At 41.2% G+C, this 981,201-nt stretch overlaps 8 protein-coding genes, 5 long non-coding RNA genes, 1 other non-coding gene and 5 pseudogenes across 33 annotated transcripts; 11 read left to right on the forward strand and 8 right to left on the reverse strand.

Annotated features, from left to right (window-relative positions):
- The first annotated feature begins 46,263 nt into the window (after window positions 1-46,263).
- Window positions 46,264-59,664, forward strand: EPCAM (epithelial cell adhesion molecule). 2 transcript variants are annotated; one of them, XM_072768262.1, is made up of 9 exons: window positions 46,264-46,394; window positions 48,746-48,853; window positions 49,140-49,380; window positions 50,467-50,532; window positions 51,978-52,041; window positions 53,529-53,630; window positions 54,426-54,626; window positions 57,201-57,245; window positions 59,226-59,664. In XM_072768262.1, exons 1-9 carry the CDS (start codon window positions 46,319-46,321, stop codon window positions 59,265-59,267), a joined length of 945 nt encoding a protein of 314 aa, XP_072624363.1. In that variant the 5' UTR covers window positions 46,264-46,318; the 3' UTR covers window positions 59,268-59,664. The 2 variants fall into 2 exon arrangements, with proteins under 2 accessions (XP_072624363.1, XP_072624364.1); XM_072768263.1 differs by lacking the exon at window positions 46,264-46,394 and adding an exon at window positions 47,405-47,508.
- Window positions 59,665-78,243: 18,579 nt separating this feature from the next.
- Window positions 78,244-154,838, forward strand: MSH2 (mutS homolog 2). The gene is made up of 16 exons (XM_072768271.1): window positions 78,244-78,534; window positions 88,609-88,763; window positions 93,023-93,301; window positions 94,363-94,509; window positions 95,958-96,107; window positions 97,110-97,243; window positions 110,274-110,473; window positions 124,146-124,255; window positions 136,916-137,039; window positions 139,285-139,435; window positions 143,618-143,715; window positions 147,157-147,402; window positions 148,450-148,654; window positions 150,011-150,258; window positions 152,448-152,623; window positions 154,392-154,838. Exons 1-16 carry the CDS (start codon window positions 78,324-78,326, stop codon window positions 154,560-154,562), a joined length of 2,805 nt encoding a protein of 934 aa, XP_072624372.1. The 5' UTR covers window positions 78,244-78,323; the 3' UTR covers window positions 154,563-154,838.
- Window positions 154,839-167,101: 12,263 nt separating this feature from the next.
- KCNK12 (potassium two pore domain channel subfamily K member 12) lies at window positions 167,102-232,493 on the reverse strand. 2 transcript variants are annotated; one of them, XM_072768272.1, is made up of 3 exons: window positions 231,896-232,493; window positions 183,697-184,600; window positions 167,102-167,349 (listed from the first exon to the last, which is right to left on the reverse strand). In XM_072768272.1, exons 1-3 carry the CDS (start codon window positions 232,284-232,286, stop codon window positions 167,343-167,345), a joined length of 1,302 nt encoding a protein of 433 aa, XP_072624373.1. In that variant the 5' UTR covers window positions 232,287-232,493; the 3' UTR covers window positions 167,102-167,342. The 2 variants fall into 2 exon arrangements, with proteins under 2 accessions (XP_072624373.1, XP_072624374.1); XM_072768273.1 differs by lacking the exon at window positions 167,102-167,349 and having other exon boundaries at window positions 178,586-184,600; window positions 231,896-232,491.
- LOC140600562 (U5 spliceosomal RNA) lies at window positions 200,942-201,060 on the forward strand. Its single transcript, XR_012003761.1, has one exon. It is a non-coding gene; the product is annotated as a U5 spliceosomal RNA (small nuclear RNA).
- Window positions 231,281-248,761, forward strand: LOC140600201 (uncharacterized). 2 transcript variants are annotated; one of them, XR_012003411.1, is made up of 3 exons: window positions 231,281-231,387; window positions 247,564-247,631; window positions 247,746-248,761. It is a non-coding gene; the product is annotated as an uncharacterized lncRNA (long non-coding RNA). The 2 variants fall into 2 exon arrangements; XR_012003412.1 differs by lacking the exon at window positions 231,281-231,387 and adding an exon at window positions 233,862-235,835.
- Window positions 241,629-242,031, reverse strand: LOC140642294 (large ribosomal subunit protein eL39). The gene has a single exon (XM_072842701.1). It carries the CDS (start codon window positions 241,983-241,985, stop codon window positions 241,830-241,832), a length of 156 nt encoding a protein of 51 aa, XP_072698802.1. The 5' UTR covers window positions 241,986-242,031; the 3' UTR covers window positions 241,629-241,829.
- On the reverse strand, window positions 243,882-244,065 carry LOC140600556 (U4 spliceosomal RNA; annotated as a pseudogene).
- Window positions 248,762-351,271: 102,510 nt separating the features above from the next.
- Window positions 351,272-356,962, reverse strand: LOC140642208 (uncharacterized; annotated as a pseudogene).
- A 17,811-nt stretch (window positions 356,963-374,773) lies between these two features.
- MSH6 (mutS homolog 6) lies at window positions 374,774-398,923 on the forward strand. Of its 2 annotated transcripts, none has more exons than XM_072768274.1 (10): window positions 374,774-375,117; window positions 386,249-386,448; window positions 389,172-389,341; window positions 391,192-393,736; window positions 395,539-395,807; window positions 397,117-397,234; window positions 397,527-397,616; window positions 398,147-398,301; window positions 398,426-398,625; window positions 398,753-398,923. In XM_072768274.1, the coding sequence occupies exons 1-10, from the start codon at window positions 374,861-374,863 to the stop codon at window positions 398,832-398,834; spliced, it is 4,086 nt and encodes a 1,361-aa protein (XP_072624375.1). In that variant the 5' UTR covers window positions 374,774-374,860; the 3' UTR covers window positions 398,835-398,923. The 2 variants fall into 2 exon arrangements, with proteins under 2 accessions (XP_072624375.1, XP_072624376.1); XM_072768275.1 differs by having other exon boundaries at window positions 374,782-375,091.
- On the reverse strand, window positions 398,890-487,025 carry FBXO11 (F-box protein 11). 3 transcript variants are annotated; one of them, XM_072768278.1, is made up of 23 exons: window positions 486,000-487,025; window positions 424,901-425,028; window positions 424,679-424,760; window positions 424,142-424,286; window positions 422,478-422,607; window positions 421,666-421,749; window positions 421,455-421,587; window positions 418,963-419,069; window positions 418,764-418,875; window positions 418,569-418,675; window positions 418,349-418,486; window positions 409,580-409,797; window positions 408,572-408,657; window positions 407,391-407,485; window positions 406,030-406,152; window positions 405,857-405,942; window positions 404,831-404,907; window positions 404,597-404,740; window positions 402,212-402,322; window positions 401,428-401,535; window positions 401,018-401,126; window positions 400,302-400,400; window positions 398,890-400,216 (listed from the first exon to the last, which is right to left on the reverse strand). In XM_072768278.1, exons 1-23 carry the CDS (start codon window positions 486,220-486,222, stop codon window positions 400,087-400,089), a joined length of 2,775 nt encoding a protein of 924 aa, XP_072624379.1. In that variant the 5' UTR covers window positions 486,223-487,025; the 3' UTR covers window positions 398,890-400,086. The 3 variants fall into 3 exon arrangements, with proteins under 3 accessions (XP_072624379.1, XP_072624381.1, XP_072624380.1); XM_072768280.1 differs by lacking the exon at window positions 486,000-487,025 and adding an exon at window positions 485,622-485,855; XM_072768279.1 differs by lacking the exon at window positions 421,666-421,749 and having other exon boundaries at window positions 486,000-486,885.
- On the forward strand, window positions 486,390-562,135 carry LOC140600205 (uncharacterized). 8 transcript variants are annotated; one of them, XR_012003418.1, is made up of 8 exons: window positions 487,336-487,582; window positions 488,187-488,282; window positions 489,927-490,074; window positions 491,340-491,484; window positions 492,844-492,969; window positions 496,231-496,269; window positions 498,306-498,373; window positions 520,424-522,229. It is a non-coding gene; the product is annotated as an uncharacterized lncRNA (long non-coding RNA). The 8 variants fall into 8 exon arrangements; XR_012003414.1 differs by lacking the exons at window positions 487,336-487,582; window positions 496,231-496,269 and adding an exon at window positions 486,390-486,577; XR_012003419.1 differs by lacking the exons at window positions 496,231-496,269; window positions 520,424-522,229 and adding an exon at window positions 558,926-562,135.
- On the reverse strand, window positions 521,852-785,732 carry LOC140600207 (uncharacterized). Of its 4 annotated transcripts, none has more exons than XR_012003425.1 (5): window positions 785,355-785,732; window positions 784,906-784,948; window positions 601,169-601,278; window positions 531,007-531,169; window positions 521,852-522,170 (listed from the first exon to the last, which is right to left on the reverse strand). It is a non-coding gene; the product is annotated as an uncharacterized lncRNA (long non-coding RNA). The 4 variants fall into 4 exon arrangements; XR_012003423.1 differs by lacking the exon at window positions 521,852-522,170 and adding an exon at window positions 529,808-530,115; XR_012003424.1 differs by lacking the exons at window positions 521,852-522,170; window positions 531,007-531,169; window positions 601,169-601,278 and adding an exon at window positions 678,070-678,479 and having other exon boundaries at window positions 785,355-785,729.
- On the reverse strand, window positions 566,377-566,793 carry LOC140642295 (U6 snRNA-associated Sm-like protein LSm3 pseudogene; annotated as a pseudogene).
- LOC140642296 (uncharacterized) lies at window positions 623,187-627,468 on the forward strand. Its single transcript, XR_012038779.1, has 2 exons — window positions 623,187-623,324; window positions 625,903-627,468. It is a non-coding gene; the product is annotated as an uncharacterized lncRNA (long non-coding RNA).
- On the forward strand, window positions 711,283-733,800 carry LOC140600206 (uncharacterized). The gene is made up of 3 exons (XR_012003421.1): window positions 711,283-711,388; window positions 712,670-712,737; window positions 733,369-733,800. It is a non-coding gene; the product is annotated as an uncharacterized lncRNA (long non-coding RNA).
- On the forward strand, window positions 785,593-851,729 carry FOXN2 (forkhead box N2). 4 transcript variants are annotated; one of them, XM_072768282.1, is made up of 6 exons: window positions 785,593-785,748; window positions 819,916-820,466; window positions 832,693-832,817; window positions 835,395-835,459; window positions 843,856-843,924; window positions 847,307-851,729. In XM_072768282.1, the coding sequence occupies exons 2-6, from the start codon at window positions 819,930-819,932 to the stop codon at window positions 847,828-847,830; spliced, it is 1,320 nt and encodes a 439-aa protein (XP_072624383.1). In that variant the 5' UTR covers window positions 785,593-785,748; window positions 819,916-819,929; the 3' UTR covers window positions 847,831-851,729. The 4 variants fall into 4 exon arrangements, with proteins under 4 accessions (XP_072624383.1, XP_072624385.1, XP_072624382.1 ...); XM_072768284.1 differs by lacking the exons at window positions 785,593-785,748; window positions 847,307-851,729 and adding exons at window positions 785,874-786,070; window positions 846,179-846,548; XM_072768281.1 differs by lacking the exon at window positions 785,593-785,748 and adding an exon at window positions 785,875-786,070.
- Window positions 851,730-879,753: 28,024 nt separating this feature from the next.
- LOC140642209 (large ribosomal subunit protein uL16m pseudogene) lies at window positions 879,754-880,501 on the reverse strand (annotated as a pseudogene).
- A 5,858-nt stretch (window positions 880,502-886,359) lies between these two features.
- Window positions 886,360-903,401, forward strand: LOC140642297 (homeobox protein NANOG pseudogene; annotated as a pseudogene).
- Window positions 903,402-910,607: 7,206 nt separating this feature from the next.
- PPP1R21 (protein phosphatase 1 regulatory subunit 21) lies at window positions 910,608-975,700 on the forward strand. The gene is made up of 22 exons (XM_072768286.1): window positions 910,608-910,755; window positions 920,973-921,041; window positions 923,562-923,708; window positions 927,064-927,165; window positions 928,285-928,449; window positions 928,628-928,686; window positions 929,664-929,758; window positions 933,952-934,004; window positions 934,500-934,649; window positions 938,262-938,363; window positions 938,453-938,541; window positions 941,270-941,406; window positions 946,439-946,531; window positions 951,146-951,273; window positions 953,903-954,055; window positions 957,815-957,907; window positions 960,997-961,239; window positions 967,564-967,596; window positions 968,771-968,887; window positions 971,487-971,585; window positions 972,616-972,744; window positions 975,035-975,700. Exons 1-22 carry the CDS (start codon window positions 910,699-910,701, stop codon window positions 975,062-975,064), a joined length of 2,343 nt encoding a protein of 780 aa, XP_072624387.1. The 5' UTR covers window positions 910,608-910,698; the 3' UTR covers window positions 975,065-975,700.
- Window positions 975,701-981,201: the final 5,501 nt, after the last annotated feature.

Genomic DNA, 981,201 nt, shown 5'->3' on the forward strand with positions numbered 1-981,201 from the left:
ATTATGCCCTCTGCTCTCTGTCTCCAACTCCAAAGCCTTTCCAGATCTGCCTTTAGGGGCTAAGAAGCCATTGGCTTCCCCTGGAAAGTTCTGGGAAGGAAAATGTGGCAATCAGGACTGTTTCCAATAAGCAGAAAGAAGAAGAGTTTTAACTGTCCTTTTTCTTTCCCCCTTTACTTCTGAGACTCTGCCCATTGACTTGCAAAGGAGGAACTGCTTTTGGGTTTTCAGCTACCTTTTCCCACAGTTAAGCCAGGAAGGGAACTTGGAAGCTGAAGACCCGAGAGGAACACCTGCTTGGCAGAAGCCAGGTGTTTTGGTTTGTTTGTTTTAAGGGCATCCTCTTCTACTTCAGTTTCCTTTTCTGAGGACACAGACTCACAATCCCTTCTGCTCGTGGCAGATGTGTGTGCTATTGGTCATTTGCTAAGAAGACAGTGCAGGGCGTGTCTTCCTTGTGCATACAAACGTGTGCGGAGTTGGAGCATGTACTCCTGTTCCCATAAGAGAGAACTCACAGCCGGCCCTGGGTTGGGGCCAGCCCTTCCAGATTTGAGCATAAGAAGACAAGACATTTGGTCTGGGACTTCTAGAACAAGCTGAAAACACCAACTCGTACCCAACTCCACACTCTTGAGAGTCAGCCACTGATGCCACCTTGGAGCCCACAGAGGCCACGTGCTTTTGCTCTTGCTAATAGCTTGTGGTATCTGCATAACTGGCAGTTGGAGGTTTGCAAACAATGGCATTTCCCTATTTTTTTCATACTTTGAATAATATAAATAATGGACACCGCAGGGTTTTTTGTTAGACTCCCTACTGGTTTTGTCCGTAAGTGCCCTAACAAGCTTGCAGAGGGTTTTGCCTTTTAGAGTTGCTTTAATCCAGGTCTGACTCCCTTTATCTGTGGTTCGCTGGGCTTTCCCTTCTCTCCCTGCTCTGCCCACACCCCCAGCCTGGTGGCCAGTTGGCTCAGGTAGGCCATAAACGTCCCCAGGAAAAGAGGCAACAGGTCAAGCTCAACGTGAGAGTCACCCTAATTGGACAGCTCGGGGCGCAGCTGCCCCCATGAAAGCAGTGACGGTGCTCAGAAGAATGGAACATGACAACTGGCTGTGCTGACCAGGGACCCCAGGAGGTCAGACTGGGGCCCCTTTCCCCTGCTGTATCTGGGCTGTGTGAAGAGAGGTGGACACAAAGCCTGGATGGACCACCAACAATGCCCATGTCACATTCATTCCTGAGCTTTGAAAACTGCTGACATAAAATTGTGCCTACAAATTTAGAGGGTTTGTATCCATCTCTGGGGGGCCAAGAACCCCTCCACTGTCATATTTGAACAGCTGCTACATGCTGCCTTGGAAGAGCTCACACCTTTCTGTCCCACTCCCCCTCAGAAACCTGCCGGTGTCCCCTCTTATTACCTGAACTCCCCACACACACACACACACTGGTGGTGGCCCACGTCCCCTCCATCCAGGTTCTATCGCCCCCTAACAAGAGCCACTGCTCTGGAGGCTTCCTGCATGTAGCCTTTGAACCTGCCACTCACCCCCCCTGGATTGTTCTGCCTGCATTCTCCTCCTAAACAAATGCTACCCTACAAGCTGAGCCCACCCAGAGAACCCCACGAAGCTCAGCCTCATCTGAAGTCAGCAGCTCCTTCCCCCGTGGCTCCTGTGGGACACGCGCTCTGGTGGTCAACTGGCCCGTAGAACAGAAGGATCTTGGGCAGCCCCCAGGTGCAGCGGTTTGGCGCCGCCTGCAGCCTGGGGTGTGATCCTGGAGACCCAGGATCAAGTCCCATGTCAGGCTCCCTGCATGGAGCTTGTCTCTGCTTCTCTCTCTCTCTGTGTCTCTATGAATAAATAAATAAAATCTTAAAAAAAAAACAAAAAAAAAACAAAACAAAAAAAACAGAAGGATCTCTAACTTGCTCAACAGCAGAACAGGCCTCCTTGTTTCCAGATGCCTTTTTCACCCCAACTGAACATCAGTCACTGAAGGAGGGCACAGCCCAGCGAAGGTCTGCATCTACACAGCTCTGCCTTTTCGCAGCTTGTTTTCTCATTCTGTTTCCCCCACACCCTGGCTGGACTATGGCACTGTACCAGGTGCTATGACTCACTCAGGGAGGGGACATGTGACTCTGGCCTCCCCAGCTCAGGCCCTAAATAGCTGAGCCAACAGGGCCCGGGGCATGAATTTGCACTGGTTACACTGACTTTGAGTCTATGACTATCCAGGGGCTCAGAGAAGGAGCAAATTAATTATTAGAGAGAAATGATTCCTTATCCCCAAGCTACTCCCTTATTGTCTCTGACCCTGGCAGGCCTGTAGTCTCCAAGAACCACAGACCATGCAGTGGGATTTCAACTGGAATAAATAGGAACCTGTTGAACGTGTTCTTTGTTTAACTCCACACATTTTGTTAGAGCATCTCCTATGTGCCTGTAATTGGTCTAGATAGTAAGGATATGGGATCCCTGGGTGGCGCAGCGGTTTGGCGCCTGCCTTTGGCCCAGGGCGCGATCCTGGAGACCCGGGATCGAATCCCACGTCGGGCTCCCGGTGCATGGAGCCTGCTTCTCCCTCTGCCTCTCTCTCTCTCTCTCTCTGTGTGTGTGACTATCATAAATAAATAAAGAAAAAAATATTTAAAAAAAAAAATAGATAGTAAGGATATGTCAGCGAACAAACAGACAAAATCACCATCCTTCTAGAATGTCCTTCCTAGGGCAGCCCGGGAGAGGGGGGGTGCTCAGTGGTTTAGTGCCCCCTTCAGTCCAGGGCGTGATCCTGGAGACCCGAGATCAAGTCCTTCATCGGGATCCCTGCATGGAGCCTGCTTCTCCCTCTGCCTGTGTCTCTGCCTCCCTCTCTCTGTGTCTCTCATGAATAAATAAATAAAATCTCTTTTTTTAAAGAATATCCTAGAGAAGAAAGGTAAGCAATAAATAAATCAATAAATAATAAAGCAATAAATAAATAAAGTGCAATATCTAGTATGCCTGATGGTGAAAATAGTTTGGAGGAAAATAGTCGGGGAATGAGAAAAGAGACAAAGGGAGTATGAGAAGGTTTGGAATATTCAACAGGGTAATCAGAGAGTGATTTATTGATGAAGTGACATTTGAGCAAAGGCCTAAAGGAGAGGTGGGATCAAGCCCTGCAGAGAGCTGAGGCTTTCCAGACAGGGGGAGAACAAGTGCAAAGGCCCTGTGGTGGGGACAGGTCCAGGGTGATGGAGGGAAAGTGTGGAAGGCTGAGCAGCTACAGCAGAGTCAAAGTACTTGATGTTCAGGCCTGGGCTTGATGTTCAGAGCAATTCAAGGTAAGGAAACAACACAGTCCTTGACTTCAAAGAAGCAAAGAGCCTCTAAAGCCTACACAGCAAATGCTAAAATAATAGCACACGTAGAAAAGAGCGAGTCCCAGTCTATACTGTGAGAGTTCAGAAGAGAAAGCTCGGGGCGCTGGAGCAGGCAGAGAGCGCTTCATGGGACAGTGGAGGCCAGCTGGGTGGGCATTGGACAGGTAGGGAGGAAGGTGGTGTGGGCACAGTGCACGCCATGGGACATTCTGATCAACTATCAGCCATGTTCCCTGTGAATGAGTCTCTGGAATTATTGCAGCTTGGGATTTGGGGAGACAGATCAACAGAGGTTGGTAATGTGCACATATTTTCTCCCAGGAAGAGGCATTCTGTATCAAGGCCTCTGTCATTTCTCATCACAAAAGTCCTATTGCTATACAGTATGAATGTCTTCTAGGCATAAGCATGAAAGCAATAAATGAGGATTGGAGTGGAAGGGGAGACGACCAGCAAAGGAGGCTGGACTGCCCAGAGCCCTCAAGGGCTTTTTTTTTTTTTTTTTTTTTTAGATTTTATCTATTTATTCATGAGAGACACACAGAGAGAGGCAGGCAGAGACACAGGCAGAGGGAGAAGCAGGCTCCCTGTGGGGGAGCCTGATGCAGGACTCAATCCCAGGACCCTGGGATCACGCCCTGAGCCAAAGGCAGGAGCCACCCAGGCGTCCCCTCAAGGGCTTTCTATGACACACATTCTTCCTGCTTCATCTTTGCCTCCTGACCAAAGGCAAATAACCCTGGAAGATTCCTATTTTGAGCCCATCACACATTTATGCCCTGCTGCTTTCCTTAGTTTGCTGCTTTATTCATTTGTTTAGTTACCAATTCATTCAACCAAATTTTATCCTCCTTACTCTGAGGTTGTCAGTGGCTAGCTGCTCCCACTCCATAAGCTCATCTGAAAACTTGACAAATCACCTTTAACAAGAGTCCAGTAAAAAAAAAAAAAAAAAAAAAAAAAGAGTCCAGTAACTGAATATGCCATGTAGACAGCACCAGAAGAGGATCCCCGCCCTCCACTGCAGCCAGGACAAGCTCCCTAATGCAAGAGTCCCATGAAGAAAAAAAATACAGGCTGTTTTGTTCCAAAGGCAAGGAAAGGGGTGCCTGGCTGGCTCAGTTGGTAGAGCATGTGACTCTTGATCTCAGGATCTCAGTTCAAGCCCCATGTCAAGCAGAGAGCTTACTTAAAACAAAACTTGCAAAGGAAAACATGCCATTAAAGGCATTAAAATATGAATTTTTTTCTTCCATTGACTCTCTTGCTCTCTCATAGTGTTACTTTTTTTTTTTTAAAGATTTAATTTATTTATTCATGAGAGACTCAGAGGGAGACACAGAGATCCCAGGACCCCGGGATCACAACCCGAGCTAAAGGCAGATGCTCAACCACTGAGCCATCCAGGTGCCCCTCTCATGGTGTTTCTTACCTGCTCTTTAATGTTAAGTTTTCTTGGGCACAGAGATGATTGTAGAATGAGTGCAAGCCCTCGCAGACACTGGAGGTAGGCTGTGTGCTGGGTGCATATGCACACAGTGCAGCAGCTCTGGGATTCCTCCTTTGACCAGCCACCAGACCGACGTGCCACATTCCAGGCACAACCCACATTGGATGGCACAGCCTTAAAGGATGAAACGTCTATGCCAGCACATGTTCAGTCCCGGGACCAGCAGTGGGTGAGAGGCTAAGCCCTGCTGTGCCCGCCAAATGCACCATGACACTGGCAGCCCAGGGGAGGGACAGCTGCCATCATGCCTCTCCTCCAGACACCAGAGGGCACACATGCTCAACTGTCATTCTCTCTGTACCCTGGGGGCGGGGGGCAGAGATGGTGACAGCATCAAGGAGCAAGGGCAGGGAGCGGGGATCTGGGGGGGGGGGCATGGGAACCAAGGAGCAGGAGACAGACAGCCAAGACCAGTCCCAAGGAGGCAGTGAGAGGCAGACAGACCTCCAAGCCCCAGTGCATGCTGCTTCGTTCCATCAGGCTTTACTTAGAAAATGTAAAATCAAAGAGAACATCATTAAGAACGGTAAGGGGCGTCTGGGTGGCTCAGTTGGTTAAGCATCTGTCTTTGGCTCAGGTCATGATCTCAGGGTCCTGGAATCGAGTCCCACATCGGGCTTCCTTCATGGAACCTGTTTCTCCCTCTGCCTCTCTCTCTCTCTCTCTCTCTCTCTCTCTGTCTTTCATGAATGAATAAATAAAATCTTTTTAAAAAAATTCTTAAACTGTTTAAAGGTCAAAGTAGCAAGACAGTGGCCACAGAGCATTAATCCCGAGTACAGAACACTTCTGAGCATGGAGCCCGTGTGACCACACTGGTTGTACACCCGTGAAACCATCTAGGCAACAACTTTCAACACACAAGTGTTATGGTTTAGGTCCTCTGCCAAGTCTGTTGCTCCCAGTAGCTCCTCTCAGAGCTGAGGTGGGTCCTCAGACTGGCATTAGCAGAGGCGTGAAGCTCCCCACTACATCAACGAGAACATCCACCAAGGCCTAAGGAGTATCGCCTGAGCATCCTCAGATCCAGATCTACCTCATCAACTTCTTCCAGATGCAAAAAGCACCTCTGGGTCTCGGGGGCCTGGTTTGTTTGTGTCAGATATAATAACTCGCCTGATAGTTGCTTTTAAAAACTGGCTATGCTTCCATCTGCCAGCCTCTGAAATCAGGCCCATGTTTCATGTTTCCCAGTGTGCCTTTGAGAAAAGTCCATAAGCCCATAAACACTTTCTTTTTTTCCCTCCAAGGAGCAGTTTAATCCTAATACTTAATACCACCGATTACCGAGGAGCTGTGCAGAGAATACCTTCTCTTTTAGGCTCCATTTCTCATCCTGGGGGACTGGATGAATATGCACCCACACTTCACTATGGAAGATTTCAAAAGCCTCAGAAGAAAATGAAAGGAGACTTTGAGTTAAGCCTTTAAAAAGGGAATAGAGAGGAAATACTAGGAAACTTTTCAATTTTGATTTCAGAATCCATTTGTGGAGATCTTGCTTTACAAGAATAAAGAAAAGCCCCTAAGCATACTAATTTGTTTTAATACCCAGCCGCATTACCAGGTAACTGAGAGCATGAGACTTGAGGTAGTTGGTCCTACAAACCTATGTGAATAAATCCCAAATCTCTGTTGGGCCCTTGTCTTCTGTCTGCACAGAAGCTGGCACCTGCGGGCCTGGCAATGGTGGCGGAGTCGAGAACCAGTAGGGCCAGGGCCAGGGCCAAGGTTGGCGGTGTAGACACAAAATTCCATCCAAGGGCCTTGTGGCCAGGAAGGGTTGAGGGGCCAGGAGTCTGTCCCTCTGTCTTTCCCAAAGGTGGGAAAGGACTTCGGAGTCATCCTCGGTTCTGGGCGCTATACCACACTTCGGCCAGCAGAGGGCAGCACGGCATTTCAGAATGGTCGTTCGAGAGCTTTTAAAAAACAAAGAATTTGAGCCCTCTACCTGTCACTGCCCACCCCCTTCATATTTTTCGTTCAGGTCTTGTTTTTTTTTTTTCCTGTTTCCTCTTCTGGGGAACCTGAAAGTCATCTGAAATTATTCCGTTGCTGTTTTGAGGAGAAAAAATGGATTTCCTCTTTGGGATGGACTTGAGCAAAATTAGACCAGAGTAGACCCCAGACCCCCAACCCAGGCAAGCCCAGCTGGACTTTCTTTGCCTCCTTCAATGCCATGAATGAACTCTCATTTTCTTTTTTCTTTCTTTCTTTCTTTCTTCTTTCTTTCTTTCTTTCTTTCTTTCTCTCTCCTTCCCCCCACCCTCTCTCACACTCTCCCCCTAAATACAGAATTTGCTGCCCATTAATATAAATATCAAGCCTCAGTGAACAGGTGAGGAAAACATTTGAGGAGGTAAAACAGGTTGAACCAGTAGTGTGGGAGTCTGAATCTCTGGCCCCAGAAACACCCAGAAACGCCCCTAACGTGAGGTCCTGCTTCTGAGCTCTGGACCCAGCTCTCCTTGGCAGTGCTCGTCAGGACTGAGCCTGTGTAAATGTGCCTTCTGAGCGCCAGAGAATTTCCTTTGTGAGACATGTTTTCCTTTACCCTGTCTCAATCCACAATGAGCCAAATCTTGGCCCAAGCTGCAGGCTGGTGTTTGCTTGTGAGACCCCTCCTTGCCTTTTCCTCTGCCTTCTGGGCTCCTTCTGGGAACCAGTACCCTTTCTCAGCTCCGAGGGAATCTAGAGGAGGATTTCCGCCCATGCTGTTCTCGAGTTTTACCTCTGCATCTTTTGTCTGGTGGTGTGTGGTTCTCCATTAGAAGTCCTACTGGGGAAAAAGAAAGCATTCACCCTTCACATTTTCTTAAAAACTTTTTTTTTTTAAGTTCAAGCCTCATGTTGGCTATAGAGATTTTTTTTTTAATTTTTTAATTTATGATAGTCACAGAGAGAGAGAGAGAGGCAGAGACACAGGCAGAGGGAGAAGCAGGCTCCATGCACCGGGAGCCCGATGTGGGATTCGATCCTGGGTCTCCAGGATCGCGCCCTGGGCCAAAGGCAGGCGCCAAACTGCTGTGCCACCCAGGGATCCCCTGTAGAGAATATTTTTTAAAAAAACTCCAAGATGAAAAGTCACATGCCTTACTGACTGAGCCAGCCAGGTGCCCTCACAAGGTATTTATGTTTTAACAGGGGGACAATAAGCCAACAGAATTGAATTCCAGAGGTGAGATTCCTGGTTTGGGGAGAGAGATATGTAAATGTTAGAAGACTTAGCCAACATGTAAGGAGCTGCCTCTTCACCTATCACTGAAGCCATCCATGAACCTAACCAGCTGATACAGGGCCAAACACACACAGCCAGGTCTGGTAAGCAAGCACTTTTGCCAAACACTGTTGATTTCAAAGTGCCAGAGGTGATCTCATCACAGCAGCTGGGTTCTCTATTACCCGTCCCAAGCACAGAATCACCTCTGATAACCTCTGCAGGTGGTAGTCTAGCCTGAGCAACTCCTATATATTCCATATGGGGCTGAGCTCTGAAGCCTGACACCCACCTCCTCCCAGAAGCTACCTTCCCTCTCCATATTTTTCTCATGGACTCTTAATAGGTTGTTTCAATAGTCTCACTCCATTGAGCAATATTACATGCTTAGAAAGATGATGTCAGGCTTTATTGCACACTCCCATTACAAACTTCGGCATGTAATATTTACATACACACTGGCTCTCACCAAGGAACTCAAAGCCACTTATGGATCCTGTCTCATTTGCTCCCACAGGAGTCCTGAAGTTAGAGGGGCTCATCCTATCTGGGAATAAAGAGAGCGGAAGAAACTTCCACGCCTTTTCCGATATTCGAAAAGACTCCTCCAAGGTTAGTCATGGTCACCAATCTGTCCTTTATCAACATTTTGAGTTGATAATCCTAGGGCCATCTTGTGAAACTTGCATCTTGCAGGATGATAATCATTTAGGGGCCAGTATTTTCCTATTGAGTTTATAAGGCAAACTGAAACATTGCAGATTCTGTGACAAAGATCAGCATAGGGACTGAGGCTTAAGAGCCTGCCTGGATGGCCAACCAGAGCCAGGCCTTGGCAAGTCCCAGAGGATAAGCATAGGGTCTCAGGTAAAATGAGATGTTAGAAGAACCTAGACACTTTCATTCAAATGGCGATTCATTATTGTATAGAAACATGAGAAAAGGTGAAAATGCAGACGTGTGACAGCATATTTGGGGAAATGACAACAGGGTAATGAGTGTGGGTGGGAGAGTGAGTACAAGTATAGTGTGAGAAGCAGCTAGAGAGCCAGGCTGGTGGCCAAGCCAGGCAGATCCTGTAGACTCTAACAAGATTTGTAGACTTTATTCTGATGGTTCTCTGACCAGCTTAAACAAGACAGTGGCCTGATCAGATTTGCATTTTGAAAGAATTGCCAGGGCTGTGATGAAGAGAAGTTAGAGAGGCCAGAGTAGGTGCAGGGAATCGAGCTGGAGTCTCCCATGGGAGTCAGGCAGTGGCCAGTCATCTAGACTAGAAGGGTGGCAGTGAAGGCGAAGAAAGTCAGTGGATCTGAGAGCTATTTAAGAGAGAAATCCCAAGGAGGATGTGTAGAGAAAGGACCCAATAGCAGAAATTGGATTTCCCAGTGCAAACTCTGGTATCTAATATAATTTTATATCCTTTGTACTGCCGGGTATAAGGGAGGGTAGTAGAATAAAAGGAGAGTCTAATACTTGAATTCTCAAACTCCTACTATGTGCCAGGCACTGCCTTAAGCTCTTATAATCTATAGGATAATAAGGGCTTTGGAATAAGGATTCCAGCTCTGCATTTATCAGCTATTTAACATTGGACAATTTACATAAACTTTTTCATCTATATAATGGAGTTATATGGGTTTTCATTCAGGGTAGGGGGAATGGGCAGAATGGGTAAAGTGGGGAGAGGTTAAGTAATTTACTCACCATGTTTACCTCTGGTCATAATGGAGTAACAGGAATCAAATTTACCTTCTCGTCATAAACAACCAGAAAACTAGACAAAAATGCATAAAATAAATGTGATTAGATGTTGGACAACAGGCAGCACAAGTCTGTGATCCCTAAGAGAAGGGAAACACATGAAATGATTCCCCTGGTTTTCTGCCTGGAGACATGTTCTAGACCGTGGCACAGGGATTGCCCAGGGGACTTGCTGAGTTGAGAGAGAGATCACAGTGCCGGGGTAGAGGGTGGATAGGAGCTGGAATTTGTAGGACAGAATTCCAGAGAGGATGGAGTTACAAGAGACAAAGAGCTTGAAGGTCTCCTTGAATCTTTGCTCAATAGTAAAAAGAGTGAAACTCCATGAAAACATGAATACAGGTGAAAAGAGAAATGGAAGGTCTGGGGAACAAATGGAATTTCTAGAGATGGAATTAGCAAGAGAACATCCAGCAAGAGAAAAAATTACTGAACTTGTGACATAACAATAGAAATCAACCAAAATGAAGCAGGAGGAAAAAACACTAAAAAAATGAACAGGGGCACCTGGGTGGCTCAGTCAGTTAGGCAGCCAACTCTGGATTTCTGCTCAGGTCATGATTGTGAGGTCCAAGGATCAAGCTCTGCATCTGGCTCTGCACTTAGCAGGAAGTCTGCTTGAGCACTCTCTCTCTCCCTCTGCCCCTCCTCCTACTCGCTCTCTCATTCTCTCTCTAAAATAAATAAATCTTAAAAAAAAAAAAAAAGTAAAACATGATCACAATATTCCAAAATGTGGATGAGAGAGAAGAATTAGAAGTATATTGTTGTAAGGTTGTTATATTTTATGTGAAGGGGTATAATAACAGTTAAAGGTATTCTGGGTTATGTATTTTATCCAAGGTTACACATACGGTGGAGCTAGGAGCAAATCAAATATTGCCAATTGCAAAGCCTTATATAGAAGGGATGATGGGAATACAGGCTTGCACAGCTGTCGAATCTTAGATTGCTCCAAGACAGAGTTGTACAAAAGCTATAGGAATTAAGCCCTTTCATCCCTGTAGTGAGTAGAATTGTGTCTTCTAAAAAGACATGTCCAAGTCCTGAGCCTCTGTACTTGTGAATGTGGCCTTCTATGGAAATAGAGGGTTTGCAGATGTCAAGTTAAGAGGAGGTTAGGGGCACCTGGGTGTCTTAGTCAGTTTAATGTCTGCCTTCAGCTCAGGTCATGATCCCAGGACCCTGGGATCAAGTCCCACATTGGGCTCCCTGCTCAGAGGGCAGCCTGTTTCTCCCTCTCCTCACTCTTTCCTCTGCTTGTGCTCTCTCTCTCTCTCTCAAATAAATAAAATCTTAAAAAAAAAAAAATAGGAGGTCCTACTGGATTAGGGTCAGCCCTAATGGAAAGACTGGTGTCCTTTTGAAAAGAGAGAAATTTGGACACAGAGAAGAAAGAGACACAGGGAAAGTGCCATGTGGCAATGGAGAGGCATAGACTAGAATGATACTTCTACCAGTCTAGGAGCACTCGGGATTGACACAGCCACTAGAAACTGGAAGAGACAAGGAAGGATCCTTCCCTAGGGTCCTCAGAGGAAGCATGGTCCTGTCAACACCTTAATATTGGACTTCTGGCCTCCAGAACCATGAGAGAATAAATTTCTATTGTTTTAAGTCACCAAGTTTGTAGTACATTGTTACAGAAGTTCTAAGAAACTAATACAGGGGCACCTGGGTAGCTCAGTCAGTTAAGTGGCTGCCTTTGGCTTAGGTCATGATCCCAGGGTCTTGGGATCGAGCCCCACTTTGGGCTCCCTCCTCAGCGGGGAAGCTCCTTCTCCCTCTGCCCCTCCCCCTGCTTGTGCTCTCTCTATCTCTCTCAAATAAATAAATAAAACCTTTTATTTTTTTAAATTTTATTTAGGGCAGCTCCAGTAGCTTAGCGGTTTAGCGCCGCCTTCAGCCTGGGGCCTGATCCTGGAGACCAGGGATCCAGTCTCACATCAGGCTCCCTACATGGAGCCTGCTTCTCCCTCTGCCTGTGTCTCTGCCTCTCTCTCTCTCTCTCTCTCTCTCTGTCTCAAGAATAAATAAATACAATCTTAAAAAAAATTCCCTTAACTTTAAAAAAATTCCCTTAACTTAACTTTTAAATAAAAATAAAATAAAATAAAATTTTATTTAAATTCAACTTGCCAACATATAGTATAACACTCAGTGCTCATCTCATCTTGTGTCCTCTTAATGCCCGTCAAAATAAAATCTTTAAAACAAAAATAAGGAACCAATATAATCCTGAAAACTTGCTGTTCCCTATGTTCCCAGTGTTTGCAAGGTGGAAAAGCTCTGGGGGCTCATGTAGGAAGTGAATGTGGACAGCAAGGCTCCAAGTTAAAAAAACAAACCAGCTTCAAGATCGAAGAGCCAAGAGCCATGAAGGAGGGAACTGGTTGGGCTGGTTTTCTCATAAAACTCGGTGACTTTAATCCCAACCAGGTTGAATTTTAAAGTTAATTGCCTCAGCGAGGAACAAGTAATGCTTCCTTCCATAGTTTGTTCTGTGTGTGTGTGTGAGTGTGTGTGTGTGTGTGTGTGTGTGTGTGTCCATCTGGTGGCCCCGTGTTAGGCCCACAGGGGAAAGCCGGGTGAATCAGATGCCCTCGATCTTGAGAAGCTATTTCTAGGAGGACTCACCTCAGTGACAGGTGTAATGGAACAGGTCAATGGAATTAGTCAGGAAAATGAGTAACCAGCTGCAGGGGCTCAAAACCAAGAGTGATTCATTCCAGCTAGAGGAGGATCACCCAGATTGCTTCAGGAGGAAGAGGAGACACAGCACCAAATGATGCCTGACAGTGGAGTCTGCTGTCCCACGGACAAGCTGATCCTCTGTGTCAAATAGATACAAATGGAGGAAAACAAATTACCAGGAACGCTGGTGTTCTTCCAGGGGATGTTTCACAATAATTAGGTAGTAGTGCTCTCTGCTTAGTGGAGAGGTCTAAAGCTGTCTAGCCCTGACTTGAGCGGGGGGCAATTCTCTGGGCTCTCAGAGTCTCTTCTTTTCCATTTTGATTCTCCACATGGGGCCGGTGTTCTTCTCCACACTCTGCAGAGGTTGAGGATGGTGGCGAAGCTGGAGGAGGTACAGAGTGATGGGGAACTGTTAATGATCTCTTATCAACTACATTTTGTTGGAGAGCTGGTGGTGTAAGGAGAGGGCAGACCCTTGTCTAAAATTTGCAGGAGTCAGGATAAGAGTAGAGCCTGCATGTCCCAGCTCCATCCACATTGCCAAGAGGTGGCACACCTTAGCCCCACTTGGGCCTCCCCAGTAGCATGGCCCACAGTCTGGAAAAGGGACCCCATGAAGAGGCTGTGTGAACCCTGAAAGCAAACATGACCCTTTTCAAGCAAGGAACTTTGGTGTCCTGAATACCCAGAATGTGGTCTAGAATGTAGTCAGCATATTCTTGTGGCCCTCTTGACCCTTAACCCACGAGAAGAGACATGGCTGGAACAGGCCTGGAGCAGGACCCTCTAAAGCCTGGAACCTGAGCTGGCTGACCCTTAGATTTCTCTGAGTCTAACATAGAATTGAGTAGGAGCACTCTTAAACTCAACATGAGCTGATACTGAGTTTCTTGTTTTTTTTTCTGGTAGCTGGACAAGCTAATACCAATCATCACGCAGCCTATGTAAAGAATTTCATGGAGGGTATGTGTCAGAAGCAGTGGTTTTCAACTGGGGGCAGTTTTGCCATCCGGGGACATTTCCAGTGTCTGCAGGCATTTTTAGTTGTCACGACAGGAGAGTGCTACTCACATCTCATGGATAGAAGCCAGGGAGGTTGCAAAATATCCTACAACAGTGTCCTACAATAAGCCCCCCACAATAAGCCATGATCCAGCCCCAAATATCAATAGTGCATGGTTTGGTACATGAATTTTCAGTATCTTGAGTATGTGGACTTGCGTGCTCTAAGATGATGAACCTAGAAAGGACCCAGAGTAACTGCTTCCAGAAAAATGAGTCAATATGAACAGAAAAACAACTTGATGGTGAACTTAGGGCTGTACTTTTAGCCTCAACAAATGGACTTACAGGCCATGCCAAGATCCCATAACACCAACCAGTCCTGAGCCAGCTTTTCCTTATGCACCTTGCCACCCACCACCCACATCACCTCCACTGTCTCCTTGTCTTTGGTCTTCACAGAGGCAGCTCTCCATTCAACTATATCTCCGATGCTTAAACTAATTGAGTTTTCTTTGCACCTTAATACCATGCCTCACAGGGTCTACTTCTATCAGGTTATGTAACTCAGGACCCAGGCAGAATTTGGACTTAAGTCTGTGTGGTCAACTGAGCAACCAGTACTACTTCCCTCAAGCAGCCAGGGGTCTGGGAAGGATGCCAAATGTTTTTGGCCTCCCTCTAGCCCACAGCAGGAAGGGGCGGTCAGGACATGGACAACAACACGCCTTCTACTCCCGCCCCAGGTTCATGACAACTTTTTAAGCCGAGCATACTGCAATCAATTAATTCTTCTTTTTTAAAAACATATTTTTATTTTATTTTACTTTTATTTATTCATGACAGACACAGAGAGAGAGGCAGAGACACAGGCAGAGGGAGAAGCAGGCCCCATGCAGGGAGCCAGACTTGGGACTTGATCCCAGGTCTCCAGGATCACACCCCAGGCCGAAGGTGGTGCTAAACCTCTGGGCCACTGGGGCTCCCTCAATTAATTCTAAACATAAAATAATCAGTAGCCATGTCCATTCTGAGCCCATGAGCGGGCAGGGCCAAGTCCAAGACCACCCCCTCTGTCTTCAGAAGGCCTTGGGATCCCAGCAGTTCCGGTATCTAAAGGCTTTTTAGGCTCCTAACCTTTCCAATAACATTTTCCAGTAATTTCCAACAATGTTTTTCTCGAAAAAATTCCCCAACAATTAGCTAAGCAAAAAGTCAAATGTGTATTTTTGTTGACTCAGTCAACTCTTGATTCTGGGAGGAATTCTGCTATGTGAGAAGTCCACCGCTTCTTCTTTTCTCCCAGACTGTTCTTCACTCATCCCTTTGGTCATCTTTAGGGGGCATCTCCTAGATAGCCCGCCCCTTGGCATGCTTGTGTGCAGTGGTGAAGAGCCATTTTCCTGTATAATATCACACAGGCTGACTCCCCAGTTTGCCATCGCAGCCTGGAAAGAAAGAAAAGTGCTTAATGATGTATTTGCCATGCAATTTCACCAGAATAAATTCCCGATACGTATTATTACTTAATTAATCCTGAAATCATTCCTGATACTTCAGTTATTTGAGTGAAATAACTGAGTGATACTTCAGTTATTTGAGTGAGTTATTTTAAAGCCATAAAGGAGGCTTTAAAAGAGGTGGTATCGGAGAGAGACAAGGGAGAGAACTTTCTGAGAGACTGGTAGTTTTTAAAAGCACCTTCACTTGGTCTGGTACTTTTCCTACAAATAAATAGCACGCATATCTTTCAAGATCTAAGAAGTACTGGTGAGCATCAGTTTTAGGGAGAAATAAAACAACCGAGCTTCCTCTGTGCAGTAAGAATATATTAGCCTAATGTTGCTTTTCTTCTTTCTTTCTTTCTTTCTTTCTTTCTTTCTTTCTTTCTTTCTTTCTTTCTTTCTTTCTTTCTTTCTTTCTTCTTTCTTTCTTTCTTTCTTTCTTTCTTTCTTTCTTTCTTTCTTTCTCTTTCTTTCTTTCTTCTTTCTTTTTCTTAAGTTTTCACTGACATTAAAAGCATTGAAATCTAAGAAACTGCAACTTGAGGTTGGGGGAATCCCAGGGTGGTGGGCACACAATCACATTCAACAACAAAAGCAAAAGAGAAAAGTGAAAAATGGGGCAGCCGCCTGAAATACTAGGCGACCTGGTCCCGGCAGGGAGCCCAGGGGCGGGCCAGGAACTCGGCCCCATCGGAGCCACGTGATCACTGTCTTTGCTGGCCCCTGGGGCCTGGGGACACAGGATGGGAGGAGACTCGGGGACAAAGAGCAGAGCTGTAGAAACCAGGCCTGGGGTGAGGATGCTATGGGTCGGAGTTTCTGCCTTTGTTTTTTTTTTTTTTCCTTTTTTTTATCTCACCCAAGGGAAGTTAAAAATTCACCTGAGCTTGTAAAAGGACTCTCTAAGTAAAGGTGCCCGTGGGGACCTCTAAGGATACCTGCAAATCCGGGCTGCTGGGCTGAGGCCAGAGCGCGGGAGGGGAGGGCTTTTGGGACAGACCCCCCCCCCCGCCCCATCCCAGCCCCCAACTCCTCTCATCAGGTCCTCCCCTCCCACCCCACCCCCACCCCTGCCGGGTTCCCCGAGCGAGCCTCCTGGCTCTGCCTCCATCTCCGCAGCTGTGCCCCTGGGGCCGGTGCCTGAGCCGCCTTCCCCGCGGGAGGGGACACTGCTCCCCAGTGAGCGAGCAGCACCGCACAGCCAGGTGTGTGATAGGGACTTTTGTTGGTGCCACTTGATGATGTCCCGAGAAACGCGAACAGCACGGCAGGGAGGCGGGTCTAGAGGACCCGGGGAAGGGGGGAGGGACGCCTGGCCCAGGGCGTGATCCCGGACTCCCGGGTTCCAGTTCTCCACGGGGCTCCCTGCGTGCAGCCTGCTTCTCCCTCTGCCCGTGTCTCTGCCCCCCTGTCTGTGTGTGTCTCTCATAAATAAATAATAAAATCTTAAAAAAAAAAAAAAAAAAAAGACCCGGGGAAAGCAGGCCAGATCCGATGCGGGTGCCTGCGTGGCTGTGCCATCCACGTCCTCTGGGTTCCTTCCAGCTTCACTGTTCACCATAATCTCCGTTACTTGGGATTGTGTGAGTCACCCACACCGAGAGCTAGATTGGAGTTTGGAAATCAGATCCCTGTTGAACGGACTATGAATCTGAGTTTTGAGTGTATCTGCCTGGTCTCTTTATCGGGAGTTTTGCCTTTGGGCTCCTGCTTGTTTCTCTCCTGGCTGAAGGTGAGGAATCCTGAGATCTCAGGCTCTGCTGACCCTTTTCTGATCATAGGGCGAGGATGTGTTTTGCTGGGAGTAGTCTCTTGAAAGTGGCCCCGGGCACAGATATAAGGAAACAGCATATATGTTTTCCTTTGTTGTTTATCAGTCTGTCATTAGCTCTAAGGGCACCATGTTTCTTTACTTTCATTTTGTAAAAAATTGAGACATAACTTACGTGTCATAAAATGCACAGATGTTGGGTTGTAGTTCAGAGAGTTTTGACAAGTGCATACGTTTGTGTAACTCACACCTCTAACAAAATGCAAACATTTCCATTACTTCCTAAATGCCCCCCTCAAAAAAATTTCCTTATGCCCTTTATCAGTCTCTCCCTACATCACCCCAGTCCCAGGCAACTTTGTTCTGATTTCTATCACCTTAGGTTAGCTTTGCTTGTTCTGGAATTACACATAAGTGGAATCATACAATATGTACTCTTTTTATCTGGCCTTTATTGTGTGGCATAATGTTCTTGAGATGCATCCATGTTGTTGCAGGTACCTGTAATTTATGTTCAAGATATTTTTGATAGCAAGCCCCCACGATTTATGAGGCCCCCTCTCTACAGAGCCTAGTCTTGGGCACCTGGGTGGCTCAGTGTGGTGGCTTTGTTCTGTGTTCTTTTAGCCAAGCAGAAACTACATTTTTCAGAATTCCTCTCCCTGTTTATTCCAGGAAAGTATTGGCTACAAGAGAAATGTGTGTGATCTTTGGAAGATGCACATCAGTCATGATTTTATGGGTCTAAAGGCAAGTGCAGGGCACCAGGCACTGAGGTAGCTTATGTGCTCAGCAAGTTCATGGGCAAGAAGCAGCACCAGGACCCACAGCACTTCCCACTCCTACCAGGACCCCTTTAGCTTCTCCACCGGCTGGGTCAAGTGTGGCTACAAGGAAAGGTGCCAGCCCCTCCTGGAGGGCACCCATAGCATCTAGGCTAAAAATCAGACCTGGGTTTCAATTTGTCCTCCTGAGTTCCCATCTGTCCTCACTCTCAATCAAACCCAGCTTTCTTTTCTGACGGCCAGTACAGTGACTGACCTATAGTGACTTCAAGCCAAACCTCAGATCCAGAAGCAGCAGCCTTGCTGTCTTCTACCAGTTTCCATGATTGTGTCATTCTAAATAATCCGTAATAGATCCTTTTTTTTTTAACTGTTTCTTTTTTTTTTTAATTTTTATTTATTTATGATAGTCACACAGAGAGAGAGAGAGGCAGAGACATAGGCAGAGGGAGAAGCAGGCTCCATGCTCCAGGAGCCCGACATGGGATTCGATCCCAGGTCTCCAGGATCACGCCCTGGGCCAAAGGCAGGCGCTAAACCGCTGCGCCACCCAGGGATCCCTAGATCCTTTATTCTATACCATTCATGACGTTTCTGCTTCTCTGGTCAAAGCCCAACCGATTCAGGAAGGACTAGAAGTCAGGATCTGTGTGGACAATCCATCCACCATGAAACCGCAGCTCCCAGCTCCTCGGATTTGGAACCCCATGGTCCCCTTCAACAGTCTTCTGCCACAGACCCTGGGTTCTGAGAGCCCCTGGAATGCTCCACCTCTACAGCTCCTGGCGCACATTCCTGTTCTTCGTGTCTTCTTACTCCCTTTCCCTCTCTGCACCTGCTCCTGGACCTCATCTAGTCAATCAGCTCTCGACTGCTCTCTTTCTTTTATCTCAGTCCCTCGGCTTCCTTCTGGTTTCCCCTTTTCACTGCTTCCATTCTTTTTTTTTTTTTTTTAATGTTTTTAAGATTTTATTTATCCATTCTAGAGAGAGTGAGTGACAGAGAGAGAGCATAAGGAGGGAGAGGGAGAAGCAGAGTCCCCACCGAGCAGGGAGCCCAAAGCAGGGCTCCATCCCAGGACCCTGGGATTATGACCTGAGCCTAAGGTGGGTGCTTAACCTACTGAGCCACCCAGGCATCTCTCACTGCTCCATTCTACACCACAAAGAACCACCTGAACCACTTTCTTGCCAGCAGCTTCAGTGCTATTAAGAAAAATTATCCAAACATATAAAGCAAGACAATGACTGCCTGTCCTTTCAGTGTTTAGCACCGTTTAACAGGCTCACTTAAGATTATTTAGTTATCGGGATCCCTGGGTGGCTCAGTGGTTGAATATCTGCCTTTGGGTCAGGGCATTATCCTGGAGTCCCAGGATCAAGTCTCACATCGGGCTCCCTGCATGGAGCCTGCTTCTCCCTCTACCTATGTTTCTCTCTCTCTCTGTCCCTCATGAGTAAATAAATAAAATCTTTTTAAAATATAAATTAAATATTTTATTTACTTATTTGAGAGAAAGAGAGAGAGAGAGCGCGTGCACACACACACACACACACACACACATGCATAAGTGTCAGGGGAGGACTGAGCAGGGAGCTGGATGCAGGGGCTCCATCCCAGGACGCTGGGATCATGACCTGAGCTGAAGGCAGATGCTTAACCAGCTGAGCCACCCAGGTGTCCCTAGAGTGGTATTTTTTTCAAGGTGGCCAAAATTTGAGCCCATTTGTCAGCTGAGGGGAAGCTGGAGTCAGTAAAAAGGTGAAGATCTAGGAATGAGGCCTAGTTGATGAAGCTCCTGCAGAGCAACCATCATTAGCCTCGCCCATACCTGGCTGTGCTGGACCCTGTTGGAGGAAAATGACATCACAGAATAGCCTGGTACAAATGGCTGCATGCACATAGGGTTGGTGGTTCATAGAGCTCCAAAGGGACAGGGGTGCACATACTGTCAAAGTAAAATTTTGGGGGTGCCTGGATGGCTCAGTCAGTTGAGCCACCGACTCTTGATTTTAGCTCAGGTCATGGTCTCAGCATTGTGAGATTGAGCCCCACGTTGCTCTCCACACCCAGCGTGGAGTCTGCTTGAGATTCTCTCTCCCTCTCCCTCTGCCCCTCCACCAAAATAAATAAAATCTTTTTAAAAAGTAGAATTTTCAAAAGTCTGAAATTGTGATTCTACCCCATAGCAGGGAGCCTGCTTCTCCCTCTCCCTCTGTCTGCCACTCCCTCTGCTTATACTCTCTCTGTCAAATAAATAAATAAAATCTTGTTTTTAAAAAACATGAGAAACAGAGAAAGAGAGAGAGGCAGAGACAGAGACACAGGCAGAGGGAGAAGCAGGCTCCACGCAGGGAGCCTGACACGGGACTGGATCCCAGGACTCCAGGATCACACCCTGAGCCAAAGGCAGATGCTCAACCACTGAGCCACACAGGCGTCCCATATATAAATAAAATCTTTATTTATTTATTTTTTTTTAAATCCAAGCATTTTTTTTAAATTTTTATTTATTTATGATAGTCACAGAGAGAGAGAGAGAGGCAGAGACACAGACAGAGGGAGAAGCAGGCTCCATGCACCGGGAGCCCGATGTGGGATTCGATCCCGGGTCTCCAGGATCGCGCCCTGGGCCAAAGGCAGGCGCCAAACCACTGCGCCATCCAGGGATCCCTATAAATAAAATCTTTAAAAAAAATGTGATTCTGATACAAATATGAAATGAACATGTGTTAAAGATTCATTAATTAATGAGTGAACCAGTAAGCTTTACTATCTTACAATGTTCCAAGAACATTGGGAAATTAGGCATTTATAGGCAAAAAAAGGAATGTTGGAATACATTTGCTAAATTAGATATAACTGGCGTGCTGGAGGAGTAGAAGGAAGAATAGGACTAGAGCAGCAAGGGCCCAGGGAGGCTGGACAGGGAGACAGGGTCCACACTACAAGGGCCTTGGTGATATTAGGAATCAGAGTTTTGTCCTTAGAACAGCAGGAAGCTGCTGGAATGGGAATGGGGTCATCAGATTTGGGTTTGGAAAATTCCTTGGGTGGTTGTGTAAAGAATGAGTTGGAGGGGTACATGAGTGGATGTAGAAAGGGGTCACTCGTTGGGACCAAGATGCAGGTATTGCTGGGTGCCCTGGTTAAATGCATCTTCAAGGGTACCTGGATGGCTCATTGGTTGAGGATCTGCCTTTGGCTCAGGGTGTGATCCCAGGGTCCTGGGATCGAGTTCCTCCTCTGGCTCCCTGCATGCAGCCTGCTTCTCCCGCTGTCTATGTCTCTGCCTTTCTCTCTGTGTCTCTCATGAATAAATAAATAAACTATTTTTTAAAAATTAAAAAAATAAATGCATCTTCATCTCACACCATTCATTCCTATACACTTTCGTCCTTCCTCTGTTCCTACTTAGTAGTCTCACCCCTACCCCAGCGCTTATTTTAGTGTACTATTGCTATGTTTCATTAGTGTGAACACTTCTCTTTTATTTTTATTTTATTTTATTTTTTTGAACACTTCTCAATGGCAGTCTCCTTCATTCTTCTCCCTTCCTCACCCTCCAGTGTCTTCAGCTTGATGATTGACGCATAGTAGTTTATCAAATAAATGTAGACCTGAAGAGTATCTTCCCCCAGTTTTCACTCCAGGGTCGGGGAGAGGCTGTACTCTCTGCCTCCGCCTCTCCATGCCCCATTCATTCCCACCTACTCCATATTCTGCCCCCAACACCCCACTGAAACTTCTCTTGCTAAGATCACCACAACCTCTTGGTGGCCAAACACAATGGACAACTTGGGACGTCTGGGTGGCTCAGCTGGGTAAGCGTCTGCTCAGGTCATGATCCCAAGGTCCTGGGATGGAGCCCTGCATCAGGCTCCCTGCTCAGCAGGGAGTCTGCTGGCCCCTCTCCCTCTGCTTGTGCTCCCCTTGCTTGCGCTCACTGGCTCTCTGTTAAAAATGGACTTTTGTTCTTTCCTTAGCTTGACCTCTGCCCATCAGTTTCTTTTAACAGTTCCCTTCCTTGTGAAACTTTCTCCACCCTAGTTTCCATAGCCCCACTGTCTTCTGCTAGGTTAGCCCTCACATTGTTTCTTCTCAAGATTCCTTAAGGGCTCTAGTGCCTCCATCTCGCCCTCACATATCAGTGTGCCCAGAGATCCACCGTCAGCTTTCTTTTCTTCTCTTCCTAACTGATTAATTCATACACACTTACGATTCCAATTATGACCTCAGATGCTGAAAGTATCTATCTATAGGTATCTAATATCTATCCACATACCTACCCCCCAAACTTTCTTCTTAGCCCCAGACATGTGTTTTCCAATATACTAGATATCGGTACCTGAATGTACAATGAGTACCTCAGACTCAAATATGTACTCATTCTCTCTTTGGAATCTACTGACATGCCTGATCCCTCCCCTTCACTCCATGGCTCTGTAAAGAGTCATCCTAAATCATTCCTCCTTTCTTTATCTCCTACATCCTGTCGAATCACAGGTTTGCACCCTCTTCTCCAGTACCTCCTCCCTGCCAACGTCAGTTCAGGCGCCTGTTTGCTCTCTCCTCCTACATGATCTCTCCCGGCTCAGGCCTCTGCCCCTCCAATCAGTCTTCTGTATCGCTACCAAAGGAATTTCTCTAAGCCTCTGACTGCATCACTCCCTGGATGAGTCATCACTTGGTAAAATCCAAACTCCCCAATCACCTGGCCTTTATCTTCAGCCCATCCCCCCATCTTCCTGGCTGTACCCCGTGATTAGCTCTCTGCAACTACTTCCAGGTTCCCAGACTTGTCACACAGCTTTCCCATCTTTCACCCTTTGTGTAAACTGTTCCCTCTGTTCCACATGTCCTTTCCCCACTTGCTGGCCTAGCAAATTCCCAGGGGCCTCCAGCACCATTGGAGCAGCCCCTTCTCTGCAAAGCCCTCTCTGCTCTGCTAGCACCCTGACATTTCTACACCACACCCCTTATCTTTACTGCAGTCAGCTCAACCTGCCCGAGTTCTGGGCTGTGAGTTCCCTGAGCAGATTGACCCTGTCTTGTCCATCTGAAGATCCCCAGTGCCCAGCACTGCAGATAATCAGGTAAACAGTGATTAGAAAAGCCAATGATTGAGGAAAAAGAAACCCTCCTTCGTCAAGAAATTCACTGTTGTGTAAATAAAACTAAAGCATAAATAAAAATGGGAAAAGAATATATAGCTATGTACAGGTAAATGGAAATTAATAAAAGGCCATTAGACTAAGACCAGAACTTACTGACAAGACAAGATTCATGAGTCTATTGCCAAGAGATGGATAACTCATTAAATGATATTGGGAAAATGGGTTACTTTTTTAGTATATTACTTTAAATCCTGACTTCATGCCATGTCCCAGGATTAAGCCCATATGAATTAAAGAGTTACTGCAAATAGAATATCATTTTTAAGAACTAGAAGAAAATTTTATCAAATAGTTATGTGCTTTTTGGATGAGAAATCTCTTCCAAAGCATAATGGTCATGAAAGAAAAAAAAAAAAAACCTCAAAAAAACCTACAAAAGATGTGACCATGGGGATTCCTGGGTGGCTCAGTGGTTTGGTGCCTGCCTTCTGCCCAGGGCGTGATTCTGGAGTCCCAGATCAAGTCCCGCATCGGGCTTCCTGCATGAAGCCTGCTTCTCCTCTGTCTTTGTTTCTGTGTCTCTCATGAATAAAAAAATAAAATCTTAAAAAAAAAAAGATGTGACCATATGAAAATGTAAATTTTCTATAAATCCAAAAATAAAATTACAAGTCAAACAACAAACTGGGAAAAATACTTATCTATAATATGACAAAATATAATCACATAACTACTTATAAAAATTAATTTTTTAAAAACCAGTAAGACTTCGGGGCACCTAGTGTCTCAGTCAGTTAAGCGTCTTCCTTGGTTAGGGTCGTGATGCCTGGGTCCTGGGATCAAGCCTCCATCAATCTCCCTGCTCCGTGGGGACTCTGCTTCTCTCTCTCCTTCTGCACCTTCTCCCACTCCCACTCTCACCTCTCCCTCTCTCTCAGATAAATAAATAAATAAATAAATAAATAAATAAATAAAATCTTTAAAAAAAGAAGAACTCCATAATCACCTGTAACCCACATGTATTTATTTTTGTAGGGTATTTGTTTATATTCAAATTTAGAATGTTATAGAATATTTATTTTTAAGAAAATTTGGATTACACGCTATATAGTTTAATATGTTGATTACGTAGTTAACATAAATATTTTTATGTTATTAATTATTCTTTAAAAACTCAATTTTTAAAAATTATCACATAGCATTTCATTATATGGATATCTTATAATTAAGCAATAATTTCCTTATCCTTGAACATTTAGTTTCTTCTATGTTCTATTATATGAGATGTCTAGGTAAATGTATTTGCATATAAACCTTTACTTGGGGGTGTCAGGATGGCTCAGTCGGTTAAGCATCTGACTTTGGCTCAGGTCATGATCTCATGGTCCTAAGATCAAGTCCCACATTGGGCTCCCTGGTCAGTGGAGAGTCTGCTGCTCTCTCTGCTTCTGCCTCTGCCTCTCTAGGCCCCGCTCGTGCTCTCTCTCTTTCTTTCCCTCTCAAATAGATAAATAAAATCTTAAAAAAAAAAAAAAGCCCTTACTTATATCTCTTTTTTCTTTAGGGGATGGATTCTTGTAAGGAAATTAATAGGTAAAAGGATGTGAGCATTTTTTTTTAAAGTTTATTTACTTTTTTTCAGTAATCTCTATATCCATCATGGGATTCAAACTCACGACCCCGAGATCAAGAGTTACGTGCTCACAGCCAGGCACCCCAGGATGTGAGCATTTTTAGCTTTTTGTTTGTTAGTTATGCTTTTTGCTCTTCTGAAAGTGATTTTGTTTAAGCCTCCCCTTGCTTGTCATGAGTGTGTGGCTCTTGGACCCATGTTTCCATTGACTATCATCATTTTGTAAATCTTTGTCAATGTGATAGGAAAAAAAAAAATCTGACCATTGTTTTAACTTGTATGTCCTTGAGGGATGCCTGGGTGGCTCAGTTGAGCGCTGCCTTCAGCTCAGAGTGTGATCCCGGAGTCCCAGAATCAAGTCCCACACTGGGCTCCCTGCACAGAGCCTGCTTCTCCTCTGCCTGTGTGTGTGTGTGTGTGTGTGTGTGTGTCTCATGAATAAATAAATAAAATCTTTAAAATAATAATAGTAATAATTTGTATGTCCTTAATAATTAATGATAATTTTTTTTTTATGATAGTCACACACACAGAGAGAGAGAGAGAGAGAGAGAGAGGCAGAGACACAGGCAGAGGGAGAAGCAGGCTCCATGCACCGGGAGCCCGACGTGGGATTCGATCCCAGGTCTCCAGGATCGCTTCCTGGGCCAAAGGCAGGCGCCAAACCGCTGCGCCACCCAGGGATCCCCTTAATTTTTTTATTAACCATTACACATTCTTTTCTTTAAATTATGTGTAGGTGTCCTTTGCTTTACTTTCTATTGAAATCTTAATTTTTAAAAAGATTTTATTTATTTATTTATTTATTTTTTTAAATGTTTTTAAGATTTTATTTATTTATTCATAAGAGACAGAGAGAGAGAGGCGGAGACACAGGCGGAGGGAGAAGCAGACTCCATGCAGGGAGCCCGATGTGGGACTCAATTCGGGGATCCGGGATCATGACCTGAGCCGAAGGCAGATGCTTAACCGCTGAGCCACCCAGGCGTCCCAAAGATTTTATTTATTAATATGACAGAGAGAGAGCATAAGCACAAGAAGGGGAGCAGCAGGCAGAGGGAGAGGAAGAAGCAGACTCCTTGTTGAGCCGGGAGCCCAATGCAGGGTTCGATTCCAGGACCCTGAGACTGTGACCTGAGCCAAAGGCAGACGCTTAACCAGCTGAGCCACCCAGGTGCCCCGATTATGGTTTTCTTCTTTATGCTTCTAGTTATTCTTCCAAGCAGGTATAATTTTTATAATTACAAATCAACTTTAGGGTTTTTTGGACACATGTAGGTTTGAGGGGAACCTGAAGTCCATGTAGAGATGAGATCCATCAAGTAAAGCTGACCGCCCTGCAGGTGTTTGCAGATGATGCTATGTTCACCTCTAGCCTTCCTATCCAGTGGAGATTTATAACTTAACCAGCCTCAGAAAACTGTGCTTCTGGGACACCTGGGTGGCTCCGTCAGTTAGCCATCTGCTCTTGCTCAGGTCCTAGGTCCTGGGATGGAGCCGGGCTCCCAGCGTCACTTCATAGCGAATCTACTTCCCGCTCTCCTTCTGCCCCACCCCCTGCTCCAGCACATTCTCTCTGTCTTACACACACTCTCTCTCTAAAAAAAAAAAAAGAAAGAAAAAGAAAGAAAGAAAGAAAGAAAGAAAGAAAGAAAGAAAGAAAGAAAGAAAGAAAGAAAGAAAAGGAAACTGCTTCCACCAACCAGGATCTTGGGCAGAGCTAGCTTTTGGGGAAGTGGTAGCTTTCCACCCACTGCCTCCACTTTTGGGAAACTACCTGACTACCCTCCAGGTATTTATAAAATAGAGGCAATAATGCTTACACTCATTTCAAAGAACAAAGGTCCTCTGTAAAGATGAGCACCCAATTACAAGCTCCTTTTGGAATCAATTGGAAGTTATTAAGTGCCGGAGTTTATCTGATACACAAACATTTCTCTCTGTTTTCGTGACTAAGACATACACTTTAGGGCTGACAACAGCATTTGATGAGTTCATGCATATATGCTAGTTATGATTTCACAATTTTTTAAAACATTTTAATTAATTAATTAATTTTTAATTTATTCATGAGAGACACAGAGAGGGAGGGAGAGAGAGAGGCAGAGACACAGGCAGAAGGAGAAGCAGGCTCCATGCGGGGAGCCCGACCTGGGACTTGATCCTGGGTCTCCAGTATCATACCCTGGGCTGAAGGCGGTGCTAAACCGCTGAGCCACTCCGGCTGCCCTGATTTCACAAATTATTGAAATTTACTGTAGCTTAAGGTCCAATTTGTTACCATTTGTTAAAACTGGACTTGCATGAGAAATTAAAATATAGGGACACTTGGGTGGCTCAGCCGTTGAGCATCTGCCTCTGGCTCAGGTCCTATGTGTGCTGCCGAAGCAAACACTTGGCTCAGGTCGGGATCTAGGGGTCCTGAGATCGTCCCGCATGGGGCTCCCTGCGGGGAGCCTGCCTCTGCCTCTGCCTGTCTCTGCCTTTCTCTTTGCGTATCTTATGAATAAATATTTTTTAAAAAGATTTTATTTATTTATTTATTTATTTATTTATTTATTTATTTATTTATTCATGAAAGACATACACAGAGAGAGAGAGAGAGAGATTGGAGCAGAGACACAGGCAGAGGGAGAAGCAGGCTCTATGCAGGGAGCCCCATGTAGGACTCGATCCGGGGACTCCAGGATCATGCCTTGAGCCAATGGCAGGCACTAAACCGCTGATCCACCCAGGGATCCCCTAAATAAATAAAATATTTTTAAAAAGAAATTAAATATAATAATAACGATGCTTAATTTTTAGCCAGAGTGCTCTCTTAGCTAAATACTTTCTTGTGGGATGCCTGGGTGGCTCAGTGGTTGAACATTTGCCTTTGGCTAATGGTGTGATCCCAGAGTCCCAGAATCGAGTCCTACATCAGGCTCCCTGCAACAGAGCCTGCTTCTCCCTCTGCCTGTGTCCCTGCCTCTCTCTCTCTCTCTGTCTCCCATGAATAAATAAATAAAAATTTAAAAATAAATAAATAAATACTTTCTTGTTGGTCTGCCATAAATGGGTTCAAATAATAATCATTTTCCTTGGTGTTCAGATCAATATTCAGACCTTATTTTGGAGCCTAAAGAAAAGCAATTAACATCCCTGAAAGATTCTTTTGGAGATTAGTTTATGGACTCTTTAGACCCCAGTGTCATGATGGATTTGGGCACCATGATGTATCTTTCTTCTGGAAAGCTCAGTGCTGTGCCCTAGTTTTATTGTCTGTTGTTAATATGTAGCTGCTTATTTTTAAATTTCATATATGTTTCTAATCTCTCCCAACTGAGCTGGAGGTTCTTGAGAACAGGACCTATATCTTTTACTTCCTAGACAGAAATAATGCTTACCATGGAGTTTCATAACCTAAATTAAGTGCTTGGTAAATATGTATTAAGTAAACAAGTCACAAATTAATCCCTAGTCAGCCCTGTGCTTCAGTGGAGTGATCTAACAGGTACCAAAGGCCCCTGCTGCCCAAAACACCTCCCTCAAAACCAGCTTCAGTGCCTAAGAATCCCACCATCACTTGCCTTTTTTGGATAAAACACTGTCTCCGAGAGCCCTGTATTAAAATGAAAATATCTAACCTGGATGGTATCCATCACTAGTATATTGTCTGTATAGTTTCCCAGCAGGGAGCTTGGGCCTAGGATTGAGTCCAGGGAAGAGGCCTGAGAACCTAAGGTAACATTTTGGGGTGTGAATTAGGTGGAGCAGCTCAAGGACACCAGTGAGAGATGAGGGAGGGAGCATAGAGCAGAGGTCCACTGGGCTGGGACTCTGTGGGGTGAGGCAGGGAATGCCCAACTGGGCTGTAGTGTGTCTCCACACAACCAGAACTGATCTGTAGTAGAAAGCCTTCAATGAAAACCAAAGTGGGGCAACAGAGGAGAAAGAATTTCTGGCAAAACCAGAAGGTTTTATTTACTCAAGTTTCCATCTGAAATTACCCTCAAAAATGATGGGAGGAAAAAAAAAAAAATGATGGGAGGAGGGGTGCCTGGATGGTGCAGTCAGTCACGCCTCTGTTTCTCTGTTTCAGCTGAGATTCTTTTTTTTTTTTTTTGAAAGAGTTTCTTTTTTTTTTAATTTTTATTTATTTATGAGTCATAGAGAGAGAGAGAGAGAGAGGCAGAGACATAGGCAGAGGGAGAAGCAGGCTCCATGCACCGGGAGCCCGACGTGGGATTCGATCCCGGGTCTCCAGGATCACGCCCTGGGCCAAAGGCAGGCGCTAAACCGCTGCGCCACCCAGGGACCCCTCAGCTGAGATTCTGATCTCAGGGTTGGGAAATGGAGTTCCGTGTCAGGCTCTGTGCTCAGGACAGAGACTGCGTGGGTTTCTCTCCCCTCATCCCTCTCTTTCTCTCTCTCTCTCAAATGAATGAATGAATGAATGAATGAATGAATGATAGGAGGATGGGTCAATGTGGTATGGCTCTTGACCTACAACCAATATGGCTTCTAAATTCTGAGCAATCTTTACGTAAGCATACCTACACCCAAACACGACATACCTACACTTCAGTGCTTCCACGTATATAAATCCAGGTTGGTTTTTTTTTTTTTTTTTCCTATGAATTGTTTACTAGGAGTTAGAACTAGGCAGCATCCCAAAGTGAGCAAGGGATCATGGATACAGGGCAGGGTCCCCTCTCCTCTACCAACCCCCAGGAGGAAGCAGACAGGGAAGGTTCCTATGGTTACAAGGGCTTGGCTCCTTTATTGCTCTCATTCTTCTGGGCGCTTTTATAAGAAGAAAGCAAAGTACAAATATTTTATAACCCTTTGGCTAGAAAATAAGATATTCCATTTCAAAAAATGAAGGCCCCTATAAAGGTGAGCACCTAACTACAAGCTTCTTTGGGAATCAATCAGACATGATTAAGTACTAGAGTTTATCTGCTACACAAATAAATATTTCTCTAGGTTTATGACTCTTAAGAAAGACATAACCCTTAGGGTTGATAGCACTGAAACTGTGGTGTGGAGAAAGAGAATAGCTTTTGGAGTTGTACAGCCTTGGGGTTAAGCCTTAGCACCACCGTTCACTAATCCATCTTTCAGCCCATCTTGGGTGTTACCTCGCTGTGCTTAACCAGTACTCCCATCTGTAAAACGGAAATAGGAGATAGAGTCTCTGTAAAGATTAAATAAGATAATGTGAAAAAAGCACATTGTGAGTGCTTACCAAATACTTGTTTTCCCTTCTTTTCCTTTCTAAATGGTTGGCTGAATGAAATAACTGGTGAGGAAGATCTCTAATCAGTAGCCAAATAAGGTTCTGAAAACCCTCAAGGGTAAGAAGAATCTAAAAAATAAGCTGTAAGAAAGAAAGCGATCTGTTTCATTAACACTTATAATAATTTAGAACCAGAGAGTAGCCAGACCAATCCTGAGCCCTGAGTTCTCTGTATGGGTGTCTGTCTCACTTCCGAAGCTACAAACTCCTGAGGGAATGCATGAGGACCTAGAACCCTAAAAGCTCTGTCTTGTTAAACCTGAATCTCCACAAACTAGTGAGGAGCCTCCTAGTTTGATTGCTGATTAAAGCTGACTCATTTTATCTCCCCTCTCTCCCAGTTGGTTCCAAAATACAATTCTCCTTGGATAATATTGGAATCCCTTAAGGCTTACTTACAGGCCAGCTTTCAAATTTTTTCCCTCATTTGATGCCCGATAACATGCATCAAATAAATTTACCTATGCTTTTCAACAGGTGATTTCTATAGGAGTGAGTCAGCTTGGGCCATGTAGAAGCCAAGCTATGCCTGTGTTCTCTATATTCCTATAATCCCACTGGTTAGTTATTACCATTCAATGGGTCCACTGCTTTGTCCTACAAAGGCTTTTGCACCCAAGGATAGAAGCAAAGTGTGATGTCCCCCATGTTGAGATGGCTTAGTAACTCTTCACTGGTCTGAGATATTCTTTTTTTTTTTTTTTTTTAAGATTTTATTTATTGGGACACCTGGGTGGCTCAGTGGTTGAGCATCTACCTTTGGCTCAGAGCATGATCTCAGAGTTCTGGGATCGAGTCCTGCAGTGGGCTTCCTGCTTGGAGCCTGCTTCTCCCTCTGCCTGGGTCTCTGCCTCTCTCTCTCTCTCTGTCTCTCATGAATAAATAAATAAAATCTGTATTTTTAAAAAACATTTATTTATTTATTTATTCATGAGAGACACACAGAAAGAGAGAGAGAGAGAGAGAGAGGCAGAGACCCAGGCAGAGGGAGAAGCAGACTCCCTGCAGGGAGCCTGATGTGGGACTCCATCCCAGGACCCCAGGATCATGCCTTGAGCCAAAGGCAGACACTCAACCGCTAAGCCACCCAGGCATTCCTGGTCTGAGATATTCTATGAGCTATTTGTGTGGTTTTTTTTTTTTTTAAGGTTTTATTTATTTCTTCATGAGAGACACAGAGAGAGAGAGAGAGAGAGAGAGAGAGAGGCAGAGGCACAGGAGAAGCAGGCCCCATGCGGGAAACCTGATGTGGGACTTGATCCTGAGTCTCTGGGATCCGAAGGCAGGTGCCAAACCACTGAGCCACCCAGGGATCCCCCTTTATGAGCTATTTGTAGCATTTAGATCCACGTGCTATTTTTCTTGGGCTTTTTCTTTTTCTTTTCTCTCTCTCCCTCTCCCCCCACCCCCTCTCTTTTTCCTGGCTATCTTTTTGACCTAATAAACCCTGCATGGAAATGGAAATGTGGTCATTGGTTCACAGACTTCACTACAGGCTTCTAGAAGTGCCTTTTTTTTTTTTTTTTACAAATAGGGAACCAACAAAGATATGACATATCCTCCTTCCTCCCTCCCCTGCTCACATTCCTTTATTTCTTCTTTCACTTCCCTTCTACAATTCATGGCCATAATTCTCCCTCTAATGCGCTCAGTCCTCAATGACTGCTAATCCTTAGCACTACGATGGGGGACAGCCTAGAACTCCCAGGATCATTATCAAACTGGGTACATTCTGAGTCAGTACTGTACACAGTGATGTGTGTTATATATGGTTCAGCTGGGCCATGACACTTGATAACTCACTCATCCTGAGTAGGAGTGCCAATAAAATTATGTTTATGGTATTTAGTTCATTCTTATCATACACCTTCATTTTCTAGGGACATCTTAGGAAGCCCTATGGGGACATACAGAAAATTCCAGAAAGGAAAGCCACATAAGTGTGTATTTTTCCTTTGTTGTTTTTTTCTCGTGCCTTGCAAGCTGCCAATGTGTTCCTTCTCAACCAGCAATATGAGAACCCAGGTGACAGTCCTGTTTGATCCTGTCCAGTTACCAGGAAAGGGAACTTCCTCAGAATTGCGAGTGTGTATTTGGTTGCTTCGGAGATGTTATTAAACTTGAAATAAGCTCTCAGGTTCATCAGGGCTGTCGCATACACTGTAAATGACCCATCATAAAGATCCCACCCCTCTCTGATCCTGATAAGGCATAAGGCAAGGGTAAAGGTCCATCTCTGTTTGCCACACTCTAGTTCCTTCTGTCTAGGCCACAACACAATTTCCGGAACCAACCAGCTCCAAGAGCAGTGTCAGTGTTGAATGGTTAAGTCATCCATAAAGTAAATGTTCGATACTTATTAATGATCATGACTCTATCATTCAGGTGGTTATTAAGCTAACACCGGTCATCCCACCACCCCTACCTCACCATATCCTCCCTGAGAGAGCATTTCCACCCCTCCCTACAAAGATTGCCACCACCCACCACTACATTCTGCAGGGCAAGACAGTCATCCTGAAGTCCCTCGACCTTTGTATTAATATTCAAAATCTGCACATCAGGCTGATTTCCCATCTCCCTCCAAGAGCCTGTCAGGCTAGTCAGACCATGCTTTATATCCTATTTGCCTGGGTCACCGCCAGAAGAACAAGCCTTCTAGGTCACCCAACATCACATTGGCCATTCATCCCAGTACCTGTGAGCTCATCACCTAGTCTTATCCAGTTCCTCTCCGTCCTCCCACAAACTCTCCCACTGCACTCTCACTGACTCTTTCTCTGTCACCATCAAACATCCTGGTAGCCTCCTCTTCTTTGAACATCCCTTCCACCTCCCAGCAGTGAGTGACCTTGGCTTCCCTCTCAGATGAAAGAAATTGCTTTTACTTTTCCCCTCAGGGAAAAGGCCTCAGGGCCAGGGGGTGTCCTAGGTGTTCTACTTGTCATTTCCAAACTATTTCTTTACTTTCGTCCTTCTAAACATCCAGCTCCTTCAAATCCCCTGCCGTCACCCCGGTCCTTTCAGCTTCTCACTTATGAGCTGCGTTGTCGCTGTTCTTTACCCTATCTGACAGATATTCCTGTCTCATCTTCTTTACATCTGAGTAAAGAAGTAAAGCCCTGCTTAGGTGCCATGACCCAGCATCATCATCACACTTCTGCAAACACCCTCCACACTAATCTCATTTTTCTCTTGTCCATCCTGGAATATTCCATTCTGTTGACCCCAACTCCCTGGTTCTCAGAGCTTGTACTCAAGCACCTGGTTATTGCTAGAGGAAATTGCACAACACAACTGATGGATTTCACTTTGAATTGTGACTTTAAACCTCAAAGGAACTCTTGCACTGCCAAGCAAATACTATCACATTTTCTAGGAAAGTTCACTGTCCCACTCTAAAATGGCATTCTCAGGGGTGCTTGAATGGCTCAGTCTGGAGAATTTGTGACTCTTAATCTTGAATCTGCGGGTTCAAGCCCCACATTGGTGTAGAGATTAGTAAAATAAATAAATAAATAAATTTGTCAGAGATATTGTGCTTTAAGAAATTATTTTAACCATCTTTTTTTTTTAAGTTTTATTTACTCAAGTAATCTCTACACCCAACATGGGGCTCAAACTCACAACTCTGAGATCAAGAGGATGTGAATCCTCCTCTGACTGAGCCAGTCAGGCACCCTAAAAATTTTTTAAAAAAATAAAATGACATCCTCACTTTTTCCCCCTCAATATCCTCCACATTACAAAGCTTTAACGAAAGATAGAATGTTTTTTTGTTTTGAAAGATAGAATGTTAACATAGCTGCAAAGCATCTCCCCCAGAATGTTTGTCATAACTCTGATGGGTTTTTTTTTCATAACTCTAATGGTTTTAACATGTCCACAAATTCTTTTATATTCCTCCATGCGGAAGGTGGTGCTTAATTTCCCTCCCCTTGAATGTGAGCTAGACACAGTGACTGGCTCCAAATGAATGGAGTGGAAGGGGAAACATGTCAATTCTACAGTGGGGAAACCCAGCAGACACTACCTTATACAAGTGATTCAAGTGATGCAAGTAATAAAGCATAGAAGTAACAAACCAGGTTAATATTGTCTATCCTGGAGATGATTTAATGAGGGGGGCTTTACACCTCTGTAACATGCTTCCCCAAACCCATGACCTCCTTCTTCTCATGAGAAAATATCAGACAAACCCCAACTGAGGGATATTGCACAAAACTGTACTATACCCAAGAGTACTGACAATAGACTTTTTAAAAATGATTTTATGTATTTATTTTGAGAGAGAGAATGGGGGTAAGAGAAGAGGCAGAAAGAGAATCTTGGGCAGGCTCCTCACTGAGACTGGGGCCGATGCAGGGCTCCATGCGGAGCTTGATGTGGGGTTTGATCTCACCACCTTGGGATCATGACTCTGAGATCATGACCTGAGCTGAAACCAAGAGTCAGAAGCTTGGTGAGTGAGCCACCCAGGTGCCCCTGACTAGTAGTACTTTTTAAAAAGTGTCAAGGTCCTGAGAGAAAAGGAAAGACTGAGAAGTGGTCACAGAGACTAAGGACATATGATGATTAAATGCAATATGGATCTTAGATCAGAACCTGGAATGGTAAAAGAATATTAGTGGAAAAACTGGGAAATCCTGAATAAAGTCTATAGCTTAGCTAATAATATTATACCAACATTTAGTTCTTATGGACCTGTAAGATGTTGACCCTAGGGAAACTGGGTACGGGGCACTGGGGACTCTGTACCATATCTTCAACTCTTCTGTAAATCTAAAATTATATCAAAATAAAAATTTAAACTAGGGCAGCCCTGGTGGCGCAGTGGTTTAGTGCAGCCTGCTGCCCGGGTTGTGATCCTGGAGACCCAGGATCGAGTCCCACGTCAGGCTCCCTGCATGGAGCCTGCTTCTCCCTCTGCCTGTGTCTCTGCCTCTCTCTGTATGTGTGTGTGTCTCATGAATAAATAAATAAATAAAAATCTTTAAAATAAAATAAAATAAAAATTTAAACTAATAACTCTCACATCTCATCTTCAAACCCTTCTTTCTTTCTTTCTTTCTTTTTTTTTTTAAGATTTTATTTATTTATTCATGAGAGACACAGAGAGAAAGGCAGAGACACAGGCAGAGAGAGGAGAAGCAGGCTCCATGCAGGGAGCCCGATGTGGGACTCGATCCCAGGACTCCAGGATCATGCCCTGAGCCAAAGGCAGACGCTCAACCACTGAGCCACCCAGGCGTCCCTAAACCCTTCTTTCATCTAGTGACCTTGCCTCATGCATCCGTGATAAATTAGAAGTGTGGGACTGGAACTTTCCTTCTCCCATGACTACATTAGCTGGTGTACCTGCATCTGCCTCCATCCTTCTGGTAGAAGAGCAAAGCTGTCTCTGCTCTTTACCAGATCCCATTCTCTCTCCCCTTTCCCCCTTTCTTAAGGATGCCCCTCCTCAGCTACTCCTTTTCTGTCAGCGACCCACTCCCTCCTGGGTCACTCCCCATCTCCCGTGTACACGTGCTGTGCTATCTCAGATTAAGAAGACCCTTCCTTGCGTCTTTGCCTCCCACTGTGCTACCTCATTTTCTTTGTCCCCTTGGAAAACATTTTGCAAGACTTATCTGCATGTGTTCTCTTCTTGATCTCTACTTCCTGTGAGTTTCTCTCCATGCGCACTGTGATTCCACCAAAATTATCAAAATCCAGTGGACTGTTCTGTCATCTTATCAACTTCTCAGTGGCACTCAGTACAGTTAGTCATTAACTGTATTTTGAAAACCCTTTTCTCTTGGCTTCTGTGACACTCCTTCTAGTTTATTCCTACTTCATTGACCACTCACTGCCCCTCAATATTCTTTCCTGACTCCTACTCTTCAGCTCAACTTCTAAATATGGGATACCTTAGGGTTCCTTTCTGAACTCCTTTTTTTTCTATCCACATTCTCTGCCTACTTACTTCATATACTCCCTTAGCTTTAGATACTATCTTTATACAGATGACTCTGTATGAATTTAGACTCACATATGCCACATTCCACTTGACATCTCTGCTTGGATGACTAGTGGACCACTCAGACATATGCCCCCCACTCCCTTCCTCCCCCAGTTTTTGCCTTATCAGCAAATGGCACCATTATCCCCTCAGCTGCTGAAGCTAAGAATCTCAGAGTGATCTTTGATTCCTCACTTACCCTCATATCCTGGATTGGAATTAGTAAATCCTATCTGCTCTAACTCCAAAACTGCATCTCTTATGTATTGGTACTTCTCTCCATCTTCACTGCCACTACTCTTGTCTAGGTTAACATCATTTCTCACCAAGATTAATACAATGGCTTCTAAGTTCATCTTCCTTCTTACACTCTGCACACTTACAATGCATTCTCTAAAAAGCATTCAGAAGTGACTTTCTACAGTATAACTCATGTCTGTCCCCTACTTCTATCCTTACAATAAAATCTTTACCATTCCTCAAGGCTTTGCATGAGCTGACTCCTGGCCTCAATCCCTTCCTTTCTCATTCACAAAATTCTAGTCCCATTGACCTCGTTTCTGTTCTTCCAGCATACCTTTTGTGTAGTCCACTTTTTCTATCTTATAGCAATACTGAGTTAGATAAAATATGTTGCTGAAATCAAGGTATGCTATTATTTAAGGCCATAGCTCTTTTTATTTTTATTTTTTATTTTTTTTATTTTTAATTTTTTTTAAATTTATTTATGATAGTCACAGAGAGAGAGAGAGAGGCAGAGACACAGGCAGAGGGAGAAGCAGGCTCCATGCACCGGGAGCCCTATGTGGGATTCGATCCCGGGTCTCCAGGATCGCGCCCTGGGCCAAAGGCAGGCGCTAAACCGCTGCGCCACCCAGGGATCCCTCTTTTTTTTTTTTTTAAAGATTTTATTTATTTATTCATGAGAGACACAGATTGAGAGAGGCACAGACACAGACAGAGAGAGAAGCAGGCTCCATGCAGGGAGCCCGACACGGGACTTGATCCTGGGCCCCCAGGATCACACCCTGGGCTGAAGGCAGCGCTAAACCACTGAGCCACCCAGGCTGCCCCAAGGCCATAACTTTTAATCAGAAGTGATACTGCCTTGCCCAAAGTTCTGGAAATGTATAGACACCTCTTTTGAGTTGTTTAAATGACTGAGTAGATTGAGTGGAGGCTAATCTCCTTGAAATATTTCGAGGAATATCCTATCCAAAATTCCAATGTAGTGCCCCATGATAAGACACCTAGTCTGAAGCATTCTTGTGTCCATAAAAGACTTATAACAATAATGTTTATAGCAACTTTATTCATAATAGCACCAAACTGAAACATCCCACCTCTCCATCCATAGTAGAGTAGATTAAATAAATTGTGGCATATCCATACAGTTCTAAACTTCTCAGCAATTAAAGAGAATTGTCAACACATGCAACATGATGAATCTCAAAAATGTTATGCTGAGGGACACCTGGATGGCTCAGTGGTTGAGCTTCTGCCTTTGGCTCGGGTCCCGATCCCGGGATCCAGGATCCAGTCCCACATGGGCTCCTGGCAGGGAGCTTGCTTCTCCCTCTGCCTGTGTCTCTGCCTCTTTCCCATTCTGTGTTTCTCATGAATAAATAAATAAAATCTTTTTAAAAAATGTTATGCCGAGCAAAAGAAGCTTTATACAAAAAACTACATATGGGTTGATTCCATTTATATGACAATTCTAGTGGGACCAACTACATAAATTCCAGGTTCTAGTACAAAATGAAAATGTAGATTTCTTGTTAGAATACTGAGAATTTCAAGACTGTTACAGCTTGTATTATACCAAGTGTGTATCCTTCAAAGCATGGGGTCCTGTGTGAAAGTATGGGTTGCATGCCCATGAAGTTTGTCAAGTGCTGGAGTAGGCAAATTTATGTATGCTGGAAAACAAATGAAAATTGGAATTGCATCTTGAGGGAGTAGGGACTGACTAGAAAAGAAAAAATAAAACTTTTTGGAAATGATGGTTATATTTATCTTTTTTTTTTTTTTTAAGTAGGTCCACACCCAGTGTGGAGCCCAGTGGAGGGCTTGAACTCACAACTCTGAGATCATGACCTGAGCTAAGTAAGATCAAGAGTTGGGTGCTTAACTGACTGAGTGCCCCAGGCGCCCCAGTTACAGTTGTCTTGACAAAAGTCTGTATCACAAGTGTATATATTTGTCAAACTCATTTAACTTTGCACTTAAATTTTTTTTCTTCTTATTGTTTTACTGAAAAAAAAAATTTCCAAGCTAACATCGATCTTCAATTAACGGTACACATACTGAAGTAGTTAGAGAAAAATGTGTATGAAGTCTTCAGTTAACTTGGAAATGCATCAAAATAATGATGGGAAGATAGATGGATATGTATGTGATAAATCAAGTATGGTAAAACATTAATGGTATAATTTTAGTTTGGCTATTTCAATACTCTTCTCTCAATTATTGAGAGAAGTTGGGGATCCCTGGGTGGCTCAGCGATTTAGCCCCTGCCTTTGGCCCAAGGCATGATCCTGGGGTCCTAGAATCCAGTCCCACATCGGGCTCCCTGCGTGAAGCCTGCTTCTCCCTCTGCCTGTGTCTCTGCCTCTCTCTCTCTCTCTCTCTGTGTGTGTGTGTGTGTGTGTCTCTCATGAATAAATAAATAAAATCTTTTTTAAAAATTGAGAGAAGTAGACACAAAGTCAGAAGGAATAGACATCTGAAAAATACCGTCAATGAACTTGAACACTCCTTCTAACAAAGTTCTTTTTTTTTTTTTAAGATTTTATTTATTCATGAGAGACACAGAGTGAGAGAGGCAGAGACACAGGCAGGGGGGAAAAGCAGGCTCCATGCAGGGAGCCCGACGCGGGACCCGATCCTGAGGCTCCAGGATCACACCCTGGGCTGAAGGTGGCACTAAACCTCTGAGCCACCAGGGCTGCCCACAAAGTTCTTTTTTTTTCCCCACAAAGTTATTTTTAAGAGCACATAGAACATTCACCAAAATAGACCATATGCTGGGTTTTGAAACAAGTCTTGATAAATTTAGGATTGAAATAACCCAGAATTTATTCTTTGAACCCACTGAAATTAAATTAGAAATCAATAACAAAAAGGTATCTAGGAAATCTTTAAATATTTGGAAATTAAACAACACACTGCTAAATAATCTATAAGCTGATAAAAAATCTTGAGGGAAACTAGAAAATATTTTTAATTGAATGATAATTATAACAGAACATAATGTGTGGGATTATAACACAACAAAATGTGTGAGCTGCAGCTAAAGCTATGCTTAGAAGGGATATTATAGGTTTAAATGCTTATGTTATAAGAGAAGAAAAGTCTAAAATCACTGATCTAAGCTTTAATATTAGGAAGTTAGAAAAAGGAGAGCAAATTAAATCCAAAATAAGTAGAAGAAAGGAAATTATAAAAAGAAGAGAGAATACCAATGAAACAAAACAGACAGCAATAAAGCAACATCAATAAAAACAAAATTTGGCTTTTTGAAAAAAATACAATTAATAAATCTCTAGCTAAATTGGTAATTTTATTTTTCTTAACTTTTAAACAAGATTTTATTTATTTGACAGAGAAAGAGAGAGAGCACAAGCAGGTGGAGTGGCAGAGGGAGAGGAAGAAGCAAGTTCCCCTCTGAGCAGGGAACCCCATGCAGGGCTTGATCTCAGGATGCCAGGATCATGACCCAGCTAAAGGCAGACATTCAACTGACTGAGCCACCCAGGCGCCCCTAGATTGTAATTTTAAAGAGAGACAAATTACCCATAACAGGGATAAATGAAAGACGTCTCTACATATTCTACAAATATTAAAAAGATATAAGGAGAGGGCACCTGGATGGTTCAGTGGTTGAGCATCTGCCTTTGACTCAGGTTGTGATCCCAGGGTTCTGGAATCAAGTCCCACATTGGGCTCTCCACAGGGAGCCTGCTTCTCCTTCTGCCTAGGTCTCTGCCTCTCTCCCTGTCTCTCATGAATAAATAAAATCTTTTATTAAAAAAAGATATAAGGAAATATTATAAATAACTTTATGCCAATAAATGGGATAACTTAGATGAAAAGGATAAAAATTTCTGAAAAGACACAAGTATTAAAACAGACACACAAAAATTAGAAAATCTGAATTGCCTTCCATTTATTAAAACACTGAATTTGTCATTAATTTTTTTTTGTCATTAAAATTTTTGCTACAAAGAATCTCCAGGGGGATCCCTGGGTGGCTCAGTGATTTAATGCCTGCCTTTGGCCCAGGGCATGATCCTGGAGTCCCGGGATTTAGTCCCACATCAGGCTCCCTGCATGGAGCCTGTTTCTCCCTCTGCCTGTGTCTCTGCCTCTTTCTCTCTCTCTCTCTCTCTTTCTCTCTGTGTCTCTCATGAATAAATAGACTCTTTGAGAAAAAAAAAAAAAAAAAAAAAAAGAACCTCCAGGCCCAGATGGCTTTACTGGTGAATACTAACAAACATTCAAGAAAGAAATATGTAAAATCTATAAAAACGCTTTCAGAAATTAGAGGAGGAAAGAATACTTTCCAACTCATTTTAAGAGGTCAGCGTTGGGATACCTGGCTGGCTCAGTTGGTAGAGCCTGTAACTCTTGATTTCGGAATTGTGAGTTTGAGACGCACATTGGATGTGGAGATTACTTAAAAATAAAGTATTTAAAGGGCACCTGGGTAGCTTAGTCAGTTATGCATCCCATTCTTGATTTAGGATCCAGCCATGATCTCAGGGTTATGAGATCATATAAGCCCTGCATCAGGATCTGCACTCAGCAGGGATTCTGCTTGAGATTCTCTCTCCCTCTGCCCCTCCTCCCACTTGTGTGCAGACTCTCTGTCTCAAATAAAGAAATATTTTAAAAAAGTAAAAAATAAAAAAAATATTTTTTAAAAAAGAAGCCAGCATTAACCAAAGTGACAGGAAAACTTCATCCTTGATGAACATTATTACAAAACTCTTTTTTTTTTTAAAGATTTTACTTATTTATTCATGAGAGACACACAGAGAGAGAGAGAGAGAGAGAGAGAGAGAGAGGCAGAGGGAGAAGCAGGCTCCATACAAGGAGCCCGATGTGGGACTCGATCCCGGGTCTCCAGGATCACACTCTGGGCTGCAGGCGGCACCAAACTGCTGCACCACCAGGGCTGCCCTACAAAACTCTTTAACAAAATATTAGCAAATAGAATTCTAATTTATAACAAAAATAGTACATTATGATCAGGTGAGGTTTATCCCAGGAATGCTGGGTTAGATTAACATTCAAAAGTCAATGTAATTAAAAAAAATAAATGTTGGATGGAGCTACAGTGTAGCTACAGTGAAATAAGCTAGTCAGAGAAACACAAATACCATATGATTTCGCTCATATGTAGAATTTAGGAAACAAAACAGAAGAACATGTGGAAAGGGGTAAAAACGAGGAGAGACAGGGACACAAACCATAAGAGACTCAACGATAGAGAACAGAGTTGATGGAGGGAGGTGGGTGGGCAGAGGATGGGCTAAATGGGTGGTGGGTATTAAGGAGGGCACTTGTGATGAGCACTGGGTATTACATGTAAGTGATGAATCACCAAATTCTACTCCTGAAACCACTATTAAGTATAATGTTAACTAACTAGAATTTAAATAAAAATTTGGAAGAAAAAATTTTTTAAAGCAACGTAATTTGCCAAATAATAGAAAACAGAAGAAAAATCAAAGGATTATGTCAACAGAGGTAGAAAAACCATTTGACAAAATTTAACCCCCACACACAAAAATATGGGATGCCTGGCTGGCTCAGTTGGTGGAATGTGCAATTTTTGATCTCAGGGTCATGAGTTCAGGGTCCCTATTGGGCATAAGGATTACTTAAAAATAAAATCTTTAAAAAATTTTAACACCTATTTATGATACTCCCAGGAAACTAGAATGTTTTAAAAATGTTTTTCAACCTTAAAAAGGGTATCCATAACAAAGAACCTGCAGCTAATATAATACTTATATTTTTAAAGATTTATTTATTTATTTATTTATTTATTTATTTATTTATTTATTTATTTGAGAGAGAGCACAAGCTCACGAGCAGGTGCACAGGAGCTGGAGGCAGGAGAGGGAGAGAGAATCTCAAGCAGACTCTTCACTGAGTGCAGAGCCCAATCTCATGACACTGAGATCACAACCTGAGCCAAAACCAAGAGTTGGATGCTCAACCGACTGTACCACCCAGGCACCCCAATATAGTACTTTATAGTAAACAATTGAATGCTTTCTCTCTAGGATCAGGAATAAGGCAAGAATAAATAAATAAATAACTAAAATCTTAAAAAATTAAAAGCTAAAACTATGAAAGTTCTACAAGAAAATGATGATAAGACAACAAAGAGTGGTATGATTTCCACATAAATAATATGGGAAGATGTGGGTAAGGGACCTTCAGAAGAGAGAAATAATTATCTTCTACAGTGGGATATGAGCTGATACCGTGTGAAAGGGGAGAAAAAGCAGCTAAACAAAGTGGTTGTGTCTAGTGGAACAAGAATCAGGATGGGAAAGGGAGTGCCTATTTTTTTGTTTTAAATTTTGTAGTACTGGGCAGCCCAGGTGGCTCAGTGGTTTAGCGCCGCCTTCAGCCCAGGGCGTGATCCTAGAGTCCCGGGATTGAGTCCCACATCGGGCTCTCTGCATGGAGCCTGCTTTTCCCTCTGCCTGTGTCTCTGCCCCACTCTCTCATTCTCTCTCTCTGTGTCTCTTATGAATAAATAAATAAAATCTTAAAAAAATTTTTGTAGTACTATTTGATTTTTTTTTATTTTTTTAATGATTTTATTCATCTTATGATCATGCCCTGAGCCAAAGGCAGATGGTCAACCACTGAGCCACCCAGGCATCCCTATTTGACTCTTACACTATGTACATGCATTTCTTTGATAAAAGTAAAAATCCACTGTATTATTTTTAATTATAATAGATATCACCTAATAAGCATCTCTATATTAATGTACTGAACAGTGTACTAAGTACTTATTATATAGCGCTTTATATTTTATAAAAGAATTTCAAGGGTCCAAAGATATGAAAAAGGGTTTTTTTCATGGTTAGGAGTTAGAAGTTTTGCTTTGGAGATAAAGTTCATTTTTTTAATGACAGATAAAATGACGATAAAAATCATACAATATATTAAGGTGGGCTCTAAATATACAAATGCAAGCTTGTTTTATAAAGCTAAACCAGAATAATGGTAATATCCCTTATTTAACAAATAGTAAATCCTATGAAACCTGATTCTTTAGGATATGTGAGTAGAATTAACGAATAGTAGCATAAATATCAAACCATTAACAATGATTATCTAGGAGAAAAAAGGATTTGCTGGGTAGTGGTCAAGAAGAACTTTCATTCTTCATTCTTTTTATCTTTCCTTAAATATTTTATTTTTTTAGTCTCTACACCCAACCTGGGGCTGGAATTTATAATTCCCAGATCAAGAGTTGCATGTTCTACCAATTGAGCCAGGCAGGTGCCCCTCATTCTTCATTCTATTTACTTTTGTTTTTTACTAATATATTACTCATGAAATAACAAAAAAATTAAGAGAGGCAGGTGAGGGGCAGAGGGAGAGGGAGAGAGAGAGAGAATCTTAAGCAGCTTCCACATCTAATGCAAGCCAGAAGCCAGACTCAGTCTCACAACCTTAAGATCATGACCTGATCTGAAATCAAGAGTCTGACACCTAACCAACTGAGCCACCTAAGAACTCCAAAATAACAAAAATTTTAAGAACTAGCAATCCTTTATATTAAATGTTTACACATTATACTTTCCCTTAGCCATCTGCAAGAATAACATTTATCCCATTTAAGGTTTCATTAAATTCACATAAATATGTGCACATACACACATTCCAAAATCTATGTGAAGAAACTACTGTAGGATATGAACTAGGTAATTTTCTCAAAGAAAAATAGGTAGTAGGTAGACAACTAGGCAATTTTTTAAAAATTTCGAGTTGTTTTTTTAAGGAACATGATTATTTTATTTTCTCCAATGCTGATTATATTTAATATGATATAGTTTTACTTTATTTTTTAAAAAATATTTTATTTATTCATGAGAGACACAGAGACACAAGCAGAGGGAGACGCAGGCTCCATGCAGGGAGCCTGCTGTGGGACTCCATCCCGGGTCTCCAGGATCAGGCCCTGGGTTGAAGGCAGCGCTAAACCGCTAAGCCACCCAGGCTGCCTGACATAGTTTTACTTTAAAAGTATCCTTGAGGGGATCCCTGGGTGGCTTAGCGGTTTAGCACCTGCCTTCCGCCCAGGGCATGATCCTGGAGTCCCGGGATCGAGTCCCACGTCGGGCTCCTTGCATGGAGCCTGCTTCTCCCTCTGCCTGTGTCTCTGCCTCTCTCTCTCATGAATAAATAAAACCTTAAAATAAATAAGTAAATAAAATGAACTAGGGGTGGTGGAAGGGGAGGAGGGCGGGGGTGGGGTGAATGGGTGACAGGCACTGAGGGGGGCACTTGACGGGATGAGCACTGGGTGTTATTCTGTATGTTGGTAAATTGAACACCAATAAAAAATAAATTCATTAAAAAATAAATAAATAAATAAAAGTATCCTTGAGGTGCCTGGGTGGCTCAGTTGGTTACGGGTCAGACTCTTCTCTCATGAATAAATAAATAAATAAATAAATAAATCTTAAAAAAAAAAAAAAAAAGTCAGACTCTTGATCTCAGTTCAGGTCTTGTGAGTTCAAGCCCAGAGTTGGGCTTCATGCTAAGTGTGGTGTCTACTTAAAAGGAAAAAAAAACTATCCCTTACATAGGAAGGGAAAAGGAAGTCATAACCAAAATCCCTATTCAATCAATATTTTGTACTACCCATAATATATTTATATATTTTTTTTTTTTTTGAGGGGACTCAACAGGTGTGCCCCACATGACCCTGAGATCAAGACCTGAGCTATCAAGAGTCAGATGCTTAACCAACTGAGCCAACCAGGTGCCCCTATACTACCCATTATTTTCTTATTTTTTTTAAAAGATTTTGAGAGAGAAAGAGTGAGAGAACAGAGGAGGAAGAAGGAGCAGAGAGAGAAGCAGGTTCCTCAAAGAGCAGGGAGCCCAACATGGAGCTCAATCCCAGGACCCTGGGATTATGATTTGAGACTAAGAGGCTTAACCCACTGAGCCACCCAGGTGCCCCTCCCATTATATTTTTATTAACTCGTTTCTCTTCATTTCTATCCATTCTTTGTTTTTGATATTGGTTTTTCTTTTCTTTTCTTTTTTGATATTGGTTTTTCAATTTAGTTCTTATTTGATAGACTGCAGGAGTTTGGTCAGAAAAGCTTCATTTTTAATCTTGTCATTTTTTAAAAAGATTTATTTGCTTGAGGGACACCTGGTTGGTTCAGTGGTTGAACCCCTTGCCTTTGGCCCAGGGCATGATCCTGGAGTCCCCGGATCGAGTCCTACGTCGGGCTCCCTGCATGGAGCCTGCTTCTCCCTCTGCCTGTGTCTCTGCCTCTCTCTCTCTCTCTCTCACGAATAAATAAAATCTTAAAAAGAAAAAAAAAACTGATAAGATTTTCTTATGAAGTCAATCATCTTACTTAACGTTCAAGAACTTGAACTTAAACAAGTATTTGATTGAATTCATTTGCACTTATTCTTTGTTTCTACTTCTCTGTATTTTCGAAGGACTCAACAACGTTCTGCAATATTAAAGCTGGAATCACCTCAATTCTCAGCGTTTGGCTCTCTGAGGACATCTTTTGTTACACCTTCAAGTACTAAAAATGCTTATAACAGGGAAAAGAATGAAACTGTAAAGAACAAGAATTTCTCAACCACAGAACCAGGGAGAGTTCTTTTCTAGTTTCTTTCTTTTTCTTTCTTTCTTTCTTTCTTTCTTTCTTTCTTTCTTTCTTTCTTTCTTTCTTTCTTTCTTTCTTTCTTTCTTTTCTTTTCTAGTTTCAAAGGAGTGTGACTGCCAGGTGCGGCTCAAAGGTCGACTTTTTTTTTTTTTCTTTTTTCTTTTTTTTTTTTTTTTATTGTGGTTCCGACCGTACTCCGGCTTCCCTTGTATTCCATTTTAGCTTCCAGCTTCCTGTTCCCAACTTCTCCCTCTTTGTTTCAGGCCCCATCTCTCCCAGGTCCCAGGTTCGGAGTCGTGCTGCCTCCGGCAGAAGGAAGACTCCGTTTTTTCCCGACTTTCTCGGTGGCCACCAAGAGTCCCGCCGGCTGTCGCGGCCGCAGCCCACCGCCCTCCAGCTCCCGCGGGCCCAGGGCGGAGCACCTGCCGCGGCGCCGCCCGCGAGCACCTGCCCCCCCCCGCCCCCCGCAGGCGGTGACTCACGCGGGGCCCCGCGGGCAGAGGTGAGCGGCCCGGGGCGGGGCCGGGGGCGGGGCCGGCAGGTCCGGCAGGTCCGCTCCGCCCCGCCGCGGCCGCAGAGCGCGCAGTCCCTCGGCGAGCTCGCACCGCCCGTCCGCCCGCCCGCCCGCCCGCGCCCCGCCGCCGAGCTCCCGCCGCCCCGCGCCTCCCAGGCCCCCGCCCCGGCCGGCCCCGGGCTCCCGCCGCCCCGCGCCCCCCGCGCCCCCCGCGCCCCGCGGCCCCTCGACGACGACGCGCGCGGCATGGCGCGGCCCCAGGTCCTCGCGTGCGGGCTGCTGCTCGCGGCGGCCACCGCGGCGGTGGCGGTGGCTCAGAGAGGTAAGGAGCGGAGTCGCGGGCTCGGGCGGCGCGGCCGGGCCCCGCGTCCGAGGCCGACCCGGTGGGGAGGGCGCGGGAGGCGGCCGCCGGGGAGCCGCCCCACCCCGCCCCTCCCCTCCCCGCCGCTCTGCGCGGCTCCCGGGGAAGCTGGCCCGCGGCCGGGGGAGGGGCGGGGCCGGGGCCGAGGGGCCTCCGCGCGGAGTTGGCGGCCGCCCCCCTCCCCCTCCCCCCCTCCCCCCGGGCGCGGGCCGCTGGCCCCGGATGTGCGCCTCGCGCGGGCACAGGTGGCTGCGGGGAGGCCGGGCCGCGCGCACCTGCGCGGGAGCAGGTCCTGGGCCGCAGCGCCTGGCGCGTTGCCCCCTCGTGTAAGGCTCGTGGGGGTCAGGCCGAGTGCGCTGCGGGGACCCCAGAAGCCCCGATGACTGTAGAGGGTGGAAACAAACCCCCGCGATCCCGCCCGCCCCCCGAGAGAATCCCTCGGTCGATGACCAGGACGTCTGTCTCCTAGACGTTTGCTGTGAACCTTGCCCTAAACCGAAACCCGGTTTCACATCTTGTGAGCGAAAGTGTTTTTACTCCCGCAGAACGTGCAGAGTTGTCCATTTCTTTCGGGCCTGGAAACCGCGGTTTCAAAGGGGTGACGAAACAATCTCGGGGAGGAAGGTAGCGCCATTATCCACGTATTGGACGTGTGATTTGATTACAGTTTTCGTTTTCTTCGTTCGGAATAAACAACTTGTCTGCCGCCTCCTGCTAGTCTGTAAGATGGAGGCCAGGAGTGAAGCGGCAGTTGGCCAGAGCTGCCCCGAACCGTCTCTATGCGTCAACGGGGCATGGGCCTGATGCGTTATACTTTCACAAGAATGGCAGTTTTTCTAGCTCAGGATAAGGCTAAGTACTTAAATTGCTTTAAAGTGATGCTAGTTGCTCTAGTTGTATGTTCAGAAAGTCTGTACCTGATTGGTTCTCTTTTAAATTTCACATCCCCTGGCCACGCAAAGGTGCTTTTGAGCCGAAAAGAGCAAGAGTGCTGCATAAGGCTTTAGCTCCTTGAGGGCAGCCACTGTCTCCTTTTGTGATCCCAACACAGTTTAGTGCTGGATGGATTATTCAGGTGGTTCATATTAATCATAATTTTTCTAAAAAGATTTTATTTATTCATTCATTCATTCATTCATTCATTCATTCATTCATTCATTCATGAGAGACCCACAGAGGCAGACACAGGCAGAGGGAGAAGCCAACTCCATGCAGGGGGCCCAATGCGGGACTCAATCCCAGACCCGGGATCATGACCTGAGCCGAAGGCAGCTGCTCAGCCCTTGAGCCACCCATGTGCCCTAATCATAATTTAAACGGGGAATGGTTAAAGCCAACTTGAGATATGAAGGAGCTATATAAAAATTTGGCTTGTCACAGTGGTTTTTGTTGTTAATGATCGCATTTTCTTAGCTGGACAATTAAAAGGAACTAGAGGGGCTTGCCAATTTGAAGTTACAACGAACTTTTGAGATAGTCAAAGATATAACTGTTAAACTGGCATTGATATCCAGGATAAGCTTTGCCATATCACTTTAAAAGTTGGGTACTAGGATTTCATTTGGTTAGGAAGGCCACAAACAAAAGTACCCCAAGTTCATTTGAAAGTATAATTTTTTCCAAGGGTTATGTTACCATTAAGCTTAAAAGCAAGCATCTCTTTTTAAGAAAATGGCCTTGGGAGGAGGGCGGAAATGTGAGTTATTCACAGATCCTAGGATTGGAATTGTTGAGTTTCTCCGGAAAAGAGTCCGTAGCTAACAAGCAAGGGTTTGTTCAGCAGTACCTGGGGAGAAAAGGATCTGAGACTGGGAGAATCATGGAGGCAAAGCTGAATACGATGTTTGCATGGCTGTTATTGGCTTAACAAAATCAAATTGGGAATACATGCAAATTAGACTATGTGTCTGTAAAATATATACAAACTATTCACCATACTATGAGCCATTCAAATTAGAGCTGAAAAAGAAAACACTTGGGACCTTTTTTTTTTTTTTTTAATTTATTTATTCAGAGGGAGAGAGAGAGAGGCAGAGGGAGAAGCAGGCTCCATGCAGGGAGCCTGATGTGGGACTAGATCCTGGGTCTCCAGGATCACACCCCAGGCTGCAGGCGGCGCTAAACCGCTCTGCCACCGGGGGTGCACTTGGGACCATTTTTAAAGACTTTGTGGCCCTGTAACTTAGGCATTGTTGTTAGAGTATAATTTAGCTGAGACACCAGAGCTCATAGTTGGACTCACATTTTATTTTATTTATTTTTAAAAAAGACTCACATTTTAAAGTGGGATTTTGTTTTTTTCATTTATCTAGCATGTATCTGTGAAAACTACAAACTGACCACAAACTGCTCTTTGAACATAAATAATCAGTGCGAATGTACTTCAATTGGTGCACAAAATTCTGTCATTTGCTCAAAACGTGAGTAGAATATTCTCATTGCCCTTAAAAATTGTATTTTGACTTAGCCTTCTTTAATTGATGTGTCTGGAATCAGAAGCATTTTTTTGGCTCAAATTTGAATCGTGTTATTTTGTCAAAATTATCTCCTTGCTGAATCTTCTTAAAATTTATAAAGTGAACGTGGGAGCATGTCAGTCTGCTGTGATCTTTGGCTCTGGGAGTTTGGAGTTAAATTAAAAATTTTTTTTTCCTTAAGCATAAAACTGTAGTTACTTTGCAGTGTAACATTAAGCTTACCTTTCAGTGGCAACCAAATGTTTGGTTATGAAGGCAGAAATGACCGGCACAAAGTCTGGGAGAAGAGCGAGACCTGAGGGAGCTTTCCAGAATAACGACGGGCTCTATGATCCCGACTGTGATGAGAAGGGGCTCTTTAAAGCCAAGCAGTGCAATGGCACCACCACGTGCTGGTGTGTGAACACTGCTGGGGTCCGAAGAACTGATAAGGACACTGAAATATCCTGCACTGAACGAGTGAGGACCTAGTGAGTTTGGCTGCTCATATTCCTTGTTTTCATGCTTTTCAGATTCGTTTAAGTAAAGTTATTTTTGAATATGTAATATGATTTGGTGGTTTAGAATTCAAAAGGAGAGGAAAGAATATATATACAGTGAAAGCTTCCATTTTATCTCTACCCCCCAGCTACCCAGTTTGTTATATAACCCTCCAGAGATATTTTATGAATTCACTAGCAATATGTTGTTCTTATTTTAACAATTTTTTCTTGTGGCAGCATACTAAACATGATTTTCCTCTTCTATGTTTTTTCCCCTCTTCTATTTTTATTTAACACTTCAGATCTTAAAGTTGGATTAGTGTTCAGATCTTAAAGTTCAGATTTAAAGTTCTTAAAGTTCAGATCTTAAAGTTGGATTGCGGTTAAATGTAGTGAAAACTGTAAGCTGTTTATATATTTGTTCATTTATTGTGTTTTAAAACCAGATACGGTTAGTGCTGAAACTAGTATTGGACTACATGTTAACTAACTAGAATTTAAATAAAAAAAAAAAAAAAAACGAGGTATGTTTGTCTCGGATTTATGCATTGAAAAGGAATAGAAACACTCGAGCTAGCTTAAGCAAAAAAGATTTTATTAAAGGTGACTAGAGCTGGAAAGTTATCCAGACCAAGGCAGACACTCTCTCCTTTGGTGTTCTGGAGCCTCAAGGTCACTTTTCTCTGTTTCTCTCAGTGCCTTTAGGTCTCTTCCCTTGAACATGGCCTGGCATGACCAGCTAAGCCTTGGCTTTACATGACCTTGGGTATTGTGACCCAAAGCCAGAGGTTGACTTGTTTGAAAGGTGTTTTCTTAAGAAAGAAAAGGAAAAAGGAAGGGAAGGAAGGAAGAGAGAGAGATAGAGAGATGTTTTCTCCTGGATGAGTGCTTTATAAGCAATGTGTGTGGGGGCCAAGGAAGAAATTAAGGGCAAACCTATTGCATAAATCTTTTCCTGTTGATTATACTGTGGTTCCACTTGGGAATTTTGCTACTAGCTTATCAGGAAAATACTATAAAAGGTTGAGTTGGTATGGTCAGTTAATAAATAAATACTGTTTTTTTGCTTTACAGCTGGATCATCATTGAATTAAAACACAAAACAAGAGAAACACCTTATGATACACAAAGTTTGCAAAAGTACGTATTGTTAAGTGCATTATATTTGCACAGTTGATACTCAGATCTTCCTTCTACACCATTAGAAAAACTTGTACAAGTCTTAATGCTTTTTTATATTTATGAAACATAAGATACCATCAGTAATATTTTAATCTTATTTTGAAATAGAGTTGCAAGAATAGTACAGATTCCTATAGTACTCTTCACTCAGATTCACCAATGAATGTTTTACCCCATTTTCTTTTTATATAGGTACATGTATGTGTACTTTCTATATCTACCTAAACACGTATAGATATTTTTGAAGAATATAGGCAAATTATTTCATAGAATGTCTCTCAGATTTGGATTTATATGAAATTTCCTTAAATCCAAGTTAAGCATTTTTGACAGAAAAACTACTTAAGTGATTTTGTGTCCTTCTTAGTACTTCATGTCAGGAAGTACATGATGTATTCTTGTCCTTTATTAGTGATAACTGTGGTTAAGGGGATATCAGGTTTGTAATATACAGTTACTGTTTACCTCTGTAATTTTTTTAATTAAAAAAATTTTTTTAAAGATTTTATTCATTTATTTGAGAGAGAGAGCACAAGCAGAGGGGGGTAGCGGCAGAGGCAGAGGGAGAAAGATTCTGCACTGAGCCTGTTGTGGGGCTTGATCTCAGGACCCTAGGATCCTGACCTGAGCTGAAGGCCAATGCTTAGCATACTGAGCCACGTAGGCACCCCACCTTTTTGTAATTAATAAATATAATCTGTGGACAGATACTAGGATCCTGTATAAATACCCTGTTTCTAATCAAGCATCAGTAAATGATTCTAGCCTGAATCAGTTATTATTATGATAGTTGCAGAATGGCATAACTTTTTTTTTTAAGATTTTATTTGAATAAATATTTATTTATTTGAATGAATATTAATAAATAAATAAATAAATAAATAAATAAATAAATAAAGGCAGACACAGAGGGACACAGAAGGCAGAGACAAAGAGAGAGGGAGAAGCAGGCTCCTTGCAGGGAGCCTGATGTGGGACTAGATCCCAGAATTCCGGGATCACACCCTGAGCCAAAGGCAGACGCACAACCACTGAGCCACCCAGGAGTACTGGCATAACTATTTTAAAACAAGGTTGGTTAATGATAATTCTAGAGCTTGAACTACCTGCTTAGATAAAAACTAGTGCTTGGATGCCTGGGTGGCTCAGTGGTTGAGGGTCTGCCTTGGGCTCAAGGCATGATCCTGGGGTCCTGGGATGGAGTCCCACATTGGGCTCCCCACAGGGAGTCTCCTTCTCCCTCTGCCTATGTCTCTGCCTCTCTCTGTGTCTCTCATGAATAAATAAGTAAAATCTTTAAAAAATAAATAAAAATAAAAAGTAGTGCTTCTTAAAAAAAATAGTGCTGCTTAATGTTGTGTAGTATGCTTTTTTCTAAGACAAAGATTTTTAATTATTTACAGTGCACTTAAGGAGACACTCAAAAACCGTTATCAACTGGATCCAAAATACATCACAAATATTCTGGTAAGATTTTTGTTTTTAGTAAATGAGCTTCAGAAAGTTGGTGGGTGATAGTATGGTTTGGGTATGACTTCTGGTAGTGGTCAAACTGCATTTGACTAACACTTTAAACCCTGGACACTTAACTCAATTTCCTATTGTTGTTTTCCTTCCCTAACCTTTAAAAACCTCAGTTTTACCCTTAAGGAAAATATCCTGGTTGAAAAATACTTGAATAATGTGATGAAATTTCTTCAAGGCAGAAAATTGATGTCATTTTTAAGGATAGGAAGGAATATGCCTTTTTGCCTATTTAAAGCAGAACATGGTAAATGTATAGTGCATTTTGGACTGCATTTCTTTAGCATTTTATTTTTAAAGTACTTCTAACCAAATAAGATGGTTTATTTTTTGTTTGTTTTGTTTTTTTATTTTTTTTTTATTTTTTGTTTTATTTTTTTATTTTTTGAATGTTTTGTTTTTTTTAAAATAAGGTCTATAACCAATGTAAGGCTTGAACTCAGGACCTTGAGATCCAGAGTCACATGCTGGGCAGCCCCAGTGGCACAGCGGTTTAGCGCCACCTGCAGCCCAGAGTGTGATCCTAGAGACCCTGGATCGAGTCCTACATCAGGCTCTCTGTATGATGCCTGCTTCTCCCTCTGCCTGTGTCTCTGCCTCTTTCTCTCTCTGACTCTATGAATAAATACATAAAATCTTAAAAAAAAAAAAAAAAAAAGAGTCACATGCTATACAGACTGAGCCAGCCAGGCACCCTCTAAATAAGATTCTTTTGTTTTTCAAATAAGATATTTTAATATCTTGTTTTAAATTTTTTTCAAGGGGAGAAAATTATCTTTTGAAAAGAAAATTTGCATCATCCTAACCTTTAGTTGCATTGCTGTCTTGTTTCTCTTGGATAGATTTTAAAACTTCCCACGGATTTTTATTTATTTTTTTTAAAGATTTTATTTATTTATTCATGAGAGAGAGACATAGACACAGGCAGAGGAAGAAGCAAGCTCCCTGCAGGGAGCTCGATGTGGGACTTGATCCCACGACCCCAGGATCACCCCCAGGATCACGCCGCTGTGAGCCAAAGACAGATGCTCAATCACTGAGTCACCCAGGCACCCCTTCCCAAAGATTTTTTTTTTTTTTTTTTTTAAAGATTTTATTTATTTATTCATGATAGTCACAGAGAGAGAGAGAGAGGCTCAGAGACACAGGCAGAGGGAGAAGCAGGCTCCGTGCACCGGGAGCCCGACGTGGGATTCGATCCCGGGTCTCCAGGATCGCGCCCTGGGCCAAAGGCAGGCGCCAAACCGCTGCGCCACCCAGGGATCCCTTCCCAAAGATTTTTAAATAAGAGTTACCCACTAATGGAAAGGAACACTGACATATGTAGATTACAGAACATCAAAAACTGAATATTCTGATAATTGAACCATATTTTTAGATGATTTTGGTTGTACCAATATTAATTTAGTATTTTTAATTTTTCCCCCCAGTATGAGAATGATCTTATCACTATTGATCTGATGCAAAATTCATCTCAGAAAGCTCAGAATGATGTGGACATAGCTGATGTGGCTTATTATTTTGAAAAAGATGTGAGTATAATCTCCCTTATTTTATTCCTGTGTTTAGAAATGACTATAATGTCTGGCATGCTTCGTGGATTCAAGATCTTTCATCATCTTTTTCTCCACATCAGCCACACCTCTGTTCTCCTAGTGGTTCTTGTGCTGCAGTTAACTTAGTCCTCATCCCTCCCATGTACATTCCTCACCTTTCTGACCTGTTTGTTATATATTTATGGCTTTTTTTCAAATTCTTTTACCTACATTATTTTCTCATAATTCTTACCTATCACGTCCTTGATAGTTACTTCGTTTGTGTGTGTGTAGCCTTCCATTATAATGTCCATGAACAAGAAGTTATGTTAGAAATGCTGTATGTGATTAATCAACCAGTGTGATGAAAATAGTTTGTTTCTACTTTAATATATTACAAAAAAAATGAATATACTTTAATATATTCTAGTGAGCCATCGTCTGATGAAACCTGAGATTTACCTCAAATAACTAACTGGCCCAGGGGGGAGGAGGAGAAGCAGAAGGATAGAAGAATGGATTGAACAAGTTGGCCGAATGTTGCTATTGTTGAATCCAGGATGATAGGGATAACAGAAATTCGTTATACTATTCTTTTTACTTTCGTATATGTTTGGCAATTTCCCGCAGCAAAAAGGTTTTTTTTAGAGTTTCAGCATATGAGATTGTTACCACTGAAACCACAAAGATCCTTGGTAGCAGTTCTTTCTGTGTATAATTGGCAAGTAATTCTATGTGGCCATGGTCGGTTTTCTTAAGTATTTTAAATTGCTTTTCTCCTTCTCCATACAGGTTAAAGACGAATCCTTGTTCCATTCCAGTAAAATGGACCTAAGAGTAAACGGGGAACAATTGGATCTGGATCCTGGTCGAACTGCAATTTACTATGTTGATGAAAAACCACCTGAATTTTCAATGCAGGGTCTACAAGCTGGTATTATCGCTGTCATTGTGGTTGTGACACTAGCAGTTATTGCTGGAATCGTTGTGCTGGTGAGTATAGAACAAGTCAACTTTCACTTAAGGGCATTTTCCAGAACATATTAATGAAACATCTTCATTTTTTATAATTCTGTGTAGTGAATGAATCTCTTGCATCTGGTCTTTTTTTTTTTTTTTTTTTTTAAGATTTTATTTCTTTATTCATGAGAGACCCAGAGAGAGAGAGGCAGAGACACATGCAGAGGGAGAAGCAGGCTCCATGCAGGGAGCCAGACATGGGACTCGATCCTGGTCTCCAGGATCATGCCCTGGACTGAAGGTGGCGCTAAACTGCTGAGCCACCCGGGCTGCCCAACATCTGGTCCTTTTTTATAAAACAGTCACTTTATGAAGCAAGAAAGGATACTAGCTGGAGAAAAGCTTGTAGCCGAGCACCTCATAGGTCACTTATGTTGCTATCAAGCAGCAGATGTCCTTTAGCTCTCACTGCAGATAGTCCTGACAGTCCTGCTAGCGTCAGTGCAAAATACCCGAACTCCCAAACCATTTAATGAAACAACAGAACACCAACTAAAGTTAGTTTGGAAAGGATTAAAAGTGGTAACTATGAAAAGCAGTTGTAAACAAAAGATTAGCAAATCGAATGTAGCAGTGCTTCAGATGGAGAAGGTACCACCTGAACAGACAGGGTTTATTCTAGAAATGTAAAGGTGCTCCAGCATTAGAAAATCTTAACAATATAGCAGAATTCAGAAATAGAAGTGAGAGTATGTGGGAACTTATGTTTTCAGCTCAATGGAATTATACTCAGCTGTCTACTGGAAGAAAACAAAAGTTGAATTCCCATTTCACCTCATCAGGGCGAGCTATATTGCTCAACAGTATGAATGGCACATTATGCATAGCACACCATATTCAAACACATATTCCAATTGGATTATGGTTAAAATGTTTAAAAAATTAGAACCAGTCTTAAAATTAATTTAGGAAATGTTTGTACAATCTTGTGGTAACCAAATAAAGCAAGAAATCTAGAATCCATGAATGAAAATACACATATTTCAGTAAATTGAAATTAAACATTTTATATGGCAAAGATACTATAAAGTAAAAATATCAACAGTCGGTTAGGAGAAAATGTAATGCATAAAGCCAGAAAGACTGTTATACATAATATAAAACAAGTTCTTACAAATTGATGAGAACATTAAATAAAGCATAGCAGAAGTCATGGATATATGATTTACAGAAGAAATCCAGATGGAAAATAAACACATGAGAGAATGATAGAAAACAAACTGTCCTATAGAAATGAAAGCACAGGTGGAAGGGGAGGAGGGCGGGGGGTGGGGGTGAATGGGTGACGGGCACTGAGGGGAGCACTTGACGGGATGAGCCCTGGGTGTTATTCTGTATGTTGGCAAATTGAACGCCAATAAAAAATAAATTTATTATTTAAAAAAAAAAAGCACAGGTACATAGGAAGCATGGTCAAGGTTATGTATTGTGTTGTTGCTAGTAAGGATGAATCTGGAAACAACCTGAGTGTACATCTGTGGGAGAACAGAGGAGTAGATTGTGGAATATCCGTGATATGGAGTAAAGTTATTAAAAAGAATGAGTACAATCTGTATCTTTTAATCTGGAAAGGTTCCTGTGCTGTTAATACAGGCTGTGCAAGGAGAGAAATGATATTGTATGATCCCACTTTTTTAGACTGCCCCCCCTTCCCCAAAACTCATACATATAAGTTTCTGTGTATTTTTTTTGTGTGTGTATATTTTTGTTAGGATAGAACAAAATGGCATACCAAGCTGTTAGATTTTATTAAAGATTGTTCGTGGATTTCTTAGTACAATTTGTTGTTGTTGTTTGTTTCACTGGTTGTAGTAGGTTTTTTGTTTTGTTTTGTTTTGTTTTTTTGTAGTAGGCTTTTTGTTGTTCCAAAAGATTTTGGGTTGGGGGGGAAAGGGTCTCAAAAGTGTTCTTAATTTTTTAAAATGGTATTTTATTTAAATTCTATTAGCATATAGTATATTACTGGTTTCAGAGGTAGAGTTCCGTGATTCATCATGTGGATATAACACCCAGTGCCCATTACATCACATGCCCTCCTTAATGATCATCACCCCAGTTATCCTGTACCCCCACCCTTCTTCTCTTTTTTTGAAATATGCAGTGTTATATTACTTTCAAGTATACGATGCAATGAAATACAATTCTATACATGACTCAGTGGGCATCATGATAAGTATAGGCTTTTTTTTTTCTTTATAGTAGGAAAATTTTATTTTTATTTTTTTAAGATTTTGTTTATTTATTCATGAGAGACACACAGAAAGGCAGAGACACAGGCAGAGGGAGAAGCAGGCTCCATGTAGGGAGTCTGACATGGGACTCGATCCTGGGTCTCTAGGGTCACACCCTGGGCTTAAGGCAGCGCTAAACCGCTGAGCCACCCAGGCTGCCCTAGTAGGAAAATTTTAATTTAAGAAATAACGTCTGTGAATAGATTTTTAAATTCAGATAGGAATTATGTCCATTAAAAGCATTTGTGTGTCAGTTTAGATCAACTTTTTCTTTGGATACCAGTCCTAAAATAATAATCATTTTTCTTCCATTCAGGTTATTTCCAGAAAGAACAGAATGGCAAAGTATGAGAAGGCTGAGGTAAATGAATTACTTTATTTTAAAAATCCGTTTTTAATCTTTACTCCTGATAATCACTGTACCTTCCTAGATACTGATAGGACTCAATTATACTGGAGCCCCTTTATAGTGTATAGTCCTTAGAGTCTTAGGGATTGCCTTTCATTGCTCTTAACTTACATTCCCTTTTTTTTTTTTTAAGATTTTATTTATTTGAGACAGGGAACGAGCATAAGTCGGAGGGAGAGGGAGAAGCAGACTCCCTGCTGAGCAGGGAGCCCAGTGAGGGCTTTAAACCCAGGACCTTGAGATCATGACCTGAGCCAGCCACCCAGGTGCACCCTCCCCCCTTTTAAGATTTTATTTATTAGAAAATAGCATGCCACATAGCACATAGTACATGTGTGTGTACACAAGAAGACTCCCCGCTGAGGGGATGATAGGATGCAGGGTTCAATCCCAGGCCCCTGGGATCATGACCTGGGCTGAAGTCAGACACCGGACCAAATGAGCCATCCATGTGCCCCTTCCTTTCTCTTGCATGAGTTCCATGGTAGACTAGCTAATATTGAATTCTGTCTCAAAGAATAGTGGGATAGGAAGCCTACAATTTTTGTTTGACAAAGTGTCAACTTCTGGTGGAATCTTTTAGAGGCATACTCTGGATTCACATTAGAGAAACTCAGTGTGACTGATGACCTGTTTACTGTCTCTGTCCCAGTGAAGTAATCATTTTGAAAAAGACCTTAATTTATATTCTAGTGAATTTGTTACATGCTAACTAGTCATGTACATTAGTGTGGAAACAGATGATTAGCATGTCAGTCACTTGGAATCAGATGTGAAACACACTTGTTCCTGAACCCTCTCAATACCATTTTCAGTATACCAACCAATTTTTACATTTTTGTGCGTTTATCTGTAATTGTATATGTGCTTCTTAGTAATATTTTACCAAGAAACATAGAAATGTAAAAAAGTATTGAAAACAATCTAATAGAAGTAGAAAGTTGTAAGATTTTCTTTTCCCCCCATATCATAGTTGATCATCTGGCTTACCAAGTTTGGTGACTACAGATCTAGGGGATGGACAGACTCTCCCTGAACTGAAACGTAACAGAAAGTTGGAATAACAATGTAGTGTTTTGATTAAGAGCAATGTAGACGTGGGTTTAACTACTTATTAGCTGAGTAGGCAAGTTATTTAACTTCAAGCTTCCATGTTTCCTTATCTATAATTGGGATATAATATTACAGACTTGTTGCAAGAATTAAACAAAGTAGTCTGTAGAAGGCAGTTGGTCTCATACATGCCACATAGCACAATGTTTGCCAGCAGTAGTAGTTTCCATTACCTGGTCTCAGCTCTGCCTATAACTAATTGTGTGATCTGGGACAAATCACTTACCCCTGAACTTTAATTTCCTCATCTGTAAAGTTAAAAGATTGATAATAGAAAATATATTGATTCTTACTAGATGTAAAAGTGGCATACATTTAATAAAATCCTTATCCATTGTTTTTAATTTTTTTAATTTTTTTAATTTTTTTTTTTTTTTTTTTTTTTTTTAATTTTTTTTATTTATTTGTGATAGTCACAGAGAGAGAGGCAGAGACACAGGCAGAGGGAGAAGCAGGCTCCATGCACCGGGAGCCTGATGTGGGATTCGATCCCGGGTCTCCAGGATCGCGCCCTGGGCCAAAGGCAGGCGCCAAACCGCTGCGCCACCCAGGGATCCCCTTATCCATTGTTAAAGATACAGCTCACCTACTACTCCCCTCCACCCCCATCACTTTGGCTAGCTTACCTCCAAATAGCAGGGTGGGTCATGCATTCAGTGTGTGCTTCCTTGTAGTACATTTTACCTGTTCCAAATAAGGTTCATAAATGTGGGAGAGAATTGTCTTGATTCCCCCCACCTTTTTTTTTTTTTAAACTATTTTCAGGATGAACAAAAGGTTGGAAAATTATTTTAATTTTTTTCTCTTTTTCTATTTCAGATAAAGGAGATGGGTGAGATGCATAGGGAACTCAATGCATAATGACTATAATTTGAGGAGTAACTACAAGAAGGAAAATTAGATTACAAATGTATGAGCATGGGGACAAAGAGATCTTTGAGGACTATTATTTTGTTAGTTAACATCTTCTCTTTGTAGTAGTGAAACCTGTACTCTGTATATGAGCAGCTTCAAATTGACTTTACCAATCTTAAAATTTGACCACAGTGTCCTATTTTGCAGATCTGATATAAAAACCAGAACTTGGCATAGTTAAAATTATTTATGAGGTGTGTGCCTTAAATAGGCTTCCACAGTAGAGTTTGAATGACTCCTGTCTCATCCATTTGTGATTGAGAGCTGCCTTTCTATTTACTTTGAGTCTTGTACATATAAACATTTTTTTACAACCTGTGAAATAAAACATTTTAAAACTGAATTTCCTAACTCTTCATTTGACTCCTATTGAATCAAATTTCGTAGTATATACATAAGGTAACAGGTTGAGAAATGCTCTGAATCCAACTACAAATTACAGTTTTGTATGAGTACTTACAGTCCTGTGTATTTAATATAAAATGTATAACCTAGAATGTGTAACTTCTGACAGGAAAATCAAACAGTTTTATTTTATTTTTTTTATTTTTTTTTTATTTTTTATTTTTTTTAAACAGTTTTATTCTGAATGAATCTACGTTTGTTTTAAACAAATTGGCATTTTGGCAAACACTCATGTCCTGGGGCAGAATTGATGGAGAACGTTGTGAACCATGAGTGCTGTGGTTGGTTGAGTTAAAGCACCAGTTATTCAACATCTTACGTAATGAGTAATCATAGTGCAAACACATTTTATATGAAATTAAACTATCCTGAAGTATTTTGCTTTCAATAGGAAATTTCTTCAAACACTATGAAAAGAACAACATTAAAATATAAAAGCTAGATTGAACATTTACTGAAGATTTTTGTCCCTTCTGTAGCAGGCCGAACTCTAGGATGGCCCCAAGATTTCTTATCTCTGGTGTATATGCTTTATATATTCCTTTCCCCAAGACTGTGGATAGGGCCTGTGAAGATGATGGACTGCCACTCCAAAGTTGTTCCATTTTATGGCAAAGGCCAGGGGATTTTAGGTATTGATGTGATTAAGATCCCTAATAATTTGACTGAATTAAGAGAGAAATTTTAACAGCCCCTGGAGAGAGGAGACAAGAAATACAAACTATAGATGTGCTCTCCCTTTAGCCTTAAAGCAAACTGCCATGTTGTAGAGACGGTTACCTATCAGGAAACAGCAGGAGGCCAGGTGGTTGGGGGTGGGGTGGGGTGGAAGGACCTCAGTCCCATAACCTCAAGAACTGAATTCTGCTGACCAGTAAGCTTGGAAGAGGACCCAGCTCGAGGAGATCACAATCCTGCCCGTCATCACTGCAGTCCTGAGACCCTGAGAAAAGGATCCACTTAGGTGATGCCTATACTCCTGACTCATGGAAACTGAGATAATAAATGTTTGTCGGGCAGCCCTGGTGGCGCAGCGGTTTAGTGCCCCCTGCAGCCCAGGGCGTGATCCTGGAGACCCTGGATCGAGTCCCACCTCAGGCTCTCTGTATGATGCCTGCTTCTCCCTCTGCCTGTGTCTCTGCCTCTCTCTCTCTGTCTCTATGAATAAATAAATAAAATCTTAAAAAAAAAAAAACACTTAAAAAAATAAATAAAATTAAAAAAAATAAATGTTTGTCTTCAGATGCTAAATTTCTGGTAATTTGTTATGCAGCAAAAGAAATTGATAGAGCCAGCAGAAAGTAATGAGAACGTTAAAGAGAATGGGAATAGGGGGATCCCTGGGTGGCTCAGCGGTTAAGCGCTTTGGCCCAGGGTGTGATCCTGGAGTCCTGGGATCCAGTCCCATGTCAGGCTCCCTGCATGGAGCCTGCTTCTCCCTCTGCCTGTGTCTCTGCCTCTTAATTCTCTCTCTCTCTCTCTCATGAATAAATAAAATCTCAAAAAAAAAAAATGGAAATAGCAGATAATATGGAGCAGCCATTACCCCCAGGGCTGGGAGGGCACACAAAAAAGAGCTCTATTTTCTGCTAAGCCCCATTCACTGGGCTGAGATCCCAGACCTTGTGGGAGAGGGCAGTGTGGCTCCCCGAAGAGCTGAGAAGTTGCTGTGAGGCTTTCCAGGTGAAAACCTGCCCTCTAGGACAGAAGCCCTCAAACTACAGCCTACAGCCTGGGCCACTGCCTGTTTTTACATAGTCTGGGAGGTAAGAATGGTTTTTGGCGTTTTTAAATGTTTGAAAATAATATTCCCTGGTATGTGAAAGTCACATGAAATAAAAATGTCAGTATCTATAAAGTTCTGTTGGAGCACAGCTTTGTCCATTTATTGTATGTGGCTATTTTGCACTACAGCAAAAAGAATTGAATAGTGTTGGACCCAATGGCTGGTACAACCTAAAATATTCTTTCTGGTGCTTTATAGGAAAACATTTAATGACCTTTGCTCTAGGGTGCTGGGGAAAAGCTATTCATAAGGAGGTGGCGTGCCAGACACCAAAGGCATTCCATAAAGCTGCCTTTTGTAATTTGGGTGTGGGAGCAGGTGCTCAGGGAAGCTGCTGGCTGCTGTCCACGGCAGAGCAGCAGCGTGCTGGAGCAGCCCTGGGTATGTAGCACTGGGGAAATAGGAGATGTTGCAAGAACGAACTACCTTTTCCTCTTGCACGGTCTCCTGCGCCCTCTACTGACACAGCTTCAGGTGCACTTTGACAGAACAGGTGAAAAGGGTGAATTTGCAGCTAACAGGCAATAAAACGATAATGGCTCGTCTTCAACCCCATGCCCTCAAGTTTCTGTTCTAGCTCTTCTGAAGCTACTCTTATTTTTTTTTTGAAGCTACTTGTTCAAAAGACAACACTGATCTACTAATTGCCAATGGCCCTTTGTCCCCAGTGTATAATCATGTGATCTGTCCACAGCTTACCACCATGACTTTCCCGTTTCCTACCCCAGTATGTTGCTGACAGATTTTCTTCTTTGGCATAACTGGCATTAGTCTCCCCTGGTTGTTTTCCTCTTCTACTGACTCTGAAATACCAATGTTCCCAAGATTTAGCCTTATTAGTATTTTCCACTCCTTTGGATATAACAATATTATTAAAAACTGTGCCTTTTCTCCTGTTAATCTGCATTCTGTCAGTTTAATTCACATACTCTCAGGAACTGAACCTAAGACTAGTTTCTACTCAACAAATATGCTTCTGTTAGATACAACATAATTTCACAACTCTTGTCTGTCAACCTAAAACACCCCCCAACACCTCTAAAAACTCCCACTGACCTCCCTAACAGGCTACCATTCCTTTCTTCCTTTTTATCAAACTTAATTAAAAAAAATTAATTCCAGTGTAGTTGAAATGCAGTGTTATATTAGTTTCAGATGTACTAAAATTCAATACATTACTCAGAGCTCATCATGATAAGCAAACTCTTTATTTTTATGTAATCTCCACACCGAACGTGAGGCTCAAACATGCAGCTCTGAGATCAAGAGTCACACACTCTTCTGACTGAGCAGGCCAGGTGCCCCATTTCTTGTGTTTTTTATTTTAGCCATTCTGACAGGTGTGAGGATATATCTCGTCGTTTTGATTTGCATTTCTCTGTTGAGTGACACTGAGCATCATTTCCTGTGTCTGTTGGCCAACTATGTCTTTGGACAAATGTGTGTTTGTGTGTTCTGCCCATTTTAAAATCGGATTGTTTGGTTTTCTGGTGTGTTATTTAAGCTCTCTCTCTTTTTTTAAGTTCTTTATATATTTTGGATACTAACCTTTTATCAGATGTCATTTGCAAATATCTTCTGTTCAGTAGACTTTTAGTTTTGCTGATTGTTTGCTGTGCCAAAGGTTTTATTTATACCTTACCTGAGGAGACATATCTAAGAAAACGTTACAGCTGTTGTCTGGAGAAATTACTGCCTGTGCTCTCTTCTGGAATTTTTATGGTCTCAAGTCTCATATTTAGGTCTTTAATCCATCTTGAGTTATTTTTGTGTATAGTGTAAGAAATTGGCCCAGTTTCATACTTTTGCATGTAGCTATCCAGTTTTCCCAACACCACTTGTTGAAGGTACTGTCTTTTTCCCATTGGATATTCTTGCCTCCTTTGTCAAAGATTGACCATATAATCATGACTTTATTTCTGGACTTTCTATTCTGTTCCAGGGATCGATGTGTATTTTTGTGCTAGTACCATATTGTTTTGATTACTATAGCTTTGTAATAAAACTTGAAATCTGAAACTGTGATACTTCAGCTTTTTTAAAAAAGATTTTATTTATTTATTTATTCATGAGAGACAGAGAGAGAGGCAGAGACACAGGCAGAGAGAGAAGCAGGCCCCATGCAGGGATCCCGACGTGGGACTTGATCCTAGGTCTCCAGGATCATGCCCTGGGCTGAAGGCGGCGCTAAACCACCGAGCCACCTGGGCTGACCCCCAGCTTTGTTTTTATTTTTCAAGATTGTTTTGGCTATTCAGGGTCTTTTGTGGTTCCATACAACTTTTAGGATTGTTTGTTGTAGTTCTGTGAAAAATGCTGTTGGTATTTTGATCCATAGATTGCTTTGGGTAGTATGGACATTTTAACAATATTTGTTCTTCCAATCTATGAGCATGGAACATCCTTCCATTTGTGTCAATGTTTGCTAGTATTGTTAAAGATTTTATTTACTTATTCGAGAGAGAGCAAGCACAAGCAGGAGGGGCAGAGGGAGAGAGAGAATCTCGAGCAGACTCTGCACTGAGTAGAGCCCAATGAGGGGCTCAATCTCATGACCCTGAAATCATGACCTGGGCCAAAACCAAGAGTAGGACGCTTAACTGACTGAGCCACCCAGGGGCCCCAATGTTTGAAAATTTTTAAAGTACAGGTCTTTCACCTCTTTGGTTAAGTTTATTCCTAAGTATTTTATTATTTTAAGTGTAACTGTAAATGAGATTTTTTTTTTTAAGATTTTATCTATTCATGAGAAACACAGAGAGAGAGGCAGAGACATAGGCAGAGGAGAGGCAGATTCCCTGCGGGGAGCCTGATGTAGGACTTGATCCCAGGACCCCAGGATCACGACCTGAACCAAAGGCAGACGCTTAACCACTGTGACGCCCCGGTGTCCTGAGTTGGTTTCTTAACTTCTCTTTCTGCTATTTTATTAGTATATAGCAATGGAATGGATTTCTGTACATTGATTTTGTATCCTCCAATCTTACTGAATTTATGAGTTCTAGTAGTTATTTTTGGTAGAGTCTTTAGGATTTTCTATATGTAGTATATGTCATCTGCAAATAGTTTTATTTCTTCCTTACTAATTTTGATGCCTTTTATTCTTGTCTGGGTGCTGTGCCTGGGGCTTCTACTACTATGTTGACTAAAAGTGGTGAGAGTATATGTCCTTGCCTTGTTCCTGACCTTAGGGGAAAAGCTCTCAGTTTTTCACCACTAAGTATAATATTGGCTGTGGGTTTTTCATATATGTCCTTTATTATATTGAGATACGTTCCCTCTAAACCTACTTCGTTGAGGGTTTTTATCATGAATGGATAGTGTACTTTGTCAAATGTTTTTTATGCATCTACTGAAATGATCATACCCTTTCTCTTATTTTTTTAAACTATTTTTCTCTTTTTAAAAAGATTGATTATTGATTGATCGATTTGAGAGCACAGAGAGAGGGAGAGGGAGAAGCAGGCTCCCCACTGAGCAGAGAGCCTGATGCAGGGCTCCATCCTAGGACCCCAAGATCATGACCTGAGCCAAAGGCAGATGCTTAACCTGACTGAACCACCCAGGTGTCCCCTCTTTCTCTTATTGATATGATGTATCATGTTGAGTAACTTGCAAATATTGAACCACCCTTGCATCCCAGGAACAAATCCCACTTGATCGTGGTGAATGATTTTTTTAAGTGTATTGTTGGATTGTTTGCTATATTTTGTTGAGGATTTTTTGCATCTATGTTTAACAGAGATGTTGGCCTGTAGTTCTCTTTTCTTGTAGTGTCTTTATCTGGTTTTGGTATCAGGGTAATATGTATTTGGAAGTTTTCCTTCCTCTTCTACTTTTTGGAATAGTTTGAGAAGAATAGGTTGTTTTTTTTTTTTTTTTTAAAGATTTTATTTATTTATTCATGAGAGACACAGAGAGAAAGGCAGAGAGAACATAGGCAGAGGGAGAAGCAAGCTCCATGCAGGGAGCCCGATGCTGGACTTGATCCCAGGACCCCAGGATCACATCCTGAGCCAAAGGCAGGCGCCAAACCACTGAGCCACCCAGGCGTCCCAGAGAAGAATAGGTATTAACTCTTCTTTACTTTTTTTATTTTATTTTATTTTAAATATTTTATTCATTTATTCATGAGAGACACACAGAGAGAGGCAGAGACACAGGCAGAGGGAGAAGCAGGCTCCACACAGGGAGCCCGACGTGGGACTCGATTCCAGGTCTCCAGGATCACGTCCTGGGCCAAAGGCAGGCGCCAAACCACCGAGCCACCCAGGCTGCCCCTACTTTTTTTATTTTAAAGATTTTATTTTTATTTATTCTTGAGAGACAGAGAGGCAGAGACACAGGCAGAGGGAGAAGCAGGCCCCATGCAGGGAGCCCAATGTGAGACTCAATCCCGGGACTCCAGGATCACACCCTGGGCCGAAGGCAGGCACTAAACTGCTGAGCCACCCGGGCTGCCCTTAACTCTTCTTTAAATGTTTGGTAGAATTCACCTGTGAAGCCATATGGCTCTGAACTTTTATCTTTTGGGAGGGTTATTTGTTTTGTTTTTTTAATGTAGGCTCCACATCCAACATGGGGCTTGATTTTCAACCCTGACATCAGGAGTCACATGCTCTGCCAACTGAGCTAGCCAAGTGCCCATGTTGGTTTTTTGATTACTGATTCAATTTCATTGCTGGTAATTGGTCTGTTCAAATTTTCTATTTATTTCTGATTCAGTTTTGGGAGGTTGTATATTTCTAGGAATTTATCCATTTCTTTTAGGTTGTCTAATTTGTTGGCTTGTAATTTTTTTTTAAAGATTTATTTATTTATTTATTTATGATATATAGAGAGAGGCAGAGACACTGGAGGAGGGAGAAGCAGGCTCCATGCAGGAGCCTGACGTGGGACTCCATCCCAGGTCTCCAGGATCAGGTCCTGGGCTGCAGGTGGCGCTAAACCGCTGTGCCACCAGGGCTGCCCTAATTTTTTTTAATAATACTCTCTTAAAATCCTTTGTATTTCTGTGGTGTCAGTTCTATTTCTTCTCTTTCATTTCTGGTTTTCTTTATTTGAGTCATCTTTTTTTTTCCTTTTTTTTTGATGAGTCTGGCTAAAAGTTTATAAGTTTTGTTGATCTTTTTATAGAACCAGCTCATGGTTTCATTGATCTGTTCTACTGTGTGTGTGTGTGTGTGTGTGTGTGTGTGTGTGTTAAATTTCTATTTCATTTATTTCTGCTTTAATTTTTATTATTTCCTCCCATCTACTGGTTTCAGATTTTTTTTTATTATTTTTTTTCCTAGTCTGTTAGGTGTAAGGTTAGGTTGTTCATTTGAGACTGCTTTTGCTTTTTAAGCTAGGCTTGTTTTGCTATAAATATCCCTCTTAGACATCTGCATGCTGCATCCTAAAGATTTTAGGCCATTGTGTTTTCATTTCCATTTGTCTCTATGTATTTTTTGGTTTCTTCTTGCATTTCTTGGTTGACCTGTTAATTGTTTAGTAGCATGTTATTTACCCTCCTTGTATTTGTCCTCTTTCCAGATTTTTTTCTTATGATCGATTTCTAGTGTCATGGTGTTGTGGTCAGAAAAGATGCACGGTATGACTTTGATCTTCTTGAATTTGTTGAGGCTTGTTTTATGGCCTAATATGTGAACTATTTTAGAGAAATGAAAAGAATGTGTATTTTGCTGATTTAGGATGGAATATTCTGAATATATCTGTTAAACCCATCTGGTCTAATGTGTCATTCCAAGCCACTGTCTCCTTGTTGATTTTCTGTTTGGTTAATCTGTCTATTGATGTAAGTGGAGTGTTAAAGTCTGTTACTATTATTGTATTACTATCAATTACTTCTTTCGTGTTTGTTATTAACTATATATTTGAGTGCTCCCATGTTGGGTGCAAAAATGTCTATAATTTTTATATCTTCTTCTTGGATTGTTCTCTTTATGATTATATGTCCTTTTTTGTCCCTTGTTGCAGTCTTTGTTTTAAAGTTTATTTTGTTTGATATAAATATTACTACCCGGGTTTTCTTTTCACTTCTATTTATATAACAAATGCTTCTTCATCCCTTCCCTTTCAATCTGCATGTGTCTTTTTTTTTAAAGATTTTATTTATTTATTCATGATAGACACAGAGAGAGAGAGAGGCAGAGACATAGGCAGAGGGAGAAGCAGGCTTCATGCAGAGAGCCTGACGTGGGACTCTATCCAGGGTCTCCAGGATCACGCCCTGGGCTGCAGGCAGCGCTAAACCGCTGCACCACTGGGGCTGCCCTGCATGTGTCTTTAGATTTTCTTGTAGCAGCATATACATAGGTCTTATTATTATTTTTTTTTTTATCCATTCTGCTATCCTATGTCTTTTGATTGGAGCATTTACAATCAAAGTAATTATTGATAGGTATGTATTCATTGCCATTTTGTTCTTGTTTTGTGGTGGTTTTTGTAGTTCTCTGTTCCTCTCTTCCCTTGAGCTCCTCTCTCATGATTAGTTGGATTTCTTTAGTAGTATACTTGGATTCCCTTCTCCTTTTTTTTTTTTTTTTAATTTATTTATTTATGATAGTCACAGAGAGAGAGAGAGAGGCAGAGACACAGGCAGAGGGAGAAGCAGGCTCCATGCACCGGGAGCCCGATGTGGGATTCGATCCCGGGTCTCCAGGATCGCGCCCTGGGCCAAAGGCAGGCGCCAAACTGCTGCGCCACCCAGGGATCCCTCCTTTTTTTTTTTTTTTTTTTAAGATTTTATTTATTTATTTATTCATGAGAGACACAGAGAGAGAAAGAGATAGAGAGAGAGGCAGAGACCTAGGCAGAGGAAGAAGCAGGCTCCATATGGGAAGCCTGATGTGGGACACAATCCCAGGACTCTGGGATCATGCCCTGAGCCAAAGGCAGATGCTCAACCACTGAGCAACCCAGGTGTCCCCCTTCTCTTTGTTTTTTAACGTGTCTTTGACTAGTTTTTGATATGTGGCTGCCATTAGGTTTGTATAAAACACCTGCATATGGAAATCTATATTAAATTCATTAAATTGATGGTAGCTTAAGTTTGAACCCATTCTTTACTCCTCTCCCTCTATATACCACTTTTGAGTATATGATGTCATATTTTACATCCTTTTATTTTGTGAGTCTGTTAACTAATATTTATGGATATAGTTATTTTTACTGTTTTTGTGCTTCCTACTCTTCTTACTCTTACTCCTTTCCATTCAGAGTCCTCTTTATTTATTTTTTAAACATTTATTTATTTGAGAGAGAGAGCATGGGGGAAGGGGTACAGGGAGAGAATATCCAAGCAGATTCCCATTGAATGGGGAGCCCAATGCGGGGCTCCATCCTACGAGCCATGAGATCAGGAACTGAGCTAAAACCAAAAGTCAGATGCTTAACCACCTGAGCCACCCAGGTGCCACAGGAATTCCCTTTAACATTCCTTGTAGGGCTAATGTACTGGTCATGAATTCCTTTCATTTTTGTTTGTCTGGGAAAGTCTTTATCTCTTTTTCTATCTGGATAATAGTCTTGTTGGATAGAGTATTCTCTTTTTTTATTTTTTTATTCATGAGAGACACAGAAAGAGAGGCAGAGACACAGGCAGAGGGAAGAGAAGCAGGCTCCATACAAGGAGCCTGATGTGGGACTCGATCCTGGGAATCCAGAACCATGCCCTGAACCAAAGGCAGACACTCAACCACTGAGCCACGCAGGCATCCCTGGATAGAATATTCTTGACTAATTTTTTTTTTCTTTTAGCACTTGGATTATATCATGCCATCTTCTCCTGGCCTGCAAAGTTTCCTTTTTTAAATTTTTTAAAAAGATTTTATTTATTTATTCATGACAAACAGAGAGAGAGAGACAGAGAGAGAGAGAGAGAGGCAGAGACACAGGCAGAGGGAGAAGCAGGACCCACGCAGGGACCTGACGCGGGACTCGATCCCGAGTCCCCAGGATCACGCCCTGGGTCGAAGGCGGCGCTAAACCGCTGAGCCACCCGGGTTGCCCCCTGCGAAGTTTCTACTGAAAAATCAGCTGATAGCTGTGCAGGGTTTTTTATTGTACGTTACTGCTTTCTTTTCTTGGCTGCTTTTAAAATTCTCTCTTTGTTTTGAGTTTTTGCCTTTTTTAATTACTATGTGTCTTAGTTTGGACCTCTTTGGGTTGATTTTGTTGGAGAATCTCTGTGCCTCCTGGTTCTGGATTTCTGTTTCCTTCCTCAGAATTGAGAAGTTTTCAGCTTCGATTTTTTTTCAAATAAATTTTCTGCCCCATTTTTTTTTCTCTTCTGCTTCTGGCATCCCTATAATGTGAATGTTATTACACTTGATGGTGTTGCTGAGTTCCCAAAGTCTGTTCTCATGTTGTATAATTCTTTTTTTCTCACCTGCTTGACTTGATTACTTTTCATCACTCTGTGTCCTCCAGGTCACTGATTCATTCTTCTGCTTCTTCTAGTGCTTATTCTATCTAGCATATTTTTAATTTCATTTATTGTGTTCTTCATCTCTGATTTGTTATCTTTTTATCTCTTTATTAAGGGTGTCAATGATAGCCTCCATTCTTTTTTTTTTTTTTTAAAGATTTTATTTATTTATTCATGAGAGACACAGAGAGAGAGAGGCAGAGACACAGGCAGAGGGAGAAGCAGGCTCCATGCAGGGAGCCCGACGTGGGATTCGATCCCGGGTCTCCAGGATCGCGCCCTGGGCCAAAGGCAGGCGCCAAACCACTGCGCCACCCAGGGATCCCGTCTCCATTCTTTTCTCAACTCCAGCGAGTGTCTTTATGATCATTACTTTATTTTTTATTTTTTTAAGATTTTATTTATTTACAGAGAGGAGAAAGAGAGAGAGAGAGAGAGGCAGAGACACAGGCAGAGGGAGAAGCAGGCTCCATGAAGGGAGCCCGACGTGGGACTCGATCCCAGGTCTCCAGGATCATGCCTCAGGCTGTAGGCTGCACTAAACTGCTGAGCCACCGGGGCTGCCCATGATCATTACTTTAATTCTCTACCAGGCATATTATTTTGTTTTATGTAGGCCTCTTGCTATGATTTTGTCCTGTTCTTTCATTTGGGACATATTCCTCTGTGTCCTCATTTTGTCTAACTTTCTGTTTCTTTTTCTTTTTCTTTTTTTTTCAAGATTTTATTCATTTATTCATGAGACACACACACACACACACACACACACACACACACACACACACACAGGCAGAGACACAGGCAGAGGGAGAAGCAGGCCCCATGCAGGGAGCCTGATGTGGGACTTGATCCTGGGTCTCCAGGATCCGGCCCTGGGCTGTAGGCGCTAAACCACTGGGCCACCCAGGCTGCCCTAACTTTCTGTTTCTTATCAAACTTTTTAAAAGATTTTATTTTTAAAGTAATCTCTACCAAACCTGGGGCTTACACTTACAGCCTCAAGATCAAGAGTTGTGGGCAGCTCTGGTGGCGCTGCGGTTTAGCGCCGCCTGCATCCCAGGGTGTGATCCTGGAGACTCTGGATCGAGTCCCACATCAGGCTCTCTCTGTATGATGCCTGCTTTTCCTCTGCCTGTGTCTCTGCCTCTCTCTCTCTGTCTCTATGAATAAATAAATAAAAATAAAATCTTTAAAAAAAAAAAAAAGATCAAGAGTTGTGTGTTCTACCAACTAAGCCAGGCAGGCACCCTATCAAACTTTTTAAAAACAATGACCACATCTTGTTTTCAGAATGAAATCTTCAGTCTATGGAGCTTCTCTTCTCCATATCAACTAACCAAAGACCATTCTCTAAAACCAATTACTTCTTTGGATCCTTTGCCCACTTTTATTTTTTATTTTATTATTTTTTAAAAAGATTTAATTTATTTATTCATGAGAAACACAGAGAGAGAGAAAGAGAGAGGCAGAGACACAGGCAGAGGGAGAAGCAGGCCCCAAGCAGGGAGCCCAATGCAGGACTCAATCCTGGGTCTCCAGGATCACACCCTGGGCCAAAGGCAGCACTAAACTGCCGAGCCACCTGAGCTGCCCTTGCCCACTTTTTTTTTTTTTTAATTTTTATTTATTTATGATAGTCACAGAGAGAGAGAGAGAGAGAGAGGCAGAGACACAGGCAGAGGGAGAAGCAGGCTCCATGCACTGGGAGCCCGACGTGGGATTTGATCCCGGGTCTCCAGGATCGTGCCCTGGGCCAAAGGCAGGCGCCAAACCGCTGCGCCACCCAGGGATCCCCCCCTGCCCACTTTTAAATTGGATTATTTATTTCTCTCTTATTGAGATGTAAGATTTCTTATATGTTCTGTGTACAAGTCTCTTGTCAGATATATAATCTGTAAGTGTTTTCTCAGAAGAACATATAAGAAAACATGAGAAGATGCTGAATGTTGTTAGCCATTAGGGAAATGAAAATCTAAGCCACAATAAGATAGCATTCATACCCACTAAGATGGCTAGAATTAAAGACAGACAGTAATAAGTGTTGACTAGGATGTGGAAAAGTTAGAACCCTAAAATATAGTTAGTAAGAATGTAAAATGTTGCAGCCTTTTGGAAAACAGTTTGGCAGTTCCTCAAAATGTTAAATATAGCATGTTAAACATATATGTTATAGGTTAGTCTGTGAACTATAGTTAAACCGGGGCACCTGGGTGGTTCAGTTGGCTAAGCATCCAACTCTTCTTTTTCTTTTCTTTTTTTAAAATTTTTATTTATTTATAGAGAGAGAAGCAGAGACATAGGCAGAGGGAGAAGCAGGCTCCATGCACCGGGAGCCCAACGTGGGATTCGATCCCGGGTCTCCAGGATCGCGCCCTGGGCCAAAGGCAGGCGCCAAACCGCTGCGCCTGGGATCCCCAGCATCCCACTCTTAATCTCAGCTCAGGCCTTGATCTTGGGGTCATGAGCCTCATTGCCTCCATGCTAGGCATGGAACCTATTTTTTTTTTAAGAATTATAATTAAACATATATTAAAAGTATGACCCGGGGTATCTGGCTGACTCAATTGGTGAAACATGTGACTCTTGATCTTGGGGTTGTGAGTTTGAGCCCCACATTGGGTGTAGAGACTACTTAAAAATAAAATCTTAAAAAAAAAAAGTATGACCCAGCAATCTCATTTCTTGGTATATATCAAAGAGAAATAAAAGCTTATGTCCGGGATCCCTGGGTGGCGCAGCGGTTTGGCGCCTGCCTTTGCCAGGGCGCGATCCTGGAGACGCGGGATCGAATCCCACGTCGGGCTCCCGGTGCATGGAGCCTGCTTCTCCCTCTGCCTGTGTCTCTGCCTCTCTCTCTCTCTCTGTGACTATCATAAATAAATTAAAAAAAAAAGCATATGTCCATATAAGAACATGTAAACAAAGGTTTATAGTAAAATTCATGATGGCCACTACCCAATGAATGAATAAATAAAATATGGTTTAGCCCATATAAATCAATATTATTTGGTAATAGAAAGGAGTAAAGTACTCACATATGTTTGGACATGGATGAACTCTAAAAACATCATACTAAAAAAGAAGAAACATCATGCTAAATGGAAGAAGCCAGACACTAAAGGATTTATAGTGTATTATTCCATTTATATAAATGTTCAGAAGAGGCAAATATATAGACAGAGAGTTGATTTTTGGTGCCATAAAGTAGGGAGAGGGGGAAATGGGGAATGACTGCTGTTGGATATAGAAATTTTTTTAGAACAACAACATATTCTAAAATTAGATTGAGGTGATCGTTATACAATCCTGATAATAGACTAAAAGCCATTGAATCATACACTTTTTTTTTAATAGCCTCCATACACAACATAGGGCTCAAACTCCTCTTTAAAAAAAAAAAGAAAGAAAGAAACTGCAGTTTTTGACACAGTTGAGAGTACTTTACTTACCATCATTTTAAATTTTTCTTAAAGATCTATTTACTTGAGGGCACCTGGGTGGCTTAGTCAGTTAATCCTCTGCCTTCTACTCAAGCCATTATCTCAGGGTCCTGGGATAGAGCCCCTGCTCAACGTGGAGTCACTTCTCCCTCTGCCCCTCCCCTCGCTTGTGCTCTTGATCTCAAATAAATAAAACCTTATTTTATTTTATTTTTTAAAAATATTGTATTTATTTATTCATGAGAGACACACAGAGAGAGAGAGACGCAGAGACACAGGCAGAGGGAGAAGCAGGATCCACGCAGGGAGCCCGATGTGGGACTCGATCCCGGGACTCCAGGATCAGGCCCTGGGCCAAAGGCAGGTGCTAAACTGCTGAGCCACCCTGGGATCCCAATAAAACCTTTTTTTAAAAAAAGATTTTATTTATTTATTCATGAGAGACAGAGAAAGAGAGAGACAGAGACATAGAGTGAGAAGCAGGTTCCAGGGCAGCCTTGGTGTCGCAGCGGTTTAGCGCCACCTGCAGCTCAGGCATGATCCTGGGGACCCGGGATCGAGTCCCACATCAGGCTCCCTGCATGGAGGCTGCTTCTCCCTCTGCCTGTGTCTCTGCCTCTCTCTCTGTGTGTATCTCTCATGAATGAATAAATAAATAAAAATCTTAAAAAAAAAAAAAAAGCAGGCTCCATGCAGGGAGACTCATGTGGGACTCGATTTCGGTACCCCGGGATCACGCCCTGAGTTGGGCTGACGTCCAACCACTTAGCCACCCAGGCATCCCAAAATCTTATTATTTTTTAAAATACATTTTGTTTATTTATTCATGAGAGACACAGAGAGAGAGAGGTAGAGACACAGGCAGAGGGAGGAACAGGCTCCATGCATGGAGCCTGACATGAGACTTGATCCCAGGTCTTCAGGATCATGCCCTGGGCTGAAGGCGGCGCTAAACCGCTGAGCCACCCGGGCTGCCCCTATATTTATTTATTTATTCATAGACACACACACACACACACACACACACACACACACACACACACACAGAGGCAGAGACACAGGCAGAGAGAGAGGCAGGCTCCATGCAGGGAGCCCCACGTGGGACTCGAGCCTGGGTCTCCAGGATCACACCCCGAGCTGCAGGCGGCGCTAAACCGCTGCGCCACTGGGGATGCCCTGAACTACTTATTTAAAAGATTTATTTATTTATTTGAGAAACTGGGGGAGAGAGCAAAGCAGACTCCATCTAGTCTGGGATCATGACCTGAGCCGAAGGTTGATTTGTAAACTACTGAGCTACCCAGGTGCCCTGAGTTGACTGTTTAGAATACGAACCAGAAAAGAGGAGGGATGAGATGACACTCAAAGCCAAGGGGTCCTTTAGAAGCAGTTATTGTGATCTCCAGCTCATTTATTTACAAAAATTTCCTGCACACCCTACAGGTCCTAAGACACGCAAGATGTGGGAAACAAAGGCAGAAGGAAACGTAGATAAAATTAAATGTCCTTATAACTTGCAGCCCGTTAACAAACACTTGAGGTAGGCTGATTATAACATCCCTCCAGGAACCCGAGTCTTTTTTAGCATATGAAAGTCCTTTTGAATTGCCTTATCTCCACTTCCCTGAGCCCCAGGGTATACTATCAGTTGCCCTACACAATCCTGGGGTAGCAGGCAGCAGCCACAACAGCTCTTTCTGCCCAAGGGTCCTGTCCCAGTGCTTTTTTTTTTTTTTTTTTTAAGATTTGATTTACTTATTTGACAGAGAGAGTGAGAGAGCACAAGCAGGGGGAGTGGCAGGCAGAGGGAGAGGCAGAAGCAGGCTCTCTGCAGAGCAGGAAGCCTAACAAGGGGCTCCATGCCAGGACCCTGGGATCAAGACCTGAGTGAAGGCAGACAGTTAACTGACTGAGCCACCCAGGCAAACCTCACCCCCCTGCCACCTGTGCTTTAATAAAATCATCTTTTTGCACCAAAGACTTCTCAAGAACTCTTTTTTGGTGTCAGCTCCAGACCCCACCAACACGTCAACGTTCAAAAAACCACATCACACAGATGGTTAAGCATACAGAATCTAGAGCATGTCACAACTCTAGCTTTATCACTTACTACCAACTCTAAAATCTTGGGCAAAATACTTCTCTACGTTTCCATTCCTTCATTGTAAAATAAGAATACCAGTAGATGGGCAGCCCCGGTGGCTCAGCAGTTTAGTGCCACCTTCGGCCAAAGGCCTGATCCTGGAGACTTGGGATCAAGTCCCACATTGGGCTTCCTGCATGGAGCCTGCTTCTCCCTCTGCCTGTCTCTCTGTCTCTGTCTCTCTCTGTGGGTCTCTCATTATTTTTTTATATTTTTTTCATTTTTATTTTATTTATGATAGTCACAGAGAGAGAGAGAGAGGCAGAGACACAGGCAGAGGGAGAAGCAGGCTCCATGCACTGGGAGCCCGATGTGGGATTCGATCCCGGGTCTCCGGGATCGCGCCCTGGGCCAAAGGCAGGCGCCAAACCGCTGCGCCACCCAGGGATCCCTCTGTGGGTCTCTCATTAATAAATAAAATCTTAAAAAAAAAAGAATAACAGTAGTACCTAATACCTAGAGTTTCGAAGATTTTTAAAAAAATATTTTGTTTATTTATTCATAGACACAGAGAGAGAGAGAGGCAGAGACACAAGGAGAGGAGGAAGCAGGCTCCATGCAGGGAGCCCGACGTGAGACTTGATCCCAGGTCTCCAGGATCACACCCAAGGCTGCAGGCGGCGCCAAACCGCTGCGCCACCAGGGCTGCCCCCCCCCCCTTTAAAAGATTTTATTTATTTATTCATAGACAGAGAGAGAAGCAGAGACACAGGGAGAGGGGGAAGCAGGCTCCATGCAGGGAGCCAGTTTTGAAGATTAGTAACAGTAAACACATGTAAAATAAGGAAACACCCAACAGTCAATGAATGCTGATGAATAGTAGCCATTATCATTAACTAGAAACATAAATACCCTTTGGTGTCCTCTCCACATGTTTAGTCAAAGAGGTGAACAGGTATTTCTATGCAGCAGATATTGTTATAATATGAATATCAATAAGGTGGTACTCCAGAAGATAATGCAACTAATTACACCTGTGGAAACTAGGCAGGTTTGGTTGAGGAGACATTTGTACCTGAAGACAGAATGATGACTAGGAGTTTGTTACACAAAGAGCAGGAAAGGGCCATTCCAGAGTAGAGGGACAAGCTTGTGTTGGATCACAAGTGTTGAAAGGGAAGGGGAATTTATTTTAATTATTATTATTTGTCAGTAAGCTCTCTGCACAGTGTGGGGCTTGAACTCAGGACCAGAGATCTCCGGTGCTTTACAGACTGAGCCAGCCAGGCGCTTGGGGAAGGGGAATTTACTGGTCTAGATCACAGAGCTGCAGTGAGAGGCAAGGAGCACCACAGCCTTGCGGGAGATTTTAGTCTGTAGGAAAAGTAGTCAGCAGTCAGAGGATCCAAACTTCCTCTGCTTCCCAAGATATATATATATATATTTTTTTAAGATTTTATTTATTTATTCATGAGAGAGAGAGGCAGAAACACAGACAGAGGGAGGAGCAGGCTCCATGCAGGGAGCCCGATGTGGGACTTGATCCTGGGATCACGCCCTGGGCGGAAGGCAGGCTCTCAACTGCTGAGCCACCCAGGGATTCCCTTCCCAAGATATTTAAATTTTAACTTGTAGGCTAGTGGTTTCAGAACTGAGCTGATTGTCAGGACTACCCAGGGAGCTTTTAAAAAAAGATCCCAAGATCCTACCTTCAGAAATTCCAAGCCTTTATAGGTGAGTGGGGCCCAAGGAATACCGTTGAAAAGCCCCTGGGGGTAATTCTGCAGCTGAAGCAGGGTTGGTGCTGCTTCCACAGGTCAAGGGTGAGCCAAACAGGAACCTGCAATTCCTTTCCTGAGGCAGGTAACTGCAGGACACATCCTGACCTTCCGGTCTTTGCTCATTATTATTATTTTTTTCTTTGCTCATTATTAAAAACAAAAACAACAACAAACTCTATCTTTGTTTTCCACCTGAATAGTTATCTTCTAACAGTTTACTTACTATGAATTTACTTGCTGTACCGTCTTGCATTCACTCACTAGAACGCAAACTGAACATTACTGGTGACCCTCAGATTCTAGAAGAGGCTGGCACATAGAAGGCCTCTTAAGTAGGACTTCCAATCAATCGATCAAGGAGTGGAGGAAAGGAGAATGCGGCTAGTGCAAAGCAATTAGGGGAGTTACGGAAAAAACCTATAATCTCGACGTTATCAGTTTGCTTAAAAAGGAAAACAGGGACAGAGGGGTGCAGATTTAGTTTTTAAATCCCAGTATTCACGTAGCGTTATGTTACTCACATAAGGATTCTATACATTACTCAGTGCTCAGAGAGGGGGGTAGTTTTTTTTTTTTTTTAATGTAGCAGGGTGAAAAAACAAAAAAACAAAAACAAATGTAGCAGGGTGGGGAGTAAGGCTAGTTTTTCCTTGTTCTCGAGTTTCTTTCTGACTGCTGTCTCATGCTTCCGGGTACATAAGAAACCCCAAAGCGCCGCAAAGCCCACCCGGCCGCCTACCCCAACTAGCCATGCACCTGGATCCCAGGCGGGCGCAGCAGGAGGGACACCTGGACCGAATCCTCTGAGGGCTGGCAGGCGGCCAGGGTCGGCGCGCGACCTAGGCTCACGCATGCGCAGTAGCCAGGGCTGCCGGCGTGCGCGGGAAGCTGGGCCGCGTCCGCTTCTGATTGGCTGCCGCGGCGGGCTCCCGCCCACCGCCGCGCAGCACTGGGTGCTGATTGGGCGCCTCCGCAAAGGCCGACGCCGCACGGGAGGGAGGGAAGGGAGGCGGGAAACAGCCTAGCGGGTGCGGGGTCGCGCGGCTCCTTCTGGCAGGCGGCGCGGACGCTCCGAAATGGCGGTGCAGCCCAAGGAGACGCTGCAGCTGGAGAGCGCGGCCGAGGTCGGCTTCGTGCGCTTCTTCCAGGCCATGCCGGAGAAGCCGACCACCACGGTGCGCCTCTTCGACCGGGGCGACTTCTACACGGCGCACCACGAGGACGCGCTGCTGGCCGCCCGAGAGGTGTTCAAGACGCAGGGGGTAATCAAGTACCTCGGGCCGGCAGGTGAGGGCGGGGACGGCGCGGGCTCCCCGGGCGGCGGGCGGGCGGCGGGCGGGCGGCGGGGCCCGGGGGCGGGGACGGCGCTCGGCCCGGCCGCTGCCCCGCCAGGTGGGGCGCCGCCCGGCCCTGCCGCGCCCTGCCCCTGCCCCTTTGCAGCGGCCCCCGTGCCGGGCGCTTTATTTAATGCGTTGTTCTTTTTAATTGTCCAGCGGTCGCTTGCGTGTCTGCCAGCGGCCCCGCCTTGGCCCTGTACATCTCCCCGCAAAGCCCGCCCCGCAGTGAGATTTAAAATAGCAGGGGGTTGGGGAGACCTTGTCACATCACCGCACTCCACTTGGGGCTCTGGTTCAGAATCTGAAACGGGCTACTGTTGGTGGGCAGCATCGCCCAGTGGTCAGGACCTCGGACTTGGAGCCAGGTGACTTGGAATCCACTTGCTAGCTGTGTGACTTCGGGCCAGTCACGAATGCCTTGGCCTCGGCTCGGCATTGCGCGCCCTCGGTGATCCGGCCCCACCCCTCCCGCATCAGCTCTCCCTGTAAGGCCACACGCTTCTCACCCAATGTGAGCTAGGTGCTGTTGTTGTTTTTGATTTATATACTTATCGATGAGAGACACAGGCAGAGGGAGAAGCAGGCTCCGTGCAGGGAGCCCGACGCGGGACTCAATCCCAGGTCTCCAGGATCACGCCCTGGGCCGAAGGCAGGCGCTAAACCGCTGCGCCACCTGAGGTGCCCGAGCTAGGTGTTTTAGATGTTTTATGGTGATGGTTTTACTGCCTGGCTCCGTTGTGATGATGGAAAGAGCATTCTGAGGAGTCGTGGGTTCTAGTCCTACCTTTGCCACATGCAGATGGGATGTTACTGAGGAAAGAATGTTTCACATTCATCAAGACAAAATTGAGTGTTGCTGTGTCTGGCAGAGTTATGGACACTAGGACAGACATTTAGTATCCCTGCCTTCACACAACTCACTCTAGTGGAGAGCAAGGCAGAAGTAAATAATTGAAGGTGAAGAACTGTGTAGATGTGCTCCATAGCAAGTTGTTGAAGAGGCATAAAAGCAGGAATGGCAAAGATTGAAGACCTCAGAAGAAGCATTGCATGAGAAGCTAAATTTCATTTGAGTCTTGAAGGACTAGGCATTGGCTGGGATGAGGCCTGAAAGGCAGATTGGTGTCGCTGGGACAGGAATCCGGGGGGAGGGTGGTCCGGGTGGATGGAGTCAGAGGATGGAAGGCTTTTTTTTTTTTTTGGACTGAGTTGTTGAAAATTTTTTTTGTAAGCTCGGAGACTGGGTGGCTTTTTTTTTTTTAATTTTATTTATTTTTTAAATTTTTTTATTTATTCAGAGGCGGAGAGAGAGAGAGGCAGGCAGAGACATAGAGGGAGAAGCAGGCTCCATACAGGGAGCCCGATGCGGGACTTGATCCCAGGTCTCCAGGATCACACCCCAGGCTGCAGGCGGCGCTAAACCCCTGCGCCACCGGGGCTGCCCTGGGTGGCTTAAGTAAAGGTGAAGTGGTATGTTGGATCTTTGGCTGTAGGATGGGGGATGGGTTAGAAGGGGCAAGAGGAGAGGTATTACAATTAATGGAGACCAGCCAGAGATGGATAGGGATGGCTTCATAGTTAATGATGGTCTAGATTGCTTTCCAGTTTTAAAGTTATTCAAGGCTAGTGCACTTAGCTCTCTGATGTTTGTATTACACAGTTTACAATAGCTTAAGCATTTAAAATGATGTAAAAAGTTCTAAATGTACTTGTATGTGTAAATTGAATCACTGGTTTTTCGAAACACCTGTTAATGATTCTAATACTTTCATTTTTCTTTTTTTTTTTTAAGATCTTATTTATTCATGAGAGATAGAGAGAGAGAAGCAGAGACACAGGCAGAGGGAGAAGCAGGCTCCATGCTGGGAGCTCAACGTGTTACTCAATCCCGGGACTCCAGGATCACGCCCTGGGCCGAAGGCAGATGCTAGATGCTAAACCCCTGAGCCACCCAAGGATCCCCATCATTTTTCTAATATAGACTAATAATATGAAAGGAATAATGGATGCTAACATCACACCCATTTATTGGGAAGGAAATTTAGTATGAATATGCAGGAATCTTCTGTACTGAAGTGTAGACTTTTAATAAAAAAATATATATTCTTTTATTACTCTTGAAGGTTAAAGTGTGTTTAGTGGGCGCATTTCTAAGAATAGAGTAAGTAACCTAGACAGTCGCCTTCTATTCTATTGAGAATGACGTTAAAAGTGAATTTAACTTTTCAGAGATCAGCAAGTAAGTGAATTATTCTTAAGGATCTAGTTCTAAGACTAGAGATGTCAAATGCACATTTTAGGTAAAAGATTGTCCTATATATGCTTAGGTAGGATAATAACAGTTATATAAAAGATTGATCATGTTACTAGAAATTGGGTGAAATAACTCCAAAGAGGGAGGGACTCAAAAACAAAAATGTCCCAGACATCACCAAAGCAAGTGTCTTGCAGTTTTCACTGTGCAGGTTGCATTGTAACTGAGCATCTTTTTAAATAATACGTGTTACTGTAAGGCTGCCAAAACTTGTTTCTTGGGAGGAGTTTTCCTTTGTTTTAATATTATGCCATATAGGTAAAGGGTTAACAAAATCCTTTCCTTTGCTTCTCTGTCCCACCTGGAAACCTTGATCAGGTTAAGAAGGTTAGTTATGTCTCTAGGCAGCATTGGTTATTGCAGAAATGACCCTAGATTGGTAAATTATATCTGGACTGTAATGCCAGATGAACTATGAAGATCCCATGCATTTGCACTTAAGGCAAATCTTGGAGCCTGTGACCTTTTCCCACATTCTTTAGCAGTTGAACTTGCCTCTGACTATAGAAAATAGAAATGGTTAGAAAACTTCCTCAATTTCCTGCCCTCAAATCTATATTATTATTATTTTATTTATTTATTTTAAAGATTTATTTATTCATGAGAGAGAGACAGAGATTGAGACAGAAACACAGGCAGAGGGAGAAGCAGGCTCCACACAGGGATCCCGAAGAGGGACTCAATCCCGGGACTCTAGGATCACACCCCAGGCCAAAGGCAGGTGCTAATCCGCTGAGGGATCCCCTATACTTCTTTTTTAATATAACAGATTTGTTGAGATTATTCACATAGTATGATTCACACATTTATTTTTTGATTGACACATGTATATTATTCAGTGTTTTGTTTTATAATTCTGTAGCTTTTAGTATATTCACAAAGTTAAGCAACCATCGTAGTACATTTTTTTTTTTTTTTTTTTTTTTTGGAAGTAGGCTCCATGCCCAGCTTGGAGCCCAACAGCCCAACATGGGGCTTGAACTCACGACCCTGAGATCAAGACCTGAGCTAAGATCAAGAGTTGGATGCTCAACCTGCTGAGCTGCCCAGGAGCCCACCACAGTGCATTTTATTTATTTATTTATTTATTTATTTATTTATTTATTTTTTTAAAGTAATCTCTTCACCCAAAATGGGGCTCGACCTCAAGACCCTGAGATCAAGAGTCAGATAATCTACTGACTGAGCCAGGCAGGCCCCACAGTAAATTTTTAAAACATTTTTGTCAGTCCCCAAAAGAAACCCTGTACCCATTAGCAGTTGTCCTCCTGCCCCACCTCCAATTCTCCCAGTCCTAGGCAACTGCTAACCTGCCTTCTCTTTTGCTTATTCTGGACATTTCATAAGAGTAGAATCACAAAATGTGATCTTTCATGACTTTTTTTTCACTTAATATTTTCAGGATTCATCTCTGCTATCAGTACTTCATTCCTTTTTTTTTTTTTTTTTTTTAAAGATTTTATTTATTCATGAGAGACATACAGAGAGGCAGAGACAAAAGCAGAGGGAGAAGCAGGCTCCATGCAGGGAGCCTGATATGGGACTCCATCCTGGGACCCTGGGATCATGACCTGAGGCAAAGGCAGACGTTCAACTGCTGAGCCACCCAGGCATCCCGAGAGAATTTCAAGAGGACTCCATGCAGAACCCACCGTGGGGCTCCATTTCACAACCATGAGATCATGTCCTCAGCCAAAGCCAACAGATGCTTAATCAGCTGAGCCACCTACATGTCATTTAACCCATTTCCCATCTACCTCCTCTCCAGCAACCCCCAGTTTGTTTGTTTGTTTTTTTTAAGATTTAATTTATTTATTCATGAGAGAGAGAGAGAGAGAGGCAGAGACACAGGCAGAAGAAGCAGGCTCCATACAGGGAGCCTGACAGGAGACTCAATCCCGGCTCTCCAGGATCACGCCCTGGGCTGAAGGTGGCCCTAAACCGCGGAGCCACCCAGGCTGCCCCCCCCCTTTTTTTTAAGATTTTATTTACTTACTCATGGGGGACACAGAGGCAGACAGGAGAAGCAGACTCCATGCAAGGAGCTCGATATGGGACTTGATCCTGGGACTCTAGGATCACACTCTGAGCCAAAGGGGCAGATGCCCAACTGCTGAACCACCCAACCGCTGAGCCACCCAGGCGTCCCTCAGAGGTAACTTTCTATTTCCTCTCTGTGTGGTTCCTTTTATTGGCATTTAGACTTATTCACATCTTTTTAGCTACTTTTGCCCTTCAACATCTACATTATTATAAAGACCTGTGAGATAGTAGCTATCTCCGATTTATAGATAAGGAATTTGAGTCACTGAGAAAGAAAGTTACTTTTTCCCCCGCTTTTGCTGTCAGAACTCAGCTTGGAAAATATCTCCTTTTGGAAGCCTTTCTTGATTCCCACGTTAAGACTGTCTGGGGGACGCCTGGATGGCTCTGGTTGAGTGCCTGCCTTCAGCTCAGTGCGTTATCCTAGGGTCCCGGGATTGAGTCCCACATATGGCTCCCTGCGTGGAGCCTACTTCTTCCTCTCTCATGAATAAATAAATAAAATCTTAAAAAAAAAAAAAAAAAAAGGCTGGTTAGCTGTCTCTCTTAGGCATTCCCTGCCCTTGTTCTCCTTCCCCTAGACACAGCTTTGAGTCTACCTATTCCTGTCTATCCCAATCGCCTGAAAGCTCCCAGAGAGCAGCAGGAACTGTGTTTTAACCAATGTCTACCTCTGAACCCTAGCACCTGGCCCAGTGCCTTCATGTAGCAGACACATGGTAATTGTCAGCTGAATGAGGTCAGGGGGGCTCCAAATTATTATTATTTTTTAAAGATTTATATATTCATGAAAGACACAGAAAGAGAGACAGACATAGGCAGAGGGAGAGGCAGGCTCCCTATGGGAAGCCTGATACCGGACTCAATCCCTGGGATCAAACCCTGAGCTAGAGGCAGATGCCTGACCACAGAGCCACCCAGGTGCCCCGGCTCCAGATTATTCTTTTTTTTTTTTTTTTTAATTTTTTTTTTTTAAATTTATGATAGAGAGAGGCAGAGACATAGGCAGAGGGAGAAGCAGGCTCCATGCACCAGGAGCCCGACATGGAATTCGATCCTGGGTCTCCAGGATCGCGCCCTGGGCCAAAGGCAGGCGCTAAACCGCTGCGCCACCCAGGGATCCCTCCAGATTATTCTTGAAGAGAAAAATCTTGTACAAAACCAAGGCTATTCCTTCTGCTGTACTCCAGGTGGAGTCTGGTGGGTAGGTTTCTGTTCCTCTTTCCTCACATTTCACACCAGGAGGTCAGTTTTACTCCCCAGCTGGTTAAAGCATACAATCAATGCTAGCTGCACTTATAAGACTTAAAATGCACTCCCACCCAGTAAGTCACAAAACCTCCCTTGCGAGAAATAGTACCTTTAGAGGATAACCTTGGCAGTTGGGCAGCCTGGCAGTGTGTTAGCAATGGAGATAGAGGAGGCCATGGGGGGGGGGGTGCGAATCACCTCATTTGCCTCTTCACCCCACCTACTTTTAAGAAATTACTACTGTTGTGAACCTGTGTTCCTGTTGAATGTCAGTAGAAAGATTTGACCAGATTGCTCTGGATCCTTCTATCCAGAGCGCAGTAGATAACATTGATGTGCAAAGTAGTTAGGTGTAATAGAGAGTGGTGGAGCTTGTGGATCTGAGAGTGCTTATTCATCCTGTGATAGCATTTAATTTTAGATACTTTAAAAACCCTGTGCTGGCCAGACAATTCTACTGGCACATCCTAGTGGTTTGATGATTTAAGAGCTGTTTTAGAATTTTTCATATTTTTCCCCCCTCTCAGGATTTATTTTTGCTGACTTTTCATTTTGCCTTTTAATTTAAAGGATGATATGAAAAACAGTGTTTTGGAAACTCGTATTTACTGGAAGTTGCTGGTAATACTCAGTGGTGTTTATCAGTGCCTTTGAGAAATTCTTTTTTTTTTTTTTTTATTTATTTATTCATGAGAGACAGAGAGGCAGAGACACAGGCAGAGGGAGAAGCAGGCTCCATGCAGGGAGCCTGATGCAGGACTGGGATTCCGGAATCACGCCCTGAGCCAAAGGCAGACGCCCAACTGCTGAGCCACCCAGGTGTCCCTTTTTTTTTTTTTTTTCCTTTGAGAAACTCTTATCTGCTTTTGTATTAAGTCTAATTTGCTTCTTAAGAAAAAAAAGATTTATTTTAGAGAGCCTGCACTAACGGGGAGGGGCAGAAGGAGAGAGAATTTTTTTCTTTCTTTTTCTTTTTTTTTTTAAGATTTTATGTATTTATTCATGAGAGACACACAGAGGGAGAGGCAGAGACACAGGCAGAGGGAGAAGCAGGCTCCATGCAGGGAGCCCAATGTGGGACTCGATCCTGGGACCCTGGGATCATGACCTGAGGCAAAGGCAGACGTTCAACTGCTCAACTGCTGAGCCACCCAGGCGTCCCAAGAGAGAATTTCAAGTGGACTCCCTGCAGAACCCACCGTGGGGCTCCATTTCACAACCATGAGATCATGTCCTCAGCCAAAGCCAACAGTCAGACGTTTAATCAGCTGAGCCACCTAAGTGTCTCTGCTGCTTTTCTTGACCAAGTTTTTTTTTCTCCTTATTTTTATGATGTTTCATCATAGGAATAACATTTCTCATGTGGAATTCAACTGGATAGGTTGGTAAGGTGACCAGTCTTTCTGATTTGCTTGTGACTAAGAGGGCTCCTGGAACATCGGACTTCCAGTATTAAAACTAGGAGCGTCTTGAGCAAAATGGAATGAGTGCTAGGCAAAACCAGGGAATAATTTCCATAGGGTCGACAGTTGCACTCAGGTTCTGATCTTGAGTGAGTGTTAGTTGGGAGATGTGAGTCTGTTACAGACTGGAGGCCTCCCCGTCTCACACATGCCTTGTTGAATGGGATTCTAGAGTAAACAACTTTCATGGAGCTTGCTTTGTAAATGCAAGCCACAGAAATAGCAATCTATTCAAATCTGTAAGAAAATATGACTGTTAAACTTACTGAGTTGAGGGCAGCCTCGGTGGCTTAGAGGTTTAGCACCGCCTTCAGCCCAGTGCGTGATCCCAGAGAGACCCGGGATCGAGTCCCACGTTGGGCTCCCTGCATGGAGCCTGCTTCTCTCTCTGCCTATGTCTTTGCCTCTGTGTGTGTGTGTCTCATGAATAAATAAATAAACTCTTTAAAAAAAATAAACTTACTGAGTTGAAAACTGGTGGCCTAAATAGTGTTTTGCTCTAAGTTTGAACTGATTGCCTATTTTTTAAAGATTGTGAGATTTCAGGGAAAAATTCATATTTTGAGCTGCTTTTGAGAAATCTGCACAATTGAAAATTCTGGGTGTAAATATCCCAGCAGTTCAGCAGTGGATTTGGAGCTGAGTGGCTACTCTCTCTGACATTCCTCCTTTATCCTGATGTACTTTCCAGTTTTTGTCACTGTTTCCACCCACCTTTTGAAGCTGCTTGTCATGTCAGCTCTATTGCTACTCTTCTTTGGGTTTCCTTTGCTCATTTGATACCTTCCTATACCTACCTGGTCCCTGTTTGTTTGCCAGTCCTGGATGAGATAATGAGGAAGGAATGTTCTTGGAAAGAACTTTAGAGAGGCAAGATTTGAGCCCTTTTTCAGGGTGTCTGACAGGAATTCTTGACAGTACTTGTAACTAATGAATGAAAGGAAAGTATCAGCTGTGCTTAGCTGTACAAGACAATTGTCTTAAGTCATTTAATCTGTATGCTTGTTTATACTTTATTTTAGAAATTTTTTTATTTATTTATGATAGTCACACACAGAGAGAGAGAGAGAGGCAGAGAAACAGGCAGAGGGAGAAGCAGGCTCCATGCACCGGGAGCCCGACGTGGGATTTGATCCCGGGTCTCCAGGATCGCGCCCTGGGCCAAAAAGGCAGGCGCTAAACTGCTGCGCCACCCAGGGATCCCCTGTATGCTTGTTTATATTTCATATTTGTAATTGGCATGATCTATTATTAAATTTAGGTTAAGTCTTTAATAAGATCCAGAATTGGGAACCCTGGGTGGCGCAGCGGTTTAGCGCCTGCCTTTGGCCCGGGGCGCGATCCTGGAGACCCGGGATCGAATCCCACGTCGGGCTCCCGGTGCATGGAGCCTGCTTCTCCTTCTGCCTGTGTCTCTGCCACTCTCTCTCTCTCTCTCTCTGTGTGACTATCATAAATAAATAAACATTTAAAAAAAAATTAAAAAAAAAATAGATCCAGAATTGTCAGAATAATCTACATATAATTACCTTTAAGTGAATAATTGGTATTACCTCTACTGTTTGAAAATTGAATTTTTATTCCATTTAATGATGTGGGTGATTTTATTTTGTAAGAAATTGATAATTGCAAATCATAACTAGGATGAGATACTGTTTTTTATCTAATGATAGTTCTTGACCTTTGGGACTATTGATTTTTTTGGATTGAATAATTTGTTGTTTTGAGGGGCTATCCTGTACATGTTTAACAGCATTACTGCCTTACCCATCAATTCCATTAGTACTCCCCTTCTCTCCCCCAGTTCCTGACAAGCCACATGTTCGCAGACATTAGCAAATGTCTGCTAGAGAACCAAGATCGTCCTGGTTGAGAACCAGTGATCTAAGATAAAGACCAGAAATCTTGAAAACTCTGTGTTGATTGGATAGGGGAAATAGATAAACTCCTACTTTATGGATGATAATGAGAATCGTCTGGCAATATTTATCAAAATCCCTCAACATTCTTTGATAAAATCCAGTTTGGGGGCTTTGTGTTAACAGATGTACTAACATATTTGGTGAGTGAAGCGTGTACAAGATGATTTATGCAGCATTGTTGTAACAGCAGAGACTGGAAACAACCGATATGTCCCTTAATAAGAGACTAATTATAGAATATCCTCAAAGTCCTTGGAATATTTGCAGCTGTAAACAGAAAAGCTGATTGTACTGATGGAACAATCTTCCAAAATATATTAAAATTAAGAAAAAGCCAAGATACAGAACAGTGTTTGTAGTATGCACTTACTGATGTAAGAGAGGAACAAAGTAATGCTTGTGTATGCAGCTTATTTTGGAAATCTATTTTATAAACTAACAGCAATTGGCTGGGGAATTGGATGTAGGGGAGCAGTGGTGAAAGGGAAGTCACCTTTTTTGCTATACTTTTTGAACCTTTGAATTTTTATCTGTGCTACCTAGAAGATTTTGCAATGAATAATGGCATTCATTTTTATGGAACTTTTGAGAAAAGTTTAATTCCATACAAATATTATATAGTTATATATAGCTATATATAGTTATATATTGTTGTATATAGTTATAAGACTTTAAAAAAAAAGACTTTTATTCAGACTTCTGAGAAACTAATTATAAGAAAGGACAAGTAAGTTTAGCTTTATATATATTTACTCCTTGTTTTATCTTTGTATCTTCTTAATTTTTTATTTTGATGAATTGGTTCCACAGAAGGAGACGGGATGAGGCACTACATCTATTCACCTTTTTATACCCTTCAACTTCCAAAGTCCCTGGGATGAGTAATAGTGCTTGATAAACAGTTTTTTATTGAAGGAATGAATTAATGAGAGAAGAATGTAGGTTGGGGAATCCATTGTGTTAGGTACTTGAACACTTACTACTTTAAATCCTCAAATCTGTGTAACGTGTTTTTTAATATTTTTCTTTAGGAACAAAGACCCTGGAGAGTGTTGTGCTTAGTAAAATGAATTTTGAATCTTTTGTTAAAGATCTTCTTCTAATTCGACAGTATAGAGTTGAAGTTTACAAGAATAGAGCTGGAAGTAAGGCCTCCAAGGAGAACGATTGGTATTTGGCATTTAAGGTAATTATCTTTAAATTGGTTATTATTTTTAAGAGTAGAAAGAATAAAAATGTGAGGGAATTCTATTGTGTGCTTTAATATTGTAACCAAGTTCTGATAACAAAATGCTTTGAAAAATATTCCTTAGTGTGTGGTTTTTAAGATCATGGTTTAATAGCAATTTAAAAATTCAGTAAATCTTTATTATTTACTGAATATTCTGTATAAATACTCTGAGCTGTGTCAATATCCCTGAAACGTAAATAATAAAATAAACTTTACATAAAATTGAATGCCAGCATGAAACAAAGATTTGATTTTACAGTTTTTAAGGTACTATCACACAGATTTACTGTATCCCAAATTATCTCATTTATACACTTTTTTTGAGATTTTAAAAATATTTTTGAAGATTTTATTTATTTGAGAGAGAGAAACAGCGCATGATAGAGGCAGAGGGAGAGAATCTCAAGCCGACTCTACGGTGAGCGCAGAGCCCCAAGACCAGCTCGATCTCATGACCTAGAGATCATGACCTGGAAATCAAGAGTGGCATTTTATTGGATAAGCCACCCAGGCACCCCCCCCTTTTTTTTTCAAATTTTTATTATTTTTTTAAAGATTTATTTATTTATTGATTCCTGAGAGAGAGAGAGAGGGAGAGAGAGAGAGACAGGCAGAGGCAGAGGGAGAAGCAGGCGCCATGCAGAGAGCCTGATGTGGGACTTGATCCCAGGACTCCAGGATCATGCCCTGGGCCGAAGGCGGCGCTAAACCGCTGAGCCACCCAGGGATCCCTTTTTCAAATTTTTAAAAAAATTTATTAAACTTTATTTAAAGTGATCTCTATACTCAACATGTGGCTTGAATTTACAATCCGGAGATTGAGTCACATGCCAACCAGGGGCCCCTTGTTTGTACATATCTTTGTATGTGTCTTTCTCTTCCATTAAGTTTATAATTTCTTGTATGTCAGGGGCTTTGTTAAATGGTGATCGTATTCCTTGGTGTCCCTTAGAAAGGCTTATTGACCTTCATGCTTCTATGGCTTAATGGAGATTGGAAACAATAGTACTGTTTTGTTTTATGTAATGACTGTCTTCATTGTTAGTCTGTAAGGTCCTGTGTTTGGTTGTTCAAATGCAGTGTCTGCAGAGTAGGTTCTCAATAAATGCTGGAATAAATCAATGGTTAGAATGTTGTTGGGGAGGTGAGATTTATTCTTGAAAGGGAATACATGCATGATAAGGCTCTGGGCTTATAGTTAGTGTATATATATGGCCTTTCTTTTCTCCTCTCTCTGGTTGTCCTTGGCAAATTTCCCAATCCCTTCTCCTGTATCTGTTTCTCCATAAACAGTAAAATTGGAAGGTTTTTGTTTTTTTTTTTTAAATGTTCTCTAACTTGAAAGTCCTGTGATTTTTTTTTTTTTTTTTTTCCTTCTTGTGAGATTTAATAGAATATTTAAACATTTGATCTTGGTACTACCCCAGATACAATCTTCTTTGGTCTCTGTTCCATATTGTGTCCTCCTCCCCCAGCCTGCCTTTGTAAATGTAGACATTTACTGAAGATTGTATCTGCGAGAATTTAGCATTCTACATTATGGAGTTTCCTGGGGATTTTCATTGATGTTTTCCTGATAACGGGGTGTGGGGTGGGGGTGGGGAGGCTTTTACTTAGAGTTGTAGCCTCTATCTTGAAAGATTTTAATAGATAATTGAGGGTACCACAAAGTGATTTTTCTGTCTCATTCTTCATAGAACTCAATTAGTTAACACCACCAAAATGTGGAATCCTAAATTTAAGAGATTACCATGTATATCAGCCCATCACACCTCACTCCTCTATGTCATACCAGAATCCTTCAAGATGAATTCTTTTCAAGATGAATAGACATTTAGGTCAGGGGGAAATTTTTTCAAATATGTATCTTTATCAAATTAGAAGTGGTATTTTCATCCTGACATTTTAAGTTCAAATCTAAAACTGCAAAAATTGGGCAGCCTGGGTGGCTCAGCGGATTAACGCCACCTTCCACCCAGGGCCTGATCCTGGAGACATGGGATCAAGTCCCATGTCGGGCTCCTTTCGTGGAGCCTGCTTCTCCCTCTGCCTGTGTCTCTGCCTCTCTCTCTCTCTATGTCTCTCATGAATAAATAAATAAAATCTTAAAAAAAAAAAACTGGAAAAACTGATTTGTCTTTACATCTTTTAGCTTATTGATTCTACAGTAAACTATTAGTGATATTTAAGATAGTTGATCTCTCTGATTGATTTCTTTCCCATGTTCTCAGTGGTATGTTCAGAGCAGGAAAAGACTTTGGATACCATCTAATTCACAGATTACCAGTCTTATCATTTTCAAGAACCCAATTTTGTTAGCTACTGGTTCTCTTGAGAGTTTTTTAAATTTTTTTATTTTTTTATTTCTTGAGAGTTTTTTTTTAAAGGTGTGCTTCATAGTCTGCAAATCCAAAGTATGGAAGTAAAAGCACTATGTTTACATTTATGACCGAAACAGTTTTTTATTTTATTTTTTATTTTATTTTTAATTATTTTTTAAAAACATAGGAAACCTCAAATGGGAATTTTGACTTTTTTTTAAAAAGATTTATTTATTTATTTATTCCTGAGAGACACAGAGGCAGAGACAGGCAGAGGGAGAAGCAAGCTCCCTGCAGGGAGCCCGATGTGGGACTTGATCCCAGATCCTGGAATTACGCCCTGAGCCACAGGCGGATGCTCAACTGCTGAGCCACCCAGGCGTCCCATGAGTCAGTGCTTTTAAAATTTGAATGCAAGAATTCTTTTGTGGGGCAGCCCCAGTGGCCCAGCAGTTTGGCGCCGCCTTCAGCCCAGGGCCTGATTCTGGAGACCTGGGATCGAGTCCCATGTTGGGCCTCCTGCATGTGTCTTTGCCTCTCTCTCTCTCTCTCTCTCTGTGTCTGTCATGAATAAATAAATAAAATCTTTTTTTTTTTTAATGCTTTTGCCATTTCATTTTTAAAAAAAAATTTTTTAAAGAGTGCCTAGCTGGTTCAGTGATAGAGCCTGTGACTCCTGATCTCAGGATCATGAATTCACATCTCATGTTGGGCATGGAGCCTACTTTAAAAAATAATATTAAATAATTTTTTTGAAGATTTTGAGTAATCTCTCCAGTGTGAGACTCAAACTCACGACCCTTATTTCAAGACTGTCATGCTCTTCTAACTGAGCCAGCCAAGTACTCCCTCCATTTTATTTTTGATTCAGATTTTTTTTTTTTATAAGATTGCATTTACTTATTCATGAGAAACACAGAGAGGCAGAGACAGGAGAAGCAGGCTCAATGCAAGAAGCCCAATATGGGACTCGATCCCGGGACTCTAGGATCACACCCTGAACCAAAGGCCACTCAACCACTGAGCCACCCAGGCGTCCCTTGATTCAGGTTTTAATCAATAATCCATAGTTATAAGTTACTTAGAATCCTATTATAAAAAAATAAATGATTATCATGATTATGATGCTTCAAGAGCTATTGATGGCTATTGGTTGCTTAAATTTTGTTTTTTTTTTTTTTTTTTTCCATGGATCATCATTTGCCCCAGAAAATGCCACAGGCTAAAAATTTCCTATCAGCTTTTTTTTTTTTTTTTTTTTTTTTTTTAGATTTTATTTATTGATTCATGAGAGAGACAGAGAGGCAGAGACATAGGCAGATGGAGACACAGGCTCCCCATAGGGAGCCTGATGTAGGACTCAATCCCAGGACTCGGATCATGCCCTGAGCCACCCAGGTGTCCCCATCCTATCAGCTTCTGATCAGTTTGAAATATAGTGTTAACCTTCTGACTTGACACAGGTCCTGCCAGAAGCAAAGAAGTTTGACCCTTTAGTTGACTTGTGTAGTCTTAAAGAGGGATTTCTGATCTTTTTGAAATATTGAAAATAGGTCTAGACCCTTTATCTGGAAATCACTAATATAGAACAATCTGCATTTTACTGATAAGATAGAGAATTGACTTTCCAAGGTCAGTATTTTTAGCTAATATTACTGCTCTTCTGTGTGATATAGTTAGTGAAAATACTGGTATGTGCAATTAATAAGTAGATAATTTCATAGGATATAGAAATTTAAGCATACCATTAATAGGATTATCATTTGGATACTTTAATGATTGTGTATAAATCCAGCTGCCAAATTTCAAAGTCTCTTTTGAAAATCTCTTTTGATACGTTTATTTTTACATAAAGTACATTCAACAGTTCTTAAATTTTTTTATTTTTTTAAGGCTTCTCCAGGTAATCTTTCTCAGTTTGAAGACATTCTCTTTGGTAACAATGATATGTCAACCTCCATTGGTGTCGTGGGTGTTAAAATGTCTACAGTTGATGGCCAAAGACAGGTCGGAGTTGGGTATGTTGACTCCATACAGAGGAAGCTAGGACTTTGTGAGTTCCCTGATAATGATCAGTTCTCCAATTTGGAGGCTCTCCTGATTCAGATTGGACCAAAGGAATGTGTTTTACCAGGAGGAGAGACTGCTGGAGACATGGGAAAACTGAGGCAGGTAAGGGAATCAAGGTAGGGATGAAGGAGAATCTAAGCCTAGGAAAGACTAACATGATAGATACTGTTTTATTTAAAAAGCATAATTCAAAAGTCAATTTTTTGTATCTAACTACAGTCTTGTTATATTTCAAGGGTAATCTTGTTTGTCATTCACAGAAACTTTATGAGGACTTTAGAACAAGCTATTTCTTGTTAAGGCTTGTTAGACCTCAGATCATTTCCCCTTTTCCTGCCTTCTTCCTTCCTTCTTAAAAGAGTAACAGAATATCATCTTAAAGGGATCACAACTGATAAAGAAGAATGCTTTCAGAGTTATGGGGGGGAGATGATTTAGGTCCATTAAAAAAAAACAATACTACTGTATTTAGCATGGATTTATCAAATAAATACAGATCTTTTTAAAAAAAATTTATTTATTTGAGACATATACAGCATGAACAAGGGGAAGGGCAGAGGGAGAGGGAGAAGCAGGCTCCCCACTGAGCAGCTAGCCCAGCCCAGGGCTCATCCCATGACCCAGGGATCATGACTTGAGCCAAAAGCATAAGATGCCAGTCTTCTAGGTTATTTTTTGATAGTTCAGATGGGACTTTTAGCCTTTTATTTCACTGAGTTTTTATAAAATTCTGATTGTACTATTTGTGTGTGTGCTTTATTTAGGTATTTAAGGGATGTTGTATCCCCTGAAGATTGTTTTCTTTTTGTGGGCCTCAAATACCATAATAATTGCTCAGGAAAGAGTAAATCTGTGATGGCCATTGTTAGCATAGATAGTATCTAAGCAACTTTCCACAAGTATTATTCTGTTAAGAGTTTTTACTACTGGGACTAATCTTTGGAAGCTTTATGTGAACATAATTTTAAATTTCCATGAAAACTTACTTCGATATTTAAAATACCTGTCATTATGTATATGTTACCAATGTCTTGCAGATTATATAAAAATTTAATGTGGGTTGGTTTGTTATGCTGTTGTTACCGTACTTGTTAGTGGTATAGTTTTTTGTCATTTATTTTTTTCATTCCTTTTCTTGAAGTCATTTATTTTTTACAAAATAGGTTATTCAGAGAGGAGGAATTCTGATCACAGAACGAAAAAGAGCTGATTTTTTTACAAAAGATATTTATCAGGACTTGAACCGGTTATTGAAAGGCAAAAAGGGAGAACAGGTGAATAGTGCTGTCTTGCCAGAAATGGAGAATCAGGTATGTGGATTACAATATAAATTTATTCTTAAATTATAATCTTGACTTTTAAAAGACTACTTGTTTCACCTCAAAATCTAAACTGTGGATCACTGATACTAAGTTAATTCTTACTGTGACGAAGCTTGTGAAAAAAGGAAATGACTAGAAAAGTTTAAATATAACCTTAAAGGGCAGCCTGCGTTGCTCAGTGGCACTGCCTTCAACCCAGGGCGTGATCCTGGAGACCTGGGATCGAGTCCCACGTCGGGCTCCCTGCATGGAGCCTGCTTCTCCCTCTGCCTGTGTCTCTGCCTCTCTCTCTCCCTGTGTCTCTCATGAATAAATAAATAAAATGTTTAAAATATATAACCTTAAATATAATTACATTATATTTATATAATAATTTATAAATTATATATAATATATATAATAAACATTATATATGTAATATATAATAAACACTATAATTATATAAAGAATATATCAACATATATTCTTGAGGTAAGAAGGAGTTTTGACTTTCACAGGAAAGAGATTAAGTGGATGAGATAGCATAGTGATTGTAGGGGAAAAGAAAACCCATCATCACATTATAATGTATAGGTTGTGGAGTCTTTAATAAATTACCTCACTTTTTTGAGAGGCACTTTCTTTTTTAAGCTGCTTTTTGGGATGCCTGCATGGCTCAGGGGTCGAGCGTCTGCCTGTGGCTCATGGCATGATCCAGGATCTGGGATTGAGTCCGACTTTGGGCTCCCTGTGAGGAACCTGCTTCTCCCTCTGCCTGTGTCTCTGCCTGTCTCTCTCTGTGTCTGTCATGAATAAATAAACTTACTGTAATAGAAGCACTATTTATAATAGTCAAAAGTGGAAATGACTCAAATGCCTACCAAGTTTGGTGTGTTCGGCCCTATAGAATACTGCACACTGCACACACAAAAAATATTAGCACCAACAATCCAGTGCCACACAACAATATGAATGAATCTCACAAACCTAATACTGAACAAAAGAAACCAGGCACAAAAGACTATAAACTATATGATTGCATTAATATAAACTACATACAAAAAGAGGCCAAATTAATCTACGCTGTCAGAGCTAAGAACAAGGGTTACACCTGGTGGAGTAATGACTGGAAGAGAGCATTAAAAAACGTCTTTAGGAAAGTACATAATACATCATAAGGTATAACTGAGTTTTCATAAATTGCAAATACCCAAATAATCAGCATCCATGAAACAAGACAGGGATCAAAGACAGGTACCATGAAACAAGGTACCAGCATCTCAAAGACAGGGATCCTGCTTCTCCCTCAGCCTATGTCTCTGCCTCTCTTTCTGTATCTCTCATGAATAAATAAATAAAATCTTTTAAAAAAAATTTATTGCCATTTTGCTATTTGTTTTGTTAAAATCTCTAGGATTCTAGTGATAGAATCTTTTCTTTTAAATTCCTAATCTTAGGTTGCAGCTTCAGCACTGTCTGCAGTAATCAAGTTTTTAGAACTTTTATCAGATGATTCAAACTTTGGACAGTATGAACTCACTACTTTTGACTTCAGCCAGTATATGAAGTTGGATATTGCAGCAGTCCGAGCCCTTAACCTTTTCCAGGTAAAAAAAAAAAAAAAAAAAGGGTTAAAAATATTGAATGGTGACAAAATGTTTCCTTTGTTATATACTGAAGAATACAATTAAGAAGCGTAAATATTTTGAAATGTTATTATACTTAGAATAGATAAGCAGTTTTAAATTACTGTATTTTTCTGTTGCAGGCTATATAAATAGTATTTGTCATGGCTTAATGAATAATTTATTATTAACAGCAGTTTTTAAGAAATTATGTTTTAAGAAGTTTTATGCCTAAAACTTTAGTAATTATAAAGTGATTTTGGTTTGGGGAAAAATACACTGCAGATTAACAGGTTGAAAGTTTGATTTTAGGAAGAGGAGGGGTTTTTTGAGGAAAATAATTTTATTTCTTTATACACAGTTTGCTTTAATAGCCACCAGAAAGACTATATCATTTCCTCTAACGGATACTAACAGTTCTGTTGGCCTTCAACATATGACCATAGCAGCACATATAAATATCGTGCATTAATATACACGTAGACACATTCTAAATCCCCGTGAGCCATAGGCTAGGCTTTCATGGAACTGGGGACCTCTCACATGCCATTTCCAATGATCACTAGTTAGCTTTACCCAAGACTTTCAATGAGCTTGGTTTGGCCATTAGTCCTAGTTCCCCAGAGAGGAGTTAGGATGATATAATGGGACAGTATTCAGAGTGGGGTCATCACACTTTGAGGATCATAAAAGAATGGAAATAGGAGATGCCAGGCTAAACATGAGATAACATTTAGGAAGCCACAACTTTCACTGTGTGGATTCAAAATACTGCAGTGTGCTGCAGTGTAGACTGACACTCAGCCTGACAGTAAAACCCACCCCCCCCCAACTGAGGAAAAGAAACTTTTGTGCAAATTTCTCATTTTATTTGAAGAATATTAAGTATTCTTGTTTCTAAAATTATTTAATTATTTTTCATGGCACAGTAAGGTTTTCACTAATGAGCATGCCATTCTTCCTATTTTGTTTTTTGTTTGGTAGGGTTCTGTTGAAGATACTACTGGCTCTCAGTCTCTGGCTGCATTGCTGAATAAATGCAAAACCCCTCAGGGACAAAGACTGGTTAACCAGTGGATTAAGCAGCCTCTCATGGATAAGAACAGAATAGAAGAGAGGTATATTTCTAATGTATAATTTCTATAAGCTTTGAGTAACTTCTGATTACTCTAGGATTATGCCACTTGATCAAATATGCAAGTTTTCTCCTATATTTTGGCATCTGACTGTACAAAGAGTTACCTACATAGTAATAGTAATAAAATAGTAATGACTTAGTTTAGCAGAGTAACTTAGTTTATTAATATTGTTTTTTTCCACCTTAAAAATGTAAGATTTTATTATGAAAATGGATGGATGACCCAGACTATGATCTTGGGAGCCTGAATACCTTGGTTCAAATTATGGCTCTACCACTTAATAGCTGTATTATCTTGGGCGAGTTACGTAACCTCAATGTTGTAGTTTCTTTTTAAAATGACAATAATAACCTACTTTGTAAAGTTGTTATGAAGGCTAGATGATTTAATATATATAAACTACTTTAAAGAAGGTCTGGTACATAGGAAACACTCTTAATTATTTTAGAAAGGCTTTAAGGGCAGCCTAAACATATAGTTCAGAAAAATCTCTAAAATTGAGGAAATGAAAGGAAAAGTTTTATAATCCTGCTACCCGAATATGATTAGCATTTGGGTATATTTTATTTTAATTTTTCTGCTTTAGATATGAGTTTTAAGGCTTTTCAGTGAAGTATAATATCCATAAGAGCACAAATCCTAAGTGTGCAGGTTGGTGGATTTTTCACAAAGTGAGCATATTGGTGTTAAAAACAGTCAAATCAAGAAACAACATGACTAGTATTCCTAGTAACTACCCTGATTTTCCTGCTGGTTATTACCCCTTTTTACTTCAAAAGTAACCACTGTCCTTCTAACACGATAGAGTAATTAGTTTTGCCTGTTTTTGAACTTTATTTTTAAGATTTTATTTATTTTTAGAAAGCGAGAGAGAGAGAGACACAGCCAGCCTGTGGGTGTAGGGAAGGGCGGGGGGGGAAGGGAAAAAGTATCTCAAGCTGACTGCACTCAGCAGCTGGACACTGGGCTCCATCTCATTTCCTTAGCCAACACTAGGAGTTGGATGCTTAACCAGCAGAGCCACCCAGGTGCCCCATGAATTTTATATAAATGGAGTCATTTTACATGGTGCACTTATATTAGTCCTGTTTTAAAACTCCTAGTTATAAAAAAAAAAAAAAAAAAAATCAGGGCAGCCCCAGTGGCCCAGCGGTTTAGCGCTGCCTTCAGCCCAGGGTGTAATCCTGGAGACCTGGGATCGAGTTCCGCATCGGGCTCCCTGCATGGGGCCTGCTTCTCCCTCTGCCTGTGTCTCTGCCTCTCTCTCTCTCTGTGTCTATCATGAATAAATAAATAAAATCTTTAAAAAAAATCATAATTGTAGACTCTTGATTTTGGCTCAGGTCATGATCTCATGGGTTGTGGGAATAAGCCCTCTTTGGGGTTTGGCGCTGGCTCCCCACTCAGTAGGGAATCTGCTTTAGGATTCTCTCCCTCTACTCCTACCTCCACTTGGGTGAACTCTCTCTAAAATGAATACATCTTTAAAAAAAAAAAAACGTTGTAAATCCTAGTATAGTTCTGTGCCCCAGTTTTTTCATTACTTACACTTATTATCATAAACATTTTTTTAGCATTGCTGTTTTTTTTTTTTTTTTGCATTGCTGTTTTATCTTCACATTCAACGTTTTAAATTTCTAATAAGTGCATACTATTTTATTCCCTAGATGTACTTTATTTTACCTTCCTCAATAATTAGGCTATTTCTCACGGCCTTATTTTGTACCCAATGTTTTCCATTTGGCAAAATAAGTTACCTTGCCTGAATTGGTAAAAGATTCAGTATTTTATGGCTATGATGTCAAATCATTCAATAATATATTGAATACCTACTGAATACTGATGATACAGAAAAGCATAATCTCTTCAGTATTGGAATGTTGCCAGGCAAACATAAAGTAGTTGGTCAGTATTGTAAGACACCGTGCACATAATTACTAAGCTGAGTGTTAATTCTGTGGATTCTTAAGAGCCTTAGAATAAAATAACCCAAGAGGTTAGTGATTTGTGGGCATACTGGCATTTTATTGAAAATGCAGAAGTTGAGATGTTAAGGTGACTTTCTGAAATCAGGTTTGCTGGAGAAAAGTGGGATTTAGTAATTTAAAATAGAAAGGATTAGATATTTGCAAATAAAACAGTTTACAATTTTTAATTTTAAGTATTTGTGAATAGGTAATAACATTTATATGTGTCAAAATTCAAACAACAGGGACATCTGGGTGGCTCAGTGGTTGAGCATCTGCCTTTGGCCCAGGGTGTGATCCCGGGGTCCTGGGATCGAGTCCCTCGTTGGGCTCCCTGCATGGAGCCTGCTTCTCCCTCTACCTCTGTCTCTGCCTGCCTCTCTCTCTCTCTCTCTCTCTCTCTCTCTCTGTCTCATGAATAAGTAAATAAAATCTTTTAAAAAAAATTCAAACAACAGAGGGACACACAGTGATAATCCTCCTATTCTTGTTCCCCAATTTCCTGGGATCTCTTCCCTGGGGCCTCTGTTGTACAGCTCCAGGGACACATCCCCCCCCCCCTTTTTTTTTAAAGATTTATTTATCTGAGAGAGCACCAATCCTAGCATGAGCAGGGGAGGAGTGGGTGGGGGGAGAGGAAGAAGCTGATTCCCTGCTGAGCAGGAAGCCCAACACAAGGCTGGATCCCAGGACCCCATGACTTGAGTCAAAGTCACAGGTCAGACACCCAACCAATTGAGCCACCCATGCACCCTTCCCAGGGACACATTTCTTTCTGTACTCTTTGTGAATTGCCACCACTGCCCTAGGAGCAACCAGTCGTTTTTTTCTTTTTCTTTTTTAAGTAAGAAAAAATTAGGTAATTTAACTCTCAAGGTCTAGGTCATGGTTATATTTTTATTTTAACCTTGGTCTTGTGGGAAGAGAGCAAGTGTCAGTGGTCCCCTTCTGGCTTAACAACTAGAACACATGTATTTAGACTGTTCTGAAACCTGGGGTATCACTTTTGTATTACTTACCAGAATAACAAGTTACTTCAAAGATAAGATAGCAAAATTCGATCTTTATTTATTTATTTGTTTATTTATTTATTTTTAGAGGGTAAATGGTTTTTTTCACAGGACATAGCAATAATTTCCAAAAATCTGATAGTCTAACAAGACTTGTTAATTAGAAATAACACTTGGGAGGATAGCGTTATGAATCAGAATATGATCTGGTTTCCTGCAGCTGTATAAGATGAGAAGATAGATTTTCTTTCTCCTATTGGTCAGATTTTTTTTGGTCAGTAAATAGGAAGGCTAAAAAAAAAAAGTAGGAAGGCCGTTGGTTTTATTTTTCTGAAGATCCCATTTATTCATTCATGAGAAACAGAGAGACATAGGCAGAGGGGGAAAAGCAGGCTCCTTCCAGTGAGCCCAGTGTGGGAAATAGATGGATCAGGACCCGAGCTGGAGGCAGACGCTCAACCACTGAGCACCCAGGCGTCCGAGGCCTTTGGTTTTAAAGACCAAGTGCTGAAATTCCAGAGTAGGGAAAGTTATATCCTTATACAGGTTCTTGTTTGGATAGTCTCCTTGTTTTATCTCCCTTTCTCAGTGTGCCTGCTGTGATAGTCCTGCTTTGTAGTTTACACCTTCCAGTTGCCTCAGGGGAATCTCTTCTCTCCCTCTCTGAGCATTTAGGATTGATCTTTCTTCAGGGTAACAGTCAAATCAGGTTTTCTGTTTCTTACTGTCCTAATTGTTTAGATTTCCTGTAAGTGAAGAGTTAATTTAAATTTTTAAGTACACACTACACCCAACATGGGGCTTGAACTCATGACCTTGAGATCAAGAGTCACATACTCTACTGCCTGAGCCAGCCAGGCACCCCAAGAGTTAATTTTAAATTATGTTGCTGAAAAAATAAATAAATAATGTTGCTGTTGGGTGAATTCTGTTACAGAAAGCAAAGATTTCTCTTTTTCTTCCTTTTTCATTAGAGCAGAGGTAGGTATAGATGTGACTAGATCTTTGAGTTTGGTGTTTACGTCTTATAAAGGACAATAGCCCAGTTGATAGGTTCAGGAATAATGATGAAAATGGGATTACTTAAAAAATGGGATTATTTTTAGATTATTGTCAAGCTATTAGGAGGAGGAGGGTGATAAGACTGGTATCTACTTTGTGCCTGGCACTTTGCTAAGCATCTCCCATTCATCAGCTGTAATGTGGTGGAGACTGGATTTAAAGCCAGTCTGGGGGATCCCTGGGTGGCGCAGCGGTTTGGCGCCTGCCTTTGGCCCAGGGCACGATCCTGGAGACCCGGGATCGAATCCCACGTCGGGCTCCCGGTGCATGGAGCCTGCTTCTCCCTCTGCCTCTGTCTCTGCCTCTCTCTCTCTCTCTCTGTATGACTATCATAAATAAAAAAAAAAAAAAAAAAAAAAAAAAGCCAGTCTGGCCTGGCAACAGAGCCTGGTTTTTTTTTTGTTTGTTTTTACAGAGCCTGTTGCTGTACTGTATTTATTATTTCTATCAGTGGTATTTAATTTTTTTTTTAGTGGTATTTAATTTGATCCAAATTGGACTTTAACACCTTAAATGGAACGTATTATTTTGGTTTTTATTTAAGTTATATCCATAGAATCACCTTATCTGTTGTCATTCTCATGTTACCATTCACTAAAACCTATTTGCACTGAGACTTCAGATAGTTTTTATTCTTAGCTAATGGCTTAAATACTTTAATCTTCATGAGAATGAGAAGTTGTTACCTTTGAGGAACTAATAATCTAGGTATTTCTTTTTTGTACTTCATCTAACAATCAAATTAGAAATCATAATAAGAACTCTACCTTTTGCTTTGTTGCATCCAAGAGAGGAAGATGGGTGACTTTCCTGGAGTCATCTAAAAGAAAATTGGCTAGGGGCCCCTGGCTGGCTTAGTCAGTAGAGTGTGCAACTCTTGATCTCAGGGTCATGAGTTCAAGCCCCATGTTGAAGGTAGAGTTTACTTTCAAAAAGAAAGAAAGTAAAAAAGAAAATTCAGCCAGGATTTTTGTCCTTGCCTCATGGGCATAAACTGGCATGATCTGATCCAGAAATAGGGCCTCAAAACAAAAGAAATACAGCTTCAATATGTGTCGCTAGTGTTTCTGTCAGCATGCGAAGGATATGGGCTTCATTAAATTGGATTAAGTGAACTTAGTTGAATGGGTCATCTAAGAGTCCTGTTTTACTGCAGATGTCCAAGATATCTACCCTAATGCTAGCTCTTTGTACATAAAGTAAATACTTGAATTTTTTTAAAGGAACTTGTTTCATATTACTGTTTTCTGGACTGTTGCTTTTAACTTCAAGGTTTTTGTTTTTTGTCTTTCCATAGATTCATATGAAGCCTTGATAATTTTAAAGTTAGAATTCTCTAAAGAACATTGAATATATGGTAGTATATGAAATAGTTCATTCTTATGAAGTCGCTGATGAAATAATTTATGTATGCTGAATTTGGTATTCTTACTACTTTCTAGTTTATTTTTTTAATTTATTATTGTTTTTAAAGATTTTACCTATTTATTCATGAGAGGCAGAGACGGAGGCAGAGGGAGAAGCAGGCTCCATTCAGCGAGCCCGATGTGGGACTCAATCCCGGGTCTCCAGGATCACACCCTGGGCCGAAGGCAGATGCTCTAACTGCTGAGCCACCCAGGCATCCCTTTCTGGTTTAAAATTGAATCACTGCTCTTTGTATAGAATGTACAAGTAATGTAGCATTCTTCTTTTAAAAGATTTTATTTGAGAGAATGTGAACAGGAGGAGGGGCAGGGGGAGAGAAAGATTATCAAGTACACTCTGTGCGGAGCTATGGAGCCCGACACAGGATTCCATCTCATGACCCTGAAATTATGACCTGAAGCCAAAATCAAGAGTCAGGCACTTAACCTACTGAGCCACCTAGGTACCCCTAATGTACAGTCTTAAAAGAAACATGTCTCTAAATAAAAAAGTATGGCTCCATAAATTTAGATAGTGATGGTGCTTATGTGATAGTATACCATGGTTTTTGAGGCAGTGGGGTACTCCTAGAGTCCCTAGACTTCTTTCTAGGTTATATAATCCTTTTGTGCAAGGATGTCTTTAGTAATAGTTCATATTTTGTGGAAACAGTGGTCTGGAGGTCATACAGTGAATGTAGTTTCTTTAATAACAGTGAAGCATTGCTCTAACCTCTGAGGAAGAACAGGAGGGCTTGCACTCCACTGCTTCCCACTATTTCCTCTGCTTCTAAATCAAGTTTAGTGGCAACCCTTTATTCTGATCTCTGGACTGATCTGCTCAGCCATTTGAAGTTCATTTGCCTTCCTCTCCGGCCTGCGCCATAAAGGCAACTGCTTTTCCAGTGCTTTCATGGGAACCATAGAATTTCTTGTGCTCCATTAGCCCTTTGTCATACTGGCCTTTCTCCTTACCTGTCTTTCTCAGTTAAAAGTTGCTGGCTTTCATTGCTACCTGGGTTTGTTTGTTTTCTCCTCTTGATCAGACTTATTAAATGTAACAATATTCTGTGTACAATGTGACCTGGACCTGCTGCTTCAAAACATGATCCTTTCTCACTAATATTTTTTTTGAAAGATTCTATTTATTTGAGAGAGAGAGTGTGTGAGAGAAAGCATGAGCAGGGGATGTAGAGGAGGAGAAGCAAGCTCCCTGCTAATAAGCAGGGAGCCCAATGGCTTGATCCCAGGACCGCAGGATCATGACCTGAGCCAAAAGCAGATGCTTAACAGATTGAGCCATCCAGGCACCTGTTTTCTTACTAATATTTTGTTTAGTCCATTGAGTATCAAAAAGCAGCTTATTCTAAAATTAGTAGAAAAGTGCCCATTGCACACTAAAAAATGGCCTAATTACCGGACCTGTAATAGTTCTGCAAGATAATTAACATAGGTAGGACTGAGCTGTGACAGGCTACTGGAGAACTGATGATAAATGTTAGAAGACCAGGGGTGCCGGGGTGGCTCAGTGGTTGAGCATTTACCTTTGGCTCAGGTCATGGTTCCAGGGTCCTGGGATTGAGTCCTGCATCGGACTCCCTGTGAGGAGCTCACTTCTCCCCCTATCTATGTCTCTGCCTCTCTCTCTCTGCATCTCTCATGAATAAAAAAAAAGTTAGACCATTTTGTGCACTGTCATTGTGATGACCATTGTGGTTCTGGTTTATAATGTTCCATTATCTGATTCTAGACACACCATAGGAATGGGGTCTATGGTTAGCTTTGCTGCTTGTCGGGCTAGAACAGATAACATGCCAGCATGTTCATCTGACAGGGCCCCACAGCAGCCCTGATTAAGCCCTTGTGAATCTGTACACAGGACTCTGATCAGTGGATCAATGGGTCAGTTCTTCATTGTGTCTTCCAAGTACTGCTCCAAGGTTGTGTCCATCCCACCTACAGTCTGCGCAGCCAGGGTCCTGCAGCACCTTGCATCCTTCTCTGCCTCAGGCCTGGAATGTATCTCCTCTTATTTTTATTACATGATAGATTACAGTGACCAATCCAGATTTTTATCTATCTATCTACTTATCTATTCACTTTTCTTGAAAGCCTTCAGCTACCTCCTGCCTCTAAGTAGATCATCTCCTTAATTCTTCTAATCTCAAAATGTATCTGTATTTTGAGTCTTTTACTCCCTGGCTCTTTCTCAGAGGAAGAAATAGTACTTTTTCCTTTCCAAAGCCAACTTTTCCATTTACCTTTGGATATAGTTTTTTCTTCTTCCTTCTCTGCATCAGCTTTCTGGTGTATCCTGTACTTTTCTCCCTTCAAGTTTCTCCTGTGGTCTCCCATCCCTAGTCCTATCCCAAGTCTTCCCAAGTCCTATCTCTAAATCCCAAGTGTTCAAGATACAGGCAAATAAAATACCCCAAAGTGAAGTTTTCTAGCTCCCCTAGGAATCCTTGCTCTTATCCATATCACATTTTATTGCATTTTGTGTCTCCCTTGTTACTCAGCACTATTTGTAAGATGGAACATTTCCTTCTCCACTAGATTGAATATTCCTTAAAAGCATTCTCTCTTTATATCTTGCCATACTCTTTTTCTTTTTTAATCTGCTCAGGCCTAGCAGAATACACATCAAATGAGTAGTTCTGACTGCATTTAACCGTGCGAGAACAGATAAAGAAGAGACTCAGAAATTTATGATGTAGTTCTTTAGGGACCACATTTGTTCTTAGCTGTATAAATATGCTGCCATGAAACTCTAGCCAACTGTTCTTACAGTGAGAGACCAGAAATGCTAGTTTAAAAAAAAAATTTGGTTTTTTTTTACTCTATTTGAGAGAGGAAGAGAGGGAGAGTGCCAGTGTGGGGAGGGGCAGAGGGAAAGAATCTTTCAAGCAGAGTCCATGCTGAGCACAGAGCCCCATGGGGCTTGATCCCACAACCCATGAGATCTGACCTGAGCTGAAATCAAGAGTTGGATGCTTAACTGACTGAGCTACCCAGGTGCCCCCAGAAATGCTAGTTTTAAAGAAAAGACAGAATGTGGATTTTATTATTTTTTAAAGATCTTATTTGTTTATTCATGAGAGAGAGGGAGAGAGAGAGAGAGAGAGAGAGAGAGAGAGAGAGGCCCGAGACATAAGGGAGAAGCAGGCTCCCTTTGGGAAGCCTGATGTGGGACTCGATCTCAGGGCCCTGGGGTCATGCCCTTGAGCTGAAGGCAGATGCTCAACCACTGAGCCACCCAGGTGTCCCCAGAGTGTGGATTTTAAAACAACAAAATTTCATGATTAATTTCATGATTTTTCTGTTCAAATTTTAGAGATGAACTGACCCTAAAAAATTCTTTTATTCCAGTCAATTTGCAGATTGATGTCTCAAATTGGGTACACTGAGTAATTTTATTGAGTAGGATTGACATGTATACTGTGTTATGCCAGCAGTAACTTTGGAGTTTCTAAAATTGTGATTTAAGAGTGGCATTGTCATAGAAACAGTTAGCAGAGCAATCTTTTTTAAAAACTTTGTTAGCCAGTACATAAACTGACACTGTAATTATTTCTGAAATGGCATACTGAATAGATTTGTGAAACTAACAATTTATTGGGCTTTTAATGATACCTGGACCAAAGATTGAGGGGGTGTAGATTGCCTTGTACTGTATGTTTTAGAAGCTGTTTCATTCCCCTGCTATTTTACTTTATATACTCCTACTAGAACTTTATGCTCTTAAATAGTGTTGAGTATTTTTTAAGGACACAAAGTTTGCTTTAAATATCTCTTTGGAGGACGCCTGGGTGGCTCAGTGTTTGAGTGCCTGCCTTCAGCCCAGGGCATGATCCCGGGGTCCTGGGATTGAGTCCCGCATTGGGCTCCCTGTGCGGAGCCTGCTTCTCCCTCTGCCTGTGTCTCTGCCTCTCTCTCTGTGTCTCATGAATAAATAAATAAAATCTTTAAAATAAATAACTCACTCACTCACTCACTCTTTGGATGAGGGGAAACCATATTTCTCAATTAAGAAACATTTTTACATTTCAGAGGTCTTTTTTTTTTTTTTTTTAAATGTCTGTCATGCCATAAATCCTTAGGGTTTCAGCTGCTCAGGCTCTTTTCCGTTAGTTACTACAAAGTGTGCTTCTCTGCATGGACCATGCTGGTGCTTCACTTGGACCCAGGCACCTTTCTCTTGGCTTCCTTTTTCTCTGATCATTTTCCTTCAAGGTTCAGGTAGCTAACTACTTAATATTAAGGCTTAGTACATACACTAATTCTCTTGGCAAGATTCTTGCCCATAACTTGTTTACAGCAATGCTAACAGCATGCTGGATAACATCTGTAGGGTGTTACTATTTAAATAGTGCTAATCCCTCGATTTCTATATAGTATTGTCATCATCTTTCAGGTAGATATGCTTGTATGTGGCCAAAGGACCAACTGTATTCTCTAAAAGGCCTGGAGAACAGAGTGGGTGCCCCTCTTTCCTTTTGTGTTGGTCATTTTGGCAGATGATAGGGCCAAAAGATGGTGTTGGCGACTTAGGACCTATTCCCTGGTCAATTTGAGAGGAAACAGTGATAAAATAGATGGAGTAGGGAAAAAGCATGAGAAGATTCTTTTTTTTTTTAAGATTATTATTTATTAGAGCATGTATGGGTGGGGGAGGGGCAGAGGGAGAGAGACAATCTCAGGCAGACTCCCCACTGAGCATGGAGCCCCACACAGGGCTTCATATACTACCTGAGATCATGACCTGAGCTGAAACCAAGAGTTAAACAGTTAACCACTTGAGCCACCTGGGAACCCCTGGAATATTCTTGATTGGAAATATCTTCTATGCGGATTATTTACCTGAGAGTGGCCTAAGGTACAAGAGTCAAACTGTTGGTGCCTGAGAAGCTTATAGAAATTTCACAGCTGAGCCTCACTGCCCAGGAATACTGTACTATCCACCTCCAAGTCACTTCCATACTGGTGATCTTGGAGCGAACTTGGAGATGCCTGTTAGAGCAAGAGGCTTAGGTACGAAGGCCCAGATTTGTCTTACTGGATTATGGGACTTGACTGCATCTGTCTGCTCAAGGTCTGTCTTGTCTTTTAAATCTAGAGTACAAGCCATAGAAGTCTTTTCTGGAGCGATAAATGCCTGAAGTATTCTGGAAGTTTGTTTATAGCCTTAGGGACTGGTACACAGTACAATACCATCTTAGTAGCAGATTCCCCCCCCCCCCATTTGACATTTGCCACAATGCATATATCTGCTGCCAGCTGCCTACCTATTATCTTGATATTCTGTAGCACTTTATTTTTCTTTTAATTTTCATCTTAAAGGTGAATTTTTTTTTTTTAAGATTTATTTGCAAGAGAGAGAGTGAGAGCACGAGAGTATAAGCAGGAGGAGAGGGAGTAGACTACCCCACGATGTGGGGCTCCATCTCAGGGCCCTGGGATGTGACCTGAGCTGAAGGCAGACGCTTTACCGACTAAGCCACCCAGACATCCCTAAAAAGTTTTATTCAAGTTTCTTTAAACTGATGGTTCTCAGCCTGGGGCAAGAGGACATGTGTTAGTGTCTGCAGACATTTGGGTCTGTAAACAGAAAGTATGCTTACATACTGTTAAAGAGCTCAAGAAGAGCCCCAAACAAGGACTTGTCAAGCCTAAATGTCAATAATTGTCGGTTCAGAAATCTTGCTTATGTGATTACTCTGGAAGCAGTATAATTTTCCCCTCATATAATATGCTGGATGAACATTTTGATGGTGGAGGAATTGTAAATGCTGATGGAGAGATCAGTAATTAGTTAAGAAACTTAGAAAACTGTTTCTTTTCTCTGTTCTTGTGTAATTTGAGAGTTAATTTACAGCTCTTCTAATTTACAAATGTAAGGAAATGGTTGCTCATTTGTAGCCTTCTGAACCTAGGACCATTTGCTCTGCCCATGGCAATTTTCCTTCCTTCCTTCCTTACTTACTTACTTATTTATTTATTTATTTATTTATTTATTTAAAGTGTGGCTCATGTGATTCAAATTCAGGAGCCCAAGATCAAGAGTTGTGTGCTTTACCAACTGAGGCAGTCAGGTGCCCCATCCCTACCTTTGATTATAAAAATTTACCTTTCAGCAATATATATATATATATGGTACTGCAGTAATATCTACAATGTAGCTTTTCACACTGCAAGTTGTGACCCAGGAGTGAGTTATGAAATTATAGTGTAGTGGGTGAAAACTAGCATTTTTGACAAGCTAAATATGAGAGAAAAATAACTGTATATTACATATAGTAAGAATAGTAAGTATTGTTTGTGAAACCTATTTTAATTATATATTGCAGGGAAGAAATTTTTCTTTTTTCCTATTACCCTCCTAGATTCTCTGGCTTGGGGCCCTGTAAATTAGATTGACAGAAGATAGATCAGCTAGAGAAAAACAAACTGAAGTTTATGCTTATACATGGGAGCACTCAGAAATGAGTAACTCCAGGGTTGATGAGAACTTGGGCATATATAGCATCTTAGCAAAGGAACAATACATTTTCAGAGAAGAGATAAGACAAAGGGGAAGGGTTTTGAGTTCCTAAGGGATGTAAATTATGGGAAGCTAATGGTAGATAAAGGCTAAAATTTGTTATCTAAGTTCCTCCAGTACCATTTCCAGGCTGATAAGGGTCTAAAGTTGTGGTTAACTTTTGTCTTCTGGTAAGGAGAGAAGGGAGAGGACATCTGTAAGTTTATGTCCTGCTTTTGGGCACATAGGGAGAAGGCAGCTTTCCTTTTTTGCTTCTTAATTGTCAGCTCAAAATAGTCCTTAGGGACTCTAAAGTGGTATGTTCTGACGTGGCATATTATGCCTCCTACGATATCTATGCATGCTTGTGCTGGGTCATGATGTAAAACCATTTTTTCCATTCCCTCCCACCCCAAAAATTTCTTGTTGTTAGTTACAAGGAAGAAAACAGAAAGCTGTGGATTCCAATAAATTGCAAAAGCAATATGAGCTGCGTGTTTTATAATTCTTAGAACAGGCCAAGATTTTATTTATTGATTTCGGGGAAGGAGTAAACTTATTTCAGTTTTTTAATTAGAAATTTTTGGCTTTGTCATAAGATAATTTTAGAATGCATTCTGAAAATTTAGAAGACCTTCTGATAGAATAAGTATTGGATTTGGCAACATTCTTGAATTGTTATTGTTTTATTGAAGATTATTATTTATATGTGCATTAATGTATCAGTAACAGTAATGTCCCAATAATGAAATTCTTCTGTTTAAGAAATGGCAATTTGATGAAAGGCAAACAAAATTGGGTATGTATTAGTATTTTCTGATACTACTTACTAAACGTTAATTTGGTTGTTAAGTAATCAGAAAGTGCTTACGTGACAAGATTATGGAGCTTTCCATCATCTCCAAGAAGCTTACGTTTCAGGATAGATTCAAGCTTCCTTCATGGGATTTTTGTGTTCATTTAGTTGATTCTTAGGTACCTAGTAGGCAGATTTTAATTTTATACCAAAATATTTAAGATTAATCCCAGTGCAATTTATTTCAGACTGAATTTAGTGGAAGCTTTTGTAGAAGATGCAGAATTGAGGCAGAGTTTACAAGAAGATTTACTTCGTCGATTCCCAGATCTTAACCGACTTGCCAAGAAATTTCAGAGACAAGCAGCAAACTTACAAGATTGTTACCGACTCTATCAGGGTATAAATCAACTCCCTAATGTTATTCGGGCTCTGGAGAAATATGAAGGTAACAATGATCTTTGTTTCTCTTTTCCTTCACTCTCAATATACTTAGCAAATGTGCTGTCCTTATAAAGTTGGGTCTGGTAACTCATGCTTATAATAGGTTTGTTTTGACTTATATTTACATTGCAGAAGTTAAGAATCATGAGACAACTTAGAATTTTTGCTTTTTAGAAGCAAATGTTAGGGTAACTGAGTTTATTGCCTTAGTGGTGGCAGTTGAACAGGATTCAGTTGCCAAAACGTCACAGGACCCAAAATGATACTGCTTTCAAATCTATAGTTTATTAAAGGAAAGAGATACAGCCTAGTTAGCACCAAAGGAAGGGTAAGGGATCACCACGAAAGTTTCACAGCAGGGAGCCAGGGAGGTCAGGTGCAGACTCCTATTGTCCTTCCTTTTGAAAGGTCCTTGGTGAGGTGCACTTGCTCTCACTTTTCAGGGACCACCAGTGTGTGCAGAACACCTTGGAACTAGGGAGCTTAAAATGGAGTCTTGCTGGACTTTTTAAAATTTTGCTTGTCCTGTGGGCATATTCCTGTTCTGTAACCAGCCTTTAGGAGAACCCTCTGGCACAAGGAGGCCTCACTGAGACCAGGTGCAAATCATCAGTCACAAACAATGCTGACAAGCTGAGCAAGCCACCCTGAATATCCTCAGATCCATGATTACAAAACAGTGTGCCTTGAATTGCCATAAAGGAACTTTAAGAAGACAGTTCAGGTAAATTCTGGGCCTGCTGGAGTGAACCTTTCTAGCACACCTATAAATGAAAGTTTAAAGCAAAGGGTCTTGATGGTCTCTAACAGTTGATGTCAGAGTGAAGTTAACAGAATGAAGTGTGCCAAGTCACATTATTTAATCAGTATAGTATTGGTGGATAAAATCAGCTTGCTCTTACAAGCATAGTTTTTATTTTATTTTATTTTATTTTATTTTATTTTATTTTATTTTATTTTATTTTATTTTATTATTTATTTATTTCAAGCATAGTTTTTAAGTGAATATAATTACTTAACTGTTGCAGAAACTAGGAAGTTATAGATCCAATATGTAAAACATTTTAAGTTTCAAGTTAAAAATCACCATTCCTTACAACTGTTAAACCTTTCAGTATTATGAGAAAGCTTTTTCTGCAGACAGACTTTAAAAAACTCACCTCTATTATGACAGGATATAAAATAAGCATAAATTTAATTTTAATTTTATGGTAGCCTTTTCCCTTAATTATCTAGCAAAGTGTGAAAGACATCTTTAGCGCTTATCTTAAAGAACCACTGTATAAAGAGTATTCCCCTTCTAACCAAGGCTCTTCTTGAGGCTGATGACACTTAAAAGCCCTTGCATTTGTTCTACTAAAGTGGTATTAAAGAAAATGGGTCTTAAATCTTTCCTGTGCCCACATTTCTTTAGTGTGGCTTAGGCAGCCATTTACCCTCCCTGTGCTTCCATTTCCTTATCCAATAAAAGAAGATCTTTCACTGCTGTACTTTTCTGATTCCATATATCCTCTGGCCCTATTCTAATAAGATCAACTGGGAGCACAAGAGGATTGACCAGTATTAGGACTATAATAACCAGATTATCATGGAAGTAGGCTTTCAAAACAATTAATTCACTCTTATCCACTTACATCAGCTGTTTTAAACTTTTTCTCTCCTACATCTCTTCCTTCCCATAGTGAAAAAAAGAAAGAAAAGCATCCTTGGCCCTGTGTCCTCTTGTACCTGCACCTCTTTTTCACTATCCGTTCCCAGCCAAATTTCTGAAAGCCTACATTTCCATCTCCTGTTTGCTCAACTGCCTTCCAGCCCTGACCACAACACTGAAATGGCATTTGCTGAGTTACTTATTGTTGCTAAATCCAACAAGCACAGTCTAGTCATTATATTCTCAGCTTTCACTGCTGAGTTAGATTTTTTTTTTTTTTTGAAGATTTTATTTATTCATGAAAGACACAGAGAGAGGCAGAGACACAGGCAGAGGAAGAAGCAGGCTCCATGCAGGGAGCCTGACGTGGTACTTGATCCCTTGATCCGGGTCTCCAAGGATAACGCCCTGGGCTGAAGGTGGTACTAAACCACTGAGCCACCTGGGCTGCCCTTCCTTCCAGTTTTATGGAACTATAACTAACATATAACATTGTATAGCTCTAGGTGTGCAACATGATTTGAAAGATGTATGTATTGGAAGTAATTACAGTTGACTCAGTTAACACCTGTCAACTGACATATTTTTTTTTCTTATGTTGAGAACTTTTAAGATCTAATCTCTTAAGAGCTTTCAAATATACAATACAGTATTTTTAACTATAGGTCACCCTGCTATACATTACATCCTCAGAACTTAAATCTTAGAACTGAGAGTTTGTACCTTTTGACCACCTTCCCCCATTTGCCAACTCCCAGCTGCTGACAACCACCATTTTCTATTTTGTTGAGATTAGTTTTATTAGACTCTACGTATAAGGAGACCATAGTGACTTTCTCTGCCTGACTTCTTTTACTTAGCATAATGCCTTCATGGTCTAACAGGTTGTCACAAATGGCAGGATTTCCTTTTTTAGGACTGATATTTCTGTGTGTGTGTGTGTGTGTGTGTGTGTGTATCACATTTTCTTTATCCATTTATTCGCCAGGGGACACTTAGGTTGTTTCCATGTCTTGGCAGTTACAAGTATACTGCAGTGAATAAGGGAGTACAGATCTCTTTGAGATAATGATTTTGTTTCTTTTAGATATATACCCAGAAGTAGAATTGCTGAATCTTTCTATATTTTGCTTTCACCTTAAGAGTCTTCCACCCCAGTTCTGTTTTGGCCCTTTTTTCATTCAGTACCAGTAATTTTAAAGCTGGGAATTTTTTTTTTTTCTTTAAAGCTGGGATTTTTTTATACAAGATTTTGTGTGTGTGTATTTTTTACTGGGAGAAGATCTGTAACTTTCATCAGATATTCAAAAGCATATGTAAACCCTCCTCCCCCCACGAGAAAGAGTAAAAAATACTGATGTGCACATTCTTTGGAGACTCTTTCTTATTCTCTGGAATAAACACAGAAGTTAGGAATTGGGCTTAAGAGTAGCTTGGCTTTCTTCCTTCTGCATATGTGTGTGGCTCAGTGTACTTGAGAGTTTTACAACAAATCAATAATTTCCTACTTTTTTTGGGGTTACAGTTAATATATACCCGTGAGAGACATAACATTATCTAAATCAAAAGCTTCATATTATCATTTTGGCAACTGATGTTTGCTTTATGGAATTTGTAGTCACCCAGCCTAGAGAATATTAGAGGAGGAAGACTGTACCCAGATGTTATGGTGCTAAGAGCTAGGTTATTTTCTTTCTATAAGAAACATTGGAGGGGACACCTGGGTGGGAGGCTCAATCGGTTGTCTGCCTTCAGCTCAGGGTCATGGTCCTACAGTTCAGGGATGGAGCCCAAAAGAAAAAAACATTGGAGACTCCAAGTGTGCTGTAGTTATTAGGAACCTAACCTGAGTTTTTTCTTAAAAATGAACAAAATGGAGGCTCCTGGCTGGCTCAGTGGAGCATGCAACTCTTGATCTTGGGGTTGTGAGTTTGTGCCCCAGATTGGGTGTACAGATTGCTTAAAAATAAAAATTTTTAAAGATGTATTTATTTGTTGAAAATTTTTATTTATTTGAGAAAGAACGATAGAGACCATGAGCAAGGGCAGAGGAGAGGGAGAAGCAGAAGCAGAAGATCATGACCTGAGCCGAAGGTACACAAACTGAGCCACCCGGGCAGCCCTAAAAATAAAATCTTTAAAAAAGGGGGGGGGGGCATTTGGCTGAGTTCAGCATAGCTCTTTAGCCTACTGATTCCATGGACAAAGCTAAAACTGAGGCTAAATTATGAGGGAAATAAACCAAATACACTGTTCTTAAAAGCAGAATCATGATTTAAAAAAATTCTTTTTAGGGGAGACTGGGTGATTCAGTTGGTTAAACATCAAACTCTTGGTTTTTGGGGCAGGTCATCATGATCTCAGGGTTGTGAGATTAAGCTCCAAGCCAGGTAAGGGCCTGTTTGAGAGTTTCCTCTCCCTCTCCACCTCTCCCCTCCCCATGCCCACATACACTGTCTCTCAAAAATTCTTGAATTTTAGCGTATTAGTATATTGCTAGAAATTGAGTATATTCTCCTTACGGTGTTTTGGGTTTTTGATTAAGTCTAGGTTTGAAGTTATATTAACATTATTCCTGAAAAAAATTAAAATAAATTCAGAGACAGCAGAGGGCAGCAACAGTCTAGAAAGGAGATTTGCATTGAGTAATAGAAGCTCTACTCTAAATCATCTCTTATAAGAAATATTATTATTTTTTAAAGATTTTATTTATTTTTCATGAGAGACACAGAGAGAGGCAGAGACACAGGCAGAGGAAGAAGCAGGCTCCATGTAGGGAGCCCGACGCAGGACTCGATCCTGGGTCCCCAGCATCACACCCTGGACCGAAGGTGGCGCTAAACTGCTGAGCCGCCCAGGCGTCCCAAGAAATAGTTACTTGAAAAATATATTTGGCTTCCCTTATTCCTTGTAGCTTTTATTTTTATTTTTTTTAATTTTTATTTATTTATGATAGTTAGAGAGAGAGAGAGGCAGAGACACAGGCAGAGGGAGAAGCAGGCTCCATGCACCGGGAGCCCGATGTGGGATTCGATCCCGGGTCTCCAGGATCGCGCCCTGGGCCAAAGGCAGGCGCCAAACCGCTGCGCCACCCAGGGATCCCTCCTTGTAGCTTTTAAAATTAAAAAGTTGAGGCAAAACCTCAAATAATGGTATTATATTATATGCATTTAGGGCAAATTTCTGATAGTGCTTGAAACAACTCCTCTATATTTTATTTTATTTTATTGATAAGTTTTATTTTAATGGCCATCATTCTGAGGCACATAACTTTTCCCTCTTCCCATATCCAATTAACCAGGTTTCTGTTTAATTACTTCTTAAAAGCCTCACATTTGCTAGTTTCCTTTTGTGATTTATACCTCCTCCTCAGGGAACCCATAGTAATGTTTCCTAGCTCATCTGATCATATCACTTCTTCCCCTTCAGTTCAGAACGCATTAATTGCTTCCACTGACCTGTAGAATCAGAGTGGTCTGCTCTGCATTTTAATAGCAAGTGATTGTTTATTGACGTTATTTTCCAAGAAGGTTGTACTTGTTTTTAGTTCCAGTCACAAGATTTATAAGAAAATTTCTTTCTATCCTCACTAACACAATTTGCTTTTTATTATGGTGATTAGCTGGTATGTTTTGGTGGTTGATATATCTTGTTGGGAATATTTAGTGGGATCTGGGTGTGAGATTATTTGGATGGAAGGACGGAGATGTAGACTATTGGCCCAAGAAAGTATACCAAAAGATAAAATGAGAAATTGCTATAATAACTGATGGGTGAGAGAAAGGAAAAATAATCGTACGAAGTTGGGACAGTAAAGGAAAACTCAGTTTTATTCCTGTCTTTTCCTCCTGTGAATTTTTTTCCTGTGTCTCCCGTTTGCTCTCACACAGAACGCTATACTTCTATCACCACATGTGTAGAGCTTTTCCCTTTGCTTCAATTTTCTGAGACACCAGCTGGGTATCCTACAATGTAACTAACTCAGTTCTGACATTATCTATCTGGAAATTGTAGCAGATCCCACAGGTTAAGGGCTAGTCCCATAAGAAGCCTTTTGCGAGCAGGGGTTATCACCTGTGCTTCTGACCACTTGGCTATGGATTGAAGGTTCCTGTGATGCCCACTCCTTGGATTTGATTAATTTGCTAGAGCAGCTCACAGAACTCAGGCAAACACATTTACCAGTTTCATCAAAGGTGACAGATGAATAGCTAGATGCAGAGACACATAGGACCAGGTCTGGGAGGGTCAGGAGTCTCTGTCTTTGATTTGGGTTGCATTTACTCAACTTGGAACCTCTGTGAACTCCCCGTTATTAGAATTTTATGAAGGCATCTTCATGTAGGTATGATCAGTTATTAGCTACATTTCTAGCCCTCTCCTATCTCTGGAGGATGAAGGGATGGACCTAAAAATTCCAAACTTACAGTCATGGTTTGGTCTTTCTGGTGACCATCCCTCATCCAAGGAGCCCACTTAGAAGTTACTCTTTTATTTTAGGTAAACTCTACCTCAACTTGGGGCCCAAATTCACAACCCCGCGATTAAGAGTTGTATGCTTTACCTATTAAGCCAGTCAGGCGCCTCTAGAGTCAAACGAGTTGCTCCTAATGCTCTTCACATTGAAGAAATTACAAGGGTTATAGAAACTCTGTGCCAGGAACTGGGGGTAGAGACCAGTGTGTTTTCTATTATCTCATAGGGACTGCTAGCACAGTTGTAAAATGATACTCATAAATAATCAGTGGAATCAGGAGAAAAAGTCATTATAGGGGAAAAAATGTAGAATTTTGTTAAAATGACAGTAGTAATAAAGGAAAATGAGAGGTGGCGTCAAAGAAGGTATTGCTTGCAAAAATGGGGGAGCTGAGACAAGTTACTGTCCCCAACAAAAGGAATGATGGGGCTGGAGAAACAGACAAGAGGATGAGTGAAGGATGAGAGGCCCATACTCCAGAGTGGCTGACAGTAGTGAAGGAAGAGCAGAGATGGCCTTGTGCCCAAGGTCATCATTTGCAGCCTTTTAATCATTTAGACATTTTACCATGATTTACCTGCACTTCTACTTCTGTTGGCTTCTTTGTTTAATTTGGAATTTTTTGGCTCCGACCCCATATTTTGTGAATACTTAAACTTTCATTAGCAGTATCTTGCCGTCATTGTTTCCACTTACGTGGACTTTTATGTTTTTACTTTATTTATTTTTTTATTACGTGGACTTTTTTTTAAAAATTTATTTATGATAGTCACAGAGAGAGAGAGAGAGAGGCAGAGACATAGGCAGAGGGAGAAGCAGGCTCCATGCACCTGGAGCCCGATGTGGGATTTGATCCTGGGTCTCCAGGATCGCGCCCTGGGCCAAAGGCAGGCGCCAAACTGCTGCGCCACCCAGGGATCCCTTACGTGGACTTTTAAATCCATTTCATAAATTCATTAAAGAAGTCAGGTAAAGTTTAATGATGCTTAATAAAACTTTGAGATTGAAATTAATAATACAAAGAATTGGGGGATCCCTGGGTGGCGCAGCGGTTTAGCGCCTGCCTTTGGCCCAGAGCGCGATCCTGGAGACCTGGGATCGAATCCCACATCGGGCTCCCGGTGCATGGAGCCTGCTTCTCCCTCTGCCTATGTCTCTGCCTCCCTTTCTCTCTCTCTCTGTGTGACTATCATAAATAAATAAAAAAAACTTAAAAAAAATAATAATACAAAGAATTTATGTAAAATTAGTCAAGGAAATGGAGATCTAGAATAAATTGTTTAAATCTTTGTTAATTGAAACTCATGTCTTTGGATTACTGTTTACCGTTTATCTATTAATACTTAATAGAATAAAATGTTAATGTCAACTTTATAATTAATTTAGACTTCAGGTTGATTTTCTCAGTCATGGTCTATTTGAATAGCCTGATTTAGCAGACTTGTGAGTAGTGCCAGACCTTGGATCTGAGGTCAGTGTCAGGAGGGCATGTAGAAGGAGGCCCCTCATATCTCTTGTCCAGAACTGTACTGTAGTTTATTTTGACTTTAGTGTTACTTGCTCATTGAACTTAGTCTCATAATTGTTTTCTTTTAATTTAAAAATGTTTTATTTGAGTACGGTTGACATACAGTGATCCAGGAGTTTCAGGTGTATGGATAGTTATTCAGCACTCTGTTATGCTGTGCTCACCACAAGTGTAGCTCCCATCTGTCACCATAAACACTATTAAACAGTACCATTGACTGTAATTCCCTGTGCTGTACATTTCATCCTTGTGACTTATTCATTCCACAACTGGATACCTCTGTCTCCTACTCCCTTTAACCCATTTTACCCATCACCCCACTCCCTACCCCTCTGGCAACCATCAGTTCTCTGTATTTGTGAGTCTGTTTCTGCTTTTTGCTTGTTTATTCATTTGGTTTTTTTAGATTCCACATATAAGTAAAGTTGTATGGTATTTGTTTTTCTCAGTCTGACTTATTTCACTTAGCATAATACTCTCTAGGTCCATCCATGTTGTTACAAATAGCACAATATTATCTTTTTTTTTTTTTTTTTTTATGACTGAGTGATAACGCTGTGTGTGTACCACATCTTTATTCATTCATCTGTCAATGGACACTTGGGTTGCTTCCATATCTTGGCTATTGTGAATGATGCAGTAAACATAGGGGTGCATGTTTCTTTTCACATTAGTGTTTTTGTTTTCTTTGGGTAAAAAAAATACTCAGTAGTGGAATTATTGGATCAAAGAATATTTTTATTTTTAATTTTTTGAGGAGCCTCCATACTGTTTTCCACAGTGGCTGCACTAGTTTACATTCCCACCAACAGTGTGTAATGGTTCCTTTTTCTCCACATCCTCACTAACATTATTGCTTGTCTTATTTATTCTAGCCATTCAGCAGGTATAAGATGATATTGTGCTTTTGGTTTGTGTGATGATTAATGATATTAAGCATCTTTTCATGTGTCTGTTGGCCATTTGTATGTCGTCTTTGGGAAAATGTCTATTCGGGTCCTCTGCCCACTTTTCTTTTTTTTTTTTTTTTTTTTTCCACTTTTCAATTAATTAATTAATTAATTAATTTTACCACAGTGTTTTTATTGTTAGGCAAAGTCCTTCTCTTTCCAGGTCTTGGGTGTCTATACTTTTCAGGACAAGTTCCCTTACCCAGCTCCAGCAAAGGAAACATTTCAAGTCCCCAAGAAGCATTCTTAAAGCTCCTGAGAGAATAATAACAACTCTTCCAAATGCATCCTATGAAGTCTAGAATCCCTACCAAAAATGCTCACAGATGCAGACTGACTCCTGAACCCAGATGTGGGACCCATCTCACTTGTTGCACATCAGCAGCACTTCAAGTTCCTTGTTGTAGACCAGGAACTTCTGGAAGCCACTGGGCAGTATGTGCTTTGTTTTCTTGTTGCTCCTGTAACCAATGTTGGGTATCAAGATCTGGCCCTTAAAATCTTCTGCGTACCCTATTGTCAGTGCCTTTGGGTTTCCGCCAGTTGCACTTAATTTTGATATATCAGTCTGACTGGTGCCGGATGAACTTCTTGGTCCTCTTTTTAACGATCTTGGGCTTCACCAGAGGTCTGAGGACAGCCATGATGCTCAGCAATAGATGGCTGCCACCTCTGCAGGCAGTGCCGAGGAAGAGAGGAGCCCTCTGCCCATTTTTAATTGAATTGTTTGGTTTTTTGGTCTTGAGTAGTATATGTTGTTCTTACGTATTTTGGATATTAACCCCTTAATGGATATATCGTTTGCAAAGATCTTCTCCCATTCAGTAGGTTGCCATTTTATTTTGCTGTTGGTTTCTTCACTGCAAAAGCTTTTTATTTTGTGTAGTCCCAATAGTTGATTTTTTGCTTTTGTTTCCCTGGCCTTAAGAGACCTTTCTAGAAAAATGTTGCTATAGCCAATGTCAAAGAAATTACTGCCTATGTTTTCTTCTAGGAGTTTTATGGTTTCATGTTTCAGTTAGGTCTTTAATTCATTCCAACTTTATTTTTGTGTATGCTGTAAGCAACTTAAGTTATAATCTTTTAGTGGCTGGCAGTGAATCTGAAGTTCCTACAGAAATTATTTAATTATTTGATTACTTGATATTTCACATTTTGATGCACTTAAGAAGCTAGCAATTAATTCCTTGTGTCATCTTTGGTATGCTTGCTAGGTGAGTGTTGTGTGTATCAAAACTAGTGACCAGCTATTGTATCACCAGTCCCTTCTTTCCTTCAACAAGTCATTCATTCTACAGATAGTTAATTTGTTCCAGACATTGTTCTAGAAGGTACAACATAGATGTGACAAATGTCTCTGTTCTTATGGAGGGTCAGTGATAGTGGAAGGATAGAGGAAGACAGACAATAAGCAAATCAATAAACAAGAATTTCAATAGTAAAAAAAAAAAAAAGAATTTCAAGTAGTAATAAGTACAGTAAAGAAAATATGTTGCTACGATACAGTAACTTGGCTGGGGCCAGGGAGACACTAGATCTGTTGGTCAAGGATGGTTTCCCTGGATTGCTATCTCAGTTCCGCAACTTGAATGACAAGAAGGAACCAGCTGTTAAGATCTGAGGGGAGGCCAGTGGACCAGCTAGTGCAAGTGCCTAAGGCTTGATTTGCTGATGGAGTGAGGGAAAGCTAGAGTGGTCAGGCATGAGATAGAGAATAAGGGCCATGTTAGGAGTAGAGGCCTGTTTGAAGTTTTTAACTTTGTTCTGTGGAAATTATACTGAAACACACATCAAAATATAAAACAAACTCTTGATAAAGAAATAAATCCCGGGCAGCCCCGGTGGCTCAGCGGTTTAGCGCCGCCTTCAGCCTAGGGCATGACCCTGGAGACCTGGGATCGAGTCCCACGTCAGGCTCCCTGCATGGAGCCTGCTTCTCTCTCTGCCTGTGTCTCCACCTCTCTTTCTCTCTCTCTCTCTCTCTCTTTCTCATGAATAAATAAAATTTAAAAATCCTTTTATTAGTGCATTAAATAACATGAATGAAGTTCTAAGGTCTTAAGTTTTGAACTTAATAAGTTTAAATGATACTTAAAATTATCTCGAAACTATAATATGATATGAAAATAGATCTGGGATTTTGATGACAAAGACATAGGTACTGGGAGTCCTACTGTGGTTTATTGTGCACGTTAATAATGGAAGGAAATGTCAGATTCCAGTTAGAGGTGGAGAAGATAGAGAAAAGAAGGTGGAATTTATTTCTTTTCCGTGTTTATGTAGTACTTTGAACTTAAGCCTCTGTAGTCCTTGCGTTAAGACCCTGGAATAGGGATCCCTGGGTGGCGCAGCGGTTTGGCGCCTGCCTTTGGCCCAGGGCACGATCCTGGAGACCCGGGATCGAATCCCACGTCAGGCTCCCGGTGCATGGAGCCTGCTTCTCCCTCTGCCTGTGTCTCTGCGCCTGTCTCTCTCTCTCTGTGACTATCATAAATAAATAAAAATTTAAAAAAAAAATTAAAAAAAAAAAAAAAAGACCCTGGAATAGATTGTGTAGGGCTTTCTAGGCAGTGATAGTGAAAAATGGAGTTTACCAAAAAAAAAAAAATTGATGTTCATCACTTGAATGGATAAATAGAATGTATCTATATCTAAATAATGCAACATATTTGTCAATAAAAAGGAATGAAGTACTGATGCATGGTGCCACATGGATGAACCTTGAAAACATTATGCTATGGGAAGCCTGGGTGGCTCAGTGGTTGAGCGTCTGCCTTGGGCTCAGGTCATGATCCTGGGGTCCCAGGATCGAGTCCCACATGGGGCTCCCCATGGGGAGCCTGCTTCTCCCTCTGTGTGTCTCTCATGAATTCATAAATAAAACCTTTAAAAAAGAAAAAAAAAACATTATGCTAAGTGAAAAAAGCAGTGACAATATCCTGTGATCCATTTATGTAAACTGTAGGCAAATTTATAGATAGAGTGAGTGGATTGGAGGTTGCCTGGATTTGGAGGAGTGGGAGGAGGTTGGGGGATGATGGTAGGTTACTGTTAAGGGTATAGGGTTCCCTTTGAGGGCAGTGATAGTGTTTTAAAATTTATTGTGGTGGTGGTCACACAAATCTGTAAATAAACTGAAAACAATTGGATTGTACTTTTTTTTTTTAAAGATTTTATTTGTTTATTCATGAGAGACACATAGAAAGAGAGAGGCAGAGACATAGGCAGAGGGAGTAGCAGGCTTCATGCAGGGAGCCCGATGTAGGACTTGATCCCGGGACTCCAGGATCATGCCCTGGGCCGAAGACAGGCGCTAACCCGCTGAGCCACCCAGGGATCCCCGGACTGTACATTTTAAAATGGAGTGTTGTTTGGTATGTGAATTATATTTCAGTAAAGCTATTATTTTTAATTCAAAAAACCATAACCATTTTGGGAGAAGAAAAACCTAGTTGGAAATTGGCAGCTGGGGCTCAGTATAAGTTATAGGTAGGGGAAAGAATTCAAAATGTTAAAGTTTGCAGGATAGGGAGCAGGTGAGCTCAGAAGGGGCTTATTGAGTCTTGAGCTGCAGCAAGGTTGCATGCAGCTTTTTCAAGTCTAGGATTCTTGTTCCTCCTTTGAGATGCCCTGTGAGAGTATTTGTTTCTAACAAAGGTCAGTTTCATAAAAGTTAAAGATTTGAACTGGGATACAGAATTTAGTTTAAAAAAAAAATTCTTTTAAACACCAGCAAATGTTTTTGTACTTTTCATCTATACCCTGCTTTTCTGTGTTTCTTAGCATAGTGGTAGATAAGTACACTGGCCATTAAGCCAGTCTGAGGTCTTCAAATAGTGCTAAGTTTACTCTTGACTATGCAAAAGTTTGCCCTTAATCACTGCAAAACATTAATGGGCTAGGAAAAAGTCATTTGTGAATCAGTGCCACCTCTGTGCTTTGCTTCCATCATTCCCCTATTTACCAATAGCATTTGAGCTAGCTAACTCAGAATAAAGAACCAGGCGTTGAAGCACAACAGACATTATGTGGGCAAAGTGTTGTTTATAGACTGTCTAAATAATGTTTCACACATATGTACTATTTTTTTAAATATGTGTAGATGCTGTTGTGATTAATAAAACATGAATTCTTACGATAATTTTGCTGACTTCATAGTAGCTTTTCATCGTTTTCTCAATTAAGAGCTAATATTTCTAGAAAAGATTGGGAACTATTGCTTTGGAGCACAATGCAGTAGGGTAGAGATCACTTTCACAATTCTTATAAAAGAATAATTAGGTATCAGGAAAAAAATCCTTGCAATGTAACCAATAACAATACATAGTAACTATAGCTGAGCTCCTGTTAAATGTCAAGCAGTATATTAAGTGTTATGTGAGTTATCTCACTTATTCCTCTTCTGGGTAGCTGATGTCATTACTCCTGATGACACGGGAAAGGGGCTCAGAGTAACATGCTCCAGATCACAGAGCCAGTAGGTAGCAGAGTTGGGGTTGGCACCCAGGTCTGTAGTCAGGCATTTCACACTATAGACTCCATTGCTTCACTTACTCCTTCTCATATAATTGCTCAGCATGTGCTCTTAAATAGCATCAAAGTAAAGTGCCAGTGTAAATACTAGGCTTGATTAAACCTCTGTTAATTGGAATACTGTATTATTAATGCAAATTAGGGATATAAGGTAAGTTAGAGGCATTTTATTTTAATGACTTTGACTTTGGGGTATTAAATCCTTTTGGAGGGGTATTAAATCTATGAAGAAATACAATTCATTTAATTGTAATTAATATCATGTTTCTGCATCTCTAGTGCTTTGTATGAAGGAGATTACAGACGGGGGGGCAGTGTTTGTTAGTACAAAGCTTTGAGTGCCAGATGATCTCCTTTTCTATAAAATAAATACTAAACATTTGAATTAAAATATGGGAATAAATAGTAACTTTGGAGACTTGCTGCGCTATTTGTGTTTTTTTGGATCAAATACTGTTATCTCAGATGAATTTTTATGATGTGTGGCCTTGTATTTTTTAAAATAGAACTATTTTATTATTTTTTGCTTTCTTTTAGGAAAACACCAAGGTTTATTGTTGGCAGTTTTTGTCACTCCTCTTATTGATCTTCGTTCTGATTTCTCCAAATTTCAGGAAATGATTGAAACAACTCTAGATATGGATCAGGTATGTAATATACTCTTGAATTCAGCAGCAAAGTATTTTTGAAATGCATGTCAGAAGACTTCTCAAATTTCTTTGTTAGTACTTAAAATGTTATTTTTGAGAGGCATCTTTGAGACCGTGGATGTAAGATTAAGTGATGGGTAAAGTTTGTTGTTTTCTTAACAATAACAGTTGGTTTAGAGGATTAACAGAGGAAATAAATGTTGGGCATAACTGGCCTGGTTAAAGGAAATCTCCCAAATAAAAGATTTCACATGAAATCTGAATTTTGTTTTAATTTCAAGAGAGAGGGAAAATTGTAATCACTGAAGAAGAGAAGATAAAGGTAAATATGGAACACAAGAGATGGCAGCTTCTTGGTTTATTTTCCATGTAGGGAAGTCTCTGGGGGAAGAGGTTAGAATATGTGTGTATCTCCTAAATAGTTGTTGATACACTAAAAAGTTAACCATACTCTAATACTGTTGATGTCCAAATTTCTTGTTAGTTGAGAAGAGTATTTAATAGGGTGTAAGAGATCTATATTCTCAGGTCTTTAACAATGTTAAGCAGTAATTTGTATATAAATATAAAGTGGGAATAGTTTCTGAAATAGTTGAAAATATCCTTGTATGAAAATGAATTTGAAAGCAAAATGTATGAAATGGTAAATTTTACTCTGTTTAAAGTTTGTTTATAGAACAAATTTAATATGGGGCCATTGAATATACTGTTTTTCAAATATGTGACTTTAAAAATCATTATCTTTAAATTTTTTTACACTGAATTTCCTGTCAAAAATGATTATGCAGGAAATATGAGCTGTCACATATTCAGCTTAGTTCTGCTGAAATCCTGCAGTTGACTTTGCCCTTTGTGGCCAGCTTTATTCTTCTAAAAGTTGCCATGCTTTTAATACTGTGGGTCTCAAATGTAAGCATGTTACCAGAATTGTCTGATGGGTTTGTTGAAACAGATTCCTGGGCTCTGTCCCAAGAATGAGATTCTTTCCATCTGGGGGAGGGCTAGAAAATTTACATTTCTCACATGTACCCAAATGATGCTGCTTGTCTGGGGACCATACTTGGAGAACTACTTGCGAATAAAGCAAATTACTTCTAATAAGTTAGGAGTGCAATCCTGTTTCATTTCACCAATTTGCAGCTTACTGCAAGTGCTGTGCTTTAGGGCAATGACTGGGTATCATCTGGCCAAAAGTTGGTGTGTATAAATTGAGAAATTTTAAGAGTTTCTTAAAGTTTGTAGTCCTTCTGTCAATGTACACGTCTTCTTTTGAAGACCCTATGCAACTACCCTTTTTTTTTTTTTTTTACAGCTGCCTTTTTATCTGGGTCATCACATTCACAGCCTGCCCAGTAGATGTGGAGGCCCTGCCTAATAGGACCTCTCCTCTCCTCCCTCTCCTTCTCTTAGTACAAAGCTGTCTCCTGCAGTAAGCAGTTTTCATTATACACAGGGTATTAGCTATTACTATGATAATTGCAAAAAGCAGCAGGATGATAAAATGTTGGATACTTTTGCTTCATATTATGCCTTTTGATTTATTCCTTTCCCACCTTCCTGCCTTCCTTCCCTCCTGTCATGTGGTGTTTTGACCTCATAGATCAGCCCTTTGGATACATACCTATGGACAACAAAAAAGCCAAAATGATGGTATGCTAAAATACCAGAATATAAATTTTCATTTTAATTTTTAAAAAATATTTTATTTATTTATTCATGAGAAACACAGAGAGAGAGGCAGAGACACAGGCTCCATGCAGGGAGTCCAACATGGGACTCTATCCCAGGTCTCCAGGATCACACCCCGGGCTGAAGGCGGCGCTAAACCACTGAGCCTCTGGGGTGCCACAAAATATACATTTTTAAAGTGTTTTCTTTATTTAAAGCTTTTCTACGTGTAAAGGCAACACATAGTATTAGAACAAGTGAAACAAAATGCTATGAAGAACTATAGAAGCAAAAGTGACCATGCTTCCCTCTTGAGATAAACAATGTTGACAGCCTAGTGTGTTTCCTCCAGCTCTATTACATTGACTTTCCTTATTGTGGATTAAGATTTTTTACTTTGACCTGAAATACTTGATACGTATCTGTTAAACTAGACTATACTGTGACTGTAAAATAGTAGTCAGTGTTAATTCTCCAGTGATGCTGTAGGATTAGAGTGTTGTAGGATTTTGTGTCTGGAAAGAGTAGATTTTAGGAAGGCAAGCTGTTCAATTATGTGGATATAGACTGGAAAAGAAGAGGTCATTTGTCCTAATTTCATTGTCCCTCAAGATTATGACAAACTTTGATTTCTTAATCTGAAAGTAGAACATTAAGTAGTTAATTTTGTAGGGTAGAAAAAACTTTTCTGCTCTCTTCTGTTCATTGTTGGAGGTATGCTAAGTTAAACTGTTAGATTAGCAAGAGAACAGACAGATTTTTGAGTTCATAGAAAAGTAAGATTCAAGGAGGCTGTTAGAATTTGGGGTTTATAAAAAAAAGAATTTGGGGCTTATGCACTTGCTTGGGGAGGAGAGAGAGAAAGCGCACTTTAGGGTAAAACATGACTTTTAGGAATGATTTATGAGCCCTTTGGAGAATAGATGGAGGATATGATAATTTTTACTACTTGATTGTGAAACTCCCTGGGAGGAGGGGATTTACAACAGCTGAGTTCTTTTGGGAGGCTCTGCTTTTATGGAGATGAGAGAGTTTAGAAACAAGATCTATTCTCAGATACTTCATCTTGGAATAAATTTTATGTTACTACGGCATATTCTGGACCCCCCTCATTAACATTAAGTACTGTGTTGATAAGATGTGAGTTGTGGGTTACCCTCACCACCACCACCCCCCATAGACTGTTGAAGGCTAAGCTCAGTATCAGTTGGGGCTCTTTCTTTTGCACATAAATTAAAACTCAGTACATTCTAGCTCATGAAATGAGAAGTCTACAGATAGAATAGGCTTTACCTTATAGTTGCTTGATCCAGCAGCTTATTGATACCATCCAGAGGATCTGATTTCTTCATCTTTTCTATCTTTGTGATATGAATTTCAACTAAATGCTGGTTCCTTTTCGGACCTAAGTTGGCTACCTACCAGTAGCAACTCATGCAACATTTCAAGGAAGAGTCCTGCAAGTTGCCTTGATGGAACCATTTTAGCAGTGATTGTGGCTAGGGATATAGAATGTGATGACGGGCCTAAGATAACTAGGGGTGGGTTATCCCTCTATTGGAGATACACAAAATGAGAGCACTACTGGGAAGGGGAGGGAGGGAAATGTGGTGTGGACAACCAACCTTGTCTACTAAGATACTGTTCTGTAACCTAAGACTTTCATATTTTATAGTGTGATGCTATCTTTTAAATAAATATGATTCCTAGTTAAAACCTGCTCTAGATTCTCTAGGGAGTTGGCCTAATAATAGCTTCTTTATTCTGTTACAAGCCTTTAAATTTACCTTGGGTTATAAAGTGAATTCAGCCCTTCACTGTCATTGTAGATATTTGTAATGAATTTAGACATTTAAATTACATGACTCAGAACTACTTTGAGCAAACCTCAGAGGATAGCAATCATTTCGTGTATGATTTCTGAAAGCTTTACTCACGTTTTCCAGCTGTGTACTTAGGAGCTCATGTAATGGAGGGGAACTGTCATTTTTTACATGAATGGTTGGATTAATTTGGGTTTGTTTCCCCCCCCGCCCCCAGGCTTAGCTTTGTATATAATGCTTCAGGTGTTTTTGTGTCTGCTTTCCATAAATCTTATGGAAAGATTTTCTATATCTGAAGTATATATAAATGTAGATCAATACTGCCCCCAGGACAAGGTTCATAAAGGCAATGCATTTTCACCAAAAAATAAACATTTTCAGTTAGATTGGGTGATTGAGATATATTAAATTTTAAAATCTTTCTATACTGTATTTGAGCATTTTATCTTTGAATATGAATTTTTACATACACTTCTTAATGGCATTTCCTCTATTACTGGAAAAGTAGTGACTGGGATGGAAAAAATGGAAATAAATAAAATAAATTGAAATAGTTTTTTAAAAAGACATAGTTGCATGATCCTAATACAACTGTATCATTGTATGAGTATATGTAAGCTGTAAAGATACTGTAGTATATAAATGCTTTAATATTTTTGTTCTTGGAAATGAATTTAAAAAATCAAAAAAGGGAAAAAATATTCATGTCCTCCCACTTAGAATTAATTCTAAATACATGTTAACATTTTTGCTTATAATTATCCTTGTTTTCTATTTTTTATTTTTATGTTTTGGTTGAAGTATAGTTGACACACTGTGTTAACATTAGTTTTAGGTGTACAACATGGACAACTCCATGTGTAATGCTATGCTTACCGCAGTGCTATTATGGTACCATTGACTATATTCCCTAAGCTGTACCTTTCATGCCTGCGATTTATTCATTCCATAACTGAAAGCCTGTATCTCCCACCCCCCTCCCTTCTGACAGTTATCAGTTCTTTGTATTTATGGGTCTATTTCTGCTGCCCCCCCCCCTTTTTTTGGTGGACCATTAGATTGTTTCTAACTCTTGGCTATTAGGATTAAGGCTTTTATGAACAGTCATATACAAGTATTTGAGTACCTGTTTCTAGTTCTTTTAAGTATTTATTTAGGAATAGAATTGCTGGGTCATATGGTAATTTTATGTTTAACTTTTTGAGGAATCACCAAATTGTTTTTTAAAGTATCTGCACCATTTAACATTCCTGCCAGCAATATAGGAGGATTCCAGTTTCTTCACATTGTTGCTAATAATTATTCTTTCCTGTTGTGGTTTTTTGTTGTTTTGTTTTTGTTTGTTTGAAGACTTATTTTAGATCTTGTGAGCCCGGTTGGGGGGAGGCAGGTGTCCAGAGGGAGAGAAGTCCTCAAGCAGATCCCCTGCTGAATACTCAGACACCCCCACCCCACTCCCACCCAACAAGGATCTCAGGTCATAACTGAGACGAAATCAAGATTTGGCCATTTAACTGATTGATGAGCCACCCAGGTGACTCTATTTGTTTTTTGGGTATTTGTCTTAATAGCCAATCTAGTTTGGGTGTGAAGTGGTATTTCATTATTGTTTGATTTTGTTACCCTGGTGGCTAATGTTGGGCATCTTTTTGTATGTTTGATGGCCATTTATTTGTGTATCTTTGGAGAAATTTCTGTTCAGATCCTTTGCTCACCTTAAAATTGGGTTGTCTTTTTGTTGTTGAGTTGTAAGAGTTCTATATGTATTCTGATAGTAGACCCTTTTTCTAGGGAATATATACTTCTTAGTTTTCCACTTGCCTCAAGTTATTCATAGTGATTGCTTATTATTTTTTTTATAATACTGCTGTATTTGCAGATACATTCCTTGCTTATTTTTAATTTAATTTGTGCCTCCCCCAGCAATTCTTCCTTTCCATAGTTCGTTTTTTTAGGGAGTCAATTTGTGACTTTTTTTTTTTTTTTAAGATTTTATTTACTTATTCATGTGAGAGAGAGAGAGAGAGGCAGAGACACAGGCAGAGGGAGAAGCAGGCTTCATGCAGGGAGCCTGACATGGGTCTCGATTCCGGGTCTCCAGGATCACATCCCGGGCTGATGGCGGCGCTAAACTGCTGGGCCACCGGGGCTGCCCAATTTGCGACTATTTAAGTCCTCTTTTGTATCTTTGCTTTTTATTTCGTTAATTTCAGTTCTTATGTATTTTTTCCCATCAATTTTTGGTTGTTTCTTTTTTTAACCTCTTTAGTTGAATGCTCACTATTTTTGCAGCCTTTTCATTTTCAGTAAGCATTTAAGATTACACTTTTCTTTATATGTATTGCTTAATTTTGTTCACAATGTCTGTAGGCTTGCTCATTTTTGATCTACTGAGTTATTGAGAGATATGTGGACTTCTTTATATAGTTCAGTCCATTATGCCTTTATATATTTTCAACATACAGAGCAATAGTTTGTGTTGAACTGAACCTTCATCATTCTCTATGGACAGTATCCTTTGTAATGCTTTTTGCCTTAGTTTTTTCTGTGTTTTGTTTTGTTTTTGTCTGATAGTAAGAGGGCTATCCCAGAGTTCTTCTTTATTTAGTTTTTTACATGATGTATATTTTACCTTCCTTTGTGAGTCTTTTGTGGTAACGAAACTTATAGCTGGATTTTATTTTTTTTATTTTTTTTATTTTTTAAAATGTTTATTTATTTATGATAGTCACAGAGGGAGAAAGAGAGAGAGGCAGAGACACAGGCAGAGGGAGAAGCAGGCTCCATGCACCGGAAGCCCGATGTGGGATTCGATCCCGGGTCTCCAGGATCACGCCCTGGGCCAAAGGCAGGGACCAAACCCCTGCGCCACCCAGGGATCCCTTATTTATTTTGATAATCTTTTAAGTGGCAATTTGAATTTATTTCTGCTATATTACTTTGTGATTCCTGTTCTTCCTGGTTCCCCTCATTATTCATTTTGTCTTTATTTTGTGTACATTGATTGGGTTTTTAAAATTCCATTTTGCCTTGCCTTATCCTTCCCCATCCTATTGCATCCATACTGGTTTGGAAGTTTTTCACAAATTTTTACAAAATGTGTATACATAACTCATCAAAATCAAAAGTCTCTCAATATCTTCTCATTTATCCCCCAAAATACTAGGACCTTAGGATATCTGTGATCAGGTGACATTTCTTCATTATTGGCTGATATTTTAGTTCTTTTTTACCCCTTTACATTTCCATTCTATACAGAGTTAAGTTTAGATTTGCCCATATGCCTACCAATTTCTTTGGTATTCATTCCTTCTTCCTGAATATTCTTTAGGAGTTCTGTTATTGGCAGTCTGTTTAGTCAGGTTTTGTTTATTTGAAAATGTCTATTTCACCCTTGTTCTTAAAGGAATTTTTTGTGGGTGTACAATTCCAAATCGGTAGTAATTTTTCCTCAGTTAACTATGAGATTGTATTGTATGCCATCCTTTGACTTGTGTTATTCCTGTTTAGAAGTCCTGGCTCCAGATGCCGATTCCTTTTACTTCTCTGAGTCCAAAAGTGGATTTCTTTTTCCTATTTGGATTTGCTCTGTTTTCTTAATCAGAGGAGTCATGTCTTTTATCAACTCTGGAAAATTATCAGTCATTATCTCTTTGAATGCTGTGTTCCTTCACTCTCCTAACTGTGGTTGGACATATGTTAGACTTTCACATTCTTTTTCTGCCATGTGTTTGTGCTGCTCTCTTTGTGATCACTTCAGATGTTCCAATTCACTGAGTGTCTCTTCAGCTCTGATGCGTTGTTTAACCAATCCATAGGGTTTTTTTTTTCTCCCAATGATTATATTTTTGTTGATAAAGTTTTTTGGTTCATTTATAACTCTGCATAGTTTTTTTTTAAGTTGTATCTTGTGGTCTTTGCTCATGTGTGTTCCATTCTCTATTATATCACTTCAAACATTTTAATATACTTAATATTCCATATCTACAATTTCTTGGCTTAAATCTACCCCTTGTTTCTGCTGAGGTTTTTTTTTTTTTGTGACTTTTTTTTTTGTGTGTGACTTTTATTGTTGGTGGCTTCTTTCCTTGTCTGTTACATATATTTAGATTATGAATTTGCATCTGTCTGGGTTCTGTCTGTGCAGATCATACATCCTCCTCTCCCCCAGATAAAATTTGCTTTTGCTGTGTATCTCACAATGTAAGCCAGGAACTTTTTTTTTTTTTCTTTAAGATTCTGTTTATTTGTTTAGGGAGAGTGAAAATGTGTGAGCAGTGGGAGGGAGAGAGAGAATCTCAAGCAGACTACGCTGAGCGCAGAGCCCCACCTGGAGCCTGAGATCATGACCTGAGCTGAAATCAAGAAGAGCTGGATGCTCAACTGACTGAGCCACCCTGGTGCCCCATAAGCAAGGAACACTTTTTAAGTTAATTTCTCAGCCTGGAGTTTTTTTGAACCATTGGAGCAAAGATTTACCTGCTCAGAAGCAAGCAAGAAAGAAAAAGAAAAAGGGAGAGAGGGAGGGAGGAAGCAAGAGAAAGAAAGATAGATGGATTAATCAAGAATATGGTTTTCTGTCACAGCAGTATGAGCATAGCAGCAAAGGACTGGCAGGATAACCCTGCTGTCTCTGTGACCTGTTTCTTCCTTTGTTGCTCCAGATCCCTAAGGGTATTGCCTTCAAGGTCCAGGTTGGCTTACTACCTTATCATTAATCCAGCCAGTGGGAGAAGATAAAAGGGGAAGAGGAGGATGCATTATGGAAATGGTACACCTCTTTTCTGCTCACATTCTGTTGACCAGAATTTAGTCCTATCCCTACACCTAGCTGCAAGGGAAACTGGAGATGGATTCTTTGCTCTTAGTAGTTCTGTATCCTGTGAAAAATGGTCAGTTCTATTACCCTAAAAGGAAGGGATAATAGAAATGGCAACAGTGAACAGCCTTTTTCCACTGCCAACGAAAGTGGCAGACATTTGAAATCTCAACCCCAGTGAAGTTCAGGTTTTTGTCAGGGAGGAAATTCTGCCCTTTCTTTCCCTTTTCTAGGGGCTTAGTCTGAAAGAGATTTTTTTTTTTTTTTTTTTTTTTTTTTAAGGATTGATTGATTTGAGAAAGAGCAGTGCTCGAGGGGGTGGGGCAGAGGGAGAGGCTTCCCGCTGAGTGTGGAGCCCAATGGCTAGGGGCCTCTGAGCCCAGGTGGGGCAATGCCAGCCCAACACGTGGCTGCATCATCCCAGGACCCTGAGATCGGAGCCCAGGCGGGGCAATGCCAGCCCAACACGCGGCTGCATCATCCCAGGACCCTGAGATTGTAACAGGAAATGAAACCAAGAGTCCAGTGCTTACCGTACTGAGCCACCTAGGTACCTCTAGAGATGGGTTTTGAAAATGGTCTTTCTGGCCTGGCTTTATGCTGGCAGTTCTCTATTTTGCAGGGGCTCTAACGTCTAGTTTTTTCTAACTCAACTATACGTTTATTTGAAAAACTGTTACGCTGTTAGTTATTTCTAGGGTAGTGGAGTGCTTTTTGTTTGTTTGTTTTAAGATCTCCAGTAGCTTCCCTATTTATTTTCTCCTACTTAATTATTTAAATCTAGCTTTCATGTGACTTTTGATTATAGCAAGTCTTTCTACTACAGTAGTACAGGTAACTTTTTTTTTTTTCTTTAAGATTTTTTTTGAGGGGCAGCCTGGGTGGCTCAGCAGTTTAGCACCGCCTTGGGTCCAGGGCCTGATCCTGGAGACCCGGGATCGAGTCCCACGTCAGGCTCCCTGCATGAAGCCTGCTTCTCCCTCTGCCTGTGTCTGTGCCTTCTCTCTCTCTCTCTCTCTCTCTCTCTCTCTCTCATAAATAAATAAAATCTTAAAAAAAAAATTTTTATTTGAAAGAAGTCAAAATGGGGGAGGGGCAGAGGGAGAGGGAGAAGCAGACTCTCCACTGAGCAGGGAGCCCAGTGTGGGGACTCAACCCCAGGACCCCATGATCCTGACCTGAGTGCTGAGCCAAAGACAGATGCTTAACCAACTAAGCCCACCCATGTGCCCCAGTAGTAGAGGTAATTTGATTCAGTAGTGTCTCTTCTTTTTTCTTTAGTGTGTTGTGTTTATTCATATTTAAATGATAGTGTTAGGACCTGATTAACTTTCTTTTCTTCTTCATTCTTTTATCTTGTTTCTTAATTTCATTATCGTATTTGGAGTTCCAAGCCTGGATTTCTTTTTCTCCATCTTCTGTGTGTAGTCTGATGTAATGAGTGTGTATGTTTCTGGTGATAGGTAGGTGATGTTGTTGGACAGACAACTAGAGGTCGTATGCTAAAGCCTGTTAGAATACTTCAGTTCTAGGTTAGAATACTGAGTTGGGTAGTATATTTTACTATCCCAGATTGTTAGGGAGGAGTGATGTCTTGCCGAAGGGTACCCAGTTTGGAGTGTGGCCCTAAAGTATTTATTTTAGTGCACCAGGACCCAGTCATTCACTTTCCCTAGTTTCACTCCAGTCTCCTCAGCAATGTTTTTACCACAGTATTTCCCCCTCCTGAGACTGGGAAATGGAAGGATACTGGTTCTTCTTTCTTTTCTAGATTGGGGATTATTAGCAAGGATTCTCAGGATTGACCGATAGGCTTCTGGAAGATGGGGGTGAGGATAGGAGCTTGACAGGGCTCACTTCTCTTAAGTTCACTAGAAGAGGCAAACGCTTTAGCAGTGTCAGCCTACTGCTGTAGCATTATTTTCCCTGGAATTATAAGTCTTGGCTCTTGTTTCTAGATCATCTTCACTCTCTGTTAGAATAAACAGTATAATATTATTGATGTACCATCATGCAGATATTGTGATGTTTATCATTTTTGGGTTTTGCTAGAACAGATAAATCTGCAGAGATCTTATTTATTCCTGTGTTGTTTTGCATCTGTTGCATTATTCCTTAGGTTGAATTCCTGGGAGTAGAATTGCTGTGTCAAAGAGTGTAACAAATTTCTCTGAACCTTCTCGCATACTGCCTTTTTTTTTTTTTTTTAAGGTTATAACAACTTAGATTCTCACCAGAAATGAATGAGTATAGTAATTTCATTGTAGCCTCATTAGTATTTGGTGGTAGGATTTCTTTTCCTTTGAAAAAATAGCTGTAGAATAGTATCTTAAGGTTGCTTAAATATTCATATCTTTTATTGTTGAGCTTTAGCATTTTTCTGTGTTAGTTTACTACTTAATTTCTCTGTGAGTTATGTTTTTATGTTTGCCTATTTAATGACGTTGATATTTTTCTCATACATGCAAACCAAGTTCCTTTACAAAAGAAAATGTTAACCTTTCCATTTTTAAATTTTTGTAAAGCTACATTTACAGATCTTTTTGTTTTTTAAAAATTAGGTTTATTCAAAAATTTAAATTTTAATATAATGAAATCTCAGTTTAAGTTAAACAAGTTAATTGATAAATATTTTAGTCTCTTTTTTTGCTAACTTTTTGTAATTTTAGTCCTTATTCTTGTGTGTTCATCTGTGGTATGTAAAGAAGGTGTGCCCTGATTAAATGGAGAGTAATTAGAGATTAATTATATTAATCCCAATTATTATGTTTTTAAAAATCTCCTTGTCTAAGAAAACTGACTATCCTCTATTGTGTGTTTCTACATAATTCTTTTTTAGTAGGGTTTTTGTGCTTTTGTTTTTAATAGGCTCAACACCAAACGTGGGGCTTGAACTTTTATCCCTGAGATCGAGTTGCATGCTCTGCTGACAGAGCCAGTCAGGCTTCTTCCTGTAATTCTTTTTTTTTTTTTTTTTTAAGATTTTATTTATTTATTCATGAGAGACGGAGAGAGGTAGAGACGCAGGCAGAGGGAGAAGCAGGCTCCATGCAGGGAGCCCGACATGGGACTCCATCCTGGGCTTCTCACCCCGGGCTGAAGGCGGCACTAAACCACTGAGCCACCTGGGCTGCCCCCCCTCTAATTCTTTTTAATAATTCTTAGTATCTGTAAGGATATACTTCATTCTTTTTAAAAAGGTATTCTTTTCTAATTTTGTCTAAGTATTAATTGTTTTGTTTCAAAAAGGGATTCCTATTGGACAGTCTTTTAGGAATGAGTAGATGGTCATGTTCAGTTTGGTTTTCTTTTTTGATGGTTTACCTTTTTGTTTACCAGTTTTGTTTTGTTTGTTTTTTTTTAATTTTTATTTATTTATGATAGTCACACACAGAGAGAGAGAGAGGCAGAGACACAGGCAGAGGGAGAAGCAGGCTCCATGCACCGGGAGCCTGACGTGGGATTCGATCCTGGGTCTCCAGGATCGCGCCCTGGGCCAAAGGCAGGCGCCAAACCGCTGCGCCACCCAGGGATCCCAGTTTACCAGTTTTAAATATTCCAATAAGCAGTAATTTTTTTACAAAAGTCCTAAATAGTTAAGACTTTGTTTCTAAATATTTTCTGTATACATTTGCCATTGTAAGTGAGAACTATCTTTCATTATGATTTCTTGCTGGCTATTACTGGTAAGAATTTAGGGAAACAAAGTAAGAGATTTTTTTAAAAGGATTTTATTTATTTATTTTAGAATGAGTTAGAGAGCAGGAGTAGGGCAAGGGGCAAAAAGAGGGGGAGAGAAAGAATCCCAAGCAGGCTGCTGAGCTTGGAGCCCAACCCTGAGATCATGACCTGAGCCAAAATCAGGAGTCCGACATTCAACCAGCTGAGCCACTAGGCATCCCCTTGAGAGATTTTGATCAGCTTTCAGTGTGCAGAAATGAAATTCTGTAGCTTTTTAAAAAAATTCTGAGGTTCTGAAGATGAATTCGTGGTTTGAGTAAAAACTATGCATTCTGTTAAAGGCTATGAACATTGAACGTTCTTTAGTAATGTTCAGGAAGAACATGTTGAACATTGTTTAGGGGGAAGTATAAATAAAAATAGCTACTACTAGTAGTGATATAAGTACTGCAGCTTTTTCATCTAATTTTTGGACATCTAGAGCTCTAAGCTCCTTATAAACAGAATATTACATCTAATAAGTGGAAACTCCTTATAGTCTTGGCTTAAAACATGAGTTTAACTCAAAATACAAGTGAAATTCAAATGAAGGAAATGAAAGTACATTGTTATTTCCATCTTTACCCATCATTTATAGAATTCAGCTATTCTTTGTTCTGTTTTTAGGTGGAAAACCATGAATTCCTTGTAAAACCTTCATTTGATCCCAATCTGAGTGAATTAAGGGAAATAATGGATGACTTAGAAAAGAAGATGCAGTCAACATTGATAAGTGCAGCAAGAGATCTAGGTAAGAAGGCCTCATTGGTGGTTTGAGTAATTCTTTTGTCTCTATATCCTCCACACCGGTGCCAGAATTACTTTCCTAGAAGACACAGTAGATCATGCCACTTCCTTGTGTAAAGTGCCAGGCCTTTCCTCCACAGAGTAAGATTACAAATACTTCCAAGTTGAAGTATAAGATTCTTTGCATGTGGAGCCTCACCCTCTTCCAGATTCATCTCTTACTAACTCTATAACCCTAGGATGATCCCACATTCCTGACAGACAAGTCAATTAAGAGGCCCTTGCATCATTTCCTTCAAATAGGATCTGTATTAAATGTCACCTCCTCTGTAAGCTTCATTCTACTAGGAATGGTTCATTTATTTGGTGTTTGGGTTCCCAAGCACTTCATTAACATCAGCATTTTTTAAACATCTGCCTTCCATACTAGATTTTTTTTCTTTTTGAGAGCGAGAGTGCATGCATTAGTGTGAGTGGGGAGAGAGGGAGAGGAAGAGAGAAAAATCTTTTTTTTTTTTTTGGTAAGATTTTATTTATTTATTTACGAGAGAGATGGAAACATAGGCAGGTGGAGAAGCAGGCTCCCTACGGGGTGCCTGATGTGGGACTTGATTCCAGGACCCCTGGATCATGACCTGAGCCAAAGGCAGACGCTCAACCACTGGGCACCCAGGTGCCCCAGAGGGAAAATCTTAAGCAGAGTCATCCTCACCCACTATAGAGCCCAATGTGGGGCTTGATCTCACAGCCCTGAGATCATGACCTGAGCTGAAATCAAGAGTCTGTTGCTTAACTGACCCAGCCACCCAAGCACCACCATACTAGATTATTAATTCCCCAGTTAGTCCTAATTATTCACCCTAATTTGTTTTGAATTTATGAACCTTTTTGTTTGAGAATCTCTCATGTTTGTTGAATGAATAAATAAATCTTAGCACATTAGAAGACCCCTCAAGTAGTAATTCTTATTAAACTTTTGGATAATTTTTTTTTTTTAAGATTTTATTTATTTATTCATGAGAGACAGAGAGAGGGGCAGAGACCTAGGCAGAGGGAGAAGCAGGCTCCCCACTGGGAGCCCGATGTGGAACTCCATCCTGGAAGTCTGGGATCACCCTCTGAGCTGAAACCAGAGGCTCAACCGGCTGAGCCACCCAGGCATCCTACTTTTTTTTTTTTTTTTCCAAGACTTTATTTATTTAATCATGACAGACAGAGAGAGGCAGGAGCAGGCTCTATGCAGGGAGCCTGACATGGGACTCGATCCCAGGTCTCCAGGATCACACCCTGGGCCGAAGGTGGCGCTAAACCACTGGGCCACCGGGGCTGCCTGGCATCCTACTTTTTGAGAAATGGATGAAAGTTATGAATCCTCTTCCCAAAAATATGTCCATACCTACATATACAAAAAATTTGCAAATAGTTTCCATGAAAAATCCATATATGGGCTAGACCCTAGGTAAAGAATCTTTGTCTTTCTTTACCCTTCTCATTTCATAGCTCTTTTTACATTCCTTTTTCTTTTTTTCTACATTCTTTCCACAATCTCTTTCCTCCCCAGCCCAGTGAAGTCTGTCTTTAGTTGTTTGCTGGTACTAATATTTGATAGCCATCCCTTAGCAATTAAATTTATAGATATGATCTCTCTCTTCTGGCTTACACTCTAAAGATGACATTGATGAATGAGGTGATGAGGACAGATTTATAAAAACTCAAAAATCTTAGGTAAAGTCTAGCTGATTGATCGTTGCTTATTTTGGGAAGTTTCCTATACTTAACAGACAATATATGTCCTAGTTGTATAGAGTTTGATTGTGAGCATTTTAAGTTTTTGTATGGAAAGTATATTTGTGCACTTTAATCATACTCTTTATTAGTTCCAGAGAAATTCTTTAGTGAAATAAAGAACCCTGATGCAGAACTCCACAAGGACAGGGCCCATATCGGATCCATCCTTGTGCCCATAGCCCACTGTTGTGCTCTGCAGACTTGGATGGGTACACCCAGAAAGCATTTCTGCATCAGAAGCTAACATTAATAAAAGAGTTTAAGGTTTTTATAGATAGCCTTCATTCATATAGTTTTTGAGAGAAGTAGTTCAAATATTTCCCAGCTAACCTTAATTTCCAGTGTGCTGTCTTATAATGAAGGTATGTTTTTCACCATTTAGAGTTAATTGTTTTAGATATTTACATTGAAAAACAACTGTAGACATCTATGACCTTTTTCTTTATTTCCATTTCATGAAGGTTTGGATCCTGGCAAACAGATTAAACTGGATTCCAGTGCACAGTTTGGTTATTATTTTCGAGTAACATGTAAGGAAGAAAAAGTCCTTCGCAACAATAAAAACTTCAGTACAGTAGATATCCAGAAGAATGGTGTTAAATTTACCAACAGGTTTGTATTACCTATATTATTTTGTTAAGCCTTCAGTAGCTCCAAGGAACTAAATTATTCTCGGATGAAATGTGCATGTTCCATAAGGAAGTTTTACCTTATTAATTGATATGAGGTATCAGGTAAGAAAGAAGCTTTATATTCTTTTTATTTTTTTTACATGTGGATGAATTTATTCAGCCCACCGAAAATGTGTTCTCACTCTGTGCCATGCTCTTTATTAGTTGCTGGGGCCATGTTGGCTCTATGGAAGCTTTATATTCTTATAAGAGCCTCATCAGGTGTTTCAACACTACTTGTTAAATAACTCCTCTCTTCCTCATTGACTGAAGTGACACTTTGGGTCTGTTTTTAAGATTCTTTCATGGGGCACCTGGGTGGCTCAGTGGAGTGAGCGTCTGGCTTTTGATTTTGGCTCAGGTCTTGATCTCAGGGTCATGGGATCAAGCCCTGCATCCGGCTCCCTGCTCAGTGGGGAGTCTGCTTGAGATTTTCTCTTCTTCCTCTTTCTAAAAGAAATAAATCTTTAAAAATAGAAAAAAGATTGTTCAGAACACCTAGGTGGCTCAGTGGTTAAGGGTCTGCCTTTTGCTCACGGCGTGATCCCAGAGTCCCGGGATCAAGTCCCACATCGGGCTTCCTGTATGGAGCCTACTTATCCCTCTGCCTGTGTCTCTCATGAATAAATAAATAAAATCTTTAAAAAAGAGAGAGAGAGAGAGAGAGAGAGAGACACCTAACTCTGGGAAATGAACAAGGGGTAGTGGAAAGGGAGATGGGCAGGGGGTTCGGTGACTGGGTGACGGGCACTGAGGGGTGCACTTGATGGGTTGAGCACTGAATATTATGCTATAGTTTGGCAAATTGAACTCCAATTTAAAAAAAAAAAGATTGTTCTTTCACATATCTCTCACCATTCTTTTTTTTTTTTTAAGATTTTATTTATTTATTCACGACACACACACACACACACACACACACACACACACACACAGAGGCAGAGACACAGGTAGAGGGAGAAGCAGGCTCCATGCAGGGCGCTGGACAAGGGACTCGATCCCTGGTCCCCAGGACGAGGCCCTGGACTGAAGTGGCACTAAACCGCTGAGCCACCCGGGCTGTCCTCTCTCACCATTCTTTTGGTCAATATGAAATAGATCATATCATGGTTAGTTTCAATTATGCTTCCATATCTGTCAGTTTCCTATCATCTCTCTCTCTACTTTATAATTATTTTCATGTTTGTTTTTTCTAAGAAAGCTTTGCTATCTGGGATCCCTGGGTGGCGCAGCGGTTTGGCGCCTGCCTTTGGCCCGGGGCACGATCCTGGAGACCCAGGATCGAATCCCACGTTGGGCTCCCTGCATGGAGCCTGCTTCTCCCTCTACCTGTGTCTCTGCCTCTCTGTCTCTCTCTGTGTAACTATCATGAATAAATAAATAAAATCTAAAATCTAAAAAAAAAAAAAAAAAAAAAAAAAGAAAGCTTTGCTATCATTAATCAGTTAAAAAAATTCTGGTATATCACAGGACGCCTGGGTGGCCCAATCAATTGGGCCTCTGCCTTCGGCTCAGGTCATGGTCCCAGGATGCTGGGATCCAGCCCTGAGTTGCACTCCCAGCTTGGTGGGGAGTCTGCTTCTCCCTCTCCCTCTGCCTGCCTCTCCCTGGCCCTGCTTGTATGCACTCTTGCTCTGTCAGATAAAATCTTTTAAAAAATTCTGATATGAGGTGCCTGGCTGGCTCAGGTGGTTGAGCATCTGTCTTTAGCTCTGGGCATGATCCTGGGGTCCTAGGATCGAGTCCTGCATCAAGCTCCTTGCAGGGAGGCTACTTCTCCCTCTGTCTCTGTCTCTGTGTTTCTGTGTCTCTCATGAATAAATAAAATCTTTTTAAAAAATCTGTTGTATGAACTGGATATATAAATTAGTTTAGGGAAATGCCTACCAGCTTTAGTGAGGCCACTCATTAGGTTATTGCTTTTTAAAAATCCTGTTTCAGGGACGCCTGGGTGGCTCAGCAGTTTAGAGCCTGCCTTCGGCCCAGGGCGTGATCCTGGAGTCCTGGGGTCGAGTCCCACATCGGGCTCCATGCATGGGGCCTGCTTCTCCCTCTGCCGGTGTCTCTGCCTCTCTCTGTGTGTCCCTCATGAATAAATAAATTAATAAATCTTTTCTTTAAAAAAAAAAAAAATCCTGTTTCATGCTAAAAAAGATTTTACAAGTTTTCTTTTTCCTTCACTGATGTAAGGAAGTTTCTGAACAAATTATAGGTGAAAAAAATAATTATTTTGAAATAATCTTCTGTGACTTGAGATGAGGACATTTATCTTTTTCCTTCTTGTACTCTATTAAAATCTATGTCAGGCCTTACACCCACTCCTCCTGAATATCCCCCATATTTCACAGGGTAGTTTTGTGTATGTGATCCCCTTTTATCCATTTACTGAGCAAGTATTTTGAGTGTCTATTACATGCAGTTGTTATTCTAGGTGTTCAGACACCACAAGAATGAAAACAACCTGTTCAGTTTGTTTCTTGTAACAATTCTGAAATAAATAGGTTTATTTCTCTATTTATTCATTTATTTATTAAAGATTTTCTAATTTATTTACTCATGAGAGACACAGAGAGAGAGGCAGAGACACAGGCAGAGGGAGAAGCAGGTTCCATGCAGGGAACCCGATGTGGGACTTGATCCCGGGTGTCCAGGATTAGGCCCTGGGCTGAAGGCGGCACTAAACCGCTGAGCCACCAGGCTGCCCTATTTCTCTCGTTATTTAGATAAAAAAAAAACCCAAAACTCCCAATTCCCCAGTATTAGACAGGTAGTAACAGTAGATTCACAGCTACATCTCCTATTGCCCAATTTAGTAGTAGTTTTTCCAGCAAACTATATCCCTGATTCAAACTATATGCAATAATGGCTTAGGTAAGACAGAACTTTTGGGGTATTATAACCACCTTCAAATCGTCATTGGTTAGTTTTTAATAAAAGAGATTGAGCTGAATAACCACATTTAGTCCAAAAGTTGTGGCAGATTCATTTATTTATTTTTGTCAACAAATTGAATGCTTGCTTTATATCTGACTTCTGACCAGTTAATTTTCCTTCTTAAAAACCTCCTGTGTCTGTCATCCAGAAAAATCTAGAACCTTTATTGTAACCTGCAGAATTTGATCCTCATCTACTTTCATTTGTTCTTCTTTTACATAGTGGTCTCACTTTTATAATGTCTTTGTCGTTTGTTTGTTTGTTTGTTTATTTATTTATGAGAGACGCAGAGAGAGGAGCAGAGACATAGGCAGAAAGAGAAGTAGGTTTCCTGTAAGGAGCCCGATATATGGGACTCGATCCCAGGACCCTGGGATCACGCCCTGAGCCAAAGGCAGACGCTCAACAGCTGAGCCACCCAGGCATCCCAAGATTTGGTTTTCAAAACATTTTCATTCCTTTTTGACAACCTTCACTATCAAAAGATAGCTATATACTATAGTAATGAGAGAAACTGTGTGTGTGTGTATTTGAAAAAGGGAATTTGACCACTATTTGAAATGAGGATGAAGATTTACTATATTTATATTTTAGAAAAGGTCACAGATCAGAATTTTACTCAAGGGAATAAATGTTACAGCAAGAATTGTGCCAGTGGGCTCTTCCAAACAGAGTAAATATTAATACAGTGGATTTCATCCACATCTGCCCCTAATGATTTGCCCATTTTCTACTCACATTTTCATTTTAATTATTGTTCTGGTGCTTATAGGACAGATGCTCTGGGCATATTTTATGTAGTAATATTTACTTCCAGTAGATTTTTTTTTAAGATTTTATTTATTTATTCATGAGAGAAGAGAGAGGCAGAGAGAGGAGAAGCAGGCTCCCCACGGAGAGCCCAATATATGGGACTCGATCCCTGCACCCAGGATCACGCCCTGAGTTGAAAGCAGATGCTCAACCACAGAGCTACCCAGGTGTCCCAGATTTTGTTTTTAATTATAGATTTTATTCATAAGAGACATAAGCAGAGAGAGAGGCAAACTTCCTGCAGGGAGCCTGATGGGGGACTCGATCCCTGGACCCTGGAATCATGACCTGAGCCAAAGGCAGATGCTCAACCACTGAGCCACCTAGGTCCCCATGATTTGGTAATTTTTAATAATATTATTATCTTGATTTGCAGCAAACTGACTTCTCTCAATGAAGAGTATACCAAAAATAAAACCGAGTACGAGGAAGCCCAGGATGCCATTGTTAAAGAAATTGTCAATATTTCTTCAGGTAAATTTAATAGAACCAATATGTTAAATGTTCTGAATATAACCTGGTTTCTCGTAATAGAAAAAATATTGGGTTGTTTGAAGCGTTTTTTTAAAAAGCTGTTACATACTGTGACTATTATGTTAGGCAACCTATGAAATAATGCATGCTGTATTGTGATAGGAAAAGTCACTGAAAATAACTCTTGTAAATTCAAAGATAAGCTAGTACAGGCTCAGGAATGAGAATACCCTGAAAAACACATGCATAGAAGCACAAAATTTAGTGTAGTTGTAACAAGGAAAAGAAACACCCAAGAGCTACAAGGCACTAATAATCTTAGATTATCTGTGGCTTATGCTCTAATTTCTGGAAATAAATATCACTGAAAAACAAATAGAAAATCACACATGAAGCAAGCCTTCTGGATTCTGTGTGCCGTTTTTATTTTTTTAGATTTTTAAATTTATTTATTTATTCATGAGAGACACAGAGAGAAAGAGAGGTAGAGACACAGGCAGAGGGAGAAGCAGGCTCCATGCAGGGAGCCCGATGTGAAACTTGATCCCGAGTCTCCAGGATCACACCCTGGGCGGAAGGCGGCGCTAAACCGCTGAGCCACCCGGTCTGCCCCTGCGTGCCATTATGTGGATTTTCAGATTTCCTTATGGAGGGCACTGTTGAGAAAGTTGCATGACTTGACACTACGATATTGCCCTTAGCACGGAATGAATGTATATTTCACACAGGACTAGGGCCAATATGTCAAACTGGAAGGCTTGCCTGTCGTCATGGGTGTATTGACTATAGCTTTTATTGTGCATTTCAAAAATATACCAAAGAACTACTTCAACCAGGTGATCAAAGGTATCATCAGTACTGGGACAGAGGATATATATATATATGTAATTTCCTGATGTGATGTGGAGGGAAGAGCACAGTATTGCCCATGTGGTATTCTTGACAAAAATGTTTAACCTGATTGTTAACAAGAAGGGAAAGCTTAGATAAATTTAGATTGTGGGACAGTCTTTTTAAGTCCTGTACTCTTTAAAACTGTCTGTGTCATGGTAGCAAAAAAAAAAAAAAAAGAATGGGCAAGATCTATTCTAGGTTATAGGAGACTTAATGGAGACATGACAAGCAAATGCAGTAGATGGTCCTTTATTGGATCTAGGACTAGGAGTTGGAGGTAGGGAAGAGCTACCAAGGACATTTGGAACAAATTTGTGAAATTTAATAAGAGATAATATGGTATCGGAGTCATATTTTCTGGGTGTGTATTTTAAGTAGGAGGATGTCCTCGTTTCTAGGATATTCATGCTAAATTATTGAGTGGTAAAAAGTTATTTAAAAGCTATGCGCAAATAAAAAAGCTATGCACTTGTATAGTTCTGTAAATTATTTTACTATTATGAATTTTATAGTAAGTTAAACATAAACTTAAAAGATTTTAATATACTTTATATATTGATTTGAGGTGAATGAGATTTGTAAAGATTACGTTTTTGTTTGGCGGTAACAGATAACTCTAGTTGAATTATGTTCCTGAGCCTACTATGCATTTTTTTATTGGCCCTCTAAATACTGTATATTCAAACTAGAAGTCTTCCTCAAAAACAAACAAACAAAAAACCTCTGATTCATCAAGCACTTATTAGATTAAAGCTGCTAGCTTTAAACATTTAAATTAAGGAGAGTGTTTTGTATTTAGAGTTACCTTAAACTTAAATGAAACTTTTCTTGGGGGATCCCTGGGTGGCTCAGCGGTTTAGCGCCTGCCTTCGGCCCAGGGCGTGATCCTGGAGTCCCGGGATCGGGTCCCACGTCGGGCTCCCTGCATGGAACCTGCTTCTCCCTCTGTCTGTGTGTGTGTCTGCCTCTCTCTGTGTCTCTCATGAATAAATAAATAAATAAAATATATTTTTAATTTATTTATGATAGTCACACAGAGAGAGAGAGAGGCAGAGACATAGGCAGAGGGAGAAGAAGCAGGCTCCATGCACCAGGAGCCCGACGTGGGATTCGATCCTGGGTCTCCAGGATCGCGCCCTGGGCCGAAGGCAGGCGCCAAACCGCTGAGCCACCCAGGGATCCCTAAATAAAATCTTCAAAAAGAAAAAAAAAAAAAGAAACCTTTTCTTGGTCTAATATACATATTATCTTTATTTAAAAATGTAATGGATTATTTTTGTAGTTTTCTATCTTGCTGTTAAACTAGAAAAGGTGATGCTATTGAGCCAGGTGATGTGAGATACCAAGTGTAGACTTAAGAGGCTTCGGTTTTCCTTTTTTAAAGGAGTTATAGTAAATACTCCATTAATGTTCAGGTGATTCTTGTAGGGTTCCTACATGAGAGGGTAGTGTGAATCATTCCTTTTTTTTTTTTTTTTAAGATTTTATTTATTTATTCATGAGAGACACACAGTGAGAGAGAGAGGCAGAGACACAGGCAGAAGGAGAAGCAGGCTCCATGCAGGGAGCCCGATGTGGGACTCGATCCCAGGTCTCCAGGATCACACTCTGGGCTGCAGACAGCTCTAAACCGCTGGGCCACCATGGCTGCTCCCTCCCTTTTAAAAAAGAATACATGTTAGATAAGACAGGAATGAATTTTAAAGTGGTGTAACAGTAAGAGAATTACTTGGATTCAGCCATTCATAATTTTTATTTTTAAAATATTTTATCATTTTTATGGGGAATAAGAAAGTCAAAGAGGAATCCTATTTCCTGCCACTTGATTAAACTCATAACTTTGTGTTTTTCTAAAACCCTATTCTTGTGAATTTCCTTTGAAGCTCTTGACACATTGGTGCCCATGTGATAGTTCTACATAAGTGTGGGTATGTCACACCAACCCCTCAGAGCTATTGAAATTTTAGGATCTATTCTACAAAATTTGACCATTTTTATCGCTTAAACATGCATTGCCTGGCATGTGTCAGGGACTTTTTAGTGTACATAATAGCTTTTAGTTTAATTGCCTAGCAGAGTAGAATCTCGTTGAAAGTATTTTAAGTGACAATTATGGATCTAAATTATGCTATAATTCAACCGCATGTGATACTGATAGAAAAAAAAAAGCTTAAACTCTCCTGGTCAGGTTTATATAGACACAGGCCTTGATAGTCACATTATTCTATCTTACAATCTGGTGTTTGCATGTTTCTTATGATAAGCAGCTGTGTGTTTTTTAGTTTAATGGATTTTGATAAGGGAGGGCATCACACTTTTTTGAAATCTATTCATACTAGGGGAAGATGTAGTAATACAGTTTAATCTTGTGAGGTTTTAGGTATTCTTTCAAGTTTAATTATGGCAATCTTCTGTTAATTTTTTAAAGTATATAAATAAGAAAATGGATTTTAAATTCCCAAATAGGGAAGTTAATTTATTCCCATAATGGCTTATATATATTTTCTTTATTCAGTATTCCTGTGCACATTTTCTATTTTTATATAGGCTATGTCGAACCAATGCAGACACTCAATGATGTGTTAGCTCAGCTAGACGCTGTTGTCAGCTTCGCTCATGTGTCAAATGGAGCACCTGTTCCATATGTACGACCGGTCATTTTGGAAAAAGGACAAGGAAGAATTACATTGAAAGCATCCAGACATGCTTGTGTTGAAGTTCAAGATGAAGTTGCATTTATTCCTAATGATGTTCACTTTGAAAAAGATAAACAGATGTTCCACATCATTACTGGTAAAAACAAAACAAAAAAACCCCACCTAAATTATGGGCTTTCTTTGGGGGGGTAATTGTTATGGTGGAGTGGAAATATTTTAAAGTGATGAAGAAAATCCTGGTCTTTGATGTTCGAAAAAGAACGTGTTACTCATCCTAGTTAGTAATATGCTCACATTTGGGTTAGAGGGAAGATTTGGAAGGAGGGGGAGGCCTTAAAGAACGAATGTCATCTTTATAAGAAATCTGTTCCACTGGTTTAGTGCATTTAGATAGGAATATTCCTTTAACCTCAAAGCCTCCCTTTGAGCCAGAACATTCAATAGTGAGGTCATTGAAGGTCAAACAAAACTGACTGCTGCAGTGCCCTCAGCTTGAGGTAGCAATTCTTTTAAAGACATGGGACTGTATTCCTGTGAAATGTGAAAAAAGTTTGTTTCTAGACTAATGTAGCATGTCTCAGACTAAAGTGTTTTTAGATCTTAACCAGATTTTATAAAACAAAAGTGAAGGGCAGGGCAGATAGTCTTTGGGCAAATGTATTTGGGAAACAGTGACTGTATTCTAGTTCCCCAAATAGATCTTTAAGTTGTCCATATGATCTAACCTAGACAGATCATTTATGCTTTAGTGAAAAGAAGAGCTATGTCTCTTCAGGCTTTAATGTGGAGTTTAAGTGATTTGAAGGATTAGACCATACTACCCATTCCCTAATAGCCTCATTTATTAATGAATTACAGTGTTCAGTTAGTTAATTAGGTATGTACTTTTCTGGATGACATAAAATTATTGTGCAGGTAACTGTATGAGCTGTGGGAAAATCTTGGTTCTTCTAAAGGCAAATTCTGTAATTTGTAAGGTGTATATTTTGGGTCCTCTTGATGAAGGATGCCATGTAGGTTTGTCTGAAGAGAAAATAACATTACTTTGGCAGTTAATGGTTCTGCTTATATGCCATATTATATAATCAGGTGATTAGTCACAAATGTATGATTTAGGACTAGCAATTTATTAGTGGCAGAAATAACTTAATAATCTTGCTTTTTGATGTAATTTATTTTAAAGGCCCCAATATGGGAGGTAAATCAACATATATTCGCCAAACTGGGGTGATAGTTCTCATGGCCCAGATTGGGTGTTTTGTGCCGTGTGAGTCAGCAGAAGTGTCCATTGTGGACTGCATCTTGGCCCGTGTAGGGGCTGGTGACAGTCAGTTGAAAGGAGTCTCCACATTTATGGCTGAAATGCTAGAGACTGCTTCTATTCTCAGGTGAGTGAATTTCCCAGTCCCCTCAGACTGGAAATGAATATCTCTTTCCTGTGATAAGTATATTTGCAGATTCATCTATAAAACATCAGAGAATCTTTATCTAGTTCAGTAGTTGTCTTGTGAACTTTATGCACTTCATATTGTCTTAAAAGGATAATTGGTAATCACTGAGGAAAGCTGCTTTGATTTTTACATTTGTCTTATGGTTTCTGGTAGTTGTTCACCTTGTAACTCTCACTACTGCCATGCTTTTGCTTGAACTATTCACAGTACCTGGAATGTTTACCCCCTTTCCTTTCTAATCTTTGAAGGCCTTAATGACAGAAATTCTGTTTTTCTGATGATTTTCCTTGTCACATAAGCCTCAGGTCATGGGTGTTTCTTCTCTGAACTCTTTGACATGTAATTTATTAGGTTTTTTTATTTTAGAGGTTACTGAAATCTCTTTATTTCACTTTTTAGGTGCCTCTTTAAAGATAGAGAAGCTATGCCTTCCATTTCTTGGTGTCTTCTAAAGCACATCACATATAGTAGATCCTTAGTAAATTACTGTTGATTGTTTGTGGGGAATTATAGAAGCAGTACAACAAGCTAATATTCATAACTTAAAAACTAAAGAAATAAGCAAAATATGTCAGTGGTGATTCACAGAAAAATAAATGACCAGTAAGCACACGAAGAATTGTTGAATTCTTAGGGCACCTGGGTGGCTCAGTTGGTTAAACACACAACTGTTGATCTCAAGGTTGTAAACTCAAGCCCCACATGGGCTCCACACTGGGCATGGAGCCTACTTTAAAAAAAAAAAAAAAAGTACTGTTGCATTCTCTAATTGAGAAAAAAAAAAAACAAACAAAATCCCCTCCTTATATTTGTATTTGTTATTAGTATTATTGATATAAAATACAGATACTTTTACAGGCGCCTGGGTGGATCAGTGGTTGATATTTGGTTAAAGAAGAGAATGCAAATATCTGATTGGTAGGGCTGTGGCTGGCATGCCAATTTACATGACTACCAGTTGTGTGTCGTAACATGACACCCTTGTCCCATTTCTAAAATATTGGCTGGTTTGATTGGCAAAACATAAATGATAGCTGATTTGGAAATTCTTTGATTATTGTTAGTGAGATTGGTAATTCAATAAATACTTATTTACTATTTGTTTCCTTCTCCATCAGTTGTTTATGATCATGCCCATTTTTTTATTGACTACTGAATTTTTTTTATATATTAAGATAATCCCTTATGTCCCTTAACACATCTTTCCCATTATATTGCCTTAATTTTGGTTTTTGTATTATCATATATCATATGGGATATCATATGGGATTTTCATGTAATTATGTGTTTCAGGTCTGCAACCAAAGATTCTTTAATAATCATAGATGAATTGGGAAGAGGAACCTCTACCTATGATGGATTTGGATTAGCGTGGGCTATATCAGAGTACATTGCAACAAAGATTGGTGCTTTTTGCATGTTTGCAACACATTTTCATGAACTTACTGCCTTGGCCAATCAGATACCAACTGTTAATAATCTACATGTCACAGCACTAACTACTGAAGAGACCTTAACTATGCTTTATCAGGTGAAGAAAGGTGAGTGTATACCACTTATGTACCGTAAATTCGGGCGTGACTGGGAAATTTACTACCCTTGACGTCATCAGTCATTGTCTTATTCTTTTTTTTTTTTTCTTTTTTTTCATTGTCTTATTCTGAGTGTGAATTAATTGATGTTTGTACAGAACACATTTACTCTCAATTCATAATCTGGGTACAAGGACAGGATACATTGTCTATATTTCTGTGTCTCATAGTAGGACTGCTCATTATAAGACGGTTGCGGGAAGAATAACCCATTGTCTACAACATTATTACTGAGGGTTTTGTACTACTTCCCATGACAATCTGATTTCTTGTCAGAGTATCTTCTAGATGCTAACAATTATAGGCTTTGAAGTTCCATCTGTTAATCTTAAATAAACCACTTGTTATGATTATCTAATTGTATTTTTAAGGATGTGTTACATAAACAGGTTCATTTAAAGATAGGATTTTCAAAAATCCTGAAATTGTGGTTTGTTGGTATTTCCTCCTTTCAGAAAAGTTTGTCATTTGTGGGTCTGGCAGCTAATGAGATCACCAAATTGATGAGATTAAACATTTCACCAGTCATTGGAATACCTTTTTCAGATAGCTTTCTGATTTCCCAAGAACACATTTTCCTGCATCAGTAGGTTGCATATAAATGAGATACTGTGTTTGGTTCTTTTATCCTTTGTTGCCTATGCTTCAATGGGAATCCTTTTGAGTTACCGTGTTTATGTTATTAGTATTATTGATATAAAATACAGATACTTTTAGGGGCGCCTGGGCTCAACAGTGGTTGAGCATCTGTCTTTGGCTTGGGTCATCTGATCCCCTTGGTCCGAAGATCAAGTCCTGCATGAGGCTCCCAGCGAGGAGCCTGCTTCTCCTTCTGCCTGTGTCTCTGCCTCTCTCTCTCTCTCTGTCTCTCATGAATAAATAAAATAAAATCCTTAAAACAGATACAGGTACTTCTGGTTGGACCTGACATTTAGCATGAAGTTTTGTTTTTTGTTTTATGTTTTATATAATAAAGAAATGGTTTCAGAATTTAATTTTATTTTTAAAAGATTTGAGAGGAAAAAAAAAGATATGAGAGAGAGTGTGAGCATGTGAGAGGGTGGGGAGGGGCAGAGGAGAGAATCTTCTAGTACACTCCCTGCTGAGTGTGGAGCCTGCTGTTGGGCTCAGTCTCAAAACCCCAAAATCATGACCTGAGCCAAAACCAAGAGATAGACACTTAACCATCTAAGCCACCCCATGTGCCCCAGTAAATGGCTTCAGAATTTTAAAAGACCAGATGACATGAGGAGAAGATAGAAATACATCCTCTATCACTGTGGATGTTGATCAAACATTTGCTTCTATTTTATTTTTGTTTCTCTTAGTTGTGCAGGGTGTCCAGGCCCAGAATGCATGTGATATATAACTAGGCCAAAAATTTTGCGGTTGATACATAGTTGAGGCAAAAATGGAAGCTCCTTGATAACTCTGTGAGCATCATTTATATTAAATACATGGAAGGAATACCTTAAGTCACTATATTTTTTGCAAATGGAGTAAAGATAAGCTACCCAGTCTATAAAATTTACTAGTAATTTGGGTCAAAGATTCCATTGTCATGTGTTTGCAGTAGGTCAGAATCAGAATAAGATTATGTAAGAATGGTAACTTTCTGAGACTAGTATTGTAAATATTTACATTTATCCAGCCAAATTCCTGAAGTCACTGTCTCTAGGAAATGTAGGCAGATCTAGAGGATAGACTGGTAATATTTTGAATTAAATGCTCTTAATTAGTGGCACACATTTATCTTGTTTTTTTCTTAGTACTTCATTTAGTTTCTCCCCTATGAAATGAGAACCTCAGAGGGTTAATTGAGTTAATTAATTTTTCTTCAGATTCCGATACTTGTCTAGACCTCTGAGGATTCATTATCAAACTTTTTTGGGGATATTTTTATTCTTCCTACTACATTTGTCAAGGAGAAAATAAAACATTGTGTGCCAAGTCATAATTAACTTTCCATTGAAGGCTTAATTAAAAGTCCTTCCTCTAAGATTCTCTGAAACATTTGGCAAATATATATGAAATACAGAATTAAGTTTCCTAATGACAAGGTGAGGTGAACACGTTCTATTTACATCAATTGCTGTCTCTTTCTGCCCTGCTCCTCACAACCCTCAAATCTCTTATAGGTGTCTGTGATCAAAGTTTCGGGATTCATGTTGCAGAGCTTGCAAATTTCCCTAGACATGTTATAGAGTGTGCTAAACAAAAAGCCCTGGAACTAGAGGAGTTTCAGAATATTGGAGGATCACAAGGATATGATGAAATGGAACCAGCAGCAAAGAGGTGCTATCTGGAAAGAGAGGTCTGTCAGATTGTTTCTATAGTTATCTAACCCTGTATTATTGTATCTTATCAGGTCACCAAGATGAGTTATTTGTTCCCTGTGTGATTCTAATACTTACTTGATAAGTGTTGGCTTTCACTTAGATTTCTTTGCACGGCAAAGATGTCATCTGTATTGTTTTTATTTCTGCACTATGTACATAACCAAAAGAGAGCTTTTCAGTACCAGCTGTAAAATGTAGGAGGATGGGAATATTAGTCTAGGTGTAAAGTAAGTAATTCAAAGGAGTTACAGGCACCCAGGCAGTTTTTTTATTACTTCATAAACAGATAGATCAAATCTAGTTAATTTCATATTTACTCAGTGCTTAATTAAGAGGATAGCAAAGAAATAAACATAGTTCCTGCCTTCCAGTTATCTAGAGTCTAGTTGGGGAGATAATAAGCATGTCATAGAGAATAACGTGTATGACACATGTTTACTCTGGGAAGCTTTGTGGGCAGGATGTTTTCAATGCTCATTGAAGAAGTGCATCTTAAGTTAGGCCTTCTCTGAGTGATGGATGAAATTCAGGTGTTCACACAGAAAGGTACAGCATATGCCCAATGTATTTTTTAATTAAAATAATTAAAAATTTTAAAAAATTAAAATTAATAATTCTCTGCATTAAGGAAAATAAAAGAATCTTAATTCTCTGCTGGGTCCTGGCAACATTGACTGTTAATGCATTGTGAGAACTTCTTGTCATGTAGCTTTTACCCAGTGAGTTTTTTGATACTGTTTTTACCTGAAGGGTAGATATTTCTTAGAATAATAGATGATTGTGTATGATTTTTAAGCTTAAAAGGTATAGTTTTATCTGTTGTACCAGTACAGGCAGGAGGAATGTATTATATCTTGTTCCTGGTTTGTTTGGAAGGTTGCTGTGGAATAGTCTTGGTATCAGCACCACAGCTATTGGTGATCTGTGGTTAGGTAGGCTCTTTTATGTAATCCCTGGTTTCCAGTTAGAACAGAAACCATGTATTTTTAATAATATTAATTACGTTGTATTTTGAAAAGACTTTAAGCTAAGGGAGATGCATAACAATGGATGCTGCGTCTAGATTCTATCTTTATTTGAAAAAGAGTGTACTTGTTTAATAAAGAAATACATCTTCTTTACCTTCCCTTTGGATAGCTACCTTTCAACCCTTAAGCTATTTATTACTAACTAACTCCCTGTATGAAAGGCAGATTTTTTGGTTCTGCTTCATATGTGATGATAAATATTTATGTAGTACTTAGCCTTCACCAGGCACTGTTCTAAGCACACATATTCACTCTCTAGTTCTCCCAACAGCCCTATGAGGTTGGTAATGTTATCACCCCCAACTTATGAATGAGGAATGTGGGATTTCCCCATGGATCACTTGGCAAGTAATGGCCATATTCTTTAGAATGGCAATAACTGGCCAGTAAAATACTTTAAAAATTCTGTGTGTATAGGAGCACCAAATTTTCAGGGACTGTTTATGCCTTTTACAGTATTTATAAAGCTTGATTTCTTTTTCTTCCAGAAGATTAAGACTATTTATATTGATTATAAAAGGTGAGGGATTTCGGAACTACTAAAATATTGAGCCCCTTTTCATTAGCAGCTGAAAACATAAATATACTTTAATAATTTGCTATGAAGAAATATGGTCAACTTAGGACTTTCTGTAAGGAAAGAATTCATTACAATTTAATGTGACTTTTTGGAAAGCCATTTTAAAGACTAATGGAGCATTCTTATGTCTTTCAGCAAGGCGAAAAAATTATTCAGGAGTTTTTATCCAAGGTGAAGCAAGTGCCTTTTACTGAAATGTCAGAAGAAAACATCACAATGAAGTTAAAACAGCTGAAAGCTGAGGTAATAGCAAAGAATAATAGTTTTGTAAATGAAATCATTTCACGAATCAAAGTTTCTACATGAGAAAATCCCACCAAAGGAGTGAAGAAAATACTGATAAGCTATTGTCTGTAATACTTTTTGTATTGTTTTATATTAACCCTGTTTTCATAGTGTTGGCAATTTGAGGCTCACGGGATATCAACTTAATAAAATATTTAGTAATACTTTGAGTACATTTTCAAAGATCTTTATTTTGGAAGAATGAGAGCTGTAGCTGAGGAATACTTAAATGGACATGGGCAATAGTTGGCAATGTGTTGAATTTTATAAATAAAATGTAGCTTGTGGAATTTGAAATGCGTCATATTTCTTTGTAATAGAACTTCTGTACATGTGTATTCCCAAATGGTATGGAAAAAACAAGTCGCAGCCAAGGACTTTGTAAAAGTAAAGGCTCTTTAAGCTAGAAGGAACTGTGGGAATCATTTCCATTGATCCCCACGGTATCCATTTGTTGGCAGGAGCCAGGTTGGCCAGATATGCATCAGCCAAGGAATTTATTATGAACCCAGAGTTCTGGTGTGAGCTCCACCCTACCTGCCATTCTCCTGTCTTTGTCTGTGGGGAGACTTAGAAATCCAGATTTTAATAAAACTTTTCAGATTTGGAACCCTGATTTAGTCCACTTCTCTTCTTTTACAGGAAGGAGATGGAATGGTTAAGGGTTAGTGACTATCCCTGCTGAATATGGGTGGGGAGGACCATCTTTTCAATAAATAGTGATGGGATGATGGGGTGTCCATATAAGGACAGAAAGAAATTGAATCCCTACTCCATATACAAAGTGAACTCCAGTGAATTTTTGACCTAAATGTACAAACAAAACTACAAAGCTTTTAGTGTTTAGTTTTGTGGATCTACAGAAAACAATACAAGGAAATATATTCTCATGATCTTGACTTTGGGAAAAATCTCTTAAGTCACAACACCATCTACTCAGCTATATTGAAACTGAGCACCTCTTTTCGTTAAAAGTCCTCACAATATGTTAAGACTAGATCCATGTTGGGAGAATATACTAATACTACATAAGATACCAAAGATTTAACCACAGTAAGCTACCACTTAACACCCATTAGAACAGCTAAAATCAGAAGTCTGATAACAGGGGTTTTTGTTTTTTTTTTTTAAGATTTTATTTATACATAAGAGACACACAGAGGCAGAGACATAGGCAGAAGGAGAAGCAGGCTCCCTGCAAGGAACCTGATGCAGGACTCAATCCCAGGACTTTGAGATCACCACCTGAGCCAGAGGCAGACATTCAATCACTGAGCCACCCAGGCGTCCCAAGATAACAAGTATTGATGAGGACGTAGAAGAATTGGAATTCTCACACACTGAGAAATGTAAGCGGTACAGTCACTATGGGAAACAGCCTTGGATTTTCTCAAACATATGATGCAGCATTTCCATCCCTAGGTATATATCCAAGTGAAATATCCACACAAAAACTTGTACACAAAAGTCATAGCAACATTATTCATAATAACCAAAAAGTGAAAGCACCTCAATTGGCCAAGGCCAATTAATGAATTAATGAACATATGAAGTGTGGGATAACTATACAGTGGGATATTATTTTGCCATAAAAAGAATGAAAGACTGATAAATGTTACAACTTGGATGAGCTGGGCAGCCCTGGTGGCACAGCGGTTTAGTGCTGCCTGCAGCCTGGGGTGTGATTCTGGAGACCTGGGGATCAAGTCCCGCGTCATGCTCCCTGCATGGAGCCTGCTTCTCGCTCTGCCTGTGTCTCTGCCTCTCTCTCTCTGTGTCTCTCATGAATGAATAAATAAATAAATAGATAAAATCTTTAAAAAACAAACAAGCAAAACAACTTGGATGCGCTGTGGATGGACATGAGTGATGGAGCCAGGCACAAGAGTTTATGTATTATATGATTCTGTTCATATGGGAATACAAAATACTACAGAAAGAATAGTTTAGTAGCACAGGGCTGGTGGCCAGAAAATGGGTAGCTAGGGAGGTGATATGATGGCTAAAGTTTGGTTTTGAAATGAAAGTGGTTTGGGGTTTTTATTTTTTTTTTGAAGATTTTATTTATTCATGAGTGATACACAGGCAAAGAACAGGCATAGGGAGAAGCACAGGGAAGTCCCACAGGGAGCCTGATGTGGGACTCGATCCCAGGACTTGGGGATCACGCCCTGAGCCGAAGGCAGATATCTGCTCAACCACTGAGCCACCCAGGTGCCCTGAAATTGAAGGTGTTCTAAAATTGGTGATGGTCGCACATGTCTGAGTATACCAAAAGGCATTGAATTGTACACTTTAAATAAGTGCATCGTATGGTGTCTGAATTATATCTCCATAAAACTTGGCTTAAAAAGAGTTCAGGGACTTTATCCAAGAGAAATCTAAATGGTTCATACACATGTAAAGGTCATCAGTCACCATTGAGAAAAATGAAAATGAAAACTCTACTGTGTTACCCCTCCCTCCCCACCAGATTGACAGTCATTTAAAGTGTTGACAGTGCCAACTCTTGGTGAGGATGCCTGACAACACTGCTGGGTGGGAATAATTTTCTACTATGGCTGAAAATATGCATAGGACTCAGCAGTCCTCCTAGGTGCATACTCTAGAAATGCTTGTACGTGCTGTACTACGATGAGTAGATAAGAATGTTTGTGATAGACCCTAGCTGGAAACAACCCAGCTGTGGAAATGAATTCCAGCTTTGCAAAATAATCATGGATGGAATCTTAACAACAATATGCAAAAGAAATGAGAGATAAGGCATGATAGTTTTTTCCTGCTCATTTGAAGTTGAAGAATAGGTAAAATACTGCTTGGTGGTGTATTAACAAGGGCTGAGACTAAAGAACACTGAATATGTAAGTGGAGAGCATGAGGGTCTCTCGATTCCTGATGGGGGGGTGCTGATGGGGAGGCGGCCCCTAGCAGGCTTCCAGGATGCTAGAGCCTGCTGTCTTCTACCAGGTGTGGTTGTGCAGGTGCTTTATAGTTATTTTCCAACTGCCATTATGTTTGTTACAAGAACAAATGAAAATGTAAGACTAATGGGCCCTTTAAAATGCTCATTTTAGGGGCACTTGGGTGGCCCAGTCAGTTAAGCATCTGCCATCGGCTCAGGTCATGATCCCAGGGTCATGGGATTGAGCCAGCCACCCTGCTTCTCCCTCTCCCTGTCACTTCCCCTGCTTGTGCCCGCTGGCCTTCTCTGTCAAATAAAATATTAAAATGCTCATTTTACTTTACCATGCTCTTTTTCATCATCGACAGTTTAGGATGAGTTATATCAGTTTGTCTTTTCTGGATACCAAAAGCTTAGGAAGAAGGTAAATTTACAGAGGAAAAATTTAAATGTGGAAATTTTTATTGGTGACAAAATCAGTCACTTCCAAGTGGAAGACTTTCATATAATTTCAAAAGCGATTTTATCATTCCAGTGAAATGTTTCATCCCCTAGTTAGCCGTGAGAGTGTTTTTAGATTGCTACACAAAAGCATGCATAAAACGGAAATCAGCCCATGGTTTTAGTTGTTAGCTCTACAAGAGATGGGGGGAGGGGGTGTTGATGCTAAGAAAACATACGCAGTCTATCAAGCTCTGATAAATCAGGCTGCTTTCATTTCTCTAAAAGAGATTTAGTGTTTAGTTGTAAGATGTTTTTGAAATTGAAAAACACGTAATAGAGCCCTTTAAGATATTTCAGACCTAAGCTGTGCTTGTTATATGAATATGCTAATGAAGCAACAAGGCCTTTAATTCCAGTCTCCTTCCATTTGGAATGGTAGATGTAAAGCAAAAGACCGTCGCATTTAAATTTTTAAATTTGAGTGTGGTTTGGTTTTTCTTCACTCAGACATGAACTTGGATATTACCAAGTAAAGTCGAATATATATTTTCCAAGATTTAGAACTTAACCATACTGTTACCATGAAATCTGTTGGCCACATCACCACGTTTCTGAGAAAATACATGATTTTTGCATTTTTAAAAGTTAGCACTAAGAATCCATCCAAGATGCAATTGTTTTTGTAATTAATTTGATTTCTTTCCTTAAAATACTGTTTTGAGGATAAAAATTGTAACAGAACAGAAGAAAAATGTTTTAGGATAGATATATTTAAAGAATAACTTTTTCCCCTCAAAATCTCAATGTTCCACATACTAAGCACATCCTGTTAGACTTCTTAAGTATTAAATGCATCTTCTATCCTTGGTCTTTCTGCATTTAGCTTTTTTGGGAAGTATGTTTTTACCCACAGCATATGGTATAAGCTGCTGATTCAGTATTGAGTGGCTCTTTAAGCTTGTTAGTTACATTCTGTTGATCAAAATGGTGTGCTGAACAGGAGAAAAACCAGTTCCTGGTCTGAGATAAATTAAACACTGTTAATCAGCTTATGAAGAAGAACAAATGAGTAAAGGATTTTGTAAGGAAATCTGACCCTGCCTTCCTGGGCGCAGCAGCGTGTATGGGTTAGGGGGATTGGGTGTGGCTGGGGACGGTGATGCAAACGCCCAGAGTGATACCTGCAGTTTCAGGCTAACACTGGAAGTGGAGCCCAAATTAAAATAATAGTTTTCTGCGTGATGTTCTCTTCATTCCACTTCCCTTGACAGAGCTGCTGCTTTCTCTTAATCCTGCTTCGGAATGTATCCATTTGGCCTTCAGATGTCTGTGAATCTTGTGCTGCAGTGCTTGAGTGTCACAGAGAAAGTAGTCCCTTGTAGAAAACGTCTCCGTGCTGGTAGCGATGCCTCCCTCACTCTGCAGAGGGAAATGCAGAGCCCTCGCCTTGCCTTTGACACAGCAGCTTCCCCACCTCCCTGGAAGCAGTGTTTCATGGTGTCAGACAACATTCAGAACATGGTCCAAATTCAATGTATGTTAGCATATTTTTGCTTTGGCTTGTGGTTTGTCCAACAGAAGTGCCCACACACATCCTTCATCCAGCTCTGTGGGAAATTTCAGCGGTGGCATGAACAATATGGGATGTTGGGCAGCCTTCACTGGACCATCCTGATCTTATTTCTAGAGTTTGGTGAATAGAGAACCACATTGCTGTTGCCTTTGGTTCATCTCAAAAAGGTAAAGAGAAATTACAAACTCCCTTAAATGGTTAAATTCAGAAGGAAAGGAAAATTCTGTCATAAACCTGTATCATCACACTATTACTATTGTGTTTATTTCCTAGAATCTTATAACTAGCAGTCAGTTTAATTCTACAAATAATCTTGAATGGAAATAGCTTAAAACCAAATTAAACGTAGTTAAATCTAGGACAGTGGAACTATTTACAGCCACTGATCTGAAGTTTTAAATTGCCTTGTCCATCTAGCAAGATGTATTTTATCCATCTTTTCCTCACATAATGATCAAGACTTCCAATTTAGTATCAATTTTAATGTGATATTTTATTGTTAAGCATTGTGTGACTCAGCCAAGTCCATCATGAAAATGACTTTACAACATGGATGAACAATTTGGCAACATTAAATACTCGATGAGTAACTGAAAGGACAAGGGCCTGTGCTGGTTCCTCCAAAAGCTCTTAGAGGTGGGCACCTCTGTCTGTGCTCCACAGATGAAGACACTTAGACCCAGAGGCTCAGGGACTTGCCTGGGTCACACAGCCAATAAATGGCAGAGCTCGGATTTGCACCCCAGGAGTGTGTCTCCAAAATCTGTACTTTTTTCCCCTTTCCATTTAGAGCCTTAAAATATCGTTAGGAATCTGAAAGGCACACTTGTGATAAATTTAATCTTTCTAAATATTATTTAGTGTCAAAATGAGTGGTGTAGGCAAAGGAACAGGAGTTAAGGAAAATAGAGGGAGGTGTGGTGCAGATGTTAGGTGTTTCTAATTCTGTTGAGGAAGCTGGCACTCCTGCGGAAGGCTTCTCTCGGGAGCTGCAGGCACAGCAAGAGGTGTCCATCCACGAGGGCCCTGCTGCCTGCCTGGTTTACGGCTGCTACGGGGCCGCTGTCTAGGGCTTGTTAACCAAAGGACACTGAGTAAGAAGCTACAAGAGTTCTTTCAGATGTTTAAAAATCACCAAATAGCTGATACCAAGTGATTGCATTGTACTCTGGACAAAGGATTATGTTTAAACGAAAAGAGATGGTTGGCCAGAAGCCTGCAAGATGGGGGAATGAAATGGAAAGTCAGCAGTGTGTATAGCAGGACACCGAAGCGGGTGCGCTCAGATGTTCTGATCGCTTGACTTGGAGGTTATGGATGTTCTCTGGTGAGCCAGGAATGTTTTACCCGGCCTGTGGGGAATAGCCCTGGCGCTTCTCTCAATCACTGCGCTCTAAATCTGTTCCTAGTGAGTAAACTGATGACTCAGCCTGCACAGGCCAGGACACGCGGCTGAGTTAGAGAGAGCGGCAATGTGGCGTCTCCGGAAGGCTGTTGGAGTTGCTTAGTCCTTGCTTGGCCGCCACCTAGCTGCGTGACTTGAACCATCCCCCCTCGAATATTTTTCCCTCCATCTTCTGTACCTTAAAGAGACTGGGTTATTAGAGTTCTCCGCCACACTTTTGGGGGTGGGGTATGAAGGGAAGTGGGGTGAAAGGGAATGCCAACCTAAAAAGCATTCAAGGGGCACCCGAACATCTGCCTTCAGCTCAGGGCATTATCCCCGGGTCCTGGGATCGAGTCCCACATTGGGTTCCCTTCAGGAGCCTGCCTCTCACTCTGTGTTTCCCATGAATAAATAATTTTTTTAAAGCATTCAAAAGTTTAGAAACACTGCTGACTGAGACTATGTAGGTCTGATTTTGTCCAAAGGCCACCGGTTTGTGTCCGTTGGGGTAGTCTAACATTTCCTGATTATATGAAATGAATGTTGGACACCTGCTAAAAAAAAGGACTCGAGCCCCTGTTGCGGCTAAGTCTATGCTGGCACCCAGTTGGTACCCCGAAGTGGTCCCATCCTCGTCTCTCCCTCTCCAAGTACCATGTTTCTGATCCAGCTGGTAATTCTCTCATCAGGAACGACACACTTGGCTGCTTTATTTCCTATTATTAGCTGTGATCTTAGCATCCAAGTATGTCAAGGTTTAGAAATACTTACTGTTAATGCTTTTCCCTGAAACTTGGTGGCTCCTTTGCTAGAACTGGACATGGAGAAAAACAACCCGGTGAATTCCAAGCAGACGGAATGGAAGAGGACCTCTAGTTGCCTGAGAGAGGAAAGGCTAGGTGATTGAATCAAAGCAGCACTCCCAACCTCCATAAGCTTAAGTCCAGGTTTGGGGGAGAGTGGTGTGAGGAGATAAAGCAGGCTGTGACGGGCGGAATTTGCTCTGATTTAAGTCAAGATTGAAAAATAGTAGCTTTGGGACAACTGGGTGGCTCAGCAGTTGACCATCTGCCTTCGGCTCACGGGATCCAGGATCAGCTCACGAGAGATCCAGGATCGAGTCCCGCGTCGGGCTCCCTGCATGGAGTCTGCTTCTCCCTCTGCCTGTGTCTCTGCCTCTCTCTCTCTGTCTCTCATGAATAAATAAATGAATCTTAAAAAAAAAAAAAGAAAAAGAAAAATAGCTTGAAGCAAATCCAGCAGCAACCAGGTGGAGGGCAGGAGTCCCTAGGAGGGTAAACCTGCTGGGTTTTTGCATAATGGAGGAGTTTGGGGTTCAATTAATAATAGCTACAAAGAAAAAGCAGGAAGAAAGGTGAGTGGGATTATTAACTCCAGGAGTATCAAAATTTCACTAAAAAAAAAGTATCATGATAGTATACTGCCCACTTCAACTGTCAGTCTTCTTCATTTAGTCATAATAATTTGTTTTTTAATTCCAGTATAGCTAGCAAACAGTGTTCTGTTAGTTTCAGGTGTACAATAGAGTGATTCAGCAAATCTACACAGTACTCCGTGCCTCTTGTATCAATTTAACTTTTAAAAGAACCAGCTTTTGGTTTCATTGATTTTCTTTTATCATTTGTCCATTTCCATTTCACTGAATTCCACTCTGTTGTATTAAGTTAGTCATAATAATTTAAACACCAACAAGTAATGCAAGAAAAATAGTAAAAAAAACCAAAAAAAAAAAAACAACAACCACATATTGGGATAAGGAAGGGCATAAGAGAGGAAATCTGCCAGTCTTTCTGTAAGATAATGTCTAAAATTGCAAAATAAGGAAAATGGCATAAGCATGTTATAAAAAGCAGGGAGACAAATGCCAGAGGATTCTAAGAGCTGAAAGCAGCTACCTCTGGACAGTGAGCAGGGCAGCGGTGAGAGGAGGACCCTGTTTTTCTCTTACGAATATCACGATAATATGATTTCATTTTTGAAAACTATATTTTCTATCATGTAAAAGAAATCTGGAGGTAGGAAGTCTCAGTAACATGGTTCCCTGAACATCAGGGACCCTGGATTCTTTGAGCTTGTTTTTCCACTGTGTGTGGCGTCTCTTCTCAAGGTCCCCTCCTGGTCCACGAGGACCACTGGGGCCCCAGCTACTGCACCCGCGTTTCGAGCAGCAAGGATGTTCTTCCTAGCTTTAAGGAAACAAGTTGTACCCGTTACTTCCTTTTTTTTTTTTTTTTTAAGATAGTTTATTTATTCATGAGAGGCACAGAGAGAGAGAGAAGCAGGCTCCATGCAGGGAACCCGATGGTGGGACTCGATCCCGAGTCTCCAGGACCATGCTCTGGGTGGAAGGCGGCGCTACACCACTGAGCCCCCCCGGGATCCCCTATACACGTTACTTCCACTTGCATCTTCCTAGCTAGAATTGAGTCGCATGCCCACACTGACGGGGCTGGGAAATGCTGTCTTCAGCTGCTCTCCCTACCTCCTTGGGGCATGAGCGAAATTCATTTTAGGAATGGCAAGGGGTTTTTATTTTATTAAGATTTTATTTATTTATTTATGAGAGAGAGGCAGAGACACAGGCAGAGGGAGAAGCAGGCTCCATACTGGGAACCTGATGTGGGACTCGATTCCGGGTCCCCAGGATCACGCCCTGGGCTGAAGGCAGCACTAAACCACTGAGCCACCTGGCTGTCCACAGCAAGGGGTTTTTAATTTGGCACTTTAGTAAATGCTGTGAGATGATGATCCCTCTGCCTGTTGGTCCTCTTCTGCCCACCATCTCGAAGCCTCCTCTCCCTTTTCTTTAATATTTGTTTCCTCTCAAAGCATCTTTTGGTTTCTGTTCTCTTCCCTGTGTAATAACTTCATCAGACTCCACTGTGTTCTGTAATCCTGTTTCCACTGAATCCGACTAAGCTACAAACTCAGGACCTTGTCTGTCGTGCCCACAGTTCTGAGCACAGTAGGCCTGGAGTAGGTCCTCAGGGACACACCTGTGTAAGCTCCGGGGGGCCTGGCTTATTGGCACCTTGGAGCAGGGACTCTGCGCCCCCGCGTATATACCTCCCCCTCTGGGCGGTCATGAAGGGTTGTGGAGCACTTGGACATGCGCATGGCTGGAATAAAATGCCCCTCCACAGGCCAGACTGAGTGTTGAAGCCAGCATGCAGAGGTGGCCCCAGGTCTCAGAGCTGGGTGGTGAGCCTCCTGACCCTCAGGCACCTCCTCCGACCACTCAGCCCAATCACACACTGACTCCAAAGCAAAGCTTCATCACACACATTCTCTAATGACATTCTCTGTCATTAAGAGAACGGCAACGGATAATAAATTTTATGTATTCAGAAACTGTTCCTCTCCTCTCCTCTTGGGATTGATTAACTTCACTAGAGATAAACCTGAACTGATTATTTGAGCACCAGGTCTAAATGGTAATTACTGTTCTTGTGTCTTGCTTATAGACTTCCAGAAGACCATAATACTTATTAAGATGATCCTTTTCTCTCCCCCACTTCCCACCAGTTTTTTTCTTTTTTTTCCCTTAGTGTTGAGAACTGAGGAGACAGAAAATAAATGAGCTGGAAGAAAGAACAGTTTCTTTTTTCTAGGAGTTGTGTCATATTTCTAAAGGGCAGCGCTGTAAATACCGTACTCCCCTTGGGGAAGAATCGTGCTTCAAGGACACCTCACTGGAGAATAAACTCCAGGGGAGGAATGGCCAGTTTGGGACTGACACAGTCATTGGCCAAATTCCTGCCTTCCCAGAATCTTGCTGACAGAGGCCCAGGGTCACCTCATAGGGGTTTTTTGGTTTTGGTTTGAGGCCATTTCTGCTTCCTTCTGACTTTTATCATATTTGTTGTGTGCTTTTTTTTTTTTTTTTTTAAGATTTAGTCATTTATTCATGAGAGACACACAGAGGCAGAGACATAGGCAGAGGGAGAAACAGGGTCCCTTCGGGGAGCCCGATGTGGGACTCGATCCCAGACCCCGAGATCACACCCTGAGCAGAAGGCAGACACTCAAACACTGAGCCACCCAAATGCCCCTTTTTGTGGCTCTCTTAATGACATTATCATTCGGACTGCTTGAGATCACTCCATGCCTGTCTCTTGGTCCCTTCTTACATGAAGTACTCTCCTATTTGTCCTCAGCTGGCCTCATGGTATTAAGGCCGTCCTTTTTCTGAGTCCCTCGGGTTAGTGACCAATTCCATCTACATGGCTGAGAGCACCTGGTGAACTTATGGAAGCAGCACAGCACCCCTCTCCCCACAACACACACCCCTGCGGTTAGTCCCATGGTGACTCCTGCCCAGATTCTGTGGTCACACCAGAGAGGTCCCAGGTGACAGCTCAAAGATCAATTCCAACACCACCTCCTGGGGGCCCTGGGGGCTCTGCTTCTTACTAGCTTTAAGACAGTCTCTTGTATATCCTGCCTGGGCCCTGGCAGCCCAATGGCCAACTAAGAAAAGTCTCCAAGCTGAGTAGCTTCCACTCCACATGTAGCTTTTACCCCCTCTGGTCCCTTTCCTAGAGATTCCAGATCTCTGCTGTTCTGGCTCCAAATGCTCCCTACCAGTCCAGGCAGCCGAAGGACCGAGCACTCTCCCCACTTAGACTGTCTGAGCCCTGTGTCCCTTACCACAAGCAATTCGATCTTCCCATTGTGCCCAGGCCCAGCTACTTCCTGCTCTCAGCTCTGCTTGGGCTGGCTCCTGCTGTCCTATTTCACCGCTTCCCCCTGCCTGGGGGAGGACAGGTTCCCTAGAGGAAACTGGGAGCACCATGACCCAAAGGAATGAAGAAGGGGTACTGGGCTGAGAACAGCATGTCTGTGCACTTCCTTCCAGGAGGCCAAGATTCGAAGAGGTACAGCAGGGGAAGAGCTGAGCAGCATGTGCTGCTCTGAAGCCCTCAATAACAGCTGCTACTAAGGTGGTGGTGGTGGCTGGAGGAGGAGGGGGAGGAGAGGGAAATGGAAGGAACAGGAGTAGGGCTGTGCCATGCTCTGGACTTTGCATGAGGGTGGCCAGCTGGTGGCCGAGTGGGCTGTGTGCCAGCCCCGGCTCCACTGTGTGGCCTGGCCCAGGCTTTGTCTGCTCAGAGGGCCACCTCCTTCTCATTCCCACAAAAGCCCTGTATGAGCAGCCACAGCCTCCAGGAAGAAAAAGATGTTTTTCTGCTGAAACACAAAGAGCTAAAATCCCTGCACTGACAAAGGCCGGAGCTGGAAAAATGATTCTAAAGTCTTTGTAAAGGAATGCTGAACGGGAGCACGCACTGGCGGCTGGTGGTGTAGTGACACGAGGAAGGGTTTTGGACACTTTCTATTTTTTTTTTTTTTAAGATTTTTTTTATTCATGAGAGACACACAGAGACAGAGAATGGCAGAGACACAGGCAGAGAGAGAAGCAGGCTCCATGCAGGGAGCCAGACGTGGGACTCGATCCCGGGACTCCAGGATCACATCCTGGGCCGAAGGCAGGTGCTTAACCCCTGAGCCACCCCGGGATCCCCTGGACAATCACTTTCTAGAAGCCAAGAGCTACAGAGCCCGCGTAGCTTTCCAACTGGAAATCAGCCGAAGGCATTAGTCGAGGTCTTAGCTTGGGGTCCCAGGGAGACCCTGACCCGGGCGGAGGGAAACGGCGTGGACAGCTCAGGTCCAGGGGAAGGAAACTGAAGCCAGCGAGCGCCCGGTGTGCCCCATGCACTCTGCACACATCCTTTCATTTAATCCACGCACAACCCCGCCAGCTCTGCAGACATGGAGATGGGGGCTGGAAAGGGAGTCCCCTGCCCAGGTCGTGGAGCTGAGCGATGGAAGGACCGGCTGCCCCTCGTGCCTCCCACCCCACGCCGTGCTCACCGAGAGCGCCCCCGCCTCCACCGTGCACCCCGGACGGGGAGCTTAGACCCCCTGGGCGCCTTGCCCAAACTCGCCGGGGGGCAGCGGCTGCACTGTCTCCCCGAGTCTTCGCAGGAATCTTGCAGCCAAATTCCACCTGCGGGGTGAGCCGTGGTCTGTGGAGATTTCCAAACATTTCATTTCTCGTGTTGATGGGCCCTTTCTCACGGTGCCAACAAAATTTGTCAGATTTTCCTCTTTCGTGTTGGAGAGATGCCTCTCCCGGCTGTTTACCAGGCACTTTTGTAGCGAGACACGAACCCCCCCCACCCCCCATCCCCCCCCCTCCCCCGGGGCTGGCTGAAGTATGGGCCCGACCCACCTGGTGGGAGAGGTGTGTGAGGGGTGGAGGTCGGCTGCTGCCCCCCGCTCCCAGCCTCCCTTCCCCGACTCACCTGAGCGCTGCTGTGCAGGACCGTCTGGCCCCAAGCAGCTGCCTTCAATGCATCCATCATCTTCTCATTTAGCTCATTTTGCTGCTTTCACAAGCCCTCATGGAGGGTCCAATTAAAATCTTGGAAGGAATCTGGGATCTGTACATTGTCCTCAGTGGAGCCACTAAGAGCTGAAAAGAGTAAAATGAAAAGTGAGACAAAGCCATTGCTCAGGTTAGGATAATTAGAATTTGAGGCTTCTTCCTTGTATAAAAGGGAAAAAAAGAAAACCATCCGGGTGGTCTCCATTAAAGAAAGAAATGCTTTAGTAAATCATATGTAATCCTGGCAATTGCTTTCTGTTGGAGCTTGGAGAGAGGCCTGGGAATGTTTCACCTCCCAGCACTTTCTCTGTACCTCCCTTAGGACACTCTACTTTCTGCCAAGTTATTTGGGTCTGGTCTTAATGTTTAATTTCTTCTTCCAGAGGGTATGTCCCTATATCTATTTCTGTGGACAACTTGCAGTGGTTTGTACATGGAAGGTGCTCCATAAATAATGTAATATAAATACGTGATGGATGGATGGATGGATGGATGGACAGCTGGTTGGATAGATGGCCCCTGATAGGCAGGTTGGCAGAAGAAGTATAGAACTTGTGGATTTAAGAGAGGAGGGGAGAAGGGGAACTGATACCCATTGAACATCTGTCCTTGCAAGACACTGTTTTTGGCACTTTATAACAGTTTCAATAATTGTTACACCAACGCAGCCAGGTGGGTTTGTTTTCTCACTTCAAGCCGTTTAATGCTCAGAGGGTATGGGATTTGCTTAATGGGAACCTCAGCTAAACCAGTCTGAATGAAAAACCCACCATACTCTAGAAGTCACATATCAATTGAGCACCAAAAGTTGACTTTTATGATGTTGTTTATCCAGTACACTGACCCCAAAAGTATATGGATGTAGATTGGTGTGGAGCAGCTTTGGGCATGATTGAGGGTCTGCTGTGGGAGTAAGGGAGAAGGTGGCTTCCCCAACACCTGGGCAACAGGAGTGTCAGCTCAGGAAGACTGCTTCCCCTCTTTGGTTCCAGAGGAGTCAGGGCAGGTATGCCCATGCGCTCAGCACACCTGGCCTAGAATGCTGTGTCCTGGAGGGTCACCCATGAGGTTGGTTAAGCAACCAACTCTTGGTTTAGGCTCAGGTCCTGATCTCATAGTTGTAGGATCCAGCGCCGTGCCAGACTCTGTGCTCTGTGTGGATTCTGCTGAAGATAGATTCTCTCCTCCCTCCTGCTCATGCACACTCACTCTCTTTCTCAAATGAATAAATAAATAAAAATATTTTTTTAAAAAGAATGCTGTATGCCCAGACAGGTGGCCCTCCCTCCCACCTCACCCCGCCACCCCCCACCCCCCGACAGCAGACTGTACCCTTCTCTCTTCTCAGTGCCTACCGCAGAGTGTAAAAGCTGAGAGCAAGTGTGACCTTGAGTAGCAGGCCTCTGAGGAGGAGAGAGAGGAAGCCTCATTCTGGAAGCTGGGGGCTGTCTGGGAAAAGCATTTGTCAGGCCTTGCCTTCAGCTGATGTCACCATCAAAGCAGACAGGGCTAGGAGCCAGCAGGCAGCAGGATTTTGAGAGCCCAGACTGGGGATTTGGTTCTGGAGATTGAATCCTTTGTGTGACTCCCCCACATGATGGCTGTCTGCCCTGTGGGAGCATCCTGGTTCCAGAGTCTATCCCTAGCAGACCTGATAGGCCTGCCCCTCCCAGATACTCTGTCTTGTGCGGTGAGGGGAAGGGCTCCTGTCAGTAGGCCCACCCCAATGAGCAAGCTGCCCCCATGTCTTCTTTGAGATGGGGCTCCTGAGCTGCTGCTTCTTTTTTTTTTTTTTTTTTTTTTTAAGATTTTATTCATTTATTCCTGAGAGGCACAGAGAGAGAGGCAAAGACATAGGCAGAGGGAGAAGCAGGCTCCCTGTGGGGCCCTGGGATCGCAAGACCCTGGGATCCCAACCTGAGCCAAAGGCAGACGCTCAACCACTGAGTCACCCGGTGCCCCTGGTTATTTACTCTTCAAGTCATATGATGGAGGAAAAAGTTTATCAGTCAATGAATACTAATTCTCATTTCTATTCATATGGCCAATAGTAGACATTATTTTTTCACCTATGTCATCTTTTGGGATTAGTATAACCTTGTTTTATTTGCATCTCTGTGGGGGACTCATTTGCTTACCTGGCAGCTCTGACAGGCCCTGGCTTTCTGGGTGTATGTTTGTATGGGAACCCTCAGGAATCCTTGTGGCCTTTGGAGGGGTGCTAGGTTCCTGGAGCACATCCCCGAAACGGATGGAGAGATTGCCCCCTCCTATCCACCAGGGAGTCGACAGGGTAGAGAAGAAAGTTCCCACAAGGTTTCAAAGACTAAGGCACTTGTGCTAGATGTTGCAATTCTGTGGGGAGAGGCCCTTTGGGGTAGGACTCAGGGTAGTGTCCTAAGAGTGCCCTTTGACCCGACGTTATCCCTGGCTCCTTGAGCAAGAGGGCTATAAGAAAAAGAACCAGGCCCCTTTTGGAGATGCTCTTAGAAACCGTAACATTGGTTGGGAGAGAACACCTAACCCTGCAAAGAGTAGAAAACAAGATGTGGGGCAGCTGGGGTGGCTCAATGGTTTAGCACCGCCTTCCACCCAAGGCATGATCCTCGAGACCCGGGATCGAGTCCCTCGTTGGGCTCTCTGCATGGAGCCTGCTTCTCCCTCTGCCTGTGTCTCTGCCTCTCTCTCTGTCTCTCATGAATAAATAAATAAAATCTTAAAAAAAAAAAAAAAAAAAAGAAAGAAAACAAGATGTGTGCGAAAGTGAAAAAGTGAAGGATGTCAACAGTGGCCGTGGGAGAGAAGTGTGTTGTCCTCTCACGCACTGCAAGGCATCGAGAAGTAGAAGGGACAAGGCACAGTGAGGCTCCCACAGGGCAATAAGTCGCCACAGATGGCCAGAGTGGGACAATCTAATAGCCATCAGGAGGACACATCAGCCCCTCAGGTCCCTGTTCAAGGAGGGGGCCGCCTTTGGGGCTAGGGGCAGGGCTGGTTCTGCTGGGAGGGTTGTGGTGCCAAGGGTGGCTGTGGCTTCCACTGTTTCTCCCACTTTGGCCCCTGGCCTCTGTGGCATGATCCACGGAGGCAGAGGCTGCTGTCAGTGAAGAGCTGTGCCCAACTGCAGGTGTGTGTGGTAGAGGGTCAGTTCCGCGGGCCTGGGGTGCTCGCACCCAGCACATACCGAGGGAGTGGCCCTTGACCTGCTCCGGGGAAATAACCTCTGAGCTCTTGGAAGATCTTGCCTTAGAGAAGTATCCTTTTTTTCTTTTTTTTTTTTTTTTTTAAAGATTTTAGGGCAGCCCTGGTGGAATAGGGGTTTAGCACTGCCTGCAGCCCAGGGTGTGATCCTGGAGACCCAGGATCAAGTCCCACGTCGGGCTCCCTGCATGGAGCCTGCTTCTCCTCCTGTCTGTGTCTCTGCCTCTCTCTCTGTGTATCTCTCATGAATAAATAAATAAAGTGTTAAAAAAAATAAAATAAAGATTTTATTCATTTATTCGGGAGAATCACACAGAGAGGCAGAGACATAAGCAGAGGGAGAAGCAGGCTCCCTGTAGGGAGCCTGACGGTGGGACTGGATCCTGGGCCCTGGGATCACACCCTGAGCCAAAGGCAGGTGCTCAACCGCTGAGCCACCCAGGTGTCCCTATAGAAGTGTCCTTGTACAACCGAGCGCTGGTAGTCTGCCAGGTAGTTTATGCTAATGTGATGCATGGTGAACACCTGTCTGTTCACCTGGGCCCTGGCTGATGCTGTATCAGTTGGATCTCTGGAGGGGCTGGCGCGTGAGTAGCTAAGCTCAGTCATGCGGGTGCTCCGTGCCTATGTGACTGACTGCACCTCCCCATCCCCACCCCCACCCCCACCCCCAGTAAAAATCCTAGACATCACAGCTCAGGGGAGCTTCCCTTGCTGGTGAGACTTTGCACATGTCACACATCTTTACTCTCCCGCCAGGAGAGGACCACCGGTGCTTGCAGCTGGTTTCTTCATGATTCCGCTCTCTGTGCTTTTCTCCGTTGCTGATTTTAATCTATGCCCTTCCTCTGTGGGTATCATGGCTTGTCTGAGTTCTGTGAGTCCTTCACTGGACCTGAGGGTGGTCTTGAGGACCCCCGATAGAAGGTGCCAGGACCTGAGCCCCGCGTCTGTTTCACAGGCCCTCCAGCAGGTGGTCTTCCTGATGCCGGGCATCCAGAAGCTGCTGGGGGGTGTCAGTTATTTTTCTCTAAGGGGTGCTGCTGGTGAAAAGAGGAAGAGGTACCCTGAAATCTCATCGCAGAGGCAGATCTGCTTCTGTTGTAGGCTTTTCCCACATACAATCGGGAGGGCAGGGCACTTCCCTTCTCCAGCCAGGCTCCTCATCTGTAACACGGGAGGGCAGGCTGAACCGTGGCTCAGGGTGGCCAGTGTAGGCTCTGGAGTTTGGGGTGGAGGGTGGTGGGAGTTCTTGCAGCTCTCTTCCTTGTGTCACCAGCTCCCCTGGTGTGCGGTGGGGGAGCTGGAGCGGGGAACGAGAGGCCAGAGATGCTCGGCTTGCTCTTTCTGCGACCAGATGGCTTGTGTTACCACTGCCTTGAAGGGGGCCCTGGGATCTGATCGCAGATTGGTCCGGAGTTTCTCTCTCTCTCTCTTTTTAAAAATTTGTTTTATTTTATTTATTTGAGAAAGACCAAGAGAGAGAGAACACAGCCAGGGAGGGAAGAGACAGAGGAAGAGGGAGAAGCAGACTCCCCGCTGAGCAGGGAGCCTGATGTGGGGCTCGATCCCAAGACCCCAGGATCATGACCTGAGCCAGGCAGACACATAACCAGCCGAGCCCCCGAGGCACCCCTGTCTGGAGTTTCTGCTGCAGGAGTGAAGCTCCTGAGTCACGCTGGTAGTGGAGCAGCTGGTATGAGCCCAGCCTGGAGTGCACGCAGGCCCCGTAGGCCCTGTAGGCCCCGCAGGCCCCGCAGACGACGGCAGTGCTCACTGCGCTGAGGCTGTCGGCGGAGGGGGGCTTTGATGCCATCAAGGAAAGAGGGTGAGGGGCTGTAACCCCCAGGGAAAGGCTGTGCCCTAAGATGTCTCCCAGCCAGAAAGCTTGATTCCATGCCCAGTGCTTCTGCGTTATTCCTATTAACTTGTTTAGGATGAATAAAATTGCCGTAATAACAATTTCTCCCACTTGTATTATTTTGATTTTTAACCAGTGGAAAGGGAAATCCCTTACCTGTGAGGGTGAGGTGAGGATAAGTGGGCTGTGGAGGGACAAATGTTCCCAGTTTCTAGAACAGAGAAGCTCTCTAGCCAGTAGAAACCTCCCTCCAGTCCTCTTGCCCCAAGATCTGGCTACTCAGAAGAGAATCCAGGGAAGTTGGAACATGAAAGAAGGAGACAGATTGAAATACTTTTGTGAATCTTGGGGTGTTTGGTTAATAGTATCAGAAGCTGGGCTGGCAAAGACCCTGTCACATAAATATGAAGTCATTGCTAGAGATAGCACTTGTTAGAAATGTAAGGAGCGGTGGCTGGAAATTTCTCGCTCTTTTTTTTTTTTTTTTTTTTTAAGAGAGAGAGCACAAGAAAGGGGAGAGGCAAAGGGAGAGGGTGAGAGAGAGAGTCTTAAGCAGGCTCCATGCTGGGCATGGAGGGTTCAATCTCACCACCTTCAAATCATGGCTCAACACAGGGCTCGATCTCACCACCTTCAAATCATGATCTGAGCCCAAATCAAGAGTTGGATGCTTAACCAACTGAGCCACCCAGGTACCCCGGAAATTTGTCTTTTAAAGGAAGGACTGTTAGGGCTTACATTTAGCTTCAGTTCTCTGAAGCTCGGGGTCAGGAAGGTGGATCAATGATGCCCTAGACTGGCCTTTTCTGTGGCCTTTATCTGATTAGTAGGGTTCTCATCTCCATCTGCTGGGGGCCAAGGCTTCCACCTCCTTCTGCTCCATCAGCCCCTGGTCTTGGAAGAGGCTCCACTGACAGTCATTTACACTTTAGTGAGAATATGTCATTGTACTCTCCCACAGACGTCGGCATTCCAAGGCTGAACTTTCCCGTGAAAGTTGCTGTTGCTATAAAAGACACTCTGGCTCTCCAAGAGCAGGGAAGGAAAGGAGTTATCCTGGGTAAAGGACAATGTTGGTTCACATTTTTTCAGTTGCAGGGTGATCTCCCGCAGTCCATAGATGAAGAGGGAAATTACTGGCTTGCACTGGTGGGGAAGAAGTTGAGGATCCTCTCACATTTGGAGGAAGAAATGTAGGCGGCAGCCTCAGGGAGCACAGCTGGGCTAAGGCAGGCCTGGCTCTGCTTCCTTTTCCGTAGTGGTTTCCTTCTGTCTTCCTGCAGGCTGACGCTCCCCGAGGCAGAGGATGGAGGACAAGAACTGCCCAACAGCCTTTGTGGGCAGGATGTGGTAGCCGGGCACTCAGCATCCATTCCACCCTCCTTCTAGAGAGCTGTCCTGTACTGCAGAGACTAGAGGCTGAAAACTACATTCCCCGGACTCTTGCAGCTACCAATCTGGATGAGATTCAGATTCTGCATGTTAGATGCACTTGCATGAGATTTGAAAGGCAGATTGGATCTAGAGCTGTGCCTCTGCTGTTTGCTGCTGGCAAGTGGGTGCGACTCATTTTTCTGGAGTGACTTCTTTACCATGGCGCCTTTATGCAAATGGTTGCTTCCTGACTGTGGGTAAGGTAGCAGCCCTCTTAGTAACCTGGCTCTCTGGGTGTGTTTCTCCCGAGAGTCAGTCCTGAGAGCCTTCCCTAGAGGCTTTCCCAGTGATGTACAGGCCATTTGATAGCCCAGCAAAGTAAAGCCCATTAGACCAAAAATAGAGTGAAAACATTTTATGGCCAACCAGGAAACCTGATCCAGGGCAGGGTCTGGGAAGGCTGTTCAGATGAGGTTTAGGGAGGAGAAATGGGCAATGTCTTTTAAAATCAAAAGACTGCAAATTCTCTCTGTCCCATAGCAGAAAAGCAAAGTCTCCTAGTGATGCTGACTGGATCTGTCAGTTGTATACGCACGGGGTACTGGAAGGGGCCTGCTGGGTGCTTGTGGTGCCCGTCTCAGGATTATGGTGTCCAGGTGTCTCTCCTAAGCACATAAGACCCCGCTAGGGGACTTTGGCACCAGTGCCCTGAAACGTGCCTGAGTTAGGGATGTCACACAGTCAGGCTGTCAGTGTCAGGGACCTAGGTGGCCAGGTCAGAGTTTATCACCTATAATAAATCTTTTCTTCTTAAGCCAGCTGAACTGGATTCTATTGCATTAACTTTGCCCTGACTGGTGCACCAGACCTAGCTTGTAATCTAAGAAAAGAGAAGGCCACTCAATCAACTACCATCCTTGTAAGGCAAAGGAGGTGCTCCCCTGGCCTTCCCTTAGACCAATGGCCATGTCTGAGGATGTGGAACCATGGGTGATCCAGCCTACAGGGAGGGTGCCAGGTACTGTACATAGGTGGCCTCATCCCTTACATCCTCTCGTAGAGAGGATTGTTGCAGGTGATGGTGACCGTGTGACACTCTTCTGGTCCATGAGATGTCAGCAGAATGTCCTCAGGGAGGCCTGGGAAAGCCACTTACCAGGCAGTCTCCCTCCCTACTGTTTGCTGCTGGTAGCATAGATGTGAGACTTGGAGGTATGGCTGCCTTGGCACCTGAGTTGACCAGCTTGAGGACCAAAGACAACATGTTAAAAATGGCGAGCGGGAAGAGAAGAGGAGCTGGCCTTCCTGCCTTACTGCAGCACCTGCCACCAGACTTCTGCTTATTTGAATCAAATAATCCCTTTCTCCTGCTTCTTTAAGCTCTCTTGGATTTTCTGTTAATTGCAGCTGAACACATTCCTAACACAGGAGGCACCCTGAGATTGACAGGTCCACTAGACCACGGGGAGATGGGATGAAGAGGGATATTGTTCCCAGAAGATGACAGGAGAGTGTCCTGGGCAGGAAAGGCAAAGGCTCCATCGTGTACTCTGATAGGCCTTTTCAACACCCTTAAACCCTCACCTGCAGGGGGTACCACACCAATCACTATGACCGACTATCATAGTTTGTGCCTACTGAGTGAAACCCAGCAGGACTGTGACCTGATTAGGAAGAGATGGGCTTTAAGAATCCAATCTTGAGCAATCTAAGGGGGGAGGATCTGAGCATGGAGGGTGGATAGAAGAGGCCTATAAACTCCCCTGTTCATTGGCTGCTGAGATTTTGATAAATACCATTCCCAGCCCCAGGATGGCCCTGGAGTTCAAGCTTCCTGACCCCAGAGCTCTCTAGAACAGCCCTATGTAATAGGCCTTGCTGTCATGACAACAATGGGTTTCATCTGTGCTGTCTAATATGGCAGCCATTGGCCACACTTGGGTATTGAACACTTGAAATGTGGTTCCTGCAACCGAAGAGCTGAATTGATAATTTAATTTTAATTTAACTTTAAATTCATTTAAATTTAAAACAATTAAATTTAAAATGTGGCTGGTGAATACTGCACTGGACAGCACAACTCTAGAGAATGATCCTTCCTGTGTCCCGGGGGAGCAGAGACACATGGAAACAAAGACCTGGAGCTCACAGAGGCTCTCACAGGGTTGGGAATGCGTGTGGAAGCTGCAGCTTTCAGAGGAAGCTGGCCAGCCTTCAGCGGGCACACTTCCTTCCATCCTGCATCCAGATGGCTGGTCCCGCTCAGCGTAGTCCACGGAGCAAGAACTGGCCCACGTTGTCCATGTTGGGTTAGGCACTTGCTACTCCACTGGGGGGAAATGTTCACAGAAGGGAGGCTACAGAGATGTTTGCTAAGTGGGGTTCCTGGAGGAATCCCCGTGGACTCTTTCATTCCTCACCCCCCTCCATCCTTTCTCCTGAGCCTCAGAGTGACAGAGCCCCAAGGCCAGCCCTCACTTTGCTGACATGGAAAGGGGGTCCCGGGGAGAGGAGGAGGCCCCCTGGCAGCAGCGAGAGAGGCCGCCACACGGCAGATGCGCGGGGCGCGTTCCCCTGAGAGACGAAATGACTACTCAGAGGCCAGTGTCTTGGAACAAAGAGAGGCCCGAAGGGGCTACCAAGGCCCCACCAAGAGGTGCAGGTGCCAAGGCGAAGCCTCGAGTCCAGGTTGGCTCCCGGTTTTACTATCATCTCAGAACATAAAGTATGTGGAAACGAGGGAGGAAAAATAAGTCAAGAAACCAGTCACGTGAGGGGCAGCAGGGAGCTGGTCGGTGACCGGGTCTCAGGGAAGCATGATCCGGGGGCTGCGGGGGATGAGAGAACTGGAGCAGGCCTGGCTGTCCCGCCACCGGCACTGCTCTTCCCAGCAGGTGCGCTTTTCAGTACAGACCGACGGCAGAATAATAGGTTTTTGCCACATGCATGAAGCTGTTGCCATTTATGTGTGTCCCTGTTCTTTTTTTTTTTTTTTTCAGATTTTGTTTGTTTATTCATGAGAGACACAGAGACACAGGCAGAGGGAGGAGCCCCACGCGGGACTCGATCCCAGGACCCCAGGATCACCGCCCGAGCCGAAGGCAGATGCTCAACCCCTGAGCCACCCAGGCGTCCCATCTTGTCCCTGTTCTTACCGTTTCTTTTACCCGCCGAGGGTCTTGCTCTCCCACAGGCAGAAGGCAGGAGGGAGCGCTAAGGTCTCTGGGTAAGCCTCTCTTTAGTCATTCCGCCAGCCTCCCTTCTGTGAACATTTCCCCCCAGTGGAGAAGCAAGAGGCCGGGGATGTAATTTGCTTTGCCCAGACTCCAGTCCTACAGCGAAGGTAGCTCCCGGCGTACTTCTGCTCTCTGGTCGTCTCACTTGCCGCCCCCCGCGGCACACCCAGCTTGGACGGCCTGCCTCTGAGGGCCTTCCCGACTGCGGGCTGGCGGGCTGGCCGCCTCCTCCTGGAAGCCCCCCAGAGCCCGGGCTGCCCCGGGGACCCGCGGCACCTGCCGTACTGCGCGGCCCGGCCTCAGGGGCCTGGAGGTCAGGGACGGTGGGGGCTGTGCTGCCTTTCTCACCCTGGTCTCTCTAGCCCCTAACAAGAGGGGGCGTGGCTGGCCCTAAACTAGACAGTTGCTTACGCCTCTGACCCAGGACGACATGGGGGAAGGTATCAGATCCCTAGGGTAGGTAGGGGACAGGGAGACAAACAGGCAAACCCTCGTCCAAGGGCCTGGCTTGGTCAATGTAAGGTCCCTCTCCGTGGCTTCTCCTCAGGAAAACAGAACGGCGACTGGCCACAGAAGCAGACGGTTGGCAGCCCCCGGGCCTGGCGGGCTGCCGCTCTGAAACGTCAGAGGAATCCCAGGCCTTGAGAAGGTAAGGACCACTTGGTGCAGGTAAATGGCCCACCTGGGCTGATTATGCAGGGGGGGCCTGGGGCCCAGAGGGACAGGAGGGCGGCTGGGCCCCAGAAGCTCCCCCTCCGACTCCACAGCTAGCTAATGGATCTTAGCTGGAAGCAGGGTAATAGGAAGGCTTCATTCCAGAACGCTGTAGGCCAGTGTTTTTCAAACTGCTGGATGTGATTCATCAGGAAATCTATTTAACAGCTTCGACCAGCATTAAAACACAACAAAACAGAATGGAAAATAGTATACTGCACGTCCTACAGTCCTCTGAAACCTCTGGGCTTGGGGGAGGGAGAGAGGGTGATTTTGTAGACTGAGGTGGGCAGGGCCATACTTGAGTGACCTGGAAACTACTTCTCAGCTCCAGGGAGGGCACCCCGAGGGAAAGGGGTAACCTGGGGATGGGCTGTGGAGTTTGCACTACTACTACTTTTTTTTAAAAAAATTATTTATTTATTTATTTGTTTGTTTGTTTATTTATTTATTTATTGACTCATGAGAGATACACAGAGAGAGGTAGAGACACAGGCAGAGGGAGAAGCAGGTTCCTCGCAGGGAGCCCAATCCTAGGACCGGGATCATGCCCTGAGCCAAAGGCAGACACTCTATCGCTGAGCCACCCAGGTGTCCCAAGTTTGCACTATTATGATGAGGATTAAGGTGGTGCCAAAAAGGTTTGCAATGGCACCGTGGGCAGAAGCGATCATCTAGATGGAACCTTCTTCCCCAGCTGGCACTGCAGAAGCAATAGGGACTACCTGGTCCCTCTCAGGGTGACACTTTTGAAGTTGTGGACAGCTTAGGCTCTCATTTACTTTTCATAAGACTCCAGGGTGGTATGGGGATGGAGGGTGGGAGACACATGATATCATTATCCCATTTTAGAGGTGGGGAAACTGAGGATCTGATCCAGCAAAGTGACTGCCAGATGCAGAACTAGATTGTAGACTACTTCCTAGCTTCTTATTTCTTTCTTTCTTTCTTTTTTTTTTTTTTTAAGATTTTATTTATTTCTTCATGAGAGACACAGAGAGAGGAAGAGACAGAAGCAGGCTCCCTCCAGGAGCCTGATGTGGGACTCAATCCCAGGAACCCAGGACGTCGGCATCACAACCTGAGCCAAAGGCAGACGCTCAACCACTGAGCCACCCAGGTGCCCCTGGACTTCCTAGCTTCTAAGTGAGTGTGCTTTCCACACCATGACCAGAGTGCTCTGTGTTTAGAGTGTGAGTTCAAGACACTGGCTGCCCATGAGAGGCACCTGGGCAGCTTCCACAAAATTCCAGTGCCTGCCTGAGCTCTTCCTGGGGCGGCTGAAATCAGAATCTCAGAGGTGGGGTGGGGTGGGGTGGGGGGGCCTGGGCATCAGGATCTTCTCGGGTTGCCTTTGGAGAAACTTGTGCACCCCCAGGGTTGGTGCCCATCCTCCCTCCAGGCCTGGCTCTTAGAAACAGGCCCTGGCCCAATCTCTTCCGCCAAGCTGCCTGCGAGGTCCGTTGGTGCCTCCCCAGCTCGGAAGGATGTTCAGTTGTTTTGCTGAGTAACTTCCCCAGGGAGCTGCTGCTGGGGCCCAATCCAAGAAGCTGAGGTCTCCTGGGGCCTCCTGAGAGGAGGTGTGATCAGGAGGGCGGGGAGGCAGGAGGCCCTGACAAACAGACAGCAAACAGCTCAAAGGGGTGGCAGGCTGCATTTTATTCATCGTTAATTTAAACACCCTTCGACTCCTCTCTTGGAGTTCTGCTCAGAAAAATAAATGTATTGTTTAAGAAACCCTGCAGGCTTGCCCCGCATGCTCTAACCCCCCTCCTGAGAGAACACAGTAGCATAGAAAATGATTTGTGAAGCGAAGGGGAGCTTCCCTTGGGAGGGGGGGAGAGGAGGAAGAGGCTGAAGGAAAGAGGAGGGGGGGTCTCGGGCCAGGTTAGTACAGAAATCTCATCGCTTCTCAGCGCTTAATGAGGTGCCTGAAGGTGCCAGAGCTGCTGGGTGCGGGGCGGGGATTGGGGGGGGCACGGGTCCAGGCCCCCCGAGTCTGTCCTGGCTCGGGGATGGTTTCAGCAGCCCTTCCCCTACCCCAGCCCGCAGTGTGCAGCCTCCAGCGCCGCCGCGATGAGCTCGCCGTACAACAGCCCAGCGACATCGAGAAGCCCCGGCGCCTCTTCTGGACTCAGAAGGGCCCTAAGCAGTCTGCCTGGCTGTGCTTTCCAGACAGTGTGCATGTGGAATTGTGCTTTTCGTTTGTTAAGAATGTAAAAAGTTACAGTAAGACGGAACCGCCTGGCCCACAGCTCCCGTGGTCGCCACCCCTGTGGGCTCCCATCTGCCTCGATTCCCCAGAAGCCTCTCCTGTGGCTGGGAGGGCGCAGCCACCCTCACCACCAAGCACACGGGAGGGCGTCTGCTAGGAGGCCTGTCTGAGGGATGGAGGAGCCTGCGTAAATTTAGCAGCTATCTTCCACGGTTTGGCTTGGGTTTGGACGCTGGCTTCTATGTAAAACACAAATTCAAATTCATGCAAAGTGTACGTGAAACTCCCCCAAGGCGGAGAAGAATTTTCCAGGCCTTAGTAAATCTCCAGGGAGTTAAAAATGGGAAAGCTTTCTTCTCAAAGTGACCCAGACTGGGATTTTTCCTTGGGGAAAGGGGGCTAGTAGCTCTTTGTAAGGCTAGTGTGTGTGTGTGTGTGTGTGTGTGTGTGTGTGTGTGTGTATGCGCTCACGCGTGCCGGTGAAAGTACATATGATGCTATGATGTGTGATGCTCCTGGGCAAATGCCCAGGACTTTCTGGCTGAGGGCCTGATGCAGTCTGAGCCTTCTGACTCTTCCTCCAGGCCTTGGGGGGCTCTGGCTTTCAATCAGAGGACAGAGGAGCCTGACCACCTGGCCTCATTAGCAAGCAAGGACATAAGGATGGCTTCTTTACCTGTCTGCTCATCTTGGAGAAGTCTCAGCTGCTCACTAAGACCTCTGTGTGGCCACAGCGAGTGGCAAGGGCTGCTTAGAGCCCCACAGACCCAGCCGGAGAGGGGTGAATATGGGCCTAAGGTGAGACAGTAACCCCAGGAGCTGGGGGTAGTTGCAGATAATAGGGAGCTACCAGCTGTGGGTCAGACTGGAGATCCCCACATGGTGGGGGAGGCACAGCATCTAGGAGAATGGAACCTTTTCTTAGCCTGAGGTTCAGTAGAACCTGCACCAAAGAAAGGGGTCCTTTATCAACATCATTATTCCCGAAATGACTACGGACCCCAGTTCTAGTTTTCAATGCTCAGCAGGATGCCAAATAAGCCTTTAGGCAGGGGTCTAGGTTCCAGCTATCCCCCTAACTTTGGAAGCCCAGCTTTTCCCCCCTGAGAAACAGCCCCTGGCATTTGGGGCACTGAGCCTTTTTTTGCCTGAGGTGAAGGACAGTGATGTACTGAATTTGGGGGGTGGGGAGGGTTAGGAGGACAAGGGCAAAAATACAAGCACTCCTCTGGATCCTGAGCATACAACATTGTATGTTGGAGGGCTGGTGTTTCTCTGGAAGGTTGATGAGAGGGAAGGGTCCCCTCCCTGTCCTCATAAGCCAGGCTTATGGCTCCTTCAGAAGCTTGCTCAAGCTGCTCACAATTGTCTCCTTCCAAAGGCAAAGCATAGAAGTGAAAACAGCTAAGGCTGCAGCATGAGCAATTTAGGATAGACTCTAGGAAGCACTGCTGACAGAGAAGACTGCCAAGGAAGGTTGTGAGTTTTTCTTCTCTGTAGGCAGGTCCTGCTCCCTCCTGTCTGTGCGGTCCTGTGTGTTGGTCAGTGGGATCACTTGGACACCTCTTTGGCCTGTCCAGCTCAAAGAACCTATTTAACTAGGTCTTAAGCTTCCTGTGCTGGGAGCTCACTTCCTCTGGGTTGGCTGCTTGTTTTGCCTTTTATCAAGTCCTCATGGTCTACATGCCTCTGTCATGGGGATCTCTCACCCCCAAGTTATTGCTCGTTGCCTGGGTGACACCTCTAATTGGATGCCTTTTCATCTTCCCTTCTTTTAGAGGGTTTGGCATGACACTACTTCTAGGTCCTATGAGAGGGCCTTGGCCTAGAGCATGTGTGCCTCTCTGAGTGTGCTGTTACTGCAGTGTGACTGCAGCCATGGCTCGGGCAGGGCAGGGGTGTCGCTAGCTGGCCTGAGTGACAGTCACAGTGAATCCTGAGGTGTGGTTCTCTGGAAGCCTGCCCTTCGGGATTCAGCAAGGCTGACCTCTCTCCTGGCCGCCCTGCCTCAGTGACCTCACCCGAAGATTAGGACCTGTGTTTAGATCCCAATCCCAATTAGAAATTACCCAAAGTAGCTAAGAGAGTCGTTCAGATCCCAACATATTTTCCCCTTCTTGTCACCAACTGGAGGGGGCATAGGGGAGATTGACATTCAAGCGTGACTCCTGATGCTGTGTGCACGTGTGTGTTATGTGTGTGTGTGTGCACATGTGTGTTCCAGGCACATATGCTTCCTTCACTGCCAGGGAGGGAGATTTCACGGCTTTTCATGCCTCTCAGGCATACAGTGTGAGGCGTCCTGGTGCTCTTCTAAGACTTCCTGTCAGAAGCTGTAGATATTGATGGGTCACACCGTGTCTGACTAGGTTCTGGCGTCTCTGTCCTTGGGATCATCTTCTTAGATGAGGAAAATGGGCCGAAAGAGTATCGGTTCTTTACAGTCCAAGACAGGAACCCTATCCTTTCAATGAAGGCAGCATCTGGTTAGTGACCCCCATGCAGCAATGGGTGGAGAACCAGTCCCTCAGCTTGAGGATCATCCAGCACAGAACTGATTCTAAAACGGCTTCCATCCACCCGTTCCATCAGCTCCCTCCCTCCCGCCTTCCTCCACCTCCGATACAGACTGTGCGTGGAGAAAACAAATTCACTTGATTGTCAGTGGGGGCCAAACAGGGTTTAGAATGGGATCTGTCCTCAAAACATTATGGGCTCTGGAGCCAAATTCTCTGACATTTGCAGGATGGCTGCTTTGGGTCCCTGGTGCTGCAGAGCCCTGACTCAGAAGGGGGTTCTGGAGGCTGCACTCTGTCTGCACCCTTAGGCTCTCTGAGAGGGGAAAAAGGAGCTGCTCAACGGGAGTCAAGACACAAAATCCACAGCAACGAAGCAAGATAGCGCCTGAGAGGACTCAGACATTCCTGATTAGTAATGAAAAGCATTCGCAAGGACAACGCTGGTGAAAGAAAGGAGGGTTGAGGGGGGGGATTCTGAGATGAGCCCCCAGCCTCAGAGATCAGCTGGGCTGAAGCAAAACAGGGCTCCTGCAGCCTGACTGCTCCCCTCCCTGCCGGCCACCCTGGGTTTCCGGCATTAAAGTAGCTGCCCTGTGTGCCGAGCCGAATGCACGAACTCCAGGCTGAGAAAGGCCAGCTGCGCCCCTTACCATCCCAATTTCCAAACCTCGGGGAAACGCCACAGTCCGCGAGTCGGTGCTAGGTTGCGTCTCATTGCATAATACTACACCGTTCTCCGTGTGTAGCGGCTGTCCTATTTATACACATCGGTAGGCAACATATGGCTCTCCCCACCCCCACCTGTCAAAACTGTGACTACATCACTTCTGACGACCAGAAGGAAGCTGCTAGGCTGGGCCAGGATTCTAAATGCTGCGGAGGTAATTCAGAGCCATGAGAAGTTGCACCATATGCTTTGGGGTTGCCGGCTGCTTGTGTGCATGGGGACGGGGTTTGGTGCCATCCGCAAGACCCAGGGGCGCCCCCTCCTCGCGGCCGTGGGCGCACCGGGTGAGGGTCCAGGGCGCCGCTCCCTCGCTCCCTGGAGGGGAATCTGCTGGGGGCGGGGGCGGGGGGAGCACACGGTTCTTCAAGAGGGGACCCACGAGGACGACAGGCTCCCCCGAAACCTGCCCTGGATAACATCAGGCCTGGCCAAATAGTATTTCTTTTTTTAAAAAAAAATTTTTTTTTTTTTGGTTTGATTTTATTGGGTAAAGATTAAGAAAGCGCCAGCGTCTGCGAGGAGGAAAGCGGGCGGCGGCGGGGGCCCGCCAGCCCGCCCGGGGTCCGGGGCGCGGCCCGGCGGTCTACCTGGAGGCGCTGGTCTCGGCCAGCCGGTTGTTCATGATGCCCAGCGCGCCCACGCCGCCCGAGAAGCCGTTCTGGCGCGTGTGGACGCACACGCCGCGCGGGTAGCCGTTGGCCGTCTCGGACAGCTGCTTCTGCAGCAGCGCCAGCGACACCTTGTTGGAGGCCGTGAGGTCGCGCATGGAGATGAGCTCGCCCGACAGGCGGCGGCCCTCGGCGTCGCTGTCGCGGGCCGCGGGGTCGGCGCCGAGCGCGGCCAGGCGGCGGCGCAGCCGGGAGCCCGGGGTGATGGCGTTGCGCCGGGCCAGGGGCGCGCCGGGCGCCGGGCAGCAGCGCGCGCAGCAGCGGCAGCTCAGCTTGCGCAGCATCCAGTTGAGCACCTGCTTGATGAGGATGGAGATGACGTTGAAGAGCGAGTAGATGCAGCACACGCCGAGCAGGATGAAGAGGAAGTTGCCCAGGCGGTAGAGCCCCTGGTTCCGGTAGGCGGCGTGCTGGCTGCTCACCAGGTCCCCGAAGCCGATGGTGCTGAAGGTGACGAAGCAGAAGTAGAGGGAGTCCACGTAGTCCCAGCCCTCCACGCTGGTGTACATGGCCGAGGCGCAGCACGACAGCAGCACGGCGAACAGGCCGAGGATGAGCAGCACGTGGTACACCGAGGGCTTCCAGCCCGCCAGGCCGTCGGCCTCCGCCAGCGCCGAGCCCGAGCCGCGCCGGAGGCTGGCGGGCAGCAGGCCGCTGCGGCGCAGCTGGCGCTCGCGGCAGGCGCGCATGATGAAGGCCAGCAGCGAGATGATGCGCTCCAGGAAGAGGTTGAAGAACAGGATGGTCCCGGCGCAGCCGAACAGCCCGTAGGCGATGAGGAAGGCCTTGCCGCCCACCGTGGCGGGGGTGGTCATGCCGAAACCTGCGGAGACAGGGCGAGGGTCAGCGAGGGTCCGCGAGGGCCTGGCGGGGGCCCCGGGCAGGGCGCAGGCCCAACGCGGGTGCCCACGCGCCTCCGCCCCGAGGGGCATCGCCCAGAGGAGGGGAAGCAGGACCTGGGCATTTCCTGATGGGGTAGGGGGGCAAGGCCTAAACTGATGGAGGAGATCCGTACATGGAAATGGGCGGGACAGGATGGTCACTAGGAAGGACCCATGAAATGAAACCACTACCTGGGTGCAGACCGGTGAGATCGCTGCTAAGCTACAGAGATGTCACCTGCTTTCCCATTCCTTTTTCTTTCTTTTTTTTTTTTTTTAAGGTAACCGATGGCAAACGTGGGCCCACTTAGGACAGAATTCCATAAAGGCTTCATTTTTTTTTTTAAGATTTTATTTATTCAGGATTGACACAGAGCAAGAGAGAGAGGCAGAGACACAGGCAGAGGGAGAAGCAGGCTCCATGCAGGGAGCCCGACGTGGGACTGGATCCTGGACCTCCAGGATCACCCCCTGTGCCGAAGGCAGGCACTAAACTGCTGAGCCACCCAGGGATCCCCTAAAGGCTTCATTTTAACTGAGATTCCTAGGGACCAGGTAGAGTGTGTTCAGTCTGGGCAGATATGTGTGAGGGTCTCTGGAAGGGGGGTTATGAATCTGACAAAAAGATTGTTTGAGAATGAGCAGGCAACCTCCAGAGAGTGAGCTGGCTCTGCTGTGGAGCGTCAGTTCCTTCTCCCCCAAGGACCGTCACCACCCTTGTTCAGACTTGCGGCCAAAGGAAAGGTTGTTGCCCTTCTTGCCCCAGCGGGTCCTATATTGTCCTGTGTTGGGGTTCACTTTTGTCCTGGGAGGCCTGCCCTGTGCCGGGGCAGCTACCTAGTGGTTTGAATTCATAATTAAGCCTTAACTTACCCACTTGGTCAAAGCAGAGTCTTTAAGGGAGATTCTTTATCAATGGATTTCTGCAGAAAGCTTGGCTTCCCACCAGTTTGCTAGGCCTTCCCGCCTGAGCTCTCAGCCTACTGCCAGCTCTGGTCTCTTTGTGGGACCCACGTTTGCCTCACTCTGGTTATAGAAGGGGTTTAATCTCTTGGCACAAAGATTCACTGCTACTTGGGAGTCCAAGCTGGAAGTAGATCACAAATCGGAACAGCACCCTGGCACCTTTCAGCACCTACACAGCAGAAGTTCAGGGGTATCACTGTTAAATTTATGCCCCACGTCAGGAAGGCTGCCTGTGTGCTACTAGTGGGGTGAAGCCAGCCCTGGGAACTGGTGGAGGAGAGTTTTGTCTCACGTGGCTTACTCTTTCCTTCAAAAAGTCAGGGGAAAAAAATTTTTTTTTTTTGGTAATTCCTTAAGCCTATATACTAATCATTCTCTAGATTCCATGGAGGAAATCTCAATTGCCTGACCACAGTCTCATCTTATGCCTAATGGTTTAAGTTAGGAGAAAAGCTTATGATGATACCCATGTTGAAGAAGATGAATTATATCCCTAGATACAGATTTTGGCCACAGGAGAGTAAAAAAACAAAACAACAAAAACCCAAAAAACAAAACTAAACTAAAACCACAGGAGCAGTGTAGCCAATTTAATAGAGGGATTTTTCCACACTTTAAAGCCAAACCCAAGGGGCACCTGGGTGGCTCAGTTGATTAAGTGTCTGCCTTTGGCTCAGGTCACGATCAAGTCCTGTGGGGTTCCCTGCTCAGTGAGGAGTCTGTTTCTCCCTTTCCCTCTGCCCCTCTACCGTTGCCCCTTCCCCCATAACATTCTCTCAAATAAATAAAATCTAAAAAAAAAAAAAAAATTACAAAAAAAATAAAGCCAAACCCACATTCTTGGGTTCACAAAGAAATCAGCTCTGAGTCTATATGGTTATATGTGGAGTGAAAGTGTTTGTATTTGTGTGTCTGTGTGCACATTTATATAAAGTCCTAGATCGATGACCCAAATATCCAGCAACATAACTAAGTCACAGTCTGTTCATACAAGGAAATACTAGACAGCAATGAGAAAGCACAAACTACAACTACTTGTAATAATATGAATGAATCTCACAAAAAGAATGTTAGGGTGCCTGGGTGGCTCAGTCATTTAAGTGTCTGCCTTTAGCTCACGTCATGATCCTAGAATCCTGGGATTAAGCCCCGGATCAGGCTCCCTTCTCAGTGGGAATCCTGCTTCTTCCTCTCCTTACCCCAGGCTCGTGTTCTTTCTCACGCGCTCTCTCAAATAAAATCTTAAAACAAAAAATGTTACAGAAGCTGAACACAGAACACCTTCTGTATTAGTCCATTTCCAAAATTCAAAACCAAGCAAAAATTTTTTAGGGATGCATTGTTGGTTGGTCAAATTATAAGGAAAATCAAGGAAGTATTTTTTTTAAAGTTTTTATCTGAGTAATCTCTATACCCAACCAACTCAGGATTTGAACTCATGACCCCAAGATCAAGAGTCTGATACTCTCCTAACAACCAACCAGGTGCTCCCTCCTCCATCTTTTTAAGTTCTTATTTAAGGGAAGTAATTTCAATAAAAGTCACAATTGGAATTTCCTGTGGGGGTGACAGGGGTAATAAATGGGAGGGGATACAGGGACTTGTGGGGGCCTGGAAATGTTTTGTTAATCTGGTAGTGGTTACATGGGTGTTGTATAATTATCTGTGTGTTTTTGAGTTTGCTTCTTTTTGTATTACCATGATAAAAAAAAAAAAAAAGACTAGACTCTTAAGTGTAAGGGACCTTAATTCTGATCTACCTCTCACTATATAAGTGAGGGAGCAGAGGCAGAGGGAACATGACCTCTAGCTTGTTGGGGACAGATACCATACATATGTCCTGGCTTCTAGCCTGATCTTTAGACTATTCTACACCACACTGCTTCTACACACTGAGGAAAAACAGCACCTCTAGTAAGGGATTCTTTTGCTAGATCCTGGAAGAAACAGGAAGTCCTGAGTCTGGAAAATTAACACTTGCCTGAGAGAACATCAAATGAGATTTTCCCAATCTTTAGGGTTTTTAGCTGGAGTTTCAAATCTAAGAGTGATGTGTGGTATGTTATCCCATATTTGAAAGGGAAGTTCTAGATGCCTCTATGCTGGATTACTAGAAGATGAAAATGGGTCTGGTGACTAGCACCTCATACCGCCCCCCATCTCCAGGCTATATGGAAAGGCTAGAAATTATCCAGGGATAATGGGAGATGGTCACGAAGTAGCAGAGCTGTGTCATCCTGTACCCACCCCCAGGCCACATGTTGGGGTGCAGTTAAGAGCACCCCAGGCTGCAGACAGAGGAGGAGAGCTGGCGAGCTCACTTCCAGAGGCTAGCAGAGCTGCAGACACAGGCAGGCCCAGCCAGGGCCACTCCACTGGATGGACTATGGTGAGAGTTTTGAGAGAGCCAGAGGTATTTCCTAGAGTCTAAGATTGCTGGAGAGTTTCTTTGGATGGAAGGCTGGCTGGAGGAGCCCACGCAGACAGGGGCAGGGAAGAGGGGAGCAGCCTGCACTTCTAACGCTAGTTGCATCAAGGAGTGAGAGTGACAGGGTCGAGTGGATGTGCAGAAGGCAGCCAGATCTGAAGGGACTCTCCCCAAGAGGGTTGCTGCTGGATGGAGGGGCCCCAGCAATAAGAGGCTAAGTGGTGGGGTGCTGGGAAGCATTCGAGGTACTCACAGGAGGTTGAATGGAGAGGGCACATCCACTGATGGAACAGTGTAGGGCAGTGGTCCCTGTGTCTGGTCTCCAAAAACCCATAAATGGGCCCCGTGAAAGGGCATGGCTGTCCCAACAGTGCCCATTGCAGAGCCACTATCAATGGCTAAGAAAGGATTATAGTGGCACCAGTGATGTCAGACCAAGAGCAAACACAGATTGCACCTTCTGCACTGCAAGAAGGGAGAGGCTGAGCTTTGATTAGAAGTGAACTTGAAGGGGCGCCTGGGTGGCTCAGCGGTGGAGCATCTGCCTTGGGCGCAGGGCGTGATCCTGGAGACCCGGGATCGGGTCCCACATTGGGCTCCCTGCAGGGAGCCTGCTTCTCCCTCTGCCTGTGTCTCTCTGCCTCTCTCTCTCTGTACATCTCTCATGAATAAATAAAATCTTAAAAAAAAAAAAAGAAGTGAACTTGAAGATTGAGTTTAGATCAGACTGGATATCTGAGGATGAGTTTCAATTTTAAAACTGCTGGTATTGGGATCCCTGGGTGGCGCAGCGGTTTGGCGCCTGCCTTTGGCCCAGGGCGCGATCCTGGAGACCCGGGATCGAGTCCCACATCGGGCTCCCAGTGCATGGAGCCTGCTTCTCCCTCTGCCTGAGTCTCTGCCTCTCTCTCTCTCTCTCTCTCTCTGTGACTATCATAAATAAATAAAAATTTAAAAAAAAAATAAATAAAACTGCTGGTATTTAAAATAACAACTAATTGGAAAACTCTAGCATGTGCCCAAGACGCGAAGGGATCCAAAGGGAAGTCCTTTAAGACAGCAGATGAAGACGAGGCCATTTCCCTGGGTCAGCCCATTGAATAAACTGATTCTACCTGGATTCCCTTGCTGGGGGGAAGGCCGGCGCCACCCCTGCCCCTCCAGTGTCAGCCCCACAGAGCGAGGCACACCCCACTCAACAGACAGGAAGCCGTGGACCAAGGGGTTGAGTGGTGCCAAGACCCCACAGCATGGAAGGGTAAGGTGAGTCTGAAGCCCAGGTGTGCCAGTGTCCACCGTCCACATCCTTCCCCCCACCCCACGCTGCCTTCTGAGGGCACTGCGGGGCCTCCATTCCTCCTAGAAAACCTAATTTCAATCTGGCAGTCAAGAGAGCACTCTCACGTGGGGAGGCTGACCCTCTGTCATGCCCCCCAAGAGTCTTCTTTCCCCCCGTGGCTCTCTTTCCGCTGACCATTGCTGGGGAGAAGGGCCACTGCTCCTCCTCTATGGTTCCCATCAAGGTGGACTCTTCACCCCTCTTGTGGCACAGTGAAGATAAGACGGCTGTATAACCAGACTCGATCCGGGGCTTGGTTAGGGACAGTAGGTGGAATGCAATGCTGGGGGGACCTCCACTTTTGGCTAACAGACTGGCTGGTTGCCCACAGGCAGGGGACTCATTTGCCCCTTGGGGTCCTCACAGGACTCCCCTACCTGACCTAACTGCCCTGAGTCAAAGGCTGTGCTCTCCATCAGGAGCAGCCCCAGATTCCTTCAAACTCCCCTATGTCTAGCTTCCTAGGTCCCCTCTGGAGCTAGATTTCTTTTTGAAAAAAATTTTTAAGGCAGCCTGGGTGGCTCAGCGGTTTAGTGCCGCCTTCAGCCCTGGGTCTGATCCTGGAGTCCCGGGATCGAGTCCCACGTCGGACTCCCTGCATGGAGCCTGCTTCTCCCTCTGCCTATGTCTCTGCCTCTCTCTCTCTCTCTCTCTGTCTGTCTGTCATGAATAAATAGATAAAATCTTTTTAAAAATTTAAAATTTTTAGTTTTTTAAAAGATTATTAATTTGAGAGAGAGAAAACATGAGTGGGGGGGAGGGACAGAGGGAGAGGGAGAAGCAGACTCCCCGCTGAGCAGGGAGCCCAATGTGGGGCTCTCTCCTAGGACTCCAAGATCATGACCTGCCTGAGCTGAAGGCAGACCCTTAACCGAGTGAGCCCCCCGGGTATCCCTAGAGCTGGGTCTCTTGTTGAGGATATATCTCTTCTCTTGACGATGGGACTGAGAATGAGACATGTTTCCCCACCAACTATTCTCCTTTCCCAAAGGAGTGTGGCCTTCTCCCAGGGCCTCTGCAAGGCACACCACTAGATACACTGCTGGAAGACCAACATCCGCCCACTCCTTCAGCAAACACAGCTTGGCAGGCTTTGTGCTGGGCTCGGGGATACGGTGGAAGCCAGACAGGTGGAAAACCAGCTGCCCTCATAGTATCTGGGCTGTATTCTTAGAGGTTTTGTACTGATTTTTATTTCTCTGCTGCCGCAGGCTCACCCCTGGGCCAGGGCACAGCTTTTCCCTGATGCCCGCACAAATAGGCTGGGCCAGGACTTGTTCTGGGGTCTCCTTATGGCCATGAGCACGGGCCCAAAGTGGTGCCAAATGCTTGACTGGCTGTGGTACTATCCTCCCAGAATGAAGGGGACATGCAGGTCAGGAGCGTTTCTGACAGCACAGGGGGCACCCTGTGCAGTGTCCCTCTCACCAGCCCTAGTCCTGTGGTCTGGCTCTGTGCTCACCACACCTCTTGCTTTCCTACAGAGGACCCGTCTGCTCAGCTCAGGAAATAGGGCAGAGGTGACAGTTTATCCTCCTTCCCCACGCACCCCCAAAGGCTCAGAGCTCTGGGGGGCCCCCCAAGCCTTAGGGTCAGGCTTCTTGCTGAGGGCCGAGGGGCGGGCTGTCTGTGCCTGGCACTGCTATCTAGCCAGGTGCTTCCCAGAGGGGATGAGCAGTCCCCCACGCTCCTGCAATCTGTGGGGAGCCAGGCCGGCTGCGGAGAGGGGCCTTAAAGCTTCAGCCAGAGAAAAGGCAAACCCAGCCACCCCGAGAGTCTCTTCCTTCCCCCAATCACACCCTGCAGAGGCGTAATCTGTCCCCAGGTTCGCACCAAGCCTGCTGTTTTGTTTATGCCACAATTGATCTGCCATCCCAGTTTGCAAAAAGCAGACACTTGGGGGCTTTATTATGCCACTTTGACAAAAGCTGTGAAGCTCATTCCCACAGCCTGTCTGGTACCGCCCTCGCAAATGGGGCCCTGGTGACAGGGCCTCTGGAGTTCAGCTCAAGGAGGCTGATCTGTATTGGGCGCTGGGCAGCCTCTGTGCTAGACACTGGACACATGTTCTCTCGTCCGGTTCCCCCAACCACCCTGTGACATGGGCTAAGGGAGGTGAAGGTAGTCGGATGAGTTACAGTTTGTAAGCGGCTGAGCTGACCCTGAAGCCCTTTCCACAGTGCCGGTCGGATGGCATGGCAAGTCTTTGCTCTTCACCTGGGGGACATTATTCTTCTGGCTCTACAGTGTCACCTTGGGGAAGGGGAGATATAATTTATAGTCCAATCCAGTATACTTTTGAGAGTAAAAGGGTCACTAGTAATAACTACCCCAGGACAGCAGGTGTAAATCAGGGCTGATCCAAGAAACTAGGTTGTATGATTAAAATGCAGATTCCAAAGCAGAGACCAGTTAACTCAGTTGGTTAGTGTGGTGCTAATAAAATGCCGATTCTAAGGCAGGTCCCGCTCCAGAGGTTTATTTAGTGGGTCAAGAAGAGGACCCAGGAATCTGCATTTAAACAAATGTTCCCTGATGATTTTTTAAAAAAGAGTTATTTATTCATGAGAGACACAGAGAGAGACAGAGGGGCAGAGACACAGGGAGAGGCTCCCTCCATGGAGCCTGACGTGGGAATCGATCCCAGGTCTCCAGGATCATGCCCTGGGCTGAAGGCAGTGCTAAACTGCTGAGCCACCCGGGCTGCCCTTCCCTGATGATTCTGATGCAGACAGGCTGAAGCCTGTTCTTTAAGAAACAATGTTATAAGGACACCAGGAAGGCTCAGTGCTTGAGTGGCTCCTTTTGGATCAGGGTGTGATCCCAGATTCCTGGGAGCAAGTCCCACATCAAGGCTCCCCACAGGGAGCCTGCTTCTCCCTCTGCCCTATGTTTCTACCTCTCCCTCTTTGTCTCTCATGAATAAATAAAGAAAATCTTAAAAAAAGAAAAAAAAGAAACAATGTTCTAAGGTAGCCCTTGGATATCCTACTGTTTGGAATCTGCCCAATTTCAAAATTTTTTAAAGATTTTATTCATTTATTCATGAGAGACACACAGAGAGAGGCAGAGACATAGGCAGAGGGAGAAGCATGCTTCCTGCAGGGAGCCCGATGTGGGACTCGATCCCAGGACCCTAGGATCATAACCCGAGCCAAAGGCAGATAGATGCTCAACCACTGAGCCACCCAGGCACCACTAATTTCAAATATTTTGATTTAAATTTCTCTTAAAAATTTGGCCTTACTGAGGTATAATTAATATACAAAATTGTAAGATATTTAAAGTGTATATTATTGATTTAATTTCAAGTGGCCCAAAACACTTGTGGATGATGGTGTAGCTATTTCCTTAACAACATCTCCTACCCCCCACTCCTATGTGAGGCAGCCAGGCCACTTGAAGAACTGACCTGCATCCAGGTGCAGGCTAGGCCAATGGAAATTACCAGTTCCCTTACTGGGATTGGCTCAAGGATGGATAGACCTAAATCAATCAGTGCAGGGCATTTTTATGGCTACAGAGATTGGTGCAGGAATGGGCATGTGATCCCATTCAGGCAAATCAGATGAAAGAGTTTCTCTGATGGTTTTTGGGTTAAAAGATTGTCATTTAGAGCTGCCCTGAATGTGGAGGGAGCAGAAGTAGCCCCAAGAGTAGTTGGCAGCCTTCTGTGGCCATGAGGTGGAGCCAGCCTTAGATGAAGCTGATGCTGCAGGAGGCGAGTGGAGGTAGCCTGAAAGAATGAAGCTTCATGACCCCAGTGAGCTGTGACATCAAACTGGCCATGCTCCCCGACCTACCTCTGGACTTTCAATTCTTGGGCTCATAAACCCCTTCTCCTGCTTACACCTTCCATGACATACACCCCAACACACTCCAACTGGTGTTGGAGCACCAGGGTAAACAGCTCAGCGTCCAGGAAATATCACCAGACTTGAACTCAAAGGTTGGACCTCCGTTGTGGCCTCTATGGGCCAAGAGTGAAGCAAGTCACTACCACTAACTTCTCTGAGCCCCAATTTCTTCATCTATAAAATGTCAGCCTCCCAACGTGAACCTTCTTTGTAAACTGCAATACCAACGTGTGCTTCTCGTGATGATAAAATAGACTTACTGGTGGTGGGGAGAAGGTGGAGGTGAGTAGAATTCTCAAAATTAAAAAAAAAAAATGATGGATGAACGTTAAACAAGTTTATTTATGGCAGGACTTTTCAGAGCACTTATTGTGTGATTTATGAATCCGAGGGGGCTGTGCTAACACTAACCAGTGTTCCCCATACTAATCTGACCTCAGATTGTATTTAACTGCCTCAGGTGACCTGAGTGTTTCAAAGAATAAACTTTGGGAAATGCTGCAGTCTATCCTCACGAAGACTTAAGGATGAGATATTTTAAAAAACGCTTATGAGTACCCACATTTTCCAATAGTCACCGTGACAATGCAGTGCCTAGAATAGCCTCTGGTGTGCAGAACGTGCTTGAGCTAAGCTTGTCGAGTGAATAAATAGACTCTCCCCCTGCTTGTTTGGAGCAGTGATTCTCAAACTAGATTGCCTAGGACCCATCTGGGGATCTTGTTGGATTCTGGGGCAGGGCTCCCAATTCTGCATTTGTAACCTGGCTTCAGGTGATGCCGCTGCAGATGGTCACTGAATTTTATTTTTAGTAGCAAGCATAAATGACTTATGAGACTAATTACCTTCGGGGGCCTGTCTCCACAGTGAGATGGGAATCCCTTGCAGCTGAGGTCACATTATACTGGCTATTTGGAACTCTGCTGCTCAGGTTTGAACCCTAGCTCCACCACCCCCTGGCTATGTGTCTTTGAACAAATTCATTAACCTCTCTGTGCCTCAAAGCCCTTATCGGTAAAATGCAGGTAACATAACTACCTCGATCATTTCTTGTATTGAGTTAATATATGCAAAGTATTTAATGCCTAGCACATTAGTAAGCCCTTAATAAAGACTTATTATTAATCTTTCCATGCTCTACAGTGAACAAGGGAATCTTATGTGAAGTAGGCAATGATAGTTATTTGTTGACTGAATGATTGAAAGTAAAAATTTCAAGAACCTCTCAAGGGTAAGAGTTAACTATCCGAGATAGTGGAAAGCAGAGGTGTGGAGTCAACAGGCAGGGATGGGCAAAGCCACATTAGGGTTGCCAGATAAAATACAGAACTCCTAGTTAAATATCAAATCATTTTTTAGTATAAGCATGTCCCAATGATTCATTATTGAGCACTTGGCTGGCTCAATCAGAAGAGCATGTGACTCTTGATTTCAGGGTTGTGAGTTTGAGCCCCACGTTGGGCAGAGGTTACTAAAAAATAATAATAAAATAAAAAATGTTCTTTAAGGGTTATATATTAGGGGCACCTGGCTGGCTCAGTTGCTACAGTGTGCAACTCTTGATCTCAAGGTTGTGAGTTCAAGCCCCATGCTGGGTGTAGAGATTATGTCAAAATCAAATCTTAAAAAAAGGATTAATTATTTATCTGAAATCCAAATATAATTGGGTGTCCTGTATTTTTATTTGCTCAATCTGGTGACCCTACCCATGGCTCCACTTGTTTGCTTGGCACAGTTCTCTGGGAAGCCTTTCCCAACACGTTCAATCTCATTTTAACAGCCTCACTTTAATAATCAAGGAGCCTGAAGCTCACTGGAGTCTGGGCCTTGCCCAAGGCCAGGCTAGCAGTTCAGGCCTTCCCATGGCCCTCCCTCTCCCAGCAGGAAGCAGTGGAATATTTGAGGTGGGATGTAGGGTGGAGGGTTGAACTGCCATTAGGCTGCTCTGTGGTTAGAGTCAAGACACTGACTCATGCTGCTCTAAGTCACTACCCTGGGTTGGTTGCGGGGGAATAAGGGGAGACAGCCAACAGGCCTGGGTAAGCCCTGAACTTACTAGGAGAGCTCCAGGCTGAAAGAATGGACAGGAAAAGTCACTAAAGCATTCAGTGAGGAATAAAAAGGTGGTTGAGCCTAATAATAGTTGACATGTACTGAGGCCATCACTACTTCCAGGTCCTGGACCAAGACTTCGTGTATATCCATGCATTTCATCCTCACCATGACCCCGTGAGGCACTGGGTTTTATTCATTCTAAGTCACAGCTTTTTTTTTTTTTTTTTCCCTTGCATTTTAACATCCCTGAAATCAGGGTGCTTCTTAGGATAATGACCTGACATAGTTTATTCGGCAACATTTTAAATTCTTCATGGTACACAATAGTGGTGCATTTATAATCGATGGTGCATTTTAAATCTCAGATGGGATGAGCCACAGTGGAAGGTTAACATCATCCCCATTTGCAAGATTAGCAAATACGGTCACACTGAACAGATAAGGACCCTGAAGTTAAATAACTTGCCCAGATCACACAAGAGGCAGAGCCAGGGTCTGAAAGCAGAGGAAGGAGCTTGCGATGTGATAGAGTCAAGTGCACGGGGTTTGGAAGGAAGAGAAGGTCGGAGCCGCAGCAGCTCTTCGCTCCCTGTTGTGCAAGAGAAGCACCTGGGAGACTTAAAGCTGCCCCCAGTGCACAGGTGCACCCACCTGGCGCCCACCGGGGTCAGAGCCCACACTGAGGTCCTCGGGGTGGCCGGTCTGGGTGAGACACCAGGAGGCCTATTTGTCCAGAAGGGTGGGTGGGGGTTCGAGAGGGAGGACGTAGAGGCCTGGCTTTGAGAAAAGCATGCACTCGAGAGTGAGCGCGACCCTGTGGAGGCGGGAAGAGGGCCATGAGGGAGAACTTGCCCTCCACCTCGTTCTCAGGCTGAATTTACGGGAGCATCATGGAGTGAGGCCTCTAGAAACACCTCTCAGGGGCACCGCTAGAAGCTTCTCCAGCATCTCAGCCTGACCCCCAGCAACAGGGACAAACTTACAGGCTGCAGAGGACAAAACTGGCGAGTCCCCATTCCTGTTCTTTCCCAAGGCAGGCATGGGAAGGGCCAAGGCCACCTTTCTTGGAGAGCTGAGAGCAGACTGGGAGCAGAGGCCGGCGTCAGGCTCTTGCCTCCCTTGCCGATGGGGCGCGTGGACGTGTTACTTCTCCGGCTCACAGTGGCCTGCGGCCCGCCTGCCTGGGACCACGGAGTGCCCCCAAAGCAGCAGGTTAACTGGCAGACAGCAGGGCTCCGTCGCTGCTCGGGGGCATCAGGTGAAAGGTGCAAGCCAGGGGGCAGCCAGGAAGGGCTGCCCGTCTACACCCGCGAGACCGACTCTCCTGACTGCTTTCACCTCACTGGGCCTTGGTTTGCGGGCAGCTGCAGGTGAGTGGCGGCATCTGCTCAGGACCTGCTGCAGGCCCTGGCCCCTGAGCCGGGTGGGGGCCCAGCTGGAGGCCGGCACCGCCTCCCCCCATCCCGGGGTGCGGAGTGGCAGCGGGCGGGACACTGGAAAGCGGGGCTGCTGTGGCGGAGCTGGGACCGTGGGCCGCTGTATCGGTGGGCGCTTTGGATTTGTCTAGATTGCCGGCTCCGAGGACAGCAGCCCTTGGCTCCCTTCTCCCCGCAGCTGAGCATGGGGTGGGGTGCGCCCTGGATGCTTGGTGACTCAGGACAAAGCACCTGGAAAACGCGGGCCCCTCCTTCTCCTGTTTGCTTTTGGCTTGTTGTAGGGGGGCCTTTGGGATGGCCTTTGTTTGAGGAGAGAAGGTGGGGGTGGCTGAGAGAGCAGAGAGCTAAAGAAAAGACTGAACCCCCCAGGCTGCAGGCTAGCGATGTTTCACATGAGAAAAGTTTCGGTAAACTGTGAGCAATGGGCAGGTGACCCCAAGAACTGGTTTTGAACCCTGGCACGGCTTTCCTGGCCAGCGGGGCTGGTTGGAACCTCCTCCTACTCTGTGCCACTTCTGTGGGATTAAGGTTTTCTCTCCTCACCAGAAATCATTCAGCAAAATGAGTTATTAAAAGCCAGTTAACTACTCCTGCCTCCGGGTAGCTCCTGCTTAACAACCTCTCCCGGGGAGCAGCTGTCAAACCCGGGCCCTGTGGAGCTGGCGGGAAGATGAGTCATTTACATGGAGCCCATCCTCCGTCCTGCCCCCCAGATCTGTCCCTGCCTCTCTGATGACTAATCCTTTTCAAGGATGAGATCACTGCCCCTCCTGCCCCCCACTGTCCCAAAAGAGCAGAGCCCTAGCCTCGGCCCAGGATTGTGAGGGAAGCTGAATCCAAGGTGAGGGGAGTCCCGGATGGGACATGGGACTAGCCAGCAGGAGCTGGAGTTGGCGCAGCAACGTGAGAAAAGCCTGAGGCCCGCCCTGGCCCCGCTCCTTGCTCTTGGACCTCTGGGCTGTGGTGAGGCTGCCATTCGGGGAGGAGCTTGTGAGCTCGCCTGCTTGGAAGTGTCACTACAATGTCAACTGAATCTCATGTCGCCTCAAATCCTCTATCATAACAGGAGCAGAGGTTTTATTATTTTTTTAAAAGATATTTCTTTCTTTATTCATGAGAGACACAGAGAGAGGCAGAGACATAGGCAGAGAGAGAAGCAGGCTCCCTGTGGGGCACCTGATGCAGGACTCGATCCCAGGACCCTGGGATCACGCCCTGAGCTGAAGGCAAACGCTCAACCACTGAGCCACCCAGGAGCCCGTGGAGCAGAGGTTTTGAAGCCCATGGGGGTTCCCGTAAAGCAGGGTCTTGCTGTCCCACGGACAGTTCAACCTCCTCTCAGTCAATTCCGCTTTCCTGCCCCTGGAGCTGTGCCTCCCGTTCCTCATGCCTGCCTGTGGAGCAGCAAGCCACATTGGAAGGGGGGTGTCTGTGAGGGGAGACACAGGAAGGGAGCCAAGTGCCTGGGAAGCTGAACCTTCTGAGCCCTTGGGGACAGGCTCTCCGTGCACGGGGCAACTCTTCAAGGCCCTGGTCTGTGTGAGGAGTTGTCCCTCTCTCCTTACAGGAGGAGGCCTGTGAACTGCTCCAGAGGAGTGATAAAGACATCATGCAGACAACTGTTGGGAGCTGCAGTGGGGGAAGTGCACTTGAGGGTCCCCACAGAACCCTGTGTCTGCCCTGGCGCCCCCTGACATGCCCTCTGCTCTCTGGACCAGCAAACAAGCTAGAGGGGCTGCCCCAGCACCTTGGCACGGGGGTCTGTTAGGGCCTGGCTATGTCGGAAGGGATGGGACTTGAGGTGCCTGGACTGAGGCTAAGGGGTCAGGAGCACCTCCTCCTCCACATGGGGCAGGGCTGCTCCTACCGCACATTCTGCTTTCAGCCACTTATAGGGAAGGGTGGTTGCCCGTGGGCTCACGGGAGGTGAGGGATTGAGGAACTGGGTATGGAGGCCTACTCTGTGCCCTGCATTCTGCTGGTGCTTTCCCAGATGTACCCCCAGAGCAACTCCTGGAGCAGGTGCTTCTGGCCCTTATTCAGGTGAGAAAACCAAGATCAGAGAAGTCAAGTAATGGAACAAAAGAACACCAGCACACAGGTCCTAAACCCCACACCCATGGCTCTTTCCATTCCCCCTCTCGAGGCCCGACTCAGCCTCTAGCTCACAGCCTCCAGCTCAGAGAATGCACTGTGATCGTGCCCTGAAACATGCAAACAACTATGCCATGATGGGGAACCGTGGCCAAAATGCCTACCCCAGGTCTGTGGCATGAGTGTGCATCTGATCCTGAGTGACAGGAGACGGAGGCTGGGGCTCGGTGGTGTTAAAGACCTTGTCGAGGGTCACAGACAGTGGCATGACTGGGATTCCAGCTCAGGTCTGCCCAACCCCAAATCCCACATTCCTCATCAGCTTGCCTTTAGCCCCCCACCCCCATTCACAGAAAATGACAACTTATCTAGTGGTCACCAGCAAGGACTGTCCCACAAACATGGTTTCCATCTGAGTTTGAACTTATCTAACATGTTTTTGGAAATCTGCTATGTGCTGGGCCGGGGCAGGGGACAGCACACTGTGACGGACTGTATCGTCCGGGCTCTGCAGCCAGAGGCTACCAGGAGCATACCAGGAGACACACAAAATTGAGTTTACCGACTCACTGCCACAAGGGAGATGTACACCATGGGGAGCTGTGGGGCGTCTCAGCCAGCAAGTATCAGAAAGGACTGAGTTAGGATTTGGGCTTGGGTTAGGTGATTTGGAGGGTTGCTCAAGGAAGCAAGGCTTTGCTCTGGATTAGATGCTGCCAGGGAGCAGGGATAATTCTAGGACTGAACATTTTAAAGATTTTATTTATTTGAGATAGAGCACTCGAGAGAGAGCACTAGTGGGGGGAGGGCAGAGGAAGAGACTGAGTACGGAGCCAATGTGGGGCTGGATCCAAGGACCCTGAGACCATGACCTGAGCCAAAGGCAGACGCTTAACCAACTGACCCACCCAGGCGCCCCTAGGATTGGACATTTTAATAACTGCTACCTATAAGGTGGGAATACTGGAGCAATGCCATAGCTGTGGTTGGTAAAGCAGCAGCAGTCATTCATAGCAACCAGGGGGGGTGTTTGGTCATGTTGGTGGCTTGGAGGATGTTCTTTATGTAGTCTGTGTTCAGACATGACTGTGGGTGAGTGGTCTTCTTTTTATCTTACTCTGCTGTGGTCATCAGGTAGCCTTGCCTGAAGTCGGTGTCCCGTGGAATTGCTTATGTTCCGTGTCTGAACACCCCCGCCTAGATGTGAGCACAGGCCTGCTCTCAGCTCACAGGGGCTGCTCCTGTCTTTCTCAGAATGGTTCTGCACTCAGCATTCCATAACAGCATTTTATCGGATGCCATTCATTTTTTAAAAGAAATTCCTTCTAAGTCCTTCAGTTTATTAAAAAACATGTAAGTATATATATGTGTATATATATATGCACATGTGTGTGTGCCTGCACGTGTATTTGATTCAAGTGGAACGCATCTCTCGATTGTAGAAATATGGGTGATTTTCATTTTAATTTTCTTCTGTATGCTTTTGTAAATATTTCACATTTCCTCTGGTACAAATGGGATTGTTAGTTACTACTTTTGAAATCATAACCTTTCCCCTAACAATGATTTTTTTTCTTTTTTTTAAGATTTTATTTATTTATTCATGAGACACACACAGAGAGAGAGGCAGAGACACAGGTAGAGGGAGAAGCAGGCTCCATGCAGGGAGCCCGACATGGGACTCAATCCCGGGTCTCCAGGATCACGCCCTGGGCTGAAGGTGGCGCTAAACAGCTGAGCCACCTCGGCTGCCCCTAACAATGATTTTTTTTTTTTTTTAATTTATAAATAGGTGGGAACACCTGGGTGGCTCAGTGGTTGAGTGTCTGCCTTTGGCTTAGGGTGTGATCCGGGAATCCAGGATCGGTCCTGGTCCTGCATTGGGCTCCCTGCGGGGAGCCTGCTTCTACCTCTGTCTGTGTCTCTGCCTCTCTCTCTCTGTGTCTCTCATGAATAAATAAATCTCTTTAAAAAAATTTATAAATAGGTGTATGTGGCTGGCTCAGTCAGTAGAATATATGCAACTCTTGATCTTGAGGTCGTGAGTTCAAGCCCCCTGTTGGGCACAGAGATTACTAAATAAATAAATGAAATTAAAATGTATAAATAGACTCTGGTTTCTCTTCAGATTGAATAAATCTTTCGCCTTTTACTAAGGATTTCCATGGAGAGAAACAACTCTGAGTCTTAGACTAATTTTTTTTGAGGCCTTACTTTGTGTGAGGCTTTAAAAAAAAAGTATAAATAGAAATGAATGAGATAAGGCCCCTGTTCTCAAAAGAATGACCCTGAGACCCTGGGAGTATGAGAGACATCACAAGAAGCTAGGAAATAAGAGAAGAGGCCTAGGGGGCTTCCCAGAGGAGGTGCCGCTGACTGAGTAGTAAACATGTCTTAGCCAAGCAGGTGGAGGTTGGGAAATGGATTCAGGGGTCATATGGATTAGACTTCTTAGGGAGCATATACAGTATGAGAATGAGGGCCTCTGGGGAACCCTGGCATTTAAAGGGGAGAAGAGGAGCCCGTGAAGGAGCTTTCATGCACTTAACAGATATCTGAGGACCTACTGTGTGCCAGGTGTTAGACTAGGCCATTGGGATTCATCAGTAATTTAAATAGTTCCTTTCCTTCACAGGGCTTATATTTCAGCTTGGGAAATGGATAATAAACTACAAACAATGTGCAAGTAAATTGTATTGGAAAATAGTTGATACCATGAAGAAAAGGAAAAACTAGAGCTGGCTAAGGGGGTGAGGGTGCCATGGGCTGGGAGAGCGCATGCTGCAGCATGAAGTGGGGTGAGCCAGGGCAGGCCTCACTAAGGAAGTAACATTTGGTGAAGCACTGGAAGAAGTGATGTCTGGGGTAAGAGTGTTCCAGGCCAGTCAGCAGCCAGAGCAAAGGCCCTGCGGCAGGAGCTGGAGGTGGAGGAGGAGGAGGAGAGCAGGAGAAAGAAAGAAAATACTAGACAGAGGGATTAGTCAGCAAATCTCTCATTCACCCTCTCAGGGCAAAGTCTAACTCACACAGATGCCCCAGAACAGAAGAGAAGCTGTCACTCTCATTTGATTTTAGCATGAGGGATAAACAGATAAGCTACTGCTCTTTAAAAAAGCGGAAGAAGTAGAATAACTATTCAAGTAGATTTCAAGAGACAGCAGAAATGCTGAATATAACTGATAACTACCTTTTATCTCTATCAGCAGATCACATGCTATTTTAGAAGGAATTAAGATAAGAACAACCATTGGGGGATCCCTGGGTGGCGCAGCGGTTTGGCGCCTGCCTTTGGCCCAGGGCGTGATCCTGGAGACCCGGGATCGAATCCCACATCAGGCTCCCAGTGCATGGAGCCTGCTTCTCCCTCTGCCTGTGTCTCTGCCTCTCTCTCTCTCTCTCTCTCTCTCTGTGACTATCATAAATAAATAAAAAAAAAGTTAAAAAAAAAAAAAAAAAAAAAAATTAAAAAAAAAAAAAAAAAAAAAAAAAAAAAAAAAAAAGAACAACCATTGGTTGCTCAGTGTACAGAGCAAATTTTTATGTTTTATTTGATCAATTTTTTTAAAGACTTTATTTATCCATGAGAGACACAGGTAGAGGGAGAAGCAGGGTCCCCACAAGGAACCTGATGCAGGACTCGATCCCGGACCCTGGGATCACGCCCTGAACCAAGGGCAGGCACTCAACCACTGAGCCACCCAGGTGTCCCTAATTTGTTTATTTGAGAGTATGTGTGCATGAGCACAATTAGGGTGGGGGAGCATGGGGGGAGGAGCATAGGGAGAGGGAGAGATAGAATCCCAGACTCCACACAGTGTGGGGCCCCAAGTGGGGCTTGATCTTACAACCCCAGGATCATGACCTGAGCCAAAGGCAGATGCTTAACCGACTGAGCCACCCAGGCGCTCCAAGCTATTACAATTTTTACATGACAGTAATAATAATAAAGCCAGTCTCTCTGGCTGCTGTGTTGAGCACAGCCTGAAGAGTCGGGATCTAGGAGTCCAGTTCAGAGGCTGCAACACCGAACAGGTGGGGGTGGCCCCAAGCAGGACAGTAGCCAGGAGGAGCCTAGGAAAGGGGAGGCCAAAGGGAGGAAACAAAAGCAGGAGAGGACAAAGTCACCAAAGCTAGAACAGACAAAGGGCTTGAGAAGCATGGATGAGGGAGTAAGAGGTCAGAGACTTCTAGAAGGATCTAACCAGATAGAAACCTGACAGGTCCCCTGGGATTTGGCAACTGGGAGAAACTGGCTGTAGGCATGAAATGAGGGGATAGGGCTTCATGAATTCCAGGCTGCAGGGGCAAAGCTCCGGTAGGGGAGGACATGGACACAGCGGAGGAGCCTGCCTTTGAAGCAGCTTAGGGGAGGAAGGCTAGGACACCCTGACCTGGCAAGGCTCAGGGCCAAGACAGGTGCTTCACTTACTTTACCTCAGGGAGTATTATGGTCTTTTTTTTTTTTAATGTTTTTATTTTTATTTTAAGATTTTACTTATTTATTCATGACAGACACACAGAAAAGCAGAGACACAGGCAGAGGGAGAAGCAGGCTCCATGCAGGGAGCCTGACGTGTGACTCGATCTCAGGACTCCAGGATTGCCCCTGGGCCAAAGGCAGGCGCTAAACTGCTGAGCCACCCAGGGATCCCCGGGAGTATTATGGTCTTAATGTTTGCCTTAATGGATGGTCTTAATGTTAATGCATCACCGTGAGGTGATGGCATTAGGAGGTAAGGCCTTTGAGAGGTGATAGGTTAGAGGGAGAAGCCTCTAACCTATGAATGGGCTCAGTGCCTGCACACGAGCTCCCTTGTCTCTGCCATCATATGGGGATACAGGGAACAGGTGTTACCTATGAACCAGGAACTGGGCGCTCACCAGACACCGAATCTGCTGACACCCTGATCGTGGACTTCCTAGCCAGGAAGTGGACTAGCCAGAGCCATGAGAAATAGATACTGTTTAAGCCACTCAGTCTCTGGTGTATTGGTCATGGCAGCCCGAGCAGACCAGGCGGGGAGGTGGAGTAGCTTGTTCAAGTATCTGAAGAGGACGGTTAAATTCCCGGGCCCTGGAATCAGATTCAGATTGTACCTCGGTCCGCACTCACTCAGAGCTACCTGCCATGTCTGTCTTGTCTGTCAGGTGGAGATAGCAGTCCTGTGCAGGGTGGCTCTTGGACTCAGCAGAGTGAACATCAGTCTGTGTCTTCACTGTCAAGGTGACACACCTGGCAAGGGCAGTGAGGGAGGAGTTCCTAGCTGGGCAGACCTCTACCTTGGAAGAAAGACAAACAAATGCTCCTAAAATTTCAGGTGTCAGATGTTGCTTTTAGGCATTCACTCCTTGTCTTAGTCTGTTCGAGCTTCTATAACACAATCCTATATACTGGTGGCTCATAAATGACAGACATTTATTCCTCACAGAGCTGGAGACTGGGATGTCTAAGATGAAGGTGCCAGCAGATTTGATGTCTGGTGAGAGCCCTCTTCCTGCCTCACAGGTGCCATTGGTCTGCATTTATGAGGGAAGGGGTGAGAGATCTCTCTGGGATCTTTTTTATAAATTCACTAATCCCTTGGGACACCTGGGTGGCTCAGTGGTTGAGCATCTGCTTTCAGCTCAGGGCATGATCCCAGGGTCCTGGGATTGAGTCCTGCATTAGGTTCCCTTGGAGCTTGCTTCTCCTTCTGCCTATGTCTCTGCCATCTCTCTGTGTCTCTCATGAATAAATAAAATCTTAAAAAATAAAGTCACTAATTCCATTATGAGGCTGCCACCCTTAGCACCTAATCACCTCTCAGAAGCCCTGCTACCTAATAGCACCATCTTAGGGATCAGATCTCAACATATGAACGTTAGGGGGACACAGGCATTTCAGACCATTCTACTCCCTCACTTACACGTGCACTCACCTGGCCTCCCTCTTCTATAACATTATGATGTGCCTACTGTGTGCCAGCCATGAGGTGTGTTCACTGTGCCAAGGGGCTTAGTGTCTATCTTAGGAAGTGGGAAGACAGAGGCTCACCTCATTAGAGGCTTGGACAAGAGCCTGGAGGTTCTGAGCAGCAAACCCCCTCCTGTGGGGTCTCTAGATGCCATCTCTCCACTAAGTCAAGTCATCAAAAAACAGCTACTGTGGACCATACCATCTTTGCTTCCCATAGAGATGCTTTCAGAAATGATTTAATGTTTTACTGCCTGACTTTAGGAAGACCAGGTCTGTTTCTTCAAAACGAAAGAAAAAAATCATTGCCCACATCCCTGACTAAAGATCCATGAGGGCCACCTCGGTGGCATAGTTGGTTGGGCTTCTGACTTTTGATTTTGGCTCAGGTCATGATCTTGGGGTCCTAGGATTGAGTCCCACATCGTGCTATGCACTCGGCAGGGAGTCTGCTTGAGGATTCTCTCCTTCTCTTTCTGGCCCTCCCAGAAATACATATAAATAAATACAAATAAATAAATCTTAAAAAAGGTCCATCAGAGTTGCTTCTCCTTGGCTTTAGGATCTGAAGTGTTGGTTTGCTTGGGAGACCTGTCCACTTGCTTCCTTTCCTGAGTGCCTAGTGTGCCCACTGAGGGGAAGCTTGGAGGCAGTGCAGTGACAAGTGGCTGTAGGACTGTATCCCAGGGCCTGGGACAACTCATCAATCTTAAATCATTTTTTAGCCCTTTTCACCCCTCCCTCCCTGCTTCCCTCATTGTCATCTTCCTCTTGTCCACAAGACCTGCTGAGCACCTGCTCTGTGCAAGCACTGTGCTGGGGTACCACCCTGCCCTATTAGAGCTCACAGCTTAGTTTCTTCTAGTTTTACTGCGAAGTTCATTCACACTATGTAAAAGAAGCTAGCTTTTAGTTATATCTAATAAGCAGCAACAGTTTCTAGAAATCTTCAAGTCACAGCAAGCCCACCAAATACACGGAATCTCTTTCTCTAGAGTGGGTGGTCTTTAAAATGCAGACCAACTCTTTCACCAAGGAAGGCTCTGACAGGTTTCACTCTGAAGGCAGGGGGATGACCTCGATGACCTCTCACTTCCCTAATTCTTATGTTGAAGCCTAACTAACCCTTCCAGTTCCCCAGAACATGACTGTCTTTGTTCATAGAGCCTTTAAAAAGGAAACTAAGGAAAAATGAGACCATGTAAGTAGATCCTAAACAGGACTGAGGTCCTTATAAGAAGAGATTAGGACCCACATACTGAGGCAGGACCACGTGAGGACACATAAAGAAGACAGCCACCGCCTACATGTCAAGGAAAGAGGCCTCAAAAGAAACCACCCCTGAGGACACCTTGATCATGGACTGTTGGCCTCCACAGCCATGAGAAGATGAGCCACCCAGTTCGTGGTGTTTTGTTGTGACAGCCCACGCTGGCTGCTGGAGCCCATGTGCAAGGCTGCAAAAGCCCTGCATCACTGCACCCTTGCTCATCCTGGGTTTTTACAGCAGTGGTGGCAGCAGGGAGCTCAAATGCACAGCTTAGTTTCTGAGCCCTGATCAGGAGGCTGTGTTTATATTTATCCTGCTAACTGCAGGGGACTGTTTATACCCAGAGCAATAACCTCCCAGGCGAGATGAGGGCAGCCAAGGAACCAGCTGCTTCCGTCAGGCCTGCTGGCTTCCTCCAGCCGGGCCCACACTGTCAGGCCCCATGGTTGTCAGGTGCCACCTCCCTCCAGACTCTCTGTGATGCCAGCTTTCCTCACCCCCACACCAGGCTTGGGCTCAGGGGCCGAAGTCTGGTCTTCCTGGAACACAGGCAGATTGCAGAGAAGCTGACTGCTTCTCTCAGGCTCTCCAGAATGTGCACAGCCCAAAGATTCCTGCCTTTGCAAACCAGTCTTCATCCTAGTCTCACTCAGATTCAGCATGATACGGGGTGTCCAGTAGGTGCTCAATAAACAGAGTGAGAAGGTGTTTGGGTTTAAAAAATTGGTCTAGACTTATACCTTCATAAACTGTAAAGTGCTTTTGCCGCTCATCCTTTCTTCTTGCTCCCCGTCCTGGCAGCTCTGAGAGGATGGTCTCCTGGGAGTGGGGCCCAGCCACTCTGGGATTGTTCAGGGATCTTAAAGCTTGCCTGGCCTCCAAGGAGCCAATGAGAATTTCCAGCAGGACTGGCTGTCACTCAGATTTCTTACCAGAGAAATCACTGCCACATTGTGACCCTGGAAGTCCCCAGCCCAGGTAGGAGTGTGATGGGGGTACCCAAGCCAGGTGAGGGTGCCCAGGCTTCTGCTACCTGCAGAGAATTCAAGGATGCAGGGAGCCAGCGCAGGCCACTATAGAAAGCAAGGAAAGATGCAGATGGGCTTACAGGTTTTCAGTGCTGGCTAGAGGGTTTCCCTTTATAATTCTGGGTGGCTTAATACATGGGGGTCAGTCTGCACACAGACATGCACATTTAAAGGGACTATTTGAGGTGGGAACTTTTAATTTCCTTGAGCAGGTGTGTCAGTGTGACTGTGAAAAAGGGACCTGCCAGAGCACTGGATCACAGAACCTGTCACAACCACGGCCACCACCACAAGCACAGATGACAACCACGTTGTTTAGCTCTCATCACTACTCTGTGTCACTTTCCTCTTGGTTTCCACTTGGTTTCTCTGGGGGTTTACGGCTGTAAAAGGTCATTTTCACATACAGTTTATTTACCTTTCCTCCCAACCATCTGAGGTGGGTGGGAGTACCCTGTTTTTAGATACACAGTCTGAGGTTCAGACAGGCATGGACTGTGGCAAGAAAGTGGTGGAGGTGGGTGTCAGAATTCAGGTCTGTGATCCCACAGTGGCTGACCCAACCCTCTTTTTGGGTCTTTGACAACGCTGTCCTAGGCTTTCAGAGCAGAAACTCATCAGAAGCTAGGTGTTCCTGTCCCAGAAGACAATGGGGTGTATTCCCTCAGGCGTGTGTTCTGTTGGCTCTTTGGTAGGAAGGGCAGAGCGGGGATCACCATGGTTACGTGGCCCTGGACACTGCCCCTGGATGAGCCCTCTGGGAGCCAGGCCAGCGACTGGGGCTTGGGGATGGGTCATTCCCTCCTCCTCTCTGCTACTATGATTCTGAAGGTCTATAAAAGAAGTGTGCCATCTTTACAGTCTATTTCTCATCTCTGCCACACAGTGAGGCGTCATCTACTCAGATTCAATTCGTCTAGCTCTTTCTATTACTGATGAGAGGAGATCAGGGGCTCTTTCCACCAAGGAGCCAAGAGGATGCCCATCACTGCTTCTAGGAGCAGGGGTCCTCAGATGTGGCACTGAGTCCCCAGGGCCTGCCTTCCCTCAGCTCTTGGTGGGCACAAAATGCCAAGCAACATTCTAGAAACACAGCCACCAATTTCACCTCTCTTTTGGTCTGACTCTACTGTCTCAGAGGAGAGCGAAGACAGACCTCTACCCAGAGGACAGACACACAGACATGCTAGGTACTCCTATTTCCCTGTCTTGTCCCCACAGCTCCCTCTCAATACACACACAGGGTATCACGGGGATAAAGCCAGACCAAAGGGATTCTTGTCACATTAGCTCTTTGTATCATTTCAGCGTGTTCTTCAGCGAGGCCTCGTAGCCCAGGGAAGCCCTGGCCTCTGCGTGTAGGACTTATGCCTTACCAGCTCTGAATGACAGGGATTGTGGATTGCAGCCTGGGGTCAGCATCTGGGAAAGCCTTTCTCTTTCATACGACACTTTACCAGGTCCTTGAGATAGCCAGCATCATTGTTCCCAGGGTTTTCACTAAAATGTATCAGTCCCATGTACTTTTCTGTCTGAATAACTCATAGATTGCAAAAGCTATAATTTCATGGGATTTGTTTTAAATGCCCTTTGTTGGCAGACGTGGGCTCAGCATGAGCATTCTAATTTTCCAGCCTCCTAAATGGCCCCCCTGTAGCTAACACGTACCACGCACCAAACATAACACACCCTCTTTCCACCCCCCAGACAACCGATTACTCACTCACATGGTCTTCACCAGGGTCCTCCTGGGAGGAGGGGGAGAGTCCCTGGCCTAGGTCTTGTGGGGGAGGCATTCATGCTTCTGACAAGCTACAGCACATCCTCTCCAAAGAATACTACTATGCATCCAACAACAGGCATGCTTTTAAAAAGTTTATTTCTATATTATGTATCAATAAGGTAAGACCTCAAATTTTTCTCCAGAAAAAGACTCAAAGGCAAATCTCTCTTGAAGTTCTATTTTAGTGATAGAAATATTGGAAATTTCTTTTCTTTTCTTTTCTTTTTTTTTGGAAATTTCTTTTCTTTCACTTCTTTGTGCTTCTCCCTTTATCAAATGTTCAACAATGAGCATATATGATTTTAATGGGTTAAAAACTATGTCATTATTTTTTAAAGGCAAGGTCTAACCGGCTGGCAGGGAGGGAAGTCATACCTGTGTGGTCAGAGAGTCACCGACAGGAGTGAAACGAAGAAGGAGGGTCAGTGGAGTCTGAACTACAAGGGTGGGCTCTGCTGAGGAAGAGGCCTTTGAATGCTGTGTGGGTTTTGGAGATGTGAAGGGGGAGGATAGGAGAGGGCTTTCAGGGCAGTGGTAATTTCATAATAAAGAATGGAGGGAGGGCAGCCTGGGTGGCTCAGTGGTTTAGCGCTGCCTTCAGCCCAGGGTGTTATCCTGGAGACCCGGGATTGAGTCCCAGGTCAGGCTCCCTGCATGGAGCCTGCTTCTCCCTCTGCCTGTGTTTCTGACTCTCTCTCTCACATGAATAAATAGTCTTACAAAAAAAAAAAAAAAAAGAACGGAGGGGTGCCAGGTCATTTGACTAGAGCTGAGGGCAGAGCAAGGAGAAGCAAAGAAGCTTGGAGAGGCTGTGGCCAGTTTCTAGAAGTCTGGAAGATACCAGGCAGGCTGCCACCAGAGGATGGACCCTTTGGGAGGCCTGGATTCAGCTCCATGTCTATCCCCAGTTCAGTCACTTACTAAGTCCCTTTTATGTCCTCCACCATTCTGGCAGCACCAGCTTTGCAGGCAGGGTGGGGTGGGTGGTGGGCTATCTGCAGAGGAAGGGACCCAGGGTCGGAGTCTCCCTTTTGTCACTTTATAGCTCTTTGAAAGCCCTTTAACTTCTCTTTGCTTCAGTTTTCTCATCTGTAAAGTGAGGATAGGGATTGCACCTGTTTCCATAGGACCGTGATGAGGATTAAATGAAATAAAGTATGTAAAGCACTTAGCATAGGGCTTGGAAACGTTGACCATTTGTGCTGTTTGAGAACAAAGAACAGAATTTCTAAAGATAGAAGATGAGGAAGAATGGAGAAGAGAAAGGTGGCAGAATAAAATTCCCAGACTAAATTTTGTTCCTTTGTTTTCTTTGAGTAAATAATTGGCTCAGGAGGCCAGCTGGCATTATCTACGTGTTCTCTTGGGGAGGAACCCACCCACATTAAACTCCCAGAGAGAGACAGCTATGGACAGGGAAAAACTGTAAATGAAACCTGCTCATGGGTGCCCCAGGACCAGAGGAACAGCCCCTCCCCTGTCAGAAACTTCTAAGGGCTTCCAGAGCCTAGAGCTGTGGGTCCCAGTTATCTGGCTTGGATTCCCACAACTCTGCATTTATTGCAAAGGCGTCTGAATCTGTTCACTGAGCATTGTTCTCAGCCATAATAACTTTCCCCTACATGCTTGTGCTATTATTTTCCAAATGCATGTGAAGTAAAACCACGAATACATTTAAAAGTGGTATTGAATTAATTCAGAGGATTTTGTCAATATGTATTTTCCCTATTAATTAATGGATACTGTAAGTATATGTAACTTCTATCATATGGGTTCTACAAGAAATATTTCTATCATATGGGTTCTGTGAAAATATTCTAAATAAATGTAAATATTTATTATTAAAAATATTTAAAATGATCCCACCTTTAAAAAGGTTTGGAGACTTCTATTTTTAAGATGATCACCTAATCACCTGGATTGATCCCCTCTCCCTCTAAGACCTTGTTAAAAATGACAGTGAAGGGATAGACAGAAGGGAATAAAGCAGGAACAACACTGAAAATGGGGAGGAAAATCCTTCTAGTGGATGAGGAATCTCAACATACTCCTGGAAGGTGACAGCAGATGAAGGTGGGTGTGGCTGAACAGGGGAAGGAGAGGAAGGATTCCCAAAGAACCCTGAAAAGGCTTGGGTGAGGGCAATACCATAAAGATAATGGCTGGCTGCTCACCCACTGACCTAAAGAGAAATGTGAGCCTACAAGCCCCACTCATGCAGTCAGATATTCTTAAATATGAATGGACAGCCACAGTTCAGACATTCACAGAAAGCCTGTGACCTCCTTCTGTCAGTTCTCCTAGCTAAGCCACTCCTTCAGCCTTTGGACCACTAAGGCTCAGTCTTCAGATCACTTCTGAGTCCCATGATCATTCCCTTGGCTGCACACTGGAGTTCCCTAAGGATTTAACAAGATACTCATTCCTATGCCGTACCCCTAGAAAATATCATACAGTTGGATGGTGGGGGTAGGGTGATAGTTGGACATTAGGACGTTAAAAAGCTTCCTAGGTACTTTTAACATGCACCAGGGTTGAGAACTACTGCCCAAGCTGATCTTTGGCAGGGGGTCAGATGACACTTGTAAGAGTGGTCCTCACTCCTGCCTGCACATTAGAACCATCTGGAGAACTTTAAAAAATATCAATTCCTAGATCTAATCCCCAGAGATTCTGATTGAGTTGGCTTAAGGCCGAGTCTCAACATTGACGTTTTTTCTAAGTTTCCTAAGTGTTTTTAATACCACTGCAGCCAGGGTTAAGAACCATTGATCTAGGGCAGCCCTGGTGGTGCAATGGTTTGGCGCTGCCTGCAGTCTAGGGTGTGATCCTGGAGACCCGGGATCAAGTCCCACATTGGGCTCCCTACATGGAGCCTGCTTCTCCCTTTCCCTGTGTCTCTGCCTCTCTCTGTGTGTGTCTATGAATAAATAAATAAAATCTTCAAAGAACCATTGATCTATAGGAAATTGATATCTCATTCCTGAATTCTCTCAAGTTCTAGACATGCATATCCAACTGCCTAACTGACATCCAACCTGAAGTCTAGCAGGCATCTCAAAATTAATATCTTCAAAATTGAGCTCTTGACTCTCATCTTCATCCCAGCAACATCCCTTCTTGATTTGACTACAGCCTTCCTTATCTCAGTAAATGGCAAATCCAAGCTTCCAGTTGCCAAGGTCAAAAGTCTTAGAGTCCTTTTTGATTATTTTCTTTCTTTCACACCTTGTATCTGATCCATTAGCAAATCCTTCCATTCTACCCTTGCAACATATCCAGAAGGAGTAGCTGGGTCCAGACATACTCCCACCATAAACAACTAGGACACTAGACAAAATCTATGAAATTATTTTTTTCAAACATTGCAATACAGGTCATACAGGATTATGATCCCTGAGAGAAGGGAAACAAACAAGGCAAGACCTTTTATTGCCCTGGCTTTCTGCTTGGAGGCAATTGTCAGCAGCAGAGGAAATGGATCCAGACAGAGCCCAACGCTCTCTACTGAATTGAGGAGATAGAGATTTGAGTTCAAGGAAGACAGGGCAGCTATCGCAAAGGCAGTGCCCACAGGGTAGTATATATGGGAAAGGAAGAAACTACCAAGATAAATTATAGAGGTTTCCTTGAGTCGTTGACTGAATAACAATCTGTACGGGTGTAGGGTGAAACTTCTTAAGACCAAGAAAAAAAACAACTTCCAGGAAAGAATAGCTGCCAGAGTTGTATAAGCCAGACAATTTCTAGAGCTCTTACAGAACCAGGAATCATCTGAGTTCCCACCAGCCAGGGTACAAAGGTTTTAATTAATATACAAGACATTCAGTAGAGACCCAGGAAGAGTTACACCTTAATAGTGTGGCTTAACTAGCCACAGAGAAAAGTCTCCTTTAGATCTGTCTTTAAAAAGTTTAAAAACAAGCCTGGAAAAGATCAGATATATCCGTAAGTAACTCAGCTGTCTGCCAGAACAAAGTCTAACCCTTTAAAAAAAAATTGAGAGAGCAAGTGAGAGCACACATGAACAGGGGAAAGAGGCAGAGGGAAAGAGAATCTCCAGGAGACTCCCTACTGAGTGAAGAGCCTGGTACAGGGCTCAATATCATGACCCTGAGATCATGACCTGACTGGAAATCAAGAGTCGGAGGCTTAACCAACTGAGCCACCTATCCAATCCTTTTTAAAGGAGTACAGCATAATCAGGCATCAAAAATGTAAAATTCACAATGTCTCTAATAAAAATATTATCAGACATGCAAAGAAGCAGAAATTCACAAACAAGAAAAATCAGCCAGTAGAAAGCTATCCAGAAATGCTAGAGATTGGGGATCCAACAAGACATTTAAATAGCTATTATAAATATGTTAAATATACTCAAGGATTTAAGAAAAGATGAACATAATAAGGGAAATAGGAAAAACTTTTTAAAAGAGCTAAGAACTTCTAGAGATAAAAAAATAAAATATCTGAGATGGAAATTTCACACTGGATAGGATTGACAGTAGATTAGCCACTTCAGGGGGGAAAAAAAAAAGATTGAACCTGAAGACATAGCAATAGAAACTATCCAAAATGAGGCACAGTGAGAAAAAAAAAAAAAAGTCTGAAAAAAAAAGCAAAGGTAAGAGCTTTGGTTTTCTGTGAGATAGTATCAGATGCTCTAACATATGTGTAATTGGAGTCCACAAAGAGATAGTTGGGGTAACAAAAAGAATATTTGAAAAAATAATGGTCAAAAAATTTCCAAAGCTGGCAAAATTTATAAACACACAAATCCAAGAAGTTCAATAAGATCCAAGTAGGATAAACACAAAAAAGACCATGCCAAAACACATCAGAATCAAATTGCTGAGAATCAGGGATGAAGGGAAAATCTTAAAAGCAGCCAAAGGAAAAAAGGCACATTACTTACATATAAACAAAGATAAAAATCACAGACTTCTTGTCAGAGACCTTGTAAGCCAGGAAATAATCTTTAAAAGGCTGAAGGAGGGATGCCTGGGTGGCTCAGTGGTGAGCATTTGCCTTCAGCTCGGGGCGTGCTCCCAGAGTCCTGGGATGGAGTCCCACATAGGGCTCCCTGCATGGAGCCTGCTTCTCCCGTTGCATATGTCTCTTCCTCTCTCTCTGTCTCTCTCTCTGTCTCTCATGAATAAATTTAAAATCTTAAAAAAAAAAACTTAAAAAAAAAAAAAGGCTGAAGGAAACAAAACAACTCTTAAACCTAGATTTCTATACCCAGTTAATATATCTTTCGTGAAAGCTCTCCTGAAAGATCTAATCACTTCTCCCTGGCTTTGCCATTAAAACCTGGTCCAAGTCACCATCATCTCTCACCTGGAATATTACAAAAGCCTCCTAACTGGTTCCCATGCTTCTATACTTGCTCCCCTAAAGTTTTTTCTTGAACAGTAGTCAGAGGATTCTTAAAATATAAATCAGATTATCTCCCTGCTCTCTCCATCGATTCTCTGTTTCACTCAGTAAAATCCAAAGGCCTTGCCATGGCCCAACAGACCCTGCATGATCTAGTTCTTAGTTATTGTTCTGACTTCACATTCTAACACTCTCCCACTTAATCCTCCTCCAAATACTAGTCCAGCCACATTAGCCTCACTGCTGCTCCACAAACCATGCAAGCTGTGCTTAAGAACCATGGCTGGAATACTCTTCCTCCAGGCAGCCAAATGGCTCACTCTCTTACTCCACTCCATGTCTTTGCTCATCAGAGACCCTTTTAGATCACCTAGTCAAAAACAGCACCCGTTTCCATCATTCTTTTTCTCGTACCTTGCTTTTTTCTTTTTGTAGCCTTTATCACCATCTGACACTTATCTATTGACTGTTTTCTTCAACTAGAATGTTACAGTGGGGACTTTGTCTACTTGTTCGGTTCTGTATGTGGAGGGTGAAATCAATCACTCCTACGCATACACACACATACTGCATTCCTACCTCACATTTTTCTGGAACTCTCCAGTTATAGGCTCCTTGATGCATGAAACACTTTGGGACCCTCAAAGGGGCTAGAAGGAGCCCTAAATGACATGTTTTAGCACAGTGGCACCACTCTGCAGTTTGAAACCCTGGAAACATTATAAGAGGTAAAGGCCAGGGCCTTACAGATGTTAGTTTCTTCAATCATATTACATGGAAAAGTTGGGCCTCTCTCTGCAGGGTCTGAGTCATCTCCTTCCTCCATTCTCAGCTCTGGGGAGTGGGGCAGGGTCAGGAACTAGGGTAAAATTAGAGTACTCAGCTCTAGCCCTGCAGCTGGGATGCCCTTCAGCCATAAACAGCTATAAAAGAAGAATTTTTTAATGGAAAAACCACTTAGAGTGAAATAAAACAGATTTATTTGGAGGTGAAGATGGTTATAGGAACAAAGATGCCATGAATTAAGGTCACTGCTACATACTAACCTCTGTTGCAGTCTTACCACCTTTCCCTAGTGCCTTTCTTACTTGCAAGACACAGGAGACTGCCCTCTGTAATTTGTGAGCAGGGAGGGGAGTGCTATCCTGCTGAGCCTAGATTTGGAGGACGGGCTTTCTCCTCTGGCCTCAGCCTGACTTCACTCCCCACTTTCTCTGCAGCTGGAGCATCCTCACCTACTTCCCCCCCATTATTAGACAGACACACACACACACACACACACACACACACACACCCTTCTGGATGTAATGTAGAGATCCCCAGGCTCACATTCAGTCCCTTTTCCTGGATCTTGATGTGTGGCCTTGATGTCAAGAAATGGGGGCAGAACAGAGAACAAGAAAACCCAAGAGTAGTGGAGATGGTGTTGAGTCACTTTGAGTGCCAGTCACTAGATCCTGCCATTTGGTTCCTGAAAACCCTTCTCTCAGCTTATCTTTTCCCTTCCAAAGGCCACAGGATCCCTGTCCCCTGTCCCTAGCCCCTTTCACCCAGTTTACTCTGCACACAGATATTCAGGATCCTGGATTGCCATATAAACAAATGAACAAACATTTATGGACCCTTGGCCTATATGTGGGGATCTTCCCTGCAACCCTGTGAGGGAGACATTATTGTGGGGATGATTTGTATATAGCTGCTAAGTCTAATGTGCCAAATTCTGCTAGCTCTTTGTTCAATGTGTGTACACCAGTAGCTATAAAATAAAATTATAACCATCATAGATCATGAGCCACTTAGAGCTCATGAAGAAACAATACACATTGGCAATCCTTTTGAATGAGTTTGGAATCACATTGCAGTTCAGAGCTAAATATACAAACTAAGTACCTACTCCTCAAGGATTTACCACCCATATAGACATGTAAGCTCCCCATAAAGTGCAGGGGACAGCTGGTAGTGGGCTGATTTAAATGTTTGAGGTGAACAGCCAAAACGAGGTACTTCACAATTATCTGGTTGTTTCCAGGCAGTCTAGAGAATGACAATTTAGACTAACTAGATTGCCTGATTTAATGACATACTATATAGTGACTAATCAGCCAAAATGCTCCTCTAAAACACTCATCATCACATTGCAACTCCTGCTCAAGAACATATAATGGCTCCTTATTGCTCCCCATGCCAAGTCTAAACATTTCTGCCTGTCTTTTCAGGGTTCACTGATATGACCTAAACCTATAAAACCAGTTTTACCTGTCATTGCTCCTTAATATGCTTAAGCTAGGCTGGTCATGATGTCACTCACTGTTCCTCCAGACCTCCCTGTCCTACAGTCTGAGAGGTGGCACCAGACACAGTGAAGTGAGCAAAGGATCTGGGGTCAGAGAGCTCAGCTCAGGGTCCAGTTTTGCCACTCATGGTGTGCCCTCAGCCACATTCTTTTTAATAAAAGCAATAGCTCACTCAGAGTGCCTATGAAATGCTGGGGCCAGACTAAGCACTACGCTCATTATGTCCTATAGTTCTCCTGACAACTGGTGAGATAAGCACTACTATTACTTCCATTTTATAGATGTTAAAACTGAAGCTGTGGAAGTTCGTTCATTTGTTCAACAAGTGCCAGGTGCCGTGCTCAGCAATAAGAATATAACCATGGATGAGAGAGAGAAGAACCCTGCTCTCAAGGAGCAGGGAGTGACGAGGGGTCAGGCAACAGACAAACAAGTAAACAAACACATAAGCCAGATGATTTATGAAGGCATTTCATGCTCTAATAAGACATGGAAGTAAAAAAAAAAAAAAAAGCATGGAAGTGTGATGAATGGTGGCCAGGAGTGAGAAGGGTCATCAGTGTGGTCAGGGAAGATTCTTCAAAAGGTGATGTTTTAGCTTTTGACATTGAGACTTGAATGTGGTTAAGAAGTCAGCCATGCTAAGACTCAAGGAGCAGGGTTCTAAGGAGCAGGAACAGCAAGTGCAAGTACCCTGAGGCCTAATAAGCCAGTTTGGTATAGTGACAGAAGCAAAGGGGAGAGTGGTACTGGTGAGGCTGACAGGAGACAAGGCCAGATCCCACAGGGCCTTGCAGGGCATGGTTAACGAATATGATTTCCTGCAGTGGGACATCACAGAAGGGTTTCAAGTGGAAAACTGGACAAGAACTTGGTCTGATGATACCTTTAAAGATCTCTGTGGCTGCTGTGTACAGAAGAGGTTGTCAAGATGCAGACAAGAAACTGAGGGTTGGTTAGAAGACTGATTTAGTTGCCCCAGCCACAGGTGATGGTGGTGGTGATTAGGGTAGAAGGAAGTGATTGGCATGGGGATGAGAGGATGGGATCTGCATGTATTTTGCAGACTGAACTGACAGGAGTTGATGATGGATTAGAAATGGAAGGTTAGGGAGAAAGAGGAATCAGGACAGCTCCTTATATTGGTGACATTTATTCAGACAAGGAAGACTGAGCTGGGGCAGGAATCAAGTGGTTTTTTTACTCTTTGATACCAAATTAGCCAGCTACGTTGAGAAGTCAAGGAGGAAGTTGGGCCTATGGTCTTGAAGCTTAGTGTAGAAGATTGGAGTTATTCTGGAGATCATCAGCAGATATACATGGGCTGCAATGGAATGGGAATATGCAGACCCAAAATATGCAACTTTGGCATGGGATTATCTTGGGCTAAAGGCAATGGAGAGACAGCAGATATAGGAAAGCTCTCTACCTTTCCCCTCTCTCTCTAAATGTAGGGTATAAAATTTCCTTTGTGAAGATGTCTTCTCTTCCCTCAACTGTACCAGAAAGAAAAGAGCTCTTCATCATGAGAGACACTCTTATCACCCTGATACTGCATGAGATTGAGTGTGCATAAGAAACCTTACTAAGGGCAGCCCCGGTGGCTCAGCGGTTTAGAGCTGCTTTCAGCCCAGGGTTTGATCCTGAAAACCTGGGATGGAGTCCCATGTCAGGCTCCCTGCATGGAGCCTGCTTCTCCCTCTGCCTGTGTCTCTGCCTCCCTCTCTCTCTGTGGGTCTCTCATGAATAAATAAATAAATAATCTTAAAAAAAAAAAGAGACCTTACTAAAATAACCCTTATGTTCCATTAGTTTCCCCTACCTACAATTCATCACTCCTAGATAATTTATCACTCCTAGTAGGCTAAACTCTTTTTTCTTTGTCTTATAACTTCACAATTTATAGTTCTTTTTTTCTTTTTTTTTTTTATGATAGTCACAGAGAGAGACAGAGAGAGAGAGGCAGAGACATAGGCAGAGGGAGAAGCAGGCTCCATGCACCGGGAGCCCGATGTGGGATTTGATCCTGGGTCTCCAGGATCGCGCCCTGGGCCAAAGGCAGGTGCTAAACCGCAGCGCCACCCAGGGATCCCCATATAGTTCTTCATTAAGATGGCATATAAGCCCCTGGCTAACTGTTTCTTTGGGTATTCAATTCTTTCCTTAAAGGGCCTTCATGTATAAACATAATAATCCCTTTGTCCTGCGAATCTGGTTTTTGTCATTTAATTGGCAGGGCCCCAGAACTGAATCTAAGAGGGTAGAGGAAAAAGACTTTTCCTCCCCCACAGGTGAAATCAGATTGCCTGAAGAGAGAGCAAAGAGAACAGTCTGGGGACTGAGTTTGGGGCTGTCCAACACTGAAAGGCAACATGGAGGAGGGGATCCAGCAAAGGAAACTAAAGAAGGCAGCCAGTGAGGGTAAAGAGAGCATGATGTCTCAGAAGCCAAGAGAGAAGAGGACTTCAAGAAGGAGTGGTCAGCCATGTTTCATATTGGTGAGATGCTGAGTAAGATGAGAACAGGGAAGTCACCACTGGATTTGCAGGAGGAGGCTGCTGGGAATCTTGCAAGCATAGATTCTGGAAAGGTGGGGTGACATCTTGATTGATGTAGATCCAGAAGAGAAGGGAGGAGAGCAAGGGAAATGTTGACTACCATTTTGAGAAGTTTTCCTGTAAAGGGGAGCAGAGAAAGGAGGAGGTAGCTGAAGGACAATGCAGGGGCCTAGAGAGGGGTCTATTAAGAAGGGAGAAAATATATCATGTTTGCATACTAATTAAGGACACTGGTAATGCAAGGGAGTGGGTAATGGCGGGAACAGAATCTTTGAGCAAGTTAGAGGGGATGGGACCTAGTGATCCAGGCATTTGAAAGGCAGCTATGCTCACCACTATACCACCAACGTGAACCAGGTATTTGAAAGTGTATCATTCATCTGCCGTCCTAACAGGGAAAGCAGCTCCATGTGATGAGTGGATTTGGGGATGTGAGGATAAGAGAGAACCTGTCAGGTTACTTTTATTTTCTTAATGAAATGTGAGCAGAGTGAGGGGTGTGGGAGGCAGGAGGCAGGAGGTGGGAGAAAAGGGGATAGCAGTGAATTGACATGATTGGAAGGAGGGCCTTCCAGTTGGATGTCCAGCTGGTACCCAGGATCACTAATGTAAAATTGGATCGGCCAGCATTGTGCCATTGTTTTCTCCAGCCACATTCAGCTGCTTGGGTGCAGGACAGGAATAGGTGGAAAGCTGGTGCTTTGATGGGGACAGGGGCACAGCACACAGGGAGAAGAGCAAGGAAGTTAAGGGTCTCTGCAGAGGGAGTAAATCCAAGTTGGATAAGGAAAGAAGCAGGAACCCAAACAAGATGATGGAAATAGGAGTAGGACACTGCGGGTCCCAAGGTCCCAGGATGGCTGTTCTGGGGCAATAGAGGACGAGAGCTGGAAGGACAGGAGGTGGTGGTCAGAAGAAGAGATGTTTGGAGCCAAACACTTTGAAGGTAGTGCAGGGTCACAGCAAGGAGAGAGGTAGAGCCGAGGTGGGACAGAAAAGAGCATGGTTGCAGATGAGACGGTCCAGGGACATAAGCCTCAGGTCCTTGATGGGTTATGCTCCGGAGACGGGAGTGGGGTGCAGAGAAAGGCAGTGAGCAGGGCTTCCTCGGTGATGGGTGATCAAGCAAGAGACATGTCCCAGCAACCCAGCTAGAGAATAATAGAGCTGAAATTCAAACCCTGGACCAGGGCTCTGGGTGCCCTCCCTGTCCCCTGTGTCACACAGCAAGTTGTCTGCTGGTGATGCAGCTTTTCTCATTCTGCCAATGGAGCCACGAACAATACCCACCCCCTGCTGAATGGTGCGTGCCGGGGAGCTTTGTAAGGCACTTTTTGCACAGCAGGCATACAATCCAGTGTGCTGCCCTATGGGGAACAAGACACCCTACCCACTTGAACTCTTGGCACACCTACTTCTATGATGCCCACCAGGCTGTGCAGAGTGCTCACTAATTTGACCACAGTCGCTTGCCATTAGGGACTGTGCTGCCTCAGGGGCTTGAGGCTGGTGTGTAGGTGGTGATGGCAAGAGAGGGGACTCTCTGTGGCTGCTGGGCTTCTCACTTACTGGTTGCATGGTACAGCTCACTCTAAATGCACTGAGGTGCCTGGTTCTACTTACAGAAGCGCTGGGGTGAATCCCTCTGCAAACTGACGCTTTCTTGTACAAGGCGAATCATCATCTGATCTTCACATTTTATTTTTTCAAAAACTGGTGCCCAGTTAGACTTGAGAACCTTGGAAACAGCCATTCATCCCATAGATATTTCTGGAGCCCCTCCCATGTGCCAAGCCCTGTGCCAGCCAATGGGAGGCAGAGATCAGAGATCACAGATCGGAAGACACAGGCCCCAGGCTGCTGGCAGGGTAGAGCCCTGTGGTTCTGCGTCCAGAGGCAGGGTCCTCTTCTCTGCCGGCTGCCGAGCGCTTTCAGAGCTCCCCTACCACTGGTTCACCTGCCTCTCACCTTCCCTTCCCCACTCTCCATTTAAAAATAGAAGCCAGCCATCAAAACCTGCATGGTCTCCAAAATGCACCCTGCCCTCCTAAGAAATGCCAACCAGCTCAACGTGGGCAGAGTTTTATGTGTTCCTTTCCCTCTGGGCCCGGGCTGTCTCTGCAGCATTTCTGGCAGGCCCCGGTGTGAGGAGCTCAGAATTCAGAACACTTGGCAGCAGGGAACGAGATCGCGGCCATTTGGAAAGGATTAGGAAGAAGTTAAACGGAGTGCGGTTCGGGGTTTGTGTTTATCTCAACTGTAACTTTCCAAAAAGCTGGGACACCCAATTCCAATAAAAGCCTCCCCAAGTATTTTTGGAGGCATTGTGATGGTGCTGGATTGTGTGGGTGGGGGTGGTTTTTCCCAGTTTGTGCAATGCGTTTAGTGACTGGGAAAACCTCTGTCCAATTTGGTGCACCAACCTGTGTTTCCCAAGGGATATGCCCTGGGCAGGTGGCGAGGCAGCAGTGCTGGGCTAAAGGGTGGAATTCGGCAGGGCCTCCTGAGGGCTGGGGACCAGAGGCTGTGGCCAAGGCCAGGCCAGACGGGGAAGCAGAGTCGGTGGGAGAGCTGGGATCAGAAGTCTGGCTCCGTTATTCAGGACTGAACTTCTGCTACCACTCCTGGCTGGTCTGGTTTCACACCAAGGATGGTGCAGGGCCCCAGCAGGGTAGGAAAGGACCAAGCAGACTCAGAGAGCCACGGAGGCAGCACCGTCAGCCAGGGGAAGCCCCGTCATGGTGAGCTGGCTGCCTGCTGCACACCTGCCAGCTGCTGAGAGAGCTTTAAAACAATGGCCCAGCAGAAGGGCCAGGGCACAGCCCGCCCCTCTGGCTCCAGGGCATAGGGAGAGGGAGGGGCAGGGAGATTCCTGGAGCCCAGCTTGGGCCCAGCTTTTTGCATTAAAAAAAATATTTTTTATTACTATGTCCAGCAGTCCAAGGTTTTCAGTTACTCACACTCATTTATTCATTCCATCCATTCAGCATACGTTGATTAATCACCTACTTTGTGCCAAACATTCTGCTCCGTGATTTACAGAAACTATCTCTTTGCTTTAATTATCTTCATCCATCTCCAGACAGTGCCCCTTTATAGTAGTCATTCTGTGCATTGACAAGCCCTACTGAGACAGAGCTCCAAACTCGGAGGAGGAAGGGAGTAGTTTCTGACATCTAGGACATGCTAGGTCCTGTGGCAGCTTTTGACATAACTTGCATTATTTCCAGGGAATCTGGCATAGAGACAAATAGTGGCCACAAGTCTAGGGGCAGTAAGAGGGTCTTGCTCTAGTGGCCTTGAGGACCAAGTTCACTGGCTAGAAGATGGCAAGAAAGGGAAGAGCATTTCAGGCGGAAAGTAACAGCATAAACTACTTTAAGCCTGGAGGCTTAAAGTTCCTGTAGCTTGGGGGTGGGGTGGTGTGGAGTAGGGGGTGGGGGAGGGATGGCCAGAAGTTAAGAGTGGCTAGAAAGGGGGGGGGTGCAGGGAGTGGGGTCAGTTTCATGTGCTCCCCTAATATCTGGGTAGGTTTGCCTCCAGGATATAACCTTGAGCAGAATCTTTCATAAAGCAACTGGCCCTTGGGAACTGAGCTGGCCGTGTCCCCAGACTTTCTTGGCTGGTGTGAGGACCTTCTGGTTATTTGGTTTTGCGTTCCTGCCTCTCTGTGTCCACTGCTGCTAGCCCAAGTGCAAGGCTGAGGGTCCCCTCTCTGGGCAGGAGCTTGGTACAAAGTTCCACACAGGCTCCCAGAATTCTGCTGAGCTCCGCACAAAGCACTTCGTGTCTGCCTTCTCTCATCTGCTGGCAGCCTCCCTCACAGAGAGGAGCAGGTTGTAAAGAATGGAAAGCAAGCAGCCCTTGGTTCAGTGCAGCCACTGGGGCTGCAAGGAGCACAGAAGAGACAAATCTGAGTCCCTAAATTGTGCTTGAGCCCTTGCCGATACCTTCTCACATTCTCCTCCTCCACTCTCACCACCCAGCAGATCCCAGAGTGGGCTGTGATCCTTCTCTAATAGGTAATGCAGAGCTCAGGGGTAGCAGAAAGGCATCAGGAGTCCTAAATCCTCTATCCCGCCAATGATTCACTTGCTATGTGTCTCCAGGCAAATCTCTTGCCCTTTCTGAGCCTATTTCTTTGTCTGTGAAATGGGATAACAGCATCTTCTTTGATGTTGTAGGGTTTTTGAAAGGTTCCTGAGTAAATATGGGTGAAAGCACAGTAAACTGGGAAACAGGACATGTGGATGAGGGGGAGACTATCAGTGAGAATAATGAGGCTTCAGCTACGCCTCCTGCCCCCCAGAACCAAGGCCCTTGGGGTGTTGGCAGGGGAGAGTTTGGAGCGGGGAGATGCTGGCAGGCCCTGCAGCTTCCCCCCACCTTCCTGTTCTGCCCTAGAAGGTCTCTGACTGGGGATGCTTTCTCTGCCCATCATGCTATCAGCGCCTGGCAACCTGGAGCAACACTGTGGCTCCGAAGGCTCTTTGCTGCAGTGCCACCCCCTCTCCCCATGGCCTCCGCCCGCTGTCCCAGCACCAGGCCCACCTCAGAGAAAGGTGGCAGGGCCCGACTTCAGCCCACATGAAGCTCTGCTGGTCCCAGCTCCATGACCTTCCCCTAAGACCAAGCACTGCTGAGAGGCCCCAATTCCCCTGGGAGACCAGGAGGGAGGGCAGGGGTTGCCCTGCCAGGGCTCCATTTGGGGAGTGGGGAGCAGAGGAGCTGTGTCCCCCACTGGGGACACTGGTCTAACCCACACTCAATCATTCATTCAGTTGTTTGCTAAATATGTTCTTTAAAAAGATTAAGGCGCGCACACACGTGAAGAATTATTAAGACGTTCTAGTTGAGGAACCAAAGAAAATGCATTTTAAAAAGCACCCTCCCAGGCCACTTATGTAACAGTGCAGGACAGCAACACGCCCCAGAGACAGTGGCCAATGAGAGGGCAGCAGATTACACACTGCAGGGTGGCTGAGGCCCAGAGGACTGTGCACAGCACGGTGTGTGCGACTGAGTGCAGGGGGTGAGCAGTGCCTCAGTTTCCCTCCTGTGCAGTGAGGCAACACAGGGCTCGCCAATGGAGCCAGCCCAGTTCTGGGCAGCTGATGCTTCCGGAGGGCTGGCCAGACATTGCACGCATGGCCTAGCTCGTTCAGTCCTTAAAGTAATACCCCATGGGGCAGGAACTCTCATTATCCTCACTCTACAGAGGAAGCTCAGGTGTGCGGAGCAGTACATCCGCTCACCAGGAGCCCATGGCTTTAAGTGGCAGAACTGGGACAGAACTCAAGCAGGCCAGTTGCGGAGCTGGCGTGTTCAGTCTGCACTGTATTGTACTGGGAGATTATGAGCAAATCACCTTCCAAGGCGTGAGAATGTCAGAGCTGGAAGGGACCCCCAGGGACTGGTACTCCTTCCTTTTAGGAATGGAGAAACTGAGGTACGAGGTGGCGATGTGTCTTGCCCAACGCCACACAGCCAGTGAGTGACAGAGGTGGGTCTCAGCTGTCGGTCCTTTGATTCGCCACTGTTTCTCTACACCCTGGCTAGTACAGGTACAGCCTGGGGACTGGTGATAACAGGTATTCCTGGGAGCTCGTTAGGAATGCAGAGTCTCAGGTTCCCTCAGACTTAACTGAGCAGAAACCTGCATTTTGACAAGAGCTCAGTGATTCACATGCACTTCACATGCAAACTCACATGCAGTTTGAGAAGCACTGCTCTTTGCTACTCTACCTTCCTGGTCTGCAGTCTTGTTACTGTGAGTACGATGACGTTGTATGCAGATACAGAATAACCTGAAATCATAAAATTCTGGAAGCTCCATCCCAGGCTTACATGGGGGTAAGTCATCTGGGAACTGGGAGAGGCAGACAAAACAGGTCCCCCGGAGCTCGGCTCTTCAGGGGCTCGGGCACACCAGTCACAGGGGACCTGCTACTTAGCTGGGAGCTTAGCCCTGAGCTGGGGGTTAACAGAGAGGGTCCAGAGCATCCTCCACCATCATCACTGACGGCTAGTGGAGGAGGTCTAGACTCCCTTGAGGAAAAGCCAGACCTGGAGGCTGGCTTGGGAATGGCAGGTTCAGGATAGAAGTTCCTGAGGTAGAGCCTGGCAGCAAGGGATGGTTGCCGAGAGCTGGCCAGGGCTGAGGGCCAAGGAGCTTTGGTTCTTTATTGGCACCCTCCCAGCACCTCCCTGCATACTGTGAAAGGCTCTGCTCAGTTCCATGGAAAGTCCTATGTCCTCAGAGCCTTGAGACCCTCTGCCTCCTCACTCTTCCCTGCACAGAAGTCCTGCTGCTCGCTGCCCCTGAGTGAAGCCAGAAGTTGAGACAGCGCGGCATGCCCAGCTCAGCCCCATACTCATTCTGATTTGTGGGATGGCAACCCCTGTTTCCGCCCCGGCTCCTGGGGAAGTCAGTGGAACTAGGGTCAGAAGACTGGGGAAGACCCAGGCTGGGAGTGACCACAGGAACACAGTGGCCTTTTGCTCTGTCTCCCAGCTTTTCTGAACCTGAGGCAGCCACAGAGGCGTAAGGAGAGTCCCACTGTAGTTGGCAGTCTCCCTACACAGACCACCTTCAGATGGAGCAGCAGCTTTTCCCTGGAGGACACCCAAGGCACCTGACTTACTGCTGTTCCTCTGATGGCCTACTCTCTTCTCTCTACACTCTTCCCATTTCTCTTCAGTGTATATAGCATAATGCTCCTCTGACTTGCTGTATGACCTTGGGCAACCTCTCCCCATCTCTGAATCTTATGTGAAATGAGCAACGGGGCTAAATTAGCCATCTTCAGGTGGGTCTTGGAGGAGCTCCTGGGCTCCTCGGAGAAACCTCTGGGGAGAGCATGGTATCCAAAGGTAGGCCTGATGGGCATGGCTCCTGCCCCTATCTCCTCCAATCAGAGTAACTTTGCTGCTGTTTGTTTACTATAATAGGATGTTTGTTGGCATCTTTTGGCAAAATGGCCTAAATGCTTGGGAGAGACGTTCTGAAGGACTTTTATGGTACTGTCCAGCTAGAATCCCCTAGGGGTAGATCTTTGCTCCATGTGGCACAGTTCTAGGCCTTTCCAGGCTGGAGCCTAGTCAGGACTAAGGGAAGGATGTTCCCTCTCAGCTGGATTGGCCCAGGAGTAGAGGGGACAGGAGGGAAGAGGGTCCAGGTACCCCAACCCCTTCGGTCTTTGATGGCCTGGCAGCTACTCTCATCTGTTCCTCTTTCTTGTCCTTCTTCACTGTCCATAAACCTCCCAAAGGAAGCAGCTCTCACTAAAGCAGTAGAGGCTGACAGTGTTGACACCACAGCCTTGTTCAAGGGGTGGCTCAGCCCCCGGGACTGAATGCAATCCTGGCAAAAACAAAGTGGCCTGTTTCCATAGCACAATCGGCTGGGTAACTATCCAGTCTCTGCTAGGCTCAGCTTGGGGGAGACCAGACAGTCCCCCACTCTGAAGGAGCTGGCCCAGAAGCCACGAAGATAGCAGTATCCACTGACTCAGCAATTTCACCACGGGGAATTCAACCCAAGGAGATATCGCAGAAAGAAAAGGCCATCTGCATAAAGATGATCACTGTGGCATTACTCAAAATAGCCCTAAACAGGGAACTACCCAGCTTCCCAGCAATAGAAGTAGTAAATTATAGAACATCAACCAGATGGAATATTATGCACCCACTAAAATTAGCATGTGAAGGCTATGTGGAAACATGGAAACAACACTGGTGGTAAAATGTTAACGAAAGGGAAGCGGCTCCGCAAAGATCAGTTCTCTTTCCTTTCCCTACCAAAGGCGTGATAGAGAACCGCAGCCGTATCATGAGTGACTTGCTGTCTTGTTCACTGAAGAAAAGATGACTGAATGTCTCCCACGTGCTGGGGCCAGGGCTGGGTGCTAAGGATATAGCATGGCTGAGAACACATTTCCTGCTCCCCATCTAGCGCCTCCAATCTAACACTGAAGTTCTTCCCTAAATGTCCTTCAAAGCTGTCATAGCATCATCTTTCTTTTTTTTTTTTTCTTTTCTTTTTTAAGCATCATCTTTCAATAAAAAGTAGTTGGTGAGGAAAGTAAGAGAAGAGAGGTGTTCCCCTCCTTCCGAGTAATGTTCATTCCCTCCTGGGATCAAAGCAACCTCCAGCTGGATCACATACATGTCAGAAGAAAACCAAATGTAAATGTGATAGTGACATTTCAGTCTTATAATGTCTTAGTTTCCTTTGAAGCAAAAACTGTTTTAAAAAATCCATGATAAAAAAGAGGAAAAAAGTTAGGACTTGTTACTAATCTCACGGCTGAATAATTAAGTGTGCCTAATTCTGAAAGTAGCAAACGAAATTATGCAGTGCCAAAAGTGACAACTCTCATACCTACACCATCCCGTCTATAGCAGCGTGGTTTTAACTTTATAGCTAAAATACACTGCCAGAAAACCTAATAAAAGGAAGCAAAAATATTTCTGTTTATATCAAGCTGCCATTTGAGAAAGACTTTTAAATATGTTCTTCCCCATGTGTAAATCTGACAGCAGTTGCATAATTAAAACCCCAGTGGAGAGTTTCCTTTTAATCTTTTCAAAGTAAACCAGTAAAACATCCTTTAGGATGTAAAATGATGGATTAATACCCTTTGGATTGCTTGCTCGTCTTTGAACTAGAGTACTGCCTCCAAGAATATTATTTAGTGCTAAAAGAACACAAGCCACCATCTTTATCTGTAGGAGTTCATGTAATCACAGAAGATGCAGACAGTGATGTGCCAAAGGCCACACATGCATCTATGATGAGTTATGTTCATCTCAGATTTTGCTAAATGGAGGACTGAATTAAATGAGTGCATTCACATTAAAACCAACTTGATTTCAACCCCTTAGGAATATGTCACATAGCATAAATGAAAGAAATAATAATTACCCAGGATTTCAGTTCAGTGTGAGCAATCAATATGAATATTTTAGACCACAGGGTGTTTTTTTTTATTTTTATTTTACTTGAGCTATTCAGGTTGAATTTCTATACAGCCTCAACTATGGCTGAACAATCACTAGCAAATTTTTCCTAGATCTGTACCATGTGGACACAAACGTGTCTATACAGTTGCAAACTGCCTAGCTCTGAGTATAGGGTCTTGCTCAAGCCAAATGTCTGGACAAATATTTCATCTTATTATGATGTTCTATCTAACCCTGAATATACATAGGCACATCTGAACTTTTCTTCTGTGTCATCCTCTAGCTGAAAGCCCATTCCTGCCCTTTCTTCCTCTTCCCTGCACACACACACAGGGGCAAAAGAAGGCAGAAAGCAAGTGGTTTCTGTCTTTGTACCATTCTGATAAACATCAGAATGTCTCCTACTTGCTAGCACCTCTGTCTCTGACCTTCTTTGTGTTGGCTCCTGCCTTCTCAGCTTAGACCTGCCAGATGCTTCTAGTCTGTCTGACCTCTAAGATATGTTTGATCCTTCAGGTTTTCTCTGGAATTAATCAGTTGTTGTCCTGACCAACAGACCAGTCCTCTTGCCTAGCCCTGACCTCCCATCAGACCCACATACACCCATACCCAATATTAAATACTTCAGTCTCAAACAAGGATGTGCCCACCAACAATGCACATGAAATTGGTAGACCAAACACCGCATAACATGGATTCTGGAGCCAGCTGAACGTATAATTAACTGTGACCTGAGATGAGTCCCTTAACACTCTGTACCACATGAGATTAGACTAACGGTCTCTCTTGTTCTATTCATCTTTAGTGAAAACAGCCAGGATATGCTGCCCATAAACCCTGTTGATGCATCTGCTGGAATATGTTTTAACCTGTGTCTTGCAGGATAAGCTTTAACTTTTTCAAATGTAGCACTGGGCCTGACATACACAATGCAACAAATTTATAGGATATATAAAGGAAGGTTTTTACATACTAAAATCTAGATGAATTCATTTAGCAGGGTCCGCACAACACAAAAAAGCAATGTCCATACTGCTGCAAGGACCATATACACCATGATATTCACTGATCAGATAAAACTGAGTGCATGCTAATTTTCCTCTTCATTGGATGAAGTGGCAGGCAAAGAATCCTGACTGCCCGTTTTGGACTGAGCTTTGGCTCCCTGAACTGCTAAATCCATAAAAGCACCAATACTAATAATAATTGTTCCTGAAGACTCAGGGCATTTAAGGGAAAGAAACTATGTAAGCATAAGAGAAACTGACATATGTAGGTCTTTACTTAAATCTCAGTACATTTTGCAAGAACAGGCTGAAATGACAACCTTGTTACTTTGGGATTCAGCACAATTTATCTGACAGATAGGAGTGACCAATTTGAACCACTGCCCCAGACCACTAGAGCAAGTGGATAACTGACAGAGATCCTGCTACCCGCGAGGCTGTCTTGGCATCCCTGCAAAGGTCTGGTTTGATGCCAAGCTGTCCACAGGCTAGTCCTGGTCCCTGAGTGCCGCTCCCCTCAGAGATACATGTCTCCCTGCGGCAGATTTTGGAAACAGTATGCTGGGTCATTCGTAACACAGCCACATGCTTCAGTGTAGCCCTCCTACACTGCTTGCCTACATCTGAAAACACAAATCAAGAAAGAGAATATAGCTCCTTTCTGCTTGACTAAAGAACAGCCAATCCTGCCAATAGATTAAAGGCTGGGGCTTGTAACAATTTGCCAACAGACTTGATTTTGTGCAAAGACTGAGAGAAGCTTTAGAAACTGTGGCTGGGCAGTGAATGAAGAAATTTATGGGAGCTCATCAGAGAGGCACAGAGACAATAGCATACAGGACACTGGCATGGGGCCCCATTTGGGTGCACTCACTGCCTATAGGAAGAGGACACTACTAACCTTTCCCTTTGGCCTGTGGGTTCCATTAGAAAGCTAAAACCAGAGTGTGTAATTGGGAGAGAAATGCTGCGGCCACCCAATATGTGCACAGGTGTGCCTCTAGGTGGAAAAAAGCAAAAGGGTCTGTTTACAAGAGTTAGAGCACAAATCAGTAATGAGCTATGAATGCATGATGTCATCCTCTAGGACTAAGCATCCTTAGTACTTTTAAAGCACTTAAAAAAAAACTCTAGTTGCTATAGCAACTTGATGCAGCTCTTAAAAGGGTTTTTTTTTTTTTTTTTGAGGGGGTCATTTTATATCTTCAATCACCATAACAACATGATATAGCTTTTAAAGGGTATTTTTATCCAATTTGTGTGTGCTTTGGGCTTGGGCCATATTTGCCTTTTCTACTTAAAATAATCAGATCAAGCATGACACACGAAAAATCATTGAAGGAAAGGAAGCCCTTTCGTAGACTATACATATACACTCAGAGAGACATCTCTAGCTGCTCATATCCTGCACATGGATGAAGTCTTTCTCTGTCTCCCAGCAGCCATCAGGAATGGCTTACACTGGCCAGTAAGTTTGTGCCCATCTCTGAGCTGGCATACCAAACTAGCCCAGAGAACTAGGGACAGAAGGTGTGTCCGTACAGTCCCTCATTTCTCAGCCCAGTGAATCCAGCCCCCTCCTCTGAAACTACCACCAGGAGATAGTACCTTGGGGTGACTAGTGATACAGCTAAATGCCTTCTCCCACCCTGGGACTCAAAGCAGGAGCAGATGGGACATACACAAAATCTCACCAAAGTGGAAATCCTGTATTTATTGTGCACTCTGTAGTAACTGGGGAGGAGGTCTGTTTCACATGACACCCAGGATCCAGGGAAAGGGGGGGGGTGATGGGGAAAGTGGGTGACAAAAGAAGAAACGGAAGGGGTGGAGCGCAGAGCAGTAAGCGGCTCCAGGATCTCTACAGGAGAGGCTCAGAGGGAGAGGGTCAAAGTGGGAGAAGTGGGGGGCTTATTAATGGAGTATTTACATTGCATATTTTGTACGGTTGTGAAACCGTGAACTGTTTTATGTCAAAAATAAGGAAAAGGGCTGATAAAATGTATAGAGAAACCTCTCCTTCCGCCACCCCACCCAGCAGCCCCTCCCTTGGTGGAAAAGATGGCAGGGTGACAACAGAGGTCAAGAAACTGGAGAAGTTGGGAAGGGGGTGGAGGAAGAAGGGTAAGAAAACCAAGGGAGTGGAGAGAATCAGAGCGAAGTCCCGGCTTCCAAGTCTAACGGGCTTGGGGGGAGGGGAGGGTGCGGTGTAGAAGCGGGTGGGAAGGAGATGAGGAGAGTGGTCGCCCTCCCCAGGGTCAAGGGCTAGAGGATGCTGAAGGAAAACGCCTGGTAAAGTAAGAAAGGAGGAGGAAGAGGTAAAAAGAACCCTGTGTGTTGGGGAGGGGAGGGGGGGTGGCTTCCCGAATCCTCTGCATGAGCAAACAGACTCAGGGGGCGCGAGAAATGGGAAGGACCCAGCAGGCCCTGGACGCTTATGCTCACAAGTCCTTTTAGAGGAGAAAACAGGCGCGCAGAGGTTAAGTCTCGGAGCCGGCGAGCGCCGGAGCGCGGGCGGCCGCGGGTCGGCCCAGCGCGGGGCTGAGGGTTCTCCCCATTGGGCAGCCCTGCCTGGCGAGTCCCCGCTGGGTGAGCGCCAGCGATGCGCCCCTCGGGCCGCCGCCCGCGCCGAGAAAGCCGGTTAGGAAAGAGCAGGGTCGGGAGGGGCGCGCGGGCGGGGAGGGGAGGGGAGGGCGGGCCGCGAGCCGGCAGCGGGGTCTCGGAGGCAAGGGGGAGCCGGGGACGCGGCCGCGGCCTCGGGGCGGCGGAGAGGGCGGCAGGTGCCAGGCGCGGGGAGGAAAGACGCGCGCGGGGCGCGCCGCTCACCTATGGTCGACACCACGGTGCCCACGAAGTAGAAGGCGCCGGGGAAGTCCCAGCGCGGGCGCAGCGCGTCGGCCCGGACGCCGGCGGCCAGCGCGGCCTCGTAGTGCCGGAGGAAGGCGCGCAGCTCGGGCTCCGCCACGCCGTGCGCCGCGCTGAAGTTGCGCAGCGTGGCGCCCCAGCGCGCCCGCGCCTCCGCCTCGCCCGGGCTCTCGAGCGCCGAGAAGACGGTGGCGCCCGCCACCAGGTAGAGGCCGATGAGCGCCGCCAGCAGCACGAAGCGGCCCGTGTCCTCGTTGAGGTGCGAGCGGCGGCAGCAGCAGCAGCAGCAGGAGGGGCGCGGCAGGCGGCGGCGGCAGCGGCGGGGCGGGGGCCGGGGGCTGCGGGAGGACATGGTCCGGAGCTCAGCCCCGGGGCCGGGGCGGCGCTCGAGGCCCGGGCCGCGACATCCCCCCCGCGGGAGCAGAAGCGTGAGGATGGTGGCCGGGGGTCGGGGCCGCCGCGGAGCCCCTTGCCGCCTGCCCCGGAGCCCGGACGGCGGGGCGCCTCGCCGCCTCCGCCGCCGCCTCCGCCGCCGCCTCCGCCTCCTCGGCGCTCAGGCCGCACGCGGGTCCCGCGGCCCTTCGGGCGCCCGGGCTGGGACGCTCCGCTCCGCGCCCCGACGCCTCGCCGGCTCCCGCGGTTCCTCACCCGCCCCCCGCGGGCGCAGGGGTCTGAAGCGAGGCCCCTGCCGCCCTGTGGCCGGCGTCCGCGGGGCCCCGGGCCTCATACTCCTCTCCAGACAGGCCGCGGGCTGCGGGCGGGGCGGGCTCCGGAGCCGGGGAGCCTAGACTGGGACGCCGCAGGAGGGCACGGAGAGAGCCCCCGGGGGCGTCCCATGAGGCGCCCCGCTCGGCGGCTCCCGGGCGCGGGCTGCGCGGGCAGGCGGCTCCCACCCCCGGGCCTGGGCTGGCGGCGTCGGCTTCGGAGCCTCAGAAGCGAGCCGAGTCGCGGGAAGCGCTCCCTTTGCAGCTCCAGCCGGAGAGCCGCCCGGCACGGAGAGGCGGAGTCACCGGCGCCCGGGGCGGGGTGTTGGGGGGGGAGATAAGGATGGAAAGAAAGGGGTGGGGAGCTGGGCTGCTGCGACGCCTCCCGGCCGTTCCGGCGGCACTAACTGCGGGCGCCGAAGCAGGTGTCCGGGCTGCGGTGGGAGCCCTGCGCGGCCCCGCTGAGCTGGCTCCGGAGTCCCTTCCGTATCTCCAAGCCGCCGCCAAACTTTGCTCAACTTGCTGTGCGCTGCGGTCTCGGGGGCTGGGGGCCACACGGCGCGAGTCCTCCAGCAGCCGGCTCCCGGGCTGCAGTCCCAAGTTGAAGTTCCCTCCTGCCCGCTGCTTCTTCCTGGATCCTTCCGCGGCGCTGGGTCTCTGACGGTTCCTTTGGGGGAAAGGATCCCGCCTGGGCCGGAATGGGGGCGGGGCCGCTCGGCTCCGGGCGACCTGGGGAGGAGGGCGTCTCCTCCGCTCCCGCCGGGCGGGCGGCGGGCGTCAGCACCGCGGACAGCGCATCGGTGCGGCAGCTGGGGGCGGGCGGCCGGCGGCGGGCGGCGGCGGCGGGCGGCGGCGGGAGCGCGGGCCTGCAGGCGGGGCGAGGCCGCCACCCTGCTGCGCCGCTCCCCAAACCTGCCTCCCTTCCTCCTTCCCCGAGGCCCCCCTCCCGAGTCGGCGGCAGGTGCAGCCACCCAGCAGCGTGCTGACAGGGCGAGGACGCTGCGGAACAGAGACAGGGGAGGAGTCAAGCGCAAGTAGGGGATCGAGGTGCCACCGGAGGAGGAGGCGGCGTCCAGACCCACCCTGCCGCTGCTACGTCTTCTTTCGCCACCCCAGCTCCCTGACTTCTGCAGCCCGGGGTGGGGGAGCCTGGATAGGAACCCGGCTGCCGCAGGGCGGGTCAGCGAGGTGCAGGGGCAGCTCGCTAGCGGGCTCCCCCGAGGCGGGCGTGGGGGGCGGAGGAAAGGGTGTGCTCTTGAGAGCGGCGGGGGCGGGGAATCGTCGCCCCTTGGTCCTGCGACCGGCCGGGAAGCCGCGGGTGCTCTGCGCGACTGTGGGAGCTTCTCCTCGAAACACAGTCCGGTCTTGTTGGCCTGGGTCACAAAGTTCTATTGTAAGGAACGCCCTCGCCCTCGGTATGGACGGAAAACCATCCTCTTCGGGCAGCCAGCCCTTCTGTTTCCCACCTTCCCATGATGATGATGATGATGAGACTACGCAGGCAACAGAAAATAAAAACAGTGATGGTGACTGTGTTTAGACACGCTAGGTGGGCGAACTGTGGCAAAACGCAGAACTATCTCCCCGCCCCATTTCGCAGCCTGTCCGGCAACCACAATAGAAAACACTCAAGCTAAGGTCGACCTAAAGTAGTGGCAGCATCATCTGTCCCCTAAGGGTCAGGGTGCTCAAAGTCGTTCCGAAAAGAGCCTCCACTACTCACTGAGCATTTCCCAGCTTAGAAACTAGGTACCTTTGACCCCATGCCCCCACATGGAGCCTGGGGGTGGGTGGGAAACAGGAGAAAGTTAAAAGGCATCTGATTTGGGGCATTGATTTTCTTAAATGAGGTACACTGGAGACTTGGATCTTTCTAGAAATGCTGTTCCAGTTTGCAGATAGAGCCAACTGCACTCCCCTGTGTGTAAGGAAGGGACAAACGAGAAGAGACTCCACCACCATAGTCAGAACTAGGATTTCTGGCTATGGGTGGCATATATCAAGTTTTGTAATGATCTTCTTAGAAAGGGGCAGGGGAACCTTTGCCTGAGGAAGAGGATATCTCATTCATCATGGGAGCCTTAAACAACACAAATTATTCCCATTGTAGACTATCGCTATTATTTGCAAAATGCACTTCAGTTACACTGTCTCCAAGTCTTTGCCTCTCTTCAGCTCTCCAGCGGTGTTTCCCCGACTTCTCTCTTCCCTACAATACCCCCATCTCTTTGAGTTCCTGCAGCCAGGGGGACAACCCAGCCATGGACCTTTGGAGCTGGATTCTACTTGACTGGTCAGCCCTGACAGAAACCCTGAGAGGTGTCACCCCCGGAGTTGGCGTGGGAAGCCTCCAGATGCAGCTGAAGGGCATTGCCAGGCCTCTCGGTGGCTTTCTTTGCCCAGACTCCCAAGGCAGGGACAGAGCGCTTTGCTGCAGTGTTCTGTGCCTCTGGACCAGTTCCTTGCCCAGTTGGCAGAGGGCCTACCTTGTCCTCCAGCTTGTTATTCTAGCTTGATTAGCAGCAAACCCCTGGCATCAATCTCAACTCTGAATGATCTAATCAATTTATATAATAGGAAAATGATGAGTTCCCTGCACAGAGGCACGGAGTCCTTTGGGGGCCCAGCCCCATGACGAATGCCACTTTTGCTCACTGAATCAATATTTAAGTCACTGATTTCCAGCTGGCTATCTTCAAAGCCTTTACCTTGGCCCTGAATTGCTGCAAGAGCCTCCTAGGGATGAAGGCTTGCTATCTCAGATGTCTCCCTTTATAGCTCCATTGCCAGCATCTGCCACTCATTGCTGTGATCATGCCATTTGATCTGATCATGTGACTAATGTCCCTGGATCGCAGTCTTCCGTGGCTCCCCCAAGGCTATAAAAATTTAGTCTTCAAACCCTCGGGACTGCCATTCAAAACCCTTGCTGATGTGATTCCCGAAAATTATTCTAGCCTCAAATTCTCCCATGTCCTGCTTATCGTCCCTAATCATCAGGCCTTTGCCTGTGCTATGGCCCCTGCTGGAGTGCCATTGTCCTTCTCCTCTCCAGCTCTTCAAATATATAGCTCAACTCAGGTTAGAACTTCTTTCCAGAAAACTTTTCCTTTGTAGGATGCTCTGACCCGATCACTTTGATGACATCATTTCGATCCTAAGATCATTTGATTTTGCCGTGTCCTTGAGAACTTCAGGTAAGATACCTAACCAGGTACAGGTCGTCTTCACTTTTTCTGTTCCTCTCTGTCTTTTATAAAAGAAAACATGGTGGCAGGAGCATTAACCAGGAAAATTAGGGAAGGCAAAATGCACCCAATTGGCAATTCTACCCCTACATATATACCCAAGATTAATGGAAGATATATCCGCACAAAAGCTTGTCCATGAATGTTCATAGTAGCATTATCAATAACAGCCAAAAAGTGGAAACATCCCATCAAGTTCATAAGTGTCCATCAACTTATGAATGGATAAATGCAATGAAATATATCCATACAATGATATATTCAACAATAAATAAGAATGAGGTACTGACATGGGTTGCAACATGAATGAATCTTGAAATATTACATGAAGTGAAAGAAGCCAGTCACAAAAGATTACCTAGTGTATGATTTCATTTGTAAGAAATGTCCAGAATAGGAAAATCCACAAAGATGGAAATAACTTAGTGGTGGCTTGAGGCTGAGGAATTGAGGAGAAACGAGTGACTGCTAATGGTTATGGAAGTTTCTTTGAGGGTGATAAAAATATTCTAAAATTGTGGCAATGATTAGACAGTTCTGTGAATATACTAAAAAGCTTCAAATTGTATATTTTAAATGAGTGAATTGTATGATATGTGAACTACATCTCAATAAAGCTACTAAAAATACAAATACAACTAGTTGGTCAATTTTTTTATTGAAAAAAAAAGGAATAGAAAATAATTTATCCCAAGGAAAATAATTTCTTTAAAATAAAAAAGATAGGGGCGCCAATGTGGCTCAATCAGTTAAGCATCTGCCTTCAGCTCAGACTACAATCTCAGGGTCCTGGAATCAAGCCCCACATGGGGCTCCCTGCTCAGCAGGGAGTCTGCTTCTCCCTCTCCCTCTTCCTTCCCCGCTGCTTGTGCTCTCTCTTGCTCTCTCTCTCACAAATAAATAAATAAAATCTTTAAAACATAAAATAAATAGGAAAAATTGGGAAAAGTTTAGCTATGCTACAGAGAAAATTGATTATGAAATTAACTTGAATAAAATAAGTTTGCTCCAGAAAATACTTTCTCTTAAAAATTAATCTGTGTTGCTAAAATTCTCATGAAAAATTCTGTATTCCAAGTAGCAAATTCAGAATGTGCTGGGTGCCTCCAAATCTCTTTGATCTTCGTGATCTCAGAACTTCTCTATTATTTATTACTCATTGGCAATTAGTTGTATAACAAGATAGATGTGTGTGTGTGTGTGTGTGTATTTATATAAATTCTGGATCTGGAGAAGGTGATCATCTCTATCATGTGAAGGGTCACTTGAGTTGTACAGTTGCAGAAAGCCTCCTCCTCTTATCCTTCCAGAATTAGGAAAAAGGAAAATCTTTTATGTTTTATGTGATATGGCAAATATTTCCTCACATTGTTTTACACAGCTGGTGGCAGAGGAGGACCAAACCAATTTCACCCAGGACCTTCTGGAATGAAAGGAAAGATGTATTCCCTGAACTTGAGGTCATAAAGCCTTGTTGAGGAAGGGTAGGGGGTAGTGTCTAACCACAGCCTAGGAGCTGGGAGAAAGGCCCTTGGAAATGAAATTACTTTGAGGATGAGGAGTTGGACTGGAAGCTAGGCTCAGACAAGTGTCTAAATGCTTTGGTAGCAGAGGATGTAACTGATACCAGATGTCCCATAGGCACATCTTCTTGGCACTCTGTGGGATCTGAAGACCAGAGTTGGTTGAGCCTCAGCTTGTGACCTGAGAGGAAAGTAGTTTTGGTGCTCAAGGTGGCTCCTCATGGTAAAGTGATAGATAAGCAGTGCTGCAAATGGTATAGAGGGGCTTGCAATAACAGGGGCGATCATGCTTCTTTTCTTTCCGATTGGCATTTGGAGGAGGGGGTTCCTTCTGGACTGCCTAAGCCTCTATTTTCTTACTGATCCTCTGTCTAGATTTCCTATCTATTATTATAAGTGGGTATTTAGGGGTGCCTGGGTAGCTCAGTCAGTTAACAGTCTGCCTTCAGCTCCAGTCATGATCTCAGGGCTCCCTGCTCAGCAGGGAGTCTGCTTCTCTTTCTCCCTTTGCCCTAACCCCACCCCCACCCCCACCCCACTTGTGTATACTCTCTCTCTCAAATAAATAAATAGATAGATAAATAAATGAGTATTTAAGTCTTCAACTACTATCATAAGACTCATTTCTCCCTTCAAATCTGTCAGTGTTTCCTTCATTTTTGGGACTCTGTTGTTTGGTGCATATATGTTTATAATTATTATAGCTTCTTGATGGATTCACTTTTTTATCAATATGTAGTGTCCTCTTTTGGTCTATTGTAACAATTTTTAACTTAAAGTCTATTTTAGGGATGCCTGGGTAGGTCAGTCAGTTGGATGTCTGCCTTTGGCTCAGGTCATAATCCCAGGGTCCTGGGATCAAGCCCCACCAGGGCCTTTTGCTCAGTGGGGAGTCAGCTTCTCCCTTTCCCTCTGCCTGCTGTTCCACCTACTTGTACACTCCCCCCTCCCTCTCTCTCTCAATCTCTCTCTCTCTCTTTCTTTGTCAAATGAATAAGTAAAATATATTTTTAAAAAATGATAAAATTTATTTTGTCAGAGTGTAGTCACTCCCCCTCTCTTTTTTGGTTATTTACATGGAATGTCGGTTCCACCTGTTTACTTTCATTTAAAAAAAAATTTTTTTTTTTGAGAGAGAGAGCATGCACAAGTGGTGGGGGAGGGCCAGAGGGAGAGAGAAAGAAATCATCAAGCAGACTCCATCCTGAGAGCAGAGTCTGCCCCAGGGGCTTGATCCCAGGACTCTGAGATCAGGACTTGAGCTGAAACCAAGAGTCAGATGCTTAATCTACTGAGCCACCTAGGTGCCCCACCACCCATTTATTTTCAATCTGTTTGTGTCTTTGGATCTTAAGTGAGTCTCTTGTAGACAATATATAGTTGGTAGATGAAGATTCCTAACTTAACTTGTTAAGACTGCCTATGCTTATTCAGCTGCTTCCTGGTATATTTCCAAATAATCAGTGAATAGTTATTTACTGAGAATTCATCAGGTACAAGACAATGTGATGTGTGTGTGTGTGTGTGTGTGTAGGCATGGGCAAGCGCTGAGCTCTACTGTCCCTGCAAGAGCTGAAAGCCTGGCTCAGGAGTGAAGTTACACATATGTGAAGCAGTAAGGACCATGACACAGCAGATACAGTTAGGATCTGACTGTGTGGTAATGATCACAGATCAGAGAAGGGAGCCTGTGGTGAGGATTGCAGCAGTCAGAAGAAGCTTTGGGTAGCAGGCAGACCGTAGGCTGGTCCTGAAGAATGGATAGAGTTCAGATGGACTAGAAGAAAGGCAACATCCCAGCAAGGAAAGTTGGCCTGAGTGTTCATGTGGAAGCAGGAAAGAGCATATTGTATTTAATATGGCCAGCAGAGAAGAAAGTTCCTCTTTTATAATCCATGACTTCATCAGCTGGCCTGTCATTCTTATAACATATCTTGAGTGCATGCAATACCTGACTGTGGGAAACCCAAAGGTGAGAGTTTTCCTTCCAGGAGGAGTGTCAGATATCTAATATAGGTGGATTAATGAAGCCAATGGACAAACTCTCCATTTCCCCATGTACACCAGCATACTGAGGGAAGTGTGGATCAAGCTGTGTCTGCAGAAGAAAAGAGAGATGAGTGTAGAGCCACAGACTCTAGTGTTAAGACCTCCCTGGGTTCCAGTTTCCATATCTGTCATTGTGAAGAATGTACAGTCATCTTTTTAAAAAATTTATTTTAGAGAGATATAGTACCAGCAGGGAGGTGCAGAGGGAGAGGGAGAGAGAGAATCCCAAACAGGCTTCACACTCAGAACAGAATCCAATGAAGTGCTCTATCTAACGACCCTAAGATTATGACCGGAGCTGAAATTAAGAGTTGGATGCTTAACCGACTGAGCCCCTGTACTGTCATCTTTATGTCAGCAGGATGCCCAAGGATTAATGAAGCCACTGATGCCTGTCTGGTTATAAGGAGCTTGAAAATGAAGCCCAGAATCCTAGAGTGAGGAGTTGTCTAGAGGCTACTGGGGACCATGCCTTGCCTCCTAATTCTCATACCCATCCAGAAATCTGTGGGTTCCTTGTCTAAACATCTCTGTGAGCGCTCTCTTCCAATGTCAAATAACTTCTTAATTTTTAAATGTCTATTTCAGCTTTTATTTTAAAATATGACCCAGATTTTTTTTGTTCTGTAGGTAAGACCATACATATATTGATTTGTCCCAAATGGGTTTTGACATAACTTTTTTTTTTTTTTTTAAGATTTTACCCACCCATTTGATATATATTGAGAGAACATGAGCAGGGGAAGCAGCAGAGGGAGAGGGACAAACGGACTTCCCATTGAGCAGGGAGCCCAATGTGGGACTCGATCCCAGGACCCTGGGATCATGATCTGAGCCAAAGGGAGATGCTCAACCAACTGAGCCACCCAGGTACCCCTTGACATAACTTTTTAAAGACTGTATGAATAAATAATGTGTAGCTAACATAGAATACTTGAAAATTTTAATAAAGCGAAAAAAGAAAACAAAAATCACCCAAACTCTATCCCATTATCCTAAGAGGATAATTGTTGTTAATTACTTTTTCCTTTTTGTTCTTTTTAAAAATTAATCTCTAAACCTAACATGGGGGTTGAATGCATGACCCTGAGATCCAGAGTCACATGTTATAGCAACTGAGCCAGCCAGGCACCCCTGTTATTATTTTAATGACTCCCCTATTTGGTTTACTGGCTCGCTCTATCATCTATCTATCTATCTATCTATCTATCTATCTATCTATCTATCTATCTAAGAGAATATCATTTGTTGATATTGATATTGATATTGATATTGATAATGTTGACATTATGCCCTCCCAAATGAAGTGTAAGCTGGATTTCACATTGGCAGGTCTTCTTGAAATTTTTAGGTCCCCTTCTTCTCTCTCCCTTGTCTTTTTTCATACTCTTTCCTTCTTCATTAAAATATTAGTAAATATTTGGGTTTGGCTTCTCAACCAGACTGCCAGTTACAATTCAAATCCATTCTCCACCTCTTTTTCAGTAGTAATTTGTTATAAATTAACATTTTCTTGGCACATACTGTTGCAAGCATCATTCTAAATGCTTTAGATATGGTTATACTTTTAGTCTTCACAACAACCCTATAAGGTAAGTATTTCTATTGCCCCATTTTATAGATGATAAAATTGAGGCACAGAGGTTAGCTGATTTGCCCAACTTTACACAGCTAGCGAATGGCAGAGCTGGAATTTAAACCCAGACAGCCTGACTCCAGAGTCCATCCAACCAATTGAGTCCATGGGGCTGTCTGGTTAGTGGAAGCAGGCAATCAGTACAAACATGCAGTTTTGACTGAAACATTCATGATGGATGACACAGCTCACAGAGGCAAATTTGCATTAACAGGATGCCACAAGGGGCTGGTTAATTTGTTTTTTTTTTGTTTGTTTGTTTGTTTGTTTTAAAAAAAGATTTTATTTGAGAGAAAGCACATGAGCAGGAGGAGGAGCAGAGAGAGAGACATGCTGACTCCCCGTCAAGACCTGAGCCAAAGGCAGACGCTTAGCAGACAGAGCCACACAGGCGTCCCCTAGCCACACTTTAAATACTTTGTTGTCAAGGGCCATTTCTATCACTGCAGAAAGTTCTATCAGACGGTGCTATGTGAGATCTGACAGGAGGGGCAATTCAGTACTTCACAAATCAGGACACAACAGCAGCTCAGCTGAAAGGTCTCACATTTATTACTGAACCAACCTACTGGTATAGAGGCATAGTAACAGAGAAAATCATTCTCTTGATAAGACATGTCTATTGGCCAGGTAGGAAGGATGTTTCCATATTGATAAGATAGGAACATGTGATCTCCATGTGGCTTAAATATGTGTGCCAATTATGTTTGCTATTTCATGATGTGCGATGCTTCCTCACAGACCCAGTTTGGTTCTTCTCCAGTGTCTCCTCTTGGAATTGTACCTGATTTTATTACCAGTTTTCATCCGAATCCACTGGGGAATAGGACGATTCTGCTTTTGTTTCTTGGCCAGGAATCGCTTGATTCTGAAAGTCTTGTGAGAAGACATGGCGATCACAGTCAACCACACGCAACCAGGATGGTGGCGGAAAGGAGAGAGCGGGGCTGGTTAATTTGTGATTGTAAAAGGCTTTCTGTTGTACAGTTTGCTTTTTTCTGTAAGGACTGTTTTTATATGTTTGGGACATGGTGGGTTGGTTAAAGGGTTAGGAGCCGGTGGGGAGCATAGTGAAGCTAAGTGGGCTGAGCAGAGTGACACAGCCAGAGAGGTCAGCCCTGTTTTCTAGCTCCCAGCCTCTCCATCCTACCAAGCACTCTCCAAAACTATATTCTACATTCGCCTCCTGTACTTTCCTCCAGCACACTGGATTCCTTCCACATTTCAACAAGATTGCAAATCATCTCCTTTTCCCTCTAGAGAGAAGTGTCCTGTTTCTTAAGCAAGGAGCTAGACAGAGATGGTTAATTAAATTTTCAAGTCAGTAGGCAGTAGCTTCCTTACTTCCCTGACATGGGGGTCAGTACTCGTTCTTTAAAAAGAGCTTTGTAGAGACTCAGCAGATTCTGAATATAAGTTGGATGCTTGCCTGACTTGGGCCGGGGCAAAGGGCCTAGTTCCCACACTCTCCCTGCCTCTGCCCTACTCCCACCTCCTTACTCCTGGAGGAGCTCAGTACCTGCAGTATTCCTTCATCCAGGCAGAGGACCTGAGTGGGGACAAGGGTGGAGTCTGAGGGGTAGGTCATTACCTGCTCTGGAAGACGGAAGCCTCCTGAAATGAATGCCTTCTGGTGGATATATTCCTTGGTCAGTCATCACCAAGTCTATAATGGAGGCCAAACCTGCCAAGGGGGCAAATACCAATCTACTTTCTGTTTCTATGGATTTACCTATTTTGGATATTCCATATAAATGGACTCATACTATGCCTGACTTTTCGTGACTGGCTTCTTTTACTTAGCGTAATGCTTTTGGGGTTCATTAATACTAGCATATGTTAGTGTGTCATTTCTTTGTAAGGCTGAATAGTATACTGTTGTATGGATATGCCACATTTTGTTTACCTCTTCACCTGTTGATGCACACATGGGTCATTTCCACCTTTTGACTATTGTGAGTAGTGCCACTATGAACATTCATGCGCTTGTTCAAGGGTTTGTTTGAACACCTTTTCAATTCTTCTGGGTATGTTCCTAGGAGCAGAATTGTTGAGTCATATATTAATTCTTTGTCTACCTTTCTGAGAAGTTGCCAGATTCTTTTTCCACAGGAGCTGAATACAAATCCCCTTTTTATTGTCCTGTGTGATTCAAGGAGAGCTGAGATGCCACAGTTGTGCCCTTTACTGTTCCCAGGACCCCCAGGAGAGTAGTCTTCACTGGTCTGGAATTGTTCCTGGGCTGGTACTCCGATGACACAAAGTGACACCCAGGAATGATCACAGATGAGGAAGCTATTTCCCCTCAGACCTATGAGGAGCCGTGTCCTAGAATAGCCTCTCTCTTCAGCTGCTGGGAGAGGCACTTCTGGGCAATATCCCTCAGTCTCTCTATTCATACTTTCTTTCTGGGTGGCCTCCTCCAGAGCATTGCTGAGAGACGGCAGGCTAATTTGGGCTGAATTTCAAGGAGGGTCGAGGCTGTGGAATGGTCTGTCTCTCCAAACCCGGGCCTTTGGGTCCATCCATCATAAAATGTGGGAATGCCAACCCAGGGGACTGTAGAGAGAGTCAAACCAGGGCCAGGATATTTGGGCTTTATCTGCTGCCTACCCACCATGTGACCTTAAGTAAGTCCCTTTCTATCTCTGGGCCTCAAGTTTCTCAAGTGTCAAATGAGAGGGGGTGATGATCACACTGACCATGTTGGGGCTGGGTGCCTTCCAGCCCACCTTGCTCCCAAACTTTCCTTCTCTGAATCTTCATTAAAGTCTAGGATTTTGCAACTGGCTAGAGGCACAGCAATAATCCAAATCACCCACTCTGGCCCTTGTTCCCACTCTTGGTATGTGCATGCTGGTTTTGACTGGCCATTGTGAGTGGGAGCTGAGTGCCTACTGAGGTTTTCAATTAGCAATAATTGCACCTCGGATAAACCTCATTGGCTATGATACTGCCACTGTGCAAAGCTTGAGTGCCTACTGAGGGCATTCATTATTAGCACCAGGATCTTCCTGCAGCTACTCTACAAACAGCAGTTGCCCAGCAGATGCATGATGAGATGTGCTCCCCACCACTGGCCTCAGTGATGTTGCAACTTGCAGGGGCTACATAGGGAAGTGACTCCCTATTTCAGCGCTCAGCTCACAGCTGTCAAGTTCATCTGCATCAATAGCAGCACTAAAAAAAAAAAAAATAGTAGCACTGCTGGGTGCCCCCACGTGCCCATTCCCAGGAGTCTTGGAAAGCTGAGTAGCATTTGAGGTGCTTGTTTGTCTTTCATACACATGCAAACATCTGTCATGAAACCTGGCCTTCACAAACAAAGTATCCATCTGAGAATGCCTTTCTCTAATACTCTATTATTCTAATCAAATGTTCACTCTATTTTTACAACTTATATAGTGTATTTGACACACTCAAAGTGCTATAATAGAGTAAGATATATTGTTTCTATTGCTATTGGTATTTTGATTACCCAAATCTTACAAATCCAACAGATGTAAGTGATGATTTTCTAATTTCAGTTTGTTTTTTTTTAAGATTTTATTTATTTATTTGAGAGAGAGAGATGGAGCACAAGCAGGGAGGAAAGGGAGAAAGAGGCTCTATATTGAGCAGGGAGCCCAAGTTGGGGCTCCATTCCAGGACCCTGTGACCATGACCTGAGCGAAAGGCAGGTGCCTAAGTGACTGAGCTACGCAGGCACCCCTCTGATTGCAGGTTCATAATGATTCTCAAATATTTGTAAGTTTCCATATAGAAAATCTAATGCTCTTGAACTGGTCTTCTGATTATGACATGATAGAAGCCAATGCTTGGACACCCTCTCTCTCTGTAGGAGGGGAGGCATGTGTGGTTTGGGGAATGTTCTATGTCACAGATTTTCAAAGGGCCAGTAAATTGCTTTATTTAAAGATGGGTTTTATGTGATCCCTGGGGCTCCATTGCCCCATCCCCTTGATGTCCTCTCAGGAAGCAGATGTTACCAAGGCTACCGATGGGGTAAGGGCCCTTGACCACAGGCAACACCAAAAGGCCTTGGTAATGAAAGGCAGAGGGGGATGGGCAAGGCCATGGTAGAGAAGATGGGCACTAGAACTCTTGCTCTTTTAGTGCTATTGATGTTGACAAAGGATGCAGGAGATAGATGAGGGGGGTGGGCATAGGGGGATGACTAAATGACCCCTAAGCAGTTCCCGACCCTGAGACCCCAGGCTCTGTGGGAAAAGCTATTAATTAGGACTGCAGCCCCTGAGGATTTTGTGCCAGATGTCCCCACCGTACTCAGAGAGGCACTCTTGGGCTCTCACCTAACCAACACTCTGCATCTGCCCAGGTGGGGTAGAGGATGTGCTTTTGCCCACAGAAGGTGGCCCAGGGCAGGCACACCGTGCTTATAGGAAGGACTTGCTCTTGAAAGAACAATTGACTGTGGGTGGCAGTGTCAGGAGTGGGCATGCATGTAGGATACCTCTACCCCTAGCATTATCTTGATCCTTCTGGCCCTGAGGGACTGTGCCAGGTAGCAGAGTAGGATAGAGGTACAGAGAAGGTAAGGCTGTGTGTGGTGGTGATGCATATGGGACACCCATCCATCAATCCAGTCAGACTCATGCAGGCTCCTTCCGGGATCTCTCCCTACTTTCTGTTCCTTAGGCCAGGGCTATAGACTGCCCAGGACCAGTTGGATCTTTACTAAGGAGAAAGGGCTAACAGAGGCCATGAGCCCCTTCCTTGTCATTTCTCCAGTGAGCCAGGAGGCTTTCCCCAGGGGAGAACCCTCTGACCACGGTGACCAGGAGCCTATGTTGAGCTTTCACTTAAGCAAAATAGACAGCAGCCTATGTGGTATAGCTTAAGAATTAGAAAAAGTTCCAGTGCCACTCTCAATATATTTCTCTTTAGTGATATTTAGTGCCGAAATATCATTCATTAGCAGTTCTCGCGTTTGAGTTTTGATGATTTAAATGTTTATAGAAAGGGCAATGTTATACTTAAAGACCTGTCTCTCCCACATTACATTTTTCCCATGATAGAGGGCTCTGGAGTGACACAACCCCCACCCCCACCACTGGTCTGGAGCAGGATACAGGGAGAGGTCCCTCAAGTGGGGCAGGTGTGTAGAAGACCAATGTTCTTGACTTGCCTGTTTGGCTATGAACATCAGAACAGTGCGTGAAGGACTGGACAGGAATGAGAAAGGGGTAGGCTTGTTGTGAGTGGCTCCTGTGGAGTTTGATTCAATTCAGTCTGGCTGGCTTAATGATTCAGTGTTGGGAAAACACAGTGCTCTCCTGGGAGAAGAGGTGTTTGGTATAAATAGAAGGTATTATCATTGTGAGGCAATTGGGGGATGTCACATAGCTCAGTACAGCTCAAGGCAGCAGAAAGAGCCCAGCCGTGGGCTGTAGACCTGCAAGTGACATGTTTTCATTTGCTTGTCCTAAGAGGAAGAGTTCTGCTGTCAATGTGACCTGAGCAAACCCAGTACCCTCTCTGGGCCCTTAGCCTCTTCACTGTTGGGCACAGTGGACCTCTTCAGAGGGTCCTAAGTGTGCTGGTGAGCTGATGGTAACACAAGGAAAGGCTTAGCACTCTCCACTCAAACTCTGAGCAGGAGCTGTGCCTTCTGCCCCTGATCCTGTGTTCTTTATTTTTAAACAGCCTTATTGAGCTATAATCTATATACCATACAACTTACTCACTTAAATGTATGATTCGGTGGTTTTTAGTATATTCACAGATGTATACAACCATTACCTCAATCTCAGAACATTTTTAATCACCCTCAAAAGAAACCCTATACCCTCTAGCTATCACCCGCCATCTCCCTATCAACACCCAAGAAGCAGCTCTACTTTCTATCTCTATAGATTTGCCTAATCTGGACTTTTCATATAAGTGGAATCATATAATATGTGCTCTTTTGTGACTTAGAGTAATGTCTTCAAGGTTCACCCATCTTGTGATACATGGTTCCTTTTTATGGCCAAAGAATAGTCCATGGTATGGATATTTATTGAGTCAGCAGCTGTTGGACATTTGGGTTATGAACAATTTTTTGTATGGATGCATATTTTCATTTCTCTTGGGAACATATCTAGGTGTGAAATTGCTGAGTCGTATGGTAACTCAATGTTTGATTGTTTAAGGACTCCCAACTTATTCTTAACAACAATTATCATACAAATCAGGGACTCCTTCCTGGATGGCTCAGCGGTTGAGCGTCTGCCTTCAGCTCAGGGCGCTATCCCGGAATCCCAGGATCAAGCTCCCACCCCCATAGGGCTCCCTGCGGGAAGTCTGCTTCCTCCCTCTGCCTGTGTCTCTGCCCCTCTCTCTCTCTCATGAATAAATAAATAAAGATATTTTTAAAAATTATCATACAACTCAGATTAATTGTGGGCCTTAAAGGCAGTCATTTGACAAATACATATATTTATCTATATTTCTTTCTGTGTTCCAGGCACTGTTCTGGGGGCTAAGGAAACAGCAATGTGAATGGAGGGCAGTCAGCTGTGAAACTTTGCCAGGGTAAGGACTGGGTCGTTTACACTGAATGCAATGCAGAGAATTTGAAGGTTTGTATTTCCCCAAAAAGATTTATCGAAGTATAATTTTTTTTTTATTTTTATTTATTTATGATAGTCACAGAGAGAGAGGCAGAGACATAGGCAGAGGGAGAAGCAGGCTCCATGCATCGGGAGCCCGACGTGGGACTCGATCCCGGGTCTCCAGGATGGCGCCCTGGGCCAAAGGCAGGCGCTAAACCGCTGCGCCACCCAGGGATCCCCGAAGTATAATTTATAAACAACAAATTGCACACATCTAGAGTGTGCAGTTTCATGAGTTCTTACATGTGCATATACCTGTGAAAATATCACCACAAGACCATGAACATCATCCCTGTAACTTTCCTTGTGTGGTCCTTTGTAATTCCCTCTCCTGCCCCTCTTTCTGTATCTACCCCCAGGCAACCACTGATCAAACTACAGATTAGTGCATTTTTATTTTATTTTACTTTATTTTATTTTATCTTGTTTTATTTTAAGTAAACTCATTACCCAACATGGGGCTTAAACTCATGACCTTGAGATTAAGAGTCACATTCTCTACTGACTTGAGCCAGCCAGGTACCCCTAGTTGCATTTTCTAGAATGAAACAGTATGTGCTCTTTTTGGTGTGACTTCTTGGCATAATTATTTTCGGCTTGTCTATATTATTGGTTGGATTGACAGTTCATTCCTTTCTATCACTGGATAGTGGTCCATTATATGTGTATATATGACAATTTGCTTACCCATTCCCTAGTTGATGGATATTTGGAGTGTTTCTAGTTTGGAATTATTACAAATAAAGCTCTTATGAATATTTGTGTACAAGTATTTGAATGGACATATGCTTTGGTTTCTTGAGAGAAATATCTAAGAGGGAAATGGTTGGATCATATGGTAGATGTTTGTTTAATTTATAAGAAACAGTTTTCTAATGTGATTATACCATTTATACTTCTACCAGCAGTGTATGAGAGTTCCAGTTGTTTCACATCCTTTCCAACCATTGGTTTGGTCCTCCCTTCTTAATTTTAGCCATTATAGGTGTATATAGCCCATCATGATTTTAATCTACATTTCTCAAATAAAAAATCTACATTTCTCAATGATCAGTGATACTGAGCATCTTTTTATGTGTTTATTTGCCCTCTGTATCTTCTTTGATGAAGTGTCTGTTCAAATCTTTTGCCAATTTTTAAAATTTTTATTTAAATTCAATTAATTAACATATATTATTGGTTTCAGAGATAGAGGTCATTCATCAGTCCTATATAATACCCAGTGCTCATTACATCAGATGTCCTCCATAATGTCCATCACCCAGTTACCCTGTCCCCCAACCCCTCTCCAGCGACCCTCAGTTTGTTTCCTATGATTAAGAGTCTCTTATGATTTGCCTCCCTCTCTGATTTTGTCTTGTTTTATTTTTTCCTCTCTTCCCCTATGATCCTGTTTTGTTTCTTAAATTCCACATATGAGTGAGATCGTATGATAATTGTCTTTCTCTGAATGACTTATTTCGCTTAGCATATCTTCTAGTTCTATCCACATCATTGCAAATGGCAAAATTTCTTTTTTTGATAGCTGAGTAGTGTTCCATTGTGCATATACACAGTTTGATACACACATTGTGTATATACACATAAAGAAGTACATCTTCTTTATCCATTCATCTGTTGATGGGCATCTGGTCTCTTCTATAGTTTTCTTTTGCCATTTTTAAAAAATTGCGTTGCTAGTTTTCTTGAGTTTTAAGAGTTCCATGTTATATACTGAATACAAGTCTTTTATCCAATATGTGATTTGCAAATATTTTCGCCCAATCTGTGGCTTATCTTTTCATTCTCTTAACAGTGTATTTCAAACAGCAGGAATTCCTTGGTTGTTGTTTTTTAAGATTTTATTTTTAAGTAATCTCTATACCTAACATGAGGCTCAAACTTGCAACACCAAGATCAAGATCTGTGTGCTCTACCGAGTGAGCCAGGTGCCCCAAAAACAGCAGAAATTCTTCATTTTGATGAAGTCCAATTCATCAGTTTCCTTCTTTTTTGTGTCATGCTTCTGGTGTCATAGCCAAGGAAACCTTGCCAAGCCAAGGCCACAAAACTTTCCTTCTATTTTCTTCTACAAGTTTTATAGTTGTCAGCTTTACATTTAAGTCTATGATTCATTTTGAGGCCATTTTTTCATATAGTGAGAGGCATGAATTAAAGTTCATTCTTTTGCATTTGGATCTCCATTTATTCCAGCACCATTTGATGAAAAGATGATTCTTTCTCCTCCATGATGCCTCTGTACCTTTGTTGAAAATCATTTGTGCATAGATGTGTGAGTCTATTTCTGGACTCTCTATTCTGTGCCATTGATCTATGTGTCTATCTTTATTCCAATACCACCTCGTCTTGACTAACTTTATAATAAACTTGAAGTCAGGGAATGTTCCTCCAGCTTTGTTCTTTTTCAAAGTTGTTTTGATTAGTTCATGTAAATTTTAGAATCAGCTTGTCAATTTCTACAAAAGAGACTCCTAGGATTTTGATTGGGATTTCATCGACTCTATGGAACAATTTGAGGGTAATTGACATCTTAACAACATTGAGTCCTATGAGCCATGAGCAAGTATATCTCTCTATCTGTTTAGATCTTTGATTGCTCTCAGCAGTTGTGTAGCTTTCAGGATCCAGGTCTCTACAGGGTATGTGTGTCACGTATCTTAGCATGGAATGGTCACCTACTAAATGAGCTCCACACCTGTAACAATAGCTATTCTGGTTAACCGGTTGAGCAAGGACCCCCACCTGGGACTACTTGCTGGGGCTATGGAGGTGGTGATGAACATATAGTACAGCAACTGCCTATTTTCCCTACCAGAAAGCATAGTGTGACTGCTGCTTGGGGATTAATGAGCTTTTCTGGCTGCCATCCTGCAGACCTGCAAGATCAGGCTGAGTGCCCTGGAGCTTCATGCCCAACCCAAGCCTGGCACTGAAATTTACAGAAGTAGGGCTGAACCTGTCTTGCAGAAAGCCAGCTCTTTCCTCATACTCAGCTTGTGCACATCCTACCTGACATGGACTCATCATCTCAGATCTGCATATGTCCCTGAATCATTTTCTTGGACACTACTCTAAGTTTTTCCAGGAAAACACCCACAGATGAGAAATAGCCAGATCGGTGCTGTTGATGCCGAAAGCCAAGAAGTATATTGTAAGGTAGGGTAAGTCTGGAGCCCAGAAGGACATGCGTGGATCCTTCCACAGGGTGTTTCTAGGATTGGTCAGTTTCCTTCACCCATGCTGCATCCCCTTATGCTGGTTTAAAGACATAGATGCCAGGCTGGATGCCTCTAGATCTCAATTCCAAATAATTTGTGCATGAGGTGGGCTAGATTTATATTTATCACTATATTAATCAAATTCCTCTCCTGCTCAAGAACCGTCTGTGATTCCTCAGTACTCTCAGGATAAGGTTCCAACTCCTTGGCTTGGTATTCAAGGAAACCCAACATCTGTTCCTTCCCCATGTACCTTCAACACTCTATTCCAGCCAGGCAAATCTCACTGGCCCCAGCATGCTCCCAACCCCAAAGCCTTTGCTCACGCGTGCCCTATCCTGCCCTTCCCCACACTCACTTGCTCAGATCTCAGCAACCCTTAAAGATCAGATCAAATCCTATTTTTTCTATAAAATGTTACTAACAATTATAGCCCACCCAGCCACCTTCTATTTCTTAGATTTAACCAGGGGTTTTATTTACAACTTGATTTCACCTTCATTAGTTCTACTTAAAAATAATTTATTATATAAGGGGATCTGGGTGGCTCAGTTGGTTAAGTGTCTGACTCTTGATTTCAGCTCAGGTCATGATCTCAGGGTTATGACATGAAAGTCCACTTCAGGCTCTGCCTCAGGCTCGATGCTCAGTGAAAAGTCTGTTTGAGATTCTTTCCCTCTGCACCCCCCACCCACCTGCCTCTTGATGTCTTTCTCAAATAAATCTTTAAAAATTAAATTAATTAAATAATTTATTATTAACTACTACTAATAAAAGTTCCCACTTAGTGAGAGCTCTGATATCTATGCCCGACACCACATATACATGCATTCATATGCACACTTATACACATTTTTTTTTTGCTTGGCTTATAAACATTTATTTCCTTGTAAAAATTGTTTCTAACTCAAACATCAAAAAGTCTGGAGTCCCAATAGCCCTAATTGTAGATGTTGACAGAGACTCAGAGAGCCTAAGTAACTTTCCAAGTCCCATAGGAAGTGAGTGTTGTGGGTAGGATTTGAACCCATACATGTGTCCTTCCCACTCCCACTCCTGGAGGATAAACAGGGGATTGAAGCTCAAGAGATTGTTCCCTTTGAGGTCACACAAGAAAAACAAATGTGCACTTCCATTTTTATTTAAAGATTTATTTATTCATTTTGAAAGAGAGAGCATGGAATGGGAAGGGCAGAAGGAGAGGGAAAGAGAATCTCAGGCAGACTCCATACTGAGCAAGGAGCCCAATGTGAGGCTTGATCTTACCATCCTGAGATCGTGACCTGAGCCAAAGAGTTGGACACATAAGTGACTGTACCCCAGGCACCCCAGGGACCTTCCATTTAAAAAAAATTGTGAAAAAAAATTGTGGTAAAAAAAATTTAAAACATGTGGTAAAATATATACAACATAATATTTACGGTTTTAACCATTTCAAAGTGAGCAATTTTTTAATTTTTATTTTATTTTTTCTAAGATTTTATTTATTTATTCATGAGAGACAGACAGAGATTGAGAGAGAGAGAGAGAGAGAGAGAGAGAGGCAGAGACACAGGCAGAGGGAGAAGCAGGCTCCGTGCAGGGAACCTGATGTGGGACTCCATCCCGGGACTCTGGGATCACGCCCTGAGCCGAAGGCGGTGCCAAACTGCTGAGCCACTCAGGCTGCCCATGAGCAATTTTTTTAATTTTAAGTTTTATATAATACCCAGTGCCCTTTACATCATGTACCCTCTTTAACATCCATCACCCAGTTACCTCATTCCCCCCATGCCCCTCCCCTCCAGGGACCCTCAGATTGTTTCCTATGATTAAGAGTCTCTTATGGTTTGTCTTCCTCTGATTTTGTCTTATTTTATGTTTTCCTCTCTTCCCCTATGATCCTGTTTTGTCTCTTAAATTCCACATATGAGTGAGATCCTATGATAATTGTCTTTCTCTGATTGACTTATTTCGCTTAGCATAATATCCTCTAGTTCCATCCACATCACTGCAAATGGCAAGATTTCATTTTTTATGGCTGAGTAATATTCCATTGTATATATAGACCACACATTCTTTATCCATTCATCTGTTGATGGGCATCTTTCCATAGTTCAGCTATTGTGGACAATTTAATGGCATTACATGTGATCCCAGTATTGTATAACCAACATCACTAATTCCAATTCATTTTCATTACCCAAAAGGAAATCCTGTGTCCATTAAGTAGTGACTCCCCATTACCTCCTCCTCCTAGTTCCTTCTTCCTGCCTCTGTGAATTTGCCACTTTTGAACATTACATAAAAGTAGAATTGTATGACGTGTGGCCTTCTCTGTCTAGCTCCTTTTCACTGGGCACTTTCACTTCAATGCTGCTATGTTAGATATCATCTGTGTTGTAGTTTGAGCTCATGTGTCAGATGGCTGTATCAAAATGGATAAGCCCTAAATGGTAGCACTGAGCCTGGAACCTAGATTTTATGATACCTAATGGCCAAGAAAATATATTCTGCTACCTGCCCTGGTGCTTTGAGTCTGGCTAACAGCCTTGTAGTTCCTCTATTTCAGAGAGGCCTATCTGGCTTTTCTTCCAGACCCTACTCCTACCCAAAAACACACACAGCACCTGACATGGAGTTGGGCAGCACGAGTGTACACCAGTGCTGGTTGCATTGCCCACAGCTGGCAAGATATCTGGCCCCCACTGGCACAAAGGGCTCAGCAGCCAGGGCTCAAGGCTGCCTCCACTGCTCCGGCCACAGTCCCTACTCAGCATTCTCCAGGTCAGTCTATCAGCATTGAGCATGAGTACCTTCTCACATCCCTGCTCTGTGTGGCTCATATTTGCACACACCCTCCTGGAGGCCATACAGCCCTGGACAGGGGTTTTCCCTGTGCAAGCACCTGAAAGGAGTACTCCCTAGCAGCTTGACTTCTCCTATGCTCTTTTGATTCCTCAATTTCCAAGGGAAAAGTATCACCCATACATGCAAAGGCTGGTTATTCCAGGTCTGGGGCAGGTTGTGATATAGATATGGCAGCTAGATGTAGAATTCAGTGACCACTGTCTCCTGCCAGCTCAACAACTCGAGGAGCAGGTGACCAACCCTTGGGACTTCTATTTTTTTTTTTAAGATTTATTTATTTATTCATGAGACACACACACACACACACACACACAGAGAGGCAGAGACACAGGCAGAGGGAGAAGCAGGCTCCTCACAGGAGCCCGATGTGGGACTCGATCCCGGATCCCGGGATCATGACCCAAGCCGAAGGCAGCCACCCAGCCTCTGAGCCACCCAGGCATTCCAGCTCTTGGGACTTCTAGAGAGCACTGCCTGTCCAGTGAGGTCTTCTCACTCAGCTTTCTCCACCTGGAAAGCAATGCCTGACCATGCTTGCTAACCTGTCTACTCAGTTAGCCAGAGAACATATTCTGTTGAGAGGGATTTGGGTGTGATTTTCTGCTCTCAGGGGACCTCCTCCATCAAGTCCGATTTTCTGTCCCTACCTGTGGTACTTAAACCCCACCATTTGAGGGTCTTTATTAGTGGACAATGTGAGGCTGTCTTTATGCTTCCAGTCTCTTAATAGAGGTAGTGCCGAGGATGGCAGAGAGGGTAGTAAGTTACAACCTCCATTTACAAATAAAAATGCTACACTCAGTAGGCTGACACAGCTTCCACTCACATCCACCAGCGTCCTCCTTCCAATCAAATTGCTCTCGCCAAGCCCTTCCTATGCAGACGTTCTAGAGCCACCTCTGACCCTCAGTATGAACCAGTTTATCCAGCCTTCACATTTGAGGGAGACCCAGATTGCAGACCTGCTCTAGTTGCTGGGTCTCTGCATCTCAAGCTCTGGGCATGGATATGAGATCAGTACTCTGCCTATGTCCTGTGGGCCTCTGGGCACCTGCAAGCAGAAGTGCAAGACCCAGGTTTGCCCCGCCCACTGTTGTTTGCCTCTCCCGGCAGCTATCAGACTTTGCTGTGTGGGGTCAGCACTGATTTAAGGAGCTCCATCCACCACTCAGACCCCAGTGCTGCATTTGTCTTGAGGTGTCCCATGACCCAGCCATCCTTTAGGCTTCCCCAGGCCTGGATAAGCTCCTCGTGTGCTTCCCATCCCCTCACTACCTTCCCCTATCTGTGACCTAACTGAGATGCAAGTTTTTTTACTGGGCATTTCATTTGTTTCCAATTGTTAGGCTGTTATAAATGATGCTCCAAGGATCATCTTTGTGTCTTCTGTCTGTCATTGAAATGGCCTCAATGGGAGCCAGACAAAGACAGGAGGGAGGCTCAGAATCCAATTGGATTTAAATATATGCAAGAGGTGTGGTCCTGCCAGATTGGTAGAACATGCAAAGAATTCAGAGTGACATTAAGCAGTCAATAGAGGAGCTCTAATATAGTAAAGAAGGAATGAGGGGGGCGGGGGCATGGTTTGCAAACTCAGACCAAACATGATGAGCAGGGGAGGTGCAATCCAGGGCACAGGCTGTGCAGCCACTCAGCCACTCAGTTTGGAGGGTGTGGACTGGTGATCACAAAGTTTAAGCAGAGCTACTATGTAATTGCGTTCAAATTATCCCTATTATTGTGAGAAAAATCTCCTTAGGTGTCTGTAGCTGCAGATCTCATGTCCTACCTAAAACTATGGTCTATGAGTAACCTCAGCCCCGCAAGAGAATGGTAATGCTTCAGTGTTTTAAATGGTTTTTAAAAAAGATTTTATTTAAAAAAAATTTTTTTTTAAAGATTTTATTTATTTATTCACAAGAGACACACAGAGAGAGAGAGAGAGAGGCAGAGACACAGGCAGAGGGAGAAGCAGACTCCATGCAGGGAGCCCAACGTGGGACTTGATCCTGGGTCTCCAAGATCACACCCTGGGTTGATCACACCCTGGGCGGTGCTAAACCGCTGCATCACCCGGGTTGCCCAAGATTTATTTATTGTAGAGAGAAATGGAGAGAGTGAGAGAGGAAGGTAGAGCATGAATGGGGGGAGGGACAGAGGGAGAGGATCTCAAGCAGACTCCCCGCTGAGTGTGGAGCACAACACAAGACTTGACCTCAAGACCCTGAGATCATGACCAGAGCCAAATTCAAGAAGGGGGTGCTTAACTGACTGAGTCACTCAGGTGCCTCCACAAGCATTTGTGTGGAGTGACTGGTAGATTCGCCCCACCCTCCCCCACAGTGGCTTAGCACAAGGACAGTATTAATTTTGCTCTCCTCAACCAGACAGAATGGGGGCCTGCCTGGTTTCAGAGGGCAGGGGAAATAAATGTTTTCATGAGCACAGGCTTGCTTCTGGAAAAGCATGTGGAAGGGGACCGCTGCTGTGAGTTCCCAGGGCCATCCAGCCTCTCTGAAGCCCACTAGCTTTGCATTACCAGTTCCTGAAGGCCCATCTGGCCTCATCTGCCACCCACTCTCAAAGCCCCACATTTAGGCTTGACTGTGGTAGCACCCCAATCTCTATCAGGTATCTGTTGCTGCACATTTTACCATCCCCAAGCATAATGGCTTAAAACAATGACGCTCCTTTTTTCTCATGACTCTTCAATTCGGGCAGGAGTTGGAGGGGATAGCTCATCTCTTCTCCATTCAGTATCAACTGGAGCTGCTGGAAAGCCAGGGTGGGGAATCCTCTGGATGCTTTCTCACTCATATGTCTGGCCATTCATCTTGACTGCAGCTAAGACTGAGACCGGCAAACTCACCCAGCCTTTCTCAATGTGGCCCAGGCCTCCTCACAAATGGTGGCTGAGTTCCAAGGCCATGTGTCTGGAGACAGAGAGAGAAGCTTCTGGAAGCAATATTCCTTCATGGCCTAGCTTCATAAATCCTAGAGCCTCCTTTTTACCACATTCTGTTTTAAGGTAGTCATAAAGGATGGGAAATAGACTCCACCTCTTTTTTTTTTTTTTTTAAGTAAACTCCACACCCAACGTGGGGCTTGAACTCATGACCCCCAGACCAAGAGTCACATATTCTACTGACTGAGCCAGCCAGTCGCCCCTACACTCTACCTCTTGATGGGGCAGTAACTCCCCTCTTAATGGGGAGTTCTGAAAGAACATGTGGAACAAAAGATATTGCTGTGGCCCTTCCGGGGAATGATCATCTTGGCCACGCTTCTGCACCAATATGTCATTGGCTATAGGCTACCCAAGGGGAAGGTGCTTGCAGCTGGGGAAAGGAGTGACCTAAGGACTATCTTTCTAAAACAGTCACTAGTGTGGGATGTTCAAAATAAAGAGATGTGGGATTTGGGTAAAAGGTGCATAGAAACAACGAATGGTAGGTCTCAGAGCTGTGAGAGATGTACCTACAGGGTCTGTTCCAAGATGATAAAACAAGGTACTGACAGATCAGAAGGCGAGGTGAATTATATACCTGTCCCTGGCCTCAGATGATGGTAGACATCTTGGTCCAACAGGCAAGCCACACCCCACACCCCCTTCAGAGGGGCTGTAGCAGGGCAGTGGTGCTCACAGTACCGTACATAAATATTCAGTGGAGTCTCTGGGAACCATGAGCTTCGGCCGCTCTATTGTACCAAGCCTGGGACTGGGACCTCCATGGCTAGATTCTGGTTTTCTTCTAAATCAAAACTCTCTTTTCCTGATTTGTCTTGGAGCCTTCGATGGAGAAAAGTCTTAAAATGCAAAATGCCTTCTCTGGAAAGAGATCACTTACCTAATCCCAGGCCTCTGCCTCCTTGGAAAAGTAATGAACAATCCCAAACCATAAGGGAAAGCAATTGTAAAATCCCAACAAATGTGTGGGGACAGCACCAAAGAAGGATGACCAGCAATGGGGAAATTGAGCAGATTCATCCACTGGATTCCAGGGTCGTATTCAGCCCACACCTCCCTCCTTTCTCTTCTTCGTTGGTGGATGTCATGAAAGTGAGCAGATCTGTTCTGAGCTTTGCTGCTAGAATGGGCAATGGGGAATGCATCAGATTTGGAGATGGAAGCCCTGGAAATAAGTCCCACCTCACCCCTCGCCAGCTGTGTAACTGGGGCAAATCTCTTAGCCTCTCTGAGCTTGCTTCCCCATCTAAGCCCGCCCTCCCCTCCTCACAGGAGGGAGGTGGTAGACAGGTGAGATGCATGGGAAAGAGCTCTGCAAGTCCCCAGAATCTCTGTTCAAATATATATATATATATATATTTTTTAAGATTTTATTTATTCGAGAGAGAGAGAGAGAGAGAGAGGCAGAGACACAGGCAGAGGGAGAAGCAGGCTCCATGCAGGGAGCCCGACATGGGACTTGATCCCAGGTCTCCAGGATCACACCCTGGGCTGAAGGCAGGTGCTAAACCGCTGAGCCACCCGGGCTGCCCTCTGTTCAAATATAGAAGTCATAACTGGCACTGACTCAGCACAAGCTCCCAGGTTCCCTGTCTGGGACACCACACGGAATCTCTGCAGGACATTCCAGAACAGAATTGAGTGATGCCTACTTTCACTGGGCTGCCCTGGAGAAAGACATTGTAAGGCCTGGCTCTCTCGATGTATCCCTGAACCTCTCAGGCATGCAGCATCTCAGAGCAGTGCTGTTGAGGGTGGACTGGCTGTGGAAATGGTGAGAGGAATGAATTCCTTCTGTCACTGGCTTTGACACAGACTGCAGAATGCTAGCTTACAGAACTAATGAAGATCTCAGAAAAAAGTAAGAGCTGAGATGAAATGCCAGTATCATGCTGAGTGATGAAGTATAATCAGTGAGCTTGAATTTGTGGCTGGTTTGACCTGGACACCCTCCCTCTTCAGCTGCCTGGGGCTCCCATCTACCAGCATGGGCACTCAGGAAAGGCCTGCTGTCAATCACTTAATCTTTGATGAAATGGAAGCTGCTCAGCCCTTCCCTTTCGGATTTCTGCTCTCCCAGTGCAGAATGGAAAGCATTGGCCTGAGAATTAGGAATTATCAGCCCTCAGCTAGCAGGTCAAGGATGATTCTTATGGGTAAGGGGGCTCTTTGGTGTCCCTGAAATTCCTTGCTTTCCATCTTGGAGTCGGGCTGACCTTGGAGAACCCTGAGATCTGGGCCAGAAAGTGTCTTGGGAATTTGGGAGATGGTTATCAACATCAGATGAAAGCAGCAGGTCTACAGAGGATTTCTGCTCTGATCCAGATGGGGCACTCAGGGCTCATCTGACAGCTGTGAGTGTCACCCCCTGAAGCCTGGCTGGTTTATCCAGCAGTCTGTATAAAAGGGTACTTGTTGAGGTGCCTGGCTGGCTCAGTCGGAGGGGTACGTGACTCTTGGTCTTGGGGTCATGACTTCAAGCCCTACATTGGATGTAAAGATTACTTAAATAAACGAAGAAAAACTTTTTTTTAAAAAGGGGGACACTTATGAGAATGGAGGTTCCTCAAGGTCAAAGGTCACTGGTGAAGGGTCACCAGGACTCCAGATACAGAAGACAGCACCCTGTGCAGGGTGCTTCCTGGATCTGGGAAGGAAGCCTCATCTCTCCTCCACATCACCCAACTTAAAAAAAAAAAAAAAATTAGCTGTTATCTGATCCTTAGGCTGCAGCTAAAATGCAGATTTCCCTGGGAAGGTCAGGATACTTTAGTTTCTTGTAATTTACCCTTCTGGATGAATGAGTTCTAGAACTAGGCTCAGAAATTTGAATTGGTAGGGGATCCCTGGCTGGCTCAGCGGTTTAGTGCTGCCTTTGGCCCAGGGTGTGATCCTGGAGTCCTAGGATCGAGGCCCATGTCGAGCTCCCTGCATGGAGCCTGCTTCTCCCTCTGCCTATGTCTCTGCCTCTCACTCTCTCTCTCTGTCTCTCATGAATAAATAAATAAAATCTTAAAAAAAAAAAGAAAGATTGTATTTGTATTTGTATTTGTATTTGTATTTGTATTTGTATTGGAACAAAGCAGGTGGGCCCTGGAGGATAGTGAAAAATAGGAGCTAACAGTTGTGGAATGTGGAGTGCCAGGCAGTGTTACATACCAAGGTAAGTTTTCTCATGTTGGTCTCACAGTAACTATGTAGAACGAGGACATTGAGGCCCAGCAAGCAATTGTCTGAGGTCAATCAGCCAGTAGCCACCAGCAGCCAACACGGCTGGCATTGCAAGCCAGATCAGCCTGGCCCCAAAGCTCTGCCCCACTCTCCTTCTTCAGGGCAGAGGAGAGGAGGCAGTGGATGGTGTCAGAGGGGAAGAGTGGGGGCCCAGACAGCAGGTGAAATACCAGGCTGTGAGCATGTTTGTTTTGTTTTTAAAGATTCATTTGAGAGACAGGGTATGTGTGCGCGTGCTCCGCACTTGAGTTGGGGGAAACACAGAGGAAGAGGAAAAAAGAGAATCTCAAGCAGACTCCCTGATGAGTGTGGAGCCCCATGCAGGGCTGAATCTCAAGACCCATGAGATCATGACCTGAGCGAAAATCACAAGTCGGAGCTTAACCATTGCTGGGAAAGAGACCCAGCAATCAATGACTTCGAGAACACAGAAGTGACAGGCTGCAGTAGATGCTGTGGGGCCCCATCCAGAGTCCCCCTTCCGGAATGAGGCACCACTTGCCCCGATGCTGGTGGCGAGTTGGTTGTTGAGGGCTCATAGCTGAGTCCCTCTCTGGGAATTGCCCTTGGCCCAAGGGATCTTGCCTTACCCAAGTTACACCCTTTTGTGGGGACAGCCTGCATTCAAGAAGGACAGCTAGACACAGAGTACAACAGTCCCACCCCCTCGTCTCAGTCTAGGACAACTTTGAAGGACCGTCCTAACTCCAGTGCTCCCCACTGGATCAGCTGAAATCTCTTGTCTGACTTCACTACAATTTGGCTTCTGCCCTGAAACCTATGGGTACTGTTCCCCAGAGTGCACCCCAAACCCCCCTGGGACAGAGTCTGTTCCAAGTATGCCCACCTACCACACAGTCCAAAGTAAGCACCCCCGTTTGGTGGGTGGCTTTGCTACCTTCAGTCCCTGAGGGGACAGGTTCCTTCCATTTTCTCTCTATACCATCCCTTTGGCTTTCCCCTTCATTAAAGACAGGTTGCAGGTCCCTCTGTGACCCCATTTGTGGAGATAGGAAAAAGAACATAGACGTGGCCCAGTGGGCCTTAGGACACCAGCCTGGAAGTGGCACACATTACTTCCACCACTCCACTAATTACCTAAACCTAGTCACATGGCTACACCCAACCACAGGGATGCTGGGAAGTAGTACCAGGCTGTAACTCCTGCTTCAAAAGAGGAAAAGAAGAAAAAAAAACAAAAACAAAAACAAAAAAAAACAAAAGAGGAAAAGAGAATAGGTAGACAGCCAGAGGCCCCCATGACAGCCTCGGAATATGAATTTGTACGGCCTCAACTCCATGAGCCACAGAGCCAGAGTAGAAACTCGAGCCTGTTTACAGTGCACAAAGACCCCTAAAACATTGCCATCCTCATGCGCAAAAGCCCCCAGAGCTCCTTGGGATGTCGCTCACTGTGGGCTCTGCATAAAAGGCTACACTGTGGGTTTTGCCCACTATCTAGAGCACTATAACTCTCATGTCTCTGGCAATCCTCAAAAGCTTAGCCAGATGTAAGTGAGAGAAAGTGACTCTAAGAGATAACCCTCAGTAGGCTCAATAAGAAGAAAATAATTCCCAAGCTTCAGTTTGTTATTATTAGCTACAAATTACTTGTAAGGACCTTCCATTTAGTCATGACACACCGTTGCCTGCTTTTACCAGTTCCCTGGTCACCCCAGGAGAGTGGGCTTGACGGCAGTGGGCTTGACAGCTCTCTCTCTGATGGATGAACTGCTTATTGCGCCGGGATGGGGCAGACTGTCCTCCATCCTTGTCCTAGGAATCTGCCAATAGGCCCAGGGCACAGGATCACATCATACTGACCCCGTCATCCTCCACCCTCCCCTTACCTGGCTTAGAATCTGTGGTCCATGTCGTCATGGCTTTGTTGCAAATTCCCTGAACTTCCCTGTCACCTCTCTTGAGCCCTGGCTCCATCCACACACACATGCCCCATCCCCGTGCTGCAGAGGTCCATCATGCATACGGGCTGTGCGACCTCTTTAGGTACCCACATATCAAATGTGCACTCAGTACCATCAGGCAATCCATGTATCCCTTCCTATCCTAGGGAATCCCTTTCCTGCCTGCCCTCACAGTGCTCCGCCTTCTCTCCTCCCTCACAGCCACATGCCCCTTTGTAAATGCCACAACCTTTGCAGAGAACACAACCCTTCGGGGATGCCTCAGTGGCTCAGTGGTCGAGTCTCTGCTTTGGCTCAGGTCGTGATCCCGGGGTCCTGGGATCGAGTCCCACATCAGATACCCCACAGGGAGCCTGCTTCTCCCTCTGCCTCTGTCTCTGCCTCTCTCTGTATCTGACATGAATAAATAAATAAGATCTTAAAAAAAAAAAAAAAAAGAACACAACCCTTTGGTGGGAACTCTTCACTGACCCATCACCAATGGCACCAGTGCCCACCTGCCCCTCACTCCTGTCCCAATAGAGGAAACGTCCCTGTTTCTGTCTGAGGCCAAACCCTCCTGTTGGTCTGTAAATCCTCTCCCTAAACTCTGTTGTTCACATCCGCAGCCATGCCTTCTCTCTGAGCTGGAAACTCAATCTCAGGCACCTCCACTTGGGCCCACAGGGGCTGAGGAGAGAGACACAAAGCCAGCCAGGCTGACCACTGCTGGGTCAGTGCCCATAGAGGAGCAAAACTCACCTCCAGGCTGTTGGAGAAGACCTAGCCCGACTAGGGAGAAGACTGAGGGGAAAAGCCGTGGCAGGGCATCTTTGCCAGGAGGGAGAGGCCCGTTCCTACCAGACACTTGAGATGTCTAGCATTATGGAACAGACCATGAATGGGAGGGCTTGGAAAAGGCCCCCTTCACTGCTATTCCCAACAGGCCCTGCTGCTGGTTGCCCTCTGACCTCCAAGATGACATTCCTCTCTGGGGGTGCCTCTTCCTGGGCAGGCAAGGAATTGGGGCCAGACTTCGATGCTTATCCTGCTCCATCTCATGAGGTCCCAGGGAGGAATTGTTGATGGCCTTTGTCCTGGTGCTGCTTCTGGGCTGGGTGACCGAGTGCTGGGGCAAAGGAGGACTACCCCCCAACCCATCTCCCTGCATGCCCAGGGGCTCTGGGAGCTCCAGACTCCAACACTGTCAGTGGAAGCACCATGCTAAGAAGCTACTTGGTAGTGGGGGAGGAAGGGCAGGCTGCTCGGTCACCCTGGTCACTGACCCATCCTCTCTCCAACTCCACCCACTTTCCAACTAGTTTGTACTAGCATCTGGGAGCCAATTTATCTCAGCCCTGATGAGGTTTGTTTTGTTAAGGACTTTAAAATGTATTAAAAATGTGGAAAGGGCTTTGTCATCACTCTTCCCTTTTGACTGTACCTGAGCAATTGAATCAGAAAGTCCCTGCCTGCCTCTTCCTTGGCAGACCAGCAGGGATGGCTGGATGTCCCGGGATGAGGCATCCAGCTGGGGTTTGGTCCCCTTCAAGAAATCTCTCTGGCTCCATATCCTGGACTATAATGACCTGAGCAAGGAGTATGAGGGGATGGTGGGGAAGAGGGGCTTCACTCTGTTCTCTGCCACCTCACACCCCGTGTTATACAGACTGTATGTGCCCAGGAGGCAGAGCCCAGGACTTCGGGGCCCCAGCACCCTGAGTGTCACTGCAAGGCACAGTAAAGACTCAGTCATGATAGTGGACTGAGAGGAAGGGGTAGATGCCTGTCTCCATCCAGCTCTCAGAGTCTGTCTTCCCTGCTCAGGTACATGCTCAGGCACAGTAGGTCCCTGGGAGCTCTTCTGGAAGTTCTTCCCCTGGAGAGGGTGTTTGATGTCACTCTGATCTGAGCTCAGGCACTGAGGAGAGAATGCTCATCTCAAAATGGGTTTAGAAGTTCTTATGGATCCCCTTGTATTCCCCTCAAAATGATATGTTGAAGGCCTAACCCCCAGTACTTCCGAATGTGATCTTACCTGGAAATGGAGTTGTGGCAGGAGTAATTAGTTAAAGTGCGCGCCCCTTGTCTCATATGACTAAGTGTCTCTACAAGAAGAGGACAGTCAGAAGACAGCGTGTGACAATAGAAGCGGAGATTGGATTGCATCTATAAGCCAAGGAACCCCAAGGATTGCTGGCAAACAGCAGAAGCTGGAAGACACAAGGAAGGATTCTTCCCTACAAGTTTCAGGGAAAGCATGACTGTGTTAACACCTTAATTTGAGACTTCTGGCTTCCACAACTGTGAGACAATACACTTTTCTTGTTTGCAGCCACTCAGGCTGTGGTACTTTGTTATGGCAGCCCTAGGATCCTAAACTAAGACCGAGGTGAACCACTTCACTCCGGCGTACCCATTTAAGCCACATTAACACTGCCCATGCCCAGCCGATGGTGCCAGTATGACCTGGAGGCTCATCAGTTACCTTCCTACTCACCACTTCACTCTCAGAAGGCCCTAGATGGAGTCCGGTCACACTCAAAGCAGGGCAGCCCTGACTGATGAGCCCCATTGGGATGTTGGGCAGAGATGAGGCCTGGGGTCAGGGGGTAGTCAGTAGACCTGGATTCTAGGCCAGGCTTTCACTACGTCTATTGCAAATCCTTGTCAGGGCCCACTCCTGGGAAATCTGCAAAACACATGTTCTCACTGAGTTATGTGATTCAAATGAATGTCTCAACAAAACAGAAATTATTACCGGTCATGAATCTTCAGAGTCAACTGAAGAATACTTGACACTCTGAATGTTAAATGTGTGAATGCTGAGGGCATGGCAATGACTATTCCAGCACATCTCTAGCCTGCCCTAATGCCCTGCTTGATCCTGGACGTTCACACCTTTGCTGTGTATCATGCTTGGGAGCTCTGCTGTACTTCTCTCACACTTACCACCAACCCAGAGAAAACTCAGCTCTCCTAAAACCGCACCTGAACGGTCTGAGAAACACATTCAAGTCCTTGGTGATAATAATAAACCTCATTTTGTTCACCTCTTAAACGCTGTTCCTGGCACCAGGCCATTTCACCCCCACATTAGCTCTATGATGTGGCCTTTTTATCTCCTTGTTACAGATGAAGACATAGCTGCTCAGAGAGGTTGAGGATTTGACTCAAGGTCACATCGCTAGTGAGGGGCAGAGCCAGAACAAGAGCCCCAGTCTGTTTGACTCCAAAGCCCCAATTCTGTCGGCTTTCTCCCATAGGGAGACTCACTCTGCCCTCCCCCCAGGGCAGCTGCCTACTTTCTGACAGGAGCCTTTTAGAAAAAATGTAACCCTTAGGAATTTTAGGTACCGTGATGGGCAGCGGATGGAAAATGTTGGAGTGACAAGTCCTTCTGGGGCAGCCTTTATGCCTATGAATTCAGAAAAGTCTCCATGCTTAGTTCTGGACCTATTTTTAGCTCCTCTCAATCTTGCTTGTGGCCCAGGCATGGCCTGAAGCTTGGCTGGCCTCCTTGGGCAGAGCTGCCAAGCAGATTGAACCCTACCTATAGAAATGGTCATGGTGTTTGAGATGAGGTGCTTTTCCCAGTTAATTCTAACCTGTCAGTATTCATTTTTTTTCCATTGAAGCCCAAATAACAACGTGTCACCTCTCTAAACAAAGGGCCTGCATTAACTTTCATTCCCCTTTTTTGGGTTAGAGTCATGAAAGGTGCCAGGATTGGGGAGTTAGGGCTTGTGTTTGTGTGTGGAGAAGAAGGATCATGGGGTGCCATAAATTATGGGGCACCTATTCCATGGAAAGCAGTGCAGCTATTAGAATGCCGATGTGATTATCAATATGAAAAGGTATTTATAATATATTGTGTACTTAAAGAAAAATGTGCATAACCCATTGTGTATTTTAAAACATATCAACACAAAAATTACCAGGAAGACATATTCTGAAATAATTACAATTGTTATCCCTGGGTGGTGAGATTTGGGGTGATTTAGTTTTCTTTTATCCACTTATCTGAGGGTTTTTTTTTTTCCTGTCTAATGTTTCACCCAAATTCAACACAAAAATGCTTAAATTCAAGTAAATTTACTAATAAATGTGGAATTGTAACAGCAAACCCTGGTTTTGACTTCCAGTGGTTACTGGTTTCTCTCAAATCAGGTCACAATGAACTTATGTTTAAATTAATGTCTATTCAGGCCCATGGTCTACTTTTTTTTTTTTTTTTTTTTTTTTTAAGAGAGAGAGCTTGCACAGGTGGAGGGAGAGGGAGAGAGAATCTCATGCAGGCTCTGCAAGCAGTGAACCATCAGGAGGCTTGATCTCATTATTCTGAGATCATGACTTGGGCTGAAATCAAGAGTCAGTTGGTCATCCAACTGAGCCACCAAGGTGCCCCTCTATTCTTTTTTTTTTTTTTTTTTAAGATTTTATGTATTTAAGAGAGAGGGGGAGAAAGTAGTATTGGAGGGAGGGACAGAGGGACACGGAGGATACCTGCTGAGTGGGGAGTCCAATGTGGGGCTCAATTCCAGGACCCTGAGATCATGACCCAGGCTGAAGTCAGATGCTTATCCAGCTGAGCCACCCAGGTGTCCATATATATATATATATATATATATATATATATATATATATATATATATTGGTTTTCTATTTTGAAAAACTTAAGACCCAGAGAAAAGTTGGAGTCAACACCCAATAAACACTCAAAGTCCTCTCACCTAGGTGGATGGTTTTGCCATCTTTGCTTAATCTCTGTACATTGTTTATGTATTTCTAACCCCCCAGCATCTGACACTGTTTTTGGTGAGTGAATGAACCACTGTAATGGCAGGAAGGCCAGTCCTTCAAGGGCAGGGAGACCTGAGTAGGTGAGGGGACAGAAAGAGATAGAGGCAATGGCTCTGGATATGGAGAAATCCAGGATGATGCCCAGGGTCTGGTTAGAACAGGTGAGTGGGGCATCCAGAAGGAGGACAGGCCAGTGCCCAGGGGGAGGGGGGAGGGGGAGATGTTACCTTCAGTTTTGACACATTGTGGTTTAGTAGCCTCCCGATATCCAAACAGAAATGCCCAGTGGGCAATTGACTAGGGCTCTGGCGCTCAGGACCAAGGACAGGTCTGGACGTGGACATTTTGGAAACGTACGCGTGATGTGGGTGGTTGACCGTCATGCTGGCTGGCCTAGGCAGCCCCTGTTCATGCCTGTATTCTAGCATATTAACAGTTTCTCCTTTCATTTGCCCGGTTTAGACAATAATGTATAGGGCCACCCTAAAAAACTGAAGTCAATTGCATCCTGTCTAATACTCTGCCTGGCTCTTTGGGTGTTGCATACTATATGCAGTTAATTACTGGAGATCTGTGTCCTCTGTCCTTGGATATATCCCACTGTCCTTCACTTGGTGTCTTTCAGGTAGATGGTGCCTAAGAAACATTTGCCTGTACTGTGGTTGAAAGATCCACAGGTGCCCATCTACTGAAGAGAGAGGAGATGGAGAGGTTCTGTAGGTTATCTTGCTGGAGGCTGGTGGACTGACCTACTCACCTGACACCAAGCTACGATTAGATGTGAGATTTAGGAAATGTCAGAGAGGTGAGGAAACTCAAACATTCTCTGTTCTCCCCACTGGCCCACCCTGCTCCCTTCTCTCACCTTCTGCTGGGGCTGTGACAGCTGGAGTGTTGGTAAGACCTATTCCCCACCATACCTCCACGGAGGTTCTGTGGCTACCCAGCTCTGAATGAGTCCTTCTGGGGCCTACCCTGCTAAGGAGAGCCATGACCTGGCCATATGTTTGGACAAACCCTGTCCACCCCCACTTTCTGCTGTTCCCTCCACATGGGCTTCACTTTGCCAAACAACCCTCAAACATATCCTGAACACTTTTGCCTCTGGAACCAGGAATGCCTTTTCCTCATGCCCTCATGCCTCTCACTCTCATGTCTAACTATTGAAATTCACTTTTTTTTTTTTTTTTTTTTTTGAGAGCGCATGCTCATGGAGAGGGTGGAGAACAGGGGAGGGGCAAAGGGAGAGGGAGAGAAAGAATCCCAGCCTGGGCTCCTGCCATTGGGCATGGAGCCTAATGTGGGACTCAGTCTCATGAGCTGAGCCAAAATCAAGAGTCATACATTTAACTGACTAAGTCACCTGGGCACCCTGAAATCACCTCTGGGGCTAACTCAGATGTGACCTGTGCTCCAGGAGACTATCCTGGATGCCTCCCTGCTGGACATAACACACACTTCATCTGGAATATCCCAGGGGTACCCACTGTCTTCCTCATTGTTTCATATGGGCTCTTGTTTTTCTCTTTGGAACTCTGGGTGGAGATAACTTTCTTTTGTATTTCTGTGATTCTCCATAAAGCCAAACATGGGGATCATTAGTCCACAACATGTACAGCAAGTGTGTGGAGTGAATTGCTAAGGATTTAGTCTCCAGATAAGAGGCCCCCACTGAGGGTTATGAGGCAGGATGAAAACAGGATTTACATTCATTCATTCAACAGATATTTATTGACAACTTGGACATAGCAGACACTATGTTGCATAACGGATTTACAGAAACACTGCCATCAGGGATCTCATTATTAGAGGTGAGAGGAGACAAGACAGACATGTAAGTAAAGAGTTCCCAGCCAATGCCACTGTAACAGTGACAAGATAGAGTGCACAAGGGAGTCAGAAAGGCATCACCAAGGAAGTTACATTTAGGCTGGGTCTAGAGGCATGCAGAGGAGTTTGCCAGGCCCCAGAGAAAGGGTGCTGCTGTAGAGGGAACAGTAAGCAAAGGCACCGAACCTCAGAAATGATTGTGAAAGAGACTAGAAGAAGTTCAGTGCAAGGGGTGAAGGGACAACGTAAGGATGTAGGGAGAGGCAGGCAAATGCCAGGGAGATCAAGCAGGAGAGAAGAAAAGGAGCCTGACGTTGGAGGCACGGACAGTTTTTAAGGAAGGGAAGCTGTGGCAGCTCTGGCAGCTTAGGAGAATGGAAGAGAGGAGATTGTGAACAAGCAGCTACTCTCCATCCATGCTTACCGGGGGCTGCCTTGAACTGGTTATGGCTGCTTTGCTTTGGATTATCGGTCCCTGCCCGGAGCTGCCTGCTTCCCACCCCTGAGTTGCTGGCAGCAGCCACAGATCCCAATCATCTCCCACCTATTCTCCTGGAGGAGCACTTCTGGGGACAGAGACTTTGGCAAGGCTGGCTTCTGGTCCAAGAGGCCCTTTGCCACCAGCAGGAAGATGCGCACACTCTCGGGGTGGGCAGATGGTGAGGCCTGCCTTCCACCAAGGCAGCCGCGCTGGGCTGACAGTGCCCTTTGGAGTATGTAGGAGACAGCAGGGGCCCGCAGGCCAATATCCGCCCTCCCAGGTGTCCACATTTGGCAGCCCCACCTGTCTCCAGCCAACTGTGTCCTTGCAGATGAAACTGGCAGAAGGAAGGAGCTGGGCTCCAAATTGGATTCCTGAATGTTTTTAAGTCACAACTTGGATGTTTCCTGTTCTGTCTGGTTGGACTTTCAGTCCTTTTTTTTTTTTTTTACTACCTCTTACATGCCCTTGGGTCAGCCTGGAGTGTGGGGACTGTCCCTCTCCCCCGGCCCCCAACACTTACTTAGTCTTACCAGCCTGCTAAGAGAGCAGGTGGGTCTTTCAGTCTTATTGTACACATTTACACAAATGGAAAATGTTGGCATTTAATCTGTAAAGGAGCCCCAGCTGGGAAGTTCCAAAAGCAAATGTTTGAAGGTGCAGTGTCTTTCCTCTGAGTGCGGGCCCAGGAGGAAAGCTGGTGTCCTGTCAGCTGACATCCTCACACTTACTCAGCACACTCTGTGGGTAAGACCTCCTGAGACCGGGAAGACATTCTGCCCTCCTGGAGCTTCCAAAACAAAAAGACAAATTCACAGGCTATTAAATCCCGAAGTCCACATTGGTGTGCGGCCAGGCAGGCAGGGAGGGTTTGGTGGAGGACTAGCTCGCTGTGAATTGGGCTGGGAACCAGGGTGGACACTGGACTGAGACACTCACTTGCAAGAGGGAGACATGAGGAGTGAGGAGAGCATGTCAGGCTATAGTAGTAATATGAACAAAAGGCTAAAAGAAGAGCTTGGGGACAAGGGTGGCAGGACTGGAGGGTGGAGGATAGACTCTGGGAGCCTTGAATGCCTGACCAAGGGAGTGAGGCTCTTCTTATATAGGAGAGGTGGCACAGGCCTGTAGGTACATCCAGTCCTGGCTGTGCCACTAATCAGCTTGAGCCTTGGGCAAATTCTTTCTCCTTCTGCACCAGGTGACAGGGGTAGACAGAGGCAGAAGTTCCCAACCAGGAGGACAGTGGTGCTCTTTAACAAATATCCACATCTAGTGCTAGTTGTACTGGTGGACATCTCTGGGGTATGGCCTGGACATGTCTTTATTTTTAAAAGATACTGGTGCTTCTTATGTGTATCACTGGATGAATTCATTTCTAAGATCCCACCAGCTCTGAAATGAACATGTTTCTGAGGTATGAGAGGGCGGTAATGTAGTCAAAGCAAAAACTTTTCCTCTACTCTCTTAGGTTCAGGGACTAGATACTGCAAATTAAACCAACAATAGATAGTAACAGGAAGATAGATGTTCATTTACACATAGGTCAGGCATAGGTGAGGGAATGCTCAGTCATGAGTAACTCAAAAGGGTGGTTGGGATTTGGGGCTTATGCCTCATTTAGTAGAGAAAATGGGAAGAAGGGGAAATCTCCCATGGGAAGAGCAAATAAGTTTCTTCAGGAAAGACAAATGGGTTTTAAGGAGAACAGATGGGAGATAAGAAAGTCTGTGATGATGTTTGTTTATGCAGATGCAAATGGCCTTTCTGCCATTCCCTGGGGAGGGGAATGATGGTATGTTTGCTCTTGGTCTGTCTCCTGGGAATAGACCGACACCAAAGAGGGAATTTATGGCAGTCCTCATTTCTCAGAAGTTTCTGCTTTTAGTCAGAAGCTTGGAGAAGGCTTTTATCTGCATCTGTTGAATCTCGGAGGTCTTTAGCTTAAAAATAATCTTTATGCCAACACTGAGGGTCTGAATAGAGTCCCATGGTGAAATGGCTAACACTAAGGAATTCTTGGCCAGCCCAGAGCTGACCTTCACAACCTGTGGAAACCAGTGGCTGAGGATTCACCGTGTAGTCCATGCATCTGAATTGCTGGGGTTATATGGATAATTTCAGAACAAAGTTGATGCTGGGGGGTAAAGACACATTTTGGGGACTCAATGATCCAGATAATTGCAGTGGTGGTAATGCCCTCCCAGCATGCCCTGGGGGTAGTGGGAGCACATTAATCATGGGTTGGGGTGAGGAGAGGTGGTTGAGGAACAGGGAATAAATAAAAGGAATGAGCAGTCATGTCTCAAGCAGGCCTGCGAGGGCGGGGGGTGGCTGCCAGCATCCCAGGCAGGGAGACATGAGTCACACCCTGAGACGCTGACCTGCCAGCACCCAGCCTCTCTAGAAGGAGGGAGGAGGAGGCAGGCTCTGGAGATTCCAAATGTCAGGCTTTGCCTCTTGCTATAGCCTCGGGCTTGAGATTTTTGTCATCCTTCATCATCAACCTTCGCGAGGCTACATGATGAACTGACCTCTCTTCATAGGTCTTCTGCTGCTCTTTATCCTTAAACCATCAGAAGCTCTACTCCTGGGGTGCCCGGGTGGCTCAGTAGGTTAAGTGTTTGCCTTTGGCTTAGGTCAGGATCCCAGGGTATTAGGCTCGAGCCCTACATAGGGCTCCCTGCTCAGCAGGAAGCCTGCTTCTCCCCCTCCCTCTCCCCCTGCTTGTGTGTTCTTTCTCTCTCTCTCTCTCTGTCAAATAAATACATAAAATATTTTAAAAAGAAAAGAAGCAGCAGCAGCAGCAGCAGCTCTACTATGGACCTCAAAGGCCATAGCCACTTGGTCACTATCCCAGGCTGTAGTGACCAGATACTCAACTTCTGGAGCTGCCCATGGGACTGCTGTTTGTTCTAGACACTGGGGCTGATTGGTGACATTGGGAGGGAGGAATGATTTGTCGCTGTGTTCTCAGCATCATGCTCCTCCCTGAGGCCCTCTCATTTGTGACCCCTCGTCCACCCAGGAGGTCTTCTGCCCAGAGAACGGAGGTTTTTTCTAATGTTCTACGGAGAATATCCAGACCCCATCCCTGGAAAGAGTGGGCAGGTCTCAGAGCAACTGAAAAGTTAGCTGTTGTAGATGGCATTGCCAGACACCATGTCCTGCCCCAGGGGCCAGGACCACTCCATCTGACAAGAGCCACAGCCTTTTCTTCCTGCTGAGACCCACTTTCATGGGAGCCAGAGGTCGGCATCACTATTTGGTCAGCTCCTACCCTCCCAGATCTTCCTGGTACTGAGTGCTGAAGTTAGCATCCCTCTTCCTCTCCACTCTTTGTTCTGTGACCTCCCAGGTCACAACGTCTCCCTCACCCATCAACACCTAGATCAGTGTCTACACCCTGCTCTATACCCCAGCCTCAGGAGCTCTGGAGCTCCAAGCCCTGGTGCTATGCAGGCTTTCACCTCGCTGGGGGCAGCCTGGGTGGAAGCTGGACATGAAAGTCTTTTGCCAACTGTGGCGGAGACGTGCCGAATCTGCCTAAAGTAATTGAGGACATTTTCTGCCTGTGTGAGGGATTTTTATTCCCAGAGTCTGCTTGACCATGTGGGGCAGCCCTGTGTGGCTAGCTGAGGGTTCATATTTTTCCCCACAGCTGGATGTTTACAGTGTCTATGATGCACTTGCCTTTTAAAAATGTCATCGTCTAGAATAGCTCTGTTTCATTTTATGTTCAATCTCCCTTTTTATCTTTAAGTGGGAAATGGGGAGACCAGCAGTGACGAGGATCATCTGTGTTCCAAGCAAGGGACATGAGATGGCATTTCCCCCACACGTGCTTTCTAGAACTAAGGAGCAGAGCTTGTATTCCAGCCTCAGATGGACAGGCCTCTTGACCTTGAACAGGCAAGGCTGATAGCCCTGGAACAGGAGTGGCTGCTGGGAATAACTGGGAGACGTCATCTTAGAGCAGAGACTGCCCTCCTCCTCAGAACAGAGAAGGAGCTGGAAGGAGACAGGAGACGTCACCTCCACAGCCTCTAGATAGACGGCCCCTGGGACGAGAAAGAGGAGCCATTTCACCCAAGGAGGGCCCCTGGGTGAGCTGCCTCCGTCCCAGCACTGTGATGTGGTTGTTAATGTGAGGTTCCCACTGGGGTTGGCCATCGATGCAGCGGTCATGGCTCTGGGAGGTCATTAAAGCTAAATTTAAATAAATCACAAGGAAGTAAGGTTTAAGCACAGTTCCTTGGTTGCACTAGCCGCATCTCAGGTTCCCCATGGCCACACGTGGCTGGTAGTGACCTCCTCAGTCCATGCAGATACAGAACGTTTCCGTCTTGGAGAGGCCTGCAGGTGTTTGGGAGAGGCTGACAGGTCCCATCCAGTCACCTTTACGTGGCCTGACTATAGAACCGACACCGCACACATGCCCGTCCCACCGCGGGTGGACGTTCAGAGGCTACCTGTGTTCTACAGACTGTCCCAAGCTTCTTCCTCAACCCAGAGAACTGGCGGCTATGGCCTTGTGACCTCTCCTTTCTAGAAGGAACAGGGAGCATGCCTCAGATAACCAGGCTGACTAGGCACCCTCAGGCACCCCAAAGATGTACTAATAGCCTGACATTTACTGTCCAAATGAATACCTCTGTGTCCAGCGGTGACAGCAGCCTCTTATGCGGCCGTGCTTCTGCCCCACTGCCAGCTAATAACTGGTTCACACTGGACAATGAGACCAGTCAGACACACTGATGTCCAAATATATTTCCTTCTTGGCTCCTCGTGCCACACGTATCTTCCCCCAAACACCATTACCCCAAATAAAGACATCTGTTAATACCCTAGGAGCCGTCCACGAAGCTCCTGCTTCAGAATTACTGGGTGGGGAGGGGCTTGTTTATTTATTTATTTTTAAGACTTTTACTTATTTATTTGAGAAAGAGACAGAGAGAGTGCAAGTAGGGGGAGGAAGAGGGACAAGCAGACTCCGATGTGGGGCGGACTCCATCTCAGACAGATCAAGACCTGAGTGGAAATCAGAGTTGATGCTTAAAAAACACCCGCCCAAGGGGGCTTGTTTAAAATACAGATTTCTCAGCCTCACCCGAAGCCAATGGAATCAGTATCTCTAGGGTGGAGCCACTGACATTGGGAGCCAGTGCTGGTGGGGAAGTAGCTCAGTCATCACCCTAAGAGTCCCTGGAAACTAGAAAAGTCACCCCAAGAGTCCCTAGAAACTAGAAATCAACCCCTTTTGCATTCTGGGGTCTCTGATGAATTGCAAACCAGACTCCGCCTAGGGCTGAGAGCCAGATGCTGGTGGCTGATAAGGGGTGGGATGGGTGTGACAGCTGTTTCCCTGCCCCCTATGTACACACATGGATGAGTACACATGCACAAACTACTTGCCCGCAAGGTCTGCTGGGTAAAAACAGAACTTCACCTAAGAAAAGCTTGCTCCAGGCCTGGCCTTGGGGGACAGGGATGAGTGCCTGGCCTTCTCTCACTCTCTGACTGTGTGGCCTCCCAGCCCCAGCCCCCACGGCCTGCCTCAGAGAGACTGTCTTCCTTTTGTCTAAATCGGGATTTCACAACTTTTATTAGCCCTTGTCTCACTTTGGTGAACATAAAACTACCTCTGGGATTCTAATGTGCCATTGTCTCTCTTCTTGCCTCTCCTCCCAAATATTCTATAGTTTGTGTTACATTTTCCAAATGTAAAATTATATGCACATAATACTTAACAGAGTATGAAGGTATAGTTCCTTTCTGGAAAGAAAGTCCTCCTCCAGAGCAGAGTTTCTCCAGCCTGAGCAGTGAATCAGAATCCCCTGCAGGGTGTGTTAACCACAGATGGCCAGGCTCCACCCCCAGAGGCTGATTCAGGAGGTCTGGGGTAGGGCCTGAGAATTTGCATTTCTCACAAGTTTCCAGGTGGTGCTGTTGCAGCTGGGTGGAGGGATCACACTTGGAGAATCACTGCTCTAGAATGACTATCCTCACATACACCCTACCTAGAGCCTAGGAAGGGCCAAGCCTTTCTTTAAAACACCCAGATGGAGCTCCTGGCTGGCTTAGCCTGAAGAGCATGCGACTCCTGATCTTGGGGTCCTCAGTTTGAGCCCCACATTAAGTGGAGAGATTACTTAAATGAATACAACTTTAAGAAGCAATAATAAAATAAAACACTTAGATAAGCACATGAGGGTCCCTTCTCTCTCTGATCTCCCTCTGTCTTCAGACTGGAGCATCTATAAAGCAAGCCAACCCTGTTCTCAATAACCCTGATGGCCTTGCTGAGTGAACTTCCCCATTGTTATTCTGACCAAGTCTGTCCCTGCAAAAGATGTTATCCATACCTGCTAGCTAGCCGTGAAAGGAGAAAGGAAAGGTGAAGAATGAAGAACCCTTTCTTGCCAAAATCATACTGAACATAGGTTTCAAACTCCACACCTTGGAGTTTGGGGGGGCGGGGGGTTGTGATATGATGCATGCTGCGGGTGTGTGTGCACTTACGCATGCGTATGTGGGCATGTGTGCATATGTGCATGCCTACATGTGCTCACATGCATGTTTACTGCTCTTTAGATTTCTGGGCACAACATGTAGTAACCAACGCTGAAAATTTGTACAGTGAATCTGAACAGCACTGATGGAAAATGCAGGCCTTCCATCCCAGCCAGAGCTTGGAAGGAAACAACTGCATAGCTTGCATATTTATCTGGGCCTTGGTGTCTCAGCAATGAAAAAGTTTGTGGAGTAAATGAGCAAAAGATGGAGAACTTTTCTGCTCTGTATTTATAGGTTTTGGCTTTTCCCAAACAATCCATCTTGAGCTATCCCCATAAAGCAGGCAAGCAGCCTCCGACGCGCGCATCTTGTTAGAAGTTTTACACTATTTATTTTTATTTTTATTTTTTTTGCCCTGGGAAACAATCTAGTTCTCTGCCAGCGAGGCTGTCAGGCGGTAACAGAGTGCCTGAGCTCATGCAGTTGTTTATGGGGCTTTCTCTGAAATTGTCAGCCCTTTTCCACAGATGGGAAAAGCAATGAAAAATCTCTCTGCAACAACCGTGAGTGGTCCATCTGTCCTCGGCTGTCCCCAGGCCACTGCTTGTTTGGTATCTATCACGCTGCTTAGCTAGTCTCACCTGGGCTGGTCAGTCTCACCTGGACAGTTACACTTCCTTACAGGAACTTGAGAGGACAAGTTCCTTGGTGGTGAAGGACTCTGAATGATGCCCTATGAGGAAAGACACAAGGGGGCGTGGAAGGTGTCACCTAGAGGTGCATACTCGGGGACACTGCCCTGTCTTCAAATATCCAGATGAGCTATTATGTGGAAACATCTCAAACTTGCTTCCTGCACTCCCAAGCGACGTCCTGATTCCTAAGTCAGGTTAGTATCCTCCTCTCCAGGCACCTAACGTTAGTGTCCCTTGGAGCTTTTTCTCTCCCTCCTTCCTCCGTAGGCAAAATCATTGCTTGTCATGGCTTTAAATATTGTCTTTGAGCCGGCGCCTCCCAAATGTACATCCCTAGCCCAGCTCAGTTTTCTAAAATGTAAACTTGTATGTTCCACTGCCGACTCACATCTCTACTTGATGTCTCCCTGACATCGCCAACATAATATGTGCACAAGTCAGCTCTTGATTCCCACCCCCCCAACCTAAGTCTTGTCTTCCCACGACTTTCCCCATCGCAGTCAATGGCACCAGCCTCCACCCAGTTGTTAACTCAGAAACCTGGGATTCATTTTTGGCACTTCCTTCTCATTCATACCCCACACCCAATCCATTACCAAGCTCTGCTTATTCTCCCTCCAAAATATGCATGGAGCTCCTCTACTTCCCTCACCTTCAAACCCACCACCCCCATTCAGGCGGCTCGCAGGCACTATTTCAGGGCTCTTCAAGCAGTCTCGCTGCCTCTAACCCATCCTCCCACACAACAGCCAGAGAGGCATTGAAAGCTCCACATCTAATCATGTCGCCCCCCTTTCAAGCCCTTCAGTGGTGTCCACTGCAGTTAGCATACAGCCCAGGCTCCTTCTGAGACCTGCAGGGCCTCCCATTCTCACCTCCACTGGTACCACTCTCCCTGTCACTGTGCACTTGTGCCACACTGGCCTCTTGTAGCTCTGCAAATGCACCAAGCTCCATCCTGATCCCTCTGCCTTGGCTTGCCATCCCCCAGGGTCCCCCCATCCCCACTCCCACTCAATCTTTGGGTATTTGTCTTTTGTGCCACTCTCCCAAAGAAGCCATCTGTTTTGGTGATCTGCTCTGCGTAACAAAACATCCCCAAACCTAGTTGCTTAAAACAAGCACCATCGGGGATCCCTGGGTGGCGCAGCGGTTTGGCGCCTGCCTTTGGCCCAGGGTGCGATCCTGGAGACCCGGGATCGAATCCCACATCGGGCTCCTGGTGCATGGAGCCTGCTTCTCCCTCTGCCTATGTCTCTGCCTCTCTCTCTCTCTCTGTGACTATCATAAAAAAAAAAAAAAAAAAAAAAAAAAAAAAAAAAAAAAAAAACAAGCACCATCTTATTATTTCTTATGGTTCTGCAAGGTACCCTGGGCTTAGTCTAGTGGTTCCTCTGCTGGTCTTGCCTGGGGCTCTCTCAAGTAGCTGTAGTTCAGATGGCAGCTGGGGCTGAAACATTCACAATGCCTACACTCTCGTGTCTGGCATCTTGGCAGGAGCATGCCAGCTGGGTCACTGGGATGGTTTGGTCTCTCTGTGTCACCCCAGGGGCTCACTCTCTGTGCATGGTCTTCCAGCAGGATGGCCAGATGGATTGGGGCCTGGAATGACCCCATGAAAAGCCTTGTTAGAATGGCTGTGGAGTTGTATAATTGCCAGCATGACCAACTGGTTCCCAGGAACGATGGTACAGAATAGTGTAAAAGAACCAGACTTTGGGGCACCGGGATGGGTCAGTCATTAAATATCCTTCTCTTGATTTTGGCTCAGGTCATGATCTCAGGATTATGGGATAGAGCCCTTTGTTGGGCTCAGCGTTGCTGAGTGTGGAACCTGCTTAGGATTCTTTCTCTCTCTATCTAAAAAAATAAAACAAAAACAGGCTTTGGAGTCTAATGTTTAAATCCCACCTCTACCGTATGTGATTCTTGCTTATTAATTAAGGCTGTTTTGGTTGCTAGCAATAGAAAGAATTCAGTCTAGCTCAAGCACAAAAGGAAAATTTGCAGTAAGGATCACACGTAGGACTGGAAGTCACAACCCAGCAGCAGCCATCAGTGGCCCTTGCTCCCGAGCAAGGGCCCTAGCCTGTCTCAGCCTCCCGAGATCCCTTGTCTTGATGTCTCACATTCTCTAGTTTCAAGTCTCATGCCTTCATGTCCCTCAAGACTCTGACCCACTGGGTTCTAGCATCAGATTCCTGGTCAGCTGAGGAAAGCCAGGGCACAGGGTCACATGGTACAGACCGAGCTGCTGGGGTCCCCTGAAAATGGAGCTGGGGGGGGTGACATGGCCAGAAAAGGAAGTCAGTACCAGATCTTGGGGGACCTCAGGCAGAATTCAAGGTCAAGGTCAATTCTAGTTCAAGTTACTGGTAAGCCTTTGTTTTCTTCACCTACAAGTCAAGATAATGTACTTCTCAAAGTTATTGGGAGGATTAACCCAAATAATAGCCAAAAGTGCCTCACACAGAGTGAACACTAAATTTACAGTAAGTGGCATTAGTGTTGTGGGTTTTTTTTTTTTTTTTAGATTTATTTATTTATTCATGAGAATACACAGGAGAGCGAGAGAGAGGCAGAGACACAGGCAGAGGGAGAAGCAAGCTCCATGCAGGGAGCCTGACGTGGGACTCGATCCTGGGTCTCCAGGATCATGCTCTGGGCTGCAGGCAGCGCTAAATCGCTGAGCCACCCGAGCCACCTGGCATTAGTGGTTTTAATACGGCAACTTCAGCACTGCTGAAGAACTGAACGAACATGTTAATAGCTTCAAAACATTATCACAGCCTTAAAGGAAGGTTCTGCGCTCATCTTGTACTTGCTTTGTTCCACCCTGGTATTAGCCATTTCTCTGGGGAGCACTCATTCCCTGGAGAGAGTATGGGAAATACTGTTCAGAAGCCAGTTCTGGTCTCTAGATGTGCTCGTTGCTATTGGGATGTCACTGCTTCCAGGGGCTGTCTGGGGGCAGAGCTAGGGGACACACACACCTGTTTATGGGCACATTTATTTCTCTCTGTATGTGGAAAATCATGTGTTTCCACTGATCCTTCTAATTCCAATTGACACAGGGTTTATTCTAGTAGTTTCCTTAATTGTTTATTTCCTAATTTTGATGGCTGTATTGTGGTTATGAAGAAGAATGTTTTGAGGAAGGAGAATTATTTGAAAGAAATACACTCTAAGGTGTTTACCCAGTGGGGAGTTGTGAAGTCAACAATGTACTCTCAAATAACTTAGGGAAAAAAAATGTTCCTTGAACCATACTTGCAATTTTTCTTTAAGTGTGAGATTTTTCAAAATATATGTATTAAAGCCAAATCAATCATACATGAATAACCCTGTACATACATCATTTTCTACATGGCAAATGTATTCCTAAAAAAAGAAATGCTGTGTCCAAAGGCCTGTACGTTTATTTTAATGAACGTTGTCCATATTGCTCTCCATAGTGCTCTTACCAATTTTTATAGACTTCTACCCAGAGACAAGGAGAAGCCCTTACGCTCCTGAATACAGTGTCTTATCAAATTTTAATTTTTAAAAATAATTCATTTGGTGAAAACTGTTCTCTTATGTAATTTTAATTTGCATTTCTCTTACTGTGGGTGAGTCTGAACATCCTTTCAGAGAGACTTAGAAGCCAGTTGCATTTCCCTTTCCTTCAATGGCTAATGCACAGTCTTTACCCATGTTTTTATTGATTATTGTTCTTTTATGACTGTTGTTTTAAATATTTAGATTTAGATATGAGGGAAATGAAGCTGAAATGAATAGTAAATATTTTTCTCAATTTGTCACTTGTCTTTGGACTTTTGGGAGATCATTTTTGTCATGCAGATAGCTTTTATTACTATGTAGATGATTTATCACTCATTTTTGTTTTACACCACAAAGGATTGTTTTAAAAACGTTTTTTCAGGTGCCTGGGTAGCTCAGTTGGAGAAGCAACAGGCTCTTGATTTTGGCTCAGGTCATGATCTCAAGGTCATGAGGTCGAACCCAGTGTTGGGCTCCGAGCTCTGCATGGAGTCTGCCTGAGATTCTCTCTGCCCCTCTCCCCCCACTCTGTCTCTCTCTAAATAAATAAACAAAATATTTAAAGCCTTTTCTTTATGGTTTCTTCTAGTATATCATAAGTCACACTTGGACATACACATAAGAAAGAAAATCTAAGTACAATAAATTGGCTAAGGTAGTTCTAAAATGTCTTCATATTCCTATTTTGATTCTAAGCACTGATGTCCTTTTTTCCAACAAATATTGTCCTCTGTATCTTCAAGAGCGTAAGTTTGATGATACAGCATTTCTTTAAAGAATATCCCACTGTACTCAGTGGTTGAGCGTCTGTGTTGGGCCCAGGGCACGATCCTGGAGTCCCAGGATTGAGTCCCCCATCGGGCTCCCTGCATGGAGCCTGGTTCTCTCTCTGCCTAGGTCTCTGCCTCTCTCTCTCTCTCTCTCTCTCTCTGTCTCTCATTGGTAAATAAATAAAATCTTTAAAATAAAATCTTTAAAAAAGAATACTACCCCACTGTTGATCTAGGATTTTCTTTCAAGTCTGACAATCTCAGAGTTGTTGATGTGCATGGACAGGCAGTGACGACCACCTCAATGACACGCCTTAATTTCAGGTATTAAATTGTAAAAACAACTACAAATAGAAAACAGAGTCAGTGAATTATGGTACTAGTGGTAGGGTGGATTCCCCCTACTTATTTCTCTTCTGAATTGTTTTTCTAATTTTGCTTATTCTTCCTTTATGACTAGTTAAATTCAAAAATATTATACAAATAAATGACAATAAATGACAAATGAATAAATAATAATAGATGACCAATAAATAAATGATAGTATCAGCGCAGAAGAGCCAGATCTAATCACGTGGTTAATGATTTTATGTATCAACCATGCCTTTTGCATTAGGGTGAAGTCAACAAACACCTGGTTGTCCCTCCCACTCCGTGGCCTTGGCAGAAATTGCTAATCCAACAAGGTTCTGTTTTTCATGGATCTCAGAAGAGGCTTTAAAATTCTTCTCAGGGGATCCCTGGGTGGCTCAGCAGTTTAGTGCCTGCCTTCAACCCAGGGCGTGATCCTGGAGTTCCGGGATCGAGTCCCACATCAGGTCCTCTGCATGGAGCCTGCTTCTCCCTCTGCCTGTGTCTCTGCCTCTCTCTCTCTCTCTCATGAATAAATAAATAAAAATTAAAAAAAAAAAAGAAAATAAGAATGAAAAATTTAAAAAGCTAGTTTTAAAAAAATAAATAAATAAATAAAATTCTTCTCAGCGCAGCATTACCAGTAGGTACTAGCAGTTCAGTAGACTCTGTATGTGGGACTAAATCCCCCCCAAGCCAAGAGTCACCCAGGGGAGGTAGAGGTAAAAGGGCAAACAGCCTAAATCTGTTATTAATTCTTCAACCATGCTGGATGCACACTATATAAAACTTATCATTCCCCCATCTTTGGGAAAAAAATCATATTCCATATCAGTTGATGGACATTTAAAGACTTGCCCATTGCTCTTGTGTGTTCCCTAGTCCAGGCTAGCTTAGTTCAGAGCAGCACCCCTCACCTCCAACAGACTACCTCACCTCCAACAGACTACCCATGAATGGAATTGTGTAATACCTACTTTTGGCAAATTTGAGAGGCCCACAACTTTTTTTAGTTTTGAAGGCTTCTCTTTTCCTACCCTAAACTATTCTCCATTGAGAATCCCTCATTCATACTGAGGGGTAAATGACTTCTAGCCCAGGGGCTCAACACCTTATTCCAGTTCAAATGCTGAACCACCTGGCCCTCCTGTAACAATGCAGGCTCAGTGGGGTGGGCCTTAAGTCGGGCTAGGTAGTGCTGGTCCAGACTGTAGAAGCAAGGCGCTGGGTTTATTAGCTCAGGCTGCCGTAACAAAATACCACAGGTTGAGTGGCTTGAACAACAGAAATTTCTCACAGCTCTGGATGCTGGGAAGCCCAATATCAAGGTACCAGCAAAAAAAATAAAAGGTACCAGCAAGGTAGGATTTATTTGGAGGCCTCTTGGCTTGTAGGCTATGGCCATCTCACTGAGCAGGGGTGGTGTCACATGACCCCTTTTTGGGAGCACAGGGAGGGATCTCTCTAATGTCTGTTCTTTTTTAAAAAATATTTTATTCATTTGAGAGAGGAAGTGAGACAGAGACAGCATAAGCAGGGGGAGGGGCAAAGGGAGAGGGAGAAGCAAGCTCCCCGCTGAGCAGGGAGCCCAACTTGGGGCTTGATCCCAGGACCCTGGGATCATGACCCAAGTCGAACACAGAGGCTTAACTGACTGAGCTACCCAGGCATCCATGGTGTCTTTTCTTTTTTTTTATTTTTTATTTTTATTCTTATTTTTTTAAAGATTTTATTTATTTATTCATGAGAGACACACAAAGAGAAAAAGGCAGAGACAGGCAGAGGGAGAAGCAGGCTCCATGCAGAAAGCCTGACGTGGGACTCGATCCTGGGACTCCAGGATCAGGCCCTGGGCTAAAGCCTGAGCTAAACCGCTAAGCCACCCGGGCTGCCCCCTGGTGTCTCTTCGTAAGGCGACAGTGGTCCTATTTGATTGGGGCCCTACCTTTATGAATTCATTTAATCTTGCTTCCTTCCTTAGAGACCCCATCTCCAAATAACTGAGTTAGGGCTTCAGCATATGAATTTTAGGGGGACACAAACACCTAGTTCATAGCACTAGGGAACAGAACACTGGAGGAAGAATGTTCTACTTCTTCAGGTCACTGGAGAAAGCAAGTACTTGGGCTCGACCTCAGCACCATGGATGATCAAGCTGAAAGATTTATCAGTGACTGAGGCCAGCAATATTTGTTGCTGGCAGGAAAAATCCATTGTGTAATTATGAATCTCAGCATCCTAGAATTATGGGGCAAAGCCTGTTTTCAATTCGCTTTAACAAAGCTTCTCTCTATGGCAATTCTAGCCAATTAAGCCGACTCTGCAGGTTCCTAGGCAAAGAGGGCTTTGTGTATGGGCTATATTTAGTGCCCAGGTGGCAAGTGGACATCTGCCACACTGAACCCAGCACTACCTTGCTCACCACCCCAGCAGGGTCAAGATGACACCTGGGAGCTTGTGTGGCAACATAGAACCCCTCCATGCCCTGCACTAACCCAGACACATCCTTCCCAGCCCCCAGTGCCTTCAGAAAAGCTGCCTCAGCTGACACAGTACCTCATTATGGGCACTGTGCTCTGGGCCTGCTGGCTTTTTAAGCGCCTATAGAAAATATTTGAAACCTGCATTTAAAATGTATGGCTCTGGGCTGCCTGGGTGGTTCAGTGGTGGAATGTCTGCCTTTGGCTCAGGTCATGATCCTGGGGTCCTGGGATTGAGTCCCACATCAGGCTCCCCGCAGGGAACCTGCTTCTCCCTCTAAGTCTCTGCCTCTGTGTGTGTGTGTGTGTCTCATGAATAAATAAATAAATAGCTTTAAAAAAAAAACACTGGAGGTTATTATGCTGAGTGAAGTAAGTAAATCAGGGAAGGACAAACAGACTTTCACTCATACAGGGAATATAAAAAATAGTGAAAGGGATTATAAGGGAGAGAAAATGAGTGGGAAAAATCAGAGAGGGTGACAAAACATGAGAGACTCCTAACTCTGGGAAACAAAGTAGTGGAAGAGGAGGTGGATGGGGGGATGGGGTGACTGGGTGATGGGCACTGAGGGGGGCACTTGACAGGATGAGCACTGGGTGTTATATGTTGGCAAATCAAACTTCAATAAAAAAATGTACATAAATAAATTTTAAAAAAATGTATGGCTCTGGGGTGAATGAGTGGCTCAGTCCTTTAAGTATCTGCCTTCAGCTCAGGTCATGCTCCTAGGGTTCTGAGTTCAAACCTCACATCAGGCTCCCGGCTTTGCTTCTCCCTCTCCATCTCCCTCTGTCCATCCCCCAACTTGTCCTCACTTGCTCACTCTATCAAATAAATAAAATAAAAATGTATGGCTCTGAGAGATAAAAATTTCTAAATTAAGGGATACCTGGCTGGTTCAGTCAGCAGAGCATGCTATCCTTGGTCTTGGAGTTGTGAGTTCAAGCCCTATGCTGGGTATAGAGATTACTTAAAAATCTTTTTAAAGGGGGCATCTGGGGATGCCTGAGTGGCTCAGGGGGTTGAGTGCCTGCCTTTGGCTCAGGGTGTGATCTCGGATTTCCAGGTTTGAGTCCCACATCGGGCTCCTTGTGTGGAGCCTGCTTCTCCTTCAGCCTGTCTCTCTCTGTGTCTTTCATGAATAAATAAATAAAATCTTTAAAAAGGGGGAAGGCATCTGGGTGGCTCCGTTAAGTGGCTGACTCTTGGTTTCAGCTGAGGTCATGATCTTGAGGTCATGGGATCAAGCCCCACAATGGAGTCTGTGCAGAGCTGGCTTCAGTTGTACACTCTCTCTCAAATGAATAGAATCTTTAAAAAAAATTTTTTTTAATTTCTAAATTGAAATTAGAAAAGTTAATTAAATACCAAGAAAATGGCATTTGGCACTTACAATTGAATTATACTATTATATAAATGTCTAATAAATATGTAGTTTTATTATGTAATATAAATATATATATATGACAATAAGAACAACATGGATATTTTAAAAAGCTAAAATGTATAAAAGGCCTTTCAAATTTCCTAGAGCAAAGAGTCATATTTAACATAGGGTATGGGTGCATTTTAATGTTTGATATGTTGTGAGAGGTCCCCTAATGTCAGCTTGCCCAGGCCTGGCCCAGGTATGTTTTCTAATGACCATGAAGACCCTGACCCTTGGGCAAGGCTTGATTCTTACCCAACCTGTTGCCAAGTTTGTAAGAAGGCTTAGGTTGGCCCAGTCCAATCCTGGCATGACCTGAGCCCCAACGCTCTATAGCGGAGCTTCTCAGAGTGTCCTCCAGAATCCACATGTGGAGGGCTTATTAAACATGCAGTTTCAGGCCGTGAGACCTACTGAGTCAGATTATCCTGGAGAGAGCCCCGGGAAGCTGTATTATTGCCAAGCCCCCAGGTGACTCAGCTACACAATCAGGTATTAGAACTCGAGCTCTCTGGGGATCCCTGGCTGCCTCAGTGGTTTGGTGCCTGCCTTCGGCTCAGGGTGTGATCCTCGAGTTCCAGGATCGAGTCTCACATCGGGTTCCCTGCATGGAGCCTGCTTCTCCCTCTGCCTGTGTCTCTGCCTTTCTCTCTCTGTGTCTCTCATGAATAAATATTTAAAATCTTAAAAAAAAAAAAAATAGAACTCGAGCTCTGTAGGCTCTGCTTTCCGTTTGACAGAGGGCTGTCCAGAGTTGGTAAGAGCAGGTCTCAGGATATGAACCATGACCTCTGAGGTGCCCTGGCAGAGGACTGGGGCCAGAGCCAGGACCCAGGCAAGAGGTCTAGGGCTGGAAGAGGCATCAGCTAAAACCAACAGACTGAGGCTTGTGCCCTTTCGGGCTCCTGAGTTCTCCCACCTACCACAGGCCTTAGCAGGAGCTCCCTGGGGCTGGATTCAATATCCAAAGCAAGATCAAAGGGAAAGACATGGGGGGCATGGGAGGGCTGATATGCATTCATTTACTGATTTATTTGGCATACATTCATTCATCCTATACTGATTGAGCATTTATTCTGCACTAGACCCTGGGCCAGGCCCTGGCCATACAGCCATGAAAAAAATGAATATTGTTCCCTGCCTTGAGAGGCACACAGATCTGGCATAGCTGTTGGGCAGATGCTAACAGGGTTGCTTGGGCCAGGTGAGAGCTGCCAGGAAGTGAAGTTGGGGGTCATGGGCCAGAGGAAGGGGTCCCCTCTCACTCCAGGTAGGAAAGGGCCCAGCCCCAGGTGGCCTCTGTGCAATGTCTACTGAAGGTTCTCTACCTGCAACACATCAATCAGTAAGTCTCGACACCTGCCTCTTTCCCCTGTTCCTTCTACCTCCAATTCCTGTCCATTCTGCATCCAAAACCTCTCTGACTACTGTCTAGTTGTCTTTATTTCCACTGCTACTATCTCAGCTTAAGCCACTGTCCTCTCCTGTCAAGGATGATGGCAGCCACCCACTGGCCATGTCATTACGGTCCTATTCTTCACCATCTCCAAAGCATTATCCTCTTAGCTTCCTTTCATTTTTATTTTTAACATTTTATTTATTTGAGATAGAGCACAAGTGAGTACAAGTAGAGTGAGGGGCAGAGGGAGAAGCAGACTCCCTGCTGAGCAGGAAGCCTGATGTGGGGCTCTATCCCAGGATCCTGGGACCATGACCTGAGCTAAAAGCAGACGTTTAACCAACTGAGCCACCCAGGCACTCTGGTCCTCTTATCTTCCTGCAGGGACATGGATCCCCTGCTTAAAGCCCCACCAGTGACTTCCCCATGCATTTAGGATAAAATCCAAACTACCTCTGACGTGGCTCATGAAACTCCTGATAATCCGGCCCAAGTTTTCTCATGGACCTTGTCTCATGGTAGCGTCCCCGTGGTGTGCTCTGCTTCCTGCCAAAGTCTTTTAGCCCCAAGTACACTCACATACCGGGGATGCCTTTCCTCACTTCCTTTCCCATTACCTAAATGATTGCTACTTATCCTTTTGTCACTTCCACAGAGAAGCCTTTCTTGACCAATCCCCACCCCTAATGTAGAAGAGATCCCTTGGCTCTTTTACCTTTATTTTGTATTCGTAGCATGCACATGGTAATTATATATTGTGACTATTTAATGACTTGATCATAAGCTCTTCCAGGCAGAGACCTGATCTAATTTTGTCCTTTTTGGTAGACACAGTGCCCAACCCATTGGTACTCAATAAATATTTGTAGAATGAGTGAGCAAGCAAGGACATGGTGTGTATATTCTAAAGTATCCATCTTTATGACAGAAGGCATGAGAAATGCAAGGAAGAGAAAAAAAATCATAGCCCCTGAATTTTAATAGATTTAAGAAATTTTTTCTTGATCAAGATATTTGTATTAGTTGTCTACTCCTGAAGAAAATATTATCCCCAAATTTAGCAGCTTAAGGCAAACACTTATACCTCACACCATTTTAGTAATTCAGATATTCGGAAGGCATTTAGCTGGGAGGTGGGGGGTCTACCTCTGGGCCTCTCATGAGGACAAGACTGTAGTCATTTGAAGGCTTGACTGGGGCAGGAAGATTTGTTTCCAAGATAGCTCACTCACATGCCTGCCATTAGTATTGTTTTAACTTAGTAGACCTGGTTCTTCACCATGTGGACCTTTTTATAGGGCTGCATAAATGTCCTGACCTGAGATGGGGGCTAAATTCCTCCAGAGCAGGCGATCCAAGAGTGCACAAGTCAGAAGTCAACATGTCTTTTATGAGCCTTGGGACGTCATGCTATGTCATTTCTGCCACCTCCTCTTGGTTATACAGGTCAGCTCTACTTACTGAGGAAGACTGCACAGGTGCATGAACACCAGGAGGGGAGAGTCTTGGGGTCCATTGTGAAGGCTGGATACCAAGTGCTGAAGTGTAGCACCCTATGCATAAGCATGAATTCAAAGAAGGGAACAATCTCTGGTTTGATGAAAGAGGTTGATTCGCTCTGTATCCTGAAGAATGATAGCTGCTGGAGAAATGTCCATAAGTGGAGGGAAGGCAAGCTGGGTAGGAACATAAGCACAGGCACTGAGGCAGAAATGGACATCATGAATTTATTTGTGATTTTTTTTTTTTTTTTTAATTTGGGAGAGAGAGTGAGCATGAGCAGGAACTGGAGAGGGGTAGAGACTCAAGCAGACTCCGTGCTGAGCACAACACCTGATGTGGGCTTGATCCCATGACCCTGAGACCATGACGTGAGCCAAAATCAAGAGTCAGATGCCCAACTGACTGAGTCACCCAGGTGCCCCTGGACATCATGAATTTATTAATCAGAGAAGAACCTGGTATGGCTGAAGCAGAGAGTGCTTACGGTTTGAAGTAGAGGTAAAAAGACAACGTAGTTGGATGATAACTAATTAAAGAGAACCTTAGAAGCTAGGCAGTGGCATTCTGTTCTGATGGGTTGTCAGTTTGGGGCAACAGTGAGTGTTATGACATCCGACCAGGATGAAAGCAGAGTTTAGGAAGCATAATCTAGGGGCAGCATGTTGGATGGCTTAGTCTGGGGAGAGACAAAAGTCAGAGCCATGAGCCTTGTGCTGGTGAGAACCTAAAGTAAGATCTTGGTGATAGGAGTGGAAAGGAGGCAGAGTTTTAAGTGTTATTATAGAGGAAAGGAAATGGAGGATGAGATGAAGAGTTGGGTCTGCACCTCACTTTCTCCATGCACAGAATGAGGGGTGTGATTCCCTATTCCACCCATCTCCCAGCACTGGGTTGAGAGCATCATGGGATTCAGTGGATATGAAGTGCCCTTGATCGGAGAGATGGTGTAGACACTGAAGGGATTACTATTGTTGTAGAAACAACTCACTTGGTGTGCAGCGTTTATTTTAGGATAGAGCAAGGTAAGGTTGGGAAAAGAATAGAGGATATTTGGGGACATGTCTGCCCAGCTCCCCCTCCCTGTCCCCTATTCATCCATTATGGATCTAAAATCCAACACCTCTCTCTTCCTGTCTCTCTGTGCCCTACAGTTAGCCAGCTGCAATCTGAGCACTTGACTCCATGTGTCCTGGGGGGGTGGGGGGGCTGAAATCTCCCCCTTCCCCTCTGTTCACTTCAAGCGCACAGCAGTCGGGAGCCTGTGCTGGGGCAGCACCAGCCACCCCGCCAGCTACTGCTTTAGGCTGAGCAGCCTGAGAGACTGGGTCTTGCAGAGCCTGGAGCTGTACTCCCAGAGGTACAGAGGAGGAGAGATTGACCCAGCCCACATACTTTGACCTGTAAGGTCTTAACCTCCACATCTCATCTCTCCTGGTCCACTTAGTTCCTTGCCCCAAATTAATTTGCAGAGAAGACAGAGCGGTTTGGTTCTCATTATGTTAATAACAGTGAGATTCTATATCTGAATTTTTCTTATCATCTCCAAGTGCTTTGACAAACATCACCCCTCAGGGGCATGTAATGAACGACAGCACTGTTGCATGTTGCATCCCAGCTTCACAACTTCCCAACTGGCTAGTTCCAGTCAGCAGGCCTCAGTCTCCCCATCCATGAAATGGGCTAGCCATAGACCTACCCTTGTGAGGCATCGTGATGACTGAATGGGGCTCAGCCAGGTGTCTGGCAGGTCACCGCAATAGGCCAGAGCTCCCACTCTCAAAGTGCCTGCAGGCTGGTTGGAAAGACATGTGAAAAGAAAAAAGTCTGCTTTTTTTGGGCTGCCTGGGCTTTTGTTAATAAATTTCCAGCGGGACGTTTCCGCCACTTGCCTTTTTTTAGAGACACGAAGAGAGGAGAATTGAAAACATTTCCTATGTTGAAATGAAAGGCACTATTTAATCTTGCCACCATCTGCCTTCGCTCCAGGCTGGGAGCCCGCAGGCCCAGCTCCCTGTTTCCTAGCGACAGGACAGGCACACCTTCCCCATTAGAGAAGAACACCCACTGCGGGGGATGCTCCTGCCCCAGGGAACTGTGAACCCAGCGTCCCAGAGCAGGGGACCCAGCCTTCCACACGTTGGTCTTGAAACTGGCCACCCGGTGACTCCTTCCCCGGGTCACACTGCAGCTGGGCCAGCACCCAATTTGCGACATCCTTGATAGTGACCCTCAGTGCCGCAAGTCCCCTCCTCTTCCCCAACCAAACTCAAAGGCTGTCTCCATTTCCTAGGGCTGCCATAATAAAATACCACAAACTGGGTGGCTTACAACAACAGAAATTTATATTCTTAAAATTCTGGAGGTCAGAAGTGAAGGCATTGGCAGGTTGGTCCCTTCCAGCGGCTCTGAGGGAGACCGGTCCCCATGTTCTAGTGGCTCTGGCAGTCCCCGACATCCCTTGGTTTGTAGATGCCTCACTCTCTAACCACATCCTCCTGTGGCTTTCTCCATCTATTCACCTTATGGGGGCACCTGTCACTGGATTTAAGAATCACCCTAATCTAGAATGATCTCCTCTTGAGATCCTGACCTTAATTATACCTTTAGAAACCATTTTGCAAAATCCTATTCTGAGGTTCCTGGTGGACAAATCTTTTTTTCTTGGGGGGGGGGTGGCTATTAATCAACCTATTGTCGAGGCTGTCATATCACCTGGGCCCCTCCTGTCCAGGTGAGAAGGTTTGGTAAACTGCTGGTAGGAACAATATTTGGGATGCAACTTGATCCACAGCCAAGAGATGTATATTTTGCAAGTGGGGCTTGGAACAGGGCAATCCCATAACAGAAAAGGATGTTAGCCCTCATGGTGGAAAACCAGGTGTGGTGATCCTGGTGGGAGACCCTTTCCGACAAGACAAGACGTCTTCCTGGTGATCCTGTTCCCTGAGCAGCAGTGGCCAAGCCTGTGCAGCTGTGCAAACAGGGGCGTCACACCTGCATTGTCCTCCTAGCGGGAGGGGCTCTTGCACAGCCTCCTACATCTTGCAGGGCTGTCGGGGCCCTTCATCCTCCTGGGCCAGGGTGAGGATCCACCAAGTGCCCTGCTGGTGGTTCTGGCCCACCCCAGAAGGGGTTCCCCAGGCTCTGCGGATGACCCATTCTCTTTCCCCTCCCTCTCACAAACCAGATCTCTCCACCTTCAGATCTGAGAGGGTCTCCTGTCCCCCAAATATCCCCCTCACTGATGGCTGAAACCCAACCATCTGAAATCCATTTCTTTCAGTTCTTATTTTTATTTTTTAAAACATCCTATGCCACAACAAAACTATCATGTGAATTTTTTTTTAAATAGGTAATACATTGTCATAGTTCCAGATTCAAAAGGAACAAAAGAACATTCTGTGAAAATTCTCTCCCACTCCTGTCTCCCAACCACCCAGTCCACCTCTCTGAAAGCCACTGATGTTTCAGTGAAGTATGCTCCGGAGTTACATATATAGTCCTAGATCTGTGTTTTCCCTCTTCTGCACAAATGGTAGCTACTATACCTAGTTTTGCAGCTTGGTGTTTTCACCTCACAATATATTTTGGGGCTCCTTCCACATCTATCATAGAGCCTGCTCACGTTTTTTTGTTTTTTTTTTTTTTTTCTTTTTTTAAGTGGCAGAAGTACCCACAGTGTGCAAGCACCGTGGCGTGTCACCCATGCCCTGTTGTGGACACGTGGGCTTTGGCTGTTTCCTGCTGCTGGAGACAAGGCCACAGTGAATAACCTTAGATGTGCATCGTGTCACATGTGAGTGGAAATAAACCGCTAGAGTAAATTGCTAGAAGTGGTGTTGCCAGGCTCCCCCACCTCCTGCCGTATACCTTCCGGGAGGGCACTCAGGCCCTAGACTGAACAGCACAGCCTCTAAGAGCCCGGCTGGTTTATTTGAAGATCGCGCCCTGCAGATGGAAATATGAAACCTGTCTTGATGGGGGTATTTAGGGATGCAGCATATCTACTCAGATGGGTTCAAGACCATATAATTTTTATGTTGCTGTTAAACCCAGCTCAGGCCTTGCTTCCACGCACACTCTGTGTCAAGATCCCACAGAACGGTCTGGGGGCTGCAGACCCAGCTCTGCTCTGGGTGACCTTGGCAAGTCACTCACCCTCTCAGGGACCATGGATACTTGAATCCTTGTCGTTTCCCTCTTTCGCAGACTTGCAGAAGGATAGGAAAATGTGTTCCAGAGCTCCCTGCAAGCAAACCATGCCTCAACAGTAATTGCATCCTATGTATTAATAATTACAGTGGCCCTGAAACAGAATGAACCCCATTTCACCCTTCTGGCTGGTGTATTTATTTTCAATTTTATGTCCTTGGCTCTCTGAAAGAAAAATAAGTTTGAGGAACATATTTCATTCTGTGCTTAGCTGGCCTTCCAGGGCAGTGAGGGCTGCAGGCAGATCTGTGGGGTCTGGACCTCCACACTCGGAGGGGCAGGGGAGGTTGCTGTGGGAGCCTCCTGGGCCAGGTGAGGCGTAGGGGATCTGTGAAGTTTTTCTGCCTGAAGGCCTTGAATATGGACAACTAGCATTTTCCTGGTGCTTTCTCAGTTAATATGTGATTCAGTCAGATTCTTAGTAATAGCAGATGTAAGCAGAAAAAGAAACTAGTGAAAAAAAGATTTGGGGGGGATGGAGGGACTCACAGGCTTGCCTTGAATTTAAAGCAGGCAGCTCAGAAACCAGGTGGGAATCAGTACAAGACAAAGTAGCCTGGAACTCAAATCCCTCCCTGCGAATGAAGAGGTGAGGACCCCATGGCTTCAGACACTAAATGTCACCGCAGGCAACATGGCCACTGCCCAGGCTGAGCACAGGACACCAGAGGCTGAGGTGACCTGTTACTACAAATTGTCATTCCGTTGCCCACCTCAGCCACCGTGGTGGGCCTGATGGGGTGGCCTCTGTGTCTGCTCTTATAAGTCACCTACTTGAAAATAAATGTCCCTTCCTGCCCCAATGCCTAATGTATGGAACCCTGGTTGCTGTCCACAAGGGAGGCAGAAGAAAGTGGGTGACCTTTTCAGCTTCTAGAATTGGGAAGCCACCCTGCTCCTTAAAGACTTATGGAGGGGGACCATCCATCCTCAGGAGGGGACATTAGTATAGAGTGCAGAAAGGCAACAGTCTTGGGATTTGGGTTACTAGAAACATATCCTACTTGTTGAAGGGTGTTGGGGTTTAGGGTGGTGTCTTTTCCTGAATCAGGGCTCCTGGGATCTTTATATGGAGATCTCAGTGCAGAACTGTCTGACATTGTAGCTTATTGCTCACAATCAGCACACCATTAGAGGATTATTGGCTGATGCCCCATCTTCTCCATCTTTTCCAGTGGCACTAATGTAGGCCTGAAGCACACCCCCACATCCATTTGTTTTTTTGTTGTTGTTGTTTTGTTTTGTTTTTTTTCCCCACATCCATTTGAAACCCACACCCCTGAAGTGGCCACATAGCTCCTTTTAACCATGAAAATAATGCTGTTTATCCTTTGGAAGATATTTGCCATGAAGCAAAGACCTTAGGTAGAAAAATAGGATATTAGAGACAGAGATGTAGCCGCGGCCATCTGCCAGTGGCTGCCTAGGACTCAACCACTGAGGGGGTGGTGGTCACTGTGCAGCTCAGCTTCACCATGGGAGTCCACTCTGTGGGGACAATGTGAGTGATGCATGCCTGTGCTCCCTCGCACAGTGAGGAGTCTCCGCAGCAGAGCACAGAGGTACCCAGCCGTGGCTGCACATTGTAGGCCTCAGTAACAGATGGTGGCAGGGGTGACTGTCCCATTTGTGTAGGTTACAGAAAAGGAAACCCAGGTGCAGAGAGAGGGGCAGTGAGTTGCCCAGGGTGACTCCGTAGGCTAGAGACAGAGGTGGGGGATTAGGGCATGGTCCTGCACCCCTGCCACCCCGGCAGGATGCTGATACAGGTGATGGGACATAGGTACCTGGGGATAAGAACCACCAGGGGACCTTGTTGAAATGCAGACTTTGATTCAGCAGTGGGGTGGTCCAGCTGAGAGTCTGTGTGTTTAACCAGCACCTGGGAGATGCACTTCCAGGAGCCAGGCTTGGGAGCAGTGGTTTGCACCCCAGCAATGCATTAGAATCACTTGGGGAGCTTTCATAAAATACTGATACTTGGGACCAGAGCCTCATTGAACTGGAGGTGGCCAGTGAACCTCATGTAGGCCTGGGTTGAGGAGAGCCACAGTAGAAGCCACTAGTGAGAAGGGGTTTCAGGAACACCAGCAAGCCTCCTCTCTTCCAGCTACTGCTCCTAAAACCCTTTAGGTCATGGCTAAGTTTAAACAAGCAAACACTTACTGGAAATGTGCAGTACCCCTCAAGTACGCTCCTTACAACAGAGGTGCTGGGTGCCAGGACCATTGGGAGGAAGAAGCCAAGAAGGAGGGAAGGTGTGTAGAGAGTCTGGAGCCAGGAGGCACATTTTATGGCTGGCCCAGTTTGGGCTGTGAGAGAAGACCTTAGTAGGCCCCCACATAGGGAGGGGCCTGACCGGTGTGACCCCTGAGGGCTGGGTGGGTGTGCAATGAAGGAACCCCCACAGGTGGGGCCATCAGCAGGCTGAGTAGTCTGCCTCAAGCTGCTTGAGTTCCACTTTTCTCTAGGGTGGGCAGTGGGGGAAACCCCTCTCTGGCCGATGCTGTCACCAGGAACCTCCACGCCCAGCACACCTGAGGTCGACTGTAATTTTCAAGAGGGTATTATTCATTTTCAAGAGGCAGGTCTGTCAAACAGAACCAAGGAAGTAAATAGTGCAAATGAAAAGGCATGGCTTTGTGACTGCTCCCTGGATGGGCTCCCCTGGGGAACACAAGCTCCACCTTGGACTCCCAGAAGGGCTCTGGTCAGCAGATCACACTCCATGCCCTCTTAGAGAATGGTGAGGCCCAGGAGCAAATGAAGGGTTTGTAAACACCCGTTAGCTTTATTTAATCCGGTATTTCCAAGTGCATTTGCCCATGGAACTCTTATCGCAGAATGACCATTAATGTTCTAGAGGGCTCACTATGGGATGGAGACCCCCTTTCTTGGAGATCCTAGGACAGGACTGATGCCCAAGTGCCTAAAAACTAGGGGTTTAGGGCCAGCTGGAGGCCGAGGTGTGACTCCACACCTCCAGTGTTCCTGCAGTCTAGACCCTCTTAGAACCTTCCTCTCCGAGAGCCTTCAGAGGGATCCTAGCCCAAACCACACCTTCATTTTGGACTTGTGGCTTTCAGACCTGTGAGACAATGAGACAATATATTTATGTTTTTAGCTTCCCAGTTTGTAGTGATTTGTTGCAACAGCCATAAGAAATTAATATAATCAATTATTTGATCACCTTGAAGAGGTTTCCTGGCCCACTGCCTATCTGGGTTCCAGCCTCTTGAACAACAGGGCCCCCCTCAGCTTATGGTGTGCTCTGCCCTCAAGGACCTGAATCTTGCAGCTCTCTGGGCCTCTTTGGGCTGGGAGGCCCAGGCTCCTTGCCTCCCAACAGAATCCCCTCACTAAGTCCTCTCCTTAGGTGAGGGCTTAGCTGGAGACAGGTTCTAGGTTCTTTCCTTCTTGGCACCTGGGTCGCTCAAATCTATGCTGACCAGGAGCATGGATCTCAGAAAAAAGGGCCCTTTATGACTGTGGGAGCATTGCAGTGGCTCCTACCTGCTGCGGGAAAGCCAAAGAGAACTGCAAGCCTAGTCGGAAATGGGCCTCTGCAGGCCATGGGGCCTTCATTTCCTCCCCCACCTGCTGCTGGAGACCCACAGCCAGCCTGGGTACCAGACAGTTAGGCCCCAGGTCCCGAGAGGGGCTAGGGAAGTGGGGCTGGCTGGGCCTCAGCCAAAGTCATCTGAAGGGGAGCTCTATCCATCCCCAAGTACTGAGGAGAGAGGGAGGAAGAGAGAGGAAGGGCAGGGTGGAGACTCAGGAAAAAAAAAAAAAAAACCCGAGGAGGTAGGACACCTGCTTTCATGGGCTGTGTGACTACTAAGGCATTGGTGAACTTTTCTGTGCCTCAGTGTCCCCTATCAAGAAGAGCTTTGCTTTTGACCACCGTTCCTAAGTTCTCTTCTATCACCAAAAGTCTGTAAGACCTGGACCAGCCTTGGGAATTGGGGTGGGGTTCAAAGTAAACGAAAGACCAGACCTGTCCTGGAAGTGAGTGTGGTCCAGTGGGGGAAAGCTAGACACTCACCAGTGACAGAAGTTCTCCCCCCATGGCAGTGGGAGCAGGGACTCTCCCCCAGGATGGGCTACTTATTGGGAGCAGCAGCCTGAACCCTAGATGAATCACCAGGGACCCTGGAGTAGAACCTCAGGGGTCCCAATGCAGAGCCAGGGCAGAGCACCCCACGGGAGGAGGGTGCTGGCTGGTGGGGGGTAGACGTCTTGGACAGAAGTGGAAGCTGGGCATGACAGACAGATTCATATCCAGCCTAGGTTTCTGGGCTTTTGTGGTGTGAATTGGTGTAAGAGTGAGGGGGAAATGGATATTTAAGGGGGACTGAACTGATTTATATCGAAAAGGACAGGAGGTGGGCAGGGGGGAGCCCTGCAATTGGGGTTTTGAGGATGTGTGAAAGGAGGAGTGCAATTTGGGGGTAACTGAGCCTTGGTGGAAGTACCCATCAATGTGTCCTCTATGCTATGGTCATAAGTGGCCTTTCGTGTCTTATCTGATGACTGTAGTAAAAATTTACATTGCTTTTCAGTTACTTTTGGATGTCAGACTGATGATTCTTTGGATGCTGAGGCTGACTTCTAGGTGAGTGAAACTAGCTGCTCCTAGGGGGTGCACGTGGGGTGGGGGTGGCTGCTTAAGAGGGAGAAATGCAGAGCAAGACTGTATACATCTTGTGGCCCAAGTCAAGGTCAAACACAGACCTTCTCCCCTTTTCCCCCACTGACTTCCTAGCTCTTTGTCTTATGATCAGTTAAGATTAGAACTATTTGGGGCACCTGGGTGGCTCAGTGGTTGAGCATCTGCCTTTGGCTCAGGTCATGATCCCAGGGTCCTGGGATCAAGTCCCGCATCAGGCTCCCCACAGAGAACCTGCTTCTCCCTCTGCCTGTGTCTCTGCCTCCCTGTGTCTCTCATGAATAAATAAATTTTAAAAATCTTAAAAAAAAAAAGATTAGAACTGTTTGTCCTGAAACCAGCTAGACACAGATCAACATTACCTGTTCAGCTGAGACTTGCTCTGATTGCAACATGATTGCCCTCCCCTGTTCCTTGTGTGCTCGTCCCTGTAAAATCCCAAGTCAAACCCCTGAAGCCATCTAATCTCACTGGGCCACCCCCTCTTTTTGCAGTAGCCTGAATAAAATTCATATCCTTACTTGTCCAGTTTTTGTCTTTGACACAGGTGATGTGCTTTCTCCGGCTTCATGTAATTTTATCTTCACAACTCTCCCAGGAAGCATATGAGGAAGATATTCTTTATTCCTACTTTATACTTGGGGGATGAGACTCTGCAATGGTAAAAGTAACTTTCATGGGGTCGCAAAGGTGTGAGTAGACCTGAGGCTAGAGTCTGGGTTTCCTGATTCCTGTCGCTTGTGAGGCCAGCCTGTCTTTAGCTATGAAACCAGACACAGCCCAGGTCAGGCCGGTTCAGACTGGCAGCTTCTGCTCCTGCAGTCAGGGTCCTCTCCCATCTGTCATGAGCCTGGGGCCAGACCGTGTGTAAGGATCTTAGTGGAGCTTCCAAAAGGGCTCCCAAGAGATGATGTGGTCTGGGCTCTATTTTTCAGAAGTGGCAACAGACTCATGAGATTTAGTGACTTGTTCAAGGTCACACAGCAAAATAGTCACTAGAGCAGGGCTGAACGGTGTGTGTTGGGGGGCGGGGAGACACCTCAGGAAGGGGCATGACCCTTGACCTTGCAAATTAGAATCTGGCCCCTGGATTAGCAGCTGGGATATGACCTCCTTTGGGCTGTGCCCAACCCATTCCTCTCAGTGGGTTCTCAGGACTTGAAGAGATGCTCCAATAAGCTGCCTGACGTCTCCCTCTCCCACACCTACAAAGCGGGGTCTGCAAGTATATACTGACCCCAAAACTAGTTGATGGGATGTTTGAGGGCAAGAGAAGGGTTTGAGATTGTTTCTAGAAAAGGTGTCTGCAGTAGGCTGATTAATGGTCCCCACAGATGTCCTAATTATTGGAACCTGTGAACCTCTTACTTTATATGGGAAAAGAGACTTGGCAGCTGGGACTTTCAGATCTTGAGGTGGGGAGATTATCCCAGATTACCCAAGTGTACCCTAAATGTAATGCCAAGTATCCTTGTAAGATGGAGGTGGAGAGAGATGTGACGATAGAAGGAGAGGGGATATGAGGACAGAAGAGGTCAGCTGATGTGATAAAGGGAGCACAGGTGCTTCTAGAAGCTGGGAGTGGCAGGAAATGGACTCTCCCCCCTGAGCTTCCAAAGGGAACCTTGATTTGGGTCCTTGAAGAGTTGTTTGGACTTCCGGCCTCCAAGCTTGCGGTAATTTATGACAGCAGCCCTAGGAAACTAATATGGGACCTTTCTAGGGGTGCTCACACCACACAGCATGAACTGCCACCTGTTTTGTCTGTGGGGAAGGCCAGCTCTGAAAAGCTGGGGAGGAGACGGTGTCTCTGGGGGTGCAGGGCGGGGGGCCTCCAGAACAGAAGCAAAACTGCCTCTCTCCCGGCCCCTGGGTGTCTTCAGGACTCCTGTCTGTCCCTGTGGGTGCGGGCGGGGAGAAGGGGGACTTTGTGCTCCCTCCTCCTCCCTGCCCCCACCCACCCCCCACCCCAGCCTGTCTCCTCTATCAACAAGCTTTCTCCTCCAACCACCAACCCCCATACCAGTCATGACCCCGACACCAGTCTCATCCTCATGGGTCAGTAGTAGAGGGAGAGCACAGTGTGGGTCATCTTCACAGCAGCAGCAGAATCCTGCTCAGGGAGGGATCCGTCTTTGTTCCGGAGAACACTGGCCCTGGGCAGGACCTGGAGGGACACAACTGAAGGAAGTGAGGGACAGAATTACTCGGCACATGACAAGCCATTTGCTCACCAGAGGGAGGGACGGAGACCCAGCGACATGGCAGGAGCCAAGTTGGTGGAAGCACAACTGAGACTTTGAAATAAAGGCTGTCTAAATTTTAAAGTCTGTGTTTGTATACATTTCCTCTACCTCTTTCAGTACTCCAGTGACTTTTGCTAAGACGAGAACAGCCTTTTTACTTTCATTTTTGTCTGCATTTGGTTTAAAATAAGCCAAGGCGAGGGGCTGAGTTCTGTGGTTAGCACAGGGTGGGGCCAGCACGTTGGGATGGGGAGATGGCCTATAGACTGGACTGTTAACAATTGAGGGGAGCTTGTAGCATCTTGCCCTTAACCTCACTTAATCCTGCCACCGAAGGGGTGCCTGGGTGGTTCAGTGGGTTAAGCATCTGCCTTCGGCTCAGGTCATGATCTCCAGGTCCTGGGATTGAGCCCCACTTTGGGCTCCTTGCTCAGCGGGGAGTCTGCTTCTCCCTCTTCCTCTGTCCCTCCCTCCGCTTGTTCTCCCTCTCTCCCTCTCAAAGAAATAAATAAAATCTTTAAAAAAAAAAAAGAAATCCTGCCACAGACAAGCCAGAGCAGGGCAGTCAAGGGGCAGGAAGGGGTAAAAGCAGATTTTATTTGGGACTATTGCAATAGGGCAAAAGGGACTTTGATAAAGAACTGTGCTCACCTTGGAATAAGGCAGGGCAAGTGGGAATTTGTAGCCAGGGAGCAGGAAGGAGGTGGTGGGTGAGAGGAACATCAGGGGTGACAAAGATGCTGGCCAAACTGACCTCCCGAGAGACGACACCTGGAAGAGGGGGAGGACGAGGAATTTGATCAGATATTGAGGGTGAGGAGATACGGAGTGAGGGGTTCTAGTTAAAATGAGTTAGCAGGGCCTGGCTAGAAATGGATTTTACAAGGAGGTGCACAGGTGGGGCCACGAGAAGATTCAGGAGCCTGACCAAAGTTTGGTCAAGCAAAGCATCTTCGTCAGTCCTCACAATAATCTAACGAGGTATAAACCATTATCCTTGTTTTGTAGACGAGGAAACCGAGGCACAGAGATGTTACATCCCTTGCCAAGATCATACAGCTGGTGCATTAGCGCTCCAACCCAGGCCATCCGAATCCAGAGCCCCTCTTTCTAACCCCTGGGCCAGGTTGCCCCTAGTTCCCCCCTACTGAGTGAGGTTGCAAACTCTGTCCCTGGCCCAAGAACACAGAGGGGCAGAGAAGCAGAGAGACAGAGAGATGCCAGGCAGGGCCAGCTGTGGAATGGGGGTTCAAAGCCATCATAAGGTGCCTCGGGACAGGGCGCCCCCAGCTCACACTTGGGCTGTACCTTGTCCTGCGCCCTTTCCCCAACCAGCCTGGGCTTCCTGGAGGGTGGAGTGGCACGGGGTGGCTCTGCTAGATAATGCTGCATCCAACATCTGCGCAGGGCTCTCTGCTTTCTCCCGGGACTGTCCTGGATGCGGTCTAATTAAATCGGCACAGTTGTCCCTCGAGGGAGATAGAAGTCGTTGCCTCCACTTATGAATGAGGGGATCCAGGCTGACGGAACCGGGCGGCCCGCAGCGTCACCAACAGAATGCTAAACTGGAACATGAGATTTTTTTTTCCTTTCCACCCCAAAGTGCCCCCCTCGTCAGGTTAACAGCTTTAAAAAGCATCCCCCACCCCCACCCCCTCAAAAAAGAACCCACTCTCTCATTCTCTTTCCATTTTGAAAGCACAGGCCCCTTTTGCAGATGGTCTCGAGCCGGAAATAGCTCGGCAGGGAGGTGGTTTCCTCGGGATCGGGCAGTAGGCACCCTTCCTGGGTGAAGGGCTCCCTCGGGGCGCAGCGCTGGGCACCCAGCCCCAAGGGCACTTGCGTATAAATGCAGAGCTCAAGGCTGAACTGTCCCTTGTTCCCGTGACCAGCGAGCGCTCTTTGCGAAGTAAGAAAACGGCCTTCGGCCTCCGGTCAGCTTCCCTCCAACTCGGAGAGAGGCCAGTCCTCCGGTCAAAAGCCACTTCAGGGGGATCCCTGGGTGGTGCAACGGTTTAGCGCTTGCCTTTGGCCCAGGGCGTGATCCTGGAGACGCAGGATCGAATCCCACGTCGGGCTCCCGGTGCATGGAGCCTGCTTCTCCCTCTGCCTCTCTCTCTCTCTCTCTCTCCCCCCACCCCCCCGTGTGTGTGACTATCATAAATAAATTTTTTAAAAAATTTTTTTAATTCTACTTAAGACCCTCTTCCTAGGAAATGACTGAAGATACTGTCCTGTATCCGGCCAGGGACTTTCTCAGCAAATGCATCCAAGGCTTGGGGTGAGCGCCAGCTGTCTGTCTGTCAGAAGGTACAGTGTGCCTCCCACAGAACCTGAATTGCGCATTTCCTGGGCACCCAGGGCAAGCAAGTGCACACGTGGGACCCTAGAGGACCTCCGCACAGGAGTGTGGGAGGAAGAGACACACCTGAAGAATGCAAGAAAACCCAGTGCCTGGGGCTTGCAGGAGGCTGGAGGGGCTTGGGGAGGAAATGAGCCATCCCCTGAGCCCTGGAGGCCTCCTCCATTCGTTCAGTAAGAGTTCCCCTCTGTGAGCCTGGGGCCAGGCCCTGGGGGATGTCGCAGTGAAGGCAACAGATAAAAATTCCTGCCACCCTGCTGGGAAGAGACAATAAGTAAGCCACAGAGGAGGCAAGGGAGGCCTCTCGGGAAATCAGGCCGAGCTGTGGGATGGGGTAAGGAAGAGATTGTGATTTTAGACAGGACGGGATGCTTCAGTCAAGGGTAAAGGGAGGAAGCCCTAAAGATGCCTGGAGGAGGCCTTCCTGGGCAAAGGGAGCAGAGATGGAAAGAGCTGAGCCAGGGGCCTGCCTGGAGTTTCTGAGAGACACAGTTGGAGGATGGACTCTTTCTTGGCCAGGGGTTGTGACGGGGAAAGTGTCCTTTTTAAAAGCAGTTACTCTGGGAAGCAGTACTCTGGGAAGCATCTTCGAGCCTCCACTCAGTTCCCTGGCAGTTACCATCGTGCCTGGAAGGATGAATTGGGGGAGGGCGAAGGAGATGGCTTGCAGCAGGGAGGGGACCTGAGTGGCCATTTTCTCTTCAAGGATACCAGGGAAAGGTTAGGGGCAGAGGAGACTTGTGCTCGGATGTTGGCTCTAAGGGATTACTCTGTGTTAAGAATAGTCTATAGGGTCCAAAGGTAGAAACAGGGAGGCAGGTTGGTACAACAGGGTTGATAAGTGGGTGCTTGATTTAAGAGAAACTGCCGAACCGGTTTCCAAAGTGGCTGGACATTTTGCATTCCCACCAGCAACGTGTAAGAGGGCGCTTGTTCCACATTCCTGTCAATGCTTGGGATTATCAGTCCTTTTAATTTAACCATTCAAGGGGTACCTGGGTGGCTTAGTTGGTTAAGCATCTGCTTTGGCTCAGGTCATGATCCCAGGGTCCTGGAATTGAGCCCCGCATTGGGCATCTTGCTCAGAGAGGAGTCTGTTTCTCCCTCTCCCTCTGCCTGCAACTCCCTCTGCCTGTGTTCTCTCTTTTTCTCCCTTTCTCTCTCTCTCTCAAACAAACAAAATCTTTAATTTAGCCATTAGAGGGGGCGTATAGTAGTATCTCGTTGTGATTTTAATTTTTACTTCCTGGATGACTAATGATGTTAAGCATCTTTCCCTGTGTTTTTGTAGGAAGTTGGCAGTGTGGAGGAGGGTGGCAGCAGTAGAGATGATGAGAGGGGTCTCATTCTAGTTGCAAGAGGTCTACAGGAAAAAAACAAGAGGTCTAGAGGGACACCCGCGTTACTCAGTGGTTGGGCATCTGCTTTCAGCTTGGGGCGTGATCCCAGGTGCAGGGATCAAGTCCCATATTGGGCTCCCTGCATAGAGCCTGCTTCTCCCTCTGTCTATGTCTCTGCCTCTCTTTCTCTGTGTGTGTCTCTCATGAATAAATAGGTAAAATCTTAAAAAAATAAAACAAGGGGTCTAGAAAGAGCAGTGGGGTGATGCACTCAAGATCGGGAAGCCAGGGGGCTCTAGAGCTGATATCTCTCCTGAGTCCTTTGGGAGAAGGAACTACCTCTGGACAAACAGGATCTCTGCCTGCAGTGTCATCCTCACTGTCCACTTCCCCTTTGTCTGAGGTGACAGAGGCCTGCTTTTGGCTGAATGCAGGGTTATCCAGGATGGAGACTATACTTCCCAGCCCCTCGTGTGGCTGCTAGAGGCCATCTGGCTATTGAGTTGCCGACAGAAGAGTTAGGGCAGCTCCGCCCGAGCAATCTTTAAAGGACAGACAGCCCTTCATCCCTTCTTCTATCCTCTCCCTCTGGCCTTTGCCTGGAACCTGAAAAGCCCTGTAGGCCATACCTTGAGAAGGTAGATGGCATAGCCAGAAAAACCCTGAGCCCCTGGCTCCTGAAAGGCTCTGTCAACCCTAGACTGTCACCTCCCAGCTTCTTGAATGAAAGAGGGAAATACACTTCTAGGTGGTTCCTTGCTGCTGCTCTCTCAGCCTAATCTGAACTGATAGAGCAGACAAATAAGTGTCTGCTCTCCAGAGCATCTTAGAAGGGATCCATAAACTTGGTCTGTGGATGGATAGGATTTAGAGAATCCGAGGCCAAGCTAGTGAGCATTCCGGCCTGAGGCAAAATAAGTGGCCTGGCTGAGGAGTGAGGTACAGGGAGCTGAATTGGAGCTGGATTGTAGAAGGCTTTGATCACCATTGAGACTGGGACTGGTGCATCCAAGCCACGAGATTGGCACCATGTTGAATGGCTGCTGGTACCTCTGTGTTTAACTCAAGTGCGTCAGGTGGGAATTCCACCCCTTTTCCTTATTCACGAGAAAAAGCCTGGCTTCACCTTTGGAGCCTCCTTGTACCCCTGACCTTATTAAATGCTGCTCCCAATTAGCACACAGACCGGTTGGCAGGGGTTGTTCCTTAATGTGGTCAAACCAGCAGTCCTAACCTGCCACATCTGGTTCTCTAAATGTGTTGTTGTCATTCCTAAAGTTCTACTCCAAGACCAGATGCAATGAGCCAGCCAGGGCAGGAAGCCCATCTCCTCCCTTAGCATCCGCTCTGGCTTGGCCTACTGGGCTCTCACTTGTTGAACAACCCCATCTTCCCTCTGAGCCTTCTCTTGGACTCGTCCTTTGCTCTGTACCAGAGGAACCAGGAGCCAAGCACAACATCATCCTGCAGCTGAGCCAGGTTGGCAGTTCTAACTGCCCAAGGGGCCCTCATGCCCTTTCCTCCTTCCTGCTTCCTAGAAACCTCCCTGATATCAGTTATCTGAGATGTGGGGCCGTAAGCTACTGGAACACCCAGTCTCAGAGTCCAGAGAATATCTTTGCACTCCTGACACCAGCTGCTAAGGACTTTCTGCACCTGGAAGTACAAAATGAAATTCTTCTTATTTCCATGTGAACCTCACTATGTTAGCAATGGACAGTGGCTTTGTAGGGATCACTGGGAAAAGAAAGAGCTTTTATTTGAGGTTATTCAATGTTCGTTGAACATTGGTCTAGGGCACCTGGGTGCTGTTTCTGTTCACTGGGGAAGCATGAAAGGCAGACAAGGAGAAAGGAAGGAGGTAGAAGTGGGGAGTACTACCTTCTTGGATCTGCAGATTCCTGTGACTAATGTTGTTCCCTGCCTTTCTTCCACCAAGGATGCCTCTGGAAGGCAAACTGGACGTTTTTTCTTTTTTTTTTTTTTAAAGATTTATTTATTTATTTATTTATTTATTTATTTATTTATTTATTTATGAGAGACACACATAGAGAGAGGCAGAGACACAGGCAGAGGGAGAAGCAGGCTCCACACAGGGAGCCCGATGTGGGACTTGATCCCGTGACTACAGGATCACACCATGGGCCAAAGGCAGATGCTCAACCACTGAGCCACCCAGATATCCTAAAACTGGACTTTTTTCTGATAATCAATTTGCTTCCAAGTTTGATTACCCAGAAATCATTGTAGTCACCAGTCCAAGCTTCTGGTGAGTATGAGATGAGCAAGATTGTCACACAGATGATGTCATTCCAGCTGAAAATGAAGGAAGTAGGGCTTTACTTAGCAGTCGAGCCTCATCTCAGGGAAATTTTAAGCTTTTGCTTGGGTTTTCTGAAATATTGTGAATAGCCCAGGATCACATGACCCAGCTCTTGCCCGGATTCCACCTGAGAACCTGTCATCCCTTACCTCTAAGGACAGCTTGTTGGAGGCCTTTGAACAGGGCTTTCAGGCTCTCACTCAGGGTATCTTCAGGTCTTCTGACCATCTGCAGTGCCTCAGGTGAGTCCTGGCCTGGAGCCTTGCATTCCTAGAAATTCTAGCAAATTCTTCATACCCCCAGACATACTGACAGTGGGAAAAGTGGGTGTGTGTGTGTGGTTGGAGATGTGAAGAGGAGCTCAGGTTTCTTGAGGAGGCTAATTTTATGACTAATTAAATCGAGAAGGATGTGGAACATCCTAGCACTGGTTTACAATTCTCCTCACACCTTCAGGTTACCCAGAGGGTTGTTTTTACAGGGAGAGAAGCAAAGCAGGCTCAAGATTTTCTCCTTCAGTTAGAGGGAGTAAGGATGCTTGGATTTTGGTCCCTGTCCCTCCCTTACTTGCTGTGTGAACTTGGGCACATAACTCAGCCTCTCAGAGCCTCATTTCCTTACCTGAAAGACAGTGTTATGAAAATCAAACAAAAATTACATAGAGCATTTAAATTTAAGGTCTCTGACATATAGTAAGCACTCAAGCAATGATGGCTGTGATTGTATGTTTATTACATATAATATTCTCCACCTTTATTGTAACCCTCCCATCACCTCCTAAGAGACATAGCTCCAGAGTCTGGCTAGGAGCTCTCTCAACATGGAGACAGTGTCTTCCCCACTGGAGCTGGGGCTCCTGTAGGGCTGATGGGATGTAGTCTCCTCCCTCTGTGCTAACTCATCCCCAGTCCTCTCCTCTAGGCCCAGTGCCAGACTCGGCTAGATGATGAAAAGGTCCATAATATGCCACTGTAGGGGAAGAAAAATAATTTTTCCTCTACCCTTCTGAGTTCTTGGTTAAGAACCCTGTAATAAAAGACAAGTCAACTAGTGAAAAACAAACAAATTTATTAATATGAATACCTCATGTGTACATGGGAGATGCCCAGGAAAAATGAGTAACTCAAAGAGGTGGCTTTAGAATTCGGGATTAAATGCCATCTAGGGACGCCTGGATGGCTCAGCGGTTGAGTGTCTGCCTTCTACCAGGACATGATCCTGGAGTCCTGGGATCGAGTCCCACATCGGGCTCCCTGCATGGAGCCTGCTTCTCCCTCTGCCTGTGTCTCTGCCTCTCTCTCTCTCTCTCTCTCTGTGTGTGTGTCTCTCATGAATAAATAAATAAAATCTTTTAAAAAATAAATAAATAAATAAATAAATAAATAAATAAATAAATAAATGCCATCCAAACTGGGAAGGGGAGGGAGGAAAGCAGGCCTTGAGAGAGAGAGTGTGTATGGTTTTTAGGGAAGATGAATGGCCCCTGAAGAAGAGTCATCGGGAGATATGGTAGTTTGTGACAAAGGTTGTCTAGGTGTAGTGCAGACTCCTCTCCTGTGAGGAGTCAACCTGCCCTGGTTGGTGAAACCAGGAGATCAGGGACAGCAGAACACCTTCCAGAGAATCTGCCTTTAAGCAGTTAAGGGCAGTTCAGAGAAAGCCTCTCCCCGTCTGCTGGTTTTCAAGTGCGTACAACTAGAAAAATAATCAATATACCAAAGCGGCATATTTTGGGGTGGCAAATTCTGCTACCCTTCACCACAGTGGCATGAGGATTATTTTGAGCTGAAGACATTTGAGAATTAACAGCTGCAGGAAGGAGCTTTTTTTGAACTTCCTTTAGCTTCCTAAAAGCAGTCTCCCAAAAGAATTCAACTGTCATAAATCCCCTCTTCCAGGAGCTTCACAACAGGGAAGATTGACTTTTATCACTAAAGATAAGAAGTCAGCACGAGTCAGCACTGGGATAAGAAATCATCTAAACATACATTGTCCAAAAACTATCAGTTCTTCTGTGCATTCTCCTAAGGGCTCATTTATTTTTCCTAAAAGTCACTTCTTCCCTAGTAATGGCCCCCTGCCCCTCCCCATCCTCTATTAAAATGGTCTGTAAGCCCTAGGTTCTAACTACCTTCTTGAGTCCCACTTTTCTGTGTACTCTCTAATATAGGTACATGAATAAAAATCTGTCTTTTCTCTTACTAATATGTCTTTAGTCAGTTTAATATACAATATCCAATTACTAAACATAAGAGGGTGGAGGAAAACTTTTTCCTGGCTGGCTAATATCTTACCTAACAGCATCAAGGTTTTCCTCCAGGAAGCTTTAAGACTGGCAAATTGAAGAAGGCATGCTATTCCAACTGAGAGAAGTTGCCCATGGAAAGGGCAATGGGTGGCAAGACCTTTGTGAAGGCATCCCATTCCATCTGATTCTTCATTTCCCACGCTCAGAAATTTACTGCTTGTGTACCCAGAGGTGATCAGTTTCTACAGAACATCTCACAGTAACCAAGCCCACAAAAACTGATGGATGAGACCAGTATAAGGAAACCCAAGAGGTCACCAGAGGTTGCTTAGTGAGCCCTGAACTCTGAGTAGGTGGGCAGCGGTCAATGATCATGATGGCTGGGATCAGCAGATAGCCCATTATAAGGCCAGTATGTCACACAGCCATTCCGGGGCCACAATCATCTGGATGCATCTTCACAACTGAATTTCTTTTATTTATTTATTTATTTATTTATTTATTTATTTATTTATTTATGATAGTCACACAGAGAGAGAGAGAGAGAGAGAGGCAGAGTCACAGGCAGAGGGAGAAGCAGGCTCCATGCACCGGGAGCCCGACATGGGATTCAATCCCGGGTCTCCAGGATTGTGCCCTGGGCCAAAGGCAGGCGCTAAACCGCTGCGCCACCCAGGGATCCCCACAACTGAATTTCTATACACTCTTTTCTATACAACTCCAGACCTGAAAATTTGCTATCTCTGGCACTGGGCTCAGGTACTTGAAGGTTTAATGGAGTTTCCAGATGATTTTTCTGAGGTTCAGAGTCTGAAGACCTCAGCTCCAGGAATACATCTGCAGATAACTGATTGCTTTTGTGGTTCTCTCTTCACACACGGTGCTTCTGATCTGTGGATTCCTTCTTTAGACATGTTGATTCTTTCAATTAGGGTATTTTTGGGAACCAGGGAGCTATTTGCTCACCATAAAACTTTGTTTATCTCTGCTCTGATACAGTAAATTTTATATTTTAGCTTCAGAGGTCAATTTGATTTAACTCTAAAAAAAATCATTTTTTCTTTTAGCTAGACCTTTAATGTACGGTTGCCCAGTGCTCCCCTGTCAGTGTGGTAGTGGGAAGCCCTCAGGTCACCCCCTGCAGACTTCTGCTCCTCCCTGTTCTGGGTAAAAACTGTAAGCAAGTGTATTTTGTTTTTGTCTTTTGTTTTGCTAGGCAAGAGTTCACTCTGTCTCTACGCTTAGGAGCTCTCACTCAACTGCTGGAGGGTGGGAGTTGAGCATACTTGGAGAGGGAGGCTGGGGAGGTGACTGTACTTCCCGTCCATGCCCATTGCACTGATGGCATATGAACAGTGCCCCCTTTCCATTTGCATGACAGTTTGGAAAACAGATTATGAGGTTACCATTGCTGAAGCCCCTTGGGAAGCAGAGGATAAAGATTCTGACTCCTTTCCTTTTGAAGATCAGTTTTCTTAAAATAGCTGTGACCCAGGGTACACTGACTAACATAAGAAGAGGACTCAGGGGATGCCAGAAGAGAATGAGGAGGCTGGACCAGGGACTCAGGCCCAACACCAGTATGGAGGAGACCAGTTTGGGGCATTATGTAGCCCTGGGCTAGAAACCTCACCTGATCCCCATCCTGTTCCCCCCAGCTCTATGTGAAAACCTCACCTGGTCCCCCTTCAGTTCCCCCCAGCTCTGTGTGCATATATGGGTCGTGTTAACATGTTTCCACTCATTCATTCATTCAAGCATGTTCACTGTTCCTGTCATATGCTAGGCTTTTATCTAGTGGGATATAGCAATGAAAAATATACACTTTACCTTATTGGAGCTCATTTTCTAGTGAGGGAAGAAAGACCCTAAAGAAAAAAAAAAAAAAAAAGGAATAAGGAGAGGTGCCTGGGTGACTCAGTCCATTAAGCATCTGCCTTCGGTTCAGGTCATGTACTGGGATCAAGCCCTGTGTTGGGCTCCCTGCTCAGCAGGGAATCTGCTTCTCCCGCTCCCTCTACGCACCCCCCCAACCCATTCTCTCTCTTTTGCTTGCTCTCTCTCAAATAAATAAATAAAATCTTTTTTAAAAAAATGAATAAATAAAATGCCACTATGTGGCCTTAAGTATGATTGAAGAAAGTGAGTCAGAGTAAAGGGAAGGAGCAGTTATTTTATATGCAGTGGTCAGGGAAGGCCTTACTGATAAAGTGATTTTGAGTAGAGACCTGAGGGAAGAGAAAAGCAAGCCATGAGATCCTAGGGGAAGAGCATTGCAGGTAGAAGGAACAGCAGGTGCAGAGGTCCAGAGGCAGACAGGCTTGTTTAGTCACAGTGGACCTGGAGGTTGGGGAGGAGAAGAAGGGAGGAAGCAGTCTGAGAAGGCAGAAAGGTTCTTTTTCTAAAAATTTATTTAAATAAATAAATATACATTTATTTAATGTAATAAATTTATTTAATATATTTATTTGGTGTAAGTTTTATGTGACCTGAGAGGCTTCTCATAAGGAAATGAAGACCCAAAAAAGTGCTTTAGCCTTAGTGTTTCTTTTTTTTTTTTTTGTAAGATTTTATTTATTTACTCATGAGAGACACAGAGAGAGGCAGAGACATAGGCAGAGGGAGAAGCAGGCTCCATGCAGGGAGCCCCATGTGGGACTCAATCCCAAGACTTCGGGATTACACCCTGAGCCAAAGGCAGATGCTTAACCACTGAGCCACCTAGGCATCCCTAGCCTTAGTGTTTCTGAGCTAGATTTGAAGAGTGGAAAGTCATGGAAAGACAGGGTAGGACAAAGGGGAGAGTATGAGCTAAGGTTAAGAGGTGAGAAAGGGGTACCTGGGTGGCTCAGTGGTTGAGCATCTGCCTTTGGCTCAAGATCCCAGGACCCTGGGATCAAGTCCTGCATCGGGCTCCCTACAGGGAGCCTGCATCTCCCTCTGCCTATGTCTCTGCCTCTCTCTGTGTCTCTCGTGAATAAATTAAAAAAAAAAAAAAAAAGAGCTGGGAGAAACTGAGCAAGGCGTATCTGTTAGGAGTCTTCTGGGTGTCCCTCTGCCTTACAGGTAGGATACTCCTTTCCTCCAGGAATGAGGAAGGCACCTCTCACACAAGGATTTTAGGAGCGCTTCAAGAGAGAAGGGGAATGGAGGTCGGAGTGATTTCCTGCATCTGCCATTTTCTCAAACTCCTTCATCTTAAAATATTCAGTATGCTAGGTGCCTTATTGTGGGGTAGCATATTCTGAACCCTGTCAGTATCTTGTAGTCACCTCATTGCCACTCCTACAACCACTGTGATCTATAGCAGTAGTTTAAAATATATTTCCTTGCATGAGAGATGACAGGTCACAAAGTTCTTAGAAATCACGTAGGGCTCATTTTCTCCATCTGTAAGATGGGCATCCCTCATAGGAGGCAGTCTGGTGGCATTCTCAGCCAGAGATTAAGTTCCTGCAGGGGGTCTGGAAGCCACAGGAAAAGCAAGATGTCTTTTCTTGATGGGAATGTCCCAGACAAACCAGGATGAGTTGGTCATGCTCAAGAGAATGTCCATTAGCTAAATTTCTTTTGAGGATGAACAAGAGAAAGGAACTTTGGCCAAATAAGAATGGGGGAGTAGGGAGGAGGAAGGACGCTGGGATATCTCACAGAATCCAAGGAAAAGCAGGGCATGGGAGCCTCAGGTGGGAACAGACCCAGTCAGCTATGGAGAGCTTAGCTAAAAAAAAAGTTTTGCCAGCCTGTCTCTGGTCATTAGTATGAGCCATCACAGGCAACAGGTAACCAGCAGGTAACTGACAGACACACTGATGCCCCTAAAATGACTTTCCTATAGTAAAAACAACAGGGCTATTGATTTATTTTACGCACCCTATCTCAGGTAAAATGTCCCTCATGGCCCACCCTAATTAGCAACTTACCAGGAAGGAAGCCCTGGAAACAGCTCAGCCTGACCACGATAACACATTGCAGAACCACCACATGCCCTGGCTCTCCCTTCACAGGTCAGACCTGCTTTATCACGTGATGGCTTTCCCTGTTTGTGCCCCCCACTTTGTAACTCCACAAAACTGGCTGAAAAATACTAAGAAATATCAAACAAAAAGGGTCAAGGACAGGCCAACCACTAAGATACTTTACTCCAGGCCCATAGGATCCATCGGTTTTCAGGTATAATTAGTTATGTAATTATGAATTGTCCAAATGAGTTGATTTTTTAAAAAAGATTTTATTTATTTATTCATGAGAGACACGGGGTGGGGGGGCGGGGGGGGCGGGGCAGAGACACAGGCAGAGAGAGAAGCAGGCTCCATGCAGGGAGCCCGATGTGAGACTTGATCCTGGGACTCCAGGATCATGCCCTGGGCCAAAGGCAGGTGCCCAACCGCTGAGCCACACACGCATCCCTGTCCAAATGTGTTGAAATCCAAAATGTTCCCTTGACATCTTGATATCAGAGATACTTGTTAAACATCTTGCTGAAAGATATATATATATATTATAGTTTCAACGTTCTCTTTACTCAGCACTCTAGTAAGGTAAGAAGAGGAGTTTTTTTTTTTTTTTTTTTTTATGATAGTCACACACACAGAGAGAGAGGCAGAGACACAGGCAGAGGGAGAAGCAGGCTCCATGCACCGGGAGCCCGATGTGGGATTCGATCCCCGGTCTCCAGGATCATGCCCTGGGCCAAACGCAGGCGCTAAACCGCTACGCCACCCAGGGATCCCCAGAAGAGGAGAAATTAAAAAGAAAATAGGAACAGCACAGCAAGCACCCATATGCCCTGCAGGGAACTTGCCTCATTCACAGATTGCCAGCACCTAACACGCTGCTTGGCACAGAGTAGGCTATGTACACACGTGTACATATACACATGCTCACCCACTTTTGTATATATGAAGTATAAGTCAACTTTATTGAAACATAGTTGACATATTGTATAAGTTTAAGGTGTACGGCATGAGATTTGATACACTAAAATATTGGAAAATGATGAGCACAGCAGGGTTAGTTAACACTTTCCCATAAATATACTTCAAATGAATGAATTGTATTTATATTTGTAGAGTTTACTTCCTTATAAGAATCATGTGTTCCATTTAATGTCATTGTTAAGGACACAAAGTTTACTTTGTGTAATAGAGAAAGCTATTTTTTTTAAAGATTATTGATTGATTGATTGATTGATTGATTGGGGGGGCATGGGCAGAGGGAGAGGGAGTAGCAGACTCACAGCTAAGCAGGGAGCCTGATTCTGGGGCTTGATCCCAGGACCCTGGGATCATGACCTGAGCCAAAGGCAGATCTTAACTGACTGAGCTAACCCAGCACCCAGAGAAAGCTATTTTCAAGTGGAAAAGTGGAGCTGATTAAAATAAGTATACTTAGTGGTAATGTGGAAGGTGGGACACAGATGTAAAAAACATGAAGTTTAAGGCTGAGGTTCAGGAACCCTGGGGTGGATGGAAGTGGGTGCTGTCTTGCAAGAGTGGTAGGGATAGAGGCATTGGGAATGTCTACTTCCAGGAAAGGCTTCCCAGCCCTTCTATCCTGACATCACCCTTATGCACAGGAGATTACAGATGAATGCCGCTGGGCAGGTCTGTTGCTGGTCCTGTGTTTAGGCAGCTCTGAAAGCCACAGCCAAGACAGGCAGACTTGTGCAAAGAGCCGGGCAGGCACAGGCTTTCACACCCATATTGCTATCAATAGTCCCTTTAGGACAATCTAGGCTTTTCTCGTATGCATCTGAAAACTCATTACCCTGTTCCAAAGCTGCTTCCACATTTTTAGATATTTGTTACAGCAGCACCCCACTCTGTGTACCAAAATCTATCTTAGTCAGCTCGGGCTGCCATAAGAAAATACCACGGACTGGGTGGCTTCAACAACAGGAATTTATTTTCTCCCAGTTCTGGAGGCTGGAAGTCCTAGATCAAGGTGTTAGCCAGTTCCATTCCTGGTGAGAGCTCTCTTCCTGGCTTGCAGATGGCCACCTTCTTGCTATGTCCTCACACGGCTTTTCCTTAGCGTGTGGGCAAGAAGTGAGGCCTCTTCTAAGACCACCAATTCTATCAGACTAGGGTCCCAACCTTAAGTATAATCTTAATCACCTCCGAAAGGCCTAGTCTCCAAATACAGTCACACTGGGGGTTAAGGTTTCAGTGTATCAGTTTGGGGGAGGACATAATTCAGTGCATGTAGCATAAAAAAATTTGCAGGGACCATTGGGGGTGATCTGGGTGCCAGAAGCTCAGAAAAACCCCTTCTTGGTTCTTCTCCCCTCCCCCTCCCCTCATTCATTAACTTAGTATTTAATGGAGTACATTGCAGGCACTTTCCTTGTTTGCATTGCTCCTCTAGGCTCAAGAAACTGCCTGGAATCTCCCCCTCCACCCCCCCACCCCCCCCAAGCAAGGATCTAAAAGGGTAACTTGAGAACTGAGGTGATCTCACTATAAAAGCTGATGTGGGGGAGCTGGCCTCTAGTGGGGTCCCCATTTACCACCTCTGGACCTCTAAAGTTCTGTTCTCCTGAGCAGCATTCCCTGCCCATGTCTGTCATGCATTTGTGCATTTGCTAGTTCTTTACGTCAGCTGGGTACCGGGGGATCCAAAAATACTAGAAGACACAGCCTTAGGAGCTCACAGCCATACCATTTGCCACCAGCAGTGCTGCCCGAGCAAGCAAGAGAGAAGCTGAGGTAACAAGGTTCTTATTTCCTGGACAAAGAATTAGATCAGAGTACGGGGACTGGGAGGGGACTTCCAATTAAATAGTGTTAACACCACGACTTGGGAGACAAATTTTTAGTTCAAAATGGATTGTTGAGGAAGAAAAATTTTCCTCTGCGCTTCAAGAGTTTTCTAGCAGGTCTAAGAATTAAATTGACATGAGTCAGATTAACAGGGAAAAAAACAATTTAGTTACTTGGGCATGGAGACCCAATAATAAAATTGAGATCTAAAGAAATGACCAAGGCAAACAGCTTTTATTATACATTTTAGACAAAGAAACAAGTCTGTGGGGGAACTGACAGGACAAAGAAAACTTAGGCTCAGGAGCTTCAGTTAGTAAGGAATTTTAAACAGAATTTGCACTGGGGTAGTAAATTAGTGAAAAGTAACCAGATTTGTTTATATAGCCTTGGCTCTCAATTCTTTATCTCTCGTTATAGGGATGTCTCTCTATTCCTGGTACAGGGAGGGTAATTTTCACATGGGAGATTTATTTCCTGCTTCCTGGAGACAAGGTGGGATGGGGATCAGAACATTCTTCTCACACTGCCTATTTCTTAAGGAATTTTAAAATAACCCATATGCTAAAGTGATACATTTTGGGGTGATCTGTCCTTGGCCTCTGTAGGATCAAGGACTCCAGTTTACAAAGTAAAACTATAAAATTTGTATCTAGGGCCAAACAGAGTTCTTAGACTTGACACTAAAAGCATGATTTGTAAAAGAAAAAAAAAAATCATAGGGGATCCCTGGGTGGCTCAGCGGTTTAGCGCCTGCCTTTGGCCCAGGGCGAGATCCCAGAGTTCCGGGATTGAGTCCTGCATCGGGCTCCTTGCATGGAGCCTGCTTCTCCCTCTGCCTGTGTCTCTGCCTCTCTCTCTCTCTCTCTCTCTGTGACTATCATAAATAAATAAAAATTAAAAAAAAAAAAGACCTTGTCAAGAGGATGAAAAGACAGGTGACAGAAAATATTTGCAAACCACATGCCCAACTAGAATGGACTAGTTCTAAACTAGTTTCTAGAATGTATAAAGAACTCTTAAAACTCAGTTTTAAAAAAATACACAGTCCAATTAGGAAATGAGCAAAAAGCATGAAGAGATATTTCACTAGAGTGTGGACAGCAAACACACATGAGAAGTTCAACCTTGTTAGTCATTAGGGACTCGCAACCTGAAACTACAGGGAGATAGCATGCTCATCTATCAGAAGAGCCAATATGAAAACAGCAGTAACAGCAAATGCTAGAGAAGATGAGGAAAAAACCAGATCACAGATACATTGCTTGGGGGCAGTTAGAATGGTACCATCAGTCTGAGAAAGCAGTTCAGCAGTTTCTTAAAAAATTAAGTATGCAATACCATATAACCTAGCACTTGTTCTCTTGGGCATTTATTTCAAAGAAGTGGAAACTTATGTTTACAGAAAACCCTGTACTATTTTTTAATTAATTAATTAATTTATTTATTTATTCATGAGAGACACAGAGAGAGAGAGAGGTAGAGACATAGGCAGAGGGAGAAGCAGGCTCCATGCAGGGAGCCCGATGTGGGACTCGATCCCGGGACTCCGGGATCATGCCCTGGGCCAAAGGCAGGCGCTAAACCACTGAGCCACCCAGGGATCCCCCCCGTACTATTTTTATAGCAGCTTTATTTGTAGTACCCAAAAACTGTACAGAATTTAGATGATCTATAAGATGTGAATGGTTAAATAAACTGGTGTATCCATGCCCTGGAATATCATACTCTGTGAGAAATAGGAATGAAGTGTTGACACAGCAAATTACATGAATCTCCAGGGGATTATGCTGAATGAAAAAAAAAAAAAATTCCGGGGATCCCTGGGTGGCGCAGCAGTTTAGCGCCTGCCTTTGGCCCAGGGCGCGATCCTGGAGACCCGGGATCGAATCCCACGTTGGGCTCCCGGTGCATGGAGCCTGCTTCTCCCTCTGCCTGTGTCTCTGCCTCTCTCTCTCTCTCTGTGACTATCATAAATAAATAAAAATTAAAAAAAAAAAATCCCCAAAAGTTACGTACTATAATCACTTATATGGCATTCTCAAAGTGACAAACTAATAGAGATTAGTGGTTGTGGGAAGACAAGAGTGTGGGTGTGGCTGTAAAAGAGTAACAAGAGGGGTCCCTGTTGTGGTGTAATTATTCTGCATTTTGACTGTATTAGTGTCAATATCCTATTTGTGATATACCCTCGTTTTATAAGATGTTACTACTGGAGGACACTGGGTGTTGGGTACTGGGATTTCTCATGGGATCTGTCCATATCATTTCTTACAGCTATACGTTGGAACTATCTCAAAATGTGAAAGTTCATTTAAAAAAGTGATTCCAACCTCTTCTCTGTGTGGGGGCATTGAGCTACCTTGGAACTAGTCTTTTTTTGTTCTGGGAAGTTGCTTGAGGGGCTCCCTTTGTTATAGAAAAGTAAGGCTTGTAGGCCCTTCTTGTACTACGCAAGATTGGCTGCCCTCTCCTTTATATACAGAGGCTGGTGGTAAAGCCTTCTCCTTTGCAGAAGGAGTCTAAGGGCATTCTGAAATGGAAGATAGTGGTACCCTAAATCCTACTGTCTGATGTAGCTTCTGAACATAGCTGCCAGACCAAGGTTTCCTGGCAGCAAAAGACACCAAGGCCTCTGTGAGGTGTTGACAGAGCCTGGAAGACCCCCTGGCCCCAGGCATGTTGATGGCAATTTGGGAACAACGAAGAGATCATTATGGAAGATTCTGTAATGCAGAAATCAATTCGGGAGGTAGGGTGTAGGTACCAAAAGATGTGAGCCTGCAGCAGGAGGCAACGTCTGGTGGTCTCCACAGGACTACCTTCAACAGCAATGCTAATCACCACTTGTAAGAATTTGAGTCAGAAGCTTCTAGAGGAGAATAATGGATTTTCAACTAGTGAGGGCAAGTGAGAACTGGGAAGATAGATTTGAAAAATCAGGGAGATTATTGGGGAATACAATTTTCCTTTACCCTTCAAGGTTCTTTTGGCTGGTCTAAGAATTAAACTGACATGAGTTGGATTAACAGGAAAAAAAATCAAACTTAATTACATGCATACTGGGGTTCTTTAAGGATATGAGGCCCACAGGCAGTCAGGCAACAGAGGCTCGTCTGCCATCCAGAGCTAAGGAGGAGGGGATGGGGATCTGGATCTTGAAAAGGAAGGAAGACAATTCACAGAAGATGAAAAAGAAATGTCTAGTAAACTAATGTTTGCTGTGCCATCCAGAAATAGTGGGACTTGGAGAGGAACTGTAACAAACAGACTTTGCTGGGTTCCCCGCTGGCTACCACCCCAATTCATATACTGTCATTATCTATGGGAGAGCTCCCTTCCTGGAGCAGGTTCTCCATCTAGATTCTTGTAGGCAGTTAGGGGGAAGGTCAGAGTTTCCTCCTGAGCCTTCGGTTTCTTAAAAATAATCAACCTAAGGGCACCTGGGTGGCTCACTTGGTTAGGGGACTGGTCCTCAGATGTGAGCACCCTGCATCAGGCTCTGCACTCAGCGGGGAGTCTGCTAGGGGATTTTTTTTCCCTCTCTCTCTCTGCCCCTCCTTCCATGTGTATACATTCTCTCTCTCTTAAATAAATAAATATTTTTTAAAAATGATCAGCCTAAAATATTCCACATGTCAAAGAGACACATTCTGTGGGAAATTTTACTTCCCTATAAGACCAAAGATGTGTAATTATATTTGAACGTCCACTCCTAGAACAAATCACATCAGTTTCAAGACATAGGAGGGACAGTCTCTATTCACCCAGCCCTGAGTTCAGCAGCTCTGGAAAATTGCAACTGATTTTAAGCAGTCTCAAAGCAGATGCTTCTCTTTGCTCTCTGACCATCTCCAGGGGGTTACCTTTGCCTGTCATTTTCTCTCTCCTGCCTTTCTGTTCAGAATTCCAGGTGGAGTCTCCTCAGGAGCAGCCAGGGCTGCAAACAGGCATGGAATGGTGCTGAACCACGATCTGCCGTGCCTGCTGCCTCTAACATTAGTCGTCTTAGGTCCATGCATTTGGAACAGTCAGGGAAATTCTTCTAGACACTTATAACTGCATTCTGGACAGGTGAGGTCTATTAGATGTGTCTGATCTCATGAGACAGATACCCACTCCACATGGTGAGTGTGGGGGGCTGTCAATCTCACAGGCACTTGGGGACTAGAAAACATGCAATGAGAAAGCCACCTGTGGCCTGGCCTGAGGAGATAGGACTTTACTTTCCTTGCCCCCTCCTAGGGAACCTTCTTCATGCTCTCCACTTTTAGCTTCCACATAGTTTATCTGCTCCTCAATGGCCTCACCTGGGAGGTGACTTTGACTTACCATGGACTGAGTGGGAGAAACACCAAGGAAGAGGTGCAATCTGGGTGATCACCTGGAAACCTTCCTTCTGCGATGGGAAGCTTGTGTCCACAGGCAGATTGTGTCTCTAGAACCAGTAATCTGGATCATGGGCAGGTCCTGTGCCAGCTCCAGGCTGGCAGTCTCCTGTGTGTATTTTGAGGTCACTGGGTACTTCACAAAGATTTCCCACTTCCATGTTCCAGAAAGTCTATGAAAGAAATTAGTATTTCTTTGTGTGAAGCCCTCCCCAAACAAGGCCTTGGTGCTGGGGAGGAGCAGAGATGGACAGACTCCAGCTCAGCCCACTAGGAAGCTAGCCCCTGAAAAATGCAATAAAAGGCAGTTTGTGAAAAGCCACAGAAGAGAAATCTCACTCTGGAACCATGCGTGTTGAAGGGAGGAGAGCTGACAAGCATTTCATCTGATGAGTGCCATCTGAATGGTGGGCAGTGTAAGAGCAGTGGTCCCTGCCAGGGGAAGTCAGGCTAAGTCGAGTTCTCCAAAGAAGTCAAGCTAGAGTCTGCAGGTCAATGATGGGGTAGTTAATGAAGGAAGAAGTGAGAGTGGTAAGGCTGATTCAAAGAACATTCTAGAGGTCAGGGCAGGTAGAAAGAGGAGGGCAGTCAGTATGGCTACAAAAAAGCAAGATGAGGGATTTTTGTACTGATGGACTTGTTCTGCATCTTGACTGCATCAATGTCCATGTCCTGGTTACCATAGGGCACTCTAGTTTTGCAAGATGTTGCCATTGGGGGAAACTGGGTAAAGAATGTGTGGAATCTCAATTACTTCTTACAGTTGCATGTGAATCTATGGTTATCTCAGAATATGAAGTTGGGTATTTATAGACAATAAAGAAATGTTAGAGGGACACCTGGGTGGCTCAGCAGTTAAGTGTCTGCCTTAGGCTCAGGGCATGATCCTGAAGTCCCTGGATGGAGTCCCACATCAGGCTCCCAGCATAGAGCCTGCTTCTCCCTCTGCCTATGCCTCTACCTCTCTTTCTCTGTGTGTCCTCATGAATAAATAAATAAAATCTTCAAAAAAAAAAAAAAGAAATGTTAGAATAAGATTGCTTCATTATATATAAAAATCTGTTAATGTCCCATGGGACACTAAATGGTAACCACTGGGGTTATCTTTTCTCCCATATGAAAATCATATACTGTACTGGATGCAAATCTTCAGATTAACATGCAACTTTACAGAATATGAGCCCTTAATTAATAGTAATTGGCAAAGGCAAACAATGGTATATTATGTTTAAAACTTAATCTTTAGGAGTGCCTGGATGGCTCAGTTGATATAGCATGCAACTCTTGATTTGGGGGTTGTGGGCTTAAGCCCCGTGTTGGGTGTGGAGATTACTTAAAAGTAATATCTTTTAAAAAATTTAAAAATAGGGACCCCCTAGGTGGCTCAGTGGTTGAGCATCTTCCTTTGGCTCAGGTCATAATCCCAGGGTCCTAGGATCGAGCGCCACATCAAGCTCCCTGCAGGGAGCCTGCTTCTCCCTCTGCCTATGTCTCTGCCTCTCTCTGTGTGTCTCTCATGAATAAATAAATACAATCTTAAAAAAAAAAACTTACAATGACATATTCTAGATCCCTTCACAGTCATCTTCTTGGCTTTATATGGGTTTCAAATATATATTTTAACACCAGATCCACGTGGATTGCCTGAAATTCCAGCCTTCCAGGACTGCCCGCCTCCCCTCATGTTGCCTAGTTATTATAGGCCACCGCTGGCTCCCAGGATGTCCCACACTCTCCTCCCACCCCCATTGTCACAGCTCCAGGGTTCTCACTCTGTTGTCTTCACCTACTGGTAACCCTCCTCGTTGAGGTCTGATGGTGTGGCCGTACCAATAGTTCTCTCTGAACACTTTATATGCTCAAGAGAGAGAAACTGAAACAGTCTCTCAAAAGGAAGGTAGTGCCAATCCAGCAAAATCTTGTGCATTGCTCAGCTTCCATTGAAACTATCATCCCACAGAAATCATTCCCTCATTCCTCCCCCTCTCTTCTCCCTCCTTCCCTAGCTGGTTCAGGAGAGGACACTGGGTTCTCCATCCTGCCCTGCATGACTCTGGGCATCCTCCTGACTTCTTCCCAGGCTTGCCCACTCACAGCCGGCCCTCCTAAGCATCCATGCCAGCGCCAGCATGACAGCTTCTGGAGTAGGGCAGCAAAGGCCCAGCCTTAGGATCAAACACAATCTGTTAGGGAAGTTAATGTGTCCAGTAACTGCTGCCTCTATTTTTATTAGAAATAAAAAGCAGCTCAGGAGTGGGGAAGCTGTCTTTGGGGACAGCTTTTCTGGACAAGCATACCATCTCCATCTTGTTTCTGAGATTTAAGTATTGTCTTTATTAGGAAAGGGGTAATCCCAACAGAAGTTTTTCATCCTCCAGCACCACTGATACCCAGAAGGTCTCAGCTATACCATATCTGATCCTCTCAAACTGTGGAAGGAGGAGAGGGCATTGGTGGGAGGTCCAAGGGTGGGACTTTTGCTGGGTGAGTCCTGAGCCAATCTGCACTCAGGAACTTAGTTCCAAGTTTTAGAACTCAGAAGGCACAGCCTTCTGCCTAGATTTTGCTCAGGGCCTTGTAAACAGTAGGTGCTCATTAAAGAATGGAGGTGCTCATTAAAGATTGTCTTCCTTCTCAGACCTCTCAGCATCCACCTTTTACGTGGTTCCCCCCAGAATAAGTGACCACTCTCTTTTGCAAGTTCTGTTGCTTATAAAATGTACAAAGTAATGTATGTGTTTGTTGATTATGATGATGGTGTAGGGGAGGAAAAAGTTTTCTTTGAATATTTGTAGGGTCCTTGGGTGGGTCTGAAAGCGTCTCCGACAAAGACAGATTATTAGGAAAAAAGCATACAAATTTATTTAATAGAAATTTTATGTGACGCAGAAGCCTTCATAAGGAAATGAGGACCCAAAGAAACAGACCTGAGGATTTTTATGTAGGGTTGGAGGGAAAGTGGGCATTCATAGAAGAATTTAGTAACTGATCAGAGAGAGTGAGCTAATAAGTGTAGTAAACTGGGAGAAACTTAATGAGTTAGGATTTTTCTTGGCATCACTCTGTCTTCAAAGACAAGTACGCTCCTCCTCCAGGATAAGGAGGGCACTCCTCGCATGAGGGTTTGTGACCCATTTCAGGGGAAAGAGGTGCCATTTTTGAAAACTCCTTCAACTTAAAATATTGAATATGCCTAACTGTATATGGAACCCAATCAATGGCTTCAGGATTGTTTATGTAAGAAGCTTATCAATCTGAACACTTTATTTTTTTGAACACTTTAAATATATTCAATTTATTGTATGTATGTCCATTATACCTCAACAAAGCAGTTTTTAAAAAGTAAGTGCCTGAACGTTTTTCTGCATTCATTAGCTACCTTTCAGGGAACCAACAACCTGGATGCTGCCCATTTAAATACGGTCTACAACCCATCTCATTGTAGTTTTCCTGCTTTTTTCTATTAAGTATTTTTGCTTTTATGGACATAGTTGATGGTATAAATTTTTATGTATATGGTATAAATTTTACTCGACATAAAATTTGGTAATCTCTCTCTCTTTTTTAAGGATTTTATTTATTTAATCATGAGAGAAACAGAGAGAGAGAGAGAGAGAGTGAGAGAGAGAGAGGTAGAGACACAGGCAGAGGGAGAAGCAGGCTCCACACCGGAAGCCCGATGTAGGACTCGATCCTGAGACTCCAGGATCACGCCCTGAGCCAAAGGCATCCCAAATTTGCCAATCTCACTGAGAAAGTATAATTTTCAAAAAGTTAAAAACAGGGATGCCTGGGTGGCCCAGTGTTTGAGCATCTGTCTTCAGCTCAGGGCATGGTCCCAGGGTCCTGGGATTGAGCCCCACATCAGGCTCCCCTTAAGGAGCCTGCTTCTCCCTCTGCCTGTGTCTCTGCCTGTCTCTTTCTCTCTCATGAATAAATAAATAAAATCATTTTCTAAAAAAGTTAGAAACATTAATCTCGTGCAAATAAAAAAATGAGCAAATGTCAAATATTTATTTAACTCATTATCAGGCAACCAGCAAGATGATAAGGCTAGTTCAGAGAGAATTGGAGAGAGTGAAGTCTTTAGAGTGGCAAAGAGAAAGAATGTTTGCAAGAGTTTGCTAATTTAGATACAAAAGTGGTTAATATCCTACATTTAGCTAGCATTATTCTAAAGGGAAAGAAAGGTAATAATGATCCTTTTTTCTTAGTTCCAAGTTTTGGAACATTTTCTCTTTTTTTAAAGATTGATTGATTGATTGATTAATTCATGATAGACAGAGAGAGAGGCAGAGACACAGGAGGAGGGAGAAGCCAGCTCCATGCCGGGAGCCCGACACGGGACTCGATCCCTGGACTTCAGGATCACGCCCTGGGCCAAAAGCAGGCGCCAAACCGCTGAGCCACCAGGGATCCCCTGGAACGTTTTCTCAACATGCCTTTGGACAGGGGCCCCGGGGTGGCTCAGTTGGTTAAATGTCTGCCTTCAGCTCAAGTCATGATCTCAGACTGAGCCTCACATGGGGCTCTCTGCTCAGCAGGGAGCCTGCTTCTCCCTCTCCCTCTGCCTCCGCTCTGTCTGCTTATGTTCTCTATCAAATAAATAAAATCTTAAACAAACAAAAGTGCCTTTGGTCACCTAAAGATTTTGTTTCTTTTTTGTTTGTTTGTTTTAAGATTTTATTTATTGATTTATTCAAGAAAGAGTGAGAAAGAGTTGGAGGGCAGCGGGAGAGAAAGAAGGCACCTCACAGAGCAGGGAGCCAGACCTGGGGTTCAATCCCAGGACCCTGGGGTTAATGACCTGAGCAGAAGGCAGACACTTAACCAAGTGAGCCACCCAGATGCCCTGTTTGTTTCTTTTTCTGTTATTTTGTTTTATTTTAAAATTATACTGATCTACCCTAAAACTTTGGAACTGCTGGCTCTGGGAAATCCTTTGGGTTTTTTTGGTTTTTGTTTTTTGTTTTTACACAAGTGCTAATTTAAGAAAAATTAAAATGTTTACAGAGGCATTTTCCACTCATTCAATACAGAAATAGCTTTACTGTATCCCTTGGAAACAATGTAAGTTCTTACAACTTTGATAACCTACTTTTTGGAATAGAGAAAGATGAATGAGAAAACGAGGCTGCTTCTAGCAGCTGAACCTTTTCAAGAAGCAGCTTTCTAATATCTTCCTCTTGAATTGTGATTTCTAGTTTAAGTTTGTCCTGCTCAGGTAACTCACACTGGCTTGGACCCCAATTTTGGGGATTTAATGGCAAAATCCTATAGGAATAGGACCCCAGAGGCTGGTGATGGGATAAGATGTGGGGACCAATTAGGAATGGGTCCGGAAAGAAGGTGCGGGCTAGGCCACTGTAATTCACAGGTCTTGGCCCACAATCCAAGACTGCTCAGGTGACCTGCTTAAGAGGGCAGGAGACAATTTTACTGAACCAGGAGCATCATGGAGCTTTCATAGCAGCCCACTGGATTTAGAGAATTTAAAAGGAAAGCATTTCAGTTAAGAACCTAGTCCTTCCTAGATAACTGAGGGTAGAGCAACAAAAATCATAGCAGCCCTTTATCTGCCTCTAAGTCATTATGGCTCCAAGTGGGTGGCATGCTAATAGCATAGTCTATTGGGTTGATGTTTTAACCTTTCTAGGTGATACATCTGCAGGTATCTGGGGCCTTCTGAAGATGATGCTTCTAGCCATAAGAGTAGCTCATGATGCAGTTTCAGATACTATATCAGGCCAGTGGTATTGATATTACTGGGTAGGATGGTGGTGGCCTCTTGCTGTTCCTCTGCTGTCCAATATGGTAGCTACCCCCCATCTGTGGCTACTGAACACTTGAAACATGGCTAATCCAAGTTTAGATGTGCTCCATATAGAAAATACACATCCGATTTCAAAGACTCACTAGAAAAATAAACCAAAATATCTCTTCAGTAATTTTTTTTACATCAACCACATGTTGAAATGATATTTTGGATATATTGAGCTAAGTATATTATTGAAAATAAACTCTCTTGTATCTTTTTACTTTTTAAAAATGTATCTACTAGAAAATTTTTAATCACACACAGCTTGTGTTGTATTTTATTGGACAGTGTGACCTACTCTATCATGTGCCTTCCCACACAGTTCCTGAGAAGTGACAGCTCCCTGTGCTGTCATCCCTCCCAGCTATCTGGAGAGAGTTAACTTCTGAATGGCAACTCCTCTCTTCTGATGCTTCTTCATGGGATGGACACCTTTGGTCCACGTATAGTGGTTACTCATTTCATGCTCCTGGAAATCTACGATACAGGGCCACAGGATAGAACTGTGGGAAATCAGGAGACTTGTGACTTAGTCCCAGTATTACTACTGAAAGATAGTAGAAGGGTGCCTGAGTGGCTCAATCGGTTAGGTATCTGACTCTTGATTTTGGCTCAGATCATGATCTCCAGGTCATGGGATCAGACCCGTGTGGGTTCCACACTCAGCAGGGAATCTGCTTTTCTCCTTCTCCCTTTCCCTCTGCTCCGCTCCCCATTCTTTCTCTTTTTCTCTCTAAAATAAATAAATAGATCTTTTTTAAAAAAATAAAAGGTAACAAAATATGCCATCCCAAAATATGCCATTGTGACACAAGGATTATTTTGAACTGGGGACGCCTGGGTGGCTCAGCCTTTGGCTCTGGGCATCTGCCTTTGGATCTGGGCATGATCCTGGAGTCCCGGGATCGAGTCTGGCATCGGGCTCCCTGCATGGAGCCTGCTTCTCCCTCTGCCTCAGTCTCTGCCTCTCTGTGTGTGTGTCTCATGAATAAATAGATTTTTAAAAATCTTTAAATAAATAAGTAAATAAAATAAAAGTAAATTTTACTAGTTAGTCCTTTTGTTCCATTAGTTCCCCCATATTTTTACCTTCCCCAAATTTGCCATCCCTAGTAGCTCAAAATCCTTTATCTTACCATTTCACTACAAATATATTTTTCTTTTGTTAAGATGCTAAGTCCAACTTCTAACCACCCCTTTGAGTTACTCATCACTGAGGTTTCTCACACATAGTGTGAGATCGCATGTGTTAATAAACTGTTTTTCTCTTGTTAGTATATTTTTGTCAGTCTCATTTATAAGGCTGCAGCCAATGAACCTGAGATGAGCAGAGGAAAGAGAATTTTTCCTCTCTGATGTCACTGACTTCCCATGGGACCAGGACAAGTCCCCTCAGTCACCTGGGTCCCACCTTTCCCACTTGCTGAATGACACAGCCTGAGCCTGAGTGAGATCCACAGGAAGGTCCCTTCTAGCATAAGGGCTCTATTTGCTTGAAGATATGAGACAAAGTGGCTTTAGTATTACATTGTTTTTATTTGGTGACCTTGTCTCCTTCATTTAGAAGCACAACCACAGCAGGAACACCAAGCCTGACCCTCTAACCCTGGGACAGAATTGTGACTTTCAGACTTGCTACATCTCATCTGAAAAAAGTTGGTCCTGCCATGTTGTTGTCCACTTCATTCCTTCTCTTTCCATCAACATTAATTCAGCCAACTTATGTTGAGTGCCTAATATGTGCCAGGCACTGGGATACAAAGATGAGGACATTCTGGTCTGTGTGTGCACTCATCCATCCATGGGACATGACCCATCCACCAGCAGACAACTGTAATGCAATAATTTGATGAGAGACCTGTCCCTGGGGATTGGAGGAGTAGAAACAAAGCATGGGCTAAGGGTCAGGGGTGGTCTTCTGGAGGAGAGACTGCTTGTCTTCTGGGGCAGGTCGGAATCAGCCAGCTGAAGAAAAATGGAAGATGGAAGGCATTCCAAGTGGCAGGAACAGCTTGCGCAAACACACAGAAGCCAGGCACAGCTGGATATGGGACAGAATTGTAAGCTGTTTAGTCCTTAGAGCTTAAGATTCAGTGGCGGGAACAGAAGCTATAGATGTGGGCAGGAGGCTCCACTCTAGAGCAGACTAAGAGTTCTTAGGGCATCCAGCTTCACTTCTTGGTTCATTGTCCCAGCTTCCTCCCTTCCTCCTTCTTGATTCAGTGAAGGAGCTAGTTCCTGTTTGCAGCCTCTTTCACACACTAGCTTCTGTTCTCTGTCAGAATCTATCCCTACCTCTTCAAATCATCAACTGTGACTCACCTTTGGATTCCTGAATGCTGAAAGCTTCTACGAGTCAGCCAGGAAATTAGTTCTAAGTGACTGGGATTCATGGGACTAGTCCATGCTCTGGGATTTGGGATAGAAAGTACCCATTCTGTTCTGGTGGTTTTATCCATCATTGCTTCCTCTGGATCTGTGAGTTATTCCAGCAAACACTGGCTGCTCTGTAGTAAATGTTCCAAATGATTATTATTTCTGCAGGAATTGCCTTTTAAAAATATGTGTGTCGGGATCCCTGGGTGGCACAGCGGTTTAGCGCCTGCTTTTGGCCCAGGGCGCGATCCTGGAGACCCGGGATCGAATCCCACGTCGGGCTCCCGGTGCATGGAGCCTGCTTCTCCATCTGCCTATGTCTCTGCCTCTCTCTCTCTCTCTCTGTGACTATCATAAATAAATAAAAATTTTAAAAAAATGTGTGTCTTTTAAAAAGGTTGGTTGGTTATTGGGGTGCCTGGATGGCTCAGTCAGTTAAGCATCCAAGTCTTGGTTTCAGGTCATGATCTTTGAGTCATGAGGTTGAGCTCTGTGTTGGGTTCCATGCTGGGTGCAGAGCCTACCTAGGATTCTCTTTCTCCCTGTCCCTCTCTTCCTCTCCACCACCACCCCCATCCAAGTGCACATGCTCTCTCTCTCTCAAAAACAAAAATTAAAAAATAAAATAAAAAGATTGGTCATTGTGCAAATGTTTTTTTTTTTAAGATTTTATTTTTTAAATTTATTTATGATAGTCACAGAGAGAGAGAGAGAGGCAGAGACACAGGCAGAGGGAGAAGCAGGCTTCATGCACCGGGAGCCCGACGTGGGATTCGATCCCGGGTCTCCAGGATCGAGCCCTGGGCCAAAGGCAGGCACCAAACCGCTGCGCCACCCAGGGATCCCATCAAATGTTTTTGACTGCCTTTTGCAGCTGGTTTTCTCCCCTAGCAGGACACACGTATAATTTTTAGTAGAAGTAGAAAGGAAATTATTATTATTATTTAGTATTTTTATGTATTTATTTATTTTTTATTTATTTATTTATTTATTTTTAAGATTTATTTATTTATGATAGACATGGAGAGAGAGAGAGGCAGAGAGAGAAGCAGGCTCCATGCACCGGGAGCCCGACGTGGGATTCGATCCCGGGTCTCCAGGATCGCGCCCTGGGCCAAAGGCAGGCGCCAAACCGCTGCGCCACCCAGGGATCCCTTATGTATTTATTTTTAAGTAGGCTTCTCACCCAGCCTGGAGCCCAGTGAGGGGTTTGAACTCACAACACTGAGATCAAGATCTGAGGTGAGATCGAGAGGCAGTCAGTTAATAGGCTGAGCCACCCAGGCACCCCAAAAATGAAATTATGATTCCATAATTGTAAGTCTAGTTTTAGTAATACACCGACTTCAGAGAATCTCAACCTCCTTGCAGCACACCCTGAGTGCAAAGAGCAAAGACACTGGATTCTAGGAGGATTTGGGTAGCATACTCACAGAATTCTGGCAGGTGACTATCTCAGGACTGGGACGTGTTCCCAATTGGAAAAGTAGAACCATAGAGAAATCTGCTGATGTGAAAAGTGTGCAGACAGATGGGGCACAACTAGCATAATCACTCAGATATTGTTAGTCCATGATCATTCCATTTTCTGTGGCAATTCCTCTTTCTCCTGGGTTTTTCCCTCACCCGAAAGCCTGCTGTGGCCATGGTCATAGCAATGGCCTCACCATGCCCAGAAACCACAACACTGTCAACACTCATGGACACCACATTGGTGGTTTTGCATGACCAGCCAATGGAAGGAAGGACCCAAAAAGCATTTTCAATGTCCATAGGTTGACCTTGTTAGTCTTCTTGTTATTTTGTGATTATTATTACTTTTCCGAAGGAAGAAAGGGAAAGGACCTACCTACTATTACTGAATTGTGTCCTTCCCCCCAAAAAAGCTTTTACAAGGTAATTAAGTTTCAATGAGGTTATAAGGGTGAACCCTAATCCAATAAAGCTGATGTCCTTAAGAGAGGGAGAAATACCAGAGCACTCTGTCTCTACCATGTGAGGACACAGCAAGACAGCTGCCATCTGCAAGCCAGAAAGAGAGCTCTCACCAGGAGCTGAATAAGCTAGCACATTAATCTTGGACTTCCTAGACTTCAGAACTGTGAAAAAAATAATTTCTTTTGTTTAAGCCATTCAATTATGGCAGCCTGAGTAGACTAATATGGCCATACATTCATTCATTGTCCACTGATTATTTTTTATGAGATACTGTGAGGGCTAGCCTTGCAGTTGACAGATATGGGTTTAGTCTTTGTAGTCTTACAAAGGAGGAAAAATCTTTTTTTCTATCCTCCTAGGTTCTATGGCTGGAGCCCTAGAAATCAAATTGACAAAGGACAGTTTAACAAGAAAAAAAAACAGAATTTATTAATTCATGCAGAATACATATACAAGGACGAAACTTAGTGATGAGTAACTCGAAGGGATGGTTAGAACTTAGGGCTTATATACCATCTTAATGAATAACAATAAATTTGTAGAGAAGTGACATGGCCAAAAAAAAAAAAAAAAAAAAGAAGGAGAGGTTGGCTTTTAGGGATGGCAAACTAGGAAGATAAATATATGGGAGGAAGCTAATAGGAGATAAGAGAGTTTTGGGGTTTTTTTAAGAGTTATTTTAGGAAAAACAGAGTTATTTTAGGGGTGCCTGGGTGGGTGAGTCAGTTGAGCATCTGACTCTAGGTTTTGGCTCAGGTCATGATCTCAGGGTTATGAGATTAAACCCCATGTTGGGCTCCACATGAGCATGGAGCCTGCTTGAGATTCTCTCTCCCCTTGTTTCCCTTCCCCTCCTTCCACCCCTCTCATGTGTGCTCTCTCTCTCTCTCTCTCAAAAAAAAAAAAAAAGTTGTTTTAGCAAGGTTTGCTCTGTAGATTCCTCTTGATGCCTTGGATTCTTGAGCTGATAAGAGTCTAACATTGTCTCTGGGATCAAGAATCTCAGAGTTGTCCTCCTCCTCCTTGTATGGAAGAGAGAGACCCTTTTACAAATGAAAATTAATACCCTGCCTTCAGACAGCTTTATTTATTTTTTTTCTGCATCTGTTGTTTCCTAATTGCCTTCAGCTCAAAATAATCCTTATGCCAAAGTGACATATTTTGGGGTGGCATATTCTGGTTTCTTTCACTCCTGACTCTACCAGCTAAGTGACCTTCACCAGTTTACCTGGCCTTTCTCAGCCTAGTGAGGCTTATAAAATGGGTTCAATGAGAATATTTTCTTCTTCATAGAGCTGTGATGAGGATTACATGAAATATTGCTTATAAGCTTACATAGCTTGTTATTTTGAGGGAAGTGATGGTGCTGAAGTTAAGACCATGGATTTTTTTTTTTAAGATTTTATTTATGTATTCGTGAGAGACACAGAGAGAGAGAGAGAGGCAGAGACACAGGCAGAGAGAGAAGCAGGCTCCATGCAGGGACCCCGATGTGGGACTCGATCCTGGGTCTCCAGTATCACACCCTGGGCTGAAGGCGGCATTAAACCGCTGAGCCCCCCTGGGCTGCCCAAGACCATGGATTTTGAAGCCACATTGCCTGGACTTGACTCTCAGCTCTGGTGCTGTGTGACCATGGGCACAGGTGCTTATCCTGTCCAAGCTGCAGTTTCTTCATTTGTAAATAGGCAATATAACTCATAGGGTATTGAGCTACAAAAGAAATGAATATATGTAAAGCACTTGCAACAAGACCTGACACATAGGAAGTTTTATGTAAGTTTTACCTATTTCTATCACCTTGGGCTTAGGGTAGGAGGAATAAACCCTCAGCAGCAACAGCAGCAGGTTGACAGACCCTTTCTGCCCCAGGTCAGTGGAAGTCAACGGCCCACTGCTGTGAATCTGGATCCCTCAGTGAGTGTTCACACCGGCTATCCAATTATGACCTTGAACAGTCCCTTCATCTTCCTGGCTCTCATTTTTGTCTTCTGTAAAATGTGGTGGATGATGACAGGACCTCAGAGGTGGATGCTTGTATTCATGATTGGGACAGAAACAGAGGCAGAGACTCAAATGACAAAGCAGAAATCCAAGATGACCTCTTGGAGCACCATAAATGTGGACCAGTGAGCAGGAATACTGCTGTCCTGGTGACAGCCACCCACTCAAACTACTTGGGAAGGTTGGGTGCTTGGGAGAAGGACATAATTTCTGCATTGGATTGGAAGGGATGAGAGGCCCATCCTCACCACCACCTTCACACCCCAGACTCCCTGCCAGCACGTAGCAGTGTGGCATAGACGACTCCTCTTCCGTGCCTTAACAATCTAGTTTACTGCAGAAGTGTTAAATATTCATGCAGAGAAAGGCCTGTGAAGTTTCAGCAAATGCTTCCCAGGGGTTTATCTGTGCCAGGGGCTTGAATTCAGGGAAAAATGAACTGCTGCCTCCTCCTAGGAAGTGATGCTAGGAGGAACAGGACCCAGCTGTCAAGAGGACACAGTGATGCCTGAGAGTCCACCAAGCACTGATTCCCTAAAGGAGATGAGGGAACAGCTGACTGGGGGTCACAAGGTGGGGCCCCAGGAGAGGGGTCTTTTGAGACCACATTTCCATGGTGACCTAGAGGACCCTGGGGATGAGAGGGGGGTGGCTGCCTCTGAAGGTGTAAACCTGCCAGTTGAACCTGTTGAGGATTAAGTAATATATTAAATTTGGGGAGACCCTTCTTTGCTGGTGGCTCCCCTGGGGAGGGGTCTTGGGCCAGGTCTTTGTAGGAGGAATCCTATGGAATAGAATTCAGTTTATTGTTTTTACATCATGCCAAGGGCAGACCCAGTTACTGGATATACAACCAAAAATGAAATGCACCCTGTGTCATCCTCCGGTTGAAAACACAGTCCTGGGCAATTAAAATACAACTTAGCCCCATGGTGAAATACAACACACCACACTAAACTAAATGTCCAGCAAGAGGGACACCTGGTGGCTCAGTGGTTGAGCCCCTCTACCTTTGCCTCAGGGCCTCAGGTCATGATCCAGGAGTCCCGGGATCGAGTCCCACATTGGGCTCCTTGCTTGGAGCCTGCTTCTCCCTCTGCCTGTGTCTCTGCTCTCTCCCTCTGTGGGTCTCTCATGAATAAATAAATAAATAAATAAATAAAATCTTTAAAAAAAAAATGTCCAGCAAGAGAGGACTGAAGTAATAAGCCTAGGGACATACACACGGAGGAACACCAAGCAACTGCTGAAAACAATGAGGCACCTTTCTTGGGGCACCTGGGTGGCTCAGTCAGTTAAGCATTTAACTCTTGATTTCAGCTCAGGTCATGATCTCAGGGTTGTGAGACTGAGACCCGTGGGTTCCACACTGGGCATGGAGCCTGCTTAGGATTCTCTCTCTTCCTTTCTCTCCACCCCTCCTCCCCATCTCCCTTTCCTTCTCCTGCCCTCCCCTTATAAAAATAAAAAAGAATGAAGCCTTTCTTCATGTACTAATCTCTAAAGATGTACAATACATGTGAAGTGGAAAAAGCACTGGGTGCAGTAGTCATAGAACAAAGTCCCATTATATAGAAACAAAAAAGATAGGGGGTCCCTGGGTGGCTCAGCGGTTTGGTGCCTGCCTTCGGCCCAGGGCATGATCTTGGAGTCCCAGAATCGAGTCCCACATCAGACTGTCTTCATGGAGCCTGCTTCTCCCTCTGCCTGTGTCTCTGCCTCTCTCTCTCTCTGTGTCTCTCATGAATAAATAAATAAAATCTTTAAAAAAAGATACATATGTGATATGTGTATATGTATGCACATACTTGCCTATGCATATATTTCTTGGAAAAATGAACAAGAAAATTAAACTGGTTTTCTCTTGGGTGGCACTGAATCCATGAGGGAAAAGAACTATAATTCTCATTTATACCCTTTTTCATTTCATGAATGTTTCAGTGATAAACATACTGTCTTCACCCATTTGGGCTGCTATAGTAGAATTCCATAGACTGGGTAACTTATACACAACAGAAATTTATTTCTCATTGTTCCAGAGGTTGGGAAGTCCAAGGTCAAGACACCAACAGATTTGGTATCTGGTGAGAGTCTGCTTCCTGGTTCATAGACTTGTGACCTTGCAAGGCACAAGGGACAAGAGAGCTGGGGTCTCATTTATAAGGGCATTAATCCCACTTGCAGGCTCTTTCCCTTGGCCTAACCATCTCTCAAAGGCCTCACTATTTAATACCGTCACCTTGGGGATTAAGATTTCAACATATGAATTTGGGAGGACCCAAACATTCAGTCCATGTCATGTATATTAATAAAATAGTTTAAAATATAAAAATAACATGATAAATACAATCACAGATATGTACACAGAACACATAGAAGTAGTAGGTAGGGGAAGTGAGAGGTTGTCGAAGGATTTACCTATGAAATTGAAGGGGTTGGGTGAGAGCTTAATTTGAGGAAATTTTGTCTTTTTTTCTTTTTCTATGATATTGAAGAAGTTGGGCAGGCAATGCCATTTGAAGAGGTCAGAAAGGGAGATGGAATAGGTAACTAAATTCATCAGGTGATAGGTTGTTGAAGATCCCAAAGGCACAACTGCACCAGAGTTGCAGATATTTGTAGAAGCATCAGCATTCTGATGGACAAAAAATCAGGACAAAAAATCCTAGGGCTTTCTATTTTAATCCCTTCAATGAGAGAGGTAGTATCATCTTTGTTTATAGATGAGGAGACTGAGGCACAGAGAAGTTAAGTGACTTGCTGGCGGGTGGTAAAACCGGAACCCAGCTCAAACCTAACTGACCGCAAAGCCTGTGCTTTTGCCACTAAGCTCTGCAGAGGTGCACTGGAACCTCTTCTCTGGCCATGTGGATGCATAAATCCTCAGTAAACAGTGATCCAGCCTCTACTTCATCACCAGCACTATGTCTTCAGGCAAAAGTTCTGATGCACGGGGGATTCTTCGTAATAACTATGCTGATATTTATGCTGCTTTCCTTTCCTTTCATTGAACTTAGTTCTATCCTCTGCCACAGCCGCCCTCCAATATGAAAAGATACCCTTTGCAATTCACCCACATCTTCTCCAGAACAAACATCTCTACTTCTTGCAACTCTTTGATATAACATGATTTCCAATTGCTTATCATCCTGGTCTCTTATATACGGTGTTCAGCATACAACAAAAAATTGCTACAAATTACTACACATTCAAAGAAGGAAAGGTGGACCATAATTCAGAAGAAAATCAGTCAATAGAAATAGACCTCGAGGTGACAGAGATGATGAAATTAGCAGATGTACCAGCCAAGAGTCTGATCAGGAGACAGAAACGAGTAATTTGAACAGAGAATATTTAATGTAAAGAATTATTAACTATAACAGGAGAGAAACCATAATGGTAAAAGGTTGGGCAGGGGGGGCACTCTAAGGAATAACCTAGTGCTAAGGAAGAAGGACTAAGGAAGAAACAACTTGAGAGGGTGGTGGTGGTGGGGTCCCTTCCCAAGATCAAGATTCAGATCTGACTTCAATCTACCCAAAGGTGGAAAAAGTCTCTGAGCTGCCTGGGTTAGAGCTGATCTACAATGGGTGGGAAAGTAGGAAATACTTGCCTCCAGGGCTTAAGTGGACCAAAGCTGGTGGGTGGAAATGCAAAGGGAGTCAAGGCATTAGGAAGCAACTTAGCAGCGGGGCAGTCTGAGACCTGGTCACAGGTGTCCAGGTCAGGAAGGTCATGGGAACCAACCACCTGGGGTACAGGTGGGCCAAGGGTAGTAGATGGGTGCACAGTGGGAGTCAAGATGTAGGGAACCCACTTGCTGGCAGGGCAGCCTAAGGTTTGGTATTCATGTTGTTGACATCAGGAATACTACAGTGAGGTAGTTAGTGGACCAGAGCCAGGCCTGCAAGTGCTTGGGACTATGTGCTTTGGATATGAGGCTGGCAGTCATGTAACAATAGCAAATAAAAACAGAAGCAGTGGAACCAGGAGAGAAGCTCCTTCCTCCTAAAGTCCCTCCAGCTTCCTCTACTGGCAAAAATTAACATTGTGGTAACTGCAAAAGAGAAACACTTAAAGGGTCTGGTTCATTATCATAGCACTCATGAAAGGTTGATTTAGTACTAAAAGACAATAAATTGATAATTTGCACAGTGCCTAGGACTTTAAAATAACTATTATGAATATGTTTAAGGATATAAAGATAAATATAATGGATAAACAAATGGGAAATCTTAGCAGAGAAATGGAAACTTTTTTTAAAGATTTTATTTTTGGGATCCCTGGGTGGCGCAGCAGTTTGGCGCCTGCCTTTGGCCCAGGGCGCGATCCTGGAGACCCGGGATCGAATCCCACATCGGGCTCCCGGTGCATGGAGCCTGCTTCTCCCTCTGCCTGTGTCTCTGCCTCTCTCTCTCTCTGTGTGACTATCATGAATAAATAAATAAAATCTTTAAAAAAAAAAATAAATAAATAAATAAAGATTTTATTTTTAAATAATCTCTATACCCTATGTGGGGCTTACATTTACAATCTTGAGACCAAGAGTCATATTCTCTACTGATTGAGCCAGCCAGGTGCCCCTGAAATGGAAACTATTTTTTTAAAGATTTTATTTATTTGACACAAAGAGAGAGAGAGCAAAAGAGCACAAGCAGGGGGAAGGGCAGAGGGAGAGGGAGAAGCAGACTTCTGCTGAGCAGGGAGACTGACATAGGGCTTGATCCCAGGACCCTGGGATCATGACCTGAGCCAAAAACAGAGGCTTAACCAACTGAGCCACCTAGGTACCCTGAAACTATTTTTAAAAAGCCAAATAGAAGAGTGAGTGCCTGAGTGGCTCATTTGGTTGAGAGTCTGTTTTTGGTTCAGGTCATGATCCTCAGGGTCCTGGGATCAAGTATTGCATCAGGCTCCCTGCTCTGTGGGGAGCCTGCTTCTGCCTTTGCCCCTGCCTTTCTCTCTCTCTCTCTCTCTCTCTCTCTCTCTCTCATGAATAAATAAATAAAATCTTTTTTTAAAAAGCCAAATAAAATTACACTTTAAGACAGGAAGCAGGGATCCCTGGGTGGCGCAGCGGTTTGGCGTCTGCCTTTGGCCCAGGGCGCGATTCTGGGGACCCGGGATCGAATCCCACATCGGGCTCCCTGCATGGAGCCCGCTTCTCCCTCTGCCTGTGTCTCTGCCTCTCTCTCTCTCTCTCTCTGTGACTATCATGAATAAATAAATAAAATCTTTAAAAAAAAAAAAAAAAAAAAAGACAGGAAGCAGATCACTGATTTTTGAGAAAGGAGTCAAAGCAATTCAAAAGGAAAGGAAACTTTTTCAATAAATTGCACTGTAACAATTGGGCAAACATATAGGGATAAAATTAACTTACCATCAGACTTAAAAAATAATGTGAGATGATTTATGAACCTACAGGGCAAATCTTACAGTATAAAGTGTCTAGAAGAAAGCGTAGAAGAAAATCTACATGCTCTTGGGCCACCCTAAAATTTCTTAGGCAGAACTCAGCAGTAACTGTAAAGATTGATAAGTTGGACTTCACCACAATTAGAACCTTCTGTTCATCAGAAGATATCATTAAGAAAATGAAAAAGCAAGCCGTGGACTAGGTTTGTCCATATCCTACTACATATCTGTAACTCATATTCTGATGAAAGACTTCTATCCAGACTCTATCAAGAATTCATCTATCAATTAAAGAAAACACAACAAGAAATAATGAAAAGATTTGAACAGACACTTCACAAGGAAAGATATACAGATGGCCAATAAGCACATGAAAAGATATACAGTACCATTGGTTATCAGAGAAAGACAAAACCACAATGACATACATAATTCACAGCCACTACAATGACTAAAACTTAAAAGACTGACAATAACAAGTGTTAGCAAAGATGTAGAGCACCTGGAATTTTCATAACTGTTCATGGGAATATAAAATGATATAACCAGTATGGAGAACAGTTTGGCGGTTTCTTATAAAGTTAAATATATGCATACTCTATGATCCAGCAATTCCACTCCTAGGTATTTACCCAGGATAAATGAAATTACCTGTGGCCCAATGTTCACAGCTACCATACTCCTACTAACCGAACCCTGGAAATAACCTAGCTGTCCTTCAACAGATCAATGGACAAACAGATTATGGTATATCCATACAATGGAATACTACTCAACATTAAAAAGGAACAAAATGCACCTGAAACTAATGTCACATTATGTATGAACTATACTTGAATGAAAAAAGATTTTTTAAAGAAGCAAAATGTTAATACATGAAACAACATGGATACATCTAAGAAACAGTATGTTAGTGAAAGAAGCAAGAGACAACAGAGCATATTGTATGAAAGTATTAAATGTGCCTAATCATCATAAATTATACTTGAATGAACCTGATTTTATAAAAAGATTTATTGAGCATCTACTAGATGCCAGGTTTGCAAACTGTAAAGAAAAAGTAAACAAAGAGGAAATAGTTGAAAATATACACGAAAAGGAGCCCTGGGGAAATAAAAAGGGGGAAGACGCAGAGCCCAGATGAAAGAGTTAGGCATAGTCTGCACAGAGGACACAGAGGCACGAGAAAGAGGGCAATGAAGAGAGAGCCAGAGAGAAACAGGGGAAAGGATTCTTAGGCCATGCCATGGACCTAGCTGAGCCTGATGACCTCAGATCTGTGATCTCCCCAAACCCCAGATTTTTCCAGCATTGCTCTATAACCTAGAGGAAGGGACAGAGAGAGGATACAAAGTTTGGGCTGTTGAGAACAGGTAGTATGGAAGGAAAAAGTGCTGGGAGTTGAAGGCATTGACCAATAGTTGAAATGGTACCTCAGGTCTCAAAGGGGAGGGGAAGGAACTGAAACCAGGAGGGCAGAAGGTGGAGGAAATACAAGCCAGAGGCTAAGTGCAGGTGGAACAAGCTAGAGCCCTGGCAGGGGGTGCGGGGGGGTCGGGGGTAGTTGGAGCTCATGGTAGATGTGGAGTTGAAGATTGCGGATCTGTTCCTCCTTCCCTTACGAAGCACTTAAGCTTTCTTTGGCACTGTTCATCTCATCCACGTTTTTGAAAGCCTATTGTGTAGTAATCAAAACTGTCTTGTAAAGGGAAGTTTGTGTAGGTTGTCTCCACCTAGTAGAAGGTGAATTCTCATGAGGCTGTGTTCAGACAGCATTCTCATCTGCCCACTTTGGCAGCACACTTGACACTCCGTGTTTTTTATTTTCTCTAGAGAGAGAGAAAGGGAAAGGGAGAGAGAGCTTGTGAGGAAGGAAGGGAAGAGGCAGAGAGAGAGAGAATCTCAAGCAGGCTCCATGCTCAGGGCAGAGTTAGAAGTGGGGCTCAATCTTAGGACCCTGAGATCGTGTCCTGAGCCAAATTAAGAGTTAGATGCTTAACCAAATGAGCCACCCAGGCACCTCTGACTGACACTCCATTTTTGAACAGGGAAAGTTCTCGTACCCTTCAGCCAGCAATTTCACTTCTAATAATCTATTCTTACTGATGTGTTATATACGTGTGAGCAACAACTTCTGTATAAGGCTGGTCATTTGCGTGCCATTTGCAGCCATAAGAGGAATAATTTCACCAGGAGGCTGGTTAAATAAATAATGGCACAATAACTAAATAATGAAACAGCATTGTATCTATAGCAAGAACAAGAAAATTTTTTAAGTACTGATATGAACTGTTTCAAATGTCTATTGTTTAAAGTGAAGATGGAAATAAGGTGCCAATGTGTATGGTGTTTCCTCATTTGTGTAAAAATAAAAACACATACACACTTAGAAACTAGAAACTTGTTACTTGTGGGACAGTTGTGCAGGCTGGAGATGGGAGGAAGACTTATTTTTTCCCAGATACCCTTGTATACCCTTTTTATCATTATAATTTTGTGTCATTTTGCCCTTAGAATTTTGAAGAATGCTCACCTGATACTGTCTAGAGGACAGGGGGAATTTTCAACTTAATGAATAAAGCCCTAGAGGTAGAATTTTAGGACTTGATTCTCCCAGGATCCCTCAATGGTCACCACCCTGCCAGTCTTTCAAGCACCTCTTAGAGCTGATGGAAGACATGTCCCAGCTCTGAACACCTGGACTTTAGAGGATCGGCCTCTGAAATGGGATCCACAGCTTATCTCTGTACAGACACCTCCCCTATCCATTACTCAGCTACCCGACCACCAGGAAATAGCTAAGAATCAGAACTTTTAAAATGGCTCTGAAGTGTCACCATAGATGTCGTTGAAGCTTGTGTGTTTCTTCCATCCTCACTCACCCATTTTCCCTTTGTGGGGACTTAACTTGGCCTCACAGAGGTGGGGTACAGATTATTTTAAACTGAAGACATTAGAGATGCAGCAGATGAAAAAAAAAAAAAGCCGTTTTGGAGCTTCCCTTATCTGACCTAAAGACAAAACTTTTTGGAGAGTGAAGTTGCCATCAATCCTCTTCCTCAAAAAGAAGACCAGTCACTCTGACCGGTTGAGAACTTGCATAAATGGACACTGTTACAATCGTCCTACCTTCCATTTGTTTCCCTAAAAGTCCATTTGTATTCCCTATAAAAGGCCCATTTGTTCTTCCTTTTATTTTTTTTTTTTTTAAGATTTTATTTATTCAGGGATCCCTGGGTGGCGCAGCGGTTTAGCGCCTGCCTTTGGCCCAGGGCGCGATCCTGGAGACCCGGGCTCGAATCCCACGTCGGGCTCACGGTGCACGGAGCCTGCTTCTCCCTCTGCCTGTGTCTCTGCCTCTCTCTCTCTCTCTCTCTCTGTGTGTGTGTGTGACTACCATAAATAAATAAAAATAAAAAAAAAAAAGAAATCGATCTAAAAAAAAAGATGTTATTTATTCATTCATGAGAGAAACAGAGAGAGGCAGAGACACAGGCAGAGGGAGAAGCAGGCTACATGCAGGGAGCCCGACACAGGACTCGATCCCGGGTCTCCAGGATCAAGCCCCGGGCTGAAGGCAGCACTAAACTGCTGAGCCACCTGGGCTGCCCCCATTTGTTCTTCCTATAGAAGGCCTTTCCCCTTGGGCACCTGGGTAGTTCAGTGGTTGAGCATCTGCCTTTGGCTCAGGTCGTGATCCCGGGGTCCTGGGATTGAGTTCCACCTTAGACTCCCTGCAGGGAGCCTTCTTCTCCCTCTGCTTGTGTCTCTGCCGCTCTCTGTCTCTCATGAGTAAATAAATAAGATCTCTAAAGAAAAAAGAAAGGCAGTCCTTTCTCCTGTTAAGTCGGTATATAAACCCCTATTTCCAGCTGTTCAGCGAGCCTGTTCATCTAATGCTCCCACATGCGTGTGAATAAAACTTGTTTTCTTTTCTTCTGTTAATCTGTCTACTGTCAGTTAATTTGCAGGCCCTGACTCCTGGACTGAAGTTGGCATAGGAAATGTTTTTTCTCCTTTTCCAGGTTTTAACCAAGTTGGGTTAACAGGTTTCCAAGGCCGTGGGAAAAAAGATATAGCAAATTACAAGGGAAGTGGATGTCATTTCGGGCAGTAGCCTTCCTTCAGCTCTACAAAGTGACAGATGACAACCTAACTGCTGAGGGGGAGAGACAGATACATCTATTGAAGAAAAAAACAAAAGAAGAGCCACCTCTGAGAAGTCCAGGTCATTCACCAACTCCACACATCTGCTTGGGTGTCGTGAGGATGTCTGGAGTTGCCTCAAAGCCCAGCCACTGGGGTCTGTAACCAAGGCCCAGGTTTTCGTACAAAGGGCTAAATTCTCCTCAGGCTCAGAGTGGGGGTGGTGGGTTCTGTGATGGAGAAGACCAACCCAGACCCCGCACTTCAGGAAGACGTAAACGCTGTAAACCATCTAAGACTTAAAGGGATGAGCTGCATTGCCTAGAAATCTTGGCTGCTACAGAATGACTCACTGCCCCCAAGTTTCACTCAGACAAAAATGAGGCACAGAGTGAAGTGAGGTATGTTCAATGTTTAGACAGTTACAAGATCACAGAACCCAACCAAGTAGACATAGGAAGTTCATCAACAGCTGGCCCCTGTGGGGTTCTTGGCTGAGCCCAGATGGCAGAAGGGCTCACAGACAGGGTCCAAATTCTTGCTTGGCAAAAACCTCTAGATAAACACATTCACCTAACTCTCAGGACCTCTGTTTTATCTTCTGTACAATGGGAATCGCAACTTTTAAACTCCCAGTGTTACCAAATCATTGCGATGGCTTAAACCAACTCAACTCATTTTAATAAACATCTACGGAGACTGTATGTCCTGCATGGTGCAAGATAAGCCTTGAGAGAACAGAAAAATGAATACAACACACTCTTTAACATCAAAGAGCTCATGATCTGGCAGGACAAAATTAACTAATAGATGGTGTGAAATAATAGAAAATATATGTTGGTTTCTGCCCCCGGTTCCTGGCACAGAGCTCCTGAAACCCTTATAATTTTGGGTGACAGGAATGGATTTTGTTTTAATGAGGTGACTCAGGGTGGGCTCCTGGATGGAAAGACCAAGCCATGGTTAGAAGCTTGAAATTCCCAGCCTCACCCCCACCCCCTCATTCTCTTGAGAAGGGGGAAGGGATGAAAGTGGAGTTGATGATTGATCATGAGGATTCTATCAAAATCCCAGTAGTTTGGGGTTCAGAGAGCTTCTGGGCTGGTGAACACATGGGGATTTGGGGAGAGTTGCCCCTGAGGTGGCAGGGAAGCTCCATGCCCTTTCCATCTCTCCCATCTGGCTGTTCCTGAGTTCTTTCATAAACTGGTAATCTAGTAAGTAAAGTGTTTCTCTCAGTTCTGTGAGCCTCTCTAGCAAATTCATCAAACTGGAGCAGGAAGTATTGGGAACCCCTGATGCGTAGCCAGTCAGAAGTACAGGTAACTCTCATCTGGTGTCTTGAGTCCAAGGAGGGGTCATTGGAATCTCCATTCTATGGCCAGTCAGTCAGAAGCACAGGAGACAACCTGAACTTGCAGCTGGTGTCTGAAGTGTGAGGGGCAGTCTTGCGGGACTGGGCCCTCAGCCTGTGGCATCTGATACTGTCCCTGGGTAGACAGTGTCAGAACTGAGGTGAATTGTAGGATACCCAGCTGGCCTCCTGAGGATAGCTTATTGCCCTGGGTCCCAGAAGACATTTTAGATGTGAAAATTCTCTAGAAAGGAAACCCCACTCTACAAAAGAAAGGTGTCAATACTTTTCTGGAAAATTAGAGTTTGTAGTAACTTTCTTATATATATTTTTTAAGATTTTCTTTATTTATTCATAAGAGACACAGAGAGAGAGGCAGAGACATAGGCAGAGGGAGAAGCAGGTTCCCTGCGGGGAGCCTGAAATGGGACTCGATCCCAGGACCCCGGGATCACAACCTGGGCCCAAGGGAGATGCTCAACCACTGAGTCACCCAGGTGCCCCATGACATTCTTATCAAAGGAGCAGCGTAGTCTAACACCAGATTCAGCACACTAGGCCCTATGGACCAAGTCCCACTCACAAGTTGTTCTTAACAAAGTTTTTGTGGAACACAACCATGCCCATTCATACTGTCTCAGGCGGCTTTCACACACCAACACAGAACTGAGTAGTTGGTGCAGAGACAGAATGGGCCAGATGATGCTTTCTATCTGGCCCTCTATGGTGCAGAAATAAACAAGGGAACTGGCCACCATCACTTGTGACTGGCACCACAGAGGTAGGAGAAGGCTTCAGATGTGCTCGGGTTGGAGGCTGTTGGCACAAGAGGCTGAAGATGAGTTGGTAGAAGCAGGGCAAGCTATGAGGCTAGTAAGGGGCCATGCTTGGCTTCCTCTGGTGGGTCCCAAGTTGGAAGTAGGGAAGCTGCTAGGTATCAATCACATCCTGGCTCTTTGGGGGCAGTGGTTCCCAGGGTTATTGTTTGGCTTCCTTTGCTGGTTGCTAAAGGTGGTAGCCTGACTTCTTACAAGTCTGACCTATGGAGAGCAAGCTGGCTTCCTGGGCTGGTTACTGCAGATCCTGGGCGGGTTTCCTGGGCTGGATGCTGCAGATTATGGGCCAGAGTCCTATGTTTATTTGTGGTCTGGCGATTGGCTATTTGTATATTCAGTCTCAACAGAGGAAGTTTGCTATGTTGGAACTTAAGATTCAGTATATAAGTGAGTGTGTTCTGGATTTTTGGGTAAGTTACTTAAGGCCTCCATGTCTTAGGTCCCCATCTGTACATTGGGATCATGACAGTTCCTACCTCATAGGGTTTTAGAAAGATTAAGTTCATGTAAAATGCACCCAGCAGAGTGCCTGAGACATCGTGGGTCTCAGGGAATGTTATTCACTGGATTATAATTGTCCCTTGAAACTCAGAGCTCCTTCAAGGCAAGTTCTGTGGGTTTGGTCCCAATGGTCTCAGCTTCCATAAGAGGATTTGGCAGCTGCTCAGTAAATATTTGATGAGTGAATGAACGAATCACTGGAAACCAGAGATGGTTGGAATCTTTTTTTTTTTTTAAGATTTATTTATTTTATTTATTCATGAGAAACACACACAGACACAGGCAGAGGGAGAAGCAGGCTCCATGCAAGGGGCCTGATGTGGGATTCGATCCCGGGTCTCCAGGATCACACCCTGGGCTGCAGGCGGCACTAAACCGCTGAGCCACCCAGGCTGCCCAGATGGTTGGAATCTTTTTTTTTTTTTAAGATTTTATTTATTTACTTATGAGGGACAGAGAGAGAGAAGCAGAGGCACAGGCAGAGAGAGAAGCAGGCTCCATGCAAGGAGTCCGACGTGGGACTCGATCCTGGGTCTCCAGGATCAGGCCCCAGGCTGAAAGCAGGCACCAAACTGCTGAACCACCCGGGCTGCCCGATGGTTGGAATCTTAACAGCACATCTCAGAGAGAGGATTATCAGTTTGATTACTTAAAAAGAAAAAAAGAAAAAACCCGAGGCTCAAGGCCCCCCTTTCCACCCTGAAATCCAGGCCACAGCCCTGTCTTAAAGCTAAAGGAAGCCTTCTCCCCACCCACTCTACCTGAGTAGGCCCCACGAGCTGGCTGGCTCTGAGTCTCAATGATACTTTGACTTTACTGCATTATTCAGGTGTTATTTTAATTACCAAAGGCTTTAACTGCCTCTCTGTCTTTTTGGGAGCCTTCCCACTCTTGCAATTGGTAATGTGGAAATTGGTGTCAATATTTACAATCTGACTCAGTAGTTTTCAAAGCCGCCGTGATCCTTCAAGTTAATGAGAAAGGACAGCCAGGCAAGATATCTCTTTAGTCTGAGACTTTGACCTTGACAGAGCCCGCCTTGCAGGGAAGGGGAAGCTGAGAATCCAGCAGCTGCCACACAGCACCCTCCCCCTGCCTACAGTCCCTTTACCCGGGCCAGCACCCTGTCCCAGGCCCACTACCCCAGAATCTATCTTTTATATAAAGCTTCCCAAGAAGGAGATGCAATTACACCCTTTCAAGCCAGGAGACCACTGGTCTTGCTGGTTCTATCTTCTAAAAGCTTCTGGAATCAGTGCCCTTCTCAATAGCCCTTTTGCATTTGCCACATTTCAGATGCTCAGAACTTTACCCTCAAGCTATAACTATGGTCTTCTAACCCCAGTCTTCCTCTGCTTCACCTCAGACCCCATGACCCAAGTCACTTTTCAGATTGCAACCCTCCAAAGACTTCCTATCACCTACAGGTTAAAGTCCAAAACCCTTCATGTGGCACCATAGCTCTTCACTGAGCACGCGTGGCTGGGTTTGTCTCTTGCCACTCTTGCCTGACTATACTACCTACAGCCACTGCACCGTCCAGTATGGGAGCCACCAGCTGCGTGAGGCTCTTTAAAATCTTAATTAAAATGAAATAAAATTAAAAATGTAGCTTCCCAGTTGCACTATCCACATTTCAAGTGCTTAATAGTAGAGCTTACATAATAGACGACACAGAGATAGAGCATTTCTGTCAACACAGAGAGTTTTGCTGGATACTCCTCTAGGAAAATCCAAAAACTTGTGTTTCTCTGTTCTACCCTGCCAGATCTCTGCTCATGCCTTTGCTCAAAAGACTCTCCCTCTTCCCTTTCCACCTGTGTAAGGCTTAAACATTCAGTTTGGCAGCCACCTCCAGGGTGCCCTGTTGGAAGCCCCAGGCTGGGGTGAATGCTGGGCTTCTGGGTTCTAGTAGCCTTTCACATTAGCTAAACTTTATCTAACACTTACCCTATGCTGAGCTGTCTGTCTCCTCCATGAAACTGTGAGTTCCTCCAGGGCAAGAACTGTATCTTCCTGGGCCCTGGGTCCCCAGGGTCTGGCACAAAGCAGGTGTTGGTTACCGTTGGCTGAACTCATGTGAACAGAACTCTCAGCAGTGCATGACCACAGGGCAATATTTACCTGTGTGTCAGTGAAGACTCCGAGGTAGAGAGAAAGTAGTCAAGAGGAAAGAGGATTTAATGGTTCAGTAATTGGGAAGCTCAGGGATGGTTCTTGCTTCCTGCATGACTGGATCCAGGGGCTCAGAGAATGTTATCAGGGCCCTGTCCTTGTCTCTCTGCTCTGTTGATTCCCCTCTCCAGGCAAGGTGACCACCAGCAGTCTTGGTTCTAAATACCTCCAATTTTGTAACTTCCATGAAGAAAGTAATTCTCTCTCCCAACATCTATCTAGCAGTCTCCAGGAAGATGCTATTTGGCCTTGCCTGGGTCATGTACCCTCCTCGAATGAATCACAGTGGCCTGCAGAAAGGAATAGTTGGCTGTATCACCCTGGCTCCTGTGGCTCTGTTCCTGGGATAGGGGTGGGGCCAGTAAATGTCATCATGATTGACAGCTCCCCAGGCCACTTGGAAAAGGAAGGCATCACCCAAAGAAACCAGAGTGGGTTGGAGAAATGCTGAGAAACAGGAGGGTCAGCTGGCCTGACTCCTTGCTCTGTGAGCTGGACTCTGGTTTGTATTCTTTTGCCCTTAGCACTTCCCCCATGTGGACCAGTGCCGCAGGGGAGTCCAGCCACTCACTCTCAGGTTTTAAGCTACCAATTAGCAGACAGCAAAGGGTCTGAAATTTGGAAGATTTCTCTAGCCTGGAATTATATAGTTGATGGAGATTCTAAGAACACCAGCCATATTCTTGAAAGATACATCATAGGGACACCTGGGTGGCTCAGCGGTTGGGCACCTGCCTTCGGCTCAGGTCATGATCCCGGGATCCGGGATCAAGTCCTGCATCAGGCTCCCTGCAAGGAGCCTGATTCTCCCTCTGCCTATGTCTCTACCTCTCTCTCTCTCAGTCTGTATCTCTCATGAATAAATAAATAAATCTTCAAAAAAAAAAAAAAAAAGATCCATCATAGAATTTGCCAACTCTGGTCAGTGCTCCATAATGGGGAGGAAATTTTTCCTCTACCCTTCAAGTTTCTTTTGGCTAATCCATGAATTAAACCGACATGAAACAAGTCAACAGGAGAAAATAAGATTTATTTACATGTAGTACATATGAGGATTCCCTAAGGATATGAGGCCCACAGGCAGTCAGGCAGTTGAGGCTTACCTACCATCCAGAGCTAAGGAGGAGGGGACGAAGGTCTGGGACTTAAAAGAGAAGGAAGGCAATTCACAGAAGAGGAAAAAGAACAAATGTCTGGCAAACAAATGTTTGCTGTACTATCCAGAGTCAATGGGACACAGAAAAGAATAGAAACAAACAGGCTTTGCTCGGTTCCTCCCTGTTTACCAGCCTAGTTTGTATACTATAGTTATCTTTGTGATAGCTCCTCTCCTGGAGCAGGTCCTCCATCTAAATCTTTTAGGCAGTTGGGGGATAGGAAAAAAAACCTTAAATCTTCTGTTTTTTAAAAATAATCAGCCTAAAATAATTTATATGCCAAAAATGACACATTTCGGAGTTGCAAATTTTGCTCCCCTATACCCACAAGCTGTTGCAACCTCCTTTTCTCCTTCCTTTTAAAAAATTAAGGTATAATTTACATACAGTAAAATTCACCCTTTTTAATGTTTAGTATTGTGAGCTTTGACTATAGTCATTCATCATAATCAAAATATAGAATAGTTCCTTTGTCCACAAAAAAATTCCGTGTCCCTTTGTAGCCAGCCTTTTCCCCTACCCAGTCCCTGGCAACTGTTGATCTGTTTTCTGTCCCTATCATTTTTGCCTTTTCCCAAATGTCATATAAATGGAAACATACAGTATGCCGCCTTGAGTCTGGCTTCTTTCACTTAGCATAAGGCAATTAAGATTCATCCATGCTTTTCCATACATCAAGAGTTCATTCCTTTTTATTGCTGAATAACATTTTGTTGTATGGATGCATCACCTTTTATTTATTTTTGCTGTATTTAAAAGATATATGGATTTCTAGTTTTTGGCAATTGTGAATAAAACTTCTATAAGCATATTTTCATTTCTCTTGGGTGAAAAACTAGGTGTGTGTTTTCTGGGTTGTATGGTAAATGTTTAACTTTATGCAAAACTGCCAAACTGTTTTTCTGAAAAGGCTGTGTCATTTTGCATTCCTACCAGCAATGTACTAGCATTCTGGTTGCTTTGCATCCTCACTGGAGCTTGGGTCTGTTGAGTTTTTAGTTTTAGCCATTCTGATTGGTGTGTAGTAGATCTCACTGTGGTTCAAATTCGCATGTCCCTAATGACTAATAATGTTGAACATTTTTGCATATGCTTTTTTGTCATCCATATATTGCTTTGGGGAAGTGTCTGTTCATATTATACCCATTTTTTTTTTTTTTAACCTACTTCAGGGTGCCTGAGTGGCTAAGTGGCTAAGCGCCTGCCTTTGGCTCAGGTCATGATCCCAGGGTCCTGGGATTTGCTCTGCTTCTCTCTTTCTCATTCTGTCTCTCATGAATATATAAGTAAAATCTTTTAAAAAAATTTAAAAACCTAAAAAATAATAATAATAAAAAAATTTAAAAACCTACTTCAACTTACATACATATCATCATTACCACTATACATTTTGAAAGTCAGGTTCCCATCCCATTCCCAAGAACAGTTTCTTGTTTGAATTAACCTGCATTTCTAATTCCACTGTTGAGACACTATCTCTGATTGAAGACCACTTTTTTGTGGTCACTGACAGTGTCTGCATTTGGGGGCTTTTTATGTTTGTTTTGTTTTCAAAGCAGGGAGCCTGCTTCAGGACTCAATCCCAGGACCCTGAGATCATGACCTGAGCTGAAGGAATATGTTTGACTGAACCACTCATTCACCCCATTACAATCATTTTTAAAAGTTAAGTTGTTTTTTTACTATTGAGTTTTGTATATTCTGGATTCCTTTATCAGTATACATTTTGCAAACATTTGTGGCTTGTCTTTTCATTCTTTTTTTTTTGTCTTTTCATTCTTTTAACAGTATCTTTAGAATAAAAAATCTTTTGATGAAGTCCAAGTACTTAATTTTTTCCTTTATGGGTTATTTTTTTCACATCATATCTCAGAAATGTCAGAGTAACCCAAAGCTACAATGTTTCCTCCTAGAAGTTTTATATTTATGTCTATGATCTATTCAAGTCCATTTTTAATAGGGTACCAAGTACGGATCAAAGCTAATGTTTTTGCATATGGATATCTAATTGTTCCAGCACTATTCCTTGAAAAGCCTACGCTTTTTCCATTGAATTACCTTGGCATCTTTGTCAAAAATCAATTGACTGGATGTATGTACATCTCTTCCTAGACTCTCTCTTCTATTTTACTTATCTGCATGTGTCTCCTTTTTCTGATACCACACTGTCTTGGCTACTGTAGGTTATGATAAAATTGGAAATCAGGGGGCAGCCCCGGTGGCTCAGTGGTTTAGCGCCACCTTCGGTCCAGGATGTGAATTTGGAGACCCAGGATCGAGTCCCGTGTCAGGCTCCTTGCATGGAGCCTGCTTCTCCCTCTGCCTCTCTCTCTCTCTCTCTCTGTCTCTCATGAATAAATAAATAAAATATAAAAAAAATTGGAAATCAGGTGGTATGGGCTCTCCAACATTGTTCTTTTTTAAAAAAAGAAAAGATTATATTTATTCATGAGAGACACAGAGAGAAAGGCAGAGACATAGGCAGAGGGAGAAGCAGACTCCTTGAGGGTGAGCCTGATGCGGGACTTGATCCCAGAACCCTGGGATCATGCCCTGAGCCAGAGGCAGACGCTCAACCACTGAGCCACTCACGTGCCCCTCCAACATTGTTCTTGTTCAGATTGTTTTGGCTATTCTGGCTCTTTTGCTTTTTCCCATAAATCTTAGAATCCACTTGCAGAATCTACCTTTGTCTGTGGGACCCATAGGCTTATGGGCGCTGACTGATCAGAATCCACACCACTGTTCATGATTTATCAAGAGGTGGTTCTAGTGTAAGGGAGACAGAGCAAGACTCTGGGACCTGATGGTTTGGACTCCAATCCTGGCTCCAAGTCTTGGCAGAACTTGGGAAAGTTACTTGACCTCCCTGTGCCTCAATTTCCTGTTCTATAACGTGAAGGAAATGTTAATACCTATTTCATGGGACTGTTGTGAGGACAGCAATAGCATGTGGAAAACAAAAGCAGCACCTGGCACATAGGAAGCCTTTGGTAAATGTTAGCTATTAATTGTATTAGCTTTACGTGCCTCAATCTTTCCCCTGCTCTCCACGCTCATGCTAACATTCCACAACCACTGAACACGAATTTTTCTTTCTTGGATAATATTTCAGGTTTTTAAGCTATTTAATAGCCAGCTTATCACATTGTCGTGGCCCTCCTGGAGGTTCAACATACAGCTCCTTTCTGCTGTTTCACCTGAGCTGAGCTCTCTCTCATTATGAAATTTTGTGAAAAATTGGCTTTGTGAGCCATATGATTTGGCTAGTAGTGAAAGGCCAAGCTCAGCTCTGCCTACTGTGTCCCACCACCGAATCGGAAGGCCAAGCCATGGTCACGGACCCCCACAACAAGCAAGTAAGGCCCTGTGCCTCTCCTGTCCGACTGGTTCTGTCCTTTCTCCATCAACCTAGCATATCCCCATGGGCAGGGGTTTGATCTGTCTGGATCCACCAGGGGCTCCTCAGTGGCAGGAATTGCTTCCCTCATAGGACCAGGAGTTGTGTCTGAATAAAGCCCAGTGTCCCTGATCTACCACGGATCCACCAGAGCTTTCCCACTGGAATGGGAAGGCTTAAGTCTAGAGGGCTACAGCTACTCCAATGCTGAATATTTTTTTCTTAAATATTTTAATAATTTTTACAATCATAGTTCTAAAATGGATTGCTTTTTAACTGCCTTCTTTCAAAGAACTCAACCTTGGGGCGTCTGGCTGGCTCAGTCAGAAGAGCATGAAACTTTTGATCTTGGGGTTGTGAATTTGAACCCCATGTTGGGTGTAGAGATTACTTTAAAAAAAAAAAAAGAACTCAATCTTCCCTCGATAATTCATAGCCATAGTCATGTCCACTAATGGCTATACAGTGATGTCATGACTGAGGCCAATGCACCCTGCTGTGATGTCTCATGTACCTTCCTACAGATCAAGTGCATGGGCTCCCTTCTCTGCCTATGCTTACCTGTTTTAGGACCCATCTCTTTGGTTCTCTAAACTGAGAAACGAACCTGAACACTATCAATTTCCCATTATTAGCGGCAATAACAATGAGAAAGAGAAAAGCAGCCCCTGCAAGCCAGGAGCTGGCCTGGCATCCAGAGCTAGGCTGTGGTGTTCTGTTGTTGAACATAAATGCTCTCACAGAGCATCAACATCAGATTAGACCACTTTGTGAGTAGAGTCAGAGCATGACCACAAACAGGACCATTCATCCCTTAATCATGTCAGAACACAGACCAAACAACATCATTGGCCAAACCACAAAAATGACCAAACATCTCTCCAATTTGTCTAATATGAGTGTTTGCTGCTGCTTTACCAATTAGTTTTAGTCTCCACTCCATTCCTTCCATCTTCTAGATAACAGATATGAAGATTCCCAATGATAGAATTTATCTCCACTTTCTAAAATTGTCTCATTCATAGGAAACCCCGGCTTCTTTGACTACTCCTTAGAATCACCCACACTAGGGGCACCTGGGTCTGCCTTTTTGTTGTTGTTGTTGTTTTGTTATCCAAATTGAATAATTTATTGCTGGTCTGAGGCTTGACTTCTTTTACATTTACATAGAATTTACATTTTGTTTCCACAAAAAGTAAATGATCAATATTTAAAGGAATTTGATAGTGACCTATTCAATAAGGCAATTATCTTGGTAGCAAATTTTTATTGAAATCTTACATACCTCAAGCTTTATAAAAAGCCAACAAGATTGAAAATCGGGATCTCCCTCTAAAGCCTTAGGTATTCAAAGCTAGAAACGGTTAATTTGAAAGTAAGCAAACAAAACAACAAAACTCCTGCAGCAGATCCTGGTGAAATACTTTTAAAAAATCTAAATGAGGGATGCCTAGGTGGCTCAGCAGCTGAACCTCTACCTTCGGGCCCAGGGCGTGATCCCACCGGCTCCCTCCGGCTCCTTGCATGGAGCCTGCTTCTCCCTCTGCCTGTGTCTCTGCCTCTCCTCTGGGTCTCTCACGAATAAATAAATAAAATCTTTAAAAAAAAATAAAAATTAAAAAAATTAAAAATCTAAATGAGCTTAATGTTTACAAAAGTTATTTTAGTTCAAAAGCTATAAAATCAAAGTTATCTTAATTCCACAAAGAATGGAGAGGGTCTCCATGCCAGCATTTCCTTAGAACCTCAGTTTTTTCCATCAAATTTGGCCACAAATCAAATTTCTGTGTGCCCCCATTTTCAGGAGATTCCTCTTACTGAAGAGGCCAAGTACAAACATGGAAGAGTAACTAACTGCCTAAGCAAGTAGGAAAGTGTTCCATAACAGTGTGCCAAGAATGCAGAGTTCTAGGTTAATCTCTGGAACTGGATCTGGACCGTGACCTTGACTTCAAATGAGATCTAGAACGGGATCTTGAAGCTCTTTTTGGTGGAGGGGACACAGAACGTGCCTTTGAGGGTGGGGCAGGAAGGGGAGAATTTGAACGAGACTGGCTTCTTGATCTAGATTTTGACTTTATATCACCTTTTCCATTTTCTTTGGGGGAACGAGGTGGAGAACAAGACCTGCTTCGAGATTGCTCATACTCCTTAGATCTGCTTCGAGAGAGCCAACGGGAGCCCCCATCTGACTTGGGCTTAGATGTGCTTTATGATCTAGATTTCCTGACTTTTGATCGAGAACGTGATCGACCTTTGCTCTGAGACCTGGATCGGGAGCGACTTTCTGAGATACTTGGAGATCTACTGCGGCTGCTCTATGACTCCCACTTCGTGACCTTCTTCTAGACCGTGACCTTGATCTGCTTCCAGGGTAAGACCGCTTATGGCTCCTTCTGTGGTTTATCCTCAATGAGCCTAATATTTCTGCCATTTATTTCCATACCATCCGGTTTATCCAAAGCAGCTTCATGTCGGAGCGGGAACGGAATTCAATCAGGCCCTGGTTTGAGCGTTCTTTGTGCGCGTAGGCATGGGTCACTCCACCTGCTGGTCTCATGAAATCCTTTAAATCTTGCCAACAAGATTGCAACGACTTGAAAGATCTTCTGCAGTGAGCCTGAACGCTGTACGAACAGGTGGCCGTATCCGTCCTGCCCGAGGCCCTCCGGCTGCTGCAGCCCCAGCCTGCGGCCACCGCGCGGGCTCCGGGTCACGCGCCGCAGGGCTCTCTGCGGTCCAGCGCGGGAGTCCCCGGCCATTCCTGGGGTCGACCTCGAGGAGGCGGCCGGAGCCACGGACAGAGCCTGCATGTGCTCCGGGACGTTTAGCTAAGGCGTCCTATGTGGACGCGGAGGGCGGGGGCCCCGAAGGCTGGCTACCGACCCGAGGGCCGCAAGGCAAAAGCCGCGGTGCGGGTTGGGTGCAGGTGCGGGTGCGGGGTGGGTGCAGGTGCAGGTGCGGGGTGGGTGCGGGTGCAGCGACAGCCTAAACACGTGCCTCACCGGGCTTCTGCCTTTGGCTGGGGTCATGATCCCGGGGTCCTGGAATCAAGTCCCACGTCAAGATCCCTGCTCAGTGGGGAATCTGCTTCTCCCTCTGCCTGTGTCTCTGCCTCTGTGTGTGTGTGTATCTCTCATGAATAAACAAATAAAATCTTTTGTTTAAAAAATCATGGGCAGGGATCCCTGGGTGGCGCAGCGGTTTGGCGCCTGCCTTTGGCCCAGGGCGCGATCCTGGAGACCCGGGATCGAATCCCACGTCGGGCTCCCGGTGCATGGAGCCTGCTTCTCCCTCTGCCTGTGTCTCTGCCTCATTCTCTCTCTCTCTCTGTGACTATCACAAATAAATAAAAAATTTTTTAAAAAAATTAAAAAAAAAAAATCATGGGCAGCCCAGGTGGCTTAGCAGTTTAGCACAGCCTTGAGCCCAGGGTGTGATCCTGGAGACCCAGGATCAGTCCCGCCAGGCTCCCTGCATGGAGCCTGCTTCTCCCTCTGCCTGTGTCTCTGCTTCTCTCTCTCTCTCTCTCTCTCTCTCTCTCTGTGTGTGTCTCATGAATGAATAAACAAAATCTTTAAAAAAAAAATCACCCACACTAGCCCAAATCCTTAATAAGTCCTCAGGACACCGTTCTGAATATTGAGAAATATGGTGCCCTCATTCAAAGAGGATACCAGTAGGATTACAGGAATCACAACAGGGTCATTGGGAAGCTTTCTGTGTCCCTCAAGTACCAAACCTCCGGAGAAACCTGTGTGCAAGGAATAATCTGTGAACCCTTTATATATTTTGAATCAACACAAAATCCTTTGGGGAACGTGCTATCTCCCTCTTGCCCACCCACCCCCACCCTGGCTCCAGATTATCCTGAGAGAGGGATGGGCTCAGTTCTACTGCATTAAGGAAAAGAAAAAAATTTAACTGCTCAAAAAATTATTGGTGGAAAAATGTCTGCCAACAGAGATTGCTTCCATAATGGGGCCCAAAATAGAGTGAGCAAATAAAGCTGTTGAGACATCGATGGGTTTAGTTTCAGCAAGTGTTCCCCGCTATTTAGAAGACATAAAAATGATCTTTGCAATGAGCAAGTAGTGTTTTATTTCTGGTGGGGAAGTATTTCTCATTTAGCCCATTTCATTTCCTTTATGAAACAGGAAGCGAACATCTCACACTTTTGGAAGGTGATAGCATATAAAACTGCATCTGACTGTAAATGTGAGGCTATTCAGTCTGTTGTAGTTAAAAATTTGAAATTTTGGCCAATGTGGCTTTTTTTTCTTAAAGGTTTTATTTATTTATTTGAGAGAGAAAGAGAGCATGGGGAGAAGGGCAGAGGGAGAAGCAGACTCTCCACTGAGCATGAAGCCGGACGTGGGGGCTCTGTCCCAGGACCTGTGATCTTGACCTGAGCAAAAGGTAGATGCTTAACTGCTCAACTGACTGAGCCACCCTGGGGCCCCTTGCAAATGTTTTAAATGGAGGAAAAGAGAACTGATGGTGCAGATGATGTGCTTCATTTCAGTCTTCTGTTCCCATGGTCCTTTCAGAAAGAATTCAGGGCCCTTTATCCAGACAGGAAGTTTGCATTTCATCATGAGTTGGTGGGAGAGCAAGTCTGGACCCCAACCACAGAGGGGACCCCTCCTCCCTCCCCGTCTCGCACTTTCTCAGAAGTTCAGTGGCTCAAGAAGAAGCCCCAGTCTGAAAGCCCATAGGAATCTTCCGTCCTCCTGCAGGCTGTATCCCTTGCTGCTCTGCCTCTACAGTGCGCTGTAACTGCCTACAAGCAGGAGGAAATAATGATTTTCTCCTATATGGCAGTGTTTTCTTTTTCATTCCTTATTGAGCTATCATTAAGTCATGAGATACTCTGGGGAAATCACTTTAATCTCTTCGGGGTGTCTCAGAGTCCCCTGAAGGTGATTTGAGTACATCCAGGCAATATTTCACTACTGAATCAGGGAATGAGCTGCTAGAAAAACTCATTTGCTGTTTGACTTGCATGTCTCGGGCCCTCAGCTGACAGGATGGCCTCCTCCCACGGCCTGCTCCCCTCCTGCTGCCTTCTCAACAGCGGCAGCCCGCATTTCTGCCCTCCGCTGACTCCTAAAATCGAGAATTGGTCATTGCGGTGGGATCATAGTGGAGAGGAGACGTCTGTTCTTCTCGGTCCTCCACTGGGGCTCTGTAACCCAAGGCAGATTAATAAGAGAAAAGCATACAAATTAGTTTAATGTGAGTTTTACATAACAGAAGAGCCCTCAGAAGGAAATGAAGGCAGGAAGAGGCACTCAAACCAAGAGCGATTTTATGTGGGGTTTCAGGAAGAGTGGAAAAGTCATGGGGAAATGTGAATAGATCAGCGGGTAGTAAACTGGGGGAGATTTAGTGATGCCTTTTTTGTTCAGATTCCTCTTGGCTGTCCCTCCATCTTTGGAGATAGGAATGTTTCATTCCTCCTGGTGAAGAGAGGGCACCTCTCACATGAGGGTGTTATGTGACAAGGGCAGGCAGTCCCTCTTGCAGTTGCCCTTTCTCAAATCCCCTCAGTGTAAACTATTCAATATGCCAAGGTATCATAAGCAGAATTGTTAAAAACACAGGCTTCCCCCCCCCCCCGCCCCCTCCGCCCCCCCTCCCCCCCAGATTCCCCTAGCAGCTGGATTTCTGATTGTCTTCAGGGCCAATTCTGTTCTCAGCTTCTCCATCTGTGAAATGTAAATGATCAGGGGCTGGTTTGGCCTACAGCCTTTGAAGGGCCATCAGTTGGAGGGGGTGATGGAGAGCCAAGATATTTCCAGAAGATGGAGAAGGATTAGGAGTTTTTTCCCTCAAGGTCCCAGAGTTTAACTGTATACTCCTAGAAAGAATTATGAATATATTCTATTTTCCCAGAGCAATATGATGGAGTCTCTGCTTCACTGTCCTAACCCAAAGCTCACAGGTCATGAAAGCTGGAAGGGACCCCAAGGACCATTTAATTCAAGAGTTCTCAACTGTGGTTGCTCTTGTAATCATTTACTGAGCTTTTTACAAGGTATCTTACCTGGACCCCAACCCCCAGAGCAATTATATCAGACTCTCTGGAGACAAATCCAGAGCCTGCTTTCCGAAAGCTCCCTAGATGACTTCAGTGTCCAGCCAGTATCAAGCACCAAAAATCTGGATAAAGCAGAAGACAACCTGGGGAGGTGATGTGGGTCAGACTAAAGTCTTATGAGAAGGGGATCAGATGGCTTGTGTTGAGTAAGGGACAGGCGGGCCACGTAGGGAGAGATAGATAGGGGCCTATGGGATCAGGCTTATAGAAATCCCCAAAATGCGGAAGTGTGAGGAAAGCAAAGATAAGGGAACACACCAGACCTCCTTGCCCTAGGTATTGGGGGAGGTGAGGAGGTGTCTTATTTATGACAGTCTCCTGTGGTCAACAGAAAAGAAACAGACCCTAAAAAGACCCATTAGAGATGTTATCACTAGTTCTGTTTATACAAAGTTGCTGTCAGTAGAGAAATTTAAAAGATTTAAGATCCCTGGTTAGCATTTAATGAAAGATTAATCCTAAAAGCCCTCAGTGGCAATCCCTCTCAGTCCTGAGAGCTTTTTCTGTAACCTTGCTTAATAAAACTATCGCTTTACTCATGCTCCTTTGTCCTCCAGAATCATTCTTCAACTCTGTGAGACAAGAACCTAGCTCTCCCGCTTCAGTGGCAGCCAAAGGCAAAAGTCATACAAGGACTAGGAGGGTGGAGACCTACAGGGCAGCATCAACACCATCACCCAGTCAGCAAGTTTTGAATATGTGCTGCGTGCCAAGCTCTTGAGTGGGTAAAAAGGATACATAAGTGAGTTATTCACTCTGCTCAAGAAGCAAACTATTTGCTGGCGGACTTGATCACAAACCAATAGCTGGAGGAAGGGGAAAGTGGGGTTTATGCTCAAAGATGTTCATTGCAGTATTATTTACAATAGTGAAAAACAGAAAGCAGTATCCAGTCATAGGAGAATTCTTAAGTAATCGCTAGGTTATGTCTACTTGATGCAATATTTTGAAGCCATTGACCTGGTCAAAAGATAAACTGAGGCTTATTTAAATTTTTTAAGAGTTTATGTGAGCAAAAATCTATTGGAATTTGGAAGTGCCAAACCAGAAGTGGTTGGAGACTCCATGGATGGGAACTCAGGGAGAGATCTTGTAGAGAAAAGGCGGGGTGGAAGCAAAGTAAGTAGTTTGCAAACTAACTATTGATCGGCTATAGCTTAAAGCCTACTTGGCTGTTTGTGGTTGGTTTTTCTTACCTTTCAACTTTATAACCTTGAGGGCTTTGCAGACTTGACGTGGGTTTCCTTATATAGGCCCTATATGGGAAAAAGAAGGTGACATTGTACAGGGGCTATGATCATAGGTTACATGCATAAGTAAAAGGCTACAAGGAAACACACCAAATGTTAACAGGTGTTGGGAACTGGGTGCTTCTACTTCTTTACTTCTTCCTTCCTTTTCTCTTTCAATCATTTTGAAATGAGCCAGGCCAGGGAGTTGGAACTCACTTGGTGAAGAGTGGGGGCCATACCTTACCTCTCATCTTCAGAGTGTCCTGCATGTTGTATGTCATCAGATACAGAAAGACCTTCCAGGACTCTCCCCCAGTGTTAACTGGAGAGTCAGAGAGAGAGAGAGAGAGAATGCAGGTCTCCGGCATTTCAGTTTGGATCTGGGGGTGGGGGTGGGGTGTCTGCACAGTCTGAACATGAGGGAGGGCCCAAGGGGTAGATAGAAGGCTGTGATGATGGGGTGATGGGGTGTACCCATTGAGGGCATTGGGCCTATGCTGGATCCTCACCCTCCTCACCCTCCTACCCAGGAAAGGAGACCCCTGAGCAGCATAGTTTACAACCAGATGATGGAGGGGAGGTGCCTCTAGGACACCTGCTCCTTGAAATGACTGTCAAAATGGTCGAGGTTAAATTTGTTCTCAACATGGCAACACTACCAATCACAAATGGCCAACTAGGTTTTGAGCTATAGCCAATCAGTAGTTTCCTCGGACTCTGGTCTTAGGAGCAGCTTGGAGGAGGTAGGGCCAAGGCTAGTTTAACGTGGATATTTTGGTGCAGGGACTTGATTAGAACTGGGAGAGAGAGTCATGATACAGGGGTTTAGTATTGAAGGACACAGCAAGGCAAGGATTTGGAGGCAAAGATTTTGAAGAGTCTTGGGAAGTAAACTGTCCCTTGATGTTCTCTATAGAAGAATCAAACAAACAAAAAAAAAAAAAAAAAAAGAGAGAGAGAAGAAGAAGAATCAAACAGTTTGATGTTCATTTAAATCAGAAATTTATTGGGATGTCTGGGTGTCTCTGTGGTTGAGTGTCTACCTTCAGCTCAGGTCATGCTCCTGGGGTCCTGGCATCAAGTTCCGCACTGGGCTCCCTCCATGGAGTCTGCTTCTCCCTCTGCCTGTGTCTCTACCTCTCTCTCTCTCTCTCTCTCTTTGTGTCTCTTATGAATAAATAAATAAAATCTTTTAAAAAAATCAGAAAAGATAAATAAATAAAAAATTAAAAAATAAAAAAAAATCAGAAATTTCTTAACCTTGGCACTTTTGGCAATTTGGGCTAAATAATTCTCTGTGGCTGTCCTGTGCATCATAGGATATTAACAGAATCTCTGGCTAGTACCCACTAGATGCCAGTAGCCATTCCCTCTACAACAGTGAAAACCAAAAATGTTTCCAGGGTTTGGGGTGGGGGGTATAAATTTAAATGAGCCTTCCAGGAAGTTCCTGGAATGAACAAAAAAATTATTTGCAACTTTTATCATCTTTGGCAAAAGTTTCCTATAATAGTAAAATCAGTTAATAAGAACAGTGGAAGGGGTACCTGGGTGGCTCAGTGGTTGAGCATCTGCCTTTGGCTCAGGTCATGATCCTGGGTCCTGGGATAAAGTCCCACATTGGGCTCCCTACAGGAAGCCTGCTTCTCCCTCTGCCTGTGTCTCTGCCTCTCTCCGTGTCTCTCATGGATAAATAAATAAAATCTTAAAAAAGAAAAAAAAAAAAAAAGGACAGTGGAAGAGTAAAGTCATGTTAATGTGGATTTTAAACTTGGTGGGTGCAGGTGGTTTCAGTTCTCACCCTGGAGTCCGGTTAAGCCTCTTGTCCCCACCTCTCCTTCCTGCTCTTTGGTCTCTTGCAAGTCACCTCTTTCTGGGCAGCTTCTAGCTAGAATATATTACATCTCTAAAGTCAAGAACCAACAGCTTCTGAGAGATGAGAACAGGCTGAGGTCGACTGAACCCTTAGCTGAAACATGAGCAAGTGTCATCGTCCGTTTTATACCTAAGGAAACCGAGGCTCAGAAGAGGGAAGAGCGTTTCTCCTGCCCCGCAGTGACGGTGAGGTTGGAATCAGAATGCAAGGGTCTGACTCCAAACTAGGTCGCCAAATTTAGCAAAACTATTCTGAGACATACTTCACTCAAAGAATGAGATAAATTTGGTGTTTATCTGAAATTCACATTAGGCCTTCTGCATTTTACCTGGCTACTCTCCTTCAGCACCCTTTCTCTGGCCCGGCGGGCGCAAGGCCAGGGGTGTGAGGTGCTGGCCCCGAACCGATGGCCCGGCCCGGCCTGGGGGCGCGGCGCAGGGAGGGGTGAAGCCCGCGCACGGTCCCGGGCTCGAGCGGCTGGCGAGGAGTGACCCCTGGTGGCCGCGCGGCGCCTTGCAGCCCCGGCGGCCCAGACCCCGCGGTGGGGCCCCGGCCGGCAGCGGCGCACAGCTGTCCTGGGCCCTGACCTCGGTCAGAGCGGGGTGCGCCCGGGGACTCTGGGGAAGCAGGGCGGGCCAGGCTCAGAGCCACCTGCGGGCTTTCTGAATCCGTTCGGCTGGACTGGAGGTCCGCGCCCCGCGCCCCGCGCCCCGCGCCCCGCGCCCCGGCCGCTCCATCGCCCCCAGGCGGCTGGCCTGCAAGGAGCAGCTTCCCAAGCTCCTGAGTCTACAGTGGCCAGAGGAAGAGAGGCTGTTCTTTTTTTTTTTTTTTTTTTTTTTAAGATTTTATTTATTTATTCATGAGAGACACAGAGAGAGAGAGAGGCAGAGACACAGGCAGAGGGAGAAGCAGGCTCCATGCAGGGAGCCTCATGTGGGACTCGATCCCAGGACTCCGGGATCATGCCCTGGGTTGAAGGCGGCGCTAAACCGCTGAGCCACCCGGGCTGCCCCAGAAAGGCTGTTCTTGTGTAAATCTGCTTTTCAGTACATCTGCTTGGTGTTACCAGTCTCCCTGTGTCCTACCTTGGAGACTCATTTCTTCCCCAGGCTTCCACTGCAGCAGCGTGCTCTGTGGCAGGAAATGGCATGTTCTGAAGGTCACAAACATGGTCCAGGTGGGGCCTGCTTTCTCAGGGCTGTTGAGGAGACAGGCCTGGACAAACCAATCCCACCGCACCCAGAGTGGCTTCCACCTCCTGCCCTACAGAAGCCCACCTGCTGGCCCTTTCCTCTGAGAATTGCAGAGGCCAGAGTATCTTGGGGTGGTGGTGAGGGTGTCTTCCCAGGGGTCCCTCTGCTGTCTGGACCCGGCTGACTTTTCATAGTGTCTGGGCCTGAAGGTGTCACTGGCAGTGCCAGCCTGGCCAGGGCTCATTGGGTTCTCTGTGTGCAGCCCAGGGCCCTGCAGAACTTCAGAGGGCCAATGCTCAGGTGCCTATACAGCTCATTCTCCTTTTTCCCTCCATAGTTATTCTCCACCGGCCTCCATCCTACTGTGCCCGCAGGCTGACTGCTTCACCGGGGTTCCCTTGTCCTCTGGCTTCAGGTTCTAATCTGTCGGTGGGGACGGTCACTAACAATGGATACAGGGATATGAGAATTGCCTCCTCCCTCCCCACTGCTAGCCTGAGGGTTGGAAGGGCTGTTCCTCTACCTGAGGCCACAGCTTTACGGTCACTCTTTCCTACAGCTGCAAGTGTCCCCCAGTCCCGTCAGGGCTCTCTCCCTTGCCCCTTTAGGCTTAGGGCATAGTGGCTCAAGGGGAAAACCATTCTTCAGTTAAGTACGGGGTGGAGGGGGGCGGCTGCAAATTAAACTAACAAAAGAGATTAACAGGGGAAAAGGCACACAATTTTTATTAATATTTTCATGTGTGGGTGTTCACAGAAAAGAAGTAAAATACAGAGAAGTGGTTTGATTGAGGCAGGGGGAGTTAAATACCATTTTAACAAAGGAAAGAGGGTTTGGGCTTGAAGGGGTAATAAACTGTAGGGTAGTGACTAGGAAAATGTATGGGGGAACTACTAGAAGATACTAATTATTTTAAGTTTTGTTTATGCAGATTCATCTTGATGCTGATTCTCTGTCTCTGATGGGGAGAGTCACTCCTGACCCGGGAGAGGGGGACACCTTCACTAGGGAAATGTATGGCCTAGTTTTGGGTGACTTAAAGCAAGGACAGAGAACTCTTCCCGCCATTTGTTGATTCTCAGCTACCTTCAGCTCAAAATAATCCATTTGCTATAGTGACATATTTTGAGGTGCCATCTCCTGGTCCCTCACTTACTACTGCTTCTCCTAGCAGGCTTCATTGTCACGCATTGCTAATTTCTCTTAGCCCTGCCCACACCATTGCAAACAGTCCCTTGTGAAGCTGTGCGTCTTGCTAAGGTGATAGAATGCCAAAGTCAGCCTCGCATTTCCAGCATCAAACGCACTTGCAGGCTGAGAAGTCCCCGGCACACAGCTGGGAACCCAGACCCTCCGGATGTTGCAGCCTAATGGGAGAGAGACCGTGACAGGTCAGTGGGCTATGGTGAGAGCTCAGGGAGCCACCCAGCCCTGCTTGGGAGAGTCAGGCAGCTTCCTGAAGAATAAGGAAGGATGAGCCAACTGGAGGGAAGCAGACAATGCGGGAGGAAGCAGCAGCCTGCACAAAGGGCTGAGGGTGGAGAGGTCCATGCGTCGGGCACCTAGAATGGCCACAGGAAGGCCAGCCTGGAAGATTGGTCATTAGGCATGACCTGAGCAGACAGTGTGCCCCTCCTAGTGCAGGGCCCTCGGTCTCTGACACCTCCAATCTGATTGGGGAACAGCCTCTATGACCACAGAGAGTCCATCTCAAAAGGACCCAGATGAGGGCCAAGCAGTAAGTGCTGAGGATGTTCCAGATTTGTGCATGTGTGTGCGCACATGGCGTGGGTGTGTGTGTGTACATGTTGGGGAGGGGAACATGTTGGGGGAGGGATCAGCCAGACATGATTTGTGTTACTCTGGGGGGCACCTGGATAGCTCAGTCGGTTAAGCATTCTGCCTTTGGCTCAGGTCATGATCCCAGGATCCTGGGATTGAGTCCAGAGTCTGGCTCCCTGCTTTATGGGGAGTCTGCTTCTCCCTCTCCTTCTGCCTCTCCTTTTGCTGATTCGTTCTCTCTCTCTCTCTCTAACACATAAATAAGATCTAAAATAAAATAAAATAAAATAAAATAAAATAATATAAAATAAAATAAAATATCACTCTGGCTGTTTGCAGGGGGAATGGGTGAATGTTAGGGAGATAAGTAGGGAAACCAGTTAGGAGGACAGTACCAGTCATGGAGAGAAGGGAGGGACACTTTTGTGCTGTTTGGAGGTGGAAGCTGGCCTACGTAGCCATAGTCCAGGCTTAGCATGTGGAGAAGAAATCAGGGAGGGAAAAAAAAAAAAAAAAAGAAATCAGGGAGGAGAGGCATCCAGAGTTCTGGCTCCAGCACCGGGTGCGCAGAGAGGCGTCACTTACTCAGATGGAGAAGAGGCAGAGGATAGGCTGGGAGGAGGGATCAAGAGCTCAACTTTAAGTGTGTTAAGAGACACACTGAGACAACCAGGTGGTGGGATGTGTGCTTTTAGAAGTCCAGAAAGTAGTCTTGCGAGGTTGGGTCTTGCAAGGGAGGAAAGTGGTTACATGAGGCAGAATTATGACTCAAAGGATTGGTGGGTCCTGGAGGCAAGGGTCCTGAAAGAGTCCTGGTGAACAAGTCATAGTGAGACGGAAGCAGAATGGACCCCATAAAAAAGCTGGTTTTTTTTTTTTTTTTTTTTTTTTCCCTTTACTCCAGCTTCTATTCCTGCTGGGGCCTGCATGCCCACCCCACTGTACACATGCTTGTAATGCATATAGCATATGTCCTCCCTTCTCAGGGACCAAGAGATAATGATATCTTTGGAGTCTTCAGCATGATAGATGACATCTAAGGGGTGAAGGGGCAAGTGGTCATAAAGGTTTGCCAAGACCACTGACTCCTAACACCTTGATGCCAAGACCCCTGGCTTCAGGGAATGAATGACTTACGAAGGACGTCCGACCCTGTCCTTGTTCTGACCAGTTCCTGGATGCCTAAGAGGTATATGTACCAGGCCACAATAGCCAACCAAAACCCCAGACCCTAAGCAAAGACAAGACTCATGGATGTTCCATCTATCCATCTCTATCTATCTATCTATCTATCTATCTATCTATCTATCTATCTATCTATCTATCTTCAATAAACTCTGCTTTCACATTCTGCTGGCTGGTGTCTGATTTCCCTCTTTCAGGAAACCAGGAATCCCCTTGGCTAGAACCCCCTATCTGGGTCCTCAGACCCGGCCTCCTCCATCAGTGGCCTCCTTCATCAGTAGTCCTGATCAGTCAACTGCTTAGTTAGTTTACAATCTTATCTCTTAGTAGCAGATATTTCCTGGAGCAAACAGCCGAATTATTTTTGTTTGATCCTGGTATTGTTTAACACGGGGACAGGAAAGTGTGTTCATTTCAGTTCTCATCATTAACTGAGTATCCTCAAGCAAGCACCTTGAAAAAAACCCAATTATTAGATAGTGCTTACTCTGCTGCACAGCTGTAACTCATTTGATTCAATACCCAGTAAGGTGGGTATTGTTATTTACCCATGTTATAAGTGCCTCTTGTTTCAAATACAGACAAGTAACCTCTCTGAGGTCACATGGCTGGTTAGTGGTAAGTCTGGACCCCAGGATCCAAACTCCTACTCCCTTTCTCTCTCTCTCTTTTTAAAGATTTTGAGAGAGAGTGCATAGGCACACGCACAAAATCAGGGGAGGGGCAGAGGGAGAGGGAGAAGCAGACTTCTCACTATGCAGGGAGCCTGGGGCTCCATGAGGTACTTGATCCCAGGACCCTGAGATCATGACCTGAGCCGAAGTCAGACGCTTAACCCCCTGAACCACCCAGGGGCCCCTCTTATTCCCTCTCTTGTTTAATTGCCTAACTTCTCAGTTTCTCCTTATATACAGAGAGGGATCAGCCCAGATGATAAGGGCTTCGGTGGGGAAACCGAGGTGTTGAGGAAAGAATCATTCATGACACTTATTAAAGATAGTGAGGTAAGGGCACCTGGGTGGCTCTGCGGTTGGATGTTTTCCTTCGGCTCAGGGCATGATCCTGGGGTCCTGGGATCGAGTCCTGCATGGGACTCCCTGCAGGGAGCCTGCTTCTCCCTCTGTTTATGTCTCTGCCTCTCTCTCTGTGTCTCTCATGAATAAAATCTTAAAAAAAAAAAAAAGAAAGAAGGAAGGAAGGAAAGAAAGAAAAGAAAGAAAGAAAGAAAGAAAGAAAGAAAGAAAGAAAGAAAGAAAGAAAGAAAGAAAGAAAGGAAGAAAGAAAGGAAGAAAAGAAAGAAAAAAGATGGTAAGGCAGGCTTGATTCAAGAGGGGCTATAACAGTTGGGGTTTTGTGGTAGGGAAGCAAGGTCCTGCTCCGCTCTGAATGTAATAAGGAAAAGCAGGGATTTATTGCCAATGAGCAGGGGGTGATCAGTAGATAGAAAATGACTAAGAGGTAGAGTAATTCTTTGCTAAACTGACCTAGCCGGATTGTTGCTGAAGGCAGGCCAGAGTGAAAAGATATTGAGTGGCCAGGGAATCCCTGGGTGGCTCAGCGGTTTAGCGCCTGCCTTTGGCTCAGGGCGCGATCCTGGGATCCTGGGGTCGATGCAGGTCTCTGCGTGGAGCCTGCTTCTGCCTGTGTGTGTGTGTGTGTCTATGTCTCTCATGAATAAATAAAATCTTTAAAACAACAACAACAAAAAAGATACTGAGTGGCCAGACCAACAGGAGGGGATTTTCACTAAACCGAAGCAGGATTCTTGCTAACAGTGGACACTGCAGAGATGAACAGGGAGCCTAGAAGTCAGAGCCTAGCTGAGCAGGGAGCCTGTCTAAATTTGGTCAAGGAGAGAATCTTCCAAGGAGGGAAAACTTTTCCTCTCTTCTCTGGTGAAGTGAATGAGCCTGCAATTAAACTGACAAAAGCTAGATTAGCAAGTGAACAGACAGAGCTTATTTCTGCACCAGGCACACAGGCACGCACTCAGGCACGCACTCAGGCACGTGGGAGTGCTCAGAGTAACTCAAAGGGGTGGTTAGGATGTGGGGCTTTTATATCTAATTTAGTAGGAAAAAGGGAGGGGGGAGAAAAGGCTCCTATGGGAAGAACAAATAAATCTCTTTAGGAAAGACAAATGGCTTTTTAGGAGAAGAAACTTGAGAACTAGAAATAAGAAAGTCTGTGATGATGTTTGTTTCTGCAGATGCCAGTGGTCTTTCTGCATTCAGAACCGTTAAGCTTCCCCGGGGAGGGCACCGAAGGCATGTTTGCTCTGTCTGTCTCCTGGGAGCAGACCCACAGCAAAACGGTAATTTATGGCAGTCCTCATTTCGCATTAGTTTCTGCTTTTAGTCAGATAAGAGAAGTTCTGGGAGGCATTTCCCCCCCCTGTATCTGCTGAATCTCAAATGGCTCCAGCTTAAAATAATCTTTACTTTCTCAATCCCCAGAAATAAGAAGTCCCCACTGGGCTCCTCCAGTTCCATCATTCTGTGGCTCACCAGATGGTAGATGACAAGCTGAGCTATGTCACCAGGATCAACCGCATGCCACAGCTGTTGGGGCCACGCTCTCAAACCCCTGCTTGGGGTCTTCGGCCTGAGGTAGACTTTCTCTGAAGGGAAGCTCTCCTGATCTGGAGACAGCATGTTCCAGGTGAGGGTGAGGACTTCAGGTGAGCTGATGAAAGCTTTTCGGATTGGGATCGGTGACGAGAAGTGGGCAAGAGCATTGTAGGGGCTGAGACAGTGTGTGTGTGTGGGGGTGTTGGGGGGGCTGGTATTTCTAGGGCACGCATTATGTGCTCATTCCATTTTCCTAGTAATCCTCTGAGGTCAGAATAAATCGCTCCCCACCCATCAGAGCTGGAGACCAAGGCTCAAGTGCAAGTAATTTACTCACGCTGCCTGACGTGTCTGTGGCGTACCCGGGATTGAACAGTCAATGGTCACCAGCAGAGGCAGAGGACAGGATTGCTGTCAGCTGGGAAGGGAGACTGAGGCCAGACTTTGAGATCAGAGGCCAATGAAACGTGAAAAGGCCTCTCTAGTTATTAGAAAAGCCATCCAGCCGGATGGCCCTGGGAGCCAGCCCCCCTGGCACAGCTGTTCCAGGTCTGAGAAGAGGCTGCTGGGGCAGGAGGTACAGGGAGCCACCTGCACCCTCTCCCCGGGTGGCCTAGGGCCTGTCCTCCCCAGCAAGTCACTCAGAGCCTCTGCCACCCCTTGGGTGCTGTGAGGAGTGCACAGGTGCCTATGTTACCCCTGTCCCACAAATGGCAGGGCACATTTTTAAAGCAGACTACAGCTCTTGTCTCCCATCTGGCTGTCACAAAGTCCCTCTCCTTCTTATTTCTGGGGATTGAGAAAGTAAAAATTAGCAAGGGATGAGAAGTTGGGGCACCCGGGATCCCTGCATGGAGCCTGCTTCTCCCTCTGTCTTGGTGAGAGCCTCTTGGTGGCTCTCATGAGAGAAGCAGGCTCCATGCAGGGAGCCCGATATGGGGACTCGATCCTGGGACTCCAGGATCACGCCCTGGGCCAGAGGCAGGCGCTAAACGCTGAGCCACCCAGGGATCCCCCAAATAAATAAAATCTTAAAAAAAAAAAAAAAAGTAAAAGACAAAGGATGAGAAGTTAGAAATGTGCCCTGCCATTTATGGGACAGGGATAACAAAGATGAAGCCAGCTACAAAGTGCAGGAGGAAGCACTGTTTCTCTGCAGGCCAGGCTCAGCTGCAGGGGGCAGGGGAGGGGGCGGGGTGCCTGGGAGCGAGCCCCTAGCACTTACTTCCTTACTCTGAGATCTTGTCTCTAGATCCACAGACCAGCAGAGACTTTGCTCTTTGAAATTGTATCAGCCCCAATGAACAGCCAACTCTTGTGTCTCATTCACTTTGACCCAGAGAAGCAACTTCAATTTACAACCCAGGTGGCCAGCATTAGATATGGGATTTTTGGACACACCATTCTGCATCTATCTTAACTTAGTAGTTTCCAAGGAAACGGGTCCGTTCTGGGCCCGTTCTTTGGTCTAGATTTTGACTTTGCTTTGAGCCCATCCAAACAGCACTTCGGGTCGATTTCTCGAGCCTCCCCCCTACCCCTGACACAACAGCTGCAGTTCTCCTTTGTTGGATGAGCTGCCCACCGTTCCTGTTGTGCTGTGGACTCTCCTGCCTTGCTACTGGCCAAAGAAACCTGACTTTGTCAGACTATAGGCAAGTCTCTGGTGATCACGGGCTGATTGGGCTAGGACTTGACTTTATTTCCCCAAGTCCAAGACAAAGGCAAGGCTTGTTGAGTCAGTCTGTGGCTGGGATGGATGGAGAGGGAACACAGAGCATTACATTCTTCTGGAAAGCCCTCAGAGCTTTGTCTATAACTGCCTCATTTATCTGGTGTTCCTGCTGTGGCAGGCACTGGGCTGAGGCTTTACAGTGTCCTATCATTCAATCCTCATCACACCCCCAAATAGTATGTCCCCTTATCATCATTCCCACTTAATAGGTGAAGAAACGGAGGTACAGAGAGAGATGATATGGCCTGCCCGACAAAGTCCTGCAGTTAGTAAGTGGCTTAGTTAGAATTCAAAGCATCAAGTTTAAGTATCCCAGGGATGCCTGGGTGGCTCAGCAGTTGCGCATTTGCCTTTGTCTCAGGTGGTGATCCCGGGGTTCCAGGATTGGGTCCCACATTGGGCTCCCTGCATGGAGCCTGCTTCTCCCTCTGCCTATGTCTCTGCCTCTCTCTCTGTGTCTCTCATAAATAAATAAATAAATAAATCTTTTTTTTTTTTTAAGAAAGGTTAAGTATCCCTCCATCCCCTCCATCTCCACCCCACCACCCCCCTCCAAAGAACTACTTAACCAGGGACACCTGGGTGGCTCAGCTGTTGAGACTTATTAGGTATTATGTACACTGTAATAACGATTAATGTCCTAACAGTTTCATAGTTATTTGAAAATAAATAATATATAAATAATAATAAACATAAATTAAAAGAAAAAATGAGTATTTCATTCTTAAATAACCTATACCTGGTAATGGAATGTGTGCTTCTTGGGCACTGTACAACTTCTCAAACTTTGGGATCAGATTTGGTGACCATCATCCTCATTCCACATTAATTTTTCTCATGTGTTAAAAAACAAAATTCAGGGGCACCTTGGGTGGCTCAGTTGGTGAAGTGCCTGCCTTCAGCTCAGCTCATGATCCCAGGGTTCTGGGATCGAGCTCCGCATGGGCTCCCTGCTTGGCGGGGAGTCTGTTTCTCCCTCTGCCCCTCCCTCTGCTCATGCTCTCTTTCTCAAATAAATAAAATCTTAAAAAAACAAACAAAAATTCAGAGTTGCCTGGCTGGCTCAGTCTGTAGAACATGCGACTCTTGATCTCAGGGTTGTGAGTTGGGCATAGAGTTTACTTAAAAGTAAAATTAAATTAAAAAAATATATAAGGAACTCCTGGGTGGCTCAGCAGTTGAGTGCCTGCCTTTGGCCCAGGGCGTGATCCTGGAGTCACGGGATCAAGTCCCACATCAGGCTCCTGCATGTGGGAGGACATAGGCTCCTCTGCCTATGTCTCTGCCTCTCTCTCTCTCTCTCTCAGTGTGTATCTCTTGTAAATAAATAATAAAATCTTAAAAAAAAGAAAGAAAACTTTTAAAAAAAATTATAAAAATTCAACCGAGTACATGTGAAACTCTAACTGGCTTTATTAAATGATTTGTGAACCAGGCAGCACCTTATATAGCAAGTAGAGGAGTGCTCCAAGAAGTTGTACAAAATGGAAGGGTTTTGTAGGAAGGAGGTAGGACAAGAAAGTTACCAGCAAAAGGAAGGATTGCTTCAGGTAAGACCACCTTTCTTTAAGGGGAAGGGCAGTGGGTTTTATTGTGCACATTACCTCTTCTTCCTTTGGGTGGCGGGGGATGGAGAGGGCCAGTGAGGCAGATTACCCCATTGGTTCTTATTAAAAAAAACTCCTGAGGGCAGCCTGGGTGGTTTAGCAGTTTAGCACCACCTTCAGCCCAGGGCCTAATCCTGGAGTCTCGGGATGGAGTCCCGCGTCAGGCTCCCTGCATGGAGCCTGCTTCTCCCTCTGCCTGTGTCTCTGCCTCTCTCTCTGTGTGTGTCTGTCATGAATAAATAAATAAAATCTTTAAAAAAATAAAAATAATAAAAATAAAAATAAAAAACAAACCCCTGGGGGCCTGGCTGGCTCAGTCAGAGGATCATGTGATTCTTGGTCTCGGGGTTGTGAGTTCAAGCTCCAAGTTGGGTGTAGACATTTCTTAAATAAAAATACAACTTAAAAAAAGAAGGAAATAAAGAAAACTCCTGATTGAACAGTTGAAACATTCTGGAGAAGATTGAAATTGCAATTAGGTTAGATATTAAGCCCTGGTTTGGTGATTTGGCCTGACCCAAGTAACAGCATCTCGGGCCGTTGTTTTCTTTTATAACACATGGTACTTGCTTTTTTTTTTTTTTTAATATTTATTTATTTATTCATGAGACACGGGGCGGGGGGCAGAGACACAGGCAGAGGGAGAAGCAGGCTCCTTGCAGGAGCCCGATGTGGGACTTGATCCTGGATCGCGTGATCATGCCCTGAGCCTAAGACAGGTGCTCAACTACTGAGCCACCCAGGCGTCCCATGGTACTTGCTTTTTATCACAGAAAGCATCAAAAACTCAGCTTCACACTCAAAACCCCAGAATTTGTATAAATATTTTAAGTTAAAGACCTTTGAGATTCAATAGATGCAGAAAGAAGCCTTCTTGGAGTTTCCTGTATCTGACTATAAGCAGCAACTTCTGGGGCGCCCGGGTGGCTCAGGTGGTTAAGCATCTGCCTTCGGCTCAGGTCATGGTCCATGGGGTCCAGAGACTGAGCCTTGTGTGGAGCCCCCTGCTCAGTGGGGAATCTGCCTCTCTCTCCCTCTGCCCCTCCCGTACATGCTGTGGAGTGTAATAATGCACCTTGAGTTTGGGAATAGCAAACTCTCTCTCTCAAATAGATAAATCATTTTATTTTTTTTTTCCAGCCACCCCGCAGCCTAAATCTTTATTTTTTTTAAAAAAGATTTTATTTATCCATTCATGAGAGACAGACAGAGGCAGAGACATAGGCAGAGGAAGAAGCAGACTCCCTGCAGGGAGCCTGATGGGGGACTCAGTCCCGGATTCCAGGATCACGCCCTGGGCCAAAGGCAGCCGCGCAACCATTGAGCCACCCAGGGGCCCCTATAAATAAGATCTTAAGAGAGAAAAGAAAAAAAAGGTAGCAACTTCTGAGAAGTGAAGCTGTCATAAATTCCTGTTCCTGGGGAGTTTCAAGGCGATGATAAAGAACACTTGTACCTGCATAAACAATTAGCACAAACTTTTTCATGTCCTGTTTGTTTTTGTAAAAACCCATTTGTCTTTTCTTTCTTTCTTTTTAAAGATTTTTAAGTAATCTCGGGTCAGCCCCGGTGGCTCAGCGATTTGGCGCCTGCCTTCAACCCAGGGTGTGATCCTGGAGTCCCAGGATCGAGTCCCAGGAACGAGTCCCAGGATCGAGTCCCATATCGGGCTCCCTGCATGGAGCCTGCTTCTCCCTCTGCCTGTGTCTCTGCCTCTCTCTCTGCCTCATGAATAAATAAATAAAATCTTAAAAAACGAAAAAAAAAAAAGATTTTAAGCAATCTCTACACCCAAAACGGGGCTTGAACTTAAACCTGCAGATCAAGAATTGCATGCTCTACCCACTGAGCCAGCCAAGCATCACCCCCCTCCCATTTGTCTTTCCTAAAGAAACCATTTGCTCTTCCTCCTCTCTCTTCCTCACTAAATTAGATATATAAACCCGAAATTCTAACCACTTCTCTGTTACTTATCACTGAGTATTCCCACATACACTCGCCCCGATGCAAAAAATAAACGTTTAGCTTCTTTTCTCTTGCTAATCTGCCCTTTGTCAGTTAAATTCACAGACTCTCAAAGTAGTGCACCTAAGAGGGCAGAGAAGATGTTGTTTATCGTCTCCAGTAATATTGCCACAAGCAATGTAGCATGATTTAATGTTAAAACTGTGAACTACCTGAAATTAGTTTTGCATGGTGTCCTACAGATGTTGCTGTTTCCCTTGAAATTTTATTTATTTATTTTAAAAAATATTTTATTTATTTATTCACGAGAGACACAGAGACAGAGACACAGGCAGAGGGAGAAGCAGACTCTATGCAGGGAGCCTGACGTGGGACTCAATCCTGGGTCTCCAGGACCAGGCCCTGAGCTGAAGGCAGATGCTAAACCGCTGAGCCACCCGGGGATCCCTCCCTTGGAAATTTAAAATACCCCTGGGGCCCCTATGAATTTGCTCTTGTTCTCTTGCTGCACAGTTTGGGAACTGTGGTACTAGCCTGAATCCCTCTCACAAATGATGTAACATAATCCCCAAGCCTGCTGAGAGCAGGCTGGTTTTCTCGGTAGTCTCCTCCTCCTCTGGAGAAGCCCGTCCAGTTCATGACTGTATAACTTGTGCCAAGGTCAGTAGCCTGGCACACAGGAAGGACTCACTTGGATGAGGTGTTGCATGAGCTTGGGCAGCACAGGTGCAGAACGCACATGATTAACCCTTGAAGATCTCTCACCCTACCCTACTCATGAGTTATCCCAGAGCGAATACATCCACAATTTTGGATATAAATACCACTAATGTCTCTTGCTTTTCTGGCTTTTTTTTTTCCTTAGACTTTATGTAAACTACACCCTCCCTATTTCCACACTTTCTTCTGTTGAGAATAGAGCTGAAATAGGTGATTGTTTATTATACTGCACTCTATCATCAACACAGCAGTCTGCATCACATCAGAACCCTTGTCTGCTCAAAATCTGCAATGGTTCCCCAGCTCACTCAAGGTCAAAGCCAAAAATCCTATAAGGGCTCACACATCTGCCCTTGCCCTTCTTCCCTGACCTCATGTCCTGCTGCTCCTCCCAGCTTATTCTTCTCTAGCCAATCGGGCCTCCTTGCTCTTCCCAAACTCAGGGTGTTTGCTCTCACTTAGGAGCTGTTCCCTTGGCTTGGAAGGCTCTTCTGTGGCTCTTCTACATGTGGAAATAGTTAGGACCACCCAAATGAAAACAAGTAAACACAATTTATTCAGTTTGCTACAGCAAGGGAGTCAGCCACCGCTATTTACATTTGGCAGAAACTCAAGGGCTATAGGGGATGTTTGGCTCCCTGGACTTCCTAAACTGGTTGCTGCAGATTGAAGCCACACCACAACCTCTGCAGGAACCAACGACCTCTGCAGCAATCGGCTCAGAACCAGCAGGACTTGGTGAATGACCAATCAGCTTCTCTCTCTCTCTTTTTTTTTTTTTTGGGTCCTCTTCCAGTTTAGGACCAATCCAAGAAAGCTAATATGCTTCCCAAATCAATGACAAAGGATGCTACACTTCTAGTTAGCCCATCTCTAGCTTCCCCATGCCAACTACTTCCAATCAGAGCACATCTGAAGCCTTCCCTTTGTTCACTATGAAGCTTTCCTACTCCTTACCCTGCCCTGGAATTGCTGCCCCATGATGGAAGCTGACTCCATTGCTTTAGCAAGCTCTGAATAGGTAGCTCGTTCTGTTTGTTCTTATTTGGGTGTTCGTTTATATTTAGAAACAGTACGTGCCTTCTAGAGATGGCTGGGTGATCTCAACTACCAAAAAACTGTGTTTGATGATGCTAAGATGTGTGACTTCTTACTTTTTAAACTCATAATGGAGTTTGTGGGAGACATTTAACTGTAGCCTCCAAAATTTGGCCCGGAGTTAGTATCGTTCTCAATTAACAATGAAAAAACAAGCTGAGAGAAGTAATATTGCTCAATTACCTGCAGGTGGGCTGGGCTGGAGACCAGTCTAAAAGCACTGGCATTTGACTTCTGTCCCATAACTGGCTCATTCCCTCTGAGCCTGTATTTCCTTTTGGTAAAGCAATAATAATGATAAATCGAACCAAATGAAATAGGATTTTCATGCTTCAAAGAGGGTTCTATATTGTCAATTTCATATAGCTCAGCCAAATCTTAGGTTATGTGAAATTGAAGGCAGTGTAACACTTCTGTTAATAACACAAGACTCCGGAAACAGCTTCCCAGGATTAAAATCCCTGCTTCATCACTGTCTAGCTGGTTGATTTGGGGCACATTGCTTGACCCATGTGTACCTCAGTCTTTTTTTTTTTTTTAAGATTTTTTTTGTTTATTCATGAGAGACACAGGAAGAGAGGCAGAGACAGAGGCAGAGGGAGGAGATGCAGGCTCCATGCAAGGAGTGGGATGCGGGACTTGATCTGGGGACACTCTGAGCCAAAGGCAGGCACTTAACTGCTGAGCCACCCAGGTGTCCCAGTACCTATGTCTTTACAGCCATACAGATCTAATGAAGATCAGCAATCCCTTACCTGCAACTCTGAAATGCAAATATCTCTGAAAACGAAGTCTTTTTTTCCGAAGATTTTATTTATTTGACATAGAGCATAAGCAGAGGAAATAGCAGAAGCAGGCTCCTCGCCCCAAGACTTTGGGATCATGACCTGATCAGAAGGCAGATACTTAACTGACTGAGCCACCCAGGCATCCCTGAAAACCAAGTTTTGTGGCAAACTCATTTGGTAGCAAATTTTTTAATAAAGATTTTATTTGTTTATGAGAGACACAGAGAGAGAGAGGCAGAGATGTAGGCAGAGAGAGAAGCAGGCTCCACTCAAGGAGCCCCATGTGGAGTTCGATCCCAGGACTCCAGAATCACACACTAGGCCAAGGGCAGGCGCTCAACCGCTGAGCCACCAACCCTCCCCATTTGGTGGCAAATTTTGACCTGAGTTTACCTGAGGCTATGGATAGTCTATATTTATCCCACTTACTGTGAATAAACAGGTTTTGCTGCAGAAGTATTGATTGCAGAGTGTTGCCCCAGAATCTCTGGGGGTCTCACATGTACTGAGGAAGGGAAGAGAGCACCTCTCAAATGTATTTGAAACAGTGCTGGTTTTATTTCTTGCCTAGCTAGCAAAGGAGAAATTGTAGCAGAACACAGCCTCCCTGAACAAAGCAAAGACCTGATCTTATATAGGTTTTTTTTTTTTTTTTTTCACCAAAGCACAGCTGTTGCTGATTGGGGCTGCTTTCCAGGATTCTAGATTCCAGTTACTTATTCACAATTTGGGATTAAGGCCAAATAACTGTCAGTCTTCCTATTTCTGTTTTTGAGAATTCGGAGAATAGGAACTTTAGTCACTTTACCCTGTTCCCTCCCTAAATCTGAAAAACCCTCCATCCTGAGACACCCCTGGTCCGAAAGGCTCAGGTAAGGAACCTGCAGACCCGAAGCACTTCGAAGTCCTGGGTTATTGCAGCGGATTTAATTCATCTATGTAAAATAACTGGAGAGCTCGGTGTAGCGGGGGCAGGTTTTATCATAAACAGGGAAAGTGCCTGCCACTTAAGCATCCGTTTAGCAAGTGTGTCAAGCACCTACTTTAGAGTAACGCTCTGAGAATACAAGATGAACAGGGGACTTGATCCACTGCTGAACTGTAAAGTCTGATCTTTTTTCCCCCCTGGGTCTCTGGCGGAAGTGGTCGAACCACAGGACTTGTCGTGCAGGCGCGGGAAGACGCTTCCCCGCAAGGGCCTCTTCTCCTTGCGCTCGCGCCCTGCACCCGGGCCACCCAGGTGCATCACTGCGTGATGTCGGCACCGCTGCCCGCCTCCCTTCCCGCCCCGCCGCTGCAGCCCCGGCTCCAGCCCCGGCTCCAGCCCGCGCAGCCCCGCGCAGCCCCTCGCTGCCCCGCGCTGCGAGCGCGCCGGGCCCCGGCCCCCGCCCCCGCCCCCGCCCCCGCGGCCTGGCGGCCCCGCCCCTCCCCACGTCGCCCGACGCCCCCTGGGGGCGGGGCCCGGGCGCGCCCCGCCCCCCACGCCGCGCGCGCACGCCCCGGCGCCCTCCGATTGGCCGTCGGGGCCCGTGTTCCTCCGGCGCAGCGCGCCTCCCCCCAGATTTCCCGCCAGCAGGCGCCGCGCGGGTTCCTCCGTGCCTGTAGTCGCTCGGCCAGACACAGCGGTTGGGCCTCGCCGGCCGTCGCTATGTCGCGACAGAGCACGCTCTACAGCTTCTTCCCCAAGTCTCCGGCGCTGAGTAATGCCAACAAGGCCTCGGCCAGGGCCTCCGGTGAAGGCGGCGGCGCCGCTGCCGCCGGGGCCTCCCCTTCTCCCGGCGGGGATGCGGCCTGGAGCGAGGCCGCACCTGGGCCTGGGCCGCTGGCTGGCCGCGCGTCGCCGCCGGAGGCGAGGAACATCAACGGAGGGCTGCGGAGGGCTGCCGCGCCTGCGGCCCCCGCCAGGTAGGGGGTGGGGCGCAGCGGCGGGACGCGGGACGCGGGGAGCCTGGGGAAGGGAGGGCTGCGCGGCCCGGAGGAGGTGGCCGTGCGCGCCTGGCCGGGAACCTGCAGGGGCTGAGTTTGCACCCTCGGCGTTAGGGGGCGTAGGTGGTAAACAGGGTGGGAGGAGGGAGGCGGGGGAGGAGACGGGCTCCCCCGGGCGGGAGGCTGGGCCCGAGGGGGGTGCGCGGCGCTCGGGGTCGTGGGGAGGGGGGGCGACGGGAGCGGTGGGGGCGGGGCGGGAAGAGAAAGGAGCTCCGCACGCGCCGCGCGGGGTGCGCACGGGCGGGGGGGGCGGGGGCGCGGGGGCGGGGTGGTGCCTGCCTGCGGCGGGGGAGGGGTGGCGGGAAAGAGGGATGCCTGCGGGGGGCGGGGGGGCGGCGAGCCGTGCTCGCTCCGAGCTGGGACCGTGAATGGAGGGCCGGCCGAGCGACGGCCGGCGAACACACTTGATTGTTTGGCTTTGAGCCTCGGGCGCCTGGAGCCTGCGGGGCGGCGGGCGGCCTGCCGGGGGGTGGGGGCGGCGAGCTGGGCGCCCGGGGGTGTGTCAGGCCGCAGGCCGAGGACCTGATTGGCCCGAGTGAGGTTGCAGGGGCGGGGCGGGGGGGGAGCCGAAAGTGCTGGGCTCGGCCGGGTGGTCCCCTAGGTAGGCCCGCAGGCACCCAAACAAATGAAGGATTTCGAGGCTGTGTTCATCTTGATACACGTTTAAGTGTCGTGTGAAGTTGGAAAAGGTGACCTTTCAGGATGCAGCGGCCCTCCGACGACGATTCCGTGGGAGGATGCGGCACCGCAGTATTTTGGAATCGAGAGAGGGAGTGTGAAGGCCGGGGTGCGGCCCGGACCGGGGGCCGGGGGCCGGGGGCCGGGAGGGCTCCGCGCCCCGCCTGCCTGTTCGGGGCTGCCCGCCGCTCGGCCGGCCTTTGTCGGGGCCGCGGGCGACATTTTGAGAAGCTCGCGTTTTGCCGCATCGCAGGTTTTGCATGAGGCACAGAGTGTAATGGTAGACGCCGGAGAGGATGGAGGGGGAGAGGGTCTGAAAAAGTGAAGGACTCCCTCCGAGGCTGGACAGTCGGTTAGTGGTTCTGAGCCACTCGAGTGTTAGGTGTCCTGCGGATTCGCTAAGCGTCCTCACGGTATTGAGTCTCCTTTAAGCGACCCTCGGAGGCAGTGAGTTGAACTGTGGCTGTGTGAAGAGTGGTAGGATATGCCTCTGGCCGATTATTTTGAGCTTTTTTTTTTTTTTTTTTTTTTTTTTTTATAGCAGTAGACACAACAGAAGTTCTGAAAATACTACCTTACTCTCTGTTAAGGGAAATAGTTTATAAAGGAAACCTCCATTTGTAAGGATGTCTCCTGCTCTGAACCAGAAGAGAAGGAAGGATGACTAAATCTGGAGAAAGGCTCACTAATGGAGACGGTTCTGATTTAAATCTGCATAACAACCATATTCCTTGTTTGCTCTTCTTAGCCTGTCCACACCACCACCACCGCCCCGCCCCATCTTTCTTTTTGTCTTAGCAGCAGATGGTATTTAAGGTGGTGACTTGGGCTCTCTCTGGGAGTTACTCCGTTTTCCTTAGGATCTCCCATATATACATAGGGGGTATACGTGTTAAACTTTGGTTCAGTTTTCTCTCATTAATCTTTATTACTGAGGGGGTCTCAGCCAAGAACCCAGAAGTATAGAGGAAAAAACATTTTTCCTCCCCTACATTTGCATCCTCTGTAACAGACTGTTTTTCATAAAGTTTTCATCATGAGACATGCATGATGTATAGTTAGGTTTACTTAAACATGAATTGATTATTCCTGGATCCATGCTAAAAGGCCTTCATTCAACAAATGTCCATGTACCTACTCTTCCAGGCACAGAATTAGGTATTATGGATCCTGGATACAGCCTTGTATAGGGCAAGCAAAAAGGCACTTTTTTAGAGCAGGAGCAGAGTGCACGAACTCTGTGCGCTTTGGTCAAGGGAATATATGTGTCAGGATAGGCTTTTGGCTCTTCAAAAGGAAACCCAGGACACAGATAGGAGTTAGTTAGGCTACGGTGGGAGTAAGGGGGTGTTAGGAAGCTGGTTCAGAAATAAGGTCCTGCAGATTGTGGATAGAAGGAAGAGAACAGATGGGAGACTTGAAGAGGTATGTAAGATCTAGTTATGAACAGGCTGATGGGCCACAACGACATTTGGACTTTTTCTGAGGGTCAGTCAAAAGCTTTAAAAACAAGCATCTTTTAATGTTGGTCATATACATTTCCTCTGTGCTTAAATGTCTCACGTTGCCTGTTTCAGTTTTTTTCCCTAGTTCTTTGCAGTGGTGTGTGATGCAAAGTCTTTTTCCACTCTGGGTCATCCTTTTGTTCAGCGTATGACATCTTTTGAACAGAAGTTACTAAATGTAATGTCAAGTTTGTCAATCTTTTTTTTTTTTAATTTTTATTTATTTATGATAGTCACAGAGAGAGAGAGAGGCGCAGAGACACAGGCAGAGGGAGAAGCAGGCTCCATGCACCGGGAGCCCGATTGACAGGGATCCCTGTCAATCTTTTTCTTTATGGCTTATGCTTCTATTGGTTTTATTTTTTATTTTTTTTTGTAATGATACTTTATTTTTAAAGATTTTATTTATTTATTCATTCTTGAGAAAGAGAGAGAGGCAGAGGCAGAGACACAGGCGGAGAAGCAGGCTCCATGCGGGGAGCCCAACGTGGGACTCGATCCCGGATCTCCAGGATCATGCCCTGGGCTGAAGGTGGCGCTAAACCACTGAGCCACCCAGGGATCCCCTTCTGTTGGTTTTAAGAAATCCATAGGGGAGATTGAGGTTTTAGAAAGCTCACTCTGGAGGTGCCTGGCTTGTGACTTGATCGGTGGGGTCATGAGTTCAAACCCCACATTGGATATAGAGATTACTTTAAAATTGGGGTGCCTGGGTGGCTCAGTCACTTAAACGTCTGCCTTTGGCTCAGGTCAGGATCCTGGAGTCCTGAGATTGAGCCCTGCATGGGGCTCCCTGCTCAGTGGGGAATCTCCTCCTCACCTGCTCAAGCTCTCTTTCTTTCTCTCAAATAAAATCTTTAAAAAAACAAAACAATCTTAAAAAATCTCACCCTGGCTGAAATATATTTGGTGGGGAGATCTATTGATAATAGAGAGAGCATGTGGATAGTGGCAGTGGGGGGTAGGATTTAGAAAAGTTGAGAGCAAAGTGCTGGAGCAGGCAGGTGTTGATGTCGATAACTGGACGTAAGAGCAAGGAGGGAGGCAAGATGGCATCATTTTGAAGTAAATGGTTATAAGAAGAGGTAGCGGGAGGGGGTACCTGGGTGGTTCAGGTGGTTAAGCTGCTGGCTCTTGATTTTTGTATCCGGTCATGATTTCTGGGTCCTGGGATGGAGCCCTGCATCGGGGTCCAGCTCAGCCTGGAGTCCCTTGAGGAGTCTATCCCTTCCTCCTCCCTTGCAAGCATACATGCATGAGCTCTCTCTAAAAATAAATCTTTAAAAAAGAGAAAGAAGGGTAGCAGGACATACATGTACTCTAGGCCTGTTTCTCATCCATTATTTTTTCTGTAGTTTATTAAGATTATAATGGAGAGAACTTTAAGGTTTTGACCACTTAAATCTGGCTTTTTAAAATATTATTAATACAAATCTTAGCTAGTTTATTTTTTACAATCTCACTTCAGTGCTAATTGTCTCTCTTTGTTTGAAGTGTATGCCCTATTCCCATTCACAGACAAGGAATGTCAGATCTGGCAAATCTTTTTTCAGCACCTTTATTTAAAGGCAACTATCTTAAAAAAAAAAAGGTAACTATCTGCACTAGTTGTATGTAGGTGCTTTCCTGAGAACTTTCATACAGTTAAACATTTATAGCAATATATTTTCCCAACTAATAGCACACATAATGTTATTGTTGTAATAGGAAAGAATTTTTTTTTAAGATTTTAAAAATTTATTTATTCATGAGAGACAAGTGAGAGAGAGAGAGGCAGAGACATAGGCTGAGGAAGCAGGTTCCCTGCAGGGAGCCTGATACAGGACTCTCCCAAATTCCAGGATCACGCACTGGGCTAAAGGCAGACACTCAACCGCCGAGCCACCCAGGTGTCCCAAGAGGAAAGAATTAAAAAAAAAAAAAAAATAAGCTCTTTAAAAAGTATCCTGTGGACTCAGTTTCACAGACCTACCTTGTTTTATTTATTTTTTTTAAGATTTTATTTATTTATTAATAAGAGACATAGGCAGAAGGAAAAGTAGGCTCCCTGCAAGGAGCCTGATGTGGGACTCGATCCCAGGACCTTCATGCCCTGAGCCAAAGGCACATGCTTAACCACTGAGCCACCCAGTGCCTTAATTTGTTTTAAATGATATAATTAAAAAAAAAAAAAAAAGATATTAGGGATCCCTGGGTGGCGCAGCGGTTTGGCGCCTGCCTGTGGCCCAGGGCGCGATCCTGGAGACCCGGGATCGAATCCCACGTCGGGCTCCCGGTGCATGGAGCCTGCTTCTCCCTCTTCCTGTGTCTCTGCCTCTCTCTCTCTCTCTCTCTCTGTGACTATCATAAATACATTTAAAAAAAAAAAAAATTAAAAAAAAAAAAAAAAGAACCTGGTTTCCTTTAACTTCTTTCAGGTTTCTTTCTTTTTTTTTTTTTTTTTTCAGGTTTCTTTCTAATGCTATTTAGAATATAGTACTAGATGCCAGTTTATACCGTAGACCCTAGTGCATAAGTGATGGGCCATAGTTAGCCCAAGCTGAAGAAGGAAAAGGTGTATGGACAGAGGTGTACTGGTAGGTAGGTATTGTAGGGGCCTCTGAATTAATTGCTCTGATTAGTTATTTGAGGGCAGGGAAAGTGTACTCTGATGGTCCACCTTGAGAGTTAAGTGCAAAAGCTGATAGCTGATTTTCTGAGGTTGGTTTGAGAGTTTTCATGTTATGACTCAGTGTTTACATGTACAAATTTTTATTAGACAAACAGTTTATTTTTAATTGCTTTTGGAAGCAAATTCTAGCAGTACTTTTGTATCTACTTTTTTTTTTTTTTTTTAAGTAGATAACTAAAAAAGTTGATTATGAGTTTGGGGCACAACCAGTCATTGACACCAAGATTATAGACTAAGGAGAAAGCAATGTGATTTTATTTTATTTTTTTGAAAGATTTTTTTATTTTTTTTTTTTAATTCATGAGAGACAAAGAGGGAGAGGGATCCCTGGGTGGCTCAGTGGTTTGGCACCTGCCTTCAGCCCAGGACCTGATCCTGGGGTCCCAGGATCAAGTCTCACATCAGGCTCCCTCCATGGAGCCTGCTTCTCCCTCTGCCTGTATCTCTGCCTCTCTCTGTGTCTCTCATGAATGAATAAATAAATCTTTAAAAAAAAAAAAAAAAGAAAAGAAAGAGGGAGAGCCTGATAAAGGACTCAATCCCAGGACCCTGGGATCACGACCTGAGCCAAAGGCAGAGATGCTCAACCACTGAGCCACCCAGGTGCCCCAAATAATGTGATTTAATTAATTATTATTTTTTAAAGATTTTATTGGATTTGCATAGGGCTAATGATCCTTGTTAATACAGTTATACGAAGAGGGAAAGATGTTAAGATTGTCAGAAAGTATAGCCAAATAATAGAATACAGTAAAGTTAATATATGACTGTAGGGCAAGTTTTCAAGTAGAGCCAGTGGAATAAGTGGATGTGATTTTCTAAGATTATTAGGCTCTTTTAAGGACTAATGTATGACAGATTAGCAGGTATTCAAATTATAGCACATTCTAGCTTGATTCTAGCTTGCATTATATTTCCATACTTTTTTTTTTTTTTTTTTTAAGATTTATTTAGGGAAGCCTGGGTGGTTCAGCGTTTAGCACTGCCTTCAGCCCAGGGCGTGATCCTGAGTCCCCTGATCGAGTGTCATGTCGATCGAGTGCCATGTCGGACTCCTTGCATGGAGCCTGCTTCTCCCTCTACCTGTGTCTCTGCCTCTCTCCCTGTCTCTCGTGAATAAATAGATAAGATCTTTTAAAAAAAATATTTATTTATTTATTTATTTATTTGAGAGCGAGCATGAGCAGGGAGAGGGGAAGGGAGAGAGAATCTCAAGCACATTCCATGCTAAATGCAGAGCCCAACTCTGGCCTTGATCCCACATCTTAGGGGTTGTAGGATTATGACATGAGCCAAAATCAAGTGTCAGATGTTTAACCAACTGCACCACCCAGGCTACACCTCCATATTTTAAAATACAGTATGTAGTGTTGATAGGAAACCTGAGTCTTTGCATTGATTAAAATATGTTCCTGGGGATCCCTGGGTGGCTCAGCGGTTTCCCGCCTGCCTTTGGCCCAGGGCGCGATCCTGGAGTCCTGGCATCGAGTCCCGTGTAGGGCTCCTGGCATGGAGCCTGTCTCTGTCCCCCCCCCCCCCCCCCCCCCGTCTATGTTTATCATAAATAAATAAAAATAAATCTTTAAAAAAATATATGTTCCTTTATTTTAAAATGCATTCTTTGGAAACCATACAGCTACAAGAAATTAAAATTTTAAAATTACCTATAAAGAATTAACATTTACCCACAAAATCAATAGCTTTAAAAACTTTGTTAACATTAAGTGAGGAAAAACATTTATTTTTAACGATTGTATTTATTTATTCATGAGAGACAGAGAGAGGCAGAGGAAGAAGCAGACTCTATGCAGGGAGCCCAATGTGGGACTCAATTCTGGAATCACACCCTGAGCCAAAGGCAGACGCTCAACCGCTGAGCCACCCAGGCATCCCAGTGAAGAAAAATTGTAATGAAATGTTTAAAATACTGAGTTTTACTATATAGTCTATTTTATTTTATTATTAATTTTCAGAGAGAGCCTGCAAGAGCAGGGTGAGGAAGGGGCAAGGGGGAGAGAGGGAATCTTAAGTAGGCTCCACATCCAGCATAGACCCTGACTCAGGGCTCCATCTCATGACCCTGAGATCATGACCTGAGCTGAAATCAAGAGTCAGAAGCTTAACCAACTGAGCCAGGGGCCCTTACACCGTATATTTTATTACCTGATGAATTCTCTTTGGTTGGAAGCCACTGTTTGCTGGACCAGGGTTTTTATTTTTTTTATTTTTTTTATTTTTTTTTATTTTTTGGACCAGGGTTTTTAAAGTGTCCCTTTTATTTATTTATTTTTAGAGATTTACTTTATTTATTTATTTAAAGATTTTATTTATTTATTCATGAGAGACAGAGAGAGAGAGAGGGAGGGAGGGAGGGAGGCAGAGACACACAGGCAGAGGGAGAAGCCTGCTCCATGCAGGCAGCCCCAGGATCACGCCCTGGGCTGAAGGCGGTGCTAAAGGCTGAGCCACCCGGGCTGCCCTTAAAGTGTCACTTTTAGCATTAGAGGAAATAGTGCATAGTAGTAATTTTTTTTTAGTGTTTGCATTTTATAATGTACTGTCAGTTGCTAACATCAGGAAAGTTAGGTGATGTGTAAGATTCTTTAAGATTGTGTGGTGATGTTGAAAAACAGATTGTTGGAATAGTTCATTTTAATTGTATAGATTGGGATTTACTTCAAAACTGTTAACCATTGTAATTAGCTTTTACACATTTTTTTTCTGTAGTGAGTTATGTACATTTGCATTGCAAAATAAATTTAAAGACCTTTAAATTTTTAAATTGGTTACTTGGAAAAGGATCTAATCATTTTGAGGCCTTTGAACACCACTGTATGGTTTGTTTTACAGTTTGCACTACATTTGTACAAATGAGAGTTTGAAGGTAACAATGTCTTAGTTTAAGTTATTTCCTTTGGGATAAAACTGGAATGAACTTAAAATATTTTATTACATAGTAAGTTTAGGTGTAAAGTAAAAAAAATTTCCCCATGTCTTTTGGGTCTCAGAAACTTGAGGTTACTCTTGATTACAGATAGAAAGGAACTTTTAAGAGGCGGACATGCCATCTCATTTTTTTTGCTCAAGAATTTTGATCTAATCATGCAGTTTCTCTTGGAGCCCTTAAGACAACTGAGATTCATTCCTGCAAGTGCTCTGTTGCCTTATACCAGGCAAAATAGGATTTCACTGGTTTTGAGGCATTCCACTCTTTTGAACTTCAAATGTACCACCAAGATGTACATTCTTGTCACTCATGCACTAACTCCATTCTTGATAATTTTTAATTGTCATAAAATATGTAATGAAACAGTTCAGCACTTAGTTCTTACCCTCCATAACTTATCCATTCACAGAGGCAAGAAAAATAGTTCTCTTTAATTTTACAAACGAAGAACATTTTTTAAACCTTTTCTCATACTGCTAAGGCTCAGGGATCATCCACATATATTTAATACGTAGGGCAGGACTGCCCCAAACTAGCCAGTGATGGAGTTTAGGCTTTGCTACGTACACACAAAAATCTTACCTGAGTATCTTTTAAGGGATTTAGTTGCCTTTAAGAAGGGCAGCCAAGGGGCACCTGGGTGGCTCAAGTCATGGTCCCTGGGGTCTGCTGTTCTCTCCCTTTCCCTCTGCCCTGCATGTGCATGCTCTTGCTCTCTCACATAAATAAAATATTATAAAGGGGGGGGCAGCCAGGCTTGATAGGTATCCCTACTGGTCCCCCTTTCAGAAAAATCTACTTGGATAATGCAATTTGAGGCCTGATGTCTCAAGACTATACAGCTAGAAATCTGCTTCCTGAGGGAGAGGACTGAAATAATAACGTACTTATTCTGGCCAGTCTTCTAAGAAATATGGTCAGGGTTCAGACTCAGAATTGATAGTGTCTTTAGGTAGACAAGGTATTTCCCTCCTTTAGCAGCAGAAATAAGAGTACAGCTTTAGGGTAGTCTCTGGTACTAAGGTACAAAGAAAGCTTGTGGTTTTCTGATACTTGTGATAGGCTTTATGTGGTTAAGTGGCTACCTGGCCAAGAGTTCATGGTAAGACTGCTTGACAGTAGGGAGGCTTGTAAACACCATTCTGCACAGCTATAAGGGTCTTTGTCTCTTCTTACTGGACATATTAGGAAGAAGGGTAGAAATTAGAATTGTACAGAGATTCCTATTTGAAGACCAATATGTGGTGAGGTTGCTGGCAATATTTATAGATTTGTTCATGTGTAGGTCGCTGTAGATTCTGTAAGAGTGCACATACCGTAAAGGCCCTTGAGAAAAGCCCCAGCTGAAGTCATGCTGTTGTTTTTCTCTTCTAATTGTCTAGCCTAGGGGTTTCCTTTTTGTTGTTGTTGTTTTCTTTTTAAGATTTTATTTATTTATTCATGAGAGACACAGGCAGAGGGAGAAGCAGGCTCCATGCAGGGAGCCTGATGTGGGACTTGATCCTAGGTCTCCAGGATCAGGCCCTGGGCTGAAGGCAGCACTAAACTGCTGAGCCACAGGGGCTGCCCAGCCTAGGGGTTTCCATATTCACATTTTTGAAGAAAGGAATACTTTAATTTCATGATTGGGTCTGAAGAAAGTTGCCCCAGTGTATTAATGGAAGCTGTTCTAAAATGTTTTTGTTTATAATGTACTTACTTTACTTTAGCATTTATTCAATGAAAACCTTTAAGCCAGTTTAGAAAATCTTCGTATATAGTACTTGTAGAATTTATTAGTTATTGTGGCCTCTCCATCACTGAGAGACTCTGCTGTATGTAGTCTTTACTTTTTTTTTTATTAAGTTTAAAATTTTTTTTTTATTTTTATTTATTTATGATAGTCACACAGAGAGAGAGATAGAGGCAGAGACACAGGCAGAGGGAGAAGCAGGCTCCATGCACCGGGAGCCCGACGTGGGATTCGATCCAGGGTCTCTCGGATCGCACCCTGGGCCAAAGGCAGGCGCCAAACCGCTGCGCCACCCAGGGATCCCAAGTTTTAAATTTTTTTAAAGATTTTATTTATTTATTCATGAGAGACACACACAGAGAGAGGCAGAGACACAGGCAGAGGGAGAAGCAGGCTCCCTGTGGGGAGCCAGCCCAATGCGGGACTCAATCCCAGGACCCCAGGATCATGCCCTGAGTGGAAGCCAGAGGCTCAACCACTGAGCCACTCAGGCATCCCTAATTTTTTTCTTTTAAGAGAGAGAGCAGGAGAGAGCATGAGCATGTAAGTGGGGAAAGGGGCAGAGGGAGAGAGAATCTCAGGCAGGCTCTACACCTGATACAGAGCCTGACCTGGGGGCTTGATCTCCCGACTCTGATATCATGACCCAAATCAAGAGCCAGGTGCTTAACTGACTGCTCCATCCAGGTGTCCCTGTTATGTTTTAATTTTAGTTTTGGTTAGTTAACATACAGTGTTCTATAGTTTCAGGTGTATATCTTCTTCTGCTCCCCTTACTCTCTTCTTTCCCTTTCTCAGGAAACCTTCAGGGCCAACTTAATTTTCCTGAAGATTGAATCTTTGTTTTTGATTCTACAGGCATATATGTTAATTATGTGAGGGGCACATTAGCCACTTCTCTGTTTACTTTTTCCATAAAACTAGATTTTTAGAGGTGGGGGTTAGTAGTGTACTATGTAGCTTTTGAAGTGTTAACTGGAAAAGATCCCAAGCAGACTCTAAATATTTATTATCATTAGCAGATTACGTAGTATACTTGGTATTTTATTAATAGCGTGGGTCAGGTCCTGTTCCTGCCCTATTGTGGTATATAGGTGTGATACATTGTAATTTGGAGAGCATGTACGTCTGTGCCTTTTTCTTGTTAGCAGTATTGTACCAGAATTTGGCCATAGGTTATAACTTGGAATGATTCTGAGAAATAGTTTTTCATCTTAGTACCAGAATTCATTACATTTGTATTTGTCTTAATATGTTAAGTAAGCATTGTGATATTTGCTTATGTTTTTAAAAGTGACTTTAACATCTGATCTTTTTTATTATTTATTTTTTTGGATATCTGATTTTTTTTTAAAAAAATCATTTATTCTAGAATTTCTGTGTTTGAGTATTAATGCCGGAAAACTTCAAAGGAGTGTTAACGATGCCTTCTTTGGAATTGCTTATTTGTAGGTAATTGCCTTTAATGCAGCTTAACCAAATGTTAACCAAGTTATGTATTTCTTTTTTGGCAACAGTTCTTGTGACTTCTCACCAGGTGATTTGGTTTGGGCCAAGATGGAGGGTTATCCCTGGTGGCCTTGCCTGGTTTACAACCACCCTTTTGATGGAACATTCATCCGTGAGAAAGGGAAGTCTGTCCGAATTCATGTACAGTTTTTTGATGACAGCCCAACAAGGGGCTGGGTTAGCAGAAGGCTATTAAAGCCATACACAGGTAAGAGATTCCACTCTGCAGTGTGTGTGTGAGAGAGAGAGAGCATGTAAGAGAGCAAGCATGCAACACAAGAGCACAAGTGTCTGCATCTCCCATACAGTGAAATTAAGTGTATTTTACTCCAATGACTTAGGAGTGGCAGGGTGAATGCTTCCAGCATGGGAAAAAGACACAGCGGAGTGGAGTTTTTATTTCTGTCTTTTCAGTTGACTTACGGCAATATCATTCCCTTAAAGGAAAAATATTTTCATGATTAGATATCATTTGGGCCACAATACCAATTCAGGCATGAAAAGGGTAAATTAATGGTGCCCCATCTTCAGAGATCCAAGAGAAAGTCAGTGCAGTGAGGATATGTAGCATATAGATCAGTGACATTGTCTAGGGCAGATGGAGATGTATGCTTACCTGGCCTTTTTTTTTTTATTTTTATTTATTTATTTATTTTTTTAAATTTTTATTTATTTATGATAGTCACAGAGAGAGAGAGAGAGAGGCGCAGAGACATAGGCAGAGGGAGAGCAGGCTCCATGCACCGGGAGCCTGATGTGGGATTCGATCCCGGGTCTCCAGGATCGCGCCCTGGGCCAAAGGCAGGCGCCAAACCGCTGCGCCACCCAGGGATCCCTTACCTGGCCTTAAATCCTCCCTATGAGCACATCTGAGTTGAGTTTCACATCAGACTTCTGGGCACCATGACTTCCTTTTCCCAGGCCCAGCTTTCTCATGTCCTAGATAACCAGGAGTCCTGCCTGTGCAGCTTCACTTGGGCCAGGGGAACCTATCAGTTGAATTACACAGTGCATGCACACTACATGCACTTGAGCATGAGTAAGTCCTTATCCATTATCCTTAGAATCTCTAGGCTAGGATGTTAACTGAATTCATTGTTTTGGAATCACAAGAAGGGTCCGTTTCCCAGAACTCTATGGGAATCCTGCTTTTTGGTCATAGTGCTTATCCATAGTGCAGGGCCAGGAGGGCACACTGAAGAAAGTTCAGTCTACATGAAAATCTTACCTGTAGGATGTAAACAGAATATGGAAATTTGGTTCTATCTTCCATATTAATTTGCTGCATAATCTTGGCCAACACAATAACTCACATACTGTTTACTCACGTGCACACACACAAGTGTGGGCAGGGAAGGGGGATTAATCTTAAGCCCAGGGCTTAATCTCAGGACCCTGAGGTCATGGCCTGAGCTGAAATCAAGAATGGGATGCTTAACTGACTGAATCACCCAGGCACCCCTAATTTTGAGATTATAAACAAAGGTTTGGCAACATGACTTTTAAAATACCCAGAGTTTACATTTTGTTGTCATTATTTTGTAAAGGCCACCCCTATTGCATAATGCCTTTTGCCCTTTCCGTTCCCAAATTGTTGTAATGGCATGGATGAGAAAAGTAGGTTTTTAATTCTTTGGGGAGGGGGGCGCTTGTCTTAGAATTGTCAAGTAGTTTGCATTGGGTTTTGGGGGAATGATGATGTCATTAGATAGGTGGGCAGTGAGTGCAGCTGCAAAGAGGCACTTGAAGTTAGGAGCCACCCTCCAATGGACTTGATTGTTGCAGTTTGTACTGCTGGTGCCACTCTGTAGAAAAATGGGAAATTGTACCTTTATTTCAGGTAGCTCACTAAGTTGCTAATGTAATGGCATTTCAGGATGTTCTGTTTTGATATACAGTGGAAAAAAGGAAATAATGTAATATTTGGATGCATTAAATTTAGACAAGTTCAGGTTTGCTTTCTAATTATATTTGGTTAGAAGAAAACAAAGACTTATCCATTAGGCCTCTTGGGAAAAAAACCAAACTGTTTTGTGCCATTAGATTTGTGATTAACTTCATCTAATTTTTTGCTCAATGGACAAGTGTGTCATTTAAAATTATAGCTCCTGGGGCACCTGGGTGGCTCACTCAGTTGAGTGTTCAACTCTGTTTTGGCTCACGCCTGATCTTGGGCTCCTGAAATGGAGGCCTAGGCCCCACTCAGCAGGGAGTCTGCTTAAGATTCTCTCTCCTCACCCTCTGCCACTTCCCTCACTCAGCATGCACACGCTTTCAGATCTTTTAAAAAATAAGTAATTTAAATAAAAAAGAATAAAGTAAGAGTTTTCACCTGAAAAGAAGACAATTTGATTCAACCTTTAAAAAAACCATTCCAAGTCTGAACTCGGTTATCATTCAAAAATGTTAGTATCCTTACCAATAGGGTAAGGATACCTGTTTTTGTTTGTAATATACCCTATTAAATTACCTTGGGGATAAACTTAGTATCATAGCTTCATTTAACTGAAAGTGTAGTTTTTGCTTTCCTGAAGTAAAAAAAAATTTTTTTTTTCTGTACAGAGGGTCTCAGACGCTTTTTAAAACCTCTCATGCTTCACCTGAGGAGTTGTGCCGCCTTATCTATTTAGGGTCAGGGTCCCAGGTCATTAGAAGAGAGATGAAGTAGTCATGGGTGACCCAGCAGTTAAGGCAACTTCAAGGAGGTAAAATAGTTAATAAAAGCTTCACTGGTAGTTTTCCCCTGGTAATTCCTTCTTTGTAGGCTTTATCAGTCTTTATCAATCAGAAATAATGGAACATTAAGAACTGCTTGATTCTTTTCATTAAGACAGTTGTACATTGAGCCCATTACTTAGTTAACTGTTCTTATTTATAAATAAGATTTGCTTCATAAGAAATATAAATTAAATCTATGTATTAATTTTTTAGGGTCACAATCAAAGGAAGTACAAAAGGGAGGTCATTTTTACAGTTCAAAGCCTGAAATACTCAGAGCAATGCAACGTGCAGATGAAGCCTTGAATAAAGACAAGATTGAGAGGCTTGAATTGGCTGTGTGTGATGAGCCCTCAGAACCAGAGGAAGAAGAAGAGATGGAGGTGGGATATTGTTAAACAGTCCGTTGTTAATTCTGTTGGAGAGTGATAGAAAAGAGGGATGGGATATATTAAAGGGATATTCCCTTGTTTTATTTATATGTATTATTATTATTTTTTAAAGTTTTATTTATTTATGAGAGACCGAAAGAGAGGTGCAGAGACCCAGGCAGAGGGAGAAGCAGGCTCCATGCAGGGAACCCGACATGGGGCTCGATCCCGGGTCTCCAGGATCAGGCCCTGGGCTGAAGGCGGCGCTAAACCACTGAGCCATCCGGGCTGCCCTATTTATATGTATTATTTATGTGTGTGTGTATGTGTGTGTGTGTGTGTGTGTGTGTGTGTATGTGCACACACTTTAATACTCATACATCCTTTTTTAATTTTCTTTTTATTTGTGAGAGAGAGTGAGCATGGGGAGAGGGAGAGAGAGAATCTTAAGCAGGCTCCACACTCAAGTGTGGAGCCCGATGAGGGGCTTGATCTCACAACCCTGAGATCATGACCTGTTCCAAAATCAAGAATCTGGATGCTTAACTGACTCAGCCACCCAGGTGCTCCAAATACTCATTCATATATATATTTTTTAAAGATTTATTTATTTATTTATTCATTCATTCATTCATGATAGACACAGAGATTGAGAGAGAGGCAGAGACATAGGAGGAGGGCAAAGCGGGCTCCATGCTGGGAGCCCGATGTGGGACTCGATCCCAGGACTCCAGGATCGCGCCCTGGGCCAAAGGCAGGCGCCAAACCGCTGAGCCACCCAGGGATCCCCTCATTCATATACTTTTATGTAGAACTGTAGGTTAAGTTAGATTAGAATCTCAGCAGCCATTTTGCTTTAAGTTCTCAAGTTCAAACCTAGAAGACATCCCATAAGTAGTAGTACCATTTTGGTAACAAGTAATGAGCTCAGGAAAGTAAGGACATGGTGGTAAAACTGGTTATGAGGTCTGGTGGTAAGTCTCTATGAGAGTGTGGTCAAGCTCTGGAAATTAGTTACTTGATGTTCTTTTTGTTTTGTTTGTGTTTTGGATAAAAGAATAGAGGTTAAATAACCTTGAGATACAGCCTGAGTTTCAAATGTTAATGGTCACTATTTTGAGTGAATTAAATCATTTTTCTCTAATTTAACAGATTAATGAACTATACGCTTAAGAGATTCATTTATGACTAGCCCTGATTTTATGTTTTATTCTATTACAGATTGGGAATAAACAAGCTAATCTAATGGGTATTTTAAGAGAAATGAAAGAAAAATGTTTTTAATCTTATTTTTGAGGTCGAGACCAGGGTTTATAACATAAATGAAAGATTTAGAACTGGATGGTAATACAGAGATCATTTAGTCTCCTATAACTTGTGTGGGAGATCCAATCCATGATAAGTGAATGTCTTGCCCAAGAAACTACAGCTGGTTTGTGGAAGAGCAAGGACTAGAAACCAGTATAGATTGCACTGCTTTCTTATGCTGAAGAATTTATAAAATGGCAGACTTCATATGTCCCTCTGGGAGAGGTGACCCTAGAAGAAAGGTAACAGGGAAATTTAAAAGTTCCTTCCACAGCTGTTAATGAGGGCATCGTGTGTAGGTAGGTATTTGGGGTGTATGGTCTTGCTAATGGCTTCATCACTGTTGTATGGGATAAAACTGTCATGAGAGAATCACTTAATCCTGTAGTGTGATGCTACTGAAATTGATAATCTTTCAGTGAAAGAAAATAGTTTCTCATTTCTGGAGCTGGGTTCTTGATACAGGATGTTGCAGCATATTGAGATACTCACAGCAGTATTGCAATTTTTCAGATTTTGTTTTGTATTTAAATAACACTTTCTTTGCCTGCCAGGTAGGTGCAACTCATTCATCAGAAAAGAGTGAAGAAGACAATGAAATTGAAAGTGAAGAAGAAGTAAGGCCTAAGGTCCAAGGATCTAGGCGAAGTAGCCGCCAAATAAAAAAACGAAGGGTCATATCAGACTCTGAGAGTGACATTGGTGGCTCTGATGTGGAATTTAAGCCAGATGCTAAGGAGGAAGGAAGCAGTGATGAAATAAGCAGTGGAGTAGGGGATAGTGACAGTGAGGGCCTAGACAGCCCGGTCAAAGTTGCTTCAAAGCGGAAGAAAATGGTGACTGGAAATGGCTCTCTCAAAAGGAAGAGTTCAAGGAAGGAAATGCCCCCGGCCACCAAACGATCAACTGGCATTTCATCGGAAACCAAGAGTGCTTTGAATGCTTACTCTGCCCCTCAAAATTCTGAATCTCAAGCCCACATTGGTGGGGGATGTGATGATAGTAGTCGCCCCACTATCTGGTATCATGAAACTTTAGAATGGCTTAAGGAGGAAAAGAGAAGAGATCTACATAGGAGGCGACCTGATCACCCTGATTTTGATGCATCCACACTCTATGTGCCTGAGGATTTCCTTAATTCCTGTACTCCTGGGATGAGGAAGTGGTGGCAGATCAAGTCTCAGAACTTTGATCTGATTATATTTTATAAGGTGGGGAAGTTTTATGAGCTGTACCACATGGATGCTCTTACTGGAGTCAATGAACTAGGGCTGGTATTCATGAAAGGCAACTGGGCTCATTCTGGTTTCCCTGAAATTGCATTTGGCCGATACTCTGATTCTCTGGTTCAGAAGGGCTATAAAGTAGCACGAGTGGAACAGACTGAGACCCCAGAAATGATGGAGGCACGATGCCGGAAGATGGCACATATATCTAAGTATGACAGAGTGGTGAGGAGGGAGATCTGTAGAGTCATTACCAAGGGTACACAGACCTACAGTGTATTGGAAGGTGACCCTTCTGAGAACTACAGTAAGTATCTTCTTAGCCTCAAAGAAAAAGAGGAGGATTCTTCTGGCCACACTCGGGTCTATGGAGTATGTTTTGTTGATACCTCACTGGGAAAGTTTTTCATAGGTCAGTTTTCAGACGATCGCCATTGTTCCAGGTTTAGGACTCTAGTGGCACACTATCCTCCAGTACAAGTCTTGTTTGAGAAAGGAAATCTCTCAACAGAAACTAAGATGATTCTGAAGGGTTCGTTATCCTCCTCTCTTCAGGAAGGTCTCATACCAGGCTCCCAGTTTTGGGATGCAGCCAAAACTTTGAGAACTCTCCTTGAAGAAGAATATTTTAAGGAAAAGTTAAATGAGGACAGTGGGGTGATGTTACCCCAGGTGCTTAAAGGTATGACCTCAGAGTCTGATTCTCTTGGGCTGACACCAGGAGAGAAGAGTGAATTGGCCCTCTCTGCTCTAGGTGGTTGTGTCTTCTACCTCAAAAAATGCCTTATTGATCAAGAGCTCTTATCAATGGCTAATTTTGAAGAATATGTTCCCTTGGATTCTGATGTGGTCAGTGCTACAAGACCTGGTGCTGTTTTTGCTAAAGCCAATCAACGAATGGTGCTAGATGCTGTGACATTAAGCAACTTGGAGATTTTCATGAATGGAACAAATGGTTCTACTGAAGGGACCCTGCTAGAGAAGATTGATACTTGCCATACTCCCTTTGGTAAGCGGCTTCTAAAGCAGTGGCTTTGTGCCCCACTCTGTAGCCCTTACGCTATCAACGATCGTCTAGATGCTATAGAAGACCTCATGGTTGTGCCTGACAAAATCTCTGATGTGGCGGACCTTTTAAAGAAGCTTCCAGACCTCGAGAGGCTGCTGAGTAAAATTCATAATGTTGGGTCTCCCTTGAAGAGCCAGAACCACCCAGATAGCAGAGCTATAATGTATGAAGAGACTACATACAGCAAAAAAAAGATTATTGATTTTCTTTCTGCTCTAGAAGGATTCAAAGTAATATGTAAAATTATAGAGATCATGGAAGAAGTCGTGGACAACTTTAAGTCTAAAATCCTTAAGCAGGTTATTACTCTGCAGACAAAAAATCCTGAGGGCCGTTTTCCTGATTTGACTGTAGAATTGAACCGATGGGATACAGCCTTTGATCATGAAAAGGCTCGAAAGACTGGACTAATTACTCCCAAAGCAGGATTTGACTCTGATTATGACCAAGCTCTTGCTGACATAAGAGAAAATGAACAGAGCCTGCTGGAATACTTGGAGAAACAGCGCAGTCGAATTGGCTGCAGGACCATTGTCTACTGGGGGATTGGTAGGAACCGTTATCAGTTGGAAATTCCAGAGAATTTCATCACTCGTAATTTGCCAGAAGAATATGAGTTGAAATCTACCAAGAAGGGCTGTAAACGATACTGGACCAAAACTATTGAAAAGAAGTTGGCTAATCTGATAAATGCTGAAGAACGGAGAGACGTATCATTGAAGGACTGTATGAGGCGACTATTTTATAACTTTGATAAAAATTACAAAGACTGGCAGTCTGCTGTTGAGTGCATCGCAGTATTAGGTAAGACTTGGAACCGGCTTGTTCCTAAGGCTTTGGTTAGTCATGTCTTGTATCTTGTGCATTAAGATTTAAATCCATTGGACATTTGCCATGGAGGATATCTCTCAGCACAGGTAATGAGTGTATAGATTTGCCTCCTCACTAGACAGAATGACTAGTTTAGTTTGCCTGTAGCAATTTAAGCTATTCACTTTTTGGCCTTATTCATAAGTCTTGAATAATTGAACGGAAGACTAATGGGTTTTTAGTTTTTTCTTTTTTAAAGCAGGGGCTTTCTTCTGTTTTTGTTTTTAAGGCAGGGCTTGAACCCTACGACCTTGAGATTGTAGGACTAGAGCTGATCTCAGGAGTCATATGCTCCAATCATATGGAGCCACCCAGGCACCCCAGATTTTTAGTACTTTAATGAGGTCATTTGTTTTATTATTTATTTAGATTTTATTTATTCATAGACAGAGAGAGAGAGGCGCAGAGACACAGGCGGAGGGAGAAGCAGGCTCCATGCAGGGAGCCTGATGTGGGACTTGATCCCGGGTCTCTAGGATCACACCCCAGGCTGCAGGCGGCGCCAAACTGCTGCGCCACCAGGGCTGCCCAGGTCATTTGTTTTAGATCAGATTACCTTCTCAATTGAATTTTTAGCATCTGATATTTTTTATTTTTATTTTTTATTTGAAATTCATGAGAGACACTGAGAGAAAGGCAGAGACACAGGCAGAGGGAGAAGCAGGCCCATGCAGGGAGCCCGATGTGGGACTTGATCCCAGGACCCCAGGATCACGCCCTGAGCCAAAGGCAGATGCCCAACTGCTGAGCCACCCAGGCGTCCCATTGTTCTTTCTGATACTGGTTTTAAGCTTCTTTTTGTTAGACGAAATTAAAACTCTCCTGGCCCATCACTTCTTCGTTCTGTATTTTCAGTTATTCTCTTTATCTGTGTATTGCAAGATTTTAATCATCTTTTTTCTTTTAGCCTAATATATCACACTTTCTTTCCTGCAATTGATTTCTAAGGGCTTTGATTAATATATTTGTAATTTAATAGCTTTTTCAGCTTCATTAAATAATTTCCTTTTTCAATTTTATGGCCAATTATTTGAGCCTTTGCTGTTTTACACAGTTTAGGGTTTTTCCCCTATATTTTAAAAATACAGTAACCATAGTTTACCCAAATTTATAACAGAACTATTTTGATCTGAATGCAACTGTCTGGGATAGAATAGCATCCTTCAGTTTTTGCCACATTTTTCTTAAACTAGTACAGCTTTGAATGGTTTGATGGGTAATTTAAATCTTCCCTCAACACAGGCATTCAGAATTGGTGAATTCATTTTCCTCTTAAGATTGTTTTTTATCAGTGTACCTGTTGTGACAACATTCTGCTTCTAAGAAGTGCTAGGTCCAGGATTAGGTCAAGTAAAATATGTCAGTATAGCATTTCCCTGTTGTATTTCTTAGCTTCCCCATGGCATTCCTCTGGTCCAGATGTTAAAGGACTAAGTCTTACTTTGAGGTGAGAGATTTTGGGCTGAAAATTAGTTATTTCTCATTTCACTACAAGTGGTCTAATGAAGACACAGAAAACATTTAGTACTGACTTATTTTCTGTTAATAAATGCATAAACAAAACATTTTATGTATTCTAGAGTGCCTATTGTTAGGGGAAAAAAACCCTATGTCTAAAAAGCAAGTAGAACATACCACCCACTGAAAAAGTATTTTGGAAAGATTTTTTTTAGATTAGTTGGGTATCTTGTGCTTCTCAAGCAACCTCAAAAATGACGTTACCCTCTCTTTAACAGATGTCTTACTGTGCCTGGCTAACTACAGTCAAGGGAGTGATGGCCCTATGTGTCGTCCAGTAATTTTGTTGCCAGAAGAAGGCACTCCTCCCTTCTTAGACCTTAGAGGATCACGTCATCCCTGCATTACGAAGACTTTTTTTGGAGATGACTTTATACCCAATGACATTCTAATAGGCTGTGAGGAAGAGGAGGAGGAAAATGGCAAAGCTTATTGTGTGCTTGTTACTGGACCTAACATGGGGGGCAAGTCTACACTCATGAGACAGGTAAACCGAGCTTTAAAGTTTGTTACAGAAAGTCATTAAGAATATATTAGATATATAGGCCATCCTTCCAAATAGCACATAAATTATATAGAATTCAGTCACTAGCATACTAGGAAGCAAAGGAAAAATGCTTTGTATTGTAAAATTGAGAAATGTATTTTACCTTTATCAAATAACTGCCTGATGTTACGGGAAGTGTACGTTAAAAAGGCCAAAGAGGTTTTAGCTTATGATTTCTTTACAAACTCTTTGACTGGATTGGATTTCCTCTGAGGGTAGATGTATTAATGAATGAAAATGTTGCAGGTTTGTCCCTCAGGTTCATGACCGACTTATTCAGGTAAGAAAGCACATAAAATAAAATTCATGACCTCTAGTAACTTGGAAACTGCTTTTAGAACTGCTTTTAGAAAAGACAGTAAATATCTGTTTTTATATCTGGGGTTGGCCAGCCACTGAGCTAAACATGATTTACATTTTTTTAAAGCGTTGTGGAAAGGAAAAAATGTGACCGAGACATTGGGCCCTTCACTAAAAATGTTTGCCAACCCCCCTGCTCTCTTGTATGATCTTTTACTTACTTAGGTTCACCGAATTTGCTAACTAGCAAGAGGCAGTATAGTATATTGTGCAGTGGTTTTCAACCCCATTTTCATTTATCATCAGTTGGGAGAGCTTGACAAAAGTATAGGAAGGGGTTCCATCATCCCAGATTGATTCATTTGGTCCAGAATTGGTTCTAGACATCAGTAATTTTAAAGAGCTCCTAAGTGATTGTACTGTGTAGTCCTCCAGTGTTGAGAATCACTAATGCAGTGGGTTAAAAATTCAAGGCTCTGAGGTTTTTTTTTTTTTTTAATTTTTTTTAAAACTTATTTATTTATGATAGTCACACACACACACAGAGAGAGAGAGGGGCAGAGACACAGGCAGAGGGAGAAGCAGGCTCCATGCACCGGGAGCCCGATGTGGGATTCGATCCCGGGTCTCCAGGATCGCGCCCTGGGCCAAAGGCAGGCGCCAAACCGCTGCGCCACCCAGGGATCCCAAGGCTCTGAGGTTTTAAGGCCGGTTGGGCCCTATAAGCCTCTTGCTTTGCTAGGCTTCCCTTTGCCTACTTTGGATTGTGAACAATTTTTTTTAAGAGTGCCTGACTCGTATATAATCATTCTTACGAAAGATAAATGTTTATTAGCTTGGCTTATTGCTTGTTTTCTGAATATCTTATGTATCCCTCTCTATCTCTGTGTTTTTTTTTTTTTTTTTTTACTAATTGGTACTAAAGACCTTTTTCTTCCTTCATTCACAGGCTGGCCTATTAGCTGTAATGGCCCAGATGGGTTGTTATGTACCTGCTGAAGTGTGTAGGCTCACACCAATTGATAGAGTATTTACTAGACTTGGTGCCTCAGACAGAATAATGTCAGGTGAGTTTTCACCTAAGGATTTATTATTTGACCCTTCATTTCTGTAATACATCTGCCTTGAAACTTGTGTATGAGCCATTTCAAGTGGATGTTTGATTTTTCTTGTTTTTCGAAGTGTAATACTTTCAGGCATTTGAAAAGATTATTTCAAGAATTGCATAATCTCTTAATGAGATGTAACCTTTAGTACTGGGTAGGTCATGATATGAACCTAAAAGATGAAGTACTGTTTTTAAAAGATGAATGTACTGTTTTAGGATGCTAAAAAAAGATCTCCTGTGTGCTTTTTTAGGCGAAAGTACATTTTTTGTTGAATTGAGTGAAACTGCCAGCATACTTACGCATGCAACCGCACATTCTCTGGTGCTTGTGGATGAATTAGGTAAGACATTACAATTTCCATTTGGAGGCTGTTTTTAAAACTTTAATTTTTCTTGAAGATGGCCAGACCTTTCTTGAAAAAAAGTTTGCACTCACCTTTGTGTCATAGATAAAGGTCTTTGGTTAATTACCAAGGTTCTAAACTTTATTTGTAGTTGTTACAATATGAGGATGTGTAATGAGAAACTAATAGGGCATTTCTGAAGAGTACTCTTAAAAAAAAGAAACACAGGCATCTGGCTGGCTGTTAGTAGAATGTGTGACTCAATTGCAGGACTGTAAACATTTGATCCTCTTGTTGGGTGTAGAGATTACCCAAAATCTTTTAAAAATAGAAAGGTGCCCTTCACCAAGGGTTGCTAAGTGCATCTATGTAGCTAAAAACAGGGCTTATTCTTTGGGTGCACAAATTGTTACTACTTTTTTTTTGTTATTACTATTAATCCTTTCCCCCCCTTTTTTCATTCCTTTGTGAAGTCTGTCTTCTGGTATAAGGCAGATGCATAATTTATGCATATTTTATTTTAATAGGGAGAGGTACTGCAACATTCGATGGAACAGCAATAGCAAATGCAGTTGTTAAAGAACTTGCTGAGAACATAAAGTGTCGTACATTGTTTTCTACCCATTACCATTCGTTAGTAGAAGATTATTCTCAAAATGTTGCAGTGCGCCTGGGCCACATGGTATGTATAAAGTGCTTATTCAAAGTGCTTAATCAAAAGTTTAGATTTTTGAGGCAATCAAGTCAGGTACTTCCATTGCTAGCACATGAATAGAACAAAATAATAAACTATTTTCCTTTTTTAGGCATGCATGGTAGAAAATGAATGTGAGGATCCTAGCCAGGAGACTATTACCTTCCTTTATAAATTCATTAAGGGAGCTTGTCCTAAAAGCTATGGCTTTAATGCAGCAAGGCTTGCTAATCTTCCAGAGGAGGTTATTCAAAAGGGACATAGAAAAGCAAGAGAATTTGAGAAGATGACTCAATCACTACGATTATTTCGGTAATTATATTCGGGATATAATTTTGCCATGCAGCTGACCTTATTAAAACCATAAAGGGGGATGGTTGATACACTGTAAAAAACACGAACTAAGCCTTTTTTTTTTTTTTTTTTTTTTAATTTTAAGGGAAGTTTGCCTGGCTAGTGAAAGGTCGACTGTAGATGCTGAAGCTGTCCCTAAGTTGCTGACTTTGATTAAGGAATTATAGACTACATTGGAAGCTTTGAGTTGACTTTTGACAAAGGTGGTAAATTCAGACAACGTTATGATCTAATAAACTTTATTTTTTAAAAATGACCATTTTTCCATTTTCTTTCTAGGAAATTAAACCCTTTTAATTCTTATCTACCTTCTACATAATGGTTATTGAATACTCCACAATATATTAAGTCTAGATGTTATGGTACATGCATACACTTTCAGGCTGTTTATACCCACTGTCACCAATACACATAAATGGGGGGGGGGGAGGGAGCTATGAAACTGTATAGGGCTGTATATATACTTGTCTCAGCTTAATGCAGGAAATTGTTTTTAATTTCCAGCAGTTTAGTCTAAACTGTTCAAAAAAAAACTATGAACAGAGTTCAAATACAGGACTGTTTTGAAGAGACTTTCTAAAGTGTACTTTAAAACATAGTAGTTTTTACCTTTCACAAAACTGAGTTACAAGAATACTTTTGTTTTACAGTGCATCCCTTCCTAGGAAGTCTCATTAAAACACTCACTTTTTCTAGGGGTGATTTTGAATGCTGCACAGGGAAGGGAAGGAAATAATAGTCTTAACTTTTCTTAAAGGATACCAGAAACATTGCTGGATATAATTTAAGATTAGTGTTTTCTCTTTCATAGAAAGAACGTACATACTGGGACATGAGTACAGTTACAGCAAGTCTAGGTGTGCTAACAAAACAGGGCACATTCAAGTACAAGAAGATTTGCTTGAAATTAAAAACAAACTACATGAGATTAAAGCATTAAAATCATATTTCTCAATCTGAATACATGTTAAAAAAAATCAAAAGAAACGCAGAAGTGCTAGCTCACATTTTTACCATATTACAAAAGCAATTGGTACCCATGTCCATAAAGGCAGCAACAAAGCTGCTTGTCTATTGAAGAGTACTACTGCAAATTGGACTGCATTCAATGCTAGTTGTAAAAACACCAGCTTTTTTTCAGAAGTTGGTATCTGTACAAAATTGCAGCTTATTTCTTCACTTCTGTCCCTTCAAAAGTCTTTACACAGTAATGCTAAAACACCCAGCTTTGAGATCCTGAGTCAATATATTGCCACTTTCTTTTTGGTAGCTTGAGCTTCATAGTGTCAACTGACCTCGTGTATCCATTTTTAATACAGTCTCTTCCTGTAGCATGGGCAAATATTTTAAATCTTCTTCCAAAAAAAATGTTTTAAGTTATGATGTTAGAATGGCAGGACTTTTCTTTAGGGAAGGAATTCAGTTGTGCTGCAATGTATTAGATTCTATAGGTGGAGCAGAGTCATATAGTGTATCTGTATCATGTGTAGGCTCACCAGCTAATGTACAAGGATTAGACAGTGTTCCAGCACCACAGTCACAGAAAAACCTAAAGCAAAATGAAAACCCAAAAATTAGGAAAGTGAGGGGGGGGGAAATAAGTGGGTAATAGAGCAAGCAAGTGTGCTACATACCTATCATGTCTAATAAATTCTACATCATGTCCCTGATGGCACTTCTTAATGCAGTTCACACATATGGCATTTCGATCTGTGGTGTTACAAGTGTGACATCTAAAAAGCAAAAGCTTATGTTATTTTTCTTGAACATGTTATTTCTCAAAATACTGCATTTTACCCTATGACCTTTGGTTTAGAAGATGACCAAAACCCAAATTTTTGTGGCTCAGCCCAGATTAATTCTGCAAAAGGACTTCAATGTATTAAGTCAATCTCCTGTTTAGGGTCTTCTGAGAAAAACTGATTTGCAAATTGCAGAAAGGCAGCTGAAACTTTGAATAAAAAAAAAAACTATCAAAGTCTTTATGAATTAACCTGGGGGCAGGGAGAAGGGAGTCCAAAACTACTCAGTGACTGGGGAATATCTAACAATTACAGCTTTACTTTGAAACTCCTATGCAAACAAAAGCATTGTGTTCCACCTTCCTAGTGATAGCAATAGTTGGTGCAGTATATTTTTTCCATATTTATGGTCTCACACTCTTCAAGTAGATTGATTATAGAACTTAATGTGGACAAAATTCTCAGTTATATTCTCTTTCCATTGGCAAATACTCAATTTTCTCTAGCTTACATTTAAGAGAAAAATCTGAAATTGTTATGTCTTGCCAGTTTAGAAAAGAAAATCACTATCCCCCTTTTCAAGACTCACAAGTAATTTAGAAATATACCTGTAGAAATCATGCATGGGATAGCTGGTATAACTTGATATTTTATATAAACATTGGCCTCTACTAACAGCCTTTTCTATGGCGTCTTGATTGTTCATTATTTTGTTATCTGTAATAGAAGAAAAAATAAGTTCTAAAAGACTTATAGATTCTAGGATTCTAATAGAAGAATCACTTTTTAAGACCTTTAAAGGAGGCTAACCAACGAAAGCAAAAAAAATCAGCTTAAAATAGAAATTGGTTTTCCTTGCGTAAGAAACTCCCAACTGTTTAGAACAAGTCAAAGCTTTCAAAATAGTCCCTGAGTTGTAGTTAACTTGGGAGAGTGATAGCAATGGCTTCTGATACCAGTATCTTCTCATGGCATATTTTGTGTATCCATAGGCAGAGCAGAGCATATTCCAACATACCTTTCATTGTCACATTAACACCAGATGCTAAAAATAAGCCTCCAAACCGGTTGTTAAAAATCTGATTGCCTTCTAGTGTTGCAGTTGCGTGATTTGTAATTTCAATACCTGAAGTAAAATTTACAAACAGTAGATATATCACCACATTATACAGTTTAACTCTCAACATCTAAAGAATAAGATGCAAATGACTGAGTCACTGAACATTTATCTTCTACAGTTAATAGTCCATAATCCTTGCTAAAGAAGGAATGCTACTACAAATGGTTCATTACTACTTTATTTTCTTTGCAAGCAGAAGAGGATAATGTCTGTGCAGAATTCTGTTTAGGTAGCCACTAGTTATACACATGAAGAAATGAAGAAAAAGGAAGCTGGATGGTTATGTGGGATATTTAAAAACAAAAAACACGTCATCTTCCTGGCAAAAGGTTGAAATAATATGCACAATATTTGGATTTACTTAACCAAGATCTTTAAAAAGTCTGAGGCCAGAGAGTTTGAATTTATTGTATTCCAATGGTAGTACAAGCCTGCACTCTATCCCAATTAAGGTTTCATAATTACTACTGAGTAGCAGGAGAGATTTCTTAAAACTCTGGCTTAGAATAGAATCCAGAACTTGGACTGGGTGCTCTCCTAAGCCATGGTTAATTGACAGGCATTCAGCCACTTTCACAATACATTTTGCACACACCTTCAGTTATTAAGCAAAAAAATTAATATATTTAGAAACTAAACATTTATAGAAGACAAGCTCCAGGTAACAAAAGAACATACAAACCTGCAGCAAATCCATCAAATATTCTGTTTTTCCTTAAGACTGGATGACTATTAGTGCTGATGAGAACACCTGCTTGAGCATTCCTGAAAATATCATTTTCTTCAAGGAGACCTATAATAAAATATTTCCTCAGATTAAGGCTAATGCACATAAACAAGTTTTATGAGCCTTTTTGGTGGTATTTAGTTTTTTTCTTTTAGTTTCTTATTGCGTTGTATGAAATTCACAGGACTAATTTTTCAGCTGAAAAGAAAGTTTATTAGTAATTCAGAGGAGTTTATGGCAGGACATAACCAAAAACTGCTTAAAATGGCATGTGAGCTTTCTAAACGAATGATTGAAAATTTCATGGTAGCAGGAACCATGACTAGTTCACTCACCATTTTATTCCCAGTGGCTGCAGGCACATAGTCCTCACTAAAAATACTGAATTAAAAAAATTAGTTCCTTCTAAGTATTTTTAGAACTTATGCAGCCTTAATGTTTTCATTCAAGCCCTGATTAATCCCACTATTATTACAATAATTACTTGATAATTTACTCCAGTTTCTCTTCTATTTTTCCGTTTCCTCCAACTCTTATGTTCCTTTCTCCACTTAAAAACCATTTTCAGAATAAAGTTTAAAATTAAGTTGCTACTTAAAGCCTTTCAAAATGTTCCCCTAACCTATTCTGTTGTCTTACTATGTTACCTATGCTTCTGATTATGCTACACGTTTTTATCTCTAATGCCTTTGGTTTGTGTTATTTCCTCATCCTGGAATGTCCTGCCCTCTTTATTCCTAATGTCATTTTCTCTGGAAGATTTGTTACCCTCCATCAAATTTATTCTCTCTTCTGAGAGTACAACAATATAATGATTAAAAAGTGAGCTGAGGAATCGGACTTGAGGTCTTCAAATATGGATTCCACCACCTTCTAGGTCTGAGTAGGTAAATTATTTACCTACTTTGTCTCAGTTTCCTTATCTAAACTGGGCATGATGGCACCTACATATAGGGTTATAATGAGGATTAAATGAATTAATACATGCGACAGTACACATGTGAAAGTAATATTACTCCTATAAAACCCACTGAACTATCAGTTGTGTACTAGCATTTCTCTGCTCTCTGAAGACATGAAACTATTATTTCTGTGGACATTGAATACATCTGTGGTATTTCAGTTTTGGCCTCTAAATTGCTTTCCACTGGAAAAGACCATTTCAAAGTCCCTACCTCTAATCTGCTTCTGCTAAGATCCAGTCTGAACTCGCCTACAAAGTCTCTTAGGATTTGGGCCCCGCCCCTTCTCTAGCCTCAACTCTAAGTACCTCTGTACACCTTACTAAACCACTTTGTTTCCTGTAGACTTCTGTTTACAATGTGCCATTAGACTATAAACTTTCTGGATGTAGTTTTATTGACCATTTTTAGCATCTGTATCAGTTGGTACAGAGGTGTTCAATTAATATGTACAAATGAAAGTGTGAATTATGCCTTCTACATCTGGAATGGCCTCCCCACCCCACAATTTACCAGTGAATACTCATTTTTCAAGACATAGCTCAAGAGTGATTTTAGTCCATGAACCTTTTCTTCACACCTTACAAATAAAACCATCCACTGTATTGCATTTGTTCATTATATCCTGTAAAGACTCCTAGGAGATCTGTCACCTTACTGAATTACTAGGTTATGAGCTCTTTCAGAGTCTATGCCATTAATAGAATCATCACTGCTTGGCTGTAGTAAATTTTGAATTATTTTGTAGTAAGAACTAGCTATCCTTCCATATTAGATATGTACAGTGCTGGGTTGCTGACATTTCAGGAATGGGAATGGTGATAAATTTGCATTTGACATTCTCCCCTAATCACTATGAACAACGTGCATTTGCAAGGGGCAGGGACAGTGGAACCTTTGCCTCAATGCAAAATGAGTTGACCTTTACGTACACAAAACCAGGCACACCTTGTCTTCATTAATTCCATTCTCCAACAAACAGTTGTAAACAGGTACAAAGCAATACTTATTTACTACAGACATTTTCATTTATTTACAAGCCAATTAATTTCTATCCTAGTTCTATAACTGGACCTTGACGTTTATTATATCACTATTCTAAATAAGGTCCAGAAAAGAGAATAAACAAATTCTACCTTTAAAAAGCCTAACAACTAGCACACTCAAGATGGCTAGAAAGAGAAAAAAATTGTGTAGATCTCTTTCTGCTTTACCTCTAGGCACTAATCTTATAAACTATTTCAAGATTTGGTAAGGAAAAAGACTGAGATTCACTCAATTATAATTCATTAATTGGCAATGTCACTGATCATTAGAGATATGGAGGAAGAATAATGAAAAATTGGATTTTTTACTAATGCAAAATTAACAACAATACCTCGACCCCCATTAAATATACAGATGCCACCATCTCTTCCATCATGGATTTTATTTCTTCTTAGTGTAGGATTACTATCTGTCTTAATCCAGACTCCAGCCATTGCATTGTCAAATATTTCATTGTCTTCTATACAGCCTAGACCTACAAGTGGAAGAATTGAGGTTATGTCATTTGGAAAGTATATTTCTAAAGGCAATTAGCAATAAGAAAAGGATGAAAGATTAAACCTACCAGAATTATAAACAAGAATTCCACCATTCTGTCCTCCCCAGATTTTGTTGCGTCTAATTTTGGGGTTGCTTCCAGTCCTATAGATATAATAGAAAAAAATGCCATCTTAACTGCTTCTATTCCCATATCCCATGTTATGTGAGGTAACAGTGAAAAAATTCATATTAATTATAGTAAGAAGAACTATACAATGGAGTCTTTCCAGATGCTCTGAGAAATTTGTCAGTAAAGACACTAGTTTAATTTTGCTTAATTCTATTTCCCATAGAATACACTTAGCTATAGATTAATTACTATAGAGTCTCCTAATACATAAACTAAACTGAGGAGATTAAAAAAATAGTAGTCACTTAATCTATAAAGATTTTATTTATTCATGAGAGACACAGAGAGAGAGGCAGAGACGTAGGCAGGGGGAGAAACAGGCTCCCCTCAGGGAGCCCGATGTGGGACTCAATCCTTGAACTCCAGGATCACGCCTTGAGCCGAAAGCAGAGCTCAACCACTGAGTCATCCAGGCATCCTGATTAAGTGACTACTATTATGGTATACTTCCCTAATATATAAAATGAAGGGCTGAATTATAAGTACTACTAGTTTCTAAAACTGTTAAAATATAGGAAATAGTGTAAAAAACTATTAATTTTACAGAAATAGTGTAAAAACGGAAGCTCCCATTTACTGAGTGCCTACAACATGCCACATATAGCTCACAAGTGTTTTCATATAGCCTTCTACTTTCCAAGTATGGTGGAGTACATTGGAAACTATGACTGTTAACAGTGGATAATATAACAGTGGAAATGTGCTCTTACGGCAGGTGTATGTGCCACTGGTTGCTTGCCTCAGCTGGTTCAAAAAAACAACAACTATATTCTGACAAAGCCAAGCATGTGGTAAGAGCATGAATATATATACAAAAGGAGGAATAAAGACTGAGCATTAAATAACAAGGAAAGTTCTACATACCCCACATATTACCACCCAACTCCCTCCCAAAAGAAAGCCAAATGTGAAAACATTTACCTTATCTGAACCCCAGAATACATATGATTATAGATATCATTGTCCTCTAGCACTCCATGTCCATTGTCATAAAAATAAACACCAACCTAAAATTAAAAAAAAATGTTTTCAAGTGACAAAAAAGTGTTCATAAAACAACGTATTTCCCATATAAGAGTCCAAAATAATTTTACCTGCTTTCCACTATGTATCCTGTTTCTTCTCAGTACTGGAGTGCTGCCAGTTGTCACCCAGACCCCAGCCAGAGTATTACTATAAACTTCATTCTCTTCTATTACGCCTTGTCCTTTCTCATGCTAAATAAAAGTTACATTGATTACGATATATATCTTCTGGAAACAAGTAGTTTATAGTGTGTTCTCCTCCCCTTAAAGACAGTTATGATTAAAAAAACTCAACTTTTACTTTTTTTTTTTTTTTAAGATTTTATTTATTTATTCACAAGAGACACAGAGAGAGAGAGAGAGAGAGAGAGAGAGGCAGAGACACAGGCAGAGGGAGAAGCAGGCTCCATGCAGGAAGCCCGACATGGGACTTGATCCCGGGTCTCCAGGATCATGCCCTGGACTGAAGGGGGCAATGCCACTGGGCCACCGGGGCTGCCCTTTTTAATATGGATGAGGAGGTGGTTAACATTGTTTTTGTATAGCCTCTACCCTGAATTTAAACTCCAGAAGCTTTTGTACTATTCTTTATGTGGTCTTACACTTTAAAGCTTCTCATTTCATTCTATGATATAAAATAAACTGAAGAGTTCGCATTTTAGTAAGCTAATAGGTATTGCAAGTTTATTACTGGTGAAATCATTCAAAATAAGGTCTCAGGTTACTAAATGTTATTTAGAGCAGAAGACTCAAGACACGGACATTTTTAGACATGGACATTTCTATAACTGAAAATAAAAATTAGAGACATACCTGGCATTACACAAGGACCTTTCTAAAATTTCCTACATTTTTTCATTTGAATCAGTTGTAACAGTTTCAGATATACCATGGTCAGAAGATACATGAGCAATACATGGTCTTAAAATTTTCTAAGATGCTCAATTATGTTTCAACATAAATTAAATGAAAAATTGGCTTTTCAAAAAATATTCAAAAATACTCAAGTTGGTATTATTAGTACTTTCAGTGATACTACGGATTTACTTAATACTTTTGGAAAATTTCAGACTCCTAGTGCAGTCACACCAGCAAAACTCCAGTGTAACAAATGTAACTCAGCCAAATCAGCGGTTTTGAGTTCAGCCTAAAATGCCAATTATAATTAAAGACTTTAATAAAAAGGTATACTCTGCATAAATTCAGTCAGTTGAATTTTACAGAACACTATACACACTGTAAACGTTATTCATATACTGGCAGGGAGAATAAGAGTCTTACTTATTGTATAACTATTAAAGACCGTCATAAATTCATACACTGTAAGCTGAATATGGCCTATCTAGAGCTACATATAATTCTGTCCTCTTCTATCCTTTATTCCCTGGTTTTGATGCATGACATTCTAGAACTGTAATTCATTAACTTACCACATAAATCCCACCATGCTGGCCATCGTGAATTTTGTTATGTCGAACAATTGGACAACTGTTTGTTCTAATCTGAATTCCTGCTAATGCATTGCCTATTTAAAAATAAAAGTTACAATGTCAACATATAGAGCCTTGTGGAACACAGAATTTTACATTACACAGTAGTTTAAATTTTTAGAATTTTAGGAAAAGCATGATTTTGTGAAATATGTCATATTCAGAAAGATATTTATGGTCCTTAAGTACTAAAAAACAAAATTAAGGGAACTATGTATATAAAAAGAAAAATTGTAGGCAGTATAATAGTTAAGGGTAGAGACTCTGAAGCCAGGCTGCCAAGTTTTAAATCCCAGGATTTAAATCCCAGAATCCCAGGATTCTACCTTCCTGTGTGACTTTGAGTATGTTAATTTCATTGTACCTTTGTTTCCTGACCAGAGTGGGGATATTTAATAGTGTCTATGTTACAGGTTGATGTGAATATTCTATGACTCAATTCAGGTAAGATGTTCAGAATAAACCTGGAATTGAGTAAGCTTTATGTAAGTATTATCCAGATAAGTATTAGCAAAAGAGAAACTCCAGAAACATATCAGCGTCTAGTACACACACATCTAATAATGGTCTGCTAAATGAATATCTTAAGTTTTAATGAGGAATAAGTATTTTCCCATTATAGTTTTTTTTTTTAAGATTTTATTTATTTATTTGAGAGAATAAGCAAGCAACAGAGAGAGAGAAAGAGCACAAGCAGAGGGAGAAGTAGACTCCCCACTAAGCAGGGTGCCCATGTAGGGCTCAATCCCGGGACTCTGGGATTATGACCTGAGCCAAAAGCAGATGCTTAACCCACTGAGCCACCCAGGCGCCCCTCCCTCTATAGTTAGTACCAAAGTGAAAGGAATGATTCTAAGGAAACCAGATATTCCTGGAGACTAAGGTCTTATTTATATTCTCATCACTGGTACCTGGTATGGTTCTGGTACACAGTGGGTACTCAGTAAACGTTAAGTGAATAATGACTAATGTTAAGTAAATACATATCACAAATAATCTTTACTGAGAATGTAAAGAAATTGGATCAGTTCTCCTACTTGGATGGTTTCAAAGTGGTCCATTTTGCTAATGTCAGGAAGACAGACCAAGCTCCAAAATTTTATAGAACAAAACACACTTACCATAAATATCATTTCCTTCAATAAGGCCTCGTCCATCACCAAAGATGTAAACTCCCCCTTGATTTCCATTAAATATAGAATTCCCCCTATAATTATGAGAAATAATAAAAAATAAACATCTATTTAGCAAAAGCTTACTTGTTTAACACAACCAACTGTAAGGGCACTCATAATCATGTGACCTTAAAATATTATTTATCTTCTATGGACCAGTTCCCTAATTTGTAAAATAAGGGACTCAGGCTAGATGATCTCTAAATTCCCTTGTTTTTTTTCTAAGACCTAAAGCTACAAAGAGCCACCTAGTATTTGAGACAAAATAACATTCTTAAAAATTTCCCTCAAAATAGTTAACATATTTAGAACTGTTTCTTTTAAAGCTAATCTAGATACATTTGAAATACCATAATCTATTTTCATAAAGCCAGTGGAAGATAAAACTTGGCAATTAAAAATAATTCATCGTCACTGATTAAACTATAACAGTTTTGTTCTACACTCTTATCCAATGCCTTTCGGGCTGGGTCTGTTTCCTTACTGTGGCCTGAGGGAGTGGTAGGAACTACTAAAAGCGATGGCTTGAAGTTTTGACTTTTTGTTATTTTTGGTATCTCTGTCCAAGAATCTTTGTGATAATTACTTTCCTGAGTTATGCTATCTCCTGACTCTCAGACAAAAGAGAAGACAAGGTCATTCAGGTTCCAAGAGAAGAACATGGCCCTATATACTCATTTATAATGCAGTATCGTGAATTTAAAATAAAAATCACAGCATTTGCAACTGTTCATAAAAAAATTATGCATGACTCAGATCACTAAAAAACAGAATACCCAAAAATAAATGCAATAGCTATGCTCATTCAGATGCATAGAAATTTACTAGGATAATCTATTTTGTAGTAGTCAGGTGATCTAGGAAAAAAATTAAGAGTTAAAGCTAAGTATCTTGACTTTTCTTGTAACATAAAAAGTGAAGAAGTAACTTCCATCCACAATTACATTTAAATACCTTATTGTTGGGTCACTATTTGAGGTAATCCATACACCTGCAAAGTTGTTTGCATAGATTTTATTCTCTATGAATTGTCCTCTTCCTTTTTCATGCACATATATTCCTCCAGTCTGCCCATGATGAATTTCACATCGAACCACTGTGGGGTTAGCATAGGCTTTTACTTCAAAGCCTGCTATTCTGTTTCTGTGTATGTTGCAACTTTCAAAGTAACCCTGAAAAATACAGAAATCAAACTGTAGGTAAAGCTACTTTCAAAAAAGAAATGACATTTAAAAAATGACCTTTTTACTGTATGCCTCAAAATTAAGTATCAGACATGTTCAAGAATAAGAATAAAACAGATATACATGAAATTTCAAATGATAAACAAGGAATAAAAAAGATTTAAATGTTTTAGTAAAACATACAACCACAAATCCTCTAATTAAGTCTGAGTATATTCAAAGCCAGAAAAAAAAATAAGGAAAGCTTCATTCAAAAACTGCAAATAGGGATGGCTGGGTGGCTCAGCGGTTTAGTGTCTGCCTTCGGCTTGGGGCGTGATCCCGGAGTCCTGGGATCAAGTCCCATACTGGGCTCCTTGCATGGAGCCTGCTTCTCCCTCTGCCTAGGTCTTTGCCTCTCATGAATAAATAAATAGAATCTTAAAAAAAAAATACTATTACCCAATAAACATACATATCCTTTAACAAAGATTTATTAATAATTAAAGAAAATATACCCTTGGAGATTTAAAAATGTCTCATGAAAACAAACTGTAAAAAGCTGACCTAAGGATATAATCAGAGACTAGAAAAAGACACAAAATAATGTTCATCTTAGCCCAATGATAGGGAATAGGCTAACTTATATTCATGCTCTTCATGTTATCATGTTCAATAGAAGAAACAATACATACTTCAATACAGTATACATTAAGTATGATCTAAATTTTATTTCAAGAAAAAAACTTGAACAAAATAAAAATAGGTGTGATTATCTGAGTATGATTACAGATGACTTCTGTATCCTTTATACTTCTCTGAATTTCTTAAATTTTCTGTAATGGACAAGCTTTACTTACTTATTTTGTAATGAGAAGAAAAGTTACTATAATATTGATATCCTAAATTCTAAGATTTAATTAAGACTAAATATTAAGAGAAAAAAGTGAGATATTCTTAAGATGGCACTTCTAAAAGCCATTTCAACTCCTGGTCTATCTCCCATCAAAAAGTGAATATGCTCTCCTTTCTTTAAATTCCCTCAAGAACTAAGTACTTTCTATGGTACCTCTATATACTATTTGGTACTACTTCTGTATTTGTCATATCCATTCCTCCCTGATCATAAGCTCCTATAAAGAAATGACTATTCTAACTTCTGCATCTATATAGGACTTCACATGTAACAAGCACTCAAGTGGAACTAATGAATCACTTTTTGCAAAAAAAAAGTGGAGATTAAAAATAGGATGTAATTCTGAATACCCTAGTTTACTACATATTTAACTCTTTAAAAGAACAGACCTCTGAGAATAACACTCAGAAATAGTTTCAGGTTTCATTTTCTATAAATAAAGTACAAATTATCTGTTAACTTCTTTACATTTGGATTAAATATTTTTTTAACTGGGGGAGTAACTAAAAAATAGTTTCTTTAAATACAAAAAAATTCTTTGATTTTATACCAAATAAAAATGAATGTACACTGGGTATATATATATATATATATATACACACACACACATACATACAGACTATTATGGCAAGACAGCATCAAAGAAACAAAAATTTTAAAAGTGTTTAGACTAAACTTAATGTTAGATTGGAGCAATTCCACATTTCTGATGTTTTCATTATTGAGAAGGGAGCTCAATTAGGCTCCTAGTTTCCTTCTGCTGGGAATTGCATGACATATGTGGTTGATAAACTTGGGAAAGAATAAACTGGGTATGCCTAATTTAGCCTCACCCTTTTCCTCAGGGAAGTGAGCTGCCCTAAGGGAGCATGCCTTCTGCCACAAACAAATCTTATGACTGAGTAAGCTTATTTAACTTGGGGGCACAGTGAACCAAACCCATTTGGTTCTTGTTCAAAGTTGTATACTCCAACTTAACCTTTTATTTATTTATAAATAAAAGTAATTTATTATTTCAGCCTCTTCATGTTACTTCATGGCTTTATTTCATAACTTGTTCAGAATGTGGCAAGATAAGGTATGCTGCTTATTGGGCTTCCTCAAAGATTTCCATAACAGGCCACTATCATGTCCTGACTATTCTAAACATACAGTACTATAAGTATACTTTGCTATGTATTGACTAAACATGATTCAAATGCAGGGATGCTCTTTCTCTTATCTTTAGGTTTTGACTTTGTAAAGTTAAGAGAGTCAACTAGATCCACAAGTTTATTAAGGCAAACAGGAGTCTCCTCTCCTCATTATCCCTTATCCACGGGTCCCCACCTTCAATTCTTTTAGCTGATTCTTTTTATCTACTTCTATATTTTTAAGACTTATGTTGCTGTAGGCATTGTACAATAAATCATGTAGGCATTGTCTACTGACCTCCTATTATGGAAGATAAGAACTTAGCTCTATCTTCCACCACATATATTCACTGTATCTTTTTGATGTAGTAATATCACGATTTTTGTTAGATTAGTATGCTATTCAGAGCGGAGTAAAAAGTAGAACTACATATTCTTTATTGTACAACTTTTTATTAAAGTTGGTAATTCTGTTATTCTTCTCCTTTGCTTAGGCCTCTACTGATAATTCTATCCTAAACTTGTTATCAGTTGTTTAAACACCTTAATATATTTACAAATATATCTTCCTATAAGGTTTTATAATCTGCTCTAATCTGGACTGGCTGCTTTGGTCATAGGACATAGTCATCTACCATATTGCAATTTAAAGGTTAAAAATGTCCCTGAATTCCATCAAAGATGAAGTTTGTAACCTGTTATCTTTTGTTTTAGAATAACATTCAAGGAAAGAAAGCAGTAAAAACACATTTTTTTCTTCATGCTTTTTTAAAAAGTAAACTCTAGGGGCACCTGGGTGGCTCAGTTGTTCAGTGTCTGCCTTTGGCTCAGGTCATGATCCCCAGGTCCTACCACCATCCCCCAACCCTGCTTAGCAGGGAACTTGATTCTCCCTCTCCCTCTACTCTTCCCCTTGCTTGTGCTCTCTCAATATTTAAAATCTTTGAAAAAAAATTTATCAAAAAAAAAAGTAAACTCTACTTCCAATGTGGGGCTCAAACTCATGACCGTAAGATCAAGAGTCATATGCGCCACCAACTGAGCCAGCCAGGGACCCCAAACGCCTCTACACTGCTACAACCGTCATTTTCACCACATTCAGACAGAACAATCAACTGACTTACAGTTTTATTTTTTATTTTTTGACTTTTTTTTTTGACTTACAGTTTTAAAATTTTACAAGGAAACTGATCTCTTGTTATGGGCTTAAAGGGTTCAGTTAATGTAATTTTGCTTTAAAATACTGTGCACACTAATGTGCAATTTCTATCACCTAAAGTTTAAACACCTTAATAGTAAACTATTAGTAAATAGTAAACTTAATAGTAAAACTATTCCAAAGTTTTAATGGAATGTATCTGTTTTAAGAGATGCCTTTAGTGTAAAATGTAATACAGAAACACAGACCAGAATTCTACTTTGCCTTATAAGATAGAAACCATGAAAATTCCAATGTATATATGCAAAACTCCAAAAGCAGGGACATTTTATTGGATGGCTCCAGAAAAATAATTTCTGTCCCTATCAAAAGATACCAGATTGCTAAGAGCTTCTATATTTAAAATAAGGGTTTGGGATGCCGGTGGCTCAGTTGGTTAAGCGATGCGATCAGCTCTTAGTTTCAGCTCAGGTCATGATCTTGGGGTCCTAGGGTAGAGCCGCACATGGGGCTCTGTGCTCGGGGCGGTCTGCTTTAGGATTCTCTCTCTCTCTGCCCTTCCCCTTCTTCACATGCAAGTGCATGCTCTCTCTCAATAAATAAATCAATCTTTAAAATAAGCGCTTGTTAGCTTTTCAGCACAAGTGTTTCTAAATCCTTTCTGTACACATTACTGCAAATTTTTGAAAACTATTTTATAAAGCTAAAAACTTAACACTGATATAAAAACATAAGGTGAAGCACTTTTTCATTTAAAATTTTTGGAAGTACAACAGTCTTTATTAAATATGACAAAGTAAAAGGCACTTAAGTGTCTCTCTTAAAACTCTTCAAATAAAACAAGAATGAAAAAAATAGGGGAAAAAAACATGCTATCTTCATTGAAATAAACTTCCATAACCCCAAAATATTATCTATAAAACACTTGTCAAATACTATGAAATCTGGATAAGGAAGAAAGACTAGGGTGCTGAAACCTAACAAATGTTATCTTAGACCTTCAGCAAGGTAGCTTTCCCCAAGTCACTGAAGGTTCTCATAAGCCTAGCCAATCATCTACTAAAGTGATCAGATCTAGTGGCATGAACAGAAGACAGAAAAGAAATATTCCCATAGTATTATTTTCATAGAAATAACTCAGGCACAAGAAGTAAATGTGAGCAAGAATACACAAATGTGCAATTTCAATCATCTAAAACTTATGCTTCCTATCTGAGAGAGACTATCCAAAGTAAAAGAAAATGAACGAAGAGAGAGGACAGCCAGATTTAAAGATATCTGTCATCTGTCAATCTGTCATGTGTTAAATTCATAAATTTAGAATAAATGTCTCCAAAATTTTATAGCAATTTGGCATTACTATGGCAATGGCATTCTCATTATATTTTACAAAAATAACATTCTGCAATGGAATATTAAACAAAGATAACTGGGAACCTGCAAACACTGACAGAAAAATTATTTTTAGGAATGAGACTGGCACTGTGGTTATGTGAAAGAAAGAAAAAAGAATCCCTATTTTTTAAAGACACATGCTGAAATATTTACTGATGAGGTGATGATGTCCAGGATTTGCTTCAAAATAATGTGGAGAGTAGAGAAGAGAGTAAAGAGTAAGTATAGATGAAATAAAACTGGCCATAAATTGACAGCTGTTGAAGGAGAAAATGGGTACATGGGGATTCATTCATTCATTCATTATAGTCTTCTCTCTTTTATGTATGTTAGAAAAATTCCTAAAACAAAATACATTAAAAATTAGAGATGAACATCACACTAGGGGGAAATAAAAGCGGAACTACAGAGATACAGAAAGGGGTATAGATTTGAGGAAATCACACAAAACTTAAACCAATACACAGCCAACTTTCTAAAGAAACACATGGAAGAGAAAAACAGCAACAACAAAAACCTACATATGGATATTGAAGTAGAAAAGTAGATCATCACAAGAAAAAAATCCCAGAATTATCTCAGACCTGTCAACCACATTTAATGCTTAGAGATATAAAAATGACCACAAAATTTGGAGGGAAAAAAGGTATAATCAAAACTGTGTATACTTATTAGCCAATTTAAAAAGTAACGTGTAGGTATTCTCAAGTGGCAAGAATTCAAGCTACAATACCCGTAAACCCTTCTTTTAAGAATAAGCAAATAATGAATGGCTAGATGAGAAAACTCATCCATACAAAGAATGAATCAAAATTTTAAAATTCAGCAATAGAGAAACTATTATAAAAGGACTAAAGGTAATACAGAGTAAATATTGACCAATAACTATAGGAATGTAAATGTTATTAACCTTCATAAGAAAAATAATAATAAATGATGTGATGGAGGCAGGTTGAAATGTAAAGTGTTTATTTCCTCATTTTTCATAGGGGAAGTTCACACTTTAAACATAAAGGTAACAATGACAAATGTTGGAGTCATACCCTGAAATCCTAGAGATGTCCTTTATTCTTGTGCATACAGTATTTTTACAAAAATAATTCTTGAAAATGAAAGAGTAGACGTTTTAATTTTTATTCTTCCCTTACAAATCTGTAATACCTTACAAATCTTTTTAATTTAAATTCAATGAGTCAACATAGAGTACATCATTAGTTCCAGATGCAGTTTTTACAAATCTCATTAATCTTTAATGGGAATATTTATTGACAGCACTGCCTAGAGTTTAAAAACTTTAAAAATTTGTAACTAAAGTGTGTATATATATGTATGTATATGTGTGTGTTTGTGTATCTCTCTCTCTCTATATATATATATACACACACACACACACAGTATCAGAAGTGTATGATGAAAAAAAAAAGAAGTGTATGATGAGAAGTAAATTACTATGATGAACTTTAGTAAGTGACAATCAGCAAAGGTTTTTTTAAAATGAGGAAGCTTATTTTCAGATTAAAATTATTTTCGTACCTCTAATCTCTCAACAATGAGACCAGAGGCATGCAAAAATATGACACTGGAGTTGTATGTCACTCTGGGGCAAAGTCTAAAGGCAACACAGGCAAAGCATAGTATAGTGCCATTACAAAACAAGAGATCCATTTAGGAACTATATCTAATATAGGCCTCTAAAAAAGGAGAGGAAATTTTCAAGATTCTTCTGTTTTGACATCCCCCATACCTTTGCCCTCCAGACTACAATTCCAGTGCTCCCTACCTCCCTTCCCTACTCCCTGGGGAAAAAAGAGGTACAATGTATAATGAAATGTCTTATTTATTTATTTATTAAAAAGATTTATTTATTCATTTTTCATGAGAGACAGAGAGAGAGGCAGAGACACAAGCAGAGGGAGAAGCAGGCTCCATTCAGGGAGCCTGATGTGGGATTTGATCCCGGGTCTCCAGGATCAAGCCTTGGGCCGAAGGCAGGTGCTAAACCGCTGAGCCACCCAGGGATCCCCCAATTTCTTTATTTCAGCTGGAGAAAGGCAAATGGTCATCTCCACTCTGTTTTCTTTTTTATTATATTATTATTTTCCCCCACTCAGCTTTCTTGTTGATAGGCCCAAGCTATAGCCTATATTTTTTGTTTTTTTCTTTTCTTTTTTTTTAGAGTGTGCAAGCAGGGGTTGGTGGTGGCAAGTGGCAGAAGAATCTTTTTTTTTTTTTTTTTTTTTAAGAAGGAAAGAATCTTAAGTTAAACACACTTTGTGCTGAGTGCAGAGCCCAATGTGGGGCTTCATCTCATGACCTGAGTGGAAATTAAGAGCTGGATGCTTAACCAACTGAGCCACCCAGGTGCTCCTAGCCTACATTTTAAGTGAACTGTTCTACTCAGGTTACATGTCCCCCAGGACTATGATGCACTGGATGGCCTGAAACTATTTAGGTCTAATCAGAACTTATAGAAGAGTACTCCCTCCTGGTCTAGTTCACTTTAAAAAAGAGTTCTACATTAGGGTTTTAGGCACAAACAACAAAAATAAAAAACTTCCTTTACTAATTGACAATTTGTGTATGTGAATCCAACAATCCTGTTGCCTGATTCACACCATACAACAGCAATTAAACATCACCATCACCACAATCCCATCTGGCCACCATACCATCACCTCTCTCCCATCTCTGATTCTTTTTTTTTTTTTAATTTTTATTTATTTATGATAGCCTCAGAGAGAGAGAGAGAGAGAGGCAAAGACACAGGCAGAGGGAGAAACAGGCTCCATGCACACCTGGAGCCCGACGTGGGATTCGATCCCGGGTCTCCAGGATCGCGCCCTGGGCCAAAGGCAGGCGCTAAACCGCTGCGCCACCCAGGGATCCCCATCTCTGATTCCTTAACAAAAAATGCTGCCAATATTGTAACAGGACCTGAAAATTGCCTCAATGAAAATTAGACATTAAATGAAAAGAATACCTGAAAACACACACCAAAGAGCATTATTTTGAAATAGTGGCCTAAAAAGAGCTCAAAAAGTCGCATCTCTAGAAACCTGTATAAAATGACACAATAGTACTTAAAATATAGTGTCATCCATAAAGATACCTAAGTATGCCTAGGCATAAGAGTTTTGTTTTTTATTTTATTTTATTTATTTTATTTATTTAATTTTATTTATTTAATTTTATTTTATTATTTTATTTTATTTTATTTTTATGGTAGTCACAGAGAGAGAGAGAAAGGCAGAGACACAGGCAGAGGGAGAAGCAGGCTCCATGCACCAGGAGCCCGACGTGGGATTCGATCCCGGGTCTCCAGGATCGCGCCCTGGGCCAAAAGCAGGCGCCAAACCACTGTGCCACTCAAAGATCCCGCATAAGAGTTTTAGAACTGATATTTTATTACCACTTTATCTCCTATTAATATTCTGCCAGTTAAAACTAGTAGTGAAACCATTAATTCTCAAAGTGTAGCCTATAAACAACCTGCATTCAACTCACTTACGGTGCTTATTAAAAATGCATGTCCTGGTCCCCATCATATTGTTTTATCTGGGTGACTTTAATGCACTCTTACATTTGAGAACTACTAGATTCGATCTTAAAGATTCCATCAATTCCTTTAGGACCTCATCTTCTCTACATGCACATAATATTAGATTCATGAATTTACAGAATATTGCATATTGATTTTAAAATACATTACTGAAATTTCTTTTAACCCTGTACTTTTCAATTCACATAGTTTGGTGATGAGAAAATGCAGAAATCTATTGGAAATTCAACTGATATGGCAGGCTTGGCTGACTCAATTGGTGGAGCATGTGACTCCTGATTTCCAGGTTATGAGTTCGAGCTCCACACTGGGTGTCCAGAGATTGCTTAAAAAAAAAAATCTTAAAAAAAAATTAATGAAGTCAGTTTTTCTATTAACAATAAACGTAAGATTCTTACCATGCCATGATCAAATGTGAACACACCGACATCACGTCCATGATGGATATGATTCCGTCTAATAATTGGGTTTCCATGATTTTTAACCCAAATCCCAGCTAAAGCATTATTGGAAATTTCATTATCCTCATATATTCCCTGTAACAATTAATCAGAAATAGGTATTAGCAGATATTTTAAAGACTTTTTAGAAACAAAAACCCACAAAATTTAAAAATACCTGTGCATGATCTGTTATATAAAGTCCAACATTTTCACAGTCGCTGATGTTACAGTGTTTGATAGTGGGACATGCTCCTTGACCACTAACACATACTGCAGAGCCAACTGTAAGAAAAATGATTTATTTGAAAACCTATTGGGCAACAACAGCACAATGGCCCATTTTATAATAAGACATAAGGGAAACACTAACCTGTACATGTACTTCGGATGATACAGTGATCAATAATAGGGCTACAATTAACCGTAATCTCTAAGCAGTGGTGTGCATTATGGTGTTGAGCAGATTTGTCATCAGGGTTAAACTGAAAAGTAGAAATTTTGCTTGAAATTTTGGCTGAACAGCTGCCTTAAATGATTTCAACAAACATTCTAACTCTAAAATTCCTTACCCTTATTGTCATATATCCAACATAAGCATCTTCAGAACCTTCCATAAAAACGAAGGTTGAATCTCTAGTGTTTTCAATTATAACTTTGTCTGCTACTTTTCCAGGTGCTGTGAGAAGATATTTTAAAACATATAACTTTTATTTTTTTAAAAACACATTATTTATCAGACAGATGAAATTCCAATAGAATTCTATTTTTTAATCAGTAAAAACACTCTGCCATAAAACTAGTAATATGGAAATCTTTTTGTTTTTAAGTTGGGTTTTTGAGAATTTTTAAAGAAAATTTTTGATTGAATTATAGTTGACATATTAGCCTCAGGGGTACAACATAGTAACTTGACAATTATATACATTACAAAATGCTCACTATTTTAAGTGTACACTCTATCACCATACAAAGTTATTATAATATTACTTTTTTAAAAAAGATTTATTTGAGAGAGAGAGAGAGAGAGCGCACGCACATGCAAGTGGTGGGAGGGCCAGAGAGAAGGGGAAAAAAATCTTTAAGCAGATTCCCTGCTGAGCTCGGAGCCCCATTGGGGGCTCAAATCCCAAAACCCTGAGGATCATGACCTGAGTCAAAATCAAGAGTCAGACACTAAATTGACTGAAGCACCCAGGTGCCCTGTTACTATATAACTGATTACATTCCCTGTGCTTTACTTTTCATCCTGTGACATTTATCTTATAAGCGGAATTCTGTACTTTTCAGTCATCTTCACCTTTTTTGCCCATCTGCCCAACCACCTCCCTTCTGCAAACCACCTATATGTTCTCTGTGTTTATGAGTCTGTTTCTTTTTTGTTGTTTTGTTTTTTAGATTCCACATGTTAAGTGAAATCACTTGGTAGTTGTGTTCCTCTGACTTCACACTTAGCATACTGCAGAGAAGGAGCTATTTAAAAATAGGTAAGAATAATTCATTTTATCAGGTAACTATGTTTCACTGGTCTTTACTACAGGTGGTCATATTTAATGTGGGTATTATTTGAGTACCATTATATTCAAATTTAGGTATAATAATACTTAACTACTAATAATATTTAGTATCAAATACAATGACATATTAAAAAATGGTTTAACAATAGGCCTGGGTGGCTCAATGGTTGAGCATCTGCCTTTGGCTCAGGGCGTGATCCTGGAGTCCCGGGACTGAGTCCCACATTGGGCTTCCTGCACGAAGCCTGCTTCTCCCTCTGTCTATGTATGTCTCTGCCTCTCTGTGTCTCTCATGAATAATTAAAATCTTAAAAAAAATAAATAAAAATTAAAAATAAAAAATGGTTTCTTGTGGAAACAAAATCACTTCTGCAGCACCAGAAAAAAGAACTCAGGGAAAGCAAAGGAGAAGAGGATGATGAGTAGGTAGAGAAAGAAATGTCCTAAGTTAAATTTATTTCTAATACTGGCCTTTCTTTGGAAGGTATTGCAAATCCATAGGCAAAATTTTCTACGTCCTCCTCCCCTTTTCTCTGTGGTGGAAATGGGGGAGGGAAGCAAAAAGGGCAGTACATGCAAATTTCAGTAACAAGTAATAATTAACTAGCTATCTTAAAATGGTCCATGTACTGTGTCCTTAAAAAATCAGACAGCACAAATCTTGAATGACTGATCAGTGCTCAACAATTATTTCACTACATTTATTCTTAGAAACTGGACTATAAAAATAGCTTTGAAACAGTACAAAAAAAATTTATCAAGGACATTGTTTCATTAAAAACAGAGCAACAAAAAAAAACAAAAAAACAAAACAAAACAAAAAAAAACAGAGCAACAGAAACACTAACCATCTTTATTTTCAAATAAAAGATAAAACAAGTATCTTTCTTTCCTTAATGAATAAGGCATTGGACAAAGCACAGACATCAAGAGGGAGGCAGGGAGGGATGGCAGGAGAGAGGATGGACATAAATAAATAAATAAATTAATTAATTAATTAACTGGTGTGCCTTGCAGGCAAACTCTTGATTTTGGCTCAGATCATGATCTCAGGGTTGTAAGATCAAGCCCCTGCTTCAGATTCTCCATCTCCCCCACTGCCTCATGCTACCGCTCTTCAGGAAAAAAAAAAAAAAAAAAAAGAAAAGATGATCTATTTTTGTTTTCTGAACTCTCATGTTTTCATTGCAATAAGCAATATTCCTACTCTTTCCTAACCATTAAGGTATTATCAAGGTTCGTCTAGATTTTAAGTCACTAACATTTTAAGAAACCCATCATGTAAATAATACATTAAAAAATTTTAATGAAAAAACAAAAAAAAATTTTTTTAAGATTTTATTTATTCATGAAAGACACACACACAGAGAGAGAGAGGCAGAGACACAGGAAGAGGGAGAAGCAGGCTCCATGCAGGGAGCCCGATGTGGGACTCGATCCCCAGTCTCCAGGATCAGGCCCTGGGCTGAAGGCAGATGCTAAACCACTGAGCCACCCGGACTGCCCCTGAGAAAACAAATTTTTAATGACAACGCATTTCAGAATACCTGCACCAATCATGGTGATTGGAGATTCAATATATATCCATTCATCAGTATATATTCCAGAATGAACGAAGATAAGTCCATCAAAATGAGCTTCTTGTACCCCACCCAGGGCATCTTCAATTGTATCATAATACTAGAAAAAAATAAAAGTGTCAGTACAGAACTGAAAGATTACCATTTTAAGTCTTATAAAAATACAAATCAAACATACCAACATATTTTCTCTTCCTTTATATCTTGCAGGATTACTGTAGAAATGTTCAGCAAATCCTGGCTTTACATGTGCACCTTTATACTAAAATGTCAAAAAAACAAAACAAAAAAACACAAAACAAACAAAACAAAAAAACCAGAAACAAACATTGACTACTAATGTAAACATTATATTCTAAATTAATACTGTATATATTTTTTATTAAATATAAAAAGCAATCAATTACACCAACTAGTTTTCTGTTGCATAGTGCAATGTACAATCTAAAACAGCTTATAACTCAGTAATAATATCCAGTAAGAAAAGACAAAATATGTCAATATCAGCACTACTAATATTTTGAGACAGTAATTCTTTGCTGTGGGGGCTGTCCTGTGCATCACTGTAAGATTTAGCAGCATCCCTGTCCTCTACCCTCTAGATATCAGTAGAATCCTCTTCTCCAGTTGTGACAACCAAAAATGTCTCCAGACATTGCCAAATGTCCCCTGTGGAGCAAAATCACCCCCAGTTGAGAACCACTCATAAAGGACCATATAAAAATTAAAACAACTACTGAACACTAACAATTTAAGAAAAGGTTCAAACAGACCCATAAAATGTATAACTCCTCTCAGGCTACTGATGGTTACTGCCACTGTTAAAATTATTAATATGTCAGTAGTGAAAAGAATTGTTGAATGTTTTGTTGACTGATAAATATATTCATTGGCTTGAAACCTATTCTTGAGTTTAAATTAATCTTTTAAAAAGAAATTTTATTTATGAATATATAATATAAGTCAATATTTTCCATTTATACTTCATACCAACTGCTGGAAACTCTCTTTCCAAGGATTTGGGTGTTCATATTCTTCTGGATTAATCTGGTAGAATTTGCCAGGTTCAGGATGCATCATAGGGCGAGTATATTCGAAAACTTCCATGTATAATCGTTTCCTAAAGAAGTAAAAGGATGAAAGATTCCTTTATAAAACATCCTTTAAATAACTGGAAAATTATCTGATGCTTCAAAAACACAGAAGAATACAAAAAACCAAAATTTTAACCGTAAAACAGTTTTTGGCTAAAACAATATAACATATTAAAAAAAAAGTTCACTTCCCAAAATAACGTGTCAAGTCTTCAAAATTTATTGAGGAAAAAACGGCCACCCTACTGGAAAGACCTCATATGGTTATTATTAAAAGGCTAGCTTTCAGGGCACCTAGGTGGCTCAGTGGGTTAAGCCTTTGGCTTTGGCTCAGGTCATGATCCCAGGGTCCTGAGATCGAGCTCTGCATCAAGCTCCCTGCTCAGCAGGGAGTTTGCTTCTTCTCTCTCTCCTTCTGCATTCCCCCCTCAGCTCATGGTCTCTATCACAGATGAATAAAATCTTAAAAAAAAAAAAAAAAAACCAAAGATGGCTTTCAATAAAATATTCTGAACTTAATGCCTCATATCTTTAGTTCATTTATGTTATTGTCAAAACCCATCAAATCTCAGAAATGTAGTCATAATAACTATTATCACTTCCTGTGCAAAGCAGTGTTTCCTCCAAGTCTTTTTTATCTACAGATACTTTCATTTATTAGCTGTGATTATATAGCATCTAAAATTTTGTATTCTTTTCAAAAACTTTTTTAGAACACAGCATTTTCCCATGTTATCAACAATTCTGAAAAAATCAGTTACATGTATATAATCACCGCCCTTCAAATACACATTCCATTGTTAGTCCATTCATTCCCTTCGTGCCAAAGATTTAGATCATTTCTAATTTTCCTCCACTATTAACTATGCTATTATGAAAAATTTGTACATAAAGCTAAAAAATTTCCAAAAGTGGAATTACATGGGTCAAAGGACATGCATATTTTAAGGTTCATGGATATAACTGTTAACTATTTTCCAAAAGTGAATGTATCCAAATCTACTTTCTCATTAAACTATCAGATTAATTACCTGTTTTAAATTAGACATAGTTCTGTTTCTATGAAGCTTAAATTTAAACGAAAAAATTTCCCACAATCACTCAGTTGTTATTAACTGAGAAATAGTAGAGATAGTACTCTTGTTTTATAAATACCACTTGGGGGCAGCCCGGGTGGCTCAGCAGTTTAAGTGCTGCCTTCAGCCCAGGGTGTGATCCTGGAGAACCATGATCGAGTCCCACCGTCGGGCTCCCTGCATGGAGACTGCTTCTCCCTCTGCCTGTGTCTCTGCCTGCCTCTCTCTCTCTCATATGAATGAATAAATAAATAAATAAAATCTTTAAAAATAAATTAACACATACATACATACATACATACCACTTGGACCAACAACCTATATTTTTGATAAACAGGTAACATGGGAATTTTTAAGCATTTTAATTCTGTTCCATCTATCTAACTGTAGCTACCAACTCACACTTCAACTTCCCCACCATCTTTTAGCATTTGGGGCAACAAATAGTATATCTCAAGATAATAAGAAATAAATTTTCACTTACCACAAAATTGGATCATTAGCAAGCTCACTGAAGCGTTTACATACACAAGCTGCTCTACAAAGATCCTGTTCCAGCAAGTAAGAGAAGATTTTTAGAACCACTTCATCTGGTAGTTTCTCCTGAAGATACTGTTCAGCAGGTGCTGCTATAAAAGAGATTAACAAGCAGAATATAAACTATTTATTGCGATAGCAACAAGTTTCTCACTAAAAAGCATAATTTTCATTTTATCTAATGAATAGTTTTTTAATCATCATTTTATAAGCATTTTGCTTTGACAGATAAAACACATATACCTTCTTTTGTTCTGACTTAAGTATTCTTTCTTTTAGCTGTTATGTACCATTTCAGAAACTGGTTTATAAAATGTTATTTTTATACACAAAAGTCAGAAGAGTGAGAGGTCAGGGTTCCCATGCTTTTTCTATAATATTACCTTCTTAATCCCAAACATACCATTAAGCTATATTTAATTTTTTGATATCAAACAAAATAAGATTATTTAATGCCATTCTGTAGTTTTCTCAGAAGAAATACCTGATAGATCTTGTGATTTTCCAGATACTCTTGCGCGTTTTGCACGATGACCAAAGTTTTCTGTAGTTGAAGTTGAGGCACCCTTGAAAAACAAAATGAAAATTGATTAAGCAAATATTTTTACCATACATAATCGTTACTTTAAAAAAACAGTGACACTTCCCTTTGTTTTTTAACAATTCTTTCATTACCAAAAAAAAAAAGCAGTTACTTTTAATTTACCTCCATACTGCTCTTTGTAGGACACGCTGTTCTTTTTGGCAAAAGAGTTTTTCTACGAAGTTGGTATGGACTATTTTGTGCACCAGGACCTGATTCTTCAGCAACCATATCTGCAGGTACATCATCATCTGTTATAAACAAAAGCAACATGAAAAATGACACCCATTGTTTTTTTCAAAAAGCTCTTGGATGCAGTATACTTTTAAGAAACTTCATAAATTTTTTAGGAGGAGAGGAGGTAGATACAACTTTCACATAAAATTCTAGCCAACTGGATAAACACCTGAAAGAAATGTTAGACTTCATTTCTTCACAATAAATTCCAAAATAGAGCACATATATGTATTTTTAAAGATAAGATTTACTGATTTGAGAGAGCAAGCGAGCAGGGAATTCGATGCAGGGCTTGATCCCAGGACCCTGAAATCATGACCTGAGCTGAAATCAAGAGTTGGCCGCTCAACTTACTGAGCCACTCAGGTGCCCCAGAACATATATTCAAATACAAAATAATCAAATCAGTAAAAGAAAATGATAATTATTTTTTATAATGTTAAGATGAAGAAGAGGTGTAACACAAATTTTGGAAGGCATTTATAAAAAGGTGAGGAGCACGTTCACTTGGTTACAGTCCAAGTGGGGTGAGAAGAGTAGCCTGGCAAGAGGTGTCAGAATCAAAGCCAGGTGAGGAGGGTGTCCATGGAGAGGGATAGCTCAGTGTAGGGTATCAGATATCAAGTAGGATGAAAATGGTATCTATGCAGATACTGCATAGACTCAAACTGTGGCATAAGATGCTGGAGCTCAAGAAGGATGGAAGGAAGTCTGAGGGTGCGGGTGGGGTGGGTGGCATAGAATGGAGAGTCAGAGCAAGAGTAGGGAGATAAGGGCATCACAAAGGAGAAGGGATGGTGGAACTGGAAGACTGGTATATTGTATATAACAATACAGGAATCCATCAAACAATTAAATATAGAAATGGAAGCCAGGTTTTTGTCATAGGAGAGATTTAAAATATAAAAAGATAGAAAACTAGAATAAACCCTTTAGTATTAAGACTGGAATTGGAGGTATCAATGTGAACTGATGGTTTTTAATACTTAGATAAATACAGATGTAAATGGATGTGGGTGAATGTATTTGTGCATATTCCCTAGCTCTGTCCAATGACAGAGCCTAGAAGCAGTGACACTCTAGTACCAACAAGAATGACTAGCATTTGATCTTGGTGGGGCTTTTTTGTTTTTGTTTTTGTTTTTTTTAGAGAGAATGTGCACACAAGTGGGTAAAGACAGAGGAACATGCAGACTCCTGGCCAAGCAGAGAGCCCAACACACAGGGCTTGATCCCAGGACCCTGAGGATCATGAACTGAGCCGAAGTCAGACACCCAACCAACCGAGCCACCCAACCATCCCTAGATCTTGGCTTCTGAATATTTTTTATAAAAAGGAATAAGGGCTCCTTGGAGAAATGGCTGAGTTCAGGTTGGTGGAAATTAGAAGATGAGCCTGGAATATCTTATGACAGAAAGAAGAAAATGCCCAAAGAATGATGAGGACATGGGACCTAGAAATCAGCTTAAATTGTCACTCACTAGCATAATAATGTTGGAATATCAAAATTCATAGTGATAGTAAAGGGATTATAATCGAGTGAATGGAAAGTAACCCATAAATTCATATTGCTAGAGATACATAAATGAATAACTTCAAAGTTTGATAAGGAATGGCATACTTAGGGAAAAACAGTAACTTTACTAGTGTAAAGTTACTAAATGATGCCCATCATACACTGCCTCTTAATCAGGCGATCAAGGTGAGTATCATCAACAGGACAAACTCAAACTGTGTGCCACCTTATAGCATACAATAAGATCACAGCGTCACTTTAATGATAAAGATATATATATAGCCTAAATCTAATTTGAAGAAACCTCAGACCAATGCAATTCTAATTTGTTTTGAATAATCCTCAAAATTGTCACACTCATGAAAGCCAAGCAAAGTCTAAAGTATTGTTCCAAGATGAAGGACATAGAAAAGATATAGTAACTAAATGCAACACATGGTTCTGAACTGGATCCTTTTGCTAAAAGAATGATATTAGGACAATTGGTGAAACTTGAATGGGGGTCAAAGGATTAGAAAAGGTAGCAACGTGTCACTGTTAACTTTCTGATCTTAATAGCTGTAGCACAGTGATTTCGGAGAATATCCTTTTTTGTAGGAAATACACACTAAAGTATTAGGAGGTGGCAGGACAAGAGGCTGGCAACTTCTGAAGGGCGACCAGAGGGGAAAACCTTCCTTGTACTGTACTTTTAATTCTTTTCTAAGTATAAACTGTTAAAAAAAAAAAAAAAAAACGCTAATAGATTTGAGTAACACATAAAAATTTTTAAAATTCTGCTGGAAAATGAACACTATAAACATAATCAAAGGAGGAACACAATAAGGAAAAAATATTTGCCAATACATGTCACAGAAGGCTAATTTCCTTATTATATCTGCATGCCTACAAATCAGAATGGAAAAGATGAACAATTCAATAGAAAATTAGGCCAACAACATGAAGAGACAACTCAGAATTAAGTTTAAATACTAATAAAAACTACAGTGAGATTTTTTTAAAGTAGCAGATTATCAAAGATCAAAAAGTACAATCACATGCTAGAATCATTAAAGGAGATATGGTGGGGGAAAAGTTCCTAATTGCTTGAAGGACAGTAATCTGGCAATAGCCATTATTACTCAGTAATTCCATTTCTGTAATTGATTGATTGACTCTGTAATTGATTCTGTAACTATATTCATAGATGTGGGCAAAGTAGTATGTACCAAGATATCTATTGTAGTACTATTTATAATACTGTGGGGGTAACAGTCAAAATGTTCATCAATAACTATTAAATAAACTATGGTGCAGCTATACAACAGATATTTTGTGGTCATTACAAAATACAAAGCAGTTCTATACAGACTAATAAGGAATTATTGCTAATATATAGTAAGTATAAAAACCAATACACAGAATAACGTGTTTAGTGTAGGTGTGTTTTAAGGCTATATATACGTGTGTGTGTGTGTATATATATATATATTTACACATATGTTTATAAATAGCTATATTTACTAAATATATATAGATGAGCCTATTCCCTAGCTCTGTCCAGTGACAGAGCCTAGAAGCCGACTCTAGTACCAACGAGAATGACTAGCAGCATTTGATCTTGATGGTTTTTTTTTTTTTTTTTTGAGAGAGAGTATGCTCGTGCACACAAGTGGGGGTAAAGACAGAGAACATGCAGACTCATCCCCAAGCAGGGAACCATTTATATCTGTTTATAAATAGCTATATTTACACTAAAATATATATTCCATGATGGCAGGGAGCTAACTTGAAGAGGCTCCTATTGGCCAAAGATGGGACAATTTGAGCATCCATAAGAATAACCAGAATGAACTGAAAAAAAAAATTAATCCATGAGTTTATAATGATACTTTAAAAAAAATTTTTTTAAGGTTATTTTGAAAGAGGCTAGTGAAAACCAAGTCATCATTTTGAAAACTGGTAAATAACAGGAAATAAACATTTATTCCTCCTCTCTTCTATAAATTGAACCACCAGGTAATCAAGTATTAGCTGAGAAGGAAGCTTCCCTAGAGAAACATTCCACCAATAAATGAAGAAATAAAATTTGCAATCTCTAAAGAGTTAATGGATTCAACTGCTGAGTATCAATAGTCCCTTTTATCACAAAAAGAAAACCAACCAGAGATAACAAATCTCCTGATGAAAGAACACAGCAGTTTTGCCCAAACACCTAATCTGAATGTGATCAAACCTGTAAGAAACTCTAAATGGTCAAACTGTTAACAGTTTCCTCAACAAATAAATTGCATGGGAAAAACAGAGGGGAAGAAATAAGCAAATCTAAAGCATACTGCTTAAGAATGTACACTTTGGTATTAAAATTATAAAGAAAAAGCCAAAACATCATCATAAACATGTTTTGTAGGGGAAGGATTGGGATGATAATTGAAACACATAAAAGGGTACTGAGTTGCAGGGGCCAGCAAGGTTCTATTCCTTGACCTGCTGGTATTAAAATACCAACTTTAATAATAATTTGATAACCTATATGTTTCATATGAGTTTCTCTACTTGGCTATATTTTATAATAGCAAAGACGTTGTTTTTCTAACAGCAAACCTTGAGTAAATTAACATTTTTAAACCTAAATTCTCATCTACTAAAGATAATAGTATCTTATAATTCACAGGGTTCCTGAAGGGATTTAAATAGAGTAACACAAGCAAAACACTCACCACTATGTCTGGCTCATTTAAGTGTTGAATAAATGTTTTTGCTATAATTTCATTCATTCATTAGGATTTTATGAATGTATGTGTGTGTGTGTGTATATATATATATATATATATGTATATATGTATTTATGATTTTATTTATTTATTCACGAGAGACACAGAAAGAGAGGCAAAGACCCAAGCAGAGTGAGAAGCAGGCTCCATGCAAGGAGCCTGAAGTGGGACTCGATCCCCAGAATCCAGGATCAGGCCCTGAGCCAAAGGCAAAAGCGCAACCGCTGAGCCACCCAGGTGTCTGTTCCCTCTATTATTTCCTTTAAATATATTATTCTAATAACATCACTTCCAAATGAAACTTGGAAAACCAAGCCAATTTTCTATGAACCATAGTGCAAAGTAATATGCCTATTTGTGGTGTCATCCCTCCGTAGTTTAACATGTGGTTAATTTCTACAAATGTTTCATATGTGCTCTAATGTTTGGAACCTCTACATTCTATTTTTTAAAGTTTAAATAAATCTGAAAGGTCAAGTTTGTTAACTGTGTTGTTCACATAATTTATGTGTTTACTTTTGTTGGGGATGGTGGTAATGGTGATCTGATTTATTAGCTTATGAATGAAATATGCTAAAATCTCTCACTATATCTGCAGGTAGTCCTTTATTTGTAGTACGTAAAATTTTGCTTTGTATAACTTTAAGATAATGTTATTTGGACATACGGGTTCAAGATTATTATTTCCTCCTGGTAGTGAAAACCAAGAATTATTTTGTCATTATGCAATGGCTCTTTATCCTTAATAATGCTTTGCCTTAAAAATCTCTTTTGGACTGAGAGCTGTCTGGATGGCTCAGTCAGTGGGTTAAGCGTCCAACTCCTGGTTTCGGTTCAGGTCACAATCTTGTGTTTTGTGCGACTGAGCCCCAAGATCAGCGTGGAGCCTGCTTGAGATTCTCTCTCTGCCCTTCCTGCCTCCACATCCTCCCCTCTCTCTTTTCTCTAAAAATAAATCTAGCTAGTTTTGCCTGATAATGTTTTCCTTTTAAATTTTTTTTTTTTTTTTTTTATTTATGATAGTCACACAGAGAGAGAGAGAGGCAGAGACACAAGCAGAAGGAGAGGCAGAGACACAGGCAGAGGGAGAAGCAGGCTCCATGCACCGGGAGCAGCGGGAGAAGCAGGCTCCATGCACCGGGAGCCTGACGTGGGATTCGATCCCGGGTCTCCAGGATCGCGCCCTGGGCCAAAGGCAGGCGCTAAACCGCTGCGCCACCCAGGGATCCCCTGATAATGTTTTCCTAAGAGCTTTTTGTTCTGTTTTATGACAGCCTAGTATTTTTTCAGCCTTGTATTTTCAACGTTTTACTTTTGGATTACATTTTATTTATTTATTTATTTATTTATTTATTTAGTTAGTTAGTTAGTTAGTTTTTAAAGATTTTTATTTATTTATTCATAGAGACACAGGGAGAGAGAGGCAGAGACACAGGCAGAGGGAGAAGCAGGCTCCACACAGGGAGCCCGACGTGGGACTCGATCCGGGGCCTCCAGGATCACACCCCAGGCTGCAGGCGGCGCTAAACCGCTGCACCACAGGGGCTGCCCTGGATTACATTTTAGATTTCGTTCTTAACCATTTGTTGCTAGATTTTCTTGATTTTTTTTTTTTAAAGATTTTATTCCTAAATAATCCCAACACTCAACATGAGGCTTGCACCTATAATCCTGGCATCAAGAGTCATATGACTCACTGACTGAGCCAGCCAAGCACCCCCAGATTTTCTTTCCTTTTCAAGCAATGATATCTAATTTGTATTTAACCCATCTCAAGCCAATTTCCATTTATATATGTATATAATTTTTTTTTTTTAATTTATGATAGTCACAGAGAGAGAGAGAGAGAGAGAGAGAGAGAGAGGCAGAGACACAGGCAGAGGGAGAAGCAGGCTCCCTGATGTGGGATTCGATCCTGGGTCTCCAGGATCGCGCCCTGGGCCAAAGGCAGGCGCCAAACCGCTGCGCCACCCAGGGATCCCTATATATGTACATAATTTTTTAAAAAAGATTTTATTTTTAGGGATCCCTGGGTGGCGCAGCGGTTTGGCACCTGCCTTTGGCCCAGGGCGCGATCCTGGAGACCCGGGATCGAATCCCATATCGGGCTCCCGGTGCATGGAGCCTGCTTCTCCCTCTGCCTATGTCTCTGCCTCTCTCTCTCTCTCTGTGACTATCATAAATAAATAAAAATTAAAAAAAAAATAAAAAAGATTTTATTTTTAAGTAGTCTCTACACATAACATGGGGATCGAACTCACAACCCTGAGATCGAGTTGCATGCCCTACCAACTGAACCTTGAACCAAGTGCCCCTCCATTTTTATATTTTTAATTTCTGAAAGTTGATTTGTTTTTTTCAAGTCCTATTGTTTCTTTTTTAAATAGGCATATTATCATCCCTCCTCTCCTTTTTTAAAAAAGGGATTTACTAAAATTTATTTTGAATAATTTTACACACACTTTATACTATGTTTTAGACTGTTCTATCACTGATCACTCTTTAAAAATTTTTGCACAGGGCAGCCCTGGTGGCGCAGTGGTTTAGCGCCGCCTGCAGCCTGGGGTGTGATCCTGGAGACCCGGGATCAAGTCCTATGTCAGGCTTCCTATATGGAGCCTGCTTCTCCCTCTGCGTCTCTTTGAATAAATAAAATCTTTTAAAAATAAAATAAAATAAAAATTTTGCACAATTAGGGAAGCTGTATCAGGTTCTAGGCCATATACCTGGGTTTTAGTGCTAGTTCTATTTTGAAAAGGCCCAAGGCTACATGTCTCCCATCCCCATATATGCATTAAAATTCCACTCTAGATCCTTTAGGAGATATACTCCAAGACCAAAAGGTCCCTGTGCTATTTTATACAGCAGCACCAGCTCCCACTTACTGCTTTGACTTCTCTCTTTTCTGGTTTCCTTCTCTTCTTTCCTTTATTTTTTTTCTTCTTTCCTTCTTTTGAGCTTAGCTATTCATTTAAAGTTTTGCTCTTCTTTTGTGTTCTATTTTTATATGCTTGTGGTATATATGCATATCTCTATCAGGTTGGTTTATCATGCTGCTAGTAGTTTCTACTCAAAAGTACACTCTCAAAACTTTTCATCCTATACAACCCTCTCTCTCACTCCACTCCCATTCCAGTTTAAAATCTATAGATTTGGGCAGCCCCGGTGGTGCTGGTTTGGTGCCGCCTTCGGCCCAGGGCGTGATCCTGGAGACCCGGGATCGAGTCCCACGTTGGGCTCCCTGCACAGAGCCTGCTTCTCCCTGTCTGTGTCTCTGCCTCTCTCTCTCTCTGTGTTTCTCATGAATAAATACAATCTTTAAAAAAATAAAAAATAAAAAATAAAAATCTATAGATCTTGGGCAGCCCAGGTGGCTCAGCGGTTTAGCGCCACCTTCGGCCCAGGGCGTGATCCTGGAGACCCAGGATCAAGTCCCATGTTGGGCTCCCTGCATAGAGCCTGCTTCTCCCTCTGCCTATGTCTCTGCCTCTCTCTCTCTCTCTCTCTCTCTCTGTCTCTCATGAATAAATAAAATCTTAAAAAAAAAAAAACTACAGATCTTATCTATAGTAATAGATACCTACACCTCACCCACCCACCTCACCCTGGAATCCTTTCCTTCTCACCATCAACACAGCAAATATTAAAGACTGAAAAGTAAGAAATTCAGAAGTACTAATGGAAAGAAAAGATGTTGGTTAACTCAGCTGCAACCTGAAGTTCACAGCAATCAAATACATGGAGCCATGTAATCTGAATTGTGTAATGACACTGTAACCTCAATTTCCCATCTGTAAACACTGTCTTATTCTAAAGTACTCAAAGCTCAGTTCCAAAAGAACTGTATTAAATTCTTACTTGTGCTGGAGTAAAGAATCTGTGCTTAATTTCTATATAGTTCTCATAATAAACTACCACTGACTGTTCTGAGAATACAAAATTGAACACCAATAAAAAATAAATTTATATTAAAAAAATAAATACAGTACTAGAAGGTATTTAAAAAGGGGTCATTCTGAAAAGATCACTTGGCCACTGTTATAGTAAGAAGCAAAGGAGAAAGACTAAAAAAAAATTAGTGTTCTCTTCATTTTTTGAATTCCTGTAGAATTGTGTAAGAATCTGTAGTATTGTATAAAAGTACCATATACGTCATAGCTGCTTTATGTTACTTATTTTTGGTTTATGCCATATTTTCCCAACAAAAATATAAGCTCTGAGGGCAAGATCTCTCTCTCTCTTTTAAAGATTTATTTATTTGAGACAGCGCACAAAGGAGGGGCAGAGGGAGAAGTAGAGCATCTCAAGCCGACTCCCTGCTGAGCAGAGTTTGACATGAGGCTGGACATGGATGGGGCTCAACATGGGGCTTAATCCCAGGACCCTGATAATCATGACCTGTGCCAAAATCAAGAGTTGGACACTTAATGGACTGAGCCACTCAGGTGCCCCCAAGGCCTCTTATTTATATGCTTCCTCAGTGTTTACTTTGTTGTCTAAGTACTCAATAAATGTTGATTCACATCTATGCAGAACACTTCAATTTTTACTCAAGTCAAGGAATTTTTCCTAGAAACCATCACTACTGGTAAACTATGATGATCTTACATACACTACTTTACAGAAAACAAAAACCCGGACAAGAACTGCTTCATTTCTTTCTATCTCCAACTCCATGAACTCATTTACAGGCATATCCATTATTTTTTATTCCCTCCTACAATTATGGAGAAGCAGATTTGGCACATATGAAACAAAAAATTTGTTAAATAAATAAATGAGAAAACCAATAAAGTGAATGGTTAATGGTAACTGTCAAACTAACTCCAATCCAAGAATCAAGAAACCATAAAACATTATAGTTTTGTTCCAACAAAGTCTAAAAGCAAGCCCTTAAAATAACATCTTGTTAAATCCCTTTTAACTTTATATAGTTTCACCTTTACATCTAATATTAGAATGCCAATATTCAGATGTCAAGCTGTAATCTAAGACTAATAAAAAATAATTCTCAATACCCAAAATGCTCAATTTCAACCATAATTTACAGAAAGCATAATTTTCAGTTAGGAAATATGTCCTCAGCTAGAGATGTCTATGTAGAAACAGAATGCAATCATGTATGTAATTTTTAAAAGTTATTTATTTATATTTTTTAGTAATCTCTACATCCAATGTAGGGCTTGAACTTATGAATGAGTCAGCCAGGTGCCTCCCACATAGGTGATTTTTAATATTCTAGTAGCTATAATTTAAAAAAAAATCAGTGACACACACACAATTTTATTAAGACCTTATTAGTGCTCTAGGGGCACCTGGTTGGCTTAGTTGATTATGTGACTCTTGATCTCAAGGTTGTGAGTTTGAGCCCCAAATGTTGGGTGTAGAGATCACTCAAAAATAACATTAAAAACAAAACCAAAAACAACCACTTAACAGTGCTCTAAAAGGCAAAAAATTAGTACCATGCAATTCAAAGGGATGCTATATACAAGCACACATACCATTAAATTTAATTTTGTAGGGGTGCCTCAGTGGCTCAGTGGTTGAGTGTCTACTTTTGGCTCAGGTTGTGATCCGGGGTCCTGGGATCAAGTCCTGCATGAGGCTCTCTGTGGGGAGCCTGCTTCTCCCTCTGCCTATGTCTCTGCATCTCTCATGAATAAATAAACAATCCTTCAAAAATTTAATTTTGTAATTTTTAGATTTTACTGTAAACCCTACACAAATATACCAAAGTCCCCACTATTAATAGGAGCTAAGGTTTAAGTAAAGCTGTCTGGAAAATAAGCATACTTCTTTAACTAAAAAATAATCTTTGAAATCTTTTTTTTTTTTTAAGATTTTATTTATTCATGAGAGATAGAGAGACAAGACAGAGAGAGGGAGGGAGAGAGGAAGAGAGAGAAAAAGAGAGAGAGAGAGAGAGAGAGAGGCAGAGACACAGGCAGAGGGAGAAGCAGGCTCCATGCAGGGAACCTGACGCGGGACTCGATCCGGGGTCTCCAGGATCAGGCCCTGGACTGAAGGTGGCGCCAAACCGCTGAGCCACCTGGGCTGCCCGGAAATCTTTGATATTAAATATGACTGAAAACTTATATTAGGATTCATTTCAACAAATAAGAGACCTAAGTCTATACATTTTGAAGCTAGAAGAATATCCTAATTTTTATATACTTAACTATCTGAAAGGTTTACAAAAAACTCTACTACTGCTTGGCTGGGGTTCAAAGTCCTTCATGCTATACATGAACCTAGAGTTAGAGTTTATGGAATTTAAGCAGTTTCCTTCCCCCACAAATATTATACATATTCCGCATTACTTACCCATAGCCAGGGATCAGATTGGAAACTTAAGCAAATCTGTGCTAGTAACTGTGTGTTTAGAAACAGCTCCCAGTCTCACGTTGTAAAGAACCACACTTGACAACTGTTTCTAACACAGTTGGGAACTACCACAGCTTTTTCCAACTACTAAAAAAAAAAATCCACTGAATAAACTGAAGATAAAATTCATTTAAAATGTTTTTTAACTTAAATATTTTACTTAAAGCTTAACTATTTTATTTAACATTTTTCTTAAATATTTAAGGTAGGGAGTCTAGAAATAAAGTCATAATAAAACACTGCTTTTTAAAAGCATGACTTACTAGCATCAGGTGTTTTGTTTTGTTTTTTAAAGATTTAATTTATTTATTCATGAGAGACAGAGAGAGAGGCAGAGACACAGGCAGAGGGAGAAACAGGCTCCCCGTAGGGAGCCCGATGTGGGACTCAATCCCAGGACCCGGGATCGCAATCTGAGCTGCAGGCAGGTGCCCAACTGCTGAGCCATTCAGTCATCCCTATATCAGGTATTTCTAATTATATCATTACAAACTTTAAAATATATAATTATTCACGATACTATTACATACTTCCCATTAATACATTCAGTTATTATTTACACACACACACACACACACACACACACACACACACTTTTGCTGAATTCCACCACAACACAACTATAGGGATTGTCTAAGACTGGTCAAAGAAAAATATTTATACATTGTCTAATGAATAATAACCTTTAGAAGCCACTTCTTTGATATAAAAAAGTTACTGAAAATTCAAACAAGACTTCAGTTCAACAGAAAAAAATCAAACCAACTCATTCTGAACTGCCTGACAAGGGCACTGGGGTGTGGCTCAGTAGGTTAAGTGTTCAATTCTTGATTTTGGCTCAGGTCATGATCTCAGGATAGTGAGATCAAGCCCCACATGGGGCTCCACTTCAGGCTCTTGTGCACTCAGCAGTCTGAGATTCTTTCCCTCTGCCCCTTCCCCTGCTTGAACTCTCTCCCAAATTAAAAAAAAAATCATAAAAAATTAAACAAATTGCCTGACATAAAGCATGTTCAACAAATATTTGCTGACTAAATGAAGACTAAATGAATGAATGTGCCAGGTACAATGTGAGTTACTGGTAAAATAGAGCAACCATGAATTCTTTGAATTGGTAGAATTTACCAGTGAAGCAGCCTAGTCCTGGACTTTGTTGAGAGTTTTTTGACTACTGATGCACTCTCCTTACTGGTAATTCATCTGTTCAGATTTTTTACTTCATCATGATTCAGTCTTGGTAGGTTGTATATTTTTAGGAATTTATCCATTTCTTCTAGGTTGTCCAATTTGTTAGTATATAACTTCATTCTCATCTCTTCTAATCCTAACAACAACAAAAATCTCTTCTAATCCTTTTTTTCTGCACTTCTGGGCCATCAGCTGTAATACTTCCTCTTTCATTTCTGATTTTGAGCCTTCTCTCCTTTTGTCTCGGTGAGTCCAGCTAAAGGTCTGTCAATTTTACCTTTTCAAAGAACCAGTTCTTAGTTTCCTTAATCTTTTTTTTTTTTTTTAAGATTTTATTTATTTATGAGAGAGAGAGAGAGAGAGAGAGAGAGAGGCAGAGACATAGGCAGGAGGAGAAGCAGGCTCCATGCAGGAAGCCCGATGTGGGACTTGATCCCAGGACTCTGGGATCATGCCCTGAGCCAAAGGCAAAAGCTTAACCACTGAGCCATCCAGGCGTCCCTTCTTTATCGTTTCTATTGTCTTTTTAGTCTCTATTTTATTAATTTCTGCTCTAATCATTATTATTTCCTTCCTTGTACTTAACTTTTGGCTTCATTTGTTGTTTTTTAGTTCTTTAAGGTATAAAATTAGGTTGTTTTAGACTTTTCTTGCTTCTTGCAGTAGGCATTTATTGCCACAAACTTTCCCTCTTTGCTGCATACCATAGATTTGTCACATTTCTTTTTATTTTTTTTTATTTTTTTAAAGATTTTTTATTTATTTATTCATGATACTCACACAGAGAGAGACAGAGAGGCAGAGACACAGGCAGAGGGAGAAGCAGGCTCCATGCACCGGGAGCCCGATGTGGGATTCGATCCCGGGTCTCCAGGATCACGCCCCAGGCCAAAGGCAGGCGCCAAACCGCTGCGCCACCCAGGGATCCCGGTTTGTCACATTTCTATTTTCATTTGTCTCAAGGTATTTTTTTGATTTCTCCTTTGCTCACCGGTTTCGCAGCAGGATACTGTTTAATATCCACAATCTGTGAATTCTCCAGTCTTCTTTGTGTAATTAATTCTCTAGTTTCATACCACTGTGGTTGGAAAAGATGCCTAATATGATTTCAATTCTCTTCAACTTAATTAAGACTTGTTTTGTGGCCTGACATATGATCTATTTTAGAAAAGGGGTCTAAGGCAGCATACTGATGAGTCTTCTTCCTTTTATGATGGGTTCTTATTGTTACGTTCTACCAAGTATTTGAAGAAGAATTAATATCAATCTTTCTCAAATTCATTCAAAAACAGAAGAGGGATGCCTGGATGGCTCAGCGGTTGAATGTCTGCTTTTGGCTCAGGGCGTGATCCCAGTCCAGGGATCAAGTCCCACATTGGGCTCCCTGTGAGGAGACTGCTTCTCCCTCTGCCTGTGTCTCTGTGTCTCATGAATAAATAAAATCTTAAAAAAAAAAAAAAAAAAAACACAAAAAAACAGAAGAGAAGAAAACTTTTCCAAACTCATTTCACATTACCCTGATAGCAAAACCAGATAAGGGTGCCACAAGAAAGAAAACTATAGGTGAGGGCAGCTGGGTGGCTCCGGGGTTGAGCATCTGCCTTTGGTTCAGGTCATGATCCCAGGGTCCTGGTATTGAGTTTTGCATCAGGCTCCCCATGGGGAGCCTGCTTCTGCCTAAGTCTCTCCCTCTCTCTGTCTCTCATGAATAAATAAATAAATTAAATGAAAAAAATAAAACTATAGACCAATATCCCTGATGAATATAAATATACAAATCCTCAACATAGTATCAACAAACTGAATTCAACAATACATTAAAAGGACCATACACCATAATCAAGTGATATTTATTCCAGGGATGCAAGATGGCTCAACAGCTGCACATTAGTCAATGAGATATACCACATTAACAAAAGATAAAATTCATATGATCATCTTAATAGATGCAGATAGAGCATTCGACAAAATTCAACATCCATTTATGATAAAAACTCTCAACAAAGTGGGTATAGAGGGAGCATATCTCCACACAGTAAAGGCCATATATGAAAAGCCCACAGCTAACATACTCAATGGTAAAAAGCTAAAAGTTGTTTCCTCTAAAACCAGAAACAAGACCAGTATGTTCACTCTTGCCACTTTTATTCAACTCAGTTTGGAAATCCTAGCCAGAGCAATTAGCCAGGACAAATAAAGGTGTCCAAATTGGAAAGGAAGAAATAAAACTGTCACTATTTGCATTATGTTATATATAGAAGACCCTGAAGCCATTTAAAAAACTGTTAAATTCAATAAAGTTGCAGGATACAAATTCAATACACAAAAGTTGCTGCATACATGAACAATGAGCTATTAGAAAATAAAAAGAAAAAACCATCTTGCAGTTATGAGATTGATGAGCCTGGTGTTGGGCTCTGGGCTCACTGTTGAAATCAGCTTGAGATTCTCTCCCTCTCTCCCTCTGCCCCTCCCACTTTTGTTCTCTAAAATAAATAAATCTTTAAAAAAAATTTTTTAAAAAACCAGTCCAATTTACAAATGCATCAAAAAGAATAAAATAACCAGAAATAAATTTAACCAAGGCGGTAAAGGACCTGTTCATTGAAAACTACAAGACGTTAATGAAAGAAACTGAAGAAGACACAAATAAATGGAAAGATATCCTATGCTCATGGACTGGAAAAATTAATATTGTCAAAGTGTCCATATTATCCAAAGAATATATAGATTCATTGCAATCTCTCCCATAATCCCAAGGGCATTTCTCATGGAAAGAGAACAAACAACTCCAAAATTTATATGGAAGCATAAAAGACCCTGAATCTTGAGGGAGGAAAACAAATCTGGAGGCAGCACTCTGATTTCAAACTATATTACAAAGATATAGTAATTAAAATAGCATTGTAATGGTGTACAAAGACACAAAGATCAACAGAAGACCCAAAAATAACCCACACATAAAAGGCCAAATAATTTATGATAAAGGAGGCCAAGAATATACAATTCGATAAATGATGCTGGAAGAATTGGACAGCCAATATGCAGAAGGATGAAACTGGACCATCATCTTACACTATACACAAAAATAAACTCAAAATGGATTAAAAACTTGAAAACATAAAATTCCTAGAACACACAGGCAGTAACAAACTCCTTGACACAAGTCTTGGCAATGATTTTTTTTAATCTGACACCAAAAGCAAAAGCAACAAGAGCAAAAATAAACAAGTGGGACTATCTCAAACTAAAGAGCTTCTGCACAGCAAAGGGACCCACCAACAAAATGAAAAGGCAATCTACTGAATGGAAGGAAAATATCTGCAAATCATGTATCTGATAAAGCGCTAATGTACAAAATATATAAAGAACTCCTACAACTGAACAGCAAAACAAAAACAAAACCCAAATAATCCAACTCAAAAATGGGCAGATTAGAATAGAGATTTTCCCAAACACATATAGAAGGACAACAGGTACATGAAAAGATGTTAATCCCATTAATCATTAGGGGATGCAAATCAAAACCACATAAGGGGGACACCGACACCTGGGTGGCTCAGTCAGTTGAGCATCTGACTATTTTCAGGTCACGTCATGATTTCAGGGTCATGGGTTCGAGCCCCCTGTTGGGCTCTATGCTCAGCAGGAAATCTGCTTGAGATTCTCTTCCTCTCCCTCTGCCCCTTCTCCTGCTCACTTGCTCTAAAATCAATCCATCGGGATGCCTGAGTGGCTCAGCAGTTGGGCAGCTGCCTTCAGCTCGAGATCCCGGAATCTGGGATCGAGTCCCACATCGGGCTCCTGCAAAGAGCCTGCTTCTCTCTCTGCCTAGGTCTTTGCCTTTCTGTCTCTCATGAATAAATAAATCTTTAAAAAAATAAAATAAAATCAATCTATTAAAAAAAACCCCACAATGAAGTATCATTCATACCTATTAGAATGGCTACTACTATCAAAAAGACCAGAAATAACAAGTGTTGGTGAGGATGTAGAGAAGAGGGATCCCCTATGCATTTCTGGTGGTAATATAAACTGGTACAGCCACTATAAAAAACAGTATAGGTTCTTTTTTTTTTTTTTAAGATTTTATTTATTTATTCATGAGAGACACAGGGTGGGGCGGGGTGCAGAGATACAGGCAGAGGGAGAAGCAGGCTCCATGCAGGGCGGCCAACGTGGGACTCAATCTTGGGACTCCAGGATAACACCCCAGGCCAAAGGCAGGCGCTAAACCACTGAGCCACCCAGGGATCCCCACAGTATAGGTTCCTTAAGAAACTAAAAGTAGAACTACCACGAGTCAACAATTCCACTTCTAGGTATTTATCTGAAAAAAACAAAAACACAAAGAGATACATGTACCCCCAACGTTCAGTGAAGCATTATTTACAATAGCCAGTATCTGAAACATCCCAAGAGTCCACTGACTGATGAATGAATGGATGAAAATATTGTGGTGTATAGAATACACAATGGAGTATTAGTCATTAAAAAACTGAAATCTTGGGATGCCTGTGTGGGGCTCAGCAGCTGAGCATCTGCCTTTGGCTCAGGGTGTAATCCCAGAGTCCCGGGATCGAGTCCCACATTGGGCTTCCTGTATGGAACCTGCTTCTCCCTCTCCCTATGTCTCTGCCTCTCTCTCTCTGTCTTTCATGAATGAATAAATAAAATCTTTAAAAATAAAAATAAAAAATAAAATAAAAAACTGAAGTCTTGCCATTTGTGACTACATGGATGGATCTTGAGGGCATTACACTAAGTGAAATAAGTCAGATGAAGAAAAACAACCACTGTGTGATCTTACACATGAAATCTTTTTTTTTTTTTTAAAGATTTTATTTATTTATTCACGAGAGACAGAGAGAGAGAGAGAGAGGCAGAGACACAGGCAGAGGGAGAAGCAGGCTCCATGCAGGGAGCCTGATGTGGGACTTGATCCCGGGTCTCCAGGATACGCCCTGGGCGGAAGGCGGCACTAAACCGCTGAGCCACCCAGGCTGCCCTTACACATGAAATCTAAAAAACAAAACCAGAAACTCCAAAACACAAAAACAAAAAAATCCCCCCCAAACCACACTCATAAATACAGAGAACAGATTGATAGTTGCTAGAGGCAGGGGGCAGGTGGATGGCAGGAGAAATGAACTCGTTTTGTTTTTAAAGTCTAAATAAGTTGAAAAAATAAATAAAATTTTAATGGAAAGAAAGGTGTGTGATGGAGAGGAAGGGAAGGGAGGAAGGGAGGAAGGAAGGGAGGAAGGGAGGAAGGAAGGAAATGGATCTGAAGAAAGTAGCTCCAAAGTTGTTGACAACTGTAAAAAGGAAAAAAGAAGAAAGAAACAAAAAAGAAAAGAAAGAGAACCAAATAGAATATTGTATTTGCCCTCTAGGAATTTAGGAGAGATACAACTAAACAGGCAACAATAATACAGTATGCCATGTGTTCTAATAGGGATAAACAGAAAGTACTATGGAAATATACAAGAATATCTAATCCATATTAGATGATATTGGGGTAGTAGTGAAGGTTTTTTGAAGTCCAAGCTGAGATGAATATAGTCAAACAGAAAGAATAGTGTGTGTCAAGACCTGAAGGTGCTCACCTCCAGTGCAAGTCTCAAAGAACTTATGAGTCACTTCATATGGCTGTATCATGCAGCAGGGGCCAGATTATGAAGGGTGCCATTAACTCTTTAAAAAATTTAGGTTTTATTTTGAAGGCCAAGGATAACCACTGGATTATCCTTTTAAGCAGAACAGTGACAGTTCTGATTTGTGTCTTAGGAAAATTACCTGAACAGTGTAAAAACAACTAGAAATGAATGGCATTGATGGTGGGAGACCAGTTTAGGAGGCTATAGCAGTAATATAACTGAGAAGAGATAAACATTGCTTGAACTGTGGTAATAAAAAGGGAAGAAATGAATGGATTTGAGATATACATACAAGGTAAATTCATAAAGCTTGATAACTGAATGGATATGGGTGAGGCAAGGGGCAGAGAGGATAGAGTCAGGAATAATACTGCTTTGGGCAATCTATTGGATATGGTATCATGTACCAAGGCAGGGATCCTTGTGGACAAGCCAGGGATGGGAAAAGTGGGGAGGAAGGGGCGGGGAGGAGGAGTTCAGGTTTGGGTTTTTAGTTTTGAGGTACTGTGGGACATTCAAGTGGAGTTTCTCAACAAACTCAAGCTCCAATGACTGATTTCGAGTTAGAGAGTTTTATCAGTCTGTTAACACACTATAGGAGAATTGGAGAGTCACTAAGTATAGATTAGCTACCATTATTTACATACTGTGATAAAATATAGATGCTTCGCGGCAATGTGCTATCCAATCCTTAAGGAAAAGCTATGTAATATAAGGTACATTATTATCTATTGATGTCAAAATTATCACTACCATATATAAAAAAGTAACCACGGGCCCAGAATTGGTAAAAATTCATAATTCTAGCTTGATAAAAAATAAAAGAAAATCTCCAACTGACAACTACTAAATCAATTATCTTCATTCTTTCCTGTTACATATCACATTCTCTTTTCCTAAGACGTTTTCTCCCATTGCTTTCAGGGAAAGCACAGTGATTAAAGATACAGGCTCTGGAAAAACTAGCCCTTGGTTAGAATCTTGGCTTAGCTAGCTGTGCAATCTTGGACAAGCTCCTTAATCTCTGATTCTCAGTGTATCCATAAAATGGAAATAATATTGTCTACCTTGTAAGATGTTGTGAACATCAATACACAGTACCTCACAGAAACATCCAATTAGTTATTATTATCATAAATGAGATGGGATATTGAAAGCAAAGTACAATCAAAATATTCCAGTTACAGGCCTTTTTTATATTCTCCAATTCACTCTTTAAAAAACCTATAAAGTAGACATAATGATTTGTGATGCCTGGGTGGCTGAGTTGGTTAAGAATCTGCCTTTGGCTGAAGTCATGATCCCAGTGTCCTGGGATCAAGTCACATCGTCAGGCTCCCTGCTCAGTGGTTCTGCTTCTCCCTCTCTCACTGCCCCCTGGCTTGTGCTCTCTCTCATTCTCTATCTCAAATAAATAAAATCTTGGGCAGCCCCAGTGGCCCAGCGGTTTGGTGTCACTTTTGGTCCAGGGTGTGATCCTGGAGACCTGGGATCAAGTCCCACATCAGGCTCCCTGCATGGAGCCTGTTTCTCCCTCTGCCTGTGTCTCTGCCTCTGTGTGTGTGTGTGTGTGTGTGTGTCTCATGAATAAATAAATAAAATCTTTAAAAATAATAAAAAAATAAATAGAATCTTAAAGAAAAAATGAAGTAATGATTACTAGTACGAAATTACTTATGATGCATGTTCAGAGTAGTTCTTGATTAGCAGAAAATAGTGTGAAATCAGGGCACCTGGGTGGCTCAGTCAGCCAGCTCAGGTCAGGTCAGGATCTCAGGACCCTGGGATGAAGCCTCATTTCAGGCTCTGCCCTTAGTATGGAGTCCGCTTGGGATTCTCTCTCTCCCTCTGCCCCTCCCCCAACCCACCATGTGCATTTTTTCTCTCTCTCTCTAAAATAAATAAATAAATCTTTAAAAAAACACGGAAGAAAATATAGGGTGAAATCCACAAATGCCATGGGCTGACTACAGAAAAAAAAATGAATAGTGTCCCCTTTAAAGTATCAGCATTTTGAAGGCTACAAAATTATTCCAACAATCCTGCCACAATTGAAGTACTACCACACTAATTTTTTCTAATTATAAAAACATGTTCACTTAGACAATTTGAAAAACACTGAAAAAGTTAATGAAAATCCCATCAGAGTTTATTACCATTAATATTTTAGAATATTTTTCTATATACAAATTATATAATTTAAGTGAACTACTTTATGTACCGCTTTGTACCTTCCTTTTTCATTTTTACTGTATCATATGAAATATGTTTATGATACAGGTTATGAAATTCTCTGAAACACGGTTTTCAACAGGTACAGAATATAAAGGTTTCATTATTTATTTAATTAGTCTCTTGTTAAATCTAACCAGTCCCCTCTTATTAAAGTTTCCATTTTTTTTCCTGGCCATTTTTGTGAATTCTTTTATTCATGACAAAACTTTACCCTTTCAGGACAGATGATTTTTGATGTTAGCTTTATGTCATTCAGTGTCAAGATAACTTAGTAAGCTAGGAAGTAATAACAGACGTTAGTTGAAAAATAGTTGGTTTAGGGGCCCCTGGGTGGCTCAGGATCCTGGGATGGAGCCCCACATCAGGCTCCATGCTCAGCAGAGACTCTGCTTCTCCCCATCCCTGTGCTTCTCCCCTTGCTTGTGCTAACATTCCCTCTCAAATAAGTAAAATAAAATCTTAAAAAAAAAAAAAAAGGGAAAATAGTTGGTTTAGAGAGACTAACTTCTCAAATAGCTAGTAAGTAACAAGACTGAGATTTGGTTCAGGAACCCAGTCTTCTAACATTTTATCAATGTGTCAGGTAGTGTGATCATTATTTTACATATGTTATCTCTATGCTCCTGTAAAGAACACCTACTATTAGTCCAACTTAGTCTATTCTGTCCCACAATATGTTTATATATGTATTTATATCTACATGCCTTTATTCACTGCTTCCTGCTTACAATATCCATCTCTTTTCTCTCTACTTATGTACGGTTATAGTTCAGTGTTCTGGTAAGTCCCATGTTCTCTATGCATAAAGTGTTTCCCAAATTTCCCATTTTATATTGCTTTCTAATTGCTACTTATAAAAAGTCAAATCAAGTGTAGAGTGTTAAAAAGAAAACTACCTACTTATAACTCTTTGGGCAAACCAATTAACCTTTCTATACCTCAATTCTTTGCTTGCAAACTGAGAGGGATCGACAAGATCAGCAGTCTGCACACTTTAGCAAGGATCAGAATCATGTGAAGATCTTATTAAAACACAATGCTGAGCTCTACCCCCAGTGTTTCCAAATCAGAAACAGGAAAGGGGGAGTAAGAATGTACACTGCAAACAAGTTCCAAAGGATGTTGCTACTGCTAGGTCAGGAGTCACACTTCTGAGAATCACTGGGGTCACACCAAGTCTGTGAAAGCCAAGGTAAAGAGTGTGGCCTATTATTCTGCTTTAGGGAAGGAAAAAAAAAAAAAAAAAAAAGAAAGAAAAAGAAAAGAAAAATTTTCAGTTAGTGTTGTAACATTTAATAAACCTTCTGTTCAAAGATGGCTTAGACAGCAATGTAATAAGAAACTAGGGTATAAGGACGCCTGGGTGGCTCAGTTGGTTAAGTGTCAGGTCATGATCTCGAGGTCCTGGGATTGAGCCCCATGTCGGGCTCCCTGCTCAGCAGGGAATCTGTTTGTTCTTCTCTCTGCCTCTCCACCTGCTCATTTTTTCTCGCTCTCAAATAAATAAATAAAATCTTAAAAAAAAGGTAAGTAAATAGGGTATAATAAAAAGACTCTTTCAATAATGGCAATAAACCAGAAAGCCCTGGATTAAGGTGGTGGTAGTAGAGAAGAGGATAAAACAAAAAACCTCCCCCAAATTATGGCTCACTCTTCTCTGCTAAAGATTTTACCATTATCCAATGGAAAGTTGTATGTGTACATACTCCTATTATCTAGAAATACATGAAATCAGGAATCATTTTCTGCCATAGTAAAATCACTGTATCATTAATAGGGATTTAATGTTCAAGTTACTTTCTTAAAGATCTCAGCTTTGATTTTTAAAAAGATTTATTTATTTTGGAGAGAGAGTGCACGTGAGAGCAAGCAGGGAGAGTGGCAGAGGGAGAGGGAGAGGATCTCAATCAGACTCCATGCTGAATGCAGAGCCCAACACAGGGCTCAATCTTAGGACCAAGATCACGACCTGAGCTGAAACCAAGAGTCAGATGGTCAACCGACTGAGCCACCCACATGCCCCATGAACTTTAAACTTTTAAAAATAAAAACCTGGGGGAAAATGGCTGAGTAGATAGACACATTTCATTTCCAAGACTCCTCAACATATAAACCAGTATAATAGAGAGGATAGGATAAAGCCATTAGTACACATGAGATTTCAGTGGACTTCTGGAAGACACAAAAACAAGTACTGACTGCAGAAGCAAAGAAAACTACTGTCTATGAAAGCATGTTAGAGGCTACAGCAGAAGAGGGAGCTGTTATGTTCTCTCAAAACCAGAGAGGAGCTTAAGCTCTGAAAAATGCAAGTACTGTAAAGAACAATCATGATACATGGATTTGATAGCAATAACATTATAGATCAATGAAAAGGAAGTCAAGTTTCTTTCCAGACATGCTGAGAATTACAAAGTTGGTCTCCTATATAACCTTTCAAGTTACTTGAGGACATTATTTCAACAAAACCGGGGCGTAAATACAGAAAGAAGATATGGGATCCAAAAATTAATGAAGTCCTCACAGAAAAGCAACAAATGGAAGAAATTCCAAGATAATGGGTGTGAAGCAGGCTCAAAGAAACAACAGATTGAAATAGGACTCCAAAGAGCTGCTGGAATGAAATTTCCCAATTTCAAAGAATTAATTAATAGGTTAAAGAGTATGAAGCTTAAAACAACTTGAAGACATGATAAAAACAACAGGTAAAATGTAAAAAAGAATCCACTGGAGCAGTTAGGAATGGTTTCTTTTGGGGGGCCTAGAAATAATAGTATTAGGCAGAGGAGAAAAACTAGCACATACTTGATGCTACAAAGAGAAAATATCTTCATATTCATAGTAAGACAATGTTATTTTTCAACTTCTAGAATCAACCTATGTACAAATCACTGAAAAATACTTTACCAGCAGTATGATAAATATGTTCTCAACTTTGATAATGACATTGCAGAGCTAAAACAGCTTAGCAGTGAAAGTCCATCTTTCAAAAGAGGGAATCTATAGTTATCATTCTTAGTTGAGGAAATGTAAAATTAAGCTTTAGGTATGTATTTAAAAGTTATATTGGGTTGAGGTGGTTGGTAGAAATGGCTGTAAGGAAACCAAAGCAGCAGAAATCAACAATGTTTAAATTTGATGGAAAAATAGTAAAATAAGATTTGATCAGCCAAAATAGACATCATGCTACTTATGCACAGAAACTCATCAACTTTACTCCAAGTTCACAGTTCAGGATTCATTTATCTTTACTGTACACATAGTTTTTAAATTAAGGCATCAGATTTCCAAGACTTCATACCCAGTAGTGCATAAAGATTTGTTATCCAATGACTACATTATCAGTATATATATTGCCCCAGTCAACAGAGTATGCCACTTCTCTGGAGAGAAAAGACATAATGGCAATTAAGAACAATCTCTCTCTCTCTCTCTCGATATACCAGAGTACCAGAACATGTCTGACAATTAGTGACTATGAATATAAAATGTTATTTCTGTACTGCAAATGATTTATATAAAATATAAAAAAAACAATAAAAATAAAAGTAGCTCAGAATCACAGGGAAAGATTTCCATGCATGGTCAGAGATGGAGCTTGAGGATAAGATATGGGCAGACTATGAAAGATGAAAATGTAGGTCTTCAGAAAGGGACATTAAAAAAAGGGGGGGAGGGAATCCCTGGGTGGCTCAGCGGTTTGGCGCCTGCCTTTGGCCCAGGGCGTGATCCTGGAGTCCCGGGATCGAGTCCTGTGTCGGGCTCCCGGCATGGAGCCTGCTTCTCCCTCCTCTTGTGTCTCTGCCTCTCTCTCTCTCTGTGTCTATCATACACAAATAATTAAATAAATCTAAAAAATAAAAAAAAAAGCAAAAGTAAGAAGTCCAGTGAGGCTGTCTTACTCCGGAGCATTCACAGGAAGACAAAGGAAACTAGAGGGAAAAGTCTTCAGGAACCCAGAGGAATTGAATGAATGAATGTGCAAAAATGGTAGAGTAAGAGTACAGAAATATTTTTCAATAAGCTTATTTCCAAAATTACCAAGGAAATAAACAGCCTCAGCCCCAGGAATATGGGAATCACAGGGCAGCTTGTACAGATTAAAAAAAAAAAAGAACTCTATTATTTTTGTGTTTTTTTATGGGTAAACAGAAAATACATATATCCCAATCTACCTGTCTTACCAAAGTAGATAGAAGATTATATTAAAGAACAGCAGATGGCGCCAAAATATTATTTTTTTACACTATTGTCTCACGTCACATAAATCATTAACTAGAACCAAAGGAAAAAAAACTTTTCATATTAGAACTGAAGAATATCTAAAAATTTACAAATTATCCAGATTTTCATGTGGTAGCCCACGGACTGATGATGTCAATAACATTGTTCTAGAGCATGAATACTTCTTGAAAAAAACAAGACTGCATCAAATGCAAAAACCTAAATTGAAAGCACTTCAGATTTTACAAGTTTAACCATACTTCTTACAAAGGAATTATGAATAAGCAATTAATGGTACTAACAGAATTGATTAGTAATATGGATAATTTAAAGCTACTCTTTTTTCTTTAAGATTTTACTCATTCATTCACAAGAAACACAAAGAGAGAGGCAGAGACTTGGCAGAGAGAGAAGCAGCCTCCCTGTGGGGAGCCTAATGCGGGACTCATCCCAGGAGCCCAGGATGGTGACCTAAACCAAAGGCAGATGCTCAACCACTGAGCTACCCAGGTGCCCCTAAAGCTACTATGGAAATTTATTTCCCTTCTTTTTCTAAGATGTGTAAGGGGTAATATACTACCAGAACAAAACAAAATCATCTCAAGATCATCCAGAGTTCAAAATATTAAAATATAAAAAAAAAATAAATTGGAGATTTAAAGAACAACTTCTGTCAACACCAATGATTCACTCTGATGATGTCTGGATTAAGTTAAGATTAAACTAATTTGCACTGATTTGGGTTAGGGGAGAGGGAAACTTGGCAAGATTTAAAAGTAATAGTCTCTGGATGATTTACACAGACAAATACCACCACATTTTCATAAATTCATAAATGGATGAGACCTCAAAACATTTTAGTCCATTTTTTTTTGCATACAAATAGCTTTAAAGCTTTACTGTGTTTTTCTTATCTGTAGTCCTCAAAGAAAACGTTTTCATAACTTTTTCAGGATAGCCGAGGGTTTTACACCCTTCAAATACCAAAAGAGAATTCTAATTTTATTTTTTATTTTATTTTAAAAATTATTTTCATTTATTTATTCATGAGAGACAGAGAGAAAGAGTGGCAGAGACACAGGCAGAGGGAGAAGCAGGCTCCATGCAGGAAGCCTGACGTGGGACTTGATCCTGGGTCTCCAGGGTCAAGCCCTGGGTTGAAGGCGGCGCTAAACCACTGAGCCACCCGGGCTGCCCCCAGAATTCTAATTTTAATCATTTTGATTGAAAATACTTCTAAAGTTTATTACTTTATTTCGTCTTTAAAAGAATATCTTTAAAATAATGGAATACTGTATTATAAGATAATCAGCAGGATCATGAAATAAGTCTACTGTTTTATAATATGATGAGACCCCCAAGAACCCATTTATGAGTAGTAAGAGATTTTCCAGAATAAACTGTCCTAACTGGTGGGTTTCTTGTGTTACTTCCACAGTTTACAGATTTTTTTTTTCTCCTTTTCTTGCTGTCATGCTATTGTGTCACTTCTTCCAAGCTGTCTATAGACACCTCTTTTCTCTGATAAACCAAAATAATAGCTTGCTGGACATAATCTATTTTAAGAGTAAGAACAAACAGGAGCTTAGGAAACTTTTCTGAGAATAAAGCACATGAGTATTAGAACTATGTGATGCTGCTCAAAGTCTTTATTGCTTCCTGCCCTCTTAGCATTAAGATAAATGAGACTGCTGGCCAGCTTTATTCCAAATAGTTAATACACTTCTTTTTATCACTGTGCTGAGTGGTTAACTCATTTGTCAGACAACATACAGCCAAAGGATCTCTAACAACAGCCACCATATTAGAAATGTATATTTCATATGAATAGTTAATAAATTTAAATGACAATTATGAATGTACATCTCCCATGCTAATCCTTAATTAACAATTACTTTACCCTGGAGCATTAACTAAGGCTAACCAAACTCAGTCTTTTCAGCAGAAATCAAGAAGATAAATTAAACCAAACCATCCTTTATTCCACTGGATAAATAGATGATTAGGTTTTTTTTCCTTCTCTATTATTTTTTGAACTGGGAAGTGTAGCAGTGCTCAAAATTAGTTGTGTACTGAATCACCTGTAGCTCTTGTAAAAATAATACATCCACAATTCTCACTATGAAGTGGAGGTTCTGATTTCATAATATCCATTCCACCACATATGAATAGTCTGGTTATTTATGGTAATTCCATATTCCTCAAAGAGAAGCAGCCCTAAGCCATTCTAGCCCAGTGAGACCCAAGAAGTAGCTTGCTTTTTTGGCTTCTGGATAAGAGAAGTCCTTCTTTCTTTTCTCCTAGTAGATACAAAAAAGGATAAATGTTGCATTTTTTATGGTAGACAGCCATCCTAGGTCCTTGAGGAGAACTAACCTGAGACAAAACTTGTCATTTGAGGTAAATTTTCTTATTAAGTCAGTTTGAGTGAGATTTAAGTTATATTCAAAAGTATTTTGAATTTTGAAAAACTCTAACTGTTCATGATATACAACTGGGGCTGAAAGCTACAGGGCTATAGAAGTAATAATCAGAAATTCAAAAGGAATTAAACAAAAGCAGTGATATCAAGAACTGGGAAGTAAAGGGAACAGTAAGAATCCGAACATATCTATGAGGCAAACTCTTAGTCATAAAATGTTGAGTGCAAATTCAAAATATGTACACATGCACTATTCTTTCTTTGGATCCTCCTTCAACAGTGATTATCATTGCACTAGGCATAGCAATACTGTTTAACAACTAAAACAAATCTAAAGCAATTAGTCCAAAGACTTATATTAGCTTCAAATACAATGTTTCCCCCTTGCCTTCAAATCTACTTCAACACAGAAAATAAAACCAAAAAAACTCTTGGTAAACTAGCTCAATATAAAACTGTTTCAAGTTTAAAATGCTGCAGATTTGTTGGAACCATAAGAAAGCTAATGAGCTCATTATTAAATGATAATTTTACTTATACTTTTTTGGTCAAGATTACTAGTTGATTTTATAGGTGTTCTGCTTTAAGGCTAAGAACAGAATTAAATTAGAATCTACTTTCATTTCCACAAATACTCTTAGATAGCTCATTTAAATGGCTCTGAAATAACCCAGTTACAGAAAACTTAAGGGAAATTAATCATATCCTAAGAGCCTTACTTTTAAAAAGTGTTCAAAACAAAGGGTCTAGGGCAGCCCGGCTGGCTCAGCAGTTTAGCTCAGTGGTTTAGCGCTGCCTTCAGCCCAGGGTGTGATCCTGGAGACCCGGGATCAAGTCCCACGTCAGGCTCCCTGCATGGAGCCTGCCTCTCCCTCTGCCTCTGCCTCTCATGAATAAATAAATAAATAAATAAAATCTTTAAAAACAAACAAACAAAAAAAGGGTCTATAAACAGATCCTAATTTATGAAGTAACAACTAAGTTATAGTTTTATTTATTTATTTATTTTTAAAATTTTTATTTATTTATGATAGTCACAGAGAGAGAGAGGCGCAGAGACACAGGCAGAGGGAGAAGCAGGCTCCATGCACCGGGAGCCCGATGTGGGATTTGATCCCGGGTCTCCAGGATCGCGCCCTGGGCCAAAGGCAGGCGCCAAACCGCTGTGCCACCCAGGGATCCCAAGTTATAGTTTTATTTCAAAAGTTTCACAATTTTCATTAGGCCTAGTATTTTGGGGTTCTGGCACAAAATTTTCAAAAATACTGGTTGACTTTGAAGAAATATACATTTTATTAGCACATAAAGGTAAACTTAAAGCTGGATGTATGTTTCTTTTTCTTACATATGCACAAAAAAAGCATGAGTACTCCTTATTTTAACTTATTTAAAGTCTTCCTAACCTGTAAATGAACATAAGCACTAACACAGTTTACTGTCATATATACTTACGAGTTATAGTGTTTGGTATATAATAATCACTCGGTAAATAACTATGAATAAAAAATTTGAAAAACGGATTGCACCAATGTGAGAGAGACTATTATTATCCCAAATCTAGTCAATTGTCTATGACAGACGCTAGATATTTAGCTGAGTAGAACACTATCCAGAACACTGCCCACATTTCTCAGCCTCCCTTACTGCAGAGTTGGCCATCTGACTTGGTTTTGGCTTATAGTATATTAGTAGAACTGTCCTACTTAATTTCTGGGATATGTTCTAAAGAGCAGAGGACACCTGGGTGGCTCAGTGGTTGAGCATCAGCCTTTGGCTCAGGTCATGATCCTGGCGTCCTGGGATCAAGTCCCACATCAGGCTCCCCTGCAGGAACAGGGAGTAAAATAAAACAGAAGCCTAGGTCACAATGTCATGATGGAGCCTTCATACTAATCTTAGATACTTACCTCCAGACTAATCACAACAGAGAGGAATACATTTCTTTTTAGACAACTGTTGCCTTGGGACAAGAAACTGTTGTTTCCTGTCATTCTGACAAACTTAATTTTAATTAATAGTCACACAAAGTAAAACATTCTCTATATTTGTACAAAAATCTTTTAACTATTTATTCATGAGAGACAGAGAGGTGGAGACATAGGCAGAGGGAGAAGCAGGCTTCCCGCGGGGAGCCCAAAGTGGGACTTGATCCCAGGACCCCAGGATCACGACCTGAGCCAAAGGCAGAACTCAATTGCTGAGCCACCAGCTGTCCCTATTACTTGTACAAATAATCTTAAATACAACTAAGACGTAAGTGAAAAAAAAACACACACTATTCGAATCAACAGAACTTGTTTAAATCCCAGCTCTGCTACCAGCCATATGATCTTGAGCACATTACTTAAGCCTCAGTCTCCACAACTGTAAAATGGCAGAAAAAAATAATCTACTTCTTAGAATTACTGTGAAGATTAAATACAACGAAGAAAGAAAGGAATGAGGAAGCAAAAAGAATACAAATGTCAGCAAAGAGTGCTAAGAAAAATATTAGTTGGGAAAGGGATTAGCTGGGATTTCTCAAATAGTATTTTAAGACATAAAAATAATGTAAAAGTAGGTAATTCAAACATGTTCTTTATTTCATCTTTTATAACATATAACGTCTATAACATATGGGTGTTGTATTACATGATATTAAGGGTTCTTCCAGCTCTAAAATTATATTACAAAATTATGTGATGGCACAAATATCTATAACCTATCCTACAGATTTGCTTAAAAACTTTCAGCTCCATGCTACTCTGGAGAAAAAATACACACAGACATACCTCTTTGATAACAAGCAGGATTAATCACGATAGGCCTTAATCATCTTCAGACCATTTTTATGTACACAACATAATACTGACTCTGCAAAATGTTTTGTGATCTCTGGCATCTTTAGTGTGTATTCTCAAACAAAGCTGCAATCTCTTTTTTTTTAAATTTTTAAGATTTTATTTATTCAAGAGAGACAGAGATAGTGACAGCATAAACGGGGAGGAGAGGGAGAAGCAGGCTCCCTATTGAGCTGGGAAACCCAACATGGGGCTTGATTCCAGGACCCTGATCATGACCTGAGCTGAAAGCAGATGTTTAACCAGCTAAGCCACCCAGGCGCCCCCAAAGTTGCAATTTCTAAGACTTACGGTCTTTGATGACACAACCTATAAATACAGTTACCTTAAAGACTAAAAATTTTCTAATACCTTGCAGGTTATAAATTCTGTTAAGCCTAGCTACCTTTAATTAATTGCTTTAATTAATAATCTAATTACATTCTTTCTTCACTTTAATGCTACAATGTAGGTATCAGATAGGCTCAGTTAAACCACAGTAATGAACAACTCCAAAAATCTCTAGCTTAAAATAAATTTAGGAGTGCCTCGGTGGTTCAGTTGGTTAAGTGATAGTGACTGACTCTTGATTTCGGCTCAGGTCATGATCTCAGGGCTCTAAGACTGAGCCCAGACTCTGTGCTGGGCATGAAGCCTGCTTAAGATTCTCTCTCCCCCTCTGCCTGCTTGCATGCATGTAGAGTTCTCAAAAAAAAAAAAAATAATAATAATAAAGTAACAGATTTATTTCTTGCTCACTTTACATGTCTATGCCTGGCTGGTGAAGACCTCTGCTATGTATAATCATTCTCTTCTGGAACTCAGGCTATGGAGCAGCTATTCTCTGAAACACTGCTAGTGGTAGCAGCAGAAGGAAAGAGAGATCATATTGGCAATTAAATGATTGGCCTAGAAATGACACACTCATTTCCATTCACAACTCTTTGGCCAGAACTGTTGACATGGCCCAATGACAGAGGGTTAGGAAAGCCAGATGGAGGAGAGCCAGAAATATTTAATAACCAGTATAAATAACTACCCCAAGTGCCCAGTCTAATTGCACCAAAAGAGGTTAAATAAATGTTGTTTTTTAGTGATACAGATTTGAAAAATTATTACTTCTAATAGTCCTATCATCACTGAACAAAATTAGAGCCTTAACAAACCTCGCTGAAGTCATGACATTCTTCTTATAGAAACTATCAGATTCCAGGGATATTCATAGCAATGCTTTAATAAAGAATTTTTTAAAATAGAGAATTGAGGGACGCCTGGGTGGCTCAGGGGTTGAGCCTCTGCCTTCGGCTCAGGGTGTGATCCTCGAGTCCCAGGATTGAGTCCCACATCAGACTCCCTGCATGAAGCCTGCTTCTCCCTCTGCCTATGTCTCTGCCTCTCTCATGATAAATAAAATCTTTAAAAAAATAAAATAAAATAAAGAATTGATAAGTGTATCTATATATCTGTATCTATATAAACAGGTACATATAAAAACATATTCTCCTGAAGATATACTATACAGTTCTGGGAAAGACAGATGGCAATGTTAGCCCAAATTCAAGGGTTTTTTTTTTTTTAAGATTTTATTTATTTATTCGTGAGAGAGAGAGGGAGAGAGGGAGAGAGGGAAAGGGAGAGAGAGAGCGAGAGAGAGGTGCAGAGACATAGGCAGAGGGAGAAGCAGGCTCCATGCAGGGAGCCTGACATGGGACTCAATTCTGGGACTCCAGGATCAGGTCCTGGGCCGAAGGCGGCGCTAAACCACTAAGCCACCAGGGCTGCCCAATTCAAGGGTTTTAAAAAACATTTAATTTATCCTAATCAGTGTTAGCTTCCCATGCTACAATTAGAAGTAACAAAATTTTTTAAAAGGCTCTGTACATGGGCAGTAAGTTAGCAAGCATCACAAACTTAAATGCCTATGTAGGTCACAGGTAAAGAATATGAGTGAAATGAAACATTAAGAAATGGTAGGGGAATGGAGACAATTGGAGAGTTTATGGTTCATGCAATCCTTACCCAGTGCTAAACTCTGGCCAACTGTTGCTTCGTTGGAATTCAAGCCAGTGATATCAAATGATCTGAAATGTTAAAGGAAGCTAGGAATCAAGATTATGTGAAATTTCACATTTAAAATGTTGGAAACCAAATGAATTTATTTTTTAGGAGCACTGTGCAGAACAAATAAAACATTCTGTTGGCCAGATCAGTTTGCTGGCTGCAAATGTGAAACCTCTGGACTAGGCAAAGTCAAAGACCTTTTGTGCACGCATCTTTTGTGAAGCTGCCCAATTCTTGACTGTTGTCTCAGAGGCATCTTAGAAAAAATAAACTCTTATTTTATTGGGAGGATCTTGAAGTAAACTAGGAATCTGTCAAAAGAGACCTAAAATACCTTATATAATTATTCTTTTGAACTTTTTAAAAATACATAAATGCAAAAATTGCTATAAGCATTTTTAGCAGAAGCTCCTAAAGTAGCATTTTAATGAAGACAAGGCATGAGAGTTTAGTTCTTTTGTAGGGATTAAACAAAGAGAACCAAAAGATTTCTATCGAAAAAAGATCTTCCAAATCCAATTAAAGATTTTAGATTTTTCTGAAGTATTGTTCTTCAAATACAGTGCTATAGTATGGAACACTAACAGACATGATTTAGATTCTTTTGGGAGTAAAACTTTTTTGTAAAGCCACAGATATTATACAGTCCATCCTAATAATGACTGCTAGAAAAGCACTTATGAGACTGCTTATCTGGAAATAAGAATATGTCCATGTGAATTTAATCTATGTGACTTTTGTTTCATTTAGCACTATGTTCAAATTAAACTGAACTCCCAGCTCGTTACAAATTTAGTGTTATGCTAAAAACACTGCCCAGGGAAACAGTTTATTTTTTTCCTTTAGTCCTTTTATAGGAGATAAAGTTCTATGTAGAAAAAAATTATACATATATACACATACACACACACATACATATATATAGACAATCCCTGAATTTCAAGTTTTTAAAATTTTTTAAATTTTTTGAATTTCAAGTTTTTACTAAGAAACACAACTTCCATATATTTATATTTACCCCATTTTATTGTAAATAATTGATTCTAGATTATAAATATGCTATAGATTATAAATGTTTATATTGTTATCACCCTAAACACAAATTTCAAATTTTTAAACTTCAACTAATAAAGACTGAATTATTATGAGACAGACCTTGCTAGCCAATGAATCAATTTTAGCTAGTACCACCTTATTTTCCATATAGGAGTATTTGATTATCTTATTATTTTACAGTGTTCAGAGAAATGTAAATGGCAAAAACAGAATAAAGATGGAAAAAAGAGACAGGGTTTATATTTAATGTGTGAATGGTTATTAATAATTGTCATTCTTTGTTCCCTTTATCTGATTTAGGTTCCTTCATAGCATTTATTGTATCATCTAATATTACTTATCATTTGTCTCACATTAGTGTAAACTCCATACAAACAGGACTCTGGTTTTTACACTGCTAAACCATTAATGCTTAGTTCCTGGTATATGGTGATACTCAATACACCTGTTCAATGAATATACTACTTTTTTCTCCTTTAACTCCTTTAAGGAGTTAAGTTAACGCCTTAACTCTTTTAATCTGTTGAAAGTGAATACGTTACATTAAAAGGTTTTCTAGTATTAAGCGAATTTTGCATTTCTGGGATTAACTTCACTTGATTGTGATGTTTTCCTTCATTAATATACGCTGGGTTTAATCTGCCATGGTTTTAAGATTTTTACATCCCGATTCATAAAATTAAGTCGTATCTGGGAACACCTGGATGGCTCAGCGGTTGGGTATCTGACTTTGGCTCAGGTCATGATCCTGGAGTTCTGGGATCAAGTCCCACATTGGGCTCCCTACAGGAAGCCTGCTTCTCTCTCTGCCTATGTCTCTGCCTCTCTCTGTCTCTCACATGAATAAATAAATAAAATCTTTAAAAAAAAGTCAGATGTTTAAAAAAATTAAGTTATATCTTTTCTTGTAGTGTCACTGGCTACTTTAGGTACCAAATACTTTTGTATCATTTCACTAATATATGCAGTATAAATGCTCTAGAAATACTTGTTGAATTAGTCTTATAAAATGTACAACTCTTCTTTTTCTTTTTTTTAAAGGTGATTTTATTTTATTTTTTAAGATTTATTTTTATTTATTTATGATAGACACACACACAGAGAGAGAGAGAGAGAGAGAGGCAGAGACACAGGCAGAGGGAGAAGCAGGCTCCATGCCGGGAGCCCGATGCGGGACTCAATCCCGGGACTCCAGGATAGCACCCTGGGCCAAAGGCAGGCGCGAAACCACTGAGCCACCCAAGGATCCCCATTCTTTTTCTCTTCTAACTAGAAAATTTGGAGATTTGGTATACCTTTGGTGAGGAAGCTGGTACATGAACATTTGTTTTTTGTTTTCTACTAAGTGTTCATAAGTAACTTATTAGTGTTATCTGTTTCTAAAGTTATTTTTGACAAATTAAATTTTTCTAACAAACTATGCCATCCAAGATTCAAATTTATTGACAGAAAGTATTCATGGAGTTAACTCAGGATTCTTAAAATTCTTATCCTATTGTCTACTGGTCTTTTAAGTTTATTTATTTGAGAGAAAGAGTGAGTGAGTGAGCACAAGCAGGGGGTGAGGGAGAAAGGCAGAGGGAGAGGGTACAGTACACTCCCTGATAAGCAGGGAACCTAATACAGGGCTCGATCCTAGGACCCTGAGATCACGACCTGAGCTAAAGGTAGGCACATAACCCGCTGAGCCACCCAGGTTCACCTATTGTCTATTGGTCTCTATATTGATTCCATTATTTGTCTTTTGTTTCATTAATTTCTATGTTACGTGTTGTCTGGTTTTATTCTGTTATTTTTCTATTCCAAGAATTAAAGACTTAATTATTTATATCCTATCTTTTTAAGTATCAGTATTTTTAAGCCAACATCTCTTCACGAGTTAAAATCTACAAGATCTGACATGAGTGTTTCTGTCAGAGTTCTAGTATTCTGTAATGTCTAAAATATTAAAGTTGTTTAAATGTAATTTTTAAAAGATTTTCTTTATTTTTGAAAGAGAGAGAGCGAGCAGGTGCAGCCATGCCCAAGGAGGGGGGATATGCAGTGGGAAAAGCAGACTCCCTGGTGAATAGAAAACCCAATGTAGGACTCAATCCCAGGACCCTGGGATCATGACCTGAGCCAAAGCCAGACACTTAACCAACCAAGTCATTCAGGTGTCCCGAAATGTAATTATTAAGCTCATCATTATTGCGGATTTCCCAATAAATTACATTAAGGTCCAAGAACATCCTCTAAATGACACTGATAAAATTCCCAATGTAACTTAACACAGATTGACTTTTTAAAGATTTTATTTATTTATTCATGGGAGACACAGAGGGAGAGGCAGAGACACAGGCAGAGGGAGAAGCAGGCTCCCTGTGGGGAGCCTGATGCAGGACTCGATCCCAGATCCTGGGATTGCAACCTGAGCCAAAGGCAGATGCTCAACCACTGAGCCACCCAGGTGTTCCTAGAAATTGAACTTTTTGTAACTTAAATTTGTATACTTGAACATAAGGTATATGCTTTACTCATGTGCTTGTATGTATTCAGGGTTCTATATACTTTTTAAAAGATTTTATTTATTTATCCATGTGAGACACAAAGAGAGAAAAAGAGAGAGAGGCAGAGACACAGGCAGAGGGAGAAGCAGGCTCCATGCAGGGAGCCCGACCTAGGTCTCCAGGATCAAACCCTGGGCTGAAGGTGGCGCTAAACCGCTGAGCCACCCGGGATGTCCTACATCTCTTAAATAAAGCTTGTCAATCGTATTCATTTTCTATATCCTAAGTTTGTAATATAGGACTACACGGGCTCATCTACTTTTCTGTACTTCGGATTTATAATTTTCTTCACATATGTCAAGACTATTATACTTTATTCTATATCTCACATTTTTTGACAGTGTGCCTAAGTAATGAATCCCTAAGGCAGAAATATTTTTTTCTCATAAATGTGAAGACATTTGCTCAAGTGTCTTTCAGTTTTGTTTCTGAGAAGTTCAATGATATTCTGACTCCAGATCACTGGTACGTGACTCCCCTCTCCTAGAAGCATTTAGATTTTTCACTTTATTCCCAGATGTCCTGAAATTTCATCATTATATACCACAATATGGACCTTTTGTCATTCACTCTCATGAATGTGTGGTGGAATCTGCAAATTCATGTCCTTTATTTTTGAGAAATTTTCTTGAAATACTCGTTTGAATTACTTCCTCCCAATTTCCTTTTTCTGAATTCCTAGTATTTCAGAATTGGGTCTCCCAGCCTAACAATTCTACTTTTCTTTTTTGCCATTTCTCTTTTTCTTACCCATATTCCATATTTTTGGTCTTTTGGTCCTAATTTCTGGGAGACTTAACAATTTGCTTATTTTAAATTCTTCTATCCATTTTACTTACTTTCATTTTCCATTTTTATTCTCTTGCTTATACAAAGACAACTATTCTAAAATGCTTAACATTAATCTTTTTTTTTCTTTAAATCACAAAACAAGCTTCAGTTTATATACATGGTGTGATGCGGAATCTTGATCACCTTTACCTTTCACAAGATACACACTGATATCATCACATGGATGACATTACATTGACTGGACTTAGCAAAAAGTAGCAACTACCAAACTTAATTTTAGGACATTTACATTACCTGGAGATGGGAAATAAAACTGGCAAAAACTCAGGGGCCATTAACTTCTATGAAATTTCTATGGGTCCAGTGGGGTCAGGCATATTAAGATATCCTAAGGTGAATAAGCTGTTGCATCTGGCCTTCTACAATTAAAAAAAAACAAACAGATGCACAATGCCTAGAGACACATTGCCTAGTAGACTGCTTCTGATTTCAGAGGCAACATATTCCTCATTTGTCTGTTTTTCTGGCCCATTTACTGAGTGACCTGAAAAGGTACTAGTTTTGAGAGGAGCTCAGAACAAGAGAAGGCTCTGCAATAGGTCCAAGCTGCCACATAAGCTACTCTGACACGTGCTACGTGACCCAGGAGATCTAATGGTGCAGGAAGTGTCAATGGCAGACAGGGATACTGTTTGGGACCTTTGGCACGCTCCTATAGGAGAATTGCAGCATGGGCCTTTAGGAACTTGGAGCGAAGCCCTGCTTCCTCTGCAGGTAACCCCTCTTCTTTTAAATAGCAGCTTGTGGCCTGCGACTGGGCCTTAGCTGAGATGAAACACTTAACCCTGGGTCACACATCAAGTTCCCTTGTGACCTGAACTGCTCAGCACAACCACCACGCCACAAAGTTGGGCCTACACTGTGGCACACCATCATCACACGAAGGTCCTGAACACATCTTGAAGGCACAAGTTCCATGAAGACATAACACAAATGCCCATGGTCCTTACCCCTGCCACACTACCTGCTCTCTCCCTGCCTGCACCTAGAGCTTCATGGGGAGTTCCCTCTAATCAGGTGACACAGAAAGAACTCAAACTTAGTTTACAGATGGTTCTGCATGATATGCAGGCACCACCTGAATGCAGACAGCTGCAACACTATAGCCTCTCTGTGGGTCATCCCTGAAGATGGTGGTGAAGGGAAATGTTCCTTGTGGCCAGAACTTTGAGCAGGGCACCAGGTTGTTCATTTTGCTTGGAAGGAAAAATGGCCAGACATGTGATTAAATACCAATTCATGGGCTGTAGTCAATGGTTTGGCTAGACAGTTGATGACTTAGAAGGAAGACAACTGGAAAATTGGTGACAGGAAAGTCTGGGAAAGAGGTATGAAAGAGGTATGTAGATAGACCTCTTCAGAATGGGTGAAAACATTAAGATCTTCGTGTCCCGTGTCAAGGCCCACCAAAGGGGTAACCTCAGCAGAGGATCTGAATAATCAAGAGGATAGGATAACCTGTTCTGTGGATACCAGTCAGTCCCTTTTCTCAGCCATCTCTTTTCCCATGCCATGAACTCCCAATGGACTCATGGACAAAGCAGCTGGGGTGGCAAGGATGGGGGCTATGCATGGGCTCAGCAACATGGGACTTCAACTTACAAAGGCAGGCCTACCTATAGCCATTGCTAAGTTCCCAATCAGCCAGCAGCAGAGACCAACACTGAATCTCCTATATGGCACCATTCCCTGGGATAGCAGGTTGATTACACTGGACCTGCATTTGTTCTTACTGGTAATAGACACTTATTCTGGATATGGATTTGCCTTTCCTGAATGCAAAGCTTCTGCCTAAACTACCATCTGTGAACTTACAGAATGCCTTATCCACGCTCATGGTGATAGCACTGCTTCTGATCAAGCAAATCAACTCCATGCAAACAAAGTACAGCAATGGGCCCATGCTGGTAGAATCCACTGGTCTTACCATGTGCCCTAGGATTCTGATACAAATGGCTTGACAGAATGATGAAACGGCCTTTTGAAGACTCAGTTACAGTACCAGCCTGATGGCAATGCCCTGCAGAGCTAGGGCCAGATTCTCCAAGAATATCAGTATTCAATATATGGTGACGTTTCTCCCATAGCCAGATGCACATTCTGGAAATCAAGGGGTAGAAATGGAAGTGGCACCACTCACTATTACTCATAGTGACCCACCTACAAAATTTTTGCTGTCTCCATGACATTATGCTTTATTAGTGGTCTAGAGATCTTAGTTCCAAGGAAGGAATGCTTCCACCAGAAGATATAACAGTGATCCCAATGAACTGCCATGAACTGCCACCTGGACATCTGAACACCTCATGCCCCTGAATAAACAGTCAAAGAAGAGAGCTACTAAGCTATTTGGGTGGTTGGACCAAGGGGAGTCTGGACTGCTACTCCGTAATAGAGGTAAAAGAGTATGTCTGGTTATAGGAGATTCCCAAGGGTATCTCTCCATGTTTACCAAGCCCTGTTTTTAAAATCAATGGAAAACCACAACCCAATTCAGGCAAGACTACTAATGGCTCAGACCTTTCAGGAATGAAAGTTTGGGTCACTCCACCAAGAACTAGGACCAGGTGAGTTACTTGCTAAAGGCAAAAGTAATTTAAAGTGGGTAGTGGACTAAAGTAGGTCCTGAACACATCTTGAAGGCACAAGTTACATCTAAGCAGTTATGAATACCAGCTATGACTACGGGACCAATTACAAAAATGAGGACTGTAACTGTCATATTTCTTCATTATATTATGAATATGTTTGTGTGCCTGTGTATGTATGTATAAATATCTTCTTCTATTTCCCTATCATTTAACATAAGATATATAATACTTTATATGGTATTTATTTACATCATAATCTATAAAGTACATATAAAATAACATCACAATATTTAGGTTATAAAAAAACAGTATTTAGGTTGCGGGATATCAAAGAGAAAAGTTAAAGGATTTTTGCAACCGCTTCTGGTGAAAGGCTTAGGGTGTTTTGGGTTGTACACAGGATATTTTTATGTTGGACAGAAGTATGACCTTGTTATCTTTATTTAGATTCTAAGTATGGTTTAAGGAGAGGTCTATGGGTGTTAGTTTGACAGAGGGTGGGCTTGTGATGTTTAATTTTATGTGTCAACATAGAGGGTGTTTTGGATAAGATTAACATTAAATTGGTAAGCTTTGAGTAAGCAGATTGCCCTCCATAATGTGGGCCTCAATCAGCTGAAGGTTTGATTAGAACAAAAAGAGCTTCCCCAACCAAGAGGAAATCCCCCAGCAGACTGTTTTTGGACTTCATTTGCACCATCAGCTCTGCTAGGTCTCCACCCTGCCAGCCCACACTGCAGATTTTGACTTTCCAGCTTCTATAATGATCATGTGAGCCTGTTCCTTATAATCTCTCTCTCAACCCATCTATTTATATATAGATATATTACCTCTATCCTATTAGTTTTGTTTCTCTGGAGAACTCTAACACATTGATTTTTCATTTATATAAATGTTACTACCTCATCATTCTGTTTCTTGCATTTCCTGCTATATATTATGTGCCTCTGCTATATACTCTGTGGGTGTTTACATCGAATTTGTTGCTTCTAACTGCTGTGTATTAGTTCATGTTTATACAGATTGGGCAGCCACGGTGGCACAGAGGTTTAGCGCCACCTGCAGCCCAGGGTGTGATCCTGGAGACCCAGGGTCGAGTCCCACATAGGGCTCCTTGCATGGAGCCTGCTTCTCCCTCTGCCTGTGTCTCTGCCCCTCTCTCTCTCTCTCTCTCTCTCATGAATAAATAAATAAAATCTTAAAAAAAAATACAGATTGAATTGTATTGTATCCCTCAAGGATATGTTTAAGTCTTAACCACTGGTACCTGTAAGTGTGACCTTATTTTGAAATAGAGGCTTTGTAGATATAATCAAGTTAAGATGAGGTCATTAGGGTGGGTTCCAATCCATTATAACTGATGTCCTTATAAAAGGAAAATAACCATCCCAATACCAAAGAATAGACACAGGGAGAATGCCATGTGACAACTGAGGCAAAGATTGGAGTGATACAGCTGCAATTCAAGGGTTAACAACCACCACCATGATCTGGGATTAGACAAGGAAGGAGTGTACTCAGTCTCAGAGGGAGCATGGCCCTGCTCACACCCTGATTTTGGTCTGCTAGCCTTCAAAATTGAGAGAATAAAATTCTGTTGTTTTAAGTCATCCAGTTTATGATACTTGGTTATCATACACTCATACTAGTTAGTATATGAGACAACCTGATTGCCTCCAACTTCTGCTGCTACAAATAATACTGCAGTGAATATCCATGTATATAACCGCTATGAAATTCTTACAAGTATCTTGAGCTACAAATCTAGAACTCAAATTACTGGATTATAGGGCATTCATATTCTTAGGTACTGCTGGACTGAGCACTAGAAAGGCTACAATCTAGACTATTAACATTTGCCATTATCCAGTGTAGTAGTTTTAGAATGTCCACAAATTCTTTGATACTTCTCCCCCATGAGTGAAACCTTATTCTTCTTCCCTTAATTACTGGCTAGACCAAGTGACTTGCCTCAAATGATTAGAAATTTCACTCAAAGAGGTCACAAAAGGAACAGTGGCTTCCTGTTTGGTCCCTTTTAGATCACTTGCTCTGGAGGGAAGCCAGATACCATGTGTCTTGTCAGCACAGGCTGCTATAACAAAATAAACTGAGTGACTTACCACAACAGAAATTTATTTTGCACAGTTCTGTAGGCTGGAAGTCCAAGATCATAATGTCAGCATGGTTAGGTTCTGGTGAAGGCCCCTTTCCAGATGACTGACTTTATCTAGTATTCTAACATCATGGAAAAAGTCAGCTAAATCTCTGGCATCTTCTTATAACGTCACTAATATCATTCAAGAGGGCTTTATAGTTGTGACCTAGTCAGCTTCCAAAGGCCCCATATCCAAATGCATCAAGGGTTAGATTCCAACATACAAATTTTCAACAAACTTTGAGGAAAACATCAGATTTACAAAAATGTAAAACAATGCTACTCCATTATTTGTTTTGAAAAGGTTATTTTTCATAAAAGTATATTATGTTGACATATTGTTTTTAAAGGAATATCTAAATATTCTGCTTTATGATATTGTAAATAGCTACAACCCATATTTTCAAAAGATCTGTAGACTAAGTGGAAACATAAAAAGAGTTTCAGTGTTAGTACTGGCTAAGTCTATAGTTTTAAACAAGTTAGTTTTCTCACATCATCCTTGGACAGCACAAAACATCTTGAGTTCGTAATCTGAGATTTCACATATGTGATCAGTATTGCTATTACTTATATGATCAATTTCACTATCATAGTGTCTAGAGCAGTGATATCCAACAGAATTTTCTGCAATGATGAAAATGTTCTATGCTTTGCAGTCCAATATAGTAGCCATGGTGAAATGAAACTAATAGACTGTTACATTCCCTCTATATAACCACTTCACAGTTCATGTGACTGAGGAACAGAATTTTAAATTCTATGAACTCTAATTACTTTAAATATAGTCATACGTGGCAACTGGCTATTGTACTGGACACCTCACGCCTACAGTGCTACTTCTCACCTTGTATTTATCTTTTTATTTGTATGTCTCCCATCCTCTTTTACATCTTTTTTGAAGGATACAATACATGCAATTTTAAAAGCTGAAAAATGACTCTTTCACTATTATATCTTCTTCTAGTGGATCCCATCGTTCTTTTTTTTTTTTTTTTTTTTTAAAGCACAGCAGAAAATAATCGGTGGTAATGATAAAATTCCCAGAAACAGCAAAATATTTCAAGATACAGAAAAAGATCAGTAGGATTCTATAATATATATTCTATAATATACCTTAGATTTATAAAAAGGATCTGATGGATTCTTGCAAAGAATGATTTTTTTAAAAAGCAAAATTTTTCTGCTCATTGGAAGATCTTTAACAAAGAATAAAAGTAATCAAATGCCAAAATCAAATGCTTTTAAGTGGTTAGAAGTGCCCAAAAGAGAATACAAAAAACTAAAATAAGTTCAACTGATCTTGATGGATCTTACTAAGGGGTAAGCTTTCTTCATTCCCTCATTTTAGTTCTCCTGGCCTGTAAGTCACAGGTTTTATTTCTATTCTTTTCTTTCTTTTAGAAAGAAAAGCAGCAACAGCAAACATGTATTGAGTATTTAAACTTACTGAATAGTGTTTTAGTGGCCTTACATGTATCACACTTAATCCTCTCCATAATGGTATGAGGATTATTGTCATCCCGTTTATAGATAAGAAAATGTAGGCACAGGAAGGTAGAGTAACCTTAATGTCACACAGCTAATAAGGAATAAGCTAGGATTTCATCCAGATAGTCTGGCTGCAGAAATACACAAAAACAACTATTTTTATAAGATGTCTTAGAGTTCTCAGTATCTCTGTACTCACTCCTTGTGAAAAAAGAATTTTAGCACTTTCTTTTTTTAAAGATTTTATTTTTAAGTAATCTTTATACCCAACTTGGGGCTCTAACTCACAACCCTGAGATCAAGAGTCACATGCTCTATCAACTCTGCCAGCCAGGCGCCCTGAATTATAGCACTCTTGACTCAATGTAATCCCCTTTCTTTCAACTTTATTGTAATTGTCTAGTATTTTGGTTCTATCTTACAGGTGATGAACTCTTAATTTTTGTGTATATCCTCATTTTGGGCCTCATTCTTGCTGGTAACTGATAGTTTAAATAGGTATAGAATTCAAGTCAAACAATTATATTACCTCTACATTTTGAGGAAAGAGTATTCCATTTTCTGGAAATTATTTGTTCTAGCAAATACACTGTCAATATAACTGATATTTTGGTGTAGCACTCTGGCTTTTTTCATTATTTTAAAGAACTCTTTATTTTATTATGTTCTACAATTTCACTATGGGGCATTATAAGCATACTTTTTTTGTATTTATCCTGCTAAACACCAACAAATGATGAAGGCTGTTATAAAAAATAAAACACATTTACTGACTATCCAAATCAATAAATGATTGCTATTAATATCACAACTACTAAATATAGTTATTAAACCAAAATTCCTTGTGTTTTCCCATGGATATAAAGATAGCTAATTCTACTTAAGTGCTTTCAAAAATATTTTTCTTGTTATGCTTAACATATAAATTACACATCATTTCTACTGTGTATCAGAAATCTATACACTGATATCAGGTATCGATTAATATGGAAAGTAGGTTCTGGAGAGTTTTCAGAAACTTCACTGACAGTATTGTAAATAAAAATTTACATTCATCCTGAATTGTCATTCAGGATATCAAACAAGATGAATTTACTACATAAAATATTATCAAATACTTACTGATAATCCTCCACACATTAAGCATAAGTGGATCTTTTTATGCTTACATAAATTTAGTACATAAATGTAAATGATGGTAAGCACCTGAGGCTGAAATATGGGTAGCTGTCACAAAAGCATGAGGACTCAAAAACAAGTGATTAAATATTGTAGTAAAGGGATACCTGGGTGGCTCAGTGGTTAAGTGTCTGTCTTTGGCTCAGGGTGTTATCCCGGGGCTCCAGGATGGAGTCCCACATTGGGCTCCCTGTGAAGAGCCTGCTTCTCCCTCTGCCTATGTCTCTGCCTCTCTGTCTCTCACAAATGAATAAATACAATCTTAAAAAAAAAAAAACTGAAGTCAAGCAAGCACTGAGTTCAAAAATTCGCAACAATGTAAAAAGAAAATGAGAGGAGCAGCCTCTCTGGTTCATTCAAGAACAATTTGTAGATAAGTCTGCCAAAAGAAGACCCATACAAAAGAAAACTGTGCAGCCAAAGTATAGATGATTTTGAATCATGGCTAAAGAATTTAGACTATTCTACAGGTGGTAAAGTTTTAAAGTCAGAAGAGTGCCTAACTCAACTTTAACTTTTTTCTGGAAAAGAAACACCAAGACAAAGTGAACTGTGAGATGAACAGAGTATGATGATGGAGTTAAAATTCTGTCCTGGTAACTCTTCCATGTTCTCTGGCCCATTTCCTCTTACTAAGAATATCCTTTTTTTTCCCTTTTCTTTATCTGTGACATACTCATTCTTCAAGATCTAGTTTAAGCATTCACTTTCTCTGGCAAGTCTTTTTAAACCATTTCAGCTCTCAGACTGGTTTCCCCTCTGTTTTTAAGCATATCATGTATACATTCATTCAATAACATTTAATCTCATACATTAATGGTAGGAGTATTATAAAAAACAAATTTGGCAACATTTATCAAACTTTAAAATGCAAATATCCCTTTAACACAATAACTCACTTTTAAGAAACCAAAGTTATGACAAAAACACGTGAAGATACCTGTAGAAAGATATTTACTTCAATACTAAAACAGCAAAAAATAAGAACCTGAACATTAATCAAGAGAGGTACATTTAACATAAATCATGGTCCATTCATATAATGAACTATTCTGCAATTGTAAAAAATAAATAATTTTATATTGATACAAAAAATACCCAGGACATATTTAAGTAAAAAAACTAAATTTACGAATTAATGTATTTACTGTGGTTTCTTTTTAATAAAGTATGTGTAATTAAAAACAACCTCAGCAGTAAACATACACAGTTTAGTGTTACCTCTGGGGAATGGTGGATAGGGGAAGAGAAAAGAACTGACTTTCCTTTAAATTTTATATTTCTAAAAAAAATTTTTTATATACTTCTATATTCATTAATTCACTCAATAATCACTGAAGAATTGGCAGGCACTCATGATTTATATCATTCACTTGTCACTTACACATTAAACACTGAACATATTATGAGAGAATATTTATGTTCCTGCTTACTGCACTGAAACATCCTGAAGGCAAGCTTTTACTTTCCCCACAGTAACAACCATAACACTGTACAACTGTTTACAGATTCATGGAAATACGTATAAGTATTTTTAAAAATGTAATGAATAGGTTCATACCAAATTCATGATAGTTGCTGCTTCTGTAAGGGTAGAAGGAAGAAGGGCAAATGGGATAAAATTCTTTTTAGAGAAGATTCAGCTCAATAAGCAATATTTCGTGTAATTTTTTTTCAATAAAAACTCATATATTAATCATTTGTATATTAGAGAAAGTGCAAATTTTTTTCCAGTCTATCATTTGCCTTAAAAATTTATTAGCACCCTTCACTACACAGAACTTTCATTCCATTTATGTAGTCCATTTCTTGATGTTTCCTTAATGACTTTGATTTTTTTGGCACTGCTGAGGAAAAAGTACTTTTTAAAAATTTTTCTACGATTTTCTAAAAATATTGAGCTCTTATTTAGAGGACATTATGCTAAATGAAATAAGTCACTTATAGTATGACAAATACTGTATGATTCCACTTACAGGGGGTATCTAAAATATCAAACTCATAAAAGTAGAGTGTAGAATAGTGGTTTCCAGGGGCTAGGTGGGGAAGAGGAAATGAGGAGTTGCTATTCAATGAGTATTAACATTTCAGTTATGCCAGATGAGTAAGTTCTTCAGATCTGTTGAACATCTTGCCAGTAGTTAACAATACTGTATTGCACACTTAAAACTTTGTTAAAAAGGTAGATCTCATGCTAAATGTTTTTACTATAGTAAGAAAATTTTTTAAATTGAAAAAAAAGCTCTTACCTATTTGAAATGTATTTTTTCGTATTTTACAAAGTGAAAATTAACTGAATGCTTCTCCAAATGAATAATCAATAGTCTCAATATCATTTATTGAATAATAAATGATTTCCTTATTGATCTCAAATAACACCATTATCATAAATGGGCACTTGAATTCACAGTGGAAAAGAATTTTGCACTGGGAATCTTTACATGAATCTATCATCAATATGGTTCATCTTATACTGAATAATATAACTGCCTTTTTAAAAACCAGTACAGACTTTAAAAATTAAGTCAATCTATAAGAAACAAGCTATTAAAAATGACCTGCATATTTTTTTAAGTTACTGAGTACAACAAACATTCTAAAAAATTAATTTTTGTTTAGTTCAACTAAGGAATTACAGAAAACTATCAGATCAATAGGCTCAACAAACCACTAAACTTAATAATGAACAGAATGATAATAAAATTCTGAAACAAGAACAGACAACACTACCATCACTGACTGATGGTAGTCAGGAGACCAAGGCTCTAATTCCAACTACCCCCTTGAACAAGTAAATAAACCTCAAGTATTGGGACTATGGTTCTATACCTAACATTCTATTTTTAACTAATTTACCATCTCTAAGATAATTAAAATATCTAATCCTAATAGCTAACACCAAAATAGCAAAGTATACAGTCTTCTTTAGATGTTTACCAAATGTTCTATCAGTGTAAAACTTAATAATTTAAATTCATTTTCAAAAAAATAATTTTCCCTAGCTATCTTCTGCGTATACGGAAAAATAACTGAACATCCTTAAGAATTACTTTCAACCATGTGAAAGGTTTAGCCATCCTTTAGCTTATCCCTCTCTTGAATATCTCTTAAATTTTTCTAATAGACATATTTTTCAACCACTTCAACATTTTACAAATCTTATTACTATGAATTGGTATCATGTGTTTACACATGCACAAACACATTTTAGATGATTCATTCAACTGTAGTCGTCCACATTGTTTTCTGCTATACTTAGTTCTGGTTCAACATTTCTAAGCCACTACTCATTTTTTGCTATTTCTACATAGACGAAGGCACTTTTTTTTCTTAAGAGACTATTCAAAGTAATTTTATTTCTATTCTTGGTTTTTTGGGTACTTAACCTCAGTCTATTTTTTTTTATTATCTATGAATTTAATATGCTCAGTAATCTAAATTAGTAATTATATGAACAAATCTTAGTCCAGAGAAGGAAGCTGAAGGGAAACAGAAACAACCATTTACTTAATGTCTATTTGCAAATGGTAGCACTATTTTTATAACTTGTAGCTTCCATATAATACAATCTCAAAAGATTTCCCCCAACTATAACACCAATAAGACTATTTAATATACTTAATAATATAAAAGCTGTATTTAAATCCACTTATGTTGCTCTCATTCCTTCTTCAGCTACCAAAAGTCACGGTTTTGGGAAAATATTGTAAATTCATCTGTAACCAGCTCTTCATAAAACTATGTTGATTACTATCTAGAATCTACACTTAATGACTGATTTGCCCTGAATCATACAAGTAGCCTTCTCCTCCCCCTTTGTGTAAAGATTTGAGAGAGCAGGGGGAAGGCAGAGAAAGGGTGTGGAGGGAGAGGAAAAGGGAGGAAGGGAGGGAGAGGCAGGCAGGCCTCCAGCGCAGAGCCTGATGTGGGGCTTGATCTCACGACCCAGAGATCAGACCTGAGCTGAAATCAAAATTCTGATGGTTAACTTACTGTGCCACCCTGGCACCCCTAGTGACTTCTACTTCTAAAAACAAAACAGTTCACCTCTTTCAATGAAGGTTTTTAAATATATATATATATATTTAAGATTTTATTTATTTATTCATGAGAGACACAGAGAGAGAAAGAGGCAGAGATACAGGCAGAGGGAGTAGCAGGCTCCTCGCAAGGGAGCCTGACGTGGGACTCGATCCCAATGCCGGGTCTCCAGGATCACACCCTGGGTTGAAGGCGGCGCTAAACCGCTGAGCCACCCAGGCTGCCCTTAAGTATATTTTCTAAAAAGAAAATGTTTTCTCTTGGTTAAAGTTTACAAGAAGTCTAGAAGATGATCAGAAGACTGGTCAAATGTGAGATGAGTTAATTCCAAACTAATTAATTTTAGGCTGCCAAGGCCCAAATTTTTTGAAAGCCTCTGCAGGTTCTTATTTATTCTCAAACACATAAGGTCCCATAATTCAAAACTTCTAAGAATATAGTATCTTAGAAAGGGAAGGTTTCTTCTTTTTTTAACTGATAATGGTGAAACAATTCCCCTTAGCAATCTGTTTCAAATTAATAAATTGACAGTCATCTTATTCTTCCAGGGCTAATTCCAGTTTTATGAGAAGAAAACATCCTTCACATAAAATTATCAAATACACATGAGTCCATACATACCACAAAGGTACAAAATAAATAGCCACCTTTTGTACCCAGTATTAAGTTTTGCTTTTTCTTTCTAATATCCAGTATGTTTGCACACTAGATTTTCATCACTCAGCCAGGCATGTAATTAAAATACTGCTAACACCTATTTGTATTTACATAATCTACAGTCACAACTTACCCTAGAAAGACAGTATCAGTGACTCAAAGTCTCAAATAACAAATTTGTTTTTAATTCTGAATTCTGACTTTCTTATCCTCAGTTATCCTCATCTCCTATAAATGATATAAGCAATTATTATCCTCAAGCTGCTGTGGATACAAAAACTATAAATGTCCATAAATTAATAAGCACTTAAAACATAGAGCACTGAGAAATGTAAAATTTTAAGATTTTATTCAAGTTTAAAATGACCTATGCAAGGACTATATCAAACCAACTACTCTAAGTTCACATCACAATCACTGCTATTAAAATCTTAAAAAAAAAAAAAATACAAACCTCCTTCCTTCCAGACTCCATATATAGTATTAAAAAAAAAAAAGAAATGTAGAAAAAGAAACAAAAATCACCTCACCTCCACCATTCCAAGACAATACTGCTAACATTTCACCAAAAATGTTCAGACACTTTACAAAACCAAGAGTGCATATTCCCAATTTCAGAATGTGTGTTCTCTATACCATGATTGGTATACGTCATTTTTCTAGGCCTCTAAAACCAGACTTTACAACCCTGGATAAGCTCACTATACCCATATGTCTCAGCTTAGTTTTTCACCATTAAAGATTTCAGCTAAGAGGTTCTCAAATCAAATGACTCAGAAGACAGGTTCCCTCTGAGATGTTGCAGTAGAAACTAAGACAGCATCAGAAAAAAAAAATCCATAAAGGGACCCTGAGAGTTACAACTACTTGTATGTTAGACTACAGATGCTATCAAGAAACTTAAAAGTGTTGTTTTATCTCTGCAATGGAAGATCTTAGATTCTGGCAACATATAATCTAATTTAAACCCGTCTACCTTCAATTTCTGGATATAAGGGCAAAACAATGAATCTAATGAAGGAAAACATCATGAAAACAAGATGACCCCAATTCTGCAGGCAATTTCCTTCACTAGGCACATTTCTTTCTTAATCATTTACGTAAGCATGCCATAACTTAGCTTAAACTTTGGGCAGCAATAACTTTTTTCTTTTTAAGATTTTATTTATTTGAAAGAGAGAGAGACAGCGTGTGTGTACACACAAGCAGGGGGAGCAGCAAAGAGAGGAAGAAGCAAGCTCCTCAATGAGGAAAGAGGCTGATGTAGGGCTCGATTCCAGGACCCTAAGATCATAACCAACTGAGCCACCCAGGCACCATGGGCTGCAACAACTTTTTTTTTAAAGTAGGCTCAACACCCAAAATGGGGCTCGAACTCACAACTCTGAGATCAAGAGCTGGATGCTCTACCAACTGAACCAGCCACGCATCCCCTGCAACAACTTTCTAATTGTGGCACAAAAGTAATTTAATAAATAATTAAAGGGTAGAACATGTATCAGACAGCAGGGAGTCCTAACAAACTTTCATCTTAATTGCAACTCATACAAAATTCTCCAACAGACTCAAGTTGGAAACAGTGGACAGATAAGGTTACAAACAAAACTCCGGTGTGGTGTATGTATGTGTTCACATATAATATTAAAAATATCTATCAGAAGACAATGAAAACAATATCAACATGCTTATTTGCAATTCATTTTAATTTTGAGTGTTATTTAAATTTAGTCTCAACTATAAGTTCCACAAAACAAGAACCATGTCTGCATAGTAATATCTAACAAAGTTAGACACCTTGGTGGCTCAGCGGTTGAATGCCTGCCTTTGGCCCAGGCCATGATCCTGGAGTCCTGGGATCAAACCCCACATCGGGCTCCCTGCAGGGAGCCTGCTTCTCTCTGTGCCTGTGTCTCTACCTCTCTCTGTGTGTCTCTCATGAATAATAAAATGTTTTAAAATTAAAAAAAAAAAAAAAAAGTTCAGACCTCAATGATTTATACTGGTAATTTAAATGATACAGAAAGTTTTAGAGCATCTCATAATTACCTTATTCAAAATCCCCTACTTTAGAAATGGGATTAAGAAACCATTCTAGAAAAAAAAAAAAGCCACTTTTATTTGTTGTTGTTGTTTTTTAATTTATTTTTGGTTTAATTAATTTCAAGTTAGTTAACATATGGTGTATAATTAATTTCAGGGTAGAATTTAGTGATTCATCAGATGCATGTAACACCCAGTGCTCATTACATCAAATGCTCTCCTTAATGCCCATCACCCAATTACCCCATTCCCCCACCCACCTTCCCTCCAGCAAGTCTCAGTTTGTTTCCTACAGTTATAAATTTCTTAAAAAAAAAAAAAAAAAAAAAAAAAAAAGGCCCTTTGATGAAAAAGCTCAGGCTCCTTCTCCCCAAACTTAACAGGAACATTTACTCAATATGGCTATGTTGGGGGTGGGGGGGCGGAAGGAAGGAAGGAAGGAAGGAAGGAAGGAAGGAAGGAAGGAAGGAAGGAAAAGAGAAGAAAAAAGTAAAGAAGGTAGGTGGCAGTCTCCTCCACACTGCTTATGGACAAGAAAGAACTGTTAGCACTAACACTGAACTGGGAAGTGCTGAAAGAGCAGACACCAAATACTAAGATCTTAGTCTTTTTAGTATCCTAGGCTACCATATCATCAGTTTCAAGCAAATGGTTCCTTGAAAACAAAGGTCCATCTCAGTCACCGACAGCCTGTCATTCTCAGGATATTTGTATGGTGGGGAGTAAAGCTTATAAAGCCAATAACTAGGGATCCCTGGGTGGCGCAGCGGTTTGGCGCCTGCCTTTGGCCCAGGGCGCGATCCTGGAGACCCAGGATCGAATCCCACGTCGGGCTCCCGGTGCATGGAGCCTGCTTCTCCCTCTGCCTGTGTCTCTGCCTCTCTCTCTCACTGTGTGCCTATCATAAATAAATAATAAAAAAAAAAAAATTTTTTTTAAAAAAGCCAATAACTAGCTAGCACTTCAGCACAAGCTTTCAGTTGAGGAAGAACTTCTCAATGACGCTGGCAGGGGCCCTTTTACACCTTCTTTTTCTGTCAGGAACTGCTAGATCTGGCCAAGAACTAGAAAAATAACCTAAGAACAAAATGTACCCTAATTTTTCTATGAAAGTTTTATACTTTTTTTTTTTTTAAGATTTTATTTATTCATGAGAGACAGAGAGAGAGAGAGAGGCAGAGACACTGGCAGAGGGAGAAGCAGGCTCCATGCAGGGAGCCTGATGTGGGACTCAATCCCAGGACTCCAGGATCACACCCTGGGTTAAAGTCAGGCGCTAAACTGCTGCGCCACCCAGGGATCCCAAGTTTTATACTTTTATGTTTATATTTATAACTAAGATATGCAGAAAAAAATAAAATGAAACAACCAAATAAAAGCAAAGTATTTTCAAAGGAGTTAAAAGGATAAGCTTAAAATAGTAAGAAACAGTATTCCAAACTGAAATAGAGAAACAAAATTATTTATGGCAATAGCAGAAAGAAATAATTTGTGGAATGAAAGCTTAGCATCACATAGTAAAGTCCACAGCATTTTTGAAAATTCCTAAAATTAAAAAAAGATTCCCCTCCTCCTCAAAATAACCCAACTTACAACCTTTGGGGAAAATTACAGTATATAAAGTTGATGTGTAAACTTCCTAACACTGGACTGTTAAAGGATGCTACAACAGGGATCCCTGGGTGGCGCAGCGGTTTGGCGCCTGCCTTTGGCCCAGGGCGTGATCCTGGAGACCCGGGATCGAATCCCACATCAGGCTCCCGGTGCATGGAGCCTGCTTCTCCCTCTGCCTATGTCTCTGCCTCTCTCTCTTTCTCTCTCTGTGACTATCATAAATAAATAAAAATTTAAAAAAAAAATTTAAAAAAAAGGATGCTACAACAGTCATCCCAAAACACGAAAAACATTAATATCTGAAATAAAATCAATTGTTTTAGCAACATTATGAGAGGTCATATTCATATCTTTCCTAAAACTATTTTACCTTCAGTGTAAATGTAAGCTCTGCCTCTGGGAAAAGATAACTAACAGTATAATGTTGAGGTATACAACTTATCAGGAATGTGTACATGTATTCATCAAGATATACATAAAATGCTCATAGCAGCACTCTTCCTGACAGCCAAAGATGAAAACTCTATGTCTATTAATCGTACAATGAATAAATTGTAGTATATTCACACAATGTATATTATACAGCAACAAGGATGAACAAATTAATGCTATAAGAAACAACATGGATGAAACAAACAATGATTGAAAGAAGTCAGACACATAGGAATACATACTGGGTGATTACATTTATATAAAGTTCAACAGACAAAACTAATCCAAGCAGTTAGAAAGATAGGGTTGTACATAATGACTGGGAAGGCCTGGGGGTGGGTGGGGCATGGTGGGGGAGGAAGGCTGGAATGCGATGAATACCACTTCTGGGATGCTGGTAGTGTTTATTTCTAGGTATTACTGGCTACTCAGATGTGTTTACTCTGTGTAAAGTCATCAAGCTATACACCAATGATTTGTGCACTTGTATACTTTAATTAAAATCTTAGATTAAAAAACCTAATAAAATTATTTTCACAATTTATATATGGTTATATATATGTACATATAATTATATGTAGACTTTTTAAAAGATTTTATGTATTTATTCATGAGAGACACACAGAGAGAGAGAGAGAGAGAGAGAGAGGCAGAGACACAGGCAGAGGGAGAAGCAGGCTCCATGCCAGTAGCCTGACGCAGGACTCGATCCGGGACTCCAGGATCGTGCCCTGGGCCAAAGGCAGGTGCCAAACCACTGAAACCACCCAGGGATCCCCTATATAGATTGTTTCTAATTCAAATGACCACTACTAATTTAATTTAAATGACCCACACATACTGCCACTCCTACACCCTCAAATTCTTTTTCTTCTCTCCGTCCCCTCCCAAAATTAGTCTTTTAAGAAAAGTTTTAGGGTCAGAAGTAGATTAGGAAAAACAATAAATGTGTAAGGTAAGCAATTCTTGCAAGATTCTTCTACCCTCTTCCTCCCCTACATGGTTATTTTGTCTCTGAGGAAGCATTCCTAGCCAAAAGGTCTTTGTTCAAATCACTTATTTTCTATCTCTTTTACTGGGTCTAAAATACCAAAATTTGACTAAGTGATCAGTTTCTTAAAAATGCAAACATACTTCAACTAGTTGTGTGTTTTGTTACACACAAATTAGTTCTGTGGCTACTTTTAACATAGGAAAATGAAGGGTTCCATAATTTCTTTTACCATGCAATCACTTTGCCAATAACACTCAATTTCAAAACAGAAGGTCTTCACCCGCTCCATTTCTTTCAAACACTTCTTCTTTGATCCTTTATCTCTGTCATGATACACACACCTGGAAGGATTTCTACTTTCCAATTGTTAAATTCTACATTACTTCTAATTTCCTTAGCCTGTTTTTTTCCCCCAAGTTTGTATGATTATGTGGGAAGAAACAAACACTAGTGACATATATATACCAACCCTGGCCAACTCAAAATATAACAGGTGAATAAAAAAGAGCTGTATGTTCTTCCTCTTCCCCACTTGCTTCCTCCTAAGTGACAGATTCTCATAAAGCCACATGGTCTTATACATACTATGTTAGACACTGTGGATGTAAGATACAAAATCAATACTTGAGTGTAAAAAAGAATTCTTATAACTACACTTAAGTCAAGAAATAATGCAAACCAGCAAAGGCTAAACTGATTTAAGTCCGTTATCAATACATGGTACTAAAGAAATACCAAAGACTGAACCCCTATACTAGTCAGTTAATTCCACTTTGAGGAAAAACTTTCAATAGTAAAAGAATATGACACAACCTAACTCAACCATTTGGAAAATGAATTTGTTGCACACTAGAAGAAAACAGTGAAGCTAAGATTTTCACTGTTACCAGAAAAATAATTTTTTTAAAGATTTTATTTATTCATTTGAGAGAGAGCAAGCGAGCGAGAGAGAGCGAGCAGGCACACACAAGCACAACCAGCAGGAGAGGGAGAGGGAGAAGCAGACTCCATGCTGAGCTGGGAACCTGACATGGGGCTCAATCCCAGGACCCCAATATCATGACCCAAGGCAAAGGCAGACACATAACTATCTGAGCCACCCTTGTGCCCCCCAGAAAAATAACTGTAAAGCACAGGTTATTACTCCATTTCTATACTCAATTTCAAAGCTTTCAGAAAACAGAAAAGTAGGCTCTCTTCATAAGAAAGATGAATGGTACCTCTTCTCTCATGAGATGCAGAAGTATTCCATAATGTTTTTTTTTTTTTTTTAGTTAAGATTTTATTTATTCAGATAGAAAGAGGCAGAGACACAGGCAGAGGGAGAAGCAGGCTCCATGCAGGGGCCTGATGCGGGACTCAATCCGGGCACCCCAGGATCATGACCTAAGCCGAAGGCATAAATTCAACCTGAGCCACCCAGGCATCCCTCCATAATATTTTTAAAGTTTTAGCCACCAGTTGAGAGATCAGTATTTAATCATTTTTTCTCCTTTTTGAACATGGTCACACAATTTTCCATTCATTAGACAGGCTAAACATTTAACAACTGGATCATTAGAAATTGGGGAGAGTAAGCAACTAACCTACAAAATTTACATTTGTTTTAATATACTATCTTATCTGGGATTTAAAAAAAAACCCACAATGTATTCATTTCAAAGTAAATATTTCTGATATCTCTTTAAATTAAATTACGTAAGGGAAGTTAGTTGGTTTCATTTCTCTATTTCCTAAGGATTAAGTTTATACACATTTCTTATATTAACCTAACATCTATTTTAAAAAAACTCAGGCTGTATATCTAAAGACATCAAGCTATGGTATCAAAAGGATATTTAGTTCACAAACCTGTCAAAATTACCATTGAAGTGTAATTTATTTCACATTTTTCCTTCCTGAAATAGTCTAGTCTATAACCATGAGCTAAAATGACTTAACACCTTTTATTCATAACTTACGAGTTATTCAAGGGAAATCTACCCCTCTTTGTACAATGAGTGCTTAGTGATCTCAACAAGCTGGAAAAACATGCTGGCCAATCAGTGCAATCTCTTCTGGAGACAAATCTACATTAGAGGTAAAATTATGATCAGAAGGTTACTTAGGAAATGTGAAAGCAGATGTTTAACAATCAATGGCATCAGACTACTGTCCCAGCCTTCAATAAAATAGAGGGGATAAGATAGGGGACAGATGTGCTTCAAGAGCTAGGTTATTCCCTCCCTCAAATGGGATGGAGATACTCTGCCAAATGCATTTTGTTATCTCTTGTTTATGGGAAGACTCAGCGATATAAATCAATTTTGAAATTCTTCTCTGTTTGCTATGAATATTCACTGCTGATTAATGTCCACCTTACAGAATTGTTAAGAGGGTTAAACGAGATAGTATATAAGCAAGTGTCTGGCATAGACTCTAGTACATAAGAGAAACAGAGACCTATGTTTATTATATTATTCCAAATACTTATTTTTTCTGTTTCCTCATTCCTCCCCTTTAAAGAGTATTTCAATTCGTTAGGTATAAAATTAATGACTTATAAATCAGTCTTTCTAAGGCCATATGAAGTCACCTACATTGCATTTTTATTTTTTGTTTTGTTTTTTAAAGATTTTATTTATTTATTCATGAGAGACAGAAAGAGGCAGAGACATAGGCAGAGGGAGAAGCAGGCTCCCTGCGGGGAGCCCAAAGCAGGACTCAATCTCAGAACCCCGGAGATCATGCCCTAAGCCACCCAGGTGCCCCCTAGATTGCATTTTGGGGTATGCTGGAAACTAACGAAACTCATACATATTTTATCTCTCGGGTTTAGTTTTATATACAACTGATTGCATTCCTTATTATTTTTAAAAACTGCCATTCACAAGTGCTAGATACTTAAATCTCTCGGCAAGAATTATTCCATAAAGCAAGTATTATCATCATCCTCATTTTAAAGATAATGAAGTAAGACTCCAGGAGTTTATACTGCTTGCCCCATGTCAAAAAGCCTGTTGATGGTATAGCAAGGATTAGAACCCCCATTTAAGTATCTGTATCCCTGAGCTCTATCATACTGTTCAACTGTCTCAACTCTCTATTTTGCTTTATAATTTTATTTTCAAAGGGTAATAACTGCAATTTGGGGGTACCCTGTTAGCAACCTCACATAAACTGGAATTCTCTGGAAGTTGAGAATGCAATGCAAAGGGCTGATTAAACTGGTAGTCTAAAACAAAATAACCCTTCAGAGACCAGTGGGACAAGATAGACACAAAATAAAAGTAACTTATTAGCTGGGAATAAACTGGGGGACAATAAGAAACCTCAAGCTGAAATAACTTACTATTACAGATTGTTTAGCTTCAAAATTAAGACAAACAGAGGGCGTGAGAGGGGCAGGGGGGACCCGAGAAAATATTAGCCTTGAATTCTGCCAAACAGAAGTCCAGGGGTCTTAACAGGTCAGGATCTACTGGTGATTCTTGCCTTACCTGGTAGGTCTCCAAGCTGGATGGCCTGTCCTTGGGTTTGCCAGAACTTCCAGTAAAGAAAGAGAAAAGCAGTATAGTGACAACCCATAGACCTCATCAGCACAAAGTTAACACTGGCATTGTCACTATCTCATTTCTAGCCCTTAAATAATCTGTAAGCTTTGAAAAAACAGGCTATCCTCCACCCCATCCCATACACATACACACACACACACACAAACTGGGTGGCATCTCTCCTTTAATGGATATAAATATTTTGAAGGTTTAGCTACCAGAATGGAGAATAGTGTCCCACAGTACTTAATTCCTAAAACAGGAAAAATCATGTCCCTTGTCCAGAACTCTTCTATCAAAAAAGGTTGCAGAAGTTCCTTATTCTTGTATTCTCTAAGTTCCTTATTCTGAAGAACCTGAAGGTAAAGTATCATGAGCTAGAATAAGCCCACAGAAAGTATGATTAGCATGCATGACTAGAACACTAAAGAGTTTCCAGGCTGCTGCATATTATAAATATGTAGCTCCATCAGGAATATTTCATGTACTACTATATGTATTCAATTACTTCAACAAGTTTAGTTAAAACAAAATCCTGTAATTCCAGGATCATAGGTGAGATTTTTATCCCACAAATACGAAATTTAAAAGACTGATGATTTTTTCACTCTATATGATTATTTCAGACTAGAAATTAATAGCAATACCTATTAATATATTGTATCCATTATATATATTTTTAAATATTTTATTTATTCATGAGAGACAGAGAGAGAAAGAGAGGCAGAGACACAGGCAGAGGGAGAAGCAGGCTCCATGCAGGGAGCCTGATGTGGGACTCGATCCCAGGTCTCCAGGATCATGCCCTGGGTTGAAGGCGGCGCTAAACCTCTAAGCCCCTGGGACTGCCCTGTATTCATTATATTTAACTATGAATTATTACATAGTTAAAATTTCAGCACTTCAAAAGAATCTTATGAATTTTCCAACCAGAAAAAGATTACATCTATTTTCAAAAACTTTCACATCAAGATTTTCAGTTGTCAAATTTCATCTTTTATTAAAACATAATAAATGAGAAACTAATAATAGTGATTGATTCCAGTAGGAGAATTTGGTATGTGAGGCAGTGTAGACAAGAAACTCCAGAATTTTTAATTATGTGCACTTATTACCTATTCAAAGTAATCAATTTTAACTACAAGCTAAAAGTGCTCAGCATACATAGCACTTCTGCAGGCTCCTAAGCTCTCCTACTTCTTCTAGAAAAAGACTACCAAAGAGGTATTAAGATATATTTAACAGAACAAGTTGCAAAAGCTAAATCCTTTTAGGATTTTTAAAAGTAAAAATAAAAAATCTAACCCCATACTACTTTCAGATTCATTGAACCTGAAATATATTATCAAAACAAAATAACACAAATTATTTTGTGAGCACAAATTATTTGTGGAACACAAATGTTCCACTTATATATGTGGAACACAAATTATTTTCTAGTAGTTTAAAGTGATATGTGAAATCCTAAACTCTGGAACTTACACTAAAAGACCAAAACACATAATGATTAGTATTGCATCTTAAGACAGTAGGCCATTTCAGATAACATGAGTGAAAACAGCATTCTTTGAAACACCCAAGGCAATTATTTCCCTATGTGGGTCATAAGTTATTCTCCCCCATGGAAGGCTCTAAAATGTCTTCGTAAGAATTCACTCTTTAAGACTGTTTCTCTCTACTTCAAATATTGGCTATTGCATATGCAAGGAAGTGTGTGTGTGTGTGTGTGTGTGTGTGTGTGTGTGTTTAAGGACATATCAAGGAAGTTTTTAGATCAATTACTTTGTGGGTGAATAAGCAACTAAAAATCAGCTGACAAAATTTTTGCTTGAAAAATCTTGTAACTATTCTATTACCACTACAAAGGCAAAAGTCCATCCTTTATATGAAATATAAGACTGAATTAACTTGTCTTAAAAAAAATTGAGACTTCAATTCCTGACCAGGAAAGCTGTCTGACCCACTATTATGTAACTCTATCCAAACTCTAATGCAAGTGTTACATATCCATTAAGAGTTAGTTAAAAAAAAAAAAAAAAAAGTAAAACACACGTGTTAGCTGTAGTTCCTTAATTACCTTGTCAAAGTTATGAAACCCAGCATATCCTTAAACAAACAACAAAACCTCTCCCACCCAAATGAGAAATAGTGACACTTTGTATGCTCCATAAAACTTTTAAAATAAAGAGTTTTCCTTTTGGCTAACTTCTGATCATTATGTAAACTGTACCTTTTTAAAAAAGTAATCAAATTGCCAATTTTTTGAAGAATTACATATTTTACATGAAGCTGGCAAAAACTTTATTAGTCTTTTAATTTATCTTAATGTTTATTTTAAAGCCATTTATTTGCCCTCTAAAAGACCCACAGCATTTCCCTGAAGGCTAATCAGTAAGTTCTTTTCCCCTCTGTGCCAACATAGAATCTCCAGAAGAGTTTCTCCCAGCTGCAGCAAAGGAGCGATTCTACACTGCATCTGATTTACTATCTGGTTAGGTACATATTGAAATCTTGATTTCATGAACATCTTTGTCAGTCAGCTTATACACATGAATGAAAAGAAAACTGACACTCTGCCATGCCAATGCCAACAACCAAGTCAATTTACTTCAAAAGGAAACAGACTTTAGTAACTGATAATTCACACAAATGAAGAAAAGCACCCAAGATAAAAGCACTTCAACTAAGTTTGAAATCACACACATTGTGAAAAGAAGATTCAGAATAAATATTTTAAAATACACAATGAGACTAAATTAAGTTTGGCCAAACAGATTTGACTCAGCCCTAATGGTCTGAACAAATCAGTACATCTTGAAAACGCTTACTTTACTTCTAGCAAACGAATCCTTACTACGCTAGGATTTCAATCTAGTGTCACTGTTTTCTCAAAAAATTTTTATACAACATAGAGTGGAAGTAGTCTTAAGTGTTACTTGAATGGAACACAGGAAAACCCTGATATGCAAATGTGAAAGGAAATGATGAAACTAAATATTTTCAATTTATTAAAAAAAAAAAGGTAAATGTATCAAAGAATCATTAAAACACAATTGCCAATAATGTTACACAAGACTTCTAACTGGCTTGAAACATCACATTCTTTCCAGCAACATATAGCAAAGGACTCAAGGACTATCGGTAACAGTGACTAGTGAAAACCCTTTGAACTATTTTTCAGATTATCATCTCTCTCTTTCATTTAAGTATTTTTATCAAGTACAACACTGAAACAGATTTTAAGGAAAGAATGTATGATTTTTAAAAGGCATTTAATCTCAATCCCCTTGATCAAAGGAGGTGTGACAACCAACGCATGTAAAATTAACCTTAATCCGCCAACGAAAACACGCAAAATGTCTCCTAACAATTCCCCTCCTCCTTAAAACAACAACCGTACACATAAATATGGTACTGACCTCCACCCCCGCGGAGAGCAGCTAATTAATAAAGAGAATAGTTACGTCTGGAGACCGAGGTGCAACACTCTACCTCATAAACCTCCCCCAAATAACCACATCGTCAAAGTAGAACTGAACATTATTTTTGCTAAACCAAGAATCCAACCCCCCGGAGCCTCAGCCCTCAGACAATGGTGGTTACCAGACAGAGCTGCACAGTTGGGTCCAAATGACACATTTCGCTAGGCCTTGGACACGGCACACACTCACTCTCTCCCTAGGGGCCGGTTCCCAGCAAGGGGCGTTCAGACCCCACCGGGAGACGGAGGGGCTGGCGCAGCGGCGCAGGGGTTCGCTGGGGGGAGGACGGGCGAGAGGGGTGGTCGGGAGGGCGGAAGGGTAACTGCACTGCACGCGAGGGAGGGGGCTGGAAATGGCCGATGGGTCCTATATTTATTTATTTAAAGGTCTCGATTTAACGGGTCCTTTCCCAGGGGTTCTGTAACTAAAGCCAAACTGCGCAGCAAACACTGTGGGGTTGGGAGAGGAGTCGCGGCTCCCCCTACCCCGTGACCAGGGAGGGGGGTGGGGGAAACAAGTTCCCCGGCCAACACCACAGACCACTCGGATTCCCCCCCCTTCCCCCTCCTCCACAGGAAGGGGGAGGCTAAACAGAGAAAAGGGGGAAAAACAAGTTCCCCAGCCAGCCCCACCGCCCGATCACTCCCAGTTGTCCCCCCCCCCCACACACACCTTCTGTTATGAAGGGGGAGGCAAACCGTGGAAGGCAGCAGAGAAGGGGGAAATCCCACCCTCTGCCTCCCCCGCCCCAGCCACCGACAGACTCCTGCGGGGTCCGTGAGCCAGGCGAGAAGCCAAGGGATGGGTGGGGGTAGAGGGTGCCGAGCCCCCGCAACCAAACAAAGCGCGGCCTGAGCGAGAGCCCGGGCGGGTGGGGAAGCCGCGGCTTTTCCTGCCGGCCGGGGCCGGGCTGACACTGCGGCACCGGGGGACCCGCCTCCGCTCGGCCGCCGTCTCCCACCCCCGGGGGGCGCACAGGCCTCCCTCCCCGCGGGGCCCGGCCGGCCGGCGCCCGAGCCGGCGGGCGGCGGGGAGTGAGCGCGGCCTTACCCCGCTCGCCGGCGTTGTTCCGCTCCTGAGGCAGCGGCGGAGGCGGCGGTGGCGGCGGCGGAGGCTGCTGCTGCTGCTGCTGCGGCGGCGGCGGAGGCTGCTGCGGCTGCTGCTGAGGCGGCTGCGGCGGCGGCTGCTGCGGGGGCTGCTGCTGCTGTTGCTGCACCGGGCGCGGCCGCGACACTCGCCTGGGTCTCCGGTTGGCGGCTCGGACGGAGTTCATTTGCCGGGCTGAGGTGGCGGCGTTGGCGGAGGGACACACACACACACACACGCACACGCACGGCGAGCTCCGGGCCGGAGCAGGGGGTGGGGGGGGGGAGGAAGGAAAGGGGGCGAGGGGAAGGGGAGACGGGAAGGGCGGAGGGGGCGAGCGAGACCCCGAGCGGAGAGAAAGGCCCGCGGAGACAGACCGAGAGCGAGCGCGGCCGGCCGGGCGGGCCTGACGCACGGGGAAGGCCGAGGCGGCCGGGCGGGGCGGCCGCGAGGGACGGAGGCAGGAGACGGGCAGAGCGAGGGGAAGAAAGAAAGGGCGTCCGCCCGCCCGGGGATCCCGAGGCGAAGCGCGGCGTCGGCGGGTGAGGAGACAGACTCCGGGCCCGCCGACTCCCGAGCGGCGTCTCCGGCGGCGGGGGGAGTGGGCGGGCGGGCGGGCGGGCGAGGAAGGGAGAAGGAGGAGAAGAGAGGGAGAGAAGGGAGGGAGGGAGCGGGGGGCGCCCGGCTCTCTCTTTTTTTTCCTCTTCCTCCCCCCACACCCCCTGAAAGAGATTTCTGTGAGGAATTTTTCTCTCTTTCTTCGGCCTCTTCTCTCTCCTCCCCCCCTTCTCTCCTCGGCGAAGGGGAAATGAGTGTGAAGGGAGGAGATAGAGGGAAAAAGAGGCGTCGTCGTTCCTCCTCCTTAAAGGAACCTTTCCTCCTCCTCCTCCTCCTCCTCCTCCTCAACCCCGTCGCCGCTGCTTCTGCTGCTGCTCCGTGGCAGGAGGAGCCATTGACACCGCCGGAGCCTCCACTCGCCCAGTGGGTCCCTCCCCGCCGCGGGGCTGGCCGGGGGCGCGGGGGAGGGCCGCGGGGCGGCGGGGGGAGGGGCGAGGGGGCGGGGCCGCGGGGAGGCGGGGATTCCAGCCAGGCAGCCAATGGGGGGCGCCCGTACAGCCACCGGCCAATGGGGCCCCCGCTCTTATGGCGCAGGCCCTTCCTTCAACGCCCTGTTTCCTCTCTCGGGTTTCCTCCCTCCCTCGCCGAGGAGGGGGAAGGAGGGAAGAGGGAGTGTGGTGGGGCGGGTGATAATGGGGAGGTATCAGGGCATATAATAGAGCGGGGGGTGGGCGCCGAGAGCGCTAGTGCGTAGCGACGGTTCTCGGAGAGGAGGTGCTCGGAGGGAAGGGCGGGGGCTGCTGATGTAATGGGGAGAAGTGATTAATCCTTCGGTTCGCCTTTTCGGTTCTCCCCCCTCCGCCCCACCGCCACCTTCACCCGATTTTTTAAGCAGAAGAGAGAGAGAGAGAGAGAGAGAGAGAGAGGAAAAAAAAAAAAAAGTGGAGCCAGGGAGCCGATCCTGGGTAACTCGGCGTTTTCGGCAGTGGGTAGGTTCACGGCGTGAGCTGTAGGGAGCGCTAGAGAGTCCGTTGCCCTTTAGCCCAGCTGAGGGTATCTGCAAGCCCCGGAGCTCCGGTTCCCCGGGCTTTCAGCTGGAAACCCGAGTTGGGAGTTACTTTCCTGATCGCAGTCTGACAAGAGTCGCCCGAGTCTTGGAGAGGTTTCGGTAAACAGGCACTTAGACCTCGGGTCGGCTTATTTCTTGGGAACGTGGTCTATGTAATAACGATCAGGAAAATAATTTGTGAGGAAAGGGAGGGATTATAAATGCGCTGAGGTTAGGATTGTTTATGTGATTTTAAATGTTTTTAAATTTATTTATTTATTTATTTATTTATTTATTTATTTATTTATAGATCCTACAAACTCAAAGGAAGAGAAACACCCCCCCCCCCCAAGAGGAATTATCTTCCGTATCTGGTCCCCTCACCATAATCTGTCCCCAAGGAAAACGCGTTTTTTTGTTGTTGTTGTTGTTTTTGGTTTTGTTTTTTTGTTTTTTTTTATTCCCTAGCTTTTGTCGTGAAGACGGAAAAAGTACCCTTTCTCACTTGGCTCCGGCTCTCCCTTTTGTTTTTTCATTTTATGTAGGTGGCAAAACAGTTTACCTGATTCTCCAGTCTTCAGACCTTTGGGTGACTTCTCTCTTATTTGAGTTTGATCGATTGCTGTCTAGGCTTGAGATGGGTAATTAAAGAGGTTACAAAGTATGATAAAGTAAGGCTGAGAGGCGGACAGGTGTGTACTTGGGGGGGGGGTGAGGGGGGAAGGGCAAGGAGAGAGGATCCCGCACTGTGCTGGGTGTTTGAGTCCCTGGTTTGATTCTGTGACTCTAGGCAAATTACCTTTATAGAGAATGAGGGTTCCTCACCTTTTAATATGAGTTTATTTTGGATTACATAATCCTGTTTTCAATTTTTAAAAAACATTCTGTAATTTTGAGATGATCTCTCTCTGGTCCTAAAAATGTTGAAACTTAGATCTCTAAGTTTCCTTAAGTATCCAAAAATATTTGAGGAAGGGGGCTGTTAAAAAACAACTGAAGAACTCCGGATTTTCATGGTTGTTAGCCAGGTGCCAATGGGTAAAATTTTAGTTTTGGCTCAAGTAAATAATGGAGTGGGTGGAAGAAAATTACTTGCTATTATACATAGAAGTGGATCCATAATTCTGATTTTTCCAAGAATTTATTTTTTTATTCAACAAGCACGGTTCCTTCTGTTCCATCTGCATTCCTATGTAAGGTGCTATGGGAAGTACCAAAACTAAAAAGAAAAGGCAAACTCTTAGGCATAAAGCATTTGTAATTTGGCACGGCAGAGGCGAAGATTTACTTACACTAAGTCATATGTACAAAGAAAATGTAGCTTGTTTATTTTTTATAAGGTTTAACCTTCTCGAGTCTCCACATTATCTCTCTCTTAACATAAATGTTGAGTCTTTGAGATTTTATTTCCCCACCTCCCTCTCATTCCAAGATATATATGGGGGTTGAGGGTTGCTGTATAAGGTGAATAGATTTCATATCTTTGGCATCCTAGATATTTGAGTTTATTAGGACAGCTCTCTGGCCTGTGGCAGTAAGATGCCTTGTTCTAACAAAACCAGCATATTATGACGATTTTCTGATAGGTGAAAGTAAAGTGTCTTGAGAGAGGAAGTGTCTTTTTCTAATTTACACAGTGACTAATGGGTTGGTAGCAGCCCTGAAGAATGGGAAGGCTGACATGGCATCAGGGAAGCCACGCTTGCCCCTCCTGGTGTTATCCACTGCTATGGAGTGGATGCCATGGTCTGAAAGCAGGACTGAGAGCCTCAGAGGCGAAATTGTTCATTACTGGATTTTTCTGAGATACCATGCAGTTTCCTTTACTGGAGTACATACATGAGTCGTATTTACTGCACCTGGGTACTGACTGACCCTAGGTCTCTGCAGGTCTGTTGATTCTCACAGTGCCACTCGCTTTTCTCCCTGATATATACGGGAACTTCTAGAGTCCCTGAAGACCACATGTAGGCCAGGAGCCTTGCTTTGGGCTTCTCTATTGAGCCATTTCCCTCTGCCAACATCGCATTATTCTCCCTACATCATATTGGACATGCCTTCAAACTCTCAGCGGAGTTTCTATAGGATTCAGCCTTTCACAGGAATGCTCAGGGAAGCAAACCACTATCCCCAGGTTTCCTTGGATTTCCCCAAATCTATATGAACTATATACCTTCACCTATATACCTCCAATTGTAGCTTCTACCCTAAGAACGGGTGGAAGGTAAGCACACTGGGTCTGATTATCTCTTCCTTGTACTCCTCTCCTTTCCATCATCCCTCAGGGCTACGGGAGACGAATTTTCCTACTTGTAATGTCAGGAGCTTTCCTTAATGTGCCATATCCTCTTCATTCTTGTGATGGCATCTGCTCTGCTCCCTTTCTTGGAGCCGTGATGGCTGATGGAGTGCAAGAGAGAAACTAGTTTAACGGTAATGGAACATCTATCGGGAGATAACAAAAAATATTATCCTAGCCCCATATCAGCCGTTCCCACATATTTTTAGTCTATATTGCCGGATTAAACATTAGAATCTTCTTTGTGTGAAAATGTTCAAAGCCATCTTAAAATTGTGGAGCTTGGGAGTTGTAGGAATAGGCCTTGGAGATCATTTAATTCTCATTCCTGTATTTGACAGACTGGGAAACTAAAGTTCAAAGAAGTAAGGTGACAAAACCAAATCCCCTAACTACTTAGTGGCAAAGTTACCATCTGCCAGTACAGTGCCCATTCCATTCACAGGTACTTATAGGCTCAATTCTTCCATTAAAAACTCCACAAATATTCCAGACAGTGTTATCCATTGCCACATCCACCTGTGTTAGTAAATAATCCTGTCAATTAGCTATTATAGAAATTATGTGTGACAAAAAACAGGAGAAAAACATAAAGGGGCTTTTTTATTTGGGATGGGAGTCTCCCAGAACGAGTGCAGTATACACTTAGCATAATTTCAGAGGACTAAATTCCCTCAGGGTTTGCTCTCTCTTCAAGAACATTTGTGTTTGTTTTTCTCAACTAATTACTGGTGCTTAACAGGTTATGTACTTAAAATTATTTGTTAAAAAAAACTATCACAATAGGAGTATGGAAAAAAATAAGCCCTGTAATCATTTTAATACCTGGCAGGTGATATTTACTGTGATTTTTTTTTTTAATGGAAATTTTTACCATGTCAAAGATTCAGCCTCTCTTTCTTTTTTTTTTTCAGCCTCCCTTTCCTCTGTCATTCCATCATCTAGTCCCAAGCCATCAGCACTCAGTTACATAAGACACCTCAGAGCTGCTCACTCCTTTTATGTCATTTAGGAAATTAGTTTGATCTGAATATGGTTTTCCTGAAGGAATAACCAGCTGTTTAAAATATCCTTGTTAGAGTATGAATGACTTATCTCACTAAGCTGCAGAAATTCATTCTTTAGCACATGCTCAGATAATTTTTTATCAGTTAGGCAGTGAAAATTAACTTGGAACTAAGGATTTAAATTTAATGTATATGTGGGAAAACCTGGTAAGCATGCCATCCAATGATACTTATAATAGAGGTTATCTTTAAAGAGTTACAGATTTGAACTTTAATACCCTCCCCTGTGGAATAATAGAGACATAGCACTCTTAAAAAATTAATAATGTGCAAGATTTAGGGTGGGCTGTGATAGACAGTTGTAAATCTTTATTGTTGCTTTTTCAAAGCAGAACCGAATTTCCAAGCATTGAGAGAAGATGAAGCCAAATGATAGAAGTGTATTATGGAAGAACTGGTAGGTGACCAACATGTGGGCAGATGTCAGAGAGGAGGACAAACAGGGAGCCCTGCCACTTACTGGCCGTCTGGATTTGGGTAAATTAATTTACCCTCTTTGTGGCTTAGTTTTCTGCATCTCTAAAATGGGGGTGAAATAGTCCTTATTTCATGGGATTGTTGTGAGGACTAACTAAATCAGTACCTATAGTATGCTGAGAATGGTGCTTGGTGCATAGTGCAGGGCTCAGTAAACTATCAGCCACTGTTGCTATTGCCATTGGTGCTGGTATTATTTCAGGCCTTACTTGATGACTTTCAAAACTACACAGAGATGGGATGCCTGGGTAGCACAGTCAGTTAAGCATCTGACTCTTGGTTTCTGCTCAGGTCGTGATTTTGGGGTTGTGAGATCAAGCCCCTCATTGGGCTCCACACTGAGGAGGAAGTCTGCTTGAGATTCCCTCCCTCTCCCTCTATCCTGTTACCCCCCATTTATTTAACAAGAAATAAAATCTTGAGAAAAAAAAAACTACGCAAACATTATATGTAGGGAAGTGAGTAAGGTACTTGTTGTCTAGGCACTAGGAAACGTGCCTAGAAAATGAATATTACTAGAAATATTTTTACAAGTTACATGCAAGATAACACCAAAGGGAAGAGTTGGGCAGACCAACAGCAGGTGAAGATCAGGCATGAGTTGGTGGGAGACCTCCCTGCGGGATTTCTCCGCTCAGGCAGTATTTGAACTGAGCATCTTATGGCAGATGCAGAATGCTCTGGCATTTTTTTCACTATGGGAACCTCTCAAGTGAAAGTCTAAGGATTGGTGAGGAAACGAATGCATAGGCCTATAAAGAAAAAGAAAAGACAGCACTTGGAGGTTCATCTGTGTTAGTGGAAGAATTGGCTGTGTTTAAGTAACAGGTTAAAATTTTAAAACTTACTTGGGCCTCCTTGAAAGGAATAGGGAGGATAAAAAGACATGGAACAGGAGCAGAGAAAGAAAAGGCAGAAATTAATACACGAAGTAGTATAAGTTACTCAAGGACTGAAGAATCTGAAAGCTGGAGGAAGTGGGGTTTTGGAGAGGAGCACATGTCAGAGGATGTATTAGACCCCTCTGCAATCCTGAGATTATCACTTTTGGAAGCATCAATAGAAGCTTCAGATTCAGGAATCTGTGGAGAGTAATAATCCAGCTAAGATACATTTCAGGATCTTGCCAGCAAGGTCAATAGATCTAAGGACTTCTAGAGTAGGAAACAGGGCAGCAGCTGTGTCATCAAGTTTAAGAAGTCTTGGGCCTGGAGTGGACAAATGCAGGGAAGATCAGCTGCAAGGCTACAAGCATTGGACTACAGGATTACCTATTCAAAATGTGGGGTGCTGTGTTCACATGTGGAGAAGTAAACTCACTTGTTAGAGACCTGGCTCCATTTGATGTTGGCCTTTCAGGCTAGAAACACCAGACTCCTAAAGGAAATAGAAGAAATAGAAGAGCTCAAAACACTTGAAGGATACCAAGAGAAAGAAGATTTGCGCGTGATCTAGACATCAGAGGTGCTGCCACTGAAAACCTAGGTATCTCTTTGTACCTAATTGGGCTCTCTGTCCCTTCTTTTCTTTTTTTTTTTTTTAAGATTTTGTTTATTTATTCATGGAAGTCACACACAGAGAGGCACAGACACAGGCGGAGGGAGGGGCAGGCTCCATGCAGGGAGCCCTACAGGGCCGGGTCTCCAGGATCAGGCCCCGGGGGTGAAGGCAGCACTAAACCGCTGGAGCCACCTGGATGCCCTCTCTGTCCCTTGAATGAATGCCTGGCAAGGGTGAGGATGACTCTTAGACCAATCAGACCACATCGGTCAGTTGTGGTCAATTGGTTGGGGGGAAAGGGGAGTCCATAGAAAAAGTTAGATTTTTTTTGAGCAGAAGGAGGAAGATGTATAGGAAGTCATCTATGTCCTTATAAAAGGATCCTGTGTCATAGTTAATGTCTTGTTTGGAAGTTTCTCGCAACTGAATTTAAATTTACATGTAGCAGTTGGAAAACTAACCTGTTCTAGAAGGCATCCCTGCGAGGCGGAAACCAAGACATTGTTCTTTGTCCTTGGCTTCCCTTGCATATGCTGCCCCCCCCACACACACACACACCTACCCCCCAAAACTCAGTCTGCTGCCATCAGTTCACTGGGTCTTAGGAACATCATTTTGTTTGCAAAATGCTGCTGGCTACAAAAGTCACAGTTGCTTCTACATTTGTGGGACTTTGTGAGAGATTTGGGTGGGTTCCTGCATTTCAAAGGTGCAGAAGGCTCAAGGCTCATCCTGGTACCTGGTCAGGAAGGTGGACTAGTGCTCAGCTATTCATAACCTCCTCTCTATAAGTCTTGTTCTTATCCTCACTCCTACTCTTCTTTCTTCTGGCATACGTGAGGGGGTCACAGGATATAGATTTGGGGTTGGAAAGGCAAGAGACCTCACTTAGACCTCCCTGTCTCTATTGGCCTTGATCCAAGCTTTGAGTTTGGGCATTCGCCTGCTTACTAATAAAAAGCTCATTGGGGCATAGACCCAAGTCTGCATGTTCCCTTAGGTAAGTTGATCAGCAGAAGAGGTAGGGATAGCAATTGAATTTGGAATTCTACCCCCAATTTCCCAATTTTTAACACTGTTTTGTGGGACAGATGGTTATTTTCTACATCTTAAAGCCATGAATTTGTCTTACAAGATGTTGCCTAGCTCAGAAATTCCCAAAAGAAAAATGAAAAAAAGAACAAGAACTTCAGAAAAGTTAGAACTGTTTTTGTGACATATAAGCTAGAAAAAAACAAAAAAAGTATATTAAAAATATATATAAAAATATTTTAAAAAATATATGTTGAGCAAGATCCTGTAGTTGTAATTTACCTTGATGCTTGATGAGTAACTATTGCTGTTCAAGTTATAAACGAATGAAAAATGTGAACTGAAAGACAATTCCAAATAAGTGGAAATATTGTTAGATTCAACACGTAATAAATTCTTTATTTTAACTATAAAGAGCTATACATTTTATATTAATAGAAAATGAATTTCTCTCTGCCCTCAGCTATTTAAAGAATATTGGTTTGAAAGGGTGCCAGATGATTCCTTTCCCCAGGGCTCCCATATGACTCGAGCCAGTCCTTTCTCAGCCTATCTATCATTTATCTAATGTTGCTTTGTTTGTACCACCTACTACACAGCCCTCAGATTCCATGAGTCCTTTTGAAAAGACAGGTTATTACAAGGAGTGGTGGGGGTGGAGAGGATGAGGGTAAAAATTGTGAAGATAAGGAGACTGACTCCACACCTATTAGAACAGCCAAAATCCAAGAAGCTGACCACACCAAATGCTGGTGATGTGAGGAGCAACAAGAACTCTTGTATATTGCTGGTGGGAGTGCAAAATGGTGCAGTAACTTCAGAAAACAATTTGGTGATTTCTTACAAAACGAAACTTACTCTTACTACAGGATGCAGTAATCACACTCATTGGTATTTACCCAAAGGAATTGAAAACCTATGTCTACACCAAAATTTGCACACAGATGTTTATAGCAGGTTAATTCATAATTGCCAAAACTTGGAAGCAACCAAGATGTCTTTCAGTAGGTGAATGGATGAATGAACATCTACATAATGGAATATTATTCAGCACTAAAGAGAAATGAGCTATCAACCCATGAAAAGACATAAAGGAAACTTACATGCATATTACTAAGTGAAAAAAGCCAATCTGGAAAATCTATGTACTGTATGAGTCCAGCTATATGGCATTCAGGAAATGGCAAAACTGTGGAGACTACTGATCAATGGTTGCCAGGGGTTAAGGAGAAGGGAGGATTTGATAGGCAGAGCACAGAGGAGCATTTTTGGACAATAAAACTACTCTGTGTGATACTATATCATTATCAATTTGTCTAAACCCATAGAATGTATAACACCAAGAGTGAACCCTAATGTAAACTGTGGACTTTGGGTGATTATATCATTATAGGTTCAGCAATTGTAACAAATGTCTCACCACTCTGGTGGGGCAGGTTATGCATGTGTATGGCAGGGGATATATGAGAAATATCCTACTTTCTGCTCAATTTTCCTGTGAACCTAAAACTGCTCTAAAGAAATAAAGTCCATTAAAAGCACACACAAACTGTTTCTTTTAAAGAAAAAAATAAGTTTTCTGTTTTATTTTCCAAAACCCTGTATTGCCAGTCTGCCTACCCATATGATGGACATTCACTCCCTAAATGCTGCTTTAGAGGGAGAAGGGTGATAAGCCTCATACATGCATCAACCGTATCAAATGACCTTGGCTTTATGAAACTCCTGCCTCTGTCATATTTCTTTTCAGTATGCAGTGAATCATTGAAGTCAGCACTTAAATTTATATGAAATAATTATTGAGAAAATGTTAGTATTTTTGTTCACTACACAACTGGAGAAGAGGCCTTGGCGTGCAGGTCCAGGTTTTGGGGTGTGAAAACAATGGAGAGTTACCCAATCCATTCTCATAACTTCCCTTCCCCCACTTCAAGAGAGCCTCTGACACTGCAAAAATTTATACTTACGGAAATTGAAAATTAAGGAACTGATCTTTTTGTATAAGTTAAACCCTCCAAGCTACTACTTACCTAGGATCACAAATGAAAGGAGTCAGACTTTTGAAAATAAACAGAATCAACAGATTAAACACCCTTGAGTTCTAATAACCCTAGTTAAAAACCCTTAGTTAAAAAGTAAACAATTAAGAGATACTCATCAAAGGTGGATAGCTTTTAGCAAAGAAGCTTGTAATTTTTTTTTTTTTTTTTTAAGGGAAACTCTACTTGGAATCCATCTTGTCCTAACAAGAAGGTAATAGAGCTCTCCAGTCATTACAAACCTCATTTAAAGAACCAGGCCCCACCACAGGATGTCTCCCTTTTGATATAGATCAACTTTATTATGTGACTTATTTTAATGAATGCATAGAATTGAAGGTATTTTTTGTTTTAGAATATAGTTTGTTATTAGTCTTCAGGTCAAAAGTCCTTTGAGAAATAAGTGGGCAGGACAAGAATTTTTCACCTACAAACCAGGGTTGGGTGAGCAAATACAAACCAGATTATTTTTGAAGTGTCCACTCATGAGATCCCTTTCAAACCTTACTTCTTGAACCTAAATAGTTTTCCTTATTCCCTTGATTTCTACCTCTAGTGTCCAACCTTTAATGATTTGGATTCTGATCACCTTACCATGTATCCTGTTTGTTGGATGTGCACCTCCCAAGATTCTAATCTGGACCCTGGGCTGATAATTTGACCAAGACTTCCTGTTTCCTTGCTTGATAATTTAATCTGGCACTGTAATGAAATAGAAAAAAAACTAGGTTTGCAGTCACACAGCTTTGGTTTACATCCTGAATATACCACTAAATGTGGTCTGATTTGGGTAATGCACCTTTTTGAGGATCAATTTCCTTTGTGGAAAAATGAGGATATTAACACCCACCTCAAAATATGATTATGATTGGAAGTAGATAGTGGTAATGGTTGTATTACATTGTGTCACTGAATTGTACACATAAAGAAGGTTAAAATGGGAAATTTTATATGTATTTTGCCACAGTTGTAAAAAAAAAGAAAAGAAAAATATGGTTGTAAAAATTAGCCTGTGGAACACACATTGCAATGCCTAGCACATAGTAGGGTCTCAACAAATAATAACTGTATGGCATAGAATATTTTATGTTGCAAGTACCAAAAAAGCACAACTGGTTTAACCAAGGGAATATTCATGAAATTGAAAAGTCCAGAGATAGGGTAGACTTTTTTGGATTCATTTATGTCACTAAAGATTGTTTAAGTCTTTAGTCACTGAGGGTTGTTTCTATCTTTCCATTCTGCCTTCTGCATCACCAGCTTTATCCTAAAATCAGCAACTCTCATGAACACAAGATGGTTACCTACAACAGCTCCAAAAAGTACATGTTCCCTCATCCACATCTAGAGCAAATGAATTAGTCCCAGCAGCCCCGCAAGTATCCTGATATTCACTTGCTTGAATCACATGCCTGCCCTGGAACCAAAAGTCGTGCATGGGAAGATGGAATGTGATGGTTGGTTTCAACTAACCAGGCAGTGGGTCAGCTTCCCTGGAAGCACCTGGGCTGCATGGGGAGAGGCAGATTCCTCAAATGACAATCAAGAGACTGTGGAAGAGAGAAAGCAGAGCTTAAGACACTAAAGAGACTACCAACAAAAGTACATTTTGTAGCTATTATCATTATTATTGGCTTTCTTGGCTCTTAGCCCTTGGCTCTTGGCTATTTCTTTGGAAATCATTAAAAAAAAAAAACAGTAAGATCTTATTTTGAGTAAGTGTATTCTTTCTAGCAAAGGAAGATCAATAAGTATAAAGGTAAGTTTAATGTAACGGCCATTAGGAATCTGGAACACCAGCCAAACAAGCAGCAAAATGCATTGAATAAAGATGTCTATCAGGAACAAATGTCAGAGATGGAGAGCAAGGAGGAAGCTAGATGGTAACTTGCCCAAGTGCCCAACCCAGAGGGTGAGATTAGTTACCGGGCTACTCTTTACTGGTGCCAGGTTAGAAGCCCATGACATAGGTCGGGACAAGAGCGGTATTCCCCAAAGCAGAGTTGCGAGAAGAAAAATCTAATTAAAACCCAATTTTTACTGCTCTGCCTGTGCCTTTGCAGCCACTATCTGCCCCTCTGTAAGATTCCTCTCTTTTTGATCCAGCCCCCATCTAATGACTCACTGATTTCTGCCAATTTTATTTCTGTCCCTTCTGCCAAGAAGGCTCTCCCGCATTCCTTTGCTGCATTTCATCTGGCTAATTTCTACTCACTGGTTAAGACTTTAAACTGTGTCTTTTCTTCCCAGGAAGGCCTTCCAGTGCACCACTGCTGCCCCACCGCCCACCCCAAGACACACGCCACTGGCTGATTAAGGTAACCCTGATTGGTACTCACTGCCTGTAATCAATACACAGTATGTATCAACACATAGTAGTAGCTTAATGACCTGTTTATCTGTCTGGTCCCGACCCCTGACCACTCTCCCCGTACCACATTAAAGCTTCTGAAGAGTAAGGACTTTATCTTAGTCATCTTGAGTTCCACGATGTCCAGCACAGTGGCTGGCACATAGTAAGGGTAGTTCAATGAATCAAAGAGGCAGTGCCTTCGGTGACACATAAAAACCAAAGTGTTCTCCCTACCTAGATAGGAGTTGAGAATGAGGAATATGGAGCCACAGAGATGTTTTGTACAGTTTGTACCCACTTAGACTTTGAAAGTTATGAAGGCAGAATCAAAATTTTCAAGAAAGTCCAGAATACCTCTTTTTCCTTTTCTAGTCTCGATCTTCAAACGCTGTTCCCTTTCCCAAAGTGTTAAAAGATATTTATTTTTTCTAGTCACATAGTGTTCACAATTTTTATGTTGTTTTTTTTTCCCCAGAGAATAAGGATGCGATTATTACATGAAAGTGACCATTATAATAGTTCAGACTTATAAACACTAGTTATTGGCATTTACGGAGTGAGGCAAGCCACCTGAACAAAATACCAGGTACTCAGTAAACTTACTGAAATACCTCATTCTGGTTACAAAGAGCTCATATGACCTTTATGTAAGGAATTTGTTTACTGTTTAATTTATTTTTCCATTTTGAAATAGAGATTCATCCATTATAGGAAAGGAGCCAATTATTGGGTAAACACAGTAACACCTAATGACTATACCCTCTGGTATTTAGTCTCAAAACATTTTATGTTTCTTAGCATGCAGAATTAAAAGTATTTTAACATTACACTAAAATGAGATTAAATATAATTTTTAACGTTCCAGGAGGTTGAATACTCAGCCGTTTATCAAGCAGGCTTGCTGAAATGTCTTGTGCTTTGCCTGGTGGTTAGGTTTTCATAAGAACCTAAGGGAATAAGTTACAGAACTGAGATCTGTTACAGAACTGAGATCTGGCCCTGACAACTTCTTCTTGGTTTCTGGTTATTTAGGCTTATTTAGAGGCAAAGCCAGACCCAGGCAAGTTTCCTAATGTAATGTGTCTTTACACACTATTCCTGCATGACCCATCACTGCCTTCAAGTCCCCTTCTCCCTACTCTTGGTGTCCTTCCTGCCATGTCCTCATGCTCTTGTGCCTTTCTAGCCAGAGCAGAGGGCCACCATCCTGTTCCTACATAATGACCCACATGTACACCTTTATCTGACTCCTGTCACTCTCCAAGGCCTCTCAGAAGAGTTATAATAACTTTCTTATTCTAAAGTATACTTTAGGGACGCCTGGGTGGCTCAGCTGATGAGTGTCTGCCTTTGGCTCAGGGCACGATCCCAGTCCCAGGATCGAGTCCCATATTGGGCTCCCTGTGAGGAGCCTGCCTCTCCCTCTACCTTTGTCTCTGCCTCTTTCTATGTCTCTCATGAATAAATGAATAAAATCTTTAAAAAAAAAACCCTCAAGTACACTTCAAAAAATCATATTTTAGTGTTTTCGAAATTCTAAGATATACTCTCCCATTCCCCCCAAACACACATATTTTGGCGTTTATAATATTAGAATTAATTTTATAGTCTTTTTCTTTTATCTCCTAAAAAAAAAAAAGTGCTTACTACATTTCTGGTTAATCCCACAATCAAAAGTGTCTTTTTAAAAAAGATTTTATTTATTTATTCATGAGAGACAGAGACATAGGCAGAGGGGGAAGCAGGCTCCTCATAGGGAGCCCCATCCCAGATCCTGGACTCCATCCCAGATCCTGGGACCATGCCCTGAGCCAAAGACAGACATTCAACCTCTGAGCCACTCAGGTGTCCCCAAAAGTATCTTAGAATTGGAGATCTGTGGTATGAACATACTTCGCTAGAGAGAAGTTTTTTATTTTTTAGTCAGATATTGCAGTATGTGAGATTGGAGCTGTCACACGGCTAATTCAAGCAGAAAAAGGGCTTTGAGTAGGAATATACGAATAGTTTAGAGTCGGTCATCATAAATATCTTAGCCCCCCACCCCTTTACATTGCCTCGTTTGGGTATTAGAAGCTAAGAAAATACGAATCTAAATGTCTCTATCATATAAAAGATAGGGATCTTACACTTTTCTCTGCACAAATCTTCCTTTTTTAAAAAAATTTTTTTTTATTTATTTATGATAGTCACACAGAGAGAGAGAGAGAGAGAGAGAGGCAGAGACACAGGCAGAGGCAGAAGCAGGCTCTGGGAGCCCAACGTGGGACTCGATCCCATGTCTCCAGGATCGGGCCCTGGGCCAAAGGCAGGCGCCAAACCACTGCGCCACCCAGGGATCCCTGCACAAATCTTCCTTTTTTTTTTTTTTTTTTTTTAAATTTTTATTTATTTATGATGGTCACAGAGAGAGAGAGAGAGGGGCAGAGACACAGGCAGAGGGAGAAGCAGGCTCCATGCAGGGAGCCCGATGTGGGATTCGATCCCAGGTCTCCAGGATCGCGCCCTGGGCCAAAGGCAGGCACCAAACCACTGCACCACCCAGGGATCCCCCTGCACAAATCTTCCTAAAACCATTTGTGTTGAATAAGAGGCTAGGGTTGTGAACAGAACTCTCCAGAACTTTTCCATGTGGGTGACTAGTTATCTCAAACTACCCCTCAGGTCTTCCCCCAAACAAATGTAACTTGATCTCATCTATTCTTGCTAAAGAGGACAATGATTGTACAGGTCACTGGTCTGTGGAGGGGGCACACTGTCAACATAACCATGAACATACATGGTTCCTGCCTTGGGTGGAACAGAGAGATCAGAAGTCTATTAATGATGTCCAGCAAAAATACACAATATTTTCCTAAAATACATAGAGGAAGATAATTATAAATTGAAAAAGAGCATTTTCTAGCTATTCCCAGTCAAACCATCTTAGTTGTTAAAATAAAGAATAAATTGGAAATTCTGAGAGTATGCTTCTCCTAATATTTGCAGTACCCAGGACATGAATGCAGGTAGAGGGCTACGTACAATAGGTCCAAAGCATTAAGTTGTAAATCAAGGTAAAAAAACCCTTAAATAAATGTGTTTTATTCTCCTTCCTTGAAAAATATATCCTTATTATGACAAAAATGTTAATGTATAAAGCAATGGTTTTTATATGACTGAAAGCTAAACAGCAAAAATGACTGGAATTAATTTTTATTATACATTTGGGTGTTATGTTGATAGGCTTATGATGTTTGGATGAGTAATAAGGTAAAGATGTACATCATAAGTCATAAATTACCACATATTTATTTTATACTTTTTTTCAGGAAACCCCTAATTATAATGTTATAATCCACATAATTTGAATTCTGTTGACACCAATTAGCAAAATTTTTCCTAAATCAATGTACTTTTTAGCTTTTAGCTAACTTTTTATTATGGAAATTTAAAAACATTTACAAGTAAACATTTATAAATGTAAATATAGAGTATAAAGAACTCCACCGTACCTGTCATCCAGCCTTGATAATTATTCACTCTTCGTCAGTCTTGCTTCCTCCATACCCCAACTCTCTATATTCAATTATTTTGAAGATAGATATCCTATCGTTTTATACATGAATGTATCAATATGCGTCTCTAGACGAAAAAGGACTTCTTCAAAAATTAACCTTAATACTATTTTCATATTAAGAAAGTTATTCCTTAATATTAGATGTTTTAAAAATTTGCTTTGATAAACTTAGAGAAATTTTGTTCTAAGGCAGTAGCAACTAGAATTGTCAATAAAAAAATAGAATTGTCAATAAAATTTTTTTTGTCAATAAAATTTCTAAATAAATATATTTATATTGGGAAATAAACCACAAATTTTACATATCATGTTCAAACATTTTAATGGGGTTGCAGTAATGATTATTATCACAGAAAATACTACAAAATTTTAATTTTATCGTAAAAACTCTATCACCTATACTTTTTTCCACCAGCCTATTAGCAATACCTATAGCCAGATAGTGTTAAATCTTCTTTCAACCTTTACCATGCTGAGATATAAAGAAAAACAAAATGAAAAATATATGGGTCAATTTGTTCAATTCTCTCTTCATAGGGGACCATATCTCTACCCATAATATAATAGAATATTTATATATGACATATAAATATGATAGAAAATAACATCTATCTCTCTAGATACAGATATATAATATATAGATATATAGTTGTATACAAATGACTTAATAAACTTAATAATTATGCAAACATTTTTATTTCCTTCTTCTAATTTTCTGTTATTTTATTGGAATATCATTTTTTGTTGTACTTGTCACATTTAGTGTATTTCTATTTAGAAAAATTATTTTCTCTAAAAATTTAAAAAAATATTCTAAATTATTTTAAAAAGTGAAATAGGCAAGCTTAGGTCTGTCTGTGTCTCATATAAGTTTCTTCTAACATCATTAATGGCAAGCAACAGTCCAAACCAAATAACTGTTGTTAGCACAAAATAAGACCATAGACCACAATTCCTTATTTATTTGAGAATCTTCTATTGTTTTACTAACTTTCCTAGTGCAGTTCACCATCTTTTCTAAATTAAATCTTACTTCTCTAAGAGCATTTAAATGGCACCTCCGTTTTTAACCAGAATGTCTGTGTGGTCAAATTTCATATGTATTTGATCAAGATGATCCCATTTTGGGTCAAATCCAGAGAGTACTGTATATAATCATTAAATCACTCCCAAGAATATTGTTTCTATTGTCAGAGTTGAGGCCATACAAGGAACATGCTGATAGATATTTAATAGAGTTGAATGTGTTTGTGTTTGTGAAGTACAGGGCTCAGGGCAAGGGCTCCTCTTGCTTGAGTCTCAGAGTGGCACTGCAGACCAATGATAAATGTATGTATTAATGATACCTTATAATATGCATGTACTACATTTTTTGAAGTGCTTCCACATTTACGATTTCTTTTGATCTTCACAATAACCTATGAACTAGATAGAGCAATTAGAGATGAGAAACAGAGGTCTAGAGAGGTTAAGTGGTTTATCTAAAATTACACATCTAATTATGGTAGAGCTAAGAGTAGAGCCTAGGTCTTCATATACAAGTTTTCCTCTCGTACTATGCTAAACCGCGCTGTCTCCTTAACATTTCTAAAACAAAGAGACCTGACAGTTGGGCAGGTTGTATCTCAACATTTTTCATTCCTTAAAACCCTTCGGATTTTAGAAAAGAGAATAAATATGGGACAAGGAATGAAAAAAAAAAGTCATATGCTCCTTCATATCTGTCCATGTGGGACCAATATATATTTATTGACCAATGTTTCAGAAACGAGATTTATCTCCTTCCAGGCAAAGGTTCACTTGAGTAATACAGAATAAATCTTCTGAATGGTGAAGATCATATTCCTTAACCTATTCATAAGGTCCTAAGTACAACTCTGGAAACATAAACTTTGGGAGCATCTTCCAAGAGCCAGGGATTTGGGGAATACACTATACATTCTTAGAGTAAAATGCAGCACCTGGAAGTATAAAACATTAGTATGAAAATGAATATAATCCTCTTTTAATCATGCAAGCCAGATTTCTTACAAATTCTCCCGTACAGTTTGCTCAGGACTGCCTTGGTGCCTCTGCCTTCTGCTCATACAGACCCAAGACTTAAAGTACTTACTAAAATCCATTTTTTCTCTCCACTTTTTAGCACCTTCGAATTTAGGATGCTATTTTAGATGAACTAGAACATAGTGAACTGTTAACGATGGTTAACTCTGGTGTAACCAGAGTATGCTTCCACTCCCTAGAATGAGAATGCATTATTTTGATGATAAAAACAAATTTTAAAAAGTTTTAGACACAAAATGCTCTGTGGTTCATACACCCTCCCTATTAGTATTGAAAGAATACCAAGAATGTAATAACAATAATTAACATTTCATAAGGTTTTATATTCATAATGGATATCATAAGTCCCTGCATGTTAGCAATAGACTGATACTTCTGAGATACTCCTCACAGAAGTCAGCTGTGAATTCTCCACAATGAAAACGCTGCTCAACACTCTCTGGAATTCACCATATTGTATTGTAATTATCTGTTTACTTGGCCATCCCTGCCTCCGCTGAGTGAGAGCTTCTTGAAGGCAGGAACTGTGTATATTCATTTCTGTGCTCTGGTATCTAACACAGACCCAAACATCAAGTTCATAAAATAAATGACTGAATGAAAGACTGGCAGGTACTCAGTATTTTTTTTTTTTAATGTTATTCCACCTATGCAATTTAACAGTTTATCTGTGAAGAGGGTGATTATTCTCTGCTAGGGTATGGCTTGTTCATTTTTCCTTTGTGGATGGTAAATGGCAAGGCATAAACAGGAAATATTATTTTTTTAAAAGTGTCTCTATTTTCTCCCCTCAGGCATATATAACTTTAGCTTTTTGTTGTTAAATCTATTAATCTACCTAATTATTGTGTAAGCAGGTAGAGAAAAACACTTTCCAACTTGTTACTACATTAAATATCTTACTGAGATAGGTTATGAGTCAGGGAAGCTTGAAGTCTTTTTTCTTACTACTTAAATCAGAAGAAATATTTTGCCAATGAAAATTTCTCATCTGGTCTTTTTTATTTAGTTAGTTATTTATTTATGATAGTCACACAGAGAGAGAGAGGCAGAGGCACAGGCAGAGGGAGAAGCAGGCTCCATGCACCAGGAGCCCGACGTGGGATTCGATCCTGGGTCTCCAGGTTGGCACCCTGGGCTAAAGGCAGGCGCCAAACCGCTGCACCACCCAGGGATCCCCTCATCTGGTCTTTAAACTTTGGTATCATGTCTACATTGAGAAACTCTGTTTGGGAGAGTGTTCCTAAAGTTCGGGGGTGAAGGACTGAGCATATTTTTATAGGATCTGGTACATAAATGAAAATAAAAATATTTGGCAATCTGTGAAGTGGGCGAAAATATTTGCAAACCATACATCTGACAAGGGATTTACATCCAGAATATATAAAGAACACTTACAAATCAACAACAGCAACAAAACCAAACAACCCCATTAAAAAATGGGCAAAGGACTTGAATAGATATTTCTCCAAAGAAGATAAATAAATGGCCAATAGTTCATGAAAAGATGTTCAACATCATGAATTATTAGGGAAGTACAAATCAAAACCATGGTGAGATTCTACTTCATAATCATTAGGATGGCATGCATATATATGAACATATATATATATCTTTTATATATCTATGACATATATATATAAAACAAGTGTTGGTGAGGATGTGGGAGAAATTGGAACTCTTATGTACTGTGGGCAGGAATGTAAAATAGTGCAGTCTTTGTAGAAAACAGTATGGAAGTTCCTCAAAAAATTAAACATGGAATTAGCATATGATCCCGGAATTCCACTACGTGGTATGTACCCAAAAGAATTGAAAGTAGGGACTCAGGGCGCCTGGGTGGCTCAGTCAGTTAAGTGTCTGCCTTCCATTCAGGTCATGATCCCAGAGTCCTGGGATCAAGCCCCCACTGGGCTCCTTGCTCAGCAGGGAGCCTGCTTCTCCCTCTCAGCCGGCTTGTGCTCTCTCTCTCTCTTTCTCTCTGTCAAATAAAGAACATCTTTAAAAGAAAAGAAAAGTAGGGACTCAAACAGATACTTGTACACTGATGTTCATAGCAGCATTATTCATAATAGCCAAGGTGGGTAAACAACTCAACTGTCCAATAATGAACAGACAACGAAATATGGCTTGTGTATCCACAGAATATTATTCAGTCTTAAATAGGAAGGAAATTTTGATGTATGTAATAATGTGGACAAACCTTAAAAATGTTATGCAAAGTGAAATAAGCCAGTCACAGACAGGACAAATATTGTACCATCCACTTATAGGTACTTAGAGTAGTCACATTTGTAGAGGCAGAAAGTTAGAATGGTGGTTGCCAAGGGCTGGGGAGAGGCAGGAATAGGGACTTAATGCTTAATGATAGTGTTTCAGTTGGGGAGGATGAAAAAGTTCTGGAAACGGACCATGGTGATGATTGCACAACAGTGTGAATGTACTTAATGCCACTGAACCGGGCACCTAAAGCTGTTAAAATGGTAAAATTTATATGTATATTTTTCCAAAATTAAAAAAAAAAACCTACACCTCGAGGGGAGCCTGGATGGCTCAATCAGTTAAGTGTATGTCTTCAGCTCAGATCCCAGGGTACTGGGATCCAGCCCTGCATGGGGCTCCCTGTTCTGCGGAGAGCTTGCTTCTCCCTCTGTCCCTCCCCATGCTTGTGCTTTCTCTCTTTTTCTCTCTCTCTCAAATAAATATATATATTTAAAAACCTTGACATTTGGGCAGCCCGGGTGGCTCAGCGGTTTAGCACCGCCTTCAGCCCAGGGCGTGATCCTGGAATCCCGGGATGGAGTCCCATGTCGGGCTCCCTGCATGGAGCCTGCTTCTCCCTCTGCCTGTGTCTCTGCATCTCTTTCTCTCTGTCTCTCTCATGAATAAATAAATAAAATCTTAAAAAAAACCAAACGACATTTACTTAGCACTTGTTTAAAAGCACTTTTACATGCAGTATTTTCTTTGTTCCTCACAACAACTCTGAGAGATGGGCAGGGCAGTTATTATTATTCTCATTTTACAGATAAGGAAACAAAAGCTCATTTGGTTTAAATAAAGAGTCAAGAAGCACAATATTAATAAGTGGCAGGGTCAGAATTAGGACCCAGAACTCTAGTCCAGTGCTCTTTCTTTTATAGCAAACCACCTTTCACAGAAGGGTTCCTGGACCCTGACAGTTGAATTCACTGGCAAATGCCCAACTTTCATTTGGAGTGTGCATGTAAAGCCTGATTCCAGAGAATGGTCTTGAAAGGGCTTTCTGGAGAATGTGGGCAAAACAACAGGCGCAGAAATCATTAACAACAGAGACCTTTCCCTCATCACAACAATAATATTATAAAGAGCAAGACAGAAATATGAGAACTGAAGCCACTACCAGGAAATGCTCCCCCACCATGTGTTAATTTATCATAGCACTAGTTCCTTTCTAAACAATTTTTTGAGGGACCATCTCTTGTGAGACCGGAATTTTTATTTTGCCAAATATTCCTTAAACTTCATTTGTGGGCCATGAGAGGATCCTTGAGAATGCTTTTTATTGTGGTTAAAGGAGTTTTATTGTTGCCATGTAATACAATTTGATCTGTATCTGATAGCCTCTTAGAGAAATAGTGATGATTTTTAAAAATATAGAGATGGGAAGAATAGCAACACAGACTTTTATCGTACAACTGCGTGTTTGCATTGTTAATTCAGTCCTGTAAAATCTTTCCAGTAAATTAATTACAGCTAAGAATCTGAGGGGACCATAAAGCAAAAACAGCAGAGGAGTCACAGCCAGCTGTTCTTTAAAAATGGAACACTGATTTTTATTTTTAAGTATTCAACAAACAGTTCCTGAAGCACATCCTCAAGAATCTCAATCATATATTGTTGGTAGACTCTGAAGTTTTGTTTTGTGTACCGAAGAAGAAAAATGTCTGTTCCATAGTATTAATACATTTCTCTATGTTCAGGTTATTTTTTTTTAAGATTAATTAATTTATTTATTTCCAGGGGCAGGGGGAGGGGCAGAGAGAGAGGGAGAGAGGAAGCAGACTCTCCTCTGAGTGGGGAGTTGGACACCAGGCTGGATCTTCTGACGCAGATATCACAACCAGGACATCAGGACCCAGACATCATGACCAGAGCCAAAACCAAGAGTTGGACGCTTAACCAAACGGGCCACCCAACCGCCCCAGTTCAGGTTATTTTCATGGCAGGTTAAGACATGAAATTTTGGGATCCATGGGTGGCACAGCGGTTTAGCGCCTGCCTTTGGCCCGGGGCGCGATCCCACGTCGGGCTCCCGGTGCATGGAGCCTGCTTCTCCCTCTGCCTGTGTCTCTGCCTCTCTCTCTCTCTCTCTCTCTCTGTGACTATAAAAAAAAAACAAACAAAAAAAAAAAACAAAAAAAAAACTGAAATTTTGAGGTGACAAAAGGTTTGGAAATTTAAAATATAGTAATAATTATAGAAAGACCCCAAAATGCTTCAAAAATGTTAATAGTGATTCAAATTAATAGAAAAAAACCAAAAGGTGAAAAATTTGTTCTTCAGCTTTCAAATGAATACATATATTTTTAGTTCCATTTTTACAGAAGAGTGAGGCCCAATGAAGTCAAGGACTTGAGCTGAGTTCACCCAACTAGTAAGCAGCAGGCGGGGGGAGGAGGGAGGACTAATAGTCCATTTTACTACTCAGCCTACATTCCACCTGGTGATTCTGAGCAGAAAGGGAGCACCTTAAATTCGCACATTGGTACATCATGTTTCCCTCCAGTTTGATAAGCAGGCATATAATTAAAGAAGCTCCTCTACCACAAAAATATGGTTCATTTGCTCTGAAGCATCCCTTGTATTAACGATTTAAGATCTTAATTCATGGATTGCAAATGAATCATGCCTGCAACCACAATGAGTTTCCACATATGTTTTATAAAATTAAAGTATCATTACATCTTGCCGTCCATGTGTGCATTTCTAGTATCACCAAGGATGTCTTGCTGGTGCCTTTGGGGCCCCTCCACTTACCCCCAATCTTATTTCAGCAAAGGCCTCATGGCCTCATTTTCTTCCTTCTCTTAGTTTAGCTATTGCTAAATCCTATGATTTTAAGTCTCAGTTTTGACTATAAATCTCACTTCCTTAAAGTTGCCTGCTAGTTCCCTTTATATGACACATCAAATCAATAACAATATCTACTATTTATTGAGTGCGTACCATGTACTGGTCACTTAATGCTTAATATTTCTCATCCATGACGTAAACTCTGACTACTTCTGCAATTTTATTTTCCACCGCTCCCTAATTGCACTCTGTGTTCTTCTAGGTCAGAAGTCAGCAAACTATAGCTTCTGGACGCAATCTGGCCTGCTGCCTGTTTTTGTGTGGCCTGTGAGCTAAGAATGGTTTTTACATATTTAAGTGGGTGAAAAGAATCAAAAGATGACTAATACTTTGTGACATGTGAAAATTATGTTAAATTCGACTTCTGTCCACAAATAAATGTTCATTTGAACATAGCTACTCTCAATTCATTTAGGTATTATCTGTGGCTGCTCTCATGCTGTGAGAGCAGCAGTGAGCAGTTACAAGAGACAGTATTATCCACAAAGTCTAAAATATTTATCTGGCTTCTTACAGAAAAGTTTGTCAGCTCCTGTTCTTGCTGAACTAAATTCATTTCTGTCCTTACCTTTTTGTCCTCATATGTCTTCCTCTCTGTCTGGAATGCTTTTCTTTTCTTTCCTTCTTTCTCTTTGTTCTCTGTTAAATCCTCATTCTCTCTAGGTGAGTTTATCCAAGCTCATGGTGTTAAATTTGATCTATGACTCCATATCCAACCTCTGCCTTGAACTCCAGACCTAAATATACAACTGTCTATTGGGTACCTCAGGTTGGTATCATAAACCTCTCAACCTAACGTGTTCAAAGTTGAGCTCTAGATCTGTCCCCCTAAACCAACTCCTGTCAGTCTGCCCCATTGCAGTTGACAAAAACTCTACATTTGTAGTTGGTCAGGCCAAAAACTTTGGTGCATTTTTTATTCCTTTGTCTCACATTTCACAGTCAATCTGTTGGCAAATCGTGTTGGCTCTACCTTCAATATATATCCAGAATTTGACTGTATCTCACTATTCCCATTGCCATCCCCTGGTCCAAACCAGCATCTTTTCCCTGGACAACTGCAATGACCTCCCAACTGTTCTTGCTGCTTTTGCCCCTAAGACCACACAGTGTCATCTTCTCAGATCACGCTACTCCCTGCTCAGATCCTTCCCATGACTTCCTGTCCAAAGTCTACACCTCCTTCTCACCTGTTGCCTCTCAATCTCATTTCCTACTACTCTTCCCCTCACTCACTCCAGCATAGAGACACTGACCTTGCTCTTCCTCAAGTTCCTCCTGGCTCTTTTGTATTTCAGGGCCTGTGTGCTGTTGTTCCCTCCTCCATATTGTCCTGCAGCATCCCCATAGATATTAAGACTTAGATATCTCACTCTTTAGATGTTCAGTGTACCTTCTCAGTGAGACCTTCTATGGTCTTCTCATCTACAATTTCAAATCTGCATTTGTGGTTTAATTTTTCTTCCTTAGCACTTTGCATTAGTGTATTTACTTGTGTTCATTATTGTCTACACAATAATGTAAGTTCATGGGTATGGGAATTTTTGTCTGTTTCACTCACCACTGTATTCCTACTACCCAATGCCTCACACATATAGAGTGCAGCATGTATTTGTGGCATGAGTGCATGAGGGAAAACATTCAGCTCGAGGGCTGGTTTCATGAACCCAACCTGGAGCCTAGGTCCTTCTTCCTCTGGGCCAGTGATCATCTTTAATTGTATTTACTACACTGTAGAACAATTACTTGTTTGACAAATCTGTTTCCCCTACTAAACTGAACTTGATTCATTTTGTATCCCGATGCCTAGCACACCTCCTGGCATGTAACAAATTCTCATTTAATGTTTCATAACTGAATGAATAATTCTTTACCTTTCAAGAAGATGCTTCTCAGAGATTGATTGATTGATTGATTGATTTTGACAGGGAGGGGGACAGGCAGAAGGAGAGGGAGCGAGAACCTTAAGCAGGCTCTGCAGGGCATGTGGAGCTCAATCTCACCACCTGAGACCAGGATCACAGCTGGAATCAAGAGTTGGATGTTTAATACATTGAGCCATCCAAGCACCCTAGAGATTTATTTAAATAGTAAATGATACTTAAATTGGAATAGAATTTTAAAAACCCACAGTTATTCAGGATCATACTTGCTTTTGATTCTGAAGCCACTGAAGGCAAGCCGTGAGTTTTACTGAGATGTAGAACATACTCTACATATTACAGAGCATGATACCAAAGACTTCCAGGTTGAAAATCAAGGTGCAGTTCCTTGCCTGGTGATGTCCTGACTTACATCATTGCTTATGCCTTAAGTTAAGACTGTTGGTAGGTGGAGAAAATATTTACTTTTATTTGTTTGTTTTCAATCAAGACCTGTAAGACCTGCTAATTGGCGAAGTGGAAAGGATTAACGATCTCTAATCACTGTTAGAATGAAAAATGCCCTTATTGTTTTCCTGTCTCTAAATAACCTTTTTCCATCTGTGTTCAGGAAACAGTCACAAGTCAGCTAAGTAAAAATCTTTCAGTTGGTCTTTAAAAACAAGCATTTATTTACTGGGAGATCATTGACTCCAGTCTGGCTGCCACAGTCAGAGAGTTGGCAGTGGGGGTTGGGGTGGCATAGCAGTGGATTTGCAGAAGGTTGGGCCAGCAGAGCAGTCGGGGAGAGAGCCTGATCTTAGGCACTTTGATATTCTGGTTCTGGGGTCACTAGCAAAATGAGATTTGCATTTATCATTTTGCATTCTCCTCTTGGTGATTTCATGTACGTTTCCTTATTTGAGTCCCGCACATACATGTGAGCAGTGAAGGCGTGAACTCCGAGAAAGTGAGAAAAGTGGAGAAAGTGAGAGCAAGAGGCAAAGTGACTTGCCTTGTCAGTGACTGATCAGGAGGAGGACTTGGGCACTACGCAGGGCTCTTTCCACTGGCCTTTTCTTCTGAACTATATGCTTGCCTCAAGACTTTTTTTTTTAATTGCATGTATATAGAGAAAGAACTTGAAATGCTTAGGTGGCAATGACATGGAGTGTTTGCTTTGTGCTCAGCACTAAGGTAGACACAAAGAAATAGAAAACACTGTCCTTGTCCTCAAAATATTTATAGGCCTAGCTGGGGGGAAAGAACATATACACAGAACAAGAAAATAATAATAATAATAATACTGTAGGGTGAAAAACTTCAGGTCACAAAAACATGTATGCTGACATGTACGCTGAATATTATAAATTTTTATTCATTTTCATTTCTTTCGTTTGCTTAAAATATAACATCTGGAGTGAGGACACTGCTCAGAAGCAGGCCCTGTGGCTTCTCCACTTTTCTTAACTCCTAATCTGCACGCTCCCACCCTTCCAATTAAAGTTATCTCGGTCTCCTCCAGATTAAATAGTCTCTTGTGGTTTACAGTCTATTTTGATTTAAAGTGGTCTCTACCAGGTAAATAGTCCTCAATGCAAAGTCCAATTCCCTAACCGGGCTGTTTCTCCCCCTCCCCCAGGGCGGCTGTGCGGCCGGCGGGGGCGGGGCTGCAGGGCCGAGCGCGGGTCTGGTCGGGGCACCCTGGCAGCTCCCCAGGGGACGCGGGGCTAAGTTTTAGCTTCCCCCCTGGAGGGGTCGTTCCCAGGGTACGTTGGAGCCGCAACGCCCTGCCTCCCCGTCTGGCCACAACCCACTGTCCTCTCTTGCGCTACCCTGACCCCCGCGGGCGTGGGATCCCCCAGTCTCCTCCTCGGTTTCTTTTGAGGGCCCCGGCATTTGTCCCACACGCTTTCCCCTCCGGGAATTCAGTCCAGACAGGATGGGTCGGAATACACCTGTCCCCTCCCCCCCTTCCTTCTTCCCACCCCTTCATCCCCTTGATCCCCGCACCAAAGTCGTCCTCCTCCCCACCCAGTGCGGGTCCCTCATCCTTGGAGTTTCCCTACTCCTGGCTTTCAGTAAAACTCTGTGTCTCTTGGTTCATGAGAAATAAAATCATTAAAAAAAAACTTTTCTGTTCTCAGTGTTGGGTTTTCAAAACCCTTCATGTCTAATCAAAAGTCTTATTTTAGGGATCCCTGGGTGGTGCAGCGGTTTGGCGCCTGCCTTTGGCCCAGGGCGCGATCCTGGAGACTTGGGATCGAGTTGGGCTCCCGTGCATGGAGCCTGCTTCTCCCTCTGCCTGTGTCTCCGCCTCTCTCTCTCTCTCTCTGTGTGACTATCATAAATAAAAAAATTTTTTAAAAAGTCTTATTTTAGAAGTCAAAAACTGAACATTGACTCCTTTTACACTCTGCATTCCTGCTGTAAGGATCCAATGGTTTAAGGAAAAGAGGATGCCTGCTACAGAATGAAGGGTGCTGACATACAAGGAAGTCATAAGAGAAAAACACATTAATACAGTTCTAAAATATTTTCCCTGTTGCATATGCATAGAAAAATAATCTGGAAAAAGTGTACACCAAAATGTTAATAGTGACTTCTTTTGGGGTGGTTTTTTCAAGTTATTTTATTTTATGTCCTCTCATATTTTCAGAATTTAAAAAAAAATGCAATGCAAATGTTTCTTTTGTAAACAGAAAAAGCAATAAAAAGATCTCCATTGGTGTGGGGGAGAAGATAGAGCTCTACCCATGAGAAATATCTCAAGACTATGACCCCAAGTTAATTGTCAAATAAGCGACTGAGCCATAGCTGTGATGAATCTTTTCTGAGTCACATTTTTCCTCTTCTTTTAAAAATTAGGATATAATTAACATATCATAAAATCCACCCTTTCAAAGTGCACAGCTCATTGATTTTTAGTATATTTGCAAAGTTTTACAACCATCACCACTATTTAATTCCAAAACATGTTCATCACTCTAAAAGGAAACCCCATACCCATTAGCAGTCACTCTATTCCCCCTTCCCTCAGCCTCTGGCAACCACTAATCTGTTCTCTGTTTCTATGGATTTGCCTATTCTCCACATTTCATGTAAATAGAATCGTACAAAATGTGGCCTTTTGTGTTTGGTTTCTTTCATTTAGAATAATGTTTTCAAGGTTCATCCATGATGAGTCATATTTTTCTTGATCTCCTTTTCTGAAAAGCTTTTCTCAGTGCTGCAGTAATCCACATTCTAGTCCCTTGACCCTTGCTGTATAGTCTATATAATGCAAAAAATTCAGACTACTTCTTGCTTCAAAGTTGCATTTCTTGCTCTATCGATAGACTCCGTGGAATAGAAAATTAATCCCAATTTACTACCAAAAAATTATATTTGGCTTTGGAATACAAAGCCAAATAATATGGGAGTGGTGGAGGAGGAGAGGAAGCAGGGATAGGGTGAGGTCCAATGACTTAGCTTCTTTGGAATCTGAGGTTGATATTATTCAAAGCTTATAGGGAAAGTAGCCCAATAGATTGGACTCGATATTTTATTGTAAAAAATAAGCTTTCTCAGGTGGGTGGGCATTAACAATATTGGACAATGAATATGTGTATATCCTCTTGAATCTTTCTTATTTCTTATTTGTTAATACTCCTAGATATTGATCATTTCTTCAAATAGGAATGAAGGCAAAGACTGGGTTCCCAAATATCAAAGTGTCTTGTAATCCTACAGGGTAAAAACACAAGAGTCATTCCAAGTCAGTGATCTTTAATCTTTTGGGGGTCATAGATTTAGTTTTTTGAATCTCTGAGGAGAATTATGGACCCTTTCCTAAAAAATGTTAGTTATAATTTCCAAGGGTGTATAAGTCCCTCCAACCATCCAAGGTATCCACAGCGTCTTAGTCAGCTTGAGCTGCTCTTACAAAATCTCATAGATTGGGTGGCTTAAACAACAAAAATTTATTTCTTCACAGTTCTGGAGACTAGAAAACCCAAAATCAATGTGCTGGCAGACTAAATGTCTGGTGGGGGCCTTATTCGTATTTTGCAGATGGCTACCATCTTTCTGTGACCTCATATTAGGGGGAACATAGTTCTCTTATGTTACTTCTTATAAGGGCACTTGTCCAACCATGAGGGCTCTGCTCTCACAACTTGTTCTGAATCTAATTACCTGACAAAGGCCCTACTTCCAAATACCATCACAGTAGGGGTTAGGGTTTCAACATATGAATTTTGGAGGGATGCACACATTTAGTCCACACCAAAGAGATAACCTCCCGATTGCTCTAGGAAATCTACTCTAGGAAAATGCCCCCTCTTTATTACTCTCTAGAGTCTCAGCCGTAGGTCCCAATCCTGTCTCCTGTTCTGATTAACTGGGTGGGACGCCATGGACTTGAAGACCTCTTGGCCCTGGAGAGGAGCCTGTATGTCTTCTACTGAATCCTGCTCTAGGGACAGGAGGCACTGCTAGGTGCCAGTTCTAGATACATAATCCGAGGAAGAAGTGAGTGAATAACAAAGGGGATGAGAATTTTGCCCTCACTCCTAATACAGTCCCCTTTTTATGTTCTACATATATTCTTGATTTTATCCTTGCTTCTCATCAGAGCTTCTCTCCCTTAAGAACGTAGTGAAGTGGAGAAAAGCATTAGCTCCTTAGCGTGGGTTTGGAGAAAGACTTTTGGTAAGCAGTGCATGCCTCCAGCCAGATTTGTGAATAAACTGGGGGCAGATTCAGGATCAGCAAGAAGGAAGTGCTTCTGAAGGATAGAAGACATGTCTAGAAGACATGGACTTGAACTTGAGGGGCAGATTTTTCTCAATGGATGGCTCAAGTCTTTGAATTCCCCATTTCAGGGTCTGGCAAAACTCAAATTTGTTAACTTTAAAGCACTATATAAGTTAAACATTTGTTTGGTGTTTCAGGGAAGAGATGAGGGCATTTTCTCAAATAAAAAGAGAGAAAGAGTTCTGTTTTCTTAGTGACTGTCCTTCTGTAAGTCCTCTCTGCCTCACTTTGGTTGGTTCCTAGGAGTGGCCGGGTGAGTTTATTATCCCATCTCCTTGGTAGTCAAGCTGAAAGATCCTTTTTCATTCCCTCTCAGAGAAGAAGTCCTGCATAGTTCTATATCATCTATAGGAGACTCAGTCTGGAACCAAATCACCAACTGACCTTGTTCTGACTATTGAGTCATGGGTGATGTATAAGCAAGACACAGCAGGACTGAAAACTTCTAATGGGCTCTGCTGTCGAAAGGTGCTATTTTTAACTACTGGACATTATTTTTAATATAAATAAATATGATAGTGCCTATCGATAGAAAGATATCTTTAACACACCTCAAAAAGAGTTGTCAAGGAAAATAGAGAACTACATTTTGCTAAGTTTGATGATTTTTCTTTAGTCCTCATCTTACTTGATCTATCACTAGTATCTGACAGTTATTATTGCTGTCTTCTTGAAATACTTTTTGTGCTTGGCTTTGGGGATATTCCACTTGTCTGATTTCTTCCTATTTCATAGGCTGTTCCTTTCCTCTTTCCTTTATGGTTTCTACTCATCTTTCCAAGTTTTAAACACTTGGTATATTTGTTTAAAAGTACTGGTGCCCAAGGCACATGAGTGGCTCAGTCAGTTGGGCATCTGCCTTGGGCTCAGGTCGTAATCCCCAGGTCCTGGGATAGAGCCCCATGTCAAGCTTCCTTTAGGGAACCTGCTTCTCTCTCTCCCTTTGTCCCTCCCCCACTCCTGCGCGCGCTCTCTCTCTCTTTTACACACTATTTCCACAAATAAATAACATTTAAAAAAAAAAAACACTGGTGCCCAGTCCCTACCCTAGGAAATTGTCATTCCAATTGTCTAGATTGAAACCCATGTATTTTTTTTTTAAGATTTTATTTATTTATTCATGAGCGACACACATGGAGAGGCAGAGACATGGCGTAGAGGGAGAAGCAGGCTCCCTGTGTGGAGCCCGATGCCGGACTTGATCCCAGAACTCTGGGATCACAACCAGAGCCGAAGGCAGACACTCAACCTAGGTGTCCCCATGTATTTTTTTAAAGGTCATTAAGATGATACATTTTATGTTATGTGCATTTTATCACAATTAAAAACATGTTTTTAAAGATCCTTAGGTGATTCTTATTAGTAGCCAAGACAGAAACTTCTGGCTTATCTGTTGACAATACTTCAGTTTATATCTCTAACCTGTACCTCCTCCATGAATGCTTGAATTGTTTGTCCCACTGACAGCCTGACATCTCTTCTTGGATGTCTAATAAGCTTCTCAAACTTAACTAAAACCACATTTCTGATTACCTATCCCACACCTGCTCCTCCCATAGTCCTCCCTCAAATCTTTGGAATCCTCATTGACTCTTCCTTTCACATTCCACACCCAAACCATCAGCAAATCTTGTTGGCTGTCTTCTCAGAATCTAACAATTTTTCACCACCTTTATTTAGCATTTAAACTGGCCAAGCCACCATCGTCTCTCACTTGGATTATTGTAATAGCCTCCTAACTGGTCTCTCTGCCTCTGCCCTTGCCCACAAACAGACTCTGTGAAAGTTACAACAGATAGCATTCTTCCTCTGTGTCACATCCTCCGACTGGCTTCCCTTCTCACTCACAGCAAAACCCAAAGTTCTTAAAATCGTCCACAAAACCCAGCTAATCACTCCCTTCATCTTTACCTCTCTCTCCTTTCACCACATTCTGTCTACCCTGTGCTGTGGTGACCGCAGCCACCCTGACCTGCTTAGCATGCTCCCACTCAGGGCCTTTGCTCTGCCTGAAGCCTCTGAGGTTAGCTCAAGCAAGGTCACACAACTTATAAGTGGTAGACATGGGATTCGAACCCACTTCTGATTATAAATCCAGTTTTTACCGCTGTACTGTGTGGCCTCTCTACTGTGAACAGTATTCATTCAGTCATTTGGCTAGTGCTTTCCAGGTGCTGAGGTATAGTAGCCAACAAGACAGAGTCCTTACCTTTGTGGGGCTCACATTCCAACTGGAGGAAATTGTAAAAAATAGATAAATTTAAACATAGGGTGTCAGAAGGAGAAACAAAGTAAGGCAAAGAGATAGGAAACTCAGGGCAGGAGTTGCTATTTTATGAATCTATGGGAGGTCAGGAAGACTTTACAATCAAGTGACATTCTAGCAGAGACCCTAGCAGACAAAGAGTAGACATAAGCCACAGGCATAGAGCAGGAGCAAGGATTCAAGTTAGAGTGGTCAAAGGAGTTCACATTTCCTTTCGATTTAAGTTACTTGCAATGTAACTATTACCTTACTGAAATATTTCTAACCTGTGGCTCACCTGTGTTTTGAATGTTTTTGGAAGTGGTATGAATGGATTGTTCTTGCCTAGACATGCTTGTGGCTGGGCAACTGGTAGGGGTTTGGGTCTGCTACTGAAACAAAGTCCCTCTAGCTAATAGAAGCATATATCAAGGTGCTAAGAATATGAGTCAGAAAATCCCAGTTCTATTTTGTGTACTCTTTGTATAACCTAAGACAATTTACTTCCCTGTCTTAAGTCCCAGTTCCCAAATCCGTAATGTGAGGATGATCACAATAGGTCAATTTTCAACCACCAGGCACCTACCTATTCTTTGTTCTAATTGATTAGTCATATCAGTTGTTAATTATTTTCTATTTATTTATTTATTTACTTGAGAAAGAGAGAGAGAGAGCGCGCACCAGCAGGAGGGGCAGAGGGAGAAAGAGAGAGAATATCTCAAGCAGACTCTCGGCTGAATGTGGAGCCTGAGGTGGGGCTTGATCCCACAACCCTGAGATCATGTCCTGAGTGGAAATCAAGAGTCATTTGCTTAACAACTGAGCCACCCAGATGCCCCCATTGTTAATTATTTTCAATATCATTCTTGAATAAGGGTATTTACCTCATGGGAGTCATTGTGATAACTGTATTGCTAAATAGTTATTATTATTATTATTATATCTATATTTATTATCATAGTCTAAATCAAGAGTCAGCAAACTATGGCCTATGGGCCAAATCTAGGACCCCCCTCCCATCTTTATAGCATGGAGATGTCCCCAGTGAATTCTGACATCAAATTTCTGCAAATAAAAAGCTACATAGGGAACCATGATGTTCAGGTAGGCAATGAATGATATGCATAAATGTGTCCACTTTCTGGTTTCTCCTTGCTCCCTGGTCTCATATTCTGGTGTTAGCCTTTACCTTGCAATACTAGATTAAGGCAAGGACAGAGAGGTATTCCCAGAGAAGGCAGAAAGGAGAAGATGCTTTCTTTGCCAACTTGGTGGAACGTAGGGTCATATTTACTCTTCACAGCACCTGGGTCCTTCAAAACATTATTTGGGTATTAGTTTTGATTTTGCTTCTTCAGAACCAGTAAGTGCGTTAGGAATTTTACTATTTTTTTAAAGTTCTTTTTATCCATATTTCTTTAAAAAGTGGTCACAGTTGCAAGCCTTCAAATAAATCAGGCTGAGCCCAAGGGAAATCAAACACTAGTCACAAAATGATAGAGGTCAAAACCCAAAGAGGCACCTAGGTGGCTCAGTCGGTTAAGTGTCTGCTGTTGGCTCAGGTCCTGATCCCAGGGTGCTGGGATGGAGCCCCACGTTGGGCTCCCTGCTCAGGGGGTAATATGTTTCTCTCTCTGCCTCTGCCTCTGCTTGTGCTGTCTCTCCCTATCTCAAATAAATAAGTAAAATTAAAAAAAAAAAAAAACCCAAAACACAAGAGGTTCATATACTCTTTCTATTTTTCTTTTTTTTTTTTTTAAGATATTATTTGTTTATTCATGAGAGACACAGAGAGAGAGGTAGAGATACAGGCAGAGGGAGAAGCAGGTTTCCTGCGGGGAGCCCGATGTAGGACTCGATCTCAGGGCCCCAGGTCATGCCCTAAACTGAAGACAAATGCTCAACCACTGAGCCACCCAGGTGCCCCAATCCTTTCTATTTTTTTTTTTTTTTAGTTTGATTTGACTCTTGTGGGAATTTGTGACTTTGGGAATGCTGAGAATAACCAAGCTTGTGGTACTGGTTTCATTTTACTTCAGAAACAGACTAAGAGGGAAGAGGGTCCATAAGCATGGTTAACTGCTGACTGACTACCTACCATGCACAGAGCATCATGTTCACCTAGGTGTTTTATAGGGACTCAAAGACTTCTTTGAACCTACATGCAAAGTTGTATTACTCTGTGTCCATAATTCAGCTTTAAAAAACTCATGACTTTAGTTTTTTGAAAAGAGAAACTTGAAATGTTTCTTAGTTAATTAATATTTATTTGGTTTCAGGAGAAGATCAGATATCTCTTCCTCTTATTTAGGATATGATTAACTAGCTGCCTTTATCCCAGCTTATAAATATCATGTAATCATTGTTTTCCAGGAAAGATCTGATTTCTCATCAATTGTTTATAGAAGATCAATCAGAAAAGGTGAGAGACAGAGGTTTATGGAAACGCCTCTAACAGTGGTGCGTGTATGGACTGTGCCTTTGCCTGGATTGGAACGCAAACTAGGTCCAAACACTGGAGCTGCAGGGCCCGAGGCCCAGGAATTGCTGAATGACGGAGCTGCTGGGCCAGGCTGATGTCTTGAACAGGCCTTGGGAGCATTTGGCTTTCTCCACAGAGACAGCACAGGAGGACTTCTCAGCCTTGAGGGACCCAGTGTGTGTCTCCTGCCAGGAGAGGCCTCCTGGTCTCCCATTTCCATAGTCTTCTTCAAAAAGGGTTTTCTATCCTTCCCCCAACTTCATCTGAACGGAAAAGATCACTTCTCTTGTTGGAAGGAGAAAGGAGGCCTAAAACAAAGGTGTATTTCTGCTTGTATCACAGATCCTATGCCTTCTCTCTGCTCCTTCTGGCTTCCTCCTCAGCCCCTTGGATGAGATTTGCTCCCAGCAGAGCGTGTGCCTCTTTCCTGTCAAAACTAGCCCTGGAGAGTGGGCCATGGAAGGGAATTCATGCTGAGGTAGTAATGATTAGTATTAACTTTGAAGAGCATTTGTATTTTATCCTGGGAAAACCTCATTAAAAGGTGAAACTACAGCATGAACTTAGAGGTTGTAGACAGTAGGTGGGAGCTCATGGAAGGGCAGTGGAGCTTCTTGGCCCGTTAAAATAACAGTCCACAAAGGTGGCAGCTTACTGCAGTTCATCTCAGATATGAGATCGTACATGAATATATGAACATAATTTAATATAATTTTAACTGTCACTACCTAAACTGGTTGATTCTAGCTTCTCGGAAAGCTAGAGATTTAGAGTCAAATGGTAGAACCAAAGGAAATGATCATCATTTGGCCTTTCAGAAGAAAGTTTCAATCTCTTTTGGCTTTCCTCCAGGGACTCTGAACAGGACACTGAGTGGCTGAAAAGCCAATGTTTTCAATGTATCATAACTGCAATCAGTCCTATGTGTTAATTTTTGGGAAAGGCTAAGTTATAAAAACTTTCATATTGAGGGGAGCACCTCTATGGCTCTGTGGGCTTTTTGTTTTCTTCTTCTTTCTTCTTCTTCTTCTTCCAAAGTTTTTATTTATTTATTCATGAGAGACACAGAGAAAGAGAGAGGCAGAGACATAGGCAGAGGATAGAAGCAGGCTTCCTGCGGGGAGCCCGATGTGGGACTCGATCCTAGGACCCCAGGATGGTGACCTGAGCCAAAGGCAGACACTCTACCCCTGAGCCACCTCTTCTTCTTCTTTCTCCTCTCCTCCTCCTCCTCCTTCACTTCTTTTTGGTGGGAGGAGATGAAAGATTTTGTTTTATTTATTATTTTTTTTAATTTTTATTTATTTATGATAGTCACACAGAGAGAGAGAGAGAGAGAGAAGCAGAGACATAGGCAGAGGGAGAAGCAGGTTCCATGCACTGGGAACCCGACGTGGGATTCGATCCCGGGTTTCCAGGATCGCGCCCTGGGCCAAAGGCAGGCGCTAAACTGCTGCGCCACCCAGGGATCCCCCAAAGATTTTGTTTTAGTTAATGTTTTTGTTTTTGCTTTTAAAATGATGAAAAACAAAATGCTTTACTGGCACATGCAAACTTTCCCATAAAATTCTTTTTGGCCATGGACTAAGTACACATACACGGTGCCAGGAGGGGTTTTATGGCTTCCTTTTTTTCCCCCTGCAAAGAGAAAAAAAAAATGATCACAGGATCAAAATAAAGCTAGAACGCAGACCATATTCCAGCCTCATCATTTGAGCCTTTTTAAAAAAAATTTATTCATGAGAGAGACACACACAGAGAGAGAGAGAGAGAGAGAGGCAGAGACACAGGCAGAGGGAGAAGCAGGCTCCAAGCAGGGAGCCCGATGTGGGACTCGATCCTGGGACTCCAGGATCAGGCCCTGGACTGAAGGTGGCGCTAAACCACTGAGCCACCCGGGCTGCCCTACTTTGCCTTTAATAATCACTATAATCCAACTTTGGTTTTGTCAAAAAGAAATAAAATAACCATATTACCTTCTTTCGCTCTGGGCTTCCAGAACAGATGCAAACATGGAGAATTCTGTGAGCTGAGCTGCCACTGCTGTAGTGGTCAGGCATATTTATAAACCTCTCTGATTTGACCAGTGCCCCCCAGGCAGCCTCCTGTAAGCCACATGACAGTCCTTCTGGAGACAAGGACATTGCTCTGTCCTTGCAGGCTCTTCATTACCTGAGTGCTGGCCAGTCAAGGAGCAGGGGGATCCTGGCTGGTTGACAGCCTCAGCTCCAGTCTTTAAAACCAATAGGCCCACTACCACCTTCTAACACCAACACAGCAATCCATTCTGTTGATTGGGTCAATTGCAATCAGATGAGATCAGGGGAACATTTTTTTTCTATTAGGGGTAACTGACCCATCAGACTAGAGTTCAGGAAGTAAACAAAAGCTTTCTCAGAATTCTTATTCTCCTGTTTTTGAGCAGGAGTGACATCCTTCTGTGGCCCTCCCTGAATATCAACTTCCTACTCCAGAAAGAAAGCAAGATTATTGATTATTCTATAGAAAAGATACTTATTTTTACGTAGTCATACACACTCCGTATCATGAATATAAACATTACATTTGAACTTCATTGGGATCGGGGCAAACTTTGTAATCATAAACATACTGGAGGGGAAAAAAATCATAAAATGTCAACAGACATCACTTCATAAGAATTTAATATTTCTGTATGACAAGAGAAACTATAAATAAAATCAAAAGTCAAATGACAAATGGGAAGATATTTATAACACATATAACAGGAAAGAATTAATATGCTTTACTGGTAAGGGATTCTTACATAGCAATAAGAAAAAATCCCTATTATTCTGTTGTTAAAGTGGACAAACAAGGCAATCTTGAAAAATAAGCTGAAGGACTTACACCATTAGATATTATAGTAATTAAGACATTGTGATATTGGCTCAATAATGAAACTAGTCAACCAATGGAACAGAATGGAGGAACAGAATCACATATATATGGTCACCTGGTTTATGACAAAGGCAATAAATATTGTAGGCAGAGAGTAAAGATGTTCTTTCCATTAAATGATGCTGGGTAAATTGACTATCTGTATGGAATAAAATGTATCTGGACCCATACCTCATAACATACACAAAAATCAATTCCAAATGGATTACAGATCTAAATATGAAAGAAAAAAAATAAAACTCTCAGAGGAAAACCCAGAAGAATACTTTCATGTTCTTGCAATGGGCAAAGATTATTTAAGCAGTCACAAAAAGCATTAACCATTAAGGAAAAAAATGGATAAATTGACCATTAAAAAAAGATTTTATTTATTTATTTCAGAGAGAGCAAAGCATGCAAGCATGAATGGGGTGGGGGGGCAGAGGGAGAAGCAGACTCCCTGCTCAGCAGGGAACAAGATGTGGGGCTCCATTCTAGGACACTGGAATCATGACCTGAGCTGAAGGCAGATGATTAACCCACTGAGCCACCTAGGCACCCCAATAAACTGACCATTTTATATAAAAAAACTTCTGTCTATCCAAAGATATCATTAACAGAGCAAAAGGAGAATGTACTAACAAAAGATATTTAATGCATGCATATCTCCAACTTACTAAACAGAAAAAGGAGCAAAGATTTGAAAAGATACTTTGCAAAAGAATATATCTAAACTGCCAATAAACATATGAAAAGGATCTCAGTATCAGTCATCAGGAAAATTCAAACTAAAACCACAATAAGATGGGACACCTGGGTGGCTCAGTGGTTGAGCGTCTGGCTTTGGCTCAGGTTGTGATCCCGGGGTCCTGGGATCAAGTCCCGCATTGGGCTCCCCTCAGGGAGCCTGCTTCTGCCTCTGCCTATGCCTCTGTCTCTCTCTCTGTCTCTCATGAATAAATAAAATCTTAAAAAAAAATACAATGAGATACTGTTATACACCCATCAGAATGGCTAAAATTGAAAAGACTGATGATACTAAATGTTGGCAAGAATATGAAGCAACTAAAACTCTCATATATTATTGATGCAATGTAAATTGGTATGACCACTTTGGATAACTGTTTGACAATATCTATTAAAGCCAAATATATATGTTTAGCAATTCCATGCCTACTTAACTATCCAGCAGAAATGTGGTTGTGGACATATACCATTCTCCAAAAGACACGTATGGCAGCGCTATTCATAACAGTACTGAATGGGAATATGCCTAACTGCTCACTACTAGATAAATAAATTGTCATATATTTACACAGTGGAATTCCATCAAAAATAAGAAGAAATCTACAACTATACGCAACAACATGAATCAATCTCACAAACATGTATCGTGGGAAAGGACCAGACACAGAACAGAACATACCTGTGTATAAACTCCATTTATATAAAGTACAAAAACAGGTAAAATAATCTTTCTGTTGTGCAGTGAGAGTGGGAATCATCCCTTCTGAAAGGTGTTTTGAAAAAATAGCAGAATGGGTCAAGGATCTTAAAAAACTTCATGCCTATTGACTTCCTAAACTCTATCCTAAGGAAGGAATTATAGATGCCCATGCAGATTTACATGAAGTATGCAAGAGTTCTTATAATAATAAAAAGTCAAAAACTGATAAATATATATAATAGAGTAGTAATTAAATAAATTTTGGTATATTAACATTGATGAAGTATTACATAATCCCTAAATATCAGGGCTTTCTTAAAGTCTTTTTTTAATTTTTTAAATTTTTATTTATTTATGATAGTCACAGAGAGAGAGAGAGAGGCGGAGACATAGGCAGAGGGAGAAGCAGGCTCCATGCGCCGGGAGCCCTACATGGGATTCGATCCCGGGTCTCCAAGATCGCACCCTGGGCCAAAGGCAGGCGCCAAACCGCTGCACCACCCAGGGATCAAAATATCAGGTTTTTGAAGAATATTTAATATTATCCAATAGTCATGATTTCACATTCGGTAAAAAACGTAGAACAGAAGCCTATTTATATAATGCAGTCCCAGCTCTATTATACATACACTCATATACACATATACATACATACATACAAGAAGGAGGGAAAAATACCACCAGGTCAATAATTGTCATTTCAGTGAGCTTTTACATTTTCTTCTTTAAAAAATTTTCCCTATTAGGGATCCCTGGGTGGTGCAGCAGTTTGGCGCCTGCCTTTGGCCCGGGGCGCAATCCTGGAGACCCGGGATTGAATCCCACGTTGGGCTCCCAGTGCATGGAGCCCGCTTCTCCCTCTGCCTGTGTCTCTGCCTCTCTCTCTCTCTGTGTGACTATCATAAAAAAAAAATTTTTTCCCTATTAGTCCCTAGGGTTAATTCCCAGGTTCTGTCACAGTCTTGAACCTATCACTAAACATGACTCAATACCTCTTTTGTTCTCCAGAGGGATTACAATAGGACCAAATGTTAATTTTTGCTGATTCTGTAAGAAAGACAGATGAGAGTTTTACACCACACAGCTCAGAGCAATTCAAATGTTTCCTTCAGGTGTGTCTTGTGATGGTTGATATTATGTATCCACTTGACTGGGCCACAGGATACCCAGATAACTAGTTATCATTATTTCTAGGTGTGTCTGCGAGGAGGTTCCAGAAAAGATTAGCATCTGAATCTGTAGACTTTGAGTAAGGCAGATTGCCCTCCCAATGTGTGTGGGCTTTATTTAATCCATTGAATACGGTCTGAATACCGCAAAAGGCGGAGGAAGGGAGAAATACTTCTGTCTGCCCAATTACTTGAGTTGGACATTGGTATTCTCCTGCCTTCTGAAACTTACTCCATAGGATCTCTGGATCTTGGGTCTTCAAACTTGGACTAGAACTTATACCATTAGTTCTTTTGGTTTTCAGGCCTTTTGACTTAGATTGGAACTACATCACCAGCTTTCCTGAGTCTCCAACTTGCAGATGGCAAGTAACAGGACTTCTCAGTCTCTAGAACCATATAAGTCAAATACTTATATTAAGTCTCTTTATATATATCCTACTGGGTAACATACATATCACTTTATGTATATATCCCATTAGTCATATATCTCCTTATGTATATATCCTACTGGTTCTGATTTTCTGGGTAACTCTAATACATGCCTCAGCTCTCAGTTCTCCCCAGCTATAAGCCAAAGTTTCCCCTGTAGTCTTTCCCTGGGTAGCACCACACTGGCTAGTTTCTGGCTTCTACAATTCCAGAGCTTCCAGATCTCTCTCCCTTTCTTATGCAGAACAATTCATTTTCCAAATATGCATACAGCCATCACTCAGCATAAACAAACAAAAATTCTTGTCAGTTTGAAAGTTTTCTACAATTAGTTGCTATGACTTTCAGAATCAGAAAGTTCTGAAGGAAGACATAGACATGGCCAACATGCATATGAGAAAATGCTCTGCATCACTTGCCATCAGGGAAATACAAATCAAAACTACAATGAGATACCACCTCACACCAGTGAGAATGGGGAAAATTAACAAGGCAGGAAACAACAAATGTTGGAGAGGATGCGGAGAAAGGGGAACCCTCTTGCACTGTTAGTGGGAATGTGAACTGGTGCAGCCACTCTGGAAAACTGTGTGGAGGTTCCTCAAACAGTTAAAAATATACCTGCCCTACGACCCAGCAATTGCACTGTTGGGGATTTACCCCAAAGATACAAATGCAATGAAACGCCGGGACACCTGCACCCCGATGTTTCTAGCAGCAATGGCCACGATAGCCAAACTGTGGAAGGAGCCTCGGTGTCCAACGAAAGATGAATGGATAAAGAAGATGTGGTTTATGTATACAATGGAATATTACTCAGCTATTAGAAATGACAAATACCCACCATTTGCTTCAACGTGGATGGAACTGGAGGGTATTATGCTGAGTGAAGTAAGTCAGTCGGAGAAGGACAAACATTATATGGTCTCATTCATTTGGGGAATATAAATAATAGTGAAAGGGAAAATAAGGGAAGGGAGAAGAAATGTGTGGGAAATATCAGAAAGGGAGACAGAACGTAAAGACTGCTAACTCTGGGAAACGAACTAGGGGTGGTAGAAGGGGAGGAGGGCGGGGGGTGGGAGTGAATGGGTGACGGGCACTGGGTGTTATTCTGTATGTTAGTAAATTGAACACCAATAAAAAAAAAAAAAAAAAAAAAAGAAAGTTCTGAAATACTCATAGCAACTCAGTAGGGGGAAATATTTCTCTAGGCAGCCCCAGTACTAATGAAAACATGTAATCTGCAAGATCGAGTCCAACTAGTTAAAATTAATCTAAGGGCCAGAAATTCCTCAGCCTAAAAAAATATGCATATCAGGTACAAATTTGTCTGATAATTTGAATTATCCATGCAGCAGCTCCCCTTGGTGACAGCGGAGATCGGAGAACTATTTGTATTAGTAGTAGTCTTATATAACAGGGATCAATAACCAGATGAAATAGTTAATTCTGGACCCAAAGAGAATAGTGGCATGAGCAAACATAAGAATTAGGTGTTTGGAAGCTCATTTCTGCTTGGCTTTTTTAGTAGTAGCATAATTATCTTCCTGAAATCTCTAGTGTCCTAAGATGCTTAAATTATTAATCTAGACCTTTCTCCTTTTCTAATATTTGAATTCAATGTTATTAATTTCCCTCTTAGTATTGCTTTCATTGCACCCCACAAATTTTGTTAAGTTGTATTTTCGTTCAGCTCAAAATATTTAAAACATTGAGAATTACTCTTTTATTCTTTGACCATGGTGTTATATAGAAGCATGTTGTGGGGTACCTGGGTGGCTCAGTTGGTTGAGCATCTGACTCCTGATTTCAGCACAAGTCGTGATCTCAGGGTCCTGGGATAGAGCGTTCCCCCCTCTGCCCCTTGCTTCCCATGCCACCCAGCTTAGTAGAGTCTGCTTGTCTCCCTCTCTCTCTCCTTTCTCTCCTCCCCCCTCTGCTCTCTTTCTCAAATATATAAATACATTTTTTTTAAAAAAATAGAAGTGTGTTGTTTAATCACCAAATATTTTGGAATTTCCACCTATCTTTCTATTATTGATTTTCTAGTTTAATTCAATTGTGGTCGGAGAGCATACTTTGTATGATTTTCATTCTTCTAAATTTGTTGATGTGTGTTTTATGGCCCAGAATGTAGCCTATTTTGGTGACTGTCCCAGCAGGCTTGAGAAGACTATGTATTCTGCTGCTGTGGGATAAGCTATTTAATAAAGATCAATTAGTTCCAGTTGATTAATGGCTCAGTTCAACTATATCCTTACCGATTTTCTGCCTATTGGATATGTCAGTTACTCATGGAGGCGTGCTTAATTCTGCAACTATAATAGTGGATTCATCTATTTCTCCTTCCAATTCTATCAGTTTTGCTTCACATATTTTGATGCTTTGTTGTTAGACACATACAGATTCAGGATTAGTATGGTTTATTTTTTTTGAGAATTGACCCCTTTATTATGAATAATTTTTCTTGATATTATTGATACTGCCATTATAGTTTTTCTGAAGGCTGCTTTGCCTGAAATTAATGTAGCTACTCCATATTTCTTTTGATGGGTGTTCCCATGGTTTATCTTTCTCTATCCTTTTTTTTAATCTGTATGTGTCTGTACACTTAAAGTGGGCTTCCTATGCACAACATATGGTTTTTGGCCATCCTCTCAGTCTCTTTTAATTGGTATTTTTCTGTTCACATTGAAAATGATTATTGGGGTGCCTGGCTGGTTCAACTGGAAGGCCATGCGGCTCTTGATCTTGGGGTTGTGAGGTTGAGCCCCACTTTGGGTGTAGAGATTACTTAAAAATAAAACCTCAAAAAATAAAAAAAATGAAATGATTATTGATATAATTGGATTAATAGCTACAATTGTTGCAACTGTTTTCTATTCGTTGCATTTGTTCTTTGTTTCTTGTGTTCCCCTTTTTCTGCCTTCTCTGTTTAACTGGGTATTTAATATTATTATATTCTCTCTTAAAACATCAATGATACCTTTCTAAAACTTTAAAAAACATGTTTGTCTTGAAGTTTGCAATATATGTTTACAACTAATCTATTTTAAAATAACATTGTATTGTTTGTTCATTGGTAGGATGGGTACCCTATAAAAAAGTATTCCCAGTTCTGCCTTCTTATCACTTATAATTTGCTGTCATTCATTTCACTTATTTATAAGCTATAGTGACCCAGTACATTACTACTATTGTTATTTTTTAAACAAGCAGCTGTCTATTAGATTAATTAAGAATAACAAAAATGTAAGATTTTATTTTACTTTCATTAGTTTCTTGTCCAACATCTTTTTGTCTCTTTTTTTAAAATGTAGATTGGAGTTTCTGGCCTCTATAGTTTTCCTCCTCTGTGAAGAACTTTTAAATTTTTTTTCAAGGGCCCATCTACTGGTGACAAATTCCTTCACTTCTGTTTGTCTGAAAAAACCTTTATTTCTCCTTTACTTTTTAGGACAATGTCACAGGATACAATTCAGTGGTTTTTAAATTTCAACACACTAATTATTTCATTCCATTCTCTTCTTGTTTGTATGGTTTCTAAGGAGAAGTCTGATGTGATTCTTATCGTTGTTGCTCTGTAATTAAGGTGGTTTTTTTCCCCTTTGGCTTCCTTCAGGATTTTTCTCATCTGAAGGCAAATAGATTTATTTAAACAAAATTTGTCTAGACAAAAATAGATTTGTCTAAACAGAAATAATTAAATGTTATATGATCAAGAAAGACAAAGCAAAATGAATGCCACAATGATAAAGTTAAGGCTTTATCATTTTAGGATAAACTAAAAAATACTTGCAATGGTGGGAAAAGGGTTAATAGTCTTAAGAAATAAAAAGCTTACTAATAAGATAAAGCTTAATGTTGTAAAAGAAAAATATGCAAAGAACATGAAAAGGAAACTCAGAAAAGAAGAAATTAAACTGGACAATAAACATTTAACAAAAAAAATCTTTGGTAACTGCAAATGAAATTAATTTAAGAAGAGGATATATTTTTTAACCTCTCAGGTTGACAAAGATGTAAAAATGTTTGTTGCATATGGAAAAGGGTACTATCCTAATCAGCTAATGGTATGTATAGTGTTACAATTCTGGAGGGCCATTTGGTAAATTTTATTAAATTTCTTCGAAACATCCATTTCTTTTGATTCAGCAGTTGTACTTCTAGGAATTTATTCTGAGGAACTAATTGGACAAATAGACTACAATGTATGTATAGAGATGTGTATCATGGTAATGTTTGTAATAGCGAAAAATTGGCAACACCTTGAAGGTCCAAAAAGAGTGTTTGTTTTTTAAGTTAATTTAAAAAAACAAAAAGTGAGAGATGCAAGATAAGAGAGAAAAAGATTGTTTGATATAGGCAAACAGGTCCTTATATCATAAAGACTTGCCTTCCTAAGTGGCAATCCCTCATAGACGGAGAATGGAAAGAGCAGAATGTAATGTGACATCCTATACATATGACATTGTCTCATCTCTGAAGACCCAGAAGTTTGCACCTCCTGCAAGGTGGGGCTTACCTCCTAGGTCCCACAAACACTCATCATCCTGTCCTCAGGTTCTTTATGTAGCACTGCCTGTTACTTCCTTTGAAAGCTGGAAATGTAGCTCCTTCATTCAAAAACATCCTCTTGAGGACAGGCAGACAGGGTCTCCAGCTTTGTCAGTCTTACCCTGGGAAAACTGGTAATAGCAGAATGTTACTTCTCGGGCCAGAAGGTGAGGAAGGGAAATCAGAATATAGTAGTTACTCAATAAATCCTTGGATGTAGCCAAGGCAGCCAAGATACGATGTCAGCATGCCCAGTTCCATCCCAATCCCACAGAGTGCAATGAACTACTATAAATGAAGGGCCTGGAACTCAGAGCAAGGCCCATATTCCTGGGATTTTCCCATATAACTTCCCATTTTGTATTAACTCTGTTACTCATGGCTGTCATGTTCTCGGATCCTCTGACCTTTCTTTGGCTCCAGACCTAGGCTCCTGAGTCTCATATCAAGTGCCTTCATTATGGAGACCCTTTTCAGGGAAGCCACTCCAGCCTGGCTGGACTACCTGGCCTCTTGGCATTCCATCCCCATCATTAACCAGGGAAACTAGGATGTGCCAATTCCATGCTTTTTCCCAATCTTGGTGGTCCCATACACCCCATACCAATGTCTCCTCCATCTCAGGAAAGAGGGATCAGAGCAAAGGAATATATTTATTAGATCAAAGAACATTAGAGTTAGAAGGAACAATATTTGTCATTTAGCTAAACTGACCTCATCTAAAATGAAATGACTCGCTCATGGTTGCACAGCTAATTCCAATGTAACATGACACCTGACTACCAGGTTGGGCTTTTTTACTTTATTTAAAACAAAATTTTATTTTATTTATTTTTATTTTTTATTTTTACCAATTTCTACAATTCCTGAGATCTATGAGTACACCTACCTGTGATTCAGTCTAAATAGAAACAGACCACAGCACAGATCTGTCCATGTTTTTGTTCCTCTTACAAGAAGGAGATCAATGTGCCATGGCTTTTTCAAAGCTCTCTGCTACCTGATTGTTTGACCTTCCTTCTAGGGAGAATGAAGCAGGCCTAGTGGGGTCTCAGTCTGGACGTTGATGCCCAAGGAGGCCAGGAGAAGAGAGAAGCAGAATAAAGGAACAAAAATATACCTGAAAGAATGCTCAGGTACTAGCCAGGAGAAGCCCCATTTCTTTTTGAAGGGGAGGTAGGACACAAAAGTCAACAGCCAAGCAAATATCAGGAACAGTCTTTGGTGTTTGGGGCTGGTGGTTGTGGACAGGAGGGATGTGAAAGATGTAAAAGGAGAATTGAAAGGAATTAAGGTGTAGTTGGTGAATGGGCCAATGAGGCCAGAGGACAAACTCCTCCATGGCTGCTGAATGAAGGTGTGGGGTAAAACTGACTTAACTGAAAATTACAAAAGGGGAGGTGTGGAAAACCACCTAGTTATGCACCTCCTACCTGCAGTCATAGAGCACAGCAAATCCTGATAACCCAACTCAATGACTCACTGAGTCCAATTTTACAGTTATTGAAAGTCATTAGAGTCAGTGAAAAAGTTCTCCAGACCTCTTCCCACAACCGTCCCAGCCACACCGCCTTAGAAGGATTGTAGGAGTTCTCCTATAATCCCTAAGGCATTGGACATCTCACCAAGTTTTCTGACTCAATCACGGAAAATCTATAATTATTTTGCCTGAAAACAGAATCCCTAAATGTTTGTACCACTAGTGTTAAAGTCTCTTTACTTAAACCTTTAGAGTCAGCTATGACTTTCTTCCATTCATTCACTCAGCAAATATTACTGAGTGCTTACTACATTATGTACACTGGGCAAGGTTCTGGGATATCCAATGGTCAATAAAACAAACAGATACTTGTCTTATGGGACAGACACTCCTGCACTCATGAAACTGTATTGAATCTGTCTTCATAATGTTGGTCATATTAATTCTTTTCCTCTACCATCATTCCAGTTTAGTATTCCATCACCCTGAACTTTACCTCCTGTCTCCTTGTTTGCATTATCTCCTGAACTCTGATCTACCTTAGACTCTACTCATTCCTAAATACGATACAGCATCTGTAACACATGAGATTTACTAATATAAATTCCTGGGTCTCAGCCCAGACCTACTGAATAAGAAGGGTGGTAGGGTCCCAAGAATCTACATTGATTTTAAAGCTAACTCTAGGATCCTGATTCATGTCACTCTCAAATGCAATTTCATTTGCTCAAACTGCTTAAAGAAATTTTCATTGTCTGCAGAAGAAAATAACATATTAGCTTGGCATTCAGTATTCCCACCTATCTATCCCAACTCTCTTTTACTAAAATTTTAGTCCACCTTTAATTACATAACCTTGAGAAAAATCACTCATACTGGCAGGTACAAAATCAAGGACATGGTCTTTATTATCCTGTGTTACAGAAACTCTTCTGCAATGAGTTTAGTGAAAAATTTGATGTAATAATATATTTATGCTCTTCTCCAAGTACTGTTGTAGTGATGAGTTTCATCCCTCATTCCTGTCTCTTTCCTCTCCTGTTTTCATTCCTTTCTGCTTCATGGTTCTCTTCCTGATTTTTTTTCTCATAAATAGTCATACTCATACTCGCTAAAGCCAACTAGTTTGTTCTTATGTTGTTAATCACAAAGTAATATGTGTTTGTTGTAAAAAAATTTAATTACATGGAGGAAAAATACAATAAAAAGTTAAAAGTGCCCTCTCCCTTCAATCTCAAGCCTACTCTTGGGAGGTAATCCCTCTTAACAGTTTGGTGACACAAAGCTCTTTAACTTTACTTATATTCCCACTTTCCCTAGGGAGCATGCACCTGCTCTCTGGACCGCTTTTACCCTCCCAAACACCCCCGTCCCTGTAGTGGCTCAGATAAGGTTTTCTCCCTGACGTCATTACCCATCCAAGTCTTGCATGCCACCTGAGGACACCGAGGACAATTGCTCCTTTCCAGTACCTTCTTTCTGACTACAAGCAAGAGACTGGCTAGTAGTGCACTGTTATTTTCCTGACTTCCTCTCAAAAAGTTTAATTGCTACTAAAACTGTCCTTTCTACTATCACCTATTTGGAGGCCCCCTGTTGCGTGCACCACTGGAGAAGCTGATTGGGACTTTTGATAATACAGCTTTGAATGTATGCCCCCTAATCACAAACCTCCAGAGAAGCAACGGAGTGACATAGACTCATACAAAAGTGTAGATGACCAGGAGAGTTTCTGGCTACAATCTTAGTCATAGGAACGGTGCACAGAGGAGGGCAGGAATGGGGTCTAGACTAGTGAGTGCTAGGAATCTGGACTTTCCCGATCCTATATGATATCCACTATCCATCCTTGAGGGGAACCATATAGTTTGAAAAGTCATTTTCAGTATTGGAAGACATTTTTAAAATTCAAAGGCAAATAAAAACAATCTCTCATTATTTTCATAATGAAAACAACTGCAAATAAAGCTAAGAACATTTCCCAGGCTGGTGAGGTTGTGCAGAAGGTAATGATTTCGAAGTTGAGTATGTGTAGAGGCTGTCAGAATCTCTGTGGGAGTATGTTATGAGATTTTACATTTATCTAAATAAGGTATGTGTTCAAAAAGGTTGGGTAATGCTGCCCTAAATCAACTTGCTCTTCCTTTTTGGGGAAGAGAGGGTGAGAATTCAAAGCCAAGCCAAGAGGGGAGCCCTCTGATGGCCACATACTCCAACAGCTTCCCCTTGTGCCTAGCAAACGACATTCTTCCAAAAGATTATATATAATTTTAAAGCGTTCCCTGGAGTCTTCAACGTACAACTTTTAAAAATTACTGGAGCCACCTCCCTGTAACCCAGGTGACCATCGCCTCTTATTTTATGTGCTGTATATTCACCGTGTCCCGGGTCAAGGCTACTTCAAATCATACCTTTCTGGAAAGCACAGTGCTTTTTATCAACAGCTTGATTCATGACCCGCAAAAATCCATAGCCCTCCGTGACCCTTCTAAAAAGCCTGCCTTTCACACCACGTCCTTTCAGAGGGAATAAAACATCCTCATTTCTACCAGTGCATTGGCTAGAAACACTACCTGGACTTGTGGTTTATTTGAGAGACTTGTGTCCAGGGGAGAGGCCCCACAGATAGAGAGCTGATCTCACCATGCAACTGAGAGCAATATGTAGCAGCCTGTTCTCTGCAGAGAAAACGGGGATAGGAATTTGCACACCATCATGAAGGCAGCTTAGGCTGGCAGGTAGCATATTCTGAGCCTTACTGGTTCTCATAACCTCTCTCCATCTGTTTTCATAACCTCATGACTGTTATGTCATGGCAGGGGAAGGGGGTGGGCGTCGCAGGGAAGGGAGGAAAAATTGGCCAGGAGAATAAATCAGGTATTTAATTTGCTGAGGGGGAAAAAAACCCTAGCAATCTGATAGATCTTTGCCAACACCTATTAAAATGAATGTTTTAAGAAAGAAAAAACGGTTACCTATGGTGCGGTGTTTCCTCTGTGTTTGGCTAATTGTAAGTCAGGCAGCTAGCAGGAAATCATAATTGAAAGGAATCCAAATAAAACAGAATCTCCTCTATCATTCATGGCTGCTTAGCAAAGCTCACTTTATACCAAAAAAAATCAAGTGTTAATTGCAGAATTGGGGTGCAGGAAGGCTTTATTTTATACAGCCAAAACAGGAGCGATGATGAATGAACTTTTAGCTGCTTGTGATTAAAAAGGTAATTTGAATGAGTACCTCCTGAAGCTGGGAGCCTGGCGCTGAAGTGGTACACTGCTTCCCTACAGCGATAGGACAAGAAAAGGAGAAACTGGCCCAGCCTGCATAGTCCTGACCGTTGCTCTAAGAGCTAGGAGGTTCAGGTGACTTGTGATGATAGATCCTGTTCCCTCAGAAATGGAGGAAGGAAGTTGCCACCTCTGGATAAACCTACAACGGTGTTATAGCACCTCTCAGGTATAGAAATGTAAACATAGCATTATAGGAGATCCCATGAAATGTCAGGAAGGATTGCCCGGTGGTGAAGACTGAAATAAGGCTGATGCTCACACTGGGAAGGATGCAGTGACACGGGCATTTTCACACAATGCTGGAGGGAGTATGACTTGCTAGTCTTCCTGGAGGACACTTAAGCAGCTTTATCAAAACTTTAAATGTATCTTCCCTTTGACCCATAAATTCCACTTTTAGGATTTTCTTGAACAACTAAACAATGAGGTGTGCACAAGGGTGATCCCCCCTGTATTTTCACGGTAGGAAACTACCCAAGTGAAGAATATTTAAGTAAATTATAGTGTATTCATACAAAGGCATACTATATAACCATTACAAATGATGCTCCAAAAGACATATAGAAGAACGTGAAAAGAAGTCTTCTCTGGATGGCAAAATTTGGGGATTTATTTTTTTTGGGGGGGGGATTTATTTTTTAACAGAAGGAAAGGAAATTCAGGAAGGACTCCTTGCCTTTCCACAACTGCAAAATAAAGCTGCTTTCCTTTTTTGGCATTAGGGCCCCACCTAATGAGACACTTAAAATTAGGGATAAAGAGAGGTATTTGTTTCACATTTCCCATTTGGAGGAGAAACACTGAGTAACTCTCAACCCTGAAGTCAATAGGCAGGTAGAAAGTCCTGCCAAGGAAAAGCTTTCTAGATATTTTGTGTTTAACAGAGAGGTAGAGTTCTTTGCTAGCTGTAAATGTATTAAGGTTATTCATAGAATAAATGTTCATCCAGTGACTGAATGAATGAATGAATGAAGTGAATGCTTTGTAGAGATAGGAGGAATGAGAGAAACCATCCGAACTCTCATTCCATAAAAGGGGTGTTCTGAGTCAGCAACTAGAGACAAGTGCACACAGCTAGTTAGTAGAGCTAGGACTAGGGCCCAGGGCTCCTGACCAGTGTACTGACCACTGCAAAAATCTATTGTGACTTCATAAAATCAAGAGCGATCCATGATTTCTCAGGTTCCTTCCATGTCCAGGAAGAGGTGGTCCCCAAGTTGTGTAAGGGCTATTTAGATACAGTCATTAACTGTTAGCAGGTCACTGTTTAAGGCAGTGATTTAACTTGGAGCTGCCAATAACCATAGCACTTTCTGCATGGTTGGTGCCCAGTAAATGTTGGGCCACTGGTAATCGGCATGAGGATGCTGTTTCCTTCACCCTGGGAGGGATACACTGAGTGTCCCCCACCCTATGTTTGTAGCTAAGGAAGCACAGTTTTCTCTCTCCTTCTGAGGCCTTGACCCCAGCAAAGTTGTGAACTGTGGTTTTAGATTCCTTTGGTGTTCTCTTCCAGTATTCCTCTTTTTCATCTCTGCTTTTCCTTCTCCTTATCTCCTTCTCTTTTCATGTTTGCTAAAAACCTCCCAGGCATTTATCCCAGGTCCATCTTGAAGGACCATCAATAGCATTAAATAAATCTATGGTTTCTAAACCAAATTACATCTATTTCATTGTGGACAATTCAAATATACACAAAAGTAGCAATAATGCCCATGTCCCCGTTACTTAGCCTTATCAATTGTCAAAATTTTACTAATCTTGTTTCAGCTATTCTCCCTCTCAACTTTTTTTATGGGAGTACTTTATTTTATCAAAGATTTACTTATTTATTTGAGAGAGAGAGTGCACGCATGTGAGCTGGGGTTGGGGGAGAGGCAGAGGGAGAAGGAGAGAGAAAATCCTCCAGCCGACTCCCTGCTGAGCACAAAGCCTGATTTTTGGGTGTTGGGTGGGTGGGGGGCGTCTTGATCTCAGGACCCTGGTATCACCACCTGAGCCAAAATCAACATTCAACCGATTGTGCCACCCAAGTGCCCCTTTTGGAATATTTTAAAGCACACCCTAGACATATTATTTCATTCATAAATACTTTATAATGAATCTCTGAGAATTCAGGTTTTTAAAAACACAATCACTATGCTATTAGTTCATTAAAAAATTACCTATAATCCCTTAATATTATCTGTCACTCAACTCATGTTCAAGTTTCCCCAACTGCTTCAAAAATGTATTTTTATAACTGTTCTGGGACACCTGGGTGGCTTAGTGGTTGAGCATCTACCTTTGGCTTCAGGGTGTGATCCTTCCGTCCTGGGACTGAGTCCCACATTGGGCTCCCTACATGGGGCCTGATTCTGCCTCTGTCTCTGCCTGTCTCTCTCTCTCTGTGTCTCTCATGAATAAATAAATAAAATCTTAAAAAAAAAATAACTGTTTTGATGGCCTCAGAATCAAACCAAGACTATACATTTGATTTGGCTGGTATATTTCTGGTCCTTTTTTGTGAAACTGTATTTCTATATCTAATTGTCTGGTCTATCTATCTATCTATCTATCTATCTATCTATCATCTATCATCTAACTTTGTTGAGATAAAATCACATAGTACAAAATTAATTATTTTAAAGAGAACAATTTAGTGGCATTTAATGCAGTCACAATGTTGCACAGTCACCACATCTCTCTGGTTCTAAAACATTTCTATCACTCCAAAAGGACACCCAGAGCTCCATTAAGCAGTGGCTCTCTATTCCCAACTCTCACCAGCACCTGGCAACCATCAATCTGTATCCTATCTCTAGAGATTTACCTGTTCTGGATATTTCATAAATTGGAATTATACAATATGTGCCCTTTTGTGTCTGGCTTTTTCCCCTTACCATATTTTCGAGGTCCATCCACATCGTAGCATCTATCAGTACTTTGTTCCTTTTAATGGAATAAAGAATTCCATTGTATGTATATATAACAATTTGTTTACCCATTCATTTGTTGATGGGCATTTGGGATGTTTTTGGCTATTGTGAACACTGCTGCTATGGACATGCCAGAGTATATCTGCCTGAGTGCCAATTTTCAGTTCTTTTGTGTATATATCCAGAAGTGGAATTGCTGGGTCATACGATAAATTTATGCTTAACTTTTTGAGGCACTGCCAAACTGGTTTCCACAGGATCTGTACCATTTTACATTCCCCCCAGCCATGCATGGAAGGAGGCTCCCATTTTCCCACATCTTGACAGCACTTGTTACTTTCTACATTGTTTATCATAGCTGTCCTAGTGGGTGTGAAGTGGTATCTTGTGGTGGTTTTGCTTTGCATTCCCCTAATGACTAATGATATTTAACATCTTGGCCATTTGCACATCTTTTTTGTTGGATAAATGCCTGTTCAAGTCCTTTGCTCCTTTTTATTTTTTTATTTTTTAAAGATTTATTTATTTATTTATTCATGATAGACAGAGAGAGAGAGAGAGAGAGAGGCAGAGACACAGGCATAGGGAGAAGCAGGCTCCACACCGGGAGCCCGACGCGGGGCTCGATCCCGGGACTCGATCCCGGGACTCCAGGACCGTGCCCTGGGCCAAAGGCAGGCTCCAAACCGCTGAGCCACCCAGGGATCCCCTCCTTTGTTCCTTTTTAAGTTGGCTTGTCTTTTTTTGGATTATTATCTTTTAAAATCTAATAGATCCCCCCCCCCTTTCACCCCCCTTTTAGGCTCTTCATTTGCACAACAAACCAGATCATTTGTCCTGTAGAATTTCCCTCATTCTGTATTTGGTTGTTTCCACATGGTGTAATTTAACTTGTTTCTCTATTCTCTTATTTCCTGTAAACAGATACTTTAGAACTAGAGGTTTGCTTAAATTCTTCTTTTCGGTGGAGATACTTCATAGGTGGTACTATATCCTTCCTACCTCATTGCATTGAGAAACTCATAATGCCTATTTTGTCCAGTTTAAATGACCCAAACTACATATTAAAGAACTTTAAGTTTCTCCAGGGTTACTAATGGGTCCCTGCACATATTTAATTCAAATTTCATTTTAAAAAATATACAATTGACTACTGCTTTTCTGTATTTCCTCAGCTTAAAAAGGAAGCCATGTGAGTGAGCCTCAGCCCTCTACCTGCTTCAGCCAGAGATACTCTGCCTTTTATATTTTGGGGTCCTAGATAAGATTTCATTAGAAAAAATATTATACTAATTTAAAAAATTAAATTAAATTAACATCTTCTAAAATGTTAGGTGATTTGTGACCCTTCCCAGAGGCATTTACTTATATCATAATTGGGGATTCTGAAAGTCAGAAAGGCCTTAAGACTCAATGAATAAAGTTCTTCATGCATGCACTGGGCACAGCTGGTGGGAGACAGAGTGGAGTCCTTCTAGTACTCCTTGAATCATACAATATTGGAACGGCTATGATTTCCCCAAATCTATGGCTCCCTCCCATCCATATAATATATTCTTGCCTCATTTAAATGGAAGTGGACTTTGACTAACAGCAACTCACACTTTAAAGTAGAGCTAAAGCTTTATGAGAGCACCACGGTCCAAAATGGAAGGTGTGTGAGGTAGGAATAGCTGAGAACCTAGCAATTGCCTCTGGTGTAGTATACAAATGCCCTTCAGGTGTTTTTGCTGGAAATATCTCCAATTCTGGTCACAAGAAAAGATCCTCCATCTTTCTGACACAGAATACATGCTCTTTCTGTGATGCCTTAAATCAATACTTGATTGTCCACTAGACTCTTTTTTCTGATATTCCATTAAAATTGAGCTTCTCTCTATAACTAAATGTTGAACACATCAAAGTGATGGATGGTGTATCAGCCCCTTATCCCCAGGATTTTGGAGGCAAAGTCTTCGGTCTTCTTGTGGCTAAAAGGAGATTTATGAACCTTTGCCTCAATTCTAGTTTAATCCTCAAGTGTCTGCTTTTTAATTGTCAAAGAGTTTGTAAAGTTTGCCCTTCATGGAACTAGGAACAGCAGGATGGATACACAGCTGGATCCCACTGCAGGTGGATGAAGGGAGCATATTTCCTCTCAGATGAGAAGACTCAAGTTCTGATTATCCTGTTCCTCTTATCTACTGTATTGTTTCTGAAATAGAATATGTTGCCAATTGATGAAAGCTTTAGCTAGAGTCTCTTGTGTTATCCTTACCATCAATATCCTCATCCTCATGCCTACATTTCAATATAATATTGGAAGAAAGGGACAGTTACTGCCTCTCTTGACCTTCTGAAGCTCAGAAAAAAAGAAAGCAAAGGAAGAAAAAGCAGCCAATTCAAGGTTCAAATCAGCTGTTGGCCCCACAGACCCCAAATTTACTGCAGAGACTGAATTACCTTTGTGATTGTCCAAACAGAACTCTCATGAATTTTCCATGATGATTTTGGTTAAATCTTACCAGCTTTTATCCAAAATGATAAGTAGAGATAGATACAATAAACGTGAGTTTTTAGACACAAATGCCAAGATTTATCAGTTCCCAAGTCCTTTCCCTGTCTGTCCCCCCTAATAGTTTTCAGAGTGATAATACAAGAGATACTGTTGGAAAGAGGGTTGGCTCCAGGCACACATAGAAAATGAAGCTGCATAATAGGCTTTCTCCCTGTTCATGCATTCCTTATCATATAGAAATCATACTTTGCACAAGTTTAGATAAAAGATGTTCATAAAATGAACAACTGGAGAGAAACTGAATGCTCATCAGTGGGAAGAGTTGGAAGTATAACTGGATTTTGTAACTTTAAAAAGGATGCTGCACAAAATTGATTGATGTGGGAAGATGTTCAGGATAAATTAGTTGAAAAATAAGGTGGGGAAAATTTTACATATTTATAATTTTCTTTTTAGTTTTGGATATTTTTAGTCTTGAACGAACTATGTGTGCTTTATTTGGGAGGAGAAGGGAGGTTCTATTCTAAGCCTGTTAGTATATTTGCATGGGTTGGCTTATCAGGCTAGCTCACTGTGGAAGACTCACATATCTTGAACCAATAGAAGTGAGGCAGAGAATGAGAACCTTTCAACTTGGGAAGAAGAGGGGAAGGACAAGCCTAGATCATACTGGAGCAGCTTTAGGACTGACTGGGACAATAGGGGAGGTGGCAGATGGGAAAATGAATGGAGTAATTGAACGCTTGCTTTGATATACCAAACTCCAAGATCTGAGCCCTCCACCGTTTGGTTTAAGTCCGTCCAACATGAGGGTGAGTGAAGTAATGTCAGGACCTGGGTCACAGCTGACATAAAGTGGGACAGGAGAGATCTTGTGATGTTTCTGTCCCCTCTCCTCTACCTTACCTACTTGGTTCTGGGAGGAAAGACTTGATAGTTCTCTTGCATATCTCAAAGCTCATAAGTTCAGCAGTGACATTTCAAACATCAGCTAGACCAAAACAAAACAAAACACAAAAAAAGTGAGTTTAATCGAGAGAAGGTGATAATGGGGAAACCTTGCTTGTGGATCTTCTTTTCAAGTGGCAGTTCACCACCCTAAATGCACTGCCCCAGGTAGAAATGCAGGTTAGGATTCAGAGCCCAACATCAAAGATTGGGTGCTTTGTTTAAGCAGGTTAAATAGCAACTCATGGTATCACTGCAAATATATCTGAAAGGTGTTGACAACTTCAAAGGGATTCATTAAGAGATCTCCCCATTAAAGTCCCTGGAAGTTTACTAAACTGCACAAAGGTGCTTTTATTAAAAGCTAAAAGCAGGCCTAGGAGGCATTTTAATAAAGACCTCCAGTTAGCTAACTGGACCAGGAGAGCTGTGTCGAAGGGACCTGGAATAGAGAGCAGTTTGTTGTGATGCATCTCTTAGGGCAAAGTTCCTAACCTTTCTCACTTCAGTGTTTTTCTTCTTTAAAACCCAGCCTTACAGGGGCATTGAGAGGATTAAATAATACTGTTTGTGAATCAACACATTAATGTTAATTCCTTTAAAGGTAAAATAAAGTGCTCAACATTACCATCTGAACCAGTATCTGTGATACTTGCTTTGGAAAGATTCTAGGTTCTTCCCAAGTGTATCATGCCTAAAAGACAAGCAACAGAAGAGGGAGGTTAAACTCAACCCACTCCTTGAGGTTCAGAAAGAACAAAATGGTGGGACGTTTAAGGCAGGAGGCTGTTGGAAGGTCAGAATTTGAATAAGAATTGGAAGAGGTATTCTCTCATCCCCCTAATGTTCAAATGATCTCACTTGGTCTTAAGAAGTGAAACCTACAGGGTCTGGTAAAATTTTGAAGCTTTCTGAGGGTTGCTCAAAAAGATAAGAAAACAGAGAAGAGCCATTGTTGGACAAACAAAGTGACATATGCACACTGCCATATTGAATCCTGGATAAAAAGAGGCACCATGATTACAATCGAGCTTTTGGTCCGGAGGCCAAACATTTTGTTCATGCTTTTTAAAACTCAGTGGCGAGTGCATAAAAATGTCTGCAATCCAGATGAGGTTGTTAAATTCTTTCTTAAGAACAAGACAGAAAGGAGAAGTGATTTACTAGAGTATGTTGCTGGGTTTGTTTTTTATTTTTATTTTTGCTCTTCTAATCCCCAAGCCCACAACAGCCCGTCTAGTTGAATCTTGATTTGTTTTTGTCTCATATGAATGTGAACATCCATCCTCCCAGCAGAAATGGTAAATAGCTGTACACATCTATGTCACGAAGTGGGCATAAATAACAATCATTTATGGGGCTGGTGGGAGGGCAACCTTTGGGCTTAGAGAACTGCCTGCAGCAACATTGTTCTATGAAGTTTCCTGTGACTAAAGGAGCAAAAAGCATTGATTCTTGTTCTTACTGTTTAAAATTATTATTTTCAAGTAATACATGTACAGAGTAAAAAAAGAAATTGATATGTCACAGAGTGGTGATATTAACTGGAAAAGCTCTATGTCTGCCACAGTGGTAACCACTTAAAAATGATCAGTTTCAGGCTACATAAATCATATATGAACACTGTCTTGCAAAAATGTCAAACCATACAGACAACCGTAGAGTCCTTCTTGACCATCACTCCAATTATATTCCCCTCCTCAGAGGTAACCCTCATTGTTAACAGCGGTGGATTTCCTCCCAGATCTTGATAATTTTTATAGGGATTCTTGTTTTGGTTTTTATTTTACACAAACAGTATACTACATTTATAATCCAGCAACTTGGTTTTTTTTTTTTACTTAATAAGCTGTCTTGGATAGGGGCACCTGGGTGTTTAGTCCATTGAGCATTAGACTCTTGACTTTGGCTTGGGTCATGATCTCAGGGTTGTGAGATGGATCCCTGCATTGGGCTCTGCACTGTGTGTGGAGCCTTATTAAAGATTCTCTCTCTCTCCCTCTGCCTGCCCCCCCCCCCCCCGCCAACAAAGATAATAAAAGAATAAAAGAAAACATGTCTTGGATATCTTTCCATGTCAGTGCATTTTATATATATTTCACTGCTTTAAACTGTTGTATAATATGACTGAGTCATAATTTATTTATGTGTAGTGAACATTCAGATATTTCCAATTTTTCACTATTAACCACACAGAGCTGCACTGAACATCATTTGTCCCTACTTCCTGGACACATGTGTAAGTGTCTCTCTAGAATAGATAGGATATTCTCATTTTTAGCCATTTCTATTTTTAATTCTTCTGTTGTTTGTCATGATCATTCCAAATAAGATGCGTATCATTTATTTCTTGATTCATCAAACTTAAATCTTAAAATCAATTGACTCATTATAAGAGATGAGGAATTCAGCTCACTTATATAAACTTTCACCTCCCTTCCAGTGCCAACTTTTGTTAGTTACATTTTTATTATTGTCTTTTCTATTGGTTATTTCTACAACTTTATATAATACACTTAGCCATCTAGTTTTTATAACATCACCTTTAGACAATGTCTCTTGATTCCCTACTGTGAACAAGGGCATTAGCACCTCTGTTCTGTGCCCCCCTCCTTTCCTCCTGACCTTTGTCAGTTACAGAATTACTTTCACCTTGTCCAGGTTCATAACCTTAACATTCTATTCTCTAACTGTGCAGTTCTCTATGGTTTCTCTGTGGACTGATTCTAAAAATTGGAAACCTTTTGACAATGTTTTAATACCACAACTCTTTAAATAATATTCTCCTTATACCCAAGCATTGTTGTCGGACTCTTAGAGAAGGAGCAGTACTGTTCAAAGAAAACTGTTCAACTATTAAGGTCAAAGGGATTGCATTTTCTTACACTGTCACATGCTGGAAATCATGCTGCAGTTTAGTTTGCTTTACAGATGGAGCTTAACTTTCTAACAATATCCTTCCACCTCTGACATTTCTAATCTTTTTTCCTTCCCTCTTTTCTTCCTTCCTCCCTCCTCCTTTCTCCTATTATCTTATCCAACTTTGCTTTTATCCTCCATGCGCATTTGGGGTTACCATTTTCTTTGCTCTATTTTACCTGTAAATAAGTTCTTATCCACTTTCTCTTTTCCAGAAAGTCATCAAATTCTCTGGTCTGTGAACAACTCCTCCTTCCTATTCTCTTTTGTGGTCTTGCTCTTGTTTTAGTAGGAGTTTGGGGGAAGGGAATGTAAATACACCAGTTAAGTCATCCATCCTGAATCAGACAAAGCAGGAATTTTTAAAAGATCCCATTAAACACCACTGTTTCTTTGAAGGCATTTTCAACATATGGGTGCCAATTTCAGCAAACAAAATCACTCTTAGTTTTCTAATTAGCCAGAGACATGTGAGAGAATCTATAACCCGTATACCACAAAACAAAACCTTAGAACCTGTCAGAAATGATGTTCACCACTAATTCTGTTACAAGGCACCTAGTCTAAAAACTTGATCTGGATCTCTACATCCTTATCTGTCAGTCCTGGCTAAGAAGGGGAGGGACTGAAAAAGACTCCAAGGTCCATGGCAGAGCAGAGGGATAGGCTTTTCAATGGCTCATCATTTTTCAGTGCTGCTTCTCCAGAGAATTGGTACCGCCAGTAGCCTAGGGGAAATCAGGGTAACATAATGGATAAGAATTTGGGGACCCAGGGATTCTGACACTTCATAGTTGTGTGATTTTTCTTTTAACTACTTCATTCCTTAAGCTTCAGGTTCTTCATCTGTAACTTGGACGTAGTAATAGTTTTCACCTTGTAGGGTTGTTATGCTGATTAAATGCAACAATACATGTAAAGCACTTGGTGTCAACACATAGCAAGCATCCAATAAATGTTAGCTATTTTTATAATGAACTTTGCATTTTGAATATACCGTCCTCTATGGGAAATTCCAGAGGGGGAAGTCAAGTGGTCCCCACCCTCACAGAGTTCCTAGTCTAAGGAATGGCAAGTATTTTCACTCTTTGGCGCTTCACATATGGCCCGAGTTTAATGGATATCTGTTGGATGAATAATTGAATAACATTGATCCCAAAGGCAGACACGGCTTTTCCTTTCAGGGAATACTCAAAGAGAAATAAGACACATATTATATATATATGAAAAAATATATATATATATAAATTTATATTTATATAAACACTGAGTACATTTAATCCCAGTCCACTCGTGCGATAATTTATTCAACCAATATTCGTTACTCATGGACTATCTGAAGGAATTATGTTAGGTCATTTAACAAGATACAGTTCCTGCCTTCAAGGGGTTTAAAATGTAATATATCAGATTTATACACAGAACTAAATACATTAGGGTGAGGGCATTACTGCCAATCTGGGCAAGGGAATTTGCTAAAATGCATTATTCCCACCATCAAAGTCCTCTATTCCCTCCTCGGCCACCTTCCATCTCTTCTGATGTGTCTATGGCAATGTTTATTTCTGAAGTAATAAAAAAAAATCATGTGGACTGTGTCCGAAAAAAAAATGGATATAGGTACATAGCTCCCTACCTTCCTAAATAAACCCATGGATTTGATCTCTCTGCAGGCAAATGAACTTTGCAGGGAGAACACATTTCTCCCACTGACTTTCTAACCCTAGCCACTCAGGGACTTCTTTCTTTGTGGTAGAAAGCCTTTCCTCCATTAGTCATCTTAAAAGTATATACCTATCAGGAAAGATCTTTCACTTGTAAATTCCACCATCACTTCCAAGTCAGTTATATTTCTAGAGGTAGAGAATGGTGTGGAGGAAAAAAAAAAAAAAACCTTTGAAGCTAAACAAACATGAGTGCAAATCTCAGCTCATCTTTTTACTAGATGAGTGACCTCAGGCAAGTTAACTTAAGCTCTCTGAGTCTCAGTTTCCTCCCACATAAAATGAAAATGATAATGCTGTGTCAGAGACTGCTAGTTCTTTCCCTAAATCCAGCCTATCCTTTACCATAGGAATAGAATTTTTAGCTGGTCACAAGGTTGCCTAGAATAGAACTAGCCTTCCTTGGCCATGTGAATAAATTCTGGTTAAAGGGATGTAGGTGGAAGCAACGATGTGCTGATAAAGGCTTAACTGGCTCTATACACACACATACACACACACAGTGTGTACATATATGCACGTAAGTTTATTATAGACATCACCGATATTAAAGACACAATTTACAAATAAAGAAATACACAGTGCTCTATTATAAGTTCTATACAGCCAATTGAATCTTACAGAATGCTTGGTTAATTGTTGCTGAACTCCTATATCTGTGTGTGAACTATGATTGCAGCTTAACCGTGATTTGACAAATGGAGTTCCTTTTCCAATTCTCTCTTCCCAGTAAACTTACTGCCATTAAATCTGAAATGTGATCTACTGCTAAACTATTTTTCATTCTCATATAAATTATATTCACTAAACTGAACTCTTTCAGCTTTAGCACTACATGTGTCAGAACCTCACTCATTTGCCTAGGAGGCGAGTGACTTCTCTACTGAATTGGATAATAGCTTTCTAAAGTTGGAGGACTACTGCTTTAATGTTTTGTGCTATTCATAATGTAGTGACCACAGACCACCACACTTTTATCTGCATTTTTGACATTTTTCTCCAAAACTTTCCTAAGTTTAGAAAATTAATAAAATAATAAATCAAACCCTGACTTGTAGCCATTGCTGATTTCCATGGTGTAAATATTCTCATCATGGCTGAGTTCAAACTACCAGCATGAGGTCACTGAATACGGAATTGGGAAGAAATACGCAGTGTTTTTTTCATATGAAAGCAATAAGCATAATTTCAGTATTCTTTTTCCCTCTCTCTCATTTTCAAGAACTTTCTGTATGTTATCAGTCATATGTACCATCTCTCATGAGCAGGTAAGTGCCACGAATACAGGTACTCAGACAAATAACAAAATAATAAATCAAACCCTGACTTGTAGCATTTGCTGAATGTTTTATTCAGCACTGCCTCTGGTTACACCCATCCTATAAAAGGTGTTCCAACAAATATTTGTTTAAAACATGAATTTGTTAAACAAATGTTGCAAATACTCCCCCAGACTATCATTTGTCTTATTTTATTTATATTTATGCTTTATGCCATACAAAAGTGTTAAATTGGATGTTGTCTGATATGTCTGCCTTTTCATTTACTGCATTTGAGTTTTCTGTCCTATATAAGAGTGCCTCTCTCAACCCAAGGTGGATTATTCTCCTAAATTTTTCTAGAAGTTTTATTTTTTTGTTGTTACATTTAAATCTGGAATCCATCTGGAATATATTTTTGTATATGACATGCATTTCTTCCAGATGGCTAGCCCATTGTGCCACTTATGTAAATAAATTATTTTTCTCTGCTAAACTGAAATTCCACCTTTGTGGTACATTAAGCTCCCATGTGTGCTGGACTCTATTTCCAATTCTCTAATCCGTTCCAGTATCTATTTGCCTACTTCCAGGTCTTTCTGTTACTCTTTTTTTTTTTTTTTTTTTCTGTTACTCTTTTGATACACTGACTTTGTTGTTATGGTAATATAATAACAGAGCACAATGATAGTATTTACTATATCCTATTATAAGCAATTTAGATTTAATCTTTACCCAAACTCTATGAGGTAGGTATTATTAATATCCTCATTTTACTGATGATGAAATTAAGTGGCAGAGCAATAAAGAAACATGCTCTGCACCACACCACCAGGAAGTAGAAGAGCCTGGGTTTGAACTAAGGCACTCTAGCTCCAGAGCCCATGTTCTTTTTTTATTTTTTCCAGAGCTCATGTTCTTAACTGTTAGGTCAAACCACCTTTGTGTGGAGCATGTAACCTTTTACTATTCCTTTAAAATATAATTTTCTTAGCTATTCCTGCTACTTGTTCTTCCATAGATTTCTTTAAAATAATTTTATTGAGTTTCTTTTTTTTTTTTTTTTTTTTTTTTTTTTTAAGTTTTTATTTATTTATGATAGTCACAGAGCGAGAAAGAGAGAGAGGCAGAGACATAGGCAGAGGGAGAAGCAGGCTCCATGCACCGGGAGCCCGACGTGGGATTCGATCCCAGGTCTCCAGGATCGCGCCCTGGGCCAAAGGCAGGCGCTAAACCGCTGCGCCACCCAGGGATCCCATTTTATTGAGTTTCTAAACGAAAACAAAACCTCTCTATTCAGATTCTAATTAAAATTGTATTAACTTTATGTATTAATTCTGGGAGGCATATGGTTTTGTGAATTCCGTCTTTCTATTTAGGAACATGATCAACTTTTCTGTATGTTCAGGTCTCATTTCATGTATTCTTTATGAAGAGTTTCTAGTTTCTCTTCTATAGGTCCTACACCTTGTAAAATTGTATCCCAAATATTTTATAAGTTTTGTCATTGTTGTGAATGAAAATTTCCCATTGTTGAAAGTATAAAGAAAAACATTGTTTTTTTTTGCTTGTGTGTTATATATGGTTGTATGTATATATACAGTGTTCAGTCACCTTATCAAATTCTCTTATTAATTCTACAGGTTTTTGTAGTCACTTGAATTTTCTAAGAACACAGTTATATCACTTGCAAACTGAGATAATATTCTCTTTTTACTCCCCTCCTTTCCTTCTGCCCTTTTTTTCTTCCTTTTTTCTTTCCTTTCCCCTAATCTACTTGTTGGTTACTTAGTGGCAAAATTAATATAAAAAAGGTAGGATAAGTGCTTGATTTATTCTCTTTTGTTTACTAGCTTTTAGGATAATGAATTACTTTCCTATAGTTCTCTGAAGGTGATCAATTAGGGTTTTTTTTCCCAGGTTTTTTGTTTTTGTTTTAGTGAGAGTGAGAGGGATAGAAGGGCAGGGAGAGGGACAGAAAAAGAGGGAGAGAGAGAAATGTAAGCATGCTTCACACCCAGCACAGAGCCCAGCATTGGGCTCCATCCCACGACCCTGAGATCATGACCTGAGCCGTAATAAAGAGTTGGACGCTTAACCTATTGAACTGCTCAGGCAGCCCTCCAGTTTTTGAAAAGCTGTGGTAAGATATACATAACATAAAATTTGCCATTAGTGACGTTTAGTACATTCACAATGTTGTACAACCATCACCCCATCTAGTTCCAGAACATCTTCATTACCCCAAAAAGAAACCCTCTACTCATTACCTACTCACTTCCCTTTCCTCTCTTCCCGCAGCCCCTGTTAACTACTAATTTGCTCTGGGTCTCTGTGGATTTACCTATTCTAGATATTTCATATAAATGGAATCATATGAAGTGTGGCTTTCATATCTGGCTTGATCAATTAGTTTTTTAAAATATGAATTCATAGATTTAAACATATTTGATAGGTTTCAATAACTTACAATTATTGCCTTTTTGAAGCTCAAATTTTCTTATATTTGATCAGTATGAGCCTCTTCTAGTTGAGTTTGGGGTTCTTTTGACACATTCACACTATTCCTTACTTAGTATTACAGGACATTCTAGCCTTTTTTTGTACATTTCTTGTGACAGACTTGGAATCAGCCATTTTTTTTTAAACAAACATAGATTTGTTTTAGTGAGAAATGGTATTTTAAGACTGCACTTTGGGTACCAGTTTAACTCATTGCTATTGGGTTAGTTACTGTTTCTAGGTTTTTTTTAGTGGACAAAATTGGTAGTATATATGTCTAAATCCATTTTTACATTTTCAAAGGTAAACTATCTCATGAGTTTATAGTGATATTTCTTTTTTCTTTTTTCAAATATTTTATTTATTTATTCACAAGAGACACACACACACACACACAGAGAGAGAGAGAGAAAGAGAGAGAGAGGCAGAGACACAGGCAGAGGGAGAAGCAGGCTCCATGCAGGGAGCCTGATGTGGGACTCGATCCCGGGTCTCCAGGATCAGGCCCTGGACTGAAGGTGGCGGTAAACCGCTGAGCCACCAGGCTGCCCCTATAGTGATATTTCTAATTTAAATTCAGGTCTATAGGTTTTTACTTAGCTTCTTCTGTATTACAGTTGTATGTCTTTTATTCCATACTATGAATCTTGGTTCTCAAGGAAAAAAGGGATGATAGAATCAGAATATCCCATGTTTACTCATTTATTTGAATCTACATGTCACATACACAATAGTTTCAGTAAAACAATACTATTTACTGAGAGTAATTAGAATTATTTTTGCATTATGTTCTCCCTATCCCCCTCCATCTTTTTTTTTCCCCTCCATCTTTTTAATAAATGTATTGTATCTATAGTTCCTGAGCACATAAACATTACCTACTAGACAGACTCTGTTCCTTTTAACACTCATTTAGTTTTGGTCCTACAGATAATTATATATTCTATATTTAATGTTCACCAACAGTCCTTATGTCAATATCTCTTTAGTCCTTTTGATTGTTTGAAGTTCATTCTCCAGTAGATTCCTCAGGAAGGGCTCATGGGTACACTATTCTCTGAATTACTGCATTTTGATAATCTTTTATCTGTGCCCTTTCTACTTGAAAGTCAATGTTTCTGGATATAAAATCCTTGGCTCACATTTTCTTCTTTTGTGTCTCTTAATTATTTGACTTCCATATCCTCTGTTATATGGTATTTCTCTGCTATATGGTGAAAAGTTTGATGTAATCTAATTACCTTGTAATTAGTAATGTAATGTGTAACTTTACACATTACTTTCTGGTTTTGCTTACATGACCAGAACCCTGAGTAGTTCCAACATTTCTTCCTCGGTATGAGGCCCTATTCTGCAAAGGAGCCCTAGGAGGTTGGTTTGGGCAGTGTAGAGGGGCCAGGGTCTTCAGCCTCAAAAGGGGCCCCTAGCACTCACCTGCTACTTGGTTGGGCCAAACTCCTCACAGTTTTACCTGGTGCTTCCTCCCTCACCCTTTCTAGTAAATACCTGGTAGCAGGTATTTGGGGGTCTTATGTTTTCATATCTATCTGATGCTGTGTTGCTTCTCTCTGCTTTCTTCTATGCGTGGTCTGAGTTACCACACAGGTCTGTGGCTCCTGATCATTTGTCCTCAGCTGTTTGTATTTTGGAACTTGTGTGGCTACCCTGTCAATAGTTTTACTATCAGTGTTATCCATGCATGGGTTTTTGATTCTGCTATCCACTGCACTGTTTTTAAATAGGGAATCAGAGAGATGAAAGAATGAGACTACCACCACCATCATCACTAGAGAGCAATCTTCTTTTCGATCTCTTACTCACCTCCACTCAATTATTAGTTGCTATTTCCAATCCCTTTGGAGCTGGAATGTGCCCAGAGGAAGGAGAGAAAAGATGGGTAGAAAGTTCATTTTTGACAGATACTGTTATAAGCTGACTTCACATTTCCTAGGCCTGTTTTTTGTTCTGGTTTTTTCTTTCCTTTTTTTCTTTTTCCCCCTTTTCTTTTATGAACACTTGTATAGTTTTTTCACAGTTTTCCAGCTGGGTCCTTCTGACAGGAAATCTAGTGATCTGGGCAATGAATTCTATGCATCCTCTCTGTCCTTGGTCTTTACTTCCTCCATTACCACTGTATAAACTCTCTCTGTTGGATTCTCAGAGCCCTCTCACACTGTGCTCTTGGCAAGAATCAAAAACGCCGATTCTCTTTCCCCCAAAGCTTATGTCTGGTCTAAGGGAAGAAAACCTTGTCCTCTGTCCCAACAACACTGCAGGGCAGATCAGTCCCAATACAGAGCCCTATGTTCTGCCACTGGAATGGCTAGTCTCTTGCTCAGGAGATTTCTTAGATGGGACTAAGGCCTCAGACAACTGAGACAACTGTGCTCTTCTTCCCCACCCCCGGCTCCTTCCTGACAATACAAATCAAGCTTTCTGGGTTGTCCAATTGAAATCTCTAGGATTTGACTTGGGGTCAGCAGGTAACATTCCCCTCTCCTTTTGGTGGAGAAGGAGAGTAGGAATCACAGCTGAGCTATTTCCAAAGAAAGCCTTCTGACAGGTTTCTCTCTTTAATTTTCCAGGTTTTGACCTTTAGTAACTTCAGGTGGGTGAGAGCTTTTAAAATTAGGTAATAAATTATTACTTTTTGCCTTTTTAAATTCTGCATGTACTTAAGTCCTTCCTTTGGGATACAGTGAGGCAGAGTCTGATGCATCTTGCAACATGAGTGAAACTTCAATTTAATTAATGAATTAGGTAATTGATTTTAAAGATTTTATTCATTCAGTCATGAGAGACATAGAGAGAGAAAGGCAGAGACATAGGCAGAGGGAGAAGCAGGCTCCTCACAGGGAGCCGGATGCAGGACCCAATCCCTGGATCCCAGAATCACTCCCTGAGCCGAAGGCAAGACGCTCAACCACTGAGCCACCCAGGCGTCCTTGACTCTTCAATTTTAATGTAGTGTTATGTTTTAATACAAAAATATTCATTTCCTTTATATTCTCAAATCATAGCTATAGAGTTTAATTTAGTACTCACTTACCATATTTTCTCATACTATCTTCTTTCTTATTCCCAATCTGTTGTTTTTTTTTTCTATATTTGCCCCTCTTGAGGCTTGAGAGAGATTTACCCATTTTATTGGTCCTATTCAAATATTAAACTTTGAGGATTTAATGAGAGTTCCACAACCTTTTATACATTTCAATAATCCCAACCTTGTCTTTATTATCTCCTATTACTTTCTTTTGGTTTTCTCATTCTGTTACTACTTTTTTAAAAATAAATTCATTACAAATAAATATATTTTTGGTACTGAGGCTATATTTTTTCCTCAGAGTACAGTTTTAGCTGTGACTTACTGGCTTTCTTTTTGATCAAGAAATGCTCATATAAAATTAATGAAATAAAAGCAATGCAGAAATAAATAAAATTTAAGTGAAAGCAATGCAGACAAGCAAAGACAACAAAAAGTGCATTTGACCCCACAAAATTTGCAGCTGATTCTCTAAATGGAAGAGATGCATTTTGAGTAGTAAAATGAATAAACTCCTGTTTTGTTTAATAATCCAACTAGTGAAGATGATAAAATCATATGAAAATACTGGAAAAAATCTATATTATTTTGTGATTTGACATAAAATACTGGATAACTAATAATTATATAAAATCCACGTAGGGGCTCCTGGGTGGCTCAGTTGGCTAAGCATCTGCCTTTTGCTCAGGTCATGATCCCGGGGTCCAGAGATGGAACTCCACACCAGAAGCCTGCTTCTCCCTCTCTCTCTCTGCCTGCCACCTCCCCTACTTGTGCTCTCTCTCTCTCTCTCTCGTTGACAAATAAATAAATAAAATCTTTTTAAAAAAGCATGTAAACTTTAAAATGAGGGCATTGGTGACAAACTGGCCACTAGATATCAATTCAAAGATAATTAAAGGTTAGTCATTGAATAAGAAACTTTGAAATGATCTGAAATCTTATGTTTTATATATGAAAGAAATTTGATAGAGATCTCCCCAAATTTGACAATAGTCCTACAAAGTTATATGGTAATATCAATATCACATTTAATGCTGAAGGAAAATTTCCATACCATCGTTAATAAAAAACAAATTTTGAGCAATCATGGTAGAGGAAAAACTGAATTATCTTTCTCATTACCCTATGGAAAATAATATTATAGTATCCTTGTCATACAAAGAAGCAATCAAAGAATATGCAGCCAAAATACTATGGAGGAGTGTCAAGAAGTTAATAAAAATATTATTAGATTATTTTATTATGTAATTTTTCTGTATTTTCTAATATTTGCAGAATGTGTTCACTTTTCCATTTTTAAGTTTGTTATGTAACTTCTCTTTACATTTTTTTTTTAAGATTTTATTTATTTATTCATGAGGGACACACAGAGAGAGAGAGAGAGGCAGAGACACAGGCAGAGGGAGAAGCAGGCTCCATGCAGGGAGCCCGACGTGGAACTCGATCCCAGGTCTCTAGGATGACACCCTGGGCCGAAGGCAGGCGCTCAGCTGCTGAGCCACCCAAAGATCCCTTTTCCTTACATTCTAAATAAATATTCAGGTTTATATCTAATATTGTATTTGTAATTTTATATCATTTTTCTTAAAGAACATTAAGAAAAATGCCCTCCTTTCCACAAATTTATAAGCTTTAAGCCTCCCAAAACTTGTCTGTCCAGATTTGAAATATGTTCCACTTATACTAGCTTATTTCTTTTTCTTTTCTTTTCTTTTTTAAAGATTTTATTTATTTATTCATGAGAGACACACAGAGAGGCAGAGACATAGGCAGAGGGAGAAGCAGGCTCCCCAGGAGGGGAGCCTGATATGGGACTCAATCCCAGGACCCTGAGACCATGATCTCAGCCAAATGCAGATAACTCAACCACTGAGCCACTCAGGTGCCCCTACTAGCTTATTTCTTAAGAGGTAACGATGCTCCTTTCTTTGTATTGTTTGGTATGGGTTTTACAAGAATCTGAGGCTGAAGGTAACACCAATTTTCTTCTTTTTTTTTAAGATTTATTTATTTATTTATTTATTTATTTATTCATTCATTCATTCATTCATTCATTCATTCATTCATGAGAGACACAAAGATACAGGCAGAGGGAGAAGCAGGGAGCCCGATGTGGGACTCGATCCCGGGACTCCAGGATCACCCCCTGGGTGGAAGGCAGGTGCCAAACTGCTGAGCCACCCAGGGATCCCCACCAATTTTCTTCTTAATGTGCTTCTAAAACATTATATGAAAAAGAAAAGAAATTCAACATGGTTTTTAAGCCACTCGACAATCATTAGAACATTAAAATCAAACTGGATCATGACTTTTCTTCTTGTATCTAATTATCTAATATATTCCAGATGGATAAAAGATTTAAATATAAAAAAAAGGAAGCCATAGGGCAGCCCTGGTGGCTCAGTGGTTTTAGCGCCACCTTCAGCTCAGGGCCTGATCTTGAAGACCTGAGATCGAGTCCCACATCAGGCTCCCTGCATGGAGCCTGCTTCTCCCTCTGCCTGTGTCTCTGCCTCTCTCTCTCTCTCTTTTTCTCTCTCTGTCCCTCATGAATAAATAAATAAAATCTTAAAGAAAAGGAAGCCATAAATATATGCAAGAATTCCTATGCAACATCAATGTGGGAAAAGGTTTTCAAGTTTGATGCAAATCCCATAGGCCGTAAGAGAAAAGATGGATAAATTTTAATGCATAAAAATAAGAAAATTCTGCTTGCCAAGAAATAATAAAGTTAAAAGCAAGCAACAAAATTAAAAAAAAAAACTATTAACACATATCCCATAGGGTTTATTTCCTTAATATAAAAAGAGTTCTTATCCATTAATAAGCAAAAGTATCAACAGACTAATAGAAAAATTGGCAAAGGTTATTAATAGGTGCTTTATCAAAAAAAAAAAGAAATACAGATGACTTGTGAACATATGAAAAGTTGTTCAATCAACCCTATAATAAGAGAAATGCAAATTAAAAATGACAGGCAAAGATCCAAAAGTTTGTAACACACTGTGTAGGTGAAGATACTAAGAAGCAGGCAATTGTTGGTGCAAGTGTAAATTGACACAATTTCTAGAAAAGGCAGATTATATTTAACATAATAGTTTCCTTTCTAGAAATTAATCCTATAGATATGTTTACATATGTAAATTGTGACATGCCAAAAGGCATTCACCTTAGCATTGTTTCTAAAATCTTTTTTTTTTTAAAGACTTTATTTATTATTCATGAGAGACACAGAAAAAAGGCTAAGACAGACAGTGGGAGAAGCAGGCTCCCTGCAGGGATCCCAATTCGGGACTCAATCCCTGGACCCGGGATCATGTCCTGAGCTGAAGGCAGACACTCAACCACTTAGCCACACAGGCATCCCTGTAGCATTGTTTCTAATAGCATAATGCTGGAAACAACCTAAATGTCTACCAAAAGGAGACTGGTTAAATCCATAATGGAGCATCCCTTAATGGAACACTATGCAGCCACAAAAAATGGAGAGCAGCCCTGTGCAGATATGAAATGATCCTAAAGACCTATCACTAAAAATGCAATGTTCAGAGTGGGACACTGACATTTCAATGGATATATTTAATCCTTATTCTTTCATGGAATACTTCGTAAGTATAGTGGTTACTTTTTGGTACAGAACTAGGGCAGGAGTGAGTAGGTAGGTGGCAAGACTTCACTACATGTCCTTTTTCACTTTTTAAATGTTATTCCATGTACCTATCTTACCTATTAAAATGCTACAATTAAAAAAAAAATAAAATGCTACAATTATTTGTTAAAATTAAGATATGACCTGTAACTAGGCTAGTGAAAATATTTGAGCATTGGTAGTTCTTCGCTTTAAAGGCACATTATGGGTAGCCCTGGTGGCGCAGCGGTTTAGCACCGCCTGCAGTCTAGGGCATGATCCTGGGGTCACCGGATCAAGTCCCACATCGGGCTCCCTGCATGGAGCCTGCTTCTCCCTCTGCCTGTGTCTCTGCTTCTCTCTCTCTGTCTCTATGAATAAATAAATAACATAAAAAAAAATAAAGGCACATTATTGGGTACACGGAGGAAAAAGCAAGGTAGTCCAAAGCTTAAGTATAACATTATCTTCTGCAAATAAGGTTATCACTCTAATAGTGACCTGTGAATGGTTGCTGAGGAGTTTCTGAACTATCCAAATCCTAGTCAAGGTCTAATCCCAAGAGAAGACAAAAATTTAAAGCTGAAGCCTAGTTAGTTGTATGATAGTTTTCTGTCCAAAGGAAAACTGAGCTAATAGATGGGAACTGATCAACATGAAGTCTAGGAAAATAGCGCCAAGAGTAGAATTTGACAGTATTTGTTTAGTACTGATTCAGGAAGATGTTCTCTGGAATGTTCTATCAGTTGTGTCTTTTACTTTTCCTACTGAATTAGTAACTGCCATTTAAATGATCTTTGAGTAGTGGCTAAGAACGTGGTCTTTGGAGATCTGGGTTCAAATCTCAGTTCTTCTTTTTATCATCTGGGTGATTTTAGGCACATGTCAATTCAGCTTATGTATAGGTAAAATGAGGATAATAATCTTTACTTGAATAATCTTTACCTGGATACTGTTGTGGGTTAAAGAAAGTAACAGATAAGGTCTAGGAGAGTGGCCAGCCTGTAGTTAGTGCTTATTGAATAGTAACTATTATTTTTATTTACAGATTGCTTTTATAACCTCTGGAACTTAAAATCTTAAGGACTGGTTAATAATTGAAACCAATTAAACTGAGTCAAATGGATAGCATTTTGTCATTAACAAGGTAAAACATAGCCTTCTATACAGGGTCTCTGAGAAATTGAGAGAAGCTCAGATCATTTTCTTTCTCTTTTGTTCCTCTATTTTTGAGGCATTCGGTATTATATAATATATAATAACAGAATAACAGATATACACACATTTATATTAAAAATGTCAAAACTAGAATTGCAAAAAAAATTGTAGTGTGTTTTATTTTATTTTATTTTTTTTTTAAATTTTATTTATTTATGATAGTCACATAGAGAGAGAGAGAGAGAGAGGCAGAGACACAGGCAGAGGGAGAAGCAGGCTCCATGCACCAGGAGCCTGATGTGGGATTCGATCCCGGGTCTCCAGGATCGCGCCCTGGGCCAAAGGCAGGCGCCAAACCGCTGCGCCACCCAGGGATCCCTTGTAGTGTGTTTTAAATGTCATTTACATTAAATGTAGAGAGGTGTATTTGGGTTATTTGCATAATAATATTTGAAATGTTAATGTATAGTGCATAACAGGATGCATGAAAGTTTTACATGAATGTCCTCCTCTTTTAGTCACTACATCTCTGGGACTGGATGGATGTCCTCCTTTGACGATAACATCAAACGTCTGAAGTTGAAGCCCTTCATGAATGTGAGAACCAGCCAAATGACCATTCTGAATCCTCATGCAGGCCCTGTTCTATGGAGGAAGGCAGAACAGAAAGGCAAACTCCTCTAATGGGCTGCAAAACTCCAACGCATATTTCTCTCTTCCACTTGCTCAGCATTTCTAACTTGCCAATGACAAAAGCCAACATTTGTGTCTTGTGTTTTCCTCTTAGTTGGTGTGACATAGTCTTTAACACTAATTTGGAAGGGTTGCCACTTGGGAGCCTGGATAATGTTCTTTGTAATGTAGGGAAAACTCAATCCACTCACATTTCCTTGTATCCTGGGGAGCTGCTTCAGACCAGTTAAAATCAAGAAATGATATAGTTAAAAGACTTTTCAAGAATCAGGAATTAGCTCCTAAGTGGGGTCTTCAGTTGGGCACCAAAGAGAAATGGCCCATTTTCTCCCTGGTTGAGTGAGTTTTTGCTGCTGACCTGTAAATTCTACACTATTTCAAAGTTACTGGCTGGGAAAGTAATGGAAACTGAGCTGGGAATTTTTTCTTTCTTACCCTTATGTGTGATGCCTTATTTAAAATAATTCAGACTCAAAGTGAATTTCTAGTAAATGGTGCTCTGGCTGCTATTAAATTTATTGATGGCAAATCCATCATCCCTGCTTTTTATGTATGATGTCGCTGATGTGGTGATTTTTTTTTTTTTTTAAAGCTCCATGGTGAGACTTTCCTAAAATTCACCTCTTCCATCTGCCCCATAGTGCTATAAGTGACTTCAGGTTAAGATACTACTTAGCAATTAATTTCCCATGTTGAGATTTTATGACAAAGTTTTTGCAAAACCATTAAGTAAACCTTGGTTATTTTTTCTACATTGGAATTTTTTTGATGTGCTAAGATTTTATATAAATTTGTTATTTATCTTGATGAAAGCCAGATAAATAAATGCTCCTATCGTGTGTAATAACTCAACTCTTTGCTTTCACAAGGCCAGAGCAAGGCTGAAAGGAAATTCATCTCAAAGCTATTAAGAAAAGCCAGATAGAAAGGGAGCATAAAAATGAAATGAACTATGGTGAAAGGGCCAGACCCTCTTCCAGACTGCCCTACATCATTCCAGCTACCCAGGTGGAACAAAGATTTAGAGCTCCAAAGAATGGAAAGAAATGATGTGGGATTGTCTGAGAAAGGGATCAATCTATCCTGTGTTCATGGGAGATACAGGGAGAAAAAGAAGTCATTTGGCAAAGTCTCAACAGCCTAAGCTAGAAATAACATGTCCCACCCCCAAACTGCCACCATGGCCCCCATTTGAATACACCTCAAAAGCAGCCCCTGTTTCCACTGCTTTGTTTCCTGCCCAGGCGTGCAAGGGGACAAAACAAAGGAAGTGAAGAAACCACCTGGGTGCCTCCTTTGTGATACTTGGGGGACTGGTTGGTTCTAACTTTCCAGTTGTCACTGAAGGCCCTGGTGACTACAAGAGTACAGAGAAATTCTGACAAGTGATTTGGACCTTGAGGATATCCTCTAATGACCTACCTTCGGTAACTTTTCTTTTAAAGCCTCTTCAGCTGCATATCCCAGAGCTTGGTGCCATTCTTTCTCTATTATCTGTTATCTGTTAAGACACCAGCATGTCTTATCTTTCCATTTTGTTGGAGGATCTTGTGAATTCCTGAAAAACCTAGGCTTTTATTCCCACCTCCAATGGAATTTCCTCAGTTGCAGTGTTTTTCTCATTTTCTGGGTCCAAATCTTGTCCAGTCTTCAAAGAGCAGTTAAAGAGAGGCGCCTGGATGACTCAGTCAGTTGAGTGACTGGCTCTTATTTCAGCTCCAGTCATGATCTCGGGGTCGTGAGATCGAGCCCCGTAGGGAGCTTCAAGGTGGGCATGGAGCCTGCTTGGGATTCTCTCTCTCTCTCCTCCTTTGCCCTGTACCCCCCCCCCCCATAAATAAATCTTTAAAAATTTTTCAAAGAGCAGCTAATGCTATTTCCAATTTGAGAAACCTTTGCAGCACCATTAGTCATTCCTTGTGGCAGCCTCCTTCCTATGTATGGAGAGTTACCCTTATAGGGCATGGTTCATTTTCCCCTACAACACTGGCAATGCCAGACACTCATTTTCCTCGCCTTCCTTGCAGCTAGGTAGGGTGTGGGCAGGTGACTTAGGCCCTTCCAGTGAAATGCTCCCATCCCAAACTAGCTTTGAGAAAAAGCAGGGATGGTACAGAGTCCATTCTGGGGGCCAGTGGGGGCTGAAGCAGCAACAGCAAATAATCTGGCTTCCAGAAGCAGTAATGGCTGTGCTTGCTGAAGCTGAATTGCTTGGGTCCTCTGGGCTAGCAGCACAGTCTTGTGCCCAGCAGCAATGGCTATGATGCCTTTGCCATTCCAGCTGCCCAAATAACTTAGAGCATTGTTTCTGCCTGCACAACCTCTAAGTGCAGCTCTCCAGCCTCCTTGAGATTCTGTAAGCACCCACTAGACTTTTAAAGAGTTTTATTGAGATATAATTCACACATCATACAACTCCACCCATTTAAAGTGTATAATTCAATGTTTTAAAGTAAATTTACAGGATTGTGCAATGATCACCACAATCTAATTTTAGAACATTTTTGTCCTTGCAAAAGACGCCCCATGCCCATTAGCAGTTACTTTCCATTCTTTCCCCTACTCCTGGATCCAGTCAACCATTAGTCTATTTAATACCTCCATAAACTTGCCTATTCTAACATTTCACATAAATGCAATCGTACAATATGATTCTTTTTGTGATTAGTTTCTTTCATGTAGTACAATGTTTGCAAGTTTCATCCATGTTTAGCATGTATTGGTAATTCATTTCTTTTTAATGTTGAATAATATTCCATTGTATAGCTATCCCACATTTTATTTATCCATTCGTCTGTTGATAGGGTATTTGGGTTGTTGATAGATATCTGGACATCTCTATGTGCATTCATGTACAAGTACAGATGTTTTCTCTTCATTTCTCTTGAGTACATACCTAGGAGTAGAATTGCTGGCATAGTAACTGTGATTAACCTTTGAGAAACTGATGAACTGTTTTCTAAAGTGGCTGCACTATTTTGTAACATGTGAGGGTTCCAACTCCTCCACATCTTTGTTGCCAAATATTCTTTGTTATTATCTGTCTTTTTTATTATAGCCATTCTAGTGACTGTGAAGTGATAAATCATTGTGGTTTTTGCCCACTAGCTATTAAATAAATTCTTTCTGCTTTAATCTAGTTTCTTCCAACTAGATCTCTGACTGGTCCCTTTCTTGTTCAGTGCACACTGGCTTAACCTATCTCTGGACTGTATTACACAGTTGAGCATTTATCCATTGCCTGGATGCAAGATGCTTTTCTCCTCTCCTGGGTCATAAGCTACTGGAGGTGAAAGAGCCCATTACCTACTTCTCTGTCTCCTCTGTAATTTCTAACTGAAGCTCAGCACTTATGAGGTTGTTAATTGGAAGATTGTTGATTGGTTCATCAAAACATTTTCTTGCTTACTACACAATTCTAGAAATGTGTCTTTTATTCTTTCATTAAGAAGACTCAATCATGGAGACATGTAGCAGGTGCTGGGGACATGGATTTTGGAGATTGGTCAGATTTGGGTTCTAATTCTATCTCTGTTGATTACTAGTTGTGGGACCCAAGGATCAGTTAATTAGCCTCTCTGAGCTGTGGCTTTCCTATTTACAAAGAGAGATAATAATAGATACCTCAGATGAATGTTATGAGAGTTAAATTACATCCTGTATGTAAAACAATAGAACAGCGTGTGTGGAAATCTCTCAATAAATATTAGTTTCCTCTGCACCCCTACACTCCACTCTGCAATTCCCATTTCCAGTAATCAGGCTTAGAGGTGCATCTTAGTTATGTTTATTGTTATGAGTATTATGTTGAGGGGCCAAAGCAATGGAAACAGAGACGAGGGAAAGAAATTGCCCAAACTCAATGGAGAGAATAGAAAGCTGTTGATTTTAGAGAGGTCAAATATGAAATTTCCATTGAGAAGGAAGAACAGGATGCAAGGATGCCTGGGCTCTGCTGTTTACATGTCCTGTTTCCCCAAAGGACTCTTTTTTTGGGTTATGACCACATAGGCATAGAATCTTTTTAAAGTGAGGTTGATGTTTATTTCAGATGACCTATTTCTAGGGGCATTCTGGGATCTGGCTGGAAGAAGCCATGTGTACACCACAGGCTGAAGGATTAATCGTGGGAGAGGCTGGCATGAATGTTGGTGTGTTATGGGAAGATAGTTGTCTGCGGCAGCTGTCTTTATCCGTAGTATATTCAAAGAAAGCTTTCATCCTGGAGAGCTTAAAATAAAGCACCTAGTTGAGTGAAACTCTCAGTAACATAGTGAAGGGGTTGAGCTGACATTTGTGTGATAAACTAATGGGAGTTGACACTGGTTTTTGAATGAACCTTACCTGGAGGACAATATAACTTGCCATTTATTTAATGTTAAATTTTTCTTTATCTTTTACTTTTACTAGGTAATTTAAATTCCTTTAGTAGGAGTCCAAGTCCTGCTACAGATTCTTCAGTGAAAAGCTCAGATGCCAAATAAATCTGTAAGGGTTAACAGACTGATATTTTTATTAATGTGTAAATTACTGGATGCATGGCCTTTGTGAGAGTGGGTTTTAGTGGTGAACTGAGGGAAATGATCACAAGGGAACCAGCTTCCTAGAAAAGGCACATAATAAAGGAGAAAATGGCATACAGAATGGGGAGGCTGCAGACACAGAAATTAAGTTCTTGGTTTCCCCAAAGCCAGCCCTATCTGGCTTCATTGTCATTCAACAACATTTAGTAAGCATCTACTATAGACTAGGTTCTGTGCTAAGAACTTTGATGACAAGGCAGGGCCTTTCTTGTGAAATCGTTTATGCTGTGTAAAGATCTGAATCTAATCTACCTCCTTATAGCTTGGATCCTGGGGCTCAAAAGACTGAATTCTAGCCTAGCTCAGTTTAGTTGTAGTCAATCTATGGACTTAGGAGCATGAGAATAGGGACTGTTATGGTAAGCGTCTTTTTTTAAAATTTTTTTTTATGGTAAGCTTCTGATGTGGGGGTAGTTTGTTACATAGTAATGTTGCAACAGCTGACTGATACACCATGATCAGTTTGGATTGTCTTCTAAGAGCATTAGGGAGCCACTAAAGAATTTTGATCAAGGGAGACCTTGATAACCTTCTAATTTTGGAATGATCACCCTGGCCACAGTAGGCTCATGGGTGGCCATGACTCTTTTAGGTTGGGTGCCAGAATGAGACACATGGAGCAATAGCCAAACCCCAAGTAGCTGCTAGTCCAAAGATAATGAGAGGCATGTAGTAAATATCTGAACCAACCTATAGCTTGAAGACTAAAGAATGGATCAAAGCTGGCAAGATTGGATTCAGGAAGACCAGCAAGGAGACTGTTGCAATTATGTATCCTTGAACTTGGAAAGTGACTGTAAAGGAAAGAGGGTTATTTAGGTGGTAGAATAGATTGGTCATGGTGACTGTTTAATTACATGTGAGAGTTGCAGGAGAGGAAGGTTAAGGGCAACTTGGTTGGTCAAAAGGGTAGATGAGAATGCCCTTCACTCAAGAAAAAACATTTTTTCAGGGTGAGACAGCAGCAGAGGCAGACAGGTTCACTTAAAACCTACTAAATTACTGTTTCCAAGTTAGGTCCAGAAGACATTTAGATATTCAGATCTGGAGAGCAAGAGAGTGATCTGGCTGGAGACTTGCAGTTGGTTGTAGTCAACAAACAGTACTAAGAGTTTCCTAGTGAATATACGAATCTTCCCAAGGAGATGATGTGGTATGAAAGTAAAAGAGGGCCAAGAACAGAACTCCAGAGAGTTATGACATTTAAAGCATGGGTCAAAAAAGAAGAGCCTGGAAAAAAGACTGAGTAGCTATAGAGAGTAGGAGACAGTGGATTCATGCAAACTGAAACAGTAAAGAATTGCACATAGGAGGGAGTGGTAACAGGGTCACATTTTGCAAATAGAGAATGTATATGACCTAGACATCCAATCATTGGTACTGGAGTAAAAAAGAATTGGGTTCAAGTCCTGGCTTAGCAATTTGTAGCTGTGTGACGTATTACTTTACCTCTCCAAGGCTGTTTTCTGACCTGTAAGATGGGCATATTTTTAGTACCTATTTTATATGACAAATGGGACAACAAATGAGATAGTAGATGTATGAGTACTTAAAGAAGAATTGACACACAGCGAGCCTTCATTAAATCCTAGCCATAATTATTGTTAGCCATTACTTAGCAAAAGAAAGTCATTGGTGGTCAAAGGGACAGCAGTTTTAATGGTGTGGTGGAACAGAAGCCAGGTTGTAGTGAGTAAGGGACTGAGCAGAGGAACTGAAGAAACCGTGGTAGACAGCTCCATTGCCTGACCATGAGGGAGAGAAAAAAACATAGGATAATAACTTGAAGGGAAGTACAATAGAAAATAATTTTAATTGTTTTCTTCCATTTATGTATTTTTTAATAAAAATTGTGTATATTTAAGGCATACAACATGATAATTTGATATATATATATATATATATATATATATATATATATATATAGTGATGACTACTATAGTCCAGCTAAATAACATGTCATCTCATCACATAGCTACCAATTTTTGTGTGATGAATGCACCTGAAATCTACTCTTTTAGCATATTTCCAGTGTCCAGTGCAGTATTACTAAATATAGCAATCAGGCATATATATTAGATCTCTAGATTTTTTTCATTCTGTGTAACTATAACTTTTTACACTTTGATCAACATTTCCCTATCCCCTCAACCAAGCCCTAGAACCCATCATTCTTTTTACTCTCTGCTTCTATGAGTTATACTTTTTTTTTTTTTTTTTTAGATTCCACATGTAAGTCAGATCACACAGTTTTGTTTTGTTTTGTTTCTCTGTCTGGTTTATGTCTCTTAGCATAATGTCCTCGAGGTTTATCCATGTTATCCCCAAAGGCAGGACTTTCTAATGGTTAAATTGTGTATGTATGTCACATCACCTGGTGATCACATTTATTGAAAGAGTTGGAAAAAAATTAAAATGCCCTTGGCTTAAGAATTTTTGAGTTATCTGCAAATCATCTCATTTCAGGAGTGGAAAAATCCTTAGTCATTTTTTTTTTGTCATTTCTTTTTTTTTTTTAATTTTTATTTATTTATGATAGTCACAAAGAGAGAGAGAGAGGCAGAGACATAGGCAGAAGGAGAAGCAGGCTCCATGCACCGAGAGCCCGACGTGGGATTTGATCCAGGGTCTCCAGGATTGCACCCTGGGCCAAAGGCAGGCGCTAAACCGCTGCGCCACCCAGGGATCCCCTTGGTCATTTCTTCATATCAAAATGAACGTAGGTTTCTCTATTGGATGCCTTCTACATTTAAAGAGGCAATCATACAAAATCTCCTATATACCATACATGATAAATTGTTTTAGCCAACTCTTAATGGAGGAGCAACTAGTACAACACCATCTCCCCAGACAAAAAGCATCGGAATATTCCGTTTTGTTGATTTATATATCTCTTCATATGTTTCTTCATCAATTTCTATAGTAGACACAGTTTCTTCCACATCTCCCAAAATCATATTTAAATGCTGATCATAAGCATGTAATCTGCCTCGAAGCTCTAGGTCATTTCTCATTTTCACATAAATTCGTTCATCCAGGCTGAGCCTGATGAGATCCAGGGGCTCTTCTACAGTGTTGGTAGTTTGTTGCTGGTCCACGTCGTCTGCCATCTTTCAAACCCTGCGCCCTTTCCCCACATCACATCTTTTTTATCCTTTCATCTGCTGAAAGACATTTGGGTTGGTTTCATATCTTGGCTATTGTGAATAATGCTTCAGTAAACAAGGGAGTGCAGCTATCTCCTTGAGATCCTGATTTAATTTCATTCAGGTATATACCCAGAAGTGGGATTCCTGAATCATATGGTAGTTCTATTTTTAATTTTTTGAGGAATCTCCATACCATTTTCCATAATAGACATATCAATTTACAATCAAGAGTTCCCTTTTCTCTACATCATCAACAACACTTGTTAGCTTTTGTCTTTTTGATTGTAGCCATTCTAACAGGAGGGAGGAGATATCTAATTGCAGTTTTGATTTACATTTCCTGGATGATTTGTGATCTTGAGCACTTTTTTATATGTCTGCTGGCCATCCCTATGTCTTCTTTTGAGAAATGTTTATGCAGATCCTGTGCCCTTTTTTTAATTGAGTTATTATTGCCATTATGATTATTATTATTTGCTATTGTGTTGTTTGAGTTTCTTATGTATTTTGGATATTAACCTCTTATTAGATGCATAGTTTGCAAATATTTTCTCTCATTCTGTAGGTTGTCTTTTCGTTCTGTTGATTGATTGCTGTGTACAAGCTTTTTTTTTTTAAGCTTTTTAGTTTAATACTGTTTGTCCCTTTCAAGAGAAAATTAACTTTGCATGTTTATAGGCTGTGAGGAAAGTTGCAAGAAAGAAAAGAGATAATTGGTAGAGCAAGGCCTCAGAGGATGACAGAACCCCAAGAATGAGTGGTAGAATAAGGCTTCAACTGTTGAAAAAAATAAAAGGTGGCCTTTCCACTGAAAATGGAAGCAAAGAAAAGTTTCAAAAAGGATAAGTAAAAGGACATGCTGAAAATTTCATTTTCCAGAATCCCAAAGATCTGAAGATGGGACAGAATGGCCAGACTCACCTCAAAAGACAAACATTAGGAAGTAAGCTACATTTCAATAGCTCATGGTATTGAAGGTCATGGATCAGGAGCAGGGGCTCTGGATGGCTTCTGACGTAGGAGATAGGGTGTAAAGTCTCTATACTGGTGAAAGGCAGTGTATGTCTTATATGATACCTCCTCATAACTAATTCCTCAAGCCTTCAGTGAAGTTATGAAATTCATGAAACCATTATTGTAATTGGATTTCCTGTGGAAAATAGTGAAGAGGCCAAGGTAAGCATCCTAGCTATCAGGGGCTCCTTACAGAGAAAACACAAGGTGCAAAAGGAATAGATAAGACAAAAGCAATTAAAGTGTTGTATTTGCATAAACCTTAAGGAGGGTCTCCTGACTTATGCAGGTAGAGAAATTGAGGGCTTAGGCTCAGGTCAAATTACTTAGGTCTCTGATAGTCAGAGGGACACCCAAAGTCATATTGCAGTTATGTAAGTTTGTTAGGGAGGGAATGTGGGCGGGGCTGAACAAAGCAGCAATTTTGTTGAGGTTGTTCCTATTTTATCACACACACACACATATTTGCATTTTTTTTTCCAGCTAAGTGGGAGACAAAGTCAGTTACCATGAGTTCTGGTGGTGGTGATACCACTAGAGGATTGAGGAGATTGGTAATGGTGAAATCTACAGGGCAATATGATCCTCAAAGGAGCTCGATGTTTAAGGTTCAAGAAGCCTGAAAGCAGAAACTTGGCTTACTCCATTTGGAGTTTCACCAGGTGGGTTCTGAAGAGAATAAGCAAGAGTAGGGAGGGTACAAATTTCACAAAGAGGGATATGAATGATGGATCATCGATGGATCTTCTCCATGTTGTTGTACAGGAAAAAAAGTTGGATTTAAAAATATACAATTAGGGCAGAACCCTTATTTCAAGTCCATTTAATCTGACCCAAGTTTTTCTCTCTTTTTTTCAAGTTCCTACTGCATATTTAATTTCACAATGGACAGACCCGTATCAAATTTTAAATGATAAAGTCAAACAATAGATCAGTGAAAACTCACTTTTCATCCAATTTTTCAGAGCTATGTCATTTGTATAAAGTGAAGCACACTTGTGCCAAGGCTTTACAGTAAGCTATATTTAAAGATATTTATGTCACGTATGATTTATGATTAAACAACTAATATCCATAACAACAAGCGTCTTATCTACCAGTGTGGCAGAGACAGCAAGTGTTGTCATCTCCATGTTGCAGTAGGAAACTGAAGTGGGCTGAGACAGAATCACCTCTTCAAGGGTTCTTTGTATTCCAGAGCATCTCAGTTTCTGAATATATGGTATATCATGTAAACTTCCAAACAAGAACAGTGAACAAATAAGCTATCATCTATTAATATTTATGGAGCCCTTGTGTCATGCTTAGCCTATGGTGAGTACTATAAATTATTAAGATGAAAATGTGCAATGTATATTCCTAGGCTTAAAAATTCTATAATCTGGTTAGAGAGTTCAAAACTCAATATACTAGAAGTTTACAAAGAATATTAGAGATAAATAACTTGAGACAATGACAGGAAAAATCCTGAGGCATGTGTGACGTGACCAGTGAGTGGAATAGACAGTAAATTGGAGGTCAGAGGAAAGAAGATGTCAGAATAGGCTGGTGTTGATAGAGAAGATTTAACATAGGAGGTGAGAATTTGATTGGACCTTGGGGAATGGGTAGTGTTTGGTGAATCATCTTTATTATTATCATCTTACTTATACATGAACAGTTGTATAAATATGAACCCTCACAAGTCTCCATTTTATTTTATTTATTTTTTAAGATTGTATTTATTTATTCATGAGAGACACAGAGAGAGAGAGAGAGAAAGAGAGAGAGAGAGAGCAAGAGGCAGAGACACAGGCAGAGGGAGAAGCAGGCTCCATGAAGGGAGCCCCATGTGGGACTCAATCTCAGGTCTCCAGGATCACGCCCTGCTCCAAAGGCAGGCGCCCAATTGCTGAACCACCCAGGTGTCCCACAAGTCTCCATTTTAAAGGACAGTTTTGGATAGAAGTCTGAAAATAATTCCCTTTGAATAAGTATCAAGAAGAGGGGAAGATAAGAGAAAATACACTGAAGATTAATTTTAGTAAAAATTATATTTTCCCCCTGAGAACTGGCTCTGCTGGATCAGATTGAGTTTCCTTAGTATTCTCACCTCCTCCTATCTCACCTGTGCCTAAAATCTGCACTTGTGACATGGGTGAACCCTCTAGCTGCCCTGGTTCTTGATGCTCTATTATGTTTTATTCCCCTATAAAGGAAAAGTAGGCTAAACCTTGCTGGTTTTCCAGAATGTTCACTTCAGTTTTCTGAGGAATTCTCCTGGGGTTGGTAAATATTGTGGCCTGGACAGAATCATGGCAGGGCACGGTATAGCTATTACTCCCCCTCAAGTGGAGAGCTTATGGTCAAGGGTTCTGAGAAATATACAGTTCAGAGTTCCTACCCAACTGATGACTGGAGAGTCAGTTGTTAGGAATAGAAAGGTCATTGAATAGGGACTGCCACTTGGTATGGTATTAGAGTCCTCTGGACTCTCACTGGGGGAGCAGACTCACACCAGAACAACTCTTCAAGAATGGGTCCTTGACATTATGACCTGAATCCAGTGGGTTCTGAACTTGTCTATTCTTCAAATCCACACACCCATGCCTTCTTTACCCCTCCATACAAAAATCTGATTCTCCTATTTTCTTCTAAAACGAAGTTAGGTGATCCATAAAAAAGAGTTTATCTGCCCATTAAATGCAAGCATTCAGCAGTCCAAAGCTGTATATTTAGAAACACAGTTGACTTTGGTCAAGATGAGGCCCAAGAAGACATGGGAAATCCTCTTTCTACTCCTAACACATAAAGGTGCTAGAAACTAAAAAAAAAAATTTTTTTTAATGTATAGCTGAGCTTGTAAAGAAGAAATTTCCAGGTGTCAGAAATTGAGAATCTACAGAGGTGAGGGCTACTTATATGTCTTATGAGTAATCCCAGCATCTTTGGGTGTGAATTTTAACAAGTGGAAAGAAGGGCAGTCAAGTCTTTAGTTCTGCACATGGGAGTAGGCATAATTAGGCTCCCCTCCAGATCATGCACCAGGCTCCCATTCTTGGGCCGTGGATAACAAAAGAGTTAGCTAAGAAATAAATATCCTTATTCCATGCTGCCTATGCAGGCTGGCAATGCAGGCTTAATTTCTCACAATAACGTCATCACATAGAAACTCTGTGCCAAAAATCTAAACTAAATATTTGCATGTAATCGGTGAACCCCCAGCAAAGGCAATCTTGAAAAGCCTGACGGGTTCTTATCCACAACCCAGGACATCATGCAAAAGGCACTTTAAGTGTGTTTAAAAGTATTCCAATGGTGGTGGTGGGGGCAGGGGAGAACTTGTAAGGACAGGACATACTTTTTTTAAAAGGGGGAATTTGAAAGAGAATCCTGTAGCATGGCAGATCTTCCAAAGCTGTTACACATGGATGGCCACAACAATGTTTCCCATCCCACATGCTTTTCTCTTACAATATGTCCTTTATACTCCTTCCATCAAGAGATGAGGCCTAAAAAAAAGGGGGGGGTGAGGTCTATGTTACCTCCCTTGGTGGACATGATTGGGACTCACTTGTAATTAATAGAATGAAGTGTAAGTGACACTGTGACTTCTGAGGTTAAATCAGAAATGTGGGGCAGTTTTTGCCTTGCTAACTGGACCACTTGTGGTAGAGTCCTGAACTGCCATGTAAGGAGACCAGCTGCCTAGGAGTTGTCAGGGGTGAGGAAGCCCAAGTTAGCCCATGCAAAGTGACCCCATGTAGAGGTCCTGTGACTAAAGAAGGAGAGAGATCTCTGGCCATCTACAACTCCTCTAGCACCTGCTGTTCTAGCTCCAAACACTAATTGCAACTGCATAAGAGATCCTAGGCTGGAATTTCTGATGGAAACTTTTCTAAATTCCTCATCTACAACATCATGAGCAAAATAAAAAGGTTGTTTTAAGCTGTTAAGTTTTGAGATAGTTTGCTATGTAGCAATCAATAACTGGAACATACAGAAACCCCAGAAGTTGAAATATTGAGAAAATTTACTGAGACAACTGGATTAAATAGTAATTTAGTTTAGCAGAAGAGAACATGACAGAATTAGAATTACAGAAAATACCTAAAGAAATTATACAGAATGCAGAGCACAGACAGAAAAAACAGAAAAATCAAAAGGGAAATTAGGAGACATGGAAGTTGAAATAAGAGGTTATACCAGATGTCTGGTAGGGATTGCAGAGAAAGAAAAATGAGATGAGAGGAGAGCAAATATTTAAAGAAATAATGGCTGATTATTTTCCAGAATCAAGGAAAGATATGAGTCTTCAAGTAGAAATTATACAAATGAGTTAAGTAGAATAAATAAAAATAAATCCAAATCTCAACCTAGTAGAAGAGTGGAAATATAGAAACTCAAGGTATAAGAGAAAACCCTAAAACTTGAAGATAGAAAGAACAGATATCTGTTGGATTAAGCCATGCAAAATAGAGATCAACTGTAGATCAAAAATGACTGAGCAGGGATGTCGCTTCTGTGTATGAAGGAGTAACTGCTGTGGAAATTGCCCTCCATCTGTAAATAGCTAGAAAGCAAGACAACTGTATTGACCCAAATGTCCACTACTTGTGAACAGATTAACACATTGTAGTTTATCCATATAGCTGAATTTTAAGTCAGCAATAAAAAGGAGCAAACTCCTGATAAGAATGAGAAGAATAAATCTCAAGAGCATTATGCTAAATGAGAGGAACAAGATATAAAAGAGCATGTGCTGTATGACTCCACGAATGTGAAATTCTAGAAAATTCCATCTGATCTATAGTGTCAAAGAGCAGATCAGGAGCTTACTAGGAATAGGAGGAGGGAATAGGCTGTAATGGGTAATGAGGGAATGTTTTTGGGTGTTGGAAATTTTTAAAAAATATTTATTGATTTATTTTAGACAGAGAGGGGAGAGAGAGAGAAAGAGAGAGAGGCGCCAGGGGGCAGAGGGAGAGAGAGAGAACCTCACGCAGACTCCCCACTGAGCATAGAGTCTGACTTGGGGCTTGATCCCATAACCCTGAGATCATGACCTAAGCCGTAATCACAAGTCAGACGCTTAACCCACTGAGCCACCCAGGTGCCTCGGGTGTTGGAAATATTTTATATCTTGATTGTGATGGTGGTTACATTGCTGTACACTTGCCACAACTCATTTATTTATATACTTTGCTGAGTTTTATTACTTGTAAATTTACTTTAATAAAATATGGTCAGATACTGGAAATTTCATATAGTTCAATAAAGCATAAAGACAGAATGGCAGCAGTCTTTTCATTAGTAACAATAATGCTAAAAGCCACAGCATAATATTTTGAAAACACAGGAAGAAACTTCATATCAACTTAGGAGTCTTTAAATAGTTAAATCAGTGGCTTTCCAACATTAGTGTGTATCAGAATCACCTGGAGGATTTATGCAAACAATCTCCACAGTTTCTGATTCAGGAGGTCTCAGGTGGGCTGAGAATATGCTTTCTAACAAGTTCCTACATATTTCAGATTTTACTGTTGTAGGGACTATACTTGAGAACCACCATCTGAGCCATCACATGAGACCTAGTGAAAAAAAATTTAGTCTTAAACAACAGCTAAGAGAGCTTAGTATCTACAAACCCTCTCTGAAAGAAGTAGGATGCTATTCTTCAATACTGAGGAGACCAAATCCAAAAGGGGTAAACATGAAGCAAGAAACACTTCCTTGGAGATTACCAATGTGTCTCCCCCACTAAATTGCTGAAACACTGCTCTCTGGAGGGGTTTCTTTTATTCCATCCTGTGGAAGGTTTCCTTCTCCTTGCCAAGAATATGTTGCATGACTTCTCATAATAGTAAAAAAGCAGAGGAGAAAGGAAGTTCTGTTCTACTACACTTAATAGATCTAATCATTTTCCTGCTACAAATGTAAGAAGCACTTAATTGTCAGTAGGAGAGACCAATCACAGTACACACTTCCAGCTAGACTTTTCATGTGGTGACAAAATAAGTGGGAGGTCGTGGAAATGACCAACCCTGGGTGCAGGCAGTAAGAGGTTGCACTTTCTCTAGAAGTGCTGAAAACAGTTGTGAAACCAAGTTACAGGAGATAAGCTTTTGATGGTCTCCATGTGCCAGCAATTCTAAATGATGTCAGTGATAAAATACTCATCCTCCAAAAATCTTTAAGTTCTAAACAATTGTTGACATTTTCTTACATTTTAAGAATATATGTAAACTTCAAATTAGCATATTTTTGTAATACATCCTTTAATAAATACTACATTCTGCATGAAAGTTAATGTGGAAAATTTTAGTTACACAGTCAGCTTCCAATATATTGAGACTTACCCACAGGGCTTTTGTTTCAAGAGTAACTAACAGGACAGAATTTTTGAGTTTGCTTTCTCCCTCTAACCCCAGAGGTATTATGTATTTCCAAATTTAAATAGTAGATTAGAAATAACCCTCATACCATAGTGCTTGTAAAAACAAAGAAACAGAGCTTGAGTTACCAAAATTCTTTCTACGTGACCACTTAGACTTTTTAATTGTGTCTGAAATTTAAGATGGTAAGATAGAATGTAAAATTCGCGCTGTAATATTTTTGTTTAGTGAGTGCAAATTTTAGTTCATTCAAAATGATTTTTACTGAATATCTTTAAAACTGAAAAAACTTTTTTAGTTATTTTTTTCTTCATGAAACCATGACCTGCTGAAATCAAGAGTCAGACGCTTAATCGACTGAGCCACTCAGGCACCCTAGGGTTTTTAATCTTGGACTCCAAAAATGCACTATCATTAAAATTTATTAATCCACTACCGATTTCCTTTTATGCATTGTAATATTTATATATCTCTTTATTTTTTATTGCCATGTATGCTAGTAAACACATACACATTTAAATAAAATACAGATTTTATTTAAAATCTGTTTGCTTTTCTGGCCATCATGATTATTTGTTTAATTTTATTATTATGACTGAAATAATTTTGTCATCTAGAGGAGGGAATGTTAAGAATGATATGCCCTTTGCTGGCTGGTAGTGGGTGTTGGTGAAGTCTCAAGTGATCCCGTGGAATAAAAAATATATAAAAATATAAATATTACAATGTATAAAAGGCAATTGGTAATAGATTACTACTTTTTTATGATAATGCATTTTTGGAGTCAAAGATTAAAAATCCTTATGTTTATATATTATTATGTAATTAATAATAGTTTAAAAGCAAATCAGAAATAACTAAAAATAAATTTCAGTTTTAAAGATAGTATTCAGCAAAAACCATTTTGAATGAACTAAAATTTGCACTCACTAAACAAAAATGTTATACCTAAAATTTTACATTCTATCTTACTATTTTAAATTTCAAACAGAATTAAAAAAGTCTAAGTGGTCATGTAGAAAGACAGAATTTTGGCAATTCAAGTTCTGTTTCTTTGTTTTTACAAGCACTATGGTATGAGGGTTTATTTCTAATCTACTATTTAAATTTGGAAATACATAATACCTCTGGGGTTAGAAGCAGAAAGCAAACTCAAAAATTCTGTCCTGTTACTAACTTACTCTTAAAGAGGACAGAAAAGTGGAAAGAAGTTTAACTTTTCCATTAACAAACTACAGTAGTTGAGAAAGCACCCCCTTAACTCCAAGGAACACAGGAGTGGCAGTAGTGATGAAGTGGGAGGCTGAGAGCTGATGTTGGAGCAATGATGATGGCATGGTAGCATTGGCCACTCCACAGGGAGGACACTACACAGAGAGCAGCAACAAGAAACCCATAAAAACTGAATGTACGTCATTTTTAAATGGGGAATTCATCAGATACGAGCATAAACCACCTATGATCTCTAGAAGAGACAACACATGGAGGTTTGGATGGGAATCAAAGACAAATATGTCACTTGTCATTTAAGGCTATAATTGCCACTAATCAGATGTGGCTTCAGTAAACAAAGCTTGCCTTGGCTTGAAAGTAGTCCTCCCTGACTGTAGTCCCATGACATAAATCAATAATAATTTTGAGTAACAGTACCAAGAAGGATATATTGTATTTAGCTGTGTGTGTGTGTGTGTGTGTGAGTTTTATTAAAAAAATTCTGCAAGGCAATTACCAGAGCCAGCCCTGGACTTAATTAAGAAGTTGATAAAACCATATGGTGTTGTTCAAATTCTGTATCTGGCTTCATTCTGGTCCTTAAACCTCTAGTGTATGCCCACCTTCTTTTCACAAGGCACCTGGGGTCATCCTGTTCTCCCTGAAGATTCCTCTAATAAGAATATTCTTTAAGGTCTAAAGGGCTAAAAACTGCCAAATGTAATCAGACCCAGCAAATTTACTTTTTTAAGTATAAGCTTTTTATTTTGCAATGATTGAAGATTCACATGTAGTTTTAAGAAATAAAATAGAAATCTCATGCGCCTTCTGTGCAGTTTCCCCCGGTGATAACATCTTGATAAACTGGAGCACAATATCATAACCAGGTCATTGAAACTGATACTTGGGACTTAGAACATTTCCATCACCATAAACATCCCTCATGCTGCCCTTTAATGGCCCTGCCCTATCCACTTCCCTCCCACCCCCTGCTACGTCCTTGACTCCTGGCAACAAAAATGCTCGCTATTTCTATAATTTTGTCATTTCAAGAAACGTTATATAGATAAAATCATATAGTATGTAAACTTTAGGAATTGGCTTTTTAAAAAAGATTTTATTTATTTATTTGATAGAGAGAGAGAGAGAGAGCACACAAGCAGGCAGAGGGAGGGGGAGAAGAAGGCTGAAGAAGGCTCCCTCCTGAACAGGGAGCCCTATGTGGGGCTTGATCCAGTACCCTGGGATCATGACCAGAGCCAAGGGCAGACGCTCAACCAACTGAGCCACCCAGGCACCCCAGAAATTGGCTTTTCTTACTCAGCATACTTCTCTGGAGACTCATTCAAGTTGCTGTTTATATCATAGTTCATTCCTTTTTATTGCTAAGTAGTATTCCATGGCATCAATGTATCACAGGTTTTTTTTTCTTTAACCATTTACACATTGAAGGACACTTGGTTCTAGTTTTTGATTATCATGAATAAAGCTGCTATAAATATTCATGTGCAGGTTTTTTTGTGAATGTAAATGTTCACTTCTCTGGTATAAACACCCAAGAGTTTATTGCTTGGTTACGTGGTAGTTGCATGTCATTGTTGTTGTTGTTTAGAAGAAACTGCAAAATTATTTTCCCGAGTGGCTTTCCCATTGTGCATTTTTACCAGCAATATGTGAGGGATCTAAATTCTCCACATCCTCATCAGCATATGGTGTTGTCATTATTTTTTGTTTTAGCCATTCTGATAGGTATATAATGATATTTCCTTGTGCTTGTAATTGGCACTTTCCTAATGGCTAATAAAGTAGAACATCTTTTCATGTACTTTGTGCCATCTGTATATCCTTTTTAGTAAGATGTCTGTTGATGTCTTTTTCTCATTTTCTCATTGGATTGTTTGTTTTATCTATCGCATTTTGAGAGCTCGTTATGTTTTCTAGATACTAGTCCTTTGTCAGATATGTGTTTTGCAAATAATTTCTCCCAGGTCATAGCTTGTTTATCTTTTTATCCACTTAATGAGTTCTTTCAAAGAGCAAGAATTTTTAACTTTTACTGTCTCATTTATCAGTTTCTCTTTTCATGGATTGTGCTTTGGAGGGCCCTAGGCTGGAACTATGGTTTTTTTCTCCTGTTGCATTTGGCTATAGTAAAGCAGTTATTGTCTAAAAGTTTTTCATCTTTCTGGTTCTTGGCTAGAGAAATCAAGCTTTTATTGGGACTTTATGTCTGTGCTTGCTAGCATTTCCATGTTGCCATCTTCTTCCAACACCCAGTTTGGGAAGAGGGGGCAAAAAAAAAAAATTCAGGTAATTCACCATATTTCATTCCTTTGGTCCTGGTCCCTAGCCAGTCTAATGTCTTGTCTCTACCATTTAGAGTACTTATGTTTTAAAATATAGTGTCCAGGGTTAGTAGGAAGACTAGAGAAAGGTGTATCTCTATTTACCTCAAAGCAGAAGTCCTGTATTTACTTTCAATTGGAGATTCAGGGATAAAGTCTGATGAAAGAAAGTGGGGCATCAGATTTTTATTTCGGTTATTTTTTTATAGTAAGGCCAGTCCTATTAAACTATAAGAACACAAATCCCTTTAAAATCAAAGACAGGTTCACTGACATGGATATATATAGAGAGGATTCACAGTCTGATTTATTAGCACATTAAGCCACAAATAAACAGGCAAATACATATGTTAATATAGATCAAGAATGATCGACTTTTAGAATGAATCAAGTTAAATATGTATTAAAGGAAGTAGCTATAGGAGTGTCATGAGTAAGTTCTTTCTTTGAATCAATCTGGGAAGAATGCCTAAAGGAAATGATCTTTCAGGAGTTAATGTACAATACGGGAAAGGGGTTTGTCACCTGGACGGTGAAAAACCTGCAAGGTGTAATATTTTCCAGTGCATTTTTTCATCCCTAGAAGTTTAGTGTGTTTTTATATTTTCTACTACTTTCTCCATTTTGTTCGTATTTTTTCCCTATCTTCTTAAATGAACAGAGCTTATTTATGATAGCTGTCCTCTGTGGGAAAGGTAGTGGGAAACAAATTGTGGAGCAGCTCTGGGGTGAATTGAGGAAGAGACTGAGATGCAAAGATGAGAGAAATGAGGTAAAATCAGAGTCTTGAAATTTTTGAGATAGAAGAAACTAAAAGAGGGGTGCCTGGGTGGCTCAGTCCATTAAGTGTCTGTCTTCAGCTCAGGTCATGATCCCAGGTTCTTAGATTAAGCCCCCAAGTCAGACTCCCTGCTCAGCAGAGAGCCTGCTATTCCCTTTTCCTCTGCCCCTGCCCCCTGCTCTTGCCCTCACACGTGCACATTCTCTCTCTCTCTCTCTCTCAAATAAATAAATAAATAAATAAATAAAAAATTTTTTTTAAAAAAAGAAGAAACCTAGAGATTATCTAGTCCCACCCACCTCCTCATTGTAAGCGGTAAATGTCAGGGTGGTGAGGCATGAACACACAGAGGGTCATTGTGCTTATTGCACTCATGTGTACATACAAATATCTTTTGTAGAATCATTTAAGAATATCATATAGACATAATACCCCTTACCTAAATATGTTAGTTTGTCTTTTCTAGGAAAAATGACATTGATATTCCCTTGCATAATTACTATACAGTCATCAGATTCAGGAATTTAATATGGTACAATGTCATTATCTAATATTTAGTACATGTTTACATTTACCAGTTTCCCCAATAACATCTTTTATAGTCATTTTCCTTTCCCTCTGATCCAATATCCTGTCCAGGATCAGGTGTTGCATTTAGTTCTCATATCTTCCTAGTCTTCTTTAAAATGGAGCATAGAAACCACAATGAGATACCACCTCACACCAGTGAGAATGGGGAAAATTAACAAGGCAGGAAACCACAAATGTTGGAGAGGATGCGGAGAAAAGGGAACCCTCTTACACTGTTGGTGGGAATGTGAACTGGTGCAGCCAGTTACACTGGAAAACTGTGTGGAGGTTCCTCAAAGAGTTAAAAATAGACCTGCCCTACGACCCAGCAATTGCACTGTTGGGGATTTACCCCAAAGATACAGATGCAGTGAAACGCCGGGACACCTGCGCCCCGATGTTTCTAGCAGCAATGGCCACAATAGCCAAACTGTGGAAGGAGCCTCGGTGTCCATCGAAAGATGAATGGATAAAGAAGATGTGGTTTATGTATACAATGGAATATTCCTCAGCCATTAGAAACGACAAATACCCACCATTTGCTTCAACGTGGATGGAACTGGAGGGTATTATGCTGAGTGAAGTGAGTCAGTCGGAGAAGGACAAACATTATATGGTCTCATTCATTTGGGGAATATAAATAATAGTGAAAGGGAATATAAGGGAAGGGAGAATAAATGTGTGGGAAATATCAGAAAGGGAGACAGAACATAAAGACTCCTAACTCTGGGAAACGAACTAGGGGTGGTGGAAGGGGAGGAGGGTGGGGGGTGGGGGTGAATGGGTGACAGGCACTGAGGGGGGCACTTGACGGGATGAGCACTGGGTGTTATTCTGTATGTTGGTAAATTGAACACCAATAAAAAATAAATTTATTATAAAAAAATAAAAATAAAATGGAGCATAGAATGTCCTTCAGTTGGGTTTGTTTGTTTCACTCTAATTACATTCAAGTTATAGATTTTTGGCATGAGTACTATATAAGTGATATTGTGTCTTCTTCAGTATATCATATCTTGAAGTGCATAGTGTCAGGTTATCTTCTTGTTGATGATAATTTTGATCACTTGGTCATGGTGATACCCACCAGGTTTTTCATTTCATGAAAGGTTGCCATTTCTAACTTTGTTTGTTTGTTTTTTTTCATTTCTAACTTTGTAATCAATGTGTAATCATTTCTGGTATTCTTCATTGCCTTGTGTAGATCCAAATTTCTGTTATTTTTTTTACCTCCCTGTGTAACTTCCTTTATCATCTTTTTGTAGGAAAAATCTGCTGTAAATAAATTGTCACCACTTTGTCTGAAAATGTCTTTACTTCACTTGCATTCTTAAAATATATTTTTGCTGGTTAAAGAATTCTAGATTTTCAGCTTTCTTCTTTTAGTAAAGAAGTAAAGAGGTAAAAAAGACCCATTGTCTTCTGGTTGCACAGTTTTTGACAAGAAGTATGCCATAATTCTTATCTTGGTTCTACTTTGTATCCTGTTTTCCTCTGACTTTGTTTATAATTTTTTTTTGTCAGTAATTTGATTATGAATCAAATTGGCATGGTTTTCTTTTTTTTTTTTGGCATGGTTTTCTATAGACTTATTCTGCTTTTTGAAGTGGTAGGTAATATTATTGATTTCAGATTTTCTGCCTTCTAATATAAGTAATTAAATACATAAATTTCCCTCTAAACACTGCTTCATCTATATTTCATAAATGTTGATATGTCATGTTTCATTCTCATTCAGTTCAAGATTTTTTCCAAGTTTCCTTGTGATTTCTTTTTTGATCCATAGATTATTTAGAAATGTGTTATTTATTTTCTATTTCTGATTTCCTCAAAAAATTATAAAAGATATTATTTATTTACTTGACAGAGAGGAAGAGAACACAAGCAGGGAGGCGCTCCTCCTCAATTTTTTTTTTTTTGACTTCTAACTAATTTAGTGTGGTCAGATAATGTACTTTAAATAATCTTAATACTTTTAAATTTATTGAAACTTGTTTTATGGTCTCGCATATGACCTATCCTGGAGAATGTTCTATGGACTCTGAAAAGAATGTACATTTTGTCATTTGGAGGTATAGTGTTCTGTAAATGACAGTTATGTCAAGTTGGTTGTGTTGTTCAAGTCCCCTATAATCTTGTTTATTATCTAGTTTTATCAATCACTGAGAAAGGACAGTTGATGTTTCTAACTGTAATTGTTGAATTGGGTATTTCTCCTTTTAATTCTGTCAATTTCTTCTTTATGTGTTTTAGGGCTCTGCTGTTAGGTACATATATATATTTATAATTTTTATTTTTCTTCACTGAAGAAAACTATCCTCTTGAAATTTAACTCTTTTCACCCTTATGAAATTTCCCTTCTCTTCTAGTAGGATTTCTTGTTTGAATGTTTATTTGTCTGATATTAATATGGCCACCCCAGCTTTCTTATGGTTACTATATGCATGGTATACCTTTTTGTCATCTGTATTAGTCAGGGTTCTCTACAGAAATAGAACCAACAACACACGCGCGCGCGCACACACACACACACACACACACACACAGAGATAGAAAGATGTTTATTCTTATGGAATTGGCTCCTATGGCAAATCTAAAATCTGCAGAGTAGGCTGGGAGGGTAAAGACCCAGGAGAGTTGTAGTTTGATCTAAAGGCCATCTACTGGGGCACTTGGGTAGCTCAGTTGGTTAAGTGTCTGTCTTCAGCTCAGGTTATGATCTTGGGGTCCTGGAATCTAACCTCCTTTTGGGTTCTGTGCTTAGCAGGGAGTCTGTTTCTCCTTTCTCTGCCCCTCTTCCCACCACTTGGGCTCTCTCTCTCTCTCTCTCTCAAATAAATAAAAATGCAAAAAAAACTAAACAAAAAAATCCAACCAACCAACCAATGAAACAACCAAAGAACCCAAAGGCTATCTAGTGGCAGAAGTCCTTGTTGCTCAGGAGAGGTCAGCTTTTGTTCTATGAAGATCTTCAACTGATTTAGATAAGGCGCACCCATTTTATGAAGGGTAATCTGCTTTACTCAAAGTCCATCCACTTAAATGTTAATTGCATCCAAGAAACATTTTCACAGAAACATCCATAATAATGAATAATGTTTGACTAAATATCTGGGCACTATGGCCCAGTTAAGTTGACACATGAAATTAACAATTACACCATTCTTTTACTTTCAATCCATTTGTGTCTTTGAATCTAAACTTTTTCTCTTGTAGACAGCATATCATTGGATCTTGTTCTTTCATCCAGTTTGACACTCTCTGCTTTTGGAATGAAACATTTAATCTAATCACATTTCACATAATATTTAACATGGTTGGATTTACATATGTCAGATTCCTGTCTTCAGTATGTCTCATGGCTTTTTTGTTTCTGTGTTCCTTCTTTGTTGTATTTTTTTGTGTATCATTTTTTGTTGTTGTTGTCGGGAATATAACGTACATCTTAATTACCACAAGCTACTGCAGGTTAATACTTACTTAATTCCAGGAAAATGTAGCAATGTTGCTCCAACATAACTCTATTTTGACCTTCTTCCTTTGTGATATTATTGTCATATAAATTTTTAAAAGATTTCTTTATTTACTTCAGAGAGACAGAGTACAAGTGAGGAGAGGGGCAGAGAGGAGAGAGAGAATCTTAAGCAGACTCTCCACTGAACATGGAGACCCACACAGGGCTTGATCTCATGACTCTGAGATCATGACCTGAGTCAAAATCAAGAGTCAGATGCTTAACCATCTGAGCCACCTAGGCACCCTGTCATATAATTTAATATGTGTGGTATAAACCCAACAATATAGCATTATAATTATTATTTTATACAGTCTCATATTTTTAAAGAAATTTAAGAGAAAAAAGAGAAATATATTTATTTATAAACTATATATTTATAAATACACATTTTCTTATATATTATATTTGTTTATCTGTGTGTTCTATTTACCCACATATTTATTATTTCTGTGCTCTTTATTTCTCTCTGTGGATTATATTTACGACCTAGTATCACTTTCTTTAAGCCCAAAGGACTTCCTTTAGCATTTCCTGTTTGACAAGTTAACTAGTAACACATTTTCTGAATTTTTGATCATTAGAAATGTCCTTATTTTTAGTTTTTTTTTTCATTTTTTCCATTTATGATAACACAGAGAGAGAGAAAGAGGCAGAGACACAGGCAGAGGGAGAAGCAGGCTCCACGCACCGGGAGCCGGACGCGGGACCCGATCCTGGGTCTCCAGGATCGTGCCCTGGGCCAAAGGCAGGTGCCAAACCGCTGCGCCACCCAGGGATCCCTAGTTTTGATGGATATAGAATTCTTGATTAAAAGGATTTTCTTATAGCACTTTGTGTCACTCTTCTGCCTTTTGGACTCCATTATTTCTGATGAAAATTAGATATTAATCATATTTTTGTTCCCTTGTACATGATGAGTCATTTTTCTCTTACTGATTTTGAGATCGTCTTTGGTTTTCAACTTTTTGACTATGATGTCTTTGTGGGTGGAGCTCGAAGTTTATCGTTCTTGAAGTTTGTTGCACTTCTTGGATTTAAAGAGTAATGTTTGCCATGAAACTTGGAGAATTTTTAGTTTTTATTTTTTCATACTTTTTTCTAACTCTTTCTCTCCTCACTTCCTGGGTGCTCCTATTATAGGTATGTGGGTATGTTTGTTGCTGTCCCACAAGTCTTTGAGGTTCTCTGTTCATTTTTTCTTCGTTCTTTTTTCTATTTTTCAGATTGGAAAATTTCTACTAATATATCTTCAAATTCACTGATTTGCTCTTCTGCCAATCTGCTGTTCAGCCCATTTAGGGAATTTTTCATTTTAGTTATTGCACTTTTCAACTCTAGAATTTCCATTTGGTTCTTTTTTATAGTTTCTATTTCTGTATTGACATTCCTTACTTATTAGACATTTTCATGTTTTATTTTAATTCTTTGAACAAAGTTTCCTTAATTATTTAAAATTATTTATAATAGCTGCTTTGAAGTGTTTGCTCAATCTAACATCTGGGCTCACAGAGTTAGTTTCTATTGACTGATTTATTTTTTCCTGAATGTGGACCACAATTCACTCTTTCTCTGCATTTCTTATAATTTTTGGTTGGCACTGGGCATTTTCAATGATACATTGTAGCAAGTCTGGATTCTGATTTTCCCCTGATTTAAAAAAAAAATTGTCTGGGCTTCAGTGATGGAATCTTCTCCCCCATGAGTTGCAGACCACAGCTGATGTCTCTGCCCAGATATTTTTTATTCTTTTTTTATTGTCCTGGCCTACTAGAAGTCATCTCTGTGTCTGAAGGGCCTGGTGGTCAGCCAGTGATTTGAGCAGAGATTTTGCTTAAACACCTTGAGTCTATAAGGCTTTAACTCATTCTTCTGCTAACTTACCTACATGTAGACCGAAGAGTCCATGCATTCAAAGTGTAGCTAGTTCTCAAGTATGCCTAGCCTTTTGCTTTCCACTGGGCTCTCTTTGGTACACACTGTGCATGTGTGTAGTTTCTCAGTCAGCCAGGAATAGGTGGAGAGCTAATCTAGCTTCCATGGCTCTGTCATTTTCAGGATCTCTTTGTTAAATTTCTGTCTAGTCAGGCTGCTTGCCTTCGCTGTGATCATATACTCAGGCTAGCAGAGTTGTCAGTTTTACTTGTTTATTTCCTACAGAATTTTCTTTTCTAACTGTTAATGCTGCCATGGCTATTTGCTTCCTGCCCCAAGTCTAGTCTTCCTTAATTTAATATCAAATTAATAATTGCTTCTCAATTTGGTGTTTGCCTTTGGTCATTTTCCAGGGTTCTGAAATGGTAATTTTGGACAATTTTGTCCAGTTTAGACTTATTTTTTGAAGAGAAGATTACATATTTCTTCATTCTGTCATAGCCAAAAGTCCTGTCTGCATGCTTGGTAATTTTTGGATACCAGACATTGTGAATTTTATATTGTTTTGCTGGATTTAGTTCTATATCTTTAACTACAGTTGGATTTTATTTTGGTGCAGTTAAATTGCTTGGGATCATTTGGTTTATTTCAAGGCTTCCTTTTAAGCTTTGTTAGAGGAGGTCTGGAGTAACCTTTAAACTAGGGCTAAAAAAAAAAAAAAAAAATAAATAAATAAATAAATAAATAAACTAGGGCTAATTTAGGGCTGCTACTAAGGACCTCCTCCTTTTTTTGAGGACTCTACCCAATGCCCCATGAATTATGAGGTCTTTCTATCCTGGCTGGTAGGAACATGAACTATTCCCAGGTCTGTGGATTGTTCTGCCTACTTCTTTCAGGTGGTCTTTCTCTGACCTAGAGTAGATTCCTCTTACATATGCACAGATCAGTGCCCAGCCAGAGACTTGATGGGATCTCTGCAGACCTCTAGGGCACTCTCTCTCATTCCCTCTCTCTTGCTGCTGCTCACTCTTATTCAGTACTCTGCTCCACAAATCCTAGCCACCCTAACCTCCCCTAGCTAGAGCTCTATCTCTGCAACTCATAGACATCTGCTTAGTTTACCCCTCTCAGTGATGTGGACTGAAAATTACCTCCAAATCACATTGTTTCCTTTCTCTCAAGGATCATAGTCCTGTACTTACCTGCCTGAAAAATAGTTATAGATATATTTTCTTTAAATCCATTTTTCTAATTACTTAGAGAAGGAAGATAGATGTAGTCTGCTAGTCCATGTTGGGTGAAAGTGAAAGCTGAAGAATTTTAATCAGAGGACAGAAGTTATTTTATTCATCATTTAAGATTACTATGGTTGCTTTGTAGAGAATGAATTATATGGGATAAGATTGGAAAAGAGATCAGTTAGGAGGTTTAGCAGTTATCTAGGGCAGAGATGATGGTTGCCTGGTTATTGAAATTATCACAATAAGTTCAGTAATTTTCAATAAGTAGTGGTTACTGAAATTTAAAAGAACAGATTTGAGATGTATTTTGAACATAAAATGGGTAAGATCTGCTGATTATTTAGATGTAAGAGATAATGAGGATACAAGGACAATTCCTGACTAGTAAGCCCAACCAACTTTCATTTCCTTTATCCTTTTTTAAATCCATAATTTGACTTCTCATCCTGCTCTTACCATTCTGCGCTTTGAGCCCAATTCCCTTCCCTGTTTCTTGCTTCCTTCTCTGAAAACATAAAATATATAATGGTCAATCCAGCAACAATGAAAAGTATAATTTATTGCTTAGTACTTGGTCGGTGTTAAGTCCCAGTACAGAACTTATTTAGTGGCCAACAACAAAGATTTCCCAAAAAAAGAGGAGGACCTGACAGAACCAAGTCAGGCAGGCTGCATAGGATCCACTGTTATAATCCAATTGGCAAGATTTCAGGCAAACAAAGAAGATTCAAAATAGGTCTCATAAGACAGAGTTCTGTTGGTTGAGGCTCTCTGGTTGGGTAAAGCTCAGGGCCACATGGTTGGCCCCATCTCAGGGCTGACAGTCACAGCAAGTATCACTTTCCTAGATGGGAAGGGTTGTCCTGTTTAATCTCAGGAGCCCATGCCATTTGTGTTCAGAAGAGTCACTTCCTTTGGGAGGACTGACCATTAACTGGAGGCTTTGTTGTATGAGATCCTGGGGCATAGGGCCCAAAAGGCCAAGAAGATATAAACCTCTTTGTGTCAAGGCTATAAATAAAGTAATCCAGTTACCCCTGAGACTGGGCAAGAGGCTGGGGGTGGGAATCGAATAGGCTGGGTCTAGAAGACTCTGGATCTTTTGCAGTTCTCTTTAGTACCACTCGGTTTAACAGCCATTCTATAATGGCTTTGTGATATTTGAGTTTTTACATCCTTAACTAGACTACTATATTTGTTTCCCAGGGCTGCCATTACAAAGTATCACAAACTGGCTGGCTTAAAATAATAAATTTGTTGTCTTGGAGTTCTGGAGGCTAGAAGTTCAAAATAAAGGTGCTAACAGGGTCACTATTGTCTGAGACTATTCAGAGATTTCCATAATTACTTTATCAGATCAAGTATGAGACATCCTCAAATGTAAAGTCAAATTTTCTTATATCTGTAGGGGAGAATCTTTCTTTTTTTTTTTTTTTTTTTTTTATGATAGTCACAGAGAGAGAGCGAGAGAGAGAGGCAGAGAGAGAAGCAGGCTCCATGCACCGGGAGCCGGGTCTCCAGGATCGCGCCCTGGGCCAAAGGCAGGCGCCAAACCGTTGCGCCACCCAGGGATCCCGGGGAGAATCTTTCTTTGCCTTCTTCTAGCTTCTGGGGTTTTCTGGCAATCCTTGGAGTTCCTTGGCTTGTAGATACATCACTCCAAATTCTGCCTCTGTCACCACATGGCCATCTTTTCCCTGTGTCTCTGTCTCTGTGTCTCTCTCTCTCCTTATCAGGACATAGTATGACCTCATCTTAACTAACTGTGTTTGCAACTACCCTTTTTCCAAATAAAGTCACATTCTGAAGTACTGGGAATTAGAACTTCAATATATTTCTTTGAGGGACACAATTCAACCCATAATAATCTCCCTTAAGGAAAAGGACTGTGTCTCATACTTTTTTTACTCCATGAACACTTAACTCAGGAAACTCAGCAAGTTTCCTGCTTTGGGCAGATGTGAAACAAAATGAAGGACTATGATAAAAAGAAATGACACAAATTTTATGCAAGGCAGGAAAATGTATTTAATTGTAGTGAAATAATATTTTGATACTAACTGATATGTGTTTTCTATAATGCTTTTTATTTATCCTATAGCTTTTTCCCCTTGAGACACAGATTCTCTTAGGGAAGGTTGTTACAGAAAAATCAGAGAACGAGAGTGACATATACTATGTTTTAAAAGATTGGGTCCAAGAAGAAGACAAACTAATTTAAAATAATATTTGGGGGGCACCTGGGTGGCTCAGTGGTTGAGTGTCTGCCTTTGTCTCAGGTCATGATCCCAGGATCCTGGGATCGAGTCCCGCATTGAATCCTACATCAGACTCCCGGCAGGGAGCATGCTTCTCCCTCTGCCTATGTCTTTGCCTCTCTCTCTGTATCTCTCATGAATAAATAAACAAAATCTTTAAAAAATAAAATAAAATAATATTTGGTTAATCAAAGCCAGTTTATCCCCTCTCCCTTCTGCCAACCTGAGATTAAAATATGCAGAACTGAGCAGGGAAGAGGTGCAGATATCCAAGAGGAAGCAAGACATTATTGGTTACTGAGCACGGGTCCTGTGGTTTACCCTCAGGGCTAATTCCTAGGGCCAATGAAGGAAGTAGAACCTTCCCCAGAAAAGGTTAGGGATTTAGGACAAGAGAAAGGTTGTATCTTGTTTCTAGGGGGAGTCACAAGATTTGTAGGATTTTCCTGTCCAGAAGAGGTAGGAGTACATCTGAATGTTTCCTGTATCTCTGAGAAGGGTGCACGAATACCTGAGACAGAGCAGTCTGGAGGGGCCTGTGGTCAGATGCAAGAGGCTAAGAATGACTTCAGGACTGGGGCCCAACTGAAGACAGACATCTCAACAGATGGAAGTACATTCAGATAATAACTGAAGGCCAAAGTCTTCTTCTTCACCCTACCCCCAACCCACCTAGATCTCGAGTCAACCCTAAGAATGGCTACATGAACTGACAGACTATGTTTCTACTCCTATGTGGAATGAGACTCATAAATTATGTTTGGTTATTAAAAAATAAAGTTTATTCTTTCAATATTTAATTTGTGGTCTGAGATTTATTTCATAAAGAAAATGATCATTCTAAATATTCAAGTTGCTTCTTCTTTGTAGTTGGGTAATGGGAACTGAAACTGTTCTCTGAGCAGCCAGGTACTCCCAAGTGTGACCTGGCATTTTCCCAGACTACAGAAATTATTGCTGAAATCTCACTGATTGGGCCTCTAAGAGGGAGGGAAAGGGAAGTGGAAGGAGTGGGTGGGGAGGAGGTGTGTGTGATTAAACCACTCAAGTTATATTTGAAACTTTGGATATATTGTTCTGAGAGTGACTCTGGACCTTTTAGAGGGGAAGTTCTGAGCAGCTCTGAAACTGGAGGTACCTGGAGGAAACTCAGTTGTTACCAAGGAGCAAGTGTGCTAAAATTATGGTGTTAGTGTCACCAGCCCCTGTTCAGAAGGCAGCAGAGAAAAAACAGTTCTGTGTGATAGACCATGGGTTATCATTTAAAATCATCTCTTCTCTGAAAACTATGACCTCACATTTGAGGGCATCTCATAATTGGTGCAGTAAGTAAAATATGCCAGTCTTTGAATAGTCTTTCTGTTTGGGGGAAGAGAAATGGTGAGAAAAGTAGGCAGAAAGAGAAGAGGAGGAAGGGAACAGAAGCCTTCTGAAATAAATGATTTCATTTTGGAGAAGAGGTCAGAGTCAGAATGAGCCTTTGGAATTAGACTAAGATTTGAGTGTCGGTTTTACTGCTCACTAAATGTCCTTGAGCAAATATTTTTAACCACTTTGTGCCTTGAGTTTCCTATTTGTAAAATGGGATGTTATGTGAAAACCTGATGAATTTTACTACTTTGGCTCTTAATATTTATTTCTAAATAAATTGTTCATCATTTTCATTTGTATTTTAATAACCCAATGTGGTTGACAGCCTCTGATGTGGTCCCCAAATGACCTCTATTTCCTGGTAGTCATAGCCTTGTGTAATCCTTTCTCCTTGAGTGTGGGTTAGACCTAGTGAATTGTTTCTGATGAACAGAATATGGAAGAAATAATGAGATAATACTTCCTATATTGGGTTATAAAATACTGGCTTTTGTCTTTTTTTAAAGAATTAATTAATTAATTAATTAATTAATTTGAAATAGAGCATGAGCAGAGGGGGCAGAGGGCAAAGGAGAAGGAGACACCCTGCTGAGCAGAGAGCCTGATGCAGGGGTTAATCCTAGGACCCTGAGATCATGAACTGAGCTGAAGGCAGAAGTTTAACTGACTTAGTCACCCAGGCACCCTTGGTTTCTTTCATTCACTTTCTTTGTCTTTTTTTCTCTCCCTCTCTCTTTCTCTTGGATTACTTGCACTGAGGAAGCATGCTACCAGGTGGTGAACAACTCTGTGGAGATGGCTACATGGTATGTTGGGGAACTGAGACCCTCAGAGCAACAACATAGAGAAACTGAAGCCTGCCGACAGACCAAGTAAGTGAGCTCAGGAGTGGATCCTTCATTCCTGACCAAGTCTTGAGATGACTGGAGCCTCGGAAAATAGCTTGGCTGCAATATCATGAGAGATCTTGAGCTGGAGGCACTCAGCTAAGGTGCTCTCAGATTTTCTGACCCATAGATAATGTGTGAGATCATGTTTGTTGTTTTCAGCTTCTAAGTTTTGGAATAACTTGTTATGTAGCAATATATAACTGATACATGGCTCAAGCCCATCTTACAGTGGGCCCAATGGGTTCCCAAACTCACCTTGTGGTTATTTTTTCATTTCCAGAATATACAGTTAGAATAGATACACTCCACAACTGGCAGAGACCTCACAGTCGTCCTCCGACACATGGAATATTAAGATAGAAAAGACCAAGTGGAAGCCACTAGAACTGTCTCTACCTACAAAAACAGTAAACCAAAAGCACCAATTCTCGGAGGAATTGTAGAGATTGATGCTGCTTGGAAGGACTTACAAGACACAGAGGTTGTGAGGATGCCTGGGTGGCTCAGTCGACTGAACATCTGCCTTCAGCTCAGGTCATGATCCCAGGTCCTGGAATCAGGCCCCCCATCAGGCTCCTTATTCAGCAGGGAGCCTGCTTCTCCCTCTCCGTCTGTCTGCTGCTCTCCCTGCTTATGGTCTCTCTCTGTCTCTTTGTTAAATAAATTTTAAAAATCTTCAAAAAAAAAAGATGCAGGGTTGGGATCCAACCAAAATGAAAATGGACTGCCATAAACTTAATACATGATGGCACCAATTGTAGTTGCTTTTCCAGATGCGGTTTTGTTGCTGGAGCAAATCAACACATCTCTGGCACACAGCTATTGATCTGGTAAATGCTTTTATTTTTGTACCTATTTTGTAACAACCATCAGAAGCAGGTGGCTTTTATCTGGGAAGGCAGCAATACACCCTCTCTGTCTTACCTCAGGAGTCTATCAGCTCTAGAGCTATATGTCACAATCTAGTCTGCAAGGACCTTAATTGCCCTTTTCCATAAGACATCACACTAGTCATTACTTTGATGATTTTATGCTTATTGGACATGGTGAGCAGAAAGTAGCAACTATTTTAGACACATTGATAAGACATTTGTGAGCCAGAGAGTGGGAGATAAATTCCACAGAAATTCAAGGACCTGCCACTTTGGTGAAAGTTCTAGAGGTCCAATTATCTAAGATATGAAGAGATTTCTCATCTAAGGTGAAAGGCAAATTGCTGCACTTGGTTCTTGTTACCATTAAGAGGCACTATGCCTGCTGGTCTTCTTGGAATTTTTGAGGCAACATATCTCTCATTTGGACATGCTGCTTTGACCCATTTGCTGAGTGACCTGAAAAGCTGCCTGTTCTGAGTGAATCCCAGAATAAGAGTAGGCTCTGCAACAGGTCAAGCTGCTATGCAAGCTGTTCTGCTAATTGGGCCATATGACTCAGAAGATATGATAGTACTTGAAGTAATAGTGTCACATAGGAATGCTGTTGCAGCCTTTAGTAGGCCCCTATCCTACAGATGAATCACAGGACAGACCCTAAGAATTTTTTAGCAAAGCCATGCTTTCTCTTTTTGAGAAACAATTATTGGCTTTGTTACTGGGACTTAGTAAAGACTAAATGCTTGACCATGAGTTGCCAAGTTACCATATGACCTGAGATGCTCAATATGAACTGGGTATCATCTGATACAGCACTGCATCATCAAATGAAGTTGTATGTATGAGACTGAATTTAAGCAAGCCCTGGAGGCACAAGTCAATTGCATGAGGAAGTAGCCCAGATTCCATGCCCCCTACTCCTGCTACATTTCCTCCTTTCTCTCAACCACACTAATGGCTTCATGGTGAGCTCCCTAGGATGAGCTGACAGAAGAAAGTACTTGAAATTGGTTTACAGATAATTCTTCATGATATGCAAGCACCATCTGAAAGTGGACAGCTGTAGCAATACAGCCCCACTTAGGGACAGCCTTGAAAATACCATGTTGAAGAGAAATCCTTCCTGTGCACAGGACTTTGGACAGGGCATATATAGTTTTCATTTTGCCTGGATTGATAAATGGCCTAACATATGGGTCTATATCAACTGAGATATGGGCTGGGGTTAAGTATTTGGCTAGATGGTCAGGGACTTGGAAAGAACACATTGGAAAATTGGTGACAAGGAAATCTGGGGAAGAGATATGTACGTAAACCTCTCCAAAAGGACACGGAATATGAAAATACTTGTGTTCCATATGAATGCTCACCAAAGAAAGATTTAAATAATCAGGTGAATAGGATGACATCTTCTGTGGATGTCAGTCAGCCTTCTTCAGTCACTTCTGTTATTGCCGATTGGGTTCATGAACAAATAGCCATGGAATCAGGATGGAGGTTATGCTTGCTCAGCAACATGAACTTTCATACTTTCAACATGGACTTATGTGGATAAAGCCACTGCTGTATGCCCAATCGGCCAATAGCAGAGACTAACAAGGAGATCCCAAAATGGCATTTCCTGGGGGATTAGCCAGTCACTTGACTGTTAATTACATTGGTCTGCTTCCATCATGGACTGGATAGCATTTTGTCCTTATTGCATATGGATTTGCCTTTTCTTCTTGTCTTCTTGCAATGCTTCTGCCAAAGCTACTATTTGTGAACTGACCAAATATTTTATCAAAAACATGGTATTCTACACAGTATCACTTCTGATCAAGGAACTCACTTTATTACAAATGAAGTTAGGCAATAGGTCCATGCTCATGGGATTCACTGGGCCCACCATGTTACTCATCATTTTGAAGCAAGTGATAAAGTAGAACGGTGTAATCACCTTTCGAAGGTTCACTTATGATACCATGTAGGTGGCAACACTTTGTGGGGCTACAGCAAGGTCCTCCAGATTGCAATAAATGCTCTAAATCAATATCCGTTATATTGCTATTTCTTCCATAGGAAAGTTCACAAGTCTAGGAATCAAGGAGGTAGAAAGTGAAGTTGCTGTTTTCATTATTACCCATAATGATCTTCTAGTACAATTTTTGTTTCTCATTCCCACAACTTTAGGCTCTGCTGCTCCAGAAGTCTTAGTTCCAAAGGGAGAAATGTTTCTACCAGGAGATGCAACAATGATTCCAATGAACTGGAAGTTGAAACTTTGGGGTCCTAAGGCCCCTGAATCAACAAGCAAACAAGGGGTTTACTAGATAGCTATGGGAATGATCTTGACCATCAAGAGGAAATTGAGTTGCCATCACATTGAGTATTTCTGGAATGTTGGAGATCTTCTAGGGCAACTTTCAGTGTATCAATATTTTGTGATTATTAACTCAATGGAAAACTACAACAACCTCCACAATTCAGGTAGGACTGCCAATGGCCCAGACCCTTCAGGAAAAACATTTGGAAGCGGACAAAGGAATGTGACCAACTGCAGAAAAAGGACTGTAATCATCATGAGTACTTTTTCTTTATTTAGATATGTATATGGGTGTGTGTGTGTGTGTGTGTGTATTGAGCAAATATTTTTGTTTTCCTCCTTCTCTTTCATCTCCTTATCTAAGATATACTATGTGTAATTAACATCATATCTCAATATTTCAGCTATAGTATATCAAAGAGTGATGTATGAATTAGCAGGAAAATAAAGATCACTCGACACAAAAAGGATTTTCATTCTCCTTTGGTGAAAGGATTAACACAGGGGTTGGTAAACTATGGCCCAAGGGCTGGCCATCTGCTTTTGTAAATAATGTTTAGTTGGAATACAGCTACATTCATTCAGTTACCATATTGTCAATGGCTACTTTCATGCTACCATGTTAGCACTGAGTAGTTGCAATAGAAACCATGTGGCCTGCAAAACCTAAAATATTTACTGTTTGACCCTTTAAGAAAGAGTTTTCTGACCTCTGGGTTAGCATGTTATTGGTTTTATGAGGATAGTTGTATTATGTTAGGCAGAAGCATGACTTTGTTACTACCTTTATTTGGAGATTAAATATGGAGGAGATAAGTATGGGTGCCAAGTTTACAAAGGTTGGATTGTGGTGGCTTTGTAAGGTGTCATCTTGGCCAGGTTGAGTTACATTTCTCAGAATTCCCTTTCTTATGTTTCCAGTTAGGCTGGACCACAAGAGAGATTCTCCTGGGCAATTTGGAGAGTACATGTAAAGCAATAGCTCACTTTTTTGTAGTTTACATGCATTGTCTGCTGGCTCTCCTTGGTGTGGGACAGTGGCCAAGGTTGAAACTGCTCCATCTTCTCCTGGATCCTTTTTCAGCTTCTCTTTCATTCAGAGGAGTACTATATGTCTTCACTCCTGTTGTGATATTCACTATTGATTGCTAATGTGTACTCAGTGTGTGTGTGTGTGTGTGTGTGCATGTGCTTGTGCATGTGCATGTTTGCCTGCATCCGTATGTGTATATTTAGCTCTGTGACAAAAAGCCAAGGCTTTGGATGACAGAGGTCAGAAGCAGGAACTGACATAGTTTTATGTGCCAGCTTGAGCTCTCCCCACTTTACATCCTGACTGCCTGCCCTAAGGACTTCAAGTTCCAGTATCAGATGCAACGACAACAACCTTAGAGACACTGTTTAGCCAAATCCTACAATTGTATCAGGTCAAATCTCTGAATAGATGGATCACCAACCCATTTTGTGCAGATATTTCATAGAGGAACAACCTTTCTGACTAAACCCTGACTGATATGCCCAATAATCATTTGTAGAAATGTTTAAAATATTCAAGTAGGTAGATTTATGTTTTGCTAGACTTCTGTTGTTAATTTTTTCCTTTTTTTAAGAAAGATTTTATTTTTAAGTAATCTCTACACCCAACGTGGGGCTCAAACTTACAACCCCAAGATCAAGAGCCACATGCTCTACTGACTGAGCTAGGCTGGCACCCCTTCTGTTGTTAATTTCTAAGTCTTATCACATCTTGTTCAATGAAAGTGCTTGTATGAGTACTGCCTTTTAAAGTTTGTGAAGGTTTTCTTTATGACCTAATACATGGTCAGTTTTAATAACTGCTTCCACATATGTTTCAGAACAATGTGTAGTCTCTGTTGAGTGCAAAGTTCTATATAACTCGTTACTATGCTATATAAATTCTGTATATTCTTAGTTAATTTTATCTATTTGATCTATTTCAAAGATAAGTGTGTTAATGTCTTCTAATATGATGGTAGCCCTGTCAATTTCTCTGTATTTCTAGTATCTGTGATTTATACATGTTTGAAACTATATTGTTAGTTGCATAAAAGTTCATGACTGGTATAACATCTTGGTGGAACATAGCTTTTATCAATTTGAAATATCTATTTTTCACTCTTTTTAATATTTTTATACCATCTTATTATCTGCCACTACTATTTAATTAGTAATTGAAATAATATGTAAAGTGCTCAGTGTCATGCCTAAACAGTAGTACACAGGCAATCAATGGTAGCTGCTGCTATTATTGTCATCATTATAATAATTATTCTGGGTCCCACTGCAGACAGGTTGTCTGATCTCTTTGGGGGACAAGAGGAAAAGAAAGGACTGAAGGACTCTAGGTTAAGAAAAAAAGCAACTGCCTCACAGGCGCTGCATAGTGATGCTTAAGGCTCCTTCTCCCCTGAAGAAGGTGATGGAAACTCCAGGGAAGAGAGGCCCCACACTTGGACAAATCACCAGAAAGCCTGCCAAGAGAAGTCTCCTAAGCAGCCAAGAGAAAATAATAGAAACAGATTTTCTTATTGGATTTTGGCCTTTCTGCTTTTGAGGCCCAGCTGAAACCAGGAATAGAAAAAAGCAAAACAGTCAGACCTAGGAGTAGACATATTGCTGTGGTTGGAAGGTCAGATTGATCTCTTCTGAGATCCCCTCATATTTTTGCACATACAGGCCTATAAAAGCAGTGCCCACAGCAGTGATCATTTTCCACCCTCAGTGGAATTCTTAACTCTGCCAAACTTGAATGTATTTAAGATTCTAGTCTCAATGCCTCATTCCCCACATCTTCATCTCTCAGGTCTGCCCTGCAGTTGGATCCATTTTTATTCTATTAGATGTCCTTGGTTTTTTTTTGTGTGTGTGTGTGATGTTCGCTTTCAATTGCTAATGTGCACTCAGTATGCATGTTTGCTAGCACATGTGTATGTTTGCCTCTGTGTGTGTGTGTGTGTGCACACACATGTATCTGTCTGTTTTGGGAGCCCCTAGGTCAGGGTAGCCTTGCCAACTGGATACTTGATTGCCTAAAAATCCCTTGACCCTAAATCCCTCCACCTGCTTGAAATTCTTCACTTCTTTACTTCTTTTTACCTTGCTGCCTGAAATACATAGAATCACAAAAGATTAATGCTTGAAGGTGCCTTAGAGATTAATTAGTTCAAACATCTCATTTCACTAAAGAGGGAAGTGGAATCCAGAGAGGTGAAATGACTTGCCCCAAATCACTCAACTAGGAGGAGGCAGCATGGAGTATCTCAAGATGGAAGAAAGTACATTCCCAGAGGTAGGAATGGATAAAACAGAGGTTGGAAGGCACATGGCCTCTGCTATTCTGGCCCTACTACTAACAACACAATATACTCTGAAGAGAAAAATTCCAACCACAATAGCAGGATGGCAACAACTACAATTCATCTGTACAGTGTTTAAAATCCTTCCATATACATTATCTCATGTAAGCTTACTCCATGAGAAGGAGCTATTATTCCTAGTGTAGTGAAGATAAAATTGGGGCCAAGAAAATAGGAAAAGGCGTGGAAAATAGAAAATGCATCCATGGAAGTGTGCTGGATATGCTGGTTGTCTGTCTGTCACTATCCCATTTCTAAGAGAGCCACAATTTTGTTCGGCTTTTTCCATTCCTCCCACATCAGGTGCCTTGGGGAAAATGACCACACTCCCAAGTTTTAGGGATGGCTTTGGTAGGCTAATGGATAACTCTATCTCCTTCACAGTGAATGATATAGGAATGGGCATGTGAGGCTATTTGGGCCATTTTATGGGATGAAAAGCTGTGTATACAGTGTAGTGTTCAGGAAAGCCTTTCTTTACTCTTCTGAAAGAGGATTGGAAGTTCTTCTCCTTTCCCACTGGAAAGGAATGAAGAATCACATAGTTCCAATTGCTACAGGACCATGAGGCAAGCCAGTTTCAGGATGAAGCTGACAGAGAAAGCAAGCTAGAGAAGTAGAAAGAATCTGAGTCTTTTAGGATCTCACTGAGTTGCTAGAGCAACCAACTCTGGAACTTACCTTACTTTTGGGCTTGTGGTTAAGTGAGCCAATATATCTCCTCTAGAGACTTGTTTGGAAGATTCTATTACTTCAGCATCCTACAGCAGGGACAAGGGGATGAACCTCATGGCTGGGAATAAATTCTGCGTACTTCTATAAAGAATGATTCTGCTGGTTTTTCTGCTACATTTAAACATCTCTCTCTTCAATAAATATAAAATACAATATGAAGAAGCTTGAAATATAAAATATTTTTCTTACAGATCCTTTAAATCCACCATTAGAGTAAACATTCCTATATGGCCTCTAAAGTGTGCCAGCTTTGAGCCAGACTATATTCAAATCCTGGCTCCCATGGCTTCCCAGCATGTGACCTTAGGTAATTTAATTGGCCTTTCTGTACAACAGTAACCTCAACTGCAACATTGGGTTAATGATAATGCCTACCTTACAGAGTTGTGGAGAAGATTAAATAAATTAATATATGGAGAGAGTTTAAAAGTGTGACTATAAAGGATCAAAACACTTAAATATTTTTATGGTGAAAAGCAGAAAGGATAATCCAGAGACCTAATTACTATCAATAGTATATACTACTAATAGTGCATACTAATGTGGTTCTGGTATATTTATTAATAATGTATTTCCTATAATGTGCCAAGTATCTGGGTAGGTATTTTACATGCGTTTTCTCTAACTCTGATAATAACTCTGAGGTAAGATTGATTTGCTTCATTTTCACAGAAGAAACTGGTGTTCACAGAGGCTAAGAGATGTGGCCAAAGTTTCATGGCCAGTGACTGCAGAGCCTGGATTTGAACCCAGGTGTAACTCCAGACCCCAGTCTCTTTCCCCTACCATGCAGCTTCCCAGAGCACCTCAGTCAATCATCCTTCTGGGGAGCAATGAATTTAGGTTTAGGAACAATCCCAAGAAAGAGCAGAGAAAGAAGCATGCAAACCAGAAAGTGAGGTACAAAAGAAATAGAAATGTTTGGAGATGGGAAAAGGCTCAGACACATACTAAAGCTACCCTCCAAATTCTGCCCTTTTCCAAATGACCAGAATTGCAGTCGAAGGTACTGTTTCTTTTGAACAATATTTCCCAAGTCTGAGAAGACAGGATGCACTAGGGATTCTTTTAGCTTTGCCATTTGGGAATGGAAAAGCAGGGAAGAAGTGAAGGGGATGGAATTAGAAATTCAAATGGTATCTGATGAAATCACTTTGGACTCCATAGTTATTAACCCCACGTTGGCTCATTCCTCTAAATCTTGAGCTCCCTCTCAAGTGTACTATACATTAAGTGCCAGAAATTATTGATCTCCCCTTTCATACAGCTGGTACATCTCCCTACCACTGAAATGCAAAGAAGCAATAAATGCTGAATAAGATGTTTCTTCTGGAAAGACCAATAGTGAACAAATTCTAAAGATGAGGCAGCCGTGGTAAGTATCTTTCTGAAAAATAGAGACCTGCTATAGGCAGACCTGCCCTAGAGGATCTGCTACGGAATCTTTTTTTTTTTATTAGAAGGATTTGCCCCAAGCACATTCACTCAAATAATAAAATGATAGTGATGTTTTAAAGAATTTAGAAAGGTCTCTAAACTCCTTTCTTGTTAGGATAGATTATTATAAAATGTTCCAGATAGTTTTTAGAGCTTGACATAAGTCCAAAGCAAATCTCTGCTTGTAAGGTCGTATTGGTAGAATGATTAAGAGTTATGTGGTATTCTTTGTAGAGAGGTGTTCATTTGATGAGGAATTGGGGAAAACTTTTTCATATGCGGCTCTTTGCAAGGACTTTAGTAAATTCTGGCTTCTGTCCTTGGTCAGAAGTTAACCACCTCTAGTTAAGATAATTAGCAGCATGTAAGACAATGCTTGAGGTTTAACTCAACAGAAGGTAGGAAGGGAAGGATGCAAGGGAGGCAGAGGCCAAGTCTCAGACTTAATTGCCAGAAGCAAAGTGAGTGTGGTTGATTCCTGAATAGGCCAAAGGCCAGACAGTAATCAGAATGATCCGATCTATAGAGATTTTGGTGTTGGTTCATTGTTCAGGTAATTCCTGGGATGGAAAGAGATGCCTAGCCCACAAAGCCCTCTTGATTTGCAATTTTTTATTTTTTTAAAGATTTATTTATTTGAGAGAGGGGGGAGGGGCAGAGAGAGAGGATCTTCAGATTCCCTGCTGAGTGTGGAGTCAGATTCAGGGCTTGATCTCAGGATCCATGAGTTCATGACCTGAGCTGAAACCAACAGTTGGATGCTTAACTGACTGAGCAACCCAGGCACCCCTGATTTGCAATTTTTAAAAGATAGGTCTGGTGAATAAGAACTTGGCTTACATTACTGCTAAAGTGAGTCACAGCACCTCATTCAGTAACTAGCCCTGGATGAATTCACAATGCAAAATCCCTAGAATACAGATGTGATCAAGTACGCCTGAGGATGGAATTTTTACATCAATGTCACAAGAACACGTGAATCTTCCCCCCCATAGATCTGAAACCACTTACTGGGTAAACATGATCAGAAGGAAAGCACACACTCAAAACATTCACAGGTTCTTCAACACTGATCCTGGACTTATACTAATTTATTGGGGCCCACAACATCAGTAGTGAGCCTTATGAGGGACAAGTTTAAATGGAATTTTGACCCAATGCAACTCATAGTTAGTCCTTTGGAACCTCAAACTCTTTTCCAATAGCTATTTCCCCATGACCTAAAGATAGAGACTGAATTGGACAGCTTCAGGAACTGGAAGCATCACACTGACTTCTTGACTCAGGGAATATGGACCATTATAACAGAGAGCCAAGTGTAAGTTCTTGGAATACTCCCTAATTAGCAAAACACAGAAAAGCAATATTACTGCATGACACCTATTATCACCTGGCAATATACTGTACAATTATTTGTGTATGGTCTTTTTCTCTCCCTAGAATGTAATTTCCTTGAGGGCAGATATTTTGCCTGTCCTGTTCACTGCTCTATCTTGAGTGGCTAGGACAATGACTGGCACATAATAGGTGCTCAGTTAATATTTATTGACAAGATGCATGACTAAATTCCTGAGAGAAATTTCAGAAGATAGTGCCATCATCAAAGATTTGAAAGATAGAGGTATGGTGATTCCCACCACATTTCTATTTAAGTAAACACGAATGGGTCTTGGAGTATAAAAGTGAACAATCAGAAACCTAATCATCTGGCATTTCAAACTGCAACTTTTGTTCCAAATGCAATGTTCTTACTGAAACAAATAAATGCTACTAACACCTGGAACACAGCTAATCATCTAGTAAGTGCTTTTATTTTTACCCCTAGTCCAGTATATATTAATACTTGAGATTGTTGATTTTACCAAAACAACAGGTTGATTTTACTTGGCAATGACAACAGTATAACTTCACTCCTACCTCAGCTATACAACTTTTTGTCACTGTACTATATTTGTTAAACCAAACCTTAACCATCTCATTATCCCACAGAACATCATTATGATTTGCTCTATTGATGACAGTATGCTTATAAGACCATGTATTAATTACTGTAGTATATTAAACTACCCCAAAATTTAGTGGCTTAAAACAAAAATAGATATTTATTTCTTACAATTTTTATGGATCAAAAATTCTAATGGGAAAGGATACAGAGGGCTTACCTCTACTGTGTTGAAGGGAGCCTCAGCTAGAAGACTCTAAGGCTGCACTTGGAATAATACAAAGGCTTCTTCATTCATGTGTCTAGCAATTGATACCAGCTGTTACCTAGCTAGGTTCCAAGGGCAAGTGTTGAGAGAGAAAGGGAGAGGGGCCAGGGAAAGAGAGAGAGAAAGAGAGAGACATAAGTTGCATCCTTTTTATAACTTAGTCTTAGAAGTCACATAGCATCACATAATAGTATTTCTTTGATTGGAAGCAAGCTCCCAGCCAGGTTAAAGAGGGGATGAAACATCACTCCCCTCTTAATGGGAACAGTGACAATCACATTGTAAGAAGAACATGTGGGATAAGATAAAGTGTGGATATATTTGGAAAATATAATCTGCATGGATTCAGAAGTAGCAGGTACTCTAGATACATATGCATGCCAAAAAGTGAGCAATGAAGCCTTTGAAATGCAGCGGTCTACTAGTGATCAAATGCAATTAATGAACCATGACTGGATCCTGGTTTGGTAAAAACAGCTATAAAACACTGCAGTCTCCATCCATAATTCCCAACTTGAATATAAAACGAATTTCCTGTTCTTTCACCGTTCTATGTTTATGGTGTTTAAATTCAAAATTTAGTTTATAGGTTGTAGAATATTGATATGAGGTCATATTGGACTAAAGAAGAAATAGGCAACACTCAGAAATCTGTATGCAGTGTCTAATGAAACTTTGGATTGTCCTCCTTCAGAGAAGAGGTGAGCATATTTTTGGTTATTACGAGGAAGAAATGCATTATATTTAGTAGGAATTTGTGTGTGTGTGTGTGTGTGTGTGTGTGTATCTAAGTATGGAAACAAGGGTGCATGTGGATATTGAATATTCAAAAGGGTGAGCAGTAGTACCTAATATTGTACAGGAAAATTAATTTCTTATTTGCAATAACCTGAGTACATTTCTGTTGCTTGTAACCACAAAACCCAACTGATAGACCTCCCCATGTCAGAGAGAGTAACAGCAACCACAGGATCGGAAGTAAATTCCATCATCCAGACCAACAGCTAGGAGAAAACCAGCAATAGCATTCAGTGATGAGGGAGGTTTTGCTACCAACTGAAGACACCAGGAAAACTGCACCATAACCTTATAAGGGTTAAATGAGTCAGCCTTTGAAAAGTACTTACAACAGTGGTTAGGTAGAAAGGACCATACAAGTGTTCAACAATAATAATTTAAATAGTGCTAGCAAGAGAAATTAAACAGCATATAACTTTGAGGGGATTTCCACAAGGAAAAAGAGGGAATTTGAGAGGTTAAATGCCCCATTCTGTGATGGTGGTTCAGAGCCAAAGATATTTTTGCTACCTTTGAAATGGTTATCCACCTTAGTCTGCCTAACATTATCTCTGCCTAGATGATTGAACTAACCTACTAATTGCTCCCCACAACTTCCACTCTCGACCTCCCAACTCATTCTTCATATTGCAACCAGGATGATTGAAATTGAAAGTCCAGTTATGTCATTCTCCAGATGAAAATCCTCCATTGTTTCTGCACTACTGATGCTTGCCAATGTCTCCATGTTTTTTCAATTCTCTAATTTTGTAAAGTTCTCTTCAAGTGATTGTGCTAAAAGAATAGCTAGCTCAAAACATTAAGCATATCTCTAGAGTGCTTACTATTCCTAGTGAAAAACAACATCAACAAAATTAATCTAACATCCATTGAATTATATATATGTGTGTGTGTGTGTGTGTGTGTGTGTGTGTGTGTGTGTGTATGTTAGTTACTATGCAATATGGGAGTTAAATATGATCAGTGTATGAATACATCAGTGTATCAGGATTCAGTCAGAGAAGCAGACCATCTTGAATATTATAGAAAAAAGGACCTAGTATAGCAATAAGACCTCTTATAATTAGAGGGAAATTTGGAGAAGTAAAGCCCAAAATACAGAGTTAGAGGATGAGAGAAAATGGCTAGCCAATCCTCCTGACATATTGGCATGATTGGACAAGTTACAGCCTGCTGGGGAATTTGAGAAGCCAGGCTCATCAGCTGCTGGAGTAGGTCTGTGAAGAGCTGGTGGAGAAATCTATTGCCTTTGCATTTGAGGCCAGGCCTGGGATTGCTGTCGGTAGGCAGTGCCAGCTGCTAGAAAGGAAAGCTAGACAGCTAGTGGGAAGAGCCAGGCTTATCTAGAGCACAGCACCTCTAACATCTCTCATTGCATACAACCACAACTTTCAGACATCATTGCTATTTAATTTCTGCCTTCTAAATCTTGTGAATATTTTTGGTTTGGACAGCTTTAATTAAACCATCCAGGGAAGGAAATTCTGGACATTCTAGCTTAGCCAGGTTGATACAGTACAAATTCATTATAATCAATAAACATTTAAATAAATTACTCATTTATATCTCTCTTAAACCATTTAACTAAATTACTAGGTTTTGCTTTCTCATTCTGTTGGTTCACAGATTCTTTAAGGAGGAAAATTTTTATTGTTTTCTCTCTGATTTTAAATATTCTTTCATCATCACCACAATCATACTAATACACATTTTCTTAGTCAACTTGAGCTACTATAAAAAATACCAAAGACCAGGTGGCTTAAAAAGCAAACATTTATTTCTCACAGTCTGGAGGCTGGGAAGCCCAATATGAAGGTGCTGGCAGATTTAGTGTCTGCTGAGAGCTCTCTTCCTGGTTTTCAGATTGCTGCCTTCTTGCTGTGTCATTGCACAGTGGAGAGAGAAATGACTCTGGTCTCTTTCTCTTCTTAGAAGGATGCCAATCACAATATGGAAGCTCTAGCCTCATAACCTCGTTGACACCTAATTCCCTCTCAAATGCCCCAACTCCGATTATGATCACACTGGAGATTAGGGTTTCAACATATGAATTTTGGGGGGACACATCCAGTTCATGGCATGCATGCACATACACACACATACACCCCATCATAAAGTACTAGATGTCTTTAAGGTATGTTGTAGATTGGGTTCCCTAGAAGCATATCCTGAAATGGGGATTCTTGTTCAAGTGATTTGTTGGAGAAGAGTGAGGGAAGTAGGGAAGGGGAGAATGTGGTCTCAACTGGATGCTAGTTTAAATCGGATCCCTGGGAAAGTTCTAGAGCATAAATTGCACCAGTTGGTCCCATCTCAAGGCAAGGGGACTGGCTCTTGCCAGTCAGTCACCGGCTGAGATCTGTTGGTGGGGTGATCGATGGGTGCAAAGCATTTGGCTGAGAGCAGCTCTCTAGACAGCAGACAGCTGTGCGAGTTATTAGCCAACACTTAATTGGTAAAGAGGATGGGTGGAGCCCAACCTCATCCACTGTAAGGTTCATTAGAAACCTCTGTATAGAGACTGTGTGGGAACTCAGCCAGCTAAAGCAGAAGGCTCACAAAAGAATCTTCTGTTTCTACTCCCTTTGTTTCTGTTGTGACCTCAGACATGCCATTGATTCTATAGCAGTTTGGTGTCTTGGCTCCTCCTTTTAGATATCCTTCTGTGGCTCAGTGCTTGGTTATGGATGCTACATTTGCCATTGGACACATGGTTCCTGTTTTTCATTTGTGTTACCAGCCTCAGGTTGTCTGGGGCTCATGTTTGGATGCCCACTTCTGTTTCAGAGCCCAGCAGGGTTCTCAGGCTCCCTCTTACCCTAGTACCCTACCTCCCACCTCAGCATTATTATATACAGCATAACATAATCACACCCATATAAAAGTTTCCACACATAGCCTCATTCCAAAGAACTGCTTCTATGGTTTGATTATTTGCTCTGATCCTACCATTGCTCTCCTTTTTAGCTCATTATTTGTTATTTATTGCTGTATAACAAATGATCCCCCAAATGTACCAGCTGAAGACAACTAAACTTCTCATCATTTCTGTGAGTTAGAAATTTGGGGGCAGTCTATCTGGGTAGCTGTAGTTCAGAGGGTCTCATGAGGTTGCAGTCAAGATGTTGGCCATGATTGCAGTCATCTGAAGGTTGACTGGGCCAGAAGATCTGATTCCAAGATGGTGCCCACTCACATAGTCCAGTGGGCAGAGGCCTCAGTTCCTTGCTGGCTGTTGGAAAGAGGCTGTGGTTTCTCACCACATGGAATCCTCTGTGGGGCTACTTGATTGTCTCCAGGACATGGCAGTTTACTTTCCCCAGAGTAAATGATCCAAGAGCAAGTGATCCAATGTCTTTTAAGACCTAGTCTCAGAACTTATAGACAGTCACTTTTGCCAAAATTATTTGTTAGACATGAGTCACTAAGTCCAGTCTACACCCAAGGGGAGTGGAATTAAGCTGCATTTCTTCAAAAGGGAAGTATTAAAGAATTTGTGGATATGTATTTTTTTAAAGAATTTATGGACATATTTTTTTAAAGATTTTATTTATTTATTCATGAGAGAGACACACTGAGAGAGGCAGAGTCATAGGCAGAGGGAGAAGCAGGCTCCATGCAGGGAACCCGATGTGGGACTTGATCCCAGGACTCCAGGATCACACCTTGAGCCAAAGGCAGATTCTCAACCACTGAACCACCCAGGTGTCCCTGTGGAGATATTTTAAAACCAACACATACCTACTACATTTGCAGGGTCCCTGGGCAGCTATTTCCTGGTCCTCACCTATGTGGGATACTTGTAGGACTGAGGTAGCAGATTCTGAACCAAGAGAGTGAGATTTATATCCATAAAGGGATGATCACATCTAGGGCATCCAAGAATTGGTGAGAGAGAGAGATGCACAGTAAGGGGGAGAAAGTAAAAGAAAATGGGCTCTGGTTCAGACAGGTTGAGATTCAAGTCTCCACTTTGACATTTCTAACCTGGCTTGGGAAAGTCATTTAATTCAAGCCAATAAATGTTTTTTGAGTATCAATCATTAGTGCACTGGATAGTGGTGACAGAGTTCTGAAAAAAATTCACTTTTGTGGTACTTATAGTCTAGTTAATCAGACAGACATTAAATGAATCATCATTTCAATTGTGATGGGGGTTATGTCTATCAGAGCACATCCCAAGGAGATTTAGCCTTATCTAAGGAATAAAGGAAGACCTCCTTGGGGAAGGGATATTTTAAGTTTAAATTTGGAGGATGATCAAGATTTAGCCAGGTAAGGGGCATCTGGATGTCTCAGTCAATTAAGTACCTCCCTTTGGCTCAGGTCATAATCCTACATAAGGCTCCCTGCCCACGGAGGAATCTCCTTCTCCCTCTCCCTCTGCCCTTCCCCCCACTCATATGCATTCTCTCTCTTTTTCAAAATAAATAAATAAAATCAAAAAAAAAAAAAAAAAAAAAGAGCCAGGTGACAGAAACAGATAGTGCAAAGGTTGTGAGGAATCAAGACCCTTGAACTTCTAAGGAGACAAAAGAAAATCAGAGCGGCAGGAATGTTGATGGTGAAGGAGACAGTGGGGAGAGATGAGCCCGGAAAGCTGGCTAGAGACCATGCTTCTCTGAATTTCAGAGGCCACATTAAGGATAGGGACTCATATCTATAGGTCCCCAACAATGGTCAGGCCAACTACTGATTTTTTAATATTCTACCAACATCTTGGACGAGCATGGATCCATTTTTAAAGTTATTTTAATTCCGTTATAGTTAACATACAATGTCACATTCATTTCACGTGTACAATATAGTGATTCAATATTATTCAGTGCTCATCATCATAAGTGAACTCTTTAATTCCCATCCCCTGTTTCCCCCATCCTCCTGTGCACCTCCTCTCTGGTAACCATCAGTTTATTCTGTTTAGTTAAGAGCCTATTTCTTGGTTTGTCTGTCTCTCTTTTTTCCTTTGTTCATTTTATTTGTTTCTTAAATTTCCCTTATGACTGAAATCACATGATATTTATCTTTGACTGACTTATTTCACTGAGCATTATACTCTCAACTCTATCCATGTTGTTGCAAATGGTAAGATTTCATTCTTTTTATGGCTGAATAATATTCTTGTGTGTGTTTGTGAGTGTGTGTATACCACATCTTTTTTATCCATTGATCTATCAATGGACTGTGGGTTGCTTCCATAATTTGGCTATTGTACATAATGCTGGAATAAATATAGGGGTGCACATAACCTTTTGAATTAGTGTTTTTGTACTTTTTGGATACATACCCAGTAAAGCAATTACTGGGTCATAGGGTAGTTCTATTTTTAATTTTTTGAGGAACCTCCATACTGTTTTCCACAGTGGCTGCCCCAGTTTGCATTCCCACCAACAGTGCATGCAAGTTCCCCTTTCTCCACATCCTTGCCAACTCTCATTGTTTCTTAAGTTTTTTTTTTTATTTTAGCCATATGACCAGTATAAAGTGATATATCTCATTGTGGTTTTGATTTGCCTTTCCCTGGTGATGAGTGATGTTGAGCATCTTTTTATGTGTCTCTTGGCCATATGGATGTCTTCTTTGGAGAAATGTCTGTTCATGTCTTATGCCCATTTTTAAGTTGGATTATTTATTTTTTGGGTGTTGAGTTGTAGAAGTTCTTTGTATATTTTGGATACTGGCCCTTTATCAGATATGTCATTTGCAAATATCTTCTCCCATTTCAACTACTGACTGTTTAGAGGTTTGGCTTGATGAGAATTGTATAAAACTTGGAAAATAAGTTAAAGAGGGACAAAGTAGGGCAGCCCGGGTGGCTCAGCGGTTTGGCGCCGCCTTCAGCCCAGGGTGTGAACCTGGAGACCCGGGATCGAGTCCTGCGTTGGGCTCCCTGAATGGAGCCTGCTTCTCCCTCTGCCTGTGTCTGTGTCTCTTTCTTTCTGTGTCTCTCATGAATAAATAAATAAAATCTTAAAAAAAAAAAAAAAGAGGGACAAAGTAGATGTAAGGGGCCCTTTTAGGGGAGCACAACAGGAACCTAAGTGGGAAGGTGAGGGTAGCAGTGGAAGTGAGAGACCATTAACAGAGTAACAGATAGGACTTGACTAATGACTATGGGCCGGAGACAGGAAACAATGAACACTGTCCACAGGGCAGATTTTTCGGTGGTGATGGTAGGTGACCGGTAGATGGGGACTGACTTTGCATTTAGTAAAGTTATAGGGTTATAAGGACTTGTGAGACCATTTGCTTCAACGTGGATGGAACTGGAGGGTATTATGCTGAGTGAAGTAAGTCAGTCGGAGAAGGACAAACATTATATGTTCTCATTCATTTGGGGAATATAAATAATAGTGAAAGGGAATATAAGGGAAGGGAGAAGAAATGTGTGGGAAATATCAGAAAGGGAGACAGAACGTAAAGACTGCTAACTCTGGGAAACGAACTAGGGGTGGTAGAAGGGGAGGAGGGCGGGGGGTGGGGGTGACTGGGTGACGGGCACTGGGGGTTATTCTGTATGTTAGTAAATTGAAAACCAATAAAAAATAAATTAAAAAAAAAAAAAAGGACTTGTGAGATATGAAGCAGAAGTGTTTGGAAAGGTTTGGTGTTCAAAGAGGGCTAGGCTCCGAAGAAGGCAGCTGTGAGGGTCTAGGCATACATGGTGCAGTATATTTCTGAATGAGTGAGATGGTCAGGGCAAGAGTGTAGCAAAAATCCAGGGAACCCTTGCATTTAATGAGCAGGGAGAAATGGAGCCTGCAAAGATCCTGAGGAGGAACGGAGATGGGAGGAGGAGGAAAACCTGGAGGGTGTAGCTAAGCTAAGGAAATGGTGTTTCTAGAGGAAGCGTTAAGTGGAATTACTGTTTTAATTAGGGTAATTATAATCGTTATCTTATAGGATTCTTGTGAGGATTAAATAAGATAACATATACAAAAAATATTTTAGTAATTCATAGAGGTTTACAATGTTGGGTGTTCTCTTTAGCAGAGAATGGGAGTGTATGGAGTAAGGGTTGGGGGAGGGGAGAAGCCAGAATGTTCCCTCTGAAGTAACTTCCCAGTGCCTGATGCATCTAAAGCAAACTTGCAGTCAATTATTGACATTTGGGGCCAGCTAGCCTTTGATAGAGTGCAGTATAATTTTGGAAACGAGGAAAAGCTACCTTGCTCTAAAAAAAATCTCTACCTGCTTAATATTCCTCAAAAATCCCTTCCAGGGAAGATCTATCTACAAAGCCATTTCATTCTATAATAAAAGGTTTAAAATGCAAATACCTGGGGCAGTTACCACAGCAATGTGAAGGAGACAGTTAAGTATAATTATGTTATCAGATCCCCCCCCCCCCTTTTTTTAACTTCAGAAAGGCACCAGAACCAGGAAGAAGCAGGGAGGGGAGAGAGCGTTTGGTCACTGAAGGAGAAAGAAGAGGTGGGAGACACCCAAGGCAAATTTCACTGACTTCTCGGTTTCACAATTTGCTTCAGGCAGGATTTGTTTATCTTCACATCTGTCCAGAAAAAATTATGACTTTTTGTGCACATGTACATTACATCTATCTGGGTAGCTGGTGCAGACCCGTACCTTAGCAGGAGGAATGATCCTCTGCTGTGCGTTCCACAGGAGTGTCTTTTTCTCTGGCAGGTGTTGCTGACCTAATATCTAGAATGTAAATACAGATTCCCAATGCCACCCAATTTAGGGTGTTGATGGTGTGGAGTGGACTCAGAAGTTACCATGCTGCACTGGTGCAGGAATCACTAAAGTTGGCCCTTTAGGAATGGTGTACCTGGGAGCAGCCTGGGTGGCTCAGCGGTTTGGTGCTGCCTTCAGCCCAGGGTGTGATCCTGGAGACCCAGGATCGAGTCCCATGTCAGGCTCCTTGCATGGAGCCTGCTTCTCCCTCTGCCTGTGTCTCTGCCTCTCTCTCTGTCTCTCTCTGTCTCTCATGAATAAATAAATAAATCTTAAAAAAAAAATTAAAAAAAAAAAAAAAAAAGGAATGGTGTACCTGGGAACTGATCCTGGGAAACTGACCTCCTCTTTACCTTTCCAGTAAGCACTCAGGAATGTGCCCCCATTGTTAGGTTTACTTGTGCCTGGTGGTCAGGCATGTCCTAAACTAGAGTCTCCAGAACAGAGCAGAGGCCTAGGAGAATAATGAGCCCCACTCACCTCCCCAGGAAATGGGGAAAAGGAACTTCTGACTATATGAATGGGTTCCTCAGACACCTGGTGGTATCACAGCATGGGCTGCAGGGCTGTTCTTGGGCACTGAGGCCAAAGAAGCCTCTCTAAAGACTGAAACATTGCCAGGTCTCCATTTGTGTAATCTGTATAATTGGCAGTGTCCTCTGTCAGGGTCTATGAGGCTATTTCTGTCCATCACTGTCATCTGCACAATCAGGCTATTACTCTAGGCAACTATTCCTTTTCTGGGGACCATCTATGTCTTGCAGTTCATTAAATCCAGGAGGCTGTTTGTTACCATGGGATTCTGAATAATTAACTGAAGATGGCCCTTTAACTCAATTGTATTTGCACCTAGTAAGTAAGTACTTGTTAAACACTCCAGTTGGAGGCCAGAGGAGAATAGTCCTTGCCCTCAAGGGGGCTTGTCTCAGTCCAGTTAGGAAATGTCGGGGCCCAACTGGCCATCCCTCCCTCCATGCCACACTTTTCTCCCCACACATCTATCTACTCTAGTGCTCCCCCGACCTCCTCCCCCACCCCCCAGCTCCTAGACTCCAGGCAGATCTGCTGAAGCAGCAACATGGAGTCTGAGGCTAACCCTGGCTGCTGGTCTGCTTCCTGCCTGAGCCCAGCCCTGATAAGCAGATGCTGGCACCATCTCCTCTATGCCTCAGTACTGCTGTGGACTCTGTCTTGTATCTGTCACACAGGCCTCTGATTTCTCCTCATCAGGAGCAATGTCATCATCTCCCCAAACCACTCTGGCATGAACCATCCCAACACACATTACATCATGTGGTGCTAATGTCGACCTGGCCCACTACTATTTGTCACGCTCTTGCTCTGCCTGCAGACTAAAGTGACATCTGTGTAGCTGGGTCTAGACTCTTAGCATCTGACTTGCCCTCCTGTTCTCAATTCCAGTGAACAGACCTAATTCTAGAATTTACTCCTTTAATAATCATTCCTACCCCATTTCAGTTAATCATAGACGTGCAGCTGTTTCTTGAGCTATGTTAGGGAAAAGCAAGCTTAAAAAAAGAAAACAAATGCAAGACAATGCACACAAATGTACAATGGTGTGGTACAGGGAATACACAAAACTGAATGATTCCAAATGTGAATACAGCACGTACTCTGTTGGACCAGACCTACATATTCCAGTAGAGAAGTTCATCATTCAGTCCTGAGGGCATACTGTTTCTCAAGATGCAAGTAAAGTGAGAGAAAAGAAAGAAAGAACAGCATAATGCCAAGGTATTCAGCCAGAAACCAAACCAACCAACCAACAAACAAAAAAACACAAAGTGGCTGGCAAGCTGTGCACTAAATTCCAAATAGGTAAAAGATAATTCCACATACTGATCAGAAGAATTTTGGCCACATGTATATTTCAAACCAAAGTCAAAATTGGAATTCACTAGCCTTTCTCCAAGTTTCCTGACTTGGTTGACTATCATCCAGCCATCCAGACTAGAAATCTGGTGTTAGGGCAAAAATGAAGACTGACTCCGAAGATTGAATATGGAGCGGGAGGCACTATTGCCAAGCAGGGCACTAATCCAGCAGAGCCTAGGCTCTAGGGAATGAGGTTCTAACATGTCACAGAGCTTCCTGTATTGTGAAGGCAGAGTTTCTGACAGTTGCCGACAGTTGCCGACAAGAGGTGTATTCTGTTGTGTTCATGGAGTGCCTTGTGTGGGAGAATGATGCTTGGCTGCTTCTGTTGTGCATCTCAGATGCTGAGGAGTGATTCCAACACCCCCCTTGCCCACCCCAGCAGACCTGGACTTCTGTCAACCTCCTAGGTGTGGGTCAAAATGTGTTCCTATTGCCTTCCTCTTCCACAGACCTCTACAACCAACTGATAACCAAGTCATTTAATCTCCTACCTTTTCATTTCTTATTTGTCTCTTCCTTTCCATCCTACTTGTGCTGACTTAGTCTAATATCTTCAGATTTTAGCCCATGTCATCATTTCATTTAAGTCCAAGCCTCACCCCCAACTTCACCTCTAGTGTCCCTGGCACCTCATGGTTTATACATTCTCCCATCGAATGCTTGATTTCTGGCTCCCAGTGTTTATTTGTCTATCTTCCTCTCTTGGACTGTGAGAGTAGGGATGTTCCCACATCTTATTTTTACTTATATGTTCAGAAATTATTATAATCCTGATGTCCAGTAGGCACTTAATAAATGAAAGTGAATGAATGAAGATCTACTGGTATTTCTTCACAAATTACATCATCTTCACATCATATATGTGAATAAAAGGAGTATGTGTTTTAAACTGAGTCAGTGATCTCATGTTTATGACTCAGCTCATCAATCACCCTGGATGGTGATGGTGGGAAGACTTTGCTAAAGGGTGAATAAAGATGATTTTTTTCCTCTTTAGCCCTATTTCAGCCTGTCCTCTTTATCAAATACTTTGAGCATTCGATTCTTATAATTTATGAGTTCCTATATATTAATCCTCTGGGAAAATTCACAGAACGTACTTGCAAAAGGAAAATAATTTGCTGGTATTTTTCCCCTTTTTGGCACAGGAATAAACGGAATGTTCTGACAACTTCAGTATCTCTTGCTTTGCCGACTGCCTTGCCCAATATTTGTCTTCAGCAATTTCACTGCAGTTATTTTTTTCTCACAAAGAAATACGTTTCTTCACATTTTAGAGGCACAAATTGTTGCTCCCACTTTTCAAAGGAGATGTGGTATTTCCACATTTAGAAAGATAGTCCCAGCTGCCAAGCTCTGTCAGACCCTGCCTTGGCTTAATGAGAAATGTTTCTGTTTTTCTTAGGCACAGAAAAAAAAGTAAAGCCCCCAAATTATTTAAGTATCTTACAGTTTAGATTCGAGGCCAGGAGGGGCAGTTACATGAATCTGGAGGAATGAGCTTGGGTTGAGGACCTAGGCTCAACTGCCAAATGCCGTGCCTGGCTTTGCACAGGTGGGTTAAGCCTCTAGCCTGTTTCCTTGCTGGTATAATGGAGAGGTTGACCTATAGGTTGACCTATGGTTTTTGGAGTCTGTTCTAGGTCTGAAGTTCTATGACTTGTTGTATTACTTTCCTCTGTTGCTATATAAGTTTTGGTTGTGTATACCTTCTCCAAGCGATGGAGACTATGTTTTATTGTAGTGAGGTGGCCAGGGACAACAAAAATGTATTGTTTGATAATTTTTGACTCCCTATTGAGGACATGGGGAATGACAAATGGGTCATATTGGGACAGGAAATGAAGAAGGCGGGGACAGGACTTTCTCTCCCTCTGGGAAATGGATCTGATTGCTCATGGAAGAGGTCTAGTTCGGGGTCTATCTTGTGGCTACTTTGGAAGCCAAAGTCACCCAAGTTCTATGTCCTGGTCACTCAAGTTCTATAGCATTCCTTAGGAGGGGAGGATTTTTGGTATGTGAATATTTCCCTAAAGATCTAGAACTCTGGTCTCTGAAACACCTGAAGTTGACAAGGCATTGAGAGAGAGGAGTTTTCTCATCCTCCTTGAACTTCCAGGAACCACTGCCAAATTGGCAGTGAACTTCAGATTCAATAGTGATTCCTCAAGGCACAGGACTAGTACTGGACTACTGGTTTTGGTGGCAAAGTAGCCACAATAACCTCAACTGTTTCTGCCATGGACCTTGGCCACTGTAGCCCTTCTTTTGGCTAAAGAATTTGAGGAACTCTGTTTTCATCAGTTCCACAGTAAGAGCAAGGCTGCAGCAATGGTGGTGGAGAAAGGTTTCTTCTGGCAGACAAATGGATTTTCTTTGAAGTTATCTGAGTAAGCACCCATGGGTTTCTGGAATGTGTCACAGACAGGAAACCCCAGGAGAGGAGAATAGATTTCCTGCCCTTGGAATGGGAGTGCAGAATTTTGATTTAATTATGAAAAAGATCTCATTTTGAGCTGCAAATGGGTGAAACAGTACATTTAAATTGTACTGTATTTAGTTTCTCCCACAGTTGAGGATTATTCAGTAAGTACTTATTGAGTGACTGAATAGATGTAGCTGCTGTCAAACAGAAACTGAAGATAAAGGAATTCTGCTGGCCATTAGCTGTTGGTCTTGATCTATCCTGTAAGGTGTAGCTGGTGCTGAACAATGGGCAGTTTCCAAAGAGCAGGTGAGAATTGGCCCATTTCTTCACTTGGAGGTTTTTACTCCATTCCTTCATTCCTAAACAGATGCCAACCCATCTTAAACCTCTTTTTACTTTTCTTTCCATTTTCTCCCTTCTCTATACACCACTCTTTCCTTTCTCTCTACATCCTTGGTCTTCCATGTTAAAAAACTGGTCAAGAGAAAAGAGTGTTAGGCTTGAAGGAAACCAATCAATTTCTAGACGGAGCCTGAAAGTATCCCTTGGTGCATCTCTGAATACATACACCTTGAGCCCAGAGATGGTGAACAGGCAACAAATTCTAAGACCCTTGAAATCTCAGTCTAGTAAAGCCTTCAGGGTGCTGAATCATTTCAAGTTCTTAGGGCTTCCTGAGCACCATACAAAGAGAGTTCCAAGGGCAGACTCTTTCCTCAGGGTTATCTATTCCTGTACAATGAACTACTGCAAAATTTAGTGGTTTGAAATAACAACCATTTTATTATATTTCACTATTTTGTCTGTTGGAAATTTGGCAGTTCTTAATTGAGTGATTCTTCTGCTCCACCTGGAGTTGACTGGATTTGCTCAAGGTATTCAGCTGCAGCTGGTCTGATCTGAAGGGTTCAAGATGCCGTTTCTCACATTCATGGTACCTTAGTGGATATGGCACTGACCGGAAGCTTGGCTTGCCTATCCCCTCTTCACATAATCTTAGGGACTTTCTACATGGTTTCTCCAGCATAGCAGCCAGACTTTTTATGCAGCTATCCAGGGCCCCCAAAAAGCAAGGAGGAAGTGGCCTCTTCTCTTAAAGGCTAGTCCCAGAACTAGCACAGCCTCTCTTTCAGTGTACCCTAATGGTTAGTATTATGATCAATCTGGCTGGGCCACGGGATGCCCAGATATTTGGTTAAACATTATTGCTGGATGTGTCCTATAAAAGTGTTTCTGGATAAGGGCATTTGAACTGGTAGATTGAATAAAGCAGATAGCTCTTCCTTTTTTTTTTTTTTAAAGATTTATTTATTTATTCATTCAGAGAGAGAGAAGAGAGAGGCAGAGACACAGGCAGAGGGAGAAGCAGGCTCCATGCAGGGAGCCCGATGTGGGACTCGATCCCGGGTCTCCAGGATCACACCCCAGGCTGCAGGCAGCGCTAAACCACTGCACCACCGGGGCTGCCCAGATTGCTCTTCCTAATGTGGCTGGGTACCAATCAATCCAGTGAGGGTCTGAATCAAACAAAACGGCAGAAGAAGAAAGAATTTACACTCTGCCTAACTACTTGAGCTAAGATACTAGTCTTTTCCTGCTTTCAGACTGAGACTTACAATACCAGTGCTCCTGATCTTCAGGTCTTTGGATTCAGAAACGAACATAACACCACTGGCTTTCCTGGCTTCCAACTTGCAGATGATAAATATTGAGACTTCTTAGCTTCCATGATCATGTGAGCCAATTCCTTATAATAAATCTTTTTCTATATGGGTTATATACTGTCTTGCTTCTGTTTCTTTGAAACCCTGAATAATACAACTGTTCTAGTTTAGAATCAAGGGGAGGGGAAGTAGTGCCCACCTCTTAATGGGAGGAGTGTCAAAGAATTAGCAGTCATCTTTAATACACTCCAGGGTTTTATAGGTTGCATGATAGCACACACGCAACTGGGATTGCCCTCTGCTGGGATCAGCAGAATTAGGACCTATGACTCTATGTGCCAAGGGATACCTGGCATGAAAGCATCTGGGTCCACTGAATCAAAACTGTGACCAGACAGAATGGAGCAGAGGCTCGTGTGCTATTGGATGTGACACTATTATCTGCAGAAGGTTCTGGCCCTAATAGCCACAGTGTAATCCCTAGAATTAGGCTATTGGATGATTTTCATTTTGATCTGTGAACTGTGTTTCCACATGTTGGCAGTGATAGAGAGGAACATTAGATTCTTAGCCTATATCACTCTTTGGTGTGACCCCAACTCCTTCATTTCATTCCATAATGCTAAACTCAATCCCACTTTCATTTTTTTGTTTTTAAAGATTTTATTTATTCATGAGAGCACAGAGAGAGAGAGAGAGAGAGGAGAGAAAGGCAGAGAGAGACATAGGCAGAGGGAGAAGCAGGCTCCATGCAGGGAGCCCGATGTGGGACTCACTCCTGGAACTCCAGGATCACACCCTGGGCTGGAGGCAGGCACTCAACTGCTGAGCCACTCAGGCATCCCACAACCCCACTTTTGGACAAAACTAACAGATGCGGGTCTCCTGGGCCACCAGAGTGTTTTCATTCCAACCACATCCCTCTTTGAGTAATCTTGATATACTCAAAAACATAAAGGTGCAGAGTGATTTGTCCTCTTTCAGAAATATTTTTTAATTTTATTTTTTTAAAGATTTTAAATTTATTTATTCGAGAGAGAGAGAGAGAGAGAGAGATGCAAAGGGAGAAGCAGGCTCCCTGCAGGGAGCCCGATGTGGGAATCCATCCCGGGACTCCAGGATCATGCCCTGAGCTGAAGGCAAACGCTCAACCACTGAGCCACCCAGGCATCCCCAGAAAAAAAAAATTTTTTTAAATAAAATAACTCTTTGGTAAATTCATTTGAACACAAAGCCCTACCAGGGTATTAAAGGATGATTCAACATGCAAAGAACTGTGAAGAATCACCTGCATATTATTCCCTCCTCATAGTACCTGATGGGGTTAGTCTGGGTCCTTGGAAAAGCTGATGTGAAAGAAACCGGAGAGGTTGCTGGTAAGTCTGGAAGAGTTAGGCTTTGATGTAATCTAACCCTCTAATCAGTGAAGGTGAGTGAAGGGAGGATGCATGGAAATGTCCTAGACAGCTATGTAGTCTCAAGAAGGTTCAGCATAGCTGCTGGGGAATCCTTGAGCCAAAATTGGTCATCAGCTAAGTAAGTCCATATTTTCTTGAGGAATGGGCCTCTCTCAGAATTCCTGTCCTGGGCAGCCCAGGTGGCTCAGTGGTTTAGCGCCGCCTTCAGCCCAGGGCATGATCCTGGGGACCCAGCATAGAGTCCCACATCAGGCATGGAGCCTGCTTCTCCCTTGGCCGGTGTCTCTGCCTCTCTCTCTCTCTCTCTCTCTCTCTCTCTGTCTCTCATGAATAAATAAATAAAATATTAAAAAAAAAAAAAAGAATTCCTGTCCTGCTCCATTATTGGCTGGGAGTGGCCTGTGGTAATTTGGTCCTGGTCCCTTGAACTCCCCAGAGCTGGAGCTCTTTAAGGCACGTTCTCATGGCTGCCACACTAACAATGTTCTGAGCATACATAAGATGCTTAATAAATGTATGTGGAAACATGGTGTCTAAAGTAATTTTCTAATACTCTGTGTACTTCTTATTTCTGTGCTTTTGCTCAATTTTTCTTGTTTTGCTTGCTCTTCTCTTCCGTATACATATTCAGGAGGCAGCTCAGATCTCATCTCCAAGATGTCTTCTCCAATCCCAACTGCCAGAATTAATCTTGTGAATTCTTCTAGGCACCCACAGTACTATCTCTATACTTTTATTATTACATCAAATAGAGACTAATGCACACTGGAATTATTCATTTGCATATGAGGTCCTGGGGACCAAGGGTAGTGTCTTACTCACTTTTCATGTCTCCCTACAACATCCAGAGCAATCTAATGCAGGGCTTTGCACGTAGTAGGCACTTAATAATTAGTTGTTAAATTGAATGAAATTCTTGCAATAGGATGTACCTGAATATATCTTTAGGAAGAAGTGGCATAAAGCATAGTTCTGCCCAGAGTCTCTTACAAGAACTTGAAATAGTGTATCCCAAACTGACCACCTTATCAGCTCCCTGAACCCACTTCATGGCTGCTATGTCAGTGCCCACTGCCCTTGCTCCTGCCCCCAAGCCAGTTAAGCTCAGCATCCTCCTGGGCTTCTGCCCTGGGTCACATGCTGTCTTATGGTGCTACTTTGGAAGCCTCACCCCCGCCCAGCCCCAACCAGTCTTCTCTCCATTCCTGAAGCCTCCATCCTCTCTCACTTGGACTACCTTCCTTGTGGCCTGTTCTGATGTATGTCCTCCTCCTGTCTGAGCCCCTCCATTGTCCTCAAGTCAGGGCTAGGATTAACATGTAGTGAGTAAGGTGCCAAAGGCACAGGATTTGAGGAGATACTACTCTCAGGACCATGGAAGTGCCAAGAGTGAAGGCCTCCTTAAATTTTGCTCCCTATATGCCTCACTCATTTCACTCTGGTCCTGGGCCTGCCCCAGAGTCCAACTGGGATAATGACTTTCCTTTACCAAAGGTTGTTCTGGCAATCTTCATTGCAGTGTATCCCAACCATGGCTGTGTATTGCCTGCAGACCTTGGTGAAAAGAGACTCTTTGATCCCAGCCCAGATTGAATCAGACTGGTAGTGGATAGGGTTCAGGAATCTGCATAGCCAGGTTTGGGAACTGCTGGCTTATAGCACCAAGTCTAGACTTTGGAATAACATTCATGCTTCCTCCCAATTTGGCCCCTGCCTGTTTCTGGCTTTATTTTCAGTCGGTTTCCTCTTGGCAGACACTCAATAGGCCAATCATACCAAAGCACTCAATGGACCCAGATATGCCCTGCATCTTGGTGTCTTTGTGTCTTTACTCGGGTTGCTCCCACAGGCCAGAATGCTCCTCTTACCCTTGCCCATTCTCCCAGGCAAAATCCTACTTGTTCTTCAGGATCCACTTCAAATGCCATCTCAGCTCTGAAACTGCTTGGGATCCTTCTTCCTGACCTTTACCAGGGCATCACCATCTCTGCTTTCATGTATTTTACTTTTAACACTCGGGCAGCCTCGGTGACTCAGCGGCTTAGTGCTGCCTTCAGGCCAGGGCGTGATCCTAGAGAACCTGGGATCGAGTCCCACACCAGGCTCCCTGCATTGAGCCTGCTTCTCCCTCTGCCTATGTCTCTGCCTGTCTCTCTCTGTGTCTCTCATGAGTAAATAAATAAAATCTTTTAAAAAAATTTAACTTTTCATAGCAATTAACATATTCCCTTGGACATAAGTCTTTAAAAATATTTGTTGAATAAATAAATGAACAAAGGACTAAATATGGGCCAGAGTTTACCATCACCATTGAGTCATTTCTAGGGAACTTGTGTATGTTTTGATATCACACAGTAGAGCTCAAATGTCAGTGTACATAAATAAGAATTATCTAGAATGTTATTAAATATGCAAACTCCTGGCCACACTCCCAGCAATGCTGATTCAGTAGGTCTGGGTGGGGCCTAGGAATTTACATTTGTAAGAAATATCGGGTAATTCTGTGACAGGTGGCCTGCAGACCACATTGAGAAACACTGCAGGAGACACTTGCTGTTCAGCAAGTGGTGTTCACTCTCTGGAGGGATTCTCAGACATGCTATACTGAAGTTCAACCCATAATGTTAAAGATCTTGTGGAGTTTTGTCAGGAGGATGTGGTAAAAGCAGCAGGTCTGATGTGGCATCTGATGGGTTTCAGACTCTGGGCAGGCCATTCTTAGGATAGTCATTGAATTCTGCAATAATGTGGACACCTGGGAGGCTCAAGTTGGTTGGGCATCTGCCTTTGCCTTGGGGCATGATCCCAGGGTCCTGGGATGGAATCCCATATCAGGTTCCTTGCTCAGCAAGGGGTGTGATTCTCTTTCTGCCCTTCCTCCCTGCTTATAATCTCTCTTCTCTCTCAAATAAATAAATAAAATCTTAAAAAAAAAAAAAAGAATTATGTAATAATAAGAAAAAAGGGTAAGCCCTGCAAGCTTTACTTTGGTTGTTGGGACTCTGGTTCCTGGCTGTGGCTGTTCTCTGCTCGGACACTTGGCTCTGTTTGGAAGCTTCCATTTCCTGATACTGGATCTGGGTGACTCTCCAGCTTGCTTCTATTCCCTAGGCACAGCTTCAGTGGTGGTTTCCACAGAGCTACTGCTTTCATCACCATTTACTTCCTCTAGCCTCACCTCCAAAGGGGAAACTTGGTGGGTCTGGTGGGTCTGAAGGAAGCCAAGAAGATGTGCCTACAGCTCTACGTCCCAATCTGAACTCTTTCACTAACCACTCACCAAACTTACCAGCCAGTTAACCCAAATCAGTAGGCACTTTACTGAGCACGTGCAATATGCAAAACATTATCTGCAGATCCTATAGGACCTTCTTCAGGTGTGAAGACCCTTGCAGTACTCAACTACTGCTCCACATTTGAACATAAAGCCAACAGAATAAAGTTAATTTCAACTTAACCTTCCCTTGAGGTTCAGGGATAGAAATGTTTTCTTAAAACAAAGTCTACAATGTTGTCGGGAAAGGGGAGTCCATCTGTCCTCTGAAAGGTCTCTTGAGAGAGTCTCTGATTCATTTCTTATCTTCCCTTCTGTCCCCAGTGTTCTTCTAGGTTCTGTGTAGAGATGGAAGAAGCAGCTGGCTGGGCCAGAGGGGTACTTCTGGGTAAATGGAGTCCACAAGCAGAGCCTTCTGTGTTCTGGGAAAACCCTGGACAAGAAAGCAGCACCCGGAAACTGAAAGGGAATGGGACTCGAGGGGTCTGGAGGACAGAAGGCCTGCACACCCCTGCAGTCCACCAACAGCTGCATAGGCCACATAACTGAGCATACCAAGTTACCATCTCTCCTCAAATCCAAGAGGAAAGAAGGGAAGTCAGTACAAACACGAATAAGCCTTCAAGTAAGGACAAGAGGTCAGTCGACTTCTGAAAGACATGTAGGTCAGGCCAGATCTCCTTAGTTTGGCACACGGTAGCCACCCATCAGCAATCCCCAAGCCTCACTTGTCCCTGGACCTGTTTCCCTTCCCACAGTAGCAGGTCTAATCCGCATTTTGATCCTGTGCCTATACTTCCTACTGAAATGTCCTTGGCCTTTCTGAAACTTTTGTCGTTTCTCATCCCTTTTGTAGTTTCCATCCCTCTCCTCCAGGAAGTCCTCCTTGTTCCACCAACTAGCAGCAGGTGGACACCTGGCTGAGCACACATACATGCACCCCACACTAAGTTATTCTCACTTATAAATGATACTAAAATTCTAATAAAAATATTAACAAATAGAATCTAGCAGCACATTAAACAAATACACTGTAACAAAGTGGGGTTCATTTCAGGGTGATTCAATTTTAGAAAATCTATTAATGTAATTCACCCTATTAATAGTCAAAGGAGAAAAGCCATGATTCCCTTTGAAGATACAGAAAAGGAATGTAATAAAATTGGACATTCACTTATAGTAAAATAATAACAATAATTGGAGCTAACATTTATTTTGCTCTTATTATGTCGTGAGTACCATTTGACATGCTCTGCATGCAGTTTCTCATTTAGAGAAATGAGAAGGTACCAATGAAGGTATTATTTATCACGCTCATTTTACAGATAAGGAAACTAAAGCTCAGCAAGGTTAAGGATCTTGCCTCAGGGCACAGAGCTAGGAAGTGGGTTGTATATAGCTAGCAGGCGGCATACTCTTAATCACTATATCAAAATAGGAACATAGGAATACTTCTGTAATATAATAGACATATGTCTATTGTATGATCCTAAATCATAATTCAGCATCCTGACTAATGGGAAAGCAAAGGAAATATTTCCACTGTAATAAAAAAATAAGACAAATATGTCCACTATCATAGCATATCATAGGACACTTTTCTGGAAGACCTGGCTAATGTAATTATGAAAGAGAATCAATAAAAGGTATAAATTCTGTAGGGAAGGAGGCAAAACTCTACTTAGTGCAGATGTTATGGCAATGCACCAGAGACTCAAGAGAAACATCTGAAAAACCACTGGAAACAATATGAGAGTTCAGGGAATTAGCCAGTCATATATTAATATTTTTTTAAAAATCAGTAACTTTCCTGCATGCAAACAGCAACCAGGTAGAAAATTCAATGGAAGAAAAGATCTTACAAAAGCAATGGGAAATGAAATACTTATGAATAAATTAACAAGGGGTGCCTGGATGGTGCAGTCAACTCTTGGTTTTGGCTCAGGTCATGATCTCAGGGTCACGGGATCCAGGCCTATATTGGGCTCTGTGCTCAGTGTTGCATCTGCTTGAGATTCTCTCTCTCTCCCTCTGCCTCCCCCCAACCCCACTTGCTCTCTCTCTCTCAAATAAATAAATGTTTAAGAAAAGAAATAGAAAAACATGCAAAAAATAATAGAGGCAAATCTCAGGAAAAATGCAAGTATTCCATAAAGGAGTAAAAATTTGCTCATTTCACTAATAATTAAAGAAACAGTAAATAAAATGAGTTATACATTTTCACATAGATTAGAAAATAATTTTTAAAATAATGTCTGGTGCTGAAGAAGGTGAGAAACACACTCTCATCAATTACTGGTGAGAATCTAAATTGGCATAATACTTTTGGAAGAAAATCTGGCAGCATGTACTAAAATTTTGAAAGTCCTGAGGATGTTATGTGTTATTGGCATGTACTAAAATTTTGAAAGCCCTGAGGATGACATGTTATCATGTCCCCTGGGACACCTGGGTGGCTCAGCAGTTGAGTTCTGCCTTTGGCTCAGGGCGTGATCCTGGGATCTGGGATCGAGTCCCACATTGGGCTCCTTTTGGGGAGCCTGCTTCTCCCTCTGCCTATGTCTCTGCCTGTCTCTCTCTCTCTCTCTCTCTTATAAATAAAATCTTTAAAAAAATAAAAAATAAATAAATTGTGTCTCCTCTCCACACACCAAAAAGAGAGATGTATTAAAGCCCTAACCCCCAGTACCTCAGAATGTGACCTTATTCTGAAAGAAACTGGTTGCAGATGCCATCAGTTAAGATGATGTCATAGTGGAGTGGGGTTGTGCCCTAATCCAGTGTGACTGGTGTCCTTATGAGAAGATAGCCATATGGAGACAGAGACACAGTGAGAATGTCACGTGGCACTGAAGGCAGAGATCTGAGTCATACAGCTGCAAGGCAAGGAACACCAAAGATGGTCAGCAAGCCACCAGAAGCTAGAAAGGCAAGGAAGGGGCCCCTGATAGGTTTCAGAGAGTCCGGCTCTGCTGACATCTTGATTTTGGATTTTGAACCTTCACAACTTTAAGACAGTACATTTCCATTGTTTTAAGTCACTCAATTTGTAGTACTTTGTTACAGCAGCCCTAGGAAACTAATATTGAGGACAAATTACACAAGAATTTATTTTCCCCAAATACTCACTCAGTTATATGTATTCAAAGATGTCCATTTCATTGTTGCCTGCAATGATGAAACATTGAGTACTATCCAGACATCCATCAGCAGAGAACTGTTTGAGGAAATTATATTTCTTTAATGAAATACTAAGCTGTGATTCAAAGCAATAAAGTGACTAAAAATGTATGAATTCATGGGGGTGCCTGGGTAGCTCAGTTGTTTAAATATCTGACTTTGGTTCAGGTCATGATCCCAGGGCCCTAGGATGGAGCCCTGTGTGGGGCTCCCCACTCAGCAGGGAATCTGCTTGTCCCTCTTCCTCTGCTCCTCCCTCCACTCTGTCTCTCTCAAATAAATAAATAAAACCTTTAAAAAAAAAAAGTATGAATTCAGGAGATAGTCAAGACAAATTGGTAAATTGAAAGGTCAAGTTGTAAAGCACAAGTAATGTATGATACTAAACTTATCTTTTTAAAAAGTCATAATAACATGCTAGTATGTGGATAGAAAAAAATTGATGTATCTTACACAAGTTGTTATTTGATGGTGGAGGTGAAGATAACATGAATGGCTTTGCTTTTCACATTGTATATATCTATGAGATTTGAATATTTTAAACCTGGCACCTGTTGCTTTATCTTCAGAAAAATAATTGTTATTATAAATGTGAGGGAGATTCATATCTCAACTTAGCCTCCTTATGAGTTTTCAAATCAACTTTCTGGAGCAGCTACAATATTCTCTCACCTTTCCAGAATTCAGCTTTCTGACAATTCTCCCTATACAGAAGGTACCATACAGAAAAGTGAATGAGGAAATGTGGCAGAAAGTCCTATTTGCTATCCCTTATGTCCTCTATCAAAGCCTATTTGCCTTTACTTTACACTCAAAACAGACCCCTTAGTTATTCTAATTTCTAGAATGTAGCAATTTCAAAGGGGGGGCAAAAGGATTGCTCATGGTAAGTACTCTGACCAGAGAGAGGGAGGTTTCATAAAAGCTACAAAAAGCCATGGCAAGGACTTACATATGTACAAATCTGGATCATGTAATATGGGAATAAACCATCATATATGGCTCAGCAACCTCTGACGTCATCTTTCTATTGTATTTCTCTTATAAGTCAATGTATAATTGTTGTGACTCAGTCAAGAAAATGTTAATTATGTCCATTGTTTAAAAACCAGGGAAAAGTGACACATTTGATGTAGACTGCCATTTGAAATGGTTAACATAAAAACTTCAAGGGTTAAGAAAGCAAATGCTCAGTTATCTGGGAAATTTCCACCACCCAGAAAGAGTCATTATCCAAGTGTTCTGGATAGTCAAGATTTTCCTCTCTGTTCTTTGCTTCCTAGAGCATTTAATCAAGGCCACCCACAGCCTAGAGGTTTCAGAAGTCCCCAGTTGAGCCATTTGTTCAATAACAGAGTAAACAGGGAGAAGATGAACCAGGAGGACAAGGTGCTAGGTGAGGCTTCACTTGCAGGCCCTCCCCTGAGATAGATGGGCAGTGAGTGGCTGCAGGGGAGGCTCCACACTGGGAACTCTCTACCCTCCTCTTGGACTTCTGTCCCCTAGTTAAGCCCAGAAATGGTTGGTTAGGTTCTAAAATAAATAACGCTTGTTAAGCCTAATTAGCATGTAATGCAAAAACAACTATGCAAATCATTAAAAAAACATCAACTTTGTTAGAAGTATTTCTTAACTTCAGGAGTGGCTCTTCTTTCTAGCATGCTCAGCTTTCAGAATTCATTGTTTTCTAGTCATTTAGACTACTTTAACCATCCCTCCATGGGAGGAGAGAGAGAACACTGTCTATCAGAACAGTTCCTTATCAGAAGAGATCTGCACAAAGGTAGGGCTGTGGCAGCATGGTTGTAATTGCTATAATTAGGCCAAAATGCATGTACCACATTCCCCCCTTACCTCCTTGTTCTAGAACTAGAGCTAAGATTTAAGTTAGGCTGAAATTCAGTGTGCAATTTACTTTTTGCTTCTCTCTCCTCTCTTTTTAAAAAGCTGGTAACCAGCATTAAAGACAATGTGGTCGGTATCCTTATAACTAAAATATAGCTTCATTTCTGCTCATGGAAATATGTAGTCAATTAGCTGTAATGTGGTCCAGGCTCCCTTTGATATTCTAAAATAAAAACATTCCAAGTTATTTACTTGAGAAGAGTTATTTCCAAGCACGCCCAGTAGCTGCTGTTTTTAATAATGCTGCTTTTAATGGGTGTGGGGCCTTCTGCATAGAGGGGAGAGTGTGGCTTAAAGTTCTGAACTATTATCACTGGATTTTTGGAGTAATAATTATGAAAGTTTCCATTTAGATAGAACTATTACTGAACCGTATCCATTCACACATATTTAACAATTTTTGTACTCCTTTCTCTTTTCAGATCAGGGAAGAGAAGCTAGCTGATGGGGAGATCCCATACAAGGATGACTTACTCTGGAAATTCTCCCCAAAAGAGCAATAAAGGAGCTGCCCTCTACATAGCATTGTCTGAGAAGTAGTTCCCAAATGCTTGTTATTGAATATGGCAGTGCAAGATGCTCAAGAATCTCCTGAAGAACATTATGAAAACTAAGCAAAACAAAACCCCTGGTTCTACCTCAGTTTGGAAGTAGGGATGGGATGTGATAGAAGTACAGGGGATAACCACAGAGTTGGAAAACAAGGCTTCTCAATTGTGAGGAGACCTTCTTTAAAGTTTCTGTGCTGTGTGAGTTCAAGCAAATCAATCAACTTCTCTGAGCCTCAGAGTGGCCATTTATAAAGTGATGATGATATCAGTAAGTCCTACCTCAAAGGGTTGTCCTCAGAATCAAATGAGATGAGGTATGCAAAAGCACTTATTAATCTGTCAAATGCTTTGCAATTTTGGCTAAACGTAGATATTGAAATCCCAGTAGAATTTGTACAAAGACTTGAGAGACAAAAAAAGAAGTGACACAAACAAATGGCAAGATATTCTATGCTCACAAATTGGAAGGATTAATATTATTAAAATATCTGTACTACCCAAAGCTATCTACAGATTTAATGGAATCCTTATCACAATACCAACATTTTTCACAGAACTAGAACAATACTAAAATTTGTATGGAGCCACAAAAGACCCCAAATAATGATTTTGAGAAAGAAAAACAAAGCTGAAGCTTTCACAGATACAAATTTTAAGATCTGTAATATAGATTTTTAAGATACACTACAAAGCTGTAGTAATCAAAACAGTATGGTACTGACACACAATGGACAGATAGATCAATAGAACAGAACAGAGAGCCCAGAAAAAAACCCATGCTTTTATGGTCAATTAATCTATGACCAAGGAGGCAAGAAAATGCAATGGAGAAAAGATGGTCTCTTCAATAAATGGTACTGGAAAAACTGGACAGCTATAGATAAGAGAATAAAACTGGACCACTTTCTTATACCATACACAAAAACTAAAATGGTTTAATGACCTAGATGTGAGACCTGAAAACACAAAATTCTAGAAGAGAACACAAGCAGTAATCTCTGACATCAGCCAAAGAATATTTTTCTAAATATGTCTTGTCAGAAAAGGGAAAAAAAGCAAAAACAAAAACAAAAAACTATTGAGACTACACCAAAATAAAAAGCTTTTGCACAGTGAAGAAAACCATCAATAAAAGAAAAGACAACCTATTAAATAGATTTTTTCAAATGACATATCCAATAAAAGGTTAATATTTAAAATACATAAAGAACTTATATAACTCAACAGCAAAAAAACAAATAATCTTATTAAAAATGGGCAGAGGATCTGAATAGATATTTTTCCAAAGAAGACATCCAGATGGCAAACAGACACATGAAAAGATGTTCAACATCACTAATCATTACGGAAAGACAAATCAAAACCACTATAAGATATTATCTTACCCCTGTCACAATGGCTAGGATAATAAAGACAAATAATAAATGTTGACAATGATGTGGAGAAAAAAAAACCTCATGCACTATTGGTGGGGATATAAATTGGTATAGCTACTGCAGAAAAGTGTGGAGGTTCCTCAAAAAAAAATTAAAATAGAACTACCATATGATCTATTAATTCCACTACTGAGTATTTATCCAAAGAAAATGAAGACACTAATTCAAAACACCCCTATGTTTATTGCAACATTATTTACAATAATCAAGAGATACAATCAGTCTAAGTGTCCATCAACAAATGACTGGACAAAGAAGATGTGGTATACACAATGGAATATTAGTCCTTAAAAAAAAGAAATCTTGTTATTTGTAACAATATAGATGTACCTAGAGGGTATTATGCTAAGTGAAATAAAGCAGAGAAAGATAAATACCATATGATTTCATTTATATGTGGGATCTAAGAAGCAAAACAAATGAACAAACAAAAAGCAGAAACTCATAAATATACAGAACAAATTGATGGTTGCCATGGTGAAAGGGAACAAAATGGGTGAAGGGAAGTGGGAGGTACAGGCTTCCAGTTATGGAATGAGTAAGTCACAGGGATAAAAGGCACAGCATAGAGAATACAGTCAGTGGTACTGTGATGGGGTTCAACTACACTTGTGGTGAGCACAGCATGAAGTATAGACTTAATTAATCACTATGTTGTACACTTGAAACTGATGTAACACTGTGTGTCAACTATACTTCAATTAAAAAAAAAAGAATCAACATATGGTTTGGAAGGAGTTTTCAATTTACCTGGAGAGATAAGGAAAGAGGGAAATGGTATAAATGGTAAAAACTATATCTAACATCCTATTGAAGCACTAAAAAGCATTGTTAGTGTATACTGTGGGTTCTGTGCTAGAATAAATCATATGGGTGACTGAGAAGTATTATACCTAACATGGATATTTTTCTAAAAGAGCTTCCAGTTTGGTGGAGAGAATAATACAGAGATAATATAATCAGAGTAAATTCTAAATATTATGGTCCCACCTATAAAGGGTTACTTAGAAGCTGTGAGGAATAGCAATAGGCACTGTTGTAGTCCAGGAAGAGATGCAACTGTAGTGGGCTTGGAGTTAGAACAGCAAAGGGGAAAGAGAGAAGATCATTAGGGGACTAGCAAAGACCAAGCATAGACGCAGAAATACACATGCGGTAAGGAGCACCAATAACAAGACCAGCCTGGCTGGAATGGTGGAGCCTATTACAGAGGGCCTTAAAAGCTCAGCTGAGAAGTTTGTACTTGATATATTTCTACATATTCTGTATACATGAGAGGGGCCTATTTACACACCAACCCTTGAAACTCTGGAACTGTACTGTCCAATATGAAAACAGCTAGCTGGTCTGATATGCTTTAAATATAAAATATATACTAGATTTCAGAGATTTATTATTTTAAAAAATCACTAAATTTTTATATTGATCATTTGTTGCTATGATAGTATTTTAAATATTATTAAAATTATTTCACTTGTTTCTTTTCTTTTTAATGTGGTTGCTAGAAAATGTTACGTTACACATGGGAGTTGCATTGCATTTCTATTAGACAGCCCTGTTCTAGAATGTCAGGATGGGCTTTGAAGAATTTTATTTGTAAGAAGATCCAAGGGACACAGGAACCCTGGGAGAAAAAAAAGAGGCTTTGAAGGAGATGGTTTGGGAGATGCCCAGAAAGCCAGAATTAAAGTATTATATCCCTCCACCCACATTCTACACACCAAGGAGAACCATGGATGACACTGAATTAGGAGTCAAGGCAGTGGGATTTAACCTTGGAGTAGTGCATATACGTTGGTATTGAGGGCTATTTTTGTGCACAACACTGAGGGATATCCTTCAAAGAAAAGACTCATTAAGAAATTGAGAAATCCAGTAATGTGCAAGAGTTGTAGCAGGAGGGCCTATGTTTAAGGACTAGAGCCTTAAAAGTCCTGAGCCTGAATGAGAGACAGAGACCTCCTGTATGTCAAGAAAATATCACTGGCTACATGGGCCACATGGTCTACTACCACTGGGCAGGCCCCAGGGAGTGAGACATGTCTTGTCAGAAGAAAGAGGTATTGAGGTGGCTCCAGCTACCAGGAAGCAGGGTGGAAAGCAGTAGCTCTGACCCAAAAAAAGATAGCAATATTCTCCAAGGAGAAGAAGCAAGCCCCTAGAAAACAGAGAGGCTTACAACAGTTTGTTTGGGCCTAGAGTCAAAAATTATTCTATTGTTTTATATATATATATATAAAACACACATATCCTGATATGCTATCTTTAATAGAACTGTACTCCAAAGAGGGTGAGTTGTGTTAATGGAGAAGCAGTGATTTTTCTGAGCATGTCCACAGGTATAAATTTTGGGTAGAATCTAGCTGTAACTCCTTTTCCCCAACCACTTCACCCTCATCCAGGTTGGCTGTCAGCATTATAAGAGAGTGAGAAGAATTAGAGGGAGTGGTAAGCAGAGGAGAGGAGAAAGGCTCTTCATTTTGTGATATGATCCTCTTCTTGAAACCCCACCAAATCTTACAAAAATTTGATCAACCTCACCAATATTTGGCATGAGTGAATTTCTTGGAAAAACCAGCGGAGACTGAGTTTTGCCTCTGGGGTAATCTAAGGAGAAACATACAGCATGTTCAAAGGCCCAGCCAGACCTCAAAATTTAAGTCATTCTGTTCCATTTCATATTAGTGAGACAGAGAACAGAGAAGAAAGAAAGAAAGAAAGAAAGAAAGAAAGAAAGAAAGAAAGAAAGAAAGAAAGAAAGAAAGAAGAGAGGGAGGCTATAAAAAAGAGACAGGAGGGAAAGAGAAAGAAGAAAAAAGAAAAAGAGAGTAAATTAAAAATTTGGAGTTTAGAGTCACAGTCCCTGGCTCTGTGGACTGTGCTGTTTTAAGGCACTGCTGTCTTCCTGGGAAAATACACTCAACTTTTCCAAAGCTCTTTTATCACATCCTTTTTAAAAAATTGCTTTTGGTTTTAGTATAGCCTTCATCGGCTCAAAGACCACATGCTGAAAGCCTGAAAAGTGAAAGATGTCGGGTCCCCAGACAGAAGGATCTGAGTGGCTTCAGATTCAAGAACTAGGGTTAGAGGAGGAGGCTGGGAGGGTCAGAAGAGGGAGCCAGGGAGAATGGGAGGGGTGGGATCATGACACTTGCCTTCCTGTTCTCCTACTCATCTGTTAGTATTGGAATGAGTAGGCTTCTGGAATTCAGCTGAGCATTGAGATTTTTTTCCTGTTGCTTTTTGGGCTCCATGTGTTAACTGAGGGTTCCCACACACAGCTCTTCAGACCTTAAGCCAGCTCTGCAGCTGGCAGTGTGCGTTTCTGCCTGGCACTGGGGAAGGAGAAGTGGGCAGGAAGAAGGACCTCAGGAAAGGGGAGGGCTCTGCACAGGGGACCTGGAGTGTCCTAAATGAAGCTCTGTCTGAGTCGACCAGTAAAACTGTGTTTACTCCAGCAAGAATCACCTTGGCAACCAACAGAGCCAAAGGAGTCCTAGTTTTTAGGAGTGTGTTATGATGGGGCAGCTTAAAGATATAAATATAAATATGAGTTTTGTATGTGCATGTGTACATACAGAGATAGTACTGTGTGTACATTTTTGTGTCTGTGGGTCTGGCTCTACCAGTTTTCATCCTAAAGAAGTGATCAGTCTGACATAATGAGATTTTCTCACATTATTTCTTGATTGCCATGCTGCCTATCTTTTGATGATATATTGGATAACACTGAAGATATGATGAATTCTGTTTCAGAATATGGTACTATAATCAATGTGGCAGAGGGAGAGAGGAGGGACAATTATATTTCCCCAGAGCATCAGAATTTCCTCAGGTCATCATGGGCTTAGGACCTGGGCCTCAGATCATCACATCAAACAGATACAGTTCTCTCAACAATAATCAGGTTCCATGGTTTCCAATCATCACACCTATTGGTTATTTTTCAATAATAGTTGCCAGTAGTATAATCTAGGCTCTTCTCCTTCTCAGAAGGAAAGCAAGAAATAACATTCATTCCAGGAAATTCTTTGATAAGCACAGAAGGTCAGGATAAAAGAAATGAGTTACCCCAAGAAATACTGTTATTTGCTGTAACAACCATCTATTAGAGGACACCAACCAAATGACCAGGAATATTCACCCTGGGGCATGTTCTCTTTGTCACAACTAAAACACAAAGGCAAATGCTCCCTTTGGGACTTTCTCCCACTACTTAGATTACAATCTCTTTCTTCAAATGGTCCAAGGAAGAGGGCTAGATCTTTTTTTTTTTTAAGATTCCATTTTCTTTATTCATGACAGACACAGAGAGAGAGAAAGAGGCATAGGCAGAGGGAGAAGCAGCCTCCATGCAGAGAGCCCAATGTGGGACTGGATCCCGGGACTCCGGGATCACGCCCTGAACCAAAGGCAGATGCACAATCACTGAGCCACCCAGGCGTCCCAAGAGCGCTAGATATAAAGTGGTATTGGTGGATATGTAACCAGGAGATATTTATAGTATAAAAATCAACTAGACGTGATGAATGATTAGATGCAAGACTGAGAAAAAGAGGAATGTAGAGTGACATACCTATTTCTGGCAGGTGAGAAGAGTAGTTAATTATGTCACTAACTGAGATGGAAATTATATAAAGACTCAAAGAGGAAGAGGATGCATTAACACACAAGAGATTCCACCGATTTCTTGCAAGTTAGAAAGCTAATGGAAGGAACATAATTGATTATAGAGTACAGAAAGTCATGAATCACAGAAAGGAACACTGAGGAGAAAGGGATAAAAACTTGGAAATCCAGGGCGCCTGGGTGGCTTAGTCCTGTTAAGTGCTCTACTCTTGATTTCCTAAGGTCACCATTTCAGGGTGGTGAGATTGGCCTGTGTGTTGGGTTTCATGCTTAGCATGGTGTCTGCTTGAGATTCTCTCTCTCCCTCTGCCCTGTTCCCACTTGCGCATGTGCATGCATGCTCCAAATAAATAAACAACTCATAAAAAAAAAAAATCTTGGAAATCCACAAGAAAACCTGAAGGGCAGGTGTGACGATGAAAACCAGGGTATAAGTTGAAAGAGTAGTTGGATCCTCAGTTCCATTCTTTCCTCCTCTGAAAACTAGCCTAATGCCATCTTGAGGGGAGATTGGAGGATTCTTTTCTGGAGAAACTGACTATACAGACACTGCTCCATAGACTGCAATCTGGGGACTTCCCGGAGAAATAGCTGGCTCCCTCAACCTGGTCCATGTATAATGAGGCTGATGAAGCCTACCATGCATTAAGTGTCATACATATATTTATTTTTTAGAGCAGTTTTAAGTTCACAGCAAAATTGAACAGAAAGTACATAGATTTTCCATGTACTTCTCTGCCTTCAAACATGCTTAAACTCCCCTGTTATCAACATCCTCCACCAACGGGGCACATTTGTGACAACACATCATGATCACCCAAAGTCCATAGTTTACATTAGGGTTCACTCCTGGTGCTGTACATTCTATGGGTTTGGACAAATTTGTAAGGACATGTATCCCCAGTTACAGTATAGTACAGAGTTGTACCACTGCCCTAAAAATTCTCTGTGTCCCATCTATTCATTTTTTCCTCCCTGCAAACCCCTGGCAACCACTCATATTCTTTTTTTTTGTTTGTTTGTTTTTAAATTTTTATTTATTTATGATAGTTACAGAGAGAGAGAGAGGCAGAGACACAGGCAGAGGGAGAAGCAGGCTCCATGCCCCGGGAGCCCGATGTGGGATTCGATCCCGGGTCTCCAGGATCGCGCCCTGGGCCAAAGGCAGGCGCCAAACTGCTGCGCCACCCAGGGATCCCCAACCACTCATATTCTTAATGTCACCATCATTTTGCCTTTTCCAGGATGTATTATAGTTGAAACCATACAGTATACAGCCTTTTCAGACTGGCTTCTTTCACTTAGTAATATGTATTTAACTTTCTTCCATGTCTTTTCATGGCTTGATAACCATTTGTTTTTAGCCTAAATAATACTCCACTGTCTGATGTACCAGTTTATTTATCCATTCACCTACTGAAAGACATCTTGGTTGCTTTCAAGTTTTGGCAATTATGAATAAAGCTGCTATAAACATCCATGCACAGATTTCTGTATAAACCTAAGTTTTCAACTCCTTTGGGTAAATATTAAGGAGCATAACTGTTGGATTATATGGTAAAAGTATGTTTAGTTTTATAAGAAACGACCAAACTAAGTTGTCTTTCAAAGTGGCTGTACCATTTTGCATTACCACCAGTAGTGAATGAGAGTCCTTGTTTCTCCACATCCCTGCCAGAATTAGTGTCAGTGTTTTGTTAAGTTTATTTTTCACCTGTTTCTCTCATTCTCTATCCATACCTCTGGCAACAATGAATCTGTTCTCGGTATTTATGAGTTCTTTTTTTTTTTAGATTCCTTATATATGTGAGATCATCGGTATTTGTCCTTGACTTATTTCATTTAATATTTTCTTTTTAAAAAAAAATTTTTTTTATTTATTTATGATAGTCACAGAGAGAGAGAGAGAGGCAGAGACACAAGCAGAGGGAGAAGCAGGCTCCATGCACCGGGACCCGACGTGGGATTCGATTCCGGGTCTCCAGGATCGCGCCCTGGGCCAAAGGCAGGCGCTAAACTGCTGCACCACCCAGGGATTCCGATTTATTTCATTTAGCATAATGTCCTCAAGGTCCATCAATGTTGTTTTGAGTGGAAGGATTTCCTTCTTTTTTATGGGTGAATAATATTCCATTGTACATATATATCACATTAACTTTATCTATTCATCCAGAGACGAACACTTAGGTTGTTCCCATGCCTTGGCTATTGTACATGATGTTGCAATGAACATGGGGTGTTCATATACCTTTGTAAGATAGTGATTTCGTTTTCTTGGAATAAATTCTCTGAAGTAAAATTGCTAGATCTTGTGGTAGTTCTATTTTTAGTTTTTGAGGAACCTCTATACTGTTTTCCATAGTGGCCGCAACAATTTGCATTCCTACCAGCAATGCACAAGCGTTCCCTTTTTTCCACATCTTAACCAACACTTGTTACTCCTTGTCTTTTTGATAATGGCCACTCTGTGGGATGATATTTTATTGTGGTTTTAATTTGCATATCCCTGCTGATTCGTGATATTAAGCATCTTTTGCTGTATCTGATGGCCATCTGTATGCCTCTGCAAAAATGTCTATTCAGATCATCTGCCTACCTTTTTAAAAAGATTTTATTTATTTATTTATTTATTTATTTATTTATTTATTTATTTAAGAGAGACAGAGAGCGAGCATGAGAAGAGGGAGAATCTTGAGCAGACAGCTGGGCAGAGCCCATTGCAGGGCTCAATTTCACAACCCTGAGATCATGACCTGAGCTGAAACCAAGAGTCAGATGCTTAAGCAACTGAGTGCCTAGATGCTTCAAGTTTTCCACCGAATTTTAATAGATTTTTTTTTTCCAATTGAGTTGCATGAGATTTTTTTTTTTTTTTAAAGATGTTGTTTATTTATTTGGAGAGAGAGAGAGAGAGAGCAAGCATGAGCGAGGGTGAGGGGCAGAGGGAGAAGCAGGTTCTCTGCTAAGCAGGGAGCCTGATGCAGGACTCCATCCCAAGATCCTGAGATCATGACCTGAGCTGAAGGCAGACTCAATTGACTAAGCCACCTAGGTACCCTGAGTTGTATGAGTTCCTTATACATTTTGGATATCAGCCCCTTATCACATATTTGATTTGCAATATTTTTCTCCCATGCTGTAGGTTGCCCTTTTACTTGGTGGTTTCCTTTGCTGTGCAGAAGCTTCTTAGTTTGGTGTAGCCCTATCTATTTATTTTTGTTTTTGTGCCTTTGCTTTTGGTGTCAAATCCAAACAATCATCGCCAAGACGGATGTCAAGGAGACTATCACACATCTTTTCTTCTAAGAGTCTTATGGTTTCAGGTCTTACATTTAAGTCTTTAATCTATTTTGAGTTTATTTTTGTATATGGGATAAGACAGAGGTCCAGTTTTATTCTCTTCTGTGTGGCTGTCCAGTTTTCCCAACAGTATTTATTGAAGACACAGTCCTTTCCCCATTCTATATATTATTGGCTCCTTTGTCATAAATTAATTGACCATATATGCATGGGTTTATCTCTGGGCTCTCTATTCTGTTCCATTGATCTATGTGTCTGTTTTTATGTCAATATCATACTGTTTTGATTTCTATAGCTTTGTAATATAGTTTGGGCCAGTTTCATCTGTTCACTCTAACAGGAGGATAATGGTATCTCATCATTGTTTCCATTTAGATTTACCTGATGACATATGCTGTGGAACATCTTTTTGTACTCTCATTTGCCATCTATACATTTTGGGTGATGTGTCTTCTAAGATATTTGGCCCATTTAGAAAATCAGGTTGTTACTTTTCTTTTTGTTGCATTTTAAGCATAATTTTTATATATGGGGTAAAAGTCCTTTAGTAGATATGTCTTTTGTAATCATTTTCTCCCAGTCTGTGGCTCCTCTATTTATTCTCTTGACAATATCTGTCACAGAGCAGACCTTTTTTTTTTTTTTTAACTCTAATGAAATAGAGCTTATCATTTCTTTCTTTCTTTGGTGTTGTATCTAGAAAGTTGTTGCCAAACTCTAGGTCATCTGGGTTTGTTCCTAGGTTATCTACTAGGAGCTTTATAATTGTGTGCTTAGGGTATAGGTCTGTGATCCTTTTCGAATTAATTTTTTATGAAGGATGTAAAGTCTGCATCTAGATTTATGTTTTTTATATGTGGATATCCAGTCAGTCCAGGACCATTTTTTGAAAAGACTATCATTGATCCATATTGTCTTTGCTCTTTGTGAAAAATCAATGGACTATGTGTGGATCTATTTCTAGGCTCTCTGTTCCATTCCACTGATTAATTTGTCTATTTTTTCACCAATATCACATTGTGTCAATTACTGTAGCTTTATAGGTAGTCTTAAATTTGGGTCTTATCTGTCTTCCACCTTTGTTTTTCTTCTTCAGTATTGTGTTGGATATTTTGGGTCTTGGTTTCTTCATATAAACTTTAGAATCAGTTTGTCAATATCCACAAAATAACTTGCTGGGACTCTGATCGGGATTGCATTGAATATATAGATCATGTATGTAAGTACTGATATCTTGACAATATTGAGTCTTTTTACCCATGAATATAAAATATTTCTCCACTTACTTAACTCTTCTTTGATTTCTTTCATCAGAATTTCAGTTTTCCTCAGATAGACTTTGTACATATTTTGTTAGTATCTAAGTATTTCATTTTGAGAGATACTAATGTAAATAGCACTGTGTTTTTAATTTCAGATTCCACTCTTTCACTTCTGGTATATAGAAAAGGGACTTTTGTAAATTAACCTTGTATCCTAAAAGCTTGTTGTAATCACCTATTAGTTTCAGGATTTTAAAAAATGATTTCTTCAGATTTTCTGCATAGACAATCATGTCATTTGCAAAGACAGTTTTATTTCTTCTTTATATAAATATGTATTTATATAAAAATACATTTTAGGGGATCCCTGGGTGGCTCAGCGATTTGGCGCCTGCCTTCAGCCCGGGGCATGATCCTGGAGTCCCGGAATCAAGTCCCACATCAGGCTCCCTGCATGGAGCCTGCTTCTCCCTCTGCCTGTGTCTCTGCCTCTCTCTCTCTCTTTGTCTCTCATGAATAAATAAAATAAAATCTTTTTTAAAGATGAAAAAAATATATTTTATTTATTTTTAATTTTTCATTTTATGTTTATTTTTATATCAATATATTTATGTAAAATATATAAATTTCTTCTTTATATAAATATACATACATATATACATATTTTTTTCCTTTTCTTGTCTTGTCTTGTTGCATTAGCTAAGACTCCAGTATGATATTGAAAAGGAATGCATGAGAGGGGACCACCTTGCTTTGTTCCTGATCTTAGTGGGAAAGCTTTGCATTGATCACCATTAAGTATAATGTTAGCTGTAGGTTTCTGGTTTTCTTTATCAAGTTGAGGAAGTTTCCTTCTATTTCTAATTTACTGAAAGTTTTTATCACGAATATGTTTGATTTTGTCCGCATCTATTGTATGGTCATGTGATTTATTCTTCTTTAACCTATTGATGTGATTTATTACATTCATTGATTTTTGAATGTTTAACTAGCTTTGCATGCCTGATATAAATTCCACCTAGTTGTATAATATTTTTCTTTTTTACATTGTTGGATTTGATTGCCAACATTTGGTTGAGGATTTTTGCATCTATGTTAATGAGAGAGATTAGTCTAACAGATACTGTGTCTAACAGAAATTAGTATAAACGCTCACCAATAGACGAGAACACTCCTATGAGGTAGTCAGAGTAACCAAAATCATGGAGACAGAAAGTAGAATGGTGGCTACCAGAGACTGGAGGAAGGAGGGAAGAGAAAGTGTTGAATAGGTATAGAGTTTGTTTTATAAGATGAAAAGAGCTATGAAATGAATTTTGGTGATAGTTGCACAAAATTATGAGTGCATTTAATACCACTGACCTGCACACTTAAAAATGGGTAAGGTGAAAAAAAAAATGGGTAAGGTGGTAAATTTTATGTTAATCACAATAAAAATTTTGAAAAAAAAAAAGAGAGAGAGATAGTAGAATGTTCAGAGAAGCACTATTTATAATAGCCCTCCAACAGGCAATTACCTAAATATCCAACTGTAGAGTGAATAAATTGTATATTCACACAGTGAAACACTATACAGCAAGTGGAAAGCACAAAGTATTGCTATACGTAAAAACATGATGTTTAGTGAAAGAAGCCAGAGATGAAAGAGTACATATTCTATGATTCCGCTTACATTAAGTATAAAAATAGCAAATTTGAGCAAAAATGAATTTGTGCTCTTATAAGTCAGGCAAGTATGTACCCTGGTGGAAAGGGGAGGGAAGGGTTAGCGATTGGAGGAGGGCATGAGGGGCCCTGGGACACTGGTAGTGTTCTTTTCTTGGTCTAGGTGTTGGGATGTTTAGCCTGAAAGTTCAATGTAGTATATAAATTATGCCTCAATAAAAAAATCAAGGCAACAAATTTAAAAATAAAAAATTGGTTTCAATAAAACCTCTACTTTACAGATGTGGATATTGAGGGTTGGAAAGGTTAAATGATATAGGCCTTGTCACCTGATTGTCAAGAAACAGAACTGAAAACCACCAAGGTGTGGGGGCTGTGTGCACTTTGTCTACACCTCAGAGTAACTGCTGGTTATTTCCCTAGGAGATTTGGAGGTTTTCGGTTTGTTTGTGTTGTTTTTCAGGGGCAGGGTGGGAGTGAGGAGTGGGAACCAGTGAAGAGGAAGTGGACCTATGAGCAACATATGTAAAGCACTTAGGCCAGAGCTCAGCACATAGTAGAACCTTAACAAACGCTACATTTACCTCACACACATCCCCCTTTCCAAGGAAATGAAATGGAGAGAATGTTGAAGAGTGCTGGTGGCTCTGGAGTAGACACTGCACGCTCCAGAACAGAGTGATTAGACTGATCGTAGGTTTGTGTTGAAAGCTCTGGTCTCCACTGCCAGGGTAACCTCTCCTGGGGATGAGCAAGTGAAGGGGCTTCTGATTTAGGCTAGTATTCCTTGCTGGTTATTTGTAGGGCAAGTGAGGACCTGACTTGAGCAGTAGAGACTCATTGTGGAAAGGGGGGGAGGGGTTCCTAATACCCTGATGTCCAAAAATAGTGTGTGTGTGTCTATGTGTGTGTGTGTCTGTGTGTGTAAGGAGGTGGACTCCTTTATGTGCTCTGCATTGACATTCTTGCTTGTTGCTTCTTTTGTGGCCTATGAGCCAACTTGGGCAGGTCAGGGTATACACACTGATTTCTGCTTAGACAAAAGACAGCCCTGTGCTCTGAGCTCCTCAGCACCCTTAGAAACCTGTGTTTTTTAGGTCTGGAGGCCAGTGTTGTCCTTTTACCCAGATGGGCCGCAAAGATTTTCCCGGGAAGCATTCCTGCCAGCCACGGATTTCACATCATGACAGCGACACCTTGTGGCCAAGGGTGAAAGTCCAGCCCGCCCCCCTCCGTATTGGCTCCGGGAGCGAGGGGAGGAGTTTAGGGAGGTTCCAGACCCTGCCCTTTATACACAGCTTCCAGGAGTCATTAATCCCTAGGCTGCCAGTTCCGCACAACTCAGGCCTTAATCATATCCTGTCCTGGGTTGCCCTCTGTTTCATGTGTAATCATTTAAAATCATTTTGTCTACCAAATTAGCCTAAGGTTTTGAGGCTAGGACTATTGGAATCACAGACCTTTTCAAGTCAGATGGGAATTTAGGGTCTTCTAATCTGACTCATGGGTTTTTCAGATGGGGAACAAAAATGCTGGGAGGTGACGGGAATTGCCCAGCTACTTAAAGGTGAGGTTTGGAACAGAGCCCAGATCTCCTGAACACTCTCAGTCCAGTGCTTTCCATGGCCCCATGCTATTTCTTTGTGTCACGCACAGTATTTGCACACAGGGGGCCTAGCACACAGTGGGCACCCCATAAATACCATTTGACTGACAGATCATTGCCCTTGCTACCTACTTGCCACCAAACTGAGTTTTCAATTGTTATCTGGGCCATCTCCCACTTTTGGGCCTCTTGAGAATTCTGATGAATTAAAGTGGCCACTTTTGCTGTAGTAAGTCTCTGTCTTTTCCCATTTATAAAGCACACAGTGAGGATTCAAGGAAAGAAGTGAAAAAGAGATACAAAATTTAAAGTAAAAGTCCAAATCTCAGCATCCATTCAGACCAAGTGTCTACAGTGGACTCCATAGGCTCTAGGCTCAGTGTTTCTCAAATTTCGAGTGCATCTAAATCTCTTGTTAAATCTTGTTTAAAAATCTTGTTAAAACACGTGTTAGGGGGACACCTGGGTGGCTCAGCAGTTAAGAGTCTGCCTTCAGCTCAGGGTGTGATCCTGGGGTCTTGGGATCGAGTCCCACGTTGGCTCCCTGTGAGGATCCTGCTTCTCCCTCTGCCTATGTCTCTGCCTCTCTGTGTGTGTGTCTCTCATTAATAAATAAATACAATCTTAAAAAAGAAAAACAAAACACATGTTATGATTCAGGAGGTCTGGGGTGGGACCTGAGCTTCTGCATTTTTTTAAAAAGACTTATTTATTTAAAAGGTAGGGGAGGCGCCGGGTACAGAGGGAAAGAGTCTTAAAGCACAGAGCTCTATATCAAGGCTTGATCTCCGGACCCTGAAATCAGGAACTGAGCTGAAACAAAGTCGGATGCTCAATTGACTGTGCCACCCAGGCGGCCCAAGCCTCTGCATTTCTAACAAGCTCCTAGATGTTGCTGATTCTGTCTTTTGAGGAACAGAGATGCAGGTAACTACCCCACCCTGGCCCAAGGCTTCAGAGAAGGCCACTAGCCCAACCTGAGCCTCTCCTTCCCCCTCAGCCCTGTTGACCTTGGCTTCTGGGAGAAAGGAACAGAGCTCCTCAGTGAGTCATTCCAAGTCCCTTTCCTCACTCCATCTCCTATCTACTCCCCAAGATCCTGCTATCAGACAATCTGGAGAGAAGGCAAGGTTGAACCTGACCAAAACCCTGCAGCCAAAAGGGGAGATAGACTTGCTGTTGACATACCTTACAATTTTCCAGAGGAACAGCCCTGCTTGCTTGCCATTTTGTATCTGGGTGCTATGACATCCCTATAAAACAGTTCTCTTTTTTATTATAAAATACATTTTAATCTATATAGCTTAATTATAAGATAATTTATAGACTATACATATTTTCATTTTTATTATTCTTTTCTCACCACTAAACACACTAAAAAAAAACAAACCCAAACCATTAATGCTAGATTGAAGAAAGGAAGGAAATGGGAATTTACTGAACCACTACTTGTGACCAAAATTATGAATATTTTTTTCAAAGATTTTATTTATTTATTTGAGAGAGAGAGAGAGAGAGAGAAAACCAATGGGGGAGGGGTAGAGGGAGAAGCAGGCTCCCCACTGAGTAGGGAACCCAAAGCAGGGCTTGATCCCAGGACCTGAGATCATGACCTGAACCCAAGGCACAGGCTTAATCAGCTGAGCTACCCAGGCACCCTTATGATGAGAATTTTTATGCATAACTCACTTAGTCCTCATGATGCCTTCACAAGACAGTGTTATAACCCTATGGTTATAGATAAGGACAGTGAAGCTCAAGGAGGTTATATAAATTACCCAGGGCCACTGAGCAGTATTAGGAGCACAGATAAGTCTGGTTGAAAAGTTTCTTTCCACTATAATTATAATAGATACCGATATTTACACTGTGCTTACCATAGACCAAACACTGCACTAAGCATATAAGTTAATTTGTATAATCTTCACATCAACCTTAGGAGGCAGATACTATTTACCTATCATATTCCTGAGTCTTGTTTTTCCACCTGAAAGAGTCCTGAATGTGCAGGTAGTTTCATATTTCTGTGTGCACAAAAGTTGCAACCTCGTATACCTATCCCAGCTCTTCTCTAGCCCTTCTCTTTTTTGAACTTTAGTTTCCTTACCTGTAAAGTGGGGATAATGAGAATCTACTTCAAAGGACTGCTGCATAGGAATAATAACATCACAGGTCCATAAAGAGTACCTATTTATTACTACAATGTATATACACATTCCTTCTGAGGCAATGAACCAGTTAAATGAATATAAAGAAAGGTTGAGAAGGCTGACCTGATATACCCCAAATAACAAATAACTCCCTTAATTTCTTTAAAAGCACACACTTAGAAATTTATTATTTTTAGTGAGAACTGGGGAAAAAAAGAGAACGCTACAGGTTGAATGAGAAGGCTCTCAGGACAAACTTCCTCAACTTTCTAGCTTTGCTAATTCAGCAACTGATGGTAGGACTAGGCTCTCAAATCGTCATTCGCCTCAACCCTGACCCAGCTCTGAATTCAAGCCCAAGGCTTTCCACTGGAGACTTCTAGAATGACAGGATGTTTTTCTCTCTCTTTTTTTTTTTTTTTTTTTTTTTTTTTTGAGGGAGTGGAAGAACAGGAGTGCTTTCTATGAGCAGACCAAAGTAACTTATTTTATTGGTACTTTTGGAGAGAAGCTAGTATTGAAGGAACTTAAGGTACTGTGGTAATATGACTGTGCCAATGATAAGACTGAAAACTTCTTAGAAGAAGCAAAATCTGAAAGCAGAAAATAGTTACTCTTGTCTCTGAAAAGAAAATAGACACAAAATAAGATGACTGTTTTTATTGGTCTTTTTTATGCTTGTTGTGTCTAAAGAATGGGGTATTTGTCTTGAAAACCAATGTATTCTCCAAATCAAGATACATCTGGCTTACTGATTGTAACATCCCTGCTTTTTTTTCCCCTAATGGGTTGTTTCTGATTTGTAAAAAATAAAATAAAATACAATGAACATCATCCATATGCTCAATGCAATGAGCACATGACTTATAAGTTTTAAATTCCTGGAACCGGATTCCCAATGTGATTACAATGGGTTGTAAAAATGGGTGAGAGAACTAGTTCCCAAGTGAGGGTGTCTATTTACCATCTACTGGCATCTGTGACACTTTGGAGTAAGACGATAATCATCCAGGAAGAAATGACTACTGGTGACTCATCAATCCATGAACTTTGCACTAATTACAGTGCCTCAGTTTCCCTATTTTATAAAATGAAGCCTGCCTCTGTGGCGTGTTTGGAAAGTTGAGGGAGATAATGGTCTTTGAGTGCTTTGGAAATACAGAATATATTATAAATGCTAAATAATAATAACAATAATAATAGGGAGTCTTTAATAACAGGGGTCCTTTAATAATACTCATCAAGTATAATAACATTACTAACCGGTGGGAACAAGACAGAGTGCCTCTCTGTCTTCTTAATCATTAGTTTCTATCATGGGAAATTGGTGGGGGATTGGCGCCTCCGTAGTTGCTCATGCTCCTCAGGAGGCAGAGGCCCCTCAGGAAGGCACCTGCTCTCCCCTGGATTCTCCACTTAACACCTGGTTGCCTCGAGGAGGGCAGGAGCCCATGCGATGGGGAGGTGGCCGCAGAGGCACTCCAGTTCAGCGCCTGTGCCTGTGCGCAGGGAACATGATTTGTAGATGTCGGTTGCCAGCTGGATGGGGAAGGAAGGTGCTCGCAGGCCCCAGAAGCTGCGGGCGCGGGGTCGGGCCGAGGCGCCGGTGTGGTCCCCCGATCCCGCCACGAGATGGCGACAATCCAGCTGGAAACGCCTGCCCGGGGTGGCCCTGCCCGTCTCCGAGCGGCGAAGGGCTTCCTCCCTCCGACACAAAGGAGGGGTCTTTCGGGCCAGAAGAGGCCTCTGGGGGGACCGGAGCGGGACCGGGAGCCTCTGCCGCGACTCGGTCCGCCCGGAGCAGGAGTGCGCCGCTTCCTTCTCAGCCCCCGCGGCGTGCGGCTTCGCGGGGCCGGAACGCTCGGGGGGATGTTGTGCAAAAGCGCCCAGGAAATTCCAGGTTCGACCTCGCCCTCCGCCCAGAGGCGGTCCAGCCGCTTCCCGGCCCGGCGACATTCCCGGGATTCCGGCAGGGGGAGCGGGTGCTTCCTGCCCTCCCCCCGCCCCCCCCCGGCTCTCGGGTCCGGCCGGGCGGGGCGCACCCCGGGTCGAGGGCTGCGGGGGCTGCGGGGGCTGCGGGGGCCCCGGCCCGGCCCCCGACCCGACCCGACCCGCGCGCAGCCGCAGGGGCGCGCTCCCCCCGCCCGCCGCTCCCCCCGCGGGGGCCGTCCGCGGGCCTTCCCGGCTTGGGGCGGCGGTTCTCTTTGTTTCCTTTTGTTTCGTTTCGGTTTGAATGTCGAGGAACCGCCGCACCCGCGCTTGTCTCAGGCTGGAGTAAACTTGCTTTGAAACGTCGGAGCTGTTAGGAAACACACAGATTCCAATCTCCAGGCCCCGGAGGATGAGCTCCCTGCCCCCCGGCCCCCCGGCCCCGGCCCCGGCCCCCGCCCCCCGGCCCCGCGACGACCCCGCGACGACCCCGCCCCTGCAGCGCGGGACCTGGCCGGCACCGCCGGGCGTGGGAGGGGGGCCCGCCCGCAACCGGGTGGCAGGCCCCGGCCCGGCCCCAGCCCACCACTAGCAAGCCCAGCCTAATGGGGTTGGGGCGGAGGTCATAGGAACCGCGAGCACGGACTCAGCAGGTGCCACACACCATTACCTCGTTTATGCCCCGCGCACCATCGGTGTCTCCATTTTACAGATGAGGAAACCAAGGTTTAGAGATGCCGAGTAGTCTGCCCAAAGCCGTACAACTCTTGAATGGCGGGGCTGGGACTCGAATCCAGATCTGCATTTCCCCAAAGCACCCGGCCGGCCGTGGTACCTCCTTAGCTAGGCCCTGCGGCCGCACTGGGAGACAGTGCACCGGGGATACTCGGGGCTATGACGGTGCTTACACAACCGGGCAGACAACCAGGGATATTTTGGACTCTTTCTGCCTTTCCATGAGTGCTGTAGAATTGGGCTAGACTAGCCTGCCTTTTTTCCTTCCTTACAAAGTGCATATTAGAAAGTAGGGACTTGGGGGGATCCCTGGGTGGCTCAGCGGTTTAGCGCCTGCCATTGGCTCAGGACATGATCCTGGAGTCTCGGGATCGAGACCCACATCGGGCGCCCTGCATGGAGCCTGCTTCTCCCTCTGCCTGTGTCTCTGCTCCTCTCTCTCTCTGTGTCTCTCATGAATAAATAAATAAATAAATAAAATCTTAAAAAAAAAAAAAGAAAGAAAGAAAGAAACTAGGGACTTTTTTTTTTTTTTTTTTTTTACTGAGTGCATATTATATACTAGGGACTTTTCTAGGCGCCGAAACATCTCAGTGAACAAGACAGACCACACTCACTGTATGACCTTTGGCAAACTGCTTAATATTCTAGTTTTTAAGTTTTTAGTTCCCATCCCACCCCACCTTCTGTATGTGGCTTTGAAATGGGCAGCTGGGGGCTCTGCTAACAGGATTTCTCCTTTGCTGCTGCTCCTGTTAAGTTTTGTCACTAGGGGCTCTAGAGAGGGACTCAAGACAGGAGGAGGAAAGACCCTCTCTTTGAGGCTTGCTCTCCCTGTCACCCTCACCATAGCACCTGTGGTGGGTTCTGGCCTCCAGTTTCCATCAGCAACGGCATGCAGTATCATCATGCCCCCTCCTCTGCCGCCTGAGCCCAGGCCCTGAGCCTCTCCCCTGAGCTCCTAGATTTTCATAGCCTTGTCTCTTTCCTTGGTTTCCCAGTCTTGCCCGGAGTTGGGGGGGCAGGGGGGGGTAGTAGCTCCATTCACCACTGTTGTGTTAATGTTCCCCTTCCCACCCCCACCCCCAGTCCTCCAATACCTATAGCAATGGTGTGCTGGTAAATATTTAATAACCAGCTCCCCCAGCAAAACAAAAACAAAAAGAAATCTGATTTGTCATGTATACTCATTTTCATAATATAAATCATTTACCGTGGGCAATTTTCAACCACCAACCTGACATCACTAAAGTTAAGCTGGTTTTGATGAGGGGTAGAAGCAGAGAGATGTTCACCTGTAGCCCAGAAGACTGCCCTGGAGCCTGCAGAGCAACGATATAGATCAAATAGATGCTGGCTGCTACATCATTAAACAGTCTCGTGACTGCCTGTATATCTCACCTATAGTGAATATCGAGCTGAGTGATAAGTACCAGAGAAGTCTTGTGAAAGTAGTTTTACAAGTAGAAATCTGAAGAAGACAAACACATTTATGATCTAATACTCCCTGAATGTCCCCTCCACCCCCTTGAGCACCAAGCGTATAACCACCAGCTTCCTACAGCAAAAATGTAGCTCTTTCTGCTCACGGGTCTTGTCTCTGTGCTAAAATAAAAAGCACCCTTTTGCACCAAAAACATCTCAAGAATTCTTTCTTGACCATTTGCTCCCAACCTCACATCAGTATGAGCAATGCCAGTAATACAAACACCTAAAACCAGTTCCCTCTTATAAATTCTTTCTGTTGAAGGACTAGTTTTGTTTTCTGTTTTAATGACTGCGTCCCACCCTAAGCTCCTGAGCACTGTTTGTTTTTTAAAATAGAACAACTACCATTTCTTCCATCTAACTCACAGAGTTGTTGGTATTGTATGAAACAATACAAATCAAACACTCTGAGGATGACTTTTAAGAATTTGGTACTATAACACTGTTCCTGGACATTTTTGCTAGGTGATAAAGCTGGGATGAGGAAAGTCAGCAAAATATTCTCATGACAGCTAACAGAAGTGTCCCGGTTGCCTTTAGAACCTAGAGTGACCTCAGACCAGTGTGGAGCCCGGTGACTCAGAATCAGCAGTGGTCACAGCAGTAACTGGGTTGTGATATTACAATGTGTGTGTGTGGATACTTTGTTTTTCAAGGACCCTGGGACTGGATATTGTGCAAATCAAGAAAGTACACAAAGCCAAGGGGAACACTATTGAAATCATCCAACTAACACCACATATGTGGGGCAACATAGGACTTAAATGCATTGTACTACTCAATTGTAGAAATGAAAGGAAACTTTTTAATTTTTCCATAACTGATCTAATTTTCCCATCAAGCACCCAACCCATGAACAGTGAGAGAAGGAAACAATCTTTAAACTTGCAAATCACCAGTATCTCTATTTGTGCCATCTAAATAATATCTTCTGAATGACCCAGAGTTCGAATAAATGCTCAGTTCTTTCCCACTTCCTCTCTCACTCTTTCCCAAGATGATAGTTTCAGGTAAGTGAGAGCTTATCTGACCTCATGGCACCAGGAGAGAAGACTCAGTTCCTCATGACCTCTGCTTCCTAGCCTGGCCCCTGGACTGGCCTCATCTAGACTTTTGTTTCTTACTAGCACCCATACCTCGAGTCTGATTTTTTTTTTTTTAATTTTATGTATTTATTTGAGAGAGACAGAGAGTGTGACTGAGTGAGGGGATGGGAAGAGGGAGAGGGAGAAGCAAATTCCTGGATGAGTAGGGAGCCCAACTCTCGGACTCCAGGGTCATGACCTGAGACTAAGGCAGCCACCTAACCAACTGAGCCACCCTGGTACCCCTGGAGTCTGATTTTTAAAAGCACTACATGCTGAGACATCTTCATTCTGACTCGAGGTTGGTTATTCCATCAGGCCTCCATCTCTTCGTGTTGCCTTGCTAAGGTGCTTGGGAACTCCCAGATACTCCATATGCCATATACAGGCTGGAGGGAGCCAACTCTGCTGCCTCCGCTCTCCTGCCTTCTCTGAGACCACACTGTCACTCCTCCCTTCCTGCTGGATGTAGCAAAGCTAAAGGCTGTGCTCCTAGAGGCCTGTGGCCTCCCCGTATCATGCCTGGGGAATGGAGTAATTGAATCCTATTGTCTGGCACACCTCAGTGCCTAACCAGCTCTCTCTACAGTATTTTGACCTTGAGGCTCAGCTGAGAGGGAGAGCTGAGATCCTTGGTATTGGCATCTGACCACCTCTTTCTTCCTCTGGATCTACTGTCTCTCCTTTCTCACACTTTTACCCCTTCAGAGGGGACAATCCTGGGCAGCCCAGGTGGCTCAGCAGTTTAGCACTGCCTGCAGCCCAGGGCATGATCCTGGAGACCTCAGATCGAGTCCCATGTCGGGTTCCCTGCGTGAAGCCCGCTTCTCCCTCTGCCTGCGTCTCTGCCTCTCTCTCTCTCTCTCTCTGTCTCTCATGAATGAATAATAATTTTTTTTAAAAGGACAATCCTTAGCACAGCCTCCTATCCTGTTATCTGTAGACAATAATAAAGTGCCCTGGGGGGTACCAGCCTTCATGGCTAAATGGCTGAAGGAGTATCTGTCTTCTCTATACTCTGGAAGAAACTGGTTGATATGGGAGCCTCAGTAAAAATAGAAACTGTGGGTTATAAAGGGTGAAAACAGTCTCAAAATATTGCCCATATTATCTATGTGTACTTCAGGATAATAATAAACAAAAAAAGAATATAGTAACATATCTGACCAATGTTTTACAAATAATAAAGTATATTTTTATTTTATTTTTTAAAGATTTTATTTATTTATTCATGAGAGACACAGAGAGAGAGAGAGAGAGAGAGAGAGAGAGGCAGAGACACAGGCAGAGGGAGAAGCAGGCTCCATGCAAGGAGCCCGATGCGGGACTCGATCCCGGGACTCTGGGGTCACACCCTGGGCCGAAGCAAGGCACTAAACCGCTGAGCCACCCAGGGATCCCCTAAAGTGTATTTTTATAGTTAAAAAAACCCTGGTTCCTCTTCTTCCTAAAGTCGTATATGCTCATTGTAAAACAAACAAAACAACCCAAAAATATATTTCTAAATGTTCAGTGAAGGGAGGAAAGCTCCTCAGTTCTGGTTTCGCCAAAGGCCACTGTTCATAGAACAGTGCAACTTATAATGAGACTCTTCCCTTAGAAAGTGCCAGAATCTGTTCAGGGGCTAACTAAGCACTATTCCTTTTAAGCCACCGGGACTCTTCTCTCTTCCTTTTGAGAGTCAGTGTTCAGCAAGGATATCTTCCCTTGAGTTTGAGAATTATGAGCTAAAGACAAGAATGTGGCCTGGGGACCAGGCCTGGAAGGTGGGATATGTGTGAGGCATCGGGGATGCAAAGTGCATACAAAATTGTGTTTCTGGCTGTTTTCCTTATTCATTCATTCATTACACAAATAGTGAGCATCTCCTCTGCCAGACCCTACACTTCTTCCTATACCAATATGAAAGAGAAGTTGTCACTGGCCTCAAGAAAGACATCAAAACACATATTTCAGTACAGCAGTGGGAGCCGCAGAGGGTGGCTAGAGGGAAGTGGGGGGTATAGTCTCATCTATTTCAACTTCTATTCTTTGACAACACCACATGCTGACAGGATTATGGAAACACAGGAATCCTCATTCATTGCTGGTGGGAACACAAAATGGTACTGTCGCTTTGGAAAACAGTTTTGCAGGTTTGGTTTTTACAAAGCTAAACATACTCTGATCATTTGATCCAATAATCATGCTCCTTGATATTTACCCAAATGAGTTGAAAACTTCTGTTTATGCAAAAATCTACACACAATTGTTACAGGAGCCATTCTTGGAAGCAACCAAGATGTCCTTCAGTATGTGAATGGATAAACTGCAGTACATCAATACAACAAAATTTTATTCAGCAACAAAAAGAAATGAGCTACTGACATTTCTCCAAGGAAGATATACAAAGGGACAAGTACATGAAAAGATGCTCAACACCACTAATTATTAAGGAAATGCAAATCACAACCACAAGGAGATATCCTCACACCCATTAGGATATTTACTATTGAAAGAGAAACCTAGAGAAAAGAACAAGTGTTAGTAAGGTTGTGGAGAACTTGGAACCCTTGTGCGCTTTTGGCGGGAATGTAAATATAGTGCTATGGAAAGCAGTATGGGGGGGGTTCCTCAAGAAATTAAAAATAAAATTACTGTATGATCCAGGGGTCACTCTTCTCAAAGTGTAACCAGGGTCTCAAAGAGATTTTTTTAAAAATATTTATTTATTTATTTATTTATTTATTTATTTATTTATTTATGATAGACATAGAGAGGGAGAGAGGCAGAGACACAGGAGGAGGGAGAAGCAGGCTCCATGCTGGGAGCCCGACGTGGGACTCGATCCCAGAACTCCAGGATCGCGCCCTGGGTCAAAGGTAGGCGCTAAACCTCTGAGCTACCCAGGGATCCCTCAAAGAGATATTTTACACCCATGTTCACTGCAGCATTATTCACTATAGCAAAAAGGTGAAAGCAATCAGTGTCTACTGATGGCTGAATGGGTAAACAAACTGTTGTATGTACATACAATGGAATATTATTCAGCCTTAAAAATGAAGAAAATTCTGGCATGCTACAACATGGATGAACTTTGAGGACATCATCGTAAGTGAAATAAGTCAGTCACAAAAAAAAAAAAAATACTGTAGGATTCTACTTATATGAGGTACCTAGAGTGGTCAGATTCATAGAATCAGAAAGTAGAATGGTGGTTTCCCAGAACTGGGGCGGGGTAGAGGGGGAGAGAATGAGGAGATAGTGTTTGATGGGTATAGAGTTTCAGTTTTTCAAGATGAAAAGAGCTCTGGAGATTAGTTGCACACCATTGTGAATGTACTTAACACTACTGAACTGTATGCTGAGAAGAGGCTAAAATAGTACATTTGTTGATATAAAATTTTTAAAAATTCAGCAGCAATGGTCAAGGTGGTGAATGCATTAGTAATCATATTAGGCATCAAAAGCCTCTGGGCTTTGTTCAAGAAATGAAGAAAAGAAACTGGGATCAAGCTGACTGGAAGGTGACGCATTAACCTTGCCATTTGTTATTTAGGTTTTTCTTACACCCACAGATCATTTTTGCTGGCCTCTGGATTTGCCTAGGGTGACAAGAATAGGATCATCTGTATTAAAATTGCCAGTGCTAAAGGAGAAAGAAAGCCTTTAGAAAGAGCTAAAATAAAGAAGCTGACATATGCCATGTAACAAGAAAGGACTTGCAGAGATGTGCTGAAAGGCCAGAGGGCCACAAGCCCCAAGAAAAAAAATGGACTCTGAATCTATAGTTAGGAAGTATATCTATGATACAAGGAAGTACCAAGAATATCCTTCCTGGGTAGGAAGAAGGAATCAGCCAGCTCTAGGATACCTTCCCAGGACCTGCCCATTACTCTGTATTATTTTTGAACAACTTCTGAATGAGCCACAATACTAAGTGAGCTAAAATATAACCATCACCACCATACACCACCAAAAAGATGTGTATACTTGAGAACCAGAGGGGGAAATGATGAAAATAGAAGGAATGGCTATAAAATATTATATCTTGTTTTCCCCCCATAAAAAATCAGAATGTTATATATCCAAATGAACATTGTCCTTTTCAAAGAAGTCAGTCTGACCTTTGATGCATTTGCCACTCCAAAGATTCTTCTGTGACCAACCTTCTCAGGAACTCTCATACTGGCATTTGCTTCTGACCACTTTCAATGGTGGCAAACCATCTCATTGGTGTTGATCCAAGGGGCTCCCCGTGTGGATCTGGTACAGCATGAGAGCTCGAAGGAGCTGCCGCTGTATTGCTTGCCCCAGCCCTCAGACTCTAGGGTCAGATACCAGACACGGGTACAGCTCTGCTGGTCCTGACGTTGTCAATGACGGCAACAGTGAGAGACCCTACAAGGGGTTGAGTTTGTCCTCACTCTGCCATACTTCATGTCAGATATTCCTCCTGACTCCTGACCCTGCTGGTCTAAAGAGACCTCAGGCCCATCCCAGATGCACAGCAACAGGCATCTTCCCCAGCTCTCGCAACTGTGGAAAGTCTAATCCATAAAAAAAAAAAAAAAAAAAAAAAAAATCCCTCAATCCATATCACTCATAGTGGCTCTGCTTTTCTGATTGAACACGCTGTTACAATTACATATAAAAGTCATTTGGAAAATAAGGTGGGTGAGCAAGCTGAGTAAACAATTTTGAGGCCAAAAATTCAGGATTATAATAACAAATCTATTTCTTATACAGTTCATAAGATAGAGCTAAAGCCCTTCCCAAAGAAGAATTCTATGACTATTTTGAATAAGGATTACTTGGAAGGATGATATTCATTTGGACACTCTGCAATGTTTGTGTACATAATTTCCTTTTTTATTTGCTTATAGTCACTCTCGCTTATATTCTGGTTTACAGAAGGATGATGTGACTCACAGTAAATGACAGCACAGTGAAACAGAGAATAGACTATGTAGCATTGGCTCAGAACGTTGTAGAATCTTAGGGAAACACAGAGAATCTGGGTGAGCCGGGAAAGCTTCAGAGAGCAGGTGAGACATGACTGAAACAGGAATGGAATTTAGGCAGGAGATCAGCACAAGTCAAAGTTCAGAGGTGATGTAGCATAGGGAGATAAACCAAAAGAACATCTTGAATGAGTGTGAATTTGTGGAGTAAAATTTATCCATCTCCCTCTCACTGACAGAATAAAAATCAAACTTTTACCTGAGATGTGATCTCCTCTATGTCTGGGTCCTGCTTATTTTTTAATCTCATTTCCCCTTCCCCATCCCTCAACCTGCCTCATCTATATCAAAGAACCTGAAGTGCTCTAACATTCACTTTTTCATTCAACAAATAATCCCTACTATGAGCCAGGCACTGGCTAGAAGGTGACGGTACAGGCCCTGTCTTCATAAAGCTTATGATCTGGGCAATGGGTGGCTCAGTTGATTAATGTCTGCTTTCAGCTCAGGTCATGATCCCAGGGTCCTGGAATTGAGCCCCATATCAGGCTCCCTGTTCAGCAGGGAATCTGCTCTTCCCTCTCCTTATGTCCCTCTCCCTGGCTCATTTGCTCTCTCTCTCTCTCATAAATAAATAAAATCTTAAAAAAAAAAGCTTTCAATCAAATAATGAGAGGGACAGATAAGTAAACAGGCAATTATTAATGCAACATGATAGTTTGATGGGAACAGTTATGGGGCAAGGGTTAAGGAAGGCTTCCACAGAAGGGACTTTAAAGCTAAGACCTGAATGATGAGTAACAGTCAACCAAGTTGAGAAGGGGGCAGACAGACCACAAGAAGAGTGGTGGGCAAAGGGAGCAGCCCATGCAAGGGCATGAAGACTCAGAGAGCATGTGAGATCACTAAATGATCTTCTGTGGTTGGAGGCCAAGGCCTGAGGACAGATCACACAGGGTCTCATGTACCATATTTAGAAGTCTAGGCTTTGGGACACCTGGGTGGCTCAGCAGTTGGGCGTCTGCCTTTGGCTCAGGGCATGATCCTGGAGTCCCAGGATCGAGTCCCGCATCGGGCTCCCTGCATGGAGCCTGCTTCTCCCTCTGCCTGTGTCTCTGCCTCTCTCTGTGTCTCTCATGAATAAATAAATAAACAATCTGTAAAAAAAATAAAAAATAAACGTCTAGGCTTTAACCCCAGGAGAAGGGGGACATGGGAAGCACATGCATCCAATTTTTGTTACAGAGAGATCATTGTGGCCATAAAGCAGAAAGAGGATTGGGTTGGTGGGGAGGAGGGCAACACTAGAAGCAGATGACCGATTAGGTCAGTTGGGGAGAAAGAATGTGGCCTAAACCAGCCTAGAGGCAGGGAAAATGGAGGGAAGCAAATGATTTCAAGAAATATTTAGAAAATTGAATGGAGAGGACTGGGAACTTTATTGACTAGAGGATAGTGGATGTAAGGGAGCAAGAAGGAGGTGTTAGGGGATGTGGCCAGGCCTCTTGTTGAAAAGTTGAGTGGTACTATTCCTCAAGAGAGAGAATGTAGGAGGAGGAGGCTTAGGAGGAGGGGATGATAATGACCCTGGTTTTGGACATGTGAGTCTGAGGCACTTGTGGGCCATGCAAGCAGTAGGCAGAGAGATAAGTGGATCTGGAACTCAGGGGACTGGTGATGGCCAGGTACCTCCACATAGAGATGACAAATGGAATGAGTGAGATTAGGAGTGGTGAAATGCAAACAAGGAAGGAGCAGAGACAAACCTGAGGAACAGCATTTTTTGGAGGGAAGCAGGAGAGGATCCATCATGGAAGACTATGAAGACGTGACTGGAACAGTAGAAAAGCCAGAAAGGTGGACTCATCCATGTATAAAGAAGAAAGGAGTCAAGAAGCACTGAGTCCTCAGGAGGAGCCAACTCTTCCAAGAAGCTGAGAAAAGTAAGGGTGGTATTCATTAGGATTCTTTGGCCGTAGGTACCAGAAACCATCTTAAGTTAGCTCAAGAAAAAGGGGAGGATAGATTATAAGATAATAGGAGTGTCACATGGACGCAAGAGCAGAAAGGTTACAGGCAAGAATTTAAAGCTTTTAGCACCCTTGCAGCTTTTCTCTGCATATCTGCTGTCTTCTCTTTTGCAGATTTATCTTTCCTTGGCTCATGAGGCTACATAGGAACTGGAAGATGGTCATCATATGGTTTTGAGAGAATAGCTTGTCTAGTTAAAAGACTTTCCCAGACTCAACTAGAATCTCAATACCTGAGAGAGAACAGAGAAGCGGGGAGAGAGAAAGAGGGAAGGAAGGAGAGAGGGAGGGAAGAGGAGAAAGTAGGAGATGGGGAAGGGGGCAGAGAGAGGGAGAGGAAGGGAGAGAAAGAAAAAGAGAATCCAATTTTCCTGGAATAGATTCAGGTGGCCATCCCAGGTCCAGTCAACTGTGGCCAGAGGGAAGGATTTCAAAGTATAAACTGAGGATCCATCCTGATTGGGAAAGGCGGCAGTTAAAAAAGATATTAAAAGACAGGCAAATAATCAAAAATAAGGTTTCTATTACAAGAACTAAAAAATAACCAAGGGATTTTGAAGCTAAAATGTACTTGTTGACCTTGGCAAGAGCAGTTTCTATGGAATGACTTAAAGTTTGCAGTGGATTGAGAAGTGGATGGAAGAAAAGTGAAGCCAGTGCATAGAGATGACTCTTTCAAGGCCACAGTGAAGGGCCTTGCAGAGAGCTAGTGCTGAGAGTTGGTTTGTTTCTTCGTTCATTTATCTAGCTCTGTGAGAACTGAATATCTTTATATGTTGATTGAAAAGGGTCTATGGAACATAGCAATCATGTTGGTATCTTGATGAACCTGCAGGATCTCAGACCCTACCCTGAAGATTTGAACTCAGCAGACTGAAGGTGGAGCCCAGACACATACTTGCATGATCCTTTATTTAAAAAGCAGGAAGAGTGCTTTATCCTTTCTTCTGTGGTCTCTCTGTCTGTCTGTGTGTTTTTTAGCTGTTCTGCTCCCTCAGAAATGGGGATGCTTGGTGGGCAACTGCAGGCCTCATAATACCCCAAGTGCCTTGGGCCCTGCACTTGGAAAAGTGTTCAATGTCAGTAGTCACCAGGAAAATGCAATTTAAAGCCATGAGAAAGTGCCTGGGTGACTCAGTGGGTTAAGTGTCTGCCTTTGGCTCAGGTCATGATCCCAGGGTCCTGGGATAGAGCCCCACATCAGGTTTCCTGGTCAGTGGGGAGCCTGCTTCTCCCTCTTCCGCTCCCCTTGCTTGTGCTCTCTCTCTTTCTGTCAAATAAATAAATAAAATGTTTAAAAATAAAATAAAATAAAGCCATGAGATACTACTACTCAACAGAATGGCCAAAGTTTAAAAGAGTAACCATACTAAGTGTTGCCAAGGATGTGTTGGGAGTGTAAATTGGTTCAGCCACTTTGGAAACTTTGATAGCAACTACTAAACCTAAACCTACTTTATGATTCAGCAATTCAACTCTGTATAGTTGTGATGTCAAAAGAGATGTATAAGACTATTCATACAAAAAAAAAAAAAAGACTGTTCATACAGCCCCAAATTATTCACAACAGCTCCAAACAGGAAACCCTCAAATGTTCATCAGTAAGAGAATGAACAAATAAAATGTGGAATATTCATAGACTAGGGTTACCATGCAGCTAAAAATAAACAAACCACTCATATAATGTCATTCACAGATGACATTATGCTGAGCAAAAGAAGCCAGATACAAAAAAGTTCATATGATTTCATTTACATAAGATCAAGAACAAGAAAAACTGACTGATGATGATAGAAATTAGAGCAACATATACCTTTGGACAGGTAGAGACTGGAAAGGGGCAGAGGGAAGCTTTTGAAGTGTGGGAAATATTCTGTATCTTGGTCTAGTGGGTGGTTAGGGTATACACATATGTAAAATTCTTCAAGTTTAGGATTTGTGCACTTTACTACATGTAAATTATACCTAAAAAAAAATAAAATAAAATACTTAGCAGCTCAATATAACCAGAAGTGCTTCAACCCTTGAAAAAAAAATGACTCAAAGGAAGATTCTAGTGTGGGATGAATTAGATGTTCTCATTAGTGGTAAATCACAGTGGGTTACCAATGAAGAGGGTATTGTATAGTAATATCCAGGACCTATGGACTAATGAGGCTGGGTGATATAGAAGAACTGTTTCATTTCACTTGTATGATATCCTGAACCCTCTCCCCTCCCTCCAGAAGATAGAGTGGGGAGAAGGGCCTTTCAGACACCAAAACAGTTATAATAATCTCCTAGCATTTCCCTTCTTCCTGGACCTGAACAGTGGAGGAGTGTCTGAAGAGTGGTATGGGATTTGGGGGTCCTGAAGGCGAACATGTTAGAATCTGAGATGCGGGAGCCATCTTCATGAGAGGTGAGTGTTCCTGGTCGTTATTGGGTTTCTTCAGCTGGAGCCCACAGCCAAGCATAGAAGGCTGAGGATCTGATGGGGAAGATTTGCTACATGGATGAAATGACAGAAAGTTTCAAACCAAATAACCAAATAAAACATTAATTCGCATTTAATGCAGAGTGAAGATATTGAGTTAAATTTCCCCTCTATTTTATGCTTCCTTCCATCTTTATAGAGCATGGGTGCGATTATGATAGGAACTGGGAGTTAGGATGAGGGAAGGGGATGATGAAAGGATTCCTTCCATTCCTGCTTCCCTTTTTGCTCAGCTGAAACCCTGATGTCTTCCATGGCCTGGAGATGACCAACTCCATCTCTGACCTAAAAACTGAATTCTACATCCTCAAGGAAAAGTGGAAAATGGGGAAAATGAAGAGGATCCTTTGTAAAATGTGCCTGTTCCTTGCAAGGTATTTCAGGCATGGTTGGGGCTGCTCACTGACTGGTAAGATTCCTTTAAGGATCCATGGTGCCCTCCCTCTACAAGCAAGCAGGCTCATAGGCTCAGCCCTTGCTGCCTCCCTGGACCAGACTTTTCTTCTGAATTTTTGACATCGAGTAAAATAAAACTTGTCACCAGGCTTAGTCTGCTCACTCTTGGTCTGCTCTTTTAGGAGTGGGGAGCTGGTTCCAGCCAGTCATGAAGTCTGGGTAGAGACTATGAATGTTTCCTTTGAGAAACAATATTAGCTTTGGGTTTGCTTCCAGCATGTGTTTTGGGTTTTTTCCCAGAGGTTTCTGTGAGGAATCGCGTGTCTCAGAGGTGAAAAAAAAAAAAAAAAAACATTAGAGTTCTGCAAAATCACAGTAGATTGGAAACTATGTAGTTACTTTCTTGCTATAAACATATATATTTTTTTTTTTTTTTTAATTTTGTGTTTTTGTTTTTTTCCCCTCACAGAAAAAAATGTGGTTTTATATACACATACACACTGAAGGGTGGGGGGCGGTGTTCGGAACAAGATGTTTCTCATTCCATTTGTTTCAAGCAATAACTCAGAGGCTCTGGAGAAAATAAACCATACATAAATAGTAGAAAACAGACTGCATCTTGTTGCTATGGCAACGCCCTACTTATATCACATTAAGCTGATTCATGTCTTTTCTCACCTCACTGTTAATAAATTATAGTGGCTGATGAGAATTAAACTGGCCGGAAGAGTTGGCATGGACAAGTTGAATATTAATTTGTCATCCAATCCTGGATATCCCATAATCTTTTTGGGGGTGGGGAGAGGAAAGAGAAAGCTAGCTTTTATCTAACAATGTATTTTTTAAAACTTTTTTATTGTTTTGGTTTTCTTTTTTACTGAAAACTATGTGAATAGGAGTCTCAGGTTTAGTTAATGGATGCTTCCTGGCTACTCTGTAAGGCTTATGACTCTTGTGGAACAAGCAAAGGTACATGAGCAGCAGAGCTTGGAAAGTTCCCTTGTTTCTTTCGCTGCTCCCTTATCCTCTTCATTCTTATGTGCTTGGGGTTTTAAACAATCCTCCACTCAGCTGCTGTAGTTCATATACATTTCCCATGTCCACACACACACACGAAAGTAACAAAGTGAAAAAACAAAAAACAAAGTCTATGTTTTGGGTTCAAACATAGACAATAAATCAAGGGAAATACTGGCAACACATATAACAGGTAATGGACTCATTTTGTTAATATACCCCCAAAAGTCCTCCCACATAACAACAAGCAGACCTCTTCTTGTAAAACATACAAAAAGCCAAAGAACCAATGGATAGCCCACTAGAAAATGGTCTGAAGACATAAAAATCAGTTAATTGCAAAAAAAAAAAGAGACTAATAACCAACACATATCTGAAAATATGCTCAATTTCAATCATTATTAGAGAAATTAAAATGACAAAGAGATGCAAATTTTCCTCCAAATCAGATAAGGGAACATTAAAAAGCTATGTGATTTGGAATTGGATATGAGGGAGGAAAACAAATCCTCTCAGACACGGTTAGTAGGAGTAGATTTGGCATAACTTTCATAGAAAAAAGTGTAGCTGTACTTATCACAATTTTAAGTGCATGTACCTTTTGTCCTAGAAGTTCCACTTCAATGAGTTCAATTTATAAATATACTTGCATAAGTGATTAAAGATGTTTTTACAAGGATATTCACTGCAACATTGATTGTAATAGCAAAGCAAACAACGACAACAAAAAAAAACCCAAACTAGAAGGGACTTAAATGCCCATCAATAGATGACTGGTTAAAAAAAAAAAAAAAAAAGAGGGATCCCTGGGTGGCGCAGCGGTTTGGCACCTGCCTTTGGCCCAGAGCACGATCCTGGAGACCCAGGATCGAATCCCACATCGGGCTCCCGGTGCCTGGAGCCTGCTTCTCCCTCTACCTATGTCTCTGCCTCTCTCTCTCTCTCTCTCTCTGTGATTATCATAAATAAAAATTTAAAAAATAAGAAAGATTCGTTCATACTACACAGCTGTTTAAAAGGGGAAGATGGGGATCCCTGGGTGGCTCAGCGGTTTAGCTCCTGCCTTAGGCCCAGGGTGTGATCCTGGAGTCCCGGGATCGAGTCCCACATCGGGCTCCCGGTATGGAGTCTGCTTCTCCCTCTGCCTGTGTCTCTGCCTCTCTCTCTATCTCTGTCTATCATGAATAAATAAATAAGATCTCTTTAAAAAAAATATTAAAAAAATAATAAAAAATATAAAAGGGGAAGAATTTGCACCCACAGCAAGATGTTAATGTAACAAATCAAACAAGTTTCAGAACTGTATTCATAACATGATCCCATTGATGTTAAAAGATATAATACATATACATGCCACTACATATGTAGAAAATTTCTGGAAAGAGCTACACAGGTAATCATTGCTGTTTCTGCTGAGTGGGAATAGAGAATGAGATGGCAAAAGATGAAAGCAGGGAAATGGGAGACTCAAAAGTATTGAGAAAATGTAGGGGCACCTGGGTGGCTTAGTCAGTTAAGCATCAGACTCTTGATTTTGGCTCGGGTTGTGATCTTGGGGTTGTGAGATCAAGCCCTGCATCTAGCTCCTCACTGGGCATGGTGCCTGCTTGGGATTCTCTCTCTCCCTCTTCCTCTGCCCCTCCTTGCCCCACTCTAAAATAAATGAATAGAAAGAATAGAATAGAATAGAATAGAATAGAATAGAATAGAATAGAATAACTTTCATTTTCCACCTTTCTGCACTGTTTTTAATTTTTTTTTTAGCATGAAGATATATTACCTCTATGATTAAAGGCCTTTAAAAAGCATGTGCACACAAATGCATGTGTGTGTATATATGTTGCCTCTTTGTCACCATGACAACTTAAAAGATGTATAAGATAGTTTTTCTGCCCAGTATAGCTAGAAAGACATAAATGTGTGAAAAGTTAACAAAAAAATACAAAGAATATCACACACATAGACCAATCATGTGCCAATGATGGATTTCTACAATGATATTCTAGAAGGTAAGAAGAGGAAAATCACTATGACTGTAGTAAGCATAGAAGATAAGGGCATGAACAGCTGGCAGCATCTGGGTGCAAGGCACCCCAAGATGTCCCAAAGAAGAGTGCTTGCTGTTGACAAGACTGGTGCTGGGTCCACCTGATGGATGGTGATTCACCCTCTGCAATGTTCCTGGTTGGCTGTAAGCAGTGTGAGACCATGCTGAAAATTATTCTGCCTTGGGAAATTCCCTGCCTGCTGGCTGCAAAAAGTGTTACTGTTAGAAATGTCCAAGGCAGGCTAGTGTACAGAGAAACTGCTTCCTGATTAGTGTTGACCTTGTGCAGAGATCAAGAAGCTCAACTCCCAGTGGTGTTAATCCCTACTTTTTGGACCTAGAGCCTGAAACTTTGCATTAGTGGGCAATTCCTCTGGCTCCTTTTACCTTCTTGGAGAAGCTAAAAATAGTGGTTAAGAGCATGTATTGTAGAGTTGGGCTGGATATAAATCCTGGGAGGAAAATAACTTAATCTCTCTGTGTCATGTTGTCCACTTCTGTAAAGTGAGAATAATTATAGTAGCAACAACCTCAGAGGGTTGTTTGAGGATCAAATGGCTAAATAACATTTAAGTGGGAAAATAGCCTCTGGACAGAGAATATTCACAATATTACTTATTCTTACCAGAGACAAACATATCCTAAAAGTTTTCAGAGAGAAAAAACAATCATATACAATGCAGTGGGAATAAGAAAATAATCATGGTGACATATCAATAGTAACATCAGAAGCCAGAAGGAAAAGGAATAACGTCCACAAAACTAATTTCCACTTAGAATGTCATGCCCTGACAAATTGAGCATGAGGACATAATAAAAATATTTCCAGACATGCAAAGTCTCAAAACTTTTCAGCAGAGTTTCAGGCACAAGGTCCAACTGGTAGGGGTTAACACAACCTGGGCCTTTCACAGGAAGCTACTAATATGTGTTTCATCAAAAAGAGGGACTAAATCAAGAAAGAAAACATGGAAACAAAGCAGAGCACCCAGTGCAGGAAAATAGTAAAGGGATTCCCAGGCTGGCCATTGTGCTTTGGCCAGGAGAACACAGCAGATCTGCAGGAGGTACATGGAAAAGGAAGTTATCCAACAGACTTGCTGCGCAGGAGATTGTACTGAGAGGCACTCTACAGAGTATTGGGGAAATTAGAACACTAAGCAATAGATTCAGGGAAAACTAAGCAAATGAAAAGATGAGGCAATGAACAACAAGAAAATTAAAGCATCTTGCAAGAGAAGAAATGTAATAATAGTATACCATTCAGCTCAGCAGTGTGCAAGATTTATTCAACATAAAGATGACTGGATTTTTTTTAAAGATATAGTTATTTTGTGAGAATAGAGAAAAGAGTAGAAAGTGTTTGAAAGTTGAAATCTTCAGGTATCATAATAGGAAAACAGTAGATTATATATAAATTGATGAATCAAAAGAGAACAGTATGATAACAGTTTCTGACTTGGAACTATGGTGACAACAGAAGAAACACCAAGCAGATAGATGCCTTTGGGGCTGGGGAGGCAGAGGCAGGGAGGACAGTGATTGGTTTCTGGTTGGGTTTTGTTTTGGTTTTTTGTTTTTTTTTTAATTTATTTATGTGAGAGAGAGAGAGAGTGCACAAGTGATGGGAGGGGCAGAGGGAGAGGGACTAACAGATTCCACACTGAGCATGGAGCCCCATACAGGGCTTAATCCCAGGACCCCGAGATCATGACCTGAGATGAAATCAAGGGTTGAACACTCACTCAACTGACTGAGCCACTCAGGCACCCCATCAATGATCGTTTTTTGTGGGTTTTAAAAATTATTGTTAGTACTATTTGACTTTATAAGCTACGTACTTTTTTTTTTTTTTTTTGCTATGTACATTTTTTTTAAAGATTTTATTTATTTGAGAGAGAGCAAGAAAGAGGACAGCAGTGGGGGGAAGGGGCAGAGAGAGAGGGAGAGGCAAACTTCCTGCTGAGCAGGGAGCCAGATATGGGGCTCAATCCCAGGACCCTGGGATCATGATCTGAACCAAAGGCAGACACTTAACCCACTGAGCCAGCCACCCAGGCATCCCATAAGCCACATACAGTTTTAAAGTACCTGGCTAATCTAAGGTTTTGACACTTCTAAAATGACAGTGCCTCTTAGTTTGGTGTCCATGAGGCCCTGAGCAATTGATGTCTTAAAATCAGCTAATTCGTTTAAAGATTTTATTCTAACAAAGTGAAAAGAGTAGAGGTTATGAAAGTCTTTTATTGCCATTACTTTTCACTTAAACTTCTAGATTTGGCCTTCAAGAGATTTATTAGCTTCTCAAGATTTTATCATCTTCTACTCTTAGTTGATTTTAATGTATTAAGAGCACAGAAAAAGACAGGAAGTTTATATAACTATGACAGTAAAATCAGGACAGTGAGGAGGAAAGAAGGTCATAGCTCAGTGTTACAAAGATGAATATACTTTGAGCAATCAGCATTGTGCCCTGGATGTAAGGATGGCTAAACCCTGGTTAATTTATTCTGATTCACTACACTAATAGATTACATGAGAAAAACTGTGCCCATTACAATAGGTACAGAGAAGAGATTTGATAAAAATTTAACATCTATTATTAACCCAAACTCTTAAAATTAGAAATACATGGGACTTCTTTAACTTGAAAAGGAACATGTTTCAAAAGCTAATAGCAAATATCACTTTCTATGGTGAATGCCAGAGGACATTCCTCAATTTCTTGGCAAAGCCCATTAAGATTAGGAACTAAACCAGGAGAATCAGGGCATTATTCAACATTATTCTGAAGGCCCTTGTCAAAATAATAGGAATAAGTTCAATTATAGGAAAGAAAAATTTAAAACGTCATTAGGAGCACCTGGGTGGCTCAGTGGTTGAGCACCTGCCTTGGCTCAGGTCATAAACCAGGGGTTTATGGAGTCCTGCATGGGCTCCCTGCAGGCAGCTGGCTTCTCCCTCTGCCTATGTCTCTGCCTTTCTCTGTGTATCTCTCATGACTAAACAAATAAAATCTTTTAAAAAGTCATTATTTGTAGTTGATATGATCATCCATTGAGAAAATACAAAAAAATTAACGAAAAATATAGGGGTAGTGTGAGAGTTTAATAAAAAGTCAAATTACTAGATAAATATTCCCCCACCAATTTTCACATATGCCACACATAATTAGAAAATATAATAAAAAAGTTCTTATTCATGAAAGCAACAAATACTATAAACTATTTAATAAAAAGAAGTTTAAAATATGATTCCCCATCTAAAAATTTCAGAGACAACAGAGCAAAAATGTAAACAACTGGTAAAAGAATGTCTTGTATTATTCTTGCAACTTTCCTGTACTATAAAAACTATATTGGGCAGCTCGGGTGGCTCAGTGGTTTAGTGCCGCCTTCAGCCCAGGGTGTGATCCTGGAGACCAGGGATCGAGTCCCGTGTCAGGCTCCCTGCATGGAGCCTGCTTATCCCTTTGCCTCTCTCTCTCTCTCTCTCTCTCTGTCTCTCTCTCTCTCTGTGTCTCTCATGAATAAATAAATAAAATCTAAAACAAAACAATCTATATCAAAATATAAAGTTACAATATAAATGGAGACTTGATCTCTTATCCTTAAGCAAAATGACATCAAAAGAGAAATCAATAGTAAAAGAGTGATCCATGAAAGGCAAATCCAAAGGTCCTGGGAATCATAAAAGTTCCAGATGGAAAACAAGAATGGATGGAGAAGATACAATTACAAACAAAATAAAACATAAACCAGAGTAAAAACTTTCCTGAACTGAAAAATGTTTTCAGGTTGAAAGGTCTCACAAAGCAGCAGTCGGAATTCAGGAAAAAAGAAACAAACCTGGCCACATCCTACTGAAATTTCTAAACCCCCAGGAATAAAGAGGATATCTTGTAAACTTTCAGACAGTGATGTGGTTACCCAAATGAAAAGATAATCAGGCCAGGTTCAGATTTTTATCTGCATAATTTGACTTTAGATATAGATATACGTTTTGAGGCATTTGGAAGTAAAGGACCGTGAGTCAAGATTCCTATTGAGCCAAGTTATGATTATATATGAAAACAAAAGACAGACTTTTTTCAAATACACAATGGCACAGAAAATGTATAGACATATGGTCTTTCTGAAGAAATTTCCAAGAAATTGCTTGGGAAGTATTCCAGCCAAATAAACATTAAATTCAGAACAAAGATCTCAAAATAGGGTTAGACTATAACTCTATATCTCTTTCTATATACCTTTATCTCTAAAAAGCAGTGGTAAGCTCTACACTAAACACAATTAAAATCTAAATGGATGATGCTAATATGATCACAAACTGTTGTGTAAGGATTAAGAAAATTCTTGAGAACAGAAAGAGTCATTCTATAAGGAAGGATGTAAATACATCTGAAACTAAAAGAAAAATAGAAATTGTGGCACAAAGGAAGGGAAAGAATGAAAGAAGTGAAAAATTAAGTGTTCAAATTGTTTCACCTTAGTGATGGGAAGTAGCGTTATCAGTTAAATTCAGGAAAGGAGAAAAGAGGAAACAGTAAAATATATTAGTAGATGTAAAGTAAGATGAAAGCATTAGAATCCATAAAAAAATGAGCTGAATTCCCTATAAAAATAGACTTTTCAATATCTTCTGTCTAAAAAAATGTACCAGGAACAAAATGATAAAAGTTGGAAATAAAGAGCCAAATAGATCATGCAAACACAAAGTACTATGGCTTGAATCATGAACCCCTCCAAAAGACACACTGAAGTCTTAGCCCTCAGAACGTACCTTATTTGGTTCTTCAGAATGTGAACTTATTTGGAAATAGGGTTTTTACAGAGGTAATCAAATTAAAATGAGGTCATTAGGGTGGACTTTAAGGCAGTATGGCAGGTGTCCTTGTGAAAAGGTGAAATTTGGACATACACACAGACATGCACAGAAGGAAGGCAATGTGAAAACACATAGAAGATGGGCATTCAACTAGAGCAATGAATTTAGAAGCCAAGGAGCACTATGGATTGCCAACAAACACCAGAAGCTAGAAGAGGTAAGAAATTATTCTCCTTGTAGGGCCTTCAGAAAGACCATGGCCTTGCTGATACCTTGATTTCAGGCTTCCAGTCTCCGGTACTGTGAGACAATAAACTTCTGTGGTTTTAAGTCACCAAGTTTTTGGTACTTTGTTATAGCAGCTCTAGGAAACTAGTATACAAAGTGAGCAGGAGGGATGCCTGGGTGGCTCAGCGGTTGAGCGTCTGCCTTTGGCTCAGGGTGTGATCCCAGAGTCCTGAGATCGAGTCCCACATCGGGCTTCCTGCATAGAGTCTGCTTCTCTCTCTGCCTATGTCTCTGCCTCTCTCTCTGTGTCTCTCATGAATAAATAAATAAAATCTTAAAAAAAAAAAAAGTGAGCAGGAGGCCCCAAGTTACCATCAGATAATAAAGATTTCAAAACCAAAAACATTGGGCAGGCCTGGTGGCCGAGCGGTTTAGCGCCGCCTTCAGCTCAGGGCGTGATCCTGGAGACCAAGGATCGAGTCCCTGCATGGAGCCTGCTTCTCCCTCTGTCTGTGTCTCTGCCTCTCTCTCTGTGTCCCTTATGAATAAATAAATAAAATCTTTAATAAAAAAAAAAAACCCCAAAACATTAAATGTGACAGAAATGAATATTTTAGAAGGATAAATAATAGAGCCTATCAAAGAAAATACAACATTTTTTGTTATCAGATGTGAACACAGCAAAATATTTATGGCAAAATTGCTCAGAAACAGGGCGTTGATAAAACTGCTATCAAATGGGGAGAGGGTGTTATTTCTCTTTAATAATTTAACGGCTTGAACTGATAAATAGTAGATGAGGGATTAACAGGACTTGAATAAGACAAGCAGCAAATCTGATGTGATATAGACAAACAGGTGGCCAAAGATGTCACATTTGCACTCACAACTACTTAGAGAAGTATAAAAACTGTAGCTTCTCAATTCCTTATAACCATTGAATCTTCCTCACAAGCTTTTCCTGACTTGGTACTAAAAGGAGTAGTACTTACCTTTGCTAATGAATGGTATATCAGTCTCCCTTGGATCTTTTGTCTCTTTGGGGTATATACTCAGAGTTTCACATTTCTTCTTCCACTACCTACCACTCTCAAAAGCAACTCAGCAGAGGGGGTTTGGATCTGTGTGGACAAGACCTGGTGTTGTCTTTAGAGTCACCAGGTTTCTATAGTGATGTCCCTGATCTACCTAATGTGAGGGGGATCCACTGCTTAAGTCAGTGGCTTGTGGCCTCCTTATCCTTCTCTGAACCCAGGTGGGCCCTAGTAGCCCTGCTTGGGATTTGGCAACCACCCTGTTTACATCCCTCCACATCAAACCAATGTCAGTCCCCTATCTTTTGCTGTCTGTCCACCTGCAGCCTCTGTGGTGGGGTTAGCTCTGGAAGCCAGCCATCCATCTCGGGGGGATATAGGAACTACTGCTGCTTCTTTCTCCTCCTCCTCCTCCTCCTCCTCCTCCTCCTCCTCCTCCTCCTCCTTCTTCTTCTTCTTCTTCTTCTTCTTCTTCTTCTTCTTCTTCTTCCTCTTTTGTTTAAAGCTTTTAATCGGTTTATTCATGAGACACATACAGAAAGAGGCAGAAACATAGGCAAAAGGAAATCAGGGTGCCTGTGGGGAGCCTGACATGCAACTTGATTCTAGGACCCCAGGATCATGACCTGAGCCAGATGCAGATGCTCAACCATTGAACCACCCAGGTGCCCAATATAGGAACTTCTGACTCCTTTCACACTACAAAGATGTCAAGGGAGGCAAAAGGCCCAACTTGTGCTCTTTCTCTGTCTAACTTTCCCATGGGACCCCTCTTCTGTTGTCACAGTCTGGTTCATTTCCACATAACAGTGAGAAGGCCTCTGTATGTGTCAGACACTCACAAGAGTTCTCAGTAGAAGGGAGGTACAAGCCCATTCTGACTCCAGCTTATCTGACGTCCTACTACTTGTAGCCTCTGTGTTTTACGACCAGTAACAGTATCACCCTCAAAACACTCCAAGATTACAGCCGAAATGAGGTGGTCAGAACACAGATCTTTTTCCTTTTCCAATACAGAAGACGGGAGCAAGACAGAAAAAGTGATCTCCTACCAAGTACTTCACAAACTGAGTTCTGCCTACTTGTGGTTTACTTAAACTCAGCATGCAAAAATCCCTGAGGCCTGGATTTGGATATTCTAATTAACATAAGGAATTTAGAAAATCCTTCTCTCTCTCTCTCTCTCTCTCTCTCTCTCTCTCTCTCTCGCCGCATTTCTAAAGAATATTGTTTTACTTCAGATTTTTAACAATCCTATTTTGGTGATCAAAAGCTGAACATAGACTACCACTTTCTCTCTGCTGTAACTGTCCAAATTTTCACCTAAAGCAATAGATTACTCTGGGGAGGGGAAAAAGAACACACATATGGAAATGTGAAAGAGCAAAGCACATTCATTTAAAGCACAAATGTTATCCCTGTTTACACAGGGTTTCTATAAACAGAGAAAACACATTCTTTTCAATTGCTTACAGAATATCCATAAAAATTGATCATGTACTTGGCCCAAAGAAAATCTTAATAGATTCCAGAAACATAAAGATTTTACAGGCCACATTCTCTGCCCAGAATTCAATTAGGCTAGAAATCAACAGAAGAATATAGAATCATAACAAAACAGAAACACTTACCTGCTTCTAAATTGAAGAATGCTTTCTAAAATATCCCCTGCATCAAAAAGGAAAAGGGCAGTCTGGGTGGCTCAGTAGTTTAGCGCTGCCTCCACCCAGGGCATGATCCTGGGGACCTGGGATCAAGTCCCACGTCAGGGTCCCTGCATGGAGCCTGCTTCTCACTCTGCCTGTGTCTCTGCCACTCTCTCTCTGTCTCTCATGAATAATGATTTTTAAAAAAATTTTTTTTATTTATTTATGATAGTCACAGAGAGAGAGAGAGAGAGACAGAGACATAGGCAGAGGGAGAAGCAGGCTCCATGCACCGGGAGCCCGAAGTGGGATTCGATCCCGGGTCTCCAGGATCACGCCCTGGGCCAAAGGCAGGCGCCAAACCGCTGCACCACCCAGGGATCCCTCTCATGAATAAATAAATAAATAAAATCTTAAAAAAAAAAGGAAATAAAACTTGAGATCATAATTTATTTAGACATCAACAAAAGAATAGTAATTTATAATAAAACCTATGGGAAATGATGAAAGTTATAGTCAAGGGAAATTTTATCACCTTAAATATCTTTATTGAGTGAAAACAAATGGACTGGTCTTATACTCCAGTAGTATGGATGGCTAGGTGTTTTCTACCCACCCAGGTTCTCCTGAAAAAAAAGAAAAAGAAGAAGAAGAAAGGAAAAAAACAAAAATACAGAATTAAGTATGTTTTAAAAGCTTATTCTTTTTTTTTTTTTAAAGATTTTATTTATTTATTCATGAGAGACACAGGCAGAGGGAGAAGCAGGCTCCATGCAGGGAGCCCGATGTGGGACTTGATCCCAGGTCTCCAGGATCACGCCCTGGGCTGAAGGCGGCGCCAAACCGCTGAGCCACCGGGCTGCCCTAAAAGCTTATTCTTAAAAACATTCAATTGAACTGTAAAATAACAAGGAATGACCAGGCCAAGTATCCAAGGGAAAGAAGGGACTCAGAGGCTACAGAAGTCACGTTTGCCTCAAGGGCATTTGTTTAACTTGGCAAACTTAAACTTAGGTTGATAGTCACAGCTTGTTGAAGCTTGAGGACAGAAGACAAGATCTAGAGGCCTCTAAAATTGGTAAATCTAATAGAAGAATCTGCCCATTACATCTGAGATCCTTTACTGTAGGATTATGCCCTTATTACAGGGGAAAAAATGAAATACACGACCTTAACACACACACATATATACACACACATGACTTCAAGGAATATTGGACTGGCACTGGGCAGAACAGAAAGGGTAGTATCATCATTGATAATTTATAACCCAAAGCGAAGCCCTTAAACAGTCCTAAACTCAAATTCATATGACCTAGGTAATCCCAGAAGTCTCAAATCATGAGTTCTAAAACAGAAGTGACTTGGGAGTCTGTTCAAAATAAATGGTCTCTAAAGGGTCTAGTAAAGGGTTAACTCACCTGGCTTGGGCTGCCCAAACCCTGTACACTCTAAGTTCCTTAGAATATCTTGCCTGTTAAGTGTCTGGTACAAGCAAATTATCTTGCCTAATAACTGGGGACATGGGCCGCGCTCCACAGGCTACCTAACAATGTGATTTCTGGTGAAGGTCTTAAGCCATACTATATTTGACCTTCAGAGGGACTGGAGACTGAATAACCAAGTTCAGTCACACGAGTATTCTAGGCCTACATGACAGGACCCCAATAAAAACCCCAGACACTGGTAATTTCAGGTAAATTAATATTTTTTTAACATTTTATTTATTTATTTGAGAACAAGAGTGAGAGAGAGCACAAGCAGGGGGCAGGGAGAGGGAGAAGCAAGTTCCCCACTGAACTGGGAGCTGGATGTGGGGCTTGATCCCAGGACCCAGAGACCATGACCTGAGTTGAAAGCAGCTGCTTAACCGACTGAGCCACCGAGGTGCCTCCTTTTTCAGAAAAAATAATATTTCTTTTTTTTTTGTTTTTGAATTTCAGGTAGGTTAAGCATGTAAATATGAAAGCAAGAATAAAAGTTTTAGATGATATAGGGAGTACGCCTTCATGAACCTAGGAAAGGGAAGATACCTTGTTTTTGTTTGTTGTCTTGTTTTTAATCCTCTAACATGTCATTAGTGCTGTTTTATGCAGTTAACGCTTGTTTATCTCTACCTGCATGTTTATTACTTGCACTGGTTTTCATTCTTCTTGCATCTCACGTCCACTTCAGGCATCTCTATTTGAGGTCTCTCTCTACATGCAAGAAAGTATCTCTTTCCTTCCCTCTGAAATATGCCCCTTAGACTTTACTAAAAGACCCTTCTGATGATTTCAGTTTTTGATAATCCCATCTGTCCCTTTTTTTCTTTCACTTTGTCTGAAAATATTTCTATTTATTTCTTCATTATTCTTAAACAGTATCTTTTCAGGGCCTAGAGTCCTAGGGTGCAGCTATTTCCTTTCAGGAATGAAGATATCATTCCATTATCCTCTCACTTTTGGGACACCTGGGTGGCTCAGTGGTTGAGCGTCTGCCTTCGGCTCAGGTAGTGATCCCGGGGTCGTGGGATGGAGTCCAGCATCAGGTTCCCCACAGGGAGCCTGCTTCTCCCTCTGCCTGTGTCTCTGTGTCTCTCATGAATAAATAAATAAAATCTTCAAAGATCAACAAACAAATAAATAAATATCCTCTGACTTTGAATGTTGTTTTTGAGAGCTATGTTATCAGTTTCACTGTCATTCCTTTAAAACTAATCTATCATTGGGGCACCTGGGTGGCTTAGGTGGCTAAGAATCTGCCTTCAGCTCAGGTCACAATCCCAAAGTCCTGAGATCAAGTCCCACATCAAGCACCCTACTCAGTGGGGAGTCTGCTTGTGCCCTTTCTCTCTCAAATAAATAAATAAAAATCTTTTTTTTTAAAAGTAATCTGTCTTCTATGGATGCTTTTATTATTTCATCCTTGCTTCTGGTGTTCTTCAGCTTCACTATGTTATGTCTACTTACAGATTTCTTTATATTTATCGTGTGTGAGGATTCATTAATATTCTTAAATCTGTACATTGGTGTCTTTCACCAGTTATAAAAAATTCCCACATTTTATCTCTTCAATATTGCTTCATTCTCTTTCCTTGCATGTATTAGTCAAGGCTCTCCAGGGAAACAGACTCAACAACACTGTGTGTGTGTGTGTGTATGGAAAGAGAGAGAGAGAAATTTTAAGTAACTGGCTTGTGATGGTGGAGGCTTGGTGAGTCCAAAATCCAGAGTAAGCTGGTAGGCTGGAGACTCAGGGAAGAGCTGCAGTCTGTGTCCAAAGATAGTCTGCTGGGGACGCTTGAGTGGCTCAGTGTTTGAGCATCTGCCTTCAGCCCAGGCGTGATCCCAGGGTGCTGGGATCAAGTCCCACATCAGGCTCCCCGCAGGGAGCCTGCCTCTCCCCCTGCCTATGTCTCTGCCTCTCTCGAATAAATAAATAAAATCTTAAAAAAAAAAAAAAACAAACACACAAAGACAATCTGCTGGGAGAATTCTTCCTTGCTCGAAAAGATCTATCCTCTTCTTTTAAGGCCTTCAGTTGATTTCATGAGGGCCATCCACATAATGGGAGGTAAGCGGCTTTACTCAAACTCTACTGATGGAAATGTTTATCTCATCTAAAAAAATACCTTCACAGAAATATCTGGAGTAATGTTTGATCAAATATCTGGGTACCATGCCCTAACCAGTTGATATTAACATCAACCATCACGTTGTAGAACTCTATTTAGGTACATTTTAGACCTTTTAACTTTGTGGCACTCTGTCTCTTTCCCTTTGATATTCTCCATATCTGTTTCCTTATGCAAAATTTTGGATAATTTTTATGACCTATCTTTTGCTTTACTAATTCTCTCTTTATATATACTCTTCTGTTAAACCTATTGATTTATAATTGCAATTATCAAATTTCTATAAGGTTTATTTTGTTCTCTTTCTAATGTGCTTGGTCATTCCTCATATTATTGTTCTCCACTCATTTTTCCCATACCTTTATTTTATTTCACATTCTGTTTCTGATAATTCTTATATCTGAAGTCTTTAATGATCTGATTGTGCTAACTCTGGTTTCTTCTGGCTTTGGTCATAGTATCTTGTTTTCTTTTATATTTCATAGGATTTTATTTTATTTTATAGGATTATATTCTATATTTTATATACTATATTTTATTGGATTTTATTTCTGGGAATTTTTGAGGTCTGGAATGAAGGTAGGTTTCCTTCTGCCAGGTGCCTGAGGGCACATTATGCCCAAGAACACTTTAAGCTAAGTCCTCAGCCTGACCATCTAGATAAAGCAAATTCAGGCTATAACCCTACTTACTTGATTATACATTCTCAAGTGAGATTTTGTTTGCTCCTTTTACTTAGTAGTAAGATTTGAGGCAAACAATTCTCCTTGCTTATTCCTCTCACACTAGAATAAGGGTGAGGCTTTTAAGGTCCTAGTTTCATTAGGTCTCATAATAGATGCCCCTCTCCTGACTCTGGGTTCCTGAACTTTGTCTCTTGTCTTCAGGACTATGAAGCCATAAAAGCCAAAGTTTGTGTTTATCCAGTTCAGGAAATGCCCTCAAAGAAAAAAAAAATCATTTTATTGCTTGGCTTATATCCCTGGGTTCTTTCATCCTTTTTCACTTAGTTTTTGGCCAGAGTATTCCTCACTTTCTTACTAGAGCACTAATGCATTTAAAAAAAAGATGGTTGTAAATTTTATTCCATTTTATTTGTTTTTACCTAGAGGGTTGGCCAGATTACCTAGGTTGCCATTCCTCCTGGAAATGGACATCATTTCTACAGGTATACAAACATTAGTGATAAAGCTGCAGTTTTTTTGACTTGTGGGCAAATCTTTATTAGATTTCCAGGTATTTCCTACTTTTGACTTGGGAGATAGTCTGTCTTTTTAGCCAACTTCTTTAGAACTCCAATCTAATAAGTGTTTTCTTTACAAGATTAACTCTCAAACAGTGACTTAATTTCCAAGTCCCTCATGTCCGTTAGGCTTAGGGGCACATGGCAGCACAGCTGAGTTACAGTTGATTTACACTGATTATTTCTCTCCTTGCATCTTTGTAAATCTTTTTGTTACTTGAAAATCACACACTATTTAAACTGAGAATGGCTTTTAAAATATACAGAATGAAGCAAAGTAAAATATGTGTCAGTGGTTAATTGTTTCTTTGGAAAACAGGTCCTTGATATCTGTCAGGACACCTAAAGTCATGCATGTGTTGTGAATAACTAAATTTATAAATACCATCACATGATATAATTTTCCCCATGAATTGCAATAAATTATTACTTAAGTTTTAAATTCCCTCAAACTTTTTTTTAAAGGTTTATTTACTTGAGAGAGAGACTGTGAATGCACACATGGCAGGGGGAGGGGCAGAGGGAGAAGGAAAGAATTTCAGGCAAACTCCCCCTGATTGCTGATTGTAGAGCCTGAAACAGGGCTCCATCCCAGGACTCTGAGAGTAAGACCTGAGTCAAAATCAAGAGTCAGTCACTCAGCTGACTGAGCTACCCAGATGTCCCTAAATTCCCTCAAACTTTTAAAGAGTGTCTAAATACAGGATCAGAGTCTTTTATGAGTCTATTAAGATAAGCTAAAATAAATCTATCCTACCTTGCATAATGATTGAATAGAACATTAACTATAAAGTGGTCAGAAACTACAAAATCCAGTCTATGGTGATGAGACAATGTAATTGTGCTTGTTTAAAAGTGTGAACAGAGGAGTATGACAAGTCACAGGAGATTAGCAGGGTTCTCTTGCCCTTCTGAGTGATTATCCAGCGTCAGAGCTGGAAGAAATGTAGGGAGGGGATCATAGAGGAAGATACAATATGAATGTAGACAGTCAAGGACCCATCTCAGAAAGGCATTCTTGATGTTGTAAATGCCTTCTTAAAGAACATGACTGTCTCCTTTGTCTCCTTTGCAAGAACATTTACTGTATTTCTGAAAGAAAGTATTTGCCCCTGAATGCTGGAGACTCCTTGTGAGTTGAACACGTCTATGTTAGGGCATGAATTTCTTCAGCTTGAAAGGAGGGTCAGCTGAAGCCACCTGCCCTATTAGTGCCACATTATGCAGATTGTTGAACCAACTTTTATTTTTGGTGCTTTCATTGCAGCGGTAGAAGTACACTGCTTGTTGCTTCATAGACAAGTCTCTATAGACCACTTGAATCTCACTTCTGTAAAAGGTAATTATTTCCAGTGCATTTCCTCACTGAAGTTTTACTGTTTTATTTCTCACTTGAAAAGTAGTTGTGCTCTGGCCAGGAAGTCACTAAATAGTCTCATAAACCAACCTTCCTCCCTCTCTCTATCTCTCTCTCTCTGTTTCTTTAGATAGTACATGGGTGACTTATCACATCATTGACTTCAAATGGAAGAGATTTTAACAATGATCTATAATTATCCCCAAAGTATTTTCTTCTAAAAATAATTATTTTCTGAGAGTTTTACCTTTTATTCAACAACATTAGAACTAGAGACTACCTTTTTTCACAAGACTCTTCACACACACACACACACACACACACTAGCTCTTTTATACTTCATGAGATTATGCATGTACAGCTGATGGAGAAAAGGAAGACTATATTGTGTTGAGGCTGCTGGGCAGCAGGCAAGGCCTACCTCCTGGATTGGTGTAGTAACTTAGGTACCCCAAACTTGTGGTGATTTATTCACATTTGTGCTCTCACAAAATTATAAGGCACTGCTTTTATTGAAACTCCAAAGACAGTGAAGCTAGAGGAGTGTCTGAGTGGCTCAGTTGCTTATGTGACTGACTCTTGATCTCAGCATTGTGAGTTCAAGCCCTGCATTGGGCTCCACACTGGGCATGGAGCCTACTTTAAAAAAAAAAAAAAAAAAAAAAAAAAGATAGTCAAGTCAGAAAACATTGAGTCTACAAACATCAATGACCAGGTATTTCTAAACATAAGGAGTTTACTTGGAATACTAAGAGCCTTCAAATAACTGGATCTGGGGATCCCTGGGTGGTGCAGCGGTTTGGCACCTGCCTTTGGCCCAGGGCGCGATCCTGGAGACCCAGGATCGAATCCCATGTCAGGCTCCCGGTGCATGGACCCTGCTTCTCCCTCTGCCTGTGTCTCTGCCTCTCTCTCTCTCTCTCTCTCTGTGTGACTATCATAAATAAAAAAATAAAAAAATAAAAAATTAAATAACTGGATCTGAGTTAGCATTTTACATAATTCAGTATATTTCTTTTCCATCTGTTAAAGTCTATAGAGAGCAGACTTTTATATTTGCTCTCAGAAAGAAACTGGAGACTTAGTTCATTGAAATTTATCTGACATCAAATATCAAGACCAACCATGAGAATTGTTAATTTGCTGCTCAGACCTTTGCATTCATTGGCTTTTTTTCTCCTTGGAGCATTAGTTCTGAATACAAAAGAATCCATCAAAGATCTCTCTGCCAGTTTTTATCATCCCTTTTAAAACAAGTTTTCCATGTTCTTCTTATAAATAGCTTTCCCCAGTGATGGAATCTATATCCTTCCAGATATCAGAGAAAGAAGACGAGTTTAATATCAACAGTAAAAGCACAATGTATGTGGCATCTTTGGGAGAATTTCAAGTCTGTAGAGTTATTCAGACCTCAGTCATCCAGATCTTTCCCCCCACCCCCCCGAATCCTTTTTGAGGGAAATACCTCTCTCGATCACTCCACTACTGAAAATGAAGCCAACAAAAAGATGCAGTAGAGTTATTATCCTCTCTATTCAACAAAGTTTGCTAAAAAGAAAAGGTTTTGCTCAATAGCATGAAATATGGAATCTAGGATATTACAGTGACTCTGGTATATCAGTGGAGATCCCTGGATACAAAGGAAAATTAGGTTCAACCTTTAGAACATTAATTACCCTGGTGTTTTGCCCTTCAAACAGCATGCATATAAAATTTAATGATTAAATACTCAACAAATACAAAATTTACCAAAAGTAATTTCTATTTCAAGAAAAAAAAACTGAATCAGCTTTTAAAAACCTTTAGCATTTGTTTTAAAATATATTTATTTATTTATTTATTTGTTTATTTATTTAATTTATTTAAGATAGAGTGAGCACAAGGTGGGGTGACAGAGGAGAGGAAGAAGCAGGGTCTCCACTGAACAGGGGGCTTGAGACAGGGCTTGATCCTGAAACCCTGGGATCAAAGCCTGTGGTGAAGGCAGACACCCAATGGATTGAGCCACCCAGGCACCCCCAGTATTTGTTCTGTTGTTATTTTTTTTTAAGATTTAATTTACTCATTCATGAGAGACACAGAGAGGCAGAGACATAGGCAGAGAGAGAAGCAGGCTCCCTATGGGGAGCCCAATGCGGGACTTGATCCCAAGACCCCAGGATCACACCCTGATCCAAAGGCAAACGCTCAACCACTAAGCCACCTAGGCATCCCTGGTTTTTAAATATATATTTTATGACTATTTTAAAGATAATTTAAAGTTGTAGTATATATTCCATTGGGGAGGAAACAGTAATAACACTGTATTAGTCTGGGCAATAGCAAAAAAACTTCCAAATCTTTATAACAAAGGTTTCTTTCTTTTTCTTGCTACAGGGCCACTCTGGGTCAGCAAAAGGGTAGTGGGAGGGTGGAGGCTCAGCTTCACATTATTCTCATTTAGGGACCCAAGCTGGTAGAGACTCCACCATCTGGATATTGTTGGTCACTGGAGTGGGGCAAAGGGAGATAAATAATTAATCACACCCCAGCTCTTTAAGTGCTTCTGGCCAGAAGAGACATATGTCATTTTATGCACATTTTATTAACCAAAGTCACACGGACATTCTTTAAAATGGGTTGAGCCTGGAAGAAGAGAATCAGATATTGGTAAACAGTAGTAATGCCTATGATAGATGTCTCATTTATTATAAGCCTTTCTACATTTTGAAGCATTGTCACATCCAATGAAGAAAGCACTTGCCTATGGAAATGTTCATATTCCTTTCCTGACCCACAGGACCAGCTTCAGGGTATGTAACCCATGCAGTCATACAGGGCTCCTGTTCAGAATGGCCCATGCTTGGGTTTTAATGCTTCTCTGTTGTCATTTTGAAATTCTTAATAATTTCATCTCTTAGCTTGTATACTTTTTTCTTTTTAAGATTTATTTATTTATTTATTCATGAGACACACAGAGAGAGGCAGAGACATAGGCAGACAGGGAAGCAGGCTCCCTGCGGGGTGCCTGATGTGGGACTCGATCCCAGGACCTCAAGATCACGACCTGAGCCAAAGGCAGACATTCAACCACTGAGCCACCCAGGCATCCCCTGAGCTTGTATTCTTACATGAAGTTCGACGGTACAGTGGAGCATGTGTGTGAACAGAGGAGATACAGGATGTATGTCCACTGCTGCTCCTTACTACATCCTTTGCAATATAGCATTGACACGCCTCATGAACACAGCATTCCAGTGGCCCCACAATGTGTGGGAGTTCAATGAGACTCAAAGCAAGTAAAAAGTAAACATATGTCTGTGCCTGAGTAAACAGGGGTGCTAACAGCCCCAAGGAGCTATCAGAACTTTCTCAGAGCACAAGAAGAAGGTAATGGTAGTCTAAGAAACACCAAACCACCAAGAAACCCAGTCCCATCCTTTCTGATTCCTATTAACCTACCTGTATTAGCTAACCACTACTACTGAAAATGATGACATAGAGGGAAAGGGGAAGGGAAAGAAAGATCGGGCAACCCACAGCTCCCCTTCTTTCCAGTTCTTTCCTATCCATCAGGAGAAGGACGGAAGTGGTGGTATAATGTGTGCATCTCAAGATGTGAAATAAAAACAGTTAAGATAGGTTTGTGTAATGTTTCCACCGTTCTGGTTAAAACGAAACATATATGCATGCATAAGCTATGAAATACAAATTATATAATTTTAAGGATTCTGCATGTGAGTGAAATGCTCTTATATTTGCATTAGAAACTGGCATTTCCCAATATAAATAGGAATAGAAAATTTTATGACAATAATTTAAATTTTTACTTTCTCTCTACTCAGAATGACATAAAATAGCAAATAAAAACGTCATGACAAATTGAGAGAAAGACCACAGAAGAACAGAAAAAGTTTCATGTTTTAGTGCCTTTATTGGCAATTAAAAAAAAATTTTTTAAGACTTGATGAACAAGGGGTCCTGAATTTGCATTTTGCTTTGAGCCCTGCAAATTACGTAGCAGACCCCACCCACCCACAAGCCTCAGAGATGCCATGTCCAGGAAGATTCATTAGAGCTATAAAAAGTGAACTCAGAGATAATCAAATCCAGTGATTTTCAAATTTCTTTTAGCAGCAGAGCCCATTCTTCAGGGTGAAAGTCCAAAATGGAGGGATCCCTGGGTGGCGCAGCGGTTTGGCGCCTGTCTTTGGCCCGGGGCGTGATCCTGGAGACCCGGGATCGAATCCCACGTCGGGCTCCCGGTGCATGGAGCCTGCTTCTCCCTCTGCCTGTGTCTCTGCGCCTCTCTCTCTCTCTGTGACTATCATAAATAAATAAAAATTAAAAAAAAAAACAAAAAAAAAAAACAAAAAAACAAAATGGAAAACAGAAAAACGCAAACTGTTTTGGTTCAGCAGGATTTGAGCTCTGTTCACCTGACCTCTCCATTCCCACACTTTTTGGGTAAGAATGAAGGTCTCAGGGAAGCTTCTGGAGTTCCTTGGGGCACAGAGGGGAAATCTCTGATCCAGAGGGGCTCACTGACTTTGAGCAACATGCCCAACCTCCTAACTGCTAATGTGCCTCTCTTTCTTCTGCTTCTTATTACCACTCAAGCCAGCTAGCAATCTCAAAGTGTGGGGAGACCTCTGATGGCCTTGGCACATTTGTGAATACTCTCATCTTAAAATGGGGTGGTAATCTACCTCAGGGAGTTGTGTTAAGGATCGAAAGAGATACAGTAACTAAGTAAATGCTTAATAATTAAAAGCTGCAACTTTATGATAATTGTGATAATTATTATTTATTGTAATAGTAATATTATTATAGAATTATAATTACCATTTAAACCTAGAGTCCTAACTTCCATAGATATTGGTAAAACTTCTAGTTTTCTAACTTTTTAAAAAATGTATTTTTAATTTTGCAAAATTACATATAACATAAAATGTACCCTCTTAACCATCTCCAGGGGGTATAGCTCAGTGGTAGAGCATTTGACTGCAAACCATCTCTAAGTGCATAGTCCAACAGTGTTAAGTATACTCACATTGTTGTGCAACCAATCCTCAGAATTTTTTCATCTTGCAAAATGAAACTCTATATCCATTAAATAGCAAATCTCCTTTTACCCAACTACCCAGCCCCTGGCAACCAGCATTCTACTCACCACTTCTGTGAAATTATTTTAGATACTTCAAATAAGTATAATTATTTGGTCTAAGCAACAGATAGAAGGAGTGAGAAGCTACAAAATGTTTGATACAAGGTAAAGAAGGTACATTTTCCTTCTTCCCTCAAAAAGAAAGACAATTCAGAAATTTCAGGGGGAAAAAAAGCAGAAACTAAAATAAATTAAAATGAATGAATGAATGAATGAATGAATGTCTGGTCTAAACATGAAGCAGATGAGATAGATGTGGGTGCAAGATTTTTTACCATATAACTGTCATGTCATTTTGGGTTTTGAATCATATGAATACATTATCTACTCAAAAAACAAACTGAAGCAAATTAAAAGATAGCATGTATTTGAGAAAGAAGAATCTGTGCAGATTTCTCACCAGAAATATGTAAACTCTGTGCCCTTCTCCATCCTATACCTTGTTCTTTGCATCTCTTCCATTTGGGTTTTCGGAGTTGTATCCTTCATAGTAAACTGGTAATAGTAAAGTGATTCCCTGGGTTCTGTGAGTTGTTCTAGCCAACTACGGAATCCGAGGTTGGGGAGTCATGGTAGTCTGGGTACTCCATTTGTGGCTTGTGACTTAAGTGGGGGCAGTGTCACGGGACTGAATCCATAATGTGTGGTGTCTGGGCTTGTTCCAGGTACTTAATGTTAGAATTAAATTGAACCATTGGACACCCTGTTGATGTCAGAGAACTGGAGAATTGGTTGGGAGAAATCTCACTGGTCTCCCGCCTCCATCCTGGTCTCTTTTTAAAAAAAAAAAAGATTTTGTTTATTCATTTGAGAGACAGAGAGCAAAAAAGGGGGAGTGGCAATGGGAGAGGAAAAAGCAGACTCCCCACTAACCAAGTAGCCAAATACAGAGCTGGATCCCAGGACCCTGAGAGCACAACCTGAGCCAAAGGCAGACGTTTAACTGACTGAGCCACCCAGGCGCCCATCCACCCTGGTCTTCTACAGTCACCTTCATCATAGCAGCCTGAGTCATGCTGATAAAGCAGTTACACTGTGTCACTCAGAATCCCAGCCAAAGCTCTCAGAGTGGCTGCATGTCTGTACTCAAGTTCCATGTGTGCAGTGTGCATATACACACATCACGCGCATGCATCATGTATGCCTCGCGCTCACGCGCGTGCACACACACACACACACACACACACCCTATTGCTTCTCTGACTTCATTTCCTGTTCCTCTCCTTCAATCTCACTAAGCTTTCCTTCCACTTCTTCCACTAATGAGGCATGTTCTGGCCTCAGGACCATTGCATTTCCTACTCCTTCTGCCCTAGGATACCCACATGGCGTATTCCCTCACTTCCTTTGGGTCACTGTGACTGTGGGTATGTACATTTGTGTACTCATAACTCCTTTCCCCCTTCTCTGCTTTGTTATCCTCCTTCGGGCTTATTAGCTAACACATTATATATATTTTACTTATTTCTCTCCCATTATGAGAAGGAAGGCTTCATGAATGTTGCTGATTGTATTCACTTCTATATTCTTGTGCCCGCAAGAGTGCTTGGCACATAGTAAGCACTCAATACATATTTATTGAATGAAAAATGAATGAATGAATGAATGAACTAATGGGCAGATCACTGATGATAGTCTGGTTGCAGAACAGAATGTAAATGTTAACCAAACCTGAGAATGTTAATGTGATCAATCTTGGCAGAGACAGGGAAGTAGAAGGGGTAGGGAGTGGAGAGGAGGGAAAGGCTGGGCATAATTAACCTCCTGTCAAAACAAAAGTCAGGAGATACTGTCTAAGTGGAACAATAGATGGAGGTCCAAATACATTGTTTGAAGTCGAAGATGCAGCCAGTGGGGAAACTGAACATTGGGAGAAGGGGTCTCCGGGGTGGTGGGAAGGGTGCAAGGAATATAAATGAGCTGAGTCTTCCTCTGACATGGCAATGAGTCAACAGACACCACCTAAGGTTCATGAACCAAGAACGGGAGGATAACTGCAAATGAAGATATAGGTATCACCACCAGAAGAAATAAAACCTCCGTTAAGTGGGACTATATTTTAGCAGGATGCAGAGTACTTTGATAAAATCAAATCTCTAGTGTTTTCCTTGGGCACCTTATTGCAAGCCAGTCCCATATTGGGTATGAAAGGAGATACTACCCTTGTCCCTGGGGACTTTAAAGTCCAGAGGCATGGGCAGGACAATGACACCTCAGAGGAAGGACAGTATGAGACAATTCATGAGAGGCAGCGTGCAGAATGGGTCCACTGCCAGGTGAAGGCATTCCAGAGGAAGCATGAGTTAATGCAGGCCTCAGGTGGTGACTGCAAAGTTGGCAAGATGAACTTTCTGGTCTCCAGATCTGCCTCTCAGGAAGGCCAGCAACTGCCCCTTTCTATGTGCCACACCCCTTCCCAGTAAGGGTGCAAAAGCTAACCTGTACCGAATAACTTGCTAGAATATACGTGATTCATGGCAAGGAAACTCAGAGAGAACACAAACCATATCCAGCAGTGACAGGTGGTGCTTATAGGAGAGGAAGTTCCTGGAAGGCAAGCTGGTTGTAAGCATAACAATTACTAACTTCTTTAAAGTTTAGGTGCCAGAAGGCCCCCCCCCCCTTTTTTTTTAAGATTTTATCTATTTATTCATGAGAGACAGACAGAGAGAGAGGCAGAGACACAGGCAGAGGGAGAAGCAGGCCCCACGCAGGGAGCCCGACGAAGGACTTAATCCCGGGTCTCCAGGATCAGGCCCTGGGCCGAAGGCAGATGCTAGATGCTAAACCGCTGAGCCACCTGGGCTGTCCCAGAAGGCCCCTTTGACCAAAAATGTCTCTTTCATGGGTTTATAGGTTACTCAAAATTATTACTATTTTTATTATCATTCAAAGTACCCTATAACAACTCCTGCCTCTCTTCATGTAGTTTGTGGATCTTAAAAGATTCATGTGTTAAAGAAATGTATCTTTCTTTGCTTCCTTTCAATACAATTAAATCAGATTCTGGACATGCCTCCCAGTGGGTTTGCATTTCAACTGCAGTCAGGATTGGAGACCTCTTTTCTGGCTGGAAAATGTGGTCCTGTGAGGTCCAGTGGCTTTCTGTTTCTATGGCAGGAGTACAGAACTTTTTGCCCAGTGTGGGGTCCCTCACCCTCAGGGCCCCAGTTGACCCAGGGTCACAATGCAGTACCCCTCTCTGCCTTTCTAGCTTTGTTTCCTCCTCAAGGTCAGAGGGATTTTCTGTTTTCCCATCCCTACAGCATCTGACCTTTGCTCTCTTGACTTCATCTTATTCTGGAAGAAAGCACTCCCCACCCTCCCCTCATCTTACTGCCATTGAAGGCACTTGGCAATTCATTCAGGATTTTATGGGACAGGAAGAGTCCTCTTTTAGAGCAGCTCCTGCTTTCCACTCTTGTTCTACAAGTTTCCTTTGTCAATTTTTTCTTTCAGAAGTCTCTTGAAAACTTTCATCTGGGGGCAACCTGCCTCTTCCATGCTCTAGGCTTTTAAGAGTTTTTTGTTGCTGTTGTTTTGTTTGTAAGAGTACATTTTACTTCATTGGGGGATTTCAGGACGGACAACAAGTAAACTTGGTACTTACTTCACCAACAACAATTTCATCTGTTAAAATGATTCCTTCACTCTACACAAGTTTTACAGGCAGGATTCTTTGTAGGCAATCCTCTACCTGTACATATAGCATGCCCAAAATATATATACACAACTTGAATATTAGAAAATGGATCATCTTCTATGCCTTAAGAGAAGGGCTGTTTGCAGAAAGCCACAAAAGCGACAAAAATATTGTAAGTTTTTCTTCAGATACAATCTTCAAGTTATTTCCTGCTTTCATGCATGGTGTTTAGTTTTGTTCTTCCCATTTAAACACGCAAAGTACTGGCTTAAATTCAGTGAACATTAGTCGAAGCTGAAAATGTTTTGCTTTTGGCATTCTTAATGATTTCCATCTTTCTCCATTATGTTGGTTTTGAGAGCTATGTTCTTGTCACTCATTTTATAAAAATAATTGCTAAGTGAAAAAAAGAGCAAAATGCAAAAGAGCTATTTGAATAATTGCAAAACAGTGCTGGACAAGCAAAGATGGAGTTTGCCAGAATTACGCCACTGATAGGCTGGCAGTATGCACAGAAACTTAAACACTCATGCATTAGTTAATGAAGAAAGGTTTGAATTCAGTGTACAGTATAGTTTGTTTAGGAGTTACACAAAAGTTGAATGTCTCAAAGTCAAGGACAGCCTTAATATTCCAAGTCACAGAAGTGTTTAAGAGAAATATTTGAAGGGCAGCCCGGCTGGCTCAGCAGTTTAGTGCCGCCTTCAGCCCAGGGCCTGATCCTGGAGACCCAGGATCGAGTCCCACGTCGGGCTCCCTGCATGGAGCCTGCTTCTCTCTCTGCCTGTGTCTCTGCCTCTTTCTCTATCTGTGTGTCGCTCATGAATAAATACAATCTTAAAGAAAAAAAAAAAAGAATAACATTTGAAGGGATCTGGGTGGCTTAGTCAGTTAAGTGTTTGCCTTTGGCTCAGATCATGATCTCATGGTCCTGAGATCAAGCCCCACATCTAGCTCCTAGTAGGTGCTCAATAAATATTTGCTTTAAACTGATGTGTACCAAAGAAAGATTATTTAGTCTACCCAAAGTCACTGAGGAATTTACTATAATGGCTGGTCCACTGACAAAATGCTTCTGTAATAAAGTGTATCTGATAAAACAGCTAGGCATCTCCCTCATCCAGGCTTTTGTTCCCCAGAAAACAGAAGTGGAGACCTCCTTATTGACCATGATTGTTACTGTTTTTGGTTGGCTTTTTCAAAACACTAATTAACTTGAAGGATTTTTGTCTTAGCAAACAAATGCTCCTCTAGCACCAGCAACCTCTGCAGTATTAATCCCTTTGCAGAGAAGCTTTATATTGGCAAGAATTTATGTTGTCAGCTCCAAGCACATGGCCTGCAGGATCCCTGCATTGTAAAGACCCAATATTTTTGGTGTTGCAGTTCACATTCCTATATTATAGAAGGACTCCCTCCCCCCTCCTCCGCCCCCTTATGCACAGTGGCACTGAGCCGCTTCTTCTCCAATAATGTAATATGCTAATGTAATAGAAACTAGGTTCAGGATAAAGGGAAGAATGACAGACACTCAAAGTTTTTCAGGTTACACCATGTTGTTTGGGTGTTTTTTGTTTGTTTGTTTTGCTGGGGGTAGAGAGTAGAAGGGGATTATCTTTCAACAAAAAGAGAAAGAAGAAAGGACCCATTCTCAGCTACTTGCAAAGCCAAAAAGTCAATCTATGGCTCTAAGAAAAATGTGGAAAAGGCAAATTGGCAACTGAATTAATCTCATTCTCCTAAGAAATATGGAGACTCCATATTTCATCTGGAGTTAACCAGTTATTGGACAGGAAAAATTTACTCTTCTCTTTAGGAAAATATGATGATGAAGACCAGGGATGGAAGTCTTTACAGAAGAATTTTACCACCATGTTTTTATGTAATGGGGGAAGTTTCTGTAAATAAAGCCTGATTATCTCAGAAGTGGAAGCAGATATATCAGGCATGCTGTCTTGAATTGGATTTTAAAAAGCTTTCAACTTTTCAGAAACCCATCCATTACATAAAGTAAGATGCCGTTGTGAGTTTTTGGAGACACAATACATAGTATGCATCAGATACTCTGTCCTTAGTTTTCCCGGAATCACAATGAAAGCACAGCTTTTGAAATTTCCCAGGGCAGTATTTGGGGCTAGTCTTGTTGCTATACTATAGTGAGATCATTTGACCTGAAGGTGTCTTGAATTTTCTGGGTGGAGTTTTAACATGGTATCATCAGTCTTTCTTGGTCTACTAGGCTAGCATAGAGTTAATAATCATGATGCTGATAATGATAATGATAACAAATAGTTAAGGCTTACAAAGCACTTAGAATAGTGCCTGGCACAGAATATATCTTCAGTAAGCCTTAACTATTCTTACAACATGAGATCTCCTCTGATATTTTCTACTCTAGTCTATTTCATTTTTTAAAAATGCTGATCCTAGTCTATTAAATTGATTTCATTACCCATTAATGGGTGGCAATTTGCAGTGTAAAAACTATGAAGTTGAACCCCATGAAGTTGCTGGTTTTATACATCAGAAATGCTTAAATATCAGCAATTTTATATAATTGAATCAAATAGACATCTATGCCTGCTTTGTTCAGCTTTATAGTCTCAAGTAGACAATGACAACAAACTGGTGAATATGTACATACAAGTGATTCTTCAGTGCCCCTGGGACTTGGGATTTGGGACTCCTGCTCCCTATTTAGAAGTTTACTTTGTGAAGCAAAAGTGATCAAAAGATGAAAAGTGATCAAAACACTAATAAAGTGGCCACTTATAAAATTAGTTCCTACTCCAAACACTCTTCCTTTTTTACTGGTAATGTCTACTTCATATATCTATACATATATATATATGAAATATATTTATATATATATATTAGTCAGTTTCTCATGCATTGTTAGATATATAATTGAAAACACATTCCAAATATATGGAAATTAATTGCAAAGTAAAGTAGCAAATCTTACAGAGGAAGATATAGAAATTCATCAAATGAAATAAAGTGAAAAAGGCGTACTCATGCAGCCCAGGTGGCTCAGAGGTTTAGCGCCGCCTTCAGCCCAGGGCCTGATCCTGGACACCCGGGACAGAGTCCCATATCAGGCTCCCTGCATGGAGCCTGCTTCTCCCTCTGCCTGTGTTTCTGCCTCTCTCTCTCTCTAAAATCTAAAGATTTTATTTATTTATTCATGAGAGACAGAGAGAGAGAGAGAGAGAGGCAGAGACACAGGCAGAGGGAGAAGCAGGCTCCATGCAGGGAACCTGATGTGAGACTCGATCCCGGGACTCCAAGATCACACCCTGGGCCAAAGGCAGGCACCAAACCACTGAGCCACCCAGGGATTCTCCATAAATAAAATCTTAAAAAAGAAAAGAAAAAGGAGTACTTGAACCACATGCAAAGCCAATGTCAGAGTTACATCAAGTAACAATTGATTACACAGAATGAGCCTTTTGAAAAATGAGAAATCCTTGGTACACTACTAAGGAATGAAATGAAATGAGCTGCAGATATACACAACACATGACGGATCTCAAAATACATTATATTCAGTTAAAGCAACTATATACTGTATGAATCCATTTATTTGCAATTCTAGAACACAGAAAAACTAACAGTGATAGAAAAAAGATCAGTGATTATTTGGGGGAGGGACTGCTCCCTAGGAGGGAATGTGCATAAAGGAACTTTCTGGGGTGATGGAACTGTTCTGTGTTGATATGAATTTGTAAATCCAGTTGAATGGTACACTTAAGATTTGAGCATTTCATTATTTATAAAGCTAATTTAAAAATTCAAAAATTAGTTATTTATGGCATACTAAAGTAGGCGAGTACTTGGGAAAAATGGACAAAGCCTCAAATATTTTTGCAAAAGATAACCCCTTTTTTATGGTCATTCCACAAAAGTCAAATAGGAATTGGTTTAAGTTATACCATATCATTAAACAATTTTGTCAGAAAAATGATACACCTCCCCAAATAAAAAACACTCGGTTCATTCTTTGTTCTAAAAATCATAATTGTTGTACTTATAAACCACATTTTGTGAATATAAATAAAATACTCTTATGATTCGGGGTCCCTGGGTGGCTCGGTTGGTTAAGTGTCTGCCTCTGGCTCAGGTCACGATCCTGAAGTCTGGGATCGAGCCTGCATCAGGCTCCCTACTCAGTGGGGAATCTGCTTCTCCCTCTCCTTCTGCCTCTCCCCCTGCTTGTGCTCTCTCTTTTGCTCACTCTCTCTCTTAAATAAGTAAATAAAATCTTTTTTTTTTTTTTTTTAGTAAATAAAATCTTAAAAAAAAAAAAAAGAAAGAAAGTTAAAAAATACTCTTACAATTTGTATTTCTCTTTTTAAAGGTTAACTATTGGGCAGCCCTGGTGGCGCGGCGGTTTAGCGCCGCCTGCAGCTCAGGGCGTGATCTGGAGACCCTGGATCGAGTCCCACGTAGGGCTCTCTGCATGGAGCCTGCTTCTCCCTCTGCCTGTGTCTCTGCCTCTTTCTCTCTCTCTCTGCATCTCTATGAATAAATAAAATCTTAAAAAAAAATAAAGGTTAACTATCAATCAAATTTTGGTCCTCATTTTAAGTGGACTCACTTTTTTTTTTTTTTTTGAAGATTTTATTTATTTACTCATAAGAAACACAACAGACAGAGGCAGAGACAAAGGCAGAAGGAGAAGCAGGCTCCTTGCAGGAAGTCCTATGCAGGACTCAATCCCGGGACCCTGGGATCACTCCCCAAGCCAAAGGCAGACGTTCAACTGCTGAGCCACCCAGGCGTCCCTAAGTGGACTCACTTTAAAATTAATTCATTTAACAAGTTTTTATGGAGAGCTTACTGTGTGCCCCAGCATAGTTTTAACTGCTTGGGATGTATCAGTGAACAAAAGGGACAAGGATCCCTGCCCCTGTGAGTGTATATTCTCACAGGTAAACAAGCAACACACCATAAAGTCACAAAATAAGAAAACAAAGAAGAATGAGGGGGATCAGCTAGAGCTAAAGCCTGGAGACAAGAGCATGCTTGGCATGTTCAAGAGACACAGGCACAGAGAGAGCTGTTGGAATGAAGAGGAAAGAGGTCTGAGTTGGACAAGGGCTAGATCATAGGAGATATTTTGATATCTTCCTGGTATGGTTCCTCATACTTCTTACCCAACTATTCTTAGTAGGGGGTCCTCTGTGTATTTGTGTGTGTGTGTGTGTGTGAATCTTTTTATTCCAGTCTAGAAGTATTTCTCTGGCTGTCCTGCAGTCACCTTAGAGCAGGATGTCCAGAACAGTTACCCAACCACTCAGAGCCACCCTCCTGTGTTCACTGTTTCTGTTAAGGGCATAAACTTCTTCCCAATGCATCAAGCTAGAAACTGGAGTCATGTTTGTTTCTTCCTTTCCTCTCATGCTCCAAAGTCCTACCAGTTCTACCCCACAGCCTCTTGAATTCACTTTACCCCCTCTTCTCTATCCCTACTGTTTTGGCTATCACCATCTCCTGCCCAGGCTCCTGCAAAAATCTCCTTCCAGTCTGTCCCCTCCCGGCTATCAGACCAATCTCTCTCAAACTTAAGTCTGATTTATAACTTCTCTGCCAAAAATCTTTTGGTGGCTCCTCACCAGCCATAGGATAAAGCCCTTGATCCCTGGGGGGAGAAGGGGAGCTTATGGACCCTTCTTCAAACTCTCACACCCCTTTCTGGTCTTATCTTCACCCTCTTATGCTCCGGCCACCCAAGATATCTCACCATCACCAGGACACACCTTGTATTTCCATACCTTTGTAAATGCTATTTCTAGATCTTGAAATGTTTTCCCTCACTCCTGTGATCATTTGTATGTCCTTCAAGATCAAACTCACAGGTACTCCACCATGACTCTCTCTCCCTGAATTTTTCAGTCATTACACCATTCGCCCTCTTTATCCCTAGCCCATGCACACGCAGCTCTGGGCTTGCCCTTATAATTATAAGTGTAACTACATTTCCCCTCATATGTCCTCATCTGCTGGAACAGTTCTCCAATTCTGGTTACCTCCTAGCTACCTTTCTGCATGTTGCTACCAGACCATACGTGCCTCTAGTTCTCCCTGGGAGTTCGAACATAGCCATAGTCAAGTCCAGCCAATGATAATGAGGTCTGATGTTTGTTTTATTCCCCTTTTTCTGCTGCAAGGAGTATAGTTCTCCCATGAGTCTCACCATGTTTGTGTGTCATCACCCCAGCACGTGGTGACAGAATTGGGACTTGAACCAATTCCTGTTCTGAGTTCTACATGCTATCCCCTCCCCATGCAGACGTAGTTCTCTATTTATGGATACATTTATGAACATTTAAAGTTCAAAAAATATCTTAAACTATATGTACTACATAGATATCTCTATATAGATAACTTATGTATCCCAGAACTATTCTTTAGCTTATGTATGTACATACCCACATATATAAAATGAAAGTTCCATCCTCAGGAGGTTGTTTATACATGACAAGATTTCTGCCAACAGGTAATTATGGACCTGGATATCACTACATATTTATGCAACTGTACCTTTATTGCTAAATATATATACCATAAATAATTTTACTAATCAGGGGCTAACATAGCTAGATACATAAGTACAAGTTTAGAGTTCCAGTAAGAACTGATCATCTAAATATTTCCAGTCATGCCATCGCGAGTCACCCAGTTCCCAAAGGAAAGCCCCTTCTCAAATAGTGTGTGTCTGTCTCCCTACTAACACAGAGTGTAATTATCTCAGCAGACTCATGTCCCCTGTTCAGCTACTCTCTTTGAATGGGTGACAGCCATGCATCAGTGAGGAGATCCCTTGCTGTTTCCCCTGGGGTCCTGGGAGATGAGGGGCTGTGCTGAGTGTTGGACCAGTTCCCTTCAGGCTTCAGGGTCTCGGAGAGGAGTGCGGGAGGGGGCCAGCGGCCTGAGGCGGCTCTTCCCGCCTCCATTTCTGCTGTTGTCAGAGAGTTTCCTGGCTTCCTTTTGTGATCAGCCGTCTTGGAAAGGCTGTGGCAGATGGCTAATTACCATAATGCACAGAGCTTTTGAGGGTCCTGGGTGCAAACCCAGGCGTGACCAAGCCAAGAGCAGCTGCATCTAACACAGCATGTGGAGCCAACATTAGGCTTTACCCACACACCCATTCTGACCTTTCCAATGGGGAGCTGATGGCATGGTTCAGAACAGATGGCCAAGAGAAACTCGAGGGAAAAGCCCTCCCGACCAGCTGTAGTGTCCCTTTTCCAGCCTCCTAGCCTAACAGCTCAGAGCTGACATGATGCTCATTATCTCCATTGTATCTTTCTCATGGCGTTTATTCTCGGGGCAAGCACAAACCCTGATAGTTCCATTCTTAGCAGTCTTAGCTATTGGGAAATTTGGTTTCTAAACCAAATGATGCTTCAGGCAGTTTGAGTCTGTCACACTCTGCCTGGTTTCCACCCTTGGCTAACATCTTTTCACAAAAATAAACTTCAGGACCCGTACTAGCTGACTTAGCCCTATCTGGTCACTAGAACTGTTCCTGAACTTGAAGGGATATAAGAAGCTCTTGCCCAAACTCAGGATTTAATATCACATCATACTAGCTACTTATCTGCTCTTGACCTTGAATGTTTAGAGCTGGAAAAAATATATATTTTTTATTGTAACAGGATGAAACAAGTGTTTAAAAAAACTAGGATTTTTCAAGGTGGAATCAAATTTTTGCTTAGGAAAATCTCTTGACATTAGTGTGGGGCAGGGGCAGGGTAAACCCATATACGACATGTGTGAGGACTTGAAGTCATAAAGCAAATAAACAAATTGTTAAACAAAATGTGTTTTACTCACCTAACTTGACAAATATTCCTTTTTAAAAATCTGGTAGTCCAGGTTTGAATTTAGACTTCATGGACTCCTCAGAATTCTGAACCAGAACATAGTATTCTGCAGAGAGCTGGGCCCAAACCTTGGCTCCTGGCCCACCAACCATCTCTACCTCCTGGGCTTTCTTCCTATCCCAATTCCAACCCACATGGAGGGAGCCTTTGGCACACTTGTGACAATCCTCCTGCCTTCACAGCCAAGTTCCAAACACACCCCTGCCCACAGCTAACATAGAGGACATATGGCCATAAGGCCTAAAATATTTACTATCTCATCTAGAACGTAGAAAGGAGGACAAACATGGGGCAAGTATGTCTCCTTGGCCAACTGGATGCCTCAGACCATAGATGGGGGGCACAGTGCCCAGAGCTGGGGTCCCTCTTATCTGGGTCTAAGAGAAGTACTGCTTCTGGGAAGTCTCTTGTAAAAAAAAAAAAAAAAAAGTACCTCATACCCTAAGGGCGTAAACAATTAACAGGAAGTTGGATGTCAGAGAGTAGAGAAGGGAGGAAGTTGAGGTATGTGCCAGAGTAGTGAAGAACTTTTAAAAAACAGGGATGATACATTTTTTTCCATAAGATTTGTGCACTGCAGTAATATAATCCCCTCACCACTCCAAAGCTTCACTAACGTCTGCTATATACACAATTACTTTGTATGACAGTGGGATGATGTGGGTGGGGGTGGGGTAGAGGATAGGAATCAAGGAGCAGGGCTGATTTGAAGTCTGGGCCATAAAGGCAGCATGAATGGGGTGGCAAAATGACCACCAAACAATTAATTCTGCAGAAATGGGAGATGAGAACTAAAATTGACCAGAAACTTGCCCTTGGGACTTTTCCAGAAAATTTGAGGAAGACACTGAACTTTAAACAAACTGCAGAATGAGTCAATCTTGTATAGCTCTAAAGGGCAGGGTGACCCCAGTAACAGCATACATTTTTATGGCTAGATATTAAAAAGTATGACTTCTTAAAATATATGTATTTGACATATTTAAAAGTATGGATCCTTTTTAAAAATACATCTTCTTTGGTGATCCATATAATACTTTGATTCTCTCTATTCATCTTGTTTTTTTCCATCTTTCTCAACCAGGGTCTTGATACTAGATGATCTTTATATCCCTGGGAATCATGATTTTACCCTTTTCTGGAAATTATTTATAACACGTGGGACAACTCACTTCTGAATTTGAGTGCTTTTTCTTACAGGAAATCAATATTCTCTGCCCTCTGCACTGCACATAGAGACTGCCGTTCAATTCTAGACGGACAGTGTTGAACTCTTATCCCATGTCCCCAGCCTCGTCATCCTTAAAGATCCTTCTCATGCTGTGGGCTCCTCCTTTATTTCTGGTCTATAGACATTCCCCTTTTTCACTTTCAAGTCACTACACAATTAACTAGCATTTCTCATGGTTGGGTTGAAAAAGAGGGACTTCTGGCATCAGCTCAGTCCCCCATCTTTGATTAGAAGTCTATTCAATTGTATTTTTCAAATGTCCACAAATTCCATCTTAAAGAAAAAAATATGTGGCAAAAGCAACATGCATAAACAATATATGGAAAAAGCAATAGCACTATTTATAGCAGTGCAAAACTGGAAATCATCCAAATGTCTAATAATAGGGTAATAGATAACCTATGAAATTTACTCAAAGGTATATTTTGCAGTCATTTTAAGTGGTAATTATAAAGGCCATTTAGCAACATGGGTAAGTGGTTTAGTGAAGAAAGAAAAAGCACCTAAATTATTTGTATGTAATGATTATAGTTATATAAAATAAAGATATACAAAAAGGACTATAAGGAAATATCCAGAACAATAATTTTAGGGTTATAGAATTTTGAATGAATTTTTACTCCATTTTCCAGTTTAACAAATTACTATAATTTAATGAAGTAAAGTTATTTAAAATGTAATTAATTTAGTCCTTAAAACTATTAAAAGGTTTATAAGGAATCATCTGGAGATGTTAAGCAAATTTAGAAAAACAAGTTTCACTTACTAATAGCCTCATGAGTTAAAAATGTACACCCCTATTTATATGTTTTTATGTAATTTTTAATTGTTAATGGATTTTAATGAAAACATCATTGATGAATTTCCTTCCATTAAAACAAAGAAAGTAAAATTATAATAAATTCTTATTTTTGTACAAATAAATATTTATAATTAAAATAACAGTTTTAGTACACCTACTTTTTAAATTTTCCAATATTTTTTCAATTACTCTAGTGTTCTGGGAGAAAAATTAACCATTAAAATAAATTCATAACAACTAATTTCAAGGCTCACATTTTTTCCTTTTGCCTCAGGCTCCAATATGAGTTGGCTCAGCACTATTAGATCCTGTCTTCTAAAAATGTTTTATGTTTTGCTTGTAATAGATTTTTTTTAACAGTAATTTTGATTTTTAAAAATATTATTTGTTTTGATTACTGAGTTTTGGGAGCTCTCTTAATCTTGTACCAGAAATTTATTTTCCTCACTCTAGTTCTAGCCCTGAATCACTAAAATCCAAAATCTGCTGTGGTAAAAATGAACTTTTCAGAGTTGAGTTGAGGAATTTAAGTATGAAAAAGTATCCTTTCAATGGGACTGGGAGTGGGTAGGGAAGACAGGCTGGAAACATTTGCACATTAATAAAATCTCACTCTGTCACATGTTTCCTGGGTTCCAAATAAGGATTCATTAAGCAAAATACTCCAAAAGTAAAAGAAAAAACTTTGAAAACCACTGACTCACAAAGGAAAGTAATAGGAGACTTGGGACTGGAATCTCGGTATCCTAATTGAGATTAGCAAAAACAGTGAAAAACAATATCCCTTCACAAGAGTAACTAGAACGAAAACTAACGGTCATTTCCACTGCCCCTCCCTCATCCCACTCCCACCCTGAAGTAAAAAGTCAAATCTGCAGAGACTTTTCATATCAAAGCTATATAGCTCAAAAGCTACTGCCAGATTAACACCTGGGAATCTTTCTCAACCCTAAGGAAAAATATAAAGAGTGCTGCTCTTTGTTTAACCTCAGTAAAGGAAAGCAGAGTAAAATGAAATAGTGATTTTAGTGGATGTTGCTTTGGTATCCATTTACCCCAGTCCTATTTGTAGTCCATTAGGTATCTATCCTTCCCCATTCTTTTTAAAGAGTTTTTATTTTGAAGTAGTCTTTGTACCCCATGTGGAGTTCAAACTCACAAACCTGAGATCAAGAGTGACAGGTTGTACAGACTGAGCCAGCCAGGTGCCCATTTCCTTCCCCATTCTTAATCCATGCACTTGAGGGCCCCTCCTCAACCCCTCTCAATATCGGAAGGTCAAACCAGTACCTGTAGCCTATATGTTTCTTGGTGTGGCACATGACCCAATCAGAACCAATGAGAAAAAAACAAGGCTTTGCTAGGACTCCTGGAAAACAAAATATGGCTCTCCTGAGCAGGACTTTAATCTGAGAGAGAATGTGATCAGGAGTTGCTTTAGTCCTTGTGTGACTATAAAAGGAACATATGTTTTAAATTGAAGCCAACCTGGAGGAGTGCTGACTCAAGAGAGAAAGTAAGAGAGAAACTGAGTCCTGATGACATATAAAGCCCCTGCACTGATGCAAATCTAGTGCCAGCATTAAGCAGAATTTTTGAGTCAAATCTTTCCTTTTTTGCCTAAATCAGTTTGGCTTGGATCTTCTGTCATTGGTAATCCAAAGAGATCTGACTGGTATGACTGGCAAGTTTTGTGTTTCTTAAACAAAGGATTGGTCCATTTGTAGTATTTCTCTGAATTTTGTCCTATGTTTATTTTCTTTTGTTTTGTAAATGTTCAAAATTAAAGAATAGTTGATATTCATACTGTTATTTTCATTACAAGTTCATAGTTTTATTAATTTAAAGATTATTTATTTTAGAGACAGGACCAGTGTGTGGGTGATTGAGGGGAGGGCAGTGGGAAAGAAACTCAGGCAGATTCCTTGCTGAGCATGGAGCCCAACAGGGTAGTGGGATCTCAGGACTCTGAGATCATGACCTAAGCTGAAATCAAGAGTCAGACACCCAACCCAATGGAGCCACCCAAATGCCAAGTGTCCATAGTTTTAATAGAAAAAGAATAAACAAGTAAACCACGTGCCAGATTATCAGAGATTCACCTGTTTGCACCCAAGAAACGCCTAATCCATTGACTTTTTTTATGCAGTAATAAGCCAAAAAATATCTTTATTCCAAAATCAGGTGAACTCTCAGCCCGAAGAAGATGCATTTAATTAAAAAGTAGCTGGAGAAACAGCAATGGATTAAAAAATCAAGTAATTCTAAAAAAAAAAAGAAGAAGAAAATAAAATCAGGTAATCCTGAAGAAGGAAGGAAAAACAAGGAAATTTAAAAGGTGGGACAGGCAAGATGGGAGGCTTGAGAGTCAAACCAGTTACTTTCATTTCTCCAGGCTAAGGCCAGCGTTGGCCTGGGGAGCCAGCAGGGGAAGCTACTTGGCCCAATTACGGGAAGAAGAGAGTCTGGGCTGGGGAACCAAGCATCCTCTGAGCCACCATGAGAGTTTCATCCTTTCAAATTCTGATTCCCAGTCCCAGCTCCTCCTTTGAACCGTAGCTACTCTTGGAAAAGGCAACCCACTTAAAACACTCTGTGTGAAAGAGTTTATCAGATATCTTCCTGCCTGGCGGAAAGAACCTAATAATTTGCCTGGGAAAGACTGAACATAAAAGTTGGGTGGAGAAGGAAAGACAGCGTGAAAGGGAAAATTGCAGGCCCCAGAGACAAGTTTATTGACTTCCATTTTGCTGATGACCAACCCTGTCTATGGTATCGTGGCACCATTCAGGAGTTCTGAGACAAGCTCCACCCAGCCCAGAGAGCTGTTGGCATAGCTGTACTGTATATATAATGCCATGTAATGACTGGTTGGGGTTAATCAAATATAATGCCCAACCCAGACCTATTAAATTTCACCACAAAGAGGCCTTAATCAGTCTTTTATCAGCTTGGTGCTCTGGCCTAAGAAGACTGCTTTTGTTTGCCCTTATAAGAGACAATGGGAGAGCCAGGATCAGCCTGCTCTCTGGAGTACAACAAGTGAATTGTCCACAAACAACAGATCATTCAAGGCCATGGGAGAGGAAAGGCAGGAGAAGCTGCATGAATCTACAAAAGTGTTCACTGTTAATGGTCATGGCCCCGAGTGTTTAAATTCAGGCCGCATTCCCGCTGGAGCTTCCAAAATATAGGCAGGACAAGAACAAAAAGACTCCAGTGTGCTCCATGTAAGTCTATCTGGCTTTGGCCCTCTGCAGGACATTCTTGTTTGCTACTTGCTGAAAAGGGAAAGGAAAACTGACATTTGGTTCTCTCACTAAGTAAAGCTCAGATCTCCTGGAACTTTGATGCGCTTCACAGGCTAGGGATTAAAGTGATGAGTATAGTTCTATGCCAAACTGCACCTGTCCCACTGCCCAAGTACTCTTGAACTATGGACGGATGGGAGGAGAAGGGAAACAAAAGGCAGTAAAGAAGGGAGAGAAAAGAGGGTGATCTTCCCTGACCCTAAAGAAGGAATGACACTTAAGCCACCTAATTCAATTCTTTCAGCAAATATTTTGATGCTTTCTAGGAGGCAGGCTGAGACACACTCAGGCACAAACACACAAATTAAAAATCCACCTTTTCTGCCTAGAATTGGCTAGAATGTTAGAGCTGGAAGAGTCTCTGATCATCTCTCTTTATATTGTTGTGGTCTTCAAAAGATGGCAGAGGTTGAAAAAATGCTAAGAAACATAGCTCTATCGCACAGGAGTAACCTCAAATTCTGGGATATCATCACGGAACTGTTGTGGGAATGTGCCGTGTCACTGAGAGAAGAAAGATCCAGAATTATTGATCTAGTCTGACCCAGGCATCTTACTGGGGAGGAAATAGAAGTTTTAAGAAACAATGTGGCTTGTTGAAGGCCATTTAGCAACTTAGTAACAGAGAGGGAATCAGAACCCACATTTTCCAGTGCAGAACCCAATCCATTATACCACAAACTCTCACCACTCAGGCTTCCCGGAAGATGCAAGTCCTAAAGACCTTAGGCAAATCATTGACTATCTTGGAACTAGCTTTCCTCACTCATAAGTCACCTATTAGCTACCAATTTTTTTGTGCCCATCGCTTCTAGTTTTCAGAGTTTAGATTTTGAGAACCAAGATTTTCCCTTCTGCTCCAGATGAAACTTTGCTTGGGACTGGGAGTCTGTAGAAGAGTAGGAGGAAGAAGGGATAAAGGATGGCAGCAAAGGAGAAAAAGTGAACCTCCCTCATTGGACCAAACCTGTGGTCCCTGAGCTCCAGATGGGTGTGAAGGCATGGGTAGCAGCTCCCTAATGTGGTCTAGCTCAGAGCTGCATTCAAATATATTTGGGGGCTGATTGATAGGGGATCATTCTTGTGACCAGGTGGGAGAAAGATCTGGAATGTTACTGGATGTATGCATCTGAGGATGAAATGAATACTGTCCTGTCTAGAAGGCCATTAGGGGTGGGATAGAAGAGAAATGAGAAAGGGACCAGGGAAAAATGAAAGTCATTCTGTAAACTGTGAAGGGTGCCAGTGATCAGAAGTCTTTCGCCATTCTCATTTGTCATCGGGTGTAGCTGACCCATACTTCGAAATGGTTTAGCTTCCCTAAAGATATTCTGAGCTGTAATTGCACATTTCCATTTTAGGTTCTTATTCTCTTCCATTCTGCTCTATACAATCAATTCGAAATCCTTCCTCAGGCAATGTGCAAAATGCCTTCGCCAAGTCGATGAACGATCTGTAATATGGTCCATGTGAATTTATCAATTTTTTTCTGCCTGTAATGGGGAGTGGTTATGACAAAGCAGTTATTAACTAAATTAGATCAACAATTTGGGCTGGTGGGGCTTGGTGACATACCTTCTTTGATAACAACCTCTTTATAAATTATATTAATTATGACTTTGCCTTGCATGGCAGTAATGGAACTAGAAGCTTTCTATTTTCTCTTAGGCTTCAATAGTAATGCTGCCTCGGGTTCTTTACTTATGTTCCTGGCAATTAAGTGCTATCTCAAAACATAAACACAATTTCCTCTTCTTAAAATCATTATGCAAGGAGTGTCATGTGAAAGCTGCTGTTACTTAAAATATGATCTTGTAAAATAAATAAAGGGGAGTTCTCTTATTTATAAGACTAGCAAGGAGCTGTTATTAAAAATCTTAATAAAGAAAACTATGCTATACATCATTTTCTTCCCCCCCCTTCCAAAAAGAATAGAGTCCTTCCCTTGGGGATATTTTTAATTGAAGAGGAAGAAAATAAACATTTTTTTTGATTGTTTTGACTGTGGTTAAAATGTGGACTATCAAAAACATAGAAATAAAGAGAATTGTCACATGGACATCTCCCTACACATCGAACAGTGAGATGTCAGAGTTTACCCAGCAACTGTGGCTCTCAGCATTTTTTTTTTCTCTCTCTCTCTCTCTTTTTTAACTGCAGTCAGGATGGCTCTTTCTCTCTATAGAAAAGAATATTGACCCTACAGTCAGATGACTGGGTTTAAATCTATTAATTTGCCCCAGAGGAAACTGTTGTTTGTATACACCAAAGATGGCTAAATATTGGCAATTTCATGGGGCCAGCCTGGTATCTTCTCTTTGGTCAGCCTTCAGTTATATATACACACACACACACAAAATATATATTAAAATATATATTAAATATTTTACTTATATATAAATATAAATTTATAAATTTATGTTCATGTACATAATATACTTAAATTTGCATATAAATTTATAAAATATAAATGTATCTATATAAAATATATAGATAAATATACTTTTCTTTAGAGAGAGGGAGGGGTGGGGGAGGGGCAGAGACAGAGAGTGAAAAATCTCAGGCAGGCTCCACACCCATCATAGAGCCCAACATGGAGCTTGATCTCACAACCCTGAGATCATGACCTGAGCCAAAATCCAGAGTCAGACACTTAACCGACTGAGCCACCCAGGGATCCCACAGATAATGTATTTGAAATGTCTTACTTATTCCATAACACTTAGTATGTCCAGCAAAAATGGTGAGTAATATGAATTATAAGAGGCAGCAATGGTGGCATTTCATTTCAGCTCAGTTCACCAAGCCCAATCTGAGACACTCCTCTTCATCCAGGTGCTGTTTTAGCATCAGGAATACCTGGGTGAGGGCACGTCTCAGTTCCGTGAGGCAGAGACCTGCCAGGTGATGACCTATGCAGGATTGTAGCAGTTTACCCACGGTTGCAGGGAAGCCTGGAGGAGGAGGCTGTAAACTTTTGGGATATGGTGGGGGCCGGGTGAGCAGGGATGAGGGTGGATTTTCCTCAGGAGAGATGCCTCATTAAGGAACTTGGTGGGAATGTTCCAGATTGTATGTCCAGAAACCCTTGGGCTGTTGGAAGAGAGAGAGAGAGAGAGACCACACTGCCATCAGAAAAAGTTGGGGAGATGGTTAGGGCCCATGGGGTAGTAGATTTTGTGGGGCCTGGAGCTTGGGGGACCCTCTTTACAGAACTGAAACTAAAATGGCCATACAGACCTACTAATAGGGGCCTCCCAGGACCTAAAGGGGGAGCCTTGACATTTCAGCTTCATTATCTTCCCTGAACATCTGCCCTGGCAGGGCTACACTGTGAGGGCCTCGTCAGAGAGCAGGGGCTGACGACCGGCAGCTGCTGCATGATCTTAAGCAGCAAAGTGCCACCATTAGATTTGCTATTTAGGAAAACACCCCTAGGGCTGTCTGGAAGATGGATCAGAGGAGCTTGTGTCACACAGCTGAGAAACCAGTTAGGAGGCTATTTTCATAACCCAGAGAGCCAAGAGTCTAGGCATGACAGAATTCATGAAGAAGGAATTGACCCAGCCTCACTCAGCGAAAGTCACCCCAGAAGGCCTGGTCTTCCTGCCCCCGAGCCCTCACAGAGCAGAAGGCAGATGCTTTCAAAATCAGTTTTTCCACCTAAGAAGGATCAGAAGCCTGTCACCCACACACCCATGGTCAGCCCCGACACTGTCAGGCTCACTGATGCTTACTTACTCCTTGCCTCTGCCCTGCCCTGTCACATGCTTAGGTTCTGCCTCAGTTTCCTTTTTTTAATAGTTTATTTTTATTTTTATTTTTTTTATTTCAAGTAGGCTCCACACCCAACGTGGGGCTTGAACTTATATGATCCTGACATCAAGAGTCACATGCTCCACTGACTCAGCCAGTCAGGTGCCCCTCAACTTTTTTTAAAAGATTTTATTTATTTATTCATGAGAGACAGAGAGAGAGAGAGAGAGAGAGAAAGAGAGAGAGAGAGAGAGAGAGAGAGACAAGCAGAGGGAGAAGCAGGCTCCATGCAGGGAGCCTGACGTGGGACTCAATCCTGGGACTCCACTCCAGAATCATGCCCTGGGCCGAAGGCAGGCACTAAACCACTGAGCCACCCAGGGATTCCCTCCCCCCCTCCCCGTCCCGCCCCGCCACACACTTTTTTTTTTTTTCCGCACACTTTTTTTTAAAGATTTTATATATTTACTTGAGAGAGAGAGAGAGAGAGAGAGTAGAGGAAGCAGAACCCTGCTGAGCAGGTAGCTTGATGCAGGGCCTGATCCCAGGACCCTGGGATCATGACCTGAGCTGAAGGCAAGCACTTAACCAACTGAGCCACCGAGGTACCCCTCAGTTTCCTTTTTTTTTAAATTTTTTAAAAAAATTTATTTATGATAGTCACACAGAGAGAGAGAGAGGCAGAGACATAGGCAGAGGGAGAAGCAGGCTCCATGCACCGGGAGCCTGACGTGGGATTCAATCCCGGGTCTCCAGGATCGCGCCCTGGGCCAAAGGCAGGCGCTAAACCACTGCGCCACCCAGGGATCCCGAGTTTCCTTTTTAATAGATTAGTTCTCTCCTGGGTTCAGAGTCTAACCCAGAATCCTGGAATGCTTTGCCATGACTCTGTCATCTGCTTAATTCCTGCTGTGTCTTTTCTGTTCCTCCAAACTTTGGGCTGAGCCATGTATTCCAAACACTCCATACTCCTAGGAAAACTCCTATTCATTTTCTTTATCTTTTGAAATGCTACACAGGGGTCCATTCCTCAGTGATCCTTCTCCAGCTACCTCCTTCTGTTCCCTCCAAATCAATGACTCGCTCTTCTCCGTTATACCTGGGATGTGTCTTTATTATTGCATGTATTACACTCTATAATACTTGTGTATCCTTGAGATACTGTCATTTCCCCAGTACATCACACAGTCCCTAGAGATGTTTAATAAGTGTTGAATCAACTGACTTGAACTAAATTCACTCCTCTCCACTTATGATAACACCACATAATAATAATAATATCGCAGCCAGAATCCAGCTATGTCTACCTACTGAGGACCACAGAGCCTCAGCCCACATGGCTTGTGTATTGTCTACACTTCCTACTTCAAGGTCTCTATCATTTACCTAGAATCAAGCCTGAGTTTATCAGACCGCCCCTCCCCCAGACTGCATAGGCCTTGCTATAGCCAAGTCCTATTTCCTCTGGCCAATTCTTGCTCAGTCCTCCCTTCTTCCTACCCTGACCCTAAGGTGAAGGGCTCAAGATACATTGTGACCTCTCTGGCCATGCTGTGTGGACAACAGGGGGATACTTAGTTTGAAAGCAGGGGCCTAGACTATGCTTATAAGGTAGCCCAGTGGGAAAAGTTTTAACCAAAGGGGCTGTCTTAGTCAGTTTGGGCTGCTATAATAAAGTACCATAGACTGGGTGGCTGTTATAAACAATAGAAGTTTATATCTCACAGTTCTGGAGGCCGGGAGTCTAAGATGAGGATACCAACATGAATGAGTTCTGGTGAGAGCCCACTTCCTGGTTCATTGGCACCACTGTGTCCCCACATGGTGGAAGGTTTGAGGAAGCTCTCTGGGGTGAGTGTCTCTGGGACACTAATCCCATTCATGAGGACTCTACCCTCATTGCCTAATTACCTTCCTTAATCACCTTCCTAATACTGTTGGGGGCTAGGATTTCAACATAGAAGTTGAGGGGGGCACAAATATTCAGTCTATAGCAGCGATTTTATGGGCCAATAAGATTGCTATAAGGTGATATATAAGGAGACATATGGAGAAGATCACTTCCAGGAGCCTTCCCTCAGCAGCATGGGCTAGGCAGGCATCATGACTGAGCTCTTGAGAATATTGCTCCAGTATCTATCTGCTCTCAGTATTTTTCCACCTTTGACCAGTGTCACCTGAGACCCAGAACCTGTCTAGTTGCCCTATAATACTTCCTTACCTAAATTTCAAGAACTGTGAAGAGGCCTAAGATTTCACCAAATTTACAAGCTAACAAATTATCTTAACACAGTTTCATAGATACTGGCCAAAGACTCTGGGCCGGAGACAAAGGACTTTATTATTCACAGCACAGCAAGTAGCATGAGCTTTAGCACATTTACATTGGTTTCCATTGTTTCCTAGCCACATGGGAATAATGTAGATGGGCCGAAATGGATGCCTGTGGAAGCTGTGGGTTGTGTTATAATAGAGGAACTCTGAATTTAGGGAAACCAAATCTTTTATACTTGGCAGTAAACATACCTGCTCTTTGCACTATAGGGAGACAGTATCTTTATTATACTAAACAATAAGCATGTATGGCTTTTTCTTTAGATGGAAGCACCATGTCTACCTTCCAAGGCTATTTGTTATACAAACATCCTTGAAAAGATATTTTGAATGAAGGGTAGTAAGTACCTTACTCACAAGGTGTGCAGAAATGCAAGATACTTATGGGGAATTATCTTGAAACCTAACGAGCAGCCCCCCTGTCCATCCACATGTTGGCACTGGCATGTTTATTTCTCAGGTAACAGCAACTTTACTTTTATAATCCTAATTCCTCTCTCGTGCTCTAATCACAAATTTCTTCCTCCAATTGAACATTCATCCAGATATCTGCAGCACTTAAATTTAAAATGTCTACAACTATATACATCTTCCTTCTCTAACTTTATGTTTTATTACTACCATTTCTCTGTCTCATCAGTTCAAAACCTACAAGTCACTTTTAAAGTCCATCGTTTTCCTTATCACTCATAACTAATCAATCACAAGTTCAGTCGGCTCTTCCTTTGAAATAGCCCATTCTCTCTGTCTTTCTTCCTGGCCATTTATACTATCATAAATTTAGTTCAGAATCTTATTTCATTCCTAGACTGCTTAGGAAATGTACTAACTAGCTTTCTAGATTCCTATTCTGCTCCTTGATACTTCTTAATCCTTTTTAAAAAAAAATTATTTATTCATGAGAGACACAGAGAGGCAGAGACATAGGCAGAGGGAGAGGCAGGCTCCCCTCAGGGGGCTCAATGCTGGCCTTGATCCCCAGACCCTTGATCCCCAGACCCTTGATCCCCAGACCCTTCTGAGCTGAAGGCAGACGTTCAATCGTTCAATCGCTGTCACCCAGGCATCCCCTTCTTAATCCTCTTAAGGCACAGTTTTGATTCTACCACACTCTTCTTAAGACAGGTTGAGGAGTTTTACATGGCCTGTTTGATAGAATGCTCTAAACTTCTTTCCCAAAGACTCCAGCCCACCCAATCAACCTGGGCCTTATCTCCTAGCACTGTTCTGGCTGTGTAATCATTACCTCTTTTCTCTACCTGTCACACCCATACATATGTTCCACCTTCCTTCTATCCCTGCCTCACCACTCAAGAGTTCTGAATCCTATACCTTTGCAGAAGCACTGATTTCATCTTTTAAAGCTTAGGAGCTCTTATTTTAATGGTCTAGCCCACACTAATTTCCTTTCTCCAGTTAGATTTATTTAAATATTTCATCATCATGGCTGCTTTTGTTTTGTCTTATGTACCCATCTAAGTTAAGTTCCTGGAGGACAAGTACTATCATTTGTGTGCCTTTTATACTATTCAGTATCTACTTAGCACCAACTTGGGCAAAATATAGAAACCAGATTCTCCCATTTGCTATACGTGTGACTGGGCAGGTAACATCTGTACCTCAGTTTCCTCATTTATTATTGTTTTTAAAGATTTTATTTATTTATTCATGAGAGACACACACACACACACACACAGAGAGAGAGAGAGAGAGAGAGAGGCAGAGACATAGGAAGAGGGAGAAGCAGGCTCTATGCAGGGAGCCCAGGTCTCCAGGATCACGCCCTGGGCTGAAGGCTTAACCACTGAGCCATCCAGGCGTCCCTCAGTTACCTCATTTTAAAAAATGAGATATAGGAGCACCTGAGTGGCTCAGTCAGCTGAGTGTCTGACTCTTGCTCAGTTTCAGCTCAGGTCATGAAGCTCGGGGATCAAGCCCTGTATAGGGCTCCATGCTCAATGAGGAGTCTGCCTGAGGATTCTCTCTTCCTTTCTCTCTGCCCCTCCTCCTGCTCTTTCTCTCTCCTTCAGATAAATACATCTTTTTTAAAAATAAAATATAAATAATACCTATATCACAAAGTTGTTGGGATAATTAAATTAGATAATATGGGAAAATCTTAGCAAGTTATCTAGCATATAGGAAAAGCTTAATACTGACTATTATTATCAATCTTAAGTGATGAATGAATAAATATATAAATGAATGAACAAATGAATGAATGAGATACATAGTCCTTTTTCTTGGGGGGCTCCAGTCTAATGCAGGATGACCATATAACCTTGAAAAATATTTATGATTGCATATCAGTGACCCAAGGGAGAGATTGGATGGAAGATGGGGAGTAGCAACTTCCAAGGACTAACTTAATCCTTGAAAACATGGATTTTTCAGAGATAAGAGAGAACCTAATAAGAGAGAAGAACAAGAAAATTACAGTCCAGGGGGTTTGCTTGTCTCTTTTCTGTTTCCATGTTTCTCTCTGCCTCTTGTGTAAGCCTAAGGCTCTTGAAACATAGGTGAGGGCCCTAGAGAAGCAGCAGTGTGGCAATTGGTCAAAGAGAAAGAGCCTGCCCTCTGGCTGGGGGACGGTATTCCAGAGGGAGCATATCCTGTCGTTCTCCCAGGGCATCTCTGCCATCCTAAATCTGTTGCAATACGGGCAAGCTTGTTATGAGCTAGTTCTATGCAAAGCTGTCACTGCTCATCAGAACCACAATGCTGCTTAATGTTTGTTAGAAGAAGCAAATGCTCACTAATTGGCTGGGCAAAAAGGCAAAGGAATTCTCTCTTAAAGAGTATAACATCCTCAGTCTTCTATTAGCAAATTACCATGATTATCCTTTCAGAGCCTTTTTGTATGTCAAGTACTCTGTTACCTGAGAAATAATCTGGTAAAGTAAGCTTTACAGTATTCACTTTCAAGAAAAGGAAATTTAGGAGCATCTACATTAATTGTCTTTGATCATGCAGCTAAATAAGTGATCGAGCCAGGATGCAAAATTTAGGCATTCCTGCCTCCAAAAGTCTGGGAGCATTTCCCCTGAACACTAGGGTATAAGAGCCTCTAAACAAGCTAGGCCTTAGATTCCTACTCAAGTGTGCTTTCATCCAGTCTCCTAACTTCCTTTTGCCATTTATCAGCCCTTAACACAACTGTGTGAGATTATCAAATGTTTTTTTGAGAGTGGGTTTTTACAGCCTGAAGGGGGAGGGCAGGAGGGGGACACTGAACCCCTCAGTAGGGGTGAGGGAAAAAACCAGCTGTGTGCAGCTGAAGGCAAATGAAAACAAATTTACTTGTTAACTGAAGGTTAGCTCTCTATGTAGCGACTAAAATTGTTTTTCCATCTACTGCCAGACAGAACTTCTGTTACAGCTCTTCATGTCACCAATAGGAAAATATGGGTTCCTTCTAGAGCTCTTAATTCTGAATCTGTTAGTACACTTTTTAAAAATAATGTTAATAGATAAAATAAAATGGAATCCTAACCACAGACACTTTGCCATCTTTATGAAAATATTGGCTCTGGGAAAGGCACAGCCTGGTAGGAAACCAAAGACACAGAAATATGTTTTGAGAATCATGTTCCTGGCTTGAAACAGATCTCACATTAACGAAGGTTGGCTGAGGCCAAGGTTGCCAAGGGCAGAAAGGGAGAGAAGCTGAGTACCTTGTTTTTCCGCAGTCTTGGTGCAACAGGGCAATCAGGGAGGGCATATTTTGCTGTCTACTACCTCTTCCAAAAGAAAAAGCAGTCTAGGTTAGTGTCTCCTCCACAAAAGCAGGGGTAGTTTGCCTTAACCAGGATAGACTACAGACCCCCCATGATTTGTAGGGATGTTTCTTGTTGACCCATGCCAGTTCCCCTTCCAGAAGGCTTCCCCCTCCCCTAGGTGACCCAAATCCTACTACTCCTGACCACCCAATTGTAGCTTCTGTGTAGTAGAAGATGGTTTAGGTCAATGGCAGTTCCAATGAATTTGACAATACCACCATCATTAATTCCTTTTTTTTTTTTTGAAGATTTTATTTATTTATTTATTTGAGAGAGAGAGTGTGCAAGAGCACAAGCTAGGGGAGGAGCAAAGGGAGAGGGAGAAGAAGTACACTCTCTACTGAGCAGGGAGCCCAATGCAGGGCTTGATCCCAAGGTCCTGGGTTCATGACCTGAGCAGAGGGTAGACACTTAACTGATTGAGCCATCTAGGCACCACTCCTTTTTATTTTTTTGTAAAGATTGTATTTATTCATTTGAGAGAGAGAGCACAGGTAGAGGGAAAGGGGCAGGGGGAAAAGCAGGCTCCCAACTGAGCAGAGAGCCCAATGTGGGGCTCAATCCCAGGACCCCAGGATCATGACCTGAACTGAAGAGAGATACTTAACTGACTGATCTATACAGGCACCCCGCATCATTTCTTATTCTCATTGTCTCCATTCCCATTTGATTGATTAAGTAGTTAAATAGGCAACTGTTTTAAAATTATGTTTTAAAGTTAACTTGAGGGGTGCCTAGATGGCTCAGTCAGTTAAGTGTCTGCCTTTGGCTCAGATCATGGTCCCAGGGTCCTGGGATCAAGCCCCAAGTCAGGGAGTCTGCTCTTCCTCTCCTTCTGCCCCTCCACCTTGTTCGTGCAAAATAAGTAAATGAATCTTTTTTTTTTTAATTTTATTTATTCATGAGAGATACACAGAGAGAGGCGGAGACATAGGCAGAGGGAGAAGCAGGATCCCTATGGGGAACTCGATGCAGAACTCGTTCCCAGGACCCCAGAATCATGACCTGAGCCAAAGGTAGATGCTCAACCACTGAGCCACCCAGGTGCCCAAAAATCTTTTTCTTTTTTTTAAAGCTAACTTGATGATTAAGAGAGACATTATTTCTGCTTTACATTTTGATAAGTGCTATTGTGTCCCTCAAAAAGATATGATAAACTAACTCAAGGTTAGTTATCAAGGTTATCAAGGTTAACTCTTGATAAACCTGAATGTGACCTTATTTGGATATAGAGTCTTTACAGATAGAACCAAGTAAAGATGAGATCATACTGGATTAGAGTGGGCACTGGTGTCCTTTTTTTTTTTTTTTTTTTTTTGGTACTGGTGTCCTTAAAGGAAGGCTGTGAACAGACACAGACGCATTCAGAAAGAAGGCAGCCATGTGGAGATGGAGGCAGAAACTGGAGTGATGCAACTATAAACCAAGGAGCGCCAAGGATTGCAGACAACCATTAGAAGCTAGAAAGAGGCAAGGGAGGATCTTCCTGGAGCCTTCTGAGGGAGCATGTCTCTGCTGACAGGTTGGTTTTGAACTACTGGCCTTCAGAACTGTAAGAGAATAAATTTGGTTTTTGAAAGCCACCCAGTTTGTGATACTTTGTTATAGCAGTCTTAGGAAACTAATACAAGTTCTTTCATATGCAGTCATCTTTTTTTTTCCTCTTTTTTGTTCTGGTTTGGCTACTTACTGCATACCTAGCACTTATCAAAGTTCTTGGCAACATAATGGGAGCTCAAGTCACACATGTTGAATGAAAAAAAATTGATTATGTATGTGCACAATCCTTATGTAGAAGTATACTTTCTGATCTATGAGCCCCTTGCAATAGTCTATAAAAATAAATCCATGCATGTAGACTGAATAAATAATACTTATCACATAAAGGTACTCTTATATTAATTCAAGAGCCATGCAAATAGACAAAACTAACAACTGACAAAATTCCTATTAAAAAGTCAAAATGAAATTACATTTTTAATAATAGGAAAATTTTCAAAAGGATCAATCTGTCTTCTCCCCTCTGCATTCTCTCTAAAATTGTCAAAATTGGTTAGGCATACCAGTAACATATCATAGTCACTGCCATAGTCAAATCCTCAACTATAGATTCTGATCTGTATAAGAGTCAATATCATTGACAAAGAAGGATATGACCCATTATCTGTATGTATGTGTATATATACATATATATTATATATATAATATGTGTGTATATATATAGTATGTGTATATATAATACATATATATAATATATATATATCTTGCTGCTATCAATATGTAGGAGTCACTCAAATTTGTGAAACAGATGGATACAGGTGGAATTATGAAGTCTCCACCTTTTCCAAATGCACTTTAGTAGCCTTCTTCTCTTCATTGTTGAAGTCAATTTATAATCCTATTCTACAGAGAGCTAGCTCTGTACCAGCCCTTAGGACAATGTTTCTCAAAGTGTACTCCAAGGACCACCTGCATTAGAATTACCTTATAAAGCTAGTACAATTAAAACAGTGTGGTATTGGTACACAAAGAGACAGATATAGTCATGTCACAGAAAAAAAAAGTTTGGAGTTAAACCCAAATCCATACAGAATCTAGAATAGGATAAAAGGAGCAATTTAAATCTGGGCAATGATAAAAGTAAGGAATAGATTATTCAATAAAGGGCACTGGGGGAAACTGCATAGCCATCTGAAAAAAATTTGCAACTAAATTCTACATCTTATTTCTAGAATAAATTCTATCTGGATTAAAGATTTAAATATGTTTTTTAAAATCCATAAAGGTACTATGAGAATCTATGGGATAATTTCTCATAATCTCAGAATGCGGAAGGCCTTTCTAAGTATAACATAAAACCCAGAAATCACTTTGGGCCCCCAACATAAAATATTTATGAATTCAATAACAGTTACATTTTTATTAAAAGCTATACTGCAGAAGCCATCAAAAGGGAAGCCAAAAGATAAAACACAAGCTGGGGAAAATATCTGCAATTCATATCCCAACCAGAAGCTTAATTTCTCTTATAGATAAAGAGACCCTACAAACCAGTAAAATAAAGATCAAAAGATCCAGCAGAAAAATGGTCAAAGGAAACAAACAGGCTTTACACACACACACACACAAATACAAATGACTCTCAAACATGTTCAGATATGCTCATCCTCCTCTCATGGTAAAAGAATTATAAATTTAAACAGCAATGAGATACTATTTTGACCTATCCTATTGGCAAAGTTAAAAAGTTTGATAGTACAGTTTGTTGGCTAGAGTTTATGAACAAATGGTATTCATGCTCGTAGGAGTATAAATTGATAGAACTTCTGTGAAGGGTAATTTGGCAATATCTATCCAAATCACAAAATCACTTACCATTTGGCCCAATAATTCCACTTCTAAGAATTTATCCAGATATAATCACTTATGTGGGAAATGACATGTGTACATGGTACTTGTTGCTATGCTGTTTACAGCTGAAAGGGATCAGAAACAACCTGCATGTTCATTAGCAGAGTATTGTTAAATGAATTATGATACGCTCCCACCATGGGAAACTAGGTAGTCATTAAAAGAATGAGAAAACTTTATATACTAGTATGGTACACTCTCAAAGAAACATTGTTAAGTGAAAAAGAAAACACACACACACACACACACACACACAAAAAAACCCAAGGTTCAAAACACTGTGCATGGTATGCTATCATGTGAATGAAAAGGGGAAGAAAATATGTATGCTGTTTTTGCTTAATATGCATTAAAGCAGATATTTCTTTGAAAGATATACAAGAAAACTTGCAGATCCCTAGACTGTAATCCCTTCCCCAGATCTACTAAGGCAGAATCTGTGCACGCAGTGGTTCTGAAGTTTACTGAAGTTTGATAAGCACTAATCTTATGGAGGAAAAATCTGAGAAGTACTTTGAGATTTGTGGCCCCAGTTCCAACAGGTAGAATTTTGCCCTGTTTCTCAAATCTAGCTGACCCAGTACCTCAGCTTTAATAACTAGCTTCCCCACCCCTATTACCTCACCTCTGTCTCAGTAAACTACTTAGATCCATTCTGTCCAACCTCTTCCTCCTGGTGTGTAAGGGGCCTGGACTACTGAACTGGGTCAGGGTATCTGGAACCAGGAATGATCTAAACATGAACAGTTCTGGCAACAATTCATTCCTTACTCTTTTTTTCCCCTAAGATTTTATGTATTTATTTGAGAGAGAGCACAGGGGGAGAGAGAGAGGGAGAAGCAGGCTCCCCATTGAGTAGAACCCAACATGGGGCTCTGTCCTAGAACCCTAAGACTGTGACCTCAGCCCAAGGCAGATACTTAACCAACTGAGCTATCCTCGTGCCCCCCCCCCCCCACTTCCTTACTCTTGATTTAGACATCTGGGACAAGAGAAAAATTCAATGGTCAGTTCAAGGAGTAAACGGGAAAAAAGTTGTAGCAGAGGGCAGAGATGATAGATGAATAGGCTGAGAGAAGGAAGATGTCCCCTAAAGTGACAGAACTGAAGCTTTTGAAAGGGAGCCAATAACTGATCCTCTGGTTGGGAAACAGTAGAGAACAAGTTCAGACCACGTGTTCTTCCAGAACCAAAGCTCTGCCCTCCCTTTCAAAGCAATGACTGCCATCACCAACACACACCCCTGAACTCTGGGCCTCTGCTAACCAGCTCCAGACTTCCCTGAGCTGCCTGCCCACCGATCTAAGTTTCTGAATGCCTCCTGTTCCCACCAATCGTGAAGTACTTCCCATCTCTCAGGACACACTTTCTAGGCTGAACTTGCTCTTAGTATCTGTAGCTGCATCTGTTCTCCACTGACACTTTCCCTCTGCTGGTCTGATCTGATTCCCACATCTCAACTCTCCAGGCCTGCACTATTATCCCAAAGAGAATCAAGTCCCATGAGGCCTCATAACTTGGTTGCTGGTTGAAATTGATATAACAAGTTAGATGGGAGCTCTGTCTGGAAGTACTTGGTCTGTTAACACAACCACCTGCAACCACATGAAAAGTAAATAATCATATTAATGCAGGTTAATTCAGGATGATGGACACCAAAGGAGCAAAGGTTTGGCTAGTTTTGAGCTGGTATAAGAATAGGACTTTAGCTATCAGATGTCAGAAAAATAGGAGAACAAGTAGGTTAATGGATAACAGCAGGCAGAGGTTAGAACAAATCAAGGATATGCCACATCAAACAATCAGAGTCCAGTGACTTAGGTCTGTTCCTGAAGCAACATCTGCCCCACACCACTCTTTGCCAAGGCGGGTTTGGTATGGGAGTGAGCTCAAAGCTTCTTACTCAGGTAAGCAATCACAGGTGGCCATGGAGGGGGCAAGAGTGACAGAAGGCTCTAAACATCATAATAGGTGTATATGAAACTTGGTGGAAAGACCACTGGACCAAGGTCCTAATAGACCTGAGTACTGCTCTCTGTGCTTCTCTTTTCAGTGACCTCCACTTCGATCCCAAATCCTGCTCAATGGAGCCATCTTGCTTTCAATTCAGCACCCCTATTTCCAGGAACTTGTTCTACATCCATCTGTCACCTGACTCTCATGACCAAGAGCAGATACTTGGCCCTTTAGGTCTGTTTGGTGTAACAGCATTCTTAGCATACGCCCTCACTGTTAGCAATTTTGGAAACACTATGATCCCTGAGAGTGAACAGCCTGTGTCCTGATCAGCTGAGCCTACGGTCTATGAAGTGCTTAATTTAAAAAAAAAAAAAGAAAAAATCCTGACACAAGTTGGCCTACAGAAACTGCTACTAAAAAGACGGAACCAGTTCTCTATATATGAAATGTCCTGGTCATATTAGTATAAAGAGAGATTTTAGCCAAGTGGGATTTTTTGTTTTTAAATGAAACTTATTTTAAAAGAGGAAGAAATATCACGAAGTCCTTTGAGGACGTTAGTTGTTTCCAATATTGAAGGTTGTCTATTTTCCCACATTCAATCTGTAGACTGAGAACTGTGTACCTTTTTCTCCAGGAAATTGGCCTCAGCCACAGTTGGCCCCAAAATGTCAGCAATGTAAGCAAATGCTAGCAAAATAAGTCTTCTGCATTAGATAAAATTTTGCCTGCTCTTTTCTCTCCTTTCTCCTTGACATAAGTCAGTAGTTAGCATAAAAAAAAAATCTGAATTTCCTAAACACTTGACACATTTAAAAGTCTCCCAAAGAGAGACTTCTCTCTGCACCGGTGAAATGTTGAGGCTTTTCTACAGAAGTGTCTTAACCCGTCTTCCTACTGTCTAGTTATCCTCAAAAGTTACTCATTATTTCTCTGCCTCAGAGATTTTATTATTTGTTTTTTTTTTTTTTAAGATTTTTAAAAATTTATTTGGCAGAGAGAGAGTGTGTGTACAAACAGGGGGAGCAGCAGCAGGAGAGCGAGAAGCAGGTTCCCCACTGAGCAGGGAGCCTGACATGGGTCTCAGCTCGGTCCCAGAACCCTGGGATCACGACCTGAGCCAAAGGCAGATGCTTAACTGAATAAGCCACCCAGACGCCCCATCTTAAACACTTTTTTTTTTTTTTTTCCTTTCTTAAACACTTTAAAGAGTATCTCATGTTGTGCAGGATGAAGTCGAGCTCCTCACCCTGGCAAAGTCCTCCATCCAGGCAAGTCACCTAAAGGAACTCATGATGTAAGTCAGAAAGATCTTCTCACTACCCCTTTTAAATACCTTACATACTCCTGATACCTCATGTCCACTCTGGCCCTTTCTTCTTCCTTTCTACTACCCAATGTTTACATTTTTAAAAAATAACTAGCTAAAATCCTTCCTTCTTCATAATGGAAGTGCCCTTAGCTCAGGGAGCTCTCTCTCATTATACTTATATTCACTCTCTGTTCCCTTCATTTGGCATGTTGTTTTACAACAAGCCTTGTTTTTTTAACTTGTTTTTCCATTCCACTCATGTGCATATTTACCTTTTCACACTGGATGTTTGACTTTGAGGGCAAGGATCATATCTACCATTAGATTAGCACACAGTGGACTCACAATAAATATTTACTAATTTTAACTGATTGACAGTTAAAAGATGACAACCCTTGCTTTCATCTTTCTCTGTAACCTTCCCTACTTGCTTTTTATCATGAATCATTCCAGTTCCAAAGGCCAACCTTTTCTTTCTGGTTAGAACGTGTCTGGAATTCTATCTAGGTTTTTGCACTGGAAGGATGCTCTCCAAGAGAGACAGCAAAGCTCCAAGGAGTAGTAGGATGGCTCTCTCCATGACTTTCACCTTTATCTTCAAAGTAAAGGGAGTTCTCTTCCATTAGCATGCTCTGCTGCTGCCTTTTAAGCACTCTGACTCAAGGTGAATAAACAAAAAGGATCTTCTCTTGGGTCACCCTAGCATGAAATGCACAGGCTTCATTAATTACTAAGGGAGGCCAAAAGGAAAACAAAAACAAAAACAAAAAATTAAAAGACATAGATACATATAGATATTTATTTAAAAGACATAGATTTTATGTATATTTATTTATATTCATTCTAAATTTTGAATCATTCTAACATTAGCTCAATCCCAAAGTGCTCAAGACCTGTTCTATTCCACAAGGCATCAGTAGGAATTGGGCCTGACAAGCATATGTTTCAGAAAGGAAATCACAAAGAGGAGATGGGGGGACCCTGGATAGGAGGTTTGAGTAGTAGGATTGAACTTGAAATCTCATTCTCTCTTTTTCTCTCGCAAACAGCCTCCTACCCACATCTGTCAGTCTTGCTTGTGAAATAATAAATAGTATTTGCTGAGTGCTTTCCATTTGCTAACTGCTTTCCCTAGATTATCTCATTCAGTCCTCACATTAACTTTATGAGGTAGGTACTATTATTACCCTCGGCAAAGAGAGGATATAGGACATATAATCAATGAGTGAGTAAGTGGGCTGTGAAATGTCACTCTTCAGCTTTAGACATTTGAGGAATAGGAAGCAAGAACCCAAGTACTTATGCCTAAAAATTTTTGCTGTCCTTACTTGGGAATAGAGTGGAGACACTATTGATGGACTACCTTCAAGAGCACAGCTTCACCTTTTCAGTCTCAAACAATAATTGTATTTTAACATAGTGCGACAATTGTTGTGGTCAACATAGTAACACAAGGGTCTATTCCTTCTGGTTCTATTCTACCAGCCCAAGAGCCTCAATATTTTTCTTGACATGGTATAATCATGCTTTCTCCCTATCTACAACTATTCCACTCCATTGTTCTTAACTCAAGATAGACGATCACAAGGCTCTCTTTGTCTTCTTCCTGGAGTGCCTACAATAGCCATAAGATTGTTCAATTGGAGCACGTATGTGACCTTAATAAAAATCCTTTTTCCTCTCTGGGCCTCTGTTTCCTCATCTATAGGTAAGTGGGTTGGACCAGATCATCTCTAAGGTCCCTTGCAACTCTAACATTCTCTGTTACCAAAAGAGAGCAACATTAAATCTGAAAAGGCAGACTGTAGTCTTATTGTGGAGGACTTTGCTGAATTATGGGTCCACTTAATTATATAGACAATAGGGACACACTGAAGGATGGTGAATAGGGAAGTGATATGATTGGAATTGACTGACCATGACGTTTAGGAATAGGGAGTAAAGGGGAGAAGTAAAGAGATCTGAATAGGAGAGATGGGAAATATCATGAGCAGACAAGAGTTTTCTAGGTGTGGCAACTAACTAGATACAGAGAACAAAGGAGGCCTGGGGAGTCAAAATTGCTGGTGATTGGGATGTTACTAAACAGAAATAGGGAGGTAGAGAGGAGTCTGCTTTAGAGGGTAACATAATGAATTCTATTTTGTACATACTCTATAACTCAATTTCACTCCTACACATTAATCTCAAGAAACTCATGGACCCATATAACAAAATACATGTGGAAGAATGTTTATTGGAATATTGTTCACAAGGCAGCCCCGATGGCCCAGTGGTTTGGTGCCGGCTTCGGCCCGGAATATGATCCTGGGGACCCAGGATCAAGTCCCACATCGGGCTCCCTGTGTGGAGCCTGCTTCTCTCTTTGCCTGTGTCTCTGCCTCTCTGTCATGAATATATAAATAAAATCTTTTAAAAAAGGAATATTGTTCATAAAACAATAACCTAGAAATAATTAAAATGTCCATAAACAGGAAAGCAGATAAATTGTAATATAGTCATGCCGTGGAATATTATATGGTAGCCAAAACAGATGAACACACTATAATATAGATAAAAAATAGCAATATAATATAAATTTAAAAGTTAATCTCTTACATTCAGCATAATATCATTAATAAAGTAAAAAACAGGGATGCCTGGGTGGCTCAGTGGTTGAGCATCTGCCTTTGGCCCAGGGCATGATCCTGGAGTCCTGGGATCGAGTCCCACATTGGGCTCTCTGCATGGAGCCTGCCTCTCTCTCTCTGTGTCTCTCATGAATAAATAAATAAAATCTTAAAATAAAATAAAGTAAAAAACAATCAACATAAAGAATAAATGTAATTACATGTGTAATCATACATATAATCACATATATAATCCTTTTAAAGAACACATATTTGGTATGTGTGCTGGTCTTGTTTTTGTTTTAAAGATTTTTATTTATTTATTCATGAGGGACACAGAGAGAGGCAGAGACACAGGCAGAGGGAGAAGCAGGCTCCATGCAGGGAGCCCAACATGGGACTCGACCCCGGGTTTCCAGGATCATGCCCTGGACCGAAGGTGGCGCTAAACCACTGAGCCACCGGGGCTGCCTTGTTTTTGTTTTTCAATTGAAATCTAGTCAACAGGGATCCCTGGGTGGCACAGCGGTTTGGCGCCTGCCTTTGGCCCAGGGCGCGATCTGGGAGACCCTGGGTCAAATCCCACGTTGGGCTCCCGGTGCATGGAGCCTGCTTCTCCCTCTGCCTGTGTCTCTGCCTCTCTCTCTGACTATCATAAAAAAAAAAAGAAAAAAAAATCTAGTCAACAGAAAATATTATTGTTTCAGGTGTACAACACAGTGATTCAACATTTATATATATTACAAAGTGATCACCACAATAAATCTAGCTACCATCTGTCACCATACAAAGTTGTTACAATATTATTAACTATATTCCCTATGCTGTGCATTGCATCCACTTGTCTTACTTATTTTAGGACTGGAAATTCGCACCTTTTAATATCCTCTTCCTATTTCGTCCATTCTTCCCCCTCTGGCAACCACCAGATTGTTCTCTGTATCTAAGAGTCTGTTTCTGTTTTGTTTTTTTAGATACCACATATAAATGAAATCGTACAGTATTTGTCCTTCTCTGTCCAACTTATTTCACTTAGCCTAATATTCTCTAGGTCCATCCTGAGGACCTTGCAAATGGCAAGGTTGTTGCAAATGGCAAGATTTCATTTTTACTTATGGCTAAGTAATATTCCATTGTGTGTGTGTGTGTGTATACACCACATCTTTATCCACTCATCTATGGATAAACACTTAGGTTGCTTCTACATGTTGACTATTGTAAATAATGCTACATTGAACATACAGGTTCATATGTCTTTTCAAATTAGTGTTTTTGTTCCCTTTATATGAATACCCAGAAGTGGAATTACCCATAAGTGGAATTGCTGGATTGAATGGTAGTTTCTATTTTTTATTTTTCCATACTGTTTATCTGTTTGCATTCCCACCAACAGTGCACAGGGTTCCTTTTTCCTCCATATCTTCACTGACACTTGTTATTTCTTATCTTTTTCTTCCTGGCCATTTTGACAGGTGTGAGATATCTCACTGTGGTTTGGATTTGCAGTTTCCTGATGACGAGTGATGTTGAGCATCTTTTCATGTGTCTGTTGGCCATCTGGATGTCTTTTTGGTGAAATGTCTACTCAGTTTCACTGCCCACTTTTTTATTTTTAAAAATTATTTATTTATTTATTCATGAGAGACACAGAGAGAGAGAGGCAGAGACACAGGCAGAGGGAGAAGCAGGCTCCATGCAGGGAGCCCGACGTGGGACTCAATCCTGGGTCTCCAGGATCACACCCTGGGTTAAAGGCAAGCGCCAAACCTCTGACCCACCCAGGGATCCCCCACTGCCCCCTTTTTAATAGGATTATTTGTTGTTGTTTTTTTTTAATATTGAGCTGTGTGAATTCTTTATATATTTTGTATATTATCCCTTTATCGGTGATATCATTTGCAAACATTTCCTTCCATTCAATAGGTAGCCTTTTGTTTTGTTGATGGTTTTAAGTAATATGTATTGATACAGTAACAGAATATAAATAGAAATTAAAGGAATGATAAAAATAGGATACAAGATGCTTACTTTGGATGCAGAAGGCATTGAGATGCAGTGAGGAAAACAGATATAGATTATTGTCAAGGAACTAGTTTTCATGTTGGATTTTCAGGGGTTTATTATGTTATTTAAAAATAACTACTCAGGGGCACCTGGGTGGCTCAGGTGGTTAAGCATCTGATTCTTGATTTCTGCTCAGGTCATGATCTCAGGTTTGTGAGACAGAACCCCACATTAAGCTTCTCTCCCTCACCTTCTGCCCTCCCTCCCCCACTCATTCTCACTCTCTCTCAAATAAATAAATCTCTTAAAAAACCCATAGAAAGTAACTGATCAAATAAACACATAAATTATCATAAGAACAAAATGTATTAAGCATAACTAAATATAGATCTCAAAGAACACTACTATGGTTGAAAAAGATACATTAGAAGATAAAGCAGATTGGTAGACAAAGTAAAGAGAAAATAAAAACATCTCTGAAGTGAATGCTACATTAGAAACAATGAAAAGTAGGGATAAAGTATGATTAAGGCATGTCAAAACATGAGGAACAGGATAGAGAGAATAAAAGAACACAAATATAAAAATGATACAGAGAAGGTATACAAAGAAGATTCAACTCTTGGATGTGATTGAAATGATATTTATTTATTTATTTTTTTAAATTTTTTATTGGTGTTCAATTTACTAACATACAGAATAACCCCCAGTGCCCGTCACCCATTCACTCCCACCCCCCGCCCTCCTCCCCTTCCACCACCCCTAGTTCGTTTCCCAGAGTTAGCAGTCTTTACGTTCTGTCTCCCTTTCTGATATTTCCCACACATTTCTTCTCCCTTCCCTTATATTCCCTTTCACTATTATTTATATTCCCCAAATGAATGAGAACATATAATGTTTGTCCTTCTCCGACTGACTTACTTCACTCAGCATAATACCCTCCAGTTCCATCCACGTTGAAGCAAATGGTGGGTATTTGTCATGAAATGATATTTAAAGATATAATGGAAGACATGTTTCCTCAATAAATATTTAATCTGCAGATCAAAAAGATACATCAATATTTGGAGAAAAATGTTATAGTAAGATGAACCCAAGATATATATACCTGTAGAGACTAATGTTCAAGTATATAGAACTAATTATATGAGAATCCGAAGAGAAAAGGCAGGCAACTTAAAAGGAAGAAAGAATTAGGTCGACTTCAGAAATCTCTGCAGTGATATTCAAATGCTTGAATACAGTGTATGACTGACTACACAGTTATGAGAAAATGAAAGTGTGACCCCAAACTACACATCCAGGTGCAGCAGGTAAAAGCTGCTGGTTATTTCTCCACATTTATTTTCTTCCTTCTTAACACAAAGAACCCTGATTTTGAGCCAGACAATTACAATCACCTAAATGGCTATATATCCCATGGCCATGTAACTGATGTTTTTCTAATGAAATATAAACAGAAATGTTGTGTGTCACTTCAATGAAGTCTCTTTGAGGGTAGGGCTCTATCCTTTTTTTTTTTTTTTTTTTTTTAAGATTTTATTTATTTATTCATGAGAGAGAGAGAGAGAGAATGAGGCAGAGACACAGGCAGGGGAAGAACAGGCTCCATGCAGGGAGCCTGACGTGAGACTCTATCCAGGGTCTCCAGGATGACACCCTGGGCTGTAGGCGGCACTAAACCCCTGCACCACTGGGGCTGCCCAGCTCTATTCTTCTTGATTCATTCCTTCACTTTGCTGTCTGAAATATGGATATGATGGCTGACACGGAAGCAGCCTTTTTGGACCATGAGGGCAGGACCATTCTTTAAGAAATGGTACAACAGTGAGCTGGAAAGAGTGTGGGTCCCTGATGAATTCATGTAGACATCATGCCTGCTCTGGACTTCTATTATGTGAAAAAGTAATAAACTTCCATGTTAAAATCTCTCATGTGTATGTATGTTGGGGGAGAAAGATTCTTTATATTAAGCCAAACTTAACACTAAATGATTATGCCAGGCAGCTGTCTTCAGATATAAAGTTAAGAAACAGGACTTCTCAACTTTGGGAAGAAAATTAAATGATGAAACTCAGCAAACAAAAGTTAAATCAAAATAATATACAAATAGGGAATATGGAAGACACTGTAAAAGAATTAATGATGAAAATTTAATTCACTTAAATACAAAAATAAGATTAAATAACTATGGGAGGGGATCCCTGGGTGGCTCAGCAGTTTAGCACCTGCCTTTGGCCCAGGGCATGATCCTGGAGTCCCGGGATTAAGTCCCACATCAGGCTCCCTGCATGGAGCCTGCTTCTCCCTCTGCCTGTGTCTCTGCCTCTATCTGTGTGTGTGTCTCTCATGAATAAATAAATAAAATCTTAAAGAAATAAAGAAATAACTATGGGAATAATGGCTACCAGATAGAAAGCAAATGATAACACAAAAAACAAAAGTATGGTAGAAGATTGAAGTGAAATGAAATGAAGTTAAAACATTCCCTACCTACTTTATTTTTGAAGACATTTTCTTGTGGGGTTGAAAATTCCCTTTAACAAAAATAAAATTAGAATGATTGTAAAGTATTGTCTTCAAGAAGATGTATGACAAAAGGTGTGGTTGTTGACTTTTCAAAGTCACAAACAGTAACTACCTCTGTTAATAATTATAATAAAATTAAAGAAAATGTGCTGATTTTCTCCTCTTGCATCACACGGGATCTATAGATATAATCTAAAGTTGAATATTTTATTTTAAGATTTTATTTATTTATTCATGAGACACAAAGGGGAGGGGGACAAATATAGGCAGAGGGAGAAAGCAGGCTCCATGCAAGGAGCCTGACATGGGACTCGATCCTGGGTCTCCAGGATCACACCCTAGGCTGAAGACAGCGCTAAACCACTGAGCCACCCAGGCTGCCCTAAAGTTGAATTTTTAAAAAAATCTTTTACATAATGATTTTGACCTCTTAGTGATTTTCATAATTTTTTTAAAAGAACTCGGGGTTGGGGGGTTGTGCCTGGGTGGATTAGTTGAAGTGTCTGACTCTTGATTTTAGTTCAGGTCATGATTTCAGGGTCCTGAGATCAACCCGTGCATCGAGCTCCATGCTCAATTGGGATGTGTCTGCTTAAGTTTCTCTCTTTCCCTCCTCTCCTCTCCCCCAGTCCATGATATCTCTCTCTCTCTCAAATAAATAAAATAAATCTTAAAAAATTAGGAACTAATAACTTTCATAGTGAAGAAACATTTATCTAAAGTTCAGCAATTTGTGCAGTTTCACTTCAATTTCCTTTACCTTCACTAAATGAAAGTATAAAGTTACTATTTTTTGTTTTAAACTAGCATGTAGAGTATGATTCCCATTTTTGTTTGCTGATCTCCTTGTCATTCAACCTAATATTTATTTATCTACCTACCTACTATTTTCTTGTCTATATCTTAGTTGCATATTGAATGTCTTGAAAGACCTTCAACAGGGGCACCTGGGTGGCTCAGTGGTTGAGTGTCTGCCTTTGGCTCGAGTCATGATCCCAGTATCCTGGGATCAAGCCACACATCAGGCTCACTGCAGGGATCCTGTTTCTCCCTCTACTTATGTCTCTACCTCTCTCTGTGTGTCTCTCCTGAATAAATAAATAACATCTTAAAAAAAAAAAATCTTCAACAAATGTCATTTGTGATAGGTTCAAATGGTGGAATTTATTCTTTGTTTATATATTTTAATAAGCATCATGTATTAGTTTGATAAAACATATCAACCCCGTAAAAACTAGGGTTTTTTTTCTCATAATAGTTTTATTTTTAATAGCTCCAAATGGGTTTTTTTTTTTTAACAAAGGAATTTTCCCACTTTCTCCTGGAAAAAATTTTATAACTATGCAAAAATGAAAATGAATACCTGCCCCTATACCCAGACAGAAAGTAGAAAATAGAAACAGAAAATAGAAAAGCTTCTATTTAAAGCTTTTAATTTTATTAAAATTACTAACAGGGGTAGTCTCTGTTTGTGACTTTGAAAAGTCAACCACACCTTTTGTCATACATCTTCTTGAAGATAATACTTTACAATCGTTCTAATTTTATTTTTGTCAAAGGGAATTCTCAACCCAAGAAAATATATTTAAAAATAAAGTAGATAGGGAATGTTTTATCCTCATTTAATTTTTTCCTGCATTTCATTGCATCCAAGGTAACAGACCTAAATAGTGGCAGAGTTGGGATTAGAACTAAAATGTTCTAATTTCCAGACCAGATGTTCCCAGAGAAAGACAGTTACTGTTATTTTCCCCTTGTTGAATACAACTGGTTTTCATGGCAATAAGATAACCAACACATACCCAATGGAGCCATTGGTTCATAGAATTTTCAACTTGCAAGGGACCTTAGAGATGGTCTGATGTGAGGAGTCTGCAGAGGGCATCAGCAGCCTCCTCTCCAGGCCCAAACTGGCGCCCAGCTCCTGTGCCTCTAGGCTCTCATTTCAGTCCTCACCAGTTTTTTTTTTCTTACCTGATTTACATATTAATGTTCCACATAAGATTCCATTTGAAGAAGAGGCATGATTTCTACAAATAGATTTAAAACCACTGATAGCCTAATCTTACAGAAATAGAGAGGTGATTTAATATAATCATTGCAAAGTGAGGAAGTTTCAAGAAGTACCAACCAATTCATAGGAGAATAAGCAATCTTGGGCCAAGCTTATTTTGAGACTGTCTGATATCATTCCATTTAGGAGCAGCTGTTTTTCTGAATTCACACTTCTCTTTTTTTCTAAACCGCTAGATAACTAACCCAAGTATATAGACTGTACAAATTTTATGTGGTCAAGAAATTGTAGATTAGATGCATGAACAAGAATAAGAGGAAAAAATGTCAAATGTCCTGCCTTATAGTGTTTCATGTTCTAATTGAGAATTGTCTAACTAAAAGCATCTGTCTGCAATTAAAAATGTGGATCCATTTTAAAGGTAATAATAGAAATGTTCTTTATTAGATAGAAATATCACTATGTCTCTGAGGTTGATGAGGTCAATTAAATGGAAGATGGAGGTAATTTAATACTTTACATTTATCAAGGGCTTTATAGATTATAATCAGTAAAACAGCATTTGGTCTGGTAGGAAGGGCACAGGCCCAGCCTCAGATCCACTTCAACATCTAGTAACTGGGAAACTCCAGGCAAACCAACTTAGCTTAACTGACACTCAGTTTTATCATCTGTGAAATGGGACTTCTGTGAGAATTAAGTGTAATGACACATATTAAGTACTTAACTCTTTCTCAAGTAATTTTAGTTTCCTTTCCTCTGTTTTCCTGGCACGTTGAGTATAATGATGCTTTTATTAGACTATTTTAAATATAGAAGAGTATAAGTAATAATACATGGCAAGCTATTTTTTGAATAAAGAATAATTTTGCAACCTGCATCATAACCAGTAATCAGTATATTGCAAAGAAAAGAGCCCTGGGTCTACAATTAGAAGACCTCAGTTCTTATCTCCATTCTGCCCTTTTTAGATTGAACCATATGAAATAACTATTTTTATAGGTCACAAATGGTTGAATAGATTTGTGGTACTGGAAAAACAATGTTCTCTCTGAGATTCCATTTCCTCATTACATGAATTTAAATAACTACATTTATTCACTGATTAAACATTTATCATATACATATTGTGTGGCAGGCATTGTTTCATGTGACGATGATACAGTGAAGAACACAACAATGTCCTTTTCCTTGTGGTGCTCTATTCAATAAGGCAGACATGTAATAAACAAGCAAATAAGCTTACAAACAATACACTTTTTTCAGGTAGTGATAGAATATTCAGTAACTAGGTGATCTCTAAGGTTTGATTCTGCTTGAAAATTATAAAATATGAAGTCATTTTTATAATAAATTATTTTCTTACTGAAATAATTTAAGATATATTTGAAGATAAATTTATACTCTTTAAAAATAGAAAGAAGTACTTTCACTGTAGGAAATCTGAAAGAGAATCTTCAGAAAATCTCAAAAGGATTTAGGGGATTATATTAGGAAATAGTTTTGGCTCCATGTAACAGAACAACCAAATAGTAGTTTACTTTTCTCATGAATCAGGAAGTCCAAATCCAGCTGCTCCAAAGCTAGTATGGCACCATAGTGCTTTCAGGCCAGGCCACTCTCAGCCATCTTCACCATAGGCTTTCTTTCTTTCTTCTTTTTTTTTTTTTTTTCTTTTTCAAGATTTTATTTATTTGAGAGAAAATGAGAGAGCATGAGCAAGGGGAGGGGCAAAAGGAAGGGGCAGAAGAAGAAGCAGACTCCACTGAGCAGAAAGCCCAATGCAGGCTCAATGCAGGGACCATGCCCCTAGCCAAAGGCAGACACTTAACCAACTGAGCCACCCAGGCACCCCCATCATAGACTTTCTTCCTCATGCTGGCTGTTTCACAGTTACAAGTTGGCAGATGGAAACCGCTCCTGCAACACCATACAATGTTTCAGGTCAAAGGATAAAATGTAACTGCCAACTTACTTTGCCTCCTTTTAAAGTTTTCCCAAAAGCTTCAGCTAGCAAATCTCACTTATTAGCAGAAACTGGACCACCCCTAAATTTTTCAGTGGAGCACATGGCTACCCTATATGAAATTAGGATTATGTTAATAAAAGAGCAGAGTTCAGAGAAATATTGGTTAAAGAACGAGGTGTCTCTATCAGAGGGATATACCAACCTTCATTCAGAAATATGATTCTGAATATCTGTGAAACAAACATTTACCAGGGAAAATCATTACTAAAAGAAAATTTTCACACAAATATTCTTAGATAGCAAAAACTCTTTGGCATACAATGATCTCCAATTCCCTTCTCCAAACTCTACCTCTCAGGAATGTGTTTGATTAGGTTCTACTTTTATTATTTGCTCTAGTTAAGTCCACCTGTAATATCAACTCCAGGGCTTGGTTTGAATAAATATGCAAGCACTCCATGTATCTGAAGTGATTTTCTATTTCCTTCCTTCCACACCAGGTTTAGGAAGACTTATAAACAAATAAAACCAATGATTAGGGCAGCCCGGGTGGCTCAGCGGTTTAGCGCCACCTTCAACCCAGGGTGTGATCCTGGAGACCCGGGATTGAGTCCCATGTCGGTTCCCTGCATGGAGCCTGCTTCTCTCTCTGCCTGTGTCTCTTCCTCTCTCTGTGTATCTCTCATGAATGAATAAATAAAACCTTAAAAAAAAAAATAAAAAAAAAAATAAAATAAAACCAATGATTAAAATAATAGCTAAGGGATCATGTTTGAGGAGAAGAGCAAGAAAACAAAATCTAAGGGGATACAAGTATGCAGAAGTCCCTGGGATTATCAGAGGGTTCCACAATTGTGAGTGTCCCTTACCATCTGAATTTTAGCAATCTAAGTATGTGTATAAAATCTGCTAAAATGTTTATAAAAATTCAAAAAAAAATTCATTGTCCAAATGAAAAATCAGCTATGATGAATATATGAGGGTACATCAAGTAAAATGGTGTGGGTAAATGATGAGTGGTTCCTCTGGGTATCCCTCACCCTGGCATTTAGAGAAACTCTGGGATAGAAAGTGAGAGGTACAGATACCCAGGCCTAGTGTGCGGTGCCATAAATGTCACACCTGCATGAAACTGGAAGTCACAGAGCTGGTCTCCATGGCAGTGGCTGGAGGAAAATGTGAAGATGTGAAGTGGTGCTCAAGAAGCCATCAGTTCACCACCCAGTCCTTCTGAACCAGATTTTCTTGGGTGGAAGGCTGGGAATATGCATTTTTAACAGATTCCTAGGTAATTCTTATAGACACTAAAGTTTAAAGAACCATAGCTCTAGATTGGTGTTTCTCAAATGCTAGTCCACAGACCTGCTACAATATAGTCCCTTTGGGAGTTTTAAAAAATAAGGAATTGATGGCAGAGAATTCAAAATCATATTTTCTAGTAAAAAAACTTAGAAGCGCAGGATTTGGTATAGACACTTAGGGAAGAATCCAGGTACTTTAAGAATGAGCCAGATGGACCTAGTGTCTTGCTTCTAATTAATGGAATACAGCAAAGATGATGGGATATCATATCCAAAATTAGGTTACAGAAGAACTGTGGCTTCTTGCTTGCTCACTCTTGTTCTCCCTTGTTTGTTCTGAGAGAAGCTTGTTGTCATGTTGTGAGCTACTTGTAGCAAGGAGTAAGGAACTGAGGGAGGCCTCTGGCCAACATCCAGTAAGGAACTGAGACCCTCAGACCAACAAGGAACTGAGTCCTGCCAATAACCTGTGAGTGAACATGGAAGTCAACAGCCCTACTGACACCTTAAATGAAACCTTATGAGAGACTTTGAGATCAAGGCATTCAGCTAAGCTCCACCCAGATTCCTGATTTACAGGAATCTATAAGATCATAAATGTTTGTTGTTTTAAGCCTCTAGAGGAGGGGATAATTTATTACCCAGCAAAAGTTAATTCATACAGGAGTATTTCATGTAAAAATATTTATCAGTTTTTAACATTTTGGCATATAAAAGAATATGTCTTGGTCATATGGGATTTTCTTTCATATACATGAAACACCTTATTCCTTGATACTGCAAATAAAAACAGACTTCTTGGGAGGAAACTTTTTCTTCTAGCCTTCAAAGATTCTTCTGGCTGGTCTAAGGATTAAATTGACATGAGGAAGATCAACAGAAAAACTAACTTAATTTCACATATATGGAAACGACACATGCAAGAGAGGTTCAAAAACAATGGCAAAATGAGGTATATATGCCATGATGACCTAAGGAACAGGATAGGGGCCTGGGGCTTCAAAGGGTAGGAGGGCTATTCACACACAGGCAATAAAAAAATAGCAGATGTTTGGTAATTAGATATTTGTCCTGCCATACAAATGGGTCAATCAGATAAAATTTATTTCTGGTAATAGCTCTGATTCTGGAAAAGACACCCAATTTAGGTTCTTTCAGGTAATTAAGAGAGGAGCAAAATTTCTCTTGAGCCTGCAGTGTCTTGATTGCCTTCAGTTCAAAACAGTCCACCTACCAAGGGATACCTAGGTGGCTCAGTGGTTGAGTGTCTGCCTTTGGCTCAGAGCAAGATCCTAGTTCAGGGATCGAGTCCCACATTGGGATCCCTGTGAGGAGCCTGCTTCTCCCTCTGCTATGTCTTTGCCTCTCTCTGTATCTCTCATGAATAAATAAATAAAAATTAAAAAAAAAAACAACCCACAACAGTCCACTTGCCAAAGTGGCACATTTTGGGGAGATCTGTTCTGAACCCCTCTGCTGTGTAACACTAAGTTTTAGAAGTTAGGCTTCAAGTTAGGCAGAGAGCAAATGTAAATCTCTAATGCAGAATAGGTGCTTACTAAATAGAAGGAGAACTGAATTAATAAGCCAGAATAGATGACTGGAACAGATAGAAAATAAGATTCCACTTGATCCAACAGGCCACTGGTTCTCAACCCTTAGTGCGAATCAGAATTACTTAAAGGGCTTATTACACCACAGAATGCTGGGGCCCACCTTTTTCATCTTCAGAATTCCTCATTCAGTAAGTCTAAGATGAAGACAACGAATTTGCATTTCTAGGGAGGTCCAGGTGATATAGATACTGCTGGCTCAGGGACCATACTTTGAAAACCACTGCAACAGGCAGTGGTTCTATAGTTTCTTGTTGGGGGAGTGACATGAGAATAGTGCTCTCAGATGACTCATAAGGCATCAAAGGAACAGCAAGGCTGAAGGGATCAAACTTGAAGTAACTGTGAGGCTCTTACTAAAATAATTAGGTGATGGTATTTGGGAGCAAGGAGCTTTGCAGCCAAGGGAAATTAAAAAGGAAATATTGAAAAGGCTTGTTTACTTTATCAGTTCTCCTCCAAATATTGCAGTTTCAATAGTCACTCTAGCTACAGAAGGAGGAAATCAAATTATTATCATTCTTAATGAAAGAGTCACACAGCCATGTTTGCTGGATGGGTGAGAGACATGAAGTACCATCCAGCTTGGTTCCTATGAGTCAGTGCTTTGAGCAATATTTACTGCTATAATTAACTCCTCTACCAATTCTATTTACCTGATAAAATTGTCTTTGGGCTTCCATATGGCCCTGGCTTCCTCCAGGATCATTGGCTGGAGGTTCTGAAACCCATTCAAACCCTTCAGATTTGTGCCTCATCTGATTTACACCATTTCAGAACACTGGGTGTAATTCCTCTATGAGCATTCATTATCTCTATTTCCAAGTTGAAAATGATTCAAGCAGTGAAAGAGTACATGATTGTATTTATTCCTGGGTTGTTTTTGAAATGCAATTATTTCCTTGATGTTCTAGAGACAGTGGTGTTAATAGACTGCTTTCCAAAAGCATGGGGTTGCTGATTTCCAGGTTTCTGGCAACTGTTAGCAGATGTCATAAGCAAGGGTGATGGGGCAATAAACAAAGAAGGCCTTCTTTCCATCTTCACTGTGGCACACTCCCCTGAAAACTTGGTTCCCTTTGCATTTTCATTATCATTCCTTGCAAATGGTTCAAAAGTTCAAGAGTATCAAGAATAATGTCTAAGTGGTCATTTCAGATGCTGACTTATTTTTGTTCATTGGGACATTGGCTACTTTCCAGCAATTTCTAATGCTAAAACAATGCCTCCAGGACTGGCAAAATCAGAGCACTGTTCAGAGATATCTGTGGCTGATTTACAAAAAAATTGGGGGGTAGGGGGAAGCAAAGCATCTTGAGGGTTGTGAGGATACAAATTTATCCCCTCAGGATTTTCCAGTACAGTAAGGGAGAGACATTTATGAACAAGCAAACAGATTGGTATTAATAAAATGTCAGGGCCAAAAGAAAGCATCCCAAATGGAAAATCAGACATTTTAAATATGTTTTAAATGTCATGAACATAACTTAGTTAATTTCTAGTATTACCAATAACTGTTTCCATAACAGAAATGAGTGGTGACTCCTGGACCTGGACAGTGAGGAAAAACAGAAGGAACCCTTTTCTGTCTCTCTTTCCCCTGATTTATTTATTAAATTTATTTCTTGAGTAAACATTTTAACAATCAAGTGTCCTGGTTTCCCTCAGTCTCTCCTCTGCCTCACCTCTTTGGCACAGGGCCTGATACCAAATACCAACTTGCACATTTGCTTCGAGCAAAGCATGCACCTAGATACAGCAATTACAATGGTTTTTGTTTTGACTTTACCTCTTTTTTTAAATTTTGAAACTTTATTTTCGTATATTGAGCTATTTATATTTTAAATAACGTAATCCTGTAAACGTAATCCCTAATTTTTAAAATTCCTCAGCCTGAGCGTCTGCCTGCCCAGCCAAGGAAGGCTCCCTGATCCCCCTGAAGTGGTCCTGGGCCCTCAGACTCTAGACTTTACCTCTTTTTTTTTTTTTTTTTGACTTTACCTCTTTTAATGAAACCTCTATTTAAAGGTTATACTTTGAAAGGTATACTTTCAAGTTGAACAAAGCAAATACTTTTTTAAAAAATTGCAAGTCAATACTTTTTTAAATCAAGATAATAGACAGGATCTCCATCAGTAAAGCAGCGTTCCCATCCCATGTTGCACGAGGCTCATGTTAATATGCCTCCATTCTAATGGTCAGTTTCAGAGTAAACTTGCTCCACATTCCTGTGTTCTGTTTCTCTAGGTACAACCTTCTCTGCAAGGTTTAAAGATTATAAAATGACCAAATGCTTTTAAAAGCATGGATTTCCCTGGTCTTTAAAATTCTTAAACTGTCCATTTTATCACATTCAATGGACATCTAGCTCCTGCAACCCAAACCCACAAGCATACTCATTCCTATTAGGCTGTTTACATCTACTTTGAAGGTCTTTCAACTAACCTTTTTCCTGACCCACCCCACAATTTCCTCTGGTTTGTTATTTGACAGACTATCTAAATACTTTACCCAAGTCATTTGCTTCCTTCCTACTGATAGCTTTTTAGTGCTTGCCACCAGCCCCTTTCTTCCTGGGAAAGGATCAAGGTTTTCTGCAGTATGGGCTCTGTAGCACATGGTCCATTCCTTAGCTCTTAGTATAATCTCGCTTTTTGAACTGGTTGTGGGGGGGGGACAGTGGGCAGGTATGAATTATAAACACAGCCCTAGGGATGCCTGGGTGGCTCATTGGTTGAGCGTTTGCCTTTGGCTCAGGGTGTGATCCTGGAGACCCGGGATAGATTCCCACATCGGGCTTCCTGCAAGGAGCCTGCTTCTTCTTCTTCCTGTGTCTCTGCCTCTCTCGGTGTCTCTCATGAATAAATACATAAATAAAATCTTTAAAAAAATAAAATAAAAATAAACACAGCCATAGCAGTGTGACATAATTAATTCTGGGCACTTAGAATAACAATATTTAAGGCTAATAAAACATTTCAAGGGAAGGACCTTGGAGGACTGTTAAACAGGTAAGTGGCATTCGTTTCAATTAGCATATCAATTGTTTCTATGAAGAAAGTTCATTCTCTAAAACAGTTTCATTATTTCCTTCTGAAAACTTCTCCTTTCAATTGTTTAATAATTATTATCATGGATAGCACAAAGGAAAAGTAAAAAAATCACAAATTCCAAATTAGTAGATACTGATCTAAGGGCTGAGGTGTTACTCAACTGGGTCCTTGGGCTCTCCAATCAATAGCAATTGACAAGAGGCCCAGTGGGCATTCTGGGCAAGACTTTATCAGGGCTAATACTCAGCACAAGGAAGACAGCACAAAGGAAAGCATCCTCAGGCTGACTCCCCAAGTAGAGGTCTAGAGGTGGGAGAGAGTTTTTAAAAGAAACTTAGGTGGAAAAGGGCAAGTCTAAGCCTGGAAAGGCAGGAATTTATTAGCACCTGCATACTTAAAGTTCATGCTTCTTCATGTGTCACATGTCTAATTAACATGTTAAATCTCCACCCTTGGGTGTAATTTTTAATTTTATAATGAGGGGGGAACCTGGAAAGGTAAGCCCTGGGGTCCATCTTGGCACAGACTGGTTTGGTCCAGTCTTCACCAGTCTGTGTAGTAAGCATCTTCTTTTCAGTAAGCATCCTCCTTCGCATTCCTACAAGGTATGCTACTTAAAAGGCAGAGAGTTTGAGCTTTTTCTTTTTTCTTTATGGAGGCAGCCCAGTAATGCTGGATGTTAGGGTCAGGATTGAGGGGACCTGAGCCCAGTCCCTGCTCTGTCTGTGAGGTATCCTTTGATTTGACCAACGTCTGTGTGTATTTTAGTTTTCCCAAGGAGCACCAAAGGTTTTGCCCATCTCCTTCCCAAGCAAATCTAAAGTAATCCAATACTTTACCATTCCTTTTTCAGGGCCCTGGAGTCTAGGACATTACTCAATATTTGCCTATTTTTCCCTGGAAAATTCACAATGTTAATGCAGTCCACTTTGCACTGTTGGGGCCAATGGCAAGCTCCCCAAGGTGGGCCACTTTGGCCTGAAGACTACTTTGAGTTAAAAAGCAATAAAAACTTAGCAGATTTTAGTAAAAGCTCTTTATCTCCCCATCAACTGCCTAAAAAGAATTTAGATAGAGGACTTGCTCCAGGAAGAAAGTTATCACCATAAGTAACTACATTATGATATGAAGTAGGTGTGGTATACAGGGAGGAATCTAGCAAGGCCTATTTGATCCAAGTTCTCTCTAAGTCCTATTGTTTCTGGATGGCCCAGCAAACATTTGTTTACCAAACATTTACTCTTTTTCATCCTCCTGTTAATTGCATTCCTTTCCTCTGAGTCATAGATCCCTACTCCTCCTCAGTTCAGGATGACATGCATACCTCACTTTGCATGCCTGTCTTTAGAATATCCACCTCTGTGGATTCCCTGTAGGTACACTGCTAAATTTTATTTTCTCCTGTTAATCTATCTCATGTCAGTTTGAATCTTGGTCCAGATAGAAGGAGCCTGAAGGGGACAGGAATTCCTGCTCTCCTTTTTTTTTTTTTTTTTTTTCCTGCTCTCCTGATAACACCTAAAATACACTGGTTTCTCAACTCAACCTTGCTGAAGAGTCTCCCAATGTGAAAACAGCACCAAAAAGTGTTTTTAAATTGCTAGGTAAAAGGAACCAGGGAACACTACCATTCGTTCCTGAGCCAATTTTCCTAGTGACCAGATATGAATTTGGAGAATGGTTGGATGGTCTGAGATATATAACCTGTGTTGATGTTACAGGATTTCTTCTCCCCTAAGCACCCATAGCTCCTGGCCATGCCATTTCAAATGCAGAGTGGTGTACAGCAAAGCAAGGTTTATTGAGCGATAGCAAAGTGATAGTCCAAAGCTCCTGCAGAGGGAGGAGACCTGAGAGGGTTTTTACTGGAGGTTTTAAGTCTAGGAGTTTTTATGACCTTGTTGGAGGGCTGTTTGAATCTGATTAACCCTCCTTGCACCTGTCATCCAATCAGGTTTTTGTCATCTATCATGTGGGAAAGGGTAGAGAACTTCTTCCAGGGTGGTGTAAAATCCTTTTAAGGATGGTTTCCTCTTAGGGCAGGGGCCCCCTTGCCTTGCCTGCCTTTATTCCAACTGTCCACCACTGACATACTAGAGCACTATGTTTTAAACATCCAAGTTAACTACTACCCTCATATTCTGGGCTTGATAATAATAGAACTATAAATTAATAAAGCCACCTTTCAGCTCAATGACAACAGAGTCTGAATGTGGGCCAGATGTCAGGAGATGTGCATATAATCTTTCCCCATCACTAATTATAATCTATAGTACAGATCAATTCAGTGGAATGGTTGTATAAGCTAGTGGAAACTACTCGTCAAAATCAAGTTGGTATGGGGCATCTGGGTGGCTCAGCTGATTAAGCCTCCGACTCTTGATTTCAGCTCAGGTCATAATCTCAAGGTTGTGAGATTGAGCCCCACATCGAGCTTCATGCCTGGCATGGGGCCTGCTTAAGATTCTCTCCCTCTGGGCAACTTGGTGGCACAGTTGGTTGGGCGGCTGACTCTTGGTTTCAGCTCAGGTTGATATCTCGGGACCATGAAATTGAGCCCCGCTCCAGGCTCTAAACGGAGCACAGAATCTGCTTAGTTTCTCTCTCCCTCTTCCTCTGCCCCTCTTCCTACCCTCCCTCCAAATCAATCAATCACTCTTTTTTTTTTTTTTAAAGATTCTTGGGGATCCCTGGGTGGCTCAGCGGTTTAGCGCCTGCCTTTGGCCCAGGGCGTGATCCTGGAGTCCCAGGATCGAGTCCCGGGATCGAGTCCCACATCGGGCTCCATGCATGGAGCCTGCTTCTCCCTCTGCCTGTGTCTCTGCCTTTCTCTCTCTCTCATGAATAAACAAACAAACAAATAAATAAATATTCTCTTTCTTTCTTCCCCTCCCACCCCCACCCCACTCCCATCTCCTGGGTTCTCTCTGGGGAAAAAAAAAATCAAATGGGTGTGGTATAGATTAATCCCATCATCTACTATTCTATCTGTAAAGTTCTTTTTAATTCTGAAATGTTTTCCATTTTGAGGAATACTCTGTTGAAATGCAAATATGTCTTGAAGGGGTTATAGCAATCTTTTAACAGAAGACGCGTTATAAACAGTTAATGTTTTAGCAGAGATTGGTTACAAATTCAATACAGGCCAGGGAGAGCAGGGAAGGCTGAGGCTGATGAGAGAGGTAGAAAGACGCCAAAACAAATTTTATTACCCTTTCCAAAGTGCTTTTTGAGGACCACCTTAATTCTGCTTGTCATTATCCCTGCTGACCATCTCTGGATTGAAGCTGGTGATTTCCCTGAACACAAGGTCAAGCTTCACAATTTGGATGACAAATAGCAGCAACCTTACCATTATCTAGTCTTTAGTCCAAGACATGTCCATCTTCCTTCCATTGGCAACTGAATCCATTTTGCCTAACTTTTTAAAGATGCTCAGGCTGTCAAGCTGTGATTTTCACCCAGGGCTCTCATCTACACAATAAAATACAACACATGACCTGTTTGTTTTTTTCTCTTCACAGGAATCAATAATATTAACACTATTCCTGCAAAGCCAGACGCTGGAGATTTGCATTTTGAAAATAACAAAGGATAAGGGAGGACCCATTTAAAAATTTTTTGTTGGCAGTCTGAAATGTCTAGCCCTACCACTAACTGAATTAACAGACAAAATGAACTCCAAACAGCTGAACTGCTGGTACAAAGGAAGGAAATTATAAATACCCACTGTGAAGGGATCCCTCGGTGGCTCAGTGGTTTAGCCCGTGCCTTTGGCCCCAGGGCGTGATCTTGGAGTCCCGGGATCAAGTCCCACATCAGGCTCCCTGCATGGAGCCTGCTTCTCCCTCTGCCTGTGTCTCTGCCTCTGTGTGTGTGTGTATCTCATGAATAAATAAATAAAATCTTTAAAATAAATAAATAAATAAATAAATAAATAAATAAATAAATACCCATTGCGGCCTCATGACTCGATGCATAGAGTAAGACTACAGCTGGCACCCATATTTTCCTAACAAACACATAATTAGAGATAATTTAGTTCTTAGGTTACAGGACATCCAGGAGAGATTGTTCCTGAACTGGCTAATGAACATTACACAGAGAGAAGAGGGGGAATCTCAAGGAAGGAGACTTTATAATCTTCCCTTCAGACAGATGCACAACCAGAATCACTTCTCTGAAATTCTAATATTAAATATTTCGAAGAACAGGAGCATTTCATAACTTAGTTATTGGAAAATGAACTAACACGAATCCATTCATCCTGAAAACCTGACATGAATTGAAGCAAGACTATTTCTAATCTTTACCTATACCATTTAGTGTTCATATGCAGACAATTCACTAGCAAGTTTTTCTTTGCACAAAGGATGTTTCCATTTTGTTCAGTGAAACCATGTTTGTCTTGCTATTATTGTTTAGAAATTAAAGTAGGAATAGAAAAGTATGTGTAAACGTTGTGTGGTCAAAGGGGTGGACTATTGGTGAGTGGCTTTGGTGAGTTGCTTTTAGCATCTACTCCAAACTCCTTATTGAGGCCTTTCCTGTCCTGTAGAAGCTGGAGAGTTAAAAAAATACATTTCTGATTTCCTGACCCCTGAGTTCAAATAGCTGATTTAATACACACATCTAACTTTAATACACACATCTTTCAAGGCTTCCTCTTGAAAGCCTACAAAAATACAATAAAGAGATTTATTTTTCTAAAAAAGATACAAACTTTCTGGGGCTGGGAAAACAAGAGGCAAGAACATTAATATTTTGGAAGATAGAGAGCGGTAGTGAAGAAGCCAGGGAAAAACCCAATTTACATTGTAGATTCTCAAAAGGTTCAAGAACTCTGTAGTAGTAACACAGGAGTTGAAGTGAGGGGACATCATGCTGAAATAAGGAGGTCTGGGTAAAAGATGTTTAAGAAGCAGTTAGATCTTGAGAACTCTTCCCCATTCCACACTGCTGGGTAATGGCCTGCCTTTATCACAGCAGAGCCTAAGGCTTTATTTCCTATGGAGGTAAGAGTGTCAGAGAGAAATGCAAGGCTTCCACTGAGGGCTGAGTCCTATGCAGATGAATGTCCACTCAGATGTCCCCAAGGTAGAACTGTAGCTTGGTAATTTCCATCTACTTGCTCAGAGCTTCTAGTATGCTTCCAGTATTTTCATTCCTCACTTGTTTTTGTTTTTTTTCTAATAGGTATTTTTAGGGGTATAATTTATATACAGTATTGAAATGCACACATCTGTGTAAGTCACACCCCTAATACCACATGAGACAAGTCCAATGCCCCAGAACATTAGTCCTTCATTTTATTTTATTTTTTAACTTACTAAAATTTTTTTAAAAGATTTTATTTGAGGGGATCCCTGGGTGGCTCAGTGGTTCAGCGCCTGCCTTTCGCCCAGGGCATGATCCTGGAGTTCCGGGATCAAGTCCCGCATTGGGCTCCCGGCATGGAGCCTGCTTCTCCCTCTGCCTGTGTCTCAGCCTCTCTCTCTCTCTCTCTCTTTCTCTCTCTCTATGTCTATCATGAATGAATAAATAAAATAAAATCTTAAAAAAAAAAGATTTTATTTGAGAGAGGGAGAGAGAGAAAACACAAGCAGGGGGAGGGGCAGAGAGAGAGGGAGAAGCAGGCTCCCCACTGAACAGGGAGCCCCACCTGGGATTAATCCAGGGACCCTGGGATCATGACCTGAGCTGAAGGCAGACACTTAACTGACTGAGCCACCCAGGCGCCCATTAAAAAAAAAATTTTTTTTAATAAACTCTACATCAAACATGATGGCTTGAACTCACAACTCCAAGATCAAGAGTTGCATGCTCTACTAAGTGAGCCACGCAGGCACCCCCTAGTCCCTCACTTTAAATCATGTACAGATAACTAATTACCAGACATCTAAGGACAGACTCTAAGATAGAAGATAAAGACCAAAGCAAACAAATAGGGGAAAAAAGCAACTTGAAAGAAAGAATCCTTTTAGGAAAAACAAAATATATTTTAAAAATACTATATCAATATCCTTAGGGAAATGAGAAGAGTCTGCACAATGAATGCTATGAAAAAATTCAAACAACAAACAAAAGAGCTCTTTAAAACTGAAAACATAAATGAAAAAAACTCAAAAGAAAATTTGGAAGATGAAGTTGGGGAAATTTCCCAGAAAATAGAGCAAAAAGACCACAAGAAAGAAAACAGGAGTGAAACAGTCAGGAAATCCAACATCTAAATAACAGAGGAGAAGAAAGCAGCAATGAATAATTCAAGAGAATACTCAGGGTTTCCAGAAAGAAAGGACCCGTTGGATGCCTAAGAGAACAGATGAACTCACGCAGAGGCGCGTCATCATGAAATTTCACGGGAACAAAGAGGAAGGAGATCCTTCCATCACATGGAGGAGCTTCAGACTTGTTTTTTTTTTTTTTTTTAAATTTTTATTTATTTATGATAGTCACAGAGAGAGAGAGAGAGAGAGAGAGAGACATAGGCAGAGGGAGAAGCAGGCTCCACCCACCGAGAGCCCGATGTGGGATTCGATCCCAGGTCTCCAGGATCGCGCCCTGGGCCAAAGGCAGGCGCCAAACCGCTGCGCCACCCAGGGATCCCGGAGCTTCAGACTTGTAAACAGCAAGCACTTAAAACCAGAATTCCATGGAGCAATGCCTTCAAAGCTGAAGGAAAAATACTCCTAATTCAGAATTCTATATCCAGTCACTTACCAATCAAGTGGGAAGATAGAATAAAAAGATTTTCAGACACCCAGATCTCAAAAAGTTTACCTCCCATGGACCTTTTCCCAGAAAACTGTTGCAAAACATGTTCCATCAAATGAAGGAAGGAAAGCATGAAAAAATATGTGGGCCAGATGAAACAGAAGATTCAACCAGGAGAAGGGCAGAGGGAATCTGTCAGATTATGGAGGAGGTCCCCACAATGACTACTCCGCACAAAGCACAGAAGATTTTGTCAGAAAATCTGAGGCCACGTGCTGTGGAGAGCCCACATCCATAACCATCCTTATCTGCAGAGTGATCACACAGGCACAGGGAAAGCCCATGCATGTACACTAAAGAGGAAATGATGAGACAGTAATGAAGGATGTTTCTAACCTAATGTTACACTTAGCCTGGGGTTTCTATGTCTTAGCAAAATGTCCATAGACTATATGCAGAAAAAAAAAATCAGAAAAATCAGAAAAATCGAAAAAAAAATTCCAAAGAAGAGAAATTCTGCATATTAATTTATATGTTCGTATGTTGTATATGGGTTTATGTGGATACGTGTGTATCTATGTGCTTATATATACATAGAGTATTTCTGTATGAATTATGAAGGAAATCTACTTTTCTTCTTTTTTTAAAAAAGATTTTTATTTATTTATTCATGAGAGACACAGAGAGGCAGAGACACAGGCAGAGGGAGGAGCAGGTTCCCCATGGGAAGCCTGATGCAGGACTCTGTCCCAGGACCCTGGGATCACTACTTGAACTAAAGGCAGACGCTCAACCACTGAGCCACCCAGGTGGCCTGAAATCTGCTTTCCTTCTATCTATCTTTTTGTTCCATTTTATTTCTTTTTTTACTCTGTGTATTATTATTCAAAAAAATGAACAATGGATTAAATATTTTTCTTTAAAAAATTACAAATAACAACAACATGAACAACAAAATTATAAACAATATGCCCACTGATTGAGCAGTTCTACTTTTAGGAATCATCCCATGAATACTCTTGTACACATGGGAAATTATGTAAATACAAGGCCATTCACTACAGCAGCAATATTTGTGATAGCAAAGGACTGGGTACTGCCCAAACGTCTGCTGAGAGGGGAATGGTAAGACTAATTACATACATTTATACTGTAGAATGCTTTGCAGTCATAAAAAAAAAAAAAAAAGAAGAAGAAGAATGTAAAAGCTCATTATATGTTGATACATGGTAATATCCAAGATATTCTATTAAATGAAAAAGGCAATGTATAGAAGAGACTGTGTAATTTGTTATAAAAATACAAGGGGGAGGGCAGCCCGGGTGGCTCAGTGGTTTAGCGCCGCCTTCAACCCAGGGCGTGATCCTGGAGACCCAGGATTGAATCCAGTGTTGGACTCCCTGCATGGAGCCTGCTTCTCCCTCTGCCTCTCTCTCTCTCTGTCTCTCTCTCTCTGTCTCTCTCTGTCTCTCATGAATGAATAAATAAAATCTTAAAAAAAAAAATACAAGGGGGAAAAATGTCTCTGACCTTTGCAGACAAAGTCAGATAACCCTGTTATGTGCTCTTAGTATATTCTGTGTTTTGCCTTTGTAATACTTATGACAATTAGTTAATGATTATCTGTGTTTAAAAAAACCTCACACTTCTCATACTCCCTTGCAGTTGGTTCTAGGTATGAAACAGATCGTACCAGTTCAGTGCATTATGTAAGATTTGGAAAGCAGAAGGGGTCAGTGCCATCTTCTTGAGTTCTTAGGTGTTGCTGCTGACAGCGATGGTCATGGAATTATTGGGCTTTTCTGCAACAGTAGCCTGGTGTCCAGAGACTAGCCTCATAAATGTCAAAAGGCAGTTGCAGTGAAGGCTTCTGAGTCTTGCCTGGATCATAGTTAGTGGTGTATTCTTATTCTTTTTTTTTTTTAATATTTATTTATTTAAAAAAAAGAAGAAGAAAAAAGATTTATTTATTTTTAAAGAGAGAGAATAGGGGTAGGGGTGGAGGGAGAGACAGAATCCTGAAGTAGACTCCCCACTGAGCATGGAGCCCAACTCAGGCTTGATCCAGAACCCAGAGATCATGCCATAAGTGGAAATCAAGTCAGCTGCTTAACCAACTGAGCCACCCAGGAGCCCCCACTTATACATTCTTAAACTTTCCAGAGTAGGCTCTGATTACTCACTTTCTTGACTATGATACTCCTCTGGCAGGACAGTTCAGTGGGGATGTTCAGGGAGTCATTAGAAAGAACCTAACTTATCCCACTCCTATTAGCCTCCCTAACCATTCCCTAACTCTCTGAACTGAAGGCTCTTTTGCTTAAAACAGGAGGTGATTTGTTTCTTGCAATTGATATTCAAATGAAATAATTTATAATATAGATTTTTAACATAGAGAAACTGCAAACCTTATTTTAGAATCATTAAAGTAAGTTTTTTGATTTGTATCTATCCTGTATACTATACTATATGCTGCCAAAGTAAGTGTAAAAGAGGTTTAAAAATTAAGAATTATCTATGAGATTCTCTTCTACATGTGGTAACAACTATTGATAAATCAGAGCATACACAACAACTCTGGGGCAGCATGTTTAACCTTTTTTTAAAGATTTATTTACTTGAGAGAGTGTGCATGTGAGAGAGTGAGTAGGGGAAGGGACAGAGGGAGAGAATCTTTTAAGCTGACTCCCCACTTAGGCAGAACCCAACCCAATGTGGGGCTCCATCTCACAACCCACGAGATCATGACTAACCAAAACTAAAAGTCAGATGCTAAACTGAGCCACCCAGGTCCCCCATAACCTTTTTCTAAAAGTTTATTCAGAACACAGAATGAGTGAATGAATAGGTATAAAGAATTGTTTTTAATAAATAATTTTTATTTTTAAAAATTGATGAAATAGAACATGACTAACAGGTGAGCAGTGGCTTACTCTAAGAAATGCCTGATGGCATCAATTGAAAGGTGTGTCAGAAACAATTGGGTGATTCCAGGTTTCACACTCCTCGACTCAGCATCCTGAAATGGTTTTCAACAGGCTGGAAAACCCATTAAAACATCTGGCCCATAACAGTAACAGGCTCAATTCCTTTCAATCATGGTGATATTGTGGGAGAGAGTGACATTTCTGAATTTTGTTTTTTTTACATTGTTTGCAAAGTGAATTTGACAGTGAGTGAGTAAAAGAGAGTGATACATGAACAGTTACAGCTTTTGAGTACCACTGAGCACATGCTTGATATAATGTTTGCTTCTAGGTAGCATTTTATAATTACATCTAATCTAGTAACATTTTTGCGTGTGCTTTCAGAAAAGAAACATTGGGAAGTGGTGGCAGATAAGAGGGCAAATGACTGAGAAGTCACAACTCTGCAAATGCAGACACACACATTTACAATATTCTGGCAGAGAATAAATAGCAACAAGCATCTGATTCTAAGTTTTTAGAGTTACTCAATTTAAATGAGGTTGCCACTGAGGGCAGAATAAGACAGAATTGCTTTGATATATATGAAACATTTCTAAAATAAAAGGAAACGTTTTTTGGATCATTGAAAGTTTTAGAATTAAGATTATTTTGAGCTGGCAAGGTCCTTAAAGACTTCTTGTCCAATAGTTTGATTTCATAGCTGAGAAAACAGGTGTAGAGAGGTTTATTGACTTGCCCAGAGTAACAGTTAATCGTGAAATTAAAATGTTTAATTCATAGCTCCCCTCCCATTAGCCTGCACATAAGTTTTTGGAAATATGTTTAGAATTGTCTGCAATAAGGGAGAAATGATCTAACACCAAAGCTTCTTAAGAACAGATCTAGACTCCAGGGGTGAGGGGCTGATGGGGGTGATGTGGGATGTGGCTGGGGAAAAGGGCCTTTCAGGTATTCCTTCACTCAGCTTTGCCACTGACACATAAGAAGTCTATAGAATCTGCCTCCCTTTCTTACTTTATAACTCACTCAGCCTGCTTATTGCCTTTATGCTACCTCTTTCCTGCAAGTAAACCACATATAGTTCCTCTTCAATTGCCTTTTGTGAAGAGGAGAGTAAGGTTCGAAGTATATATTGAATGCTGCTGAGCAGCTAGGCTCTAGGAATCATGAGAATTTATACCACTGAATCCACTCAAAAGTGGCTGGTGGGGCTTTGCCAGGCGTAAGCAGATGGGGAGAGAGGAATAAGTGCCTATGCAGCTGAACAAATTCCAGAAGTTCACCTCAGTACCACTGGCTGCCTTTCAGGCTAAAGACTCACTACTGGGAGCTTAAATGTATTTGCAGATGTACTCAGATTTTAAGAACTCTGTAGCACTTCACCCATTAGGATGGCTTCTATGAGAAAGAGAGAAGGAAGGAAGGAAGGAAGGAAGGGAGGGAGGGAGGGAGGGAGGGAGGGAGGGAGGGAGGAAGGAAGGAAGGAAGGAAGGAGAAAGAAAAAAGAAAAGAAAAGAAAAGAGAAGAGAAGGAAAGGAAAGAAAAAATAATAGTGAGGCACAAGAGTTCTTGTGCCCATTGTGGGAATGTAAACAGGTACAGCTACTATTGAGAATGTATGGCAGTTCCCCCAAAAATTTAAAAATAGAATTACCATATGATTCAGCAATTCCACTTCTGGATATATACGCAAGAGAAGTGAAGCAAGAACTTGAAATAGATATTCATACACCCATGTTCATAGCAACATTATTCACAGTAGCCAAAATGTGGAAACAACTGAAGTGCCCATGGACCGATGAATGGATAAACAAATGTGGTATATATTCAATAGAATATTATTCTGCCTTAAAAAGGAGTTAAGTTCTGGGGATGCCTGGGTGGTTCATTGGTTCAGCGTACTTTACCATCTTAACCATTCAGTGGCATTAGTACATTCATATTTTTGTACTACCATTCCACCATCCATCTCCAGGATGCTTTCATCCTGTGAAACTGAATCTCTGTACCTGTTAAATGCCAGCTCTTCATTTCCCCCTTCCTCTAGCCCTTGACAATCACCATTCTACTCTCCGTCTCTAAGAATGTAACTACTCTAGGTACCCATGTAAGTGGAATCACACAGTGTTTGTTCTTTTATGACTGGCTTATTTCACTTAGCATGATGTTCTCATAATGTCCATGATCTACCATGTGTCAGAACTTAATTCCTTTTTTTTTTAAGATTTTATTTATTTATTCATGAGAGACAGAGAGAGAGAGACAGACAGAGAGGCAGAGACATAGGCAGAGGGAGAAGCAGGCTCCATGCAGGGAGCCCGATGTGGGACTCGATCCCGGGTCTCCAGGATCACACCTTGGGCTGAAGACAACACTAAACCGTTGAGCCACCCAGGCTGCCCTGAAGTGTGTTAACTGACTTTGTAAAGGGTTCTTTTTTTTTTTTTTTTAATAGAAATGAAAATTACAGCCTGCTTTGCATCCATTCTTTTATTCCTTCCTTCTTTTCTTTATCCCTTGATTCCTCTTTTCTTCCTTTGAATATCTATAGACTTACCTAACATGTGCCAAACATTGTGTGAAGCCCTGTGAAGCTCAGTTGAAAGATACCGTGATCCACTCACAGGTCAATGGTGGGGAAGTGCCCCAGGTAAAACAGACATTGTCATGTGGCAAGGGCTCTGATGGAGACCTGCTCAGGTTGTTATGGAAGCTCAGGGAAGAGACTTCTAAGCCAGTCTGGAAGATAAAATTAAAAATTTTTGGAATTTGGAATTCCTAAGTAGAGTCTTAGAGGAATAGAAGTCAGCCTGCTAACAAAAGAAAAATCTGAATTATCATAACAATATTAGTAATAACATTTTTAGCAATAAAGCTATGACTTATGTATTGTTTATCCAACAAATGCTTGTTAAATACTAGAAAATGAGCAGAGTCCTATGTGCTAGAAATATGGAGGGGAAGAAGATAAAGTCCCTCTGTCATGAAGCTTAGGTGGAGATATTCAATAAATACGTAGACAAGCAAAGCATAGTCTATCAGATTATGATAAGTGCTCTGGAGAACAACAGAGTAGGGGGAAAAAGAAAGGTTTGAGATAAGGGAAAGGATGTTACTAATTTTTACACGGTGGCTAGGAAAGGCCTCACCAATACAGCAGCATTTGAGCAGAGAACTGAAGACAGTGAAGGAGCCCTGCAGAAAGAAGGGGAGGCCAAGGGAACAGAAAGAAAAGTTCTTGAGATGGGAAAGTGCCATATGCATTAGAAGGACAATGTGGTTGGAGCAGGAGGGAGGGGAAGAGCTCCCATCATTCAGGGCATTTGAGGCTGTGGTAAGGACGTCAGCATATACACTGTGAGATGGAAATCACTAGAGGGCTTTGATTAGAGGAATGACATGACTTGACCTGGGTCTTAAAGTGATCATTTTATCTTCTATTGAGAAGACAAGAAGGGGCAAAGGTAGAAATGCTGTCTCCAAGTAAGGGACTACTACACTTATTCAGGAGAAAGTGATGGTAACTTGGATTAGGATGGCAGCTGCTGAAATCATATTCTAGATATATGTTGAAGGTGGAATCAACAAGACTGTCTGATAGACTGGCCATCAGTTGTGGAAGAAAGTAAAATAGTCATGAATGACATCCAAACTGCTGGCCTGAGTAACCAGAGGCATCAAGCTGCATTGACTAGGATGGAGCACTTGTAGGAAGAGCAGGTTTGGGTTAGGTGCTGACACTGGAGCCACTGAATGAATGTGGGGAGAAGTGAAGTTGGAATATGGCCATGGGACTATTAACACAACTATATTCCTTAACGGGGGTTCCAGGAAAATCAGAGACATTGATGAGAGCCTAAGAGATTCATCTTGGTTAGAATCTTGGTTACAGGTACCAGATAAAGCTTTAAAATCTACTGGTTGGCAAAGCCTACACTAGATGACCACTATCTTAGTGGCTTTCCAGCTCTGATGCCACATCTTTGTTTCTGGGATTTTGGAAAGCTGACTTTGTTTTCAATGAATTTCACAAGCACTTATTAAGTGTACAAGTGTAACAGGAAAGGCTCATAGTATACTGGTTCCTACTGATGCCATCCGTTGATGGGCAGAGTTAACTGGCTTTTGCTCTGGCACAGGCTTTGGTTATATCTGTCTGATTTTGTAAGGTGGAAATTGGTAAACTGAAGAACTTCTATAATATATCATCTTTGACAGCTGGTGATGGCACCTCTTACTCACCTTCCATGAAAATTACAGTGACCTATCACTATAGGTCACTATATCACCATGTCCAATCATGGACATTTGTAAGATTGCTGGCTAGAGTTAGAGTTTCAAGCAGAGAACTTCTGCCTTGTGAAATTAAGTGATTTCAGGACCTACAGTCTCATGTCCTTCTTAACCAGGCAAGATTTTAATAAACACTCAGTAAAAACTCTTTGGAAGAATGTAATTAGAACTCTCTCTGGCACTCTATGAAACTATAGGTTATTTTCATAATGGTGAAGATTCAGGAGTGCTTTCCCAGCATAAAAGATCCAAACAGGCAGTGGGTTCTGAGCTGCTAACTATAACCCCAGTCCCTGGTGTGGGCCCTGTATAGGATTCAGAATAACTGTGAGGATGATTACATTTTTTTTTTTAAGATTTTATTTATATATTCATGAGAGGCACAGAGAGAGAGAGGCAGAGACACAGGCAAGAGAGAAGCAGGACTCAATCCCTGAACTGGGATCACACCCCGAGCCAAAAGGAGATGCTCAACCATTGAGCATCCGATGACTGCACTTTCAATGAGAAGACAGAACAGAACTCGCATTGACCAGGCAAACATCTAAGTGTTCAGCTGTGTGCTCATGCCTCCCCCCTGGGCCAGGGCTGGCCCACTCTGCTACAGACCCTGTTACATCTCTATCACAATGTTTTTCACACTTATGCTTACTTCCTCAGACTGTGAGAAAGATCTGCCCAGTTCACTGCTGTATTCTCAAAACCATGGCCAGTGCCTAGGACAGAGCAGTCCCCAGTAGATGTTGAATAAATGAACAGAAGTTATAAAAAGACATTAAATAAAACAGTTTGAAAATGCAAGTTATGTCAGGTAAGGTTTTTCAAGGCCTTTCCTTTACAAAGCAAGTATGGCATTCTCTGAAAGGCTTCCTTGATCCCTGACAGCAACCTCTTCTCCACAGAGGCTGGTTCCACTCCTGTGCTTTGACCCTATTACATCTTGAGCATCTGTTATGCTATTTATTACTCTCTACTATATGATTTCTTGAGTTTTCTTGCTTATATTACTCCCCACTAGACAGAGTGTACCTTGAGGGCAAGATCCCTGCATCTCTGCATCCTAGAATCAAGAGATAGTGTTTGAATAAATAAGCTTCCATTTGCTGAAGTTACTAAAGCTGAATCCATTTATTAAATATGTGGCAGACAGGATTAACCAGAAGCAAGAGTTTGTAGTATTTGATAAGATTTCCCTCAATGAATATTTGTTGAAAACTATTAAAGATAAATTATTAACCCATTGCAATTAGTGTTCCCAAAGGCATCTAAGAGCTCATTTCCTGTTCTGAGTAAACCTATCATCTTCTAAGATCTAAGCCTTATTTCACAGGAAAATGAGGCAGATTCTCTCTGACAGTGTGTCAGACAGTGGTGTTGAGTCTCACTAAGAGGATCATATTCCTTCTCTTTGGTAGACAAAATGGTCAAGATTATAGGATCTCTGAGGTTGACATATACAGCTAACAATCTTTTTTTTTTTTTAAGATTTTTATTTACTCATGAAAGACACAGAGAGAGAGACAGACACAGGAACAGAGGAGGAACAGACATAGGCAGAGGGAGAAGCAGGCTCCATGCAGGGAGCCTGACATGGGATTTGATCCAGGGTCTCCAGGATCACACCCTGGGCTGAAGGCGGCACTAAACCGCTGAGTCACCAGGGCTGCCCCACAGCTAACAATCTAGAACTAAAATTAGAAACTGGTAATTACTACGGGGTAATTATTTAACTAGAAAAATATATGTTTAAGTTACTAAAGAACATACTAAAAAAGGTTGTACCAATGCAGATACAATTTAATGTTAGTGAAATTCACGGAATAAACACCTAATAATTTTATTCTTTTTTTTTTTTAATGAAGACTCCCCAAATCTGCAGTTATGTTGAATAATCTAACAGCAAAATTATAATCTGGGATTAAAACAGAAATCTGAGATTCTGATTGGAATCTGTCTGATTCCACAGTCTATGCTTTCCCCTTCTATAAAAAGAACTCTCAGATATGATATACATGCTGAAGTGTTGAGATGAAATATACTGATGTCTCTCAATGTATCAAAAATATCAGATGGATTGATAGGTGGACAGAGGGATAGATAGATGGATCGTTATGTGAGAAGGCAAATATGGAAAAATGTTAATTGTAGAATCTAGACAGTCATATGGATGTTCACTGCATAAGCCAATTTTTCTGAATAATTTTCATAGCAAATTTAAATCATTTATAATTATTTAATAATGTATGATAAAAATAGCAAAATAAATAAATAGAAATTTAAAGCTAGTAACTAAAACATTTGAAATTTTTCATAATAAAACATTGATGGGGAAAACGTGGCCTTATAGTCCTTCCTAGGCCAATCTAGTCTAGGAAGCTAATGCTCAGAGAGTGTGTCTAATCCTATTATTCTATTGTTTAAGATCCCTGAAGCCTCTCCATTCTCTGTACAATAAAATTCAAGCTCTTTGAGTTGGCACACATCGCCCTTCATAACCCGTCCTCTGACCCGCTCTCTGATCACATCTTCAATCCTTCAAGCATAAGAGCAGAGCTGAATTGCCACATGCGGGCAACTGAGCTATCTAGTAATTTGATGCCCCTTGACATTTTTAAACTAATTTTTACTTATCAAAGCACTATATGTACATAATTTAAAAGGTCAGTAGTGCCCAAAAGCCTTTAAGAAAAAATCAACAGCATTTTCACACAGCTCTGTCACACCGTTACCATCCTATTTTACAGACTCAATCACTTCCAGCTCTTACAGTTGTTTCTTATTTGCCTTCAAGTTTCTTGGCATATGATCCTTTTTGGTCAAGTTAGATATTATCCGTTGATTTTCTTTCATTGCAGGCAAGGCAATTAGCACTCTTCCTCTTCTCTGCCCCATCCCTCATCCCCCAGCATCACACTTTTTGGCTAAATCCATATTCAGTGTTAATTAATAGGACTGTAAGTACTGTTTGCTGAGGACTCAAGAATGGTGATTGCATTTTCTTTCTTGGCTATCTTTTAGTTTGTCCTGAAGTTGATATCTGCCTCTGTTTTGTCATTTGTCCAGATTTCATTGAACAAACTGTGTTTCCACACCCACTAACAGTTCTATAAAATGCTTCTCACTAAAAATTCTCATATGACCAGCCTGTTGGATAATCAAGTAGCTCCATTTTGTTTCCCCTGACAGCATCTTTCCTGGAACCTTCCATCCCACTTAAATTAACATGGTTACTTCTGGGCCTACCACATCACCTACTCTGAGTTCTTCTGGGACTTCATTTTGGCATCATCCTGGAGAGGTTCTATGCCTTACTCCTGTGTTGGATCCCCTCTTCCCTGAATCCACTGTGTTCTTTCTTGGTTTATTTCTTCATTTGGTGGAACATATCATCTAGTGACTTTTTGAGAAAGGATATGTGACAGGAATATCTTTTTGAGATTTTGCATGTATGAAAATGTGTCTACCCTATCCTCTTACATAATCAATGGTTGGTTTGGGTGGGTGGGTATAGAATTCTAAGTTGAAAATAACTATTACTCAGGCTCTTTTTTTTTTTTTTTAAGAGTTTATTTTTAAGTAACCTCTATACCTAACATGGGGCTTGAACTCACAACCCCAAGATCAAGAGTCACAAGCACCACCTAATGAGCCAGCCAAGTGCCCCACAACTTTTACTTAGGCTTTTAATGGCATTAATCCCTGAGCTTCTAGTTGTAAATGCTGTTGAGAAGGCTGGTGTTAGGCCTTTTTCCCAATCCTATTGAATAATTTTTTTTCTCTCTGAAAGGTTTTTTCCCCTCTGAATTGTTGCTGTTGTTATTGTTCTGGTTTCTAACTTCCATACCGGAAGTTGTCCTCAGATCTCCAGTGATCTTTGTCTTTCCATTTATATCTTAAAATAAATTACCTAATAGCTGTTTGGAAGCTGTTTATTTGAGGGTGTTTATCTTCTACTGAAATGTAATATATGCAGGTGGCTAGCTGAGTTTTTCATTTGATATCCCTAAATTTTAGCATAGGTAGATCTGTTCCCTAGCAGTGTGGGTTTCTCCTATGGGAGGAGCGGGGAGGAAGTGCCATTAGAACTTGTCACTGAAGTCCTTACTTCCCTTTTTTCACACTCTAGTACCTCACTGCCAGCTCTCCTCAGTGCCTGGTTTTCTGAGACTTTCTAGTTTGCTTCTCCAGAGGCTCTACTCTCATCTCTGAGGGTGGGGGAAAGTTAGCCCTTTGTAGAGTAGATGGGAACCTACAGGTCTAGCTGTTCCTTACACACTCTTAAGCAGTCCCCAATCCACTCCCTTGCCTCACCTCTGTCTTTCAGGTAGGTGGTGCCACTAATCCCTGAGCCTTTCTGCAGTTGGGCGGAATGAATCAGCTCCTCCTGATTAACATGGCCCCATACAGGGACTTTGCTTTGATCTTCTTCCACTTTGGTCCAGAGTCACAATTGTCTCCTAGTTTTACTAAAGATAAACTCTGTGTTCCTTATTTTTGTTTTTCTCGTTGTTTAAAGGCAACTTTTCAGAGAAAAGGGAGTGGGGGGGGGGGCAGGACCATTTTTATTTGGTCATCTGAAAACTAGAAGTCTTCCAAATGATATTGCATTAAGAAAAAAACCCAACCCCAGTCTTTCCTCCTGTGTTTCTCCTTTACTCTCACACCACTATCACACTCACAACACTTTTTTTTTTTTTAAGATTTTATTTGTAAATAATCTCTACATTCAATGTTGGGCTCAAAACTACAACCCTGAAATCAAGAGATACACACTTTACTGACTGAGCCAGTAAGGCACCCCCATACTTCTGATGCCAGATGTGTAGGGTTTGTTTTCCCTCAGCAAGCAATTCTGTGACACAAGCTGGGTGCCCTACAATTTAACTTAGTTCTCACACTATCTACCAGGAGATAGCCTCAGATCCCACAGGTGAGGGGATGAGTCCCACAAGACTGTCCTCCCCTTCAGGTGCCAATCACAAGTAGTAGGTACATAGCCTGGCCACAACTTCTGTCTGACTTGGCTACAAATTGGAGAATCCCATGGCCTCCTCTCTTTGGATTCAATTATTTGCTAGAGTGGCTCACAGAACTCAGGAAAACACTTACTTAGGTTTACCTGTTTATTAAAAGATATAATAAAGAATACAGATGAATAGCCAGATGACAAGACACATAGGGCAAGGTTCAGGAGATTCCTCAGAGCAGGAGCTGCCATCCCCATGGAATCAGGCCGTGTCACCCTCCCAATACGTGGATGTGTCCACTGACCTGGAAGCTTTCAGAATCTCATACTTCTGGGATTTTTACAGAGGCTTTATCACGTAGGCATTATCAATTATTAACTCCTTTCCAGGGCCTCTCCCTTCTCTAGAGAATGGGAGGTGGGACTGAAGACTCCAAGCTTCTAATCACAGCTTGGTCTTTTTGGTGGCCAGCCCCTATCCAGAAGCCCACCAAGAGTTACTGCTGTCACCCAGGAAATTCCAAGGGATTTAGGAACTCTTTGTCAAGAATGGGGGTCAAAGACCAAATATTAGAACAAACAGTGCTCCTGCTATTCTTATCACTTAGTAAATTACAAAGGTTTTAGGAATTCTGTGCTGGGAACTGGGGGCAGTGAGCAATATATATTTTTTCTATTATCTCCAAGACATTCTTTATTATTTGTTCAATAAGTTTTTAGAGGAGAGGCTGGGGGAAGAATGGGAAAAGAAGACCAACAGTGGTGGAGAGCTGAGCTCTGCCTACTAGTAAGTCTTTTTTATTTTTTACTAGTAAGTCTTTACAACTTTACTGGTCTAGTCCAAAAGGGAATGTATTTGCTTACAAAACCAAATACCGGAAAGGCAGGTATGGCTAGATCTTACTAGAACTAGACACTTGATCCTCTTAGGACTCTCTAGAGATGGCTACATTCTCCAGTAGTAAGGAATAACTTGTGCTCATACCTTGACATTAGTAACAGCAGAGAGGAAAGAACTGCTTCCTATCGCTCAGCTATCAGAGTAAAAAAACATAGAATTTTAAGGATTTTATATATTTAAATATTTTCTTAAAAATTTATTTGAGAGAGACAGAGAGAAGGCGAATGTGAGAAAGAGAGCACAAGCAGGGGGGTGGGGTAGAGGGAGAAGCAGACTCTCCTCTGAGTAGGGAGTCTGATGTGGAGCTCCACCTCAGGACCTCAGGATCATGACCCAAGCTGAAGGCAGAGACTTAATCAACTGACCACCCAGGCACCCTGGATTTTATTTATTTATCTTAGAGAGAGATAGAGAGTTAGAAAGAGGGGAGGGGCAGGGAGAGGGAGAGAGAGAGAATCCCAAGCAGACTCTGAGTGTGAAGCCCAACACAGGGTTCTGTCCCAGAACCTTGAGATCATGATCTGAGCCAAAATCAAGTCAGATGCTTAACTGACTAAGCCATTCAGGCACCTCCCTAGAAAGATTCTTTGTCTTGAGCTATATCATAGACAGTGGTCTGGGAAGCTCCATTTGGGCCATGAGAATGAGGGAGAAAAGTAGTGGGTTTCTAAAGTACAGGGAAACAACACCTATGTTACCTGGGGGCATCACTGATGTTCTGCACCTTCACTGAACTGTGAACCTACAGTTCACCACTGCCCTTCAAAAGATTTCTCCTTTGTTGAGGTGGCCAGAAAACATAGGCTTCACTTATTACCTCAGTTCCCAAATATCTATAAGCATCTACTAATGCCACTGGATACTGAGAATAAAAATAATAATAAGGCCCAGTCACTGGACTTAAGGACCTCACAGTCTGATTGCCAAGAGAGTTATGTAAAGAAATAATTACAGAACAGTATTGTGAGTAGAGCAATCCAGAGGTCTAGAAGATATACAGAGAAAGGAGGCCATAATTTCCTTTAAAGGAGCAGTATTTTATAGTGGTGATATAAGCTGGGTTTTGGAAAACATAAATATGAAAGCGTCGGTGAATTGGAACTGGGAAGACATTCCAAGCAGAAAAAAAAAGAAAAAAAAAACATATGCTAAGGCTTATTGGTTCAAAAATATTTACTCATTGCTACTAAGATACCTTGTACTAGGTAAGCATTGAGATACAATTCTAAAAAAAATAGTCATAGTCCCCGTTCTTGAAATTTGCAGTATGATGAAGTCAGACAATCAAATTTTCAAAAAAATAAATTAATTACAAACTGTGTTAACTGCCACAGAAGCGAAGTACACAACACTATGAGAAAGCAATAGGGCTGATAACAGTGGATGGTGATGTGGGTGGGTGGGGCAGTCCACAACAAGGAGTATCCAGGGAACCACAACCATTTCCATGTTGCTGGATAAGAACAGGAGGTCCAGGGATCCCTGGGTGGCGCAGCAGTTTGGCACCTGCCTTTGGCCCAGGGCGCGATCCTGGAGACCCGGGATCGAGTCCCACGTCGAGCTACCGGTGCATGGAGCCTGCTTCTCCCTCTGCCTATGTCTCTGCCTCTCTCTCTCTCTCTCTCTCTGTGTGACTATCATAAAAAAAAAAAAAAAAAAAAAAAAGAACAGGAGGTCCAGCTGTCTTGGACAGGGCAACAAACTTGTTGCCCCCATTTTTAACCTTAGGGCTGTTCCACACTTGTAAACAGTTCTTCAAAACCCATGGGCAGAGAATCATAAATTCTAGAGTCTTTTCCTTTTTTTCAGCAAATTTAGCTTAGCTGAGAATTTCAAAATTCCTCTTGAAAATTATGGATACTCAAGTCAGACCTGATCGGTCATATCACTTCCTGCCTCCGTCAATAAGTCCAAATCTATCTGGAATTTCTCAAAATTCTTCAGTGGGTTTTTTTCAAGATCTTATTTTTAAGTAATCTCTACAATCAAAACAGGGCTTGAACCCACAGCCTCAAGATCAACAACTGCACGCTCTACCAAGCCAGCCAGGCACCTCTGGGTTTTCTTTTCTTGACCTGTTTTTCTTTTTTTCCAACTTCTCCAAACCATTGTGTCATTAGCTGCCTTCACCAATGTAGAGTTTTTTTATTTCTCAAATTTAAGATCAATTTTTAAGCATACATAGATATAGAAATTTTATTCATAAAATAAAATTTTAAGGATACATAATTACTTATGTATAATGCTTCCAATTAGTTTATCTATTATTATAGATAATAGCCTGCCTTTGTTTCCTCTCCTTAGGCTGGATGTAGAATGTAACTGCCCCCATGGAGAGGGGCAAGAAATCAAGGAAAGTAAGGAGACCAGCCTCAGTTATCATTGATGATGCCAAGAGACACTCAGCACTAGGACCATGTTATTTAAACATAAGTGAGAAATTAAGCTATGGAGTGACCTTTAAGAGGTTTGTCACATTAAGTGTACTTCGTATCACTAAAGACTTAACTACTAACAAGCTATACCTAAGTGAGTTACCTAACTACTTCTGAGTGCTTTGAAATGACATCAATATTCAGCTTCCAATTTCTAATCTTTGTTGAACTTTTCGTTGTTGAATGCATTAAGTACACCAAGAGTTGGGGACATTTTTAAATGTTGACTTTGGATGTACTCTCCCTTCCACTATAAAAAATGACTAGTATTTTTGATGCCCATTTAGTAAACTAAGGCTACCAAGTTTTGTTCTTGTGTATGATATTATCAAGCTGTGGTGGGTAACTGTTTTATCCCATAAACTGGTTATACCAGGTTGGGTTCCTCTGATTCATACTGTTTAAAATTTGCAGTGTCTACATTCAGTTATAGAGAACATCCATCTAGAGCAGTCTATTAAATGCTTTACCTAGAGATGATGGCCAGAAGCACTCGGACCAGCTATCAAGGGCCTCAGCAAAATGACAAAGTATGATATATCTTCAGTGCCTTCCCCAAATCTATAGCTTTACCACTCCCCGTGTCTTTTCTTTTCAACTGCAATTTTTATGCTTTTAGCTCCTGAGGTAGTATGAGGAAGGCATTGAAAGAAATGTCTTGGAGGGACTCTGACAGTAAATTATTCTCTGGGTCTGGGAGTACATGTCTACACCTAAACTGTACTTATACATCTTGAAAGAGAGGCCACCAGGGAAGGAGGAAGGGCTCTGTGGGAACAAGATAAGGGAGGGAAGAGGTGCAGAAAGGAGGAGCTCTGATGAGAGTTCCACCCTCAGGGGCAGAAAAAGAGCCATCTACCCGTCTGGGTACCAGATAAGGATAAAGTTAAATGTTGTGTAGGGTGTTTGGAGACTTCATAACTTCTTCATGTTTTAATTTTTTTTAATCCCCTTCTGTTTTCCCATGGTGCTCCCAACAAAGCTCTTAAAATTGAAAGAGCCTATGTACTGATTCTGGTGCACAGTAAGACAGGGATACATCCCAATCCATAACTTCTCTTAGAGGAAAATGAGAATCAAGAAGTATAGTTGGTACTAAGAGATCAAAAAGGAAAAGAAAAAAAGCTAAATTTTTCAGAACTGTGGAAAGGAGAAAAGAGGTTCAAGGAGTCAGGTCACAGAGAATCTAACTGGGAAGAGTTCCCTAACAATCCCTAGGGCAATACAACCTTCCTTCGCCTTGTATCTGTCCTCCCCAGTGTTCCATGTTTTCAAATGACTAACTCTTCCTTCTTCACACTTAATCCAAACTCTCATATAGGCAAGAGAGGTATAGGGAGTACCAGGACCCCCATGGCAAAACTAAAAGGCTTCACAGAAGAAGAAGACACATATGAACTTCTTTTTTTTTTTTTTTAAGATTTTATTTATTTATTCATAGAGATGCAGAGAGAGAGAGAGGCAGAGACACAGGCAGAGGGAGAAGCAGGCTCCATGCAGAGAGCCTGACGTGGGACTCGATCCAGGGTCTCCAGATCACGCCCTGGGCTGCAGGCGGCGCTAAGCCCCTGCGCCACCGGGGCTGCCCACATATGAACTTCTTAATTTGGTATCACCTCTAACAGAATTCTTGTATGACTGTATTCTTCTGGGTCAGCACCCCAGAGATCTCTAGGGCAAAAACCATTTTTCAAGAGGAATAGCTACTTTCTATTTAGTTTTTTGTAAGGAGAGGGTAGTAGGGCAGAGCCAGTCCTATGAGAAATATTCAGTAAAGGAATTTCTCAGAGTCTCCTACCTATACTTCAGAGCCCTTGATTTCCTTGCATTTATTCCTGAATGTGATTATATTAGCCAGGCAAAAATGGCCAACAGTTCATATTAATGGCTGTAATTCGTGTTCCTTTTACCTTGCCAAGGCAAGTGTCTCTATCCTTTCCTTTTATTGGGTTAATTTTTCAGCATTAATGAAAAACATCCTTGAATACTTTGTACCAATATCAGATTTCTTTTCTTTTTTTTAAATTTTATTTATTTATTCATCACACACACACACACACACACACACACACAGAGGCAGAGACAGTCAGAGGGAGAAGCAGGCTCCATGCAGGGAGCCTGACATGGGACTCGATCCTGGGTCTCCAGGATCATGCCCTGGGCTGAAGGCAGCGCTAAACCGCTGAGCCACCCAGGCTGCCCTCAATATCAGATTTCTTATGTCACTTTTATACATACCAGGAAATGAAGACCCTCAATCAGCCCATCTGAAGCAGGAGATCCCCTTCTTTAACTGTCTCATTCTATCTCTGGTCCTGGTGTTCTTCTGATCTAACCATTTATTTACCTCCCAGTTTTCTAGGATGCCCTACCATATATATCCTCAAGGGAATCTTGAGTAACACTCAGGCTATATCCCATTTCCTGCCCTAGTACCCCTCCCCTTTTTTCTTGGTTTTGGACTGGTGGCTGGAAGGAACTATGAGAGCATGGCCAGCCCTTTGAGGGTAGGGCCCTATAGAGTTCTGGTTGTAAGAATGATCTCTGCAATCTGACAGCATGCATCAGAATCCTCTCTCCTCTACTAAGATCAAATGTCTAAGTTCCCAACAGCTATAAAATAAGAATCAAAAAACCTTGACATGGCCAGGCTGAGGCAGCCATGTGAGAAGACTGATGATGCAAGGAATTGAGGTCTTCTGCCAACAGTCAGTAAGGAACTGAGGCCTCTGTCAAGAGCCACGTATGTCAGCTGTCTTGGAAGCAGATCCAATAGTCCCAGTCAGGCCTTCAGATGACTACATCCCTGGCTGACACCTGGACTGCAAACTCATGAGACCCTGAGCCAGAACCATTCAGCTAAGTTGCTCCCAGGTTCCTGGCCCTCAGAAACTATGAGATAGTAGCAGTTTGTTGTTTTAAGCTGTTAAATTTGGTAACTTTTGGGAGTACATAGCAATACATAACCAATATAAAATGTTTTCTCTCTCTTGAATCTCAACCCCCAGAACCAAAACTCTGTGTTGCATTCCTGCCCAGTACTAAAATAAGTGTTCATTCAGAGCTTACTGTGTGGTAATAACAGTGCCTATCTCATTGGGTTGGGAAGATTGAGCATGATAATGCATATAAAGTACTTAACGTGAGTCTAGCTCACAGTAAGCACTCAACCAATGCTAGTTACCACAATCATACAGAAACACAGGTCTGTGGGTAGTTGCTCTAGATCTTGGAACCTGGGAGGCAGGCTTAGGGCATAGCATAGTGAATGAAGATTCAGAGTTGAGGGGGTAGGGAAGGAAATCCTAAGGTACTTCCTTCCACTCCTAGTAGTTCTTAGGGATCAGGCCTAATGTGGTGCTGCAGCCAGCATTCCCTTCCATGAGAGTAGGAGGGATAGGTCAGAGGAGAGACATAGCTTTTTAGTGGCCTCTAAAATGACTAAAGCAATATGTAAAAAGGTAGAAAACGTTTACTAAATGCAAAGAGGGAAAGAAAACAAGAGATAAGAGTGGCAGAAGTCATCTTGAACTGCTTCTTACTTTTGCTTTGGTACTATTGTGTTTATTTTTAACTTCCACTGGGCCAAGCAGAAGCTATCCTCCAAATACTCCTTATGGTACACAATCATACACTCTGCAGCTTATAACAAAGCACGGGTCTATTGTTTGTTATCTGTTCCCGATCCAGGCCATCTCTGATATGAGTTATATAGAAATGTGGTAGGTTCTGGGAGCTGCAAGTCAACAGGCTAGTCCTCAAGTCGTTTTTTTCTCAGGGGAGACACACACTAAGGGAAAGAAGGGAAAGAAGGGAAAGAAGGTTTTGGAATACTAAGAACAAAGTGAAGAATGTGAAGAATAAAGTGAAATTTTGTCCAGCAATGTGCCAAACTAAAGTGTTCTTCAGAAAAGAAAGTGAAGAACATTTAAGAGCCAAGAGTGGTCAGAGACAGGCTAAAATAAAATGGGTCAGTTAGAGCAATCTTGGAATTAATTTGGTGAATGTGGCTCATACACTGAATCACTATTCTTAAATACACTGGGGTGTAAGCCTCACAATTTTTTTTATCAGTTTCAATCACTATCATGTCTCCATTGCCTCTCAGAGCCTAGCACATAGTAGGAACTTCATAAATATTTGTTAAATGAATGAAGATGTGACTCAACATAGATCAAGAAGTAGGGGTACATAGAGATCTATTATTTAAAGATACATATAGACTTATTTCTTAAGTTATACACTTTTGATTCACACTGGTGTTTTTTTTACTGATCTCCAATATATTTCAGTAGTCAATGTGTAGTATGTATCCCATCTGGAGACTTGGTCAGGTTTCAAATTCCCCATGTCCTCTACTCACTTGTTAGACAAGTTAGAAAGAAGACTATAGCTTTGCTTTGTGGATAGTGGAAATAGGCAAGCTAGCTGTTTCAAATATGTTATATGAGAAAATTATAGCTTGAATTCACGGGTCAGTAGTAACACATTAGCAAAGAATTAATTTTCCTATACTTCCTTTGAGGGTTGTAACTATCATATCTTTAAGGGTTAGAAATACTCAACTGCTTGTCTAACATATGCCCTAAGTCCCCAGCCCTCCCACCCAAATGATCCACTATTAGAGAAACTGCTTTGATAAGTAAGACCAGCTGCTTAATTCAATGTAGACTCTACAAGGGTACTGCATTACTGTTGTTCTCTTTGTATGAATAAAGAGGAAATCTAAGGAATTTCAGTATTTTCTCTGTCATTTCTGGTATGGAAAAGAGACATGAACTGTATTTGTTTGACTAGAACCCTTTAGTCCTATAGGACTACGTATCATTTCAAAAGTCTCCTGTAAGGTAAACAAATCTATATAAGGAGATCCTATAGCATAAAGGATGAGAGTAGGAGGGCATAGGAATCACACACAGGAATCACTCCAGAGTTACCTACGAGTTTCACCAATAGTCTGTCTACAGACAGCTTACTGTGAGCTTCCTCAGAGCTTAACTTGGGAACAGTACAATCATCTGGAGCCATTCTGTGCCAAATGACGGCCATCTGCTTTCCACGTGCCCTTTCTACTTGGACAAATAAAAACGATCACCCCACATGAAAACCCATAAATTCATATTACCTCAAAGACACTCAGCCCCACCTCAGAGCAGTAATATCTCAACAGCAACTCTTTGGATATTAAGAATGGATCATCTAGAATAAACCTTGGAAGTACTTGGAATGTATATTTCCACAAGAAAAAAGATTCCTTATTCCTTTCTGGGAAACATTTATCTTCCTACCTGTCTATAATCAGATTAGTCAAATGATGTACAAAAAGCAGGTGAACAATTTTTTATAAACCCTCACTTAAAGCACTAAATTCTGACCATGGTGATACTATTTTTAAATGATGCATGATTTATTATAATCCTTTATTTATATTAATCACACATTTCCTTATCTTCATAGATAACCCACTCTTTAGGTATTAGGGATCTGGGAGCAGTGGATAAAAGAAGAATTTAATTTATTCATTCAGCAAGTATTGTGCTTACTAGATGTTATTGGCCTGGTAGCAGCAGTGGGATGCAAGAGTGATACTATGTTTACTGAGAGCAGACCCTGTGGCTTTTTCACTCTTTTCCTCATTCAGAAGATCACTATAGCTATATATATATATATCAATTAATTGATTTTTTTTAAATTCTATTTTTAAATAATCTCTACACCCAACATAGAGCTCGATCCACAACCCTAAAATCAAGAGTCACATACTCTACTGGCATCTCTAATTGATTTTTAATATTATCTGCAGCATTGCACCAAATTGCACTGTAATTTTTTAAGAACAGAGTTTTATCATTTTTATACTATATGTATTATAAATCTGGGGCAGTTTGACAGGGGGCAAAAGTATTTAGTTTACCTAAATTAGAAAGATTGTTTTGTCAAAACAAACAAAATCAGGAAAACACTTACTTTGAGAGCCAATGTTGTCATGGTACCATAAAATTTGCCACTTCGACACTATTGATGAAATAAATAACAGTGATTAAGACGTAGCCAAATTCCCAGGCTTGTGGAAGCTTGGGAATTGCTTAGATAAAAAGAGCAGGTGGTGAGAGAGCTCCAACACCAAAAAGAGAATCACAAAGGCAGAGGTTTACAGCTTTGGCACCACCCTGCCTTTGAGAAATCTCTTTAGAAGGCAAAGGGCACTAAGGTGACCACTGATTTAAAAATAAAAATCTCCCCTAAAAACACTTTATATAAAGGGGTGAAGAGAGGAGAGTCAAACATTATTTATACACACGTGCAAATATACACATAGGTCAATTTATGTACACATACATATACATGTGTATGTCTACATATAGACAGATACAGATATACACATATACAATAGTATATTTCTGAGAGAAAGTAATGGAGAGAAGTACAGGAGTCAAAGGGAAACTGTATGGATCCTCCCGCCCCCAGGATTTTGAAAGGTTTTGCTTGACTTTTTGAAGAATGCACCCCACTGAAAGGGAGAGAGCAATCAGAAAGAATTCATACCTGCTGAACCCGTTTTGTTTTTTCTTTTCTTTTAATTTGCCTGCAACTAAGCAGCAGAACTGGTTGGGAATTCTTTTTGGACAGAGGGTGGTTTAGGACCTGCTATTATGGGGAACTTAGTCATTTTAGAGTCCATAGTTTTAGAAGAAAAGAAAAGTTATTCCAACTTATTCCAACAATTAAAATGGAAGTTTCACAAGAGCACACACTCGCTTATAGCTGTATAACCCCAGCATATAATTCGCCCTCAGTAAATATTGTTGATTGAATATATGGACAGATTAAAGGATTTTTTTAAAGATTTATTTATTTATTTATGATAGGCATAGAGAGAGAGAGGCAGAGACACAGGAGGAGGGAGAAGGAGGCTCCATGCCAGGAGCCCAACATGGGACTCGATCCCGGGACTCCAGGATCGCGCCCTGGGCCAAAGGCAGGCGCTAAACCGCTGCGCCACCAGGGCTGCCCCAGATTAAAGGATTAATCAATGAGATCAGTGAGTATGGATTGTTTGCTATATGCAATGGAGAATGCAAGGAAGTCTAAGACATAACTGCTACCTTCCAGAAGCTTTGTAGCCAGATAAGAACAGAAAGTTAATAATCATAAAGTAGTTGGAGAACAATAGACACATAATAGCAATAATAAAAGCTACGTTATGTGGTTCACTCTACAAAGCTTTTAAAAGGGCTTGGAGAACAAAAAAAGATGATACTGAGTTTGCCTTAAATAACTGACCAGATTTAAATAACTGCCTGCTTACTAATCCACTTCTCCAAGTGGCATCTTGGTGGTTCTGGCCATATCCTTATAACCTCCTGGGCCAGTTCTAATAATTTAAAATTTTAAGAATAAGTTAAATCCATCTGTCATCTACCCACAAGTGCAGCACTGTTTTCATTAAGAGAGGAAGAAACAGAGAAGGAATTATTTTACTTTTGTTTTTTAAAGATTTTATTTATTCATGAAAGACACAGAGAGAGGCAGAGACATAGGCAGAGGGAGAAGCAGGCTCCATGCAGGAAGCCCAATGTGGCACTAGATCCCGGGACTCCCGGGATCATGCCCCAAGCTGAAGGCAGACACTCAACCACTGAGGCACCCAGGCATCCCTATTTTATTTAAGATTTTATTTATTTATTTGAGAGACACAGAGAGAGAGAGCATGAGCAGAGGAAGAGGCAGAGTGAGAGAAGAAGGGAGAAGTAGACTCTCCGCTGAGCAGGGAGCCTGATACAGGGCTTGATCCCAGAACCCTGGGATCATGACATAAGCCAAAGGCAGACACTTAATGGACTAAGCCATCCAGGCGCCCCATGAATGATTTTATAAAATAGGTATGGTGACCATATATTTGGGGATCCAACTACATATTTGAAATTGAGACTTTATAGAAAAATCCATGCTCAGGCAGCCTGGGTGGCTCAGCGGTTGGTTTAGTGCCACCTTCAGTCCAGGGCGTGATCCTGGAGACCCGGGATCAAGTCCCATGTCGGGATCCCTGCATGGAGCCTGCTTCTCCCTCTGCCTGTGTCTCTGCCTCTCTCTCTCTCTCTCTCTCTCTCGAACAAATAAATAAAATCTTAAAAAAAAAAAAAAAAAAGGAAAGAAAAATCCGTGCTCAATAAATACTTGCAGATCGTCTGATCCAGATCTCCTGGCCCTCTCTTCACTCATTGCAGGGAATGTGTTATTGCTCATACAGTGGACTCTATAGTTCTTTCCTTTAATGAATACTTCAGGAAAGTCAGCTTTCAGAGAAAGCCTGCTGATAACCTAAAGATTGATTTGGGTTGAAAACTGATCTCCAGGTAGCCCTTTGCAGCTTAAAAAAAAAGATGAATGGATAAAATGGATGAAAGCCACTTTATCTAATTTGAATGAAGTGAAAGCTATAAACCTCAACAGACAGGGAGGGATTCTGCAGCTTCTCAGAGAGATTTTACAATACTACTGTACTAATGCTGCTGCACCTATACCTATGATTTCCCAGTTTTGCCTAATATTTTTTTTGCAGCATTATGCTTGGATGACAAAATGTTTTTCTTTTCTACTATGCTGGTCTCTCACTTGCTCTCTACCTACCCTGTCCTTTAGTCAGTTTGTAGAGAGAAATGAGTTTGCCTATTATCCCAAGAACAAGCTTTGCTGAATTTAATGGGAAATGGGGTCCCAGTAGCACTTTTGGAAGACACTGACAAGTATCCTGGAATGCAAGCAGCATATGGCATGAATCTCTTCTAAAGTTCTTTGTTTTGCATAGCTCTTGAAACAAAACAAACAAAACAAAAGACACAAAGACAAACTTTTTACGGAGAAACAAAACAGGTACAGAAAAACATACAAAACAAACATAGAGCTTAATGAGTCATTATAAGGTCAACACCTTTATAACCACAATCCAGGCCAGGAAACAGAACTTTACCACCCCAGGCCCCATCCAGGAGCCCCTCCATATCCCCAGTCCAACCATAGCTTCTTATCTTGATAAAAGTAACCACTATGCTGAGGATTAAAGCAAACCTTGCTTTATGTTTGTATTACACATGTGTGGTAAGACATCAAGTGTGCAACTCTAGACTACAGCTTAGTGTTGTCTACAGTAAGTCTCTTAATGTATAGGTTTCTTCTTCAATGTCTCCCTAGTCATTTTGGTTATCTAAAGCCTGACCTCTAGTTGACTCCACAGAGAGAAAAATGAGAGTGCTATTCCCTGAGTTCTTGCATGTTGATAAATATTTTTTTTTTTGTGCTTTTGACACCTGATGGGTCAGTTTTGCTAATATACCTCTGCTTCACATTTGGTTTGAGTACTTAACTATGTTACTCCATTTATGTCTAGCATTAAAGTGTTGACAAGACTGATGATAATATAATTGTTTTTGTCATATAAAGCACACATTCCCTTTTCCCTAGATGCCTAAAAGACTTATCCCTTTTTCTCTAAAGTCTAACGATTTGGGGCACCTGGGTGGCTCAGTTAAGCATCCGACTCTTGGTTTTAGTTTAGGTCATCATCATCTCGGGGTCATGAGAATGAGCCCTGCATCAGGCTCCACACTCAGCAGGGAGTCTTTTTGGGATTCTCTCTCTCCTTTTCCCTGTCCCTCTCCCCGTTCCTCGCTCTCAAATAAAACCTGGCTTGCAGTTGCATGAATTCAGCACCAAACTGTTCTAGTGCCTTCCATCCTTACTGGAGACCTCTTGCACTCATCTGCCATTTGAGTGGGGTACCTACTTCCCAATTTCAGCTGCTATTCTCAAATAAGTCTTCTGCCTCTCCAGTACGTATCTGTTGGCCATTTTTCTCTGCTCTGTTTTCAGGTTTACTTAGAGGCTGTATTATTTTCCTCTGCTTTCTACCATACAAATGGCAGGACTTGTGGATTTTGGTACCTTGTTTTCATTTGCTTGTGTTTTGGGTTTTCTAGAGTTACTCCTTCACCTAATTTTATCGTAAATGTTTTTGGTCTTGCTATCTAGTGGTTCCATGTTTTGTTATGCAGGGATGTTGAGAGATTAAAAAACTATGTGGCTGCGGCCATCATTCCAGAATCTTTTCAATCCTAAAACATTTTTTTTAAATGTATATTGTCAACACAACAATATTGCCCAGCACACAGCCCACAGAAAGATGGCTTCCTGACCAGGCAGGTTGCATCAGGGATCTTAAAGCTAGATAGAGCTTCAAGAAATCATCTGGACCAGTTCATGTTTTCAGGCAAGAAAAGCATCATCCTAAATTCAGAAGACATAGCAGTGGCACTTCAGAATTAAGTAGGATGTGGAACCTATTATTTAGTCATTTTACATTTTGTGGTTTTCTTATAGTGTTCATACAATAGAACCTAAATATATAAATACATACCACAAAATATTGCTCACTCAAGTTAAAATAAACTTGAATATTCAAACAGTTCAGAAGTACAAACGACAGGTTATGTAACATCTGCGTATGGGTAATAGTTAAAATTTCTGTATTAGTTACAGTCATGAAAGAAATATTAACTGAAAGTAGCTACTTTTTAAGACAAATCTGAAAATCAGCTAAGAGTAACATCCAATTCAATCAGTTGTGAATAGCTTTTTGAGTGAGTCAGAATATTTTAATGCAAATTCTTGTGAATTAACTAGGGAATAAAATCTCTGGTGATGATAAAATATTGAATTAACAAATGATAGAAGGATTTTTTTAAAAAGGAAAGACAGCTATCTATAATAACAAAAAGAAATAACTATAATACAAGATGAAAATAACCTAAAAGCAAACAGAACATGTCATTAATAGAGTCCTTCATTATCTAGCATGGGCTGTAATGGAGAACACGGCAAGTGTAATTCTGTTATCTCACCCTAGGCAGTACGCACACACTGTAAAATCCATCTCTTCATTTTCTGGTTGAAAAGATCATTGTAAAAAAGGACTGCCAGGGAGTGGAGGTCATGCTGATTTATTGGCAATTAAACCTGCAGGATTTCTGCACTCCCTTCAAAACAAAGTATCCAAGGCTATTCAGCCAGGATGATTACATAGTGGGCTATCTACTAAAGCCCAGGAGTCTTTCTGTTAGTGCACAACGGATACAATTGACTTGGCTGTATTTAGAAGATTACTGCTATTTTCTGTGCAAATTCTTGTTGTATCTTCCGCAACCGCCTAGGCCCAAAGAATTACCTTGTTAGTCAATTTAATAAGTAGAATCTTATGAAATGATATATAATTCTGCTTCGGTGTATAAAAACTGTGGTACAAATACAAATATGGACTCATATAAAGCAAGTGAATGTATTACTGAATCTATTTAATTGGTCTATGTTGCCTGATGCCTGAGCCCTAGCTTTCTGAAATGGTTGAGATATTTTTAGGTTTGATACTTATTATGAACTGAATGCTTGTATCTCCCTAAAATTCATATGTTGAAATATTAACCCCTAGTGTGATGGTATTAGGAGGTGGGGCCCTCAGGAGATAATTAGGTCATAAGGGTAGTGCCCTTATGAATGGGTTTAGTGCCACTATAAAAGGAACTCCAGAGAGATCTTCCACCCTCTCTTTGCAATATGAGGACACAAGGAGAAGTCAGCAGTCTGCAACCCAGAAGTGGGCTCTCACCAGAATCCAACCATGCAGAAACCCTGATCTTGAGAGTTCCTGCTTCCAGAATGGTGAGAAATAAATTTCTTTTGTTTATAAGCCATCTGGTCTATGGTACTTTGTTATAACAGCCTGAACTAACACAATACCAGAGCATATAAGTAGCTTTTATCTATTCCATGTCTAGATATAACCCAGGTTACTTAGGCTAGCTCTTTAGGTCATGAGTGCTATATACATTTCTGATGCCCTACAGATGGTGATGGGTAGGTAGGCTTAGGTGGTAGGAATGATGGAATCTTAGCAACACATGTAGGTGGAAAAGAGAAGGAAGGGAATACATTAGCTGAGGGTGGAGAATAGTAATCAGGTTAACATTTCTGCCTCTGCCCAACCCTACCTGCCAAAATGAATCTGATTATACTTGAGTTGTCCTACTCCTTAGAAATAGGAATGTGGTCACTGTATACTGTACCATATTGGATTATCTGCCTCAGGCACTAGCCTGTCTGTATCAATCCTAGCTTTCTTCTCTTGGGTTTGTATGCCCAAGGTCTCATTTATTCATCCATCCATCCATTCAGTAAACATTTATTGAGATTTTAATATATGCCAGTTACTGTTCTAGGCCCTCACAATATAGCATGTCTCTGTAATGTACTCTGCTTTTTAATTTTTAAAAAAGATTAATTTATTTTGAGAGAGAGCGAGCGCACACACATGGCAGAGAGGAAAGAGGGAGAGGGACAAGCAGACCCTGCCCAGTGTAGAGCCCAACAGAGTGCTTCATCCCACAACCCCAAGACCACAACCTGAGCCAAAAACCAAGAGTCAGAGGCTTAACAGACAGTGCCACCCAGGCACCCTTGGGATTTCTTTTATAAAATCATTAATCCCATGAACCCTTGTGACCCAAACCCTTCCCAAGGCTCCACCTATAAAATACTATCCCGTTGGGGATTAGGTTTCAGCATATGAATTTGGAGGGAACACAGTCTATAGCACATTCAGAAAACAATGGCGTTATTGTAACAGAAACATCTTGCCTCTCTACAGTGAGTGTGCTTTTTACTACAGGCTTTCTCAAATATTTTCAGAATATTTTAGAATAACATGTTATTATTTAAAATATTTGGTTGCATTTTTTAATAATAAAAATCTCAATTACCAGTAAGATTTCCATCAATACAGCCTCGTATTAATTTCCTTCCCATGGGTACCCACATCAAAAAGTTTTGCATTGGTGGCTAGCAAAGAGCTGTGTCATTCTGAACTAGTTATCTGAAAAAGCTATTAGTAAGTCTCAGCCACACTTTCTCTTTTCAAAATAGAGCTACTCTAGATCACCACAGGACCTAGGTAACTCGAGATGAAGAAAAAAAAAGAATCATTCATTAGGAAGTGTGAGAAATGTCTTAGGGTTGATTTTGTTTAAATGCCAATGTGAATTGATCATTAGCATTTGCGAGAGCTGTGCAAATAACACCACCTAAGGGGCTAAACCAACATGGGATTGTTTCAAAGCAATTAATTCACTTCCAAGTTTCTTGTATTAACACCACCTTATTTCCCTAGTGTAGATATACAATTTGTCTTAAAAATCAACCCAAAACTGTGATATTCCACCAACAAGATTACAGGGGTGAAAGCACAACCCCCTAGTCAAAGGCAAATTGTAGTCATATTAGTATGCTAATGAGCTAAGTGATAAACTGTGGGTCAAATTTCCCCTTCTTCAGCTTAAAGAGCACTTGAAAAGGCTTATTTCTAAATGTCTGGGAAACCTAGAAGCAGCAACAATTAAGATTTATAACATGAACGTTATCTGTTCAGCAATATGAAAATTTAGTTAGACTAAACTAAAATAAAACAGGATTCTTCCTAATGATTTTCAAGTTAATGGGAAACACGGCTTCAAGGAAACATACTGAATTATTCAAAATCTGGAGTGAAGTCTTTTCAAAAATCCTAATTTTACAATTTTTAAAAATTAGGTCTGCTTTGTCTAGTCAAGGAAATTTAAGGGAAGCCAAGGAAGAAAATAGTGGAGAAAGAAAAGTTGAAAGGAGATAACGTTTTCATGAGAAAAAAGTTTACAGATGTCAATTTCTCTTTCCTGACCACCTATCAAAGACGACTTTCTTAATTGAAACTACTCTCAGGACCTGATTTCACCAGGTCACAAAACATGTATGTGCTTTTATACAGTTTTTCTACAAATATCCATTATCCTTTATACGTACGTGTTCATTTTATTCATTCCTTAAAACCCAAAGCAAGTCTGACTGTATTTTGCAGCATCCAGATCAGCTTCTTGCCTGTGGAGCAGGCTGGGGACGGCAGAGGCAGGACCCCAGATGGCCAGGAAATGTGGTAGAGAGAACCTGAAAATGGATGTGGATCCATTTTCTGTGCATCCACATTCAACTCTATCCTCTGCCACTTCCACAGGCTGTGAAGCCACAGGCAAGTTATCCCATTTCCCTAGGCCTCAACTTTGACAATTATAAAAGGGACATAATAAAGCTTTAGGTCCAAGGCAGTGGTCCCAACCTTGGCTGCACAGTCGAATCACCTGAAGAACTTTAGATACACTGCTGACTGGGTCCCACTCCCAGAGTTTCTAAATTTATCTGTGTGGCTGTTGCAATGGCATAGGGAATTTTAAAACTCCCTAAGTGATTGTAATGGGCAGATGAAGTGAAGAACCAGTGCTCTAAGGGTGTTCCGAAAATTAGTTAAACAAAGCTAAACAGTACGTACTTGACAAGTAGTAGGTCAAAAATTATTTATTTCCTTTTTTCTACAGTTGGTTTTTCTCTTTGTGTTCATAGTCATGTGTGATCTTAGCTGGAAGCTATGAGAGAGAATTCATTCAAAGATTTGTTTTATTTTTTTATACTTTTTTATTTTGAAATAATTAAAAAAATTTTTATAATAAATTTATTTTTTATTGGTGTTCATTGAAATAATTTTAAACTTAAGAGTTGTGAGAGCAATACAAAGAATGCCTATACACCCTTCACCCAGATTCATCAATTGTTAACAATGAACTACATTCACTCTATCACTCCTCCTTATTCTCTATACACATATAATTAATATAATTTTTTTCCTGAACTACTTGAAAGGTAGTTGCAGAAAACATGCAACTTTACCATTAAAGAGCATGTATTTATAAAGAACAAAGACTTTCTCCTACATACCTACAGGACAATTATTTGGGAAATTTAATATTGTACAATACTATTATCTAAACTACAGTCCATATGTAATTTCTCCAATTTCCCAATAATATCCTTAAGGCATCCCACCATGCCCTCGTCCCAACATTCAGGATCCAATGCAGGATGGTGCACTGCAGTTGGTGTCATGCCTTTTTCATTTCTTTTAATCTGACATAATTCTGCTGTCTTTCATGACACTGAAAGTTTTTGAAAAATACAAGCCAGTTGTTTTTTTTTTTTTTTAAATATTTTATTTATTTATTCATGATAGTCACAGAGAGAGAGAGAGGCAGAGACACAGGCAGAGGGAGAAGCAGGCTCCATGCAGGGAGCCCGACGTGGGATTCGATCCCGGGTCTCCAGGATCGCGCCCTGGGCCAAAGGCAGGCGCCAAACCGCTGCGCCACCCAGGGATCCCAAGCCAGTTGTTTTGTATCCCATGCCATCTTTTTTGTAAGTGTACAGTTTAATGATTTCTGGTAAATATATAGAGTTGTGCGGCTATCACTATAATCCAGTTTTAGAACATGTTCATCATCCTCCCCAAATTCTGCTTTCCCACTCAAACTCCCAGCCCTAGTAACAACTGATTTTCTTGATAGTTTGGACTCTCCAGAATGTCAAGCGATAGAATTATACAGTATTGTATCTGGTTTTTTATATCTGACTTCTTTGACTTAGTCCAATGTTACTGAGATTCACCCATTTGCAGCATATCTCAGTAGTTTTCCAGTTTTTTCTTTTCCGGTTTTAATGCTGAATAGTACTGTTGTATGGATATACCACATTGGTGGGCAGCTTCTAAGATAGCCTTCAACGACCCCTGCCTTCTGGTATTCATGGCCTTGTGTGGTTGCTTCCTATTGAGAATGGGGTGGACTTAGCGACTTGCTCCTAAGAGATATCCCACTAAGCAAGGTCCAGATTCCTGACCCATAGGAACAGTGAGAAAATAAACACTTATTGTTTTAAGTTACTACATTTTGGAGGGGTGATCTGGGCATAACAACAGATAACTAATATACTATATTTTGTTTATTCATTTACTAGCTGATGAACATTTGGGTTGTTTCTGGGTTTGGACTCTTATATATAATATTGCTATAAATATTCACATTCATGTTTAAAGGACTTTTCTTATGGCACCAAGCTCACTTGACTTGTACTATTCCTATAGTTCCAATTGCCACCTTGGTTTTTTAACTGTTTCCCTGCTTAAAGTACTTTCTTATCTTAACAAATAAAATTGTGCACTCTACCAACTAGACCCTACAGTAATATTTTAAATCAGGACACAATATGTTAAAGAAGTAAATAGACTTAATTTAAAAAATCAATAGGTTCCAAACTATACAGAGCATCAACTACTTCTTGATAGAATATTAATATTTCAGGATATTAAAAGCCAATTTGGGGACAGCAGTGATTATTTGTTTAATTTTTGCTAGATATGTGTATAGTGTAAAGGGTAGTTTTGTGCCCTAGGAGAATTAAGGCCATATACTCTTTTTCCACCTCCCTGCTCTCCAAAGCATGTATCTCTTAGAAAAAAACAAAACAAAATTTAAATCTACTATGCTTGCACAGTGGTTACTGCATTCCTTTAATCTGAACTAAGAATAAAGTCACCATGACCATGTTTTCAAGATTTTCTTTGCATAGCCAATATATGGACCAATTTCTAATAGTTAGTGTCTAATGAACCCTTAGCATTCCTTTAATCTGAACTAAGAATAAAGTCACCATGACCATGTTTTCAAGATTTTCTTTGCATAGCCAATATATGGACCAATTTCTAATAGTTAGTGTCTAATGAACCCTTAGTATGTGCCAGGTATTATTCTATACTCTTCATATGCATTACACTTAATTTAATTCTTACAATGATCTTAACTGTCACAACTCCCTCAGGTAGGTACTCATAACAGGATGGTCTCTTCACACAATTCTAGGAGATGCCATTCATGTTGTAGTTTATATGAATGCCTGCAATTATATAGTGCTAGGCTGCTTGTTGCTATTGTCTATTACATTTTCTACTCAACAGATGAAGATGCACAGAAATGTTAAGAATCTTGTTCAAGCTCACCTACTTTGTAAGTGGCTGAGCTAGGATCTGTAACTAGGCTATCTAGCTTCAACCAGGGCATGAACTCCTAGACACTGTATTCTTCTGAAGAATCCTAATTTGAAGTTTAAAAAAAAGTCATGTTAGATATGGCCATTTTACTTTTATTTTTTGATATGGTCATCGTAGATAATTATTTCTAGGGCATTGTTTCTCAAGGAATGATCCCAGACCAGAAAGATCAGCATTCACCAGCAAGCTTGTTAGAAACGTGAAATGTAATGCCCTAGTCCCATCCCAGATATACCGAATCAGAAAGTCTGGGATGGGACCCAGCAATCTGCACTTTACAAGACTCTAGTTGATTCTGATGCACGCTCAACTTTGAGAACTACTAAGTTTAAGGAAATATAAGTTTCAAAAAAAAAAAAAAAAAAAAGGAATACTTAATGGTATTTAGATTTCTTTTGCTATTTGCTTTAGGGTAAGTTTTATTTCAAGTAATCTACTCAAGTTAGTCCCTGTGTTTATTATACTCTTGATCTATATTATAAGAATGAATGATCTTACAGAATTCAAGGAACAGGCAAGGGTGAGAATAGGGCAATCACTCTTTCTGGCTCCCCTATAAAAGTGATGTAGCTACTCCCTTGTTTTCTGTCTCCTCTTTCAAATGTTCGAAAAGGAAAATCTGATTGATTTAGCTGTGTGATGGGGGGCATCCTCTTGAGCCAGTCAAGTACCCACGGCTTACTTGCCTGAGTCTAGGAGAAGGATGAGGTCACATAGTACAAATAGGCCAGAAGGGCTCTGTTGTGATGGCAGCAAGTCAGAGTCTTTTAGAGGTGAGGATGGATGGAATCGATGATCTGCATCTCTGATACACACTTTATGTTTAAAATAATGTGGTAAACATACGTCAGGCTCCCTGCATGGAGCCTGCTTCTCCCTCTGCCTGTGTCTCTGCCTCTCTCTCTCTCTCTCTCTCCTGTGTATTCTCATGAATAAATAAAATCTTTAAAAAAATAATGTGGTAAGCATAAAAAGAATGCATTTGTTCTATCATATTTGATATTGAACATGTGGCATTTGAGCTCCTTAACTGGTTTGGGAAAAGATTCTATGGACCTGGCTAGTGGAGAAGCCCAGTGCAGAGCTGCAACGAGTGAGGTTCAATACACTTCTCTGTCAAGTAGCAACACAGATACTGAAGTAAATAAAAAGGGAAAATTCATTTGCTAGATTAACTGAAGTAAGGCTGGCATTTTTTTCCTCATAAAGATCTGAAGATATTTTTCAAAAGAATATGAAATGCAGTATCTGCTTATGAGAAATTAAGTCCAATGGTAGTTCAGACTTGTTCAAAATGACACTACCATTAGCTGAATTATACATTGTATCTAGCTATTACCTGAACAGCCTGTAACCTTTGAACAAATTCTGAGCGGTAGTCTGGCTACCTTGTTTCTATCATATAAGTATTCTCCTGAGGCGCAGTTGATTGGATCAAAGGTAGACATCTGACCAAGGAAAAACAAGCCATTTTAGCGAAATAGGTTTTCTATCTCAACACTCCCGATAGCTGAGGCACATTAATGGTGGAGGAGCAGAGCAAAGATCAATAAAATCTTGATACTGAGAGTCCTGAAATGTATTGATTTCCTGTTTTTCCTTAGTCATTTCTTTGTTCTTTTGTGGACTACAAAAGTATTTTTATAATGCAACTCCTTTTAAAATAATATATTAGGGGCACCTGGGTGGCTCAGTCAGTAAAGCATCCTACTCTTGATTTCAGCTCAGGTCACAAATTCAGGGTGGTGAGATCAAGCCTTGCATCCAGCTCCATGATCAGCTTGGTATCTGCTTGAGATTCTTTCTCTCCCTCTACCCTTCTCCCTCCTCACATATGTGTGCTCTCTCCCTTTCAATAAATAAACAAGTAAATAAAATCTTCTTAAAAAATAAAATATTATTTAATGATACCCATATAGATGGCAAAATCTATAAAGAATAACAAGAAAATGATATTTTTTTAAGATTTTATTTATTTATTCATGACAGACACAGAGAGAGAGAGAGAGAGACAGAGACACAGGCAGAGGGAGAAGCAGGCTCCATGCGGGGAGCCTGATGTGGGACTCGATCCCAGGTCTCCAGGATCACACCCCAGGCTGAAGGCGGCACTAACCGCTGAGCCACTGGGGCTGCCCAAGAAAATGATATTTCAAAAAAAGCGGTGTAACAGTTACCTCTGAAGGTGAATGAGGGACATATTTTCAGAGAAGGGAAAACAATGGTCTTCTACTGAATGGCAGTATTCTCTTTCTTAAACTGGCTGGTGGTTACTTTATAGTTCATATTCACATATATGTATTTTATACATTCTTGCTCGACATGATACAATTTCTCAAAAGGAAAAATAATTTTTATCTGAGAAAATTCAGTAGGTTTCTACTACTTCCATGCAAACATGTCCTAAGACCCATAGTTATTAAAGACAGTTTAAGAATAGTAGTATTCATTTAAAAAACAGAATATGGGTATATGTGTTTAAAGCATGATTCAAATATCACTAAACTCCAGGGTTGGAAGAAACAGAGATTTTCTACTTATTTGAAGGTCTTTATTTAATAAAGATAAAATTGGGAGCTAGAAAGATTAAATAATTTGTACATTTTCTTCTTTTAATCCAGAATTCTGGGTCTTTCTACCAAGCAATACCACTTTCCTAATATGAGAAGAGATAGCAATCGTATCAGTAAGAAATGCATATTTCAAAGTTTCAATTATTTTTAATGCTTATTTTATTCTTAGAAGACTTGACTGCCTCAGAGCTGAAAATAAATTCTCCTATGTAATATAATATCTATACATAAGCAACGTTTTATATCATGATTGCTGGATATCAAGAACATTCAGAAAAGAAATTACTGCAATTTAAAATGGAATTTTACTGACAAGTACTAAATTTTCTTTCCTGCTTATTCATTTTAAATCATATAATAAAGTGAATTTAATGATAGAGTGATTCTTATGGGTACAGGAAAAAATTGCTTCCCCTTTGCTAAGCCCATCAAAGGTAATCGAAGATTAATAATACTATGTGTTGTAAAAATTGGCTTATTTTCACTAATGGAAGACACATCACCACTCAGATGTTATAGTCTGTTACTTGGAAAGGAAAAAGAAGTAGAATGCCTAGGTCGGACTGACCACATTATTTGTAGGACCCAGTGAAATATGAAAACATGGCACCTTGTTCAAAAAGCAGAAAAAGTGCCAATACACTGCAATGCTAAAGATACTAAAACACAAAACACTTTTCTTTCTTCTCTCTCATTTCTTCTTGATGTTTTAATTTGTTTACTTGCACAGGGATACTTTCAGGATGATGGCAGCTGCTCATAGGCACCTTAGGTCCCATTCCATGACTATGCACTCACCATCCACCAGCTGCCAGGTTCACATCTCTCTAGCTGCAGGACATACACGCTGTGCCCTGGTAGGGGCAGCAAATCAACCTCCCTTTGCATGGCCCATCACCCTAACCCATGGCAGACAGGCAACTCCCAGAAGGCTGCAATCTCCATACCTAAAATTTTTCTTGTGTAGCCCTCCCATGGAAAGCTTCCACTTTTTGTCCTGTGTCAATCTTGAAGTAGGAACCAGAACATATTCAGGAATCCCTTCAAAAGAAAATCCATCCATCAAATATTTATAGGCAATGTAGATTCTGCTGAAGAGTTTGTAAAGGAGCCACTGGAGGGTTTCATAAACCAGAGTGAATAGCATACAACTTTATCAATGCCCTCTTCCAATTTGTCTTCTTTTTCTAGTCTCATGAGGATGTGCGTGTGTGTGTGTGTGTGTGTGTGTGTAATAAAAGATTCATTTTCCCCTAAATGAACCAACTTCTAAATCTTCCTCTGTGCACCACTACTATTCTCTCCCTTTATTACTGCATTAGAACCAATCTGAACTATCGGCCTGAGAATGAGTGCCTCTTAGCCAATATGTAAGACCAGGCAGTCCCAGAAATAATGGCTATTTAGACATGAAAATTGTGTTCTGTGAACAGATGGAGTATGGCTGAGGTCTAGAAGGGGAACAGGGGAGGGCAACATGGGCACGACTGGTTCTTAGATGAGGAAACACGGACATCAGCTTAGAGCTGTATTTAGGACACTTGAGGGTTTCAGTGTAGCACGGAGGAGAAACTGAAAACAAAGAGAAGTTGAAAGAAAATGGAAAACTCCAACTCATGTAATCATTGGCTTTGTTAAATTACTGTCCATTTGCTTCATTTTTGTCCAAATAAGACAGTACAACAAACACACACACCAACTAATAACCACAAAATTTATCAGTTAATTCAACAAATATTTTTTGAGCATGTACTACTTGCCAAGCAGTGTTCTACATAACTAGGATATGTCAGAGAGCCACCTGGGTGGCTCAGTCGGTTGAGTGTCTGCCTTTAGCTTGGGTCATGATCTCAGGGTCCTGGGATCGAATTCCATGTTGGGCTCCCTGCTCGGTGGGGAGGCTGCTTCTTTCTTCCCCCCTTGTTGTGTTTCTCTCTCTCTCTCTCTCTCTCTCTCTCTCTCTCTCTCACACACACACACACACACAAATAAATAAAGTCTTTTAAAAAAAAGTATATGTCAGAGATCAAAAGAAAGACTGCTGTCCCTGTGAAACCTACATTGTTGTCAGGGAGCCAGACTTAACCAAAACATAATAAATAGGCTATCTAAGTGTGTGAGAAGATAATGTTGCTCTGGGAAAGATAAAGTATAATAGGGAGGGAAAGGGTATTAAGATTCTTGAGACATGGTTGGGGGTAATTGCAGTATCAAATTCGGAGGTCAAGGCAAGCCTCATTGTGAAAGTAAAATTTCAGCACGGACTTAAAGGAAGTGAGAGAGTTAGCTAAGCAGATATCTGGAAGAAGAATCCAGGCAGAAAGCAAAGGTCACAGGGCTGGGTGTGCCTGGCACTGTCAAGAAAGAGCAGGGAGGCCAATGGTGGCAGTGCTACACAGGGTTAGATCATGTAAAATGTGGTAGGATATTATAAGGACTTTGGCATTATTTTGAGTGAAATGAGGAAGCCACACAGTAGTTTTGAGATGAGGTTACCCAAACGGGCAGATTTTGAACGGACAGATTTTAAGAGGATCATTCTGGCTGCTGTGCTAAGGAAATACTGCTTAGGGGCAAGAAGAGAAATGTGTGTGTGTGTGGGATATTAGGAAGAATTAAAGCCATTCAGGTGAGAGAGGACTGTAGCTTTGAGCAGGGTGGTAGTGGTAAAGGTGAGGAGAAGAGATCAGATTCTTTTTTTTTTTTTTAAGATTTATTTATTTATTTATTCATGAGAGACACAGAGAGAGAGAGAGAGAGAGGCAGAGACATAGGCAGAGGCAGAAGCAGGCTCCTGCGGGGAGCCTGATGTAGGACTCGATCCCCACATCTGGGATCACACCCTGAGCCACCCAGGCATCTGATGAGGTCAGATTCTAGACACATTTTAAAGGTATAAGACAAAGAAAGGAGTCAAAGGTGACTTCAAGGTTTGGGGTTGCACAATCAAAGAGACAGAGTGAAGCAGCAACTGACCATAGTTAACTAAAAATGCCTAAGTCTAAATGCAAACTACTGTGGAACAAAAATTTATATTTGCTATAATATAACTTGGAATCTCTTTAATGCTGCTTTCCCTGAGCAATTACCTAATTTATCAAAAGTCAGTTTCACAACTGCAGTATTTAATTTTAAATAAACTTTATTTACTGGATACCCAACTGCTATAGATATAATTTGTTTTATTCTTCTAGCAGCGGAGAAGGAAACACACTTCTCTAGCTTTTCTTGCACAATCCTTTTGGGCAATTCCTAAAATTGAACTAGGTTGACTTTTTAGTTGTTGTTCATTTAAAAATAACAATAGAAGCTAGCATTTACTGAGCACTTATTATTCACCAGGCCATGTGTTCAATTGTTTCACATACATTGGCCTCATAGCACCCTTCTGAGGCTGGAATTGTACCATTCCACATGTCTTCATTTTAGACATGAAGACGCTGAGAAAATGTGGAAAAATTTTGCCTGGGCTAGTAAGTAGCAGAGCCAGAATTCTAACCCAAGTCTAAGCTTACAGCTTTTAAAAACTGTACAAACTGTCTCTCTACTCGACTGCTAAGGAGGGAGGGACTAGAAGGGATATGGAATTTATTCTATCCCTAAGAATTATTGAAGCTTTAGGCTTCCCTCTGTGTTGGTATATTCGGGCTGACATAACACCATACCGAAGACTGGGTGGCTTACAAAAAACAAGTATCTCATTCTCACAATTCTAGATGCTGGGAAGTCCCACCATTTGGTGTCTGGTGAGAACCCAATTCCCAGTTCATGGCTGGTCATCTTCTCACTGTAACCTCCCATGATGGAAGGGGCATATAAGTTCTGTGGGGTCTCTTCCATGAAGGCACTCATCCCATTCTGTACAACTCCCCTCTCATCACCTAATCACATATGAACTTGGGTGGCAGTGGTTGTGGGGGCAGATACAACATTCAATCTATAGCAGCCTCTTTTGTGTGTTTTTTTTTTTTAGTCTTTTTTTTAAAATTTTATTTATTTATTCATGAGAGACACACAGATTGAGAGAGGCAGAGACACAGACAGAGGGAGAAGCAGGCTCCATGCAGGGAGCCCGACATGGGACTCAATCCCGGGTCTCCAGGATCATGCCCTGGGCTGAAGGTGGCGCTAAACTGCTGAGCCACCCAGGCTGCCCTAGTAGCCTCTTTTGTGAGTGATTAGTATAATTTTAAATGTACATATGTGGGGTTTAAAAAAATTTTTTTAAATTTATTTACATAATCATGAGAGATACAGAGAGAGAGAGAAAGAGACATAGGCAGAGGGAGAAGCAGGCTCCCTGCAGGGAGCCCAATATGGGACTCAATCCCAGGACTCTGGGATCACGCCCTGAGCCAAAGGCAGATAGATGCTCAACCACTGAGCCACCCAGGTGTTCCTGTACCTATGTTTTTACTGAGTTTCATTGGTCACATTCTAAAGCCTTAGTTTCCCCATCTTTGAGAAAAGTCACCTAGATCAGTGATTTCTAGGTCTTTAAAAATTTCAACTCTCACAAGGCAGAACAAATCCTATCACTATTAGGGATTCATTGTAGAAGTTCTCAGTGAGGTAGAAGTAAAAAAGAGCCTGGGAGGGGTGCTTGGGTGGCTTGGTTGGTTAAGTGTCTGACGGTTGGTTCCAGCTCAGGTCATGATCTCAAGGCCATGAAATGGAGCCCAGCGATGAGCTCTGCACCTAGCCAGGAGTCTGCCTGAGATTCTCAAGATTCTATTTCCCTCCTCTCACCTCCTACACTCACTCACTCTCTCTCTCTCAAATAAATAAATCTTTAAAAAAGAGAGAGAGAGCTTAGGAATTTGACAGAGCCTGGCCCTAAAGATTCTGATTGTACTTCTCTCAAGCCATTAGATCAGTGGTTTTCAAACTGTGTTCCTGGAGGAACACTGTATGAAAATGCCTGGGTGTTCCCAGCCTTTAGCTGCCTTTTAGCATCAGCCCATTTTCAACCACAGCAGGTCCACTGTGATCTGTTTTATAGAGTTGGGTTCTATATAAGATTTCATGGAAATCTTTCATGGATTTCTACTTTGAGTAGTCTGAAAACTGCCATTCCAATTAAGTGCTCCTTATACTTTAATGTGTGTATGAATCACTTGTGAGAGTTAAAAATGCAGACTCTTATTTAGTGAGTTTGGAGTAGGGCCTGGGCTTCCGCATTTCTAATAAACTCCTGCTGATACTAATGCTGCTGAGTGCTTGACTATACTTTGAATATAGCAAGGATTAGAATGATCTCTAGAGGGGCACCTGTGTGGCTCAGTGGTTGAGCGTGTACCTTCGGCTCAAGTCGTGATCCCAGAGTCCTGGGATCAAGTCTCACACCAGGATCCCCACAGGGAGCCTGCTTCTCCCTCTGCCTATGTTTCTGCCTCTCTCTCTCTTTGTGTCTCTCATGAATAAGTAAATAAAATCTTTAAAAACAAAGAAGAATGATCTCTAGAGCTTTAAAAACTCTAATGTTAGTTTTTCTACTCAACCCAAAAGATTGTGTATTTTCCTAAGAATGATCTTAAGTTTACCAAAATGATAAGTTCTAGATTTCATCTCCATCTATTCCCCAGGTCTTAGTCTGTCTGCCTTTGTCTTTTCAAGTTCAACTGTGTTTCATTCTCTCAATGCCTCTCTTCTCTTTGTCTTTTGAAAGGTAAACACTGAACCTTTCGGACATGCATTTAACAATCTACACACAGTAAATATTGTGCCTCAGCCAGTTCATCTCAGCAAGAGCTAACTATGGAGGGTCTGGGAAATTTGCCACAAGTGAGTTATTTAAAGGTAGTTAGGTGACACTCTCTTCTAAATTTAGCATCTTAATGAACTTCTCCAGATTAAGGAGTAACTGTCTTGCACTCTTCCACCCTTTGTGTGAAAAACTTAGCACATACTTGAGACTGATTATTTTCTTTCCTGTGTTAGAGCCTTCAAACATTTCCATTCTCAAAATACTTCCTCAGCTGCTTTTTCCCCACATTATCCTTTTTCTGCAAAGAGGAGGAAGGGGTTATCCACTTTTCAAAGCTTCAATTACTGGAGCTGTCTCTCTCTGAGCCTCTACACAGCCCTATGTCTCCACATCCAACTACCCAACACATGGATCAGCAGTCCTTTTCTGTGAAGGTCTAGAGAGTAAATATTTTCAGCTCTGTGGTCCATAGGTTCTCTGTTGCAACTACTCAACTCTTGCTTGTGACATCAAAGCAGCCAAAGACAACATGTAAATGAATGTGTGTGGCTGTGTTCCATTAAAACTTTATTTACAAAAGCAGAAGGCAGGCCAGATTTGCCAACCTCCGTCCGACTCCCAAGGCCATAAGTTTGCTGACCCCTGATCTACATGCATGTTGAAACTGGACCAGTCAGATTACGGCTCCTGGGAATTTGGAGTTGGGACTGGGAAACTGAGTTAAGTAATAACTGTGGGTTGCTAAGCAAGAAAGTTGGGCAAACTGGGTGGAGGCCAGAGGCGCAGTGTGGGGGCCACTATGTGGGACTGCCATAGTATCACGCAGGCAGACAAGTAAGCAGAGAAGCCCGTTTGCAGAGGAAAGGAAGCAGACATACAAAGAAAAGCTCAGATCAGAGATCAGAAGATGAGGGAGGGAAAGCGGAGAAGGAGGGCTCTTGTAATGCTGGCTATGCTTCCCACAGTTCTGTCTCACATAATCCTTGCCTATTTTTATATTCGTTCCTCCTTTACTTTAGCCAGCTGGCATGAGTTTCTGTTTCTTGCAACCAGATAACCCCTAACTCGAGCAACCTTTTATACTCCAGACATTCCAAATGACTGATAGTACTCTGACTTGAACAGTCATGCTCTCACCTAGCTGAGGCTTTGCTAGGTATGGTTCCATTCCCCACCCCCACATTGCCACTTCTACTCCATATTCTTTTCTTTCTGCAAACTTTGCTCAGACATTATCTCCTGTGGCTGAATTAGGACTTGGTTCCCACTACGCCTTATGTAAAGCTCTATCATTGCACTTATAATGCCACATTATACTTTCTGATTTGCTTGTCTGTAGTTATAACTGTAACTTTTTTCTCTGTGCTATGTACAGGGTTTGGTATATGGTAAGAACTTAACATAGAGGTAAAGTTACACAGTGGTAAATATATCTGTAACATAGGATAGGTTCTAACCACCTTGAAGGCTCAGGATCCTCAGATGTCCCTTCCAGCTTCATGAGCCAAAACAGAAATAATACTAATTGATAAATTTATTCATATGTAAAAGACTATAGAAATGTACTCAATATGCCTTTATAATCAACTTTGCTAATAGTGTTGTTCAAACCTATGTTCTCACTGAATATTTTGTCTGCCTATTTTATCAGTAGCAGAATATGTTAACATCTCCCGCTAAAATTGTTGATCTTTCTATTCCTCCTCACATTTCTGTAATTTTTGCCCTATGTGCTATGAGGTTATGTTATTAGGGGAATACAACTTAGATTTTTTTTTTTAATCTGGCAAAGTAGGGACACCTGGGTGGCTCAGTGGTTGAGCATCTGCCCTTGGCTCAGGTTGTGATCCCGGGGTCCTGGAATCAAGTTCCACATTGGGTTCCCCGCGAGAAGCCTGCTTCTCCCTCTGCCTGTGTCTCTGCCTCTCTGGGTCTCTCATGAATAAATAAATAAAATCTTTAAAAAAAATTCTGGCAAACTAAATCTTTATCATTATAAAGAGTTTCTCTTCGTCTCTAGTAGTGCTTTTTGTGTTAGAATTTACTTACTCCAATATTAATATATTGCATGGTTTAGTTTTTTCCATCTCTTTTATTTCAACCTTCCTGCATTTTAATGTCCTAGATATATCCCTTGTAAACAGCATGTAGTTGGGTTTGGATTTTTTTGTCCAGTATGACAATCTATGCTAGCTGGTTATATGAATTGGTGGTCCCAGATTTATCATACCTACTAATATTTACACCTTTCTGTATTTCCCTCCCCTTGACTCCGGAATGGGCCTGTAATTTGTTTTATCCAACAGAATGTAGCAGAAGTGACCATAATCCTTCTGAAAGCCTTGAACTTGTGTGTAAGACGTCTGCCTATTCCCCTAGAGATTATGTGGAGGGGTCAAGTGGCGAGGAAGAAGTCATGGAACTATTTACAAAAAAACCAAAGAACTCAATCAACAGTGAGAACCAAGGCCACATACATATGATCTCAGTGAAGCTGGTCCAGCTAACCTCTAGCCATTGGAGCTATCCTATAGCTGAGGTGCCAGACATGAGAAGTGAAGCAGCTATCTGGGATGTTTCAGCCCTAGCAGGCATCACCCAGAGATGAGATGAATGGTTCATCTATCCAATTTTGTGTCCTATCCAAATTCCTGACCCATAGAATCATGAAATACAATAAAATGGTTGTAGTTTAAAGTTACTAATGAGGGTAGACTGTTAAATAGCAATAGATAACCAAAACAATCTTTTTCATTAAATTAGGATCTGTTTTCACTTAATGTAATTAGTGATATATTTGGGTTTAAATCTATCATTTGATGAAGTACTTTCTATTTGTCTTACCTGTTGTATGTCCTCATATTTTTCCTACTTTGCATTTAGACTGATTACTTTTTTTTTTTTTTTAAGATTTTATTATTTGAGGGAGAGTGAGAGGAAGAGTGAGCTTATGTGGGGAGAAGGGCAAGGGGAGAGAATCTCAAGCAAATTCTGTGCGAAGCATGGAAACTGACACAGGGTTCCATCTCAGGAATCTGAGATCATGATCTGAGCCAAAATCAAGTTGGATACTTAACCAACTGAGCCACCCAGGCACCTCTAGATTGATTACTTTTGATTACTCCATTCCTTTTTTCCCCCTTATAGATTGGAAATTGCATAGTGTGATGGTTAATTTTATGTGTCCACTTGGCTATACCACAGTGTCCAGATATTTGTTCAAACACTATTCTAGACATTTCTGTGGAGGTGCTTTTGGATGAAATCTATAGTTTAATTGGTGGACTTTGTGTAAAGCAGATGACCCTCCATAATGTGAGTGGGCCTAATTCAATCAGTTGAAGGTCTTAATAGAAGAAAGACTTCCTGAGCAAGAAATAATTCTACCAGCAGACAGCCTTTGATCTTGAATTACAACTCTTCCCTGGGTAAACCTGCCAGCCTATCCTACAGATTTTGAACTTACCACACCTTCACAATCACTTGAGCCAATTCCTTAAAAAAAAATGTGTGTGTGTGTGTGTGTGTGTGTGTGTGTGTATCCCTGTTAGTTCTTTTCCTCTGGAAAACCTTAACTAATAACCATAGCCTTGGGGCAACTGGGTGGCTCAGTCAGTTAAGCATCTGACTAGCAGTTTCAGCTCAGGGTCATGATCTCAGGGTTGTGAGAACAAGCCCTGTGTCTGGCTCCCTGCTCAGCTCAGAATCTGCTTGAGATTCTCTCCCTCTCCTGCTGCCTCTTCCTCCACTTGCGCTCTCTCTCTCTCTCTCAGAAAAAAAAACAAAAAACAAAAAAACAAAAAACAAAACCATAGTCTTTTACTATTCTCATAGTGATTTTTTTTTTTAAGATTTTATTTATCTGAGAGAGTGAATGAGAGAAAGCATGAGCAGGAGGAGAGGCAGAGGCAGAGGGAGAGGGAGAAGCAGACTCCCCACTGACTTCCCAGCAGGGAACTGGATGCTGGGCTGGATCCCAGGACCACAGGATCATGACCTGAGCTGAAGGCAGATGCTAAACTGACTGAGCCACCCAGGCACACCTCTCTTAGTGATTATTTTAGAGATTATAAGATGCATTCTTGACTTATCAGAGTGTACTATTAATTGTAACTTTCTTCCATCCTCTTAGACAATAAATAGATTTTAGAACACTTGATTCCATTTACTTTCTCCTAACTTATATACCATTGTTGTATATTTTTAAATATGAAAGACATTGCTATTATTGGGTTATATACTCACTACCAATATTCATTTATATTTACCCACAATTTTATCATTTTAACTGATCTTAATTGCCTCAAGTTTCTTTGACATTATTACAACTGGGATCATTTTCCTTCTGCCTAAAGAATGCTAGTGTGAATCTGCTGGTAACAAACATTGTATTTAATTTTTTTGAAAATTTCTTAATTTCTCTTTCATTCTTAAACATTTGCTTTCAGTCTTTTAAAGTTATTATGCCATCATTTTCTGGCTTCAGACTATTCTATTAAAAAGTCAGTTCTAAGTCGAACTATTGTTTCTTTAAAGATCAAATTCTATTTTTTTCTAACTCTTCTACTACTATTTTTCTCTTTGTCTTTGGGTTTTAGCATTTTTTTCATGATCTAGCTATGTGTCAACTGTATGGATTAAAAAGATATGTATGTATATAACCTGCTGGGGATTTATTAACTCAAATATCATTTCTGTCCAATGTTTCCAGAATTCCAACTATGTGCATATTAAACTTTATCACTATATCTTTATGCGCTTTCCCTGTGCTCTGTATTTTCCACCCTTTTTCCTATGCTTCATTCTGGACAGTTTCTTCTCACTTATCCTCTAGTTCACAAATTCTATCTTCATCTGTGTCTAATATGCTGTTACACCCAACACTGAGTCATTTTCATTAGTGAATTCTTTGGTCCTAAAATTTTCATCTGGTTCTTTTTTTCAAATTTCTAGTTATCTGCCTAAATTTTTAACCTCATGTTTTCTTTATTTATACATGGAAAGCATTGTTATTTTCAAATCTGTGTCTGATAATTTCACAATCTGAATCCCTTTTGCTCTGTTTTTGTTCTTTGTAGTTTCAGTTGGTTCTTTTGCTTGTTTCTTTGGGTGACATTATTTTTCACTGTGTACTAGACATAGTTTTTGCAAAACTGTACAAATGATTTGAGGCCGAGAATATTACTTTACTTCAGAGAAAATTTCCCTTTGCTTCTGCCAAGGGCTTGGGGGCATTAGGCTAAAGGAATTCCCCTAATCCAATCTCAGGGTTGAGATGATATGAAACTAAGATGTCCCTCCTTTACTTCTAGGATATAACCATTCGGATTTCTTGTCCAAAGCAAGGGGGCTTCAACCAAGTCATCCTCCTTCTCCCTTTGCACATCCTGCGCTCTAATCACTAGCCCCTATTCCTGTTCAGCAACCTTCTATGGAATGGATAAGTGAATTCCCTGGGTTTCCATCAACTCTCAGATTATGGACTGTAATTTCTCTCTTGTTAGCTCTCTAATACCTGATTTTTAAAATATTTTTTTAAGGTTTTTTTTGTATCCTTAGTAGGAGAATTGGTCTAAATTACTGCCAATAACAGGGCCTATGGAAATATAGGTATTATGAAATACAGTTAGTTACTCTTAGGAAAGACACTGAAAAAGATCCTCAAAGGAAAAAAAATTTAGACTCTCATTCACAATTCTAACTTTTTAGCCCAACTGGCATACCAGTACTTAGGATCGTTATATCTTAGTCCTGGTATCTTGTAATTTGAGAAAAGTTACTTCTTTTATCAGCGTATATTATTCACCATCACCTTTGTCCTGAAAACTGTTCCAAGAAATTAAACTGTAAGGATGAAAAAGATATGGTCATTGACCTCAAGGGGCTTGAAGCCTACATTTCCGTATTGGCAAACTGGTTGTTTTTAGAATCACAAAGCTATGATCAAAGAGTCTTTGTTAAATATATGCAATAGAGTGTTAAATACATTGAACTGAAAACATGTATATTTGCATTCCTATCACTTTTCAGCCTAAATACAAAGGCATTTCAAACAATATATTTTCTAATGCATTTGTCTTCCAGTAAAGTTTATTAGTGAATATGTTCCTTTAAAGTATTTTGGAGAATGAAGAATACAAACTTCACAAGAGATCTTAAATGCCAGGATCCTCTTTTTCCTAAAGAGTTCAGCTCTGTTTTCATAGCCTTTTTACTCTTGTAAACTCCTGGGGAAAGCTACTCACTCTGAATCATCATTAGTTTTAATCAGAGCTTTTCCTTGATAGGCGTTCAAAGTCCTCTAAAATAGCCTTTAAGTATACAAGTGTCCCTGGACTCTAAACTAAGTGTGACAGATTTCCCAAGAGACCTCAGCCTTATCCACAGCGATTATTTAAATGTTCCCAGCCTCTCTACTCAGTAGAGAGGCCCAGCAGAGAGATCTTAGTGGATGCTAATGCAGTACATTCATTACTTGACCTTGGACAAGTTACATGACTGTTCTGGATTTGTTTTTGCATCCATGATAAACTGGGCTCCTAGATGACCTATCTTTAAAGTATATATTCATTCCAGATTTCAAATTCTGGGATTCTTCTAGAGTTGAGGAGGACTGTTTGGTCACCTGAGTTTAAAACTGATTAGAAGGAAAAATAGAAACTAAAGTTCAATATATCAAATAAGATACTATTACAATAACCTGTAGGGAGAGGAAGACCTATATTATACTAGTGATCACCATGGCCACTAGAGATAAAGCAAAACTAAGGTAGGAAGAGGCTGTGGCTCTTCACAAGCCACCTCCTGTCAGTCTTCCTTTCTCCCTAGCGTGTTTGTGGTAAAAAAAAAAAAAAAAAAAAAAAAAAAAACTACTATATTCTAGTACTATATTCTAGTAGTTCTGAAAACTAGTAATTCTACTATATTCTTCCTCTAGGAACGTCCTTCAACTTGTCCACATGAGGGGGTAACAGTGATTGCTCTGAAGGGAGAAAATGAAGCAACTCTTGTTTTAATTGAAGCTTACTGTATCTTTGCCGGGTGGCCTCTTACTCCAAATGCAGTCATGAGGACCTTCAGGACGGTGTAATGAGAAATAAATGGAACTAGTAGCTGATTTTGGACAAATCCTATAGACACAACATTTTCCTCTGTGGAATGAGGGTTGAACACTTCCATTTTTGTTTTTATACATTCTGATGCCTAGAATTCTTCTATGTCTCTGTCATCTCCACAGCTTGACTTGTTTTATTGTCAGTAGGCAGCTCGTTTCATAATCAGCTCACTTTATACTCATGGCCTGGCACATAGTAAATATTCAGCTAACATTCATTGTTCTGGAAGAAAGTGAGCCTCCTATGACACCAGCCACTATGCATGTCTCTTTCACATACCTTTTCTCTCCATCCATTCAGCACATTAGTGACAGGGATCATTACTCTAGTTTTTGAAGATGTGGATAATATAGATACTCAGAAATTTAGTGATCAGAATCATAATTTTTGTAAAATAGAGCCTTAGTTCTGCCACTTACCTTGTATTTGTCAGGTTAATTTCCTAAGCCTCGGTTTCCTTATCTGTAAAGTGGGAATTTGTAAGAGTTAGGGTAGGGTTTGCAGATTTAGCAAAAAAGAAAAAAAAAAAAAACAGGAAGTGTATCTCCAAATGGAACATTCTTATATTAAAAAAATATTCTACATTTACCTGAAAAAAAAATTTTTTTACCTGAAATTCTGATATAATTGGACACTCCTGTGTTTTATCTGGCAACGCTATCTTAGCATCATGGTTATCACAATGCACGTAAAGAATTTAGCTCGGTCCCTAGCACTTAGTGAGGCCTCAGGAAATGCGATGCTTATTAAATTTTGGGTCTGATTCCAGAGTCTTTTTTTTTTTCTTTACCACAAACACGCTAAGCTCAGTTTCTTCTTAAAATTCCAGTCAAGCGAGTGCAATATGAAGTTCACACTCACGCTTTACCGTTTCGACAGCGCTTTCAAAGCCCGGGCAATGGCGGAAGGCTCCCGGGGGCCCCCACAGGAGCCCGGGCTGTCGAGGGGCCCCGCCGCAGTCCCCGCGCCAGGACGCGCCGGCCGCGCCGCCGGGGAGGCCGCCCTAGCCCCGCCCCCGGGCCTCCCCGGCCACTCAGCGGCCGCGCCGCGCCCCGCCGCGCTCCGATAGGCCCTTCCGGGACAGGCGAGGCCTTTCCATTTTTCCCGCCTTCCCAGCCTCTCCTCAGCCCGAACCCGGCCCGGGCCCACACAGCGCCTCCGCCCTGCCTTCCGTGCGAACCCCGCCCTTCCGGACACCGCATCTCCCTTCCTTCCTCGCCAGCCGTCCCGAGCCGCCTGCGAGGCCCCGCGCCGGCCCTTAGGTAGGAGGTGGGCGGGGCACCGAGGGGCGGACCGAGCCCCTCCCGAGGGGCCGCGGGGGGGGCGGGGACCGCGGGGGGCGGGGCTAATCGCCTCGGCGCCGCGTTGCCATGGCAGCGGGGGAGGGTGCCGGGAGGGGGAGGAAGCGAGCGGGAGGGGGATGTGGTGCTGCCGCGGCCGCCACCGCAGCTGCCGCTGCCTGCTCTTTGCCGCGTCTTCCCGGAGGCGGCTGCTGGAAGCCGCCGGGAGCAGCTGCGGGGCTCTGCCATATTGTGTCCTCCCCTGCCCGCCCCTCGCCTCCCCGCCGCGGCGGCCGAGCAGACGGTGAGTCCCGCGCGGAGTGGCGCCCTGCGGGGCCGGCGCCGCCGGGCGTCCGCGCTCCCCGCCCCGGCCCGCGCCGCGGCTCCCGGGGCGGAGGCAGCGCGTGCGGCGGCGGCCGGCGGCCGGCGGCCGGCGTGGGGCGCGGAGGCGGCCGTCCCGTGACGCGCCCGGACATTTTTGTCCTGTGAGGAATTGGCGCCGGCACGGGGCGGGGAGGGGGGCGCGCTGTCCCCGGCGCGCGGCGTGGGTCCCGTGTGGGCTCCGGGGCGTGGGGGCGGCCCCGTGAGGAGTTCGGAGTTGTTGGCGAGCGGCAGGGACTGCCCGGGGGCGGGTGCCGGCGGCCCGGCGAGGCTCCGCTCGGGGCCAGGCTGCTGTCGGAGGAAGTGCCCCGAGCCCCTCGGGAGCGTGTGCAGCGCCCCCGCCCCCGCCCCCGCCCCCGCCCCCGCCGAGTGGAGCGCGACGTGCCGGGCGTGGAGGGCGGCCCGGCTGGGCCCCGCCGAGGCGCGCCCGGGGAGGCGCCGGACGGACGGACGCTGCGCGCAGGCCACTTGCAGCCCCCCGGGCGGCGGGGCTCGGGGCACAGGGGCGGGTCCCGGATGTGGGGGGCGCCCCGGCCCCTGGCCCCTCCCCCGCGGGCGCCCGTCGGGGGGCGGGGGGAGTTAGGGTTTTTCTGCGCCGCTGTACGGCCACTTCCTGTTCGCCGCCGCTGGGGCCCGTGGGTACCTCTGCCCCTCGGTCTTCTGCCTGGGGCGGGGGGCGGGCCGTGGGGGCGTGTGCGAGGCCCTCCGCCCGCGGGGTTGGCCTCGCCGCAGCCGCAGCCGCGAGTCTGAAACCCCGGCGGCCGGTGGGAGGCAGGGGAAAGCCGCCCGTGTGCGCGCCCCTGCACCCTCCACCCTCCACCCTCCACCCTCCACGCTCCTGCAGCTCCACCTTTGCGAAATGCCTCCGTTCCCACCTCGGGTCGCTGGAGTGGGCGTAGCGACTTCAGTGGGGGTGCACTCTCGGGCTCTTCGTGGACCCGATTTCTGCTTGAAAGTCTCTTTAAGGCAGCCTCTGTACTTTACCTTACAGGAAAGGGGGGGAAAAAAGTCTTGGCGTGCAGAGGAACGGCACAGCGCCTCTTCTGCCGCGACTCCGGGGTGGAGGGAGGGGGGCAGTTATTTGTTTCCAGGTTAGTTAGTGCGGTCTCTCCTGCCTGCCTTCTGATTGTGACAGCCACGTGGCCGCCCGAGTGTGAGAGTTGCCCTAGCGCCGCTCGGTCTGAGGCTTCCTGGGTACCAGGGGCTTTGTGATCGTGCTGTAGCCTTGCATCCACACTTACTTTGGCGTTTTCTGAGATGAGGAAGTGGAAAGAACTGAACTTGTTCATGTCTGTCTCTGTTCCGCATTTTAAGACTTTGTTTCCTTGCCGTCCGTGTATATATGGACGTTTTTTGCCTTCCTCCGCTGTTTTGATGATTCATCCCTAAAATCTCAGCAGTGTTAGGTATCATTAAAGAGTGGTGGGGGAAGAGAGTAGTACATTATGAAGTTCCTCAACTCTGGGAAAAAAAAAAAAAAGCCGTTTGTATTTCAGAAGCATCAGTGAGAGGTTCTAACGCAAGAAGAAATCATCACGTTCTGGAGTATTTCTTTTTTTGAGTTTTATAGAAGTCTTATTTTTTTTCTTCTTCCATAAAAATTGTGACCTGAGAAGATATGACTGAAAATACTTGTTTAGGGATGAAATAAATACTCGTTTGGTTAAAAAAAAAAAAAAAAAAAAAGTTTGGTTTGTGTGCACTTTCTTAAACTCATTTTTGGAAAAGTATTCATGTTTAATGTGACTGTTAACATGAACAGATTTTCTTTTAAGGAACGAAATTTAATTTTGAGAATACATGAAAGCAAAGAGTCAAAGGGTTGAAGATTTTTTTAAAAATCCAAGCTTTTGGAGAGTTTGGAAAATTTTAGAATTTAGGTGTAATCTCTGCATACTAAGGCATGTTTCGTTTTGTAAATGCTTTGGTGGATTTGAATTATTTCTGTAACATGTTTTTTTTTAAATCAGTTTTACTTGGAGGGTGCTAAACCACAGGAAACATTTAGAAGGTTTGAAACAATTATGTAGAGAAGTTATAGCAGCACCGTTTATGAGAATTTAGTTATGCCATAACAACAGTTCTCAATCAATGAAGTTAATAGATAAAAAGATTTGGAGAGGATTCAGTACAGAAAAGATAATGGGATTGAGAAATGAGTGTATGTGCTGGCCACTAAGAGCAATGCTTAGTTGAGAAAGAAAAGTAAATAAGGTGATGAAATACTTATATAAAGCAGGAAGCACTGAAAACATATGCTGTAAGATAACAGCATTATTAGTTATGGGATCCAACTATCAAATGAAACTTTAAAAAGTGCCATCCAAACAGGACTTACTCTTGTTTTTATGGTAGTTTAGCTACTCAGAGGATGTATTGTGTGTTGCTGTTTTAGATTGTTGTCATTTTGGTAACTGGGTTTTGCGCAAATGCAAGAAGTCCTCCAAAAAAGTTTTGAGGGTCCAATCTTTGCTGATTTCTTAGGGAAGAAACAGAGGTCTACGATTTGAATCCCTATTCTTTGATTGAAAAGACTAGATTAACATCCATGAAAATAAGAATTTATACTGTGAGAGGATATAGTTAGGAGTTAAATTGTATAATTCAGGGGGGTGCTGTAAGGCTTAAAAGAAGGAACCTAGAGTTTTGATTAGATAGGGGAGGCTTCATTCTTTCTCAAGTCTAACCATGTTACTCCTATTAGATTAATCTTCCTGAACATTATATCACTCTTATGTCAAGCATGAATTGTATCATCCTTTATGTCAAGCATGAATACCAAATTTCTTCTCAGGACTTTTCAAACTTTGGTCCCTGTCTTCTCCCGTTTTACCATCCACTAACCTTCAGGAACTGTTCTTTATTTACTACTTCGATGTTGTATAACTATTTACTTCTTGCCTTTGCTGGTGTAGTATTTTTCTGTTGGAAATGCACCTGCTCACGTCCTCTTAACCCCTGAAGAAATACTCGGGCTTGAGTCTTGGCTGCCCTGAGAGCCTTAGAATCATAGAGTTTTAGACCTGCCCTCACCTGTCCAACTGAAAATTCTTTACCTTCTCAAATATCATGTAATTCTTTTGGCTGTAGCATTCTGTACCGCCATGTTTTCACTTAATAAATACTTTCTGAGCACTTCTATGAGGCAGGCACTGTTACAGGAACTGAGAATACAGCTTTGAATGAAACAAATGCCTGTGTTCTTCATTAGTCATCTTTTTAGGTTTGATCACCCCAAGAAGATTGTAAAGTATTTGACCACCCAGAAGAATCTTATTTTCTTGTGTATATGTGATGTGCTTAGTGAGTATTTAATTTTTTTCTGAATAAAAGAAAGGCAGGACTTACGAGGCAGAAAGATGGGTGGAAGGATCTTTACAAGTGAAGAGTACAAAAGCATAACCAATTATGGATGGTCTTGAAAGTATCACTTCTGAATTTAAATATGGTTTAGCACCCAAAAAAAGATGTCATTTGAGCCTTGGAATATGAAAATCCTTATTTGAAGAAGGTTCTTTGATAGCAGTATGTAGTACTAGTTATTAACTGTGGGGATGGAGAGACATGGGAAGGGGAGAAATCTATTGAAGAAAAAATTAGTAACTATGAAAGGGAGGTTTGGAGGAGGAACATCATCAAGAAGATGGTGAATTTAGTTGAGTGTAAAGTGAACTAGAGGTAGTAAGGGGAATATAGCTTTTAAGTGACTAAAGATTAGAAATGTGGGATGGTCCATTCAATATAGAAGTGACAGCTAACGTTGCGAATTTATGTTGTAGCGTGAAATGAAATATTGAGGACTAAGAACGATACTTTAGAGAAACTAAAATTGAGAGGGCGTTTGCTTTGGTCATATATAATTTCATAATTAATACTATAGACTAATACATGCCTACAGTATTGTTTTTATTAATAATTTTATTTCCACTATCCACTATAGAAGTATGCTATCTTTGTCTTAATCACCAAACATAGACCAAAAGAATGTTTATCAACATTTGCTTCCAGAGGATTTTGATCATTCCTTATTTTCCTTACTCTGTTTTTTTATTTAAATAAGTTTTTTAGATTAGTTTTACATTTACAGAAAAGTTGCAAGATAGTATACCTTACTCAGTTTTCATTTCATTTTCGTTGTTAACTTCTTATTTTACTACGGTACATTTGTCATAACTAAGGGAACAAAATTGCTACATTTCTAATAAGTAAACTACACACTCTATTCAGATTTCACTAGTCAGAAATGTTAGAGAATGTCCCTCAGTTGAGAGTTGTCTAATATTTTCTTCATGAGTAGACTAGGGTCATGCGTTTTAGGGAGGAAGACAATAGAGGTGAAGTGCCATTCTTATCACATTACTCCAAGGGTATATAATAACAATATGATAAAATTGAGGATATTCACAATCACTCTTTGAGGTCTTTGTTTGCCAGATTTGACCCCCATCCCTTCCCTACTCTTTTAGAAACGAGTTGCTAAGCATATCCCATACTTAAGGCCTTAATCTAATTTTGATTCATATATTTTTTTATTGCCCTCAAGCTAATTTTCTTTTCGATAAGTAAACATTTAAACTTGGATAGATATTTTAGAGCATCTGCTGTATTTTGGTGCTAAGAATATAGTGGTGAACAAGAGATGTAATTTCTACTCTTCTGGAGTTGGCTTGATATAAAATTTATCCCCTCACTTACATAGATGTTGATGTTGTTATGAACATAGTATTATGATAGACCTAAAAGGCAAAATAAATCAAAAGGTTAAATATATGTACCATAAGAATAACTGCCTTTTTGTACCAACACAGATAAAGAAAAATTACTTTGATTCTCCCCAATACACGTATTCCTGTGGAATTACCAAGAGAGTTTAATTACCATTAATTAGCCTCATAATCTATAAAGTTTGCAAGTTGTATAAGAAAACTTTTGGCTTCTGGATTGTATTTTTTTAAGTATTTGGTTCTGTTGCCACTTAGAAATGGTTTGAAATATGTGTTGGGGAAAACACATTGGGAAAAGGATAGCTCTATTCTCTTCTTTATGAGAGGATGTAATTTTTATTTATGGAAAAGAAAATAAAGTTTCGAGAGTGATAATAGACATTTTTGAAGGGAAGTCACTGTATAATTAAGAGAAGAGTAATGCCATTCTAATACTGGGAATGTTATTGAGAATATTATCAATAAAATAGTGCCAGTTTTATTGAACAACAAAATTTGATGAAAGACTTGTTGAATGAGGATTTCAGTTAATTTTTTTCTAGTTAACTGGGTTACTAGAACTCTTGAGTTTGGAACTCTTACTGAAATTCTAAAATGTTCTTAATACATTATACCTTTTACGCTATGGTACAGCCCACTGAGCATAATTTAATATTTAAGTTATGATTTTGACACAGAGCTAATATAGTACTTCAGAGTTTTATTCATAACCGTGGAGGTAGAGAATTGAGAAAATTGATGAACTTATTCTTGTGGTTTATCTTAAAAGAGGAAATACAGAAAAAGAAATGATTTCTTGTACATTAAGGTTTTCCTGTTCCTTTTGTTTGCCCCATGCCTTTGTCTAGCTTCTCCATCCTTAAAAGTTCAGTTTGAATGCTACCTCTTCTATGCTTATTGAAGATTTATTAATAATCATAGCAATCAATACCTTTTATTGAGTACCTACTGTATTCTGACATGGAATTATACTAGACACATAGTATATAATATGTAGAGTATGTTTTCCTCATAACAACCCTACAGGAAGTATTTTTTTTTATTGATAAAGAAAGATAATGAGAAGTATGTGAATGTAGTGCCGCGTCTTTGAACCCAGGTTTGTTAGACTTAAAAAAAAAAAATGCATATTCCAGGGCACCTGGGTGGCTCAGTTCGTTGAGCTTCAGGCTCCTGATTTTGACTCAGGTCATGATCTTATAAGCCCTGAGATCTAGCGGCATGGGATCCATGCTCCGTGGGGAGTCTGGTTAAAGATGCTCTCCTGCCTCTTCCCTCAGCCTTCTCTCTCTGTCTCTGTCTAAAATAAATAAATCTTTGAAAAAAATTCATATTGTATGTACTGTGACCTGAAGTTTTTAAAAAATGGGTATTTGCCAGGATGAGACACTTGCATCTTGATCTGCCTCCCGGAAGGAGTAGGGAAAAATAGAAGATAGGGACCGGAAACTAGTATTTACAGGCCATTTTCTCTCATTTGATGCCTAATTTATAGACTGCCTATTCTAGCATTGCTACTACTTTATTGTTGTAATGAGTTAAGTAAGTGGTATTAACTCCTTGAGACTCAAGGAGGTTAAGTCATTTCTCAGAGATTCTATAAGATTGCTGGCTGATGGGTCTGCTTGATCTCAAAGCCTTGCTCTGACTTTTCTAGTATAGGATGCTGCTATATTTATTTATTTATTTATTTAAACATTTGCTTACTAAATGGTCTATACTAGAGCATAAAAATAAGTATATTGAGTTCTGCCTGCAAGGATTTGTAGTGCAATATTTCCTATGTGGATGATAGAACCAATGTAGTAAACTGTAATCAGCATTTCTATTAAAAAGGAATAGAAAATTTCAGTGTATTGTATGTGGTAAGTGAAAGGTGTAATTTCATTTTGTTTCAGTTATATGTGTATATCATGGATCTTTATAAAAATGTAATTGCTCCTCAGCCTTTTGGCTAGGATCAAGTGTAAAAATGTCATAAATAGGAAGTAAGTTCTATAATAGGGTTCTTTTTCTTTCTTTCTTTCTTTCTTTTAATTTGAGAGAGAGCAGAAGAGAGCACACATAGAAGGAGGAACAGAGGGGGAAGCAGACTCTGGCTGAGCAGGGAGCCCGAGAGGGCTCCATCCCAGGACCCTGGGATCAGGGCCTGAGCCGAAGGCAGACACTTAGCTGACTGAGGCACCCAGGGGCCCCTATAATAGGGTTCTATATAGGGTGCTAAGGAAGCATGATGGAAAAAGATAATTCAAGGAAGACTGGAGAGATGATGTTAAGCAATTTTAGCAAATGGGAATAGTGAGAGCCTTAAATACATCTAAAATCCTGAAGAGGGGAAGCCTGGGTGGCTCAGTGGACGCCTGCCTTTGTTTGGCCCAGGGCATGATCCTGGAGTCCCGGGATCGAGTCCCACATCAGGCTCCCTGTAATGGAGCCTGCTTTTCCCTCTGCCTCTCTCTCTCTCTCTCTCTCTCATATGAGTAAATAAAGTCTTAAAAAAAAAAAAAAACCTGACGAAATGAAAGAGCATACTATATGCAGGAAATTTGAAGTGGTGTGAAATAGTGGCAAACAGGAGCCAGATTTTTCCTGGGAGCTTATAGGCTACTGTACCAAAGATTTTAGATTTTATTAGGCTCATGGTTTTCTGGAGTTTCATGGTATCCCTTTGTTAAAGAACAAATACGTATATATTTTTGATTGTATCATATGATTTAGAAACATCTTTAGCAATAGAAAATTTGACCATATAACATGTATGCAGTATAAAATGGTGCCCATAAACATGACTGTTGATAAAACAATAACAGCCAAAAACTGGTTAAGTAATTTTGAGGTGGCTATCAAATAAATGTTCCTTTTCTCCTTTTTCTTATGTTTTGTCATCTGCTAGCTCTTGCTAGCAAACTAATGGTAGCAGGTGCTAATGTTTTAAGAGAGAAACTTTTTAAGAGAGTTGTTTACTTTTCCTTTGAAATTGGAAGACAATCATTTTTGCAGTTTTGAAGACATTCGGGAGCCAGCTATTGGAATATTAATGTCAGACCCATTTCTGAAGGCAGAGTTCGCAGACTTTGCCTGCAGCAGTGTTTTGTTTGGGTTGTATTTTTTTCTCCCAATTTTGCATTTTTTGCCAATATTTAAATATTGGTATGTTTCACATTAAGTGACTAGAGTTCTGTCATCTTCTGGAAAATTGAACCTTGTAGCAACATTGGTTTTTCATGTTCCTAAACAGTGGTAATTGGCTAAAATTTATAAGGAGCTATCTTCTTTTTGGCAGTTTCCATCATTCTTTTTTGTCTTACACTGGACCAATTTCACTCATTTGTTGCCTATTTTGTCCTTGTAAAGCTTTTGAATTGCCTGTATATTGTACTTTGTGAAGAGTTTTTTATTTATTTTATTTTATTTTATTTTATTTTATTTTATTTTATTTTATTTTATTTTATATTATTTATTTTGTTATTTATTGTGAAGTTTTTTTTTTTTTTTTTTTTTTCTGTGAAGAGTTTTTAAAAGGACATTTGGTATTTGGAAGATCATTCTGCCATTACTGGGGCGGGTAGACTGGAGGAATATGAGAAAGGTCTGGTTAGAATTTTAATGCAAAAAAAAAAAAATTTTAATGCAGTACGGCAGGTAAAATGCCTTTTTTTCTTCTGAACCCACAGTACCCTGTAACTTTCTCACAGTGCATACTATATATAGCTTTCTATTGTAGGTGTTACTTATCTCTTCAACTAGAGTGTAAATACCTCAGAGATAATATATTCTGGATAAATGTTTGTTGAATTATATTTATTTTAAAGACTACCATATTTATCACAAAGGTGAGGTTTCTTAGGAGTTTTAGAGTATCTCTTAACTGAAAAAAATCTTTTATACATTTTAACTATTAGTTGCAGTTTGTTCTAAGAATCAATGTGAGATACTTTTTAAAGTATGTGTTACATGTGCGAAACAGAACAAGTAGGTACTATATAGTAAGACAATAGACTTTTGATTCATCATCCTGTTTGCCAAACATAAGGACAAAACATTGTGGGAATATTTGTCTCTTGGTTTACCATGTCATTTTATGAAGTTGGTTTGAAGATTACTCCCAAGTTTTTTGTTACGGTTGTCTACTGATACCTAAAAGTAGCTTTTGATTTTCCTAAATTCCTTTTTTATCCTTTTTACTATAAAATAAAATGTAAATGCAGAAAGCATATGTGTAGCTTATTGAATTATTGTAAGACCCTTGTAACCATCTTCCAGGTTAAGGGATAGAATTTTGCCAGCCACCTTAGAAGCACTTCTATATATGCCTCTTCCCAAACATAACTCACTTAACTTCAAAAAATAATTGCTTCTCCTGACTTTTATTTTCAGCCCCAGCACTTTCTCTTAATTTTCTTTTTTGTTTTATTATCAAGTATATATACCTAGACACTATAATTAAGCTTGCACCCATCTTCTTCATTTCTTTTTGATTGTTTTCTTTTCACCTTCTGTTTTTCTTAAGGCTTTATCTTATAGGTTTATTTTTAAATCAACTTTTAAATACCTTTTATATATTTTTTCTGAAATTATTCTTTCCCTTTTATTTCAGACTCTTTCCTGAATGCTGTCACTTCATTTCTGAGCTTTTGATACAGGTTTTTCTTTAATGTCTTGTATAATATTTTTAAGTTCATTTTGAAATATAAACTCATTTTTATCTTTCCTGTGAGCATCCCTTTCTGGCATGCTTTCATTGTAGAATGTTATTTTATTCTCCCTTTTAAAAAAATTTATTACTAAAAAAAAATAAATAAAATAAATAATTTATTACTTTGTGCAGAGGGGTGAGTAAGGATGTATAATATGAGACCTACCCTGTTCAAAATGTTTAAACACAATACGGTATTGTTAACTGTAGGCACTATGTTTTACAGCAGATCTCTAGAACTTACTCAATCTTGCATAATGGAAACTTAATACCTATTGAACAACTCGTTTCCCCCTCTGCCTTGCTTCTATGAGTTTGACTATTTTCCTGTTTCTTTTTTCTTATTGTAATTTTGTATGATATTCAACCTCAATACTTTGGTTTCTTTATATCAAAATAGTTTCTTGAACTTCTGGGAGGAGGCTTAGTTCAGATAGCTCTTCCAACTTCACAGATTTCTGTTGTTTTTGTGCATCATTTAAAAAATGATAGATTTCTCAGATTTCCTGGCTCTGTTCTACTCTGACACTTCTATTTGGACCTTCTTGTTTCCTTTATCTTGTTTCCTTTATCTTGTTTGTCCATAACCTGCTCAATTTTATTTTCAGCCCCAACACTTTCTCTTAAGTGTAGGCTCTGTCTTGGAAGATAGCCCCACGTTCCAGTTTCAAGCATCCTAAGGGGACCAGACTGCTTCAGGCTTATAGGCCTTATTGTGAACCCCTTAGCTTCTCACAAATTGTCTCTCACTGCTTTCCACTGAATACCTTTTGGCTATTTTGTGCTTCTGTTCTCAAGTTCTTCATACACATTGTTGCTTCCCCTTGCTTTCTCTCACTTAGACACCAATAGAAAACAATTTGGGGGCAGAGTTGGGGGAAAAAAGGTTGGGGCTGTTGGTGGTTTGTTTCGTCCTTTGTATTACGGGGTTTGTGGTGAGACTGTCAAATAGTGTCATAAAAGTTACCCATAGGTTTTTGGGTTTGCTCTCTAGTTGCTCTTTGTTTTATGTTAAGATTCACGAGGAATCAAAAATTTGCTGCCACCACAGCTGATGTTTTCTGTAATCTTCCTGAAATTTTTAAAGGAGTGGTTATATCTTTTTTTTTTTCCCCAAAAAATCTTGGCAAAAAAAACTTACTACTTCTAAAATTATTGCCACTTAATGCTGTCCATTAATTTTATATGTCACAGCACTCTGAACCTGTTGTTCTGCCCTAATTATTTCTTCTTAGTTGAGAGCATTTAAAAGTCTGTTAAAGATCCTTTGGGAAATTTGAAGGGGTCATGGGATTATTTTACAGTTGTAAATACACAAGTGTTAGTGCTTTGACATTTAATGCGTTAGCTCTTTCCAGTATTTAGAAGCTAATCTACATCATTTACACCTAGGGCTATTCTTAAATTATGGAGGAAGAATTGGTTAGGGTTTTGAGAACTTGTTGATTTTTCCTTTCCGTAAGATAGTAATTCAGAAGTATGAAATAATCAGAAAGCTTAATGGGATAGTCAGTCTCTTGATTGATGTTTAGAAGAACAAAAAGTTCAAGGTAAAGATACTTATTTAACAAATAGCAAATACTTTATGTTAGGAATCAGATACATGTAAATAAATAATTGTAGTGTGAGGCATACCGTTCTAGACATAGATTCAAGACTAGTATGGGAACACAGAATGTAGGAACCAGCTTTCCCCAAGGAATGGGTTTAGGTAAGGTGAATTTTTTAGTTATAATAGAGGTTTACAAATGGTTTATCATTACCTTTAATAAACTCATTATTTCTTTGTTTTTGTAGACTTTTCCATTAGTAGTGCTTCATACAAATGGTTTTACTCTAGACTTCCTTTAATTACTACTTCCAATTAGCATATTGCTCAAATGGAATTAAAATGATTAATGCTTAAAAAGTTTTCTGATACTATTTTCCAAATGCTTAAGTGGAGAACTAAAATTTAAGAAGTGAAAGGCTCACAGAGCAGAATGGAAAAATGTTATCTAGCCTAGTGTTCTGTACTTGAATGTTAATTGCTCAGTAAATATTTTTTAATGAATATAATATTACCTTTCAAATTTTTGTTCTTTGGGGGGAAAATCTCCTTTATTGAGTTGAAAAAAATTAAGAATATGGTATAATTTGGGCTTTGCATGTCTAATCTACTTGGTAGCAACTGAGAGCCAAAGTATACTTTTTCACAGTACTCTACTTAGGGTTGTTGTATCCATTCTTCTCTTCTCTTCTCTTCTCTTCTCTTCTCTTCTCTTCTCTTCTCTTCTCTCTCTTTTCATTCTGGAGTAATTCTTTTTTAAGGCATAGAGCTTTAGTGTTTATAAAGTAATTTCATTTTGCTTTGAGCTATTGACACAAATAACCACCATTTTGTGTGTGTGTGTGTGTGTGTGTGTGTGTTTTAAGGACATATAAATGCAATTGGAACATAGTAGGAGAAATAAACATCTCTAAAAAGTTCTGGTAGTAATTGCATGGAGGATTTGTCATTAGGATTTGGCTGAATGGTTGTAGGGAAGGTAGACAATGCAGATGTTGGACTAGCAGGAGCAAGGATATAAATAGAGAAATGCACAGGAAGTATTCGGACAGAGGTAGTCTAGTTTGAACTAACTTTAAGTAGAGGATTAGCTTGAGGATACAGATGCTGAGTAAGATGTATTTATGATAGTATGTACTTTTTTTCATTCGTGTACTTATGGAATAATAGGCAGGGTGGCAGCTAGTGTAGTAGTGTGAAGAATGTGAGTTCTGGAGCCATATTCCCTGAGCCTATATCCCATTTGTTTTATGTTAGAGTTTGTGATAATGAACGTACCATTTAATCTCTCTGTATCTGTTTCCACATATAAAATGGGTACTAATAATGGCTACTGCTTGGTAGAGTTGTTACGAAGATTTTAAGAGTTAATACTGGTAAGGCATTTAAAACAGTTCCTATCAATGAGCATTCAGTGAACTTTTTTTATATAAGTACTAGCTCTCTCATTTACATAACTCATGTGTACATGATTTATATATACACATAGCAAATGTACATATGGGTAGGATATAAAGGTTTTACTGTATATATATATCTGCAGGAAAGCTGGTAATATTCAAATTTCAGTTTTTGATGGTAGTTAGGTTAGTATAGAATGAAAATCCAACCATCTCATTTTATAGATGTCCAAGTTATGTGGTAGTAGAGCTAGAACCAAGATCTGACAGACAACAAATACTTGAGCAGTAAACAGAACAATCATCTCTGCCATTATGTAGCTTTCATTCGGTTTGGAAAGATACATAGTAAGCCATCTCGGGTGATAAATGTTATCAAAAAGTATAGGATATTATGGAAAGGCAGAATTTAGGACCCTGTCTAGTCTGGGATGTTGAGAAGGTTTCACTTAAGATTTGTAAGCTGTGATGTGAATGATAAATAGCAGTCAGGACTAGGTGAAATGAAGAGTGTGTCAGGCAAAGGATAACATTTCTAAAGGCCCTGGGGGAGGGGAAAGCATGGGCCTATTCAGACTTCTAACATGAGGAGAATCTGGGAAAGAATGACAAAAGGTGTGGCCAGAGAGGTTACACAGGGGCTGCATTATGCCAGATCTCATATACTGTGTTTGGACCTAAGGGTCCCCTTGATGGATTAAGGAAGAAAGGGACCATGTCAGATTTGCATTTTATGAGATTATATTCTAGAGAATAGATAAATAGAAGATGAGGCCTAGATACAAGGAGACTGATATAAAAAATACTGTCAGAGAAACTGTGTATGTTTGTGCAGAACACGATTATAAGGGGTACCATTCATGTAGACTACTATTATAGCAGTCTGGATCAGAAATGGTATTGATCTGGACTATTGTTGTGACTGTGAAAATGGAGAAAAATTGGCAGGTTTCAGATTTTACTGTTTCTCCAAAATCTATCCCCAGACCACACCTGTCTTCTGAACTTTATTTTTTTAAATCTTTTTTATTTTATTTTTATTTTTTTTATTCATGAGAAACAGAGAGAGAGAGAGAGAGGCAGAGACACAGGCTCCATGCAGGGATCCTGACGTGGGGCTCCATCCTGGGTCTCCAGAATCCGGCCCTGAGCCGAAGGCAGCGCTAAACCACTGAGCCACCCGGGCTGCCCTGTCTTCTGAACTTTAAATCACATCTATCCCAAATGACAACTATATTTGAATATCTCACAAGTCGAACTCAAGAGATCAAAACAGAACACAAATACACACATACACACTCCATCACTACCACCACAAACATTGATCTACCTCCAAGAAAAAAAGCAGCCATTTTGCTGTCAGTATTCTCTAATATCAAATAGAACTAACATCCATTCAGTAGCTGATCCTATCTACTAGTAGTGACAGCTAGACCTCTTTACTACATAGGGCTACAGTTGATTGGCTATTTAGAATTTAGTTATGTTCTGAATAAGTTTATTTAGAAATTTGAAAGTTTATTAGGTTAAGTGTTACTTTTTACAATGCCTTGGAGATAGTGTATTTAATAAGATCTTTAATAATTTTTAGCATAAATATATTTTACTTCAGTAATTACAGATAGAGGGTCAGTTGAGTCTTAAGTACTTAAAAAAAATAAAATGTACTTATTTCATATCATACTTTTAATTAATCACACTTGTGCTGTTCTTAGAATTACATATAAAATCCATATATTAAATCAACTGTCAGAGTCCTAAGTTTTACGTTTGCTCTCCAAATTTGATATAGAAGGCTGTTAGTAAGATAAGATATCATTTTCTGCATTTATTAAATTTATTTCAAATTTTGAATGTTCCTTTAAAAGATGCCTTTTTTCAGTGGAACAGTTTAATTGACTGTGGGAGATTTACTGCATGACTGACTAATTATGGCTTATTTCAAAGCATTAAAAGTAATTTCTATATAAATAAATTTTGATGACACAGAATACTTACTGTTTGTATTCAGATGCCAACCAAATTTACTTGTGTACTTTAGGACATTAGATCTGTTGACTTTCAGGTTTCTGTAACTTTGTTCCTTGCAACAAACACTACTTTTCCAATGTGGCTGGTATAGAACTGTCAGAGGACCAAAGGGCTGGTTGGTTAGTGAACTGATTACTGTATAGTTTGTAGCATAGGTGACTTCTAGATGGCATGTATGTTTTCCTCCACTAGTGATTATTTTTTATTTTTTTATTTCTGTTTTGTCAGTGTTTTCCAGCCTTTAATGTGTTTTCCTTTGGATGTCACATTGATGGCAGTTCCAATGGTTGAGAAAAGATGGATTTTCTAGGCTGGATTTACTCTGAGAGCTAGTAGTGCTTTTTTCCCCTATCATATTTAATAACATGTAAAGTAAATTAGTGCTGTTTTAGATAGTATTAGAAGTTTTTAAGTTATTTTGTCAATCAGTTTTTTTAAAACATTTGATATTAGAACTAACCATTTTCCTTATCAGATCTTTGTGGTACTGCTTTTTTAAATCAGTATTTCTGTGTGTGAAAGGCAAGGTTACATGCCACCATTCGTTTTAAGGAAACGTGTTTGGTCTTTATACAGAAAATACCTGGTTTGTTTACTGATTAGAAGCAGTGTATTTCATTTTTTATTTTTTTATAAAGCTATTGCTTCATTTTAACTTCCCCAAGAAACTGATGAACAACTGAGACACTTTTTTAAAGAGACAAATACTGCAACAATGTGTAGGGGAAGTCCATGTACTGTGTACAATAGCACAAAATTATTTAGATAGAGATGGATTTAAATCATGGTTTATACCGTGTACCTGGGCAAGTTAGGAGGAGGAGAAAAATGGATTCGGTGGGAGATTACAACAGAATTTGTTCCCTCAGATTTAGTGTTTTCTGCTTTTAGCATTAGTTCAAGAAAGGTCGTTTCCTTCACTCAATTTTATTTCTTTTTTTTTTTTTTTAATCCCTTTTTGAAAAAACAGTTTCCCTATGAAACAAATCTTTGACCCTTTTGTATTCTGCATCCCCCCTCCCCTTTCCCGCCCTTTCTTGACTGGAAAATGCAGCTGCACACATTTTTTGTGTAGAGACAATGGATCACATGCTGTGTCACCTAAATCTATGACCAAGAGGCAGTTTTATCCCTAAGAGACCATAATGCTTCAGTTGTCCTGGATACATGACATCATGTAGCATTATAGTCAAACACACGTCTTTTTTTGCAGTACATTTGGTATTTGAATCGACCCTCCAATTCTCAGTATTGGATTTTATGGGATGACAGTATTTATAATAGGGAATCTTAATCAAAACAAAGATGTTATTGTTACTCAAAGGGAAAGATTGAGTTCCTTCTTTTTATACATCTAATTTTTTTTCTTTCCTGGGGGTTACCAACATTATCAGATATTTTGAGTTAATGGAATATCATTAAAGTTCTAGTGTGTGTTAGGTTTGTTACACAGTGCCTTGCGAATAGTATGTGCTCAATAAATGTTACATTTTGTTTTTACTCTCAGTGTGGTAAATTAACAGGAGTAAAATTTTCCTTTTTTAAAAATGAGCTCTTAGGATTTAGAAAATAATTATCTGTAAACTGCTAAAATATTTTATGTTATGCTTAATATAATAAACTTATACTATTGGATAAATCCAGGAAATATAATTCTGTGGCTTCCAGGGTTGAGAAAAGGTATTTTATGTTAATTAATTGATGAAAATCGTTTATTCTCAAGGAGATTGGAGGTAAGGAAAGGAGAGAGAAACTGAATGGAAATTTCTTTTATGTGTTTATCTTTATCAGAGAAAGCTTAAATTATGGTAAAGAACTGAGATAATAGCCAGGCCCTGCTAATAAAATCACAAACATTTTGGAATTCTGTACTGTGCCATGTCTCTGTGGTAGATTTGCTTTTTTCTTTGGAAAACAGTGTTTAGTGATCTGACTAAATTGAATGACTATTTCCCTTTGCTAGAGTTGTCTTACCCCAAGTCAAATAGTTTTTTATATTGGTTACTTTAAAGTAGGATAGGAAAGCCACAAATCTAAGATGGGGCCTACTCTTTGGTGGCTCTTTTGACATTTGCAGGATTGTTTGATTTACTTATGACATTAAGTTATTGGTAGGAGGAAAGAAGGCAAGTCAATAAAAATAAAGTTTCCAAATTCTTAAGGCCATGTAAAAAGATAAAATTAGAAATTGTAAATGCATATAATTAAATATAACCAAAAAATAATACTCATTTGTCACATGCTTGATGAATTCACATGTTTAAAGTATTTATAATGAGACTGATTTTAAGTAGAAAGCTAGACTAGAATAGTGAAAATGATGAGAAATAACTTTCTGAGATGCTGTAGGTCAGATGCTGCCATATTGTTCAAGGTTAATCATCCCTTGCTTTTAGCCTAGGACTGACAGCAAGTCTTCTGCAGGGTTTCTCTGTGCAATTGCTCAAGTGTTGGTTTCATCTTCTTCCCAGTTCTAGTAAAACATAACAGATGGCATAGTGCCTTTTCATTCTAGTGTAGTAAAAACTTTTAACAGCAAAATTGATTTTCCTCATTACCCTTTTCGGGTTTTCCTTTTTTTAAGAAAATGAGGAACTCTTAAGATTTACAAAATAACTAGTATTTGTAAACTGATAAAATATTTTATGTTGAGCTTATTATGATCTTATGCTGTTGAGTAAATCTAGGAAATACGCTAAGAAAAGAAATATTCAATGATTTGCTGGGGGGCATGCAAGGAAAAAAATTGGAATAAATTTGCTTTGGGATATCAAGAATTGACTAATATTTTATTTTGATCTGAGTATTTCTTGGTGCTTTTTAAAAATTTCCTAATGAGAATTCCTAGGTAATATAACGAATTAAAAATAAATTTTTGTTAGTTTTTTAAAAAGATTTTATTTATTTGTTCATGAGAAACACAGAGAGAGAGGCAGAGACACAGGCAGAGGGAGAAACAGGCTCCCTGCAGGGAGCCCTACTCAGGACTTGATCCCAGGACCCAGGGATCACGTGCTGTGCTGAAGGCAGATGCTCAACCACTGAGCCACCCAGGTGCCCCCAAAATAAATTTTTAACAATTAAAAAATTATTTCACAAATAGTGTCTTAGATTTAGGACTTGAAGAACTGTAATATAGGTAAGATAAAAAATTAAAGTTGAAAAATATAACATCAGGAGACTCAATAGTATTGAAAAGCACTTTTTAGAAGTATTAAACACATCATTAATAGAATTGAGTTAATTGCAGTTATTCCTTATTTATAGCTATGGATCTGTATTACTAAAGCATGCACTTAAAAAGTTTCATATTCATGAGAATTGCTGGACCGAGAGCCTGATTTGGCACGTTTTTAAGTAAATTTTATATTCATTAACCCATTTTTTTATGAACCCATATTTTTCTCCTTTTTTTTGAACCCATATTTTTCAAGTACTATAGCTATTCTGGAATCACAATACTATAATATCTTCAAAGAAGAGATTATTATCTTGGATATTCTAACCTGATAAGAATCCTGTAAAAGGCTAGTAGATTCTGAATTCTTTGGATACAAAAGAATGTACTGTATATGTAGATCTTTAAATTTCTGTTCAGTTTTGGCTATAACATTATATTTGCCACTATATTTTTTCTTTTTGTTACTGAGAATGTCATTACTAGTGAAAATTCAATATTTTTTTTAACTTTAGAGGTAGTGCATTTTCTTTATTTTTTATAAATTATCTTTTTGTGTATGAGAATGTTAGCATCAAGCAGAGCTGTTAATACATGAACTTAGAGTTTTTGGAGGCCATTAATACAAAATACTAAAAAAGTTCTAAAAGTTTATATGATTTAGTTTCTTTTAGTTTATTTAAACTAGAAAGATTTGAAGAAGAGTTCTCTCATGGAGCAAGATTGGTAAAATATTGATATAACATAAAGTTGCATGGAAACCAATAGAATAAGGAAGTGAAAGTCGAATCACAAAGAGAATGATGAAACTGTTATTGCAGCACTCTTCTGAGAAGTCCTTATTTCAGGTGGCTGCTTTGCCAATGTCATTGGTCATAAGGGAAACCCATTCTTAAAGTTAGGGTTTGATTTTTTTTTTTAATTTCAAAGCATAAAGTATTGTTACTGATTTTGTATTTTAATTTTTGTATTTATAAGATGTACCATTTATAAATCTACCTTAGGAAGGAAACTAATAATGATTTTAAAAATTAATAACAGTAATAATAATTATCATCTCTGTACCTCGTATTCATCGTGCACTTACTCTCTAGCACTTTTCAAAGTGCTTTATATGCTCATGTAATTTGTATTAACAGTCTTAGGAAAGTCAGTACTATTACAATTCTAAATTGATAGGTCTTATAGCCTATTGAGTGACAGAGCTGGGATTTGAACCCAGGCAGTATCTCTTCACAGCTCATGTTCTCAACTCTCTGCTTTACTGCCACCAGATGTGATTATAATATCAAGAATAGTGATTTAGATTTTACTGTTTTTTATAATATGAAATTGCTTATCCTTCACAATTTTAACTTCAGCTATACTGTCTCTTCAAGTTTCTGTTAAATATCTCCTGGTATTACATGTATTAATTCCTTTCTCAAAGAGGAAGCCTTTGATTTTACAGTCGTGCCATAGTTGTTAGGTTCCGTGGTAAAATATGGCCACAGAGGCATGAATGTAGTAGGAGTAAAAGGATTGTGGTGTTTTTGTTTTTGTTTTTGTTTTAATCTTCTTTGAAGGAGGACTAAGAGAGGTTATTCTGAAGAGTATATATGTTATACTTCTCTTTCTCTACCTTTTCTCCACATTGCAAGATAGTTTAAATATCTGTATACATTTAGGTATTTCTGACATTTTAGAATTCATAATATGTATTTTCTGTTTATCAGGAAGTTACTTATTCTGTATCCTCAACTATTAAACCACAAATGGACAAAAAGAGATCCCTAAATAGTTGGGAGAAAAATTATCAAAGCTTATGCATTAAATTCATGCACCCTAAGGTGAGCTCTTTGCACTTCTTGATCTTACTGTGATCTTATATGAAATTCTAATAAAATTTTTTTTGCTTTCTAGTCTGTAACAGATAATGGTAGTATATAATTCCATGTTAATGATGGAGAAATCCAAAATGCTCTGAATACCAAAGTTTTTTCATAGTGTTATTTAGTAGCAAAATATGATCTGAACTGATGTAAAACTATTGATGGTCTTTATTTACCCTTTTCTTAGCAAATCTGCATTTTGCTACGGAAATATTAAAATGTTCATTATGGAGTTCTGCCTCACATCTCACTGACATAACATATTTGCATTGTAGTTCCTTTCTAAACTCCATAATATTCTAAATTCTCAAATATATTTGCCCTCAAGGATTTTAGATAAGGGATCCCACACCTGCATAATCAGGTACAGTGAGTGCAGTACAAATGAAAACTAGGATATAATGAACTTAAGAAGATTAATCCAGTAACTCAAGCATAGCAAGGTGAAGCCTTTTAGCGTGGAGCAGTATTTCTCACCTTGAATAATACATGGATCTCTTTTAAAGAAAAGAATTATAGATCCCATTTTAAGAATCACTGACTTTAGTTCCTGAAGTAGCTTTTTTAAATAAGTCTTTCTCTTTGAAAATAGTAAAATACATTTTTATACTGTTACTAAAATAAAAGCACAAAATGAAAATTTGCAAAAAACTCTTGGCCCCCAGTGTATATCCATGGGACACCTTGATTTGAGAATTTGAGAAATAACTAATAAAGTGGCAAATAGTCCTATATACTAGAATAGCTCCTATAACTTTTTTTTAAGCTTTAATTAATTATTTATTCAGAGAGAGAGGCAGAGACACAGGCAGAGGAAGAAGCAGGGTCCATGCAGAGAGCCCGACTTGGGACTCGATCCCAGGACCCCGAGATCACACCCTGGGCTGCAGGCGGCGCCAAACCGCTGTGCCACCAGGGCTGCCCTCCTATAACTTTTTTTTACCAAGTTTGTTTATAATGACAAGCCTGAATCATAGTTAAGGGGTTAAGATATCTTTCCTGTCTTTAATGATTATGATTTTTAAAAGGGATGAAACATCCTCCTTAAAACAAAAAAAGTACACAAGTTTTGATTAACTACCTTCCACCTCCAGGAAAATGTCCTCTACCTACTTCCAGTTGGGAATTACTGTCATAATGAGCAACTCTTAGACTGATAGAGGAGTGAGTCAAATTCCTTAAGTGTGTTGAGGCTGAAGAAATTTAAGAAACCGTGCTCTAAGATACAGGATAACAGATTAGTGGTACTGCCATCAGGAACTAATATAAACATCTGTTTCCAGCAACATGGAAAACTAAATACCTGGACCAGCTTTTCTGCTGAAAACAACCTAAAATGCTCGATAAAATGCATCAGTGCCCTGGCACAAAAGTAAAGAATATTTAGACCGAACACTAATTGGAAACCCCGCGAGAACCCAGCTCAGTAAGCTGAGTACTGAAGCTGGCTATTGCCTTGAGGGTATTTACCCAATCAAGGGATTTTCTGTTTTCTTAGCCTTATGGAAGTCAGTATCAGGAAGCAAGCCCAGACCCAGCCCAGATAAAACACTGTAGCAGGAAATAGTCTTCCCCATTACAGTGGAGCCCCACAGGACTATAACTTCTAGACATAAGAGTGATCTAGATATTCTTTCCCTTCATGTCCTTAGAGATGACAAAATTATCTTTCCAGAATATTGCTCTTAACAGGAAAAATAAAATCCCTACTGAAGATTTGTTAACCACAAACTAGCCCTCACACAGGTTGCCTAAATTCACACTAACCTCAAACTAAGAATTTAAAATGATCCTGCATTGTTACTATTCCCAGGGACCTGACAGAAGCACGCAAGTCATCATGATCAAAGAATTGCTTTTAGTAAAGTTCTATTGGAAATTAGTAGCTTAGGGGCAGCCCCAGTGGCTCAGCGGTTTAGCACTGCCTTCAGCCTGGGGCGTGATCCTGGGGACCCGGGATCCTGGGGCGTGATCCTGGGGACCCGGGATCGAGTCCCACATCGGGCTCTCTGCTTGGAGCCTGCTTCTCCCTCTGCCTGTGTCTCTGCCTCTCTTTCTCTCCCTGTCTCACATGAATAAATAAAATCTTTTTAAAAAATGAGTAACTTAGGGGCGCCTAGATGGCTCAATTGGTTAAGTGCCTTCGGCTCAAGTCGTGATCGCGGAGTTCCTTTCAAACCCCACATCAGGCTCCCTAGTCAGCAGAGAATCTGCTTCTCCCTCTGCTCTGACTCTTCCCACCTCCCAACACACTCACACACAATACTTGTGCTCATGTGTATGCTCTCTGTCTCTCAAATAAGTAAATAAAATCTTTTATAAAAATGAGTAGCTTATAATAAAAATTTACAAACTATCCAAGGAAACAAGGCATAATATAAGAGAATCAGCAGAATCAGACTTGCCAGTAGTTCATATCTTGGAAGTATCAGATATAAAATATAAAATTAGTACATTTAATATGTTCAGTGACAACTTGAAATGAGGAAAAGAGCAGATATTTCATAAAGAATCAGGGGTTCTAGAAATAAAAACGTATAGTAATTGAAATTAAAATTCAAAAGATAGATCAGGGCAGCCTGTGTGGCTCAGCGGTTTAGCAGCGCCTTCGGCCCAGGGCATGATCCTGGAAACCTGGATCGGGTCCCGTATCAGGCTCCCTGCATGGAGCCTGCTTCTCCCTCTGCCTGTGTCTCTGCCTCTCACTCTCTGTGTCTCATGAATAAATAAATAAAATCTTAAAAAAAAAAAAAGATCAAAGTAAATAGGCTCCACCGAAGGAAAAATTGGTACGAGAGATGAACATCTGAAGAAATCCAGAATGCAACACAGAAAAGAAAATGGAAAACATAAAAGAAGTAAATAAAGGAGAAAATTTTAAGAGAAAACAGAACACTTTTAGAGGACTATCAGGTTTTAATAATGATAGTGAAAGTAGAAGACCATGAAATGATATAATACTCCGTGGAAATAAATCTAACAACTATAACCTATTCTAGTTCAACCTAGAATTCCATAGCTAGCAAAAATGTCTCCTAAACAGAGGGTAAAATAAAGACATGCTCAGGTAAATAAAGTCTGAAAGTTTAATAGCAAACCATGTTTTATGTAGAGGGAAAATGGTCATAACAAGAATGAGATTCAAGAATGAATAATCAAAGAAAGTTGTAAGTATATAGATAAATTAAAAAAAAATTTTTTTTTATGATAGTCACACACAGAGAGAGAGAGAGAGGCAGAGACACAGGCAGAGGGAGAAGCAGGCTCCATGCCCTGGGAGCCCGACGTGGGATTCGATCCCGGGTCTCCAGGATCGCGCCCTGGGCCAAAGGCAGGCGCTAAACCGCTGCGCCACCCAGGGATCCCAGTATATAGATAAATTAATAAAAATTAACTGTAATAATATTACTTATTATTAACTATAAATAATAAAAGTTAGAACCAAAATGCCAGTTATTTTAGTTATTTACAAAATACCTGTTCTTATAAACCAGGAGAAGGTGATCGAATGTAGTATTCAAAAGATCTTTTTATTACTCAGATTAAAGGTAATTTTGGATTTTGATAAGAATGCATGGTAAAAATTGTAAGTTAACACTTTAGTAATAGAAATAAAAATATAATTTCCAAACTAATAGATTATAAAAAAAAAAACAGGGTAAAAAAATCTTAAAGAAGGCAAAAAAAGAAGGAAAGAAATGTAGAGTAGAGCACCAAATGAGGCATTAGAAGTAAATATATTTATACCTTATATTTAAAATGTTCAGCTCTGTGGGGTTTATTTTTTTGTAGTGTTTGTTGAATTTATTAAGTGATAAATGAATTTACATGGGAGAGTATAGATAGAAATAACTACTTTTATAAGTGAAGTCACCCTGCCTGAGCTTTATGAGGTTTAAAGCAGAGACTGAAAGGAAACAAAAGGAAAAAAATGTTGAAAGTAAAATGATGGAAAAAAATATACCAGGCAATTAGTAGAAAGAAAGCTGGCATATCATTTGAAGTAGATGTTAAAACTAGTAGAATTACTAGAGGAAAAGAATTGATCTATTAATGGTAAATGTTTCAGTTTTGCCAGGAATAATAGCTTTAAATTTGTATGCACTTACAACCATAACCACAAAAAAAAAAAGCAAAAATTAACAGAACTACCAGGAAAAATAGACTAACTTCACCAGCATAATGGGAGATTGAAATATATCTTCCTCAGTATTTAATAAAGAAAACAGTGCCACCCCCCCCCCCAAATTGGTGAGAATATAGAAAAATTGAACAATGTAATTAACAAGCTTAATTCAGTGGACATCTGTTTCATCCAGTCAGTGCAAACATCAGCTGACTCATGAAAATCAACCACATACTGGGTGGGACCAAACAAGTTTTAACACATTTCAAAGGATTAGTATCCTATGGACCATTTAAGTTAGAAATTAGTAAGAAAAAAAATCACATGGCAATTAATAAGCATTCTTCTAAATAACTCATGAATGAAAGAAGAAATGTTAATGGAGCTCAAACTGCTTTTTGTCTGGGAGGAAATGTTAGGTCATCTTTCAGGTTTGCTTGCAGCAAACACAACCCTGAGAAATGGTCCAAGTAAAGGCCTTTCATTCTTGGCATGTCTAATGGCGATTGGTTCCCATAACAGGAAGGATATTTTTTTTTTTAAGATTTAATTTTTTGGGTTTTTTTTTAAGATTTAATTTATTTTAGAGAAAGAGAGCATGAGCTGGAGGAGGGGCAGAAGGAGAGGGAGAGAGAGAATCCCTGAGCAGACTCCTCACTGATTGCAGAGCCCCACGTGGGGCTGGATCCCAAGACCCCGAAATCATGCATGACCTGAGTTGAAATCAAGAGTCAGATGCTTAACCAACTGAGCCACTAAGTCACCCTGGGAAGGAATTCTTTTTTTAAAAATTTATTTTATTTTTATTTTTATTTATTTATTTTTTTCTAGGAAGGAATTAGTAAATGAGACATTAACCATAAAGGAAATAAAGGGTTAATAAATTCCATCATATTAAAGTTAAGAACTTTTTTTTTTTTTTAACGATTTTATTTATTTATTCATGAGAGACAGGGAGGCAGAAACACAGAGGGAGAAGCAGGCTCCCTACAAAGAGCCCAATGCAGGACTTGACCCTGGGCCCTGGGATCATGCCCTGAGCCAAAAAGCAGTTTACTCAACCACTGAGCCACCCAGGCGTCCCAATAACTTTTTCATTCATAGGCAACTAATAGGCTAAAAAGACAAACCATCTACTACAGAAAGATATTTGAATCACATGTAAGGATTAGTATACAAACAAAACAAATGACTGCAATAGACAATTAGTAGAAGAGATTTCTTATATGCAGGTTTCCCCTTTTCCTACAAAACCTTAGGAAGCCAAAATGGAAGTGAAGAAGCAATTACCATTAATTTATATGGAAAATTTTTTGAACATTCCCAAAGGCAACATTCTCATAGGCTTTTCTGATACCTCAGGATGCATCTTGCCAAGGGATGCACAAAATAAATCAAGAAAACCACAGAAGCCCATAGGTACAGTTCAGAGCTATGGCAGGTTGGTGCTGAGGTGCTGAGTATAGATCCCCTGGCAAAGGAGCTTGGCATGCCACCCTCCTTGCTCAAGGTATGCATGTCTCTGTAATGGACACTTCAAAACAGACTCTGTCTACTTCTTGCCTTTTTCTAACAGCGAAAATCCTCTTCTACAAGTACTAATATAGGTCTTTAGTAGAAGCAAAGTGGTGTAATAAAAGCTTTGAAAAGCGGGAGATACCTACGTATTCAACTCCCATTACTAATCTGGGAAATGCAAATTAAAACATAAGGAGATGAAATTTCATAGTCATTAGGTTGGCAAAAAAAAAGTTTGATGAGTACATGGAGTAAACAGAATGCCCATACATTCCTGGTAGTAATTTGTCATGAGAGAAAATACTGTGACCCAGTAATTCCACCCAGTATGTTCTGCTTTTAGTTGTGTACCTCAAAAGTTCTTAGCAGGTGTATTCCAGGAATTATGAACAAATGCTACTTGTAATACCCTCAGACATAAATCATTGTCTTCAAGAGTATAATAAATTTAGTATATTTGTAAAGTAGAATACTAGTCCTCTGTAAAAGTGAATTATTGCTGCTATAATGTTAATGAGTTTGGTGGTGGGGGGAACAAGTTTCAGTACAATTCAATTTTATATGATGGTTAAAAATATAAAGGGCTAAAATAATGTTTAGGGATCCTAACATGGTAAAACTATAAAGAAAAAATGTTTTTGTTGCCTAGTCTTTGATACAGTCAATTAAAAACATGGACATTGGGCAGCCTGGGTGGCTCAGCGGTTTTAGTGATCCTGGGCCTTCAGCCCAGGGCCTGATCCTGGAGACCTGGGATCGAGTCCTGTGTCGGGCTCCCTGCATGGAACCTGCTTCTCCCTCTGCCTATGTCTCTGCCTCTCTCCCTAGGTCTCTCATGAATAAATAAATAAAATCTTTAAAAAAATAAAAACATGGACAAATAAAATAAGTAAAAAAAAATGTGTGTGGTAATAATTAGCATTTTGTGTTTAGAAAATTTCTTAGTTATTTTGGGCAAAAGAGTTATCAATAATAGCTTTTATAATACCTGTAATACCAGGGTAATTTTGAAAATTCTGTACCTTAGTTTCCCTTCTCTAAGCTCAGTCAAGCATTGCCTCTCAGAACATTGTTAATACTGACCTAAGCAAAAGTGCATTCCTCTAACCTTTTGGGAAATGATCCAAGAATTCCAATATGGAATTTTATTTTTCTTGTCCTAGAGTAGAATATCACTGTAATATTGAATATCTAGTATCATTGTAATATTGAAATTAGGATGGAAATACACAAATCTCTAGTAGATACATTTGAGAGATGCATGTGCTACACAGATGTGAAAAAATGATACATTTTAATTCTGAACCCTCTTCTCAAGATACTGCCATGGCCTTGCACAATGAAGATGTAGGCAGAGGTTTGCAGAGTGATTTTACTGGGCTTGTTTGAACTCTCAGCTTTTTATATTAAGTTCTTTTTTTTTAAATTTTTATTTATTTATGATAGTCACAGAGAGAGAGAGAGGCACAGAGACACAGGCAGAGGGAGAAGCAGGCTCCATGCACCGGGAGCCCGACGTGGGATTCGATCCCGGGTCTCCAGGATCGCGCCCTGGGCCAAAGGCAGGCGCCAAACCGCTGCGCCACCCAGGGATCCCTGAACTCTCAGCTTTTAAATTATTCTTGTCTAAAGAAATTCAGTTTTTTTCCTGAAATGTAGAATATTTGGAGGCCTAACACTAATGTGTACTTTGCAAAATTGTCTTGTACATTTACCTACTTTTTTGTAGCATTGTCTTGGTTTTTAGGAATTGGTTTATTAGTGGATGTATTCATTACTCGGGTTATGCTAATTATATTCCTAAGAAATTCGAGTATTGTTTTCAAACCCCACATCTAGTCTCTTGACCCTAATGCTTATGTTGAGTGATATTTATTATGTGTAACAATTATGTGTGGTTTGTTGAAGTATTGTTTTTAAAAGATTAATAAAAGGAAATGTTACATCACTAGCCAGATTTCCTTTTATTTCTTTACTTGTTCTGCTTTATGAAACAAACTTCCACACACATTATTAATGACCTGCTACTGAGTGGTTTCAGTTCATTTTAAGAAGCAGTTTCTCATGAAGTTAGGATTTTACAAACAAAAGTAAAAGTTTGAAAAAAAAAAAAACAAAAGTAAAAGTTTGTTTTTTAATATTGTGAAATATACAGGTCTTTCTGTTGTAATATTACATATTATATATTTCTGAAAACAGTAAAATATTGTGCCAGCTGATGGGTCAACTCACCTAAAAGCATGAAGCTTTGTAACTAGAACACTAACAAATAAATTTTAATAGGAATATTAGAATATTGGAACGCCTGGGTGGCTCCGCAGTTGAGCATCAGCCTTTGCTCAGGGTGTAATCCCCAAGTCCTGGGATCGAGTCCCATGTCGGTCTTCCTGCATGGAGCCTGCTTCTCCCTCTGCCTGTCTCTGCCTGTGTGTGTGTGTGTGTGTGTGTGTGTGTGTGTGTGTGTGATGGATAAATATTTTTTAAAAGAATATTAGAATATATTTAAAGATATATTACATTTATTGCAAATTTTAAAATACTACAATTTAGTTTGTTTGTTTTTTTTTTAAAGATGAAAATAGACTGATGGATTTGCAGGGAAAGGTTGATGCTACTGGTTATGGAGGCCAGGGTAAAATGCATTAAGATTTGGAGAGAAGAGCTCATTAACACTTCCAAGAAAATGCATGTGGCCAAGCTGTGCCAAGAGGAAGAACATGGGTTGAATGAGAATTGTGTACAATACTGTATTTTCAGCAGCTTGCAGCTTTCCACTATGTTAGCCTATTTTGGGTTCAGCTGTTATTATTTAGTATTGCAAAAACATAGGCTGGTAAAAATCACTTAGAAACCAATGTGATTTTCACATTGTACTAAAATCTTTCCCCTATTTACTAGTGAGCTAATTTGTGTTACAGAAAAGCTTGGTGGCAGAATAGGCTGTACTGAATTTAAGAGGTGGCTTCTCTTTGGGGTTTTTTTGGTTGGTTTTGTGTTTTGTGTGTTGTTCTGGTTTTTTGTGCTGCCTTTTTTTTTTTGTGGCTTCTGTTTTTGGCTTAGCTTTTGATAAGTCCATGACCTTTTTGTGATTTGATTCTTTGTGAAGTGGAAATACTATAACTAAAAATAATCTTAACACAACCTTTTCCCCCTTGAGTATATTTTAATTTTTTACTATAAAAATAATAAACACTTTAAGGAAAAACTGGTAAAGAAGAAAAAATTACCAAGTTGCTAATATAAACCACTGTTAGTGTTTTATGTATTTTTACTTTTTCACCAATTCTTAATAAGCTTTTTTTGTTTACTTTACAGTCTTCAAGAAGACCATTTTTAATGACTATTAGATTGAATAGATGCACTTCAGTTTAGTTAGTAATAAAATGTGTAAATTGTACTTTTCTAACAGAGGAGGAGGAAAGAGAATCTATTTTTCCTCTGTAGGATTATTTCACTGAAGTGACTTATAAGTAGAATTATTAGGTCAAAGAATATGACTTTTTATTTGAAATACAGTCGACAGAATATTAGTTTCAGGTGTACAAACAGTGATTCAACAATTATATACATTACAAAATGCTCATCACAATAAGTATATTACAATGTTACTATTTTTTTAAGATTTATTTTATTTATTTTAGAGGAAGGGGCAGAGGCAGAGGGAGAAGAAATAAATCCTCATGCAGACTCTCCACTGAGCATGGACTCCGAGATCATGACCTGAACTAAAATCAAGAGTCAGATGCTTAATTGACTGAGCAAGCCAAGTGCCCCCCAGTGTATTACAATATAAAACTTTTTTTTAGAAAAAATTTATTTATTTGAGAGAACACAAACGGGGAGGGGCAGTGAGGAAGGAAGAAGCAGACTCCCTGCTGAGCTTAGAGCCTCACACAGGGCCTGAATCCAGGCTCTGGGATCATGACCTGAGCCAAAGGTGGACATTGAACCAACTGATCCACTCAGGTGCCCCTCAGTACGTTACAATATTATTGACTAGATTCCCTGTGCTATACTTTTCATCTCTATGATAAATTTTATAACTGGAAGTTTGTATTTCTTAATCCCTTTCACTCATTTCACCCATCTCTCTATACACTTCCTCTTAGTAACCCCCAGTTCTTTATGAGCGTATTTCTCTTTTTATTGATGTGTTATTTGTTTTGTTTTGTTTTTTAGATTTCATATGTAAGTGAAATCATAGGGTATTTGTCTTTCCATGTCTGGCTCATTTCACTTAGTATAATATCTCCAAGGTCCATCCATGTTGTCACAGTGGCAAGATTTCATGCCTTTTTATAGCTGAGTATTAAATATTCCATTGCTTATATATACCATATCTTATTTATCCATTCATCTAACAGTGGACTTTTTTAAAATTTTTATTTATTTATGGTAGTCACAGAGAGAGAGAGAGAGAGAGAGGCAGAGACATAGGCAGAGAAGCAGGCCCCATGCACTGGGAGCCCGACGTGGAATTCGATCCCGGGTCTCCAGGATTGCGCCCTGGGCCAAAGGCAGGCGCTAAACTGCTGCGCCACCCAGGGATCCCTAACAGTGGACATTTAAGTTGCTTCTATACCTTGGCTATTGTAAATAATGTCACATTAAACATAGGGGTGCATATATCTTTCTGAATTAGTGTTTTTGTTTTATTTGGGTAAATACCCAGAAAGAATTATAGGATCCTTTGGTACTTCTATTTTTAATATTTCAAGGAACTTCCAAACTGTTTTCCACAGTGGCTGGACCAATTTGTATGTTACCAGTAGTATATGAGAGTTCCCTTTTCTCCATTTCCTCACCAATACTTGTTATTTCTTGTCTTTCGGATACTAGCCATTCTGACTGGCCTAAGGTGATACCTCATTCTGGTTCTGATTTGCATTTCCCTCTGGTTCTGATTTGCATTTCCCTTGGGCATCTTTTCATATGTCTCTTGTCCATCCGTATGTCTTTGGGAAAATGTCTATTCAGGTCCTCTGCCCATTTTTATTTGGATTATTTGGGGATTTTTTGGTGGTGCTAAATGAGTTCTTTATATATTTTGGATATTTAAACCCTTAACATATATATCATTTGCAAATATTTTCTCCCATTCAGTGGGTAGCCTTTTATCAGGTTTATGGTTTCCTTTGCTCTGCAAAAACTTATTGTTTGATGTAGTCCCAATTGTTTATTTTTGCTTTTGTTTCCCTTGCTTGAAGAGACAGATCCAGAAAAATACTATTATAGTTGATGTCTAAGAGATTACTATTTTCTTTTAGGAATTTTCTGATTTCAGGTCTTAGCATTTAGGTCCTTAATCTATATTTAGTTTATTTTTATGTATGGTTTAAGAAAGTAGTCCACACATTTCATTCTTAATCCATGTAGCTGTCCAGTTTTCCCAACACCATTTATTGAAGAAGAGGCTCTCTTTTCCCCATTGTGTAGTCTTGTCTCCTTTGTTGTAGATTAATTGACCATATATGTGTGGGTTTATTTCTGGGTTTTCAGTTCTGTTTCATTGATCTATGAATTACTGGGTCAAAGATTATGACATTTTTAAAGATTCTTGGTACATATTCCCAGTTAGCATTCCAAAATGGCACTAGCTCCTTGCCCCAAGTCATGTATTAAGTATTTTTTAAACCATTGCTACTTTGGGCAAAAGTAAGTATTATTATTTTTATTACTAATATTTGTGCTTACTGCATACTAGGCACTGTTCAAATACATTGTCATACTTAACATTTGTGTTTTGCTTTGTGTTTCTTTGATTATCAGTAAATTGGGTATTTTCTAATATGCTTGTTATTTACATCATTTGTGAGAAAAGATCATTTGCCTAATTATTGTGGTGGAGTTAGTATTCTAAGTGGATGGTGCTCTAAAGTATAATTTAGAAAAAGCTCTTTTTCTCTCCTTAAAAATACAGTCACAGTTCAAACCTTACTAAGAGAATGTCAGCCTTTTTGTGTCAGTACTTGACTTTTTAACTTTGGTTGGCTGTACAAGTTGTATAATCTTTGGCATATATGCTGCCATAATACTGCTTTATGTCTTAAGGTAATGGGATTTTATTCTAAACCTGTAATTCAGAGGAATAACATTCACAGCCATCTGAATTAATTTCTGAGGAGAATATATGTTATTCTCATATCTGTCAACAGTATGTTTTAATTAGGATTGCTAAAAATATAAGTTCCTTAAGAGATTGAATGTACTCTAGTGAACAAAAAACTTGAATACTGAACTCAGTCCGGTTTATAATTTTGCCTCTACTGTTTATTAGTTTTAGAACCTTAGGCAAATGGCTTACTTCACTTCCATTTCATTATAATAGCAGTGAATTTCAATTTTCTGATTATTACCAGTTATGATGTTTTCTAGTATTAAGGATTTTCTTTTAAAATAATTCTTAAAGGCAGGTGGTACAGTACTTAGTACAGAGTAATCATATATGTTGATTATAAATTCATTTCAGTTTGAAATAATTATAATTTGAATGTCTACTCATGCCCAACATTTTGTTAAGATTCATTAGGAATACAAAAGTAAAAAACTTACACATTATGGAATTCATGGCTTTGAAGTAAGGACCATACGCAGAACTAAGTAGCAATGCAGAATAAGTAGAGATTTTAAAGCCCATAGATACTATCTAAAATATAGTAATGTCTCAGTAAATGTTAGCTACTCATATTTGGTACTCTCTGATTTCTATATGTGATTGAAGATAAATAAAGATATAGGTAGCAAAAGTAGAACATTGGAAATTAGTCATTCCCTTTGAACACTGAGTGCTAAGAGTGTTTTGTTTTGTTTTTAAAGAAAGGAAGATAATTCTTCAATGAATTCTCATTGATCACATTTTTGAAATTCTCTATAGGTAGAAAGACTTTGGTAAAGTTAATAATTGGTTAGCTACATAGGACAGAATGTCATCTCTGAAACGTGCACATATACACACATGCATGTTTATGAATATGTGGTTTTCATAATTGATTTTGTTTTTTTTTATTTTTTATTTATTTTTTATTTTTTCATAATTGATTTTGAAATAGAAACCAAATTTTTACAGTTTGATCTTTTCCTTTTTAAAATGTCTTGATATGTCAAGTTATAGATACAGGTGTAAGAAAGAAAGATAGGAACTGGATATGGAGAGAACAGTAATAAGATTTAACATGGATAGGATTGGGTCATTGGTACTCACAAGTGATGAGTTTGCATTCTTACCAGGATAATATAGTAGTTAAGAGTTGTGGTTCTGAAGTCAGTCTGCCCAGATTTAAATTCTGTTGTTTCCAATTACTAAGCGGGTAAGCTAAAACAGAATGCTTATTAACCTTTGAGTCATTTTCTTCATTTATAAAATTGGGTTAATAATAGTGCCTACTTTATAGGATTTAATTGATGATTAATTGAGATGTAGTTTATGGTGTTTAGCTAGCACAATGTCTGGTCCCAAAAATATTAGCTGATGCTATTGATTACTAAGTGCTTTGAGACTACATCTATTACTGCTACCAGAATCCATATAGACTGTTCTACATGTAAAATTGACCATTTTTCATAACTCTTGGAGTAACCTGCCAGCTTTGTTCTAAGTAAAATAAAACTGTGGGGGTCCTTCTGTAATTTCAGTTGTATAAGCATAAGTAGATAGAATAGGGTAATGGAAGACCTAGAAAGTTTTTCACTGTTCATAAATGAAGTACCTTCATGAACCATTGAAAATGAATTTAATAGCACTTTACTTCTATTACTTTTCTCTTTGGTCAGTTATTTCCCCATGATAAGTTTTTTGCATTGAAGTATGTTTCAAAAGCAAAACAAAAAGACATATGAGAAAATAGAAATTTAAAAAGGTAGTGTAGAAATAGCTTTTCCCCCCTCCTTGAAAATACAGTGACAATTAAAATTTTACTTAGAGAATGCCAACCTTTTAGTGTCAGTACTTGATGAGATGATATAGAATTTAGTTAAGAATATTAAGTATACTAAAGAAATAATAAATTCACAGTAAATAATTATTTGGCTGATAATGAATTTAGTGAATAAGAAATGTTATCTTTTTAATATGACCTATACAAATATTAGAAATGTTTATCTCTTTATAGTAAATATTTCAAATCTGAGGGAAGAGTTTGTTTGAAATTATTGTTTAAGCAACATTTTTAATTTGACTTAAAATTGAATTTAAATCTTCAACTTATTATATTTATAAATATATATTTGCATTTAAATTTATTGAATTTAAATTTGGTTATTTTCTATATTGAGTAAGGTCATAGATCCTGAAAATGCGTAGATTATAAGGTCTTATAATTCAAAGAAAGTCTGCTCATTTTTAATAATAATAGCCATTACTTATTAGGCTGTTACTGTGGGCTGGGGACTTTAGTAAGTATTAAATAAAATACATTATTTACTTTTATTAATATCACTCATACATATGGTGTTATAATGCTATATTTTATTTATAGCCATTTCAAATAATAGGAAATAAATTCTCTTCCTCATATGATAACCATTAATGTCTTTGTTGTACAAATATTGTGCTTAAATATTATATAGGATAATTGCGAAATTTCTGATTTGATGATATTTAAATATATATTTCCTTTTTCCATGAGCTTAAGAATCTTAAGTATTATATTGATTGACAATTGTTTCCTTTATTGCAGAACTGTAGGAGTAAATGGGTCCAGTAATTGGAATGACTCCAGAAAAGAGAGCTGAAACTCCAGGAGCTGAAAAGGTTGCAGGATTAAGCCAGATTTACAAAATGGGAAGCTTGCCTGAAGCTGTTGATGCTGCCAGGCCAAAGGCCACACTAGTGGACAGTGAGTCAGCAGATGATGAACTCACAAACTTGAACTGGCTTCATGAAAGTACTAATCTCCTAACAAACTTCAGCTTTGGAAGTGAGGGTCTTCCAATTGTTAGTCCATTGTATGACATAGAGGGAGATGATGTGCCATCCTTAGGACCATCTTGTTATCAGAACCCAGAAAAAAAATCAGCAACTGCAAAGCCCCCATACTCCTTTAGTCTTCTCATTTACATGGCTATCGAACACTCTCCAAATAAATGTTTGCCTGTCAAAGAAATTTATAGCTGGATTTTGGACCGCTTCCCATATTTTGCTACTGCACCAACAGGCTGGAAGAATTCTGTTCGACATAATCTGTCCCTGAATAAATGTTTTCAGAAAGTGGAAAGAAGCCATGGCAAGGTCAGTGTTTATGAACATTGCTATATTTGGGGAGGTGGGGGAGAATTAACATCGAGACCTTAAAATATGGGGAAACTAAAGGAAGACAAAAAACAGTCAACTCATCATTACTTCAGTTTGAGCTTAATTATATTCATCATTTCCCTTCATTTGAAATGTTTTAAAATTTCTTAAATATTGATACAAATCTAGCAGAATTTCAGTCTACTATAAATACATAAATTAGTTTTCTGATGTTCCAATTTTCTAAGTTTCTGTAGTGTTCCTGTCACTGTATTAATATGTTGCAGTCTCTTCCTTATAATTGGAATGTAGGCCATTTACATTAATGTAATTGATATGGTTGGATTTAAATATATCATGTTATTTTCTGTTTATTCTTTCCCCCCACTTTTCCTGTCTTTTTAAGAAGTGAGGTTTTTTATGATTAAGTTTTATGTCTGCTACTGGTTTATCAGCTATTCTCTTTTTTGGGGATGATGTTTACTATACGCTTTTCAGTATATATTTTTAAACAGTTTACTTTCAAATAATACTACCATTCTACTCTTATACCACTTACTATCTGGCATTTTACAGAAAAAGTTAACTAATTCTGATGCTTTATCTGGATCAATTCCTTCTTCTTGGATAAGTTTATTTAACATTTCTTTTTTTAAATATTTTTTATTTATTTATCCATGACAGAGAGAGAGAGGCAGAGACACAGGCAGAGGGAGAGGCAGGCTCCATGCAGGGAGCCCGATGTGGGACTCGATCCTGGGACTTCAGGATCTTGCCCTGGGCCAAAGGCAGGTGCTAAACCACTGAGCTACCCAGGTGTCCCTATTTAACATTTCTTATAGTTCAAATCTTCTAGCAATGAATTTATAAAAATCTTTTTTGTGGAGGTTAAGAGATTTTTTTCCTTTAAGTATTTTAAAGATGTTACTGTCTTGTGTTCTCTGTAATCAATCTTTTCTTTTCTTTTTTTTCTTCTCTTTTCTTTTTTTTTCTTCTCTTTTCTTTTCTTTCTTTTCTTTTCTTTCCTCTCTTGCTGTCTGACTTCCATGACTTTTTACTTTATATCACTACTTTTCAGCAGTTTGACTATGATGCACCTGGGTGTGTTTGTCTTTATTTTTATCCTCCTTTGGTTTCTCAGAGATTCTTGGATCTGTGATTTGTTGTCATTTATTAAATTTAAGAAAAATTTTGCTCATTATCTCTTCAAATATTTCCTTACTTCCCTATTCTAGGATTCCAAGTAAAAATGTTAGACCATTTGCTGTGTCTCACCTCTTGGTTGCTCTGCCCAAGTTCCTACTCTTTTCTCTCTGTTTCAGTTTGGATCATTTCTTTTCAACTTTTATAGGTTAAGTCTTCCCTCTTTTATGTTCATTCTGTCAATAACCCTCATAAAGGACTACTGCATATTTTTCATTTCTAGCATTTTCATTTGCCATTTTAAAAGTAGTCTCGGGCAGCCCCAGTGGTGCAGCGGTTTGGCACCGCCTGCAGCCAAGGGTGTGATCCGGAGATCAAGTCCCGCCTCAGGCTCCCTGCATGGAGCCTGCTTCTCCCTCTGCCTGTATCTCTGCCTCTCTCTCTCTCTCTCTCTCTCTCTCTCTCTCTCTCTCTCTCTCTCTCTCGCTGTCACTCATGAATAAATAAATAAAAATCATAAATAAATAAATAAATAAATAAATAAATAAAAGTAGTCTCCATCTTTTGGCTAAAATTTCCTACCAGATCCATAAACATATTAATTATAGATAGGATGTCTGTCTAATAATTTCAATATCTGGTCCATTGCTGGGTCTGGTTTTGTTGACTGTTTTATTTCCTGTTTTTGTATATGTTTCATAATTTTGGATTAAATGCCAAACATTATTTGTAAAAGAATAGTAGAGACTGAGGTAGACATGCCTCAACTTTTGTCAGATTGTTAGCGTGAAACACATATTGGTCAATCTAGGTAATTGGGCTGGGTTTCGGTTTTGTGGTTGTCATAGTTACCTTCTGAGAACCACAGGCTTCAAATTCATATAGAGATGGACTGCTAATACTTTATGCTTAATATGTGTCCTGGAGTGGCAAGATGACTTTTTTTTTAGCATTTATACTCTTCCTTCATCTTTCAGGTTGTAATATATTTGGGGACAGGAAGGGAGTTAGATATTTCTCTCTGTGCTCTTGTCCCTCACATAGCAACTGCTTGTTACTTGGTATGAGGCTCTTGGGATGGAAGCATGAGTTTCTTGATTTTTCTGCTCTAGTTTTAGTATTAAATGGGCTTTGTATGTGTAGTCTCAAAAGTAGGACTTGCCTTGCCTCCTCTTGGAGCAGACAATCTCTCCCATCTACTCAAAGTAGAGTCCAGAGCTGCAGTCATCAGTAGCTATCTCTACATGTGGCTGGTGGTTGGCACATTGGACAGTACAGATATTTGGTATTTCTGTCATTGTAGAAAGTCCTATTGGACAGCACTGCTCCATAGCTCAGGCCAGTTTCCTGCTCATTCCCATAATGGTAGATAAACCTTGGCCTAGGATCGTTGGGAGGTCTGGGTATAAGTGACTTACCAATTCCTATCTCAGTGGCAACAGATCTCTGCTTTGTATCATCTGGGCATGAGCAGATTTCCTACCCATTACCTAATGACACTAGACTATTGCCTAGTGTCAGAAAAGTGAGAGGATAGCTGAGGGTTATATTTTTCTCCCAGTAGCAGCCATCCTTTATCCAGGACTGGGATGAGGAGGGTATTTTGCCTTTCAGCGGCAGAAGGCTTTTACATATTGGAGCTTTGTCCAATATGTAAGCAAGTTGTGTGCCTGTCCCACAGTGACATCTGATCTCACGCTCATTTAAAGTCTGGAATATGGATGAGCTTTGCCTGATATCCTTGAGCCAGCCTTAAACCTTAGTATGTTTCACACATCCTTCACCATCTCCAAGGGTGTCTCTCTTAGGTCTCCTGCCCTGTAGTCTTCTTATGGAGCACTGGATGAATGCCTGCAGAAAAATGCTGGCTAATCGATGCAGATTCTTCTGTCTGAGAATGCCAAGGATGCTAAATTATCTTGCTAGTTCACACTTGGCTTTTAAGAATTTGTTAAAATTTGAGTGTCTTTCTCTCTCTTTTTTTTTTTATACCTTAGTTTTTGACTGCCACTTTTTCTGTACTCTCCCAAAGCTAAAACAGTTCATATGTTCCATTTCTCCTCACAAGGTCCTGTCACACTTTAGAATTCAGTTCTTTCAGTTGTCTTGTGGCCTTTGTTCTTGGATGGACTCATAAGAAAGTATGATTTCACGGATTATTTTGTTTTTTTTCTTGTTAGGCTGGGAACAATGTTTTCTTATGGCTTCCTATAGCCCTAAGTGGTAACAGAACTCTCCTCTATTTTTTTTTTTAAGATTTTTAAAAATTATTTATTTATTTATTCGAGAAACAGAGAGGCAGAGGCACAGGCAGAGGGAGAAACAGGCTCCATGCAGGAAGCCCAACGCAGGACTCCATCCCAGGTCTCCAGGCTCATGCCCTGGGCTGAAGGTGGCGCTAAACCGCTGAGTCACCTGGGCTGCCCCTATTCTTGTTTTGAATAAAAATTAAGAGCAAGTAATTATGTTGTTAAGTGAATGATTTTTCTAGGATAGTGCTGCTCAAATTTAAATATATACACTGATATCTGGGGTTCTGGTTAAAATGCAGATTCTGATTAAGCAAATCTAGGGTGAAGATTGAGGCTTTCTTTTCTGACAGGCTCCCTTTTGATCCTTGTGCCATTAGTCCATGAGTAACAAGACATTAAGATGTATTATCATCTTACAGCTAACTTAAAGGAGATTATAGTAGTTATCTTTTGTAATACATTGCTATCTAACACATTGTCTACTACACATGGAATATTTATGAAGACCAGCTATGTGTTAGGCCATTTAAAAAGCCTCAATAGGGATGCCTGGGTGACTGGTTGAGCGTCTTCCTTTGGCTCAGGATGTGATCCTGCAGTCCTGGGATTGAGTCCCGCATTGGGCTCCCTGCATGGAGCCTGCTTCTCCCTCTGCCTTTGTCTCTGCTTCTCTCTCTGTGTGTCTCTCATGAATAAATAAATAAAATCTTTTTTTAAAAAAAGAAGCATCGGGATGCCTGGGTGGCTCAGTGGTTGAGCGTCTGCCTTTGGCTCAGGTTGTGACCCCGGGATCCTGGGATCGAGTCCCACATCGGGCTCCCTGCATGGAGCCTGCTTCTCCCTCTGCCTGTCTCTGTCTCTCTCTCTGTGTCTCATGAATAAATAAATAAAATCTTTAAAAAAAAAAAAAAGCCTCAATAATTTCAGAGAATCAATCTCTGTCATAGACAGCCTTGAAGAGGCCCCCAAATGAGCCCTTCTAGTACTCTTGCCCTTATAGATAGAGTTCCCTCCAGTAATGAATAGGGCTGACCAATGTAACCCAGAGAATTTGGGGAAATGATGGATCATGCCTTTTGATGCTAGGTCATAAAAGGCAATGTAACTTCCATCTTGGGCTCATGGATAACTAGCTTTAGGGGAAGCCAGCTGCCGTATCATAAGGACATTTAAGCAGCCTTATGGAGAGGCCTATGTGTCAAGGAAATGAGGCCTTTTGCCAATAGTCATGTGAGGGGCCATCTTAGAAGCAGATTCACCCAGCCTCAGTCAAACTTTCATTTCAGATGGCTAAAAATTTTAGGAATGTTGGATATGTTCTTTCCAATGTGTATTATTAGATTTTATTTTGAATTGTTATCACTTAATTATCTTCTAGTTTTAGACCTATTGTGTTTATATTTATGGTGGGACATAAGATGGGAACTATCTACTAGGTAATTAGACATATGGTACAGGAATAGTGGTAATTGGGATCAAAGCTCTAAGTTTGGGAGTCATCAGCATTGATTTTCAGTAGAAAAATCTAGAAAAACTATGTTAAAATGGAAGCCACGGAGGGTAAGTTCAAGTGTGAATGAGCAACAGTATCAAATGTTGCAGAAATCTTGAAAATGATTGGTTAAGAAGAAGTGATTGAGACAACCAGCAGTCAGTAGGTTAGGATTCCAAATTTGGTGTGCTGATATATGTTGAAGGATTGAGTAGGGGTGGGGGTATATAGCTTTTGTAAATTTTCACAGTATAAATATTTCCATCATGGCCAGTTTCAAGCTACCAACATCATGTCATTAAAAATGAAGTTGATAGGAGATGTTTACAATGAGCAGTACTCCACTGTATGTAAAGAATTCCTCTAATTCAATAAAAGAAAACTAATTGAAAATTTGATAAGAATACGAACAGTCAGTTAACAGAGGTGGAAATACAAATGGCCGAGATGTTCATCCTCACTAGTAATCAGGGATATACAAACTAAAAGAACCCCAGAAAATAGTTTTAGCCATTGGAATGCAAAAATTTTAAAATTTTGATAATATCAAATTAAAAGAGGATGGGGAAATAATATGAATATTTTCATACTACTGATAGGAGTGTAAATTAGTATGACCATTTTTGAGGGCAACTTGGCTACAATTATTAAAATTAGAAATGTGCACATCTTTTGATCTAGTGGATTAGATTCTGATTTTTCCCCCAGAGTAATATTCATACTTGCATTTGAGGAGGTATATATCCACTGTGGTATTGTTTGTAATAAAAATTGCAGAATAATATGTCCAATGTGGTTTGATTTATGGTAGTGATCAAAAGGACTCTTCTTGTCATAATATTTAAAAGCGTGCGTTATTTACATAATTAACCAGAGCAATTTTTGAATGCTCAGAGAAAGAAAAAAGTTAAGGGAATGATAGTGAACAAGAAAGCATATAGTCCAGAGTATGGGGAGAGTGAGATAAAGAGAAAGAAATCATCTTGTGAGATAATAAATGTGAGGATCAATATAGAAATTATAATATATTGGGATAAAAATTAGTAAGCTATTACAACAGGTCAGGTGAGAGGAAAGGAACTGTCAGGCGATGGTCTTCATAAAAATCAATAGCCACTCTGCTTAAATGTCTGTAGCTTGGACAGAAAGTGATACATTCAGGAAGGATGGAAGTTGCTTGTGGATTTTTTTTTTTTTAAATTTATGAAATACTTCTAGAGTCAATGTTTCAAAATAACAGTACTTCTCTTGTAATCTGCAGAAGGCAAGTAAGTTCTACTTAACCTCCAATAAATGTTGGAATTGAATTTGGCAACCTTGCCAGGACTTTTCTGATGAGTAGCTCTTATCTATACATGATAATCTAAAAAAAAAAATGGCAAGATGGCAAGGTCTGGGTCAAACTACAAAGTGATAATGGTACCCAACTAGCTGGATAGCTACTGATTAGATCTTCCTTCCTATCATCCATACCATTGTTAAAACTCTCAATTAGACAGGTCTGAAAATCTTGGCATGATATTTATCTGCCTCAATATTTTAAAATTATAAAAGTTAGATCTGGTCTTTTTTTGTTTGTTTTGGTTTGGGTTTCATGTTTTAAATATTTAAACATCCAGGTCTTATCTCTACTTTTCTAAATTTGTATAAAGCCAAACTAAAATACTTTAACTGTGAAACTTTAGCTGGGAAACACAAAGTTAGAAATTTTGCCCAGTTTAGTACAGTTTTAGTCTGTACATTTGCATAGTGATGACTTGCTTCAATAGCTGAATCCCAGGAAAAGAAGTCATGCCAACCACTATAAAAGTTCATGCTTTAAGCTATAAGCAGGACTTATGAATGCCCTTTTTAACTAGTTAATTATTTTTAATTCAGTCATTCGAAAAACCACAGAAAAGGTAGTCAGGGGAAAACTATTAAAATGTACAGGGCAAGTACATAAAAACTTTTCAGGAATAGTGAACTTTGCTTTTTCTCCCAAACAGTTCTTTACAACTAACATTAAGATCTTTTTAAAGTTATTTCTTAGAATATTCCTTATTTCTTCAAAACCTTCAGTGGTTCTCTACCAAATAAGTCCAGAAGCCTTATAGTTCCAAAATGCAAAATAGTAAATGAGAGAATGCACATTTCCTGTTTCCATTGCACAGAGGATTTATTTTGTTATAGGCAAATTTAGTTTAAAATAGTACTTAACGTCAAAAACTCTTTATTATTTGTGTTCTGTCATCTAAGCACAGTAATAAAAGGGCAAGGTTTTTAAGTGAGTTAGTTTAAAATAAACTCATCTTTGCTGAAGACTGTAAAACATAATGTTAGCAAATAGATAATTTTATCTCTTGTTACTGATAGTTCGTGAACAGACCCAGTGAAAGGAAATGCTGCCATGGTAACATAAACCAGACTGTTATTTGGAGACCTTACTCAAGATACTTAACTGCCCTGAACAGCAGGTTTTCAGTACCACTTCTTCCAATTTACTTTTTCAAGGAAATAGCAATTCTACTATGGTCAAAACAATTTGTAATTCTCACAATAGCGTTTGAAAAGTAGACTGTTGAACTAAATAGTTTCTAGAAGTGTAATCTCAGGAATATGAAGATAGAACATGGCTAGAAAAGTTAAAATAATTGTCTTAGTATATGAAAAATAATTCATATGTATCTTCTATATGAAACTGAAGTAGGTTGGGGCAAAGGATGTTGTGAGTGCTAATGTTTTAAAGTTTTATTTCCCTATCATTAAAAAACACATGTATCCTTTGAGCCAACTGACTGAAAATATATCTAATTTAAGTAATTTCATCCAAAAGTACATTTATAAAATTTGACTTCCTTTGAAAAACAAATCAAAATTTCAAACACTTAATTAGAGTTCATGTGCTATTTTGCTGCTGAAGGCCAGAACAAAGTTTCACCTAATAGTATGGTATGTTTCTTTCTATATGACAGTATGATATGACAGCCATGATATTTCTCTTTCTATATATTTAGGTTGCTAGGATGTTAAAAACTGCCTTACACTGATAGTATACTTTTTCTAAGACAGGTGCTATTTTTCCTTCTAAATTTAGTTTATTCCTTGTTCTTTACTATCTTTTATTCAGAATTAATTGATTTTGTTGTTGTTGATTTTTTCACAACTTCCTCTTAGAGACAAAGGAGTAGGAATATACTATTTAACCATATAAAGTTAAGGCACTTGGGTGGCTTAGTCAGTTAAGTAGCCAACTCTTGATTTTGGCCAGGTCATGATATCAGGGTCCTGGGATTGAATCCCACATCCAAGAGGCTCCACACTCAGTAGGCAGTCTGCTTCAGGATTCTCTCTCTCTCTCCCCCTTTCCCCCTATCCCAACTTGCACGCACACTGTCTCTCTAATAAATCTTAAAAAAAAAAATACCATATGAACTCTAACTTTATGCCAATTTCAGAATAACCCCCAGAAATAAGTATTCATTTATTTTGCAGCTCTATGTCACTTCCACACAAATTACCTTATTTGAATCTCATCACAATTTAGTGAAGTGGACTGTTTTTATATTTTAGGAATAAAAGATGAATTATAACACTGACTGACAGATTAAAATGTCCAGTGTCACATAGCCAATCAGTAAGCAATGATTAGGTCTTTAGTTTTTATACCTGCAGAAGTGTTCTTATATTATGCCATTCTGCTTATAATAATTATGACATGATGTTCAGAAGATAAAAGAGCCTCAGTAATAGAATAATGTTAACTTGAAAAAGAGTTTGGAAAAAAAAAAAAGAAAAAGAGTTTGGGAAATGGAAGCATTCTGGAATTCATCATGTTAGATCTTCAGCAATCATAATTGCTTATATCATATAGGATTTTATATAAACAAAGGACCAGAGGAATAGAACAACACATAAATTTTATTGTTGTTCAAGTAATTCTTAATGTACTTGTGAAGTGTAATTCAAATTTTAAGAAAGGCTTTTTGAAATAGAAAAGTTGTGATATAAAAACAAAAATTAACAATTTGAATCTTGCTAATCTTAAGAGTTCTGAGGAAGTTTTGTATATCACATGGTGTGGGGGGGAGGTTATATCTTACAGTTGATTTTCAACATTTGTAGAGAAAAATTTAAAAAAAAACTTCAAAAGTATTTGTTAAAATGTAATGCCAATATTTGGTGGAATAAAAACAAAAAAATTTGCATACTATTAGACTGGAGGAAACAGGAACAATTTTTGAAACTACCAAGAAAACGAACATACATCAATAGCAGTAGCCAATGTTTACTGAGTACTTACTGTCTGGCAGAGATCTTTTTTTTTTTTTTTTTTTTTTAATTTATGATAGAGAGAGAGAGGCAGAGACATAGGAAGAGGGAGAAGCAGGCTCCATGCACCGGGAGCCCAACGTGGGATTCGATCCCGGGTCTCCAGGATCGCGCCCTGGGCCAAAGGCAGACACTAAACTGCTGCGCCACCCAGGGATCCCGTCTGGCAGAGTTCTAAGCACTTTATGCGAATTAACTCTTTTAATACAGTAATTCTTAAAGTGAAGTAGATAATTATTTTTTATATAGTTGATTTTGAGTATACTAATACACAGAAAACAGACATTTTTCTGAAGATTACTCAGCTCTTAAATGACAGCCAGGATTCCCAGGGAGGAAGAATGGCTCCAAGGTTCAACACTCTTAACCACTGTACAAGTAGTGTTCAGCCCTGGGGAAGTGGGATGAGATTGAACATGGATCTTCTTCTTGCACGGCTGTGGAGTTCTGTGTGTAGGCTATGCTTGGATCTGGTACATGTATAAGGATGTGCTTATGGTCCAGTTTCTGTTCAGAATGTGCAATTGGGGATGGTCAGATAAGGTAGTAGGAAAGATTTATCCTGAAGGAAGAGTTAACAGATGATAGAGATCACAATTCCTAAAGTCCTTGTTATTTCCTTTGACAAGGGTCAAACTAGGTGTGTAGCATATTGACAGTTTTTTAGAATACTCAACTAGGGTGTGTAGCATATTGACAGTTTTTTAGAATACTCTCTTGATTTATCAGTCTCATTATTTTTCCTAACTTCTAGTTTAATAATTTATCAATTTTCATACATTTACATTATATAACATTATATAATTTTTTCTCCCCATCCCCCAGATAAGATAAAAGCTTATTTCAAATATTTCAGTTGTTGTTTAAGAATGAAAATGAATGGGATACCTGGGTGGCTCAGTTGGTTGAGTGTCTGCCTTTGGCTCAGGTCATGATCCCAGGGTCCTAGGAATCCAGTCCCACATCGGGCTCCTTGCAGGGAGCCTGCTTCTCCCTCTGCCTATGTTCTTTCTGTGTCTCTCATGAATAAATAAATAAAATCTTAAAGTACCATATATATATATTTTAAATGAAAGTGCATAGGGGCATCTGGGCGGCTCAGTTGATTAAATGTCTCTTGGTTTTGGCTCACATTATGGTCTCAGAGTCATAAAATCAGCCCCGTGTAGGGCTCCATAACCAGCAATGGAGTCCGCTTGAGATTCTCTCTCCCTCTCCCTCTGCCCTTCCTCCTCATGCCTTCTCCCCCCAAAATAAATAAATAAGTCTTCCCCCCAAAAGTGAAAGTGGATATAAATTTGCTTTTGGCCATATACTCTGAGTTTTTATATAACTATGTTTATACTCTTTATTTATTAGATAATCTGTAATTATAGTTTGGATATCTTTTTAATCTATTATAAATTTCCCAGTGGTCAGAGAATTTTGTTTTGGGGATTGTTTTTTTGTTGTTGTTGTTTTGTTTTTGTTTTTGTTTTATTCATGAGAGATACAGAGAGAGAGAGAGAGGCAGAGACACAGGCAGAGGGAGAAGCAGGCTCCATGCAGGGAGCCGGATGTGGGACTCGATCCCAGGTCTCCAGGATCATGCCCCGGGCTGAAGGCGCCGCTAAACCGCTGAGCCACCTGGGCTGCCCGACATAGCATTTTTCAAACCTATTTGAAGGAATTACCTCATAGCCTGGCCTTTTCCCTGCATGTTAGATAATATTAGTGAAGTTTTACAGGTATCTTGTCCACTTAGCTTCCTGTAAGCTTTTCCTTCATATTGGGGGAACTGGATCACACAAGCTCTTCTTTCAGGCACCTTCCATTTGAAGTCCAGCAGGCACTTTAGTTAGTTTCTACTAATCATGAAAATTCCATAATTTTTAGATTCTGTTATTTCAGTGGAATCTGGGTTTGTGTGCTTATTGCCATATTATCTAAAAATCCCTCAAATGTTATAACTTAATTATCTTGAGGGAAGGGCTGATGCATCCTTCCTGTTTGTTATCTTTTACAGAAGTCTTTTCTATACCTCAGTTATTAGTTTACCACTCTTTGAGACTTTTGCTATACTTTTCATGAAATCATTTGCTTTTTTTTTTTATTTTTAAGATTTTATTCATTTAGAGAGAGTGTGCACATGAGCATGAGGAGGGGCAGAGGGAAAGAGAGAGACTCTCAGGCAGACTGGAGCCTAGTGCATCCCCAACGTTGGACTTGATCTCACGACCCTGAGATCATAACCCAAGCTGAAATCAAATTGGTTGCTTAACCGACTGAGCCACTCAGGAGCCCCTGAAATAATTTGCTTTTTAAATGTAAACTTACTTTAGATGAGAACTTAAACATTACTGTTAATGCCATTAAAAAATAATTATTATTATTTTTTTAAATATTTATTTATGATAGTCACACAATAATTATTTTTTTTATGGATCACCTGATCTCATACTGTTTATCACTTTTGGAGAAGCAATGCTGCATAGAAAGCTTAATTTTTCCTTTTCTTTTTGGTTTTTCTATAACAATAACAATAATGGTTTATATTTATTACATCTTAGTATGTGGAGGACCACATTATACAGCCTTCATGCTGTTCACGGCATATCTTGGGGTTGTACCGTTCTCACAAACTATTGGCATGTCCTGTGGCCCTATGTGCCAGGCACCGTGCAGTGTACTTTAGGCATAATTTAATCCACATAACAGCCCTAGGAAATTGGTAGCATCATCATCCCTACCTATTCCAAATGAAGGAATTAATGGCCTGAAAAGATAGATAGAGGTTGGTTAACTTTCCTAAGGTCACACAGTAGGTAAGTGACAGAGCTGGAGATAAGAACCCAGGCAGTCTGCCTCCCAGGCTTTTGACCGCATGGTGCATTTATAGCAAGCTAACATCAGCCTTTGCATTGTCCTTAAAAGTTGCTGTTAGGGTTGTTTTTTTCCCCATACACACATTTAGTTAAAACATTCAGGTACTGATTGCGTTTGTCTCAAAGTTGTATTTTAATAATTCTTGTGTATTTTATTTTAGGTTAATGGAAAAGGTTCCTTATGGTGTGTTGATCCAGAATATAAACCCAACCTTATGCAGGCACTGAAGAAGCAGCCTTTTTCCTCAACATTAACATTTTACACCCCTCCTGCATCTCCACAAAGGTACAGGATCTTCCATTTAAGTGTCAGTGATGACTTAAAAGATTTCATTGTATGAGATGGAGAACCTTAACAATGTTGTAAAGTTTTTTGGTTTTTTTTATTGTGTAGAGAATACTTTATGGATAAGACATTAGCCTAAGGCACTTATAGTCTAATTTGTGTTATTAGGAAACAGGATATTTGATAGATGAGAACATAAATTCTGGAAAATATAGTCAGTCCTGAGTATATTATAAGTAAACCCAAAAGAAAGTTATAATACTGATTTCAGGTACAAAAGGTTTAAATTATTTTGATTGCCTGAAAATACTAATGCAGGCTAAAGACATGGGAAATTAAAAGTATAATTAAACTTTTAAAAATAAGATGATTAACATTTTGTCATTGTAACATGTTTATGTGTGTTTTTCTATTTTGAGTTTGGCTTTCTTTCACAGCACGCTTAATACTTAAAAATTATGTTCACAGTTTCATTTTAAAATGTCTGACAAGTAAAATAATGCTTTGAGGCTTTTTGTTTTGTTTCTGCTGGTGAATATAATTTTAATGCATTTTATTTTGGCTTTTGTTTTCAAACTCAGTGACTCCTATTGATCTTACAGCTTTCCCATTTTAAGTCAAAACTGAAAATGATACTTCAAATCCAATTTTGTTTCCTTTTCCTAAAAAAGTCTTCAGAATCTTTTTTTTTTTAATCTATTATATACATTCATTTGAATTCAAAAATCCCAGATTTTGTTGAGATACTTTTGAGGGTGGCCTTATAATAGTTGTTTATTGGAAAATTTTTAAAGTTTTTAATAAAATACTAGATGGAGAATTTCAAACATACACGAAAGGAGGAAGAAAGCTATAATGAACTCTTCAGCTGCAACAATTATCAGTATTTCATACAGCATTTAATTTCTTTAAATAACTTCAAGTGGAGTGGTTGTAGCTGAAATACAGTAAAAAATTAGTAAGGCTAAAGTTGAAATTTGTAATATATATCTACTCATCGAGATTTTAAGCTTCTTTACTAGTAGATTGGAAAGACTATTGTCACAAGAACAATTGAGTGGTTGATCTTCATGTAAAGAAACTAGAGAAGTTATTAGAATTTATATCTTCATTGTTTGAAACTTGGTATCTTCTTTATTAATATTGGTGCTTATAAGGTAGCCTACTTAAAAAAATAATTTAGAAACTAATGGTAAGTTCTGCTTATGTGTTTTATTTGGCTATGCTTTTTTTAAATTAAAGTTTAAATGAGAAAATTGACTTGTATATCATCAAATATGCACTTCACTGTGCCTTTCATGTTTATATCTTTTAGCTTTATCATATGTTTAGATGTTAAATAAAAATGATTTTGTGGTTTAAAAGCAGGTAGATAAATGACAGCATAAAGATTTTAATTTTTTACTTTAAAACATTATCTTAATATTTTTAGAAACATTTTCTCTTTTTCATTGTATGGCAAAATGATGGTTCCATCTAATAGGCCTTTGTGTAGCCCTATTATGTCATAATTATGTCGATAAATAGAATGAAATATAATATATGTAAAACCATGAATAGGAAATAGACTTATAATTTAGTTAGCAAAACAGATTTTTTACACTATCACAAATTCCAAAGAACAAAAGTAGTGTGTCCCAAAAACGTTTTTATTTTTGGAATTAAAAAAAAAAAAAAAAAAAAAGCCAAAACTGGGGCACCTGGCTGGCTTAGTGAGAAGAGCATGTGACTCTTGATCTCAGGGTTGTAAGTTCAAGCCCCATGCTGGGTGTAGAGATTGCTTAAAAATAAAATCTTAAAAAAAAAAAAAAAAAATCCAAAACTGCTGGTCTCTTTAGGACTATAGCAGATTTAATTAATATTGATATTTATTGATATTTATTAATAAAACCAGGAACCTATCTGTTTTGCATCATTACCATACATTTCTCTTCACACATTTGTGTAGATAAATGCTTTCATTTCTTTGGTAACACCTATATGAATATCATATCAAACTTGGCATCCAATACATTTTTTTTTTTTTTAATTTTTTTTAATTTTTATTTATTTATGATAGTCACAGAGAGAGAGAGGCAGAGACACAGGCAGAGGGAGAAGCAGGCTCCATGCACCGGGAGCCCGATGTGGGATTCGATCCCGGGTCTCCAGGATCATGCCCTGGGCCAAAGGCAGGCGCCAAACCACTGCGCCACCCAGGGATCCCCTTGGCATCCAATACAAAACCAAATAGTAACTATTATGTATTGTCTATTGTTACAGGCATTTTAAATGCATTATTATTATTCATCACAGCAACCCTATGTGGGAGGTTTAATTATTCCTATTTTACAGATGAAGAAACTAAGAAATTAATTATTTTGCCTAAGAACGTCCAAATAGTTGTGATTTAATCTTGGATCTAATACTCTTTCTGCTTTGGCAGACTCTTCCTAAACTGAATAGTATTAGCAAAGAAAACAAGGTAAAAATAGCTTGTGTTTTTTTATTGTATAAATTAGTTGTATTTGTGACTAAGTTCTATAAAAAGTGAAAAAAGATTTTTATAAGCATATTTGCCTTATCTTTATTTTTCAGTGGCTCTTTATCACCTCATTTCTTAAGCTCTGTACTCAAGCAGAACCAGGTGCGAACCCTCAAAGGTATGTGTAAAAACATTATTTTGAATCATAACAACTCAGGTCAAAAATCAGGATTTTTTTATTTAATTTTTTTCTAATTATAAAAGGATTACATGTTCATTGTAAAAGATTTGGAAAATAAAAACATTTATAAAAAAACTAAATTTTAAGAAACAAAACTGATGAACACAGGGGAAAGGAAGGAAAAATAAAATGGGATAAAAACAGAGAGACAAACCTTAAGAGACTCTTTTTTTAACTTATTTTTTATTGGTGTTCAATTTACCAACATACAGAATAACCCCCAGTGCCCGTCACCCATTCACTCCCACCCCCCGCCCTCCTCCCCTTCTACCACCCCTAGATCGTTTCCCAGAGTTAGCAGTCTTTACATTCTGTCTCCCTTTCTGATATTTCCCACACATTTCTTCTCCCTTCCCTTATATTCCCTTTCACTATTATTTATATTCCCCAAATGAATGAGAACATATAATGTTTGTCCTTCTCCGATTGACTTACTTCACTCAGCATAATACCCTCCAGTTCCATCCACATTGAAGCAAATGGTGGGTATTTGTCATTTCTAATAGTTGAGTAATATTCCATTGTATACATAAACCACATCTTCTTTATCCATTCATCTTTCGATGGACACCGAGGCTCCTTCCACAGCTTGGCTATTGTGGCCATTGCTGCTATAAACATCGGGGTGCAGGTGTTCCTGTGTTTCATTGCATCTGTATCTTTGGGGTAAATCCCCAACAGTGCAATTGCTGGCTCATAGAGCAGGTCTATTTTTAAAGGAGACTCTTAACTATAGAGAACAAACTGAGGGTTGGCTGGAGGGGAGGTTAGGCTGGGGGATGGAGTAATGGGGTGATTAGGGGGGCACTTGATGTGATAAGCACTTGGTGTTTTATGTAAGTGATGAATCACTAAATTCTACCTTGAAATTAATAATATACTATATGTTCACTAACTTGAATTTAAATAAAACCAAAAGAGGGCAGCCCCGGTGGCGCAGTGGTTTAGCGCTGCCTGCAGCCCGGGGTGTGATCCTGGAGACCCAGGATCGAGTTCCGCATCGGGCTCCCTGCATGGAGCCTGCTTCTCCCTCTGCCTGTGTCTCTGCCTCTCTCTTCGCTCTCTCTGAATGAATGAATAAATAAATCATAAATAAATAAATAAATAAATAAATAAATACATACATACATACATACAAAAGAGAAAGACACTAAACCCTTTATTTTATCACCAACATTTTGTTTTAATTACTTTGGTTCTTCTTATATCTTATACATGAGTAGATGTGTCTGCATACATGCATATGCACACGCACACTTTTTCTTCAAATGCTAGGCTCATACCATGTATATTGTTATATATCTCCTTTTTTTCTTTTTTTTATATCCCTTTTTTTCTTCTCCTTTTCTGTGTATTTTTCCTTGAAAGTAGGAAAATATTTCTTAGTAATACTATCAGTATAGAGTTCTCTTTTCAGGTCTGATACTAGAATAGCAGTTTGTAAACTATAGCGTTAGGCCATATTTGGCTCACCACCTGTTTTTGTATGCCCTATGAGTGTATATTTGTAAATAGTTTGAAAATAATATTTCAAGGCATGTGAAAATTCATTACAAGAGCAGAGTTAAGTAGTTAAAACAGAGATCTCTGTATTGTGTCCTTGTTTTTGCCTCTCTGCTGGCAAAACCTAAAACACATACTTATCCTTTACAGAAATTTGTCAACCCCAGATTAGAATACAGTTTAGAACATTTCTTTTATAGATTAAGTGTAAAGAACTTTAAGAAAGCAACAAGTTAACTTTTAGAATTTTATAAATGACTTTTCTAAAGTATTTCAAAATTCATTAGTAGTGTTTGCCCCCTACTCATAGTTAATATTACAAATGGGTGATGTGTTAACATAAGGTCTTCTAAAATTGTTGCTTTTCAGCCTAGACACATTTCTGTGACCTTTAGAAACAGAAATCCTCAGACCAAAAATCTTTCTGTGTATCAGATACATTCTGACTCTTTGGAACTACACTATGCAAAGCCTAGGAAACAGTATGATGATGATCTGTAAAAATGAGGGAGGGAAAGGGTAGGAAAAAGCTGAAGAGAATTCTGCAAAGAAGTTAAGTGGATTGAGAGTATGTTGAGCTAATGTTCTGACTTAACATAAGACAAGTATACATTTTCTCGTTCCTGCATGGGTAGATGTGGTTTCTTTTTACATTTTGGCATTATGGAAACTGCATATTTTTATTATCTCAGTAAGTCTGACCTTTAGTCTTTCAAACTCAGTTCGTATACAGATTTTGAGAACATTTTCTTTGTGAATTCTGAGTTTATATAGAATCTCTTCTTTTAGTCCATTCTATCCTAATTCTTCTTCCTTTGGGGAACCAACACTTCCACCATTTCCTCTTGCTAGTTTAGCCACAGTTTTTCATAACTAGAGCATAGGCACTTTTCCTTCATCTAATGACTTACATATATGGTGCATTGTCCCTCCAGTGTTGCTAACTGCTTCACTCCATCTCTGTACTCGTGGGTCTTAGGCCTAGTTGTAATTAACTAGGTGGCGAGGGTACTTGGCATTCCACGTTAAAACAAATGCAGGCCTGTCTTGGTATAGATATACAGTTCTCATGAGTTCTAAGAGGAAAGCATAAGACCACATAAAAACTTGAGAAAATTTATATTTACATCTGGTTGCTTTAGGGAGTATTGATAGACTTAATAAGGAAATTTGCTTCTCTCTAATATTATTTTCAGGAAAAGTTTGAAAAAACGCAACACTGAATGGACTAAACATTCAACTGTTTATTCTACAAGTAATTGTTGAATTCCCACATAGTGCCAAGTAATATATGGGTGCTTTGGCATATGCAGAGATGAAAGAGACCCAAGCCCTGCTCTCAAAAACTGTACAGTTTAATTGAAGAAAGTTGACAAGTTTATACAGAGTATGATGGGGTGAAAGGAAGTAAGTGGCAAAGTAAGCTTAGAGGTAGGTAGATCAGGAAAGGCCTCTTAGAAAAAAAAAGTGTGGTGCTTGAGCTGAACCTCAAAAATTGGGGAAATACTTGACCTTGTTGAAGGGTATCTGCTGGGAACTGCATGCCACTGAGTATGGCTGAAGCCTAGGAGTATATAGAAGAGGATTCAGTAGCCTTGGTCCAGTAGCTATAGATATGATCATTTAGCAGGGGCAAGGCAAATGAAGAGTTTAAGCATGCATTAGCCCATTCAAAGAGAACTTACTTAGCGTAATGATTTTTAACACCTTTCTATAATTACAACATTAGTTAGCACTGAGTTCTTCTTCTTCTTTTTTTTTTGCATTGAGTTCCTTACTATGGTGCTCTGAGTGCATCATCTCATTTCATTCTTACTACTCTTTGAGGTATTGTTACCTCCTTTTACAAATAAGGAAACTTAAGTGTGGAGAGATTAAGTAATTTTCTTAAGGCCACACCACTAGTAAATGGCATACAAGAAACTCAGAAACTCTTGATTTAAAACCTGCACTCTACCAGGTATGAGGCATTGGGGGAGGTGCTGAAGGGCTTTAAAGAATAAGGCCATACTGTCTGTCAGTTTTGTGTTTTCTGAAGGTCACTTATGTGTCATTAAGTTCCAGTATTAGAATCCAGCATTAGATTCATCTGTCACTTCATAGAATCATCTTTACTAATCATTATATTAGAGCTACCTTTAAACACCTAAGAGCAGGGCCACCTGGGTGGCTCAGTTGGTTAAACATCTACCTTCATCTCAGGTTATGATCTCAGGTTATGTGGGGTCCTGGGATCCAGCCCCACATCAGGCTTCCTGTTCACCAGGGAGTCTGCTTCCCCCTCTCCCTCAGCTGTTCCCCTGCTTATTCGTTTTCTCTCTCCCCCCCACTTCTGTCAAATAAATAAAATCTTAAACCACACACACACAAGCAATGGGAAAACTTGTTTAGGCATAGAAACTCCAGAAATAGTCACTATCACCCAGAGTAGGTGCAGCAGTTTGTTTAAAGTATAGTTGTCTCTCTTACCTTACCTTACAATGACTAATTCTATTTTCCAATATATATGTTATAGTATTATTTAACAGGGGGCAAGAGGCACAGGAATCTCACTCCCCCTGAGATACCAAAACAAAACCTTTTCTGTCTATATTTTGGTTTGGTGTGGATTTAGAATAAATTGATCTACTTAAGAAATATCTATTGAGCACACTTTTGTGTTAGGCACCAAGGATACATCATTGAACAAAGATGACAAAAATGGAACTGACATTCTAATTAATAAATTGTAGTATTTATACTTAAGTGCTAATATACTACAACCAAATACAAACTTTAGACAGTTAAGGATGATGTTAGGGGCTAAGTGCAAATTTAAGTTCAGATTTAAGGTTCCAAATTAGCATAATTTGTATCTTAATAGAAATGAAACTAAATCAGTGGTCCAAGCACCGTAAAGTATTGGCAATTTATCAAAATTGTTCTCCTCTATTAAAGTATCACAAGAGATACTCGCTTTACTGTTTGGATGCTCTGTAAATGTATATGTTAGCTTTGATAGATAATAGTAAGTCCTTACAGTTATTACTGAGCTTATAACCATTTAAATTCTGCCTATATGGCTCTCATATCATTTCTTAAGCTTAATGGATTGAGAATCAGATAACAGAAATGTGTAATTTTATGTTATAGCCCTCACTTTCACATGGCTGAACCAAGTGTCTTTGAATTTTTTTCTCAGTTATTGTTAGTAATTTCCCAGCATCAAGGCTAAGAAAATATAAACCAGGACATACAAATTAACACTTATGACAGAAATTTATTTGACTTAATTATTAAATCAATAGCATGTTTTGAACTCCAGTATTTTCAACTGTGACAGTAAACAATTAAATCTTCAGTTTAAATTTAATACCAAAACAGGATTGGGTATTCTAAATAAAAATTGTTTGTAAAGTCTACACAGAGTTTTTGTTGTATTTGTTCTAAGAAGTTCAAGATAGTACCTTGGACAAATCATTGGTAATCAGGTATTCTTGATTGCTCAGAGGTTGGGGTCATTTATCTTGCTGTTAGTCATTTTTCTAGAGTTAACTGGCAAGACATTAAGAGAAGCATACTTATAAATGTTCAACCAAACAAATCACATATAGATAAAATCCTTTTTCAGGGAAGTTTTTGGTTTCATAAAGTTACTTTCATGTGGGAGAGTTCAATTAACTTGGCTATAATAAATCTATATAAGAAACAAATGTGTTTAAGGAACACTTTTCCTGTCCTTCTACTATTACAGAAATAGCACCTAATTTTGTTATCATTTTGAGTATGTAGAAACTAGGAAAAGAAGTGGTGTTCATGCAGCTTTCTTAGGTTGTCACGATAAGCCTCACCAATGTTCTTTAGTTTTAGGTATTTCAGAAATATGACTCCTTGAATTCTCATAGAAGTTTACTATAGGAAGTTAAGCTAGAGGTATATTAATTTTTTTGATAAGACTTTATGGGTACTTCATTTATAAGACTATAAATTTTCTGAAATTGTTTCCTCATTATAGTACTTTCCATTGTTAGATTCTGCCTCACAACTGCCTCCCCCCCCCCCTTTTTTTAAATGAAATTGGAAACAACAAGATAGACCTTTTTTATATTAAAAGAAAAATTGTTTCATGGAGCAGAAAACTCTGTTAGGGCTTTTGCATAATGCCATGCAAGATGTGCCCCGCACAAGGACACTTGGCTGAGGCAATGAGTGAGGTCTGAAATTCAGCCCACACTCTTCAAGCTGTGTGCCTTCATACAGCGAAGCATTCACCTGGAGACAGTCTTGCTTTTTCCCCAGTTCACACAGAGATACAATATGGGCTGGAGTCTACCCTTTTTTCATCAAAGACATGTTAGAATACTGAACTCTATCAAATTGTAGTCTGGCCTCATTCTAAAAGACCAGAATTGGAGAGATCTTCCTTGGCTATCATGGGAATCACTGATTCAAATTCTTTTTACTTACTGTTCTTTCTGCCTTGAAATTCTTTTCCTTCAGATACCTACATGGCTTCTTTTTCTCATCTCCCTGAATCTTTGCTCAACCATTCATTGCCTCTTCTTGAAGGCTTCTCTAACCTCTGTGTTTAAAGTATAACCACCCTTCCCAACACTCTGTATCCCCCTTCCATTTATCTTTTCTCCCTTGTGTTTGTCAACCTCTGACATACTATGTTTTAATTATTCCTTTGTGTTATGAGAGGGTAGGGATTTTCCTGTTTTGTTTTTTGCTATATTTCCATAGCCTGGAAAGATGTCTGGCTCATAAGAGGACACTCAGTTTGTTAAGTGAATAATAGAATAGAGAATTTCCGGTATACTCTGTAAATTTCTGCAGAATTTCCTACTCTATTCATGGATACTTAGTAGGTATTAATGAGTGATAATTGATAGAGTACAAATTGAAGGCCTAGGTTCTGGAAGTAGACTGTTGAAAGGTTCAATCTTCATTATTTCTAGAGACCTGTTTTTCATTTTTAAGATGGAAACACTATTAGTATCCACATTATAAAGTTGTGAGGATTAGATGAGTTAATAATACTCAGAACATGCCAAGCCCATTGATATGCAGCATTAGTTAGTAATTTGGTGATGATCAGCTTAATCTAAGGAAAGGAAGGCAAAGAAGTTCTATACTTCATTATTTGAACATTTATCAAGGACCTACTACTGTTCTAGGCATTGTAGAAATAGTGGATAAGACAGGTTCCTACCTTAATTGGGGAGGCATTCATAGAGACTCTTATTTCACAAGGTCACAGTTTATTGAAAGGGAAAGAGCTGTAGTTTTATGTGCTCCTTTGTAACAACCATCTTCTGATTTACTTAAGTCTGTTTGGTAAAGCCAATAACAAAAATAAGTCCATATCTTTATGGCTTTGTTATCTAAAATAACTTTACAATTAGGGATTACAAATAAAATGGAAAACTTTGGGGTAATAAAGATTTTTAGCATTGAGATATAAATGGGAAGTTTCATATCCAAATCTTATTTTAAACATCCTTTATAATTTAAATTTTTTAATATTGGGGTGCCTGGGTGGCCCAGTGGTTGAACATCTGCCATTGTCTCAAGTCGTGATCCCAGGGCCCTGGGATTGGATCCTGCATTGGGCTCCTGGTAGGGAGCCTACCTCTCCCTCTACCAATGTCTCTGCCTCTCTCTCTCTCTCTCTCATGAATAGATAAATAAACTCTTTAAAAATAATAAAATAATAAAAAATAAAATTTCTAAATATTTTCTAGCTTTTCCTTCATGTTAGATTATACCATTTCATTTTTATGTAATTACAGTTATTCAGGATAATGAATCGCCAAGATGGAGAACTTTTGGCAGAAAAGTAGATATGAGAACATAATGACTTTATCTGGAGTAAAACCTGCTGATTTTACCGGCCTTTTGAAACTCATTTTCCTTATGGAATATCCATAATTATATTTGACCTCTTATGAAGTTTATAGTACTTATAGCCTCATATAAAATTATGATTAAAAACATTACTAATACTTTTATGCCAGCAGTAGTTATTCATTTAGTGTTTTTAGTAACTCCTGTAACTAGTATGTAATTAATGCAGTACTTCATAACTCTAGATATGCCCAAGTAAAGATATTTTTTAAATGCTAAAAAGGTAGGGGCGCCTGGATGACTCTGTCAGTTGGACATCTGACTCTTGATTTTGGCTCAGGTCCTGATCTCATGGATGGTAGGATTGAGCCCTGCACTGGGCTCTGCACCAGTGGGAGTATGCTTGGATATTCTTTCCCTCTGGCCCTCCCCCAGCTCACACTCTCCCCCTCTCCCTCCACCAAAGTAAATAAATCTTAAAAAAAAAAAAAAAAGAAGAATGCCTCAATATACATTTTTAGTTACAGTTGGCCCTTGTATAATATAGGGATTAGAGGTGCTGATCCGTGCTCCCTTCCCCAATGCAGTTGAAAATCCATGTATAACTTGATTCCCCAAAAACTTATCTACTTAGAGCCTTACTGATGATATAAAGTTGATGAACACATATTTTGTATGTTTTGTGAATAACATACTGTCTTCTTACAGTAAAGTAAGCTAGAGAAAAAAAAAATGTTATTAAGAAAATAGTAAGAAATTTTATTATCTCCAGAAATACTCAATTCCCCTTTACTCAATACTGTTCACAAAACTGTTCATAATTTTAAGTGAACAAAAATAGATTGCAGAATAATATGTGTCTCATTTTGTTTAATGTGTGGGTGCCTTTGTGTTTTTAAGTAAAAGAATATACACCAAATCTTAATGTTAGTTACCTTTGCAAATACTTATAATAGCCTCTTTTATAATTAATTAATACTGTTATTCTTTTCCTTTTTCAGAATCTGATATTGATGCTGCCACTGCAATGATGCTCTTAAATACTTCTATAGAACAAGGAATTTTAGAATGTAAGCAATCATGCCTTTCTTCCTATAACAGATTTTTGCGAGTGCTTTTTTAAATGTAATTTAGAATGCAAAATATTTAAATGTTATAAGCAAAATTGTTTTTTTCCAACTAAATTTGTGTTTTCATTGGAATTACTTAGTTTCTATTTTATTCTATTTCCATTAATATATGTGAGCAATTATGAAATTGAAGTTAATACTGTGATAGATATTTTTATGTAGACCAAGAAACAAATAAATTAAGGTTAAAGATTTAAAAGTAAAAATAAAAACCATGGGATCCCTGGGTGGCGCAGCGGTTTGGCGCCTGCCTTTGGCCCAGGGCACGATCCTGGAGACCCAGGATCGAATCCCACGTCGGGCTCCCGGTGCATGGAGCCTGCTTCTCCCTCTGCCTGTGTCTCTGCCTCTCTCTCCCTCTCTCTGTGTGACTATCATAAATAAATAAAAATTAAAAAATAAAAATAAAATAAAAACCATAAATAAGAAAATATAGGAAAGTATATTAAAACCTTGGAATAAGAAAACCCTTCAGATACAAAATGCAAAATCCATAAAAGAAAACATGGGTAAATTTAATTAAATTAAACATCAGAATGTTGGAGTTCTGACAACAAAAGATATCTGTAAGGAAAGTCACACAAGACAAACCCTAAAAGAACATTTTTTTTTACTATGTGTATAACAAATGGTTAATACTGAGTATATGTATATAAAAGGATTCTACAAGTAAGAAGGAAAATGTTCAACAGAGAAGCCAAGAGAATATATATTAGATTGGTCTCAGAGAAGGAAATAAAAGTGTTTGATACACATTTGAAAAGATGTGCACCTTCTCCAGAAGACAGGGAAATGCAAAATGAAATAATATTGAGATACTGCTTTTTTTGTCCATGAGATTATGAAGAATTAAAATGAATAATAATATTAGGTGTTAATTGTGGGAACTGGATGTTGTCATACACTGTAGGATGTAAATTAGTACAACCATTTTGCTCAATTGGAGGACAATTTGAAAATACCAACTACAAATACAAATCAAAACCACAGTAAGATCCCATATTAGTCAGAATGCCTAGTATCAAAAAGACAAGAAATAACAAGTGTCGATGAGAATGTAGAGAATAAGGAACTTCTTATTGGTAGAAATACAAATTGGTCCAGCCACTACGAAAAACAGTATTGGAGTTCCTCAAAAATTAAAAATAGAAGAACCATACTGTCTTCTAAATATCCCTTCTGGGTATTTACCCAAAGGGAAAAAAAAACCCACTTAATTTGAAAAGATATGTGTACCCCTGTGTTTATTACATAGCTAACATATGGAAGCAAACAGCCTGTATCCATCAGTAGATGAATGGATAAAGAGGAGATACACACACACACACACACACACACACACACACACACACACACAATGGAATATTACTCCACCATAAAAAAGAATGAAATCTTGCCATTCTTGACAATATAAATGGACCTAGAGAGTTTTATGCTAAGTGAAATAAGCCAGAGAAAGACAAATTCCATATGGTTTCACTTTTATGTGGAATCTAAAAATCAAATGAACAAACAAAAAACAAACTCAGGCGCCTGGATGGCTCAGTCCATTAAGCATCTGACTCCTGGTTTGGGGTCAGGTAATGATCTCAGGGTCATGAGATTAGGCCCCGCATGGGGCTCCATGCTCAGTGTAGAGTTTGCTTGTCCCTCTCACTCATACTCTGTCCCTCTCCTCACTCATTCTCTCTCAAATAAATAAATAAATAAATAAATAAATAAATAAATAAAATCTTCAAAAAGACAAAACCCCACAAAAAACAGAAACAAACTATAGAGAAAAAACTGATGGTTGCCTGGGGGGAGGAGAATGGGTAGATGGGTGAAATAAGTGAAGGCAATTAGGAGATTACAAATTTCCAATTATAAAATAAATAAATCACAGGGGGATGAAAAGTACAGATAAGGAATATAGTCAATAATATTGTAATAACTTTATATGGTGACTACAACTTAGGGTGAGCATTTTGTAATGTATAGAATTGTCAAATCACTATGTTGTACTCCTAAAACTAACATAAGATTGTATGTCAACTCTATTTAGGTTTAAAAAAAAAAAACAATTATAATTTGAAATGTGTATATTCTTTTACTTAATAATTCTATTTCTTGGTATTCTAGAAAAATATTTACATATGTGTAAGAAAAGGCATCTAGAAGGATTTTCATTGCAGTATTTTTTTTTTTTTTTAAGATTGTATTTATTCACAATAGAGAGAGGCAGAGACCTAGGCAGAGGAAGAAGCAGGTTCCATGCAGGGAGCCTAATGTGGGACTTGATCCCAGAACTCCAGAATCACACCCCGAGCCGAAGGCAGACGCTCAACCACTGAGCCACGTGTCCCCGAAAGCCAGAAGATAATGGAATGATATCTTCATTCCTGAAAGGAAATAGCTGCACCCAAGGGACTCTAGGCCCTGAAAAGATACTGTTTAAGAATAATGAAGAAATAATGGGACGCCTGGGTGGTGCGCTTGCACGCTCTCTCTCTGTTTCTCATGAATAAATAAATAAAATCTTAAAAAAATTTTTTTTTAAATCTTAAAAATTAAAAAAGAATAATGAAGAAATAAATAGAAATATTTTCAGACAAACAGTGAAAGAAAGGACAGATGAAATTATTAAAAAGTGAAATCATCAGAAGGGTCTTTTAGTAAAGTCTAAGGGGCATATTTCAGAGGGAAGGAAAGAGATCCTTTCTTCCATGTAGAGAGAGAGACCCCAAATAGAGATGCCTGAAGTGGGCATGAAATGCAAGAAGAATGAAAACCAATGCAAGCAATAAACATGCAGGTAGAGATAAACAAGCGTTAACTGCATAAAATAACACTAATGACATGTTAGAGGATTAAAAACAAGAAGGCAACAAACAAACAAGATATCTTCCCTTGCCTAAGTTCATGAAGGCATACTACCTATATCATCTCCTCAAACTTTTATTGTTCTTGCTTTCATATTTATGTGCTGAGGCGTCCCTCATTACAGTATTATTCTTAGTAGTGAAAAATTGGGAAAACCTAAATATCAACAAGGAAATGGTTGGCTAAACAGTGGTACATTTTTACTGAGGCATTCTGTACAAGCCGCTCAAAATAATTATGTTTTTCATGGAAAAATCAAGACATAAGATTAAGTGATTTTAAAATGTTTCAAATTAATACCTACAGGATATGGTCTAAGTAAAAAAAAAAAAAAAGTGAACAAAAACCTATAGAACATTACTAAATGAAAGCACTACTCTGTATTGATATAGTAGTTTCAGTGGCCTGTTCTTGCAATCACATGCCTTTGACCTATTGATGGAAGTTTTCTTTTCTACAGGTGAGAAGCCTCTTCCTCTTAAAACAGCAATGCAGAAAAAGAGGAGTTATGGCAATGCGTTTAATCATCCCAGTACTATGCGATTGCAAGAGAGTGATTCTTTGGCCACGAGCATTGATCCAAAAGAAGACCATAATTACAGTGCAAGTAGCATGGCAGCACAGCGCTGCGCGTCCAGGTCTAGTGTGTCTTCTCTGTCCTCTGTCGATGAGGCATATGAATTTATCCCAAAGAGTAGCCATGTGGGAAGTGATGGCAGTGAAGGATTTCACAGTGAAGAAGACACAGATGTTGATTACGAAGATGATCCTCTTGGAGACAGTGGCTATGCATCACAGGCTTGTGCAGATACCTCTGAAAAAGGGCAGCCAGGCAAAAAGATGCGCAAACAGTTATGTCAAGAAATTGATGAGGAGCTCAAAGAGGCAGCTGGATCTCTGCTCCACCTTGCTGGAATCCGTACATGTTTGGGTTCCCTAATAAGTACTGCAAAGACTCAAAATCAAAAGCAGCGGAAAAAATAGAAATACTTATTTGTGTGAAATTATTTTAAAGTGTGGCAATACTATTCTACTTAATTCTTTACAAGGGATATCAAAGCCATAATGGACTTCTTTGGTTTTTGGGTGGGGGAGGGTGCTAATTACTTGTTTATTACAGAATATTTGTTTTAATTTTTATTAAGTAATTGCTGTTAGGATCATGCCCAACCATAGATATGATGCCAAGTCCTAAAAACATAATTTTTGTGATAAATGTCTCTCAGATTTGGAAATTTTTATATAAGAAAATTCACAGCCTCTGTCTTAAAACTTGTAGGAAAAATCTTTTAATTTGTTTATGTTAAAGTGTAAGGATTGGCAACTATAGCTTTTTTTTCATTTTCTTTTCCAATCTGTGTTAACTATAGTTGGTGATCCAGCTAAAAACTTTGCTGATGTCTTTCTCATATACTTCTCTCTGGACACATACAATCCAGTAGAATGAGATTTGGGTTTTTAATTTTGTCTTAATTTTTGTTTTTAATTATTTTTTTGTTGAACCATGGACAAAGTTGAATATAAATTGGAAAAGGTCCTAGTGGTCTAGGAAGCTCCTTTTGGTTGCATAGGCAGAAAGTACAGCAAAGAGTTCTGAGATTTAGAAAAGGCAGTTTTGTGGTATAGTTTCATCTAAGAACACTCCCAATTCCTATTACAATTTTATCTTTGAATGTTTTTTACTTCCCAGATGTTACATAAAATTTATCGGAGGCTTTTTGTTTGTTCCCAAAGTGCTTTGCAGCCATTGTTTGAATTTTAGCCACTGGTTGTCTTTGTTGAGTAGAAACAATCTAATGAGAGGATATAGCCATAGAGTGTGTTATGGGGTTAACACTCATTTTGACACACTTTTTGCAATAAGAGAATTCCGTTTGCTTGTTAAGTGGACTGCATTCTGGGAATTTTGTAGTAGGAATGGAGTGTAATCTAAAATAAACATTTTGAATAATTAATAATTATGTCCTCATAATTATTTAGGTAGATCATTTAGGAAAAAACTTCTAAGGTTTATATGAATTAAATTTGTGTGTATTCCTAATTAAATTTAAAAGGATTTAACAAAACTGTAGAGACAAAGTACCTGTCAAGGGTTTAAAATTCATATAAAATTAAATCTTCTACAGTACACCCTTCAGGGGAGGCAGTATAATACATAATATGTGCCATTTATTCCATGCTAAAAGATTTTATATTGCTGTTCTAAACATGCATTGACTAAGGCATTTTAAGTATTGGAACAAATCTGCTTCAATGAGACATTTTTCCATATCATTTTTATAGTTTGACTATATTAAGGACACAGGATACTAATAATACTAAAATTACTCATTATGTATATTTTTTTACAGTTGGTGGAAGCAACTTCCCTAAAGTTCAGTCTTATCTCATGGTACATTCTGTTTTATAACAATGACCTTGTTATCATTTTTCTGATAATTTCATATATACATACATACATACACTCGTAGGCTTATGATTTTGATTGGTTACTTTCAGCTATTCCTATGACTAAAGCATTTTCTTGGCTTTTTTTTTCTCTTAAAGAGACAAATATTTTTGTTTTAACTTGTAAATCTTATTTGGGCAAAACTGTCAATTGAGAGGCATAACGAAAACATCGTTTTCAATTGGCCAAACTTTAAGCCAGGGATAAAAACAATATTATCTGTCCCATTTCCATGTTAATTGTGATTGAACTTGGGCGGCCACATCAAAAGAATCGGTGCTGTTGATATACAGTAATTTTTAAATTTGTTGATAATGAAAAATAGTTAACTATGCAGGATGAGGTATTTGGGGGTTTTTCCTTCATATACATCTCATCTACAGAAAATGGCTAATCCAAGTCAATACATTTTACTGAAGACAGTGACTATAATAAAAAAAAATGCTTTTATCACAGTATAAATAGTACACAGATGATAAAAATCATTTTAATAACAGTATCTTAAAGCTATTTACTGTGGCCCACTGTGGATAGACCTTAGTAACAATGTTTCAGTGATCTGGTTCCAGTTATTTTGTTCTACTGAAATTCTGTACCACACATGTTCTTTCTGGTTCCTGTCCATTAGATAATTGCTCTTCATAAGCAGAGGGAAATGATCTTGGGTACGGAGGGGGAGAGTTGTTCTCCTTTGAGAGGGATCTTCAAAATTATTTTAGCTTAATATAAATAACAATAATTCTTTAACTTGATATTCTCTCCCTCTTCATGTACTCTTCCCACAAATTTAAAAATTTGTATACTTCACTAGCAAGGACAATGAACACTTTCATACTAAAGATTAACGAGAAAAAGTCACAGGATATTTTACACTTAATTCCTATACAGAATTCAGTGCATCACTTTCCATTTGCTGATTTACCAAGGCAGTTATTTTTGAGAGGAAGTACCTTTTTTAATTATGATTCCCCCATCGTTACTTTCATAGGTATTATAATCCCATTCCTCAGGTGTGTTGAGATAAAAACATGGCTAATAACTACCCAATTAAGGAAAGTCATTTCAAGTCCTATGGACTGGAAATTGTATTTCTAATAATATAGTAATAAGAAATTATACTGTAATAGGAACAGTTTGGCAATCCCAGAGAGTTTATATGTTCAGCATATTTTAAGACTGTGATTTAAGCTAACATAATTTGCCTTACATCTATATAAATTGTTATAACTGATTCCAGTTTATAATAGATTTCTAGTAAAAGTTTTGAGTCAGCACAGTTAATCTTCATCTTTCACATCCCAGAAGAATCAGTGTTTCTTGAATATAGATCTTTGAAATTTGTTTGTGCAATATATTACTAAATTCATTAATAATTTTACGTTTCAAATTCAGAGAAAAAAACATTACTTGTATTCATGGAAAGGCTAATTATTGGTGGATTGCCTCCTTTTTTCCACCTTCAAGCCTTTCCTTTCCTCCCTATAGCCAGCATGACTTCTCTTAACTTAGATTCCCTTGTATATAGTAAGGCTTAGAATATATATTTTTTCTTTTGCTACTTTTCTGAGGCATTATGTAAAGGGTTCATACTAGGTGGTCAGTTAAATATATGTTAAGCACGAATTCAAGGTAGAGAAAGTGTTGAGGGAATGTGTGTGTCTTCGTAGACCAGGAGGCCTTTTCTAGCAATTTAATCAACAGATGTGAATACTTCACAAAGCTGTAAAGACTTTTGTCTTAAATACTACAGTAACTTAACAACCATTTGTGAAGACCGTAGCATTTGATTAAACTTTGAGGCCTTCTGGTTTACATGTACTTTACAGGTTTTTTGTTGTTGTTAGTTTGAAATGTGTAAGCTTTGATTGAAACAAAGTTTACTTCACTATGTTAATGATGTACTCAAAATATTTATTGAAAGACAAAGTAGAGTATTTTAATGTTATACCTGCCATTTTTTCTTAAAGCACATTTTTTTTGCGTCTAACTGCCAGTGCCATTGTCAAAACTTGTTTTTAAAATTGTTGTACATTTCTTATTAAACTAAGTGCTTAATTTTAAAGTATTATGTTGCCATCATATAGTGTATAAAATGTATAATTGCCAATTCACTGTAACTATTATTTATTTTTTAAATGAAAGTATAAGAATGCTTTCTGATTCAAGAAATTTGAGTTATTAAACTGGTTTCCTTATCCTCTTTTCTAATGTAGCATAAAAATTGCCCTGAGTTTGAGTTATAACTGCCAGTAGATGACCAGTCACAAGTGAACCACTTCTCAGTTGCCAGTCTTTGCTCATATTAAAAGCAACTTAACAGATGTTTAGTTTTTGTATCTAATCTCTGATTATTAAAATGTTTATAAAGTTTATTTTTACCAAAGAGATGCAATTCATTATGATAAAGTATTGCAGAATAAACCTTGTTTTATAACATTGTTGTATTTTCTCTATTATTTTGGGTTGGGTAGTGTAGATTTGAGTGGCTCATACTTCTACATACACCCTTTCCACTTGGGTGTTACAAAATTGAAGTCATACAAATGAAAAAGTTTCAATTTCAGAATTTTAAGTCTTTTAAGTATTATTTTTCCTGGTTTTTACAGGCCAACCTAAATAATTTTGAAAACTGAAATAGTGTTAACTAAATTATTCACTTCCTGAAGTTGAACTTCTTTTCCCATGCATAGGTATATATAAGATATTTTGAAATATAAGAAAAATTGAATAGAATATGAAATTAAGATTATTTCTAAATGTAGTAGTGTTACTTCAGCACTACCCAATAATACCATGTGTAGCTATGTAGAGTTCTTTAAAATGAGTCAAGTGAGACAGCCATATTGATTTTAAACTACGATGGTCTCTAAGCCCTCCTTCCTTCCAAAGCATCTTCTTGATATACAAAATCATTTACCAAACAACCATTTGTGAGAGTCGTGTTTGTTCCTTAGGAGTTTTATTCTTAACTATTGCATTCATCTAGCTCATGTTAGTTCTGAAGGGGGAAGAAATATATACCATTTTAGAAAAATAACATTAAAATATGGGTTAAAACACTTAGAATTTCAGAACATACTAATTTGATAATTTTTTAAACTGGAAATAAGCTTGCAAAAATTGTGCAGAAACTTAGATGTGAAACTTGAAAATCTTTAAGAAAGCAATTATTAATCTTAGTAACTGTTATTATGTTTCATGAAATTTTAAATAGAGAACTGTTAGAAGCTGGCAACTGAAAATTGAAATAGCCATGTGCTACTGGTACTGGTACCAAACGTGCATATGTTTGATAGTTTGTGTTCCAAAAGTTTGTTTACAAATATGTTCCTGGAGGAGGCATTTTTCGGTGAACTTCAGGCAAGTTATGAAACCTTATTTACTTCATAATATAGTAGATAAAGTTTAAACTAAAAGTGATTCTTACACGAAATTTTTGTATAGGTGGATTTACTTCCATTATAGATTTTCCTCAACCTTGAGATTTTGGTTCAAGTAAACACTTAAAAGTCAGTGTAGGGAAAATTTAATAGAAGTGGAAACTAGGAATTGGACCACAAGGAGACAATGTACAGAATATTAACTTAGGGGAGATTTTAGAACCTGAAACAAAATTGCTGTCTAATCATTGAGAATTCTTTCTTTTTTAAGATTTTATTTATTTTAGAAAGGAGAAGGGGCAGGAAGCTCAGGCAGGGCTTGATCCCATGACCCCAAGACCATGGACCTGGGCCAAAAACAAGGCTCGGTAGGCTCAACCAATTGAGCCACCCAGGTGCTCCTAATGGTTGAGAATTCTTTTAAGGTTTTTTTCTTTTTTCTTTTTTAAGGTTTTATTTATTAGAGAGTGCAAATGAGGGTTGGAGGTGGGCAGACAGGCAGAGGGAGTGAATCTCAAGCAGACTCCGCACTGAGAATGGAACCCACTGCAAGGCTCCATCCCAGGACCCTGAAATCATGACCTGAGCCAAAACCAAGAGTCCAACGCTTAAGCAACTAAGCCCCCCAGGCGCCCCAATGATTGATAATTCTTAAGTGGAGACTACAGCCAGTGTAACTAAATTTATATGATAATCTTGTATATCAGAAAAGGAATTGAGAAAAAAATGCCACACCCTTGGTGAACTGAGCATTTTTTCAATCAGGTATTTCAGTGCCTAATGCCAAGCATTGAGCTTAAGTGTTGGATATATAATATGCACTAAGAAGTAAAAATAGATAATCCCTCTCCAAAAAATGTAAATACAATTGTGAATTGTGATGATTGCCATTGAAAGAAAGAATAGGGAGCTCTGAAAATATAAATCTAGGGTTTTAGGGGAGGCTACCATGAAGAATGTGATTTAAGCTGAGATGAAAGAAACAGGTATTGGAACGGAAAGCATAACATATTGTTCTGGGCAGGGGCAACAGCAATTACTAAGATCCTGGGATAGGAGAAAACAGATTTTTGGTGAACTAAAAGGCTAGTAGTTTGGGTACAAAGCAAAAGAGCTGGCTCCAGGTTTTGCAAAGCCATGTGAGTCAAAAATTTGGGCTTTTAAATACCTTAGAGAAGCCATTGAGGGTATAGACAGTTTAGGAAATTACCCTGATACTTTGACTTGCAGCCATGATTAAGTGACAGGACCAGACTTAAGCTTCTCTCTAAACAACGAGAAAACTGGACAATATATGAAAAAAAACATATGAAACATTTTTTGACAAGATCAGTAAGGGTGATGTCCCTCTAGCCACATTGATTAATGGGAAAAAATGATGGCCCAAAATAACAAAATCAGAAATGAAATGAGACATAAGGACAGATCCTATAGATATTAAAAGGACCACAAAGGAACATGATTAGGAACTTTATGCCAATAAATTCAACAACTTAGAGGAAATTAACAAGTTTCATAAAAGATGTAAATTACCAAACTTAAGAAGAAATAGAAATCTGAATAATCTTGTACCTATTGTAATTGAATTAATACTTAGTAATTAAGATCTTACAAGATGCAACACCCCAAAACACAACTCATGAAAGAAAAAATGGTAAGTTTGGACTTCACTAAAATTAAAAACTTAAGCTCTGTGAAAGTTATTGTTAAGAAAATGGAAAGACAAGCCACAGCCTGGGAGAAAATGTCTGCAAAACATATATAATAAAGAACGGGTATCAAAAAACCACAAAAAGCTCTTAAAAATCAATGATAAGAAAGACAATTTAAAAATGAGCAAAATATTTGGACAATTTAAAAATGAACAAAATATCTTCATCAAAGAAGATAAACAATGGCAAACACATTCAATGATGGTTCAACATTGTGTCATTAGGGAAATGAAATTAAAACTATTAAGATATCACTACACACCGATTAAATAGCTAAAATGTAAAACTGACAACACCAAATGCTGACAAAAATGTGGAGCAACAGGAACTCTTATTCACTGCTTCTGGGAATGCAAGGTACTGCCACTTTGGAAAAAGTCATGGTTTCCTACAAATTAAACATATTATATGATCCAGCAATCGTGCTCTTTGGCATTTACCCAAATGAATTGAAAAACGTGTCCATGCAGAAACCTGCACGCCATTCTTACAGAAGCTTTGGGGGCACCTGAGTGGCTTAGTTGGTTAAACATCCAACTCTTGGGATCCCTGGGTGGCGCAGCGGTTTGGCGCCTGCCTTTGGCCCAGGGCACAATCCTGGAGACCCGGGATCGAATCCCACGTCGGGCTCCCGGTGCATGGAGCCTGCTTCTCCCTCTGCCTGTGTCTCTGCCTCTCTCTCTCTCTCTCTCTCTCTCTCTCTATGTGACTATCATAAATAAATAAAATTAAAAAAAAAATAAACATCCAACTCTTGATTTCTGCTCAGATCATGATCTCAGGGTCATGAGATTGAGCCCCACATCAGGCTCCATTCTCTGTGGGGAGTCTTGCTTCTCTCCCTTTCTCCTTCTGCCCCTCCCCCAACTCACATGTGTTCTCTCTCTCTAAAATAAGTAAATCTTTTTAAAAATTTTTTAAGACTTTATTTATTCATGAGAGACACAGAGAGAGGCAGAGACATAGGCAGGGGGAAAAGCAGCTTCTGAGCGGGACTTGATCCCGGGACTCCAGAATCATTTCCTGGGCTGAAGGCATATGCTCAACCACTGAGCCACCCAGGTTTCCCAGTAAATCTTTTTTTTTTTTTTAAAGAAGCTTTATTCATAGTTATCAAAACTTAGAAGCAACCAAGATGTCCTTCAATATGTGAATGGATACCCAAACTGTTGTATATATCCACATATCTACATAAACTATGGTAATATCCAATACAATGGAAATATTATTCAGCCGTAAAAAGAAATGACATTCTCCAAAGAGATAACATCTCTCCAAGGAAGATATACAAATGATCAATAAGCACAGGAAAAGATTCTAAACATCTCTAATTATTAGGTAAATGCAAATCAAAGCCACGAGATACCACCTCAGGCTCGTTAGGTTGGTTCTATTTAAAACAATACAAACAGGGCAGCCCGGGTGGCTCAGTGGCTTACCGTCACCTTCAGTCCCGGGTGTGGTCCTGGAGACCTGGGATCGAGTCCCACATCAGGCTCCCTGCATGGAATGGAGCCTGCTTCTCCCTCTGCCTGTGTCTCTGCCTCTCTGTCTCTGTCTCTGTCTCTGTCTCTGTCTCTGTGTTTCTCATGAATAAATGAATAAAATCTTTAAAATAAATAAATAAAACAGTAAAAACAGAGTAACAAGTGTGGGCAAGGATGTGAAAGAATCAGAACGCTTGTACCCTGGTGGAGGAAATGTGAAAGGGTACAGCTCCTATGGAAAGTATATGGGAGTTTCTAAAGAAATTAATAATATGATTACCATATGATCCAGAAATCATACTTCTGGGCATATACCCAAAAGAAGTACAAGCAAGGTCTCAAAGAAGTATTTGTACGTGTCCATCACAGCATTATTCACAAAAGCAAAAAGGGAAGCAACTCAGGTGTCCACTGACAGATGAATGGATAACCAAAATGTGGTATTATACACACGATGAAATATTATTCAGCCTTAAAAAGGAAGAAGATTTTGACACATAACACAGAAGAACCTTGAGGGTATTATGTGAAATGAAATAAGCAAGTCAAAAAAAGATACACATTGTATGATTCCACTCTGGTCAGGTACCTGGTGACATTCAGTTGATACAAAGTGAAAGGGTGATTGCTGTGGAAAGAGGGAAACGGGGACTTGTTTTTTAATGAGCATGGAGCTTGAGTTTTGCAAGATGAAAAGACTTCTAGAGATGAGTTGCACAATTGGTTGTGCTTAACTAGAAACAAAAAAGAAAAAAAATGAGCTACCGAGCCACAAAAAGACATGAAAGAATAGTAAATGCATATTGCGGAGTAAAAGACACCAATCTGAAAAAGCTACATCCTGTGATTCCAACTATACGACATTCTGTAAAAAGCAAAATTATGGAGACAGGAAAAAGATCAGTGGTTGCCAGGGATTTCAGAGGGAGGGGGAGAGGAATAGGAGTAGCACAGAGGATTTTTAGGGTAGTGAAACTACTCTGCGTGTTACTGTAATGGTGGATCCATGTCATTTTACATGTGGCAAAACCCATAGAAGGTACGAGATAAAGAGTGACCCCCTAGGGGCGCCTCGGTGGCTCAGTTGGTTAAGTGTCTGTCTTCAGCTCAAGTCATAATCTCAAAGCCCTGGGATGGAGCCCTGCTCAACAGGGAGCCTGCTTCTCCCTCTCCCTCTGCTGTCCCCCCTGCTTGTGCTCTCTCCCTGTCAAATAAATAAATAATTAAAAAAAAAAGTGGCCCCCATGTGAATTATGGATTTTAGTTAATAACAACATTAAAATTGACATTTGTCACAAGTATACCACACTAATGTTAGAGGTTCATAAAAGAAAGACTTAGTGTAGGGAAAAGAGGGCTGAAGGCAGGTATAGCAGAACTCTGCTTTCTGCTCGATTTCTCTGTAACTTAAAACTGCTCTAAAAGGTTAAGTCTATGAATTAAAAACAAAACCAAAAAACCCCTGTCAACTGCCAACTGCAAGAGCTCCCAATGGCCAAAGCTGGAACCATTTAAGCAACAAAATAAACAAGAGTATTGGCTTGTAACCCAAAGTATAAAATAAATATCCATGAGTACACATTGTTACCAATTATGACCGACTAAATTAATAAGTGAGGGAAAAGAGACAAATCTCCCATACAGAAAAATTCCCAATAAATGGTGCAGATACTCCAACCCTAAAGGAAGAGGAGCTTAACTTTCCTTTTCCTAAACTGGGGCTGCACATAATGACTTCCTTCCAAAGAGCAGAGTATGGACTGGGGGTGGGGAAGGAGGTGGAGAAGACTGACAAATGCTGCTTTAGCCCAGTGACCTTGGTCAACATTGACAGTCATAAATCAGTCTCCAAGAGTTTGCTTCCTCTAGGTGCCTCATAAAAGTGGAATCATACAATACTTGTCTTCTTGTATCTGGCTTATTTTAACTTAGAGAAATGTTTTCTTTTCTTTTTAAAAAGATTTTATTTATTCATGAGAGACACACAGAGAGAGGCAGAGACACAGGCAGAGGGAGAAGCAGGCTCCATGCAGGGAGCCCGACATGGGACTCAATCCCAGGTCTCCAGGATCACACCCTGAGCTGAAGGCAGCACTAAACCGCTGAGCCACCTGGGCTGCCCTAGAGAAATGTTTTCAAGGTTCTCCCATGTGGTAGCATGTATCAGAATTTCTTTTTTTTTTTTTTTTAGTTTGAATAATATGTATTGTATATATATGTATATATACATGCAATGATTTACATACCATATTTTGTTTACTCGTTCATCTGTTGATGAGTTTTTGGGTTTTTCCACCTTTTGGCTCTTGTGAATAATACTGTTATGAACATTGGTGTACAATTATCTGTTTAAATCCCTGCCATCAGTTCTTTGGGGTATATATGTAGAAGTAGAATTGCTCAATCAGATGGTAACTACAGCTTTAATTTAATTTTTTTGAGGAACCAACATACTGTTTTCTACAGTGGCTACACATTTTACATTCCCACCAGCAATGCACAAATGTTCCAATTTTTCCACATCCTCTCCAACACTTATTCTTTTCTTTCCTTTTTTTAAAAATAATAATCCTAATGCAGTTGAAGAGGGTGTCTCACATTTTCATGTCTTGCAAACAGACACTGACGGTCTTTTCTTCTAGATTATATTTTTAGGGATGTTTGTATAGTGAACAGCCATGGATAAACTGATAGCATCTCCCTCCAGAGCAGAGAACTGGTTTGGTGGCTGTCCAATACAATAAAGAAAATGGCTCACCTTGGGGCAAAGGTCAGACACATTTGCTTACACCCTTTATAAAATATTTGGATCTCACCTGTGCTGCTCAGCATAGGCCATGGGCTTAATAAGAACCAATGCGACCGAGAAGCTCTTATTGCTTGCTGTGCTATAAGCAATAAATTCCTTTGTCTCTGACCCAAGAGTCTTGTTTTTTGCAAGCATCCATGAAGCTGTAGCAAGCTAGCTTATTAGCCTGAAAGTACTATAAAAGCTCACATCCTTCACAGTTCTTGACATTCTTCTGTCTGATAAAAGCCATCTATGAAAAAACCTACAGCTAACATCATATTGTATGGTGAGGGGCTGACTGCTTCCCCCCACCCCATTATGAATAAGCTAATGGTGTCCCCTCTCACCACTTCTTTTTTTTTTTAAAGACTTTATTTATTCATCACACACACACACACAGAGGCAGAGACACAGGCAGAGGGAGAAGCAGGCTCCATGCAGGGAGCCCGACATGGGACTCGATCCCGGGTCTCCAGGATCAGGCCCTGGGCTGAAGGCAGCACTAAACTGCTGAGCCACCCGGGCTGTCCCCTCTCTCACCACTTTTATTCAATATTAGTGTGGGCATCCTACCCAGTTCAGTAAGGCCAAAAAAATAAAATAGAAGGAGGACAAGGAAAAGAAGGGGAATAACTAAAGGGCATACTTCTTGGGAAAAAAGAAACCACCTTTATTTACAGACAACATGATTGTGTAGGTAAAAAATTCTAAGGAATCAACAAAAGGCTACTAGAACTAATAAATAAATGTATCAAGACCATGGGGGTACTAGGTCAATATTCTCAAAATCAATTGTACTTCAGTATATTACCAACAAACTTGGAAAATGAAATCTTAAAAGAAATATTATACTATTTACAGTAGTATACAAAAAATGAAATACAAAGGAGCAAATTTAAATATCCAATTGTTGCAAAATATGTGCAAGACCTGTGCAATGAAAACTATAAAACATTGCTAACAGAGCATAAGAAGGTCTAAATAAATGAACAGATATTTACTGTGTTTGTGGATTCAAAGACTTAAATGCTGTTAAGATGTCACTTCTCTCCAGATTGATCCATACATTCAATTCAATCCCAACCAAAGTGTAAAAGACTTCTTTCAGGAAATTGGCAAGCTGATTCTAAAATTTGTATGGAAATGCAAATGGTTTAGAATAGCCTGAATATTGCCAAAAAAAAAAGAAAGAAAGAAAAAAAAAGAAAGAAATTGATATCTTATACTACTTGATTTCAAAATTTATTGTACAGCTATAGTCATTAAACAGTATGGTATTTGATATAAATTTAAATGTAGAGATCAATGGAATAGCATAGTTCAGAAATAAAATCTACGTGTATATGAGCAATTGATTTTTAAAAAGATTTTATTTATTTATTTGAGAAAGAGAGAGAGAGAGCATGAGTGGGGAGGAGGAGGAGAGGGAGAAGCAGACTCCCCGCTGAGCAGGGAGCCCAACACAAGGACCCTGGGATCATGACCTGAGCCGAAGGCAGACACGTAACCAGCTGAGCCACACAGGTGCCCTTGAGCAATTGATTTTTGACAAAGGTCCCAAATTAAATTAAAGGATTAGGATGATTTTTTTTTTAAACAAATGCTATTGGAACCATTGGGTATACATGTGGGAAATGACGGGCCTCAACTCTTACCTTTCAGCATACATAAAAATGTGTTGGAAATCAATTATAGACTTAAATATTAAAACTAACACTGGAAGACTTTTAGAAAAAGACATAGGAGAAAATCTTTTTGACCTCAGAGCAGCCAAAGATTTCTTAGGACACACAAAACATAATCCATAAGAGAAAAAAATTATAAACTGATCTTCATCAAAATTAAAAACTCCTACTCTCTAAAAGATGCCTTTCAGAAAATGAAAAGGCAAACAACCTATTGAGAAAAAATCTTCACAACATGTGTCTGACAAATGTTTGTATTCAGAATATAAAAAGAGCTTCCACAACACAATATCAAGGAGACACAAAGCCAGTAAAGAAACAGTAAAAGAGGGCAGCCTTGGTGGCTCAGCGGTTTAGTGCCGCCTGCAGCCTGGGGCCTGATCCTGAGGACCGTGGATCGAGTCCCACGTCAGGCTCTCTGCATGGAGCCTGCTTCTCCCTCTGCCTGTGTCTCTGCCTCTCATTCTCTCTCTGTGTCTCTATGAATAAATAAATAAAATCTTTAAAAAAACAAAAAAGAAAGAAACAGTAAAAGATTAGACCAGACCATTAACCAAAGAAGATCTACAAATAGCTAATAAGAGCATGGAAATATGTTCAACATCTTTAGTCATCAAGGAAGTACAAATGAGGTGCTTCTACACATCCAAGAGAAAGTCTGAAATTTAAAAGTGTTAAGACAATTAAAAGTCAATACCAAGTGTTTTTAAAATGTGGAGCAATTGAGAATCTCATATGTTGCTGGTGAGAATAGAAAATGGCACAACCACTTTGGAAAAGAGTTTGGCAGTTTCTTATAAAGCGAAACGTGAACTTACAGGATGACATTATAGCACAGTGTATTAGTTTGCTAGGGCTGCTAAGGTAAAATGCCACTGGATGGATGGCTTAAAAGCCAAAAATTTATTTTCTCACAGTTCTGGAGGCTAGAAGCCCAAGATCAAGGTCCTCGGCAGGCTTTGGTTTCTCCTGAGACTTCTGACCTTGGCTGGCAGAAGGCTGTCCAGCTGCGCCCTCACAGGGCCTTTCCTTTGTGTATATGTACCCCTGGCATCTCTTTTGTGCCTCTTTTTTGTCCATGTTCTCTCTTCTAATGAGGACAACAGTCAGACTGGATTAGGACCCACTCTAAATGGCCTCATTTTAACTTAATTTCCTCTTTAAAGTCCCTATCTCCAAATACAGTCACACTTTGAGATTGTGGGACTTACACCTTCAAGATACGAATTTGGGGGAGGGGCTCAGCTCAGAACACCCAGCAATTCCACTCACGGGTATCTACCCAGAAGAAATGAAAGGTGTGTGTCTGAATGTTGATAGCCATCATACTCAAGATGGTTCCAAAATGATAAAGATGATGTGGGATATATACACATACAATGGAATATTACTCCACCATCAGAAAGGATGAACACCTACCATTTACATCAATGTGGATAGAACTGGAGGGTATTATGTTGAGTGAAATAAGTCAGTCATAGAAAGACAATCATCGTATGGTTTCACTCATATGGGAATATAAGAAATAGTGAAAGGGACCATAAGGAAAAGGGGGGGAACTGAGTGGGGAATAACTAGGGAGGAAGACAAACCATGAGAGACTCCTAACTCTGGGAAACAAAGGGTGGCAGAAGGGGAGGTGGGTAGGAGGGGGTGACTGGGTGATGGGCCCTGAGGAGGGCATTTCATGGGATGAGCACTGGGTGTTATGCTATATGTTGGCAAATTGAATTTAAATAAAATATTTTTTAAATGGCTAAAAAATGGAAATAACTGCTCTCATCAGGTGGATAAAAACATTAGGATGGATTCCTGGAAGAGAGCACTACTCAGAAGTAAAAAGAAACAAACTGCTGATGCTAGTAATAATGTAAATGAAACTGGTCTTAGAAGAATACACACCATGTGATTCCATTTACATGGAACTTTAGAAAAGACAAATGAAATCTATAGGGACAGAAAGTGGATCAATTGACTGCCCAGGGCGGATGTGTGTGTGTGTGTGTGTGTGTGTGTGTGTGTGTGTGTGTGTGTAGAAGGGTAAGGGCTAAAAACCCAGCAGAGGAAAGCTCCTTGGGATTCTCTTTTTTTTTTTTTAATGAAACAAAAATAATAATGTGTCCTGTTTGAACTGAAGAATAAAGAAGATAATAAAAATGTGTTAGTAAGCAACAGATGAGTCGTTGAAATGCGTTCAACAGCTCTGTTACTTTCAGAGCTGAGAGAGATGAATAAAAAAACTTTGGTTTCAGCACAGGTCATGATCTAAGGTTATGTGAGGGCTCCATTCTCAGGGTGTATTCTCCTTGGGATTCTCCCTCTGGCCCTCCTACTCATTCTCTCTCTCTCTCTCTCTCTCTCTCTCTCTCTCACTCTCTTTCAAAGTAAACAAATCTTAAACAAACAAAAACCTTGGAATCAGACAGATGCCTGCCACATAGACTCTGAGATGCACTGGGGAGGGAGAAATCTTAAACGGCTTCTGGCCAGGGTTGGGTGGGCGTGGGGGACCAGTTGCTAGAAGTTCAATGGCTCTTTTTTAAAAAATTAAATGAAGAGCTTCCTGAAGCTGATTTAGTAATCTGTGATGGGTCTGATCTGGAATGTTCTAACAACTACTTGTTGAATGTTTCCTAACTCAGCAACTCAGTGAGCACCAAGCCAAATATTTGGATATTTCTTGTTATCTCATTTAATCTTGACATCAGCTCTCTGAGGTTAATGAGGTAAATGTTATCATTTATAGATGAAGAAATCCACACTCAAGGAGCTTAGATCACCCGTGTTTACACATGCTAGTAAATGGTGAAAAAACCAAGTCTGATTCCTAAATGTGTGCCGGTACTCCTGGATGTTACTGCCTCTAATTTATAGGAATATCCAGGCACAAGAGGAATGCTTGACCTTTTATTCCTTTATCCCCCCTCCCCCCAAAAAAACAAAAACTGAAACTCTTCACCTGTTATTCCTTTATCCCACAAATCTCCACTGAGCGCTCGTGAGATGCCCATCACATCACCAAGCTCGGCCCTGGTGGTTTGGTGGTGGACAAAACAGACAACAGTCTCCACCCTCGTGGATCTTACATTCTTCTGGGAGGAGACTGACAAAATAAAAATTCAAAATTAAACTTCAGAAGTGGTAAGGGCCATGAAGAGAACTAAGGTAAGGAAGGGGAGGGCGGGGGTGACAGTTGCTATTTTAGAAAGGTTGGACAGGGAGGACTGCTCACCTAGGTGACCTTGAGCAGGCATTAGAATGATGATCCAGAGTGAGACCTACAAATACCCAGAGGAAGGCCCTTCCAGGTAGGGAACAGAGAGGGCTACAGTGCAGAGGGAGCCTGTGATGCTTTTACAGCATCCCCAAGAGGAATGGCTATTGTGCCTGGAGCATCGTGTGCAGAGGAAAGGCTGGAGGAGATGACCTGAGGAGTGTTCAGGTACAGAGGCCATGCCAGGCAGAGCTCTGCAAGTGCCACGGTAAGAAATGAGTATCTAAGACGGGGGCGGGGGGCGGTAATGGAACCACACGTGCATTTTCAAAGGATCACCATTACACTGGAGATCTGGAGATCGTTCATTGCAGATCTTAAATATACATTCTTAATCAAATACCTTCTGACAAAATACTACATCCTGCACACTGTAATCCTTCAAGCCAAAATCTCTCAAACCCAAGAAATAGATAATCCAGGAAGTTAAGAAAGAAAAGGTTGTTTCTCTAAACTGGTACATATATGAGCAAGGTGTTTTCTAGGATAAAAATCTTACCACTTCTTACTAATGTAAAGGTCAGCCTACATTATTGGAAAGCATATTAAAATACATATTTATTACTCTTTTAAGTGTAATTGGACCTAAGCCATCCAAGTTTTTTAGGGCATTCAGGGAATAGAGAAGAATAATTTTATAATTAGCCCTCTGACAGGTTTCATTAAGTAACTTAAGCATTCCCTTAAGATCTTGTTTATAGTATTAAATCTCATGATAGGTAGAGTAAAAGAAAATATAAAACTGAATCTTGATCAAATCCTGGTGCTATCAGTTCTATAGTACCATAATTTACAGCTACCAAGCAGACACTTTAAGAACACAGACATTTGCTCTCTTTCCTATCAAATGAGCAAAAACCACGCCAACAGCAGAACTTTCCCCTCGTGCGTATCAAGATTTTTTTTTTCGTATCAAGATTTCATTTAAAAGAACTCACACCCACTTTCTGCTTCATTTACACACCGATCTCAATTCTTTTTTTTTTTTCCGATCTCAATTCTTAAAGGCAATTATTTATGAAATTGTTTTTTCCTGAATGTATTTGACGATGATTCAGAGAATCAATGTTTCCTTATAACTTAATTCTGTGTAAATACTATCTTTCCCTTCTTTTAGATGAATTTTTCCCAGGAAATGTACAGTCAGCTTTAATTCACTTTAAGAACAGTGTTGATTATTCAAATGAGAAATTGCAATATGCAAATACTTATAGCCAGCTCTTTGGGAGAGGTGGTGGTGTACTTGCACATTTCAACTGACATACTACAGGTTCTTTATCAGTGGAGGTAAAAGCAGGGCCATATATAATTTATTAGTACTCTCTCTCTCCTAATTGCTTTCTAGTAGGATTGCAGGAAGGAATCTGCGCTCTCCTGTTTCCCAGGGGAGATTGCCTTTGTTACAGCTCAACTATAAGCTTTATATGGAGTTGTAGCTCTCAAAATAGAGCATTAATTGAAAACAATTATCCAATTATACCAGCTGTGACTATGCTGTATACTGAATATTTACCAAGAAAGGAACGCATTTAACAGATGATTTAATATAGCAGCCTGGCGTAATAATCTGCAACCGACACTTCAATCACATAGCTAATGTCTTCAGTGGCTGAAATAGTCAAGACTATACAAGTAGCTCGAGTCAGTGCAAAAAATAAAATAGACTCTCAGCCTTGATTTTCAAAACAGTGCAAACATGTGTGATGTGAATTTCAAAAGTAATCAAAGAACTTATGTTTATTATCTACAATGCGTGAGATTTCTCCAACTGCTTGATTTTAAAAGTAGAAGTGCTTTCAACTTTAATCATTTTTTTAAACTCTTTTGACGCCTTATGTATGTGCCCTGAAGTCTTATTATAGGGCTGTCCTTGAAACTAATGCTTTGGAACCACTTTAGGTCCTTCTCAGGTAAGTCCGAGAAAATTCTGCCTTTTGTGAAATTCCACTCTGCAACCAGTGGTGTGATAATGAGCTGCGGGATAGTCATTTTCTGCCCGTAATCTATTCGGCTTCTCAAGTGCTGACCAAGTGCTAGAAGGGAAAAGGCTTTGGCTGGGCTGGCATTGATTAAATGGGCTTGAAGATAATCCGTATTATCAAGGAATATTTTTCTGGGCAAAAATCCGCTACTAACCCTTGCAAGATGGGCTCTGCAAGAAATGAAGACAACATTTGATTAAATGCAATAGCTCTATATTAAAGAAACAAAACAAAGGAACCACAACACTTTGCTACCAACTCTTGAGTCATCTTATTGGTGCTGTCTTGACAAAGAGATGCCGTTCCTCTATGTGCTATGATGTCACCTTTGTCCAATCATAACCTTCCTTATGAGAGTGGGGGCTACTCTCTGGAGACAAGGTGAGTGACAGCAGCAAGCAACGCAGCAGTCACTAGGCAACAAGATCCAGCCTTCAGTGGAAGAGAATTTTAAAACATTTAACCCTCACGCTGTCAGGGCTGTTTGTTGCTGGTGTGGCAGTAATCTGTGGACAAAAGGCCTAATACGAACACTACAGATTTTTTTCTCAAGCTGTGTTCCTAAAGGCAACACAAAGACACTTCCTGTTTAGGCTTGGGACATTATTCAGTTTGAAAAGATTGGTAAAGTTAGAAATCTTTACAACCTCCTTTTCATAATGGTTAACAGTTTAAGCCTCATGATTATCAGCATGTTTGGACCTGCTAGTCGATGATTGTTCCCCACATACAACATACATACAGGTGTGTAGTCTGTGCCCTGCACAAAATCACACCACAGGGGGGTGAGTGGCACTGAAATCAGCCTGAGCTCCATTTGCCAAGATGCCCCCCTCTTCAGAAAGGTCCTTTATCAATTTCATTGCCTTGATGAGGCACCAAGTTTTCATTTGTTGGCCTGGAGGGGTTGCTTTTCCCAATTTACACAAAATTGTTATATGAGCTCTTGTGTGTGTAGGGGGTCAGGGGGGTAAAAGTACATCTTATTTTTTCCAACTAATCAGAAAGTTCAAGATTGTCCCTCCTCTTTCACTTGACTCTGTTAGAAAACTTAGCACCGGTCTGGACAGACCCAGGTGTGGCCTGGTGGTATTGTTTCCATACTGGATTTCCATCATCATCTCCTTCAGATGATTGTTTTGGCTTGTTTTGAGAAAAATTTAGATTTTTTCTCTCATAAATCTAATTTTTTATGGATTTGAAAGATATAATAGTTTAACATTTTTTCTGTACCTCAACAATTACGTGATGTAATGATTTCCTCAAGAAATCTTTTTTTTTTCTTTAGCCAGAAAAATAAATCAATTACCAGACAGTTTTAGGGTTGGTTTTCTGGAGGGAGGTTGGGGATATAGTTTATTATTTCACTTTTTGTGTTTTGTTTTTTGTTTTCTTTGAACACAGTTGACGCACAATGTTACATTAGTTTCTGGTGTACAACATGGTGATTCACCAACTCTATACATTATGCTCTGCTCATCACAAGTATGGCTACCATCTGTCACCATGCAATGCTGTTATAATACCATTGACTATATTCCCTATGCTGTGCCTTTTATTCCTGTGCCATAGGAGCAGGGGTGAACGGATGGGCCAAATGGGTGAAGGGAAGTGGAATATACAGGCTTTCAGTTATGGAATGAAGTCACCAGAATAAAAGGTATATAGCGTACAGGCAGTCTGGGTGGCTCAGAGGTTTAGCAACACCTTCAGCCCAGGGCCTGATCCTGGAGACCCGGGATCAAGTCCCACATCTGGCTCCCTGTATAGAGCCTGCTTCTGTCTCTGCCTCTCTCTCTCTCTGTATCTCTCATGAATAAACGAATAAAATATTTTTTTTAAAAAAGTGCATGCTATACTTTTTTTTTTTTAAGATTTTATTCTTTATTCATGAGAGACAGAGAGAGAGAGAGAGAGAGGCAGAGATACAGGCAGAGGGAGAAGCAGACCCTCTGCAGGGAGCCTGATGTAGGACTCGATCCCAGACCCCGGGATCACGCCCTGAGTCAAAGTCAGACGCTTAACCGCTAAGCCACCCAGGCGTCCCCAGCATACACTTTTAAGTGAGCTTCTTGAGGATAGCGGTTACCATGTTTTCTCTAACAGTACCTGGCACATGGTAAGTGCACATATATCTTTTCATTAATAAGTTAATTATTTAATTGATTAATTAGTTAATGGTATTAGTTAATGGGGGATCCAACAGGAGAGAGTTATATATGTTAAAACTGTCAGACACCTTTTTTTATAAATGTTTTTATTTTTATTTTAATATTTTGTTTATTTATCCATGACAGACACAGAGAGTGAGAAAGGCAGAGACACAGGCAGAGGGAGAAGCAGGCTCCATGCAGGGAGCCCGACTCCGGACTCCAGGATCTCGCCCTGGGCCAAAGGCAGATGCTAAGCCGCTGAGCCACCCAGGGATCCCCTGTCAGACACCTTTCATGTTATCTAGTATAACACTCATTTTGCAGTTGAGTAAACTGAGACCCAAATAACTAACCAATTAATATACCTAGTTAAAAGCATAACCAGGTTTCCCTATGATTAGGTCAGTGTGGAGATGAACTTAGGTTATAAGTACGCAGAGGACAGATAACATTTTCATTGACCTTGCTATATGCCTTATCTAGTATCAGCTTTTTAACTTTGCAAAGTGTTTGGTTTTGTTTTGTTTTCATCATTGAAGTTTTTTACAATAAGGAGACAGGACTAAAACAAGATAAATTAGAGAAATAACACGGCCAAAGATTTACTAAGCCAAGTGTTTTATAAATCTTATTTAATCTTCACAGAGGATGAATCCAGGATGTACCCACAGACATTTGACTACCAAAACTTTCCTTATCCTAAAATCATTATTTTCCAACCATTAGTCATTCATATTTTTTCATATCTGAATGTCACCTGTACTATTATTTCTTTGACATTTTTCTTCAAATTGCCCCCACCCACTTTTTAAAAAAGTTTGTTTCATTTTGTTTTGTTTGTTTTAGTAATCTCTACATCCAGTGTGGGGCTTGAACTTGCCACCTGAAGATTGAGTCACATGCTCTTCTGACAGCCAGCCACGCATCCTAACCCTACTTTTTTATTTGAGTATTATTCTAAATTGTAATACCCAGGAGATTAAAAAGTATGCTAGATATATATTATTTTCTAATTTACATTAAAATAGATATGTAACTATTAAAATAAAAAGATGTTGGTCTGTGTGCCACCTAAAATTATATCAAGGCTTCAGTGATAATAGTACCACTCTTTGGAAAATATTACATCGTCTAAAAGAGGAAAAGTCCATGCTGACAACAGATGATTTCATGTAATTCTAACAAACTCTTCATGAAGTTATATTAGATATTACAGTCTTATGTTCAAATTTACTACTGGCTTGCACTTTGTTCCTAAACGGTACTGTACTTTGCATCAGTCTATTTCCTCATCTGTCTTACAGCAGGTTGGATTAGATGAACTCTGAAGGCCAACATTCTAAGAGCTAAAATCATCTGTATTCTTTATTAATCCCTCCAGTTAGACAGAAGATCCTTGTGTCCAGGGAGATCCATATAATATAGTGGGAACAGTGACCACATATATGTGAATCACATGGTGATTCAAAGAAAATTATCCAAAGAAAATAATAGAATAAACATGCAAAAATGTATATGTGAACATATTAAATTCCCTATTCCCTAAATTCCCTACTGAAGACTTTCAAATGATTTCTTTAAGAAACAAAATTATGTATGTTGACAAAACATCCTTAATTTAAAAACAATTTTTTTTAATAGGCTCCATGACCAATGTGGGGCTTGAACTCACAACCCTGAGTTTGTTCTACTCACTGAGTCAATCAGGTGCCCCAACAAACCATTCTTACACTGGGATGTCTGGGTGGCTCAATTGGTTGAGTGAGCGAATCTTGATTTCAGCTCAGGTCTTGATCTCAGGGTTTTGAGTTCAAGCTCTGGGTTGGGCTCCATCCTAGAAAAACAAACAACACACACACTAAAAATAAAGAGCTGGACAAACATATCAAATAAGTAAAAAAAAGTGGTAAAATTAATATGAGACAAGATAGAATTTGAGGCAAAGAGATAGGATAAAGAGGAATTTTTTAAAAGATTTTATTTATTCATGAGATACACACACACAGAGATAGAGAGAGAGAGAGAGAAAGAGACAGAGAGAGAGAGAGAGAAGCAGGCTCCATGCAGGGAGCCAGACATGGGATTCCATCCCGGGACTCCAGGATCAGGCCCCTGGGCTGAAGGCGGCGCTAAACCGCTGAGCCCCCTGGGCTGCCCTAAAGAGGAATATTTTATTTTTACAGATGTATAGTTCGCCAAGATGTTATAATATGTTGTAAATATTTGTGGACAAAATAAATAAAGCAAAAATTCGTAGAAATATATAATTTGGTAAAATCACAGTGATAATGGAAATTTTAATAAATATTCCTCTGGGGATCCCTGTATGGCTCAGCGGTTTGGTGCCTGCCTTCGGCCCAGGGCGTGGTCCTGTAGTCCCAGGATCAGGTCCCACGTCAGGCTCCCTGCATGGAGCCTGCTTCTCCTTCTGCCTGTTTCTCTGCCTCTCTCTCTGTGTGTCACTCATGAATAAATACATAAAATATTTAAAATAAATAAATATTCCTCTGGATTTATACAACACAAAGAACAAAATGAGATAAAGTTTGGATTACATATAGTTAGAAAGCTTGAATTAATAGATACGTGTAGGACTTCGTATGCAACAAAAGTCTATCCTTGTCAAGTAGATATTTGAAAGGTAAAAATTACACTGTCAGTTTCTGACCATAGTGAAATAAAACAAGAAATTAATAAGAAAAAACTTTCCTCCCATCAAATTAAATTACTCAGAAATTATTCATACAAATTAAAATCAAAGAGGAAATCAAAACTGGAATTATAGATAATTTAGACATTCACATGCGAAAATACACAGTAAAAGATGTATTCAGGGGAAATACATAAAATTAAATGCTTTTATTAATAAACATGAAATGTTGAAATAAAGAAGGTAGAAAGAACAACAAAATAATATGAAGGCAAAAGTAAGAATTAATAAAAAGATAAAAGCAGAATCTAATTTATTGGGGAAAAAATATAGGCTTACTATATAAAACCCAGAGTTATTACTTTGAAGGTCAATGAAATAGAGAAACTTCTTGTGAGTCTGATTATGGAAATAAGCAAAACCACAGATACACAACATTCGAGGTGTAGAAGAGAGGCAACAAAAGGCACAACAAATTTTTATAAGAATACGTGCAATTTTATACAGTTCCTCTGAACATTTAGAGAGGCACCAGGCTGGCTCAGTCAGTAGAGCATGTGACTCTTGATCTCAGGGTTGTGAGTTCAAGCTCCATGTTGGACGTGGAATTCTGCTTCCAGAAACAAAAAACTAAACATTTAGATAAAATTAATAATGTAAAAGAAAAATGGAAAATCCAAAAAGACCAATTACTAGAAATTAATGGAAAAGTTTCTCAAACACTTCCCTACATCCTACATCCATTCCCCAAAGGAGTACCAGTCTGATGATTTAACAGATAAATTCTACCAGTTTATCAAGGAGCAGATAATTTCTCTCTTATTTCAACTGTTCCAAACAATAGGGAAAGGAGGAAAGTGTCATAGTTTATTTTACAAAGTTATAAATCCCTGATACCAAAACCAGAAAAATATCACAAAAATGCTATCAATCTCCAACAAAATGTAAAACTGGTAAAGATTTTCAAGGCTAATGTAACTCAATGTTGGCTTGGTGTTGATAGGTATATACATTGGTATAATCTCACGGGAAAGCTCTCATTACAACTTTTTAATGTTCCCATTTAACCTAGAAATTCAATTTTAAGGAACTCATCCAAAGAAAATAATAGAATAAACATGCAAAAATGTATACGTGTTTTTAAAAGCTCATATGGCATAGTTTACAATTGAGGAAATTTGGAAATAACTCTAATGGCCATCAACTGGGAATGTTAAGATCAATTATATTGGGGATCCCTGGGTGGCGCAGCAGTTTGGCGCCTGCCTTTGGCCCAGGGCGCGATCCTGGAGACCCGGGATCGAATGCCACGTCGGGCTCCCGGTGCATGGAGCCTGCTTCTCCCTCTGCCTGTGTCTCTGCCTCTCTCTCTCTGTGTGACTATCATAAATAAATTAAAAAAAAAAGATCAATTATATTGATTACAACAAATACTACAAAATTTTCAATAGGAATTGAATATATGTATTGACATGGAAAAACATCCATGGTCTATTGTTAAGTGCAAAAAAGAGATTATAGAACAGAATGTGTTGCACTTTATTTAACATAAATTAAACCACTATGTTTATAGATGTGTTTGCATATACTTTCAGAGAAGTCTAAAGGATTCCTAAATATGTGCGAGAGGTTATCTCTTCTTAGGTGTGATAGGAAGCTACTTTATGTAGTTCTGTGTTGTTTGAATTTTACCCTGAGTATAAAGAGGTAAACATAAGATTAGCACTTATGTAAATAGATAAATGGATAGGTAGGTAGGCAGGTAGATAAAAAATAAACACATGAATACATAAATAGATAAATAAAAGTGTTTCTATCTCTCTTGCTATTACCCCATGAGATCAAACGTAACTTTTGACTCTACTAATTTCCACTACCATCATTATACCAATATGCTTGCTTTTTCTCTTCCTTTTGTTAGTTCTTCTTAGAGACAGAGGAAAAAGAAATAGTTCATTTGATGGCCACTTATGAGACGTGATCCTCAAAGTTCTTCCTGAAATTTCTTTCTCTTTCTTCAGGTTTCCAATTATTTTAAAGTCATTTAATACCCGGTAAGGCATTCTCTTTGTTTCAGCCAGTTAGAATAGATTCCACTTCTTACAACAAAACCCTGAACAGCATTGAGAGCTATTAACACACACAACAAAAATAAAGGTTCACAAATTGGACTTACCTGGCAGATACATTTAAGGTTGCATCATCACAATCAATAGCTGGAAAACAAAACTGACTTACTTTACATGAACTTTGCTAAACTACAAATGAAGTTTCAGAGCTGGATGAAAATGGTTGTTTGTTGGGATTGTGAGTTATGAGATTCCAGGAGTATGAGTATTCATTGAAATGATGAAAACGGTAGTTACAAAATAATGCCAACATTCTTTCCTTGTTGTGAAAGTTTGTTAATCAGTTAGTTTTTCCTACACACAGTGAAAGGGCCCAACCAGGGACTCAGAAACTCATGAAACCTAAGTGTGAGAGGCAAAAATAATGCCTCCCCAAAGACTTTTCTTTCCTAATCCCTGAAACGTGTGACTATGTTACCTTTAGATGAGAAAGGAGAATGAAGGTTGCACATAGAATTAAGTTTGCTAATCAGATGACTTCTAACTAGGGGTCTCCTGGATTATCCAGGTGGGCTCAATGTAATTAGTGGGTCCTTACGTGGAAGAGGAAGGCGGAAGAATCAGTGTTGGAATGGCATGATGGGAGGAAGGCTTACCGGTCATTGTTGGCTTTGCAGAAGGATGGGGACCTGGGAGCCAAGGAATGCAGCAGCCTGTCCAAGCTGGAAAGGATAAGGTGAGCGACTCCCCTAGAACCTCTAGCAGGTACACAGCCCTGTGTGTGGCTACTTTGATTTTAGCCCTGGGAAGCCTCTTTCAAACTTATGATCTCCAGATAATAAATTAGTGTGAAGTCATTAAGTTTGTGGTAATTTGTTGTAACAGCAAGGGAAATGAATAACAATAGATTATGTGATCTATCAGTAAAAAAATGCATTTTCTGAGCTATACATCAAGAATAGCCTGAAAGTATGGGACAGGATCACTTCGTTAGTGATACTCTAAGCATTTCTCTAGCAGTAATAATAATGCGAAGACTAAATGCATCCTCATCTGTAATAATCTATTCTGTGAGTCTGGGCCTTAAAATATATTATGGCATCAAGAGAAATTATTGCATGCTGAACGTCTTCAACGTTTCCCTAATATTCAAAATTAATAACCTTCATGTATCAGCATCTTGCCCATTAATCAATGATGTAGGTTGCAGACCATCCTGCCTTGGCAGGTGGTGATTAGAACCCCATGCTGGCTGCCTAGATGCCCTTAAGTCCTCCAGTTTTTCTGAGATTATCTTACTTAAATAAAATTGTTAATACTGAAGTAGAATTGGCCTACTGAAATATCTGATGGGAAGTCAACATCCTAGTAAAGATTTCCGGAGATTCTGAGCCCACAATAGGTTGTGTAGGAATGCTTTTGTTTTTGCCAGAAATATCCCATCTCCAAATTCTACTGACTTTTCTTGATCTCCACTTTGCATTTTGCCTCCCACACCTGTTCCCTATTTTATATGCTGTATGACCCAACTAGATATTTTGCTTTCCAATCTCTTCACTCTCCCAAATACCATCGTGACTCAAGGCAATGACCATAGCAGGCTTTATTAATAGTTTGGAGCAAAGAAGGGTTTGCACTGAATAAAACACAGACAACCACTTAATGCTGAATAATATAATTTCTTATCTTTAAATGCACATTGGCCATTTCAAGACTGGGGAGCACCTTGTCACTTTTGCTTGTCTTCCTGCTGTAATTTTGGGTTTCCTCTCTTCTTCCTTGATCCTCTTTTTCCTCTTTATTCATTTTTAAAGATTTATTTATTTTTAAAGATTTTAAAGAGAGAGAGAGACCATGAGCAGGTGGGGCTGAGGGAGAGAAAGAATCTTAAGCAGCATGGAATTTAATGCAGGGCTTGATCTCATGACCCCTAGATCACGGCATGAGCTGAAATCAAGAATCAGACATTCAACCAACTGAACCACCCAGGCACCCCTCTTTTTCCTCCTCAGTTCAAAGCTCCCAAAATCATTAACTACTGCTCATTTCTTAGGGAGAACAGTTTACCTATGTCTCTGTCCCCATTGGTCCATCCAGCTACCCTACAGGAGCCTTGTCTTTTTAACAAAACTGGACCAAGGGGGTGGGGGGTCCTAAGACAAGACAGATTTCTTACTGAAAGTAATTCTTTTGTCAGTTTGCTGCAACAATTGTTTTCTCCCTCTACTCAAGTAATTTAAAGCTTTTTACATTTAAGATAAACGTCAATTTAGCAGAATATAAAATCCATCTGAGTTTTTGGAGTAAAACAGGAAAATATCAAATATCTTAATTGTATTGGGGCTGCTTAACACTATAGCCCCCAATTGGGGCATGGGTGCGTTTGCTTTCCTTTGCATTCAGAGTTACATAAATGGAAGCTTAAGAAGCCCTGGTCTGTTTCTATTTCACTTTTTCGTAATGAAAGTTTTCTTTTCTTTTTGTAATGAAAGTTTTCAAGCAAACACAAAAGGCACAAAAAATAGGATAATGAATTTTCATGTATTTGTAACCTAGTTTCAACAATTATTAGCATACGGCCAATCTTTTTTTTCTTTAAGATTTTATTTATTTATTTTTTTAAAGAGATAGAGCACAAGCAGGGGGAGGGACAGAGGGAGAGGGAGAAGACTCCCTGCTGAGCAGGGATCCTGATAATGTGGGGCTCAATTCCAGGACCCTAAGATCATGACCTAAGCCAAAGTCAGATGTTTAACTGACTGAGCCACCCACGTGCCCCTCAACATATGGCCAGTCTTGTCTCAGATATACGCCCCCTCATTCTCAGATATACCACCCTCTCCTACACTGGCTTATTTTATTTTGTTTATTTTTTAAAATATTTATGTATTCATGAGAGACACAGAGAGAGAGAGAGAGAGAGAGAGCGAGGCAGAGACACAGGCAGAGGGAGAAGCAGGCTCCATGCAGGGAGCCTGATGTGGGACTCGATCCTGGGTCTCCAGGACCAGGCCCTGGGCTGAAGGTGGCACTAAACCACTGAGCCACCCAGGCTGCCCTACAGTGGATTATTTTAAAATAAATTGCATACATCATATTCTATCCATAAATAACTTCATTATGTATATCTGAAAGATAAGGACAAATGTCTAGACAGTGTTCAACTGTCCCAATTGCCTCACAAAAGCCTTTTTCCAGTTTTTGAGAAGTGCTGTTTCCAGACCTTGTCCTTGTTATAATCCAAAAACACACATGTTTATCAGGCACTTGCATGAGAGTAGTTGCCACTTGGTAAGGAAAAGGAGATATTGTTTGAAGACTAGTCCAGCTTTGGTTTTGTTTTTAGAGGTTGGTTTTTTTTTTTTTTTTTTTCTCTTTTTTTTCTCGAGTAAGACATCTCTAGAATGGTGTTCAATTCTCCAGATTAGTTGAATGGCATCTTTAATTTGCTCCATGAGGAGGCTTGTCTTTACAAGCAATTAACCAATGAACAACTTAATCATATGCAAGGCATTCTTGGTCCTGGGCCCTCTGTCACTCAGCAGCAGGGAAAGAACTTGGAGCTTTTAGAAAATCTGTGCTTTTGGAAGGCAAAGAAGAGAGCTGTGCAGAGATGGCCAGCTGAACCAACTATCTCCAGAGAGGACTGGCCACTAGGCCACTAGGTGGAGGGAGGCTCCTTGACCTCCTGCAAAAGTGGTCAGATTCAGTCTGTTGGAAGTCCAAGCAGTTCTGCTGAGCGGAATCGACTCACTGTCCACCATAAAAGCTCCTGCTGGGCAGATACCATCGAGTTAGCTGCTGTGTCTCCTGTGGCTAACAACAAAAGCACATAGCAGACCTTAGGAAGGTTGAGAGGCTCCAAGGCAGACAGATGGGTGTCTTCCTGCAACTGGGCAGGGATTCTGTGCACTGGAGGAATTGGGGGCTTTGCTGAGGAGGAGGAGGTGTGAGAGGTGGTAGCAAGGGTGAATGACTTGATTTGGGCAAGCCTGGGAACATGGCATAGGGGTGCCCTGTGTTCCCAGCGCTTTGGGGGCAAGGCAGTTAGGGGTGAGATATAGATGCTAAGAGGATGACCAAAAAGATACAATGACAGTTTGCCTATTTTTAAAACGTGTCCTGCTTTGGCTAACCCTGCAACCAGGTCTGTTGTCAGGGTCCTGGAACATAAACCCACACTATTGATACTTGAGTTAAGTACTTTAACCTGTGGAGAAATGGGTTGTTTGTGGGATGGCCCAGGACATGTCAGAACCAGGGAGAGGGTTTGGGAGAGTAGGTCAGATCAGGCAAGGGGAAGCCTTGGAATCTAGATAGACACACAGGGATAGTAAGTTGAGAGATGGACAGACGTATGGCAATGTATCTGCCAATTCACCCAAATGAGATTGATAATAAGTTTACTTATAGGTAGAATTAATAAGGTGAATGGATCATCCAAATTATCCTCTGAGGACTTTCCTTTGCTGAGGGCCATGGCTCCTCCTATGTTCATCCCCCCACAAAGATGCGGGTCCAGGTGGGAACCGACAGTCTGGCTTAGCTGAGTCAGGATCAGTGGTGTTTGTTAGAGGACCAACAGGTGAACAATTAGCCAAGATCTGGCTACTAAAAGTATGAGGAAGAACCCGACAGCATGAATCAGGAACTCGATTTGCAAGGGATTATTGCATGCTGAGGATGAAGAGCCATACAGTACTGCATTTATCAGGCAAAGACTGGGTCACGAGGAAACATGGAGTATAGAATGAAAGAAAAGAAAGCTTCTAGGCCTACTCCATACTGAATCAGTCAGCCTCAGACCCAGGGCTCCTGTTTCTCCATGTCTTGGCCTTGGATGGTAGGCTCTGGAGTGCGTGGTGAAGAGGAGCCTGTAGGTAGGAGTTCCAGAGGTTTTAGGGTAAGGATAGAAGTATTGCAAGATGAGGGATTTCAATGTATCAAACTATATGAGCTTCTCAAATGGCCTGTATATTTCTTAGGCAAATCTAGTTGCTGAACTGAGCTCTGTCTCCAAGTGACATGTTTTGTGGCACATGGGAGGATGCTGCACACCCCTGGCCTCTTCCAAGGGTTGACTTCCAAGCAACATTTAATTTAGATTTACTGAGATCTAATGATTTAGATTTAGATTTTTTTAGATCTGAGATTTAGATTTACTGAGATTTAGGTCTCAGTAGATGTCATTTCCTCCCTGATCCCAGACCTCTACCTACGTGTGCTCCCTTAGCATCCTGACGTGGCACTATCACACTGACAAAGTAGCCCATTTTCTGGTCCATATGCCCCACTGTTTGCATTTAACTTTTGTAAATCAGTGTACCCAATGGGTCTGAATGTGATGTTTTTTGTATAGCTGTATAATGCCGAGATTACTTATGAAATGTCTAAATGAAACTTTTCACCCTTGTATAGCCAAAATAAAGTGTTTGTTGGAAAATAGCTGATAATTGTCTAACTTGTATGGTGTGAAACAACACCCATTGTTGAAACCAAGGAGAGCCCGGACAGCCAAAATATCATGGTACGGTTGGACTGCCAAAGGGGAAATTTATAGCTAAATGCTATTTTAGAAGAGATGGAAGATCTCCTATCAATTACTTAAACTTTCAGCTTTAGAGACTAGTAAAGGAAAAATGAACTAAACCCAAAGGAAGTGGAAGAAATGGAATGATAAAGGTAAGTGTGGAAATAAAGTAGAAACCCAACGGAAAACTGTAACAAAATGAAGAAATGTCTCTTTGAAAAGAATATAGACGAACTTTTAGCTTGACTGACCAAGAGCGAAAAAAGATAAAAGAAACAAATTACAGATATTAGGAATGAAATAAGAACATTGTTACCAACTTTACAGCAATGAAAAGAATTCTAATGAAATCATGAACAACGGTTTGCCAATAAATTAGTTAACTTATGAAATGGAAACTTCCCTAGAAAGAAATGAATTACTGAAACTGACTCAAGAAGAAAATAGAAAATAAATATGTGTATATAAGCACTTTTTCTGGAAGAATTTTTTTTCAGAGAAGTTTTACATTCACAGCAAAATTGAGAGGAAGCGCCAGAGATTTCCCACATATCCTCTGTCCCACACATGTATCCCCCATTATCGATAGTCCCCCAGAGTGGGACATTTGTGACAACTGATGAACTTACATTAACATGTCATAATCTCCCAAAGTCCATAGTTTACATCATTACTCTTGGAGTTGTACGTTCTATAGGTTTGGACAATTTATAATGACATGCATCTATCATTATGGTATCATGCAGAGTATCTTCACTGCCCCCAAATCCTCTGTGCTCTGCTTATTAATCCCTTTCTTCCACCATTGATCTTTTTAAAGATTTATTTATTTGAGGGGAGAGAGAGAGAGAATCCTCAAGCAGACTATATGCTGAGTGTGAAACCTGATGCAGGACTTGATTCTAGGACCCTGAGATCAATATGTGAGTTGAAATCAAGAGTCAGACACTTGACTGACTGAGCCACCCAGGCACACCCCCGCCTTGATCTTTTTATTGTCTCCATAATTTTACCTTTTCCAGAATGTGTTTTAGTTGAAATGGTAGAGTATATAGATTTTTCTGTTGATTTCTTTCCTTTGGTAATATATATTTAAGCTTCTTCCATGTCTTTTCATGGGTTGACAGATTATTTATTTTTAGCATTGAATAATATTCCATTGCCAGGATGTACCAGGTTTACTTATCCATTCACCTATTGAAGGACATCCTGGTTGCTTCCAAGTTTTGGCAATTATGAATAAAGCTGCTATAAACATCCATACGCAGGTTTTTTGTGTGGATAAAGTTTCTGTCTCCTATGAGTAAATACCAAGGGGCTCAAGTGCTAGATCATATAGTACAAGTATGTTTAGTTTCATAAGACTGTCTTCTAAAGTTGCTGTACCATTTTTGCATTCCTACCAGCAATTATGAAAGTTCCTGTTTCTCCATATCCTCACCAGCACTTGATATTGTCAGTATTCCAGATTTTGGTCATTCTAAAAGGAATGTAATGGTATCTCACTCTTTTTGGTTTGGTTGGTTGGGTTATTTTGAGGTGATACTCAAACGTCCTTTAATGTAAATATAACATACTTTTAAAAAACCAACAAATATTCACAATTTTTCAGAAATCTTTTACTCATATGCTGCTCCTTTGTTAGATTTTTAGAGCTACCCAAAGACTTTAAGGGTAGGCCAAGGGGAAGAACCATGTAGATTCTTTCTCAAGTAGCCTTTTTAGATTTATTTCTCATATTCTCACTACACATGTTTAGACATACGGAGCTTGCCCCAGTACTGCCTCTTCTAGGTCAAGTCATACGGGCTCAGGACTTTCTGTATCCCCAGCATGCTGACTGTGGCTATGAGCTCAAAGGTCCAGAGGGTTTGGTTATTCTGTTTTCATTCTTCTTGATCTTTCTTCATCTTTCCTAGAGTCTCATGGTTCACTGCCTTTGCTAGGAAGGGCAACTTGTGGTCAACCTGGTCAAGGAAACGCTGTATCTCTTTGAATTCACAACCCACACCCATGTCTACTATGAGACCACCAGCCTTCCTCTACGGGAGTCACATAATGATCAATGGCACCTTTGCCTCCTCCACCACATGCAAGTGATGGACTTGAAAGGGGCTGACTCTCTATGAGGCAAACATGTTCTTGGGGTTCATAGAGCAGTAGATTGTCAGGCACATCATTCAAAATGTCCCCAATGGAGGTAACTACCACCCAGTGCCAAGATTCCAAAACTGCCTTCTGGGAACTCAGTAGCTTCAATAGAAGGTCCTCATATGTCACTCAAGTCTTGAGGTTCTCTTCTTCCTTTTGGCACAGTGGTGCCCTTTCAACAAATCCAAGCATAGGCCTTTCAGGAATGGAAACATCCTCAAAAGTTGGCACCAGGAATAACATCTGTAGGCCAGCGCTGGTGGGAGTGGCTGCCCAAAAATCAGGCAGTGGTGCTTACAAGAGTGGCACCCTGACATAAGCCAGCAGACACCACACGGCCATGTGGGTCAGGCCAGCCGGGGTGGCCACAGCTACCACAGCAACTACCTCCACCAGGGACAAGGGTGGCAGCACTGGAATCTGTTCAAGGCTGCTAGTATTACCTTGATTTAATTTGCATTTCCTAATGACATATGATGTTGAATATCTTTTCATATGCTTATTTGCTATCTTCTTAGATGAGGTGTCTGTTAAGGCCTTTGGTCCATTCTTTTAATCAGTTGTTTTCTTATTGAGTTTTAAGAATTTTCTGTATATTTTGGAGACCTGTCCTTTATCAGAGGTGTCTTTTGCTAATATTTTCTCCCTCTCTATGGCCTGTCTTCTCATTCTCTTGATGTTGGGTTTTGCAGAGAGAAAGGTGTTCATTTTAATGAAGTCCAGCTTGTTGATGGTTTTTTTCATGGATTGTGCCTTTGGGGTTGTATCTAAAAGTCACCACAGTTCCTAAGGTTACCCAGGTTTTCTCCTGTGTTTTCTTCTGGGAATTTTACAATTTTGCATTTTACATTTAGGTCTGTGATAATTTCTGTGAAAGGTATGATATCTGTGTCTAGGGTTTTTGTTTTGATTTGTTGTTTTGCACATGGAAGAATATTTTCCTTTTAAGAATAGTTTTTCTTTTAATGTATATTCAATGCAGGTACAAGTGAAGAGCCGATAAGCACAAAAGAGGAAAACAACTCCATGATCTGAAGATAACTGGTACCATTTTGCAGTGAAACCTTTAGACACATGCACATAATGCAGGAATGTAACAGGATTTATTTTTTTTAAGATTTTTATTTATTCATTCATGAGAGACACAGAGAGAGGGGCAGAGACACAGGCACAGGGAGAGGAAGGCTCCATGCAGGGAGCCCGATGTGGGACTCGATCACAGGATCCTGGGATTACGACCTGAGCCAAAGGCAGACCTTCAACCACTGAGCCACTCAGGCATCCTTGTAACAGGATTTAAAATGAGACTTTGTGCTTACTTTAGGTTGAAGCCCTGAAGGTTGATAACAATACAATAGGTACCCAAGGACCCTATATCCCAAATATCTTAATTAAGGTGGTATGACTTCTGTTCAACTGACACAGGTAAACTGAGAGATCATGAAACAAGCTCTGCCAGCTTTGAGCAATCACCCTTCTAGCCTATAACAGTGAGGGCTGAAGAGCAGTGAAAGAAAATTCTATTGAGAGCCTGCCACCTCCAAGGGGGAGAAGAGTGCAGCCTCTCATCCCAAGCCAAGTGGGAGACCATTGAGGAGACCCAGAGAGCTAGATGTGTGCTTCCTAGAGCTTGGGGACTGGTGTCTGCCTTTTGCCAAGAGATGCTCACAGGTGAGAGATTGTAGCTGTGCCTAAGTCTGCACAACAGCAGGGGAAAGGATTGGCCTTCCTCAGTGGCAGGCAGAGATGCATCAGCTTCACTGGGACCCTGGGAACCTGAGGAGGGAGCTGGCCGGGGTAGTTTTAAAAGGGAACCACCCCACAAAACTCCTGAGCAGTAGGGCAAAGGGCCCAAAGGAGAAAGTGGAAGGGGGACTGCCAGAGACTGCATGGGCTAAGAGAACAGGAAGCTTTCGGCTGTGAGAGACACAGTCCTCCACGAGGAATCTTGGGAGCAGCCTGCAGAAGCACCTGCCAGAGAAAGAGGCTGCAGAGGTGCACGTGGGACACCCACAGGAGCCAACGTGGTCCAGGACTGTGCCTGCTGCTGAAGATGCCGCACCCCCCCTCCCCCAGGACGTTTTAATTCTCAGAGTAAGACTGCCCAACTGACTGAAAGGGACCAGAAATGCTTTGAGACCTGCCTGAGATTCCACCCACGGGCTGCAAAAGGACAAATCCAGAGACCAGGTCCAAAGTAAATGTGGGAGAAAGGAAACAGCTGCTTTAGTATTGCCCTTGTGCCTGTCTTATTCAACAAAACAGAATGAATATCAAAATTATTTTATTATTTATTTATTTATTTATTTATTTATTTATTTATTTATTTATTTATAGATTTTATTTATTTATTCACTAGACACACAGAGAGGCAGAGACATAGACAGAAGGGGAATCAGGCTCCCTGGGAGAGCCTGATGTGAGACTTGATCCCCAGACCCTGGGATCACATCCCGAGCTGAAGGCAGACCCTCAAGCCCTGAGCCGCCCAGGTGCCCCATAAAAATTATTTTTAAACAAGCAATGGATCATATTGGGTTCCTAGATAGATAAAATGACAAGTGTACGTAAAGCTCCTAACTTGATGTTTGGCACATAATAAATGCGCTAGTGTATTATCTATTATCATTATCATCATCATTCTTAATGATTTTGTAACTTGCCTTTTTTCACTTAATGATATATCCTAAATATATATTTTCATGCCAATAAATACAATTATGGCCCATAGCCAGAATGTGAGATCCACATTATCTGTTTATTTAGTAATGTATCCTTCTATTTATAACAGTGCCTGGCATATTGCAAGTAATCAATATAAAATTGTTCAATGAATTATTTCAAGTAGATGCAGTGTTGTTGTATGGATTGTACTATAGTCATTGATCTTCTATTTTTGGTTAGAAAACATTGCAAACAACCACATCTAGGTGCTTTTCAGTCTTTCATGGTTATAAACCAGTCTCTAACAAATATCCTTAGTTTTGTATCTTTGTGTAGATCCTTAATTATTTTCTTGGTATAAATTCTTAGAAGAGGAACTGCAGGGTCAAAAGGTATAAACATTTCATTAAAACTTTGAAAATTCTTGCCAAATTGCCCTCTGGAGGGATTTTGAGACTAAGAAAGAACTAGGAATTTCCCGAGATTATTATTTTTTTTTATCTTTGCATATCTCTGGATATTTCCCAGTTCCAAGAGTTTTGGCACAGCTTCAACACAAGAAGGGTTTCTGCAAGGTTGATCATAAAAGCATATTTCAGGAACTTATTCTAGGGTAGAGTTGACTGAGTGAAATGGAAGGAAAAACAGAGCATTTGGCAACAGAAGCAATGTGAGTAACTCCTCGTCCCAGGAAGTCTCAGCCTCGAAGAGCACGGATTTATCTCCAAGCATCTCAATGAAGATTATAGGTCAAAATACAACTATTTATTGAGCACCTACTAAGTGTGCACTGCACTGACCACTTTGGAGTGCAGTGGCCTGTCTCTGCCATTCCTCACCACACCGCACCCCCCCACTCTGCGCCCAGGCTGAGAGCTCTCCAGGGGAGAGCTTTGTTGGCTTCATCTTGCATCCCTGGCACGCAGCAGGAGAAAGGCAGTCGATGGAATACATGTTTGTAAGACTGAACAAAACTCTTCTAGGAAAATTCTAGAGGGGTTGGCACCAACTCTGTAAAGCAAACACACATACATATACTCGAATGACTAAAATCAAAAGTGAGAAACAACCACTGTCATCTTATGCTCTCACACTAGAAGTTCAGGCAGATTTTGGGTATTGAGCCCCTGCTTAGATCTACTGTCCCCGGATTCATTCAGCACCAGGGTCCAGTAAGAACTGATCATTGTAATGAGGCCGCTGTGTTCCGTTGGGTGAAATAGCAGGCAAAAATTGAAGCCATTAGAAGCTTGAGACCCTGAGCCAAAGAACTCAAAAGGTTGAATACCTCTCTTCGGATCTGTGGGCTGAATCTGCATTTGGGGCTTTGGCAGGTTCCCCGGATATTGTCAGTGGGTGAAAGAAACAATATGGCAGGAATGGCTGTCTGCCTACCCAATGTCTATTCACTCCTGCTTCTTTACTATAGAACCAATATTATTATTAGAGACAGTAAAGCCTCTAACTAAAAAATTTTATTTCCAGACCTGCTTTGAGGACAGATAGAAAGGGAGCTGCTGGGTGGGTCTTCCAGAACCATTCCTAAAGGATCCTTATCCATCTTCCTGACTTCCTTGCTTCTTTCTTCTTCGTACCCAGATCACAGACACAATAGCTGGAGCTCCAGCAGCCATTCTGCAGCCACAAACTTGAGGTCGAAAAATCAATACTAGGGATATTAAAGCAGAAAGGATAGGAGACTTGAACAGACCAGCCCAACACTACCTGCTTCCAAGCTTTGTTTTACTTGAGAGAGAAGCAAACCCCTATTTGTTTAACTACTGTCACTTGAGGATTCTCTTAGTAAAGGCTAAAGGTAATTGCTAATGGAATGACTTTCTATGGGGTGAAGGACACAGTAGTACCCCTAGGATCACTTTGTAAATTTTTTGGGGGGGAGATGTGTTTTTATTGTCACAATATACGGCACTACTTGTATTTAGTTACCAAGAGCCTGAGATGTCTTGTCCCAGATATTCATAGAGATTTAAAACAACAGCAACAAAATGTTTATGATTACCTGTGTCTTAAACATAATTGCATTTTACAAATAAATGTATTTTTTACATGGTTTCAGATATACCTACTTTTTCCAGGAATGTGACTGCCTTGTAAAACGAAAATTTGGAGGGTACCTGGGTGGCTCAGTATCTCTCCTCAAATGGATAGGTAAAATCTTTCTTTTAAAAAGATTTTTATTTATTTATTTGAGAGAGAGAGGGTGAGAGAGAGGGAGAGAGAGCACAGACAAGGGAAGCGGCAGGCAGAGGGAGAGGGAGACGCAGGGTCTCTGCTGAGCAGGGAGCCTGATGTGGGGCTTGATCCTAGAGGGGCTTGATCCCAGGGTCCTGGGATCATGACCTGAGCTGAAGGCAGATGCTCAACCAACTGAGCCACCCAGGTGCCCCTGGATAGGTAAAATCTTTAAAAAAAAATTTTTATACTGTTTTTTGGAACATTACAAAGATTTGTTCACTATTTGCAAAATTATATCACCAATGGCAGCTAGTTGTATGCAGTGTAACACACTATATTGGTCTAAGTTTATAGTCCCATCCGTGGTGAGTGTATCAATAATTACAACACTGACTCCTTTGTTTTATCTTCTATTATAGTTGAGCCTAAGCATTTCCATGTTGAAATCCATATTGCTTTATTACAAATTACCACCCTTTTATTTCTTCTTTGAATCTTTCCAGTCAAGACATTATGCTGATTTTATTTTTGAGAAGGTGTGTGGTAGGTAGGTCATATTATCTATGTATTTCATGTCAGGATCATAAAGTGTGTTCCATGAAGTGGGGAGGAGGACATTGGTCTTGCCAGTGTCTGTCGTCCTAACTCATACACACTCAGCCTCCATCTGCTTTCTTTGCCTTCGTGTGAAAAGGCAGAAAGGACTGGCAGTAGAGAGCTGAGTGTTTGGGGTCTATGCGTCAAGCAAAAGAGGCCTTTTTTTTTTTTTTTTTTTTTTTTTAACATTTATCTGTGGCAAGCCAGGCTTTAGGCATAAGTGCAGAAGATGCATCATGTGCACTGCCATTTGAGAGCTAATTATCTCTGAGAGAGTTGAGTGTTAATCCGTGATCCGCCACCGACAACTCCGTACACATTAGTTTTTCAGAGGACACAGAATTAGGCCAGAACTCTGTGTTGACAGAGGGGGAGGGAGAGCAAGGCACAGTTCTGGAACTCCAGGGACTGAGGAAGGAGAGAGCGGGGAGGTGAGGAAACCACAGTGGCCATCTGGGGGTAGGGGAGGAGTGCCAGGGCACTGAGGGCACCTGCAGCCAGCATGGCCAGCCCGCCGATCGCCTTGGTCACCCCTCCGGAGCGACGGAATTAACCACATCTCACACTCCTTAATTGGAGCAGATAATTGGGGAGCTGGCTTTGTGCACAGGAAGTGTGTGCAGTGAGATTTGGCGGAGTGGAACAGGAAGAATGGGGACCACCTGATTTCATCTTGTGCCAAGGAGGGCGACACAAAGCGGCAGTGTCTCCTATGAGCTTGGCGCGGGCAGATCAGGGGGACGGGGGGCCCTGTGCAAACCGGCAGGTGGCGGATCTTCCGGGGCAGGTCGCTGGAGCAGACGACAGCCAGCAGCTCTGTGACTTTGGGCAGGTAACTTAACCGCTCTGTGTGTGTTTCCTCATCTGTGAAACAACTGAGGAACTACAAATCCCCCTTAAAATTCCGTCACTCCTTTCCTGGGCAGGGGGTGGCAGGGGCATGGCCTACTTCCTTGACACCCCAGTACCCCCCCGCCCCCACCCAGAGGGGTGTGAAACAAATAAGGACAATCCTTGTTGGGCAGGGGGTTAAATCTTTACCTTCTCCCCAGATAAATCTCAAGGCACTTCAGACTGGGAGATACCTTGGTCCAACTTCCCGAGCCAGCCCTTGGCTGGTCTTCTCTCAGAGGTGCCGGGATAGGCACTGGTTAGAGAGGGCTGTTGCCAGGACGACAGAAACCAAACAGGGGCGAAGGTGTCATTATTTCTGAGGATGTGGTTAAGTGAGGCATTCACCTGATGACCATCCCGTGACTGTCAGGCTTCTTTTCGAGTTACTTTTTGGAATCTTCATCCCCAGAAAACCCTTTGTTGTGAAATGTGCTCAGGTCCAGAAAGCAAGTGAGGGCCAGTCAGCAATACTCCCAGTGTGAACTCTGGAATAGCATTTCTTTAGAAAGATTCATCCTCGTTTTGCTCCTGGCTTAGTGCTGCTTCTGTGATGACTGTTTCCTGGGGATTTCCAACCTGAACAGCAAGGAGCCCAGGCCCCAGCTCACGCCCACACTGAGGACAGAGACAGCTGCATTTATTCCCACAAGTGGTAGACAAAGAGAATCAAGAGACTGAACTCTTGTGACCCTGGGTGATTCTCTACTTCCCTGAGTACTGGGATAGCAACTGAGGCATTTGATGATCTCTATTGTTGAGGGAAAGTTGAGGACCAGTTGCCAAAGCACCCTGAATACCCATTCGTAACAGACATTATTACTTTCATTATTTTGTCTTTTGCTCAAAACTTCTTTTTCATGATCTAGCAATTACACATGAGACCAAATAATTTTATGAAATTATAAAATTTTAGTAAAATCATTTGGTGTAGAGTTATTCACGAATAATATCACCATTCATTAAAAATGTTTAAATGCAGAAATGCATTAGTATTTGTCTTATTAAGCTTGATCATCACAAATAACTTAGTCTGAATTACAGCCAGTGTAATCTCATGAAAGTGATAAAGTAGAGGAGCGACTCTTGATCTTGGGATTGTGAGTTCCAGCCCCATGTTGGGTATAGAGATTAGTTAAATAAATAAAACTTTTAAAAAAGTAATTAAGTGTAAAAAAAATATGGCCTAGCTATAAAAATCGTCAAACATCTCCAAAGAGAAAATGAAGTCTCATATGTCATTCCCACAACTAGCCTGTAACAGATTTTTTAATCAGCAAATCCATAACAACATTTTCCTCACTGAGCTGTTGTGAGGATTCAATGAGAGTATCAAGTTATTGGTGCCCAATGGGCATCTAGTAAATTATAGTTATTAATATGTTTATAGCCTCAAAACCGACACAGCTACACACAGGCACATATGTGCGTGTGCATGCACACACATTCTCTCTTCTGGTTCTTTTACAGACAGACCAACTGGTGGAGATGAATGAATACTCTCCTCAGAATGAGAGCATGAAAGGCAGTCATCTATTCTTTGCTTTTTGGGGTGGGGATCAGTATCTAAGATGAGAAACTATCCCTTCATGCCCCCAGGAATCCAGCCCTGGCTAGGTCAGCTCCTGAACTCACACTTCCAGGATAACTGGGAACACAAACCTAGTAAGTGTAAGGAACAATCCAAGACTGCACTTGAGTAAGTAACAGCTGGATTTTGCGGTGTAGGTGGGGTTTGGACTTCATGATCCATCTGGAGCAGTTTATGGGTCTGTGGCTACAAATGCTGTGCTGAAATCTCTGTGGAAGAGGTGCACATGTGCTCTGCCTTGGAGGAGAAGTGAAGCCACCCGGTGGGGTGGGAGGCAATGTGAAGGACCAAAAAAGTCCATTTTCTCTGGGACAGGTGGACCACGAGGCTGATGACAGAGGCTTATGGTGTTATAAAAAATGGTGTCTTGGGATGGTCCCGCATCACTTTGATAAGAGATAAATTTGGGTTCCCTGAATCTTGTGTTGTAGGCCAGCCACCAACACAGGGTTCCTCACATCACATACACTTTAAGGTGTTACTTAAGTTGAAAGGTTTGGATGTTACAGATAACCCCAGCCACGTGAATTTTCAATAGCAAACTAGTGGGTAAAGTTGACAGGTTGTTCATGTTCTGTCTACTACCCTTCCCTCTGTCTGTTCTAGCCCAAAACTAATGGCTTCTTCTCCCACCTGGAAATGAGGGCTCGGTCTAAGGAAGGGGGTCTGTGTTCTGTCATTGACATGGTAAAGCGAGTCAAGATGGCCAATCAATAGGTATATACATATATCCAGTGAGGTGCACAAATGTGCATTGTACAGCTTGAAGAACCTTTCAATGAGTACACCTGTGCAAACACCCCCTAGACTAAGAGTGAGAACACTTTCAGATCCTTCACAAGCACATGAGCATTTGAACCATATATTTTTTAAAGATTTTATTTACTTATTCATGAGAGATATATATATATAGAGAGAGGCAGAGACACAGGCTGAGGGAGAAGCAGGCTCCCAGCGGGGAGCCTGATGTGGGACTCGATCCCAGGATGCCAGGATCACAACCTGAGCCAGAGGTAGACGCTCAACCACTGGGCCATCCAGGTGCCCAAACCATATTTTTATATAATAAAATGTATTTGTCCTCTGGAAAAGACATTAACTTGGGAAATAAGTGGGAGGATGGGAGAAGCTCTGTATGGATAAGACATACCAATTAGCTGATTATTATTAAGTGAACATGTACGGAGTGCCCACTGTAATCATGATTCACGTGTGTTCAAGGTTAGCCTTGGAACTGGTGTCATGACCCTCAGACTCACCTCTTTGTCTTCCCTTTAGTTTCACCACCACTGTTCTGATGAGACTCCCACGGTGTCTCCTGGACCAGTGATACAGCTTCCTAACTGGTCTCACTGCCTCCAGCTTCTCCAGCTATTTTTTAATACCATGAACCTACTCACATACTTCTCTGCTAAAGCCCCATTAGTGGGTCTCCACTGCCACAGCCTGGATCCTGTCTCCTCTCCACCATGCACCTGGCCAGAAGGTCATAACTGACTCATAACTGGCTCACTGCCACATGACCTTGTTTCTTATTCTCAAATACATGGCTTTCAGGTGCTGTTCCCTATGCCTGGAATGGCTTTCCTTGCATCGCCCCCCAAATCTTCCACTAAACCTCAGAGCATCATGTATTGCTTTCTTTTTCTCACACCCCATATCCAGTCTGCCAAGGAATCCAGGTAAATTTTGGTATATCTACTTCAGAATACCACTGCCCCCCCCAAAAAAAAAGAATACTCCCAGAATCTGCCTAGGACTTACTGTCTCCACTATGGCTAATCTCTGAGACTGTCCCTCACATCGATCATGACGCTAACTTCCTAAATGGCCCCCTGACTCCTGTCCTTGCCCTCCCACCCACTCATAGCCCGCTCTCAACACAGCAGCTAGAGTGACCTTCTTAACACGGAAGTCAGATCATGTCATACCCTGCACAAAACCATCCAAAGCAAGAGTGGGCTGAGAGGCACTCCTGCGCATGCTCTCTGTGTTTGGTGGTGTCACGTCAGTAGCTTAGAATTGGCGTGGTGTATTTACACCACAGAAATTGGCAAATGCTAAAAAAGCAAAACAAAACAAAACAAACAAACAAAAAAACAGGGCTGCTGCTGCTGCTGCTTCTTTTTTTTTTCTTTTCCTCAGGGTAAGAGCTAAAGTTGTCATGATGGCCTGCAAGGCCTCTGAGGTCTGACCTTGTCTCCTACTCCTTCGCTCCAGCCACACTGGCCTCCCTCCCCTTCCTCACACATGCCAGCACCCCAGGGCCTGCGTATTCCTTCTCTTCCTGGAAGTCCTTGCTCAAATGTCACCTCCTCAATGAGGCTTACCTGACTTCTTCACCATAAATGCCAACCCCGACCTTAGCTGTTCTACTTCCCCCCACAGCATTCTAACTACTATAGAATTTACTTATTGCTTCTGTTTATTATTTATAGTCTGGGCCCCCCTCCCCACTCCGAATGCCCTCTCCACGAGGGCAGGCATTGGACTCTTTTCTCCATGGATGTGATCCAGTGCCCGGCTCCCAGAAGGCCCTCAGTAAGCATCTCTTGGCTGACTGACTGACCGAATCTCCAAACGCCTACCTCCTCTCTAATAAACCTTCCCTAAGCTTTGTGCTCTCCTTCTCTCCATCCATAATTTGTCCTGATTCTTTTCCTCCACATTATACCTGCAGCTCTGAAGTGCTTCTGCGATATCATGATGATTCTCTTAGGACTGCCTCCCCCACTGGATGGCACCTCCAGCACCTCTGCCTACACGCGACCCCCACTGCAAGCTGTTAACTGAGCACATGCGTGTACACATGAATGGTAGGCAGAACACGATCCTCACACAGATTCATCTTCTCATCTGGAGGCCCCCCCCCCCCCCCCGTGATGGTGCTGCTGGGAAGGCCTGAGGCAGGGAAGGATGGATGGGGAGCGATCATGGAGCAGCACTGAGTGCGGGGTCAGAAGGGAGTCTTCTGTGCTCTGAGCTCTGAGTAGACGGGGTTATGATTTCTTTCTATTCTGCTCTTCACACTCTCCCTCTCCCCGGCTGTTTCTCTCACCTTTCAAACCTCTGATTTTTGGGATCCCTGGGTGGCACAGCGGTTTAGCGCCTGCCTTTGGCCCAGGGTGCGATCCTGGAGACCTGGGATCGAATCCCACGTCAGGCTCCCGGTGCATGGAGCCTGCTTCTCCCTCTGCCTGTGTCTCTGCCTCTCTCTCTCTCTCTCACTGTGTGCCTATCATAAATAAAAAATAAAAAATAAACAAACCTCTGATTTTTGATCCCAGGCTAAGTAGGGTCAGCTTTAAGTACAGGGAAAGAAGACAGCTGCCTCAGTGGTGTGATCCGGGGGCTTCAGGATAGTTCCTTGTCCCCACACACATTCTTCACTCTGGTGCCACTTTCCTTGGGTCCTTTTCTTCTTTTTCTTTCCGTTTTATTGAGATATACTTGACATACAGCAGTGAATAAGTTTAAGATGTACAGCATAATGACTTGACTTACACATCTTATGAAATGATCACCCAATTAGTTAAAATTTATCATCTCATAGATAAAAAAAAGTTTTAGATGTTTGTATGTTTTTTCTTGTGATGAGAACTCTTAGGATTTACTCTTTTAACTACTTCCAAACATATGTAACAGTGTTAGCCATAATCATTGTGTCATACATTATATCCTTGGTACTTATTTATCTTATAACTATAAGTTTGTGCCTTTTAACCACCTTCTCCAAATACCTGTCTCCCCACCCCCACCAGTTAACCATAAGTCTGATCTCTTTTTCTATGAGTTTGGGGCTTTCTTTTACTTTTTAGATTCCAAATTGTAGCAAAGTGGCCTAGAACCCACTGGTCTTTCAGCAAATGGCCAGACAGAGCTGAGGGCCCAGGACAATCAGCTCCCTGGGTTTGTAGAGCACAAGGCAGTTTAAAGCAGGTCCCAGCCTGGGATCTTCCCCACACAGAGGCTTCTGAAAGCTGCCTGTCAGTGGCCTCCCAGGGTGCTGAGAACCAGGGAGGGGTGAGGAGGAAGGCTTGTCTGTGCCAGCGAAGCCTTGTCCATGAAGGCCAGCTCCATTTCTGCTCTGGCTGCCTAGTCTCCCCAGGTCAACAAAGGGGCTGCACCGAGCTGAGAGGCATGATTCTCTCCTCTCCCAAACATCAAGTGAAGAAGAAAGGTCCACACCCTAACTGGAAGCCTCAAGGGACCACAGGATGTCCCAACACGTCCTGTAGAAGGACTTAGTAATTTTCCAGTTACTAATTTGCCTTACCTGTTCTGTTCAAACAGGCTAATTGTTTCCTCAAAAAGACTCAAGTGTAGTGGGATGAGGTCACCAGAGACGTGCCTAAACAATTAGAAACTCTGGTTATGGGCGCGCCAGAGGACTGGTTACCAGCTACTCAGACTGTTGGACTGATTTTATCTTTCCTAAATTCGGTGAGGACGCGCCTCCTGGTGGTGATATGCGATCATACTAGGCAGGAAGAATCGTGAGCCAAGTGACTCCTTCCTTCCCCGGGTAGGAAAGTTAAGTGGGCGTAGGTGCTGCTTTTGGAACGTTATCTGGAGGTCATATTACTATTATTTCTCAATAACTATTGATTGGTTCAAATATGAAATAAGTGTGATTAATATAATCCTTTTATAGTTGTGATCTTTGGAAAATGTGAATTTTAATCAAAGCAAAAAATCTGCCAAGACAGAAAAGAAGGAAAATTGATCTCTGGTTTGATAAGAAAAGAGAACATAACTTGAGAGATTTCATATACTCTCTTTCACACTGTGGGTATTATATTCTCTGTTTAATTAGAACAGTTCTTTTTTTTACCTTTTTTTTTTTACTACAAGAAATTTCAAATATGTACAAAAATAGTACAGTGAATCCACATATACTCACTGCCTAGGTTCCAGAGCTATCAGGATTTTGGCACGGTCCCTTTTTATATCCCATTAAGGTTTTTTAGTTGCTTTCCCCCCTTAAATATTATAGCCTAGACATCATGTTACTGTACCCTAAATATTTCAGGATGCATTTCTAAAAACTGGGCATTTTCTTACATAAACACATGCCATTTTCACATCTAAAAATTCATAATCCCTTGGAGTCATCTACACGCCCATACAGTCCACATTTAAGTCTCCTCGAATATAAAACTCTCTTTTTGCAACAGTTTGTGAATCCAAGAAGTCCACGCACCACATTTGGTTGTTTGGTTCTCCCTCTCTCTTACTTTCTCTCCTTCTCTCAAGCTCCCTCCCTCCTTCCGTCTTAATTAACTTATCTTTACACAGAGAGAAATGCACTGGTATTAAGCATATAGGTCGGAGAGTTTGGATAAATGCATACACCTGGTAGCCCATATCCTTATCAAGATAGATAATGTTTCCATCACCCCAGAAAGTTTCCCCCTATGCTTTCACAGACAACTCTCCCTTCGCCCCCAACCACTGCTCTGACCTCTCTCAGCATGGGTGAGTTTTGCCTCTTTCTTGTTTTATGTAGCTACTTGCGCTCAGCATAATATTTTCAACGTTCGTCCCTGTTGTTAAAGGTCTCTGTTATTGTGAGTTACATTCTATCTTACACGTGTACCACAGTTTGCTTGTGCACAGTCCTGCCGCTGGACATTGGAGTACTTTCCAGTGTGGGCTACTGTGAAAAAAGCTGCTATGGATATTTTTTTTTTAAGATTTTATTTATTTATTCATGAGAGACAGAGAGAGAGAGAGAGAGAGAGAGAGAGAGAGAGAGGCAGAGACCCAGGCAGAGGGAGAAGCAGGCTCCTCACAGGGAGCCTGACGTGGGACTCGATCTCAGGTCTCCAGGATCAGGCCCTGGGCTGAAGGCAGCACTAAACCACTGAGCCACCTGGGCTGCCCTTGCTATGGATATTTTTGTATTGATCTTTTTGTGGGCATATGTTTTCATTTCTCCTGGGGAAGTACCCCGGAGTAGAATAACTTGCCACAGTGAATGTGTATGTTTCATTTAGTAAGGAAATCCCGAGTCTCTTCTCCTGAGCACACCCTGCTTTACCACTTTCTGGTCGTCTGACTGTTCTGCATCCTGCCTACGTCCAGCAGCTTCCCTGAGGTGTTCCGTACCTTGTCCCTCTACCCCTGGGTTGCCTATAAACTAGAAGTTTGATCTAAAAATCTGGATGAGGGGGATCCCTGGGTGGCGCAGCGGTTTGGCGCTTGCCTTTGGCCCAGGGCGCGATCCTGGAGACCCGGGATCGAATCCCATGTCGGGCTCCCGGTGCGTGGAGCCTGTTTCTCCCTCTGCCTATGTCTCTGCCTCTCTCTCTCTCTCTCTGTGTGACTATCATGAATAAATAAAAATTTAAAAAAAATCTTTAAAAAAAAAAAAAATAAAAAAAAATAAAAAAATAAAAATCTGGATGAGGGCAGCCCCAGTGGCTCAGCAGTTTAGCGCTGCCTGATCAGCCCAGGGCCTGATCCTGGAGGCCTGGGATCGAGTTCCACGTCGGGCTCCCTGCATGGAGCCTGCTTCTCCCTCTGCCTGTGTCTCTGCCTCTCTCTGTGTGTCTCGAATGAATGAATGAATGAATGAATGAATGAATAAATAAATAAATAAAGTCTTTAAAAAAAAACCTGGATGGGATTCAGTTTAAATCCTTCAGCAAGAATGCTTCAGAAGTGATGTCGTGTACTCCATCCTACAACTCATTAGAAGGTACATAAGTGACACGATTATGTCACTCCCAATTAAGACACTAAGACTGATCAGTAGATCCAGCGGGGGGCAGCCTGATGATCCCCCCCAGTGTAAACGTCCCCCATCAATCCCGTATCTAATTGTTTTTAATCATCTTTGCCTTGAATTTTTGTTAGGGATTGCAAAATGTTAATGTGTTTAAAAATTCTATCAACCCTCCACATTTATCACATGGGATTCTTCTGTAAAAAGGAAACTTTCCTTAACAATTTTCCTTCACTGTTGTGTAGGACAGGAAAGAAAAATACTTCGCTATTTGTCTATAATGTGCTAGTGAAAATTTTTAGTTTGGCTTATTGATTGTTAGAAACTTAAAAAGGTTCTGACAAGAAAAGCTCTCCTAATCAAGTGTTCCTCAAAGCATAAGAATTCCCTTGCTTCGCTTGAAGAAAACCGTGCATGAGATAGAGGAACACTGACCTGGCAATGGACCTGGAGAGACTGTGAGCTAAAGAGTAACAATTGTTGGGGCCTGTGGGCAGCTCAGTCACTTAAGCTGTGGACTCTGAATTTCTGCTCAGGTCATGATCTCAGGGTTCTGGAATCGAGCCACACTCTGCTGAAGGATTCTCTCTCTCCTCCCTCCCCCGTCCCTCCCCCCACTCATGCGCGTACACACTCTGTCTCTCTAAAATAAATAAATCTTTAAAAAGAATAATAATTGTAATGATAATAGTTACTAACATTGATGGAACATTTCCTATTGAATTAAGTTAATGAACTAATAATGACATTTAATTAATTTCATAATAATTAAATAGTTACAGAGTAAAGAGTACTAGTCATTGTGCAACCCACGGGCTCTATTCAGGTTAGGTTTCACTTTTTTGTTTTTTAAGACTTATTTATTTGAGAGAGAAAGAGTGTGAGCAAGGGAGGGGCAGAGGGAGAGGGAGAATGTCCAGCAGACTTCCCGCAGAGCATGGAGTACCCAGCCCTATGTAGGGCTGACTGCAGGACCCTGAGATCATGATCTGAGGCAAAAACAAGAGTCCGATGCTTAACCAGATGAGCCACCCAGGTGCCCTATGTATCACTTTTTAACTCTGAAAAAAACCACGGATTCATCTCTTTGTTCAGTTGACAATTATTGAACACTCACTCCTTCAGGAAAGCAAAGATGAATTAGACTCAGACCCTGTGAGGCCTCAAGGGGTCTCGCAGATGAATTTTGCATCAGCGGTTCCTGGGACTTGCCTTGTACAGGTGTTCACGGCCTTTGTTACGAGACACATAAGAACACACTGCAGTAACAGGCAGCACTCCACAATCAGATGTCACCTGCCCCTATACACAGGTGGCCAACGTAGCACTGGGGGAAAGCCCAGATTAAGTAGTATTTGCTTTTTTCCCCATCATAAACTGTAAATACTCTCATCATGGCCAGGTACAGCTACCAACATCATGCCACTAAATGCAGAATTATAAACCTATGCATAACACACCATTATATAGTAACTGCATCACAGAGATACACTAAAAGTAAATGCCTTTAGAGCACAGATAATGGTTAACTTTTATATAGCAAAATAAAAAAATGATGAGTTTTAAGTATTTATGTTTATAATATAACTTATTTAATTATACGTTTATATAATTTAATTTTTTTAAAGATTTTATTTATTCATGAGAGACACACACAGAGAGAGAGAATGAGGCACAGACACAGGCAGAGAGAGAAGCAGGCTCCATGCAGGGAGCCTGATGTGGGACTGGATCCCGGGTCTCCAGGACCACACCCTGGGCTAACGGTGACGCTAAACTGCTGAGCCACCCAGGCTGACCTATAATTTAATTTTTAATAATGGCTGTATTGAATAACTGGCTTGCACAATTTCTAAAAATTTAAGTTGGCCCTGACAAGTTAGTGTGAGTTTGCTCCAGCCAACCACTGTTTTACCCATTGCAATACTGCAGTGTAGCCATTGTAGTATAAAATATATGCCTGGGGACTTGGAAAAATGTGACTGGGATGATGCTCTGAGCCTAGGATGGTCAATGGCCTCAGGACTCAGTAGAAGAAAGGAGCTAGGAGTAGCATTATGAGTTACGTCCTTATCTCGGCAATGGAGGTTGTCATCTCCTTTTACTGGTGTAACAAATTACTCCAAACTTAGTGGTTTAAAATAACACAAATTTATTATGTCACAGTTCTGGAGGTCAGAAGTCAGGAAGAGGTCTCACTGAACTAAAATCAATGTGTTGGCAGGGCTGTGTTCCTTGTGGAGGCCCCAGGAAGAATCCCTTTTTTCCTTTCTCCAGCTTCTAGGGGCCACCAGCTTTCCCTGGTTTGTGGCCTCCCTCCTCCATCTGCAAAGCCAGTAGCATTGGGCCAATGCCTTGTCACACTGCCACCTCTCTGGTTCTCTCTTTGGCTAGCTGATTAGCAGCCTTAATTCTCCTTTGCCATGTGACCTGATGTATACATAAGTGCCACAGACTAGAATGTGGACATCTCTGGGAGGTGTTATTCTGTCTCATGCAGGGATGTGGAGAGAGATTTGCAGCTAGTTCTCCGCAGACCGCATTCCTGGAGGCCTGCTGGAGAAGGTATTTGGAGTCCTAGAAGGTGAGATGCAAGGTGGATTTCATAAAAGCTGCTGATTTGCCTCTAGTAATTTCAGGTAGCAGTAAGTGTTACAAAGAAAATGCAACAATAGAGCAGAGAGAGGTGAGAGGAGGTATTTTAATAGATGGTCAGAGAGATCTCTGAAGTGGTGATGTGTGGGCTAAGACCTGAATGATGAGAAGGAGGCTGCCATTCCCAGATCTGAGAGAGGCTGGCCAAGTATAATGAGCGGTGGCACCAAGGAGGAGATGGTGTGGTTGGGATCTAGGACATTCAAACCATCCTAAATAAGTACAGTGGGTTCACTGTCCAAACTCAACTTTAGGTAAGTCTCCTATCCAGTTCCCGCTCTCAACAACATCTGTCCTCTTACTTTCTTCCTACAGAGAAATTCTGACATGCCACTGGAGAAAAACAAGTACCAAGTTTCTGAAGATTAATATGTTTGAGAAACAGAAAGGAGAGCAGTATAGGAGATGAGGAGATTGTTCTAATATTGGCCCCCAGTGGATCAGGCTTCCCTTTGTCCACATCCTTTTGTAATGAACGGTCCTGCTCCTTCCCTCAAAAGGTGATGTGTCTTTCTTCACTCCATGAATTTTCTCTTGTTTTGTAACTTGCTTTTTTTTTTTTTAATATTTGTTTATTTGAGAGAGAGAGAGAGAGAGAGAATGCAGTGGGGAGGGGTAGAGGGAGAGGACGAGAATCTCAAGTAGACTCCCTGGGGCTTGATGTGGTGCTCAATCCCACAACCCATTAGATCATGACCTGGGCTGAAATCACAAGTCGAACACTCAACCAACTGAGCCCCCCAGTTATCCTGATTTGTTTTGATCGATAGAATATGGCAGAAGTAATGCACACATTCCAGAGCCTGGACCTTAAGGAACCTTTAGATTTTGCCATCACTTTCTCGGAACCTCTCTGTGCTGCAGAGAAGCTCACTAAGCTTACTAAGAGGCCACAAGGAGAAGCACTGAGGAGCCCAGCCAAGAGCCAACACCAACTGCCTGATAGGTAAATGAAGCATTTGGACCCTCTGTCTGCTGCTGCACCATCAAGATGACTGCAGCTGTGTGAGTGGTCTTAAGAGAGACCAGCAGAAAACCCCACAGAATCATGAGAAATAATAAAGTGTTACTATTTTAGGTCACCAAGTTTTGAGGTATCTTGTTATGCAGCAATGGATAACTGCTACATGAAGTGAGGAGATCACAGGGACAAGATCACATAAAGGGTTATTAGCATGGTAAAGAATCTTAATTTTGTTCTATGTGTTCTTGGGAATTGTGAGGATTTTAAGAAGAGTGGTATGTTTTAAAAGATCACTCTTGGGGGCGCCTGGATGACTTAGTTAAGTGAATTTTTTTTAAAGATTTTATTTATTTATTCGAGAGAGAGAGAGAGAGACAGAGAGACAGAGACACAGGCAGAGGGAGAAGCAGGCTCCAAGCAGGGAGCCCGACACGGGACTCTAACCCGCTGAGCCACCCAGGCTGCCCAGTGTCTGACTCTTGATCTCAACTTGGGTCGTGATCTCAGGAGCGGGGGTTCAAGCCCCATGAAAAAAGATCACTCTGGATGCTATGTGGAGGAAAGATTGTAATTGGGCAAGAATGGAAGCAGGGAGACCAGCTGGGAGGCTTTTTCAGGCATCCAGACAAGAGATGACAGCGATGGAGATGGGAAATATTGGAGAGGTTTGGGTCCTGCTAATGGATTGGCTTGGAAAGAATCTTTTTTTCCTGAAATGCAGGGCTATATAAATATATGTACTATGTATGTGGCAAGTCAGGATTTTTTCTGTGCCATCGGTGGAGAGGGGGAGTTCTTGGCAAGCAAAAGTAAAGAGACAGAGACTTGGTAGCCTGACAAGCACTGAAGTTATGTTTTGGGATGCAGTCAACATTAGCAATTTTTTTCTTAAATAAAATAAAAAATAGAGGGCCTTACATGTGCTCTGCTCTGAAGACTCTGACAGGCCAAAAGACTCCACTGAGCTCATGGAATGGAGTGCTGCCCTGGGAGGATGGGCTTCTGTAATGGAACCAAGTGCGGTGCAGAGGAGAAAGTGTGGAAACATAGAAGAGGGACACTGGAGGAAGGAGAAGAGAGGAAGACATCCCAGAGAGGGAGGGCAAAACTGGAAACCCATCCGGGACAAAGTCTAACTGCGAGAAACGCAATGGAGAAAGTAAAGAAATGCTCTGTGTTTGTGGGAGTGTGATGAGACTGTTTTCCTTCTGGGGATGGACTGTCCCCCAGGCCATTCCAGGTGCTGCAAGCCCATCTGGGGCTGACCTGGATGTGTGTGTATTCCCAGGCATCACTCAGTGTAAAAGGCTAAATAAAATCTGGTTCTCGTCCTAGAGTTTTGCAGTTTACTTGAGGGAACATGTCTTAATACATGGTGTAGTAACAATATAAAGAAAACAAATGCTGACCTATGGCTGGATTGGGCTGGTTGGCTTTTGGTATTGCAGTGGTGACCCACTTCAGCCTATCTTTCTGATACTCTTTTTTTTTTTTTTTTTAAGTCCAGCTCCAGACCCAGCACAGAGCCAAACATGGAGCTTGAACTACAACCTCAAGATCAACACCTGAACTGACATCAACAGTCAGACACTTAACTGACTGAACTACCCAGGCACCTTCCCCCCTCATCTTTCTGATACTCTTACATCTGGAGATCTTCATGTTCTCTAAGCTCTTCCACTTAGATACATGATACGTAAACCTGGGCCTTTCTTACAATCTCACTCTTTTTTCCCCCTCTACTTTCAACTTAGCATTATGAGTATGGATCCCACTCACCCTCAATGCCCTCCTGGCCCTGAAGCATCCAGTCCTAGGGACTCTTCTCCAATGCCTGAGATTTATGGGCCTGAAGAAAATTATGTATCCTTGCAAATGTCATCTGCTGAGACACCCCACGTGATGGAGACCATCCCTCCTCTTCCTTCCTCAATGGATCTGCTTATTCGGGACAGCACCAATTCTTCCACCAGTCCCAGAGTAAAACTACTACCCACTTCTGTAGAGGAAAGCAGTGAAGAAGGAAGATGCAGCCCAGGGCAAGAAACAGAAGATCAGAACTGTGTTCTCTCAGACCCAGCTACATGCGCTCGATGATAGATTCCAGAGACAGAAATACCTCAGTCTCCAATAGGTGCAAGAACATTCCAATATTCAGAACCGTAGTTATGAGCAGGTTAAGACCTGGTTCCAGAACCAGGGAATGAAATGTAAGAGGTGGCCAAACAACAACTGGCCAGAGAATAGCAATAGTGTGACTCAAAACAACTCAGCAACTACAGAATGCCAGGCTTCTGTTCCTATCACCAGAGATACCTGATGGACACTTCTGGAAACCATCGAATATGGAGCAACCAGATCTGGAACAGCCAGTCTTGGAGAACCATTCCTGGAACAATCAGACCTGGGACCTCCACACCTAGAGCAGTCAGCTCCACAATTGTAAAGAGGAATTCCTGTAGCTCCAGATCCAGTTCCAGCAAAATTCTATTGGCTATTTGGAGTTCATCTTAGAAACTGCTGGGGAAAGCCATAGTGTAAGGCTGCAAACCGCTAAGTATTTCAGTACCCAGCAAATAATAGATTTATTCCCAAATTACTCTGTGAACATACAGCCTGGAAGATATGTGACCATGAGTATATTATTCAATCTCAGTTTGGGCAGTGGCTGTATTACTTCTTCTAGGATTTGTATTTTAGGGTCCTGTATCTCTATTTTGACATTCTGTATCTCATTATGCTTATTGGGTCAATTGAGGGGGGGTGATTGGAGTCTAATCAAAGAGGTTTTAGTAACATTGGCTGCTATGGGCAACATGATGAAAGATGTTTCTGGCTGTAGATAACTGGATATAATATTAATTTGGATATCTTTAGGCTCTAGAATCTAACACTCAAGAATAGGAAGTAAAAATACAAAGATGTGCTGAAGGATTATTTTCATTTTCTGAGATTGTCAGGCTTTACTTGTTAATAGCCTCGTTATGGTGAAGGGTTAAACTGTAATGTGCCTCATTGATTTCCTCTGCCCTCTGCTGTTTTGCTACAACTCCTAATTTGTTCGGTATTCTGGTATTTGTAGGAAGATGTTTTGTATTTTAGTTTATCATGATAATAGTACCAGTTTGTCTGGTTGGTTTATAGGTTTAAGTACAAATAAATAAAATACCTATTCAAAAAAAAAAAAAAAAAGAAAAGAAGTGCCAATAATGGTCCAGCTTTTAAAAATGCTGAAGGATTTAAAAAGGTAACTGAGAAAGAGGGAAGGAGTTAATGTTGCAAAGCACGTGTCCAGATGGTGGGGAACAGAGAAGCCATTTAGAGTAACAGAAGGGGTGCCCTCACAGGTGGAAGGGTGTTGGGGATAGTGATTGAAAATCACAAGCAGTGAAGTAGAATGTGGGAAAGATGGATGAAGCCCAAGGATTCAGGTGTTTTCCTATGGAAATAGGAAACTGTTCCTAATGTATGAAACTAGCAATCTGTGGCAACAAGGAGAGTAGCCTAGAGTCAGGGAGGACAGTTTGGAGGCCATTTTTAGGTAGATTGGTTGCCTCAGCTGTGGCCTGCTGATAGGAACCATTTGTAGAGCTGCAGAGAAAGGCAATACAAACCTGTCCCTAACCAGCCACTTACAGAGTCCAAGGGCTTGCGTCTTTACTCTGATCCTCTGTGTGACACTGGCAAGGAATAAGATGGTGAAATTTGCAGTACAGTATGCAAATAAACAATGGGGAAGGGTAAAGCATCTTGAAAAATTGAGGATATCAATAAGTACATGAAAGGATGTTCAACATCATAGGCATTAGGAAAATGCAAATCAGAACCACACGAGATACTACTTCATACCCATTAGGGTGGCTATTATTTTAAAAATGTTTATTTATGCATGAATGGATAAGTAAGATGTGGTTGTATTATTCAGCCTCGAAATGGAATGTGATTCTGACACATGCTACCACATGGTTGAAATGTGAAGATCATATGCTAAGTAAAATAAGCCAGACACAAAAGGACAAAGATTGTAGAATTCCATTTGTATGAGATACTAGATTAGTCAAATTCATAGAAAAAGAAAATAGGCTGGTGGCTGTCAAGGGTTGGGGGGACAGGGGAATATGGAGTTAAGGCTTAACAATATGGAGTTTCAGTTTGGAAAGATGAAAAAGTTCTGGAGATGGGTGGTGATGAGGGTTGCACAAAAATATGAGTGTACTTATTGCCACTGAATGTATGCCTAAAAAATAGTTAAAATGGTAATTTTTTTGTTATGCATGTTCTACTACACACACACACACACACACACACACACACTGAGGATGCCCATACTGCAGAATTGAGGAGTGGACTTTCAAAAATGTGAGAGTAGGGGTACTTCAGTTGGTTGAGCATCTGCCTTTGGCTCAGGTCATGATCCCAGGGTCCCAGGATCAAGTCCCACATCAGGCTCCCTGCTTCATGGGGAGCCTATGTGTCTCTCTGCCTCTGCCTACCACTCCCCCTGCTTGTGCTCTCTCTCTTTGTCAAATAAATAAGTAAAAAATTTTTTAAAAAAAATTTTTTAAATGTGAATTAAGTCTTTACTCTCCACCTCTCTATCTCCCCTCATCCCTTGCCAAAAGGCCAAACTTAAAAGTTAGTACATGGAGCACCTGGCTGGCTCAATTGGTGGAGCATGAGACTCTTGATCTCAGGTCAAGAGTTCAAGCTCCATGTTGGGCATAGATTTTACTTAAAATAAAGAAACAAACCACTGTAACATGTCCTCCCATTTCTGGTCTTATTACCCATTGTCCCTCAATATACATCCTTTGTTTTTATAGCCATTGTATAGGCCAACACTCCAGAGAAAGAGCAAAATTAGAATTTAAAGGCAGAAGAATGGAGAAAGAAAAGACTCCATGCTTAAGCAAATGAAACTCTTTAAAACCACAGTCCAATATTATCAAGATTAACATCTAGTAGATTATCAAGATGATCAAGATTGACATGTTGCTTGTATTGCTCTTGTTATGATACATGACATGTTAAGAATGGCACTTTACCTCTTTGATCTTTTCTCCAAAAATCTTTTTTTTTTTTTAAAGATTTTATTTATTCATGATAGTCACAGAGAGAGAGAGAGAGAGAGAGAGAGAGAGGCAGAGACATAGGCAGAGGGAGAAGCAGGCTCCATGCACCGGGAGCCCGATGTGGGATTCAATCCCGGGTCTCCAGGATCGCGCCCTGAGCCAAAGGCAGGCGCCAAACCGCTGCGCCACCCAGGGATCCCCTTTTTTCCAAAAATCTAACCCCAGTCTAAACATGAGAAAACATTAGACAAATCCCAACTGAGGCACACTCTACAAAATACTTGACTGGTACTCCTCAAAAGGGTCACCAAAAACAAGGAAAGTCTGAGAAACTGTTACAGCCAAGAGGACCAGAAAAGGGACATCAGGAGATGGTAGCTGCACTTGTGGTAAGCACAGCATGGTGGATAGGCTTGCTGCATCCTGATGTTGTACACCTGAAACTAATGTAACATTGTGTCAACTATACTTCAATTTTAAAAAGATATGTATTTGAATTTGAAAATTCTCTTGCTAGAAGAGTAAATACAAAGTTATAATATGAGGGGCACCTGGCTGTCTCAGTCTGTTAAGCGTCTGCCTTCAGCTCAGGTCAAGATCTTAGGGTCCCAGGATTGAGGGATCCAGCTCCCTGCTGGGCTCCCTGCCTCCTCCTCTCCCTCTTGATTTTGGCTCAGCTCCTGATCTCAGCATCTTGAGATCAAGCCCTGTGTTCAGCTCTGCGTGAGAGTCTCTCTCTCCTTCCCTCTGCCCCTCCTGCTCATGCTCTCTCTTTCTCTCTCTCAAATAAATAAATAAATAAATAAATAAATAAATAAATAATAAATCTTTAAAAAATATTATGATGTATGGGATTTGTTTCAACTTAATCAACTGGGGTGGGACAACATGGATGGAGTTGTAGGGCAGAGTCGATCATTGTCAAAGCTAGATGGTACATGGGAGCTCATTAGATTATTCTCTCTTTGTGTGTGTTTTCAAAACTGTCCACAACAACAAGTTACACACTTAAAAAAGATGTGATAGGTTAATTTATAGAAATCTGGGTGCTGTTCGTGACCATTTCCTCGCATAAAACAGAGAGACAGAGAAAACCAGTCTTAAGGGGGGAAAAACAATAAAGTGAAGAGCCAGGGGAGCAGGGTTAAGGTAAGGCATAAGCAGTAACATGTTTCTGTTTCTGCTTCCTACCTGTACCTCCTTGCCCCCAGACTTTGCCCTTGGATTATATGAGAAACCCCTGAAATCTTAGACCAACCCCGCCCCTTCCCTTTAAATAGCTCCAATGCAGTACCTTTAATTTCAGGAAGATACAAGTTAAAACAAATGCCAAGGTGTATAACACACCCTTTGGCATCCTCACCCCTAATCTAGGACTCATTCACCTTCTGATCTTCAAGCTAAATAGCAAAGGTTTTTTGCATATGGGCACATACTTACAGAAAATACAACCTGCAGCAGGAGCAAAGGACCTGGGCTCTAGTTATGATTCTGCTAGTGTCTGCCATGTGACTTTGGACACGCTGCGTCAGGGTTCTGTGCTTAATCTGTCATTTTTCTTTCTTGCTCTGTGACTGAGGGAGGCAAAGCTTTAGGGCACAGCCAAAGGAAGGAGTTGCAAAACTTCAAAGTCCAGAATTCCTATTTTTAGTAGAGCTGAGCTCCTCAAAGTTGCAAATCATCAGATTCTGTTCAGATTTTGCCTCACTGAGCATTCATTACAAAACCTGAACTTTGGAGCTAACTGTTCAAGAGAAAAATCAAGTGGAGGAAAATTCTTTTTTTTTCCTTCCCCGTCCCCCAAACCCTTCTTTAATTGTACCTGTAGAGTGATAATGAATTTTCCCACTGGATTAAAAATATAAATCACATAAGGACAATATGCTATAACAAAAGACCCAAAGGTTGACTTCTTTAGTGCTTTCCTTATATCCATTCATGCAGACTCTGTTGTCCATTATCTCAGTAGTCAGGTGTGGTCACCAGCTATGGGGATTGTAAAACTAGACCAGAGAAAATTGTTGCTTAGTTATCTTAAGGCCTGTATGGGGAGGTGCAGGTGGGCCTAGCAGGTCTTCCAATGTCACTATAGGAGCCGCTACATACAGCAGGTTATTGTGAAGTAGAATGTATGATTTCAAAACATAGAGCTTTGAAGCTTGAAAGGTGTTCTTGATTTTCAGGTGTATGCTAAGATGGAAAACATATGACTCTATTGTACCACGAAGTAATGTGCACCTAGAGATCGACAATATCTCCTAAGCAACCCCATGGCATAACTGGTTACTGTATGATCAAGGGAAGTTCCACATTGATCCCAATCTATATACATTACATTTGATTCCCATTACTTGGCAATAGTTAGGTTCTAAAATTGCCACAAACACTGAATTAGCAATTAATGGGGTTAGAAAATAAAGGGCTAGCTTCCTACAAGCCTCTGGTCACAACATTTTCATCAATGAATCAATAACTTTATTTGAGGTGTTTTTCTTTAAAGACACCTTATTTAATATATGATTGTTTATTCATCAACATTGAAATAAGGGCCAACAGCTCTGTTCTTCATCATTATCCTTTCATGATGTATAAGAAAGTCCCCAAGTCTTGCTTTATGCCAGATCTTTTATTGTTCAGGATGGAGTATGAATTGCACAAACCAAAACTTTTTCTTGCTCATGTTATGTGACCATAATTGACTCAAGATATGCTTAGATGTGCAGAGAAAATGGAGCCTTTCCTTTCTCTATGGCAGATCTGGTCTTCTCACAATCTTCTCTCCATTGGAGGGTAAAAGCCTAATTAGCCTAATTTGTCAGTAATTTCCCAGTCTCTTCAGTCAAGACTGTTGCTTTGTTATTTTCTTTATTTAGGTTTACGGTAGTCCCTTCTTTCAGGAAAAGCTCATTTATTCTGAGTTTTGGCCCCTCTCTCTCACCTCCCAGGATGTCTTCTGGGTGTATGGAGAGTACACTATGCCCTTGAGAGTGGGGCAGGGTGCCTTCGGTCTGCATCAGAGGGTCCCAGTGTTGCTTTCTGGCCCTTACTGTCCTCTGTAGTGGTGTGCCCCTTGCCTACCCTGGTGGCATCTGCCATAGAAGTCTTCATTTGGGAAAAGAATGCTCTAGTCTCCAGCCTTGGTCAGGGCCTAGGGGGTTTCCCAGCTGACCTATCTGTCCTGTGTGACTGAGAATTCAGGTCAGAGCTTATGGATCCAAGGATGGGCATCTCACCCAAGCTGTCAGAGACCTTCCCTAGGATTTTTCAAACTGGAACTAAGCAAACCTAGTTTCTCTTGGGAGGCAGAGTTGTGAGTTGGGAGGCTCCGACCAGTGGGCTGTTTTGTTTTGCTACCTCGAAGAAGTAAAGGAAGCTCTGCAGGAAGGAGCACATATTGAGTGTAAGAGTTGCAAAAACAGATTCCTGGTCTAAGTTGTACTTGAGATCCTGTGCTCCTCTTTTTTTCCTGTTGTTCTGTGAGCAATTTACTTACCTTTCTAATAAATCCACTCCCCCTCTACCCCCGGGGTCTAAGCTAGTTTTTTTTTTTTTTTTTTTTTAAGATTTATTTTTATTTACTTATGATAGACACACACACACACACACACACAGAGAGAGAGAGAGAGAGAGGCAGAGACACAGGCAGAGGGAGAAGCAGACTCCATGCAGGGAGTCCGACCCGGGACTCCATCCCGGGACTCCATCCCGGGACTCCAGGATCGCGCCCTGGGCCAAAGACAGGCTAGAAACCGCTGAGCCACCCAGGAATCCCTGGTCTAAGCTAGTTTTAATTGGATTTGTCATACTTGCAACTGAAAAGAAAATCCTAAAACAACTAAGTTTTTAAATGATTTAATGATCATCATAGCACTTGCAGATTTACAATAATTCCAGGCAAGTAACCTTCACTCACAAGATTCCCCATAAGTATACTGTTTACAGATTGGGAACTATTGCTGGCAAGCACATGAGATAATTGAGATTTAAAAAAAAACAAAAACATTTGCTATTGTGAAATGTAACACTCATAGCAAAAAGTACACAAAACAAAAATATACAAAAATATACCGTATGAGGAGTTATCACAAAGTTAACGGAAACAACAGTGCCAACACCCCCAAAGTCCATCTCATGTCCCTTTCCAAGCAGGTTTCTCATTTTTGTGGTTATCACTTCCTTATTTTTCTTTCTAGTTATATTATCCAAGCGTATATCCTTGAACCTTATAATTCAATTCTGCCATTTTTTGAACATTGTATAATTGAAGTCATACAATGCAATTTTTGGGGGGGAGGATCTGGCTTTTGTTCTGGATTATATTTTGATATTCACCAGTAGTTAGCTATAGCTATAGTTCAGTTTTTTTAAATTGCTGCTTAGTACCCCATAATATGATATGAATGTACAATCACTTATCTATTCTGTTGATAGATATTTTTTGGCTCTTATGAATAATAACTGGCGTGAATATTCTTGGTGAATACATGTGCACTTTTTTTTTTTTTTGAGAGTCTACCTAGGAGTAAAATTGGTAGATCATAAATATGTATCTTTCCAGATGAATAAATAATACCAAAATCTTACCCTAAATGATTTTTCCAGTTTATATCCCTACTAGCATTTTATGAGAGTTTCTCCTGTTTCATATCCTAACACTTCTCAATCTTTTAAATTTAGCTGTTTGTGGGAGTGTGCATAGTATCTCACTGTGGTTTTAATTTCACTTCCTCCTGATTGCTAATGAAACTGAACACCCTTTTCAAATTTAATGGATGTTTGTATGTCTTTTTTAGTGAAATGCCTGTCGAAGTCTCTTGCCTATCTTTCTTTTTGATTGCCTCGCTCTTTATTGATTTGTAAGAGCTCTTTATATATTGAATAAGAGACTAAGAGGACTTTATTGAATATATATGTTGTAAGCATCTTCTTCCACTCTGTGGCTTGCCTTTTCACTCACCTAATGGTATTTTTTTGAGGGAGAGAATCTTTAATATATTCAGACTTATCAACGGGGATTTGAAAACAGTGTATCTGACAGAGTAACTAGATAAAGCAGTGGAAAGTAAATTTTTCAACTCAGTAAAATGAACTCACAAAGGCTCTCTAGCCAAAGTTGCACATTCTTCCTTTGGAATGTTGTTTCTGAGATGACATTTTATTTTTAAATGACTGAAAATTCCATTATGTTACAAACCAGAAAAATGCACTTACAATATTTAATTCTGCCGCTTCGTGGTGTTATGGAAAACTAATAATAATAATTTAAAAGGATTGTTCTGAATGTTTGCTGGACAGTAGGACTTGGCTATTAGAAAATTAAAAAAAATAAACATTTTTTAAAAGTTTATAATCCTCTTATACATTTACAATCGCTGAAGAATGCATATAGGCTCAGCTTTTCACTATAAAATCCCAGGCTTACTCATAGCCAAACAGGAAACTAGGATGGCACAGTTTTTTAATCATAGAAAGTTTCGAGCATCCTCAAATGCCAATATAACTAAGATTCCTGTACCTACTAGACAGATAATGTTAACATCCTGTTGTTTTTTTTTAATTAACCAAAGTTTACGGTCCTTCGTTTTGCCGTTTCATTTCCCTTTCTTTTTCCCCACTGGAGGTGACCACTATTCAGAATTTGATGTGTATCTGTCCAGTCTTCATTTTTCTACTTTTCTGACATGTTCACATGTTCATGAACAATGCAAATATTGTTTCCCATTTTTATTTATTTATTCAGAGAGAGAGAGAGAGAGGCGCAGAGACACAGGCAGAGGGAGAAGCAGGCTCCATGCACCGGGAGCCCGACGTGGGGCTCGATCCCGGGTCTCCAGGATCACACCCTGGGCTGAAGGCGGCGCTAAACCGCTGAGCCACCCAAGCCTCCCTGTTTCCTATTTTTAAGTGTATCTTTTCATCCTATAGTGTACCGCAGTTTGCTAACATAGTATTTTGTCATGTTGATACATACAGACACACACAGACAAATACAGATCCTGGTTATTAGTTTCAACTGCTGTGTTGTAATTTATGGCAAACATAGTCTAATTTCATGTCTCCATTCCTCTATCAATGAACATTTTTAATGTTGCAATAAAGGCAATGCCTAGAACAATATCGAATATACAGTAGATCGGCCACAAATATTTGTTGAATGGAGGCAAGCTTTTAATTCAAGAGAAATGCCATAGAATATCTCAGGCAGACCATTGTGTTGCTTCAATCCTCCAGTTATTTGTTCTCATCCACCCTATCTGCATGCGTGGCAGGAGTCATTTCCTTTTTTTTTAAATTTTTAAAAAATTTATTTATTTATTTATTTATTTATTTATTTAGTCATTTCCTAACGGCTTTTGACTCAATCCACTGAAGAAGGCCCCGCTGTGGTGTGTGTCTGGGGGCAGGGGGTGTGGATGGAGCGGGCGGAGATGGACACAAAGGAGCTTGAATGTCAAAACCTAAGGCAACGGTTTGCAGGGTCTGGCGCAGGGGACGGTGGCAGCAGCGAGCGTTATAAACCTGGGGGAGGTCCGAGTTTACAATGCAGGGCCTGTCTGGTGCTCCCACATCGCGATAACGAGACAGAGGAAGATAATGGTCTCTCTCCCCGTGAACATTCTGAAGCTCTAACCATCCAACGCCACACGGTTGCCATGGGAACCAGCAGGGGGAGGCGGAGAGACGAGCCGCCAGAATTCCTGCTGCGCTCCGAAGGTTTCTCCTTCCGGTCCTCGGCTCTTCGCAACCACCGCCCCTCTCCTCGGTTCCCCCACCCCCCGCCCCTCCTGTGGGCTCTCATCACGCTCTCCCTTTCTTGACTCCCTCCTTCCCCATCCTACGTCGCCATCTTGGGCCATGCGTCAAGATGGCGCCCCCGGCGGCAGCGGCAGAGCCGCGGCGCTCCAGCGAGGCTGCGCACGCACGTGCTGCGGCGCCGGCGCCGGGGGCGGGGCGGTGACGTCCAGACGCAGCCCCGCCCCCGGCGGTGGCTCCGCCCCCGGCCCCACTCCGCCTTCCTCCCGCCGGGCGAACCCGGAAGTGGAGGAGGAGGAGGCGCGGCGGTGGTGGCCGAGCGGGCAGGCGCTGGCGGAGCCCAACCCGGGCGCGTGTCTGGGGCTGGGGGCGGGGGGCGGGGCTCGGCGGCCCGGGCAGCCGGGCCCGGACGGGGCGGGGGAGGCCATGGCCTCGGCAGAGTTGCAGGGGAAGTACCAGAAGCTGGCTCAGGAGTACTCGAAGGTACCCATCGTGGGCGGGGAGTAGGGGGTCCCCGGCCCTGCGGCCTCGGGGTGCCGTGCAAGCTGCTCGTCGGGACGCAGGGGAACGGCGATGGGGGTCCGCGAGCGTGCCGCTCCTCTCTGCCTTCTCCGTCCACCATTACCGTGCCTCCACCTGCAGCTCCCAGGAGATGGGGCCGGGCCGCGTCTGGGTCCCTGTGCGTTTCTGCGGGAAGGAGCAGGAGTTCGGTTCCTCCCTCTCGCTCAAGTAGCGGGCTCGGGACGGGGGTGTCCGAGCCCTGGATCCTGCCTCTGGTGCTGGTCGGGAGGGGAAGGGAAGGGTGAGGACCAGCCCCTCCCCTGCTGCTTCCTCAGTATTCCTAACCCAGTGATGAGAAAGACCGAGCTTTCTTCCTTCTCCCTGGATGAGATGAGATAAAGAGGCTTACGTGTCCCCAGTCTATTTGGGAGGGCAGGGAGAGCCATTCGTGTGCACGGTTTCGCTGGGGCTGGGTGGTTTCGGGTGCGCTCAGTGCGCTGGCAGGGGCTCGTCTGGAGATGCTCCTGGAAGGCTGAGTGCTAGGGCTGTGTCCTTTTCTCGCTCTTCTTCCTCGGCCACCTGGATTGGGGCAGAACACCCAGGTGTTCAGTACATGGTGAATTAGGCAAAATAGGGACCTGCCCCTTTGCCGTATTTGTGGCATCCGCCTTTAAATGATGGAACCCTTCCCTTGGAAAAGGGCGGTGCTGCTTCTGAGGGGTTGCTGCCTTAAGAATATTCTAATGAAGTTCTAAAAGAATCTCGCATCTTCAGGAATTGGTTCAGCAATCCTCACGGGGGCCTTGCGAAGACTTAGCCCCCCTCCCCCCTTTTTACAATTTGGAGAAACAGACGCACATCCCCCCCGCCCCCGGGTTTCACTTAACACACATTCAGCAAGGTGAAATGAACTGTTGTTTGAAACATAAAACCTTTGCCTAAACATACACACCTAAGAGGTCCTTTCACCATCAAAAGGGAGCCTTTTGAGATACTATACTTACTCCCCCGGTGCTGCTATTGGCAAAACTTTTTGCATTTACGTTTCAAATTGTGCCTGTAGCACAACCGTCAGTGATGGCAAGTTTTCAGCCTTTGAACAAATATTTTCTGGCTTGAAGGGTCAGAATTTGTTTGGAACAAATCCATATGATGGAGGAGGGTTGGTGGAGAATGGCAATACCCAGAGTCGGCTCTACTATTTTCGGTGAAAATGTTGTATGGTATAAAGTAAGGGGACTGATTTTCTTCTTCAGAGTGTAAACAATCTCAGAAGGCAATCTGGATGGCCAAAGAGAGCTCTAAAAATGTTTTAACCGGTGGACTGCATTGCTGAAATAATTATATTGCCTTCCAAAAGTATTAAAAACCTTGAAAGGTTTTATTTTTGGGGTATATATGCTTTTTCTTTCAACAGACCTTTATGACGTGCCTCCTGTGAACGGTGCCAGGGTCGATGGAGTGAGGCGGAGTTCCAGTTTAAGGAGAATCTTTTAATAGAATGTTCAGACATTGTACATAATCATGATACAGTATGACAAGTGTTAGGTCAGTGAGAGCCCGGAAGAGGTGGAGGGTAAGAGTAGAGAAGTTACTCAGTCTGGGAAATAGGGAAGTGGGAGAGTTGGTAGCATCCCGGGCAAAGAGAACAGGTCTTGTTTGCAGACGTGAAAAGCACGTTAAGGTGAGAGTGGTGAAATCTGGTTTGGACCTGATCATCACAAAGGGTTGTGGATGTCAAATAAGTCTCAACTTTCTGTTTTGAATAATAGATGTCAAAGGTTTTTAAGCAGGATAATGACATTACTTTTAGGAGGGGAACTGGTAACTATGTGGAGGATGGATTGAAATAGGGAAAGACTGGTGAAAAGAAGACCAGACTGTGGGCTGTTGGAATAGTTTTGGGGAGTGTAATACAGGGCTAAATCAGATTAGTGACTGTTAAGATGGAGAGGAGGGCCTAGATTTAGGACTTATGGTTAAAGTACATTTTTACTTACCTCTTATTTTTCAATTTATTTTTAAAGATTTCATTTATGGGAGAGAGTGAGAGAGCAAGAGCTGGGCGGCAGGGAGGAGGGAGAGGGAGAAGCAGACTCCCTACTGAAAGGGAGCCCAATGTGGGGCTTGATCCCAGGACCGCAGGATCATGACCAGAACTGAAGGCAGATACTTAACCAACTGAGCCACCCAGGCGCCCTGGCCCTAGTTACCTCTTTTTTGAGTGCCCGCTTTGTATGTAGCAGTAAACTTATGAAATATATGGTATATGAGGCACTCATCCTTGTGTCTTACTCATCCTGTGGGATGAGGTGAGTGAGGGGAGACTGAAGAGTTGACCCTGCAGTTCTGAGATGAAGAGACATGACTGCCACTGATAGATCCCACTGTCAGGAAGGTGAGCCAATTTAGAGCAAAGGGGTATAGTAAAGGTTAGATGCAATTATAGAATTTTAAGGTTGGGAGGCACATTAAAATTATCTTGTTCACATAGTAGCTTGAGGTGTTGTTGGGGTAACTACTAAAAATTTCTAGTGGAGATGGACTGGCTAAAAGTCAGGACAAAGGCTAGAGCTTTTGGAAGAATGCCTGTAAAGACAAGTAGTTGAACTTCAAGAGTTAATCAGGGTGGAACACTTTAGGTAGACTCTTTGGGGAACACCTGTGGGAAGGGTATGAAGAAAGGAGGAGATGCTAAGTAGATTGTAGGCGGTCTGCCAGACTGGAGGTTATTTATCTCTGAGATTGGGCTAGATCATTTTTCATCCTTTTAATTACAATTGGATGGAAATTTCAGAACATAAGAGAACAGATTGGTCAAAAGATTTCGTGTGCTTTTTCTTCTCTGTCAATTCTAGTGCCAAGCAATTTGTAGATAAGATCTATGCTACCTTTAGCCTTGAGCCTTGAGGAAGGGGCACTGTACCTTTGCATTACCTTCCCTGGTGCAGAAATTATGGACTAATGTTGAAATCCAGCTAGGCGTTTTTCCTTATTTAGCATACAAAGACCCAAGATTTCCTCATCAACAGTAGAAGGAGGCTGCATATAAAGACAGCAACAAGCATGATCTCTAAACCAAAGACATTTGCAGGATTTCCTTGTTCTGATATAATGCAGAGCTCAGCCTGTTTTCCAGGGAGCCCATTTTTTGCTTAAGAACTGTGGTCATAATATTCTTTCTTCCTGAGAAGGAAAAAAAAAGGTCTGAGGAGCTCCCATTTAATTTAAGAGACTGAAAGTTTAGTTAGATGAAAGATGGACCATGAGAGGTCAAAGCAGATGACAATTTCTGAGGCATACATACTGCTAAAATGTAAAATGTTTTGGAAAGGCCAGTAAAAGGAGAGGTTAAGACCTTAGTAGTTTGGGCAATTAGGAGATCATTGGAGGCTTTTGAAACTTCAGGTTTAATCAAGTTCTCGGGGAGGAGAAAAGTGTATGCAGTTGGTTTTCAGAAGTTTATGAAGTTAATTGATAAGCGGTGCATACTACTTCTTTGAGATGTGAGGGAAACCAGTCGAGACTTCAGTTACTGCACCATAGATTAAGAATCAAAAGATTGTTTCTTATATGGTGTCTCTTCAACAGCCTGGTCTGGTTCTTATGGTCTGGTATATCTCATAGGGAGGAGAGGCTGAGGGCACTGAGTCCTGGCCCTATTTGGTTTCCTAGCTTGGTTTCTTTGCATGAGTTACTGCACCCCTGCCTGGCATCATGTTATGTGTGTAAGCATGTTTCAAGTTCTAACTGTTTTCTCAATGTTTGTGTTACTCTGGGTCAATGGTTCTCAAAGTGTGGCCCCTGGGTCAGCATCATCAGCATCTGGGAATGAGTTAGAAATATAAATTCTTAGTCCACCTGGGACTTACTGAATCTGAAACTGGTGTTCAGACCCAGCGATCTGTTGTGTAACACACCTCTGTAATGATTTAGATGCACACCAAAATTTGAGAACCATTGCTCAAGGTCTGGTATCAGCATATTAACTTTGGCTCAGGTAATCTTTTTAAAGCTCTTTTTCAGGCAGTAAAAGCTAGTGGGAAAGTCAGACATCCAGTGTTTCTCTTAACAGTTACTTTGCAATTGATGCTTCTTATAGTTATGAAGGAGGTTGCCTTTGGGAGCTTTTCAGATTTATGCTCTTAGGAGATAGCTATTCATATTGGTGAAGGGGCAGTTTAGATATGCTATGTTTGCTTTTTAGATAGTGGAGCTTGGTGGAACCTGGTTAATTGCCCCTTCCTGTATGAGAAATTGACTTAGAAGCTGAATTAAAAATGAGTATCATTTGGATTAAAATCTAGTATCAGCCTTTTTTTTTTCCCTCAAATGCATAGGGTTTGTTACTAAAGTTTGATTGGAAAACAGCATTGTGTTCAGTGTTATCCAATGAAACTTTCCATGAGAATGAAAATGTTCTGTATCTATGCTGTCCGGTAGGGTAACCACTAGCTGTGTGATACTATTGAGCACTTCCAATATGGCCAGGGCAACTAGGGAACAGAATGTTAGATTTAATATAAATTTAAATAGGCACATGATAGCTTTTGGCTACCTTGTTAGAAAGTGCTAGCTTAGTCCCTAGACCAGTGCATCACAGACACAAAATGTCCCTTTGACTCCCCTGAAACTTGATTGAACATAGATTCTGGTTCAGTAGGTCTGAGGTGGGGCCTGAGAGTCTGCTCCCACGTGATGCTGTTGCAGCTGTACACAGACTACACTTTGAATAGTTAGGCCTTAGAAAAGCCAAGGGTGTCCTACTCTTCCTCTTTAATCCAGCTACTCTACTCATCCAGTCACTAGTGAGGCAGCTAGATTGCAGGGGTTGGAGGTAGGGTGTTGTCCTAATGAGTTTCCCTGCTTAGGAGCTGGAGCAGGAGAAAGGGCTTCCATTTGAGGTCTGAGAGAAGAAGGTTTTTTTCCTGCCTCAGAGACAGAGTAACTCCAGCCACTACTACCTGGTACTGCAGAGCCTATAGGTATTTCTCCAAATGGTTTGAACAATGTGGTCCTATTGGACACGAAGAATCCCCAAAGCCCTGAGCCTAAATTGCTAAATAAAGACCACTCTGCAGACTGCTCTACATAACTCTGATTCTGAAATAGTCAGGCTTATCACACAGCTCTTTCTCTAGGGACAGAGAGAGAGTGGTGGTAAGTCAACTATGATTTCTCCAGCCACTTTGACAATCCATGATAGGATAACTGGCCCAAGATTAGGGATTTACTACCTTCAGTCACAAACTGTGAGGAAAGAGAGATGAATCACATATACACATTTCCTCACCTAATCCCCAACGATTTTCTATGTTAGAACCACTCTTACCTATTTCCTATAATGGACATTTTGGCATTTTATAAATTTTACGACCCCAAAAAACAAACTATTAAACATATAAGCTTGTCTTCATTACAAAGTAGTGTGTGCAACATACAACCCCAAGCCCATCCCTAAGCCTCACCCAAACCCTGATTTGAAGCTTTCAAATACTGAAGTCATCTTCAGACCCCAGCTTCAGAATCTCTGGCCTGGATGATCTCTAAAATTCCTTCCTGGGAAAACCACTTGGTCTTTCTCTCTACCTACTTGCTTGTTCCTCCCCCTGGGAGGCGATAAATTACCTGTACCCTCTCTAGTGCCAGGTGGTGGTGGCTGGAGTTATTCTGTTACTGAGGTAGGAAACATCGGGAAGAGGTCAGAGAGGAACTGTTAGAGTGATGAAGCTTTATAGTTGTATAATACATTACCTTCAAACGCCTCTTATATACAGTATTTAATTTGGTTAACTAAAAATTTATTGAGTGCCTTCTCTATCCATGGCTTTGATCTTTCACTATAGGCAGGAGATACAGGGAAGTAGGCTGTAGTCTTTACCATGAGCTGCAGTTTAATTGGCAGATGGGAGGTGAGTACAGAAGTCAAACCTAAATTAGTAAATGTAAAATCTACTACTCTAAAAAGTAAAGTTAAAGCAGAATGGTTTAATAAGAGATGTCTTTTTACCAGCTAAGAACAGAGGGGCAAGCCCCCTGCGGACCATACTGGGTGGTTAGGAAACACTTATTGACCAAATAGGTCCAGGTGTAGGAAGTAAGTTCCTTGAAGAACATCTGGGATTGGCTGGTCAAAATGAGAAAGGCCTGTGCTTTTGAAAGAACGGTAATGCCGATCAGAAGATTACTAGACTATGAAAAAGGACGTTTAAAAAGGTAAGGGTTTCAGAGTTGGGATGCAGAGGTGCTGTTCCTCTGCTGGATGGAACAGAAGAGCTTGGTGGACAGCTGCTTGAAAGTAGGCTATCATTTTCGGGAGAGTTTGACCCATTGGAGACTTCAGGGCAGGTGTTTCCTGGTTACGCCCACATGCATTCATTGGAGCCTCTGTTTGTATCTCCTGGAGGCATTAGTGAGCATCTGGTGATCTTGTACCTATTTCTAAAAGACTAAGACAGTGTCCCATTTGTTTCCCCACTGTGGTGAAATGCTGGTGAGGAGAAAGATGGATTCTAAAAGACCAGACTGACCATTTGACAAGCTTTTGGTTCACTAATGCACAACTGTGTCCGTAGTGATGTTGAAATGCAGGAAAACTCCAGATGCTGTGAAGTGTAATTAACAGGGCAGTGGTATGTGCTGAGCTTATGATTGTCATCCTTTTTTTAAAAAGATTTATTTATTTATTTATGAGAGAGAGAGAGAGAGGCAGAGAGGCAGAGACACAGGCAGAGGGAGAAGCAGGCTCCATGCCGGGAGCCCCACGCAGGACTCGATCCTGGGACTCGATCCTGGGACTCCAGGATTGTGCCCTGGGCCAAAGGCAGGCGCCAAACCGCTGAGCCACCCAGGGATCCCCTGTCATCCTTTTCTACCTTAATAAATAGTAGGTAGTTAGGTAGGTCTTTCTAAAGGGGCTGCATTTTCTGCCAAGCAGTTTTATTGAAACCATGTTTTTGCTTAGAAAACAGTATTATCCAAAGGAATATCCAGATCATTTTCTGCCAAGCAGTTTTATTGAAACCATATTGTTGTTTAGACAACAATATTTTCCAAAGGAATATCCAAATCATTTTCTGTTGTAATCAGATTAAAATCTATACAGCAGTAATTTCAGAATTTTGTCTTGTGAGCTGCCTGGCTGGATCGGTCAGTGAACCGTGGAACTCTTGATCTTGGCTTGGGGTTGTGAGTTTGAGCCCCATGTCGGGTATAGAGATTACTTAAAAATAAAATCTTTAAGAAAGTTTTGTTTTGCTTTTTTAAATTTTAATTTATTTTATTTTTTATTATTTATTCATGAGAGAGAGAGAGAGAGAGAGAGAGAGGCAGAGACACAGGCAGAGGGAGAAGCAGGCTCCATGCAGGGAGCCCGACATGGTACTCGATCCCAGGTCCCCAGGATCACACCCTGGGCTGAAGGTGGTGCTAAACGACTGAGCCACCCGGGCTGCCTCTGTTTTGCTTTTTAACAAAGTATACTGTTCAGTTTGCTTTAAGTAGCTTTTAAATGTTTCTTAGAAATGAAAGTCGAGGTTCTTTTTTTTAAATTGTCACGGTTCTGGTCCTATAGAAGACCATCAGTTCAGCAAATTTCAGGCTTCATCCCTAGGTCTGGAAACAGTCATTAGGATCTTCTAAATATCCCAGAAAGAATATGTGTAAGAGACCATAGGTGAAAGTTAGGGCAGGGGCATGAAATGAAACCTAAAGCCCGACGTCATATTGCTGTCTTCTGGCTATGTGGGTTTGAAAATATTTATTGAATTCTGTTACCTAATGTAGCACATTATCCATGAGTATGTTGATCCTGCTCCAAAAGAAAATACCACGTGATGGAAATCAGTATTAAAAAGTGGTACTTCTTTTTTCTGAACTTGTAGAGCAGAGGTGTTCAAACTTTTTCTGGAAAGAGACTATGAGTAAATATTTCAGGCTTAGGACTGTACGTTTTCTCTCGCAACTACTTGTCTCTATAATTGTAGCTCAAAAGCAACCGTAGACAATGCGGAAAGGAGTGTGGTTCTGTTCTAGTACAACTTTAAATTACTGGGGGTGCCTAGGTGGTACTGACTTGGTTTTTGCTCAGGTCAGGTTGTGATCCCAGGGTTGTGAGATCAAGCCCCATGAGGGCTCCATGCTCAGCATAGTGTCTGCTTGAGACTATTCCTCTCCCTCTGCCCCTCCCCTCCTTGCACACACTCCCTCAAGTAAATAAATCTTTAAGCAATTTTTTTAAAAATTAGGTAGCAGGCCAGTATGGCCCATGGACCTTAGTTTGCAACCCTTGCTGCAGGGAATTTAAATAGTAGTAAGTACTTCTAGTTATCTTGTATTGTCCCTTTTAAATTGTAAGCTCTTTGTCAAACCACTTCCTTCACTTCTCCTTCTCCTTTATATGATTTAGCACAATGCCTTATACCAGGCAAGCTATAATGTTATCTGTTATCCCTTTGATTCTAGTCTAAGAGAACTGTTACCATTCTTGAGGCATTTTAAGATTTAGAAAGTGCTTTGACATAGGTTTCTTATCTGGTTCTCACAACAATGTCAGAAGAAGGAAGATAGGGTACATGGGTGAATACATATAGACCTTATAACTGAGGCTCAGAACAGTTAAGTGAATTTTTCAAGTTTAAATTGTCTACTAAATGGCAGAGCAAGATTTGGGTCTTCCTTCTGTTGTGGTAGTGAGCTGTATCTTTAACTTTCTAAAAATAGAAAAAGCTCATCTTTTTAATCTGTCTTTTGATCAGACTGTTGAATATCCTGCAGTATTCCTGCTTTTCTTCTTAGATTTTTAGCTAAATTTTCTATTGAATTTCACATACTTAATTTAAGGTTAGTATTTAAGTATTCCTATTCTTTTGGCACAGAGGGAGGGTCATTTCTGTTCTTGGGAGACAGATCGGAGTTATGCAGAGTTAGAAGTAGATTCTTTTAAGCTCACCGATAAAAACATTCCATTTGTTCAGTTTCTAAGAGAAGAACCTGGTGTTTCATGGTCTTTGTACTAAATCTTCAGGATATGAGTCTGTACATCTTTCACTTTGGCTTCATAGGATTTGTGTGTTTATACTTACATGGTCTGTGTTAACCTTGCTGAGAACTTTCCTCTCCCTACAGAAGTGGATTTTATCTTTTGAAACCCTTGCAAGTGATAGATGAATATATATATACATATGTAAAATTCATTTAGCTGTATAATTCTTGATTTGTATGCCTTATTTAAAATAAGGTTATATCTCAATTAAAAAGAAATAAGCCCGTGTCCTACCTCTTCAAAGACTTCCCCAACCTCCCCAGCCTATGTCTTTTCTCATTTATACATAGCTTTAGAAAATAGTAACCAATGTTGTCTAATGGCATTATGACTCCGTCAAATCTGTTGAGGTCTGAATCTCAGGATTGCCACTTAACTTTCCTATACCTCACTCCGTTTCCTCATCTGTAAAATGGACACAATTTCAGTACCTACTTTGTAGGGTTGTGAAGATTAATGAGGCAGTACAAGGAAAGCACCTAGGACAGTGCCTGGTATAGGATGAGCCTTCAAATGTTAGCTGCTATTGCCAGCTTCTGGATTTAGTCTGTTTCTTAGTTACTTGAGCACACTGCCTTAGCTGATGCCTTATTGCAAGTCTATCATTCCTGAGGCTATTGTGGGGGATGACAGTGTCCTGCTGGGTATGTTCAATGCCCTACACTTTGATTCTTTGTAGAGTTCTTCTTTCATAATTAGTCCAATTATATATGTACTTTACAAATGGATGTGTGCCAGAGTTTCAAGGAAAATGGCATACACGATACCCTATTATTTATTATATTAGTTTTCTATTCATTTTAACATTACTTTATTGTATTTAGTATTAGTATATTGTATTAGTTTTTGTTTAAAGGGGAGACTTGGTTTTATAGAAAGAACCATGTACCATATGGAAGTCAAGAGACCTGGACTATAGTGTCAGTTTTGCTGCTGATTATTATTATGTCATTGGGCAGCTCAGCCTCTGTGCTAATCTGAAAAATGGCAGAATGATGATATCTCTATCCTTTTCCATGCTAATATTTTTATTCTCGTATATATGTGAGAAGGTAGTTCCTCAGTGTAATCATTCCTGTGAAATAATGGTAAGTGATTTCCTTGCTACAATGATTGCTTTATATTAAAAATTAATTATTGCTTCCTCTGTTTTCAGCTTCGAGCCCAGAATCAGGTCCTGAAAAAAGGTGTTGTGGATGAACAGGCGAATTCTGCTGCTTTAAAGGTATGAAACAATGTATTTGTATTGTGATAATTAAGTTAGTGTTTGGTGATACTCAAAGCAAGGAATTCAGCTGGCTTTCTGTTTTAAAGTCCCAACTATGACACTGAATCACTAGGGATAGGAGAAGGTAGTATAGTCTTTTGTGTTTAACTTTGTTTCTTGCTTAGGTATGAATGTGATGCACCTTGATTTCCTTAGCTAAAAATTACAAAAAGGAATTATTTGACTCTATCTCCTGTTTCTCTTAGATCTCAGACTCTCTTTAGCGAAATTCATCTGGATTAATGGAGCTACTTCCCTGTCTTCATCACTAGACAGCACTCTGAGGGAGTCTATGTCATGTTCATATGTCCAGCATTCAGCAGATGGTTGTCCCCTAATGAATGGATTTGAAAGGGTGAATCATTTAGTCATTAAGATTACTTTTGGGTTGAGCTATTTAATAGTAATAACCTGTGTAAATCAGGTTACTCTATTTGAATGATGCATCTTACCATCAGCATCTTTGTTAACAGAGGGAGAAATACGACAGGAGATGAAGAAATTTGTTTCTACCTCATTCTGGTAGGCATGTCATAAGTACTGCTTAGTGATATTTTTACTTGGCTAAAGTAATTCTAGGATATAGATTTCTTCTTGGCCTGTTTCCGTTAAATATACCATCTGTCATTCCTCACTCTTTCCCTTGCTCCCTGTTTAGACAAAAGGGATTAGGATTCCCTTTACTCTTATCTCTTTCTGGAATAGTCCCTAACCAGTGATCTTTCTAGGGTGATTCCACTCAGGTAACCCAGAAATACGTCCTTTCATTTAGCTAGTGTTGGACCTTTACCTAGAGAACTCTGACTTGAGAGTGCCCCCAAAGCAGGTGCTGTAGTATGGACTCAGGGCTGAGGTGGCTCAAAACACTGTTCCCATACGTTCGAAGCTTTCTGCGCCCAAGTATGAAAAATAAGCTTACTTATAGTCAGGATTTGTTAGTCAAGTTATTATCTTGCCTAAATCATTGAAGAAATCATCATTATCTCTCTTAATGATATTTAAAAGCTATTAGTGGAAAAGGTATTTCCTAGTGTGTCTTAGTCGCCCACTCTGGCATATTACAGTGTTCTGTGGCTGGTTGCATTTGACTAACTCTACGATGGTGGCCTTGGTGATGGTGGGGACATTGTTGATGGTGACAGCAGGTTCTAGTTATTGAGCTCTTACTGTGTGTCAGACACTGTGCCAAGCACGTTACGTCCACTCTGTCAGTTGTCTTCACACAAGTCTGTGAGAGCAGATAACATTATCATCCTCTCCATAGCAGGAACTAGAGTTTACAGAGAGATTGAGATAGCAGTCTTCTGAAATTAATGATTGGTTAATGGAGTTGGAGCATTAGTCAGCTGGTGATTAATTCTAAGGATGTAAAGAAATTACTCTTTGTTTTACCATTCATTGCAGTGGTCATTACAATTCTAGTAAGAATGGTAATTGGCTGGTTTACTTGATGGGAAGATTGGGATGTCTTCTGGTAGAACAGACCTTTCATATATTGGTCTTGCCTCTTCAATGAGTTGTTGGAGACAGCATTCGTTGATTTGGATTTCTTTAATTTGAAATACATGATAATTTGGATGTGGGCTGGGTCTGTATTTACCATCAGACTCCCAAGTATTATTACTAAAAAACAATAGAAAAGAAAAATGTTTCTCTACTTAATGGGAACATTATTCTATCCTTCTGGTTGCTCTCAACATGCTGGTAATGTCAGTAGATTGTAGACATCACTGTGTTAGGATACTATTGCTTTTTATCTTTGACAAATCAGGATAGTTTATTTTATTTATTTATTTTTTAAAGATTTTATTTATTTATTCATCGGAGACACACACAGAGAGGCAGAGACACAGGCAGAGAGAGAGAGAAGCAGGTTCCCTGCAGGGAACCTGATGTGGGACTCGATCCCAGCACCCTGGAGATCATGACCTGAGCCAAAGGCAGACAGACGCCACGAGCCACCCAGGTTCCCCAAATCGGGATAGTTTAAAGTAAAATTAAGTGTAGAGGAAGGATTTCATTTTGACTAAGATACAGGGAGGATTTATTGAAAAAAAATGAGCGCAAATAAATTGCTTCCCATTCTTGCTGAAGAGCATCAGCAGTGAGTAGGAGGTTCTCTTTCCCAGTTCAGGTTTATAAAATTGTGGCCTCGGGCATTGTGCCTCCTCACTGCCAGACCCCTATACATAACAACATTATGTATAGAGTTGTAGATACTTTAAGTTGATGACTGACTGTTACTTCAGTATATTTCCTTTTTAAATTTTATTTTTAAATGTACTGGTTTGGCCCCCCAAAATGATTTTGTCACAAAACAGAGCTAAAAACATGGGAACTGGCATGATAAACATACAACGTGAATTTCCTAAAGCAAGAAGTTTGATAATATTTTAGTGAAACAGAAATAATTTCTTTTCACTATTTGAAACCTGAAGGCTAAATTATAAGGAATGATCTGTTTCCACTTTGATGTAGGAACAACTGAAAATGAAGGATCAGTCATTGAGAAAGCTCCAACAGGAAATGGACAGTTTGACATTTCGAAATCTGCAGCTTGCCAAGAGGGTAGAACTACTTCAAGATGAATTGGCTCTAAGTGAACCCCGAGGCAAGAAAAACAAGGTAGGTCAAAATAAAAGCAAGTTAATGAGGCCTTCTCTGCTAGGTACAGACATCTACAGGCCATCTGGGTTTTAACAGAACACCTCCCCTCCAGATTCCCTAATGTTCTGTTATTATGCCTGGATATTGGGTCAAGGAAGCAGACACTTACTATTAATATATGTAGTGATATTAGAGACTTTTTTTTAAAAAAGATTTTTAAAAATTTATTTGAGAGAGAGAGATAGAGACAGAGACAGAGATAGCAAGCAGGGAGGAGAGAGAGAAGCTGAGTGGGGAGCCCCAGACACAGGCTCGATCCCAGGACCTTGTGTTCATGACCTGAGCCAAAGGCAGATGCCCAACCAACTGAGCCACCCAGGGGCCGTAATAGAGGCATCTTTTTTTTTAAGATTTTATTTATTTATTCATGAGAGACAGACAGGCAGAGGGAGAAGCAGGCTCCATGCAGGGAGCCTGATGTGGGACTTGATCCCAGGACTCCAGGGTCATGCTCTGGGCCAAAGGCAGGTGCTAAACTGCTGAGCCACCCAGGGATCCAAGTAGAGACATTTTTATACAAAAGTGAGCTTTATTTTTTTAAAAAAGATTTTATTTATTTATTAATGAGAGACACACACACAGAGAGAGGGGCAGAGACATAGGCAGAGGGAAAAGCAGGCTCCCTGTGGGGAGCCTGATGTGGGACTCAATCCCAGGACCCTGGGATCACAACCTGAGCCCAAGGCAGGGCCTCAACCACTGAGCCACCCAGGTGCCCTGAAAATGAGTTTTAAATAATTTGTTAGGAGCAAATGTGCACATATTGGATTTAGTGTCTTAGAAAAGTGAAAGGAATATCTCATACTGGTTGAAATTACTGGTATCTTTCAATTATCCTAAGTTGCCATTAACTCAAGGTAGGGCAAATAAAATGAGAAACAGTGTTGAAGCATAACAGCTCATGTGAAGTAGCAATTGAAATACTCATTCCTTAGAGTTGTTGTAAGTTTGCTGCAAGTATTTCTTAGTTTTTATTTTTATGAGCCCCATTTACTATTCTTGTCTGGTCATGTAAAAATAAACTTTTTCCATCATAGTTTTTGTAGTGAGACATGATTCTCATTCCCTAAGATGGATGATCTGGTACTTTTGAAAATTCTGTGATTAAGAAGTTGCATTTTTTTTTAAGGGTAGGGGCTAGTGATTGAATCCTTATATCTTGTATGTATATAGAGCAGCAACCAACAAATGTGTGGACTGAGGCAATCAAAGTAGAAGGGTAGGAGGAAGAAGGCATATAATAACTCTGAAGTAGCATGGTGTGGAGGGAAGAGTGAAGGCTTTGGAGTTAAGCCCAGGCTTGAATTCTTTGCCATTTTAGCTTTGCAACATCAGTTTCTTCATCAGCAACATGGGGATGATTCTCTGAGTTTGTTGAGTATTAAATGGGATCCTGTAAAGGTGGCTAGGACTGTATGTGCCATATGTTGGGCAGCTGACATAATCGTATGTTAGTACCTTTCCATATACATGTTCCCTACATGAAAGAGTACTCTAGAGTGGTAACAGAGAGGGCAAAAACAGGTATGTATTAGAAGCACTTGAGAAATTTTGTCAAAATACATGTGCTCTTGAAATTCTGAGAGACCTTTGAGGAACGAATAGCCATATGTACTTCAAACAGACTCCCCAGGTAAATGAGATCCTCCCCCAATGCTGTTTCTGCAGAGGCTTGGGTATAAAACTTCTGAGTTAATGTTAATTAAAGTTTTCCAAATTTGGAAGCGCCAATGACCCAGAATGCCCAGAATATGTCATTCGGTAGTATTCCTTGTGCAGCTGTTGTATCCCAAACATGATGGATATTTAATTTTATTTATTTGTTTGTTTGTTTATTATTTTTAAAGATTTGTTTATTTGAGGGAGAGAACATGCAAGCAGGGAAGGGGCAGAGAGAGGGGGAGAGAGAGAATTTTGAGCAGACTCCATGCTGGTGCCTGACCTGGGGCTCGATCTCATGAACAAAGATCATGACCTGAACTGAAATCAAGAGTTGACTGCTTAACCGATTGAGACCCTCAGGTGCCTCTGTTTGTTTTGTTTTTAACGTAGCTATTCCATTTTCAAAGGGCTTTCTACTCATTGGTTCACATTGGATCAGTAAGTAATTTCATTTTAAGTGAAGAGTGAGGGCACAGGAAAGGCAGAGAAGGCTGGTGAGTGATGTCTGTACACAGTTTCATTGTTAGGCCCTCTCTGGAATAGTCTCAGCTGTTGTAGTCCACGAAAACAAATGGTCATTATTGCTTGCTTAAATTGTGCTATTCTTCTATGCAGAAAAAGTTAATATTGGTAAAAAAAAAAGAAAAGGAAGGTATTTCTCATGATTGTGAGCTTTTTCCTTCTGTTTATTTACAGTAGCCTTATTTTAATGGTTATATATGTTTTTAAACATTAGAGATTTATGTAAACTTTTGTAAGAATTTATTGTTGTGAATGCTAGTTATTACAAATTCTTAAAGGAGTTTAGCAACTCAGAGTCAAACTGTCATTTCCCAAACCAAAAGATCAATGTAAATTAAAAAAAGTTTTTTTTTTAAGAATTTAAATTCAGGGCAGCCCCGGTGGCTTAGCGGTTTAGTGCCGCCTTCAGCCCGGGGTGTGATCCTGGAGACCCGGGATCGAGTCCGGCGTCAGGCTCCGTGCATGGAGCCTGCTTCTCCCTCTGCCTGTATCTCTGTCTCTCTCTCTTTCTCTCTCTCATTCGCTGTGTCTCTAATAAATAAATAAATAAATCTTAAAAAAAAAAAAGAATTTAAATTCAATTAATTAACATATAATGTATTATTGGTTTCAGAAGTAGAGGTCAGTGATTCATGAGTCTTCTGTAATATGCAATGCTCATGACATTATGTGCCCTACTTAATGTCCATCACCCAGTTACCCCAACCCCCCACCTTCCTCCCTTCTAGTAACCCTCAATTTGTTTCTTATGATTAAGAGTGAGTCTCTTATGGTTTGTCTTCCTCTCTGATGGAAATGATATTTTTTAGCATATTTTCATGGCCTGTGTTCTGTGCCTGCTGTGTTTTCCAGTAGTACTACTCCTAAATTTATCCGCAAAAAATAGTGAGCCTTATCTGTTGTTTATTCACTCTCTCTCCCTGTTAAGCTTTCCTGCTCATTCCAATATTTGCAGTTCCTACTTATGTCAAATAGGAAAAGGTAAATGATGGATTATATACTTCTTACAGGATTGAGAACGGTGCACACTAGAAGAGACAAGCTACTAAGGTGATAGAGAATCTGTGTACCTTAGGATGTTTCTCTAAAGGATGAAAGTTATGTGGACATAACTTATTCTTTCCATCAGAAAAGTGGAGAATCTTCTTCTCAGTTGAGTCAAGAGCAGAAGAGTGTCTTTGATGAAGATCTGCAAAAGAAGATAGAAGAAAATGAACGGTTGCATATACAAGTGAGAAAACTTTCTGTTTTTCCAATGAATTAAAAATGGGTCATATGATCTGGAATGTGGAAAAACCAATGCAGAATAGAGTGTTTTTATGTCTTCTGTGGTTGTTAGGTATATATGTCACTGTCACTGGCTCATTACTTAAATCTCATTCATATCTTAATTTGGATGTGTGTTTTGAAGTATTACATTTATTTAGAGGACGGCAGTATAACTTTGAAAACAGTACAGAAATATACTAGGCACTGTTCATTTTATCTAGAAAATGATTAGATGGACCATTTAGTTGGGGGCTTATCATTAAGTAGTGTTTGTTTTTTAAATTATTGCTGTTTAGTTGGTTTGTATTTGTTCACCAGTTAGTCTATAAGGTCTGTTTGGGTATACACAATGTCGGTTTGTATGCCTTCCCTCAGGGCAGAGTCTCACTCATGGCAGGAGCTCAAATATTTATGGAATGTTGAATAATACGTGTTTGCCTTCAAACATTCAGCATAGTTAAGAGTCATAGTGTTATGTCTCCAGCTGTGCTTCCTGAATTTTTTGTGAAATGGTGAGCATAGCCAAATGATGGAAACTAAATATGCACTAATACTGTCTTTTTGCAAATGTTAAAAAAATAAGCTTTTGACCTCAGTGCATTTTGTATTAAGCATTCATAATTCTTAATTAGCAATGGATTCTTACTAAGGAAAAGAGCTTTACCTGTTTTAGGGATAACTTCTATTTGAATTTTGATTTTTTTAATTGTGGAAGTTAGTGTAGCAAAAAAGTTATACCCTGGTCAGTTGAATCCCCTGTGTGCCGGAAGTTGTTTTAAAGAAATCCTTGAGATGGAGAGGAAGGAGTTATCGACTTGGACATTGATCTCCTGTGTTCATATCTCATTTCTGCATTTGGCAAGTTGAAGCTTTGGTTTCCCCATGTGTAAAGGAGGGATGGCAGTAGCACTACCTCTGACATACTGGGAGGATTTGGTGAGATATGCCCATGCAGATTTTGCCTAGTGAGCACATGGAACCATGTGGAAATTGCTCAATGAATAGTCACGGCTGTTGTTTTTCTTTCCATTTGTATATATTTAGATATTGTGAGGAGAGAAAAATAATCTTTTCTCTGCAGTTTTTTGAAGCTGATGAGCAGCACAAGCATGTGGAAGCGGAGCTGAGGAGTCGGCTGGCCACCCTGGAGATGGAGGCGGCCCAGCACCAAGCCGTGGTCGATGGCTTGACGCGGAAGTACATGGAAACTATCGAGAAACTGCAGAATGACAAGGCCAAACTAGAAGTAAGCCCCACTGATGGCGAGAGCATGTTGAGAGATGGTCAAGGCTCTTGTAAATCTTCTGTGCACTTTGTGGAATGCAAAGTTAGTCATTCAAGGGGAGGCTGTTGCCTGCAGTATCTCCTAAGTGTGCCCTCATTATAGCTTGAGCCATCTGCTTTTTTTTCCTTCTAATATTCAGGTAAAATCTCAGACTCTAGAAAAGGAGGCCAAGGAATGTCGGCTTCGAACAGAAGAATGGTATGTGGAAACGTGAATTCCAAGGGGCCCTGAAGTAAGAATCAGAAGACCTGAGTTTTGGTTTAGCAACTTCTATCTCTTAATCTTTTCACATTTGAAGTGAGCAAGGAGCAGGCCATCTCAGTTCTGTTATCTCTGAGGATAACACTCTTTGTCAAGTGGCTTGTGCATTAGTCATCAGCCTGCAGATGCTTGTGGCTGTGGCAGCTGGCGGTCTGGGGCTCCTGTACTGAGAACTGGTCGCTTTCTGATTCAGGCTACCCTGAAGAGAGAGTTTTCTGAGAGTTCCAGGCAGGAAAACTGACTCTTTTTCACTGTGCCAATGTTTTAATGGTACATTTTGAATAAAATGGAGACAGTGGGATCTAATTTGGAGATACCTAAATCTTAAAATTCAAATATGATGAATTGATGGGTAGTAACTCCAGCATTTATTTGATAAATGACATAACACTTTAGATTTCAATAGAATCAGTCACGTGAATTTCTTCAGTTTAGTTGCATTGGTCAAATTACATGTGTGGTTTAGATGTATGCTCATGCTCATAATTGAATCAAAAATAGAAAAACTATCAGATTTTGAGCTCAAGGGGGGAAAAATCTGATACAGTACTTAAAAAAAAACTTCATTGTAATACTTGAACTAACATTTATGTGCCGGAAAGAGAAAATTTGTGGTTTTGAAACTGCTCTAAGGTTACTTTGCACTTGGGGAAATAAACTGATAAGATTGTATTAGATACTGGGACTGTGATAAATTCTGACAGTCTTAACATCATTCAATAGAAGTCTCAGGGGCTTTGGAATCAAGGATTAGTATTTTTCTTCATCATTGAATAATTATCTACCACCACGAGTATCCTGGTGTCAGGCATGATTCTCTGAAAGCTTGATACCAGGTGTTATGGTAGCAAGGAAGTGAGGATCCGCTGTCTGATTGATGATCATGTGGTTTTGTGTTTTTTTTTTCCTTTCAGTCAATTACAGTTAAAGAATCTTCATGAAGATTTGTCAGGTAGATTAGAGGAATCCTTATCAATCATCACGGAAAAAGTACCTTTTAATGATACAAGTAGGTATTACGTACACTTTTCCATTATTTGCACCTTTGAACCTCTCTCTGTGGTCACAAACTAGTTTAAAAAATTTTTAATATATTTGGCAAAAAACTTCATTGGCTCAACAGAGGGTAGCTTTCTTTTTATTTTTTGATCAGCTGTGGTCTTCATATTTCATAGGGAGACTGACTCCTAACTCAGCCTTCTTGAAAAAAGTTCAAATCCATGTTTTTTAAATTTTTTTATTTTTTTTATTGCATGTATTTAGCATATCCCTGGGTGAAAACCAACCTGAACATAAAGTACTTGAAAATTTGTGTAAGAGAAGCTGTTCATGGTGGGAGGAATGAGGGAAGGGTAGTGGGAGTGGATCTTCTCATTCTGGTATCTCTAGCACTTTTGGTGATCCTCACTGATAGTTACGGAGCTGACTTGAGTAAATCCTGCTTCCTATTCATCTTGAATAGGAATGGTCTGGCAATTTATATAACCAAGAGCAAGAAAACAAACTTAAAAGAAATCAACTTACATGTGTAATAGGTGCCAATTTTGTAATGTTTAAGGAAAAATTAAATCATAACCTTGAAAAAGAATATATTTTATTTAATTGCTTGAAATTTTGAAGCTTATATTCAAATAAGTACAGATTCCCTTTTTTATAGTCACATGATTAAAATTTTTTACTTCCCCTAAATTTTTCTCCCCGAAGACCTAAGAAAAGAGGAAAGAAAAGACACCAGAGAAAAACAGTTTGATCTAACACTGAAATCAGCATATGTCATTATTATATCAAAGCCTAAGTTCCTCTGAAAATAACACCTGTTTCTAGTTTCTACATTAATGTAAATAGCACTAGCGTACTTTGATCTGCTAGACTTGAAATCTTGGCATTTCATTTTCCCTTTAATCTTTGTATCAATTAGTCATCAGGTCCTAATAATTTCCTTCTGGATCTCTTTTGGATTTCTCTCTCCTCTTCCAGTACTAGTTGTCACCCTGCTTTAGATCCTTATCATGTCAATGTAGGTTACTTTTAGTTCCGCAATATTTAGGAGATCATTGTTGAGTGCTCAGATGGATAGGGAGTACAAGGGGCATAAACATTTCTAAGACTTGGGCAGCCCTGGTGGCTCAGCAGTTTAGCGCCGTCTTCAGCCCAGGGTGTGATCCTGGAGACCCAGGATCGAGTCCCACATCAGGCTCTCTCTGCATGGAGCCTGCTTCTTTCTCTGCCTGTGTTCTGCCTCTCTCTTTCTCTCAATCTCTCTCTCTTTCTCTTTCTCTCTGTGTGTCTCTAATAAATAAATAAAATCTTAAAAAAAAATTTCTAAGACAAAAATCTCTGCCTTAAAAGAAGCAGAGAGGGAATGTATAGAAATGCCCTCTCCAGAAGGGGAGAGATAATGTATAGAAATGTCTAAAATATAAGCTAACCTGTTCAATAAAGAGACTGTTGGGGTTTCAGAGGAAGGACAGATTACTGCTGGCAGGGTTGTTTGGGGAAGTCTTTTGGAAGAAGCGTGCTTTGAGCTGGGCTTGGATATGTGAGTTGGTTTTATTGGGCAGAGATGCAGGAGAACAAACCAGGGAATTAAGTGGAGTGTGGTACGTGGGACAAAAGGTGCTGTCATGGTCTGATGAGCAGTAATGAGTTAAAGTGTGACAGGAGGCTAGAGTGGGTGGGGTAGGCAAGTTCTGAAAGGGTAGATGGGGCTAGACCCTAGAGTTGTGGGCCAGGGAGTTGGGACTCAATTCACAAGGTGATAGGCATGTTGAAGCCTTTGGTCCAGGTAATGTCACGATGAGATCTGTGCACTCACAGAGCTAGTCTGGCAAGGGTGTAGACTGAATGGGGAAAGGGGGCCAAGACTGTTGTGATGCTAGTCGTGGTGTGTACTTCTGGAGGCTGGAGCCTGAGTTGTCAGGGAGATGAATGCAGGCCGGAAGGGAACTGGAGGAGGCAGTGTGGGGGAAAGATGTGGTGCCGTTGACAGAAATCAAAGAGGCACACAACGGGCAGGTTTATAGAAAAGATGATGAGGTTAACTTTGTTGTTTAATATTCTGACTGATGGATCAGTATAAATTTATCTATTGGGGTGTGTGTGTGTGTGTGTGTGTTTAAGATTTTATTTATTTTAAGATTTTATTTATTTGTGCACAGAAGTGCACAAGTGAGGGGGAGGGCAGAGGGAGAAGCAGACTGTCCTTGAGAAGGGAGCCTGATGTGGAGCTGATCCCAGGACCCTGAGATTATGACCTGAGCTAAGGCAGATGCCCAATTGACTGAGCCCCCCAGGTACCCCTTGGTATATGCATTTCTAAGTAAAAGCCTGGAGAGAGACTGGAGTTGACTCTGTTGGGATGAATGGGCATTGAGAGTGGTGGAAATGTGGGGAGAGGCCCACACTAAATGCAGAGAGGCCCACACAATGTCCTTGGAGAGTTTTCCCTCACAGTGGTCAGGAAGAAGAAGGGCTGAGGTGGTGGAGGTGGTGAGGAGCTGGGGAAATGAGATGACATGAAAGCGGGGGACAGGAGTGTTCAGCCTGGTGGTGCTGGGCAGTTCTAGCATTGCTATGGGGAGCTCAGAAAGGGTGATGTGACAGTAAAGGCAGCTGCTTTGGTGACTTTGAGAGGAGTGTTTCCATGTGGGGTGGAGGTGGTTGGTAGATGGCTAGCAGGAGGGTTAGAGGTGAATGGGTGCTGAGCAACAGTCATAGACATGCTGTTCTTTGAGTAGCTGGAATGAAGATGGGGAAGGTTAGGAGCTCAGCATTCTAGCAGAATAAAAAAAAATGGTGGTGTTGTGCAGGAGATGGGTGAGGGCAGAGGATTCAGTATGATAAAAGTAAAGGGGAGGAAGTCACTGTGGAGACAGACTTTTAAAAGCTACAATAAATGCTTTTTTTGAAGGTACCTGTGAAGATGTAGTGGGGAGGAGGGTGTGGTTGATGGATTAGGCCCTGACCGGCCAGAAGGAGCTACTGCTGGGGACCCAGCGGGAAGATTAGCTAAGGACCAGATATGTGAAGCCAGGGACTATGAGGTGGACGGTAGGAAACATAAGAACCCCTTGGGCTTTGGCCTTTGTCTTCCTGCCATTGTAGTGGGAGGCCACCCCATCCCAGGGCAGGGGAGGAGAGGAAGAAAGGTGTCTGGGGCTTAAAATGGAAAAGGTGTGGAGCAGATGCCTTGGGAAGGGGTATAGCAATGAAGTTATGGATTGTGGAAGCCGTGAAGGCCCCTTAAGTTTGGTAAATTAGGTTGTCATGGACCCTGATCTCTTTTTGTGCAGCAAGAGCATTGTTGGAAACAATGGACCAGGCTGGGAAGGCAAACAAGCAAGGCCCACAGAGGACCGAGAGGAAAGTAGATGAACTGTGGATGGGAGACCAGGCCCTTGGTAGAAATGTGGTTATAAGAGAGAACTGGCTGAGAGAAGCATGGGGACTTTCTGAGTCAGATTTTGGCACCAGGTCTTTCTGACTGAGGACTAGGTGGAGGAGGGACAGTTTGAGTGGCTGGAGTGGTATGCAGAGAGGAGCAGAGATGAAGGAGGGGACTGAAGCCTGAACCTGGGTGTTGGGAAGCTATCCGAGGTTGGGGACAAAGTCTAGGTTAGAGAGAAGGACGGTGGGAAAATGAGGAAGCCAACCCAGAAGAGTTAGGATTGAGTTGTTGGGATCAGCAGTAACAGGCAGTGGTAGACTGTCAAGTAGTGTAGTGTTGTGAACACGGTGGTATTTCTGGATGACTGGTGTGGCAGCTGTGTGCATGGGTATTTTAGAATGGAGCATGACTGAACGTAGCAAAACGTCATGGGCCTTTCTAGGTTATCTTGAAAGGCCTCAGGTTTTTGAAATGATTTCTTCGAAACAGAAGCTCAGGGTTTGTTTATCCTAAAGTTAAAAAAAGTGAGGGGCTCCTGGCCGGCTCAGTGGAGCAAGCGACTCTTGCTCTCTGGGCTGTGAGTTCAAGCCCCACGTTGGGCATGGAGCCTACTTAAAAAAAGAAAAAAAAGTATTACTTTATCTGAGAAACAACTGATTCTATATAAATTCCATTATTATACTGTGATTGTGGCTTTGATCATTTAAAATTCTTAGTTAAAGCTGATTTTGCCACAGAGAATTCATTGTATTTTAGGTATGCTGTTTTTCCATAAACGTAAAATGACTTATTGTGCATCTATTTTTGTTTTATAGAATATAGTCAGTATAACGCTTTGAACGTTCCACTTCACAATAGGAGACATCAGGTAATGATAATGTTTTGATTTTCAGTGATATGTATGTCAAACTTTTAAGAAACAAGAATTTATTGTTTGGGCCTCTGTTTAGTACACTAACCCATTGTGTTTAACTTTTGCTTTACTTTCTCATACATTTTTAAAAAATTGTGTAAGTTGCTACTTTCTGAATTTAAAAGTAATATAGATTTTTGCTCTCATCTGATAACATTGGAACTGAATTACAGGATGCACTTATTTTATGAGCCATTCCTTTTCTGCTAGATTGGTGGACCTTGCACTTACACAGTCTAGATTGAATAGAGGAGGTCTAGTTGCCAAAACTGGTGGCTTTCTAATTTACTTAGATGGGAATATTAAAATCCAAGTGGAAGCAAATGAATTTAAATTCGAGATTAATTATACTGGAATTTAAATGTTTTCTCTAAAAGCAGACTTATACTAAATAAAGTTGCTTGAGAATAGTAATTAGATAGTTAACTTTATGTACTTTTCATTTAAAAGCTGAAGATGCGGGACATTGCCGGGCAGGCCCTGGCTTTTGTTCAAGATCTTGTGACTGCTCTTCTGAATTTTCACACCTATACAGAACAGAGGATTCAGATTTTTCCTATTGATTCTGCCATTGACACTATATCTCCGTTGAATCAGAAGGTAAATTTAACTCAGGATACCTTTTCTTTGCCCTGAAAAAGTAGGAAGACATGTTATTCTTTTCAGACCACTGCGCATCAGCCAAAGGGCTGTGGAGTAATGGAAGAAAACTATAATTCACAGTCTTTAACCTTAAGATAAAATGTGGCAAACATGGAGATTCTTAAGAAATTAAATACTGGGGAAGTGTGGGTGATAAGGCCAGTAAGTGTTGTAAGGTCATCAAGGAGGGAAGATTGCTATTGGTGGAAGTGTCTGGGAAAGGTTGTCTAGGGATTTGAACAGGCTTCAAAACACGAGCAAGATTTGAGTAAGAGGAGAGAAATAGAACAGGTGTGTTTTCCTCCAGAAGAGAGCAAGACAGGAGCAAAGTCCCGGAGTAGGAAAGCATAAGGGAATGTGTGTGGGGGGTGGGGAGGGAGCAGGATGCAAACTGTTTTGGCAAGAGTGTGAAGTCTTCTCGAAGTAGAGGAATGAGAGGTCAGGTTGCAAAGACAAAAACATGGCTCCAGACTCTGGAAGGTCCCTGGGGTCAGGCTAAGGCCCAGACTTACGCTTTGTATGTAGGATTGGGGCCTTTTGTAGTTTTTTGACTTGGCTGTGATATAATGAAAAGTGCCATTTTATTTTTGGAAAAATCAGTTTGCCGGCCTTTTTTCTCTCCCTATTTGTACTTACTGTGTAACTTTCATCACTGGGTATGTTTAAAAGCAAAAAAGTGTATGTGGGTATAGTTGACCTTTCCTGCTGGGGTATGGAGTGGGAGTGAAACTGCTTCTCTGGTTGAGCTTTGGAGCATTTTCAGGGTGTGTGACGTTTAAATAAGGAATAAGGAGAGGGTTGACTGTCATTCCCTTCAGTCCATGTGCTTTTTTGGGGCCTGGCAAATTTCTCTCCTTTCTTTCCTTTTTTCTCCCTAGCTAGTTCTAAAAAAGGATTTAAAGTAGCTTGCAAGACCACATTTAACTGAAAAGGAAAAAATAAATAGTGTATTAATTCTGTATTACTGTGTAATAAATTACACCAAAATTTAGTAGTTTAAAACAGCAAACATTTATTATCTCAGACCATTTCTGTGGGTCAAGAATTCAGGAGAAAAGTAGCTGGGGGGCTTCTGCTTCATGATCTCTCATAAAGTTTCAGTCAAGAGTCAGCTGAGGCCGGAATTCATCTAAAGACTTGACTAGGGTGGAGCATCTGCTTCCCAGGGGGTGCATTCACGTGGCTGGTGAGTTAGTGCTGGTTGTTGGCTGGAAGCCTTGGTTTCTCATGGAGGTTTCTCACCTCTCCATAGGACTGCTTGAGTGTCCTCAAGACATAGCAATTAACCTCCCCTAGAATGAGTGGTCCAAGAGAGGGCAGAGTAGAAGCCGCAGTGCCTGTTATAACTTATCCCGGGTACTGAGTACCATCACTACTACCATATTGTATTGGTCACACAGACCAGCCTTGAAACAGTATGCAAGAGTACTACAGAAAGCCATAAAAGCTGAGACAGGGATCATTGGGGCTATCTCAAAGGCTGGCCCCCACAGGGAGGAAATTGAGGGATCTTACTATAGATATGTACTCGAAGTGCATCATAATGTGGCTTTCTGAAATGAATCTGCCACTCTTCCTACTTAGCTGATTCTTCTTTCCAGCTTGCTTTCTGTGTATCATGCAGTGTTTCCAGGTTTTTTTTTTTTTTTAAGATTTTATTTATTTATTCGTGAGAGACACACAGAAAGGCAGAGACACAAGCAGAGGGAGAAGCAGACTCCATGCAGGGACCCCAACGTGGGACTCAATCCTGGGTCTCCAGGATCATACCCTGGGCCGAAGGCGGCACTAAACCGCTGAGCCACCGGGGCTGCCCTGTTTCCAGGGTTTGAATAGTGTTTATGTCCATGTATCCTGTAAGTACCAATTAGTATAGCCCAAGCTGGACTCTGGAGTCAAACTAAGGGGGTCCCAGGCACTTTCTGTGTCCCCTTGGGGCAATTTATTTAGCCTCTCTGTGCTTCAGTGTCCTAATATTTAAAATGGAGGATAGGGTACATACTTCACAGGTACATATGTTTAAGTTTGAGGATTAAGTAGATAATATATGTGAAGTACTGAGAATAGTGCCTGGCACGTAGTAAGCACTCAGTAAAGGTTAATTCCGATAATTGTTATACCTTACACATAGGAGGCCCTTGGGAGGGGCTTGATTTTCATCAGTTTTGATCTGACTTCATGAATCTATTGACGTTCATAAACAGTTAAACTTTGGGCCTTTAATTTCACTGTGGGAAAAAGCTTTCAGATGATTTGGGTTGGGAAACAGTATTGCAGCATTTTAATGTAAAAGTTATATTTTATTTTATACTTCCTGTAATATCAAAAAATATATTTGTCCCTTTTTTGGAATTTTTTTTAGCTTGTTGCTACATAATGGTTATACAGTGAGAATCAAATATGTTAATCTTATCTGAAACACTTTATCACTCTGAAGAATTCATTTATTTCTCAATATTTTATCTTTGGTGCTTTGGCATATGAAAGGTTCTATGTGGTTTTTCTAATAAGTGTGTATTATTTTATTTATTTATTTGAGAGAGAATGCAGGCAGGAAAAGCAATAAGTGAGAGAGGGAGAAGCAGGTTCCCCACTGAGCAGGGAGCCCTACATGGGACTCGATCCCAGGACTCTAGGATCATGACCTGAGCCAAAGGCAGACGCTTAACTGACTGAGCCATCCAGGCACCCCTAATAAATCTGTATTATTGAAGGAGATTCAGAAACCACTTGTTAAAAGATGACCAGAGTGGTTTAGACTTGTCCATAAAATCATAAAGTAGACATTTATGATTGAAGCTCAGAGAGATCAAATGAGTTGCCCAGGGCCAGATATCTATAGTTTGCAGTATGGCCAGTTGAATCACATTTCTGCATAATGAGATTTTACATTTCTGTACTGAGAAATCAGAATTTGAGCCATTATACAATATTTGGATAATTGAGAAACTTCATAAGTGAAAATTAACTTTTTGCTACTAAATTGTCTAAATGCCTGTAGGATTTTTTTTCTGAATTTATTCTTCATACTGAATTAATTCTTTATAAATACTAAGGTATCAGTGACAGTTATAAAAGTTTTTACATCCTCATTCTGGTGATAATTATATATTCCTGGAATTTGTTAACCCTGAACATCATACACAGTAAAAATAAGGAGCTGTCCTTAATAGGCTTGTTTTTTAAAAAATGAGGAACATAACATAAAAATCTTTCATACAGGTTTCTTTTCTTTTCTTTCTTTTTCTTTCCTGAGCCCTCTTTAGAGAAGCAGGTGCTTGGGGAATGCCTGTGGTGGGTTGTAAGGCAGTGTCCCCTCTGTGTTTCCTCCCATGCCTGGTTAAATGATGTCACCTCTCTTCAGGTTCCTCCATTTGGAATGAGATGGGGACTTGGGGACTGTATTTGGGACTGTTAGAGGGTGAGCATCCCTTTTTTGTAAAAGCCAAACTTTTTCTCAAAAAGTTTCCAAAAGAACTTAGGTTTATAACTCAGCGAGTCCATTCACAAATCTCTAGGTATTTGTTATTTTCTAGTGACGTAACTGACGGTTCTTCCCCTTTTCCGTAGTTCTCACAATACCTTCATGAAAATGCGTCCTACGTCCGCCCTCTTGAGGAAGGAATGCTTCATTTATTTGAAAGTATTACTGAGGATACTGTGACTGTCCTGGTAATTTCCTTCTGTGTTTTACTTCTGCAAGTGGAAGCTCCTTTATGTCAAATGACACTATTAACCTTGGAATTATTTTTCTTTTCCAGGAGACAACTGTGAAATTGAAAACTTTTTCAGAGCATTTGACCTCTTACATATGTTTTCTTAGGAAGATTCTTCCTTATCAGTTAAAAAGGTACTTAGCCTTGAGGCCAAGGAGCTTGGGGACTCGTGGGGGGTCACCTGACCTGTGCCCAAGTTAAAATAGTGACGCGTGCCCCTTGGCAACTACCGGCTCGCTCTGCACCACAGCCAGTTGGCTTGTCTGTGAACAAGGAGAATAATGGCTTGAGCAGCACAAACCTATATTTAAGAAAATTGAATTGTAGTGCATCAGTCAGGGGTTTTTGAGTAGTTCTGTAGTGTGGCTACCGCTATAACCGTGTAATGCTGTGAACCCGTATTTTCAGTGATTGTGAATCACACAGTTCTTGAAAGAAATATTTCAGTTTTATCCTTTTGCTGTAAACGTTTAGGTGGGGGTTATAATAATTAGCTTCCACAATTGGTTGGATCTGTAATCATTAGGTTTCTCTGAAGTGGTGTCTTCTTGTTTTTATTATTGGTGATTTGTTTAAGTTATAAACTAAAAACTTTATCTCCTCCAGCCCTCACGGAAGATACCATTTAGTAACCTTACATATTCCTCGTTAAGTATTTCTGGAAGGGAAAGGGAAAATAATCCATGTAACTGGAAATTTGATAATATTGCTTGTATGTTTTGATACTTTTGTTCTAAAACTGCCAAGACCCCTAATTCATCTAAGTCTTTTCATCCAAAGATTTAACCTTAAAAAAAAAAAAAAGTCAAAGAATAATACAACTGGAACATAAGAAAAATAAGAACATATATGTATTATAATATATTGCACAATAAGGGTTAGAAAATATGTAGATGAATAACTTAGAGATATTGAAAATATACAGTAATTATGGTTCATAAATCCTTATAAAACTAAAATAGTAGGTTTACTTTCTCAGAAATGTAAACTTCCACTACTTAAAAAATTTAATATGTGTTAAAAGCCATTTTATTACCTGATTGTAACCTGACCAGGCATTTCAGTAACCAAATTTTACGGTTTGCGGGTATAACAGAATTTTAGGAATCGGAATTAGGACTTAAACTAATAATTATGAATTATAGTTTCATTCAGATTCTTAATCTTATGCTTCAATGAAGTTAAAGTTTTTTGAAAAGACTCTAGAAGTTTAAACAACACTAAATTGAATATACCTTATTGATTTGGCTTATGTTTAAGAGGAACCTATTTGAGAACCATTGCAAAAGTGGTATTTACTACTTGAAACAATTGTGCATTTTTATTTTACCTTAATTTATTTTTTCACGGTTACATTTTTTAGAAATACTGAATAAGTCCTTTTTTGATCTTAGATTCCTATTCTTGGAATGTTTTATCCCCTATCTTCATCCCATATTTATGTTTTTTTTTTTTAAGATTTTATTTATTTAGTCATGAGAGACAGAGAGAAGCAGAGGGAGAGGGAGAAGCAGGTTCCCTGCAGAGCAGGAAGCCCAATGTGGACTCAATCCTAGGACTCTGGGATCATGACCTGAGCTGAAGGCAGATGCTTAATTAACCACACGAGTCACCAGGGTGCCCCATATTTATATTTTAAGACAACTTTTTATCATTGTTTTAAAAACCACATTAATTGACAAGATGACTTTTTTTTTTTTGGTAGTATATGGGCTTTGTATTGAATGAAGCTGTCTGTTATAAAGTAGAGGAAGAGAAGGAAAGGGATATGATTATCATTCCTGTGTTAATAACTTTCCTTGCTTTACCTGCACATTTTTAAGAAACACTGTTAAGAGTCCATGTGTTTTTTTCTCATAATTGTTTTCTCACCTTATAATTGTTTTCCCAAGTAACCACTTAAAATTGAAAATGATACAATGTATTATATGATTGTTAGTCATTTAATTTTAGATTTGGGTGTATAGATTGGTTTTTCAATCTCTTTGGCTTTTACTAACCTTTTTACTAAAAAGGTTTCTAAATGATTTTGTTCGTTAGTTCCTATTTAATTTTCTTTAGGAATTCAGTATGTGCAATATTTTTCTCCTCAGGATTAGGTTTTTTAAACAAATTTTTTAACTTTTAAAAAAGATTTTATTTATTTATTTATTTATTTATTTATTTGAGACAGAGAGAGAGAGAGAGAGAGAGAGAGAGAGGGGCAGAGACACAGGCAGAGGGAAAAGCAGGCTCCATGCGGGAAGCCCTACGTGGGACTCCATCCCAGATCTCTAGGATCAGGCCCTGGGCCGAAGGTGGCGCTAAACCGCTGAGCCACCTGGGCTGCCCAAATTAGGTTTTTTGTGTTTTTTTTTTTTTTTTTTTTTGTATTTTTCTTCTTCTTCTTCTTCTTCTTCTTCTTCTTCTTCTTCTTCTTTTCTTCTTCTTCTTTTCTTCTTTCTTCCTTCTTTCTTCTTCTTCTTCTCTCTCTCTTTTTTTTTAAAGTAAGCTCTATGCCCGCTGTGGGGCTTGAACTTATGACTCTGAGATCAAGAATCATATGCTCTACTGACTGAGCTAGCAAGGCACTGCTCCTCAAAATATTTTTAAAGGAAATAATTTTGTGTTGCTCCTAGGATGGAAAGCCAATGAGCACCTGCCTTTGCCTTTTACTTCCATCTGGTCATCTGTTAGCACTAATATCTGCAGCAAATAGGTGTATGTATTGAGGTCTAAAAAAAATGGAACCTTATACATGAGATAATTTTTTTTTTTTTGGAAAGTTTCTCTTTTGGGCATAGTTTGAAAAATCAGATGATTTATTATAGCTGTTTGAAAATTGTTACGATGCTCACTTTTGAAATATCTGCTCATTCCTAGTTTAGAAGAAGAATGTGAATCGTCTCTTTGCACGTCTGCATTGAGAGCCAGGAATCTTGAGCTGTCTCAGGACATGAAAAAGATGACAGCTGTGTTTGAGAAGCTGCAGACTTACATCGGTCTTCTTGCTTTGCCAAGTAAGTTTGTTGGTTGCTCGTAGTTCAACTTAGAGTACAAGAACCTGGAGAAGGGAGCTGTTTAGCTTGTTTGAATAGGAAGAGTATAGGACCTGGAGTCAGAAAAACTTGAATTCAAATCTTCTAGCCCCTTACACATTTATGGCCTTGGCCAAATCACTTTACTACTCTGTACCTGTTTTTCCATTGATGAAATCGAGGTAAAGTGATTATTAAATTAAAGATGTACAATATTAGGCATTAAAGACATGCATTAAATATTAATTCCTTTTCTCTCCATCCTTTTTTTTAAATCGAGAGGGGCAAAGCATAAGAATTGGTAGCAACTTTCCAACAAGTAGCATAGGAGAGAGGTTTAGAAGTAAAAATGTCATTTGTTTCCCTTTGTTCTAGTTTGAAGAGAGTATTTTCGGTAATTGAATGGATCTCAGTTTAAATGATATTTTAAGAATGCTGTAATTTTTCATACTCTGATTTATTTTTTTGTAATAGCTTTAATGTGAGATAATTTATATACCATATAATCTACCCGTTTAAAGTATAATATTCAGTGGTTATTAGTATATTTACAGATATATGCATCATCACATATCAAAGTTAATTTAAAAATATTTTCATCACCTCAAGAAGAAATCTTGTATACTTTAGCTATTACCTTATCCCCCATTCCATACCGCTCTGACACTAAGTGACTTCTAATGTATTTTATGTCTATAGATTTGCCTATTCTGAACATTTTGTATAAATGGAATGATATTTAATTAATCCATAAAAATGGAAACATAAAAAAAAAAAAAAAAGGAAACATAGTCTTTTGTGACTGCTTTTTTCATTCAGCATAATGTTCTCAAGATTCATCCATTCTGGGCAGCCTGGGTGGCTCAGTGGTTTAGCTCTGCCTTCAGCCCAGGGCCTGATCCTGGAGACCTGGGATCGAGTCCCACATCGGGCTCTCTGCATGGAGCCTGCTTCTCCCTCTGCCTGTATCTCTGCTTCTCTCTCTGTGTGTCTCTTGTGAATAAATAAATAAAAAATCTAAAAAAAAAATTCATCCATTCTGTTTTATTGCAGAATAATACCCATTATATATCCCACCACATTTTATTTACCCATCAGTTGATGGACAGTTTGTATTGTTTCTACCTTTTGGCTATTATGAATAATGATGCTTTAGATATTTGTGAAGTGTTTGAGTAGGCATAGTAGGCATAGCCTTCATTTCTCTTGGGTATATACCGGGGGATGGGGTGGATGGTGGTGGGAGGGCGAATTTCTGGGTCATATGTTAACCATGTTTAACTATTAGCAGAACTGCCATACTGTTTTCCAAGGTGGCTTCCCACCAGCAGAGTATGAGGGTTCTGATTTTTCCACATCCTCACCAGCACTTGTTATTATCTGACTTTTTGATTTTAGCCATCTAAGTTTTGTTGTCTAACTTTCTGCAGTGGTATCTCATTGCAGTTTTGATTTGTATTTCCCTGTCATCTAATGATGTCAAGCATTTTTTCATGTTTTATTGGCCATTTGTATGTCTCTTTGGGAAATAGGTTTACTCAGATCCTTTCTCTATTTTTTAATTGAGTTGTCTTTTTATTATTGAATTTTAAGTGTTCTTTATACATTCTAGATCAAATCCCTTTTTGGTTATATGATTGACAATATTTTCTTCTATTTTGTGGGTTGTCTTTTCACTTTTTTGATGGTGTCCATTGAAGCATGAAAGTTTTTTATTTTGATGAAATCCAATTTAATTTTAATTAATTAATTAATTTTTAAAGATTTTATTTATTTATGAGAGACAGAGAGAGGCAGAAACACAGGCGGAGGGTGAAGCAGGCTCCGTGCAGGGAGCCCAATGTGGGACTCGATCCCAGGACTCCAGGATCACACCCTGAGCCTAAGGCATACACTCAACTGCTGAGCCACCCAGGCCTCCCTATTTTTATTTTATTGCTCATGCTTTTGCTGTCATATCTAAGAATCAGTTGTCAATATGAGGTCATAAAAATTATCCCCTGTGTTTTCTTCTAAGGGTTTAATAGCTTTAGCTCTTATGTTTAGGTCTTTGATCCATTCTGAGTTAATTTTTGTATCTGGGATGGGGTGAAGGTCCAACTTCCTCTTTTGGATGTGTTTATCCAGGTGTCTCAGCATTATTATTATTATTTTTAAAGATTTTATTTATTTATTCATGAGAGAAACAGAGAGAGAGAGAGAGAGAGAGGCAAAGACACAGGCAGAGGGAGAAGCAGGCTCCATGCAGGGAGCCCAACGTAGGACTCGATCTAGGTCTCCAGGATCACTCCCTGGGCTGAAGGCGGCGCTAAACTGCTGAGCCACCCGGGCTGCCCGTCTCAGCATTATTTATCAAAAAGACTTGTTCTTTCCCTAGTTAATTACCTTGGCTCACTTGTTAAGAATCAGTTGATCATAGATATATGGGTTTATTTCTAGACTCTCAGATTTATTCTATTGATCTATTTATCTATCCTGTGCCAATACTATACTGGCTGTTGCTTTGTAGTTAGTTTTGAGACGAAGTGAGAGTCCTCCTACTTTGTTCTTCATTTTCAAGATTGTTTGGCTATCCTTGTTCCCTTGAAATTCTGTGTGAATTTTAGAATCAGCTGGTTAGTTTCTGCAAAGAAGTTAGGTGGGATTCTGATAGGGATTACATTGAATCTGTAGATTAGTTTGGGGGAGTCTTGTTGGCTGAATTATGTCTCCCTAAAAGATATGTGAAATTCTACCCTAGTACTTATGTATGTAACTTTATTTGGAAATAGCATCTCTGCAGATGTAATCAAAGTAAGATGGGGTTCTACTAGTTTAAAGAGAGCTCTTGTCAGTCTGATGACTGCCATCCTTATAAGGAGAGATGTGGAGACAGAGACACAGGAGAGACTCAGGGAGGCCATAGGAAGATAGAGGCAAGGATTGGAGTTAATCCTGCCACAAGCCAAGGCACCTGTAGGGCTGACGGAAGCTGGGAGAGGCAAGGAACTATTCTCCTCTGGAGGATTTGGAGGAAGTGTGGTCTGGGTAGCACTTTGATTTAGACTTGTGGCTTCCAGAACTGTGAGAGAACTCTTTTCTGTTGTTTTAAATCATCTCCTTTGTGGTACTTTTGATACAGCAGCCCTGGAAAACCACTATGAGAGTATTGCCATCTTGATGATAAGTTTTCTGGTTCATGATCATGGTGCATTTTTCCATCTAGGTAGGCCATCTTTAATTTGATTTCGGAGTTTTTCAGAGTAAGCACCTGATGTTGTTCTCAGGAGGTTCAGCCTTGGGCATGCACACACTAGCCTTGGGGTAACAGTGGTTTTGTCAGTCCCTTTCCCTGTTTTGTTTCTTAATCTTACTAAGGATAAGCTCTACTCATGGCTGACAGACTGCTGTCTCGGTTTCAGCAATGCCTTGGGGGCATAAAGTGCTCTACAGCTGATCCAGTTGAATTTAAGCTTCTTTATAGGTATAGTTTTTGAGATTAGGGTTTAAGGTTTGCTATGACCCCAGAGGGCTCTTCTTAGCTGTTTTTTTCTCTAGTAAACCAGCTAGCCAGTGTAATTTACATCTTTAATGAATCTATCGTTTAACTTACCATTTAGGTAATGAATCTAGTTTAACTTACATCTTTACTGAATCTACCAACTTCCTGTTAACTGCTTTCATCACAAGCTCTATTATTCCTGAGAGCACCTTTAGAATTGAATTTCTCCATGCTCTGTTGAGAATGAAATCAATTCCTTTGGGAACAGATTCAGAGTTTTCTGTTTTAAGGCTTGTACCTCCCTTGTGCCAAATCTCCGAGCCATGTTTCTGGTGCTGGAGGTGGGGACAGTGATGCCCTTTCCTCAGAATAACAGTCTTGCTTTAGTAGCTGAGCACTGGTGGAAGGGGTAGGCCACAGCCTATGGTCTCCGTGGCTTGCCTTTTTCAATGTGGATAAAATGAGCTGGGGCAAGGGGCTAGAGAACCCCAGTATTCTCAGCAGTACTGTGCTCAGGGTAGAGCCTCCATCCCAAGAGTTGGGGCTGGGCGGAAAAATTCCCACCCCTGTCATACTCACCCAGAACTTAGTTTTGGGTCGAGGGGAAAGATGCAGCCCTCCAGCTGGAAGTTAGGGGAGAGTTGTATTCTTGGCCTCACCAGTCTGGAGTGCAATTTCTAGCTCACTGAGCTGGTGAGAGGAGGATGAAAATGGGTCTTTGTTCAAATACTGCAGATTCTGGCTGTTTTTACTGAGTTGTTAAAGATTTTATTCTCCCCCCCCCCCATTTTAAAAAGATTTCCTTGAATAAATGTTTCTTCCTTTGAAGTATGCACTTAGGACCATTTTCAAAGTCTGTTTATTTTAAAACAATTTTCAGGGGCACCCAGTGGCTTAGTCAGTTAAGCATCTGACTTTGGCTCAGGTCACGATCTCAGAGTCCTAGGAAGGAGCAGCGTCAGGCTCTGCACTCAGGAGGAGTGTGCTTGTCTCTAATCACTTACTCCTTCGCCTCTCTCCCCCCCCTCCTCTCCTCGCCTCATGTGCTCGTGCTCTCTCTTTCCCTAATAAATAAATATTAAAAAATAAAATAATTTTCGCCAGTTTTTTGGGGGAGTGAATCTGTGAAGCTACTCATGCTGTCATGCCAGAAGTGGGACTCTGAATAATGGTGTTTTTAGTTATGTTCAACAAATAATAATGTATAGGGAAAGAAAAAATTGAGAAATGCATTTTGTAGTAACAAGGTGAAAACTCACAAACTTTCATTTCAAAAAGAATCATAAAATATGTTATCCTACGTAACAATTTAATTTTGATTCTTAACCATTAAAAATATTTGTGGATATGGATGATGCAAATCAGTTGTATGTGTCTATCACCATTATATCTGAATGTGTCTACAAAGATTTCAAGGGCCATTATTTTCAAAACATCACAAGCAATCTTTAAAAAGTAGAGGAAGAGGGTGGGCTGTCAGTTTTTCAGAAGTCTCCTGGGAAAATGCTTAGACTTGTGATTTTGGTTTCCTAGGTACAGAGCCAGATGGACTCCTTCGGACAAACTACAGTTCTGTCTTAACAAACGTTGGTGCTGCTCTGCATGGATTTCATGATGTCATGAAAGGTGAGGCTTGAAAAGAACATAAATAAGCTGAAAACCTTCATCTTACTTTCTCAGATCTGCCTGAATGAGATTTAAACAAATACTGCCAAGGCTAATAGACCCCAGAAAAAGGCTTAGTAGCATTTGGCTTATGTTGGAGTGCACAGCTCACCGCCGTCTGCTTTTTCCATCTGCTTCATTTCTGAAGGTAAACAAAGTGCTGAAGAGAAACCCTTGTGCACAGTACTTTAGCCAAAAATACATTGCACTGATTTAAGGCAGGTGTGTGAATTTTATCAAGCTAGACATGCCATTCAGAGGCATTTAGCAAAACATTTCGAACTCGTTAGAGCCCACGCGTTTAGGAATTGAGGAAACCAGGGTTTAAGGTTCCAAGAGAGCTTTCCACCATCCTGTGCATTTTTACATCTAAAGTGCCCATTTTGGGCAGCCCTGGTGGCGCAGCAGTTTGGCACCGCCTGCAGCCCGGGGTGTGATCCTGGAGACCCGGGATCGAATCCCACGTCGGGCTTCCTGCAGGGGGCCTGCTTCTCCCTCTGCCTGTGTCTCTGCCTCTCTCTTTCTCTCTCTCTCTCTCTCTCTCTCTGAATAAATAAATAAGTCTTCAAAAAAATAAAAAATAAAAATAAAGTGCCCATTTTAAGTCCTGTTTTGTTCAGGGGAACCTTAAGAAGTGAAGGTCTGGTTTTAAGCTTTGGTCAGTTTTTAATTGCTATGTACTAAGAATATAGTAGGCTGAAGGACATTTCATATTATTCTTAGCCAACTGTGATTCTTAGTCGACTTTTTAATCTATAGGTCTGCATGGCTTCTAGGGTTTTTCCTTCCTTTCTTTTCCTTTTGAAGACAGTTGGGGCAGGAGATGGAGGAAAGGGCAGAAGCAGTTGCCAGAAATAGCCCAGATTAATAATATGCTAGATATTCTTTGTGGTGTTGAAGTAACAATTAGGAACCCATTACGAGTTTCACAGAAAATAATTTTAAAAGCCTAGAAGTGTTGGAAAGCATGTACAAGACAGGTATATTCAGGCCCCTATGTAGATTGGCAGGGAACCCTTCTTAGTGCCAGCAGTATTAGCTAGCCCCATCTTACCCTTCAGTATGGAGAATGAGCCTTTCTGTGGCTTGTCTCTAATTATGAGGAATTTTAAAAATCATTATACTTGTGGAGCTATCCCTGGCTGTGGGAATCACAGCTTAAATAGATACTCTTGGTGGCCAGTGACCATAATCAGCCCCAACTCAGCAGAAGTAGTCTGGTGTGCAGAGAAACTAAGAGCCTGGTTGGTGCCTTTTTCCTATGCAGCTTTGGGTTTGAGGAATTCAGACTTAGCTGTGATCCTCTCTTCCAGAACTTTAGTTAACTGAGAAATAGGCCATTGAAACCACAGGTAGTTCTGTTGCTACATTTTTGGGTTCTATTTTCTAAAGTTTGCTAGGCCCATATTATGATTTGTTTGTGCTAGTGGTTTCTCTTGCATTCCTATAAAGAAGGGGCTAGAAAGTGGAGGGTAGCTGTCCAATAAGAAGGGTTTTAAAGCTTCACTTACATTAAAAAAAATCTTGGTTTTATTTCTATTTTAATTAATCTATGATTTTTACAGATTTTTTTTTAAAGATTTTTAAAAAAGTAATCTCTATCCACACTGTGGGGCTCATACCTACAATCCTTAGATCAAGAGTCACATGCTCCACCAACTGAGCCAGCTGGACCCTCCCTATATAGATGCTTTTATTCATACATACATAAGATTAAGAATCCACCAAGTGGCCCAAATTGAAGAATGTTACTGTTGTCAGTTGAGGCATAAGTCGATGGAACTTATGGGAGGATCAGAGCCCCAGCCCCCCAACCCCCTTAGTGCCTCCATTTGTTTCTGTCCTTGCAAACATAATATAAAGAGAATATTGGGAAACAGGAAGGGCAGTTGGCAAGATTATGGGGTCCTGTTGTTAGATATATGATTCAAATTGGTCTTTTTACCGAGCATGGAAGACTACTGTTTATCTCTCAGGGACTCAGAATGAAACATCAGCTGGTATTAACAGAAGAAGCTTTGCGTTTCAGAGAACTCTCAACCTCTTCCTTTCCTGCTTTGCCCTGAGTAATTGCTTGATCGAAGTCAGCAGGCAGGCAGGCAGGTGTCAGTGTAAAAAGAGAGCTAGAGTTTTATAAACATATCTATCCTACATGGATTCAAAATAGGAATTAATTAATCATTTAACAAGGGAATTCTAAGTGAGAATTGTTGATTTTTAGGCTCAGGTCTAAAGCAAGTAGATTCATAGGAAACAGAAAAATAAATCTCTGGCGTAGGTCACATGGTTTCTTTGTTCTTTTTGGATTTAAAATTTAATGTCAAGGAGCATCCTAAATAATTGAAATATTTGGACTCAATAAAGAGTAAACAATTGAATCAAGAGGATTATTACTGTCAAACTACAGTGGCACTGTTCAGTTGAAACCGTGTCAGTATTCATAGTATTGTATAACTTTCATAAGTATCTCAGTCATATACCAATCACTTAAGATTACTTGCCAACCAAGTTGTATTATACCTTTGTGTACTTGCAGTAAAATAGCAACTACAACTTTCTGTGATGTGTAGAAAGAAAATGTCTGTGTTAGGGACTAGCAAGTTCAGTATATAAAAATGTTCAGTGGGTTGCCTCGGTGACTCATTCAGTTAAGCGAATGACCCTTGATTTTGGCTCAGGTTATAATGTCAGGGTCCTGGGATCAAGCCCCTCATTGTGCTCCTTGCTCAGTGGGGAGTCTGCTTGAATATTCTTTCTCTCCCTCTCCCTTTGCCCATCTCCCCAGCTCGTGTGTGCACATATGCATGCTCTCTCTCAAATAAATAAATCTTAAAAAGAAATGTTCAGTATTCCAGTTGAATTTTTATTCACTTGGATATCTTATGAATATATAGAGGATAATCACTTATTTGTAAAAATATAAACATAAGAGTAATATACCAATTAGTTGGTTCCTTTGCTGTGACAGTTGTACCATAGTAATGTAAGATGTTAACAATAGGGGAAACTGGCTAAAGAGTATACAGAAAATCTCTGTAACTTTTCTGTGAATGTAAAACTATCTTAAATTATAGTTTATATATATACGTATATATGTATACTAAATATATAAATAAAACAATTCTCCAGTTTTAAAATTTTAGTAAAAATAATTCTATCCATAAAATAATGATTTTGTGTTAAAATAGCATGATCATATCAGGTTAAACCTCAAATACCATTTCTTTCTAACTAGTCTTATTTCTTTTTAATTCTCCATAGTCTAAAATCAACTAGATTCCTTGATTCTGAGTAAATGCAATTCTCTGCATACACATCTGTTATAAAAATTAATTTTCATATTTTGTGATTTATTTTTCACCTTGCTGGTAATGATAATGCTGTTGTGAATGAAATATTCTAAAACCATTCAGAGGGGAATGAATTGTGAACACTTTGTTATTTAAAAATATAATTACCCTTCCTTGTAAATCAGTGTTGTCTTAAGAATTCTCCCACTATCCCTTATTTACAGGACAAAATCATTCTTTCTCAGAGACCCAGAAAACCCCCAAGTTTAGTTGTTTGGCCAGTTTCATCACTGCAATTTCTCTTAACACTTTTATCTAAGTCTCTCTCTCATGTGCTTTTTACATTTTTTTAAAGATTTTATTTATCTGTGAGAGAGGCAGAGACACAGAGGGAGAAGCAGGCTCCCCACAGGGAGGCCAATTCAGGCCTTGATCCCCGGACCAGGACCATGCTATGAGCCGAAGGCAGAGACTCCACTGCTGAACCACTAGGTGTCCCTCTCCTGTGCTTTTCTAACCACAGGCTTTGTTGGAATATTTGGGGATTGGAGGATGTAGCCTGTGAAGCCAGGCAGGGGAGTGTTAACTCCCGGTTTGGCTCTGCAGACCCTTGCCAGTGTTAGGGTGTGTGCTAGCAAACTAGCTAAGGTCCAGTGAGGGTTGCGGGACATTGTACCTGTGTTAGTTGTTCTGTTCCAGCCCCGTGGTTCGCTTATATGAGTACAAGATAAATTTTCATTTGTGCCTGCCCAGACTATCCAAACAGCGTTTTTAACTGGTAAATACTGGTCAGGGTCATTTACCCAGCACTAGAATAAGGGTAAACACTCAAATGAGGGATAATCAGATCCACAAGCTGGTGGCTGTAATGGAGACACCGAGATGGTGTTAAGAGACCCTTATTTGGGGATCCCTGGGTGGCTCAGCGCTTTAGCGTCTGCCTTTGGCCCAGGGCGCGATCCTGGAGTCCTAGGATCAAGTCCTGCATCGGGCTCCCGGCATGGAGCCTGCTTCTCCCTCTGCCTGTGTCTCTGCCTCTCTCTCTCTCTCTATGTCTATCATGAATGAATGAATGAATGAATGAATAAATGAATTAAAAAAAAAAAAGAGAGACCCTCATTTGTCTCTATTCTTTCCACATGGATTTGTGACCTACTCAGGGTGATCCTGTTAGAGTTGGGACCATTTTTGTTGTTGCTGTTCAAATATTACTGTGTATGTCTCTAAGAGTAGATATGCAATTTGTATATGGATAATAATAATTTCCATTTGATTGCTTTTATAGATATTTCTAAACATTACAGTCAGAAAGCTGCAATAGAGCATGAACTTCCAACAGCAACACAGAAGCTCATTACAACGAATGACTGTATCCTGTCATCAGTAGTGGCATTAACAAATGGAGCAGGAAAGGTAAGTTTTCTCTGGTTTATATTGACATTAAATTTAATTTTTAAGTAAGCTCCTTTTTTCCCCTTGAATGACACAGGGAAACTAATCTGTAAAAGGACTTTGGAATATCCGACTTTTTTGTAAAATAAAGTTGTCTCCTTTTTCCTTCTCCCTACCCAATATTTAAATCAATATGGGGGGATCCCTGGGTGGCGCAGCGGTTTGGTGCCTGCCTTTGGCCTGGGGCGCGATCCTGGAGACCCGGGATCAAATCCCACGTCGGGCTCCCTGCATGGAGCCTGCTTCTCCCTCTGCCTGTGTCTCTGCCTCTCTGTCTCTCTCTGTGTGACTATCATGAATAAATAAATAAAATCTTAAAAAAAATAAATAAATAAAGCAATATGGGAGTGACTGTGACTGATTAGCATATGTGATGAGTAAGTAGATCACTCACAGTTTCTTTTTTAGGAAGATACTTGATGATCAGTACACATCTTTGTGTATATCAAATGTCTGCTTTATAGAAATTGGGAACATATATAAAAAGAAAAAAGAACCAATAAAACCTTCATTAATATTTTTTTTTTCCCTTTTAGTATTTTTTGTTGTTTTTGGTAACATTTGTTACAGTGCTACGTCTGTGGTTTTCTTTCTTTCTTTTTTTTTTTTAAGATTTATTTATTTATTTATGATAGACACACAGAGAGAGAGAGAGAGGCAGAGACACAGGCAGAGGAAGAAGCAGGCTCCATGCCGGGAGTCCGACCCGGGACTTGATCCCTGGACTCCAGGATTGCACCCTGGGCCAAAGGCAGGCACCAGATTGCTGAGCCACCCAGGGATCCCCCTCTTTTTTTTTTTTTTTTTTTTTTTTAAGATTTTATTTATTTATTCATGAGAGACACAGAGTGTGATTTTATTTCTTAAGTGCTTTTAAGGTGATTTCAACATGTGTCTTTTCATTGAGCCATTAATACTAGATATGATCATTTGGATCATTAAGCACTTAATTATTATAAACTGACCAAAATGCATTTTCTCTAAAAATTCTATCTTGGATATTCTGGTTTCAGCACTTGTCCCGTTCTCAGTATGTGTTCATGTGCCTTTAGTGATTCAGATTTCTCTGAGAATAGCCCTTATGTGTGTAACCTGAAGGACTGTATTCAGAGCTATCTTCATTTATTTCAGCAGATGCAACCTAATTTCTCAAGGAAATTTCTCTATCCGTATTTATATACCATTATTTTTCTGACAGGTTGTCTATAATAGAAGCACTTTTTTTTTTTTTCGGGTAATTAAGTTAATCAGAAGTGATCACAGATCATATAATATATTCAGTGTCATCTTTCCCAGACTCAGACTGGTCTTTGTGACATGTTGCTAGAGTTTGGGGCCATCATTAAAGGTCCTGTCAGTTCACAGATCTGTGCCTACAGGGTTCCTCCGCCAGAAGAGCATCCCTGCTGCTCCCTCTTGAACGCTTACATCTATAGGCTGCTGAAGCTTTCTGAAGATAATTCTAACTTAGATTCCATTAAGAAAAATTCTAGATAAAGGGAACATTGACATTTTAAAGGAATCTCTGCATTTTTCACCTTTTATGAAAACTCTGAAATATTAAATACCTAGATCCTCACAGCTAATTTTAGAATTGTTTTACCTGAAACCTTAAAATGTCTCAAGGATAGGTCTATGATCTTCATTCTGAATTTTTATAAGTGGTTTTTAACTGAAATAAGTATCTGAACTAACATTAGTCGGTAGCAGTTTAATTCTTAGCTAATATGATTTGATTAAGCAAAATTTTATAGTGTATGATTTTTAAAAGCCCAGTAAGAAAATGTCATATATGCACATTGAAGAACATTTAGGAAGTGTACAAATATTAAAAGGAGGAAAAGGGATAAACCTCACCGTATACTGTTGTGACCTAAAATGCAAACCCTCGGTATGTGATTCTCTATGTCATTAGAAGGAATATAAGGCTTAGAATCCTTTATTTTTTCGAATACTACCTCATGTAGAATTTCATTTGACGTAGTAGAATAATTGATGAAGAAATTTAAACTTTCAGACCATTAGCGATTTGTTGCTTCCTTTTTGAACAATTTCTGCCAAGGTGTAGGATATTTTGATCTCCATGTTCTCATTTATCAAAATAGGATATTCTTCAATGTATCTAATAACACTTTAGTTTTTCTGGCTACTAACCTTCCTGGACATTACTTAAGATGCCATGTCATGTCTCATGTTGGAATTTGAAGCATTCAAAGTTAAAATACGAATAGAATGTATAAATCCAAACATGGATATTTTGAGAGTAGTGGCAGAAATCACTGAGGCAGATAGCTCATGAACATCATCTACAGAATAAACCAGAATTAGTCTTGGTTTTCAGGAAGAATAGAAATTTGTCTAGATTAAGACCTGTCAGAAGTCTGGACTCAACCTTTATACTGGTATTGTCTTTTTATTACAAATCATCGCCCTAGGTATTCTCCTTAAATAAGTAAGTATGGGCTTTAGGGCAGGTGTTGAAATTTCATTTCCATTCTCAGCAACTTTAACTGCTCCAAAAACTATTAGATATATATGTTAGATATATTACTGGAAAACAAAATCTATCTTCTTGTCACACTTGGTTTAGATCGCATCTTTCTTCAGTAACAATGTGGACTACTTCATTGCTTCTCTGAGCTACGGGCCTAAGACAGCGAGTGGCTTCATTAGTCCTCTTTCAGCTGAATGCATGCTGCAGTACAAGAAAAAAGCTGCTGCCTACATGAAGGCTCTGAGAAAGGTTTGTGCGCTGCCGTTGAATTCATATCAGAGGAAAAATCAGGAATCATTCCAGAGAATTGCAAGAGTCTTTCCAAGTTCATATTGTTTAGATTTTACACAACTGGGGGCACAGCTGGTCGGTGGGTACTGGGGGAGGTCTTTGGGAAGGAGGAGGTGACAGAGACCTACATCTTAATGAATGTGTGATCTATGCATAGGCCATGTTGAACTCATGTCCCCAAGTTCCCGGTAGGAGTGTCTAGAATGAGGCAGCCAGGCAGCCAGTAAGTATCAAACTTCAGAAATCTCAAACTTGTAGAAACAAAAAAATAGAAATATATTTATAATTTTTTCCTAAATATCAGAATACAAGGTCATTGCAAAAAGAAGTCAGAAGATACAGCAGTATGTGAAGACGAAAATTATAGTTGCACCAGATCCCCACCATCCAGAGGTAGCTACTTTATTAGAGTATATCTATATCCAAAAACCTTTTGGTGCATGTTTGCACACACAAGGAAATACACACATGTATTTGCCATGAAAAGCGGTGTATCTGAATATGTATACTATTTCAGAATCTGGTTTTTTCCTCTTAGTGAATCATGGATATAAAAATTGTGATTTTTATGTATCAAATAATATAGGTCTATAAATAATTGTTACAGTATTTCATTCTGTAAATTGTGTGATAATTTAATTAACCAATCCATTGCTTGTGGATATTTAGGTTGTTTTCTGTTTTTCACTATTATATGCAGCACTACAGAAGATATTCTTGCACATGCAACTTTTTGTGCCTTTGTTATTACCTTTTTCCCTAATTTTTTAAAACAGTTAGTTATATATAATGCATAAACCCCTTCTTACATTACATTAGAGCATTACAACTAAAATTCAGTCCCTAATTCCACTTTCTCTTCAGAGGTGACTATAGTACTCAATTTGGCATATAATCCTCCAAACTCTTGGAGCATTTATCTAAACTTCCAGACAATATACAATAAATAGAGTTTTCTTTCTTTCTTTTTTTAACCTAAAATCTACGTTTCATTGTGCAACTTGATTTTTTTCATTTAAAACGTTTTAGGGATGCTTGGCTGGCTCAGTGAGAACATTTAACTCTTGATCTCAGGGTCCTGAGTTTGAGCCCTACTTTGTGTGTAGAGAGAACTAAAAAAAAAAAAACAACTTAAAAAAACTTAAAATGTTTTAGATGTATAGAATTGCAGAATCACTATGTTGTACACCTGAAACTAAAGTAACATTGTCAAATATATTTTTTTAAAAAAAGAAAAAATGTTTTAGAGATCTGTGTCATTAACCTATGGTGGCTATTCTATAATATGGATGTTCTGTGGCTCATTTAGGTATTCCCTATTGGTGGGCATTTAGTTCATTGCAGTTTTTTACTATTATGATAATACTGCAGTGAATAACTTTATAAATACCTCAGGCACTTGTATGGAATATTGAGCAGTAGAATATTATGGATTGTGTGGTTTGCACATTTAAAACTTTCATGTTTATTGTAAATTGTCCTTAAGAGTAGCTGTACAGTTTTATACTCTTAACAATGTATAGGGCTACCCATATCCCTATATTTGTCTAATTAATTATGTCTTTAAGATTAATTTCCCAAAATGGAATTGCTTCAAAGTCTGTAAATCTTCCAAATTTTGGCACATTTTTCCCAGACTACACTTCAGAAGGTTACCTATTTGTAGTTTATCAGCAGTAGAAGTATACATTTAACCCATGAACTTAATAATTATCTATCTCAGAGACAAGAGGTTTTTTATTGTTATTTTAATTTGCATTTCTTTGCTTATTGAAGTGGAATGTCCTTTTGTAAAGTTATTGTTTATATTCATTCTGTCAGTTCTCTGTTCATTGTTAACCTATTTTTAGAAAAATGTTCCTAATTAGGGTTGAAAGAGCTCCCTAGTATACTAAGAATTTTATTTAATTTTTAATTTTTTATAGTAAAAGATGTCAGTACTGTGTCTGTGTACTATGTACTATGTCAAGTATTTCCCCTAGTTTGCTGTAGTATTTTTTCAAAATATTAAGTTTTAATTCTTATATCATTACAGTCTTTTTCTTTATGGTGGTGATTCTCAGCCAGGGATACTTTTCAAGACTCTAGAAATGTTCACCTACATTTTCTTTTTTTTTTTTTTAAGATTTTATTTATTTATTCTTGAGAGAGAGAGAGAGAGAGGCAGAGACACAGGCAGAGGGAGAAGCAGGCTCCATGGAGGGAGCCCCATGTGGGACTCGATCCCAGACCCCCGGGTCATGCCCCGGGCCAAAGGCAGCGCCAAACCACTGAGCCACCCGCGCTGCCCTCACCTACATTTTCTTCCATTATTTTCATGGTCTAAATTTTTAAGTTCAAGTCTTTAATCCATCTTAGATTCATTCTGATATGGGTGTGAAAAGGGGATCTAAGTAGATATTTTTCTAAATTATTAACTGGTTGTCCTTACAGTGTTTATCCAGTCTGTTCTTTCTCCACTGATTAAAAAAATGCACCATTTATCACGTAACATCTTTTTGTCTGTGCTTTTGTGTGTTTCTAGATTTTCTGTCCTCCTCTTTTATCTATTTTTGTTTGTTTTGGAAAGTTTTATTGGGGATTTAATTGGCATACAAAAACTGCATATATGTGTATTTTTAAAGATTTTATTTATTTATTCATGAGAGACACACAGAGAGAGGCAGAGACATAGAGAGAGAAGCAGGCTCCCTGTGGGGAGCCTGATACGGGACTCCATCCCAGGACCCCGGGATCATACCCTGAGCCGAAGGCAGACACTCATCTCTGAGTCACCCAGGTGCCCCAAAATTGCATATATTTGAAGCTTACAATTTGATAGGTTTTGACATTGTCTACACCTTTGAAATCATGGACAAGACAATGCCTCATAGTAATCTTTACTCCTGCTTCTCTGCCCCATCTCTTGGTAATCTGCTTTTTTATTTTTTAAATTGAGATATAAGTGACATACAGTATCATATAGTTTAAGGTGTACCACATAATGACTCAACATTTATATATATCACAAAGTGATCACTAAGATAAGTCTAGCAACCATTTGTTACCATACAAAGTTACTCGGGATCCCTGGGTGGCGCAGCGGTTTAGCGCCTGCCTTTGGCCCAGGGCGCGATCCTGGAGACCCGGGATTGAATCCCACGTCGGGCTCCCGTTGCATGGAGCCTGCTTCTCCCTCTGCCTATGTTTCTGCCTCTCTCTCTCTCTCTCTCTCTCTCTCTCTGACTATCATAAATAAATAAAAATAAAAAAATTAAAAAAAAAAGTTACTACTTATATCCTTTATGCTGTACATTTGTATCCCATGTCTTATTTATTTTATAACAGGAAGTTTGTACCTTTTAATCCCCTTTCCCTGTTTTGCCCATGTTCCCACTCCCCTCCCACCTGACAACCATCTGATTGTTCTCTGTATCTGAGTCTGTTTCTATTTTTTTTTTAAATTTGTTTTGTGTTTTAGATTTCACGTAGAAGTGAAATCATCTGGTATTCGGTTCAAGTGCGTATGGTTTTAGTTAGTGTAGATTATAAGTGGAATGACAAGTCCCTCTTTATTATTTTTCTTTAAAAAAAGTTCCTTGTCACATTAGTAAAGGAAGCAGTATATGTTGGCGTGTATCTGAGTTTATGATTGAACCCCATTTAGCATTCTTATTCATGTAGATAAGATCAGGGAATGCTATGCTCTCTTTAACTCTTATGATGCTTTTTCCATAGCCGCTCTTGGAGTCTGTGCCTTACGAAGAAGCACTGGCAAACCGCCGGGTCCTTCTTAGCTCTACTGAAAGTCGAGAAGGCCTTGCACAACAGGTATGGCACCTGATAAATCATGCCACTTGTTAATTGAGCATAGATGTTAAATCCCCTGGAGAAGCCTTTTAACACAGATAGAACCATTTAAAAGGCAATATAAGTAAACATGTAAAATTAATTGTTTAACACGTAGTGAAAAGCACCATGAGCATAATTCATTCAAGAACATTTGTTGATACTCTAAATAAGTCATTTTGATTCAGTTGGTATTGTAATTGCCACCAAAGTGATATTAACACACCTGAGATGCAGTAGTTCTTTTTTTTTTTTTGCTACGCATTAGATTTAAATGGAAATAAGGCAAAAAAAAAAATAGGAGTTAGAGACTCAATGAGTTATCTTAATTTTTTAAATGAGCAATAATGAAAAATTTCCAATATTCACTTAGTTGGTCAATTGAATTTGGGGGCTAGGTGGAGGTGAGGGGGATTAACTTTTCCAGAAGTTGGTGCACTCTGGACCTGGTTTAGCTTTTATCAGAGACTTACTTCAACAGCAGGCTTGCTCTTAAGTTTTTGAAGTATTTATCTTCAAAGAGAGTGCAAATAAGTTCACCCAAGACTTTTATTTTGTCTGTGCTGGCCTATATCACTTATCTTTTCAACATTAATATGCTATGAAGTTGGAACTAAAAATTTAATTCAGAGAGTAATTCCTGAGAAACAAAAATCCTGCGATAAACGATAAAATGTAGAATACTTTAAAAATTGATTTTCAATCTTCTTATTTTATGTAAGGAAAGTAAGACTCAAAGAAAGTAAGCAGCTTTTACCCAGAGTAGCTGGGAAGTGGGAGAACTGTGGCTGCAGAGCTGTTGCTTTTCCCACTCTGCCATTGACCAGCTGCAGGCTAGTCTGAGAAGCACTCTGGGTGTTACTTCCTGCCTCTCTGAAGTGAGAATAATATCTGCCTTTCAGGGTCGTGTAGGGATTAATTGAGCCAATGGGAGGCAGTGTGATACAGTGAAAAGAATCAGAGTTGTGAGCCAGACAGATGGGGTCCCAAATCCTTGCTCTGCCATTTGCTAGCTTAGCAGGTGGTTCAGCTGCTGGGGGCTTTAGTTCTGCTCTTTGAGAAATGAGAATTGAAGGATTGTGAGGCTTCAGTGGGATAATGGCAGGAAAGTACCATGAACAGCATCTGCTGCATAGTAATTGCTCAACCATGATAGTTGGTAGAGCATTGGAATTTACTATAAGATTACTTTAATTTTCATGTAATTTCAAGCTTTTATTTGTCCTGAGAATTAGTTTTTTAAACTTCTTACTGAAGGGAATGTAACGTACTTAAGAAAAGTGTACAAATAATTAATGTATGGTTGACTCTTGAACAACATGAGGGTTAGGGGCATTGACCACCCCCCCTAACTTTTGACTCCTCCAAAACTTAACTACTAATAGCCTTCTGTTGACTGGAAGCTTTACTAATAACATAAACAGCTGATTAACACATATTTTGTATATTATGTGTATTATATACTGCATTCTTACAATTAAGTAAGCTAGAGAAAAGATGTTACTAAGAAAATCGTCAGAAAGAGAAAATACATTTGTAGTAGTGTACTGTGTTTATTGAAAAAAAGCCTTGTGTAAGTGGATCCATGTAGTTCAGACCTGGGTTGTTCAAGGGTCAACTGTATATCCCAATGAATTTTCACAAATAAACATACTGATGTAATGAGCACCTAGATAAAATTTTTAAAAAAGAACATTTCTTTTTGTAAGGTATACCTTTAAAAAAATTACTGGAAGCCTTCCTCATGCCTTTTTCCAGGTATTACTCTCCTTGCCCCCAAAGAGAGCTATCATCCTGTGTTCTAATATAGTAGATTAGTGAAAAGTTCAGTAAACAGAATTTTCATTAAATGAGGTTATAATAATATATAACCTGGTTATATATTATTATATATAATAATATATATATTCAGGTCTGGTTTCTTTCGTTTAACATATTTGTGATATTCATCTGTTATATGTGAATGTAGTCTGTCCATTTTCATTGTTGTTTAGTATTCTACTGTGTGAATATGCATTATTCTCTTTTACTGACTGTATTTGAGTGGTTTCAGGTGTTTGGCTATCATAATGCTACTGTGAGTGTCCTTACCCATGTCTTCTGGTAAACGTGCATCCTCTGTTGAGTGTACACCAGGAAGCAGAATTGCTGGGTCATAGGATATGATGTTGTCAGCTTTAAAAATCTAGCCTAATAGTTTTTCGAAGTGTTTGTCCCAAATTCCAGTCCTCCTAGCACTATATGGTAGTTCCAGTTGCTCCACAAGCATGCTCACCTTTGTATTTTCTGCCTTTTTAATTTTAGTCATGTGGGTGGTTTTAAATTGCCTTTTCTTGATAGTGACCTTGAATACCTTCTTTTTTATGTTTTTAGTCTTGTTCGGTGTCCTTGTGTTTTCCCCCCCTCTATTTTTTTCTTTCTTTCTTTCTTTTTCTTTCTTTCTTTCTTTCTTTCTTTCTTTCTTTCTTTCTTTCTTTCTTTCTTTCTTTCTTTCTTTTTCATTCATTCATTCATTCATTCATTCATTCATTCATTCATTTATGATAGTCACACAGAGAGAGAGAGAGAGAGAGGCAGAGACACAGGCAGAGGGAGAAGCAGGCTCCATGCACCGGGAGCCCGACGTGGGATTCGATCCCGGGTCTCCAGGATCGCGCCCTAGGCCAAAGGCAGGCGTAAACCGCTGTGCCACCCAGGGATCCCCTCCCCCCTCTATTTTTCTTTTGGGCTGTCTTTTTCTTACTAATTTGTAGGAGTTTTTGATATATTTGAGATATGAGTCCTCTGTTGGATACATGCTTTGCAGATGCCTTCCATTTTGTGGCTTTCCTTTCCACTCTCTTGATATCTTTGGATGAATAGAGATTTTTAATTTTATTCTTCACTTCCTCAGTTTCCAGTTGTGCCTCTTGTGTTTTGTTCAGTATTTCCTTTGCCCTGTTTAACAATCAGGCTTTTTGTTTTCACCTCTGGGAAGTAGTTGGGGTTGATGTTCTGTGAAGCCTTTCTTGAGCCACTAGGTTTTTTTCTGCATCATCATCTAAAGTGTAGAACTCTTGTTGCTTTTCAAGGTTCAGCAGAGTTTGGAAAAGATCTCTAAACTGGAGCAAGAGAAAGAACATTGGATGTTGGAAGCACAGTTAGCCAAAATCAAGCTAGAGAAAGAAAACCAGCGATTCGCAGATAAGCTGAGGAGTACGAGCAGTGGGCAGGGTCTCGGGCTGGCCCAGGAAAATCCCACTGGGGCGAATGTGACGGGCCAGGAAGAAACCTCGGCTAGGGCTGCACTGGAGCCTGCTCATAGCACCAGTCTGGTAAGTGTTTTCTTCTTCTTTTTTTAAAATGCTAATTGGTAAGGACTTAACCTAGTGTTTGGTGTTACCATCTAAGTTACATGTCAGTGGGGGTCCCTGGGTGGCTCAATCAGTTAAGCATCCAACTTTTGATTTCTGCTCAGGTCATGATCTCAGGGATATGAGATCAAGCCCCAGGCGGGTTCTGTGCTGAACATGGAGCCTGCTTACAATTCTCTCTCTCTCCCTTTGCCCTTCACCATCCAACCCTTAAATAAATAAACAAGTAAGTGTCAGAATAAAACAGGTATAATCCACATGTTCTAGAAAAAGCAAGTGGTAAGTAGGATGCCTCCTTCAAAGAGCTATTCCATTATATTTCCTTTGATTTTGCATGAGACTTTCCCATGGTGAGGACTGTATCCCTGGAAAAGATCTAGGAAGTTAAAATGAAGATGATCCTGTTTTTCCATAGAAACATTTGTAATATGGGATTATATTTCTGACCAAGGGCTTGAATGTCTGCCTTTTCATAGAATGGCCACAAATACCATTTTAAACCAGTTAAAGGGCAGCCCCGGTGGCGCAGCGGTTTAGCGCCTCCTACAGCCCGGGGCGTGATCCTGGAGACCCTGGATCGAGTCCCACGTCAGGCTCTCTGCATGGAGCCTGCTTCTCCCTCTGCCTGTGTCTCTGCCTCTCTCTCTCTGCATCTCTATGAATAAATAAATAAAATCTTTAAAAAAAAACAGTTAAATATGGTTCCTAGACAGTATAAAGCTTTACAACATATATATAATACAGAAACCTATCAGTTTAGTTACATTCCATAAGATAGTCATGTTGGTAGGTTATCTTAGAACCTTCTGTTTCTTGCCTTATATCTAACTGCAGCGATTTTTTAAAGAAGATTTTTATTTATTTATTGGAGAGAGTGTATGTGTGAGAGAGCACACAAGCAGGGGGAACAACAGAGAGAGAGGGAGTAGCAGGCTCCCCACAGAGCAGGGAGCCCAATGTGGGGCTCGATCCCAGGACCCTGGGATCATGACCCAAGCCGAAGGCAGATGCTTAACCAACTGAGCTACCCAGGTGCCCCTAACTGCAGTGATTTAGAAGGTGAAGAAACATCAATACTGGAGCTGTTAATTACTTCAAGTAACTTCAAAGTTACTTTAAGAAAAGTTTCCTGATTATAATATTCTACCCACAGTGAAAAAAATAAAAAAAAGGAAAAGAAAATCCAAGAAAGAAGAAATCAGAAGGAAAAAAAGCCCTTATAATCAGAAATATGCATTGTTAGGTACATTTTACAAGCCTTTCTTGAAGATCTTGAGGGGAGCCATGGTGCTTATTGAAAGCACCTTAGGACAGGTCCTAAGGCACTTGACTTTATCCTCCTCATAGCTTGTTGATACAGTGGAAGAGCAAGTCATGGTCCTTCTCATTCAGGGCATCCCTGATAGTGAAACATACAAACCAGCTTTTATTTTCGAGATGTATGTAGACCCTATTGCATCTTAACAGTGTCAGGAACTCAGTTTATTATTAGTTTTCCTAGATGTGATACTGGTATTATGATTATTTAGGAGAGTATCTTAATTTGGGGAGATAAATGTCAAAGTACTTAGGTATGGTATCATAGTATATGCAATTTACTTTCAGGTTGTTCAGAAAAAATATACATGTACAGATAAATAAACTGTTAATTATTAAGTGTAGATGGTGGATATACCATTTCCCCAGCTTTCTGTGTGTTTGAAACTTTTCTTAATAAAATATGGGGAGAAAAAAAGAGTTAAATTTTTAGAAAAGCAAAAAAAAAAAAAAGTAGAATTTCTCAGGGTTTTGACTTGTGTGGGCACCATGCTCACAGGATGATCCTATAGTGACCCCTTGATCACAGGTCTGAGTCCCAGTCCTGTATATTGCCTCTGGCTAGGGGAAGCTGACTAACTGCCTAGAGGCACATTCAACACACCTAGCAGAATTTTGACGTCTCTTCAGGTACCACTGGGGAAAGTACAAGCCCGCCACCACCCATCTTTGGATTTCCCTTCAGAGTCTGTTTCATTGATCAGGTCAGACTTTTCTCGCTCTGGTCTGGTCTGATTTCTTTCTCCCCTCTCTCTCTCTGCTTCCCTACATCTGTTACTTCCCTTGGCTTTCATTTGCGCTAGCAGTAGAGTCACTGGTGGCCAGGGAGTAACTGTTGAACCAGACTAGACCAGGAAGAGTGCTCCTACAACAGTAATGATTGTAGTGATCGTGAGCCAGCCTTGATGTTGAGGACTCGAGTATGTTAACTCAGGCAGTCTTCTAAGTTTGTAGGTACTGTCGTATTTCTATTTTGTAGATGAGACTGGGGTTCAGAGAGGTGAGATAACTCAGCTGAAGTCACATGCTTATTAGTAAGTGACAGAACTAGGCTGGAATCCAAGGTATACCCTCCTTAACCACCAAAGCCTCATGCTCTGATCAGTGTCAGAAAACAGATCAGCTGACATAAACTCATTTGTTTACTGCTTGCCTTTCTTGAAGTGCTGAGAGTTGGCAGCCTTGGTGTATTTGAGTCAGTAATGTCCATTGCTGAAAGTTCAGAACTGTCTTTGAACATCTTCAATGGCAAGCATGGTTCTTAGGTATGTCAGTGAGAGGGATTTCCAGGGACAGGGGAAACTGTTAGTGCTGAGCACTGTTGGGCCATGAGTGATGATGATGATATTTGTGTTTGGTCAGTTTGGAAGTTGCCGTTACTTTAAGCAGTGTGTCCAGTGTGTCCAGTTTGCATGTGTGTACATGGCCTTGATCTGTTTGCATCTTTTAAGGGCCTCTTTCCCTCCACCAACCATCTAAGGTGCTATCGAAGTGCTTTTCCTAGAGTATATAACTGATTATGAACTCCCTTGTTTCTAGTTATCTGTAGAATATAATCCATTCATTTGTTTGGCATTTAAGGTATGTGGATACCTTTTCTAGATTACCTTTCTAGTCCTGTCTTCCACATTTCCTTTTTTTTTTTTTTAATTTTTTTTTAATTAAAAACAACAACAACAAAAAAAAACAAACCTCACGCGCCCCGTCCCCACTCTTCCACATTTCCTTGTACAAAGCCACACTGAGCTCTTCCCTGGTAACATTCTTTGGATTTATCCTTCCCTGTCTTTGTTTAAGCTGTTTCTTTTCCTATCTGTTCATCCATAACCCCTATCACCTATATACTCATGTGCTTTTGCCTTCCAGCTCCTTTTTCCTTCTCCTTGACTTCGCTGAATTCAGAATTCTGCCTATGATTTCAGGTACAGTTGAGGTGCCACATTCTCTGTGAACCCCTGGGCATTGTCTCTCATGGTCAGGATTAGAGAACCAAGACATGATTGGCCTCCTCATTTTTCACAGTTGGTCTTTGTTGCTTTCAATCTAAAGAAGCACGAGCATGGGTTGACATATATGGCGTGCTGTGGGGTCACAGAGCAGGCTGCTGGAGGGCTCAGGGAGGATGACACAGGAGAGGTAAAATGAATGGGTTTCAAAAGTGAACAGGAGTCCAAGGCAGGAGAAGAGTATTTCAGGCCAGGAGAAGGATCTTAACTACGTTAACCCTCCTTCCCTCTTGTACATGGAGGATTCCTAGCAAAAACAACCTCAGAGAACATTGGGATAAAAAAGTGATGGTGGGGCAGCCCGGGTGGCTCAGCGATTTAGCGCCACCTTCCGACCAGGACGTGATCCTGGAGACCAAGGATCAAAGTCCCACGTCGGCTCCCTCTGTGGAGCCTGCTTCTCCCTCTGCCTGTGTCTCTGCCTCTCTCTCTCTCTCTCTGTGTCTCTCATGAATAAATAAATAAAATCTTTAAAAAAAAAGTGATGTTTTCTGCCTTTCTTGATGTTTCTCTTTTTTAGCCTTTTATCCCCTTTTCCCCACCCCTAGTGAACTTCACTGAACTAAGTATGCAGCTATGTGACCTTCCATTTCTCTCATCTTCCTTTGGGTATTGGGAGCAAATCCGTGCCTTTTTTTTTTTTTTTTTTTTTTTTTTTAAGATTTTATTTATTCATGAGAGACAGAGAGAGAGAGGCAGAGACATTGGTAGAGTGACAAGCAGGCTCCCTGCAGGAGCCCGATGCCAGACTCGACCCCAGGACTATGTGATCATGCGCTGAGCCGAAGGCAGACTCTCAACCACTGAGCCACCCAGGTGCCCCAAATCTGTGCCCATTTTAAAGTTAACTGACTGGCTAAGGAAGCTCATCCTACAATCCCCCAGAAGATTAGTTTGATTCAAGCACCTTGGGGCTGAAAAAGTTACATCAGATAGAAACTGATTATTTCTAACCCTATGGCACTTCAGTAATTGAATGCATAGTATTTGTCATTAAAGTACCTAATAGTGTAATTTGAGCTTTCAGCCACCTGCTGATTTATTGTAATAAAAGATGGCAGTAACCTCAAGAAAGAAAAAGCCACAGAATAATTCAAATTTCTGCTTCTTGCTAGAATTAAAAAGCATTCATAGAATTTTAAATATATGTTTTATGTATAAAGGGAGTACACGTACCTTGTAGATAATTAAAAACTACAGAAGGGTAAAGGAAGAGAAAAGTTGACATGCTCCTTGAATATCCAAGCAACTACCGTTAACATTTTTCCTGCAAAATTTCATGCGTGGTTGATACTGTGCTATATAAAATTTCAAATCTTTTAGAGTAATGTGGATACACAAACATTTATCTTATTATTAGAAATCTGAATAAACTTAGCTGTTGATTGCATAGTATTCTACATAAAATATGCCTTAGTTTACCTATAGGTGGACATTGGTTGTAATTTTTACTATATTAAATAGCATCTTTTATGCATAAGGCTTTTTCTGCATCTCAGATGATGACTTTGGGATGTATTTTCAGGGTTAGAACTTACTAGGTCAAAAGGCATATATGTTTTTGGGTTTCTTGGCCTTTTATTGCTAAGTTTTCTAAAAGGGCGTATCAGTTTACACTCCCATTAGCATCATATGAAGAAAATGTTGAAATTATGTACGTTAAGTTTTCCTTCCATTTATATAATACCATTCCTTTGTGGGTCTTGTGCTGTCACACATTCTTAAACCATAACCTGGGATGAGAGTAGATGCACACTCGGAATTTCTTTTGCCAAATGTAGTCATATTTGAATATATAAAATTAAATGATTGGTGTGTTACCATAAACAGTTTTTAACTAAAAGAGAAAGACTAATTGCTACTTCTGCTTCAGTGAATAGAAAATTATGGTTCTATTAAAAAAAAAAAGTCTTATAAACGATCCTTTTACAGTTAGGTGGGCATGACATTCATTAGCATTCACTCAGTTGATACACCGAGCACTGTTCAGAGTAATAACTCTTGAGATGATGTAGGATCCGTGAAAACTGTTTATTGGATGTCATCTGTGAGAGTATCAAAATCCACTGAAACTGAGTTTCTGAGTGTCCTGAAGTTATGGCGCCCAAGCACGTGCCTTTCCACTTTGGACAATAACCTGAAATCAGTATTCATGCCTATCTGGTTTTGAAATCTTACTCCACAAAAGCAAGCTTTAAAAAACTTGGCAGTACTTCAATGTGTCTGAAATTATATTTTCTTTTTCATTAATTTAAATCTGAAATTAATTCTTACTAAGGTCATAACATTATATCAAAAGTGTATTTCTTCTTTCTCCTTTCAGACTTTCAGCAGGGTGTTATTTGTGTTTTCTGTTTGTAATGTTCAGTTGTTATGGTCACCATAAAACTGTCTTTACCTCTCCTTGGCTACTGCTTTGGAAATAGGCATAGAAATGACAAGATGAGTCAAAGCTGTTCTCTCCCTCCCAGGCAATTAATTTGTTGAGTTTCAGTGAAAAGGACTACAGCATTTTGATAGAGGAAATAGTGATCATTATCCGTTACTGCCTCATGATGGAAATAGTGAATACAGTTAGCTGTCTGTAGGTACTGCTTCCTTGTAGTAAAAGATGATACAGAGGATCCCTGGGTGGCTCAGCGGTTTAGCGCCTGCCTTTGGCCCAGGGCGCAATCTTGGAGTCCCGGGATCGAGGTCCACGTCGGGCTCCCAGCATGGAGCCTGCTTCTCCCTCTGCCTGTGTCTCTGCTTCTCTCTCTCTCTCTCTCTCTCTCTCTCTCATGAATAAATAAATAAATAAAATATTTTTTAAAAAAAGATGATACAGGTGATCTAGAACTGCTCTTCCAGTGCACTTAAAAACGATGTGAACTGAAAAGAGAAAACATTACAAGGGTTGCAGCTGTTGTATTTGAAGTGAAAACAGTCTGTTCCAAAGATTTTTTTTCCTCTTCTGTTCTAGATTGGGATTTTAACCAGGACATCTGACAATGAGGTAATGTAATGTGTATTTGGCGTCACATTTGTTTGTAAATATTTGGCTGTGTGTTTGTTCACAAAGGCCTGCAAAAGTCAGCTTTGTCCAATTATTTTCTGACACTTCTTGCAAATGTGCAGCCAGTGTTTTTCTTCTCCATCCATGGATCCATGTTGCTTTTCTTTCTGGTTCTATTTTAACCGTCACCAACAAATTATAGCCTGTTTTTGTAATTGCCTTGTTGAACGGCTTGGCTTGGCTTGGCAGTTTGACAAGGTGTGGTGGGAGCTTGGCCATCAGCTTGCTGGCATTCCACATGAGGCTGGAGGCGTTAACCCTCCCAGTGGGCAGGCTGGGGAGCAGGACTTCTCGGGCCTTGACTGACATTGTGCTTGCTACTTCTTTCTGGCCCTCAAGTGTGTGAATCCTGAATATTTTGAAATATTATAAGATGTAACTTTATAAATAACTATAGAAGGAACACTGAAGGTACTCAACTTTCCACTCAGTGTGGCAAGCTGGTAAATATAGTTCAAGTAAGTTGGTAAATTCTCTTGATTTCCTTATTGGCCTTTTACTTGAGGTAATCTCAAACTTCTGTATCTATTTCTAAACTAAATTCAGTAGTGTACCATTGCTAGAGTGACTAGAAGAAACATTGGCTTGGGACAAGGGCCATAAACTGTTTATTATAGAAAGAGTTTAATTGGTTAGTGTGTTTAAGAGAATTAGAGCTGTCTTAAGATAATTTGGGAGGAAAAGAATGCTTGGATTTTAGGGGTTCCAGTAAATGCTCCCTTGCCCCCTGCTTTTTTCCACTTAGAGGAAGACTGGGGCATCAGATGGATGGAGATTTTGAAAGCCGGGTTTGTGGCTTATCAAAGCCAGATAGAGGGACATGGCCCCAGAGGTAGTGGGCCTCTCGGTGCTTCGCTGCTGCTCTCTTCTTTTGAAGTCACAACCTAATTCTGACATGGACAGGATGCTGAATAAGAGAAAGTTGGAATATACATTTACCTGGTTTGTTCCAAGTTTCTTTAAGGGGTTGGGAAACTGATTCCCCATCAGATTTTAAATGAAAATGTACAAAATGTCTTTTCTTCTTCTTCTTCTTCTAGGGTAATGGTCATCTATTCTAGAACTGCTTCATTTCACAGGCATTTATTTACTTAGTTATGTGTGCTCTGTTTAGGTTCCAGATGTGGAATCTCGTGAAGACTTAATTAAAAATCACTACATGGCAAGGATCATGGAATTGACATCTCAACTGCAGCTGGCTGACAGTAAGTCAGTGCACTTTTATGCAGAGGTGAGTGGAGAGTTAATTCTATTTGGTGGCTTTTCCCAATCCCGGCACGAATTAGGTCACTGTCCATGTCTCCTGCTGTTCTCTGGAAGGGAGATGTCTGTGTCTTTGTATCCATGTGAATTTGGTTGGAGTTCACATTGATTGGTCCATATTCAACCAAAAATCTTTATTTCCATAAATACAGGACTGATTTGTCATTTCCAAGTTACTGAAGGATAATTGAGAGACTTCTAGGTCTCCCTTCCTCTGGTCACATATGTTTGTAGTATTATTATTAGAGATTACTTGTTTTAGGGAATTAGAGGCAGGTAGACATTCACAAGTCAAGGAGTTTTCATGCAAAGAAATTAAAAAGCAAAATATGCCTGGTTCCTCTTCTTCTTTTTTTAATACTCTTTAATTTCTAAGTGACAAGTTGTAGAAATGAGTTCTTCTAAATGAGGAAATGAAAATTGTAACCTTTTTAAACCTTTGATATATAATCTTACTTTTTGTTACATTTTCTTCTTACCTAACCAAATAATTCATTTTCTTAGGAGAGTTAGAAAAACACTATGTAAGATACTCCATAAAATAATATACAGTTCATTAATTGCAAGGGAGAAAATGAAGGAAGAGAGTATAGAAATCAGAATAAGAGACAAATGATACAGAATGGCTGTCACTCAACATACAAAAATACCTGTAAGGTATCTGATTTAAAACTTTACGTTGGGGGATCCCTGGGTGGCTCAGTGGTTTGGTGCCTGCCTTTGGCCCAGGGCGTTGATCCTGGAGTCTCGGGATCAAGTCCCACATTTAGCTCCCTGCATAGAGCCTGCTTCTCCCCCTGTCTGTGTCTCTGCTTCTCTCTTTCTCTCTTTCTCTCTCTGTCTCTCATGAATAAATAAATAAAATCTTTAAAAATAAATAAATAAATAAATGAAATAAAACTTTATGTTAAAAGGTCAGTTATAGATGGCAGACGAGGAATTATAATGCTTTAAATTGTTAAAGAAATTGAGAAAGAAAAGACAACACCTTTTATTGGGATTGACTTTGTGATTTTTCTCCTGTACTGTGGACAGGGAATGGTTGATAGGAGGCCAGGTGCTGGAAGTGGGGAGGGGCTTTGCTTCTTTTTTTCTTGCTGAAATAAATAAATAATGTGTCTAGCTCCATGTTGTCCATAAGCCACCATTATGTACCTGTTTGTTGGATAACAGCTTGTTGGGCTGTAGAAAATGGGGAATGCAGCAAACTGGCTGACCTACAGTGGAGCTGCTAGGGATGCTGAACTTCTGAGCCATCGCTTTTGGGGTCCTGAGCTTCCTTCTGAGTTAGTGTCAGAGCCTTGATCGCCATCTTCATGAAGACCCATAGCTTGCAAAACTCTCTCTCTTTTCCAGGTTTGGTGCTGAGTACATAGTAGAAGTTTGGTTAATTTATGGTGGTTGATTTGACTGGCTGAACTTTCCTAAAATTCTCTTGTGAGGAATGAAATGAATAGCTGGGAAATATTTGAGGCTGTTTTACTTCCAAGAGATTTGGGTATCTTGGTAAATGTCTTCAGCACAATGTGCTACAAGAATTGTTACAGTGTCCTAGTTTTTCCTTGTTTATAAACAGGAAGTGGTGACCCCTCCAGACTTTACTGGAATGGTTAGTCTGGGTGGCTGATGTCGACACAGCATTGAGATGTGTCTCAACAGATTCTCCTGGTCAGTCTCATGGCCGGATCAGAAAATTTAGTGACCCTCTTAATGGCACACCATCTTTAAACAATAGCAAGAAACAGAATTTTCCTTTTTTTCTTCCTGATCAGCTCTGTCTCTTTGATAGAACCCCAAGGGAAGCCGCTGGGATCTTTGCATTCCTGCATTCACTTCATTTTCCCCATAGATCGAGTCTAATCTGTAGCCTGGGACTATAAAGCTTTTATTGTTCCTGTAATGTTGTCTCTAATAGAGGACTTAAAAGCACAAGAAAAGTGCCTTGGGATTCATATTGCATGGTTAGATGCCATTGATAACTTTTGAGATAACCACTTCTGTATTCATCCAGTGTGAATACAAATGAATCCTGGGTAAATGTAAAAAACTTCTTAAGGGGCACCTGGCTGGCTCAGTCAGTAGAATGTGTGACTCTTGATCTTAGGGTTGTGAGTTTGAGCCCCATGTTGGATGTAGAGTTTACTTAAAAATTAGATCTTTAGGGATGCCTGGGTGGCTCTCAGTGGTTGAGTGAGCATCTGCCTTTGGCTCAGGTAGTGATCCTGGGGTCTGGTATCGAGTCCCACATCAGGCTCCCCACAGAGAGCCTGCTTCTCCCTCTGTCTATGTCTCTGCCTCTCTGTGTGTCTCTCATGAATAAGTAAATAAAATCTTTAAAAAAAATTAAATCTTTAAAAAAAATTAAGTTTTTTTTATAACCTCTGGTCATGAGTGATTTGATGAAAAACCATGATGACCTTGGGTTGGTAGATTTTTTTTTTTTCCTTATTAAAGTGGTAAAGGGGAGACCACATCTCATGTGTACTTCAGTGTGTGGTATAGGCCTGAAGTGAATTTGGTTTGGGGAAATGACTCCTGAGATAATGGAATGTTTTCTGATTTAACAGTGCCGAGCACTCTCTAAGAGACTGGCCTTGGCTGAAAAGTCTAAAGAGGCACTGACAGAAGAGATGAAAGTAGCCGGTCAGAACATCAGTAGACTTCAGGTGAGTTCAGAAGTGGTACCTACATGGTGTTAATATGGTTTTCACTGGAAGTTCTTGGGCAGCAAAGTCAGCATTTCCTTTTTAAAGTAGTGGTGTTCGACCTCTAGACATACATATTTCTAACCACTTTATTTCTACCTCATTTTAAAGTAACATCTTACTTCTGTCAGGCAAAAAGTTGTATATTGCTTGTTTCTCTGACTTGATTTTATTTTAAATAGCTTTGTAGTCAGCACTTCTGTAATGATACTTATGTACCCACAGTCCTCCCTCCCCCTGTCCCCCCTGCTAATCCCTGTCATAGCAGGCTGGACACATGACTCTATTTCTTATTTTTACTGTTTCATAAAACTGACCTAAAGTGAAAGGTAGGGCTGCAAAATATTCCTCCTACTCACTGCTTTGTTTTAAAGCTTTGTCTCCAGAGAGCATCTATTAAATATAAATGTGATACAGGCAGAGAAAAAAACACATTAGCACAGTAACACCTGCTTCCTCCTAGTTTCAGATTAGTTTATCAGATTAGCTTGGAGCACAGGATTAGATTTTAAGGGGCTGGAGAGAGCAGAGAGATGGGAAGATAGACAAAGGTGCTTCTCCTCAGGGAGTCCTGGCCTGATTGCTGAGAGCCATGAGCCATCAGGTGCAGGGCTGGTGGGAACGTGCCGGAGACAGACTGGCCCACCCTACCAAAGGCTCTGAAAAACCTGAAGGAATTAGGAAAGATAATGGAGCCCTCTTGTTTTTCTGTGACAGTTTTATACCTGACATAGAAGGACAGTCTTTTTGGAAAGAAATTCAGAACATATTTTGAAGGCTGAATAGAAGAAAAACTCCCCCCTCCCCCCATATGTTTTAATTTTGTTCTCTTGTTAGGTCTGTGGCTTGTCCTTCATGTAAATTGATCAGATAGGCCATCTTGATGGGTTGCTTTTCTCAGATTCCTTCTGTAAATTAAAAAAACTCTGGAGTGGTGTGACTGTGGGGTTTTGATTTTTCTTTTTGCCCCCTCTGTTCTTTTGCCATTTAGGATGAGCTGACAACGACCAAGAGGAGTTATGAGGATCAATTAAGTATGATGAGTGACCACCTGTGCAGCATGAATGAGACATTATCTAAACAGAGAGAAGAGATTGACACACTGAAGATGTCCAGTAAGGTAGGAGAGGAGAGGAAAGGAGTCTGTCTGCAAAATAATATTTAATATGTAATATATTTAATATAAGGCATTTCATTGCTGTGCATTTCAGGGGCAAAGTTTAAGAAGTTTAAAGGGGTTTTAAATGCTTTTTCTTCATATCATTTGTCCTCTTATCCAAAAGTAAAATTGAGTTTCTTTGAGTTATAAGTTAAGGGGAGGTTTCACCTCTAGAAGGCCTAATACTATGTCCTTTTTTGGGGGCACTTTTGGCATTTCTGCTACTATTTTATCATTTAGGGGGACTTTTAGGGAGGCTATGATGGGGATTATTATTTTTTTTCTTTATATGAGTCTAAAATGGTGCTATTGAAGAGTAAATAACCTTCTTTAGCAGATTTATTTTCATACACATCCATATAACCTAGGAATGTCTTGTCCCTTTCCAGAAATTCTTTAGATTTCATTTCCCATGAAGCCGCTGCTTGTCAAGGCTGGGGTCAATAGATACTAGTAGTACCTGTATGTTGAAGTGCATATCTACATATCCTATATCTGTTGTAACATATATGCTTTTTTACCGTGAAAGTTAGGCTTCAGGAAGTCAGGAACTTGGTTTCATGCATCATCTCAGATGTTTAGCACATTTTGTAACTCAGACAGTATGTACTACTGCCAGCAGGGGTTTATTGTCTCTAACCTGTGCTCTTTGAAATCTACTGTTGCCTCTTATTGACCTAGTATCCACCTATTGAGGTCCTTCTATGTGCTGGCACTGCAGAAGAAATAGAGATGAACACACTATAGCTTTATTTTAGCATTAGCTAGGGTGGTGAGGGCAGTGTTCTGCTCAGTTGGTGTCTCCTTGGAGATACGTCACGTGAGTGTGTTGGAATCTGCATTATGTAATATTGTTTTGATATTGATTGGCCTCTGGCTACTTTGGAGAGAGCAAGAGAGTGTCTGATACTTTCCTGGGGCATCTTGTGGTTATTGTAGCCAGACAGTGTGGTTTTGATTATGATTCTCCAGTTACTTGTGCTTCAGGAACGAGCTTGGAGGTGTTGAGTCAGTCCTCTTGAATCTTGCCTCCTGCAACTCCCTTGGCCTCTTTCTTGATGTTCCAGCGGGACAACAGCTAGTTCATAGGTTATATTCCTAGTCCTTGTAGACAGCACGACATTACTGTGAATATTAGGAGAAATCCTGTTTTAGCACCTAACATTTGGAAAGAAGTATCGGGGGATATAGGGGTCTTTTCAGACTCCAGAATTGCAGGAGGCATTTGGTTCGGAATTGAGAAGGGTTAATGTTGAGTTTAGCAAGGTTCATTGTCCCAAAGGAAGCTATATTGTAGCTACTTTAGCAGTTAGGAAACTTTCAAGTCCTCTCAGAACTTTTTAATCTAATTCCTAAAATATCTATTATTAATAAAACACAGAGCTCATTTATTTTGTTAACCTTGATATGATCATTCTATGATCCCTGTATTTTGCGCTCTTCCCTACCCGGTTTGTTAGTAATATAGATTGCTAGAGCATCATCTTATGGCCAACTTGACATGATCTCCATTGGATGCCAAGTAAACATCTTGGAACCATTCATTGGCTATCATCTTGTTATTAATGCTTGTGTTCTGCAAGCATTAACCATACACATGACAGGAATGTATTTGTACCTAACAGCTAAGTAAGGAATTTAGTTACTATGTTTTTCTAAAAAGTGAACTTCTCCAGAAAGAAGTTACCTAAAACTGGAAAGTCCAGATCTCCATATGTGGGGGGATTGGAGATGAGTTATGACGTCTGCACCTAGCTCATTTCCAGCCAGTCTGAGCTTCCTTTTTCAGATCATTACCCCTGTGTTAGTTGGCACATATTCAAAATTAGTATCTATTAAGACCTTTAGAAGGTATCTATTAAGCAACAAAGAAACATGTTCAGGCTAAAAGTTTTTATTCAGTGTCTGAAATCAATAAACTCCCTGTCTTTGGAACAAAACGAATATTTGAGGCTTGAATAAATCCAGGATAGCTTTGTTTTCTTCCTTTGTTGCCGATCCTCAGCCCTGGGGTGTAGAGGGGGCGGTACGGGGGTGGGATAGGGTCCCAGGAAATAGAGAGTCCGGGAGTTAAAAGTAACTGCTTTTTGATTACTGAATGAAAGCAATGCAAGGTTATCAGCTGTTCTCCCTCTTGGAAGCTAAAGTTTTCCAAAGTGAAGTATGGCCTTCCAGACAGCTTGGCCTATAAACTAGGGAGTTATTTTTCTAGAAGTTTGTGTTCTTATTGTTGATATTTTTCTTTGCACAGGGAAATTCTAAAAAGAACAAGAGTCGATAGTTTACACATAGATGGTTGGCGACTTCTTTCCAAAGCTGCTACTGTTGCACGGAGCTACAGGACCCAGACCCCTTGTCCAGTGTCCAGTGCTGGCCGCCTTCAGGAAGCTGGGGTGTTGTTGGACCTAGTAAACTAGTCAGTGTTGTAAATGGCCTTGAAACATTTAAAATATATTTGTAACCAGTAAGGCAAATACAGAATTTAATGTTGACAGTAAAATGGAGAACAATACATGTACCATGGATATTGTAGGTTTCCTTAATGCTGTTTTTACTGTGCACTTTTTAAAATTAGGTTTTAATTTCAGTATGTAAGAACAACAAATATTTTGTATATTTTCAAACTCAATTATACGGTAATCGATTTGGTATCTATGGAATAGATCTATGTTTCTGGATAAAATGCTTAAATTGTCCAACTGTCATGACTTCTTGCTATAATTGAAAGCAGTCTCCAGATTCTTTTTGAAGACTTATTCATAGTCTGTCTCTCTCTCTCTCTCCAGAGGGGGTGGGTCTTGCAAACTTAACTTCAGATCTTGTGGGTTTATCATTGTCTTCAGCTCTTCAGTACCTTCTCTGTGTTGGAATAATAGCTTAAGGAAATTGATGTCAATAAATTCGTACTTACATCAAACTTTCAGGCTATGAAAATTTGATAAGGGAAACTGAAACCTATTAAACTATGTTTTACAAAATTTACAAAATCCCAGTTGGCTTAGATATAACCTTTCTAATTCCCTAGATTGTCACAATTGTCTGGTTAATCCTTTATTACAGCTTTTGAGTTTTGCCTCAACAGGCACCTGCGACCATACCTCAGGCTCCTGTTGGTTTAGTTCATCAACATTGTATCATTTCAGTGTAAACCTCAGGGCTGTTTCTCCAGCATTCCCTAAATATATCACTCTTCTCACCTGCTTGTACCAGCCCATTTCACCCCATGTGCAAGTCCCCAGATTTGCTCAGGTGTTCCTAAAACCCCACCTCCCCACCTGCTTTGAGCCTCCTCTCTATCTAGCCAGTTGCTAGTCCCCCTCCAAGGTGCTTTATTCTGGTTTCCTGAGAGCTCATCATCAGCTCCCTCTGTGCTCAGCACAAAGGCCAGTTCTATGGCCTCAGCCTGTATAGCCTCTGCTGTCTGCTATAGAGAGAGGCCTGGTCCTCACAGTGAGGACAATGTTGGGATCCTGGTTTGGGGACCTCTGAGTGAATCAACTCAGTCCCATTCTGCTCAGCCTGTCCAGGCTTGGCTCCTTAGCCTTTCTGTTTTCGTGATTTAGTCATCTCCCCTTCTCTTACAGCTGAACCAGCTGTTTTTCACTGCAGCTGAGCCTAGGCCCCCAGTCCCTGTGGGAAAAGACCGAAGAACCATTCTGATGAGCTCCCTTCTAAACCTAGGCTTTCCAGGTCCTGCCAGGCCTTTAGTGTTACAGTGCCAGTCCTCGTGGCATTTCTGGTCTGTTTTTAGGCCTCTTTTGGAGGGTTTGGGACAGAGAAGTCCTTCCCATGACTGCCTTATCCCTCTCCTTACCACCATAGCCCACCTCTCAAGAGACGTGCCTCTTCTTGTCAAGGACTCTCAGGACCTGGGGAGTGCAGAGTGAGAGGCAATTCTAGTCTAGGCACAGAATCGAGACTTGGTTGCCTGAAGTCCATGTAGGATTGAAACTAAAAAGGAAAAAAGGCTTGTTGAGAATTTGGAAAATGAGGAAAAGTATCAAGAGGAGTGTATATCTCTCAGTAGAGATTCAGCTATTGACATTATTTATTCTTGCTCTTTTTTCATGCATACATAAAGATGTATAGTTTTCATTAAAATTGAGATTATATGAAATTCCAAATTAAAAAAAAGCTCTTTAATAGGAAAGGGTAGTGGTTGGTTAGCCGGCTACACAACTTGAGGGGGCACTGTTCTCATGTGCAGCCTGGGCCAGGTTAAGATCCTCCGGGCACAGCTTGAGAAACTGATGAATAGCCTGTGTCTTGTTTTGCCCTTTTGTTATTTTTTTTAAGATTTTTTTTATTTATTCTTGAGACACACAGAGAGAGGCAGAGACATAAGCAGAAGGAGAAGCAGGCTCCCCACAAGAAGCCTGATGCAGGACTCGATCCCAGGACTCCAGGATCAAGCCCTGAGCTGAAGGCAGACTCTCAACTGCTGAGCCACCCGGGTGCCCCTAAACTAACATACTTTTAATAACATGACCACTTTCCAAATTCATTATCCGTCAAAACAAAAACTCAGCTACACTATTTCTGAATAAAAATGTGAGGAAAAAAATAAGTAGAATGAGGAGCCAGTTAGCTAAGAGAGCCAGCAAAACAGAGGGAAAAAAAAACCCTTTCCACAGGACTATGAATTAAAGCCTTCTTTATAATAAAAATCCCCAGACAGAAAAATGTGCGGTTTATAGTTTTGTTTTATGCAGCATTAAACCTGGAAGCTGCTTCCAGCTCTTGAAAGGCTTCAGACTCCTCTGTAACTTTAACATATGAAGAGAGCAACTTGGTTGGTGATGGCTAAGAAACCATCTGGCAGAGCCACCCTGACAAGGAGGAGTCTGTTCTGTGATAGAGGAGGAAGCTTCTGTTCTCGGCTAAGGGCCATGTCCTCAGACACCATGGTGATAAATGGAAAGCTTGTCAGTAGATGGTTGCCTGTGCCTTAAATTTTTAAGCAGTTTAGTAATTAGCTCCAAATTAGGAAATTAACCGGCAATCAGAGCATTAGGGCAGGAAAACCCATTATAGCTCTTCCAAATCTTTGAAAGAAAAGGCTATTGAGCGTCAAAATAACTGTTTTCATAAGGAGGGGATTAGAAGATTTGACTCTGAGTGGAAACAGGCTGGGGGCTACTGTCTTGTCTGTGGGCCTAGGGTCTCGAAGGCACCTCCCCCACTTCCAACCTTTTTGTTTGTTTTACCAGGAGCTTTAATCTGAACTCAACCTCCCTGCTCCCTAAACACCAGTGGAATAGCTGAGTAGTGACATACCATAGGTCCAAGAATAGAAACCACACAGTTCAGTTAACTAACAAAGAACAAAATGTCACTCATGGCTTGCTCAGATGCTAAGGAATATTCACCCTCTTCTTCAGCTTTCTCTTATTTCTTCAGGACACCTCTTCTGTTAAACTATCAACATAGCTCATGCAGTCATCATGATGTGTGCTGTCTCCTGAGCAGCTACAGATGCCATGAGGCAAGAACCATGCTTTTATCCATGCTTTCCCACTGTGCCCAGCAGAAGGTTTTGTAGCAGGCAGCCAGTAAATAATAATTGGAAACATTTGAGGAAGCAGGCACTGGCCACCTGTAGCTCAAGTTGCAGCTAAGAGTGTCCCATATCCAGAACAAAGGAGAGCCAACCTTGGGCCATTCTGAAGTAAGTGACCAACCCTGTGATTATCATTGATTTTGATTGACAATGAAGATTTGTTTATCTCTAGAAATTATCCAAAGAGTATTCAGGTCTCCTCATGGAAAAAGTTGTTTAAAAATAGTGTGTTGTTCAGACATCAGGTCAGAATGCATCATGTATGTAAAATGGTGATATTTTTTCCCCTATTTCATTTTCACTTTTGTTGAAGCCATCCACTTGGTAATATTTTTTTGAATATAGTTTTCCAAAAGCCTTCCCTCTATCTTGAATGCATGTTGTAATATAAATAGAGATTTGTATGGTTTTTAGAGAGGAATGTTTTTATCAAGCATTTAGGGCTAAGCTTGTCCTAAATCTGAAGTACTCACTTTTTCCAACCATGTCCCCTGCAGGCATTTCTGCAAACCGGTTTGAATTTATATTAATTGATCCTGACTGTTTCAGCTGATTTGAGTTTTGTAGAATTCCAAGTTTAATCTACCAGGTCATATCTACAGACACTTTGGGGACCTTTTGTTAAACAGCATGGAAGTTTTAAATGATTTCTGTGAAAAGGCTGCCAGGAAAAGAAAAATTGTTAATAAAAAGGAGAATGAGTTAGTCTGAGAGTCTACTTACTGCAGAGCAAGGGAAAGAACAGGAAGTGGAGTAAAATGGGCTCCCTGCTGGTGATAGAAGGCTGTGGTAGTTTAGCTCTTGAGGCCAGGCTGAGCTATTTACCACCAGATTTGGATACAATGAGGCATTTCCAGAAGGGAGTCTTTGGAAAGATGTGGTGGAGTTACAAGAAAGAAGTCTATGTGTGAAAGTGGCCATCTTTGGGGCAACGTTGAGTCACACAGAACAGGGAGGGACAGTCCCTTGTGAAGATAAGTGGTTTTCTACCAACTATATTTGGTCTTTAGAAAATGAAGGTCCTATCGAGTGTCAAAGTTTCCAAAGAGATTTTTTCCACCAGGTGGGCAACCTACTATTATTCAAAGCCGTATTACTTACTCAAAGATGGTAGAATTAAAAAGGTGCCCTCATAATTCTATTTAAATGCAGTGATGATTGTCATTTGTCAAGTGTGGTATCGTTTCCTGTAGGAGTCCTTTCTCAGGTTGTTACCTGAGCATTTTCTGAGATGGGCCGGCCTCCCCAGAAGGCCTCCTGGCTCGCTCACAGTACAGAGGAGGTTGTTTGGAGCTTCAGCCAGAATGCCCAGGGTCAAGGCACCTTTTTCCTCCCTTCCTCTGCTTCTTTCTTCATTAGTGCTTACTCTGCACCTCTCTCGGCTCCTCACCAGAAGGCTGACTTGGGGCCATTACCTGTCTGGTTCCACAGAATAGTCTCTGAGAAGCTACCTGTCAGTTGACTTACTGTTCTCTCTCTTGCCCTTCTTCAACCCTTGACGGTCAGTGAGATGGAAGCTGGAGGAAATAAAAGAGGAGGACCCAGGCCCTTTTTCTGTTCCCTGAGGGTGTTTTAAGCATAAACAAACTAGAAATTTTATCTGAGAATACAAGTATCCTAAATACATCCTGGTGATGACTTCAGGCATGCCTGTGCCCTCTCTGAATGTAGTTTCAGGCTGGTGGTTGAATAATATACTGAATATCTTTTCTGTTTCACCAAGGAACTCCATCCAAGGTCAGAAACAAGCCTACACCTGAAAGCATTTAAAAGAGAATCACATTGCTATGCAAAGGCAAGGAAGTGTCAACGGAATTCCCTCATTTCCTTTCTACCATCCAGGCATAGCATTTCAGGTTGACATACATGTTCATTAGTGCCTTCTAAGTCCTGTCCTTGGACTTCAGCTCTTTCTTTCCAGATAGTTTGTCTTTCAGACTGTTGAGTCAATATTCTTCAGTGGCCATTTTGAGTTCACAGAATTTACTGGTACCTATTGTATGCCAGGCTCTGGGAATACAAAAGTGAACAGGACACCACCTGGATCAAAATAGTCCTTTGGTTAAAAATGTTCAGGGTTTCCTCTTTTCTGCCAGTTTCACCTTTCCATCCAAACATTTCCCACCTCCTCTAAGCTTTCCAGTCTTTCCAGCCTCCAAAGCACCAGGCCCACGGTCTGGAATGTCCTCCTTCCTCCCCGTACTGAGTCTGTTCAAACCCAGTCCAGGCCTCCCATCCTGGGGTTGGATGTCCCTCCAGGATAAAAGGCACAGGCACTCCTTTCATTCTGACTGATTCCCAGTGAAGCAGCCTCACTTGTGTAAGAGGCTGAGATGCCAAATGACTTGCTTGGAGTCAACTCTTAGCAGGTGATGGAATAGGGACTAGAAGCCACCCTCAAACCGGCCTTGGGAGGACAGCTCCCCTTCTCTTCTGTACTCTGCAGGCAGCTCCTAGGAGGCATCTGTAAATATTTACCTCCTGCCCCATCCACACAGCTTGACCCCTCACAAGCCGTGCAGTGTCCTCCTCCTAGGTACTGACTCACCCAGCAAGCCGAGGTCCTGTCTCAGGACCTTTCACTTACCCTGACAAGGGCTGGTCCTCACCTGAAGGGAAAAGAGGAGGCACTCAATAGGGGGTTCAAAAATGATTCTTTAGTTTCCAAATCACAAGAGAAAAACCAAACAAAGCCTTGATGAAGCAACGTGGAAAGCATGACCACAAAGACACCCTGCCTCCATCATCCCACCACTCAGAGATGGTGACAAAGGCCCAGAAAGTGCAGGTTGGCTGCCTAGGGTCCCAGCCTTCTGCTTCAGGGGGGCGTCCTACACTCCTCTGCTGCCGCTGACCTA

Source organism: Canis lupus, chromosome 11, assembly GCF_048164855.1.
Source record: "Canis lupus baileyi chromosome 11, mCanLup2.hap1, whole genome shotgun sequence".
Taxonomy (NCBI): Eukaryota; Metazoa; Chordata; class Mammalia; order Carnivora; family Canidae; genus Canis; species Canis lupus.

Excerpts from the sequence above, each read along its gene's own strand:
- MSH6 (XM_072768274.1), top strand. The coding sequence starts at position 374,861 with ATGTCGCGACAGAGCACGCTCTACAGCTTCTTCCCCAAGTCTCCGGCG. Across the intron at positions 375,118-386,248 it reads GCGCCTGCGGCCCCCGCCAG|TTCTTGTGACTTCTCACCAG; the intron begins GTAGGGGGTGGG and ends TTTTGGCAACAG. Across the intron at positions 386,449-389,171 it reads GCTATTAAAGCCATACACAG|GGTCACAATCAAAGGAAGTA; the intron begins GTAAGAGATTCC and ends TTAATTTTTTAG.
- PPP1R21 (XM_072768286.1), top strand. The coding sequence starts at position 910,699 with ATGGCCTCGGCAGAGTTGCAGGGGAAGTACCAGAAGCTGGCTCAGGAG. Across the intron at positions 923,709-927,063 it reads CCCGAGGCAAGAAAAACAAG|AAAAGTGGAGAATCTTCTTC; the intron begins GTAGGTCAAAAT and ends TCTTTCCATCAG. Across the intron at positions 967,597-968,770 it reads CCAGGACATCTGACAATGAG|GTTCCAGATGTGGAATCTCG; the intron begins GTAATGTAATGT and ends TGCTCTGTTTAG.
- LOC140642294 (XM_072842701.1), bottom strand. The coding sequence starts at position 241,985 with ATGTCTTCTCACAAGACTTTCAGAATCAAGCGATTCCTGGCCAAGAAA.
- MSH2 (XM_072768271.1), top strand. The coding sequence starts at position 78,324 with ATGGCGGTGCAGCCCAAGGAGACGCTGCAGCTGGAGAGCGCGGCCGAG. Across the intron at positions 78,535-88,608 it reads CAAGTACCTCGGGCCGGCAG|GAACAAAGACCCTGGAGAGT; the intron begins GTGAGGGCGGGG and ends ATTTTTCTTTAG. Across the intron at positions 97,244-110,273 it reads AAGAACAGAATAGAAGAGAG|ACTGAATTTAGTGGAAGCTT; the intron begins GTATATTTCTAA and ends AATTTATTTCAG.
- FOXN2 (XM_072768282.1), top strand. The coding sequence starts at position 819,930 with ATGGGTCCAGTAATTGGAATGACTCCAGAAAAGAGAGCTGAAACTCCA. Across the intron at positions 832,818-835,394 it reads CCTCCTGCATCTCCACAAAG|TGGCTCTTTATCACCTCATT; the intron begins GTACAGGATCTT and ends TTTATTTTTCAG. Across the intron at positions 843,925-847,306 it reads AGAACAAGGAATTTTAGAAT|GTGAGAAGCCTCTTCCTCTT; the intron begins GTAAGCAATCAT and ends TCTTTTCTACAG.
- FBXO11 (XM_072768278.1), bottom strand. The coding sequence starts at position 486,222 with ATGAACTCCGTCCGAGCCGCCAACCGGAGACCCAGGCGAGTGTCGCGG. Across the intron at positions 421,750-422,477 it reads AAGAGAGTTTCCAGCAGTTG|TATAAAGGTGCACATGTAAA; the intron begins GTATGAAGTATA and ends TTGACATTTTAG. Across the intron at positions 400,401-401,017 it reads CCCATGCATGATTTCTACAG|ATGTCACACTTGTAACACCA; the intron begins GTATATTTCTAA and ends TTTGCTTTTTAG.
- EPCAM (XM_072768262.1), top strand. The coding sequence starts at position 46,319 with ATGGCGCGGCCCCAGGTCCTCGCGTGCGGGCTGCTGCTCGCGGCGGCC. Across the intron at positions 46,395-48,745 it reads GGTGGCGGTGGCTCAGAGAG|CATGTATCTGTGAAAACTAC; the intron begins GTAAGGAGCGGA and ends TCATTTATCTAG. Across the intron at positions 54,627-57,200 it reads TTGCTGGAATCGTTGTGCTG|GTTATTTCCAGAAAGAACAG; the intron begins GTGAGTATAGAA and ends TCTTCCATTCAG.
- KCNK12 (XM_072768272.1), bottom strand. The coding sequence starts at position 232,286 with ATGTCCTCCCGCAGCCCCCGGCCCCCGCCCCGCCGCTGCCGCCGCCGC. Across the intron at positions 184,601-231,895 it reads CACCGTGGTGTCGACCATAG|GTTTCGGCATGACCACCCCC; the intron begins GTGAGCGGCGCG and ends CTGTCTCCGCAG.